The following is a 1,082,681-nucleotide window of genomic DNA, read 5'->3' on the forward strand; positions in this document are numbered from 1 at the left end:
CTTCAGAAAGGTACAGAACGCATAAAATTAATAATTAATCTTTAAAGATCAAGATTTAATTTTCAGCTCAATTCAGTTAATTAGAACTAATAGTTAATGTTGTTGTATTTGGTTGTACTGCAAATATAATGATAATAATAATGATTGATTATCTAGTTTGTATAAAACTATTATCCGTAGTTTAAATCTAGTTTGTATAAAACTATTGCGATAAAGTGAACTTCATAAATTCTCTGAATGAGCAGTTGATAGTTTATAGTAATTTAGCATAGTTATAATTATTGTTTTTGTTCCCATGAACGCAATAGGGTTACTTAACTTCTGGATTATTCGCTTGCCCAACTATTTTGAGGCTTTAATATGTTGCAGCATATCAAGAGCTACGGATAATATATAATGAAACATTTGTTGTACATCACATATTGTGATACGAGACTATTTTACATAGTATATCTTATCTAATATAAATAAAATAAAGAGTTTGTTTGTGAGTTTGTCTGTCTGTTTGTGTGCGACCTGGGGACCAGACGAGTGGACCGAGAGTTCCCAAAATTTGGTCACGGGTACCTTGGTCCAGGCCCCAGATCAAGACGAAGCGTTTATTTTTAAATTTCGAACCAGGGGGGTCTTGGAGGGGACGTTTACTGGGACCGACCTGAGGACCAGACAATTTGACCGAGAGTTACCAAATTTTGGTCACGGATACCTTGGTCCAGGTCCCAGTCTAAGGCAAAGCGTTTTTGTCAAAATTGTAACCAGGGGGGTCTCAGGGGCGCGTTTACCGAGACATGTAGTAAAAGTAATCCAAATTGATCGACATTAGTGTCAAATCCATAGTTTTCACGGTCGCTGAGATCAATGGTGACACTTCCATCAGTGATGACTTGCAAATTCAGCTACCACTGTACGCGGGCCGGGTGTCAGCGGGTGAGGAATACCGAGACATGTATAAATTGCCCATATTGATTGATACTAGTGTCAAATGCATAGTTTTCGCGGTCGCTGAAATGAATGGTGATACTTCCACAGGTGTTGGCTTCCAAATACAGCCCCCATGCTAAGAATGGGTATATTAAGCTAGTATTACAGTAAATGGACTGCTTGGATGCCAAGAACTAGTACAGATAAGTACCTTTCACTTCTGTGAATAGGTATTTTTTTAAAGGATTTTTGTAAACACTAAATTATAAAACAATGAACTACATACAGTATTTATGGTTTTGGTTCCCAACATAAAAGAAATATGAATTGTTCATGAGATATTGAACTTTTCACTCCTGGAAAATTTCAATTTTGGAGTTAGGCCACTTGGCATCGAAGCAGTTCACTGTAAGATAAATCATTCCGCACATTAGTAACATAGGTGTTCAGGAGCCTTCGATTTCCATCCTCTCAAATGAAAGCTGAACGATTGCTTGGTACATGCTGACTATATAGGAGAAATAGTGTATTAAGTTTTCGAGCTTTGGTGCGTATCCGTATTTACACTCTGATATAACTTTAAGTTCACACTCAAATCGAGCTAATTGTTTAATACATTTCGAAAGCTTTTGTTTATATGCAGCTCATTAAGGAAAATCTATTTCATAATCGTAACATTTATGTACTAAGAAACTATGAACGTAAAGTGTACTCGACCTAGCCTCGTGGCTGCTGTGACTCAGTGGCACAGCTTTTACCCTTGGTGTGTGAGGACTCTGATTCTGTGTGTGTGTGTGTGTGTGAACTCCGTGGCTAGTGTACGCGTCTTTGTCGTGGAAGACTCGGGTTCAATTCCCGGCGCGAGCTCATGTAGTTCGGATTCCACGTTAATCAGTAGGTCTACACTTCATATATCCTCGCTGCTGAAAGAGACGGTAAAGTCAAAATCAACTCAACAATATATATGTGTGTGTGCTTATGTGAATTTCCTCGTGGCTGTATGGTTAACACATACACCTTGATCGCGGGAGACTCTGGTTCGATTTACGGTGGAAGCTCATGAAGTTGTTACCGGTATTCCACTTTAAACTGTAGATCCATGCCTCATATAACCATACATATAATATATATGCCTTTGATACACTTATTTTCCGACTTGGAAGCCATCGAAAATTTCCGAACACAGAGTCCCGTAGACCGAAAATGAGAAACATGGCTACAGAGTAAAACTGCCATAAAAATTTAAGCTTTTTAGGCTAACTTAATCCTTATATATAATGCAACTAGCTTGGCCAAGCTATAATGAAGGAAATGCTATCATTTGCAACACTGAGAATAGAAAATGTTCGCAAGGTATTACTATCCTCCCCTCTCCTGCAGAATGAAAACCCTGACTAAAACTCAATATTATATATATATATATATATATATATATATATATATATATATATATATATATATATATATATATATATACAGTGGCGGATCTAAGGGGGGCTATAGGGGCTATAGCCCCCCCCTTGACGCTCGGGTATACACTGGATAAAATGGACTTCAGTCCTGCTTTACACTGGATAAAACGGAAAAATATGGTTTAGCCCCTCCCTTGATCATATCCTGGATCCGCCCCTGTATATATATAACTATTTTGTGTAATGTAACAAACAGTGGCGGATAGTATTCATGTTTTCTTGCAGAGGTCCTTACGAGGGTTCGCTTCCATCTTCCTCTCCCCAAGAACTAATAAATTAAAAAATTGCGATTACTTGTTAATCTTGTAAAATTGCGATTACTTGTCAATCTTGTACAAAGGACGCAATTAAAGTCCCAGTGTAACACCCCTTCACATTTAGATTTTTGCCCTGGAAGAAAACCAGTTATTATTGTTTCTTGATTTCTCAGTCTCACCTACATAAACATACGAATAGAATTAAAGGATAGGACATGTTTAGAGTGCTTGCACGTGACATCTAACTATATTTCTCATCAAATGTGTCACAGATGAAAATGACCGTTTGTACTGCCTCTATTTTCTGGTACACATGTTTCATTTATGTTATGTTGCTAAAATTCGTTAGGAAACAAGTACAGACTGCGCCTGTGTGCCTGACAAAACGTAAATGTACTGGATAATTATTTCTTCACTTTCTTAAAAAAAAAGTAACACATCTCATGTCGGCTAACAAAAGGAGGTAGCGGACCAAAGATAGCCGTTGTTTACCTAAGGTCGTTACACAGTAGGGGTTTCACTCAGTCAAAGAGAGAAAAAAAATAATTTAAAGTTTCTACATTTGTTTTGAACTGCAATATACTTCTTCCTTTTATTTTAAGAACCATTTCCTTGTCATTTGTCTGCATCAGAAAAAAATGCAAAAAAATCACTAGAATGTGCCTATTTACCCAAAGTACGTACTAGATCACTAGTTCAATAGTAAAATCACTAAATCTAGTATTATACGAAATCATAAATGTGGCATCCCTGGGTTGGAGCGAAAGTAATGGTTGAAGTAAAAACTAGTCCGTATTTCTACTGCGTTCTGTTGTTGAATTCACAGAAATGTTCAAAAATAAATTCAAGAAGTAAAACACGATCCTACAAAAGACTGTTTACTTGCTCACTGGTTTTAGTATTGTGAACTGAAACTCAAGTCGCAGTCATGTTGAATACTTCTGTCCCTTTCTAGTAGTTTCTACTTTACAACTTGAGGTAGGATGAGGGTCGAGTCAGAAGCGGTATGTATTGTTTATACTACTTACAATGTTACCCCCCCCCCATAAAATATAAATTCACCCTTTCTCCCTTCCCTTTTTCGAATACAATGAACCGACTCTTTTGCTGAAGAAAGATGCTAAGAGAAAATTGAAACATCTGTGTCTAAACTTTCTTTGAAGCGCATTCTTTTGTATTTGTAGGGTTTTGCGAGTGTTTTCACGTCAATATGAAGAGATAGTTAGCCAAATCTTTTACCATGGACTCCTGCTGCGAACTGACCGTGAGTAAACATAAACACCCGATCTCGCTGTGCTCACTTTCTCTCGCACACGTGAAATGGGTGTTGTTGTTTCCAAAACAAATAGGAAGTTATCTTGTGCTTTTGCATTTCTGCACGCACACAGGTACCATTGCTATATTTTAATGATCAGAAGAAATATCAAAACCATCCAATATATATGATACGAAACAGCTAACAGAGGGAGGCAAAGATTATAGTATACCAAGTTTTCCGCGTGGTACCATTATGGAGAATAAATATTTGATAAAGTCACGTAGATGCGCTTAAACCTATTCCATCTGTCCTTATAATTTTTCTGGTCTCATCAATTTCTCAGGAAAATACGTACAACATATGTCCAAATTCCATATATACTATTTCTAAACTAATGAGTAAACTCATTAAGAACACCAACTGATATCAATAAACAGGAAAGAAAACAATACTTTATACTTCTATCATTTGGTACACATCTCTATGAAGCACAGCTTGTTTCTTTTCGAAATAGCTCCTTCGTGTCACAGCTGTGGTTAGTTTTGTTTTGTGTTAGGATGAAAGAGAGAAATGCAACATTTGCTTCGCGGTGAAGTTATATATATATTATTAAGATGAGCGGTGATAAGCGAGGTTTAACAAAGAGTGCCTTTCGGATGCACAATTTAACGGGTAGTTGCAGTCCGTGTTGAGAATTGAACCAAAGCAATGTAAGACATGTCAATATTGATCTCTTTTGTGGTAAAAGTGAACTTCAGAAACACACAAAAGACTTGAAACATCAAACTAATGTAAAGCAATTGAAAAATAGCCTACCTATCGCTGCATCTTTTCTGTGGCTAGGAACATGCAGTGTGTAGCAACAAGAATCGTGTTAAGGACTTTTTTTTTTCGAACATAACATTCCCTTCCACACCATAAAAGACAATATAATGTTTGTTAAAAGAAAGTGCACATAATATTTTTAAATTTTGTTTGTGATCCTATCATGCATAATTATAAATAATGCCTTTCATACTACGAGAATGAGTTCAACTATACGTCATGGCCCCTCTAAAGCGGGGCCGCGGTGGCTCAGTGGTAGATCGTTCACCTCTGGTGCTTGGGGACCCTGGTTCGATCCCAGCTCGCACCAAGTGAACTTTGTAGTGGACAAACACCGTGTGCATGGGTTTCCTCGGGGTTCTTCCGTTCCTCCCACTTTCTTCATTCCACGATTTCACTAATTTCTCATCATCTCCCCTCTCCTTTAGCCTAACCGGCATGACCGTGGGACGTAAAACTCAAAGATTTCACTTCATTTTTTCCCTCGAAAGCGATATCTTTCAAAATCATTTATTGTTAGATATTGTAAATTTACGGTATCTATTTTAGTGGACGGGAAATTTTGCATCTAATCGGATAATTTCATGGCTTCTAACAGGAATTCGCAGTTACGAAATTTGCATCACTGTCTTTTGAAAGGATGCCTAGAAAAAATACTACTAGAAAATAACTGAAAACACAAAATGGATTTGATAGCCAAATTCACGTCATCTTGGTTCGTCATCATTTTTCTTTAAATATTTGTATTTAGTATTAGATTAGAGTTTAGTGTCCCTTTCAGCATCAAGGCTATATGAGACGTGAACTTACAAATTAACGTGGGTTCAGAACCATAGGAGTTCCCATCGGAAATCGAACCTAGGTCTCCCGCACCAAAGACGCGTACGCTAATCATATGGACAAGGGTGTTCGATATTTAGTAATGTGTACATAAAGTTGTGAAATTGCGCTTGTATAATGGAATGCAATTCCTTCTATTGACATAAACCTTCACAATACTTAGCTGGACAAAGTATCTTTAAAAAGAAAATGTCACTCTTTATGTTTCAGTTCCTGGTTCGACTGAAGGATGGAACAAATTGCAATGAGCGTTTTTGGATCCTACGTTGTGTAGTTGATTCATCATAAACTTGGTATTTGATACGGATATGAACTATTACACTTATTTGTTGTTTATTTCTAAATAAGTCCTAATACAATTTCATAAAGTTGTAATTCTTCTTTAGTTTGTATCACTTTACACAATGACAAATCCAAAAGGTGTGTTGTATCGGTGCAGTACCAGTTTTTCACGTTTTTCAAAATGTTCCAAAACCCAAAGAATAATCTTTAATTTCTGATATTTTAGTCGTCACTAATTACAATTTTATAATGTAGTCAATGTAACGTCCCGTTCAGCAGCGAGGCTATGTGAGACGTGGACCTACTGATTAACGTGGAATCCGAACCACATGAACTCCCACCGGGAATCAAGCCCAGGTTTCCCACGCCAAAGGCAAGTATACTAACCGTTAGCCACGAAGGAGCTCCACCATAATTTTAGTGGGCGATAAGAAATATTTCGCCAGTGCTTTTACAATAAATAAAATTTTATAAGTATTAAAGAATAGTGGTAAGAGATTTTATAATAGCTCTTTTATTTATGAGATATGAGTATTTAAAAAAAAACAACTAAAGAATAGGTTGGCGGAACCACAAAAGACTCGTAAAATAAACTTTCTTATAAATACATACGCACCTTACTCACCTTTTATAATTGCTATGCTTACGTTCTCCATAAAAACAGAAATTCTCTTTTAATGATACTTTACACAAGATCATGAAGTGGGTTCAAATTTAATTAAAGGCAAAATACAATACAATAATCCACAAATATTGCCTCAAGTGAGTTTAAAGATTTCTAAACACTAGTGCGAAACCGGGCTCTGCCGTTGCGATCGATTTACAGGTCTTGAGACGAAAGTAAGAAGGGACTTACGCACACAGTAAGTAAAAACAATTAATATGCCTGTAACTTTCCCCCAAATGGGTGTATCTTAAAACTAACCTCACCATTATTTTTCTAATTAAATTCTAGCCCGAAATTATGTATCATATTACTCTATTCCCATTTTGAAAACTTGACCTTAATTCAAAATGGCGGATTTCAAGATGGCTGCCATCAAGGTCATATCTACCATACGACTTCCCCCAGAACTTATATGTATCCACATGGTTTTTCTTCACTTTTCTTCATTGACGCTCCGTTTACAAAGGGTAGTAAGGGACTTCTGTAGTAATCTCTAATAACAACATCACAACTCTTAAAAGTTATTTAAAAAAATAGAAAACATGCACCATGGCAAAAATTTGTCATCACAAGTAATGATGCATACATGCCTTCTATCAGCAAAAAAAGTTTCATTGAAATTGGATCCGTACATTTGAGTGATGTCCCTTGTGGGATGTGATTGAACGTGACGTCAGAACACATCGCCCCCCTTCCCGGAATTTACGGGAATTAGGTGACCTGAGTGAGCATATGTGGTGCCAGCTCTCTCCAGCGACCTATCAAGGATCATTGCGTGTATGCCAAGACGTGTCGCCGTTTTTATCCATGCCAAAAGTCGACATACTGACAATTAGGTAGGTAGTCATGATGGTCTGGCTGATGTGTGCATATATTTTAACTCGTACATTTTGTCTCGACTCGAATTTCGAGACGTCTCGACTCGAATTCGAGTCGAGTCGAGACAGAGACTGTCGAGTCGAGACACGAGTCGAGACAGAAACATATTTTCGAGTCGAGACACGAGTCGAGACAACATTTTCTCGAGACGAGTCGAGACAGGCTTAAATCTCGACTCGACTCGACTCGAATGCATCCCTAAATTTCACTGCATAAAGGGACAGTTTGATCCGGGTGAGTCTCTTCCTGGCTACGCTACTGTCTTAAATTACGAGGGCTATCCAGAAAGTAGATTACGTTTTCGTCTGTGTCCGCTAGGGGCGGGGATAGCGCGGCCATCTTGGGGTCAGAGCGTTGCGCAGCTCAGTCGGCATCTAGCCGTGCTAGTGAGAGGTTCGTGCTGTGCTCCGTTAAGATACTGTGACGGTTTGAAATGTCTGCGTTAATTGAAAATCCCGCGAGCTGCGAGGTGCGTGCAGTAATAAGGTTTCTGACAGCAAAAAACTGTAAACCGATAGAAATCTATCGGCAGCTGTGTGAAGTGTATGGGGACAACATTATCACTGAAGGTGGAGTGCGACAGTGGGTCATAAGATTTAAAAATGGCCGAACCAATGTTCACGACGAAGATCGAAGTGGGAGACCCAGCAAAGTGACTGCCGAACTTGTCGAAAAAGTCGATGTTAAAGTCCGTGAAAATCGAAAGTTCACAATAACGGAACTTTCTTTGAGTTTTCCACAAATTTCGCGAAGTTTGTTGCACGAAATCATCAGCGAAAAGCTTGGTTACCACAAGTTTTGTGCAAGATGGATTCCAAAAATCTTGACAGAGGACCACAAAAATCAGCGAATGGCTGCAGCGTTGCACTTTTTGGACGCCTACAATAAGGATGGTGACTCTTTACTCGATCGCATCGTTACTGGTGACGAAACATGGGTGAAACACGTGAACTGTGAAACGAAATTGCAATTAATGCAGTGGGGGCACACAGGTTCTCCCCAAAAACCCAATAAATGCATGCAAACAATGTCGGCAAGGAAGATGATGGCGACTGTTTTTTGGGACAGAAAAGGTGTGATTTTGGTGGACTTCCTGGAAAGAGGCACTACAATAAACGCTCAAAGGTATTGCCAAACTCTGCAAAACCTCAGAAGAGCAATTCAAAACAAGCGCAGAGGAATGTTGAGCTCTAAGATCTTGTTGATTCACGACAACGCCCGGCCCCACACGGCAAATGTCACGCGTGAAGTTCTTGAATCTTTTCAGTGGGAGTTGTTTCCTCATCCGCCGTACAGTCCCGACCTGGCACCGAGCGACTTCCACCTATTCCCAGCAATGAAGAAGTGGCTGGCTATGCAGCGTTTTGATGACGACGAACAGCTGCAAGAAGAGGTAACGAAGTGGTTGAAGTCGCAGGCGGCCGAATTTTTCGACGAAGGAATTTCCAAGCTCGTACATCGCTACGATAAATGCCTTAATTTGAATGGTGACTATGTCGAAAAGTAGTATTTGTGTGTGGCTTTCATCTGTATATAATAAAATTTGTTTCCTATACTTTGTTGATTTTTTATTTCAAAACGTAATCTACTTTCTGGATAGCCCTCGTATCAAACTTGTCACATTTAAGGAGAAAATAAAATAACAATCTCTATCGTATTACATTGTTTCTATTCTTATCAATTTCAAAGTGTAACACGTATTCTACTATTTTATGAAAAATAAAAAGGTAAAAAAAAAAAAAAAGGCTTCGATCCGAATGGGAAGAAACTTACTTGGAGTTTGGCGTGTAACACTATCACTCACACCACATCAACTCCGCTGAATTAACTTCTTACCTTTTACCATAGATTACTGTTTTCCGGCCATATCACGTTTTTTCAAACTTTAAGAAAAGAGTTTCTTCTAATTCTATATCTTCAAACTAAATCTTATTTACGAAAACCAATATATACTTAGCAGAAAATGTGTGTAAAATATATGCTTAGCAGTAGGTTCAATGTTTAACTCAAGAAAAGCCAAAACAGTTATTAAGCAATTTACAAGGAGACAGTATTTTCATCAGTAACTTTCCTGACCAGTTTCTCTGTTGTTAGTATGAAATATTCTTCCAACGTGAATGAGTTGTGTATATATACACACATGCATATATTTGTATAGGTCTACACATATGGAATTTAATGACTATTTCCAGCATTATTTTTATATAAGAGTGGACTTTAGACTTTAAAGTGCAATACGAAACAGATTTCGAGTTTTAATTCGCGTTAAACACCTTCTTCACGCGGAAACCTGCATTAGAATATACATGGTAACAATAAGGAGAATAACTTAAATATTTCTTCATTCATTTCTACAAAAATTACGATCTTGCCATTTTAAAATGTATAATAAGACATAAATTAATTATTCTATTTGTTAAGAAAATATTGCGGAATGATTTTGTATTACAAAGTCATAATAGTTGCTCAATTCGAGTTTAGCATCAATTTCAGCAGCGGACCTATTTGAGACGTGAAACCACAACTCCACATCGAATCCGAAACTGATGATCTTGCACCAAGGATTGAATCCTGGTACCTCCCATTCGAGAGGACAATAATAGAATAGTTAGGATACTTAACAACCTGTTTTCAGCTATGCCATTTTAGATTTATAATTCATATAATATTATTTCCTAATCAAATATGAAAGGAAATGAATAGATAAAGAGTTATTCAAAGAAAGCTATGTCTCCGGATAGGTTAGGAAGGAGAAAAAGTTGACGGAGTTCAGGATTTGAACACATACCTAATTAACAAGCTATTCACTCAAACCACTAGATTATTTCATACACTACTAGAATTTTAAGGTGGGTTTTTTGTTCCACACTAGGATTTGTTTACGATCAGGTACGATTGAGTTGGCAGCGAATAATTAGAACTTGTATCTCTTGCAATGGATAAATGTATTGTTCGCACAAGTCTCACTTTCTTTTACCTCACAATACTGGCATAAAAGAGGATGAATCTTTGAAATTATAGAGTCAGAATTATCATTAATTACAATAAAACAATGATAGAATTGCAATAACAATTGCCTAAAGAATAAAATTTGATGAAGAAAATTAACTATCTAAACTAATGATCATATCTTTATAGAGCCTTAGTGGCTTGTCTAAAACTGAAAGGTTTTCAACTAGCTAACAGTTTTTGTGTAACATCAAGTGAGTGTTCGCCTTAAGTAAGTGATTAATGCATTGGATCTCTATGAAGCGGTCCGGGTTAGAACTTTTTAATATGATTCCAACTCAATTTCAATCTATACTCTATGTGATAAGCAAGATCTTCTGTCGAGAAGTAAATAGATGTTCCAATAACAAGTATGACAAGAATTCGAGGAGATCCATGAATAGAGACAAAGATTACAAAATTACATCCTTTAATTGTTCCAGAATTGATTTTTTCAAATACTTGCAACTATTTTATAGTTTATGTTTCAATAGTGTTTTTTCTTTCTTCTTATATGCAGTATGTAGTGAAATAATACATTATACACACAACAAATTATAATATCATTGATATACAGTACTTATTGGACAACACGCTTCAAACGATAGAGATAAACCTTAAATTGGAAAAGTTTATTCGTGCGTCACTCCACAACAAAAATCTGTTTCAGTGCTTTATGGGCATACCAGCTGTCATATCCTGTTTGAAATGTTAGGTGTAAGTTGGGTTGCATCGGTCTAGGCGATTGGAATACTAGCGAAAGTACTAGACCCGACCTAATGGAGATATAGCAATCAGGGAAAGGAGATATACTTTTGCTGTTGACTGTACAAAACTTTCGTACTTTTTATATATTAGCTTAAAGATTAAAAGTGCGTTTTGTGGTAAACGGCCGGCATGAATATAAGTAAAACGGAAAAGTAAAAGGCAGAGAGGAGTATTTGTTTGATTAATCTATAACAGTGTTTCCAACTCTGTTTACCTACCACTCCTTCCTACATCTTCATGCCTGTTCTCCCTTCTTGCCACTTGTTGGTCTGACCCCTTTTGCTATTTCATTTGTAGCAATGAATGCTCAAATTCTCATTATTATTATTATTATTATTATTATTATTATTATTATTATTATTAATAATAATAATAATAATAATAATAATAATAATAATAATAATAATAATAATAATAATAATAATAATTCTCGTCAATTTGTAGACCTATTTATTTTCAGCAAGATTATTGCACTCCATTATAGTACAGTATTATTTTTGCCAGCTTTGTTCTTAATGGATGGGTGGTTGTGTAATTTTTTTGAAGTTAGTGTCTTTCAGCAGGAAGGCTATATGGTACGTAGCCTTAACGTGGGGTCCAAACCACAGGCTCCCACCAGCAATTAGTTGAAAATCTCCCGCAACAAAGGCACGTACACTAATCAGATAGCAACGAGAGAGCTGTGTGTGTTCTTAATGCAACCACAGTTCTTATTTAGTAGTTAGACTATTTTCTGTTTGTACAGCATTTAACTTACTACAATAATCGTAATATTTTTGTAATTGCTAATGTACTTTATTTACGTGAGTAGCTTGCGACCTCTTTCTTGCTGTTCATGCCCTCAGACTGGGAACCACTGATCTATATGTTTCTCTTTTATGTATTCTGTAACTGCTGTCCAAATTTAGTTCACATGCTGTAAAACAGTAGTACAGTTGCCTCCATATGTATTCAAGAAGTCACAAAATTTATTTAGAGTGGCGTTACCAATCAACTAAGCAAATAGGAATTATCTCTGTCCAACATCCAGTTTATGTAAAATGGAATTTGCACGTCCATTTTAACATGGGGTGTACTTCCAATAGGAATTAAAACCAAGAATAACCAATTATCAACAAAACTGCTAATGGACGGTTTCTTAGTCTAAAAAACAGGCAAATCACAGATTATATGGGCCTAGATTAAATTAAGGGAAGAGATATCTGGGATTTTTTTAAAAATGTTAAACAGTTGCTCCTGTTAAACAGGGGACTGGAGTAAAAGCTAAGCTCACAAAAGCTTGTGATTTATAATTTTTATTTTATATCCTTTGAAACAAAGAGGTTAGGCCTATATAGAAACTGAAGACGGTTACTGTGGATACTATGGAAACTGAAGACGATCGCAGTTTATCTATTGTTTTGGGTTAGGTTTGGAGGATATTTTGAGGAGAAATTTAAGTTTTCACTGAGATAGACTCAATTGTTCATTCTCGTGCCCTTTTTAAATGCTTAACTGAGGAAGAAACAGGTCAATCTTTGAATTTATGCCATGAAAAATTGGATGACAATTCAAACTTACTGAAAAACCAAAGTAAAGTCCTACAATTGTGTATGGAAACAATTGATAATCTTAAGAGTGAAAATGTAAAATTACAGAAACAAACTGACAAGCTTCAAACACAGTTAGATGATTTGGACTAATACCTAGGTATAGTAGAGTAATACGCTAGAACTTTATAGACGTTCTATCTACTGTAAAAAAAAATGTAGGCCGTGCACTAGATATAAACATTGTAGACAGTATGATTGATGCATATCATAGATTTTTTATAAAAAAAATACCAAGGTCAAAATTCTGTAGGCATAATTGTAAAGTTTGTAAGAAGAGTAGACAAAGATACATTTTTACAGAAAAGGAAGATAAAATGTAATTTGAATTGTGCAGATATTGAGTTTTCTTCTGGTGGTACCATTTATGTAAATCAGAGTCTTTCGTTACAAAGAAAACTAGTGTTTAGTGAGGCCCGAAATATTAAAAGGGAAAAGAATTTTGAATTTTTATGGGTTGACTGATCAGGTAACATAAAATTAAGGAAAAGAGCAAGTGATACTGTTGTGTATATCCTTAGAACTATACATGATGTTCGAGCTTTTTTTCCCCGAGCCGATGATCGTATTTCAATTTATTACCAGAATGTAAGAGGTATAAATACGAAATTACATGAAATTTTTACTAGCATTCTTACTACAAATTATGATTTGATGTTATTAACTGAAACCTGGCTAAATAACTATGTATATGACAGTGAGTTTAAACATTTTTAGACAAGATAGATCTAAAAGAATAGGTGGCGATTCGTTAATTTCATTGTTCAAGAAATATCAAGTAAAAGAAATTAAGAAAACCGTGGAACATGTGCAAACTGTTTGTGTTAAGGTAACATTAGGCATCAGTTCATATATTAAAGTTACAATGTACTTTCCACCAAAATCTAAAATTGACACGTACTATAATTTTAACAGTTTTGAGGATGTTCTACATTTTCAATCTAACAATATAATAATAACGGGGGATTTTAACGTACCTCCAATATTAGATTCAAGCTACAATCTCATGGAAGAAGATAAGATATGTGCAGGTCTATTTATTTTTTATCTTTGTTTAATATACAATGAGTTAAATAACATAAAAAATAAAACTGGAAGAACACTTGACTTACTATTAACAAATTTATTTAACTATAATATCTATCGAAGTGATTATTCTTTAGTTACAGAAGACATACATCACCATTATTGCTTGAGATATCTATTTTTGTTAAAATACCACATGTTAAGTGTAATGTTATTTCTGTGTATAATTATTGTAAAGCTGATTTCTATAATTTCTACAAAGACTTACAGAATGCGCATTGGGAACAAATATGTGTCTAAGAAAACCCAAATGATGCGCTATGTTACTTTTAACAATATTGAATGAGGCCATCAAAAATAATGTTAATATATATACAGATGGTGATCAGAAAATGGAAACACCTGAACGAAATTGCAACTTACCAGATTAATATGGTGTCGGGCCACCTTTCGCTTTCAGAACAGCCTTGATGCGACGTGGGATGGAGGCATAGAAGTCGTGAATGGTAGCAAGTGGAATTTTACACCATTCCTCGTGCAGGGCATCGGCCAGTTCTGTGAGAAAGGATGGAGGTGGAAATCGTCGCCGGAGTCGTGTTTCCAAGACGGACCACAGATATTCAATTATGTTGAGATCTGGGGATTGGACGGGTCAGGGGAGGTGTTGAACTTCATCCCGATGTTCCTCAAACCACGCTGCAATAACGCCAGCTGTGTGAATGGGTGCATTATCATCCTGGAAGATGGTGTAATTGTCCGGGAACAACATCCGGACCATAGGATGCAAGTGGTCTCCTAAAATTGCGACATAATCGTTGGCAGTGATTCGTCCGCTAAGTGTGACCACAGGACCCAATGAAAACCATGATATGGAAGCCCACAGCTTCACCGAGCCGCCGCCATGTTTCACAGTTGGGCGGAGACACTGCAGATCATAAGCTTCTTTGGGCGTTCTCCACACATAAACACGGCCGGTGGTTGGGAATAGGGTGAAGGATGACTCATCCGACCATATCACACGTTTCCAGTCCTCAACGGTCCAAGTTGCATGGTCGTGGCACCATGTGCGGCGTGCGAAAGCGTTATGGTCCCTGATGAGCGGTTTGGCCCGTGCAACACGATCCCGTAAGTTCATGTCATATAATTCGCGGCGGACTGTGATTATCGAAACAGGGTGGGGGAGGTGCTGATTGAGTTCCTCCGTCACTTGCTCCGCAGTGGCACGATGGTTCTGCGTGACAATGCGCTTTAATACCCGGCGTGACCTGTCACTCATGATTTTCTTCTGCCCACTGTTCCGCTTCCCCGATGTGGTTTTCCCGTGTGTTGTGTAGGCCGTCATCACCTTCGACACTGTCCCACGCGACACTCCTAACGCAATAGCCACTGCCGTCACACTCACTCCACATAACCGCGCACCAAAAATTGGCCCTTTTTGAAACTCTGAGAGGTCTCTCATTTTACACTACGTCCGTCTGCTGCAGCCACTGGACACTGCTGTTCCACTGCGCCTGACGTAGTGTGGAGACCGACCTAAGACACCACCACCAGCGTTCCGGCGCTGCGGGCGCCACGACACAACTGCCAACCCATACATCTGACGTGTTGCCAACTACAGGTGTTTCCATTTTTCTGATCACCATCTGTATATATATATATATATATATATATATATATATATATATATATATATATATATATATATATATATAAAATAAAAGATCCTATCCATATTGGTTTACTCCAGAAATAATAACGCTTTTAAAGGAGAAACAATTTTATAGAAAAAGAAAAGAAATTTCACTTTACAATTACAGAAAATTTTGTTGAGTTACATAGGAAATTGGAAAGTGTGATTGATCAATATTACAAATCATTCGTACATAAAGTCCAGAATAATATCCAAGAAGATAGGGGGCGCGGTGGCTCAGTGGTAGAGCGTTCACCTCTGGTGCTTGGGGTCCCGGGTTCGATCCCAGCCCCCGCCAAGTGAACTTTGTGTAGGACAAACATCGTGCTCGTGGGTTTCCTCGGGGTTCTCCCGTTTCCTCCCACTTTCTTCATTCCACCATTTCACTCATCTCTCATCATCACCGTCTCCTTTAGCCTAACCGGCATAATCGTGGGACGTAATACTTAAAGATTTCATTTTTCCAAGAAGATACCAAATCATTTTGGAATTGCATTAATAACAAAAAAAAAAAAGAAAAGAAAGAAAGAAAGAAACAATAGGACCGTACACAAAATGATACATGTAGGCCAAACTATACACTCTAATAAGACAATTGTCGACAAATTTGCATAACACTTCAAGGATGTATATTGCTAGAATTCATCTTCTTATGAGATATCTGCAGATACATGTAATGAAATATCATATTCTTTAGATATTAGCGAAATAACTGAAAACGAGTATAAAGAATCAATAAGAAAGTTAAAATCAAGTAAATCCACGGGTTTTGATGAGTTTCCTACATATAGCTAGGTATATTTAAAAGTTGTGCTGAATTGCTTTGCATGCCTCTATTTTACTTATACAATCTCATGTTAAAAACTCAAATTTATCCAAACAATTGGAAAATAAGTAAAATAACACCGTTATTTAAATCTGGTGATCTATATATGAGATAAAATTTATCGACCAATATCTCTTATATCAGCACCTTCTAAAATATTTTAACAAATCATATATAAACGAATATTTACTCATGTAAAATCATATATATCTATCTTTCAGCATGGTTTTTACCTAAATAGGAGTACAACTACAAACCTAGTGACTTTAACTCAATATCTACTTGATTGTTTTAATGAAGGTCTTTCGGTGAACACAATTTATATGAACTTTAGTAAAGCGTTTGATAAAATAGATCATGCAAGTTTACTTCAAAAGTTATGAAATTTTGGTTTATCCTTTCGCTCATTAAAGCTAATACCTTCTTACCTGAATGGTCGTAAACTATTTGTCTCACATAAAAATGTAAAATCATTTACTTTTGAAGTAAGATCTGGCATATCTCAGGGCTCTAATTTAGGACCATTATTTTTTCTATTATTCATAAATGATTTACCATGTGTTGTTAAGTTTTCAAAGTGTCTTTTACTTGCCGATGACGTTAAGCTATACAAGATAATAACGAATTACGTTGATTGTTTAGTTACAGGATGATTTAAATAAATGTTATGATTGGTCTCTAAGAAATAAGCTACATTTTAATATTAGCAAATATTTTGTAATCACATACACTGGAAAAGCTTTTTATATTTAAATTTCCAAATATCGATGTAAAATTATTTATCCTTCATTTTGTAAGTTGATTCATTTCCTTAGATTAAATTACAAAATTTCCTGTTCTGTTTACAAATTTACAGTAAATTTATACGAAAATATGATATTTTTAATTGATAAAATGTAATTTTACACTATTTCATATTAGTAATTTTACTTTATAGGTGTAAATTGATTTACATAGAGGTTTGGCAAACAGATTGCCAACGTTTCTTGGTAAATTTACCTATGAAATATTTTACACTGTACTTCAAGCAACATCTCCTGTCAACTTCAAATATACAATTAATAATACAGTAATTACCGGAACAGCTACTTTAAAAGACTTAGGGATATTACTAGATAGTAAACTTAGCTTCAAGGCACATATGGAAACATGCGTTAATGAATCACACAGAGCTCTTTTTTTTTTTTTTTTTTTTTTTTTTTTTTTTTTTTTTTACTGAGCAATTCAAACGATCTAACAAACTACAGAACTTTAATGACTTTATTTAATATATTTATTAGAAGTAAGGTGAAGTATCCTTCTGTTGAATGGAATCCCTTGTACCAAAGTTATGTCAAGAAAATCGAGAGAGTTCAAAATAAGGTCTTACGACATCTGTATTATAAGAAACGCAAAAAAGTCCTCGCACGAAGAAAATATTTCATATAAAAGTCTGATTAATGAGTTTAAATGTGATAACTTAATTGCTATAAGGAAAATTGCAGACCAGATGTTTCTATTCAAAATGGTAAATGGAATATTTGATAACGAAGAATGTTTACAGCAATTGAAATTTAATGTTAAGAGAACTGATTTACGAATTAGACAAATGTTCTATCAAAAAAAAAAAAAAAAAATCAAATTGAATTGTACATCTAAACTCACCACTAGTGAAAATTACAAGAGACTACAATGTTTTAACTAGAGATGGTAAAAATATAGATTTCTCAATGCCACGTAATATATTTATATTTCAATTAAAATATATATGTATATATATTTAGATAACTAATTCTACACATTATGTAACTTATTACTTGTCTATTCTTATATATATCGATTCTATATATTTAATGTATAGGGTTATACTTCAGTTGTATATGTGTGTATGTGAATGTACGATGGACGATATATGTACATGCGTGAATGGATGTTTATTCAAGTATGTGTATATATGTATATATACATGTGTGTGTGTGTGTGTGAACAAGTAAGTTTTTCTGCATTTCTCTTTATTAATTGATTGTATTACAGTTATTTCTCTTACCCTTTTCATTTTTGTAATAAATATTGATATTTATTTCAATTATTGCAATGCCTATTGTAAAAGGAGAAATAACTCAGTTATAGGTGAATGATAAATAAATAAACTTTGGTAGATATGACATGCAACACTTTTGCGTGTAGAAGTACAACGAAGAAAAAAAAAAGAGAGAGAGACAGAAGACAAAATGGTGCCAATTTTTCAAATATATATGATAAAAGAGTACAAACCATAGGTTTACTTCCATAATAGTTACGCGTTTCTCCACTTAGCAGAGCTTGAAGAATGACCTTGACCCAACTTGCGATCTAGTGTCAGAAGAATAACAAGAAAGAAGGGAATAGTTGACGAAACGCAAAACCACTTCGAAAGAACAAATATTTTAAGCGTTGTGCTGCATATAATTGAATTCGACTTAACTTATGTAGATCTTTTTTCAGTGGAGCAGAGGAAATATTTATATTCGAGTTATTTTCACAAATGCAGAGGAAATCTTTAAATTCAAGTGATTTTCACTAGGACAGAGGAAATGTTTAAATTCGGGCTATTTTCAGTAGAGAAATGAAATGTTTAAATTCTTGTTATTTTCATTAGGACAGAGGAAATGTTTAAATTCGAGTTGTTTTCAGTAGGCAGAGGAAATGATTAAATTCATATTATTTTCACTAAGACAGAGAAAATGTTTAAATTCGAGTTATTTTTACTAGGCAGAGGAAATTTTTAAATTTGAGTTACTTTCGTTAGGACAGAGGAAATGTTTAAATTTGAGCTATTTTCACTAGGCAGAGGAAATGGTTAAATTCATATTATTTTCACTAAGACAGTGAAAAAGTTTAAATTCGTATTATTTTCACCACGGCAAAGGAAATGTTTAATATTTCGAGGTTGTTTTTATTTTCCCTATAAAATGTTAAGTACCATTTTGGCAGTCTGAAAATAACTAACCAAATTAAGATAAGTATCATGATATACTTATCACCTCACTCTGTAATCACATTATTTCCTTAGTCATGATTTCTGAATGTTGTCTGCATTTGTTAGAGATAAAAAAAAATACTAACAAATCACAACGAATATATGTTAGAACCCAATATATGAATAGCAAATTATAGAAAAAGGCAAACTAAGGTGGCGTGTACTGTATTCAACTTGCTTGCTACCTCTGTAAATTTGCTTTGGCAAGTGGGTGAAAAAGAGTGAAAAGGACGAGATAGGGTCAGGAGAGGGGTTAAAACGGGAGAACGTTGGTTACTGTTTTCTGAAAAGGTTTGCCGCTCAATACTCATGAAAAATTACCGTCTTGCTTCTCACAGACGCACTGTCCAGTTCGACATGTAGTAATTGAGGATAATTCTCTTTTAGGTACCAGAACAAAAAAAAAAAAAAAAAAAAAAAAAAGACCTAACAGAAACCAGAGCGTCAGTCGTGGACGATTGACACCGACAAGGTTCATTGTCAAGTCCCCCCTGGCTAAACAAGAACTAGCAGACCTGACCCCGGCCTGGTTGGGTGAATTTCTTTTTCCTGTAATACGTTACGTGTACATGTCTCATGTGCGTATGTGTGTTTGTGTGAATACGTAGTAGCCACTGTCCACCACCGACCTGCGGATCGCGAACACAATCATTGAGGATTTAATTCTCTTCCCCCCCTGTTCCTCCCATGAAATCTCCCACTTTCTGTTTTGTTTTAAATCGTTTAGACTGAAAGTGCACTCAAATGTGTGTAATCTACGTTGATGGTTTTATCAAGTCACTCTACCTTTAACCTGAATACCATTTTGGGTTTTCTCTCCTCTTCTTTTGTTGTCCGCCATTACAAAAAGAGAGAAAATGAAGCAGTCTACTTACTCTAGCAAGTAGCCAATCACCAGAATCCCAAGCTTGATTTTTTTTTAGATAGAAGAGAACAAAATTAGTTTACACATGGGTGTGCCAGCCGGGGGGTTGAGGGGGACGCGTTCCCCAGAAATTTTCTAGGAGGGGATTGCCCCCCCCCCAGAAAATTGTTTAGCAAGAATTCTTCCCCAAATATCTCGACAAAAATGATGAAATATTGGAATGGAAACGTCGATTGTCAATTAATAATTCCTGGATTTGAAAGGAATTACAGTTTCATTGAAGAAAATTCTGTAACCATTACCAGGGTATATAGATATACAGAAAGTAGCGACACTGTATTAGCTACGTCGAGAACTACCATAAAGCGTGCACACATTCATTTGCAGCAAAAAGAAAATGTTGAAATATCTATATATTAAAATTATACGTTTATATGTTTGTGGTCAAAAAGTTTATATGTTTGTGGCAAATTATTTGAACAATGATATCTCGGAAACTACAAGCTCTGGAAAGATGCCGTTTTCACTGATCGATTGCAAATTTTGTGATGATTGTTGAGTTATAATTGAATATTTTTTTTAAATGGACGTTATTTCTTTATTACATTTTTTAGAAGTACGCGGAAGTATTGAAAATTTAAAAAGTAAAGCATCATATCTCAACGAGTTATACATCCCAACACATTTGTATACGAGGTTAGTATATGTCTTCGGTATTTGTTTCATGGTCAAATGATAATGAAATACGAAGCATAACTATTTCTCCAGTGTAAGATGAATCTTTATTGTTTGGAGTGTTTGGCCCAATGAACACCATATAGCCTATCCCTGACAATATAATTAATTGTGTGTATGAGCTAGTATCTTTATGAAAATAGTAGATTTTAATTGAAAGTACGCAATTCTTAGTGTGTCTTTTCATTTTCAACAGCTACCGCTTTGTGAAAGATTTACAACTTGGTTCCAAGGCAAAAATATTTCGAATTTGACTTAGTACTTATCAAAAGTTTCATGCCCAGTTTCAAATATTTCTGCCTTGAGATTTTATCTTTAGTCTTCCAAGAAAGCGGTAGCTGCAAGAAAAAAAAAATGACGCTTTCTAAGTATCTAAAAAGATTCTTTTCCCTCTACACTTATAGCATTACAAAGAGAAAATGTGGAATGATTTTTATTATTATTATTATTATTATTATTATTATTATTATTATTATTATTATTATTATTATTATTATTATTATTATTATTATTATTATTATTATTTAATATACCGACTCTTGCTGTATCGGCTTCGTGGAAAAATACCACATTATTATGCCAACCTGGACAATCGATGGAAGACTTACAACACTGTTTAGCTTCGGAAATATAACTCAAAACATGCCTAAAAGGACCTTTTTCTTCGTGCGGGTAACGTAGGTCTCTTTGTGTGTTCTTTCTAATGTATTGTTGAACTTTGTCAACTGGGCTATGCACAAGTGCGCCACTGTTTTTGAAAGGACATGTTTTGCAACATGTTTTCTCCAACAGTAATGTTATTTAGACAGCTGTGTTTATGTGTGTTACTGTGAATATACTGTTGATATGAGGTTTTTCATCTCTTGTTTCTGTTTAGTGTTGTTTTATTGTTTGAAATGGATCAATTTGTCATAATAAAAAGAAAAGAAGACAGCACGTGGGCAAAACAGTGCCATTGTTGAAGAAGAGAGGAGAAAATATAATTCAAATGATAGTTCAGCTGATGGATTACAACCTGAAACTGACAATGGAAATTCAAATCTTGTATCGGTCACCGTCACCATCAGTGTCTATAGAAGAAACTTCTCAATCTCCACGTCTAGCAAGTGGTTCTGATTTTCCCCACCCTTCGAACCTTTCAAAGCCCAATTAGACTTTAGTGTTACCTACAAATTTTCCATAACAGTCTCTGAAGGGTCGAACATTGAAATTTGTGCCAACTTTGTTTCGTCCGTGGCTGCACGTCGATCCAAACAAAATTAACGTCAGTTTGTTAACAATTTTAAAAAAGTTCTTACTAAAACTATGGAAGACGTTTTCTCTACTGTAGGATTTTGCAACTGGAAGAAGGCTAAAGAGAAATTAAGTATACACGAAACTTCAGAATGCCATAAACTGGTTGTACTGCGCAGAGAAAAAATCCAATAGAAAACCAACTAAACAGACAAGTTTTAGTTGAACAACTGAAAGCCAGGAAGTTCCTGGAAAAAATGTAATCTCAAGTATATGTTATCTTGCAAGACAAGGACTCGCATTTAGAGGATATGACTCCCGATGATGAGCCTTTGCTCTGAAGATTTTCCACAATTGAAGAGCAGGATAAAGGGAAACGTGAAGAGATGTAGTTTCATGCATGTTAAAATCCAGAATGAAATCTCGAAACCATGGGCCAAAAAATTGCTTTTCATATATGTAACAAAATCAAATCTCAAAACCCTCCTCTGTTCTCTATCGTGTCTGATGGTTCCCGTGATGTGAATGGCGAAGAAGAATTAAGTATTTGTGCCAGGTGAGTTGATGAAGATCTCTGTTCTCATGAAAGTTTTCGTGTGTTCTACAGTAGACCTATATATATATATATATATATATATATATATATATATATATATATATATATATATATATATATATATATATATATAAACTACTGGTGAGTTTATAGCTTTAGTTATTCTGGATGAGATGGTGAGACTCCATCTTTTCATTGCTCAACTCAGTGGACAAGTTTATGATGGCTCTGGAAATACGAATGATGGCTCTGGAATTAGTGTTCCATCTATTATATGTAAACAGCAACTTCTTGCCTTGTACGTACATTGTGGAGCTCACAGTACTAAGATTAAGGGTGCCTGTAGTGCGTCAGAAGTAGTGAGAAACTCTTTGCAGTGGGTGCACGAACTATGAGTATTGTTTTCACGGTCACTTTCACTGAGGTCACGATTTTCTGCTCTAATCGAGGCTCATGCTTGTGGTCTCGTCTTAAACATTGTAAACATTAAATCCTTGTGTCCCACTAGGTGAATTGTAGACTTAGTCTAATAACGGGAGTAGTTTAACATTATGAAGAAATTCTCTCTACGTTGGAAAAGATGAAGACTGACGGAATTGTTAACACATATTCAGGATCAGCAGCTGGGCTTTTGCGGCTTTTTGAAGAAGGATCTACGTTTCTTGGTCTCATATGGCTATAGATATTATCAGAGGTTGGAGCTTTTTAACAGAACACTTCAAGACCCAATTTCAGTGTCAAAATGGGAAACAATAAAAATCATAAATGAAAACATGAACTTGAATAATATGCTTACTCACTGATCATAAGTTCACTGTACTATCATGAAACCTACAAATTAATATCATCACCCTGGAAATCTCATTAATTATAATAAATATTGTCAACAGTACCATAAATAGGATTGTTTGTGTCGCTGGAATAGAACCTGTTATCACCATTGATATTATTTATCTATCCTAAATTGCGGCACTTTAATTCATGTTATGTGACATTTTGAAAATTAATTTGGGGGGGTGCGGGGTGCAATGACATCAGCCTTTCTTTAACTTTGGCCCACAATGTTGAGTAAAGGGTACTGTCCCCCTCAGAAAATTTTTGATGGGCACGCCTATGGTTTACATATTTAGATGTATAAGGTTTTACTATAATGCAACTAATAATATGGCTCTTAAAATAAGTAGGTATCGTTTCACATTGTTAAATTACAGTAGAATTCCGAAGTACGGAGTCCAATATTGAAACCGGAAATTGTAGATTGTGACGTGCTCTTCCTATCATTCGAACCTCGTTGTAAGGCGCTAGCTATTCAGTCAGCAAGAACAAACATCACCACAATAAGTATATTGTCTTCGCGCCACGAGTAAAACTCTGACGTAGTTGTATCACATGTGTCCACCCTGTCGATTTTACAGGCGCAGGGGAGGCCGTTTCATTCGGGCACAAGACACCGTGTGATGAACACGCTGTACTCAGAACTAGATGCAGGGTTGCCACGTTATAAGCAATTGTTAAGATTTGGATAAAGAAAATATCTGTAGCAAATAACATTGCACTTGACAAAGAACCATTGAATCCATTTTGGCGAGATTTTCAGTGATACTACCCTGGAAATAAACTTGAAAAATGGCTACTTTTCAAGAAAAAAGAAACGAAATCTTTGAGTTTTACGTCCCACGCTTATTCCGGTTAGGCTAAAGGAGGCGGTGATGATGAGAAATGAATGAAATAGTGAAATGAAGAAAGTGGGAGGAAACGGGAAAACCGTGAGGAAACGCACACACACTGTCTTTGTCCACCACAAAGTTCACTTGGCGCGAGCTGGGATCGAACCAGTGACCCCATGTACCAGAGGTAAACGCTCTACCACTGAGCCACCGCGGCCCCGCTACTTTTCGAGTTTCTTTGAAAAACTGCTTTAGTTGATATTTTTATATTTCAGGAAAAACTTGTAAGTGTTACACATGTTGACTTCTGGTCTTTAAAAAAAAATTGCGGGAGAGGGAATACCACCGTCTAGAATATCTCCGCACCAACCCTCCTCCCAAAAACACACTACTTTTTCAGTTCCACCTTCACATGGGGTACAGAAGGGAGGCGCGGTTGCTCAGTGATAGACTGCTTTGCTCTGGTGCATAGGGTCCCTGGTTCGATCCCCGGTCAAGTAAGTTTGTGGTGGACAACATCGTGTCTGTAGCTGTATCCTCGTTTTCTCCCATATTCTCGTACCACTAATTCTTCCATTATCATTCACTTGCTTTATCATCGTCTTCCTTAGCCTTACGGGCATAATCGTGGGACGCTAAACTGAAAAATTTAATTTACATGAAGTGCAAAATCACATAAAAACTCGATTGCTCCTTAACCAAAACAAAACTGTAGTAATCAGTAGCGTAGCCAGGATGTGTGTTTGGGGGGGCCCAAGTGCTGTTGTAGGTACATATAGAAAAATTACAAACAAAAAAAAATATATAAACATAAAAATATATAAAAAATTACAAACATCAAAGTACCAAAGTACATTGTCGGACCTCTTTGGGGGGGCGGCCCCTCTGAGCCCCCCTTCCCTACGCCACTGGTAATAATAAATAAAAGTTTCTGATGCTCTAATTTTTAGAACACCACGGCCTTTCAGCCGGTTTGTGACGATTATGCCTTACAACTGGCATACAGATGTTACAATCTATTTTCCTCCCCCCCTGGAAATGGTGTCTACTTGACTACGCTAGAACAAATTCAAATTAATTTTAAGAAAAATAATTCCATTGTACTTACCCAGTGTTACTCTAATGGAACAGCTAATATCTCTTGGGAGTCATCACTATCATCATCTGAGTCTGAAGAACTCGCCGATGTTTCACTGTCTGTGTTATCTGTACACGAAATCACTATTCTTTCTATTTCTTGTTCCATCAATCCATCTTTTTCCCAATATTCCCGCTCACATTCTTCTACATGCCTGCAGAATCCCTGCCAGTCCTCTTGTGTACAAGACATGATTCCACGTTCTGTCAGTTCATGCAATGTATTAATTGCAAGCGAACCTGTTGTGTTGTTGTCCCTAATGAATCTCTTTACTTTTGCCCAAGCAAGTTCAATTGCATTCAGATCACACATATAGGGTGGAAGCCGTAAGACTGAATGGCCGTGCTCTTCAAAAAGTTTGTCAACGCGATACACTTTCTCCCTTGGTTTGTGCAGCCTTTCGTAAGTTTTCATCAAAAGAAAGGTTCTGTGTTTGTAGCCACTGAATCATAGTTGACTTTAAACTGGTAGATGTTGGGATTCTCAGTGATTGCACGCTGTGGTATGGAGCATTGTCCAAGATTACAACAGATTGAGGGGGAATGTTTGGCAATAACTTCTCCCGTACCCACTTTTCAAAATTCTCACTATTCATTTGCCCGTGATAGTCACCAGTAGAACTGCCTGCTTTATAAATTAACTGTGCATTAGGCACAAATCCCTCCGTACTTCCAGCGTGCACTACAATGAGTCTATTTTTATTGCTGCTGTTAGAATATACTCCTGCTACATCATCATTTTGCCAACATCGCGAATATGTAATATTACTATCTACAGCAGTTTCATCTACATATATTATCGTCCTTTTTTCCTCACGAGCCTTCTTTACAGACCGTAAATACTTACTTCTCCAAGCTACAATATCAGGTCTTTCAATAAGCAATTTTCGTTTGTTGGCGCAAGTTTTCCACCTAAACCCCATTTCTTTAAGAACTTTTCTTAAAGAAGTGGCTTTCCACGGAAAGTGAATCTTCTCTTTCAAAACAGGCAACAGCTTGTTACATGAGGGTACCACCTTTTGAATTAAGTACATATCATTAACAGTTCTTCTAATAACACATCGATCAAAGTCATCGACATGTACATTTCTGTTAGGATTTCTTTTCCTATGTTTCCCAGGAGACAACAGTTTCCCCTGCGGTGACCGCGCATTTCTTTCATGTGATTCTTTCCGGATCTTAATAATTGTAGACACCGAAGTACCTGTCGCAATTGCTGCACGTTTGTTGGCACGAGTGATAGGGACAATACATTGCTTGCTTTTAGCTTCTTGGTCACAAAAGTCTATAACTTTACTAATAATTTCTCTCCCTTCACTGTGTATTGTTTTGCCTTTCTTTCCCATGTTCTTGCAATAATTCGTAACACACAGAAACTCCTCAACAAAATCACCACGAATCAACAAATAACAAACTAATCAACGATTAACAGCAATAACAAAAACGCGAAAAAATAAAACACCAAACAGAATAACAATTCCACACCCGACACACCACAAGCACTAAATGTTGAACTGACAACTTACTGCGACAGCAAACAACTACTAAATTTCTAATCGCGTGTCCCTCCCAAAACCTCTGCAAGCTTGCCATCGTTGGAAATCATTGTCATGAGATTTTGTGTGCCGAATTATTTATTTTTTAACACTTTGTTTCGATTAGTATGTTCACTTACTTCAGTCATGCATAGTTGCTGAATTACATAAATTAAGAACACTCTACATAAAAAAAAACAGTAGCTCACTATTTGAAAATATGATTGCGGTTCCCGATTGGTAATTTCTTCGGGTAAAATTTAAAAGGTCAATGTACTGTAAATCAACTTCGCCGTGCTGGCAACCCTTGATACCACATCTTTTCCACGCGGAAAGGCCAAGCATAAGCCATCTTCCACCCCTAGATTCCGAAAATAGAGTTGACCTTCCTGCCTCTCTTTACTCCGTCTCCCCTCTGTATAGAGTTTACTCGTGGCGCGAGGTCTGTACAATATTTTTGAAGAAAAGGTAATTACCTTAAAAAGTTGAGTTGTTTTTGAGTTTAGCGTTCCTTTCAGCAGCGAGACTATATGAGAGATGAAGGGGGCCGCGGTGGCTTAATGGTAGAGTGTACACCTCTGGTGCATGGGGTTCTTGGTTCGATCCCAAGTGAGCTTTGTGGTGGACAAACAAGTGGGTTTTCTCGAGGTTCTCCCATTTCCTCCCACTTCCTTCATTACACCATTTCATTCATTTTCCATCATCACCGTCTCCTTTAGCCTAGCCGGCGTAAGCATGGGACGTAGTGTTGTAAAAAAAAGTTTTTTTCTGTGAAGTTCTTTTTTTCAATAAAAAACCGTTCTTTTTAATGTTTTATTCAAATGTCTGTTTTTTTTCTGGCAACTATTATTTATTGATTTATGTTGCAGATTATTGAAATAATCAACAGAACTTGATTCGAAGCCCTCGTAACTTACAAATCGTTTGTTTTTTTGTACCTATACGAGCAAAATTGTGAGATTATTCCTTTCGGACCTTTTCCTACATTTTCAGTTAATGACTTATTGCTCAAAAACGATTTATTCGATTGATACGGTTAAGGCCTTGTTTTTAATAAAATTGATGTGGCTATTTTTTGGTGTAAGTTCCATTGCAGTGTTGCCAACGGGTGGGAAATTATTGAGGGAAATGTATGGGTGAAAATTTACGAAAAAATCCCTAACATAATTTCAATTTTTTTTTGTATCTAGCACCACTGCTGCCATATGGGTTCAAGTCACCTAAAAAATTCTTTGGTGTGATGACAGTGAAATCCTGAGGTCGTTGGCTTCCATTTAAAGAGGGAAAGAAAAATTCTCTGTCATCATACACAGGAAGTTTTGACACTTTTTACACCTCAGAAGCAAAAATCAACAGATATGCCAGGGCTACAGCTTCTCTAATTATCTTATTGAAACTTTTTATGGTGCGTTCTGTAGGCCAAAGAGGAAGCTTTCAGGTAGTGGTACATTTGTTTCAATGTGGCCAGCAAGAGGGAAATAATAGAGGGGAAAAGGGATTTTTCAGAATTTTTCACCTAAAATTGGGAATTAATTGTTTTTGCTGGAAACACTACCATCAGACAGACGAAAACTATCTGAAAATAAACCTTGGTACCCCAAGAATATATTCTACAAGTGCCATGGCGATATCTAACAAAGTAAGTATGAAATTAAAAAAAAAAATCACATTCTACCTCAGAAATTCACCATTTTCTTACCATTTACAGAACATGGTAAACCTCAACTGTACTTCTTCTAATTATTCTAGTGAAACTTTTTATGGTGCGCTGTGTACACTAAGGACGAGGCTTTTATAGGCTTCTACGTTTGTTCGGATGTAGCCAACAAGAGGAAAATAATATAAACAAAAAATGGAATTTTTCCTAAATTTCCCCCTAAAATCTGGAATTAAAATTTTCTGTAGCTGGCAACGCTACTATCAGACACACACAAACTATCTTAAAATAAGCTTTGGTAGTCTATCCCTCTAATATATCCTACAAGTATTGTAACGATATCTAATAAAGTAAACATGTCAATAAAATATATCTCATTCTACCTATAAAAAAATCACAGTTATCTTTCCAATTAGAGAACAAGGTCTACTGTAAACCTCAACTGTACTTCCTCTAATTATCCTATTAAAACTTTCTATATTGCGTTGTGTAGGGCAAAGACGAGACTTTCAGATACTGGCACGTTTGTTCCGATGTAGGAAACAAGAGGGAAATAATAGACACAAAACAGATTTTTTTTTCAAAATTTTCCCCTAAAATCTGGAATTAAAATTTTCTGTAGGTGGCAACACTGCTACCAGACAGACGCAAACTATCTTAAATTAAACATTGGTACGCCACTAATATATCCTACAAGTATCATGGTGGAACAAAGCTTCTAATTACCAAAAATATATTAAGGTAAACAGAAAAGTAGGGAAAAACTAGAAAAATCAAGGATTAGAACCTAAATACGAATTTTTCGTGCGCCCCCCAATTACACCACTGTAACGATCTGTACTTGCGTTTGTTCAGTAAAGACAAATGTTCGACTGGCGTAAGTTGACTTGCACTCGGACGTATAAGTACGGATTTATAAACAAAAATTTCGATTTTTTTGCTCAAATTTAGGGAAAATTTTAATTTCCCTATTTGGCAACACTGCGGGCAGGCCCGTCCTATTGATGTCGGCAATTAGGTATCCATCCGAGGTATCTACCTGGCAAGTCTTAAGGAAGTCTCTCTACAACGAAAGAAGCTACAGGAAAAAAAGAAGTAAAGGAAATTCAAAATTCGAAAATTCTCGAATTTTTGACTGGAGTGAAATTTGAGAATGAAATTCGACACCCAGAAGAAAAATAAATTAATATGATAAACTATCGTCCAACCATATTTGGCAAAAATAATATCCCGATATCTTAATTAGTGTCCACACAGGAGCGGATTTAAAAAGTGACACATCTGTGTGTGCCACTTTGGCCACCTGGGTCCGAAAGGGTTACGAGTGTACATTTGATTACATTTTTTTGACTACTAACCCGTGTTGTTATAGTAGTTATAAGGTTCGTTGCAAAATGATACGACCAGTGCATTAAGGTACGGAAAGTGTATGCGAAGTTAGGGAAGTTAACTAGATTAGATAGTTGGTGTAACACTGACAATAAATCACATTAAATCAAGCAAGTAGTGCATTTATTGTATGATACAGTATGTAGAAATTCAATATACAGTGAAAGGCACTGTTGCAAAATGATACGACCACTGCACTTAATACCCTATGTATGAACCATTGTTCACTGCTAGTTGAAACACGGAGTCAAATATGGCATTCACTAGGTTCTATAACGTGGAAATGCCAAGTGCATCCCATGTAGCAATAACAGCATCTTTCAAAGACTCGACACTATCGTATTGTCGACATCCAGCATACACTTGCCGACACAACACACCCCAAACATTTTCCATTGGATTCAAATCCGGGGAGATTGCAGGCTAATACATTACGACCACGTTTTTGTAGTCAAACCATTATTTTGTAGAATTGGACACGTGTATCGGGGCATTATCTTGTCGAAAGACCCACGAAGGTCCACCAATTGCAGTAAAGAAGAGAAACAGATTATCTTAGAGCAAAGTTTGATAATCAGTGTCCTTCATACGGCAAGAAAGCAAAGCGAGATTGGTTTTACTATAAGATCGAAACCCATCCCAGACCATTATAAACTTGCCACCTTGCTGCCGTTTGAGAAATATATTTTCTTCTTTCCTCAAATCATACCAATAACATGTCCACCCATCTAGCACGCCCAAATTAAATTTCTTTTCACCACTAAAGATTACCCGCTTCAATTCTTCTTTCCAGTACACATGCTCTTTCGCCCATCGTAGTCTCTTGCGCTTGTGATCAACAATGAGTCGAGGTTGAACTTTCTTTTTCTTGTATTGCAACACATTGGCACAAGGTTGATTTGTGGACGTTTATGGTAGGATCACCTTACAGGTTGTCTAGACTTGTATTGCCACCACTAAGCTTACGCAATGTTTCCTTCTTGTCTCTGTGTTAGTTTCCGTTGTCTTCCGACCGATTTCTTTACGCCATACTTTGGTCCGAGTTTCAAATAATTATTCACCACACACGCGATGCGCCCAATTTTCCTACCTATACCCTGAAAGATATTCCTTCAGCTTTATAAGCCATAATTTGACCCATTTTCCTAATCTTCGTCATACAGACTACGAGCACCTTCCAAACACGGTACTCTATGTTCTTCAATAATATGAAATCTAGTTTCCTGCTTGGAAACACTTCGAGCGCCAACAACCTTTACCAACCTACAGTAACACCCTCTATCACATAGTGATCGTATCATTTTGCAATAGCTGATATCCACCTTTTGGTTTGTTTCTTTCCTGACTGCTTGTTATCAGGACAAACACCTGAGTTCTCCATGTCTTTTTCTAGTGCATACTAACATATATTATTCTACGTTCTATTTCGTTGTCATTTTCTCTTGGGTCTTGAGTTATGTTGAATAAACTCTGATGGTCGTATCATTTTGCAACGCGCCTTAGTCTCGAATAATAATAATATCGTTGTTGTAAACAATAACTTTATAGGGAAAATTTCCTCTCTTTTTTACATCTTAGTTCCAACACTGTTGGTGAGAAATGCAGGGTGTTTCAAAATGAATATCGGGGTTTTAAGTCTTCGTAGTACTTATTACATTTTACGTACAATTATAAACAATACATCAAGTAAAAGAGCACCTCAAATAGTCTTTACTACAAATGTTCGATGTGAGATTCATTCGTCACACGACACACATGTAGTCGATAGGAGAGAAAGACCCATAAACTTTCCAACATATGGCACCAAACACATTCAATTTAGGAGAATCTCGTTTCGATTGTAATATCTCCTTTTCACTATTCACTAATCACTAATGAAGATCAATCAGTTGAAAAGGGAATGTAGTTAAGCCAATCAAGCTATCACAAAATAAAAATAAGAGCTTAGTACTTATCTGCTGATTTTATTGTCCTGATGATTTCAATACTGGAAGAACACCACATAACACTGACACTTAAAATAAAATAACAACATGCCAATAACTGCACGTAGCGGACAGGCGTTTCTTACGTCCTAACACTCCGAAGTCTCACTCACTAATAATCGTTCACCAGCGCTCGTGTATAGAATAAAACAATTAGCGGTGGTTTACAATACAAAACTGCTACGGAACAAACACATATCTTCTCCAAATTACAAATGAGGTTAAAAGAACTGTCACAACTTGGCGTCCGAACGTGGGACCGGATATGCTCACATTTGTAAAATTGAGTCATATTCGAGAACTCTGGCATGTGTGAAAGTTAAACGAATATGCTAGTAAATCAACTCTGGTACACATTACATTATAAACTACAAAAGAGACAATATATTATGACCGTTACACATACACTGACATATGAAATGAGTCAATAAACTTCTTATTAAAAGTAAAGAAAAATGTAACTATTTCAGTCACTTAGCATTAATTCCTTTATACGTAACATTCTTCTAAGTTAGAATATGATATAATTATCATCCACATAGTTTATGATAAAATGTTTGTATGAATATACGATAATGTAACAATACTTGAATCATGATAACACATCATAACGGCTATACTGAATATCTTATGAAACTAATATTGAACTCGATGATTCTGTATTATTTTAGCCCACACTTCATCATTCACATATCTTCGTACCAACTTCAACCATTGGTGTCTGGTTTGTGTAGTAGGATTCCATCGTTTCAGGTTGTCAACATTACATAACCCAACATATCTTCCTGTCTTCGGATCTACCAGTTCCACTACTTTTTCGTTGATTTTCTTGATACAGAATAATGGTCCTTTATACAAAATACAAAACTTAGCAACCTTATTTTCAATTGCACTGCTCAAATTATGTTGTTTCTTGAAAACGAGATCATGTTCTTCAATCATGTGTCGTTGAACCTGTCTCTCATTATATCTTCTATTTCTTTTATGAGCTATCTGTGCTTGTTTTAGGTGAGCCATGGTTAATTTATCATCCCAATCCGGAGTATTTGTTGCATCTTCAGAATCCATTTTTAGCTCTTTAGCAATGGGGTTAGATGGTTTCAAATTCAGAAACAGTTCTGCCGGAGTCATTCCCAGAGATTCTGAAATAGTGTGATTTAGGAAATCCTGAATCTTGTGAATATATATATTCCAGGTACGATGATCTTGGTGGCAATATAAACGGATTAGTCGTACAATTTCTGAATGCATCCGTTCCACAAGATTACTTTGAGGATGGTACTTCGTTATATAACGCGCTTCGATACCTAGTTCGTTTAGCCTTCTTATGTATATCTTACTCAGAAACTGTGGACCATTATCCGAGATGATCATTTCTGGTTTCCCAAGATGTTGGATATATAGTTCAATGCATTTCAAGACCGCTTGGGATGTTGATGTCTTTAAAGTATATACTTTCAAAAATCTAGTATATGCATCAAGGGTTGTAAAAACATACTTTTCTTTGTTTTTTCCTGGACAATATGGCCCCATCAGGTCGACGAATAACATTTGTCTAGGCTTGTCTGGTTCAATATTTAGAAGTAATTTCTGATGTGGATGCCTGTCTCCTTTCGTTATAGCGCATAACTGACAGTCCCTGAGGAAGTCCTTCAAGTGTTTTTTCATTCCTTTCCAGTGAAACGACTGTAAAATTATACCAAGTGTTTTCGTATAACCGAAAGGACCAAAACCATTGTGGCACCGACGCAATATCAAGTCAATATATGAGGATGGCACACAAACTTTCCACCTATTATCAATATGAAAGTCTTGAATCATCAGCATATCTTTTTCGATCTTGTAATATTTCTTCCATGATCTCCCAGACTCAAAGCAATCTTCCTGAGTTCCTTCCAGATGTTTGATAATAGGAGAGTATTCTGGATCATTACGTTGAGCCCGAATAAATTCTTCACGGTCGATACGCAAGTCTTCTGGAGTTCCTGCGTCTTTCTCTCCGTTGATACTTTTAGTTAGGTTAACTCTAATCGTGTTATCCTCCATCGTGACGTAAGATCTCGATAAAGCATCTGCGGCATTGTTTTCGCGCCCTTTGCAATACTGGATTTCGAAATCATATGCTTGTAGTTCTATTGCCCAACGATGCAAACGTGCGTTCCAGCTTCTGACTTTCTTCAGCCATATCAAATTTTTATGGTCCACAACTACGATGAATCTCACTCCTGTTAAATATTGTTTCCATTTTCGTATAGACATTACTACAGCAAGGCATTCTATCTCTGAGATAGAATAATTTTTCTGATGAGGTGCTAAAGTACGACTGTAGTATTCAATTATTCGGCGCTCACCATTCTCCATTTGATATAAGACACTTCCCAGACCAATTTTGCTTCCGTCGCATTGCACATAAAATGTTTGATCCAGACGAGGATGAGAAAGAATAGCATCTTTAGCCAAATCGTCCTTTAACTGCTGGAAGCTAACTTGGCACTCCAGTGTCCAACACCACTTTTTTCCTTTTCGAAGTAAATCATATAGGGGTTTCGCTTTTATTGCAAAATTCTCCACGTGCTTAGAATGCCAGTTCACCAAGAATCTTGGTACCTCTTTTACGTTATTAGGCGCAGGAAATTTTGATATGGCTTCTACTGCGCTTGGGTCTTTCTTGATCCCATCTGGTGTTATTAAGTTTCCTAAGAACTTAAAATTTTCTCGACAGAATTCACACTTGTCCACATTTAGAGTCATTCCGGCATCTCTTAGTTTCTCAAATATTTGTCGTAAAGTTTGTAAATGTTCGCTAAAAGTTGCTTCTATTACGCACAGGTCATCAACGTAATTAATGATTTTCGCCTTTAGCTCAGGACCTAGTACAACCTGTAGACAAGCGCTTAGTGCGGTTGAGCCATTTTTTATCCCATAGGGGACGACTGTAAATTGGAATAACTGTCCATTGAAAGAAAATGAAGTGAAGGGTTTTGAAGATTCTGTAATGGGAACTTGCCAGTAGGACTGAGTGAGATCGAGACTTGTCACATATTTCTTGCCACTGAATAAGCTTAGTAGATCTGTGATTCGTTCCGACTTTACTTGTTGTAGTTCAATAAACGGATCCAAGGACCTGTAGTCGACACAAATTCGTAACTTTCCGTTGCGCTTTGGCACTGCCAAGATTGGACTATGATGTTCGGAAGTTGAGTATTCAATAACTCCTTGTTTATACATTTCTTGTATCTGCTTATTAATTTCTTCACGGTATGCGAATGGTATTGGATATTGTTTCCTGATTATTGGTTGGTTGGTTTTAACTTGTAGGTCATACTTAAATTTATTACATCTACCAGGCATTTGTGAAAATACATCTCTGTACTCCTTCAGTAGCTTCAAGAGTGACTGCTTCTCATCTGCGGAGAGCTTAGTTGCACCGTTTACCGCTTGTTGTAATTGATCATCCGTGACCACATAATCCTTTGCCGTTGACATGGGCTGAGTTGTACCACCCGTCATGGAATCAAGTCTAAATCTTGGATCTGGCATCAGATTTTTACATGAAGCTGTATTGTATCTAGTTCTTGTATCCACTCTCTGCTTCTCTTGGGAATAAACGCATCCAATTTGATGAATCTTGGTGTCTTCATCACTTTCATCGATAGAATTGAGGGAATGTTTATTTAATAAATCTATCAATACTTTAACATTTTGGTTAGATAACTGTACAGTACCTTCACGTAGATTCAATATGGCACTCATCTGCGTCAAGAAATCCATGCCCAGTAACAAGTCTTCATTGATTACCTCCAACACAATGACTGGTACCCATACTTCGATTTCTCCTATTTTCACTGGTATTTCTGTCCTTCCACGAATCTTCCTTTTCTTCGAACCAGTAAAATCCTTCAGGTTAAGATGACTACACTGTTCCAAGCTTGCGGCATAAATATCCTTCGTTAGTTTCGTCCAAATTTTATAACTGAGCAGCGATGTATCTGCACCTGTATCCAACATAGCTTTAAGGCGTAAATTATGTACATCTACATTGATAAATGAAGTAAGATGAGTCTTCAAAAACTTTATGGTGGTCGGGTCGTTTATTTCACAATTAATCGATGTATCTGATTCATCAGCGATAACTTCATTGATAAGACCACAATAATGTATGTTGAAACAATACTTTGGGTCATTTCTGTCTTCATCTGCGTGTCTCTGACCCCTGAGGACGCAGTCCTCTAGTTTCCCGAACGAGAGTTTGTCTGGTATGTCACTCTGTTTGGACTTGGTGAAGGTCTAATGCGTCTCTCTCTTGTGAGAGGTGGATCATCTCTAGTTTCGCTTGTTGCTTGTGTGAACTCTTGAGAGTCACGATAGGCATGTCGCACTTCTTCATCCTCGTTATTCCGTGCCCATTGACCAGCTTCAGGCTCTCGCTGATTCTCGTTGTGGTATGCGTTGAAGTTCCTCCACTGGTTCTTACGTTTTCTATACCATCGTTCTCTTCTATTTCTCTGACGTCGACCTCTTTGGGACGTAACTCCTCCTCGAAAGTAATCGTTCCTGGAGTCTTGGAAACGCCGTGAACTTTCTCCTGATGTGAGACCTTGATCTGTTTGTTGAGATGTATTTACATTACGAACCCAATAATTTTGTCGTTGTCCATGGCCGGTATTTTCTTGCTGTCGACCTACTTCTTGTGTCATACGTAAGTCTCTGTTCCATCCTGTAGACTTAGGTGGATTAACATTGAAGCTTTCTATGTTGCGAATTGCACAGACAAAGTCATTCATCGTGTGGAAAGGAATTCCGAGCATTGCTTTCTGATATTCATAGGGTAGGAGTCTTCGTAAATCTGCTAACAGAGATGGATCGCTTAAACCGGGTTGAAGTTCTTTCATTTGTTTAAATTTCTCTATACAGAAGTCAACAACCGACTTATCTAGCTTCGGGTTAAATCGTCTGTTGCGGATGGCTTCAAGTTGCTGTGCAGTTGCCGTCTCACTATGGAACTGGCGCAAAAATGCAGAAACAAAATCGTAATAGGAGTAGAAGTTACCTTGTTCCAATTCAAACCAATGAAGTGGACTTCCATCTAGCAACAACGGTATTATCTTCAAAAATTCTTCCGGAATGCCCTGAATACGAGCTTGGGCTTCGAATCTTTGGATAAATCTTTGAGCGGTCATTGAGCCGACGTAGCCATCATAACGGACAAAATGTCTCAAATCTCCCAAATTATACGTTCTAATTGGGCGACGGTTATGCTTTCGCTGCCTGTGATGTGATCTTAAAAATAGTTCTTCGTCACTCACCTTCCGCCGGTCAACATCACTATCATCTTCAGATGTACTGGTAGCGGAATAATTCAGTTTTCTTTTTTCTCGTGACTTAGGCATGGAAGTTATTGGTAAGTCCAACGCTGGTTGTTTCATCTTTCTACAATCAAATCTTGCGAGTTGTTCCGGATGCTCTTCAATATGAGATCTTACTGTTCGAATATCAGTTCTCAGTTTCTGAATTTGCAATTCAGCTTCTGTTCGGATTTCCCGAGCATTTTCTTCGGAAGTTTCTTGCAATAGGCGAAGATCCTTTTCAATAGTGTTTTGTTTACTTTCTAGGTCCTGTAATCCTTTCTGCAATGCGGCCATACGTTGCTCCGTTTGGTCTTGATGATATGAAACTTGCTCCAATGTGGAACTATTCATCTGTTGACACTCTACTTGCAGTTTACGTTTCACATCTCCTACTTCTTCTTTAACCGCTAATATTTCTCCAGCCAACCTCAAATTAGTGTTATAGCATTGCGTTTTAACTGCACCTAATCCTTCGTGTAGCTGACCTTGCTTCTCTTGCACGTCTTCAATTTTATCGCTTAATTGCTTCATCTCATCCCTTATTACTTCAAATCGTTGATCGATTTCTTGTTTCATATCGTCACGTTGTCTATTGGCCTCTCTCTTTAACTCTTCTTGCAACTCATATATTCCATTTTGTACTTCTTCTCGTATTTTCTCTTGTTGTTCCTTCATTTGTTCTCGTATCTTCTCTTGTTCTTCTCTTATTTCTTCTTGTTGCTTTTTTATTTGTTCCTGTATCTTCTTTTGTTCTTCTTTCATTTCTTCTCGTGTCTTCTCTTGTTGCTCTTTCATTTGTTCTCGTATTTTCTCTTGTTCTTCTCTTATTTCTTCTTGTTGCTTTTTTATTTGTTCCTGTATCTTCTTTTGTTCTTTCATTTCTTCTCGTGTCTTCTCTTGTTGCTCTTTCATTTCAACTGACATGTTCTCCATTTGCTGTTTTAGTCCAGTCAATAACTTCTGAATGTTTTCTGCTTCCATTTTCTTTGATCTTGTGAGAACCGGCATACAAGATTTATGGCATATATAAATTTATTCTCTTTACACAATAGATATGTATATATCTGCATAAAATATCATTAATAACACAATAATGAATTAATATACACTGAATGAAATAACATAGACTAGTTGGCTAAGATTATTATAAATGCGTGTTAATAGACCTGACCTCGTATATGAAAAAACAAGATTTGAAATGTAGCGTGAGATTAGGGTTTACCGTTTCTAATTAAAATGTTTTAGTTCTGACAATAAAATACAGTCAATTATTAAGCTCAAAAAGTTCCACTAGTAAGGATTATATAAATATCTCAATGTTATAATCTATTTTGTTAACGTAAGCTTTAAATAATGAAAATATTTTTAACTTGACTTTCCTGCTTCTTAAAATACAGTAGCAAGATCGGCTTTCTTTCTTTTCAACTGCGAGCTCAACAATAGAGGTAATTGTTACAAGTTCTTTTTTTCTTTCTTTCTTTAAATGTGAAATGTCGTGCAGTCGATAGCAATACACAGTATATGACTTTAAAAGTTAATATATGAATGTTTTTGAATGTTCCCTCGATTCTTCCTCCTTAAAGGTATGTTTTTCTAATCCAGAAATAACCTTCCCGGGTTTCGGCACCATTTTTCACTATTCACTAATCACTAATGAAGATCAATCAGTTGAAAAGGGAATGTAGTTAAGCCAATCAAGCTATCACAAAATAAAAATAAGAGCTTAGTACTTATCTGCTGATTTTATTGTCCTGATGATTTCAATACTGGAAGAACACCACATAACACTGACACTTAAAATAAAATAACAACATGCCAATAACTGCACGTAGCGGACAGGCGTTTCTTACGTCCTAACACTCCGAAGTCTCACTCACTAATAATCGTTCACCAGCGCTCGTGTATAGAATAAAACAATTAGCGGTGGTTTACAATACAAAACTGCTACGGAACAAACACATATCTTCTCCAAATTACAAATGAGGTTAAAAGAACTGTCACATCCTGAGGATTTGCCGACGGCCAGATGCAAACATTATGAGTGTTCACATTAGGTGAAATATCGATTTCTCACTGAAGACGACACGATCCAAAAAATCTTTATTGTTATGCAGCAATATTTCACTTGTGAAATTGGCACGTAAACCGTAGTCTGTAGGCTTTAGACCTGTAGCAACTGCAAACGATAAAGACGTAGTTGCAAGCGTCTTCTTAATATTCTTCACACAGACGGTTGCACTGTACAGATTCAGTCTTTATTAAAACACAAAAAACTTTCTGCTCTCTAGTGTCCATCTTTGCTACTTGCTCTTTCTAACGGCAAACAGAAGAAACGATGCATGTGCATGCGTGCGTACAAAACTGTTTGAGTTGCTCTTTCATTTGATATAATATTTATAATTGTAAGTTAATTCTAATAGATACTACAAAGTTTCAACACCCAAATATTAATTTTGAAACACCCTGCATTGCTTCAAATTGTGTCATCCTATATTCATGTCTTGTATATACATATCATCAGGGCCGGCCCTAGGCAATTTGTCGCCCCGTGCAATGGCACAATTTGCCGTCTCCCCCTTTCTCCAGAAAGAACATATCTTAAAAGTCACGATTTTAAGTATGCTACTCCAGCATGAACAATGAAGGGGAGGGTAAGTGCAGTCGCACTCAGAAAAGCTTAAATACTTACTAAAAATACAATTTCGTTGTGTCTGTTTTTTCTTTAAATATTAATCTATTATGTTAGCGAAAGATAAAGCAAACACACCTGCAGAGGAAATATGGTAATCATTTTTATAGAATTCAATATCGAGCTTCAATCTCAATGTACCAGTTTGCAATTCCAGTGCAACTAGCTCTTTTATCTTTATTTCTTGACTTTTCTTCTACATCTTCTAACATTTTTTTTAAACTTATTTCTATCTTCAATGATAAGGAACTTGTTTCTGACAAAAACAAGACTAGTGTCATATCAAAACTGTGATAACTTACTAAATGGAACAGATATTCACTACTATTCGAGAATTGAATTCTTGCATTTGACAACAATCAAGCAATTTGTGCTCTAATTTATTTGACCATTTGCTTTAGCATTGTCCATGTGACCTTAAACTAATGCGACCTAAACATAATTTATGAATGTAGTATTCAAATAGAAGGTCAGCTTAGTAAATGTAGCTACCATAATCATGAAGTCTATTTCCAAAAAGAAATATTTAATTTAAATAATATACTTATGACAGATTTTGTCGGACCCTCCAAAATTGCCGCTCCATGCGAACGCACGTATTGCACATATGGTAGAGTCGGCTCTGCATATTATATATATATATATATATATATATAGTCGACAAATTATTTATATGTAATATATTTAGAAAAATACTAGTAGGCAAATTAGTATTCGTTTTTACCTTTAGACAAGTTATTTGAATTTTATACTGTTGGTGACATTATTTTCGTACTTATTAAAGGCCTGCTTTCACGAAAAAATAAAATTTCATTTCTATTTTTATTTCTTAGTTGATATTGATGAAAACTACGCTGTTCATATAAATTGTAAAATATTTGTAGGATATCAGTATCTAGCGTATAATTTATGTTGCATTTTACGGTGATCACGCGTACATAAAAATATTTCATACTTAAATAGACGTAAGATGCATTATAAATGTATATTTGAAAAAAAAGAGCGAAATTTAGAAAAAAACGAGAGGCAATTTTTTTTCTAAAAAAAGTACATTTCTGAAAAATACGAATTTTTTTTTTCTATTGACAACACTAATGGGAGGTAACTTTCATTTTTTACATGAGACATGGACCTACTTATTAACGTGGAATCCGAATCACATGAGCTCCCCTCGGAAATCGAACCCACGCACCTATGGCGTGGGAGACCCGGGTTCGATTCCCGCCGAAAGCTCATGTGGTTTGGATCCAATGTTAAAACTATATTTCTTCATCTCCTATAGCCTCACTGCTGAAAGCAGTGCTAAACTGAAATCAAATCCAAATCGGCATCACTGTCCTCATCATTTTTTAAAAAATCCTCGTTAACACTAGTCTGAACATTAATATTTCCACACCCTCGTAAAGGTAATTGAATTTAAAGAATGGATGCAGTTTTTTCATTTGCTAGTTCTCAAATCTGTATTGATTTATTTTAGCGGGAATGACTGTTAAAACCAAAGTGTGTGTGGGTTATAATTTTTCAATCTGAAAAAAAAAAAGTGTTCGTCCTAAAATTGTCGTATATTCACCTATTATTACAAAGGCATTATCGTATTATAAGACTTAAATTATTGTATGGTTGGCAAGCCTGCTTTATACAAAGTCTTGTTTTCCTCGGTAACTACGCATATGGATTTATATCATCCACATCATTTTGTTCAACTTCTACCGATTGGTAGCAGTAATGCCAACCTCAAACATTATGAAATCCCATCTTAAGAGTCGATAAATATCACTTTGCCTTTGAATTTCGCACATAATACTGATCATAAAAAAAAAAAAAAAACATATAATAAACAACTGCATATTACTTTTTCAATATCTGAGTAACGATTCTTCCATGTTTACAAAATAGTTTATGAATAAATGTTGTCCTTAAATTAAAAACAAATATAGTGTGTTGTCAGAAATGCAGTACAATATGCGTTGCTTTGATCTTGGCTTTTGAGAATCACACACTCCACAAACTAACTACAATCACTTTCCAGATAACAAATTACTTCCAGCCAAAATTTTGACAAATAACGCTAATTTCACACTTATTAATGATTCATTATACCTGTTTTCCACCTCTAAAGAATTTTGTTGCTGAAGATTATTAAAAATCCCATACGTAAATGACAATTTCGAGGAAAAAAATCCCTTTATTTCTTCCAGAAAAAAATAATGTCAAAAAAATCCCACGAAATGGGATTTTCCCCAAGGGTTGGTATCACTGACTGGTGTATGCTTCATCTTTGGGCATGTATTTTCGTTAAATGATAAGCAATATTGTGAAATTTCTTAGAACTATTATCATCATTTAGATCTAGAAAGGTCCTGATACGCTCGTAGAGATAGGGTGACGCAGCTCGCTGAATACGTGTTAGTCAGTACGATAACGTAGTTCAACTGGTCGCTAACAAATAGCGTTTAAGCGGCTCAGACCCACAAAGGGCTACCACGGCAAGTGGTTTGGTTTTATTGATTCATTCCCGTTCTGCCTAATTCGTATTGAAATACTTGTATGTTTTTGTAGACTTTCAATCAAATCAAAAGGTCAGATAATCGGGAAGGGAAAGGAATTAGTAAGATTTTGTTTCAGTTTGCAACTTTTGAAGGTGATTGCCTACTGGGTTCACCAATAGCAAATCAGCTTTCAGAACATGACGTTTCTATGTTAAGGTTGGAGGTAGGAAAGAAGCCGAAGGAACCGAAGCTTAAATATAGGCGAATTGAACAGAAAATCAAATCATTCAGAAGAAGGCTGGAATCACGTGTAATAGGCTTGGTTGCTTGTAGTAGTGGTTGCATACTGTTTCCATTTAGAACAGCGATGATATCTTTATTTAAATTGTATTGGCTATATTAACGATATGTGGTATTTAGTATTGTTAGTATTTACATTGACAGTATATATGGAATGAAATGAAATCTCTGAGTTTACGTTCCACGATAATGCCGGCTAGGCTAAAGGAGACAGTGATGATGAGAAATGAATGAAATAGTGGAAAGTGGGAGGAAACGGTAGAACACCGAGAAAATCCACGCACACGATGTTTGTCCACCACAAAGCTCACCTGGCTCGAGCTGGGATCGAATCATGGACCCCATGCACCAGAGGTGAACGCTCTATCGCTGAGCCATCGCGGCTTTTTTTTTACAATATAAGTACGACACATTGCGTGTCGTACAGAATCATGTATAGAGCACAAAGCACCTGATCATGTATAGAGGTGATGAAGGAAATAGAGCTGTGATGTAGAAGACAAAGGCTCTTTTATGCATCCTCTTGCATTGTTTGTTTAATATATAGCCAAACATATCTTGAGGGTGTAAACTGTAGCACATTTTAAGTACTGCGAGCCTTAGGATGGTGGAGGTCAACTACTGAAAAACTGAATAAAATTTTGTTGTGAAATGACTTGATATTAGACCGAAATAAGTTTATTTTATGTTCGTTTCAGTTACAATGCTGTCAAACGGCTTTCTTGTAGCTGAGTCAATTAATTTTCCATTTCTCTGTAAGTATTAAAAAATCACATCGTTACTAAAGTAGACGTGAATAACACTGCTAATAACAAAACAGTACCTAGTCATTTTTCTGAGATGAAACAAGTACAATAACATTTAAAATATATGATGAAACTTGAAGAAATAGTTATTCTTCTTACAGAATCTATTAGAATTACTAAAAAAAAAAAAATCCCTACGAAAGATCCCTCACTGCATAGAATTCCCCGTCTCGATAGATTAGGTATTCCCGTTCTGCCTAAAGATAAGATCATTGAAAATATTTTCTACAAAGTGCTTGAGGGCCACCGTTTTATTATCATTTCCCTTTTCATTCAAATCAATTACTTTCATCTATATATTCGATAGTTTCACCCAGTTTCTTGGAAGACAAAATGAAAAATGGCGTTGAGGTTAGAATTTAGAAAATGTCAATGCAAGTTAAATATATATGTGTAGTTGTATCTTTTTTCTGTTAATAAATTTCCGTTATTCAAAGCATGGATAGTATCTGTAGCTTTCTCAGCAAAAGAGTAAAATCTATATTCGCTAAGGTGACATCTGTGTGAAAAATTCCAGAATGAATCAGAAAAGTTCGCTTCCCGTGGGTACCCAGAAATTAGGAACCAAGATTCTGAGCAAAAGCAAGGATCCTCAGCATTTCAGAAATAATTTCTCAATATGTAACAGGATTCGGGGATAATTCTTTCAGTTAAACTGCATTTATTCAAGAATTTAGTTAAAATACAACTTCAGAGATACGTTATATTTACAGCTCCCATATTTTGCTGTGGCCGGCTCGTTTAATTAAAAGGATCACAAAGTAACACCTGAAATTATTGTAAATGATCTGGGAACCAACTAATCCTCACAACAAGTGAAAATTTCACCGTTGTCAGCCAAGGTGGCAAACAGCAGAAATGCACTTCCTCGTAACTGGCTCAGAAACACAGATAAACCACCTGCAAGAAAAGCTAACAACTAACGGCATGCGACAATAAACCAAATGGAAGAATCAAAACACTAAATTAAAAATTACATCAATCAGGCTGAGACCCAACACTCATTTATTCGTACAAAGTATAAAGATCGATAAAATATTCGTCCATTGTTTTTTCACTGAAGCACATGTTTCTTTTTCTTCCGTCACGTTTGGAGCCTATTACTTGCTCCTTCTGTCGTCGAGTTCCAAGTGAACAAATCGCTCCTGCTACTTGTAGGTTATAGCTGCTTTGGAGGCTCGTCGATTGACGTGCCTGAAGTTGCCCCCCCCCCCCCACCTCTCCCAAATTACACCAAACGTTGCACATCGTTAGTGCATCGTTAGTGGACGTTAGTGCATTTAGAACTAACGTTAGTGCTATCAGCGTTTACGAGATATTGAAGATTTTTGGTGGGGGGCCAACTTCATATGAAGTTAGCCCCCCACCCATCTTTTTGGCGACAGATTTTCACAAAACTTAGCGCATCGCTAGTGCATCGTTAGTGCACTTAAACACACTAAGCACTACCGTTAGTGCTACTATATTTTGGGATTTATTCCAGATTTTCGGTGGGGGGGCCAACTTCAGAAATATCAAATTCTATACAAACAGAGGTAGAAACATGAGGTTAACGGCAATCGTTAGTTCATCGTTAGTGCACTTAAAAGCACTAAGCACTAACGTTAGTGCTACCATATTTTGGGATTTATTCAAGATTTTTGGTGGGGGGCCAACTTCAGAAACATCAAATTCTATACAAATAGAGGTAGAAACATGAGGTTAACGGCAAACGTTAGTGCATCGTTAGTGCACTTAAAAGCACTAAGCACTAACGTTAGTGCTACCATATTTTGGGATTTATTCAAGATTTTTGGTGGGGGGCCAACTTCAGAAACATCAAATTCTATACAAATAGAGATAGAAACATAGAGTTAACGGAAATCGTTAGTGCATCGTTAGTGCACCTAAACGCACTAAGCACTAACGTTAGTGCTACCATACTTTGGGATTTATTCAAGATTTTTGGTGGTTGCCAACTTCAGAAATATCAAATTCTATACAAATAGAGGTAGAAACATAGGGTTAACGGCAACCGTTAGTGCATCGTTAGTGCACTTAAACGTACTAAGCACTATCGTTAGTGCTACCATATTTTGGAATTCATTCAAGATTTTCGGTGGGGTGGGCAATTTCAGTAATATCAAATTCTATACAAATAGAAATTGGAACATAGGGTTAACGGCAATCGTTAGTGCATCGTCAGTGCACTTAAAAACACTAAACACTGACGTTAATGCTACCATATTTTGGGATTTATTCAAGATTTTAGATGGGGGGCAACTTCACAAATGTCAAATTCTATACAAATAGAGGTAGAAATATGCAGTTAACGACAACCGTTTGGGCGTGATTAGAGCACATAAATGCACTAGGCACTAACGTTAGTGCTACCATATGTTGGAATTTATTCAAGATTTTCGGTGGGGTGGGGAACTTCAGAAATATCAAATTCCATACAAAGTGTCAGTATTTTCAGGAAGCACTAACGAATGCACTAATTACTTTGTTAGTGCTTGAAGAGGGCACAAATTCACGCTGACCACGAAAGATATTTTACTTGTAGCACCTACACAAATTAAGCACTAACGTTAGGGGTTGGTGCACGAAGAAGCACTAACGATGCACTAAGGATTGTACTAGAAGTGCTCGTTAGTGCTTTTTAATTTGGCAGAAATTTGACACAGTGAAAAACTCCCCTTTAATTTCTTATGTGAGTTTCCTGAGATGTAACTGGCCATAACTACACTAATAGTGAAGCACTAACGAAACTGAAAGTATTTTCTAGAACCACGAAAAATGCACTAACGAACGGCTCTAATTTTTTCGTTATTGGTTGAAGTGGGGCGCCAAGTTCATGAAAGATTCCAAAGGTTTTTTTACTTGTAGGACCTACATTAATGAAGAACTAACGTTAGGTGTTAATGCACTATGAAGCAATAACGATTTCAGTAGAAGACGTCATTAGTGCTTTTGATTTTGGCGGAAATTTGACGCAATGAAAAATTCCCCATGAATCTCTTATGGGATTTTTGTGGCATATAATTGACCATATTTACATCAATAGTTAAGCATTAATGGAACTATGAGTGATTTGCAGAAGCGTTAACGATACATTAACGAATGGACTTATTTTTCGTTACTGCTTGAAGTGGGAAAAAAGTTCACGCTGGCCTGCAAAGGTTTTTTACTTGTAGCACCTACACTAATGAAGCACTAAATTTAGGTGTTGGTGCACTAGGAAGCACTAAGTTACAAGTAAAGAAAACTTTCGAAATTAGCGTGAACTTAGCCCCCACTACAAGCACTAACGGAAAAAATTAGTTTTCTACGTTAGTGCATTGTTAGTACTTCTAGAAGATACAAGTAGGTTCGTTAGTGTTTCACCATTAGTGTAGAAATGGCCAATTATAAATCTCAAAACTCCCATAAGAAACACATGGGGAATTATTTATTGTATCGAATTCCCATCGCATTCAAAAGCACTAATTACCTCTGTTAGTGCAATTGTTAGTGCAGCGTATGTGCTTCTTAGAGCACAAACACCTAACGTTAGTGCTTCATTAGTGTAGGTGTTACAAGTAAAAAAAAAACCTTTGGGGAAGCCAGCGTGAATTTCGCACCCACACTTTAAGCAATAACGGAAAAAATAGTGCAATTCGTTAGTGCTTCTATAAAGCACTAACAATTTCGTTAGTGCTTCACTATTAGTGCAGTTATGGCCAATTACATATCACGAGACTCACAAGAAATTTAGGCAAATTTTTCATTGAATCAAATTTCCGCCAAATTCAAAATCACTAATGATCTCTTCTAGAGCAATCATTAGTGCCTTGTTAGTGCTTCTTAGTGGATCTACACCTAAGGTTAGTGCTTCATTAGTAAAGGTGCTACAATTAAAATACCTTTTGAGGCCAGAGTGAACCTAGCGCCCCACTTCAAGCACTAACTAAAAACTTAGTGTCATTCGTTAGTGCATTGGTACTGCTTCTAGAAAATACTAACAGTGTAGTTAGTACTTCAATATTAGTTTAGTTATGGCCAATTACATGTCACGAAACTCATAATAAATTTATGGGAAAATTTTCATTGCATCAAATTTCCGTCAAATTCAAGAACACTAATGATCTCTTCTAGTGCAATCATTAGTGCATCGTTAGTGCTTCTAGAAAACACTAATAGTTTCGTTAGTACTTCAATATTAGTGTGGTTATGGACAATTACATGTCAAGAAACACCTATAAGAAATTTATTGGGAATTTTTAAATGCATCAAATTTACGCCAAATTCAAAAGCACTAATGATATCTTCTAGTGCAATTGTTAGTGGTTGTTAGTGCACCAACTCCTAACGTTAGTACTTCATTAGTGTAGGTGCTACAAGTACAATATCTTTGCAGGGCACGATGAACTTGCCCCAACTTCAAGCACTAACAAAAAAAATGCCATTCATTAGAGGATCGTTAGTGCTTCTAGAAAGCACTAAATGTTTGTATGAATTTTGTGAAGTTGGCCCCACCGAAAATCTTGAATAAATTCCAAAATATGGTAATGCTAACGTTAATGCTTAGTACATTTAAGTGCACTAACGATGCACTAACGGTTGCCGTTAACCCTATGTTTCTACCTCTATTTGTATAGAATTGATATTACTGAAGTTGCTCACCCCACCGAAAATCTTGAATAAATCCCAAAATATGGTAGCACTAACATTAGTGCTTACTGCGTTTAGGTACACTAACGATGCACTAACGATTGCCGTTAACCTCATGTTTCTACCTCTATTTGTATAGAATTTGATGTTTCTGAAGTTGGCCCCCCACCGAAAATCTTGAATAAATCCCAAAATATGGTAGCACTAACGGTAGTGCTTAGTGTGTTTAAGTGCATTAACGATGCACTAACGATGCGCTAAGTTTTGTGAAAATCTGTCTGCAAAAAGATGGGTGGGGGGCTAACTTCATATGAAGTTGGCCCCCCACCAAAAATCTTCAATATCTCGTAAACGCTGATAGCACTAACGTTAGTTCTAAATGCACTAACGTGCACTAACGATATGCAACGTTTGGTGTAATTTGGGAGAGGTGGGGGGGGGCAACTTCAGGCACGTCGTCGATTGGATAGCAGCATTGCCAGTCTGTGGTGTGATGTCATTCGGGTGGCTATGTGTATGTCCTTAGGAGAGTCCCGTACGGAGAGGGGGAATACCACAATCTCTAGACAAGAAAACCTGAATTCTTACGAAAATTTTACAGTATATTCCTAGTTATACACTCACTTATTGCTGAAATATTAGAATTAATTTAATCAACACTAATCAAAAATGAGACAGAGGGTATTCTTATTAGTTGAGTATCGATGACTGTTAAAATCGATATCTTTTCTAAATATCGCATAAAATATATTAACTTGTGTTTTGGAGGAAAACCAGGTCATTTAGAGTCCAGAACAATTCCTTGTATGATCGAGAATGTAAATCCAGACGCTAAGCCAAGACGCCTGAGAGCCACTAATAATATTACAATTGAAACGTGCGGCCGAAAATGAGATAAGTGCCACTGAACAAAGAATTGCTACTAGTAAATTATGCTACTATTGTGCTGCCAAAATGTCTTGAGCCGTGGCAAAAATGCGAACTAACGCTCACACCCTCACACACCCACGCGTCGAGCCAATAAGGGCTCAGCTGTTGCTAAGCGAGAGAAAGCGAGTGGATTTCCTTCAGCCGATAGCAGCGCTTGCAACGGGAGACTACGGATCAAGTCAATGTGGCATTAGTTAGTAAAAAGTGTCCACTAATTCTGTGGCTTATGGAACCTGGACATTGAATGCTGCATTCACAAAACCTCCCCATTGACTTCTGTCCTTGGCCAATTAGGTGCAATTTCTACTTCGTATTTCTAGGTCTTCCGATTGGATTGGTCTATTAAGTCGTTTTCCGATTGGATTTCCAGTTAAAACTTTGAAAGCTTTCCTACTTTCTTCCATTCTGGCTAAATGACCTGTCCACCTGAGCCTTAATGACCCTAAGCGTTCACTTAATGACCCTAACAATGTATGATCAAAATAGTCTCTACGCTCGGATAAATTATAATTCCACTTTTCATACTATTTTGTGGATGCTGAATCCAGGTTGACCCAATAAACCTCTCACATTTTAAAGGTCAATAAAACAAAAGTCATTGTAAATACAAGTTTGTTTATTTTAAAATTAAAATAAATTGTATTCGAAACCTGATTTGAATTATTCTGCTTTGTTGAGTGTTGCAATGACACAACAATTGACAATACAAGTATTGTCAATAATACCTAATAAAACCTCCCACTTTTTGGTGGCTGTAGCTCTGTCAATGGAGGGATGAGATGAGTGGGGGGTCGTCGTTTTCGCTCACCACTGTCCTATCGTTTTAGTTGTCATTAAGATTTGGTCAGGAGCTCATCGTTCATACGCAATTCAAATGCTTTTCAAAAGCAGCAGTTCTAATATTACCGTGCAAAAAGCTTTCACTTAAAATTTTCTATCGCACGTAAAGAAAATGTTCCTGATCCGAGGATTATCTTACAGTCGGTCGACAATTTCCGAAAAATGGGTTCAGCGTTGAACAAAAATCATCTGGCTGACCCTTGATGAAATTAATTTCGTAAATGACTTCAGAATGGAAGGACACTTTAAATACAGTTTTCAGTACATTAAAATGAATGTAATTTTCTGTACGTTTCGTTCTAACCATATCATCGTTATACGTCCCAATCATACCACCATTACTCCCAAAATAAATTTTACCAAACGGAAAGAATTTTTGTCGTTGACTGTACACTAATATTGGACGTTTTCCATCATTTTTATGTCTCCGTCTTCCCATCAGATGTCCTCAGGGGTCTTACCCAGACAATACTATTTTCCAGACTGCGCAAATAATATGATATGCGTACCAAGTTCAATTAAAATTGCCTCAGGCGTTCCTTAGTTATGGTAGAACATACACACATACACCCATTTTTCTATAGGCAATGTAAAGTTAAAATGCAGCTTGCACCTGTTTCGTCTATTAGCTTGCATGCACTTTTTAAGTGTATACTTTATTTGTGTTCTTTCTAACATAGATAAATAAAGTCTATTTAGTGCGAGTTGGTTGGGAACGAGGGACCCCCAAAATCATTTCCAATTGAGTCCCTCACCTCCTAAGGCCTCTCGCGTCCTCTCTCATAAATAATTTCCTTACATGCTAGTTTTCCTTTGTGAATTAATAGATTTTAACTGTAGATTTTCCAAACAAGTGGCTCACATATTTTTAATCTATACCCATATTATTGTGCCCTCCCGGATAAACACCACCTTTACGAAGACACTTATGTGTCGGGTGGGGAGGATTGTGTGCTACAGTGAAATTTAGAGCTATGTCGGTGGTAGAAGGGTCACCCTACCGAATTGGTCTAAATGGAGTAGCCAGACGAAGAGTGTTCTGGGAGAAGGCAGCAGTTCTCCAGTAGCCAAGTTGGCGGAAATCATAGTGATTAGTACGGCAACTTGGACTTTAGTCTCAAGCGTTCTTAGTGTGACTTTAACGGCTGTGATACTGCGGGGTGGAAGGCAACGGGAAACCACCACTCTATTTCCCCTAGTTTGCTGGCAGCAAAAAGAGAACATATGTACAATGGTCTTTCGCAAGTCAAAATATAGTTCCGGAGGTAAATTATCCCCCCATTCGGATCTCCGAGAGGGGATGGCTTGGGAAGGACTATTGGACGAAAAAATAATAATGGGGGGAAGAAAGACAAAGAAAGAAAGACAGGGAAGAGCAAAAGGATTAGGATAGGGACATGGAACGTACGTACTATGTTACAGGGAGGAAAATTAGAAAATCTTATAGAAGAAATGAAACAAAAGAATTTAGATTTGGTAGGAGTTTGTGAAGTTAGATGGGAAGGTAATGGGATGTTGAACAGCGAAGGGTATAGAATGTTTTACTCAGGTAATGAAAAGGGCGGTCATAATGGCGTAGGAATAATTCTTGGAAAGCTTTTAAAGGAAAAGGTAATAAAAGTACAATTCATTGATGATAGAGTTATGATGTTAAGACTTAAAGGGAAAACGAAGGATCTAGTGGTGATACAGACATATGCACCGACGACTTCGCATGCAACTGAAGAAGTAGACGAAAATTATGAGAAAATAGAAGAAATTATAGATAGGGAGAAGAGGGGTGCATGCGTAATTGTAATGGGAGATTTCAATGCAGTTGTGGGAGAAAAACAGGAAGGTAGTATCGTAGGGAAATATGGTTTAGGCGAAAGAAATGAAAGGGGAGAGGGACTAGTGAATTTCTGTAGACAGAATGCACTAGTAATTGGGAACACTTGGTTCAATCAGCACAAGAGAAGATATACATGGAAATCACCAATAGACGGTGGAAGATATCAAATAGACTATGTTATGATTCAGGACAGGTACCGGAATAGCTTATAGAACGCGAAGACCCTTCCCGGGGCTGATATTTTCTCTGATCATAATCTTGTGCTGGCCGAAGTAGATATTCAACTGAAAAATGTAGGCAGAAGAAAAGTAGGTAACAAAGTGTTGAATACTGAAAAGTTGAAAAACGAGGAAATAAGAAATCTTTTCGTTGAAAAATTCGAAGAAAAATGTTCAAACTAGGAAAGAATAGGCGCAGGTAGTAACGCACGGTGGGAACATATTAAACGTTGCTTACAGCAGGCTGCAGAAGAAGCAGTAGGTTACCGCGAACAAAAAACTGCTAAGAAATCATGGGTTACAGAGCAGATGTTGCAGAAAATGAGAGAGAGGAAGATGTGGAAACAGATTGATACAGAAGAGGGCAGAAAGATGTACAGAAAGTTAAATAATGAATTACGAAGAGAAACAGACAGAGTGAGGGAAGAATTTTACAAAAGAAAATGCGAGGACATAGAAGAATTAGAAAGAGTTGGGAAATATGAGGAAATGTATAAGGAGGTGAAATCTATGGAATTTCGGAGGAAACAAGGGAGTATTATGGTGGCAGTAGAAAATAAAAATGGGAAGGTAGTCAGCGACAGAAATGAGGTCATAGAAAGATGGAAAGAATACGTAGAAGACTTACATGAGAGTAGAGAGAGACCATGTAGCCTAAATGTTTAAGTAGAAAATGAAGTAGGTGAGGATGATAAAGAATTTAGTATTCGGGATGAGTTTGAAAAGGCTATATCCGAGATTAGGAATGGAAAGGCAACCGGGATAGATAATATACCAATCGAATTCATTAAAAATATAGGAGACAAGGGAAAGAAAGAATTATTCCGACTATGCAATGAAATAGATTAGACAGGGGAGTGGCCAAAAGACTTCCTGAAGACAATCGTGATACCATTGGCGATCTAGAAAAGGCCTTTGACCGCGTGAATTGGGAATTGTTCTTGGGAGTTCTAAAGAAGATAGGGTTGGAATGGAAAGATCGAAGGCTCACAAGAAACTTATACATGAACCAACAAGTAAGTGGTAGGGTAGGTTAAGAACTGACGGAAGAGAGTGCAATTGGAAGGGGAGTTCGACAAGGATGCTGCCTCTCGCCGCACTATTTAATGCCTATCTAGAAGAGATAGTGAAAAAGAGTTTACATGATGATGACGGCATTTCGGTAGGAGGTAGAATGATTAGATGCATAAGATTTGCAGACGATATGGTGCTTGCTGCAGAATCTGAAAAAGAAATGAATAAAATGTTAAGAAACCTGAGGATGGGCGTTGAAGAATATGAGATGAAAATAAATGTTAGAAAGACAAAAACCATGGTGATTGGAACGAAGAGATCTGTGTCAAATATAAAAGTGGCAGGGGAGCAAATAGAACAAGTGAATAGTTTTCGATATCAGGGTAGTATTCTTATTAATGACATGAAGTGCGAACGTGAAATAAAAGCAAGGATAGTAATGGCGAAAGAAGCCTTTAGGAGGAAGAAAAAAGTCTGTTTTGTGGGACCTTGAATAAAGAGTTGAGAAAAGGACTCATAAAATGCTTCGTGTGGAGTATTGTACTGTCTAGAGCGGAAACGTGGACATTACGTAAAAGTGATGAAAAACAACTGGAAGCATTCGAAATGTGGGTGTGGAGAAGGATGGAAAGAATTAGTTGGGTCGAGCGGAAAACGAATGAGTGGGTGTTAGAAATGGAGGGGAGAAAAGAACACTTTTAGATATTGTTAAGAAGAGGAAGAGAAACTGGTTGGGACATTGCCTAAGAAGAAATTGTATCATGAGGGACGTCATAGAAAGTATGGTGGCGGGAAAGAGAGGCAGGGGGCGAAGGAGACTACAATTAATGGATGATATAAAAACAGAAAGATCATACGTGAAGACGAAGAGGTTAGCGGAGGATCGTGGAGCATGGAAGCTTCTCAACTGCTGCAAGTGACCTGCCAGTGAGGGCAGAATATTTATGATGATGATATTATTTGCTGACTGAGATACAGTTGCATTGCTCAGTAGTTGATTATTGTGTCCATTCCTTTAAAGATTCTATCTATAGTAGCCCTAGCATTAATAGCCTTTAAAACACCCGGTTGTATTTGTGAGAGCTTGTGGTAATTAAGCATCGTATTCTTGTGTTTACAAAAGCCGTCCTTTGCTCACCTCTGGTGCATGGAATTCATGATTCAATCTCAGCCTTCAACAAGTAACTTTATGGTGGACAAGCACCGTGTGCGTAGGTTTTCTCGGGTTATCTCGTTTCTTCCCGCTTGCTTCATTATTATTCATCTCATGTATTTCCGTTAGCCTCGATGCCTGATCATGGGACGTTAAACTGAACAAAAAATAAGCCATACTTTAATTTAAATATAGTTACGTACATCACGTGCATTTGCACGGGACGATAAGTTTCGAGGGCGGCAAAATCTGTCAACTATATTATTTATGGAAACAAACTTCATGATGGTAGTTAAATTTACTAGGCTGACCTTGTGTTTGAATACTACATTCATAAATCATGTTTAGGTCGCAATAGTTTAAGGTCACAGTGCTAAAGCAAATGGTCAAATAAATCTCAGCATGAATTGCTTGATTGTTGTCAAATACAAGAACCCAATTCTCGGACATTTGCGAACACTGTTCTATTTAGTTAGTTATCATAATTTTTATATGAAAACTAGTCTTGTCTTTGTCACAAACAAGTTCTTTATCATTAAAGATGAAAACAAGTTTTTTTTCTTTTTAAGAGATGTAGAATGAAAATCAAGAAATAAAGATGAAAGAGCTACTTGCATTGGTATTGCAAAGTGATATATTGAGATTGAAGCTCGAAATTGAATTCTATAAAAAGGATTATTATCTTTCCTCTCCTGGTCTGTTTGCTTTATCTTTCACTAACTAACTAACTAACTAACTAACTAACTCTATGGCCTATGGAACCCGGAGGTTCAGTGCCGCGTTCACAAAAGCTCTCCACTGACTTCTATCCTTAGCTAATTCGATCCAGTTTCTACTTTGTATTCCTATCTCTGCGAGATCCATCTTAATATTATCCTCCCATCTGCGCCTAGGTCTTCCTTATGGTCGTTTTCCTATGGGTCTACCAGTCAAGACTTTGAAAGCGTTTCTACTTTCTTCCATTCTAGCTACATGACCTGCCCACCTAAGCCTCCTAGACTTGACGACCCTAACAATGTTGGGTAAATCGTATAGACTATGTAGTTCCTCGTTATGAAGCTTTCGCCATTCCCCATTCTCGTTCCTCTTGGGTCCGAATATTCTTCTCAGGATCCTGTTCTCAAATACTTTCAGTCTATGTTCTTCCCTCAGAGTAAGCGACCATGTTTCGCAACCATACAGAACAACAGGCATGGTTATCGTTTTATATATTTTAAGCTTCAAATTCCTCGACAGAATTCGCGACGACAAGAGATTTTGAACCGAATAGTAACACGAATTCCCTGCTTTTAGTCGACATTTAATTTCTTCGTGAATATGATTTTCGTCTGTTAATATTGATCCTAAATATTTGAAAGTATCCACTTTATCAAAAGTATTATATCTTCCACTAACATAATACATTATTATTTAAATAATAATAAAAAACAGACACGGCGAGATTGTAGCCTATTTATGATGTTTAGGCCTTTCTGAGTGCGAGCGGCCTTTTCTCCCTTTCGTTTTTCATGATAGGGTAGCAGACTTACAACTAGTGCTCTCAAACGGGTCGGGTCAGGTCGGATCAATCGGGTCGGGTCAATCGGATCAATCGGGTCAGCTCGGGTTGGGTCAATCGGGTCAGCTCGGGTCGGGTTGTCGGGTCAGGTCAATCGGATCGGATCACAGGTCGGCTCGGGTCATCGGGTCGGGTCGGTCTTCAACCCGACCCGACCCGACTCGTTGAGAGCACTACTTACAACCGTGGCTTTTAAGATTTGTTCTTTCTGGTAAAAGGGCCGCGGCAAATGATGTCATTGTGCGGGCTGCAAATTGCCTACGGCCGCATATATCGTCAAAAAATTAATGATGCGCTTTCTGCACACGCATAAGAGGGAATATGTATATCCGACATCACAGCAGTACTTACTTGATATTACATATAATTGAATCTAGAGTAATCACTGTTGTTAGGTAACGTTTTGTGCAATTTAGTTAAAGGGAAGTGCTTAGTGCGGTTTTAGGTCCTTTCAAAGAAGGATCTCAAGCACAAGTGGAAAAAAAGTGGAGTAGGTCTAATTATTTCTGGCTCACTCTGTATATTTAAGTGTAAAAATTAATTTGTAATCCTTTCTTTATAACATTCTTCTAGACTCGTAACATCCACAAAAGGAATGGTTGTTCTACAATACAAGGAAATCCCAGTGTTTTAGGGAAAACGCTTTCGCCTAGAAGTCCCAGCAACTTACTCGTAGGTCGGAAGTTTCTCGATAAATCGACAACTTACTTCTTAATCGTTGGCTAAACTTCTCTGAGACGCGTAACATCCATTTTACAATACACATACACAAGGATAACCATTTTTATCTTTTCACAATCTCTTTAAATCTTCCATTCTTTATTCATTGTTTCTAAATTACTTGTACCCTCATCCGCTGTTCTGTTTCTTCCTCCTTCTCCTCTTCTTCTTCTTCTTCTTCGATAATTTATTCTTATTCCTCTGCCATTGTCTTCCATCTGTTTTCTCTTCCCAATTCTACTATCAGTCTCTCTTCGTCCCTGTTTTTAATTGCAAACTGAAGCTTTAGTTTGAGTACCGTATTAAACACAAGCGAAAAGCATCGCCGTTTGTTCCGGGAGGTTTTCCGGGATGTGTATGTATAAATGTCGACTATATATATATTAGTGTGTGTGTGTGTGTGTGTGCACATACTCACACCCTTTATTCTCCTCTCTTTCCCACCCCTCCTATCTTTGAGCTGTGCAGTCCGGGGGATCCTTTTAATACTGTCTCTGTTTAATTACTGGAAGTGGGACAATTTCTGCTAATTACGTCGGATGCCGTTCTTTTTCGCCAATCTGGCGTCGGTCCAAGCTGTTTCACTCGCTCCCACCCTCTTCTACTGTATGCACCACCATCACAGAATAAACCCCCCTTCATCCTCCCTCTGCACCTCCCTTACCGCCCCTTTCACATTGGCTAACGTTTTCACTCGTATCTTTTCCTACATTACTTCCTTTCTCCCCCTGCCCTCGCGTTTTCACTAACAAACTCCCACACAATTTTCTAGGCTTTCTGTTGTTATCCACAACCCCTCTACTCCCCTATAACACATACACTCAGTTATTTCATATAAGTTATGATTGTCCCCACACCGTTTAAAGACAGACATCGAAATCTCAGCATTATTACATAACTAAATGATGTGGTTTCTTCAAAACTTAATCATTTCTGTACAAACCTCCTTTATTTCAAATGTAATAAGGTCATATTTTATTGTCGTCCCTGCAAAAGTTTTCAATTTTCAGAGATAATTAGAAAATCTCGACTTTCTATATGTCCTAAGTCCTTTGATTTGTGTCATCCTTAGGATAGTGTCTTTAACATTAAACTCTCAAATAGAATTCTCATACTGAGAACACTAATTTTAGAAGCAATTTGTATGTTTCTATTGAATTTGAAATAATTTTAACTTTCAACTTGCATGCCATTAGCAGTTTATTAGTCAGCCACAAAACACTCGTAAAGTATCCAGTGAGTTTGATATACAAAGAGTAAACCTATTTAAAGGATGTTTTACATATGTAAGGCTCATACAGTACAGGTCTACTACGTTCCTTTAAGTGTTCAATGAACACGTGTTGATAAGCATATGTAAAGAATTTGTCAGTAGCAACCTTCGTGTGTACATCGTGTTTGCTCGGAGCTGAGGGGGAAGAGGGTCAAGAGGACTCCTTTCACACATTTTCATCCCACTTACACAGCGTGTCTATTAAATTTTAAGACTGGCATTATCAGAAAAGAATTACCTTGATTGGCTGCTAATGTTCAATATATGACTCTCCTTGTTGTAAACAGGCATTTAAAGACTGTTTCTGGATTCCTTTCTGGAAGTCCTCTTCTCCGACACTGTTGAGTTCCTTTGTCACTGCCCTTCGTATGTCCGAAATTGAGTCAAAATATTTTCCTTTTGACATCATTTTGACCTTTGGAAACAATAAATAGTCTGCTGGGGCCAGATCAGATGAATAGTGAGAATGGTTGAAACATGACATTTTTTTTTTTCGAAAAATATCTGTACTTCAATGGCTCTGTGGCACAGTGCATTGTCATGCGACAAGAGCCAGTCATCTGAATGAACCATTTCAGGACAAACCCATTGCATTCTCTGCAGTAAGCGTGCTAAAATGTCTGTAAATCTTAGCATTTACAGTTTGTCCTTCTGAACTGAACTCTTTATGCACAACACCTTGGGAATCGAAAAACACCACTAGCATTGTCTTCACACGTGACTTCTGATGCGGAGTTCTTTTGGTTGTGGGAATCGTGACGAAAACGTCGATGACACACAAAAACGTTCGCTCGGTAAAGAGTATCATTGTTGTAAGTAGTTTGAATCATGTCCACGATCTATGTGGCTGTTTTGCCAAGTTTCACTCAAAACTTGGTGGCTACTTCTGCTCCACTTTACTATCTATGAAAAAACAAAGAAAACACAGTTTACTGAAATCACTGTAAGTCACAAAATTCGGAACATAAATTCGTGAATTCTTCACATAATGCACAACACAAGCTACACACAATAACCGCTTGGTGGTTCCAGCGGTTATCTTACAGTGTTGCCAGTCTTGAAATTTAGTAGTGCATTTTATGCGCTACATTTACACATTACATAAAGTTTCTTACATTTACGCCTTTTACGTCATACGATTTCTCATCTACATTTTCTCCTGTTTTTACAACTTTTTTTTAAAAGCTCTATTCAACTGGGTATTTCGCCCTCTTTCACTGCACACACTTTTTCCAGACTGACATTTACCTGATTGTTCTTGTGTCTTCAACTTTCTTATTCTACAGTGCGTTCAAAAAGTTGCTCCATAATGGATGTAGGTACTTATTATTGTGAAAAAATGATTGAAACATTCCTTTTTCTCCTTGTGTGTGTGTATATATATATGTGTGTGTTTGTGTGAGTGTAGGTGTGTATACAGGAACGAAGCAGGACTCAATAAATCTCTAAGTTTAACGCCCCATGATTGTCCATTAGGATAAGGGAGACGATGTTGAAGGCGAGTGAATGCTAATGGAAGAATTGGTGGAATGAGAATGTGGAAGGGAAAAGAGTACCCGAAAAAATCCACGAACACAATGTTGTCCACTTCAAACTTACTTGATCGGAGATCGAACCAGAGATAACACGCACAAGGAGTAAAAGCTGTAACACTGAGTCACCGTTTCCCCCCCCCCTCAATTCAATAGAGACGTCAAGGCGTTACATTGTAACCAGTTGTGCTCAAAGGTAGGTCGGAATTCTGTTGAGTATTGAGTACTACAGATGTGTGTTACAATGTTAAGAATGGGGCAACAAGTGTTTTCTTTTCTTTTCTTTTCTTTTCTTTTCTTTTCTTTTCTTTTCTTTTTTCTGTGTGTGAACGGGGGTTGAATACGTGTTCCGTGCTTATAACAAATATAGAGAATATAATGAAGCACTATCTATTGAAAAGTGACTCAATAGTATTTGCTTTTTGCTGAACAGTATCAAGATCCACATAAAACTATTGAAATACTGAGGAACGTTATCATCTCTAGGGTACATACAATTTATCGATTACCAATATTTACTTTGAGTGCTCGCAAAAGTGTGTAGGAGGATTGACCTGTGCAGGTCCGTATCCACGGGGGGCATGGAAACCGCTCACCAAAATATTTACTACCCCCCTAAAATTTTCACTATAAGCTTGCAAATCAACTATATGGCGGTAAACTATATATATAATATGGTTGGATCGGACTCTCCTAACTTCTACCTGGCCCCTCTACATTTTTGAGCTGGCTACAGGCCTGGACCTGTGTCTTCAAGCAAACTAATCCATTTTCATTATTTACCGTAATGGGGTGTTTCTATGTATCTCTTTGCTATACTCTACTGCAGAGCGACTTATTGAACACTGTACAGGGGTAAAAGTGGGTCTGAAAATGTAGGGGGATGGATGATGTCATGCTGTTCCCCGTGTCTATCATTGCCCATAGGATTTTTTGGTAAGTGGGGGGAGGCCATAGATATATTTGGAAGTGGAGCAAGGGTATCCTCCCGTGTTCACCCTCACTTTTACCCCTGACACTGTATATTCTTATAGTGCTTATTACTTTATCTTTGTTTTTTTTTTTTTTTTTACCTTTATCAAATTTCTTGCTTGGACCCTTTATCATTGCCGTTTGTAGTTACAGAATTATAGGATTAGGATTTTTTGGTACACATCTTATCCTTTTGGAGCTAAAAATGGTTCTTAGAAAGCCTCTAATGTGCCAAATATTGCCTTTAGATGAGATTAGAGATCATTTCCCAGCACCATTTTCCTCTTGTTTTGACCTTTGTCCCTTTCTCCTCCTGATCTCCTCTAATTTCCCTTTTGGTCTCTTCTTACTGGTAATTTGGGAAATTTTATTCCATTGAATTATAATGAAAAGTCGTATTTCATTTGAGCGTATTTATTTATTTATTTTATCTGTACAACACAATAATAAAAGCATCAAACCTCCAATGCAGGGCATTTATATTTTCAGTTCCAACTTGTTAACGCTAGTATCATAATCCTAGATTCAATGCGAGTTTCTTTCTTTCTTTAATACTTCTTCATTTTTTTGATGGTAATGTAGTCTGTGGTCATCTACTGATAGCTAGCTTGTTAACTTGCAGCTTCGCTTTTTTTTAAACATTTGATCTCAAAATAGAAACAGGCTTACATTTAACAACTTTGAATTGCTTAATTTTGACAAGTAAAATAGCTTATATATATATATATATATATATATATCTTCCTGTGGTGGCAACTAATCTAAATGTGTAGTTTACTCACCCTATTATATAATAACGGGGAGTAATAAGTCTAGCTATATTCTGGCACACAACATATCTGTATTTATTACAGTGCAACGAAAGCACGTTAATATTCAAGGTATACTGTAGCCCTCGTGTTGGACCGTCAGCAGCCATCTTTCCTCGAGTTCCTCCATTTCAAGTCGATATCACGTTTTCTCCTTAGAGGCAAAGAAGTCAGTTACTGCTGTTTCCATCTCATGCTGATTGAAGAAAATCATGATTTCAGGAAGTACGACATGGATAGAAAAAGATAGTAATGAGAAGTGGCAAAGTCAGAACTACAAAGTCAGTTTGATACCATCGAGTTCCTGAAATTTTTGTTCGTTTTTCGAGTAGGGGGTGGTTTTGCCCTATTCTGTTGTAGCAGGGCACGCTGTCGGTTCACCATTGCCGAATGTTTTTTGAAGTAGTACAGTATGCATTCGTTCCAACGGAATAAAGGTTGGCATTGATGGTACGACCAATGGGAATGTACTCGAAGTGAATTGCCTACCTATAATTCCACTAAACACAGAGCATGACTTTATGCTCGAAATGACTCTGCTTGATGATCGGTTCTGAAAATTGGCCCTTGCTTAATCACTGTTTGTGCACATTCGGCTTTCGGAAAAACACCCAATTTTCGTTGCACATAACAATCTGTTTCAGGAAGCGCACATCACACGAATTTTGTAACAGTTGTCGGCACACATCCACTCACCTCTGGGCTGAGCTAGGATCAAATAATATAGCATAATACAGCATTCCCAAGTCCGTGAAAGTGATTTTCTAGAATGAACTAGGGCATTCCGAGTTAGTTTGACAATAGTCGTGTGCTGTAGGTGAATTTTCCTGAAAGATGTGTTGTATGACCTATCTGTTAGCTTGGAGCAGCCGGAATTCAGCTATCTTCGACATTTTTACAACCTCCACGATTTTTATTAAATCAGCGAGTTTCTGTGCTTTGGTTCACTGCACCTTCCTCTCTCGCGTGAGAAACCTTTTTGGTTGCTGCTACACCGTTATGCCCGAGATCGAATTCATGCAGTAATAGTTTATATACTAGATACATTCAAGTTATAACACCTCCATTTTTGCTCAAAACTGGTAACAGATAGAGACGTGATGTCTGTTTTAAAATACGAGAACGCTCGTTGTCAATGAGTGACAGAGATGGCAACACCGTACGGCAAACAGAACTCTAACGGCAGCGGTGAGAGTGGTGACTTATTGATACGATACACATAAAATGACGATATTTCCATTGCAAGAACAGCGTGTAATGATTCGTTATCTCCATTTACTTGGTGTGACACCGCTTGCAATTCATCACCAATTGAGTGAGGCATGTGATGATGGTGTCATGGATGTGTCTAATGTGTGTCTGTGGGTGCGACAGTTCAAAGAGGGCAGAATATCGTATGACAACAAACCAAGCTAATCTTGGCCACCCAGAAGCCGATCTGACGACAGTGTGCACAGATCCCACGGAAATGGCAACTTTGGAAGCAATGTGTTCCACACTCATTCGGCGATCCTTCAAAACAACTTTCTCCACTCATTCGATCATATCGTCTGACCGGCTTGTGGGAGGCCGAGATTGACTTGGTTTGTTGTTACACGACGCTCTGCCTTCCTTGATCTGTCGCACCCACGAAAGTACATTAGACATATCCATGACAGCATCATCACATGTCTCACTCAACTGCCGATGATTTTCAAGTGGTGTCACAGCACACAAATGGAAAAAAAGATGAGTATCGTAAGAATCAAAAACAGTCATCGCTTTCACTGCTGCCGTCAGTGTTCTGTGTGACATACGGTGTTGCCATGTCTGTCACGCATTGACAACGACATTAAACAACAGCATGTTTCTATCTGTTACCAACCCTTCAAAAATGGAGGTATTATAACTTAAATACACCTCGTTGAGCACTCATCGTCACTGCCACTTCAACAGACGGAAAAGTACCAAAGTTATGTTGGTGGCTGCCTCTGTGTTATATAGTCCGCTTGCCACAGTACCTCTTTGGCCAGTTTGATCTTGTAGTTACAATCGATGACGGCATATACACGCGCCTGTTAAAAGTATTTGAACAATTATAACTCAGCCTTGTTTAGAGATGTACGTAGTTTCTATTAAGTTGTTTTGAACTAGGTAAAATAGTAGTTGTGAAAATAGTTGAGGGAAATGTAGACCTTTCTTGACCTTTTTCCCTGTATTTCTAGCACATTTTCCTTTTCTTGCATGAAAACTGCTGCTATATTGCCCATTTTTCATTACTTATGTAATTTGCTGGTAAATCTTGTACTGTATAAAAAGTTTGGCAAAACATTGCGTTGCGTTCGTGGCGCTTGACGAAACAGAAGAGAACGGATAAGCATGTGTAGACGCATGCATGACAAGTACATGGGAGGACAATATTAAGATGGACCTCGCAGAAATATGAATACAAAGTAGAAACCGGATCCAGTTGGCTAAGGACAAAGTCGATGGAGAACTTTTATGAACGCGGCATTGAACCTCTGGGTTCCATAGACCATAGAGTTAGTTAGTGTCCTTACAGAACACCTAAGTTATGACGGGCGGGAGCTGGACTCTGGATGATGACCGGAGTTTGAATTCGGTGAAATTGGCAGGTGCACAGTCCACCATGCAAAATCAACAATATAGGCAGTTTCCCCAACACACTTTATCGCCTCCAAGAAAGCAAAATTTCAGAGCCACGGTGCTGTTTCCAGAAGCTGTGTACTCTTAGAATAAGTTCATGATTCATCTATTTTGTCACAGAATCGTTCAGTCTACACATTCTTCTAACATTCTAACACATTCTAACAGTAGACTTATTCTATAAATAATACAAGTAATAGTAGTTAAAAAAAAACATTCTACCTACATTGCTTTGAAACAACCTATGTATAGGAACCATTAAGTACAATATAAAAAAAGGCTCTACTTAGTTTTTCCTGCCGGAATTTTATGTTTTTCAAACTTTCGTTTTCGTGTGTACGTTACATGGTAAAAGCTACCGTATAACATAATGTTTACAAGTGTGGCAAACGTTAAGAGTATATCCCTAAGGAGAACCCCTCGTGTCATTCAGGTGATATTTCTGTTCCCGCTGTCATGCATTTTTTCTTTACGTTGTACAGAATAGTGAAGCAGCCATCCCAGGAGAACTGTATTCTTCCAACTGCATTGAAGGTTCTCCCCCTCCTCCCCTCCCCTTCTTCTTTCTTTGCGTTTCACACACTCGACGAGGAATAATACTCATTTTACACTGAATGAGATGTTGGTTCCTAACTGTTTTTCTCTCTTTCAGTCAGTGTTTCTAATCAGAAGTATTGTTCACTAAGGCTGGAGCGGAAGAAACTGCTTTGGGAACAATGTTCAAAAAGTCCCGATCAATCTAGATTATAAGTGAACTGAATACAATGGGACATCTCAATAACGGGCTCTGATGAGACGGTTATTTCTTCGTTAATGAGAGGTGCCCATCACAAATAGGTTACACAAAGTTAAATTACTCACAGCTTATTTAGTAACTGTGTGCAATATACAGTAAATAGATTTAGGATTTTAGATTTCTGGGCTTTCGGCATCTATGGCCATGCTAGCCCGTCATGTTTTGAGGGATGACGTCCCACTGGGAGAACACAATCCGGGGAAAGGGAAGGAAGGAGGCGGCCTGGGACCTATGTGTTAGGTAGCTCCCCGGCATTTGCCTGGCGTGAATGGGAAAAACCCAGAAAAACGTCATTAAGAATGGCTGACCTGATAAAGCTTTCTATAATTTTTCGACCGAGTGCCCGCACCGGGAATCGGACCCTAGATCGTTTGCACCGCCAATATACAGTAAGTAGAATACTTATAAGTGTAAAGATAGACTAATATCGAAATACACAACTCGATGTTTGAATTACTAGAAGAAATAAGAAAAAAAAATTATACTATAGAGAGACAAGAGTAATGCTCAATAGTCGTATTTATTTAAGAGCTGTAGCGGCATAATCGGTCTGTTCGACCACCAGTAAGTAGGAGTGGGACTTATTCTCCCGTTCTATCCCATTCAATTACAACTCATTAGCTCATTCAACCTCTATCAAATGGATGCCTGATGATTAAAGATCACCAGAGCGTGATGCTGCTGACCACATCAACTTCTCTAAGATAAGGTATGGTTATACAGGGTGTTTCAAAACAACGCCGACAACGTTTGGGAGGTGTTTCCTGACACCAAGATAAGACGAAAAGTATAGACCAACCTGGGTGCACAAATGCTTTCTTTCGGAGTTATAGGCTGCCGAGAACATAAAAAAAGTGAACTTTAAAGTTCCATAGCTCCAAAACTATGGGACCTACCGTAGTCGGGTCAAGGCTTTACATAGAAACGAATATGTGCGCTATCCAAAAATACATGTTTCACGATCGTAAGATACTCACACAATAATGTTTATAGAGGGAATTCGGCTACGGAGATAGAACTTGAAGTACTCACCAACTACAAATTGTTTCAGAAGTATCACAGGATTGTAAAACTTGCATATTTCGATAGGGCACATACTAGTTCCTACGTGAAGTCTTGACCCAACTACGGTAGGTCCTATAGTTTTGGAGCTATGGACTTTTAAAGTTAATTTTTTCATGTTTTCGGCAGCCTATAACTCCGAAAGGAAGCATTTGTGCACCCAAGTTGGTCTATATTTTTGTCTTGTCTCGGTGTCAGGAATCACCTCCCAAACGTTGTAATTTTGAAACACCCTGTATGTTGGCTTATATTCAGATCGTCCGTACTGCGTAATTTGTTATTCACTGGTTAGAAGGTTACCCAGATACCACAGATGGCTACTCCTTACTCTTTAACAGTGCTAATATCATCAAGCCTTGAATGTCTTTCTCTATGAGGTAAAACTTCTCAAGTAGATTTGGGTACTCCTAACGCTTGCTTGAGACTCGGGTACAACCAGGAAACTCTATGATATATTAAGGAAAAGATTTTATTACAACTTATGTTACACAAAGTGCATATATATATTATATGTAATATCTGTAATGTAACTTGTGTAGCATGGGGTTTATTTAAGTTGTAAAATGCTCTTTTCCGGTAGCATATAGCAGAGTTTCGTGGTCGAAATACCCAAGTTTCAAGTAAATGTTAGTAGATCCAAGTGTTGCTAAGAAGCTTCACATTATAGAGAAATACTTTCAGATCTTGGTTACATCATATCAAAACTCTCAAAGAGTACGGATTACCTATTACTTTATTCCGCCTAACTTTGCCAAGCAACACTATATAAAAGCAGAGAAAATCCACTGACTTATACGCTGATTTAGATATCTCCAGTTGAATAAAAATATTGAGGGTTGAGCCTTCAAATTTTGTAAAATAATTTCCTTATACCCTGGACTGTATATACGACACTATTTTGCGAAGAATGGCCCCCTAAGGGAGGAAAGGTAGTTTGAAAGTTAAAAGTGTACTTTTTTTTTTCGTTCTCCAAATGTTCGAAACTATTAGGTGTAAAACCTTCAAATTTTAAATAAATATTCTGCATATACCCTTTGGATAAGGATTGGATTTTTAAAAAAATAAAATAAAATTTATTTTATTACGGCCATGGTTATGCACTTTAGGCTAAAGGAGACAGGCGAATAATGAAAGTGAATGATTATGAAAAAATGGCGGAATGAAAATGTGGGAGAAGGAAGCGGGAAAACCAAGAGAAAACTCAGGAACACGATGTTGTCCACTACAAATTTGAGCATCCGGAGATCGAACTAGGGTCCCTCGTACCAGAAGTGAGCGATCTACCACTTATATTTTCTTAATTCGTCCTAACCGGAACAGTTGTTTCCATTGTCTGCTAATATTCTGCTTAAGAGTCTTCATCCCGGCGAAATTAAAGTACAGTAATTATGCGATATCTTCAAATAGATAAAAGATAATCGAAATGTGGAGCAAGAGCGCCCTAGACAATATTATTTTGCATAAGATACCGTTATCACGACTCACTTATCTGCTTTCGATTTCGAGACATTTTGAAAATCGGCATTTATTTTCGCGTTTCTAAACAGCTGAAAACGGAAAGCCACTAGGTGACTTGTGATAACGGTACCTCACGCAAAATAATATTGTCTAGGGCGCTCTTGTTCCATATTTCAATTATATTTTATCTATTTGAAGATATCGCATAATTACTATAAAATTAGCGGTATTTTAATTTGGCCGGGATGAAGACTCTTAAGCCAATACGACAGGAACGAGAACACAGAAATTTCGAGGACAGTTAAAAAATGTTCATGAATTTCAGAGAGACTCGAACCCCCGATGAGTTTTGCCTCAAGATCGTCAGCTTTACATCTCAGACCACACAGGCTAACACTTAGCCACTGTGCCCCAAGATGGAGTTTTACGAAATCTGACCCCTAACTGAAGACGGAGGATATGGTTTAAGAAACTCCAGTGCAGTGATGCCAATCTGAAACGATTGTAAAATCCCATATCGAGAAGAGGCAAAAATTCCCATTTTGCTCTTGAACTTCCCATGCTCTACAAAATTCATCAAATATGAAAAGTGAAACTACCGTATGCCACTCTTTTTCTTCAATATATGAGCAAATTAAGACATTCTACATTAATCAATTAGTTTATGAAGAATAACAATTAAAAGAGACAGTTGAAAATCAATGGCTAGGTATGGGCACGAGCGAGTTCGAGCAAGTTTTAATTGACACTTGACTCGACTTGAAACAGGCATCTTTGAGCTCGACTCGAGAACTCGGCTCGAAAATATTCCTCCAACTCGACTCGAAACTCGACTCGAATTTGACTCGAGTTTCAAATCGAGTCGAGTCAAGTCGAGCCAAATGCTATGTGTAGTTTCAAGTACTTTCTTCAAGTATCCAACATAGACAATATAATTATTATAAATGATACTACTAGTACAACAAATTATATTATTATTATTATTAGTAGTAGTAGTAGTAGTAGTAGTAGTAGTAGTAGTATTATAACACCACCGAGAATAAACATGAAAGATAGTTGTTTTGTATCTGAATACTAAAAACTAGTTGACTGCTGACCTCGGTAGTCGTGAAGTCTAGGAGGCAAGGATATCGTTCAGCAAGTTCTTGGTTTGAGTTCCGAAGGAGCAAGTATCCGGACTCGAACCAAAAATCGTTAAAAGTTAGAGGCCGCCGGCCAAACATATTCAAAACTACTTGACCCGGGTTTTGGGTTCTCAACGGCTCCAGCGGCTCTGCTCACAACTCATTCACCATCGAGCCGAGCCGTGTCGAGCTTTTTGCTCAGTTGAACTGACCTGAGCCGGTTAACATCACTATCCGGGCTGGGCTTCTGCTTCGGCTCAAAACTTCGACCGTGCAGGTTTCAGCCTTGGTGGTAAGAACTACAGTATATACTTATGTTGGTGCTCACGACATTTGAGGCTGTCTCGTTATAAAAACCCATTGTCATCTTTTAATCGAGACAAGACGAGATGCGAGCAGTGTTCCATCTTGTGAGCAACACTAAAACTATTCCACATTATTGCTTACATTTCTCATAGCTTTCGCTTTCCAGTCTAATCAGGCAATGATTTCAAAACGAGTTGAAACGAGCTAAACTAGCGAGCCATTTATTAAACTCGACTCGACTCGAAACTCGACCTCAAAACAGTGACTCGGCTCGTAACTCGACTCGAGAAAATAAACTTTGACTCGATTTGAATTCACTTCGAGTTTCGAGTCGAGTTGAGTTTTAGCTCGACTCGTGCCCATCCCTATCAGTGGCAGATTTAGAAGGTAAAAACTGTGGAGCCGCCAGAATCCAGACTATAATAGGTGTAACAAGAGTTTACTACAAATTTTCAAAAATATATAAATAGTGGCTTAAATTATTTTTGTCATTAAAAAATTGGGGGCCTAGACCCCTCCGCCTCCGGGCTAGACCAATTACCGTTCAAAATGTGGACGAAAACAAGTATTTCGTTGTTGGAACTTAGGATTTTGCATCATGCTTTTGTTTTGTAATTTTCGACGGAACGGAACGAAACTGAACAAGACTAATTTTAATTTCCACTAATTTCATGTGGAAGATTTTGAAAGTTGGTTGTTTCTCGCTTTTTATTTTTTAAAAAAATATACCAGAGTTATTAATAAGTTTCTTCGCGCTTGTTTTGAGATTCTCAAGTTACTGTATAAATTTTACAGTAATAAAATGTCGCAATTAGCTTTGATTTTACGTTTATTGAAAACTAATTAGTTTACTTACCACCCATAGACAATTTTGTTAGGGTCGATGAAGTAAATGCATGAAAAATCCCATATATGCGACTAATTCCTAGAAAACGTCCTTTGTTCCTATTCGATAAATTAATGTCAAAAATTCCCACAAATTTGGATTTTTCCCACGGATTGGCATCATTGCTTCAGTGATATCGAACTCGCGTCATGTGTTTTTAAACCAGAAAAAATGTATATGAATAAACTTTACTTTTCCTCAGTATCGTGCCGTGGAAAACCAGCGCCCGAGACAAGAGTATACGACGGCGCCCCGTGCACATGAGCGAAGGTGACAGACAGGTTACCAGCGAAGAGCCACCATGGTTGGCGAGAAGCGTACGAAAATTTACAAAAATAATCCTTCCTTTTTCTTGATTTTGAGCACTTTTATTAACTTTTACCTTAAACTTTATACGTATATGAGTACATGCATTTTCCTAACATGAGTAACATTAGAGCTCTATAGGACCAATTCCTAAAGCAGGAAGAGGATTTAAGTACATAAGAGTAATATTTCAAGTAATGTTTCCTCTCTTTTTTTCTTTTCTCTCTCCGAATTTTGTGCCCCTCTTACTTCGGGGCGTAACTCCACTCGCCCCTCCCCCACGGCACGGCACTGCTCTTCCCGTGCGAAGAATGGGCATTTTGCTAGGTTTCGCTAAACAAACAATTTTTTTTTTTTTTTGTTGCTCACAAACGCACTAATAATAAACAAATTAATTTGCAACTACTGTGTTGAGAAAAACAAATCATTAGCATGCTTCGTCAATTGTTTCCAATCTGTCTTTGCCTATTATACTTGCAAAATATCTCCATTGTCTTTCGGGCGCGAAAAATTATTACATCCACATTTCACAATTTGAGAGCAAAGATCACCAATACGACGTTAAATAAGTATTCTTTTGTCTTTAGTCGCAACTTTTTACAGAGCCATAAGAAAACAAACGCTATACTTTTATAATGGGATTGGTTCATAGTCAATTGTTCTATTTTTACACCGTTTCCTTCGACTTTTGCATCCATCCTTCAGCAAAAATATCAACCAATAACATAACGTCAAACCTTGTGTTTTCTTGTAGCTGAGTATGAACTTCCTATTAGCATACGCAATTAAAGAAGCGTGATGGAACTTTAAGACAAACGGTTATAGACCTGTCAGGAGAGATTGTTTGTGTACATAAAATGAAAATAACACCAACCAACTCGTAACTACCAATAGCTTTATGCGAGGAAGGCTTAAATGTAGCGTAAACTTTATGAGATGTTGAGCTATTGTGTCCATCTTGCAACAGACATTCCTTCCTACTTTCAGCTCCGCACCATTGTACGCCAAAACTCTTGTCGAACGTGCAAGAAATATTGGCTTTAAATCATGAAGTCTAAATGTGGCGATAAAATTGCCTTTGGTATGGTTGAGCTTTGATGGGCGCACCTTAAGAAGGAAAAAAATAACATTATTGTTCTTTTTTTCTCATTATTATTTCTGATGGCTTTTCAATACGATACATCTGTGGACATACCAGGCAGGTACAGAATCCGTACTTCGCGTCACACAAACAGATTAGTATAAAGCCTTATTAACGTTTTTAAGTCTTTGAGTTAAATACATATTATGGGAATGTCTGTAACGAATTATTTTTATAGTTCTAATACTTGTTCTTTATCCTGGCACAATTCTCTCTCTTGGTGGGCCTTGGAGGTAGCTAATTTCAGTCTAGAAATGAGACGTTTGTACGTCTAACTCAAAATTTGACGCTCCTTCTTTTAAAAGTGGGCAGTGACGACGATAACAGCCCCGACTTAAGAGTCTACATCCCGGCGAAATTAAAATACCGCTAATTTTACAGTAATTATGTGATATCTTCAAATAGATAAAAGATAATTGAAATATGGAACAAGAGCGCCCTAGACAATATTATTTTGCGTGAGGTACCGTTATCACAAGTCACCTAGTGGCTTTCCGTTTTCAGCTGTTTAGAAACGCGAAAATAAATGCCGATTTTCAAAATGTCTCGAAATCGAAAGCAGATAACTGAGTCGTGATAACGGTTTCTCATGTAAAATAATATTGTCTAGGGCGCTCTTGTTCCACATTTCGATTATATTTTATCTATTTGAAGATATCACATAATTACTGTAAAATTAGCGGTATTTTAAGTTCGCCGGGATGAAGACTCTTAAGTGTGTTTTTGGGAGGGTTACACAATTGATTGGTTGCAGAATATGCTCATTAGTGAATCTTTGTCCACCTAATTGTTACATACTTTTAATGATTTTTTTTTTTAATGATGAAGGTAGATGTTCAAATCTATGACGTTATTTTTAATAACACGAACAATATTTAATGCAGAAAATACTATGCTGAATGTATTCTGAGTAACAAAGAAAATAAAATAATGAAACATGATCATCGTTGCAACTATTTAAAAATAAATTAACTTAAACTAGAAATAGAACTTAATCATTAAACAAAGAAACGTTTATTTAAAAATAAATAAATAAACAAATAAATGTGTAACAGTTTCGCCAACTAATTGAATATATTGGCTTCATCAAATACTGTAAAAACATCAAACATTGTATCTAAATGTAACAGGATCCCAGAAACTGGTTGTGAATGCTGATTGGCTGGTCATAACGGACTCAGCCAATCATAATAAAAATTGAAGAAAGTGAAACTAAACACTATAAATCCCTTTCTCTCTCTCTGGTCAGGCAGAAAACTAAGCTACAAATTTAAGTCTTTCCAATAACTTGTTCCACTGTTCCTCAATTTTAAGTCCTGCATTAGCTGACGGTTTGACGACGACTTAAAATTGACGAATAGATGAACTTGTCAACCTTAGATCAAGGATTAGGATTAGAAATTAAGATTTCTGAACTTTCGGCATCTATGGGACATGTTAGCCCGTCACATATATGACAGATGACGTCTCTCGGCAATTGCCCAGAGAATCGGAGAGGAAGGAAGAAATGGGAAAGGAAGGAATATTATGTTAAGTACCATCCCGATATTTGTCGGGTATGAATAAGGAAAAACCCAGGAGGAAAAACCTCATTCAAGATGCCTGGTCTTAGAAAGCTGTTACACCTTGTCGACAGAGTGTCCCCAACGGGAATTGAACCCTGGACCGCTCGTACCAAAGACGAGAGCATTGACGCCTAAGGTACACGAGACCACATCGTCAATCGAACATGGAGTCTTATTTCACACACCTAAATCTATCAATTAACAAATATCAGCGCCTCATACTTCCATTTGATTCACTTTCAGCTCTGTGAGAAGATGGATTATGCTTTATAAATTAATGAAGTCTCTTCCTTTACCGGAAATAAAAGTTTAAACAACATACAGCAACGTGAGTGTTTGAAACAATTTAAAATACAATAAGAATCCGTTGGACCCCTATCTAGAAACTTGTAGACTTTATAGTTTGCTACTCTGATCTCATGCTTAACATAGTGGGTACATTTTGTTTTCCTGGACATACGTAATAGTTGTGTTATTCTCTTCTTTTTCTTTCTTATGTATGACATCTCCACATCTATCACTACGTAAGTTTGTGAACATTTCAGACTCACTTCACATGTGTAGATACGCATGCTTTACTTGTGTTCTTTTTTCTTCTTCTTCTTCTTTAACTTTTTATTTCTTGACAGTTGACATCATTTCTTTTCCTTCGGTAGAAATAATAATAAAAAAAATTCTCTTCTAACTTACTCCCTTAGGATTAACGCAAGCAATAGATTTCCCCTCATCGTTGTGGTGGCTGTTAAATAGCTTCTAAAATGGAACAATCTCATAGAAAATTCTTTAGGGTTAACATGTTTTTCTTTTTTTATTATTTTCTTCTATAGAACATTTTCTCTGTTTTATTTCTACACACTCCTTTCTCTCAACTTCAATTTTACTATTTTCGTCCTTTTGCTAGCTACGTATCTCCTCTTCATTTCCTGGAATTCTCCTTTATGACATTGACTTTTCTATTCACAGTGGAAATGTTAAGAAGGGTTAGATACATATTTATTAATCATTAAAAGCCTTAACGATTACAAGTAAAAAAAAAAAAAGTTTTAAAATATTGTTCTTACTTTTATCGGTTGCAAAATAGTATTTCCGAATATTTAGTAGCCTCCACTCCCTTCTCAACTATTCCACTCCGTCGGAAATGTCAACTATTACCGACAAAAATGGTGAAACGAAATATATGTTATTGAAGGGAAAAATCAATGAAAATGATGTCAATGAATTGTAACTACCCGTTAGGAAGAAATTATAGTTGTAAAATGTATTTAAGTGAAAAGTAATTACATGTTATGAAGAGATTTTCAATGTAGAATGTAAAAATAAATTGTTAAGTGCAGAATATGAAAAAAAAAGTTTCAATGCAACTTTATGTTATGCAGTAATTGCCTATAAAAATGTTTAAATAAATTGTTTGCGTATTTACATGTTATAAAGTTACAAAATACATAATTAAAAATATTTAAATAAATTATAATTATGTGTAAGGAATGGTGTTAGAAATGGTAGAGGAGAAAAGAACAATTTTAGGTATTATTAAGAAAAGGAAGAGAAACTGGTTAGAACATTGGATAAGAAGGAACGGTATCATGAGAGACGTGCTAAAGGATATGGTGGCAAGAGGGAGGGGACGAAAGAGACTACAATTAATAGACGATATCGAAACAGAGAAACCGTATGTGAGGACAAAGAGATTAGCGGAGGAGCATGGAAGCTTCTCAGTTGCAACAAGTAACCTGTCAATAATGGCAGAATACCTACGATGATGATGACGTGTAAGAAAGGCGCATAAATAAAATATATTTTAACCATAAATTATGCATTTAACTATGTAAATAATATGTAATTAATTGCAGATTATGAAGAAAATATAAAACAACAAGTATTAAAATAATTGTAACTATACGTTAAAAAAAAGTTACGAGATTACAAATGAAAACTATTTTGATAATTTAATTGCACTTTATGAAGAAATTATTAATGAAAAATATTCAAATAAATTGTAACTGTACGCTATTAAATTCGTAACTGTAAATGTAATTTAAGAAAGTATCAATAGAAAATATACAAATAAATTGAAATTACAGGATATTAATGACATTATCCATCAAAAATGTTCGAATAAATCGTAACTACGTATTATGAAGAAATTATAAATTAAATGTAACTACACAAACTATAACTGCATGTTTATTAACAAATTATCAACCTAAAATATAGAGTATAAATAAATTGCAACTACAAGATATGGTAGTATTATTCATAGATAATATCTAAATCCATTGAATACTGCTTATTCTGGCATTGATACTACACCAAAGCAAACATGTTTGCTTTCGTCAATTTTATTCTTATGTAAATTAAATTAATTGTACGAGTAACTGCACATTATGTGGAAGTTACCGATGGAAAATATTTCAGTAAGTTGTTACTAAGTAATAGGAAGAAATTATAGATAACAATTACTTAAGTTACTTTTTATACATATTAGAAAAATATTGTTGAAATATGAGATGTAGGCCTTATATAAATTTTAGGTTTTAGTTTCGAGGTGTTTTGCGAAAGGTATAATAATGAAATCTTATAAATTAAATTTAAGAGAGTTTTAAGTGAATTTAATTTAGATTTTAAATTTAAGTTTTTGTTATTGTGAATTGTTTTATATACTGGGAGAAACTTGGCACAAACAGATTTTTTTTACACATACCTGCTAGATCCGGATGATTTTGAATATTTTAATTTTGTGCTTTTAGACGTAATTTTAATACAGTTTTGATTACTGGCAGATTATTATTTTATTGACGAAGTAATGATGGTTAGTGATTTTTTTACTAGTCTTGTAACAATTATGCTGAACAGGCTCTGTTTCGGCCGTATTAAACTTGAAATGAATACCATTTTACATATAGAAATTTCAGTCTTTTTGGCTATAATTTAAATGGAAGTTCAGTAAACACACAGTATAGAACTTAAGTTATGTTTATTATGACAACGAACATTGAGTACCAATGGACGACATCTTTAAAATTACTTAAAAATTTTATATCAGGAACTTTCTTGAAGTTAATAATCTAAAAAGTTGTGGATGTGAACGTAAAGCCACGTGCAATAATAAAACTCTTTTTGAGTATGAGTTGCAGAAGTTTTAAAACAAATTTTGGAACTAAGAAAATAAGAAATATGTTTGTGCCAACTTTCTGTAATGAGTTTTAATATATGTAAGTGAAGCTGTTATCAGCACACAAGACAAATTTATAGGCATAATTCTATAACAGATTATTTACATTATGATCTTACTTTTTTTTTACATATAGTTGTTTTTAAGTAAACTTTGTTTTGTATTTTTTGGTATTTAATAAACTTAAATTACGAAAATAGAAACTAGACAAAACTTGAAATAAAATGTAAGATCAAGACTACTACATTATGAAGGAATTATATGTAGTAGAAATTATTTAAGTATATTCTACTTACATATTATGAAGGCATGACGATTAAAGGAAAATACTTAAATAAATTGAAATTACACATCATTGCAATAAATAAAAATATATAAATAACTTATAAGTCGAGGATATGATGGAATTGTCCATTGAAAATGATTAAATTAATTTTAATCTATATCATGCGGGAATTATCAAAAAAAAAAAAAGAAAGAAAAGAAAAGAAAGAAAAAGAAAATGTTCGAATAAATTGTGACTATAGTGGTCGCAAGGAGTCGTGAAGCTTGACCTAGATTTAACCAATTTCAGCACCCAATAGAACGCGAGGATGTGTCCCAGTCAACAAATCCCATCCATGAAATTCTTGCAGTGTCGTCTCTTGCGCTATACGGAGAACACCTGCTGAGAGTATGATGTTGTTTGGACTACCGCTAAGTTTCGTTTTGTTTATTTTTATTGTTATTGTTGTTGTATATTTTGCTATTATTACTGTTACCACTTAATTAGAATAATTGTTAGTGTTCATGTTATAGTTATTTAAGTGTTGTCTTTCGTCGCTCGTTCGCCGTACCTTCTAAGTTTGGCAATATTGTTGATGCACTTGTGTTGTTGCACGTTTTATCAAGTGTTCGTTCGGCAGGCAACTCCACGAATGGTACCGAATTCTCCCGATATATCACACGTGACATCAAGCAGTTCTATGATTGGAGTAGAGCCGAGGCTTTACGAGTCGTCGCGATCCCTATATATACCAAGTAACCTAGAAAGTAGTGAGCCTTTATAACGGTTACTAGTAGTTTGGTTGGCGAGAAAAGGCGGAATGTGTCATGCCATGTAAAAGAACGAAAAAGAAAAAGAAGAATAATTTAAAATTTATACATTATTATTATAGAAGCAGTATTTACATTGATGTATGCTTGACATGTTCGTCAATAATATAAAGTTAAAAAGGTTAATAAAAGATGCTTAAAATAGTTCAATGGTTTTGTTATACAGTTAACAAACTCAGTGAATGAATTTTGTGAGTGAAATATAGTAATTTGAGTGAAATATAGTCCTTTTACCTTTTGACCACGAGATGACGTTATTGTTCTAAACCTTAGGGTATATGACTCGTAACGGGGCAGACCTAATGTCATTCGACAGCTGATAGTTGAAGCTAGTAGATGTATGTAAAAGTTTTGGAATTCCTATAATCAAACGTAAGGTGATGCGCCGTGAAGATAAGTGAACCTTCTGCAAAACTGTGCTACATTTTACAATTTTGTTTCAATAAAGGTTCAAACGCTGCGCATGTCGATGGAGAAATTTGTGCTGTTTATAGGTAAGATACGTTATCAAAAGCAACAGCGAAAGTATGGTTTCAGTCAATTTTGTTCTGAAAATTTCGGAGTACATGTTGCTCATCGCAGCCGACGACCCGACCACAACAAAAGTGGATGATTTGATATTCCGGCATTCGGCATGTAAGCAATCATGACATCGCGAATGATCTGGACATCCATAACCAAACCGTTTTAAGTCATTTGAAGAAAGCTAACTACAAAAAGAAGGTCGACGTTTAGCTGCCACGTGATCAGACTCAAATACATTCACTCGTTCGAATGCCTACCTGTGAATCTCTACTGAAACGCAACCAATTCGTGCTATATCTGAAACAGTTGGTCACGAGTGATGAAAAGTGGATAACCTGCAACAACAATATGCGAAAAAGATCGTGGTCGAAGCGGGAAGAAGTCCACAGTCTGTGGCAAAACCCACACTAACGCCAAGGTTATGCTGTGCCCTTAGTAGTATTGTAAGAACATCGTGCATCACAACGTGCTGCCACTGGGCACAACGATAGACTGGCATCTGTACTGTCGACAATTAGTACGACTTCACCTAGCAATTCGAAAGACACGACCGGATCCGGTGAACAGAAAAATGTCGTATAGCTGGCAATACCAGACGCCATACATGTTGAACGACCCGTCATAAATTGAGAGAACTCAGCTGGGAAGTTGTAATGTATCCACCATATAGCCGAGTCCTGGCACCGTCTATCATTTGTTTCGGTCTCTGCAGAACTTCCTAAATAGTCAGTTAGTTTCGAAAGAGCCCTGTGAAAACCATGTGTCAGTGTTTCTTTCTTTCTTTTTTTTTTTTAACCAGAAACCACAGAAACTCTATAGCTACGGGATTATTGTGTTGAAGGAAAAATAACAGGAGGTCATCGAAGAAAATGGTGTATATATGGTTTTATAATATTATTTTCAAATCATAGTAAATGTATTCTCAATTTTGAACACTCGATGTTCAATACTTTTTAGATAACCTGATATAAAGAAATTATACATGAAAAGTGTCTAAATAAATTATAACTGTACATTCTGTATATTACTAAGAAGTTACTAATGGAAAGTATATTGTAATATTCCATGTGATGTTGTAAACAAACAATTCCACATGTCAGTGTTTACAAACACCACCACGTAGTTCCGCAAGAAGACTTCACACCAGATGGATATACAATCACTTGCAGATGACGGCTTCTAGCCCCTCCCACGGAGCAGAAGGCGACATCGGAGCAGCAGCGCCACCACCACCCAAGAAACGCTATAAATTGGATGGACCACGGCAATTTTGTACCAGTTTTCTGGTGACTCTCCTACTGTCTGCTTCGGGACTTTACGAGTAACCTAACCATAGGCCTCTAGTCTGCTACGGGACTACGCCTATCCTATCTCCTGGCTTAGCCTGATACGGGGCTCTGTCTGGGAATCCTAACCTCAACCGCTTAGCCTGCTACGGCCTTTGCTTGCTACGGAGCATTGGTTCCTTAACTCCACTCTGTTTAGCCTGTACGGGGCTCTGTAGAGATCCTGTCTGCGACCTTACGGTCAACCCTGTATATTAGAGAAATTATTAGTGTAGTTTTTTGTAAAATACTTTTGTAGTGGAGAAGTTTTATAATAAAATTGGTAGTGGGAGATCGATTCAGGACTCTCTTTTTATTAAATGCTCTACCCATACCTATAAGGGACAAAACCTTACAATATATATAAATTGTAACCGTATTTATGCGGAAATTACCAATAGAAAATATTTAAATAAACTGAAACTACGTACATATAAAATCATTATAAATGGAAAATATTTCAAGAAATTGTAGTTGCGCATTATGGAAAATACAAATAGTTATTAGAAATAATGTAAGTAAAAGGCTAATAGTCACCGCAAGAAACAAACCTTATCTCTAGGAAGTACTTTGGAAGAACATCGTCTTCACCGTAAGCCTAAGCACACTTCAAAAAGGATTTAAACCATAAAAAAATTAAAAATGTACGAAGTAAAAATAATCTTGTCACTAGAATTAGACATATATTGTTTAAATCCTTTTTGGAGTGTGCCTAGGCTGACGATGAAGACGATGTTCTCCGAAAGTACTTCCTAGTTATGAGGTTTGTTTCTTGGGGTGACTATTAGCCTTTTACTTACATTATTTCTAATCATTATCACAGCCCTTAATATAATGATTAATAAATAGTTATTATTTAAGTATATTTGCTCTATACGTTACGCATTAACTAAACATGCATAATGAAATATATTGCATGTTATGAACTATTTAAAAGTAAATTGTATCTATACGCTATGAAGAAATTATAAATAAAAAATATTTTAATATCTTAGCAGAATGTCCGTTCTTCCTACAGAGAGAGAATGCGTTTTATTTTGCGGCATTGGAAGTGTCACTGTTCGTCTCAGTGTCTCCAAAAACTATGGATTCGACACTAATATAGGTCATTTTCCATCATATATATATATGATCATTTTCCATCATATATCCCCTCCACCTCCCCAAGTTCCGGGGCTAAATTTGGATTTAAAAGTCATCGGAAGTGTCACTGTTCATCTCAATGTCCTCGAAAACTATGGATTCGACACTAGTGACGGTGGTTTTTGTATGTCTCCCCCTCCTCTTCCAGTAAGCTGCACCGTCAAAATGAAATAATAAAAAAAAAACATTCCATTTCCGAACCTCATTTATGTTGAAAATTTGATCGAGATCGGTCGGGTGGTTCAAGAGTTATTAAGTCAGAAACGGAGTGACTTTCATTTATATATATATATACAGGGTGGGCCATTTTAATTAATCCACGGAAATATCTGAAAAATGATAAAAACATAGAAGAAATGTTTCAAGTACAGTTATATATTGCTAAGGGGGAAACCCAATTCCGCCAAAAGTACCCCTCCCCGCCCCCCCTAAATGGGGGTAACGGGGGGTAACTTTGAAATGTCAAATGGGAACATGGATCGAGTAATACCTCGTTCGAAAGGTCTTGGAAAACTAAGTAACGCTGTACCAAAAGATGTTCCATATTGTGCACCGGTTTCAAAATGGCCGCCATAATATGGTTCGGAAACTCAAGTACCCGTAGTGTGAAAACCATGGAAGGTAAATGAATGGAACAAAATTGAAATACGTAAATATCATAGGGCATATCGAACGGTGTGGTCTCTGTGATCCCAGTGGCCTCCCTAAAGGGGTCTTGGGGGCTAACTTCAAAATTTCAAATAGTAACATGAGTCGAGTGGTACCTCGTTCGATAAATCTTGCAAAATCTAACATATTGCAGGAGAAAACGATTGATGTGAAATGGCAGTGTTCTCAAAAGGCCGCCGAAACATAGTATCCGTGTCAGAGAAAAGGTTTAGTACCCGTAGTATGAAAGCGATTGGAGATAAATCAACAAAAGAAAAACTGGAGTAGCTAACTGACGTAAGGCACATCGAGAGGTGTTGTCGGGGTGACTCCAAGGGCCAATTGAAAGGTATCCGGGGCCAACTTGAAAATTTCAAATAGCAGCTTGAAGCGAGTAACATCACGTTACATAGACAAATTAATATCAAACAGCTTCTGTAAGAAAATTTTCGACATCGAGACACCGTTTTCAAAATGATCGCAAAGACATGGTGACTGTGTCTAAGAAAACGTCTAGTGCCCATAGTATGAATACGGTTAGACATAAATGAAAATAACGAAAATTAAATAGGAAAACCACGGAGGCGTTCCAAGGCTCGAGAATAATGCAACAGAGATAAAAATATTAGAGTAAAATTGCCATAATGTATAGAGAGAAATCCAAGTCCTGCAAAATAATCTCTCCCTGCGCTCTGTATGTGAGTGGGCTGGAAAGTAAAGTGAAAGTTCAAACGAAAACTCTACTTTAATTCGTAAATTAAGGCTAACCTTACAAATAGGTATGGTGTGGTTGAAACATTTGTTTGTAAGGATGACGCTGTAGTGACTAAAAAAAAGAGAAACTTTTATGCAATGCGTGCTGGTTATTCAGAAAGCATTTCGGGGATATACGTACACACCGTTTCGTCCCTCAAGCTCACAATATGACATGAATGCTAATATGAATAAAATGTAACTGTGGCCATCCGCGTTAACTTAGTGCATCAATTCTCTATGCATGAAGTCTGCCTTCCAAACAGCATTGGGTAGGTCAAGCGTACGCCCGAACCGTTGTCCGGACGGACATTGAAATTTTAAGTTAGCCCACAAGACCCCTTCAGGGAGGTCACTGGGATCACAGGGATTACATCATTCGATATGCCCTATGATATTTACGTATTTCAATTTTGTTCCATTCATTTACCTTCCATGGTTTTCATACTACGGGTACTGGAGTTTCCGAACCATATCATGGCGGCCATTTTGAAACAGGTGCACAATATGAAACATCTTTTGGTACAGCGTTACTTAGTTTTCCAAGACCTTTCGAGCGAGGTATTACTCGACCCATGTTCCCATTTGACATTTCAAAGTTACCCCCCGTTACCCCCATTTACGGGGGGCGGGGAGGGGTACTTTTGGCGGAATTGGTTTTCCCCCTTAGCAATATATAACGTGTACTTCAAAAATTTCTTCTATGTTTTTATCATTTTTCAGATATTTCCGTGGATTAATTAAAATGGCCCACCCTGTATATATCACAATAAAGATATAGTGATTGCACTTATAAAGAAATTATTTTAAAAATATTTATAGGAATTAACTGCACGTTATGAGAAAAGTATCAACGAAAGTATTTGATTAAACCGCAATGTTCAATATTTAGAAATTATAAGAAAATATTTTTTTTTAATTGTAATTTTACGTTAAGAAATCAACAGTGATAGTATGAATAAAGTACAACTACACGAAATTTTGGAATTGAATTTGAATACATGAGCTTGCCTAGTATGCTGTAAAAAAAACTGAACAGTTTTGCAGTAATTCTGTCGTTTAATTGGTCTCTTATAAACTTTGATTCTTTACGGACGGTTATTTAAAATCAGTTTTTCTTTAGGGACGAGAAAAAGAAAAAAGGAATAAAGAAATAAAGAAATATACACAATTTTCAAACTGAACTTTTTTATATTGCAAATTGATAGAATGACTTACTACACATAGAATAAATTCAAATGAGGCTTATAAACCACACTTGTCAGAAAAGAACGATCGATTGTGTGTTCATATGCTACGCTCCTGTCTAAAGGTTTTAAGGTACGGCTATCAGTATTTCTGTAGAGAAGGGAAAAAATGGACACCCTAAAAGTCACCCAGCCTATGATTGGGAGTTCAATGACTTATTTGACAAATCAAATGCCAATAAGACTCTAAGTTCATGCGTTGTTTATATACCACACCCGTCCTCTACGTTCAGGTGTTGTTTATATGCCACAGCTGTTTTATGTACAGCATTGTTTATGTTCTACACCTGCCCTCTACGTTCAGGCATTGTGTATATACCACAACCGTTATCTACGTTTAGATGTTGTTTATATACCACAACCATCCTCTACGTTCAGGTGTTGTTTATATACCACACCTATCCTTAACACAACTTAGAGATTCAGCTATCAATTAAAAATATTTAATATATTCCCTTCTATTAATAAATATATGTTGTTAATGATCATGTCCTAGACCTAGACATATAGATGAAACTGTTTCTATTCTTAATGCAGTATAAATGAATATAAACAAAAACACCAGAGGTGCAAAAAGTGCAGCCAAGTTCGTCAGCCTCAAAAAGTGTTGAGATGAGGATGGATGAGCCAAGTTCCTTGGCCACTGCATCTGAAACGAACACTGGAACTTGGCACGAGGTGTCTAACATATTCAAATACATTAAGATCTCTGTTCCTAGTTTCACGGCCGGGACATTTCATCCCTAATGCTAGTGGTAACCCCCAAATCCACCACGCTCACAAACACTATCCCTAAGGCTCATTAACATCATTTACCTGGACACTTCGTAGAGGAATATAAGGTTTCCTTGTCTGGGTTTCGAACCATCAAATCTTACTGCAGTATACTGTATATGTGCCTTAGGGTCTTAGCAAAGTTGATATTCCTAAGGTTGTTGGTGGTCCCAAACCCACCACGCCCACCACCACTAATCCTAAGGATCCTTAACATCATTTTCCTTGACACCTCGCGCCAAGTTCCAGTGTTCGTTTCAGATGCAGTGGCCAAGGAATTTGGCTCATCCATCCTCATCTCAACACTTTTTGAGGCTGACGAACTTGGCTGCACTTTTTGCACCTATGGTGTTTTTGTTCATATTTCACTTCTTTTTGTAGTTTACCATGTCAGTGTCGTATATTGGGACTCTCAATGTGGCATATTGCTGGATTTAAATTTAAAATTGTACATTTTTAAAGGAGCCATAATGTGTCACATGCAACATTAGTTCCCAAGGGCTGTCCCACCGGGAATCGTACCCAAGACCCTGTACAGGAAAGATACACATGCTAGCCACTAGAACAGCGGGGAGGATTTATTATATTTAATATATGTCAGAGAGTTATGTTCAAATGAGATTCTAATTCATTTACCCGAACTACAAAATTACGATCGCTATCTCATTTTTCATTACCTAAATACGAAGAATATCAACAGGGCCGAAAACCCTTGATGCTGAATCATCGCTGCTACATCACTAGAAATGGCTGGTGTTTCAATATACTTAGTTGTTCTTTACCTTTCCACATTGCGAAATTACGGAGTTCATTACATGACGTGCATGTTGCGCAGTTTCATACTGCCTCGGGTTTTCTTTCCAATGATATACACCTTTCAAATAGCTTGTAATCTTAATTATATTTGCCACCAACATATTCTAATTGTATATAAAACTACATGAACTGACATAAATTAAAGGGGTGCTTCCGGTTTGACGTGGAAAGTTGAAATGATGAAGGGGGATGAAGAATTTCCTCCGTGTTATTTAAATGGGTATTTTTTGGACCTATAATCTCATGTTTTAGGAACTTGGAATTGGAATAAAAAAAATTGAAATTCTGTATGCTTGTACGTTGTCGTTAGTATTACCTACGTAAATCAGTAAAAATAAACAATTCCAACTTTAGAGTGGTTTTATGGGGAACTGAAAAATCTTTCCCATGGTATTTATATGGAACACATTTTACACCTCAAAATAATAGGGCATTTCCTGTAGGGCTACAATGATTAAATTTGACATGATTGTAGCTTTTCGAAACTAACCGACGGAAAAATTGTCAAAAGTTAATATTTTTAATTTTTAGGGAGTCTAAAGAGGAGATGATGAAATTCCCCATGCTATTTAAATGAGCCTTTTTTGGACTTATAATCTCTTATTTTAGGTACTTGAAATTGGAATACAAACATGAAATTCGGTATGCTTAAACGTTTTCGTTAGTATTACCTAAGTAAGTCAGTAAAAATAAAAATTTCCAACTGTAGAGTGGTTTTATGGGGAACAGAAAAACCTTTTCCATGTTATTTATATTGGACGTCTTCTACACCCCAAAATGTTTAGGCACTTCCGGCAGGATTAGAATGATGAAATTTGGCACGATTGTAGCCTCCCGGAACTAACCTACAGGAAAATTGCTAAAAGTGAATATTTTTAATTTTTATGGAGTCTAAAGGGAGATGAAGAAATCCCCATGTTATTTAAATAGGCGTTTTCCTGGAATACAAAATCTTATCTTTTAGGTAGTTGAAATAGGAAAAGAAACTTGAAATTCGGGAATTGTGAGCTTAAGAGGTGTGAGGAAGTAGGTCGAGCAAAGGCGGGGGTGTGAGGGCGAACCACCAGGAGGGCAAATTCAGGAAATATGAAGAGCAAAGGCACGAAATTCACTGTTGATGAAAAGGCTGGTACGAAAGAGATTCGCACACTGTTTACAGATAGAGATACGAAGAATCAAGTACATTTTTACATAACGACTGTGGTAACCATAATATAACTCGTGGTACCAATATATTTACGAAATTGGTTACATTTTGTTGCTAGTCTCACATAAATTCGAACAATTGGATTTCTTATTTCTTCGAAAACTTCATTAATTCTAAATATCCTCACCTCTACATTCTCTTACTTATCAAATTAATTTCAATATCTATTTAATACCAATGACTGCAATAAAGGAAAAGTGTTCACCGAGGAAAGGGAAAAAAATGGTTTTCCTTGTCAGGGTTTCCAACCACGAACTTGACGGCAGTATGTAAGTGTCTTAGTCCACGTTTTTAAAAGATAACTGATTCACAGAACGTGCCTCATTAACTTGCTTAATTACTTATTACTAGCTTTCACTTATTTTACTCGCACACTGAGAAAAAAAATGTATGTAGCGTACGTAAAAACGTTGGTTATATGTGTAAATCCTGTAGTTTCTGGACTTAACTTATACTAAACGTATAACTGAAAAAGTATATTTTAAACATACTTTCCGTATAAGTGTTCCGAATAAACGTACTTTCCGCACGAACGAAAAAACTGTATGGAGGCGGTCATGATCTCACATACAGATGGCCTATGTAACTTATAGCTGACGTACGTAATGTACTGAAGACTGTTAGATGTCAGACATCCTGCAACGACATTGTGTAACATCTAAGCGGGAAACAGGGAAGTACGTATGTAGCATATCGATAACGTATGTTAAGAATTGATTTCTGTAGTAAACATAAGGATCCCGTATATTTGTACACTATACCGCTGTCCGGATAACGGATTTTTCTCAGTGACCTTAGCTCGTTTTTCTATTAACCTAGAACGACAGGGACACGAACACAGAAACATCGAAGAGAGTTAAGATTCCAAAGGCTCTTCCATCGGGAATCGAACCCAGGACCCCACACACCAAAGGCACACGTGGTAGCCAATAGACCAGCGAGGAGGGCACCAACTCGACCACTCGGACGATTGACAACACTATCACTATACACATGATGTGTTCTATAACGGAATGGTTCCCGACTTGTGATTGTAAGGACAGTTTTTTTTTCCAATGAAAAATTTTCCATAGCAAATTCCTCAAATTTCAATCTCAAGCCGTTATAGGGTACCTTCATGGAGAGTTTCGCATCTTTATCTCACTAAAACGTACCTAATGGCTATGAACAGTTCTTCGCCCATAAAAATTCCCATAGTACATTCCTTAAATTTGGAACCTTTTACTTACACAAGTCATTACGTAAGGTAGGTACCATTATGCAGAGTTTCAATTCTCTATCTCATTTGGAAGCACCTAATCAATGATGAGTGAGTAAATGAACCAATCTCTGTTTGAGTAAGAACAGGTTTTCGCACATAGAAAATTCCATAGCACATTCCTTAAATTTATCATGAAAAATGATCCATGAAAAATTTCGCATAGCACATTCCTCACACTACCGTCCTTTTTTACATTCAAGTCATTATAAGGTAGATTTATGCACAGCTTCACGTCATTATCTCATTGGGAACTAGCAAATCAATATGATGAGTGACTAATGAAAAGTTTTCTGTATTGCTAAGGACAGTTTTTCGCCCATGAAAAATTCCCCATAGCACATTCCTCACATTTCGGAATTTGTTCACACTTAGGCCATTATAAGATACATTTATGAAGAGTTTCACGTCTCTGTCTCATTGGGAAGTATCTAATTAATTTGATGAGTGAGAGAATGAACCTATATCTGCTTGGCTAAGAAAATTTTTCGCCACTAAATAAATTTCTCCTAACACATGCCACACATTTCGGAATTATTCTATGCTCAAGTCATTATAGGGTACCTTTATGCAAAGTTTCATGTCTCTGTCTCATTGAGAAGTACCTAATCAATTTGATGAGTGAGAAAATGAACCGATTAGTGTTTGACCAAGAAGAGTTTTTCGGCCATAAAAAAACTCCCATAGCACTTCCTCACATTTCGAACTTTTTTCCATATTCAAGTCATTATAGGGTACCTTTATACAAAGTTCCAAATTTCTATCTCATTGGGAAGTACATAACCAATTTGATGAGTGAGTGAGTGAAACGATTTCTTGCTGGCTGAGGACAGTTTTTTACCTATAAAAATTCCCACAGCACATTTATCATATTTCGGACTTTTTCTATACTCCAGTCATTATAGGGTACCTTTATGCAAAGTTTCTATCTCGTTGGGAAGTACCTAATCAATTTGATGAGTGAGTGAGTGAAACGATTTCTTGCTCGGCTAAGGACAGTTTCTTGCTCATAAGAAATTTCCCATAGCACACTCTTCAAATTTCGCATTTTTCCATACTCACGTCATTATAGGGCACCTTTATGCAAAGTTTCACGTTTCTATCTCGTTGAGAAGTACCTAATCAATTTGATGAGTGAGTGAGTGAAACGATTTCTTGCTTGGTTAAGGACCGTTTTTTACCCATAAAAACTTTCCCATAGAACATTACTCAAATTCGGACTTTTTCCATACTCAAGTTATTATAGGGTACCTTTGTGCAAAGTTTCACGTTTCTATCTCATTGGGAAGTACCTAATCAATTTGATGAGTGAGTGAGTTATACTATTTTTTCCCGGCTAAGGACAGTTTTTTGCCCATAAAAAATTTCCCATACCACATTCCTCACATTTCGGACTTTTTCCGTACTCAGGTTGTTGTAGGGTACCTTTATGCAAAGTTTCACGTCTCTATCTCATTGGGAAGTACCTAATTAATTTGATGAGTGAGTCAGTGAGCCTGAAAACTGCATATTTTGGGGGTCCAGTACTCAGATATGGTTGAAGGTAGAAATATGAGATTTGGCATATAAGTATATCTGTGAGATATCTCCTTACATTCTAAATTTCATGTTTCTACCCTTAATAGAATCGATTTTACAAAGCCTCGAAATCGGCGATTTTACCCAAAACTCTTGTTCGTGTATAATATGCTTACGGCAGTGCAGGCCAGTTTTATTCGTGGAACTTGGCTGCCATGCACTGTCGTGCATGTTGATGTGTGTGTGTGTGTGTATATATATATATATATATATATATATATATATATATATATATATATATATATATATATATATGTTGAAAGAACTGAGAAAAAAAATCAAAGTGTGGTCTATCGGAAAACTGAAAACAATACTCCAGATTTCATTTTCCGATCTTTTCCTTTCAAGAAAAATAACATCTCTAAGAGACGTCAAATACGAAAAGTTTGTTAGAATATTGCACTTTAAAAAAATACTGCTGAAAATCTATTTAAGATCATTTATTAGGGAATCAAGAACACCCTTGGGGCAATATCACCCACGTTGAGAACCACAGGCTATAAGGGAGTGTAGGAAAAAATGAAGTTTTGACACAAATTTGAATAACACGATCAAAATGGACCATTATATAATATATGAGAAATATGACTTTCGGCCAAGAAAGAACAAGAAAAAGGCACTGAAGAGGTTAAATGTTTTTGATAGACTTAACTGATTTTCATATCTAGTAGGGACTGGTAGGCTAGTGGTTACAGCGTTAGACTTACTTCCACGTGGCCCCGGATTCGATTCCCGGCTGGTGCTTCCCAATTTTCGCCGTTTACCCAGGTCGTGAGGCAAACTGGGGAGTCGCGTGCTTAATAGACATGATAGCCACTAGGACAAGGAAACTCCTGATATGCTTTTTAGAGACAGGGCGACGGAGCGTGCTAACCACGTGTTATCCCTAGGTTGGAGATAGTTCAGCCGATCACTAACAGATGGCGTTCAAGCGGCCCCAGACCTACAAAGAGCTGTAACGCCAAGTGGTTTGGTTATGGTTTTGAAAATTTAGTAGAAGAGAAATTGATTTATTGATTTCCTTAAAGCAAGTATTCATAATAAGTAGATATAGCATTAATTAACAACATTGCTAATCAGCCGTCCCAACATTTTGCTTTCTTGTTTCTTAAATCAACATTTAATAACATGTTTTCTCCACGCATTGTTTTTATTAATAGCAATTAAAATTTAATAGCATTTTTTTTTTAATTTCGCTAAGTTCAAACCCAAACTTGATGGCCTAGTACTCGGAAACAAAGGCTTGGACACCATAATATTCCATATGCGTACTAAGCTCGTCAGGATCTATCTGATCAAAAATGAAATGAATTTCAGAAGGATGTTACTATCTTTGTGATTGATTTTTTAAAGAGAAAAATCAAACGAAAGATAGAAAAATCAAACGAAATATTATTTAAAGTTTTCTTTCTACATGAGCTAAGATTATAGCTTGAATAAGTTGATCTTAAGTAAGCGTACTTAGACATAACCCTTGGTAAAGTTAAGAATATCTTAGTCTGTCATTAGGTTAAATGTTTCCTCATAATATGCGTCTAAATTTCCACGTGAGAAACAACATTAAGAGAAAGTAAACAATATTGAAACAAGTTGATAGAGATCACAACATGAAACTTTTTTATTAAAAGTTTATTATTCAATTTAAGTAGCCGAGCAGCCACTATTTTCGATTAGAGCATGTGTGTTGTCAGAATGACGCTAACCCTTCGTCGTTGTTGGTGTTTTTAAGTGGAGTTCTGTAACCTCTCTACTTCATATAGATCTCTAATAGTCGTCACAATGTTGAGTGCATGTAGCACCGTCAACGGTATCTTGTTTTTCCGCAATTGTCTTCCCCTTCTATACATACTAACCATATTCTGTGCTGTCTTACGAAAATCAGTGACACCGCGCATCTAGACTGATTTATACACAAACAGGATTAAATATTTGAACGGCAAAAAGTTAAGGTAGTGTAAGTCATAGCATACCTGAATAACACCACTTTGCTGATAAACAAAACAGTAGTTATCTTTGTCACTAGAACTTTCACAATAATCTGGTAGATTTGGTTTTTGTGATTTTTTTTCAAAGTGGCTTACACCAATTTAACCTTCATCCGTCAATTTAAATATTTGTCTTTTAATTTCAAGTAACGATAACTCAAATACCCATCTATATGCTTGTAGGATCCAGGCCTGGATATTCCCTTTCTTTGCAACATTATTTCAAGTAGGTGTTGCAGTTCTTGAGAAGATTCAGATAGAAGCACTCTCCACTATACTTTCAAATTTTGATGCCATTCGGAGATATTTTGATTGACTGTATGGATAAACGATGTTTAAAATTACGATATATATAGTCATTTTATATATGACTTCCCGAAGTATCGATTTAGCCAATGCAGTTCTGGATTTACGTCAAATGCCCCCCTCCCCCAAATGTTCATAACTCAAAATGTCCCGGTTTTCCTTCCGAACATAAGCTAATATTATCTGTGTAATATTTACAAAATCCCACTTTTATTAGCCATCAGTACTCAACTAATAGGAGTAATCTATTCTTTTTCCCTCACTTTTGGTGAGTGTTGACTTATTATTTAAATAACTCCAACATTTCACCAAAAAGTAAGTGCATAATTATGACTATTCTGACTCTCTTATATTTGGCTCGGCTTTTAGTGAAAATTTTCATAGGAATCCCGGCTTTTAGTCTTAAAATCTGGGGGTTTTACGTAGCCTCGTCAATTACCTGCTTCACTGGATTAAAATAAGAAAAATTAGTAATACCTTCCATTAGTCAATCACTTTTTGCTACTACTGAAGCGCTCTCAAATCGATAGAAACAAATAAAATAAAATGAACAATCAGAAAATAATAAGTAAGCTATATAAATAAAAATTAAATATTACTATTGGCTGAATTTGGATACAAACGCCATCGGAAGTGTCCCTGTTCATCTCAGCGACCCCGTAAACTATGCATTTTACACTACTATCGGCCATTTTCGATCATTTTTATACATATCCCATCTCCTCCAAGTTGCGAGGCTGTATTTGCATTTAAACAACATCGGAAGTGTCACTATTCATCTCAGCGACCCCGAAAATTATGGATTCAGCATTAATATGGAACATTTTCGATCATTTATAAATATCTCTCCCTTCCCCTATCCTAAGTTGCAATGTCAAAGTAAAATGATAAAAACCATCTCAGGCCTAAAATGATAAAAACCATTTCAGGCCCAAACCTCATCTATGTTGAAAATTTGATCGAGATCAGTCGGGTAGTTCAAAAGGGACGATGTCACAAACACACCAAGTGACACAGTTACGAAGTCACAAACACACTTCCAGTTTTATTTATAGAGATTTAAAGAACGTTCGTAAAATATTCCACATTTCCCTTTGACAGGAGAACGAATTGTTCCTGACTAAGCTATTCATCATCGCACGTAAATATGCAGTTGTTATTACAATTGCGTGATGTATAGAACCCTATATATTCTCTTTTGTAGTAACTCACAGATAACTATACTTCTACAAGTCATTAGTGGCCGGAATCCCTTATCTGGAAGGAATATTCATATCTGGGTACTAAAGACATAATTATTCACTTCTTCTATATATGTGATATCTTTAATTTTAACCTTAATCTCAATCTATGCCTTCACTAGCTTTCTAATGTCTGCTTCTTCATGTAATATTTGAATTCACAAAGAAAAGAAACTTTGCGTGCAAGTTCTCTTTCTCTGTTGCCTTAGTACGTTAGGTAAATAGGTTAGAACCTGTCTTCGGGCAGAATACTCAAGCCAAGACATGACTGAAAATTGTGTTCTTCCTGCGCTCAAATAACCGTGTGCTTAAAATGGTCCATTCATCCTATAATTGCAACATAGCGTGTATAGCGTAGGTGAGCCTGACCTTTTAGTGACGATTGCACAAAAGAATATTAAGGCATCAAATTTGTATTATTCATGCACCCCGCGTAGTGTAGTCCCTAACGCTCTCGCCTTTGGAGCGAGGGATACCAGGTTCGATTTCTGGTTGGTCGAAAAGGTCCAGCTTTTCAGACCAACCATCCTGAGGAGGAGTTTTCCTAAGTTTTCTTCATTCACACCAGGCAAATACCAGGTTGGTACTTAACATGTATAGGTTCCAGACCGCTTCCTTCCTTCCCCATTCATTTCTTCCATCCCTCTTTCCCAGATAGGGTGTTCGCCAAGAGATATCACTCTTTATACCTGACGGGTTAAGACCATAGATGCTGGTAATGCCCACAACTATGTAAAAGTAAATAATTTTTTCGTGTGATGTAATACCATTTATTTGGCAAGAATACTGTATTCCGAAGCAAGATTGTTTAGGTATGCAACCCAACTTGTCGTTATACATTTCAGGTTGCCTATCTTTCTCTGTTCTAACAACCATTCCATTCGATGAGCAACTATCATGTCAGCCTTTGACAATTGTTATACTTCGTATAGTTTTAGGTTACCCAATACAATGTATTACAGCGACTGGTATTCGTAAGCTCACTCCTTTTTGTTTCTTTCTTTTTTCAGAATCCATGAAACCTCCTAAAATACATGACTTTCACCATGACCATAACATAATGAACACGAGAACATTTCGCAGTTCGTGGTAAAGCCCAATTAATGTATGACTAAGGCTAGGCGATATTGTGATATATCGAACGCTCAATAATATTTTCGACAGACATATCGATCATATTAAACATATTACTCACCGATATTTGGGTATACAGTTTTAAATATCTATTGATATATTGATATCCAGTACTTCATATATCAGTTCTTGATATAAAAATATTTTTCGATATTTCAATATCCGCTATTTTGATATTCTTCGATATTTCCATGTCAGCTTTATTCATATTTAGATATTTTTCGTCATTTCAATATTCCAGTTTTGATATTTTTCGATACATCAATACATCAATTAACTTATGCTATTTTTATATCAATTTTCGATGTCCAAATCCTATACTGCATTTGCGTTGAGTTGATTTTAGTTTAGCGTCCCGTTCAGCAGCGAGGCTATATGAGACGTGGACCTCTGATTAACGTGGAATCCGAACCACATGAGCTTCCGCCGGGAATCGAACTCGGGTTTCCCACGCCAAAGGCGCGTACGCTAACCGCGTAGCCACGAAGGAGCTCACACTACTGCATTTCCGATACGTCATCATAAGGGTTAGGATTAGGATTTTAGATTTCTGGGCTCTCGGCATCTAAGGCCATTTAGCCCGTCACGTTTTGAGGGGTGACGTCCCTCGACGAGCACACTATCTGGGAAAAGGGAAGGAAGAAAGGATTGGGGAAGGAAGGAAGCGGCCTGGGAACTATAAGTTAGGTACCACCCGGGCATTTGCCTGGTGTAAATGAGGAAAACCCAGGAAAACCTCATTCAGGGTGGCTGGCCTGAGAAAGAGTTCTTACATCTTTTCGACCGAGTTCCCCCCACCGGGAATCGAACCCGGGACCGCTCGCACCGTGCGTCATCATAATCATACGTATTCTGACACTATTGGCAGGTCACTTTCCGTAAGTGAGAATCTTCCATGCTCTACGCTCTTCCGCTAACCTTTTCGTCTTCTCGTATGATTTTTCTGTTTTGATAACATCCCTCAATTATAGCCTCCTTCACCCTTTCTTTCTCTCTTCTATTAATACCATTATATCCTCTAGCATATCCCTCATGATAAAGTTCCTTCTTATCCAATGTCTAACTAGTTTCTCTTCCTCTTCTTAATAATATCTCAAAGTGTTCTTTTCTCCCCCAACACTTCTAACACCCTCTCATTCGTTTTCTGCTCGACCCAGCTAATTCTATCCATCCTTCTCCATACCCACTTTTCAAAGGCTTTCAGTCGTCTTTCATCATTTTCGCCTAATGTTCTCTTTACACTATAAGAGTTATTTAGAATATCTGGACATGAATCTTTTAAGCTCTGAAAGGAGCTTCAGATAGAGATCTTAAAGATGAAATACGTAGATCCAAAATAACCAAAAATTGGACTTGATTCCCTTATACACTAAACGCACTATATAATGATTTCAGAGATGAACAGTAAAGAATAATTTCAATGTAATATTAATACTACAGCTAATAGAGAATAATGGACAGTCATATAGCCATGTTTAATGGACGATCACATCGGTTACCAACCATTAGTTCTGGATTCCTAGATTGGAAATTACCAGCTCATAGTTGCTTTCCATATACCTCGGGCAACCCAAAAGCATAAAAAGCATAACAGCAATTTACACATATGGTTGGTACCTTCAACATGGTTGTGGTTCAAGGTGACCAGAACTTTTACTTTCAAAAACGGGACGCATACGAATCGGCGACGGGGGGGGGGGGGAACTTCCACATTGCATTTTGGGACTCAGCAGTGTTTTCAATTTACAAAATACACAAGTAAGAATGATAACACAGCGTTTCTAACTTAAGTACTACCCAAAAATACATTTAACTACTTCAACACTCAGAGTTACTACTCAATTCCCACTTGAACCACAAAACACTTAATTCTCATTTGAATATTCAGAAGTTCTAGGCACGGCTGAACCTTCCCAATGAGTGTTGATACGGAAGAGTGGAGAATTAGCATTAGCCATTTATATTTTGAATAATAATTACGGGACACCTGGGTCATGTTTCCTTAAAAACGGGACATTTAGGCGTCCCGTTTGAGAATCAGAAAAAGACGGGACAACGGTTGAAAATAAGGGACTGTCCCGGCTAAAACGGGACGTCTGGTCACCTTGTTGTGGTTGTCTAAGGGCCCAGAAGAAACTAATTTTAAAAGCATAATAAAGCATAATTTTGGAAAATAAAGCATAAAGCATAATTTAAAACATATAGCACAATTCTTGGAAAATTCTGTTTAACTGCAAGTTTAGCATACTGTATTAATATTATTAAATAATATTTACAGTGCAAAACCTTTGAGAACATAACAATGCAACAATGAAAATCTTATTTTTATTTCTGTAAACTTTTCGGTGTAATCCTTTGAAGTGAAGAAAAGAAAAAAGGAAAACAAGAAGAAAACTTCCCGCCAACAATGAATAAACAATAGTTTTATTCTAAGTGTAACTGCGCAGCGTACAAAAAGTGCGCAAGAACTCCACATATGCACCTCTTGAACTTGAGCACTTTTGGTGGCATCTTTTGCTTTCTCTTTCTGCATATATGCACCTCTAAGGGACACACAAGTGATTAAAAAAACTGACTCGAGTAAAGCATATCTTTTTACAGTGCATTAAGTAGAAAGTTCATTATATTTGAAAGAAACTGGTTGCATAAAATATTAATAAATAGATCAAGATATTTAGAATATTTAATATATAGTAAATATTATACATTGTATATGATTTATGTTAAACAGTGATTGAAATTAACAATAAAGCGTAATAAAACATAATTTGGAAAAATATAAAGCATAATTAAGCAAAAAATAATGCATAATGTGGGTTGTTCTACTCATAATGCTGGTAAACAGCAAAATTTCTCTGCCTTCATAGCGTTCCATTTCCATTACAATATCTCAGTAGTATTACAAATAATACCAGAAATAGTATTTCCATTGAAAGACCCACCCTGTGTTTGACAAATCACAATGTTCATCCATTACATTGTCTTTTAGCAACTACTACATCTGACAAGCGCACATTTATTTCGCTAGTAGCTATATGACGAACTATAAAATTTATTTTTATTTATTAGTGCAAATAAAGTTTTAATTGTACTGAACTGTTAGTCTGCTTAATTGAATATCAGAAGTAGAAAACGTCCAGTTTTCATTTGAAATTAACATCTTAAAACATACTATAAATAATCTTATATTTAAAACATAATGTATGTTTATTTATCTGCTATAAACACCAATACCGCTTGAACCATATAAAACGAATTTCTGAAAAAAGAGTTAGCACATGGGTCTTTCTGGGCTTTCTTAGTCCATTATTCAAAAAATATGCTAAAATTGAGTATCAGGAGCTTCTCAAGTTAGACAGATGAAACTCGGTACATAAAATCCTTATTTAAAGTAAGATGAAACTTGCTTCAGTGTTTCCAAAAAAATTGCCGTTCTAAAGGTCGGAAAGAGGAAATTTCTATAATCTTTTACTGTCCCATTTTATATTCACAAAACGGCGAAAGTAAGGATATAGTTGAGAATCCGTTTGAAATGAATTTCGAAACATAGATTGACACGCGTTTTTATTATTATATTTCAATTCAAATATGATTCTAGAGGGAGAGCGGAAGAAGGTTTAAATATACTGTCAAATATTTTAATAAAATTATTCCTCTTTGTGAAGGACATGTATGTCTTCTGGTATATTCAATAAATGCATTAGTAATGGACGTCTAAAGTAGCGTATAATCGCAGTGTTTCACCGAGCTATGAAACATGAAATATCACCATTATAGGTAATCATGTGCATCTTTGGTCAAGATGTAGTAAATGCTATATTCCAGGATGATAATACGCCAATTCACACATCTGAAGCTACTATGGTGTAATTTCCGAACAATAGGATGCACTTCTGCTGACCACTTCCTCTGACCCACCCAATCACCGGACTTGAGTATAGTTTAACATCTGAAGTCTCTTTTGGAGACAATAATCCTCCTCAGATTTCCGCATGCGCGCCGACTACGTGGGTACTCCGGGACTCCAGCATCCACACAAAATGCATTACTAATGGACGTCTAAAGTAGCGTATAATTGCAGTGCGGCGCACCCTCAAGATTTTTAGTTTGGACTCGGGTTTGAACCCGTTTCCCTTGCGTTTAAGTCATCCATGTTACCGACTGAGCTAGGGCAGCCCCAACTTATCCGTATAGTACCGGTATATTTTACTTTATCACAGCACAGCCCTTTATGATAGTGTTCATACCATATGATAGTGGTAAAAGATTTTAACTAAAAATAAATCAATCAAATATCGAGACTTCCCTGAAAACATATAGGCTAACACGTCCGGCCATTGATATGCACCCACATAAATTTTGGAAAGTCAGCGCCGTTTGGTTTCCGCCTTCATCCTCTCTCACGGAACAGATTATAACGCTGCACAAGGAATAGTGTAATATTCTACTTTCTACTATTCACAGCCTTTGTAAGACCTTTCCACGTTCCATCAAAGCTGTACTGCTATTTTCAAGTATTCTATTACAGTGTATTTTGATAATTATCTGTAGGACTTCCATATAGACAAAATACAAGGGGTACGGTACTTCGCAGTGGCAGCGCAGAAACGTGAAAGATGCACCACTTAGGCAATAGGGCAAGACGTGTTTGCTAGAGAAGTAGTAGTCATGTACGAAATCTAATGGCGCCGAAAATGAATCAATTCTGGAAATGATACATTCTAATACAGTCGGATATATACCTCAGTTATTCGAGCATAGTTAAATACTGCCATGGACATGGATTTGTTCTTAAACGGTCCACTGTGAATACCATAGTGCGATGATATGCAGCAACATCAGCCTCGAGCTAAGCTAGAGAGGCTGACACTAACGGTGTTGCTCTGAGTTAAGATATTAAGCGTTGGAGATTCTACCAACAGGGTGTGCTATAATCTGCCCTGTAGCGTGCGTCCAAACCAACCATCCAGCAATCAATTCACACAAGAAATTACGTCTTAAATTTACCATTTCACCTATGACACTATTACATCCTTTACATCTTAGATACTCACCAGAGTATTGCAAAATCTCATCTACCGATTGCACATGTGTCGTGTAAAAAAAAAAAAAAAATACCCACATTAAGCACGTGTAGTGTGTATAGTAGATGTTGTGAAAATTTATTTACTTACTTTTCTGTCCTATGTTATTTTATTATTTTTTATCCAGGTAGGACAAATTTCAGGAATTTCAAATTTTGATTCGTTTGTGCACACTAAATAAACAAAATGATAGGATTCCATCCGCAGTTGTAGAAAAGCTCTCTCCAGGATGCCTCCACTCCACTCCAACTTATGTCCAATCTCCAGTGCTATCGTCATCGTAATAGTTTGGTTACTAATATGGGCTGACCGAGATCCATAAAAGACCAAGAGCATGTTTTTTTTTTTTTTTTTTTTTTCTAAAAGTGTGCTAAAAATGAAACATGACCATCTTTATATATATCTTTCAGTTTTACGCCCCACAGTTATGACGTGTAGTCTAAAGGAGAAGACGATGAAGAGAATGAATAAAAGTAGTGAAATGAAAAAAGTGGAAAGAAACGGAAGAAACCCAAGAAAACCCACTACATGGCGTTTGTCTAACACAAATCCCACTCACGCAACCCTAAAAATCAAAAATGGTGTACAAAGTAGATGTGTTTGTATTATTTGTGAGGGCATTGAATGATATCTTATTTAGAAACCATCTTGGATCTACAAACAGCCCCCAAACTCACTCATAGAACTCACATCATATACAAGTGACTTTATGGCCTTGTTCCGGCGTTACACTTCCAAAAAGATCAGCCATCCTCCGACTCCGACCTAAATACATCTGGTAATACATTACTAGGCATTTTGAAGACCGAAGTGAACACCAGCAGATGCAATGTTTTGCGAATATTAAAAGATCCTTTGCACGAGCAATAGCGAGTTTACGTACTATCTGGCTCTGACATTGAAGGCTTGCCCTCTGTTTTGCAGTGCCCAATGAAAGTTACGCGTAGTTGTCTAATACTCGAAACGTGAGGGAAATAGTATTTGTACTCAAAAATGTCTTTGTTAATAGAATGTTGGTGCACATTTAGGAAAAAAGAAAATCGTTTTTGAAGAATTAGAGGAGAAAAGCATGATTCTACGTACAGTGGTTTATTATTTTATTGTAAGACTAGTCTTTGGCAATCTGGGGGCTCCGCCCCCAGACCCCCGAGTTTGCTCGGCCTACGGCCTCGCATTTCTTATTTATCAGCCTTTGCATCAATAGTGAATTTCGTGAATTTGCTCTTCATATTTCCTGAATCTGTCCATCCGCGGGCTTCGTCCTCACACACTGTCTTTGCTCGGCCTACGGCCTCGCACCCCTTGAACTCACAATTCTATTGTTTCTTTCCTATTTCAACTATCTAAAGGGTAAGATTTTGTATCCCAAGAAAACACCTATTTAAATAACATGGGAATTTCTTCATCACCCTTTAGACACCTTAAAAATTAAAAATATGCACTTTTGGCAATTTTCCTGTCGATCAGTCCTGGAAGGCTACAATCATGCCAAATCTCATCATTCTAATCCTGCCGGAAGTGCCTAAACATTTTGGGGTGTAGAAGACGTCCCATATAAATAACATGGGAAAGATTTTTCAGTTACCCATAAAAACACTCTACAGTTGGAAATTTTTATTTCCAATGATTTACTTAGGTAAAGCTAACGAAAATGTACAAACATACCGAATTTCAAGTTTTTATTCCAATTCCAAGTACCTAAAAGATGATATTACAGGTCAAAAAAAAAGGCCCATTTAAATAACATAGAGAATTTCTTCATCCCCTCTTTAGACCCCCTAAAAGCTAAAAATATTCACTTTTGGCAATTTTTCTGTAGGTTTGCCTCGAAAAGCTACAGTCATACCAAATTTAATCAGTATAGCCCTACAGGAAGTGCTCAATAATTTATGTCAGCTCATGTAGTTTTATATATTACATGACAAGATAAGATAATATAAGACAAGATAAGATAAGATTGTTTCTTCATATAAAAGTCAATCTAAATCAGTATTTATTCTTTCACCTTATCTGTTTGAAGCGTTTACTTTGTTCTCCCATCTGTGTTTCACGAAAGAAACGTTTTGCCTTATACTTGTACACGAAAGGAAATGAAATCTGACAACGTCGCTCATATGCCCCATTGGCTTTTGCCAAACGTCAAGAGGTTTGAGCCGGACAGTAGGTATCAGAAATAGATGAGTTGTCGTCAAAACTACAAGCTATTGTGAAGGCAATGTTCAAGAATATTGAATGCAAATTACGTTCATTATGTTCGAGCATAAACGATTTCACAAGTGACGTTAGAAGATCAATATGTGTTTTCATTTCTACCCATGATTCTCAAGTGTGTGACATAACCATATGTAGACCTATACGACTATTGATAGTTGCGGAGTAACACGTTTCAATGTATATGATTTGTTTCAACTGAGAAGTCGGGAACGGAGAGTGTACTCGGTGTGCTTTCGAAATAGTCACTATTATTTATATTTATTTTTAAAAAATCTATAGAGTTGCAAGGGATACGGTAAGATGTCCTGTTTGTGTGGAAATTTCGAAGACGATGTTACCTTCTTACTACTGTTATTTTTCTTCTTTTCTCTTCGGGAAGAAACTGCTGGAAATCAGGATTCAGTGACAATTAATACAATATGGCTCCCAGCATTTTATGTTCGTGTGGTTTGAGAACCTTTCGCTTAGGACCAGGGGTAAAAGTGCGGGGGAACGCGGGAGACGCCGACCCTCCACCTTCAAAAGATATGTATACCGTCACCCCAGTTCCTAAAATATTACAATGGGCAGAGATAGGCAGGGGAACGGCGTGACGTCATGCCGCTACCTACCGTCCCTTACCTTTCAAAATCCACTTTTACCCCTGCTTACCATAATAATAACAACAACATAATAATAATAACTTACTACGTCCCTCTATCCATAATTATTTCTTTAATCACTTTGGTGCTTTTCTTTTCTTTAAATTGAGATATCAAGAAGGAAATTTATATTTTAGACTGTCAAATATCTTCACAGGGCTGAATGAATGGAGAAACTACAAAAATGCATTCACCGAAATGGTGATTATGTAGAAAAAGTAGATAATGTACAAGCTATATAATGAAATAATGGATGTCATTTAAAATAAACATTTCTTTGTGTTTCTAAAAAAAATAGGCACCTTACTTTTGGAATTACCCTCGTATATGATTTGTTTTTCTCACTAGGTTTGCGTTTATTAACTCTTGAGTAGACTTATAACCTTCAACACCCATACTGAAAATTATTAGAAAGAATTCAATTCTCTCAAAAGTTATGATTTTAATTTTGTCCATCAAATAACACTATTTGCAAGAAAACTGGGTCGATTTAAACCAAAATTATTCTATCACATAAAGATTTCTCGCAACTTTGAAGAATTAACAACGTAAACTCAACAGAAAATTTATAAACCCCATTATTGCTGATTATTTTCTTTCCTAATTTAGGAACTTAAGAAGTTACTATTTTACTATGCTCCTCACTTGGATCGAGACGCACACCCAGAAAGTTTTGTTGGGAGGGATTGAAGATTTCGGGGGTGGGATCAATACTATAACCTACTACGTCTATGTAGTATTGAACGGCTATTATTTTGCACCCGAAAACACGTGAGTAATTGTAAAATACTTTCACACATACTTCCAGGAAAAAAAAGATAAAACTGGACTATTTTCATAAGACAAGAAATACAGATGAAGCGTAAGATTAAATTTTCATGCTACATTAATCATTTCCCTGTTAAACAAGGTATCATTTCCCTATAGTTAAACCCTATAGTTTTATTGAGAAAGTGGACAAATGTATGTTGTTAGGAAATTTTTTGTGGGGGAGGGTGCGGACCCGGTTGACACCTCCGTGTATGCACCCCTACTTGGATCCCAACCACCCTCGACAAAATAGGCACATTTAGTTGCACAGAACATTATTGGCGTCTTCCTTGGCAACAACATTGAGCAATTTAATTAAGTTAATGTTTCCTTTAAGCTTTAGAAGTACTTCACAATTTATTCCCACTTTAAATTAACACACAGATAAATTAACTTTTTAACGTCCCAATTCGATACGACTTTATATGTAGTTTAAATCACACGGCATCACAATTTCTTTTCCTTCAAACTGCGTGACCTGAACAATCCTTTACATTTTCTAATACTCTTTCAATAACTTCAAGGCGGAGCAAAAAAGAAAAAGAAACATAATTCATTTGGTTCTCTTAACTTTTTTTTTTTTTTTTTTTTTGTACGTGACACCTTTACTCTTCCTCCGTTTTTGATAATGCATTTAAAGCAAACATCGGATGATCAAGAGCTTAGCAACACGTTCTTCTTCTGTTCAAGGTCAAATATTAAAAAAAAAATAAAATGCTAAACATTTTTAATTACTTCAAGTGAAAAGTCCAACCTTAAGGAATTACAAGATATGATAGCTTATTTCAAAAATTGTTATGGTTATTTCCCCTCCTTCCACCTAGAGTTTTAAAAAATATATTATTTAGTTACAAATCCTATGTATTGTTCAAATTTCAAGTATTTTGAACGTTAAAATAGTAAATTTGTACCTAATTAATAGTAAATTTAGTAATGGTAAATGATGGCGTCATCGTTACCATTGTTACTATATGGAAATAGTGGGTTACATGCACAGGACCGACACGGCATAGGATCGACACGGCATAGGATCGACACGGCGTAGGATCGACACGGCATAGGATCGACACGGCGTAGGATCGACACGGCATAGGATCGACACGGCACAGAACCGAAACGGCACAGGATCGACACGGCATAGGATCGACAGCAGAACTTTCATACGATCGAAATAATAAAAAATACATTATTTTATAATTACGCAATATTAAGTAACAATTATTTTCTCAAGGATATATAGGAGAGAACCGTCATACGATCGAAACGGCATAGGAACGAAACGGCGTAGGATCGACACGGCATAGGATCGACACGGCATAGGACCGAAACGGCACAGGATCGACACGGCACAGGATCGACACGGCACAGGATCGACACGGCACAGGATCGACACTCTGTAGGGTGGTCAACACTTTCTGAAAATATCAATATCGCATATCCCTCACCTTGAATTTGTGGATATAAAAAATTGTAAGGATAAATAATTCTAAATGGTCTATTTTTTAAAAAAATATGTATATATATATATATATATATATATATATATATATATATATATATATATATATATATATATATATATATATATATATATATATATATATATACAAATTGTATAAAAATATTGTGCGTAATATATCCATGCCGTAATAAATACACCTTTAATTTTGTGATATTAAAAAAAATACGCTAAATAACTCCAATAGTTGATTCGAGGTTTTCAATACCGAATAAATAATATTATTTGTCTGATATTTTTATAATGCTGTAATTTTTTATGTATACTAAGTTGAAGTATGTACATGTAACTGCAATTTTAAAACTGTAGGCTTAGAATTTGCGTTTAGATTTTTTTTTTTTTAAGCGAAGCAATGCACCTATGTTAAGTTGCCTCCTTTCAAATTTCGAATTGAAATCGGAAGCCAATCGTTTGTTTTTCGTTTGTTATTGACTTTTTTGAAGAAAAATAGTAAAAATCGTATCTTTCTTAAAACATAAAGAGATGTTTACAAAATAAAGTTGGTATATGGCCAAATTTACCCTTGTTCCTCCACTTAAAATTTTGATTGAAAATCAAAATCAATTGTTTGATATGCGTATGCTACTAATTATTTTGAAAAAGAATAGTCTGTTTCGAAAAACATAAAGAGTCTTTTCAAGAGAAATGGGTGATGGAATTTCATATTGGCTCCACTTTAAAGTCTCGAATCAAAACCGAAGCCAAGCGTTTCTTATTGGTTGATTTTAAGAGCAAATCGCTTGTTTCGAAAAAATAGAGAAAGGGATTTACAAAATAAATTTAAAATGTGATCAAATTCAATCTGATTCCTTTACTTACAAATTTCGATTCAAGACCAAAATCAATCGTTTGATATGGATTTGTTGTTGCTTGTTTGGAAGAAAAGTAATTTGATTCGAAAAACATAAGAATATAATTAAGAAATAATGTTGATGAAGGTGATTTGTTTCGGGGCGGTTTGCTTATTTTGAAGAAAAAATCACTTGTTTCAAAACAACCAGTAAAATATATCTATTTCCAGGATACATTTGGTGGTCAACTTCATACTGTTTTTTCTGCTTTTAAATATCGATTCAATACTCAAGCTAATAACATGTTTTCCTTTCTTATTGATTGGTTTGAAGAGGAAATAGTTTGTTTTGAAAATTATTAAGAGTCATTTACAAAATAAGGTTGGGTGGGCCAACTTTTTGGTGGTATTTCAAATTTCGATTTAAAATCAAACTCAATCATTTATTTTTCGTTCGTTATTGATTGTTTTGAAGAAAAACTAAGAACCATTAAAGAAATTTTTATAGTAAAGGTGGTCACCTTCACAGGGTTCCTGCACTTCAAATTTCGTTCAAAGCATAAAACGGTTAAAATAATAAGAGAAACACAATCAGTACTCTACGCAAATGTTTAGGGGGTTCAGGGGCTTTAGGAACACAAGTTTATAAAATATATCAAGTGTTTATATATATAAACGTGCTAATATGATAAACGTGCTTAATTTTGCATAATACCTTGCTCAAGGGGGGTTTCAAAGTCCTTAATCCCTTTACTTCAGTACGCCACTAAACATCAATTATAAGTCATTCGTTATCCAAATTGTACTTCTTGTACTGATTCAATCCTTAATTTTAAAGTTCAAAATTATATGAGCACTTATTATGCTATTGGAAAAGAGCACATATTTTACGACAGTGCAAGGTAGTTTCTTGTTTTAACAATTGAAAGAAAGGAAAACACAAATAAAAGTAATAATAATACCTGACACGAATTCCGATAGTAAATCATATTTTATTATCTTATTTGAAACTTTGAGAAAATTGAAGCTCTACACCGAATACAAATTGGATAATAAGCAATGCTTTATAATTGCTTGATAAATTTCAAATTGAGAACAAAGAGAGTGATACTGTTTAAAAGAAAGATTGGATAAAAACAAGAATTTTAGGAATGATCTAAAAAATGGATCAAAGTATTATGATCTTGGCTAATATTAATTTTTGGATCAGTTACCATAAAATATTCGAACGGTCTCTAAATCGAGTTTTCTCCAGATATGTAGTTTTCCAGGTATAAGGAGTACAAGAAAAATTTCGATTAATTAAATATTTTGGATTTTTTTTATAACGGGCCACAAAATTTTTGGACGGTCCCTAAATCGACTTTTCATATTTTTTACGCAATAAGCATATCTCACTGAGTTAAGTGATATCTTGGGTTGGGTTACACTATATGTAGTTCTCCATATATAAGACATACAATAAAATTATTGATTGAATGAAATATATTGGACTTTTTGGATCAGGGGCTACAAACGTTTGGACGGTCCCTAAATCAAGGTTTCGTATTACTTTCGGAATAAGCACATCATGCTGAGTTAAGTGATAGTTTTGGTTTGGCTGCACTATATGTAGTTCTTCAGATGTAAGACGTACAAGATTTTTTTTTTATTGAATGAAATATATTAGATTTTTTTGGATCAAGGGCAACAGAATTTTTGAATGGCCTCTAAATCGAGCTTTCGTTTTATTCAGGCACTAAGCACATCATACTGAGTTCAGTCATAGTTTAGGTTTGGGTACACTATATGTTGTTCTCCAGATATAAAGCCTACAAGAAATTTATTGTCTGAAATATATTGGATCTTTTGATCCAATAATAGTCCTTCATCCTCCATTTATACATTAAGAAGTAACAGTATAACGTGTACATTACGTGATACACTTTGTATTTTATGGTGTGATGTTTAATAATAAATTATTAACAGAATACCCGTTCTTCGCACGGGGAGAATAGTTTCATTTTGAGCATAAAGGGCAATGGAATCTGAGTATGGATTTAAACTGCATCGGGAGTGTTACTGTTCGTCTGAGTGACTCCAAATACTATTTCATCGACACTAATATCGGTATTATTTTTTATCATTATATATATAGTGTGTAACTTCATTAATGTAATGAACGTCTGGAGGTGATTCCTGGACTCGGAAGAAGAATTTAAATGAAACGAAGTCTTTAGCTTATCATAATTATAACTTCTATGCCAATAGTAACGGATGATCAATCAACGGCTTCCTGTTCAACTTAAGAGTGTGTAAAAATGAGAAAAAAATAACTTTGATCCAGAGTAGGTTTATAACGACTGTGCATAAGACAGTCAGGGGCAAAAGATCATGTACGATGAACTAGAGTATAAGAGATTCTTCACATAACAACAGTGATTCCCACAAATTATGTGAATATAATTTGAGCCAAAGTAAGCTAGATTAAAAGATTTCCTCCCCGTAATGCGTAAATTCGTGGAAGATAATAACTACGAGTACAGAAGGAATGAAACTCGACGATACTCAAGGTTTTGCGCGTGTTGCACAAGGAAAGAAAGAAATACAATTTCAAATTATCGATTTATTCTGTTTCGGAGAAGGTAGGATAACTGAAATACTCAGAGGTACCTTGTACAGTATTTGTGCAATGCAGTATGTGTACACGAGACAGCTATGAAGAATAACAGTTCACAGTCTGATATTGTCGACCGTTGACCGCATTGCAAAGATGACATCGGCGAAGCAAATTTTTCCGCGTGTGATCAAGCACATCTGAAATTTCGTAGATGATTGCCGCAGCTATATTACATCGAGCTACAAGTTCTTCGACTGTCGTGGCCGGAGTTTCATACGTATCCCCGAAATAAAAAATCAAGCAGCGTGAGGTAGAATGAACGAGGTTGTCATAACACAGGTTTTTCTCTCCCAATCTGGGAATGTTTCATTTAGGTAAGTCTGCATATTCCTGTCAAAATGTGCAGGTGTACTATCATACTGAAATCACATCTGCTGTCTTATCTTCAAGGGCACATGTTCTATCAATTTTGGGAGAAAATTACGTAAAAAATAAAAGATACGTACTCCCACACAGGCAGACCGATAATAAATAAGTTCCTACCACAAAATTATCCACCACACCACACCAAATTTCTGCTGCTGATCGTTTACTAGAGTTGCATGTGGGTTTTTACGCCATACACATGATAGTTTCAAGACGGTTTTGATCATTCGACGTACGCTGTCTTCAAGTTCAGCTGTCCATATGGGGCTATTTCCTCCGATTTCACGTACGAGAAACCGAAGGGACCCCTCTCTCGAAGTCGAATATGGAGGCGTGGAAAAATACAAGGAAAGTTACTCTCTTTTGAGGGCGACGGTCACGATATAAACGCCTCACTTCTGGGCTATTGCCCTTTGCTACTCCATAAATGAGTTGCATATCTGCCAGCTCGTGGACAGGGTAATCTTCCATCGCGCAGGCGTGTACAGGTTAACACAATCAATTTTACTTAAACACCAACGTCTACACTTTTACACGACCTTAAATACCTGGACACAACCCTCTACCGTTGAACACAACATTTCCCATCCTGTTATACAGCAATTACACGTGTAACAGTAGAGCATCTGACTATGTATATCACTCACAAGTTGCGTAGATGCTTATTACAACTCAGCCATGCTAACTGAAGCCATTCCACAATAAAACTTCAAGACAGCCTTCTGTAAGCCACTCGCAATTGGCACACAAGGGACGATAGTTCCGTAGGTATTCCTCCGTGTAGGTATTCCATACAGCTCTATGGTATGTACATTAGAATGTCGAAAAAAGACTATCCTTTTTTTTTTTTAAATGTACTTTCAACGAGCTTCCTTTGAGAAAATTTCTCCGGCAATGATAAAATCAAAATGTAAGTGGTCTACACTAGGATAGTATTTTGGTATATTCACAATAGCAATGAAGTTTTTCATAGCTCAGGGAAAAGTTGAGGTTTGCCAACTCGAAGGAAGGGGAAAACGCCATCAAAAGTATTCCTGGGAGAAGATTCATCTAACGGATAAATAAAGTATACTATTCCAGCGCACTTCTTGGTATCGTTATGCAACGTGTACAACATCCCTTGTTTCTCCACTTTTGTTGCTTCTGTGCACAGAAGTACCATATTCCACGGAATTACATATTACGAGGAAGAAACCGTTTAATGCAGCTTACTTTTGCCCCATATCTATTCACACAATATTTGGAATCCCTGGGTCATGTGGAGAATTCCTTGTACACTCGTTCATCACATATGATCTTTGCATTTTTCGATGTTATATTTATTTACATGCCGCCTGACTGTCCTATGCACAGTCGTTTTAAACCTAATCTGGATCAAAGTTATTTTTCCTTTTTCACACACTCTTGGACAGGAAGCCGTTCATTTATCATCCGTTACCATTAGCCTAGAAGATATAAGTGTGATACGTTAAAGACTTCGTTCCATTTAAAATCTTCTTCCGAGACGTCATTATGTACTGAGACAAAATAGATGAATCACACATGTGTATCTCTCTTTCTTTCGAATTCTGAGTGTTCTTCTAACTTGAACGATGCACTATTATTTTTTAATGTTAAATCTTGTACTTGATTGATCATTTCTTCATTCAACGTTTGATAAAATACTCAAAGGAATACTCCAGTTTCTTTGGAAGTCATCCTTGCATCGTCACTGTACACTAATCGAATCTACGACTAAAAACAATGGACATTCTTTTGCCCGACTTCAATCCGACGTTTTGTTCATGAGTTATGGCGGTTTATACATTTTTCCGACAAATTTTCGGGTGTTACACCCAGGTTGTTGTATAGTTTTTGTTTTATTTCGGTGTCACGAATCACCTAACGACGTTTGTTATATTAATTAAGTTACACCCTATATATATACGGGCGCCATTTTATGTATTAAAAAAAACAAATTTGTTTAGTAACGTCAATAGCTAAACTATGTAAACGTATTTACTAGAGAAACACTTTTTAGTTCTTGTAATAATTTTCTCTCAAACAAACTGAAGGTAAATATATACCAATAAATCAATACAGCTATATTTTAGAAAATGAAATGAAATCTTTGAGTTTTACGTCCCACGGTTATGCCGGTTAGGCTGAAGGAGACGGTGATTATGAGAAATGAATGAAATGGTGGAATGAAGAAAAAGGGAGGAAACGGGAGAACCCCGAGAATATCCACGCACACGGCGTTTATCGACCACAAAGTTCACTTGGCGGGAGCAGGGTTTGAACCCGAGACCCCATGCACCAGGGGTGAACGCTCTACCACTGACCCACCGCGGCTCCAGCTATATTTTAGAAATACAATAGGCACTGATTTTTCGAAGACTGCTCTAATACATGGGAACAATCAAATTTGTAAATAGAGAGTTTTCTTTTTAAATAAAACAAACTGAATTGCTTAAACTGCGCCATATCGATTGGTTTCAGCATCTGATTTTTTAAAAATAAATAATTAGCAGCACGAAAAATTCCTATATTATCTTCGAAAATAGACCTACATGTTAATTGCTTTACTGGCTTTATACATTTTTTTTTTTTTTTTTTGAAAAAGTGATTGTAGGAGAAGATGGGGCTAGTTGCAACAATTTTCAGGTCTGTTTTTTTACTCGAAAATTATTATAGATATAAAAACTATATTGAGTGTACTAAAAGGTACATGCCTTAACTACATACCATAAAAAGAGAAGTGCAAAACATCGAACGGCAGTTTTGATAGCATCCACTTTTTGAACTAAGTCCGACTGTTGACACTTGCCCCACCCATGGGGTAAATTGCAACATCATCTGGGGTAAGTTGCAACAATCGGACTTGATTCAGAAATTTAATGCTATCAAATCTACAGCTTGAACATCGCTTCACTCATTTTCACTGTGGCAGTCAATGTCTATAAACTATACAGATGTAGTACGGATTTCTCTCGGAACACGACCAATGAGACCACTTCTCACAACATAAACACTGTACCTAGTCTTCTTCTGTATCCTGTTCTTCGTACGGTTCTTCAGAAACCAAACAGACGACTTGAGAATAAATTCTTCTCAGCTGATGATTTTACGTTTTCGGTTGCTTTTAGATGCTTCTTTTTCATTTCGAAAGTACTTTTTTCTAGAGTGTCTGTGAGAATAGCACATCTCTTCCTTTTCCGAGCTGTCAGTTTTCTAGTTCCAGATTTTGGATAGAACCATACATGTTCAGGAGATCATCTGAAGGATTCTACACTATCTTCTTAGATGCATTTGCAGGTGATCCATGAAGCTCACTTTGACCTGCAGTCTGAAGTTCTGAGAAGATGAAAGGAAACAACTACTACTGGGCACTGCAAGCAATAAGCCATCACTGTTGTCCTATAATAATAATAATAATAATAATAATAATAATAATAATAATAATAATAATAATAATAATAATAATAATAATAATAATAATAATAATATTCGACAGGCCATCTGTCTATAATGACAATTTAAAACTTTATTTTTAAAGAAAGAAATGATTAAAAAGCATTCTATTAAGTATCTAAATCTCATATGTATTAATGTATGCAGGTTAATATCTGAGTAATAAAGCTATCATTATTAATTTCCTGTGTATAGTATCCTAATTTGTAGTTTGTCCAGTTTTTATATACGTGACGAATCACATTAGAAAGAAACTGATCAATTATATAATGACATCTATAACTATATCTTAAAGTTAGAAATAATATACTTACAAGCAGAGCACATAAACAGGCAGAATCTTTATTAAGCCTATTACTAATATTACATATTAATATTAGCAATAATAATAATGATAACTAAATTTATGGCGCAACAGCCTTTAGAAGGCATGGACTTATGGCACTCATTTCTGTGGGGTAATGTGTTTATAGGTCTGCACGGGCTCGGGCTACTATGATAACCGTAATGGGGTTAGCCATACTGAGAGCTTTATACAGTTCTACCTGAGTTAGAGCGGCAACGCCGGAATCTGGTTACAATGAAGGATTTATGGTAGGGACAAGTAAACCCTTAGATCTTTACTTACTATATATATATATATATATATATATATATATATATAGATAGATAGATAGATAGATAGATAGATATAAATATAGATAGATAGATAGATATCGAGTGTTGCAAAATAAGTGTTACAACTCTTGAGAGGTGACTCCTGCCACTGAGACAAGAAAAAAAGTTCTCTTGAACTTTCGGCTATCGGACATAGTTTCAGATCTACAAAGCGTGGAAAAATGAGTTTCGGACGCCAATAGTTCGGAAACTAACCAACATAAAGAGGGCGGGTAAAAAATTCACTGAAGAAGTCATACCTGCTCCATTGAATTTTGCATGTTTCACAATCCTACCATGCACGCGCAAGGGTTCCCCAAAGGAACGTAGGGAGTCCCGGATAATCTTCCAAGTGAAACTTGGTCTAAATGGATATGAATTGATAGGCTTGTACCAGGTAACAATAATTCGTTTGTATTAAGTCGATATCTGGAACAAATATAAATAAAATGGCGGACACCATGCCCGCTGTGTGTGGTTGCATAATCGCCAGGTATGGATGCCGGACAACAGTGATGTTCTGAGTATTAAGTATAGCGAATTTGTACTCAAATGCTCTAGAAAGACATCTGCAGTGTCGGTAGAGCATAACAGTGAAGCAGGGTGATTCAAATGTGTGGAAACACTTTACGAAAAATCCCCAGAATGCAATCATACTCAGTAAACGTGAGTTCAAATCGTCGGAAATGTAAGGATTAGCGTCAAGAACATGAAAGCCATTGCCAATTCATCAATAATATTCCCTCAAACTGATGCAATGTGATGTGCACGGTTGCATACCAATAAGGATGCGATAACTGAAGCCAAGTTACTTTACATATATATGATTGTTATTAGTAAGAAGATAAATAAGAAAATAATCAGGCAGTATATTATAAGGAAAGAACATTAATGATCATAACGAAGGATTAGGTATAGAATGCACGATACGTATGATATAGTAATGGGCGTGAATGATGTGGCGAGATGCATACACAGGACAACACGTGGGTGATATTAGTTAGACAAATGAGCTTATCTTTAGCCTAGAGGCTGCTCTATTCAATGATGAAAATGAATGAGTCCCATGTTAGTAAATAATGGTAATCACTGTGCTGGAAATGATGGGTGAATGAGAGGAAGATGTTCATGAATGACGTAATCGGCGATGATAAGTAAAGAGGGATCTAACAGTGGTAGATTATAGGAGCGAAAGTGGAGAATGATAGTAACGGTGAGGTGTTGGGTGAAGTGCTAAATAACGCATTGTATTCTGAAGTAAAGGATGTCGGTTTTCGAAACGTCTGGTGATATATGTTAGCCAAAGTTTTCCAAGAAAGTATTGTAAGGTCGGAAAGGTAATTTGGCGGAGTGTGCAATTAAAACAGTTATCGTGGAATATGAAAAGAACACGAGAAGCTGACTTCCAATACGAGGCCGAAACGTGTAAGTAGCCAGTAATGAAATTTAATGCATAAATGATATATTTACTCTTAAAACAATTCTAAGCGATATAGCCCAAGGCTTATCCTATGTCTGGCGTGTTATTTCAAATCATTTTGCTAATATGATAATCTTTGTAAGTCAAACAAAATATCTATTATTATTTTAAACTCTGTTAAACTAACCTTTGTGACACACAGAGTTTGACCCTGGTTTAGCAGATACACAGTAGTGACCAACAGATTCCCTTTTGTTGTATGTATACCTTATGTAAATAAACTATCATCAACATTATATATTTTCTCTCTTATTCCATTTTGCAATTGTTAAATAAGATTAACAAAAGGTTGTAAGAACTAATAGCGTTATATTAACAAAGGTTCACCAAGTAGTTTATAAAATAATATCGTCCTTATTTGTAATGGAATTGCAGGGGCTTATCGCCCAGCCTTGTTAGGAAGAAGAAGCATATACAGTTTATTGCATTGCAGATAGCATACCCTACAGGGAAATAAAATCATAGGTCACACTCTATCACTGTACTACCAAACCAAACTAGTAATATTCCAAGACAAGAACCATTGTCTTGTTCTAAAAATAACACTAGACTAGTAAGTGATAACACAATACGTGTACAGAAACCAATACATAGTCATTCAGGGTATAGCCAGCAAGTTTTTCTAGAGGGCCTTCATTTTTACAAACTAAAAACAAATCAAAAGTTTCTTTCAAGATTATGAAAGAATTAATAACACATAGATACATATGTATTTCAGAAGTACATATTATTATTATTATTATTATTATTATTATTATTATTATTATTGTTATTGTTATTAATATTTAGTAGTAGTAGTAGTAGTAGTAGTAGTATAGTAGTAGTAGTAGAAGTAGTATATTTCATATATGCTACATTTCTGAGACTTGAGTCTTGATAGTACGTGAAGTTTAAATCAAAGGTTATGTTACGGACGGCAAATGATGGCTTAACACCAAAAACATATTCTGGCCGGGACCGGAGGTTAGTCTGTTTTATGTTTATTAAACGTGTTTAATAATTACAGCAAATGAAATATGTTTATAATAGAATGTGAAAGAATACAGTTTTAAAAGAATTAAACTACGTCAACATGTTAAAATAATTAAAAGAACCTAATTAATCAGCCACTTTGTACTCTCGTTTGCTTAACTGGATGAACCGAGGCCTAAAGGAAAAAGAGTTTTCTGCCCAAATCTCATAAGCAGTGGGATATTTTAATATTATAGAAACTGACCCTCCTTTCGCTTAGAAGTGTAATTTTCAAGACGCTGAAACATATAGTATTTTATTACTTTTAGTTAAAAGTTCAAATGCCGAGTTTCACGCATCTAGCTTAAACAAATCCTTCCTTAATTTATTTACATATTTTCTGAGTAAGTAATGGGGAAATCGAACATAAAAAAATGTGCTCCCTTTGCTCTTTCCCTTTTATGTGTTCAATTTTTAATTTTCAATTTTCAGTTTTTTTTTTAATAGGAAAGCTTATATGCCAAGTTTTATTTTACTAGCTTTAGAAACTTGCGAGATACACTACCCTTTAAAAAATCTTACCCCACCCTTTTTACGATACTTATTTCCAAAAATTCTTTCTTATGTACTGCTTTTATAAGAAAATTATATTTTATAACTAAAATTTATCGACTCTACTTGTAGTAGTTTGCCCAAAAATCACTCATCTTTACTCTTTTATATAAGAGTACAGAAGATAAATACAGTCAAACAAATGGACTTCCATGAACAGTTTCCGATTTCTTATAACTAACTTATTCGTACATTTCCCACAAGCTGTGGTTTTAAATTTACGCTCTGTCAAGGTCCAGGTTTCAAAAAGGAAGTAACTGGAAATACAATAATATTATGTATTTATGTACATGTGTAATATGTATAAATTTATTGTCTTATTGAAGCTTTCGTAATCTGAAAATAAACTTTTGATTTGCTTTTAATATATAAAAATCAAGCTCCCCTAGAAAAAATTGCAGGCTACACGCCTAAATGACTATGTAGTAATTTCTGCAAAAATGGCACAGGACCTAAAATTTAGGTCTAGTGCCTATATTTTTAGGACTTGTGCCGTTTAGAACTTATGAATGTCACCCAATGTATTGCATAATAAATGTTCTTTGTTCAATTTTAAATCTACTGCGTTCTTTATGTATACCGTTGGTATTTAATGTTCACTCGTGAAATGTCTAGTGAGCTTTTGTCTTAATTAAGTAAACTTTGGTGGATTTTTGTCTTACTCTTAATAAAATTCGCTCCACACAGTATATATTGAAATTCTGAATGTTTTCTTGCTTTCAGAAGTCTGGTAAAATATGCTTTTTAAACATTTTTTCAATTTTTTATTTATTTATTTTTGTTTTAGGAATTTGTCTTGGGATTCTCGTATCTCCATTCGAAAGAAACGAATTTCTTAACTAATTATGTAATTAATTCTTAGAATGAAATAAGTTGCATTATGTAATTCACGTATAAGTGCAGAACAGATAGTGATAATAATAATCTTAGTAGTACAAATATAGCTGTTATTGTTGGAATTAGCTACGTTCGTGACATTATTGCCAACTAGTTGCTGCATCGTCGCAATTTCGTGGGGTGGTGGCGAATTTCAGTACTAAAGCAAGTGAATGAAAAAGGCACAAGACCTAAACGGCACAAGTCCTAAAAGGCAGAAGTCCTAAACGCCAGAAGTCCTAAAAATCATATCGCGGCACAAGTCCTAAACGGCAGAAATCCTAAAAATCATACCGTGCCACAAGTTCTAAACTGCAGAAGTACTAAAATTCAGGTCTAGTGCCTATATTTTTAGGAGTTCTGCCGTTTAGGACTTCTGGATGACACCCGACACATCATGCTGCCTCAGTGATGGTTTGGTGGGGAGTGAGTTACTCAAGCACAACCCAGCTGTATTTTTGCGAACAAGGTGTTAAAATATCTGCCAAGGTATACCAGGACACAGTGCTAACACCTATAGTGTAACCACTATCTGCTACCATGTTCCCTGGAGAAAGGTGGACCTTCCAACAGGATTCCGCTCCAGGCCACACAGCGAAACCAACTTAGGACTGGCTGGCGCGGAACGTCCCTCACTTAATTTCTACCACTGATTGGCCTTCTAGCAGCCCGGATCTTAACCCGTTGGACTACAAACTTTGGGCAGTACTTCAGGCAAAGGTCTGCCATAAACGGCATCCATCTGTCGACAGTCAGAAACAATCTTGGCCCGAGCAGTGAACAATTTTCCCATGGACAGTTTTGGGTAAGTTACATGTAAAAATGTAACGCGTTACAAGTTACTTTACTTTTTCCTAAAATGTAACGCGTTACTTGCCCCCAAAAAGTAACTGTTACTTTACTTCGAAAGTAACGCGTTACTTTTAGGTCTGAAACTTAGAATATGTGAACAAATGTTATCACTTCAATTTTCCGTACTACTATTACTATCGCTTTTATTATTATTATTATTATTATTATTATTATTATTATTATTATTATTATTATTATTATTATTATTATTATTATTATTATTGCCCTTTCTGAATTGCTTTATGTAAATGCAAGGACACATTTTTACTTGACAGCTATAAGTTATGAATATTTTCATATAAGGTAACATTGGCTAAAATGCCATACTGCGTTACTCGTAGGGATGGGCTAGGGTAACCAGACGTACTGATTTTCGCAGTACAGTACTGTTTTTCAAAGAGCTGTCCTGCGTGTTGCGAAGATGTCTAGGAAATCGAGAAATATCCTTCTTCTTTAAAATGTCCTGCGAAATGTCCAGAGTTAATTTATTTGCAATATCTTAATGTTTCATTCTTTATTCACAATATTTTGAATCAAACACACTCTTTTCCTGAATGATGAACCGCTGTGTTTTTTAACACTCCTCAGAAGACTAGGGATGGAGAACAATCAACAAACCATTTTTTACAATACATCGCTTTTACTGAGAAGGCCTTGTTGAGATATCGGTAAAGTAGGAAAGGTTTCTTATTGAACTTATGACAGTGATGCTAACCAAGTTAAATAGAAGTTCCTTTGTGCCGGTCTAAATTTTCTTTCATTTCTTAAAATAATACCACGCTTCGAAATTTATTATTATTATTATTATTATTATTATTATTATTATTATTATTATTATTATTATTATTATTATTATTATTATTATTATTATTATTATTATTATTATTATTATTATTATTTAGCCCAACACGAACTTTGACTGTACGTTCATAAAATAAACCAATTTGTTATTCATCAAAGCATTTGGAGTTGTGTTTAATTCCTTTAATAATTTTGTTCAGTGCTTCTTCTTAACAAAAATGTTCATTAACTTAAGGTTAACATTAATTGAAATAATGATATGCGTATTGCCGACGCAGTAAGATATCATATACAGTACTATTATACTTGTGTCCTACTTTTCGATTGTTAGAATGTGGTCATCCTACGATGGGCACGAGTGAGTACGAGCGAGTATTCTTTCAAACTCGATTCGACTAAAAACAGACACCTTTGAACGCGATTCGAAAAATTTCCTCCAACTCGACTCGAATTCGGGTCGAGTCGAACCAAATCTGGTTTGTAGTTTCGAGTATTCTCTTCAAGTATCTTGCATAGACAATATAGGTTATCAATGATACTAGTACTACTACTAGTACAACTTTTATTATTATTATTAATAATAATAAATAATAATTATAATTATAATTATAACAACACTGTGTTTAAACATGAAAAAAACGCGGTCTGTGTTTGAATACTAAAAAACTAGTTGATTGCTAACCTCGGTAGTCGTGAATTCTAGGAGTCAAGGATATTGTTCACGAGCTTGTGAATTTGGGTTGAGGGTTTAGGTTGAGTATTCGGGCTCGAGCCAAACATTGTTAAAAGTTATAGGGCACTGGCCAAATATCTTCAAAACTGTTCGGCCCGGGTTTACAATTGTAAACAACTTGAGCAGCTGGGCTCACAGCTCACTCACTATGGACCCGAACCGAGAAGTGAGCCGAGCCAACAGCTCACCGAACCGTGTCAGCAAGAGCCTTCGGCCCAGATGAGCCGAACCGAGCAGATGGTTCATCCAACCAAGCCAGCTCGATCCGATGGTTCACCCCGAGCGAGCCGGCTCGAGCCATCGGCTCAGTTATTACTTCCCAACTGAGCTTCTTATTAAAAAAGTCTCTTGTGGTCTCGATATCGAGACGAGAAGACATGCGAGCATGTTTCCTCTAGTGAGCAACATTAAAAGTATTCCATATTACTACTTAGCTTACATTTCTCATGGCTTTCGCTTTCTAGTGGAATCAGGCCATGATTTCAAAACAAGTTAAAACGTAATAATAATAATAATAATAATAATAATAATAATAATAATAATAATAATAATAATAATAATAATAATAATAATAATAATAATAATAATAATAAATATAAGTATTCCATACATATAGAAATGCTTTTGACCAAGCACACAAGAAATTATATTTTGTCCATTTAGCACTATCATTCTTTTGTCACTCACAATTATTAATATTCATATAGTAAATATCTTATAATTCTTATATTTTAAAATCAATTGACAGGTCTCTGATTGCTTTTATGAGAAATAAATATTTGGTTTTATAGATACTACGCAGTGGGGATGATCGTGCGTTGTTTCGGTCCTATGCCGTTTCGGTCCTGCGCCGTGTCGATCCTGTGCCGTGTCGATCCTGTTCCGTTTCGTTCCTATGCCGTGTCGATCCTGTGCCGTTTCGGTCCTATGCCGTGTCGATCCTGTGCCGTGTCGATCCTATGCCGTGTCGGCTCTATGCCGTTTCGATCGTACGTATTCTATGCATATAACTTGCACAGGCATAGAATCGACAGGAGTTTATAATTTGTAAGAGCAAAGATTAAACAGATAATAAAAATATTATTTTTTTAGGCACATGATTAAAAGTTAAATTATTTCAGAGCAGCGGCGTGAGAGCAAAACGGCACAGGATCGACACGGCATAGGATCGACACGGCATAGGACCGAAACGGCACAGGATCGACACGGCACAGGACCGAAACAGGTTTCTGAGCTGAATTGTCGGTCGTATGCCGTGTCGATCCTGTGCCGTGTCGATCCTGTGCCGCATCCCCGAAATAGTTACCGTATTTTACGGGCTATAAGACGCACCTTCATTTTTAAGCATTTTTTAAAAAAAAATACCGTAACATTTTCACCATTTTTATCATTAGATTGCACGTTTGGTGGGGAACGATGTTTCGTCGTAAGTGGGTTGGCGCTGCTATCGGTTTTCGAGCATGACGTCATGGATTGTCGACTAGCAAATCGACTGGTTAGTTGCGTCTCGCATGTTAGAGGCGCTACGATTCGCCTTGTTTTGAGTTTACGATCTGTATGTTCTAGTCTGTGGTTCTGGGTTTGTGATTGTAGGGCCGATGGGAGAGAGTGTTAGCTAGTTCATCGTATCAGTGCACTGTTGCTGCTAGTTGAATCCAATGTTGCCAGATAGAGATAGGTTTCCCACGAGATCGAGACGGTCATTTTAAAGACTGGCGCAAGGATGTTATAAAATAGAGGATCTGCCCATGCGTGTCTTCATCATATGAACTTAATGAAGCCAAAAAGCAACCGAGCATCGTCTGAGCCGGCACGTCTGATTGGCTACTCTCGTTTCCGCCATGATTGTTGGCTCGGAACATTGCGATCTTAGTGGCTTGGAGTGGGCAGAGTAGGTGTGGCGAAGCTGTAACGTATGGCTTCACGATTTTGTTGATGGGCAGATCCTCTATTTTATAACATCCTTGGATTGGCGGGAATTTTAAATCAAACACTGGACATTTTAATATTAATGTCGAGTATAAAACGCACCTGAAACCAAAATCAATCTTTTGTTATTGATTGTTTTGAAGGAAAAAAAACCGATTGTTTCGAAAAACATAAAGAGAGATTTACAAAATGAAGTTGGAGGCCAACTTCACACTGCCCCCTCCCCCACTTTCAAATTTCAACTCGAAACCAGGGTTGTTTTGTTTAAAATATTTAAAACAAATGATTAAAACTTGTTTTAAACAATTGATTTTGTTTAAAACAAATTTTATACACATTTTGAACCTTTTGTTTTAAACATGTGTATTTTTTAAGACTTGTTTTAAACATATTTTTATTTCATTTTATTTTATTTTTGTAAAAATCTGCTAGAGAAAGATATTTGTCAAAAAGTGTTTAATATTCAGAAGATTATTTTCTTCCTATGTGAATGTTTTGATTTCTTGTGACTACAGCATGTCAATGTGGTGATCTACAATTTATTTTGCCTCTTTTTTCCTCTTGTTTTTAACGTTTATAGTATGGTTTAAATGCTTATCAGTTAACTTGTGTGAAAGTGTTGTAGTCGAAGTTTGGTACTGATATTTAAAAATTGATATTTTGTAGAATTGATATATGTAGATATATAGAATTGATATTTAAAAAAAATAAATAAAAGAATTATCATGAAAACAAGTTTTGTGTTATTTTCAAAAAAAGAAACAAAGGGTTCTTTGCTAAATTGTGGCTCTGAAATTAAAATATCGCAGGCAGTCGTTGATACAGTACATGTTGGTTCTCAGTCTCCGTACAACTTGGAATCGTTTAACATGAGTCTTACGGGAAGAGAAAAAGAGCATCATTTGGAGCAAATTTATTAAAGTAACTCAAAAGCTTGTTGTAAAACGTGTAAGAAAGAAATAGTTGGCTTAGTTCAAAGGACAAAGAATCATTATGAAAAATTCAATCCTGTGAAAAAACTGGAAACCCAAACAGATGGTAGGATTGTTGATTTGAAAATTGCTTCTAATGATTTTAACGTCAGTGATGCGGTTGAGATGCAACTGGGAATTTCAGGTAAGAATTAATTTTATATCACCAACTTCTTTTTCATTATAGTATGCAAATTTTATTTCGTCCCTCTTCCCTACCTTCGTTCTATATTTTCTTAAAAAGCTTTACACCTTGGCATAACTTGTAGGAAGGGACCAGGCAAGAAAACGCAAGGTATGGCAGTCACTCTCGTAACTAACCATTAAAGTGTGATACTTATTGTCACATCATTGCTGATCATTGTCGAAATGTAAGAAAAACGACGTGACAAAGTACAATCTAGTGTTTTATATGATTGCCGCTAGATAGGGGCGTCCGTTTAGAAGTCATCCATCCCTACCCTGAATTTCAGATTTTGGGAGCGTAATGAAGATTTAGAAACTTTTTGCTGAGCATAGTCCAACAGAAAAAAATGAAATCCTTACACTGAATAAATACGCATTTTGATAAGTTATAATCCATTTCCATTGGCCATAAAGAGCTACAGGCCTATATTGCTCTCTTGTATATTTTTTGACCCAAGGAGTCCAAAGATGGCTCTACTTTCGAGTTTCTGGCCTACTTAAAATTCTAGAAATTGGGCCTAAGCAAGTTTTCAGTTTTGATCATCTGTATTTCCTCCGTATTTAAACGGTGTAAGGACCTCAAACTTGTTCTGTTGGACTTTGCTTATCAAAAGGTTTCTAAAAACTGCCTTACTGCCCCAAAATCTGACATTCAGGGTGGAGGTGGGGATGGTTGCCTTCCTGCCCTACTGACGCCCTTATCTAGCGGCTGTCATATGAAACTGTCCCACGCCATTTCACGTAGTTTTAGTTACGTACATTTATTTCGGACTCTTGGCTGCGAAGATATTACGTTTTGAAATAGAATTCATTGGCTGGGCAAACCTGAACCTTATTGAAAATGGCCTTGGTTCCATTGTACTATAAACGTCCCAAATATTACTTTTCTTCAATAAATTATTCACTTAAAAACAACCAATCGCATAGGCTTTCAGAAAAACGAATATTCTTAAATTAGCACAACATGAAGGGTGCTTCAAACATTACCTTCTGAAAATTTATTGTTTTAAAATAATTTGATTAGCAGGATTTGATTTGAGTGTCCTGAAATAATAATCAAATTTTGCAACTGAAACCTCACCCTCCTCCACGAAATGTAAGCTTAGCCCAGGGATGCAAATAAGCAACAAAATTTTACTCTCCCAAGAAAAAAGCTACTAGCCTACATCGCACAATAGAAATAATTTACTTATCTTGGGTATAATATTAAATACTCGCCCGCACCGATGAACCTCTCGTCCCGGGCGAGTGGTTATTTGCATTCCTGGCTTAGCCCCTAAGGGCATAATTAGGAAACTTTCACAAGCAGTAACTCCGAAAAGACTTGTTTTGGGGTTAAAATAACCACATAAACGTATTTCTGGTAAAATTCTAGCCTTAAAACATGTAACAGGACTCCCTTTGCATTTGAAATTTCGAATACCAATCAAAGTTGTCCGCCATGATGCTTAATGGTACCATCTGATGTGTCAGACCACTTCCAAGTTTCATTATTCTCCCTCAACCCGTTCTGAACTCACGAAGATGGTGAGGACTTTTGTTTCACCATGTATATTGATATATTGTGGGAAATCTCCATAGTAGGTAGATTTTAAAATCTACCGAAAAAGCTTATTACAACTAAGAAAGAACTTATGAGAGTCATTGGCACGAGGGTATAATAAAAGGGGGTCGTGATATGAAATAAGTTGAGAATTATTAATCTATACTGAAATATTCTGTACCCAACATAGTTTAGTCTTAACGAATATAATTACGTATTAGCACAGTATCTTTCTAATTACTGCATTAGTGGTTTTTAAAATACTTTGTATGATAAATTGTACGGCGAAGAATAATTAATATGGGCTTCTAACTACAAAGATTCTTTTTATATTCGTTTTTATGCAATAGAATTCGTTTTTATCAAGATTTTACTTATCGCTAGGTCATTTTGTGGGGTGTGTCTAATTTACTGACCACAACATTTTCTTGGCCACCGCCAAAACTATGAGAGCCACCAACTTCAAATTTTCACGTAATATACCACTCAACACAGCCAATATATCCCCCAAATTTCATTGAGATATCTCAATATTTACTCTATATCTATTTCGTGAAAATTTGAAGTTGGTGGTCCTCATAGTTTTGGCGGTGGCCAAATTATACCAAAAATTTAACAGATTTTTGATATAGATATATAATAAATATTGTGATTTCTTAATGAAACTTTGCGGATATATTGGTTGTGTTGAGTGACACATTTGGTGAAACTTTGAAGTTGGTGTGGCCTTCATAGTTTTGGCGGTGGCCAAGTTATTCCAAATTTTTAACACATTTTTAATATAGATATATAGTAATTATTGAGATATCTTAATGAAATTTTGTGGATATATTGGTGGTGTTGAGTGATATATTTGATGAAAATTTGAAGTTGGTGGCCCTCATAGTTTTGGCGGTGGCCAAGTTATACCAAAATTTTAACAGATTCTTGATATAGATATATAGTAAATATTAAGATATCTCAATGAAATAGTGATATATTTCGTGAAAATTTGAAGTTGGTGCCCTTCATAGTTTTGGCGGTGGCCAAGAAAATGTTGCGGTCAGTAAATTAGACACACCAATTTCTGCTTCTTCACCAGCTTCCTTTACATTGTCTACTGTAACTCCATCTTCAACTGTATTTTCCCACATTTCTTCCCAATATCAATGAAACTTGTTTTCGTACTATCATCCAGATATTCTAGTATTACTGATAGATAATTTGCCGCAAACTGATACGGGTGCCGTGAATCACGACCTTTCATCTTTTCATCTTGATACACCAATTACACGTTTTAATATAATTCATTATACCCTCTTTAAATTCCTTTCCTTCCAACGTACTTTCTATCACATTCCTGTGGACATCGTTCCTTTTCAGAGCTTCTCAACATTTTTTACGTACCTCTTTCAACTTCATCTAACATTATTATTTCCTTCTCTACTATTCCTAAACACTTCCTCGTTTTTCTCGCTCGCTCGAGCCCATTTTCAAATTATCCTCGATAGGTCTCCAGTCCATATCCACATAAAATTCGATGATTTTTTCCCATCTTGTTATCTAAAGACCCAGAAAAGGCGATGATTAAGTTTAAGAGCATTACCTTTTTTGTAATTTTTTACGGAAATATTGAACACACATACAAAGACTATTTCTAATGAACAAGTTTCTGATTTAAATAATAAGTAATACAGATGTATTTTATGTTTACAAGTGTAGAGTTATTAATCTAAAACCATTACAGAAGGAATACGATGGTTAAAATATGTAAGTGCATATGAGGTGGACTGTATTAGATATTAATTTTTCCGCCGGCGTAATATTTATGCATAGTGAACAAAAACTATATTTTATTTTACACGTGTAGCGTTACTAGTATTAACTATTACAATGGTATAGGAACACGTATCACTGCGAAACTCACATCAAAGTATTTGTAAATGTAAAATGCAAGCACTAATTCAATTTCCCCTATCCTATTCTAGTAACCTAAGCTACTCCCTATCACTCTGTCCTCTATCATAGCAGCCATTAAAACCTATTTTACTCTACTAACCTGATCCTCCCTATCCTACTGTACCCTAGCGCACGTTGATGCGTTTCTTTCATGAAAAATAGTTTTCATGGCACACCAGTTTGACCGTATATTATCAACCTGTTCGCAAGCATTTATTTGGATGCGCACCAGCAAAATAAGAGTGCAGAATGTTTCAGAGAATAATTTAAAGCAAGAAAAGCAGGATTCTTTTCGTAATTTGACGAACTATTATAAACCTGTATGAGAATTCTTTTTTTTTCTACAATTATTTCTGGTGGTTACCTTGAATTTCACCTGCCCGATGTGGGATATTGTGATGTCATCCAGTGCAGGTAATTTATAAAAGGATGTGAAGATAGTACTGAAATAATTTAATTTTACAATAATTAATTTCTAGTAGCGTCCTTCAACTTCAACTGTGCCAAGTGAGGTATTGTTATGATATATCGTCCATTACAAATATTTTGCACAAACATAAAAATATATTTAGTAAAGAATTGTAATTTTCTTACAATTATTGCAAGTGTTGTTCTTAAAGTTAACTTGCACCTAACAAAAGGTACTTTTCTTTTTCTTAAATAATTCTTTTGTCATCCATAACTTTGCTTTCATTTTTTGTTTCAATGTAGGACAGAAATATTTAAGTTCCTGCATCAGCTTCACTCCTGGTTCGTCGTTTGTAGATAATGGCTAATATAATTGTTGTAGAAATGTTGAACATTCTCTATTTTCAACGCTTTAACCTTGTGCTCACTGATTAAACTCTGCTACACATATTCAAGCGTCCTGTTGCTATCAGTTGTTCCTCTCATGAAAATCTTGTTGAATTTCCTGATATCTTTCTGACACATATTTTCGTACTGCCATGCAAATGTTTTCAACTTCCATATTAGATGTTAAATTGTCATTGTTACTATTTGTTTCTCTTCTTCTTGTACTATTCTTCTTACTATTTGTTTCTCTTCTTCTTGTACTGTTCTTCTTACTATTGGTTTCTCTTCTTCTTGTACTGTTCTTCTTACTATTTGCTTCGCTTCTTCTTGTACTGTTCTTCTTACTATTTGCTTCTCTTCTTCTTGTACTGTTCTTCTTACTATTTGTTTCTCTTCTTCTTGTACTGTTCTTCTTACTATTTGTTTCTCTTCTTCTTGTACTGTTCTTCTTACTGTTTGTTTCGATTCTCATCAGATGACGTAATCCTTTAGAGATTCTCTTTCTTCTAGTTGCAGTACTTAAAATTGCCTGTCTTTATAGCTAAATTCATCAATTTCTATGAATTTAGTTTCTAAAATAGTCACATTTTCATCTAGTGTTGTGTAATGCTTCTTCAGTTCTAACGTGCGTTGCTTTTGTAGAATCTTCCTTTCGTCGTGTGTCGTCGACGTCGTAGAAGCTTTCTTCTTCCCACTTTGATATTTAGATACGCTTCATATTTTATTATGCGATAGTAACTTCATGAATAGAATCTGTTTAGGTCATTTTGGTCTTTAATGAAATATCTTCCATTTGAGTCGATATAGTGAATTAAGCCTATTCCTCCACTTTTTGGGACCCATGTTTATTTTCTATTAGGTTTCTTCTTCAAGAAGGAATGTGCATAGCTTCGGGAACTCAGCTAAAGAGTTTTTTCGTTGGTCTGTTCGAAATTTTCTATTGGTTTCCTTCGATTCTTGTGTTGAAGTAGATCATATTTTTACGTAATTGTTTTCTTTGCTATTACATTCTCTATTCCTTTCATAGTTTTATTATTATTATTATTATTATTATTATTATTATTATTATTATTATTATTATTATTATTATTATTATTATTATTATTTTCACTGATTTGTTTCAGAAGCATACACATGAATCACTATAGTGCTGCCAAAATGTCTTGAGCCGTGGCAAAAATGCGAACTAAAACTCACACCCTCGCACGCCCACGCGTTTAGCCAATGAGGGTTGAGCTGTTGCTAAGCAAGAGAGCGGATCACGAAAGGGAGTGGAATTCCTTCAGCCGATAGTAGCCCTTTTAACGGAAGACTAGGTGTCAAGTCAATGTGGTATATCTTTAGTTTCTATTCTTGGAAGACTTTGATAAAGAGCTGGTTGTTGAACTAGAAACACTGTCTATCTTCAATACAAGCATAGCCAACAATGGAGGTGTTGTTGATGAGATGTTCCACTCTGCTAGTCTTCCTACAATCTGGGCTCTCTCTTCAATTTGATTATTTATTAGGTAAGTGCTTAACTTCTACACATTCCTGTTGTCCAGATAAAAGTGCATATAACACAAAATGTACCGGTAGCTTGCCTAGAACTGTGTATAATTTTCATCATTGTCGATGATACGCAGAGCCGGATTTAGGCATGGGTTACATGGGTCCGGGACCAGGACATTTTTAATTAATTTATTTATTAATTAATTAATTTAATTAATTTAATTAATTAATTTTTAATTCAATTTTTAAAAAAATATTTAAAAAACGATAAAACTATTGGAAACACATATTTCACCAACGACTCAATACAATAAGCGAAAGCCATTTTTTTCAATGGCTGTGACTACGATAATATTGTAGCAGATTAGTCATAGCAAATATTGTAATAAATCAGTTGGTTATTACGGCTCGGAAATTGAAGGCCTAAAAATTGCCTAAAAAGGACCTATAAAAAGACCTAAAAATATTTTTAAGAAAGGACCTAAAAACTGGAAAAAAGGACGTAAAAATAAGACCCAGTTTAATTAGAATTACATATTTAATGGATATAATGCTCAAGTTATACAAGCTTCTGATAGGTTAACGGTCTTGTCCTTCTTCCACAAGCTGAAGTACAAACTAAAATAAGAAAACTTCCCCACTTTCCCCCTCCTTCCCGGAGGGCATGGTTACGCCTCCTTATCTGACTTGTAATTGTTGCAGATCTGGTCTTATCAGTCCGGTCGTTGAAGAATTGGATCGTTTGAATTTTCTTTACTAAAGAAAAGATGTTTAAGAGTTGGTGGTGATTCGAGTTAATGGCCAGTAAACTTATTGTCGAAAAATGAAGGGCAAAAAAAGATGTTAAGACCTATTAAAAGCTTAAGAAAGACCAATAAAAAAAAAGCCGAAAGAGGCAGGAAAGGACAAATAAAATCCACCAGTTTCTGGCCTACAATGACCCAAAATGAACATATATTATGTTAGCCTCGTCTTCGGGCACTCGTAAAAAAGGATTTTTCCTCAACTTCCCGGCCTTAGTTATTATGGTGGTTTGATCAGTTGTCGGTGGATCTGCTGAAAAGGGCGGTAGTAGACAGTTCGACACTCGTACTTTCACAAATTGGCGAGTATTTATTTATTATGACGTATGGCGTGGCCATTTTACACTGGATATATAACAACAATGAAAAGAAATAGGGAAAATCCCAGTTAGGATGGTCGCCGGTGATAATCGAACCCACGACCTTTCGAATGCGAACCCAACGTTCTACCAACAGAGCTATTTCGTTCGGTTCGAAGCAGTATGGCCTACATTAGCACCATTTTTGCTTCGGAAAGAAAAGTCAGTTACATTTATTTAAATCTACTCTTAATAAAGAAAGACATTTTTGAACGTGGTGAAACGGGAGAGAAGTTGGGAAGTGCTGAAGAAATGTCACTATCGCAACTTAACCGATTTCTCATATCGAAAAATCTTCAGGATTTATATCAACATAAATATTTGCCTTAAAGTGTTTTTATAAGACTTACCCGATTGGATTAAATTTGGTATATGCCTTCCTTGTACTTGCAGAAATAACCATATTGTTTGGGGTTGCAATCCATTAAGTGTAAGTGGGCACTCTATGCAACAAGTTTACATATGTACACTCTATTCCAAAAACAATGAGCGCATTGATTGTTTTAAGCCAACAATTTTCCAAGTTCAACTTCGGGTATCTTCGGAAACACTAAACCAAAGATGCCAGGTTCGAGCCCCCAAGCCAACTTTCACAATCGTGAAAAATATGTAGATGTGTTATTCTTCTTTTAAATGTATTAGGACAGTTTGCAATGTTATTAAATGTAGAAAAGTAATATTAATTGAAATACATAATATATGTATAGTATTTCGAAACTATGTATACATATGTGCCCATACTGGTTTTGTCATCTACATTTTCATGAACATTTCCAATGAAGGGAAACACAGAGAACATAGTTCTCGCATCCATAGTAGAATGAGAAAACAAAGGAGAAAAGAGCATTTGTAGTAGATTTGAATATCATTGTCTTGAAAATTCTGCTATTTCTTCTAGAGATGGCCAGAACCGGTTCCTGATGAAACCGGTTTTCGGCTCTGAACGGATCCGGTTGTAAAAGATCCGGTTCCGAATCCGGTTTCTCGGATCCATGTCTAGAACCGGTTCCCAAGATTAGGTTCCGGAACAGGATTTTCGGATCCAGGTCTGGAACAGCTTCCGGAACCGGTTCTGAAAACCGGATCTCCAAGAACCGGTTCCTCGTGGAGCTTTGTGGTCATCCCTACGCTAAACCCGAGCTACTCGCAGACTGTGAACAGTGAGCTAGATGAAATGGTGGAAGCGACAGGCAGGCGCCCAGGCGGCGGCCGATTGTCTCATTTGGCTAAACAAACTGGGTAACTGGCAAACTTATTGGCTAAACAGGCAAACTCATTTTGGCTAAACACCCACTGGTGGACCAAAATTTTTTTTTCTGGGAGACACAAGTGGGTCTGGGCGGGGAGGCACAAGCGCGTGGTCTCCTCTTTGCAGTGTTTTGAAGGTGAACTTTGTGCCTCCTTTACGGGTCTTTAGGGCTTTCGGATCTAGATCTGGAACCGGTTCCTAAGATTCGGGTTTTCGGATCCAGGTCTGGAATCGGTTCTGAAAACCGGATCTCCAAGAACCGGAACCGAAACTTTGTGGCCATCCCTAATTTCTTCAGGAGCTCGGCAGGAGTTGTTCAAAGAGGAAGAGAGTTCGTGTTAGCTCAGTGGGTGTAGCCGAGAGGTCTGAGGCGTTAGGCTGACGGTTGTGGGGTGAAGTCCATTTGGGTTTTGAATCCCTCTGTAGTGAGTGGTAAGGGTGGGATTTTAACTGTCCTCGCTGTTTGTGTGTTCGTCTAGTAGTTGTCTGTCGAGTCTAGTAGTCCTGCACAGTGGGAAGAAATTACAGTTTTTTTTTTTTTTTTTTTTAATGGTAAAGCACGAGACTTCTAATCGTAAGCAATGAGTTCCCGTTTGGATCAAACATTTTGGTCTTAATGATGTATTCCTCAACGCATAAAATAATTACAATAATAAGCCAGTTGCATATATATTTATAGAATCGTTTCAGAATATAATTAAGTATCCCTGGTTCCGCAGAGCGGCCAACATAGGAGGATGTTGATGTCTCCCCTTTACGGTCCGCTCCAACACGTTCCAAATTTTCTCTATAACTTTGAGGTCAGGCGAATTTGCGGGCCAAGTGAGATGTGGGATGTCCACCTTATGTTCAGCGAACATTCCAGCATAGTCCTAGCTCGGTGAATAGTGCAAATAATTTAGATGGGAAACACAGATCTGTTGCTTTCAATGAGTACTTTTACAATAGCTTTTCTAAGCTTGAGACTTCACCTTCCTTACCTAAGATCCAATCTGTGTGTTCACACTCGCTCATTGCAATTACTTCCCTGATGAAGTGAAATCAATAATTTCCTCACTATCTTCTCGCCGTTTATCTGGTCCAGACGATATCATACGATTTTTCTCTGCAACACAGGGTACTCACTTGCCCACACTTTATCATTATTATTTAATAGATGTTTCTTGGAAGATACCTTTCCCAATCTGTGGAAGACTTCATCTTCAAATCTGGAGATAGAAAACAAGTTTCATCCTACAGACCTATCTCTCTTCTCTCTTCTGTGTCGATTCTTTGTGAGAAAATAGTTAAAGATACTTCTGTACAGTGTGTAGATTTGCCAAACATTTTTTAAGTAGTTCTTAGCATGGTTTCCTACCTGGACGCTCGTGTCTTCCAAATTCGTCAGTGTCAGTCACTCATGTGGCTCAAACATTCATGGCTAACTCCTAGCTTGATGTAGTTTGACATATCAAAGGCCTTTGACACCATAAACTCCAAGTTGCTTCTTTACAAACTCTCCAATAGATATAACATTCATGGCATGGTTCTTTCTTTACTAGATTGTTATATCTCAGGGGGAGAACAACGCATCTCTCTTCCTGGATCCGTGCCTCTGTTTAGTACTATCTTATCCGGAGTGCCTCAAGGGAGCGTGCTGGGTCCACTTTTGTTTTAATTGTATATGAACGACTCACCTGCTATCTTCTCCACCTGTTCATCAAATATACTGCTTTTTGCTAACGACTGTAAACTCTTCAGAGTTGTTAACACTGTAGACAATACTTCTTCACTGCAAGCTGATATATATATTATGTAACTGGTGCTCTCTCTGGAATGTCTTTAGACCCCAATAAATATACTACAATCTCTACTTCCTTGAAAACAAGGAATATTTTTCGACAGATATATAATATTAACAATGTACTTATCAAACGTTTTTCATCTCAAAGAGATCTAAGTGTTGTCTTTGATGAAAAACTCTCCTTTGCGGTCATATCAGTGGGATCTCATCCAGAGCTATGAAACTACTTAGTCTACTCTTTAGATTTCCGGAAACACAGTCTTCTTGCCCTTATGATGTTTTATAAGGCTTTTACTTCTCCGATCGTTGAATATTGTTCACTTGTATGGAATATGGCAGTACCTACTAATCTATCTCACATTGACTCTGGATTAAACTCCTTTCTTGTCATAGTTAAATTTAGAATTCCCGAGTTATGTAATAACTCGAAACATGAACTAATGTCTTCAATGAACTTATGTTGCCCTGACAAACTTTACCTGTATAAGATCATCAATTAATTTTGAATTTTTACTATCGCAGATTAACTTTCGTGTTCCTCGGCGGAAGAACTCACTCTCTCACCTAGACACCTAGGTTATCAATTGTAAAGCACACCTTGTTTTACAGACTAGCGCACGATTACAATACATTGTCAACAGGATGTAACAGTGTTACCCCTGAGAGAAACTCCATTGATGAGAGCCTTGTATATTGAAAGATGAACCATTTTTCTGTATTTTATCTCTGTTTGTTTGTTTTTGTTTTCTCTTTATGTTGTACCCTTTTCATCTAATTGGCTTAGTGCTGTATGAAACTTTGTGAATCTAATCTAATCTTCTAATATAAATAAAATAAAGAGTTTGTTTGTGTGTTTGTCTGTCTGTCTGTGTGCGGCCTGGGGACCAGACGAGTGGACTAAGAGTTAACAAATTTTGGTCACGGATACCTTAGCCCAGGCCTCAGATCAAGAAGAAGCGCTTTTTTCAAATTTCGAACCAGGGGGGTCTCAGGTGAACTTTTACCGGGATCGGCCTACGGACCAGACAAGTTGACCGAAAGTTACCAAATTTTGGTCACGGATACCTTGGTCCAGGCCCCAGACCAAGGCGAAGCGTTTTTGTCAAAATTCTAACCAGGAGGGTCTCAGGGGGGCGTTTACTGGGACATGTAAAAGTAGTAGAAAATGACCGATATTAGTGTCGAATTCATAGTTTTCGCGGTCGCTGAGATCAATGGTGACATTTCCATTAGGGATGACTTGCAAATTCAATTACCATTGTATGCAAGCCGGGAGTCAGCACCGGGGGGGGGGGGGGAGGCAGGATACGAGACATGTAAAAATAGCCCAAAATGACCGATATTAGTGTCAAATCCACAGTTTTCGCGGTCGCTGAAATGAATGGTGATATTCCCACAGGCGTTGACATTCAAATACAGCCCTGATGCGAAGAATGGGTATATTCAGCTAGTAATAAATAAATAAATAAATAAATAAATAATGAACAACAAATGTTACCAAACTAAAATATCAGTATGTTTACAAGTAATGTTGTTCATCACTAACAGTGACATGCTGCCAGCGCTCCAGAAGAATGCTAACACCCTAAAAGTTACCACGCGTAACCTCATCATCACATCTTATATCATTGAGTACATCAAAGTTAGCACCGCACGTAACCTCGTTCGCGATGTCAGCAGCATGCTTCTGGAGCTCAGGCTACGTGTCATAAACAACGGTGGACATTATTTACAAATATACTGATATTTCTGTTTTGTAGTATTTCCTCTTTGACTCAAAGAGCCAAATAATATTGATTTAAAAAAATAAATAAATAGGCTATCTATAATAAGGTTGAATAAAACACATGTATGAGAAGTGCAACACATTTTTTGTTGTTCCTTTTTTTTTCATGTTGATATTGTTTTCATAAAATACATAACAAGGATGTGGCAATAAAGTACATAACCGCACACATAAATACTGGGTTTTGGTATTGTTTAATATTTATTCTCTCTCTCTCTCTCGCACGCTCTCTCTTCTTTCCCTTCAACCACTAAAAAGTAAAACCAAACATATCCTTACAATCATCAATCTTTTTTTTTTCTTTTTTCAGATGAAGATACATAATAATAGTTGTGAGACAGTCATTTTCAAAACTTGCCTTATTCAAACGGATAAACTCATTAGGATTCAAACGGATATGTATTAGCTCGTTGTTTAGTACCAAATTTTTATCTCATAAAAGAATGTTTGAGAAAATAAACAGTATTCAGATACTAGCAGATGCAGTATTTAGATACTAGCGAATATTATTAAAGAAATGTCCAGTTTTTATATTTACATGTAAACTAGCATTAATTTTTAAAAAGTCAAGAATATAAAATGAAAATTGACATTGAAAAGATGAAACTAACGATGAGACGAAAGGAGGTATGCTACTACAGACGCACGAAAAGTCACAAACAAGTTTATAGTTTTGAAAACACAAAAGAAATGTAAAGAAGAAGTCAATTCAATGATAAGAATCGTAAAAGAAATCTTCAGGACAAGCATGGAGTATTTAACAGAGTTAAAGAGACATTTTAAAATATTTTATGTAGAGCACTGTGCTTTATTAGGAAGAAATAAATATTATACAAAAGATATTTTAGAGAAATAAAATTTCAAAATTTGGTTAAAGAGGTACATAGAGAAAAATAGTCGAGTAAAAAGAAAAAACGTAGAATGAAGGATTAGAAAATGACAGGAAGGAAGGAACAATATTTAAAACAGTTAAGCAGACAAGAAGAAAGTTAAAGACACTGGTTTGCGAAGACATATTGCAAACTGAAATTGGAAACGTGGTAGATATAAAGAAAAGAGGAAGAGTAATGTTATTGGTTAAACTGGTTAATTACACGAAAACGAGGATGTAAACATGGAACATTAGGGTACGAAAATTTATCTGGAAAGTAAAGATAGGTAGTATTACGGTTAGCTGAATGCCAAAATCATACTTTTACTTTAGGCCTGGATACTTTCTATCATCTTAAGTTATTGCTCATAGGAAAAGGATTAAGCTTATTTCAATTAGGATAACGCATGATTAATATAGCGAACTGTGAAAATAAAATTTACATCGCATATCACCATGAAAAATAATAAATAAATAAAACGAGGATTTCTGTATCTTGTAACTTAAGTTCCTTACTGTATGTCGATCAAAAACTTAATTCGGAATTTGGAATAAGCAACGATTATTTTAAAAGAGGCCTAATCATTGCGAAATTAAAATACCGCTAATTTTACAGTAATTATGTAATATCTTCAAATAGATAAGAGATAATCGAAATATGGAACAAGAGAGCACTAGACAATATTATTTTGCATGAGGTACCATTATCACGAGTCACCTAGTAGCTTTCCATTTGCAGCCATTTAGAAACTGCGAAAATAAATGCCGATTTTCTAATTAGCTGGAATCGAAAGCAGATAAGTGACTCGTGATAACGGTATCTCATGTAAAATAATATTGTCTAGCGAGCTCTTGTTCCACTTTTCGATTATCTTTTTATATATTTGAAGATATCACATAATTACTGTAAAATTAGCGGTATTTTAATTTCGGTGTGATGGGGCCTCTTAAGGGGAATCCACCCCTGATTTCTGTAAATGCAAAATGTCCATCTGTACTGGAATTTTTAAATAATAAAGAATGTTAAAGAAAAAAATACCAACTGCCAATCGTTTAATAGAACAGTTAAACAGATATCAGATAATGAGAAAAACAGTTTGATAAGACAAGTTTTGAAAAATAAACACCTTATTTAATTAATACCTTTTTTAATTTACAGAAACAACTTTATCGTTACTTTTGTTTTTGAATCATAACATTGCATTTCTTTTAGTGTAATAACAGAATTTTTCCACTCACAATGCAATAAGAAGAGAGAATAGCGAATATTAATTTCAAGTACACCCTTTTTCTTTATTTTCTTTTAAAAGGGAGAATATTTCTGTGAAATTTTATTATAATGGTCCCTTCCACTTAATCATTTTTTAAATAACATATTGAAAGTATCTTTTTATTATTTATTACTATAAATATTGGAAAACAAGGTAAGAAGAATTTGTTTACTTTTTTATCGTTATTATTATTAAATTAAGTGCAAAATACAACGATGGCTGATTCATAGAAGTAACAATAGATGTCTCCCCATTTAACAACACAATTTTACTGGGAAAGAGTATACGTTGATAAATTGTTGGGAAATAATTTTTACAATAATAATAACATTATTTTTTTCTTTGTCGCTTGCTTTGGAAGTAATAAATTAAAATGTTATTTGTTGCTATACAGAAAAGCTCTTCTTATAATCTTATACACGATAATAATAATTATTTTGTAAACAATAAATTAGCCATTTCTTTCGTCAACATAGATTTTGTTTAAAATTTAATTTCCAAAGATATTTCACTAACAGAAAAAAAAATAGTTACATCTTGTCTATTCTAAGTATTGCTTCAGAATTATGTATATAATATTGTAATAAAGGAAATTTTTTTATTTGAAATGCCCCCAAAAATATAACAACAAAAAACATTAAGAAAATTTGAGCATTAAATACAAATTTGTCATTACACTGAGAGGGGAAAAACACAAAATAACCAGTTTTTTAAAAAACATGCATTTTAATAATGCTATTTTTACTATTTTTTTAAAATTTTAATAATGAAGTTTTTTGTACGGAATGTTACGGGAAATGAGTGTTGGCAAGAATTTTTCAAACATGGAGTAAAAGTGTCTATGACAATTTCTTCGATCATATTTATATATATTTATATATATATATGTACATAATTTAACATTTAAAAGACAATAACATATTTTTATTTAAAAAATAAAATGATCACCGAAATGTTCAAATATATATATATATTTATTGATATATATATAATGTCCTAGTTCTGGGTTTCTTACCGGGATTCGTCTTGCTGGAAGTTAGTCACCACTTGTCAAAATTCTGTTCTAACGCATTTTCTCATATCTTGTACTTTTCTTTTTTCATAGGTACTTTATTATTAACCCTGCATCGTAGTTGCCATCAATATTCTCCTAAAACAAACTAACAAACGAACAAAAATCAACAAACGAGAAAAACAATACACTTTTTTTTGTTCTTTATTTTCTTTCGAATGTTTTCTCGTTGCGTCGCAAGATGGTGCACGATTCTGGGTTTCCTGCGCTTCGGGCATTCCTTAAAACCGATCACGTGACTCATTATCCTGGTAAATAGATAACATGCGCAACTTCGTAGTTCAATTAAAAACAAAGACATCTTTATATTTTGTTTCTTGTTTTTTTAATTATTTATATTAAGGACGGTTTATTCTAAAAGTCCGCACATTCCGTCTTTATCTGTACAGTTACTATATATATATATATATTTTTTAAAAAAACAGACCCTGTTTTTTCTAATTTCAGAAATAAAATATTCAGTCGAAAAACGTTCGATGGCACATAGTTTAATCTATTTTGTTTGTTTGTTTGTTTTGCATTTGCTCGGCAAACGAACTAACTAGAATGCGCACAGTTTGCTAAAAACATGTCATTGAGCATGCCTTATATATATATATATATCTATATATATAAAACACTTCGTCATGTGCGCAACTCAATAATACATGCATTTTTTTTTTTATAAAATTCATCAATAAGTTTTACATAGCATGTGTTTTGTTTGAGTTGAGTATCTGTGAGAGTTCATCATTATTTGAGCATTGTTCACCATCATCACCTTCAGCATTTCTATTTTGACAAACAATACCATCCCTTAAAAACAACCATCAACATTGTTGTGTATTGTTACCTTTCTTAGCTGCATATGAGTTAACCCTCCATGCAATAATAATAATAATTTTAATAGTAAAAACATTTTTTAACAACCTTTCTCATTTCCTATACACATTGTTGTAAATTCAGAACACGTCTTACATACACAACCTTTTTTTAACAATAATAAAACAACATTATTATTTTGTTTGCTTCTTACCTTTTTCGTTATTGTTTCTTTTGTATAATCGTATTATACAGACTCATCCAATTTCGATATTTATACATATCTAGTAGACGTTGTTAGTCATCAACGTTTCAATTTGAGTAACATACAACTTCTGTAAATCGTGTTATGGTGGATGACACGTTTGTTTCTGACATTTAATCATATACACACACATAAATTTGCCTTTGGTTTGGAAAGATTCCTCACTAGTATGTATATGTTGTGTGCACATTCAGTTTTAAGTTATTGAATTACGATGTAACCGACTTCCATTTGATTCTAAAACGGCATCCAAGCTATTGTTATCTCTCTTATGTTTCTCCCACGTAATATTAAGTTCGCACCAGCAGAGAGAACATGATTACAAAGCTTAGTTGTCCCCTTACGGTTTTTCCTCTCCTTCAGCATGATGAGATCAGGTCGCACACAAAAAGACGTTTCCATTTCAATATCGTCCGCCCCTCTTGGACAGGGACAGCGTTATTTTTATACAAAAGTCCATGTTGACACATAAAATGAACATAACATTAGTTCATATATCGTGGTTTAGTTTACTATAAGCCGTCGTCGATGATTCGGCATCTTCACGTGATGCAAGGAATTTCGTCTGAAAGTATACAAAAAGAAATAAATAGAGTATTAGATTTCAAGAAACAAAAATCACAAAATGAATATACATACAACAAAGAAATAGTGAAAATTAGTAAGAAAAAAATGCACCGAATTTTTCACACGTTGTTTATCTTCTTACCTATTTCAAACTCAACTTATTTCGGTAATTAAAAAAAAAAACCTGTCTTAATTTTTGAATTCATGAAGTATCTTTTGATTATATTTTGTTTTGAAATATTGTATATGTGAAGAGGCTCCATCACGGTGAAATTAAAATATAGCTAATTTTATAGTTATTATGTGATATCTTCAAATAGATAAAAGATAATCAAAACTGGAACAAGAGTTCGCTAGACAAGTTATTTTACGTGAGACACCGTTATCATGACTCACTTATCTGCTTTCGATTTCCAGCCATTTAGAAAATAGGCATTTATTTCCGCGTTTCTAAATGGCTGCAAACGAAAACTTACTAGGTAACTCGTGATGATAATACCTCCTGCAAAATAATATTGTCTAGCGCGCTCTTGTTCCGCATTTCGATTTTTGGTTTTAATCTATTTGAAGATATCACATAATTACTGTAAAAACAGCGGTATTTTAATTTCGCAGTGATTAGGCTTTTTTAATGTCCAGAAATGTGTACATTGACACTCCAGTAACATACGATACCTAAATATACTTAAGAGTCTTCATCCCGGCGAAATTAAAATACCGCTAATTTTACAGTAATTATGTGATATCTTCAAATAGATAAAAGATAATCGAAATGTGGAACAAGAGCGCCCTAGACAATATTATTTTACATAAGAAACCGTTATCACGACTCACTTATCTGCTTTCGATTTCGAGCCATTTTAAAAATCGGCATTTATTTTCGCGTTTCTAAACAGCTGAAAACGGAAAGCCACTAGGTGACTTGTGATTACGGTACCTCACGCAAAATAATATTGTCTAGGGCGCTCTTGTTCCATATTTCAATTATCTTTTATCTATTTGAAGATATCACATAATTACTGTAAAAATTAGCGGTATTTTAATTTCGCCGGGATGAAGACTCTTAAATTCATGACATTCACTTTTATGCTTATTAATCAAAACTTAACTTTTATAACCACTCAAGACAAAAAAAAAAAAAAAAAAGTTAGTGCTTTATGTGCAACTGGTTTGTATTCATATAGCACTGGTTTTAGACAAAATATCAGCATTTAAATTAAATGTTTACTATTGTAAAAGCAGATCTAAAAACAAAGTAAAGTGTAAGAACAGTTGACTGCAGATGCAGAGCCAAGCAAAACAGTACGTTTATTCTAAAAATTATTAACGCGTGTAACAGTTTCGCCAATTATCCATTTGACTCCATCTAACAGATACTGGATAGTTGATGAAACTATTACACGTTAATATATCTATCTATCTATCTATATATATTACAGTGGCGGATCCAAGGGGGGCAATAGGGGCTATAGCCCCCCTTGACACTCAGGTTTGCACTGGATAAAATGGACTTCAATCCTGCTTTACACTGGATAAAACGGCAAACTATGGTTTAGCCCCTCCCTTGATCATATCCTGGATCCGCCACTGTATATATATATATATATATATATATATATATATATATATATATATATATATATATATATATATATATATATATATATATATATATATATATATATAATTACCATAAACGTATTGTTTGGCTCAGCGAGTAGGTTAAATCAAATTTAAGTCTATTAAAAGCAAAGTTTGTACAATGTAAAATATGTAATGTAGTTGGACTCAGAGTCTACTTATTACAGTGCAATAAGCTCCTTAGATAATAAGAGAACGAATGTACAGAAACATGTGGGAACTTGTTGTAGCCCAAACACCTTCGTGTATACACTGCCACAACTGTCTAAAAGGGCTAAGAATAGTGAGAAATGTATTTGAAAAACTTCCAACACAAACGACTAATTCTTAAGACATAGAATTTAATAGTGTACGGATTGACAAGGAATATTTTGTACAAAATATTACAGGTGATATATATGTCTATCAAAATAATATATAAATTAATGTATTGTTTCCTAGATATTTTGAAGAGAAATTTTCAATTCCCCATAAAAATTTAATCAAAACATTTGAAGAAAACAAAATTTCAACAAACAAACAAACAAACAAACAAACTTTGAAGAAAATGTGTAACAAAACATTAACGTACATAACTTTTCGATAGAATACTGAAAAGCCTACATGTATGTCGCTATTGTAATCATTAATTGAAAACCTTTCTCTTTACGTTAGCGATAAAATACTGTTGTTCTCTGCATTATATAATAATAATAATAATAATAATAATAATAATAATAATAATAATAATAATAATAATAATAATAATAATAATAATAATAATAATAATAATAATAATAATAATAATTGCAATTCCGTCTACGATACTACTAGTGTTCATAATATCTTTCGAATGAATGGATATATTACAATATATGCGTAATCTGAAAAATACATTTCTTTTACTAAGGCTTGAGAGAGTATATACTCGTGCTAAAATATTCACCCAGCTAGTTTAGTTTTAGTGTTTTTGTATTTGTTGATCTAAACTTCATTGGAATTCTTTTATTATTATTATTTTAAGGAAGGAATGGAAAGAAAAAGAAAATTGAGATAGATTGAACTTGCATCGGCCACGTACTTGAAGAAAAAAAATAAAAAATCATATTATGTTTATTGCTAATTGAACAGTTGGTAACTTACAAATAACGACAGTTTTATACAATCTATTATCATCTTCATTTTCTTTTTCTTTTTTATATGAACTTTTTCTCTTATTTTGATGTAAGGAATCACCTCTTAGAGTTTGTCGGTATAGTTCATTAACATCCTGTATATATATATATATATATATATATATATATATATATATATATATATATATATATATATATATATATATATATATATATATATATATATATAGTAGCGTCCCTTTGAACTTATCTTAGTGAAATGTATAAACTCAAGAATGCGGAGAGTTATCTTGTAGCAACAAGATCAGAAAGAAGCCGTAAATATAGTCTGATCTTGTATAACATTTTGCTACAGTTTAATTCACTGAGCAAATACATACAGGAGTTATAAAAATGTTCTTTACATAGCTTAGAGAAAAACTTTTGAGTGAGAATATTTTGCAATATAAAGATGGTTGCAACTTTTCTTCTTCCTTTAATCACAAATGTTTCTGCTTAATTGACACTAAATCTCTTGAAAAACATTGTGAACTATCAAAGAAGTATTTGAAAAATAAAAATCGTAGGCGATAAAACTGTATTGCAAAAGTGTGAATAGTAGTAATAAACTGCAATGAAAAGTGATGTACCGTGAGACAAGCAAGTAAGACTGAAAAATGCCACACACACATATATATATATATATATATATATATATATATATATGAACAACTAAGGTGTGAGTTCCCAAACGCCTATTATAAAATGGAAGGGTGGATTATACATAATAAGATTACAATAAACATTAGGAGATTGGAGAAATAGGCAGTACATTTGCCATGTAATTTGCAGGTTCTTAGTTCGACTTTCCAGTAGCTGATTAACCCTTTAAGTCCTGACTTTTTATAGATAAATTATAGACTTTCAGTCAAGCAGCTACAGCATTATTACTATGTCTCCTAAAATCATGGTTTGTATCTCATTTTCTTCAGAATAGAACAGCCTTTCAAACGGTACTATTCACATTTCCCTATCATGTTCCTGAGGTAAGAAATTTTGAGAGAAATCGGGATTTTTCTGATCTCTTTTTTTTTAATTTTGAGCTCACCTGGACCCCCTGTTTTAACGCAGAGATCTAAAAAAAAAATCTGAAAATTACTAAGGGTTGCACTGAACGAGTGTATGCAAAATTTATATCTTCTATGTGCAAAAGTAAGCCCGCCAAAATTCATAAAATAGTCATAAACAAAATTATTTAAAAAAAAAAAAAGTTATTACATCACCTCCTACGCCTCGACGCTGAAAGGCGTGAAATCATACGTAACGTGTTCTATAATGCTTGTAAACTTGAAAAAAAAAAACGAAGTAAAAAGCTTTACTGGTACGGTACTTTTTTAAAATGAAGACACTACTTTAGTGCTTATAGGTACTGGAATTTAAAAGGATTAAAATATAGATAAACATCCCTCTGTTTTCTATTTATTTTTCCTGATAATACGATATGAAGGGCAAAAAGATCAATGACTATATATGATTAACATACTGTACAATTCTACAATATTAACGCTTAAAGAGGGAGGGAAGAAGGGATTAGGATTAGGATTTACATTTCTGGGCTGTCAACATCTAAGGCCATTCAGCCCGTCACATTTTGAAGGATGACGTTCCTCGGCGAGCACACAATCCGGGGAGAAGAAAAGAAGAAAAGACGGGGAGGGAAGGAAGCGGCCTGGGACCTATAAGTTAGGTACCACCCCGGCATTTGCCTGGTGTGAATGAGGAAAACCCAGGAAAACCTCATTCAAGGTGGCTGGCCTGAAAAAGCGTTTTACACTTTTTCGACCGAGTGCCCTCACCGGGAATCGAAGAGAGAGGGAAGACGTGTCCAAAAATGAGACGTAGATGAATCGATTGATCTCATTAAAATGAACAAAATGAAATGAATAAGTATAAATCCTTATGCGTAATTTTCGAGAAAAGTTATAGAAACTAGGGCTAAGCATGAGAAGAGACCGAATTTTCGTGACGAGATATCTCGTAACGGTTTTAACCGTTGTTTCGTGATCAACTCTAATAAGACTTTTTTTTTTTTTGGACACCTAACAATTAATGCCAAACGATACCACGACACTAATTAAGATGAAATTGACACTGAAGTATACATTCTTATCAAGAAGGTCATCTTAACCTCATTTGTTAATTGGACGCTTGCAAAAGATGCCAGGAGGAAAGATATAGTTTCATTTAAGGTTGATTTAAAATTAATTAGAATGTGAAATATAATGGGTGGCCCACGAAAATCCGGCCCGGATGCATGTTTGCAATGAAACACAATGTGGTTAATCAGTGATACTAGTTAGACAACAAAACACACTGCAGTTAACCAATGATACTAGCTAGACAACAATACACAGTGTAGTTAATCAATGATACTAGCTAGACAACAATACAGTGTGGTTAATCAATTATACTAGCTAGACGACAGTATATAGTGTGGTTAATCAATGCTACTAGCTAGACAACAATATACAGTGTGTTTAATCAATAATACTAGAAATGAAATGAAATCTTTAAATTTTACGTCCCACGACTATGCCAGTTGGGCTAAAGGAGACGGTGAGGATGAGAGATGAGTGAAATGGTGGAGTGATGAAAGTGGGAGGAAACGGGAGAACCCCGAGAAAACCCACGAGCACGGTGTTTGCCCACCACAAAGTCCACACGGCGCGAGCTGGGATCGAACCAGGGACCCCAAGCACCGGAGGTGAACGCTCTACCATTGAGCCACCGCGCCCCATCAATAATACTGGCTAAACGATAGTATATAAAAAACTTCATTTTTTAAAAATAACTCTTTAGGGATGAGACATGAGGAAGGAGCTGCGTTCCTGACAAGTCCACCTAAGAGTTTTTGGTAAAATAAGAAAAAAAAACTCTACGACCATGGTAAGATTACATTTAAACTACAATGTTTCAGGTCGTAAAATATAAAAACAAGTACTTTTTCCTCGTTGAAACTATGTATTTTGTTCGATAGAAGTGCATACGAAAAATAATAATAAAATGAAATCTCAATTTGGAATTTTTAGTGACAAGTGCTTCCTTTTTGGTTTGGTATCTCCTCACGTATCAATTGATACGTTATACCAAGCTAAACAAAATAACATTATTCAGGATAAATTCTCATCCGTAGTATGTTTATGTCTGAATAATTTGAGGAACACGTCATGTACCTTCGATGTGGGAGAAAGAGATGGGCTTCTCTGCATTAGTGAAGTATATTTCTTTTTTTAAAAAATCCAGAAATACATGGAATTGTAAGCAACTGTGAATATAATGTATTACTTAATAGTTTCATCAGTTAATTGTGTGTATAATTTCACTACGTACATTTTGTAAAGGTTCTGTAAATACCATTATGTGAATAATGTTTGTTCGTGTACACACAAATATGAGCAATAATATTGCCAACTCAAACAACTATATATATTCTCTTAGAAAAATAAATCAATATATTGACTTTCTTAATAAAACATTTACTTAAGTAAATCGACTTTTGATCAACATATTGGTCTGATTTGGTAAATTAATCCCATGTGCAATTTACCGTTATTATTTTTATTTTATAATTATTTTTTTACAAAAGAAAACAATATTAATCTATAGGCACATCACCTCGCATAGATTCATTATTATTGTTGTGTATGCTGCCGAACCACGGAGCTCCTCTGTGGCTAAGCGATTAGCGTTCGCGCCTTTGACGTGGGAGACCCGGGTTCGATTCCCACCAGGAGCTCATGTGGTTCAGATTCCACGTTAATCAGTAGGTCCAGGTCTCATATAGCCTCGCTGCTGAACGGGACGTTAAACTCAAACACAACAACAACAACAAGCTGCCGAACTACGTTTTACATGCAATGAAGTGTTAGAACCGTACTTATCACTTACTCTATATCTGTAAATTGTATTCTCCGTACAATTAAGGGAAGAAATTGCCTTATGTATGAAGCGCATCAATTAAGGAAATGGAAATGGCCTTCGCTGATGACTGTTTAGGAATAAAATTCATCAACTAAGCACTATAGAGTATTTAGTGTTTGGAACGGAAATGGTAAAAGCAGCTCTATTACTAATCTCAACTGAAGTAATACACAATATTCAGAAGAAATGGAAGCTAGTCCCAGGAATGACTCGAAGATTATTGCCGGTTCCTTTCTTAGCGCACGACATATCGTTACAGTCATTTCTGTCTTTTGCTACTTTTTCGTGATTCATATTGTATAATACAACACGTAACACATTTTCCCACGGATAAACTAAATTGAAAGCAATTCCTTACTTAGCCGGTAATTTCCCTCTAATTGCACGAAAAGAAGTGGGAAGGGGCTGGAGCGCTGGTGAGATTATTAACCCCTTCACATATGACTTTTTTCGGAATTTTTTTGCAATGCTGTAAACATCTATGCCTATTCTGGCGCTTACTTAAACTAACAGATATTCACAAAGCACAGGAAACCTGTAAGCTTCTCTCTTCTATTGACAGCAAGCGGGATACAGCCGCTCAAACATCGAAACGCGTGACACGCGTCAAAATACGGCAAGGGGTTAATATCCAAGTAATATATTTTTAAAGCACCTACTTTTTACGTGCCAAGCAATTTAAAGGAATACGCAATATAAAATCTTCTTTGCACAGATGCCACACTAATTGTCTGACATTTTCCATGCTATTTTGATCAGCAAATCAGGTTGTCGGTCTGCAAACATCAAATATTCGAAAACTGCTCCTTGAAACTAACAGAATCTTGAAAATTTAACGAAATATTTCATTTTGAAACTAAAAGAAAGACTTATATTAGGCAATTCCGTCATGCCTAAGAGTTGTTTTGGTTGCATAAGCTCAAGGCGTTTTAAACATATTTTACTTATGAAGTTACATTTCTTGCAAAGCAATATTAAACAAATTTATTGAAAGCTCTTCTATAGACATTAAGACCTGTCGAAATAGGTTACAGAAAAAAAATAACGAGAAAGAAAAATACAAACGAGATTGTATTGAGAGAGGAAGTAGCAGATGCGTAGGAAGGTGAGAGTGGTGTGGATACAGAGGTGTGCGTGGGGGAAGGGGGTAAAGCAAAGAGGGATGGAGGTAGAGATCGACCCAAAGGATGAGGAGGACAACGAAACTGGCCCATTAGACGAATGCAACCTCCACCAGACACGGACTAATCCGCCTAATGGGCACCGACTACACAACACGAGAGGGAGAGAGGAGCTGAGGATCGTTCGTGGCTGTAGGTGTGTGCGTTGAAGGGGGGAAACACTGCCGAATAGGGGAGGAGGACGATGCAACTACGAAGAGTATTAGACAATTTTCATCCCTGCCTCTGCTACTTCAATCTCCCTGTGTAGCACAGGGTCAATCAAATGTACGATACTCATTAGAGTATATATTTATGGAGCGTACGGACAGGATAAGGTGGGTGGCTTAAAAGGGTGGGAGGGTGCACAGAGACACAACGCGAGGGTGCAGCCATAGCCGGAGAAACAGAATGGAATCTGGGTGCAAGTCATTTCCATTTTGCCCGATTGCTAGTTGCTGATGAAGGGATGCTCTGGATTAGATAGAAGAACAGAGGACGTTGCAAGGGATTTTTCAACGGTTTGAGGGCGGAAAAAAGCTCTCGACATCTAAATTCACTTCTTAAGAAATCAAGAAATACGAAAGAAGTGCAAAATAAACAAACACTTTTTAATTACTATTACACATATGTCATAATAAATCTTATTATGTTGAAATGCTGTAACAAAATTATTTCTATTTTGTCAGTCTATTAAACTAAACGTAAATTAAAGTTCTACAAAACGAATAGATGAATTATATGAAAACAGGAGTAAGGCACAATCAGACAACATGGAATGAATTGGCGAAATTAGAAACGATCACAAGTTAGTAGGAATCACACAAAAAGATACTAAAGACAAGATCTTCGGTTCTAAAAAACGTGAATGGCAAATGGACTACAAGGTGAAACCAAAGAAAAAAACCGAAATAACTTAATCTAAAGACAGGAAAGAAGCCAACAGTAAAACTATTTTTAAAATATGGACACAAAGAAAGGAAAATAAATGCATTTAAGTACTTTGTAAAAAACCTTGACGGTTTATGGTAACAATTAAGAAGTAGGGCCGCGGTAGCTGTGGTAGAGCGCTCACCTATACTGCATGGGTTCCAAAGGTTCGATCCTAGCTCGCGCCAAGTGAGCTTTGTGGTGGACAAACACCGTATGTGTGGATTTTTTCGGGTTTCTACCGTTTCCTCCCACTTTCTTCATTCCACCATGCCATTCATTTCTCATCATCACCGTCTCCTTTAGCCTAGCTGACAACCACGAGACGTAAAACTTAACGATTTCAATAATTAAGAAAGAAGAAGAAGAGAAAGAAGAAACTTCATGTTAAATATTTACTATCTTCAGATACATATTTTCCGGAAGCATAAGCATTCAAAATTCCACTAGTGCGGAGGGGAGATTCAAATATCCAAGTTCATACACTAAGAAAATTTTTTGTAGAGTACGTAAAATGTAGATTACATATGTAAATCCTGTAGTTTTTTAACTTAACGTACAGCAAACGTAGAACTCAAAAAATATATTTTATATTTACTTTCCGTATAAGTGTTAGGAACAAACGTGCTTTCCGTACGAAGTGGTCAGGATCTCATACAGATAGACGTATGTAATATATAGCTGACATATGTAACATACATATACGGAAGACAGTTAGATGTCAGACACCCTGCAATGATGTAACATCTAAGGATAGTGTGTGTGTGGCATATGGATAAGGTATGCACCATACTGATTTCTGTAGTAAACATAAGGATTTCGTATATTTGTATTTACAATACAAAACTGTCCGGAACGGATTTTTATCAGTGTATTGCTTCAGGACAAAGGCAATCTTTGCATTTACATTTTAGTATCGTAAAAAAAAAAAAAAGCTACAAAAAGAACAGAAAAGAGAAAAAGATTCCATATTTTGTGAAAAGGGTTAAAATCGAGTATTCACACACCACTGCTCCAAAGCATTGTTGGCTGGATAAATTGTAGACCTTATTAACTTTTATATGTTCAATTATGTATTCTACTTATGTTGGCTGGTTACATAAATGGACAAACGCTAAAGATTATTTACCTGAAATATTCAGTAACACACAAAACAGAAACTCAATAATCTGGCACGCAAATAGAAGACATCGGGCTGTCATAGAGATGCAACGACAATTTTTGTACAACACGCGACATATTCTGCACAATACTTGTGTTTACTTATATTGCTCATGATGAACTTTGCACGCACTACAGAAAATTGTATTTGTACAGAGAGAGTCGATATTAACAGAACCAAAGACAACATTCGAAGTAAAACTATTTAACTGGCTCCAACTCGCATTATTAGTAATAGTATTCACATGAAAAAGACAAAAGTACTCACGTACAAAGTTAATGTATCAATATGTGGGAAGGCATTGTGTACATATGCATCCATTTGTTTACATACGAGGGCTATCGCAGAAGCTACTTTGTTTTAAAAGAAAATGGGAACGAAACAAGAAATTCTGAAATATGCAAATGGAAGGTTTGTAAATTTGTAAATGTTAGAAGTAGGGAGTCGGATGAATATACATATTCCCATCAGGATATCATCATCATCATCATAGGTATTCTGCCATTATTGGCAGGTCACTTCAAGCAACTGAGAAGCTTTCATGCTCCACAATCTTCCGCTAACCTCTTCGTCTTTACGTACGATTTCTTTGTTTTGATATCGTTAATTAATTGTAGCTTTCTTCGTTCTCTCTCTCTTTACAGCCACCATATCCTCTAGCACGTCTGTCATGATATAGTTATTTCTTGGCGAATATCCCATCCAGTTTCTCTTTCTCTTCTCAATAATATCTAAGATTGCTCTCTTCTCCTCCATTATTTCTCTAAGACTCTCTCATTTGTCTTCCGCTCGACCCAGTTAACTCTCTCCATTCTTCCCCACACCCACATTTCGAAAACTTCTAGTCATATATCATGGGAAAACATGAGGAAATAGCATGGGAAAAATGAGTGCAACGAATACGTACTTTCCCTTGAATTACATTACAAACCATTACAATCACAATTATGCGTACAGCTTTAAAATACATACCAGTGACGCTAGAGTCCTTCGAAGTAGTTTCCTAAGAAATCTACCATATACTACCAACGAACGTAATTTGAGGTAAAACACGTATGAAATGAACAATTCGTTGCACTCATTTTTCTCGTGCTATCTCCTAATGGAGATTCGAATGTTTATCCAACTATTTACTTGTACGGGTTTACATATGTACTAACCTTCCATTCGTATGTTTCAGAATTGCTTCGTTTCCATTTTCGTAATAAAAGTCTTGTCATACAGAATGGGCCTGCGATCACGTTTTGCGAACTTCGTTCGTAGCGGGCTCAAGGCCAATCAGTATTTGTTAATATTGCATCATCTCTGTCAAACATACTCTGCTCTGCGATAACAATTTCAACTAGAACGCAACGGGTAGCAGTCAGTTGAGTTTCGAGTCAGTTGCCTACATATTGTGTAGCGTTCCCTGTTGAAATGGACATTGAAAAACTCAAGCGACTGACCTTTTCACCTGCCCGCACGCCCTACCATGTCATAATGTGTGTGACATCTCCAGATCGCAGCCCGCCTTGGATTTGGCGATGTCCTATCCGTGATCGCAGCTTGCATTCTACCTAAGTATGTGCCAAGGCCTTAATTGCCCTGACTTTCATCATAATCCTCGTATTACTATTGAAATAGGTCCACATGTATTATACACTATCTACATTATATACACGCCTGTATTAAGCTACTAGTGCCTTTTTATTTTCTCTTCCTTTCTTTTAAACGTCCTTCATTTGCAATTATCATACTACATAATTGCATATATCATAATTACTATCAATGAGAAATGAAAAAAAATGCATACAGAATAAAGCGAGCGACTTAATCGATCTAACAACAAACTCTTCTACATCAGATTTGTTTAAATTTTTGTTTCAACACTTTAAAAAAGAAAAGGACCAGCTCGTTGTCTCCGCTGATTTTTCTTCTTTCTTTATGTAGTACTAATATCATTCTTATTCACACAAACAAAAAAGTTTATTTGCAATCATAAATATAAGCAATCATAGAATCTCCGTTACTATTGTGTATCAGTTTTAAAGTTTAGAATTAAGCGTTACCCATGAGTCGAGATATTTCGTCTCGAAAACTAGACGAGAAATACTTTTTAAAAAAATCGAGACGAGATGAGGAATTTCTTGAGTCTCGTGAGCAAAACTATTGTTGTTCACTCAAGTCTTAGATCTCAAACATTGTCTTAGTGTTACATGATTTATAATTTTAAAAAATATGGTAGATATGATAATGTGATTGTACGAACATAATGAAGAGTGTTTATCAACGTTTAGAGATACTCAAATAATTACACAGTATACTTCAGCAATAAATATGTTTTAAGTGTTGTTATATCACACCCTTTCTGGACCTCTCGAGACGCGAACGGATTCTGACCATTTCTGAATAAAACATAAGAAAAACCAGGGCACACGTTTTGTACATAAATTTGCAAAACGAAGTGAGACAGAATTCTTCGAGAATCATAAATAGAAGCAAATGGAGCTTTTTTTGCAGGATAAGACGAGATTTCTACAAAATTTACAAGACGCGATGATAAAACCTTACGTATCGTCTCGTCTCGTCTTGTGACAACACTATTTAGGATACTCCTAAAGCATTGAACAAACTCAATGGTGTATGGTTTAAGCGAATAATACGAAAGCTGAGAATACGTCCTGAGACTATTATGTGAGGTACCGTGCCCGTACTTGCCTGGCCTGAAAAAAGCATTTACACTTTTTTTTTGATCAAGTATTTCCACTAGGAAACGAGAATGGTTCACGTCGAGTACCTATTTGTTTAGGCTTACAAAGAAACTTGTATTTTCCTCGATATTTTCGAGAACTACCCATGAGCTTTTACACTGACGTAAATCATTTTATTCAACTCAATAAGAACTATCAAATATGGTTCATCTTCGGACAAAAAAGTTGTCCATTAAACGCTAATAGTATTGAAGAATACTGGAGTTCAAGTATACAGTAATGATAAATATTTTTTGCATTACAAAATGGCGACCCAGCCAGGACAGCCAGAATGTTAAAAAATACACTGTAAAATAGCAAATTGCGTATACTGTTGAAAATGAAGTCTTTGAGTTTTACGCTTATGCCGGCTAGGCTAAAGGAGACGGTGATGATGAGAAATGAATAATATAAAGAAAGTGGGAGGAAACAGAAGAACCCTGAGAAAACCCACGCACACAGTGTTTGTTTACCAAAAAGTTCACTTAGCGCGAGCTGGGATCGAACGCACAAGAGGTGAACGCTCTACCACTGAGCCACTGCAGTTCGTCTTGTTCTAATGGTGGCACACATCCTCCTAAGAGTGACGCATCATACAGTATTACTTATAAACTAGGGTGTCGAAGCATCATCGTTAAAAGTATTGTCGTTGTGTCAGACCTTATACAAAAACCGTAAAATAAATGCTGAAGATTTCCGAATGTGATATAGGGAAGAAAGGAGACAATTAGTTGGGTCGAACCAGAAACGACTGAGATGTGAGAAACGGTAGAAGAGAAAAGAGTAATTTTTAATGGAATTGAAAAGAGGGAGAAAAGTGGTTAAGACACTGGCTAGAAAGGAACTGTATGGACATGATGGAAGGCGGTGACAGGAAAGATAGGCAGAAAGTGTGTAAGAGACTATAGTCACTGGTGCTATTCTAATTTTTTAACAACCGGTTCTGCACTATATACCTAGACGTACTATATATATATATAGTGTTTCAAATCAACACCGACAATGTTTGGGGGGTGATTCCTGACACCAAAATAAGATGAAAAGTATAGATCAAACTGGGTGCACAAATGCTTCCTTTAGAAGTTATAGGCTTCGAAAACATGAATATAAATGAACTTTAAAGGTCTATAGCTCCAAAACTATGAGACCTACCGTAGTCGGTCAAGACTTTCCTTAGGAACTAATATGTGCGCTATCCAAAAATACGTGTTTCAGAATCCTAAGATACTCAAGCATATATTTTCATAGAGCCAATTTGGCTACGGGCATACAATTTGAAGTACTCACCAACTACCTCTATAAAAGTTGTTGTCGAAGTGCCACAGGATTCTGAAACATGGATATTTAGGAACTAGGGCACATACTAGTTTCTAAATAAGGTCTTGACCCGACTACGGTAGGTCCCATAATATTGAAGCTATGGGCCTATGAACCTTTTTTTCATGTTTTCGGCAGCCTATAACTCCGAAAGGAAACATTTGTGCACCCAAGTTGGTCTATACTTTTCGCCGTATCTTGGTGTCAGGAATTACCTCCCAAACGTTGTCGGTGTTGTTTTGAAACACCCTGCATTGATAGATAAAATTCTTTTAGGAAACAAACCATGCAAGGTAGATACAAGAGTTCTTACGTTCTAGGACACAACGCAAATTTTACCACCTTGGGTTCGAACTAAGAACGGTTTCTATTGTATTTTGTAGCGCCACCTTTAAAGAAAACCGACTTTAGGAGGGGAAAACATATGAGAGAATATACAATAGTGTACTTTTGTTAGTAAGATTTAGTCAAAGCCTTACCAAAACCAGCCTTTTGTTGTCTGAAAATTTCAAACGTTTATTCTCAAAAATACAAATATGGAGCATTCAAAAGAATTAACATTTAAGACCTGGAAACCTTTTATTGACATAACCGGGAAAACTCTTTATCGGTTGCATCAGATAAATATTTTGGCGCTCTCCCATTCAAATTTCTATCTTCCAATTGAATTGAAACAATTCACAAGTTGCTTGTTTTCACAATAATGCAAGCAGGAAAAGTACAGCGGTGTTTGTCTTTCATTCTTGGTTAGGTCGTGCGTTATGTATGTATGTGTGTGTTTATGTCTGAGTATAACAACCGGTTCTAGCAAACCGATGCGAACCGGTTGAATAGCACCACTGGCTATAGTTGATCAGCGGTATTAAAACAAAAAAATCGTTTGTGAAGACGAAAAAGTTAGCTAAAAACTTTACTACTTTCTCATTAGTTTTCCGTTCCAACCCAGTTCATCTATTCTTTTCCACATATACATTTCATAAAGACTGTTTAGCCATTTTCGTAGTAGAAATATAAAGTATGTATGTTAAAGGTACGTAATAAGGTTTCAAATGTTGCTTTAAAAAAATACTTTCCTAAACTTTCCGAACACACATTCGTTGTATCTCCACACTCAGACATTAAATTTAAGACAATAGGAATTATTAGTTAGTTTCACACCCCAGAAAATTTTTGGAGTACATAGGACAAAGGAAAAGTATATAACATAAGGTCCATTTCTAAAGAGGAGAACTATACAGATTCACTCCAGTGTTACACATTTCGTAAAGTTTTCCCTTCTAATGATAATGTGTTGGAGAAGGAGGGGAGAGGGTTTATTCTTACTATTGTTATTGCACCTAAAAACTAAGCCTGAAGGGAGGATACAGTATTCTTCGCTTAAAGTATGCATGAACTGTTACCAAACGAAAACTTTCTGGCAGTTCAGTTCCAGTGCAGAACCGGATACAAAGGTCTTCTGCCTTCTAAAATGGTGTAAAAGACTTTTTTTTTTCCTTCCTCTATATAGTGTATAAAGTATCCAGGGTCTTCATCGTTTTCCAGGCCTTGAGTGTGTATACGTTAGAGTTTCAATGTATTCTCTCTGTACATCATAATCCCCTTGTCCTGTCCTTTGGAGTAGGTCTTTTCCTCCAGCTTCCTCTGAGAAACCAAGCATTGCCGCTACCAAAAGGAAACGAACGGTGTACACTCTCTTCTGGGAGGGTCAAACTAATTACCATAACAGTATACAGTGTTTCCTGGAAAAGTGTTTTGTTTCTTACACTTTTCTTTTTTTCCTTTTTGTCGTCCATACACTGTACAGTACATTCACAAGTCTTCTCTCTATATATACACTGGTGGCAAGGCAAGTAAAGCAAACCTTAGAAAAATTTTGAAGTGAAAAGTCTTCAGTGGCTATTCCATCTTTCCAACGTTAACTTTACCCAAACATATATACAGGAAGTCCTTGTGTGCAACACCACTGTTGTTTTGTTCCCGTTTAAACGACTACTCTATATTCTGTTCCCTTCCTTTTACCATTCTCCTTCCATATTACAGTTTCTCTCTCTCTCTCTCTCTCTCTTTGTAACATTCACTGAAAAGTTTTACTTCTACCAGAGTAAATATGGTCACTTCTCACATAGTTTACCCGTTCATTTATTCATTATACCCTATCACAAGGACCCCAATTACTTTACTCGCTTTTACACACAGAGAAAGCGCGTATGCGTATATGTGTAAGAAAGACAGCGGGAAACCTTTTGTGTAGTTTAATATATATATATATATATATATATATATATATATATATATATATATATATATATATATATATATATATATATATATATATATAAACATGAAGAGTCCCCACTACCAAGTTGAAGGGGCTCTCTTTGCCTTCTTCTTCCTGAAACCTTCCTTCTGCAATCTAAGTCATACTTACTTTTCTCTCTTCTAATGAACCCTTTCCCTCCTCCTATCCCCTCCCCCCCAAAAAAAAACTTCTCACCACTCTTTTGAGAGTCTACGCTACATAGTATATCTAATGAATGATGTTTGAAGTGTTTCCAAATGATAGCAGTTTTGTTTTTCTAAGTATTTTTTTTTCTGGTTTCTTCTCATTTTCCTATTTTCAATATTATTATTAGCTTTTCATTTGCTCCATCAACGTAAATGTTACTATAATTTGAAACGCTACCGTCTAAGATGCCTGCAAACATGAAAAGTACATTAATTGCCTCTAGTTCTAACACTTCAAGATTTTGTCGCAAGTATATACTTGTATAGACCTCTCCCCCTACACAGAAGATGCGTAAGGACTATAGCAACAAAGTTCTAGAATCAATAGCACTAGCTCCCCTCCCCCCGTCAAGTCTTCAGTTTGTCTATTAAAGAATATGCAGTTATTTCTCCTAGAAGTTAATGTCATCCTAAATATTTTGCCTAAATGTTTATGTAACCTGTAACGCTGAAGTGTGTTGCAGTTTGCATAACATTGTAGGAATTAGTGTTACGGACAGATGGGAATGTTTTTTGCATTATATATAGCAGGAGTGACAAACGCGTGAACCGCGATCTACTAGACCAATAGTCGTAACAGGTGGTCTGTGTCGTATTTTCTTTGTTGATCATTGTTCTGTTATTGTTTTATGATTCCCGAAAGCGATCGATACTGGTGACCAATCCATAGTTTTCGGGTTCGCTGAGATGAATAGTGTCACTCTCAATGTCATTCAAGTCCACGTTCAGCTCCCAATCGCGTAAAAATAATCACAAGTTAAATGATATTACTCCAATGCATTAGTTTTCGGTGTCGTTGAGATCAATAGTGACCATACCATATATTTTCAATAAATTTATTTATTCTTCCCGTACGAACAATGGGCATTTCAGTGATATATACAGCTGCGGATCCAGGATATGATCAAGGGAGGGGGCTAAACCATAGTTTGCTCTTTATCCAGTGTAAAGAAAATAGGATTGAAGCCCATTTTATCCTGTGTATACCTGATCGTCAAGGGGGCCATAGCCCTTATAGCCCTCCCCTTGTGTGTGTATTTGAGATCGATTGTGTTTGTTTTCAGCTTAGCGTTTAGGTGAGTGTGGGGTACAGCTTCTATAAAATTAGTGTGGAGATCAGCCCCTCAGACTCACCCTGAATATAATTCTCTGGCGGTCAGTACATTGGTTCGAATTGTATATCTGACTCCCTAAACCGGAATTCGACGCTTGTTAATTTAAGTAGCTCCTTCATCTCTATTCGGATTCGGACACACACGAGGACACGGTCAAACTTATTCTACGCTTCGGTCCTTACGTACATATTACAAAGTGGAATTACAATACATCATACAAAAAAAAACACACACACACAAAAGAGTCAAGTTACCTTTCGACACACTGCATAAACACTACGCAAGAAGAACATTAAAAACTCTGACAGAAGTATAATTGTTTGTCACAGAAGGGTTGCTTTATATTATTTTTAAACCTAAAAGTTTCTTTTTTAAAAAAGCAAGTGAGATGGAAGCATCTAACGAAAGCCCCTCACTCTCTGCGAAAGAAGATTTAATAATATTAATAAAAAAAAATCTACTAAAATGAGCTGAAGAAAAGTTCATACGGAGAAGCTTAATTACTAAATTTGTTCCAGCACACCTCCACATGAGAGAATCCTTCAAGCACAAGACGTAATCCAAGAGGTAAGCGACTCACAACAAAAAGCTTTTTCCACCGGGCATTACTTGCAGTACTGCCATCCTCAGTATTATTATCGCTGCGTTTCATTGCCAAATTCCACATGTTTTTTCTTCTTTCTTTCCTGTTTTCCAGTTAATTAGGTTTCAGTTTCTTCTGTTCAGAGGCAGGTTCTTGCCCATTTACATCGCGAAGCTACTAAACTATCACAGTAGGTACAAAAGTAAGATCTGTAGCAAGTAGTACAGCATCTTTCTACTTCAGATCCAAAGATAATATGGAAAATTACATATTACGAAGCTAAAGTGACAGGACATATATCGATATCTAAGAGTAGGAATATCATGTTTACGAGGACTAATTAGTTGTTAATTTATAACACAAGTTTCATTTGTTCATTCCAACACTTCGACTATAAACATATTGCAATGTAAGGTATCTTGGCTTCTTACGGTTCAAGACATCAGGATCTTCACAGAGCTCAATAAAATTTAAATTGAGCACCCTAGCACGAAACTTCGAGTTCGAATCTCGTAGCTGGTTATTCCTTGGTCAGTTTCGCCAGACGAATTCCGGTTGGTATTTTCAAATATAGCCCCAAAGTTGACTCGTCTCAATTTCCTTTCTCATAGTTTTCGTTATTATTGTTTCTAGCGCAAATTAGCCTGGAAGCTTATTAAATAAATAAATAAATAAATAGTAATAGCCTTGGAGTGGGACATAAGCTAGACACGTAGTCAATCTCACTTCAGGTAGCCAGGTAGCCTTTAGTAGTTGAGAACGTAATGGTCACTATATCGATTCCATCGCTGGTATTTCTGACTTCCTTGCCGACTTCAGTATCGTAAAGTTCAAAATTGAAATGAAGAAATATTAGTCACACACCTCACATCGTTATATCTCTAAACTCGCTTCACAAAATTTCTTTATACAGAAATTTCGTATACTTCTTTTTCTTTTCTTTCTTCTTCCAAAGAAATTCCATTACCTCTAAACTTAGGCTTAAGAAGATAACGAGGAAGAGAAGGAACTATATTATCATAAGGGATACGATACAGAGTATGGTAATGGGGAAAAGGCTATGATTGATAAATTGCTATATCAAGACGAAGATGCTAGCTGAAAATTATAGTGCATAGAAGCTTCCCAGTGCTGAGAAGTGACCCGGGAAATGATACCGGTACCAGAATACGAATCACAATGATGATGAGATGAAAGTTTGATTTTCCATGGAGTTATAGGATTTTGTTTTCATGGAGTTACAGGAAATTCCGTGCGGATATACAATTTTCTATGCGGTTGTAAGATTTTCCATGGGGTTATAGAATTTTGCACGGGGTTATAAGATTCTCCATGTGCTATATGATGTTCCACAGTTATAGGATTTTTCATGAGGTTATAGGATTTTAGGATTAGCCCATCAACGTTAAGCGAATTGAGAAAATATCTGAATTAAAAGTAGTGAAATTTTCCTCTAGAAAGCCAAAAATAACGATGGCCACAAATTAAACTAAAATCCATTTGCTCAGCAAGGACATAATTTGGGGCTCCAATTTGACATTTATATAATTTTAATCAATATGATAATAACATACGAATAGAAAAACGTTAAAATAGGCTTACATCGGGGGTCTTGTTTCCAAGCGAAATCTGAAATGATGTTTCTTCTATCCAATATAGTCGTTGGTGGTTCGCAAATCATAGAGCTTAATATGCATATACAGAGAACTTTTTTTTGTTTTCGTCTTTAGTCTCGAGGGAACAAAGTCTGCAGAAGTAAGAAGTTGTAAGAGTGAATATTGCAACCCTGCTTCAATCCTTCAGCACCAACTGACCCCAACGGAGGTGGACACAAGAAAAAGGTGAGACCAGACAACTGCTGACCGGAGTTAATTAACATTCACTGCCTTCCTTCTACGCCGCCAAGGAAAAGGATTTTGCATTTTGTAATGTGTGCGAGCGCGCGCGCGTGTGTGTGTGTATGTGCAAAAGTTTTCCATACAGGCAGAGAAGTTTTTTTTTTTCCTTCTCCCTACTGTAAAGTTGTTAGGTAGTACACGCTGTACTCTCCTTTACGCTTACACGATATAAAACGGATGAGGGATTTTGAATAAAAAAGTTAAATTGAGGATTTTACCTGAAGGCCACTCACTAAAAAGGTTTCAAGAAGCCCTCCTTTTTGGTATATATTAGTATGAGGAAGTACAAGTCTGTTTTTGAAACGGTTTTAATGCGATTTCAACAACTTTCATGAAAGTTATTTAGTGAAATAATCCTCTAGTCGAAATATATAATGTTTTCTTTATATATATATTTTTAAAAAAACTTAATATTTCCCCTCTTTCTCCCCGACTCATTAAAGAAGGTGTTTTAATAATTTACAAGAAAGTTTTTTGCCGAACACAATATTTAGAGCTTTAAAAACATAATACAGGGCGCAAGAACAAGTTAGTCACTTAAATAATTACTTTTATTATTTGTAAACAGACCACTTTATAGAATACTAGTTGAACTGCCCGTTTACCGAACAAGGAAGAAAAGGTTTCTGTGAAAATATCTGAAAGTAAATAAATAAGTGAAATAAACATATAACGAAATGCCACGCCCCCTGTCAATTTGTATGAAAAAATAATAATAACGGAAGATCAACACCTTATGTTTTCCTGTTATGTAAGCCCGCATAACAAACATGTATTGTTGGTTACATAACATGCAGGCAAACCGTTCTTAGAAACATTCATACATTTCGACTTCTCTCTTGAGCCGAAAATCGACTTCGTATGCGATTAAATCTGGTGAAGACCTATCTGGTATAAAAATCTGGCGAAAAGCTGATAACAGATACCACATTATTTTATTTACTATAGATTGTAATACATCATTGTCAATCAAAAATGATACATATTATGAAGATATTCACGAAGGATTACATTTGAAAGTTGGGTAGAATGCATACCTTTATTCTTGACTCCTGGTGATTTTATAGGTGAAGGGGATGGGGGGATTTACTCCTGGAACCATACCTCCGTTTACGCTTAATTCCGGTTTCCAGTATATTCACAATACTATTTTCACCCTCCATGTATTGAACCCTCCTCCGAGGAAAATCATTTGAATTCACCACTACTCATTACCGATTTCAACCTGCAGATGACCATTTCGGCAAGCTTGATTCTCCAGCTCGACCTCAATAATTGAGAATGGCTCTATGTGAATATTGAGCCGGAGCGAAAGTCCAAGCTAGCACGAACCCTACTAAGGCTAACGAGTCTCAGCTCACGTGAGTTTTATGAAGATCAGGAAGCTCGATCCTAATTGAAAATAAGAGTCAGTCAGAGCCCGAGCGAGCGGCTTCCAAATGACTTATCTCTTAACCCCAAACAATAGAGGTAATTCTTAATAAAGTTCGAAGGTAACAAACATATATGTTTCACGAAAAGTGGGAAACCATTTTACAAAAGTTGCCACACAAAGCATTTTCTTATCGTCGACTGATTTAAATCGCAAACAACAGTTCCCATTGAAAATATTTAAAGCAAGAATTTGCCATGTTTCATGAAAATAGGATAATTTTCACTTAAATAACGTTAGAGAAGTGTTCCAAAATAATCTGAACGAATTCAGCTGCTTACATATTTTTTTCTTTTTTTTTTTTTATTAATTCTGCTAATCACTTAAAATTTTACAAATAAAAGAACTACAAGTATCCAAGTTTTACTGGTAAAACTTGCAATATAGGAACTCACAAATGTTCAGTGGGAGGCCCCTTTGTTACCCTGTATACATCAACTCGGTAATTCGATTCCTCCTGAATTCGTTTCAGCATACTTTCATCAACAGTTTTCACCGCAACAGTAATGCACACTTGCAAATGGAGTTCTTTGATGGCGATTTTTCACAAAATGTACGAAATTCACGTTGAATACACACAACAAACCGACTAAAAGGAAATTGTAGAATGCAAACTCTTTACCTCCTCCAAAGGCAGCCATCTTGCAACTAGTCACTCTGCCATCTGGAGGAATAATTTTGAAATATTACAACCGTGCTAAACAAAACTCGAGGATGAGGTCGAAGCATGTCAATACAATTTTAATCGTCGATACAGTTTTATTGCTCATGGAACGATTTCTTATTGTTCAAATAATTTTGAAACATGCTGTATATACACGTATGCTTCATAAAAATCGGATAACTTTGAGACAAGTAATCGTTAAACTTCTAGTATTTAATGGATAAAATCACCGATCAGTACCGAGTGGTTTCATTTGATTTTTATTTTAGAGTCCCTTTCAACAAGGAGGCTATATGAGACGTGAACTTACACCTTATCGTGGTATCCAAACTACATGAGCTCCCGCCGGGAATCGAACCCAGGTCTCTAGTACCGAGTAGTAAAATGGCACTTATAATAGGGCATGAACAATTCATTCAGTTCAAGTGATCAAACGAAGCATCTTCCAAATAGTATAACCTCCATGTATTTTGTGATGTGATTGAGAAATACCATGGAGAAATTAGTTCCATGTTTTGTGGTCATAGGTACAACTAACCGGCTACCATCTTTCGGCTATCCATGTTAACTCTTGATCATCATCATCATAGGTATTCTGCCTTTATTGGCAGGTCACTTGCCGCAGCTGAGAAGCTTCCATGCTCCACGATTCTCCGCTAACCTTTTCGTCTTCGCGTATGATCTTTCTGTTTTAATATCATCCATTAATTGTAGTCTCTTTCGCCCCTCCCTCTCTTTCCCGCCACCATACCCTCTACGACGTCCCTCATGATACAATCTCTTCTTCGGCAATGTCCCAACCAGTTTCTCTTCCTCTTCCTAATAATATCTAAAAGTGTTCTTTTCTCACCCACCATTTCTAACACTCTCTCATTCTATCATATTTAACTCTTGATATAATTATTTATTACCATTGTTTGCCAGCAAAATAAGAAAAGAAACCAACATTGATCCGTCTGAAATTCCCTCCTGGATCTACGAATCTGAGTCCCATGTTATCAACTCAATTCAGTCAATATCAGCATGGCGTGTTAGAGAAAACAGGAATTCGACAGTGGCTCCCCTAGACCTGTGTCAATATTTAGAACTAAACCAATTAACTGCACCTTTTGCATTCCTCATTTGCTTCTGTTCCTAGTTAGTACGACCTCTTTCACTCCGCGCGTTCCCCCCTCTCTCAACTCACTGAGCACAGAGCGAGAGTTTTCGTCATATGGGGTTCTGTGGGAAACCGGGAGAGAAGGGTTCGGGGCAGGGAAGCAGAAGACAATTAAGTGAAAGTACGCGAAGTGACTTGAGTGACATCTGGGCGAAGATATATGATCTTGCGTTTGGACAACTCGTTTCATCTGTCAGGCTGTGAAATAGAACATGCCAATAGCAATCAGCTCCTTTCGCTAATAAGCACCCCGCAAATATCTCCCGCTGACACTCGACCGCGCTCAGATGAAGAACAGGAGGGCGTAGCAATAACCGAAGTACAGGAGACAAGGAACGGAGATAACCACGTAATTATCAATGCTCTTCGAACACACGTCTTGTACACAGTTAATTACCGTGCTAGTTACCTTTAATTAGCACGCACTAGTGGACGGAACTACCGGTTGCCCAGAGCAGAATAGTTGCTCCTAACGCTGATTCACGTATTTTTTGTATTTTTTTTTTTAAATACAAAAATCAATATGCAGACGCACTTAATCCAAATACTCTTTTATTTACAGTAATGAGTCATGCTTTTCACTAAAATTTGAAACAAACTATGTACTATGTTACTGATTTACCAAAAAAAGTCATTTACTGTCTTTTTCTGTAGATTTCACACAAATTTACATTGCTTCTTGCATATTTTAGCAATAACTCAAGTTCTTGCTCCTTGACACTACAGAAAAGGCCGAATGCTTTTGCTGTAGAAGTATTAATTGATGTGTACAAGTAATTACCTATATAATGAAACCATAATTAAATAGTTTCACACGAGGTATTCCTAATACTAATTCTCTACTATCTAATTCCTCTACTCCAGCTTTTAAATTTTCACGCCTTACCATTCTAATCACAGAACCCTCTTCTGTTCTATTGACTTATCGCCCCGCCTACCTACGTAGGGACTAAATTTTATAATTTTATTTTTTTTGCTTGCACTGGGAATGGTGACAATAGTTTTTCTCTTTGAACGAACTTATTTGTCTTCTACTTATTACCTATCTTGTGGTCCCGTATCACCCAGTTTCTGACTTCTTTGCCTCATAACCAGCAGTATCGAACCTGGAGTAGCAGTTGCTTCTCCTCATTATTATATGGGAGAAATAATGCTACGCCACTGTTCTTTCGTAGAAGGCCAAATAGGAGATAGTAAAATGCATATGTGTGTGTTGAAAATCGTTAGAAATTATTGTTTGTAAGGTACTCCCTGTGTATCAAGAAGTATGTTGCCATTATTGCTTTAAATGCCTCTTTGACACATGCTACTGGTACCGTAAGTGCTATTTACAAAATAGTCATGTGTTCTTCGTTTCCTACTGGGGAAAGCATTTTTGTAGCATTACAGACTAAATCTTCCTTATTCTTCAGTAATTTCACAATCTAGGAGAATATGGTTTTCTGGATGTGTATGTCTGTTCCTCCCACGCAGACATTTTGAATATCTCAAAAGATGGAAAACAAAGGATTCTCGGGGTAGTTTTCAAATCACACTCTTGGGGAGAGCTTGTGACTATTCCTGCAAGTGCGAGAGTGAAGATAGATGAACAACCATCACAGAAGAGGTAGATAGTTTCCTTACAATTCAGTGGCATCATTTCAGGTTTTGCTAGGGGGAGGCAAGATTGTCCATCGTAATACAAGTTTCACGTTTCTTATTAGTATATTAATATAAAATTTATTTATATGAAAATATATGTTTCTTAAATTTAGAAGAGTTCAATTGCCCCCTCCTGCTCTTCCCAAATGACTCCCTCCTTACAGTTAAATTCAGCATAATACTTATTACTATTAAGATCCTTTTTATTTAAGCCCAAATCTTATCTCTAACTTTATAAGTAGCTTATATAAACAAAGTCTTCATGGCAACTTACAAACTTATTTCTTTTTATTCCGCAAAATAGTTAATAATTCTAGTTAATCAATTATAAAGTTAATAATTAATAAACTAGGAATGCAATGGATGTACCCGATTGCAATGAAATGAGCTGAGCGAGCTTAAACTACGTAATCATTCCTGGCCATTATGCAATAATAAATGCCATTTTTAATTGTTGACCAAAAAATCGCGTGAAAACTTTTTCCCCATGTTAAGTCTATGCAAGCGTTTTTCGGTGATTATTCCTCGATGGTACATCGGATTTTTGATTTCGACCTATGTTGTCACTCAGCACGACATACTCTATCAGCGTGCTAAGTTTTCTTGAGATCGGCCAAACGGTCTAGGAGGAAGCGTTTTTCGGTGATTATTCCTCGATGGTACATCGGATTTTTGATTTCGACCTATGTTGTCACTCAGCACGTCATACTCTATCAGCGTGCTAAGTTTTCTTGAGATCGGCCAAACGGTCTAGGAGGAAGCGTTTTTCGGTCATTATTCCTCGATGGTACATCGGATTTTTGATTTCGACCTATGTTGTCACTTAGCACGACATACTCTATCAGCGTGCTAAGTTTGGTTGGGATCGGCCAAACGGTCTAGGAGGAGTTCGCGGACAACCAAACGGCTAACCCGAGTATAAGAGCTTCGCTTCGCTCAGCTCAATTAGTTAATTCTAACTACATTACATTTTAAAGGTACGACCTACGCACACTTTATGTAGGGGACTTCATGAGGTTGCACTGAATATTACGACGTCAAGAAACATTTTGAGCACACCGATAGGTGTTGACATTACAACAAGCCAGGAAAAACCAATTAATAACAGAATACAGGACAATGTAGTAATTTTCTGATTAAAAATTCTCACCGACGTTCTTGCTGTTAAAGCCTAAGTAAATTCGCAGAAGATTAAATTGTATTGAAGTGTATTTTCTGTTGTAAGTAAACTTACAGTTGAAAGTATAATAATTGTCCGTCTAATTGAATTTGCTGACGAAAGTAAATTAGTTGTTAAAAGTATATTTGCTCTTATAAATAAATCTGCAGTTGGAACTGTAGTGTCTGTTAACATGTATTTGTAGTTTTACTCTCAATTGAAAGTATAGTTGCCTGTGTAGATAAATTCCCTGTTGAAAATGTATTTGCTTTTTTTAAGTGAACCTGGTGTTGGAGGTATATCTGCTGTATAAAGTAAATTTGCACAACAAAGGAGCCAAGAGAAAAATCTGCGAATTAAGAAGTGGCATAACCGAATAGATAAAACATATATTTGTGGTTCTCGATAGTTCCGGGTTCAATTCCTTGTGAAGGAAAAGAATTTTAGGTGACGATCGACCACAATGATGTCATTGAGAATTTGCTTAAATTGAAAGACAGCGAGAGCTCCTCCGTGGCTAAGCGGTTAGCGTCCGCGCCTTTGGCGTGGGAGACCCGGGTTCGATTCCCGGAGGGAGCTCATGTGGTTCGGATTCCACGTTAATCAGTAGGTCCACGTCTCATATAGCCTCGCTGCTGAAAGGGACGCTAAACTAAAATCAACAACAACAACAAAGACAGCGAATTCAGGTCTAAAAAAAAAGTCAGCAATAACTGCACGGAAGACAATATGCTGACAAGGCAATATCCAATTAAATATGCACCGTCTAGGGTGCAGCGCCCAACAGATTACATTTTTAAAACATTGGTGTTACAGCTCTGCGCGGACCTGAGCCTGCCTCATCTGCTAGTGACCGGCGAAACTCGTCCATGGTCAATGTGTCATGTTGGTCTGGCTCTAACAGGTCGTATCAGATTTCTGGACCTTGTAGCCGTCTGTCTTTACTGATGTCACTCCTCAGTTTGTCTCACGACGCTGGGTGGACGCCGAAAATTGCGGCGCATCGGCCGGGAATCGAACATGGGACTACGTGGACGTAAGCACGCTCTACGTAAATCCAACGCTCTAGCCACTGGACTGCAGAGCCCCTAGCAAATTACATTAGGATCCAGATGTCACGATCGTTATATGTGTTCCCAGGTAGCCAAGTAAATAGTTAGCCAAGATTTTAGGATTTTAGGATTTAGGAATTAAATTTCTGGGCTTTCGACATCTATGACCATTTTAGCCCGTCACGTATGAAGGATGCAGAGGCGGCAGGACCGGGGGACTAGGTCTCCCAGTTTTTGAGTGACCAAAATAATTTAAGCTATTATTTATATGTTTTTGGAATTTTATAGTCAACTCATGACATACCTATGACAGCCTGGGTTCTGACGGCCCCTCCCACAATTTTTACATCCTAGATCCGCCTCTAGAGGGATGATGTCCCTCGGCGATCACACTATCCGAGAAAAGGGAAGGAAGAAAGTGGTCTGGGACCCATATGTTATGTACCAGCCCATTGCCGCTTCTTTATATAAAGCCCTTGGTTCAATTCCAACGGGTGCTTCTCCATGGCTAAGCGGCTAGAGTACACCCCTTTGGCGTCGGAGACCCAGGTTCGATTCCCGGCGAGAGCTCATGAGGTTCTGATTCCACGTTAATCAGTAGGTCCCGTCTCATATAGCCTCACAGCTGAAAGGGAAGTTAAACGTGAATTATTACACAAACAATAAGAAATTGCTTCGTTTGTCGAGCGTCGAACCCTTGACCTGCTGATCATTATCACTATGGTGACATCAAAAGGACAACAAATTTAGTGTTTACAATAACATTACCAATTAACACGAAAAGCTATCAGTTTATGTCAAAATAGATATTCAGTCGTACTTTTCCGCGTTTCGACATTTTTTTTCATTGTAACGAAAAGTACTTCATAGTTAAGTGCCTAGTTATCTATTCATGACATATGAGAAATAATGTAATACAGGAAAAAAATTTGTTACACATTTTCATACAAATAGCTTATGATGTGATAAAGAATAATAAAAATGGGTAGGTGGCATTAAAAACACCAAATGGAACATGAAACAAAAAATAAATAAAAACAAACACACATGTATATATAGAGAGAGATAGATGGATGATACGTTATTTAGATTATAAAAGCTCTCCAACTCAATAAGCACAGCAGAGGAAGTTTACTTGCGGGTTCAGCCATTCACTTAGCTGATAAGAACTATCTTGACATGCCTTTGACAAGTAAATTAGGTTCAGTAATGGGTTCTCCTTGCAGCCATTACTTTAAAAATGACATGGCAGTCTCGCGAGGGACGCTCTTCATTTGTCTGTTTCATACAAAGAACTTCAGTTCAAAATATGTTGTTATTTATGAAACATAAACAAGTTGTGCCTCAATTGCTAACTCACTATGTTTAAAAAAAAAAAAAAAAAAAACTCTTGGTCCTTGAGTGGACATTACCAAACTAAGATATTTCTCTAGTTCCGATTAAAATTCTCTCTCGTCTGGATTGTTATATTTTTCTTTATGAAGTTTACCATCCTTTTTCACCATTGTGACTATATGAGACATGCATCTACAGTTTAAGATGTTCTTAAAGGTTTTGCACTGTAAATATTATTTAAAAATATTAATATAGTATGTTAAACTTGCAGTTAAACAGAATTTTCCAAGAATTGTACTATATGTTTTAAATTATGCTTTATGCTTTTTTTTTTTTCAAAATTATGCTTTATTATGCTTTTAAAATTAGTTTCTTCTGGACCCTTAGACAACCACAACCATGTTGAAGGTACCAACCATATGTGTAAATTGCTGTTATGCTTTTTTTATGCTTTTGGGTTGCCCTAGTTATGACCATTATTGCTTCTTTATTGTTGCAGACTATTTCGTAACTTGAAATTTTAAAATATCACTCAATCCTTTCGGCAAAGCAAACATGCATCAAATTGCCTACATTCGTGTTTTAAAAGTAAAAAAGATGAGTTTGTTCGTTCGTTAATTAGTGATCTTCCTTCTTACTGAAAGGTTAGATACAGTTTTCGAAAAAGAAAGTGTATTTTTAAAAGCTTGAGTTCTATAACACATTGCAACATTGCATTTTCTATTTTTAAATTAAAATGAAAAATAAGCATAATGATTTTCCACGGGGAAAAAACCAGCGTTCGAGCTTTCTTCTCTGTGAGAACAAGGTGACCAGACGTCCCGTTTTAGCCGGGACAGTTCCTTATTTTCAACCGTTGTCCCGTTTTTTCTGATTCTCAAACGGGACGCCTAAATGTCCCGTTTTTAAGCAAACATGACCCAGGTGCCCCGTAATTATTATTCAAAATATAAATGGTCAATGCTAATTCTATATATACTCTTCCGTACCAACACTCATTGGGACAGGGGCGGATCCAGAGGGGGCGATCGTCCCCCCCAGAAGAGGAAACTTTTTTATTTTATATATATAAATAAAACCCCTCCCAAAGTGTGGAACTCTTAAAAGTAGCAGTATGACGACCCACCGCCTCTCCCAGAAGTCGGTCCTGGATCCGCCCTGCATTAGGAAGGTTCAGCCGTGCCTAGAACTTCTGAATATTGAAATGAGAATTGAGTGTTCTGTGGTTCAAGTGGGAATTGAATGGGAATTCTGAGTGTTGAAGTAGTTAAAAGTATTGTTGGGTAGTACTTAAGTTAGAAACGTTGTGTTATTAATCTTACTTGTGTATTTTTTTTTTAAAATTGTAAACACTGCTGAGTCCCAAAATGCAATATTGTAGTCACCCCCCCCCCTCCGTCGCCGATTCGTATGCGTCCCGTTTTTGAAAGTAAAAGTTCTGGTCACCTTGTGTGAGAAGGATGTCAGTAATCACAGAAGAAAAATTACTACGGTATCTTATATTTACAAATAATAATAATAAATAATATTTCCATAAGTGTGCCGCGAGAATTCAAGTTACAGCCGTAGTGTGCTGCAAGTTGAAAAAAAGTTTAGGAAACACTGCTCTAAAGTGTAAAATGAAATAAAATATCGAATTTTACGTTCCACAGTTTAATTAAACGGTTATTCGTTTAAGCTAAGGAAGACATGATTCTGAAAGAATTGATAGAATGAGAATGAGGGAGGAAACTGAAGAACAGCAAGAAAATCGATAGACACGAAATTGTCCACCAAAAACTCACAAGTTTTAGGGTTGAACGCCCCGGAAGTGAGCACTTTACCACTAAGCCACTGTGATCCCCCTTAAAGTACACAAACAGAAAACAAACACGATCTCCAACCATTTAAACAAGGAACTATTCGAACGATTGCTTGATAGGTATTAAAAAATAATTTAAAACACAACTTCAATTTGGAAACTTAAGCGTGTAAATACTGATATATATTATCCTACTAAAATAAACTGTTCCTATATGTAAGGATAGGAAACTGTAAGTTAGAACGGAAATTAAGATGCTGGACATGTCCCGCACCGAAAATTGGAACTTTGAACCAAGTGAAATACAAGACAGCACACACGATCTGAATGCGTGCACCTTAACAACAATATAACAAGTACAAATACAGAGAAAAAAAACTAAAGCAGAATATATAGAATAAAAAGAGAAAAACGATATATGTATGGAAGGATCAGGGAAGCGATGTTTGTGCTCTGGGTTCGAGACTAGAAAGAATAGCGTGAGTAACAGCAGTTTGTCGCCTGGCGTGCTTCACAGACTGTCGCGCTGAATTTGTCCCCGTTGAATTATTCAGCCGTGTAGATAGGGGGGGGAGGAGGAAGAGAGAAATGTCAATTTCATCTCCCTTTCTCCCCCTCCCCTTTCTGAAACAGTTGCTTAGAAAGCACGTGTTTTGGGGGATCCCGAAGGTAAACGCATAGAAAGGGGAGAGAATGTACGGTAAAAATTAAGGGAGAGAACTGTCTACGAGTACAAGTGTTGTCTCGTTATATTGTCAATAGATAGCACCACATGCAATATTGCGAGACATCCTTCCCCTTGAAACCAAAAACAATCGTCGACAATGACAAAGATAATGTATTCCTGGTGCTAAAATGGAAAGAAAAAAATAAAAATGTACAATTTTGAGACAGAAAAAAACTTAAATTATGTAGTAATGGGATATTAGTGTGATTTTTTTTTTTAAAAAAATGGTAGTATAAGTGTATACTGTAGATAACATTATCTTGAAAAATTTAATTTCCTAGGCTATTCAGCGTCCCTACCCAAAAGGGACAGAGGGATATCAAGCAACAGGACATTTAGGCTCATGAGTGGAAATAGCACGTTAAAAATTCCCTTAAATCAATCTTCATAGAGAAGCACAAACATACAAATATATATATATAATATACACCCCACTGAAATGTGAAGGTTTGAGGTTCGAAACTCTGAACTGGAAATTAGATTTAGAATATTCAATTATCTGAAGGAACTTCAAATATTGACAGGAGCATTGAGTTCCAAGCTTCTGATTTAACGTTTGTTTCAGTACAAAGGTTACATGACACGTGTACTAACTCTCATCTGAGATCGAACTCCAGACAACACGTACACAATCATGTACGCTAACGTTCGTCTACTTAAAAGAAGCAATGCCATGAGTGTAAGTAGATCTTGATACCCAAGTCGAGCCAAGTGACTAAAATGGAAAACCTATAATTGAAATGAGGTTGTGTAAAACTGGAAAATAAAGTATGTAGATAAGTACCTACATAGGTATGCGAGAAGCTGAAATCAAATCTTGAGTCAAGTAACTGAAATTGGAGTGGAGAACCAATAGTTAAAGTGAGGTTGTGTAAAACTGAGAATCAAGAAATTATGTGTGTATAAGAGAAATTTGAACGAAGTGTTAAGAACCATCTGATAAGAATAAAGAAGTTGAGAATCAAGTGTTAAACCACGCAACGAAGTGAGAACCAATAATAAAAATGTTATTATGAAAACTGAGAATTAAAGATCTGCGTAGGTATAGAAAACTGGAACCAAATGTAGGGTCAAGTAACTGAATTGAAGTGGAGAAACAATAGTTAAAGTGAGATTATGTAAACCTGAGGATCAAGAATATGCGTAGATAAGTTGGGAAACAAGGATTGAGTCAAGCAGATGAAGTAAAGTGGAGAATCAATAGTTAAGGAGAAGTTATGTAGAACTGAGAATCAAGGAACTGTGGGAGTATGAGAGAAATTGAGAACGTAGTGTTATGAAGCATCTCGTGAGAATAAATAAGTTAAGAATCAAGTATGAAATTATGTAACGAAGTGAAGAACCAATAATAAAAGTGCTGTTATGAAAAACTGAGAATCAAAGCATATGCGTAGATATGAGAAACTGAAACCAAATGATGGGTCAAGTAACTGAACTGAAGTGGAGAACCAATAGTTAAAGTGAGATTATGTAAATCTGAGAATCAAGAATATGCGTAGATAAGTTGGGAAACAAGGATTGAGTCAAGCAGCTGAAGTAAAGTAAGGAATCAATAGTTAAGAAGAAGTTATGTAGAACTGACAATCAAGCAACTGTGTGGGTATGAGGGAAGTTGAGAATGAAGTGTTAAGAAGCATCTGATGAGAACAAGGAAGTTGAGAATCAAGTGTTATGTCACGTAACGAAGTGAAGAACCAGTGATAAAAGCATTGTTATGAAAAACTGAGAATCGAGCATTTGCATCGGTATGAGAAACTGGAACCAAATCTTGAGTCAAGCAACTGAATTGAAGTGGAGAATTAATACTTAAAGTGAGATTATGCAAATCTGAGAATCAAGAATATGCGTAGATAAGTTGGGAATCAAGGATTGAGTCAAGCAGCTGAAGTAAAGTAAGGAATCAATAGTTAAGGAGAAGTTATGTCGAACTGAGAATCAAGGAACTGTGTGGGTATGACAGAAATTGAGAACGAAGCGTTAAGAAGCATCTCGTGAGAATGAAGAAATTGAGAATCAAGTATGACATTATGTAACGAAGTGAAGAACCAATAATAAAAGTGTTTTTATGAAAAACTGAGAATCAAAGAATCTGCGTAGGTATGGGAAACTGGAACCAAATGCTGGGTCAAGTAACTGAACTGAAGTGGAGACCAACAGTGAAAGTGAAATTATGTAAATGAAAGGATCAAGAATATGTGTAAATATAAGGGAAGTTGGGAATCAAGAATTGAGTCAAGCAGATTAAATAAATAGTTAAGATGAGGTTATGTAGAACTGAGGATCAAGCAACTGTGTGAATTGAAAACGAAATTAAATGAAATCTTTGAGTTTTACGTCGCACAGTTATCCCGGGTAGGTTAAAGAAGACGGTGATGATGAGAAATGAATGAAAAGATGGAATGAAGAATGAGGGAGGAAACGGGAGATCCTCGAGTTGAGTTGAGTTGATTTTGAGTTTAACGTCCCTTTTTAGCAGCGAGGCTACATGAGACGTGGACCTACTAATTAACGTGGAATCCGAACCACATGACCTCCCGCCGGGAATCGAACCCGGGACTCCCGCACCGAAGGCGCGTATGCTAAGGAGATCCTCGAGGATATCCACGCATACGGTGTTTGTCCACCACAAAATTTACTTGGCGCTAGCTGGGATCGAATCAGGGACCCCATGCACCAGAAGTGAACGCTCTACCACTCTGAGCCTGTGTGGATTGAGTCTAGCAGATGAAGTAAAGCAGAGAATCAATAGTTACGGTGAGGTTATGTAGAACTGACAAAGAAAGGACATGAACATGTAATCCGGACATCCGAATCAAACCTAGTCCATTCGATAAACATAACAAAGATATGATCATATACAAAAAATTAGGTGCCATGGACAACGAAGTAAGTCTTTGAGGTCCACTAACTCTGTTAATATAAAAAGAAAAAAACTCGTAGACTCGCAGTGAAATAGCTATTGCATCAACACTGTTCATTGGAAAGTCATGGTTTATAGTTCATTCTCTTCAGCATGAAACAAGCTTTCCAGAGATGCTATGTATTGGGATCCATAACATACTTGAACAGGGAAAATTGGGAGAATGTCGGGAAAATTCCCTCCAAAAATCCCTCCCATCAACTTTGGACCCCTCTATAGTGGCCTCGGGTAAAAGCACAAAGTCCAGATGTATTTTAAAAAATACTATGGACATTAAGAAATGAGTGAACCAAGTTTTGTGTTGATAGACGGAATAGATATGAGGGAAAAGCTTGTATAACAATACACATTTTCCTTTCATATATATTCTATCTATCATTACAAAACTTGGTACACACATGTCTTATCAACTATAGCATTTTTCGAGATACATTCGGATTGTGTGCTTTAACCCAGGGTCACTCCAGAGGGGTGCAAAGTTGATGGGAGGGATTTGTGGAGGGAATTTTCCCGACATTCTCCCAATTTTCCCTGTTTAAGTACGTTATGGGTCTCAATACATAACACCTCAGGAAAGCTTGTTTCATGCTGAAGAGAATGAACTAAAAAAAACCATGACTTTCCAATGTACAGTGTTGATATAATAGTTATTTTACTGCGAGTCGACGATTTTCTTTATACTAACAGGGCTAATGTGTTCCAGGGACTTACTCCGTTGTTCATGGCACCTAATTTTTTGTGCATAAACATATCTTTGTTATGTTTATCGAATGGACTAGATTTGATTCGGATGTCCCGATAACAGGTTAATGTCCGTTTCGTGTAAGAATCAAGTATCTGGTGGGTATGAGAGAAGTTGAGAACGAATACAACTGAGAAGGTATGTCGTAGGCTTTTGGGTATGTGTTCAACATAAGAAAAGCATGTTCTGTTAAGAAGGGGTCGCGATGAAAGGGTCGTTTCACGCAGTATCTTACGTCAAAGATTTTTTAAAACTTCAGCTACTGTCAATTCAACTGTTTGTGCACTATCCTGATGTCAACGATTCGTCCTCACCTTACGCCATCCTCACGTCATTGTTTGATTTCTTAACAACACTCATAACATTTTGGATATACTAAATATATAACCTTAATGTGCATAGCAGTATGTTGGTTCAAGCAAAATTCGGATGTAGCAGGACATTGTGGATAGAGTGCGAGACGAGTAAAGAATATTTTATAGTCAGTGTTGTGTATTACTGTTATAAGTAAGTTTTAAAACCAACCCTTGAAATAAGTCTACATGAAGTTTAAAACTTAAGAAGCAGTCTTTCGACGTGAGTATATGTGAAGTGGAGAACCGAGATTACATAAAGTTGAGAAACAATCTTTAACGTGAGTATAGGTGAACTTAAAAACCAATTTTCTGAAGTTAGAACATGTGAAGAATCAATCTTTGGATTGAGGACACGTGAAATTCAGAACCATTCCTTTGACGAGAGAATAGCTAAAGTCGAAAACCAATCATAAATTGCAAGTTGATGAAATTGAAAACTAAACCCTGAGAGGAGCAGGCGAATCTGAGAACCGATCTTTGTATTGTTGAAGTTGAGGAGGAGAAAGCAGATGAAGTGGGAATCAATCTCTGACCTAACTTAAGAACAAATAAGTGACGGGAGTATAGATGAACTTGATAAGCATATGTGAACTTAAAAAGTCAATCTTTAAATTGAGGACACGTGGAATTCAGAACCATTCCTTTGACGAGAGGATAGGTAAAGTCGGAAACCAATCATAAAATTACAAGTTTATGGATTGAAAAGGGAACCGGTCAAAACCCCCACACTCAAGAAATGTCAAAACGCCCACACAAACGGTCATAACCCCCACACAAATGGACAAATCCCCCAAACGCACGAACGGTCAAAACCCCCACACTCAAGAAATGTCAAAACGCCCACACGATCGGTCATAACCCCCACACAAATGGACAAATCCCCCATACGCACGAACGGTCAAAACCCCCAAAGCCAAAACCCCCACACTCAAGAAATGTCAAAACGCCCACACGATCGGTCAAAACTCCCACACAAATGGACAAAACTCCCACACATAGCAACGGTCACAATCTCCACATAAATGGACAAAACCCCCACACAAATGGACAAAACTCCCACACAATCGGTCAAATCTCCCACACTCTGAAATGATCCTGGTTGTATGTCTTGCCCATGTACTTTTTAATAACATTTTTTATTCCACTTAAACCGATGTTGCAACTATTCTTCTTGCACTGTTTTGTAATGACAGAAACACTAAAGTGGGCGTCGTAAAGAGCCACAACAAAGACGTGCAACCACGGTATTTTCAGAGTGTGGGGGATTTGTCCGATTGTGTGGGGGTTTTGTCCATTTGTGTGGGGGTTTTGTCCATTTATGTGGAGATTGTGACCGTTGCTATGTGTGGGAGTTTTGTCCATTTGTGTGGGAGTTTTGACCGATCGTGTGGGCGTTTTGACATTTCTTGAGTGTGGGGGTTTTGGCTTTGGGGGTTTTGACCGTTCGTGCGTATGGGGGATTTGTCCATTTGTGTGGGGGTTATGACCGATCGTGTGGGCGTTTTGACATTTCTTGAGTGTGGGGGTTTTGACCGTTCGTGCGTTTGGGGGATTTGTCCATTTGTGTGGGAGTTATGACCGATCGTGTGGGCGTTTTGACATTTCTTGAGTGTGGGGGTTTTGACCTAGACCCATTGAAAACTAGACCCTGAGACGAATGTAGGCGAATCTGAGAACCGATCTCTTTGTTGACGGCAGGTAAAGTTGAGACTCCATCGCTGACCTAAGTTGGGAACAAATAATTGACGTGAGTTTAGGTGAACTTGATAATCAAACCTTGAATTAAAGCCAAATTAAGTTCGGAACGAATTATTTGAGGTGATCCTGATAGCCAAGCACTGACATGACGATATACGTAAACAAAAATAGCCACGTATGACCACGTATGCAATTAATTCAGAAGCAATTTAAACAGTCAGAGAATCGACATGAAAAAAATAAAACTGTGTATTTAAAACATTCTAATCGAATATTTGATTGTATGCTCAACAAGTTTCTTTTTCTTACAAATAAAACGTTAAAAAAAAGTCGATTCTTTTTTATTTTTGAAACAAAAAAGGTGAAAAAAGGAAACACAAAACTAGGGAAAAATTACGAACTTTTTCAATTATCTTACAACCAACGCATCAAATGTCATTTGTTTTCGTTGCTAAGCAACTCGTAAAACAAATCCCTGCTTTTTACATTTTCCTGCTCTTTCTTATTCTTTGTCTCTGTTTTTCCCTATTTCTCCAACTCAATACTCTATTTAGGAAAACCTCACGCATTATTGATTGTTTCTTCATGAATCACAGTCGTCGAGGCCCATTAATTTACATACATGCCACGAAAAACAAAAAGGAAAAAATGTGCAGAATTAAATCATACTAACAGAGACAGTTTTGTATCATATTAACAAATTAAGAATTGTAGTAACTAATGTTTAAGCTGTGCTACTAGTTTTAACAAAATGCATGATAAAGTGAGGAACTTTCCTGGTAGGTGCAGTACCTTCGGCGTGGAAGACCCGAGTTCAAATTCCGGTAGGAACTGTCCTTTGGATCCCACGTAGTGTACGAAGACCCGATGTTACTCGTATGGACCAACGAGTAGTGTTGCATACAAGACGCAATTTCGGACAGTCTCGTCTGAAAAAAGGTGCCATTAAAGTGCTTTCTCGTCTCGAAAAGTGTACTTTTTCCTATTGGAATACAGTAAAACCTGCCTTCAACGGAAAATTACACGGGTTCCATGAATGTAGAAGCGAAAAACGTGTTAGATTCTCTTCATTAAACGGAAACTATGTTACGCTGACAATAATTTTTAAATGGACAACGACAATCAAAATTAGTATGTTACCCGGACAACGGAAATAAAAATTATTATGTTACGCGGACAATGGAAATTAAAATTATTATATATTATACTAGGTTATTGCGTGAACAAAATAAGACCAACTAACATGTAAGTCAATAACTAAGGTGTTTTCGTATCAGCAGGCAACATACAATTTGTAACAAATTATATTGCCGACTGACTAGTTTCTATTTTACCAAGACAACGGAAATCAAAATTATTATGTTACCCGGACAACATAAATCAAAATTATTATGTTACCCGCACAACGGAAATCAAAATTATTATGTTACCCGCACAACAGAAATCAAAATTATTGTGTTACCCGGACAACGGAAATCAAAATTATTATATATTTTACTACGTTGTTGCGTCAAAATGAGACCAATTGAGTTAATAACTAAACCCTTTTCGTATCAGCAGGCAACACAATTTTTGTAACAAATTATATTGCTGACTAACTATAGTTTCTAATCTAACAAAAAATCTTACTATAGTCCAGAAAGTCTTACTATAGTCCGTAGGCTTCCCGCGCTTGGACCTGCTCGTCACTGGGGGTGTGATAAGAGGGTAGCCAATCACCACCAACCGTCTACTGCGCTCAGTGAGTCACGAGTAACCAAGCTAGCCACTACCCAAAAACGTCACTTTAATTTCTCGCGGGAAGCAAACGACGTTATACCTTCCGTACTATAAAAGCTCTTCTATTACATGTGCGGCAGGTGACAAGCATGTTTAACCAGCAATGTTTCACTCTCTATGTTTTTGTGAGTCGATGGTCCAACCCATGGTAATGGTTCGACCTACGTTGTGACGTTTAGAAGACACAACGTCAGTCGTTGCTCGGTTTGCAAAATCAGTTCGTAGTGATGTTTGGATACGGAACATCGTTGAACTGATTCTTCAACCAACGAATCTGGTGATCGTGGTACGTTCTGTTCGTTCCATTTACGAATACATCGCTGAGATGCAAGAATTATAACATTAGATAAGTTTCCCTTCCTTAATTTGAAAGCATAAAAGTTTCATCTTTATCAACGTGACCTCTCTCAAGAGCCACCACACTGTATCGAAAGCTCTTGCCTGGAGACAAAGTAATAGTGGAAAAGAAACTTTTTATTTCGACTGTACAATATCTTAATCCATCTCTTATAATATAATATAACACTACTCTATTTTACATAAACAAATGTTATATTTTAAAAAAAATGTTTTACGCATAAGAAAATTTACATAATAATTTTCATAACAGCTCTCAGAATATTTCTGGGTGATTACAAGCAAATATGCAAATATTTAACACTTAAAACAAAAGACTAGTGTAATTAACTATGAAGGAAAAAAAGTAGTAAATTTCATTACGGACGAACTGTCCTAATATTTTATAAAATTTTCCCTCATTAGCTGCAGAAGAGTTTTGTAATTATGCGGACCTGCCTCTCGTGACTAGTGAGGGGGAAATTTTTTCCTCGGTGGACATTTTCTGGTCAGTTATGTGAAGGCCTGGTCTTGTCATCCGCGTCATTTTTACAAGAATGGTTTTGCCCTGCATGTTTATTGTGCATGATAGTGTCCCCTCGCGGTCCACCTGTTCACTCCCAGGCACTTACTTGGGTTAGTTATGCTTTATATGAGACAACTTCTATTTTTGCGTGTTTCTGCAATGTAATGAGACAGGATGAATATTGCTCCCCCTTCTCTAACTTCAGCTTTCTCAAAAACGTAATTCTGGTAGCATGAGTTGCTTATTACCGTTATTTTCAGGCTAAATTACTGCTGTGGAGGGCAAAAAGATTCTTAATAAGTTGAAGGAAACAAGAGAAGAGAGAGGTTGGTATGTTTCGTGTCCCAAGTGCTACAAAACGCATTTATTTCTTCCGGTTTTAAGCATGTATATTTAATACATAATTATAGAGCGACAATAATTCTGTGAAATTGTTGAAATTTTGTCCAAAGACAAATTGAATCAATACTGAAAGGGCAAAGTGTGACTCATTATATTCACAATAATCCAGTCAAATTCAAAAGATGGATGTTGAAACTTTGTCCAGAGACAAATTCAATCAATAATCAAAGGTTGAAACGTGACTGATATTATTCACAATAATCCAGTAAAATTTAAAAGATGAATGTTGAAACTTTGTTCAGAGACAAATTCAATCAATACTCAAAGGACGAAGTGTGACTGATTATATTCACAATAATCCAGTCAAATTCAAAAGATGGATGTTGAAACTTTGTCCAGAGACAAATTCAATCAATAATCAAAGGTTGAAACGTGACTGATATTATTCACAATAATCCAGTAAAATTTAAAAGATGAATGTTGAAACTTTGTTCAGAGACAAATTCAATCAATACTCAAAGGACGAAGTGTGACTGATTATATTCACAATAATCCAGTCAAATTCAAAAGATGGATGTTGAAACTTTGTCCAGAGACAAATTCAATCAATAATCAAAGGTTGAAACGTGACTGATATTATTCACAATAATCCAGTAAAATTTAAAAGATGAATGTTGAAACTTTGTTCAGAGACAAATTCAATCAATACTCAAAGGACAAAGTGTGACTGATTATATTCACAATAATCCAGTCAAATTCAAAAGATGGATGTTGAAACTTTGTCCAGAGACAAATTCAATCAATAATCAAAGGTTGAAACGTGACTGATATTATTCACAATAATCCAGTAAAATTTAAAAGATGAATGTTGAAACTTTGTCCAGAGACAAATTCAATCAATAATCAAAGGTTGAAACGTGACTGATATTATTCACAATAATCCAGTAAAATTTAAAAGATGAATGTTGAAACTTTGTTCAGAGACAAATTCAATCAATACTCAAAGGACGAAGTGTGACTGATTATATTCACAATAATCCAGTCAAATTCAAAAGATGGATGTTGAAACTTTGTCCAGAGACAAATTCAATCAATAATCAAAGGTTGAAACGTGACTGATATTATTCACAATAATCCAGTAAAATTTAAAAGATGAATGTTGAAACTTTGTTCAGAGACAAATTCAATCAATACTCAAAGGACGAAGTGTGACTGATTATATTCACAATAATCCAGTCAAATTCAAAAGATGGATGTTGAAACTTTGTCCAGAGACAAATTCAATCAATAATCAAAGGTTGAAACGTGACTGATATTATTCACAATAATCCAGTAAAATTTAAAAGATGAATGTTGAAACTTTGTTCAGAGACAAATTCAATCAATACTCAAAGGACAAAGTGTGACTGATTATATTCACAATAATCCAGTCAAATTCAAAAGATGGATGTTGAAACTTTGTCCAGAGACAAATTCAATCAATAATCAAAGGTTGAAACGTGACTGATATTATTCACAATAATCCAGTAAAATTTAAAAGATGAATGTTGAAACTTTGTTCAGAGACAAATTCAATCAATACTCAAAGGACAAAGTGTGACTGATTATATTCACAATAATCCAGTCAAATTCAAAAGATGGATGTTGAAAATTTGTCCAGAGACAAATTCAATCAATAATTTAAGTTTGAAACGTGACTGATATTATTCACAATAATCCAGTCAAATTCAAAAGATGAATGTTGAAAATTTGTCCAGAGACAAATTCAATCAATAATCAAAGGATGAAATCAGACTGATATGATTCACAATAATCCAGTCAAATTCAAAAGATGGATGTTGAAAATTTGTCCAGAGACAAATTCAATCAATAATCAAAGTTTGAATCGTGACTGATATTATTCACAATAATTCAGTCAAATTCAAAAGATAGACGTTGAAACTTTGTTCAGAGACAAATTGAATCAACAATGAAAGGATAAAACGTAACTAACATTATTCACAATAATCCAGTCAAGTTCAAAAGATGGATGTTGAAACTTTGCCCAGAGACAAATTGAATCAATAAAGGATAAAGTGTGATCGACATTATATTTAATAATTCAGTCAAATTCAAGAGACTATTTTGAAACTTCGCCCAGGGACAAATTAAATTAATAATTAAAGGATAAATCGTGATTGATATTCACCATAACAGAGTCAAATTCAAGAGATGCATGTTAAAACTGTACAGAATCGAAAGGCTATTCGTGCACTTTTGTAGATAATTTTAAATACGTATATTACAAAGAAAAGGATTAGTTTATTGGCCACAAATGACATATTTATAGATACCAGAGAAAATGAAGGGTTTATATTTTGGTTTAGTATTTCACCTAGGATATGTAATGAATTATTATGTAACAAGTGTGAAAACATCTAATAAGACTTCTTTTGATGCCAAAATATATATTTCCCTTTAAAGACAGATCAAATTTTGAGTTCGCTTAAAAAAATAAATCCGAACATGCTCCGCTCCGTACTTTCTCATACTCTGTTTATATTGCTCCCCAATTTAAGGACTTCTTGTTCTATTTATTGGCGTTAATAAAGGGAGGTTATAGAACATATTCTTCCTTAGATAACTTATATTCTTTCCTTGGAGAACTTTGCAATTTAAACTTTTGCTTTGACAAATCAGAAATAGAGAAGTATATAGTAAAATGAAAGCTTTTCTCTTTGTTTCCATTATCCATCTTCTTTAGCCTGAAGGACATTATCGTGAGAACACTAATAGTTAGAATGTAATTAAATCTCCAGTCTCCATTATATAAATCCTATCTACGCTAAGTACTATATTTCCTAGATTCTAATGAATGATGGATGTAAGAAAAAAAAAAGTGGCATGAACTCTCACGCATGAGATATTTCGTGGCTAACGTACATGAAAAAATCGTAAAGAATTACGATGCTTTTGAATATAATTTACGATAGTTCTGTTTCTCTTAAAGTGACATATAAAGTACAACGAATAAAAATATACACCGTAAAACTTGAGATTAGAAGATACATTTCGCAAAGTCCAATGCTGTGATGAAAGTAAGGTTCCATTTGATTGCTTTCTATCTGCGACCTGTTCTGTAAGCTACCGGCTACTGAATGTCTCCTTGCTATCGATAAAGCCATAGAGAGAAGACAATTCTCGCTGTAAGCTGAATTTTCTACTACTCTTGTTATCTGTACTTTTCCCCAGGAGCTACCAGAAACGACAGTGAGCATTCCTTTCGGAATCCGCCTCCTTCTCTCATTCCTTCGTTTCTACCTCGGGATTCACTCTTTTCACTCGTTCCTCGCCAAAAACGTAGAGCGTTGATAATTGGGACGTTAATCAGCTGTATTAATTAACATGTGTTTGAATGAATAAACGCGTTGTGTTGGCAGCGATGCATGGGATACAAAAGCCAGGGGGATGAAGGATCATCTTGAGTTCTGACCGCTCCTATGTTTCAACCCTTCCAAAGAACACCTGTTCCCATTCACATCACAGACAGAAGCATTGGGGAGAAGGGGGAAATTGAAGGGAATAAGGAGAGGGATACATTGAATATAACTTTTCACGTTACTTGCTAAACATACCAAGTTTGGTCAAACAAAAGATTTTTTTTTCTAATGTGTTCTTTATCCAGTATACGTAGATATGTAAGATGTAAGAATGTATGTTTATACAACTACGCTACGTCGGCTATTTTTCATTCCCTGAAGCGTTTTTTATCATAAAAATCTCTTATCCTCATTATTCTTAGGATATGCCACTCATTAGCATGTAACTTTCTGTTTTCTGAACACTACAATAAGAGAAAAACAAGAAAGAACATTAATTACTCCCTCTTCGCAGTCCAGATTTATTGCATATTCATTATGCGTTTTTTGAAAGTTACCTACCAAGATAACAAACCGTATTTTGAAGACAAATATCGAAGAGAGAGAACCTCGTTTTACAATGTTCCTTTGTTTGAGCAACTCATTTGCTGTTTAACATGGATAACAATAGATGTCTCTAGCGTCAACCTGACTGTGTTCTTTAATCTCTTAACAACTAATTAATTGTATCTGTTTACAAATGGATAAGAAATCCCATTAATTTTTGCGTGTTTACATCTTGGTATTTTGCTAATTGTTAAGCAGCGAATTTTGAACTCTACCGTAACACCCAGAGTGACAGTGGCGGTGCAAAGGCTCTGGTATGTTTGTCTTTATTCAAGTTTAGTGTTCCTTTTCAGTACCTAAGCTATACGAGGCATGGACAAGGAATCTGAACCATTGTGTAACGCATTTGAATGCTTTCTCTCACCAGTAATCGAACTCTGGATCATGAGTCTAGTACATGTCAGTAATGTGTCATTCCTTCAACAGTATTTGTGGAACTAAGACATTTTTGGATGGGGAAGGATTGCCTCTCTTCTTCTGAGCAGCCTCTGGACCAACAGCATTGTAAGGGGTGTATAATCACTCCTGCTGCCCATCTAGTTACGCCTATGTCCATCAGATACATATTCAGCCATTAGAGATGTTATAAAATGATCTGTTTGATGGAGGGAACGATACACCTGTCGAAGCTATAATACAAGGTTACTAACAGAAGCGTTTAGTTTTGGACAGAAGTAGGGACGAGTCGAGACAGGATTTTTCTGACAAAATTCCAGTCGAGACACGGCTCTTCCAATAGAGAAATATACATTTTTTGAGTCGAGGTATCAATTTTACAGCACATTTTCGAGACGAGACAGCCACAAATCTTCTCTCGTGCACATCCCTAGTCAGAAGTCGAGTTTTTTTATGTATTTTTGTTTTTAAAAACCGAAGTTAATTCCAAAGCAAGAATTAGTAATATACAGATAAGTTTCTTATGAGGCTTGGAACGTTAAGTTCCACTGAATAATACTGTATCTTTAAATTCTTTCTCATTTACAGAACTTTAAATACGAGGAGTGATCAGAAAGTAAGGTTACAAAACCTTCAGTGAAACGTGTATATATATTATTTCATACAACCAATACAATCAACAGGTAGTACCTACATTAGGTTATTTTTCGGCAGTATTCATATCGGTTGAGGCACTTGTCGCATCGTGGGATGAGTTTGAAGATTCCTTCCTGATAAAAATCCTGTCCTTGCGTGTTCAGCCACGTTGTCACGAAGTGTTTCACCTCCTTATCTGAAGTGAAGCGACGGCTTGCGAGGTACTCCTTCAACTGCGGGAACAGGTGAAAGTCGCTTGTCCAGAATCAGCTCCTGTTGGCTCCTGAATCTGTTGATGCCGGGCTGGGTCGACCACTGCGCTTCTCGTTGGTGACGTTTTCTCTACCAGCCACAAACTTTCGACACTATTCTGTGACATGATGACGGGACATTACAATCTCTCCGTAAAACGTCTGCAACCTGCCGGTGAATTTTAGTCGCGATTGCATGTTTCGCCCACAGAAATTGAATAACTGAGCGAACTTCTCCGCGACACTACTTTTCCAAACGAGTCGCCACTTGTGTTTACATACAATTAGAACCGTAGTTGGTGGGTGCCTATACGTCTGCACAGTTGCCAACCCCATGTATTGAAATTACCGCGCACTCCTTATTCCTTATTCGAAACTCCAGAAATATCGGCTTTGTAACCTTAGTTCCTGATTCCCCCCTCGTAGAAACAAATACAAATTGGTATCCGAAGAGTGGCGGATCTTGAGTGAAGCTACATTGGTACAAAAAAAAAAAAAAAAAAGGCTTACCTAATGTACTAATGCATTTTACATTTTTCTGAAGCTACATGAAGTTTTCGTATCACAGCTTGTAGCAATAAAATTTAAATTTTTACGGATGTAACTTTCCTCAAAATCCACCACTGTACACGAGGATTCTAAAAATGAGTATTGGTGGTATAAAGAAAAAGAAAATAATAAAATAATGACAGGAGCAACTAAAAACCGTTCTTTTTGCCTTAAGTTTAAGCCATTGACTTCACAAAGCTTGCACTAATTAATTATATGATGGCCGGTCTCTGTCTATTATGGCACTAATTAATTAATGGCCGGTCTCAAATTTTATTTTAGTAATTTACTTTAGCAAAAGTCTAATTTAAAGAGACATCAAGCTGTCCTCGAGAATTGAACTTTGGATCCTTTGGTTCCTGGACAGCGATTGTTGATGGGAGAATGAATATACCTCTCGCTCCCCAAATCGTCTGTGCAGCAAGCAAGCTTTGAGGCGTGAAATGAGAGCAAGATGCGACATAACGACAGCAAAATGGCTGTCTATGACCTGTAAAGGTAGTCACCAAACACAATACAGCGGTAGTCGAAAGTTCACAGCCGTAACAACATATACGGGTCGGCGAATTTGATCTGAAGAAGAAGATGAAGAGGATGGAACGAAAAGTGGCTGGTCTCTCTACTGGTGCGACCGACCTGTACCCGCTTCCCGAAGAACCACAAGATGCGGGAGCGCTCCCGGAGGAGCAGGAGGAAGAACATCACGAGGGGGTGGACTACGGTATATATATATATATATATATATATATATATGTGTGTGTGTGTGTGTGTGTGTGTGTGTGTGTGTGTGCTTGGAAGTAGCAACTCAACTCACTCCTTCTCCTGTATTCTCTTTGTCGCTGCTAAATAACTCTGACCAGTGAACGGAATTGTTAATCGGGACCAATTACGCAAACCAGCCTCATTATCGTTGCAGCATTCGCTCTTTGTGGGCCTTTGGCGGTTGCAAGGCCGCCCACCGCTCTGACCCTAGACCTTCATGTATGTATGTATTTATGTACTATGTATTTGTGTGTGTGTGTGTAAGAGAAAAAGAGAGAGAGAGAGAATATGGAGCTGACCGTTTCTCCCCCTCCTCCCACTCATCTTACTCACTGTATCCCTTTCCAGCAATTCTCTACTACAAACGATACGTGGAGAAACCCAGAGAGACCAACATACACACTGTTGCTAACTGTTTCATGAGACATTATGAGAAATAAAAGTATATATGTATGTGCAATAACGACTTTTTAAAAATACCTAGATATTTGCAGTTACTGTTATCACTAATAGTAGTAGTATATAAACTGTAGTTGCTGCAATGAGTTCGATTCCCGACGGGGACACGGTACGCTCATTGGTAGAGCGCTTACCTCTGTGCGTGGGGTCCCGGTTCGATCCCCGACCAAATAAGTTTGTGGTGGACAACAACGTACTCGTAGATTTTCTCGAGGTACTTCCGTTTCCTCCCACATTGCAATTCCACCAATTCTTCCATCATCATTCACTTGCTTTAATCATCGTTTATCTTAGCCTAAAGGGCATAATCATGAAACGTTAAATTGACGAAAATGAAATCTTTTTCGTTTCCCGACTGAGTAAGTTTTCGGTGCTGAAGTAGCACTATGAAGCAACTGCACAAAAGTTTCCAGAATCAAGATATTGAGGAACAGGGCAGCTCAGTAACAAAGTGTTTACCTCTGATGTGAGAGGTCTGTGGTTTAATCCCCGGCCACACAAGTTTGTTCCTCCTCCAATTTTCATTTCAAAAAACTATTTCGTAATCATTCATTTCCATTACTCATTCGTTTCATTTAGCCGAAAGGATAGAATCCTGGGACATACAATCTGTAATTTTCATTCGATGAGGGACGGGGGTGGGTGGGTGAAGAAGTGGTATTGCTTATTTATATCATTACGCTTTAGTTGAAATGCGTAATTCTCAAAAAAAAAAAAAAAAAAAAAAAACCTATTCTCCTTGTGTGAAGAATGGGCATTTCAGTGATCTCTAAGGTATACAGTATATAAAAGAAATGACAGTCATGAATGAATGGTTTGGCTGACTGATCAATCTCAAGCCAAACCACTGGAGCTACAGATTTAGTCCTCTCATTCAAATTAATTACGAGATGATTTAGCCTTTTTTATATATATATCTACAAGGGAAGACAAGGGGATTGGAAGATAAAGATTAGGGATTACATTTATTATAGTAAGATGTCCATATATTGAAATATCCTTTAGTTAGGGATATGAAATTTGCTATTTACACTTTTCATGTAAAATAATTAAATATGTGCTTCGGCTTTTTTAGATTTTTGTCCCAGAAGAGAAGAAAAGGTGTGGAAAGAAATGTTGTGTAGGTTGTAATTACTAAAATAACATGTACATGGACCTTATTCCGTACTAACTTTCGCAAAATTGCATCGCGTAACGTAACGCAAAACTTACAAAAACAATCAATTATAACTGCTATGCTTATTATCTCAAAGTAAAACGGAGATATTGCGTTTCATTGACGCAAACCATTACGGAATGGATCCCCTTATCTCGGAATTAATTAAAGTTAGAGATATGAAATTTGGAATTTAGATTTTTCATTTAGAATAAATTAAACATGTGTTTCAATGTTTTTAAATGTTTGATCTAGAAAATGGGGTGGAGTGATTCACTAAGATGCCTACTGACCTAAAACTGAAGCAAAAGGAGTGAAGTGGTTTACTAAGATGACCATTGACCTAGAACTGAAGTAAAAGGCGTGGGGTGGTTCACTAAGATGACCACTAACCTAGAATTGATGAAAAAGAGTGGAGTGATTCACTAAGATTCCCACTGACCTAGAATTGAAGGAAAGGGGTAGAGTTGTTCACTAAGATGACCAGTGACCTAGACTTGAAGAAAAAAGGGGAGAGATGGTTCAACAAGATGCCCATAAAATAAGAATTTAAGGAAAAGGGGTGGTGTGGTTTACTAAGATGCTCACTGACCTAGAATTGAAGAAAAGCGGTAATTGTGTTTCACAAAGATGCTCATACAAGGTGATCGAATTTCATGCAAGAGATCGAGTTCAGACGAATTCTGTATAAAATGTGCAGAAGGAAGAACGCTTAGTATTATTGACCACAGTAATACTTGGGGACAATTGCTAGTCTAAAAATCGAGACATATAAAAATAGCAGGAGCACACTCACATGGAGAAATACTAATGCTGTTATTTCTGTGACTCGCAATCTCCCTGTTTTTCTAGTGGTTAGCTTGCTCGCCATCAATGCACGAGTCGCGGGTTCGATTCCTTGTGAGATAGCACTGTAATTTGACCTATTATGGTCTGATTTCACTGCGCGGCTACTCGAAGCGTTCACAACGCGTTTTAATTACTCATGAGTAGGGTTGGAATACGCTGACCATGTATTTAAATGTGGATGGCTAATCAGAATGCGCTCCAAACGTGAAAGCAATAAAAACGCGCAAAAAACGTCGGTTCAAGTGTATTTGGTGCGTTTGGGAACAATAGACTGCCTCCTGTTTAAAAGATGTCCAAAGGAAGGCCAAAAAAAAAGAAAATGTGTTGCCAGGCAACGGGATTTTAGTAAGAAACAACTCCTTGGAAGATGCTTTGTGCACAGTATTGGAACTCTGCTATTATAGACCTGGAAAAGAAAGACCTGGGAACCCTAACTGGATTACAGTATGATTTATAACTCTGGCGAAATTAAAATTACCGAGTAGCCACGTAGGTCGCGTTCGCTGCGGGGCGTAACGCATCGGAAACGAATTCTCGAATAGCCATATCCTAATTGTAAGTCGGCGTTTCATATAGCTTCAACGTTAAACAGGGACGTTGAACTTCAACAAACAACAGTTTCTCGCCTATTATCTGAATATTTGGAGAGTACCATTCTATTAGTGGCTTTAACAACAATTGTTACTTATGCCCTAGTGCACTTATTTTGACACACCTCATTTGCATTTGATTCTTTAGAGAATCTGGTTGTTATGCTAAGCGAAAACGTTTATAGTTTGAAGGCGGTGCTCTGAGTTTTCTTTAAACGCTGTTAGCAAATGAGAGGGATGCAGTGTTGCCACGTCTTTTCTATCTTGTTAACGCAAAATACGAGATGTATCTGTCGCCTGTTCACCTGCTGGCTCTTTAGTGTGTCTGCTTATCCATACTTCTTTACCACACGACAACCTTGCGTCACCATCTTAATTTCATTCGCTCAGCTCACACGCTGGATTGTGTCCCACGCTTTAGAACTGAGTGCATATTTGAGTTGAGCGATTTGGATTCTTTAGAGATTGGGGTGCTGTTAGAACTGAGTGTATGTTATGAGCTATAAAATATGGACCTTTGGATTCCCTGAACGATTGGATTCTTTAAAGAATCAAGTGATGTTAGATCTAAGTGCATATTTGACCTGCGGAATTTGTGCCCTTCAATTCGCTGAAGGTTTGGAATCTTAAGAGAATCGGGTGTTGCTAAAACTGAGTGCATATTTTAGCTGCGCTAATTGTGCTTTTAAATTCGCTGAAGGATTTAACTCTTTAGAGAATCGGATGCTTATTAGAACTGAGTACATATTTGAACAGCGAGACTTGTGCCTTTGAATACGCTGAAGAATTAAGTTCTTTAGAGAATCAGGCGCTGTTAGAACTGAGTGTATAGTTGAGCTGCGGGATTTCTGTTTTTGAATTTACTGAAGAATTGAATTCTTTAAAGAATCGGGTGCTGTTAGAGCAAGTTATATTTGACCTGCGAAATTTGTGCCTTTGAATTCGCTGAAGGATTCAATTATTTAGAGAATAGCGCTGTGCATATTTGAGTTACGTGACTTATGTATTTGAATTCGATTATAGATTTGACCCTTTACAGATTCGACTGCTGTAGTCAGATTTTTGCCTTTGAATTCAATGAAGGATTGGATTATTTAAACAATCAGGTAATGTTAGAACTGAGTGCATATTTGAGCTGCGGGATTTGTGCCTTTAAATTCACGGATGATTTGGATTCTTAAGAGAATCGCGCGTTATTACAACTGAAGGCATACGTGTGCGAGATTTGTGCCTTTAAATTTGTTAAAGAATTGGATTTTTTTTATAGAAATGGACGCTGTTAAAACTGAGTACATATTGAGCTGCGAGATTTGTGCCTTTGAATTCATAGAAGGATTTAATTCCCTACAGAATTGGGTGCATATCGAAATGCGCGACTTATGCATCTGAATTCGCTGACGGATAGAATTTTTTTAAAAGATTCGAGTCCTGTTAGAACTGGGTGTATGTTTGAGCTGTAAAATTTGTGCCTTTGAATTCCCTGAAAGATTGAATTCTTTAGAGAATCGGGTGCTATAAGAACTGTGTGCATATTTGAGCTGCAGTAATTATGCCTTTGAATTCGCTGAAGGACTGGATTCTTTAGAGAATTGGGTGCTGTTAGAACTGAGTGCACACTTGAACTGTGGGATTTGTATCTTTAAATTCAGTGAGGATCGGATTCTTCTAGAGGGTTGGAATGTATATTTGTACTAGAATTCTTAAGAGAATGGCGGACTTGAGTGGTTCTGTATATTTGAGAAGCTAATTGCAATTTGAGAAGTAGCACAGGTGGTAGAGCATTGGCTTCGCATTCGGGAGGTCGCGGGTTCAATTCCCGATACCGACCATCCTGACTGGGGTTTTCCAGGGTTTTCCTCAGTACTACCAGACAAACAGCGGGATGGTACCTACTAAATAACCCTGGCCGATACCTTCCCAAATCCTTTCCATTGTTATTGTTGTTGTTAGATATCCAGTATAAAATGGTCTCTGAGCTGTATCTGGTGATTGTTAAATAAATAAATTTCCTACACTAAAAAATCGTTGTGTTATTTCAACGACATGCCTATGTGATAATACAATTGTGTTAAAATATAACAGAAATAGGTGGTAGGAACTACTCACTCTCCATTTGGAGTTGTGTGTCAAATGCCGGTAGTGGAAATGACACACATCCTGTGTGTTAAATTAACACAAGTGTGGAATCTTTGGTGTTGTTTTCTGCGTGATTGCCAAATATGCTAGCCATCTAATTATAAAGGCTTATATACTGAAGCTACAGTTAAACACAGTAGAAAGAAATACTTAAACAAATCCAGGTATTCGCAAAATTTCAACGTGCAAACCGCGTGATGTGTTCTCAATTGTTTTACATAATGTTTCTGAAGAAATATGTCAACAGCGAGAAACAACACCATATCACTGTCACTTCTATACTGCACTAGATCTCACCAGTCAACATCGTGGACTGTGTTTTCAAAAATGGCGGAAAACCAGTAGAAACACGATTAAGAGGCAAACATACTATAAGTATATAGGTAAGAGTTTCCTATCATTCTTGAACAAGTTGTTGGTGAAGGTTGTGCTTCGAACCATCAAGAAATACTTCACAATAAGTGTTGGGAAGGACGACAAAAAAGTTTATGAAGATTTCTAAATGAAGCTTTCTGTAGTTTACTATTCTTATTTTAAAAGTAGAATCTTCGCTAATCGTAAGCATGCACATCACAAGCTTTTCTAACACAGAAAAGTGGTTCCATTAACACCGCATAACATCGTTATTTCAACACCGAAATAGGTGCCGTACTAACACCAAAAACGGTGTTAATCTGGTGGTCTGGCCTTGAATTTTAACACAGGTAGTGTTAAATTAACACCAAAACGGTGTTACTTATACGGCTTTGACCTTGAATTATGGCACAGATTGTGTGTTGAAATAATACGAAAATGATGTTAAAATAACACAGGGACTGTGTTATATTAATACATGACATGGTGTAATATTAACACAAAATAATTAACACACTACACACTGTATTACTTTCTTCGTGTTGGTGGAACACCGTCACAAGTAACACTTAACATTTTTCTCCACACTAAAGACCCTGACATGGTGTCGAATCAACACTGAAAATGATAACACAGATCCGAAGTTAACACCGCTCAACACCGGTTGTGTTAAAAACATAATACACCGCCTGTGTTAAAAGCTAACACCGCGGGGTCTGTGTTGGATTAACACCGCATAATGGTAGTCACGCTGGAACCACTGCCCTGTGTTAAATTTGAATTGAATTAAAACAACCATTTTTTACTGTATAAGTGCTGAAGTTTTGTTCGTAGTTTGTTTCAAAATGTGAGAACAGGAGTACTTATTAGGCATGGTATCGAGACAAGATGAGACGATACTTCATACAGTCTCGGTCTCGTCTCGACTGACAGATAGATGGATGTCTTGATCTCTATCTCGTTACAAGTCAAAAATTGCCATCTCGTTCTGGATCTCGTCTTGATCAACAGATCTTGTTTCGTTCTCGGTATCGTCCCAATAATCTAGAAATAAATTGTGTTAAAATTAGAAACGAGTAAATAGTATCATCTAATCGTCTGTTATTTGCACTTTTTATTATTATTTTTCACTTTGTTCTTGATTAGAGAATTATTGTAGGTTGCGTACCCCTTCATAGCTAAGTGGCTAACGCTCGTGCTTTCTATATAGCATTCACGGGTTCATCCCTTAGATAAAACCGGCTTATCCTTTGCTTTTGAGATAAAAAAAAAGAAGAATTTTGTATTCAAATTTCACGTTTCTAAGTAGAATAGTACGGTCTGGGCGTTGGCGACTCACTGAGTCACATTTACTCTTTTAATAATAGTATAGATAGGGTTTGACAGAAGTACGTAGTTAGCTAGTTGAATATTGACTATGAAAGAAAAAAAATGATAGTTCACTTGTATATTATTAGTATTATGCATAGTAACATTCGTTTTTATTATTATTATTTTGTTCCTTTTCTGTCAGTGTTGGAAAGTTACTGAATGCGAATGTCATTTATTTCATTTTAATTTCAAAGCTCTGTAACGAACCACAAAAATAGTGCGAAATCTCACGCTTCCTTTTCTAAACGCTATATGCTTTGACTGTTGCTTACGTTTGCCGAACCTTCACGAAATGCTAGCCTTAGTCAACTTCGTCTACCTTCGTCGCTTCGCTTCGAATTCATGTATTGCGCTCAACAAAAAATAAAAAATGAAATCTTTACGTTTTACGTCCCACGGTTATGGCGGTTAGGCTAAAGGAGACGGTGATGATGAGAAATGATTGAAATGGTGGAATGAAGAAAGTGGGAGGAAACGGGAGAAGCCCAAGTAAACCCACGAGCACGGTGTTTGTCCACCACAAAGTCCACACGGCGCGAGGTGGGATCAAACCAAGGACCCCAAGCACCGGAGGGGAACTGCGCTCAACAGTTTCTTCTACTGGAAACGAGAGGAAGTGATCGTGTCTCCACCCATTCTCATGCGTTAAACAACTGAAGGAATAATCTTCACAGTGTTCTTAGAACCGTGCAAAGCTATTATTGCTTGTCTCATGTTTATACGGAACATTTTAAAATGAATCGTATATTAATAAATCACAGTGCATTAATGATTAGGAGCATTATTTTGAATTTGACATATAAATATTTGGATAGGCTTAGCCTTATATCCTTAATGGATTCTACGTTTCTGGTTCACCGGGGCTACACGAAATCTTTAGCTCAAAGCAAGGGTAAAAGTGAGTGGGAACGTGGGGGGACGCCGTTACCCCACTTCCAAAAAGTATTTATGGCGTTCCTCCACTTCCTAAAAAAAATACAATGAGCGAAGATAGGCACGGGGGACGGCGTGACGTAATGCATCCCCCTTCTTTTTCAGATTCATTTTTACCCCTGGCTGAAAGTTGATAAAGTTGAAAAAAGTCAGAAAATCAAAATTATTTATTGCTATGATAAATCTGTTGTTTCGCTGTCTTTTTTTTTTTTAACAATGATGCAAATAAGAAAATATTGTTATCTGTTATCAATGTATCTGGAAAAATGTTGTGTCAGTTGGCAACTGTGATGAGTAGTATGGTGTCGGCGAGATGCTGGTTCAGACCAGGTTAATTACTAGATCAAAGCAAGCGGAAAGGGCCGTGCACAGAAAGAGAGAGAGAGAGAGAAGAAAGACGAGGAAGGGAGAAAAATATAGGAACTGTACAAGAGTGCATACTGGATATACGTACGTACGTACATATGTGAAACCTAAAGAGGAGAATGAGGTACAATTGCTGAAGGGTAAAAGAAAAAGGGGTCTGGGTGGGCGCAGGAGATCTTTCTCGAAACAGCACACAGCAGACGGGGCATAAAAGGTATTTCACGAAGAGAAACTTGTCTTATGCAGAGGTCAGCTCCCGGCACTACAAAACAAGGTATAGAGGGCAAGCGGTTCATTTGGTAGTCTTTAAGTATCCGGTTCTCTGATATAATACGCTTTATATGCTGACAGGAATGGACTCTCACAGGAAGAAAAACGCTCGTTCATTGAGTCAGACTTCCTAAAAGAGATTTCCCACAAGAAATCAGTAATTAATATTATGCAAAGATAACTGCAGTTGTCTTTTAATTTAATTCAAGTTCTTTCCCTCTAATCTTTCGATTATATATATATATATATATATATATATATATATATATATATATATATATATATATATATATATATATATATATATATATATATATATATATATATATATGATATTAACATAAAATTGCTCCTTTAATAAAAAGTGTGATACAACTCAAAATTATTTATATATATTTATATGTCTAATAAGAGTGATTTTATTTATATATATAACTTCATAACAAAGAACTGCATAATTTATTCTGTTTACCAAACATTGCTAGGAGTCTCGGAGGCTCAGGTGGGCAGGTCATGTACTCAGAATGGAAGAAAGTAGGAATGCTTTCAAAGTTTTGAGTGGAAATTCAAATAGGAAAGCAACCATTAGGAAGAGCTAGGCGCAGATGGGAGGACAACATTAAGATGGATCTCGCAGAGATAGGAATACGAAGTAGAAACTGGATCCAGTTGGCTAAGAAAAATGAAATGAAATTTTTGAGTTTTACGTCCCACGTTTATGCCGGTTAGGCTAAAGGAGACGGTGATGATGAGAGATGAATTAAATGGTGGAATGAAGAAAGTAGGAGGAAACGGGAGAACCCCGAGAAAACCCACGCACACGGTGTTTGTCCACCACAAAGTTCACTTGGCGGGAGAAGGGTTTGAACCCGAGACCCCAAGCACCAGAGGTGAACGCTCTACCACTGAGCCACCAGTTGGCTAAGAACGGAAGTCAATGGAGAGCTTTTATGAACGCGGCATCTAACCTCCGGGAAATACTATAGTATATTTGTGCAGTAAATAAAGTTATGGATAATAACACATAAAATATAATGTGCACACATGCATCGAATTGTGTGGGTATTCGAGATTGTGCTTGTCTCTCCTGAAGAAAAAAAAAAACTTCTAGTAGATCAGTTAATAAAATTCAGTTGCAATATTATTAAGAATAGTGTTGGCATTGCGACGTCTAACCCAGCGTCGTAAGAACAAATTAGGAGCTCTTGAACGAAAGAAATAGCGCAACCCGGTCTAGAAAGCCAGCATTAACTGCAAGGGAAGCCGATGTGCTGAACAAACATAACCCCAAAGTGCATGAGTACACCAAATCGGTCCCCTTAGGGTTGTTGCACCAGGAGTTTGTTTTTATTTATTTATTTATTTATTTACTAGCAGCGTTCACCCCGCTTCGCTGCGGTCACCCCGGAACGCAATAAACTTTGTTACTTAGATAATTTTTACTTTTTCGCTTTCAAATTGCAGTAAATGTTAACATTATAGCGCCTGTCATTTATGTTAACCCGCCGAGTCACATGGTCATGCGGGTTGCATATAAATACGTTTATTTTTACCTATGATGAACTAATAACAAAGGATTTGTACGTATGGACACTTGAATGGTCAATTATCTCAAGACACTGGTAATTAAAAATTAAAGTGATATGATAAAAACCATCTAGGGTCCAAATCATAATAACCCCCCAAAAATGAAAGAAATTGGTTCAGCCGTATTAGCGTGATGAGTTCACAAAGGATTTGTGCGTTCTCTTTTATATATATAGATTTATTTTAGCAACATTATTAAAATATACAGAAGAATCTTTAAAAAATTTTGACGCCAATTAAGGAATGTGTTGCGTAAAGGGATTATGCGCCATTTCTGCGAAAATACCCTTTTCGCAGTGAACTTGGGATGCTCTGGGAGCAGTGGCGTAGGGAAGGGGGGGCAGAGGCCCCTCCCAAAAGAGGTCCGACAATGTACTATGATTATTTGCTGTTTGTAATTTTTTATATATATTTTATGTTTATATTTTTTTGTTTGTAATTTTTCTATATGTACCTATAACAGCACTTGCCCTCCCCCAAACAACGCTACTGTGTGGGAGCAATTATCATGATTTTAGCTAAGTGAACATGATCTTACGATATGATAGGCATAAACAGTAGATAATACACAGTAAAAAAAAAAATAGATGCAAATTAACCACCCCATACAAGACAACAAACCTTTCAACTGAAAATTGAGAAAACTTGTTCCAGCAGAAGTCTTGGATACGACCACAGGCATTTTAACGAAGATAACCTCTGATTTGACCAATTAGTGCATAATAGGAAGTTTAACATTATCCATACATATGTATAAAAGATCGTGTGGTGTGATTGTGTCTGTCATTACATTTTCGCTTAAAAAGGACTCGCCTAAGACACCAAATTTTGTATACAGATAGACCTTCAAGATATATAGTCACGTACGAAGCTGTTTTCTCGATTTTAGACTTGTGGGGGGAAGGATTGGAGGAGTTTAAACGTTTTGGAGGTTAAAAAATGTATAGAATATCTAAAAGTCCCTCAGGTTAGACAACCCGAATTACTCTACTGTGTTACAGATTACATATTGTTTAGTCTGTGGGAAGATACTCCTGATACATTTAGTAAGCAATAATAATAATAATAATAATAATAATAATAATAATAATAATAATAATAATAATAATAATAATAATAATAATAATAATAATAAGCTCAAGTTTAGGTCTCAAAGCTTGAACGGTTCATATTTATCGGCATATATATGGCACATTTTTCTTTCTCTGAAAATGAGTCTTTGAAAAAATAAGACGCATATTATACGCTAATAAAGATATTTTGGCTATTTCAAGATAAATCTCCCCGATTCAGTGGTGTTTGCTGTTTTCTTTGACTTCTGTACAGTGTGCTCCAGTTTTAGGAAGTTTAGTAACTCGGTAAATACAATTTGGATAATTACAATTCTTGTGTGGGTGTGAAAAGAGAGGCAACTTCGAAAATTGTGAAAATTGAGTAATCTATGGAGAAACCTAGAATTATTCTGCACCGGTGTGTACTATAGAGCAATATCTCATATTGCCACTGGTTGCCAAGAAATTGGAATGTGTATCTCGAACAGGCACTCACCCAGAAATATTTGTTGGGGTGAGAGTCCAATTTTCTGAGAACTACAATACTACAAGACATTACCATTATTTGTTACTGAACTGTTATTATATACCCAGAAACACAAGTACCGTGTGTAACTAGTAGATAACTACTGTCATCTACATTCTCAGAAATGAATTAAAGAATAGGATACAAATTAAGTGTAAGATAAAATCTTTATGCTACACTAATCACCAGCTTAAAAAAAAGTCTGTAGAATTACAGATTTGGAGGTCCGAATCTGATGGACCTTTCTTTTCCCCTGGATGCACCCCCTGAACTCGGTTAACCCGCGATTTCATGGGTTTTTAATGTGCAAAGAGTAAACTGTAAATGCCATTGATTTCAAAATTAAGTTGTCAGAATCAAAGAGTCACCTATCCAACAATTTTTTATTCATCGTTTCAGTGTGTGCGCATTGTTATGGATGCGCATGAGCTATATGCGTTTCTAGATTCCTTAAATGCGAATAATTTCTACGAAAGGGAATAGTGCTAACTTCTAACAGAACGTTCAATTTAGGTTCTTCTATCCTCTTGCTCTCGACATATTTCAACTCCAAACAAAATGCTTGCTGAAAAAAAAAAAATGAACGAAAACATAAATATACCAAGTTTCATTAAAATAGGATAATTTTACGCAAGTTATAGAAGTTGGATCTGCCTGAATACATTCACGTTGATTCGAATAGTGTAAGATTGAGGGCTGAGGCCGCACAGTTACAAATACTGGCAGACTGGCAAGAACCATACCGGTAGCCTCCAAGTTCCGGTTCCTATACCCTCACCTATTTCAATACACTTCCGGCTCCTGAATGTAATCCTTGGGACTAACAATGACAGCGAGTCGAGCATAACAAGATTGCCTATCTCTTATTTCACTTTTTCCTTTTTCTATCTTTTTTAATACTGGCTCATTATTAAATTTGCCAGTGTACAGGACAAAGAAAGACACTTTACATTAGGTGCATAGAAGATTTGTAAGGTGGCTTTTGCCCCGCTTTTTTTTAACCCCTAAATTTTCCTTACTTCAGATTAAAAAGGGGTGGGAAAAGAGGGGAGGGTCACCTTTTACAATCACTTGAGTTAGATCTGGAATGCAGCTGGAGTACTGTAATGTGTGAAAAAAGAGGAAAAAGGTACAGGTTAAACGCAGATTGGGTAGCAGAAGAACGAGACGGGAAGATGAGAAAGAGAATTTAAAAAAAAAAAGTATTTCAAGTAGACGAGGCGTAGGAGGAGGAGGAGGGAAATGCAGGGAAGGGTGAAAAGGGGGTGTTAACGGAAAAGAACTAGAAGGGTAAGGGAAGAAGAAGAGATCGTTGTAAGAGACGGAGAACGGGAGGGGAGACTACAGGGCACTCAGTTTAATGAAACGGGTAATCCGGACCAGTTTTAATATTCATTTAAAACCCTTGCCGCGAAAGTAAAAACACAGCGCGGATTAAAAAGAGAAAAAAAACCGGAATGTGATGGAGAGTGAAAGAGAGAGAAATATCTCTCTCTCACACACACACACACAGACGCAATACATACGGAAAAGTCACCCCAAGCTCTCCCTCTCTCTCTAGTCACCCCAAGCTCTCCCTCTCTCTCTCTTTCTCTTTCTATCTATCTACTTTTTTTCTCCCTCTCTCTCTACCACATCTTTTTTTTTCGAGACCTCTCCCCGATTTTTCTAATTGCATCTCTCTATCAAATAGCGATTGCAAGATGAAACTAATAAACTAATGGGGATTGTAAGAAAGAAAAAGATAAAAAAAAACAGTGTTTTCTAGTAGTCAGAAAAATTAACAAACACCTACCAAACAAACTTTTTTTTAAAAAAAAGCGAGAGAGAGAGAGAGAGAGAGTAGTTTATATGTATAAAAGTCTTCCCAATTTTGTTCGTATCTAACATATATATTGTACTATTCACAAGCAAATAAAACAGCAAAAAATCGTGTCTGTCTTTCAATCTTTGACATTGTTTCTCAGCCTTTTTTTTACTTGGTGTCTGTTTATATAAACTCCACAAATTTTATACTCATAAGCAGGAGAGAAAAGGACGCTCTTATCCAGCATCCTGGACACATCTTGCGACGAAACTGAAGGTAATGTGGGAGGAAAATGAGGAATAGGAAGAAGAAGAACACAACTTGTTCGATGATTTGAAAACCAGAAGAAAACACTGGGAGTTAAAGGAATAAACTGAAAATCGAACAACATGAAAGAAACATTTCCAGACTCTAACCTAAGGTGATGAGGGGAGAATCTCCTATTATTCCCAGGACCTGCCAACAGGCAGAATGTTTAATAATAATGAACTCCCTTGTGATTATATGGTTAACACGCACCGTCGGTGCAGGAGATCCGGTCCCCGTGGGAGCTCATACGGTTCGGACTTCATACTAAGCTGTATGTCTACATCTCATATATACATCGATGTTAAAAAGGGACGTTTACTTTCGATGAGTCACAGTTTGCGTTTCCTATTTCCAATAGTATCGCAGGCAGACAGAACGTTCTAATGTTGGTAAAGTAGTGTTACCAGGCAAACAAGAAAATTGATTGCAGAGTTGATTCTCTTGCAGGTACACACCTCCTGGAAGCCAGAACTATTGCGCTGGTAATCTTGCATCTGACGATTGGACAGAAAATGTTGCATTGGAGATGCTGTTGTCAAACATTCTGCAAGAACTGACAGCAGCTCTGCCGACAAGCTTACAATGTTCAACAAGTCATAACTCTATAATCGTAATAATATGCTTAGAAACAGCGTGAAAGACCAGAACAGTGATTGGAGAAAGATCTTCCCCTTTGTTTCGCTTACAGCATATGCAGCCGTCTTTAACTGCACTTTAGTGCTGCAATACTCTTACAATCTAAATCGCCCCTGATTTATTCCTTGCATTCATTATTGTTCCGGGTTCCTTCTCAGGGAGAAGAGAAAAAGGAGTATTTTAACGTTGGAATGAATTGATATAGCAATACCAAGGCTGGGTTTGATTTCACACGGAGATCCATTACATGATTACTGTATGTATTGGGGAGTTGAGTTGAGTTGATTTTAGTTTAACGTCCCGTTCAGCAGTGAGGCTATATGGGACGTGGACCTACTGATTAACGTAGAATCCGAACCACATGAGCTTCCGCCGGGTGGGTAAAACAGTACTAAAAACTGTTTTGTGATTTCCCAAAAAAAGCGCTAATTCCCGAAATTTTGTTCCAGTAGGACATAATTTAACATTTCTTCTTGTAACCTGTAAAGGATATGTATTGATAAATAAACATTATTTTATTATAAGCAATCAACAATTCTGCTTCATGCAAGCACTTTTAAAACAAAGTTACTCATATGTTATATTTTTGCAAACATACTTGAACATATCTGAGATACTGTTGGAAAGCAACCATGAAAATTTATTTGGCCTAATGGTAAAATCTTATAAAGAGTTTACACATCGGGCTATCATGAGCCTTATTGAGGACAGATAGGCCGAGTTTCTTCTTTCTTCTCACTTTCCTTTTGAAAATAAGACAGAAAAAAATGTTAATAGGCAACCAACGTTTCCTTGCTGTCGTGCAGGTTGCATACATGCTAGGGAATGTTCTAAGCTTTAAACGCGATATGGATAGCTACCGTTAATAACAATATTGCCCGTTAAGATGTAATGGATTGACTTCATTAACGAATTCGGCCGAAGTAATTGTAGTAAGAAAAGTTCCATAGCCTTTATTATAGGCAACCAGCATTTCTTTGCTACGGTTTGGGTTGCATAGAACCTAGGAAATGTCATAAATTATAATGGAATGTTGATAGCCACAGTTTGAGTTATCCGTTCGTTACATGTGAAGAAGTTAACGGATTTGACTTTATTGATGAACTCGGCTGAGGTAACCACTCTAGCTATCAATTGCACAAAAAAAAAGAAAAGAAAAGCAATATCGAAATTCAAGTTTGTTCTAGTTATTGTGTAGAGGGACGGGTGGAAGTATTAACGGCAAAATCATATGTAAGTTTCACTGTGTGATCCTAATAAAATGCTACGCATAATTTTAGAACTCTTTAACATATACGCTACACTGCTCCGAAGAACACGGAGTTCTAGGCACTCATATAGTACGCTAACCAATTCCATCTGACGTCTAACTTCACAGTTAAGATATGGAAAATGTATTGATATACATTGTATTGGAATACCACACATCACAATACTAATGTTATGGTGTGTTTCTTCTTAATACAAAAAAAATATATATGTATTATAGATTGGCAACTCCTATACGAACTTGTTTTTTCTTTCTTCACTTACTGAATTTGATCTACAGATGCGTATGAGATAAAGTGTTGAGACTATGCTGTAAAATATATTGTGTATCGAAAATGTGTGATGAAAGTGAGTCTCGAAAAATGTGTCTTGTTTCTATCGGAACACATGTCTCGTCTCGAAAATGTATTTGGTTTCTACCGGAACACATGTCTCGTCTCGAATGTCATCACAAATTTTCTGTCTTATCCCTTATTTGATATAATATAGGGCTTGGAAAATACATTTAAAAAAATGTAATTGTGTGATAGTAGAAAACTTGTCGTCTTCGTTTTTCTTCCTTTTTGAGTAAGTGTTGCCATCCAATAATCAGATAAAATCATGGAAACAAAAAAATTAGAGGAGCATTTCGCCAGTGTCTCTCCGTTACAATTTTCTTGTATATAGTATTGGTATATGCGTTACACCGTCGGAATGCGCTGTCACTGCCAATTGGAAAGAAATAAAAAAAATGTATCACTGTTGTAATTACGGATAAAGCTAGAAATATTTAATGTTTTTTTTTTATTTTTTTTTTAGCTAAACGTGCACTACGGGTTAAAAAGTTTGAGACATGAGAGAAGAAAAGAACGTTGGGAATGAACTTTAAAAAAAAGGAAAAGAAAGAGAAACTTACGTAAAAACCGTGTAGGAAATTGAATGTGGACTACAGTACATTTAGTTGTATATTTGTCTGCGTGTATCTATGTGAGTGCGTGAGACACAGAGAGAAAAGGGGGAGGGGGAGAAAGGAGTAAGTAAGAACAGTGGAGAGGAGGAGGCATTTGGGCGGGGTCTATGGAGTTAGACTAACTGCCTGAGGAACGGCATTAATTAGGCGTGATGCATGGCTTTCCTGAAACTTTACCAGTTAATTAGAAGCCCCTCGCCTTTAGTTCTCGGGCGAGTGTAAATGGGACTGAATTCGGGGATTTACCGGACAGGAACAAAAAGGAAGGAAACGGCAGAGAGAGAAAAGAGGGGAGAGAAATACAGAACCAAGTAAAGGAAGGAAGGAAAATGGAGAAATGAGATGCGTGGGGGTCTGGTGGGGTCTTTGCGAAAGAAAACTAAATGCTATTTTCAGCTTTGAAGAAGAAGGGAGTGGCACTAGCTCTCTAAAACGCACCAACTTCTCTTCTTTAGGCGACAAATGTTGTTGCTCCGGAAATTGCCTATATGCAACATGTGATTGTTTGGATATATATGTATGTGTAAACTGTCTTCTACATACTGTGTACGTAGCAGTAGCGTCCAAGTCAGTTGTCATACTCGCCAATTTAATAGCAACATAGTTACGTACAGCACGAACACACCCAAGGCACCGATTTTAATTCCGTATCGTCAGTCGGAAAGCTCAACAAATTACTTCAGAGAGAGTGGCGCAATTATTACATTGTATGTATCACAAACACTAAAGACCACAATTCCGAGCCTCCAAAACTGTATTTAACGTGAGTTTGTATTGTATAATTTCTACAAAGAACTCTAAACAGCCTGTTATGACACGTGACAAATTTCAATTCTACCTTGGATTCGAGTGGGTGCGGACAAATCGAAATTCAAGATTCGTGGTAGCGGACTTCCCAACATTCTGACTACTTATTCTTAAGGTTCTCATCCGTAACACCAGCAGACCGTATTTAAGCATATTACGCATCTAGCCCCCAACAAAATTTTGTGTCACTTTTCCTGCACGGATTACGCTAGAAGCCAATAAGCAATACTCAGCTTCTTCTACCACTAGTAGTGTGGTAACGGGAAAACTCGGGCCCGCCGTGGTACGAACATTGTTTTCAGTTTAGATCTCCCTTCAATTTCTCCATCAAAAACAGCCTCCTTTTTCCCCCACTTACCATACTTTAGTCTCGGTCTTCTTAGTAGGCACATACTCAGAAATATCGGGAGGAATTCATATTCAATTTGAGAATAAATTACAGCATATTAACATTTGTAAACTCATCATTAGACAAAATTTACAGTACAGTCTGGATTTCGGGAGGTCCGGTTCCCCAGAACCTACTCCCTTCGTGCGTTCCTGCTTCCTGGGTTCTGGTCCCTGTATCTCGTCCATAAATACAGGCCTGCTCACGACCCGAATGTTACAATGATGCCTCTTAGCTTTGCAGACAAAATTTTTCCCGCTTAGTGTTTTTAAGAGTCTTCATCCCGGCGAAATTAAAATACTGCTAATTTTACAGTAATTATGTGATATCTTCAAATAGATAAAAGATAATCGAAATGTGGAACAAGAGCGCCCTAGACAATATTATTTTACATGAGAAACCGTTATCACGATTCACTTATCTGCTTTCGATTTCGGGCCATTTTGAAAATCGGCATTTATTTTCGCGTCTCTAAACGGCTGAAAACGGAAAGCTACTAGGTGACTTGTGGTAACGGTACATCATGCAAAATAATATTGTCTAGGGCGCTCTTATTCCATATTTCAATTATCTTTTATCTATTTGAAGATATCACATAATTACTGTAAAATTAGCGGTATTTTAATTTTGCCGGGATGAAGACTCTTAACGTAATGTCTCGCCACCCTGGAATAGTATCAAAAGTTGGTTAATAAATAAACATATAACATATTAATTATATTCACCAGCATACCCAGTTCATGCGTATTTAACATTATTATATGTTTGGCCTTGCTCGTTACAGCTCCCGTGCCTAGTTGTAAAATAGACAACAGCGGTATTGCATTTCAGTCACTAGTATTGATCCCTATGCTCGAATAATAATAACTCCTAAAAATAACTTAAGCAACAGTGACCGGCACATGCTTGATTTGATTAAACAAACCAGAGATAGGTAAAATTTTGTTCAGGGATTTGCTGAACAACTCACGTGTAAATTCTTGAATGGCAACTCTGTAAGCTGTTGCTATAGGTCAGCTCAAATTTATTAGACAAGATTCATCCAATTAAAAATTAGTTTTCCTTTCTGACTACGTACTACGAATGGTGTGTCAAAGTTGAAACCTTTTGCTCAAAACTCTGTTGTGTGCGATTTCAAGAACTCATCCAATGAATGTGCCACACATCTTTGTCATCTTGAAACCACTTACCCAATAGAACACTTTCCAAATGTTAAAGCAGAGATGATAATATGCTAGTTGAAGAGAAGTCTGTTGAATATGGACGGTAACATGATTTTTTTATCCAAGCTTTAGCTGCTTCAGGCAAAGTTATTGCTTTGTTTTCGTAGTTCGACACAATGACAGTCCGAATACACACTTTCATCTGTCATGTCTGATCAAGATATGATTGATGATTCCAACGGCATACTCAACATACAAACAGAAGTACCTTCTAGAAACATGTTAATTGCACTCAGGTCACGGAACCTCCCCATAATCTAGCTTCTTCACTTCTCCTGTCAGGCACGGAACCAGAGCGTAGTTGAAATAATGCATTCGCAACCGCTCATCTTGTTATTGCATTGGATTTTTTTTTTCTTGGTAGACATACATACCGTATGTACTATCGAATCCAGGACTGAACGATTAATGCAGACTTAAAACAAGGAGTTTTGCAACAAATCAGAATTAAGTAGTGAAGTAGTGCAATATTTTTATATATAGGTTTATAAAAAAGGTAACCTTTGGGGGGTATCGGCCCCACCGCCCTCTGCTGGATTCGTCAGTGACTGTGTATCATCATGAAGCATTAAATAAAATAAAAATCTACTCTTCAATTAAAATCAACCAAATGGACACCCATGCTTGTAGTATTCTTTTCTCCCCATTATTCCTAGCACGTCTACAGTGGTTTGCCATTGGACATGGCTATGTTGTAAAAGAAATAGTATATAGGTTAGGGTTGCTCACGAGAGGAGCTCATGTGGTTCGGATTCCGTCTCATATAGCCTTGCCGCTCAAAGGAACGTTAAACTCAATATCAATTTAAATCAAACGAGACATGACAACTTAATTTTTGAGACAAGATTTAAGACGACACAGAGCTCTTCAAATAAAAGCAGATAGTATTTTTGAGATGAGACACTACTTTCATGGCATATTTTTGAGGCAAGACTCTTGCCTCAACTTTTGTCTCATGCGCATCTCAAATACAAGTAAAGGTACTTCCTATAAGGCTAGTTGCATATTGACCAGAGGAGGGGTTCTGTATACGGGCAGAAAACTTTGAATAATGGAACAAAAACTCGCACCCCATGCTTACCCGAGCACATGTTAGACAAATGCATCTCCAATGTTGTGATTAGAACACACAGTCACTACACTCAGGCCTCTCTCCCTCCGCATTCTCTCCTGTCTTAGATTGGGTAGCTGTCCTCCGATCAACGTGCGGCTAACTTAAAGCCAACGGGCACTTTGGACGTGAGGTTCAATAGTTTATTTCACTTCTGCATGTACAGTCAGCGACAAAAAAAATCCGTTTGATGAAATGAGTTTCGCAAATAATTTCAGAATAGAAGGATAATTTGAGTACAGTTTTCAGTACATTAAAAATATTGTAATTTTCTTTACAATTCAACCATACCACCGTTGTACGTTACAGCTATACCACCGTTATATCGTACTCAAAATAAATTTTACCAAACGGAAAAAAAACTCTTGTCGTTGACTGTATAGGCGGTGTAATTAGAACAATGCTCCCGCCATATTTAGCCCCTTCCTTCCTGATTTGTCCAGAAACTCGTTTTAAAGAGGCTGAGCAACAATGAAACAAGAATACGTATAACTAACTAACAACTCTATGGTCTATAGAACCCGGAGGTTCAATGCTGCGTTCACAAAAGCTCTCCACTGACTTCTATCCTTAACTAACTGGATCCAGTTTCTATTTCTACGAGATTCATCTTAATATTGTCCTCTCATCTGAGCCTAGGTCTTCCTAATGGTCTTTTTCCAATTGGACTTCAAGTTAAAACTTTGAAAGCGTTCTTACTTTCTTCCATTCTGGCTACATGACCTGCCCACCTGAGCCTCTTAGATTTGATGACCCTAACAGTGTCTGGTAAACGATATAAATTATGTAGTTCTTCGTTATGAAGTTTCCGCCATTCCCCATTTCTGTTCCAAGATACGTATACAGAGAAAAAAAATCTCGTCCCACGCAGGATCGAACTCGAGCCCTTCCGGTTGGTAGACAAACCCCTTAGCAACTATGCCATCGCTTCATCTAATTACTACTATTGTTTGCATTCTTTGTATCCATGATCCAATTAAATTAATATTACTTATATTAGCGTTATATCACTTTATTGAGAGCTTCCACTGTTTTGCTTGTGGCATTACGCGTTGCCGATGGATAAAATCCGTTGCTCTACACAAATGTTCTATGAAGTTTTTTTTTTCTCCTTTCTTTCAGCATCATTTAATCTTGTCTAAGTAGTTCTAGGAAATCTATTGTCAGAGAGTTAATAATTTTATGGATTTATACCAGGGATACCCAACTACTTGTAATTAATGCAATTAGCTGGAGAAACTTACACATACAAAGAGAGAGAGAGAGAGAGAGAGAGAGAGCAGAATAGAGATTTCTTTTGGAGAAGGCCCACATTTCCTATGGAATGTGGATAAAAGCTCCGTGGAAAATACTAACGAGAGAGAGTTGGAAGGGGGGTAAGAGAGGGAGTAAAGAAGGGAATTATCTGGGATGTAGACCTTGCTCAATCAGAGGAAGTGCGCCGGACTCATTCCGGAAGCGGAAGGTTTCCGTCTATTGATCACTTATATAAAGGATTAAGAGAAGCATGCGGGTGGAATGCGGGATGCAGTGGGGGAGAGAGACAGAGACAAGAGAAGGAATGGGACTGTGCAAATTTGAGTGCGTTTTAGAAATTACGATAAACAAGAAACTTGGAGTGAATCTAAGGCCACTTTTTTGTTGCCATAATATTTAGATGATAAAAAAAAAATAAAAAATAACTTCGGGATTGCAAACGGGATGATACTGTCATAAATGCTTCCGTGGCCTCTATATGAGACATACTTGGTTCTAATCCTGGTGAGCTGATTTTTTTATGAATCTCGCCTGTTATCTTCGAATTTTACAAAATTAAAAAAAAAGGTAAATGGTCTCACTAATATCAACTATGGTCGTGTTTCCCAAACTTCAATCAATTTTAACATCACGTCATCTGCTTTTTCCTCAACTTGATTTAATCTTAACCTCACTAGTAACACTGAAGATGACTGAGTTTGAGATTACAGATTTTAACACTAATTACTACTACAGACTACAGATTTCAATGTGTGGGATAAAACTAGAAAAGATAAAATAAACGAATGTCAAAATAGGGAAAATCTTATTAGTTACGCCATCAGAAGATAAAATGCAGACAATACAGCTAAGATGGTAGAGTATTTATACAAAAATGAAAGAAACGAGAATAGTGAAGAAAGGTATATGAACAAGAAGTTTAGGACGAAAACCAAGAAGAAAATAAAACATGAATAGAAGGAAGAAAGTCAAAAGGGAAACCGAAGAAAATATGAAATGAAGGAGGAAAAGCAAGAAAAAAACGAAAAACATGGTTGGAAGGAAGAAAGAGGGAAGAAAACAAGGCTGAAAGGAAGAATACCAAGAGGAAAACTGAAGGAAGCATGGCTGGGAGGAAGAAAACCAAGAGGAAGACTGAAGCACTGAAGGTAGCATAGATGAAAGAAAGAAAGACTGAAGAAAAGACGGATGAAAGGAAAAACAAAAGGAAGACTGAAGAAAGTATGGTTACAAGCAATAAAACCAAGAAGGAGATCGAAGAAAGGATGATTGGAAGTGAGAAAGGTGGGGGATAAAGCACAGCTGGAAGGAAAAGCACAAGAGGAAAACCGAGAAAACGTGAACAAACGGAAGAAAAAGAAACCGAAGAGAGAAGAAAACACAGCTGAAAGAAATACAAGACACGGTAAAGAATAAAGAAGTTCCATGGAAGAGACAACAGTTCAATTAAAGTTCAAATGAAATTAAATCTCAGTTTCAAGTCTCCCCAAAAGACACACGCTTTTGTGATATTGGGCAAGGGCAACTCCGTGCTATAGTGACATTTAGAGTTAGGTTGCTACCAGAAAGATCGCCCACGCTAAAAAAAAAAAAAAAATTATGCTCCTAGTCAACACTATATGGGCTTCGTATAAGTGGCTGGTATACTTCATTGTTAAATGCCAAGGAGCTTTCAGTACTAAACAAATATCATATTGCAGCATAGTTAAATATAATAATAATAATAATAATAATAATAATAATAATAATAATAATAATAATAATAATAATAATAATAATAATAATAATAATAATAATACAGGGTGTCTATCGGTCACGAAAGTCACGAATATCACGAAAAAGTCACGAAATCAGAAATCGGTCATGAAAGTCACGAAAAAGTCACGAAATTTAGCTTTCGGGTCACGATTTTTTTAAACTGTACAAATGTAAGTACAGATTGGAAAATTTTGTTCTATAAAACGTCAAAATTCGCCACCAAAAATGTCTATGGTGGGTTTAGACGCTACCAAATCGCAAGCAAAGTACGTTTCTATCGCATGGATGAAAATTCGGCCTAATTCGCAACCAAATTCGCTCTTCAAAATGTTAGAAAATTTTATGATTTGGTAAAGAAAAGGTCACGAAAAAGTCATGAAATTCCATTTTGGAAGTTTAGTAGACACACTGTAATATAGTTACAGACCACTGCACTGAAGTTTTTTCTTCCAATATCGTAAATTAAATCATATACTGTTTTACTTCTTAGTTATTTACTTATGATAGGGTCTATAAGAAAAAAAAGACCTGAAACGTTGTTTTAGAAAATCTTCCAAGAAAAAAAAAAGAAAGACAGAAAGAAATATGATAAGAGTAAATTACCACGTGTAGAGTTTTCCGTGAGAAATGATTTATGCCACATTGCAGGGTTGTTAAATGAAATATTTATGAAATACAATCACAACCGCCTGGAGGAAATTGTGAAATTGTCTGATTCTGATATGAACTTTACTTCCAAGAGTAACCAACCCTTGCTGGATTTCCCCTCCCTGCAAAAAAAAAAAGTTTAATATCTTATATATAAAAGAGAACGCACAAATCCTTTGTTCCCTCATCACGCTAATACGGCTGAACCAATTTCTTTCATTTTTGGGGGGTTATTAGGATTTGGACCCTAGATGGTTTTTATCATATCACTTTAATTTTTAATTACCAGTGTCTTGAGATAATTGACCATTCAAGTGTCCATAACGTACAAATCCTTTGTTATTAGTTCATCATAGGTAAAAATAAACGTATTTATATGCAACCCGCATGACCGTGTCACTCGGCGGGTTAACATAAATGACAGGCGATATAATGTTAACATTTACTGCAATCTACTATGGTTTTTATCATATCACTTGAAAGCGAAAAAGTAAAAATTATCTAAGTAACAACGTTTATTGCGTTCCGGGGTGACCGCAGCGAAGCGGGGTGAACGCTGCTAGTTATATTATAAGGTTAATAAAATACTGGTTGTCGACGGGGTAGTAGAACGCTAACCTCTGGTATGAGGGGGTCCGTGGTTCGATTCCAAACCATGAGCTTATAGTGAACAGCATTGTGTCTGTGGATTTTCTAGAGGTTCTTCTGTTTCTTCCCACACTCTCACTTCACCATTTTTTTTAAATAACCACTCACATTCATTTGTTATCCTTAGCCTAAAGGACACGTGTGGGATTTTTTTTTTTTTTTTAAGAAATGAAACTGTTTATGAAATAGAAAGAAAATCGTTGTAACTGTTTACGAGAAATTCGTAAATACCTCCCTCCCTCCCTCCCCCTCCTTTTTAGCTGCCTTTATTTTGGAAGGCAAAACGACAATGTGAAAAGAAAACTCTCAAGACTACTGAAACCAGGAGTCCTAACCTTCGATTGCAGTAGAGTAGAGAGATTAGGTCAGAGATAATTATAACCTGTTCTTTGAACGTTGAATTCATATCGAAAACAGTTTATTGCTATCTCTTAGAATTATTGCTAAATACGACTCAATATTAAAACTACAAGTCCTTAATTTCTACTACTTTGAACAGAGGGATAACGATTAAGATAAAAACTTATTCTGGAACACTGAATCCATGTCAAAAAAGGTCATTTTTCTCTATTTTCTGCATGAATCAATATTAAAACTACGTTAATTTCCACTATTTATACTTTGAACAAAGGAATAATGATCACGACGAAGCTTATTCTTGAAACATCTGAATCCATATCAAAAGGTTAGTTTTCGCTGTCTCCTACCTTTTTTTCTTTGGCACGAATCAATATTACAAGTCGTTTCTGCGATATCACTATCAAAAATCTTTCTTCCTAGCTATTACCTTTTTTCACTGTGGCGATCAGCTTTAAATCTGAAAATCGATGATTTTGACCACATCCGGTTTGAATAAAGGGATCAAACTCGAGATGGAACTTATTTTCGCGTAACTAACTGATTCATACTAGCTTTGCTATATTGAATAACTTATACTAAAAATACAAATTGCTGAGCAAGGTAACGTTTATTTATAAAATAATATTATTATTTTATACTATAATTATACTTTATATTATATCATTTTATATTAATAATTATTATATTATTATAAATAAACGTTGCTTTGCTCAGCAATTTTTATTGTCTGGGCTCTCAATCTGTATCAGAAAACAATTTATCACTGTCACCGTTCTTGCTCTATGGTAATCAATATACGAGTAGAAACCGGAACTTCCAGTAGATTTCTACCACTTCCGATTTGAATAAAGAGAGATATATATTAAGGAAGTAAGGATCTATTCTTGGGACGCTGAATGGATTTAAGAAAAATCACTTCTCGCTGTCTACTGCCACGTTAGCTCTACAACAATCAACGTTGAAACCAAGATAGGGTTCATTTATACCACTTCCGGTTTGAATAGAAAGTTAAGGGAGCAGATGGATTCTTATTCGTGAAACGTGTTGAATCGATTCTACGAAATCACTACTCATTAGGCCCGCACCCAGAGGGGGGGTGGGCTTGGCCTCCCTAAACTTTTCGTTGCCCTTCCAGACCTTAATAAAAATGCTATTATTAACACAAAAATCATAACTTAGATATTTGTAAGGGAATTTTTAATGACTTGCCCCCCCTAACACATTCATGTCCCCCCCCCAAACCTCAGTGGCTTGTTTCTGGCTTGCTACTCATTATTTCTTACCGGTTTTGCTCTGATACTTGTCAATTGACAGACGGAAGGACGGACACAAGCAGTTTTACAAGACCTTCCGTACTTACAGTGTTATAATATCATAGTTGGAAAGTTTATAATTCTTGCGCCACGATGAAGAGGGAAATTGGCGGGGAGTCATGGTGAATAGAAACCTCCGTTCTTCCATGGAAAGTGATCTGTACTAGTAGCCAGGATCACGATGAACTAACAAGAGAAACACGCTATTTTTCTACGTTAAATTTATATTACACGTAATGAACAAAATTGAAAAAAACGTACTATTTTATGTTGAAATCGAAAATAGGATGAACACACTGTGAAAAAAAAAAAAAAACTTTCAACGTGCAGCAGGGAAGTATTTTTACGGGTTAACAATTGAAGTTAAGCAACTCGCCACCAGTCACTCAATTAATTAAATGATTTAACCCAATTTAGATAATGAACACTATTGATTTCCGCCAGCGGTTTATCGTTCGTTACTTGCAACGTCACTTCACGCCATGCGTGCGAAAACAGCAGCCAGAAATTGAGTTTTACCAAGTTTACGTTATAGTGGTCATTCTGCTACTGATGCGCATAATAATGTCGTTTCTGTTTTATTTATTTATTTTTCTAATGTGTTTATTTCTCGGTTTATTAAAAGAGAGGGGGTGTTTGTGGCGAATTTATTATTTCCAGGCTTTCGTAATTATTGGTTTTTATATGGAATTCAAACATGTACGGCAATAAATAAATAAATAAATAAATAAATAAAATAAAATAAAAATAAAAATTCATATGAAATTAAGCTTAATCTGATAATATAGGTTACAATAATTCCACTAGCTTCATGTAAATATGAGAATTTACCACACTTTAGTTAATACATCATCATCTAATGTTCTCGAACAGATTTTAAAAAAATAAAGATTCGTTGCACATTATGAAATCACAGTAATCTGTCAAATTATGAGAATCGAATATTGAAACTGGACGTGGTAGACCTGACACTGCCGCATGGATAAGACTTAAGAGTGGACTGGAGCTTTGCGAGGATGCCGTGAAAAATGGGATAAATTTAACATAGGATTTTTTCAATTTTGCATGATATCACGACCTACACTGCTCATTTGGAGAAAATCGTAAAGCAGGTTTACACATTTAACAATATTATTCAAATTCACGAAGTATTCATAAACTATGTGTGTGTAATTTGCTCAAAATTATTAATATCATTTTTTAATTCCCCATAAGGAAATCAAGATTTACCACTAAACCCGATACCGCTTTTTAGAGAAAGTAATGAGAATTAGCAATTGAGATGCATACCTTCATAATCTTTGATTCGTCTTTATTAAACCTAAAATTTTCTTATTTCTTATTAATTATTATCTACATAGAAAATGTTAATTAAATTAAAGAGTGCACATTCTCGTAGTAATTAATGTTTAAAAAGTTCAGCATTTTCCCGTTAGATGACTCTGTTGAAAAATGCAGCCGGAGAAAGCAGGCATGCGTTCGTCTTCCGTGACCGGGTTTCTGTCCCATGCCGACACACCGCGGGTGGTGTAGGATGTCACCAAACCCAGTATGAGCGCTTATTTATTGCTAGTCGAAGGAAAGTGGGTGAGAGTGACAGATCTGTAGTTGCCACATTTTTCTTTTTGTGTTATTTCTAAAGTTCTTTTTTTTTTTAAAAAAAAAAAAAGCACTGTATTAAAACATAATACCTAAGAATTTTGTATACGAGGAAACGATTGCAAAATTCCTAATATATAAAAAAGTGATCAGTAAGGGATAATAATAATTATCATTATTTACGTATTACGTTTGTCCTACAGACTGCCTAAGTAGGTTTTAAATGAACACATTTGATTTTTAAAAAAAATTAACTACTGAATCCGTAATGACTGAAAGAAACAACCAATTGGAATTGTGCAGCCCAAAAAATCATGATTATGACAAAAACACAATAACAAATTCACGCAGATGTTCATTTCTAATTTATACTTGAGCAAATTAAGCGTAATTTATTGTTAGTATATATAGTATTATATTAGTGTTGCCTCCGAGATGGTAAGTATTTTGTAAATTTGAGATGAGATTAGAAAAATGACAATTCTCGTCTCATTTTCGAGACTAGAATCGAGACAAGACGATAAATTTCACGAGTCTGGCGAGCAACTCTAGTTTATCCCAGTCTTAGCTCTCAAACTTTGTTTTATTGATACATGAATCATAGCATAAAAATCATAAATTGATAAATTAATTGTACGAACACAGTGAAGAACATTTATCAGTTTTTTTAAAGAAGAATACGCATGTCGTTATTCCATACGGTTTGAATGTTATATCATTTCCTTCCTGAACCTCTCGTTACGCTGAAGGATTCTGATAACTTGTAGATGAAATTAAGACAAGTGAATTTTAAAACTACGGAAGACTCCCAAACCATCTGAATACAATGCTCAAACTTCGAAGTAGTCGGTTACATCTAAAACTGGTTGTAATAGAGGAATATTATCAATGAAAGAACCTGTTCCTGAGTTCATATTAGATCTATATTTATTTATTTATCTATCTATCTATCTATCTATCTATCTATCTATCTATCTATCTATCTATCTATCTATATATATATATATATATATATATATATATATATATATATATAGCTGTTTCTTACTGGTTTTGTTCAGTGGCGATAAGTGTTAAAACCAAAAGCGTTAATTTGAACTATTTCAGCTTGAATAGAGGGGGTTAAGGGAGGGTATAGAATCTATTCTTGGGACGCTGAATCGATTGCAAAAAAGGTATATCCTTTTCCTAAAAAGGTATGCCCTTCTCAATATTTTTTACAGTTCTTGCTCGGAAAATGAATATTAAAACCAGAAGTACTGTAAATTGAACCACTTCCGGTTTCGATAGTGTGTTGAAGGTAATAATATATACACTTTTGAGACCATGAATCGATTGCAGAAAAATGTTTTGCGCTATCTATTACCATTCCGAAATGATTAATTTTAATTACCTCTCGTTTGAATAGAGGGTTAATAGAGAAGACAAAACCTGTTTGTGGGATGTTGAACCAATTGCAAAATCCGCATCTCGATATCTCCTATTGATTTGGCTGTGATACCCTACAACAGGCAGACAAACTCGTTCTGTAAGACTTACGACACTTATCCATAGCATAGTTTGGAAATCTAAAAAATCGGTTCATAAATTTTGTATGTGAATTTACAAAATGAAACGAAACGAGGACATCTTTTTCGATATTCGAAGTTAGAGAAACAAAATTTTCGAAAGCCAAACAAGATGTGACTTACAAAATTTACGAGGTGAGACAAGGAAACCTTATTTCTCGTCTCTTCTCGTGAACAGCACTCTATCAGACACATTTATTATTATATTGATAATAGTATTCGATCTGTGTTACAGAATAGACTTCAATGTTTATCGAAATTGGAGAGTGCGTCTATTACAGTACATTTCTTTGGTTTTGCTATAGTCAATAGGTACTATTTACATAGCGCTTCGCTTATTATTCTATAGCTGTTTATGCTTGCTGTGTTACATTGCTCTAGTTTCGCAGCAAAATGTTTACTTTATCTGAGTTACGGGAAAATAAAAGTGTGTTGCGAAAATGATTTTTAAAAATTGAAAAAAAAAAAAATGAGGAAAAATAGTCTGACCATTTCTTGACAATTTGGAAAGACATAAGGCAACGTCGTACCAGCATTGATGGGTCGGTTTTGCCAGCGGGAGGGTTGTCCGCTGGCGTTATTTGAGTACTGTTTTTTTTTTGGGGGGGAGGATCTTTCCTTTGAGTTTTCAACCCTTTGTTGTTATATATAGTCTGGAGGAAATTCATCTAAACAAAAAAATTCAGTATGTCAGATCGCTGGCGCAAATCCCGGGGGCATATCCCATCCAATCTTGGAACTGGGGGGGGGGGACTGTCCCCTCAATAATCCGATTTGAAATGTGGTTTTTGGGGAGAAATGTGAAGATTTGTGTCCGATCGTCACAAAGGAAAGTGAGATGAAACAGATGTCCCCCCACAATAAGCCTCAAAATCGCTTAAAAAAACAAACAAACAAGAAAGGTTACGGGAACGGTCTTACCCCCGCCCCCTTTGAATGTTGAACACCGATTTGCACTGCTGTGTCAGATGTTTCTTGAGTGTTTCTACCTAAATTGTGGGTCTTGAATCGGAATTTACCTGGTATACAAATGTACATTTTGAGCATTTTCAGTAATTCAAGATGGCGCCTGTAAAAGTGATAAGAATTTTTCTGGAACATTTTATCAATATGGTGACCGAATTATATTTTTTTTTGGGGGGGGGGTATATTCCAACAAGAATGTAAAAACGTATGTGAAATTGATGAAAAACAAGATGTCCAAAATGGAAAATTCAGATTCAGGACCCTCAAGCTAGGTACACTCATGTCTAAAATGATTGTCGCATATCTATAACTGTCTTCTTGTAAGAATAAAATTTGATAATAATTTTGGAGGCTACTTTTAGTGCTGATACTATGTGTATAAGGGAAATGTATATTTGTGGTAAATTTCATAGGAAAAGAATTACAAATACGATAATTAGAATGAGTAAAACAAAATGTTGCTAAATGGACAAGAAAGTTTTATTTTCGTTTTATTGTTCTTATTTACTTCTTTTTTGACATGAAATTTGCCACATACATGTCTTTGCCGGTTATATACATACTAACATTATAAGAAATACCGGGCGAATTCGTTATCAAATTATATTCCTTCAACAATCAACAACAAATTTATAGATATGCGACAATAATTTTGAACATGAGTGTACATACTTAGATATAGTGTAATTTTGGGTTAGGTCTTCATGGTTTTTCCTGACACAACAGCTTAGTAGAACAGGCTTTTCGTGACGATTTGCAAGTATCAGAATCCCGGCTGTTTGTGCTTATAGGTCTCCTGATCCGAGGCTATACAGAGACGAGACCTACAGTTTGAAGTGGAACCCGAACCATTACTTGGGTATTCATCCGAAGCGTTGGACTTCCAGCAGGGTTTAAACCTGCGACCACACACGTCGAAAGCAGGCGAGAGTTTCCGGACTCAATCCGTGGATATAACGTCGAGGTAATGATCAAACATAGTGCTGAGACGCTGTTTATTTTCTCGTGTGGCTTGTGCTTGGAAGTCCTTGGTTTGATCTTACAGAGTAGCTCGTTGCGAGAATCATAGAGCCTGGTTTTAGTTACATTTCGTTAGTACAAGTGAAGAAAAAATATTAAAATACTAAGTATTTATTTTTCACTGAGTATAGCGAAATAGTCGACTCGATAACTGCCAAACATGAGAACCGATTCGAATTAAACTTTCACACATTGCTTATTATGGTTCAAAGTACAAGTCAAGTTTTTTGGGGAAGAGAATCGTACAAGGGTAGGAGGTGAAAACGTCTCTAGAAGTGCAAAGATGTAGAAAAATGAAGGTAACTCATATTAAAAACGAATTTAATGACTATTTTCTGTTATAAGAGCTTCATAAATGTGCAAACATACTATATATGGTTTCGGAAAATGGATTCCAGAACTATATATGGTTTCGGAAAAGAAACAATCATGTCTTTCAATTGCTGTTCAATCTCAAACGAGAAGCAACATTTGTTGAAAGAAAAATAGTTGCACCAACATGAACGAGGAAAAAAAATATTTTTCTGGCGACGAGAATGTATTCAATCTTAAAATATGTAGAAATAATACGGATCGCCATTCTTTTGAGTTGATTTTGAACTTAACGTCCCGTTTAGCAGCGAGGCTATATGAGATGTGGACCTACTGATTAACGTGGAATCCGAACCACATGAGCTCCCATCGGGAATCGAACCCGAGTCTCACACGCCAAATGCGCGTATGCTAACCTCTTAGCCACGAAGGAGCTCTCGCTACTCTTTTGTACATGAGTGAAAAAAAAAGGAGAAATGCACGTAGTTTATTCTTTGGTTTGGATATGACGTACTGAACATAACAAATATGAATTACTGACGCAGAACTATTTGAAATTGATGATTTATCACTTTTGTTTTCCACGACCTATCAACAAATTGGCCAGTGAGGCATATAATTGACATGCGACATTTCTTTCCAATCAGTGGCGTATGGAAGGGAGGAGGCAGAGGGGCCGTTTCCCCCAAAAGAGGTCTGACAATGTACTTTGGTACTTTGACGTTTGTAATTTTTTATATATTTTTATGTTTATATACTTTTTGTTTATGATGTTTCTATATGTACCTATAACAAAACTTGTCCCCCCCCAAACACACATCCTTTCTATGCTACTGTTCCAAATGTAATGTAATGTGTTTTAACATGCCTGGAGATTACGAGATAAATTGATTGCGAAATCCATTCTACTAACGAGATATTGGATTTCAAAATTATTATTATTTTCATTTTCTAACATGAAATTGGCAAAATGAAACAAATACGTATTCTCTTCTGTATTCAAATCGTAAACAGGAAGAAAAAAAAAACCATGCCATCTTTCCAAAGCGAGCTCAAGTAAGTTTTTTTCCCCGCCTCATCACAGTGTAAGAAGCTTCCTTCTCACCCACGGCCTTCTCTCTCTTTCGAGGGTCAGGGCTCACTCCCGAAACAAAGGTTAGCAGATATCCTAGTAAATACTCCTCCTCCTGCAAGGGCACCCCTGCTGCGTTCAAGAAGGGGCGGGGAGAGGCAGCCAAGCGATATTCCATATACCTGGAGCTTCTGCCTTCCGCCACAGGGCGCTGTTTGACAGCTCCAAAAGAACAAGAAAGCTAGAATGTAGAAACTGAATCATGCTCCAGTCCACTCTTAAGATAAAGGAACATATTCGTATTTTTGGAACGGTGATCCGTGTATATATATCGGAAAAGTAACGTAACGTTTTTTTCTTTACAGATAATCACTAGCGCCATCTATTGAAGCAACGTATCATCGCAAAGCTGGATATCTGCTCAACGAAACGAGACCACAATCATGAGAACCGATTAACGGAAGTGTCAAGTTGTAAGCAAGCAACGTGAGTGTAACTGGTATCATCTGGTCACATAAACACGATGGAACAAAGAGCCAATATTAAATTTTGTTTCAAGCTAGATACCACATTTACACAAACATTGGAAATTATGAAACAAGTGTATGGTGATGAGTGCTTATCTCGTACACATGTTTTCGAGTGTTATACGTGAGTCTGGGACGGTCGTGAGTTCTTGGAAGACAACCCAAAGCCAGGCAGACCGACTGCCGTGTCGTGACAAAACGCTGTAACTTTGGCGGAGCAGTTGTGCGAAAATGAGCCGTAGAGTTTTCATCAGAAAATGTGATCTGTATCGTGTAGAACCAGTGTATCTTGACTTTGGAAGCACGTTTTTACATGTAATGTTACGTAAATGCATGTTGTGTGATTAAATTTGGTGAAAATTGATTGGTTGACCATTATTGCCTAGTTACACTGGTACTACACGATACAGATCACATTTTCTGATGAAAACTTTACGGCTCATTTTCGCAAAACTGCTCCGCCAAAGTTACAGCGTTTTGTCACGACACGGCAGCCGAGAAACAAAAATCGCGATTAGTTGGTAGAACAAATGCGTGAAATGATCGCCCACGATCTGAATTCAACTGCGAGATGGATGGCGGATGGATTAAGTACGACTAAAGATATGACTCACGAAACTTTGACAAAGGATTAAAAAAAAAAAAAAAAAACGGAATGCACCATGTCACAGAACAGTAGCAGTTCGTAACTTTTTGGCTAAAAATAGCATAGGTGTGCTTCCACATCCTCAGTATTCTCCTGATTTATCTCCGTGTGACTATTTCCTGTTCCCAAAATTAAAATTGGCAGAGAAAAGAACATTTTATGACAATGTTACACACTCTAGTCTGCCGTGACGAGGGACATTGAGGAAATTCCCAAAAAGGGCATTGAAAATTCTATGCTATAAATATACCACATTGACTTGATCCCTAGTCTTCCGTTGCAAGCGCTGCTATCGGCTGAAGGAATTCCACTCGCTTTCTCTCGCTTAACAACAGTTGAACCCTTATTGGCTCAACGCGTGGGTGTGTGAGGGTGTAAGCTTTAGTTCGCATTTTTGCCACAGCTCAAAACATTTTGGCAGCACGATAGCATTGGTTAAACGTGCCCAGCGGTGTATCGATGCGATAGGGGTGTATTTTGAGTGAACTACAGTTGGTAAAATACCTAATTCTTTTTTTTGTAATTTAAAAAGTTCCGTTATTTTTCCGACATTATATATATATATATATAACAGTATACATGTATCTGTATCTCTTACCGGTTACTCGTTAGAACTACAGCCGGTTTCAAAACAGAGATAAAGACACATACGAATCTATTCTTGGGACGTTCAATCCATTTACCCAATTGCCGAGATGAAATGGTCTTGGCGCGGTTGCGTATAGGACACTCACATCTCACATATTCATATTTATTACGAGTTGTTAACTGTTCGTATAGTGAGGAGTATGTTGTTTCTCTGAGTATTCAGCACATTCTTATACAATATCCTGAATACTCAGATCTCAAAGAACATATCGGACTCTCTAGGGGATGACGTAGTTAGTGTGGAGAGAGTTCTTTTTGCTCGTACTGCTGAACTTATTCATGTTCCGTGAGCCTTTATGGAGTCGATTCGTTAACATCTTAACGGGTAACAGCGACTTTAACGGTAGTAATTCTTATCCCATTTTTTAATTATTGAAACAAAGATAATAGAAGTTACATTTCTCGCCGTTAGATGGTGGTAAACATCCTCCAGTGCTTGGCATCTACCGGGCGAAATTAGACCTTCTAGCGCGTGATCCTTTTTGACTGTCTACCAGAATTTACTAAATTTATTTATTTATTTATTTATTAAATTTGCAACGGTTTCTGATAAAGAGTGCCGGCACTATTTTACATTGAAACTATACATATAGTAGAGTCCCTAAAACTCGACACTCGATAACCCGGCATTCCGGATAACTCTGCCACACCCTGGCAGAATACTAACAGGAAAACAACACAAAATCAACAGGACATTACATATTTCTTTTAAATAAGTAGTGAGTTTTTGCAAAGTCGGCTATTTAATTTTCATTATAGAAAGCTTTATGCCTTCATAAAGTATTTTCTGAGGTCTGTCTTATCAGGTAAATTACTGTGCAGTGTGTATTCATTAATTTTCATTTTCATGTATAGTAAAGGTTCTATGCCTTCATAAAGTACGTGCTTTTCCTTTGTTTAAGTGTAATTGTGCACTTCATTTTCTGTTGTATTCTTAAGAGGCCTCATCCCGGCGAAATTAAAATACCGCTAATTTTACAATACTTATGTGATATCTTCAAATAGATAAAAGATAATTGAAATATGGAACAAGAGCGCCCTAGACAATATTATTTTGCGTGAGGTACCGTTATCACAAGTCACCTAGGGGTTTTCTGTTTTCAGCCGTTTAGAAACGCGAAAATAAATGCCGATTTTCAAAATGGCTTGAAATCGAAAGCAGATAAGTGAGTCGTCATAACGGTATCTCATGTTAAATGATATTGTCTAGGGCGCTCTTTTCCCATATTTCGATTATCTTTTATCTATTTGAAGATATCACATGATTACTGTAAAATTAGCGGTATTTTAATTTCGCCGGGATGAGGCCTCTTAAGCAACCAATACATACAAATACAGTACTGTATTTTCTGAGGAAACACTCGTACTTATTCTTTATTAACCCCATTCCCGATAACTCGGCATTTTCACAAACTCGGCCACCCTTCGGTTCACATTAGGCCGAGTTCTCGGTGCTCTACTGTATATATTTATAACAAGTTTGACCAAGCTTTTCCTTACCCACCATCAAGAAGCAGACGAATGGTCTAAGGATATTTCTCTTTAGAACTAGGAATTAAATTTCAGGGTTTTCGGCTTCTATGGCCACGTTAGTCCGTCACACATATGAGGGATGATATCCCAGGGCGATCACACTACCTGGAGAATTGGAGAGGAACTAATGAATGAGGAAGGAAGGAAGCGTTCCTGCGACTATTATGTTAGGTACTATCCCGCCATTTGCCTGGTGTGAATAAGGAAAAAAAAACAAACCACTTAGCGTAATAGTCTCTATGTACCCCTGAGCCACCCCAACGCCATCTGTTTACGATCGGCTGAACCACGTCCACTGACGAACACGTGGTCAGCGCGCTGCGTCGTCCTGTCTCTAACAGGCAAATCAGAAGCAGTGTTGTCAGATAGCGGGAAATTCTTAACATTGGCGGGAATGCGGGAAATTTTGGTTGAAAATGGGAAATTCTGTCAACTGTTCTTCCTTTTCATTCATGTCGTCCCTTTTTTTACTCCTTGTCTTCACCTCTTTTTAATGGAATAATATAGGTACATGGATTGGAAGCGTTTTTGAAGGTTAAAAGAATCAGAACAGAAAGAGAAGTTTACAAACCGAACCAAAATAGAACTGATTGTTAATCGCGCCAATATCCATTTTCTGCGAGAAAAAAAGAAGGGAGGGAGGGTTTATGGCCCTTCGCTTACTATATTTGTTATGGGAAGTCATTCAAGGAATGTTAGGGTGAAGTGAGGGGTAGGAAGAAAAGATATGCTCGGAAGTAGCACACACATACACACACAAAATGTATATTTCTCTCCATACAAAATAAGCTACAGATAGAAAATAGAATAGTGGCCTTATTGATAGATTTCTCCTCTCGCAGGAAAAGGTGTAGACCCTACTTCTGATTGATTCCTCATAGTTATTTGCTTTTAACTTGAAGTTATTAATATAATGATTAACTAATTAACCATTAATTATTAATTAAATTAATTAATGATTGATATTCTTTCTTGGCGGGAAATTTTGCAAGTGATCGGGAAATTTCAGGCCTTTGAGTGGGAAGTATGTTATTCTGAATCTGACAACACTGACCAGAAGCTATTTAGACCTAATGGCCGTCATGTCTTTTATTCACGTGACTACCCAGTTTGCCTAGTAGCCATGTCTAGGATTCTACACTTGAATAGCTTTTATTGCCCTCTTAATTGCTTTTATTGCTTTTATGACTGTGTAGATTTGATGTCAATATGGCCGTGTCGGCCTTGGAGAGGCCGGTCCCGTCCTTGGGGGAGGTTTCTGGGGGAAGTGGTTTTATTACTTGTGCAATAGAGGTTGTTTGGAAAAGTGGAATGACCTTCTTTCTTGTTGAAACACGCTCCTATACGATTCTTGAATCGAAATTTTAATTAAATTAGAATTAAAACCATGATTTAGATAATTAGAGCATTGGTATACGGCTTTGAATGCGATCCAACACGATTTTTGATTGAGGATACGGCTTTGAACACTGTTCCTAGCTTTAAACATGATTTAATACGTTTCTTGAATCGAAATTATATTCAAATTAGAATTAAAACTACGATTTAGATAATTAGAACTTCAGTATATGGCTTAAAACGCGATCCAACACGGTTTTTGATTGAGGATACGACTTTGAATGCTGTTCTTAGCTTTAAACATGATTTAATACGTTTATTGAATCGAAATTATAATTAAATTAGAATTAAAACTACGATTTAGATAATTAGAGCAATGGTATACGTTATTGAACGCGATCCCTAGCTCCCACAAGGTTTTTCCCCATTAATTTAATTATGATCTGACTTGTAAAGCTCGTAACTAATTGAACACTCTTATTTGAACTAGAAAATTATGAATAATGAATATGATTACACCCTTTAAGCTCCAATGTTTAGCAAGGATTTTTAATGGTGCATTGTTTTACGGAGTAAAGTATTAAGATGGGAGGGAAAAAGGAAGGATAGGAGGAAATATTTATTTATTTTCATTTATTTTTCTTGTTGCGAACTGCACTTCTTTCGTTTAGCTTGTGTGGTTCTTAAATGACAGACTTAACTTTGCCATTTTTCAGCGTTGCTCAGTACGAAATTCGCAGATACGCAAGGTTCTGTGTTCTCTCCAAGCGCCATTGCAATACTGAGGGTGAAGAATGAAGTTCAGTTTCTCACACCCTATGCAAACAACCTTGCGATATGATTGGCCAGGAAAAAACCAGTTTGCTCCGCCTGCAATGTTTAACCATGGGGGCCAATCATTCCCTTTAGTTTGACTGAACGGGAGAACCCACCCTTCCCCCGCTTCTCTTTCCATCATCAATGTCTTGTGTGAACAAGTTTCTACCCGCTCCCCACCCTTCCCCGCATCTCTTGACCGCATTCTGTGTGATCAGGTTTCTACCCTGCGACAAGTGACACACATTTTTTTTTCCCCACCCCTCACTGCCACTCTTTGGCTGCATCCTGTGTGAACATGCTTATACCTTCTCTCCCCCCAACGGCGATAACTGACACATTTTTCCTCACAAAGGGTGTTTTCTTCAAACCACTTCTGGTGGATGGTTTGCGGACAACAACCTCTTCCCCGCCCATTCAGACAAACAACCAGGATGTCCTTGTGCTCATTGCCAATAACCTGATGAATAAATGGTTGTCCTTCATTTTGATTTTGCAAAACAACACACACACAAAAAAGAACCTGTAGAATGGTTTTGTGTATTCCCACATACAATAATTGTCCTGTTCTTTTCGGCAAGATACAAGTTATTGAAACAGTTGTTGAAATGATATCTATATAGCTTACTGAATAAAGCCGGAATTTTAAAATTTAGGAACATTGTTGCCTGAACCCAACTAACGAATTTTATTGCTTGGTAAACAACTATTTGCTGTGAAAAATACGACAATTTGGCGTCTTTAAGGTATGAATTGAGACATGCTGGCGATGTTTTTCAAACTTTAGGCATTGTGTGAAAATTCCTTGGTATTACCTCTATAGAAAAGAAATATTTCCTTCGATTCGGCAAGAGACCGACAAAGGAATTCTTTTCTGATTCTTTGCAGAGCGAGGCAATTCTGTATTACAAGGCAAATTCATTTACTTTATTTTTTTCTCCCCCTATTCCATTCCCCTTATGTTAATGAATAAATAAAAAATATATTATATAAGTGCAGTATACATTCATGTATTGACAATTTTGCTCGTGAAGTCTTCTGCCTTGCTTCTGCCTTGCTTCTTTAAAGTGTTTTTCTGGATTTTTTTGTGTTTGTTCAAAGAAGAAGATAATATATTCAAGTAAGTTTTATATCATTATAATTGATTAGATATATTTGCATAAGTATCAAATGGTGGGACTCCTCATAGAAAATTAACACATATTGTTTTTTCTTATGAAAATAATTAACACGGTGTAGAAACGAGCTATGAGTTTGCCAATATGTTTCAACTTGTGGGGGAGCATAGCCCCCCAAACCTGAGGGAACCGCGTTTGACTTATAACAGCTTCTGTGTTTGCCAAACAGGGGAAACCATACATGGGGGCATAGCCCCCCAAACCTGAGGGAACCGCGTGTGACTTATAACAGCTTTTGTGTTTACCGAAAACCGAGGGGAAGCATACATGGGTGCATAGCCCCCCAAACCTTAGGGATCCGCGTGTGACTTATAACAGCTTCTGTGTTTACCGAAAACCGAGGGGAAGCATACATGGGTGCATAGCCCCCCAAACCTTAGGGATCCGCGTGTGACTTATAACGCCTTATGTGTTTACCGAAAACCGAGGGGAAGCATACATGGGTGCATAACCCCCCAAACCTTAGGGATCCGCGTGTGACTTATAACGCCTTATGTGTTTATCGAAAACCGAGGGGAAGCATACATGGGTGCATAGCCCCCCAAACCTGAGGGAACCGCGTTTGACTTATATTGCTTTTCGTGTTTACCAAACAGTGGGTTTACCAACACCGGAAAAGCTAGCTTCCTGAACGGTCAGCACGAAGGAACGAAATATTTGTTTTTTTTTTTTAAATTGTTTGAAGACTATGTTTGAGTTTTGATTCCGTTTCGGTTGCGTTTTTGGACAAATTAACCACAGGAAAGAGTGAAGAATGGAATTAGCATTATTATATTATAGTTAAGAATATGTGGGGGACACGAAAAATATCTTGGCAGTGTTAATCTTTTTTAGAGAAAAAAATGCGTGGTGACATCCCTTAAGAAAACGCCAATGAGATACTTTATAGTTTTAGAAATGCGTGGTGACATCCGTTAAGACCCGCCACTGACGGACTTTATAGTTTTAGAAATGCGTGGTGACATCCCTTAAGAGCCGTCAATGAGATACTTTATAGTTTTAGAAATGCATGGTGATGCCCCTTAAGAACCGCCAATGAGATACTTTATAGTTTTAGAAATGCGTGGTGACATCCCTTAAGAACCGCCACTGATGGACTTTACGGCAAAAAATCAAGTGTGCAATTTCTTTGAATCTTTATAACTGAAATTGTGATTAAACAGAATTGCGTACTGTCCAATATTTTTGATGGTAGATTTTATATAAATACATTGTGTCTGAATGATTTGTCGTGAATATGTATTCATATTGGGATGTCTATTCGGAAAATAAGCAATTTACACATAAAGAACACTTTTAGAACAGATACATATTCAATATTTACTACAGATAATGTTCAAAATATATTGTTTAGTGTAAAATAATAAAGTTCAACAGAAAAGATAGACATTTGTCCTGCTTGTATCCCTAATATTTAGAAAATCAGTCAGTATTAAGTGTACAGATGTATTCACAAAGTGTTCAGAAGTGAACAAAAAGTGTTTAGATCCGCGAAAAAGTGTTTTAATGTGTTTTCATACTGAAAAATGTACTTATATAAAGAGTTCTCAATTGTAGTGGATGCAATTTTCCAAGATACATGTGAATATTGCAATTTTTACGTAAATGTGTAGACTTTTCTTTCCCACAGTTAGACTCGAAAGAAAAGAACTACGTTCATTGATTCATTTTTCCCTTTGAATTCGTGTTAGAATAGCTTGGCTATCACGAAACGTAGTGAATACTCAAATGGATCTTTTTCCAAGACATGAGGAATAAACGAATATAATTGAGTGAGAAGTGTTGGGAATATATTTGAAAAATGAACTTGCGTATTTTTAACATGTGTTGCAGTATTCAGAATTTTAATCATATGGTAGTCACATGGTTTTTGTACATACTAACTCTATATTAAGCAAGGTAATGACTGAGAAAAAATAAATATTGGCTTTGTAAAAATGAAATGAAATACGAAATATTTTGTTAGGGATGCAGAAAGAGAATCCAATGCAGTGTGAACGCGCTCTTTTGCGTGGAGGAAAAGGGGGGCTATACCCGGAGTGAATTTCCCCTCATAACTTTTCCAAATAGTGAACGCGCTCTGTTGCGTGGAGAAGAGGGGACACTATGCCCGGACTGAATTCCCCCTCACAACTTTTAATTACTGAATGCACTCTTTTTTGCGTAGAGAAAAGGGACTATACCGGTCTTTAAGAGTAATGCCTCCCATTACTGAACGTTACTTGTTTTATATATGGATTTGGAGTGAGAGATCTCGGTTTTATCCCGTCTTTTTGGCACTAGGATTTTAATGTAAACGTATGCAGCAGTACTAGTAGAGGGGGTTATCCCCCTGAAAGACTGGGGTTCATATCCCAGAAATGATGTGGTACCGCACCACTTAAGTAAATACTTGTTCTGTCACTGAAAGACTTGGGTTTATATTCCTTATTTAACCCAATAGTTTTACTTATACCTGCTTGATCTTCAATACTTTGATAGAATATTAAGACCAACAGAATATACAAGCATATGCTATGGTTTATTACACATTGAAAACATATATACTATACTCACCTGAGAAATATACGGAACTCTGTCACACACGCGTCAGCACTGCGGAACTTTCAACGCACAACTAATTTTTAATTATGACTTTTGCCGATAGGTGTCACTAGTAGTTCTATTAAAATAGTATTAAATCACTATTGCTAATGTACTGGTTCTGATTTTTTTTCTTGGAAAACATATTGGTAGTATTAGTATAAAAAGTATAAGGAATCCGCAGAAATAGTGTTTGTTCAGTTGGTATGACCTAGGATTGAACTACAGACCCCCTAAACATATAAAGTGAACACCTTACCACTTTTAAATAAATAAATAATTTTGTATGAATTCCGTTTTATAACATGTTGTTGGAGTGGAGTCATATAAGTTTTTTTTATCGGGATTGAGATATAGGATTTTACAAGTGCAAGAGTTTTTGCGGGTGAATTAGATTTATCTTTTATACGATGATGAAAGATTGATTTGATTTTATATTTCCGATCTTTAAACATTTTATCCTGTGAGATCAGACAATTTTCAGCAAGCATACTATTCGTGAAAAGAGGGAAATTAGGTATCACGCAAGACATTTGTTTGGTGTAAATGAGAAAATCATTATTATTATTTTTGACTGAATGCCACGTCGGTAATTGGACCAGAACCGTTTGCTTTGAATGCGTTTTCGGGTACGTCCGCGTCGCGACACCTTTATACCGGGAATCGGGCCCGGGGCCGCTCACATTGAACGCAAAAGCGAAAGCAAGTACGCTACGCGGAACCATCCGCATTAAAGCCAAAACGCGTTAGCGACTACGTTGTGAGGGAACACTAGTTCCCCTACCGGGAATTGAACCCGGTGGTGCTTGCACTGAATGCAAGAGCGTTAGCAATTATATTGTGAGGGGAACAATAGTTCCCCTACCGGGAATTGAACCCGGTGGTGCTCGCACTGAATGCAAGAACGTTACCGATTATATTGTGAGGGAACACTAGATTTGATCTTAAGTTATTGGTACGTTCAGCTTTGGGTTTTACACAGCACAGATAGTTTGCTTGTACAGATTTATTGAGAATTCGAAAATGTATAAAGTACTTTGCCAGAATTCTACATAGCTTTTGCAAACTATAGGCTAAAAGAAACTGATTTGTACGTGGATAGAATAACAGAATTTTTATTTCTATTAAGTATAATTTGCACTATTTTGGTAAAATTATGTTGTACTAATAACATTTTTTTTTATTATTTTCCAGAAGAAATGGAGTCCCAACACCAACCATCAACATCATCATCCGCTTCTTCCTCCTCCCTTAACCATATCGAGTGGTTTGAAAAAATACATAATTTATTAGATGTAGCAGAGGGAAAGAAAAGGAGAAGAGATGAGGGGACATCACAAAGGACGAAAAAGACGCGCTACTCACCAGTGGTAGAAGTGGTTCAAAAAAGAAAAGAAACTACACCAGTGGAAGAAGTAACAGTGCCACTAACTCAAGAAAGAAAAGAACTTCGACCAGTGGAAGAAGTAGCAGTGGAAATAGTGGGGGAGCGGGGTAATAGCGGGGCAGCGAATGAAGCTGATATATATTTGAACGATGGGGAAGATTGGGTTATAGTGAAGGCAGGGGAAAAGTGGGATCGATTAGAGAAGGCAAGAAAATTGAAAGAAAAATTTTTGAAATAAATAAGTTGTATATATATTTGTAAATAAATTGTGTGTTTTTGTTGAATGGGTGCTGGGAAATTTGTGTTTTCTTTCCTCTGAATTTTTAAAACCTTTCCAACTTTTTAACAGTGCTGAGGTATTTTGATAATAGTCTCAATAACTAATGTGCAAACATATAAGGTTTCTTCTTCCTTTATATATACTTGAAATTAATGCAGGTTCTATTTTGATGAATGGTTGAATTTTGAGTTTATTTTTCAGCAAGAAGTCTCTATTTTTTTTCTAAATTCTTAGAACATTCCTTGTAAGAATTAATCTGTTGTCACATGACCTATCTTCGGGAATCGAATCCTTGACGAGTGATATTAGAAAATGTTTTCGTACAAATAAAAATATTAAATGTCCAACACTGATGTACTATTCAGTTAGCCAAGACGATCATACTAACCACTTGGTCATGAAACAATTTTAGTTGGTACAGTAGAAAACAAACTGTACACGGAACTATACTGTACAAACCTTGAAGATTTCAAAACAATTGAAAAGAGAGAAAGAAAATTGCTTATTTGATTTTTCACCAGTAATATTTCTCTTTGTCTTGTGGTAAACTAATCAAAGTTTAAACTTGGATAGGCTAAAGGAGACAGTAATTATGAGAAATGAATGAATGATTTAATGTTGTTTCGTCTTGAAAAACTCCAAGAGAGTTCACTACAAGTCTAACTGGTGGTACTACCACTGACCCACTGATGTCTTATATTGAAATTTGAAATCATATTCTTTACTAATTAAATAAATAATTAGTGGTCTCTCTTCGCTATGTATTGAAATGATTTCCCCATGACTGTATTAAAATGAAATGTGATACCTCACAATTATTTTGTTTAGGATAAAGCAATTGGTAAAATGAAGAAACTCTGAGGGGAACGCTTGGAAAAGTTACAGACACAATATGTTCAGCCATAATTTTAGTTGGTCAACCCGGAATCTCAACCATCTAAGGTGAAGTTTGGTTCCACAATTAGTTTGAAAATATGTATTCGTGAGGATAGAACAGTAAGCAAGTGTATGTCAAGTCTCATTTTAACATTTAATTGGTGTAAACCTCCCTTGGTTTTGAATTTGTGAGCGTAATGTGAAAACAATCTTATTTTATTTGACATCACATTTGCGTGGCACGATTAAGGAAAACTTTACGTAAGATAGTCATGATACGTATGAATTTGTTTGGAGTTTGCCATCATCAAAGCTATTTTCTTTGTAGTCCTTAGACAGTAAACTGATAGACTTTGAAGTTCTTTTAAACATTCTACTTGGGAATCGAATCCTCTTATTACTTATTCTTTTGAGTATTTCTTGTATTGGATTATCGGCTTTGCGGTATGTATTTTGACTTACCAATTACATTTTTAACGAATCGCTTGTTCAAGCTCTGCTTTTGTGTTATTTCGTTTTTATTAAAACTCAGCTTTTGAATTCTTTCGTGTTATTTATAATAACACTAAAGTCTATGACTATATTAAGAGCTACTTGTGAAATAAATGGAAAATGATATTAGAAAACTATAAGTACGAATAAAGTTTAGTTGTCAAAGACATGTACGCTATCCGCTTAACCATACAAACTTTTGTTTCATCTCGTCTCATCTCATAGGCAAGATAGAACAAAGAGAAAAACTATTCTTATTACTTTTAGTAGTGAGGTTATATGAGACATGAAATCGATACATTGATCATTTAGTGTAATCTCCTTTCCTTATGCTCTGTAAGCTAAGAGAAATGAATAATGCTGACAATCAAAACAAAACAAAATGTACATTTAGAGGAAGAGAGAGAGAGAGAGGTCCAGAGATGGAGGGAGAGAGATGTACAGAGAGGGAAGGAGGGAGAGAGAGGAAGAGAAGGATAGAGAGAGAGAAGTTCAGAGAGAGGTCCAGAGATGTAGGGAGAGAGATGAAGGGAGAGAGAGATGAATAGAGAAAGGTATATATATGGAGGGAAAGAGAGAGAGAAGTTCAGAGATAGGTCCACAGAGGAAGAGAGGGAGAGAGAGAAGTTCAGAGAGAGAAGTACAGAGGGAGAGAGAGATGAAGAGAAAGATAGAGAGAGGTACAGAGATGGAGATAGAGAGAGAAATAGGATGTACACTACAAGAACTTTGTATTCAATAATCTTCATGGTTTTGCGGAATATGTTCCTATCTTTCTTCCCAACATTACGATCTTCAGAGTCAACTGAATTCCTCATAAGCAATACGAAGCTAGAACTAACCTAATGATGGATTTGTCAACAATTTCATAGTTCTCACTGTAATTTTTCGTATTATTTTAGAGAACATATGCGTAGCAGACTCCTTGTTAAAAATGTTTGAACACTAAATAATGATAAGTAAGCACTTCAAAATTAGACCTGATATATAGCTGAAGCTATTAAATACCAACAAGTTGAATGGGCTCAAGTCAGAAAGTATACTTGAACTGAAATCTTTATTTCTAGTGGGTATGAAGAACACCTCTTAAGACATGTGGGTGAATAAATGAAGGAAAACATGGGTGTTGGGAATCGAATCACAAACTACCACATCAGAGATGTGTACCCTATTACATATAAAGCTATTTGATTGTACAACAGATAAATAAATAGGCGATATACCACACTTTATCCGTAAAATAAATTCCAAATTCATGAAACGTAAGAAGGAAAGGGGGCAGAGGCTGATGTTGGAAACTTTTATAATTTGTTCAGTTTACTATAAATATTATTAGGAATTAGATTTTTTTCTTTCTTTGTTTGAGCTTATCAGTATTTAAGGACATGTTAGCTATGAAGGTCTCAGTATCTATTTATCTATAAAAAGTGTACTGCGCTGTGATCAATATCGTCACTCGGAGATTTATCAACTGAATATGAGAATTTGTATAAGTTTGTAGCAAAATAGCTGATTTGGACAGCGAGTACATCTGCAACATATATTCGCAACCTACACTAAACAATGCTGACAAACATTCTCGTTCTCCTTAAACAATGAAATCTTTGAGTATTACGTACCACATTTATGTCGGTTAGGCTAAAGGAAATGAATAAAACTATGAGGGAAAACGGGGAAAATTCCCAAGAAAAGTTACGAACACAATATTGTCCGGCACAAAGTTCACTTCTCAGATCCTTAAACAATTTATTACTCCCATTTGATCTTTCCTATGACCAATATTATTTTAGATATTGTTTGTTGTACTTATCTGCCCACATACTTTTCTGCATTAGTAGAGCAACTACCCACATCCGGTTGACAACTCTGATGAATTTTACGCTGGAACCAAGTCAAAAGCAATACCGAATGCAAATAGAAATGGGGAGTAAACCGCTAAGGCTTCAATGGGTATTAGGATGGGAGGAGTGTGGACAAAGTAGGAAACTCAGCATGAGAGAGAGACTGGTCAAAAGTAAGAAAATGATAATTAGATACAGCTTAAGAAAATTAGATACAGCTTAAGATAATCAATATTGGAAAATAACAAGAGCAAAGGACTACTTAAGAATCGGAAAATCTAGTAGACATTGTTAAAATCTTCCCTTTAACTTTTAAAGGGATTATTTATGGATCAAATCAAACTGTCACATTGCGTTGGAATCCAATAGTCTAATTAAAACAAACACATGCAAAGGATCTATTGGTGTTCAGGTATCGTGATTTCTAATTATTAATTTAAATGTTAGTATACAGAAATTCAAGCAAGCGCGGGTAAACGGGATGGGTGACTTTGTCAGTTATAAGAAAACTGTTGCAAAGATGTGATATTCAAGCAAGCGCGGGTAAATGGCATGGGTGACTTTGTCAGTTATAAGAAAACTGTTGCAAAGATGAAATATTCAAGTTAATTTGAATATAAGAATCACTTCATAATCATAAAAGAATAGCAACTAAAACTAATGGGGGTGGAAACTATGAGTTTCAGGTCTACTTTAAACTTGTTCAAACCTGTTTTCATTGGTTAATCCAGATAATACAATACATCCTACGGCGAAACGTATAAATACCAGGGTTAACAAAGGTACATATAATAATCTTGTGCCGTTGTAGTCGATGAAAAAGATTTCTTCTCCGTATGGTGGGCAGTGAAAATATTTGTGCCTAGTGTTTTAGAAAAATACATAAAAACAACAATATTTTCAAACTGTTGAAAATTTAAACTGAAAATGTCTAATGCTGAAAACGTATGGCTTTGTTTCTGCGATAACATTCGCATAACCACGCAGTGCTTAATAAATGCGTTTCAAGTGTGGGAATCTAAAAGAAGAGGTATGCTTCTTTGCAGTGGATGTGCACGCGGATTAAAAGACGCAATAAACCATGACTGTATTCTTTTAGATAAAAATATATTGAAAACAAAAGTACTAAGCATTGTTATGGATATTGACATACAAGATGAAATTTGGTATGAGTTTCAAAAGATGCACGGCAATACTTTTAATAAATTAGAACAGTTTTTTCATATATATGATGATGCCATTCATAATGATACATTTCTTAATCAACTGATAGAAATATTCTTGCAGAAAGATTTTAAGAAATTCTTAATTTGGAATAAAAACCATAGTGATAGTGATAGTGTTTGTGATTGAAAAATATGAAGAAATATGAAGAAATAATAGACGTATGGATAAAATGTTACTCCTCTGTAGGCGTATTACACATACAAAGTGTAAAAAAGGATTTGGTATGACTTGATTTCTTCTGTGAGCGTAAAACTGATAACAAATGAATCTAACTGCTGTAATTCTCTAAGAAAGTTGACAATGGTTACTGCATAGTTCGGTATAGTGGAATAATTTTAAAGATATGTTTTGATAATGATGAAAAGAATGTGGTAAATGCTGCAAAGAACTGATTAACACCAATACAAATGAAAACTATGTACAAGTCAATTTAAAATAATGAAAGATACGCTTCTGCTAGAATTATTTGGGAAATAAGTAATAGTAAGATATTCACTATAATACATGTAAGATCCTACAAACAATAACCACAAAAACATTGGGTTACAAACGTTTATGTATGTTAGTTATCAATTGGTTCTCATACAAGGTGTAAATTTTGTTTGCCATCTTTAATTCACGGGTATATTATACTCTTAACTCATTTGTTCTTCTCATAAATAATAATTATCTGGTGTTCAGAGGCTAGTTTGTTTTCGAACTTCTTCGCATCTGCATTAGTACAACCATGTTAATGGTCAATACTAACATTGGGATCAATGCACAAATCCATAGCGTGTTTTAATACTAGCTCAGGATGATTCTTTAGTTTGTACATGTAGTTACAACGTTGATCAGTCTTACCCATTCCAAGGATGACAATATACAATGTTTCTTCATTGGGATGGAACACTTTTCCAAAAGATTTGTATATTCCTCATACTTGGCTGAACCATGGGTTCGACCCTTTCCCTTGCGTGGATCTCCCTTCTTTCCAAATGTTCATTAGTATTTAAAACATTTTCAACTATATGGAACGATATATCGGGATTCAATTCCTTTTTAGGATGTCATGTCATGTACATCGTTTGTTTAATTTTGACGCGAACTTTCAATAGTAATACCGATAAAAATATCATCATCATTGACGTCATTTAGTGTATGTTCTTGTACAAATTCGAATAATGAACGAACATATGTTTGCGGTTCTTCGATACCACTAGTGTGCATACATTCAATGGTAACTTCCTTTCCACGCAGACCAAAATAAGGATATTGCATAGTTTTACTATTAACAATGCGAAAGTATTCCCGACTGCCTGTACCATACAATGTAGAACATATACTATGTTCTGGTGCAAAACTCGTGCTAACCTCCCGAAAAACACCCATTAACTAGTCGGAATCATCAGCAGTTAAGCCAGTAGTCTTCCCTACAGACACAAATTCACTATTTTTTTTTTCACACGTAGGTTTCAACATATTATCTTGACGAAAGAAGCCTACACAGTACAGATCAATAATATCTTTTGCGGACTTGCAACTTTTCAACATAATAGTCGGTACACAGCCAAAATGCAGGAATGCTGCCTGCAGTAAGTTTACATATGTTTACCCTCAGACCCGTAGCATAGCGTTGCGTTAACACCAAGTAAAACAAAATCTTTTGTTTTGCAATAAGTGGGATCGTTATGTCCATTTTCCGTGCAATGAAGTGTAGATTGTTTCATGCCTGGGTTCATCCTAATGTTATCTTCCATTAATTCTATTCCTTCATATACATGATACTCTTTCATGTATTTTTCTTTGTCTCCTTTGATTTGACATGAGGTAAAAATCTTAAAGCTTCCTGATATATTTAAATGACTAAGCTCAGAACCAACAGTTCAAATTCCCATACTTCAATCATTTGCAGAATTTTATATCCAGTCTTTAACGCTTTATGAAGTACTGGGGTACAATATGTATCTGTTAAGACATGTTGAGTGTCACAATGTGTGCATTCAATGATACCTTCTTCCTTACATGTGCAACATAAGCCAAACATAAGTCAACCGTTACACGTATATGTCCACTGTTACATGCATATTTCTTTACTTTGTGTATATGTTCTGTATCATGAAACATTACAAGTGGCTATAGTACTGTAACATTCAAATACTGAATTGTCATCCATTAAATCTGTATGAATAAAATCATACTTTCTCACACTATATTTTCATAAGATCATGTATATAATTAATGTTATTCTTAAGTTAATATTCAATCAAAATAAAAGTGGAGTTAGTCTGACGTATCAAATTAAATATTTTTTGATATTTAAAATACACAGAATCTAATTCAATACGTAAACAAATATTGTAATGGGGAAAAACTTTTAAAATATTCATACTTATTTTCTGCGCATTTGTTTCGCGCATCCCCTACCTTTGCACTATAAATCCTGCGCATGCGTGTACTTGTACTAACACAAATAAAGTGGATGATACGTTGTTAAGATGTATAGTCAAAAGGTAGATGTTTCAGCAGTTGCAAAGCGAGAAATAAATAAAGACCTGCATAATGTTAAACAATTAAGAACATATTCTTCTTTTCATAATAAGAAAAGGAAAGGTGAAATTGAAACCAATCTTTCCTTATCGCAAAGTAAACATGTAAAGTACATTTCACCACGTGAAAAACGTTTTGAACTTGAAAAACAAAAGAAAATTATTGTTGTACATCCAAATGATCCTGACATTCCTGAAGAAGACGCTGAAAAATATAGGATTATTTATCCAACACAAGAAATTAGCATAGACGATAGTGTGTATAGACGAAATTTCAGATACCCAAATGAAATACCGTTTGAAGAGGAAGTAGTAGTGCTAGATCAAAATACAATTTCTAATGACATTCTGATATTCAATGATGTGAAGTGTGGTTGTACTCCTAATGAAGTAAATGAAGTTTGTGTAAAACAGTTACTAGAAAAATATAAACTTTCTGAACCATTACTTTGTGAAAGTTGTGCAATTCATAGTGAGAAAGAAACTGAGCATAAATGTGTAAGTGAAAGTGATGAAGAATTAAATACTACTGTGTGGAATTTCCTAATTAAGAAATCAACACGCGAGGAAATATTAAAACAATATCTAAAAATTCATGTGAAATATATAGACGTAAACATTATTCCGCATCTTATAAACAAATTTAACTATACATATCAGGAGATTACATTCAATGATTATCACATTTCTGATTTAAGAGAAACATATCTTGAACACGATAAAAATGTGTATCAACAATCCATACTGTGAATACCAGTGTCGTTTTCTAAATACATACAATTATTGCGAATATCGGTGTTCTTCTTTTTCTATAGATGAACAGTGTTTGTTATTATGTATTGACCGTTGGAAACCACAGCGAGAACTTTTGTGTTACGGGTGTTTTCAAAATCGCGCAAATTTAAATGAACATGAGTGTATTACTTTAGACTATGATATGTTATGCTATAATGCATGGCGTAGAATGGTAAGCACACAAAGTTTTGATGACTTATATAAAGATTTTGCAACAGTACATTGTGATACTGAAATTGATGATTGGACATTTACATATACATTATATAACATTTTGTTAAACAAAGATAACATTCAGTTAATTACAGAGTTATTCTTACAAAAAGATTTACATTATAATATGCACAAAAAGTAATAATGGAAAATAAAAACTTTTCTGCTAATCAATTACAAAATAATAATAATAACAATGTGTATAAATTAACAAAAAGAAGTGATAAAAGACTTTCAGCAAAAAATTGGCCAATATGTAATTGTACATATACTAATATAAATATAGATTGTATTAAACAATATATCAAGGAATGTTAAAATCACAAATGTATCTGTATGTAAACTATAAATATATATCTTATTGTAATTTGTAAATAAAATTTTATCACTGTATATTACTTGTTTTCATTTATATTATTTCCTTAGATGTATGATTTTAAAACTTTCTTTTGTGTAAATGCGTTTTACATTATCGTACTTAAAATTATTTCATGCAACTAAAAACTTTAACATGTGCATATGAAACTTTAACATATGCATATAACAAAAAATCCGTATGTTATGATCCACGTGCCTAAAATTTCTTTGTACACTTTTATATTGCATGCATGTGAAAAACTTCACATTTTCATTTTGACAAGTTGTATTTTCATTTTGACAACTTGGATTTTTATTTTGACAAGTTGCATTTTTAGTTTTGAAATTACATTTTCATTTTTCACAAGTTGCATTTTAGTTTTGACAACTTGCATTTTCATTTTGACAAGTTGCATTTTAGTTTTGACAACTTGCATTTTCATTTTGACAAGTTGCATTTTTAATTTTGAAATTACATTTTCATTTTTCACAAGTTGCATTTTATTTTGACAACTTGCATTTTCATTTTGACAACTTGCATTTTCATTTTGACAAGTTGCATTTTTATTTTGACAAGTTGCATTTTTAGTTTTGAAATTACATTTTCATTTTTCACAAGTTGCATTTTAGTTTTGACAACTTGCATTTTCATTTTGACAAGTTGCATTTTAGTTTTGACAACTTGCATTTTCATTTTGACAAGTTGCATTTTTAATTTTGAAATTACATTTTCATTTTTCACAAGTTGCATTTTATTTTGACAACTTGCATTTTCATTTTGACAAGTTGCATTTTTAATTTTGAAATTACATTTTCATTTTTTGACAAGTTACATTTTATTTTGACAACTTGCATTTTCATTTTGACAACTTGCATTTTCATTTTGACAAGTTGCATTTTAGTTTTCGTAAGTTACATTTTTTAATTTTAATTTTGTTCAATCACTTCATATTTTTACGGATCGTATGTTATACATACTCTGAACAAATTTATTTGTGAACGTTTTAAAATTGGTGTTAATTATTTGTTTTTGAAAAACACTTTTCGACATTTATACCACATGTATGTGAAAAACTTTTTGCATGTTATGATTTGCGTTTGTAAAACAATTTCTGCATGTTATGATGCTTGTATGAAAAACACTTTCTGCATGTTATGATTCGCGTTTGTAAAAACACTTTCTGCATGTTGTGATTCACTTTGTAAAAACATTTTCTGCATGTTATGATTCGCGTTTGTAAAAACATTTTCTGCATGTTGTGATTCACTTTGTAAAAACATTTTCTGCATGTTATGATTCGCGTTTGTAAAAACATTTTCTGCATGTTGTGATTCGCGTTTTGTAAAACATTTTCTGCATGTTATGATTCGCGTTTGTAAAACATTTTCTGCATGTTATGATTCGCATTTGTAAAACAATTTCTGCATGTCATGATTCGCATTTGTAAAAAACATTTTCTGCATGTTATGATTCGCATTTGTAAAACACTTTCTGCATGTTATGAATCGCGTTTGTAAAATTAGTTTCTGCATTTTTATATTACATGTATGTATGTAAAAAGTTGTTGCATTTTGTAAGGTAAGTATATAAATCATACTATAATATTACTTCATAGTATGCATATTTAAATTCATTATTAGATCAGTTTCTGTTTTTATATGTATTCTTTTTTCCCATTGCAAAGTCGGTGTTAATTTTTTGTTGTTGTTGTATTATTTAATATCTCGTAATTATTTAATCGAACACTTTGTGTGAACGTATTAAGAATGCGATGAACAATCTTCTTATTTCGTTTTACTTACCGTAATACTCTTACATCAACATAGTTATGTAGTGTTAAATAATTACTATGTAAAATACTAAGGGCAGTTAAGTGTGAACTTAGAAAATCCTTTCTCATTGCAAAGTCAGTGTTAATTTTTTTTATTGTAAATATATTAAAAAGTTTCTGTGGAACTCTGAACAATCTATGATTGTGAATATAATAAAAATTCTTGCAGAAACTCTGCTTACTTTTCTTAACACAATACTCATAAAGTGTAATTCATCAAATATTTGTTGCACAAATTCGTTCTTATTTATGTGGATCTTTCGTTACATAAACTCTTCTTATTCAGGGTATGTTTTGTTTGTTACACAAACTTTGAGGATCTATGTTTCAAATCGCAAACTTGTAAAATACTCACCAAACTTTTAAATACTTCAAAGTATTAGTAAAATCAAGAAAAATATAAAACACTCATCAAATACCAATTTTAAACGATAGAGACCATAAATGAGTTTCACCTTGTAAAATGTCAATGATAGCTTTTATTTAGGAAAGTTTCTTTTATTAAATAAAAATCAAGAAATGAAATTCGTATATATTTATTTAGAGATAAAGATATATACAAGCAAACAAGTATAGAAAATAATATACATGTACAAACACACACACACACACACACACACACACAGAAATAATATATACAGATTATATTACATACAAAAAAAAAGAAATCACTTTGTCGCGTTTCTATCTTTTTCTAATAAAATGTTCACTAGTCCTTCAATATAATTTGGGTTCTTTAATAAGTTGTCATAGGTTTCATGAAATAAATGTTCACTTCTTTTGTTAGCAGAATGCGATTTCACATAATTTGAATACACATTGTCTCTCACATTTTTGCTTGCCATAATTTTCCATGCTTCTGCTTCGAGAGTTAATATATTCACAAGAAGGCACCTGTGCCCGAACTGGTTGAAAAAATTTAGGGTACAACCAGAGCATAGTAAAACTGTATCTGGTTCCCACTTTAAAATACTATCTTTAACACATGTTTCACTTACAAAGTTACTATTACACTCGCACTGGTACTGCACACGCAAATCCAATGGAACCTTTTGGGGTGAAGATAAAAAGTCCAACGGTGAAACACTTGGTGATGGCGTGGTGGGTTTGCACTCTTCTATCTCGTTGAATAACTTACAAATTTCTTCCTCCTCTTCCTCATTAAATAAATCAGGAGATGTTGATCTTCCTTCTTCTGCAAGTGTCCACTTTATCGCTGGAACTTGAAACTTTTGCTCCTGTGTTCCTGTTACTGGTACTGGTGAAGTTGTTCTTGATCCAACGGGCGAAGTTGGAATTAATATTGGCTCTTCTCTTAAATCAATGATTTCTTCCTCTATAATGACATCTGGAGAAGCCGGTGAGCAAGTTTCTTCCTCTATAATGACATCTGGAGAAGCCGGTGAGCAAGTTTCTTCCTCTATAATGACATCTGGAGAAGCCGGTGAGCAAGTTTCTTCCTCTATAATGACATCTGGAGAAGCCGGTGAAAAATAGCAAGTTTCTTCATCAATAAACAAGTCCGGAGATTCTCTATGCAATTTAAACTTTTTGTTGGGAGATTCAACATAGTCAAATGTAGAATCCCAATCTACTTCGTTGCAAAGTTGAATTTCTCGCTGTACTATAATGGCAGACGAATCCATGATGATACTATGTCAGTCTTCTCATCATACCCAGTATATAAGGAAAACTTATGTCGACGTCATATCACGTGGTACTTTAAAACACGCCCATTACATCATTTAAAATATTTTCAAATGTACTTCCCCAATTCTCTATACAACTTTCAATAGGTATAAGGGACGGAGAAAACATATACTTACATTGCATTTATGTTCTCATGTATCATTTATTGATCAAACATTCTTTTGAAACAACATTGTCAATATTATTTACATTGTGTTACGATCATTCACATCTTACAACGGTATTCCCTCAATAATGTTATTCATATCCTGTACTAATCACTTAAAATGTTATCTACGTACAAAGAAAAGTGTCAACACAATTCATACTGCAAAACTTCTTTTGTGTTTTCATTCGGTATCATATCAATGTAACAATCTTCTATTGCATTCAGTACCCCTTCATGTTTCAACAGGATCAACACTTCTTTTGTATTTCCGTTCGGTGTCGCGTCATGTACCACAATTCGTGGTGCCAAACTTCTTTTGTATTCTTCGTCAACAATGTTTTATTACTGTGTTATTATCTACCGTAACCTTAATCTTCTTTGTAATCACCATCAACATTGTTTTGTGTTCACCTAACGCATTACCAAACTTCTTTTTATTACTCTGTTGGCACTCTGTGATGTTTACCTGTCACGACCTCAATCCTCTTTGTATTCTTCGCCGACAATGTTTTTTATTGTCATTTCACATACCAATAAACTTGTTTTTATTACTCTGTCGGTATTCTGTGATGTTTATCTACCGCAACCTTATTCTCCTTTGTATTCACCATCGACATTGTTTTGTGTTCAACTACCCTGACGCCAAACTTCTTTTCTATTACTCTGTCGGCACTCTGTGATGTTTACCTGCCACGACCTTAATCTTCTTTGTATTCGCCGTCAACAATATCTTGTGTTCAACTACCATGACGCCAAACTTGTTTTTATTACCAATTAGCATAGGGGCATGATTCAACATGTTTACCTGCCACGACCTCAATCTTCTTTGTATTCGCCGTCAACAATATCTTGTGTTCAGCTACCCTGACGCCAAACTTCTTTTATTACTCTGTCGGCACTCTGTGATGTATACTAAACGTGTCGTCGGTTTTCCTTTGTATTTGTCTTCATGTTTTAACACGCACCTGTTACCCAACAACGCCATCTTTCCCTGTTGCACAACCAGTTTCCAAAAAGCGCGCGAAAAGTTCAGTTCATGTCTTAAGTTCATCAGCGAAAGACGTACAAGCACCACGCTCTGTATATGTATCAGCAATGCCTATCGTACCGAAGTATACATACATATTCTATACACGAAATTTCTAGTATGCTCACACAGTGTTCGAGAAAATAAAGATACGATCCGTCAAATTAAAAAAGTCCCGCATGAATAAAGATTATTCCCTCCAATTTATAACAACGAGTATTATTATAAATAATACGAAAGAACAAAAAAAACAAGTTGCTATGCAAATGGTCAAATTAATTAATATAATCAAATTTAACAACGTGTATGCTTTAGCATACGATTTGGGAAAAATAATAAGGAGCTTGCAGAGCAAGCAATCCGTAAAATAAGATGTTCCGATTAATTTATTAAGAGAATTAATTAATATAATCACAATCAGAGATTGTTCTATGGAGTATGCTTTAGCATACGATTTGGGAAAAACATAATATTTTTATAATGAGCTTCTAATGAAGCGATCCAATAAATAAGCAGAGTATGCTTTAGCAAACGATCCAATAAATAAGGAGCTTGCTTAGCAAGCGAACCAGTACAATTGTTCCGACTAATTTATTAAGAAATACAAATAAAAGAATAATTAATTTGATCATAGCATAGCTGTTAGAAACAATCCTATCAAAATCATGTCCTTCATCCTCTTTTCTAGAAACTACTCCATCCCTCCTAACACTCAACCTTTTCCAGGAACCCGTCTAACCACCTAACAAACAGGGTAATAAAACCACCTCCCCCTAAAACCTTCCCAAGGCCGACACGGCCATATTGACATCAAATCTACACAGTCATAAAAGCAATAAAAGCAATTAAGAGGGCAATAAAAGCTATTCAAGTGTAGAATCCTAGACATGGCTACTTTGCCTTACGACGCTAGGTGGACGTCGAAAATTGGGCACCACCGGCCGGGAATCGAACGCGGGACCATACGGACGCGAGTCCAATGTTCTAACCATTAGAATACACCCTTGTCAATGAGAAAAAAAAAACTCACTCAGGATGGCTTGCCTGATAAAGCTGTTACACCTTCTCGATCGAGTGTTTCCACCTCGGCAATCGAACCCGGGACCTCTCGCACCAAAAGCGAGAGTGTTAGTTACTACGCTCTGTGGGGCCACTTCTCCTATCACGACACATCGAAGCAACTTGTAATCTCTCTTCTTCTTACCTACAGTACATTTTTCAGTCTTTGGCACACGCAAAGATTAGCAGAAAGGAGATTCACTTACAACACACACACACACACACACACAGAGAGAGAGAGAGAGAGAGAGAGAGAAGAAGAAACGGAGAAGATAAAAATCCAACAACGTTTTAGAGGAGAATGATGACAGAAATCAAGGAGGAAGGAGGGGTGGGAAGAAAAAGAACACGGGAAAAGCAGAATGAATGCCACAAGCACTTGTTGATTTTTGTCGAGAAAATCTTTTCGCCTAGCTTCTTTCTTTCTTACCATGACTCCCATCAGAAGCACTTAACGAGCCACTCTGGATGTTAATCGAAACTGACTTGAGGCCTTTTAAGTGTTCTTGTTCGAAAGCCGAAAAACCACAAGAGCACACAGCCCGCACACACTCACAAACAATGTTGTGTGTACTACAAAAAAGAAGAAAAAAAGAAGAGATCAGAAACCTCGGGTTTTGAACATAGCGATTGTCAACTTTTTTTTTGTCTTGTTTTATACCCTTTCTGATTTCTTCTCACACCTGAAAACGTGAATGTTACATTTACCCCTTTGTTTTTTTTTTTTAATTCACCTGACACCCAATCCTCTCTCCTCTCCCTCTTGTTCAGACACACACACACACACGCAATACAAACTAAAAGTAAAAAAGAGAACTAGACCGATGCGCTATCTTGCGTTGGGGTATGTCATGCGGTTAAAAGCTCTCATGTAGTCCATGTTCACGGTAATGGGGACCCATTATTGGGGTCGCGTAGGGCTGAGTGCCTGTGCGCCGAGATAAGGTTTGACCTAAGCTATTAGCTGAACAGTCTCTACTCCGTTTTGCTATTCCCTATTTGAAAAGCTGGATCTTTTACTATTTTATTTTTCCCCCTTGTGTGAGCGGGGGGTTAGGGGGGATTAGATGAGATGACGTGTCACTCTTTTCAGATGTTTAAGTAGCTGGAATGTTGTTTTTTTTTCTGCTTCTTCTTCTTTTCTAATATGTTTTTCTTTCTTCTCTATGCCTCGTGTCGCCAATTCATTTATACAACGATCAGATAGATTGAAACACTTACCTATACCGGTTCCTCTTATTGCTTCTTTTCTTCTTCTTCTTTAAATCTACAACGGTTACCCATTTAAACAGCGTTTAATCAACACTTTTTATCTAGAACAAGGTATAATTTGTGTTTGGGGATGGAGAAAATAACTGATTTTTCAATATGCCAGCCAAGTAATTGATTATACAGTCATGTTCCAAAGATATTGGACACCCACTTCCACAGAAGGTTCCAATACTACTTTCTACATACATACATATGTAGAAAGTCAAGGGGTGTTGGGGGTGTGTATATAAAGTTAAGGGGTGTTGTTATACACAAAAATAAGCCAAAAAGTTTGTGTGACTCCAGAGCCCCCTTCTCCTCTCCATACACAGGTCAAGTCACAATCATCATAAGGATTGTCATCATTTTGGCAGATTACTTCCGAGCATAGAAGTACTATAGATCTCAGCTAACCTCTTTGTCTTGGCATAGAATTACCCTTTCTAAAAAAAAGTAACTCCCCTCCCTTTTCCCCTTCTATCGTGCTTTCTATAGGATTCTAAAGTATTCAGCTCGTCCTGAGACAATGTCTGTTCTTAACCAGTTTCTTTCCTCATTTTCCGGGGACCAGCAAGGAGACCAGTTTCTTTCCCTATATACGAAAGTTTTAAAATTAATATTTCTCGCAATTTAAATGTACGAGAAAGGAGACTTTTGAGTTTCGTGCAAATGCCATTGGTGTGCCGTCGCGAAATTAATGGCGAATTCATAGAAGGATAGTAAGGCTTTATAAACCTACAAACGCATTAGCGTGAAATCAGTGCTAATTGTCAACTTGGGGGGTAGGTGGGCAGGATGTCTCAGTGGTAGAGTGCTTCCTCTGGTGTATCGGGTCCCTGGTTTGATCCTTGGCCAAGTAACTTTGTAGTGGGCAACATCGTGCCCGTAGGGTTTTCTCGGGGTACTCCCGTTTCCTCCCAATTTCCATTCCACAAATTCTTCCATCATCATTCATTTGCCTTTATCGTCATCTCCCTTAGTCTAAAAATGCATAATCGTGGGACGTTAAACTGAAATATTTACTTTGATTTATATTGTCAAATTATGCTACTGAAAAATGCTTGTTATAGTGCTGCCAAAATGTCTCGAGCCGTGGCAAAAATGCGAACTAAAGCTCACACTCTTGACACACCCACGCGTTGATCCAATAAGGTTTCAGCTGTTGCTAAGCACTAGCGAAAGAGCGAGAGAGCCTTAGCGAAAGGGAGTGGAATTCCTTCAGCCGATAGCAGCGCTTGGAACAGAAGATTAGGTATCAAGTCAATGTGGTATATCTATAGCATGGATGTGATTTATCCAGTTAGTAGAGAATCTCAAAGAATAAGCACCATGGAACTTTTAACAAATCTGGTATTTAAAATAAAACACCAAACGAGATTTAAAAAAAAAATCATCTTCCAAAATGCTTCACATGTTATTATTGGAGAATGAAGCTTGTCTTATCTTGTTTCGTTACGTTCAATCGAAGATTACGACACAAATCCGTAATGCAAATATTAATTTCTAACAACAAAAGGTACATGATTTCGTCAACATTCAATTCTCTCTCTCTCTTAATTACTTATTCATAAACTGTTTGATTAACTTAGAAGGCCTGAATTCACGCATATATTAAAGAAAGTGGTGAGTGACATACAATAGCTTTACTTTTCATATTTTATAAATTTTGAAAAATTTTGTAGAGCGTGGGAAATTCAAGAGAATAATGGGAATTTCTGTCTCTCAAGATGGGACTTTAAGACGTTTCCGAATGGTATCACTGATGTTAGGTTGAAACTGTTGGATAAAAGACGGCAAAGTTTTGGCTTAAAAAAAAAAAAAAAAAAAAAAAAAAAACCTACGCTGTTTTTAAAATTTAATTCTAAAATTTATTTTAGAAATTACCTATTCCTATGTCCGACCGCTGGCCTAAGTAGGAGTTAGGAAGCTATGGCAGATTTACAGGGCCTTTCTTACCGTCACTCCATTTTCTTATCAAAGACCATGAATAAATGACATATTACTGAAGTTTGTCTTAGCAAAATGTTGATGTTTTGTGTATCAATCCACCTTAAGCAACTCTTAAAAACGGTGAAAGTGTTTGTATGCAATAAGATATTTTCTCTTGAAGATGCACGAATTAGCATATAAATCAAAACTCAATAACAAACGTTATTTTCTGATCATCCTAAATGAAATGCACTTTTAACGTATTTTAAAAAGAAAATCAATCAATTGCATTATGTGATACTATCAACTGCAGAATGATTGTTAAATAAAAAAAATAGATCTACCTCACTTTTTCGTGTTCACTTCAGAAAGGAAAAAAAAACCACAAAGCCTATACACCCTTTAGGCATTAAAAAAAAAACTCACCTGCCGGGGTCGCGACGTTGCCAGACTTCCTCAGTCTCTGCTCCTTCTTGGTCTTCCCACCTTGCCCTTCCGGACTCCGGTTCCCGTCCCGGAAGCAACTCCGGATCCTTTGAGCATCTTGTGCCAGTCCTGTTCGCAGACGAGGCTTCCGGCCAGTAAGTAGTATCTGTCCCCAGGAACCAACTGCGACTGGCATTTCGAACACACAAAGCACTTAAGGTGGTACACGTGGCCTTGGCCCGCTCGCATCACAAACTCACTGGCTGGGATTGTTTGTCCACACGCCGAACATGCACCAGTATTCCCGAACAGCCTGCAACAAAAAAGAAAACATATTATTATTATTATTATTATTATTATTATTATTATTATTATTATTATTATTATTATTATTATTATTATTATTATTATTATTATTATTGCTACTGTACTAAAACATACCAAAAGATGTTCAGAAAATCCCTATTTTCTTTAACTAAGTATCGTTCCGTTTCAGTTTTCAGTGTAATCCATTTTAGTAATATCATTTTAGCAACAATCAGAACGACTTTCTTTGCACGGGAAGAACACGTTTAATTTTTTAGACATGAAGAGCACCAAAACTGTTACCAATCAACTTAGGAACCCCAAAAACTATGAATTCGACACTAATATCGGTCAGTTAAATTATTTTTACATGTCACCATCCTCCTTGGGAGTACTAATGGGGCAGAAGAGTGATTTAAACGGCATCAAAGGCGTCACTGTTCATTTCAGCGACCACGAAAACTACTGATTCGACGCTAATATCAGTCATTTTCGATCATTTTTATATATCTCCCCCTCTCCTAAGTTGCGGGGCTGATTTTGGACTCAAAACGGTATTGGAAGTGTCACTCCTCATTTAAGCGATCCCGAAAACTATGGATTCGACACTGATATCGGTCATTTTCGATCATTTTTTAAATATATTTTTTTCCTCCCCCTGCCCTAAATCGCACTGTTAAAGTGAAGTGACAAAAACCATCCCAGGTCCAAACCTCATCTATGTGGAAAATTTGATCGAGATCGGTTTGGTGGTTCAAGAGTTATTAAATCACATACATAACGACTTTCAAGAAGACCTCGGAGGAAAATAAATGATATTCCACACTGACATGATTTTGAGATATACGGCTTTAAATGTTTGGGTACGTAGTGAAGAGTATTGAGAAACCTGTAAGGAACTGACCATATCTCTGTTATCTGTTCATCAAACTCGGGAATTCTTCGAGGGATAACAGATACACAGGCTTCAAGCAGCCTAAACTGTTTCACTCATTTTCCGCGATTTTGAGGGTTCCCCCGAGGTCTTTATATATAGGTTTCCAGCAGAGTAACAAACATCCTCTACCGTTTTAATGTATTGCCAATAAATAAATAAATAAAATTTCACACGAACTCAGCAACTTTCTTCGCCTTGTAATCCTATCACTCAATCTCACGTAGCAGCCCCGAGTTCAGTCTCTTTATGGGTTGTTCGGATCCCCCTATATAGGTCCGTGTCTCATTTATATCCTCGTCCCTGAAATATCACGGGCCTTATTCCGTTCCAACCTTTCTCCAAGAATTGTGGAGCAGATCGCAACTCAAAGGGTTACGGAATGAGGCTCCCATTTGGGTACTAGTAGATAACACTGTGTATGAGGTTTTTACCACATTATCATTCCATCAATTTATCCATAACCATTAATTTGCACACTGTCCACTGTCCTACAGGGTGGAAGCGAACGACGTTAGACTACATACTTCACTTTACTTAATTTTAGTTTTCGCACATCGAACTGGAATATGGAAACATATTTTATGTCTCTGTTTAAGCTTACAAAATACACTTATTTCTTAAAATTTGGTGTCATTATTGGTAAAATACCTAAATATGCGGAAATAGGCAAAAATGTCAAAACATGGCATGTTTAAAGCTGAACGAAATTGACGTTGCTACTCTGTGGTATCAGTAAAGAAACCGAAATAAACTTTCTTGCTCCCATTTCTCGAATTTGAATTCATGTCAAGCTGCAACTATTACTTAAATGTCTATTTATGAATATGAACAAAATTACTATAGACTTTTTTTTTTTTTTTTTTTGAAAATTTCATCCAAAGAGAACTCACCCAACAGGTTAAATTACAGATTGTGGACTTTTTCTTCACAGTAGTTCCCAGTAGTCCATTTATATTTTCCCAGTTTTTTTCAACTGGTTTGAATTAGTTTGCCAGATAACAGCGTTTTCCATATAATAATAGGTTTTTCAAAGTAGATTTTAAACTAATTCAGACCAGTAATCTGGAAAACTAATTCAAACCAGTTGAGACAAACTGGAGAAATATAAATGGACCGCAAAGTGTTAAAACTTATTTCAATCTTCGAGAAACCTACAGCATTAATGTCATCTATTACAACTCAGTTAAAAATCATTCGGTTTAAAGATTGTGCACTAAATGGGAAAAAAATCAAGCAACTAAGACTCAACATTGAACGATACCAACCGCAAAAGGCATGTATGCCAATTGATATGGACAAAATTAACCTTTTCAGGACCGACAGTAGATTTCAAGAAAATCGTAGACCTTTACGTTGGAGGCCCTAGTACCCCTTCTAATTGTCACAGGGACATAAACAATACATCATTGTAAACCTTATGGAGCAGAGATTCCAACGAGCTAACTTTTTTTTGTCCCCGTGCCAAACACATAAAATATTTATTTTAAATGAGATTTTCTTTGTTGCCAACCTCTTACAAATTTCCGAAAACACTGTTACTTTCCATACCAAGTAAGAAAAAAATCTGAACATGGTTCCTACGAGAATCAATCTGTACATATTTTTCAAAATATTTTGGTCTACTCTGATGTTGGCAGCCCAATGATGCCCCTAATTGTCATAGAGATATGAGGCATACTCATTGGGAAGCTTATGGGGCACAGATTCCAACCAGGTAACTTTTGTATCTCCCGTGCCCAACCCTTATTGAAAAAAAAAATATATTTTGTGGAACCATGGCAACACTATAATTTGTCGTAGGCAAGAAAACAGTTATTACATATACGCCACACATCATTAATTAGCATATTGATACCACTTTCTATACTTGTAGCTTCTTTGGAGGGAGCGTTTCCCCCTCAAATGCTGAAATGCACCTTTGAAAAGTTTCGTCTTTCCTGAAGAGATAGACGCCTAAATCATCTCTCTAGGTTAATTAGAAATCGAGCTCCGACGGAGCTTTAAACTGCTGGCTCAGCCCTGAGCCGTTCGTCTTGAAAACGTTAAATGTCGAATCCCACACGATAAAGGACGACAATGGACCGCAAAGGGTTAACTTAAATTTCCGCCATTTATTCATAACTGACATTTCTCAAGGACAAACGTATGTTATAAAAAACACCATTTTCCTCTTAACCCCTTTCTACAAGAAAACGAAACTCCAGATAAGATCTTTTCTTTTTAAAAAAAAGAATTAAACAATTATTAAGAAATAAACGTAATCAATGCACTTAAAAGGCTTTCTCTACTTATAAGCATCTAAAACGAAATAATACTATAAGTAATAATACAGATCCTTTCAACACCATATAAATCATATTTTGATCGCGTGCGATTTCTAATTCATCTCTCCACCACTGTTTCACCTTCTATCGTTGAAAGCATTCAAAATGCAATCCATGCAAGCACGAAATAGCCAGCGACTTAACTTACTTTTTAAATTTTTTTTCCTACAAAATAATAATAATAACAATAACAATAATAACTAAAACAACAGAAATGCTCATATAGAGGCTAACATGATAAAAAATTCACAGTGTCATAAAAGTTTTTTTTCGTTGTTTCTTTTCTGCTGGCGGTGTAAAAGTAATGGAATATTGGTGTTTATGATAAGTGTACATGTATGTTATACATAAAGTAAACGTACGCTTTTTTTTTTTTTTTTTAAAGCGAACTCTATAATAAGTTCTATGAACTTAGATGTATGGGAGTATGTTTTATGTAAATGTAATTCTTATTGTGTGAATTTCTACTTATCTCAATCCATTTCTTCTTTGATAAATCATTCGTTTCCCATTTTTCTTATCTTCTCTCCCCTCCCTCACTATTGCTTTTCCTCTTTACTTAAATTCTTGTATTCAAAACTCATATCCGGCATAGTAAATTTAACATTAAAAAAAAAAAACATAGAATATACAATTTGGTCAGTGGCGTAGAACACTTTTGCGCCCCCCCTACCGCAAAGTATAGAGAAGGGGCCGTAGTTGTAAAGCCGACAGAAATAAGGTTGAAGCTCTACTTTTTAAAATCTTTATTCATCGCAAGACTTCGGGGTCCCGTATACCTCGGGGCAACCCCGCATTGCAGGGGTTGCGGGGGCAGCTGCTACGCCACTGAATTTGGTTAAGCTATTTTGTTATGTTTTTGGTTAAAATGGCATTATCGTTTTCTTACTGAAACTAACAAGTAAAATTATCACGTATACACCAAGTGAAGAAGTTTAGTTTGCAGGGCATGGTATTTTCTCAATTAACCCCTTGTGACATCCATGTGGATGCCATGAAAATGTATTCCTTGTTAAAGATTGTATTAATCCTGTAGATACTGAAATTTGTTAGTGGATTAAAGGCAAGACTTAGTTCTACTATATCTCATCAGGTGGCAGCGTCTCACTGACAGAAAAGACAGAAAAAAAGTGTTATCTCAGTAGATGGCAAGCCTAAGAAAGCATTCAATTACAACACACGTGTTTATTTTGACGATAAACAATTAGCAACTTCGAGATCGGAAAAGGAAAAACTTTTTGTCTTTGATCTTCGCTCAGTGTTGCCAACCCGAAGCAGAGTAAAATCCCTTCAGAACATCAAAATTTCCCCTTTTCAGTCCAAAAGTTCAACAATGCAAATAAATGTTTTTATCAGTAATGTGAATGCTCTTCTAACGCGCGCTCTTCTGGCACCTGGACCTCACGTCACTTCCTACTAGCTCAATCTCAACACTACTTACTATTACTTTAAATTCACACCAGTATCCAATAACTGAATCTTTTGCAATCATATGCTACTTAACAGGACGTCAATCGTATACTACCTACCAGGATTTAATATAATCACATTTACTAGTCCCTGAATCTAATTTCACGGTCCCGGGTTCGATTGCCCGTAGGGACACTCATTCGAAAAAGTGAGAAAGCTTTTTCAGGCCAGCTACCCTGAGGGACGTTTTCCTCATTTCCACCAGGAAAACGCCGGGATAGTGCCTAATATCCCAGATTCCACGCAACTTCTTTCCTCTCCCTATCCTTTCTTCCTTCCCTTTCCTCGTATAGTGTGGTTGCCGAGGGACATCATCACTTATACTTGACAGGCTAACATTGCCATAGATGCCGCAAACCCAGAAATATAATTCCTAATCCTAATCCTAAATCTAATTTCACCTATGACCCCCTCGCCTTATCCAGGGCTTTCAGGATTAGGAAGTTTGAGGTATTCGATTATTGGACATATTAACTTAAAAAAAATATCATATTACATTACCCTTTTTCATTGATGTCAACAAAAAGAACAAGTTTTCTGTTCGACTCGTATGTTCATATGCACACAACTTCAATATAGGTACACTGATCTTGATTGTATTTTTCGTTTGAAAAAAAAAATACACTTCCCCGGTGGTCTCTTGTAAATTTCATTATAATCTGATGATAAAATCTTTGAAGTCAGAAACTCCTCAACAGCTGACAGTATTAATACTGTAATCGTGTGTATGTTCACATGTAATTCCACAACGTGTAAACCAGTTCGAAATAGAAATGTTCACTAGTGTTCTATGTTCAGTTTAGTGCCTACTTCACTACTGAGATCGAGAAAATGTAGAAAAATAAAACTAACTTTTAAAAAAACAAGCACTAAAACACAAAACACAATAAAATGCATTAAAACGCAAATAAGAACTCTGAAAAGCATAAAGTAATAACAACACAAAGCTCTAAAAGGTTACTATTATCAATAAAAAAAAGCTCTAAAAAGTTACTATTATCAATAAAAAGCTCTAAACGCAGAAAATAATTCTTAAAAAGCTCTAAAAAGTTACTATTACGAATAAAAATCTCTAAAAGCAGAAAATAATACTTTAAAAGCTCTTTAAAAAAGTTACTTTTATTGATAAAAAGATTTGAAATCTCTGCCTAAGTCAAATAAACTTATGTCTAATAAAATTACAATAAGTGTTTAAGGTACTAAAGAACCATTTCTGAAGTGGTCTTCCAGCATGTCTATGACGATTAAAAGCAAAGCCACGACAAATGCATTACAACGAATAAATACTACGAGGCAAGAAAATCCATCACAAATATGTAAACGACTAAAAGCAGTGGGCGAAGTGAGACGGTATGTGGTGGTATGCCATACCACCTCTGGTTTTTCAGTGATGAAGGCATACCGTCTCTGGTTTTCCAATGATTAAAACATACCGTCACTGGAAAGTAGATGCTAAATACCTTTAATAAATCCATGTTTATACACAGTAATTGACGAATAATTTTGCACGTAAAAGGATTTATTTCTTATGTAGAAATAATTTTTAAGTTGACAACACCGACAGTTTTCTTAAATTTTTCCTACCTTTTGTTTTTAAAATGAGGTGCCTGCAAAGAAATTCACTTAGTTTATATTTTGATGTGGCATATTGAATTGTTTCTTTGTTATGTATGTTTGTATGTGTATGTCTTCTTGCCTTAATGCATACAAATGCCGTGTTTTGATGCATCTGCGGATTTAGGAGTTATCCGCTGTGGGAGCGAACCTTGGGGTGTTTGGAGTACCCCATAGTCGAGTGGGGGGCCGGGAGTTTTCCCGCAGGAAGTTATTAATATCCTCATTCGGTTTTTGAGCATTTTCATGTATAATTCTCTATAATGCAACATAAGGGGATTTTTTTTTTCTTTCAGAAAGTTGGAGGGGATCAAAATCTCTCCATGCTCCTCCCTCTTTCCCGCGTTACTACAGAGAAGTTCTCCAATAGTTTTCAGTCATTATGTAAATAGAAATACAATTTTTTAGGCAACATACCCTCACTGTATTTCAACACTTAGATAGCCGGTATGTCAAGTCAAACTCGTAATAAAACATGTCGCCTCTGTTTCCTCCCCCCCATTTCGGACACTGAGTAAAAGTATGTAAAGAAAACATAATCATTCCTGATTAAACAACCCTTGTAGAATTATGATTTCACTTAACGGCACTTACAATTTGTAAAATACAGAATGTGTAAGGAAGTTAAGAGATTAATTTTATTTTTAAAGTTCTCAATTGACAATGCTGTCTTCGTATGCAATTTTTTTCTATATCGACCTAAAGGGGCTGCAGACATTTACGGGATTATTTTACTGTATCGAAAAGGTAATACCCTCCGACTGGGAGAACATGAAAGCAAGTGAATCAAGTGATTTGAAGCCCTTTATATTCATTCGGTTGCCTATATCTTTATTAACTGCAGATCTAACGGCATAGACGCCAAACCTAGAGGAGGAGGTCGAGGACCCCCGGGCCTCCCAAAGTTTGCTTGGTCCTCCCTTAGTATCTCGATATTTTTGCTTCGATCTTTGCTTGGATATTGGACAACAAAACACACATACCCGAACGCTCTCACTCCAGAAAAAGTTCTTCAAAATTGATGCCGCTGTATAACAAGACTAATTTCCAAACTAATCGGAACTACAAACTCTATCCGTTTCAACAATACATCTCTCATTGCAACTAGTCATTAAGTTCATTCGCATTACATCTCACATTTAATTTTACTTGTTAACCCTTCTTTTAAAAATTTCCCCTACCGATTTGCCGGCTGCACTGAACATACATCATTGTTTAGAACACTTCCATTCGCCGTCCAAAGTAAATTTGCACAACTCTGAGGAACAAATAATGGAGCACAGATCTCGTGAATTTCAAAAAGGGCTATAGTTTCTTAATCCTCCGAAGAGATGGCACTGAACAAAACTAACAAAAATCTATTTAAGCATGCATCAATGCCATCTGTTGTTGAGTTGGGCAAGTATACGAGGAATATTTCTGAGCAAAATAATGTGAATCATGTAATAAAAAGGTGAAGCAAAACCAGAACTTGCAAGATGTAATTTAATCTTTCTTACTGAACGAATGAGAATACTCTTGTTTTAACAGTTGACTATTAACTACCATGACGTTTCGTCCTATCTAATCTCAGTGTTACGCTCCCAACAAGCTTGTCAAGCCGTCAGGGGTAGATACATGTACGAACATTCTTATTTGAACATAGAAACTTGGGCTGAAAGGAAATCATTATTAAACTTCTTAAAAGCAGACAACAGCGGGGGCCAGTCCAACAAGTTTTCTTCGTTTTTATGACTTGAGATGTGAGACTGAAATTGTTGAAGTTATTCTGGTCCATCCACCAACACTGCTCCTCAAGATTGTATTTGATCGCTTCTTCTCTTCAGGAGAACCGCTACCTACCAAATCTGTTTCGGAATTATATGAGGGCGTTGAACCATAGTCCTGCTCTGCTATAAAAGTATGTACGTACCGCGCCCTTGAAAAAGGAAACCAACTTCTAATTCTTGTGTTTTAATTTCGTTTTCACATTCTTCAGAATAGATACGACTAACTCTAGCAACACGGAGAGTTATAACTGAGGTATTGTCGTAATATTCCTTTCTAAATACTAGAATTAACTGAAGAATATTTTGGACTCTCTTGTGGCTAAATGGTTAACGTTACCGCCTTTAGGGCGGAGGACCCGGTTTCGGACCCGACCATTGGGAACTTTTGTGGCTTGTATCTTCAACCGATGGTGGGGTGGGGATTTAGATTTCTGGGCTTTCGGCATCTAAGGCCATTTAGCCCTTCACGTTTTGAGGGATGACGTCCCTCGGCGAGCACACAATCCGGGGAAAGGGAAGGAAGAAAGGATTGGGAAAGGAAGGAAGCGGCCTGGGACCTATAAGTTAGGTACTGGTGGGAATGAGGAAAACCCAGGAAAACCTCATTCAAGGTGGCTGGCCTGAAAAAGCGTTTTACACTTCTTCGACCGAGTGCCCCCACCGGGAATCGAACCCGGAGGCGAGAGCGTTAGCGACTACGCTACGCGGGGCCACTATCTTCAACCGATATACCATAGCTGAAAAGGGATGCTAAACTCAGTCATTTCGAACCGGTCAGTGTGCGGCACAGAGAAGTGCTTTTACAATCAGAGAAATAACAATAAGAAATACTAGAGCAAAGTACGGGACAGGATAATAAAATACGCAAGTGTTGGTAGTGTGTGCTTGCAAAACCATCAACTACGCTATTGATATTCTTGTTCCATGTCACCACTAATTCCTTTTCAACGTCAGAACAATACCTGCTCTTTCTCCTCTCTATATGCTTTATTGAGAGGAGGAGCAGAAACTGTGACGTCAAAGGGCATTTACTTGAAAATGGTTCCTCTACAACAACCAATAAAATGACATCTTAAAATGTACTTGTAATTCGGGGATTTGAGTGTTCATCACAATTGCCAAGGGTTTTAGATAGACCCCAGGAAATGTAAGTTTACGAATAACATCATTGTCAGAATTTCCTAAGGAATTTCTCGTTCCTTGCCAATTCTTCCAATCATTCATAAGCAGTTATTTCCCGCCTCCTATATTCTTAAGGCTGTGAGCATGGGACGTTAAATATGTCTTTCATTTCACATTAAAAAAAAAAAAAAAAAAAAACTAATGTGTAACTATCAAATCCTAGCAGAATATTCTCAGCGATTATACTAATCTAATAAAAGTGACTATATTTATGACTTCATACCACTTAAACTACCCGACCGATCTCGATCAAATTTTCAATATAGATGTGGTTCGGGCCTGGGATGGCTTTTATCATTTCATTTTGACGGTACAACGTAGGATACTGGAATGGGGATATTTAAAAATGATTTTTCTAAAAAATGACCGATATTAGTATCGAAGGCATAGTTTTTGGAGTCACTGAGATGAACATTGACACTTCCGATTCCGTTTAAATCCAAATTCAGCCCCGCAACTTAGGGGAAGGAGAGGGGGTTAAATCCAAATTCACCCCTTTATGTTCAAAATGAAACGTATTGTCCTCGTGTGAAGAAAGAGTATTCTGCTAGTTAATTATATTGCTTAACTCATACGAAGTTTCAACGCTACAGAAACTACTGGTTATTCACTGACTAAAATTGTATTGAAATCCTTCCGACTACATTTTCGAGCTTTGTTTACCATGGGCATACTAATTCGAAATTCTTCCAGCAGGTGGCAGAGACCGAGGGCGCCCAAAACTCATATACCCCTTGCATTGTATTTATGAATATATAATATTTGACATAATTTGAATGCAATTCGTCTTAAAATCTTCATACATGCCTTCTGCATCTGAATGCCCCCCTCCCCAATTTACAGAGAAATCGGTGCTCTTGGCAGAGACAAGTTGCATCATGGCTACTTGATGTGCAGATGAAAAATTTTTCATCCTATGTGAGCTCTCTCTCTCTCTCTCTCTGTATCTTTTCTTTTTCTTCCTTTCTTTGTAAAGATTCAAAAGAAGATTGAAAACAGAAGAATTTGGTAAAAATATCCTACAATCAGTGGCGTATTTAGGGGGCTTCCGGGCTTAAGCCCCCCCGAAATCTTACTTACTATAGTAAAGTATATGAAATATTTTGCAGAATTTTCGTATTTTCAGGCAAAGTCCCCCACGAAAGTTAGCAAAGCCCCCCCGAAACAAAATCGTAAATACGCCACTGCCTACAATAGTATCACTTATACCTACAATGTCACGTTAGTCGGTCTGCTGTGATTGTTCAACGTGAGTTTCGTACAAGAACCACCATCAAAGGACTCAATTCGCAAATGATAACGATTCAAGACAACAGGATGCAGTTTCAAGCAGAGATCATCGGGTAGACCATCCACGTCTGAGACAGATGTCGAGCGAGTTCGCGCTTGCTTTTAACGGAGCCCTCAAAAATCTACAGCGAGAACTAGTCGAAAACTTCAAATATCTTAAACAACTGTTCGGCGCGTAGTGCGCGTAAGCGTTTACAGATATATCTTTATCGAGTGCAGTTGTTACAACATTCAACACCTAATGATCACACGTCCTGCAAAGAATTTTGTGATTCATTCTAAACGTTGTGGTGATCATGATTTTTTTTGGAACAAACTGTGCTTCAGTGATGACGCTACATTCCATGTGATGGGAAAAGTGAATTGCGTGTACCGAGAAACCAAATAAAATCGTTGAAATTGTGATTCATCGTGATTCGAATCGATGAAATCATGATTCATCAAAAACACATGTGTTTTGTGATATTTCATCTTCAAAAGTATACAGTCCGTACTTCGAGAACTCTGACTGGGCTTTCTACGTGATTTGTGTAATAGCTTGAATATGACACTGTAAATTTTATCTGTCAACTATATGGAGCTCCTTGCCAATTTCGTTAAATGTTAAGGAGTTACTGATGAGAGAACTGTCACACTGCCAGATTGGGCCAGCTGCTCACAATAAGCAGCAGTTTTTACGTTGGCCATCAAGATCACCAGACTTAACCCTTACGATTTTTTTTTCTGTGGGGACATTTCAAAGAGATTGTCTATGAACTGCAAGAGCACATTACTGCTGGATGATGAACTGTTGATGAAAACATACTGAAACAGGTTTTACAGGAATCAGATTACTGAAATAATATATGCAGAGTAACAAAAGGGGCTCATATTATGCATTTTAATAGACCTGAAGAAGAAAACAATAAAATTACACAATTAATTGAAATTCATATTATCAAGGAAAAAATGATATTTGATCATATAAATAAATGGGCTTAAAAACAAAGACGGCACAATATACTCACAATTGTTAAGCAAATACCCAAAATCAACTTTTTTTTTTTTTTTTTTTTTTAACTGTTGCTATAGACAAAATTACAGAATCTGGCAGTCTGATTAGAGCTGGCAACCTTGACATGGACAAGGAGCTTTTTTTTTAATACCTTAGTATGATGGCGAGCAATTAAGACCAACAATAAAAGCGTCAAGAAAATTAGCGCCCAGTCCTGAACTCTCAAAATGCTCCGTTCTAGAGACGGCAGAGGAACGTGTCGGGCGTGGATCTCAAGATAATAGGGTCATAACAAAAAACCTTGATAGAGTTATCGGGTGATCCTATCTCAGAAGAAAAAAAAAACACGTTACTAGCCACGAAATGAATGGGTTAAAAAACAAAGTGAATGAAACAGCCGAGGAACTAAAGGAGAAAGAGAGAGAAAAATACATGAAGGACCTTCAATTACGCAAAATGCACCCTAAGAGATATTTTAAGTGCCGGCCATCTGCTGTTAACACCTTGAAGCTTCTCGCACATGAATACTAAAAACAACGAAGCGTTTTCGTGCGCTAGAGGACTCTAACATTCTTTAAGACACATTAGATGTTTTTTATTTTTTTTTTTTTGTGTGTGTGTGTATGATATCTATTTATTTAATTATGAATATAACAGGACTTAACTTAATATTTCTATTCAATTAATACAAAAAAAAAAAAAAAAACAGGATGTCCCATAAGTCTGGAAAAATAGGAAAATGAACATCTATACAATGTACTTCATTCGGTGGCAATCCTGTTGTACTTATAGGCAAAGTGTAACCACCTACTCCTGGGAAACACGTTGAACTGTCTCCGAAGTGATACGTGACTCAAAATTCATAGTTGTCTGCAACCAAGGGATGCAAATAAGGAAGGACGCGAAGGGACGGTGTTCCCTTAATAAAAGTTCCAGAAAGAAGACTTTTCCGTTTTATTCTTTGTTGCGTTCCCCCTTAGAACATAAAAAAGTCGACTCCCCCCCCCCGGGCTTGTGTTCTCGTGACGTGGCCTGATCAAACGTCCACCTAGTTACGGAATTCCATTTCCACTTGTTTACAACAAAACATAATAATAATAATAATAATAATAATAATAATAATAATAATAATAATAATAATAATAATAATAATAATAATAATAATAATAATAATAATAATAATTTCCATTAGTTTCCAGACTTATGGGACACTCTGTAGATCATAACTCCTATTGCTTGATAATTTTACAATATCTCAGGATGTTCAATAAGAGGGCCTGTATAGTATTCTATAGAGGGACTCTAGTGACAATCGCGATCAACTGACAGTGCCAAAATATTGGTTATTGAGATCCCATAATTTATTTAATATAATAATTATTATATAATCGCGGCAACATTAATGGTAAACTACCGACTTATCTTACATTTGTAAACAACGTGATATTCTACAGGATAAATTCTCATGCGCAGTTTTAGAGAAAAAGGAATGTTAATGATGCTTAAAATTATGTTGTTCACTCCAAACTGATGCAACTGATAGCTTTTATTTTGCTCGAATAAATTATTATTATTATTATTTTACTTCTTTATTTATGCACTATATAAGCCCAAATTCCAGAAACTTTATAATTAACGCAAAATTGTACTTTTATTTACAGCAATTTGAAGTTTAATTTTGCAGTTGTTCTTTAAAAGTTCTCCAGAAAGTACGGTCCAACGTCCAATAATTATCATTGTTCAGTATATTTACAAACAAAGTTAGGCCCGAAAAGGCCCGAGAAATATGGTTATATATTTAAAAATGTACGGCCCGAGTCCGGTCCGGGCCCGAAATAATATATGCGTTATACGCCCGAGTTCGGTCCCCGGGCCAGGTCGGGCTCAAGCCCGCGGATTCGGCCCGAGCCCGTGCAGACCTCTAATCCAGGAGATAAAATAGCATTGGATCGGGAATCATTGCGTTTTCTAGTCAAGGAGTGACTGTAATTTTATTGACCACCGATTGACGGCTTCACCAAACAGATTGAGTCATTCGTTTTCAGATTGAGTAAAACAGTTTAACAGATTGAGTAAAACAGTTTAACAGATTGAGTAAAACACACAACAAATATTGTGCTATCGTAATCTTCTTAGCTGCGTATGAATTTATCATATAGAAAATACCTTTTGTGAGTAATTTTTCTCATTCGACTGACTTCGGCTAGTTTTAAGCCCTGATATAAAGTATTAATTCTAAATGGGTACAAACTTATAAGTTGATTAACAATATGGTCGCAATTGTTGCAATTAACTTTGAAAAAAAAGTTATCACAATTGTCCCAGTTTTTCACATAGTCACAATTGTCGGATCTTCGGTTATTCCAAAAAAAAAAAAATGGCAGAAATGTGTCCACAGCTTTGTTATTTTTGGAATATCCAGGATATTATATGGTTGGGGCAACGGTAGTACTAATACCTAGAGACGAAACTTTTTCGCAACAATTTTGATATTTTGTAGCGTTAATTATCACAATTTTCGCATTTATGTTGTATTTCTTTTTTAAATGTAGCACAAGTTTTTTTTTTTTTTTTTTTTTATTATGGAACTTGTAAACAGTATATTTTTGGTAGTAAGATGTATCTAATATAAAAATGAGGATATACCTTGATTAGGTGCACATTCTAGCTAATGTATTCACTGAAATATAGAAATTAATGCAAAAATGTAAACACTTCCTCTAACCTCATCCTTAGTTAAAGGATAACATGCAGCAAGACATTACAAATTCTTCTTTTAATTTTGTTCTCCTATCAGCTATAATCATGTTATAAGAATCTCTCGGTTTCAACACTCGCGGCTGGAACTACAGGATGATTTTATTTATTTATTTATTTATTTTAACTCACGGATTTCATTTAGGTCTAGAATTTCTAACTGAAGTCCGATTTTCGTGCGATTTGCGGCAAATGATCAAGGAAGAATGGGAGATTTACGGAACCATGTTTACTGGTTTTAATTCATCCCAGGTAATATCGGCCACGCCTCACGAAAAAAACAGCAAATATTCGCCAACGTGCCTTACAATTGGAATGAGGTGCGATGCAGTGCGAAGGTTTGGGTTTGCTCCTTTAGACGACAACATCACCAAGCCAACAGGAAACTGGACCGTTGTATTGGGAATTGTAGTGCTGTATAGTTGTGTGATTGTTGTCTAATGAGAATGGTGTACTCTTTGGAGCAACATGTGTTTAAACGTTAAAAGTTTTTGGAGAACGGAGTCTGTTGTTGCTACGCAGAGAGCATTTAAAAACAAATTTGCCTCATGTTCTGCTCCAAGTAGGAACACCATATTGTCGCTAGTGAATAAATTGGAAGAAATAGGATTGCTTCTGAATGAAAACAGGAAAGCATCCGATTGCGCAGATGAGTGTTGTGGAAGATGTCAGTTATCGACCCTTAGATCGTCCAAGGGATCTCTCCGTGACCCAAGGAGTAATTTTAAAGTTTATGGGTGTTACCACAAACACTAAATTTTGTGTTCTCACTAACATTTAATTTGAATTTTACAATTCCGCTTCAAAAATCTAAAATCTCATTCCAATTGTAAGGTACACTGATGAATATTTGCTGTTTTTCTTGAGGTGTGGTCGATATTACCCGAGATGAATTTAAACCAGTAAACATAGCTTTATAAATCTCCTATTCTTCCTTGATCATTTGCCACAAAACATGAAAATCGGACTTCGGTTAAAAATTCCAAACCCAAACGAAATCGATGAGTTTTAAAAAATCACCCTGTATATTGAACGTAACGAGCTGACAGCAAAAGACCTGTGGTTAACTTTTAAACTGTTTAACAATGATACAATGTCAACTTCCTTATCCTCACTGTTGAGAACTTCAATAACCTTACTTTTAAACTCTCGGTACGCAACCAACAGATCATGAACATTTACAACCACAAAACACAGTCAAAGATTTAAACAACAGTTCAGTTTTGTTGATGTCTACACCTTTATGAAGTGAAACAGTTTCTGTATCAAATAACACGCAACGCTTTTACGTAAATGCAACGTTTTAAAGTTAAATAATATTGGAAATGCGCTTTTTAGTTATTATTAGCAATAATTAACAAGAATTTCACTTTTTTTCACATTTATCGCAAGTAATGCCGAATTTTGCAAAAGTTCGCGATAATACAAACGTGATTTCTGGCCCTGAAACGAAAAGTTTAAGGTTTCCTGAAACATATACTTTTTTTTTTTTTTTTGTAATGTTTCGCACATATCGCATTAACGAAAAAGTTTCGTCTCTGCTAATACCGTTTTTCGAATGTGATGAAAAGTAAAGTCAAAATGTAGTTCTTCATGCATCTGATTTAATAATCTCATTCTCTCCCCCCCACCCCCACCAGACGATGCATGGAAGGAAGTAGCTGTCCCAATATTCACATGTATGTGGTATTCTTTGTATGTTTCCCACCTTTTACATAGAATACAGAAGCGCCGAATTTACGAGCGTGGGTAAGAAGAAGAGTACGGCCATGATGGAACCAATTACCCCATCCCTCTTTTCCTTTAACCTTCCACTGCTTTCTCAGCGATTTAATAATAATACGAAGAAATAAAAAGAAAGGAAAAACGAGCGAACACTTTTTAAGTGATTGAAGGCGGTCACTTATACACGGACGTTCCAAATTAAGTTTGCGTTTCATCTTAACAAACCTTCGAATAGCCTTTCTGCTTTCGCATGCGTCTTCTTTGGCACGCAACTTAAATAGGATTTTTACTCTCTCTCTCTCTCTCTCTCTCTCTTTGGCTTGCTCATTCGTTCGGTCCGTCTATCACGAATACGGTCCACACCCATTGCAAAACTATTTGCTAGTCTTTTTTTTTTTCTTGTTCATTTCTTCAGAAGAAAAAATGAGAAAGTGTTAGAAGTAAGAGAAGATGTGCACAAGTTACTTGAGAGCACTTGTTTATTGGTTATTAAAACTTCTCGATTCTATACCACCTTTTAGCACAACTTTACTCTCTTCAGAAACTTTTCTTAACGAATATTTCCTACCAATGAAGCTTTTAGTTAATTTATTTTGTCTTCACAACAACTAAATAATTAACAAGCTTGGGTTTAGTATTATTGCGATCACGGTTCGATTCCCGTTCGACTATGTAGAAATTTCGGCGTGCATGATGATGAGGTTCGGTTCATCATTGGCTGAAGTTCAAAACGCAGGTGACAAATAGATTCAAATAGAGACATATCGAAGAGAAGTACAAGTCAAAAATTCGATTTAACTAAAAGTTCCCGAAACTAAGAGTTTCATTTTTTTTTTTTTTTTAATTTATTTTCACATCGCTCGATACAAGCTTTTATCGACACTCAATTTCAGTAGCACAAAAGCTATCAGAAATGTCGGTGGCTCAGCGATAGAGCGCTCACCTCTGGTGCGTGGAGAACATGGTTCGATCCCAACTTTCTCCAAGTGGTATATAAACACATCCTGTGCGTGGACTTTCTCGGGAGTTTTCCCGTTTCATTCTACTTCCATCTTTTCACCATTACATTCATTATCATAATCGCCGTCACCTTACGTGGGGCGTTAAACTACAAATTTAGTAATTTCATTTACAAAGTCACTGGGAAGATATCGGTGAAAATATGTCTATCATTTTGATCTGCCTTTCTAGTCACCAATTAGAAGTATATACCATTTAAGAAAAGAGGAGAGGATCTTGGGGGAATCCAGCGAGAAGCGAAATCTTTTTTTTTTTTTCATTCCCTGTACAATCAGTGACAATAGTTCTTTCAGTTTGATGAAAGTAGTTTCGTAAATAACTTCAGAATGGAAGAACAATTTGACTATATTTTTCAGTAAATTAAAAAGAATTTTATTTTCTGTACTTTCCAGCCATACCACCGTTATTCGTACAATAAATTTTACCAAACGGAAATAACTTTTGTCGTTGAATGTACAGACCACACAAAAATTACGAAAAAAGCAAAAAAAAAAATGTACCACCGGTAACATCACAGAAGATCAGGAAGCTCATCTTCTGAAGTACATATTTGCAATTTCTCCATTATTTAAGAAGGGGGGGAGTACTGATCCACATGTAATCTAGGGTCATCGCGTACACACCCTAGCAGTACAGTTTATGCTAATAAAGGTGAAATAAAACTTTCCCTACGGCTTTAATTTGCAACATACGTACTCAAAACGTTCGTTAATTTCTTCAATTTTGCAGTGTGCTTCTTCACTTCATGGGCACCTGACTTAAATATAATATTTGCAAGCTTAAAAAATAAAGCTGAGAATATATGAGAATATGGGGTATGAGTACTTTCTATTGCAAAAGAATAACTGGCTTTCTTCTTTTACATCTATTTCTGTATCCAACAGTGTTACTGTCTTGCCGAATTGCGAAATCCAAGAAAAGTGAAAATATATTAATTTCTGGGTACCAAGTAGTTTAATTATACTAGATTTGATGGCTTACACAAATTTTCTTCGCTGGTAAACAAGGTAATAACACTGCAACATTTATTATTTATTTATTTGCTTGTTTGTTTTTGCAACATGCGTATACCAATGTCTTGTTTACAAACGAACAAAATTTGTATCAGCCAACAAGCCTAAGCCTATTTAACTTTTTTGTGCGTAAAAATTAACAATTTTTTCCTTTGGTTTTTAGATTACGTAACTTGAGGCTGGGAAGACAATATGAGGGGATACCCAAAAAATACCGGAATTATTGTGTAAAAGCTATAGTTTCAAACTTTTTACAAAACAACCTTATCCCCTTCAAAATACTTTCCAATACAACTAACACATTTGTCCCACCGGTGCTTCCACTGTTCGAAACATTGTTTGAAGAAAATTATTTTTATCTGTCAAATCTGTGTCCTTTCATGCCTCTTCTCGTGCGTGGAAATAAGAAAAAGTCGCACGGAGCCAGGTCTGGCAAGTAAGGTGTGTAGGGTAGCGGAACCATGTTATTCTTAGCCCAAAACTGGCAAACAGAGATGGCTGTGTGTGCGGCTGCATTGTCATAGTGGAAGAACCAGTCTCCTGTCCGCCACAAATCGAGTCTTTTTGACGAACATTGTTGCGTAATCTTCTTAACACTTCCAAATAAAAGGTTTGATTGACGGTCTGACCTGGTCACTTAAACTTGCCATCAGATAAAACAAAACAAGAACACAACAGTGATCGCAAAAACAATCACTGCAGATGAACACAACAAGCCAGATCGACAACACAGGCGGCACTAAATTGGTAATGAGTTGCGCTTTACACGCCTTGCAGCATAAATGCGTCCGCCCACCACAATGTTATTCCGGTTTCTTTTTGATACACCCTCGAACAACTTTTGAACACAAAAATAAAGTTTTAAAAATCATTTTGTTAACAAAATAGTGACTCAATGATAGAGTACACATCTCTGGTGGCAAAGGTCCTTGCTTCGATCCCTGACCAAGTAAGTTTGCGGTGGACAACATCATACCCATGTCTCCCATATGCAAATTTTACAAAGTCTTTGGTAATCATTCATTTTCACTAATCATTCATATAATATCCTAAAGGAAAAAATGAAATCTTTGAGTTTTACGTCCCACGATTATGCCGGTTAGGCTAAAGGAGACGGTGATGATGAGTAATGAATGAAATGGTGGAATGAAGAAAGTGGGAGGAAACGGGAGAACGCCGAGAAAACCCACGCACATGGTGTTTGTCCACCACAAAGTTCACTTGCCGGGGGCTGGGATCGAACCCGGGACCCCCAAGCACCAGAGGTGAACGCTCTACCACTGAGCCACAGCGGCCCCTTCTTCTAAAGGAGATAGGTGTAAAACGTTAAATGAATATTTTCATTTTATCCAATTTCAAAGTTACTGACTGAACCTATGCTATTTACACAGCACACAATTCTAATATGAGCGTGAATCTCGTTCCCACTTCACACTCTATCTGTTCAAGTCCCTTTACGAATACAAGTAAAGGACAGGAAGATTCTCAAAGGGAGTAAATTGCTATAGACAAACATATAAATGTAGTATTTTAATATATAGAATATTGCGGGGAGTTTGTGGCAAACTTAGATAAGTAATGGATGATACCAAATGCAAATATTTTTTTCTTATAATTCCGAGAATACCTCATTGTGGGTCCACAAGCCTTCGAAGTTGTCAGCTTAGAATTGGTTTTATTATTCAGATTAAAGCAAAGCGCCTGAAATGTCCATCAACCGGCTATACGTAGCTCCCCTTCTGGTTGCCTATCACAAGCCTATGAACCTTAACGTCCTAGTAGCAATATTAAATTAATAGGGTCAAAACTACGCCTAAAATGTCGAATAGAAAAATAAAGACTTTAAAAAAAATGAATGAGAACTGGTAAATCTACACAAAATTCGGAATCGACCAGCAAAAGCAGCACGTTTCTAGCACTTGTGGTTTTCGACATCTCGTTGTCGAATGATTGGCCACAAACATACAAACTTTTCTTGACAACAAACATAAAAACCTAGCATATTAATATATAGACTGAATAATCTGGGGAACACTAAATAGCCCTTCGTCGGTTAAGGAGTTCCGCTCTAGTCTTTCTGCATCTCTACGAACACCATTTAACATGAATAGTCTTTTAACACTTTTCTTACGTAATTATGCACTTTCCGTTTATATTGTTTATAATGTTTATATTGTTTAAAAGAAAGACAAGAAAAAAGAACATTGCATATAACACAAAGAATGCAGGTTGATAATATTGGAACTAATTTCATCTCCTTCACAAAGGACTTAAAGCAAGGGAAAAAAATAAATAAAAACGAAACACCAGTGGAGGAGGAGGAGGAGATGAGAGTAAACGAAAAAAAAAAAAGTTCTGATCCAAGCTAGAGTTGATACTCCTTCTAGTTACTTGAAATCGTGGGCTGGTGTAATTAAAGGCTCTGAAAATAACGATAGTATAAGCGGGAAACAGAAAAGAACGTTTTAAAGAGTGTTCACCATGTTAAAGTGATTAAGAGAAAGACCCTTGCACAATTTTTTAAGAAGAAGGGAAAAAGGACGAAGAAGCTGCTAACACACACACACACACACAAATTTAAAGAAAAAATACGGGAAGTAGTATCTATATATATGTATATATATATAAGATAGTGAATGGGAGGAAGAAAAAGAAAGAAAGCTGAAAAGTGATCAAGCTATATTAATTGGCGGTTCTTACTTGGGTAATAAGGGTCCAATGCTGTCCCATTTTAAACGAGGCATGGTAGCTACAAAATAGCTGACTTAATGGGTGATCCCCTTTCCTTCATTCGTTTGTTAAAAAAAGAGAAAGAGAGAAAAGAAAGAGAAGAAAGAGGAAACGCCGTAATTGCTTATCGTCTTATTAAAAGGCTTCCAGCAAAGAGCCGAAAGAGGATCTGGTTCTCCTTCTTTCTCCTCTTTTTCCTCACAATCTTACGAGAAATGAGTTCAGTTTCGCTTTAAAAAGTGATACAAAGAACAAACACACAAATTAAACAGCTAAAATCTTAATCCATTGTTTCTTTTTTTTTCCCCTTAGTTTATCATTTTACTCCTCTAAAATTGCTCATTTGTAGCAAGAAATCGCTCAGAATAATCGATAACTTAATGTACTAAACATATTCAGCGTCATCGACTGGGCATGTAACATGTCTATACTACGCGTCACCCGAATTGGCGTATGGCATCAGCCAATAAGTTTGCAGTGCGCTGTTGCCAAACCTTCAGGGAGGAATCTAATCATTCATAATTTATTTTGTTCGTATTTGTGAGCAATTATGAATGGTTAGATTAGAATAGTATTGTGTATATATATAGCTCAGGGGGCATTTTAGCCCACTTCACTAGCCCTAAAGACGCCTTTAGTTTACGGCATATTTTGCCATTTTTTAAAAAGAGATAAATGCATGAATATTTTCCAATAACTATTCTATCAGGCCTTATTTCTATATTGTCAAACTAAACACAATATACTGAGCAAGACTATATGATAAAAATACGATCACGTAACAGTTTCAGCACAATAGCTGTGACTTCATCAGAATTGAAAGACAAGGAGTGAATAGAAATCTTTGAGAATTGATTTTGTTCATATTTGTGGTCAATTATGAATGATTATATTCGTCACTGAAGGTTTGGTAACAGCGCACTGCGAGCTTATTGGCTGACGCCATACGCCAATTCGGCTGACGCGGAGTATAGTACGGTAGTGAGACAGGAAAAAGCCCAAATGTACCGGATTCAAAGCTCAACGTAACTACTAATCGGTCGTTTAGAACCTAGGTGTTGTACCGGGTGTCCCATGTAAAACCGACCAACTGGTTCAGCGCGACCGAAGTACAGTCAACTATCTAATGAATAGACGTCAGATCAGCGGACTTCGGATTTAATGGACATAATTTGATTAATGTAGCAAATACGTAGTCGGGAGAAAGGAACTATTGTGGTAAAAACTTCTACCAAATTTTTAAAAGACGATATGGTATTGTGCTACCAAAATGTCTTGAGCCGTGGCAAAAATGCGAACTAAAGCTCACACCCTCACACACCCACGCGTTGAGGCAATAAGAGTTCAGCTGTTGCTAAGCGAAAGAAAGCGAGTAGAATTCCTTCAGCCGATAGCAGCGCTTGCAACGGAAGACTAGGGATCAAGTCAATGTGGTATATTCATAGTTTAAAAACGAAACCACTTGGTGTAACGGCCCGTTAGAGGGTCTGAGCCGCTCCAACGCCATCTGCTAGCGACTGCCTAAACTGCGTCCGGTCCAGCGATGAACACGTGATCAGTGCGTCGCGTCGCCTTGTCCCTAACACGTGTATCGGGAACTTTTTAGACCTTGAGGCTTTCACGTCTTTTATTAAGAGGCCTCATCCCGGCGAAATTAAAATACCGCTAATTTTACAGGAATTATGTGATATCTTCAAATAGATAAAAGATAATCGAAATGTGGAACAAGAGCGCCCTAGACACTATCATTTTACATGAGGTACCGTTATCACGACTCACTTATCTGCTTTCGATTTCCAGCCATTTTGAAAATCGGCATTTATTTTCGCGTTTCTAAACGGCTGAAAACGGAAAGCCACTAGGGGAGTTGTGATAACGGTACCTCACGCATAATAATATTGTCTAGGGCGCTCTTGTTCCACATTTCAATTATCTTTTATCTATTTGAAGATATCACATAACTACTGTAAAATTAGTGGTATTTCAATTTCGCCGGGATGAGGCCTCTTAACGTGACTCGGCAGTTTGCCTCACGATGCTTGGTAGACGCCGAAAATTGGGAAGCAGCGGCCGGGAATCAAACCTGGGACCACGCGGACATGAGTTCAACGCTCTAACTATTAGAATATGGCGTCCCTTACTGTAGAAGTTTAGATTATTGATTATCCGGAAACGGCAAGGCAAGGGAAGCTTGAGGTTACTTTCGGCCTTGTAACACTCAGTTGTAAATACTTTTTTTTTTTTACTAATATAGTATGTACATAAAATATTTTACATTCACATTATACAGAACAATTTCAAGTGTAATATCTTAAATATTGATCATAACTATGATTTCTATCCCCAAAACTTGGAAAATATTGTCAAACTAAACATAACAACAACAAAGTGAGCAAGAATATGTGATAAAAATACATAAAAACACAATCACGTAACAGTTTCAACACAACAGCTGTGTCTTCATCAGGCATCTAATTTTCCTTAATTTATGACCATTTTTGTACTTTGTAATTCTAGTAATCTGAGAGCGAAGAAACAGATTATACATTTAAGAAATGTTGCGTACAATCTTTTGTCGCGCACACTATAGAATTGTCAACTTTCTCATCTGTTTGGCCGTACGAAGCTTACGTTCCACTCAGCACATAAATGCCTAATCCTATGCGACGTCACAGTTCCTGCTTTTCTTTACAGTAAACCACACTGAGAGAGGAAGGAGATGGCAGGTAACATGATGATATAACACAATGGTGACATGTACACAAGAACATCGATGGTTTTTCTCACATAGCCTACGCCTTCTGACATCCATCAATACTAGTACATTACTAAAGCTTTGTTATTGCGATCTCCTTCCTCATCCCCTTTTCCCTGTTTTCATTGTGTTTCTCTCTGCTTTTCTCACATTGTAAAAACAGCACGCCTACGTCACACAACGTCCAGTTGGAAATGGCTGATTTTAGAAGCTGGTTAGTTGAGTGATCGAGAGTTTGTGCGACTATCAAAACTGAAATGCTCCTCTATTCCTCTCCCCCTACCTTCTGAAAAAACTTAGAACATAAGATTCTTTGATTTCTACTCTTATTAGTCGCACTATGTATAAGAACACAAAAATCAAGAGAGGGGGGGGGGAATACGAACGAGAACGACCAACCAAAGCTCGCATTTTCCTTCTTAATAAATGTTTTGTTAATTAGTGATCTACGTTCTGTCTCTTTCTGGTAGCTGTTTCAACCCCATTTCTTTCTTTTCTTTCTTGTGTCTTCTAACTGAACTCCTTCTACAATATATATAATATCAGCATTTACCTTACGTTTTGAAATAACATAATAACAAGACATACCCTTTCTGTTGTTATATAAAGCTTAATTTAGTTCAGTGACTGTCGGAAACAAAATTCACACAAAGTAATTTCTACCCCAATGTACCGTATATGTTTACTACTTTAAGATAAAACAAAGAAAGCTTTTCTTACTAGTACAGTGCCTAGTACGCGCGCCTTTGGTGCAAGAGATCCTGGGTTCGATTCCTGGGGACTGCATTGAAATTTGAGCGCATTACGATGGTGCAATTTCTACCTTACAGTGTAGGTCCACGCCTCATATACTCTTAGAGCTAAAAGTGGTGGTAAACTACAGAAAAATCGAAACGTTCTCGAACCTAAACTTCGTTATGAAGTTTCCGCCATGCGCTATTTCTGTCCCTGTTGGGTCCGAATACCCGCTTTAGGATATTAGTCATCACCTTCAAAGTAAGCGACCATGTTTCGCAACCATACAGTACATCAGGTATAATTATTGTTTTATATACTTTAAGCATCAAATTCTTCGACAGGATTCGCGAAGAGCAAAGATTTTGGATAACACGAATTCTTGTTTTTTTAGTCGACATTTAATTTGTTCATGGGTATGTACTGTTGGTCCTAGATATTTGAAAGTACCCACTTTGTTGAAAGTATTGTTTAATATTTTAACTTATTTATAGTTTTGCAGTATTACGGTCACGACATCACAATTAAATATTGCCGACTGGATAGTCTGATTAGATATGTAAACCTATTTAAAATACAAGATCATTATCTAAACAAAATTTCTGAGGATTTCAGGAAACAAACGCGAAAGAAAATCACTATCTCTCTACATTTCATTGCAATCACTTGTTTGAAGCCAAAATCAGGACACAATGATTCATCATTATAATTTATTTATTTCCCAACTGGAGAAAGAGACCTTCTAGCACCACGTTATTTCAACCATTGAATTTTATAAAAAATTATATATCTATATATATATATATATATATATATATATATATATATATATATATATATATATATATATATATATGTGTGTGTGTGTGTGTGTGTGTGTGTGTGTGTGTAAATTTTTATTGAAGATTTGTCTCCCCCATCATTCTGTACAGTAGTGATCGCCAAACCGTCGATCGCAAGCCACTAGTAGCTCGCGGAAACATTTTCGGTAGATTGCATTAACGCTCTGGTTGGCTAACTTTAATTCCTCCACTGAGCTGACGCTAAGGACAAAGAGCTTGGAATCGTGATTTTTGTCGTTTTTAGAACTTAGTAAATATAACCATAACGCTCAAATTAGTTTTTGACTTTTCTCGTGTTTACAGGTACGGTACGGTTGCTTATAAGTTTCATAAGTTTGGCGACTACTGTTCTAAAGGGATGCTCCTCGAATGGTTGTTACATTTACTCGTCCCTCTTCTTCAAGCTGTTCTTTCCTTGTAAGATAGTCCTACTCGCCAATGTTTTTTTCCACTCTTGTGGTGAACTTCCCCCACTTTTCTTGTTTGACGTGAGCATGAAATGTCCTGATCATCGGCTAAGAAAATAGTCTATGAAGATTTTCGATTAATTAAAGTTTAGTATATGAGTATAACGTTGGTAATGGCAGAAACGCTAACTCCAATTCTACTAATTAAACTAAATAAATAAATATAACGTTTGTACTGAATGCTTTACACACGGTAACGTCTTTAACTGAGGAGTAAATCTACTTAGAACAAGATCAGAATCCACAAACTTCATACAGAACATGCAACTGTGACAAAAGCCTTTCAAAACTATTTAAGGTATGCGTGTGTAGAATATGTAAGTAACGTACGAAGAGGTACATGTCATGTATGAGATTCATTCTTTTGTAGTCGCTTCAGTTCGTGCATTAGAGTTGGAAGGAATGGAGAGAGAGAGAGAGAGAGAGAAGAATATTTTTCATGTATGTTCAAATTTGTTGTGCGTTTTAGTGGAAAGGTGATAAATCTAAGAAATATTTGTTAAGAAGTATTGACCAACACACTTCATGCAGTAAGCTCTAATTGACATAACGATGTACTAACTAGATGAAACAAGGCAAGAGCTGATAATGAGAGAAAAATAAGTAAAAACTCTTTAATTAGTCTTTCACGAGGCACAAGAAGAATATACATTCCAAATGGTATTGTACGACTGGAGTTGTTAACTTCGTGGTCGTTCTATACACAATATACTTTCCTGCACCTGACAAATATGAAACGGTTTAATTTTAACGTCTCTTCCAGAGGACAGTACAGTTAGAAATTTATGGAGTAGGGGTAAGTCAAGTAAGTGTCCATTTGAAAGAATCTTCGGCGTAAGACCTCAAGTTCGGTCTTCGGAGGAAAAACTATGATTTGTACCCTACCTTCAAATGTAGTTCTGTGTTTGTAGGATACCCTGATGCAGAAAAGAGATGTAAGTTAAACTACACAGAGAAAAATCCGTTCTCCGGACAGCGGTATATTGTACAAATATACGGTATCCTCTTGTTTACTATAGAAATCAGTACGGAACATACGTTATCCGTATGCTACATAGGCACTACCTTTAGATGTTACATCATGCCGTTGCAGGATGTCTGACATCTAACAGTTTTTCGTATATCACATACATATACTTATGTTACCTTCTTCGGCTATAAGTTATATACGTTCATTTGTATGTGAGATCCTGACTGCCTACATTGTTTCATACAGAAAGTACGTATAGATGGAACATTTATACAGAAAGTATTATAAAACATGTGTTTTCAGTTATACGTACGTTGTACGTTAAGTCCAAAAACTACAGGAATTACGCATGTAACCTATCTTTTTAAGTACGCCACCTACAATTTTTTTCTCAGTGTACGAAATCCACATATCATACCAACCATTAGTGCTAAAGCGGATCATGAGTCACTCAGATCATCCAGGTTTGGGATGTTGTTTCTCAGACCCGATCTCTCATGGACACCCGGAGCCCCAATTAGTCCATGTGACCCGGTCAACCTGGAGGCCCAGACAGACCCCGTAAGTCGGAAGCAGTCAAAATATCATCTCTGCAGCTTACTTCAGAATTTCATACATATACGGTTTAACTTGCTGTATAATAACCACGTCACCAATTAAGATGAAATTGATACTAAAGTATACAGTTGTCAAGCTTTTTAGATAACAATAGAATGTATACAGTATGGTTAATCATATAGCCCAAAATTATTATTAACCAATTATGTTTAACTATAATATTATTCAAACATTGACATATCACACCTAGATGAACAAACTCACATGCTTGAAGGTAAATTATCATGCGTAATTTTTTAGAAAATCGAAAAAAAAAAAGAATTTTTAGTGCCCTAAAATTAGGGTCTTAGTCGTTCGTAGCCAATCATAGTTGTTAGTTCGATTCCTGGCCGGGATTCTCGAGTCCATCGGGCGTTGTGAGGCAAATTGGGGAGTCACATGAATAAGAAAACGTGACGGCCACTTACGCCAGGAAAACTCTCGATACGCCTGTTAAGGGACAAACCAGTGCAACTGACCATACGTTCGTTCCTAGATTGGACATAATTGGCTAACAGATAGCGTTGGAGCAGGTTTAAGACCGCGAAATTGCATCTATTGTTGCTTGACGCCTCCTAACGATGACACACGTACTTCTAACAACGGCGCACGCCTGCTTCTAATATACCGACCTTTGAAATCCATAAAAATTAGCAATTTAAAGAAAGGAAGAAAACTGATTTGAAATTTGTGAAAAGTGAAATGTTAAAATTGAACGACAGCAGAGTTCATGGTACTGTATATCTTTTTTGAGTGTGCTTCGTACTGCATATGAAAGAAAAGGGAGAATAAAATGTAATGTGTGAACGGAATTCGACGAGGAACACTAAACTCTCATGTACTCATGAAACAAAAAAAGCAAACGAAAAAATTGTTCTCCATTAGGGCTATAATTAACTGAGAATCAGCCATCAGTATAGGTACCGGTTGGTGCTAATAAATTTGTTTCAATTGTCTATTTTCCGCCCATACTTTTGAAACGAAACAAGACTTGCTGCGAGAACGACACATGAGGTAAGAGAAAATGTTTCTGAAAATTTTATTCATGGTCGACAGCTAACAAGTAACGTTTTAAAATATATACAGGCAATGGTATGTACTTTTTCCTCACTTTAAATTAAAAAAAAAATGGTAGCAGACCAGTCATTGATAATGTGGTATCTAACGTGGCAAATATATTACACAAAAGTTCTGTCATGGTTTAAATTAATCCTTTTATTTTTTTAATTGCAACAAAGGTTATGGATTTCCTTCTTCTTTTTTTTTTTTTTTTTTTACAAAAAAAAGTATTCCCTTTGAAATCCACTTGAAAATTAATTACTTGATATTTAAATTTCCTGCTCTCATGTATAGCTGAGTGTCAGGGATGCGTGGGTTCGGATTCGATTCCCGGTAGTAGCACGAGAATACACAGAAATATATTGTATATTTTTTGAAAAGATGGGGGCATGGTGGGGGGGGGGAAGTGGTAGAACGTTCTTCTCTGGTGCTATAGGCTTCGTGGTTCAATATTAAGCAATGTGAGTTTGTGATGAACAACATCGTGAACTCGGGGTTTTCTTGCGATTCTCTCGTTTTCTTCCACATTCTCATCCTATCGATTTATTTCATTCTTACTCCCATTCCAATTTGTCTCACAAGATATAGGAACCAGAAAAATATTACACGGTTAATAGCCTTAGTATAAATCCAATTTTAGAAAGATTGTGGGTTTTAGTTTGTAATTATATAAGTATAGGTAAATACCGTGGCTATTAAGTATAACATACTAAAAATAATACAAAATTTACCATTTGTCTTTTGCTTCTTTCTCATAGGTGAAATGAGATAATGAAATGCAACTTTCCCATCTCGCTCACAGGGCTATAACTAGGCCCATATAGCAAGTACACCTTTTATTTAAGATCCGTGAAGTTCTGTTGTAACCAGGGTCGGATCCAGGATTCTCTGAGAGGGTGCACCAATAACTACCAGTACATTTGAATTAAATTTGAGTTTTTCGTGCCTTTAGGCATCTGTGATGTGAATGAGGAATTCCTTTGGAAATGCTAAGTGTTTGTTCTCCATGAATTCTTTTCCTTCAACCTTCAGAAAATTGACTTAAACTATTGATTTTGCAAAACTCACTGCTAGCTTCTCACTTTAGTTAGTGTATATTTACAACAAGGGGGGTGCACGCACACATTTGCACCCCCCCCCTAAATCCGGCCCTGGTTGTAACATTCAATTTTACAAATTTCTTTATAATTAGAGCCTTTGGGTTTTCCTTTTCATGTTGAGTTGAGTTGATTTTGAGTTTAAAGTCCCTTTCAGCAGCAAGACTATATGAGACGGGACCTACTGATTAACTTGAAATCCAAACCACATGATCTCCCGCTGGGAATCGAACCCGGGCCTGCCACGCCAAAGGATTTTTCCTTTTTCATATAGATCACCATGTTATGTACTTCCTTCGCTACCTATCATCACTGTGTTACTCAATTTTCCTTCTATTTAAACCGAAACGAACTGTTAGTTAACGATCCGTCAATAATTTCAACAAATGTTGATCAAACTAATGATAAGAGAAACGAGCTGACTCATTAAAGACAGCAATCAAAGTTGACATGAAAACAAACAAAAATAGACGTATTATTTTTATATTTACATCACATTACGATGAATCAATATATTTTGAATTAATCAGTCAGAATTGGCATTTTGTCAAACGACAATAAAAAGGATAGGAAAAATACTACGTACTTGATTACGTCGTGTCAACGACATACATTTAGGTCTATTCCGGGATCGGGCCATAGAAACAAGACGACTACTAGAGACATCCAGCGGAGAATGATCGATTTATCCTCATTTGTTTTGTTAATTGGCTGTGCACTCCGCACGTCCACGGCATCAAGACACGCCTATGCATCGCCTTTCTATATACGCCTCATGTGGAGAAAAGAAAGAGAGAGAGAGGGAGAGAGGATGTTTCAAGTTAACGGTGTTGTCCCCACCTACCTAACCTTTACATGGCGGGAAGAAAGGGGGAAGGGCGGAGGTTGACAGATTACAACCACTCATATCTATAGATTTTTACATGCTCTGTTATATATACGACGAGTACGAAAGCGTATTTAGTACTTCAAAGCACGTAGAGCCAAAAGAAATAAAAAAAAAAAAAACGTACTTATTACAAGCACCGCAGAAAAAACCAGTTCTTCCCCCTTCCAAACTCAAACCACAACGCCTCTAATCTGGAAATAGACATCTTCTAAGATATCTCTCTTTTCTTTAACAATTCCTCTTTACGCATACGATCATTTGTCTTTTCCATTGCTACGCTCTCTGATGGCTGGTTCGCTGGTTGCGTATTCAGGTAAAAGACTTGGTGACATATTACTCACTTGAACAAACAAATCGAGTGATTGATACGCGGTTTTGTTTTGGGTAAAGGTAACGGTAAGATGGCTTGATATGTATAACAAGTTTTTCGATAACCCTTGTCGATAGCAATACTGACAATTACGAAACTACTCTCTTGAAGAAAGAAGAAAAAATGCAGTTACTTCTTGAGTGTATTTTTAATAGTTAAGGAAATTTCTGTTTTCTTTTCTATTTAAATTAACTTAATTTAGAAAGGCCTCAAATTTTGTTAGTGGTGGCTTTTAGAATTAGAGGTGGCAGTACATAGGGTAAGGAAATGAAAATATCAGGCAAACAACTCTTGAATTATGAATGAAAACACACAATTCCCCTAAATTCATCAAACTCAAATGTTAGTGCTTCCGTATGGCTGCCAGTGAAATCACGGGTCACTTAGGTCACCAATTTAGTCCGGGTCTGGGATGAGTCTCGATTTTCAGACCTGGTCTGACCAGGTGACGATCACCTCTACAGTATTTTATGAAGGACTAGCAGAATACCCGTTCTTTGCTCGGGGAGAATACATTTCATTTTGGACATAAAGAGCAATGGGAGATGGATTTGGATTTAAACAGCATCGGAAGTGTCGCTGTTCATCTCAGCGGCCCCGAGACTTTGAATTCGACACTAATATCAGTCGTTTTCGATCATTTATACATCTATATCTATATATATTTTCGATCATTTTCATATATATATTCATTCATTCATATATATCCCCCTCCCTCAAGTTGCGGAGCTGAATTTGGATTTAAACGGTATGAAAGTGTCACTGTTCGTCTCAGCGACCCCGAGAACTATAGATTCGGCACTAATATCAATCATTTTCGATCATTTTTAAATATCTCAACCTTCTCTAAGTTCCACAGTCAAAGTAAAATGATAGACACCATCCCAGGCCCAAACCTTATCTCTGTTCAAAATTTGATCGAGATTGGTCGGATGATTCAAGAGTTATTAAGTTACAAACATAATCACTTTCATTTACTTCAGATTAATCATATCCACTAATCAAACTGGAATATTCCTGGTATAATCAAGGTACCATGTCCTGAATATTTCAAATATATAATTTCATGTTCATTTGTCGTTCTGAACATGAAATTCTGTAAAAATAATACAATGGACTTTAAACATAGAGTACAGGCCTACAAGATTTTTGAATAAAACAGTGTTTTGGTTTCGCTATCTATTACGTTCTATACAAAAGTTTTACAAATTCGTTCGATTAAAATTTGAATTTTCGTGATATGAGACGAACATACAAATTTTTCGAAACGAGAAAGTACTTTCACTTCATCTTTCCGAAACGAGACAGCCCGAAATCAAGTCTCGTGCGCAAATCTAGTTTCAAGGCGCTGGCTTAGATGTAGTACGATTACCTCTGTTGCGAAAAGTCACTGATTCGATACCAGGCCATGAATTTTGGGTTGGATATCGTGGGCGTGAGTTTTCTTTCGTTTTTCTCTAACATTTTCATTCTACCAAGTTTTCCACAATCATTCGTTCGTGTTCCTTACACAGAAGGGCATAATCGTAGGGCCTTAAAATAAACTTTTCATTTCAATTTCTTCCGAAAGTGTTTTTAAAACATTGCCCGAGTTCGATTCCCGATGGAGGCACTCGGTCGAAAAAATGTAAAAAGCTTCTTCAGGCCAGCCATCTTGAATGAGGTTTTCCTGTAGGGATGCGCACGAGACGAGTCGAGACAGGATTTTCCTGACAAAATTCGAGTCGAGACACGGGTCTTCCAATAGAAAAATATATATTTTTCGAGTCGAGACATCACTTTTACAGCACATTTTCGAGTCGAGACAGCCATAAATCTTGTCTCGTGCGCATCTCTATTTTCCTGTGTTTACCTCATTCACACAAGCCAAATGCCGGGGTGGTACCTAACTTCTAGGTCCCAGGCTGCTTCCTTCCTTCAATAATAATTTCTTCCTTCCCTTTCTTCGGATAGTGTGCTCGCCGAGGAACGTCATCTCTCATACGTGATGGGCTAAATGGTTACAGATGCCGAAAGCCCAGAAATCTAAATCCTTAAAACATTGGTCCTGCAAGGGTTAAACATACGACCTTGAGAAACAATAGCCAAAAAAGGTGAAGGAAGACATAAGATTAAAGTAATTTAACTAATCAAAAGCAGTATGTTCATCACTCCTGTGCTGGTTCTTGGTAGTTACCTGATTTCTGCATAGAATACCTATCCTTAAGCGACGCACAATTCATCCACGCTCTAAAAGCACGTACGCTGTGTACGAAGAAGATATGTTTGTGTTGCATAATTGCGTATACATATGTTGGGTCTACAGGAAAGAAAAGAAAAAAAAAACAGAGAAAGACCGGGAAGCCGAATAAGTTAATAACAGTAATTGGAAACATTTAACTGCCTCCGCCTGAGGGACAGGCGCGGAACACAGCCTCCCAGCGGACATTTGTTGTCCAATTCACACAGAAAAGCAATAGATCAGCAAACGAACAGAAATTTCCACTTGTACACTGACTGGATGATTGCATCTGATTTCTCTCTCTTCGTCTTCGCAATTTCTGCAATACATCTTATTCTTGTCGCGGGTCACTGAACTACAATGACTTTTCTTGCTGCAACCGAAAGTTGGAGCGTTACATGAAGGAATTAAATATTTTCAAACTAATATTATTAGTGGTTTCATCTGGTGAAATTTGTTAGTCTTTTTTTTTTTTTTTCGTATGGTCCAAACGCTTCGTATATGCTCTTAATCTTACTGATTTTTTTTCTTGATTTTTGATTAGTTAATCTTAAATGGCCAAATCAATCACGTATTGCCTTTACGAATAATTTGAAAGTCACTTTCCGATCATAACTGCATTTTCCAAATAACTCTTAAGAGAAAACTATTACTACTATATAATCTTAACCGTAGATTATTGGGGAACATGTAAATTTTAAAACTTTTCTCTCCCTTAGGAGAGCTGTTTTATACTTTGATAACGTCTCTTCTTCGTAACTGAGGGGGCGCGATGGTTCAGTGGTAGAGCGTTCACCTCCGGTGCTTCGGGTACCTGGTTCGATCACAGCTCGCTCCGTATGGACTTTGTGGTGGACAAGCACCGTGCTCGTGGGTTTTCTCGGGGTTCTCCCTTTTCCTCCCACTTTCTTCATTCCACCATTGAATTCATTTCCCATAATCACCGTCTTCTTTAGCCTAACCGGCATAACCGTGGGACGTAAAACTCAAAGATATTCTTCTTCGTAACTGCATCTAGATATTCTATCCTTGATCTTCCTTTTCCTGGTTTTCCTTCTGCCTTTCCCTCTATCAGCACACAGAGCCAATCAGAGTGTCGAATAAGCTGGCTAAGCATGCTCTTTCTTTCTTTTTTTTTCTACTAGGTTCATGATCTGTCGTCCTTCATTAGCTTCCTTTAGTACGTCTTCATTCCTTTTCCTTTTGGTCCATGATATGCGTAGCATTCTGCGCCAACACCACATTTCAAATGCTTCAAGCTTGGATATTTCAGATTTTCTCAATGTTCACATCTCTGATCCGTAAAACACCACGTTCCATACCAGAGTCTTAATAAATCGTTTTCGAATAACACATTTCTAGATGTTAGTAGTAAACTTTTCCTATTGAATGCTTGTTTAGCCTGCGCTATTCTGGAACTAGGATATTAAACTTCCTAAATAGGGAAACGTCTTAATGTCTTCGATTATCTCTCCATCTAGCCATATGTTTGCACCTTCCTGTCCTGTTCTTCTGAACTTTATCACATTGGTCTTCTTATTTATCTTTATTTTGCATGTTTTTTTTTTTCAGATGTCAAAGAGAAAAGGCAATATTAAAATCTGAAGAATACAAAAAAAAAACGTTTTGAAATAAAGTGTTAAGAGTTTCAGACGTGTTGTTTTTATCTGACAAACGATAACGCTTTCGGGTATGATATTTTCAGTTGATATTAAACACAATTGCCATTATTTCTGGGTCTTGGAGACCAAACTCGATACTTTGTAATGCAAATAGTTACCCAATTGCCTCACGACTCTAAAATGACCATTGAGAGAAATATCTCTGCAGACGGATATTGTAACTGAAAATTTTGTCATTTGCGATTGCCAACAATGACAGAAAACTTAACACTGTTGAGTACATACGCCATCTTTATTTTATAGCTCGTTGAAACACATAGTGAGTTACTTTTCTGTTCTCTTTGAAATGAAATGGAATTTTAATGGTTCGATTTTAAATGAAATGAAATCTTTGAGTTTAACATTCCATGATAATGCTCGTTAGGCTAAGGGAGACGATGATTAAAGCAAATGAATGATAATGGGAAAATTGGTGGAATGGGAAAGTGGGAGAATCAGGAAAATCCCGAGAAAACCCACGAAAACGAACTTGTCCACCACAAACTTACTTGCCCGGAGATCGAACCAGGGAACCAACGCACCAGAGGTAAGTGCTTTACCAATGAGCTACCGCGCTACCCTAAAGTCTACTTATATGCATGCCCGTAGCCAGTGCACTAAGACAGGGGAAGGTGAGATTATTTTGATGGGATAATTTGAGTTCATCTTACGTTCATACGTGCATGCCTCCCCCGAAAAAAAGTTCCAGGGGGACTGAAGTTGGTCGCAGAAGAACTAAGCTCTTCCTCTAGCCATTCCCAATTTACGGGCCTGGTAGAAATGTCGCTTGCTTCGTTAAAATGCATTTACATTATACGTATAGAATATAACAAAACTAAATTTTCACGAAGTAAGGACCGTTTTTCAGTTTTTTATAAACAGGTTTTGGTTTCCTACAAACTGGTTTCCGGTTTATAAAACGGTTTGCTCATTCTTAGCAACGGCCGTTTTTCGTTTTATTTACAAACCGGTTTTGTCATCGCTAGCAACAGGTCCGTTTCTCGGTTTTACGGTTTCCTACAAACCGGTTTCCGGTTTTACAAACCAAATTTTCCCCATCCCTAGCAACAGAATCATTTTTCGGTTTTACATAAACGGATTTTGCGAATTCCTAGTAATAGGACCATTTTTAGGCTTTCTACAAACCGGTTTCCGGTGTTACAAAAGTCGGTTTTGGCCATCCCTTGCAACAGGACCATTTTGCGGTTTTCTACAAACCAATTTAGCCGATTTCTAGCATCAGGACCGTTTTGGTTTTTACAGTTTTCTACAAACGGCTTTTGGCCACTGCTAGCAACAGGACCTGTTTGCAGTTTTACGGTTTTCTACAAACCAGTTTTATCCAATTTTCAGCATCAGGGCCTTTTTTAGGTTTTGCAATTTTCTAAAACGGGTTTTGCCCATCCCTAGCAACATTAGGACCATTTAAATAAATTTGAAGAAAATATTAATGAAATCAAACCACTAAAATTTCATTTCACTTCAAAAGTATACAGAAATATGATGCAAAGAAAACGCAGGTAATCGATACCGTTAATTATGATGACAAGTGATATATAATAACGTTCAATTAAATGGTTAGTTTCTGTAGTTCCGAGTTCAATTCACGGTAATGATACAGATGTTTTGTGTGTTGAATCAGCACTTATTTTTTTGTATATTTGTTGAAACTTAGCGCACCATTTCAGTATCAATACTATATGAGATGTGGAAAATTTAAGCTGGATTCCGAGCCACCGTAATGCATTCAATCTTCTTCCACCAGGAATCGAACCGGAAACCATATGCTCCAAAGCCGTGTGTGCTAGCCACTAGAATAAATGAGAAGTGAAATCTTTCAATTTAACATTCCACGCTTATGCCCTGAAATGAAATGAAATGAAATCTTTAAGTTTAACGTCCCACGATTATGCCGGTTAGGCTAAAGGAGACGGTGATAATGAGAGATGAGTGAGAATGGTGGAATGAAGAAAGTAGGAGGAAACGGGAGAAGCCCGAGAAAACCCACGAGCATGGTGTTTGTCCACCACAAAGTCCACACGGCGCGAGCTGGGATCGAACCAAGGACCCCAAGCACCGGAGGTGAACGCTCCGCTTATGCCCTTTAAGCTAAGGGAGACAATGATTAAGGCAAGTGAACGATAATGGAAGAATTGGTGGAATACGAATGTAGAAGGAAACGGGAGGACCCCGAGAAAACCCATTGACACGATGTTGCCCACCACAAACTTACTTGGCCGGGTTCGAACCAGGGACTCCATGCAGCAGAAGTAAGCGCTCTACCACTAAGCCACCGTGTCCCCTACTAGTCACTAGACTAGCGCTAAGGGCTCCAGTGACAATTGAATATTACTTAAATTACGGAGAGCATGATGCGTCACTGGTAGACTGCTCACTTTTGCTCCCTGGGGACTGTTAGAGATCTCTGGTTCAATCCTAAGCCAAACAACTTTGTTGTGAAAACATCGTGTCCGTGGGTTTTCCTGTTTTCTCCGCACTCTCATTTCACCAAATGTTTCATCAATATTCACACTTATTAACCATTCGTCTCCTTTAGTTTAAAGGACATAATCGTGGAACATAAAATGTAGACTGAAAATAAAATCCATGTTACGTGCCAAAAATAGAAAAGTTCGATTTATTGCCAAGATGTGGCCTATGTGCCTAACACTGTTCAGTGAACAACAGGCTATTTGGTATTCACTGTGGAAGTAGTTCAAATAATCCCCAGAAGAATGCGCGTGTGTATATGTCCCACCAGTTCTGAAGAAACATCTGGAATTTTTACTAGTGGTGGGCACAAAAACCGGTTTTCGGTTTTTAGAAAAACCGGTTCGGTTTTCTTCAAAACCGGTTCGGTTTTTCACCTGATCCGGTTTCGGTTTTCTTCAAAACCAATTCCGGTTTTTTTTTCAAAATTTGTTCTATTTCTGACCAGAATGGTGTTTCGTTGTTCTCCGGAAACTGAATCCATTTCCACAGAAATAGTCTTATGTGTTTTCGAAAAGTTTTCACCGAAACCGGTTTCGGTGAAAAACCGAACCGGTTTTGGAGAAAACCGAAATGTCGGTTTTTCGGGTTTCGGTTTTTATAGAAACCGGTTTTCGGTTTTTATAAAAACCGGTTTTGCCCATCCCTAATTTTTACTCAACATTTTCATTTTGGCACTTAGCATGGATTTTATAGTCAGTCTACAAATTAGAAATTTCTAGGGGCGACGGTGGCTCAGTGGTAAAACACTTACCTGTGGTTCGTGGGACCCGTGATTCCATCCCCAGCCACGTAAGTATGTGGTGGACAAAATCGTGTCCGTGCGTTTTCTCTAGGTACTACCGTTTCCTCCCACTATCTCATTCCACCATTTCTGCCATTATCATTCACTTGCCTAATTCATCGTCTCCCTTAGCCAAAAGAATATAATCGTGGGAAGTCAAACTGAAATATTTAATTTTCATTTTAGATTTTTTTTTTCTTGAATTACGGGACAGTAAGGAATTCCGGTCTAATAAAAATAAGGATTACTATACCCGATGTACTGACCATACAATCCGATTAGGAAAAAAAAAAAGGACACAACTCTACGGCCACCGCAGAAAGTTTGATTTTAATGTAAGGTCAGAGGATTTGGATTTAGTCTAAATTAATAATGTAGTAAAATAGTTCACATATAAACTTAAAACTATACTTTTATTGCAGCTTAACACAATAGATCATTAACTAGCCTTGTGTCATTTTTTTTGTATTTGTAAATCGGAAATACGAAAAAGATTACACGATATTACACTAAACTGCTGTATAATCCTATTAAACGAGGATAATTCCATACTAAATAGTAAATTAACATCAAACATATAGATACCGCAATCTTCTCTTCATAGATCAATATAAACACAATTTAATTATCTCAATAAATCCTTTTAGCCTGTACTGATATATTATTATACTAAGTACTTTTTTAGAAAGAAAAAAAAAAGAAATGAATAATGATATAGACGAGAAAAAGAAGATAATCCAGAGATGCTACATTGAATACAATAGCAACTTGCAAATATGTTGTAAACTTCATAATTAACTCACGATCTAATCCCGTTGATACGTAGAAGTCCAGAGAATAACCTCAACCACACTATTGTCTGTGTACTATCCTTAAGAGTCTTCATCCCGGCGAAATTAAAATACCGTTAATTTTACAGTAATTCTGTGATATCTTCAAATATATTAAAGATAATCGAAATATGGAACAAGAGCGCCGTAGACAATATTATTTTACAAGAGAAACCGTTATCATGATTCACTTATCTGCTTTCGATTTCGAGCCATTTTGAAAATCGGCATTTATTTTCGCGTTTCTTAACGGCTGAAAACGGAAAGCTACTAGGTGACTTGTGGTAACGGTACCTCATGCAAAATAATATTGTCTAGGGCGCTCTTGTTCCATATTTCAATTATCTTTTATCTATTTGAAAATATCACATAATTACTGTAAAATTAGCGGTATTTTTAATTTCGCAGTGATAGGGACTCTTAAGGATTAGACCATAACTAGATCAAAGTGTTGCTACGAGATGATGGAGGTCTAGACATCAATTAGTGATATAACACATAATATATTTTTCTTTTCTTTTTTTTTTAAAAAAAAAAAAAGTCTAGTAGCAGACTTTATGCTTGTAAAAAATCTATCAACTTCATTGAAATTCATAAAAGCTCGATTTCACGCTAGGTCACTTGCGGCAATTGAAAAGCTTCCATGCTCCACAGTCTTCTGCCTTCATAGGCGACCTATGACCTCCCCCCCCCACCTCCACACACACAAATAATTATCTGACTACTGTAATGCACAAAAAAAGATAAAAATCAATATATTTAGCAATAATAACTAAATTACCTATACCTATAATGTCTGAGACACCCATCTCCTATCCTAACATTCCCGTACGTGGTTAAGTGTAGGATTGAAAGTATACATACATTGCATATGTAGAATGTAAGACGTTTGCAAATCCATACATGATTTCGTTATACTATATGCAATCAGTGTAACATTGATACTCAAATTCAGCTCCTCCGACTATAGATTGTAAGTATAAAAGTGAATAGTTTGCATCTTTTTATTTCAGAATTCAGTCCGCATTTTAACAAGAATTTTAGGAATGGTCTCAAAAGAAAAAAAAATGGATCAAAAGATTGCGATCTTGGCCAAGAAGAATTCTAGGAATGATCAAAAAACGCATTTAAAGATTGCGATCTTAAGCCAGTGATTAGTTTTTGAATCAAAAGCCACAAAATGTTAAACGGCCCCTAAATTGAGTTTTCGTCTTTTTTTTTTAACCCAATAAGCACATTATGCTGAGATAAGTGATAATTTGGGTTTGGCTACACTATATGTAGTTAGCCAGAAATAAAGGCATACAAGAAAATTTTTACCTGAAATATCTTGGATCTTTTGATCCAAAATATAGAAAATGACAAAACCAATGGAATTTGATAATATAGTCACACTTTTTCTTGCTAAACATTGCTTGGAAGGGAAAACAAGCATCCTCGGCACGGATCGTTCAGTTAGTGTCTTTGAGGATGATCAAAATGTGATTGAGGAGGAAAATCCCTCTCTTTTCCCAGTAATTCACACTCATGATGATGCCCAGTCGTATCTAGATTGTTATTTATTAACAACACATTTCTTATATTACGATAACGAAATCTGTGGTTATCATAAATATAAAACATGCTATGTTAATGAAACGTTTATATATATATATATATATATATATATATATATATATGGCAACAGGGAACAAAATCAACCAAACTGAAAACGAACGTGGCAACACAGGACCATTGCAAAGGCAAGGGTATATAATCAACGGCGGACGGGAGAGAGAAAAGATTAAACGCCAGGTAATTTGTGCTCGGGACTCGCAGCGTTGCCACATTGCCAGAAAGCCTTGCGCTAATTGGCGGTCACAGAGTAATTACCTTAACATTCCATCTAGGAAGAAAGGGAACGGAGCAAGGGAGTGCGAGTTTAAGGGCGAATATGAGAGGATACCCACATCCCTCTGCTTCTCTTAAACACCTCATCCCCCACTCCTCGAACCTCTAAATTCAACTACAACCGAGACAGCAAAAAGCAGTGTGAGTGACTGAAGCAAAGCAGCGAAGGGGGAAGAGTTTATATAAGGAATTGCTGGTTTTAAGCGACGATTGCCAAGGTGTGTATAACGCAATCTGGCAACAGTGATGGTAGTTGCCTCTTTCCTCCCTCCTCCCCCACTTTTACAAGGACACAGCCTACCAAGTCGAAAGGTCAGCTTGTGGCAGCACAAACAGATTAAAGGTGTTTTCAGACGGAAAGTTAAAAAGATGCTTCTTTTTAGCTTTCTTACTTGATTGAATGGGAATTCATTTTCTTATCTCATAAAGACTAATTTGATAACAACCCACCTGCATTCTTCTGTTTTTTGCTGGTGTCTTCAGCACTTTTTGTTTTCCTTTTAAAGGTAGAGATGTATAAGTAAGGAATCATGCATTGTTTAATCACGTAAGATGCACGCATTTCAAATGGATTCATGAAAACATACTGGAAGACTCTTACATAAATATAATCTTGCGTGTTTCATGTTTTGCAATCTGGTATGGGTAGCCTACACCCAAACGCCATGGTAACTTAATTAAGTGTCCCATGAAATTCAACCCCCCCCCCCCAAAAAAAAAAGGCGAATTGAGAATTTAATTGCTTTGCTTAAAATCCTATTTATGGTTCAGACCACATGAGACGTTAACGGACAGCCACAATGATGTTCATCCACATGTTCGTTTAAAGAATTATTGTGTGGGAAAACGGACATATTAACATTACAATCTTAAAAGCCCCACTAGCGTGGTTCTAGTAATACGTGTGTGTATTTTTTTCTCTTCAAAACATTTTTTTTCACAATATCTGGAACATTTTTAGATTAAATAAATTAATTAGTATTTCATTATGTTTCACGAACTTAGGAAAAGTAAGTATTCCCTACTACAGAACAATATTTTTAAGCTTACTACTAGTCCAGTCAAATTTGGTTTAAAAAGTAGCTTCCCTGTGGAAAAGTTCCCAGAAAGCTGAATTATTACGTGGGCTTTCTTATTGACGTAGATAGTCTATCAAGAGTTTTAATTGATTTGACCCCTGCTAAAAGTTTTATAGCGGATCAAAGGTTACGAAAATGTGTTTATTTGTGAAAATCTCGTAAAATATTGATCCTACAACAAAATAATTATTGGAAAATTTACCCAGAAAATTTGCCCGTGCTCGTGTAATAAGAAATGTCTGCCTCTATACTGTCACTTTGTTGCGTGGCGACATAAACTCAGATAGGGAAGGACACAACTCCCTAATATCACTAATCAACCAGCCTATGATCTCCCAGGCGCATTTTAGTAAAATTATGTGTGGTCATCACATTGACTCCCCTCAACGTTATTTCCGGCTTTCTAGATTAAAATTTCGTCTTAATTATATCCGGTGCTACCTCGAAACAGAAACTTTCTGTATCCCCACCGGGAATCGAACTCGGGACCATACATACAAAATATAAGGGCACTAGGGGCTCGTCTAGACGAATGTCCATACTGGAGCATATCCAGGACTACCCATGAATAATTTACTGCAACAATATCAGACATTCACGATCTCTATATTAGTCCGTGTCTGAGTCCCCTAAGAGATCACAAGAATAAAATAAAATAAAAAAAAAATCAAATTTCAGCGAAAAGTGTGCAGTGCCTCGTCAAGAATTGCTACCACTAACATTTTACGTAATATTTCAATAGCTCTTAGCTATCCAGCACACTTTCATACACATGAATATGAATGCATTCTATAGTCTCTTCTGCAATTCAGAAATCTATTTTAGTTTAACTTCGCAACAAAATCTCACAACCTACATCCTTTATCACTCAAAAAAAAAAAAAGACTAAGCAACACTTTTTATCTTGTCTCTCTCTCTCTTTCTCTTGTTCTGTCTTTCATCCATCTATCCATGGGAGATTCTCTTTTTCGAATTATTGTACATCATCATATTCTGCAACTGTTCCAAGCTTTTGGGGCCAAAGGCACTTTTCCCAATGTGCCACTAGTTCTATTCCCGTTGGGAATTGAGAAGAAGTGCGGGGAAAAAACTATTTTTTTTTGGTGGAACTCTGAGACGAGGAAAAAAGGAGAGAAAAGTTGGGGAATTTGGCTCACACACACACACACACACATACACATACTTTTCCCCAAAATATGCAAACGGTGTTAGGCGTAAAGTGGGCATGTAATTGGTCTCCGGGTCTGGCGTCGCTCCTATTGATTGGTGGAGAAGGAAACGAGGGAATGCAGCGGGTACAGAGGAGGCACAGAAGTATGTAGGAAAGGGAAAATCGAGTTATGGGAGTTCGCTTGGGTCCCATCTGGGGAATCCCTCGACTCAGGGCAGCTGGAGAGTCTCCGCACACTCTCTCTCTCGTCCCGTGCTTCAAAGTTACGAAAATGTGGTAGGATCAGACAAAGAGAGAGAGAGAGAGAGAGAGAGAAAGCAACAAGGAAAAAATAGAGCACCGTGGACGTACGTGTAGAAAGACGACTTCCTATGTTCAACTAATCTGACACTTTTAACATCTTTGCTTTTTAATCGTGAATTCTGCTGTATTTAAGTATGTGCAAATATATTTGTTTCCGTAAAGGAAAGGTCCTTTGGAACAGATATATATTTTCTTTTACCGTTCCTCATCCTCATCTTTAACCCTCATCCTAGTAGCTAAGGGGAAAGAGGGGGTATAATTGATAATCGTTTTCCTTTAAATTATGATAACAAATTTATGAGCTCTCTCCATTGTTCTAGTGGCTAGCGCGTGCTCCTTTAGTGCACGAGGTCTCAGATTCGATTCCTGGTGATAGAGAATTGAACGCATTACGATGGTTCAGATTCCATCTTATACTATACGTCCATGCCTCATAATAGTCTCGGTATTCACTCTCATTTTCATCCTCAGTAATGTTGCACAAGAGAGGATGAAACTCTCGTCTCCTTTTCGAGACAAGACAAGAAATATTGTGAGCATCGTGGACACTAGTTTACCTAAATCTTTGATCTCAAATATTATTTTAGTGTTGCATGATTTACAATATAAAACTTATAAATTGATAAATTTATTGTACGAACACAATGAAGAGCATTTATCAACGTTTAAAGAAACGCATGTCATTACACAACATATTTCAATAATAAAAAAAAAAGGTTTAAATCCTGTTTTATCACACCTCTCGTGACGCAGAAGGATTCTGGGCACTTCTAGATTAAATTAAGAAAGAGAGAGAAAAAATAAAGCATAAGTTTTGAGTATGAACTTACAATGTACGAGAAAATTTTCAAAACGAAACAAGAAATGCTTTTTTTTTTTTTTGTCGAAAATTGAGACGAGATTTCAACATAATTTACGAGACGAGACGAGAAAGCATTATTTGTCTCGTCTTGTGGGTAACACTAAAGCCGATTAAACCATGATTGCAAAATGAGCATCTCTTCTCCATAGAGACACCCCAGATGAGGCCCAAAAGCTGGCTGCAGGTAAGATTTTTTGAACTGCACTTCGGCACTTACTGAACTTCGGCACATACAATTCTTCGAAACTTCCTGACCGTTTTTACCCGTTTCACAGAGGTTACGTAAACCGCTCAACTTCATTGGAATGAGAAAAAAAAATTCAAACTTCGACCGGGGATCAAATTTGGGTCAACTAGTTGATATGTAGATGCACACGACACGAGACAGATAGAATTTTCAGTGTTATTGTTTTGATGGAAATAGAGTACTAGTGTTTTGATGAAAATAGAGTGTATTGTTGTTTTGATGGAAATAGAGTGTACTATTGTTTTGATGGAAATAGAGAGTATTATTGTTTTGATAAAAGTAAAGTGTACTATTGTTTTGATAAAAACATAGAGTACTATTGTTTTGATGGAAATAGAGCGTACTGTTGTTCTGATGATAGTAAAGAGTACTATTATTTTAATGGAAATAAGACTGTTGTTTTGATGAAAACAGCGAGTACTATTGTTTTGATGGAAATAGGGGTACTATTGTTCTTATGAAAATAGAGTACTATTACCTAGGTAATATTGTTTGGATAAAAATAGATAGCACTATTATTTTGGTGGAAATAGAGAGTACTATTGTTTTGATGGAAATAATGTTGTTTTGATGGAAATAGCGAGTACTATTGTTTAATGGAAATAATGTTGCTTTGATGCAAATAGCAATTACTATTGTTTTGATAAAAATAGAGAGTACTATTGTTTTGATGAAAATAGGGGTACTATTGTTCTTATGAAAATAAAGAGTACTATTAATATTGTTTGGATAAAAATAGATAGCACTATTATTTTGATGGAAATACAGATTATTATTGTTCTGATGGAAATAGAGAGTACTATTGTTTTGATGGAAATAGAGTGTACTATTGTTTTAACAGAAATAGAGAGTACTGTTGTTCTGATGATAATAAAGAGTACTATTATTTTAATGGAAATAATACGTTGTTTTGATGGAAATAGAGAGTACTGTTGTTTTGGTGGAAATAGGGAGTACTATTGTTTTGATAAAAATAAAGAGTACTATTATTTTGATGGAACAGGGGTACTATTGTTCTTACGAAAATAGAGAGTACTATTAATATTGTTTGGATAAAAAAGATAGCACTATTATTTTGATGGAAATAGAGAGTACTATTGTTTTGATGGAAATACAGATTACTATTGTTCTGATGGAAATAGAGAGTATTATTGTCTTGATGGAAATAATGTTGTTTTGATGGAAATAGAAAGTACTATTGCTTTTAGAGTGCTATTGAGTATTAGATTCAAGATTCTTAAATTAGTATAAAAACAGCAATCAGAAAGTTATCCAAGTGTGGACACGTTTTATTAGTGGCATGGTCCTTAGTTCCTTATAAATAAACTAAAACTTAAACGTAACTATAAATAACATTTACTGAGGTTGCTAAAATTCGAGGAGGACAACGTTTAAAGTACTTTGAAATAATATGAAACCTTTAAGTTTACGTCCCACGATTATGCTGGTCAGGTTAAGGGAGACAATAATGAAAGAATTGTGGAATGAAACTGTGGGAGGAAACAACAGAATCCCGAGAAAAGCCATGAACACAATGTTGTCCACTACAAACTTACTTGGTCGGGGATGGAACAAGGCACTTCGCGTACCAGAGGTAAGTGCTCTACCATTGAGCCACCGTGTCCACTTTAAATTTACTATCCACAAGTTCTTTATTTCAAAAATCTTGACACGATAACAGCAAAGAAAGAAAGAATTCTGTACATAATATTGTTAAATTAACATTATACTTTTAAAAAAAGTGTATGGTTTTGAGTTTGGAAACTGAACTCTGAAACTCAGGATAAAAATTTCTCAAATAGAGAACAACATGTAAACAAAACTTTATACTAAAACAAAAAAAAAAAAGTTTTGTATCCCTTTCTTTGGTTTACGCTACGTTTCCCTTGCCTGAGAGATTGTATTTAGGCAACCATTAAGTACAGCAAATCCTATATAATTACTAGCTACTTAAAATAATAATAGACAACCAAAGTGACACTTGAGGTATGTGGGTTGCATAACTTTCATTAACAATTAACAAATTGAAAACCAACCAAAACAGCAAGCTCCGGACAGAACATAAAGACTCCCAAGCACTAGATGCTGTAAACGCGCATACTTAATTGCAGAATCCATTACAGGGAAGCAAAAGTGGCACTTAAAGAAGAAAGTCATAAAAAAAAAATTAAAGGAACGAAAATTTTTTGCTTCTCCCCCTCAAAATCTGCCTTTTATGGAGGAAAATATTCATTCCAAAAGAGCTAGATTTATCTGCATCTCTATTATAAATAGAAATGGATAGTTACTAAGTATTTGGTATTATTATTGTTTTTGGTGGATGCTTGATGAAGCCCATGCATATAAGAAACGGAAAAGGGTGACGTCACGATACATTCCCTCAATACTTACTAAGGATGCGCACGAGACAAGATTTAAGGCTGTTTCGTGTCGAAAATGTGCTGTAAGTGATGTCTCGACTCGAAAAATGTATACGTATTTCTCTATTAGAAGAGCTGTCTCGATTCGAATTTTGTCAGAAAAAAATATGTCTCGTCTCGTCTCCTGCGTATCCCTAAATTTTACACAAACCCTATAACGTCCTAGCAGACTTACCCGAGAATTATTTGTGCAGTTTAGCCGTATTTCGTCATTTTAAGTGTTAAAAAAAACTTATAATATTTAGAGTAATTACAGATATTCATGGATAAATCATATAGTAAAACAAATACAAATAAATCTTATTTTCTGTCTCCAGATTAAAAATAATTTTTAAAACTACATCATGTTCCTAGACCTAATTTTGGTTTAATCATCCTCTCTTTATCCACTTATTCTGTTCAAAAAATTAGAAAAAAAAAGAAAGTGGTAGACGTTTTAATACGTGGGCACTGTGCCAACCAGGTGATCAAAGCGGTTTCTCTTGCATATGTAATTGCATCAGTTCCTGGTTAATTAACTCCTGATTCCGAGGGAGTGGATGCGCTAGAGCAAAAAGAAAGAGACAGAGACATCTAGGGAAAACTTGGGTAACCTAAAAAGCAAGAAGCAACGGTCAGCACCAAGCCTTTCTAGCAATACTTCCAGCTCCACTGCAGCACTTAAGACTTCGACTCTCCCTTCCTACATAGGAAAAACGGATCACAACGTAGAAAAAAATGGTTAAATCATTTTCATTTTTCTTCAATATACAGGGAGAGTATAATCTACATACGCTGACTAACTTATAGAATGGAAAAAATATCCAAAAATCGTAAAGAAAACTTAAATAGGAAGAATGAGTGGATACAGTTAGTGAGGATAAAGATCATCGTCTTAACATGAGCCATCAGTTTTCATTATAGAGGGTGGATGAGAATTCACTCCCGAGTAGCAGAGACAACTTGCAAACCGCTTGCTGTAAGCTTGCATTGGAAGTCGGCAAGCTTGCATCCGGCTTGACCGGAAAGCGAGCAAGCATGCCACAAGCTGGATTCCAGTAGCAAAGTTACATGGGAGCAATCTTGCATTTAGTATTCCATTAAAACTTGACGCAAGCGTTTTACGCTGGCGGCAAGTCAATAGCCAATGAACGGCAAGTGATGCTATGACGCTCTGCGAACGATCTAAAGTATCGATTACAAGTACAATAACAGGCAGCACGCGTTGAAAGCGCAAGCGTAGAAAGCCAAAAGCAAAGCACGCGCCAACTGGCAGAAAGCTTTCTTCCTACTTGGGACTGTATTATCTTAAAATGGCAGTTGTTCTATCATTTTAAAAATTGATTCTCAAAATTATTGTTTTGTTAGGATCATGCAGTGGGACTTACAAGGTTATAATATTAGTACGTACGTACGTTCGTTACTCCACACGATTACTCTAGTGAACGAAAGCGATTTTCTGCAATAGATACCTAGAGCGATTATCTCGGCATCTACCCATATTCCATTTTCTACTATTAAACCAAAGGTAGTAGATGTCACACATTGCCCTGTTAGATGCCGGCACTCATCCTCCACACATCTACCGGATGAAAATTAAAACTTCTAGTACGTGATCCTTTTTACTTCTACCAATGTTTGTATTATTCTAGGTTCCACGAGAAACCAGGAGCACAACAGCAGTGACATTTAGCGTGAGAGGCTAACGAAGATAGTTTTTCGTAGTCTTTGTGCAACGATGGACCTCAGGCTATACCTACTTCCTCCTAGCTCCATTACGAACTGCCATACGAAATTAATGACATTCGTAGTCGGTTCTGTTGTAGTAGATGGAAGAACAACTTCACCCCATTTCCCAGGGCGACGATTAGGGAGACAGCCCCATTAGGAAGTCGCGGTCGGAAAGAGGGATTGCCGCCGTCGACGGTTGCGGGCCGCCGCAGCCGACACCCGTCCGCAGCGGCACGACGATCTACTTGTTCAAAGTTGCCGACCTTTTGCCGAGGCGGCAAGCGGTCGAAAATCGTAAAATAAAATGCCCTTTTCCGAATCTTTGCCGCTCTTGCCGACCGTCAGAGTCGGCAAAACAGTCCGAAAGGCCTCTTTCCGACCCTGTGCCGACTCCTTATGTCGGCCTCTTTTCGACGGCGTTGCCGACGCATTTAATGCTCATTTGCGACTGTTTACCGATTGCTCGGCAAGGCAACTATTCGTTGCGGTCAAAAATCGCGCGGAAAGACGCCGGTGTCCGGTGCCGGCAATCCGACCGCGGCATCTGGTCGCCATGGATAAATTGTCCGATTGTACGCGGCAGGATCCTGATGGGAAGGATTACATGAATGGCCTGCCAGAAATCCTGACCTCACGCCATGTGAATGTTATTCTGTGGGATTATACCAAGGACGAAAGTCTACCGAATAAGGCATCGCAATCTGGAAAACTGAAGAATCTTGTGTTAAGAAATGTTCCCCAGAATTTACTTCGAAACGCAATGTCAGTTGTTTTGGCAATCTTTGTTAGTCACTCGCTTAATAACACTCAGTAGATGTAACTGATGTTGTGTTCCTGATTTCTCACGGAACCTAGTATAATATTAAAATAAAATATTCAGAATCCATTAAAAACGACTAACAAAACTACATACATATCTAGCGTATGTAGGTTAAAAAAAAAAAAAGACAATGTTCAAGGTAAACGATAGATAAGTTAATGTAGCTGTAACGATTGATAGGTTGTATTTAATTGTATTGGTAATGGAAAATCGACTAGAAATCGAAACATCAAATTGAAATAAATATAATGGCATGCTTCAAAGTAAATTATCACGTGTAATTTTCGGAAGGGGAGGGGGGTATTTTTATGGCGTTAAAAAGTATGACATTTGCTCCCAATTTGATAAGGTTGATTGTATCTATTGTTGTAGTGAAACACATACAGTGGCGGACCTAGAAGGTTAAAAAAACTGGGGGACAGCCAGAACCCAGAATAGGTATATCATGACTTTACTATAAACTTTCAAAAATAGATAAATAATACCTTAAATTAATTTTGTTACTCAAAAAAGTGTGGGCCTAGGTTCCTCCGGCCCCGGGCTAGATCCACCATTGCACATATAGGGAAGATTGGGGTAAAAGTGGTCAAATTTTTTCCTCGTATATTTTATTTCTGGGTTAGCATTTTTTTCGGCATCTAGTGTGCATATTATCGTATCTGTGATGAGATATTCTAGGGAACACAAGATTTTATGTTAAGTTATAGGTTTTGTATCTAGCTACCAAACGATCATTTTACTCAGGATTCAGAGGTAAAGCAGCCCCTAACAAAAAGCCATTATACCTTTGCAGTTACTTCCATGATGTAGTAAAATTATTAAATACAATGAACATAGTATTAATGAAGAAGCCAAACACAGTGAATCAATATTAATCATCGCCTGTACCAGGTACATGACTATACAAAAATGAAAAATAATTAAACCAGTGTTCAGAATGTTTTATCATTGCAGTTCGAGTTATGAACCATTCGAAAGCTTCTAGTGCATACGCAAAAAAGAAAATACCATTTAATGCGGTAACGCACAGAACTCACATATGAATAGTTCATAATCGTTGTAGTCAACTTCTGCAAATGCGTCATAAGCCCATTCCAAACAAACACAACTCCGAACCTATCCTTCACCGTGACTTGATCGAGAGTAGGTGCCTTTGCAGAAAAGGCATATTGTATACCTTTAGAGTTATATTCATGGTCCTTTCTGTACGTTTCCAGTGGAGTTAAATTACTTGATTCGGTATACTCGTAATTTCTCATGTGTAATTTTTGAGAAAAACGAATTTCTATGTCATTAAAAAGTATGACATTCGTTCTCAATCTGACGGGTCTGATCGTATCTATCGCTGTAGTGACATATACAGGGTGTTTTAAAACAACACCGACAATGTTTGGGAGGTGATTCCTGACACCAAGATAAGACAAAAAGTATAGACCAACGGGGGTGCACAAATGCTTCCTTTCGGAGTTATAGGCTGCCGAAAACATGAAAAAATGAAATTTAAATGACCATAGCTCCAATACTATGGAAACCATTCTAGTCAGGTCAAGACTTCATTTAAGAACTAGTATGTGCCTATCCAAAAATACATGTTTCAGAATCCTGCGATACTTCTGCAACAGAGTTTACAGAGGTAGTTGGTGAGTACTTCAAATGATATGCCCTTAGCCAAATTCCCACTATAAAAATTGTTACGTGAGTTCTGAAACGTGTATTTTTGGATAGGACACACATTAGTTCCTAAGTGAAGTCTTGACCCGACTACGGTAGGTCTCATAGTTTTGGAGCTATGGACCTTTAAAAGTTCATTTTTTTTTTCATGTTCCGGCAGCCTATAACTCCGAAAGGACGCATTTGTGCACCTAGGTTGATCTATACTTTTTGGTCTTATCTTGGTGTCAAAAATCACCTCCCAAACGTTGTCGGTGTTGTTTTGAAACACCCTGTATATATAAGAACTCGTCTCTGTGGCATAGTCTTTGTCTGTTTTTCTCTTCACTTTGCAGCCTTCATATCGCATCGTGATCATTACAAGAGAAGGCAATGTTAAAATCAGAGCTCACTCAGTCTTGCGTGGGATCAGGTTAACAATTTTCAAAGCGGAGCTCATTAATCTCAATGAGACTCACGCTAGCTCAAGCTAATTATCTTCAAAGGTTTTCAGCTCACTATCTCAACGAATCTCACGGTAGTTCAGGCTCATTATTTTCAAAGGAGCTCCAGCTCACTAATCCCAATTAGGCTCACGCTACCTCAGGCTAATAATCTTCAAAGGGGCTTCAACTCACTAATCTCAATGAACTTCACGCTAGATCAGGCTCACTATCTTCAAAGGGGCTCCAGCTCATTAATCTCAATAAGACTCACGCTACCTCAGGCTAATTATCTTCAATGGGGCTTCAGATTACTAATCTCAATTAGGCTCACGCTAACTCGATCTATGTACCCTATTGAGCTCGCGTTCGCTCGAACTCAGGCTCTGGCTCACTATGAACTTACACTGCTCACGCTTAATTATTGACTTCAAAGCAGACCGAGCCCGACAGTCGGACTCGCGAGCTTGGACATCTCTAATCACTTACTCCCAATACTCTAGATCTCCAGCGAGACAAGACCCACGAAGGACGCTTGTGGTAATTAGTAGCCTGCCAGGGAAAAGTGTAAGTTATGCATGGTAAAGTAAATTGACACTACCAAATAACAAAACATCAGGAAAAAAAAAAGAAAAACAGACCATCCACTTGAATCCAGTCCGGTGGTCCGCAGCAATTAAACACACAATGAAGTGTTCTTAAAAGTAAAGAAGACAGAGAGAGCAGTCGAGTGGTCTTGGCAGGAAGGAAGGGATTGGCTTCTATCCCTACAACCAACACAAAAGGCATGACCAAATCTATTCTCATTTGTCTTGTTCCTTGCCAAACATTGATTTTTGGTTCCGTACGCCAACACAAGGAATAAAAAAAGAGAGAGAAAGCAAATGAGAGAAAGAGAAAGAAAGAGGGGAGGTAAAAGAGATTTTCGTAGGAGGAAAATTCACTACCGCCAACTCGAATGCAAACGGACGAAAAGTAAACAAGCAATTCATTAGCTCCTTCCCCCAATCCTTGTCTAACCCGACACCACCGCTGCCACCTCTGGTGAATGATTTTGTTCCTCAAAACGCACGTCACAACTCATTTAGGAGCGGACTCCAGCCGCTCGAATTTTATTAGATTATCATCCACTCCTTATACAGATTATCAAGGACCTCACACTCCAGATTCCCAACATTTGCCTTCTTCTATCCCACCCTTACATTCCTAACTCGTTCAATGCCTCCTCTCCTCTTTCTCCATCATCAGGACTTTTTTTATCAAAGATTTTTTCACCGAAACTAAAGTGGCGCCTATGCAATTTTCTCTCTCTCTGTATGTGTGTGTGTGTGTTTTGCACGTGGTACCGCCACCACATCAAGATAAAAAGAAACTTTTTTTTATTATATTTTGGTACGTCAAACGTTCACAGCCCTAACTAGTTGCATACCGGGCTTTTTCCATCTTCACAGTTCACGCTTCGCCATTGAAATAATCACACCTTCCTCATTACCTGTGTTTGTCTTCAAATCGAGGTCTTATTTCAGTCAGTAACGACCTTCTATCTCGTTTTGTATGGTTCACTATAATTTATTTGTCGATTTGCGCTTGCACTGATTTGCAGACTTTGAGGAAAGAATAGGTACCTCTGTTTGCAGTATAGTTGAGTGATTCGAGTTAGCGTCCCTTTTCAGGTACAAGGCTTTAACAGACGACATCTACTGTTTAAAATAGGAACTGAATAGTACTGCTAAACTTATTCGAAAAATCTTGCTTACGAATAATTCAATGTTCAAATGACGAATACTTGAAGAATCTATTTATTCGAATATTCAAATTTGAATTATTTCTCGACTTTGAATCATAAGCAAGTACTTTCACCGGGAATCGAACCCAGAAAAGTACCGTGCCGTGGAAAATCAGCGCCCGGGGCGAGAGTATACGACGGCATCCCTGTACATATGAATGAGGTCGACTGACTACCTGCGAAGCGACACCATGGCTGCCGCAAAGCGTAAGAAAATTTTCAATAATAAACTCTACTTTTCCTTGATTTTGAGCAATTTTTATTACTTTTTTTGTTCCATTTTATGTATGTGTACATGCATTTTTAATAACATAAGTAACATTATAGGACCACTTCCTAAAGCAGGAAGAGGACTTAAGTACATACTAGTTTGTACTGATCTAAAATGTTCCAAGTAACTTTTCCTCTTTTTTTCTTTTCTTTTTTCCTACGGAATTTTGCACCCCCTTATTCCGACGCCCGGGGCCGTTGCCTTGCTTGCCCCTTCCCCACGGCACGGCACTGCCCGGAACTACACACAGAAAAAACAAGCCCATTATAGTCACTTGGCCACTGAAGAGGAGAAATGGACAACGCAATCCTTGATGCTAATGGCGTTCCCAGGATCTTGACTCGGGTAGAAGATTGACAAGAAATTTCCTTAACATCTACCTGCATGTAGTATATCCTTAATATCTACACAGTATTATCTCTTGTCAATCTATGCAATTCTAACTCAGTATTGCCCTGGGAAGGAGTATACTCCTGGGAACGTCACTGTGGATTGTGGACTAAGTAACTCAGTGGTTTCCAAACTAAGGGGGGGGGGTGAGGAACGAGCACGAGCTGACAGAAATAAACTACATTCGTAATTACAAATACTTGTATTACAAATGTTCTAAGACAGAGACATTACATTAAATACCGTACAAACAAGGTATCTATTGTGTAACGATTGTGGTTTCACTAAGAACAAAACAACAAAACTGCTTTTAAAAAATAATAATACAGCACTGCAAGGAAATGCAGAAGTCTTACTGGAAATAAATATAAATTTGTGAGATTATTATTATTATTATTATTATTATTATTATTATTATTATTATTATTATTATTATTATTATTATTATTATTATTATTATTATTATTATTATGTACGTATGACCAACAAGCAAGAAAGGGAAGGTGCGTGTAATATACAGGGTTTTTGAAAAGAGGCACCGGGTAAACAAGGTTGGAAATCATTGGTATACCCTCGTCCTGGACTAACCCCATCTTTTTTTTTTAATGAAACTCCATGACCGCTATTGGAAGAATAACAATCAATAAAATATGTCTTATTACGTCTATGAGAGACTTACTTGTCTCAAGGCCAGACAAATAGTTAATATTTGAAACCAAAGGCTTGTGAAAGGCGAAATAAAGGGGAAAAAAAGAGAGACATTGAACAATATACATGAGCTTCCTATACATACGTACATATATGGAGTACATACATACAAATGCATGAATTTATTTAACTTGCAGAGAGATACGTACGGGGGGACGCTCTCTCCAGGGAGGTGTTAGAAACACTAAATGGTGAGAGAGAGAGAGAGAGAGAGAGAGAGAGAGAGAGAGAGAGAGAGAGAGAGAAAGAGATGGGGAAACTATAGAGCACGCGCGGGACAAGGGAGGAGAGAGGGGAAGAAATTTAGTCAGGAAAGTGGGAGGAGCTGGCGCAGACTATAAATGTATGAAAATCAATTTGTGTCGTGCTTTTAACTGTATATGCGTGACTTCTATTTATCTGTCATCCAATCACATATAGAAAAGAGAGAAAAGAAAGAATAATAATAAGAGCTGGGAATAGCAATTGACCTCAAAGGTTAAGATGTGGAGCGATAGGTCAACAATGCACTGACATGCGTTTTCACATTACGAGAAATTCTCATTTACACAAATCTACTGTATAAGTTATAGATACTACAACTGTTTCATTTTACTCTCTTGCGCTTCTGTTCTAAGTGTATCGATGTCTGTCTAATAATGACTAGCGTGCATAGTTACACCCACAAAGAAGGCAATACTCGATTGATCGTGCGAAGAGGTCATGAAAGGCGTAATCAATACTTAATTTGATACTGTTATCATTTTAAGCCTATTACGAATGCTGCTGAAACAAATGCTGTTGTTTTCTCGTACTTAACGTCGTGAAAAATTAGATTGATTGCTCTGAATACACATAGTAGAGACCAGTGGCGTACGTAAGGGGGGGATCGAGATGGAACACCTCCTTGAACAAAATATTATGGAAAAATAATTTACTGTATTAAGATAAATATGTACAAAACTCACGCTTCTTGAGATTGTCACAAACAAGTTCCTTATCACTGAAGGTGGAAACGTTTTTTTTTCTTTTTCTTTTTTTAACTTTTAATAGATGTAGAAGGAAAATCAAGAAATAAAGATAAAAGAGCTAGTTGTACTGGAATTGCAATCTGAGATTGAAGCTCGAAATTGTATAAAAAGGATTATCATCTTTCCTCTGCAGCTGTATTTGCTTTATCTTTCACTAACATATTATTATTTAAAGAAAAAAAAAACAGACAAAACGAGATTTTATTTGTAGTGTTTAGGCCTTTCGGAGCGCGATTGTTCTTTCCCTCCCGATCGTTGTTCATGATGGAGTACCATATTTAAAATCGTGGCTTTTAAGATTTGTTCTTTCTTGGGAAAAGGGGGCGCAGCAAATGATGCCATTGCACGGGGCGGCATATTCCCTAGGGCCGGCCCTGCTCCCAGCACTCAAGGTTACTAGAGAACAGGTTGCCTTGAAACACTTCGGTTTTCGTTCGGAGGGAGTCGGTGAAGATCGTAATACGTCACCCGTAGACCCAAAGCTTTGAAGACACTTGAGGACTCTGTGATCATCCTACAGCTTTAAATGCATTAAATAGAATTAGAATGATTATTTTAGGCAATAATCTTGGCGTACTGGAAACCAACAAAAACACAAATACTGTCGAAAATGAATTTATTTATTTCAAGCAAATTTCTTTAAAAATGTGGTGTTATATGTACTGATGAAATGCTGAACACAATGACCGAAGACAAAGATGTTATTAAGTGAAGTATGCGACATTGAGACAAAATCAGCAATGGAAGAAGATAGACTGGCGTATATAGCAGGTTGGCTTGCAGAATAAATAAATAATAAATAAATAGTAACCTTGCCCAGTACCAACAAGCTTCTGGGCACTACTACAAGTGTGTGTATTGTATGTTTCCAACGATGCTTTCAAAGAGTTAAAAATTTTCAAATACGTGATTGAATTTTCTTTTTTAAAAATTTATCACTGGTGAATAGAGTCTTAAACCTTCCAACTGGTTATGGAATACCAAAATTCGGTGGCCTAAAACGGAGAAGTCCATGGGCGTAATGGGATTATGGAAATGAAAGCAGGTGGTGTAATAATGAGATATAAGAGAGGGTAAAAATTGGAATATAAATAAGACCCCCTAAATCCTGAAATAATATCATACCTTTCACATACGAATATAAAGTGCCTGAAATCAATGGGTAAGGCAATAGCCAGATAAAAGTCAAAGAAATGGCAAGTATATCTTAAAAAAGGAAAAAAGAAAAGAAAAGAAAGTAAGAATCTTTATTAAGGGGGTAGACTACTAAATATTTTTGAAAAACTAATAATTTTTCTTTTGCCCGCTTTTCGTAAGTGGAAAGAGGTAATAAAATGTAACTTACCACAATAATAGATAATGTTATTCTACACCCGAAAATACGAATCGGAAGAATTTTAAGTGTTGCCATCGATAGAAATTACAGTGTGACCAGAATCTGAATTACTCAAAGATCTAGGTTAAGGCAGCGACTAGGAAAATGAACTCAACGGTAATTGATGACTTATCATGCTGTCTATGTTCCTTGTTTACTACTTTTTAAATAATATTTCTATTTATTCTGTAATAACTTATTTATTTTGTAATAATTTATGTAAGTTTTATAAAATAAATAGAAATATTATTTAAAAAGTAGTAAACAAGGAACATAGACAGCATGATAAGTCATCAATTACCGTTGAGTTCATTTTCCTAGTCGCTGCCTTAACCTAGATTTTTGAGTAATTCAAATTCTGTAACACTGTAATTTCTATGGTTGGCAACACTGAAAATTCTTCCAATTCGTATTTTCGGGTGTAGAATAACATTATCTATTATTGTGGTAAGTTACATTTTATTACCTCTTTCCACTTACGGAAAACGGACAAAAGAAAAAATATATTAATTTTTCAAAAATATTTAGTAGTCTGCCGCCTTAAAGGGACTTGAAATATGATTTAAAATGTCATTTTACTCCTTTTATCCAGCATAAAATTTTAAAATTTCGGTGGGGTCTGACTCCTCTCCCCCCATCAGTGGAACCTTCTAACAGCAGTTCGTGAGTTACATGAAGTTTTATGTTCCAGTGCAGCACTAAGATTATGTCTACCTGAATCTACAGCTTAACATGGGATCCCAACTATATTAACTCCTATCGAGAATTGAACCCAAGTCTCCGGGGCAAATGACTGAAAGCTAATCATTTAAACTGCGACGGAGTCCTATGCAATAATACAGGATGTGACAAAAGTCATGAAGGGGTTATAACTATGAATAACTTCTTTTATCATTAGTTCGCCTTTATATTTCACAGACTTAAAGACCAAGGATGGGAGAGATTGTTTACACTCATGTGTGGAATATAATTTCAGGCAAATAGTTTTCATAATGATTTGGAAAGAAGTTCAACATGTTATTATATAGAGATTGATGATCTCAGCTGAAAACGTTAGACACGGCCTTAAGAGAATATAGCACTTCACTACTTTACTCGTAAATCCGCCATTGTTTTACGTAATAATTCTCTTTTCCTTCTCCTATGAACAAAGCCACAAAACGTAAGACACACACAAAAAGAAAAACGAAAGAAAGAAAACTGGATCATTTGAGTTATTTGGCAAACTTTTCACGTATTCCCAGGAACTTAGTTGTAAGTCACGGCGCGACCCGCCAGCAAAGAAATCTATTTACCCTTCATCACACTTTGCTGAAGGGAAATTCCCTCTTTTATCCCTCATCCCGCTAATATTATCCTTTCTCTTCATTCTCTTAGGCTTTTTCTCCTTCTTGTCCCTATAAATAGGAAAAGAAGGAGATGAAAAAGAATAAAGTAATAATCCATCTATACACCCTTCTATTTTCCGTCGGGAATACTACCCACACAGTTTCAGGCAACTTCTAACAGTCAAAAGATGGACCTCACATAAGGAAAAGCCATGCAATCACTACAATATTGCATTGGTAAAGAAAATAATAATAATAAAAAAAGTGTTCTGCAAACAGATCAAATTGAATTGTTAAAAAAAACAAAAGCCCTAAAAAAGAATTTAACACTCACACTTATATTAGATTTCCTTTCTTACTTCCCTGTTTACATATTTTATGTGTAGGGAACATATGTGTGTGAATATTTTATTCGTATGCGTAGTGAACATTTTATTCGTATGTGTGAATATTATTTCTGTTCAAATCTTAGCTAAATCTAAACCAGGAGTTGGTCAACAAAGGGGCGCGCCCCTTTAAGAGGTAAAGTAGATCACAAAAGTGCACACAGGCTAGTTAAAGATAATTCCATATACACTAAAGGGAATAATGAGCAAGATAATACAGTGCTTCTCCATCGAAAATTGAACTCGGAACCCATCAACTAAAGTTAGATTGCCTTTTTTTTTTCAGTGAATTTGGGTGATGTTTTTCAACTTCAGTCACGGAATGTACGGATCTTGCTTTGAAATCCTGTAGAATCCTAGAAGGCTCTGGTGAGGAGACCATGTAGCCAGAATGGAAGGAATAGGAGCGCTTTCAAAATTTTAACAGGAAACCCAATCGAAAACAAAGAACATCAGGAAGACATAGGCACAGATCGGAGGATAATATTAAGATAAATCTCGCAGAAATAGAAGTACAAGTAGAAACTGGATTCATTTGGCTAAGGGCAGAAGTCAAGGAGAACTTTTGTGAATATGGCATTGAACCTTCGGGTTCTATAACCCATAGAATTGGTTAGTATCCCAAACAATGTCCCTGGGAAACAGACGCATCTGGTAACCTTAGACCTACATTAAATATACGCTGAAAATTGAAGCCCAACATTTTTGCACAGACTTATATTCCTGGATTTTGAAATATTCTACATTGAATGCAGGGCCGTGCCGTGGAAAATCAGAGTCCGGAGCGAGAGAATACGGTGGCGCCCCCATACATTTATTCCAAGCAATTTTTCCTATCTTTTTTCGTTTTTTCTCCCGAATTTTTCGCCCCTTACTTCGGTGCCCGGGGCCGTCGCCCCGCTCGCCCCCTTCCCCACGGCACGGCCCTGATTGAATGTACCCTAGGATAAAAGTATAGATTTAAATTTAATCCTTCAAGCCGAGAACCTGAGTACACATTTGCCATTTCAATGCCTATCCTGTGAGTGGGATCTAGAACATGCACTTACTGAATGGGATCTTAAATCATTCGGCATTCCCTTGCCATTTATGGAGTTAAATGTCTTACTAGCAGGAATTATTTAAACACCGCCCAGTAGGGTATAAGGATTGAGGTGTTAGTACAGATAGATTATTAAATAATGCATATATCATTATAGATTATGATTTGAATGAATTAGCCCACTTACCTTACGTAATCTGTTTTACATAGTATCATTCCTGCCTTCGTAAAACAGGACGTTCCTATATCCGCAAGCATCGCTCCACAACAAGAACATTTGAGACAACTGTTGTGCCAGTACCTGTCCAACGCATGTAGCAAGAACCTTTCAACTATTTTACCCCCGCACCCTGCACACACTTTCACTGTTGGAGGAGGTGGACTATTCATAACTCCACTGGGATTCATCACTGGGCCTCCACAACCTAATCCATTGTTATGTTGATGAATGGCATTGTTCGGTGGTCCACCGGGATTATTGAAAGGTGGGCCCTGCTGTTGGGGATCCGGAGGTTGCTGTGGGGGACCTCCACCAGTCATGTGACCATTGCTGAGCATTCCACCACCTGGACCATGATGATGATGATGGTGATAATTGTTGTTATCGGCTGGAGAATGTGGAGAACTAAGTTCTGTGTATGGATGGAAGTGCGGGTTCATTGTAAATCTTGTGACGGTGTTGCTCCTGCCTCAGCTACTCCTGGTTGACCTGCAAAGAAGAAATGCAAAACGTACTATTACTATTAATATTAGGACATTTACCAACTGTACTTAAAACTAGTACTTTTAAGTCTCTAAGCTTATTTCCATTTATTTTAGTGAATAACGAAAACACAAAGAACATCAATAATTTAGAAAGTAAGACACAAAGTATCCACAAGGCGCTATTATATGAACAATAAAAGATAAATAGATAAAAGATAATCGAAATGTGGAACAAGAGCGCCCTAGACAATATTATTTTACATGAGAAACCGTTATCACGACTCCACTTATCTGCTTTCGATTTCGAGTCATTTTGAAAATCGGCATTTATTTTCGCGTTTCTAAACAGCTGAAAATGGAAAGCCACTAGGTGACTTGTGATGACGGTACCTCACGCAAAATAATATTGTCTAGGGCGCTCTTGTTCCATATTTCAATTATCTTTTATCTATTTGAAGATATCACATAGTTATACTGTAAAATTAGCGGTATTTTAATTTCGCCGAGATGAAGACTCTTAAAGTTCACTTTTTTCACGTTTCTAGCACTCTACTATCCACTTTTGAGCATAGGTCCATATAAACTTTTTCTTCCTATTTTGATGTGAGGATTCTGTTCCCAAAATATTGTGACAATTTTTTATAATACCCTGTATATAATGAGTGCTTAACAGTTAAGACATCACACATAAACTGCGCACCCAAATTTCTCGTCTATAACAAAAGGTTTCGAAACTATTATTAGTTTATGTCAGAAGTTCCCAACCGCTGTGTCGCGACACACTAATACATGATACAATCCCATGGGGTGTATCGCAAAATTTTAGAATTTAAAAATCATGAAGCATTTCACAATTAGTCAAAATCAATTTTGAGACATATTCTACCAGTCAATGGCAGCTACAATATTCAGTGCTACAAAGAGACACTATTTTATAGAAACTTACTGTCTTACCAGGCGTTCCAGAGATAGGCTGGAAAATACATACAGACACACACACTTACTATATACCATTTTTTTTATGTCTCGTATACTCGTATAATAGTAATAAATCAAATAAGTGTGTTGTGGTGTCATAAGCGTTCAATAAACAGTGTTGTCAATCAAAAAAAAAAAAAAAAAAAGGTTGTGAACAACTGATTTATATAATAGCTGCTTGTAGATAAGTCATTCACTATAATTTAAAAAAAAATCTTAAAGAGGCCTCATCCCGACGAAATTAAAATAGGGAAAATTTTACAGTAATTATGTGATATCTTCAAATAGATAAAAAAGATAACTGAAATATGGAACAAGAGCGCCATAGACAATATTATTTTGCATGAGGTACCGTTATCACAAGTCACCTAGTTGTCTTTCCGTTTGCAGCCTTTTTCAAACGCGAAATTAAATGCCGATTTTTCAAAATGGCTGGAAATCGAAAGCAAATAAATGAGGCGTGATAACGGTATCTCATGTAAAATGATATTGTCTTGGGCGCTCTTGTTCCACATTTCGATTATCTTTTATCTATTTGAAGATATCACATAATTACTGTAAAATTAGTCGTATTTTAATTTCGCCGGGATGAGGTCTCTTAAAGTACCTAGTTAGAGGTGAGCTAAGCAAAGAGCCTCAAAACAACGCAAAAATACGAAGACAGATCTACAGATCTTTCGTTTACAAATGAAATTACAGCGTCCAAAATACGAGAATTAATTAAGACATATTGATAAAATTACGCAGAACACAAAAAGTCATCACATAAAAATTTGAATGATAATGTTAAGTCCATTCGTGCGTTAAGCATTCGTTTCTTCAATAAAATCCAAATTCAAATACATCTTTAGTTGAACGTTCGTCCATTTTCTGTCCAATATATGTTAATAAGTATTTTTAAAATATTCTTAATATTGTAAAACATTATTAAACAAAACAATAAAATTGTGAGAATACACGTAGTTATGTGAAAGCCTTGTCGTATAAATAACAGAGTATATTTTTTTTTTAAAAAAAAAAAAAAAAGCTCTTCTTAATCCTATGAATATTTCAACAGTCACTGATTAACATATAATAGTTGTGAATAAACAAAATTAGGATAAATTAGATTATTTAATTCTTAAATGTCATCTCTAATAAAGATTTATTGTTGCAATTTGTTGCAAAATAGCTGTACTATATTATCATATGTCTGTAGTCAAAAACGTAGAATTCTTCCGGTAGTATAGTTTTACATGACAGGGAAATGATATAAAAGAAATATTGTTGTATTCAGAAAAGGAAGTCAGAAAATACTAGAGAATAAAACTAGTTTCAATTGCTAAAAAGAAACGATAAGAATACAAGATTATATATATATATATATATATATATATATATATATATATATATATATATATATATATATATATATATATATATATATATATATATATATATATATATATAAAGAATAGTTTGATTTGATTCAGTTGTGAAACAAGGTTCTGATGGAACATACATTACGTCATAGTAACCACGCCCGGTAACACTAGGTGGAGGGTATTTCATTAAATGTTCTAATCAGCTAATACGAGAACCTAGTGATAATTAGACCGATCAAAGTTAAACTGGTGTTTAACTAATATTTTCTTGTATGACTAACACCACTTTTCCGATAAACAAAACAGGTGTTTTCCTTTATCACTAAAACTACCAGTCATCTATTGAAATCCGTCACCTTTCAGACTTGACATATTCCTTTATCACTAGAATATTCAATCATCTATTAAAATCGCCACCTTTCAGACTTGACATTTTCCTTTATCACTAGAATTTTCAGTCATTTATTGAAATCCGCCACCTTTCAGACTTGACATATTCCTTTATCACTAGAGCTTTCAGTTATCTATTGGAATCCGTCGTCTTTCAGACTTGACATTTTCCTTTATCACTAGAGCTTTCAGTTATCTATTGGAATCCGTCATCTTTCAGACTTGACATTTTCCTTTATTACTAGAACTTTTAGTCATCTATTGAAATCCGCCACCTTTCAGACTTGACATTTTCCTTTATTACCAGAATTTCCAATCATCTATTGAAATCCGCCACCTTTCAGATTTGAAATTTTCTGTTAACAGATTGACTTTTTCAGATGTTATTTCTTTGACTTTTTTTTTTTTTTTTTTTTTGCGTGACTTACAACACTAACTTTCAGCCGTCCAGTTACAACTGCACATGACAAAGTAGACAATAGCACTAACTTTTACACGTTATTTTCACTATTGTTTCACAACACTACGATTTGTTAAAAAAAAAAAAAAGGAAAAGAAAAAGATAAATTTACAAACTCGTACATTTTAAGAACTGAACCCCCAAATCTGGCACAGTAGAATACATGGAAAGCGTAAAAGGAATATTTTCCGCTATGAAGGAAGTGCGGTGAATAGATCGTTTTACGCGGTGTTTCACGATCAGTAAACACAGAATTGATTACAAGAGTAAACGATCCTCTACTTCCGGTAGACTTCTCTAACCCTCTAAAAAAAATATGATCTTCCAAATCAACCTCAAAAATTCCGACGCATCTTAAGGTTATCGTCTTTCCAAAAATCAAATTCCGCTTTCAATATACAACACGTAAAAACCAGTGTTGTTACAACACTCTTATAATCACTTAACCTTCAATTTCTTAGCGCATCTTCACATCGATCTCAGAGATTTTATGATCGGGGCTAGAGTTGCCTACAGACAAGACTGAGGCTGTGTCATCTCGAAAAGGTGTCGCAAAAGTGGTTTCCACTCAAAAAGTGTGTTTCTATCAAAAGTGTGCTATATCGTCTCGAAAAGGTTTCGTAAAAGTTGTTTTCACTCAGAAACTGTATTTGTTTCCATTGAAAGAGTGCTATATCGTCTCAAAAAGGTGTCGTAAAAGTGGTTTCCACTCAAAAAGAGTATTTGTTTCTATTGAAAGAGTGCTATATCGTCTCGAAAAGGTGTCGTAAAAGTGGTTTCCACTCAGAAAGTGTATTTGTATCTATCAAAAGTGTGCTATATTGTCTCGAAAAGTTGTGGTAAAAGTTGTTTTCACACAGAAACTGTATTTGTTTCCATTGAAAGAGGGCTATATCGTCTCGAAAAGGTGTCGTAAAAGTGGTTTCCACTCAGAAAGAGTATTTGTTTCTATTGAAAGAGTGCTATATCGTCTCGAAAAGGTGTCGTGAAAGTGGTTTTCACTCAGAAAGAGTATTTGTTTCTATTGAAAGAGTGCTATATCGTCTCGAAAAGGTGTCGTAAAAGTGGTTTCCACTCAGAAAGAGTATTTGTTTCTATTGAAAGAGTGCTATATCGTCTCGAAAAGGTGTCGTGAAAGTGGTTTTCACTCAGAAAGAGTATTTGTTTCTATTGAAAGAGTGCTATATCGTCTCGAAAAGGTGTCGTAAAAGTGGTTTCCACTCAGAAAGAGTATTTGTTTCTATTGAAAGAGTGCTATATCGTCTCGAAAAGGTGTCGTGAAAGTGGTTTTCACTCAGAAAGAGTATTTGTTTCTATTGAAAGAGTGCTATATCGTCTCGAAAAGGTGTCGTAAAAGTGGTTTCCACTCAGAAAGAGTATTTGTTTCTATTGAAAGAGTGCTATATCGTCTCGAAAAGGTGTCGTGAAAGTGGTTTCCACTCAGAAAGAGTATTTGTTTCTATTGAAAGAGTGCTATATCGTCTCGAAAAGGTGTCGTAAAAGTGGTTTCCACTCAGAAAGAGTATTTGTTTCTATTGAAAGAGTGCTATATCGTCTCGAAAAGGTGTCGTAAAAGTGGTTTTCACTCAGAAAGAGTATTTGTTTCTATTGAAAGAGTGCTATATCGTCTCGAAAAGGTGTCGTGAAAGTGGTTTTCACTCAGAAAGAGTATTTGTTTCTATTGAAAGAGTGCTATATCGTCTCGAAAAGGTGTCGTAAAAGTGGTTTCCACTCAGAAAGAGTATTTGTTTCTATTGAAAGAGTGCTATATCGTCTCGAAAAGGTGTCGTGAAAGTGGTTTTCACTCAGAAAGAGTATTTGTTTCTATTGAAAGAGTGCTATATCGTCTCGAAAAGGTGTCGTAAAAGTGGTTTCCACTCAGAAAGAGTATTTGTTTCTATTGAAAGAGTGCTATATCGTCTCGAAAAGGTGTCGTGAAAGTGGTTTTCACTCAGAAAGAGTATTTGTTTCTATTGAAAGAGTGCTATATCGTCTCGAAAAGGTGTCGTAAAAGTGGTTTCCACTCAGAAAGAGTATTTGTTTCTATTGAAAGAGTGCTATATCGTCTCGAAAAGGTGTCGTGAAAGTGGTTTTCACTCAGAAAGAGTATTTGTTTCTATTGAAAGAGTGCTATATCGTCTCGAAAAGGTGTCGTAAAAGTGGTTTCCACTCAGAAAGAGTATTTGTTTCTATTGAAAGAGTGCTATATCGTCTCGAAAAGGTGTCGTAAAAGTGGTTTCCACTCAGAAAGAGTATTTGTTTCAATTGAAAGAGTGCTATATCGTCTCGAAAAGGTGTCGTAAAAGTGGTTTCCACTCAGAAAGAGTATTTGTTTCTATTGAAAGAGTGCTATATCGTCTCTTCTTGTCAGCAACCCTATTCGGGTCATTTCTGGCACGGAGTTCTAGCTTCCAGTTTAGCATGGAACAAGTATATCCAACTAAAAGTAACAATCTGAACCTTTACTGCTTAGACTGGTGGCTAGCACAAGTCTTTAGTGCACAAGGTCCCGGGTTCGATTCTCATTATGACAGCCTTAAAATTTGAACATATTATGATGGTTCAAATCCCACATGAAACTGTAGATGCACGTTGCATACAGCCTTGGTATTGAAAAGCGACACTAAATTCACTCCCTCAAAATATATATATATATATATATTTAAAAATTATAGGTGAAGCAGGACTCTGGGGTTTTCTTTTACCTGAGCCTGTGGTTAAACCTTTGTAGTTATTACTCACTGGAAATCGTCCCAGAGTTTAGACAAAAAAATAAAAAAAAGACAAAACAGCTCTATTATTAAGCTTCAGATGCAGGCTAGCTAACTCTCTGTAGCTGTCATGATTCCACCTTCAAAGTAATAAATAAGGTATATCATTACATTTTAATTTCGTATGAAACTATTGCAACAAAACCCCATCAATATTGAACTCCACTAAACACAGCACATTTTACGTGTACGCTTTTGTACAAGAATTTCTTACTTCAGGCTGTCGGAAGAATGAGAGAGAGACAAATTGATATATAATACATAACAATAACGGACGCTAGTACTAAAGTACATTCTAGTCTCACGATGAAGGGGGAAAAAAATACGGATGTTATTATACAAAGCAGCAACTGAGTATACAAGCTCTTGAGTACTCTAACAACAACAATAATAATATTATAACAAAAACCTGTAGGTAGGTAAGTATATGTATATATATGTATAAAGCGTGGGTTCAAAACTACCAAGAACCCCTTCTCCTTATGTAGGTACGGATCAATGAAATAAGAGCGAAACTGGTATTTTGCCTCCGTCGATATTACATGCATAATTTACCTTTAGATCCTTATCCCTACCCCTTCCCTTCTATGCCGTTTTCCAACTTTCCTGGTGCATTCTGGGAATTCCTTAACTATGGTGTATATATATATATATATATATATATATATATATATATATATATATATATATATATATATATATATATATATATATATTTCTCTCTTAAACCCCTACCTCTTTAGCAGTAGGCTACCACCAAAGCCTTTTGAGTTGTGTTGTATTCTGTTCCACAGAAATTTCTCGTCTCTCTATGCTTTAAAAAGGACCCACTTTTAACTCATAGTGAAGTCAGTAACGTATACTGTATTGTTAAGTGGGTGTTGGGTTTGGATAGTTTTCTTCATTGGTTATTTTTCCTTTCCGCTGCATAATTTCTTTTTTAATTCTCCTCCAAAATCGCTAACTTTGTGGTCGTAGAATAATATATATATAACCGTAGCTTCTGTAGTTGAGATAAGTTACTCCAAAAGGATATACCAGTAGGAATATAGATATCTGTAGTTTCCCTCTACGTGGATTCACATTCTGTATACTAAAGGGAGCAAGAAATATAGAAAAATGGTGAGAGGGAGAAGAAGATGCAAACGGAAGCCTTTGGGGGGGGGGGGCTGAGATGTTTGTTTGCTCTGGGAGTATTTTTACTTTTAGTTTCTGTATCTTTCCCCACGGTTTACTTATCTGGCCACCACTAACTTCATTTCGTGTGGTGCGAAATTCTATCTGAAACAATACTTTATCTTTCAAGGGTAATATGGATATACGTTTGAAGATGTAAAGATAAAGGGATTATGTACGATCGTCGAAGAGGTAAGATAATACAGAATGAGGCAAAAGTCAGACTGCTTAACCCAGAGCGATATTTAGCCCTAAATGGCTAGTTGTTACGAATTTCAAAAGTTTAAGTATACTTTACATAATAAGATATCTGTATATATTTTGAATGTGATATCGAATGTCGCGTGTACGATACGATTTTCTATATATGTTTCTGCTTACTGGAGTACGCAAGGGAGAGTTAACCCTTCTTCCCCTTCAACAAAATATAATAGGTTCTTGCTTCCTAACCACGAGGGTCCAGAGTCGAATCCGTGGACAGCATCCTGATTGAGGCTTTTCGAGAGTTTTCCACCAGTTCCACCAGGCAATTGAATGGGACTTTTAAATGTATATCCTGCCCTATTTCTTTCCATTGTTGTTATTATTATTGCTGTACATTATTAATAATTCCAGGTTAAATTGGCCTCAGAGACTGTAGCTGAAAAATTTTTTTAATGCTTCACGAAGCTGCATCTGGAAGCTCTACTTTAACGTCCTAGGAGCTCTATCTATCTGGGAATTCTGTTTTAACATCCCACGAGTCTGGAAATCGTTGTTTTAACATTCCACGAAATTCTACCTGGAAATTCTTTATATTATATTATATATATATATATATATATATATATATATATATATATATATATATATATATATATATATATATATAATATAACGTAATACGAGGTTCTATCTGGAAATCCTTGTTTTAACTTTACGAAGACTATATTTGGAAATTCTTTTTTAACGTCCCACAAGGCTCTGTCTGGACAGTCTTTTTTTTTAACATCCCACAAGGATCTAACTGGAAATCCTTGTTTTAACTTTTCGCAAGACTATATTTGGAAATTATTTTTTAACGTCCCACAAGGCTCTATCTGGAAATTCTTTTTTTTTTTTTTTTTTAGCATCCCACGAGGCTCTATCTGGAAATACGTTTTAACTTCCCGCAATACTCTATCTGGAAATTATTTTTTAACATTCAACGAGGCTCTAACTTGAAATAATTGTTTTAACTTCCCGCAAGACTCTTCTGCAAATTCTTTTTAAACATCCCACGAGGCTCTAACTGGAAATCCTTGTTTTAACTTTAAGCAAGACTACATTTAGAAATTCTTTTTCAACGTCCCACAAGGCTCTATCTGGAAATTCTTTTTTTAAAACATCCCACAAGGATCTAACTGGAAATCCTTGTTTTAACTTCCCGCAATACTCTATCTGGAAATTCGGGGGGCGCGGTGGCTCAGTGGTAGAGCGTTCACCTCTGGTGCTTGGGGTCCCGGGTTCGATCCCAGCCCCCGCCAAGTGAACTTTGTGGTGGACAAACACCGTGCTCGTGTGTTTTCTCGGGGTTCTCCCGTTTCCTCCCACTTTCTTCATTCCACCATTTTCATTCATCTCTCATTATCGCCGTCTCCTTTAGCCTCACCGGCATAACCGTGGGACGTAAAACTTAAAGATTTCATTTCATTTCTATCTGGAAATTATTTTTTTAACATTCAACGAGGCTCTAACTTGAAATAATTGTTTTAACTTCCCGCAAGACTCCATCTGGATTTTTTTTTAACATCACACGAGGCTTTATGTAGAAATCATTTTTAACGTCCCAGATCTTCACTTCGAGGCTAAAAGAGATTGTGGTGATGGTAATGAATGAAATGGGAGGAAACGAGAGAACCTCGAAAAAAACACACACATTGTGTTTGTTCACCACGAAGCCCACTTGCCACGAGCATAGATCGAACCAAGGATCCCATGCACCAGATGCGAGAACTCTACCACTGAGCTAACGTGGCCCCATCTGAAAATTCGTTACATAAAATAAAAACATTAAGTATCTTATTTCTTCCGTGTAACAAGAAAAATAATGTTGAATACAGCAACACAGTAAAAGCTATTTGCATCTTGTATTTTTCTTTAAACTAAAACAAGAATTTTTTTTTAAATATTTACATTTTTATTTAAAACATGAAAGTTTACTTTTTATTTTGATCGCTTCCCAATGAGCGAAACCACTAATTCCATGTGCTCTCTTCCTCAAAAGGACGACCTCTGTCCCTCAAGCAAAATGGGGGTCTGATTTATATGTGAGCGCGGGCAGATCCTGATTAAAACGAGTGCCCAAAATCATTGTTGTTGCTGTCTCGAGAAATGTAGTTTGGGCCACTTTAAAGCCCCGCCAGCCGGTCACGGACAACACACGAGAAGCCTGTAATTTTACTCTTTGGAAGAAGGAACCCTGTCGAATAGAATTAAACGTCGCTTGCAATGGGCAAGAGCACGTACTTCGCGACGGTGGTGCCGCCAGAGGCAAAGGTTTACGTTATCTCACAGTGTTACCATCTCATAACTTTCGAACAAAAATTTCTTTCCTTTCCTGTACGTGTGTACGTGCACTGCATATTTCTCCATAATCTTACTATCATATAAAATCTATTTCAATTTTGTCCTTTTATGCATATATCTATTTATATACGAGAGGGTAGGGAGAGAAGGTAGGGAAGTAGGTTGAATGACCAAAGTTTGAAGAATGGCTATCGCCTTCGGAGAGTTATACCGAGGAAGGATAACTGAAGAGATCAAAACCTCAAACTTACAATCCCAATATTTGTATATTTCTAGGCTTTAAAAAAAGGCCTTCTGAAAATGGTAGATAAAATGACTTCTGATAAAAAGTCAGATGAAATATTTTTTTTATGTACCACGATTATGCTCTGTAGACTAAAGGAAATGGATGACTAATAATTGCGAAAGATTTGATTATGAGTTTGATGTTCTTTTCAGAAGCAAGGCTCAATGAGACGTGGACCTACAGCTTAATGTAGAGTGCGAGCCACATGAGCTCCCGTCCGGATTCGAACTCGGGTCTCCCACGCCAAAGGTGCATACACACTAACCGGTTAGCCACGAGAGAGAGCTCATGACTGTAAACGAATTGATGGAATGAAAATGTGGGGAAAATAGGAGTACCCAAGAAAACTCACGGACACGATGTTTTCCACCACAGAATCACATTGCTTGGGATCAAACTAGAGACCTCTTGCACCAGAGGCAACGACTCTCCACCAGTGATCCACCATACCCTCCATGCTTATAAAAAAAAAAGTGACTAATCTGGAACGAAGACCACGTGATTGTACATATTGAATATTATGTTGAATATTTATTCTAATATCTGCTCGTTACTCGAATAACTGAAAGTGACTACGTTTGTAACTCTTGAACCACCCCACTGATCTCGATCAAATTTTCAACATAGATGAGGTTCGGGTCTGGCATGGTTTGTATTATTTCACTTTGACGGTCCTCAACTTCGGGAGGGGGACGGGGAAGATATTTAAAAAATGGCCGATATTAGTGTCGAATCCGTAGTTTTCGGGGTTGCTGAGATGAATAGTGGCATTTCCGATGCTGTTTAAATCCAAATTCAGCCCACAATAGTAATATTTAATTTTTATTTATGTAGATTGCTTATTATTTTCTGATTTTTCATTATATTTTCTTTGTTTCTATTGATTTGAGAGCGCTTCAGAGATAGTAAAAGGCGACTGACTAACGGAACATATTAGTAATTTTTCTTATTTTAACCCAGTTTGGGGTCCCTGGTTCGATCCCAGCTCGCGCCGTGTGGACTTTGTGGTGGACAAACACCGTGCTCGTGGGTTTTCTCGGGCTTCTCCCGTTTCCTCCCACTTTTTTCTTTCCACCATTTCACTCATTTCTCATTATCACCGTCTCCTTTAGCCTAACCGGCATAATCGTGGGACGTTAAACTTAAAGATTTCATTTCATTTTATTTAACCCAGCGAAGTGGGGAATTAACGCTAGTCGCTCGATTATACGCTCGAATGTTTGAACGTGAATGACAACATACTGTTGTTTGAATAGCGAATAGTAAAAATTGTCTGACTGCTTGAAGAGCGAATAACAATATAAGTTATTGTTCGAATGCACGAAGGGCGAATAGCAATATATTGTTAGAACTTTTGAAGACCAAATAGAAATATACTGTTTGAACATTTGAAGACCGAATAGCAATCAAGGGTCTTATAAAATAGAGGATCTGCCCCATATATACATCTTCATCCTATTAAATAAGAAGCCAAAAAACAACCGAGCATCGGCACGTCTGATTGGCTACTCTCGTTTCCAACATCGTCTGATTGGCTACTTTCGTTTCTGCCATGTTTGTTGGCTCAAAACATTGCGATCCTATTGGGCGGAGTGGACAGAGTAGGGGTGGCGAAACTGTGACGTATGGCTTCAAGATTTTATTGTAAGGGCAGATCCTCTATTTATAAGATCCTTAATAGCAATATATTGTTTGAATACATGACTAGCGAATAGCAATATATTGTTTGAATGCTTCGACAGTGAACAACAATATATTGCTTGAATGTATGAAGAGCGAACAGAATACGTATATTGTTAAAACATTTGACGAGCGATATATCGTGTGAACGTCGAATACGAATATATTGTTTGTGTGTTTGAAGAGCTAATTTTGTTTGAATGCTTGAATAGTCATAACAATATAGTGTTTGAGTGTTTGAAGAGCGAATAGTACATATTTTGTTACAATGTACGAAGAGCGAATAGACTCAATAGCAAATAACAAAATACTGTTCGAATATCTGAATATTGAATAACAAAGAACATATTCAAATATGTGAATAAATCAAAGAATTTCAACGTGATTAGTTTAAATCCATACTGGAAGACTGGAAAAGTCTTCAAAGAAACAAATTACAACGTTAATAATAATAATAATAATAATAATAATAATAATAATAATAATAATAATAATAATAATAATAATAATAATAATAATAATAATAATAATAATAATAATGAAAAAGAAGTATTACTAAACTCGTACATTAGGTCTACATCAAAAGATGCTGAACAGTTCCCTAATGATAAGTGTAACACGATTAACTACATTCAACCGTTTTTTCTCACATCTTGGTCTTTTCAAGTCTAAGATAATAGCTTCTGTTTGTTTAATCAAGTTTAGCATCCTTTTCAGCACCGAAGCTACATGAGATGTGGACCTACTGCTTACAGTGAAATCTAAACCACCGTAATGCTTTCAAATTTTAAATTTCTCCTGCTGGAAATTGAATCCGGGATCACATGTAAGTGATTAACGTTCTCGCCTTCAGTGTGGGAGACTGATCGATTCCCGGGAGGTACAAGTGTGGGTCCCACGTGAAGTTGTAGATCTATGTCTCATTTAGCATCGGTGATGAGAAAAGGGAAGTCTAAACTTCTAAGGAAACTCACAATAAGTAAAAGATTCAGAATATTATCACATAGGCTACAAGTCTATGTATTCCAATCTTCACTAGTGTTCTCTATAAATTACACCTAAGTCTGTCTCGTCTCTAAAAGGTGTCGTGGACATGCTGTCTCGTCTTGTGACCAATGCTAGTCAGTAGTGTCACCACGAAATCCATTTTCATAGGCCTAGACAGTACCTCAAGAACGAAAAGAATTATCGAAATTAGGAATCAGCACCCTCGACTTATTAGACAAATTTGAATGGCATGAGCTTATCTATCATTGACATACTCAATCATCTATATTGAAGCTTGAATAATATTTCGAGAAAGAAGTTCGGGAACAGGTTCTCGATTTATTTCCAGTTGTCAATAAAATATGCTTGTCAATAGCATTCTTTGACTAGAGGAAGCTATCTGACTTTCACTGCACTGGACTAGTTTTATTCTAACAAAAATTATACGGAATTAAGACAAATTAATTAAAAGAAGGCTTTTGATGCTTGACACTTCACATATAGATTGCGTGATCGCAAGTTCGCGCCTGAAACACAGGCAACCATTCATACATTTGGTATGCCAGGTTACATAATATTCAGGAGAGGACGCTTGATCCTTTGGGGGTAGAAGCTTGTATTTTCATTATTTAAAGATACTCAGCAGTCTTAACATGTGACACTTACGACACAAAAATTATTTTGTCACAAAATGTGGGCGTATAAAACACAAGCACATTAGGATCGAATTCAATTCCTTATTCATAACTGGCTTCAACATCAAGCAATAAAAGGTCTCTTGTGGCAATATACTTTATATATGCGCCTTTGGTGAGGGGAAACCCAGGTTCTGTTCCCGGTGGGAGCTCATACAGTTCGAAGCATACATTTTAGAAATAACACTTTTTTTAATTGCAATGCATTTTAATTAGTGGTGCCGTGCATAAGAAAGTAATCAATCAATATATTACGTAATTGCCACACAAAAGTTAATTTCTGCCGCCACTTTTAGTAGAAGTTATTTCACAATAGTGAACCACCATGACGTTAACGGTTTGTCAATTATAAGGGAAAATGTCAAAGATTCCAGAATAACGCTGCAAAAATATACAGTAGTAAGTTTTCTACTACTTTTAAACAAATGGAATCAAGCAAGATTATATGGTTTCGTTTCAATCGATAACAGTAAAATAAACTATGAACTTCTCTGTCCGTGAAGAGCTCTGCCGGTAAGTCACCGTATCGATTCCCAACGCCATTATGTTTTGGCATTTTTAAAAAATTCAAACTCTGTCGCTTTTTATATACTTCAAACATATCCCTATTGTATTGTTGAAGTACTTCCTTAAATTTCACTTGTATTTGAGAAACCCATTTCTTCTTCGTGCGCCGAAAAAGTCTCGAACTCTGAAGTTCTCATTTATGAAGAAATGTAATGATGAGCCTTTTGATTGCAGAAGAAAAATCATTCTTCATCGGGCGTCTTCTTCTTGTTCACCTCAACCATAGGTTGGTGGACAACATGGAAATTTTAAAACTTTTCTCTCTTTTGGGAGAGCTGTTTTATACTTTGATAAGGTCTCTTCTTCGTAACTACATCTAGATATTCTATCCTTGGTCTTTCTCTTTCTGATTTTCCTTCTGCCTTTCCCTCTATCAGCACAGTGATCCAATCGGAGTGTCGAATAAGATGGCCAAGCATGCTGTTTCTTCTTTTTCCTATTATCTTCATGATCTGTCATCCTTCATTAGCTTCCTTTAGCAACGTCTTCATTCCTTTTCCTTTCGATCCATGATATACGCAGCATTCTGCGCCAACACCACATATCAAATGCTTCCAGCTTGGGTATTCCAGCTTTTCTCAATGTCCACGTTCTCTGATCCGTACAGCGCCACGCTCCATACCAGGGTCTTAATAAATCGTTTACGAACGTCCAGTGACACATTTCTTGATGTTAGTGGCTTAACAAAACTCCTTTATATATTTATTCTGCATGTCCGTCCATCCGGGAGACAACAAACTTCAAGAATTATTTGATGGATCACCATTAATTTTGGCCAGAAGGGTCAAAAAGTAGGAACTGAGTTCATTAATTAAGGTCTCCGACTACCACCGGAAATCAAATAGAAAAAAAAATGAAATGAAATCTTTGAGTTTTACGTCCCACGATTACGCCGGTTAGGCTAAAGGAGACGGTGATTATGAGAAATGAATGGAATGGTGGAATGAAGAAAGTGGGAGGAAACGGGAGAACCCCGAGGAAACCCACGCACACGGTGTTTGTCTACCACAAAGTTCACTTGGCAGGGGCTGGGATCGAACCCGGAACCCCAAGCACCAGAGGTGAACGCTCTACTACTGAGCCACCGCGGCCCCCGGAAATCAAACAGAGACCACGATCATTAACCATTCCATTACAAATCAAACGAACAGTGAGACGAGTTCCTGGTTGGATACCAGACCATATGAGTTTCTGATGAACAACATTTTTCTGGGGTTCTCCCATCTCCTTCAACATTTTCATACCATCAATTATTTTATAATCATTCACTTCCATCAATTCACCAATTATTAACGAGCACAATTAAGAGAAAAGAGATGAAAATAACTTACCAAACTGAGTTAGACACAGGCAATAAATAGAAGTATGTTTTACGGATTATAACTTTGTCATTAACAAACCAACTCAAGTATTCTCATTTTATATTAGACACATAGAAAAATATCAAAAGCTTTAGCAAGTTATTTACACACGTTTTCTCCCTATTTTGCGATATTTTGGCGTATAAAGACGTAAAGACATGATGTAATGTTTACTCATTTTACGTGTTTTAAATGTAAAAATAGTAATAATAATAATGGTTCATATATAATTCAGTAATGATTTGGAAGTTTCCAAGGTTACATGTTCAACTAGAAAGAAAAAACAGCTACACCACAAAGCTCTAACGTGTACGCTAAAGAAAACTAGATAAAATTTGTAGATATTTCTTATTTCATATAGTACACCTTAAGTTAACAGCAATGACTGGTATTTTTGGTTAAAATAGTATATTTAGTTGTCCTACTGGTCACTCTAAAAATAAGTCTTACGTAGTAGTTTAGCGTAGTTATTTATTGATGACAAGAGTATGTTAAGAATGTCTGTAGGATTTAATTATTCATAGCAAGTACAGTATTTCGCTATATATTGTTCTTCCTCTCTATGGACTATTTTGAATTTCTCGCCCTATCTCTAATATCAAATGCAGTTTCACGTCAAAGTGACGTACTCAATGAAGTGAGTACATGTGGAGAGAAAGCTCGAGGCTATACGTTAAAATAATCATCTACAGTGCATTAAAATAACATCAGTGCCAGTCCTGTAATATGCTATAACGCTGTCATAGGCGTTACTAGAACGGGACAGCCTCCCCCTCTCCCAGAATATCATAGGACCAAATGTACTGTTCTCTGAATTCTCAGAACTTTATTTGATTTGATTTTTAGTTTGACGTCCCTTTCAACAGCGATGTTATATGAGACGTGAACCTACAGCGATCTGAACCACATGAGATCCTGCCGGTAATCGAACTCAGGTCTGTCACGCCAAAGGCGGGTACGCTAACCGCTTAGCCACGTGAGAGTTCGAATTCTCAACAGTAAGCAGCCATCTCCCACTCTGTTGTCTTTCTCTGTCATAGAAAAATAACCTAGGTACGGTCATAATCGCTATTATGTTGTGATAACCACAAGCAGGTACAGTTAGAAAAAATATTAAATATAGATTGGAGCTATCATTTCTTATACCTCTAACCTATACTTAATATTGTTTTTGACTGTACAAGGAGATTTCACATTTCTCTCTTGTTGATATGATATTCAATAACACATATGAACTATCTTTTAGATTCCGCTAATGTGTCGAATTCGTGTAAAACAAAACTTTATGGCTTGAAAGATCAGTACGTTCATGCTTACTACGTCAATATGACCACGACAGTTTGAAAATGTGTCTCTACAACACACTCTTACTTGTATTAGAAAGTAAATTAGATTCTAACGTATGATGAGTGACTAAAGAAACGTTTGTTCATCAGTGGCGGATCTAGAAGGTAAAAACTAAGGGGGCCAGCCAAGGGCGCCGATCCTGGGGGCCAGAGGGGTCCGTGCCCCCAAAAGCTCATGTGGCCCCCCTATTGTATTTATGAACACACAATATTTGGCATAATTTGAATGCAATTTGTCTTTAAATCCTCATATATATATATACCTTCTGCACCTGAATGCCCCCCCCCCCAAATTTACAGAGAAATCGGCGCCCTTGGGGTCAGCCAGAACCCAGACTGCGATTGGTATATCATGAGTTTATATAAACTTTAAAAAAAAAATATATAAATAACAGCTTACATTATTTTTGTTACTCAAAAAACTGCGGGGCTAGGCTCCCCGGTCCCAGGCTAGATCCGCCACTGTTGTTCATAGGTTCAAATCGTACTGCGGAAATAGAACATTTCGAATAAAAATTTGAGCTCAACGCTTCATGATCCACAGCGCCGTCCATAAACTTTACAGGACCAAGACAAGTTTTCGGCAGAAAATTCCAAACTTAAAAAAAAAAAAAAAATCACAGTTCAGTTGAGAATTTTTTTAAAAAAATCATTGGTTTATTTATTTTATTTATTTATTACTCTTTTCTGTGGACCCTCCACAATTGTCGAGGTAGCTTCTGTGATCTAGCAGTATTTAATACAGTAGGTGTTTTATGTATTTGACACAATGTTATTTATTATACACATGATGAAGGCACAAACCGTGAAAAAAACATGTTTGAAGCACGTATAAGAGAGAGCATCAATTGATATACTTTGCTATGGGCTTTCCAAACCTAACTACAGGTTTTTAATTCCATATGTTGAACATTTATTCTTCAGTGATACTACAGAAACAGGAAGAGATTAATGAAAACTTTTGCAAATCAAATATTACGTACGTACAAACTTTATCGTGTATCATACATCTCAAGCGGATATCATAGTCCAGAAACTTTATGATATGTGTCTTTTCCATTCACAAACGAGAGCTACCCTCGTAAACGAGACGAGAGGACAGTTAAATTCGAGATGAGACTAAGAATTTTACAAGTCTCAAGGCCAAAACTAGCTCACTCAAGTCTTAGATCTCACACACCGTTTTAGTGTTACACGATTTTAGGATTAAGATCAGGATCAGGAATTAGATTTCTGGGCTTTCAGCATCTACGGCCATATTAGCCCGTCACACATATGAGGGATGACGTCCCTCGGCTATCACACTGTTCGTGCAATTGGAGAGGAACAAAGGAATGGAGAAGGAAGGAAGTGGCCTGGGACCATTATGTTAAGTACGATCCCAGCATCTGCCTGGTGTGAATTAGGAAAATCCAGGAAAAACCTCACTCTGGATAGCCAACTTGAAAAAAAAAACTTACATCTTTCTGACTGAGTGTCCCCACCGGGCATCAAACCCGTAGCTACTCGTACTACGATATGCGAGGTCACTTAGTGTTGCACGAACACAATAAAGAGCATGCAAGTCATACTATATATATAATCCAATAATAAATATGGTTAAAGTATTGTTATATCACACCCTTCTTGGACCTCTGGCGACACGGAAGGATTCTTATCACTTCTAGATTTAATTTGAAAACAAAATTAAGTCATACATTTTGGACATAAATTTGTTTCGAAACAAAACGAGAATACTGTGAAATTTACCAGATGTGATGAGAAAGCCATATTTCTCGTCTTAAGTGGAACAATACTATTTCTGTGCATCATGGTACCATAAATTTTACATACCAAAGATGTTATAATGTGCACATATAACTATGTAAGAACAACGTCTAATTACTTCTGTATTATTTATCTCAGTGCAAAATAGCATATATTTTTCAGTCAAAACTGCTTATAAAGCCTTCAGGATGTAGTTTACTGTTTCCGAAAAGAACAATTTGCTGCTCAAACTACCAGTTGAAAACGCGAATTTAGACAACAGTCATTCTAGAACAATTTAGTAATCCATGTATATAAAAATGCGTGTAAGCACAAATATCTTTACGTACTGCTATAAGCGTTTATGTTCCCTTAAAGATCATAAACTTATATTACGTGTATATGTATCCCAGGGGTTTAAGCACGAAATACTAAACCAATGACGTATACTTTTTAAAAGCTTGTCACGAAACGAATGTTGTGCCTCACTTTTAAGGTGTTAAAACGAAAAGAAGAGAGAGAGAGAGAGGAGGGGAGGAGAGAAGTTGGAAAAACTTAGCTAAATGTGAAGTAGCACATATTTTGTGACTTAAGTCATATTGACTCTGTGGCATTGTAATGTTCATCACTGGAACTTATTTTCCTCCAATTTCATTCTTCCCTATCATATGCGTTTGCAGCGTGAATATGTAGGCTAGTCAGCCTTGATTGGGCTAAGCATTTCTCAATACTTATATACATACATACACATATACAGTGGCGGCAAGAGGATAGTAACGGAAGAATAACACACACCAAAAAAAAAAAAAAAGAATTCGTTAAGTCTTCATCCCGGCGAAATTAACATACCGCTAATTTTACAGTAATTATGTGATATCTTCAAGTAGATAAAAAGATAATCGAAATGTGGAACAAGAGCGCCCTAGACAAGATTATTTTACATGAAAAACCTTTATCACGACTCACTTATTTGCTTTCGATTTCGAGCCATTTTGAAAAATCGGCATTTATTTTCGCGTTTCTAAACAGTTGAAAACGGAAAGCCACTAGGTGACTTGTGATAACGGTACCTCACGCAAAATAATATTGTCTAGGGCGCTCTTGTTCCATATTTCAATTATCTTTTATCTATTTGAAGATATCACATAATTACTGTAAAATTAGCGGTATTTTAATTTCAGCGGGATGAAGACTCTTAAGTTTAACGATCCACTATTATGTCCTCCAGACTAAGGGAGACGATGAACAAAGCAAGCGAATGAGATGGAAGAATTGGTGGAATGTGAAAGTGGGATCAAACGAGAGTACCCGCAAGAAAACCCATGAAATATTTTCTAGTCTCGTCTCGTAAGCTTTGTCGGATTCTCGTCTCATTTCGATTCTAGAAGAATTATTTTCTCGTCTCGTGTCGTCTCGAAAAATTTTCTCTTCTCGTTTCCTAAATTTATAGACAAAATTTATGCCCTAATTTGATTTCCTTCTGAACTTCATCTAAAAGTTATCAAAATCCTTCTGCGTCACGAGAGGTCCACAAAGGGTGTGTTGTAAAAACATTTAAACTATATTTATTAGGGACCGACTCCATTTTTTCGAAAAATGAAATTCGAATTTTTTTCGTAAAACAGAAAACGAAAAAATTCAAAAAGGAAATTTTTTCAAGAAACGGATTTTTTTCGAAAACACGAAATTTTCGAAAATCGAAAAACAGATTTTAAAAAAATGCCACCCCTAATATTTTATTTTTAAAGTATATTGAGTAATGATTTCTGCTCTAAAACATTTAATTTTCCATTCTTCTCCACGCTTACATTTCGCACTCTTCTAGTCAGTAAATTGGTTAACGTTCTTTCGTAATATTTCCGCTCCACATAGTACAAAATTATCACAAATACTCCCTTTCTCTCCCTCCCATATGTACGAATGGAAGTGTAGGTTTCCTATACTGTAGCCTATATTGTCTGCTGGTTGATCATATGATTAATTCTTCATACTCTATGTTGCTATGCATTGCAAGCTGTTGCGCAGACTGCTCTTCAGCTACAGTGGGAAATCACCGCCTATGATCTATTGCTAAGATATATATAGGGTCTAGGCCTAGTTCTAGTGTACTGACAATATACAAATACTATATTATGTCCATCGTTCCGAGACATCTATTTACACATGAAAAGAGCATATATATTTTAAAATACTAAATTGGCATACACTGTTTAGTTGGTGCCACTGATGAATACCTACTATGGAAAAATATAAAGCGGCTTGAATCTTTAGAGAATCACCACTGGAACCCCTCCATTAACACGATGCTGCAACGAAATAACCACTAGCACCACAAATTACACACACACACACACACACCAGAACTTCACTGTTTGGTGGAGGAGGAGCAACGGGATATAAGCAGAGGGATGCACAGTCCTGATAATAGGGTGGAAGCATTCTCACCCTCCCTTCAAGGTATCAGTAAAATGTCTCACATATCAGGATTCAGTCCACGAATAATATAAACATTAGGTAAACCATTTCGTCTAAAATAGCTCTAAAAAATATTACTACGCAACACTTAACCACTACATGTAATTATCTTTCAGTATAAAACAATGAACGGTGTTTCTATTTACTATGGGTAAATGAGCAGATTTCATCTTAAGAACAAGTCAGTACGAAAAATTCAATTCCTCATCTGATTTATTAATGAGTTTACGTCAGGGGCGTACGCAAGGAGGCATTCGGGGTTTTAAAACCTCCTTGAGTAAGATATGACGCAAAAATAAAATTTTGCCACATTAAAATATGTATATAAACATCTGAAATTCAGTGGCGGATCCACACCGGGCCTGGGGACACAGGCCTTCCCAGTTTTTCTAGTGCAAAAAAATAATTGACGCTTTTATTTATATATATTTGAAAGTTTGTAGTACCGGGGCTGGGGGCACAGGCCTTCTCAGTTATTCAAGTGCAAAAAAAAAATGAAGTTATTATTTATATATTTTTGAAAGTTTATAGTAAACGAATGATATATAATTATCATAGTCTGCGTTCTGATTACACCCCTCCCCCAACAGTTTTTACCTTCTAGATTGGCCACTGCTGAAATGTATTAACTTGGAAGCTTGAACCCTCCCCTTAATAAACTTCTGCATACGCCACTGATTTACGTCAGGTAGACAAGTTTTAAAGGAAGCCTTCAAGTTGTTGGCTGTTATTTTCCCGTTTGATATTATTATTGAAAATGAGACGAGAAACATGGCTATACTAGTCTCGAGAACGAGACTTGACGAGAAATTCGCTGACTTTTTAATTTAAGAAGCTCCGCCTACTTGTTTCACAAAACACTTTACCAGAAACCGAGAATTCATAACCTTGCCGGAAACCGAATCTGGTACCACATGTATTACTCAAATGTGTCACTAAAAGCGATTTTTTTTTTTCAGATTTGTAAAAAGAATTCTACTTTTAGTGAAAACACACTATTTTCGGTGTGTTTTGAATATTAAAAATACCACCTTTAAATTTAGGACGTGCGGTTTGCTACTAAGAATGAGCACGAGACAAGATTTGAGGCTGTCTCGTCTCGAATATCGTCACGAAAATTCTGTTTCGTCTCGTCTCGTCTTGTCTCATGTGCATCCCGATTTCTTATTTCACGTTTTCCTTTCACGATACTGGGTTAGAGCTATGTTAAACACTGGTACACATAATCCTCTTTAACAGTAGCGTCTTGCAAGGAGTACAGCAAATTCTACAGAACAATAGACCACTCTAAGTAAAGACATATATATGCCACCGTGTCATACACACTACCTCTACATCCGCCACTGCTCATGCGTCGTTCTTGTTACGCGAAAATGAGTTTCTTAATTTTATGTTTCTCTGTTATACCAAAATATCACGCACATGGAAAGAGAATTAGAAAAAAGGGGTTGAGGAGAGCAAAAAGAAAAAAAAATTGATAATATGGTCAAATGAAGGAAAGATTTTGTAGAAAAGCAGCGCTCGTATCAATATTATATATATATACGTCTCAGTGAAAAAAACGTTCTTTTCTTTACAAATTTCCTTTTTCTTCTCTCGCTTCCTTTTTTCTTTAATGAAAATAGCCTGCACGAATAGGCACCTGAGAACATAAACCTTCACGTATACGTACATAGGTGTGTAATAATAATAATAATAATAATAATAATAATAATAATAATAATAATAATAATAATAATAATAATAAAGTAATACGATAATAAATTGTTCAACAGCTCAATTACTTTCTGGACTTGTCCGCAAATCACGTACCTGACTAACCACCTTATTTACTGATTTGCTAACACTCAATTTACGTCCTTCTATCACAACTGTTTGCTGCTGCTTCGTAGAAATATAGATACTTTTCATGTGAATTGTATAGTCTATACTACAGTGTGTGTTCAAAATCAGGAACCCTTTTCCTAAGATTAAGCTACCCTCCATATATCTATATACAGCTCACAGATGACGAGAAGAACCCTAAAACAGGGGTAGCGGGGAAAGGTCAACCACACGGTCAAGTCCATTTTCGGTTTTTGAGGTGTGGTCTATACTTAGATGTCGTCTGCTACTCCGGGTAGTTATCTGTGTGCTATTCCGTGGTGACATTTGAAACCCCTGTGCGAAAAGTGGGCGAATCCATACCTACGTCACACTACTTCTGCTAGGGCTCTTCTCGTCATCTGTGAGCTGTACCTAGGTATACAGAAATAAAAGTCGCTATGTTTGTGACTTCGTACCGTTTGAACCACCCGACCGATCTCGATCAAATTTTCAACATAAATGAGGGTCGGGCCTCGGAATGTTTTTATCATTTTACGTTGAGGATACAACGTAGGGGAGGGGAAGATATATAAAAACAATAAAACACAATATAACTCTCGAACTACGAGACCGATCTGGATCAAATTTGCCACACAAATAAGGTTTCACCTGGGATGGTTTTCATCATTTCATTTTGACGGTGCAACTTAGGGGAGGGAAGGAGGAAGACATTTAAAAATGATCGAAAATGACCGAAATTAGTGTCGAATCAATAGTTTTCGAGATCGCTGAGATTAACAGTGACGCTTCGGATGCCGTTTAAATCCAAATTCAGTCTCGCAATTTGGGGAAAGATGTATATGAAAATGATCGAAAATGACCGATATCAGAGAGTGCTCCAATAATAGTAAAAAGTGACTGATTAAGGGAAAATATTTCTAATGTTTCTTATTTTAATCCAGGTGAGTAATTGACCCTATATATATTTTCCCTTAATATATATATAGCGAGATGAGAACATTAACTTAAATTTAATTCAATAGGATTAAATATTTTCTCTTGACAACAAAAAAAACATTAAAAATATTAACGTGATTTCGGCCCGAGATTTATGAGACATAGTGTATGCTTCTGCCTTTGAGACTTCCCAAAGGGACCTATAGTTGGAATTAACGTCAGTCAGGGGCAAGGGAGTAAATTCACCTCAATATTAAGAAAATAAGTTAAAAGTAACTTTCATGTCCAGATCCGTATATAAAAATAAATAAATAAACATGGTGTGTTTCCTTGTAAGATTAATAAATTATTCTTATTGGTTTCGGGTTGAATTTAAGCGAGAGTAAGGAGGTGAAAACTTCCAACTTAAAAAAAAGTAACTCTATAGTGCATGGTAACGTTGTGTCTATAAGCCCGTCAGAAGAAGTTACTATTACAGTGCCGAAACGATACGTATTTATTGTTTCTATAAGGCCGTGATTATCAACATGATTCTAGCGAACAACGGAATCAAGCCCACTTTTGGATCAATTTGGATACATTTCATCTTTAAAATCTGCCTTTGAGAGCTTAAAAATTCATGTCCAGATATTGTAAATAATTCCCGTAATATATATATATATATATATATATATATATATATATATATATATATATATATATATATATATGCACGTACGGATTTAGGAGGGCTGTAGACTCCGGGCGCCAGGTGGATGGGGGCCTCCACTCTGATCAAAATCTCAACTGGCTGTCTAAAGAGAATCATACAATAAGCAATCATCATCATACAATACAAGAACGCATTTCCGATCTCGCCTTGTTATGAATTGAACATGACGTAACAGATTCTCTTCACTTCCAGGATGTGATACGAGGACTCCGCTACGATGAAAGTTACGAAAAGAAATTTTTGAGGTACTCATTTCTAAAATTTATTTCATTTATATAAGAGAACAACATTGTGTGTTTTGCTTTATGTATTTGGGAAGTTCCATTATGTATAGTATCATCTAATGCATGGCATGATTGATATCATAGAACTATGTGAATTCCCTTAACTTTCCTACAGTACTTTCACAGAAATGTATTAGGCGAAGTCAGCAGGGGCCACATATTTTTTCTAGCCCCGAACCTCCAGGTGGGTTAATCCGGTTCTGCATATATGGGACGTTTCGATAATTCTTTCTGCTATGAGGGGTCCGCGGTGGCTCAGTGGTAGAGCGTTCACCTCTGGTGCTTGGGGTTCCGGGTTCGATCCCAGCCCCCGCCAAGTGAACTTTGTGGTGGACAAACACCGTGTGCGTGGGTTTTCTCGGGGTTCTCCTGTTCCTCCCACTTTCTTCATTCCACTATTTCATTCATCACTCATCATTACCGTCTCCTTTAGCCTAACCGGCATAACCGTGGGACGTAAAACTCAAAGATTTCATTTCTTTCTGCTATGAACGCTCAATATGTCTTACCTTTGGACAATTACCAAACAAACTTTACAACCAGTACAATTTTTATGCCTCTTTTTTTTCTCTGCACAGTATTTTTTTTAAATAAAATTTTTCTTTAGAGAACTTTATTTACAACACAACTTATACAACTAAAAAAACAATAGAAAACCAAAATTACCATTCAGGACACGTTAGTATTATTGTAGCAAGTACAATTAGCGAGTCTGGAAGCACAATATATATAAATGCAAGCCATATGCACAAAGGAAGGAAAAGTTATCAAAGAAAAGCAATTTTGGTGCAGAATTTCGATGTTGGGTACGGTGTTGCAAAAGAAGGAACATTAACTAGTCCCAAACTAGCACTACAGAGATGTACCCGAAATTTTTCAACACATTTTGGCTTAAAATGTGTAGAAAGAAGAATTAAACAAAAGCAAACGACAACAAAAACAATGGGGCACATACAATATAGAGGAAAGAGCGAGTATATGTATAAAAACAATACAAAAAAAAAAAAGAATACAACTAGACAAGAGTAGACAGAACGCGAGAACACTTTGTGCATTTTCTCTGGAAGAACCAGAATTCAGCCAACGTTATTTGGAATTGTAGAACAGGGCAACAGAACGCGAATAGCAGTTAGACACGGACATGCCATGCAATGCTGGAAAGAGAAAGAGCTGTGTAGTTTTGTACAGAAACAACGGACGCTACAGAAAAGAGCACCAGAGCCCGACCATGTGTTTCGGGTAATTACATTATTGAAAAGCCTAACACTGAAGAGTTATGTAAACAATAGGGCCCATGTTTGGCCATGTGCCGCGGGAAAACGGAGGAAATATAATGAATAGTCGGGGAGTTTGCTGCTTGGTGTTACTACTGCTGGTGGTGTGGAAAAGCAGGGCCCTAGCTTAGTACAGTACTTTTCCCAAGCAAAATGCATTTATACACTATCCGCTGTTCAACACAAAACACACATACAATGGCCAATACTGGGGAAACAAACTTGAATACAGAAATAGAATACAACAGGATAAGAGAAAATGCTGTGGGGCTCGGAGGGGGGGGGGAGGAGAGGAGTGGAGAGAAGTGGAAACTAATTAGCCTCAACCGGATAATTGTTTTCTCAACAACTAATTTCTGAAAAGAGGGTGGGAGTGGGAGGTTCTGGAAAAGAGTTGGGTGTATATATGAAAGGCAAATAAGGATCTGGTAAGAACCAAGAATGGTTTAAGTTCTTTTGAACAATTAGCCAATTTCCAATCTTTGCGTGTAATTTCTTCCCCCCAGCTTTCTATTCACACATCTATCCAATAAGCCTTTATACAATACCATTTCAACCACCTGCACTGAAACCCACACTGCCTGTTCATTCCTAGCATCTTTCATCCTTTATTGCCTTCTAAACTGTGTGGTTTTTCCAAGGGCCATAATGAGTAGTTGAAAAGTATCAGAAAAAGCTTATTATTACTTAATACTAACACGTTCAAGTTTTTATCCTAAATTTCTATAGCTTTCCTACATCGTAGATAAGATGAGATGTTAGAAGACAGTATCACACATCTGTAGATTATTATTATTTTTTAGCATTACAACTAGCATATACGAAGCTGTTAAGAATATCTTTCACCTTTAGTAGAAAGTAAACAATAATATACGACGCTGTTAGGAGTATATGTCACCATTAAGAGAATGAAAACAATAATATACGACGCTGTTAGGAATATATGTCACCATTAGAAAAAATACAAAAATAATATACGACGCTGTTAGAAATATATGTCGTCATTAGGAGAAAGTAAACAATAATATACAACATTGTTAAGAATATATGTCACCATTAGAAAAAATACAAAAATAATATACTACGCTGTTAGAAATATGTGTCACCATTAGGAGAAAGTAAACAATAATATACAACGCTGTTAGGAATATATGTCACCATTAGAAAAAATACAAAAATAATATACGACGCTTTTAGGAATATGTGTCACCATTAGGAGAAAGTAAACAATAACATACGACACTGTTAGGAATATACGTCACCATTAGGAGAAAGTAAACAATAAATACAAACTGTTACTTAACAGTGTGCTTTTTTAACACTTGTCTCACCAAAAAAAAAAAAAAAAAATGTCAATTACGATTGGCTACGAACGACATAATTTTTAGAGCCATAAAAACTCACTTTTCTCGAAAACTGCGCATAACAATATACCGTCAAGCATCTCATGTGTGTGCCTATCACCTTACTAGTGTCATAAAGCGAAGGTTGAAGTAAGTAAATTTCTGTTGCAGTTTCATCCTCAAGAGATGATGTCTGAGTAAATAAAAGTGTGGAATTATGACCACCTCTTTTCATAAAAACAGCAATGAGTTGACTGTGAATCCGAACAGTCGACTCTCTATGGATCCAAAAGAACGATTTGTACGATCTTCTTGTGACCATGAACAAATGTTGGGTATATGATCATCAATCAGAAACTAAGGTTGTGGATAAACAATGCAAGCATTCCTTACACTTCCACTATAAGAGGTCCGTGTGTAGCCTTCACTAAGGAAAGAAATGTTTTCATTTTCATCTGAAATAATGCTCTCTGATTACCAAACCTATGACCATAGCGTGAATTGGACATATTAAAGGGATATGCTGCAAAAAAAAAACTTTGTGACGATCTGGAGGTAAAGCGCCGTGACATACTCAGCAAAAAATGTTCGTCAGTTAATCGACAATGTTCCGGCCCACTAAGTCCAGAAAACATTGGATGTTGCGCAAAGTCTTCGTTAACAGTTAATTCCCCATTCACCATATTAACCTGACTCCGCGCCGTCAGACTGCTTGTATCCAAAAATGAAGAAATCGTTGAAAGAAAGGAGTTTTCTTCGGATTCTGAGGTCATTTCCATCATAATGAGACACTTTCTATGAAGAATGGCTGTGGACTTTGAAAGGTCGTTTGGAGAAGTGTATCATAATAATAATAATAATAATAAAAAACACTATGCCGATGACTATGTGAAAGAGTACAAACAACATGTATCAGTCTCAAACTTCTAGTTTCATTCTCTCTCTCTTTCTGTCGGAGGACAAAAACTTATTGATCGCTCCCCATACAAATACTTCAATTTGTCTGAACGGATAGTATAAATCAAGCGTAAGTTCTTCGTCAAATTTTTAAGAGCTTAAGTAAACGCCTTTATTTTATCGCCATTTTCCATGTTCCTTACATTTTGAATGGAATTTTGTACACAGAACCTTGTACTGTGAAGATATAGAGACCATGGCAAAGTTTTAATTAATTATTCGAATAATTATCGAATAACTAATAGTTGTTTAAATAATCGTTCAAATGATAAATACTTGGTCGAATAATTATTCCAGTAATAACTGTTCAAATAGTCATTCTAATAATAAATAATCATTCAAATGATAAATATTTGGTCGAATAACTATTCCAGTAATAAATAACTGTTCAAATAATCATTCAAATAATAAATAATCATTCAAATGATAAATAATTGGTCGAATAGTTATTCGAGGGACAAATAACTGTTGAAATAACCATTCGAAAACAAATAACTGTTCAAATAGTGATTCAAATTACTATCGGCGGTGTTTGATTAGTACTTAAATAGCAAATACTTGTTCAAATAATAATTTGCATAATAATTAATTATTCAAATAATCATTCAAATGGCACATATACGTGTTCGAATTCGAATAGTTATTCAAATAACAAATAACTGTTCAAATAATCATTCTAATAACAAATAATCATTAAAATGATAAATAATTGGTCGTATAATTATTCGAGTAATAAATAATTGTTGAAATAACTACTCGAATAACAAATAATCGTTCAAATAATCATTCAAATGATTAACGATTGTTTGAATATTATTCAAATGACAAATAATTGTTCAAATAATAATTTGAAAAATAATTATTCAAATAATCATTCGAACGACACATAATCGTTAGAATAATTATTCGAATAACAAATAACTGTTCGAATAATTATTTGAAAAAAAGTGTAATTGTTGATAAATATTTAATAACAAATAGTTTCTCGAATAACAAATAACTGGTCGAATATGAGGAGTGAAATTTACTTGAATAATTTTCAAATAACGAATATTAAAGATAATCGATTCGAGATTGATAATTTTGACAGTCGGATGCAAGTAATATTTGAAATTCTTTTCCAAATAGGATTGACCCGTCTCTTATTATATATTGCTGCTTGGTACAGGCCTGGTCTATAGACAAATGCTACTGGAAATTCACCCACCCTGGAAGGTTGTTGACACATGGAAGAATACATAATCAAAGGAACATTACAAGACAGTTGAACAGCAAGTTGAAGCAGTGAAAAACGAAAATATCTTAATGGGCTTGCAGCAGACGATGCCATCAAACTCCCTTTTTCCTTAATGAGGCTTTTCAATTATTTCAAAGACTTGATTTATCATAACAAAACATTAAGTGATTTTAAAAAATAAAAATAAAAAGATCTTTCTCATGATTCTTTTATAATGATTTTGAAAGGCTGTCTGCACATTGGTAATTATATATGTATAAGATATGAGAGGGGGAGGGAACGAAGGGGGATTACTCACTTGTAACATTGTATAAAAACTGCTTTGTCACCACCTAATTTCATTGATTCTAATCTGGCCAGTCGACCAGCTGGCGAAACGCTAAAGAGAACGAAACACATCAAGCGGCTAAAAACTTCCCGATGCATACACACACACACACACATATATATACATGAAACGAAGTGAGTAAGGAGAGGTGAGAGTACTGTGTAAACCGGTCCTCTCTCATTTTGAACACATGCGGTGTTGCCAGCTTTTCTTCGCCTCTTAGATATGCTGTTATAACACTATAGGTTATGGCCGGCCTTACGGTTTTAACAAGTTGTGTGGTCAGTATTTAAAACATCAAATCCCATTTCTGCATTCTACATCAGAGTTCGCTATTTCTTAATTTACGTAGCGCCCGAATTGCCTCACGATGATTGTCAACACACACACACACACACACACACAAATTATCCCAACGGGAATAGAACTCGGAATCACGCGTTAACCACTGGACACCAAGAAATCATTATTTGTAACTAGAACGATGCGATATTTCGATCATTTTTTTTTCAAATATTGATATAAAAATACTGATCGATATTTTTTATATTTGATACTTTCGATAGTACAATATTTTTCATATTTTTTTGATAATACGATATTTCGATATTTTTCGATAAAACGATATCTCGATATTTGTCGGTAATATGATATTTCGATATTTTTCGATGATACGATGTTTCGATATTTTTCGATATATCGATCATGTTTCGATACTTTGTCGAAATCGATTTTCGATATCCAAATCCGTATATCGCACAGTTCTACTTGTAACCATAGATATATCCAAACTCACGAGTCAGACTTTCGCGAAAAAGAAATGAGTGCAAACCTACGTAAACACGGGTTCTAGAAGTAGATAGGTACCCAGAAGCCCGAGTCTGAGCGAACGCGAGCCCCAACAAAACTAGTTGGTAGGTTTGTGTCCCGTTCCAGGACCGGTGCTATATGAGACATGGGCCATACAGTTTAAGGTGGAATCTGAACCATGTAATGCCTTTCAAGCCTCCCCTACCGGGAGTGGAACGCAGGACTTCATGAACCAAGGGTGTGTGCACGCTAGCAACCAGACCAGCGGTGAGAGTACCGATGACGCTAATGAGCACCTCATTGAGACAAGCATGCCCTAACCCTTACTGACCGCGATATCGAGCTACTATAAGCCTCACTGGGATCATAAGCTCGAGTCTCTTTAGCCTGCAGGAGCTCAAGTGAACCTCGACTGCAAAAATAGTCTTTGCTGACTTGCATGAAGTCATCCAGAAAATAAAGACCGTTTCGTTTAGTTATACTAAATGAAAAAAACACAAGATTTATTGGAAAAAACAGTTCTGTTACGCACCTGAAGTTTCCTTCACTTCTTTACCTAATCACCAACTACATTAAACCTTTGTCGTATCTGGTCAGGAGCTTCAGAATTCCCATGTTATACTCTTCCGCCACCAGTTCGTTAACCCAGGTAATCACTGCATTACCCAATTTGTGTTTTGGATGGCTCGCCGTAGTTTTCTTAGTCTCACAATAACGATTTGCATTGATCATAGCGCCTTTGGTCATGAAATCCACCAAAAGAACACCTTAAAGATCCCAAAAGATGGTTACCATGACCTTTTACCATTGAGTGTCTGTTCGATTTTTCTCAGTTTTTTGGGGTGGTGAGGGATGATGCCACGCAAGTGATTGGCGCTTGCTCTTTTGAGGTGATATGAGACACCTAGGTCTCATCACTAGTCACAATCCGATCAACGCACAAGCGGTCTTTTGTTTGAATGCAGTGACCAGTGGGGATTCTGAAGCTCACGAACAGATATCACAAATGTTTAAATGATGGTGGTAATTATGTAGAGAAGTGAAGGAAGCTTCAAGTATGTAACAGAACTTTTTAAAAAATAAATATTTTTTTTTTTCATTTTGTACAACTAAAATCTTTATTTTTTGGATGACCCTCGTACTTGCAAGGACTACATCACCTGACGATACAGCTCCTAACTAATGTTGTCAACAGGTCATAAAAATTTTCCACTAGATGAGGAACTTAACATTTCCAGATAATGATTAAAATCTACCACAACCCCCGTTAAAATTTTTCTTTTCATTTATTACGTCACTTAGTTTATTACTTCAAGATAACTAAATATGTTAATGTATAAATATTATATTTTATAGCAATTAAGATTACAACTGTCATAATTCACCTTCAGGAGGCATGGTTGTTCAGTGGTACAACACTCAGCATTACTGGTGAGATTCCAGACTAGACCTATGTAAGTTTGTGACGGACAACATTGTCTCCCTGTGTTTTCTCACAGTTCTTCCGTTTCCTTCCACAGTCGCGTTGCACTAATTCTTTCGTAATCATCCAGTTCGATTCCCGGCGAAAACTCATGTGATTTGGGTCCTACGTTAAACTGTAGGTTCACATTTCATATAGCCTTTCTGCTCAAAGGAACGCTAAACCCCAACTCAACTAATCTTTCGTGTAAGCATTCATTTACATTAATAATCCGTCTCGTTTCGCCAAATAGGCAAAGGCGCGGGGCGTAAAACTAGAAATTTAATTTCAAACCAATCAAAAATGTCGTTTCATTTCCAACCAATCAAAAATTTCGTTTCATTTTCGACCAATCAGAATTTTCGTTTCATTTCCAACCAATCAAAAATTTCGTTTCATTTCCGACCGAGAAATTTCGTTCATTTGCAACCAATCAAAAATTTCGTTTCATTTCCAACCAATCAGAAATTTCGTTTCATTTCCAACCAATCAAAAATTTCGTTTCATTCCCGACCAATCAGAAATTTCGTTCCATTTCCAACCAATCAGAAATTTCGTTCCATTTCCAACCAATCAGAAATTATACCCTAATCGAGAATCGAATATCAAATCATATTATGTGGGTCCATAGAAGCATGGTAGCAAATAACAAGGTAAGAATACAAAGAACATTATCGTATTATGGTAAAGAAAATTAAACGAAAATTAAAAAAAAAGTTACAGAAAATAGAAATAACAGACTAAATAGGCAAAACAATGAAGATTTTACGTCTAAGCTTATTAATGCCTTAGCTAGTTCGTGGTGAAGCTAACTAAAAACAGTGACAGAAAAACGTGCTGTATTTACCAAAAAAAAAAAGAAAAAAAAGCAAGCACAACACATGAGAGACGGCAAAACAAAAGTTTTATTTAAAAAAAAAATCTCCCTTACGTTAGTCACTCTTACCCAACCCCTTTTAACGTTAACGCTGCAGGCCAACAATGCAAGAGAGAGAAAGCGAGAGAGAGAGAGAGAGCGAAAGTGCACACAACAGAATCTAAACCATATAAGCAAAAGGTGCTGTAATACAGATCATGAATTTTTGATAATCCCTCCAGCTTCAAACCGGTAATCAGCATGCAACTAGCGCCACAGTGTGGAGAAAACAACAAAATCAAAAGAACTTTACTTGACCGCGGCAGAAAATGGTTTGAAATATTAATTTGACACGAAAACCCTCTTGTGTACAGCAAAACTGAAAATTATATTCCTATAATGAAAAATATAATTTGCGTTTGTATATAAAAGCTGCTTTTCACGTAATTTGGAACATAATCTCCCAAAACGTTTATTAAAAACCACGGCACTACACCCTCTCTCCTAAGTTTTTTTTTCCACCTTCTCATAGCTTGGGAAAATAATATTCCTACGTTAGGAGGGTAATGGTATAAAATTTGAGATTAGACTGTATATGCACACCCTTCAACTAAGTAAGCTGTATGTTTTATGTTCTTACATGGAAGGATATATATATATATGGAGAGAGAGACAGAGGAAAGAAGTGTAGTAGGTTGGGGGAGTACTTTAGCCATCACACATTTCGAAAAGGATTATCAGTTTCTCCAATTAATTCAACAAGTTTCATAATGTTTATCTGGATGGATTTTATATACCTATCTTGTTCTTTTATCCTTTTGCTTCCTCTTTTTCTAACTGAAAAATGCCCCATCCTCATTAGCAATGTAATCTCTCTCTCTCTCTCTTTTTTTTTTTAATATTCAACACGGACAGCTTTCAAATATATATATATATGTATATATATATATATATATATATATATATATATATATATATATATATATATATATATATATATATATATAGAGTGAGGCAAAAAGAAGTCAACATTAAATGGGTGTTCTTTCTGTTTCGCAGAATAAACCATGCGTGCCGATATTCCATTTAAGAACGAAAGAAAATAGCTACCTGGATGGAGGTTTTTAAGTCTCCAAGCATCGTACAAGATGCACGGGAAACAGTGGTAGCAAGAGATCTGTCCAAACTGAAGAGAATACCATCCTCGTCCAGGAAGCGATGGTAGCCAGCCCAACCAAGTCCTGGTGAAGACTTACTCTAGAGAGTAACATTTCTCAATGATCAGTGGTTAGAATTTTACACCGTGATTTACGAATGAAGACATACCATTTGCAGATTGTACAGTATCTCACACGTTCGGTGAACGTTGGATTGCTAGAGGTGGTCCTCTACCATGGCAAGCACGTTCTCCCGACCTGACGCCATGTGATTTTTGGTTGTGGGGCATTGTCAAGGATGGTGTGCATGCCAGCAAACCTAGCAACTTGGACGACCTGAAGCACCGCATGACTCAGGTCATCGCTGCTATCCGTGTCCAAATGGCCCAGATGGCCACCATAGCCACCTAGTTACACAGATAGTTGTGCTTCCACCTGTTTTCTTTATCTGTTATTCTTGTGTCTTAGCATATATGAACATAAAATGGCAGAACTGTTGCCTGTGTTACTGTTGTCAGACGATTCACAGGTTTACAATATTATTGTGACCGATTACTGAAAACATAGAACATCATTCATTACTTGGCAGAAGTGCCAAAGATATTTTGTAAATCTTTACTCATATTAAACGATAAATACCAATGCAAATTCTCCCAGGTAGTAACTAGTTATTTTCGATATGCTTGGAAGGCGATGTCTTTGTGCTGAATTGACACACAAGTAACACGCTAAAGTGGTAGTCATTTTGTGTTATTTCAACACCTCATTTTTTACAGTACGGTAGTTTAATTTCGCTGGAGTGAAGACCCTTAAGTTTCGTTTCACAATACGAAACCATTATGGACTCCCGAACTATGACATTACAATCTACCACTTCTAGATGAAGCCTATTCTGGGGGACTCTGAATCCATATAAAAACGAAAACATTCCTCGTTGTCTCTTACTGGTTTTGTTTTATGGGGATTAAAGCTAACTAACTCTATGGCCTATGGAACCCAGAAGTTCAATGCCGCGTTCACAAAAGCTCTCCACTGACTTCTATCCTTAGCCAACTGGATCCAGTTTCTACTTTGTATTCCTATTTCTGCGAGATCCAACTTAATATTGTCCTCCCATCTGCGCCTAGGTCTTCCTAGTCGTCGAATTCCGGTTGGTCTTCCAGCTAAGATTTTGAAAGCGTTCCTACTTTCTTCCATCCTGGCTACATGACATGTCCACCTGTCTCTCCTAGGTTTGATGACTCTAACAATGTTAAGTAAACCGTATAAGTTATGCAGTTCCTCGTTATGAAATTTCCGCCATTCCCCATACCCGTTCCTCTTGGGTCCGAATATTCGTCTCAGGATCTTGTTCTTAAATATTTTCAATCTATGTTCTTCCTTCCGAGTAAGCGATCATGTTTCGCAACCATACAGAACAACAACTAGCATGATTATCGTTTTATACATTTTAAGCTTCAGATTCCTCGACAGAATTCGCGACAACAAGAGATTTTGAACTAAATAATAACACGAATTTCCTGCTTTTAGTCGACATTTAATTTCTTCGTTCTATGGGGATTTAATCTTGAAAATCTAGATGATTAAATCTATCTTTTCCAATTTCAATATTGATAATGAGAAGATGGAACCTATCCTTGGGACTCTCAATCCAAATTAAGAAAATAAAATCACCCTATCTGTTACCACTTTTGCTTTATAGTCTATGGGGACAGGGGCGCCAACTCCGAGGGTGCTCCTCTGCTCGACATCCCTACAATTTTTGTGGGGGTGCTCAGCACTTACACAGACACACACACAAAAAAAGAGAGAGAATAAAAATAAGAAAAGAGGACAAAAGAACAGAAAAGAAGAAAAGAAAGAGTAATCATGCATGTTCACTAGGCAGAAGCGATAAATAAATTGAATCTCGAAAATTAATCAATATTTTCATCGAAAGACCGACTATTCGATGAAATATTTTCTTTATAAGTAAGATGAGAAATAGAAATACCGCGAAGACCTTAATTTTTGACATGGACGCAAGTCTTTCATTTTAATTTCCTTCATTTTATGTATTCTCATTATACAACACAGTGCACTTAAGTTTTGCTCTATTTAACTAACATTATTCAGCCCCCCCTTTTTTTTTAAAAAAAAAAAAAAAAGCAGTAAATCCAAAATTAGCGTTCAAAATGATGCGACGAGAACTAAAATCGGGTGTTTTTATGCCGGCATACTCTAATTCAATACTCTAAGCCGGCATACTCCAATTTCACACTATTTTCTACTGTGAAAAACAAAATCAATCTAAAACACCTAAAATCTAACTTTTAGAAGGGTACATTTCCAAATTTTCCGGCCATCAACTCTCCGCTAAATCAGACTTCAGGCCAGACACGTACGACGCAGGAATTTATTTGGGGTGGGGTCCAGATTCAATATGAGGATTATTGTAAAAATCACCCCTAAAGCTAGTCTAAATTTACAGAAAATTTCGTGTTTCGGAGGATCCGGATTCCCAGGACAAACTCGCCCTCTGTGTACGTTCCAGCTCCAGATTCCCCGGTTCTAGACTATGAATCAGAAACACTCCCACTGATTTTCAAAACCCAGCGCTCTAATATAGGAATCAACACTGAAACCGAAATTGGTATAGATCTCTGCAGATTCCAATTTAACTAAAGGAGTAAAACCAGAGATGGTTTATCTACCCTTGTGATGTTTAATCCAATATATGAACAATCCTCGACATCTCTTAAAACTTCTATTCTGATACGTCAATGGACGGGTGTACCTAGGTAGTTAATAAGAGTTTCCATATCTATGTAAGTTGGTTGAATTGATGTTTAGCGTCCTTTTCAATACCGAGACTATATGAAACGTGGACCCACAAGCTAATGTGCAATCTGAACCATATGAGATCCCACCGGAAACTGAACTCAGGACTTTAGGAGTTTACCCTAACATACTCGTAAAGCCACGAAGGAGCTCTTTTCATATTCGTATGTATGCATATAGCAAAGTTTGGATGTGTAAAAGGATAAGGTCAGGGGGTAAAAGTGAGGAGGAACGCGTGGGACGTCCTTGTCCCACTTTCAAATATATCTATGGCGTCCCTCCACTTCCTAAAAAATTACAATGAGCAAAGATAAGCACGGGGGACGGCCTGATGTTACGGGTACCCCTACCTTTTCAGACCCACTTCTACCTCTGGATAAGATAACATACAGCTTTCTACCAATTTATCAGGTAAACTCTGGACGATTCTCAAATAAGAAGTCGGTAAAAATTAGTACGTAGTAGTAAACACGGAAGCAGTGGTGTACGCAAGGGAGGGTTCCGTAGTTTAACCACCCATGAGCAAGATATTATGTAAAATAAAGATTTACTATATAAGATATGTATACATACAAACACGTCAAAATTTATGTGAACTTAGGAGGCTGACCTCCCCCCTGACAAAGTTGTGTACGCTACTCTATGGAGGCCTCACAGGTTCCGTACTTGAAATTAAAAAAAAAAAGTTATTGAACCGAATTTACTCGTAAATACCTTATTTACTAGCACTTACCTGTCAATAAACGATGTCACACACAGAAATAATGATACTCTTAGAAACAACACTTAAGGAATTTAAACTTGTTAAGGAAACATTGCACACAGCAAGTAAAATATAAAATATATAAGCCTACTGCCACACACAGACACACACACACCTTACTATTGGAACACCCCCAAACAACAGAGCAGATCACCTCTTAAACACGATCATAAATAGTCAGTGTACAAAAGGCCTTGCTAACCTCACTACGTTCCCAGATATTATGCACTCCAATGAGCGAACACTTCCCCACCTCCCCCTATATTTTTCCCCATTCTGTGGATGTCGCGTCCAGTCCACAGTCCTTCTTCAATCTCGCCAGCTTTTGAAAACGAACGGACCTAAAGCAGCAGAAAGTACATTAATACGGCTAATGGTCCATTTCTAAAAACCTGAAGCCTCCCTCCCTCGGCACAGCCCTCAGAGAAAGAGAATAGGGAAAAAAACATATATAGGGTACATAGGGGCAGATAGGGCAAAGGGGGCAAAAAGAGACAAGAGTTGAATGAATTTGGAAGGGGTGGGGTGGGTGAGAAACGAAGAGAAAAAAAAATAGGTAGCCAGAGAGTGTGAGACCAAGCCACTAAAATGGGGAAAAGGGAAGGGGGTAGATATTTACAAACCCTCAATTACCGGTGCTGGTATGGACCGTGTCAGACCAACAATACCGACCAAATGACAAATGAAATACGCAAATGAAGAATTGTCGCCTCATGAATGGGGAGTAATCTGGCGCTGTTTAGTGCGTGGTGCAAAGGAGATTGTGGAAAAAGAGAGAGGAGAGGGGTGGAAAAAGAGAATAGAAAGGGTACAGCACTATTTCCTCCTCTCGCACCTTCCTTTTTGCTCTCTTTCTCTTCTCTCTCAGTAGAGTTGGGCCCGTAATGAGAGATATTGTGCGTTGTTAGCCGGTTCCGAAAAAGGATCCTCCGCACTACGCATGCGCAAACGAATCACCACGGACTTTTTTTTTTCTTTTCCCTTTCCGCCCGCCACCTTCAGGAGGACGTCTTCTTGCCTTGCTTGTTTTCTTCCTTCTGTGAAACAAACGTCTTGTTGTTGTACTCGTTAAAAGATATATATATTTAATATTAAATGAAACGGCCCCTTCTTTGTTATCAATTTCATAAGGTTTAGATGACATCTTCGTTTTAAAACACACAAAAACTTAAACTCTTTTTTTTTCTTTCTTTTGCGTTTCTTAAGCGAAATTTTCTTTCACACTATTTAACTACTTATATAGCTTCATTAAAAGTTTACAGTACTTCATTCAGAACCAACTCGCCTGATTTTTTCTTCTTCTTCTCTCTCTCTATTCCACGCGATAATTGTTTTTGATTACTTTGAGAAGTCAAAAAACTTCCTTGCTACAGAAAGGACACACACATACATATTATGTTATTGCAACAAAGCAAGGCAAGAAACTTCAAATATGTTCCAAACAGGAGCGTCATTTCAGATTTTGCTTGGGGGGGGGGGGGCAAGACCCCTTGATAACAGTAAAATTTCACGTTTTTCACTCATTTACTACTATTCTATTGATAAAATCTATATAAATCTCAAACCTAGGGGGGGCAATTGCCCCTCTCTGCCCCCCTAAATGACGCCCCTGGTTCCAAACCGACCAGGTTCTCCCGTTTCCTCCTAGTTTTTTCACTGCGCCAGTATCATCCATCTCATTGGCACAATCTCCTTTGGCCTCGGTACATAATCTTTAAAGTCAAAAACAAAACAAAACAAGTGTAGTCGCTAACACTCTCGTCTTTGGTCTGCGCGGTCCCGGGTTCGATTCCCAGTGGGGACACGGTTGTAAATGTGTACAAGCTTTTCATGCCAGCCATCCTGAATGAGGTTTCTTTGGGTTTTCCTCATTTACACCAGGTAAATGCCGGGAAGATAGCCTAACATACAGCTACGTGACGGGTCAATGTGGCCATAGATGCCGATAGGCCAGAAATTTAATTCCGAATCCTTTAAAAAAAAAAAAAAAATCCATAAAAGTTACTCTCATTTGATCGAAGAGTTACACAAATACAGTAGCCAATGATTGGTCCTACTCACTTGTTACTAATATTTTGCTTTTACATACAATATTAATAATGTGTAGACAAAATTAAGCAAGTGGTAGCTTTAAGTTGTACCACATTATATGCATCGTAGTACACAAACACACACACACACATACTGGAATATCAAAACCCCGTTCTACATAAAACGTTCTTGATTTCTTTCACGAGACGCTTTTAATTTGCCCGAGGCTGCGTTGTTTTCGTTTATTGCTGGTGAGGAATTCAGTCGATCGGACGGGGATACAGGGTCAAAGAAAGAAGTGTTGCTATCTAAAAATACAGAAAATGTGTATAATACAGTTAAGAATGTAACTGTGGAATTGGGAAAGTGGGGGATGCTTCCCTCTCATTACCAATTTTGTTCAATTACTTTTCCATTCAAAAAAAAAAAAAAAAAAATCGAAGTGAATTTTGACAATGAAATCAATTAATTAAAACGCAAAAAAGGAAATGAAATCTTTGAGTTTTACGTCCCACAGTTATGCCGGTTAGGCTAAAGGAGACGGTGATGATGAGAGATGCACTAAATGGTGGAATGAAGAAGGTGGGAGGAAACGGGAGAACCCCGAGAAAACCCACGCACACGGTGTTTGTCCACCAAAAAGTTTACTTGGCGGGAGCAGGATATGAACCCGGGACCCCAAGCACCAGAGGTGAACGCTCTACCACTGAGTAATTAAAACGAAATCGTAACTATATAGGCTTTATATTTAAGATATGAGAATTGTGGACCTTGGGTGCAATAGCGCTCTAATCAGCTCCTACACTTCTAGGTCTAAAGTAGTTTTGAAAAATGATAATTTTGTTCCTTTCAGGCGCGCACCCAAAAATTTTTGTTGGGAGGGATCCAAGCCTTGGGTGGGTGGGTTCAATACTATAAGCCACTACGTTTATGTAATATTGGGCGAGTATTATTCTATATCTGAAAAGATGATAAGTAACTGTAACATACTTCCACCTATATTTTCAGAAAAAAAATGACAAAACTAGATTATTTTTATAAGAGAAAGAGTATGAATGAAGTGTAAAATCAAATTTTCATATGCTACAACCATCATTTCCCTGTTAATCAACTGTTGTTTTTATTGAGAAAGTGTACAAATGTATGTTGAAGTTTTTGTTTGTGTGTTTTTAGGGAGTTCGGTGGGTGCCCCTGGTTCCTTGTTATTGTGTTATCTACATACTATATTAGTTGGCAAAGCAGTGAGAACGTTTGCAATTGGCTCCACTGGTACCAAATTCGACGGAGCAGAGACATCTAGCGTCGAAAGACATAGCCATTATTTCATTTTCACATTTATTTATCCATTCATTCCTAAGTTTTGTGGGTTCCACATCGCCTGTAACTTTCTTGTAGTCGAATGTGGGTCCCTGGTATAAACGCTCGAGTGTCTCCCATAGGTGGTAACATATTTACTCTACTTTTTCACTTACTTTGTAAGGAGTGACGAACTCCACTCAACTCCGATATATTAAACTTTGTCCAAAGACAAGCTGAATATATCGGGTGTTCTAAAAATGCCGCCCACGGTCCACAAAGCATTATTTTACAAGTCAAAATAAAGCCAAAAATATACATATTTGTATACCTTTCGAGTCCTCGTCTGAAGACGCAAATTGCACTATGAGGCAACGTCGCAAATAAAGTACCATAGATTATATCTACCAATCTATCAAATGGTTATATCAATTCTTTCCAGATGACAGTTAAAGTCGATATTAATTAACATTAGCATCAATTACTAGTGTAGCAATCGATTCAACTGCTTATTATACTCGTAAAATAATGCTAATGGCTCCAAGTTAATCTGCGACGCTGCCACATTGTGACATTTTGAATCTCCATAGCGTCTGAAGGAGGCTCCGGAGGGCATTTCATCTTAGAACATTTTCGCTTTATTTTGACCTGTAGAGTAATGCTCTGTGGTCCGTGGGCGCCATTTTTAGAACACCCGATATATTCAGAGGATAATTCGTGCAGTTTTTAATAATCTTGTTTTATTCCATGTCGAAACCATTTAATTATCAATAAAATTAATGTCCTTGTCCCTTTTTTTTTAAATTTCAGAACTTATGAGAATCTTTCTGCATTACAAAGCGTCTAGAAAAGAGTGTGATATATCAACATTGAAACCATATTTATGCAGTTACAGTACGAACCTTTGGTGTGGGATATTCCGGGTTCAATTTCCGGTGGGAGCTCATGTAGTTCGGATTCCACGCCTCTTCAGAAGCATGCTCCCAAAGAGAAACTTTTCCAATAATGAAAGAAAAAAGATATTTTTAAAAAGGTGCATGGATTACCGTAGTCTCTAATAGTTGATTCAATTTGTTTTGAGGCAAAATTTCGAAATCAATTTGTTGATTTTGACTGAATTATTGCAAGTAATATCATCTCCCACCACAATACACTGGAAAGGAAGGGAAAAAATGAAAATGAAATCTTTAAGTTTCACGTCCGACGGTTATTGCCGGATCGACTAAAGGAGACGGTGATGATGAGAAATGAATGAAATTGTGGAATGAAGAAAGTGAGAGGAAAAGGGAGAACCTCGAGAAAACCCACGATCACGGCGTTTGTCCACCGCAAAGCTTACTTGGCTTGAGCTGGGATCTAACCACGGAAACCATGCGCCAGCAGTGAACGCTCTACCACTAAGGCACCACGGCTCTCATTCCAACTATCCTTATTGATACAGTGAAACTTTCCTCAACAGATTTTTTCTATAACTGTCATCTCCATAATATAAACAATTGTTTTGTCCTAACAAAAATATATGTATTATTACGATATCTTGAACGAAATTAAAAAAGCCAGTAGTATGTCCAAGAAGTATATGCAGAACACATTCTCTTCCCTGATAAATTCGCCTCTCTTATCCTTGTGATTTACACCTTTCCCTGCAACTTCAAATACAGTACAAAAAAGTCATCTGTTTCACGGTAAAATTTCGACTAGAAATATTTTTCGTTTTGATATTAGCGTATAGCTCTACATTTATAATTAATGTTTTACCTTGTATGCTACTCGTACAATTACCGCATACGCTGTGAATAATCTAAATCTGTGTAACGTTTCTGCAATAGACAGCTACCATTTACGTACAAATAATATTGTTCAATGGGTATCGTTATTAAGAGGCTTCACTGTATTAACAATATTACTTCTGGTTTTCCTCAGCCGCACCAAATGCATGCTGTGACAAGCAATCATAGTTCAGTAGTTTTCTCAATGCTAATGAAAAGAAACGAAAAGAAACTTTATTGTCATTAATGTACAATCCTGGCATTTCCCTGAGTGACACAATTCTCATATTTCTCAGTGAAGCAAAATCCTGATATTTCACTGTGTGGCACAATGCTGCTGATATTTCTCTGTGTAACACAATTCTGGCATTTCTCTAGTATATGTGACACAATTCTCATATTTCTCTGTGTAACAAAATCTTGATATTTCACTGTGTGACACAATCCTGACATTTTCCTGTGTGACACAATCCTCATATTTCTCTGAATAACAAAATCCTGATATTTAACTGTGTGGCATAATGTTGACAGTTTTCTGTGTGACACAATCTTCATATTTCTTTGTGTAACAAAATTTTGATATTTTACTGTATGGCACAATGATGACATTTCTCTGTGTGACATAATCCTGACATTTCCCTGCGTGACACAATCCCCGTATTTCTCTGTGTAACAAAATATTGATGTTTCACTGTATGACACAATGCTGACATTTTTCTGTGTGACACAATCCTGACATTTCGCTGTGTGACACAATCCTCATATTTCTCTGAATAACAAAATCCTGATATTTCACTGTGTGGCACATTGCTGACATTTCTCTGTGTGACAAAATCCTGACATTTCCTTTATGACAAGCAAAAATCTTCCGTTAGAACAGCAACCAACATGGATTGAAACCGATTACGATACAATTAATTAGACCTTAAGACAGCTTTATCGAAAACTGCATTTATTGGCATCTCTCTCCATCCCCCATTTGTTCGTGTTGATCTCTGTATGCCAAACCAACCAGATTACCAAACGCACGTGGATAAAGAAAATCAGAGAGGTATTCGAGAGAGTTCATATATACACACAAGTTGCTTCCAAACTCACCTCACAGCTGCCAAGTGCCAAGTGTATCCAACCTCAGGACAGGAAGAAAAGCGATTTATCAAGCGCAAAAGAGCATGTAATGACGCAAACATTAATCAGTTTACTAGTTAACAAGAGTGCTGACATAACCACTGTCCGAAACTACCCACGCTGTTCCTTCATTCTTCTTCAAGGAAGGACCTTTCAGAAGGAGAGTTAGAGACATGATGTTTGGAAATATTTTGGCAACTGCTAAAGGTATGCTTAACTCTTCAATCAGTGTCGGAAGCTAATATAACATCGAGAAATGGCTAGAGTTGTTCGGTTGCAACAATTTTATTTTAGGATGTTGAAAAAAAATGGACCCAGTTTGTCTCAAAAATGACTAAGAAAATTGATTTATCAATTTGAAAATAATAAATATAATGTAGACATTTATATTTAAGATATCAGAAAGAGTGGAGCTAACGGAGTTGTAACCTTAGTACGAAATGCATATAGTTCGTTCGTCAGAACTCCAGTCGTAATAAGCAGTCACCAGTACAACTGGGTATACCACTAAACGAGTAGAGAAAGGGTAAGATGACCAATTTCTCTCTCCTCTCAGTTCAAGAAGATAAAAAAAATTCAAGAAGAGATTGAAAATTAGGTTTTGGGATTCCATATATGAAAGAAAAAAGCAATTATTGCTTCATCATACATTTGTGCATTATTATTATTTCTCCCGTATAAGGACTTCTGACATTCAAGAAGCCAGATTTTTGATATAGTTATATTAGTGGATACTTAGTTACAACGAACTGTTCTGCATAATCATGATTTCTATGTTCTACCACGATTTCTATGTTCTATTCATCTGTGGCCCTAGATTAAGGTACCATAATATACAGCATTTGTGATACCACTACTCGCATAAATTGCTGCATCTATGCAACCCTTTCTTTTAGTTTTTGGATAAAAAATTCCAATATATTTCAATCAAAAATTTTCTTGTAGGCCTTATATCTGGAGAACTAAATACAGTGTAGCCAAACCCAAACTATCACTTAACTCAGTATGATGTGCTTATTCCGTTGAAAATGCGAAAACTCGGTTTAGGAATCGTTCAAAAATGTTGTGGTCCCTAATTCAAAAACTAATTATTGGCCAAGATCTCAATCTTTTGATCCATTTTTTTTATCATTCCTACAATTCTTGTCCTATTATTTATGTATATGTTTCGTAGGTTTCTCCCATACTAAATTGCACTACATCATCACTATATTTTTTCTCCTTAGTGTACTAGGAATGGAAGTTCGAACCAATAAGTTTGATATTTCCAGTTTTAAAGAGCACAAAGTATACTGAGCACTTAATCCGTTTGTTTCTGATATATCAGACGATTCCAAGAATAAAATCTTCACATGATCGAAAATTACCTTGCTTTTCTTTCTACATTCTTGGACATAAGAAATAAATTCTTGATAACTCTTACATTTAATTATACTGCTACTAAAGGTAATTATATTACCAAATTTAGTAAACATTTCCAAACTTCTAGCTAAAAAACTTAATCAATAATTTTTACAATTTTAATTAATTATAAATACAGTTTTAGTCCATACGAAACTAGTTTAATCACTTAGAAATAAGGACATTTAAACACTAAATGTAATTTTAAATAATAATTAGTAAACAATTTTGATCACTAATGAATGAATTTTCAGAAATAAAATTTTTATTTTTTCTACTTATTTTAGTCAATGTCCAATACAAATTTTATTTGACATAAAGATTTATTTAGTTTAACGTCCTTCGTTTATGTCCTTTCGACAAAAGGAGACGGAATATATATACGAATACACTTTTAGTGAATAGTAATACCCTTTTTTAGTCACTAATTAAAAACAAGTTTCGTCATTAATTAATACAATACTTGACTAATTAAATGCAAACAAATAATGAACAATTTGAGTAATTTTAGTTAACAAAAAAAGGGAATTTTTTATTAAATAATGGAAACAAAATTTTTAGTGAACAAAATTTAAACACTTTATAATGAACATGGACGAAATGTAGCTATGTATATATGAGCAAAGCACTTCTTCAGTTGTAGGCACTTGAACCCTCCCGAGTTGTTGAGAACGTCGAGTGGTGGAAATGGAAGCTAACGAGGAGAGAAGAGAATTATTAATTAAGCAGACGACTAATCAACGCTGCAGTACCAACTGTTCTCCGAATTGTTGTTGTTCCGGCTGCAAAATTTTGCCAACGGTGGAAAGGAAAGAATAATGGTTACCCTCTTGCTATAGTAGGAGAAACGGAGAGACGGGAACACTTCCCTCGCAAAAGCATACATATGCACTATATATATATATATATATATATATATATATATATATATATATATATATATATATATATATATATATATATATATGTTTTTGTAATTGTTATATCTCATAAAGGCTTTCGTAAATTGTAACTAAGTTTATGATTTAAAGCATAATGAGATAAATTAAATGCGTTACGTAATGAGATAGATCAAATGCACTACAAAGTGGATAGGTTAACTATCTCCTCTGTGGCTTAATGAACTCGAAGGTCCATCGCCACAGAAACCAAAAATTTTAATTGATTTATATTTATATTAAGCCAACCTACGTGGGTCGTTCGGTAAAATAAAAATGTATTTTTTACGGTACACTTGTAAACTAAACATACATATGTAGGTGGATTCTTGCTCGCCTCCCAACGTATTTCCCATTGAGATTCAGGCATTTCTCTCACCGTTGCATCAATTTGCCAAACTCTTTGAAAAAAAAAATCAGGACTTTATCTATTTTGTATTCTCTCTTATTTCACTTCACTTCTTCATCACCAGTTGGCAGAAGACCAGGTCGCTTATGTCGAACCTGAAGTCCTCTTCAGAGAAAAGCAGTTCCACATAAGCGACCTGGTCTCTTCTTGTTGACGATAACGCCCACATCCACTCAGCACGCAAACAAGACACAAAATTGAAGAATTAGGGTTGGTAAGGGCTGTCCCACTCTCCATACAGTCCCAACTTAACGCCGAGTTACTTCCATTTTTCTCCGGTGTTAAAGACCGCATAGGAGGTGAACGTATCGGAACAGATGAAAAATGAAGCGAAATGTGAGGAGAGTACTAAATAGTCAAAGCTCTGATTTTTTGCAAAGGTTTTGTACAAATTGCGCAAGGTGAGATAAATGCCTGAATCTCAAGGGTATTATGTGGAGAGGTGAAGAAAGACTCACTTACACATGTATAGTTTGCAAATGTATATTAAAAATATATTTTTACAGTTTTGGGAAAGTTATATATTCAACAAGTCACGTACCATAGATTGTTATATCCATCTTCATAAATGGTGTTGCCCACAAAATAAGAATTTCTGTCTCGTCTCGATTCTTTTCATCTCGTCTTTGTAAATTCGAGACGAGACGGTTCGAGAAATTTCACAAGTCTCGTAAGCAATCCTAGTTCACTCAGATCTTAGACGTCAAATATTGATTTGGTGTTACCTTATAAATAGTACGAAAACTATACATTGATAAAGATACAAGCGTAATGGTCATTTACCAATATTTAAAAATTCGAAAGTCATTATAGAGTACACTCCAATGTTCATACCCTCCGTGAACCTCTCGTTACGTGGAAGAATTCTGTTAACTTTTAGAGCGAATTAACAAAATAAAATGCTCTCTCACTAGGCATCGAACACGAGACCCCGGGCAACATAGGCGCTTGCGCTAGCCATCGTGCAAAAAAGTAACATACAGTATTGGGGTTGTTTGATTAAGAATGTATTATCCCTTTCCTATATCTAGGATACATTATTGAAAGTGGAATCTGAATCATTATTCGGGTTTCATCCAAGGCTTGATACACCCAATGAAAATTGAACCCACGGACAAATGTACAAAAAGCACATCAATTATAAACTTAGCTGGGAAGGAATATTCGGCCTACACTCGTTCTGTAGTCAAGAATGAACTAAAAATTATAAATAAGGAAATGTTACGCTGTTATATGATATTACTTACACATTTTTAAGTTCTAACAATTTATTTCGAGACTATCGAGGCGAGATCGAGACTTGGCTCTCGAGACCAAGACGACGATTTTCGATTGGAGACGAGACCCAGGAATGGTTCTGATCTGAAAGAGCAATTCGACGCCATTTTCAATCTGCTAACTTGTACTCGTCGGTATTTCTATTATTTTGAAAACCATCTGTGTATATATATGTATATATACACAGATGGTTATCAAAATAATAGGGAGAAAGAGAGAGAGAGACTTGAAATCGAATGAACGATTTTAACACTAATGGATATATGAGAAATTATTTATTTTTGCGTGTATTGTACCTTCACTTAGGTAATATTCCGCGTTGTAAATTATCAAATGGGCTCTTATTGGATTTTTCTCAAAACAGTAATAGCGAAATGAAAAACAAAAATAAACCTTTAAAGTGGTATTTTACGAGGTATTTAACTGCCGTCATAAGGATAAATTTTATGTACATCAATTAATTAAAACATACAGTGTTTTAACATGTACATTGCAGCAAGCAGACAAGAGTGGAGTAATTATATAAGCTTATTTACACGCTTCTTGAAATGAGGAAAATTTGACTATAAAAAAGGGGGAAACACCACTAATTAATATACAACAAAGTAGGCAATTATAAAGATAATTGTAATAATACTATAATACAAGGCAAAAATAAATAAACAAAAACATATCAAGAGACAGAGAGAAAAAGAGGGGGAGGGAGAAAGAGACCCAAAGTTCCCCCACCCATCTACTCTCATCTCTGTTCCTCTCGGTGCCTAACTGCCGAGATTACTCGCTGAAATTTTACGTGAACCACTGCGCTACGTTTTTTTTCTTTTTTTAAAAAAATAATGCTCTATAATGGTTGTCAATACGCAAACATGATTGCCTAATCATGTCAGTAAAGATTTGAGCTTATTACTGAAAACATTCGCTTTTGGTATCAACAAAATCTCTGCATCACCGTTCAAATGAAATTAACTGGAATATCTTCTTTATTACTTCGCTATATACTGTGTTTATTAAGGTTTCTGTTACTACTAAATCGTTAAAAAGGATTTAAGAAAAAAAAATATATTTTTACAGAAAAATCATAGCTATACAATTATTACCGTTGCGTGTGATTTTATTTTAACCTTCTTTCTTAGTTCTTGGAGTAACAAGATCGGGTTTAAAATATCGTAGACGAAACATTTTCAACTGGATGCTCTGATACGTTACAGTTTGCTCCTCGCTTTCTCAGTAAATCACATAGAGACATCAAGAAGACGGCAGCAAAACCTAACGTTGACAGCAGAGGCGTCATTTCAGACTTTGCTTGGGAAGGGGGGGGGGGCAAGAGCACCACTGAGATAAGAATTTCACGTTTTGTACTAATATATTAGTAGATAATTGATTAAAGTATATGCATTCCTGAAACTCTTGGGGGGGGGCAATTACCCCCTCCTGCCCTCCCTAAATGACGCCCCTGGTTGACAGAAGACAATAGTGACGGGCAAACCAGGTGTATTTGATTGTTTTGGAGATGTCCCTCATGAAGCTAAAATTCCCCCGTGCTCTATGTTGGTTACCAGTATTTTCGCAGCGCTACTTTCACTCTCCGTTTATTGAAAGTCTCCATTTACCACTGCTACCAACCCTTCTCCATTCAATCCCACCTACATCGTTACCTCACTTTTCTTGCTAAATTTGTTCTCTATTCCCTGGCTTTGGTCGTAAAAATCCTCTCCTACATCATACATAGGCGAGTCCTAGACTAGTGGTTCTCAACAGGTATGTCGTGAAACATTGGTGTTATCCCACAGTCCCATAAGGTGTGTCGCAGAATTTAAAAATTTAAAAATCAGTACAAATTAATTAATTAGTTAAAATCAATTTTGAGATAGACTGTGCTAGTCAGCGCCTCCAGCGATAGCAACAATTCTTAGAAATACATAGAATCAGTACTTGATAGAAATTTATAGTTTTACACTACTATAATTTATGTTATTATTAATAAGAAATCAAGTATGTGTGTGGCGGCCTCACGGGAGTTCACTAAATGGTGTCGTCAATCAAAAAAGGTTGAAAACCACTGTCCTAGTCAATCAAATATATTATTTTTTTTAAACAATATTAACTCTCGAAGTGTTATGCAACGCAAAAATGTTTTTTTTTTTTTTTTTAACCCATACCTATTTCTTGTAACAAAATAATCTGTTTTCCATTCCAGAAAACAGACAACACATCATTAAATAAGGAAATTGCGGCAGTATAGTCACGTAGGCCTATCATTTTTGTTTTAAAAAGTATATTACGTAAATAAGCTCATCGTAGCTACTCAGCAAACCAACTGCAAACAAAAATCTAAGTCAGACATTTATAGTGATAGTCAGCCACGGAAGCTCTGCTCTGACACACCACATGGTGGAAAAAGAATGAATTTTCACAAATGAGTTCTTACACACATATTCATGTAAAGTATATGTCTTTTTTAATAATAAAAATAAAATAAAAATAATAAAAATAAAATAATAATATTAATAAATAGATACACCTCAATTGATAGGAAAGGTAAACCCCTGCTATTATTACTTTTAGATGTAATTAGTTGAAATGCCGGTACTTAGCATGGGGAAATTAGGTTTATGCGCCGAAATCTTGCCGCTGAAAATGACCATATATGCCCTCGATCTCTATTTCTTCTAATTATGCATTATGAAGACGTCATAATTGAAGATTGTATATGTAATAATTGTACAAAATAAAATTCCGCCTTAAGCGGATGACGACTGGCGCATTTAGCCTACTTATTTACATATTTACGCTGACTGATTCGTCACATGCTATTTACTTGACTAGTAACGCCACCTAGCCGTAATATTAACAAACTGTAAACTGCAGCTCAGAAAAAACAACATATAATTGTCAAGAAAAAGTATATTTCTTAAAAGAAAAAAATATATATATATCTTGGACTTATTAAGAAAGGAAGTTGTGTTTTTGTACAAACCATTGTTGTTAACATATAATTGCAACTTAAAATATGTAGTTTGACCAAATTTTCAGATGTACAGGAAATCCCAAGATTTGGCTCAACCTGTAATCTTGTGGGCAAAACTAATTCACCCAAATCTTATATCTCCAACACCGTCTTCGTGTTACATGATTCATGGGATACAAAATTATAAGATGATAAAGTGATTGCACAAACATACTGAAGAGCATTCACCATAGATTTAAAGATAGGACAAAGTCGCTACACAAAATATTCCAAGGATAAATATGGTTTAATTAAATGTAGTTTTATCAAAACTCTTTGTAAACCTCGCGTGATACGGGATGGTTCTGATAACTTCTAGATGAAATTAAGGATCAGCGAAATTATGTAATTTTGTACATAAAATGGCACGACGAGGAAATTTGGAAACGGGACAACAAAAGTTTCTCGAGAATCAGGATGAGACGAGACGAGAAAGAATTGTTCGAGAATCTTGAAGAAAGAATTATTCGAGAATCGAGATGATAAGAGATGAGAAAGAATTATTCGGGAATCCACATGAGACGAAATGAGAAAGTATTATTCGGGAATCGAGAAGAGAAGAGACGAGAAAAATTATTCGAAAATCAAGAAAAGACAAGACGAGAAAAAATTATTGTAGAATCGAGAAGAGACGAGACGAGGAAGAACTATTCGAGAATCGAGAAGAGGTGTGACGAGAAAGAATTATTCGGGAATCGAGAAGAGAAGAAACGAGAAAGTATTATTCGAGAATCGAGATGAGACGAGATGAGAAAGAATTATTCGGGAATCAAGAAGAGAAGAGATGAGAAAGATTATTGTAGAATCGAGAAGAGACGAGACGACAAAGAATTATTCAAGAATCGAGATAACACGAGCAAGGGATAACTATGCGAAAATCGAGAACAGATGAGACAAGAACGAATTATTCGAGAATCGAGATGAGGCGAGACGAGAAAGAATTATTCGAGGATCGACACGAGACGGGATGAAAAAGAATTATTTGAAAATCGAGAAGAGACAAGACGAGAAAGAATTATTCGAGAATATAGAAGAGGCGAGACGAGAAAGAATTATTCGAGAATCGAGAAGAGACAAGACGAGAAAGAATTATTCGAGAATAGAGAAGAGACAAGACGAGAAACAATTATTCGAGTATCGAGATGAGATGAGACAAGAAAGAATTATTCAAGAATGGATATAAGACGAGACAAGGAATAACTATTCGAGAATCGAGAAGAGACGAGACAAGGAATAACTATTGGAAAATCGAGATGAGGCAAGACGAGACGAGATGGGAAAGAATTATTCGAAAATCAAGAATTGTTCGAGAATCGAATAGACGAGACGAGAAAGAATTACTTGAAAATCGAGAAGAGACGAGACGAGAATGAATTATTCGAGAGTCGAGGAGACGAGAATCGAAAGAATTATTCGAGAATCGAGAAGAGACCAGACGAGACTTACACACTAATTAAGGTATGTGCATAAAAGAATCCTCAAACAATATGAACTTGAGAACTTGAATTCCCTGCCCTCCTTGATGAAATTCTGCGTACTCCACTGGATAGTAGAATATATACAGGGGTAACTTCTGCACTTTTACTAGGGATAAGTCGTGTCTCGGACGTCAGACAAACTTGAATATACCTAATGTGGGCGGAATATTACAAATACAACAGCGAGGAGAGAATAATCCATGTACAGTAAACATAATAAAGCATAGTTATTACATAATTAACTTTATTTCTCTTTATTCCATTAACTATTATGTTTAATTATTGTAGCAGTTCATGTCAAAGTGACCTTGAATTGAAATCAAGGTCAAAAAAGCCAAATTACCTTCGCAGCCGTTCTTTCTCCCTCTCTCTCTCTCTCTCTCTCTACTGCTATAACAATCCTGTTCATCCTTGAATTTTGTTAATTGAGAGTATAACCACTATACGTAATGAGAAATAGCTTTACAAGCGAACAACCTTATGATTGTTTTCTATTTCCTCAAATTAACTCATATTCTTCAAGAAAACGTCGATATGCATCATTTGATACAGTTTGCTGTGTAAAATTGATGTAATTGTCACTCTAATTGTGCAGTTGACTAAATAGATAAAAATAATTAATGGAAATACTGTAAGTAAAATAAAATAATGATATTTTAATCAAGGCAGTGACCACCTGAAGTACACCGCCTGTGACCGGCGAAGTACAACACTATGACCGTCTTTTGGCCTTGGTTTCCTCAGGTTAGAGTTACCACATTTTCTTAATAAAAACCGGGCCAAAAGTATAACGGACTGAAGTGAGTAGATTATTTTTAAAAAGAAGAAAAAAAAACTTGCTAAAATTATGGAAACATAGATGTGTATTATGGTTACACTGAGGATGATACAGGTGAACAGCCTACTGTTGTGGTATATTAGTTGCCTGTTTGTGTAAAAAAAAAAAAAAAAAAAAAAAAAAAAGTCCTACTCTTATGCCAGCCACGCTAAAAGAGATGGTGATGATGAGAAATGAATGTAATGGTGGAATGAATAAAATGGGAGGAAACGGACAAATCCCGAGAAAACCCATGAACACGATGTATGTCTACCACAAAACCCACTGGGCGCGAGCTGAATTCGAACCAGGGACCTCACGCACCAGGGGTGAACGCTATACCCCACTGAGTGTTTGTAGTACGTAAGCGTGTGTTGAAGCGGGAAGACGGTGTTGATGCAACATAAGAAATCTCTCAAGAGTTTCAAAGAGTCCAAATTGTGGATGTGCAGGTAGAGTTCGTGCAAGTGTATCTAATGTGTTAAGTGTGTCGTGAGGAACAGTGTTGAAAGTAACGACAATATACAAAATTCACGCAAAACACATCAACGCAAAAAAAAATAGTAAACTGAAGATAAACTTCTATGACAGAGATCTTCGAGCATTGAAGATAATATTCTTATCAGTGACTCAGATTGCCGAGCATTGAACAGAATATTGTCACCAGAGATCGCCGAGTATTGAAGAGAATATTGTTACCAGTGACAAAAATAACCGAGCATTGAAGAGATTATTGTTATGAGTGACAAAGATCGCCGAATATTGAAGAGAATATTGTTACTAGTGACAGAGATCACCGAGTATTCAAGAGAATGTTGTCACCAGTGACAGAGATCGCCATGCATTGAAGAAAATATTGTTACCAGTGACAGAGATCGCCAAACATTGAAGAGAATATTGTCACCAGTGACAGAGATCGCCAAGCATTGAAGAGAACATTGTTACCAGTGACAGAGATCGCCGAGCATTGAAGAGAATATTGTTACCAGAGACAGAGATCACCGAGTATTTAAGAGAATATTGTCACCAGTGACAGAGATCGCCAAGCAATTGAAGAAAATATTGTTACCAATGACAGAGATCGCCAAGCATTGAAGAGAATATTGTTACCAGTGACAGAGATCGCCGAGCATTCAAGAGAATATTGTTACCAGTGACAGAGATCATCGAGCATTGAAGAGAAAATCACCAATGACTGTAAATGAAATACGGCAAAAGTAACTGCAAAAGTGAATTACCACTCGGAAAAGGATATTGCAACAACCAGAGTCACATTTGTGGCTTTTATTATTATTATTATTTCATTCTGAGAATCTCTGAATAAGAACAAAAAAAAAAAAAAAAAATCAGAGCAGAGTATTTCTACGAGACAGATACATGGACATTACGCAAATGACAAAAAGCGATAAGAGTCTTCCGAAAAGTACGGAGTGGAGAGAAAAGAACGTAGAAAATTAACTACGTCAAACGGAAACCCAATGAAAAAATGCTGTAACACGAAAGAAAAGAACAATAATTTTGGATTACGAGATGGTGAAAGGAAAACTAGGGAGGGGGAGAAAGAGCATACAGCCTTATAATCACCGAGCCACCGAGAGAAGTAGCTCAAATGGTAGAGTGTTGGCTTCATATTCGGGAGGTCGTGGGTTCGATTCCCACTGCCAACCATCCTGACTGGGGGTTTTCCAGGGTTTCCCTCAGTCCTACCAGGCAAATGCAGCGATGGTACCTACTAAAATAGGCCCTGGCCGATAGCTTCCCAAATCCTTTCTATTGTTATTGTTGTTGTTAAATATCCAGTATAACTGTTAAAATGGCCTCTGAGCTGTATCTGGTGATTGTTAAATAAATAAATAAATAACACATAACAGGTTGAATGAGGACGAGAAGAGGTTCACTGAGGACCATAGAATATGGAATTTTTTCAATTTGCGGCAAGTGCCCTGCCATTGATGGCACAATATATATGATAAGGATGACGATTTATTCCAGTCAGTAAGTAACATATTAGTGCAACAGCTAGCAGTGTCAAGTGTACATCAAGTGACGGAGTTTGGTTTGTATGGCGTAACATTTTCTCAATTAATATTGAAACTGGAAATGGTAATAGATTTCTATTACTTTCGGTTTTAGTAAAGATTAGAGTAGATATGGAATATATTTTTGAAGACGCTTAATTGATAACAAAAAAGCCGGTTCTCAGTATCTAGGTATTACCGTTTTTGCTATACAGCAATCAACACTCATACCGGAAAAGATTGATTTCTGTCACTTCCGGTTTGAATACAGGCTTAAAAGAGACTATGGTGCCTATTCTTAGAGCGCTAAAAATGGATTCCAAGAACTCTCTACGTCTTATCGTCTTTGCTCTAAGTAGATCAATATTTAAACCGGAAGTTGTATGGATTTCTATCACTTCCGGTTTTAGTAGGGAATTAAGGATGGATATGAAATATATTCTTGAGACGCTCAATCGACTGCAGGAAACGCTTCTCGTTACCGATTACCTTTTCGCTTTATAGTCCTCATCATCATAATTAGATATTCTGCCATTATTGTTTGGTCACTTGCTGCAACTGAGAAGTTTCCCTGCTCCACGGTCTTCCGCTAACCTCTTCGTCTTCATGTGCGATTCTTCTGTTCTGATATCGTCCATCAATTGTAGTCTCCTTCGTTCCCTTCCTCTCTTTACTGTCACTGTACCCTCTAGCACGTCCCTCATTATACAGTTTCTTCCTACCTAATGACTTAACCACTTTCTCTTCCTCTTCTTAATAATATCTAAAATTGTTCTTTTCTCTCCTACCATTTCCAACACCCTCTCATTCGTTTTCCGCTCGATCCAGAGAATTCTCTCCATTGTTCTCCACACTCACATTTCGAAAGCTTCCAGTCGTTTGTCATTATTTCTGCGTAATATCCATATTTCTGACCCATACAGTACAATATTTCACACGAAACATTTCATGAGTCTTTTTCTTCAACTCTTTATTCTAGGTCCCACAAAATAGTATTTTCTTCCTCCCAAAGGCATCTTTCGCCATTCATATCCTTCTTTTATATAACACGTTCACACATCATATCATCACTAATAATAATACCCAGGTATAGAAAACTAATCACCTGTTCTATTTTCTCCCCTCCTATCTCTTTATTTAACACCGACCGCCTCGTTAAGAGTCTTCATTCCGGCGAAATTAAAATACCGCTAATTTTACAGTAATTATGTGATATCTTCAAATAGATAAAAGATAATTGAAATGTGGAACAAGAGCGCCCTAGTCAATATTATTTTGCGGGAGGTACCGTTATCACAAGTCATCTAGTGACTTTTCGTTTTCAGATGTTTAGAAACGCGAAAATAAATGCCGATTTTCAAAATGGCTCGAAATCGAAAGCAGATAAGTGGAGTCGTGATAACGGTTTCTCACGTAAAATGATATTGTCTAGGGCGCTCTTGTTCCACATTTCGATTATCTTTTATCTATTTGAAGATATCACATAATTACTGTAAAATTAGCTGTATTTTAATTTCGCCGGGATGAAGACTCTTAATGATTAACGTTAAAACTGGAAATGATAGATTTCTATCACTTTCGATTTGAATATCATCTCCATTGATGAATTCGATTCCTAATTTTTGACCTTCTTCATCTTGGTCAGCACCAAGTAGTCCCTGAGTTTTTTTTGTCTTCCGGATGGACAGACGGACATACAGAGTAAATATGCAAAGGAGTTTTTGGTAAATCAATCTCCTTAAAAATGACAACACCTTCTGAATGTAATAATCGACATTAAATTTTGCAATTATAAATTGTAATATATAGGCCCTACATTTAAAAAGAAAATGACAAGATGTCAGGGAAATAGTATTTGTAGGAAACATTTAGGAACCAATGTGTGTCTGCATGCGTGGCGCAAACAACGGGGACAAGGAAGGTTGGATCCAAAAGGGCAATTCAATAACACAAGTCCAATTCCTCTCGATTCGTATAACGCACATTTCACGTTGTTTCTTCGAGTATCAGAGTCGCTTCTTCAATACCAATACAAACGTGCTCCTATTATCTGTTTCGTTCTGTCCGAAGTGACCGACCAACATTTTCACTTGTTTCACGTAGCACTACTGGCCGGATATACAGTTCAAGAAGGGAGAAAAGAAAGAAAGAAAAAAAAACGCGCTTCAATTTTCAATTTCAGAAATTTTTATGTATATAGTGTAGTAAACTGTCTTTGATTAAGCCTACGACGAGTAACAATCGAGCAAACTTTTTCTTTTTTTTTTTAAAGTTGAATGATGTACGATAAGCACATCGACACCCATTGCAAATGTATCTGGGATGACCACCGAAATTTCTCGCAAGAAAGTTAGTGGCAATTTTAAATACTTTGAGCACAGTTGACACCAAATTTCCCAGAAGAAAATTTCTGCCACTTTTAAGTTCTTTAAATAAAGTTGACCATAGGACTACAAATAGGTCTACAGGGTTAAATGGCAGACACGGTACAAGTGATAATAAAGTTATTTGAATGTTTAGTTCGACAAAACCACAGTTTAATGGATAAAAAATTATCCAAAGATGGGACGTACCAATCGATATAATTTTATATTATTTAACTGTGGTAAACTGTGGATACATGTAAAGGTCCAATCTCAGCGTAGTTTTGGAGAAAGTGGAAAAGAAAGAAAATAAAAGCAGTTTGTAAATCTAGAAATTGATGCTTTATCTGAACCATATCATTAATTGAGATGAAATAGATACTGAAATGTATCCTCCTTACGAGGCCCCATCACGGCGAAATTAAAATACTGCTAATTTTATAGCAATTATGTGTTACATGGTATCTTCAAATAGATCAAAGATAATCGAAAAATGGAACAAGAGCTCGCTAAACAATAGTATTTTACATGATATACCGTTATCAAGGCTCACTTATCTGCTTTCGATTTCGAGCTATTTACAAAATCGGCATTTATTTGCGCGTTTCTAAATGGCTGCAAACAGAAAGCTATTAGGTGACTCGTGATAACAGTACCTCATGCAAAATAATATTGTCTAGGCCGCTCTTGTTTCACATTTCGACTATCTTTTATCTATTTGAAGATATCACATAATTACTGTAAAATTAGCGGTATTTTAATTTCGCACTGATTAGGCCTCTTAAGCTCTTTATAATGACATTAGCAAGAAGACAGTACATGTAGTAAAGTTAATGAGATATGGCTCAAAACTATCATTAACTTTTAAACTTTAAATTCTGTTTACCTGAAATATTGTCCAAAGATAAGACACATAGAAGTTGATAAATCATATCGGCCACAACAAAATTCCGGATATCGAGATACCGCGATCCTCATGGAAAGTGACTAGCCTCTATAATTCGAAGTTTTATTTGTTCAACTTCTAGAACTCGGAAGTTGTGAAAGTTCCTTAAATTAAATAAGAATGACTAGTAAAAATAAAATATTCGACATGAGTAAAACACAATTACAGTTACACATTAGTAACAATGATAATCACGTAAAAGCTAGCTTCGAGTTATCGAAGCCACAACAAGAGAAATTCGACTTATAGAGGTAAATCGAATCGACTTGTAGAGGTTCACAGATACGAAAGATTACCGAGGTATTTAAACATGATTATGAAACCCTTAAAATTTTATTCACGGTTGTAATTTTTAAACATTCGACTTACAGAGGTTCACATTATTATGAAAAGTTCAAGGAGATGTGAAAAAAAAAATCGAGTTATCGATGTCCAACTGTATAATCTGTGGAAGTTTCTTTTATATAGTTTTGGATTTTTGATACTTGTTTATTATTAGAAAGAGTTTTATTCACTTTTCAAAATCTATCTACATCAAACAACAACTTTTCTATAAAATTCTGATAATAAAGCAAACCTGCTCAAAATGTGAGTTAAAATGTGTACTTTTCTTTCTGGCGGTACGCAGCAGCAAAAAAAAAAAAAAAAAAAAAAAAAAAAAACTGATATCTTTTCTTTTTCTTTTTAATTCTGATTTCCATTCTAGCCATTACCATCTTTTTTGAATGATAAGAAATTTTTTTTTAATTGAAAGACTACACTGGAATAAGAGTATATTTTTATGCATTTAAAAGGCATAAATGATAGCAGCATTTGCTAACACTTTCTACTAGTTTCAGCTGGGCGTTTGCCACCGCAGCCAATCAGTATGAATGACACATTCCAGAAAAAAAAGCCCTAGTTAAAAAAAAAAAAAAACAATTAAAAGTAATCAGATAGATAATGAACTATGTACTATTTAACATTCAAGAAGTTCTTGGAAATAACGGTTATTGTTTTAGATTATAGAATTTTGCAAGGACTAAGTAATTACGCTGTAAAAAAAAAAAATGTAATCTTATCTTTCATGTTTCGCAATATTGCGACAAGACATTCTGCAAAAATTGCAATTCTTATTGTTTTCAGAACCAGAAGACTTATTCAACTCTCTTCATAGCAGTTTGTTTAAAATTAATAAAACTTTTATTTTAAAAAAATAACAAAATACGAACCGAAAACATTAAAATTAAACTTACATAGTAAATAAAAAATTATGCACAAAAAAATTGTTCAGAATTGAAACAAAAATGTTTTCATTGAGTCTTGTTTTTCCCGAAAAGGTAATCACTGTGGCTCTAGTTTCTCTAACCTAAAAATTTAGAAAATATGCATGTATTTAAATTCCTGAAGAAAATCTAAAATGGAAATACTGTAGTCTAATAGTTAGACCATTGGACTCACATCCGTGTGGTCCCGAGTTCGATTCCCGGTCCAATTTTTCGGCGTTAATTCAGCGTCGTGAGGGAAACTGGGGAGCCTCACTGGTGAATAAAATACGTGACGGCCACTAGGATTAGAAAGTTCCTCATACACCTGTTAAAGAGACAATGCGACGCAGCGCGCTGAGCACGTGTTCGTCGATAGGTTGGCCGTAGTTCAGCCAGTCGCTAATAGATGGCGTTGGAGAGGCTCAGGCCCACAGAGAGCTATTATACCAAGTGGTTTGATTAGGTTTAACAAACTACACAATTTCATACTGCAAGAGCACTTGATTTTAGGCATTTGAAATTAAACACAATAATAAAATTCTAAAAAAAAAGAAAAGAAAAGAAAAAAGAAAGAAAGAAAGAAAAAAAGAAAAAAGTCATATCACACTCGAAAAATATCCCTATGCTCAGTGGAAAAAGCAGAAGATCTTGTACATACCAGCGATGGTTTCAGGGGTGGCCCAGGGGAACATTTTCCACCAATATACAAGACAGAAGTTGAACTTTAGGTATCACTATAGTCAAGGGCGCCGATTTCTCTGTACATTGGGGGGGGGGGGATTTCAGATGCAGAAGGCACTGAAATTATGCCAAATATTGTATATTCATAAATACAATAGGGGGGCCACATGAACTTTGGGGGGCCCGCCCCCCGGTCCCCCGCCCATGGCTATAGTAGATTTTTTTTTTTTTTTTTTTTTAGTTTAACGTCCCATGATTATGACCTTTTAGGCTCAGGGAGACGGAGATGACTACATTAGAGATGACAGTGACACACAGAGGCTGAGGTGACTATCTCACTCTTTAAAATGGTTTATGCTACGCCAGACCAAGAACCGGTACCCTTTACACTGTAAAGTATCCCTTCAAATTCAGTTTCATAAAGCTAAATATTTCTAAGACAGGAAGTTAGCAATAAACTTCGCTGACAACAGTGCAAATATATAGTTCTGAGCAATAAGTGAAACTCGTCTGAAATATAACCAAAAAATATGCTTTTATATCACTTCAGGACCAAATATAGCCTAAAAGTACAATATGGTTCATTTATGCATTTATATGACTATTAAAAACCGTATAATTGCGTGTTCACAAAAGTCACAAATATGTTTATATTTAATTAGATATGTGTAAAAAGATGCCAGAATAAAAAATAAAAAATGACATGTCACAGAAATCCGAGCCTTAACCACACTTGAATATAAGACATCATTATAATCAACAGAGTTAAGAACACTAGCATTCAAGCTAGAGTACGCGATGACTTCTTACGAGGTAAGTACTGTATAATTAAAAATAATACAGCTGTATTCTGAAACATTTCTATTAACTTCATAGTATGATTCTTCTGTTTATACTAAAACTTGAGTTCTATAATTAAAAAGTATTCTATAATTTTATTTTATTTTTGATTTAGTTACCTATAATTTGAATTTAAGAATAATTTAAATCTGGCTGTACACGATTAAATAACAAAGTACTATTAGGTGAATGCGGAAGAAAAGGTTGAATACCATTGGTTTCACGGGACGAGCAGTAATCCTGGTGGTAAGAGGGAGAATATTCCCCCTCCCTCAAAGTTTGGTTAGGTCTCTTGGATTTAGATATCTTTACTTGGATATCTCATGAAAAATTATGCATAAATGGGCACCCCCCTCAAATGTATACAGAAATCGGTGCCACTGACTGATGAAGAAGTACGATCACGAAAATTCTTGTTTTACAAACGATCCGCAATTTTATCCACCATCCACATAGAAAATTAAAATAAATATCCGCCAAAAGCTATATAGTTTGTGTAAATATCTGCATTCGCGCAGATCTCTCTCTACCCCTCTGTGCATACAAAGAAAGAATCGAGTTACTTAATACTCATATGGACTAGTGATGTCAACTGACTCGGCTCGAGCCTTAAACCATCGGCTCAGCTCGGCTCAACTGAGCCAACAGCTCGAGCCAGCTCGATTGGAATGAGCCATCGGCTCGAGCCGGCTCGCTCGGTTTAAGGTGAGCCATCGGTTCGGCTCAACTGAGTCGAGGGCTCGAGCCGGCTTGGTTGAGTGAGCTGTTGGTTCGGCTCGGTTGTGACTGAGCCTTTAACAACACTAATATGGACCTCTTCCCGTAGGTATGTACTGTACACGTTTACAGTAAGTCGACGTTCAGAAGGAAGTGATAAAAAAAGGGTCGAAGTTGGACTAATGAGGAATAGGTGCACACATACACACACACACACACACACACACACACACAAATAGACACAAATAGAAAAACGAACTAAATACAATAAAAAAGAGAAAGAATACAATAAAAAATAAACTGTGTAGGTTAATGGAAAATAAACATTCGTTATTCGTTTAAAAAGACGACTTACGTCAACATACACAACCCAGAGAGAAATGTAGCAAGCAAAGAAATAAGGAGAGAGAGAGAGAGAATATTCGGGTAATCGCACACAAATTAACTTTCTGGGCCATCTCTCTCTTTCGCTCTCTCACTATATAACTATTGTAAACAACTGTTAACGTTTTGCGGCTAGGCATCGAATTACAAAGAGAAGGCACACATAGCATCAGACACAAGGGGAACACGAGAGGTAGAGAGGGGAAATATTGCAGAACTCTGAAACCAGAGGCAGAAATTTGCCTACAAAGTCTCCCGAGGGGGGGAGGGAGCGGAGGGGGTGGAAGAAATGAAGAAGAGAAAGATATTCCCTAAAATAAACATGTTCCACTCTCACAGAAATTCTCGAGAATAAAGCAGATTGTAGTAGCCATCTTACAAATACTATAAATTGTTATATGATTCGCTTCTGGAATATGCTGTTATGCAGTATATATACGTATAAGGCAATTCTCTTGGGTATAATTATAGCCTGTAAGTAATATGTTTCCTTATGGGGATTAAAAAAAAAAAACTCCCTAGTTATGTACTTTCCATTAAGATTAAATAACTGTTAAGAACTAGAACGTACAGTGTCAAAGAATCGTCATTAACTTTATTTATTTATTTATTCCTCACTGTTGGAGTTAAATGTTGAACGGTTATTGCCTCTAGGCTAATAACAGGCGATAACTAAGCAAATGACAGTTAAATCATTAGTTGAATGATAAATTTGTATTTTGTTCATCTTTAATTAATATCCCTTTTACATCAAACGAGTCTATATACTAGATATACATATAAGACAAGGTGTGATAATTTAAGTTAGAAATCGAACTATTTGTACTCCCACGGGAAATCGAACGGAAGTACAGAGACACGAAGAAGTTACTGATAAATAAAAAAAAAAAAGGGAAAAGTAGCGGAATGTGCCGTAAAAAAAAAAAAAAACACTGCACTTGATAGTAGTTCACCACCACCATGCCATAATCAGATTCGAACAAATGTACTCGGTATGCCTCTCTCAACTTTGATAATGAATTGTCATCTTCAAGAGAAAACAAATGAACTACCAGCAGTGGAATGTGGCCTGTAGAAGCAACATACCTATATCTAAGGCGCGTGCGTGCACGCGAAAGCGCTTCCTGCTTCCGAGCATTACTTCAATATTTTGAAAATACGGATAGGAAAATATGTTTGGCCATTTTAACCAGCTAGCAAAATGTATTAACCTACAGAGTGATCACGTCCCGTTACCCCCGTATGTATTACATAGATGTTAATGAATTATTGTTTCTAACATACATCTAAATCAAGGCTGATGAGTCCACTTACACCATGGAGGAACGGATCGTAATGAACATGTGGGCTCACAAACAACCAGATACAGGAAAATCATTTAGAGATATTCAGCATGATTCCACTGTAAGGCTTCAGAAACTTTCCCTTCCAAAACCAACAATTTTATGGTGAGAGCAACTGGTTGCATAAAAGGTAAGCCCCGCTCAGGACAAACACCAACGCAACTGGAAACGTATATGGAGGTTGCATCGTCTGTCTAACGTTCGCCCCCCAAAAAAGTACATTTGTAATCTGTCACAGGAATTCGGTACGAAAACATATGACGAAAGATTTGCAGTTAAAGGCATTCGTTTGTAAACAAATTGAGTGATATTGACATGCAAAAACGTCAGCAGACCTGTGGGCGAATGCTCGATATCTTTACAACTCTTCCTTCAAGGGGGAGAGTGTGCAATATTTCACAGTGCAAAAGTCAGAAAAGTTTATTTCAGGGATAAAGAAAACCCATATTTCTTTTTAATGAAGAACTTGAATACAACCCACCACATGTCATATCTGGGCTGCAATGTCTGCAACCCACTTGACAGTGACCATATTTCTTTGACGGTGCTGTGAGTCACAATGCGTATTTTACCATGTTACGTGATTGGTTTATTCCATATCTGCAAGATCGGGGACTGCTCGGTCGTGTATGGTTCCAGCAGGATGGAATAACAGTCTACTATACCATTGCCGTTAGAGAATATCTCAATGAGTGCTTCTGTCCATTTGCCTGCACCTTTGGAGTAGCCACCCTGAAATCCTGAGCTGTCATCTTGCGACAATGCATTATGAGGGTTCACAAAACAAAAGATTGCTGTCACACGTTACACGAGACCGTTGACGAACTTAAGGATGCTGTTCGACGTGCATTTACTGTCATTACACCAGTAATGTTGAGGAGAATTTCAGATCGTACCTGGAAAAGAATCATACTCTGTTATGAAAACGATGGTGTACACACTGAAATATCGCACCATTGCTAATAAGCAATCCATGGCATGTATTGCCATCTATGGAAGGAATAATGTATCAGTGCAATTGTCTAGCTATGTCACGTTGGAGGAAATCATTTGAATCCGAAGTTTTTTGTTTTGTTTGTTTGTTTGTTCAGCTCGTGTATATTCTTTTGTATGACAATGCTCCAGTCCACACGGCTGCAATGCTAAGTGTGGGTTGTAGGATGGATACTGAATTTATTCGAAGCCACAGTATTTTCCTGCAACCTTCGCAATAACAACCTGTAGGATGGAGCATTCTCATGTAGTGTACCAGCTCAACGCACAGCTCCTAACTCATGTTGCTGCCTCCAACAAAGTGACGCAGCTAGACTGTTAAAACTGATTTCTCCCATAGATGGCACTATATGCAATGAACAGCAGATTACCAGTGGCACGACATTCCAGTGTTAGGTCAAAACTTTTGGAAATACCTTCGTATTATATATCCAGCAAAGGTGGTTATTTTGCAAACAAGGTTTGTTCAGGCTTATTAACCACAGTGAGATTAACGCACACTAACTTAATTGGCCTCGTTGTTCTGAATGGGGCTGGTGCTCACTCCTGGCCAGTGTTGCCAGATTGAGCTACAACAAGCGGGTTGAACGAGTTTCTAAGTACCTTCGCTACCAAAATTTCAAATTAGGCGACACGCTACTTTTAATTATCTGCAAGCTATAACTCTTAAGATTGTGCTACTTTTTTTTTATTATTTTTATGTATGAAATCACAAATTATTTTTATGTATGAAATTTCTTAAGTATTATATTTACAATGAAAAATAGTTTTATGTTCGATACTAGTTTAATTTCTCCTTTTAGTATGTTTTAATCTCCAGATTTGACAACACTAGACTTTTGTTCAGTTTGCGTTGTTGCAGTATCACTGACCGTGTTCTTGTATCAGTTAATGTCTAGGCCTAATAATTATGGAGAGCTGTGTGTAAACATGAACATCGCAAATTTAATTGTATTACTGTATTGTCCATATTAAGATAATGTGTAAGAAGAGTTACAAATAACTCTTCGAAAATGCATGGCTCCCAGATAAAGAATTTAGCAAATGAATTAAGAGTCTTCATCCCGGCGAAATTAAAATACCACTAATTTTACAGTAGTTATGTGATATCTTCAAATAGATAAAAGATAATCGAAATGTGGAACAAGAGCGCCCTAGACAATATTATTTTACATGAGAAACCGTTATCACGACTCACTTATCTGCTTTCCATTTCGAGCCATTTTGAAAATCGGCATTTATTTTCGCGTTTCTAAACAGCTGAAAACGGAAAGCCACTAGGTGACTTGTGATAACGGTACTTCACGCAAAATAATATTATCTAGGTCGCTCTTATTCCATATTTCAATTATCTTTTATTAATTTGAAGATATCACATAATTACTGTAAAATTAGCGGTATTTTAATTTCGCCGGGATAAAGACTCTTAAAGAAGTGTGGAATAACAGTGAAGAAACATATTGTAAACATTGTAAAATGTATTTCAGAACCTTCAAAACTGCATTAAGCAACCATGTCTCCTTGGTCAGAAAAGGCGCTCATTTTATATTATCACCACCTGCCCGTTCATTGCACACTGTAGTTCTACTGCAGCTGACATAGTATGGGGTTTGCTCTAACACACCACGGCTAACAGCTCGAAATTGTGGCCGCCACCTGACCATTGCCAATCGAAACATATGACATTTTAATGTTTGGACTACAAATTGTTCAAATCTGCTACTTTTGGGACACAACCTCGCCACTTTTTAATCTTCAGGTTTGGCAATCACTAACCTCACTACGGTTTGTGTTCACTCGGTCTCGAACTCTGGTCCGCTCTAATTATTAAACTTGAGAGCTGGACTCGTAACTTTGGAGATCTCTGATATTTAGTGGTGATTACAGATGATTCTTTTCCCGGGAAGGGAATTTTCAATATACGGGGAGTGATTAGAAATATTATGAAAATACTGGTAACTCACAATGAGCTTGAATGGAAATATGGTATTGCGAGAAGATTTCGTCGTTCAGGGAACAATTTCTCACCCGTGCCACCCTCGCAGCGTCATTTCAGATTTTGCTTGGAAGGACGGAGGCAATATTTTCCATCGACGTGTAAGTTTCACGATTTGATTAGTACACAAATGATTAGAAAATATGTATTTCTCAAACTCAGAAGAGTCTGTCACAGACAATTCCTGAAATCATCACTGCATATACCACCTATATAGTTCTTGCATAGTGAAAGAGGTAGAAAAAATTGGCAACATTGAAGCTTTGCAGCACATACTCAACCACATTTTTTTGTAGTATTATTTGTGTTCGTTTTTCTTTTAATTTTATGAAAGTCATGTCGCGAAACTTGTGCACACACGAAGACACGCTAAATACAAAACGAATGGCTTGTGATGATGGTGATTAAGGATTTTTAATTACAACGCGATGCCAAGATTCATCGCGCGTTCCCATCCCACCTTCCCCCTCTCCCATCCATCCTTTAGCTTCTTCCCCTCCTCTTCCATGCCACATAGTTGTCCTTCATCAAGCCCATAAATGCTTCACAGTTCTCTCCGTCTCCTCTGGATGGTCGTTTCGTTTGTTGCCTGTTTACTGGTTCACGTAACTAGTAGATTGATACAATGGAAAAGAGTTAACAGAGAAATATAATAATTCGTTGACCTTGTCTATTATTATTATTATTATTATTATTATTATTATTATTATTATTATTATTATTATTATTATTATTATTGAGTAACATTGCATAAAGCCGAACAGATTAAAGATTTGGGTATAGTGTTTGACAGAAATATGAAATTTACCTATCATATTAATAATTTAATAATATAATTAAAGGAACGAGAAGAATAATCGGATTTATCTTCAGACAATGGCGTAAGTTTAAAAATGCCAGTTCATATGCACGCTTACAGAAGATGTTTGCAAGATCAAGATTAGACTTTGGTGTAGTTATTTAGAATTGTATAGACAGTGGCGGCGATTGGACGTTAAAAGTGGGGGGCAAGACCTGATCTGAATATTTGTATATCAATGTTAATATACAAATTTCCCTGGTTGAAACTATATACATTAATAGGCCATTTCAGTAAGTGGGGGGCAACTGCCCCCCTTTGTCCCCCTAATCGCCGCCCATGGGTATAGATATAATATTGGCAAACAAAATTGAGTCAGTACAAAAATGTTTTATTAGACTACTATGCTATAAAATGAACAGAGATTACTACTCACGTAGTTATGAATACTGGAAACAATTTTCGGGGTTACAGGCATTAAGCGACAGGAAAAGACTTATTGAAAGAGATTTTATTCAGAAAATACTAGATAATAGAAATCATAGTGAATATTGCTTACATAATATAGATATAAGGGTACCAATGTATAATACGAGAACTGGATTAACTGGGAGATAAGATAGTTATATAATCCCATTATTTACAATTGCTTTTTTTTTCTAATTTTGCTCGACAATTTGTTAAAAATTCCGTAAGGATTCTGGAAAAATCTCTAAACTGTTGCAGGAAAATTTGCTAATATCTCACAAGAAGTTGCTATAAAATCTCACAGGAAATTCCTCGAAAATTTCTAAAATTTGCAAATTTCTCTCTTGTTGTGTCAGTCTGTTAGGTTTCAATATTTTGTGTGTGTGTGTGTCAAAGCATTGCACTGAAAGATAACAAAGACAATCTACAAAGTCTACAAGAGTATAAACGCGTGAGAATCAGAGAAAAGCATAAGTTTTCTTATAAGGAATCGTCAAAATGTAGTCAATCAAAACCTGTAAAACTTGTCGTGTAAAATATAAGACATGCCGCGGTGCTCAATGCATTATATTATTATTATTATTATTATTATTATTATTATTATTATTATTATTATTATTATTATTCAGAATGGGAAGACTATAAAAATGAAAATTATATTTGAAATGGTTAAGACATAGTAACGTGAAGAAATGTCACACCAAGAATCAAACATGTAAATCAGGGATGCAAATACGCAACAAAATTTTACTCGCCCAAGAGCTACTAGTACGCATCCCGCAATAGAAATCATTTACTTACCTTCGGTATGATATTAAATACTCGCCCGCACCGATGAACCACTCGCCCCGGGCGAGTAGGAGAGCGGTTATTTGCAACCCTGATGTAAATATTCGATTTCGAGTACTGGAAAGATTAATACACTATAAAATTCTGTGTAATACTGATAATTTTCGCCTTTTTTTTCCGGGTCTATTCGGGTCACCGAGTTTGTCTGCGCCGCCAGGATCAGACCGGGCCTGAAATACGTAACCCAGAACCGGACAAAACTCATGACACATACCATCACTGGTATATATATTTGGAACAGCGATTCTAAGAATTCAACTATTCGATAGATATGTAGTACAGGTAAAATTACTACTGAACAAGAACTATAGAGTAATGTTTCTATGACCTCTGTTTTAACTTTTTAATTTTTGTTTGTTTGTTTGTTTGATTGTATTATTTCGTCAATTCCAATTTCGATTTATGTATTTTGGAAGTCTTATATTGATATTTGTTGTTTTAATTTTATAAGAAGTATGTGTCGGCAATTAGAGTTATCATGACAAGAAGAGACGAATCAATGCCACTGACCTCTAATCAATCAATAAATCAAACAAAAGAAACTGTTTAGTAGCCTGAAAACCATAGTCAATTGAGTCAATAGCTCTTCATATTACTCCACCTTCTAAGAAAGAAACGAAATAACGACTAAGAAGCTATTTCACATGTGGACTAATTGAGCACAATGTACACGAACTAACAACATACAAAGGGATTTCTAATGAACAAATAACTGATAAATCTCGAAAAAAAATGACTATCGCATCTTCTTTTAATAAAACACAAAACCAGTAAAACAAGTCATCGTCGTCGTAAGTTGGTCTTTAGCCAAGGACGGTGGGAGGAATGACAAAGCAGCAAAAGATGGAACCGGAAATGGACATACGCCCTCTGGCTGGGCTCTATGCACTATATATATATATATATACGTTACATGCTCTGAATATTAATACTACAATCTCATGCACGGCTAATTAAAGGTCTATTCATTTTCTCAGCACAATGCATGCTTGTCTGTTACAACCGGTATTCTAGAATACTTTTACACAACAAATACAAGATTATAGTGCATCTACCGGAGTTCACGGACAAGTCCCAGCGAAGAAACATATTTTAAGATGGTTTGCTAAATTCTTCAGTACAGATGTATTTCTTGACAGCATTGACTCTTTATAAGTATTTAAAAAGTTATATTATTAAAATTTTGTCGTATTTTGCAATCTATAGTGGAAAAAATTCGTCTTTCACTGAACTGTAGCAAGTCTTTATTATACGGAAACAGTTGCAATTACTTAACATTCAACAGGTTTGTGTTGTGAAGTCCAATACAAACCGAAAGGACAACTTTGATGGGCAATAACTCGTGAATCAAAGGTCTCTACACCATACTATTTTACTACGGCGTTGGTGTTACTAAATGTTACCAACCTCGTGTTAATGGTGTTACTAAGCTCGTCACAATTTTGTACGTCGGGATGCGTGGCAAACACTTTTCACTCTATCAGCGCCAAAAAAAAAAAAAAAAAAAAAAAAAAAAAAATTAAATCCTGCAAATATCATGGTAAGCAGACTTTTAGTTCCAGAATTACTAGCTATCACATTTGGAGCTAGTACTTAACCAAATAAGTTCAAACTCCAAATTCTATTTTACCCGTAACTTTGACGCAAACGGTCTGCAAATCACAATAGACTTATTCCCAAATGCAAACTAAGCTCGTCAATGTTTACCATTATCCCAAATTTGATCAAGATTAGGTAAACATCGATCCGTGTTTTATTTTTCAAACGAAAGACGAAGAGTAAATAAAGTAAAATTTAACAGTACGCTGTATTACTAAACTACGTTATACTGCAAATGTAGTAGTTTGTTGTAAGCACTCACAACTTTAAATTTAGGATTTTGTAGCATGTTATTAAAAATGTGGCCATTTATATATTTGTGGTCAATATTTTTGACAATGAAATCTCGGAAACGTGCCGCTTTCGCTGCTCAATTCTAAATTCGTGTAATTTGCCAGTTTTTTTTTTAAATAAAAAAGTGTATTTATTTTTCTATCTAACGTTTTAGTTATTATTTTGATATTATTAAGATCCACATTCTCGCTAAGGCGTTGGTAAGGTTGATATCCTTGTGTTAGGCAACCAGTACAAGAGTTACGTATAGCGGGTTGATGGACTAGGTAGGCGCTTTGCTTAAATCTAAATAGCAGAATCTGTTTGTTGTATGTTGGTAATTTTAAAGGTCTGCAGAGAGGCACAATGAGGAGCACTCGGGTTTGGATTTAAAAGAAAGAAAATAAAAATTCATTTGACAACTATCACTTCTCCAAACCTACTACGTTTATATGTTTGTCTATGGTATCTGGCTCCGTTTGTTGGTTCCCCGTCTGTTAAAGGATATGGATGGGTGTAATGTGAAAGTGGGAAGGAAATTTGTGCTCAAATTAGGACACTGTGTTATGTTGACAGCTTTGGTTCAGCTAGTAAATATTAAAAAAAGATACATTATAATATCAATAATAGTTCTTTCCGCTTGGTAAAAAATAATTTTAGAAATAACGATGGTATGGCTAGAATGTACAGAAAATTACTTTCTTTTTAATTTCCTGGAAACTGTACTTACGTACGAAACTAATTTCATCAAATGGAAAGAATTTTTGTCGCTGACTGTACGTAAAGTAGTATATATATATTACTATTAGGAAAAGAAAAAGAATAATACATGTATACTGTTAGTTAAGAGTATAATTTGCTACATATGCAGTGTATAAACAACAGCTTGTTCCAGGTAAATAAAAAGTTGACAATTTGGGGGGGGGGGAAGACAACAAACGACATATCTTTCAGCGCCACAAAAGTTCGTTTTTTGTATTTACTGGAAAACTACGAATGTGAATTGACCCCTCAAGCAAGTTATTATGTTCAGCTGAATGTGATTTATCAATTAATATATATTCCAGCAGCATAGCAGATAAATAATATATTCCAGAAGTGTGTATATATATATATATATATATATATATATATATATATATATATATATATATATATATATATATATATATATATATATATATATATATATATATATGTGTGTGTGTGTGTGTGTGTGTGTGTGTGTGTTTTATCTTTGGACAACGTTTCACTTAAACAGAAATTAAAATTTAGCAGTTAATGATAACGTTAGACTATACCTCATTAACCATAAGTATGTACTGTCGTCTTTGCTACTATCATAATAAAGATCTTAACGAGAGAATATTTCATTTCCAGTTCCACCTAAATAAGTGGTATGCTTCTCGTACAGCAATAATTTTTAAGATCTATAAATTAATTATCTTTTCCTCTTCATTTTCTCGAAAAATATAAATGAGCTTTCACATTCACATGACCATTTTGTTCACCACAATAAGTTCTATCAATCTGTATATACGTCATCTTTGGACGAAACACTTTTTCACTAAACGCTAATAATGTAGAATTTGGGAAAGGGCGAAATGCAAATAAAATGTATGCTGCAATTCAGCTACGAGCAGTCATAGTAGTTTTCCTCAAAGGAATTCTATATGATTAGGTTGAATTGTCTGAATTAAACTATTAACTTTAAGGTAAATTCTAATGTGTAGGTTTCAAGTAAAACATTTTTTATAACATTAAAATATATGTTGTTCATTGTCAATAATAATTCATAGTTCTTATTCTGCTGGAATATATTATTTATTTATTTATCTCCTATACTGCTGGAATCATGGGCGTCTCGGGCGAGGGGGCGTCCCCCCAATATTTTGAAATACGAAATATTCAATATTTTATTTTAATTTAATTTATTTAGATACTCACTAGCAGTTAGATCATTTCCTTTGATGTCCCCCCCAAATTTTACATGCCAGAGACGCCAATGGCTGGAATATATTGTTTATTTATGTATCTGCTGACTGCTGGAATATATTGTTTATTTATCTGCTATACTGCTGGAATATCTTGTTTATCTGTTATACTTCTGGAATTTATTGTTTATCTGCTATACTTCTGGATATATTGTTTATTTATTTATCTATTATACTGCTGGATATATTGATTATTTTTTATTTATCTATTATACTGTTGGAATATATTGTTTATTTATTTATATATTTATTTATCTGCTATACTGCTAGAATATATTATTTATTTGTCTGTTATACTGCTGAAATATATTATTTATTAGCTACACTACTGGAATATATTATTGATTCACGGTACTTATTTATCTGGCATACGTAAGCTTTTTGGGTGACCAGACGTACTGTTTTTAAGACAATTATACTCTTTTGGGAGTTCAAAACTCTATACTATTTTTTCTAGCCAAAATTGTTCTTTTATACTCTTTTTCTCTGTTACATCAAGCTGACGACATAAAAGCATAAAAGTGATTCATAAACACAAACATTGTTATGAATCACTTTTAGTGGTATCACGAAATGAATCAGCTTAATAGAGACGGTGGACTTTAACATCCGGACCACCGGAGTGCGTTCAGAGTTTTCAACCGGCAATCGAGCCCGAAATCCCTTTCACCAAATTCGCGCGCGCGAGCGCAATGCAACTACACCAGTGGCACGCTCTGTGTCGCTTTCATGATGATGCACCTGCAATAACCACTTGTCTAATAATAGATTCCTCTCTCACAAAGTATAATATATGAGTATTGGTTATATACTCAACTCACACTTTCTTTTTAATAACAGAACCACGCATGCTCCTCTTAACAGTAAGTGACGTATGTAGGAACATAGTACCTTAAAAAGAAGAAGTCTACTAGGCTGGTGCATGAAAAACACATGAAATTTTAGGCTTGTGCGTAATTGTTAATATATACAGTATAAGTGAGGTAGGTTAACATTTCCGGGCATCTTAGTCGTTTTGACTCATTCTTGGCGTTCAAATGGTTAATCAAGTCTTATAAAAATCTGTCCGCCATATCAAAATACTTCATAACATTACTTATTGCATGTCCACCGACAGTAGAGACTGTTCTAGGGAAAAGAATTGTACGTATCGTGGGCAAGCGATGATGATTCTTGCTATCTTTACGACTGCACGTAGGCGTCAAGTAGAGCAACTAACCAGTTGCATCACGCTCATTAATGACGTCATGCTGTGTCCCTATCTGCCAAACGATCAACAATCACAGGAAATATGTTGAAAGAAGAGCTACGTTTAAGTGCACAAGCGACACAACAGCTATATTATATTCTAATACACGGCACCACAAGTTCACAAGCGTAACATCAACTAACAAAAGAATAACCAATTTCAGTGTTAAAAACAATTGCAGTTAGCTAGCAGTAAAATTCATAAAAGTAAAAACTTTTTTTTTTTTATCTCTTAACGACGTCTAGATACCACCATATTTATCTTTAAGTACATCAAGTTCTATTGAAAATGATTTTTCTGTTTTCTTTGAAATAAAGTATTTTAATGACGCGATTTTACTAGGGTTCTCAATGATAACAGAACCGAAAATGTTTTGGGTTTCGGTACCAGAACACAAGTGAACGTTTTAATTCAGTGTGATTCGACATAGAACCGAAATACATCTTTGACATCACAATTTGGAAATATCATTATTATCTTAAGATCGTTACCAGCTGCAAAACGATGTTGATCAGCGACGGTGACATGATCATCCAAAGGGAAGCACCTACAAACAAAACCTGTTTCTCATTCCTCACTCTAATTTCGCTTCTGTTTTCCATTTCGGTTTCGGTTCCAGAACCGGAACTGCTATTCCTCATTAAAAATAAATTTCGGTTCTGCGATCGGAACCGAATCGGAAGATTGGTTTCGGTACCAAACTCGAAACCTGTTTTAATCAACAAAATCTCTTTAGACTTCGCGCCCGGAATCGTTTTCTCGGAACCGGAACCGACACCCTGTAGAGCCCATTTACGCCTAACGGTTCCGTTAACATCAACAATCCTAAAAAATTTTTTCACTTCTAATGTGCCTTGTTTTTTTTAACGAATTTGCATTATATATAAATTTAATAGTAATTAAATTGAATATTTTTTATTAAAGTGCAATTTCATTCCTATCTGAAGATGAGGAGCCGCAAAGAGTAACACCTCTCGGGCCATTAGTATTTATTTATTTGTAGTTTGCATTGGGAGGTGGGATACAGGATTCATTCATTGATCGATTTCGGTTGTTTACAACCTAAAAATACAAAACAATACAAATAAAACAAGAAAATGCTTGCTACAACAAGCAATGAAGCACTGGAGTGCTGAAAAGGCTTCTTGATTCTACGATAATACAGTGGTGCCCCCCCCTCATGTCCATGACGCACCCCCCTCAGTAGGTGTTCTTCCATGAATTGTCTATCAGTAGGTGTTCTTCCATGAAAAAAAAAATCTTTTCGATTAATTTTTACACCCCCTCAAGCATATTTATATAGATTTTACCCCCCTCAAATTTTTCAATGACGCAGTTTGCGTCATAGCCCCCCTTTGTGGGTACCCCTGGATAATAGTTCAGAGAAGAAATCCATGAGGATGGTGAAATTTGCTGAGCAGATCTGGGGCGGCTTTCAGCTTAGGCATGTTGGTGCGTAGCGTGTGTACTATGTTGGCCAGGTTTAAATCCTTCAGAAGTTGAAGAAGTTCTTTAATAGTCCGGATAATGTATTCAGAGGATGAGTTACCATCAAGAGACGTCTTCAGTGTTGAAGCTGCGATAGTGCGTGATATTGTAGGCTATGATCTTGAAACGGAGGCAGCAGTGGTGTCTTGAAGAGGTGTTGAATGTGAGATTGTGCTTGCTGATGTTTTCCGTTTAGCTTGGAGAATTTGTCGTATTCGCGGACATCCAGAATAATTAGCAGGATGACAGTTGACACATTTTGCTGGCGTCTCTGCCCTTCGCATTGGTACGTCCAATGAGAACCGGCGCACTTAACGCACCGGAGCATTTAAGAGTCTTCATCCCGGCGAAATTAAAATACCGCTAATTTTACAGTAATTATATGATATCTTCAAATAGATAAAAGATAATCGAAATGTGGAACAAGAGCGCCCTAGACAATATTATTTTGCGTGAGGTACCGTTATCACAAGTCACCTAGTGGTTTTCCGTTTTCAGCTGTTTAGAAACGCGAAAATAAATGCCGATTTTCAAAATGGCTCGAAATCGAAAGCAGATAAGTGAGTCGTGATAACGGTTTCTTATGTAAAATATTGTCTAGGGCGCTCTTGTTCCACATTTCGATTATCTTTTATGTATTTGAAGATATCACATAATTACTGTAAACTTAGCGGTATTTTAATTTCGCAGGGATGAAGACTCTTAATAATTAAATCTGATTATTAAATATTAAAATTAGATGTAATTAAAGTTTAATTTCCGCGAAGTTTAAGGGACATTTAAATAAATTTGAAGAAGAAACAAGTAATTAAAAATTTCAGTTCATTTGAGAGAAAACAGAAAAGTTATTCCCTATATAAATCACGGGCTAGAAATAAAGATGGCGCAGGTACACTACACGTTTTTTCTTTCTTCTTTTTGACAACTTGTTTCTCTCCTGCCATTTTGATTTTTAGAGTGTGGGGTAAAATTTCAGTACTAGTAAACCGGGAATGACTTTATAACTTATTCATATCATAATGCATCTTAACTTTCAATTCCTCAATAAATAAATTATACTAATGTTAAGGAAAGGCGTTCAAAATTTCGTTATTCATGAATTCACTTTATTAGTGTTATTATTATGATTAATGAAATTATAACATCATACGTTAGTAAACATTTATTTGATCTTGGAAGGAAATGTCTGTCAGATTTCACACGCGAAACATGAGGAATTCTAAGAATTTTTGCCTTTACTAACAAATTATGATCTTTGATCACGAAATTATGACCTTCTATCACGAAGTATGACCTTGAATCATTAATGCAGGTATTTTCTCGCGAGTTTCGACGTGAAACCAATTCCTGTTGGTGAATTTGAGTTCTTGACTTCCCGCAACGACTTATTTGAAATGACAAATGTTTTCCATGATTATATTATTATTATTATTATTATTATTATTATTATTAGATTCCATGGATACACTCTTTAGGCTAAAGGAGACTGATGGTTAACGAAAGAGCATTATTATGAAATAATTGTGTAAGAATGTGAGAGGACACAGGAGATCCCCGAGAAAATACACAAACACGATGTCGTCCACCACAAGCACAGAGGATTTGGAATTGAACCGGGACCCTTTTCACCAGACATGTCCGCTCTACCACTGAGTCACCGTGCTTCCTACCATTATTTGATTCAGGTTTCAATCGATAATGCAACATGTAGACTAATATTAGTTTTGCGCCATTATGATTCAGAGAATCTATGTCCAACGCTCTAACCCAACGTCCCATAAAAGTAAAAGATTGGGTGTCATGTTGTTATATTTTACGAGTTTCTTTCCTGGTTGGATTCACACTGGAACTACAGTATTTATCCAAGAATTTACATCACGATTCAAATATCAAGTGATTACATTCCTAGTGCAAGTTTTTGAGATTACTAATGTATGTATATATATATATAACTGGACTGTAGTCTGCATACATATCATACCCAGAACTAACAAACAATTTCAATATACTGGCATTAGAGCAACGTAGATATGTTAATGATTTAGTTTTTCTACATAAAATAATAAATAGTAAACTTGATTGCATAGAACTAAGTTCTAATATATTTCTGCAAGTTCCGACATCTAGTACGACGTTGAGTAATAGCAGTACCATATACTATAAGAAAGAACGTACTGACATCCTATATAAATCCCCTTTATGTAGAATGAGCTCTTACTACAATAATATTTAAGAAAAGTGTGAAATGATAGACGTGTTCAATATGTCTGATAAAGTGTTTAGGAATACAATTTGTAGTATGATGAGCTGAGTTAATTAATGAAACAATAAAAATTTCTGTATGTTTTTCTTCTGTAAAAGTAATAAATGACATTTCACCATATACATAAACAAACACTGAAAATGGGCAGAACGCCTGTTGTGTTGTTATAATAAATAAATAAATAAATAAGAGTCGACTAATGAATGACAAGAGTAGACCTATAGCGTAAAGTCTATGAGTATGGTCTTTGATTCGTATTTACACTGTAAAATATAAAACAGAATTTAAACACTTTTAGTACAGATATTGAGGGGGAGGTATATCAAAGGTGTGTTTATAAAGTGTGCTTCGCGTGTCCAAAAGCGTTCATTCTCCGAAAACGGTATCTAGTATGACATATTTAAAACACTTCTTCGCAAGCAGTTCGAAAACAAAGTTGTGACATACGTTTTGTACATACATCTGGGAAATACTTAGACAACACAGTATCTACAAGGGGTGAATATGTGCCATCTGGAGGTGTTCAAAGAGTGTCGGTAACGTGTCTAAAAGTAGTTTATGTATTTGTTGCAGTGTAACGTCTTTTTCCTGCACCAAGAGCACGATAGATACAGTGCGATTCGCAAATTCACCATTTGGCTTCGTAATTAAATTTATTAAAATAAAGTACATGATTATAGATATGTATTATTTTCCTTGCCTAGCCCTTGTTTATGTCTATATTCAATATATACGTAAATTATAATAGTAAATACACATATAAATTCACACGAGTTTTCAGCTCTCCGTATAATTTTATTTTCAGTTGAATTTGTCGGGACGGAATATAGTGAACATTGAAAAATATTTCATATTATTATTATTTTGGAAATTTCAAATAATATTGTATTATTTGAACATATTTAAATTAATGTATAAACCATGTAAACTTGTACAAAATACAAGTATCTAAAAGCGAATTCCTATACTTTATGAACTTTGTGTGCGAGGTTCCTGGTACGGTTTACAATAATTCGATATTTATGATATTTTATATATCAATTTTATATATATATATATATATATTTCGATTTTTATATTTCAACATAGCGATCAAGTTTTGATATCGATCCTCGATATTCAAATCCAGATACAACTCAGATCTAACTCCTAGGTTCAATTTCCAGTTGGGTTTCCTCTCATACAAGCCCGAGCAGTGGGTCGAATCCGAACTTTTAATAAAACATTAGGTCCTGTCTCATATCATATCAGTACTAAAAAGGGGATGTTAAATTCAAAATCAATCCAATCCAATCCAATCCTAAACTTGATACGAGTTGATTCGTTTTGTAAAGAAAATGGAGGCACGGTGACACAGTGGTAGAGTGCTTACCTCTGATGCGTGAAGTCTCTGGTTGGATCCCCGATTAAGTAAGTTTGTGGTTGATAACATTGTGGTCGTGGGTTTTCTCGAGGTACTCCCATCTCCTCCCACTTTCTCATTCCACCAATTCTTCCAATCATTCACTTGCCTAAATCACCATCTCCCTTAGTCTAAAGGGTATAAACGTTTGACGTTAAACTCATTTCATTTCATTTTTCTAAAGAAAGGGAGAAAAAGTTAGCGACTGAAGTTAAATAAATAAATGAACAGAAGTGGTTACGTGTCGATAAATATAGAACCTGGACAACTTATTTCCCTTTGCTATAGTTATTACTGCTGGTGGTTATTAATAGTTTATCCGGTGGTATCTAATAGTGCGTTAAATATTTATTTATTTATCTCATAAGGACAACATAACAGATTTAATGCCCAGTTATAGTGCAGTGTACATAATTATCTAGCATACACTATTATACATACACAAATATACGTCGTTTAATTATGCAGAAGTTATTGCCTGACAATTGTTTTGAACTTGTTTTCGGACATACTAAATGCATCTACTACATGAAATCTAATCATTTCGTTATATGAAGCACACATTCTCCACAGAGGAGACTTATGTAATATGTTAGTTCATGCTTTTCTGCAATAGAATGTCCCAGTGTTTGCTGTTCTAGTCTTACCTGTTGGGACGCGTAATAACATTTCTGAAACTAATTCTGGGCAATCAATTTTACCGTTTAATAATTTATGTAAGAATAACAAATCAAAATCTCATTTTTTTCTAATGTTTGAAAACTAAAATTCGTTACTAAGTCTTCATAGGGGACATACTTTGGGTAGAAACCAGTTTTCTTGTATGCAAGCATTTAAAAAAAAATTAAACTGTATTTGTATCAGAGTATTTAGTGTCATTTGGTGTCCAAACAGTACAACAGTATTCTAATTTTGACCTCACATACGAAAATATATAACCTTATAAATGTTGAAGAAATCGTGTCCTATTCTATAAATTAAACTTAGATTTCTATATGCACTACTCGTTATAGCGTCAGTGCGTTGAGCAAAGATTAATTTGCTATCAAATATAACTCCTAGATCATAGATATAATATAGTATTTGAAGTAGACAAAGAAGTGCCACTTATTGTGTAGGTAAAATTAATTGGAGTTTCTTTCTTCGTGAAAAACAAAAAAAACATTACAAATAATTCTAAATGTGTAATAAATTATTGAAAATCTGTTGCGATTAGTAAGAAATATTCAAAACGACTAAGTTGCCAATAGTTTTTTTTTTTCTTTCTTATCTTTGTTTCTTTCTTTGAACGCAAATTAGTACGTTTTTCCCAAGGACAAACTTAACAACGCACATTCACATATGTATATGTTCTTATATCAGAACTTAAAAGAGTTTTCTCTAATTGGTGTACGATTACGCATATGTGATACATACAAAAGTCTTCTTCAGAAGAGTATCTATTCTACGTGAAGGAATTATTGACCACTTTTTTTTTCTTAAACGTAGTATCACGTGATTAGGCAGTCAAAAAGGGCACGGGTAGCAGCGGAGAGCGGGATGCAGAAGAGTAGCCACCACCTGTTTTATATATTCTTTTCTTTTTATATCTAGCACCTGCAGCCCAACCTGACTCTTCTTTCCCACAAAAGTTTTCTTTCAGTGGCCGAGGAGTATGTACCACCATTAATGAAGAAGTCAACTCTGTTGAACCAATCTCCCACTGTACACCAACTTTTCAATAATGTATTTGACATGTTAATCTGTGTAAAATCAAGTCAATCATGAGATAGTTTTCTAACGCAGTAGTTCCCAACCATCTGTCCGCAAAATCAATTCTACTTAGTCAGTCTTAGTAGAGGTGTGGTGCTTACTATTTTGCCAATCCGCCTTTTTCCAGTCCACAAGTATCGAAAGGTTGAAAACCACTGTTCTAAAGCGGAAAACAATCGTAGGCTACTGGTTAACATTATTATTAATCGTGAGATCCTAGGTTCACATCCAGTAATGGGTCATCCTAACAGGATAGTTCCTTAAGAGTTTTCATCCCGGCAAAATTAAAATACCGCTAATTTTACAGTGATATCTGTGATATATTAATTATGTGATATCTTCAAATAGATAAAAGATAATTGAAATATGGAACAAGAGCGCCCTAGACAATATTATTTTGCGTGAGGTACCGTTATCACAAGTCACCTAGTGGCTTTCCGTTTTCAGCTGTTTAGAAACGCGAAAATAAATGCCGATTTTCAAAATGGCTCGAAATCGAAATCAGATAAGTGAGTCGTGATAACGGTATCTCATGTAAAATAATATTGTCTAGGGCGCTCTTGTTCCACATTTCGATTATCTTTTATCTATTTGAAGATAACACATAATTACTGTAAAATTAGCGGTATTTTAATTTCGCCGGGATGAAGACTCTTAATACTACCAGGCGAATGATACAATGGTAGTTTTAGATTTCTTTTCCATTATAATTGTTGTGGTTCTAGATTGTTAATGATTCCATGTGAAATTGGCCTTAAAGCCTGTATATATATTTGGAAATCCGTTAAATATATACACAATGGTTAATGTTATATTGGAAACATCATATGTATTCTGCCATTAGATTACTTATTGCAGCTAAGAAGTAGCTACCACTTTATATCAGGTCTCTCAGGATTCAGTTCCTTCTCAATCAGTTTATAGATAAAATGTTGAAAACAGGACTAACAAGTTTCATGAACGACGGGTTCAATCAACAGTTGTTTGGTAAGCGATACTCAACTTCAGAACAAGAAAAAAATCGGTTAGGGGTGGATTGTGGAAAATCATAAGCAGAAGACTAACAATTTTTATTTGTTTATTTATGAAATTTCTGGTGATATTTCGTTAATTTTAAAACTAACGCTAAGAAAAGGTATCATATATACATGTTCAATTGTAATTTTTAAAACGAAGCTGATTTAAAACAAAGTGTCTGATGAAGCCTGTATTCTATGTAGGGATGCGCACGAGACAAGATTTGTGGCTGTCTCGTCTCGAAAATGTGCTGTAAAAGTGTTGTCTCGACTCAAAACAATGTATATTTCTCTATTGGAAGAGCCGTGTCTCGACTCGTCTCGTGCGCAACCCTAATTCTATGTTCAGTTAGCGAAACTGTTATACAGTTATTATTTTAAAATAAGCGTTGATGTGCTCAGTGATTTATATTTATAAATCTCTGAAAGAAAGGATTTTGTTTGATATAAATTCTTATTTAAAGGTGAATAGAGAGCTTTTCAGAGACATGGGTGGCTAATTTTTGTGGAACTGTACAACTAAAAGTTAAACTATACAACGGCAAAATTTTGGCCTACCATATACGCTGTTGCACTGCACCATACTACTATTCATCCGAACACTGTAAACTCACCTGAAAAGAAAAACAGAAACATTCTATTAATACAAATGTTTGTTTAATTTGGTGCATATATATATTTTCGACTGTCATCAAAAATATATACGATTATTATGTATTATTGAGAGAATAAATATGATTATTATAGTCTTAACGGTGACCAAAACCTTGAAGAGAATTTTAACAGAAAAAAGTGAATTTTTAACATCATAGTAACGATACTTTTTTATCGATAAGGATTAAACAAATTATATACTTTGTGGCCTGTAAGTCAGTTGACTCGATCAGTTATTAGACTTTGATTTGACTAAAACAGTAGTTACCTAACAAGAACAATAGTTCCCATAATTCAATTAACAATCAGTGATGAGATTCTTGTGTTACACTGATATAATAATAATAATAATAATAATAATAATAATAATAATAATAATAATAATAATAATAATAATAATAATAATAATAATAATAATAATAATAATAATAATAAAGTATTTAAACACTTTTACAACAGATTTCGTGGAGAAAACGGGTCAAAAAGTGTTATAACAAATTTATTCTGCGGTCATCTAAAAACGTTACTTCTCAAAATAAGAGTTCCACTAGAACATTTTTTGCAAAGTCAGCTAGCTACATTTACTATGACATGACTACTATGCAGAAACGCACCCACGTGGAGTCCACCGGGTTTGGACCCCCCCCCCCGAAATTACCTAACTCAACATACATTTGTACAGTTTATCCATAAAGCTACACTTTCCTAAGAGAGAAATGATTGACATATGACGAAAGTTTGATCTTACACTTCATCTGTATTCTACTTTTTCTCTTACGAAAACAATTTAGTTCTATCATTTTTTTTTCTGAAAATACAGGTGGAAATTTTCTGAAAATTTTACAATTACTTATCGTCTTTTTGGGTACAGAACAATATTTGTTCAATACCATATAGACATAGTGGCTTGTACCTCTCCCCAAAACTGAACCCCTCCCAACAAAGATTTCTGTGTGCACACCTGCTACAATAACAGATATTACTATGATATCTGGGACAAAGTTGGAAAATAGTACAATAACTATATTTTGATCTGTACAGTATATTTAGAAAGTCAGTGACCAAACTCCGGAAATGATTCCTTGTACCAAACGAAAAGGAAAAAAATCTAACAAACATAAGTCGAGAAACGCCTCTTTTTAGAATTATAAAACGCTGAAAATGCGAAATATCAAGATTTAATAAAAACGCCCTGTGAAGTTTGAAAACTATGAGATGTATTGCAAGCGGTTTAAAGAATTAGAAGGTTAAGTTAGTTTAAATTAGTTCAGATTAGTTTAGTTTAAATTAGAACTAAGTTCTGTTTCGTTTACCATAATACAAGAAATAGCGGAGGGGCTAACGGAGTTGAGCCTATAACTTTGGCCTAACGGTGAGATAATATAAAGAGTATACAGATGGTAATGCGCTATACAGATGTTCTAACTCGCGAGCTCAGCTTTCTGGCTTAATTGACCTGGAACTCAATAATTGAGCGCGCGAGCACATTTGAGCACGAAAAGACTATGTACTACCCTGCAACTTCGCTAATTTCAATAAGGCTCAGCGGTAAAGCGTGCAACTACTGTAAGTGGGGTCTCTGGTAAGTCTCACATTTTTTTTTTTTTTTTTTACTGTTTTTAAAATTACTACTTTTATATGTAATTGCATTATGTAAATGTTAATTTTTGAAAACATGATCCTCCCGTCCCAAAGAAAAAAAAACTTCTGTAAGTAACCAGATATCCAACAATATCTAAAAGGAGTAACAGGCACGAACTCAAAGAAATTTTTGTTGGAAGGGTTACAAACTGGAGGAGGGAAGGGTCCAATACAACATGCCAGTACGTCTATGTAGTATTGAACGGGTATTATTCTGCACCCGAAAAGACGATAAATAATTGTAAAATACTTCCACCTACATTTTCAGAAAAAAAGAAGATAAAACTAGACTGTTTTTATAAGAGAGAAGAGTATAGATGAAGTGTAAGATTAAATTTACATGCTACATCAATCATTTCCCTGTTAAGTAGTATAGTTTTATTGAGAAACTGTGAAGTTTTGAGTGGGTCCGGACCAGGTGGAACCCCCGTCGGCGCGCCCCTGAGGAGTGAATAAGTGTCACCTGGGGTTCTCTAAAGAGTGTTGATAATGTACAAACAGTCTTAAGTATGTTTAAAAGTCGTTTCTGAACATATATACTCATTAGACACACCTGAAGATTAGTTATATTTTGACACTCTTTTCATACGTTAACCACTGTTCAAAAGTAGTTTGTAAAAACTGTCAAAAAATGTTAAAATAACTGTATAATTTATTGGAGAGTATGAGGTGTTGTTAAGTGTTAGTTATTTGATATTAGTTGCATTTTAATTTAATGTCTTAAAAATAGTGTTGGCTGCGAAACGAGACGGGATGAGAAATAAGATCTTTCTATCTCGTCTCGATTATCGAATAATTCTTTCTTGTCTCGAACTGAAAACATTTCCTAATCACGTCTCATTTTGTAAATGTATGCACAAAATTTATGTCCTGATTTACTTTTCTTAATTTTAGTTATTAGAATCATTCCGCGTCACAACAGGTATTGTATACAAAGAATGTGATATAACAATATTTCAAACCACATTTATTATATTGGAATATTATTGTGTGCACTTTTAAACGTTGATAATTTTTTCATTGTGTTTGATCAATTTATACCTTTAGCAATTTATACCTTTCATATTATGAAACATGTAACACTAGCACAGCATTTGAAACTTGGATGAACTTGAGCCTTTCTATTTCAAGTCTGCCCTCGAAAAATATGTGAAACCTCATAAATGACCTCGGCAGTGTTGCCAATTTGTCATTCATTCGTTTGGTTTTGACGGGGGAAGATCGTAGGCTACTTAGAATCGCTAACAAGAAAGTGCACAGCGAAGTCCGTGAAAAGATTCATTGTGACAACGCTTCCGTATTTAACAATTGAAAGATCTCGGCCGCGGCAACTTGTCCCTCTTCTTCCGAGGGAGGTACGGGAAAACACACATCAACAGCAGCGCCAGCAAGGGAACACTTGAAATAGAAATGCTCCAGTATTTCCCGCGAGACTTCTGATATTTCTCGTATTGTCTAGATTCTCGTCTCGAAAACTGCAATGTTGCCAACTGACTTACAAGTTACTCTATATTTCTACAAAATATCAAAGTTTTTCAACACCAAAATGTAAATTCTAAGCACAATCGCCAATTTCACGTAATGAAATGTCCCGAACTTCTACTACACTTATTTGAGACAAAAAGTAACTCAGTATTTCTTTTTGAAATATTTTTATTAAATGATTCCTTAAATTGAGAACCTTATAATTATTTTTTTTCTTTCTTAAGAAATGGTACCACAATACTTTCAATAATAAATTAGGTAATTGGCGTGTTAACAGGAAAATTGTAATTAAACTAGTTACCCGTTCCCCCAGCAATATAACAAAATTAGCATTATTTCTCCCATTGCCTATACAATTACATCCTGCTTAACATGAACATGGAACTAGGGGGAACAACTAATTAGTAGCTATGCAATTAACACACACACACACATCCACACCACATTCAGAGAGGAACAATTAATGAAAGTGAAACTAAATAGGCAATTATTCAGTTGAATTAGCTATGGTAAAACCATGTACGGCAACTTAACAACTGAAAGGGATTGACGGTATATATTGATATGGACTTAACTATACAACTTGGACAGTAAATTATTTACAGTGCAACGTCTGTAGTGAAAATTACATATAGAATACAACACAAACTACCATGATGCTTATAAGGGTGAAATGTTTCTATAAAACAACCAAATATATTTTAGAATATCGTTTGGTTAGGATTGTGTTCAAAACGATTCTACTTGTTTGATTCTAACACGTTTGTTAACATTTTTATGCAACTTATATATATATATATATATATATATATATATATATATATATATATATATATATATATATATATATATATATATATATATATATATATATATATATATATATAAACAAAGGACAGCTGTAAATAAGTCCGTAGTCAGAATGGGAGTCTATTGGAAACAGTGGCAGATCCAGAAGGTAAAAAACTGGGGAGCAGGTAGAACCCAGACTATAATAGACACACTGTGAGTTTACTATAAACTTTCAAAAATATATAAATAATAGCTTAAATTATTTTTGTCACTCTAAAAACAGGGAAGGAGACCTAGGCCTTCGGCCCCGGGCTTGATTCGCCGGAATCACTTTGGAAACACTTTTATTATCTTCGAACAGATTCAGAGCAAAGAACATAATTCATTATTCACAGAAGATATTTATCATTTCTTGTACATATTAATTTACATAGAAAAGATAGAGCGAAAGCAACGCCATCTGTTAGCACAGAAACAAACTTTTTGTTGCTTTACACTATCCTTAAATATGTCTTCTTCTTTGAACTATCCCAAACAATGATCCAAAACAAACTGTGTGCCCCTTTAATTTACTTTGCCCATATGTTTATATTGTCCTCTCCCATATTTTGCATCTGTTCTGCACTAAACACACATGCATAGAATCAAAACAGAAAAATATACGAGTACCAAAGTATCATTATACATCTACGTAATATGACTTGTATAAGTAGGAAATCTGCATAACGCAACAAATGAAAGGTTTTTTTGTTGTTTTTTTTTCTAATCGTTAGTTGGTTATTGTCTTTTAGTATTGCCCACGAAACGAGATTTAAGGCTGCCTCGTCTCGAAAAATATATCTTGTTTCTGTTGGAGGAGGTCTGTCTCGTCTTGTCTCACGAGCAACACTACAGAAAAAGCATTTAGTTTTAAACTTTGTGCAACTACTATTACATCCAGTAATATATGTACTGCTTGTTTTATAGAGGTCTACACTGGCCGCAATTTTTAGCCCGGGCCCGGCCCAGTCCTTGAATTTATAATGTGAAGTTTGACCTGAGCCCGAAATATGGTTTAGCCTTTAGGCCCGAGCTTGTGTGATAATCACATGAGCTCGAAATAAGTCCGAATTACAGAAACTTAATAATTAATGGAAAATTGTATTTTCATTTACAATAATTACAAGGTTTAATTCTGCACTTTAAAAGCTTACATGATCCAGAGAGAACAACGAAATAAAGGTTGTCGTTTACGCTTACCAACTATACAAATTCTCTAAAGAAAATATCATTTATATAATTTCCGTTTCCCTTAGCCTCGATTCATTTATATAAATTCTCATGAAATGGAAACATGAATACTCCAAATATTCAAACAATGGGTGATATCAATAAAACGGAGAAGTTACTCATTACGCCCAATTTTGAAGTAGTTACTCGCATTGGTATCAATAAAAAGAGAACTAAGCACTAGTCGTCTCGGCTGATCTCGGAGAAGCCCCGCCCTTTTGAAGTAACCACACCTCTGTTCTCGAGCCGAGTAACTACTACGCGTTTGATATCAATAAAAATCAAAGACTCCTCTGTGATGCTAGTAACTTCTCCAAATTTGTGGAGCAAGCTAAATAGGTGACTCCGTGCGAAATATGGCAGAGTATATGATTGTTTTACTACGTAGAAAAACTTATAAACTGCATAGAAATGTTGGAAATGGAGATTACAAAAAGCATTATAAGTTAATGAAAGAAAATGTAGTGATTAGCACAACATTTTATAAGGAGAATCAACCGAAATTCGGGGTGGTGGACTACGTAATGATGAAAAGATGCGGGTTTTCTTCAAGGGCGCCGATCCTGTGGGGGCCAGGAGACCCGGGCCCCCCAAAGCTCATGTGGGCCCCCTATTGTATTTATGAATATACAATATTTGGCATAATTAGAGTGCAATTTGTCTTAAAATCCTGATATATATATACCTTCTACATCTGAATGCCCCCCCCCCCAATTTACAGAGAAATCGGTGCCCTTGGTTTTCTTGCGTTACGTGAGTGATCCGGGATTCAAGGTCGGAATGTCAGGGGATTCTGGTGTGGCTCAAAGTACTGTCTATGACTACATGAAAATATATTGTTTCCGGAAGTGTGCGTAATATACAAACAGCAAAGGCAGAGTGGCAAGAACAATATACATTTCCGGGTGCTATCGGAGCACTTGACTATACACAAGTGGCATTAAAGAAACCTAGTATTTTGGAGAGTAATACGTTAATAGGAAGAGCTATTTCGTGGCTAAGCGGTTAGCGTACATGCCTTTGGCATAGGAGACCCGCGTTCGATTCCCGGCAGGAGCTCATGTGGTTTGGATTCCATGTTAATCAGTGGGTTCTGTCTCATATAGGCACGCTACTGAAAAGGACGTTAAACTAATAATCAACCCAACTCAACGTTGATAGAAAGGGTGTATACATGAGAATGGGACACGTATGGTGTGGAAAACGCAATCAGATAGACGTGATTTATGACGTGGGTGGCTGGACTTTATTAAAAAGAAAACAAAGGAGCCAAGTGTCTGATTTCGTTCTTAAAGCCAAACAATCTACAAAGACCTTGGACAACACGTGATATGCGCTTGTCGTGTTAATCTTAATATTGCTGGATTCCAATCAACATCCGTCAGCTCAAATAGGTTCATTCGCATGGTTTCAATATTACTTTCTTCTTTCCCGTTTTTTTCTTCTTTTTTATTTTTGTTTTATTCTCGCTCGAATATTAAAGATTCTCTTTTGAATTTGTGTCTCAGTCGTAGATATATTTGATATTTCGTTGCATTTCATTGTAATTACCTTCAAAGTTTCGGCTTTCCTTCGTTTACTTTCTGGTAGCTGTGACTTTGAAAGTACCACTGGAAACTCTTTTAGAATATCCACAAATGCACTTTGATTGAAGCTATCGTTGCTACTTGCCCGTTTCATGGCTTTTAAGATACACGCCATAGGTTAAAAACAACGAAATGACTGCGCGATGATGGGGAGAAATGAGTAATCACTTCTTTTATTGATACGACTCAGTGCTACGTGCAGAGGAAGCGCGAGTAAACGTTCATAAATCTGGAGCAGACTAGACCTGAGTAGTGGCTTGTTTTATTGATACGAAATTGAGGGAGGAGATTACTCCAGGTGTAGTTACTCCGATTCTCGAGCAGGACTTCTCAGGAGTAGTTACTTATTTTTATTGATATCACCCAATGTGTCGATATTCTTATGCAAATGGCTGTGTATTGAGCTCACTCAGATGGTCCTCAAAGCAGTCATTGTCAATTGATTTTAAGAAAAAGAATGGAATCAACACTCTGGCTGCTCAAACTTTCACTCACAGATAGCCTAAGCATATTTATTTCTATTAGTTTTAGTTTTTCTCTCCACTACACAGTTAGCTTTACTCTCAATTGCACAATGATAATCAGATTTTTAGTGTGGGCGTCTCAAGTTACAGATTTAGATATGCTTTAAAAGTTTTCTACAAAGAATGGTCCGATAAATACCGCTGTACGTATATTTAAAATGTTAAGTCCGAAAAGACCCAAGAAATATGGTTGTATATTTAAAAATTTGCAGCCCGAGCCCGTGCAGACCTCTATTATTTTATTACGTTTTACATTAAAATAAAAATGCACCAATTGAGAGTAAATAAATAAATAAAAATATTTGTTATAATCCTTACAAATTGCCATCGTACACTTTCTTTAAATCTACATAAGTTTTTATTTTTAAAAAAGGGGGGGAGACACAATGATTGTTAAACCATATCCGAAACCATCTCTTACAGTGCTTCGCCATGTATACATAGGAGCAACTTTTAAAAATATCTTAAAAGAAATGAAATAAGAAAGAAATGAAAAAGATTTCCAGGAAAGACTAGAAAAAAGAAATTTCATGGTATTTCCAGTACTTCAACAATAATACATTCCGACTATTTTACGAATGGTACAAACCAGTAACGAACACAGCTTTAATTTCTCGTGTCATGTTGTTTCGTCCCAATCTCACCACTTCTCGTATCGTTTCGTCCCAAGGAGCACTTCGTCTCAGTAGCGTTTCGTCCCAATTCCACGAACACCCAAAAAAAAAGTTTAAGTTTCGGCCAGCCACCTGATCGAGTAGCGTTTCGTCCAGTAGCTACATACACACACACACAAACACCTACAAATACACATACATACATACATACACAAACATTGATTATGTTTACAGTGCGATAAGGTTCATTTTAGCACCAGCCAGGACTGTGTGCGCTCCTTTATTGACATCTCTCTGACAGAGGTGGGCCTGCCGTATAAGCTTCGCACCCAGCATATACGAAAGGGAGTAGACAGTAACTCAAGGACGCCAAGGACCCGCGCGGTTAATTCACGGATTATTTTTTAAAATTTTTATAAACTAAAAAAAAAAATCCAAGGAATTGCCGCACTCGGCCTTAAAATTTCCAAAAATAAAATTGCAGTCAGCGAGCGCTTTGTTATTTATTAAATGATATTCAAATATTCCTAACTATCAATAACGTCGACCAATATTTTCATCTATCGGTCCTAACGGCTTTCCCAAAAGTAAAATTACAATCACCACTTTGTCACTTATTAAATAATATTCGAAAATTCTTCACTATCAATAGTATCGTCCAGTATTTTCATATGTCAGTCCTAATGGCTTTCCTTTCTCTTTAATCCATGTGGCTTACTTAAGAGACATTTCTTTAAAACTTTCCGACATCTCCTGACTTTCCCAGTGATGACTCAGTTGCTCTTACAATTCTGTCGTCCAACGAAACATATTTTTTCTTTCTTTCTAAATTCAACTCCATCCTCATATTCTTCGCATCTGAACGCTCTGTTTCTTTTTTCTAGAATACAACCAAATCATTCACTCGGGGGTGTGGTTTACCCACAACTGAGTTTATTGCGATGGTTCCAACTTTCTACAGTGCTTCCATCTAGTGTAAGTTTCACGAACTACTGGTTGATCGACGTGTGTAAGTGGGACGAAACTCTACTCATTAAGCCGTTCACTAATCAATGAAAATAGCTCGAGACGAACTGCCACGGATTTGCATTGGGACGAAACGCTACTGGTGCGAAACGCTACGACAAGGGCGCGATCCTGGGGGCCGGGGGAGGGGGACCCTGGCTCATGTGGGAACCCTATTGTATTTATGAATATACAATATTTGGCATAATTTGAATGGAATTTGTCTTAAAATCCTCATATATATATATATATACCTTCTGCATCTGAATTCCCCTTCCCCCCAAATTTACAGAGAAATCCTCGCCCTTGCACTACGAAACCTAATTTCTTTGGAGGGCAAGTGGAGAGGCAAAGAATTTATTAGGGGGAAGACTATGCCACCGGGAGAGAAGGCGCCTACCCCCCTTGTCCCTCTCTAGTGTCGTGACCGGTACGAACCTCATCAAGTGGTAATCAAACCACGGAAGCCCTACCACACAGTGCACAAAGTAAATTCATGTTTAGATAGTATTTATAACCAAAAGTGTTATGAAATGTTCCATTAGTGAACAAAAACCGTCTACAATGCATCCTAACTGTGTTTAATAGGAACTTCCCTAAGAGTGTTCAAAATGTACCTGAATTTCTTAAGTGTCCATTGAGAATACGGAGAGAAACGACTTGTAAATGTGTAAATGGTAATGCGTAAAATGTCCTAATACTGTTTAAAATCTTCTCTGTGGTCAAATAATCATTACAAATATGCATATGTGTAATTCAGGTACATTTTGAACATTTATAGGGCAGCTCCTATGGATCACTGTTATTAGACATTCTAGACATTTAGTTCAGGACATTTTTGGACATATGAAACAAAAGACCAAAGGTCGTTTCTAGAAGAAAATATTTAAATCATATTCAAATACTGAATTAATTGTTACAGTGCGAAGAAGTCGGTTAAATTCGAACTAGCTTCCGTAGTTAGATCTGAAGAAAATTTGATTTCAGTGAGATCGATATAGTAGTTGGTTTACTAAACTGCGAAAGAAACACCCTTCATTCATCTTAGGCTTAGCAAACCTTTATTATGAGTTTCATTGGCTTGACAGCCCTTATGAGCCTGAGGCGCTCCAACGGCATCTGTTAACGACCGGCTGAACTATGTCCAGTCTAAGGACGAACACGTGATCAGTGCGCTGCGTCGCCTTGTCACTAATAGACATATCAGGAGCTTTCTTGACCTAGTAGCCGTCACATCTTTTATTCACATGACTCCCCAGTTTGCCTCACGTATATCCTACATAGCCTATGATTATACACTGGCGAAAATATCACTAACGGAAGTCAAAACCTTAATATTGAAGGCAAACACAAGTTAATGTCTACCTCAATGCCAAGTTGGGTCAAGACCGAATAACTGCTATAGATTCTGTATGATATTGTCCTGTATGGTGTAATTCCAAACACATAGCATTGACGGCCCATAACTCAAAAGATCCAAAAGTCTTCACAGGAAAATATTTCACATGTGTACTAAACAAATGAGTGTTTACCAATATGCGAGTATGAGCATGATAGCAAAAGTTCTGTATGATATAGCCTATATAGTATATCCTATATACTCTATATATATCGGGTGTTCTAAAAATTGTATCCACGGACAACAAAGCACAATTCTTCAGGTCAGCGAAAATGTTATATAATGGTATACCATTTGGAGCCCCCTTCAGCTGCTATGAGGAATAAAAAGTTTCACTATGTGGCAACCTTACAGATTAACTTGCAACCATTGCTAATACGTGATGCTAGTTTCAACGTCTTTCGATTTTAACTGTCATCTGGAAAGAATCGATATAACTATTTGATGGGGTTGCCATATGTCCGTATTTTGTACGGACTGTTTATATTTTTGGATCCGTGTCCGTGTCCGTACAAAGCATGAAATAGGAAAATGTCCGTATTTGACAGCTTCTGGAGCTGCCCGAAAATTTCCGAGTCGGGAATCGCTAAAATCTCGGATGAAAATTGTGTTACCATTAATAAACCATTAATTAATTTTAGTTACCGTAAATTGGGGTGACTTCGGACATTTTTTAAAGTTTTTTTTTAGTTTATGTTTGTAATAATTATAATACCATAATGGAAAAAATAATATATATTAGTCAAGGCTTTACTTATCATTTGATGGCCAGCAAAGAAAGTAGACATGGTTACAACAATAGTAAAAAAAACATAAACGATGTCCGGAGTCACCTCACATTCTGGGGCTGCTTCGGACACTATTTATTTTTAATGTATTTCCGATTTATGTGCATCAACAGGAGTGTATTCGGACATAATTTGTTAAGTGTATTATACGGGGTGATTAACCATGTCATAATTGACTTTTTAATAATTGTTTTTAGGTTTATTTTTATTTATTTTACATTTATTGTTTTCATTTCAGGATTATGCTTTATTTCAATTTACAATGATGATGAAACCAATACGGGTAGTGTTAAAAAAACAAGGAAATGAGACATAAGAAATTTGAGATTGACAAAAGAAGATACACATTTTTTACTTACATATAACACACTTATATTGCTTTCTGGGAAACTCTGCACACTGTTCGTGTGCCCATCCTTTGCAAACTTGACACCTGACCCACTCTTCTCCAGGCTTACTTCGCGACCACAACTCACTGCAAACAATGCATGGGGTATTTTCTGAGTCACTGGCTTTTGACGTGTCCCTTATGAGTTCTGGGTGTTTACATCCTCTCTTTACAATCACCTTGGATTTGCCAGGGTCATCTGTGAAATTTGTCTCATCGTAATTTATTATATTTGATGGTGGTACGCCATCCAGAACTTCTTCCAAATTGTCGAAATAGTTCTTTTAGCATCTCACAATTAACAGCAGCGCGAAATCGTTTTACATTTTCTCCAAATCTGTGTGAAAGTTCAGGGTGGCGCTGAAGAAATAACTTGCACCATTCGGAACCTGGGCAATTATTCCTAAATCGCTTTTCTACTCTGCCTACTCTGTTCAAGTAGCCCTGAACTATGAGCTGAACGTCTGATATTCGACACGGGAAACCCCATTCAGCGCATTTCATGAGTCCCTGTACAAGCTGTTCTTCTTCTTTGAATGTCAAACACTTCTGACCTCCATGGTGACCTGGATGCTTGTTTCTTACAAGGGAACCTTCCGAAAATGATAGTTGCAGTGAAAGATATGGCCTATGCCAATTGAAAGAGCTGTAACAGAGATGAGCATTCCCAAAAAATTAGCTGCCCATAGCAATAGGTTCAAGAAATATAAGGGGTGGAAGTTCGGGAAACAGCAAGGTTGGACAAAGGGGAAAAGTGCAAATTCCGCAAAAAAAAAAAAAAAAAAAAGGGGGGGCACGGCAAAATACAATGCTGACAAGTGATGTATAGAAAGAGACTTGCCACAATAAGGAACAAATGAAGGCCACCAGTGGGGTTAACAGTGTTGCCAACTGCAATGAAAAGTACATGTTTTGCAAAGAGCACTATATGTAGTGAGTGTCATGTGGAACAATATTCAGTGTCATGTAGAACATAAGATATGACGTGTATAATCAGTGGTACAATCTAACAAAAGAGAATAGAAAAAACAGAAGTACGAAAAATACGGAAAAGACGAAGTTGGCCATAATGCGCCACATTTGATCACGAGCTGTGCATATTAGAATGAACAAAACAAGAAACACCAACTGTGCAGGAAACCGACGTACCTAGAGTCGAAAAGAAAAACGAGTTCCAAAGTTGGCAGCACTGGCCATGAAAATCCAGACAATTCTAATATAGTTAGGCCACTCGCTTCACAAAAAGAAAATTCCGGCAAGAGGCATTAGCCTTCGCATCATTTGTACATGCTCGTCCACATTGTACGTGCAATTGTTCGATGAGATAATGGTCCAAACAGAAGATACATTTGCAGTGAGCACAGCGGAATACTGCCAATCCATCACACATGGTACAATGATCGCCTGTGAATGTCTCGAAACAGTACTCTAGATGTGTCGAAACCTTTAGTGGTCTTTCTATCACATATCCACACCAGTAGAAAGCAAGCATAATCAAAGGTTTGACCTGCTGTGTGTTGCTGTCTGCAGTACTATCACCGCCTATATGATGTATCCAGAGTATCCCACCTAACTCTGCGACTGAAATAGTTTCAAAGCGAGAAAATGTGACACATCCAGTTGTGCAGGAATGTACCCATGTGAGTGGGCGAGAAACTTCTGTGAGACGCAAGTGCCCCCAAGTTCCCCATCATAGGGTCCCAGGGACCAACTTCAAACTTTCAAATAGCACCATCGGTCGAGTTATATTTCTTTCGATAAATCATGGAATATGCAACAACGCATATCAGAAATATTTACTATATGGGAATTCAAAATGGCCGCCAAAAATATCTGCTCGGTGACAAGAACAACGTGCATTTTTGGCGGCCATTTTGAAACCCGTGCTTCATATGGCAAATGTTTCTCATAGGCCGTGTTGTATTTATCCAGAGAAACATCATCCGCCCCCTGTTCCCATTTGAAATGTTGCGGTTGTCCCCTCGAGCCTTATGATGGGGACCCTGGGGACTTGCTTCTTACAAAGTTTTCTTGGCCTTTGACATGAGTACATTCCTGTGCAATTGGATTTGCAAAATCTCTTTTCGCTTCGCAGGAATTTGAGATCACAATGTTCGATGCCATGTTAAAACACAACATATATTTGTGGCGGCCATTTTGAAAAGCATGCTTCATATAGCAAATGTTTCCTATATGTGTTGTTGCACATTCCATGATCTATCGAGAGAGGTACCACTTGGTCCCTATTGCCATTTGAAAGTTTGAAGTTGGCTCCTGGGGTCCTATGATGGGGATTCTAGGAGCAGTTGCTTCTCACAGACTTTTATCATCCCCTGACATTGGTACATTCCTGCACAACTGGATCCGTCACATTTTTGTTCGTTTCTCAAATCTTTCAGGTCACAAAGTTTGGTGGGACACCCTGTATATTCCCACATACGACCCAACCATGACATAATGTTTACTACTGTTATAGGTTGTTGGCTCAACCCAACCATTCCATGTTCCCCGACTTGGCATTGCCTCAATCACTCTAGCATTGGTGCATTCCGAGTGATGCCTGTTGCCGGAATTTTCTTTTTGTGAAGCGAGTGGCCTAACTATATTAGACTTGTCTGGATGTTCATGGCCAGTGCTGGCAACTTTGGAACTCGTTTTTCTTTTCGACTCTAGGTACGTCGGTTTCCTACATAGTCGGTGCTTCTTGTTCTGTTCATTCTAATATGCACAGCTCGTGATCAAATGTGGCGCATTATGGCCAACTTCGTCTTTTCCGTATTTTTCGTACTTCTGTTTTTTTTATTCTCTTTTGTTAGATTGTACCACTGATTATACACGCCATATCTTATGTTCTACATGACACTGAATATTGCACTCAATTCATATAGTGCTCTTTCCAAAACATGTACATTTAATTGCAGTTGGCAACACTGTTAACCCTACTGATGGCCTCCATTTGTTCCCTATTGTGTCAAGTCTCTTCCTATACATCACTTGCCAGCATTGTATTTTGCCGTGCCCCCCCTTTTTTTGTGGAATTTGCACTTTTCCCCTTGCCCAACCTTGCTGTTTCCCGAACTTCCACCCCTTATATTTCTTGAACCTATTGCTATGGGCAGCTAATTTTTTGGGAATGCTCACCTCTGTTACAACTCTTTCAATTGGCATAGGCCATACCTTTCACTGCAACTATCATTTTCGGAAGGTTCCCTTGTTAGTTTGATAGAAAGGGTACTCCTTGGTACTTGATACTGTCTCGCAGCTTGCCTTATTGATACTTTCCTCGAAAGGACCGCACTTATGGCCTTTTGTAAATTTTCACTGCTGTAATGTCGATAGGGCCGACCCCCTACAATTTTCTTATACACTCGTACCATGTCCGAAGTCACCTCACACTTGGCTTACAATTCAAATTAACGTTCTCAGCTGAACCTCTCTAATGATTACATTTGAACTGACTGGCTAAATTCAATACCGAACACCAGGTGCGTGCGAACGGATATTCGACTTAAGTTGACATTCGGCGAAGGCTTCCCAACAAAGAGGTTTTTCAGCCACGCGGTAAAAATAGAAAATATTATCGGCAAGAACAAAGACTATTTTTCAAGGGTTGGTGCCAACAATAGAACTTATAATAACTGAAGTCGGTAAAACCAACAATACAGACTTGATTGTAATGCATTGTGGTTTATTTGAAGCACGACAGCAATGAGAGAGAACATTAAAACTCATAGGCGTCATAATGTCCGAAGTCGCCCCGACTGTCCGAAGTCGCCCCAGTTTACGGTACCATTAATAAAATAGCTTACGTTTTTAAAAAGTGTCATTTTTGCATTCCAGGGTTCTTTTGGTTAGATTTAATATATATAATTTAATGGCATGATTTATTATATTTGTCTTAATGAAAAAAAATATATAAAACATGTTAGTTTCCAATAGTATTTTAAGTATTGCAGTAAACAATTATGTGATAACCTAAAAAGGTGATTTTTAGGTAAGAAATTTCAAAATATTGTTCTGAATTCGGGCACCGCATTTTAAGGCTTGTCCGTCTTTTGAATCAAAAAATTATGGCAACCCTACTATTTGATGGATTGGTAATTCTACCATGATTCTTTATCTGCAACATTGCCACATCGTGCAATTCGCGTTTCCAGAGACGGTGATATATATGTAATCACTTTATTTTTACTTGTAAAATAGTGCTCTGTAGTCCGTGGGCACCACTTTAAGAACACCTGATTATACCATATTGTACTGTCTTTATAACTGATTGTTTTGGCACCGATTTGTTCGGCAATCTGAATGATAAACCTCTAACGGTAACCTCGAATTCACTTTATAAGGGGCGCGGTGGCTCAGTGGTAGAGCGTTCAACTCTGGTGTTTGGGGTCCCGGGTTCGATCCCAGCCCCCGCCAAGTGAACTTTGTGGTGGACTAACACCGTGCTCGTGGGTTTTCTCGGGGTTCTCCCGTTTCCTCCCACTTTCTTCATTCCACCATTTCACTCATCTCTCATCATCACCGTCTCCTTTAGCCTAACCGGCATAACCATGGGACGTAAAACTCAAAGATTTCATTTCATTTTTTTTTTCACTTTATAAGGATTTCCCGTATAATTACAATGCATCATTGGCAAAACGTCTTGCCATTTCATCGCTGTAGAATTATAGCGATGAGTAATACGGGAAATATATAGTTAATATTCAGATAAATGATTGGTATTAAAATAACAAGTAACAATGAGGTTCAATAATTGTTAACTTAATTATTTCTCCTGATACTCCTCTTTCTTGGAACTTAACAATAACGGAATAATACCACATTTGTCGGTGAAACAACGTACGGAGCGACAGAAATGTGAACTTATTACAAAAACGTTGACATATACTATAAGATGAACAGAACATCAATTGTACATCATTGAATAATAATTCAAGTTTACATTTATAATGATTTTATTATAATGCACTACATTGTTTTATTTTGGTGTAATGTAGACTCACAATTTAATTAATTAAAAAAAAGAAAGATTATAATCAGAACTTACAAATCATATCACTATTTTCTAAATTGAATATTCCCACGTTTATGAATCATAAAAGTTTAATTTTTCCCCTCTCTCCACACTCCCTCTTTAAATCTCACGATAACAACCAAAGAATGGCGTTTAGCACTTACATAAGAATCTTGATTACGTAAACAAAACATGGAACTAAAAATCCTTGATGATACCGTATTTTAATGTATATGTTGTAAGAACAAAGTCTACGGATATACAAAAGCTCAATACCCAAAGATACAGCTTATATAAATGGAAATAACAGTAATAGTAATAAATATTGATGTGGCTACAAATTGGAGAACGAAATAAATCGATATGGCAGCTTTTTTAAGCATATATTAATAATTTGTGGATGTTACTGCTAAACTGAAAGTTGAAGTTGATTCAGACCCCTATCACTATTTTTTTTCCGCCGCATACTTGTAGTTTGGGGACACCATAGTGTAGTGGTTAAAGTGTTGGACTCATGTCCGCGTGGTCCCAGGTTCGATTTCCGGCCCGTGCTTCTCAATTTTCGGCGACCATCCAGTGCCGTGAGGCAAACTGGGAGCTACGAGTATTATACTTGGACATTTTGCAAATCTCTTAAATCGATGTAAGTTAAATGAAAAAGCTGGAATTAAAATTTAACTTTGCGGGCTCTTTTGACTGCAATTTTTTTTCGATGTCCTCAAAGGTATACGGACAAAATCTCGCGGCCGAAACATCGCCGCCCAAAATCTCGCCGGCCAAAACCTCGCGGGACAAAATCTCGCCGGGCCAAAACCTCGCGTGGCCAAAACCTCGCCGCCCAAAACCTCGCGGGACAAAATCTCGCCGAGCCAAAACCTCGCGTGGCCAAAACCTCGCGGGACAAAATCTCGCCGGGCCAAAACCTCGCCGCCCAAAACCTCGCGTGGCCAAAACCTCGCCGCCCAAAACCTCGCGTGGCCAAAACCTCGCCTCCCAAAACCTCGCGGGACAAAATCTCGCCGGGCCAAAACCTCGCCGCCCAAAATCTCGCCGTGCCAAAACCTCGCCGCGAATGAAACTTTTCTTTAAAATTTACCCAATGTGTTTCCTAATATGCAATTCCATGTTACAAATAATAATAATAATAATAATAATATACAAAACATCTTGTGCGTGGGCTTTCTCGGGTTATTCCCGTTTCCTCCCACTTTCTTTATTCGATCATTTCCTTCATCCTGGTCATCTACGTCTCCTTTAACCTATAGGACATAATCAAGGGACGTCGTAAAAATTCATATATTGTTTCATATTTTCATAAATATTATTAGATTTTTGTTAAAATTTTAAGTTTTTGGATGTTCCAAAGTTCACGAAACTAACCTCGTTAGTTGTCATTACTTTCCTTATGCAGACTTTCTTTCCCTATAACCAGTTTAAAAACATCCTGTCGCCCTACCTTCACATTGAAATCCTCTAATACAGAAATGGAATTTTCACATGGTATCGCGGGACTTGGTCAAATACCCGTGATACTTCTTCTGAAACAGCGTCTTTTATACCGTCATTCTTATCATCTGTTGGAACATTTACATTTTGGTCAGGCGAGATTTTGGGTATGGCGATATTTTGGGGCGCGAGGTTTTGGCCCGGCGAGATTTTGGCCCGCGAGGTTTTGGGTGGCGAGGTTTTGGCCAGGCGAGGTTTTCGCCCCGCGAGATTTTGGCCCGCGACGTTTTGGGCGGCGAGGTTTTGGCCAGGCGGGGTTTTGGCCCGGCGAGATTTTGTCCCGCGAGGTTTTGGGCGGCGAGGTTTTGGCCAGGCGAGGTTTCGGCCTGGCGAGATTTTGGGCCGCGAGGTTTTGGGAGGCGAGGTTTTGGCCAGGCGAGGTTTTGGTCCGCGAGGTTGTCGCCGCGAGGTTCTGGCCGCGAGGTTTTGTACCCAAACCGTCCTCAAAAGATAGCTTTGAAACTAACTTATGCCCTATGGATATGATCCTAAAGTTGGTTAGTCGTTATTGTGCTATTAAGTTTCTGAAGTAATTTTTTATGATCTTTAGTTTTGCTTAAACTCCTTTCCCTGCCTTATATTGCAAATAAATATATAAATAGTTTTGTGAACCCCAATCCGGCGCCCAGGGCACAAGTCCCGTTTGCTCTCCTTAGTTATGTCACTGGGCAAATATGAAAATATTGAAATAAAATGGAATCTTTAGTTTTACATCCCACGATTCTGCCGGTTAGGCTAAAGGAGACGGTGATGATGATATATGAATGAAATGGTGGAATAAAGAAAATGGGAGGAAACGGGAGAACCCCGAGAAAACCCACGAGCACAGTGTTTGTCCACCACAAAGTCCACGCGGCGCGAGCTGGGATCGAACCAGGGATCCCAAACACCGGAGGTGAACGCTCTACCACTGAGCCACCGCGCCCCCTTATGAAAATATTGAAACGTAAGTTCATCTTAAATGTCTTAATGATGTACCGAATTCAAATATTTATAGTATATACAACTGGCCATCTCTCAAAGGTCGTATTCTCTCAATAATAACGTGGTCCTGAATTTGATTCCCAGTGGAAAATCATTTTTTAAATTAAATGAACTAATAACAACTGGTTCGGATTATATTCACGTCTCGAATGGCCTCTGTACTGAACAGCGACACTCAACTCAACACTAACCTAACCACCACTTATTGCTTGTTTGGCTTTCTGAAACTCTCTTTCATTTTATTTTTACCATGTAAGTTCCTAAGTAACAAATGCTGTATTTACCTTCAAAACAAAACAAACAAAACAAGAAAAAGAAAAAGAAAAGCTGTATATTAAGTTAAACGAAACGGAAACACCTACAAGACACTGTAAAAAATAAAATAGCATTTAAACACTTTTGTACAGGTGTTAAAGGGGGAAATATATCAAGTGTGTGTTTGTAAAGTGTGCTTCGCGTGTCCAAAAGCGTTAATTCTCTAAAAATCGTATCTAGTATGATTCTCGGCAAACAGTTCGAAAACAAAGCGATGACATACACATTTTGTACATTTTGTACATACATGTGGGGCATACTTGGACAACACAGTACCTACAAGTGGTGAATAAGTGTCATCTGGAGATGTTCAAAAAGTGCCGGTAATGTGTACAGTGTTCTACTGTGTCTAAAAGTAGTTTCTGTATTTTTTACAGTAAATATATACATGCATAACGTAGAAAACGAAAGTAAATTGTTTACTTAAAAATCAATATGGCATTTATATGTATAATTATTTGTACATAAAAGATCGCAATGAAAAAAAATAATTACCAACGTGAATTTAGGACCAAACAGTTGACAGATAGGTTAAACAGTATATCTACCATGACTCAGGTCTCCCAGTATTGTAACATTCTAAATTTTCATTTTTTCCCCTAAAAATTAAAAAGCAAAAAAAAAAAAAAAAAGTTTTCCTTTTGACTTCATTTAAAAATCTCTAGGGAAGGGAATGGGAAGTGATTCTATTACTATTATATTATTAGTGATATACTATTTCTGCTTGTTAGTAAAAATAAACTCTCGAGAGCTTATTGAAGAGAAAGAATTTCAGACTAACTCTAAACTGCTGGTTAAGTTATTAGTTAATTGATGTTACTTGCAGTTATGCGAAAAATTGTTATGTGTACACGAATCATCATCATCATATCTCGTTGTTGTTTTTAATTCATTCTCCTCCTTCCTCGTTAGGTAGTTATGGAGGAAAAGGAAAATTCGTTTGAAAACCAAGAGAGACAGAGAGAGAGAAAGAAAGACTAAAAAGATAAGCTGAGGAGAAAAGGGAATAGAGATGGGTTGATGAATTCAAAAAAAGCAGAAGAAAATAGATGAAATGGAGATAGCTAAATAAGAGATTATATGAGTATATATAAATATATGTATTCTCTGTATTACATATGTGTATTTATATACCCTGTCTGTATACACAAAATAACATGAAGAAATAAAGCAAACACGCTTCAAGTAATTTCATACAGACGAGATGTGTAGATACGCCATCAACTTCTGTCGTAATTAAGAGATCAGGTCAGGCGTTAACATATCGACTGTACAAAGCTTTCCTCTTATTTCTTCCATGTATATTACTCTTATTATTATTACTCTTATTATTATTATTATTATTATTATTATTATTATTATTATTATTATTATTATTACATTCCATCTTTTCCCTTGCGAACAAAGAATGTGTATGTTGTGTATCCCGTTTATTAATTCGGGTTGCTCAGTAACTGAGACTAGTTTGCCGACGAGACGAGACACCAGATAAGGCAGAGCTCTTGCAATAGACGCCTATGAGACGTGATTTGGGACTGTCTCGTCTCGAAAAGGAGCTGTGAAAGTATTTTCACATCTCGAAAAGTAGATCGGTGACAGTAGCTCTTAAGGCACTAAGCCGCTTGTATAGAAAAATCCATTCCCTGCATTCAAAGACCAGCAATGGGGGAGCACGATAGTTTAGTGGTTAAGCGCTCAGCCCTATTGCAAGAAGTCCGTGGTTCGATTATATATCAAGTGAGTTTGTGTCCGTGAGTTTTACCCAGTTTTTTCCCCATTTCCTCCCATATTTTCATTCCACCATTTATTCCTAATAAGTTACTGTCGTTAGTCATCCTTTAGCCTACATGGCGTAACGCAGGACGTTACATTATGAAAGATTTCATTTATTATTATTATTATTATTATTATTATTATTATTATTATTATTATTATTATTATTATTATTATTATTATCTGATTGGTTAGTTGGATTGGAGTTAAGTATCCCGCGTCCTTTCAGCACCGAGGCTGTATGAGATAATGAACCTACAGCTTAACGTGGATTCTGAATCATATAAGCTTCCACCGAAAATCGAACTCGGGTCTCAGGAGCCAAACGCGTACGCTAACCATATAGCCGCAAGAGAACTTTATTATTGTATTATGTTATTAGTAGTTTCGCTCTGTAATGATGGATCAAACTTACACTTTTAGAATTGTAACAAGTCATTTGTACATTCTTACTAGTGTTGTAAATAGAAAAAAAACCGTTCGTATTTTTTCAGAAATTTACGTTTTTTTTAGAAAAAAAACATTGCCTCTCGTTTTTTTTCTAAATTTCGTTTTTTTTCAAATAGTCATTTGTAATGCATCTTACGTCTATTTAAGTATGAAATATTTTTATGTAGGTGCAATCACCGTAAAACGAAACATAAATTAAACTCTAGATACTAATACGCTACATATATTTTACAATTTACATGATTACCATACCTATTAACAATTCGGGTTTCAGCAGTTTTCATCAATATCAACTAAGAAATAAAAGTAGAAATGAAATTTTGTTTTTTCGTGAAAGCAGGCCTTTAATAAGTACGAAAATAATGTCACAAACAGTATAAAATTCAAATAACTTGTGTAAAGGTAAAAACTAATACTAATTTGCCTAATAGTATTTTTCTAAATATCATATATAAATAATTTCTCGACTAGATATATATGATATGCAGAGCCGGCTCTACCATACCTGTAACACGTGCATTTGCATGGAGCGGCAAGTTTGGAGGGTCCGGCAAAATCTGTTATAAGTAGAGACCGGATGTTTAGGCATTAAAAACTTAAACTTGAAAAATAGGCAGGCAAATAGGCACTTAAAATTTTTAAAAAATAAGCAGTAAAATAGGCACTTAAATGTAATTCGAAATAATGAAGATAAATACTCAATACAATTTAAAAAATAGATTAATCATAAATAGTGTTCAAAGAATATAGCAACATACCTGTTTGTTAATGTCTTCTTTCATTCTATATGTAAAGAACGAAGCTTGGTATATATATATATATATATATATATATATATATATATATATATATATATATATATATATATATATATATATATATGTGTGTGTGTGTGTGTGTGTGTGTGTGTGTGTGTGTGCGTAGGGAGAGAGAGAGAGAGAGAGATTGTAATATACCATGTGCTTGTGTTATTTACAGTATATATTTCCCAATATATATATTTCCCAATTAAGTCTTATTTCAAAGAAAATGCTTAGAATACGCAACATTAGGCACTAAAGCAATTATTTAGGCAGTGAGTGGCGAAATAGGCAAAATAAAGTTGGCAAAATAAAATCGAAACTATAATCCCTGATATAAACTTTCAAACGTTATTTTTGATAATATCTTTAGCATTAAAGAATAGGCATTTTGCCTAACATCCGGTCTATAGTTATAAGTATATTATTTAAATTAAATATTTCTTGTTGGAAACAGACTTCATGATGATGGTAGTTACATTTACTAAGCTGACCTATTTGAATACTACATTCATAAATTATGTTTAGGTTGCATTAGTTTAAGGTTACATGGATAATGCTAAAGCAAATGGTCGAATCAATCCGAGCACAAATTGCTTGATTGTTTTCGAATGCAAGAATTCAATTCTCAAATAGTAGCGAATATCTGTTCCATTTAGTAAGTTATCGCAGTTTTGATATGACAACTAGTCTTGTTTTTGTCAGAAACAAGTTCCTTATCATTGAAGATAGAAACAACTTTTTAAAATAATGTTAACAGATGTAGAAGAAAAATCAAGAAATAAAGATAAAAGAATTAGTTGCATTGGAATTGCAAACCGATACATTGAGATTGAAGCTCGATATTGAATTTTATAAAAAGGATTACCATCTTTCTTCTGTAGGTGTGTTTGCTTTATCTTTCACTAACATAATAGATTAATATTTAAAGAAAAAAAACAGACACAACGGGATTGCATTTTTAGTATTTAAGCCTTTCTGAGTGCGACTACACTTACCCTCCCCTTCGCTGTTCATACTGGAGTAGCATACTTAAAATCATGACTTTTAAAATTTGTTCTTTCTGGAGAAAGGTGGAGGCGGCAAATTATGCCATTGCACGGACGTGTGTATGATGAAAGTTAGTAGTTGATAATAATGGCACTTCTTGTATATGTATATACCAGACATGAATATAGGATGACTGAATTTGAAGTAATGCAGGGTGTTTCAAAATTAATATTAGGGTTTTGAAACTTTGTAGTATCTATTACAATTAACTTACAACTATAAATATTATATCAAATGAAAGAGCAACTCAAACAGTTTTGTACGCACGCATGTACATGCATTGTTTCTTCTGTCTGCCGTAAGAAAGAGCAAGTAGCAAAGATGGAGACGAGAGAGCAGAAAGCTTTTTGTGTTTTAATAAAGACTGAATCTGTACAGTGCAACCGTCTGTGTGAAGAATATTAAGGAGACACTTGCAACTATGTCCTTATCGTTTGCAGTTGCTACAGGTCTAAAGCCTACAGACTACGGTTTACATGCCAATTTCGCAAGTGAAATGTTGCAGCATAACAATGAAGATTTTCTGGATCGTGTCGTCTCCAGTGATAAATCGACATTTCACCTAAGCTAATGTGAACACTCATAATGTTTGCATCTGGCCGTCAGCAAATCCTCAGGAGATGGTACAGTTGAAACGAGACTCCCCTAAATTGAATGTGTTTTGTGCCATATGGCGGAAGGTTTATGGGCCTTTCTGGCCTATCGACTGGATGTGTACCATGTGACGAATGAATCTCATATCGGACACTTGTAGCAAAGACTGTTTGAGGTGCTCTTTTACTTGATGCATTGCTTATAATTGTAGGTAAAATGTAATAAGTACTACGAAGACTTAAGACCCTGATATTCATTTTGAAACACCCTGCATTTCTCACCAACAGCGTTGGAACTAAGATGTAAAAAGGAGAGAAAATTTTCCTTATAAAGTTATTGTTTACAACAACGATATTATTATTAGTCGAGACTATAACTACAACAACAACACGGGTTAGTAGTAAAAAAAAATGTAATCAAATGTACACTAGGTGGCCAAACTGGCACACACGGGTGTGTCACTTTTTTAATCTGCTCCTGTGTGGACACTAATTAAGATATCGGGATATTATTCTTGCCAAATATGGTTGGACCATAGTTTATCATATTAATTTCTTTTTCTTCTGGTGTCGAATTTCCTTCTCAAATTTCACCCGTCAAAAGTTCGAGAATTTTCGAATTTCGAATTTCCTTTACTCCTTTTTTCCCGGTAGCTTCCTTCGTTGTAGAAAGACCTCCTTGAGATTTACCAGATAGATACCTCGGGTGGATACCGAACTGTTGACATCAATTGGACGGGCCTGCGCGTAGTGTTCCCAATTAGGGAAATTAAAACTTCCCTAAATTTGGGCAAAAAATTCGAGATTTTTGTTTATAAATCCGTACCCATACGTCCGAGTGCAAGTCAACTTACGCCAATCGAAGATTTGCCCTTACTTAACAAGCGCAAGTACAGATCGTTACAGTGGGGTAATTAGTGGGCGCACGAGAAATTGGTATCTAGATTCTAAACCTTGATTTTTCTAGTTTTTACCTTTTATGTTTACCGTAATATATTTTTGGTAATTAGAAGCTTTATTCCTTAAATACCACAATAATACTTGTAGGATATATTAGTGGTGTACCAATGTTTAATTTAAGATAGTTTGTGTCTGTCTGGTAGCAGTGTTGCCAGCTACAGAAATTTTTAATTCCAGATTTTAGGGGGACATTTTGGAAAAAATATCTGTTTTGTCTCTATTATTTCCCTCTTATTGGCTACATCGGAACAAACGTACCAGTATCTGGAAGTCTCGTATTTTCCCTACACAACGCACTATAGAAAGTTTCAATAGGATAATTAGGGGAAGTACAGTTGAGGTTTACAGTAGACCTTGTTCTCTAATTGGAAAGATAACTGTGATTTTTTAAAAGTAGAATGAGATATTTTTTTATTGTCATGCTTTCTTTATTAGATATCGTCACCATACTTGTAGGATATATTAGGGGGATACCAAAGCTTATTTTAAGATAGTTTGTGTGTGTGTGTCTGATAGCAGTGTTGCAAGCTACAGAAAATTTTAATTCCAGATTTTAGGGGCAACTTTGGAAAAAATTCCCTTTTTTGTTTCAATTATTTCCCTCTTGTTAGCTACACACGAACAAACATACCAGTGTCTAAAAGCTTCGTCCTTAGCCTACACAGCGCACCGTAAAAAGTTTCACTAGAATAATTAGAAAAAGTACAGTTCAGGTTTATAATAAACCATGTTCTAGAAATGGTAAGAAAATGGGGAATTTCTGAGGTAGAATGAGATATTTTTTTTTTAAATTTCGTGCTTTATTTGTTAGATATCGCCATAATACTTGTAGGATATATTCTTGGAGTACTAAGGTTTATTTTCAGATAATTTTCGTCTGTCTGATGGCAGTGTTTCCAGCCAAAACAATTAATTTCCAATTTTAGGTGAGAAATTTGGAAAATGTCCCTTTTCGCCTCTATTATTACCCTCTTACTGGCTATATTGAAACAAACGTACCACTACCTGAAAGCTTCTTCTTTGCCCTACAGAACGCACCATAAAAAGTTTCAATAGGATAATTAGAGAAGCTATATGATTAGCCCCGGCATATTTGATTTTTGCTTGTGAGGCGTAAAAAGTGTCAAAATTTCATGTGTATGATGACAGAGAATTTTTTCTTTCTCTCTTTGAATGGAAACCAGTGATTTCAGGATTTCACTGTACCTTGTCAACACACCAAAGAATTTGCTTAGGTGACTTGAACTCATATAACAGCAGTGGTGCTAGATACAAAAAAAAAAAAAAAAAAATGAAATTCGGTTAGGGAATTTTTTGTAAATTTTCACCCCTACATTTACTACAATAATTTCCCACCCGTTGTGAACACTGCAATGCAACTTACACCAAAACATAGCCATATCCATTTTCTAAAAAACAAGGCCTTAAACATATCAATCGAATGAATGGTTTTTGAGCAATACGTCACTAACTGAAAATGTAGGAAAACTCCAAAAATGACCTGGGTCCGAAAGGAATAATCACACAATTTTGCTCGTATAGGTACAAAGAAACAAACGATTTGTAAGTTACGAGGGCTTCGACTCAAGTTCTGTTGATTATTTCAATAATCTGCAACATAAATCAATAAATAATAGTTGCCAGAAAAAAAACAGACATTTGAAAAAAAACATGAAAAAGAACAATGTTTTTTATTGAAAAAAAACTTCACAGAAAAAAAACCGTTTTTTTACAACACTAATTCTTACAGATTCGTAGTTGTATTATATCAGTGGCGTTTTCTGCAAACAAAGAAATGACCGATGAACAATAGAAACAAATGTTTGGATTATTTTAGTTGTATTTTGCCCATATGATAGTCTTTGTAATGCTAAAAGAAAACTAGCAATAAATTTACAAAATATCTTCAAGATGGAAAATTTTCAGTCATTCCATTTCAGAGCAAGCACAAGACCTTACAGACTCCCGTTCTGCTTCTCCTTCTTCTTCTTCTTTTTTTAGTTACACTTTTTGAAAATCTTTTCTGTTCTTCAAACTGTCCTGACAGCATCCGTTTTATGTCCCCAGAATTTGAAAAATAAAGAGTAGTGTAGCATTGATCCATACATCATTTCCCAAAAAATCACTAAATCTCAATAAAACAGATTCTACTCGGTTATTTATCTACATTTTCTCAGGAATCTGTGTATATCTTGCAATTCAGCGTGTATAATATCTTAGGGTCAGATAGAGCATAGAGAGCATAGAACTTTAGTCGAAATTTGTTCATTATATATACTACCGCTCAAAATTTTTCGAATACCTCGGATTTTTGTAGGCATTTACTGTGATCCTATTATTTTGACACGAGAACTTCACCGCCTTGTATCAGATATCTCCTGCCCCAGCGTTTGCACACGTCCCCAGCAATGCCGGGTCCGGTTGCGACAATACCGGCGATGGAATCGGTGGCAATGTAATCAAATAATAGTTTGCACACTCTTTCCGACCCGGCAAAAAAGCCGGTGGAACTCCCGGCACCGGCAAATGCAGTCGGCCTAGCTGCCGACAATGTCGGTGTCGGCTCCGTGGTAGAGCGCTCATCTCCGGTGCTTGGGGTCCCTGGTTCGATCCCAGATCGCGCCATGTGGACTTTGTGGTGGGTTTTCTCGCGGTCCAGCCCTTTCCTCCCACTTCAATCCACCATTTCATCCATTTCTTATCATCACCATCTCCTTTAGCCTAACGTAAAACTTAAAGATTTCATTTCATTTTTGAAAAAAGCACAAACAGAACAAGAAAATTTCCAGTCTTGTGGTTGCATGCTGCTTTACCCTATAGATCATAATAAAAATATGTATCATGTACTCTGTGTCTAGTCTTGCATTTGTTCCATACAACGATTGTGAACTGAGTGAGATATCGTTTGTTTATTGTTGGACTCATGTTCTCTCCTTCGCGTTCAAACTCAAACTACTTCTCGGCACCAGCGTTGCCAACCTGATCAGAACATATTATCGTACGCAACGTTTAAATTATCGTTTTTGTTGTAAAATTATAGTATCTTTTGTTTTCAGTCTCAGTATCAAGCTATATTATTGTTAAGAGGAAATTAACATAAACGTTTACATCTAAAACTATATTTAACTATCTGCATAGGAAACAAGATTGATGTTTAATTCTTCATCAGTCTACCGAAGAAATCTAGTTTTCCTTCAACACTATATATTTCCCTGGGAAAACTTATCTACATTAAGTGGCTAGTAATTATCCCTTCTTGATCGGTTTCTTGTATGTGTGGTCGTGGTCCACGGTTTGATTACAGGGTTTCAGAGCAAATAATAGTAGTGTAGAGCAAGTGCTATGTTCTCACACAGCATTGGTGTTAAAGATGTATGTTAAACTGTAATGATCCAATTAACCAATTACCTAGTAATAATGAACATATGTAAGTAGGTGAAATGCTTCTGTGAGTTTAAAGTACGATAAATGTAAAATGTAGCTAACTGTGTAATATAAAAATATTTAAATTACTACCGGACTAACTTAAATTTGCCTTCTCGAGACGTTGATCGTCTTTGTAATGTTTTGAGTAATTTTGTCACACACTCGTATGTTGCAGAATTCGTGTTCCTTTTCACCAATGAATGAAATTTCTTTCGGATTTCAAACACCTCCAGAATTATCTTTGTTTCTTGCCAGGAGTTGTTAAATTATCGTACACTTTCGTACTATCGTACAACAGCTATCGTACATCGCACAAGGGTCAAAATTATCGTATGATTCGATAATTATCGTACATGTTGGCAACGCTGCTCGGCACCGGCATTACCGAGATCTGTGTGCAAAGCAGCACCGGCACCGGTTTTGCCGCCCGCGTGCGCAAAGCAGGCCCGGTTCCTGTTCCGGCATTGTCGGGGACGTGTACAAGCATAGAATTTGACGACAGTATAATTGAGGTCTGGGAGATACTGCAGACGATATGTCAATTTATAATTCTTAAAATTGACATCAAAAACACAATTATATATATATATATATATATATATATATATATATATATTGCACAGTATAAACAACAGTGTGGAGGGTGAGGCAAGATATTAGTTTTGTTTGGAAAGTGTAGACATAGAGAATCAATGCAGTGACAAAAATTTGAAAGCAAAAGTTCTTTTCCAAATTTTGCAGTCATCTATACCTTATAGATATACTGGCTTTAAAAAAGCTAAAAACGCCATTCTTTGAAAAAATGTTTACGATGGTCAATATGCATTCTTCTCTGCTCAATTGTCGCTCAGTGGAAGCGTATATGTATGTAATGGTCGTCGTCACTATTTCAACGAGCAACAATGGAGCATACGAAACCAACGTAAACACTCTTCGAAGTATATTATTTTTGGTGTTTTAAACGTTAGCATATCAACAAGATATAAAGAATTGCAAAATTTGGAAAGCTATCTTCTCTTTGAAATTTTTGTCACTACATTGATCCTCTATGTCTACATTTCCCAAACAAAACTAATATCTTGCCTCACCTTCCACACTGTTGTTTATACTATGCAATATCTACATGTATATCAAATTGTCTTTTTTGGTTTCAATTTTAAGAATTATGATTTGACATATCATATATAGTACCTCTCAGACTTCGATTCAACGGGCGTCAAATTTGATGCTATAGGCAGGAGCACCTCTCATGCAGGGCGGTAAAGATCTCTTACCAAAATATAGCTTAGCTCACGAATCTCTACCGCGATTGACACCAATGAAGAATTAGAATCGCGGCAGAGATTCGTGAGCTAAGCTATATCAGAATCACAACAAATGCTTACAAAAATCCGGGCAGTTCGAAAAACTTCTGAACGGTACTGTATATATCCTGAAAAAAATGCAACCACGAAATGGAGAAATTCCTTAATTACTACATTGCCTACAATACTATCAACAAATGGACTATCTTTTGGAGAAGATCAAAATTTACTCTGTAAGAGCAGCACTGACATCAAGATCTCCCTCTTCCTCCCCCTAGCACTAGGGAGAACTTGAAAGACGTCAGTAGATATTCATGGAGCTTTTAAATTGACGGAAAATCTATCACGACTAGTAGGTGCTCTTCGTCCACAAAAGAATTAATATATATATATATATATATATATATATATATATATATATATATATATATATATATATATATATATATATATATATATATATATATATATATATATATATATATATATATATCATTCACGAGGCGTGAGAAAATTAGAATGTGTTAAACTCACATGGTTTAAATATTATTATGTTTATACTGTACATCTATATATCGTATAGCTTCACTATTGAAACGGGACGCTAACACTCCAAATCAAATGAACTTATCAGCCACCGGATCGATTCGGGTTTATCAATGAAGACTGAAATTACTCTAACGTAAGTCCAAATCAACGAAGCCTTACTTCGATCTGTAAGTCGAAGTAAGTTCTCTTTGACTTCTGAGTTCTTTATATTTAATCTATGAAGTACAATTACAGGGGGAAATATCTATTATCATTATTGGAAAAAAAAGGACAAATTCGTGACAGAATATAGTATTGAAAAGTCAGGTCAAGGTAAATCATTGGTAGCAGAAAATGGTATTAGTACCTGAAAGAAGTAGAAGAAGAAGAAGAAAAGGAAATTAACATTTTAAAAGAGAAAGAATAATAAAAGAAAAGAAAGGAAAATATAAAGCGAAACTAAACAATGGTAGATAGTTTCGAGTTACTTCCACAAGCAACCTTATTACGCACCGCTGCATTCAAGAATGATGGTAGTGTATAGTGGGTACTTTATTTTTCCCAAAATGCTAATGATCATTGTTTGTCGCGTAACAGCTTATTTGAAGCCCGCATTCGAAATCTTTCTCTCTCTCTCTCTCTCTCTTTCTCTATAGTAATTACGAGGTCACGTCAGGGTATACAAGCATGAAGTGAAGCATAAAAGATAGCAAAAATAAAATGGGTTGGTTGTACCGTCCGGCCGGTCGGAATTCTCCTCTCTTCTCCCTGTTGCTTGAAGAGTCAAGTCGAGATGTTTGGTTACGGACGGGTGATCTCGGATCTCCACAACGTTAATTATATTTCTCCTTCCCGTCTTCTACCTTCTCATCGTCTGCAGATTATTTAGATCTTTCTTCTTCTTTTTTTTGGCCCCTTCTTTACTTTCTTCCTCCACGTTTACTTGTTTCTGTTCGCATTAAGGAAGCTGCTACCGGCTGACCTCTTCGAGAGATTTGTTCTTTTGTACCGCATGCTCCAGTGGAGGGAATAGCTTTTTGGATTTTTTTTTAACTATTTATTTTCATCTTTTATCATCATCAACATCATCACGATCATCATTGTGTTGGGCTTTGATTGTATGATGAAGAATGGTTCTTTTTTTTCATTAGATCCGTTTTCTGCTGAGGAAAACACGATACGCTTCCTGGGTACGCTACGGAAGCAGTATGAAATAGCGATACAGATAAGAAGTGGGTTTTGTAATCAAATGCTGATTGTCTTCTAGCTATACTGCACGCGTGAACATATTGTAATATACTGTGGATCTTCCTATGCTATAAGAATATATAAATAACGACGTTTATTACTGTATGGTACGATTGGAATACTGCTAGATTAGTTCGAGATGTGCATAAAGAAGTATCATTTCACATTTTTTTCTTCAACATATTACTATACAATTGATTAAAATGGATTAATTACAATGAATCAATATATGTCTCAAGCTCAAGAGAGGGGGGGAGTGTCTCAGACTGACACATCTAAATGATGTGCCTGATTTTAAGTTTAATATGTAATAATAAAGACGGGTACAAGGAACTTCTTTCTAGTTGACAGCATTTTCTTCCCTTTCTGGCATAATGGCACTTACTTTTTTTTAACGATTTCTTCACCAAAACTGTTGTTCCTTGTTAATGTCTAAATTTTAGATATCTTATAGCCAGAGCCGGATCCAGGATTTTCTGAGGGGGGGGGGTGCACCATAGCCACCAAAATAACCAGTCTCATTGAAACTCTTCAAAGTGACATATCACAATATTCTTTACACTTGATACTAGGGATGCGCACGAGACAAAATTTGTGGCTGTCTCGTCTCGAAAATGTGCTGTAAAAGTGATGTCTCGACTCGAAAAATGTATATTTTTCTATTGGAAGAGAAGCGTCTCGACTCGAATTTGGTCAGGAAAATCCTGTCTCGACTCGTCTCGTGCGCATCCCTACCTGATACATAGAACGAAGGGGGTATTTTAAACAGGGTCGCAAGTGGTATGCAGGAAAATTTGTTCCCTCTTCCTGGTTTCTGTTTCCTTCCCTAGCTGAAAAATGTTATATTGCTTTGCTTGGTGAATACTCTTCCCTCAACTTTTACAAAATCGACTTAAACTATTGTTTTAGCAAAACCCCTATCATTTTTTTTAAAGCCCTAAAAGGAAACAGAACAGCAGAAAGTTTCGGGAGGTGTTGCTATTTTCAGTGCTAGCTTCTCATTTTAGATAGTGTATATTTACAACGAAGGGAGGGTGCATATGAACCGGTGCACCCCTTCCCCTTAATCCGGCCCTGTTTATAGCGTTATAAGTTCAAGAATAGTGCATGCTAAACTAGCATTCAATAGGAAAAGAGGACTACTAACATAAAAAATGTGTCGTTGAGCGTTCGAAAACGATTTATTAAGACCTTGGTATGGAGCATGGCGCTGTACGGATCAGAGACGTGGACATTGAGAAAAGCTGAAATATCCAGCTGGAAGCATTTGAAATGTAGTGATGGCGCAGAATGCTGAACATGTCATGGACCGAAAGGAAAAGGAATGACGACGTACCAAAGGAAGCTAATGAAGGACGACAGATCATGAAGATAATAGGAAACAGAAGAAATAGCCTGCTTGGCACTCCGATTGGATCACCGTGTTGATAGAGGGAAGGACAGAAGGAAAACCAGGAAGAGGAAGACCAAGGATAGAATATCTAGATGCAGTTACGGAGAAGAGACCTTATCAGTGTATAAAATAGTTCTCCCACAGGAAAGAAAAGTTTTAAAATTTCCATGTTGCCCACCAGCCTATAATTGAGGAGATATGAAGAAGGTTATAGAATACAATATTCTTGATCACTGCCTTACGTGACCAGGATCGTCATTACATATCGGTTTGCGTAAACGAACACAAAATTTGCATTTCTGTTTGTGATCATTAATATTACAGATTGACTTTGTGAATTTGTGATATGACGTCAGTAATGCAAATTTTGTGTCTTAATATCATCTATTCTCCGTAACTTTTTTCTCATTCTCAATTCCAAAAAAAAAAAAAAAAAATGCTTTGCGTTCGATGGTAAATTTTGCGTACACAGAGGAAGTGGAGCAAGAACTGATTGTACCAAAGTTAAACCATCTCCCACTGCAGTACTATTTCTTTTTCAAAATTACGAGTATTATAAGTACGTACAATCAACCTAGATATGACTCTTATAAAAATATTCTACAGTATTGGTCTATATTTTGTAACGGGAAAAAATGTACATAGACAAGTATCAATCGATAGATTTCGTCAAGCTGCTAGACGACATACTTGAAGGTAAATTCTTATGCTTGGTATTTAAGGAAATCGATAAGAAACGAATTAAGAAAAAAATATTGAAAGTATACGAGAACCATGACACATGTGAGGATGAAACTGGTACTATAATAGTCTTTCATTATGAGATTAACGACCTCATAAAGAAATTAACACAAAGAACCGAGCCCTGTTACAGGCGCATTTATCCTGTAATAATTATACTTTAACTATTATACTTCATTATACTGTATTTAACTAATAAAAGCGATTGGGATGATAAATGAGTCTCTTTCTTGTTAGTAGACTTATGGTAGTTCCTAGTCTGTTTCTAGTGAGTTTTGAGATCTGATTTGTTGAAAACACAGCTGCAGAGCTATTCCATTTCAAGTGTGCCCCTGATGGAACTGCTGTCGACGTATGTTTTCTCGTCCCTCCCCTAGAAAGAGGAGGGACTAGTTGCTTTGACCGAGATCCTTCAATAGTTCGATGTGGAGGGTTGCCAAATTGACGGACTTCGCTGTGCACTGTCTTGTTAGCTATTCTAAGTAGTCTGCAACCTTCACTCGCCAAGACCAAATGACTGAATGTAAAATTGGCAACACAGAGACTTCTTTCCCCAAAGCATATTTCACATATTTTCCGAGGGCACACTTGAATTAGAAAGACTCTAGTTCGATACCACCGTGTGAATATGTAATCCACAATAGTACTGCTAACGGTTCTTTTATCCTCGCGGTTCCAGCAGCAGTTGCTCAACCCCGCGTTTTCTAACCACATTGAGTTAAATGAGTCCTTTTATCCATGGTGGAGCGGATCTTCAACCACCGCCGTCTGAAAATTCGATGCTGGTAGTTACAATATGCGATAGCTGGGTAGTTTCTATTTACATTGTATCATATGGGACCTTCTTTCCATAGCAAATCAAGAAAAAGACTCTTTTGAATCAATGTAGTTAGAAAAAAACGCGACGTTACCGCAACCGCGAGGCTAAAAGGACCCTAAAAACTCGAATAATTTTAACAGTACTAGTCGACAACACATTGTCTGAGGGTTTACTTAGAATCGTTCTCACTTCTCAGTCTCTTTATTTGCTTAGTTATCTTCATAAACCACCCTCCTGCTGAAGTTTACTTACAAAGCATAAGCACACGACGTTAAACGAAAAATTTCAATTATTTTTACTTCCAACATTTAATTTCCTTGCACTGAAACTGTACAATTTTAGATTATACTTAATGCCATAAACTTTAATGCAAATCATACTTCACATTCTGCCATCAGCCAATCTTAAATATATTTTCTCCAAAAGTTCCCAACATAGTTTCTTTGAGTTCTGTTCAAGTTTTTAAGATCCAAAAGACCCACTACAATACTTGACCTCTTCCGGAGATGATCCATATTCCAACCCTTTCTACCTCATGCCAGGATGGTCCTCGAAGGAAAAGCCACATCGGTAAAAATTAATATCATAGAAACTTACCTAATGTTAGTTCACTAGATAATTTCTTTTTCCTTAGCCAGTAGTGATAACATATTTAATTTTTATCAATGCCATTTCCCTCAAGAGCCGCGCCACTACCTTATTACCTTTCTGTAAACCGTGCAAATTTTGTTTCTCCTAGGTCTATTACCAATGATAGTTTCCAATGATGGAAATTGTCCTGGATTTGATTTCAAGTAAGAAATAAGTACAGTACTCAATGCAATCTATAATGTCTTCCAACATACATCAATAGATGACCAAATGGCTAGTATGTTTCATCTGGCCCGCAAATAAAAATGAAAAGTGTGATTTTTTTGTTTTCATAACAGGAATAGTATATCCTCTAATAGACATACTATAGCTAGCCGCCATAATATATTTAAATCGACATTTTCTATATTTTTAACCGTAGAAGTATTTTACTTAACCTTTTAGGTACCAAGCCCATTTTACTCATATGAGGTAAGATCGTTGGTGTCAGGAAATTTCATATGGCTACTTTCAAATGTTCGTAGCTCAGGCCCTGATTGCCGTAAATACATTAAATAAGAACCAAGACACCCAGAACAGAACGAGGATTAGGTAAATGTATGACATTCAGTGCACTGTCGACTCAGGGAGTGTAGGGGCATAAATATTAAAAAAAGATCCCCAAGAATAGTTCTTTTTTTCCTAGCCCGCACTGCCTTATACAAGAAAACTGGCCATCACTAATATATTTTATACTTCTTGCTAGACTTTCAGATTGCAACCACTGTATTGACCATTCAAAAATTGTCAAAATAAGTTGAGAGGATTTAGCGTTTAGATTTCTGGGATTTCGACATCTATGTTTCGGCACCGACGGCCATTTAGCCCATCATGCATGAGGGCTGACGTTCCTCGGTGAATACATTATCCGGGAAAGGGAAGGAACGAAGCTGCCTGAGACCTATAAGTTAGATACCACCTCGGTATTTTCCTGGTGTGAATGAGCAGGGGTAAAGGTAGATCTAAAAAGGTAGGGGGACGGTAGGTAGCGGCATGACGTCACGTTGTCCCCTTGCCTACCTTTGCTCATTGTAATTTCTTAGGAACTGGGGGACATCGTACCTATGTTTTGGAGGTGAGGGTACGGCGTTCCCCCACGTTCCTTCGCACTTTTACCCCTGAATGAGAAAAAAAACAGGAAAACCTCATTCAGAATGGTTGCTCTGAAAAAGCTTTTTACACTTTCTCGACCGAGTGCCCCCGCCTCGAATCGAACCCAGAACCGTTTGCACCAAGGCGAGAGCGTTAGCGACTACCCTATACGAGGTCATCAAAATAAGTTGAGAATTGAGGCAGATTGGTCCCTATCTATATAGAACATACAATATATTTTCTTTGTTCTATACAGCTAAGCTATCGATAAAACGCCTTTCTTCTCAGCATTTTACTTCTTGAGCTTGTATTCCGTTCACACTTCAGATCTTTACTAATACGTATCGAACACAACTCTCCTCTACTATTTCCTCCTTTCCATCTTCTATAGTTCATACGACCCTCTCTTTCAATTCCAAATTCCTCATCCTCATCTAAAATACACATTTCGTTACAAACTGTTTTTGTCAGCAAAAGTCATTATCACATTTGATACAAAGTTATATTTCTGTTTATCCAATACACGAATACTTAAAATTTGCATTGCGATTGGTGAAGCTCGTATTAATTTGCACATTGTATTCTAAACAAACATTGTGGGCTTATGTGTGGTAGTAACCTACAGTTATCAACTCATTACCTCTGAAAGAGAACAATACGGGCAGAAAATAAGTACTACATTTATCATAATCACGTGAAAACGTTATTCGGATGACAAACCCTTGCAAAGGGCAGTAATTATTGGTTTATGCTTGTCACGGCTAACGTTTGAGTTTAACAACTTGCCAATCATATATGAAGACTACCGAATACAACGGAAAAAAGATTTATCGCAGAAGTAACGCTGGCGATAATTTTTTTTTTTTTTTTATCGCGTTCAAAGTTGAAATTCTGGTTTTCCAACTTTTTTCTACTTGTATTTATTTTTTTTCTTTCCCTTTTTGTAAAATGGCAAATACGTATACATTAGTACAATCCTGTGGTTCTCAAACTTCCGCAACGTGTACATCTTGTTGTTGGAATGTTTTGTGCGGTCTTTATAATAGATATTTTTACCGCCCCAGACCACTAAAAAATTCCGCCTCCTCAATCTTAATAAATACCAGTGTAGACAATTTGAGGCAGTCAGGTGAGTGAATAATAAGTGGAAGTAGATGAAATAAAATAAATACAATTAAATAATTCGGTTTCAGTAATATAATTATGGTTCATTTGGTATGATGAGAAAAAAAAAACTGGTCCGAGAAAATTTGCCGCCCTGGGCCATGGCCCATACAAACCCATGCATAGATCTAAATAGCCCTGGACGTATGCAGTAAACATTTTTTTAATGTTGACTGGGTTGGTTCGTTGACAGAAATTTAACATTTTTAATCTGGACGTGGCATTAATACGAGGGCATTCAAATCGTCTTTGCGCGGGCGATAGTAAGACCCTGGCTAAAGCTATAGGTCCCTTGCTGTGCTACGGTCGTGCCACCAGCCTCGTCACGGCCGTACCTAAATTTGGCTAGTACCTATCTTAGTAGACCACGTTTCCATTTACAAGAATCTTGTAGCTTTCATAAAAAAGACCTTGCTACCCGATCTTTCTATCTACTGTTTAGACTTTACAACTTCTTGTAAGTAAGAAAGGTATCACCACCCATGCAGCACTGCAGTCTAGTGGACAAACAATTAACGTCCTCATTAAAAACATGTATTTTGGCGCACTCCCCCTCCCTGTCCAAAAAGAATCCCTTGTTTCGGAAGCGGCGAAACTGTTTTTTTCTTTATGTCAGCGGGAGGGCGATAGCAGGTAGCAAGAAGACGTCCCAGAAAGTTGGACACTGTTCAACTCGTTGCAAGATGGAAAAAATGTTTTATGACCCTTTCAAGACTATGTGTACACGGTGAAATATGGTAGGGTTTCAAGATTTTTTTTTTTTTAAATGACAGCTACAAGTTCTTGCAACGTGACAATGTGGCTTAAAAGAAACCAATTTGAGCACAGGAAAGCAGAGAAAATGACGCATTTTCCCCGAGTTTTCAAAGGAAATTGGACTCCTGTTGAGAAGCACATAGTTCAAATGACAATCTAGGAACTGCTCATGGAATAGTTTTTAGAGAAGGGGTAAAAGTAAGTGAGGGGGAACGCGGGAGGACGCCGTCCTCTCACCTCCAAAAAAAAAATATGTAGGCCGTCCCACCAGTTCCTTAAAAAATTACAATGGGCAACGATACGCAGGGTGACGGGGTGACGTCATACTATGTTTTCAGATACACTTTTATCCCTGCCAGAGTAATTCCAATCAGGCCTAGCTGACGAGGGAAGTCAGGCTGCCTACAAGTCACGTATAACATGGGTCTTGTGCGGATAAAACATATACATTTCTTGTTAGAGCATAGTTTTTTTTTTTTTTTTTTTTTTTTGCGCGCGTTATGTTAACAATATTTTGAACTAGTGGTAGAGCAAATTTCATAATCCTACCGTTTATTATGTTTTTAGTTGTAACCAATAACAATTTTTATTATCTAGATAGAGACGGCATGGCAGCTCTGGTGGAGTATATATAGCCTTAATAGTAGGGAGATGTAAAGCGATTTTTTTTTAATGAAGCATCTACATTATCGACCTAAACTTATCACCATTCAATAGTACAAACTTTCGACGCAAGAACAATTGAAACGCCTTGGTACTAGTACTACACCCGAGTTTAAAGTGATAATGTTCCTTTTCAGTATCGAGACTAAATGAGACAGGGCCTTATATTTAAAGCGAGATACGAATTACTACTTGGGTTTGCATCCGAGATACTCCCTATTGAAATCAAACCAAGTAGTGAAATCAAACCAAATCAAACCAACTCCGACGCAAAGGAAACAGGCACCTGGCCACGAAGGGTTACAAATTTTAAATATCAGGTTTTTAGCCCCCAGTACTCATTTGATAAAGGTTGAGTAAAACTTAACCTTTAAACCAATTTCGAAGAAGATGGATCGCCAGAACATACGAAAGCGGGCAAGTTAGTCATTTTAAAGAGAGAAAGGTGTAAACAAAGAATAATGGGACATAAATTTGGAAAGTTTACAATTAAAAATTTATTATTGTACAAAAAGGAAAGTATAAGTAAGATATTTTCTTACTTATACACCTCATCTCTAACTAAAGTAATAAGCTTTACTGTCATGTAATCTTCCAGTGACTTCAAATAGCGCCCACCTCTGCGTTTTGATGCCCTAACCTTCTGTGTTGCTCGTCTATAACCACTACTGGGTTATGCAACAGATTCCCTCGTGAAAACATGCTTAGTAGAAATGGAAAATCGCTAATAGAATAAGAGATTTAGGGTATAAAGTGTCTATTTAATTCAAAAGATAGCAAGTTATATTTGTGTAGTCTGTCAAAATAGTGTTCTTTATCTACCACTACTGGTAATTGCACATAGAAGGTGATATTGGCTAATAGAATACAATCTCTGAGGGTATCAAGAGAACACACATACATTTATTACATGAATGTCCTGCTATTTTGTATCTGGGTGAACAGGATTGTTTTTAGATATGCTTTAAAATGTCCTCTCTTTTTTTATTAACGTATCTAATTTCTCATTATACCTTATGCGCCAGTTTTCATCTTGCCTTACTGCTCTATAGATTCTTCTTAGCACCTTCCTGCCAATATTCTCAGGTTCATTTCGTCTTTCCTTGCCAAAACCCACGTCTCTGCCCTATATGTCACCACAGATATGAAGAAATGTTTTTGTAAATCAGTACTTTGACTGTTCAGGAAATTAATTTACGGTGTATTTCTCACGAGTTTCGTACGATAACTTTGATTCCTAGTTGTATTCTATTCTGTATGCATGCACATATCAAATCTACTGTTTTTATCTATCATGTTTTCCAGGTATCGAAAGCAATTACCCCATTCAAATATATCGTTTTCAATTATCTAGTCTCTTGTGTTTCTCTTCCTTCCGATCTTTGTTGGTTCCATATATTTAGTTTTTGTCTCATTCACTTTCTAGACTATTTTCTTTCTTTGCTTTCGTCAGTTCTTCATATACTTGGGCTAACCTCTCTTTAGATCTAGCAGGGGGCACGGTGGCTCAGTGGTAAAGCGTTCACCTCTGGTATGCGGGGTCCCTGGTTCGATTCCATCTCGCGTCAAGTGGGCTTTGTGGTGGACAAACACCGTGTTCGTGGGTTTTCTCGGGATTCTGCCGTTTCCTCTCACTTTACTCATTCCACTATTGCATTTATTTCTCATCATCACCGTCTTCTTTCGCCTAGCTGGCATAATCGCTGGACGTAAAGCTGAAATATTTCTTTTCATTTCTTTAGATCTAGTAATAGTTGCAATATCGTTCGCATATACACATATTTGGCTGGATTCGGAGAATACGGTACTTCTCTGAGCAATGTCCTTTACTGTACAGTGTAGGGCTAAAATAAATAGAAATGTCGATCGAGAATCTTCTTTGTTGAAGTTAAATGTGTTTGCTAATTCTACTTTGCATTATTCATGGTCATGCATGTAATTAACCTACGGAATTTCCGTGGTATTCAAAGTTCCTATAATTCTTTTGCTAGTAATATTGTCAAAGATTTGCTTAAAACCTATAAATAAAATGTGTAATTCCAAGCCATGCTCCACGTGTTTTCCCACTATCTGCCTTGTGATGAATATTTGATCCATTGTACTTTAATTTGTTTCAAATCCGTATTAGTATTCATTATCACTGATTTTCCTGCTATTTCCTTGAGTCTATTGTTCAGGATATTAGAGAAAATTGTTTATGCTATGCTCAGAAGAATGACACCACTATATTTTTTACAGTTTAAAAGATCTTCGGTACAGAGCTATAGAATTTTGAACCGGTCCATGTCAAGCATTGAAATTTTGTTTCATTTTTCGATTAAATAAAAAAATATGAAGAACAGGGCTCCCTAAAAAGCGAAGACCTTGATGGCAGTTGGACTCCCCGTTATTACTACAAAACAGTTCTGTCCATGGAACTTTCTCCTAAATTTTCTTGACACGTCTTGCTAAAAAAAAAAAAAAAAAAAAAAAAAAAAAAAAAAAAAAAAAGTTTTGATCACATATATCTCCTAAATATAGCCTTGGTTAAAAATGTATTTTATTGTGGGTTACATATCATATACTTTTAATATAAATTCTTGGTTGCTTTCAGTCCCCGCTCCCTAAAATTTAATGACGCATTTTGTATGACTACTCCATATGGGCACTACGAGCGCCGACTCTGGGGAACTAGCGAGTTGGGCTCCCGAAAAACTGTTTGGGTTTGTCAGGATCTGGATATATTTTCTTAGGATCATTGCTTAAATAGCTGACAAGAAAATACATATATATCTGAATGCCCCCCTCCCCCTCAAATTATACAAAAATCAGCACTGTTGATCGGCACCCATGGCTATGTAGTCGCAGTTCAAAATTTGTTACTTGATTTGAAGTTACTACGATTTTTTTAATGGGTACATTATACAGAAATAAGACAGACACGAGTAAGAAACGAAGAACGAAATTTTATTCAGCTGATGAGCATGTTAATGGACGTATAGGTACGACTGCGTCGATTTGCGTGCGTGAAGGTTAAGCAACGACCACTGCGTGCCGTGCGTGGGCCTGTTCAGTTCAACCTGAAAAATCATGAAGAGCAGGGTATAAATTCTGTTTCTCCCCATATTCTCTTATTATTCCACGTACTCTTTTCTTCTTTCTCCACGCACACAACAGCTATTTGAAAAAAGAAGAAAAGAAAAGGGATTTAGAGGAAAAACAGCAGAAACCGACCCGAAAAATTCCCCCTCCCTATTTTTCTCTCTCTCTCACACACAAATACATGCACACATATATTACGTATATATATACTGTATAATGTCGCAGTTGGAGCAAGAGACATGGAGTAGCGCGCAAGTGGGAAGAGGAGGGGGAGGGAATGAGAGAAGTTATGTTCTGGAATGCGGTCCAACAACGCAAACCAGGTCTTTTGTTATATTCACAGTATACGACAAGATTTCTTGCTCCTATGTGAAGATAAAAAGAAAAAAGGAAAAAGAAGAAATATATATATATATATATATATATATATATATATATATATATATATATATATATATATATATATATATATATGTGTGTGTGTGTGTGTGTGTGTGTGTGTGTATGTATTGAATAGCGGCACAAATATTTTATTTTTAACCTTGTTACTCTTACACACACTATTATGTATATCAGTCTTCTGGTATCTTTGTGTATGTGTATCAAGTTTGTACTGTTTTGGAGATCAACATGGCCTGCCATTATTAAAGGAGAACTTAATACGATTATTTTTTTTTTTTTTTTTAAGTTTCTAGCCACTCCAGTCCTTACCATATTAAATAACATACTTTTAAAAATTGTCAGTTCCACTCTGAACACCCTGTACTCCTGGTCACATACTACACGTTCAGATTTTTATACCCGTCCGATTTGGCAACACTGCTGACACCTGTGAAGTTGGAGCAGAAATATGAAACCGGCCTTGTTTTCAGTGTGATGTTTCAGCTTGCAGGTGCCGGAGTACGGAGTATCAGTGTTAGTGAAAAGCCGCTGAGAGTGAATTGCTTTTGGGAAGGGTGCATCTTCACGTACATTTTTCGTACAAACGAATAGTGAAACAATTCTTTTGAAAAGGTTTAACCATTGGAATGAGCGCAGTTTTAGATATTGTACTCAGGCAACTGTAAGTCAACAAGAGAGACCCCGTTGAGGTTACCAGCAAAAATGTCGCTCGAGGTGCTTCATGGAATTCGTCAACTGGCAGGCCCACCATCCCAATGTGTCATGGTCCGGGGATTAAATCTAGCGCAGTTCGCTGCCTTCCTTCCGCGCTACGTTGCTGAACGTAAGATAAACTGCCGTAAGTGAATCAAAAAGTTAGGCAGTTCTCACATTGGATGAGACCAACATTCACCTCACGCATAATGGTAACATTTGTGCAATACGTACCGCGACAGCGATGGTGAGGAACGTAGCAGAAAGTTTTTTACCAACAATGCAGAGAAATTTCCCGTAGGAAACGGTGACTCTCTCTGTATACGGTTTAAAGTATATACAGGGTGTTCTGGAAGGACACCGACAAACTTCGCAGATATGCTCCTCGCATCAAAACAACAGAAAAGTTTAATTTGCACTTTGCTGAGAAATGCCTAGTTTCAGAGATACAGGAAGTTGTAGGTAATTTAGTGATAATGGCGCCAGGTTAGCTACACTGCGACCATCAAAAACAAACTCAGTCAACGTTTTCCTTAGATCGAAACATGAAAACTGTGTATATTTATTTCAGCAAAGTGCAAAATAAACTTTTTTTCCTCTTGTTTCGATGTAAGGAACACATTGACTGAGTTTGTTTGTTAGTCACAGTGTAGCAAATCTGGTGTCATTATCACTAAATTGCTTCTATCTGCATCTTTGAAATTAGGGACATCTCTTTAACGTGCAAAACAAACTTTTCTCCTGTTTCAATGTAAGGAACTCGTTAAGTGAGTTTGTTGATGGTCACAGTGTAGCAAATCTGGTGTCATTACGTATCATTGTAAGTTGCCTTCAACTGGTTTGTATCTCCGAAACTAGACATTTCTCAGCAAAGTGCAATATTTTTTTTTTCTTTTGTTTTCAAGTGAGAAACATGGTACAGAGTTTGTCGGTTTCCTCCCTATATAACAAAACAATTTTCCAGTGTAACCAAACTAAAAATTACTTGATTTTGATACTATATTGTATATAATCTTTGTGCTGTCAGAATTCACTAAGCCCAAAATATTACCTTTGAGATACAACTGTTTCAAAGTCACATAGCTATTGCTAAATTAGGTTTGACAATCTTAATACAAATATAGACTACGTTTTACGTTATTTCTAATATTATATTATGTTCTTATTCTTACGCATAATTCCACTGTTCTTTCGCTGTTCAGTTTTCTGTATTAACATACCAAAAAAAAAAAAAAAAAAAACTCAGTTTTAGGGAGTTAGTGATTTCTGTCAGAACGACGACGATATTTTCTATAGGCCTATAAGATGGACAGAAACGTTGAACTAAATGATACCTTCTTTCAGTAAACAATCATAGCCTAAATTTATCGTTAAAGATTGCCCTCGTTTGTACGGAACCACCTTAGAACAGGTGCGGATCCACATGAACAAAGTGTCCATTTATTCCCTAACGTTTTATCATGTTACGTAACAGGAAACCGGAATCAATGTTCTTCTCTTTCATTATATTTCTGTCAAAAGCCCTGACTTGAGCCTAATGCATTTCTGCTCACTTGAAATATTAAAACGACGTCTACAACACGTCTGACTTATTGCAAACATGTAGGTTGGAATGGAACAGAATTCTAATGTCTCTGCTTCAACGTAGTTCGTTGCAGTGAAAATTGCAATGTCGAGGGATGGTTCATAATCTACTGATCCAGTAGAACATAAGCGATAATAGAAGCAGGGCCGCTTTTCCGCTTAGCCACGCTAAGCACGTGCCTAGGGCACAAAATATTTGGGGGCGCAAAAAAACTTGGGGGGCGAAAAAAGAGAATTAAAATACGCTAGTGCTAAAAACGTCATTTCCGTTCCGGTTGAGCTACCTGATTACGAACAAACTAGATCTCGGCGGCTAATGTAAATGTGATACGTATAATTTTACTTTTGTTAATTGAAAATAGAGTTTTTTATTACTTGATAAATAAGAATGCTTAAGGACAGTTGTCTGAGGATAACTGGGAAGTGAAAACAAAGTACTAACTATTTAATTAGGAAAAACTCTCCAAAGAGCAAAAACAAAGAATGGGAAAACAGTAAGGGAGTTAAGGGAAAATCTCTCCGAACCAAAAATGGCAAAGTAATAACTGAAGGAAGGGGTGCTCTGGAAATAGTGGAGGGCGTAACAATTTGAATTGCCTAGGGCGCCGGGGAGATAAAAAAAAACGGCCCTGAGTGGTGGCACGACTTATCCAAAAAGTTTGTACACAGTGAAACACATTTCATATGAACCTACAATTACCATATGTATGTAAGAATCCTCGTGCAGATAGCAACACCAATAATTCCCGTTTCTGATATCACAATTGCCTGCCCGACTCGTTAACTCAGAGATAAACAATATCTGAAACGCACCAGCAGTTTGGTTTGTACCTCAATACTTTGAAGCTACCGAACTGTTTGAACGAGTATTTGCTTCCTTTTGCTTTCCGTTATTTTCAAACAGAAAAACTAAAGGAAGTGTATTTAATATATTTTCCTTATTCTTCCAACGTCTATTTCTGATTGTTCTGCAAGGAGAATAAGGTTTTAGCTCACTTACTCCGATGTAGGTAGAATAATGGGGCCACTAAGTACAGCATTCATTTCACCTATGGTTCAGAAAAGAGTTCTGATAGACCGGAAATCAAGAGCTGGGGTAGAGAACGTTGTCCCCTACACAACAAAAGATCTTCATCTAGTTTCATTTTCGTGTGCAATGACATAGTTTCTATTATATTAGACCATTTGTTTGCATACAACTACTAATCTACAAATATGAAGAGTCTAAACAGGGCCGGCCTTGCACCGATTACTCCCAAATGGGTCCCGCGATAACGTATAATATACTCCTGGCTTATCCAGTACAAACAACGTAACAGTAAATTGGCTACGAACTTGAGTCCAAAAACAATTATTCCCAATTAGGCCCCTCACCTTCTATGGTCGGGCCTGAATCCAAATATGATATATATATTTTTTAGGTATGTATATACCGCACTTTTCAAACAAATTTTAGACTGCCTTTATAACAATATACATGAATGATATTTAGTGAAAAAGAGTTCCATTCTCCAAATATTAGGTTCTTTTAATTTTCCCTTATATATATATATATATATATATATATATATATATATATATATATATATATATATATATATATATATATATCTTATTTGTATCACACTAAGCCTAAACATCTGGAGCCAAGAAGATTTTTCGCACTTTTCCCCCTTGTTTGCTCGTCGTATTCAGTATGGGCCTGAGGAATACGGCCGCTTACATTGAACCACTAGCAACGAGGTGGACGTACGGAAACCCTCAGAATTTTAAATTTTGTTTCAATTATCTTGCTCGAAAATAGAAACTCTCGAAAACTAACATTTGCTTCACTTCAGGACTACATAGAAATAAATGTATGAAAAAACAATAGTCACTGCAAAGGAATTTACCCCCTCTTTACTCTGCCACTGCTTTTATCATGGGATTATTTCTATTGCTTGTTTCATCCAATTCTCCTTAAAGAGAATCAAGGATGAACTATATAGAGTATATTTACCCATTCTTTCTCACCATTTTTAGCGCCTTATTTCCTTCCAAGAAAATGGTCATATCTAAATTCTTAGAGACGAAATTGACTTGACCTTGAGGTTAGACAAACTTTTTAAGTGCTCAGAGCCATTTTGAGGTAGGCATGGCAATGCTTTTTACTTTATACCCCACTCTTTTCCTTACTTATTCATTCACCCTGTGGGTGTCACATTAATACAGACAGGAAATGACAAAGCATTATTACAACTACAAAGCATGGAAAAAATGTTTTCATTCCAGAGAGAAAAAAAATGCATTTCCACAAGCGATTGTGCAATATAATTTAATTTTAAAATTGTTCCTTGTATTTTGTTCTCACATTATTTAACATTCAGTGGAATTGTAGAATATCGTTTTGATTATGACTTTAGTAGCTGAAGTAGAGAACAAAAAGCATTATCCCTATTTATTCTTGAGGAAAATCGAGCATATTCTTCTGTCCAATATCAGAACGTTCCATATCCCAAAAATACGGCATTCGTTTAACCAAATTTCTACCATATAAAATGTACGCAGTTCAATGCCTGAAAATTAAGATATTGCCGTCACTACGCGCCGCGACGCAAAGAATAATCGAACTAAAAACTTACAAGTTAAAAACTCAACAGCTAAATAATATACACTAAACTTTATTATAAATATGCGAGCAATGATCAATTTTGATATACAGTAGAGTACCGAAAACTTGGCACTCAATAACCCGACAGCCTGGATAACAAGGCCATACCCTGGCGCAGACCCGTTCAAGGTTATTGCTGGGTATTTTTCTGACGTCTGTCTTTATTAGATAAATTACTGTACAGTGTCTTTCATTAATTGTCATTTTTATATATAGTAATAAAGCTATGCCTTCATAAAGTACGTACTTTTCTTTTGTTTAAGGGTATTTCGGCGGTTTATTCTCTGTTGTACTCTCAAGCAACCAATACATAGAAGTACAGTACTGTATTTTCTGAGGAAACACTCGTATTTATTCTTTTTTAACTCCATTCTTGATAACCCGACATTTTCACAAACTCGGCCACCCTTCGGTCTACATTAGGCCGAGATTTCGAGATTCTACTGTACATATATCATTCATCGCTTTCGCTGAGTCTGCTTCCAAGAGCACAATCAGATTTCTTGGTGTATTCCTGAAGAGCGCGATTTCCAGCTAACCAATCCAAGTATTTGAAATCAAAAATTTTAAACAATTTCAAAAGGTGCAAGAAATATTTTTAAAAAAAATCCTTGAACTGATGACACCTCACAAACAGATACCCTACAATACAAACTCTGAGTATTAAAGTGGATAGTCAGTGTTGTTAAAAGACGCCTTCAAAAATAGTTCAATCACGCAATGCAAGTGATCTGTCTAAAATTGCTAAACCCTTCTAAAATTACGGCTAATTACAGAATTTAATGGTAAAGTAGGCAAAACATTTCATAGTTTTACTGTATATCTGCTGAAACTACTGTAGTGTTCTTCCTCATATTCTCAAATAAAATACTTTCACCCTTAACTCACCCTTGAATCTTTGTAGACGAACTTTAAAATGCCTTTTTTTAAATTTTATTTTATTTATTTGGTTTGCAGACAGAGGATTTTTGACGTTTTTCAAATATATATATATATTAGCAAAGAATTCGTTTAAACTGTTCTTATTTCAAAATCATTGACAAAAACAACACATCTTTTCTAGAACCCCGAATGATTTCTAGCGTATCCTCTTGCAAAGTTAGGCTTTGTCACAGTTGTATATACATACACATATGCATTTTTTTCACTGTTTACCTGATCAATACATGTATGCTCTTTTGTATTTTAGCATTTAAAGTAGTAGAGGTGAGAATGGTGTGTGTGTGTGTGTGTGTGTGTGTTCCCGAGTTCGATACCCTCAACTATTGTTTCTACAATTTTCCCCTTCAAATGCAAGACGATAAAAGAAATAAAAAAAAGTTATCTTTTTCTTTAAATCCTTTTATGAACAAGTAGTTGGAGTATCGATTCACAACATTGTGCTAAGTGAATTGTTTTTTAGCGTACGTGAAAAAGAATATATATATATATCCCCCTTCCCCCACAGAACTTTTAGTTAGGTTGAAAAGCACGAATTAAGGAGTTAAGACTCTCCTACTTGCATCACTTATTGAGACATACAAACAATGAGGAAAAATCACACACACATACAAAGAGAGAAACACACACACACACACACACGGAGACATGTGAATGACTACATACATACGTACATGCGCAGTCATGTGATATCCGCACATTTTTAATACAATAAAATATTTTGAATTGATTTTAGCACTTGACTGTTAGACATGCAATCGAATTATTGCCACCCAGGTGTACAGATCTTCACGAAAATCTGTGTTCCCCCTTGCTCTCTTACTTTTTCCTCACCCCGCTGCACCAACACATACTTGTGTACATGTTGATCTCTAAGAATGTGAGTATGTGTCCAGTCGGACAACCGTATTGTTTCCTCCTCCGACCAAAAAACTTTTAACAATTATCACACAAAGTTTGTTGTCAGCTTTAACGTGCTTTGTATAATGGATAGGAAAAAAAAACTTTTTTCTGGCGTACACACATAACCCCACACCTACAATTCTCTCCATTCTCCTCTACCCATTCCATTCTTCTCTAAACTTCTCCATTTTGCTCTTTTATTCCGTTGTAAATGCTTTTAGCAACGTGTAAAACAAGGCGCACAACAACAGGTTTTTTTTTTTTTTTTTTTTTTTTTTTTTTTTTTTTTTTTTAATAAAACGATCACTTGGTAGAAACGTTCGAATGAGACGAAATGTATTTGCTACTTGATGTTAAGTGTTGTCCACATTTTTCTTTCTGTTGTTCATCTTATTTGTTTTTTCCAACATCTATTTGTTGTTGTCATCCTCTTCTTTCATATTTTCATTTATAATAACAATAATAAAACCCAAAACAAAATAAAACATGGCTACCGTAATATATAAAACTCTGAGCGCTATGCCTATATTAGTTAACAGGTAATGAATGAGGAAACGAATTGTTATGCATTTATTGCAGAAGAATGTCAAACAATCCAGCGAAGTATTGTTCAAAGCACTGGCACGCTGCTGTAAGAAGTTTTGGGAATTTTCGCTCTAATATGCGAAGTCTTAATATTTGTGCGTGTGTGTGTGTATGTGTGACCCTCCGTGGAAGCCGTAAACAAAATAAGAAAAAAATACATTATAATATAATAAATAGCTATTGTGGGTTAAAAAAAACTTTAAAAAAAACTAGGATTGTCACCTTCGATTTGTTGTGTTCGAAGGTAATTTTATAATATATTATGACCACAAACTAAACCAACTTTGTCATCAGTAGTAAAACTGTCATTAGCACCACGTATGGAGTCCGATGTTGCCACTATTCAGAGTTAGCCAGTAGTCAGTGTTAAAGATACACACGATCAACTCCTACACCACAGCTCCTGATCTTCAATGGAAAAAGTGGGTTTTGTTTGGAAGCAAACTATACTTATATTCAATTGTAAAATGTTTGATTTTGTCAGTTTTACGCTAGTATTACAAGCCTAGTCTCTTTTGTTTTTTAAAAAAGGTTTTTTAGGTGTTTTACAAGTATTATTTACAAGTTGTAAAACATTTATCAATAGCAGGTATCCGTTATTACCATAGCATGAACAGTATGCAACCTGGAGCACATCAAAGTAGTTGGGGTTGTCTAACTTGACGGGCTTCTGATATGCTTCATACTATACCTTTTAGATTTCCAAAATGTGTGAAATCCGCCATTACCCTCGCCCCTCCCGAGTCAAAAACTGAAAAAAAAAAATGGGTCCATGCGCGATTAGATTTCGTGATGATTTATCTGTGTACACAGTTTGGCAGCTGTAGCTTTAGGTGAAATCTTTCTATGTGAAAATATGATCACAGACACAAAGAGACAAATGCGTTCTTTTTTATACTAAAAAAAAAAAAAAAATACAGAACAGAAATTCATATAGGCCTTCCACATATACATACATACACCGATACATACATACAGTATAATTACCTAGGTTTGTCTGTAATAAACATAAACAACGAAATCGATCACGCGCGAAACAATCATGTATTTTTAATTGAATTAAACCCTTGGTGTCCCAGCTGCGTTTTATTTATCTGAACTGACATTTCAAAAGCAACTTTACTGCCTTTCAGGCAATGGCGAATCTTACCTACGACTGGGGAACCAAGGGCCCAAGTTTTTTGAGTGGCAAAAGCTATTGAAAGTATTATTTATGTATTTTTTTTTTTTTTTGAAAGTTTACAGTAAGCAATGACTTTTATTCTTTCTTGGAAAATTTTTGAAACACTACATATAATTTCAGTTGCAGTTTTTCTGTCATGCAATGTATAAAACAATACTTGAGGTACGCAACTTCAACGTCCAACCTAGCAGTTATATTCATCGGGAGACTGTTGAATTGAAAACTTCTGAAGCAGGGGCGTCATTTAGGGGGGCAGGGAGGGGCATTTGCCTCCCTGAGTTTGAGATGTATATAGATTTTATCAATAGAATAATAGTAAATCAGTGAAAAACGCGAAATTTTACTTATATCAAGGGGTCTTGCCCCCCCCAAGCAAAATCTGAAATGACGCTCCTTTTCTGAAGTACCCATGAAAAATTGTAAACTCATAATATACCTATCATAGTCTGAGTTCTGTCTGCCCCCCCCCCCCCCCGTTTTTATCTTCTATACCTTCCACTGCTTTAAGTACCTTTTATCTTCAGAGTTACACTGAATTAAGTCATTGTTGTGCAGTTGCTGTGTCATATTTTTCAATATTTAAATAATCAGACTATAAAACAATTGATTTGGATGAGAGCGTGGAAGGAAACGGCAAAACCGCGAGAATACCCGCAAAGACGTTGCTGTTCACTCCAAACTCATATGGCCTGGCATACAACCAGGGAGATCTCACACTACCAATTTTAAAACCAAAATTGCCCCAACCGGGACACTTCTCTGTATGGGGTTGTAAATAATTTTATTCAATTTTTTACTTAATTTGGCACGACACGGATACGCATATGAAAACTACTAAAACATTTAAAAATGCCCATGATCTTCAGAAAGACTCGAATTCCCAATGGGATTTCGCCACACAATCTGAGCCTAACGTCCCGGACCGCTACATTAAACTATACTGTCAGTACTAAGTCACATCCTTCTCTGTCCTTAAGAGGCCTCATTCCGGCGAAATTAAAATACCGCTAATTTCACAGTAATTATGTAATATCTTCAAATAGATCAAAGATAATTAAAATGTGGAGCAAGAGCGCCCTAGACAATATTATTTTGCGTGAGGTATCGTTATCACAAGTCACCTAGTGGCTTTCCGTATTCAGCCATCTAGAAACGCGAAAATAAATACAGATTTTCAAAATGGCTCGAAATCGAAAGCAGATAAGTGAGTCGTGATAATGGTATCTCATGTAAAATAATATTGTCTAGGGCGCTCTTGTTCCACATTTCGATTATCTTTTATCTACTTGAAGAAATCACATAATTAGTGTAAAATTAGCGGTATTTTAATTTTGCTGGGATGAGGCCTCTTAAATGGGCTCAGCTCAAAGAACACTCAGAATATGAACTAATGAGAACAAATCTACCTTCCAAATTTATATACTGAAGAAAACTTATGATTATATCTTTTGTACACTATGTTTCCTTAAGTTAATGTATGTTTTAAGTACAAATTAAAAGTTAACACCAATGTACCTAGTGTAAATATAACCTCCATATTTGCTGCGATCTAAATTCGCAATATATAGGGTGTTTCAAAATGAATATCGGGTTTTAAGGTTTTGAAGAATTTATTACAATTAACTTACAGCTATAAATAATACATCAAATGAAAGAGACACTCAGTTTTGTACGCACGCATAAGCATGCACTGTTTCCTCTGTCTGCCGTTGGAAAGTGCTAGTAGCGGAGATGGCGACTAGTGAGCAGAAAACTTTTTGGGCCTTATGCAGAGTAGTTTTGACGTATCATTAGAGTCACACTAAAGGTCTGACTACTGCAGGAAACATATGTTAGTCGAATTCTTTAGTATGGCACTAATCACGTGCGAGAATGACTCTGCTTAAGGCCCTTTGTGTTTTACGTATTAAGTTCAATTGCAATCCACCAAGTGATAATATCATCCGTAGATGGTATCATCATCAGTTTGAAAACACTGGCTGTCTGTGCAAACGGAAGAGTACGGAACAACCAAGAGTGACTGAAGAACATGTTGAACGAGTCTTTCACGCGTAGCCTCAAGAAATCAATTTGGAAGGCTAACTGAGGATTAGCAATTCCAGTTATGTATGTGTGACGAATTTTAAGGAGACGCTTACAGCTACGTCCTTATTGTTTGCAGTTGCTACAAGCTCTATAGACTACAGTTTACGTGACAACTTTGCAAATGAAATGTTGCTGCATGACGATGAAGATTTTCTAGATCATGTCGTCTTCAGTGATGAATCGAGATTTCACTGAAGTGGCGATGAGAACACTCATAATGTTCGCATCAGGGAGTCAGCAAACTCCCACGAGATGGCACAGTTGCAACGAGACTTCCCTAAGTTGAATGCGTTTTGTGCCATATTCCGGCGGAAAGAATATGGGCCTTTCTTTTTCAGTGAAGCAACCGTAACTGGTGTTTCTTATCCTGATACGCTACAACTATAGTTCTTTCCTCAATTGGAAAAAAGATGAAGAAGATAACTTTATTTGGCAGCAAGATGGCGTACCATTTCACTAGCATAATGAAGTAAGCGATTAGTTAAACGACGTTGTACCCGACCGCTGGCTTGGCCACAAGGGGTCAAGTGACAGAGTTTGTATGACCTCCATATTCACCAGATCTAGTGCCATGTGATTTTTATCTTTGGAGATTCATAAAGGATCATGCATATATGCCTCCGCTACCAAGAAAGAGGAATGAAGTAGTTGTTACAACGCGACGCAATTTTACTGTCAATTACTCCAAACACTGATTAAAGTTTGAGAAGAACTCGCCTATCGACTCGGTGTGTGCCATGTGACGAATGGTGCTCACATTAAGGTTAGTGTAAAGGGACAAGTTTTGCCGATAGATGTCACTACAGTCTTCCTATCTCTCCCATGTATTTTTTACCTTTTACGAAAATTTACAATTTCTTTTATAAATTTCAATCTAAAGACTTCAAATTTTTAGGGAAGGAACTTCATAACCTTAAAGGGAACAATCCGTGCCGATTTTTTTATTTAGAATTTTCTTCATTGTTGAAACAGCTTCATTGTTAAAGATTTGGATATCCATTTCAACAATCAAGCCATTTCAACAATGAAGAAAATTCTAAATAAAAAATCGGAACGGATTATTGCCTTCGATAGGTTATGAAGTTCCTTTTCTAAAAATTTGAAGTCTCTAGGTTGAAATTTGTAAGAGAAATCGTGAATTTTCGTGAAAGATAAAAAATACATGGGAGAGATACGATGACTGTAGTGCCATCTATCGGCAAAACTTGTCCCTTTAAACCAATCTTAAATACTTTGTAGCAAAAACTGTTTGAGTTGTCCTTTCATTTGGTGATTATTTATAATTGTACGTTAGATGCTACAAAGACTTAAAACCTCGATATACATTTTGAAACACTCTGTGTAATAAAGAGTTGCTTCTTGGTATCACAAAAAAGAACAGTTTTTTTTTTCGAATGTAAGTACAATGTATTATTCAACCATTTTATAATAATAAATAAACTTATTCTCTTTCCACGGATAAATGTCAAAGGAAGGGATTACATCTCGTCACAGCCAAATGTCAAAAGAATAACCAGCCAATGAACTTAGTTTTAATCATGCTCTTATAAGAAGATTACATAATGTGATATTCATGTTCTACCGCTAAAATGTCATATGTTGCATATGTGTGTGTATATATGTGAGCGCGTTTGTAGTTTCCTCATATTCCTAATATACTAGTTTCTTTCCGAAATACCTCGTGGCTAAGCGATTAGCGTGCAAGCCTTTGGCGTGGGCGATCCGGGTTCGATTCCCGGCGCGAGCTCACCCCACTCTAAGCTGTAGTTTCCCGTCTCATATAGCGTCGCTGCTGAGGCGAACGCTAAATTAAAATAAAATCCAATTTCTTTCCACCAGTATTTTATCATTAGTTCAGGCTGTTCGCTAAAAATTAAAGCATATTTTCACACTTTTTCAAAATATTACCATTGTTAGACTTCCAAACTATACTATGCATCATAAGCGTCGGAAGTCTTACAAGAACAGCTAGGTTCGTTGGTGTGTCTGTTCGTCTGTTGACAGATATCACAGCAAAAACGGTAAGAGATATCACGAAATGGTTTTCTGTAATCGACTGAGTATCCCAAGAATAAGTTACATCCCCTTCATTCACCTGTTACTCAAATTGGAAGTCGATTTTCGCCATAGAATAAAGCTGTAATAGATAGCGACAAGCTTTTTTTTTTTTTGTAATCGGTTCAGCGTCTCAAGGAAACATATTGGCACCAGCCGCAATACTGTGCCAAAATCGGAAGTGGTTTATATTTAATATTACTTCCGGTTTTAATACTGATTTCTATAGAGACAAAACGGTAAAAGATACCGAGAAGTGGCTTCTTGCAATCGATTTAGTGTCCCAAGAATAGATTACATATCCTAGGCTAACCTCCTATTCAATATCGAAATGATAGAAATCAACCATTTTCAGTTTTATATGTTTATTGCCATAGAACGAAAAACGGTCAGTAGTTGTAGGACCGATATGTAACCTTCGTGTGTGGCCCTAGAACAAAGGATTGCAGACAATTACCTATTGTATTCGTAATAGTGAAGCACCAGCGGGGCGCCCGGAGACAATGGGTAGAGAGTATAGTTGTATAGAAATACACTATTGTTGAAATGACATATGATGACAGGTAATGGTTGTTGTACTATTGTATGTATAGTACTGACACAAAAGAGAATAATAAAAGATGTCAAAGTTGAAAAGATAAATGATTTTAAAAAAACCTTGGAAAACTTGTTGAACAATGCTAGCTTGTTATAAAGAAATAATAAAAGAGAAACCTTGTAGTTGTATGTAAAGAAAAACCTTGCAGGTGTATGTAAAGAGAAACCTTGCAGCTGTATTTTTTTAAAATAATAAAAGAGAAACCTTGGGAAAATCGTTGAACAAGGGTATAAAGAAATAATAGAACTATAGAATACTTTGCAGATGTATATAAAGAGAAACCTTGGGAAAATGAATGAACAATGTGAAGCTTGTTATAAAGAATAATAAAAGAGAAAAACATGCAGGTGTATGTAAAGAATAATAAAAGAGAAACCTTGGAAAACTTGTTGAACAATGCTAGATTGTTATAAAGAATAATAAAAGAAAAACCTTGCAGGTGTATGTAAAGAGAAATCTTGCAGCTGTTTGAAAAGAATAATAAAAGAGAAACCTTGGGAAAATCGAAGAACAAGGGTATAAAGAAATAATAGAACTATACAATACTTTGCAAGTGTATGTAAAGAATAATAAAAGAAAAATCTTGGGAAAATTAATTGAACAATGCTAGATTGTTATAAAGAATAATAAAAGAGAAACCTTGCAGGTGTGTGTAAAGAATAATAATGTAGCTGACGAACAATAGTGGATTGTTATAAAAACATTTTTAACCCGGCGGCGGCGGAAACGCGAACGCAACGCGGGAGGCGCGAACGGTTGGGCGCGGATGGTAATAATGTTGAAAATGAAGTAAAAGAGAGGACCTTGAACGTATATATGAAAAGAATTTTGGGATTTTTTTTTTTGTTAGTGGAAAGAAAAGTTTTTATGTTTTTTGTATTGTGTTATTAACATGCTTAAATATTGTTTTGAAAAGGAATAGGTGACTTGTATGAACTTGATGGTATTAGAGGACGCCATCTTGTTTGTTGGAACTGTTTAAATACGAGAGTTTTGGAAAATGTTGTATGTATTTTAGCTATGGCTGCTATACAGAAAGAAGATTTTGTGTACGCGGATGAAGAGACGTTGTTTTCTCCGCCATTTGTGGAGCATAACCCGAATACCGAGAATAGCATTTTATCGGTAAATAGCAGAGCAGAGTCTCCAGACAGTGTAAAAACTATTTATTTATCATCATCTTCGGATGATGATGATGATAATAATATTGATATTGAAGAAGATGAAGAATTTGTGGGAGGATCACCATCCTTACTATCGAGGACATCAAGGTTGTGGAGGTTGAATTGCCGCTGCAGTAATTATAAAGTGGACATGAAGTGTATTGTGAAAGCGATTAAAGAGTGGGAAACAGATAAAATGTTAATTTGTAGCGGATGTTATGAAAGTGTTAACAATCAAATGGGCGATGAATGTTTATTCATGACTGATGAAGAATTGGAGGAACGTGCCATATCAACTTTAATAGATATAGAAGTTGAAGAACTGTTTTATACATATGCCAAATCACATATAATAGGCATATGTACTCAAGAATTGTTTTATGAATTATACTATGATTTGGTTGAAGAAAGGGATAAGACATTTTTAAGTGATGTAATTGAAATTTTTAGAATGAAAGACAGAAAACATGTGTGAACTGAACTACAGATGAAAAGTGAACCTTATGTTGGTGTTTGTGTAAAGACAGAAAAAAGTGAAAGAAAGAATTAATTGTACTCAAGAATTGTTTTATGAACTATACTATGATTTGGTTGAAGAAAGGGATAAGACATTTTTAAGTGATGTAATTGAAATTTTTAGAATGAAAGACAGAAAACATGTGTGAATTGAACTACAGATGAAAAGTGTACTTTGTGTTTGTTTGTGTTTGTGTAAAGACACAAAAAAAAGTGAAAGAAAGAATTATACTTTAAACTTTTAATTATATATGTATACATATTACGTATTTTGAAAATAATTTTTTGTGTATCGTATAGTGAACATCATACAAGTGCATACTTACGTTTTAATAATAATAATATTTCTTGTGAACAATGTTTATTTTATTATGATATTGGAAATTTTGTTGTAGGATATTTATCCAACGATATAACTTTTATTAATTTATTTGAAGAACATGATACTGAAATTTTAAGTATAATTTTTACACGCAAAATGCGTGATCATCGAATTTGATGTTACGTTTTTTTTGTTAGAAAACAAGATGCAACCTTTTATTGTAAAGGTGTAGAAAAAAAAATCACATGGATTAAAAATATTTTTGTAATATTTAAAATTTTTATAACATTAATTGTATTGTATACAAAGAAGAAATAATAATTATTATTATTTTATGTATTGAATGAAAATAACATCAAGTTTTTTTGTTAATGTAATTTTATTGTATTGTATTGTGATGAAAATATATAGAAATAAACTTATGCAATATAATAATTTTTCTTGTTTTTGTTTTTAAAATGAGTAATGAAATAAATAATTAGAAAAATTTGAAAATGATTGCAACTAACATTTGTTTGATATTTATTTTCTTTTGCATTTACTTATATTATTTTACAATTAGTATTGTTTCACACGCTTGCATTTTTTTAATTTTTCATAATATTATTTTACATTTTAAGAAAATATTTAAAGATAAATAGAAATAATAATAAAAGTTTAATACTTAAATAATTTATGTTGAAAACAAATGATTTTTGAAAATACTAAATTACTTGAACACTTTGTATTGCCGTGTTAGAAATCGCAAAGAAAACTTTACATTTATATTTTATTGTTTGTTTTGAATAAACTTTTTTTGTATTATGTAAAAATGTTTGGAGAATTTGTTTTACTAACTAATTTTTTATTTTTAAACTTACGTATTATTATCAAAATTGTTTTACGAAAAGTATTTATTTAACATTGCGTAATAAATTACACGACCATGTTGTGTGAACTAATAAAATTGATTTGAAATAATAAAATGTGCAAAACATATATTAATATTTATTGTTTTGGATATACAACACAATTTTATTTTGTTTGATGAAAAATACATGTAAACATACATACATACCTGCATAATGAAAAGTAAAATTCTTATGTTGCAGTTGGAAGCTCTGTTAACCAATGGAAACTATGTTTACCAATGGAAAGTAAAATACCAACTTATAACACGCATGAGCATTTGTTAAAAGTTTATACGCATGCGCAAATTTATTTGTGAAAAGGAAAACACATGTTGGAGTTGGAAGCTGTGGTATCCAATGGAAAGTAAATATAAGTTTGTAACACGCATGCGCATTCGTTAAAAGTTTATACGCATGCGCAAATTTATTTATGTATACACAGAAACAATACTTAAATAGTATAGTATTTGTGAAGATGTGTAGTAGAAAAGTATCCCATTCCGAATATATTTCACCACGAGAGAAAGAACTTAAACTTGTTAATAGGAAGAAAGTTATTTGTGAGGTGAAATTATTACATTCTAATGAAGAACATTGTAATTCGTTTAGAAGATTTTATCGAAATGATGATGAAATACAATTTGAAAAAGTGTATCCTAATACAGATATTGAAATTCGTGAATTAGATATTATAAACTGTAAGTGCAATCGCTTTAAAGTAAGTAAGTTGTGCATAAAAGAACTTTTTGAAAATTATAAACTGAATGAACCACTACTTTGTTCTGCTTGTTCATTAAGAATACCAGATGAGCGCCTTCATTTATGTTTATTAGCATATAATAATCGATTAAAACGCTCTGTGTGGGAATTTGTAATTAAGAAGACAACTCGTGACATAGTGTTTAAACTGTATTTGAAGAAACATTGTTTACACGATAATTACAAACAAAACAAAACGCTTTTAAATAGATTTAATTTATCATATGAATCACTCACATTTTGTGATAGTTATATTTCTGAGTTAGTGGAAGTGTTTTTAAAAAGTGACAAAAATGCCTACAGGAATCAGACCGTGTCTGTATAATTGCACTTCTTTTTTTGTGAATGAACAGTGCGTGTTGGATTGTATTTCAAGATGGAAACCAGAATATAAACTAGTATGTGAAGGATGTTTCGAAAACTCTCATATTATAGAACACCATGATTGTATTACTTGTGAATATGAAATGATGTGCTTTAATGCATGGTGTGTTATGGTACGAGGTCGTACTTTTGATGAACTGTATGAAATTTTTTCAACATATCATGATATTGAAATAGATGATTGGACCTTTGTTTATATGTTATATAATATTTTATTAAACAAAAATTATGTTGATTTAATTACAGAGCTTTTGTCAAAAAAAGATTTTGCTTACAATTTTTATAATTTTTTTTAATTTGTTTGATGTGTTAGTGAAATAAGTAAACGAAGTAAAAGTTATACATTGTAAATATAGTAAATTTGAAAACAATACTTATTATAATTTTAGTATGATGAAATTGTTTTCATGTACATGAATTTAAAATTAAAATAGAATATAACATTACATATTTATTTATATGTAATCAGTTTAAATTATGTGAAAAATAAAAATATTATTTCTATAAAAGTATTTTTGTTATTTTTTATTTGTTTTAAATACCTAGTTTGTAATTTTTGTACGCACAAATAGTCTGTAATGTTATGTGCAAACGGATTTAGTTGTAATTTTGCACGCATTGGAATTTATTTTACATACATGATTTTATTTTATATTTGTGCATAAAATTGAATTACATAATTATTTTAATATCATTAGGTAAATTATTAAAAAAATGAAATAACATTTGTAAAGAAAAAAAAACTTTTCAAAGGTAAGTAGAAAAGAACTATTGTTTATATTAATACTTTAATATGATAAGAAGAAATTTTTAACATCGAGTTTGTTTTTTAGTATACGTAAATATTATTAGCACAAGTTTTTTACAATAACTTTTTTATTACGCAAGAGAATAACTATTAATGAAAAAAAAAAGACACAACGTTTACAAAAAGTTTACGAGAAATTATTATAAACGTTATTCGTTTATGATATTGATATTTTCGTTAACAGTTTATTTTAATATTTCCCTAAAAGTATAACATTAGTGAAAACAAAAAAAAAGATTTTTAGTAATCATGTATTACAAATACTGCAACTTAAAAAGTTAAAATCGAATATTACATAGTAATAAAAATACTGAAAAAAAAAGTATTAATCATCTGATACCTAAAGATAGTTTTATGGTGGGATGTTTTAATGCCTTGTACGAATGTATCACCGATCAGTCTGTGTCATATTATGATGTTACAAGTCTTTACCCCTGGGTAATGGCACGTAAGCCATTGCCTATAGGAAAACCTATAATATACAAGGGGCCTGACTTTCCACAAGTGCAAAGTATTCATGGATTAGTGAAATGTAGTATCTTGCCTCCCAAAGACTTATATTTTCCAATTTTACCATATACATGTAATGATCGCCTTTTGTTTGGGTTATGTCGTACGTGTATGGAACAAAGTGACAACATTTGCATCCATAATGATGCCGAGCGTGTCCTTACTGGTACATACTGTACTCCTGAACTTCATGTGGCTTTAGATCTCGGATACAAAATTCTACAAATTATTGAAATTTGGGAATTCAAATTATCTGGATCAGAAAATAATCTGTTTAAAGATTATGTCAATTCCTTCTTAAAAATGAAGCAGGAGTCTTCAGGATTTCCTAGCTGGTGCAAAACTAAACAAGATCAAGAAAAATATATTGCAGACTATTATGAACATGAATGTATTCAGTTAACGGAAAATAACATTGAATCAAATCCTGGTCTAAGATATATTTCCAAAATATTTCTCTATTCCTTGTATGGGAAATGGGGACAAAGAACAGATTTATCTCAATCTGTAATTGTAGATACTCCAGAAAAATTTTTAAGTTATCTATGGGCACCACAATATGAGGTACAAACTGTATTGCCTATTGGAGAGCGGCATCTCATTGTATCATATAAAAACATTGAAAACAAAAACAAGCCATGGAAATTTTCCAATGTTGTCCTTGCAGCCTTCATTACCTCTTGGGCACGTCTAAAACTTTATGAGTTACTAACAGTTATAGATCCTGAGCGTGTATTGTACTGCGACACTGATAGTATTATGTTTGTGCAGCAACGTAATGAAAAGCCTCCACTTTCTTTGGGTTCCTATTTAGGTGAGTTAACTAATGAAGTTCCTGATGGGTGGGAAATTGATGCCTTTATAGGCTTAGGGCCAAAAAATTATGCCTATAGGATGAAAGAAGTTCAAACAGGGAAAGTAGATTATGTATTTAAAATTAGAGGAATTACTTTAAATCATCGTACACGACAAGAAATTAACTTTGATCATTTTTATCAACTAGTTCAAGATAAAGCTGACAAAAAAAAAACAGTTACACAATCCAGGAAGAATTGTTCGTAAGCCTGGGTTTGTCATTGTATCCAAGTCTGAAACTAAAACACATCAGAAAGTTCAAAATAAAAGACGACGATTAAATCATAACAGTATTACTGACTATAGAACATTACCATATGGTTATCAAAGTATTAAGTGCATAAAATGAATGGTATTCTGTATATATGTAAATAGTAGACTGTCTAAAGGTACTATAATGTCATAATATCATCAAATATGTCCATAAGTTTTCCTATTTGTTGGTACTTGTACGTATATATATATAATGTAAATATCTTATTTAAATATATCTTATTTAAATATGTATATCAATATTGGAAAATAGAATATTGTAGAGTATATAAATACAATAAAGCGTTACAATTTATAATAATATGTTTTATTTCTCCAAACAAATATTCATATAATACGAAGTATCTGTATTCTATATAAGATAAAGGAACAATACCTATGCTTCATATAAATGATCCTAAGTTGGAAATTATGTTGTCGGCATAATGTCTTCTACAAGGTGAACAAGCATCTTAGAAGTAACTAAAAGTATGAATACTCTAATGAATTAGAATCTATATGTAAATGGGTTATAACACAGTGATATCCTTTGTGCTTCAAATATCCGTACAACATCTTTGGTATGCTCACATTTTGAGGTAACATCTTTGGTATGCTCACATTTTGAGGTAACATCTTTGGTATGCTCACACATTTTAGTATTTTTCGGAACATCTTTAGTATGCTCACACGAAGTGTTCGAGTAATTTATTACGAGAGGTTAAATAAATAAGCAGTTTGCTTACCAATTTAAATACGATCACACTCTATGAGTGTTCTATTAAAAAGATAAGCAACTAAAATTTTAAAGCAAACGATACAATAAAATATATGAGAGGTTAAATAAATAATGAGATTGCTTAGCAATTTAAATACGATCACACTCTATGAGTGTTCTATTAAAAAAGATAAGCAATTAAAATTCCAAACGAAACAATACAATAAAAAAATACAAGAAGATAAATAAATAAAGAGTTTGCACAGCAAACGATCCAATAAAAATTAGGAGTTTGCACGTTAATTTAAATACGATCACACTCTATGAGTGTTCTATTAAAAAAAAGCAACTAAAATTTACAAATTACATCATATTGTGTAATATCACTGTTACTAAATTTAAAATATGTTAAAGTACCTGTGTACGAGATTACAAAACGTAATGCTTTTGGGTACGAGACTACAAAACGTAATGCTTTTGGGTACGAGACTACAAACTGTGTTGTAGCTTATACAAGTAGTAGTGTTATATTTTGTGTTAATATTATAATTATTATTTTGGACGGTAATTAAATTATATTTAATGCAAAGTATACGTATACTAAACGTGTACGGTAATTGATAATACATTTTTATGTTTATGTTTGCAACCGTTTGTGTAATACATGTACACAAATTGTAAATAAACTCTTAGGATTATGTTCGGCAATGTTCGGGAAACTTCGGTTAAGTTCGGAAGTATTCGTGTGGTACATTAACCAATATGTACAAAATTCTACATACATTTTTGTTTGTTCGGCAATGTTCGGAAAAGTTCGGTTAAGTTCGTGTTAACTTGTTTAAATTTTTAATTATTAGTGTTTTTAAAAATAATGTATACTAAATTAATGCACATTAAAATCCATCCGCCATATTTGTTTCTTGAAAGAACGCCACCTGTACCATAACATTCACATTAGTGTGTATAAGACTGTGCGTGTGTGTACATGTGCCATAGCAAGTTACCGAGTGTTGTTTGTCCGGCAATACCCCGCGCAGTTTCCGGGCGGCAATATTTTACGCGTCCCGCGTCGCAAAAACCTTTTTCCCGGCGCAAATACTGCGCGGCGCGTATCGCTCGCGGTAAAAAAACGCGCGGCGCATACCGGTCGCGGTAAAAAACGCGCAAAAAGGTATTTATTTTAGTAATATTATTCATTTTACCTATTCATATAAAAATATACCCTTTAATAAACATATTTCCAAAGTTTCAAAAAATTCGACGCCATATTGTTTATGCAAATTCATTAAATTTTTATTTTCAAGTTACAGTGTTCTAATCTGTATAGTCATGTTCCTTAGGTCCTAACGATTAAGAAAATACCTTTCTTTTCTTTTTACGACCAATAGTTTGGCCAAAAAAGCGAAAAAATAAAAAACTATACTTTTGGAACACACTGTATATAAATTTCAAAAAAATAAAAATTGTTCAAATGTATCATGTATGGTGTCTTTCTATATAGATTTTGACCTGATAAATCGATTTCTGTAATTCATTTTGTTCTACGATGAACCGTTTAGGAGCTACGCACATTTAAAATTATTTTCAAGTTACAATGTTCTAATCTGTATAGTCATGTTCCTTAGGTCCTAACAATTAAGAAAATATCTTTCTTTTCTTTCTACGACCAATAGTTTGGCCCAAAAAGCGAAAAAATAAAAAACTATACTTTTGGAACACACTGTATATAAATTTCAAAAAAATAAAAATTGTTCAAATGTATCATGTAGGGTGTCTTTCTATATAGATTTTGACCTGATAAATCGATTTCTGGTGTCCATTTTCACCTACGATGAACCGTTTAGGATTTATGACCATTTAAAATTATTTTCAAGTTACAATGTTCTAATCTGTATAGTCGTGTTCCTTAGGTCCTAACAATTAAGAAAATATCTTTCTTTTCTTTCTACGACCAATAGTTTGGCCAAAAAAGCGAAAAAATAAAAAACTGTACTTTTGAAACACACTGTATATAAATTTCAAAAAAATAAAAATTGTTTAATTTTATCATGTAGGGTGTCTTTCTATATAGATTTTGACCTGATAAATCGATTTCTGTTGTCCATTTTCACCTACGATGAACCGTTTACGATTTATGACCATTTAAAGTTATTATACGGAAAAAAATCTTAGTCTTTATGCATCAGCGCCACCTATATACCAACACGTGTCAGTAGCATACATGCTTTTGTGCGGTTTACATCAAATCGTATCGGTCTCCTGTTATTTGTACAACCGGCATTTCCTCATTCGTTTACCGACGAAATCATTTTGTCGTTTCCCTCCATATATTAGTGCTTCGTATGTGCTTCAAACATCAAACAAAACAGTTTATCCTAGGTAAGTATCATCATTTTAACATTTCTATACTTTACATGTGTTTTTTAGTACACATCATAACATTATAATCTAACTTTACATATTTAAAAAGAAAAAAAATAGTCACTCAAACCCGTTTACATATTCAGTTAAAATTTCAATAAACGCGTGCATATACGCCACTGATATCAACAGATAAATTATTTATTTTCGTTCATTTGCTATTTCTTTTCTCTTGGCTTACGACAACTTTTGCAGTTTCTGTGTTCAACATCACGCTTTTTCCCCTCCTTTTAAAAGACCGTAAATTCCATTGCATTCAACTAGGAATAAAAAAAAAAAAAAAAGCCTGAAGCAGGTTAACCCCGCGCCTTCCCCCTGTCTTCCGCTCAGCAGCACACGTATGCATGCTTCGCTCTACCTCTCTGTCTCTCCCTATCTTTTTGCTCGTGTCTATATTGCTCTTACTCTTCAAGTCAAACAACAAACATATTCTCCCCCGCCCCTCTCTTCTCCTCTTACGCACCCAACGCATTTATCCAAGCTTGCTCTCTCTCTCTCTCTCTCTCTCTCACGCACACTATTGGTCTTTTCGTCAAAGTACAAGCACCAAAATCCTCCCACCCCTCTCCTCTCCTCTTACGCACCAAACTCAATTATCCAACCTTGCAAACATTCTCTCCCTATCTCCCTCTCTTGCTCTTTTCGCCAAACTACAAACACCCCCTCCCGCCCTCGCTTCATAGCATGCATTCAGCGTATATGCATGCTTCCCATATTATTTCTCTCTCTCTCTCGCTGTCTTATGGTAGGTAACCTATCCGTTCACTATTGGGCTTCTTGGTGTTTTAAATATCCACAAAATGCACAACATTTCTGGTTTCCGTATTTCAATCTTCACAAATAAGTCTCATAACAACGGTTCTATCTGACATTTGTCCAATAAATAAAAGCAAACACAAGTCATTTTAATATTCCCATTGATTTTCGCTTATAGTTAAGGAGCCATACTTTCCATTTAGGGAAGGACAAGAAACGCCATACTTTTAGGAATTATTCATTCATTATCTAGGATGTTAAAAAGTAGGTAATAGACTGAGTTCTTGCCCTTGTACTTAGAGTGTTCAGGTAGTGCAACAGTAAGATGTATCCTCATGCACGAAAGATGACAAGTAGCTGTTCTTAACTATTACCTCTTTTTCGTTCATAATAACGCTTACAAAAACTTTTAATTCAGCTTTATTCTTAACCAATTGGATTTATGCTGTACTTTATGCAATATTCATTTTAATATTCCCATTGATTTTCGTTTATGTTATAAGTTTCACTAGTGAAAAATGTACATAGGATTTCCTTTTTTAAATATCATACATATTCAGTGAAGTCTTGTACACATAATGATTTTTTATGAAATATTTTTCAAATTAATCTATTAAAATGCAGCAATCGATGAAATATGAAAATAATCCCATGGAAATTATGAGTTATATATCAAAATTTTAAGTAAATTTTCCACTTAGAAACAAACTTGGTCTTGATTTTCAGTGTTCCTTCAATCAAGATCAAAATACGTTACCAATACATAAGTTATAAAGCTTCAATAGTGTTTTTTAAGGGAAACAAGCAAAATTATTTTAAAAAACGGGTAGCAGAAAAGAGGTGAATTTTATTTATCTTTCTTGTTCTTAATATTATTATTATTTTCATTGCATATAAAATTAACTAACTAAGTCTATGACCTATGAAACCCAGAGGTTCACACAAGCTCTTCACTAACTTTTATCCGTACCCAATTGTATACAGTTTGTACTTTGTATTCCAATTTCTGCGAAATTCATCTTAATATTTCCTCCCATTTGTGCATAGGTCTTCCTAACGATCGTTTTCCTATAAGTCTACCAGTCAAGACTTTGAAAGCATTCTATTAAACCTATATGACATGCTCACCTAAGCCTCCTAGACTTGATAACCCTAACAATAATGGGTAATTCTATAAACTATGTAATTCCTCAATATGAAGCTTTTGCCAATCACCATTCTTATTCCTCTTAGCTTCCTAGAATTCTGTTCTCAAATACTTCACTCAGAGTAAGAGATTATGTGTGACAACCATTTCATTGCATATAGTTTACGAAAAAATTGTCTTTTTTTCTTTATATGAATATAAAAGGAAAAAGTAGAAGGAAAGTAATGGATAGGAAGAATAAGATAAGCATAATTTTAAAGAAACAGAGTCAAAATTATTTTCCAGGTCTGTCAAATGTATAATAATAATAATAATAATAATAATAATAATAATAATAATAATAATAATAATAATAATAATAATAATAATAATAATAATAATAAATATTTAGATAGCTGAGCTGGATTCCAGCTTGCACTACCTAAAATTTGTCTTTTAATCAAGTTCAAAAAAGCATCTTTAGTCAGTAACTGAAAATTATATTTTCAACAGTCTTCTTCTTCTTCTTATAAGGTTTCTATAGACTTTTTCCCTGTAATTTTAACACCAAAACAATCTTAAATCCCTGTGAAACTAATATTCTTTGCTGGGTCTTCCATAAAAAATTATACAATACCTTACTCCACTCCATTTGTTAGCTGAAGTCTTCCTACAATCCACCAGAAAACTGAAAGAGAAAACCATAAAAATGTGGTCGCTATAAAACCTTCCAACCACCCAAACAACCAAGTAACCTTAAAACCTGATTTTTCTCAGTTCAAATTACCTAAAGTAATCATATTGGAATTAATAAAACACACAAATTATATTGTCTAATCTAATTTTCTTTTTTTTCTTTTTATTTCTTATATTTACATTTTTCTTTTTCTTTTTTTTTTACATTTTTCGTTTTTTTTTTTACAATTTATTCCCTTCATTATATAAATCTTGACAATTATTCAAAAATTGATTAAATGTATGTAAAACTTTAGCATCCGTCGCTACGTTTAAAAATTTTTGTAATTTAATCATTGTTTTTAAAAACTCTTCACTTATTTCAATCACCCTATTGTTTTCTTCTTCTTCTTCCTCTTGTTCCCCCACCTCATCATCATCATGATCATCATTATCCTCTTCATCATAATGATTATCCTCTTCTTCTTCGTGATTTACTATCACCATTTCATCCTCCTCTTCTTCGTGATTTACTATCACCATTTCATCCTCCTCTTCTTCGTGATTTATTATCGCCACCTCATTCTCCTCCTCTTCTTCGTGATCTAATATCAGCACCTCATCCTCCTCTTTTTCGGGATCTAATATCAGCACCTCATCCTCCTCTTCTTCGGGATCTAATATCAGCACCTCATCCTCCTCTTCTTCGGGATGTAATATCAGCACCTCATCCTCCTCTTTTTCGTGATTTACTATGAGCACCTCATCCTCCTCTTCTTCGGGATGTAAATGCCTCACATCAATATCTTCAATACTTAAATCGATAATTTGAATTTCTCTGCGTTGTGCCATCCTGCAACAAACAAAAATAAACACTTATAAATATCAAATAATACTATAAAATTTCACATGTTATATTTAAGCAGACGTTCTATTAAAAATATATCAAAATAGGTATCATCTTATTTTTTATATCTCTCAATAATTCATTCAATCAATTCACTGTTCTATTCTCAAAATAAATAGCTACTGTACATTGAATACTCAGTTATCACTCTTATACTTATTCGTTTAGCGCCTATAATTTGATCTGTCAAAGTTATTTCATTATTTAAATATCAGTTCTTAAAAGTTGGATCTTCAATACAAATAATGACTCTAATTATTTTTTATTTATTTATTTTACATCAGTAAAAAACTCTGGGGATCTAAGTTCCCTAAATTATAATTATAAGGCAATTTACCTATATTTCCAACAAAAGTAATATTTCATTCCTTCAAACATAAACAATCTATTTTTTTCTACAATTTTTTTACCTTACTTTTAAAAGTAACCTACATATAACTGTCTACAATACCTTAAAAATTACCAGTTTGAAACATATTCTAACAAAATTACTTTGTAACCCTCCCAACAAAAAATTTCAATGTCTGTCTGTTTTTTGCCTACATATTCAAAATATCAAATAACATACGTCCTTATTGCCATTGTATGAACATATTCGTATCATTTATATAAAATTCCACACAAATTAAGCAAAAGTTTTTTTTTCTAGGAAACATTTCTATTTACAATACTACCAAGATAATATTCAGTTATCATTACGTTTTTTATTTTACTTTTTCCATACAAATCCTAAATTAATTTCCTCTAGTACATTTGGTTCATAGTTCTATTTTCTGCTTAAATCATAATTATAGATATTTTGCCTTTAATACCATGTCACTTGCCACAGCTAACAAGCTTGTATGCACCACGGTCCTCCGCTAACCTTTTCGTTTTTACGTATAATCTTTCTGTTTTAATATCAGTCATTAATTGTAGTCTTCTTTGCCCCCTCCCTTTCTTTCTTGTTAATATACCCTCTAGAACATTCCTTAACAAGAGATTTGGTTAACTAATCTTATACTAAACAATATTATCATCATAATTTTTTCGGAATGCTTCCGTTTCCTTCCACATCCTTAATGATCATCTTCTTTTACCCTGACTCGCATTACCGTGCAATATAAAGTGCTAAGTGCCATAAAATCAATTCAATATTTTCAATAAATTATTATAAGAAAACAAAATCCATTTTTCCTAAAAACTATTCTCGTTCATAAGCTCCTACATTTCTAAGCGGTTAACGTACGCGCATTTGCCATAGGTAACCAGCGTTTGCTTCCCGTGGCAAACTCATGTGGTGCCCATTGCACGTAAAGTTGTAGGTCCACGTCTCATATTCCATGGCTGCACAAGGAAACGCTAAACTCAAAATCAACTTAACTCAACTGAAATCTTCTTTATACATACATTTTAAATACGGTCATTTGATTTTTCCATACTTATATTAATATAATATAATTCATAAATTTACTTTCAGTCTGAGTAAATATTTTAGCCCCGCAATGCTTTTATGTTTCCTGTATTTTTATTTTTTATTCTTTCGGACATAAGGCCAGTTACATAAAGCTATACAACAGGTATAACGCCATATATATTCCAAAAATAATAATAATATTTAAGTCGCAAGCACACGCCGTGAAATAGTGATATTCCCAATAAAAAGTCCATATGGGTATTAATTTCAATTAAATTTAGGCATTAAAACATTTCTCTGTACGTTATTAGTTAAATCTATACTAATATTACACATGCATGGTTTTGCCCAATTCTTTAACTAACAAATATAATTCAATTATCTCTTTTCCAAAATAATTATGACACACTTGCACCTACATTACCAATTTTCATGTCATAAATGTTGGTGTGTGTTTCCAATATTAAAAAACTGTCATTGCCAAACTGGTACTTAATAACAGTCTGTTTTAAATCCATGGCATTTTTACGTAACCTTCTATCTACACGCAAAAATATATGGCAAACTACACTTTTCCAATTAAGCTAGCGGTGCATTAAACGTAAAACAATTCAGTTCAATTCAACACATTCACTCAACTAATTTCAATTGCACATTATCTTACATAACATTGCTTTTGTTTTTCCAATTCATGAATTAACTAAAAGTTTATATTTCATATCCTCTTTCTAATAATAAATTCCAATATTTATTAAAGCCAGTTTGCGGTACCGCGCGCCTCCGGTGCTTCAAATCTCTCATACAATCCCAATCCGCAACAAGTCAAATTTATGCTGCGCAAACACCGTATGCCTACATTTTGTCGGGGTTCTCCCGCTTCCTCCCATTTTTCTTCATTCCAACATTTCACTCATCATCACCGTCTCCTTTAGCCTAACAGAAATACAGAGCAACGGTGTGCGCCCTAGCTACCACGTCACTGTAAAAAACCATGTAAGTACTCTCATCATGCATTTTCTCGCAATTTTTCCCTTTCATCCCACACTCTCATTCCACCATTTCATCCATCTCTCATTATTACCCTTTACCCTAACCTGCATAAGGGTAAAACGTCAAACTTAAAAATTTTATTTTCTATATCATTAATAAACTTTTATTTTTGCACCATCTTGTGCTTTTTTCTCCATATGTTCCAACGGTACCTCAATGTTATAATGTACACCTCTGGTGCGTGCAATCCCTCCTTCAATTCCCCGCAAATTAACTTTGTGTTAAACATCATTCTCTTATTGGGTTTTCACGTTTTTCTCTCACTATCTTATTCCAACAATTATTGAGTTATTATTTATTTGCCTTAATCACGCGTCAGTCTTAGCATAACTGGTATAACCGTGGGACGTTAAACTTAAAAATTTCATTTTCTATCTTTTCATCGTTTCCTCTATATATGTTTCAACGGTATCTCTCATGCGTAAGGTCTTTTATTTAATCCCTAGACATGTAACTTTTTAGTGGACAACATCGTGTTCGTGAGTTTACTCGGGGTACTTCCTTTTGCTCCTACTTTCTCATTCCACCAATTCTTCCAGCATCATTCACTTGCCTTAATCACACATCAGTTTTAGCCTAAAGGACATAATCGTGGCACGATAAACTCAAATATTGCATTTTCTATGTTATTTATAAGCTTTTATCTTTCCAGCGTTTCCTGCTTTCCTCTCAATAAAACTAGGCTACACATACTATACTCAAAATGTTCGCAACTAAAACTAATCTTTTCCAAAAAGTCAATTAAACATAATAAGCTCCACAGTTTTCCTCTCTTAAGTTTAAAAATAAATAAAATAATTTATTTCTTACCTCAAATCTCCAAATTTCTTTCAAAACGCTGATAAAAAAAAAATCGATCCAGGAAAAAATCTAAAACAAAAATAAGAAAAAATAATTAGTATAAATTCAACACATCCTTCACAAGCACACAATATCATTCTCTCTCTCTCTCTCTCTCTCTATATATATATATATATATATATATATATATATATATATATATATATATATAACTTTAATAAAAATTACTTGGGTGGTTTAGAATTAAGTTCTATGCTATTATATAAATTTAAAAATTAATTCCACCATCAGCTTTTCAATATTTCTCATTTTATTTTTCTTAAAAGTCAATAAATAAAAATAATATTATATTCTCACTTCAATTATCTATAAAAGTTAAGTTCTTTCGTTATTACTTTATAGAATAAATATAAAAAACAAAATTCAACTTACCTTCCAAATATAGATATTTCCGGTCAACTAAAAACTCCTTTCCTCAAATATTAAACACAGACGAACTAGCACAGAGTAAGTTCTAAAATACAACTAAGCGTGTTCTCCAAAACAACATATTTATATTTTTTTCACAAATAAAAGATTCAAACTAACGCCAAACATTTTACGCTTTCTTTTCTTTTCTTTTTTTTTTAAAATCTTAGCGTCCCCTGCAAACACTTTCGTCCAATTACTGTATGTCTTAAAGCAAAATTCTTTTAAAACACTACCCCCTACAACTTCCCTTCAATACAACACAAAATTTACGCAACTATCTCTCTACAAACAATAAATTCACACATAAAAGAAACTCTTTCCCTTAAATACAGCTTGTAGCGTCTACATAATTCACAATAGCCAAAAAAATACAATACACTTTTGTAGGTTCTGCAAAACGAAAACGAAACCAAAGGTTGCCTTTTTCAGTTTTATTATCTTATTCAGCACTGGAAGAGCTCTTTTCCGTCTCTCTCTCTCTGTAAGTATCGCACCATACGTTAACATAATTCTTCAATACTAAGGCGTTCAGTTTTCGTGCTTCAAGTCTCAGCTTCAGTCACACTTTACACCACATACATATTTTAATATATCTATAATTCACGTTATACATTATCCCATCTAACGTAGCAAAGGTTCAATCCCCGACCCAATCAATTCAACTTTATGGTAAACAAACACCGTGTTCGTGGGTTTTTTCGGGATTCTCCCGTTTCCTCCCACTTCCTATATACTTTTAAGAGCTTATTTTAGCTCCCATATTTAGTTCAAACACATTAGATTGTTCAGAGTTTGTAAAAAAACAAACGAACCAAAAAATAATCATCGTCTCCTTCACCTTAGCCGTACACGCATCAAAGGTGCGCGTCCTAGCTACTACGTCAATATAAAAAAAGCATCTAAATACTATCATCTTGCAATTTCTCGCAATTCTCCCATTTCCTCCCACTATCTCATCGTCTCCCTTAGCCTAATCCAAATAACCATGCAACGTAATCTTAAAAATTTCAATTTCAATATTCCAACTACAAAAAATATAAGTTTGTAAGCATCAGTATTATACACAAATTATTCACTAACTTCATGCCTCATGTAGCGTCGCTGTTGAAACCAAAGCAAAACTAACATCAAGTCAAGTCAAAATCCATTCAATTCATATTGTGTTCCTTCGAATTTTCATGTATCTTCCTATCAATTTTAATCCAATTATCACAACACTAATAAAATATTTATCTTTAATGTATCAAACATCTATGTTCCAATCCTCAGCTCACAGCATATATATTTTCCCATATTTTATTCTATTTTTTTTTTCTCAACTATAATATAATATCAAATCAATCATGTCTCTTCTCATCTGCATCTTTTCAACTATATAACATAAAAATTCAACTAAATTAAAACTTCAAACAAATCCATAACCCCGAAATATCTAAATTTCTATTGCAAATATTATCTTATTTTCCACGTAAGTTTCTCACACTCCTTTTCAAAACTACAAAAATCCATTCATGATAGTATCCCTAACTTCAACAATACTTTTTTTTCTTTTTTTCTCACTCTGTTAAACCACTGGTATAATAACAATCTTACTCACAACCTGTCTGTTTTCGCCCTTTCGTTTTTTCACAAAAAACAAGTACAAAGCTATTCTTTAAAGTTAACAAGAATCTTTTCCAGAAAAAGGACTTTTTTTCTTTCTTTCTTTTTTCATTCTAACAGGGCATGCTAAATGGAACATTTTTCTGTCTAAGTCAGAAAAATCTTTTTTTTTTCTTTTCTAAAAAAAGTTACGTTCAACTCAAAATTACAGGGGGTCCCATCCCTCAACAATAAATGTCACATACATTTTCTCAAATAACTTTCTATATCCCAACAACTTAAAAGATCTTTTTTTCTTTCTTTTCTAAAAAGAGTTACACATGCACGTGTGTCGCAACCAACATGACAATTTCTCATCCACACACAAAAAAAAAAAGTTTCGCTTTCTATTGTAATAATTTTAACTATTCCCACGTTAATTTAAACTGGTCCTTTGGTCAAAAGGACACTACACTTTCCCTATGCATTTCTATGCCGCGTCTCTCAATATGGGGTAATGTAACAACTCTCACAAAGTCACACGTAACATTTTCAAGGTATTTCTTACATTCTCTCTCCTTCAGTATAATTAGCGGTACCTCTCCATAGGGTGCATGTTACAGTGCCCCCAATTAACCAATGTCCAGAGCACAGTACACCCCCACCACCTCCAAAAATATAGCACACCTGTGTATATGTTTCTTTCTTTAGTACACATCAAAGAATTCTCTCCCTACCTATGCCATTCTTAGGTTACATGACTTTCTCACGTCCTGCTGTTACACTATTTTCAAACACCCATATCTCACTTTCAACTCGTACTTTCTTACTTCCTTAATTGACAGAATGATGGAATTACGTGACACTTACAAGAAGCTTTTCAATTTTAAATTCTATCCTTTTTCTTTGATGTTTCTCATGTTTCTAAAACTCATTTCACATGTCTGTCTCACCTCCTACGGTTCAAGTATTGTGCAACATCCATATGTCACATTAAATTGACACTTTGTTACTTCCTTAATTGACATAATGATGAAAATACGTGACAGCTTCAAAAGAAGCATCTGGTACGATTACAATGGTGTTTGTCGGCTATCTATTGTCTATAATACCTCACACGAAGGTTACATATCGGTCCTACAACTACTACGGTCATAGATAGGCGACAAGTACATTTTGTATTAGGTTCAGTCTTTCAAGAGAGCATATTAACACCACTTGCGACACTCTATCGAAACCGGAAAGAAATTTACTAGTACTTCGGTTCCAATATTGATTTCCATAAAGAAAAAGAAAAAACGGTTAGAGATATCGAGAAGTGGATTCTTACAATCGATTCAGCCTCCCAAGAATATGTTCCGAATCTTCCATTAACTCTATATTCAAATTGGAAGTGGCAGAAATCAACCGTTTCCGGTTTTTTAACGTTGATCGCCATAGAACAGAAATGGTAACAGACAGCCTCCACAAGTGGATTTCAGCAATCAATTCAGTGTCTCAAAAGAATATACCATCACAATGCGCAACAATCTACCAAAACCGGAAGTGGTTGGAATTTCCTACCATTTCCAATTTCAATACTTATTTCCGTAGACCAAAAGTGGTAAGGGATGTTAAAAAAAAAAAAAAGCGTTCTTGACACAGATTTAGCATCCCAAGAACGAGTTTTGTCTCTCCTTTCATCTATTTGTTGAAATCGAAAGGGTGAAAGTGGTTTAATCAATTACAATACTGATCGCATAATGAATAACACGTAAATAGTAACAAGCTGTTTATATATCAGTTCAGTACCAACAACATGTTTCATCTCTGATTTTATCTTTTTATTGCAATCAGAAGTGATAGACATCAATTACCACTTCTGGCTTTAATGTTAATCCCCTTAAAGCAAAAATAATAAGGAATAGGGACTAATGGCTTTTAGATACGGATTCAACATCGGAGGAACAGAATTTATCTTTGATCTCATTCCTCTATTGTAACTAGTAGCTGTAGATGTTCTACTCCAAGTTTGTGTATTGAATTCATACGTTCTTTATAAATCTATCCTTGTTTAGCAGATAAATGATTGGTAAAGGCAGAAGAAATACACTTCATCTGTTCTTTTTTTTTCCTTTCTTACAAAACAATCTAGTTCTATCATTTTTCTTAGTGATAATACTTAACAATCTGTTCGCATGCAGAATAGCACAAATTCAATACTACATAGATGTAATGGCTTGTAGTATTAGACACCCCCTAACTTTGAACCACTCCCAACAAAAATTTGTAAGTATGCGCCTGCCCCTTTTAGGTTATGATCTGGAAATGTTTCTTCCACGTTGCTCGATTCTAAGCTTCCTCCTTTAAGTCTTCATCCCGGCGAAATTAAAATACCGCTAATTTTACAGTAATTATGTGATATCTTAAAATAGATAAAAGATAATCGAAATGTGGAACAAGAGCGCCCTAGACAATATTATTTTACATGAGAAACCGTTATCACGACTCACTTATCTGCTTTCGATTTCGAGCCATTTTGAAAATCGGCATTTATTTTCGCGTTTCTAAACAGCTGAAAACGGAAAGCCACTAGGTGGCTTGTGATAACGGTACCTCACGCAAAATAATATTGTCTAGGGCGCTCTTGATCCATATTTCAATTATCTTTTATCTATTTGAAGATATCACATAATTACTGTAAAATTAGCGGTAGTTTAATTACGCCGGGATGAAGACTCTTAACTCCCAATATTTTCTTCTATTTTTCAAATCATCGATAAGTTCTATTGTTCTTCCTCCTATTCTTTGCTTTCCTCTTCCATCTTACTCTCTATAGCGGTGAAAACTTAAGAAGCGTAATCACTGCGAAATTAAAATACCACTAATTTTACAGTAATTATGTGATATCTTTAACTAGATAAAATATTATCGAAATGTGAAGCAAGAGCGCCCTAGACAATATTATTTTGCATGAGGTACCGTTATCCTGAGTCATCTAGAATACTTTCCTTTTGCAGCCATTTAAAAACGCGAAAATAAATGCCGATTATCTAAATGGCTGGAAATTAAAAACAGATAAGTGAGTCTAATAACGGTATCTCATGTAAAATAATATTATCTACCGAGCTCTTGTTTCACTTTTCGATTTTTTTTTTTATCTATTTGAAGATATCACATAATCACTGTAAAATTAGCGGTATTTTAATTTCGCGGTAATGGAGACCTCTTAATTAATCCATTTAGTAGCTAGTGCGTGGTCCCGGGTTCAATTCTCGATGAGGATACTTTGCCTCGTGCATAAATTCTAGTAACGGTTCGGTCGGATCCTATTTTAAACAGTAGATCTCTTCTCGTGTAGCCTCGATGCTGAAACAGGACGTTAAACTCCAATGAACGAAATTCCTTTTATCTCTTTCAGCGGTGGTCTTTTTTTATTATCCCTGGATTCAGAAGTTAAATCTGCTTTGTCACGTCCAAACTGCTAAGTCCTTTAGAATTAATAACATAACAAACCAATGACAAATTTGTCATCAAAATATGTTCGTTTTACATTCCTGGTGGACAGAAAGAGGTCATGACATGTTCACAGCAGCCAGCGTATTGCACCGGCAAAGATTCCAAAGAAGAAGGAAGGAAAAAGAAAAATAAAAAGCTGAAAACTGACTCATAACTTTTCCGAACACCGACATCATCTCCTTCATGTCTATAGCTAAACATTCCATAGTCGTAATGCCGTCATTTTTAGAAGGTAGTCCCAATGGTTAAGATTCACACTGTGTGGGATTTTATGACGGATAATTACTATGTACGTTGAATTTTACGAGGCTCCCCTTCCTGCAGGAGTCGAGTCAGTATGGTTGAGTAATCAGAACATTCACCTTTTTTCTTTCTTTCTTCTCCGCACAGGGCAGACGGACGCTGTTTGGATGGAAGACTGCATCATCCCTTCTCATGAGCTCTTTATACGCTCATGACCACTAACCCCCATTTTCTACATTTTGCTTCATAATATCACCGTGATCTTCCGACGGCATCTTTCAAGCTAGATGACCAGTGCTTTCTCTGCTTCCGTATAACTGGCTGGCATAACTGTATACGAGAGGTATAAATACATGATGCCAATGCTCTAGCCGCACTGGAACACCAATTCTCGTGAGATCAGTGAAGTCAAGCAGTGTTTGAATTGTTTTTATTTAAATAAGAAAAGATGGCTGACCGTTCGTACTCACCAAATGGTGTTGGCAATGCGGTACACTATGTACTTAAAAGGCAGAAGTAGCGACCTCCGGTTTAGAAAGCCAGCTTTAACTGCGAGAGGAACGGATGAGATTTCCACACCAAAGATGGAGTGCGTCAATGAAAATTTTACCCATGACTCTCTGACCCACCCCTTACCGTAACCCACTCTGACCTACTACCCACCATGACCCAGTGTGACCCCTCCGACCCACCACGATGCACTATGACCCACCATTCACCACAACCCATCGTCATCAACTCTTGACTCATGATTCACGCCCTCCTCTCCATCGAATAAAGAGTTTTTCACTTGTAATAAAACAAGGTTGTGAAATTATCGGAGTTTGAATTTCTACAGTCAATCCCTGAAGCACCACTCTGTGATAATACTAATGGACCCGTCCTCTACAATATAAACGGTAAAGTGTTATTCATACGAAGAATTTCAATTTAATTATCATATATAATTATTTCCTTGTTGAATTACAGATACTTTTCAGTGGAAAATAGGACGAACCTTGGAAGTCTCAAATCAAGGTGAAGTAAACCAACGTAAAAATAAATAAATAAATAAATAAATACAATTCGACTGCCTCTTGAAAGCCAAGTAGTAAGCTCTATTGCTATTATTACAATTACAAACAGTGGCGGATCCAGAATATGATCAAGGGAGGGGCTAAACCATAATTTGACACTTTATCCAGTGTAAAGCAGGATTGAAGCCCATTTTATCCAGTGTATACCTGAGCGTCAAGGGAGGCTATAGCCCACGTGACAAATTCACCAGTATTCAGAAGATGCTATCTACAATGTACTGGGAAGAGTGGATCGGTGGGTCGTAGCGGGTCAATGGATCAAAGTGGGTCAGAGTGAGTAACGGTGGATTCACACCCCTAAAGACATAAGTGCCACAAACTAGCTGGTACGCTATTTTCTGCAAAGGCTATTGCGTCAAGAGTTTGGTTTACTTTATGGATATTGCACATACTATTGTATTATTACTAGCGACAGGTGAAAAGTCTACAGAAAAAACGACAAGGAAAAACCGAACAAGAAACTTTGATGAAATACTTAGAAAAGAACTGGAAGGAAATGAAAGAATCGGAAAAAATGAAATGAAGTCTTAATTTAAGATTCCATAGTGATGCCCAGTATACCTTTAGCTAAAGGAAATGGGTAATTAATGAAACTGAACGAATACGAAAGAATTGGTGGAATGAAAACAGAAGGAAAGCAATAGGGAAAACCCCGAGAAAACTCAGTCAAGATGCTCTCAACCACAAACTTGCATGGCCAATCAGGGATCCCTCACATTATGAGCGCTCTACCACGTAAAAAGTTTCTAAAGACTCTTTGTTTTCCTTTATGATACATTTCATGATTACTACACTCCACAGAGACACGACCACAGGACAGTTAAACATCTATGCTCTTATGAGATACTCGAACTCTCGTGACGAGAGCAAACGGTCTCGATGATAACGTCATTCAGTCAGTCCTGCCATTTTCATAAATTTTACACTTGATATTTTACCTACTGATCTTAAATATCAACATTTTTTTAATTGTACCACATTTCGAATTCTCTGTTTTTATTCTCGCCTCATATTCTTACAGTATCAGACTACTTGCCAGGGCCGGCCCTAGGCAATTTACCGCCCCGTGCAATGGCATCATTTGCTGTCCCCTCTCCTTTCTTCAGAACGAACAAATTTTAAAAGCCACGATTTTAAATATATTATACCCCACCATGAATAACGAAGGGGAGGTAAAGAGCACTCGCATTCAGAAACTTGCCGCGCCGTGCAAATGCATGTCTTCCACATATGATACAACCGGCCCTGCTCCTTGCATGTCACCATTTCCTGTACTTGTTTGTCCATATTTGCGACCAGAAGCTTTTTACCTTTCTTCACACATCTTCTTCACTTCACCTATTTCTAGATAATTCATTCATTTAGGTACAAGATTTTAGTTTTTTTTTAATATTTTTAAAAAAACAAGTTGAAGAAACGTATTTATTAAACTGTAAGGGATGAATGTGCAAGTTCATTTTTTATGGCAGCTAAGCTGCATTCTAGCTTCCGTTTTAAATAATTTAAGGGCAATATAGTTTTTTTTTTTTTTGTTTATTTTATAAATAGTGTGTGTGTGGGGGGGGTTAAGTTTAAAGAGAACTTTTTCTGTAAATAATAATAATAATAATAATAATAATAATAATAATAATAATAATAATAATAATAATAATAATAATAATAATAATAATAATAATAATAATAATAATAATAACTAGCAAAGGTAATGCTGAACAGACAGACAAGACTTGCGTATTATACTGTGCTCTGTTGCTACGTATAGTATCTCTCGATTCGTCGAAGCCGTGTGGCGGAACAGTCAGTACAGGGAAAAACGGGAGGAGAGGAGAAAGGTAGTGATGCCTTTGGTGGTAGTGGTGGGTAAGAAGGCTCTGTGCACTGTGTATGTATGTATGTGTGTATTTTCGTCTCTTTTTCTCTCGTTTTTCCATTAACAAGAGAATACGCGAGACAGTTTCTCTTTTCTCTCTCTCTCTCTCTCTCTCTCTCTCTCTCTCTCTCTCTCTTGGCACTTTCTCACTTCTGAGGACAATTACAGCCGTTTGCTCTACCGTCCCCCCAGTAATGATGCAAAGATGGGTTTATTTACAGCGCGGAGTTGTATCAATTAGAGACTAATGAGCTAATTAAATGGGTATTCACCGTAATGAATACTAGGGGATTATTATGAACCGGTACAGAATGCAATGCTAATTACAGCCCAGAAAAGAGTTATTTAATTAATATAGGAACCCGGTGTGCCTGTACAAGACGATAAAAGCACAAGCACACACACACACACACACTCATACATGCATACAACGTACAGCAAGCGAGGAAAAATGGAGACCGTACAGAATAGGAAGGTACAAGAGCAAGAGAAACAGAGAAAACGACAGAACAAGATAAAGGATGGATAGCGAGAGAGAGAGAATAGTGCGGGGAAAGGAGGCTAGAAAAGAGATTGTCTTAATTGTGCTTTTCAATTCTGCGCGCTTCCACTAGAAGTAATGTAAGCTTCTATGCGGCCCCCTTTCCCTTTCCAGCTCAGCCTCCACTGTGCACCAACCCAACCCTTTTCATTTCGCCAACCGCCACCAAGCCACCCTGTTATATTCAAATTCCAGGGTAAAAAAAGCAGCAGAGAAAAGAAAAATAAAAGAGTACCTTTAGGTTTTTTTTTCTTTTTTTTAATCTTTCTAATGCAATTCACTACATTGCAGATTGGGTTCAATACTAAAGCATTTTTTTTTTTTTCCTTGTTAACATTATTATGATCTAAAACTACTAAGAAACTGGTTTCGGGTGATATTTCTGTTCCTTCAACTGTAAGATCAAATTGGTCCGGTATGATGTACCGGTAGTAAATTAAGATACTGGAAATCATACCATTATCATTATCATCATCATCATAATAGGTAATCTGCCATTATTGGCAGGTCACATGCTGCAACTAGGAAGCTTCCATGCTCCACGGTCTTCCGCTAACCTCTTCGTCTTCACGTACGATTTCTCTGTTTTGATATCATCCATTAATTGTAGTCTCCTTCGTCCCCCCTCTCTCTCTTTCCTGTTACCATACCCTCTAAAACGTCCCTCATGATACGTCTTAGCCAATGTCCCAACCGTTTTATCATCCTCTTCTTAATAATATCTAAAATTGTTCTTTTTCTCCACCACCATTTTTAACACCCTCTTAATCTGTTTTCCGCTCGATCCAACTAATTCTTTCCATTCTTCTCCACACCCACATTTCGAAATCTTCCAGTCCTTTTCCATAATCTTTGCGTAATGTCCATGTTTCTGACCCATACAGTACAATACTCCACACGAAGCACTTTATGAATCTTTTTCTCAACTCTTTGTTCAAAGTCTCACAAAATATTATTTTCTTTCTCCTAAAGGCTTGATTCGCCATTCCTATCCTTGCTTTTATTTCACATTCACACTTCCTATCATCACTAATAATACTACCTAAGTACCGAAAACTAGTCACCTGTTCTATTTTCCCCTTCTACTTCCATATTTGACACCGAGACTTTCGTTTCCATTAAGCTTCGGGACGTTAAACCGAATTCATCCAGCCGTAAAAAAAAAAAAAAAAAAAAAAAAAAAAAAAAAAATCAAAACAACTTCCACTATATTGAAATAATAACCAATCCTTCCCTGTTGATCTAGTGGATAACGCGTGCGCTTTTGGTGAATGTATTTCCGGTTTCGATTCCTGATAGAAGAGCACTAAAACTCATTAAGGCGATTCGCATTCCACTTTAAGCTGTACCTTCACTTCTCATGTCTCGTTGCTGCGAAAGGATACTAAATTTCAGCAAACTATTATAAAGTGAGGGAAAGCGTGGTGAAGATTGTTATTCTTCTAGTTTTCCATTACATCCTTTAGAACCGCAAAGAAAAGGAACTGGGTACCTGGATTCAGGTTGAACACATATCATTTTCAGACAATTTGTTCTGGATTCCCTAGTACTGTACTGAAATGAAATATTTCACTTTATCGCCCCATGATTATGCCCTTTTAAGCTAAGGGAGGCGATGACTAAGGTAAATGAATTATGGTAGAAGAATGGGTAAAATCAGAAAGTAGCAGGAAACAGAAGTACCCCGAGAACACCTACGGACACGCTGTTGTCCAGCACAAACTTACTTGGGCGGGGATCGAACCAGGGACCCCCTACACCAAACGTAAGCACTCTATCACTGAGCCACCGTGCCCCCTCTAGTATTGTATTAAGATACGCTATTGTCCAGTGACATATACTGCTCAGTCTTTCATTATTTATTATTATTTTATTTAAATCTCTCTCTACTTTGCTGCTGTATTATGAATGACATGTTGCGTAAACATTCTCCTTGTGTAGTAAAGCGGCATCAGACGTTAGAAAAGTTCCCGAGGTCTTTTTTTTTTTTTTTTCGATCTAATTGTTTCCGTTGTCGCTCGGGTGAGCAGCCCTTCCTTCCGGTCCTCAACCTCCCATTTCCTCGTGCGCTGCTAACTATAAATCCTGTCAATTAAGACGACAACCCTTATTTTATTCTCTGCCAGATTTTTTTTTTCACTCTCCTGTGCGGTGTATATGTACGCATGTCAGTTTTGCGCCTCCCGTTTAGAAGGACAAGGGATGTAGAGACGTAGGACAATCTAAATGGTGTTAATGTTTGCTTTTTTAAAGCGTGCATCCACATATGATGCACTCAAATAGTTACCGTTCCAGAGCGCAATTGTAATTTAATTTATTTTATTTAAAAAAAATTAAATGTTTTAGCTTAATGTCATACGATTATGCCCTTTGTAAGACTATGGTTAAGGTAAGAGAATGATGATGGAATAATTGATGGAATGAGAAGGTGGGAGGAAATTGTAGTACCCCGAGAAAACCCAAGAACACGGTGTTGTCCACTAAAACTTACTAGGGCGGCAACTGAACCAGGGACCGCATGCACTAGAGATAAATTTTCTACCACTGAGCCACAGTGCCTCGTTACCTTTTATTTCAAGACCCATAATTCGAATGCTCAAGTTCCCCGGTGGATCTCAGGCTTACTCAGATTCGTGAGCTAGAGCCCTATAGGCCTAAGCGGGTAGCAAGCCAGACTCCATGTCCCATCAAGCGCGAACTTCAATACAGTCAATGAGTGGAGCAGAAGCACAAGAGAGCGCGATTGAATACAGCGAAAAAAAATGTTGCCGCTTTTTATTAGAGACTAACAGAATACCCGTTCTTCGCACGGCAAAAATACGTTTCATTTTGGTCATAAAGAGCTGAAAATGGAATTAAACGGCATCGAAAGTGTCTTTGTTCAGCTCAGTGGTCCCGAAAACTATGGATACGACACTAATACCGGTCATTTTCGATCATTATAAATATATCTCCCCTCCCGTAAGTTGCGCCGTTAAGAGTCTTCATCCCGGCGAAATTAAAATACCGCTAATTTTACAGTAATTATGTGATATCTTCAAATAGATAAAAGATAATTGAAATATGGAACAAGAGCGCCCTAGACAATATTATTTTGCGTGAGGTACCGTTATCACAAGTCACCTAGGGGCTTTCCGTTTTCAGCTGTTTAGAAACGCGAAAATAAATGCCGATTTTCAAAATGCCTCGAAATCGAAAGCAGATAAGTGAGTCGTGATAACGGTTTCTTATGTAAAATAATATTGTCTAGGGCGCTCTTGTTCCACATTTTGATTATCTTTTATCTATTTGAAGATATCACATAACTACTATAAAATTAGCGGAATTTTAATTTCGCCGGGATGAAGACTCTTAACGTGAAATGATAAAAAATCATCCCAGGCTCGAACCTCATCTATTTGATAAATTTGATCGAGATTGGTCAGGTGGTTCAAGAGGTACGAAGTGACAAATATAGTGGCGGCAGGGTGGCGTCATTGGGGAGGGCAGGGAGGGCAATTGTATATACACATGTCCCCTGGGTTTAAAATCCATGCTTTTTAATATATTGTATACTAATGTACTAACAAAAAGCGTAAAACTCTTACGTCGGTGGACGATCACCTGGCCCGCTCCCCCTTTGGTAAAATACGTGTGAAATAATGCTACCGAGTTAAAAACAAACAAAAATGAATTTTCTTTAGACAATTCAGATGTTGATTTAAAAATAACTAACATAGGTTCAATACCGGTTCTGAAAAGCTCTCCATTAACTTCTGTTCTTCCCCAACTGGATCCAGTTTCTACTTTGTATTCCTATTTCTGCGAGATTCATCTTAATACTGTCTTCCCATCTGCGCCTAGGTCTTACCGTTTATTTAGAATTAAAAAAAAAAAAATTCACGTACAGTTCTCAGAATAAAGCCTACCAAAGAAACCTCGGCGGCCAAGATTTTTTTGAAAACGGCTGTACATTTTTCTTCTCATTATTATGAATAGCACCATAAGTACATCCATTTAGGAAGAAAATAGTGGATTAAAGTTAAGCGTCTCTTTCAACAGTGAAACTATATGAGACGTTGACCTATAGCTTAACGTGGAATTCGAACAACATAGCTCCTACGAGGAATAGGATGCGGGTCTTTCAAGAAGAAAATAGAATTAAGTTATTTATTCATTTTGCGCGTACTTGCCGTGCGACCATTGTGCCTGGCTTTAAGCATCATCACCTCCGTTAAGTTAATAAATATGTAGTGTGCGTGATTATTACGCATTACTTTTTTCCCCCTCCTCTTTCTTTTAAGTTTATAAAGTTAACTCGCCATTTACAGCAGTGAAATACGTAACAACGTTAAATGTAAGTACATTTTGCAAGGGAAGTACCATACTTGGCATTTTATGAGGCTACACGGATGTTTAGAGCAGCTATTGGAATACAAGATCTATTCTATTCGTCGTGGATGTAAACATTATAAGTACTCAGTAGTGTTATAGATTGCACCACCACACCATCTGGTAACGGAGTGGAGTGGAGTGGAGTGCTACAAAAGAAGAAAAAAAAAGTTCTCTTCAACAACGTGTTGCAAAGAAGTCAACAGAAATTTAAGACACGTGAAATTTTTAAACGCCAAATTGGTTTGAATGCTACTCACGAAAAGATGTTTTAACACGGATTAAATGGGGTACCGTGATGGATGGATACAGGCGAACTGATATAAACAATTAACTTGAACGTCATATTTTAACAATCAGAAAAAAAAAGTAGTATATGAAAACAGCCATATTGGAAAAAAACAACAACAACACCATATATAAAGCTGTAACCTTGAACACCTTTACATATGCAGTGTCACCTAACAGCATAAACTGGCCTTTCTACAATTCCACGTTCTTTTTATTACCTGTTAAACAATCTGCAACCCATTATCAATGAACACATGGTTGGAAAAATACAACCGAAGCCACCTGGGAAACTGCTCTTCGACATAAGTCAGTATGAACTTTTTTAACGGTACTGAAACGCAGGAACCATTTTAAAATAGCACCAACAATAAATAGGATATTCACAATACCCTGTTAATCCGTGTATCACGTGCACAAAATATTGGTTTCTCATTTTCTTCATCTGTGGGAGATGGTTGTTAGTCTGTGTTCTGGTATATAAAGCATGTTTAATGTTGAAAGCAAAGAAGAGGAACAAGAAGAAGACGAAGAAATTAAACTCTTGTACAGTTTGATATTTGAGTACACACATTTTACAGTGGTTCGTAAGGGGTTGGGGCAGCGTTTCTCCGATCATTTATTGCTAAGTGCTTATTGTGCATAATGGAACAGTGGTATTTGCTCAGGTTAGGTAACACGGTTGACGAAATGGTGGTGCTATACACTCACTCACTTTTCTCGTTTTGTTTTAAAAACGATTATGGTTGGCCCGTGTGACGAAATGTTCATATCTACGTTGCATTATGAGCGGGGCTTAAGATTAATGAATCGTGAAAGATATGGCGATTTACATTTAGCTTAGTCTTCGATATTATACGAAATGTTTTGTCGATTTTTTTTAAAAAAAAAAAGAACTCGCGCTTCGATGTGTTTACCACTTTTTGTTTACATCTGTACACCCACGTTTTTTTCTTCTTTTATTGTACAAAGGTTGAGCTTCAACTACGGTTACAGTTATCCTGTTTAATACTATCATAACAATATCATGCAATAAACGAATTAAAGCTATTAATTTACCTAAGAACAGTGTAATATTAAGACAATCCACTATACACTTTGACACATTACAATATTAATGTAGAGTTAGACATTTTGCTAAGTTATTGATAAGCTTAACAGAGAGCAAATAATATCATAGGTTCTACCAATATCTGATTGTAAAGGCCAATTTCAAATAAATTTCTTTGATAGTTTTGTATGGTAATTAACAAACTGGAAATTTATCAAAGATCGGTCGTTAACTCTGATTTCTGACAATTTGAAAAACCAGAGAAATGTATACAGGCTAAGGAAACAGGAGATCTAATTTGAATAATTCAATTTTACAAATAAACAACTCCCATTTTTTTTTTTTTGAACGGAGGAAGGGGGAATTTAATTTATAATTGCTCCCATTGGCAATTCTATTATTTAGTCTACTTTTTCCTTCAGGTATATTCTATATAATAAAATGCTCCGTTTATATGTTTGTAGCCAATTCCTTTCGACAATGAGATCTCGGAAACCACAAGCTCTGGAAATGTGCCGTTTTTGCTGGTCCATTCCAATTTTTTCTCAGATTTGGTAGTTCTTATTTAAATTCTCAAAAAAAAAAAAAAAAAGTCATTATTACTCTATTTAAGGTTTTAGAGATTATTCTCCGTTTCCTTTAGCCTATCCGGCATAACCGTGGGACATAAAACTGAAAGATTTCATTTCATTTTTTTTAGAGACTAGCATATATTACCCGCTTCGCTGGGTTGAAATGAAAATTTAAATGCACAACTCCATATCTCATGTGTTTAATACCCGTGAAATATGCTTGCAGTAAATGTTAACATTATATCGCCTGTCATTTATGTTAACCCGCCGAGTGACACGGTCATGCGGGTTGCATATAAATACGTTTATTTTTATACCTATGATGAACTAAGAAAGGATTTGTACGTTATGGACACTTGAATGGTCAATTATCTCAAGACACTGGTAATTAAAAATTAAAGTGATGTGATAAAAACCATCTAGGGTCCAAATCCTAATAACCCCCCAAAAATGAAAGAAATTGGTTCAGCCGTATTAGCGTGATGAGCTAACAAAGGATTTGTGCGTTCTCTTTTATATAATAGATTATTCTCACCCTCTAAGATTAACATTGTCGCTAGAGTTTTGATAAGGTTGATATCCTTGTGTAATGCAACCAGTGGAAGAACTACGTTTAGCGGGTTAACCCACATTCCAGGCGTTTTGCTTTCATCTAACAAAACCTATTGCATGCTGGCAACTTTAAAGTCCTGTAGAGCCGCAATAATGGGCCCTAGGATATGGATTTTTAACAAAAACACATTTCTATTTGACATCAATTATCATTTCTTCAAAAAAGTTTGCCACAAACTCACCCCAATATCTATATATTATGACGCCACGTTTATCTATAGCAATTCATTCCCTTTGTAAAGCCTGTACTCGATCGATAACAAATTTGGTTATCACTGTAGCTTCTTCGTCAAAGTACAAGTTCTTGAATAGACGAATCAAATGCTCTGGTATTACCATTCCTTAAAGAGCTACCCACAATATCATGATCTACAGCAGTGATATGTAAACTACGGCCTGCGGGCCAAATATGGGTACTTCAAATGTTCTATCCGGCCTGCGAAAGAAGAATAAGGTTACTTTGAATGAGTTGTATTAGAAACAAACTGATAGATGATCATTTAACTTCAGTTCTGAAATTAGTGCATTCCAGTTTGAATCAGGTTATGAGAAATTTTAAACTTTAATAAGGCTTACTATTAAAAAGAAAATTGTAAAATGTACCTTTGTCGTTTGTAATAAATTAGAGATTGGCCTGCCTACAGTTTTTTTTTATATATTTTCTTTGACCCTTTCCTTAGAAAAGGTTTTTCCATCATTGATCTACACAGTCAAATGCTGTGATTTAACAGCCTGACATACTAAAAATAATACAAAATTTACTATTTTTCTTTTGTTTGTTTTTCATAAGTGAAAAAGAGATAATGAAATTCAACTTACCACGATCATAGATAATGTTATTCTACAGCAGAAAATATCAACCTGAAGAATTTTCAGTGTTGCAATCCATAGAAATTATAATGCTGCCAGAATCACATATTCCCCCAAAATCTAAATTAAGGCACAGACTAGAGGAACGAATTCAACTGCATTTGATTGCGTATCAAGTTGTTTTAGTATCCTGTGAACTACTTTTTAAATAATAGTTGTATTTAGTTTGTAATAAACAAAATAGCTTTAACACATAGTTATTAAAATTAAATAATAGTTATTCTTTTGGAACAGATATATATTGAATTATGTAACGCATACGTAAAAAAAATAATGCACTTTTAATTATCAAATTAAGTGCTACTGTTAATTATCTATCGTTCTTTATATCCTCCTAATGGTAACACACATACTCTTAACAATGACACACATGCTACATGCAACTAAAATAATGGGAGAACATAAAATTTTTAAGAGACTAGTATTACACAATCCTGTGCACAAGAAAGAAAATCGAAGAAGAAATACAGGAATTAATTTTTTTTTCGTAGAAAATGGCTGCACACACGAAGAAAATGACCATGCATGGAATTTTTACTTATTTATTACATGAATCTCGTACGCTGCACATTCTTCTGACTCCTCCTGTTCTGTTATTTCGTCCTTTTTCCCTTCTCGAAGCTCTTGAAATGCCGCGACCATATGATTGACAACACTTCCTCTCCTCGAATGTGTCGTGCACCCTATCTCAAGATGGCTGACACGCAAAGGCTTTTCACGATGTCAGGTAAAAGCAATTGAGCAAAACAGTTTTCGAGTAAAAAAGAATCGATCTCACACGCAGAATGCTACTTCAACAAAGATAGCTCTTCGAAACGACAAAAGACTCAACTTAAATCTACTAGTGATGAAACTTAAGAAAATAACAACCACAGTATAACCTTAGTTCCTTAGCTTTCTTTTTTATTTTATATATATATATATATATATATATATATATATATATATATATATATATATATATATATATATATAGATAGATAGATAGATAGATAGATAGATAGATAGATAGATATATCAGTGCTGTGCCGACTGCCCTGGGTGCCGAAGAGGGGCGCAAAATGGTGTGGAAGTGGTTCTATAATGTTATTCATGTTAGGAAAATGCTAAAAAGTGCACAAAAGCAGGATTTATTTTTAAAAATTTTCTTACACTTTGTGCCAGCCATGGTGGCGCTTCACGGCTGGTCTGTCGAATTCACTCATATGTACGAGGGTGCTGTCGTACACTCTCGCCCCGGGCGCTGATTTTCCAAGGCATGGCACTGATATATATTATACATAAAACAAAGTGTGCGGGAATTACTAATCAGAAATGTAGCTATTGGAGTCCTTGAAGGTGAGTGCACCCCATCCACTTCCCAATTAAACTTCTCGTTCAAATACAGTTGAAAACTAATACTTTCTGGAAGATATTAAAGGGCTTTCTTTCAGTACTTTCAGATCATGTTATTACTGCCACTTAATACGATTTATATCTTGTTCGACTGACAGTAGTCTAGCATTTTAGGTGATGTAACACACAGAAAACACCACTAGTACTATTGAGCGGTTAAACAAAGTTGGCGTCTTACAGATAGAGTCTGTCTACTTCAGGTGTGCCCTCAGAAAATATACGAAACATACTTCTGCCCCACCCCCGCTGCCCTCTGACGGAGGAAACCCTTTCTTTGCTTAAGAAAAATAAGTGAATGAGCTCAGCTGTGTTGCTAATTTGTCATCCAGTCGTTTGGTCCTGACGAGTGAAGATGGTAGGCTACTTAGAATGGGTACCAAGACAGAACACAATGAAGTCTGTGAAACAATTCATTGTGGCAACGCTTCCGCAATTGAAAGATCTCGGCCGCAGCAACTTGTCCCTCTTCTTTCGAGGTAGGTACGGGAAAACACACATTGACAGCAGCGCCAGCAAGGGCACAGTTGAAATAGAAAGGCTCTAGCTACATATGCTGTAAACGAAACGAAGGGGAAGGTAGTTCTTCAATCACTGCAGCATTTTTTTCACGCTGTTTCTAAGTAACCAAGATCACTGACAGCGCTGTTGCCAGTAGCTGAAAGTTAAATTGTCTATCAATTATTCCAAGAAGTCATATGATAGAAATTATTTTATCATATTATGTTCTACTTTATATACCTATATTTCTGCAAGATCCATCTTAATATTGTCCTGCCATCTGCGTCTGTCTTCCTAATGGTCTTTTTTCGATTGGATTTCCGTTAAAATTTGAAAGTGTTTCTACTTCCTTTCATTCTATCTACATGAAATATGAAATGAAATGAAATCTTTTAAGTTTTACGTCCCACGGTTATGCCGGTTAGGCTAAAGGAGACGGTGATGATGAGTAATGAATGAAATGGTGGAATGAAGAAAGTGGGAGGAAACTGGAGTACCCCGAGAAAACCTACGAACACGGTGTTTGTCCACCACAAAGTTCACTTGGCGGGGGCTGGGACCGAACCCGAAACCCCAAGCACCAGAGGTGAACGCTCTACCACTGAACCACCGCTCTATCTACATGACATACCTCCATGAGCCTCCTAGACTTAGTGACCTTAATAATGTTACGAAAACGGTATAAATTATGCAGTTCCTCGTTATGAACCTTCTCTATTTCTGTTCTTCTTGGGTTTGAATATTCGTCTCAGGATTTTATTTTCTAACATTTGTAACCTCCCATCTTCTCCCAAGTAAGTGATTATGTTTCGCAACCATACAGTACCAAATTTTCCGACGCAATTCCCAAAGAAAAAAAAGTTTGAACTAATAATAACACGAATTCCCTATTTTCAATTGATATTTGGTCTATTAATTCTGATCGTAGATGTTAGAAATTCTCCACATGGTTGAAAGTATAACTTGATATATTTAACGTATCCATAATTTGTGGTATCGTGATCACAGTGAATTTTCATGACTTAGTTTTCATTCTATTAATTAAAAAAAAAAAAAAAAAAACATGTTCTTGAAGGAGTTTGATAAAACCCTCTGCATTTTTTCTGTCTTCGTATCATCTCCTATCACACTGATATCATCAATAAGCCATTGCATGAAAATACGACAATAACTTAATGGCGTTATAATAAAATGGTGTTGTGTATTTCCAAACTCAAAATAACATGTCCAAAGATATTCCTCAAAAAAAGACATTTTCATGAATGATTCCAAAAATCTTCCGGATATTGTTTTATTATTATTATTATTATTATTATTAAATACTATCTGGATATCTTCAGTACCCATTATCTGGAAACAATTTTTCATCCGGATCGAATTATCCATACTTCGATATATGTTATTAGAACGTTTGGTCTTCCTCACTATACCCATAAATAATAGTTACTCATTATTCAATTGGGTGTCACTGTAATAGAATTGTATTTACAAATAATAATACTGAATATATGATTTTGAATTTAAGACACCCTTCCCAGAGAATCTTCATTATTTTCCTACCATTGTTACATTCTTGGAACACATCAACGAATCCTCTTATTTAGCAGAAATATTCAAGCTTCTGATACAGGCTCTCGAGCACAAAGAAATGAGGACGAGTCCTATAAATAGAAAGGGAGCCGGAGCCCGAATGCGAGCCCAAATGAGGTTAATGAGTAAGTGAAGTGCGAGTCTCATAGAGGATGGCGATCCAGAGTCCATTGAGGTTCATGTGTGCAAAGATCAAACTAGCGTGCCCAGCGAGTGCACGTCTGAGGTAGCGTGAGCCTCACTTGGAATAGTGAGCCCAGCGAGGACACGTTTGAGCTAGCGTGAGACTCACTTGGAATAGTGAGCCCAGCGAGGACACGTCTGAGGTAGCGTGAGACTCACTTGGAATAGTGAGCCCAGCGAGGACACGTCTGAGCTAGCGTGAGACTCACTTGGAATAGTGAGCCCAGCGAGGGCACGTCTGAGCTAGCGTAAGCCTCACTTGGAATAGTGAGCCCAGCGAGGGCACGTCTGAGCTAGCGTGAGCCTCACTTGGAATAGTGAGCCCAGCGAGGGCACGTCTGAGCTAGCGTAAGCCTCACTTGGAATAGTGAGCCCAGCGAGTGCACGTCTGAGCTAGCGTGAGGCTCACTTTGAATAGTGAGCCCAGCGAGGGCACGTCTGAGATAGCGTGAGCCTCACTTGGAATAGTGAGCCCAGCGAGTGCACGTCTGAGCTAGCGTGATTCTCACTTATAGAATAGTGAGCCCCAGGAAGTGCACGTCTGAATTAACATGAGTCTCACTGAGATTAGTGAGCACGAGCACGTTGAGTATAAGCACGACCACACGCGAACCCGAAGAGCCCTGCAACGAATTACTAGTTGAAACTGCAACTTTAAAGTTGCCCTAAAAAAAATACACACCTACTAAACTATTGTCTTGCTTTGCATCGCTTTAATGTCACCACACTTAACAAATAAACTAAGTAGTATGTATATATATCTACGCTTCATTAGTACTTCCATTCACGATTCGCCACTAAAAACATAACATTAACTTCTTTGTATCAAAACATATTTTGAGTTTCTCATAAGATAAAAAAGAAAGAAAGAAAGAAAGAAACAACAAGTTGTCATCCTAACATGAGATCAATTAAAGTGACACCAAAATACAAAAATTACAACTTCCTGTACATTCTGTTGCTTAGAGTAATTATCAATTTACGAAATAAGCTAGCACCTGTCTCCTTTCTGAAGAACCAGGAAACTAGCTAAACAAACTACTAATATGTTATATATATATATATATATATATATATATATATATATATATATATATATATATATATATATATTGTCTATGTGTGTGAGAATGTCCCTCGATACCTAATTACAAATCCATAGTAATGAGATGATATGAAAACGAAAAAGAAAATTAAAAAAAAACAGGAATATACACATACGCACTAAGGCACCTGCTTGGGCACCTTGTCTGTATATATGTATATAGGTACTATATGTAGAGAACCAGGTCATATCCATTAATAATGCATCAGGCAATACAAGGAAATTAATCGCTATGCAAATGGCTGGCAGACTCCTTTTTTGGGTGAAAGTCGCATGACACGCAATTAAGAATTCGGTTTTTAATTAATTAAGCACTGCGGGGCTAGTTATTAAAGCCTGCAATGGTGGCTGGCTTGCTTTGTAATAACTGATTATAACAGGGTAATATTTCGCATACGACCCACACACATTAATTTCTGTTTCTCAAGCTCTTTCTCTCTCTCTCTCTCTTTTTCTGTCTCTCCCACTCCCTTTAGTTCTTTCCATAACGATTCTCACATTCAGAAAGGCATCACACACTGCGAGGCACGAAATCATATAGAGACATCTACACAAACACACACACAGACATACACCCCCACTCAATATTGAAGCAGCGTAAATTTTATGGTCTTCTAGAGGTGTTGAAAGCTTCAGAGCTTCTATCTATCATAAACTTCTTTAACTTTGGTCAACGTTGATAGAACATAGAGGATGAAGCTGCTCAGAACCTTAAGTGAAGGTGTTATCCCGTTATTTACCTGGACGATGAAAAGTGTGAGATTGGTATAGAAACGGGAAAGCCTTATCTGTGCCATTTCTGTTTTACTTATATTTTTCCGTTTTCAATAAAATAAGCGGGAATTTTAATGACTTTACTAGCTGAACCTGCGGAGTCTACATAGGGCATCATTCTAATATAAGCATGAATATCCTTTTCAATGTCTCATATATGTTCATGTCCTTTTACGAACACCAGTAAAGGACAGGAGGAATTACAATGGGAGTGAATTTGTTATAGACAAACACATAAACGTACCATTCTAATATATAGATGTTGGGTGAGTTTGTGGTAAGCTTGAACAAGTTATAGATTTCAAATGGATTTTTTTCTTATAAATCAACATCCGAGTTCGCCTCATTGTGGCCGTACAGGCCTTTGACACGACAGTATGAAATATGAAATACGTTTTGGAATTTAGTTTCAATTAAAACGCCTGCAATGTCCATCAATCCGCTATACGCAGCTCTTCTACTGGTTGCCTAACCTTAGTCCTAGCGACAAAGTCAACACTAATCGCAAAACCCCACAATCAGGTGTGTTACTCTTGCTCCAGCAGTGTTCATAAGTGTGTGTGAACCACATGGTCTCCAGTCATAGACCAAGTGTGCATAAGGTACTTAAATACACATCCAAGTACTTGGAGGTAAAATATACATCCAAGGTGCTTAAGTGTTAATCTTATGGACTCATTTCAGTTTAACGTCCCATGAGTATACCCTTTAGATTAACGACCCATAAGACGTTGAATAGAAATTAAATGATTTTTTTTTTTTTTTTTTTTGAAATTTTGAATGAGAACTAGCAAATTTACAAAAAAATTGCTATTGATAATCGAAAACGGCACGTTCCTATAGGGCTTGTAGTTTCCGAGATCTTATTGTTGAAAGAAATTGGCCATAAATATATATATCTTAAACATAGCATTTTAATATATAGACTAGTTGAACCTACACACCACATCATTCTAATATGAGCATGACCTCTCTTCCTACTGCCTCATATTGTCTATATTGTATTTCTTTACAGACACAAGCAAAGGACAGGAGGCTTTAAAAAGGGAGTGGATTGCTATTGATAAAACATATAAACATAGCATTTTAATATAAAGATTTTATAAATTTATCCTTCAAATCTACAGGGCAAATCAAAATGATGGTTTCAGAAATTTATTCTGTGAAATTTTTTTTGATACACATATGTTATTTGTGAGACATGGCTAAGAAAGGTAAATTGTCAAGGTTCTCTCCAAACATCACAAGTGTTCTGTATGAGCTTTTCGCGTAACACAACTCATATCTATAACAATACTGGTTCTTAATCACCTTAATTTTGAGCCATTAAAACACATCAATTACCTTTTATACACTTAGTTTAATAAATGTGATGGAGAAGCGTACATTTTTCTTATACACACTTTTTTAAGATGTCTGCTTAACTCACACAACAATTCTATTTATTTTTGTTGTCATGACGACGACATCGAGATTTTAGATTACATAAAACATTTGAATAATCTTTTTATATATTAACATTACAACCATATTGTTTCTTTTTCTTCTTCTATTAGCAGAACCTGCCTAGTATATATTTAAAATATTTAAAACACATTATAGCCCAAAATTACAGGTTAATAATTGTTACAAGTAGAAATATACAACATACCGTGTATATTAAGCAGATAGTCTGTCTCCCACCAAACTTTTTTAAAGCATCTTTAGCCAATATAAGCAACGGCTTGTGTGACGCACGACTGAAATCTCTGGAATATTCATACTACTTACGAATGGCCTCCCCCTAGATGAATCACTCCGATATTTGGTACGGAAATGCCGTTGCACACTAATCACAGATATGTTTACATGATAGTCAACCACACAGAAAGATATTTCTGTTTTCCAGTTAACGCCATTTTCCTTAACTGTAGCCTGCTGACTCGTAGTGGTAGAAAGTGGAAACACTGCGTGAAAACTAAACTTTGAAAGATACCCTTTTGAAGAGTATATCTGACAATGACATGTGTTTATTAGATTTCAGAGAATACATTTCTGAAATCGGATCCATTATTTTGACTTGCCCTATATTTATATGTCCCTTACTTCCTGAAAATTAAACTTTGTTATAGTATATATAATTTTAATTTAATTTCAGTAGGAGTATGTAATGTAAATTTACTACAGAACATTTAACCAGACGCGAAGAAGAAATTAGTTAAATTATATAATTAAGAGTCCCTATCACTGCGAAATTAAAATACCGCTAATTTTACAGTAATTGTGTGATATCTTCCAATAGATTAAAGATAATCGAAAAGTGTAACAAGACCTTTCTAGACAATATTATTGTACGTGAGATACCGTTATCCCGACTCACTTATCTGCTTTCGATTTCCAACCATTTAGAAAATCGGCATTTATTCTCGCGTTTCTAAATAACTGTAAACGGAAAGCTACTAGGTGACTCGTGATAACGGTAACTCATGCAAAATAACATTGTCTAGGGAGGCCTTGTTCCACTTTTCAATTATCTTTTATCTATTTGAAGATATCACGTAATTACTGTAAAATTAGCGGTATTTTAATTTCGCCGTGATAGAGCCTCTTAAAATTCGAGTTTATTTGAAACAACCCCCCCCAAAAAATATATATATATATTTAATTCTCCATATAAATTACTGAGCTAAAAAAGGATGGAGTAAGAATTTACACTCTATAATTTACACTCTACACGTTAAACTGTAGTTTGTATTTAATTCAGAATTTTTCCTAGAGGGAGGGCGTTTATAAATCCGGGGGTAAGGGCGATTCACTAATCAGGAATGCTAACATCAAAATTATATGAAGGCGTAAAAGTAAATGGCTAGGTTTTCAACACAATAAGGTTTGCTGATAACATAGCACTCACTGATAGCGGAGAACGAAAAGGACTTCCAAGAAGGACTTTCAAACCTGAACGACCAACTGGAAAAAAACATGAGAAAAAGGAGAAAACTAAAATGATTACGTGCACAAGAGCAGGACACGAAAGAGCAAACGTATGGCTAGATGGAGAGAAAATTGAAGATGTTAAGACGTTCCCCTATTTAGGAAGTCTAATATTTTTGGGCGGAAAAAGTAAAAAAAGACACAAGTTCCAGAATAGTGCAGGTTAAATAAACACTCAATAGGAAAAGAGGACTGCTAACATCAAGAAATGTGTCGTTGGACGTTCGTAAACGATTTATTATGGAGCGTGGCGCTTTACGGATAAGAGACGTGGACATTGAGAAAAGCTGAAATATCCAAGCTGGAAGCATTTGAAATGTGGTGTTGGCGCACAATGCTGCGCATAGCATAGACCGAAAGGAAAAGAAATGAAGACGTACTAAAAGAAGCTAATGAAGGACGACAGATCATGAAGATAATAGGAAAAAGAAGAAACAACATGCTTGATCATCTTATTCGGCACTCCGATTGGACCACCGTTTTGATAGACGCAAAGGCAGAAGAAAAACCAGGAAGAGGACAACAAAATAGCTTCAGAGGTGAGGCGGATTTACTTTCTAAGGAAAAAGGGGGAATAGTGATTATGTCAACTGTCAACGGCCATTGGAACAAAGGGTCGATCGTTACTTCGATCCATGGGCATGAAAATTGATTATGAACAAAAACCTGAGAAATAAGGTGTCTTCGTCTCGTCTTGTATTTTTTTAAAGTCTCGTCTCGATTATCGAAGAACTATTTCTTGTCTCGTCCCGAAAATTTTCTCCTTTCGTTTGTAGTAAAAAATTTATAACCTGATTTATTTTCTTAAATTTCATAAACAAGTAATTATAACCGTTCAGCTCCACCAGAGGTCCACGAACGAAAACAACATTTAAGCCATATTTGCTACTGGAGCATATTATATAATGACTTGCGTATCTTTAAACATTGCAAAATACTCTTAATCATTAACTTTATCATTTTTTAGTTTTTATACTATGAATTAGTAGCACTAAAATAGTGTTTAAGTGAGCTCGTGTTGCCCCCGACACGACACTTGTGACATTTGAAGTCTCGTTTCGAATTTAAAAAGTACTTCTCATCTCGTCTAGAAATAAAAAAACTTCTCGTCTCGTCTCGAATATAAAAAGTACTTCTCGTTTCGTCTCGAATATAAAAAGTACTACTCGTCTTATCTCGAATTTAAAAAGTACTTCTCGTCTCGTCTCGAATATAAAAAGTACTTCTCGTCTCGTCTCGAATTTAAAAAGTACTTCTCGTCTTGAATATAAAAAGTACTACTCGTCTCGTCTCGAATTTAAAAAGTACTTCTCGTCTCGTCTCGAATATAAAAAGTACTTCTCGTCTCATCTCGAATATAAAAAGTACTTCTCGTCTCATCTCGAATTTAAAAAGTACTTCTCGTCTCGTCTTGAATTTAAAAAGTACTCCTCGTCTCGTCTCGAATTTAAAAAGTACTTCTCGTCTCGTCTCGAATTTAAAAAGTACTTCTCGTCTCGTCTCGAATGTAAAAAGGTACTTCTCGTCTCGTCCTGAATTTGAAAAGTACTACTCGTCTCATCTCGAATTTTAAAAGTACTTCTCGTCTTGTTTCCGATTAAATTTTCAGCTTCAGAAGCGAGCTGGACACGTGGACCTACAGCTTAGCGTCGAATCCGAATCACATGAAATCTCGCCGGGGATCGAACCCGGGTCTCCCACGCCAAAGAGGCGCACGTTAACCACTAGGGAGCTCCTCCTCGTGTTCGAGACGGGACGAAGAGATTCTCGTCCCATGGACAACACTGAGTTCAATGCTAAATTGGGCATCTCTGATCCGGAAGCATCATTATCATTTGTACAAGTTACCTTAAAATTTCAAGTATATTTCGCACTTATATGTTGCACAAAACATTCTCATTGTTGAATATCTGTATACGTTCCAACATTGATAAGCTAGAACCATATAATACACGTATATGGACATTTTATTTAACAAAAGCACTTTACATAACTTATACATACGAAAGAGTTGATAATACAAACACAGATCTACGTAAGACAACCGGCACTAATGATACTCCTTATCTATATCCTCCTGTCTCGCTGTATAGAGCAAAAGGCTTTAAACAGCACAGGGCGAGGCCCTGTTTACTCAGAGAGGTGCCCATGTTGACACTTCCACTATAATATTCCAGGAGCAAATATTTACATGAAGATAATATACCTTAAGCAAAGTGGTGTCTTCGTCTCAAAACGCTCTCTATCCTAAAGCATTCTTTATTTATTTTCCTTTCTCTTCTTTCTTTTTCTGTATTCTTATACTGAAAAGAAGATATGCAAACCAATCGAAAAAGCACTTGAATAACATATACTTTACATTTGTTCAAAGAATTTTCCACTGGTTTTCCCTTCCCCACGCGAAAAAAAAAATCAAATTACTATAACAATCTATCAATGTCCAAACTGCCGATCAATGTTAAGTCAAGACACACTTCTTGAAGTTGTAGCATGTTAAGAGTCATTGACGGCAAATATGTAAGCTAAAGAAATATTATCGGACGATTTCTTTCTTCTTTGAAAATATAAAAAAAAAAAGCATGTATTATACGTATTATGTATAAAGAGATGGTGGTAGATGTAATATAGTGAATATATGAATATGTAATTCATCTTGAGTGTGAAGTGTGTCAGGAAAACGATTAGATATAGACAGTAATAGAGGAAAGGACAGATAAAGAAGAGGGAAAAGGAAAGAGGAATAATATACCTCGTGCCACCTGTCAAATTCCAGGATAGGAAAATATAGAAAGGGATTATCAACATAGTCTTCATATATCATACCCAAAAAGTGGGTTCAAGGTTCAGCTTTGAAAATTTTAGTATTTCTGACTTACATTTGCTATTATTATTATTATTATTATTATTATTATTATTATTATTATTATTATTATTATTATTATTATTATTTTTATTATTATTATTATTATTATTATTTAAATAGTAGTAGTAGTAGTAGTAGTAGTGGTAGTAGTAGTAGTAGTACTAGCAGTAGTAGTAGTAGTGGTAGTAGTAGTAGTAGTTGTTGTAGTAGTAGTAGTGGTACCTAGTAGTAGTAGTAGTAGTAGTGTTAGTAGTAGTAGTAGTAGTAGTAGTCCTAGTGGTAGTAGTGGTAGTAGTAGTAGTAGTATGGTGGTAGTAGTAGTAGTGGTAGTAGTAGTAGTAGTGGTGGTGGTAGTAGTAGTGGTGGTGGTAGTAGTAGTAGTAGTAGTAGTAGTAGTAGTGGTAGTAGTGTATTTGCACGGGGTGGCAAGTTTCAATGGACGGCAAAATGTGTCATAACTATACATATTATTAACTATTAATTTTTAAAATAAATATTTTTTTTTTTTGCTAGAAACAGATTTCATAATGATGATAGTTAAATTTATTGAGCTGACCTTCTATTTGAATACTACATACATTCAAAATCATGTTTAGGTCTCATTAGTTTATGGTCGCATGAACAGTGCTAAAGCAAATGGTCAAACGAATTCCAGCATGAATTTGCTTGACTGTTGTCAAACACAAGAACTCAATTCTCGAACAGTAAACACCTGTTCCATTTAGTTACTTATAACAGTTTTGATATGAAAACTAGTCTTGCTTTTATCACAAACGAGTTCCTTATCATTGAGGGTGGAAACATTTTAATTTTTAATTTTTAATTTGCAACAGAATGTACTGAATATGTAAAAAAAAAAAAAAATAGTCTACAGTGTTAACTAGCCGATTTTATCCACTGTTGTTTGCCTTCTAACAGTGACACACATACTACTTGCAGTGTTGCCATAAGACAAAACAAATTCTCGTCTAGAAAAAGAAACAAAGTAGACTACCTTTTTAAAAAAATTCGAGACGGGACGAGAGACTTCGTGAGTCTCATGGAAAACGCTAGTTCACCCAAGTCTTAGATCTTAAATGCTGCTCACACAATTGATAATTTAAAAAATCATAAATTGATAAAGTGCTTTACGAATATAATGAAGAACATTTAGCGAGGTTTAAAGATATGCGATAATTATTCCACATACACACACAATATTCCAATAATAAATATCAGGGCTGGATTAACCCATCTGAAGGTCCGGGGCTAGAAAAAAATATGTGGCCCTTGCTGACTTCAGCTAATACATTTCTGTGAAAGTTCAGAAGGAAAGTTAAGGGAATATGTTTAATATTTTTGATCATATTTTATTTTATGATGATGATTGTATCCTCATAACTCTTCTTAGATAGCCAATTAAGATTATGATCAGAGTGGAGGCCCGGGGATATAGCCCCCCTAAGCCCCTCCCTTAATCCCGCCCTGATAAATATGGTTTTACAAGTTGTTATATCGTGAACTTCTTGTGGCGTGGGAAGATTCTGATAATTTTTACGTGAAATTCAGAAAAAGAAATCAGGGCATAAATATTATGTATAAATTTTTCAAAATGAGACGAGACGAGAAAAGATTTTTTTTTTGTTTCAAGAATCGAGACGAGATTTCAATCAAATTTACAAGATGAGAAAAAATCTTACGGGAAACACCATTTGTAATATGAAAATGGAAGATACGTTACTTATTCAAATTTAAAGATAAAGCTAGCCCGATATGGAGTAGACCCACAACCCTTTCTAACTTTTGAGTCTCCTCGCTTAACACTCAAAATAACACTGAACTGAACGTTATTACTATTATTAATCCTACCATTTTAAAATACGATCAATTATCAGCCACGTTTTCTCCTCAGAAAGTCGATCAAAGGAAGGTAGTTTGAACTAGACTCTTCATTGAACAAAGTCAGACAGAACAGAAGACTTACCTGAAAATAGAAAAAAGGAAAAAAAATTAATATGCACTCAACATAGTAAAATATCAGTAATATACATATATATATTTTATACTAAAACAAACGCAATCAAATCTTATGAGAGCAACGTAAGATGTTTTTTCTTGTTAATGAGACAAACATGATATGTTCCTTACTGAAATTTTAAATACCGTGTTCTTGCTATATATATACTGCCTCCAACATAATGCCGTCAAAAATAAGGGTGCGCCTTGTTACACGTGCATCAAGTGGCAATTTGTTGCCGAATTATGCATTTGTTGTCACTCCTTAATTTTTGACGATACACTCATTTCTCGGTTCTATAAACCTGCATTTAACGGCTATCAGAAGAAATGGACCGAAGTCTGGAACAGTCAATTCGCTTTGAATGTTCGTCCTGATGCTAAACTAAAAACTTAACTTACTGTATTATTATAGTGTACAGATGGCCAAAATTTTTCGGAATCTGGAATCCAGGTTGCAGAATCGGAAATTTCACTCTCCGGAAAAAATCGGAATTCAGAAATTTCCGAATGCCGGAATTTTTACTTTTATTTTCCGGATTCCGGAAAGTAAAAATCCCGGAATTGGCCACCCTATATACAGTAGTGTATAAATATTTCACATTGTTATATTCGATGGTGTGCTTTATTAAATGTACAGTACTGTATTGTTCCACTTTCTTTTGTAGTGTAATTGTGGGTATTAGCCAATAAAGACTTAGTATTGGAATTTATTGACAAACGGTAACATCGGACCGCTTTTTACCCGCCTTTTATCCGTTAGAACAAGAGATGAGTGTGCTTTTTTTCTTTTTATTTGTTTTATAGGAGACTTATGCAGCAGATAATGCTGTATGACGGTTTTCAAAACTCAAGGACCGATACAATATGGCCATTACACTATTTGCAAGCTAAGAACAGAACATTTAAAAGTACAGTATAATGGGTCGTGATTCTGAGGGTTACACAAATGAGAAAGAAAAAAAATGTACTATACAACCTCCGCAGTCGTATCTTATTCTACCAGAATAAATCCGAAAATAATGATTATTTAGGGAAAGTATGGTTGCCTCAGTACATTTTACTTTTCATACGCTGATCTCTCTCTCTCGCTTGCTCTCTGTAGATATATACAAAGAGAAAGAGAGAGAAATGCGGGTTAACAGGTTCTGTAGGATGAAAGAACGATAAAATATAGGCATATTGTATACATATAAGTAGTTTATGCATTTGAACTTCGAACCTACTTGCGAGTATTGGAGTTTGGATGTATTAGATATATGATGAAATTATGATTCTTTGAAAAAAATAATATAAAAAAGAACATCATATTTAATTCTGCTGCCATAAGAAGAGATGAAAAGAATTCGCTCAAAATAAATAATAAACAAGTATCAAGATAACCAGAAAGTTTTAATATACAATAAGGTTCTCAGATGACAAGACTTTCCAGTAAACTAATCTTCGAATGGAGTAATAAATTTGAGTAACGAACAACAGAACTGATGACGTAATTTAAGAAACTTATTTATATCACAAACAGGGATTTTTTTTAAATTTAAAAATTGCAGGAGTTTCTATATAAATATATATGATTAATAGTATTTAAGAAAAAATACAGTAAATGTTTATTTCATATTGATTTCACAGTATAGTATAAGGAAAAGCACTGAAATGTTTAAAGGGATGATTAATTATAGTTTGTAAACGTCCAGCTAAATCACATTTAAATCCATTTTACATGTAGTGTATGCATATTTAACTTGTGTGTTCATTCAAAAAATATTTTAAATAATTTTACGTACTTGTGAAACTTGGTATCAAAGGTGTCCAAATCCTGACTTTTTATCGCAATTTCGTTCTATCTTTTGCTTATTCTGCTCAATGATGAGTTTTGGTACAGTTCCATTTTCTGAAATCGTATTTCTTAACAAATGCCTATATCATAAATAAGATGGTGAATCATTCAAACACATTATTTCCAGAAAGCTGGAATTTTATCGAAATTTCCATTGGCTGTTTGGCAAACAAAAGATTTCTTGAAAATCTCCACGTATACTTATCAGTATTATGTACGCTAACTGAATTATTTTAAGAATTGTGGGTATTATTTTTTATAGAAGATTCGTGATATATAAATGTATCGTAAATATCGTTTTAAAAATATTATCATATGGCATTTCTAGATAATTTGCAAGAGTGAAGACCATATTTTGGAAAACATACTCTGTTTTTCTACATAAATAAAATCTTACACAAGTTAGTGCAGTGTAGATAATTGAAATTCCTAATACACGATTTTTTATAAGCTCCATTAACCATTCAGTATTCCAATATTGAATTTACCTACATATATACTTTGGAGATCTCGTAGCTTCACACTTTGAAAAGCAACCTACTTATAATAAATATACAGAAATTTGTATTATAGTAATAAAACAAGTAAAAGTTAATATTACATAGTCAACAAAGAACTATAGTTGAATAAATATATTATTAAACTGGTTACATTATCAAGATAGATAAGCACTACAGATGACAAAATATATTATTCCACTGATTATGAGTTACATTATCAAGATAAATAAACACTACAGTTGAATAAATATATTATCAAAATGTGTTACATTATCAAAATAGATAAGCATTAAAATTAAATAAATATATCATTAAACTGCCTTACATTATCAAGATAGATGATAAGCACTACATTTGAATGAATATATTACTATCTTGCGTTACATTATTAGATAGAACGCATTACAGTTCAATAAATATATATTTAAACTTTGTTGCATTATCATGAAAGATAAACACCACAATTAAATAAAAATATTACAAACTGTGTTACATTATCAAGGCAGAACTACAATTGAATGAATATAAAACTGTGCTGCTGTGTCGGCATTATAAGAACGCCTTCGTCAGACACACAAGAGATAATGTAACGTAATTTGATTACAGTGTTGCTATGATAAATATCGAATATATATATCTTCGTGTTTCATTTATCTGAATAAAGTGTATTCTGTAAATAAAATTAAAAAAGAAAGTGAAAGTAAGGGCAAAATTTCCCTTTATGTATCTTTCAATATACGAAGACAGTAATAACAATAATACCTAATAACAATAAAGATTGCTTATTTTGTTATTAACCAAATGTATCATGTACACTTAATTGCAATTTAACAACGATACCTTGACAACACTTTTGACAGTCCTTCTTCGCAAGTTTACTCAATATCTTACATATAGTAGGACGTTTGAAAAATTAATAGGTAGCGCAAGATTGTAGGTAACATCTGTACATGAATAATACACATAATAATAATAATATGTGGAAGTCAGACGTAGTCATAATCTTAAATATGGCACATTGTTCTCCATGAATCTGCTAAACTCGAGAACTTCTTTTTGCAGCGTGGAAGTTTAATAACACGCACGGCTAAACGAAGAAGGGGATGGCGAGAAGGAGGAAAAGAAGAGGTAAAGAAAAGATATGAGTACTTGCAAACGAGCCATTGGTTAATTTGCAGTTAAGTAAACATTCGTGCAATTACCATTGTTCACTTCCTCCTCCTCCTTCACTCCTTTCTTCAGCCTACGCTTCCCAGCAGCAAGTTACATTACATATTCGCTGCCTTCTGTATTCTCATCTGCAGAGCGAGTAAGGATGTAATTGTCCAGGAAAATAGTGTGTATGTGTGTGATAGAGAGAGAGAGAGAAAGGTTCCTCAGTCCTAGAGACGAACAGCTACAGGAAATGCCGTGAAAAAAAAAAAGATACAAAGACCGAGCAACTGGCCTTCCACTGTGAAATGAAATATTGGTATAAAAGCTTCATGTTCATATGTATGTATGTATATGACGTTATAAAAGGCATATTCAGGTTTTCTAAGGAAGTGATAGAAACGTTACAAAGGAGAATATATGGAAAGCCGGAAATTAATTCCCATTAGCAATTAAGAAAGTTCTTACCACTCTCTTGCAAACACTCTTCTCCTTATCTTTCTTATTCTTGTTTCTTGTTTTAGACAAGTTCATGATCGCGGATGGACACTTCCCATATATAGGAATAGCAGAATACCAATTAGCAAGCAAGCTCTCTGCATTAGTATGTAGTTTGCATCCGAAGTGGTCAGCCTGTTGCACGGGAACTCTATGATGTTAGCCATAAATTGACTAGCCAGCAAGTCTTATAGTTTTTTTTTTTTTTTTTTTTTTAAGTAAAATATGTGGCGTCTCATTTTCACGTATCTTGACATGTCTGTCTAGTTAGTGTGGTACTCTTTTAGATACCATACAAAACAACAAAATTTTCTACATGTCTTTTATTACAGACACACAATGATCTTGGTGTTTATGTATATACCGGGTGTATTAAAAGTCCTGGAATGTACGTTAACTCCGTTATGAATCAAGATATGAGAGAAGACAATTGTTGGAAATTGATTGTTTTCAACCGAAAATGGCAGATTTTTTCCAATCGCACCATCCGATCCGTTTGGATTCCACATTTGTAAAGTGCCCTATGTTAAGGTTGGTGTAAAGGAACAAGTTTTGCCAATAGATGTCACTACGGTCTTCGTATATCTTTCGTGTATTGTTTACATTTCACGAAAATTTACAATTTCTCTTACAAATTTCAACCTAGAGACTTCAAATTTTTAGAGGAGAAACTTCATAACACATCGAAGACAACAATCCGTGCCGAATTTTTATTTATAATTTTCTTCATTATTGAAACAGTTCCATTGTTAAAGGTTAGGATATCCATTTCAACAATCAAGCTATTTCAACAACGAAGAAAATTGCAAATAAAAAATCGGCACGGACTGTTGCCTTCGATAGGTTATGAAGTTCCTTCGCTCAAAGTTTGAAGTCTGTAAGTTGAAATTTATAAGAGAAATCGTGAATTTTTGTGAAAGGTAAAAAATACATACGAGAAATACGAAGATTGTAGTGACATCTATCGGCAAAACTTGTCCCTTTACACCAACCTTAAATGAAAAAGCAATGTTGCCAGTTAAGTAGCAGGTGCTATCTATTGTTGTTCTCTAACACTGACACATCTATATTCCTAACAATGACACCCAGGGGTACACATCCGGGAGGAGGTCAACCGAAACGCCTCCCTCTCCCAAACTTCGTAATTTAACTAATACTTGTAGACTTTCTTCACATAACTATATTTGTTTAACAGAGAAATGAGTGATTTATTCTAAAGATTTGACATTACACCTTCCTTTCCTTGTAAAAAATAATCTAGTTCTCTGAGATAATAATAATAAGAAAATAATAAGATTTTCTGAGAACATAGCTGGCAGCATTTATTTTTTTACTTACCGACACAACAGGCATTACTGCCCAATTACAGTGTCTACATACGTTAGACTTGAAAATGAAATGAAATCTTTAAGTTTTACGTCCCACGGTTATGCCGGTTAGGCTAAAGGAGACGGTGATGATGAGAGATAAGTGAAATGGTGGAATGAAGAAAGGGGGAGGAAACGGGAGAACCCCGAGAAAACCAACGCGCACGGTGTTTGTCCACCACAAAGTCCACGCGGCGCGAGCTGGTATCGAACCAGAGACCCCAAGCACCGGAGGTGAACGCTCTACCACTGAGCCGCCGCGTCCCCCACGTTAGACTTGAATACATAATGCTAGAGTGCAATGTAGAACTTCAATACAAAAATTAAATTATAATGCACCTGATGCTTGAATATGGAATATTAAAATAAAATAATACATTTTATTTATTTATTTTTTTTACAAAACACTCAATATTAGTTTTTTGAATGACTTTTCAGAACAATGAAATATATCTACATTTTCATAACTCTTACTAATTTTATTGTATGTAGCACAAATTCTCCCTGTAGGTAGCATATGCACTGCATTTGTACGTGCCTTCCTGCAGTAGAACAGGCCACTATTTCTCTTGCGTGGTTTGAGGGATGCAAACTGGATCATTATTATTGCAATTATGTCCATACAAGGGCGCCCATCAGGGGGAAGGGCAAGGTGGGGCACTCTCACCCCCCCCCCCTTGAGACGAAATTGTGCTTCGGGAGATCGGAAACCCAATACATATTTTAGAATAGTTACCGCAAAATTTGAGACTACATTTGAAATGTCGCTTATATATTTGCCCTCCCCCCCTTGGAAACCACAACATGGGCGCCCTTGTGTCCATACATTCTATTTTGTTGTGCAAGATCATGTGTAAGAAAAAGAAGTCGCTCAACGTCCGTCTTTGTTCAAGTAGTCTGAAGTGTAAAGTTTCCAAGTAAGTTATCATACGGTTCGTACTTTGGGTAAAGTCCTGTCCTCTTGTATGTGTATTTACAATTACTTGTCGTCTTTTTGGGTGCAGAATAACACAAGTTTAACACTCTATAGACGTATTGGATCCCCCTCTTCCTGAGATAACTCTGAACTTCTCCTAACAAAAAATACTGGGTGAACACCTGATGACATCCTTAAAAACAGAGACCCATTACTACTTGTAAATATTATCCAGATTATACCTGATAACTGCTCCAAACAGCCATATACAAAATAATAATAATAATAATAATAATAATAATAATAATAATAATAATAATAATAATAATAATAATAATAATAATAATAATAATAATAATCATAATAATACAGGGGTGCCCACAGGGGGGGCTATGACGCAAACTGCGTCATTGAAATATTTGGGGGGGGTTAAAAATCTATATAAATATGTTTGAGGGGGTGAAAAAATTAATCGAAAAGATTTTTTTCATGGAAGAACATCTACGGATAGACGATTGGGGGGGTGCGTCATGGACATAAGGGGGGGCACCACTGAATAATAATACAAACTCTTTGATATTAATATTTGGGGCAATTCCCTTGTTGTCTGCACGTATTTGACTCGGCTTTAAAATTAACATTTTGCTTCATTATTTATTTTTGACAAAAGAAAAAAAAGGGAAAAATCATCTTAACACTCGAAGTGTTTGAGAAGGAATTAAAAGCATTGAACTTGAAAAAACAGTTAATAGTGATCGTCATTATAATAATAACAGTACTAGTGGTGGTAGCGATAATGTAGTTGGTTTCCCACAGACAACGGTTTTGTGGCTTCGAATCCGCTCTTCCATTTTTTCCCTTCGCCTCCTTCAATCATCTTTAAACAACCGTTTTTACATTATTATATTGTGTCCGTACAGCAGATTAAACGGAGGAAGACAGGGTTCAAAAGTATACAGTACTTTTTCACTATTACTATTATTATTATTATCATTGATTTGCAATACTGAAAGATGATTCATGCGCAACCAAACGACTAACAAGTGTTGTCCCGGTTCGATGCCAGTAGTAGAAAATTATTTGGAGTTGACTGATCTTTGAGAGGGGGAATAAGAACTGGCTACTTGAATTAATACATATAGAAGAAATCCGGTCTAATTAACGACGCTGGGATCCCTGACCACACATTCCCCACGTGAATATGCACTGTCTAGTCGGCCAGGTCCTTCACGGCTACAGTAGAAATTTAACCTCTGAATAACGGACATTGACAAGACATGATTATATTGTTCGTAAATGAGAGATACAAACAACCTACATACAGCTCACGGATGACGAGAAGAGCCCTAAAACAGGGGTAGCGGGGAAATGTCAACGACATGGTCAAGTCCATTTTCGGTTTTTGAGGTGTGGTCTATACTTAGATGTCGTCTGCCAGTCCGAGTAAAGTTATATGTGTGCTATTCCGTGGTGTCATTTGAAACCCCCGTGCGAAAAGTAGGCGAGCCCATACCTACGTCACACTACTTCTGCTAGGGTTCTTCTCGTCATCTGTGAGCTGTACATCCTGATGTTTCACGCTAATTCGTAATAATGAACAGTCACGCTAACAGGTGCTGCAACCTGCGTTATCGTTTGCCTGTATAACGCTAGTTCCTAATAATGAACAGTCACGCTAACAGGTGCTGCAACCTGCGATATCGTTTATCTTTATAACGCTAAATCCTAATAATAAATAGTCATACTAACAAATATTGCTACCTGCGTTTCGCTTTCCTGTATAATGCTAATTCCTACTAATGAATAGTCACGCTAATAGATGTTGCTACCTGCGCTATTACTTGCCTGTATAATGCTAATTCCTAATAATGAATAGTCACGCTAACAGATGTTGCTACCTGCGCTATCGCTTGCCTGCATAACAAAGTCCTTAAACAATTAGCTAAATATCGTGGTATGGAATTTAAGGTGGTTGGTGGGAAACTGATAAAAATAACTGATTTTTTCGTTATCCATGCAGGATCTGGTTCCGTGGTGATCGGTTAATAGGATGTATAGCTTAATAACGAAATACTGTACTCACCGTTCGAATTTGAGTGATTTTCGAAACAAGATGAAACGAGAAATTATTCCTAGGTGAAGTTTTACCGGAAAATTAATGACGTTACTTCCTTTATCTTTGTGAATTTGCAGGGAAAGATTCAGCCTCAAAGAAAATACTGTAGAAATCAATTTGTCAGGAAGTGGATAGGAGGAAGTTGAGCATAGAATTTTTGGTCATACGACTGGCTCTTCAAGATTGTTTTCACTCACTCAATGTTTTCTGGGATTCCCATCAGAAAGAATTTATTATGATCAGAGAAGAAAACAGAATGTCAGTTTCTGTTTTTGCAACTGTTCTGTTTGGTCGTTCACCAGTCAAAGAAACGAAATGAAATGTTTAAGTATTACGTCCTACGGTAATGCCGTGTGGGCTAAAGGAGACGGTGATGATGAGAAATGAAGGAAATGGTGGAATGAAGAAAGTGAGAGGAAACGGTATAACCCCGAGAAAACCCATGCACCATAGATGAACGTTCTCCTACCGAGTCACCGTAGCCCCACTAGTCGAAGACGTCTGTAATATATCGCAGATGTATTTTCAAATTGCGGAGAGTATTTTGTATGTGTTAGGCTTACTAAATCTATGCGGGTGTGGGTTGGGAGTCTGCCTGTGTCCGCAAAAAGAAGGTTTCTATCTCGTAATAATACATTATTTTTTCCGGACAAAAAATGTCCGTATTATGGAGATATCATATAGTGAAAGAAGTCTGTTGAGGGAGGATTCACTGTATCCGATTTGGGGGGTAAATAACACCCATTTTCTATTTTTTAAGAAAAAACGAATATGAAGGCCCCGAATATGAAGTGTCAAATTTCTTATGATCTCCTCTAGTTCATACGCCTGTGATGCTTTCCTGTCATTATTATTATTATTATTATTATTATTATTATTATTATTATTATTATTATTATTATTATTATTATTATTATTATTATTATTATTATTATTATTAAAGCGAAGCTCCTGTTCACTCGACTAAGGTGTTTGTTTGTCTGGATACTCTTCCGAGATGCCTGAATTGTTGTTAACCAAATTTAACATGGTGAATCGAGAGCGCGCGCTGAGTGTCGTAAAGAATGACATGTTCCGATCGGACATACCACTGAGGAATAATCATCGAAAAACTGAATATCATAGAAGCCTGGGTTGTTCTTAACCAAATTTGACATGGTGATTCGAGAGGGTGAGCTGAGTGTCGTAAGAGGTTGCATGTTCTGATCCCGACATACTATTGTGAAACAATCGCTGAAAAACAGGATACCCATAGAGTTAAACATTGGGAAATAATTTGGCGCGCGAATTCTCATTGTAAACAATGGAAAATAGAATTTTCAGCATTAGAAACACGATGAAGCCCTTATCGTTGTGTTCTGTAAACATCTTTTCGTTGATGTGCCAAATTCAACTGGTCGTGTTCGTTTACGAAAACAATTGATACACACACACACACACACACACACATTATATATATATATATATAGTGGCGGATCCAGGATATGATCAAGGGAGGGGCTAAACCATAATTTGGCGCTTTATCCAGTGTAAAGCAGTATTGAAGCCCATTTTATCCAGTGTATACCTGAGCGTCAAGGGGGGGCCTATAGTCCTCCCCTTGGATCCGCCACGATATATATATATATACAAGGGCGGATCTAAGGGGGGGGCTACGGGGCTATAGCCCCCCCTTGACGCTCAGGTTTACACTGGATAAAATGGACTTCAATTCTGCTTTACACTGGATAAAACGGTAAATTATAGTTTAGCCCCTCCCTTGATCATATCCTGGATCCGCCACTGTATATATATATATGAATAACCAACAAAGGTCGATCACTTCGCTTTGAATTTGCAATTTAGCTTACCTTATTATTATTGTCATAAATAGTAAAGAAATAAAAATTAAGCATGACGTTTAACCTTTGAATGTATGGTGGGGGAAAAAATCCTGTCAACGCTTCTGTAGAAAGTCATAAGGGTCAATTTCTCCCCTGTTATGAATTATAAAGTTTATGCCCTGCCCTTAGGCTAAGGAGCACAAAACCAACATTTGTGAACGACAATAAAAACATTTAGTGTGGAATAGACATACTTGAAAAGAAAAAAGGGAACCTCAAGGACAAGGAATTGTCAATCATAGCCACATATAGTATGGAATTGAACCTACAATCCTTTGCACTAAAGTAGATTTTCGACAAACCCGTTCCCCCCAAACAAATAAGCAACTGGTAGACACAATTAATTAGGAGCACGGTGGATCAACGGTTGAGTGCTTACCTTTATTGTGAAGATTCCTATTTGCATCCCGGGCATGTAAATTTGTGGAGGCCAACATCACATCTGTGGGTTTCTCACAATTCTTCCCCTTTTCCTACCACATCCTCATTCCACCATTATTTTCGTAAACATTCACTTTTATTAATCGGGGAACATGGTGGCTCAGTGGTAGAGCGTTCACTTCTGGTGCGTGGGGTCAATGGTTCGATCCCAGCTCGCGCCAAGTGGGCTTTGTGATGGACAAACACCATGTTTGCGGGTTTTCTCGGGTTCTTCCACTTCCTCCCTCTATTTATTCCACCATTTTCATTAATTTCTCATCATCACCGTCTGCTTTAGCAAAGCCTGCATGTTCGTAGGACGTAAAACTGACAGATCTCATTTCATTAATCATCCATCTCGTTTAGTCTAATGCAATGTTAAACTAAAAATTTCATTCCATTTCATTTCACAAATAATCAATTAGTTGTTCATCGTTATTAAACATAATTGAAACTCAAAAAGTAATAATGCATTGAAACTCATTGTTTGGTATTGTTAGTCTATACAGTATATTAGAAAACAAAAGGAATAACCCAGATACGCGCTCACCGCGAGGAAGTGCTTTCAGAGGGGGTATTATTCAAGTTCAAAATGACGTGACAATGTCCCTTCTTTACTTCAAATCGATGCTATCGGAACTTCGCACGCGAGAAGAAATTTGTTTTTCTCCCCATCCTATTCCCTTTACGAAAGGAGAAGGGGGACTCTGCCAACGAAAAGGTGTATCGATTTCTTAATTAACAGCCTCAAGAAATGCAACTGCATCAGCACCAAGCATTATACGTTACACATATCCTCCATATATGTGACAGAGTATTGCTGTTATATAACACATATAACTTTCTCAGCAGTTTGGTCTATACTGCGTTACGTACGTATATTCGCGAACTTTGAAACTAAAACTTGGAATTTCCGTGTGGGTAACGCATTCACAGAAGGAAGAAAAAAAAAAAATGAAATCAACCAAAATCTAACAAAATGAATTATGCCTTTATTTAGGAAAATTCACGCACGCCGGTTCACATTTATTTCACTGCACACACGAGCTTTCCTATTACGATAAGGACATAAAGGCGTTAATATGTGTATGTTTCATTATTGCACGTAAACACGACTTTTCCTACTGAATATGCAATCACAACTCACACCTTTACCATTATCAACAGTAGACTATCATACTACAACTAATTAAAAAAAAAAAAGTTTCAAAATACAGGATGTTCACAAAAAATGGTGCAATTTCAAAAGTTAATGAAAAAATGCTTCTCGTCTTACACGGATTCAACATACATTGTCAGTAGCGGAAACTGTCAAAGTTTTTGCTATGTTCGCGCTAGTAAACTATTCACGCGGGGCCAATTTCCAAAATGGTATCGCAGCAGGAGAAAACATTTTTGTGTGTCCCATACTGAGGTATCGAAGTCTGCAATTAGTATGAGGTAGCAAGAAATAGCTTTTTGATATGGATTCAACGTTCCAAAAGTAAGTTCTGTCTCAAAAACTGTATGAGATAGCAAGAAATCGTTTCTTTTTTTTTAAATATGGATTCAGTGTCCCAAAAGTAAATTCTGACTCGAAAATGGTATGAGGTAACAACAAATAGGCTTTTTGATATGGATTCAGCGCCCCAAGAGTAAGTTCTGTCTCAAAAACTGTATGAGATAGCAAGAAATCGTTTCTTGATATGGATTTAGTGTCCCAAGAGTAAGTTCTGACTCGAAAATGGTATGAGGTAACAACAAATAGGCTTTTTGATATGGATTCAGCGTCCCAAGAGTAAGTTCTGTCTCAAAAACTGTATGAGATAGCAAGAAATCGTTTTTTGATATGGATTCAGTGTCCCAAGAGTAAGTTCTGCCTCGAAAATGGTATGAGGTAGCAACAAATAGACTTTTTGACATGGATTTAGCGCCCCGAGAGTAAGTTCTGTCCCTGACCTTACCTGTATACTATATGAGAACAAAAAATTAATGAATAGACCAGTTTCAGAATTAAGTTCGCATAGTTTGGAAGTCTACCGTACTTTCACAATGTGAAAACCAAATTCACTTGTTAAAGATTCAACTTCGCAGTCCTGTATTTGTATGTAAATAAATCATGAAACACGTCTATATATATTTCTACTAAGAATTACCTTTTCTCTTGCAATCTTGCTATTTTTAATCAAGTGCTGAAATTAAGTGTGTATTTCATGAGGAAGTTTCTCTACAACTTAAAAGTAAACTAATTTGTTATTTGCTTCGGTCGTAATGCCATCTGCTGCTATCTAGCAATGCATACGTTTTAATAGTCTCTTCTAACCATAAACACGTTTCTATTCTACAGTATGTCTTCTAATCGTCTGCTTAAAATCCACGCCATATAATTTAAGTTCACGAAGTGTTAAAAATCAAGGTTACACAATTATAAATTACAATGTTCAAGTTCAGGATAATAAACTAACTAATCCACCAAAGACTTTAATTTAAAAAAAAAAAAATAAACATTACGTACCGGTACAAGTTTTATTTTATTTTATTTTTTTTTTAATGCTAAAGTTAAGACACTTAACGAAACCAGTCAAAATTTCTTCTCGCAGAGTAATAGGAACGTGTCTCGGAAATTCTGTCACACATTATGCCGAAGAAGTGCTTCAGTCCGACGGGGATGGAGAAAGGGTCACATGACGGCGGTTCCTTTTGACAAAGTAGGGTACAAGTAAGAGAGGGATGTCAAATTTAGGTTGCCATCAAGTGTTACAAACTCACACATTATTATTGAAATAATTCATTAGAATTCACTCTCTTTTTATTTATTTATTTTTTTTTAATAATGAGGAGCATCATTGCCTTTGTGCTATAGACATTTCGTTTCGTGTATAACATATTCATCTTTGCTTTTCGACCATACTTCAAAAAATAACAACAAATAAACGTATATAATTAGAATATCACTGGAACTAACTGAAAATTGTGATATATACATATCAAATATTATACTGAATGGGTTACCACAATTAAATTTTAACGATCTTAAATTATGCCATGGATCAAGACCGTGTTTTGGAAAATGAGGATTACTGCCTTTAAAAAAAGAAAAGAAAAAGAAAGAAACTTCATTAGAGATAAAGTAATAATAAATCGACAAATTAGGATTAGAGCTAGCAGCTAGGAATTAGATTTCTGGGATTTCAGCATCTATGGCCATATTAGCTCGAGACGTATAAGGGATGACGCCCCTCAGCGATCACACTATCTGAGGGAAGGGAAGGAAGGAAACGGCTTGGGACTTGTATGTTAGGTACCATCCCAGCATTTGCTTGGTGTCAATGAGGAAAACCTCACTCAAGCCGGCTGGCCTCAAAAGTTCTTACACTTTTTCGACTGAGTGTCCCCACTGGGAATCGAACCCGGCACCGCTCTAATTGAAAAGTCAAAATAATATTCAGGCTATGTACTTGAAATTTCTAGTGGTGGAAGGCAGGGTGAGGATTTTCTAAACAAGGTCCAGATTACCACTTAGTCTGAGTAGGCTGGAGCCTAGGGTGGTATGCAGCTAGGATTACTACCTTTTGGTAGGACTAAGGCGGGCCATACAGAGCATGTGTAGATCATCGGTACCTCATACTCAACAGTATACAAGGAACAATTTATTACGATAAAACAGAAAGAAATACATATACTCATCAATAAAGATTGTAATGAAAATTCAAACCAAAAGAACTAGAAATAGAAAAATTGTGGCGCCAGCTTGTTAACAGTTAGTTGAACAGAAGTTATACATTGAACCGAATCAAACGAAGAATAATATCATTAGCACTAATTTCACAGCTATATATATATATATATCGACATTAGAATGATCACAGGTACACATCGTGGGTCAAAATTTACAAATATCACTCCCATATATCCAGGCCTCTAGCCATTCCCAAAATGTAGCGGGGGCTGAAGTTAGGGGGGCCCAATCTAACCATGTTATAGTTAATCACCATATTATAGTTCACTTGCCAGCCTACCGTGAAAATTTTAGGGGGGCAGCCAAACTTTAGGGGGCCCGGCCCCCCTAGACCCCCCTGGATACGGGCTTGCATATATATATTCTAAAATTCGGGAAGTCCCTCCATATCATGCGTCCCTCTTAGGCAATTCGGAACAAGCTGATTTTTTTCCCTAAGTTCGGGGCGTTCCGCCATATCATGCCTCTCTCTTAGGAGCAATTCCGAACAAGCTGTTACATAAAAATAAATAAATAAATAAATAAATAAAAAACTTTTGGGACGTCATGTCACATCATTCGTCCTTCTGAGACGCAATTTGAAACAAACTGACTTTTTTTCTCTATAATTCGGGTCGTCCAGCCTAATTTGGAATATGTAGCAACCCTACACGCAACCTAGGGGCTGCATATTTAGCTCTTTCTCCCGTGCCTTAAATATTACCATTATTTAAACCTGAAATTTCACATGGTGTTTCTGCGTTACAGAATATAATATGATTCGTCTCTTTTTTTTCAAGATCAAAATACAACAGGTCGATCAAAACGGTGGATCAAAATATAAAATTTTCTTTCATGCATTAAGACACAATTACAGAATGGATACTTCGAAGGGAGGGAAGGGCGGTTCCTAAAATATAGCCTAAGGCGCCAGAGCCTGGTAGTCCGAGCCTCTTATAAACCCATTATCTTCTTCTGAGTGTATTCTTGATATTAACATAGGAACTGTATTCAACATCGAGATTATGTTATTTGACAATAGCAACATACCATACTTGCGATATTATGATCATCGTATATCTAAGAATAAATATTAAGAATACGCACTCAAGTTTGTTAGCTGACGTGTAGAACAGAGAAAGCCTTCAGGACATTTGCAATTAAAATACCGGTAATTTACAAACCAACATTATTATAATAATTATTATTTAAAAGGGCGTGTGTGTGATTATTACTGTTTAATTATGCTACTGCATGACATACAACTATTGTAAGCACAGATGGCTCTACTCAGCAAGTGCCCATAAGTCTCACGTGTGAGCATATAGTATATCGTTTTGTATTTATATAACTTTAATGGGGTTTTAAATAATCATTCTGTGAAGTAGAAATTACATATTTACTCAATTTCTCCAACACATACGTAAGTGCAATTGAAAGATGAAAGCAAACCATGTTTCAAAGCATTAATAAACAACTATTAACACGCATTTTATCTTGTTAAAACAGTGAAACAACTAGTTGTACTATGAAAGAATTTCTTCAAAGGAAAGCTGTAACAAAACATACACGGTGTAATACATATCAATGGCGGAACTAGAAATTCTCGTGTTCTTCCGCAAATTTCAATTATACTCCTAATTTTCCTCTTTACCACGTTTTGTTATGGACGAACCAAGTTTTTTTCATCACTCCCGGTGACAACGACAGTACAAGGCTTCTAAAGTTGAATTTTAGTGTTCCAATCAGGATGGTTACCGGGCATCGGCGGTGATCCTGGAGGGGACGAGAGGCCCTTTTCTCCTGAAGTTTGATTGCGCCTACGTATTTCTATTAAAATCCTCATTGATATCAAGATGATATCTAACAAGCCTGAATGCCCCCCCCCCAAAAAAAATATATAGAAATCGACGCCACTGCTGCAAGGTAAAAAGAGCATGGGTCGGTATATGATTCATATTTATTTTCATGTAGATATGTTCTACCAAATGTTCCTCAAGTAACATTCTACTAGGCTATTCAATGCATTTTTCTAAAGCTATACACCTTTATTCCGTGTTTTCCTTAAAGTGATGTAAATTCAAATTCGACGTCGAATTGAAGGGTGGAAAGAAGCAGTGCAGTCCAGTAACTGCTACATAAAGTGCTGTAAGGTGTTTCTGAAAGGAGTCATGGTACTTGTAAATAGGGAAAAAGATCATACAAGAATGTAGGAAAAAGAAAAAAAAAGTTGGTGCCAAGTGGTGTATGATTGTGGCACCTAAATTTCTTGCCCAGATTTTTCAGAAACTTGTCAATAACATCTATAATTAAGATAATACGACTATTAAAATTAATTGATGATCGGAAATGACACGAATGAAATCATTATTTATGGATTTAGAAAATACCTCTGACATTCTCATCAAATTTGCGGAATCAAATCCTATATTCTTTTTCAATTGTGGATTTGATAACTTGACAACTGGAAGTAGGTACGTTCTCGAGAAGTGACTTGGCAACACTGCTAACATCTCAGAAGATAAATTGATTTTTTTTTTAAGAACTTTATAAAAATGAAATCGCCCATATAACCTGGGTTGAGTCTACCATCTGCAAGTTTATTGTTTAGGGATTGACCTTCTGAAATCTCCCTACTTTTAAAAGGAAGTAGCTAGAAGTCGTGCTAACCCACTTCCGGTTAGATGTTTCTTTACATTATATTACCACCCTTCCTCTTGGAATGTTATATTTCCATTTTTTTCTGCATACACTACATAGACATGTTTGCGTAAGTTGTAAAAGTAAGTATATAACGGTGGAGTTAATTCAAGTATAATCAAAAAAATGTCACTTCTGGACACCAGTGTGTCATTTTGCATAGTGGTTAGGTATATATCAAGGAACAAAAAACTCACAGGGAGACACTTAATCAGAGCTCATGAAACGCTGTGGTGACGTCATCAAAATGACCGCCATGTCGCAAGACAAGTAGGTAAGTTTACTAAATGATCAAATCTTCATTACCAATTATGATATTGGATGTTCCAATACACTATTTGAAAGATCCTGAATTACAAAGCTTTTATTTATTTATTTATTTATTTTGTTAATAAATTCAGCAACCTCTTTTAGTAACACGAACGGTTAAGAAGCTACAGCGACGAAAATTTGTAAATGGTGGTATGGTGAATATTTAAGAAAAACGCCTTATAAACTATTTTAACGGCACTTTATTGTGACATTTGAGCAACGCGTACTTCTAAGAATAACAAGACCCTACTGAACATGGATCTGTGTTTCCAAATCAAGTGTCACTTCCTTATAGCCGAAATCAAAGATTGCGACCAAAATGGCTGCTGCATAAATGTGTTTCTGAACATATGAGTAATAAATATTGCCGTGTGATATCTCATTTCCTAGGTTTTTCAGGGACAAGAAATTTATTTGTATCCTCCGAAAGACAATCTGACCTCCAAAAGTGGGTGAAACCACCATGAAACTTATAGTGTGACGCATCGTTTGCCATATTTTCAGAGGCAAGGCTCTTATTGCTGTTGCTAAGTTCTGATTCTAACACTGAGAGTATTCAAAAACTCAAGATGGCTTAAAAAAAAAAAAAAAAAAAAAATCATATTATGGAAAAATTTGCAATCGAAAGCAATGACAGCACAACTTCCTTCTGAGAATGGGTTGAATACATTATTGGTTAGAGGTCTGCACGGGCTGGAACTTACAAAGCATATCTAACTTCGGGCCCTTGCCGGGCTCGGGCCGTAAATTTTTAAATACACAACCATATTTCTCGGGCCTTTTCGGTCCTCACTCTGTAAATATACTGTACAACGCTACATATTGCGCCGTTCTTTCTGAAGAACTTTTAAAGCACAACTGCAAAATTAAACCTCTAATTGGTGTAAATAAAAATACAATTTTGCGTTAAAAATTATTAAGTTTCTGTAGTTCGGGCTTATTTCGGGCTCATTTGATTATCACATGAGCTCGAGCCGGGCTCGGGCCTAAGTGCTAAATCATATTTCGAACTCGGGTCGGGCCTCACATTGTAAATTAACGGACCGGGCCGGGCTTGGGCTAAAAATTCCGGCCCGTGCAGACCTCTATTGATGGTGCATATCAATCTCGCCTGACGCCTCTTCTCTTACACAAGAGGCGAATTCACGCCAAATTCCCAAAATCTTCTGTTAAGTTACAGGCAAAATATTGTAATGTTTTCATATTACCATTTGAAAGACTTTGAACTATCATATGAAGCACTTCCATTTTTCATTGAATTTGGTCACTATTATGGCTTTCCTGATGGTTTGAGCCACTTTCAGAGGTCAGATTATCATTCGGATGTCACAAATGGATTTCTTGACCCCGAAAACCTAGGGAATGATATCACACACGACAATATTTGTAGCTATTTCCAAAAACAAATTTATGCAGCAGCCATCTTTGATTTCGGCCATAATGAAGTGAAATTCGACTTGGAAACATTCAGAGTCATGTTCAGCAGAGTAACAATATGCCTAAAAATACACATTGCCGTTAAAAAATGTCACAATAAAGTGCAGCTACAATCGTTTTAGAGAACGTTTTCCTAAAATGTTAACCAGTATATCACTCACTTCTAAATTTTCGACATTATAATTTCTTAACCGTTCGTGTTTCAAAAAAGAAAAAGAAAGAAAGAAAGAAAGTTGCTGAATCTTTTTTTTCTAGCCTAATTCAAGATCTTTCAAGTGGTGTATTGGAACATTACAATATTATAATTGGTAACAGATATATGATCATTTAAAGGGACCTATCTCTTTCGACGACACGGAGGCCATCTTGATGACGTCACGACAGGATTTCATGACCTCTGCTCAAGTGCCTCCGGTGTTTTTTTTATTCTCTGATATGTACATAAGTCTTGTGCAAAATATCATACTGGAATCCGAAAGTAACATATTTTTAATCTAACTCTACTGATTATTCTCTCAGATTACGAGCAAAATGTAACCCAGTATGAAATAAAAAAAAAAAAAAAAAAAAAAAAAAAAGAAATTATCATTTCAATACTTAAGTTGTGGAAAATTTTACGTTTCTGTGGAAGTTTTAAAACGACATTGTTAACGTCACTTAAGAGTCTTCATCCCGGCGAAATTAAAATACCGCTAATTTTACAGTAATTATGTGATATCTTCAAATAGATAAAAGATAATCGAAATGTGTAACAAGAGCGCCCTAGACAATATTATTTTACATGAGAAACCGTTATCACGACTCACTTATCTGCTTTCGATTTCGAGCCATTTTGAAAATCGGCATTTATTTTCGCGTTTCTAAACAGCTGAAAACGGAAAGCCGCTAGGTGACTTGTGATAACGGTACCTCACGCAAAATAATATTGTCTAGGGCGCTCTTGTTCCATATTTCAATTATATTTTATCTATTTGAAGATATCACATAATTACTGTAAAATTAGCGGTATTTTAATTTCGCCGGGATGAATACTCTTAACTGTACCTTACAAACTAAGGACACAAGTGTGTCAATTGATCAGTTTATAGGCCTATATAACAAGATGCCTGACCGGCCATAGCTTCTGAAATTTACCTTTATTCCCCCCCCTTCCCCCTTTATTTACTTTGGACATTTTTCATTATTATTTATTTTTTCATGATACACATTCTGATCCAATAAGATTTCAATTAGTGCATGAAAATATGCTTAAGTACTTGATTATCCCATGGCAAACTTCATAGAATGCGCTATTAGAACGAACACGAAACAAAAAGATTACCTACCGAACTTTTTATCTATGCGCAGTCAAATCCACAGAGGCCTATCCAGAGATCGTTGTATTCTCGAGCTCCCCTACCTATTCCACAAGCACCGAAAGCTGATGGTGAGACATCTAAATTCTCTATTATTATCGCCACGGAATGCATGCTGTGAAGGTTTCCAGCTAATTCTCTTCCATAGAAATTATGCACACATTATTCCGTGAACAGGGAAAATTCTATTCCCAGATTTCTATCCCACGCCCTCCAGATGGCATCATCATGACCTTGCCGCTTCTTCTCTTGTGCTCAAAGAAGAAGAAGAGGTACCCGTCTCTGTCAAAAAATGTCGGCACCAACGTCACTCAACGATCTGAAAGCCTGCCTGATTACGAAGGCGGTTTGATAATTAAGAGAATGACGCGAAGACGTATGTCTCGTTTGACTACCCTTCATCCCCCTCCCCCCGCAAAAGGAAATGGCTTAACTCACCCCCTTATCCTGCTTCTTGAAGAAAAAGAGGGAGAAAAGATCTTCCTGTCGGTATTCTCAGGTCAACACCACATCATATTACAAGGGAAGATATTGTTCTCGAGCAATTGCACCATTCCTTCAGTGTTGCCGATTGTGCCGAAAACATCTTCTGAAAGTGCAGGATGTTTAAGATATTTCAAATATCAATGTATGACATTATAATCGACACATTAGCTTCAAGAAACACTTTCAGCATTTGCAATTTATGTAGCGGTAGGTCTGTAAGTCTTCTGTGTGATTTCCTTTAGTACACGGCTATTCTATGCGTTCGCAACGCGTTTTCATGGCTCATGCAGCATACGCTTGGAATACACTGACCATGTATTTAAATGTGGATGGCTAATCAAATCACAATGCGCTGGCAAACGCGAAAGCAATAAAAACAAGCAGAATACGTCGGCTCGAGCGTATTTGGTGTGTTTCGGAACAATAGACCACCAGCTCTTTCGGAATCAGTAAAAGATGTATATAGGAAGGAGGAAAAAAAGGAAAGACGTGTTGCCAGGCAAGGGGATTTTAGCAAAAAACTGCTGCTTGGAAGATGCTTTGGGCAGAGTATTGGAACTCTGCTATTATAAAGTATCTGTGTGTATAGCAAAAGAAAATTCACAAAAATACAAAGAAATTATGAAAAAAATAGTTAATCATAGAAAAACCTATGTAACATAATAAAATAGGGTTATTTCTCGTGATTCGGATGAATGAGAATAAGTGTGTGGCAGTAAAGAATGGAAACCCTGACTGGCTCACAGTATGATTTATAACTCTGGGGAAAGTAAAATCACCACCACCCAAGTCGCGTTCGCTGTGGGGGGTAACGCATCCTCGTATAGCCATAGCATAAGTAACATGAACATCAAATAGATACCTGAATTCCTAGTGTACATGTTCCACCATTGTCACTAACTCCGGGGAGTGACGATAGTTTCGTTTTGTAGTTCATCCAGAATAAACAGTAGAAGTGACACGAGTAGAACACCTTTATTGGCCTGGGGAAGCATTGGATGACGGTAAGTCAGGTGACATATCAGGCTAACCTCGTGAGCACCATTTTATTGTTTCCGAAGAGTCCCTATCACTGCGAAATTAAAATGCCGCTAATTTTACAGTAATTATGTGATATCTTCAAATAGATAAAAGATAATCGAAAAGTGGATCAAGACCTCCCTAGACGATGTTATTTTGCATGAGGTAGCGTTATCACAAGTCACCTAGTAGCTTTGCGTTTGCAGTTATTTAGAAACGCGAAAATAAATGCCGAGTTTCTAAATGGCTGGAAATCGAAAGCAGATAGGTGAGTCTTGATAACGGTATCTCACGCATAATAATATTGTCTAGGGAGGTCTTGTTCCACTTTTCGATTATCTTTTTTTCTATTTGAAGATATCACATAATTACTGTAAAATTAGCGGTATTTTAATTTCGCAGTGATGAGGCCTCTTAATTCATCACCCATGGGAAAATATATTAATTAAAAGTATCCGAACACCCACTTGAAACTGCAATCGAAACTTGTTCATGCCAATATCATATAGTAGAGTCTGAAATGGGGTTCGCCTACCCTTTGCCTTTACAAAGATTACTCTTGCAGGCGTACTTTTGATCAGGTAGTGAAAGACGTTTTCAGAAATGGTAGTCCATTCCTTGTGAAGAGATGATACTAGGGCACGTATGTGGATCTTTGTAGTCTGGCAGGAAGTCGATGTTCCAAAACATCTCATTTGGGTTCAAATAAGGGCTCTAGTGTACAACACAGAATACTGCAGATACGCTCATATTGGACTGGAGCTCACTCGGAATGAGCCTCACTATTTTCAATGGGGCACGCACTTGCTCGTGCTCGAGCTCACCAACCTCATTAGGGCTACAGTTAGTTATTCATTTATAGGGCTAAGAACACAACCATTGAAGTCGAAGCCGATTCAGCCCGACGTGGGTTCTTAAGGTTTTAAAATCACCCAACTGTACAATATTGAGTATCCAAGCGCTAATTAGACGGCGCCGCATCTTACTGGAAAATGTAGTGACTGAAATACTCTGCATGTGGAAACAGGTAGTTCCAGATCATATTGAGATACGAACGCCCAATCACCATGGGCGGCGATTAGGGGGGGCAAAGGGGGGCAGTTGCCCCCGCACTTTTTTGAAATAACCAATTAATGTATATAGTTTCATTTGGAAATGTAACGATTTTGTATGTGTTACTGATTAATAGGAAAAAATGCTGTCATATAATATTTGCTGTTGCGTGAATACGTATTGGTTGTCTTCCCGTGGAGTAAAGAAAGCTACAGTAATTGCGTTTTAATCGCCACAGAAAATAACCCCAAAAAATAACCTATTGGAGCACAATTTCAGCATACTTTCATTTCTTCTTACAAGGGCTCGATATGTTAGTGAGCCGCTTTGAAGCTAGTCGAAAGAACATTATGCAAAAAAGTAGGGCTTATTTCACAAGTTATTCTTTAATTGCACAAAAATTGACAGTTCCTAAAATGTCTTTTCTTCTTTCTAAAGTAAGGAATATCGATTAAAAAGAGCGTGATAAGAAACAACTTCTACCTTTTCCATTGTTTTGTAGTGTAATATACGAGTGAAGTGTTGTGTTTAAGGATGTACGAGTGTATATACAATAAAATTTAGTAAATTGAACATAATTCTAGGTTTTAAGTTTATTTTGTATAACTGAAGTGAGGATTGATTCTAAGTATTGTTGTGTTTTGATGTGTTCCAAGAAAGTGAAAACTGCACCTAATGGCAACGAACATATTTCAAGAAGTTGCAAAAGCAAATATTTCTTTAAATGTCATAGCATATGCTTGTAGTATTTACTGCCTTTCATTTTCTAAGAGTAATAACATACACTTAATAGCATGTGTGGAATTAAATATTAAGTTTTTCATTAATCCTCAGTTTCAATATAACTTTTGCAAAACAAGCATCATTATTCATTACTATGATTAATATTATCCTTTCTATTTATTTGTTTTGCAAATTTATTAAATAATCTGATCACGCAATTTTCCAAACAGAATTTTAAGATGTTCATGAGCAAGGAATCAAATCTCTTCTTACACTTTCGTTGTTTAAGAGTACAAAGGGCTAGTATCTACTTGCGTTGTTCTTCTCAATTTACTTAATAAACTATTATATACGATATACGGTATTTTAACTGAAAATATAGTATCCTATTCGTTATACAACCTTTCGTCAAACAAAATGTTAGAAACAACCAGGAAAACTAACATTTATATACAAATATTCAGATCATGTCTTGCCCCCTCACTTTTAACGTTCAACCGCCGCCACTGCCAATCACTGTATATTTAACGAAGAGGGATGTAAGAAGGCAACGAAACACAGTATTGTTTCTGAAATCTAAATGCACCAGAACTCCAACAGATTAGAATTCGAACGCCCAGCAATTTATTCGTGTGTACATATTAGTGCGGACGTTTCCCCAGCGCTCTGGCCACCTATATTCTTTGTCGTTCAGATCGTTGTCGGAAGCAGTAGTATAAATATCTCATATGATTTTTTTGTTGCTATTTTTTTTATTCATTTACATTATTTACTGTTAAAAATCATTTTAAAATATTTCAAGTTGTCACTGTTGTACAGATTTCTTTTCAGGTCGGTCGCACTCATCATTCATGATTAAGGAATACTGTTTACTTCCTGTTCTTTTCAAGAACTATCGATAAGCCGAATGCCTCCATTGTTCAATCATTCGCAACGGGCATGCTGAAGTGACTAACCAGAAATTCCATTATCATTTTGCTGTTCAACTTTTAGCCTTTCTACTGATGTGAGCCACCGCATAATATTTTTTTTTAACTGAAAGTATATAAAATCAACAACGTAGGCTACCTGTTGACAATAGCAAACAGTCAAGGTTACTATATATCATCACTGGCCTCACAGTTTAACACGCCAGATACAAGTCTAAACTAATTGTCTGTTATGCTGGCAGCGGGAGTTCTGTGTGCATATGAACAATAATAATTGCAATGTCCTGGGTCTTGACAACCATCCAATGCGGGTCCACCCCTTCGTTGTTTTTAGCAGGTGATCTTCATATCGATTACGGCTTAGACTTCCCCTCCCCGAAAGAAACACTTAGGAATGATTTTTATATAATAATACGTCATTGCGCCATCATGAAGATGGACGGTAGTTTGTCCTTCCGGTGAGCGGGTGGATCTAAGAACTAACATTGTACGTGAACTAACATAAAGAGGTCTGCCACTTATTCACGTTGTTTTGATCTTTCTGTTATTATCAATGCAGGATTTTACGTGAATTTACATAAAAACGGTATTTCGGTGTTACAAGGGAGAGCCTAAGAGAGTGATAACGTTATACATGTAGAATATAAGCTGAAATTACTTTACCTGTTATAAGCAAAATACGACACCTAGAAATTAAGCAAACATCGTTTAAAGTTCTCTGATGTCAGACAGGTCACTTATACCGAAAATTTAGAACCATCAACGCACTATGGTTGACCGCTAATCTCTCTGTTTCGGCGTTAAGAATGGTCGTTATCAATATCGTCAATCAAATGCAACATTCCTTCTTTAACTTTAAAAAAAAAAAAAAAAAAAAAAAAAAAAAAAAACTGACGGTACCTTTCCTGAAGGGAAAAGAACCTTTATGAAAATCACTTAAGAGGCCTTATCACTGCGAAATTAAAATACCGCTAATTTTACAGTAATTATGTGATATCTTCAAATAGATAAAAGATAATCGAAAAGTGAAACAAGACCTCCCTACACAATATTATTTTGCGTAAGATACCGTTATCAAGACTCACTTATCTGCTTTCAATTTCCAGCCATTTAGAAAATCGGCATTTATTTTCGCGTTTCTAAATAACTGCATACGGAAAGCTACTAGGTGACTCGTGATAATGGTAACTCATGCAAAATAACATCGTCTAGGGAGGTCTTGATCCACTTTTCGATTATCTTTTATATATTTGAACATATCACAGAATTATTGTAAAATTAGCGGTATTATAATTTCGCAGTGATAGGGACTCTTAACCCATTTTCGTTGGAAGCTATGATCAATTTAGGAATAAATGAGAGTCCCTGTTACTGTTTACACTGACATAATAGTAATTAATTTAACTACAAAGAAACCTACACCTACCGCCATGTTTTAAAAAAATCACATATATTACGTAACACAGACAAAAGCTATATCAGGACAGGCCTATCGTAACTTAACGGAAATTGTAGGGGGTGGAGAGGATATCCTAAACGTCAAAACTTAATTCAAAGATCACTTAAAGCCGAAAATCGATGTACTGCACTGTGAATCCTGTCCATCACTATCTATATTCACCAACATGGCGTTTTCTGAGCTAAATTCCCTATTTTTATATTTTCTGATTGTTTTAAAGTGAAGTTTCAATAATCTGAGACTCTCAACTGTTTCTTGGGTTGTTTATTTAATTATTATGCACATCATTACCTGAATTTTACTATTTCGCCCGTCGAAAATCCAAATTGTTCGAGAGTGGAACCGACGTGGTCTTACTCTAACCGTGTCCAAAGCAGAACAACGTGAAAGCGCGCCATAATACTAAAGCGTCAGATACAGTTCCCAATCAGAGCAACGGAATTTTGGCGGCGGAAAATACAAAGCCAATGAAAAATAGTAAAAACAGGATGAAATCGGATTTTGAGAGGATATGGGTATCTCAGAGGGACGAAGGGGGTCTAAATTATTTTGACAAATACCAGATTAGTGGACAATTTCAGAAAATCCTATCCAATTACGGACCTATGTTTTTATATTGCAATGAGATGTACAATTTCCATAATCATCGATTTGAAATGCCCATATACAGAAATTTATAATCAAATAATATGTCTATAAATAAAGAAATTATTCCCCGAAATATAATTTTTCCTAGTTTATTCCGAAGATCCCACATTAATTTTGGTTTAAATAGAGAGAACAAATGAATTTAATACATAAACCGAAAATTACGTGTTAAAAATTTTCAATACATGGTACGATCGGATAGTATTGGTCCCCCAAAAAATTATAATACCTAAACTGTGATGGCACATTACATCTGTACAAGAAGTAGTGTTGCCTACAAGACGAGAAGTAAGTGTTTCTCAAATTTTTTACAAGTGAGAACCACTTTTATTAGTCAGAATATTCTACGAACCATAACACTATTGTCCCTTTTGAAAAATCTTTGGAGCATATGGTAATACAATTGTACTATATATCTTTGAAGCAGTATTGATTAAAATTTCCTTAACTGTATTTTGGTATTAATGGAATAAAGTACACACACGAATAGACTATTTATTTAGAAGACAGGGTAAACCATTCCAGTAATTGTCATTTCTGCTCCTGGGAGAGAAATTGGAAGTCGCTTGCTTATGCACAGTAATATTGAAACAGTCTTTGACATTGTCAACTATAGTGTGTGTGTGATACGAAACTCACTGATTTTTCTTCTTCTCTCTTCTTCGAGAACCACAAGAACATGTCTCGAGAGCCACTTGTGGTATGTAAAGCACAGTTTGAGAGATATTGCCTTACGATACTCGAAATTCTTGTGTTTCTTTGCGTTAAAATCTAGATTTGCTTCCTGCATGGTAAAATACTGAATATTCTGGGATTGTTCGTTGTTTCAGACTGATACAAGGTTACCTTTCACCATATGTTACTAGTAACAACAGAATGGAAAATCCAGTTCTGTTGTTTATTTTCTAATACAGCATGGAAAGATATGGCCGGGAATTGAACTTGAGACTTTCTGGACAAGACGAGGGTAGATACAAACTATCATTGACAACCTTATTGCTCTTGCAAGCAAGCATATTAATCACGAAGAGTGTGCATAGGGGTCATAATAAATAACTGAAAATTACATTACGCTGGAAGCTCCCAACACTGGCAATCCTGAGACCAAAGACTTTAGAGAAGCGGCTAGGAGCCGGAGGAGGGGGAGGAAGTTCAAGAAGAGGATGAGAGAAGATAATTTAATGAAGTCAATTTCCAAAAGGGGACAATAACGAGTTACTCCATTCGTAGTCATACCCAACTCGCGTTAAGTTTAACGGTAGTTTAATCCTGGTTCTGGTAACGGAGGTCTTTTCCCACTCCCTCACCCTCTTTTTTGCTTCGACTCCTCCATGAACCCTTTCCAGAAACAACGATCGTTAATTGAATTAATTGTGCGAAGAGGGGGTATCCTCTGTAGCGTAGGAGTGGGAGAAAGAAGACGGGTACAGCAGCGTTTTCGTCTGGTGGCAAGCAGGCAGGAACACACTGAACTGGGAAAGGAACACTGAACCGTTTTTACTATGTGGAACTGTGCCAAAGAAACTAAGAACACAAACTTAAAACCTGTATCTCTGTGTCTACATGCATGTATATATACACAGATATCCATACTTTGTGAGTGTTTCTGTGTGTTGCCTATTTTACTCTCAAAGAAACATTTGAAGCTCATTCTAGTGTAAACGATCCAGCACCAGGGGTATTACTTCCACGACTCTAGCCGATTAGCAGCGCGGTGACTGTGTCTTTCGACGATTTTTTTTATTTGAAAACTTAAGCTGTGTTTACACGTGTCAGAACATCTAATAAACGATATATATATATATATACTGTGTTCTTTGCAGACATGATCACTTAAGGCAATAGGCAATATTGGATTTGGATTTGAGGTTCGTCGGATAAACGTAAAGCCAGAAGTTTATAGCAGCGGAATGAGAAATTTCTAAATTTCTATTGGAAACTGATCTAAATACTTATTTTAGCTTTCTATCTTCTCATTTTTGTGATCTCTGGAAAGTGGGTCACCATCGGCAATAAAACGTTATTATTAAAATAATTGGTTATGATCGTACTCTTCTATTCTCAATAATGAGAAAGAAAATTTACGTTCTTAATAAATGTAGGCTTTTAAACAGTTTCGACTTATTCTGACAACACTACATAATGGACATTTCCAAAATGTCGTCTCCTTCAAGCGTCTCCAGTGAGTTGAAGATAATCTGCTCATTTTTATTACCCAACTGCAGCAAAGGTAGAAAAAGTGGTAAGTTCAACCTGACTGAGGAATAGCTAAGAAATCACGTTTTATTACACGATTGCGCCAAAGCCAATAGAAAACTAATGTTCTACCCAACTGCGGCGAAGCTAAAGAGCCATTGTTATTACTCGACTGCTATAAGGCCAATAGAAAACTAATGTTCTATTCAACTACGGCGAAGCTATAAAGAGTCATTGTTATTACTCGACTGCGACAAAGCTAATAGAAAACTAATGTTCTACCCAACTGCGACGAAGCTATAAAGAGCCATTGTTATTACTCGACTGCTACAAAGCCAATAGAAAACTAATGTTCTATCCAACTACGGCGAAGCTATAAAGAGTCATTGTTATTACTCGACTGCGACAAAGCTAATAGAAAACTAATGTTCTACCCAACTGCGACGAAGCTGACGAGCCATTGTTATTAATCGACTGCAAAAAAGCTAATAGAAAACCAATATTCTATCCACTTGCGGCGAAGCTAAAGTAATTTTTATTACTCGACTGCGACAAAACTAAAAGAAAGGTACTGCTCTATCTGACTTAGGTAAGACTGAAATGAGCATTTTTTTTATTGCATAACTATGGCCAAGTTAAAGAAGGGTACTGTTCTACCTGGCTGAGGCGCAGCTAAGAGGAGTGATTGTTATTACCTGATCGCGGCAAAGCTAAAACAAGGATAATTACTTCTCTACCACACTGAAGCGGAGTTAAAAGGAGTCAATTTTATTACCCGACCGCGACACTGACAAAGGCTGAGCTAAAAAAAAAAGAAAAAAAAAGTCATGTGTATTACCGAATTGCGGCAAAGTTAAAAGAGGTAGGTAAATAATATTCTACCAGACTACGGTTGAGTTAAAAGGTATCATTTTATTACCCGACTGAGACAAGGCTAAAAGACGAGGGCTGTTTTACCTGATTGAGGTAGAGTTAAAAAGAAGACATTTAATACCCGATTGCGACAAAACTAACAGAAGGAACCTGCTCTACCTGACTGAGACGGACATTGGCGTCTCTGGCATGTAAAATTTGGGGGGGACATCAAAAGAAATGATCTAACTGCTAGTATCTCAGTGGAATTTTAGACTATGTCACTTCAAAATATTGGGGGGGACGCGTCCCCCCGTCCCCCCCCCGCCAGAGACGCCCATGGAGACGGAGCTAAAATAGAAAAAAAGGAAGTCATGTGTATTACCCAACTACGGCAAAGCTAAATGGGGTAAGTAAGGTTCTACCAGACTGAGGTGGAGTTAAAACATGTTAGACAAAACTAAAAGAAGAGGACTGTTTTACCTGACTGATGCGGAGTTAAAAAGAAGACATTTTATTACCTGACTGCGACAAAACTAAAAAGAGGGTAAGTAATAATATATCAAACTGAGGTGGAGTTAAAAGGTGTTATTTTATTACCCGATTGATACAAAACTGAAAGAAGAGGGCTGCTTTACCTGACTGAGGCTGAGTTGAAAAGGAGATATTTTGTTACCTGACTGCGACAAAACTAAAAGGAGGGTAAGTAATAATATATCAAACTGGTGTGGAGTTAAAAGGTGTTATTTTATTACCCGATTGATACAAAACTGAAAGAAGAGGACTGTTTTACCTGATTGAGACAGAGTTAAAAAGAAGACATTTAGTACCCGATTACGACAAAACTAAAAGGAGAATCCTGTTCTACCTGAAATACGTGGGGCCAAAAGGAGACATTTTATTACCCGACCGTAACAAAACTAACAGAAGGGAACTGCTCTACCTGACTGAGACGGAGCTAAAATAGAAAAAAAGGAAGTCATGTATATTACCCAACTACGGCAAGGCTAAAAGGGCTAAGTAAGGTTCTACCAGACTGAGGTGGAGTTAAAAGATGTTAGACAAAACTAAAAGAAGAGGACTGTTTTACCTGACTGACGTGGAGTTAAAAAGGAGACATTTTATTACCTGGCTGCGACAAAACTAAAAGGAGGGTAAGTAATATATCAAACTGGGGTGGAGTTAAAAGCTGTAATTTTATTTCCCGAGTGATACAAAACTGAAAGAAGAGGACTGTTTTACCTGACTGAGGCTGGGTTAAAAAAGAGACATTTTATTACCCAGTTGAAATAAAAGTAAAAGAACCCTGTTTTTCCTGACCTGCATGGGCCAAAAAGAGTAATTTTTGTTACATGACTAGCATCATTCACAAGTTTATCATTTAAAACATATGTTTATTGCTCATTTTGGTAATTATTATTAACACTAAATAAAAATACATGTGCAGTAGATCTTTGTATCAATAATGTTATTGCATTCTATAAAACTATCTATTTGTTTGATCTCCTCTAGTAGTGACACACACAATCCTATCAGCGATGTCCATACTCCTAACAGTGACACACACACACACACACACAGACATATTTCTAATAGTGATATACATACTGCTTCCATTAGAAAGAATTCTCCTTCTTCCAAATATCTTTTATCGTTTTTGGTACATACCATGTTAATTCTAAAAGTAAAGCATTTCCGTTTTTTTTGAATAAGTATGAATAGGAATGAAATTTAGAAAAAAAAAAAAACTGGTAAGCGTATCTGAAAATGAAGAAACTCCTTTTCATCCATTGAATTTTTCTTGCAGACAGACGTTAACTGTAATATTGTACAGAAACAACATCGTACTAGCACAATCACAAAATACGAATTTACCCCTTCCTTAAAAAAAAAAAAAAAAAAAAAAAAAGTGTGAGTAATCCCCTCATACCTAGTAGGTTATGTTTTCCCTAACACTCTATTTTGTGGTCATCTATTGAAACAAAAAGAACCACACACAAACCACACTCTCGTTCATCCAAAATCTAAGTTGAAAAGGATTCGAATGAATCTCTTTTTCTTGCAGCAGAACCAAACACTATGGAGGGAAAACGAGTAAAAATCCTTTATTTCGATAGAGTCTTCACTTCTATCCTACAACGTGTATTCAAAATCCGTCTTTTGTATCTTTACAATCAGGATTCTGTGACGATTTAAATAAAAATACGTGAGATACTGCACAGAAAATACATATATACATACACCGCTATATAAAAGGATGGTTTCGGTCCTATCTCCAAGTATAAAATGTGTTAGATCTCAGTTCCAGCAGTCAGTATCTAATCATAGTCCACACAATACGTCAGCTTGATTACAAATCTCAAAAAAACTGTTATCCTAACCCCCTTACAATACATAACCAGAAATCCCTATTTTCTTTATATATTCACTTTTTCTGTTCTTTTAGAGGGAGAACATAAACCCTTTTATTTTCTATCCTGTTTCGGGATTTTTGTCAAAGGCTTGTCTATCTACAAGGCACTTCGGTCAGTTTGGTTACTTTTTTCTTTCTTTCTTCAAAACAAAATACGAACAGAAACGTGCACGCATATATAGAGGCGCCACGTACTTGCAGATATTCTCAAAATCATTGACGTGAAAGCAAGCCGAATTTATTTAGTGAAAAAATAAAAAAAGTTTGTTTACCAATCAAAACAAAGGAAGTCCTTTTCTATACGTGGAAATTGTCTCTGATAAAAAAAAAAACTAGTTTGTCCGAGGAAAAAAAAGGACACAAAATGTAAAAGTTAGTTGGGGACAGAATCCCTTGATAGTTTACGTTATATATGTGATCTGTCTTGTTCCGTCCCGGTAACCCTTTCATCAAAATGTTCCTTTTTTTCTTTGTTTTTTTCTTGTTCTACAGATTCCATCATTTTGCGGGTTTTCTCACTCCCTTACCCTAATCTACATTCAACTCATTCGCTCAATCACTTCGTCCCTTGCAATAACTAAAAGCCTCAACCCCTTCAGAAAACAGTATATCAGCTCATTCATTCAAAATAAGTGATTCCACAAATACTGAAAAACGCACATTTCCTCTTTTTTTTTCTTTAAAAAAAAATCTTTACAAATTCTCTTGCACATATCTTAAAAAGGAGAGAGAACCTCTAAACCATTTTTGAAAATAAACTCTCTCAAATCCTTCTGAAAAAAGGATTCTCTTAATAAAAGAAAAAGATACTGTAGTGAAGTATGGATTTGCACCAAGTATGGTTATGATAATGTATGGGTGAATGGGTAGCGAAACTTTTTTTTCTTTCTTTCTTTCTTTATTCACTCTGGAGTGGAAATTCAACAGCAAAGAAAAAGTATCCTAAGCGGTTGAGGAAAACAGACAAATAAAGAATCCTGTATCTACGTATTGAGTCCATCCAGTACTTGATACTATCTTCTTCTTTTTTCTTTTCTCTGAAATCTCTTTTAACATGACGATGGTCCAGCTCATCTCATCAACGCAAATGTAAATGGAATACTATTTTCTTGTCTCAATTCTTCTTGTAGCTTCTAAAGTAGGTTTGTTGAATAACGGGTCTTTGTTACTTCATCATGTGATTGGGAAAAATTGTCCTTTTAGTAGGAAAATATGATCATAACTAAAAACTGTCTTACGTTCTCAACACATATAAACATTCATATGGTACGTACATCATGCTTTTACATAAAAAATGATCTCTGTGTGCGACAAAGCAATGTTTTACAAAGAGGATAACAAAGACCAGAATGTGTAAGTTTTCACTTGATTTGTTTAATTTAACTTTGTTCCTTCCTCTTCCTCCCATATAAGCAACAAGTACACAGGGTATTACAATGTGGTGGACTACTTCATTGCTTCACATACAAATTTTTAAGAGTGTATCCCAAGTGGGCAATGGCCCCCAAACTAAACCTGAAGAAAAATATAAATTTACGCTCCCTCTCCACCGTGTTACCCCTACATACAGAAAATGCACGTTGGTGGAAAGCTTTATCCTTCAGGAGCGCATTGATACCAAAATTATCTTTTTAGCTTAATTAGGGGTTGAACTATTGAGGTTCACATCTTCGACGCAGCACTTGCGCCAATGGGCGTTTAAAGTAATCGTTGACAGGACACACTGTCGTTAATGCGGTATAACATATAATTGCACTTTTAAACATAAAATGTGGCAGACTATGGCCTTTAATAGGCTGCAAAACCAGCCAGTTTAATAATAATAATAATAGTATTGTAATTAGTAGTATGAACCTTGTGCTTGTATATAATCCTGCGTAAATCATCAGAACTAAACCTCCCTAAGCTAAGTTTCTGAAGACACCACTGTCAGCCGTCAGAACGTCACTGTCTCTACAAAAGAAATATTTTCTTCTTTCCCCTTTTTTAAGTTCAAATAGTTTATGAGTGCTTGGTTCTACGTAGTACGGTATATTCAATAGCAACTGTAGGAATCATACCAAACTTTTTTTTTTTTAACTTTAATTCCTGCTAACACATACAGTAGATGCACAGAGAAACAAAACGAACTACTGACTTTCCACATACTGACTAAGCTACCTTCAAAAATATGTGCCGTGGTTCACATGTCCATTCTCCTTTTCTTTTCTTCTCCCCCATCCCCCCCCCTTTCTAACTACTTCACAAAGACTCCTCTTCAAGTTTTTCGAGTTCCACACAAGTCACGCTTTCACAATTAAGCCGTGAAGGCTAATAGCTCGAGCACGCTTTCCCAGCCCGCTGTCGTCTCTAACCCAGCAGAGTTAGCATTCAACAGTAAGTAAGTACATGTATGGATGGATACATGAATATTTCTTGTACATTTCGAGGTTTATATTACGTATATTCCCTCACCACCATCTCACCGCGCTCTCTCTCTCTCTCTCTCTCTGTCTTTCTGCAAACGACGCCATCGCAAAAATGTCAATGCAGATAAATTACCATCGCCTTCCTTGTTTCTAATTAGGTGACCAGGATATGCTTTCCTAAGAACCGGATTTCTATGCAAATTATGGACAACAAACTCTATGTGCGCCGTGCTTAGCTACTTATATCCAATTCTATTCTATTTTCTGTGTATTTCTAAAGCGTGGTTTAACGATATATATTAAAATACTGTATCCGGTACGTATATTAATTAATTTGTATGAATTTTGTGAATAACAACAACAACAACAAAAAAAAAAGTACTAATTTAAGATGCATACTACATTCGCCGTTATAAAAACTAGTAGTTCAGTCTAAGCCGTCCGCTGATGTGCAGTATACGTTTAAGTCGTGCTTCATTAAAAGCTATAGTTGTTTCTCAATAGTAGGCCCGTGGTAGCTCAGTGGTAGAGTGTTCAGCTCTGGTGATTGGAGTCCTTGGTTCGATCCCAGTTTGTGCAAAGTGAACTTTGTGGTAGACGAGCGTGCGTGGGTTTCCTCGGGGTTCTCCCGTTTCCACCACTTTCTTCATTCCACCATTTCGTTTATTTCTCATTATCAAAGTCCCCTTTAGCCTAGCCGGCATAAGCGTGGAACGTAAAACTTAAAGATTCCATTTCATATTTTCTCGATAGTTTGAAATTTGACATTTTTTTTCGATAATTTGATTTTTCGATATCTCGGTATTCAATAATTTTCGATATTTCTATACTATTTGATATTTCGATTGTTTCGATATTTTATCAATTTTCGGCATTAAAATCAGAACATCACACAGCCTTATCTCTAATTGATCATGCGTTAGTAGCCTAACCAGTCCTGACCCTACTGTAGTACCGGAAATTTCCATTTTAAAAATGAAACACCTGTTTGATAAGGAGATCCTGCTCCCCCTCCCATGCTTAATTCATTTTCTTTCTATTAACGCTGTTTAACACTTAGTCTTTGAGATTGATAGCTCTCAATTTAAAAAACGTTACTGAAAGCCATAAAAAATGAAACTTTTATTTCCTTTTCATATATATAATATTATATTTCCTTTTCATTTATATAATATTAATTTTCACCATACATGCAATGAACACTGATAACGTTAAAACAGGATATGGGTAACACATTATAGATTTTTGCATTATATTTTTCCAATTATCTTTATCGCTGAGCAGTATACCTTACAAGCAATTAATGTGCAGTGAGAGAGAATACCATTTAAAATATATATATATATTAACAAAATAATAATAGGGGAAACATGTTTAAATATAACAATGCATATTTCTGGACAACAAAATTTGGCAACGTTGATAAGTTTCCCCTCCTTCTCCATCCAAACAATATTATCGTGAGCTTTTTCAACCAAGCTTGCATACATTGCAGTCACGTCATCACGAACATACATACTGATTCTTCTGCTTTCTTTTTTATTATTATTTTTATTATTATTCCTGTTTTCATTTTTCAGATTGAGGTAGCATTTTAAAGAGCCCCGTGGCACAATTCACTTCTGCTTAAAAGCTTGTGTTTTCTTGCCTTATATATGGTGTCAGATAAGAACCATTGATTAAAAAGAAACGACAACAGCCACATAAAAGTTAATGTTACAAAAATAGCAGGGAGGGTTTTTTAGAAAGACGTTAACTTCAGTCACGCTGTGGATGTTTTTATAAGTGTTAATACTTATAATACGTTAAACGATTTCAGACTTTCATTCTTAACCTATCCAATAATCTTATCCATCTCCAGCAAACCAAGTAGTGGTTTTCGTGTGGGTATGCAACTAGGTTGTGTACCCGGTGCGAGTACATGCTTAGATCCAGTGGCGGAAACACTGGCTTTCCCCTTGCCTCAGAAGTAAACAAACAGCAATGCCATATGTATACTACGTGAAAAAGTTTGGTTAGTATAGCTTGATATTTTCTCAATGTTGAGACCGGAAGTGAGAGATTTTTATCACTTCCGGTTTTAGTAGAGAGACTAGAGTGGAGATGTAATATGTACTTCAAGCGCTTAATTGACTGCAGAATAGTTTGGTAGTCTAATGTAATTTCATACCGTGAAACGAAACTCACTTCTATATTATTACAATGATTTCATTAATTTACCTTTCTGTATGTTGGAGTCAATTCTTGCAACTTGAATTTCACATACTTCCGTAATAACTGACATTTTGCATATATACGTAAATCCGATAACAATACAATATTTTCACACAATTTTCGCTCTGGCTTAGTAATACAATTAATTACCGTATTTTGTAATAATCGTTAAGCGCCTATTGTTTATGCAACTCATTCTCACTGATGTTTGGTGGGTTGCAGACGACTAGGCGTTCTGTTGACTTGATATCAATCTTCAAGCACATTTTTTTTTTCGTAATGAAAGGAAAGAGACTGTTGGCATCTACAATTGAGTTAAACACATTCAATAAAGATGACAAATTCTTGTTTTTAATTAAATGCTTTTATAAAATACACTGAAGATATTTTTATGGTTGGATGATATAGTACTATTGAATTGTTAAAGGAGCAGTTCGACTTAGAAATGCATTGTTTACAATTTATTTCCATTTGTAGAGTTGAAAATTCTAAAAGGAATGGTGTTTGTTTGATCGTGATATGTTCAGTCGTTAGAGAGTAACAGAGGAAGAAAGATTTTGTGATGACGTCATAGGTGGGCAAAGAGCAAGAGCAGGCTTACAATACATACTACACAGTGCCAAGCATTTCGTTTGTGAGAGGTGCGGTGGCACGTTCTAAGTGCAGTTTCCTTTTCCAGAACTGGTTACAAAGACTTACAAATATTATCTGCATGTAGAAAATATCTGATGGTGGGCTGTACAAACATTTTTATAATATTATAAAACGTATCCTATAAAGCATGAGTTCAGCGTTTCAAAAAAAAAAAAAATAAATAAATAAAAAATAAAAAAAATAAAAAATCGAAACCAATATGTAAATAGATGGCGGACGAGATAGCTGCAACACCTAACTACCTTTTCTTTAATCATTCTTCCGATTTCCAAACATAAGTATGTACATTTTCACGTTTTGTTGCAATTCTTAACGCTGACCCTATAATTTTGTGCTTCAAGGTATGTACAGGAGCGCAACATATGAGGCAAAAATGAAATAACATCTGTAAAGTTTGCCAGAATACGAAAAACACTTCACCGGTTAAATTTCTTTTATTCTCATAGCTGTCCGCGGAACAACTCTCATCACCCGTTTCATCATCATTGCAACATGATACAGAGAAATTAAACGATGAATCAATGTCTTAAGGAACAGTCATTGTCACTGATTCCTTCTACAAGCCGGTATATTTCACTCCCTAATTCACATTGTATAGCTTATTTCTAAAGCAGTATCTTCAGAATCATGAGTGACATCATCTCTATTACCCTCTAATGCCTCGTCTTGACTACAACCATCAATTGCGTCTTGTACGATATCTGTAAGTTGGTAACTGAACATAGATCGGTGCTTGTTCAATGGCTCGGATTTTAAACCTTTCAATAATATACTTGGAACAGCATTCTTAAAAAACATCTAAATAATAGCTTAAATCAATTTTGCCACTCAAAAACTGGGGGGCCTAGGCCCCCGGCCCCAGTCTAGATCCGCCACTGGCATTAACTTTTCTTTTAGTAAACTTGACTTCTCGAAGGCAGGCTCTTCAAGACGTTTGGAACACGAGTGATTTTATTTGGTACATTTTTTCCCATTGATTTTCTTGAGCCATAATTTATATCGATCTGGTGATTTCTCACGACTTAGAAACGTAAGAAAAGATACTTTACGTCCTCACCTTCAACTGCAGAAGAATTACAACCGAAAACACAGCAGGTGTTAGGCATTTCTATTTTACTTCACAGACACAGCACGCGCTGTACTAACAAGTGTTTTCTACTTCACACTAGTGTTCTTTTCAGAAAAAAAATCCGGAGGGGGGGGGAGAAAGGGACACCTAGTATTTGGAGAGGCACATTATTTTTACACAGTACTATTATATTTATTACATTATAGACGTAATATTTTGGTCTCCTCCGGGGGAATCTCTCAGAGCTCCGGGAGACAGTGCCACCCAAAAACATGTCTGGAAGAAACACTGTTTCGCACAACAAACGTAATTACTGCTCTCTCTCTACTCTTTTTTTTATACTAATGCTATAGGAAAAACAACTTACAAAAACTTCCCTCAAGAATTCAACACAGAGCAATTAACAAATCCAAAACACAATCTATTAAATCCAATGCACTATTAAAGGTTTATCAGCTGCGTACAAGGGAGTGGTTGCTGACTCTCATTGAGTTTCTCGCGTATCCCACCGATGACGTCAGAATTTACGTTTCATCAAAAACAAATGTCTGTAGAAGCTGAACGAGACGGCCTATCAAGATATAAAAAAATACGGGTCTCTTATTTTTTGTTACTCTTTCCATTGCACCAAACTTGTTTTCAACTCGAACTGCTCCTTTAACAAAGCGCTTGGCGCATACAATAATAATAATAATAATAATAATAATAATAATAATAATAATAATAATAATAATAATAATAATAATAATAATAATAATAATAATAAACTTTAGTCCTCAAGCTTAGGAAGAGGGCCTAACGCCTTTAAGTTATAGTTCCATTTCTATGTATGTAGATAGAAGAGAATAAACGGAGCGAGATGGTAAGTAAGAGTACAGCATTACTTGGTAGTGTGCATATATTATGAAATTAAGTAAAGTTGGCGTCTGACAGGTGCCGTAAACATAACGAAATGGTTTTCGGTACTTATTTATGTTTTCTTTCACTCTGCTTCTGTGAAATCTGGTTAGTTAAGTGTTGAATTGTCCGTCAAATATTCAAAGTACTACTATTTTTGTTGGAACACAAATAACACAGGAACAACAGATAGCATAACTTCTACTCATATAAATGTTGTTAGACAATTCATACGCTCACAAAACTGTTTTCGTAAAGGAATACAAGAAATATCATACGCTGTTCATTACTTGGTATAAATGTCAAATATGCTGCGTAGTTCTGCTCATAGCAAAAGCTAATACCTAATACATATTCTCATTATTAGTTTTTAGGTCATTATATGATATCCTAGGAAGATGATGGCCTTGAAATAACACATTAGTATTGATAGATAAATTCAGATATTTGCACACTTTTTTTTTTTTTTTTTTTTTTTTTTTGCTATGTAAGATTTTGCAATTTTAAACGTTCTAATTTTGTCGCTAGAGCTGCTGACTCTGTTGTTCCAGAGCCTTTAACAACAGCAATACAGCACCTCGAACGAATCACGTGACCTGTCAGATGCCAGTTTTTCTTATCCGCACAATAGGAATTGGCCACTTACAACACTAGAAAAATCTCGCTTAGACAACATTTTCAGTTTTGATGTTCCATTTCAGAGTACCTCTTGCAATTAATATTTATTCGGTACAGGCAGGATGTTGCCAAACCTGTACATCTGACATATCCTAAGACACACACACACACACACACTCATAAAAGCGCGATATTTCGCAAATACAAAGTCGCCTGGCAACACCGTACACAAGACAACGATGCTTTCATTTATAGAAACACGAAGGCCATTCGGCGCCGGTGAGTTGGGTTCGATTTCCGGTGAGAGCTCATGTTCTTCAAATCCAACATTAAGCGGTAGGTCCACGTCTCATATAGCCTTGGTGGTCAACGAGATGCTAAACTTCAAACCAACCAACTAACGCATTGAACTTATCCTTCCAAATTTCCCCCTCCCCCCGTAACAAAATCCTCTTTTCCATACTCTACTGACTACTGAAAATTAGTAAATAGGTCATGCAAAATGAAATAATATTAGTCCCATAGGGATAGGAAAATTCGGAACGTACCTCGAACGCATTAATAAGCGAATGTCACATGTTCCTTTATTATTTACAGCAAATTTCTTAATTTTCCGCGATTTTCAAACGAAATGCGTTTCGTTGCACATTTTTATTAATCAAAGTTCTAGTTTCTCTTTCTAAATGCAGAAATTTTCAGAAAAGCCTAAATACTTATACAGTTATATAGAATTTTATCTTACAATATAAATTAGAAATTCTTAAAGGAAGTGAGAAAAATACTTGAATATTAGTGAAACATTTATTTATTTATTTATTTATTGGAATGCAGTCTCACTACCAAAACTGCTCGTCCATGCGGTTTTGAATTAGGTGTATGTATCAGGCTCGTAACCAGAACATTAATATAGTGGGTTCGAGATTACTTTTCTGGGGGGTGGAGCATTAACTCGAGGATTAAGCAGTTAATTACTTAAGAAGTAAGTAACGTTAATTCCTAATACCAAATACCTATTGCGGTAATAGATGTCGCTTCCTGCGCTATTGCTTGCTACTCAATAATTTCAACCAGTGATGGCCAAATTTTACCGCACCACAGCCAAAATAAAATAATCAAATTTTGAGGTTATTTTTCATTTTTCTCCCGTCTCCTCCCTCTCCTCGCTGGAGCACTTCGTACCAAGCTTCTTGTTTTATGTGTCCAGGTAAATTAGAGCCTAAGTACCCGGCTACTTGAGGCGATTGCAAAGCATATTTATTGCTCATGCGTACGCTTGGAATACGCTGACCATGTATTTAAATGTGGATGGCTAATCTCAAACGCGAAAGCAATAAAAACGCGGAGAAAACGTTAGCTCGAGCGTATTTGGTGCGTTTTGGAACAATAGACCGCCTGCTGTTTAAAAGATTTGAAAAGGAAGGGAAAAAAGGAAAGACGTGTTGCCAGGCAAGGGGATTGTAGCAAGAAACAGCTGCTTGGAAGATGGTTTGTGCAGAGTATTGGAACTCTGCTGTTACACACCTGGACCTGGCAAAAAGACCCGGAAACCCTGACTGGCTCACAGTATGATTTACAACCCTGGTGAAAGTAAAATTACTGAATAGCCACCTTGGCCGCGTTCGCTACAGGGGGTAACGCATCAAAAACGTTTTCTCAAATAGTCTAAGGTACGAACATCTGAAAATAACAATACAAAATTTGCATTTTTATATATATTAAAAAGCCTTACCCTGCAGAATGGGGTTGGTACCTAAAAGGTTTAGAAAATATTTTCATATTTAAAAATCAAGAACCGATTTAGGTACATTATAATGCCTAGCTACACATTGTCTGTTACGCCCGGTATTAAAAAAAAACACATAATAAATAATGAATTATGCATTTGTCATTTGTGGGCCGGATGCAACATTCTCGCGGGCCGCCATTTGACCATCATTGACTTAAATCAACAGAATGCTGTATACACCAAAGTGTTTGAATAATTAATTGCGCAAATATGTTATAGAGTATGTGGTGGTTAGTAAGCAAACTAAAAAAAAATGTAAACAATTAGCACTTTTAATTGGGCACGATTTTAGCCTATAGTGCGGCGGTTTTAAGACTCGTAGTTTATCCAAACAAGCAACTAAAAGTTTCAAGGGGCTAAAGGCAGTGGCGGATCTAGCCCGGGGCCGGGGGGCTTAGGTCCCCCAGTTTTTTGGGTGACAAGAATAATTTAAGCTATTATTTGTGTATTTTTGAAAGTTTAAGTAAACCCATAATGTACCTATCTTAGTCTGGGTTCTGGCTGCACCCCAGTTTTTACCTACTGGCTAAGGGTAGTCGCAGGGGGAGTTGATCCCCCCTGGCTAACGTCTAGCTATGGGTCTGAGATGTATATAACCATAACCCATATGTTAGCTTCTCTTCAATTCAAATTTTCTGATTTTTCGCCTCCTCTTTTTAACCCTCGCACAACCTAGGTATTTTTTGTAAGGCAGATTACCAAGGGAAGGTCATTTTGTACACACCTCTTAAAATTAAATATATCTCGCAAAAGAAACAAATCAGAAACTCTCACAAAACTTTACAGTGACTGCAGTGAACGGTACATGGGATAAGACTAGCAGTTATTTATTATATCTACTGCCGTTTAGGAACAACACTTGTAAATGTCAGTCACATCTCCTACCAACGGGGGAGGGCGTAATTTGTACTCACCCACTTAAAATAGCAAATTTATTACACACACACTGACGTTCAATTTGCGACACCGTAAGGTTAGCTAAACATGTAGAACAATAACTTTTTTTTACAATTTTAAATAAATTATTAGAAGAGTAATTACAAAAAAGAAAATATATTGTGGTGGGCACAAAGTACCTCCCTACGTTTTTAGTGCGAACGTTAAGAGGCCTCATCCCGGCGAAATTAATATACCGCTAATTTTACAGTAATTATGTAATATCTTCAAATAGATAAAAGATAATTCAAAATGTGGAACAAGAGCGCCCTAGACAATATTATATTGCGTAAAGTACCGTTATCACAAGTCACCTAGTGGCTTTCCGTTTAAAGCCGTTTAGAAACGCGAAAAAACAAATGCCGATTTTCAAAATGGGTCAAAATCGAAAGCAGATAAGTGAGTCGTGATAACGGGATCCCATGTAAAATGATATTGTCTAGGGCGCTCTTGTTCCACATTTCGATTATCTTTTATCTATTTCAAGATATTACATAATTACTCTAAAAATTAGCGATATTTTGATTTCGCCGGGGATAAGGCCCCTTAAGCTTGTTATTCAACTAACTCTATCATAATCCACAAATTTATTTATTTATTTTTAATACCTTACCTAGCTCTGAAAACAGGGAGATGGCACAGAATCCTAATGTTTGAGAAGTTAAGTTTAAAAGTTTCTCAAAAACATATAACTTAATTTTATTTCTTTATTTACTTCTAATTTATTTCTTTTAAGTCTTCTTAATGACATCATTGCGTTTGCGACAGACGTCAATTACTAACAAGTAGGTGCTAAAAGGGAAGCTGAAAACGTCTTAAAATAAAAACAATGTTGTTATCTTATTACAAAGAGTCACATCACACAACTTTGCGTATAGGTATACATATTATACGCATTTACACTTTTTATCAGATGAGTCACGATTTTAAGATCAAATCTGTTTTAAACTTTTTTTAAAACAATATTGAAACGAAAAACAGTGCTGCTAATGTGTATTTAATAAGAATCATTCATTCTTCATATTGTACTTTAGATCACGGATAAGTAAGTAATCTTGGACCAAAGGACACACCAGCGGTAACTAGTGTCAGATATTTTTTTTTTTTTTTTTTGGTACAATAATAAGCATCGTTTTCTTGCAGGAGAATGAATATAACGGCTGCCTTGTAATTAGGACTTTGTATAACAGGTCCGCACTCACAAGGGATCCTTTACACTGTAAAACTGGTTTACAAAATATGTGAAGTAGATTTAGTAAATTTCTTGAAGGTGTAACTTTCTGTAAAACTGTAGTTGCTTATAGCAATACACAAGAATGCGAGGCATAATATAACTGACACATAGAAAATCCAGATAAAGATATAAACCTATTAAAAAGAAAACTCAAAATATATTTCAATTATCATGCCACAAGTAATATCTCTAATGTCAGTAAGTAATGAGTTATTGCCAATTCAGCAACAACTTATTTCTTTTCAAATAGCACTATGTCCTAGTTACTACACAGACCTACACAGAATGTCCATGCCCACATAACGGTGAACAAAATACATGTGCCTTACGCATAACAAACTTTGAGAGACGCGTGTGGGGAAAGAGGTTGCTCAAAATCTACTCTCAGACTGCAAAATAATTAGGACACTGGACTTCAATGAAAGAAAATGAAATGAAATCTTTAAGTTTTACGTCCCATAATTATACCAGCTAGGCTAAAGCAGACGGTGATGATGAGAAATGGTAGAATGAAGAAAGTGGGAAGAAGCGGAAGAACTCCGAGAAAACATACGCACACAGTGTTCGCCCACCACAAAGTTCACTTGGCGCGAGCTGGGATCGAACCAAGGACTCCACGCACCAGAGGTGAACGCTCTACCACTGAATATTGCAATACAGTATATTGATAATGTTATCATCTTAAGAACATAGAAACATATAGGCCGACTGGGCACCCGCATCTCAACACCATAAAGTCGCCATTAGCAGAGATGGAGTGGGTCAGTGGGTCGTGGGTCAACAGCATGTGGCCCACTGTGACCCACCATGACCCACTGCGACCCACTACCCACCGTGACTCACTGCAACCTACCACCCACCATGACCCACTGCGACCTACTATCCACCATGACCCACTGCGACCCACCGGCTCAGTCTGACCTACCGACTCACTCTGCTCACTGCATTGTAGACAGTATCTTCTGAAGACTGGTAAATTTGTCTTCGTTTTACTTTCAAGACCTTCATTTCCCTTCCTTTTCCATTTGTTTCTGTCTACTTACCTGAGGTGAGTATATCTAACCAAGTGAAAAAAGAACTTCAGGCACTTTTGGACATTGATATTTCTAATTGCAATAATAGCAATAGGACTTATACTACTACTTGGCTTTCGAGGCCTCTGAGTTTTTAGAGGAGCTAACTACTGGAAAAATACATTTTTGAATCATTGTAATATATACTGTATATTATTATTTAAAATATTGAATATAACTATGTGTGCCTGATCATCACGGCCAAATTGCAAAGTCAAATGAAATGACTTTTGGTATATAGTTAGGCCTTAATCCAAACTGGGATGTTATATTGCTTCCATTATAATACACATCCTAAGGAGGCAGTGAGAATCTGAATTGTTGCGAAAAAAAAATTGAGTATCACGCAAGCCGTTAGAGTTACGGGGCTGAAATTCAGAGTATTAACTCTTTATTGAAAATAAACATAATGTGTGCTAGCATTTTTTAAAATTCTCCTTTATGGGGTGACACTTTCTATATATTGAAAATTGGTAGTGAGTTGGTTTGTAAATGATCAAAAACGATCGATATTAGTTAAGAAAAAAATTCAGAAACAAAAAATACAGTGCTTCGTTTCATATATCCATTGCTTTCTGCTATAATAATTGCTGAAGTTTATATTTATTATAGAAACGCTTACAGCACAGGGTAATCAATTCATACAGTTGTGAGAAAAATAGACATAACACTTGTACTGTAAGCTTAAGTACACAGAAATTTTAGTTTGGATTGTATGCATAATTATATGGAAAATTTTAGACTTTTTTCCTTTATGTTGGTCTACTCACCTTGATTTGGGACTTTCAAATTCAATCCCTTTTCCCGCTGAAAAGTATCGATAATTCAACAAGGAAATAATTATACTATGATAATTTAATTGAAATTCACTGTAATTTGGCCCATGAAAAACAGGAGCGTGGTAACTGAAGGGAAAGAAGGGGAAAATTCCCAGGCACCTCTGAACACTTCCCTGAAACCTCGTTCCCTTTTTCCTTCTAGGGGGAGGGGGAACTTGGTAATGACATCAAACTTTCATGTGTAATTACAAAAATTAAATTTATAAACAATTAAGAAGTCATCAGTTGATCAGGATTTAATTGATAATTTATGCGCAAGATTTCCCATCGAAGGTGTGGTAGATGAAGTTTCTGTTCTCTATGAGTCGACATTGCAAACTGACTTGGTTGAATGGAAAAGATGTTGTATGGTGATAGAGAGGTGATACTTCTTGCTGAGTATTTCAAAACTGACCGAGAAAAATCGTTATCAGACGTACGTTTAACAAGCAGATTGTCGATAAGGAGATGCAGACGTCGGGTAGAAGTATGATCAATTTCCACGACAGAGTGCGAACGGAGATTTCCCCTCATGGATTTACAGATGACTGATATTAGAAATAGACTAAGTGCTCAAACACTGTCTAACTTGTTGTTCATCAATGTTAATGGCCCACCGCTAGACAAGCTCAAAGTAGACGAGCTAGTTATTTCTTGGCTGAAGGATGAACATCATTCCGCTGCGGATGATTTACCACGAAAAAGTTCTGGAGGCCAACAGGAAATAAACCCGATTTCAGGTTTGTTTTAAGGTGGAAAATTACGAGTTATGGAAGATGTATACTTGTATTACTAATGGCTTATTTGTGTTATTCAACTTTGTACCAAATTTTTAATGTCTCTACCTTTTAGTTTATAAAAAGGAAAGAAAACTACTTTGAATAAACATTCATAATAATTTCAATTATGCATATTTGTAATTTAAATTTAAAGTGGTGTTTTAGTAATTACACAAATTACAATTATGAGCATACTTTGTGAAGATGCTCTCACAGAGGGTACCCGAACACCTTTATACGCTATAAAAAAAAAAAATGATTTTTCAAGTCTTTTGAGTCTTTTGGAGAAAAATACTGTGAACTGAGAAATCATAACCTCTTCCATATTGTACAGGGGTATTTTCTAACGAATAGAAGTTTCTTTTGGAATGCGTTGAGAAATTAACACTTGCAATAATACTCTCTTAATACAAGTATATTTAGGCACACACTAATTTCCCCCCACCTCGAAGTGCTTCAATTTCCTTACTGACAAACACTTCATCATTTTATATCGTAAAGGTCAGATCCACCGTTACTGTAACAGAGTGGTTCTTGAGCGATTGACCGTAGAAATTCAAACTCCGATTAGTGACAATTTCACAGTCTTGTTTTATTACATGTGTAAACTTTTAAGTCAGTAGAGAAGAGGCCGTGGATCATGTGTCAGAGTTGATGACGATAGATTTTGGTGAGTCAGAGTAGGTCACAGTGGATGATAGTGGTTCGTGGTGGGTCACCGTGGTGGTGGGTCATGTTGGGTCAGAGTGGGTCACGGTCGGTGGTGGGTCAAAGTGGGTCACGGTGGGTGGTGGGTCAGAATAGGTCACGGTGGGTGGTGGGTCAGTGTGGGCTATGGTGGATGGTGGGTCACGATGGGCGGTTGGTCAGTGAGCGTGGATCAAGTTTTCATTGACCCACGCCAACTCTGGCCATTAGATCTTACCTCAAAAGTAAACTACTCTTTTGGATTCTTTCCTAATAAAACGATTTATACAGTGAAACCTGTCTATGTGGGCCACCATCGGTTCCATCGAAAAGTGGCCAACTTAGACAGGTGGTCAACTTACAGAAAATAAGTGTGATTTGTGTATTTTTAGAATAGAATATCTAGTATTACTTGATTGTAAAATTTTAATAAGGAGTGGCACGACAGCTACTTATAAATAATGTATATAGAGTAATAATAAAAAATATACAGTACTAGAAAATATTACTATAGTATGTTTAATATATGTGCATACCTTTCTCTTCCTGAAAACTAGTCTTGTACATTGGATTATTCAGATTGAAAACACAATAACACAAACAAGCATGAAATAGAAGCGTATGTACGCAGTTTATTGAAATTGATATTATAGCACACTGAGTTATTCAGATTGTAAACAAGAAAAACTTAAGTTATAAATTGAGAAATTCATATGCATTTTATGTTACTTCTTTTCAGTTGTTACTGAATGGTGGTTAATTCTAGACGTATTTGTTTTATTCTTTTTGGCAGATATGCACATTCTAATGTAGTTAACTACCTCTTGTTAATGAGCTAGAAGTGTTTCCCTCGGAGCAAAAGATGTTTTGAGAAAATCTTGAGGGAATTCATATCTCAAAAACTCCGCTATCTTTTGACAAGCCGACAGATGCCAATAGTTGACAATTGAGATGGTTAGTTTTAACCTTGAGAATTTTCCGAAATTACTAAAGCTCCCCATTGATGAGAGGAGTTGATATAGCTAATGGTTTTACCAAAACAGACAGGGTAAACAAATACGTACAACCATTTCCTGAATTTCTGTACGTGCTTTTTCTTATTCACACCTTCCTTCACCATGCAGAGTCCTTCTGACGCGTGATTAGTGCTATACTAAAGAGTTCGACTAACATATGTTTCCTGCAGTAGTCAGGCCTTTAGTATGACGTTAATCGCATGTCAAAACGACTCTGCATAAGGCCCTATATCTTTTATGATTTACCAATAAAAACTATCACATTCTCTTTGTAATAAACTTCAAAACTTTAAATTGCTTACATGATTTACATCCAACGCATATTTAGGTCTATCCACTTCATTAGGTTATAGCTATCTTAGAGTGTCACTTAAGTTAATTATTTTCTATTCCACTTAATGTAACTACATACAGTAATTATGAATCCTGCCATTAAAAAAAAAGAAAAAAAGATATAATAGAATTTATATTGACCCAGCGCAAATTGAAAAGCACATTTTGTAGTTATGTGTTTTGTTTTAACGTATTGCCCCATTGACGATCACAGCAATATTTTTACCTTGGGAAGGCAACACGAAGCTAACCTGGGTTGGGAGACTTGTTGCGTAAAATGAGTATTTGTGTCTAACGCGGTGCACGTGAGAAAAACAAGACACCAGATGTCAGCTGTTCAAGCATAGACAACCCACCGAGGAAGCGACGAAACAACGAAGCGTTCGGTGCAGCCAAACATCAGGTGAGTGTTACTTTGTGTGTGTGTGCTGGAGGAGGCAGGGACGCGAGGGGTATAATGCCCCTCCAGCAAAGACTTTCACCTGCAGTGGTAATCACACGAATCTCGCCTAAGGTTATCACGACTCTAACCTCTATGGCTCAAAGGCTCAACTAAGCCAGGGCAGACAGTCAAATGTTTTCTTCCATCGGTTCGCTCGCTCGTTCAACGGAAAATATATATTCCTTAAACCCATCAATTTTGTTCACCGCTCTGATCACGATGCACGCTATAACCTCTTCAAAGGTCATCACATGATTTTTTTTTAAAAAATCCCTTACGTTAAAAAATTTTTACTTTGTACGTATCTTTCTCGTCTATCATAAGGTGTTGCCAGAATTTTCAATTGTTGTATGTGAATATTACACCATTGTTGCCAGACTAATAAACGGGAAAGCTGTGGAAAATCATAGTGATAATGGAAGCACAACCATTGATCAAATTTAAGCAGAAACTGTTTATCCCAAACAAATCATCTTTAAATATAAGAGGAAGTTACTCAGATCAGATTAAATGCACCCTGTGTGGTAGACAAACAAGGAAATGACCTCTGTTGTAATCTGAGTATATTAAAGAATGTATCCTATGATTTACTAGGAATTCTGATTAGTTAGAGTACAATTTAGGTAAAATATTTAGTGATCTGTGTTAATAGCAAAAGAGAAACAACGATAAATCCCAGACAACATAGGTAATTTATGGATATCTTTGGAATGTTTAAATTTTTCTGGGTATGCTGCAAAAACCTTCGTTACATCAATGCATAACTACTTAAGGTTCTCTCAAATACAGGTTTATGATCAAAATATTGCTAAGTTGGGCATATCGTATCTGTCAAATAAATTTTACTCGCTACAAAATAAAACAAAACAAAAGTCAATGCTGGTATGGCGTGTACGTCTTTGCTCAGAACGCAAAGGTGAAATGGAGATAAGATGCCATTAAGAAGGAGCAATAAAATCAAACCTATAAGTCATCTCAAACCCGACAAAATCACATTAACACTATATTTATTTCAATGTTTTAAAATAAATAGAGGAACTTTTTTTTTCTTGGATTTTTATTTACTCTTATTTCTTACAAGAAGGTAGTTACATTTTAATACAAAAATTATTAGGGAATTTCTCTTTCCACGAACATCCGCAATCTTATACGCTACCCGCAAAGAAAGTACGGATCACCATCAGGGACGTACGCAGGGGGTGGGTCCTGGGGGTTCGGACCCCTCCCCCAAAAATCTCTATTTTTGTGTACATTTAGCCTAATTTTAGAGGTAATTTTAGAAATTTTATTATAAAATACCCTCCTATTGAGTCTGGACCCCCATAAAATAAATTCCTGTGTACGCTACTGATCACCATCAATTTGGTCAGAATGTAGAGAGTCTAAAAGTTATAGGAAGCGAAATCGTTGCTGGAGATGATTTTCAAACCAGAAGTGTTAGAAATCAATTACTTCCGGTTTTAACCTTGATCTGGCCTTTATATTAATTGAGAAAACGGTCACAACATACAAGCCATAAATTCTTCACGTGGTGTACACGTGACGCTGCTACTTCTTTATACAAAGCAATTCAAAACTGTTATTTTCAGTGCTCAGAAATTTTCCGGATACCCTGTTTATTGTATTTAATTAGCCGCTCAAATTTTGGCCTAACAATTTCTAGTTCCCTTCCCACTTCTGTCAGTCTGGTTCTCACAGTTGCGGATCAAAATGGCCACAGGGTTTCACTGACGTGACTTGGAACCAAAATCCTCAATGCAAAATCCAAACACCGCCCCAAAAGTGTTAAGTCATTTTTGCCGTAACTCTACTCGCAATTTGTAGTAGAGTTACCCACATTTAATAACCCATGATTACATGTTATCACTGTATTCAAATAATTACACGTTTAAAATAAGCTTAATATTTCAATTTGTTCATTTAGCATTTTTCTCGTTTTTTTTTTTTTCATTTCTTTACAAATCCTTTCTTTTCTACGATAATACGTTTCTTTTTCAGTGCATTAACTTCGTTGCTTAACTACCAAATGCACAACAGATGTCGCCTCCGTCAGTTTATTATAAAAAGGCATTTTAAATGAATTTACTTCCATTCATATAATATTATCAGTGGCGTATTTAGGGGGGAGCTTCCGGGCTTAAGCCCTCCCAAAATCTTAATTACTATAGTAAAGTACTGTATATGAAATATCTTTCAGAATTTTCACATTTTCAGGCAAAGTCCCCCCCCCCCGAAAGTTAGCAAAGCCCTCCCCGAAACAAAATCGTAAATACGCCACTGATTATCAATGTATACAGTATTCCATCATTTATTGTTCACATTTTGTACATATTAACTGCGAAATTACATAAAAGGATTGACTACCGTAATTAGTGAATACATCTCAAGTATTTCATGGTATATTTACTTACAAATTTTAAACATCACACATTTTAACAGTAAATGGACAAATTGTGTCTAAATCAAAAATGGCCAGCTAGACTTCATACTCATTAATTCTTATTTTCAATTTTCATTAGCGATAGATGATTTTATTGAAGAATTAACTAATATTTTGTAACATGCATGCAGACAAAAAAATCAGTGCACATGCAAATGCGAAGTCACCATCCTGGCATTCAGGTGTCCTAGATGTAAGAGGAAAAATCTTTGAAAATAAAATAAATGAATCAAATCTCATAGTGCTAAATCAGCCGAAACAATCCTCCGACATATAGAAATAGAAAAGAGCAAGAAACAAACATAAATGTTACAATAGCGTCGGCAAATTTCGCAGACGCTGTCTCAAACTGGAAAGTAATCGACAAGGAATCATCCAGTGATCATCAAATAATCAGATTTGATATAGAACATACTATTATTGATGATACAGCGGATTATGACTACAATCTACCATATAATGTAAAATTTATCAACTGGGAAATTTTTAACAAGTCAATTAAATTACCAAATATAGAATGTACAAATGAGACCGAGCTTAATAATATAATAAAAGATATAGAGAAAGGTACAATGGATACGGTGAAAAAATCACTTAAATTAAAAAATAAGAATAAACCAAAAAATGGAATATTCTGGTTTATTAATCTGGAATATTAATCTCCAGTGATTTAAAAAAAAATGAAAGCAAAGACAATATCAAAGGACAAACAATCCCCACCTAAAAGGAGTTAGACTTTTTCAGTATTTATAAATTAAAAATGAATACAAAAGTAAAATCCAAGACGAGAAAAAGAAAGCTTGGTCAAGGTTTGTTACAGAAAAATTGAAGTGCAGACCCTTGGGGAATGCCTTATAAAATAGTTACGGAAAAAATTAAACCAGCATTATTAATATCAACAATGGAGAAGCAGGACGGATCTTATACAAAAGATATTGCAGCAACTATTGACTTTAATGATCGAGACATTACTCCCAGATGATGATTCTACAACAGACAGCGAAGAAAACAAAATAGATAGACAAAGTTACGAAAGCTTTAACAAAGCAGAACCAGACAATCTACAAGAAATACTTACTTCAAATAAAGAAACAGAAACAATAATTAAGGATCTTAAAAATAATAAGGCGCCTGGCCCTGATGGTCTTAAAACTGAACTATTTAAACTAAATCAACAGTTATGGACGCCACATCTGAGAAGACTGAATAATAAATACTTACAGCTTTGTATTTTTCCAAAACATTGGAAAAATGGTAACCTAATTATATTGCAAAATCACAAACTAGGATTGATGAACACACCAAAATCATACAGACCTGTTTGCCTCTTGGATATTCTGGGCAAAATGTTAGAGAAAATACTCGTTAACAGAATAAAAGATAAGAGAGGAGACCTAAGTAATTGCCAGTTGCAATGCGGTTTCAGGAAAAATAAGGGGACTACAGAGGCAATTAATAGATTATTACAAATCACAGAAGGAATAAAAGAAAATGGAGAAAGATACACCGTAATAATATTTGAGTTGAGTTGATTTTAATTTAGCGTCCCGTTCAGCAGCGAGGCTATATGAGACGTGGACCTACTGATTAACGTGGAATCCAAACCACATGAGCTCCCGCCGGAAATCGAACCCGGGTCTCCCACACGTAATAATATTTGTAGATATTGCTGGCGCCTTTGACAATCTTTAGTGGCCAGCAATGTTTAAAGATCTAAAAAGATTGAATATAAACAATAATATTTTGAAAATAATAAAAAAAAATATTGTACAAACTAAGTAGTATTATACACAGCGAAATGATTAGAAATAGAAAAGAAAATTACGAAAGGATGTCCACAGGGCTCTGTGCTAGGCCCTCTATTGTGGGATAATTTACTGTAGCCGGGACTCGAGAGACTAAATAATTTACAAGAAACAGCGGAGTGGTAGCATATGCTGATGACCTCGCCATAGTTGTGAATGCAAGAACAAGAGCGGAAATAGAAAATAAGGCAAATACAGTAATGAATAATTTACTTGATTGGTGCAAGTCAGTTAAATTGAGCATTTCTTTTGAGAAAACAAAATATATCTTGGCATGTGGAAGACTGAAAAGGAATCCGATAATCAAGGTAGATTCAAAATGAATTTCAAGGGTCGAGGTCTTTAAATACCTAGGAGTATGGTTGGACGAGGCTTTCAAGTTTGAAACACACCTCCAATGTCAAAAAGAAAAAAAAGTAATTAGTGTAGCAAACAAGATATTTGACATAATGGCGAAAGAATATAAACTTTCCGCTAGACATTGCCAGTTATACTACAAGATGATCTTTGTGACAATCGCTTCGTACGGATCAAGTGCTTGGGGACACAGGTTAACGGAAAATATTAAGTGCCGTCAAAAAATTGGCAGTACTCAAAGAGCAGTTTTATTACGTATGACAGGACTAATGGCAACTACACCGGTAGAAGCCTTAGGTATCGAACCATTATATTTAGCAGTTTTAAGATCCGTTGGTAAATATTGGTTGAAGAAAGGTGAAACGCTAAAGTGGGAAGACACTTTAATGCTTTACTTTTAACACCTGACGACTTAGAGAGAATTTTTAAAGAAAAATGGCAAGAGAATTGGAGCAATAGTACAAAAGCCAGAAGAGTCTACGAAATATTCCCAAACATAAAACAAAGATTAGAACTAGGAGATCTTGAGCTAAATAGACATACAATACAGTTCCTATCAGGACACGGACCTTATCGTACAACTTTTACAAAAATCGGCTTATTAGACTCCGATGAATGAGATTGTAGAGATATTCAAAATTCAGATCACTTGGTTTTCTACTGCCAGAATGTGATCCTACCAGATGAAGATCAAGATTTAAAGAGTCAATCTACGGAATATTCAGGAACAACACGGAATAATAGAACTGATACGTAAAGATGACTATAGAAAAGGTATAAGCAAAATCTTCACTAAAATATCAGAAATAAATAGAGCACAAATAAGTAATCTAGCGCGAAGAAGACATAATTAAGTAAAAAATTGGAACGTTCCACAATGAACAGAAAGCTATATAATAATAACGGTACTCAAGTTACATATAGTGTTTTGTGTTAGTGGTTAGTTCAGTGTAGTGTGCTAGTGTTTAGTGTATTAACTTAAAAAGAAAAGTTAAAGTTAACATTCGAAATTAGTGGAGGACCACTTAGTTAGTAGCAACAGGATCGGAAGTCCAAATTTAACAGAAAAACTATATTAAACAGAAACGGTACGGAGGACCAACAACAAAGTAATTATTAAATCATTGACTCATAAACTATATAATACAGGTGAAACCAAATAGGTCCCATAAGTAACAAAAACTTTGTCGATTAATCTAAAACACGTGAGAAACCAAATAAGTTTTATAAGTAAAAGCAAGTAAAATAAATAAATAAATATTAATCATCAATGTTTTAACACAGGAGGGAAACCAAATATATTCAAATTAACAAACTAACACACAGGTGAAACCGAAAAAATTGGTTTCAATGTAAACAGACAAACAAACAAAGATATTTCTTTTAATAATCTTTTATTAGTAGTTGACATGTGACTTTGTGAATGTTGTATTTTATGTATGTATGTTATGTATTATGTGTGTGTGATTAGTAAATCATACAATAACAAATTTATTTATTTCAGTTATGGTCAATGAAAAAAAAAAAGAAGAAAATAGACCTGAGGTAGTTACCCAGAACTCAGGTCCAAAAAAAACCCACCACCTACCTAAATAGGGAAGGATAATACAGCAGGAGAGAGAGATCTGGAAAATAGGAGAGAGATTATTCAGATTGGGCAGTTGCGTCTGCCGATAAGACCAAAATATTTGGCAAAGGGGTGGTGGAGGAAAAAAATATTTACATATTTAAACTTTCAGAAAAATAGTTATAATAGAGGGGATTCTTACTGTTTAGTGAGGCTGTTTCATCTTGTAAAGGTTGCTATTAGTGCCAAGTATCGAATATTTATCCTCCTGTTTTACTAGTAGTTACGAAGATGATTATTTGTTATTATACAAGTTACGACCCGTAAAGTATATTCTTGCCTCCGCTAATTACTTGAAAAGTTTTGCATTATTTAAACAACTTAACAATTTTCCATCATTTCATTAATTACTCCAATTCTGTTTTTGATTACTTGAATAATAATATCCGTTATTCCAATAATTACTCTAAAATTCTTCGTTATTGGATTAATTACTTGAACGATTAAGGAGTTCAGCGATTAAGTAGTTACTTAAATATTAATCCGTTATTCCATTAATTATTTGAAAATTCTTCGTTATTCGGTTAATCACTTGAACAAACATTCGTTGTTCGATTACGCAGTCCAACAACTAAGCAGTTATTTAAAGAAGAATCCGTTATTCCATTAACTACTCGAAAATTCTTCGTTATTTGATTAATTACTTGAATAAATATTCGTTATTCGATTAAGTAGCAAACAATTATTCGTTATTCAATTAATTACTCGAAAATTATTTATTTAATGAATTACTTGAAGGTTGTGATAGGATCACATTTTTAGAGCTTACACGATTTTTTAAAATGAAAAACAGAAGCAAATATAGGAGAGCAAAAAGGCGTAATACTGAACATTGAGAATCATGTAATATAAATAAATTTGGCAAAATGTAATGTAACTAGGCAACACTAATGTTTTATTAATATTCGTATCTATGCATAAAGCAAGCAGGCTTCATTATGATTTACAACCCCAAAAATTCAGTATCACGAATGAAGACAGGACAACCTATCATAAAATTCGTGCATGCAAAGTCACGAATTTGAAGAAAGGAAAAGAAAAAAAGAAAAGCAAAAATCTTGCTGATAATAATAACAGGAGAAAATAATAAGATGAAGAATATATATATAACGCCAGAAGTGCTATTTGAACAAATGCCTGGTTGATTTTTTGTACTACGGCGCGTGTTAAAAATATATACTTAAGACACTTTTAACTGTTAAATTTTTTGCATGCTGGGAGGAGCTAAATGATAACACACAAAATGATTTTTTTAAAAGATGAAAAAGGCTTAAATGGAGTCTAAATATGTCTTGTTAAACTGTTTTTTTTTTAAAAAAACAATATTCAGGCATTTCAATCATTTTTCATTCCTTACTTTGTATATAGACAAAGATTCTCCGGATATGTCTTGTTAAACTTTTTTTTTTCAATATACAGGCACTTCATACAGTATTTCTTCCTTATTAGTATATGGACAAAAATTGTAAAAGCTATAGTCTTGTTAAACTTTTTTTTTTTCTTTTTACAATACTAGCTGAACCTACGCTATTTACACAGCGCAAAGTTCTAATAAGAACGTGAATCTCCTTTCCACTTCTCACTAAATCTGTGCAAGTCCCTTTACGGACACAAGGAAAAGACAGGAAGACTATCAAGACTATCAAAGGGAGTGAATTGATATAGACAAGCACATAAATGTAGTATTTTAATATATAGAATGTTTGGGGTGAGTTTGTGGCAAACTTGAATATGTGATAGATGAAACCAAATGCAAATATTTTTTCTTATAATTCCATATCCGAGTACGCTTCATTGTGGATCTACAAGACTTCGAAGTTGAGAGCTTACAATACATTTTGTCATTCAGATTAAAGCAGGGCGCCTGAAATGTCCATCAATCTGCTATACGTAGCTCATCTATTGGTTGTCTTTCACAAGGGTATCAACCTTAACGTCCTAGCGGCAATACTAAACTAATAGGGTCAAAACTCCTAAAATGTTGAACAGAAAAATAAAAACAATCTTTTTTCTTTTTCTTTTTAAATTTGAATGAGAACTGGCAAATCTACACGAAATTTGGAATCGACCAGTGAAAATGGCACGTTTGTAGCACTTGTGCTTTTCTTGACCTTATTGTAAAAAGGATTGAATATAAACATATAAACCTAGCATCCTACTAATCTATCTATATATCTATTAAAATGATACAATAGCAACAAAAGCGCTTTTTTTTTCTTTTCCTATGCCAGCGAAAAGCCAGCAACCGTTAGAAGGTTGCGCCTTCTGTGCGGTAAGATATTATGCAGATAATTCATTGGAGCTCAGTTATCATTTGATGGGCTATGAGATGTTCTATTTTATTTTCATTAAATGGGATTTAATCATCATTTTATTCAGGTTCTATTTTATTTTATCATTGAAAAAAAGAAAAAAAATGAGAGAAGTAAAGCACAAAAGCGCCTGTGCTCCAACTTATAACTTTGGATTTCAAATCTTTGATTTACGGTTATTTGTGATTTCACATTTAACAAAGACAAATGTTTTATATTGTGTGTACTTTATATAAATTATTTAAATAGACCTTTTTCATAAAGTTTATGTTTTTTTTTAATTATTGTTCAAAGCCTTTGTATTTTAATAAGCCTTTTCCAAAATTCATTGCAAATTAATTGTGCTGCCATCTTTGGAGTTCTTTTAAACTATACGTTTGTAGACGTTAACATATTTGTGGCCAATCCTTTCGATAATGAGATTTCGGAAACTACAGGTTCTAGAAAGATGACATTTTCACTGATCGATTGCAAATTTTATATAGATTGTCCAGTTCCAATTGGATGTTTAAAAAACATGATCATTATTTCTTTATTACATTTTTACGAGCACACTGGAAGTGTTCAAATTAGAAAAAAAAAACTAAAACATCATACCCTACGCCTTATACATTCCAACACAACATAATTGTATGTATGGGTTGCATAACCCCCAGGCGTTTGTTTCATGGCCAAATGATGAAAAACGAAGGATTACTATTTCTCCACTCTAAGTTGAATCTTTATTGTTTGAAGTGTTTTGCTCAATGAACATCTTATATCACTGACATTATATTTAATTGTGTGTGTAACGTATTTGGTTATTAGATGCTGCATGCAAGAAGAAAGAAAACACTGATCATACATGAATTAGAAACTCCAACCGGAAGTAGGCTCAAATCTTGCAAACGGCGCGAGATATTGAAAAAGTAATCGAAAAAGTCTCCCCTTTATGGTATCCCTTGCCAATTATTATCAAGACGTCTTTCATTTGTGTCTGTAAAGGAACGTGTATAGATGTGAGGAATAACAAGGAGATTCATGTTCATATGTGAATGATGCGCTGTGTAGAGAGCACAGGTTCAGCTAGTCTATATATTAAAATGCTAGGTTTATGTGTTTGTCTCCAATCGTTTCGACAAGATCTCGAAAACCACAAGTGCTAGAAATGTGCCGTTTTCGCTGGTATATTCCAAATTTTGTATAGATTGTCCAGTTCTCGTTCAAATTTTCAAGAATTGTTATTGTCGTTATTGTTTTATTCAACATTTTAGGGTCCGGTTTGAGCCCATCAGATTAATGTTGCAGACCGAAACCACGGTGTTAGGCAACCAGTAGAAAAGTTACGTATGGCGGGTTGACGGATATTGCAGGAACTTTGCTTAAATCTGAATGACAAAATTTATTGCATGCTGGCAACTTCAAGGCCTCAAGAGACGCAATGTGGTGTACTCGGACGGGTAAGGATTTATTAAGAAAAAAATATATTTCCACTTGATATTGTGTTACTTCTACATATTTGCTAAAAACTCACTCCAACATCTACACATAGCAATTCACTTCCTTTGTGAGTCTCCTATCCTTTACTTATGTGAGTAAGGAGACATACACAGTGGGAAGGAGATTTATGGTCATAACAAACGATGCGCTGAATAAACAGCGCAGGTGCAGGTAGTTATATATAAAACTACATGAACTGACTGACAAAATAAAGGGGTACTTCCGTTTGACCTGTAAAGGCGAAATTTGGCATGATTGTGGCTTTTCGGAACTAACCAAAAGAAAAATTGCCACAAGTGAATATTTTTAATTTTTAATAGTCTAAAAGGACTTTTTATAGAACTTAATCTCATGTTTTAGGTACTTAGAATTGAAATAAAAACTTTAAATTCTGTATGCTTGTACGTTTTCGTTAGCGTTATTTAAGTGCATCACCAAAAATAAAAATTTCCAAGTTTAGTGGGGTTTATGAACAACTGAAAAATCTTCTCCATGTTATTTACAATGGGACATTTTCTACACCCAAAATTATTGGGCATTTCCTGCAGGGCTACCACAATCAAATTTGGCATGATTGTAGATTTTCGGAACTAACCAATAGAAAAATTGCCAAAAGTGAATATTTTTAAATTTTAGGGGTCTAAAGGGGGATGAAAAAATTCTCCATGTTATTTAAATGGACCTTGTTTCGAACCTATAATCTCATATTTTAGGTACTTGGAATTTGAATAAAATCTTGAAATTCGATATATTTGTACGTTTTCGTTAGTTATCCAAGTAAATTACCAAAAATAAAAAAAAAATCCAAATTTACAGTGGATATATGAGCAACTAAAAAATCTTCCCTATGTTATTTATATGGGACACGTTTTACACTTCAAAGCATTGGACACTTCCTGTAGAGCTAAAATGATTTAATTTGGCATGATTAGATTTTTGGGACTAACCTACAGGAAAATTGCCAAAAGTGCATATTTTTAGCTTTTAAGGGTTTATAGGGGAGGAGGATGCAGAAATTACTACGTTTTTAAATGGGCGTTTTCTTGGGATACAAAATCTAATCTTTTAGATAGTTGAAATAGGAAAATAAATGTGAAATTCCGTAGAATTGTGCGATAAGAGATTAGGAGCAATAGGCCGAGCAAACCGGGGGTCTGGGGCAAATTTTAATATATAGATACAGGCAAAGATATACACTCCGGTTCTAAATGAAAAATACAATTTCATAATTCCTCTAGAGTTTATATATACCTAGGAGGCCAAAATATAACTGGGGCCCGGCTAGGGTTTCCAACTATTGCTTTGGGCGAGATTAACCAGGTTTTCTTCATCTTCTCAAGGACTTTTTTTTTTTTTAACCGCGGCGGATGGAATCCCGGAATTTAATCTTACCTCTGTTGAATAATGAATATATGGCAAGTTGGTTACAAAAATAAATAAATAAATAAAATGCAAGTTCGCAACCAAGGGCGAACCCACGGGAAGTCCACCAAACCCGGATTTACCCCCCAAAAAAACAACCTCCTAACTCAACATACAAGTGTGTGTGTGTGTGTGTGTGTGTGTACACTTTCTCAATAAAACTATACTTGCTTAACAGGGAAATGATTAATGTAGCATGAATATTTGATCTTACTTATCTGTACTTTTTCCCTTACAAAAAAATCTCGTTCTATCATTTTTTTCTGAAAATATAGGTGGAAGTATTTTACAATTACTTATCGTCCTTTCGGGTGTGAAATAATACCCATTCAATACTACACAGATGTAGTGGCTTATAATATGGGAATCCCCAGCCCCTAAAACTTTGACCCGCCCAACAAAAATTTCTCGATGAGCGTCTGATATATATATATATATATATATATATATATATATATATATATATATATATATATATATATATATATATACAGGGCCGGATCCAGATATGATCAAGGGAGGGGCTGAACCATAGTTTGCCGTTTTATCCAGTGTAAAGCAGGATTGAAGCCCATTTTATCCAGTGTATATCTGAGCGTCAAGGGGGAGGGGCTATAGCCCCTATAGCCCCCCTTGGATCCGCCACTGTATATATATAGTATTTATGTTCTTTAGTGTCTTCAATAAAATTCAAATATACACGGGAAAAAGTAGTAAAAACACAGGTTTCATATTTACAGTTATGCCAATCATAGAGGACAGATCATTAACAAGATCAGATATGCAGATGATACGGTTACTATAGCTAGAACAAAAATCGAATGTCATGAGAGTATCCTGTGGAAATGCGCCCTTACGGGTCAGAGTAAAACAAAGAGTACTTGATTAGGTAGACCATTTCAAATATCTGGGAAGTATTTTGACGAAAGACGCGTACTGCACCAGAGAGATCAGGTCGAGAATTGCCATAGCCAAAGAAGCATTCAACAAGAAAAGTCACTCTTAAAAGGAGCCTTAATATTGGACTAACTTGTAAGAAAAAAAAATGGTCAAGTGCTATATATGAAGCATTGGACTTTATGTTTCAGAGACTTGGACATTACGGAAGTTAGAGAAGAAATATTTAGAGAGCTTTGAAATGTGATGTTGGAGGAAGATAAAATGGACAGAAAGAGTAACAAGCGAAGACGTTTTAAAACGGATAGGAGAGAAGAGGACGCTTCTAGCCACCATCCTTCGTAAAAAAAAAAAAGCCAATTGGACTGGACACTTCTTGCGAAGAAATTGTCTTCTTCATACCGCCATAGAAGGAAAGATGGAAGGAAAGGGAGGAGTAGGAAGAAGAAGAACAGAAGTGACTGACGATTTGAAAAATAGAAGAAAATATTAGGAGTTAAAAGAAGAAGCTGAAAATCGAGAAACATGGAATAAACATTTCCAGGCCCAAATTGAAAATTAAGAAAAAGAAAACCAAATTAGTCCCGGGACCTGCCAAAAGGAATAATAATAATAATAATAATAATAATAATAATAATAATAATAATAATAATAATAATAATAATAATAATAATAATAATAACTGGAATCGTGAAGAAAAAGTATTGTCTCCGTTTTACATAACAAAAAAGCAACACATTGATGTATTCACTGTGCTGTGTGTTTTCGTGTAACCTCCACACTCAAAAAGAAGAAGTTAAGTCAACACATAAGATCACGTAAGATATAGTGGTCTACACGATACACTTAAAGACATACAAAGAGTGCATATTTAATTAACAACACATTTATATGAAGATCTTGTAATGGTGGTGAGAAAAGTCAGTGGCGTAGTAGCTATCTGACGGAAGAGCTAGTTGAGTGCCTCTTTATAACATACGTCTCAAACGAAGGGCAAATACATGGTGAGATAGAACGGAGGAAAGCGGGTTGAGGGGGGGGGGTAGTGACAAGTAGTCTAGTTAAAATCCATTATAACAATGAAACCAGACACAGTCATAAAACGGTGCGTAATGTATGCAGTTTCCTTTTACTATACAATAATATCTCAACAATCTTTTTCTTTCTGTTTTTAAATTTCTTTCTGTACTTTAGAAAGAAAAGAGAGAGAGAGAGAGAGAGAGAGAGAAATGTTGCACGCATGAGAGATTTTTCCTCCGCTGGTTTGGACTTTCTGGAGTATTATATATATATATACATGTACAATATATCTACGCTGTGGGCATTAGTGCACATAGACAGTGCACTGTGTATGTTTACAGCGTTTGGACGGAACAATAAGTTCTTCCTTGGAGAACAAAGAACTTCTATTTTTTTCCCCTCATTTCTTTACATTTTTTTTAAACGTCAACTGATGGGGAGGATTAAAACAGGAAAAAAGTTTCTCAGTGCTTGAACTTTTGCTTTAATTAAATGGTTGCAAACTCTTACTTCATTTGTTACCTGCACATAATAATTACCTCATCAGATGTCTCTCTGTTCGGTATCTTTGTATTATCATACCTCCATAACATTGCTTTAATTGTTAAAGGTAAAAAAAAAATGGCATATAAAAAGATATGTAGTGAGTCGTCCCTTCCTTTGTGTGAGGCATCGTGCTATAGAAAAACTGTAGGAGATGCAAAAGCAAGAGACGCAGTGTCACACGGTGTGTTTTGTAATCCGCCTCAGGCATTTATTTAAATAACAGACTCAATTATCATCCGCTAACTAAAGTTCGTTTGCACCACACAACGCTTGGTTCGTTTGACACAAGGACAAAGTTTTGTTAAATTATTTCCTTACGATAAAAAAGAAGTAGGTGTGCTCCCGTGTATATGTTTCATTTTAGTGCTTTTGTGTGTGTGTGTGTGTGTGTGTGTGTGAACGTAGTCCCGTTCCGGGTTCGACTTCTTCCAGTATGCGAATATAAGATTTTCGGTGTTCAAGCTTCATGAGGTAATTGGAAAGACGCTTGACTCTGAAACCTGGGTTCAGCTTGCTTCGTTCGCACAGATTATTGCGAAAACAAAATTTTTAAAAAGAAATCCCTGATTCTTCTGTAAAATATAGTATGTTTCCCTAACTTTTGGCACATTTTGAAACATTTCCCTGACTTACTTTAATTTCTCTGCTTCCCAGGCCGTTAAGAATACTATGAAGATTTCTCTGTGTGATTTTCTAGTACACTAGACTCTTGCTAATTCGGCCCTCAGTAGTCCGTCTTCTCAGTAATTCGGTCCCACATCTGGCTGTCTGCCGCATAACGTTACAACAACCTATCAACGTTTCTATTTATTTATACTATAGATGCGGAAAAATACATACAGTACTATTGTGGCTTCCGTTTATTGTTGCTTGAAAAGCGTTTGCATGATAGTGCATGACGAGCATCATCATTGCTTCAACTGAACATTTGGGACATGATTCATAGTGAGTGATTCTCAAGCATTAAGAGTCTTCATCCCGGCGAAATTAAAATACCGCTAATTTTACAGTAATTATGTGATATCTTCAAATAGATAAAATATAACTGAAATATGGAACAAGAGCGCCCTAGACAATATTATTTTGCGTGAGATACCGTTATCACAAGTCACCTAGTGGCTTTCCGTTTTCAGCTATTTAGAAACGCGAAAATAAATGCCGATTTTCAAAATGGCTCGAAATCGAAAACAGATAAGCGAATCGTGATAACGGTTTGTCATGTAAAATAATATTGTCTAGGGCACTCTTGTTCCACATTTCGATTATCTTTTATCTATTTGAAGATATCACATAATTACTGTAAAATTAGCGGTATTTTAATTTCGCCGGGATGAAGACTCTTAAGTTTCTCTATTTTTTTCTCTGATAATGTACAAGTATATAACCTTAAATATAATAAAGTTTAGTATTGTATGAGTTAAAATTCGATTTCAGACACTTTCAATAACCTGGTACTTTCACTAATCCAGCGCCTCTCTTTGCAAGAAATGGTCGGATTAGCGAGAGTGTAGTGTACATCGAAAATATTACTCATTAAACTAAAAAATGTTTTTGATGTGCTATTCGCTCTTGACCAATTCGTCGTCTACCCTTTCAACGTAATAGCGAATTTGAACAGGTATTTCTTGACACTTGGGAAAACATATTGACAACAAACTTTCTAAATATAAATAGTTATGCAAGGAAACATGGTCCTGTTGTTTTGTATGGCTGCGAAACATGGTCACTTACTCTGAGGGAAGAACATAGACTGAAAGTATTTGAGAACAAGATCCTGAGACGAATATTCGGACTCAAGAGAAACGGGAATGGAGAATGGCGGAAACTTCATAACGAGGAACTACATAATTTATACTGTTTACCCAACATTGTTAGAGTCGTCAAGTCTAGGAGGCTTAGGTGGGCGGGTCATGTAGCTAGAATGGAAGAAAGTAGAAACGCTTTCAAAGTCTTTACTGGAAGACCAATCGGAAAACGACCATTAGGAAGACCTAGGCGTAGATGGGAGGACAATATTACGATGGATCTCGCAGAGATTGGAATCCAAAGTAGAAACTGGATGCAGTTAGCTAATGATAGAAGTCAGTGGGGAGCTTTTGTGAACGCGGCATTGAACCTCCGGGTTCCATAGGCCATAGAGTTAATTAGTTAGTTAGTTAGTTATGCAAGGAAATTTTAGAATTACTCTATGGAGATTTGCGCAGAATGTTTAAAATTAAAAAAAAAAAAAAAACAAACGAAAAAACAGGTGAGACTGAACACCCTTGAAAGGTAGCAAACTCCTCCAGTGTAGAAAAATACAAATCAGTGCTGGAAACCTATGTGCTAACCACACATCAGTCAGAACGAAGCTGCCTGCCTGGCTCATAGCCCACCGTCTCACTTGTAACGTCTCAGGAGTTTAGAAACGTAATTAAATGAAATCATTCAATTTCATACCCTGCAGGTGGAAAGAGACAAATGATTAATGGAAATGAATAATTATTAAAGACAATGAAATGATATGAAACTTATAGTTTAACGTCCCACGATTATGTCCCTTTCGCTAAAGGAGATGGGCAATTACTGAAAGTGAATGGTAGAAAAAGAATTGGTGGAATGAGAATCTGAGAGGAAACTGGAGAACCGTGAGAAACCGTAAGGCTATCACACTTACATTGGACTGGAATCAAACCACATGAGTAACAATCTCCGACTGAGCCACTGCGCCCTCAACCAGAAGTTTATATTACATAATTATTGACGATTATCATACTTACATCCATAGGCTAGAGGTTAGAGCGTTGGACTCACGTTCAAGTGGTCCCGGGTTCAATTCCCGGCCAGTGCTTCCCAATTTTCGGCGTCCACCCAGCGTTGTGAGGCAAACTGGGGAGTCACGTGACTGAAAGACGTGTGACGTCACTAAGTCTAGACAACTTCTGATGCGCCGGTTAGTGACAGGGCGACGCAGCGCGTTGACCACGTGATTATCGCTAGACTAGACGTAGTTCAGCCAGTCGCTGACAGATGGCGTTGGAGCGGCTCAGGCCCTCAAGATGGGCTGTTACGCCAAGTGGTTTGGCTTGGCATAATGCTTACATGTTTTATGGTAACAGTGTCATCACAATTTGACATTACATTACGTCACACATTTTTAATAAATTATACCTAAAGTCCGTTTCTTTTTTAAGTCCTCCGAGAACAAAACTATAGATTATAAAATTAATTCTAAATGATTAATCAATCCAAGATTCATAAAAATTTCAGTAATATTTATGTACTTGTACTTACGCCATGATGATGACAGCTAACCACTTCTACGTATCTTCAAATTTACTTCTGTGTACTTACCTACGTAATAAAGAAAATGTAAATCAGTAGAATTCAAATATACGCATACTAATTACTCTGAAATCAACAATCTACACAGTTACCCAAATATTAAATTAATAATAAGAATAATAGGGGTCTAATAATAAACGCACCATCAAAGTATTCGATAAACCAGTGATGCACAAACTTTTTTAGAAGAAGACAAAAGAAAAGAAACTTTAGGTGGGCCAATATAATTTATCAGAAACAAGAACGGTGCCTTTTTCAAAATTCTTGTGATACTAAGCTCTATTGATAACTGAATCTTCTTGAACTGGGATGAGCTGATTCTCAGAAGTGCAAGTTAAAATGCTCGTCTGTCAGTCTGTTTTAAATACAACTCCTTCGAAATGTCTCTATTCTTTTTACTTGCCAGATTATGAATCATGACGCGAGCCGAAGACGACCTTTCAGGAGGCTACATCTGACCCACGAGGGTTAGTTTGCGCTTCACAGAGTTGCGCTACGGTAACCTTTTCCAGCTGGTAAGTCTCGTAGCCTCATAGGGTGTACGATACAAAATTTATTCTTAGATTTTAGAATTTAAAATATATTTTATGCCATTCAGAAGGCCTGTAGATCTAGATTGTATGTTTTATTTTTACTACGAAATCTTTTTGTTGGGTTGGGAGATTGGAAAAATGTGTTATTTGGAACAATACTTACCAGATTATTGCAATATAAAATTGTTAAAATAAGAAAAAGAAGGATATATAATGTTCTTGTTTATATTGTAGTTTTTGAAGATTCTACAGAGTTATAAAATGTATTGGTTCTTATAGCTAAATTATATATATATATATAGATAGATAGATAGATAGATAGCTATATATATAATTTATATCAGTATATATGGGAATACAAAATGCTATTAAAGTAAATGTCTACTGGTATATTTTGATAATGAATTGTTTGCAGTATGGATTATAACTCATTTATATACATATGAGAATGTTTATGTGTAGTTAGACCTACCTAGCAAGCCTAACGATAAATGCAGTTCTTGTTGAATTATCTACTGCAGCCAGTGTTTCTTCCAGACATGTGTTTTGGGGGGCACTGACCCCTCGGAACTCTGAAAGTGTCCCCCGGAGAAGACCAACACAATACGTTTAAATATAGGTCTAATCAGCAGAGCCCTCTGGAACATTATGTCTGAAACACTGACTGCAGCACGTATAAGAAATTTTGTACATATAAAACTTTTAACAATCAATTTTGAGATAGACTTTACCAGTCAATGATATAAATATAAAAATCTATAAAGAAATTTATAGTCTTACACTATTGTTATTTATATTGTTATTATAAAACCAAGACGTCTGAGTATCTCCGTCAGGCTCCCAATAGCTCAAAGTCAAGCTAAAAGTTATCGCACAAGCTGCGCTGCCATCTACCTGACGCCAAGAGATGCAGGCAATTTACAGACGAGCGGAAGGGTTGAGGAGAAACAACTATTTATTATTAAGGGTGCAGACTACCAAATATTTTTCTAAAGCTAACAATTTTTATTTTGCCAGTTTTTCGTAAGTGAAAAGAGATAATGAAATGTAAATTGCCTCAGTAATAGATAATGTTATTCTACACCCGAAAATACGAATCGGAAGAATTTTCAGTGTTGCCATCCATAGAAATTACAGTGTAACCAGAATTTGAATTACCCAAAATCTAGGTTACGGAAGCGACTAGAAAAATGAACTGAACGACAATTGATCACCTATCATGCTATCTGTGTTCCTTGTTAATTACTTTTTAAATACTATTTGTATTTTAGTTCTACTTATAAATAAAAATTATTTATTTTGTACTGTTTATTACAAAATAAATACAAATATTATTTAAAATTAAATGGATAAGCCCATAATGTGATCAAACATTACACACTTAGCTCTTCTATATTATATATGCACTTAACGATTGCCAACTAAGAATATAACTCTCAAATGCAAAGGCTTTAAGTTCTAACCTTCAAGAATATTCTTACAATATTCATAAATACTAGTATTACTTAGTTTTTTTTTTTTAACTCTGGAAACAAAAAAAAGTGAAAAATATAAAATAAAATTACTACCCATAAAATTTAAACCTCCCTATATAAGTCTATATTTCTCGTTCCTCAGACGATATCTATCAAACATTTATCAATGGATGCATAGCGTGCGCTACTGAAATAACGCGTCACGCGAAATTATGAACATTTTTTTATGGAAGGGAGAGGGGGAGGAGGAAGAAGAGGAAAATGAAAATACAGTGTAGAGGAAAGAAATGTTAGACACACACACACTCAACCATAACTGATCGATGGGAATAGGTCATGCAGCCGATGAAAATGCATTTGACCATTCGTTCGCAGCTACTCAAAACGCAGGTACATATTATTAGATTAAAGGAAAAAAAATGGATTATTATTTAGAAATGTCAAATGTACTTATATACTGTATATACACATAATACCAGTGGCGTATCGTGAAAGTTCAAAATTGAAGGGGACATTAAATTATGTTGGAACAAAAGACATTGGAGCTAGGATAGCGTTACGTAAAGTAAGGTTCTTACAGAAAGGATTATTGATATCGAAAAAATGTATCGATAATTATGGATCAGTAGAAAATAGAAGAAAAAATTGGAGGTGCTACAGATACAGTTATGAAGAAGAATGATGAGCGCACCATGGACACCAACACAAACAGAAAGGAGTAGTGTAGATGTTCTAAAACAAGTAAACGTTAAAACATGCATTTGGACTGGTAAAGAAGCTAATGTGATCCGCCATTCAGAGTGGACTAACATACTACCAACAGTGGAAGAACTGGACATGGGAAACTGATAAGAGTAACTGAGTGACATCAGCAAGATGCACTACTTACGGGAAGGAAAAAACACATCATGTTTAACAATTAGCACTAAACAGAGAGAAAATATCCATATTGCCTACCAAAGGTTGTAGCAACTATAAAAGCTAAGGGGGCAGGGAGGTGGAACGGGTGATTGGAAATCTAAATACAATACGAGGATGGTTCAATAAGTGAGGTAACAAGAGCTTACATTTCGTCGGCTTGCTACACATATTTTTCTTAGGGTTGGGCAAAACCGGTTTTTATAAAACTCGGTTTCTAGGAAAACCGAAAACCGACATTTCGGTTGTATCCCAAACCGGTTCGGGTTTTCTTCAAAACCGGTTTCAGTTTTCACCGAATGAAAACTTTTGGAAAACACACAAAACTATTTCTGTAGAAACGGATTCGGTTTCCGGAGAACAACGAAACACTATTCTGGGCAGAAATAGAACAAATTTTAGAAAAAACTGGAACCGGTTTTGAAGAAAACCGATAACCGGCTTTGGTGATAAACGAACCGGTTTTGAAGAAAAACCGAAACCGTTTTGTCTAAAAACCGAAAACCGAAAAACCTGTTTTAGTGCCCACCATTTATTTTTCTACATGGTCTCATTACTCATCTGAACATTTGTTCCCATCACCAAGGAATTTGAAATCAGTGTCAAGGCACTAGAAAGACAGACATGACGACTTGCTTATCTCCCTTGTCGCTTGGGAATTGCCTGATACCAAAGTAATTCTTTAATAAGATGAACATAGTGTTGCACAGACTGTCACTATAGTTGTCGAGTTTATCCAGTCAAATCGCTGCTCATCTTCAACGTCTGCCCTTCAGTTATCAAAGTCATAGCTACTACACACAAACGCCTGGTTCCGTTATACACATTACCACCATAATCCTTGCATTGTAGATCTAAGTTGGCGGCACGAAATTTAGCTAGACATATACCCTTAGACACAGAAATATGAACATGTTGCAGACTACATAATTCAAAATTAAATCACGTTCCTGTAATCGCCGTCATCTTTCAACATATATAGGAGAAATATGACTGCCATGGTCCCACCTAACGGACAGCAGAAGTCAACCTATTCCTACCCAGCGAGAAATAATGATGATTTAGGGAATATTAAAACCCCTTTGAAGTCTCGTTAACTTACTTATTGAACTGCCGGCGGAGTACTTATTGGTGAGTATCTGAAATACAAACAGAAAATGAGATAGGAATGAATGAGTAAGATCTTTTAGGGAGAATAAAGACATATTTTGTTGATCGCTGAATAAAAGGCTGGGGGAAAAATTAAAAACATTTCATGTAAAGTATTTTGAAGTAGAAACGTGGACATTAGGAAGAATCAGAAAAAAAACAAAGACCTTCAAAAGTGGACATGAAAAAGAATTGTGAAATTAGCGGGACGGAACAAAGAAAACAATAAAGAAACCGAGAACATTAAAAGAAAAATACAAATAGAGGAAATAATTACAAAATAATCAATTAGGAAATAATTAAATAATAGACGATGTTGCTGAATAGTATTCCAGCGGGTAACGTGATAATAAATTTGTCTGGCATAGAAAACTAACGTGGTAATAAATTTATCTAGCACTGTTAAGTATTTATTTCGAGGTAGCCCCGAAACTTACTGAACGCACCGTGTATATAGATTTTTTCGTTCTTGCTTAATAATATAGTAGAATTTCTTAAAATTAGCTGAAGTAATGCCTAAAAATAAGAACAGAATTATTCTTGAACACAGAAAATTAACAAAAGAAGAAAATAAAAAGGGAATCAATACCACAATCATAATTTGCTTTACTGTATCGATTAGCAGGTGTGTTCATTCTCACAAATGCTTATTAATAGAAAAGAATATTCGTAAAACCATCAGGTGGCCATTTTGTAATAACACTAAAGAATAAGAGAACGGGGAAAAGAAAACTAATTCTAGAACACTCAGATAATCATATTGGCTAATGCTACGCGTATCATCTCTCTTAATGAATTTTGTATTGAACTGTGAGATCCGATACACCGTTATTTTCTGCTTTATTTTCATTTCTCTATCAAAATATTATGCTCTTACTCGTCGACAAAGGATATACAATCCTCTACATAATATCGCATTGTGATCTACCACAGAATGAGAAGCGTAGGAGCTGCAATTACTTCTATGAAAGGAAAATAATGTGATACAGCCTTACAGCAAGTATTCATGAGATATAAAGTACATGTATTAATTTAAATATTTTGTTCGTGTTAATTTATTTACCGGAAAACTTCACATACAGCAGAACTTTAAAAATATCTTTAGCTTTTTACCGAAATTTATCACATTTTTTTTTTGTCCGTGAGAGGGAACGCTAGAAGACACCGTTCCCCCACTTCCAGAAAATATCTATGGAACTTTGTACTTACACCATATTTATTTTATAGCCCATTGATTTACAGGGGAATTATTTTTTTTGTTTCCTTTGAAATGGACTGGAATTTTAATTGTTCAATTTCTTCTTCTTCTTCAATTCTAATTGAATGTCACTTTCTATATGAAAATTGAATTCTATAATGTACAAATTTAACATTTATAATTCAATTTTAATTTAAGTAACCCTAAATTTATATAAACACTAGGAAATGCCTTCACATGTTACCCGAATATTATATTTCTGACAGTCGTTCTGCGTCTTTTACATTAAATTCATCTGAACTCGAAGACCCCCACGAAATACTATTTCATATGGGCACCTTAGCGAGCCACCCTTTTTTTTTTTTTTTATTCTAGGTCAAGTATCAAACATCGCTGAAACACTTATTTAATAATTTTAAATGGTAAGTCCAAATACCAAGTTGGAGATCTCTTAAAGCTGATCAGAAGTCCTTCTAGATTTATATGTCTTTGTAACTGACTGATCTTCCTCAAATGAGTAAAACACACGTAAGTAAAATATACATTAAAAACAAACATTAGCTCCTATAATGGAGCAAGTTCATTAGCAATCTCTAATGATGATCGTAAAGCTATCATGGACATCATCTTCACAATTGATCTTTCTACAATGAATAGATCTGCCAATGCTTTCTCTGTAGCTCTTGTCATCACTCCTCTGCTTCCGACAACTATTGGCAATATTCTAAACTTTTTTTGTTCTTGGTGAAGGTCTCCCCTAACTTTCTGTACTTCTCGAGCGTTCTCCATACTAGCTCTCTCTAAAGACCTTTGTTCCTCAAATCTTACGGTGACGTCCACTATATATATCGCTTCAGGTCTGTTTCCACTAATACGTCCGGCTTGTATCTCTCCTCGTTAATAATGATCGAATCCTCGTTAACGATTCTAAATCCCTTCTTCTATTTGGCCTCGATGAAGTTGACGATCTCGTTATACCTGTGTATTCGTTAGGGTTTGTGTATGAAGCACACCCGACACCTCCAAAAAGAGTCCCAAGAATTTATTCTTGTCGCGGCATTTCCTACTCAGGACTTCGTGAAGCATCTTCGCTCGTGCTAACGACACTTGAACTCCGAATATATTTGTCCGAAGCTTGCGGGACCGGTTATCGGACATTAATTCATCGTCCCTCAGGAAGATACTGGAAGCCGCGGATCTTCTAAAATAGTGTGATTATTTACCCTGAGATTCTAAATTACTTCAGTGTTTAGAAACCGGTTCTTTTCAAATTTCTTGATCTTTACTAGTTTCTCAAGTGTTATCGTTCCTCGTACCTTAAGTTCTCTTTCTAGTTTGATCAACTTGTCCTTCATTCCACTTCTGACTGCAATATACCTTATGATAGTATCCTTATGATTCAATAGCCTAAGGAAAATCCTAGCTATTCCACGTATAATAGAAAACTTCCCATAGGGCACCGCAAGTTTTCCATCCTGTTTCCTGGCATAGATCAGATTTTGTGGTCACTATTATCGGGAAGTGCAAAATCTTAACATGACTCCTAATTAAGTCACCCAGAGCCTTTACCATGGTGGGTCCAACAGGCAACAGTCCACGTGTAGAAAAACCTTGGAAGATGGTAAGTCGAGATGGTATTTATCTTCTGCCTTGGCGCAAGCATCTCAATCTATCCAGCGAAAGGGGTCGGTACTATCGGTTAGGTGGGTGTACTTACCATCTTTGATCGTAAAGATACAACAACGGTATCTAAATTCTTCATTCACTCCAGTAGTCTTTACCTTCACAGTGGAAGGAAAGGCACTCACCCACAGACGGGCTTATTCAAATCCACTTGAGAACGCTTTCCACAGTCCGTAATGCATCTTGAACCTACAGGGTGGCCCAAAAGTAGGTATACACCCCTGCATTGTTCAAGTAAAACATTCTAGCTTATGGGTTCATTTGCTTCGGTTCTTCCGAGCTTAAGGTATAAGAAAAAAGGCTTTGAGAACAAATAATAAAGAAATTAAGTTTAGCTGATGGATAACAATCAGAAATAATATAACATTAAAATGCAATGTGCTGAACACTACGGGACTGTATACCTACTTTTGGGCCACCCTGTATTTTGGAAACATATACGCTACCAAAGATCGTCTGCGTAAGATAGGATGCCCATCTGTCGGGGATGTCGAGTCCCCCTTCAGCTTCCTCCAGAATTCTCAAGAGTTCGTCCATGACGATATTATAAAGTCCAAATACCATATTTCTAACCTGCCAGAATTGCGAGATACGGACATTAATTTCAACCTATATCCCTCTTCCCCTCCATGCCTAATTTCCAAAACTCCCCACATCTCTCCTCCCTTCCATGCCTAATTTCCAAAACTCCTACTTTAGTAGCCCCTTACGTCATAAATTCTATGTACTGTCCAAATTACAAGTTTCTAGCTAAAGTAGTTGGGCCTACACGTAAATCAGTCAATCGGGACTTACATACATAAAATACAATATATTATAAACATGTCTAAAAGAAAGCGACATTTAATTAGATGTGACGAAGAAATCAATAAAAATCAGACCATTAAAATTCCTCAGGCTGTTCTAAAAATGGCACCCACAAATAACAGAGCGCTATTCTTCAGAACAAAATAAAGTGACAATCCTATATAATGGCACAGCCTCCAGGGCCTCCTTCAGCCGCTATAGGCAATCAAAATTTCACAATGTGGCAACGTCGCAGATTACCTCGGAACCATTAGCATTGCTCTACGAATCCATCAAACAGATACATCGATTGTAATGCTAATAAGTGGTGCTAAAGCTTGTGACAAACATCTTGGCATTTCAGCTAAACGAATACAATAAAACGCAATCTCTGACACGATGTTGCCGAGTACTATGGATAAGCAGACAAACTACAGCGCGATCAGGTAGCAGGGAATAGACGTAGATGTGTACAAAATAAACGTGGCAATACCGTTGGCGTTTCATTTGCTAGCAGCATTTAAAGGGAGCTTGGAGCGCAGCCTTCAAATGCCAAGATGTTTGTCACGCCGTTTAGTATCAATGTATATCGACTTAACTTCCACCTAGAAAGAATCGATGTAACTATTTGATAGATTGGTAGATTACTGTGTTTCTTTATCTGCGATGTTGTCACATAGTGTAATTCGCGTCTCTATTTTGACTTAGAGCATATATACATTCTCTATTTTGACTTAGAGCACCAGATATAAACAAAACTCAATATTAGGCGTTCCTACAGTAAGGACGAACTCAACAAGGGCTTGTTTTGTTAAAATGTACTCTGAACGGTCAAAATAATCACCCACTTATTTTGAAACGGATAGGTGCTGACTGCCACGGGTGCTGACTGCCACAGCCAATTATTGGTGCTGACTGCCACGACTGTCGCTGATTGCAGATATGAAGGTGCTGACTGCCACGATGGCGTGCTGACTGCCACGAGCCTGGGAGGAATTGTATTGAACTGTATTTGGAAAGAGAGGAATTAATCCCTCATACTAAATTTATGATTATTAATTAATTTAGTAGGGATTAATTTAGTAATCATCACAGCAAATCTATGTGGCACCCTATAAGTTACAAAGTTGCTCACTAAGTGGAACGACATACACTTGGATATTTATAAAGGGATTGTCTTTTCTGTTATATGTACAATTTGCACATTTCATTGATTATATTAATTGTTTTATTGTATTATTTAATGGATATGATGGTCTGAAGCCAGCTGACAAGGGAAGTTTGGGAGAAGCACTCGCCTGCAGAGAAATAGGCATGTCATTTGAAGGACCAATTCATGCTGATTACAACAGGTAATAAAACTCCTGTACGTTGAGAACTGTTCGAGATATTCAGCTTAGAAGTTTATATAAGAAAATGAGTGGATGCACGTTTCAATGCGTTAAGTATTCTCTCCCATGGCGAAGCCTGATGGTTTGAAATTGCTATTACTTGATCACTGGGGTCCATTCACAGACAAATTGTCCATTACAAGTTGCATGACGGATGGCAAAGACCTAATGGTTGAGAAGATACCAAAGAATTGCACACGATTTGTGCAACCATTTGATGTGTTTTGATTCCGATCAATCAAAGATTATAGCAGGAGATGTGTACATAATATGAATCTTCATCTGGACGTTATAATGTACCAACGAAACAATCAAATAAAGTTCGTGTCCATACGAATCACTTCCGATCACCGCGATACATAGGATTGTTTCAGTTTGCGTTCTGCAAGGCAGGTTACGAACAAATTATAGGCCTATAAGTTTTGAATCACTTGTCGAATTTGCTTTTTGCTTTAGTTCTGCGAACTGTTCTCTTGCCGGATGCAACACAATTGCACATATAAAATGTCCATGGTGCAAGGGAGTATTTTGCCTGCGTCATTTATTCATAAAACAGAAAAACAACAGTGATCAGTTTTCATCTCTAACCTATGATTATTGTGAACAATGTAATGACCAATTGTATCTAACAAACCCTTTAGTTATTGCGAAACACTTTTTTTCTGTTACTTCCGATAGCTTTCAATTCGTATGTCAATATTCGTTACTAATTATGTTGTACTTAACGCGTATAAATGCGCATATCCTCATTTTCTCATATAAACTTCCAATTTGAATATCTCGAACCGTTCTCAACCGTACAGAAATTTTATTAGCTTGTTATAATCAACATAAATTGGGATTTCAAATGGCATGCTTAGTTTCTCTGCAGGCGAGTGCTTTCTCCTGAACTTCCCTTGTGAGGTACAGCCAGCAGTGCTTTTTTGATAGAACTTTCCAGAGCTGCTCGAAACAATTTGCGCAGCTGTACACAGTTCATTCTGACATAGGGAGTTCAAGTGAGAATACATAAATCGTACCAATTTTGTACGCACCGCTCCCTGACAAAGCTGAAAGTACACTCATGTCCAAAATTATTGTCGCATATCTATAACTATCTTCTTGTAAGAATATAATTTCATAATTTTGCAGAGTACTTTTAAAACTTATATTATGTGTATAATCAGGAAATTTATATTTGTGATAAATTTCATAGGAAAACAATTATAAATACGAAAATCATAATGAGTAAAATAAAATGTAACTAAATGGACAAGAAAATTTTATTTTCGTTTTATTGTTCTTATTTACTGTTCTTTTGACATGAAATTTACCACATACATGTCTTTGCTGATTATACACATACTAACATTATAAGAAATACCGGGCAAATTCGTTATCAAATTATATTACTAGAACAACATATTTATAATCGTGTGACAATAATTTTGGACATGAGTGTACATACAGAGACCTGTTTACATTTGTTAGGTGTTGGTCTGAACAACAGGATCCTAAGGATCTAGTTTCTTTCATGCTTCTTGGCGTCCGGTAATGTTACGCCTAGCAACTTTCTCTCAGGCTCGTGGCAGTCAGCACGCCATCGTGGCAGTCAGCACCTTGATATTGGCAATTAGCGCCAGTCGTGGCAATCAGCACCAATAATTGGTTGTGGCAGTCAGCACCCGTGGCAGTCAGCACCCCACCTTTTGAAACTGCATTTTCTAAAGGAAAAAGAGAAAGAAGTTTCAGTAATTACGCATATAGGCACAAGAACTGGCTGCCACAGAGCAGTTAAGTATTACTAATCGAGCACCTCAAGTGTAATTTCCGAGCATACGGGTTGCACAGTAACTTTTATTCCCTTACTATAAGGAACGCCTCACACACATGAATGGGCTAAACAACACACGAAGCAGAGGTACTCAACTCAACTTGCAGCAGACTGCAAGATTTTTGACGACAGGTAACTAATTCACATGTGGCGTCTCAGAGCACAAACCTATCACAGTACAAAGCCATTATTAAATTATCATGGTATATTGAAAGCTTGTGTGATTACCCAAGTGTAAAAATGTTTTAATTAACAATCAATACTTACATCTGCATGAAAATTAAGTAAAAAAAAAAAAAAAAAAAACTATTACAGAAGCATAGAGAAATTATTACAATATTAACTGGCTTGCATATACGTACATTGGACGTAGAGACGTGATTACGAGACTGAATCGTGACAAGTGCTCATTGTAATTTAAAAGGTTAATGCTCCAAGAAAACACTGAATTTTGTTTTAAACATAATCCTAATTGGCAACTCAAGCTAATTAACGTTTATATTCTTTTCCATATTTAAATGAATTTAGAGACGAGTTGGGATGCTTACGCTGTGGAAAGTGTAAGTGCATATAATTAGGCATAATTATGTAAAAAAGAAAATAATGATTATAAAAAGAATAATCATCTTGTGTAACAACCTGTCAGTCACATGAAAAAAAGACTATTGCATGACAGTAAACATTATGAAATAAAGTCATTGTTATTTCCTTCCTTCTTTATTTTCAAATACTCATATATAACCTTAGTTACTTCTCTTAACTTCTGTTAAATCCTCCTATCGCATACAAATATTTTGTCCTGACTTCTAATATCTATAAAAATGCCTTTGATTTATTACTTACAAAAAATATGTGTTCAGACTTCTGTCACCCGTAATATCCTCTGTTTTATCCAATGATGTAACTAGGGAGGACAAACAAGGCTTGTGCTGGATTTGGGGGGGGGGGGCAAAACTGGGCAAATATTTATTTTCACTATAAGACAAGTAAAGGAGTTTTAGCAAACTACAGATCATAAAAAAAATTACCTCAGAAACAACAGGACAACCACGACTCACCAACCTTAGGATCATATCCGTAGAGCATAAGTTAACTTCAAAGCCATCTTTTGAGGACATTGTAAAAACTTTTGTAGCCAAAAGAGCCCGCAAAGTTATATTTTAGTTCCAATTTTTTGTGTTTTCATTAAACTTATATCGATTTAAGAGATTCGTAAAATGTCCCGAGTATACGGTAATACTCGAGACAACAGCAGAGTTCCTCCGTGGCTAAGCGGTTAGCGTACGCGCCTTTGGCGTGGGAGACCCGGGTTCGATTCCCGGCGGGAGCTCATGTGGTTCGGATTCCACGTTAATCAGTAGGTCCACGTCTCATATAGCCTCGCTGCTGAACGGGACGTTAAACTAAAAATCAACTCAAGTCGAGACAACAGCTTGACTGTTTGTCATAATTAAATATTCTATTGTAAAGCAACAGACTGTTGATTCATTCTACACATATGCATATCCAGTGTGTGATGACAATATCAGGTGTAGTCGGGAAATGGTTTGGTTTGGTTGGTGACGGGGGGGGGGATGCGATAAGGCAAGTTCTTGCCCCGGGCAACAACTAACCTAGTTTCGTCGCTGGTTCTATCACCTACAAAATTCTCAATTACCTATAGAAGTTTTTGTTCTATCATCTATAAAAAAAAGTTATTTCAACCTCAAAATCTCTATTCTGGCTTTTATTACCTGTAAATTCTGTTATCACCTGTTTCGTCCCCAAAATTTCTGTCCTAGCTTCTATTGTTTATAAAAGTCTCTCTCCTATCACCTACATAAATCCTTGTTCTGACTTCTATTACCTGTAAAAAGTCTTTGATCTATCATTACAAAATTCTTGTTCTTATTCCTATAACTGTAGGAAATTTTTAATATCTTTAAAAAATCTGTGTTCTATTACTCACAAATGACTCTGTTCCGGTTTTATTACCTGTAATTGTCTCTGTTATGGCTTTATTATCCTGCAAAAGTTCGTTCTATTACCAATCGCCAACAAACATCCCTGTTCTGATCCCTATTATCTGTAAAAGTCTGTTCTCTCATTTACTTACAAAAGCCACTTCTGACTTCTATTACTCGTAAAAAAAATAAATAAATAAATAAATAAAAATAAAAAATAAAATAAAATAAAAAATAAAAAATAAAAAAATCCTAACATCTATAACTACTATTTCTGTTTGATTTCTACGACCTGCGAAAATCTGTCCTATCAACTATGAGAATCTCTGTTCTAATTTCTATTACATGTAAAAGTCTTGGTTCTATAAATCATAAAAGTCTATGTTCTATCACCTACAAAAATCTCTGTACTACCTTCTATTACCTATAAAAGTTTGTGTTGTATCTTCTAACAAAAATTTCTATTCTAACTACTATTATCTGCAAAAGCCTCTGGTCTCTCACATATTTTAAAGTCTCTTTCTGTCATCCATATTTTTTTCTGTTCTGACTTCTACTACCTGTTCAAGTCTCACATCTCCAAGAACAATAATTAAAAATATACAGATAAGAAATTTTGTAATGCAATATACCGTATTCATCTTGAGTGCTAGAACAATGTCTTTTTAACAATTTTCATCGTAACTATGTATTTTTTCCGAAGTAGAAACAACTCACCAAACTGATTTTTTTTTAAATGATGGAATAATAAATTGAAATAAAACTAAAATAGTGCGAGAAAGTTCACTCATCTGTCCAGTGTGGCGTATTTACGATTTTGTTTAGAGAGGGCTTGGCTAACTTTATACTTGGAAATGTGAAAATTCTGCAAGATATTTCATTTACTTCGAAATAGTAAATAAAATTTCGGACCAGGGGCTTAAGCCCGGAAGCCCCTTCCTTAAATACACCACTGAATCTGTCTTACGCACAAGAGCATTCTACCACTTACTGCTGTGGATTGCTATTCGTACTATCAGAAAAATTATTCATTAAAAAAAAAAAAAAACTTTCTTCGATGCTGAAGTCCCCTGTTTATCGGATGGTAGTACTGCATTCACCGCAACTGTAAATTGCCGTGAAGCGGTTAGTTCGTGCAAGATTCGGAGAATACATTTAATATGCTATCCTGTTCGATCTTTCATCTTGTATAAAACGATTTGTACGTAAATAATACATTACAATTCTTTTAGTTAAAGAACATATTACTAATGATCGATGTTCACCCACTCTATGGTCCATAACGCATCTTCTAAAGTATTTTATTGACATCCCCCCTCTTCTCCCCCAAATAAGTCAGTACCATTTTAAACCTTACTCCATGGTTTTGATCTCCAATACGAAGCTTGTATTATCCTTTAAGTTTTATCTGTAACCTCTAATAACTCACAAAAAACTTTTATTCTGCCTCCTATTACAAGTAAAATCCTCCTCTTATCATCTACAAATATCTCTATTCTGAATTCCATTTCCTGTAAAAAGTCTCCCTTCTATCACCTATAAAATTCTCTGTGTTCTGATTCCTATTACCTGTAAAAGTACATGTTCTAACACTACTTACAGCGTTGATTAAAACGTGTGGAGACGAATTTTTTTTTTTTTTTTTTTTTTTTAAAAAAAAGGGGTTTTCTCATAAATTTTGTACAAGTCTAATCTCGTCTCGATTCTTGGAAAGCTTTTCTACTTTTATCTCGAAATTTTTCTCGTCTCTTTCTGTAAATTTATGTACAAAAATTTCTTGCTCTGATTTTGTTCTTAAGAGGCCTCATCCCGGCGAAATTAAAATTCCCTCTAATTTTACAGTAATTATGTGATATCTTCCAATAGATAAAAGATAATCGAAATATGGAACAAGAGCGCCCTAGACAATATTATTTTGCGTGAGGTACCGTTATCACAAGTCACCTAGTGGCTTTTCGTATGCAGCCGTTTAGAAACGCGAAAATAAATGCCGATTTTCAAAATGGCTCGAAATCGAAAGCAGATAAGTGGAGTCATGATAACGGTATCTCATGTAAAATAATATTGTCTAGAGCGCTCTTGTTCCATATTTCGATTATCTTTTATCTATTGGAAGATATCACATAATTACTGTAAAATTAGCGGTATTTTAATTTCGCCGGGATGAGGCCTCTTAACTTTATCTAGAAGTTATCAGAATCCTTCTGCGTCACGAGAGGTCAATGAAGGATGTGATATAACAACACTCTAACTATGTTTACTATTGTAGTATATTGTGTAAATGACTCACGTATCTTTCTAAACGTTGATAAATTTTCTTCATTATGTTCGTACACTTACATTACTAATTTATAGTTTTTATACTATGAATCATGCAGCGATGAAACAATGTTTGAGATTTTAGGACTTGTGCAACACTATGAATAACTTATTAATTTCCTGAGGTATTTTGAGGAGACAAATAGCTGCACCACTGACCTTCTCGTTAAACATCCCAATCAATTATTCAATCAAATTTGTCCTTGTTAACTGACATATGTATTTTTTTAAAAAGTATTTTTTCATTTCGCCCTTAAAATGTCGATGACGCACACTGTGTCATAATCTTTTTCTTTATAAACATCCATATTATAAATTAACTAAGATACATACAGTCACAAGGAAGGGTGATGCGTTCACAGAAGAGGAAAATAACTATATAGCAGCTACAGAGATCGGACAAATATAACTCAAACATGCTAAAGAAGAAAACAGACAATCGAAACAATAGTCTAAGCTGATAAAAGACTTCTCAGAAGCACTAATTTCCTGACCAACAAAGCTAAACCCGGAAACTTGATTGGCAAAGGAAAAACAAGGCTGACTAATAATTTAAAACGCATGCGCGGGTTAAATATATATGTGTAAGGTAATATGTGTATATATTGCTATGCTATGCAGTAATAACGAATTAGAACAGCAATATTGTGGTTGGTTATTCAACTCAGGCAAGGTGCTACTGCTATGCCTGTTCTAGAACTTCCACAGCAGGTTTTGATCTTCCTGCCAGGCTGGTTCAGTTACGCACCATCAACATTGCAAACTATTTTATCGGGCATATTTATTTGAAATCTTCTTTTTTTATTTTTTTAAAATAATTTCCGGCATGTACGTAGAATAATTCATTTGGAAGATGGGCTGATATATAAATATCTGCCGTAAAAGTGACAGATCATTCAATATTACGAAGACTGGCTAACTCTTTATCGAAGGTTATTTCCTGCGTTAACATATTTAGAGGCAGTTTTCATAGGAAAAATGGAAGGTTGTTAAAAAAATAAGATGAAGAAAAGAGCGAAAGATTCGCTAATACCTTTAATTTATTTTGGCAACTATTCTTTTATCTGAGGGAAAATAACTTAATAGAAATTACGAATATTTCTATACAGGCCCGAAACCAGCCACATATGTTTGCGGGGCCATGCATATGTTAGGGGGGGGGGACAAGTCATCAAAATTTCTCTTACAAATATCTATATTATGTTTTTTTGTATTGAGGTCTGGAAGGGCCACGAAAAGTTTAAGAGGGGGCCAGGCCGGCCCCCTAGCCCCCTCTGTAGTTGCGGACCTGTCTCTATAATATAATACGCATACGAGTAGAAATGTTTTCTCGGGTGCCGTAAATTTTATAAAAGTCCCGTCTCGTCCAGATTCTCAAAGAATTCTTTTTCGTCTCGTTTCTCGAAAAAAAGCTTTTCTCGTTTCTTCCCGAAAATTTTCTCGCCTCGTAAATTTAGTGTAAAACACGTCCTGATATATTTTTTTTATCTGAATTTCAACTAGAAGTCATCAGAAACCTTCAGCGCCAAAAGAAGTCTACGACTATACGAAGGATATAATACGAAAACATTTACACCATATTTATTATTGAAGGAGTTTTATGTAATGACTTCTGTATCTTCAAACACTGATAAATGCCCTTCATTGTGTGTTTGTACGTACAATCAATTTGTAGTTTTTATGCTACGAATCATGTAAAACTAAAACAGTGCTTTGAAATCTACGCTTAAGACTTGGATCAATTAGTATTGCGAGATTTCTATTTCTCGTATCGAAAACGAGACAAGAATGCTCAGTTTTCTCGTCTCGTCTACGGTTTAAAAACACTTCTCGTGTCGTTTTCGAGACGAGGCACTTTTCTTCTGTGTAACACTAAATGTATGGTTGTTCTTCTGAAATTACAAGTATATTAGCAATGCGTCGAGGCTATTTCTGTGACCAAACATGAAACTAAAACATTTTTGTTTAAATCTTTGTTTCAAATTTTTCTTAGCTAAAATCACATGTGGTTATATATACATCATATGAGATATCGATAGCAACGCATGGCACCTTCCTAATATCTGTACCACCGCCCTTTCCATTAAGTTAGTCATTCCTTGGTAACTTACGCTGGAAACTTGCCTTCTGCCATGGGCACCATGCTTAAGGGGCCTTGAAATGGATTATTACATCTGGCACTCTAAAATCATCAAGCAATTTATTCTACGTATAGTTAACGACGAACAATTGGATAAATCAATATAAGAAAGAATACGTCTGTCTTATCTCCCAATGTGTTTCAATATCCCTGTGGAGAAGTGGTGGCTGGCTTTCCTCGGTGCTGTTAATTTCACGAATGTCTTTCTAATTTACGGAGGTTAGCATGACGCGTTAGGCAAGCTCCTAATACAAACGCTAAAAACGACTCTGAATAGAGCCCTAATTGTTCACATTTTACTTTTTCTTTCTTGTTAAGTTTACCCACAAACCAACCGAAACTACATACCGTATTTTTTATTATTCAAGAACTGCGTTAAACACAGTAATCCCACACATAGTAACATCTATTAACGTAAGAAGTGATAGAAGCGCAGGTAGTGACATCTATTAGGACTATTTATTATTGGGAATTAAGAGTGCCGCAATCAAACGTTTGCTGTTTATTGTAAGGAATTCTCATTGTGTCCCTCGTATTTCTGCAACCAACATTACAAATCTCTTAAGCAAAGTTGTATAACATTCCAGGATAGCGTAACACTAATATGTTGCTATTTTATAATGAAAATACAAGCCTATGCCAATACTAATTTGTTTCATAGGCCTATAAATTTAATAGCGTAACATCTTTGAGAGAAATATATTTTTATAATGTTTTAATCACAAACAATTCGTAAATTATTTCGAAGTTATACAGCAATTTCTTCCGTTTTTCTGAAAATTATGTTGAATTTCAATACTTTCTGTTATGTTCTACTTCCTTCATGAAACTATATATTCATCTACCATTTGACTACAGAGCCATCTTGTAAGGAAATTATTCATTGTTCACGCAAATGGCAACGGGCAGGGAATAAAGCGAATGAACATGCAAAAGGTTAAATATAAGTTTAGATTCAATTTAAGAGAATTGTTCTCTTTTTATCTAATTTCCTATTCTTTTCTTTTTTTTTTAATAGATAAACATTAATCATTCTTTGCAGAGAAAACAAAACAAATCGTTTCAATTTTTCTTCTGCTCATTTTCTCTTTTTTTAACTCTCCTGTTTCGCTAATGATTGTTCATTGTGTGAAAACATGATAACGGAATAAATAACATTAGAGCGTTTTCTTTCTTTCTTGATCTTCTCTGTATATGTATATACTGTGACTTTTTTTTCATTTCTTGTCTCTTGCAACTGTTCAACCAACAACACGCAAATCAAGAACAACACAGCACTCCGTAAGCATTATCATCAATCCAACTATTCAAGACACAAAAATTTAAAGGGAAAATACAGTGGAACCAACACAGGAACAATGTTTCAATATCTGGTACGAAGATCATCATACATACAATTGACGGCCTTCCCTGTGCACTGTTTTGTTAGACAATCTAAGTAGCTTACGATTTTCACTCGCCAAGACCAAACGACTGAATGACAAATTGGCAACACAGGCGAGGTCATTCACTTCTTCCCCCAAAGCAAAGGGAAGGCTTCCTCCGTAAGAGGGTGGGACCGAAATATGTTTCACATATTTTCCGAGGGAACATTTGAAATAGCAAGGCTCTAATTATTTCATGTTTATTGTCTGTCCATTGTCTTTGAACGATTGAGATCATCTTTCCGTTAGTTGGTTGCTTTGCGGTTTAACATCCTTTTCGGCAGCAAGGCTATACGAGACATGAATTTAACACGAGATCCGAATCACATAAGCTCCCGCCAGGAATCGAACCCAGGTCTCCAGCGCCAAAGACGCGTATGCTAACCATATAGTCTCGAGGGAGCTCCATGTCTTTCCGTGTGTACTCAGAAAAGTGTTACGGTAACTTTAGAATAGTGAAAATCGTATTTCTCGTTTAATACGTCTTCCGTGAACATGACGAATACACAGTCAGTGAAAAATCAGCGTCCTCTTAGATTACTGGTTTCTAATGACATAGTATAAGAACATTAATGAAGACTATGAAGACAACAAAGGACTGGATACATCTCGTCTCAAGATCAACAAGCGTTATTGGCTCGCATACAACGCAGGATTACCAACCGTAGCAGGAATCATTGCTCAGGGCGCAAAGAATACAATCATTCATTTATAGTTGTGTTCATAAGGGTGTATAATTACTTTCCGAACATACTGTATATTCAAAAATGTATTCTGACAATATATATTAAATAGCATGCACAATATTGGAATAATACGCAACATTTAAACCATATTTATTATTGGAGTATATTACGTAATGACTTGCATATTTTTAGACGTTGATGAACGTTCTTCCTTATGTTCGTACAATTACTTCATCAACAGTGTTTGAGATCTAAGACTTAGGGTCTCGTGTTGCCCATAAGACTAAAGAAATTCATTGTCTCGTCTCGAAAATAAGTCGAGAAATAACATGTTTCTCGTCTCGTCTCGAAAACGTACATCTCGTCTCATATGCAACTCGTATGAATTAGAGTTTTGTAGCAGATGCTATGTATTCCCTAAGGATGTTTGACTCCATCTTAAATACTTCCGTTTAGTAATTTTCATTTAGGTTTCTGGTTTAAAAAAAATCAAGTAAGATGAAATGTATATGTCCATGGAAGAAACTTTACTCATGTTAATGATGTATCGCTCGAGAACGAACCGGATCTTCTAAACGACTCTTTTGGATGAGCGAGTGAATTGTTGCTGATCTCTACTGAGTCACGTTTCTTTGTGAGCCGTGGTTCTTCAGGAGCCGTGATTCTTCGGGTTCTGGAAATGTTTGGATCTTAAAGTACGTCGTTCACTCTCGAACTGCTCCTGTACCTCTCGATCTTGGTTCAGTGAGTTCCTGTTGTGAAGCGGTAGGTGGTTTCGATGGTTCTCATTGAGCGGCTCTGCAGTTTAATTCAGTACGTGCCTTGACGTGCGTATGTACTGTATATTTCCGACACGAAAAAATAACAGAGTTTCTATTAGGGATGGGCAAAACCGGCTTTTATAAAAACCGGAAACCGGTTTCTAGAAAAACCGAAACTCGAAAAACCGACAATTCGGTTTTCTCCAAAAAAGGTTTGGTTTTTCACCGAAACTGGTTTCGGTTTTCTCCAAAACCGTTTTCGGTTTTCTTCAAAAGCGGTTCGGAAAACTTTTGGAAAACACACAAAACTATTTCTGTGGAAACGGAATCGGTTTCTGGAGAACAACGAAACACTATTCTGGTCAGAAATAGAACAAATTTTGAAAAAAAAAAAAAAAAAAACGGAACTGGTTTTGAAGAAAACTGAAATCGGATTCGGTGAAAAACCGAACAGGTTTTGGAGAAAACCGATAATCGGTTTCGGTGAAAACCGAACCGGTTTTTATAAAAACAGAAAACCGAAAAACCTGTTTTTCTGCCCACCACTAATTTCTACTGATGTGGAGAAATCTATTTCCCTGACTTTTCCTAACCTTTCGCAGGAAATTCCCTGACTTTCATGACAGGTATCGGATGACGTTGACATATAAATAAGGAATAAATAACGGTGAAATATTTATATACGAGAACATTTATTCTGTAGAGATAAATAGTAATCAATTGCTCATAAGTACACTCCACTTACCACCCATAAAAATCTGAGCAACGTTCCATACTGTGATCATTCATTTATGGTTGGCGAAGCTGAAATTGATGTACAATTAATGTTAGAAAAAATATATTTTATAAAATTTCCCTGATTTCCATTCTTTTTCACTGAGTTTCCCTAACCTGCACCTGAGTTTGCCCTGACTTCCGCGACCAGTAACAACCCTGACATAATATCAACAAATGAAATGTTTGAGACACTTGATGTGGTAATTGGATCCACAACGATACTTCAAATACAAAACGATAACTAAATTCGTAAACTCTTCAAGAATAATAAGAAACGAATTTGCAGAAAAAGGGGGGAATAGGTCCAGTAGATAAAAGATCGTAAGGCCTGGTTCTTTTCCTTTCTTAACTGGACGTAAACAATTCATTTGGGAAATTAAACAATGAAAGCCTAGATGTGCAACACTGAAAGGAACTGATTAGTCACTCTGCATTTATACGTGCATTCATTGTGTAACTGTTTGTTTCAAATAAAGGTTCGTATTACACAATTCTTAAGAGGAAGGTGATATGTTAAAAGCACATAATTAAAACAAATTCTTAATAATTGCAATTAATTTTTAATTATATTTCATAATAAGAGAGAACCGATCCTGACTACAATTTAGTTCATTATTTTTTATATGGAAGGTAATTCCAATCTTGTAATAATGAATGTCAACTTAAGAGTACTTTAAGATATTTTGTATAATAAATACAAAAACTCTTTCGTCCGTTTATTTCAAGAACGATATAAATAAAAAATAACCCTTATTGACTTATGGGCAGAAAATGAAAGCTAATCTCGATGTCTATCTCTGGTAAAAATTTCACAGATGTGATTCTAAAACTGGGCGCTAGAGAGCACTTCGTGTCGTTCTTGCGCCCATTTGTTTTCATTGCGTTTCGAAACTTCAAACGCTTCTCCTGAAACGTTAGGGAGTTATATCAATTTGAAAACGTAATTTCCGTAAGTTATGCCTACAAACATATCTGAATTTTGTAGGAGCACACAGGGTTGAGATAGTTGGAGCCGATGTCCTTTGTATAATTATCTCTTTTACAACGCGCAATTGCTGACATGCAATTGAAGATACAAAAGGAAAATTTAGAAGTACGATGAACGCTATTACTTGTATTTAACTGTAATTTGATTGTAAGTCCTTCATTTTATAGCCAATCAGTGTCCCGGACGAAAAAAAAAAATCTCCCAAGTTGTAAATTTCCCGTACTTAATGTGGGTTACCAATAGATGTTGAAAATACCGGAAAAAAACTGAAATCAGCAATCAGCTCAACGGTTCTCGAATTGAGGCCCGAAAATTGTCAAGGGGGCGGATGGTATCAAAATAAATTGAACCAAGCAGGCGAAGCTAGCTTAGCATTCTCACTTCTGGAGGTCTCGGGCTCAAAGATACTACTCAGAAACAGTGTTGCCAATAACCCCTAAAGAAAATAGGCTAGGTGGCCTTCAGAAATAAGCTTTTTTTACGCAAAAAAAGGGCTAGATTTTGAACTGCTAACCTATAACCCACATTGTAGATTTTAAACACCTTTTTGTGTGCAGGTTTATAAGTGAGTTATACAGGGTGGCGCAAAAATAGGTATACAGTGTACGATTTCAAATGTTGAATTTTATTCGCCGAAGACTAACAAGCAACGTACATGACTTTAAATTACAATAAAATCCATCAACAACTCATCTGATATGTGAAAGTCAACAGCCATATTATCAGTTGAATTGAAATAAGTAATCACCGATGACATTGCAGCTACCGAGGCGCTGGAATTAGATGCACCATCGTTTGGATTGTGAATTAATTGGTTGTGAAGACTGCCATTGTTCCAATTTTCAGTACTACTTCTTTTGGCAGGTCATAGTGCTTACAATGCTTCTAATTTCTCCGAACACCCATACAAATCGTCATTATTGCACACAAATCGTCGTCTATTTTCAAGCTAATTAGATATTCTATTTGTTTCCTTTAATAAACTAAAATAATCTCTGTGGCTTGAAGAACCGAACTTCAAGTTCCTCTGTGGCTTGAAGTTACTAAATGTGTGTTAGAAAACTCTCATTCTTGCAACAAAATGTGAAAATTAAAATAATTAAAAAGTAGTGAACGGGGCCGTCACGGGAGCGACATTAAAATTCTTTCTGAATCGATAAGTATTGCTAAGTACCTGTAAATCTGTGACTGGGGAGAGAGAAGAAGAAGAAGAAACAATATTTTGTTCAGTAATAAAATATCCTCAGTCAAGAGAAATCAATCAATATGATTATATATAATGACAAAGAGGCTAATTTTAAAAAAATAAACTTGATTTTCAAAGAGAAAAGTAATTTTAGAATTGATTCAACGGCTAATGAAAGAGGTCAAAGATGGCAAAACAGTTTCACAAAATAAGCTATATTTAAGGCTATTAGCATTTCGTACATTTGTATGGTTAAATGCCTCTCCAAATAGGCTAGATTTAGCAAAAAAATAAGCTAAATCTAGCATATTTGGAGAGGCATTTAGCCATACAAGTGTACGAAATGCTAATAGCCTTAAATATAGCTTTTATTTTATGGAACACTTTCGCCATTTTGGCTTTTTTATTGGGCGTTGAATTAATTCTAAAAATACTTTTTCTTTGAAAATAAAGTGTATTTTTTAAATAAAAATAGCCTATTTTGTCATTATATATTATCATTATTGATTTCTCTAGACAGAGGGTATTTTACTACGCAACAAGCACTTGTTTTTCCCCAAACCCACAGATTTACAATTAGTTAACAATACTTATCAACTCAGAAAGAATTATAATATCGCTGCCGTAACGGCGCCATTTGCTACTTTTTAATTAATTTAATTTTCACATTTCTTGGAGGAATGGAAGTTTTCTAATATAAATTTAGTTAACTGTTCGGTTCTTCAAGCCACATTGGTTGTTTATTATTATTATTATTATTATTATTATTATTATTATTATTATTATTATTATTATTATTATTATTATTATTATTAAAGGAAACAAATAGGATATCAAATTAGCTTGAAAACTCTCAATGCAATCACGATGATTCATGTGGATGTACGGAGAAATAAGAAGTGTTTGTAAGGACTATGACCTGTCGAAAGGAGTACTACTGAAAATTGGGACAATGGTAGTCTACACAAACACAACCAATCCACAATCCAACTATGGTGGATCCAGTATGTTGCTTGTTCATGTCATTTAAAGTCATGTATGTCGCTTGTTAGTTTCAACGAATAAAATTCAACATTTCAAATTTTACTATAACTCACTTATAATCCTACACATAAAAAAAGGGGTTTAAAGTCTACTAGGCTATGTGGGTTATACATTAGCAGTTCAAAATCTAGCAATATTTTATGTAAAAAAAAAATATTTCTGAAGGCCATCTAGCCTATTTTCTTCAGGGGTTATTGGCAACACTGTTCCTGACTGCATTTTCCAGGCTTTTCCTTCAGATTTCTCAGGAGAACATGCCAAGATGTTGGCTTTAAACATAGGTCCTTTTCTATTGCTGTCGTTGTTATTGTTATATGATTCTAGTGTGAACTGGCCTTTCAAGCTGCATTTGGAAATCTCTTAATAAATTAAATATTAAGTGTAAATTTATTTTTAAACCATGAAAGCATCTATGGGAATGAAGATGTTTGTCATAATATGGAAACAAAGACTCAGTATTTTTTAAAAAATAAATAGGATCTAAATAAATAAATAAAAATTATAATAGACAGAAGTAACGTTAAGACTGTTAATCAGGCCTGTAGCCAGCCCAAAAATGTAGGGGAGCCACGATGCAACCATATTATAGTTCATTTGCCAGTCTACCGTGAAAATTTTAGGGGAGCAGCCAAAATTTAGGGGGTTCCGGCCCCCCTAGACCCCCCCCTGGATACGGGCCTGATGTTAATTATAGTTTGCATTAGTCTGAAATTGTAAATTTCTCTCTCTCTCTCTCTTTTTTTTTTTTTTTTTTTTTAACGTTAGTCTAGTCTAAGATAGTCTAAAATTAAAATTGTGCTTTTAAAAAATTGTTTTATAAAACGCATTTAATCAGATAATACGACTTTAGTTTTAAAATCACTTAAATGAACTGGCTCTTTTTAGTGAACGAACCGTTGAGTAGCACTCTGAGAGGTGAACCGTTTTGTTTATCACTTACTGGTGTGTTTCTATCGTATCTAAATGATAAAATTCGAGAATTACTTCTGGACTCGCATTATGCAATCACTATTTACGATCTGTACACCCTGAGAAAAGTATTCCTTTTCTCCGCTAGATTTCGATGAATTCTGCTATTTACAAAAATCAAATTACAACTCTCGTATTTTAGTTTTAAAAATATACTGTTTAGCCAGACAAATTAAATAAAATTTAGGAGACTAATAAACGATAGCCAATACCTATAATTTTAAAGTTTCGAATAGTTGTGTAAAAAAGCAATTACAAAATCCACTAATACAAAATAAAAACACCGGCTACTTAAAAGGAAAGCCATAGTATCTTTGTGCAACCATAAAATACAAGTTGATTCATAGATCTGAAATTTGTATACCGTAAACTGGGTATACTTAATCCTTAAACGGTAATTTCGACCCAAGGAAGAGAAAGATCTGATTTCTTTCTGCATTCTTATTATGGTTTCTATCAGTAAGAAAAGTTGTGAACATTGAGAATACAATAATATTGGCGCTAGCGATTTGTTTCTGGAACTTGGGAAGCAAAATGCTAACAATTGTTAGCAAGTAAACATTTATTATATTTCAAGTTCCACAACTGTTGTTCATTGTATTAAAGTGACATATCTTGAATGTACAAGTAAGTAGAATATAAAAGCATGTCCATTAGCGAATATTGATAAGCTAACGCCTTAAATGATTTTGTTCAATTACGCACAAACTATTAAGCGTTTAATGCGTTGGGGGCAACATTGGCCCATATTTTCTAAGTGTTGGAAATGACGCAATATTAAAGATGAAATGGTGTACAAATGGTGCGATGTAATAAGGAAGATAAACTCCACTAGCTTCTAAAAGAGGATATTTTACAGTGCCTGAATTGCAAGAACTTTTTGCCTGAAACTGAGTTCTGGTACCAGTAAAGTATTCTACCGCAATGAAGAATACGGTGCTCTTATTTTTGGATGTTAAGTATTCATTCACTTGAGATTTTCATTGAACAATGTTTATGTTTGCCTCTAAATTGAACAAAGTGATTTCATCCCTATCTTTGTAACGCATGTATTTTAAGTTAAGTATTCAGAAATTTGTAGCGTTCTTTTATAGATGTTTCGTATCCACCCAAGTAGAATACAAATATCTTCATTGAACGATATTTCTCGTTGGATTGAAATTGAATAAAAACATTGATAATTTCACCAATGTGTTCATAATACCCTCTTCTTATCTTTTATTTCTTAAATACAGTGTTACAATAATACTTTCGTCTATTAGTTAGTCATTTTGACAACTGGACTAAAGTTACCCCAACAATGAAAATTCTTATATATCATCAAAAAATTGCAACTATAATCATCAAGATTAAAGATTCTTGGTCACACTGGGTATTTACTGCTTTCAAAAGAAAGCCAAAGGATTGCATTTTAACAAGGAGAAATTTCATTAAATAACCTCCCTAATCTTATGAGATATTAGAATGGGAATTTTGAAAATAATAATAATAAAAAAAAAAAATGGACCAAAGTATACCCAGTTTACGGTATATAAAAATGAAAGTGAATATGTTTGTGATCTACTAACTGTTGAACTACCCGACCGATATCGATCAAATTTTCAACATAGATGAGGTTCGGGCCTGGGATGTTTTCTATCATTTCACTTTGACCGTACAACGTGGGGGGGAAGGATATATATATATAACGCTCTCTTGAACCACGCGACCGATCTTGAATAAATTTACCACATAGATGAGGTTCGGGCCTGGGATGGTATAATTTCAGTTTACGGTGTAATTTAGGGGAGGGAGATATATAAAAATAAATAAAAATGAAAGTGACTATGTTTGTCACTTAGTAACTCTTGAACCGCCCGACAGATCTCAATCAAATTCGGCACATAGATTACATTCAGGCCTGGGATGTTTTTTTTATCATTTCACTTTGACGGTACAACTTAAGGGAGGGTAGAAGATGTTTAAAAATTATCGAAAATGACCAATATCAGTGTCGAATCCATAGTTTCCGGGGTCGCTGAGACGAACAGAGACACTTCCAATGCCGTTTAAATCGAAATTCAGCCCTTTATGTCAAAATGAAACTATTCTCCCCGTGAGAAGAACAGGCATTCTGCTACTATGTAATAATCTGACATAATGACATTTGAAACAATACAATTTTGCTGGCTTGTTAACCTGGCTGTATTGCAATATATCTCAAACAATATCCCCCTGTTGACATTTGCATGGTACGAAATTTCAGCGTTTTGTACCTATTAGTTTAAAAGATACGAGGACCTATCGAGATGAATGGTCCATCCTGATATATATATATATATATATATATATATATATATATATATATATATATATATATATATATATATATATATATATATATATATATATATATATATATATATATATCCATCCCCCACGCTCAGAAAGGGCAAGGAGAAACCCCAAATGACGCCCCTGAGACCTGCAGTTTAAGATGGATTCCGAACCACAGTCGTGCGTTCAAATTGCAATGCACTCACCGGAAATCGAACTCGGATCACGTGAATACGATTATAGATCGATCCCATGAGCCATGAAGTTCTTGACAAACTGCTTTATTAATATAGTTTGTTTCTGATCAACCAGGCGAGATTATCAAGAGACGTTCGCAACCAACTGACCACTAACAAAACCATAAAAAATTAGAAGAACTACAAATATCCATGCCTGGCAACAATGACACGATATTCATTAAAAAAAAAAATTGTTTTAATATGAAAGAAAAACGTTTGAAATCGTCCATCTGTGACTGGGAGTTTTTTGTTTTGATTTCCTTCCATAGTGTGGCATTCGAGATGCCAACTCATCATTATATCATTCATTTTTATGATGACATCAGCAAGTTTCCATCCAGATTCTGTACTCTTTTATTACAGAAAAATAATATATGCTACTTTAAATACTTTCTAATGAGATCCTTCTGACAAAGCACAACAAAATACTCGAAGTACAATCGCTCCCAGAGCTAGTACTAGCGTTACATAGGATATATGTTTAGTAAACGCCTTCGTCAGTGTAAGGCATATAACACTGTTTTGTAGGGTACATAGCACAAGTTCGTGAATTTTTACTAACTTCTGGTTTCTTCATTAGGCTGGTATTAAAAACATACAGGATGCTTCATATAAAACCGTTCTGATTTTATCTAAAATGTAAGTCTTGTTTTATTTTAAAAAAATAGCCACCCATCTCTTTTTAAAAGCCCTGCGGGAAAGCCCTACTTCTACCCACAAGCGGAAGTAAGGAAACCAAATGTGAACTATGTTTAGCTACTAAATATCTTTATATCAACTCAAAGTGCTGAATTATTCTACGTACGCTTGTGAAGCTGCGTTCTATTAAAGAGAGGTGAGCGACCAGAGCTTCATTCGAACATATAGCATCAGGAGTGCACCCGCGGAGGGGGTCTATACGGGTCCGGACCTCCCAAACTTAGTAACTCGACAATCATTTTTTTTTTTTTTTTTTTGTCTTTTTAAATAAAATATGCTTGTTTCTGCAGAGAAATGATTGCTCTAGCCTAAAAAATTTGATCTTACTCTTCACTAAGGGGCGTATGCAGGGGTGGGGCCTGGGGGCCCGGAACCCCCTCCCCCGAAATCCCAACTTTTTTGTAAATGTAGTCTACTTTTAATAGCAATTTTAGAAATGTTCATATAGTTTTGCCTCAAATTGTATTTGGACCCCTCCGAAACTCTTTAGACCCCTCCCGAAATAAATTCCTGCGTACGTCCCTGTCTTCACTTGTATTTTTTCTTATTAAAAAAATGTAGTTTTTGTCTTCTGCGAATATAGCCGACAGTTTTTAAAAATTATTTATATATCGATTTTTTGGGTGTAGGGTAATAACAGTTCAATATTACATAGACATAGACATAGCCTTGTAATATTGTACCCCTCCCAAGAACATCGGACCCCCCCCAAAAAAAACAAGTTTCTAGGTGAGCGCTTGTATAGCATACATTTAACTGGGCGATGCGTAGTTGTTATGTATCAACTTCCAATACTATTATCGTTCTTTATTTTATTTATTTATTTTTTTAATCAGTCACAAGGGCAGTGTAACAAGTCGAAAATCGAGACGAGGAATTTCACGAATCTTCAGAGCAATCTTACCAAAGTCTTATGGCTCAAACATAAAGTGATAGATAAAGTGATTGTGTGATTATAATGAAGAGCATTTATAAACGCTTAAAGATACACAATATAAATTATTCCAGTAATATAATATAAATGTTGTGTCACACCCCTTATCGACCTCCCATGACGCGGAAGAATTCTGGTAACTTATAGATCTAGACGATTTTTTTTTTTTTTTTTTGTTAAATCAAGACATACACTTTGTACATAAATTTACAAAGCAAGACCAGTAGAAAGTTTTAGATAAGAGGAGAGAAGCTTTCTCGAGAGTCGAGATAAGGTAATTCTCCGAGGACCGGGACTTCTACAAAATTTACAGGACGAGAAAACATTATTTCTCTTCTCGTGGGCAATACTAGGACGCCATCTACAGAATTCACTTGATTTCGACTAAATTCAGGATGGAGGTCGAATTTGTCTTGCCTTAATACTCATATGAAGTATTTTCCTATACAGATACCTGTTTCCCGAGTTATTCAGCATCAAGTTAGGTGTTTAGCCTTTGCAATAATAATAATAATAATAATAATAATAATAATAATAATAATAATAATAATAATAATAATAATAATAATAATAATAATAATAATAATAACTATTTGCTATTTAGAACAATAATTAGTGGGAAATTACATGGAACAAATGTGGTAAACGTTAAATAAATGGAACATCTACTTAGAAAATATAATAAAAAAATATACTCAAATCAAGAATAGATGAATTATTTCTGCAAAATCGAAAAACTCATTACTAAATTTTTACCTTACTTGACCCACGATACAGTTCTTGCCTAGAAGTAGCAACAAATACTACTGAGGAAAAAAATCACAAGATAGAGGTCAGGCTTAAACATGGAATCAAACTATTTCCTAACTAATACCAAATGACTAAATAATTCAATATATTTATACGAAAAACCGTAATAAAGATATATAATATACTCGACATGTCTTTTCAGATATAGTGACAAAATTAGACTATACACACATATTCTATACTTAAAATTCTGTAAACGATATTCCAATATAAACAATATAGTACAATAGTGGTTACGTGATTATTTGATGGAATGTGTCTAATTCTCTAATAAATACTTCAGATAAAATTAACACTATAAAGGACTTATAGTACACGATTTCTAAGAACACTTCTCATTTTAGCGTTGGAACTATGTATACCTTAAATAAATATAAAATCTGGTCACAACAAACCGTTATTATTTTTCTAATCTGTCGAAAATATATCAGAAAATGTCTCTGATGAAGAAAATAATATATATATTGTCAAAACTATACCACAGATTAGAAATAATAATTTGTTTGTTTTGATCAGATTTTATATTTATTTAAGATGTTTAAAAATGCACAAAGGAGTTTTGGGAAAAAGGGAGAGAGTAGACATATTTGACTGTATAGTATCATGTGTGCTTATTGTGACTTCTGTTAATAGAAAACGAAATTTTAAAAAAAATAGTTATGAAATTTTCCTATTTATTGTTAAAAAAAGAAAAAATCCAAGGACAATTACAGCAACAATATAGATACCGGTACTTCATTCAAATACTGTATTTTGTCACGCATACATCAAGTTTAAATCTGTCCACGATGCTATTTCCGTTTGGATTAAGGATATAATGTACGACGTCATTTTGCACATCATCAGTCTTCTAATGGATTTATTTATATTTCGTTATCACATAATATTCATATTTCGATATACGTCTGTCAATCTGTTTCGGCCGCTCGTTGGGAAGAACAGGGCACAACAATGTACGAAATTAAATTCGCCTTAATTCTACTAGTTAACGTTCAATGGTGATCCTAATAACATAAGTTTCAACCCATATATTTTTTTAAAAAAGAGAAATATTAATTGGAAAATATATTCAACTAGTGCTAAGAAGAAATAGTTACACATTGGCAATTATGAATATAGAATTGGCCAAAATTATAGCGACACCACATTTTTCTCACTATTCTCCAGCATATGAAAAATAGCTACTATATTAAAATACTAATACTAAAAGAACGGCTAAAAGTGGCAACACTGACTGAGAGCTCCCCTGCTGCTTTATATGATTAGCATTCGTATGTAGAAGACTCGGGTTCGATATCCAGTGGTAGATCACACTCTCTCAAAATACCATTCAGATGAGACCAGTGGCGTGGTCCTGTAATCCAGCTCTCTTTGAGGCTAGAAAGCTGGTGAGGAACGGTCTACACTGTCAAGGTTAATTTTACCAGAGGTCCGTACACCCAACATGTGCACCTGATTTAAGTCCCGTACCCATGGCTCCGTACCCACGTAAACTGTAGTTCCAGTCCTTGATAACCTCGACGTCGCATAAAACGTAAAAGCAAAAAATTGACCAATGAATGTCATTTGAAAGTAAAATTCCTTTTAAAATAAAATTTTGATGGATTTCTCGAAATCGAAATGAAAATTTTATTTACTGCCGATTATCATGCTAATGATATGTGAGAACTCATATCGAACGACTATTGTTATTGTTGTAGTATTACATTTTAATAATAATAATAATATATGAATAAATTATTAATACAGAGGCATATTAAGATTCAAGAATTCAACTACTTCAGTATTATAATTAACTGAGAGAAGTAGACAGAGATTTATTGATAATTGAAAGTTTAATTCTTGTACTCACTATCTGGTTATTCTATTTGATGATAAAAGAATTCTAATTTTCGTACTTCTCTTCTGCTTTACTTACCTACAAAAAAGAAAGAAAATATAAATTAGTCGAATTAAAACACAATACAATCAATCTTAAATCAGAAATTTCAACACAAAACAATTTAGTGGCTCGAGGAAAGCGCTATTTCCGTTGAAATTGAGTTATTAGGTAGAATAAATTGGAATCGAACCACAGAACAGTATGTAGGCACTTTTAATTTCAGAAATATGCCTGCAGATGGCAAGGGAAAACTTGTTTGGTATTGCGTTAAATTACATGGGAATGTTCTCAGTCTGCTCGTAAGTTAGAATATGTGATACCATTGTCTTCCCCAAAGACGATCAATTCATTTAATAATTTAATATGGATGGACTATAACGTAATAAACATCAACAATCACAAGCCAACTAAATTATGTCTAACTCCATAAGCACACTTCACGCACAATTCTTGAAATAATTCAAAATAAGCAAAATATTGCTTTAAACTGTTGTTTTCAGTATTATTGTTATTCTGCCTTTTGGCAGCTCCTAGAATGTTTATAGTAGGCAAGAGTAAATTACTTTACACGAGTAAGATCATCCATAAGGTTTACAAATAAAGTAAATTAAGTTATTAAAATCATTCATAGTGTTCACAAATAAAATAAATTAAGTGATGAAAGTCATCCATAGGGTTCACAAATGAAATAAATTAAGCGATTAAGATCACAAATAGTGTACACAAACAAAATAAATTAAGTGATTAAGATCATCCAATAGTGTTCACAAATAAAATAAATTACCAGGTGTGTTAGTTGAAGTTTGCCGGTTTTACCGCTAGACGTCTCTAGCAATATAGTAGTAGGGACCGACGTTGGCGCGAATGACTCATCCTCACTCTCTTTCATGACCGGAGTGAAAGGTCAATGACCTTGGCCCGGGGTCAATGACCTGGGGGTACATAGAGTAAAAAATCAAGATTCAAGGTGCCTGGCGTACGCCCTTGTTATTGCTATTGGCCTGAAGGCATACAAGAATGTAGATGTGCAACGTTATAAGCAGTATCAACGCCAATCGAAATATGTTGTGGACGATGAAGTCGATGCGTTATGTGCAAATGCAGGAGTCAATTTGGATCATGGTGCCAGTGTAAATGAAATACGACAATTCCAGTCATACCTCAAAGAATATAAAATTACTGTGTATACCAGTTTCACAGGCCATGATATCATGTACGAGGGGCCCAACGATGAAAATCGCACTCCCATAAATTTAATTTGTTTGGCTGGCCACTTTGACATAATCCAATCCTTAACTGCTTGTTTTGCAACCAATTTCTACTGTGAAGCGTGCCATAAAAAGTATAGTAAACGCAATGAACATGTAAAAAATTGTCCTGTAACGTGCTCCAAATGTTTACAGAGACCTCTATTCGACAAGAATCAAACGCTGGTGCTGTGCAACGACTGCAATCGTCAATTTTACGGCAAAGAATGTTTTAATAATCATCGTAATATTGTATATCATCAAGGGGAACCTGTATGCAAAATGGTGAAGCAATGTACTAAATGCTACAGAGTATATTCTTTTGTACGAAGTGGACAACGCATTCATGATTGTAATGAGATCTTTTGCAATGTTTGTAAGAAGATTGTTCCAGGATCCCATCAATGTTTTATGCTTCCCGATAGACAGTGTTTGAAACCTGGTGTTCCTTCACTCATGCACGCAAAGAAAGCCTTGTTGATTTTCTACGATATAGAATCTATGCAGGACACGAATATTGGCGATAATACGTATGTACACGTTCCGAATTTATTGGTTGCACAACAAGTATGTTATGCATGTGTTGAAAACGATAATATCGAGCAGTCTTGCAGTACGTGTGGTCAGCGCCAGCATATTTTCCAAGGAGAGGATCCAGTTTATAATTTTCTCCAGTACTTGCGGGAACGTCGTCCCAATATAAATAGGATTTTCTGTCTCGCTCACAACTCGAAGGGCTACGATGGACATTTCATTCTAAAGATCATGGTAGAACAATGCCAATGGAGACCTGACGTCATATTAAATGGGACCAAGATACTGAGTTTAACGTTGAATAATCTGACGTTCATTGACTCTTTGAACTTCCTACCTATGGCATTAAGCAAATTGTCAAAAGCGTTCAATTTACCCGCAACCAAAGGCTACTTCCCGCATTTCTTCAACACCAAAGAAAATCAATCATATATTGGACCACTTCCAGAAACGAAGTATTATGGTGCAAATGAAATGGCCGTCGAAGAGAGGAACAAGTTCATGCAGTGGTACAACGATCATCGTAATGACACGTTTGATTTCCAGAAGGAAATTCTCAAGTATTGTATTCAAGATGTCAATGTACTGCGACAAGCATGTGTTTCATTTATGACGTCATTTGAAGCAGAAACCAAAGTGAATCCCTTCTTGGAGACGATCACGATTGCCAGTGCTTCCAATTTAGTATTCCGCCGGAATTTCCTCAAGCCCAACACCATTGGAATTCTACCGGCACATGGCTATCGATGGAGAAGTACGCAATCGATCGCTGCAATGCAATGGTTGGCCTACATTGAAAAAACCGAAGGAAAACAAATCTTACATGCGGCCCGACAAAAAGAAGTGTTTATTGCGGGATTCCATGTTGATGGCTACTACCAAGATCCTGAGACGTTAGAGGAGCACGTCTACGAGCATGCCGGCTGTTTTTATCACGGCTGTAAAGTATGTATTACTACAGGCCGTAATCAGCCCATCTACGGCAATCCAGAAGACACTATGGAATTCCGTTATGAACGAACGCAACGAAAAAATGCAAGACTGCGTGAATTGGGGTACATTGTACATGAAATGTGGGAGTGCGAATTTAATCAGTTCTTAAAACAAAATCCAACAATGGCGACGTATCTGAAGAATCACCCGTACATGAACCGTAGACCATTAAATCCAAGAGATAGCTTTTTTGGAGGAAGGACCAATTGCGTGAAATTATACCACCAAGTCGACGAAAAAACAGGAGAAGTAATAAAATATTTCGATATTGTCTCGCTTTATCCTTACATAAATAAGTGTGCTAAATACCCTGTAGGACATCCTAGAATTTATCTACAGGGTGATGAAAATATACCACCAATAAATAAAGTCAATGGTCTGATCAAAATGACGATATTGCCAAGTCGCCATCTTTATCATGGTCTCCTGCCTTACCGATGTAACAAGAAACTACTGTTTCCACTGTGTGCTGCTTGTGCCGAAGAAATGAACCCAGACCCTACAGCAACGTGTAAGCACAACGATCAGGAGCGATGCCTCACTGGAACTTGGGTATCATATGAAATACAGAAAGCAATAGAATTAGGATATCAACCGGTGGAGATCTTTGAAATTTGGGATTATGACGTTGAACAATATGATCCCATCACGAAAACAGGTGGCTTGTTCACGGAATATATCAATACGTTTTTGAAATCGAAAATGGAAGCTTCTGGCTGGCCCAGTTCCTGTGTGACCGAAGAAGACAAATCAAAATTTATACAAACCGTCCTGGAGCGTGAAGGTATTGCATTGGATCCGACCAAAATTGAAAATAATCCTGCACGAAGAAGTTTATCTAAGCTTTGTGTTAACTCTCTATGGGGAAAACTTTCGCAGCGTTCAAACTTTAGCCAGACCACAATTATTGATCGGCTGGAAGAATTTTATGAAAAACTCACTTCCCCCGACATTAAACTCCATCAAATTGTACCCATCAATGATACGATGTTATATGCGTTCTGGGAGTACAATGAACATGTGCCTGTTCAAAACCGAAACACCAACGTCGTGTTAGGCGCATTTACAACATGTCAGGCACGTCTGGAACTGTACAAGTACCTGGAAATGTTGCAGGAACGTGTTTTATATTTCGACACGGATTCTGTGATATTTACAGAAAAGCCTGGGGAGCTAACCATTGAACCTTCAACGTACTTGGGATGCTTATCGGATGAGATGGAGTCTTATGGACAACGAGCGTACATCAAGACATTTGTTAGTGGAGGACCGAAAAATTACAGCTTAGAAATATACAATCCGGACACCAACGTCACCAGCTACATATGTAAAATTAGAGGATTTACATTAAACTACAATGCAGGACAGCAATTAAATTTCAACACGCTAAAAGAAATGATTACAAATCAATGCCGTGGACAAGTCACCATTACCATCCCCCATAAGATATGCAGGACCAAAGACCATACCATCGTCACACGCAAAGAAGAAAAAATGTACAGCATCCAGTACACAAAACGTCGATTTAAAGAACTCAATTCCTATGATACGGTTCCGTACGGGTACGTTAAAAATCGGAAGTTGGAACTGGAATAAGAAGAAGATGAAGAAAAAACTGTAAACACCCAATGAGGCCGCCATTTCTTTTTTTCCTTTTCCTTTTTCCACTCCTTAACCACAAAGCAGTAACACCAAGAAGAAAAAAAAAACGCAGTACCCAGAAGAGTTCATAAACCACCAACACCATCAGTGGAAGAAATGGTGTCATCTCGTACCGAAGGAGGAACCTTGACCATAAAACAGCAACACCAAGAAAAATGCAGTACCCAGAAGAGCTTATAAACCATCAACACCACCATCAGTGGTAGAAATGCTGTCATCTCGTACCCGAGGAGGAAGATGAGCCTAAACAGATCCATCTTTTACGAGTAAGTTTTATTTCTCTCTTATCAATATTGACTAGTTTTTATTGCTTCAGGAAAAAACAAATTCATAAAGTAATCCATTGTTTCTTCTTTTTCTTTACAGGATACGTCTACAAGATTCGAAAATGATGACACGTCCAATATATTCATTAACTAGATCCTGTATTTATTATGTTAATAAAATTGTATGAGAAGAGCACATACCTTTCGTTAAAATACAAGCTGAAAAAAAATATGTTTTATTATTTCTTGAAACCCTGAACACTTGTTTTCAAATAAATGGTAATCTTGAAAATTTAAGGTGGAAAATATATCCAAAATTTGGTTTAAATGATTTTGTTCGAAAAATTAATTAAAGAATCAAATGTGGTTTACAACTTTAGTTCGAAACTTGTTTTTAAAAATTGGTTCGAAAATTTTTTGTTTAATTTTTTTTTCGTTCGAAAAATTTTTAATTTTTTTAGTTTGAAATTTTTTTGTAATTTTTGTTTCGAAATTTTTTTGTTATTTTTGTTTCGAAATTTTTGTTTGAAATTTTTGTTTCAAAATTTTTTGTTTGAAACTTTGGTTTGAAATTTTTAGTAACAAACTTTTTTTTGTTTAAAATTTTTTAGTTACAAATTTTTTTAGTTCGAAAATTTTTTAATTTAAAACTTCTTGCACTCTGCGGAACAGTTTCGAAAAGAATCGGAGCAGTTTAGGTAAGAAAAAATCTGGCAACACTGTTTCCATTAATGAAGCGCTTACTGAGCGTTTAAAAAAATCTCTTAAACTCACAACAATGTGTTATAAGAAATCTACAAGCGACAAGGATGGACCCCTCTTTCACCATTGTTACTTCCAGAGACATAGGCTACTAATTCAAGGACAGGATTTCCATCAAGGTAAGAAAGCTGGTAATCATCTTATCTGTCAAAGAAAATGATAATATTTAATGTAAACTTCAGTACAATATCATGATACCAAAAAAAAAAGGGTTATTTAAGGAGGAGGTTAAACCCTCCATGGGAACTTTAAGGATAACCATAAAAGGGAACAAAATTCTAAAATCCAGGTCTAGGGTGGATCGCCGTCATAGCACTCTGAATTTCTAGCATTGGGGTGGGGTGGGTAAGATTATGCGATTTCTATCAACCAATCAAAATCGTGGTACCAAAACATTCATCTTACCCGTAAAATGGAAACAAATGAGTGAGGGGTTTTCCCACGTTATCTGTTCACCATGTGGTAGGTCTGAAAACATGTGACTTCTATCAACCAATCAGTATCGAGGTACCAAAGTATACATCAAAGATAGGCATGGGCGCGAGACGCGAGAACGCGAGAAGTCTCGTCTCGTCTCGTCTCGCAAACGAGACGAGAACGCGAGACGAGACTTATAATATTTTGCGAGACGAGAACGCGAGACGAGACCTGATATCTTTTGCAAGACGAGAACGCGAGACGAGACTTAAACAAGTCTCGCGCGAGAAGTCTCGCGAGACTTCTCGCGGTCTCGCATAGTTTACATTTGTGATATTGATATGGTATTCTTTTGCAAGTACCATCATACATATTGAAGAGAAGATAGTTAATAATGTCAGGATCAAGTTTTGTAATAAACGTGGGTGTACCGACAGTAGAGCGCCAGCAAAGAGAGTGATGGCAAAAGAGCGACGACCAGGAGAGCGTTAGCCAAGAGATCGACGGGTCAAGAGGCGACGCACAAAGAAAGCGACAGCCAGGAGAGCGACGGTCCAAAAGGGCGACACACAGAGATCGATAAACTATGGATCAAATGCTTGAAACGTGGTCATAATTCAAAATCAGTAAAAATGGACAAAAATTGCTATAATGAGGCTTTTGATCTTGTTAATTATCAATTTGACATCAAATAAAAAAAAATGGAGGACCAAATTTGGAAAAAGTAAAATTGGCGAACTGGACTTGGTACATTGGTGCATTTGACTTTGTTGATTACAAACTTACTAATTTGACATTAAAATTTAAAAATTCAAAATGGCGGATCCATATAGCGGACTGTGTTTGAAAAAGTTTGAGATTCGAGAGGGAAATATACTTTGTCTACTTCAATAGCTAGGACAGAGTCAATCTACCAGTCATTTATTAATTAAAATATAACTTAATGAAGTCATTTTAATTTTTCAGTTAAATAATTGTTCTTCTCCCCCTTATTTTTCGAAACCTTAGTCCTCAACCATATAGAATCATTCCACTTAAAAGCGAAAAATCGAGCAAGACGGTCGATTATGTGAATGATAATAACCAGAAATATATATATAAAGTTCTAAACCGTGTGGAACAAAAAGGCACAGTGGAATACTAACAATATTTTGATTCCAGCAAGAAATATGCTTCCTCCACAAGTGGTGAAAATTTCAATTTGTATTTAGACTTACTTCTGTCCCGGCATGTGTTTACGTGGCTGCACGTTCCTTAGCAGCTGTAAAATTCCACAAAAACATTGTTGTAAACAAAGTCCGGGTGTAAAAAGGAATGCAATCACAAACGAGAGTCGAGTTTTTCTGTTTTCACTCCTTTTAGTAGACTCAGTTCACGATTGTTTGTAATTGCTTGCAAAATTTGATTTTGTTTGTAGCGGTTTCAGACCCTGGAATGCAGACAACACAACAATCTTGATGTGGCGTTGGAGCTTCAAAAGGCTGTAATGGTCACATCTGTTTTGGAGATTGATATGTATTGCTTTCTTTTCTTTCTTTCTCTCTTTCTTTCTTTCTTCTTCTTTTTTGAATTTTGGAGCAACAACAACAATATAAAGTGACAACAAGAAAACAGATACTTTAGTGAGGCTCAGAAACACAAATTTGAGCGTTTTAGTCATTTCCGATCAGAAGTTAGAGGGGGCATAGCTCAACATCCGTTCTCTATGCACTATATACTTTATACCACTAGCACTAATAGGAATTAGAAACACAAAAGATGATTTTCTTTTCTATAGAAAGTACAGATGATACTTATTATTCTCTCAAAATTACGTTCCCTTTGACACAACAAATTTTTCAATATTTCTTCCGAAAATATAATTTTGGTTTAATTCATCGACTTGGACTAAAAAGATCCAAATATTTCGCAACCCAAAATGTGTATTTGCGTCACTATTACGTGATAAAAAAAAAAGGACTGTCCACATATCTATAGTGCAATTTTCAATTTATTTATTTATTTATTTATTTATTTATTTATTCATTCATTTTCGATAGAGCTCCAAGAAAATGAACATAACTTAAGATTCAACTATGGCCGTATCTTCAACATGAATGGCGTGCATTACAAACCATTTCATTTTCCTTCCTATCAGATATTGATAAATGTTGAGACAAACACTCAAATCTCGAATGCGACCGCACGAAGATTTTGGCATAATTTGTCCTTTCCACATGGAATAACTCTGTAGGTATTGTCTGCATGTTCAGCCGAATCTCCATGGAACTTATTCCCTTCATCACCTTCGTTTGAGTCGTCTAAATTTTTGTCAGCTTCCGTGTTGGAAATAATTAAAAGGTTTACAGCTTCAGATGACAAATTCTTCATTTTCTTATGGAATGATTTGCCCAAAGAAGAAATGAAAGGATCTGTTGTTTCCAAAAGCCTTCGGAACTTATCATCCATGTTTTCAATACGAAAACAGTTTTGAGAGAAATTCTGACAAGCTGACAAGAATTCAAACGGTTCAGACGATGAATTCGATAAAGATTCGGCTGAACGTGTAGACACTTATATGGTTGAGGATGAAGCTTTCGCAAAAGAAGGAGAACAACAATTGTTTCGCTGAAAATATCTTCAGTATATTGTCCACTGATTTCGCGTGTTTATTCTTTATATAACTCCTCTTATACCATTACCACGCTAAATAAACACCAAAAATGAATTGAATTCAGGCCTGGTCATACCGAAATTGAAAATGTTTATTATTTGCCTAAACAAACAGCTAAATTTCCGTATTTTGTTTTGTTTAATCTTGTTTTTGAGGCGAGAGATAGAGACTGGGCGAGACAAAATCAAATCTATCTCGCCTCGTGACCAATACTGGTGATATTCAAGAAACAGTTCACATTTGTTTCGAGATAATACATTAACGACATCTCAAGATAGACTAATTTTTCCTCTTGTCGCATCTCGTGAGCATCACTAGTTAATATAAAAACTACTGTCATAATTATGAACTCCCCAAAAATGTTAATGTTCTACAAAATTGATACCTTAGAAGTGCATGGTTCTCATCGAAACATCCCTTCCACACAACATCATCACCTGAAATCGTAGAGACAATCGTAGACGAAGGCAAGTCAGTAACTAATAGTTTATTTCTAAACTTCTGGGCTAGCATTTATTTGAACATTTACTATAAATTATGTTGACTAGTGGAAATAAAAAAAAATACAATTTTCCTTTGTATTATGAAATTTGTATTGATTTTTTATGTTTTACTGTTATTTTGGTAGTTTCAAAGTATCTAGTTAACGGGGTAAGTGTTGTGACTTTCCGGCAACACTGATAGTTGCTTAGTTAGCTGTTCTTGTTTCTTCAAATGGTTTGGTCAGGTTGTCACAATTACTGATTTCATAATAGGTTTAAGTTAACAAGGTTAATCAAAATCTAGTTATTTTAGGAGATTTCCTCATGACAAAAGATTCAAGAAATAAAGATTGTGTTAGTTTTTCTTTCTCACTACTTTCACAAAATGCAATAAAATAGATTCTTCCATTATCTACACTGTTTTCTTTATTTTCTCTTTGGGGTCGTGAGCCAAGATCTTTGGTCATAAAGTTCTTGAGGAGGAGGAGGCAAATAGGAGAAAAAAAACGACACGTTTTGTCTTGTGTATCCACCCTCCTCCTGATGATGAGACAACATCTTGACAAATCATAAAAGCAGGATACCAAACACCAGTACAATACATTTTTTAAAAAATTTCTTTATTGAGGACATATTTGGAAGCTGTCTTTTCGAAAGATTTTGTAGACGGAAACAATGAACTTAGGTAACATTGCATATTCGCGGCTGCGGTTTCCGGTCTTCTGTTATTGCACCCTCGGTAAAAATATCCTAGTTCAAAAATATACGGCTCGCTTTGATTTTTCCTTCAGTGCAGAAATTCGAGGCGTTGGTCAGAGTATACCATATCTTCTCTCTCTCTCTCTGTTTCTGTCTGTCTCTGACACTCTGACTTTCTTATAATATATATATATATATATATATATATATATATATATATATATATATGAGGGAAAAAGACACGTGTTTAGTTCCAATGTGATGTAAAGCCTCTGGGTTTAGAACAGATTTGTTCCCTCTGCCCACCAAATTGTTTTCTTACGGTAACTTGTTTTATGAAGGCAGAAAAAGGGCCTATTGGCTTGTTTAAGAAGGAAAATTTTTTAGTCAAAATAAAGCAGTTGTTTCTTTCCGTAAACATAAATTTAGGATAAATGGATTTATGGCTGCAAGATGGATCCTCTCACCAAAACCAGAACTGATATCTGCTTAGCTTTTATTCGTCAGAAAAGGATGGGGAGAAAAATGCTGTCGGTACTCCACTACTTTTTTTATGGTTTTGTTTTGATTTTGAGGAAAAAACTAGTGTTTCAGATTGCAAACAGTTTGAAATATTATTTCATAATAATAATAATAATAATAATAATAATAATAATAATAATAATAATAATAATAATAATAATAATAATTTTATTTAAGCTCATTGTAGTCTTTCTTGTAGTTATTAAAGATTAATCTCTTAACTCTCAATTGTTAAGAAAACGTTAAGATGAAAGTGCATTTAAGTTGTGAAATATATAACGCTGCATGTTTACTATAAATACGGCTATTTGAGTTACCGTTCTTACCAAGTTATTTGAAAGCTTTTATCTTGCAAGTAAAATTACTCAAATGTAACGTACCGATTTCATTCATACTTCACATAAACAGAGACTACAGAAAACTGGCATTTTTTAATACCGAGAATGTGGGGTGTAAAATCAAGCATTGTGAATCGGAATGAGTGGATAAGCATTGTGCAACAATGCAACTATAAAACAAAACTATGTAAACTTTGAGTATACATTATTTTAAAAGGGTCGAATGAAGACTACATTATTCCAGTATTGATTTGCGAGACCGCGAGACCAACGCGAGAAGTCTCGCGCGAGACCGCGAGACGAGACTTCCAAATTTTTGCGAGACGCGAGACGAGAACTTAGGTCTGCGAGACGAGACGAGACGCGAGACGAGAACAGCTTTTGATTTTGCGAGACGAGACGAGACTTGTTTCAGTTCTCGTCTTGTTTGGTCTCGCGCCCATGCCTAATCAAAGAGAATACCTGAATTTCAAAAATCCCAGGGTCTAAGATCATGTGACCTCGGGTATCAAAGCACACATCTTACCCGTAAAAGGGAACGATTTTTAAAAATCCCAGAGCCTAAGATCACGTGACCTCTATCAACCAATCAGGTATCAAAGGACTCATCTTACCCATAAAAGGGAACGAATTTTAAATATCCCACAACCTAAGATCACGTGACCTCTATCAACCAATCAGCATCGTGGTACCAAAGCATTCATCTTACCTGTAAAAGGGAACAAATTTTCAAATATCCCAGGGTCTAAGATCACGTGACAGCTGTCAACCAATCAGAAACACTCATCTTACCCGTAAAAGGGAACAAATTTCAAAAATCTTGGTGAGGGATTTCCCCGCGGGGTAACTCATGACGTCATACCACGTGACCTGAAAATTTGAATTTCCCGCGTGGGTGGGGCCTAAAGTCACGTGACCTCTCTCAGCCAATCAAAATCGACGTACCAAAGCACTCATCTTAGCCGTAAAAGGGAACGAATATCAAAAATCCCTGTCATAAAAGAGAGTGAGGATGAGTCATTCGGGCAAACGCCGGGGCCTACTACTAATATGTATACATTTCTATGATGCGGCATGTACGTCATTTGTTTCTGTAAACATTAACCTTCAAAAATACACAAGTCACATTCGGCCAACAGAATAGCGTCAGAGTTGTTTACCTCAGTGAATATGGCGAGTTTCGTTCCAAGTAAATCGCATTTGCGGCATGCATTGCTGTTCTTATTTCATCAAAAGAAAAAGGCAGCTGAAGCTCATCGGTTGCTGGTAGAAACCTACGGTGAACATGCTCCAGTGATTAGAACATGCGAGACATGGTTTCGTCAATTTAAAAGTGGAGATTTCGATTTGACAGACAAGGAACATCCCGGTGCAGCGAATAAGTTCAAAGACGAGGAATTGCAGGCGTTATTAGATGAAGACCCAACCCAATCGCAAGCAACATTAGCACAAATACTAAATGTGACTCGAGGAGCAATTTCCCAACGTTTAAAAGCCATGGGAAAGATCCAGAAGTATGGAAAATGGGTGCCACACCAACTGACGGAATGGAAAAGCGAAAAACCGTGTGTGAAATCCAGCTTCAACGGTTAAAAAGGAAATCATTTTTGCATCGAATTGTCACGGGGGACGAAAAATGGATTTATTTTGAGAACCCGAAGCGAAAAAAATCATGGCTTGCACCTGGTGAAGTCGGCCCATCGACGGCAAGGCCAAATCACTTTGGTCGTGAGACAATGCTCTGTGTTTGGTGGGACCAGTGTGGTGTGGTGTACTACGAGTTATTAAGACCTGGTGAAACAGTGAATACGGATCGCTACAGACAACAAATTATTAATTTGAATCATGCGTTGATCGAAAAACGGCCGGAATGGGCCCGAAGACATGGCAAGGTTATCATGCAACATGACAACGCGCCGTCTTATACCGCTAAACTGATGCAGGACACATTAAAAACAGTTAATTGGGAAACATTTCCCCACCCGCCGTACTGTCCAGACCTCGCCCCGTCGGACTATCTCCTTTTCGCCTCGATGGGACACTCACTTGCAGATCAGCGCTTCGCTAATTTTGAAGACGTCGAAAAATGACTCGTCGAATGGTTTGGCTCGAAAGAGAAAGTTTTTTTTGGGGGGATGGTATCCATGATTTGCCTAAAAGATGGGCAAAGTGTGTAGAATCCAATGGTAATTGTTTTGAATAAAGAAATTGTGAGATTCCCTGAATATTAAGTGTTTTCTTTCTCGAAAAAACCGGCAAATTTCAACTAACACACCTGGTAAACGATTAAGATCATCCATATTAAGGTCACCCATTAAACGATTAAGATCACATATAAAATAAATTAAGCTATTGAGATCATTCATAATGTTCACATATAAAATAAGCTATTAAGATCAGTCATAGTGTTCACATATAAAATAAATTAAGCTGTTAAGATCATTCATAATCTACGCATATAAAATAAATTAAGCTATTAAGATCATCCATAGTGTTCACAAATAAAATAAATTAAATTATTAAAATCATCTATTGTGTGCACGAATACGACACAATAAATAAAATAATTAATATATAATCACCCATGTTAAGCAGTACAATAATAATTTAAATTGAATAAAATCGACCATCTGTGCAGCACAAAATAAATTAAGCGAGGGTGTGCATGGTGAAAAAAAAAATCATTATCATCATCCATGTTGACAAAAATAAAGGGCTAGATCATCCATGTCGTATAGAACAAAAATCCATTAAGCGACTAAGATTATCCATGACGTGAAGCACAAAACCAAATTAAGAGGCCTTATCCCAGCGAAATTAAAATACCGCTAATTTTACAGTAATTATGTGATATCTTCAAATAGGTAAAAGATAATCGAAATGTGAAACAATAGCGCCCTAGATAATATCATTTTACATGAGATACTGCTATCACGACTCAGTTATCTGCTTTCGATTTCGAGCCATTTTGAAATTCGGCATTTATTTTCGCGTTTCTAAACGGCTGAAAAGGGAAAGCCACTAGGTGACTTGTGATAACGGTACCTCACGCAAAATAATATTGTCTAGCGCGCTCTTGTTCCACATTTCAATTATCTTTTACGTATTTGAATATATCACATAATTACTGTAAAATTAGCGGTATTTTAATTTCGCCGGGATAAGGCCTCTTAAGCAAGTATAAGGGATGATCACAAAGTAAAAATACAAAGCCTGCAGTGAAACGTGTATATATTATTTCGTACAAACAATACAGCCAACAGATAGTACCTACATGAGGTTATTTTTCGATATATTCTCCATATCGGTTGAGGACTTATCACATCGTGGGATGAGTTTGAAAATTCCCTCCTGGTAAAAAAAAAAAAAAAAAAAAAAAAAAATCCTGTCCTTGTGTGTTCAGTTATGTTGTCACGAAGTGTTTCACCTCCTCGTCTGAAGCGAAGCGACGGCTTCCTAGACTTGCTCCTTCAAGTGTGGGACAAGGGGAAAGTCGCTTGGAGCTAGGTCCAGGCTGTAGGAAAGGTGGTTGATGATGTCCCAGCGAAACTGCTACAACTGCGCATCTTGTCGGTGACGTTCTCTTTACCAACCGTAAAACTTTCGACACCATTCTGCAACATGCTGACGAGACATTACAGTCTCTCCGTAAATCTCTAACAGCTTCCGGTGAATTTCAACCGTGGTCACATGTTTCGCCTACATAAATCGAATAACTGAGCGGGCTTCTTCGCGAGACCAGTTTCCAAACGAGTCGCCATTTGTGTTTATATATAACTAGCGCCGCGGATGGCGAATGGTTGAAACTCTGCACAGTTGCCAACTCTATGGATTAAAATTACCGCAAACTCCTCATTCCTCTATAACAGACGGAACTCCAGAAATATCGACCTTGTAACCTTAATTTTTGATCCTCCCTCGTATTACCATTCATGAAATGAAGTACAAAAATAAATACGATTTAGATTGTATGGTATGCATACCCAGGCCTGTAGCCAGCCCAAAAATGTAGGGAGGGGCCGGCTGAAGTTAGGGGGGGCGATGCAACCATATTATAGCTTATTTGCCAGTCTACCGTGAAAATTTTAAGGGGCGGCCAAAATTTACGGGGGGGGGGGGGCTAGAACCCCCTGGATACGGGCCTGTGCATGCCTAGTATAGTAGGCAAAGATTATAATCCATGCTGTTAAGGGCAAGAATAAATTAAGCAACTAAAAACATATATGGTGTGCAACACAAAAGGAATTAACTAGCATAGTCCATGGTGTGCAGAATGAATAAAAGAATTAATAGGATCGTATAGAACTACGTTGTATTGACAAAGCACGCAAATCAAATTGTTACCGAAAACAATATAAAATAGTTTTGTCAAATCGTTATTCTTTTTTTTTATCATTAACAAAAAACTCTTTTAATCGATTCGGAAACGCTAATAATTACGTTCACAAAAGCAATTACTATTGCAATGTTTGAACTGGAATGTGGCTTTTCAATGAAAGCCACCGATGAATATATATATCCTTCTTTCTTTTCGATCTCTTGATTATGATTTTGGATATCATGTATCCAAAAAAGGCTTGAGGGAACTCACTGTATATTGAAAAGAACATATACATAATCGGAAATAAAAGTTTTGTTTTTCAAAAAAGGCATGAAAAAAAAAGGGGGGGACATATCGTTTCGTTTTTATGAACAAGTTTTCTTGGGGCCCATGTACCCCTTCCCTACTTACTGATTTTGTATCGTTAGTGTGTGAGTATCATTATACACAGCAAACGCATTGCCAAACGAATAGCATGCATGTTACATTCACTCACATAAAACTGCATTCTGTACTCATGCAAAATTTGTTAGATTTCCATTGTAACCGAAGTTACATCTGCTATTCTGTTACTTTTGTTTCGGGAAGCGAAAATCGTATCCACCTCCATATTGTGGCACGTCCGTTTCCTCCCCCTCCCCCCGCCATTCCTCCCTCATACCCCTAAAAGTTTTCCCGGTCCAGTCGCCTCCTGCCAACCAGCCAGCCAGCATCTATCCCATCATTAATACTAACATGTTAAACACACAATGCGGTTAACCCTCAAACACTGGTTTTAAATCGTTTGTGTAACTAAAGAAGTAAAATCGTGGAGGATAATTTAGAATTTATCAACTAGAGGGTAGCACCAGTAGCAATACCAGCAGGCGAGGACAATGCGAGGACAATACCAGCAGACCCGGGCCATGCGACAACAATATGTCGCTAACAAAAATACTCTCTTACCAAATACATAGCTGAAGAATACATACATTATATGCGTATGTATGTACGTATATGGTTATACGCACAAAACAATCGGAATACATTTTCAATTTCAGATAAAAAGAAACAAAAGAAAGCAACTATTAATGATTAATTGTAAAGGAATGAGTATGTGTATTTGTGTGTGTTTGGCCAAACAATCGAACATTATACGCTAGCTAGACAGTATAATGCATATACTATCTGCATACACACAATGATTCCTAAATCATTGTTCAGATGGAAAGGGTTGTTCAGAGGGGTGGGGGTGATGAATAAATGGAAACAAACTTTGTAAAACACATCATGGAAATTTCTGTGTAACTTAACTACATAAATAATGCAATTTTTGATTTTTTTTTTTTTAAATCATATTTTATAACAATACGACGTTTTGGAAATATTTAAATATGGGTTTTTCTTTTTTTAAGTGCAAATCCTGTACAGAGTAATGGTACATCGGCGTGAGCATAAGAGCGTACAATGGGCGAAGGTTATTTCCACCAAAAATCTGGTTCTTTGATACTGAGATAAGTCAGAGTGCCTTACAGGCCCGTAGCCAGCTCAAATATGTAAGGCTGGCGGTAGAAGTTAGGTGGGCGCGATCCAACCATATTATAGTTCATTTGCAAGCCTACCGTGAAAATTTTAGGGGAGCAGTAAAAATTTAGGGGGCTCGGGCCTGGCACCTTATATCGGAGAAGTTGGCGTATGCTAGTAAATAAACACTTGTAAATTAAACCCTTAATTGTTAATAGAGGTGAAAATCTTAATATCAACATATCTATCCTTCAATACACTCCCAAATTTCCAATTTTCCAACTGGAACCACACAAATAAAAAAGGTATTAATCACTGACCTTAGTGGCTCTACCTTGCTGTTTATATATCCTCTGTATACAGCAATGTTACAACTAGAACTGCGATACTGTTTATATAGAAATGGTATAATTAGAAAGTTGATTCTGTTTATATACCAATGTTACAAGAACGTTCACACTGCTTGAAGAGTAATGTTACAATAGAACTTTGATACTGTTTATACAGCAATGTTACAACTAGAACTTGGACCCTGTGATATAATAATGTTACAGGTAAAACTTTGATACTGTTTTGTATTAGAACGTTGATATTGTTTATATAGGAAATTGTAACTAGGACGTTGAAACTGTCTATATAGCAATGTTACACTAGAACTTTGATACTAGTTAAATAGTAATGCTATAACTATTTTATTTTGATTCCTTCTATAGTGATGTCCCTATTAGAACATACTTCACACTTTTCATATTATATTGTTACCACAATATTAAATGCTGTTTGGCATGGTCGAGCAATCTCAAGTGTTACGCTGGGGATCGAAATACCTGTCTCTCGCATGTTCGAATCTCGCTCAGGACTAGGATTACCACCTGTCCCAAATTAGGCGGGACATTCCAAGTTCTTGTCCCGAATTAGGCGGGACATTCAGAGTTCTAAGAAAAATTTCAGCGTTCCGAATTAGCCTAACATAGAACCATTATATGGTGGCACACCAAATTATCCAAAACACAAAATATGCAACAGAAATTCTTAGTTACATTTGTAAATTCCGATATGTAACTATGAGTAACGAGATATCGATATGGTTCAGTTGCTAAATTTTTTTGTGTTCGCAGTGAAATCATTTTTATAATAATATTATCATTTGGTTGTACCGTTCACGGTCCTGGCTTTGAATTCCGGTGAGTAGCACTCGGTCGAAAAGGTTTAATCGCTTTTTCAGGACAGCCATTTGGAGTGAGATTTTCCTGAGTTTTCCCTCATTCACGCCAGGCAAATTCTGGGATAGTACCTAACTTACAGATTCCAGACCGCTTCCTTCCTACCCTACTTTCTCGGATAGTGTACTCCTCCAGGGACGTCATTCCTCATTACGTGACAGACTTAAGGCCATGAATGATGACCTTCTTCTAAATCTTTTTCCCATTTAGCTGGGGTCGGCTTTTCGGATCGCGGTCCTCAGGACCGCAACCAGCCCCATAGGTTTGGGGGGCCATGAACTTGTTAGGGGGGGCAAGTCATCAAAAAGTCTTTACAAATGGCTAAATTGTGTTTTTTGTATTAATAATAATAGTTTGTGTTAAGGTCTGTAGGGGACACGAAAAGTTTAGGGGGTGCCAGGCCCCCTAGCACCCCTCTGGTTGCGGGCCTAGCTGTCCTCCACCTGTTTTTATCTTTTGTCATATCCACTGTGACCCTATCGTTCTTCAAACCATCTCTCCATTTCTTCTTAGGCACAGAAATATGTAAAAATAAATAACCTGTAACATTCAGTGGTACATAACTTTTATTTAGTAGGTTAACACTACGACTTTTCTGTATAGTGATTTTTTTTTGGTTTAAACTGTCATTGCAGTTTTCATGAGTAAATATGTGTATTTCTTTCTATTATTAATAAATTGTTAAATGTATATATTTGAGCATGAGAAACTGACAATTATAAATAGGATATCTTTGATGTTTTCCGCCTTAGGTTTATCAAAAATTGGCAACCCTACTCAGAATGTGTTACTCCCTTTATTCATTTTCATAGTAGATAATTATTATTCATTCTTCTGTAATATTCATTCTCTTTACATTTTATGTCCCACGTTATGCCGGCTAGTTAGAGGAGACGGTAATCATGAGAAATAAATGAAATGGTGGAATGAAGAAAGTGGGAGGAAACGGGAGAAACTCGAGGAAACCCACGCACACGGTGTTTGTCCAACACAAAGTTCACTTGGCGCGAGCTGGAATCGAACCAAGGACCCTATGCACTAGAGATGAACGCTGTACTACCGAGCCACCGCGGCTCTCTATGAAACTAATAATGATAATATAATGAATTATAGTAAATGAATTGAAAACAATGATTGCTAATTAGTGAAACGAATTTATTTCATTTTTATTCAGAAAATAATGCCAATACACAAAATTACCAAATGCTTTTTCAAAATAAAAATAAAAATGCTCTTCTTCCTCAGGTTTTACTAATTTCCTACTCAGTGTTTAAATAAACAAAACAAGGCGAAAGTAGAATGAGCGAGAGAAGGAGTTAAAGAAAAAATATGTTAAGAGAGAATAAATGATAAAGAGAGAGAGAGAAAGGGGGTATCCAAAAATAACCAATACAACAATTAAGATACGCCGATTGACAAAGAAAGAATAAAGTGCAAAACGAACATAAAAAGAGAAAAAAGAGATTAAGAGGAGGAGGAGAAAGAACAAGAAGAGGAGGAAGGGCAGGGAGAAACATGAATAATCAACGGAAATTAATTAATCAGAGAGGAATCAATTAATTATACACTCTCAGTTGTCTCCCATGGAAACCGCTCCATCCATGGGTTTTCTACTCAATCATTATTACGAGTAGACGTTATTGTGATTCATCTATACTACCTACGTATATATATATATATATATAATGTGTGTGTGTACATGAAAACTATACATTCTACATATATATACTTGGCTTCTGCAAACAATATCATAGAATTGTTATATTAATAACTAAAATCCATAAGTTAATGAAATTCATGTATATGTATATACATATATATACAAATGAAAGATTATATTACATACATAATTAAATACTTGATAATTTATCTCCATTATTAATCACTTCATTATCGTATAGAAAAACCCTACTAGCAATAATAATGTAATTGGTGTTATTGTGTATACTAAGAACTTAGTATCTCAAGTAATTTCCCAGTATGCTTTCTTGGGACACTTTGTACTGTGTTCAGTGCTGCAACTTCTGTACCATTTGGTTTCCTATAAATGTATTGACTGCCTATGTATCAATGAGAAGTCTTACAGAACGACTTTCTCCGTCTGTCTGTCTGTCGGCAGATATCAGAGCAAAAGCGGGCAAAGCTAGGGAGGAGAAGTTTTTTTTTAATCGATTTAGCATTCCAATAAATCCCATGTTCTCCCTTAAAAATCTTCATCCCGGTGAAATTAAAATACCGCTAATTTTACAGTAATTACGTGATATCCTCAAATAGATAAAAGATAATTGAAATATGGAACAAGAGCGCCCTAGACAATATTATTTTGCGTGAGGTACCGTTATCACAAGTCACCTAGTGACTTTCCGTTTTCAGCTGTTATAGAAACGCGAAAATAAATGCCGATTTTGAAAATGGCTCGAAATCGAAAGCAGATAAGTGAGTCGTGATAACGGTTTCTCATGTAAAATAATATTGTCTAGGGCGCTCTTGTTCCACATTTCGATTATCTTTTTTCTATTTGAAGATATCACATAATTACTGTAAAATTAGCGCTATTTTAATTTCGCCGGGATGAAGACTCTTAACTGTCTACTTGGACCAGAACTGGTAAAAATCACTCATTCCCCCTTTCAACGTTGATCAGCATAAAGCAAAACTGCTAATCAATAAAGAAAAGCAGTTTTTTTTTTTTAATCGATTCAGCGTCTCAAGAGTATATTTCATCTCCTCCCTTTTACTAAAACCGGAAGTACTAGAAATATACTATTACTTCTGGTTTCAATATGGATCTCCATAGAGTGAAGAATGTAAGGGACAACGAGAAATAACGTGTTGATATGGATTCAGGATCCAAACAATATATTTAATCACAGCTTTTATCCTTATACACTGAAACCGAACGAGAGAAGTAATGTTTCTGTATGGATTCAGGAACCAAACAATAAACAGTTCTTTCATTCTTTTACACTGAAACCGGACGAGAAATAATCTTTTGATATGAATTCAGGATTCAAACAATATATTTAATCACAGCTTTTATCCTTATACACTGAAACCGAACGAGAGAAGTAATGTTTCTGTATGGATTCAGGAACCAAACAATAAACAGTTCTTTCATTCTTTTACACTGAAACCGGACGAGAAATAATGTTTTGATATGGATTCAGGATTCAAACAATATATTTAATCTTAGCTTTTATTCTTATACTGAAACTGAACGAGAAGTAATGTTTCGATATGGATTCAGGATTCAGACGACATGTTTAATCTCAGCTTTTATTCTTATACTGAACCCGAAAGTAGGAAAACCAGTACAACTCCCAGTTTCAATATTGATTCTTGTATAGTAATAGTTGAAAGAGATATGTTTGTATTTTCATTAATTTCGATCGTGTCTGAAGAAGGATATGCTAGATATCCGAAACAGTTACAAATTATAATTTAAAATAAAGTAAAGTTTTAAGCTTTGGTCAGTGTCTCTTTTGAAAGAGATATGTAAAAATTGTTTCTTATATAAATTCAGGAACCAAAGGACAGGCTAAATCCTTTACTTTAACCCTGTATTCTAATCAGTAGTTGTACGAGTAGATCTAGTACTTCTTCCGGTTTCAGCGTTGAATTCACATAGGTTTGGAGTCTGCCCTGCCATAGTTTCAAAAACAGTGTTGCCCATGAAATGAGATATTGCTCGTCGCGCTCGATTGATTCTCGTTTCGTAAACGAGACGAATACATTTCCAAATTTGAGACGACATGATAAACATGACAATTATCGTATAGTTTTGGAGAAATTCCCTCGAGTCTCGTCAGTAACACTAGTTCATCCAAATTTTATATTTTAGACAACGCTTTAGTATTACATGTTTCACATATAAAAGGTATACCGTACATTGATAAAGTGATTACGAACACAATGAAGAAGAATTATCAACGTTTAAGGTTGGTTTAAAGGGACAAGTTTTGTCGATAGATGGCAGTACAATCTTCGTATCTCTTCCATGTATTTTTTTTACCTTTCACGAAAATTTACAAGTTCTTTTACAAATTTCAACGTAAAGGATTCAAATTTTTAGAGAAGGAACTTCATAACCTATCAAAGGGAACAATCCGTGCCAATTTTTCATTTAGAATTTTCTTCATTGTTGAAATGGCTTGATTGTTGAAATTGATATCCAAACCTTTAACAATGGAACTGTTTCAACAATGAAGAAAATTCTAAATAAAAAATCGGCACGGATTGTTCTCTTTAATAGGTTATGAAGTTCCTTCTCTAAAAATTTGAAGTCTCTACGTTGAAATTTGTAAAAGAAATTGTAAATTTTCATGAAAGGTAAAAAAATACATGGGAGAGATACGAAGACTGTAGTGACATCTATCGGCAAAGCTTGCCCCTTTACACTAACCTTAAAGATACACAAGTTACTACACAATATTCTCCAATATACAGAAATATGGTTTAAATCGTGGTGCGGAATTATCCAGATAACTTATCATTAAAATTAAGAACAAGAACTCAGGGGAAAATTTTTTCACATAAATTTACGAAACGATATGTTTTTTTTTTTCCTAGAATCGAGACGAAACGAGAAAATTATTTTTCTTTTGTTTACAATATTTTCAATGAAAACAAACCTCATTTCTTTTATCATCACACAAGGAAAGAGAGAAAAAAATTACGGAGTATCTCTCATTCTTGTTTATATCAGGGGGCCGCGGTGGCTCAGTGGTAGAGCGTTCACCTCTGGTCCTTGAATCGATCCCAGCTCGCGCTAAGTGAGCTTTGTGGTGGACAAATACTGTGTGTGGGTGTTTTCTCGGTGTTCTTCCATTTCCTCTCAATTTCTTCACTCCACCTTTTCATTCATTTTTCATAATCAATGTCTCTTTTAGCCTAGCCGGAATATTCGAGGGACGTAAAACTTAAAAATTTCACTTCATTTTTCCATTCATATCGGAAGGTCTATGGTTTTCTAAACTGTGTAACATACGAACCATCTCAATAACTACATTCCCACCAATGATACTTAAGATTCAAACGTTGATTTCTGACTAGCAGGAATATGTTATTAAAAAAAAAAAAAAAAATGTACGCAACGTTGATGACAACGTGTGCACTACTAAACGACATTCAACATTAATTGTTTAAAAAAAAAAACAGAAAAAATGAATGAATGAATGAATGAATGGACAAAAAACACTCCCCTCCCACACAAAAAAGAGCTTCCATGCAAATAATAATAAGGTTACAAGTCATTAGTAATTATACGTGTGTTGATACAGTTAAAACACGCAGAACTCCTCCCATTTTTAACTAGATCGCATAATGTTATGGTTTTTACGAAACAAACAAAACACGAACCTATATTTTCAATGAAGTCTTTCATTTATTTATTTCTACGACAAGAAGACAAAAAGACTTTCTCACATATTTTATGCAATACAAATTGCATTACAGTATATGTTGTGATTGCATGTTGCAACTTTTTTTCTTTCCTTAAGTACTGGTATATTACATATATTAATTACAGATTTTTACAATGTAAAAGAGGTAATACATATTCAAAAGAAATTAATATTGTTTATTTATTTGTGGTCAACGTAATGAGTGGATTACGTTTCGGAATTACTTTACTTATTAATAAGGAACTGGAGACGATCTAAATGACACAGGAGGAGTAATTCCCTTTCCACATTTGCAAACAAACATTTCATTATATCTGGACGCGTGTTAATGAACATGTACAACTGTCAATCAAAACTAATGTTATCTCCACTTTCTCTTCAATTTCAATAGAAAAATCACCACCTCATGTATTTTGAGTTGGTTAGGAATTTAAGATCCCTTTTTAACACCGGATTTTACGAGTTTAACATAAGGCTGAAACCACAGATAAACCTACTGCGACAAATGAAGAAATTACATCCACATAATGGTCATTGTTTTACGTTCCCTGACACCCCATTTCTCAAAATCTCTTTGTAACAGAATTGCCTTTGTTAAACAATGTTGAGAAAAAGTTCCGGAGGAAATAATATTTACTTTATGAACTGCTTTCAAAGTTGTTACACTTAAATGGAGTGGACACATTGATGAACTAGTCTAATGTTGAAGGCGCTAGCAGGCTCCGCCGTGTCCCAGCGGCTCAAGGTTAGAGCGCTTACTTTTGGTGTGAGTGTGACAGGAGAGTCAAACCTTCCCGGAAATCCAATGGGAGATATTTCAACAGATTAAATCCTTCATAATCACGCTGTATTCAACATCTCTCATCAATACAGTAGGACAGTTTTTTTTTTTTTTTTTTGTTTTTTTTTCGGTGCTTATTTCATCTTGAAGCAAAGATACTTATAAATGAAGTATAAAAGGTTATGAATCTATTTCAAAAGACATTTTCTTTAGCACATAATAATGGAGTAGTGGCCAGTTTTTCACAGCATCAAGAACTGCCTTTCCGTAAATGATTTTGAATATAAATTTATTTTATTGCAGTGAAATTACTGAAGTTAAAGACTCACGAGAAGGTGTGTATATAATAAACGTTTCCTAATGAAATAACACTGAAGATACAATCCATACTCTAATCCATATGATAAGAACAATTTCTCGCTATTTTGTAAAGTTTTCGCTCTGAAACTTGTCTCTTCATAACTTGCACAGCATAATTTGAAAGTGTCAAAATTCAGGGACGACTTCAAAAAACTTATTTCTTCGATATTTAACAGTACAATCTATATAGGTCATATAATAATTGGATTCTATCAAGGATGTTATAAAATAGAGAATCTGCCCATATGTATCTTCATCCTATGAACCCAATGAAGCCAGAAAACAACGAAGTATCGTCTGAGCTGACACGTCTGATTGGCTACTCTTGTTTCCGCCATGATGGTTGGCTCGAAACATTGCGATCTTAGTGGCGTGGAGCGGGCAGAGCGGGTGTGGCGAAACTGTGACGTATGGCTTCACGATTTTGTTGTATGGGCAGATCCTCTATTTTATAACATCTTTGGATTCTATGTTTCAGAAACATAACGTATATATTACGCATAGCGATGAAAAAAAAAAAACGAACGGAGGTATTCGAAATGTAGATGTGGAGAAGAATGGAAAGAAAAGTACAATTTCAAATGTAATTAAAAAAAAGAGGGAGATAAATTATTTGGGATACTGGCTCAGAAAGAACTGTATCATGATGTGCTCGAAGGTACAATGGTATGAAAAAGAGGGAAGGGATGAAAAATACTGCAGTTCATGGACAGTAGATATATATGTAAGAGGTTAGCTGAAGTCCGCGGTGCAAGGAAGTGCCTCTGTAGCAACTGATCTATGAAGATGATGATGTTATTACAATTAGAAACTAGCGTAATTTCGAGTTAAAATTCATTGATTTGATTTTCATAGAAAAATGATTGTAGTATTTTATAAATATTTGCACAATGGGATAGAATCAAACATTTTATTACAGAAATACAAATTCGCAATTTCAGCTTTACTAACAGACTCACGTGTTTTGTTCCCACAGTTTATTGCTGTAAATTAAGGAGTGTCTCTTATTATATGTATAAGAAGAAGTTAGTTTTTCACGCCTAGTGTGAAATGAAAGAAGAATAAAAGAAAAAGAAAACCTGATTTTTAAATTAGGCCTCCTTTTTCTACAGCAACTGTATATTCTTTTTTTTCTTTCCTTCTTAAATACTAAACGATGTGTTGGCCTGTATGTGCAGAAAAATGGACGGCTGTTCGCTAATTAGGTTTCGTGCAAAGGGAAGGCTAAGAGTCGCTATAATTAAGCAGAAATGCCTTAGCATTAAACCACTGGTTTTGCTTAGATTCATACGTACCAAAGCGTGTCATTGTATAATTAACTAAAACCAGAAGACATTCTTTATGCTTCGGAGACGAAATGGGTATGTAGATGTTGAGTATGTATATCCTATATACTGTATGCGTTTGAGCATACATAAATGCGTGTGTAAGTGTACCTTGAATTATTTGCAAGTAACTTTCTTTGTCCGGTATATTTTCTTCTCTGCTATTGTACAGCAATCTGTGTTTGTTACTTTTACGACAATATTTTACATGAATACCCATTTCTATTTACTAGAGTGAAACTTCCTTTAACGGATACTTTTACAATACGGGCATTTTTTCCTTTTGCAAAATTATATGTATTTGGTTACTTTAATGACTTTAGCGCCCCTTTCAGCACCAAAGTTACATGTGGGATCAGTGGTAGAGCCTTCACCTCTGGTGCATGGGGTGCTTCATTCGATCCCAGCTCGCGCTAAGTGATCTTTGTGGTGGACAAACACCGTGTGCGAGGGTTTCCTCGGAGTTCTTCCGTTTCCTCCTACTTCCTTCATTCCACCATTTCATTCATTTCTCATCATCCCCGTCTCTTTTAGCCTAGCCGGCATAAACGTGGGACGTAACACAAAGATTTCATTACCGCATTAGCTGCGAGTAATTTAAATTTGTGAAATCTCTCTGTAACGGCACATCTCATTTACGAACAAATAATCATATCCAATCGATGTACCTTGTTTTAGAGGTTTCACTATGTCTCTATTGTGGATTACTTCTATCAGCGATATATACGTACAGTATATTACTATCATCTTTATAACAAACATCTACTGTCTAACATCGTGTAATGGTCTTCATGACCGTGTGGATAAGGCACAACCAACAATATAAGCCTCTTTGCATGCCCTTAGAGAGGAGTCATCAGGAGATGGTCCCTGATTTTTTTTTTTTTTTTTAAACCAGGTACGGAGGAAAAATGGAGCCCTTCCTTTGGTACCAGTGTTAACAACCACAGTCACTCTGTTTTACACCATTAGGAAAACTGACATTATAGATCACCGAAAAAGTCTTGACACTTGAGTGATGCCAACGCCGTTGCGAGCTGTGAAAGACCTTCTCTTTCTGGCTCCTTACGAACGATTTCTTAAAAGTGTTTCATCCCACATTTATGCTTTGAGGCTAAAGGAGATGGTAATGATGAGATGGAAGATAATGGTGGAATGAAGAAAGAGGAGGAAACGGAAGAACCCCTAAAAAACAGCCACACAGTGTTCATCACAAAGGCCACTCGGCGTGAGCTGGAATCAGACGCTCTAGCACTGAACCACCTCTGCTTCTAGAAAAGATATGGGTGGAGAGTAGGTTGATGAGTACAAATACCAGGAAGATGTAATTATAGAATAGCTCATACAAAGAAGCCATTTGAAGAAAAATAAAAGCTTTTAACCAGAAATACTGATTTAAAAAAAAACTGATGAAAACATAATGTATGGATGTGATTGATGGATTCTAGAAGAGAAACGTACACATCGTCGTTCGAGAAACGTACAGTACGTCGAAATGTGATACTATAGAAGAATATTGAATAGTACATAGATGGATAAAATATCAAATGAAGGTGTGCTGAAAATGGTAGAAGAATAAAGTACGATATTGAAAATTATCCTCCAAAAAAGGAAGTAAGATGATTCACACATTATATGATGGATGAATCAGTTTGAATCACGCTATTGTGGAAGGAATGGTAAAAGGATAAATATCCAGGGAAAGACAGCGATTGAAATTTTCAGATCAAATTATATAGGATGTAGGGAAGAAAAATATATGGAAATATGAATGAAAAGTCTGGCTATATATGGAATATATGTAGTCTATATATAAGTCTGAAATATATTTGGAAAAGTCTGGCTCGTGATAAGGAAGAAAAACATATGGATATGGAAAATTCGGCTCATGATAGAAAGCAAAACTATATTGGCATGAAAATCCTGGATTATGATAGGGAAGAAAAATCATATGAAAATGAAAAATCTGGCTCATGATAGGGAAGAGAAACCATATGAAAACGAAAGTCTGCCAGACGATAAGTAAGAGAAACTATATGGAAAAGTCTGGCTCAGGATAGGGAAGAAAAAGCTATATAAAAATGAAAAGCCTGGCTCAAGATAGGGTCGCAACGCTCCATGGAAATAAAAAAAAAATAACTTAAGGTAGGGCAGAAAAACGATATGGAAATAGGAAGTCTGACTCAAAGAGGGAAGAAAAACTATATGGAAATAGAAAGTCTGGATCAAACAGGGAAGAAAAACTATATGGAAATAGAAAGTCTGGCTCAAAGAGGGAAGAAAAACTATATGGAAATAGAAAGTCTGGATCAAACAGGGAAGAAAAACTATATGGAAATAGAAAGTCTGGATCAAAATAGGGAATGAAAACTATATTGAAATGGAAAGTCTACCTCAGGATAGGGAAGAAAGACGATATAGAAATATGAAGTCTGGCTCGGAATAGGGAAAAGTGTGTCGATCCACGCAAGAGACTGCACAGCCAAGAAGAAGAAGAAGAAGAAGAAGGGATATTTAAATCTTAACCATAATACATTGTCTAAAACACAATATATCGGTAGTTCTTTATCGCGTACTAATGTGTATATAAAATCACTTTCATAATGTGCATATTTACTCACTTAAATCTACTTTTGCTCAGTCTTCAATATGAACAAACTAAACGTTTAATGCAAAACATTTTACTCTGAAGTACGCGACTATGTAAAGTGAAAATTAGAATAATGCAAACGAAGGTAATTAAACATAAATTTAATAATGAAAAGAAGAAAAAGGACAGACACAAGCGACAATATTTTATAGCAATTTGCCACACTTGAAAGCAATCTACTCATAAATGAAATAAATGTTATACATGCCAAGAATAACTGCTGTACTTACGCGTATGCAATTTGTTCATTCGTATACAAAAAGACCGTAAGAAATTAAATAAATCTGCCACAAAATATGACTGTCATCAGATATAAAACATAATTTCCAGTTTCTTTAAAATACCATGAATAGATATAACTTGTATAGTACAAAATCATATCTGTTTTTACGTGTAAAATTAACTTTCTTGTCAATCAGTTTGCAACTTTTATAGTAGAGTGGTCCAATTTTGTTCCGAAATTGGTCAAAACAATGTCTGAAAATACTTCAAAGGTCAACATTACATAATAAAAATGAAATGAATTATTGAAAAATATGAAATGGAATGACCATTTAAATTAAAAGAGACAAGATTTATGAAAGTGGATCATTATAAAATCATTGGTGGAATAATAATGTGGGAACAAAGGGAGCACATCGGGAAGAACTATGAATATTACATATTGTCTAGCACAAACTAACATCACCTGAGATGGAACCCGAGATCAGTCGCTTGAGAAATACGCGCTCTACCATTAAGTCCCATTTGGGTTATTATTGCTGAAATGACGATATATACTAGTAAATATTTGGAAAGCATATTCTTGAAACGTTCTGTGAATATCCCGGTTCCTTGGCACTGTAAAAGTCAGAGAGACAAACATCCTTACAGTGATGACAACAGCTTTAATTTCAATTGGGAAGGAGGAGGATGGAGGATCAGAGAACACTTTGGAGGACAGCTATTATTTTTGTATACCGAAAACGAAAACTTCACATCACATCTCTGTCGAAGAGAGACTGACATAGCCAACAGGACCGAAAGTTCGCCTCTTCCCCTCCCCCTTCTGGCGTCCTCACTGCGTCCCGAGGTTTTCTTTTAACTTGAGACAATTAAAACTACCCATGCTCTGAGCGAGACTAGAACCCACAATGCGTTCACCTTGTAATCGTCTAGCTTAATGTCTCACAGCGCTTGGATGCTTTCACCGGTGCATTTCACTAAGAGGGAACTGTGAAAGAAGTAAAGATATGTATTGAAAGAAGAAAACGGAAATTATAGCAGAGGAAAGTAGATGCAACACAGTGAAAAAGTCGTGTGGTCGTATAGTAAGAGGGTGCAGGTAAGATGACGTACTATAGCGCGCCCACATAGTACGTACATCTCGTGAATGTGTACAAAATGTGTCAACACCGCAGTACCTTTTAATGTCATAAGTAGTGTCCCTAAGCATAGATATCAAAAAGGGAGAACCATATTAACATTCAAACTTGCAGTAAACGGACAGAAAATTTGATCTTTTTATGTTATCCAACTGCTTGGTTTGAGGTAAATATACATATAAATAATATATTATATATAAATAATAAATCAATACATTAATAACGGTGTAAATATTTACAGATAATAATAATAATAATAATAATAATAATAATAATAATAACGTTTAAATATAAAATTAATTTTAATTTTGCTTCAGAAAGAGTACTGGGACAGAATGTACCGTGACTAGGTCGGAATTCCTCAAGAGGCAATAAAACCAGAAGAAGACGCGAAGGATGGAATTTTAACCTGAGTCCAACTTGCCTCTCGCCATTAATTAATCGGTCACTCCTTAGAAATATGCATTGTCATTTAAATGCTGAACTGACTAATTGAGTTTTTATAAGAGAGCAGCGTGAGAAATTTCCTACAAATACAAACGAAACTGTAAAAGTTCAGGACGAAGCCGCCAGTTAGTTAGGTCTATTGATTCTCTTTCCACAACGATTTCTTTGGAAAAATATATATTTTCATAGGATAGTTTGTATCATGTGTATACTTAATTTTAACCGGCAGTACATTCGCATTTTGTTAGAATGATGGAACTTCGAATTCATTTTGCAAATACCGAGCGAAGTAGTTCTATTCATAATGGCCTCAGTATCTGCCTGAAACGTAGTTATTTACTGCTCACAATTACAGGGCCAGATCCAGGATTCTCTGAGGGTGGTGCACCAATTAGGGATGCGCACGAGACGAGTCGAGACAGGATTTTCCTGACAAAATTCGAGTCGAGACACGGCTCTTCCAATAGAGAAATATACATTTTTCGAGTCGAGACATCACTTTTACAGCACATTCTCGAGACGAGACAGCCACAAATCTTGTCTCGGGCGCATCCCTAGCACCAATAACTACCAGTACATTTAAATAAAATATGAGTTTTTAAAAAAAAATGCTTTTAGGCATCTGTAACGTGAATAAGGAATTCCTTTGGAAATGTTAAGTGTTTCTTCAACCTTCAGAAAATTGACTTAAACTACTGATTTTGCAAAACTCACTGCTAGCTTCTCACTTTAGGCAGTGTATATTTACAACGGAGGAGGGGGATGCACGTGCACCTTTGCACCTCCCTAAATCCGGCCCTGCGTACGTCTATGTATATATAATCTGTGAAGACGAATTCAAATGCTTAATTTGGGCTAAAATAAACATCGGAATGTAAGAGAGTGTGAAGGAACTTCGTGACGGGATTCGAGATAAGACAGAGCTCTTACGATAGAAACAGATACGTATCTTGAGAAAGGCATCACTTATTATTATTATTATTATTATTAAAAAAAGTGATCTCGTCTCAAGAAATGCATCTGTTATACATGACATCACTTATACACGACACATTTTCGAGACGAGGTAGCCGCAACCCTTGTCTCATGCGCATCCCAAACCACTCGTAACAGCCCTTTCATGCGCCTGAGCCGCTCTAATGCAATTTGTTACCGACTGACAAAACTACGTCCAGACTGGCGACGAATCACATACATAGTCAGCGCCCTGTCTGTAATAGACATATCAGCAGGCTTCTAGATCTAGTGGCCATCACGTACTTTATTCACGTGACACCCCAATTTGCTTCACGACGTTGGGTGGTTGCCGGAAATTGGGAAGCAGCCGGCCGGGATTTGAACCCGGGACCACGCAGACGTGAGTCCAACGCTCTAACCACCAGTCCACCTCAACGTACAATGCTACAAAAAAATTATCTGGAGGGACAAAATATGCGCACATCTCTTCATCTTCTACGTGTATGAAGTGGAGGACATCGCGCAGCAACAATGCAATGATTGGTACGGTTTTATATGACAAGATACACTATTTTGCAGTTACAGGAAGGGCCACCCATTGAGACCCAGATTCATAATGGTGAGGTAGTATTTTTAATTCGAACGAAGTGCTAACAAGCGCATACAACAAATATGACAGAAAATTAAAATTTCTAACTACTTCCGTTTCTAACCCCAATAACACTGATTAATCATCACAGGACAGTGGGTCCACCAGGTCTGGTTCCTTCCCCCCTCGAAAAAGATTTCCTAACTCAACATACATCTGTACACTTTCTCAATTAAAATTATACTTGTTTAACAGGGAAATGATTAATGTAGCATGAAAATTTGATCTTACACTTCATCTGCACTCTTTCTCTTATAAAAACAATCTAGTTCTATCACTCTTTTCTGAAAATATAGTATATTTTACAATTACTTAATTTTTTCGGGTGCAGAATAGTATCCATTCAATAGTACATAGATGTACTAGCTTGTAGTATTAGATTCCCTGCCCCCCACCCCCCCAACAAACATTTCTGCGTGCACCCCTGTGATAGGATGAACGATAAACGCTTCTAATGCTGGGAATTAAAGTTGGTTATTTTGATAATGATAATAATAATAATAATAATAATAATAATAATAATAATAATAATAATAATAATAATAATAATAATAATAATAATAATAAGGGTGAAACGGATGCAAAAGCCCACGAAGAAGACATTGGGTATTCCCATGAGACGAGGTGAGAATAAAGTTTTCTCGTCTCGTCTCGTCTCGTCTGGGAATAATCATAGTGCAATCTTTTTTGCTAAACTGTAATGTTTCAAATACCGAATGTTCCTTAGTGTAACGTTTATCACAAAATACTGTAAAAGACAACTTCCACCTGCTATTCACTTATCAAAAATCTCGCTTGACTGGTTTCGTAAATCGGTCCGCCGCGCCCGCTGGTTGTGCAGCGTTATTGCAGATGTGAAATTCGCATCCTAGGTTATTAGATTTTACTAGTGAGAAGACAAAACCCGAGAGACGATACAGCTCTTCCAGCAGAACATACTTCTCGAGACGAGACAAACCCAAATCTAGTCTATGTGAAATACTTACCTGTGATTCAGATATCCTACAGGCTAAGTGGTAAGGTGGAGAAAGACTTGTACTGTGAGAATTGATCTTAACATGAAGGTCGTCTATGCAACCACCAAGTACAGAAGATTCAATTCTTGGTCGTGGTCAGGGGCACACCCTCGGGGGGAGGGGGTAGTCCTCCGGGTCCAGATCACCCCAAAAACTTTCTAATTCAAGATACATTTGTACACTTTTTCAATAAAATTATACTTATTTAACAGGGAAATATTTGATGTAACATGAAAATATAATCTTAAACTTCATCTGTACTTTTTCTCCTATAAAAACAATCTAGTTCTATCATTTGTTTCTGAAAATATACTTGGAAGTATTTTAAATTATTTATAATCTTTTCGTGTGCAGAATAAAACCCGTTCAATACTACACAGGCGTAGTGGCTTGTTGTATTGATCCCACTCGTCAAAAAGCTTGGACCCCTCGCAATAAAAAATTCTGGGTGCGCGCCTGGTCGTGGTTTCAAAATCTATGATCATAGTAGGTTCCATCCTTCATGACCTTGCTTCCACAAAGACACCTGACAGATTAGATAGCTTGTTAATTGAGTACTTATATGTTGCCAACACATGGTCTTGTAACTTGATTTTTTTTTTAACCGCAATTTGCAAACGATCAATTCCGAATATTTCTATGGTCTCACTTAGAATCAAACTTAAGATTGCACGTCACATAAGCACGAATAGTACCGTAAGTACTGACAGTGCCGGATTTACGTGTAGCCTAGGGCCTCATCTCTCTCGGGGCCCCAAAAAAATTGAAGAAAGAAAACTGGATGTGCACCTCCAAATATAAGATGAAAAATAATGAAAATAAAATCTACATACAGCAATAGTGTGCTTTTATGTTGTAAGTAATAGGGGCCCCTCCTGTTAGCCTGCTCCCTAAAATGTCAGTTGACAATGGAGAGCTGGCCATATAAGAAGACCGATTACGTTCAATAGCTTAGGGGCTCATCAAATCCAAATCCAGCTCTGAGTACTGGAAAAATAATGAATAAAGCTTTGCAAAAAAAAAAAAAAAAAAAAAAAAAAAAGCCCTACCTGTTTTAAAGCACTATTTAAAAAAATTAATGAATGTCTTATGCACCTTGTCTCTCCAATACACTCAAAAATATCACGCGTGCTACACTGTACATCCAATCTACGAACTTTTTTTTTTTTTTAAGTATCAGGAAACAAGGAGTGAGGAAGAGAAGAAAAGAGAAAGGAATAAGAAAAGAGAAGGGAAGGGGGAAAATAATAATCTTAACAACTTGACTGTTTAAACGAAAAGAAAATATCATTTTCCCTGCAATCATACCGTTACTTCAAGTTCGCAGTAAAAACCGTTCTCCTAATTTAGCGCTAGCCGGCTATTGCACACTCCATTGTGTTGAAGGCAACGAATGGCCGAGTTATGCCTGCACCGAGCCATGCTTTATGGCACAAGTGCAATAATCAAAGAGACTTGTCAGAGCCTACATTGGACTCTATAGCATTCGTTGATGTTGCTATTTTTCACTCCTCGTTATCAGTTAGTCCATTCCATGATAAAGCTGTTTGTTATTGCATTTCGAAGTTAGGTGTACAGTGTAATTAAAAATCGCTATTCAACCGACACAATGTGCTAAACAGTCCGTCGTTTGTTTTCAAAATACGATGCCATCTTGAGGCGATAGAGAAACTGTGCATGTATACATATACACACTGAAGACTTTTGTGATTTTATCAGGAACTAAAAGCAATATATGCGAGTGTTTGCCTGTCTCGACCCCAGCCCCTCCCCGCCCTACATTTTCTTTCCTTTTTAACGCTTTAAAAATTACAGAATAATCTTATCGTTTCATTCCTTTGGTTTTCTTTTAACTTGCCTATGTTTCCTGCTTTTAACTGTTCAAATTATCCAAGGTTCTGAGATGAGAAAAAAAAATGTCATGTCATATTTTAGTTTAACGTCCCACAATTATGCCCTTTCAGGTAAGGCAGACGGATGATTAAAGAAAGAAAATGATGATGGAAGAATTGGTGGAATGATAATGCGGGTGGAAACGGAAGTATCCTGAGAAAACCCACGGACACGATGTTGTCCACCACAACTTCACTTGTCCGGTGATCGAACCAGGGACTAGGGATGGCCATTTCGGAGAAAAAATAGCTTTTCCGGTATCCGGAAATCACACTTTTCGCTTTTCCGGAAAAAATTTCGCTTTTCCGTAATCTTTTCAATTTCCGCTTTTATTGGAAACTTTTCCGTTTTCCGCCTTTCTGGAAAATTTTCCGTCTTCCGTTTTTCCGGAAAATTTCCCGTTTTCAATTTTCCGGAAAAAAAATATTTTCCGTTTTTCCGGAAATATGACCATCCCTAGCAGGAACTCCAAGCACTAGAGGTAAGCGCTCTACCACTGAGAGCCATAGCCTCTTCCCCCCCCCCCCTCTGAGACGCGACGAGACAGAATTCTCGCTAACACATACGAGGAGACCGTTCCCTTCGAATACAAACAAATACACTTTCTAATACACGACAACATCCTTCATGACACCCTTAACACAAGCCTAAACAGTCTCAAAATTCTCACGCTGGTCTACTGACTAGCGCGCTCGCCTTTGGTGCATAGGTTCGATTCTCGGTGGAAAATCATTGAAATTTTGAACACATTACGATGGATCGGATTCCACTTTAAATTATAAGTCCGCGTCTCATATAGCGTGGTTACTGAAAGGAACGTGTATATTTTACTTCATACGGCACACAGAGAGCGTTTTGATCGGTTGGACGCTTGGCGCCCCTTTGCAACGGGCTATATGAGATGCGAACATGCAGTGGAATCCGAACTACCGTAATACGTTCAAATTTTATGGTATTCCCACCGGGAATCGAACACGGGATCTCATGTTTCAAAGACCTGCCCCCCTAGCTACTACACCAGCTGAGTACCTGCTCTGCTGTGCGTTAACTTTTAAACTTCTTTACTCCCTTTAGTACTAGACAGAAGTTTGCCGCTGAATGTTGTATTTCACTACAATATTGAAAATCGCTTCTCTCTAGCTGCCATGTATTCAAAAGAAGCTACACAATAGAGTAATTCTCACCGATTATAGTACGAGGTGCACTTCTTTCTAGTGCTCAGGTTACCCAACAAGATTTCAACAACAAATTCCCTCATTTGGGAGCGTAAAGAACGCATAACAGAGAATGCATACCACTGTTGTTATATTAACAGCGTCATGTAGTACTGAAGGGGGTAACGGGCCTCGAGGACATGCAAACAATACGCCACTATTTATATAATACAACGTCAACAAAATGCATGCATAACTTAACAAAGCCCAATTCTCTATACCCTCTCTTCCCTGCTCCCTCAGTTAAACTGCACAATGGACCAATGAAATTTTTCTTCCTTCATTGCACACAATAGTTTAGAATTGGAATCTCCTAACAACACACGATGAACAGTAACTGTGATTTCTGAATCGATTCTTTTCTTCGTCACTTGGTGAAATTTCACAGTCACGCGGAACGAATTTGCTCTTACGAAAATATATTTCTGAGATTGTAATACAGTATTAGGCTTCAGATTGACTCAAATATTAATCCTGATAACTTGTTCCTCAAAACAAATTCCATATTTCAGTCAATCAATTTCCCAAACCGGCCTGTTCCACACTGAAAAGGTATCAACCCTCTAATCCACAAAGATTATACTCCTGATTGTTTGCACCTCCTATGACAGAATAATCCCAAGAAGATAAAAGCTAAAACGTAGTTTGTTTTTTTTTTTTTTTTTTAATTGATCCGTGCCAGCAGGGTAGCTTATTAGTTCAGCTAGTGAATTTCGAAAACTGTACCCCTTCCAAGTTTCTTGTTAAACCAGTATAATTCAACCAATATTTTCTCTCTGTCTATGAGAGGCTCAGTGGTAGTGTTCACCTCTGGTGCAGGGGGTCCTGGTTCGATCCGAGCTCGCGCCAAGTAAACCTTGTAGTGGACAAATACCGTGTGCGTGGGTTTTCTTGGTGTTCTCCCATTTCCTCCCACTTTCTTCATTCCACCATTTTCTTCGTTTCTCATCGTCTCCTTTAGCCTAGCGGGCATAAGCATGGGACGTAAACCTTAAAAAGATTTCATTTCGCTTTGTCTATGTTATCCTATACTCTATTCCAAATGAATTAGAGGGAGTAATTGCCCTCTTATATCATCTTCTATTCTAATAATTATGTATTTCTTCCATACTAGAAAGAAACGAGGATTACAATTCTATCTGACAAATCAGCTTTCTTTAAGTAGCTCTCTAATTACGTCATGATGGTGGCTCAACATTACACATAATTCTACTCGATCTGAAATCTCTAACTTGGAATCAGAGTCCAATCTGATACTTAGGAAACAACAATGCACAAGAAGCTGCAACCACGCAAGAAGCCTACTGGATCCGGAGCCCCAAAACTTCGTAACTCCTTTTAAGAGTCTTCATCCCGGCGAAATTAAAATACCGCTAATTTTACAGTAATCATGTGATATTTTGAAATAGATAAAAGATAATTGAAATATGGAACAAGAGCGCCCTAGACAATATTATTTTACATGAGAAACCGTTATCACGACTCACTTATCTGCTTTCGATTTCAAGCCATTTTGAAAATCGGCATTTATTTTCGCGTTTCTAAACAGCTGAAAACGGAAAGCCACTAGGTGACTTGTGATAACGGTACCTCACGCAAAATAATATTGTCTAGGGCGCTCTTGTTCCATATTTCAATTATCTTTTATCTATTTGAAGATATCACATAATTACTGTAAAATTAGCGGTATTTTAATTTTGCCGGGATAAAGACTCTTTATATATATTTTGACTGTATCAGAGGCGCACTCACGGGGGCTCTATCCAGTCCGACTGGCGACTCCGTCCAATCGTAGCTAGCTGACATTTGTACTCTTTCTTAATCAAACTATACTCCCCTTAACAGAGAAATTATTGATATGGCCTAAACATCTGATCTTACACTACATCTGTCAGTTTTATCATAAAGTACGAAGTTAATTTCTTTCTAGTGTTCAAGTTGCCCAACAATATTTTCAACAAATTCCCTCATTTGGCAGCGTAAAGAACACATAACAGAGAATATCATACCATTGTCGTTATGTTAACAGCGCCATGTAGTACTGAAGGAGGGTAACGGGCCTCGAGGATATGCAAACAATATGCCATTACTTATATAATATCGTCAACAAAACACATGCATAAAAGTCCAATTCTCTATACTTTCTCTTCCTTACTGCTGCTCTCCCAGTTATTGTATTTTTCGGGTGCACAATAGCATCAATTCAATAGAATTCCGTATCTACACGTATGTGTTGTAGTATCGGACTCCCTGTAACAAAAATTTCTGGATGCGCGCCTGCCACGACACTGCAAATTTAAATTATTATAATGAGTATAATTACACACAGTGAAGAAAGAATATATCCCTCAAGTGTCACAAGCCACTACCTCAATTTTCCAAATTCTGGGGAAAAAACACAAACAGTGGTGTAGCCTGGGCATACGTTTGGCGAGGCTGACAACTAACGAGAACTGTTTGTTTTTCTCTCTCTCTCGTATCTAAATGTTTTAGTAAGTACGGACTGTACAGCATTATCACTTTTAATCTTGGTGAGAAGCAGTTAATTCTCTGAGGCCACTGACCCTGACCATCACAATAAATACCAATATATTGAGCGTCTGGCCATAAAACCGGAGAAAACATTTTGTTGTTATTGCACCCTTACTAACACATTTTTCTTATTTTTAATTTTTTTTTCTTGTTAAAAAATCCTTGCACTGATTCTTCCAGACCCTTAAATAGAATAATCATCGCAATTGAAATAAAACTTTATGAATTACCGATGCTTTGAACTCTTTAAATTTTTCGTCCGATCTGAATTTACACAACTTTAGAATGACCTTCTCTTTTCCTAAATCTATACAACTTCCACTTCAATCCGATCTCCCAAGTTGACTAAAACTATTCGACAAACCTAAAGACATGAAATGAAACAGTGATTAAAAAAGAAGTTGAAGGAACACAAAATATAATACACATACACGGAATACCGGATGAAGATGGAGAAATACGCTCCTTTTTCCATCCAAGATTCTCGTACCTGTTCTTTCGGTAATCTGCCAATACTTATAGATACAATGTTATTGCCCAGTGCTCAAATTGAATAACGGCAAAAGCTGACACGAAACGAAAACCATAGAATTTAGAAAAAAAAAAAAAAAAAAACGGTGTAGAACTCAAAGTGAACGAACCGATCCAATTACGAACGAGTGCTGGGAACGTAATCACGAGAATTGTTAGTGCTACGGAATGAATATGGTTGTTTGCCCTGTTCTTCGCGAGTACCACCGACATAATAAAACCTTTATTAGCGTATGTATGAAATACAGGAGAGACGGGAAGCCCTGGGTTTACTGCCAATAAATTGCCTCTCCCCGGAACCCAACACTACCACCCCTCCAAAGCTCACTTCAGAACTTCCCACCTCACCGTTCCCCTTTTTTCTGCTAAGTTCAACATTTTACAGTCAGTCCTTTTGTCTCCTCCTTCCGCCGCGCCATTCGTCCCTGAAGCCTCCTGCTTCAACCATACCCCTCGACAGACCCAGTTCACAAAGGTACCTCACTCGGCCTTCCCTATTCCCTCGCTGTGTTGGTAGTATGCTTTGGGTGTACTATAACAAGTCACAAGGTAACAAACTACCTGGCTTTCGATATAAGTTTACTATTATTATTATTATTATTATTATTATTATTATTATTATTATTATTATTATTATACGTTGTATAATAAATTTTCTTGGCGTTGTTGTTGAATGACGTGTTATCAGCCTTATTTCTGACTTTTGATTGCACTTCAATACCTTTTAAACTCAAGAAGCTCCTGCTGTATTTGCTGTATTTTGATCAAAATGTTACAAATTTCTCATACTTTAGGTTCTTTTTTATTATGTATCTCGTATAATTTTTGTCTCGTCTCGAAATCGATAAGAGACGAAACAGCACTCCTCGAGACGAGACGATACAGGTTTATATTTTCAAGACGAAATAGCCGTAAATTTCGTCTCATGCGCATCCCTAATATGAAATGTGAGCCTACAGGTTACGGTGGAATCCAAACTTTTAAATTTTTAACTTCATTGATAACAGTTGATAATTCTGTTCTTTGTAATAAACTGTCCTCTCCGCCGGTCTAGCGATTGACGCACGCCTTCTGTGCGCGGGGTTCGATCACGGTATACGTTCAATGTTCTCTCACCAGGAATCAAACCTAGGATCCCATTCATCAAAGGCGTACGCGCTGGCCACGAGATCAGATGAGAGGGCAGTCTGAAGTAAATGTTTTTTGCTTCATTACAATCAACCAAGTTAACCACTGTTATAAAATCATCCTTTTCGGTGCAGAGCCCACTTCTCGCTAAGCATAGAATAACCTAGAATAGCAAATCATAGCTAGCGTACTTAGTATAATCGCCCTCAGCACGAGAGACACAGCTTCGATTCTCGATCGGAGCTCAAGGTTTTGGATATCATACGTTAAGCTATAGGTCAACTTCCTATAATATGGCCTCAGTACTGAAGAAGAATGTTAATTTATATATATATATATAATTGGAAATATTTTCTCGCCAAGAAAATATTGATAGCTATGGCCAGGTAGATGTCGCATGTTTAACCGATCATTGTGCTCATCTATAGATTCCAAATGTTGCGGCTTGGCTTGTGTGTGAGAGCAATGAACTGAACGAGTAGTATGCTTAAGAAATGTATGTAGTATGCTGGGAAATTAAATTCCCGCTAATTTTACAGTAATTATATGATATCTTCAAATAGATAAAAGATAACCGAAATGTGGAACAAGAGCACGTTAATCAATATTATTTGCATGAGGTACTGTTATCACAAGTCACCTCGTAGCTTTCCGTTTCCAGCCATTTAGAAACGCGAAAATAAATGCCGATTTTCTAAATGGCTGGAAATCGAAAGCATATAAATGAGTCGTGATAACGGTATTTCACGCAAAATAATATTGTCTAGGGCGCTCTTGTTCCAAATTTCGATTATCTTTTATCTATTTGAAGATATCACATTAATTACAGGAAATTTAGCGGTATTTTAATTTCGCCATGATGGGATCTCTTAATGTTCGAAGACTAGTTCAAAGGCACTGCCACCTTCTTTCTATTATCAAAAAACTACAGCCATATCACAATTTGCCATCTCTGAACCACAATTGGATTTCAAGACCAAAGAAGTCTGCAACGCGAAGGAGTTCCCAAATGCATTTTGTGTCACTCGGTCATCACATAAGTTGTTCTTTGCCCAAAAGTGATCAAAATGCCGGAATAGGTGCTAGTCTGTGGAAGAGATGTAACGAAAATACGGTGCATGAAGATTTTCATATTGCAACTTATGCATAGTATTCACCGTGCTTTGAGCGAATGTGGGCGTGTGACTGTTGACAATTGCTGTATGCTTGTGGTGCATTTCATGAAATTCAGCATTGTAACGATCTACAATAATTGTTCTCTCCGAAAGGAAAAGACGTGATGGATTACCTCCACCATAGCAGGTCTATATTTCGTCAGAATTGACAATCCGGCACAGGTAACGTTTCGGTTATTCCGTAAACTCAGAGAACTGCATCCTCTAGACGGTGGTTCTTGTTGGTCGATGTCAACTCACACAGAATTTTCGGCTATCAATTGCACGAAACAGCCGAAGAACAATGTTTATCTAACCTGGCTGTAAATGCAAGAGTGCATTTTCGGGGGTACGTTTCTACGGCATTTATAAGAAGCTTTCAGAATATATTGTTGGTTAGTGGACGCAGGGTTCTCGCGCCAAGATGTGCAGAATGTCACGCGTAAAGGAAAATCACTCACAATTGTGTGTTCTCCGAGATGCAATTTAACATGACCCTGCTCAACATTGGGATTAACTCTTGACTGACTGGGTACCCCAGCCTGTTTTCTGAGCATATACGGAATTCGTGATGTTGTACGTGCGACCTCAGTCCATCCACTTGTGCCTTACAGAGAGTGATTAAAATCGGACAATTCAATCACATCAACCCAATACTTAAGAAATGCATTACATAAAAGTATTAGTGGTATAGTGTAGTATAGGGGTTCTCAACCTGTGGTAGGGGTGTCACCAGTATTACCCGAGCTTCTGATGAGTGGCACGTAAGATTTATGGTAATACGTCAGTGGAAAAGGCTGAAAACCCCTGATAAAGCATTTTCTAATACAAGAAAGAATCTTGAATAAGATTAAATAAGTTTTCAGGTTTGAACCTCTTTCTCCGTCCCCCTCTCCCAGTGAATTTGAGACTTAAGGGTAGGAAATATTGCGGCTGTAGTCGAGTGAGATCTGGAGAGAAGGCCCACCTCTGTTTCTCATCTGCACATCCACTGCCACTCCTCTATCGACGAGGACAGGCTTGATTAGGAATTCAAATAATTATTATACCACAACACAGGACGACATTCGAAGCTTTGAATTCGCAATTTAATTTGGCTCAACGCTCTCTTGTTTCTCTCTCTCTTGCTCTCTCTCTCTCATAGACACTAACACTAACAGATGAAAACGCAACAGCCATTGTTGACGAAAGCCTTCCTCTTCTCTTAAGAGAAATTAACGCATCCGTTTACAGGGTACATAATTTTGTTTCCCCCTCATCGGAAACAATCAGTTTTTGGAGCCTAGCCGACAGCAACTTGAAACAAAAGGGTTCTCCTCCCCCTGCCCCTACAACCTCCCTTTCCTCCTCTTTCATTTTGGTTAATGAATTAATTAAATTGCCCCTTGAGCTATTGAAGCAACTTTACTAATTTCCTCGTAACTCATTATCCGAATTACCTGTAAATTATTTTTACTCATCATTTCAACCGCCCCTTCCTATTCAATCTCTTTCTTTATCCTTTTTTTAATTCTAAATTTTAATATATATATATTTCTTCTATCTACATACACACACACACACACATATATAATATATATAATATATATATATATATATATATATATATATATATATATATATATATATATATATATATATATATATATATATATGAGACACAGAGAGAACGTACTCACATATACCTTTAATGAATTACAACAACAACAACAAAAAATTCAATCGTCAGGAATATTGGTCTCCGTATAAACGTTAGTTTTCCACTTTGAAATAACGGAAATTAATAAAAGATGGTTTTTAATAATAAATAAATATTATGGTTACTATTCTTTTCTTTTTAAAAAAAAATCCAATTAAATTAGTTTTAAATTACAGTTTAGCAAATTCTTTATAAGACTGCAATTGCAGTCTATGGCTAGATAGTTGTAGGTTTTATATTATGTACGATACACACACACACACATATATATATATATATATATATATATATATATACAGTTATACGTGCTGGAATGTTAAATAATTAAAAATTGGATAGCCAAAGATACGGATGTGTGCAGAACTTTTAATATTTTCTGCAGAAACATTATTGTATAAAATAGTTTGTACCATTTAACTTTAAATTTGAAACTTTATATTCAAACTACACTGAGAAAAATTCGTTATCTGGACAGCGGTATATTGTACAAATATACGGAATCAGTACGTTTACTACGGTTATATGTACGGAGCAAATGTTATCCATGTGCTACATACTAGGGATGGCCACAAAGTTCCGGTTCCGGCGGAACCGGTTCTCGGAGATCCGTTTTCAGAAACGGTTCTGGAACTGGTTCCGGACCTGGATCCGAAAACCCGGTTCCAGAACCGGATCGTAGGAACCGGTTCCAGACCTGCATACTAAAACTCGGTTCCAGAACCGGATCTTAGGAACCGGTTCCAGATCTGGATCTGAAAACCCGGTTCCAAAACCGGATCTTAGGAACCGGTTCCAAACCTGGATACGAAAGCCCCAAAGACTCGTAAAGGAGGCACAAAGTTCACCTTCAAAACACTGCAAAGAGGACCATGCGCTTGTGCCCTCCTCGCCCAGACCCGCTTATGCCCCCACAAAAAAATTGGTCCACCAGTGGTATTTAGCCAAATGAGTTGGCCAGTTTGCCTGTTTAGCCAATGAGTTTGCCAGTTACCCAGTTTATTTAGCCAAATGAGACAAGCGGCCGCCACCTGGGCGCCTACCTGTCGCTTGCAACATTTCACCTAGCACACTGTTCACAGCCTGCCAGCAGCTCGGGTTTAGCGTAGGGATGGTGACAAAGTTTCGAGGAACCGGTACTTTGCGATCCGGTTTTCAGAACCGGTTCCATACCTAGATCCGAAAAACCGGTTCCGGAACCGGATCCGTTCAGACCCGGAAACCGGTTCCACCAGGAACCGGTTCTGGCCATCCCTACTACATACGAACTGCCTTTTTCCCGCTTAGATGTTACATAATGCTGCTGCAGGATGTCTGACATCTAACAGTCTTCAGTATATTGCATACGTCAGCTATATACTACATATATCTATATCTGTATGTGAGATCCTTACCGTCTATATGCATTTCTTTGATTCATACGGCAAGCACGTATAGATGAAACACTTGTACGGAAACTATTATATATATATATATATATATATATATATATATATATATATATATATATATATATATATATATATATATATATATATATATATATATATATATATATATACGTTTTCAGTTTTACTTTTGCTGCGGGATGTTACCTACGGTTTTACGTACGCCACATACAAGAGTACAATAATATTAATCTCTCTTAATAGCTCAGCAACTTCAAATGTTTTGCAATTTGTTGCAGTTCCGTCACGTCCTCAAAATTTATCCTGTACACTTTGACAATTTCTTCAACTAATTTCAATATGTTGTTTTCCTTTAGCTCTATCAAGTCGACGAAACTTATGACGAGTCATACGAAACTTACTGGAAGTATGAAATAACAGGGAATGTTTTATGCATTATGAATCTGAACGGGCAGAACAGTGGCTGGACCGTGACCAATGTTCAGGATGGTATTCAACCTTCTCCCCCTATACCCGCAGAAGGTGTTGCTGAAATGATGGTCCATGGTGGGAGTGATCCATCACACCCTCCTTCGATAAGGTAAAACAGTCAGCCACTGTGGATCGTTATAGCACTGAACTCATGGGCCACTAGCATCCAGCAATTGTCAACAGACAAGATGTCTCCATGTATAATGCATGCCCACATGTCGGTCAATGCTTAAACTCCATGAGTTGCAGAATGAACTCCCTCCTCACCCACCGTATTCTCATGATGTCTCTCCCACTGAGTACTGCCTCTTCCTGCATGTCAATAATTTCTTGATAGGGAAGGAAAGGAATCTCCTGTTAACTAGGTGGTGCAACATACGGTTATGGATTCTTCGCAAGCTGAACGATGATAAAAGTGTGTGGTTGCAGCCTGAGACTAATTAGAAATTGTACCATTTTTTCTTTTTCTTTTCTTTTTTCTTTTTTTCTTTTTGCTTTCAAAATGACGTGCATTTCAATCGCACCAACATTGCCACATCGATTATACCATTCATCTAATAGCTCTGTCGCGTTGGATATGTTTGCCACGGAAGACTTGGATTCGATTCCTAGTAGAAGCTCACGTGATTTAGATTTCATGTTAAAGTGAAGATCCACATCTTATACGAGAATAATTTGGTTTACAGACATGTTCTTCTCTACCCATCTCGCATTGCCTTTACGTTTCACGCATCTAAGGATCAGTCCGGTAATATTATCTGCAAAAAACTGCAGAGTTGGACGCAACCAGGTTTCTTCTGCATTAAGACTTCCTCATCATCCGCAAATTCTGCAACCGTTTCTTCTCATTTGGGAAGAAAAAGTAATCGAAAGGAGCCAGATCGGGTGAATATGGTGAGTGGGACAAAGGTTCGTAGCCACATTAGTGCAGATAAGAGAGTGCTTCTGCTGCTCGGTGTGCTGGTGCGTTGTCTCTAGCAGCAATACACATTTCGAGTACAAACCCAGTCTTCATTGCTTTGAGAGCATTCCGTAACTTTTGCAGCAGGTTCCTGTAATATTTTTTTTATGATTGTATCCCCCTTTTCCTAAGTGATCAGTCAAAATCACACCTTTATGGTCCCAAAACAGACAATGTTAGATTAATGCTGTACTTTAGCCATTTTGGAAGAGAAAGACGAGGTATGTTTCCACGTTTCACTCATGTCCTTCGTTTCAGGATCAAATAGATACACTCATTGTCGTCGTAATTCTATAATTGTAATGATATCACAGAATGGTTCCAAGTAACAAAAACAAAAACAAAATCAAAATAGTACTTGGAATATTTGGCAGAAGATTCAACATTCAATTTCTGGTAACAGCGCGGTCATTGATCTTGGTTGTCTAGAAACAGCATGAAAGAATACTCCAATGGCTAGAAAAAAACTTCTCTCTTGTTTTGTTTACATCACGTGCAGCTACCTATCAGACGCCACCTTTCCTTAACCCCACAATATGTGGATGAGAGACTTGAAACTACCGTGTGGGTCCATGAGAGCCTTATATAGGAAAACAATATATGTAACATTACGCGGAATTATGTACTTCGATTTAGTGAAGCACCAATGATCAGAACTAACATACAGTGGGAAAAGGAAGCTTTCGGACGGAGATTATAGCCGAAAAATGCATAGAAGATAATGGTTGAGCATTAGATTGTGTCGTGATCTTAAAACGACCCGCCCGGGAGAGTAATACTCCCGGAAGTACGGTTTTCGCGCGCTACTCTAGCCAGCTGTTTTACGCGCTATCCTAGTCAGTTGTTTTAAGTTGGTCACAAAATCTATATCATTTAGTACAAGGGGAACAAAACGAGCCTTATATCATGGAGTACAAGGGCAACAAAACGAGCCCTGCGGGGCTTCTAACCCGTTCCTACTACTACTACTACTTATCTGAACAAAAGTAAATAAATCACATTTTTGAGTATTATTTTCATATTATTTTAATTTAAAAAGTGTTATAAAAATGTAAAAAAAAATGTTAAAAAAACTTTCCTCGTGCCGGGTTTGAACTCACGCCAAAAGAGATTTTCGTTACTAGCATATAGCGCTAGCGCACTCGTTCACGAGGACCGACAACAACAATCGTCCGAATTCTGTTATTTGAATGCAACGTGGCAAGAAATTGATAACGCCAACCAATCAAAACTGTGTTTTTCGTTCCTACTTCCGGGAGCATTACTCTCCTGAGCTAGTCCTATCTTAAAGGAAGCCATACTGACATCTTAGATACATAAAAGACATAGGGTCTACTTCTATTTTTGTTATTACTTAGGAACAACAGGTGTACTGGGACTTTTCAAGCATCCTATATGTATTGAGTAAAGCATTACAAATGGCTCCCGTACCTCTGGCGTTTAAAGTAGAAATAAATCATTTAAATATTTTGATTCGTCTTGCCTTTATTTAAAAAGAAAGAAAAAAAAAGTAAAAGTATGGGTAACGAATGCCGACTCTCTAACCAGGTATTAAATATACATCAAACAAATCGAAAACGGGAAATGCAATTATTAGAAATGATCATCCCTTGTAGTACTTCTTGTACCTCTTGGATTTATCCCTACTGATTTCACCCTCCTCCCGTCTCGCCCCATTTGGCTCAATGTTATTGAAATGGGGCAGATGCTGGCTGGCATCAACCACCGCAGCTTCTCCTCCTACTACTCTGGCCCTCCCATCGCTCTCTTCCCTCCCAAACTTTCCATCAATATCACTTTCATGAAAATGATTCTGAGCTGAGCCAAACAGAAGGGGGAAATGTATAACGAAAAACTAGAAAGTGTGTGTGTGTGTGTGTGTGTGTATGTGATTTTAAATAACGTAGGATGCACAACATTCTCATAACCTGAATTAAAACACAGCGGAACAGTGATGATAGCTGATGTGCTGACCACACATCATTCAACTTAAAGCCTTCAGATCAGCCCTAATTCTCGGTAGAGGGTCGAACAAGAAAGTTGAGCTTAGTATTCTGTATTCCTAGACATTGATCCTACAGGCACGATAACAGAAATCGTATACTTTAGCTGCTACATGTTTCTGGGTAACTTTCGTAAAATATTTCCGATTTTCATTAAACGAGTTCCCTTTTGGTTGGAGCTGTAACTAGTAGAGTTACATTACAAAATTTTCCAACTTTAAAATTGAGTAACTTCAAAATGAATAAACAAACACCTTCACTGTTGAGCACTATGATAGAAAAGAGTGTGAATTTCCGTCACCTTAGGGACTGGAGGCATAGTCGGAACGCAAAAAAGGTCGTATTAGCAGAAAATACTACGGATTTACTGAACACAGAAGAACACTGTAGTAAAACCACCGAACATTATGAGTAAAAACTACACAGTACAGTACAAAAAATAAACACAACGAAAGAAACCATACAAGAGATGACGGAGCACTACTGTAAAGCGGACAAGCGGGGCAGCAAGTAAACAACAATGCTGCGACGCCAGTAAACGACAATGGACCTCGTGAGTCACCGACGAGTCGGGACAAGTTCGGCTCGAGCACGGTCGGATCAACCGGAGTGGTGGACCAGCCGAGGGCGGAAGAAAGGGGTTCTACTGTAATTTAAAAAAAAAAAAATCTTCATTCTTGAGCATCACAAAAATCATATGAGCTGAAAATACATAAATAAATCGAATCAGCAGTATGATAGAAAGGGGTATGAACTGATAAATAAATATATTTGTCAAGCTGTATGATAGTACAGGCTGTGAGCTCAAAGTAAATAAATAAATATCTTTCTTTGTTGAAAGAGTATGGTAGGAAAGTCTGTGAATCCAAAATAAATTAATTAACATTAATTCTTGAGCATTGCGAAAGAAAAGCAAATGAGCTAAAAATAAATAAATAAATAAATAAATAAATATCCTTCTTGAGCAGTATAGAAGTAAATAAATATATCTTTGTTAAACAGTATGATAAAGTCCTCGAGTTCAACACAAATTAATAAAATCTTCATTGCTGAGGTAACTTAAGAATATATGAGCTCAAAATTAAAAAAAAATATATATCAATTTGATTGCTATGATAGAAAAGCATCGGAGCTCAAAGCAATTAAATATTTTCATTGTTGAGCATGAGCTAAAAATAAATTAATGAAATTTTCGTTAATAATGAATATGATAGAAAAACATATGAGATTAAACGTCTTTTAGATCAGTAGGATTAATAGACAAGAATTTTAGGAAACCAAAAAAATGGATCAAAAGATTGCGATCTTGCCCAATAATTAGTTTTTGGATCAGGAGACACAAAATTTTTGAACGGCCCTAAATTGAGTTTTGTATTTTCTACGGAATAAGCACACCATACTTTGTTCACTGATAGTTTGTGTTTGGCTACACTATATGTAGTTCTCCATATAAAGACCTACAAGAAAATTTTTGATTGAAATATATTGGATCTTTTGGATCAGGGGCCAAAAAATTTTTGAACGGCCCCTAAATCGAGTTTTCCTACCTTCTACGGAATAAGCACACCATACTGAGTTCACTGATAGTTTAGGTCTGGCTACACTATATGTAGTTCTCCAGATATAAGGCCTACAAGAAATTTTTTGATTCAAATATATTTGATCTTTTGATCCAAAAAGCGTACGAATTCAAATATCTTCACTGTTGAACTGACAGATAAACGTGTGAGCTGTAAATAAATAAAATAATCTTCATTGTTGAACAGGATGATAAGACAGCATATGAGCTGAAAATAAATAAATGTCTTTATTGTTGAGCATTATGGATAAATGGCGTACAAGCTCACAATTAACTTAACAGACTCATACTAATGAGCATCAAGGAGCTACACGAAAAACCTCTTTCTTTAGATATTTATAGGTAGGAGGTACCACAAGTAAACAAACACGTAAAACATGTAACTTAGCACCTTATCCTAACAGGTATACAGTCAAAGCAAGAAAAAATAAAAATCCACAAAAGCATTTAGCCACTAAGGAAACTAAAATATTCTCACACATCACATATATACAACAAAACGCAAAATAGCCATGTGAATAATAAAGTCAAGTACCATTTACGATAAGAAGAGCAGGAGGGTGAAGAACTTAAAGTAAATGCCTTGTGAGAATGAAGGAAAGGAAAATTGCGTGAAATATTCATGGCAATGTGAGCGCAGGGAATGAACGATGATTCTCAACGCAGCCGAGTGGAAAATCCACAGCCAAACCCACTGCAATGGTCGATGCAATTAGAAATTCTAGCCGTGTAAATTTATACCAGGTGGTCGACATGATGGCTGGCTTGAAATAAACAATTTAGCCAATTAACTAACACAGAACATGCTTTTTGGCCACCACAATTATGACATAATAGAAAAGCCCCAAGCCTAGAGGGAGTAATGAATTACAAGAAGTTGGACACAAGGTAATATTTCTGCAAGAGAGAGAAGAGGGAGAACGAGGAAAGAGACAGAAATTACTGACTTCGTAAAGTTGTTTTCTTCGTTAAGTCATGGAGTTTAACTACTTTGCTGTGCAGTAGCTATATATTGTTTGTTGACAGTCTACTATATCGTCCAGATTTGGTTCCTTTTCCTTTCTCAAGAAAAATACAACTCATATTAATAAATAGTCTGTTTAACTTATGCCGAGTTCGAGAAATAGTGTGTTTCTATATATGCCATGCTCAGTGCATAAGGGAATTACGTCCAAATTTGGGGGTTATTTTCGACATGTTTTATCTTTCAAATCTCATTGTGAACTCCTTTTAGGGCTTAAAACATTCACGTTTAGATATGGTAAATAACTCTTATAATATACTGTATATAATAAACCAGTTGAGAATGCTTCAAGAGCATTGCCAAAACAAACTTAAAAAGAATTAATTTTTCTTATTAACTTCTACAGGCTTTATGCCAATTGTTCTGTGTACTCTAGTGTTATATTCACTAAACAATTCTTGTAATAGATGGGGACGCGGTGGCTCAGTGATAAAGTGTTATCCTCTGGTGCTTGGGGTCCCAGTTCGCGCCAAGTGAACTTTGTGGTGGACAAACACCGTGTGCGTGGGTTTTCTCGGGGTTCTTCCGTTTCCTCACACTTTCTTCATTCCACCATTTCATTCATTAACCATCATCACCGTCTCCTTTAGCCTAGCCGGCATAATCGTGGGACGTAAAACTCAAAGATTTCATTTCTTCTAATATATCTCTATCCATTTATAATTCCCTTAAGTACTAAATTTTTCACATATGTTTTAAGCGTTCTTTTAAAACATTCTATAATATGTTGTTTTATGAAGACAGATGCTCAAAACGGAAGGCTCAGAATTGAAAAAAATCGCAAAATATCGTCTCTATGACTTACTGTTCCCGAGATATGGCTCCTTAAATCTCCCGAAATCCGAAGTTCTTTGGCCAATATCTAGGGAACAGTGGCCACTGGTTACTATCTGGTACCAAAATGTTCACCATCCTCTTAGAAATTGATCAACACCAATATGATCTCTTTCTGACTTATGGTTCTCCTTAAATCTCCCGAAATCGGACTTTTTTTTTTTTTTTTGCCAATATCTCGGGAACAGTAAGAGTGAGGGGAAAAATCCCATTACTTCTTTCAGATAGTTTTTGATGCTTTATCGAATGGAGAGCTCAAAATTGAAAAATTCGCAAACAACAGACACGCACCCCCACGCACACACACACACACACACAGCCATAGAGAATTCAGTGACTAACTTTTTAAGTTCGTTCAACAGTGTTTATTTTTCCCTTTATTTTAATCGAGTGTACAAAATGCATGTCTCTTTTTCTCACAACTTTGATAATAGGACTCCATTTCCTTGTCCTCTGAACGACCCAAATTAGCGTCATTAGTGTTTTAGATTTCGATGCACTAATTAATCCTTTCCTACGGATGAGCTCATTTATTATACTATATTGTTAGCTTTTAAGTGTGTGTGTGTGTGTGTGTATAGGAGGGATGAGACATATACGATTCTATAAATCTCGTTGAGCTAAACAAAATAATATGGCTATGTGTGAATACTCATATTTAGTAAGGGTGCCACAGTGGCTCAGAAGTAGAGCGTTCACCTCTTGTCGGGGGGGGGGGGGGGGGTACCTAGTTTGGTCTCAGCTTGAGCTAAATGAGCTTTGTGATCGACAAACTCCGTGTGCGTGGGTTTTCTCGGGGTTCTCCCACTTTCTTCATCCCATCATTTCACTCATTCTCATAATCACTGTTTCCTTTAGCTTGCAAGACATAAAGGTCGGACGTAAGACAGAGATTTCATCTCATGCTTAGTTTCCGAGAATATTGAGAAAAACTATTTTTTAAACGTAAAAATTAATGTTTTTATACACACTATTAAGATTAAATTGATACTGAAATGTACACTAATCAAGCGTTTTATGTACCAGGGTCGAACAGAAAGTAAAGAACGACTAATCTCCCACCACTGTGATCGCATGTGCGGCAGTAAGTTCCTTCCTTCACCTGACCTCAGTATGAGCCGAGTCTCAATGCTGTACGGTCATGCTATTTGTTTTTGCAGCGATTCAAAATGGCGGTGCCAATCGAAAATCCCGCCAAATGAGAACTACGGAGTATCATTCGTTTTCTGAACACGCAAAAAGTTAATCCTATTTAAATTTATAGGCAAATGAAGAATGTTTATGGTGATGATAGTGCAACGAACGAGTCATCAGGGAGGAAATGGTGCATTATATTCAATCAGAGAAGGACTAGCGCGCATGCTGAAAATCGGAGAGGGAAGCCGTCACTTGTTACGGAAGAACTGAAGGAAAAAGTAGAAGAACCAATTCAGGGAAACGGACATTTCACTTTGAGCTCGTTACATGAATCTTTTCTACAAATTTCACTATCGCTCCTACATGAAATAGTGACAGTACACCTTGGTTACTCAAGCAAGTAGTGACAACCTGGCTCAAACTTTTAGCGGCAGATGAGTATAATATCGGTATTGAGAAACTAGTTCCACGTTACAACAAGTGTCTTGACAACTATGGCGATTACATAGGAAAGCAGAGTAAGGTTCTGTGACTTTGTAAATAAAATGTTGTGTTGATATCTTTTGTTTTCATTTAACCCCTTCAGTGTGGGTGGCGAGTTAACTCGTGTCTTCAAAACGTACCTGCTGTGCGGATGGCGTATATATACGCTTTCATTTTGTTTTGGCTATTTTGTATTGCGTATGGCGAATATACTTGCCCATAGTATGAGTACTATTATCCCGACAATATTTAGCGAGTTTGCGCTCAGTTGATTTCAATTGTTGCTTAATTAAAAGAAGAGGAAAAAAGAAAGAAATTAAAATAGAATTCGTCAAATATAGTTTTCATTCTATGTTTTGTTTGAGAGGAGGCAGCACAGTAATGGCGTCAAAACGATATTTCAACGATGCTGACATTGAGGAAGAGTTATTAATTACTGATGTAAGAGATTTTGAAACAGATTTAGAATCAACAGGTTTGGAGTAGGAGGAAAGTGATGATGGCGCTTTTAGTGATAATGACAAATACGCACTGAAGGGGTTAACCATACCAAAACGTTCTTTTACTTTGTGGACGACCCTCGTAGTATATCCTAATTAAGCGTAGGCTTATATACAGCAGAAGAGGCATTACTTTTGAGATGACAATTGTATTAATATTATTCGTTTATATAGACTTTCCTAAACAAGGTTAATGAGATAGGGGAAAATTATATGATTGAGGCATCTGCGGGAGGAAAGAAAACATTTGAAAAGTTAATGAACACCATCATATAGTCCTTCAAAGAGCTCCTTCCTCCGTTTCAATAGATCCGAACCCTTCTTCTGCAGATGTTTCTTTACTTGTGTACTTATCTCCTTGTATACAACAATCTTAAAAAGTAAACAAACCAAAATCAATAACTAAAACAGAACATTGTACTACAAGAATTAGGGTTTCATTCTTAATATAGCTACATCATTCTTTCATTCTCTTTTGGTTGTGAGTAAATGTGTTGTTCCCCTAAATAGCAACACCGGAATTAAGGCTACAACAGTCCGCGTGCTAGAGTTAGTGTGTGATACAAAAAAGGGGGGGAGAGAAGAGAGGAAAATGTAAGGGAACTGAGAAGGGGGTGAATATAATAGCGGAAAAGGGGAAGAGAGAGAGAGAGAGAGGACCAGCTGCAAATATGAAAACTGGTCGGCAGAGCTGAAATAGTAAAAAAGAAAAGGAATTCTCAGACACTTTTCCTGCCAGGACTTAACATCAACAACACATATTCATACATTATACCAAGATACAAAACACAAGATAGAAAATGCAGACATCACATTATATGAAAATTGAGTGCAATGTTCGCTATATGCCATACGACAGATCCTGAACATTACATACTTGTGCTCTGAGATTACAAAACAAAAGGGTTAAAAAAAAAAAAAAAAAGAGGAAAACTTGAAAAGTACGAGGTAGGTACTAAAAATTGTTTATGTTTAAGGGGGTACGTAGTATGTAGGTGGCTAGTGGTTAAAAAAATGATAAATGAGGGGGGTGTATTAGCACCATTTTCTCTTCCACATCTTTACTATTATTACAACAGGGGACCGAAAAGAAAGCTGCAACGACGCAAAATAACCCCACGGATTGACTCAACTATCCCCCGGTGGCGCCAAAAACAATGCCTCGATTTAATAAACTAATGCAAAGGCCTGCATGAATTGGAGTGCCGTCTAAACCCCTCTCCCCTAACACCTCTCTCTCTCTCTCTTGTTGCTATAATTAATGGAATGTTCACACGAAACCGCCTCATTTCAGCGGAGAGAGGGAGAGAGAGCAGGATGCAAATGGATGAGAGAAAGAGAACGGGGAGATTTTTAGCTTAATCAATCGCAACGCAGCCGCATATACTCAAATATAGAGGGAACAGACGCCTGCATGCCTCCCTTTTCATTTTTACTTAACACAGGCACGGATAGCTTATACTCATCTATTTTTATACCTTCATATCTAATTTTCAATGCAATATACTACTTTTCGCTGCAAGCACAAAAATGAAATCAAGAACAAGTGCGAGAAAAATAGAAGATAACAATGCAGTATATATATTAGCTAGTTAAGTAGTTAGAGAGAAAAATATTAGATGTACAGCCATGCTAAAGAAAACTGACCACCAACATTTACTTAATATTTTTAAGAAGGTTGAACAGAATGTGAAGTTTCTTGAGAACCTGCTGGGCACATAACTTCTAACGGAGAAAAAGTGTTGCCAACTAACGCGTTAGAAAAAGTATAAGAATATAGTTGCATGGTAGGTTTCTCAAATCCACCACTTTACATATATATATATATATATATATATATATATATATATATATATATATATATATATATATATATATATATATATATAAAACTAGTGTATGCCTAGGATTGTTTGATACCTGAACATAACTTCACGAAATAGAAATGGTAAACAACAAGAAATGTGGAACTATGTTTAGGTATCTATAAATAGATGCTGCAGTAAACATAATTTATGTTTCAGTGGAAGAGTAATTTATCATTTCACAGTTGCTCAATATCGTTTGCAGCGTATCTTTGGATAACGATGATGTTTAGGAATGTCAAAATATGTTTGGGTTCTTTTCTGACACCTGAATTCGGATCCGTGAACTGCACACCAGAGCACACCAACCAAATTAAAACGATCACTTAGGTGTCGGGACTGGAATCTAAAGCATCTTTATTTCCGGTACGATTAACAACCATAATTCTAATCGGTGTGAGGAATTGTAATGTATGAACATTTAGTTTCTCTTCTCTTTCTTCTCCTCTTATTTTTCAAGTCCAACCATTATTATTATTATTATTATTATTATTATTATTATTATTATTATTATTACCGTAAAACTCGTATTAGTTTATGTGGACAAACACCGTGCTCGTGGATTCTCTCGGGATTCTCCCGTTTCCTCCCACTTTCTTCACTCCACCATTTCATTCATGTCTAGTGTTGCCACGAGACGAGACATTTCTCGTGTCTCGTCTTGTCTCGTAAACGAGACGAGACACGAGACAGGACAGAACCCTTTTAGACGAGACACGAGACGAGACAGGCTACTTGTCCCGTCTCGAAAACGAGACGAGACACGAGACGAGACGGGACGTCTCGTGAAATGTCTCGTCTCGTCTCGTGTCTCGAAAATGAAAACTCTGGCGGGAATGGCCAAGAAATTGCCAGTGGTCATATAGATTGCAAGAGGAAAATCCCCTTTGTGAGAAAACATGTTGAAAAGCCTTCATAGAAAAGTGTCCTCTGTCTATTGAATGAAACAATCGTGATACATGAGCTTCCAGGAATATCATCCTTAATGTCTTGTCCCCAATTCCCCTTGCAGTAAACTGAGGAATTCTCATTTTTTTCATTTCTGGCTGGAATGGTGACAAACAAAATCAAAGACAGGGAAGATTTTTACAAGGTCAAGAAACCGAACTACCACCACCAGCTATTCAATTGGAAAACTGGGTAAGGTCTACATTCATCACAGGCTGTAGTTGCGGTATTCTTTTTGCTATATGAACCGAAAACGGCAATTGAAGTATGTCATCTTGCAACTAAAATTTTGTCTTCTCTCTCTCTCTCTCTCTCTCTCTCTCTCTCTCTCACACACACACACACATACACATAAAAACACTCTTATACCATTTTACCAATCGCTCGCTTATTATACAGCAGTAATGTTGTAAAATTCACCTCTTTGTTTGGAAGCCGTCGAAGGACAAAGGAAAGCAAAGATACTGTCGACGAACCCTTCAAATTGTTTGCTTTCAGCAAATTTATGATACTAACAATACCACTGGAGGTGAAGAGGTTTTACAGGGGGGCCTTCCTTTTGTTGCGCGGAAATGTTTGATCTGATCAGAGTGCGAAATTGCCCTCTGCTTCCATGTTGAGAGGACTGCAATACTTCCCTTTCCTAGTGAATAATATTCATTAGGACCTGAATTATCTTCAAAAATGGTTTCTTACAGGCGCATAAAACCTTTCGAACTTGATAAATGTAAAGAACATTTGGTATAATATTCATGGAACTCCGTTGAAAGCAGAACATATAAGAATGATCAAAATTCGAACATTGAAGAACATAATTAACAGAAAAGAAATAGGATACCCAAACCATATTTTTAAACCTGCTATAAAATGTATATCCTATCATTTTACTAATTCTTTACTCCCATGAAAGTATCTTGGGGGAGGATATTCTCTCCAATTTTTTCAGACTGAAATCCTTTTATTCCGTACGACTTACCCCCACCCCCCTGACACAATACGAAAAAACAAATGCTGTTAAAATCCATACACATGACCCTTCCGGGACTCAACTCGGGGACTTAAAGCCGATGGTCTATCGCCGCAGACCGCTCGGCTTGGTATGAAGATGTACGTTGTATGATTGCGAATAGATCACGACAATATAAGAAACTTTAATCTGAAATGGCCACCAAAAATCAACTTTTTTTTAGACCACTAGCTAATCTGGGTGTACTGTTATGAGTTTGTTACACAAACGGGGCAACCACCATATAGTATCACACATCCCGCGGTTATGGGAACAGATTTGAACCATGGAGGTGAAGACTGGCCCCAAGCATTCTTTCGTCCGATGTGTCGTTCAGCTCCCATTACTATGGCACTTCAAGTAGAGTTTACTGTGCAGTAACATATAAAATTTCAATCAAATACTTTCCATTGATCAATAAAATTATTTGGTTCCGAGCTTTTTTTTAAAAAAAATAATTGCAACAAATTTAAACATGCTAAAATGGAAAGTAGTGTTTTGATTGGTATGGGTTAACACTGTGAAACCTAAAGGCTGGAATATATGAAATCAAAGTGTACACACATATCTATCTCTCTATTTATCTATATACCGTATTTACGCGTGTATAACGCGTCCCCGTGTAAGCCGCGCACCCCCAATTTCTGGAACGTTAAAATTGAAAATAAATAAATAAATAAATAAATAAAAACTCATGTAAGCAGCGCACATCAATTTTCTGAAAAAAAAAGGTACAATGTATTTTTCATCCTACTTTTAATCATTAAAATTGTTATACACAGAGACAATCCAACAATACTGTGATTATTAACAGAAATCACTCCCGTGCCTAGCTTTCTTCGTCGCCGAGGAGCTGGAGCACCTATCACCAACGAACTAAATAAAGTCTTCGCTCCCATCGCTGGCATTGGAAATGCAGCATTTTTTAAAGCTGCGGACGACAAGATCCTCTGGAATTGAATTCCATGCTTCAATAATCCATTCGCTCAAAAGGCGGAGTGCAGGTTTCTTAATTCTGCCAGTTGGCGTAGTTTCGTGTACTGCAGTTGCCATCAATTCAGTGTACAGTCGCCGCAAGTATTTCTTGAAAGGCCGGTTAATGCAAAGAGGAAAGATGAGCTGCAGCTTGTCATTTTATATTAAAACTTTTCTACTCTTGTAAAATTACTCACAATATTCCAGTATTAGGCTAATAAAAACTCCCAGTGATTTTAAATGCTTGGTGTCTCAGTCAATTCTACATTTCCTCGTGTATGCCGCGCACCCTGTTTTTTGACTTCGTTTTTGTGCAGAAAAGGTGCACGACATACACGGATAAATACGGTATCTTTCCATCTCTCTCTCTCTCTCTCTCTGATATATATATACAGACACTATAAAGGAAGTGGGTTGATAGTATACGGTAGTGTCGGGGATGGTGACACCTTTACATCGAACTGTGCTTGTCGTGTAAACATTATTTGACATTAGTGTCTTCATCTTCGACGTACCTATGAGCATTTTATTGTATATTCGTGTATTGAAACTGGTGAAACAAATTTCAGTTTCAGAATGTAAAAATAATAATAATAATAATAATAAAAAAAGAAGCCAAGGTCGAGAAGCCTCAGACAACTAACAGCAGAGATATATTATCTTGTAAACTATTTGTCCTTGCCTTGTGAGCTTATTTGAATTTATTTTTAAGTCCTTTAGGCAACTTTGGCCGAATGGATGGATGATGATGGGGAAGTTAGTGGAATGAAGAAAGTAGTAGGATACTAGACAACTTCGAGAAAACACACACATTCGGAAAATGAAATGAAATGAAATGAAATCTTTGAGTTTTACGTCCCACGGTTATGCCGGTTAGGCTAAAGGAGACAGTGATGATGAGTAATGAATGAAATGGTGGAATGAAGAAAGTGGGAGGAAACGGGAAAACCCCGAGAAAACCCACGCACACGGTGTTTGTCCACCACAAAGTTCACTTGGCGGGGCTGGGATCGAACCCGAGGCCCCAAGCACCAGAGGTAAACGCTCTACCACTGAGTCACCGCGGTCCCCACACACATTCAATGTTTGTCCACCACAAAGCTCACATGACACTAACCGAGATCGAACCGACTACCACATACACCAGAGGTGAAGGCTTCACGGTGTAGCTACCGTGACATTTCTTGTGTTGTGTGTTCTGGGTAACTCTTGTAACTTAGTTGTATCTTGATTAGCATTGTGCAGTCTGCTACATTTTACTTTCGTTCCCATGGTATGCTGCTATATTTTTACGAGACAAGACGAGACAAAACGAGACAAACGAGACGAGACGAGACGGGACAGAACCTCTCGAGACGAGACACGAGACGGGACGAGCCCATTTTTTCGAGACGAGACACGAGACGAGACATGCTTTGCACGAGACGAGACGAGACACCCTGAAGTCTCGTCTCGTCTCGTGGCAACACTATTCATGTCTCATCATCACCGTCTTCTTTAGCCTAACCGGTCCGGTGCTTGGGGTCCCTGGCTCGATCCCAGCTCGCGCCGTGTGGTGGACAAACACCGTGCTCGTGGGTTTTTTCGGGGTTCTCCCGTTTCCTCCCACTTTCTTCATTCCACCATTTCACTCATTTCTCATTATCACCGTCTCCTTTAGCCTAACCTGCATAACCGTGGGACGTTAGACTTAAAGATTTCATTTCATTTCATTTTTAGCCTAACCGGCATAACCGTGGGGCATAAAACTCAAAGATTCCATTTAATTTTTTCGTATTAGCTTACTTTTCTGTTCGTTAACAGTCAAATGTGGAACGTAAACTCCATGGATTTCCATACTAACTCTGAAATTTTATACAGATACATAAAAAAAAACCACTTTAGCTTATAGTCCTGGATCCACAGTACATGCCCGTAAAAATTTATGGGTGCACAGAGTTTTATTATTGTATCGTCTTCTTCAAACTATCGTTATCTGTTTTTTCTTGGGTAGACATCTCAATTATGGTCGCTTATCTCCACAGACGCCATTTTCCAATATGGCCGCCAAATAAGCATTTAACATACATAACTAAGGAACTAAGTCACCTAGGAAAGTCATTTTGATGTCGAATCATAGGTTTTTGAGGTCAGAGAATTCAAATATTACTATAAAATTGCTTACATTGAAGTATTTTATATATTGCCGACAAAAAATTCATTTTATATGTAAAGGATGGACCATTTTAATTCATCCACGGAAATATGTCGAAAACCACAAATCGAATCAAGGAAAGTTTTCAATTATACTTGTCTACTCTTTAATACCACTAGATGAACAGTGTTGCCAATTCGACACAAAGGTATTTTTCAAGTGTCACTACTTCAGGCGGCCATATTGGAAAATGGCGATGTTACAAATTTCAAATCTGCATTTGAAAAGAAAACAAGCAATACCACATTTATTGTTCAGTATTGTAAACTAACGACGCTACAATATCAAAAACATTTAAAACAACCCAACTTTGAAGGCTTCTAAAACAATACTAACGCAAGTGAGGTGCGAGGGAAGGCATATCAAATGTACCTTGGTGTCAAGTACTACAGTCAGGATGTGACATATTTCGAATAAATATGAACAAAGTTATAAGAAATTAAAATTTTTACTTTTTCAAAAGGCTTCATTTCGAAAAATTGCATAAATAACTATCACATGTAATTACGTAAGTTGTTTTCAAAAAGCATGAAGAGCATAATTCCGTTTATAGCACTTGATATCTGAAACCATTGGAGAGCAGGGGAGTCACTTCAGACTTCGCTTGAGGGGAGCAAGAGCACCATCGACATAAGACTTTCACGTTTTGTACTAGTATATTAGTAGACATTCGATAAAAGTATATGTGTTCCTCAAACTCTTGGGGGAGGCAATTGCCCCTCCTGCTTCCCTAAATGACGCCTCTGTTGGAGAGATATGGCAATTAATGTTAAATTTGGCAAGACTGCTTAAAATCATTAAGTATGAGAACTTGTTGCAAATACAACTGCCAAAAACTGTTAACACTACAACATTGTAAGTAATTTTCAATTTCTTATCATTTTCTTCCAATTATTAGAAATACGTCAGATCATAATGATAGTATTTGACACTAAGGTGCATTCGATATGCCTTATCCGTTCGTCTCACTTGTGTTATCATTATTTTAGAAACCTTCAAAGTTTGGTTATTTTTAATGTTTATGATACTGTAGTCTGTTAGTTTACAGCCCTGAACAATAAGTGTGGTATTGCTTGTTTTCTTTTTAAATGTAGATTTGAAATTTGTAATAACTTGACGTAGTGACATTTGAAAAAATACAACTTTGTGTTGGAATGCAACATTGTCAATCTGGTGGTATAAAGAGTACACGAAAAATGTCTCCCTTTGTGGCAAATTTCATTGTAAAGTTCTTTTTATCCGGTATATAGTTTCCGAAATATTCCCGTGGATGAATCAAAATGGTCCATCCTGTATATTTGGTGTATTGTATTTATTACAGACATTGGAGCCCTGTCTATGTTAACTTAAAAGGATGCGAAAACAAAGTTGATATACAAAATGTTTTATGGTTTACAATATATGTAAAAGCAATATATCAAATATTGTGATATTAGTATCATTATGAATTATTATTTGCTAATGGTTCAAAATATCATTAATCCAATAAATAAATAAATAAATAAATAAATAAATAAACCATTAAAAAAGCTGCTGATGTGACTAAATAACTAAGTATTCTTACAATATTTCCCACTTATAAACAACATTATATACAACATTTGAGCAACCACAATATTTACAGTCTCTAATATTATTTTGTCATTTTGTTGAGGTAACTGCAAAAGTTTTGATTTCTCGCTACATTCGTTCATAAATCTTAAATATCAATCTCTTAGTTCTTGACTTGACACTAACAGTTGAGTGTGAAGTAATTTACACTTTCCTTTTTCTTTATTTTGTAAGGCCAGTCGAAACTGATTTAATTCTTTATGCAAATTGTTATATGCTTCCTTTTCGTTATCACCCCACAAAGCATCCCTAAATCACTTTATCGAATGCTTCAGAGACAATTAACATTCCTTGAAACGCCCGGGAAAATAATGTTTTTCATTTAGTACAGTCTTAACTGAATTCACTCCGAAGCGCACTGTTTCAACCAGAGCATCATCGAAACCGCTACCAAGGAGGTACTTCCCAGCACACCGTAGAGCCACTTTTGTGCAATGAAATACTCCAAGCATTGGCAATATGTCATAACATTCCTCTGGGTTATTTAGAACTATGTCTACAACTGTACAGAACACTCCTTCGTCGCAGAAGATTGGGTTGTAGCAATTTTTGTTTCACAGATTCAAAGTTTTAAGGGCAGTACAAACAGTAGCGTAATCAGTAACTGGGGAAGAAATAACTGACAGAAACCCAACTTATTTAATTGGTACAACCTCGGATGAAATTAAAGAGTGTATAATGCTCCACTTTGGTGATGCATGCTGAGTGTTGCCTGAAAACGCATCACATCGAGTAAGAGAAATAACAAACTCAGTTTTTAGAGCATCATCAGATACATAAATACCAACATCTTCAGCAACTTTAAAGTTGTTGGGAAGACCAGGTTTGGTTGTATTCTTTCTTTGGTTTAGAATTTTTTTTCGACACCGTAGCTCACACTGAAGTTTACAAGTTCTCTTCATCAGTAGAGTTTGTGGAATCTTTTTCTTTCTGTGGATCTCTTCTGATGTCTTATGTTGAAAAAAGAACCATGGCAGTATGATGGCTTCCAAACGCACCTGTGAGGAGCGATGACTTGTCTTCGAAGTCGAAGTTGTCAAGAGCTCCTGTTGTAAAATCTCCTAAGTTGAAAGACTTGGTATTAGTGTGTCAGCAATTTCACAGGCTTTTACAGAGTACATAGAGAGTAAATTTGTGTCTCCTATTAAATCTTAGTAGCTAATGGAAACACCAACCCGATTTTTAGGAAGTTATTAACGTTTTACTTTTGCATCGATCATAAATTGTATGCGCCATCATCATATGAAGTAGTGTTTTCTTCATACCATGCCATATCTGATAATACATTATTTGGAATAGACAGAACAGTGGCAAAGATTTGCGTTATGGTGCATTAGTATCAGAAATGACATCACCTTCCAGTTCATTATCATTATCGATGTTTGCGACATCACTATCTCCTGCTGCTTTCATGAGTAAGTGTGTTTTGCTAATATTGAATAGGGATGAAAGAATGGGAATACATCAGGCATCGTCATTATCTTCCTGGATTATAGAAGGTCTGTGGAATCATAGAATTTGTCGCTTAAGTTAAAATCTACTTCCTTAATAGTATTATGTAGAAGTATCCCTGCATTCTTCACGGCATTGTGGGATCTAATCATTTGGGCTAAAACTTCTGAACTCAGATCAGAAGAAAATACAAGCAAAGGTTCCTTTCGGTATTTTGATGGACAAAATTTGATTTTGTTCTCATATTCCCTAACCAAAGATAACTTCACCTCATTGTTATAAATTAGAATACTGTCATCGAAGTTGTTCATCAGCTTCCTAATTTTAGAAAGCGTGAAGCCATAATCCTTACTGAGCAAAGGGTCAATAACTGTTTTGCTTGCTTCAATATATGGAATTTCTATAACAATTTTGTATTTTTCGGATCTTTAACACTTGACAGGCAGTCATATTTTCTAAGATAAGCTTTTATGCAGTTTCCATGGGCGAGTACATCGGCTGCAAACAACTTGTACTATCTAAATCTTCAATATGATCTAATACTTCATCTTGAGAGAAATTTGCAGCTGCCAGAAATTTGTGGGCTTTATTCTCTTCACACACACGAAACTTCTTTACTCCACGCACTTCAGTTATTGTAGTCGAAATATTTCCGCAGATCCATGGAAGGTTATCTTGGAATTCTTTCTGATTAGGACCTCGGCGGGAAGTGGTTAATGACCGATTTTAATACAATTTGTCCTCATATTGAACTTTGACTCCCCGAAAAGCTTTGGACCACTCCGCGTATGCCCCTGGCTATATTATGCAACAGAATTCAATATATCGCAATTTTAAGATAATACTTGAATTCTCTGATCCCGAAAACCTACGATTTGACACCAAGATGACTTTCCTAGGTGACTTAGTTCCTTAGTTATGTATGTTAAATGCTTATTTGGCGGCCATATTGGAAAATGGCGTCTGTGGAGATAAGCGACCATAATTGAGATGTCTACCCAAGAAAAAATAGAAAGCGATAGGTAAAAGAACACGATACAATAATAAAACTCCGTGCACCCAGAAATTTTTACGGGCATGTACTGTGGATCCCGGACTATTATTGGTTTACTGTTAAATTAATAAAATTAATTGAAAACGTATTTGGGAAGTTATTCAAGCGCCTACTGTTTATGCAACCCAATCCACAGTGATGTTTAGCTGGTTGCAGACAACTAGGCGTTCGTTAAGTTTATATAAATTGGTTTGAACATTTTCTTCTTCCTGTAAGAGGAAAGAGACTAACTGAATTTCACAATGAACTAAAAGTGCTAAATAAAGATTAAAAGGGGAGAAAAGTAATTGTAGGAGTTTTTTTGGGGGTGATAATTCAGTGCAATTGCCTTATTAACAAAAGTTCAGAAGAAATGCCTTAAAAAGAGAAAATACTTATTTTTTTTACTGCGTTTAAATGAAGAAATGTGACTAATAAGACTCAAACACTATGAGCAAGAAAATGAAATCTTTGAGTTTTACGTCCCACGATTATGCTAGTTAGGCTAAAGGAGACGGTGATGATGAGTAATGAATGAAATGGTGGAATGAAGAAAGTGGGAGGAAACGGGAGAACCCCGAGAAAACCCACGCACACGGCGTTTGTCCACCACAAAGATCACTTGGCGGGGGCTGGGATCGAACCCGGGACCCCAAGCACCAGAGGTGAACGCTCTACCACTGAGCCACCGCGGCCCCACTATGAGCAAGAGAAGCACCTATCTAGTGTCCTTAGAGACTTTAGCACTCAACTTAGGAATATCTATTACGTTAGGAATTGTATTAATAATTGATTTCTTCATGTTTTTCATAATCAAGATAATAAATTACAGCGTTAATATGCCTACGAAGCTTTAATTTACGTTGTTTGTTTGAACTATTGTGTCATTTATGCAGGGCTGGATTTACGGGGGGTGTACCGGTGCACGTGCACTCCCCTTCGTTGTAAGTATGCACTATCTAAAATAAGAAACTAGTAGTGAAAATAGCAAAACTTTCCGAAACTTTCTGCCGTCATGTTTCCATTTGAAGCTTAAAAATAAGCAAAGATATGCAAACGCAATAGTTTAAGTCGATTTTCTGAAGGTTGAAGCAAAAGGATTCACCAAGCAAAATAATATTCCTTATTCAGCACAGATGCCTAAAGTCATTTAAGAAAAATCCAATTTAATTCAAATGTAGTAGTAGTTATTTGTGCACCCAGAAAATACTGGGTCCGACCTTGCATTTATGTTGTTTGTTTCAACTATCGAGCCATTAAAAAAATGATTCATAGACACGATATAGAGATTCTTATCAATTTATTGGAGTTAGAAACACGTCAGATGGCTGAGTTGGCAACGGTTAGGCGGCGACCGCAGTGCCGACTTTTCTAGTGATGTCTTACGGCAAACTGCGTAAAGTGAGATGAAGTATAACGGCAGGTAAACTGAGCAGACGATGATAGTGTAAAATGGGCACGCTCTCTGATTTCTAGAGAAGGCATATTGTTGAGCTCGATCATGTGGTGCTAGACTGACGAAAGTAGCAAAAGTTGTGAGTGTTGACAGGGACAGTGTAAAACGTAATGATGGCCTAAAAAACCTACGATAAAACTACATCAGTGAAGAGGACCAGTGGTCGGAAGGAAACTTCAATGACAGGTCCTGTCGAGTATTAAATGGCACTGTCACTCAGAACCGTTGTGCACTTACAATTACAATCCGCGGCGAGTTCTATGACATGGGCATATGAGTCGGGTTACACCTATGAAATCGCTGATAAGGGATCATAACACTTCAGCACGGCATTAATGTTGTCACAAATGTGCAACATAGAGCACTAATGATTGGGAACGTGTGATATACTCGGATAAGTAATCGTTTCACCTTATTTCAAACTACAGGCCGTATTTATGTGTGGCCTACGCCTAAAGAAACGTATGATTCGCTTCCGCCTAACTATAAAACTGCAGCGGTACTTTGATGTTGTGGGTCCTTTGCTGATACTTACTGACCGCATTACTACCCAGGATTATTTTGTCATTTTAGGGAAACAAGTGCATCTTATAATCCAGATGTTTCCGGGGTATGACGCGATATTCGAGGATGATAATTCGCCTATTCACACAACTAGAGCTGTTGTTGTGATGTTAGAGAAACACCGGGGTGAATTTAAACAGCTACCACATCTTTTAATTATGTTCACATAATTAAAAGATGTGGTCCGTTAAACGAGTCCGATGTAAGACAAGAGGAATGGTGTAATACTACCTTGATCAAAAAGATCCCGGAATCACCACCGTGTGGCGCTCTCGGTCACCTGATTTGACTTCTTTTTGTGTGTGGATTGCTACACCTGTCAGCGATATTCCCTCCCTATTTGAACATCCTAGTTTGCCATTTGTGAAAGTGGCGCGGTGTTGACTACATCTGTTTGGGCGTATGTTTCGATTTTCTCAATGGAGTTAATTTTGTAACAACGGGAGTGTATTAAATTTTGCGCTAAAAACGGGTACAATGGTGCAAAGAAATTGGAAACGTTGGAGAAGTGGTTCGGTAATGACGCTCTACACACACACACACACACACAAAAAAAAGCATCCAATGAGCCAAGACCGAAAAATACGTCATTTGCAGTCGAAAAAGAAGGTGATGCTCGCGGTCTTCATGGATTACAACGGTGTTGTACAACATGAATTTCTGCCAGAGAGTCAGATAGTCATCAAGGAGTATTTATTTGGGTGTTATGAAGCGTTTGCTTGAAGCAATTCGCCTAAAAAGGAAAAAAAATCTCTGGACAAACAACTCTTAGATTTTGCACTATGACAACAGAGCGTCACACAATGCTATCAGTATCCGCGAGTTTCTCACCAAAAACGTAACGAATACCATTCCACAGCAGCCAAATTCACCGTATTGGGCTGGCGCTGTGTGATTTTTTTCCTATTTGATCGGCTCAAGGAACCATTACAGGAAACGCGCTTTAGCAGCCAAGAGAATCAAAGACGGCTCTGATGAACATAACGAAAAATACCTCAATGTAGATAAGAAAGAAAACTGTATAGGAATCTTTCTTGATTTGTCTAAAGCTTTCGATACAGTACAACACAGTTTACTTTTGAACAAACTGGAGAACTGTGGAATACGTGGTAAAGCAAGGGACTGGTTTGGTTCGTACTTAAAAAATCGTAGGCAGGTCGTAGAAATAACGCATAAGAATAATAACATTGTAGAAAGCTATTTATCAGATGAATTATATATAAAACACGGGATTCCACAAGGATCTATTCTAGGGCCATTGCTCTTCCTTTTATATATTAATGATTTTGAGAAAAGCATATCTTCGGCAGATGTTACCCTTTTCGCTGACGATACCACTCTGCTAGTGAGTGGAAAAAATGAAAAATTATTGGAACAGAATGCTAGGCAAACATTAAATGAAGTATCTCTTTGGATGAAGAACAATAATCTTTTTGTTAATGTTGAAAAATCCATTGCTATAAATTTTCATAACAAGTGCAGTAAACCAATATACCCTAACCTATATCTGAACCAAAATAAAATTAACTATACAACACACTGTTCGTTTTTAGGTCTTACTATAGATCATAACCTGACATGGGAATTTCATATAGAGTCAGTTATTAATAAATTAAATAGAATATGTTATGCACTAAGGATTATTAGAAAGAAGGTAAATTTAAAATTAGCTAAAACCTTGTACCATTCGTGTTATCTTGCAATATGGTATCATGTTCTGGGGTAATTCAAGTCAGAGATTTAATGTTTTCAAAATTCAGAAGAAAGCCATAAGAATACTTTGTGATAAGAAGCCGAATTTTTCTTGTAGACATTTGTTTAAGGAGGTCAATATACTACCTCTGGATAGTTTATATTTGTATCGTCTCTTTTTGTATTTGAAAGAACACTCATCGGCATTCGTAACAAATAAGGATGTACATAATCATAATACGCGAAATAAGAATGATTTTCATTTGTGTAATCACCGGTCAGCAATGTATCAAAAAAGTGTAAGTTATGGTGGTGTTAAGTTGTACAACATGTTGCCTATTGATATAAAGTATGAAGCAAATGTGAAAAGGTTCAGACAAAAGTTAAAATTATTTCTATTAGAAAATTCTTGTTATACGATTGAGGAGTACGTAAATATCATGACAAGGTAATATTACTTTATTTTACTCATGTAAATTTTTTGTACATATGACGCATGTTACACTTACTTGAGGACATTCCTCGTACTTGTAAGTTCATACAAAAGAAATAAATGGTTTCGAGTACCACAATGTTTTGAGAACTGGATCAAGCGTTGGCATAAATGCATTGTAGTCGACGGGGATTACTTCGAAGAGGACAACATCAATTTTTAGGAATAAACTTCTTTTTAATTTTGCGAGTGAATTCAGGGTACATTTTGATCAAGGTAGAATTCCGTTTGCCACCATTCACAACCTTCATGACTTCATTCCATTTTGCATCAGAGATGTTCTGGGGCCGAAAGATGGTCCAAGGCCATTAATAAGGGACATTTTACTTTTCTCAGATGTTGCCATTAAATTGATAAGGATCTGTATATGTATACAATGATCCATATTAAATCGAAGTTCTTAACCCACACACTAGCTGTATCCACGCCTGTCCCCTGTTAAACAGGTTGTGTATTGAATTTCTACGTATATTAATTAAGATTACGTGCTGATAATCGAACATTTCGTGCTAACATATAAAGAATAATAATAATAAAAAAAATTGATTCTACTTCGTGTGTACTCATATGCTATTTTATAGCATAAAAATAAAAATACTACGTCATTATTATACGTACATCATTAATGATTATATTTCTTGGAATCCGAACTTATAAAGAATATATTGATAAAGAAATTCCGAGTTTTGTTTGGAAATATTTTCTACTTATGCCTTTTTGTTCTTTGTTCTAGCGCGGTCGTTCCCAACTGGACCATGGTTATTGATAATAACAGAACCGAAAATGTTTTGAATTCTGATACTGTTCCTCGTGCTTCGGAAAAGCGAATCGAAATACATTTTACCATCATCATTTGCAAACATTGTTAACTCAAGATCACTGCAAGCTGCGAACGATATTGAGAAATATGAAATGATAACTCAAGCTAATTAACTATGTACTTGCAGCGGTTTTGTTACAATACCTTTTTCTCTTTTTTCCCTGTGATTTCAGTATCGGTTTCGAACTCAAAACCGATTTTCTCAGAAAATTAATTTTTCGGTTTCCGATCTGGAAATAATTTTTTCAGAAAATTAATGGTTCGCAATGAGCCCAATTATTACCTACGGAACTTGCAAAAATAAGCTAGAAAATGTATTGAATAATCAAAATAAACACAAACCACAAGAAGAATACCGTTAAGAGACACAGAAGAAAACAAAGGCGCCAGAATTTGTTTAATCACAACCACTGCTGCAGACGAAAACAAACTGAAATGCTGAATATACATTACAGTGACATCTACCGGAAAGACACGTAAACAACAGCACTATCTTGCGGAAGCATAGACATAAGAAAACGACTATAATCGTCCGTTTGAAACACATACGGGTAAACAGAAATTACCACGAGTATACTCGGGATTTTATGTTTTCGATAAAAACATCCGAGTATTATCTGGCTTTCACGTTAACAGGTTAAACGATGGCTCTAATCAGGTTGTATACACAGAGAAAAATCCGTTCTCCGGACAGCGGTATATTGTACAAATATATGGTATCCTCTTGCTTACTACAGAAATCAGTATGGAGCATACGTTATCCGTATGCTACATAGGCACTACCCTTAGGTGTTACATCATGCCGTTGCAGGATGTCTGACATCTAACAGTTTTCCGTATAACACATGCATATACTTATGTTACATTCCTCAGCTATATGTTATATACGTCCACTTGCATGTGAGATCCTGATTGTCTACATTGTTTCATACAGAAAGTACGTATAGATGGAACACTTATACAGAAAGTATTATAAAACATGCGTTTTCAGTTATACGTCTGCTGTACGTTAAGTCCAAAAACTACAGGAATTACGCATGCAACCTATCTTTTTAAGTACGCCACCTACAATTTTTTTTCTCAGTGTATTTTAAATGTAAGCACTAATATAACGTACATCAAGTTTGAAAACAGTAGCGCTTAGAGCTTATTAAACATTACGATCAGCAAGCAGAATGTTACAGTTGATGCTATGTAGAGGAATTTGGTTTGGTTTTTAATGAGCTAAACTCCTTAACAAACTATCTTTTTTATTATTATTAAGCCTAATGAATATAGAAAATATTTACGACTTTAGATTTACCACCTAGATAGTTATTTAGTTTCATTTCGGCATTGAATTCCACAGACAGATTAGAATTTTGTATCCTGATAATTATACAAACCCGCTAATCTCAACAGCACTACGGGTAGTCTATCAAGTAAAAATATTATCCACAACTGTTCCCTAAGAATACACAGGAAACCATTTTTGATTGTTCATATTTTGACTGGGATCAACTTGAAGGAACACCTACATCAATGAATCCGATTCCTTATTTATGACATTCTACACTGAGAATATAGAACAAACGTATGGCGTACGTAAACACGTAGGTTACATGCGTAAAATCCTGTAGTTTTAAGACGTACGACTGTATAACATTCTGCATCAAACGTGTAACTGAAAACAAATGTTGTATAATATTTTTCGATATGGGTTCCATTTATACATACTTTCGGTATGAAAGAAAGAACTGTATAGGCAGTAAGGATCTCACATACAGATGAACGTATGTAACATATAGCTGACGTATGTAATATACGGAAGACCATTAGATGTCAGACACCCTGCAAACGGCATGAAGTAACATCTAAGCAGAAAAAAAGACAGTAAGTATGTAGCACATGGTAATTTATGCTCCGTAAAGATTTCCGTAGTAAGCATATGGATTCCGTATAATTGTACAATATACCGCTAACCGGATAAGAAACTTTTCTCAGTGTACATCCTGGCCAAAAATTATGTTGATCCAGTAAGTTGTTCTTGAGGTTTTCTGTCTCTCGGACAGACGCATAGACAGAAAAGAGTAAATGTAGAAAATTTTGGTAAACCGACCTCGTTAAAACTTAATACATGGACGAAAAAAAAAAAAAAGCAAGCGAGTATTTCGTCTTCTTGTATCTGTAACGATAGGACATACGAGGACTCGGTCGTAGGTCCGTATCACTTGTCAACGTAAGTTAACTACGATGCTTAACTGCAATGCTCACAATAACATTTTACGTGAATGAATCATTCACGATAACAGACGGGAGCAGATGTTAACAAAAAATGAATCGCAGCAGTACTTTGTAAAAGACCTTTGCGGAAGTCCGTACAATAAACAAAGGGAGGGAGTAAATGCATTTAAAAGATTGAATTAATGGCAGCGGATAAATCATAATGTTAAGTCATATTTCCAGGAAATTATTTATCTAGCACCTTTCCGGGCAAAACAAGTTAATACTTAACACTTCAATGAACAGTGATCTTTAGCAAGGTAATTAATTTCATGTAGCAACTCGCGTTAAAAAAAAAAACTATTAATTATATATACACTTACAAAATATTCATTTAACTACGGAAATTGTGTTTGTAAGAAAAGAAATACTTATTCACTCTGACCAGTTTTAGCAGGACATGAAGCCAAAAACTTTTTTTTTTTTTTTTCAATAACTACATCAAATGATATTTTGTACAACAGCAAATATATTGTTGGCGGAAACTTGCAATTAATTAATGGCATACGCGCTCTGTAATTTTCAGGCCTAAAGAGGAAACAAAACTTTTTTTTAAAAAAATGATAAATTAACTATAAAGTGGAGATGAAATTCATTAAAATTACATTTTTTTTTCCTTAGAACCAAATGTCTTGGTATTACAGCCCATAAAAGACTATGGCCAATTTGACGCCTTTTTCGATTGGCTGATACATAGACCTAAGCAGTACAACCAGTTTCCATCACCAGAATTTCTGGCCTTCAGGTAGAGTTCTCTATGAGACACAAGTTGACGCTGTCTCGTTTCTAAAAAATAGGCCGCCAAAGTGATTGATGCTCGTCTCGAAAAGCATATATTATATCTTTCTTCTGTAAGATCTCCGTATTATCTCATATCTCGTTATGAAAATTCTGACATCTTGAAAAGCTGTGAAAGTGATACCTTGCCTCGAAAATTATATATCTTTCTATTGTAAGAGCTCCGTATTATCTCATATATCGTTATAAAAACGCTTACTCGTCGCAAAAAGGTGTAAAGGTGATATCCCCTCTCGAAAAGTATATCTCTATCTATTGTAAGAGGTCCGCATTATCTCATATCTCGTTATGAAAATTCTGACCCATCTCGAAAAGGAGTAAAATTGATATTTCACCTCGAAAATTGCTCTCTTTGTATTGTAAGAACACGAAAACTGTTTCAACGTATGACTCTCCTAAAATGTATGTGAAATTTCACGTTGGTTCATCCCTTCGAAGGCGGCTAACATCTAATAATGTGTTGTGTAACATTAAGATTGGTACTTCTCGCTTGTAAATCGATTGTTGTAACAAGGGAGCACCCACGCGAGGATACACCGGGTCCGGATCCCTTTCCTCACAAAAAAAAAAAAAAAAAAACTTCATAACTTTACGCTATCTTTATAAAATTATATTTACTTAGGAGTGAAATTGGTGGTGTAACGATCTTCCACTTTATCTGTACTTTCTCTTTTCTTATTAAATCATTTATTTCTATTTTTTTTTCTAAATATATACGTGGCAGGTCTTAAACAATTGCTTATCATATTTTCGCGTGTAGGACAACAATGGTTCACCACCCGTTCGATAGTATACAAACAGTGTCTTGTAGTACTGGATCCCACCACACACATACACACACACACACACACACACTCACACACCAAACTTTGGACCCTTCCCAACAAACCTCGGTGCGCCCCTGTGTTGTAAGTAGATCTGTACCACACAAACTGACTTTCGATCCCTAGTATTTATGATTAAAATCCGGAATTTGCGACAAAATACCATAACTATCATAATATTACGAATACTTTCAAAAGAAAAATCGCTTTTTCAAACATTAACACTAGAAAGTCCGTGGTCGCATCTGCTACGTGAAGGACCAAGAGGGGTCAAATTTGCCGTGCTGGTTTTAAGTAGCTTTCAAAGTATATTTGTTCAATTTGAGTTAACGTGTCTAACTACACTTAAAAAGAAAAACTTCTCAAGGAATTACGCTTTTCATTTGTAAAAAAAAAAAAAAAAAAAAAAGGCTAAATACAGTGCATAAAACTTCTTATACATTATACCAAATCTATATATATAAAAGAGAACGTACAAATCCTTTGTTCCCTCATCACGCTAATACGGCTGAACCAATTTCTTTCATTTTTGGGGGGTTATTAGGATTTGGACCCTAGATGGTTTTTATCATATCACTTTAATTTTTAATTACCAGTGTCTTGAGATAATTGACCATTCAAGTGTCCATAACGTACAAATCCTTTGTTAGTTCATCATAGGTAAAAATAAACGTATTTATATGCAACCCGCATGACCGTGTCACTCGGCGGGTTAACATAAATGACAGGCGCTATAATGTTAACATTTACTGCAATCACTTGAAAGCGAAAAAGTAAAAATTATCTAAGTAACAAAGTTTATTGCGTTCCGGGGTGACCGCAGCGAAGCGGGGCGGGTTAACATAAATGACAGGCGATATAATGTTAACATTTACTGCAATCTTCTATGGTTTTTATCATATCACTTGAAAGCGAAAAAGTAAAAATTATCTAAGTAACAAAGTTTATTGCGTTCCGGGGTGACCGCAGCGAAGCGGGGTGAACGCTGCTAGTTTCTAATAATACTATGCAGAAAACTAGTTTTATAACTAATACTCGACAAGTTCTATGAAAGTCTAAGCGTTTATATAAAGGAGAAAAGTAACATTTTAAAAAAGTAATACAAGTTTTAGATATAAAATAACAAATGAAAGGAATTCTGGAGAAAACAAAGATGGGTAGCACCTATGCCCAAAGGGGGGTTAAATCAACCTGCAAAACATGATTTTTTAAAAAAAAAAACTGCAGTATATTCCAGTTGAAGAAAAGCGAAAAAGAATCTTTCATAACAAGAAACAGAGAATCCTGAATACATATTAATCCGCATAAACTAAATAAAAAAGAACTCGCGGACAAAATTGTCCCCCCCTCCTTTGGTCTTTCTAGGGCTAACTATATTTTTACATTTTTCGCTAGTCACAAAAAGTAAAAACTTCAAGCTATGATATTAACTTTCTACATAAGACACATCTTTTACTTGAGGTATGATTAATGATATCAACGTGTTATTTACGACTATTAATCTCCAGCACCACTGCGCCATTCACAACTGTACCTATGAGATGATCAGTGATACCTGCTCAGTATTTCCAACCACAGTACAGATTGATCAGTGAACGTGGGCGTTATTTACAACTACATTTTTAAAACAATCGCCTGCAATGAAAAAAAATCCGTTATCCGGACAGCGCTATATTCTACAAATATACGGATTTCATAAGTTTACTACGGAAATCTGTACGGAGCTACGTTACCCATATGCTACATACATACTCCCTTTTCCCGCTTAGGTGTTATATCATGCCGCTACAGGATGTCTGACATCTAACAGTCTTCCGTATATTACAGACGTATATATATGTTACATACGTCAGCTATATGTTATATACGTCCATCTGTGAGATCCTTACCGTTTATATACAGTCCTTTCGTTCATACGGAAATTACGTATACATGGAATACTTATACGGAAAGTATTATAAAACACGTTTTCAGTTATACGTGTGCTGTAGGACGTTACGTATAATCGCACGTTAAGAGTCCCTATCACTGCGAAATTAAAATACCGCTAATTTTACAGAAATTATGTGATATCTTCAAATAGATAAAAGATAATCGAAAAGTGAATCAAGACCTCCCTAGACGACGTTATTTTGCATGAGGTAGCGTTATCACGAGTCACCTAGTAGCTTCGCATTTGCAGTTATTTAGAAACGCGAAAATAAATGCCGATTTTCTAAATGGCTGGAAATCGAAAGCAGAAAAGTGAGTCTAGATAACGGTATCTCACGCAAAATAATATTGTCTAGGGAGGTCTTGTTTTCGCGTACGCCACATTTTTTCCTCTGTGTGAGTTCACCGTATGGAAAGAGTGATTTTTGTTACATTTAGAGACGCGCATTGGAATATGGAGTGCCAAATAAATAAATATATTCTATAAGGAAGATTTCTCAACTGAAAATTATAAAGATGTGAATTATTTTTAAACTGATGCAGTATAGATGTCACATGGCTGAATTAAGATTTTAAAGATCTGAAAATTAGATGTTAAAATTTGATTATGGTTGACTTTCTCTTAAACCACAAGCGGGAAAATCTGTGATCTAGGGTGCCTATCCTGGAGGGCTGGGAAGGGAGAGGGCCCCCCAATGCTCATGTGGCCCCCATGTATTTTTATTGTTATATGTATTCTTAATAAATATACAATATTTGGGATCATTTGAATTCAATTTGTCTTAAAATTATCATATATGCCTCCTTAGACCATTGTGTGCAACCACACATCTGACTCCCCCCCCCCAAAAAAAAAAAGTTACAGAGAAATCGGCGCCCTTGTCTGTGAGCATGGTGTTATTCTGTTTTGAAAATAGTTTATTGCTTCAAGTGTTTTGTAGTTTTCAATCTACTAAAAAAGATTAACTTCTGATACAATACATTGTGACAATTACGCTCACACACTAAAATTAATTGTTCTTATATTCAAATTAAAACATCTTTATATGTAAATTCAATTTATTTTAAAAAGTCAAGGAAAATTTTATTTTGTTTCATTTAGCAACCGAGCAACCTCTTTCATTTGTCCCAGGTAAAGAAGTTTCTCTGCTTTTCAGAAAGAAAAAAAAACATAAGACGGTAACCGCACTAATAGACCACCCACCGTTCTACCTCGCCAGTCGATGGTATTGTTACTCCAGCCATACTGTCGCACTACCTAAGTACCTCCATATCGCAAATATCACGTCACAGACACACAGGAACCAAAATTTTTTATCTACAATCTTCGCAAGTGCTTATGAAACTCTTTAACATCACGTACGAGCCCAGAACAGACGCTAGAAACCCAAGCCAAATTATCAACCGATTTTTGGGAAATGGTGTCACGAACTTAAAGCGGCGAATCAGAATCCGAAATTCAAAATTCACAAAGAGAAGAATGAAGCGTCTATTTTTTTAAAAAAATAAAGAAAGCTGGGAGAACGCCTACACGGAAGAGAGGTTACACTAAGTCGACACTTCATCGTGAAAACATCACCAACACGCGATTCATAAGCGTACGTCAACTCATATGTACATATATATATATATATTTAAGTGTTTAAATTTCAGAAAAATGGCTAGCTAGACACCCGTTAGCAGCCAGTTACTTCAACCACGCGTTATCCACAGCAACTTCGTCGTTACAAGATTATTTATACAAATATTTAAAACATCGACAGATAATTCTTATCATCTTACGGTAACGCTACATAAATGGTGATGTTGAAGTGAGTCTGTGATTCTATATACGTTGATTTCCCGCATAAAGTGCAAAGACAGGAAAAGTAGTGCGATGTATGGCGGATATATATATAAACTGTGCGAGTGAAATTTAAGTGCAGATGGATTTGATAAGTGACGCATCGTTGCATTTCAACAACATGGAGATGAAGGACGGAGACACGGGTTCGATCCCCAATACTCGAGACAGATGCCTTGCCACAGGAAGACCCAGACGCTTCAGACAAACGAGGACCTCTTCTCCGGGAGTTGAATCCAGAGGACAGCGGGGTCTGAGAAGGGACATTAGGAAGCATTGTGACGGTCAGTTAAGTACAGTGCAGTTTTCTTCTGAAGTGTGGAAATATAAGCGGAAGGACTTATTAAGGTAGGACAAAGTATTCTGCTATTTTCTTTATTGAAGAAGGACTATGGCCAATATTTCCGTGATTCGTGATCTCCATACTCACTTTTTCCTAGAAACTTCGGGACATTGTTTATTCATACGGAACTGTCCGTAAACATTTAGAGCATTTTTTTTCTTTCTTTTTAAAAGAGATAAACAAATAGCCTAATGCCTTGGTTGCATTTCCAAAATTAATTCACTGATATAGGAACTGTTAATTTCATTCTTGAATAAGTACCATAAAATTTTTGATTATTTTACTAGTGAAATTTGTATACATTGATTTGATCTTCAATCATGCATTTATTTGTAATCGTAATGTGTCAATATTTAGATCCTTGAAGCCGTCATTATAATCATTTATATGCAATCCAGTATTTATTTATATCAAGTATGAATTATTTCTCTTTTAAACATAAATCGCGTTTAAGATGTGTGAATGCAATGTAATTTCTGTTTTGAGTAAACTATGATTTAGCGTCAAAGTCTAGTTTTTCAAATTTTAACATTTGTATAGGTTGTGTTAGGGAAATATGTGTCAGAGCGGTAAACAGGCTTAATATGATTTTATTGTAACTTGTCAATTTTTATTATACTCATTCTTAAAAGAAACAATCAATATAAAGCTTCCAAAGACGTGCTATGTTGAGTAAGTTTCAGACAAATAAGTGTAAATACTCTTATCTCGTAATATCGTTAGAGTCTCTCATAAATAGGGTAAACAAACTTAAGATACTCGAGTAAATCCCTTCGGAGGTACCTATCTGAGCAACGAACGCAGATAGGGTCCATAGCTATGGAGAAACGTTTATTTGCAAAAGAAGGAATCACTGAGAAAATCAGAAAGCGTCGACAATGTAATTATTTTGATCAATTGGCCAAATTATAATAATAGTAGTACTATATATATATATATTTCTGTGTAGTGCATTTGGATATGAAATATTTGTGTAGTTAGTGTTGTGTAACGATTTTTATTGTGAATGGTATTATTTTCCAACTGATATAATATGTATACAAAGCTATGTTTGGTTTATGCAAATCTTTTAATATTGAAAATTCAGTAGAGTTCATTAGAAACAGTGCACTAAATTTTCTCAAAAGCATACTATCGCTTCTAAACTATTTCTCCAGTAAGTCTTGCAAGCAACCTAAATCATTAATTCTTTCATTCCGCAATCCGATTCTTAAACTTATTTCCATTTCTTTTATTAATAAAAAGAGGTAGTAACTGTGGGCGAATTACTTAATAGTCGTTTATGTCTAGGGGGAAAACAATAAATCATTTTGTTAATTAATATTCAGTTTAATAGAAATTTTTGCTTGTATAACTACGTCATGGTAATTATAAAGTTTAGAATATTGTCAGTTTAGTTGAGTAGAAATAAATTCTTGCTAAATTTTACAGTCAAGATTAAATAATTTGAATATTACGTTGTACAGTGAAGAATGTGTTAAGAGAAATCATATTATTTGGTCAAAACAGTCAAAAGTCTGATTCATTTTCAGTAAAGTCAATTAATTCATTTTTTTTGTAAATCCAAATTAACTTTCTTGTTGATTTTTGTAGATATCACCTTATTTCTCGTTAAATTTATTAAAAGTCTATTTGACGTTAGAACCAAAGCATTTATGCCTATTTCTTTAACCGTTATTAGCATACCTAGAAGAACAGAAAAAGTTGAAGCACGGTTACATTGACCATCAGAAATTTTCATCTAAATTAACTCATTTTTTTTAAACTTTAAATTAAACTTTCCTTGTTTGTTGCTTTTTAACTATTTTTGCTATCTCCACACACTTCGGTGACAAGGTGATAGTCAGTGTAGCCAACTGAACAAGCCATTAGCGAAAAATCTTTCTTTCAGCTTTGCAGCTTGTGAGATTTTTGCTCCGCATGTTTAAATCACTTAACTATTAACTACGCACCTGTTTTCCTAGCGCCTTGGAGACACCGTTATGGGGAAAACAGGATCGATTAGACTTAGGTCATCTTTCGTTATATATATCATTTTTTTAAATTCCTAACCATCTTAGCAAAACTGTATCTTTACCTTGGAGAACTGAAGTTCGAGCCCCGTGGAGTCAACTTCAATTCTCCAAACTCTCATTCATTTTTTTTATTTGTGTAATAGGCAGATGAGTTGTCGCTCATCAATACCATTCACTTTTCAAGTACAAGGTCAGGTATTCATTTCTCTGATGCATATTAGGCTTATCCGTGAGTGCCTTAATTATTCATTCTAGTGCAGATTAAATATGCAAATTAGAGATAAGGAATCGAATTCCGAAAACAATACGTTTCATATTCCTCGTCGCCCGAATACGTAAGATCTGCTTATTGGTAATATCACGCAGTAATTCTATTTGGCAGCCCGAGCAGAAATTTTCCTTTAATTATTAGTTATTTTCAATCGTTGCAAAACTTAGCGCCCGAGACAATAACATTATCATTACAAAACTTGGCTTCCAATACCGTAACCCCAGTGTTACAAGAAATGGCGCAACCGAACTAGGACCAAAGTACAGCGTTACAACATGAATATAATACCGGAAAATCATCCTATTTCCTCTATATAGATGGGAAATCAAATGGTAAGGCTTCTTTAAATATATATATTCGGCCAAGAACATCAATTATTCTCAATCTGAGATAACCATAATCGAATATAAACATACGTAACATTTGAATTGCTTACTTAAGACGTCGAAGAAGAAAAAAAAACTGAGACCCCTTATGCGTTGTCTGAAAACGAGAGGGGACAGAATTCCCACGCGAGGAATAAAACTCCAGAAGAAAGCGCTCTGTATCCTAATTGAATTTGCATTAAGACGAGGCTACCTTTTCTTAAGTTTTCCCCAGTGATTGTGAGAAATTTTAAAGAATGTTCTTTCGCTCCTATATTTTTAAAGCTTTTAATCTCATCACCAACATATAATTCAGTATCGAAGCAAGTAGTTTAACACGCTGTAGACCAGAAAACAAGAAAATTCAAACACTAAAGATTTAGAAAACAATACAAAATTGGTTTTCAATCAGTTTTACATTACCACACTTGCTCATTTTGAGAAATAACAATGAAAATATCTACAAACAGTACGCTAGTGGTATTTTTAATAAAACACTTTACAATAGTGGTTGTCAACATGGGTGTTGACACCCCCTAAGAGGTGTTCTCGTTTTCAAATGGAGCAGTGGAAGAAAGAAGGGGCGATTGGGAGGCAATAGACTATTTACGGGGCATTTGAGATTTCATAATCTGTTAAACTTTTTTTTTATTATTATTGGACGAGAGCCATTATGCATTTTACAAATTATTAAAAGTTTCGATTTTTTTTAAAACAAATAATAATGTAGATTCTTCAAGGCTGATTTCAAGGGCGGTATTTTTTTCTAATGTCCATTTATTTCTAATTTTATTAACCATTTCTTTTATTTTTATGTTTCCGAAATGAACTTCTCAATTTAAATCAACTTGAAGAACGGAACAAGAGTATATTATATACAGTTAAAAGATAATATAAGTGACAAAGAATGGAAAATTTTGGAACCAAATTGCACAAGGATCAACAGATGGCAGCACCTGCTAATTTCTTCAACTTGTTTAAATTTTGATGTTTGTATTTGCGGCCAATAAGATCTTGTAGAATAACACTTTTTATGTTGAGTGATGTTGATAGTGTTCGCTGAAGCCGATGTGGGTAGTTGGCGAAACTGTTACACGTTAATATATATTTTTTTTTTAATAAACGTATTGTTTTGCTTAGCGAGTAATTTAAATCAAATTTAATTTAAATCAAATCAAATCTATAAAAAGCTGCTGAGTACCGCGGCGGCACCTTGTTTCCCAGAAAGCAATGTGAGCTGATATGAAAAACCTCTTATCTGAATTCGAACCAGAATGATACAACCTCACCCACACAACACACTACGTCCCTGGGATGTCCCATTTTGATCCCAATCATCCCATTCGGTTCCCGGGATTATCGGGACAATGAGAAGACATCCCATGGACGTCCTGAAGGATTCCCATGTAGGATGTCCACGGGACGTCCCAGATGGGACAGGAGGTCCGAGGGAAAACCAATAGACATCCCTTCGTGGTCCCGTTGAATATCCCGTATCCCGGGATATTAGCGGACATCTGGATCTCCCGCGGAAATCCTGTGGATGTCCCGGGAGCACATTCAGATAATCCCGGGATGTCCCGTCGTTCGTTGCGGGCTCAGTCTCGGACATCCTGTGGACGTACTTGTGCTATGTGGGCAGTTTCAATGTTGATAATAAATTGGCATAATTATAATTTAAGAATATATGTAAATTGTAGTGGATTTAATTACAGGATTTTGATTAGTTACTCACACTTCTTTGCTTCCTGCTGCTATCAAATTTCATTAGCACTTATAGCTCCCAGACTAATCGGCAAGGAAAGGCAGACGGCGCTACATAAACTACTGAAGGGAAACATTCATATTATACAGGTATTAGTTCCTTGTAACCCCCTAATCTTTGTGCATCCATAATACTGATTTGTTCATGTTATATGACACAGAAGGGATATGCTATACGGGTATGAGTGACGCCAACCGTGGGCTTTGGTTGGCCGTAATTCACCCTGAAAAATGTTAAATTTGATGCTATGATTTTAAAATATTCAATTGTACTGTAGTAAAATTAATAAGATTACTCTTTTCGCACTCGTTATAATCTACATGTAAGACTAAAATACTTTTAAAGCCATTCTGTAGCTGAGATGAGTTTTCCGTCCTTTCCCTCCGAAAATAAAGAGTTAATAAATTGACTAATTAAGATGGTTTCGTGATTTTTTTTTCAATTTGAATTAGTTTCTCATGTGCAATGCAACTACAGACATTGCAATATTCATGAAGACTCCAGGGAGAGTCTTTTCCTTTTCTTTTTTTCCGCCCAAAATGAATAAGATAGAAACACTTCCTGCCGCAGAAAGCTGATGCAACTGATTTTTAGAATGAAATCAACACGGCACTATTGTTTTATATTAGTTAAAACTTTCCCAGCTCGCTCCCTTTTGCCACATTTTGGTTCACTCAGAGCTCAATTAATTTAGCGTGTAGCACCTCCAACTGGAGTCCGCGCTGTTGCTCGAAGAAGAAAGGAAAAGCTAATTAAACGTAATACTTTTGTCCAGTATAATATTTCCACGCTCGCTGCGCCACTCCTTTATCTCGATCGTCTAAAGTTGATTCTATAAGTTGAAATGATAAAATTATCACAAAGAGTAAGACACCCCATTAGTACTGGATGCCCAGGAAACGATAAAACGTTTTTCATCTCGTGTCGTCTCCTAAATTTTGAACACGTCTCGTCTCGTCTCAATTCTCAAAAACCTTTTCTAGTTTCGTCTCGAAATACCACATACTTTAAGACTGCGACTCTGTCACCATAAGATACTACACACCATAAGATTGAGAGAATGCGACTTTGTCACCAGATACTGCACACCATAAGATTAAGAGAGTGCGACTTTGTCACCAGATACCGCACACCATAAGATTGAGAGAATGCGACTTTGTCACCAGATACCACACACCATAAGACTGAGAGATTGTGGCTTTGTTACCTTAAGATTGCGAGACTACGACTTTGTAACCATAAGATACTACACACCATAAAATTGCGAGACTACGACTTTGTCACCATAACATACCACACACTATAAAATTGAGAGACTGCGACTTTGTGACCATAAGATACCACACACCATAAGATTGCTCCTTTGCCAGGAAAAGCAGCCATCTAGCAGGAAATTTTTCGAAAATTAAAAATTGTAAGTTTCGACTCTTTTCAAGCTACTTTTTCATATTGTGTAACCATTTATCAAAATTAGTAGTAAAACAAGTGAAAAACATTTATTTAAGAATTAGACCTACGTTTTACGTTAATATTTTGTTAATTTTAAAATTCTATATAAGTATAGTGTACATACTTTTATGTTTCCTACAATTTAAGTAAGACATTATGAAATTTAGCTGAAAATGTATACACTATTTGGACTTCCTTTCTCTGTAATAAATTTTTAAAACGTACAGTGGAGCACAGTACATAACAAACATTTATAAAGTGTCAGAAAATATGAATACCAGGTAAGAAGAAAATCTTTGAGTTTTACGTCCCACGGTTATGCCGATTAGGCTAAAGGAGACGGTGATAATGAAAGATGAGTGAAATGATGGAATGAAGAAAGTGGGAGGAAACGGGAGAACCCCGAGAAAACCCACGAGCACGGTGTTTGTCCACCACAAAGTTCACTTGGCGGGGGCTGGGATCGAACCCGGGACCCCAAGCACCAGAGGTGAACGCTCTACCACTGAGCCACCGCGCCCCCCTCAGGTAAGAAGAGGCTTTTGGTATATATATAAAAAAGATGTTGTTAATGGTATGGATTGAATAAGAGGTGAGTAATTACTGAACTCCGACATATCCGTTTTTTTATCCGGCCTACCCTTCCGCCACATTACGCCGAATAGTCGGGAGTCTTCTGTATTTTACTTGTTATTACATTGATTTATTAGATATTGCCAGTGCGCCTTATAAGATTGTAATGTTAGTAGACCTATATATGTCAGTTATTAGGATTATGCAGTGCAACTTACAGCATTGTAATGTTAGTATATACGTCCGTTATTACGATTACACAGTCTGACTTACAACATTGTAATGTTAGTATATAGTCTGTTATTAGGATGATGCTGTGCGCCTTATAAGATTGTAATGTTAGTATATACGTCCGTTATTAGGATGACGCTGTGCGCCTTATAAGATTGTAATGTTAGTATATATGTCCGTTATTAGGATTACGCTGTGTGACTTGTAAGACAGTAATCTTAGTAAATACGTCCGTTATTAGGATTATGCAGTGCAACTTACAAGATAGTAATGTTAGTATATACGTCCGTTATTAGGATGACGCTGTGCGCCTTATAAGATTGGAATATTAGTATAGGCTATACGTCCGTTATTAAGATAACGCTGTGCGCCTTATAAGATTGTAATGTTAGTATATACGTCCGTTATTAGGATGACGCTGTGCGCCTTATAAGATTGTAATGTTAGTATATATGTCCGTTATTAGGATTACGCTGTGTGACTTGTAAGATAGTAATCTTAGTAAATACGTCCGTTATTAGGATTATGCAGTGCAACTTACAAGATAGTAATGTTAGTATATACGTCCGTTATTAGGATGACGCTGTGCGCCTTATAAGATTGGAATATTAGTATAGGCTATACGTCCGTTATTAAGATAACGCTGTGCGCCTTATAAGATTGTAATGTTAGTATATACGTCCGTTATTAGGATGACGCTGTGCGCCTTATAAGATTGTAATGTTAGTATATATGTCCGTTATTAGGATTATGCTGTGTGACTTGTAAGATAGTAATCTTAGTAAATACGTCCGTTATTAGGATTATGCAGTGCAACTTACAAGATAGTAATGTTAGTATATACGTCCGTTATTAGGATGACGCTGTGCGCCTTATAAGATTGGAATATTAGTATAGGCTATACGTCCGTTATTAAGATAACGCTGTGCGCCTTGTAAGATTGTAATTTTAGTATATACGTCCGTTATTAGAATTACACAGTCTAACTACAAGATTGTAATGTTAGTATATACGTCCATTATTAGGATGACGGTGTGCGCCTTATAAGATTGAAATATTAGTATATACGTCCGTTATTGCACACGATAACTCTTGAACGGAAACGATTTTTTTTTAAATTCTGTTTTTCGCAATAGGATAAGTAGAGCGATTATTTCGGCCTAGATCATTGATGGAGCTATTCCGTTAATATCTTCACGGGTAACGGTCAGGCCCGTAGCCAGTCCAAAAATGTAGGGGGGGCTGGCTGAAGTTAGGGAGGGCCCGATCTAACCATATTATGGTTCATTTGCAAGCCTACCGTGAAAATGTAAGGGAGCAGCAAAAATTTAGGGGAGTCCGGCCCCTAGACTCCCCCTGGATACGGGCCTGGTAACGGTGACTATCCATATCCCATTTTCTACTACTAAAATAAAAGTGTATACTGTACAATGCTTGAAGTTCCACATCGTGCCGTTTAGATGGTGCAAACATCCTCCAGCGCCTGACACCTAATGAAGAAATTGAAACTTGCAGAAACGGAAATAAATGTGCGATTAATGTGATCCTCTTTACTGTGTGTCAGCAGAACTTACTTTAAATTATTATTTAAGTATTTCATGGCCCACTCTCAAGGAATAAAAAGAAGCCTACTGTTGCCTTTACGTATGGAAAGGCAAAAATAAGAAAAAGAAAAAAATGGAAGTCTCTTCATACATAAAAAGTCGTACACAATAAGAGGAATTCCCAGTGCGTTGTCTAGAATCGACCTACTAAGTGCATGATGGGAAGAACTTGATATTTGATATGCATGAATTGATTGGTAAACCTTTTTTTTTTTTTAGTTTTGTCTCTATTCCAGTGATACGTTTAATCTCCATGTGTGTACATGAAATAATTAAAAAAGCATTAATCAATTAACTGAAGATCTTATATTATACTTGTTTAGTACTTTTCCGGGGGATTTCTTTCTTTTTTCGATATAAAAAAAAATCCTTTGGCTCATGGTTTGGGAGCATACCGTGTTCCGAATTCTTGAAATGTTATACATACTGGTATATACATCAGTATTTTTCTTTTCATATGAACTTTCAAATAGCTCCGCGATTCAGGGGCGTACCTACATGGGGGTCCACTGGATCCAGACCTCCAAACTTCGTAACTCGGCGTACATTTATACACTTTCTTAATAATAAAAAAACTATACTTATGTAGCTAATTATTGATGTAGCCTAAAGATTTAATCTTATACTTCGTCTGCATCATTTCTTTTCTTACAAAAAGAATTAACAATAACTTATCGCCTTTTCGGGTGTATAATAACATCAATTCATTACTACACAGACGTAATGTCTTGTATTGTTGGACTCTCTTAACAAAAATTTCTGGGTGCGTGCCTGCCTTGATTCATAACCATGGAACGTAAATCTAGAAATTGCATTTAATTTTTAAATTCCTATCAATATATACACTACCACGTGTCCCATGTATTACTGCAGACATATTTTGTGTTCCTCCTTCTGTTTCCTTCATACAGAATTCCTCTGAAATCAAAGTCTCGGATGATATTTGAACACATCATATGAGCATCTTGGTGAATCACCTCAACCCTTTTTCTTTCCTTTTCGGTTAAAAAAAAAGAAAAAGAAAAAGAAAGAAAACAAGAAATTTAGAAATGATCAAAAACTGTTTCAAAAGATTGTGATCTTGGCCAATAATTAGTTTTTGGATCAGGAGCCACAAAATTTGTGAACGACCCCTAAATTGAGTTTTCATTTTTACTACGGAATAAGCGCATCATACTAAGTTAAGTGATAGTTTGGGTTTGGCTACATTATTTCTCCAGATATAAAGCGTACAAAAAATATTTTGATTGAAATATATTGAATCTTTTGATCCAAAAACGCTGAAACGCGTGTTACTTATTTTAAATGAAAAGTCTAAATACCAAACTTCACGTTTCTAACTTTACGAGATACTGATATGTGGACATCGTACTATAATAACTGCAACCTTATTTCATCTCCTTCCACGTCAAATTTCCAAAAATCCTTCTTTAGTGCTACATTACAAGTCCTATGTACTTTCCAAATCTCAGGTTTTTACCCTACGCGTTGACTAGTAAGTCAATCAGGAATTCTTTTATGTAAAGATATTATTGACATAGATCTCTTTATACTTTTCCGTCTCAGAGTCTTGCGACAAACTTGGAAATTTCGAGAACTTTTAACATGTTACGGACCTTGTTTTGACGACAAAATTATACATAAAGTTTGCATTATTTTATTAGTAAGATCTCATCAATTCTACGGCTGCGAAGTCTCGAAAGAATTGTTATGCATCTCCAAGTTTGAATTTCTAATAATGTTAGTGGTGGTTACGAAAATCTACATAAGAATGTCGCATTCGAAACGTACGTCTTTCGTCTTTCTTTGAATTTGGATGGTTCTCATAGGGATATTATGAACTAGATAGCCGAGCGATTTACTTTTTTAAATGAATCTCATATACATTATATACAGAAGATGGTTTCAGGTTTGTGGTAAGAAATTTGACACCCTTACTAGCTTAAGAAATATCGCGACGACCCAGCAGTTGTGTTCGATGTCCCAAGTCATTTCTATTAGGTATCGCCCGCACCTCAGTTTCCACCGAAGGAGACTACAGTGGAGCGCAAAAGTCTGCTCCATTCCTCCTGACAAACTTTTCAAAGACCGTTGAGTGTGCGCGGCTTTTGACGGTCCAACACTTGTTTCAACAAACGGACTCACATAAAATTGAAAGAAAACATTGTACAACTCTTTTCATCAGCATATCACTACAGATCCACCAATTGATTCGTTAAAATTTTTCTTATACCAGCAATCTGTTTATTCGAGAAATAACTTGAAGCCTATTATTATTATTATTATTATTATTATTATTATTATTATTATTATTATTATTATTATTTTGGTGAAATGAAATTTGTTTACTTAAAGCAAAACAAAACAAACTTGTGTAAAATTAGAAAAAAAATCTGGATCGACTTCTCGATAGGCCCCATAGTGGCCTAAAGCATACTTCGCGAGAGAGTCTTTACATGTATATTCAGCAAATCTTAGGAGAGATGTACAGCTCAAAAGAATCAACTATCACGAAGTTTCTACTAGTTTATACTGTTAGCAATAAAAGATTTTTTTTAGATCTTAAGTTACAGATGCACATAATCAACATGTGTATTAGATTTGCTTCAAGCTTTTTCGACGGTAATCATTTTTTTTTTTCGATCTAGTTGCCAGCTTCTTTAGATCGACGATGATCGAGTGTTTCGCCGATCTTGGCATCAACTTCTTTAGGAGGATCGCATACGACACAATATCTTTGAATCATGCTTTACTTTAATATTCCATCCCATTTCACTTAAAATATGTATTATTGTAATTTAACATAAACGGAAACAATAACCGCATTTGCCACTTCTTCGTTTGTAACTTTACCGTGAAGTCTTAGTAATTTGTTTCGTTACTGAAGGCTATAGAAAAAGGTGATATAAAGAATGAAAAATATGATCTAATTCTTGTTACAAACAGGAGATTATTTGATGTATTCTTTATGTCACTTTTTCTACATCATTCATTAACCAAACAAATTACTAAGATTTAGATACTGCATCAAAATGTATGGGAAAAACAATGCTGAAGGGAAATGGTATTTGGTAGCTATAATAGAAAGTATTGCTAAACTGTAAAATTAAAGAATTAATTACTCTTTTAATTTCACATCTATTTATAAAGAAAAATTAATTGAGGAGGTCGAATTTTTCCACCCATATTTGAATCCTGACGGTGACTTCGTGCTGCTTAAAAATGCTACTTAGATACCTAGAATTCTTACAAATTTATGGCAACTACACTTTTTGCTACGCTCCCAGGAATTATCATGAAATGATTAATCGAAAACAGAATCATAATTTGATCTCATTTTGAGACAGACTCCGTAAAAAGCCTTTTTTTTTTTTTTTTTTTTTACATGCATTTAAAAACGTGGTAGTATCGCACTTAAGGAGAAACATTCATGAAAGTTATAATTAAACACACAGTTGCACACCCAGATATTTTTGTTGGGGGTCCAAGCTTTGGGAGATTTTAATACTACAAGTCTGTGTAGTATTAAACGGGTATTATTCTGCGCCCGAAAAATCGATAAGTAACAAAAAAAAGAAAGAAAGAAAAGAAAAAAATGATAAATTGTTTTTGATCAAAAGATCCAATATCCAATGTTTCAATCAAAAATTTTCTTGTACGCTTTATGTCTGGAGAACAAGATACAGTGTAGCCAAACCCAAACTACCACTTAACTTAGTATGGTGTGCTTATTCTATAGAAAATACGGAAACTCGATTTTGGGGCCGTTCAAAAATTTTGTGGTCTCTGATTGAAGATTCAATATATTTTATTCAATAAAAAAAAGTAGATTTTATATCTGGAGAACTACATGTAAAAAATACGAAAACCTGATTTAGGGACCGCTCAAAAAAGTTGTGGTCCCTCATCAAAGATCCAATATTTCATTCAATCAAAAAATTTTCTTGTACGCCTTACATCTGGAGAGCTACATATAGTGTAGCTAAACCCAAACTATCACTTAACTCAGTACGATGTGCTTATTCTGTAGAAAATAGCAATACTTGATTAAGGGCCCATTCAAAAATTTTGTGTCCCCTGATCCAAAAACTAATTATTGGCCAAAATTGCAATCTTTGATTCATTTTTTGGGGTCATTTCTAAAATCCTTGGCCAAGATCGCAATCTTTTGATCAATTTATTTATTTATTTATTGATCATTCCTAAAATTCCTGTTATAAAGGAAAGAGTACAGGTAAAGTGTAAGATCAAATTTTCATACCACATCAATCATTTCCTTGTTAGAAATTATAGTTTTATTGAGAAAGTATACTTATGTATGTTGAGTTAGGAAGTTTCTAAGACATTGTTTCTCGTCTCGTCTCTTCTCATCTCATGGTTCAACATTACTGAACACTGAAAAGCTTTCTATCATGTCCCATGAACTTTCAGTATGGAAGAAACAAAATAATCCGATTTGCCACAGCAACTTAATTTAATAATTGTCAAATTGTACTGCAAATATAGTTAAAATGCAAAACGTTTCAGTTGTTTTGTCTCTCATCATCAAAGAATTCCAGCCAATCTCATGCGACTTAGTGGATCAAGCCTTTACTATAGCCTACAACTGATAATATTCTTGAAATTTCGACCGACTCGACGTAAGAGTTTTATTTATCTTCATTATTGTGTGAATGTGCAAATTTGCACCAGACCGATATCAGGCCACAGAATTGCAATTCAAAGGTATGTATGATTCCGTATAGCTAAAACAGTTAGCAGGAATATCATTTGATTTTACGGGTGCAGGCTACTTGAGATCCAGTTACATTTTAACTCTAATTTTACATTAGTTTCCTGTATTGACCCAACATCCTGAGATAACCAGAGAGCTAATTAAACTAAAACTAGCCCATTTATGTCTAGGAACATACAAATAATGCATTATGAGTCGGTGCACTGGCCTCTACCAACCACCTGAACTTCCAGCCATAAAAATTCGTTACTTGTTAATGATGATTTAGTTTTCTTTTTATATCATACACACGTCTACGAAGCAGAAGATCCGGATTGGATTCCCGGTGGAAGTTTACATGGTTTGGATCTCAAATTAGGTATAAGCCCATATCTCATAATAGCGTTGGTCCTTAAAGGCATGTTAAACTTCAAACCAACAGCCACAAAATACGTGTATGTATACAAACCAAAGTATATGATTTTGTTTCTAATGGCATATTATTCTCAGTGAAGTCAGCTTATGCACGGAAAATAAGATAGGCTATATGAGTGTCAAAAATATGTCAACAGATGCTCATTTGTTGAATCAAATATATATTTTTTCAATGTGATTCAATTGTTTCATTTGCTTAAATAATAAACACATTACTTACATAGGTGTATGCAGGATCAGTTACCAATATAGAAGCTATCATTTATAGAATTGTATCCGTCAATATAACCGATTTCAGAGGGCGCCTCAGGAGAAAATTAACCCTTCCCGAGCTACTTAATTCCCTCTCGAGGCACTTCTCTGATCTGTGTTACAAGTATTTTCGCAGTACTCTTTTCACCCCCGAGGGAATTTTATTTAGTGTCCTCCCGGGGAAATCTAACATCATCATTGTTTATGCCTTCACACGGATATCTATGTATAGATCGTACATTACGTGTAATACGAAATCAGTATGTTCGAAAATTTAATTGCAATTCATAAAAATGATATACGGCATAAATATTATAATAAAGATATACATGCCGGGTTCGATTCCCGGCGGGAGCTCATGTGGTTCGGATTCCACGTTAATCAGTAGGTCCACGTCTCATATAGCCTCGCTGCTGAACGGGACGTTAAACTCAAAACCAACTCAACTCAACTCAAAGATATACATGCTGTCTATAGTATTACACCTTTAGCAAAGAAACACCGTATTTCGAACTTTATCACATAAAAATAGCACTATCACTACCACCACCACCACATCATCATCATCATCATCATCACACGTATTCTGCCATGATTGGCAGGTCATTTGTTGCAAACTGAAAAGCTTCCATGGACCACAATCTTCAGCTAATTTCTTCGACTTGATGTACGAATTTTATATTTTCATTAGCTGAACCTGCGCTATTTACACAGCGCACAATTCTAATAGGAGCATGAATCTTCTTCTCACTTCTCACTATATCTGTTCAAGCCCGTTTACGAACACAAGTAAAGGACAGGAAGACTCTCAAAGGGAGTAAATTACAATCACAGACAAACATATCAAAGTAGTATTTTAATATGTAGAATGTTGGGTGAATTTGTGGCAATTGGCAAACTTGGATAAGTAATAGATTATACCAAATGCAAATATTTTTTTTCTTATAATTCCATGTCCGAGTATGCCTCATTGTGGGTCCACAAGCCTTCCAAGTTGCCAGCTTGCAATAAATTTTGCCATTCAGATTAAAGCAAAGCGCCTGAAATATCCATCAACCCGCTATACACAGCTCCTCTACTGGTTGCCTTTCACAAGGGTATTAGCCTGGTTGCAATATTAATCTAATAGAGCCAAAACGACGCTTAACCTGTAAGTATTCGCGCCCTTTTTTGTGACAGCAATACTCGCGCGGGGTCCAATAGATCCCCCAAATTGATATTAGTTTCTTACACTAAAAATATATTTTTTTAAATAATTAAGGCAATGTAGCATAACTCTAGACATGTTTTTAAAAGTATTTGCTGCAATTAGATATTTTGAACTCGTTTTGAGACATTTTAAAATACTTTTTCATCAGGACTTGTGGCTAGCAACATAAAAGTTACCTGTGTGGGGTCTGTGAACACCCCCGTGAGTACTTAATGGTTAAATTGTGAAATAGAAAAATAGAGACATTTTTTTTTTTTAGAAAATCTGAATGAGAACTGGCAAATCTAAAGAAAATTTGGAATCGACCAGCGAAAACGGCACATTTCTAGAACTTGTGGTTTTCGAGATCTCGTTGTGGAAAGGATTTGCCACAAATATATAAACTTTTCTAGCATTTTAATATATAGAACCAGTCTTCAGCTAACCTCTTCGTCTTGATGCAGGAATTTTCTATTTTAATACCTGTCTTTAGCCAACCTCTTCATCTTGATGCAGGAATTCTCTATTTTAATAACATGCATCAATCGCAGCAGCCTCTTTCGTCCTTTTCCTTTTCTCTTTCCATCCACTGTACCTTCCGCATGATACAGGTCCTTCTCAGCCAATGTCCTAACCAGTTTCTCTTCCTCTTTCAAACTGAATGTAAAACTGTTCTTCTCTTTCCTACTATTTCTAACACCTTTTCATTTGTTTTTGTTCGAACCCAACTGATTCAATTTCTTTCCATAACCACATTTCGAAGCCAGTCTTTTTATATATCGCTTTTGCGCAATGTCCATGTTTCTGCCCCACAGACAGGACCGGATTTAATGTTTTGCCGCTCTTAGGCTGAAAGTTGTCTGCCGCCCCTTATCCTGACGTACAAAATTTTAACAATAAAAAAAATAAAATAATAAAATTAATTTTATGAAAATCTTTGTTACAAAATTTTTACATAAAGTTTCATTTTGAGTTTGCTCTATAAAGGAAGATTTGAATTGTTACAACTTGATGATTTTTTTTTAAGGTAATGTCACAGAGAATGATTTGTTTTATTTTTATGACGTGCACTAGTGCAGTAATTTTAAAAAAATGGTTTTGAATTTTCATTCGTAGAGTAGTGTGAATATTCTGAACACTGAAAACATCATTTAAAATGAAGAGAATAATTGTTTTGATTGTTGAAATTTGTTTCTAATGTTTTAAAAAAATGACCATTTTGATTACCAGAAATAAAACCACTTTTTTCAATTAACACAGCCCGTGTGGCGGTGCATAACAGCGCTACATACCTGCCTCTACGCAACTGTATGCTGCAAATATGTTAAAATTCCACTCCACTTCAATCACTAATAGACTCGTTAAATGAACTGAGTATTTAGAGGAATACACTGACTAATCACATGTTTATCATCGTTATTATTCAACTTTTGCAATTTCTTCGTCTTTCTTATTCAATTTTAGTCCAACACGCGTCCCTACGGCTGGATCTGGTGGAAAATTCGACACTGCCATAGAGTATATGTACAATACTCCACACTAAACATTTTATGAATCTTTTTCTTAACTCTTTATTCAATGACCCACCGCTTGGTACACAACTGAAGTAGCGGAAAGTTATAAGAAAATAGGAGAAATTATAGACAGGGAAAAGAGGGGATGTATGCGTAATTGTAATGGGAAATTTCAATGCAGTCTTGGAGAAGAACAGGAGGGCGGTATCGTATGCAAATATGGTTAAATTCACTAATAACTTAAAACCCTTGGTTCAACCAGTACAACAGGATTAATACTTACTTGTGAAAATTCATAGCAACAATTAAATACTACATATGGGGTTATTATCGCTCGAAAATTAAAGTTTAGGAATGATTGCAGAGAACAGAGTACTTTTAGTAGACTCTTGATAGAGAACAAACTAATTACAAAGTTTCAGAAATCCACAAAACCCTACTCTTTTTAGTCTGTTTACCTTCCAAATTTTAACTAAAGAGCTAGGTTAAGTACAACTGTTACATAAACCTTTAGTGTTGCAAAATTGGGGGGAAAAGTCGCTAAATCTAGGGGATTTGTCTTCTAAGATTGCGCCCAAAAAATCATGCATACATACATACATACAGGGACGGTAGTATATAATGAAATGGCAACTTACAAATCTTTGTGCTGCAAACAATTTGTCCTTCTATAATGAAACACTCTTTGTTCGAAGTATTTTTATAAATGTTTCTTTCCTTTCTTTTTGCTTGTTTTAACCACGCAATCGATGATCAGTTGAGCAAGTATACAGCTCTACCATGCCACTATGTTTTCTCTAATTCTTTGACGAAGATTATTCCAACTTTCAAAAAGATCTCCTTCAGTTAACAGTTTCTGAAGGTAAATACGAAATGTGAAGTTCCTTCTTCTAATAATGTAATTTTTGGCAAAAGCAGATACCCTAATAGTCTTAATAGTCTCTTTCTCTTCCGTTTATCGAATACCACCGCACTCTGAGGTCACTCGCTCTGTGTCCAAAAGCAGGCAGATATCCAGGAATAGGAGACAGCCTTCTCAACATGTCACCTCAGCTGATCGGTAAATGTTAATTTATGAGTCGTAAAACCTGCGACACGGCTTCAGAGAGATGTTGGTGGTAAACGAGTATTGTAATATCAAAATCACACTTATCATGTAACGCTGTATCGTAATTTATACAACTGTACGACTGTACATTTACCAGGAATTCTAATTTCACCGAAAACTATTACAGTACATTTAGAAACTTAAGATTTGAGCCTATATACGCTAAATTAGAACACGAAATTTCAAGTCTGAATCCGGTAGCCGGATCATAGAGTTTGTACGCCATTTCTTCTTCACAATTCGAAGGCAAAGAAAGTAAGAGCAAATATCTATCACCAAATAATAAAATATTTGATCGCTAATGGCAAACTAGCGACTGGAAATTTCGCGCCCTATGCTATTCAGATGATACGGAGGCAATAAACGGTATTAGTATTGTTTCTATTCTAATGGAAATATTATGGTTGTTGTAAAGTAGTACACTTAGCTACAGATTACATTATTATCTAAATACCAAATTTTGTCTCATTACTGTCTGTTTTATCCGATACACACAAAGTAAATCTTGATGTTTTACGTCCCACGATTATGCCGGTTAGGCTAAAGGAGACGGTGCTTATGAGAAATAAATGAAATGGTGGATTGAAGAAAGTGGGACGAAACGGGAGAACCCCGAGAAAACCCACGAGCACGATGTTTGTCCATCATAAAGGCCACACGGCACGAGCTGGGATCGAACCAGGGACCCCAAGCACGAGAGGTGTACGCTCTACCACCGAAATTTTTATCTTTTTAAAAATCGGCCCTGTATCAAATGATCTTATCTTGCAGAATGAACTTGATAACCAAAAAGTTCAGAAAATATTGTCACACCTAGAAATGGACTCTCGATTCAATGATTTACCATTACGGCTAGCTACATATTTCCGGTTACCCCTGGAACTAAAAAAGGAAGCAAATCATACATTATTCATTTTTATTCGTGGGCCGTCATTTGACCATCACTGAAGTAAATTTTCATAGAATGTCCCGGCTTTTTGTGTGAATTTTCATTGGGTGTCCCGTTTTTTAGTCTGAAAATCTAGGATCCCTATCCATACTGACAAACAAGCAGTGTTGGGTAAGTTACTTGTAAATATGTAACGCGTTACAAGTTATTTTACTTTTTCTTAAAATGTAACGCGTTACTTGCCCCAAAAAAGTAACTGTTACCCTCTTCGAAAGTAACGCGTTACATTTAGGTTCGAAACTGATTATGTAAATATATATATATATATATATATATATATATATATATATATATATATATATATATATATATATATATATATATATATATATATATATATATTCTTGTTACTTTATTTTTCCTTACTACTACTACCACTATTATTATTATTATTATTATTATTATTATTATTATTATTATTATTGCACATTCTGATTTCCCCCAATTATCGTAAATATTTAGAACTGTAGATTGATAATAGCGCTGCTATATGCGACAGTTATTTTATTGGAAATTTGATGTGCTTCGCTGACTTTATAAACGCAATATTGCACATTCTGAATAGCTTTATGTATATGTAAGAACAAATTCTTACTTGACAGATATATGAACATTTTCATATAATGTAATACTGACTAAAATGCCGTACTGCGTTAGAAAAAATGGCTGCTTATTATTATTTGTAAAATTAAAAATACAGAATATAGAGAAGCATTACACTACAACTAATAAAATGAGAACACATGAACTGAGGTGAATCAAAACTTGCCAGTAAGTCTAAATCGATACATGATTTTTAAAGCTAGTTGTTCCAAACTCTATAATCAAGGGACTCTACATTGTGAAAAAAAAATGTAGGTGGTTACTTAAATGATAGGTTACATGCGTAATTCCTGCAGTTTTTGGACAGACGTATAACTAAAAACACATGTTTTATAATACTTTCTGTATAAGTGTTCCATATATACGTACTTTCCGTATGAAACAATGTAGGCGGTCAGGATATCACACACAAATGGACGTATAACATATAGCTGACGAAGGTAACATAAGTATATGCATGTGATATACGGAAAACTGTTAGATGTCAGACATCCTGCAACGGCATGATGTAACATCTAAGGGCAGTGCCTATGTAGCATACGGATAACGTATACTACGTACTGATTTCTATAGTAAGCAAGAGGATACCGTATAATCCGCTGTCCGGAGAATACAATATACCGCTGTCCGGAGAACAGATTTTTCTCTGTGTTGAATACGCAATCTGATCTGAAAGAATTCCAATATTACATACCATCAAGGAACTATTTTCTAATAATAAAGTAGGCTCGCTCATCAGAACACAGTTTATTCATATTAAACCCTTACTGTATATCGTTAATTTTGGTATTCTAGCTGTTGATAAATATTTCCCGCCGGGATACTTCAGACAATACTCTTAAATTCAGTCCACCATCATCCTTAGCTTTTGAGAAAAAGTATTCTTTCAAATGTTCGAACTGTAAATATTTTCGTTCTCCATCTTTATAAAAACCACACCAATCAAAGTAAAATAAACTACCATTGGAATCGTACGTAGTTCACTCAGCGAATGTATTGATTTGGAGCGGTCAAAATCTATGACAAAATCTTCCAGGGGCTTGCAATCAGTACATGTAATTTCCCTGAGGCTGTACTAGAGACCTGCACGGGCCGGGTTCGACCCGAAGCCGGCCCGGCCCGCGGGCCGACTCTGTTATTTCTTTGGGCCGGGCCGGGCTTGGGCGGGCCGACACTGATTTCTCTTCAGGTCGGGCAGGGCTGGGGCCGATTAATTGCAATTCTTTAATAATTATTGACTTTCGTTAAACGATAATTAGAATAAAGGCAAAGGTTGAAGAAGTGTGCCCGTGAAAAGTGTTACAAAATGAAACTTTTAAAATTTATCGGGCCCGGGCCGGGCTTGGGCCAATAATTTAAAAAAACTTATCGGGCCGGGTCGGCCCGAAAATATCCAACACATTTCGAGCCGGGCTGGGCTGGGCCTAGGTACATTCGAGCTGGATTGGGCTCGGGCCGAAAAATTCGGCCCGTGCAGGTCTCTAGGCTGTACTCATTTTCCAAAAACAGCAAAGGCACTAAGATCTTGTCTGTTTCTCTGTGGGTCGGTGATTGACTGTTGGTCACTGACATATGTAGTTCATGCTCCATTGTTCCATTCTGAGAAATTTACTTACAGGAAAGAAACATTTCTGTTTCCGAAAAATATACATATATTGTATAGTTACTCATCCAAAATGTAACGCAAACTAGGTACGTTACTTAAAAATCTGTAACGCGTTACCGTTACAGTTACTTTGGTAAAAATGTAACGCGTCACTAGGAAACGTTACTTAAAAAGTAACGCGTTACCAGAAAACGTTACTTAAAAAGTAACACGTTACTTTCGTTACGTTACTTCCCAAGACTGCAAACAAGGTAGTGAAGTTAATGAAATTTCATATTTAGTGATTTCTCCCTCCCCCCTCCCGTGAAATGTTGATGAAGTCCCCCGAAGTCAAACTCGAAATTCGACGGCCCATAACATGAGGACCAAACGTCTGAGCACAAAAACATTTCGCATGCTTACTAAACAACTCAAGGTTCATTTGCAGTTTGAAGTTAAGTTTGAAGATAAAGCGAGCTCTGCACATCCTAAGGATATATAACTAGTTCTTCTGGTTGCATTTTGTAAAAAGATGGGAGGGCAAATATTTCTCTCCTTAATTGAAGCTAAGCTCCTGTTTACGAGATTCTGGCGTTCGTTTGTCCGGATACACCTTCGAGATGCCTGAAACAATGCTTCACCAAATTTGACGTGGTCGTTTGAGAGCGCGCGCTGAGTGTCGTAATGGGTCCATGTCCCGATCGAAAAACTACTGAGGAATAATCATCCACAAACGGGATGACCATAGACTTAACCTTGCAAAAGCATTTGACGCGCAAATTCTCATTGTAAACAATGGAAAACAGAATTTTCAGTATTAGAAATGGGTCGAAGCACTTCTTGTATTGTTCTGCGAACACAATTTTTTCAAAGCGAAGCTTCTCTTTACTCAACTTATGCATTCGATTGTCCAGATACTCCTCAGAGATGCTTGAACCATTCTTAAGAGTCTTCATCCCGGCGAAATTAAAATACCGCTAATTTTACAGTAATTATGTGATATCTTCAAATAGATAAAGGATAGTCGAAATGTGGAACAAGAGCGCCCTAGACAATATTATTTTACATGAGAAACCGTTATCACGACTCACTTATCTGCTTTCGATTTCGAGCCATTTTGAAAATCGGCATTTAATTTCGCGTTTTTAAACAGCTGAAAACGGAAAGCCACTAGCTGACTTGTGATAACGGTACCTCACGCAAAATAATATTGTCTAGGGCGCTCTTGTTCCATATTTCAATTATCTTTAATCTATTTGAAGATATCACATAATTACTGTAAAATTAGCGGTATTTTAATTTCACCGGGATGAAGACTTAACCAAATTTGACATGGTGATTCGACAGCGCGCGCTGAGTGTCGTAAGGAGTCACATGTCTCGATCGGACATACTATTGAGGAATAATCACCTGAAAACGGAAAGCCCATAGAATTAACATTGAAAAAAAAAACATTTGGCGCGCGAATTCTCATTGTAAATAATGGAAATTTTCAGCACTAGAAATAGGGCGAAGCCCTTTTCGTTTTGTTTTGCGTACACATTTTTTAAAAACTATAATGCTTTTCCTTGATGTGTCAAATTCAATTATTTGCATATGGTGTTTGTTTACAAAAACAGTTGATGAATTAAAATACTCTATGATTAATCAATAAAGGTCAATTACTTCGCTCCAAATTTGCAATTATTGCAAATCTGGTTATCTATGATAATACTCAGAACATATTAATGAAATAATTTTGAGTTCTTGATATGTTGTTTTCTATTGTCAAAATACGTCTTCAAAACAGTTATGACTTCACTGATTTAGGTGACGAACTTTGCGAGGCGATAGCTAGCTCAAAAACATTGTTTGATTTACTTAATAGAACTCAATAAATATACAAATCCCAACAAAATTAAGCAAGAAATATTAATATTATTTTCTGATCTCTGAAATATCTTGAATAAAGTGAAGAAAGGTATAAAGCACTTTTAAGGTAAATTTTTTGTAAGGAATTCAGTAAAATTACAGCGAATCACTAACAAATTTTCAGCCATTCTATCATTGTTAAATCAAAGCAATGGATTAGCAATAAGTTGATTTTCAAATAATAAAGTTTTATCGTAACTATTACTCATCGTAACTATTATTTTAATGTAAATTACACTTATTTTAATATTATAAATAATGTTGCACACTTACTAAAATTAACAATGGCATGATGACAGAAATTCTGACAGTGGTATGCCATAATCTTATTGAGACATATTATAGCATGCTCATTGGAATTAGACCGAATTTTAACACCTCTTACTTTTTTTTTTTAAAAAAAAAGAAGATACTGGGGACAATAAAGATAATATTACACTTTTTAAGAATGTAATTTTTTTTAGCATCTAATTATGAAATTTTATAATCTACAATAGCGAGGGTTTACGTGACTTTGTTCATTGTTCAGGAACATATTTACAAACCGTATGACTAGTAAAGAATCAACAAGTTCTTGGAATCATAGCTTTCCAAATAACAGCTGTTCTGAAAGTGCTATTTTTAGTACTTGGAAATTAGCTATTAACCATTTTAGGTAAATTAGCTAAAATAGCTAATAGCAGTAATAAATAGTAGTAGTTAGAAAATAGCTGTTACATTAAATTTAAATACTCTATTTTTGCACGCGTTAAAAATATTTTAAAAAATCCTATAAAAATTTAACGTTGAACGTTAAAATTTAACAAATCCCTTTAACTTCCATAGAATACTATGCAGCAATAAAATTGCAGAAAATATCGTTGTTTAACAACTTTTTAACTATTACGAGTTTTTGCTCCTGTAAAGCTTAATTCTGTAGTTTCGCAAACCATAATCACTGAATTTAGTTAAGAGCAGGGCTGGATTAACCCATCTGGACGCCCGGAGCTACAACAAATATGTGACCTCTGCTGACTTCACCTAATATATTTCTCTGAAAGCACAATAGGAAAGGCAAGGGAATATGTTTCATATTTTTGGTCGTATTATATTTTATGATGATTGTATCTTCATGATTTCTTTTAGATTGCTAGTTGAGATTTTGACCAGAATGGAGGCCCTTATCCACCTGGGGCCCCGGGGCTATAGCCCCTCTAAGCCCCCCCCTTAATCCGGCCCTTGTTAAGAGTAATAGCAACGTTCATTGTGAATCAAATCCTAGACTGTGTTTAGCGGAAAGTCTCCTAATTTGAATAATTACGAAAATTCTTTTTCATAAACTATTGAACAACGAGATAGCTTAGCCTATTTCCTATAACATCCTGTGATTTTATGGCTTTTGAAAAGTACGATTTTACGTGCGTTTATTTTGTCAGCAACCTTTTTGTATAACCGTTAAATTAACCGACTGAGAAGTCAAAGAGAACTGCGACCGATTTATCCATAATTTATTGATATATTGATTACATTTTTAAAAATAATACCGGTGAATATTGTATAAAACAGAACCTACAATGATTAAAATGGAATCCGAACTTTCTTTATTTGGATTTATATCCTAGGCAAGCACCAGTACCCAGAATCGAAACTGGGACAATGTGTATTATTAAGATAGTCAACTTTTGAAAATGGAAATAAATACCGGACACCCTCCTGGAGTGCGTATACTCTTAATTTAGTTACTTCTGAAGCACTTACTAAACTTATTTCAGTTTTGGCTCAGTCAGTACATGTAATTTTTGTACCATCAATAATACATCGTATTTAAAACACAAAAAAATATAATTATGGCATGCACAAAATATACTTGAAAAATAAGTCTTACCAGCATAGCAGGGGCTGGTAATGTCTTATACTTTTACTGAATCTGGATTCATTATTTAATTGGAAGATGTAGCTGAGGATGAAGCAGGGCTAACTGAGCTCTTGAAAATGTATTTTTGTTGACTTTTAGCAGTTTTGATAAGTTTAGTAAATTTTCGTGCACGAGAGTAAGTCCGTGCACGAGAGTAAGTCCGCGCACGAGAGGTCGATATCAAAGCGAATTATGAGCAATGGTTTAACCATGTTCATCGACAAACGATTCCCTTCGTCACTCCGAAATAATCTGAATACAACAGAGAATAGGACTAGTATGAGGAAAAAATTAGCAGACATTTAACGTCTGGTTTTGAGGTCGTACCGGACAAGGAGGTTAAATACCGAACTGTCCGGTAAAATACCGGACGATTGACAACCCTGCGAATTATCCACCTGACCACAGAATAGATATAATCCACAATGAAGACTGAGCTCATCCAAGGTTTTTGACCAAATTTGACATGGAGGTACGCCTTCATTTGCTAATTGTTCGTTTGCCAAAGAAAAAAAGCTAATTGCTGAATACTATTCTAGCTTTGGAACTACGCATAATTTAAGTGAAAATATGATCTGATCAAAGCACTTAGTTTCGGAAACATAGCATTGCGTTCATCTGATATTCTCTGATGAAAGCGATGATATATTGCCGAAAGAGTAACACACATTATTAATATTAAGACTCTTCGCTAAGTTCGCCCCAAACTTTATTTATTTAATTATTTTTGTAAATAACGTAAACCGTAAAAACTAAGACAGTATCTACAAAAATATACTATGTGAAATTCTAATTATTTTCTTGACCTTTCGTATAATGTAAACATAGGCTATTTGGATGCCCAACAATTATGACATCAACTGCGCACCCAAATTTATGGTTTACAAGAAAAGATTTGAAAACAGTTATTAATTTACTTACAAGTTAGTAGCAATGTCTAGATACTACCTGGCTTACTTCCTACAATTTTTATTTTTTTTATTTAAATTATACTAATTGTTATTTAGAACAATAATTACGAACAAGAACATGGACCAAACCTAACAAATGTTAATCTGAACCATAAGGAAATAAATGATGACTGTTGATTGGCTATGTTCTAAATGCAACGTGTATTTATAACAAAGGTTCGTTTAAATCAATAACGAATAACTTTGATTAGCTATGTTGTTCCTAAATGCAACGTGTATTTATAACAAGGACTTGCTAAAATCAATGAACGATAATTTTGATTAGCTATGTTGTTCTAAAACGCAGCGTGTATTTATAACCAAGATTTGATAAAATCAATGAAAGACGAATTTGTCCGTAATAGTAAAACTTACTACTTATTCTCTTCATCTAGTCCTTGCGTGAAATACCGCACGTCTTTCCGTTTCTTTCTTTTTTTTTTAATTTTTATATTTTAAATTAAAGAAAACCTACTTAAATGATCCATGCTTTATCACAAATTAATAAAATATATTTCTATATGATAACTATTTTCATATTTTAACTCTTTCAAGTTATGATGATGTACGAAAAGCAGAACCGCACGCTGGATTTTCACCATAAAATTATTGTTAAAACAGCTACGATGCTGTATTCAAGTAAAACTATATATATACAGGGCGCAAAATTTCCGGTCGCCATTGGCGACTAAAAATTTAGAGCTAGCGACCTGTGTTCAGTAGAGATGGTTTCTGCCTAAACTCACAGGGCTGCACAGTTTGTTTCGCACAAAAATAATTGTCACTGAGTGAAAAAAAAACATGGAGTGTGAGTCTCCACAACGGACATGGAATCTTCTTCTGTTTTTTTTTTTTTTTTTTTTTTTTTTTTTTTTTTTTTTTTTTTTTTTTGGTCAAACCTCTCATAATTTGTACGTGAGATACTGGCGACCATCATTTTTGGATTGACGAATGCGTCTGACTTGGAAATTTTGCGCCCTGTATATATATATATATATATATATATATATATATATATATATAAGATGCGAAAGAAATTTTGATTTTGGTATTTTATGTTACATCTCATAGTGTGTGTATTGAAGCAATTGTTGTTAGTTCCTTCGATGAGTATTGAGATAGAACGTCTTTGCATTTTTTCATGTAAAAAGCCATACGTTCTGGTATGATGCAGCTAATCAAGAATTTGCGTAAATTTAGAAGGTAATATGGTTTCTATAGAAAGCCAACAATAACGGCGACGGGAATGGACATACTGATTATAGCACATCATACAACTAAAGCCGTCTGACCAGACATAGTAATTAATAGACTGTAATACCACAAGTTTCAGTCATGACAATGTATGTTCTCTCTTTTTACAGCATTATTATTAAAATCGGTTTGCCATATTTGCTTTGAATTTCTTGACAGCGTTTTTCTTAGTTTATCAAAATATACTAATACACTTTCTTTCATTTCTTTTTATTTAGTTACTTGATTTTAATGTGCCAAATTATAAACGTAATCAAAGCTCTAATTAAGACATGATTCAGCCTTGTTATGAACTATTACAAAATCAATTACTTTTTTGTTGCGGTGAACTTATGTAGTTACACTATAATGTTCGTTTTCAAGTAATCAGTTGTTGTAATATAATTTGAATTTAGGTAAATATTTGTTCATTTCAGGTGGGGGTGCCCTATGCTCATCCTCTTGCTCAATGCCCTCTACAATATTACAATTCTTCCCCCAAAAGTCACAAGTTTCTCCCGAAATTCACCTTCCTCCACCCAAATTTACCATTTTCCAGTTCGGCTGTACCATTTTCAATTTTTAAAAAAATGTGGCCCCACCCTCTTCAAGCAATCTCATTGGCGCAACCTGCGTCCTAGATCCCGTCTGATTCTTTACTCATTCTAAGAAATAAGCAAATACTCAAAATACTTAGAAAACAAAATACTTAGATTAGTATTTAGTTCTTATTATATTACTTCTTTTTGTTCCCATTTTTTTAGTTTTCTACACAGAAGGTTCCGTGTTTTCATCGGTACTGAAATTTAATGTTCTGAAATGTGTATTTTGGTTGGTCTATCAGACTTTTATAGTAATTTTACAGGAGGACAGGTTACATAAACAATTAAACAGTTAATAACTTACTAGTAAACGACAGTAATCAAACAAGATAAAATTACTACTGAAAATATTAGTGAAATTCAATGTATGCTATCAATCGAACTCGTGTATATAAGACAATTCTAACCGTACTTATTAGCGATTAACCGGAAAAAGAGATGTAAAAAATGAGACACACCAATCGATAAGATCTCATTGAACTATACAAGTCAATGATTTAGTTGAGCGTAAATCCTCATGTGTAGTTCTTGCAAACAGTGGCGGATCTACCCTGGTGTCAGGGGGGAGTGACAAATATAATTGAAGTTATTATTTATATATTTTTGAAATTTTATAATAAATTCATGATATATCTATCATAATATGGTTTCTAGCTGCCCCCCTTAGTTTTTGACTTCTAGATCCGCCACTGTGTGAGACGGTAAGAGAAAAACAAATTACTTGCAAAACATTAAAATATATATATACGATAGCCACGGCATCTATTAAAATATACCCTCATCAAACATTTCAATGTGTTATTAGCCAAAACGCAGATAAAGAGTACTCTATGGCTAATATAAGGCTATGATGAATTATTAAACCTTATTTTTTTAATTTTTATTTAATGATGATATTGCCCACAGATACATCACATAGAGCTGAAGAAAATGACATGCATGAGGATAAATTATCATGCGTAGTATCCGGGAAAATCGAGAGAAAATTTTTATGGCGCTAAAAGTAAAGTGTTCGTTTCCAATAATAATTAATACTCTGCCAACCCTGAAATATGTACTGGGATGCTGTGACACCCATTTTTTTTTTTTTTTTTTTTTTTGTGTGTGTGTATATCTACATATGGCACACTGCACATTCTGGTATGATGTGCTTTGTTGTATTCTTAGTTGATGTAACAATCTACTAACGTGCTGACATGCTTTTGTTGAATTGATTTTTGTTCTATTTTCAAGATATATCTTGAGGTAACCTGGCAATCCATTTATACGTATATTGCTGTGTCCTTGTTATTACAAATTCTGTAACTTTTATTTACTTCTTTTTAAAAAAAAAAAAAACTACTACATTTATCTTAGGCATAAATGCCAGTGATTTTGGAGATGATATACAAAATATTGTAGCTAAAGTAGGTGACTGGGCAGTGACAGATCCAGAAAGTAAAAACTGGAGAGCCAGTCAAAACCCAGACTATGATAGACACTTACCCGTGAGCTTACTATAAACTTTCTAAAATGTATAAATAATTGAATCAATATTTCTTGTAACTCAAAGAACTTGGGGGCCTAGCCCCCGACCCCAGGCTAGATCCATCACAGTAACTGGGTCAATTTTGAAGACCTTAATGAAGTTGATAAGGACAACCTTCAATCTACCGAAATTCAGTGCAGAATATATGGATATTCCATATTTACACTTCTATTTAAAATAACAGTCTACATAACTAGTGTCAGCAATTGTACTTTGCTAACAATCCAAGAACATTGCCAGGGAGGGGCTAGAGCGGGCAGCTCCCGCCCTAAATTATATTATTATTATTATTATTATTATTATTATTATTATTATTATTATTATTATTATTATTATTCTCTTTCCGAAACAGCATGTTGTAGATAATTATTAAATTGCAACAAAAGTAGATACGATATTGTATCAATGTTACTTACCAAATTAAATTCGGTTTAGCGGATTTCACTCATTTCTGTGTAAAATGGTATGTTTCTTGTTAGATGTTCGAAATATATGATTTTGCCTTTCCTCATTCTAAGAATTTCAAACTCGAGTATATATCCTATTACTGCACTATAAGAAGTATTAAAGGTGTGGTACCAAATGCATTTCTAAAGAATAGTATCAAGGTATTTAATGTTAACTGCGAACAGAAATAAACTCTAGAGATAGACCAAAGCTACGGGGTGATCAGGGCACATTTTTTTGCTATTTGTTTAGATAAATATATGTTCAAAATACAAGCATTAAGAATGTAAGGTAAAAAGGAACTACTGTGATTCTATAAATAATGAATTAAAAAGGAGTTTTGTCCTGTTCCTTGATGTTTGTCATTGCCCCCCAAGTAGTCATTTCTGTCCCCTCCCAAGAAATCTGGCAGATTACTAGGCTAAATCAAACATCATGTTAATATTGAAATAAAGGAATTTCTCCTAAATACAGTCACAAAATATGAAGTAAGTAGTTGGGGTTCTCCAGTATCCCAGTTATTTATTTCAAGGTGCAGAAATTGGGTATATATTCCAGGGTTAAGTATTAGATGGTATCTAATGTTATTTATTTTTTCTGACAGTAACATAACTTATATATCCATAACAATGGTATATTGAGTGAAAGCATGTGACACACATACTAGTTGTAATTAGAGTATAATATAGCACTTTTACCTTTTTTTAAAAATTTATTTTACGTTTTTATTTTTTTTATTTTTGCTATTTTTTTCGACGAACACTTACGCCGTTTTCGAAAAAGATTTTATTCTAACTCGCGCGATATTTATTTAAATCCTTTCGTTCTCAAAATAAGAGTATCTTAGAGGAGTAATGCCTTTTATACAAACACTGGTGGATTCAAGGGAGCGCGGTGGGGACAACCGCCCCCGAAAGGCTACTTTTTAATCGACCTATGAATAAAACAGTGCACTGTTTTATTCTGATTTAATGCAAATCTTTGTTATCTCTAACCTACATTAATTGCTACGGAGGCAATTTACCTTGTTCAAATGACCCTTTTTATGGATTTGCTAGTACAGTAGTCAGTGGCGTATTTAGGATTGTGTTTCGGGAGAGGCTTTGCTAACTTTCGGGGGGGCTTTGCCTGAAAATGTGAAAATTCTGCAAGATATTTCATATACTTGACTATAGTAAGTAAGATTTCGGGGTGGGCTTAAGCCCGGAAGCCCTCCCCCTAAATACGCCACTGACAGTAGTTCTCAACCAATGTGTCGCGACACACTGGTGTGTCACACAGTCCCCTAAGATATGTCGCTAAATTTTAGAATTTAAAAACAATGAAGAATTTAATAATAATTAATTAAAGTCGAGACAGACCGTATCAGTCAACACCTCCAGTGGTAGCAACGATGCTCAGTGTTGTATAGAGTCATTATAAAAACGAATTGCTTTCACTACTATAACACTTATTTTTATTTATAATAAAAACATCAAACAAGTGTCCTGCAAGTCCGATGTCCTGCATGTTCAATAAAGTATGCCGTGAATCAAAAAAGATTGAGAACCACTGCGCTAGTGTATACAGTGATATACATAAATATTAGGAGATATGATAAAAACATTACATGAGCAGAATAGGCCAACGTCTGCAGAGGTGTTAGTCATAGAAATTGTTAGAAGATCCTGAATGAAATGAATTCTTGAGGAAGATACTCTAATGATGTAAGAATAACTAAACAAGATATACAGAAGACTTGGCCTATACAATATTTCTAAACGGACATGGTAAAAAAAAAAAAAAAGTTAACATCGTGCGAAGAAATTAATTAATTGCTTCTATCAACATTGCTATCAAAGAAATCTCGTACGTGTTATCAAAACGGAAAATCAAAGCTACAAAATCGAGCATCATATGTCTTTGGTATTATTCATTCCTTTGCATTTCAGTCTGTAAATATATATAAAACTTCTATATTTTTACGTGCTTCTGATTCTTGATACAACAAAACTGTGTGATATAAACTAAAATATTTCCGTAGCTCAAAAAACCAAGACAAAGAATGCCGGAGACGAAGGCAACGCCACGGGGCCTGCACGTGTACCAGTTTTCCCCCACCTTGGCAACTAGTCGCTTGGCTGCGCTCACGCAGGTTTTCCGAGGGATCGTTTTTTTCATCTCTCTGGCTCTCTCGCTCGCTGTATGCCAAACTCCCCAAAAGCTACTCTACACATCGTCTCCGAAAAAAACTTACTGTCAATCAGATCCCTTTTATCACCGGAAAAGCATTTTACTTTACCGCCGTTCCACTCTTATTGTTGTCTCTACATTATCAATAATCTGCTCTAATCTGTTTAAAAACAAGGTGTAGGCCTATATGATGAAAAAGAATAGAAAATAGTTTCTGAATGAACAATTAAAAAATATTTCCGTTTCTAAGAAAAATATCTTTGTAGATTTAATATAAATATACAAAATGTTTTGTGTTGTTCTTACTTGTAATTCCTTGTCCTTCTGCAGCTAATCTTCATAGGTTACCCCGTGATGACCTTGAAAAGTTCTGTTGGCCTCCACGGTCCAGTACAGGTCAACAATGCCAGACCCCCCGTCGGACTGCCCGGGGGGATAGTTGAAAAAAAAAAAGACCCTTCCTTCCTTCGCTCTGTTTCGCGCTCGCTTGCCTTGGTTCGTGTTCAACTCAAGAAAAACTAGTTCTCTTTTGGGTTTTTCTCACTTTTTTCTTCTTAATTTTTCAATGTCTATTACTGCAGGGAAAATTATACGTGTATATACATATATATATATATATATTTCTTGCACAGGGCAAGTTCGATGTCTTAACACTCGCTGAAGTTCAGTTCACAAATTAGATTTTCTTGGTCTATATAACAAGATTACATCACATTCTAATAGACGGTGGTACTCACTATATATAAACCGTAAACACTGTTTTACTTGTTTTCTTTTCTTTCTTTTTTTCTTCCTTAAGGAAGATGAGGTAATCAAATATGTTCTATTTTTATACACATTCACTAAATAACACTATTGAAGTGTTCCCCCTACTCGCATTTGCGGTTCCGAAAACAAGACGTATGGTTTAGTTCTCTGTGGAGCTACAAGGCTCTCTACTCGACACCAGCTGCTTGTTTGGAACACTGGGAAGATTTCAGCGATGTTTTCTGCTTCTGCTTGCTCGATTTCTAATAGGTTTATGCACTACAAATAGTTCTAAAGGATCACTGAATCACACGTGACATGAACATGTGTCGTTTGGACGCTCGGCGATGTCACAGCGCCGTTTGAAAGACGCGACACATCCCAATAAAGCCTCCTTTCCAGCTCTGAATCTGTCTGCAACTGACTCCGGTTGACCCGTTCCACTCTCAGCAAAAGGCTTCGGCCACCGCGATGCTAGCGACACCATCAGTAGTTAGCGGAGAAACTTGAAAGCTTCAGCTAACAGACAGAAGAAGACCGAAGAGCGGCCTCGCTGAAGAAGGAGAGAAAGAGGAGGAATGATTGGCAACGTAGCAAGAGGTTAAACGTTGCGTTCGTCCGCTCCGCAGAAACGGAGAAAATATCTCTGGCAACGCTGCATCGCTTCTCTTCTGTTGCAAAAGAACGTTCTCGTAGTGTGGGGCAAAGGAGAAAAAACAGCTGAAGGGCGGTCCTCGAACGTAGAAAGCCTGGCCCAAAGCGCGGTTGCGCAAGACGTTAGTCAGCTTTTCATTCGAAGTGGGACAGACGAAGGTTGGGCTTCTAAGGCTTTCTCTAGACAGGTGACAAATCACTCGAATTTCATTGGTCCGAATGATGTTGTGTTAGCTAGATCACGCATACGCCCACTGCATACTCAGCCTCTTTGGGGGCTGGATGGGCCTCCCAGGGCACAAAAATTGCAAATACATTTTTAAAAAGCTTTACCTACCATTCGAATAAAACAGTTCACTTTTTTTTCTTTTTATAGAGCTCCTGTTAAACTGTCACTTGTTCAGTAGACGTCGCTAGATTCTACTCAGATTATCTATTATTCATGTTAAATTTTCCACTGAATGCTAATAAATGTTCTATTTAAAACAGAAAGTCGCAAATGTCATTTTAAAGTTGCCAAGAATTGACAATACACATTGCACTTCGTCCTTAATATTTTTTTAAAATATCAAATCAAATTAGGACACGTAATCTTACGTTAAATATTTAATATTACAAATTATGTACAGTGCCCTAAATAGGCAGGGCAACCTGGGCACCAGCTCAGGGCCTTTCCTGCAAAAGCAATGTTACATAGCATATGTGTCAGTTGATCCTGGCAAGGAAAATCAATCAGGATTAGAATCACTGATTGTAAAGCAGAAATCCTTTCAAAACATTTACAGCCTACGATAGCATTCTTCTCAATTATATTAACATTAATAATTTTTAATTTTGCTTAAGTATTAGGATTAGAAATTAGATTTCTAAGCTTTCAGCATCTATGGCCATATTAGTCCTTTACGTAAGAATGATGACGTCCCTGGACGATAACACTATCCAAAGAGAGTGGAGAAAGGAATAGGCCTTGGATCTGTATGTTAAGTGCTATCCCAGCATTTGCCTTATTTGAATGACGAAAAGCTGGCCTGAGAAAAAAAAAAACTTTTACACTTTTTTCGACCGAGTGTCCTCACCGGGAATCGACTCCGGAACCCCTCACACATTTGCTTAGGTATTGTTTTCATAGTTATTATTCTATGACCAGGAGTTCAAACACGACAATGAAATTGCACAGGGGTTCGCACGTTATTTTCAGTCAGTTTGCACGTTATCAACGTACCCGCCAAATATAATATTGATTCTTTGCTCGCTAATCGGACGAAACGTAATCTATTAGACAATTTCCAACTAGATGAAATAACACTTGAGGAATTTGAAAACACTATAAGGGGTTAGTATCTTGTAGTTCTGATAGCATTCTTCCTTATATTGTAAAAGTTTGGATTGATATATTTAAGTACCAACTCCACACTATATTTAATTAATATTTCCATTTAAAAAAATGAAATTAAATCATTCAGTTTTACGTTCCACGTTTATGCCGGTTAGGCTAAAGGAGACTGTGATTATGAGAAATGAGTGGAATGGTGGAATGAAGAAAGTGGGAGGAAACGGGAGAACCCCAAGAAAACCCACGAACACTATGTTTCTCCACCACAAGCCCATTTAGTGCGAGCTGGAATAGAGCTTGGGACTCCACGCACCAGAGGTGAACGCTCTACCACTAAGCCACCGTGTCCCCTATTTCTATATATATATAAAAAAAAGTACGTTTCCAGACAGACCGAAAGAAGGTTTAGTTTGTCCAATATCTAAGTCTGGAAATAAGACAGAATTAGACATTTTCAGACCAATAGCTATTTTGTCGCCTTTTGCCAAAATTCTCGAAAGTGTACTTTATGTACGAACTTTAAATCATGTAAAGCCTGTTCTATCTACTTATTGACACGGTTTCTTACATAAAAGGTCTACCTGTCTACCTCGACAAATTTATTGAAGCACAATTAGATGAAGGTGGTCCAAGTAGATATCATTTACACGGAATTTTGCAAGTCTTTTGGTGTCTTGATCACGATATTTTGGTTCTTAAGTTAGCATCTATGAATTTTTCGAGGCAAGCAATTGAGCATATTGTGTCGTATTTGCATGACCGGCAGGATTTTAGCATTTATGAAATTTTATTTCTCATATGTGAGGTCAAAATGTTGTTGCACTATTTGGACACCAAGTACCACTAAATATTTTGAAACAATAGAAAACATGGAGTTTAGTTTTTTAAAATGCTTGCATATAAGGAAACTGGTTTCTACCCAAAGTATGTCTCTTATCAAGATTTAGTCATCATCATAGGTATTCTGCCTTTATTGGCAGGTCACTTGCCGCAGCTGAGAAGCTTCCATGCTCTACGGTCCTCCGCTAACTTCTTCGTCTTCGCGTATGATCTTTCTGTTTTAATATCATCCATTAATTGTAGTCTCTTTCGCCCCCTCCCTCTCTTTCCCGCCACCATACCCTCTAGGACGTCCCTCATGATACAATCTCTTCTTAGGCAATGTCCCAACCAGTTTCTCTTCCTCTTCCTAATAATATCTAAAAGTGTTCTTTTCTCACCCACCATTTCTAACACTCTCTCATTCGTTTTGCGCTCGACCCAACTAATTCTTTCCATTCTTCTCCACACCCACATTTCGAAGGCTTCCAGTCGATTTTCATCATCTTTGAGTGAAGTCCACTCCACACGAAGCATTTTATGAGTTTTTTTCTCAACTCTTTATTCAAGGTTTCACAAAACAGACTTTTCTTACTTCTAAAGGCTTCTTTCGCCATTCCTATCCTTGCTTTTATTTCACGTTCGCACTTTATGTTATTACTAAGAATACTACCCAGATATTGAAAACTATTCACTTGTTCTATTTTCTCCCCTCCTATTTTTATATTTGACACAGACCCCTTCGTTCCAATCACCATGCCTTTTATCTTTCTAACATTTATTTTCATTCCATAAAAGCCCTTCTCTTTTTTAAAGCCCTTTCTCATTTTTTCTAACATTTTATTGATTTTCTTTTCAGATTCTGCAACAAGCGCCATATCGTCTGCAAATCTTATGCATCTAATCATTCTACCTCCTACCGAAATGCCATCATTAGTAACTAATCTGAATGTTCAACCATTAAAAAACAGAAGACAAATATTTGATTTGAAGGATTTTTTAAAATATTTTTTTAAAAATAAATTTTAAATAAATAAATAATAAACAGTAAAATTGGTTGTCCAAAATTAATTACAGACTTATTTTTGAATGTACCAACAGCTGAAACTAGAATAGCAAATACGGGAACATTCTACTGTAAGAAAACAAGAAGTAATACGCAAGTCTCATCTATGGAAAGTGTGTATGTACTTCATATAACGAAATAGTTAAATTTTCTTGTAGCCCTAATTGCTATATTCAATATGTCTAAAAATAAATTCAAAACAAATATCAAACTCAAACTCCTTCACACTTAAACGAACTTACATCTTTGATAGTTGAAACGAAAGCTGAAATGAAATCCTTCAGTTAACGTCTCATGATTATGCCTTTTTAGGCTGAGAGAGACGATAATTAAAGCAAGTGAATGATGATGGAAGAATTGGTGGAATGAGAAATTGGGAGGAGACGGGAGTACCCCGAGAAAACCCGCGGACCTTATTTTGCCGGGGATCGAACAAGAGACCCCATAAACCAGAGATAAGTTCTGTACCACTGACCCACCGTGCTCCTCTATGTTTGATATGTACACGACATACTGTAATTGGGCATTAGGGTCTAAGCATGTTGTGTTGTTCTTATGTAATAAATGCATAAATAATTAGATGGTAACATATAATTGCTTCTAAATAATTACTGAATAAAGGTTTTCGTTACTGAATAAAGATTTAACCACCAATCAATAGGAAGTTACAAATCACACAATTCCATTATTATCGTAAATGACTTGAAGGTATCTCCCCGTAATTTTCTTTATATAGTTTAATAATTACTAGTAAATCCTGCGGTACACAAAACATTTAAATATGAGTTCTCATTATATGGTTGGTAAATATGAGTTCCCACTATATCGTATCTTTGACACTGAAAATCCAGATTGGATTCGCGGCAGGAGGTGAAGTGATTCAGACGTCACTTGAAGTTCTAGATCCACGCCTCTATAGCCTCGCAGCTCAAAGGGAAGTAAACTCAGGTCCGACCAACCAACATTTTAATATTAAACGTTATACTATGTCATGTACTGTACTTACGTAGACATAGAGCATGAAAGAACACCATATATTCAATACAATACGGCACAGAATATAGCGTATGGCCTCGAGAGACTTTTTTCTTACTTCTTACTTTCCTTTCTTCTTTCTTTCTTTGTTTCCTATTTTCTTTATTTCATTCTTTCTTTTTTCCTTCCTAGTTTCTCTCCTTTTCTAGTTTGCTTATTTATTTATTTATTTCCTACCTAGTTTCTTTTCGTCCTTTCTAGTTTCTTTCTTTCTTTCTTCAATCTTTATTTCTTTTTCTTTTCTTCCTAGTTTCTTTCTTCTTTTCCCTTCTCAGGGTTCCTCTTCCTTTTCTTCCTTTGTAGTTTCTTTCTTTCTTTCTTTCTTTCTTTCTTTCCCCGCTTTTAGTTTTTTTCCTTCGTTTCTAACTTCTTTCTTACTTTCCTTTGTTTCTAGTTTCTTTTTATTAATATTTCTAGTTTCTATCTTCCTTTCTTACCTCTGTTTCTACTTTTTTAGTTCCTTTCTTTCCTTTTTCATAGTTTCTTTCCTTTTCTTCCTTTCTAGTTTATTTCTTTCTTTCCTAACTTCCTTTCTTCCGAATTCCATTACTTCCATCTTTACTTCCTGTGTTCTTTCGTTTCTTTTTACTTTTCTTACTTCTTTGTTTCTTTCTTTCTCTCCCCCATACATATTTTCTTTCCTGGTTTATTTTTTATTTTCCTTCCTGGTTTCTTTCTTTCCACCCTGTCTTCTTAGTTTCGTTCTTTCTTAGTTTCTTTCTTTGTTTCCTTTCTTCTAAATTTCTTTCTTTTTCCTTCCCTTCTGGTTTCTTCCTTTCCTTTCTACTTCCTTACTGTATTTCCTTTTTAGTTTCTTTCTACTCTTCCTAGCTTTTTCTTTTTCCAAGTTTCTTTCTTTCTTTTCTTCTCAGTTTCTTTCCTTCTTTTCTTCATTCCTAGTTTCACACTTTCCAAACGTCCTAGTTATTTACTTCTTTCCTTCTAGTTTCTTTCCTTCTTTCCTTGATGGTTTCTTTCGTTCTTATCTCTGTTTCTCTTGGTACAAAACTGGACAGCAGGGGATCATGACACAAAGTGCATCATTTAGTTTTTAAATTAAGCAAATAAAATAGATATTTAAAGCAGTTCATACCGGTACGTAGTTAATACTATTTTTTAATTAAAGAACAATTATTATGTTCAAAGTTACACTAAGAAGAAAAAGGAGAGCATTTGTTTGAGATTAGAACCATTGTGAAAGTTTAAAATGATAATGCTTTTTCTGTTGATACAGTACCTTTGAAGAGAATTTACTGGTGTATCATAAATCGTCGTGAGAGATAGATACCCCTTTATAAGCGTTTAGTTTCATTTTATATATGTGCTTTGAGCAGATACCCGTTATACTGATCTGCTCTAAAGTATATAGAGCTAAGCTTTCATCAAATCGTAGTTCGCAGACCACCAGTGACCCTCAAGGTCTGTTCTTGGTGGTCGTCTTACATTAAACATTAGTAAAAAAAATAATAATAATAATAAAATAAAATAAAATAAATAAATAAATAAAAAAAGACAATAAGAATAAACTTCAAGTGAATTTCATATTTCACATCTCGGAAATGAGAATCACCAAATAGTTATAGAGTGTAAAATTTAAAAGGTAAAGATGATATAAATTCTAGTGCATATAATGATGCATATGTTGATCACGAGATGAGAAGTACATTTTAAAATTCGATGCAACACGAAAAACCGTACAAATCTCGTCTCGTCTTAGAGAATAATAATCAAGACAAGACAAAGAATTTCTCGAATCTTCTGTTTAACACTATTTCACCCAACTCTTAGACCTCAAATACTGTTTCAGTGTTTCGTGATTCATAGTATTAAAAACTATCAATTGATAAAGTGATTTACGAACATAATGAAGAGCATTTGTTAACGTTTAAAGATAATCAAGTTATTGCACAATGCAGTCCAATAATAAATATAGTTTAATTGTTGTTATATCTTTTGTGAATCACGTGGCGATGAAGTGCTATGATTAGTTATAGATGAAATTTAAAAAGCCAGGGCAATAACTTTTGTACACAAATTTTCAACATAAAGGGGGAAAATTTTCGAAAAGAGACGAGAAATACTTTTCTAGAATTGAAGCGAGACTAAAAATGTTTTTTTCTATAATTGAGACGAGATTAGAAAGAATTCTATAATCGAGACGAGACGAAAATTGTTTTTCCTAGAAAGAAACATGTTTTTTTCTAGAATTCAGACGAGACTAAAAATGTTTTATCCTATAATTGAGACGAGGTTAGAAAGAATTCTAAAATCGAGACGAGACGTGAATTGTTTTTTTTTCTAGAATTAAGACGAGACTAGAAATGTTTTTTCTATAATTGAGACGAGATTAGAAAGAATCCTATAATCGAGACGAGACGAGAGTTGCTTTTCCTAGAAAGAAACATGTTTTTTTCTAGAATTGAGACGAGACTAGAAATGTTTTTTTAATAATAGAGACGAGATTAGAAAGAATTCTATAATCGGGACGAGACGAGAATTGCTTTTCCTAGAAAAGAAAATGTTTTTTCTAGAATTGAGAAAGACGAAATGTTTTCTTCTATAATTGAGACGAAATTAGAAAAAATCTATAATCGAGACGAGACGAGAATAGCTTTTTCTAGAAATTAAAATGTTTTTTTCAGAATTGAGACGAGACTAGAAAGAATTCTATTATCGAGACGAGACGAGAATTGCTTTTCCTAGAAAGGAAAATGTCTTTTTAGAATTGAGACGAGACTAGAAATGTTATTCTACAATTTAGACGAGATTAGAAAGAATTCTATAATCGAGAGGAGACGAGAATTTCTTTTCCTAGAAAGGAAAATGTTTTTTTTTAATTGAAACGAAACGAGAAATGGTTTTGTTTTTTAGAATTAAAACGATGGAAAGTATTCTATAATCGAGACGAGACGAGCAATGCTTTTTTTTAGAATTGAGACGAGATTAAAAATAATTCTTTTATAATTGAGAAGAGACGAGAGGTCTAAAAAAAGACTACGAGACTAGAAGACCTTTTTTCTCACCTCGTCTCGTCATCTAGACAACTTTTATGGATGCATTATTATATAATATTTTGATAGCTTTCAATTATAACTAATGGGAGACCTGGATTCGATTCCCGGCAGGAGCTCATGTGGTTCGGATTCCACGTAATCTGTAGGTCCACGTCTCACATAGTGTCGCTGCTGAATGGGACGTTAAATTCAAAGAATCCAATCAATTATAACTAAAGATTATGTAGAATAGAATATTCGTTAAAATTAATAATTATTAACGAAAATGGGGCCTACATTTTTGTGTTAATAACGATGTAAAAGTAAGGAAATTTTAATTAATCCTATTTTTATAAAATGTAAGTATAGAACAGGGCGCAAAATTTCCGGTCGCCAGATCGCCATTGGCGACTAGAAATTTAAAGGTGGCAACCAGTGTTCAGTAGGAATGGTTTCTGCCTAAACTTACAGGGTTTGCTCAGTTTTCGTTTAGCACGAAAATAATTGTCACTGAGTGAGAGAAAACACGGAATGTGAAGTTTTCACAACGTTGTAATTCGCCCCTCCTTTCTTCAAGAACTTAAGGACTTTGATCCGAAAACTGCAATCGGCCACTGGAACTTAAATGCAGAGAGAGAGCGTTATACAAACGTGAAGTCTTAAGGGAAGATATTTTTTTAAACATGTATATAAATTGTCCAATTTAAAATTGATTATTCTGAATCTAATTGCCTGGTTTTGAAATTTTATGCCCTGATGTAATCTCTTCCTTTGTCAAACCAAAGGCCGAGGAACGGGGGCACGTCTCATGATTTGTGTGTGAGAAATGCTGGCGACCATCATTTTTGGATTGGCGAGTGCATCTGACTTCGATATTTTGCGCCCTGGTATAGAACCTACTAATATATCTTCAAACATTTAAAAACCATAAGTTTGGGTTTTTGGCCATGAATCTATATAGCATTATGGGAAAATATTTACTATTCTGTCGTGTAAGAAGAGCTCGAATACTTGTTCAAAAATAATTCACAACACTATTTACTTATTGATATTACAAATTATTCTAGTAGTATGTCAGTAGTTAATAGCATATGATATATTATACCAAAATGTTAACGGTTTAAAAACAAAAGTTAATAATTTTTATCTGAGCTCAACTATGTATGATTTTGACTGTGTGGCTATTACTGAGTCATGGTTACAAGCTGAAATATTTAGTACTGAACTGTTTGATAACAAGTATCAAGTTTTTAGGAAGGATAGAGATCTGGAACGTTGCGGAATGCGTGATGGGGGTGGTGTGCTCTTAGCTGTACTTCAGAGAGATTAAATGAATTTGAATTACCGAACTATGAAAATTTGTGGGTCAGAATTGAGTTATCTAATTCAACTTTTATATACGTTTGTGTAATATATTTCCCTCCCTATAGCAAAGAAGAGTATTATTTAGATTTTTTTTTTTAAAGAAATATTGAAAGATTCAAAGAACTATCATTGTCCCATAATGTTCTCATTATCGGTGATCTCAATCTTGGGCTCTTAACAGTTTATATGATGGTAATTATTTCGTAACTTTGTCTAATTTGGAAACTAATGTTTTACACAAATTGATCTTTTTGAATTTTTCGTAATTAAATACTGTTAGAAACGTAAACAATAGAATTTTAGATGTAGTATTAACTAACATACCTAATATTGAAGTTGCCAAATCAGGCGTTTGCTTTGTCCAAGAAGATAGACATCACCCGAGTTTGAGTATTAGTATTCAGTTTCTAAAACACTGTAAAACCTATAACGAACTTTATAGGTGACGCAGTTTATAGTTTTAACAAATGTGATTTTCTGAAGCTGTATCAGCTTCTTAAAGAAAAAAAATTGGGATTCCTTGTACGTAATTAATGATGTAGATGAAGGTGTTAATTATTTTTATTCTGAATTGTACAAGATACTTGATGAATGCGCACCAAAAAAGGTTAAGAGTAAACGTTCCTATCCGCCTTGGTTCACTGTTGAAATAATAAAAAATTTAAAGAAAAAGGATCGCATTAGACGTAAATTTAAAAAATCTAAGCGTTACTCTGATTACATGCACTTTGTATATATTAGGAAACAAATTAAGTGTAGCATTGAATTAGCTTTTCAAAATTATAATTATCAGGTAGAAGCGAATATTGCTAATGAACCTAAGGAATTTTGGAATTACATAAATAATAGAAGATGCTTAAAAGTTAAAATGAATCAATCTGTCCTTGAATATAACGACGAAAAAATTATTGATACTAAGTTAAAATGTGAGGCTTTTGCTACACACTTTCAATCTGTTTATAATTGTGAACCATCTAATATAGATCTACATGAAATATGTTCTATTGAAATTCCTTCAACTGTAGATATAATGGTTTTAGACAAGATCCGCGAAGCTGAAGTTGGAGAAGCAATAGACAAAATGAAAAGTAAAAGATCGTTTGGCCATGATAGTATACCGTCCTATATTTTTAAGGGTTGTAAAGAATATTTTATTAAACCATTGACTTATTTGTTTAACTTGTCTTTCACTCTTTCACTCAATGTAAATTTCCTGCGAAATTTAAAATATCAGCGGTTTGCCCGGTTCCTAAGGTTAATCCAGTAAGATTAATACAAGATCACAGACCAATAAATCTAATATCATCTCCTGCTAAAATATTCGAAGCAATCATTTATAAACATATGTTTAATCACGTATCTACAAATGTATCGGATTCTCAATATGGCTTCAGACGCAATAGATCAACTATTTCAAATTTGCTGACTATAAATCAAGTAATTAATGATTCTTTTAATAAAAGGTCTCAAGTAGATGTAGTATATACAGATTTTAAACGTGCTTTTGATTTGGTTAATCATGAGGTACTTCTTAGTAAACTGAGAACATTTGGTATATCGCAAGAACTGGTCAAATTGTTTCATTCGTATTTGAATGAAAGAATTCAATATGTTATTTTTAATAATATTAAATCTGAGGAATTCACAGTGCATTCTGGAGTACCTCAAGGATCAAATTTGGGTTCTTTACTCTTCCTTATTATGATAAATGATCTACCCAAAATGTTTCAATATAGTTCATGCTTGGTATTTGCAGATGATACCAAATTATACAAAGAAATCCGCACGGAAAGTGATTGTATTAAATTACAAACAGATGTTAATAGGCTTAATGAGTGGTGTAGTAGAAATAAATTTCAGTTGAATATTTCAAAATGTTATGTAATGACTTTTACTCTTAATAAAGCACGCACAATATTTGAATATACTATTGGAAATCAGACGTTAGAAAGAAAGGAAATTATAAGAGATTTAGGTGTTTGGTTTGATATTAATTTGAAATTTAAACATCATATAAATATAATAACTAACCAAGCTTTTAAAATGCTGGGTTTTATTAAGAGGTCAAGTCGTTATTTTAAAAATCAGGGGACTATTTTATCGTTGTATAATGCATTTGTTCGATCGAAACTAGAATATGCATCTATTGTTTGGGATCCATTTTATCAGTATAGGAAACAGCAAATAGAAAAAGTTCAAAATAAGTTATTGAGATATACTGCGTATAAAATATATGGTATTCAAACTCGTTATATTCATTATGATGAACTTTTAAAAAAATTCAAATTATTATCACTTGAAAATAGGAGATTTATACAGCGAGTACTATATCTTAAAAAATTAATCGATAACAAGGAAGATAATGCATTCTTATTAAGCAGATTACCTTTTTATTGTCCTCGGCAAAATCTGAGAGGTAGACAGGTTTTTTATATGCCTGAAAACAGAATAAATGTAAACAGGAATTCACCACTGTGTAAATTATGTGATGCAGGTAACAAAATTGAATCTATGGGATTGGATTTATTTCAGTATGAATTTAAGACCTTTAAGCGAAAGTGTTTTCAGTTACTAAATGATAAATTGTAAAATATTTTTGTACAACATATGAAAAGAGAAAAAAAGATTTATAGTACTATTTCGTGTTACCAATGTTAGTTCCATATTTGGAGTTGGGTTGCATATCCTTCGATAATGATGTATAAACTTTGTACTTTGTAATTGCCTTTGGGTGTAAAGTACAAATAAATATATTATTATTATTATTATTATTATTATTATTATTATTATTATTATTATTATTATTATTATTATTATTATTATTATTATTATTATTATTATTGGTATCGAAGGAGACCGAACTGGAACGATTCTTTGAATATACTGACTAGTAAAAATGATCCCAACTTGAAAAAAGGATTGAGAAATGATGTACCAGATCATCTGACTTTGTTACTTCTTGCCACGAAAGTTAACAATACTTCCCAACAGGGGCGCAAATCTATCTTCAATATTGGAGGGAGGGGGGACAAGTAATACTTTTTTTTATGTTAAGCGATGCTCAAAATATTTGTGAAGTTGAAAAACAATCCTGTGGAGGATCAGGGAGCAGAGTTGTCTGTCAACAACTATATATATAAATTAAACACATTTTAAAATTAATAATTTATTACAATATTTTTTTTATCAGTAAAAGTATGGTCGACCTCAAAAACGAACAACATAGGACAAGTATCATCAGAGTGAAACTTAGCAAATATTTTGCATGAGCCCTGCAAGTCAAATAACATGTAATAGGCACCAGGGCGACGCTGCGCATATTTTGGGAAACCTTGGTTTTTATTGCACGAACATAATCACAGACGTGTTAGGTATTTTCACTCCAAACTTATAGTGCTCTTCTACATATTATAAAATATACCTTACAAAATGTTTGTTAGTTGAGGTATACGATCTGTGATCGGTTCATATCACCATTACTGTATATGTGCCGTTAAAATCGGATATCGGCATGTTTAAATTCAAGTAGCTCCTGAGTAGTGTCAGGGTTCGTAGATTTCCTTGAAAAAATTTCCCCAATTGACTCAAAATTTCCCTTTCCATATCAAATTTTCCCTATTTGTTGAATGTTCAATTCCTATGATAAAAGTTATGTGATAAGATTAATTTAGCTATGTGAAAGAAAGTGCCAACCACATTTTGTTTTGTTCATTTGCTTTCTGCTTCTATTTTCTTTTCACTTTTTCCTTCAATTTCTTAAAAAAATACAAAAAAACAATGAGTGCAAATTACGCTACTTTGAACATACACAAACTATCGCTATTGTGTTGATAAACATTTATATTGGTAATTCACTTCCCTGGATTTTCACATTTTATCGAAAAATTCCCTTTTCCCCTTTTTGCTAAATTTATCTACAAAATTTTTCTAGATTAGGGAATTTCCACCAATTAGGAACACTAGGTGTCGTGGTCCCCAGAAAACGAATCCGAGAGTAGTTGACCACACGGGAATACAATGTTGAATTAGGTTTGTGTTTAACTTAGCTATCGGGCAGTCCCGGGTTCGAATCCAGTGCCCAGACATCCTTACAAAAGTTGTTCCTTTTTTTATCTGCTCCATTATCGAATACCGGTTGATAACATTCAATATAGGCTTTGGGCAATTTTCTGCTACTTCCTTGTTCACATGTGTTGTTGATTGTTAATAATTCCGGTTTAATTGGTCCCTCAGGCAGTGGCGGATATAGGCTGGGGTGCCTAGGCCCCCCAGTATTTTGAGTGACAAAAATAATTGAAGCTATTATTTATATATTTTTGAAAGTTTATAGTAAACTGATGATATACCTATCATAGTCTTGGTTTTGGCAGCCCTCCCTCCAGTCCGCCACTATTGTCAAAATTTATCTGCAAGTTTCAAAAATAAATACTGTCTCAGAACATATATGGAAATTTCATAAATAAATAAATAGTATTCACTAAACTATATTGATAAACGTTGTTCGTAAAATTGACATACGGGTGAAAAGAAGAAATGTAAAACCGTTTAATTTAATTGTTTGATTTAATGGACCGAATCAACTGCACAAAACACTTGACTCAACAATTCCTATGCATTTGATTCCCCATCATATTATACATGTTCTTGTAAAAAGTGTCAAAAAATATTAGCGCTGCAATTTGTGAAGATTCACACGATGTTACAAAATGAATATTCATATGGTTATGAATCCATAAACATAAACGAATGGTTTGTTTGTTTGTTTACTTTGCATATGCATATACATTATACACACAGCTATGAATGCATTTGATCATCAATTAAGGGGAGAGGTGATTCCGTCGTCACCGTAATTGACAGCATTCAATATCAACAATTACCACCATAATTAAAACTATTAAAAGCCACAATCAGCAATAAACATTATTATTATTATTATTATTATTATTATTATTATTATTATTATTATTATTATTATTATTATTATTATTATTATTATTATTATTATTATCTGTAGGAAGACGAAGAATAAATAAAAAATTAGCATATTTTCTACTAAACAATATTAATATTTGTTAAAGTCTAAAGTTAAAGCATTTTTCAGAGTATGAATTTTACGAATACGGACGGTTGGTGAATGATCAATGATATACAGCCTTGTTCTTCCTCAGAACTTTTCGTTGGATATGAGAAAAGTTTGTAATGCTTCAGTATTTTAGTTTTGTTATATATATATATATATATATATATATATATATATATATATATATATATATATATATATATATATATATATATATATATATATTTTTAACCCTCGATTAGTCGCGCCGCGGTCAAAAGCACCGCAGAGAAATTATTTTTTATCGTGTGCCCACTCTGTTTGTCCGACAGACTCCACCGTCTACCTAATCTTACCCCTCACCTTCCCGAACATTACTGCTCAATCACTCCCTTATCTGTTGTTTACTTTAACTACTAGAGACTGTTTAGTGACTCTGCGGTGCTTTCCACCGCGCGCGACTAACCGTGTAATGTTTTTTCTCAGTGTTTTGCTCTGCACATGACCTTTGCTTTGGAGATGTTTTAAGCTTTATAAACATAAATATTATTTTAATGGATGGAAGAGAGATCAACAAAATTAAAAACTGATACCAAGTGGGGAAAAAGAGGAAATTAGAAATGAACAGCTTAAAAGAACGGAAGGAAATGTTAGGAATGGACTATTCGGATAAATCAGCCATGATGATCTCGTGGAAGCTTTGTCTGAGAAAGATCATAACAAAAAAGATAATGTAGAAGTGAGTGAACACGAAAGTGGTAATGAGGAATCTGCGAGCCAGTCTGAAGATCTCAAACCCAGAAATGACCAGAGATTCCCCGAATGTAGTCAGCGCAGCAGAGGCCGAAATAAGCGACGACGAAGTGTAAAACAGTGTAAATTTGAACATAACCTAGAATAATTCAATGTAAATTTGATTTGATTTGATTTCAATTTAGCGCCCCTTTCATCATCAAGGCTATGTAAGACGTAGACCTACTGCTTAACGTGGGATCCGAACCACATGAGCTCACACCGGGAATCGAACCCGGAAGTTCCTCGCCAAAGGGACGTATGCTAACTGCTTAGCTACGAATGAGCTATAATTGAATGTAAAATGCGCTTTGAAGCTTTTTTTTATTGTTATGTGTATATAGTATTTATTTTACTAATTTACTATTGCATTTCTAATTTTAGACGAAGCAAAGAGTTGACAAAAACAAAAGAAGTCATCAGAATTACAATTTTCATTAAAACCAGTGCGCAGTTATCTATCAAAAGAAATATGTAACGAAATTTTTTTTTTCAAATAAGAAATAAAAAAGAAAACAGTACATGTCTAATAGTAGGTTCCACTAATAGTTACTACTGTAAAAGTTATTATAATAATAAATATTTTAATCCCTCTTAATCAGAAAATATACAAAATTACGTTTCTAATACAAGAAAAATGTTTAAAACGATATTTGCAACACATTATGTTCGTGCGGTCCTTTTGACCGCGCGCGACTACTCGCGTTACTTTTGCAGCGCGACTTCTCGAGGGTTAATGAAAAGATCCAATATATTTCAATCAAAAATTTTCTAGTACGCTCTATATTCGGAGAACTACATACTAACTAACTTTATGGCCTATGGAGGTTCAATGCCACGTTCACAAAAGCTCTCCACTGAATTCTATCCTTAGCCAACTGGATCCAGTTTTTACTTTGTATTTCTATTTCTGCGAGATCCATCTTAATATTGTCCTCCCATCTGCACCTAGGTCTTCCTAATGGCCGTTTTCCAATTGGTCTTCCACTCAAAAATTTGAAAGTGTTTCTACTTTCTTCCATCCTAGCTACATGTCCTGCCCACGTAAGTCCCCTAGCCTTGATGACCCTAACAATATTTGCTAAACCGTATAAATTATGTAGTTCCTCGTTATGACGTTTCAGCCACTCCACATCCTCGTTCCTCTTGGGTCCGAATATTCGTCTCAGGATCTTGTTCTCAAATACTTTCAGTCTATGTTCTTCCCTCACAGTAAGCGACCATCTTTCACAACCATACAGAACAACAGGCATGAATATCGTTTTATATATTTTAAGCTTTAAATTCCTCGACAGAATTCACTTCGACAAGAGATTTTGAACTGAATAATAACATTAATACCTTGTTTTTCGTTGACATTTAATTTCTTCGTGAATATGATTTTCATCTGTTAATATTGATCCTAGATATTTGAAAGCATCCACTTTATCAAAAGTATTATTTAATATTTTAACGCGTACATAATTTGCCGTAATAACGGTCCCGACTCACTTTCATGTATTTAGTTTTCTCCACATTTACTTCTAAACCCATGTCCCTGCAAGGGTTTAATAACACCTCTGCATTTCTTTCTATTGCTCTCCTATATCCCCTACTAAATTTAAATCATCAGCATACGCCACAACCTGGTGAACACTGTTCAACTCTACACCCTGGTTGCTGTCTTTAATTTTCCTTATAGCGTATTCCAGGACACAGTTGTATAATCTCCGTGTTTCAGGCCGTTCTCGAGGTGGAAGCTCGTAAACAAAAATTTTCCTATCCGGACTTTACTTTGGGTTTCATTTAAATATACCTTAATTAATCTAATTAGCTTTTTGATATTACAAATACTGTAAGAATGTTGTACAGTACAATGTTTCTCTTCTAACCGAGTCGTAAGCCTTTCTAAAATCAATAAATAGTTGATGTACCGGAGTATTGTATATCCACTTCTTTTCGAGTATTTGGTGAATGGTAAATATTTGGCCGATAGTTGATCGATTTCGTCTAAAACCGCACTGATAATCTCCAATAATTTCATTTGCGTATGGAGACAATTTTGCTAATAGAATGTTTGAAAGGATTTTATAGGATGTTGATAGAAGAGAAATGCCTCGCTAATTATTACAGTCAGTTTTGTCGCCTTTCTTGTGAATTGGAACAATGATTGATTCTTTCCAGTCTTAAGGCAATTCTTCTTTGTTCCAGATAAGGAGAATGAGTCTGTGTATCTTGTTCCACAATTCTTCGCCTCCAGCTAAAATTAACTCAGCCAGAATTTCGTCTACACCCGGAGGTTTGTGTTTCTTTAATTTCTTCATAGTGATTTCTACTTCCATTAGGTTGGGTTCTGGAATATACGGTTCTGCAGTGTGTATCTCCCTTTCTCCACGCACATTAGTTTTTGGCTACGTATTAAGCATATCGTCAAAGTAATCTTTCTATCTATTTAAGATGCTATCTACATCAGTGAAAACTGTTTCGTCTGCTTTCTTTAAAATATAAGCACGAGGTTGATAGCCTTTCTTAAATTCGTTGATCACCTTATACATGTTCCGAATATTTTTATTTTTACTATTACCTTCAAGTTCCTTAACCTATAGTATAGCCAACCCCAAACATCCAGAGAACAACATACAACATAGCAAAACCCAAACTATCTCTTAACTCAGTATGATGTGCTTATTCCGTAGAAAATACGAAAACTTGATTTAGGAGTCGTTGTAGTCTCAGATTCAAAAACTAATTATTGGCTAAGATCGCAATTTTTTAAAATCCTTTTTGGTTTTCCTAATTTCATTGTTTTCTTAAACTATTTATGGCCTTTTGGCATATAAGGCTCAGGTCTGGAAGAGGAAGGAAAAGGACATGCAAAGGAGCCACCCAAGGCTGATTTATGTGCTAGCATCCCCTTGTTCACGGCATAGTTTCCAGCAAAAAGACAAATGATTTTGTAGTTTTCTGATCACGTGGTATTATATAACGCGAATTTTTGCAACAGAGATTGGAAATATATATATATATATATATATATATATATATATATATATATATATATATATATATATATATATATATATATATATATATATATATATATATATATATATATATATATATACGAGGAATGATCAGAAAGTAAGGTTACAAAGCTTGCAGTATATATTATTTCATACAACCAATCAACCCAACAGCACAATATAACATAAGTGAATGAAGTTACTATCTTTTACTCTAATGTATTGATGGCCAGCCCCCATTTCAAACATGCTTCCATTCACTTTATGTTGTGAGTCCAGGTAAATAGCAACGTTGTATTTTCATTTAACATTGGGCGTATAAAGAATGTACAGCCCAAACGGCTTGTCTGATTTAAAAAAAAAATCCCTTCACTTTAGATTGAAAACATCATATTTGGACACGGTTTCTCCTTTTACATTTTGTTGAACAGAGTTACCTTCTGTCAGGGGACTTTTGAGACACCGTGTATAAACAAGGAATTCCAGACCAAATTCTTCACAGAAATTACGAATACATGGACCTATAATGTTGTTACGGTAACGCGCTATGCTGTAGAAGCTCCCTGTTCAATGGAAATCCATTTTGTATCTATTATGACACCAACTAACACCATGTTGGAACCTTTGCCACAGGAAAGCCTCTGAACTATGAAGTTAACATAATATACACTGCTGACTCTCAGCACACGAATATTGTCGTTCTTTATCAGATGACAGGTCGAATCGAGTTACATCTAAGAACAATAGATTGATTTTCTCCCTTCATCAGCAGTGAAACCATGTGTGTCGTTCACATTTGTGAGGAGTCGTCAATGCAACCTGCACCCCATGGGCTTTCTGGCATAGTGTCCTGTTTTGCTTAGCTGTCTGCAAATAGTTTCAAGGGAAACAGATCTATTGCATGGAGAAAGGTCGTTTGTCACTTTAGAGTATGACTACTGCTATGAAGGATAAAAGTTGATGTCGTCGGCCGATGACCTTGTGCGTAACGTCTACTAACACTAGGCCCTGTAAAAAGGGGTACCATAACCTTCAAATTATACTCTTATCTATGAATTTACTCCCTGGTCACTTCCTCAATTTTTCAATTTTCCAATATGACTTGACCTTTGTCAATGTCACTCAAATAATGTCATGTTCAAGTGCCTGTAATCGTTATCACGTACACTACCATCAATACATTGCTTCATGGATCAGATCATATTACACTGTCTGGTATAGCACGTCTGATGTGGTGGAACCATATTTTGGTAACTGTGGACATTAAGGCACTGCTCTAGTGGTGTGTATGGGGTTTGAAGTAACAATGGTGGTTGTTGTATTCGCACTATGCAATATTCGTGCTACTTCAGTCAAATGGCATCAAATAGCAAAACATCAAATCAGTCAAATATTACGCAAAGATGAGACATACATCAGGGTGGCCCAAAAGTAGGTATACAGTCCCGTACTGATCAGCTCACTGTATTTCATATCGTTTCTTATTGTTAGACCGAGTTTCTTTATTATTTGTTCTTAACAACTTTTTACTTATAACTTAAGCCCGGAACAGTCGAAGCAAATAAATCCATAAACTAGAATGTTATACTTGATCAATGCAGGGGTGTATACCTATTTTTGGGCCACTCTTATATGTCAGTAGATAGGTGCATCAAGTTGAGCAACATGACATGCTTGGGGCTCAATTCTGATGTGAAGTTTTCAAGAAAAATCGAGGGAAAACAATGTTTTATGGTGCTGTGGAAAGTATACCCTTCATTAACTAACTAACTAACTCTATGGCCTATGGAACCCGGAGGTTCAATGCCGCGTTCACAAAAGTTCTCCACTGACTTCTATCCTTAGCTAACTGCATCCAGTTTCTACTTTGTATTCCAATCTCTGCGAGATCCATCTTAATATTGTCCTCTCATCTGCGCCTAGGTCTTCCTAATGGTCGTTTTCTTCTTGGTCTTCCAGTCAAGACTTTGAAAGCGTTTCTACTTTCTTCCATTCTAGCTACATGACCTGCCCACCTAAGCCTCCTAGACTTGACGACCCTAACAATGTTTGGTAAACCATATAAATTATATAGTTCCTCATTATGAAGTTTCCGCCATTCCCCATTCCCGTTCCTCTTGGGTCCGAATATTCGTCTCACGATCTTGTTCTCAAATACTTTCAGTCTATGTTCTTCCCTCAGAGTAAGTGACCATGCAGAACAACAGGCATGATTATCGTTTTGTATATTTTAAGCTTCAAATTCCTCGACAGAATTCGCGACGACAAGAGATTTTGAACCGAATAGTAACACGAATTCCCTGCTTTTAGTCGACATTAAATTTCTTCGTGGATATGATTTTCCTCTGTTAATATTGATCCTAGATATTTGAAACTATCCACTTTATCAAAAGTATTATTTAATATTTTAACACATCCATAATTTGCTGTATTCCGGTCCCGACCCACTTCCATGTATTTAGTTTTCTCTGCATTTACTTCTAAACCCATGTCCCTGCAAGCGTTGAATAAGATCTCTGCATTTCTTTCTATTGTTCTCCTATCATCCCCTATTGTTAACTATAATTAATAGTTTTGATTCTGCTACACAAAAAGGTTGAAAAAACAACTGGAAACTTTCGAAATGTTTGTATGGAGAAGAATGAAGAGAACTAGTTGGGTCGAGCAGAAGATGAAGGAAAGGTTATTAGAAATTGTGAGGGAGAAAAGAACAATTTTTAGATACTATTTAGAAGAAGGAGAGAAACTGTTGGAACATTGGCTAAAAAGGAACTGACTGAGGGACGTGCTGGAGGGTATGATGGCAGGAGAAAGAGCTAGATGGAATGGTGGAGGAAACTAGAATTGATGGGCGATATCAAAGAGAAAAAAATCGTACGTGAAGTGAAGCTAGTGGAAGACTGTGGAGCATAGAAGCTTCTCGGTTGTAGCAAGAGACTAGCCAATAATGGCAGAATACCTATGAAGATGATATGTACTGTACTCATATATGTAGAGAAATACACTGTTAAATAGCAGATTTGTGTGAACGTATATTGCTTTTTATTTTCCTAACGGAGACAAACATTTTCTTAACAGTGACACACATATATTTTGTAAGCATTCTGTTAGTATGAAAATAAAACGTTTTTAAAATAATTTTTCTTGCTATGCCCCTTTATTTTATTTTAGTTACTTCTGACTAAATGTTAAGAAAAGAATCTGTGGGAAAAAATTCCCAGAGAGAATAGCTTCAACAATTTTTATGCTTTAACAGTGTAAAACCTATAATTAAGCCATAAGAAATAAACGTTGTGCTTTCCCCATCTCTTGCGTATGTCTATATCTCTTTTCAGGTATTTTCTTTTCCCTCCCCCTTCTCTCTCTCTCTTTCTCTCTGTTTGTATGGTGAATGCATATGTACCCATTGACAGTTAACTATAACAATAATAATGATGTAGTAACACTGAATGATATCTTTCAAGGGCAAAGGGCGAGGATTTTTGAATTAAGACAAACAAAACGTATTGCTGCATTTCCACTCATTTGAAAGTTTTTTTTTTTTTTGGTGCAAGACTTAACGAATGTTGGAACGGCTTGTGATCAGAGCCGTCTTAACTTTACGGACTAATGGGGTTAATAGTTCATGGACCCCAAGTGATAGAGAATGTTGGGGAAGTAGATATTTTGCTACTTGTATTATTGTTTAAAAATCCATCATCATTTAACGGCACAGGCAAGACTTGCGAGGAGCCCATATAAACTGTGGGAACGTGATCACTTTTGGCGAATTTTATTGTAACTCAACTCAGTTAAAAAAAAAAAAATATCTTAAAATTATAGAGGGCAAGTCAAAATGTTGGACCCGATTGCAGAAATGTATTCTGTGAAATCTAATAAACATGTGAGATCAGGCCCGTATTTATATATTGTGCGCCCCTGTGCTCTAAATAATTTGCCCCGCACCCCGCGAAAACGACCAATATTTAGAGTTGAATTTATAGTTTTTGGCGCCGCTGAGGTGAATAGTGACAGTTTTAATTCAATTCAACTTTAAGGTCATACTCTACTCCCCAGAGAGAGGGGCGAGATTTTAAAAGTAATCGAAAACGACAGATACTAGTGTTGAATTCACAGTTTTCGAAGTCGCTGAGTTTAACAGCATCAGTTTTCATAATGTTCAAGTTCATCCTCCCCCCCCCCTTGGGGTGGAGGTGGGAGAGGATGACTTTTAAAAAAAATAATCAAATAAACTATCTAATTTGTAACTACTGTAATTAGAGCTAATTAAACACATTAACATGTATATCCTCGCTCTTAAGCGGGTCTCTACGGGTTGCTAATTTTAAATATCTATTACTTCATTGTGAATCTTTAAAAAAAATAAAATCAAAATTTTGCCGCCCTGTGCTCGAACACAGAATAGCACTTAGGTTAAATTTCAAAGTGTTTCCATTTTCTACAGCTAAAAGTCAGGAGCGAGCATAAAATGAATTGCTGATATGTTTGGCAGGAGATAGACTCTATCGGCTTGATGTGTGCCGTGCTACGCGAAGTGGTCCACTAGAACACTGTTTGAAGAAAGCTTTGACAGTTTACCTTTTTTTTTTTTTTTTTTTTTTTTTTTTTTTTTTTTTTTTTTTTTTTAGCACGTCTTATAATAACGTATGTTTATTTCTGAAATCGGGTTCATCATTTTGACTTGCTCTGCATTGAATCTTAAGCATACAATCCTGTTCAACTTACTGCTCACTTCCAACACAGCTGAATTAATATCTCAATGCTGTTTACTAATAATTGCCATCTCCATTTTGTAGCCCACTGTTTTATGTTGGGATTGGTGTTGTTTCTTTTAAATTAACTAGAGTTTTATTTATGAGATTTTACTGATTTCATGTTCAAGTTCAATTCCGCTGCTTTTTCTAATTGAATTTGATTTGCATAATATTATGTAAAATAATAATAATAATAATAATAATAATAATAATAATAATAATAATAATAATAATAATAATAATAATAATAATAATAATAATAATAATAATCTTTATTTTAGTGCCGCGAACAGCTTTTGGCAAAAATATAGCACTTGGTATCAGGGTATGCGATGGAATAATAATACTACTAAAAATAAATAATAAGAGAGAAAACAATAAAAAGAAGGGTACTAATATAAAACACAATGTAGATAAAAATCAGTTAAGCAGAAATAATTCCTTGTCAACGCAGTAAAACTTATCAAGTTTTCCATCCATCTAAAACAACAAGGAGCTAAGAACAGCAGTCATAAAATTACATTTGGCTTAATGTTTCTAAACGTCATTGATTAAAAACTATCAGTCAGATCACATAAAACTTTCACATTGTTTAATGCAATAAGTCTAAAATGAGCTTAAAGAATATGTCAATCTTTTTAAAATTTCACATTTCCAATTCAGAGGAACTAAATTCATGGTATTTCTTATGCTATGATTTGGCACTTTAAAACCTATGTTTTGTAAACAATATTCACTGATATAAATGTTATCTAGTATTTTTTACATGCATACTCTGTCGAAATTTTTTCGTCTATTCATAAGGCTTTCTAAACCCCACTAGTTAACAAAGGTTTTGTTACATAAAAGGAAATACCTGTCCTTAAAGGAACTTTTTGCGCTGAATTCGAATATGCACTCAGTTTGTCTCCATCACGTACGATTTTCCCGTAACAGAGGGATTTTCGGGAAAATCCTTCAAAAATTTCCCTTTTCGTTTATTTTACACCCCAAGATCTTGTCCCCTTGCATATACTAACATAGAAATTATACCTAAGTATACTTTAATTCATATTTAACAAACCCTCCAAGTTTCGTAATAATCGCTTTATTCTTTCTAGAGAAATAAATATGTTTGTATGTATACTGTGTGTACTGTTTATTGCACCTTATAGTAATGCTTTCAGATCTCTTAAGTTGAGGTAAAACGTTTTGCTTTATTACCACAAACACATATATAAAATATAATACAATATAATTTACAAGTGTGACAATTTACAATAAACAATAATACAAATGTACCAAAAGGTCATGAAAAGACAATCAAAACTATCACAATATATGAAACTTCCATTGGGTTACAAAAACGTACACTACTTCCTTCTTTTGTAAGAAATGTTGCATTCTCTAACAAGACCCCAACAATAGTCCCCCATCATTGAAGGATCCCATCGTCCCTGGTACCTTTTCTCCATTGCCATTATATCTTGGTGGAATCTTTCCCCCTGTTCGTCGCTGAGAACACCTAGGTTAGCAGGAAAGAAGCTGAGGTGGGAGTGCAAAAAGTGGATTTTTAAAGACATGCTACAACCCAACTGTTTGTATTTCTGTATCATGTCCTGTACGATTTCTGTGTAACTCTCAGCTTTGTTATTGCCCAGAAAGTTGCGCACAACACACTTAAATGCTGTCCAGGCAGCTAGCTCAGCACTGTTTAACTTGCTGTCAAAGCTATCATCAAGCATTAATTTCCTAATTTGGGGACCAATAAACACTCCCGCTGAAATCTTAGCATCACTCAGGTTAGGGAACTTATCTCGCAAATACTTGAAACCTTCACCAGATGTGTCCATGGCTTTGACAAAGTTTTTCATAAGTCCTAACTTGATATGAAGTGGCGGTAGTAATATCTTATTAGGATCTACCAAAGGAGCGTATTTGACGTTGCATTCTCCAGGTACGTAATTCACTCTAGGTTCCCATTCCTTCACTTCATAATGTTTGTCATCAGCTCGGCTATCCCATAAACATAAAAAGCATTGGTACTTCGTGTAACCGCACTGCAGTCCTAATAAAATACCAACTACCTTGAGATCACAACATATTTGCCAACAATGGTCCTTGTAATTTATAAGATTTAGCAAAGTTGACATGGTGTCATAGGATTCCTTAATCTTCACTGAGTGCGCAAGTGGTATAGAAGGTTTTTTATTTCCATTATGTAAAAGGACAGCTTTAAGGCTGACCTTTGACGCGTCGATAAATAACCTCCATTCTTCTGGAACGTAAGGAATTCCTAGCTCCGCCATCAACCCATTTATATCCGTACATACGCACACATTATCTTGCATTGAGAAATAGCTTGAAAATTGAACATGCCTTTTCCTGTACACTGATATGTTCGTTTCTGCATCCAATAAGTTCCACTGCTGGAGCCTTGATCCCAGAAGTTCCGCCTCTTGTTTTGTCAGGTGCAAATCACGGACTAGGTCATTAAGTTCACATTGCCGGATGAAATGTGGCTCGCGAACACAGTCAGGGATGAACGTTGGATCCTTGGATGTACATGTTGATGTCGATGGTTCATCAAGGTCATGATCATCATCAGATTCTTTTGGCCATATCTCTTCCCAGTTGGTAGGGGGCTCGGGAAGTGGAAGTTCATCCCCGTGCGGAATAGGTCTAATTGCGGATTTAACGTTGGGATAACTTATTGTGTATTTGCTTTTTTTAGAATGTCCCTTAACTACTGTGAGACAAAAATAACAATCATCCAGATGGTTGGTGGGTTCTCTCCACACCATTGGTACAGCAAATTTCATGAAGCTCCGTTTCCCTTTGGCCCATGCAAGTAAAGTGACGTAGCACGACGCACAAATTATGTTTGATAACATAACATAACATTTGATAACAAATATTGATAACCATTTCATGAACAAAACGAAAAAACTTGGAGAATTGTATATATATATGTATTAAGATATACATATACTGTACGTTTAAAAAAAAATATACGTTGGAAGTACATTCTATTTTCATACACGTTTCTAATTTACAGAGAGCAATACAAGTGTGTAAATATTCATTTTTATGTCTGTGTTTGTAGTAATAAAGCAAATCGTTTTTAACCCAACTCAGGAGATCTGAAAGCATTACTATCAGGTGCAATAAACAGTGCACACAGTATACATACAAATATATTTATTTCTCTAGAAAGAACAAAGCGATTTTTACGAAACTTTTAGGGTTTATTAAATATAAATCAAGGTATACTTAGGTATAATTTCTATGTTACTATATGTAAGGGGACAGGAGCTAGGGGAATAAAATATCTGAAAAAGGGAAATTTTTGAGGGAATTTCCCGAATATCCCTCTGTTACGGGAAAACTGTACGTGATGGAGAGAAACCGAGTGCATATTCGAATTCAGCGCAAAAAGTTCCTTTAAGATCAGGTGATTTTTCTCATGTAACAAACAAAAAGTTTAAATTTGTTAACTAGTGTAATCAATCCAATATTCATAGCTATGTGAATAATAGCTCATTTTCATTTTAAAACATAGCAGTCGAATAAAACATTTTTGCATAGATTCAATCTTGTTTGTCAAAGTTTCAGAAATGCTGTTCCAAATTACCGAATAATAATAATAATAATAATAATAATAATAATAATAATAATAATAATAATAATAATAATAATTTTCATGAAGTAAGCGACTTTTAAACCAATTTAAAGAAGAAATCAGTAAAATCCAACCCATTCCAGTACATTTGAAAGAAGACAGAAAAATAATGCGTAAGTGCATGGGCTACAAAATAAAGATTCAATCTCATCTTGCCTAACGGTTTATCATATATGTATTTGAAACAAAATCATTAATCTCTATTAGAGATCGAACATATGAACATTAATAAACATCTGTAGCTTCTGTCAGCTATACTATCAATATGATATATTGGTTTTAAAACTTAAAAAAATAAATATTAAAGTTATTTGCGAGCATATCGAGAGCTCTCTCGTGGTTAAGCGGTTAGCGTACGCGTCTTTAGCATGAGACACCCGGTTCGGTTCTTGGCAGGAGCTCATGTGGTTCCGATCCCGTTATTACATTTTCTGGAACAGAAAATAGTGATTTTTGCTGTGGAGATTTTTTTAAAACCCTTCCTTGTGTGTGCAGTGTTACGCTTAACGCATGATTCCACTTCTAATATCAACATGCTGAAACATCAACAGCAGTTCTTTATCTAATATCAACAAGTCTTTTCCGCTTAGATGTACGACGCCTTGCGTCAGCTGTACCCGTAACGACGTCTAGAGTCAGAATCTTCAACTTTAACTGGAAATAACGCTGTGCACATTACGGTAACACGTTACAGCAAGGAAGGCTACTTTATCTCCACCACGAACATTTTTTTGTAAAAAAAAAAAAAAAATTGGGTTATTTTCTAGAAATTTAAAGTATTGAATTACAGAAAGCAAAATTTATATTATTTTTGATACAAAACCTGAGTTATGACATGATACTAAACAAATATCCATTAAAATTCTTAGCCTAATAAAAGTGTGGACATTTTTTAACCCACCTTGGTGTACGTAGGGTTAATAGGGATTTCAAGGACGCCAGCTTCGCCCTTTGTTGAAACCATAACTTGTTTCAGTATCACGTGAGGTTTCAACATTGAATCTATATAGTTCAGAACTTTACAGTAGTTTTGCATTCTTTAAACTATTCCGAAAATTTTTGGTCATTATATACTAGACTATTTTCAAGAATAGAGCGTATTCCCATTCCCGTATATGCTCGTTATTTCGTAAATTTGAGGTTTGTATATGCAAAACTATAAGAATATTAGGTGTGTATACGCCTATCCTCTCGTACACGCCCCATTAAGCCCCTGCCTGTTGTGTATCATTGTGTAATGTACTGTACTCGATAGCTATTCATCAAATGGACACTTCCAGTTATTTCATTTTACGGTGCTTGAACCCCCCCCCCCCCTTCCTCTGTACTCTTATCATTGGTCACCAAATTCTGAAGGCAGAAGTTGACAACCTATCTGGTTTCTCTCTTCTTTAGCCTAAATCATATTTTCTTACTATATTACCTTCCTGTCCTTCCTCTTTAAAGAATTCATATGAATTATTAACAATTACGCATCATTTTCTTATCTATTATTCTTCAATTCTCTCGCAGTTTCTTCTACCCCTTCCGTCATAAAGTGGTTGGTGTTAATGTCTGTATCAGTACTATATATTTATGACTTTCTCCATTTAGTCTTACCATTTCTCTATCATTTACAGCTTCTTTTGTACTTTTGTAACATTCTTTTCGTAGTAGCTTACCCAGAATTATGCTAAAGGATAGCGTTTATGGCGTTTTGAAGGTGACGCTCCGAGTTTCCTATAAACACTGTTATCAAATGAGAAGGTTGCATTGTTTCCAAGTCTGATATCATCTGCTCATCTGCTTGCGCTATAGTGTGACTGTTTAGCCCTTTATCAAAATGCAACTTCGCATCACAGCCTTTGTTTTTCATTCTCTTAGCCCATAAGCCATCAATTGTATCCCACACTTTAGTTTGGAATCTTGACTGTATGTCTCATTTCATGATGAAAACATTCTATAGCCTACGCTTCATTATTCCCTACTATCTTCCAATCGCAATTTCACAAATTCCTGTCGTAACTTTTTGTCTGAGTGTCCCTCCTACAGGGAGGTTCTATCCCATTTACCCTAAAATTGTTAGGTAGAGTCAATAAACCAGTAGTGCAGCGTAGGGTGACCAATTCGTTTCCCATGTGTTTCAAAATGTTATATGGTAAAAAGGGATAGGTACAGAACTAGGACTAGGAATACTGCGTGTGCAAGAACTGTGTAATAAAGGTTTTATCATGCACGTTGCTTTTTGCACACATCGATCAATATTCTTCTGATATAAAACATTTTGACTTTGAATCGAGGTATAGTGGCAAGGATCCAGAACTTTCACAGAGTCTACCATATCTAAGCCGAGATTAGGTTTGTTTTATCTCTACTTTTTGAGTTTTTCTACTTTTCCTTCCTGTAAAGTTCTGCATAGTACATTTCATGTTCCTATCCTAACTCTTCCTATTGCCTGTTTGTTTCTCTTCATGCATCATTTTTACATTATTATGCTTTCGTCCAATTGTTACTCCCAAGCACATGCCCCCGAATTCATGAGGTCGGTGCTCACAAGTTTGAAACTGACGTTCATTCGACCACAATCTTATGAAGTGTGCGTAAGGTTGAATAAGCTTCATATCGAAAGGATGTGAGCGTAAACTCGAGTGAGCGTGATGTCCAAAGGGTGTTGTGAGAGTTAGGTTGAGTGAGTGTGAGATCGAAACAATGTGAGCGTGAGGTTAATTGAGTGGGATGTCGGACTAATGAGGTGAGGTCGAATGAGACTGGTGTTGGATTGATGGCGTGAGCATAAGGTTAAATGATGGTTAGGTCAAAGTGGACATCTTCGCTCCCAAGACATCTCTCAACCAAATGGAGGAGTATTTTATCTCCAGTAGCACATAATGAAATTGTTTTATAAAGATTGTTTCATAAAGTCACAGTTTAAAATTCTCTTGTTTCTTAGTTTTGTAAATATACTGTAAAATTCAAAGAGCAGAATTAATTGTATATACATACTTATAATTAGTGGGTGCGTTGGAATAAACTAAATTGAACTTAGAAGTGCAAGATCGTGTGATGTTAGTACCATGATATAGAAAATTATAGTTATGTTTTAATTTTAAATACACGTAACAGTGCTGTATAGAGATTAAGAGTTTGCCATAATTACTCCTCATACTTTTTCCCCATTTGTTTGTTTAAATTGATGATGAGTTGTCTAATTTGTTTCTCTTCTTTCAGTAGCAAAGAAGAGGAAGGAAGCAGGGGGAAAAAACGGTCGGTATAGTAAATAAATATCAAGTGACTCTTCTAAGTGCTTGCTTAGTAAGCAATGTGGAGCAAATAAAAAAAAATCAAGTGTGTCCACTGGGAAGAGGACTCTTTTTTGTCATTTCTACAAATGGAGATGAAAAGAAGCCGATTCGTATCTAGAGAAATCATCATTCGTCCAATTTGTTTCTTGTCTCTAGTTATTTTCACATAAGTACTATATACGTCTTCTTTTTCTCTTTTGTACTGTTCCTAACATTTGAGACCGTGTAAGTTGTCCATTTCATGCAGGAACTAGGTATTTTTTTCGGGTCTCAGAGTTTTCACGAGACATTCGGAGTCGCAGAGATTTATCTCTACCTCATAAGATTTTACCACACGCTAACGTGAAGTCCCGATATCTAAGAAAAAAACATTTAGCATACCATTAGAAATATTAATAGGGTCTAACGTTTAGCTCTATCCTGAGCTAAGAAAAAAAAACATTTAGCACACCATTAAAAACATTATTAATAATGTTTAGTTCTATCCTGAGCTAAGAAAAAACATTTAGCACACAATTAGAAACATTAATAACATTTAGCTTTATTCTGAGCTAAGAAAAAATAATAGTACATCACTAGAAACAGTAACATTGTTACGACCAATAAATTTCTCCTTTTTTTTCCCGGTCGACAGAATATAATAACAGCAATAATGATAATAATTATTATTATTATTCCAAAGTAGAAATAAATAATTAAAAATATTAAATAATTATGACTAAAAATGGAAATTATATTTTAATGTAAAAGAAACTGATTTTACACTATTCATTATTTTGAAAGAAATCTACTGTACTGACATTAAGCAAAATCTCGTTTATTGATCAGAAGTTACCAGGATCTTGTCCTAAGCAACAATTCCATCAGTGAAATTAAATCTTTATGTCTTTCTCATTAAAAATCGTATACTGAAGGTTGGTAATTACATTGAGAAATTTGTAACTGCGCTTAAATTGAAATGAAAAATAACCTGTTCAATATGTTTATTGACTCAGAAATAACAAAGAAACATCCATCATCGCATACACATGACAGTTACCTAGACAGTGAGTTTGGCCTCAACACAGCAGCTCGTATCTTCATCTATCCATTACTTAGACCTAATACATATAAATAGGGCCTGGTAGCGCCTGCTAAGAAACTGGGATATTATACCTCAGGGTTGTCTTGCAGTATAAAAAAAAATGACTAGGTTGAAGGTCATCTTACACTATAATTACTTATTCTGAAGAATATTACAAAGTTTATATCATCCATGCCATCACACGAACATTAAATGACACACATTATTACTACTAATAATAAATTATTTATTGTGAGTTAAGAAGGAGCAGAGCAGTGGATTTATGACATTGGCTACACAATATACCAATATTTCCAGCTCTATTTACTTCTCCGAATAATTATTACTTAGTATGAAAATTCTATAATTATTCAACAATAAAAGAAATTAATGAGGAATGATATATTTACATGAAGAAAACATATATGGAATGTGAGGCATTGACTTAAACGAAAAAAAAAAATAAATAAATAAAATCGTTCATTACTGCATTAGAAACTGATTATAGATAAATCCCGATTTCCAGCATGGCACCACTAACCAGACAATATGATAATAACAATATTATGTGTTTTTCTTAAGTTGGCTCATTTCTAAATATTGCATGAATCGTAAGGTAACAAGATAGAGGTTTTCTGAGGCAGGCAACTGTGAATGATTGGTACCGTCGAAGCTCATTTCGTATGTTAGCATTCATTAATTACAAAATTTAATAATCAACTAAAGAATTTAGAATATTATGAAAAATCGAGAATTTATATTTGTCACGCGATTACAGCTATAAGACATTCCCACTATGAACCTGAAGTGCATGACGCTACCGGTAATTAGCTACGAATCATCATCATCCCCATCACACTGTTCAAATACACACGAAAAAAAAAAATAAAGCTTATAGAAATTTCTTTATCACTGATAAGTTTTAATTCTCAGTGCCGCTAGTGCCACCACTAAGAACTAGACAAAAAAAAAAAAAAACTTTGTATTTAAACATATTGCAAAATTTATCGTATTAATCAGTCATCCTGGGATTCCCACTGCAGATATCCGAACTCCTGTGAAGTAAATAATTGATTAGGGATTACCTTATAAAACAATTATACCATCCAGCACCGTTCGAGTCCCAAATAAACTTCCTCGTTGTGCCTGCAGTATTTTCCCATGACTGATAGAGATTGTCTGACGGTGTCAGAATACCACATTACAGTATTACAAAATGAATCCTCATCTTGGTGTAAAGTCCATAGTCTACACTTAAATTCACGTACGAAGTCCTACTCAGATTACTTCATTGCTTCTACGGTCACTATCAAAGTTCCAATCAATAATTTTGCATAGATAAAATGATCCAAAATGTGAATTTGATAACTTAAATCGATAGCAGGACTCGTCTCGACGCATAAACCTATTATAGTTTTTCAAAAATTATATTCATACGTCACACCTAACAACTAATGCCGAGCTATGAACAAACTAGAATTTATCTCTGTAAGAACATTATTGCCTTGAATCATATTTAACATTCAAAATTTACTCCCGTAATTCCTAAATAAATGTTGATATTAAATTATTTCGTCCAAAAATGTGTAAAATATCTATTTTATACAGCACTATTTCTTTACTTTCTCTTTGAATTTCGATCGTCAGTTGTTTGGTTGCTATTAATTTCAACTGCCCGTACTAATATATGGCAAGCACCGATTAAGAGAAGCAATTACAGCCATCAACGTTCATGCACTGTTCGACATCATTTGCAATTAGTTTAAAATTCGTAATAATTAATTTCTTTGTATGGAAAATAGACTAAGTTTAAAATATAAATAATTACATATAATCAGAATACACTATACTGATAAAGAAATTATAGCTTGCACATTTGTTACTGTAGCTAAATTTTGATGATAAGTTTATAAATGTTGGAACTTAAAAATATATCTAATCATGTGTAGTCCTTAAGCAATATATATAATTCAAATTTACCTTTAATTTATCTTATTTATAAATCAAATTATTTAACTGAGAACTACAACCTAAGGAAATATACGAAAGGGTGAATACCCGGTACAGCTTGAGAATACGGTTGTACACTATAGAAAATTAATAAATTCATATCCAGACAAACGCTATTCATTTTTTTTAATCGTGGATTATTAACAAAAACACACTATCGATAACTGTAACAATCAAGGTCACGGATTCAGAAGGATCCGTTACAACATTTAGCTCTATCCTGAGCCAGAGCAAAAGAAGTTACTGAACGAGAAATACAATATACGATGTATTGCGTAGTATTTCAAACCAAGTACTCTTAATACTGCCTGTAAGTTGGGGATAGTTCTGCATGATGTTCAGTAATGTGTGCAAAAATATCCATGCTCTGCAAAGGTTTAAGTACCTGGAACTCTGTCGAGTATTCCTCGAACCATTGTAGTACCGCTTGTGCATTATGTAAAGTGGCATTATCCTGCTGCAAGAAAATCTTCAACGTTGAAGAATGTAGCTAATATTAAAAAGTATGCAGAATATTAGCAAGGAGATTTCTGTATGACGCACTCGTCATGGTAGACTGCAGTCTCACTAAGATTTCCTCCAACAGAACACGCCCTGCAGCATTGAGATACCATTTCTTAGAAATATCCTTCTGACACAATGCGTCCACGGCATCATGTAGTCGTCGCTTCACTTGCACATCATATATGGTCTAAAGAGCTGAAAACGTGATTCGTTAGACCAGCGGGCAGGGCCCACATAAAAAATGAAATCTTCCAGTTTGTCCCACGAGGTTCTAGATGAGAAAAAGTATTCGATACCTGGATTACCAAATTATAATGAGTTCGTTGTGTTATACAGTGCTTCGATTGGTAGATTTAGCAGCGGGCCAGACAATCTGTCCAGGGTCAAACTGCGGCGAAACCTTCGCGTTATCCATCATTAAACCATTGATACCCAGCCCTAACTGATGTAAATTGTGCCGATGTTGTAATACGTATATAAGGAGTCTTTTTTTTAAAATGGGGATATGTGTATATTTCGGTACATATTAATCATAGATTATAATCTATGAGCTAATCTAATCATACTAAGTATATATCATAGATTTAAGATTTAAATAGCTCAGAAAGATTCTGAATTGTGACTGTCAAAAATAAATTATGATATATTAGAATTGGAACAACAAATTCTTCAAATATCGTTTTAGAAAACAATTTATTTTATTAACAAATAATTATTCGTGTAACGAAATTAATGAATAATTATACCAGTGGTGACCAATTGTTCAAATAGTTATTCAAATAATAACCAATTGTTCGAGTGATTAACCTATTCAAACAATGAACAAATATTCGATATTGAAATAATGTCTAAATGGTCGAGTAGCTATTCAAATAATGACTATTTTTTTTTCAATATCGAATTATCGAATAAAGAACATTGTATGAAATGAAATATTTAATTTAACAATCCGACACTACACACTGTTAGGAAGGGGAAACGGATCATAAATACAAGTGAAGATTATGGAAGAATTGATCTAATGAAAATCTAGGAGGAAACGGTAAATTCCTGGGAAAATTAGGAGGAAACAAGATGGTATTACGACAAACAGTAAAAAACAAGAATGGTAAGATAGTCAGCGAGCGGAAAGAAGTCTTACGAAGATGGAAAAGATATACCGAAGAATTGCATGAGAGCGGGGATAGACCTAGTAGTCTAGATACTAATGAAGAAAACATAGTGGGCGAAGATGATAAAGGATTTGTAATAGTCGGGACGAGTTAGAAAAATTATATCCGAAATTAGGAATACAATGTCAACCGCGATAGCTGTATACTCATCGAATGCATTAAGAATATGGGGAACAAAGTCAAGAAAGAGTTGTTCCTACCCTGTAATAAAATATATGAAACAAGAGTGTGGCCAAAAGATTTCTTGAAGATCACAATGATACTAGCCGTGAAATTGAACCCGCACAGATATGAACACTACAGAACTATTAGTCTCATATCACGTGCAGCAAAAATTATGCTTCAAATACTAAAGAGAGCGCAGTATGAAAGGACAAATTAGGAAGTTGAGGATGAAAGTTTGAGTTCAGGAAGGGGTAAGGGTACAAGAGATGCAATTGGCTTATTAAGAGTTATCGGTGAAACATGTATTGAAAAGGGAGAAAATATGTATGTTGTGCTTTGACCGGTTGAATCGGGAGTTGTTGGTGGGAGTTCTGAAGAAGATTAGGTTGGAATGGAAAGATCTAAGACTCATAAGAAATTTATTTATGAACCAACAAGTAAGTGTTAAAATAGGAGAAGAAATGACGGAAGAGAATCCAGTTGAAAGGGAAGTTCGTCGATAGTATGTTAGTAGGAGGTAGAAGGATTGCGATTAGCAGATGATGTGGTGTTTGTTGCGGATCTAAAGAGGGGAAAACGGGAAAGTTTTTTTTTTTTTTTTTTTAACATTTAAGGCCTCTACATTTCCCTGCCGTTGCCAATTACTTTTGTACTTATTAAAGAGCAGCCGCAACTTTGCCTCTACCTTTATTTTCTCTCTTTCTACTTTTATTTTCGTTTATTTCTCTCTTCTGTTCGGCTATCATTCCTCAGCAGGCTGAGGTGAGGCATACTTTTCTAACATGGCATCTGATACTTTAAACCATGCCCTTTTATGTACTTTTTAAAATTTTATTTTAATTATTATTTTATTACTTTTTTGTACAAAAACGGCCAATCCTGTAAAAGATCAATACAAATATACATAAGTTAAAATTTCTTCTTTTTTTCCATTTGTCATTCATTAAAATTTTCATTGCATATTTTGGGCTGCTTCCTCTACCGCCACCTGAAAGTAAACTTAAAAGAATATACATTAATAACTAGAGCAACCCAAAAGCATAAAAAGCATAATAGCAATCTACACATATGGTTGGTACCTTGAACATGCTTGTGGTTGTGTAAGGGTTCAGAAGAAACTAATTTTAAAAGCATAATAAAGCATAATTTTAGAAAATAAAGCATAATTTAAAATATATAGCATAATTGTTGGAAAATTCTGTTTAACTGCAATATATAACACAATTCTTGGAAAATTCTGTTTACCATATTATACGAGGGCAAGTCAAGAAAGACTTGGACTGATTTTTTTCCCCGGCAGTTCTGTTAACGCTGGAGCTTCATAGTTTGGCATACAAGTAGGGTGGGTCTTGCTGTGCATATATATAAAATGTTGTTAAGGAATCATTGCATGTTTGGTAACCACGACTTTTTATTGCAGGTGATGTTCTGCGCCGCCTCTAGAAGTCGCCTGTAGAAGAAATGGAGTCATTACGAGATGAACAATTTGCAGCTATACGGTTTTGCTATCGCCTGGGGAAAAGTGCAACAGAAACTCTCGGAATGTTGAGAGCAGCCTACAAAGATGACGCTCTGCCACGAAGTACCGTGTTCTGGTGGTTCAAAGAGTTTAAAGAGGGCCGAATGACAATCACGAAAGCTGGTGGACCAGGTGTATCAGCGTCAGCTGTTACTGAGGTGAACATTAACACGGCAGCAGTCATTGTTAGAGAAGATCGCCGCATCAGTATCGACGATCTGGCAGCCGCACTACGCATATCTCATGGCAGTGCCTTCAAAATTTTGCATGACCACCTCCACATGAGCCGAGTGTGTACGCGATGGATTCCGCGACTCCTGACACCAGAGCAGAAGGCCGTTCGAGTGGAGACTTGCAGGGAGCTGTTGCAAAGGTTTGAGGATGGTGGAGACGCCTACCGCACCGTGCGACTTTTTTCTATTCCCTGCCCTAAAATCCAGACTGCGTGGACGCCGCTTCTCCGATAATTCCGAGGTTCTGAAGGCATCGGAGGCGGTTTTGAAGGACCTCTCAAAGAATGGCCTGCGACACGTGTTTGAGGACTGGAAGACTCGAATGAAAAAGTGCATTCAAATGGGCGGGGACTACTTGGAAAAGGATCATGTGCCTGTTGCTGAGTAATAATAAATTGCCTAGAAAAAAAAATCAGTCCAAGTCTTTCTTGACTAGCCCTCGTATTAATATTTTTAAAACCAATATTTACAATGCAAAATCATTGAGAACATAACAATGTAACAATGAAAAGCTTATTTTTATTTCTGTAAATTTTTCGTTGTAATCCTTTGATGTGGAGAAAAGAAAAAAGGAAAAGAAGAAAACTTTCCGCCAAGAATGAATAGTACACAAGAACTCCACACTATATTGTTATATGTACGTCTTGAACTTGAACACTTTCTGTACTTTTTGGTGGCATCTTTTACTTTCCCTTTCTGTATATATGCACCTCTAAGCCGCACACAAATGATTTAAAAAAAAAAAAAAACACTCAAGTAAAGCCTCTCTTTACAATGCAGTAAGAAGAAAATTCATTAAATATAAAAGAAACTGGTTGCATAAAATATTAATAAATAGATCAAGATATTTAGAATATTTAATGTATAGTAAATATTATGCGTTATACTCGATTAATGTAAAACAATGATTGAAATTAACAATAAAGCATAATAAAGCATAATTTGAAAAAAATAAAGCATAATTAAACAAAAAATAAAGCATAATGTGGGTTGCTCTATTAATAACAATACAGCGACAAGAACACGGTGCAAAACAAATTCTTCTGAGTTTTTTTCCTGTCTTTTATTATTTCTTTATTATTGTTGTTTGTTTACTTTTTGAGATGGCACCGAACATTCACATATAAAACACACAAATAACAATTTGACAATATCACTGACTAAACTGACACTATCACTAAACACAACCCCAAACAAAAGTAGCGTCTTTCTATTCCGGTTTTCATTCCAGGAATTTTTTTTTTTATTTATTATTTGTGAATAGAATTCTGTGTGTTAATTTGTTTTTAAAATCTAGTTTTGTTATGTTCTCTCCTTCGGTTTTCTATTCTTCTATTCCATGTTTCCCACTGTATTTTGTAAATTCTCGGAATTTCTGTAGCTTTATTTTATCTTGTCTGATGTTTTCCCATGCAGCATTTTTGAGTTCGTCTCTGATATTTATTATATCTTCCCTAGTTATGAAGTGCACACAAGTCCACATTACATGTTCGGGTGTCTGGGCCATTCTGCAGATACATGTCTGATTTTCTTCTATTGTGATCCTATATAAATGAGACTTAAAAGGACCATGGCGAGAAAGTGTCTCCATGGTCTCCTTATATAGGCTTGGCACATCTTGCCTTATTTGTATCGTCGGTATGTATTCTTTTAGTTTCTGTCCTTTACTTGAGCTTTCCCATTTCTGCTACCATTTCCTTTCAATAATTTTATCTAACTCTGTCTCGTTGTTTCAGATCTGTCCTAGTATTTCTAAAATTTTTGTAATTTCGTTATTTTTCGTCCACATTTTATAAGCCTGTCTTAGTACCTGGAAATGTGTTGGTTCTTCCTAGGGATGCGCACGAGACAAGATTTGAGACTGTCTCGACTCGAAAAATATATATTTTCTATTGGAAGAGCTGTGTCTCGACTCGAATTTGTCAGGAAAATTCTGTCTCGACTCGACTCGAACGCATCCCTAGTTCTTCCTGAGACAGTACCTGCAGAACCTCAGTTGCCATGTTTTTTATTACATCTAGGGTTCTTATAAGTATTCCAATTTATTGTTTGTCTTAGTTATATTCATAAAAAGTCTGTGGCAACAGACATTGACACACTGGCATGATCACTGTTTTGTTGTAAGTTTGCAGTATACTCTTAGGGATTTGGTAGTCCCGTTTTGCTATTGTCAGTAATTGTGTGCTACTTTTTCGCTCTTATTCGTAATCTCCTCTATATGTTTTCCGGAATTTAATTTTTCATCTATCCATACTCCCAGGTACTAAAACTCTTTATCTCTGTTTATTTTTTTGTTGGATATCTTTAGAATATGACCTCTTTGAATTTTCTGTCTAAAAATTGTATACTTCGTTTTTGTTCCAGAAAGAGTTAAATTACTTGTTGAACACCATTTTTGTAGCTTTTCTAATATTATATTTCCATTTTTTTTTGTTTGTTTGTTTCTTGTCTTGAAGATGCCGACAATACTATCCCTATGTCATCAACATAGCCAACCACTCCTGTTTCTTCTAGTCGGTTGAGACATTTCATACATGGTTCTATTACAATATCCCACAATGTAGGGCCAGATATGGGAAAAGTTGCGAAGAATACAGGATAAAATTGACATTTGAATGACAAAGAGCAACGGCCGCTCTCTGGATATTTTTTTCTTTCATCATTCCCTCATACCCGATAGTATGATTCCTCCAGGTCTCATAATGTGTCCTATTTTTTTCTCTTCGAAATAGCCTTCAGTATACTCCTTTTTTGTCCTACTAATTTCATTTGATCCCTTGTCTGTTTACAACGATATGTTGTATATTTTTACTTGTAACAATTATTAACTTGTAATTTTGGGCTATAATGTGTTTTAAATATTTTAATTATATACTAGGCAGATTCTGCTAAAAGAAGAAGAAAAAGAAAAAGAAAAAGAAATAATATGGTTATAATGTTATTACTGTATATAAAAAGATTATTTAAATGTTTCTAGGTAATCTAATCTCGATGTCGTCGTCATGACAACAAGAAATAAATAGAATTATTCATTATGTAGAAAAGCAGACATTTTAGAAACTTGTATAAAAAGTAAACTGTACACTTCTCCATTATATTTATTAAATCAAGTGTATAAAAGGTAATTGGTGTGTTTCAATGGCTCAATATATATAGGATTCAAGAACCACTAACAATATCGTTATATGTTCATCAAGTTTTCAACATTCCTCTACATCGTATTATATTTCGAAATAGATGTATTGTGTCATTCATTTGTTTCATTGAGGATTTGAATTATTATTATTATAGGCTCCGTAATTTTTGCCCAGACGTGCTGATTCCCAGCTAGTGAATTTCGTGCCTTTAGCCCAAAACAAGAATATTGTCATGGCTTTTACCCGAAAAGAACTGGTTTTGGCCAAGTTGAATCACACAAATTGTATCTTTTAAAAAAATCAATCACAGGAGGATGAGATAGTTACATTTTCTAATACATAATATCGGGTAAGTCAAAATGATGTTCCCGCTATCGCTAATTTATTATTCGAACAGTAATGAACTTTTCTTATCAATATATATTTTTTTCTGGAATATAATCTCAAAAAGTTTTTTCTATTATAGAGTCGTAGTTACGCAGACGACCACCAGGGGATAGTTTAGTCGAAGTGAGCAATATGACTTCTACAGACCATAGAGTGTTCCCTGTGTTTGATTTCCATGCGACTAAGTCCATTGTACAAGTTCAACGGCATTTCTGTGGAAAATTTAGAGTATTTCTGCCGCCACTTGGTACAACTGTGGTTGAATTGCTTGAGCGCATCACTGCAGCTATGGTCGATATCGACCCTGATATGCTAGGAAGAGTTTGGGGGGAACTTGATTATAGACTAGATGTGTGTCGTGTAACTCGTGGATCGCATATTAAACATTTATAATATTATATGTCAGAAAATTTTTATGCTGATCAATCAGTGTGTGTGATCTCTACATACATGTTATTAAAAGCAAATATAATAAATAAATAAAAATAAAATAAAATAAAAAATAATTGAAATCGGGAATATCATTTTGATTCACCCTGTATTATTCTGTACTACATTGAATTTGATACAAATCATTCATTTTGATCAATTTGGCATTGTTATGAGCAATTTTATAGAATATATTTGTCAGATCTGGGTCTAAATGTACACAAATTTAACTTGAATTAAAAGTATAAAGAATAACAATAAAAGCACCCGTCATGCATAAACTGTAATACAATAAAAGCACCCATCATGCATAAACTGTAATACAAAAGTTATTGAAACTGAAATGAAACTCGGAAAAGTTATTAAAAATAACAATAAAATAACTTCTGCATACATAGAAGAATGAAACACGAGCAGAAAGACAAAAATGAAATATGTCCATGCTCCACATAAATTATATTTTCTTCAACACGCAGATCTTTCCTTTTATACAAGATATTAGGATACAGATTACAAATTAAAAGTTACTTTAAAAAAATATCTTTGAAAGAAATGGACAAAACAAGTAAGGATGCCATACGATCCAACCAACAGGAAATAAACTACAGAAGCTATAAAACTTGCTATTTCCCTACCATCGCAAATATAATATCTAAAATGTATACCTCTTTATCTGGAAAACTAGAAGTTCACCGTGACTATAATACTGAAAATTATAGATACGTTAAAATATCAAATAATTCTTTCGACAAAATAGATAGTTTCAATTATTCAGATTCAACATTAACAGACCAGAACCATATCCACGAAAAAAATAAATAAAATAAACAAATTTTGACTGAAAGCAGGGAATTCGTGTTATTCAGTTCAAAATCTTCTGTATTCATGAATTCTGTCAAACAATTTGAAGCTTAAAATATATAAAATGATAATTTTGTCTGTTGTACTGTACGGTTGCGAAAGATGGTCGCTTAATCTGAGAGAAGAAAACAGACTGAAAGTATTTGCAATTAAAATTCTATAGGTAATATTCGGACCCAAGAGGAACGCGAATGGAGAATGGCGGAAACTTCATAACGAGGAACTGCATAATTTATACGATTTACCAAACATTGTTGGAATCATTAAGTCGAGGAGGCTCAGATGAGCAGGTCATGTAGCCAAAATTTTCGAAAATAGAAACGCAACGGGAAAACCAATTCGGAAAAGGTCATTAGCAAGACCTAGGCAGAAATGGGAGGGGGACAATATTAAGACCAATCTCGATAGGAAAGAAGTACAAAGTAGAAATTGGATCCAGTTGGCTAAGGACAGTAGTCAAGAGAGCTATTGCGAATGCGGCATTAAACCTTCGGCTTCTATAGGCCACAGAGTTAGTTGCATCTCTTTATCTCCAATATTAACAGAAAAATCCTTTCTTCAGACAGCGGTAGTACAAATATACGGAATCCTCTTGCTTACTACAGAAATCAGTATGGAGCATACGTTATTCATATGCTACATACGCACTGACCTTAGATGTTACATTATGCCGTTGCAGGATGTCTGACATCTAACAGTTTTCCATATATCACTCCTCAGTTATATGTTACATACGTCCATTTGTATGAGATCCTGACTGCCTATATTGTTTCATACGGAAAGTATGTATAGATGGAACAGATACGGAAAGTATTATAAAATATGCGTTTTCAGTTATATACTCTGCTGTACGTTAAGTCCAAAAACTACAGAAATAATGCATTAATGCATGTAACCTACCTACCTTTTTAAGTACGCCTACTTTTTTCGATTATGGAATGAAGTTTTGTTCCATTGAAGAAGTTCTTCAACATTAAGCTTGGAATCGACTCCGGGTCTGTTGATTTTCTAGCACCAATTATGAGTAGAAAATAATTACGAGCAAAAGCCACGCAACGTTATTATAAGTACAGCAAGAGATAATATTTTTGTTATCTTCTTTATCCTTAGAAGGCATCCATTTTCCTTCTTTTCCTTGCGTCCATCCCTCACATCCAACGTAACACTCCTACAAATGTTTTCACGAGCCTTTTCTTCACTTCTATGTCGATATTCCAATTAGAAGGATTACAGGCTTCATTTTCTCAGCAAATGTCTTCTTCACCTGTCCTATTCTGAGTTTTACATCTTGTTTGCACCTATGATTTTAGGGCAAAGTAATGGAATGTAGCCTATAATATACTTTTCAATAATAATTAAATAAATTTCATTTTGGGAGATATTTAACTTCTTGGAGAACTCGGAATCTGAATTCGATTCCAACCGGAAACCTGACAAGCGTAATTACCCTACGGACGTCGCGTCGCGCCGCCGGCTAAGGTAAAGAAAAACAGTTCTCGTTACAAAAGAATGGAAAGAATTTAGATCGCAAACGACACAAGAGAGGCGGACGAACGAACGAATCACTTTTAATAAAACATTTCTTTTTCGTTCTTTCTGTTGTGGAGTTTTTAGCCTTTATGGGCTCCTTGACTTTGCTGTCGGTAGCGCCAAAAGAACACTCCAAGCTCATTAAAGAATACAGTTGGCTGCTGAACGTGAAAGATGGAATTAAGTGCATGTTTTATGTAGTTGACACAGTTCTCCAAAAACCATTGCGTAAATACTTGAAGAGAAGGTTTCTTAAGTAAACTCCCGTGCTCTTTCTTTCTTAATCAGTTCCAAGACAATCGTTTTTGAATTGAGCTGCAGATAAATGCTTCTTTGTCCAATCTTCGTCATATTTACCTCTCTAACTTCCTTCTTTTCAGCAAGCTTATCAAAGCCCATTATAAATTATATTTGCTTTTTTAAACATTCTTAATTTCATTACCCCCCGAATACTTTTCTTCCTTTCTTGTCTTCCACTCACCAGATGTCTCCCTCGTCACTTTTACAACTCTCAGTCGTGCTTGCTAGTTTCTTTTCTCTGATTTTTTTTCTTTTTCTCTTATTTTTCAAAATTAATCTCCCTTAATTTAAATTAAAGTACTCATGCTCTTTTTTCAATACTTGATTTTTCATAATTAATTTTGTTTTTCTAACATTTCCTTATGGTAAATTCATTTTTTTTTGGGGGGGGGGTTGTTTGTTAGTGCCTTGATCTTATGTTAGCAAAATAGTAGGAGTATAATTTGATTAGACACGATTGTAATTATTGATTTTCTAAAGTTCGCGCCAAGTGGGCTTTATGATGGAAAAAGCACCACGTTTCTGGATTTTCTAGGGGTTCTCCCCTTTCCTCCCACTTTATTCACTCCACCATTGCATTCATTTCTCATCATCACCGTCTTCTTTAGCCTAGCCAGTATATGGCTAGTCATGGTGCGTAAAACTGAACTATTTCATTTCATTTCATTTTCTAAATATAGTAACATTTGTCAATTATTGCCATTGGTGTAATTAAGATATCTTGCAAGGGAAAGAGCATAAGTCCTTTCTTCTGAGAACCGAAAGAACCTTTCAATCGTCATAGTTTCAACCTGCTATCCAACAGTAGTCTTATTGCAAGGAAGTCAACAGTGTTCAAAGGTAGAGACTGGCTATCCTTAACCCCTCTCTAGTTACGCCTGTAATTATCGCACATGAGTGTGAGAAATATTGCAGTTATCATACAGAAAACAGGTAACTTGGACACACTAAGAATTCTTTTTTCAGAAGAATATTGACATAACTAGAAGATTTTGCTGAGCAATAGGACGAAGGAAGGAATGGCATATCCTTAATTTCTAAGAATTGAAAGTATCGCGAACTAAAGATGAACTTGTTACGAGGGAAGATTACAAAAGAAAGTTACAAGGCCAATATTTCTAGTTTCGTCTGTTGCAGACCAATAAGGAGTTCTGTTATAGAGTGTACAGTAATTTTAATACATAAAGTTGCAAATGTGCAGTTTCAGCCACCCGCTACGTACGGCACTAGTTGTATGTAAACACCAAGGATTTTATAAAATAGAGGATCTGCCCTTACAACAAAATCTTGAAGCCACACGTCACAGTTTCGCCCCCCTACTCTTCCCACTCCGCCCAATAAGATCGCAATGTTTTGAGCCAACAATCATGGCGGAAACGAAAGTAGCCAATCAGACTACGGCGAAAACGAGAGTAGCCAATCAGACTTGTCGATGCTCGATTGTTTTTTTGGCTTCAATAGTTTAATAGGATGAAGATACATATTGGTAGATCCTCTATTTTATAACATCCTTGGTAAACACAAATGGCAATTCGTTTGGAAAACTGATCTTCCGAAGAAGGCCGTTCAGTTATTCGATTTCTGTGAGCGAAACATGTAACTACGGTTGAGGTGGTAGAAGTTTACGCAAAGACTACAATGTCTCGACAGCATGTCACAGAATGGTGTCGAAAGTTTGCGGCTGGTAGAGAGATCGTCATCGGATACAGTGCAGAAGACCGCTAGTTGTTGAAACATTTTCGCTGGCGCATAATCGACCACCCTGCCTACAGCCCGGACTACGTTCCAAGCAACTTTCATCTATTCCCGCACTGGAATGAGCACCTAGGAGGCCATCGCTTCGCTCATACGAGGAAGTGAAACAGTTCGTGACAACGTGGCTGAACATGCAATGACAGGATTTTTACCAGGAGGAAATCTTCAAACTCATCCCAAGATGCGACAAGTGCCTCAACCGATAGGGAGACTAGGTCGAAAAATACCCTAATGTATGTACTTCCGTTGGCTGTATTTGTTGTATGAAATAATATATACACATTTCACTACAGGCTTTGTAACCTTATTTTCTGTTCACTTCTCGTATAATACTGTTTATTCTCGTTTTTACATTAATTCTGATTATTTTTTTGGCGAAACATGTAATTTGCTATTTAATACATGTAGAGAATTTGTTGCTACGAGACGAGATTTTTATAAGGCTAAATGCTGTTTCATCTCGAAAATGTAATTATTTCTGTTGAAAGAGATTTGACTTGACACGAAAATTGTCCTCTCTTGTCTCATGGCCAACATTTATCCTGAACCCTTTCACCTCCATTACCTTTGTATACTTACGGAATTAATTGACTTACTTCCTAATGAGCACCTTGATGAGATGGCAACATTGTACCAGAAAAGTTTGGTAACGGTGTAGCAAGTCTTGGTGTCCTGATACACCTAAGGTCCCCTTCATTCGCGGCCACTGAGTGGAAACACTGAGTTGCGCCACTGTTTGTGAAAAGACGAGCAACCGACAGCAGGTACCAGGGCTTCTTTTTATTTTCTGCCCCCCCCCCTTTTATTGCCCAAGCTATGAGTGGTGTTGCCAGGACACACAGAAATACATGGAACACGCATAAACACACATACAACCGTTCATGGTTCGAGATTTCAGTGTCCATTCGGCGACTATCCGGTTCATATAGTTCGTAGAAGCATTTCCACTGTCTCAAGTTATTCCACTTTGTGTTATGGCTGTTAATAGTAAGCAAGCACTTCTTATTTTGCTGCTCAAAAAGAAGAAACGTAGAGGGAAAAAGCGAATGTCCGTGCATCCTATGCTATCAACGAGATTGCAAACTGGCCTGTATCATACTTTGTATCGTGATCTCTGTGCAGACAAAGTGAAGTTCTTTAACTACTTCCGTATGTCGAAACCTTCCGTATGTCGAAAATTTTTAGATATTTAGAACTAAATCCTTTTAATTGAGTGAGTTCCCTGGGTTTTGAAGATGCTGACATGAAGGGGAATATTTTAGATTCCCCGGATCAGTTGGCCTGAACTAGCTTGAATGAGATTCCTGAGGATTCACAGGACGGCTCTCTTTCTGCTAAGAGATTTGCCTTAGAGGAGGATTTGCATGAGAGCAATCCTGTCATTAGGACTATATACATATGCATATTATTTCCATACTTTTTTTTTAGGTGTTGCAGCTCCAAAGTCAACATAAACTTTGTAATTAATTTCTCAATTTATATTCTTTTGCCACCGAAACAATTGATGCAATCGTAAAAAAAAAAAAAAAATTAAAAAAACTTACATTATGAAATAAAAAGTGTCTAAAATCGCTTTTACTTAGTAGAAAGATTACACGTAGAAGCGTAGAAGTCAACTAAGAGACAGTTTAAAACTATTTCATCTCCTATTTTGTTCAATAATATTAATCAATTTGTATAGTATAATAACGAATAATTCAAAAGTCGCGTAATCAAAATAATAATAAAAACCGGGCAACATTAACAAGGGACCCAATTGTCTGGCTCCGATTTCAATTAATTTTTTCTAGCTGATAGAGGACATATATGTATTATTTGAGATGACAGAAATTTTTGCCATGGTGCATATTTTCTATTTTTTTATAATTTTTAAGAGTTGTGATGTGGTTATTAGAGATTACTACAGAAGTCCCTTACTAACCTTTGTAAACGAAGCGTTAATGAAAGAACAACCATGTAGATACATATAAGGCCTAGGGGAAATTTGTATGGTAGGTATGACCTTGACGGCAGCCATCTTGAAATCCGCCATTTTGAATTAAAGTGAATTTTGAAAAATGAAAACGATAGCATGTGACACCTCATTTTAATAGCAAATTTTCCCAAAAAGCCAATGGTATGCTTATTTCTGTTCAATAGTTAACTAGTATGAATTTACGACTGCTTCTAATGTGCACCAAACGTCCATTATTCGATCTCTGAAATCGGCAACACTCCTAATTTTCACCGCATGTTTTAATATTCCAACTGGCACTTTGCAATTGTTGCCATGGCTCATGTTATCTAAATTTATTACATTTTTTAAGAGTTGCGATTTGTCAGTTCATGAATTAATTTCTCAATTTATATTCTTTTGTTAGACGCACGTAATACTCTTCCACTTACCTATATTTTTGTTTATATATTTTTATTACTTACTCTGGTGCTTGTGGTCCCTAGTTCGATCCCAGCTCGCGCCGTGTGGACTTTGTGGTGGACAAACACCGTGCTCGTGGGTTTTCTCGGGGTTTCCCGTTTCCTCCCACTTTCTTCATTCCATCATTTCATTCATTTCTCATCATCACCGTCTCCTTTAGCCTAACCGGCATATCCGTGGGACGTAAAACTTAAAGATTTCATTTCATTTTTCATTTTTATTACTTAGAGTTCAACTTCATTTCAACACCTAAGCTACTAGGCTACATGGGACGTAGATCTACAAACCACAGTACCTGCCACCGGAAATCGAACCCGACTCCTGCAAGGGTGCAAGTTCTAAGCATTTAGCCACAAAGAATCCCATAAATATATATTTGGTTTTGTCAACAACATAGTTCCGTCCTTTACTTCTTTCCTTAATGATTTAATAATAATAATAATAATAATAATAATAATAATAATAATAATAATAATAATAATAATAATTCTGTAAAGACAATAAAGTGGAGCGTGCCAATATTTTTTTTTTAATTAGTCTGAAAATTAAAAATGGTACATGTGTACCAGGTTTGGTTTTAGTAAACAGATTAGAGTCGAGATGAAATATTATTCTTGGGACACAATTGATTACAGAAAACTGCTTCTCTTACCTATTACTGTTTTTACCTTATAGTAATCAACGTTTAAACCGGAAGTAGTTGATTTATGCCATTTCTGGTTTAAATAGAGGGTTAAGAGAGGAGATAGTACATATATTTGAAATGCTAAATTGATTACAAAAACACTTTTCGCTATTTATTATCATTTTTGTTCTATGGCGATCAACACTGAAAGCGGAAATGGTTTATTTCTGCCACTACCGATTTGAATAAAGTGTTAAAAGAGAAAATGCGAACTATTCTTAGAACGCTATGATTCCAAGGAAATCGAACTTGTTCTCTTATCGGTTTTCTTTATATAGATTAATATTGAAACCGGAAGTCGTACTGGATTTCTACCACTTCCGGTTTCAATACAGTATTAAGGATGGACATGGAAGATATTCTTGGAACACTTAATCTATTTGAGAAAACCCCTTCTCGCTATCTATTATGGCTTTCGCTCTATAATGGCAACGTTAAAACCGGAAATGGTTGATTTTTACCACGTCCGGTTGATTAATCGTCTCCATTAACGAACTCGGACGAGATACTATAATCGCTCCACATATTTATTGCAAAAACAGAAAATAACAATTTGGCATTTGTCCAAGAGTTATCGTAGGAGTAACGGACGGACGGACTAAGAATACAATATTATAAGCCCCGTTACGTGATAATAATAATAGTTATAAACGTATCCGGAAATTATTCATTTGGCATAAGGGATGGCTTCTAATCAGGTGATGAATGACTAATACCCAAAGAACAAAACATAATAAGCGACTAGGCAGATTTGGATTTACCACTAGGCCCGAGTCTAGGGGAGCAACGTTTTGAGGGGAGCACTTTGAATAAAAATTTAATTAGCAAGATGAAGAAAAGTGCAAAAATATAATAATAATAATAATAATAATAATAATAATAATAATAATAATAATAATAATAATAATAATAACATAAGTCAAACAGTCTCCAAATAATAATTGATTTAGGAAGTGTATTGGCGTTAATCATTGGTCGTCGAAGCTAAATAGAATTTTAACGTTCTACTTGCAGTAGACAGTAGCGAAGAGGCGGGTAATTATGGTGTACTGCACTTCCCTCGCAACCCTCTGTGCATGTGCTCCTCAACACCTTGTCACAATATAAATCTAGATAAAGTTCAACAATCCGACAAGGGCGCCCATGTTGTGGTTTACAAGGGGGAGCAGTATAAGCGACGTTTCAAAAATAGTTTCAAATTTTGCTGTAACTAATGTAAAAATTCTATTGGATTTTCGATATTCTGAAGTACAATTTCCTCTAGGGGGGGCGATCGCCCCACCTTGCCCCTCCTGATGGGTGCCCTTGCAATCCGATTATTTTATTTCCTTTAATGAAATTCTTAGTGTTGGAATATTCAAACTATTACGGGAGAAAATTCAAAGCGAATTTATTTCATTATTGCGCCAACGCATATTGTAAAACTCATCATTCTCTGTAACTATTTCAAACAAGAAAAGATCGTGAATTTATAGTAATTAAAGTCGTTCTTCACAACATATGTAAAATGAAAATTCATTAAAATTTATACTAAAACGAAATAAAGGTATGCATAAAATAAGTTTTTCATTATTATTTTCTATTGTGTTAAAAATTTCCCCCATCGGGGAGGTGTAGTAAACCCGCGACTAGGGCAGGCACGGAAAGATCAAGTGTGCATGTTTCGTCTGATCAGTACTTTTTTTTTTACAACGTATACATACATTGGCATCGAGATACACTGGCAACCTTGTGCGGTGACCGCCACTGCAGTGTCCCCGTACGAAGGCTACAATTTAAAGCAATGCTTTTCCTCGAGTGACGGACACTGAGAGTTGCTCGAGACAGTTGCGCGAGAGCGGTCGGTGGCGGCAACCGTTTTAGTGGAAGCAACTGCAGTGGAAGCAAATGAAGGCAGCAATTTAAAGCAATGCTTCACAAGCAGTTGCTCCACCGAGTTGCGCCACTGCAGTGGCTGAATATGAAGAGGGACTAATGCATGCATCAACGGATATGCAGGTTTTATTTGGGTTTATTCTTGAATATATTAAAGTGATATGATATTTATTGTATTGTTTTTTATAAGCTCATTTACGAAGTGACAAATCCTCGATCTCAAAGGGTGATAAGAAAATTGGGGTAGAAGTTCTGCCAAAAGCACTAACATTGAAATTGGCGCTAGCTTACTTGAGGAAATCCCAATGGTCCAAAAAAGTGCCTCAGTAGTATAGTGGTTTAAGCGATGGTTTTGTCATTCACAGGTCTTTGTTCGAATCCAGGCCGTGCTACGTCTTTCTTTTATTTTATTTTCTACAATTCAACTGTTTATAAAAGTCTGCAGGAGTAGGTGCAAATGAAATGAAACGAAATTTTTGTTTTAGGTCCCACGGTTATGCAATGTAGACTAAAGGAGACGGTGATGATGAGAAAATGAATGAAATAGTGGAAGAAGAAAGTGGGAGGAAACTGGAGAACCCGAACCCGAGAAAATCCAAGCATACGCTGTTTGTCCACTACAAAGCTCACTTGGCGCAAGCTAGGATCGAACCAAGGACCCCTGCACCAGAGATGAACGCTCTACCACTGAGCCACCACCCCTCCGAGTAGGGACAAATGTTCTTGAGTTAAATATAAAGTATTCTGTCTTTCGGCAGGTCCTGGAACTAACCAGTTTATTATTATTATTATTATTATTATTATTATTATTATTATTATTATTATTATTATTATTATTATTATTATTATTATTATTATTATTATTAGTTTGGGTCTGGAAATGTTTCTTTCACGTTTCTCGATTTTCAGCTTCTTTTAATCACAATATTTTCTTCTATTTTTCGAACCATCGATCAGTTGTGTTCTTCTTTCTATTCCTCGCTTTCCTCCCATCTTTCGAGTAATGTAAAATGCAATTGGCCTTTCTACAAAGGACACAGGCTGAAAGCGTCTTCCTCTCTCCTATGCGTTTTAAAACATCTTCGTTTGTTACTCTGTCCATTTTATCTTCTCCATCTTTCTCGAACATCACATTTCAAAGCCCTCTAAATATTTCTTCTATAAGTTCCGTAATATCCAAGTCTCTGAACCATACAGTCCGATACTCCATATATAGCACTTGACCAATTCTTTCCTTAGTCCAAACTTGATCCTGTTAGTTAAGAGTGCCTTTTTCTTGTTGAATGCTTCTTTTTGTTCTATGGCAATTCTTGATCTGATCTCTTTGGTGCAATAAGCGCCTTTCGTCAAAATACTTCCCAAATACTTGAAATTATTGACCTCTTCAAGTTCTCTTTGTTCTACTAAAACCCGTAAGGCCGCGTTCTCATAAACTATTCTCGTGGTTTGATTTTTCTATATTGATTTCTATTCTATATAGTTTTTCAATACCAACTATTTTGTCAATCATCTGCTGTAGTCCTTCTTCGATTCTAGCTATAATAACTGTATCACATACATACTTGATATTATTAATGATCAGTCCTCCAATTCCCATTAATGCTTCCCTTATTAAACAGCACTTTCTCATTGGATACCACCTGACTTTTTTGGGGTGTGGGTGGGGGTGAATCTGTGTTTCCACTGCATCAACTGCTTTATATTTCAAAGTTGAATAGTGGAATCTGTAATTCCTCAAGAGAAATTGCGTCTCTCTGTCCTGAAGTGTGTCAAATTTTGTCCAGTCTACATGCTCTTTTAAGATTTAATTTATATATATATATATATATATATATATATATATATATATATATATATATATATATATATATATATATATATATATATATATATATATATATATATATTACTCATCTAAGATTTCATCAATTATTAAATTATTAACTTCTATTTTACTGAATCTGACCAGTTAATGATGCTGTATTTGTATCATTTATTGATCGAAAATAGTTCGCAAAACTATCAGCCAGTTAATATGATCTTGAAGCTTTGCTGGCGTCTACTATTAATCCAATGTTCTCGAGATTGCTGCCAGAGTGAGTGTTGCTGTGCCGAGCTTTCGTTACCATAAGATGTTGCCGCTGTATGGTAACGAAAGCTCAGCACAGCAACACTCACTCTGGCAGCAATCCCGAGAACATTAGATTATCAGCCAGTTTCTTCTTTGTGTCCACTAGAGCAAAGTTTAGCACTATCATATTAATTCTTAAAATATTACTATTTTTTTATGACTATTACTATTACTTTTCTAAATGAAAGGCAAGAAGGATCTTATATTTTCTTTAATTTCTTCTCACTTTCCTTAATATATAAACACATACACTTGACGAATAATTTTATTTCAATCACATCGACACTATATAAACAATGAAACCCTTCAATCTTTGAAAACAATCTCCTTTACAACAAACGTAAAAAGCAATGAAATACTATATGTAAGGTTTCTACTATCTCGTACGACTTATCTGCAAACTTTGCTGCGATTCATTACAACCTGCGTTGAAATACAATAACACTGAAACAATGTAAGCTCTTTAATAACAAACTGTTTTCAATCTGTTTTGCAACATATTGCTTTCAATATTTCACTACTCATAATAATCAATAATTGAAAATCACAATTTAGCACAATCATTTTCGGAATCCATATACGAAGAATAAAACAGAGGCTAATTTCTTCCAGCTGAAACTGACTTTCTCATAGTCTTCTTTCACAACATTTTGCCAGGGTTCCTACGAATGAAGTTACTGTAAGGTAAGTTAAAATTGTTTTTCAACTGAGGAAGAAAGTTGTATTAAGGATTGACAATTTTGAGTACTGTATAGTGGCATTAGAGGCTTTCTTTAATACATCAAGATCTTTGGGACATGTACTGTGATAATCTAAAGCCAAAGGTGCTTTACCATTAGGCTTATACCGTACTAAATGACCCAGAAACTGAGAAAGTGTTTGTTATGTTTAAACCTATTATGTACACTAAGATGAACCAGACGGTAGTCCTTCTGTCTGATGACTTTCCTTATAACAAAGGAACTACATACTGAAATATACCTACAATCATTGTCGATTTATCCCCTAAATCAATTGATCAACAAAAGCTGGCACGAGTTGTCACTGTAACAAGCAATGTGTGTCAGCCTGACACACATACATACAGTGTGTATACTCTATCATAATACCAATCCTTTGCCTCCTTTCATCAACATATATTACGCTATGCCTTATTTTTGACTTACTGAAACTTATAACATGGACATTTTTTCTTAAATAAAGCTATATGTACCTATTTTAGAGTCTTTTGCTTCCTTTACAACAGGCAAACTTAACTTCTCTGCATATGCAACTTGTCACTGAGAACCGACTAACCTTCCACGTACTGAATGTTTCTCGCGTGTGTGTATGATCACTAGCTTTGCCAGACCTTAAAAGAGTTTGATAGTATAGAAACAAGGCCTGATACAATAGTTAAATGTTATAAGTAGTTATAATCAAGTTCTTACATATTCATAAATTTTAAATGATATTTTTCTTCCTCGAAATTTATTACATTTTTAGAGCAGTTTGCTAACACTATATTAAACTATTTACTAGAACATTTTTATCTTTAAGCCTTAATCTAATAGTTCTATAACAGTAGAACTAGAAAACCCATTGCGCCTACCGATTTGCATTTTTTTCTTTCCTATAGATTGTCCGATTTTCTTTGATCCTTCAATTTTTCCAAAGTTTTCTCTTCAGAATACAGTAATTAAATATTTTTTTTGTATTATAATGGTAAAACAAAGGTGGAACACATGGGTTATGTCTCCATTAAAATTGAAATTGAAATATTTCTAAAAGCCCAAAATTTCCCAGGCAAAAATAAATAAAATATAAAAAAAAATTGATTATTTTCTCCGAGCCCTTGCATTTTTACCCATCGTTGTCCATTATTCAGAGGTATTATCGTATTTAATTGATTATTTTTAATGGAATAAGTTTCAACTACATTGCATACTAGAGTGGTACGACTTTACAACAGTGTTAAAAGTTCACATAAGCACAATCGATAAAGTTCCACATAGGCACCAACATTGTACATCCGTTCTCGCACTTGTCTCGTAACATCCTTGACTAACTTCAGCAGAAACTCAACCTGGTGTCTGCGTCTGTCAGAATATACTAAATGAGTTTATCCAATTAATACGAAGTTTCTTTGATATTTTAGATAACTTTTTTATTGTATAATGGGATGCACTTTCACGAGCGGCATGGTGTGTTGGCTTTTGTGAACCTTGGATGAGCACTTCCCGCGTAACTTGCACATTCCTCTCTGATCTAGATCTGGATATCGAGGAACGACTGCAATAGCTGCCCACAGCAACCCAACGCCTTAAACTGCGTTATATCACTCTGAAATGAAAAAAAGAAATTACCAACACAATTCTATTAGTTTAGGAATTATTATATTTTTCACGAGTAGAATATGCGTCACTTTAAGAGAAGATAAACAACAAATAGTTAAGAGTTTACCTAATATATTTTATAACTTCAAATTCGTAGATAAACAACGCCGTTAACTTGAGATTCGTACATATTCATTGCCACTAACTTTAAATTCATAGATATTCATCACGGTTTACTTTATATTCATATATATTCAACGCCGTTAACTCACTGTTAACTTTAGATTAGTAGATATTCACGCTGTTAAGTTTAAATTCTTAAATATTCAACACCTTTAACTTTAGATTGGTAGGGATTCAACACTGTTAATTTCAGATTCGTAGATATTCAACGCCATTAACTTTAGATTTGTAGATATTGAACTCAGTTAACTTTAGATTCGTATATATTCAACGTCGCTAACCTTAGATTCCTAGATATTTAACTCCGTCACCTTTAGAGTCGTAATATGCAGAACCGTTAACTTTAGCTTCATATAGACTATATTTAACTCCGTTAACTTTAGATACGTAGATTAAAGCCTATGATCATCATTAACTTTAACCGTCTGTTTCTTTGTCAACCCTACTTTTCTCTATCTAAATCTGATCTGTTCTTATTTTTCGATTCTATATTGTTTGTCTCGAACCGCCTCTGTCCCATATACTTTTACACTATTTCCCCCAAAATAAGCCACACTTTTTTTTTTCTTTTAAAATCCATATTGCAACTGCGAAGGGTGAATATGCGGTTAAAATCGCTACATAGATAAAGGAGACATGCATTAATGATAAATGAAATTAAGCTTAACAAAATCATCGTTCTAGTGCGCAGTTTACGAGGAAAAAAAACTATTTTATGACGAAAAGAAATATATTGTTCGTTGCCAATTATAATTAACTAGAATATATTACCCGCTTCACTGGGTTGAAATGAAAATTTAAATGCACAACTACGTTTCTCATATGTTTAGTACCTGTGAAATATACTGTTTTCGTTTTTAATGGTATCGATTTAAACGGCATCGGAAAGACCATTGATCATCTCGGCGACCCCGAAAACCATGAATTCGACACTAATATTGGTCATTTTCGATCATTTTATTATCTCCCCCTCTCCCAAGTTACGGGACTGAATTTGGTTTTAAACGGGATCGGTAGTGACACTCTTCATCTCAGCGACCCTAAAAACTACGGATCAGACACTAATATCGGCCATTTTTGATCATTATTTCCCCCTCCTCCTCTTCCATATTGCAGGGCACGGCATCGGAAGTATCACCGGTCATCTCAGCGACCCCGGAAACTATGGATTCGACACTAATATGGGTTATTTTGATCAGTTTTATGTATTTCCCTTTCCCCCTTCCCAAGATGTGGGGCTGAATTTGGATTTAAACATCAGAAGTGTCACTGTTCATCTCGGCGACCCCAAGAACTATAGATTCAACACCATTTTCGACCATTTACATACATACATATATATCTTTCTCTCCCTCCCCCAAGTGGGGGACTGATTTTGAATTTAAACCGGGTCTGAAATGTCACTGTTCATCTGAATGATCCTGAAAACTATGGATTAAACACTAATATTATTCATTTTCAATTATTATTATATATAGCTCCCCCTCCCCCTCCTCCGTGCTGCGACACACGGCATCAGAATTGTCATTGTTAATCTCAGCTACTCCTAAAACTATGGATTCGACACTAATATTAGTCATTTTCGATCATTTTTAAATGTTTATCCCCTCCCCTACGTTGTACCCTTCCCCTTCCTAACTATCAGGAATGAACTTGGATTGAAACAGCATCAGAAGTGTCACTGTTTCTCTCATCGACGCCGAAAACAATGGATTCAACAATAATATCGGTCATTTTTCATCATTTTTAAATTTCTCTCCCCCTCCCCTACGTTGCAACGTCAAAGTGAATAGCCTAAAGTAATCCCTGCCCCTAAACTCATGTATGTTGAAAATTTGATTGAAATCGGTCGGGTGGTTCAAGAGTGATGAAGTCACAAAAGTAGTAATTTTAATTTTTATATATTTTTATATAATTTAATTTTTATATAATTTTAATATATATATATATATATATATATATATATATATATATATATATATATATATATATATATATATATATATAGATAGATATCCGCCTCCCCCTCCCCTAGGTTGGCTTGTCAAAGTGAAACGATAAAAAACACCCAAACCTTGACCCTCATATATGTTGAAAATTTGATCGAGATTGGTTAGTGGTTCAAAAGTTATCTGGTTTTATTAGTTTTTATTTATACGTCCCCCTCCTCTCCCCCTCCTCTAAGATCTACCTTTAAAGTGAAATTACAAAAATGTTTCCAGATCCGAACCTCATGTATCTTGAAAATTTGATTGAGATCGGTCGGATAGTTCAAGAGTTATTAAGTTTCAAAAATAGTCATTTTCAGTATTATATAAATCGATATATATATATATATATATGACTTAAGGTTCTGCAGCCTTCTCCGAGCACATAACCACGTGCATACATTCTTTTTTTAAAAAAAATCACCAATACATAGAAAATACTAACAATTACAAAAGAAAAGTATTGAACCACATAAAAAAAGAATATACTACTTAAGTAGAAAAATAGTTAAACACTTCAAAAACAAAATTTGAAAATAATATACAATAGAGAAAACAAAATAACATAGAGAAACATAAATTGCATATTGCATATAGCGGTACTAGAAGTATGAATATATAAGCAGTACAAATTAACGTAGGTTACCTATTGGTTGTGTGTTCATATGTGGGTTATTAATAATCTGGTAAAACGAAGATGTCTCATGTACTACCAGTATCTTTATCTTTACTTAAGAGAAGGGAATTTACAGATTTTTTAAATTTGGCAACTGTGGAAACGTTGTGTATTAATTGAGGTAAACTGTTCCAGAGGCGTGTAGTACTTATTGTGAAGGATTTTGAGTATGAATCAGAATTGTGGCTGGGTATGGAGAGCAAGAAATTATCTTGAGATCTTGTGCTTCTAGTATGAAAGTCTGATAAATATAAAAATCTACAGGCTAGGTACGATGGTTCTGACGTAGTAAGTATTTTGTACAATAGGGTAAGATTATGTAAATTTCTTCTTCCAACTAACGTCAGCCATGATAGTTTTTTTAATAAAAAGATGTGAGATGTTCATTGTAAGTTATATTGAAAATAAATCTAATACAGACAGTTTGGACTCTTTGCAAGCCCTTTGATTGATTTTCTGTTAGATCAGAATGAGTTGCAATAGTCAAGATGTGGAAACACCAGTACCTTGACAAGTTTGATCTTCAGAGATATTGGTAAGAAATTTCTTTGTCGATTTAACGTATGCAGGGCACCAAATGCTCTCTTACAAACTCCATTTATTTGATCTGACCAGTAGAGATTTTGATTTAGTATGACACCCAAATTTTTGACGGTTGTAGAGAATGGAATAACAGTATTGGACAATTTTATATTTGGGAGCTCATAGATATTAATAGAAGAGAGAATTCTAGGGGAGCCAATTAAGATGCTCTGCGATTTTGTTGCATTTAATTTTAACCCATGAGTCGTAGACCAGTCGCTGATTTTGTTTAACTCAGTATTTATTTTCTCAATCGCATTATTAATATCCTTGGGGAAAAGAAGCATATAACTGAAAATCATCAGCGCAAATATGGTATTTACAATATGTGAGAATTTGAGGGAGATCATTAATGTAAAGGGCAAAGAGAAGAGGACCTAGTAGGCTACCCTGCGGCACTCCACTGTTGATAAAATGCCATGTCGATATGTGATCCTGATTGATCACTACCCTTTGTTTACGTTCGTGAAGGTAAGAATAAAACCATTTAACCACTGATTCAGAAAAATTAAGCAATAATGATAATTTCTGAAGTAAGATGTCAAAATCAATCGTTTGAAATGCCTTATTATAGTCAAGTAGAGTAAGGAGCGTCAGTTTTCTGTTATCAATAGCCCATCTTATATCCTCCGTTACGTTTACTAGTGCAGTGCATGTGCTATGATTACTTCGAAAACCAGATTGAAATGTATCTAATAAATTATGTGTTGTTAAGTATTCCCGAATTTGATCATTTACAATATATTCAAAAACTTTTAAAAGCACGGGAAGAACACTGATAGGACGATAGTCAGCGATATTGTCAGCGTTGTTCTTATATATATATATATCCCCCTCCTTCTCCTCCCCTACGTTGCTCCGTCAAATTTAAATCATAAGAACGATCCCAGGCCTAAACCTCATCTATTTTAAAAATTTGATCAAGATCGGCCAAGTGGTTCACGAGTTATTAAGTTTTATTTATTTTTATACCCCATCCCTCAGTTCTATCATCAAAGTGAATAGCCTAAAACCAGCCCACTTTGAACCTCATCCATGTTGCAAATTTGATCGAGATCGGTCGGGCGGTTCAGGAGATTTAGAGTCACAAACATAGTGATTTTCAATTTTATATATGTAGATAGTATTTTATTCTGCCGGAACACAGTGTTTATTTATTTATTTATTTATTTATTTATTTATGTACAATATATCTAAAAAGGAGAATACGTTGTTACGTAGCAGATTGCATCTGTTATTAATAGTTTCTCCTAACGGTGACACACAAACTCCTAACTATAACACATAAATTACTTTGTTATCTATACACACATTATTTAGTTCAGATTTTGGAAACGTTTTGAGAATGAAATTTTAAGATATATTCTTGCAAAATTTAAGAATACAATGTAAAAGAATGTATTCATCACTTCATTATTTGTTAGAGAAGGGATGAATATATGTTCCTCATTGTGACGTTGAAAAAGGTCTTTAAAAAACTTAGAATTAAATCATAAAATATATATATCTCTATCTAAGTGTCTTATAATTAATTTACAGCGTATTAGAAATTAGAGAACAATACCACATGTACTAATAATTCTTATCCAAATTCAGAAATTGAGCTTTAAGACTCCTGACCCGCAAAGAAGTTCACTTCAAAAACGTTATTCGTTGAAAGAAGTTGCAGCGCGTTAAATACAACATAAGTATTACGCCCTTCGATGCACTGTTTGGAATAGTGGTGGATCTAATATACGTCCTTGCGGTACACCAGCTATAAACTGTATACATATATGTCAAAGTTGGAGAAGGGAAATGACTCGTTTTGTCCTGGTTTCTGTAGATGGAAAAGAGAAACTCGTTTTTTTCTTCCTGTTAATCATTTAGACATTAGGAAGTGTAGAAAGAAATTTGTTGTTAAGGCTATAATCTTATTTGCTGTTCACTTGGCCCAGAAGAGGTCAAAGGTCGTTGTTCCATTACCGAGAAGCATATCAACCCCATCCACTTAATAGTGTTCCTCTCTGTCTTTTTTTAATATCTCCCTTGGACATCCCAGGAGCTCTGTTTTAAGAGCTGATCCATGTTTTTCAGTCTCGTTACGACTTTTACCGGGTAGTCAAACCACCTCTGTACCCCATCCTCCAACATTCCCTGCCTGACCCTTTATACATATATGTGAGACGAAATACCTACCTACCACCTACATACATGTCCACACATATATGATTCCCCTTCCCTGTATTTTTGTGTCTGTGTGGATGTGTGTGTGTGCTCACGTCTTCTACAATAATTTGTGTCTGTATTTACTGCCTCCTGTATGTCGGTCGGTCGGCAGAGGCTTGGTTAACTGAAAAAAAGAGAGAAACGTATTCTGGATAACCACGTGACGTCACTCGTTTGGACACGTGGGTGGATATGGAATGTGGACGGTCAGAAGAGGTCGAACCAGAGGAATAGGTGGAGAAGAAGAAGAGACAAGACAAGAAAGAGAAAAAGAGGAGAATGAGGGAAGAATTGATGCTGTTCTCGCGATCATAATTTATGAATAGTTTATTTACTTCGTTTATCTCTAGTTTCTTTCTTCACAAAAATCTATGTGGTGTCTTATTTCAAATATAAAGAGAAATCACATCATTTCTTTTTTAAAAAAAATGCTTTTTGGGAGACTAGGGAGGTATGAGACAAAATTCGCATAAGATTTTTTTCCCTTGTAACCATGAACGATACTTACATGAATTTTTGCCTTGTGTTAGTTTGAAGTTTCAGCTATATAAGTAAATTTTATTGAGTTCCGTTTTGCGTTACGAAGAAAATTATTCACATTTTTCTGACACTGTCCGAAATGTCTCAAAACTCCCTAAGCTAGGGAGATCTGAGACATGCGCAAGGGAGGATTGAGACAGTAAGCAAATTTGCATATATTGACAAAAGTATGTGGATTTATTGCCAAGCAGACTTATTTAAAAAAAAAAAAACATATTTTAGATTTAGAATATAATTAAGATAATTCTTTTGTACTAGGACTAGAACGTGCTTTCGAGACCAAATATAATCTAGACCTTTATACATGCAAAATTTACTATGTGACCATCTTCAGTTAGAGAATGTAGGTGTGTGAAAGAGAAAGAGCAAAATTAAAATGTTTGTATGATAATATACTCTATAATATGTATGATTAAAAATTCTAGAAAAAACAATGATAAAAAAGAAATCCTGTAGCCCATATGTGAAACATAAAATGAGGCTCCGATTTCTAGTCAGGTCCTTGCTTTGTTTAAGAAATCATTAAAAACTGGCAAAAGCTATAGGATCAATATGAATTCCACAAGTGAGACCATTTGTGTGCGTTCACGTGATTCACAAAAACAAACGCAAATATTCTCAATTCTACAAAAGAAACCGAACCTTACTTGCTGTACAAGGGCCTACTTATAAACGGGCGTCTTTAATGTTCATTTTATCGCAAATTAACGTTTGCGAAAGAAATTGAGAAAATGGCATATTTCTTCATTCTCTTAGTTCCTCCAGAACACAAGGGAGATGGCAGCTTATACAAAATGTCATACAAGGGAAAATTTGCCAAATCTGGCACATCAGGGTAATTGAATTTGCTCCTCCTCTTATGGTGTAAGAAACTTATTTCACATTCTTGATAATCATGGAAAACCATGTCCAACATAATGAACGCACGTGTTCTTAGTTGTAAAATTTACGACAAGGAAGTCACCAACTTCAATATCATCCATACAGTTCACTTCCATTCCGTAGTTCTGTTCACCACTATCCTCAGATTCTATTTCATCACTTGAGTCACTTCAATTTCCTCACTGACACATCCAATGCCTGAAGTCTGTGACTCGTGTGTGGAGGAATCGTTAGCAATATTATATAATTATCCTTGACTTTCTGGATGAAAGCTATATATATATATGATTCTTGTGGTTATCTAATAGTAGCAGAACTTTTCTTTCCTGAGAACAGCCTGAATGTTTAACGAAATGATCAAAAAATATGTAAATATTTCCTTTGTCATTCAACCAGATACGTGAGCGGCGCCTGAACTTCCAGCTGGAGAACCAGACAACATATGCTGTTTAAAGTGAAAACAAAAAACGGAGGAATGGTGTTTCTTGTTGCGTTCACTGCGCAACACATTGTAACTAGTGAACCTCTTTCAGCATATGTTGATTTACTAACTTCTTTAGCTCATTTGTTTGCAATTATTTTTGGAGGTTTGTGGCATGTTGTAACTGCAGTTTCATTAACATTCCATATTTGATGAGGCTCAATCTTTTCTTTCATCAACACTTGCTGTAGATTCGTAAAGAAGGATGAAACATTAGCTTTATTGAAGCTAGTAGCTCGAGATAAGCTTGTGGCTTAAGGAGTTCTAAGCGATAGATTGGGATATCTATGCATAAGCCCTAAATACTAATCATAACCTGCTCTTCGTCTCACTTCCCATTGAGGCGGCATTTTCTTCTGATTAGCTAAAGCATATTCGTAAGCCAGATCACGCACAGCCAATACCAAAAGTCTGTAATGGGTCTTTGCTGCAGCAAGAAGTGCTTCTTCTTCTATCAGAAAAAAATCTGGGAACGCTTCCTGTTCAGAACATAAGATATAGTTTCATAGGGAGCACTTTCTTTTGCTTTCTTCACATAACGAGAAAAAGTTTGCTTATCTACTGCAAATCTTCTTACGGTTGATCGTAGACCTCTGCCATTAATTACTTCACGCAAAGCAGCTTCCATGATATGTCCTGGGACTGTGATGCGATCAGTTCGTTTCTTCCATCGAAAAGGCATTGTAGTAGGTTTCTAACACCGTTTCCGGTAATGAAAAAATACAAAATTGCGTCAAAATCGTTGACTAAGGCTAGAGGACTATTTTAAACAACTGTTTAGCCTGTATGGAAAACGACTTTTAAAACTATTGTTTTAACCTATCTGGAGAACGATTTATGAGTAAGAGGAATAAAATATCTTCCCAGTTCCCCTGTAAACTTGTGAAAATAAAATAAATCATTTTAATTTCCTGAGGATCCCTCCTGTAACTTTTAGATTGGAACAAGACTAGAGACTTCAGACTTTAACTTTAATATTGCAATAATATGAATGAGTAAGTGCTGGGCTCAGTATGAGACAAAGATCCTTGATTTTCAATTCCAATCACCCAGTTTCACTGCAACAAATCACAAAGTGTTAATTTCTTTCACATGTATGCTAGTTATGCCCTGTTAGTCTACTTACATTAACGCAAAAGTTTGACTGAAACTCAACCTTCGGTAAATAAAGGAAATATCTCGGGTGCTGATTAAAACATCTATAACCAAAAACACTCAAAAGGCAGTCAGCGAAACCCCGACACGGAAAACACTGACAAGGCGAACGTTATATTTCCAAACGAATCTATCTTGAACTAACCTTACCTTCCCTTCGCTACTTTAACCCAACATAACCTAACCGAAATTTTAGACCTGCCGGTGTTTGGTGGTTCGTTGTCTGTCTCTCGGATGACCTATGAAAATGATAAAACGAGAAGTCATTTTCAATTCACAGAAAATTAACTATAGCTCCCTATCTAACGGGAACTTTTCAAATAAATGCTTACTAACCAACGCTCACATTCTTATTTTCTCTCCTTGTTTACTAGAATTGCATCAAATTCAATATTATCTTACTAGCAAAATAAAATAAATAACAGACATATCAATCAACAAACGATGGGAGGATTGAGACAGTCATTGGTAGGGAGGCTTGAGACGTCTCAATCCTCCCTCCTAAAGGTGTCTCAACTCTCCCTTTCCCGCCATTTCACAGTTTTTCCTTTTTTGTGTAAATTACTTCGTTCTAAATTACATTCCGAGTGTTTCGAAAGATCATTGAAATTCGTGTCTTTTAATGTACATATAGTAATAAAACAGAATCCAGTTCAATACTTGTTAAATACATTCAATAAGTAGCAGCCTACATTTACTCGACCTACCTGAAAACAGTTTTTTCACTCTTCGCTCTAAACTGTAGCGTCCACCGCTTTTGATTCCAACTCAGCAAATGACTATGGAGGGCCCTTATCTCCTGCAGGAAGAACAACTTCAGTGTTGCCAAGTGAACAGAATTATAACCATTGTCTCATTCCTCCCTTGTCTCAAACCTCCCTAGTTTACTATTCATATTAAAACATCATATGAATATTAGAGAAATTTGTTTTATTACTCTATTAGGAAAAGGATGGTGGAACGAACAGCATCGCCAGGTCATAAATTTTGGTGGTGATAGTTGTCTCACATTCCAAATTAGACACGTTCTATGGTACTTTCCTACGTTATTTAACGTAACTATAATTATCATTGAATTTGTTATTATTATGTTCCTTCGTGTACAAGTACTTTCGCTGCGTGTTGTCGTGGATTCAGTTTCTGGTAGAGAATACTAACTACCCTTAAAAACCTCCCATCCCGCTGATCTATAGTGGCTAGCGCACAGGTGCCTTGATGCACGAGATCCCAGGTTCGATTCCCGGTGAGAGAACCGTTACGATGGTTCGTATTCTACCTTAAATTGTAGGCCAACATTTCATGCAGTCTCTATGCGACGCTGAACTTTTATCCAACAACAAGAGACAATTAATCTTTGAAAATAACGCAATTACTTATCCGGACTCTATTTTAAATATTCTTGGAACTGAAAAGGTAGATTAAATCTATTATTATTATTATTATTATTATTATTATTATTATTATTATTATTATTATTATTATTATTATTATTATTATTATTATTATTATTATTATTTACTTGATAATAAAATATTTGTGTATTTTGAATATGAACATTACAGTTTTCTATGCAGATCAAGATAGTGTATATTTCTTAGGATATCTCTCCTATCTTGTTTGAACATAAAATATGAAGGAAACAAAATGTGAAAACAATTGAACAAAAAGTAAAAGAAAAGAAAAGAAAAGAGAAAGAAACAAAGAAAACCTCCCATTTGAACTACCAATATGATAATGAACACTTCATGCAAAATGTTAAACTGGGACCACATAGCCTATACTGGACACATCTATCTCGTAGCTATAAGAGTTGAAAAAATCCGAATATTGTCCTTGCATGTTACTTGAGCCATCGGTTGAATTTCAAATACACTTCTTAATATCAAGGTTCAACTTCTGCAGAATTTCCAGCAGTAAATCGCAAAGACACTGGCCTGTGGTAGATATGCATTTTACAATGACAACAATACTTTGTTTAACAGCCATTTACCGTACTTACTTACCGTAAAACAACAGAACACTGGCCTGAAACTACTATATCTTGAGTAGTGTCTAATAGAACAGAAAATATTGAAGCTTGAGAGACTTCTTTCGAAATATCTTCTCTGATAAGTGTGCTGATAGCATTCAAAACATAATTCACCGTGTTTAGTAAAAGTTATGCGACCACTATCCTGCTTACTTCCTCGTATATGACTCTTCTCGGTGACCTTATCTAAATTACTTTTAAGCGGGAGATCAAATTTGCTGAAGAAAGGAATAATATCCAAAAAGTTTCCATAAATCTATAGCTTTGTCTTTCAGTTTATAGGCTGCTACATTTCCTCTATAAATGAGCCCTCTTTTACCTATGAGTTTCTGCACTTTGACAACTCGAAACATTACCTGTCTGTTCTTCTCAACCTTATACTGCCGTTGTTTTACCTGCTCATGAGGAAGTAGTTTCTTAACATGAAGTAGTACGTTTTGTCGCGGATTAAATATCCGAAATGTTTTAATTAGTCCATGACAAGTTGTAATTTATGTAAGTGGTACGTTTTGTCGTGGAATAAATATCAGAAATGCTTTAATTAATCCATGATAGGTTGTCATTTATGACAGGTCGTCAAAAGTGGTACGTTTTGTCACGAAAATTCAAGTGGTACGTTTTGTCGCTGGTACGTTTTGTAGGGACACCCCTGTATCAGGGTTGCTCCCTCTTTATGGGTGGCCGCGAAGGTGCCCGAACTCATAGGGTCTAAGGTCGGTGCTCATGAGTTCTGTATTCAAGCTCATTCGAACTCACCCTCACAAAGTAAGCATGAGGTCGGAATGCTGTGAGCATGAGGTCGAGTGAGCGTGAGTTTGAGTGAGGTTAGTCAAAAGTGGGCGCATTTGGGCGGCCCTGCTTGGTAATTACGTTTTAAGCAGCGATGTAACTGTGGTTCCCTGCTTTTGAGAAGTTGATAATTTTATTGTAGTATTCTGAGTATGTAATGCGTTATTCTTAATGCATTGTTCTGTATAATTAAAGCATTATTCTCAATATTCTTAAATAAGTTTTTGCAGCATCATATTTACTTAGTATAAACGACACTTTTACACCTGTCATGCATACTCCACACCTAGTTTGAATGTTTCTTATATCAATTATATTCTTCAGATTACTATATGTGGTTAACATACTTTGTATAATTGTTACTTACACATGAGTCTGACAAATTCTGAAACCCAGATTCCCTGCCTACTGTGTGAAAATTCATAACAAATCTCTCACTCTTCCGAAATACGTTTGGGGAAAATTTTCCGCTTCGTGCTTTGGAGAAATACTGTAAGTGTGTATTCGACGCTTAAATTAACATAGAAGCTTGGAGAAGACTTAATTCAAAAACTTTTTGGAAAAAGTAAGAAAGGTAGGAAGGAAGGAGAAAATCCGGGTTCTCTACTGAACTGACCAGGACAATCTCGATTTTCCGAAATAAATGGCAAATCCTATTTGTTTCAAATTTTGAAAATTTGTTGAGTAAACTCTCATGGAAAATTAACATATTTAATTTTGCAAAAATTAAGGAATACTGTGAAAGGTAATATGATTCGTTATATCATCATCTGGTGGTTGTTGCGTTAATTAGTTGATCTAATCATGATTTTGATCATGATTGTATGACGACGCGTCCAGAATTATTGGAAATCCGTGCTTGGAGTATTATAGCAAGTCCTAGTGTTGAAGATGATGTGTTTTATTTGTACGCAAACACACATATTATCGGACTATTAACAAGAGAAAAATTTTATGACGCCTATGTGGAATTATTAAGTGATACAGACTATTTACCGGAATTACTAGAGATTTTCATAAGAAAAGACAAACGGAAAGCGAATATTTCAGATTGAAAAAATGTATTCGAATAGTGCTAGTGTTTCATGTGTGTTATGTAATGGTGAAAACATTAATGTGAACTGTGTAATAAAAACTATAAAAGTATACTTACACAACAATAATCCAATGGAATGCGTGGAATGCAAGTTACATCTTCCTCATGAATGTAGACATTTTTATAATACTGGATCATTTGCAGTGAAGTATTTATCTCTTGACAAAACTCTTAGTGAACTCTTTGAAGTGTTTGAACAAGAACATAGTGAAATCTCATTTCGATGCTTTATGCAAAAAACTTGTGATCTTTTACAAAATACAGAATTTGTTGGACAGATAATTCCGTTTTTTATTTTTCATACAAATGAAATTTCACCATGTGTAAATCAGTATATTATCGATATTCAAGGTTTTAAAATGTCTGATAACGAATTTATTATTCGTGAGTTTTGTTTAACTGCATGCGATGATACAGTAAATTTCCATTGCTTGGTAAAATCACCAGTTGAATATAATTTATTATCACTAGGATGTCAAAAACAAATTGACTGGTTAACATTAAATTTGCATGGATTGAAATGGAATAGCAAAACTGGATATACTGTATCATGCATACGAAACCTTGTATATCAATTATGCGCAAAGAATTCAACCTTTTATTGTAAAGGTTTAGAGAAATCTCTTTGGATTAAAAGAATATTTGCATTAGATAAAGTCATTGATTTAGAAACAAAACATTGTCCTTCATTAAATGAATTATGTGGAAATACATTTAATGAATATTGTTCTTTTCACACAAGTATTGTAAAGATATCAGGATGTGCATATCGTAATGCACAACAGTTGAATTATTGGTGGAAATATGAAAGATCAACAGCATTAACTAATGCATTATCAAGATTGTAATGAGGAATTGTAAATAAAATGCATGGGTGTAAGTTTAAAAAAAATTATTGTAAATTAAAAAATGTAAATTAAAAAAAAAATAAATAAAAAAAAATTAAAAAAAAATTATTTGTGTTTTCTTTTTAAAAATTTGTTTACATGTTTATAAACAATAGTATCATTCTTTTTCAAAATTTTCTTGTTAAACAATTTTAAACACTTTTCAAATGATTGAGTGCGAATAATATGATGCAGAAAATATAAGACAAAATAACCACATAACACAGAATTATCATGTTGATATTGTTGAATATTTGTAAAGTACATTTTAGTATTTTTCGACAAAAAGTTTTTTATTTCCTTGGGAATGTCCATAGCAAGACTATCAAAGTAGTACCCATGTTTTTTCTTATTGATGTACACTGCAATCCAGTGGGAACCAGCAGAATCAGATGTATCAAGATTAATTACAAGTGCTGCAGGAGGTTTTACCGTTACAGGAAGTTTGTCAATAGGGTAAATTCCAGTAACACTTGCACCAGTCACTTTATCAGTTAGTAACACTTTTAATAATTCATCACTATACATGATAAAGATTATTTTTAATTGTAGTAGGTATGTAATTATCACTGTTATTCACATGTAACACATAATCATACACTTTCACATATTCACTATACAGTAATGCTTCATGAACAGTACATCTATATTGTCCGAAACGATGCTTATTATGTGCACACCGATGAACGTGAAAACTTAATGCAGTATACTTTGGACAGTTTATTTCATCCAAATTTGTAACTTCTCTTTGAAGAATTTCTTGAAGAAAACACTTTCTATTTATTCCGTATGTGTATATGGTTGTAGTATTTGAACAATATGTTTGAAGAATTTCCTTAAGATGTGAATATTCTACATCCCCTTCGTGCCAGGTAATGCCATACACATTCTCACCTAGATATTTGTTTGTGCTTATGATTGGCTCAGATAAGTTATTTAAAGGAAATGGTGGTTTAAAAATCCAATTTTGAAAAAAGGGAACGTCAGGATTTACAATGGCTAGCTCTTTTATAATAAACTCATCTTCGTTATCATGATACGCCGAGAAGTGAACAACAACCCGCATTGTACTCAACTAAATAAATTAGAAGGTGTTATCAGTATAAATATTTCTGTCTTTGTCTATTTGTGCTAAAGGATCGAATTGTGCGTACACAATGCAGGTAACAGGTTCAGTTAAAGTTTCTGAAAATGATACTTTTAAATTTACAGGGGAATCGCGTACTACATCCCACGTGTTATCATCCAAAGTTCCTGTTGGAGATAGAATAAATGCATACAGAGCATATCAGTTTGGATACTCATCAAGAGTAACAGTATGTGAATAATTTTGATAATATATACCAGTACCTGAAATCAAAGTATAGTAACTTAGAAGGTATAAATTATTATTAAAATCAGGTGTGAGGGGGTTGGGAGGAAATGATTTTGAACCGACTTGTAATTGCAGTTTGTTAACGTTAAAGTTTCGAAATTCAAAGGGATTAAGATGTGATTTCCCATTGAAGGCTGTGTTGGAGATGAAACCAATAATCAGGCCTTTAGGAACATTACCCAGGAAAAGATTATCAAGGCTGTAAGACTTTACTTGTGGAGGTATAGTATAAGATCTTGTTTCCACTCTCGTCAGAGGTAACTTGGCTGTTTCCGAACCCATTCGTGTATTTAATTGCATAGCTAAATCTGCAGCTACATCAATACGACGTACATGAAGAATAATTTCCTCAAGTGCAACTTTATAACTTGTATTTTCAGCAGACATTAAGCAAAAATTATCTTTACTACGATGTAGTTTTACACGCAAACTTACTTTGTTAGGAAGCATACGATCTAAACTTACAATATCCGTATGAAGACGTCCATACATTTCAAAAGATTTACTATTTTTCACCATATTAGCACGTTTTTGAAAACCAGCATTTGTATTATCTAATTTATTAAAATTTTTTGCAGTATCTTTATGCCACATGGCACATGCTAAATGTGTTTGAGAAGCATCATGAGAATAATTTAATAATGTTTCAATGTATGCACGATAAGGGTAAGATCCTGATGAAGAACTAATTAATTTATCATTTAACGAAAAATCAATTTGACTAAATAAAGAATGTAAGAAATTATTTACGGGTGCGACAACATCATCGTCAGCTAAAGTTGTACCATCAGCTTTAGTAATTTTACAACGTACATAAAGATATAGATATGCAGGATGAATAAATTCACCTGTTTCTCCCGGAATAACAAATTCAATAGGTCCTTCTGAGGTTAATGTGGAAATAGGACGATATTCAGCATTTGTAGTTGCTTCAATAGCTGTTTGTGTCATTGGTATAGAAAAGAAATCAAATTCATTGGTACAACATTCAAAACTATTTGAATTTAGGAACGCCATTATGAAAAGATGTCCTGTATATGTTTACGTTTTGTTGGTGGTCCAAACTTTACAATTGCAGGAGCTTTCCTCTTGCGTGACCGTCTCTTGCCGTTACCAGTTAGCAACTGCCCAACTTTATTAATTGCTTTTGTCTTTAAACTATTACCAGCTTCTTTTACACGTGCACGAACCGATTCTTTAAATGGTCGATTTTGTAATACATCACCCGCAACTTGCATACCGGTTTGTAATGCTTGACGTCCTACAGTTTTTGCACCTTGTTTAAGAAATGGTAAAGCAAAACGAAATAATCCTTTAAAGAAACTACCTATACCATGTCCCCTTTGATATACAGGTCCTGAAAAATATGGTATTCCGCGCCCACGATGATAAGTAACACGTCTTGCTCTCATTTTTATTATTATTATTATTATTATTATTATTATTATTTAGAAGATGCCGGAGAGCGTTTAAAATGTAGAGTTACGGTCAGTGTCCCAGAACGAAATGGCAAATTTCGCCCTGCATGATCTTTTAATAGTATTTCAATTGTATTAAAACAAAATTTTGCAAGTGGCATATAATGAATATCTTCAAATGTAATTGTTTGAACTTTTCCATATTTAATATCAGAGATTGTTGCTATACGTAATAATGGTGCTTTTGTATCACCTAAAAATTGATATTGTATAATATCTGTATAAATAAAAATTTGATGTGGATATCTGATATCTATGTATGGTTGTTTGAATCCATGAGATTCTTTTACAAGATCTGATTTTTCAGAAAAACCTAATTGTAAAGCTAATGTAGGCGACAATGTAACTGATTCTACATGTTCATCACATTCAACATGTACAACATTTGAAAAACTAAATCTTATAAAACTCGATATTGCGTTTAATTCTTCTAGTAAATGATGAATGGATGGATAATATCCAACAAGAATTTTACTTTTCATAGGTTCTGCATTTTTAAATTTGTACCATATAACGTTTTCACCCGCGGTAACATTATAACATGTTAATGGAATATGTACCTCACTTAATCCTACATACCAATCGGATTCTGATAAACGAATATTATTTTTTAATTGATTAAAAAAATGTGTTGGACTATTTGTAGGATATACATCAGCACTAGCATTTGAAACTAATGTAATGTAAAAACTATCATCAATACTTTCAGAAATCATTTTCGTTTAAAGTGAAGTGTTAGGTTTGAAGTTCCAAAACGAAATGGTAATTTTAACCCGTGTTCATCTTTTAAGTTTACTTCTATTGTATCAAAATATTTCTTTTCAACTTTAACATAATGTGGTGTGTGAAATACAAAAGATTTTACATGACCGTGTTGTACATTATATACACTAAGTTTTCGAACTAATGGACCTATATTTTGTTGCTGTTTTACAATATCAATGCAAACATTAATTGTATTGGGAATATTATAATCTAAATCACATGGAAATTTTCCACGTGCTAATATTAAATCAACATTTTTAACTTTTGTGTATATAACATTTTTAACATCAAGCGTATTTTCATTAATAAATCCAAAAATCTGTTGTAAACCTGGTGTAACACCAATCATACATTGATCTTCTAATTTTAAAGAATGTTTAATAACAACTTGATTTTTATTTTGTAAATAGTGTAACATACGAACATTTTCAGGAATTAATTGTAGAATTGATTCAATTGATGAATAATATCCAGGTGTTATTGGAACATGGTAGCGTTCAACTTTATCATCGATAACACTAGTAATTATAATTTCTTCATTTTCACCAACATTGTAAAAACTCCACGGAATATTAATTTGTGTTAATGCAACACCCCATTCCCCATCACTTAAATCAATAGGTTGTGCCAATTTAACTCGAAATGATGATGTGGTATTATTCTCAAAAAGATTGCTACTTGCATTTGAAGGAAGAGTAACGTAAAAGTCGTGTGTAAAGTTCGAATTCATTTTGCAGACTGAATAGAATCTGATTTAATCCACGAATTCATACTTGATGGATATCCTAACCATTTTACATACATCCACCCTTTTTTACGTTTTAATACTTTTTCAATGAGATATGTTTTCTTTGAATTTATAATTACTTTTTGTAATTCTTGTGCATAAAATATTCCTTTAATTTCTTCACCGTTCCAATCTTTTAATTTGTAAGTGAGAGGATCTGACTTAATACATTTGTCAACAATAAATATTTCTTGTGACCATTTAGGTAAATATCCTTTTTCTAATACATGTTTATACTTACTAACACGTACATAATCACCCTCATTAAATTTACATGTTATATTCTTTTTATTATTTTTATTTCCGTATAATGTTTCCCACACTTGATTCACATTGGAATCATTTACTTGTGCAGGTGCCATTTTAATACTTGAATGGTATGAATGATTATAATTTTTTACAATTTGATCTAATACATTAATATAACGATAAGTATTCTTTGCAGTAAAATAACGATACAATCTTTCTTTTAATGTACGTATAAAACGTTCTGCTAACGCGCATTTAATTTCAGAATGAACACTATAATGATTAATTTCATATTCTTTAAACAATTGTTTTACATGACGATTATAAAATTCACCGCCTAAATCTGTTTGTACGTTAAACACGGGTAACTTGAAATTTTTAAAAATTTTTGATATTGCTTTTACCATTTCAGGACCTTTCTTTGTTTTTAACGGAACACAATATGCGTAACGTGAAAAAATATCAATACAACATAATATATATTTATAATTATTATTATACTTTGCAATATTTTGCATATCTGCTAAATCCATTTGTAATGTTTCATTTGGTGCACTAACATAATACTTTTTACGTTCAAAAACTTTACGAGCTGGTGCATGTAATGTATAAGCATCTTGAGAAGCTAACCAATTTTTAATTTTCTTTTTAGATAACTTTGTTTTGCGTTGTAATGTTTGTATACTTGATAAAGAATCAGGATTTGAATAATCATAATATATTTTTGATAATTTTGTCATTTTTACATACTATATTCTTTCCACTGTTTAAATAAATTAGCAACTACTGCAGGACTAGTAGATTTTCTTACTTTACGAATACGTTGTCTACTACTACTACTACTACTATTTACTTTTGATGCTGGTGTGCTAATAGGTGTACCAATAAATTCTTTAGGAACATTAAGATCTTCTAATAAATTTTTAAATTCATGAATACCTAAAGGATTTCTTGAATATTTTCTTGTACGAACAACATCATTTACTAAATCTATAATATTTGAACCTGGTATTGTTTTTCCTTGAATACGTACAATGCCAGACTTATCCCACTGAATTTTATCAGAACTTGTCAACTGTTTTAATAATAGATCTGTTTTCCTACGAAGTGTTTTCGGTACTGATTGTAAAATGTCTGATACAAATGGTAAAATAGAAGTATTGCTATCTTGTTTGGAACTTGATGATAATTTTTCTTCTTCTTCTTCTTGAATGATAGGTAAAGTAATAGGCTTATGTGAAGAAGAAGATGTATACTGTAAATAACGATGCAAAGCTTGTTGATATAATTTCCACTTTTGTTGTACACTAAGATTACGGCGTTTTAAGATATTATTCATTTCTTTATCTAAACGTGACTGATGTGAATCTATGGATTTAAGATTTGATTGAATTTCATGTACAGCATTTTCAGGAACTAAAATCATTTTACGTAACTCTGACATATTTAACGACTGAAAATACTACTTCCTACTGCTGCAAGAAGTGGTCCCAAAATTAACGGTAAAAGCGCACCACCTTTTTGTAGTAACAACTTCTTCTTTTTATTTAATGCAGTACGCTGCTGAGATAGAGCACGTAAGATCTTTTTATGTCTACGTAAACGTTGCTTCTGACGAGAATTTAAAGGAATGTTTCCTTTTATTGTGTTTTTAGCTACTTGAGATATTGTTCTTATTAAATCCCCTGAAGCATTTTGTAAAATTTGTTTTCGTTTTGCATTTTTGCATTTGCACAGAGCACGGAGCGTGCTGTAGTGTTGTTTCATCTTCAACATCTTGATGCCGACTAAACAAAAATTTCTGTATGCATGTCTTTTACGTTAGCGTACACATGCATGATTTCATTCGGAAAAATATTTGTACGTATTCGCAATGCATCGTTTGTTTTTTGTGTCAAGTCAAATAATAAATAAATGTGAGGCTCCCGTGTTACTTCTTCGAACACACTCACGACTTCTTTACTATACCGAGGCATAATTTGCCTTGCTAAATATTGTATTTGTAATTTATCACGTGGATTTTTAAATACTATAATATAATGTGCATTTAAACTAATATCACGTGCATGTTTTCCTTTTGGAAATAAATTTTGAATAATAAATATTACAGTTAACTTTTTATGATGTGCATACTTTGTAAATAAATTAGCAACATCGCCATTAGTTTTCGACATTAAATCATCAAGTATTAATAATGAATTTTCTTTAATTTCAAAATTATTCATGTCAGGTATTCCCTCTACAAAACGTATTTTTGCATTTGCATCTAATTTTGGTATTACTGCACCATAACACCAAACAATATCATTAAATTTTATACTAAACATTTGATCACATTCATTAAGTAAACGATTTACAAAACAAGTTTTACCAGCCCTTGAAGGACCAGCAATTAAAATAGTAGAGGGATGTTGAAACTTTAACATCTTGTAATCAAATGAATGCATACAATAGAGACTCTGCTTTATATACACACTCACACTCATACATTCACATATTTTTTAACATGTGAATTTTAATATTTTCACAATCGTTGATTGTTCGGAGTATACATACTAATGAAACGGATAAAAAATCACTGGGATATAAGATTAAAGCCTGAATTTCAAAACGAAAATTTAAATAAAATGAGCTTCTACAAGAAGCGTACCAACTAAAATTGCATAGCAAACGAATTATTTACAAGTTTACAGCGTAGCTGCTCTGGCATACGAACCATTAAAAAAATCACTGGGATATAAGATTAAAGCTTGAAATGAAAAAAAATAAATTATGAATAAATTAAAATAAATTAGGAATAAATTAAATATTTTTAAGAACGAGTATACGAGCCGGTTTAAAAAGACATTCATACAACTCACATTCATTCATTCGTGGGTCTATAACCGTAAGGTACACTTGCACGTTTTTGTACTGGTTCATCGTCAGTTACGTCAGGTTCGTCAATACGTTTTCGTTTTTTGTTGACCTCACGGTGTGTCTTTGTCTCCCTACAGCTAAAGATACGGAACCCCGGTCTACGAACGATACTGTTTGGGTTTTCTATTACTGTGGACTCTAATTGTCCAGACACTAATTTATAGAAACTCTCAAAGTTAATTTTTTGAGAGGTTCTATCGTTTAGTGTTATCCCCCTAATTTTGAATATATCGCGAACATCCCCTTGGGCATTTGTTAGCCGCATTGCGTAGTTTTTACAGCCAAGACCTATAAAGGTTGTAAACTCCCAACCTTCAGGAATTTCATTTGTAAGATCACCCAAATAGTTTCCGAGCGGTAACAAGGGTTCCTCATCTTTTTTCTGTAGATACATGATACTGTCAGTGTCACAGTAAATTGCTCTGTCAGGTCCTACAGTCGTCAGTAGTTCGTAAAGTCTAAGTCTAGCCCACGAAGTAATAAATGCGGCTAGTATCACATTAGAAAACGCTAACGGAACGTTTTCGTTTTCAATGTCTCTGTATGTGACAATGAGATGGTCATCATCAATTGGTACCACACTTTGAATTTCATACCTTGCCGTAGTTAAATATCTAAGAAATGTAACCTCATCACTAACAATTATACTCTGTGACATATCTGTGCGCTGCCCCCACTTTCCATACAATGAATTGAGGTATAGTTTCGCACATTGCCTCATTCCAGGGTTCGTCCTAATATTATCATAATTTAATCGTATGCCTTCATGAGCATAATATTCTTCGATATATTTATGTTTGTCTTCTTCAGTGGTACAGTAAGCAGGAAAACCAGAGGCTTCCTGCTTCATCTGAAGGAAGGAATTCACATAGCTCTCGAACAGTCCACCTGAATTCCCCTCTTCAGGATCTAAGAGTTCAAATTCCCATATCTCATGTATATCGATTATTTTGTAACCTTTTTAAGAGCAAGGTGTAACTCTGGAGTGCAAAATGTTCCTGTGAGAGCACACTCAGCATCACTATGAGTACATTCATTAGTGTTTTCTTCTTCCATACATGTGCGGCAAAGGCCGAAAAGTAATCGACCTCCCGCAACGTATGGTAAGATCGGAAAATAGAGGTCCTTTGCAGGGACAATTGTGCATTTGACTACACCGTGAATACTTTCCACATCTGGAAAGTCCGGTCCCGTGTGAATCTTAGGTGATTTAACCGGCATAGGTTTACGTGCCATTACCCATGGGTAAAGGCTAGTTACATCGGCATAAGATATACGCTCATCACTCGTACAATTGACGTAAGAACGAAAGACCTCCGTGCGACCACCGTTGTAACAGTTCTTAGGAATAAGAAAATCAGGTAGATTAGTACAACGTTCTTTAACAAACTTTTGCACTTCCTTGTCCGTCTTTATCTTATTATCCCAAGAACATTCCCATATTTCATATAGGTTTACACCTATACTTTTCAGGTACTTACGGCGGCGCATGGTTTGCTCATAGCGTTTTTCCATCGTATTGTACGAGTCTTGTGCATCGTGCAAAACCGCGTCACGGTTAAAGGGAAAACAATGGCGGCAGGCATGGAAAAAACATCCGTAATACTCGAAGGCAGCGTTGAGTCCTTCGTGCCATCCATCGACCTTGTACCTACCAATATACTTTTCCCCGCCTCTCCTAGCATGCTGGATTTCTATCCCTAATTGGTCTTCCATATACATAAGCCATTGCATAGCTTTTGTACTATACTTGGTCTTATGATGAAATCCCAACGCGGGAATGATAGGAATAGTATTTTCCGGTAAGTGCAAGGTACGATATGTACGCATTGCAAGACTTGCAATGGTTGATGATGTTATGAAACATTGCAAACCCTCCGTTTTCTCTTCAATAATATCGCTAAATTTGATGACCGCTTCTGTTAGAATTCTAACATCATTTTTACAATAAGCCAACATATCCTTCTGCAGGTTAAACTCCTCGCCACTTTCCGCACGTTCTTGGTGCCAGGCTTCCAATTGTTTTCTTTCTTCTGTGCTTCGTCCCTCAGGGTCATAGTACTTAAGCGGAGGGTAGGGACCGACATAATTTTGATTTTCTTCAGTATTAAACAAATATGGGAAATCTCCCTTCTTTAAATTTTGACTAAGGCCTAACGTTTTCGGTAACTTGGATAATTTGGCACCAATATAGAGGAAAAAGTCGCGAAAAAAGATACGGTTACCTATGTTAATATTAAAAATCTTTTGACCCTGAATAAGAACACTAGGTACAATATGCTGGTCTTCTATTAGAGTTCTAAGACAGAAGAGACCATCGAATCTCGATGCGTTATGAGCGATCGCCAGGATTTTCTGAAAGACAGGACGTTCTACTAACACGTGGTTAATAAAATCCGTCATTGTCTTAAAAGAAAACGAACGATTTCCAATATTGTCACCGCACGTTTTACAAGGCTCATCGATACCTTTTCGTATACAGACGTGACATACATGATGACAACACACCAGTACAACTTCATGTTCCCTTTCACCGCGCTCATTCGGCGCCTTCAACATCGTCTCTACATCATAGGTAATGTACATAAACCTTTTCGTATGAACAGGTTGCTGTCTCTGAACAAAACATGTATGATTTGTATCAACATACGCGCGGCATGTTGAACAAAAATGTTCACCACACATGTGTTCAGATTTTCGCCCCCTCTTATCAAAGATGATACCACAATCGATGCAGAGCTTTACATTATCACATACGGATTTAGCCGCTTTATTACATGTCAAATGGCTGTCAAAACAAATACCCGCAGCAAACTCTCTATTGCATGCATTACATTTAATTCTGTTTGCAGTATCGTCCCGTTCGTGAGTATGTTCGCAAAAAGTACAACGAGTTTTACACTTGTGTGCATGATATCTTTCATCATAAGCTTCCAAACAATAATAACAATACTTCCGTGCCTTGAGAAAACTTGTAATATTACGAATGGGTTCGAAATGACCAATAGTGTTACCTCTTTGATATAGGATAAAAATCTTATTTTCTGCGTGTTCTCCCGGGTAAAGTACTATATATTCCCGATTATTCTTTTCAACCTCCTCATAAACAACGATTTGATATTCCCCTTTCAAATATGTTTGAAAGAGGCCCAGATCAGAGATGTCACAACCTTGCTTACTTTTAACGTTAACTCCTGCCATTTCGCAGAGAACTTCTGCTTTAAAAAGCCACTTATTATAATCTCTTGTTTTTAAATTATACAAAACATTACTACTTGCGGTATGTTTTGTTATTCCATATATTATGGCCATGGGGAGGCAGTACATATTCTTATTTTCAATGCGAATTAATCGCTTTTCCAAGTAATCTTGGTATTTGCAGTATTTTTGGACAGCACTCATTGCATTAGGTCTTCCTTGTCCGTGCAAATTCTCTGCTATATGGAATCGAAACAATACTTCTTCCCCTAAAAGGAACACTTCATTCGAATTTAGTACTCGTTCGATTGAAGTGAGGACTGTTCTAGCAGTGAAATTGTCCTTTCTTCTAAACGGCACATACACTGGTTTGTTATTAGTACTATTACTACTTTCAACGTATAAACCAATGTAGTCCATGGGGCGTGCATTGGAGATCACATGTTCCAATGCAAAATCGATTAAACTCTCGATATAGGCCTCTGGGTTATTAATATTCCTTTCATCACCCACAGGTCTGACGACAATTTCATGGCCCGTAAGATGAAACTTACGAAACCTTTGTCTGCTTTGTCTTACAACTTCGAAATTACTATTTCATTGATTATCCCCGCCATTATTATTATCACTACTACTACCACTTGTACTACCACTATTATGACTACCAGTAGTACTACTTGCACTATTCTTATTTATGTTGTCATGTCCAACCATTGGTGGGACACTAGCAGATGACGGTCCAGGCTGAGGAGTAAAAATCAATTGGTTCCCATAGTCATGATTATCCTGTACACAATATTGAGCTGGGTTGTATACAGGATTTTCTCCCTGGACCTGTTGCGTGGGTATAACCACAGCATTGTCCGCATTTTCAACCAATCTCCTCATTTCTTCTTCAATTGGTAATTCAACGGAATTTAAATTGCCAATCCCATCTGCTTTATCATTTAGGAAAACTAAATCTTCATTTGATAACAAATATAAATTATTAGGACTCAAGTTATGAGTTTCTTGAGGGGTCATGACTATGGCATTATTATTATTTTCAGATGGGATTAAGCATGGTTCCAAAACAAATCGCGAGCCAAAATCAAAAAACTCGGATAACTCTGTATCATTTATCCTATCTATCTGACCTTCCCCACAAGCTAATAAATACATAACTTTATCTAGAGCCAATTCGTATGATTCTTTACTACGGAAAAAACCGTACACAAACAAATCCAGTACGTCAGCACTGCTTACACAGTGCTGGAGAATTAGTGTATCATTACCTTCAAAGACACGAAGGGTCCGCAATAAGGCTTCACATCTCACCGATCCCCTATGGCCAAGTCTGCTTAATTCCATGATGGCTTTCCACGTACTAAAAACCCTAGGGTACTCGTTGAGACCGCGCAAAACCTCTTGCAGGTAGATCTCATCAATCATGTTAAATTCTTCAGTCGGGCAGAAGAAATCCATCTAAAAAATAAAACAAAGAAAAACTATTTTGAGTAATCAACACCACTTTAATAAAAGATCAAATAAATACATCTTTTAAGCAACGCTCACATGATAATATCATATAAAAGAAAAAATTAATCACCTTTAGTTAATTAGTAATATGTAAATAGAAATCAATCAAGTTACTTTATGAAAAATCAGTAAATATATTCACCTATATTGAATTATAAACTATTCTATTAAAAATATCCACACACACACACACACACACACACACAGAGAGAGAGAGAGAGAGAGAGAGAGAGAGAAAGAGAGAGAGAGAGAGAGTCTCTCTTTGTTCATTAATATTGGTTAAATACAAATCAAGTACAATTAAAAACTATATAATTTCTTTCTTTTTTTTTAAATCATAATAATAACCATAAGAAATACATACCTTTCAAGGCTTAGTTCTCCGTTCGCAATCCACAAAAAGAAAAAGAAGAAATCTCAGCTGGGATATTCGGTACTTTTAATTAATTGCTAGCACCACAACGCTTAGCACAGCTTCAATATCTGTAATAAAACAGGTCTCAATAAATATAGTGGTAATCCTGTATACTTTATTTAATACTATTAAAATAGGTTTAATAATCAGGAAAGCTTTCTCTGTGATCTTTAACGCACGCCGACGTAAGAAAAATGATGATCGTACACATCAAATACATGTTATATCATGTTCTATCAAGTGTTCTCCCCTCCCCTCCCACCACTAACAGTGACATCTGTCGGAGAACTTTTAAATTAACTTTAGTTTAAGCCGTGCATCGTGTTGACGTATTTATTATTAGTCCTGAATATATATTTATATTTTAAAGGTAAAGTATGATATATATATTTCTTTTTAGCCATTAAATACTACTGATAGCATTAAATAAGTACCCTTCTCGCAGTTGTGTTCTGTTAATAAAACATAGTTTGTGAGGGCATAGTTGATTCTTCTTCTATCAGTAAACCACCAAACGTTCATTATATTACAAATCCCTAAGGGGGACCCACCAACACATATGGACCTTCAGTTGAACATAATTATCATCATTATGTTATTACCTATTCAGAAAAACCCGCAATTGTAAGAATTAACTAATGGGGAACCGGTAAAAAAAACAGCCCCACATAATTCTCTTTTTGCTATAATATAATACTGTTTAAATCTAAGTAAGCCTGGGGGCCGCGGTGGCTCGGTGGTAAAGCGTTCACCTTTGGTGTTTGGGGTCCCGGGTTCAATACCAGGCTAAGTAAGTTTGTGGTGGACAAATATCGTACATATGAAAATTTCTCGGGGGTTCTCCCGTTTCCTCCCACTTACTATATACTTTTAAGAGCTTATTTTAGCTCCCATATTTAGTTCAAACACCTTATTTTTAACAACGAGTTTGCACAGCAAACGATTTATTTTCCAAGTTTGAAAATACAATTTGCTCCGACTAATTTATTAGGAGAATATCTTTTTATTCTCTCCACATATTGTTCGAACATCTTATTTTTTAACAAATAAAATAATCACCGTCTCCTTTAGCCTAACCGGCATAACCGTGGGACTCAAAAATTTCATTTCATTTTTTTTATTTCTAAGTAAGCCTGTGACTAATGGGAAAGGGACCCGCCAGTTATACTACAAATAGGACTACATAATTTCCTTGTAATACAATACTGTTTAAATCTAGGGTCACCTATAACTAAGGAAAATGCCCCCCCCCCCGCCAGTTATAGCTATGTGTTACAATACTCGTACGTAATTCTCTTTTGCTATAATACTGGTAAATCTAGGTAATCTATCTGACAGGCAAAAGCCCCCGTCAGTTATAGGAGCATGTTAGGAATACCCATACATAATTTCAATTCGCTTCATTGTAATACAATACTGCTAAAATCTAGAGGAACCCGTAACTAATGGGGGAAGGGCTCCCGTTACTTGTAAAAATATACTACAAATAGTCGTACATAATTCTCTTTTTGCTATAAGATAATACTGTTAAAATCTAAGCAATCTATCTGGCAGGCAAGAGCCCCCTCATTGAGGGACATGGTACAAATAGGAATACCCATACATAATTTCAATTCGCTTCATTGTAATACAATACTGTTAAAATCTAAGTAATCTATCTGGCAGGCAAGAGCCACTTAGTTGGAGGGACATGGTACAAATGGGAGTACATCATTTCCTTTTGCTTCCTTGTAATACAATACTGTTAAAATCTAGGCAATCTATCTGGTAGGCAAAAGCCCCCTCATTGAGGGACATGGTGCAAATAGGAGTACATCATTTCCTTTTGCTTCCTTGTAATACAATACTGTTAAAATCTAAGCAATCTATCTGGCAGGCAAAAGCCCCCTCATTAAGGGACATGGTACAAATAGGAGTACATCATTTCCTTTTGCTTCGCGGATATACAACAGGTTTTCAAGTCAAAAGACAGTGTTCAATAACCAATGTATTTAGGGGGTTCCGTAAAATTTTCTTTCTTGACATTAAAGCTATTGTTTGCGCTATGTGGCTAACATTCAGTAATATTTACTATTAAAACACAATAATGTTAGGGAAAAGCGCTCCCCCCAAAGACTAAAACATTTCTTTCTTTCTGCAAATACTAGTCTTAGTTCAAACATTTGCGTTCCTAAAAAGATTATCAGTTGTATTACCAAAGCGTAGTAGTATGCCATCTATTGGCAAATGAGCTTACTTAAACAGTTCAAGTCCCATCTGTACAACGTACATATATATATTAGGTATAACTGATTTAAAGTGATCGGTATAACAGTTAAAAAATCGTAACAAATGAATCAAACATATTGTAATTAAGCATCCTATAATTAAGCAAATAAAACTCTACAAGTAAATGGTCCGTCTTTAGGCCTTTTATTTGTAGGTTCACACTGCAAGTGTTCTGAGTTTGCTTAGCAAACGACCCAATAAAATATTTTAAAAACGAGTGTTATTTTAAATAACACGAACCAATAAAATAAAATAACACGAACCAATAAAATATTTTAATAGTTTACAGCGTAGCTGGTCTTACGACTTTCTATAAGAAAGGAGAATATAAAAATAAGAAGCATGAAAAAATGCAAATAACACCGATTTTAAAACGTTCACAAATAAATTTGTTCAGAGTATAACATACGATCCGTAAAAAATAATAATAATAATAATAATAATAATAATAATAATAATAATAATAATAATGTCCCTCTTGCATGATTACAAAAATGGTCGTAGGTTTATTTCCCGGATAATGTTTCTCAGAAGCAAATCGTGTAGTATTTCAATAATTATTCAAAAAAACTTTCATTATAATTAATTGAATAATACATGGCATTTAAAAAGTTCTCACCTTAAAAAATCAGAGTTCGTTCTGTTAAATCACTCACAAAAAAGTTCAACACACAAAAAATCAACACACACACACTATGGAACTGTGTGAAAACAATAATAACAAACTTTATTTCAATACTATATATATATATATAAGGATTTCATTATGTCCCTCCCCCAAGCATCATGTTTTCACCGGGTTTTCAACCCGATTTCATTAATTATAAATAAATAAAGTCATCATGTCCGCTAACATCGTTTATTCATTCATTGCCACAGCGAGAAATCTAAAAATTTCTTATTTTCAAGTTCGTCAACCGCTGGAGAAATCTCATTCAGACAGGGTATCGATCGATCAACATTCAGGACAGGCTATGTACGGTTTTCATCTAATTAAGGAAAAATGCTTACATGTTCATCAGATATTAGATATTCTGCCAAAAATCAGATATTGCCACAAAAATACATCTTCTAAAGGGGGAAGAAACATAAAATTTCTATCTGTCTTCTTCATCACTGCAGATAAGTATCGCAGTGACAAACATCGTTAATGGAAAAATATTTCAGTATGTCGCCAGACAGTTTCTCATGGTCAAGAGAGAGAAAGTGTCTAAGGTTATTCCAGTACAAGCGGAAATAAAATTAGAAAGTGCATTGACACTTTATACATGCGTGTCACAAGTCATAGTTCTATCGGGAGCAAGGTGAAAGCGTGTAAGGCAACGACCCGGAAATAATGGAATTTACAAAAATAAAACGCTGTTCATTCTAAGACAGCCTTCTCTCAGAGACGGAAGAACAATTCACTCGCTCCGTATTTCAAACTTGGCTGTAAACACGAAGTTAACTATAATAAATAAACAAGTCAATAAAACGATGAATAAATAATCCATTCAATCATACATACACACACTTCGTATTTCTCATATGTTTTTTTTTCTCGCCAATTTACATGTGAGAATTGCAATAATTCTCAGTACAATACAATATACACCTCTGGTGCTTGGGGTTCCCGGGTTCAGTCCGCGTACAATACAGCATTCATCTCTGGTGCTTGGGGGTCCCATATTCAATCCCCGTACAATGCAACGTTCACCTCTGTTGCTAAGGGTCCCATATTCAATCCCCGTACAATACAGCATTCATCTCTGGTGCTAAGGGTACCAGGTTTATTCTCAGTACAATACAGCGTTCACCTCTGGTGCTAAGGGTCCCATATTCAATCCCCGTACAATACAACGTTCATCTCTGGTGTTAAGGGTCCCATATTCAATCCCCGTACAATGCAACGTTCATCTCTTGTGCTAAGGGTACCAGGTTTATTCACAGTGCAATACAGTATACACCGTCGGTGCTAAGGGTCTCGGGCTCGATCCCAGTGCGTATCACACATTATAAGTGTTCTGAGCTTCTTATTTTTAACAAATAAAACAATTTCCTACCACTTTATGAGATTTCATAGAAATCGAACCGTTAAATATATTAGGAGAATATCTTTTTTATTCTATCACATATTGTTCGTGTAATCTTTTATTCTCTCTCTCACATATTGCTCGTGTAATCTTTTATTCTCTCAAAATGACGTATCAACAGATTTAATTCAAATTTCCATTATTATTATTTTTTAAAAATACCCAGTATAAAGTCTCTACAGACACGTATACAAACTCGAAAAATAACACATGAACTTTCCATGTCAGCACAACTAAAAACAGAAATATAACAACTTTCTAATACACGTAACAAGGTCATCAAACCCTAATAACCTAACCCAACCCGATGCCAACACAGACCATTACTTTCTATATTAATTATAGTACCTAACGGTACCTGTGGAATTGTTTGTCTGCTTCTACTTACTACACAAAGAAATACGCAATTGCAATGTTAATTACTTAGAATTGCAATTAAAATACAATTCCTGTAGCTTTCTTAACTCCACGGGAAAACAAATAATTAATAGGTACTCACACAACGGCAAATATTATATGGCACATTTTTTTCTATGAACCAGTAATACATACATAAACTTTACATTTCCAAATGAAACTATATGCATTAGGGGGTCACTTCAAAAAAGTGGGGGCCAACTGCCCCTTCTTGCCCCCCCTAATCGCTGCCCATACAAATAAGTCAAAGGGAAATTATGTTGCACTGTATATGGATGAAACATGGATAGTACGCAAAACCGATTAGAAAAACTGAAAGTTTTCGAAATGTGAGTGTGATGAAGAATGGAGAGAATTAGCTGATTCGTCAAGAAAACAAATGAGAGGGTGTTAAAAATGGTGGAGGAGAAAATAATAATTTTAAATATTGTTGAGAAGAGGACGATGAACTGGTTGGAACAGACTAAGAAAGAACTGTATGATGAGGGACGTGCTAGAGAGTATGGTGGCAGGAAAGAGAGAGAGGGGAAGAAGGAGGCTACAATTAATGGATGGTATCAAAACAGAAAATTCGTACGTGAAGACGAAGAAGTGTCTTGAGGTGTGAGAGTACGTTTGTTTTATCTTGGCACACTTCCCGCCAGTGAACTTTGTTGTCTTTTAAGGATTTTCTGCTAATACGCACGTGAACGTGTTAGCCCAATAGACGTCTTAGGGCTATAGGTTTTGTCGTGTAGATGACAGACCAATAAGAGCAGATTATTGGTCACATATAAAACAAAAAATACATATTCACCACCGGAAGTCAGACATTTGTCATATCGTGGGATCAAGTTTTGTATCCTGATGTTGTAACAGTCAGCCACCTGGATCTGGAACCAGTATATGACAGCCGTCTGCAATTGTTTGTCACTATCAAAATGTTTACCGGACAGGAATGTCTTGAGGTGTAGGAATATATGAAAATCGTTCGAAGAAAATCCCAGGCTATATGGTGGATGGTCAAACACGTCCCAGTGGAACGACTGCAGAAAATCGGGGAAGCAAATCATGAGTTCAATAGGAACACCTGGAAGCGGACCCTCAGAAAAGTGTTCGTACGATTGCAGATATGCCACACCACTCTCGTTCGGCTGTTCCTCGCAATCAGTAAGGTGAAAAAATTGGACTCATGGTTGCCTCGCGAGTTACACTTCCCAACAAGAATTACCGTCTGGAGGTGTTCAATACCCTGAGTGTACAGAATGCTAGAGACATGTTCTCCAGTGGCGTATTTTATGACCAACCGAGGGTAGCCCTGCAATATTAATAAAGAAAGTTGATATAACACGTATAAATTAATTTAAAATAATACGTTTACAGTTTATTATCTTCTTTTCATGGTACTCAATTCCTCCCGCTTTCGTAAACACTGATGATTTGGCAACCTCTGGGATACCTCTGTCTACTACTGCCAGCAGAGAGAAACGTGTAACTACTTGCGCGCCCACATAGGTTCTTCCATAACAGTGTGTAGTGTCTTCCCGTTTAGCCTTTTCCCGTTTGGCCTTACAACAGGGAAGGGAATTTTCAGATTATGATAGGGAAATTTAGTGTCATTATGCAAAACATTTGTAAGGCTAGTAATATTCACGTTTCAATTAATAAAACATCGTATAATCAAGGTAAGTATTTAGATTAATGTATTATTTGCGTCACTGTTTAAAAAATGTTTAATTAAACCTTAATTCAAAGCGAGTGAGAGGTATGGTTATGTTATGACTATGTTGGCTAATAGTTTAGCAAAGACTTTTAATAAAATGTTAGCTGAACAAATACACAGAAATAAACATAAGAATAAATATACTGTATAATACTTCTATTACTGTTTTGACGGATTACCTGCGTCTTCTACAAACATATTATATATTACACACTGAAGCAGTTGCTTTTGCAGCCGTGTATAAAGGTAACCAAGAAATGTCTGTGATCAATTGGCCCTCACACCGTGAATTGAATGCGAATGGAGATAAGGTGAAGGTGAGTTGTTGGTGTTGGAATATCCAACATACTACCTAGTTGTGGCAGTTCAGTTACACCGTGAACTTGCACAAAGACAGAGTGAACATGGGACCTCCGCAGAGCGTCATAAGGGCGTGTATGCTCTACGATTCAAACTGGGCCAAACGCCGCTACGGCGGGTCGGAAGATATGCCAGACCTTTGGTGAGGGTGTCGTAGATACGCGAACAGTCCAGCGGTGGTTTAACAAGTTTAAGGACTGTGACGAAACACTCGAAGATGCATCACGTGCCAGGAGATCAACACATGTACAAAATTAAGATCTTCAGGCAGAAATTGAGGCGAACAGTGGCCAGACATGTGAGAAACTGGAACTAAAATTCAGTGTGAATGGAGAAACCATTCGGTAGCACCTCCATCAACCTGGGAAGCACTACAAGTTGGTCGATGGGTACCACATGATTTGGCTCCGGGTTAGAAGGCTACTCGAGCAGACACCTGTGTTTCTCTGCTGTTTCATCTGAGAGAGGAGCCATTTCTGAACAGGATGTTTACATGTGATGAGAAGTGGGTCCTGTACGAAGCTCCACGTCGCCGTCATCATTGGTTAGCATCCCATGCACCGCTTCCAAAACAGCCGAAACCGGCACTGCACCAGAAGGTCCTCCTGCGTGTTTGATGGACTGCTCGTGGCATCATGCATTGAGAACTGCTACCAGCTGGTCAGAGCGTCAATGCAATTGTGTACTGTCAGCCGTGTTCAAGAAAAACTCAAAACTGCAAGCAGTTGGAGCCAGTACTCCTAAATTGCAAAAGTGTCCTTCTGTTACAGGGACAACGGGAAGTCCCATGTGGCTAGGATGACCTGGGACACCATTTTACGCCGTGGATAGGAAACACTATTGCATCCACCATACTCCCCAGACATTTCACCTTCCGATTATCACCTGTTCCATTCTTTGGTCAATCACTTTAGAGGACACCAGTCCAAATAACTAGTAGAGGTGCAAAATGCACTTGATACCTTCTTCGCTTCACGGCCCACCAAGTTCAACCGCAATGAAATCTATGGCCTTCCATAACATTGGTAGAAGGTCGTCAATATTGATGGGGACTATTTTTGATCTTTCAGGTGCTTGATGACATATTGGTTTTCGAAGGTGGTGGGTGAAAAAGCGATAGAACTTTCTTGGTTACATTTACAATTCACAGTTTATTTCTGTCAGGAGCTTACGTTTCCTTTGCTCACTCTTCACCCCGCTCCTCCCTTCAGGGAACCATTGGAATAAGTGTTCAAAAAAAGGAACTCGAAGGAACAGTTAGACCAAACTCGACCAGTTATGCAATAGTGTGGAAATGAATTTACAACTGTGCAGTGGCGGATTCAGAAGATGACGTGTCAGATGCCCCGCTGAAGGGAAAATATAATTTTTCTCTCTTACTTCAATGAAACGAGATAATAAACATTTTTGTTTGTGAATACAGTAGACCATAATCTGCTCTTAATTTATGGTTAGAACAACCCAACTAATTAATAATCCCAAGCGTTACAGCGAGTAATATAGGGTCATTTAGGGAGATCTCGACAATTTTAAGGTCTGGCAAAGCTAGTGATCATACAGGCACGCGAGAAGAAACACTCAGTACGTGAAAGGTTAGTGTCGGTTCTCAGTGACAAGTTGCATACCCAGAGAAGTTAATTTTGTCTGTTGCAAAGGAAGCAAAAGTCTCTAAAATAGGTACATAAAGATTTATTTAAGAAAAAAATATCCATATTATAAGTTTCAGTAAGTCAAAAATAAGGTATGGCAGTAATATATGTTGATGAAAGGAGGCAAAGGATTGGTATTATTATAGAATGTACCCTCTGTATGCATGTGTGTCGAGCTGACATACATTGCTTCTTACAGGACAACTCATTACAGTGTTTGTTAAATCAATGCATTTAGGGGATAAATCGACATTGATTGTAGGGAGATTTCGACATGTGGTTCCTTTGTTATGAGGAAAGTCATTAGACAAACGGACTACCGTCTGGTTCATTTTAGTGTATACATCATAGGTTTAGGCTACATAAACACGATTTCTCAGCTTCTGAGTCATTTAGTCCAGTATAAGCCTAATGGTAAAGTACCTTTCGTTTTAGATGAGCACAGTGCACGTGAAAAAGATCCTAATGTATTCAAGAAAGCCTCTAATACTCCCACTACACAGTATCAAAATTGTCAATCCTTAGTATATCTTTCTCCCTCATTTTGAAAAACAATTTCAACTTATCTTATGGGAACTTTGTAGAAACCCTGGTCAAATGTTGTGAAAGAAGATTATGAGAAAGTCAGTTTCAGTTGGAAGAAATCAGCCTCTGTTGGATTCTTCGCGTATGGATTCCGAAAATTGTGATTTTGGATTATTGATTACTATGGGTAGCAAATATTGAAAGCAATATGTTGGAAAACAGATGTAAAACAAAGTTCGTTTTTAACGAACTTACTTTGTTTCAGTTTTTCTCTTGTATTTCAACTCAGGTTGTAATGAATCGCAACAAAGTTTGCAAAATAAGCCATGTGTAGATAGTATGAACCTTAGATATAGTATTTCATTGCGTTTTATGTTTCTTGTACTCCAAAGATGTGAAGAATTTCATTGTTTATATAGAGTCGACATCTCTCATAGGAAGTGTCGATTTCTCCCACAAGATTTCCAAAACTTACTAATCCACAGCAGTTCATTTATGTGAAGAAATACATTTCATTGGAAGGTTTTGTGTTTCGTAAGTAGGGCAAGGATTGCTGTCAAGCATTATTGCTTTCACAGAATAAAACTATCATAACTTTCAGACTAGTATCGACTTGTTTCTTAACATATCGAAATGTCCCTAAATGACTTTTTTTTAATCGTCCGAACTTACTATACTTTTGTGCAGGAGAGAAGATATACAAGCCTTCCGAGACCGAGAGTACATTTTCCAGTTACTCCAGGAAACTATCAAAAACAATAAATTCTCTACAAGTGTGTATAGGGAACTAAATCTAGTTTAAACTTGTGCTGAAGTTATGTAACAGTGTATTCTGATTTCTCTTAAGAAATCAGCACAATGCTTAAACTTTCAATTCAATTTTCCCCAAAACATATTTTTTGAATTAACACCTTTTGCACAAATATTCGATATGATACACCCCTTCATCACTGGCATCTAAATAAACCGGGGCTTTAAGCTTCACCTATTCAAGATTCGCCTAATACACCCTCGCTATGCAAACGTCAATTAAAGCAATGACACAGAGATAATTTTCTTATTAGGTGAAAGTTGATCTTTATTTTAAAAAAGGAAACTTGGTTTAGCTCGCATACGTTTGTATTCCTGCACCCCATTAATAGTTAACATTTCCTCTTGAAACTATTTTAGCTGTCTTATTGAATAGTCCAGTGTGTAGGGGAAAATTTTGACAAACCCAGCAAAACTTCCTAGCTTAATGAAATTTTCAGGATAGTTTCCTTTCATCAAGTATAGTAATATCCTGAAAGTTCCAGAACATCCCTCTGTTTTTAGGCTTAATCCGATATGGCTGTCATATCCAATTTGGCCGCCACCGGCTATAGAACAATCATGTTTTCCTTGATTTTTTGCCTTAGGTTCAATTAAACGATCTTGGAAGTTATAACAAAATATTTTGTAAATAAAATTTCCTTTGCATGATATATAATTCATTTCTGTAGGTCAGGTACATATAAAATTACAAATGATAGAATAGGCCTGTATCAATTCTGAAAAGTTAGCTATCAACTGCTCTGCGTTTCAGGTTTTTTTTTTAACGCAAAAGTCCAAGGATGTTACTTTCATTATTCACAAAGCATTTGGAGAAAGGTTTAAGGAATAGAGTTAATTCCACTGTATCGAGAAGATGAAAATGTCAGGAAATGGATGAAAAGAGCTGCTGCACAGTCTCTTGTTCCAGAAGAAAGAATATCCGATATTTTCATTCATGCTATGGAAAATAAACATAAAACTTCCCAGACTGCCGAGAGATACATATTTAAAAAAAATGAAAGAAAATAAAAGCCAGCGACTTCAAATCGAGACTATACAGAGATTTTAAATAAACTATAGAACGGAAGTTATAAAATAGTTACTTGTGAAAAAATATGCTGCAATTTTCTCTATTTACGTCCTTCCAAAATGTCTGGCACCGCTCCTGTTTCAGCAGGAACACGTAGCTAAAAGCACTCCCTCCATGCAGTTGATTAGACATTCTTCCAGAAAATTTTCTTCAGGGGAAGGTGGCAAAACCAAAGTGTGAATGGGGCTGCACTAGAAAACAATTTGCTAAAGGTCGTACCCTGCACAAGAATGGCATATAATAGCAGTTTAATTTGCTTAACTCCAGCCGGAGAGAGTTGGTGAACTCCGGAGGAAATCCAGATTGTATGGCTGGAAGAAATACTGCTACTGAACAATTTGATGTTTGTCTCGTTCCTTTTTTTTCATTCATATAGGAGCAGGCCGGTAGCCAGCCCAGAAATCTAGGGGGGGCGGTAGAAGTTAGGGGGGCCCGACCCAAGCATATCATAGTTCATCACCATATTATAGTTCATTTGTAAGCCTACCATGAAAATTTTAGGGGGCCAGTAAAAATTTAGGGGGGCACCCTAGCCTCCCCGTGGATACGAGCCTGTATAGGAGTATGTAGCAGATGTTATGAGAGAACAAGATCCTATAAAATGCACATAAGCTACACTCTTTTATTCTTGATTTCATATATACAACTTACTTACACTTTATTTTTTAACTTCACTTCTTGAATGTTCAAAAACTACAATCCATGTCTTCAAAATATATATTTTTCCTTTGAAAGCATTATAAAACTAGGCTTGTTGCGCTGTACCTTGGGACGGGATGTAAATCTTGTCACAAGGCTTCTAACAAGTATGTTACTTCTAAATGATTCCATCGCTGTGACGCATCTCGAGCTACGCACGGCGATTTAACATTGTAAGAAGACTGCAGATAAGGGAATGGATTTCAGTAAAGAACGAAGCGAGAAAAGTTGTAAGTAGACTCCAATCTAGATGACATGAACTGTAAACTTGTTTATACATGTTAATTAAGACTATTATTCAATCTTCCTTTATGTCGTTTATTAATTCCATATTATTTATCTTCAGTTTGTCAAAATACATGTTCTGCTGCATATAATTACATAGTATAAAATCCATGGTATTTCATAACCTTTGTATTTATTCATTAATTTCTTGAACCATATTTCATAATATATATACTTAACAAGCAGAACTATATTCATAAGCCTTAAATACACTTCTTATAAGTTACTAAACAGACATATCGGAGATACATATTTTTGATTGGAGTTCACAGAAATACGACGAAAGTTAGTTGCTTGGAGCAGAATCAGATAAAATTTAGCAACTCATATTATAATAATTCATAGATACAATATTAAACATTAAACAAACGTTGCTTCAAACTTACTTAAATATGTCAGAATATCGTGTCAAACTATGACAAATAAATACTATTTTCGATAGAATTAGAATTAATTATTGGTGAATAATAGTTATAAAATTATTTAACTTCTATCTTTTTAAGAATCACGGAGTAAAATCATATCAACAACTGTTTATTTATTTAAAAGAGAACGAAAGTGGCTCAGAATTTTAAGTCATTCTTGGCCAATACTTTGAAACAAGGTGCAGATAAAGTATAAGTCGGTCAAACTGAATTTGTGAAATATCATAATAACTTGATTCAAACATGAATAAACAAAGAGTTAATCAAAACAAAAGACAATATGTAACGTTCCGTTACAGGTTACCCCGGCTTTGAAAAAAAAACATTTGTTTTTTCTTCTTTCAAAAATGTATCAAATTAACGTAAAACTTTTTTACTTCACCTGGTATATCGGGAGGATAGCGACTCAGTATATCGGCGATATAATTTTCTCTTCCCGGGATGTGTTCAAATTGTAAGTTATATCGTTGCAACTTTAAGATTAATTTCGTCGTTCTAGCGTCTAAATTTTTCATTGTGAAAGCATTGGTTACTGCGCTATTGTCGCAGTGGACAATAGTTTTTCTCCCTAATATATAACTTGAAAAATATTCACAGAGATACAAGACCGAAGCCAATTCTAGTTGGAACACAGACATAGATAATTCATGGAGTTTCAAACGTCGACTGACGTACGCTATCACTACCGGATCAGTAGAATTATCTTGAAATTGGGCGAGAAAACCTGCCAAATTTCGAGCACAAGCGTCACTGTATATGTGAAAATCCTTAGTGAAATCAGGTTGAGCTAAGGCTGGAGCCTCGCTGGCCAGAATTCGTAAACGTCATCAAGATAGACTATAACGTAGTGTCGGGTGTTCATTGTGAAGAAACGGTTCATAGTTTCCTGAAAGATAGCAGTTGCCGAACGAAGTCCCATAGGAAGCACAAGCATACAATATTGCACCCGAACACCGTAATATCCTGAAGAACAATCAAAAGACGAAAATATGCTTGCCCCGGATAGACGTGATAACAGTTCCGTAATGGGCTCCACCTGCACCTTAGGAGAAATAACTTTTTGATTTAATCCCCTTAGATCGAGCACTGGGCGTACTCCTCCATTAGATTTGCGCACGCAATGCATGGGATTTCGGTAGGGCGAAGCCATTTCTTTAGCAATACCATGTTCGACCCATTTGTTCAGTTCCTTCTCAAACTCTGATCTCATAGCTTGAGGTATCCCATATAAATTACCAACTACAGGCTCATTATCTGTCAGCTCTATTTTGTAAGGGTCAGTCTTAATACCTCTGGGATATTCAGTAAATAAATGTTTGTATTTGGAGAGAAGTTGAAATAATCTTAGTTTAACTTCTTCATTTAAATCTTCTCTTTCGTAAATCATTTTCCTCAATTCATCCTCAGTAACATTAGGCTCGGGGATAAGATAATTAATTTGAGGTTCTATTTCATCATCTTCGTGATTATTATTATCATGAATAGATAAATGAATATGTGTAGGTTGCGCTGATTTAATAATAATTGCATTTCCATCCTTGTCTGTTAATTGTATCTCTTGTCGGCCACTATCTACTATACCTTGATATCTTCTTAAAAACGGGCTACCCAAAAGTAAATCAAGTTTCATTCCTTGAACTACAAATACGGGAACTTCAAACAAATGATTTTGTATACAGAAATTTAATAACTGCATTCCCTTAATGTGATACTGTTCGTTCCCAGCAAAAGTGCGAACTTTGATATCTGAATATTTTCTCAGTTTAGCAGACGGAAATTTTGATTGAATTTGTTTCCAAATACGATCACTGAGTAAATTTATCTCGGCTCCTGAGTCTATTATTCCAGTTAAATTAATAGAGGCAACACTGCAAGAAAGAGTAGGAGACGGAAAACAATAATCGTTAATTCCCAAAATAGCTTCTTGGTCTACGTCTTCTTCTATGACAAACAATACGGTATAGTCTACTCCCTTAACATCATCTTTGGCAGAATATTTACTAATCAACTCATTTCGGAATTGCTCAGAACAATTGAATTGTTTTAGATTTCTAAAATTTTGTGTACCTACAGATTTTCCCGTTAGGGTACTCAAAACTGCACAGTTTCTTAAAAGCTTAGTAACAATATAAGGTCCGGTATATCTAAACATATATTTATGAACTTTATTTTTAGAGGCCACCGACATCGGATGCGTTTTAAGCATCACTAGATCATTCTCCCGGATTAACAACTGTGAAGATTTAATTTGCTTATTTTTCTTTGCATTTCTTCTCTTGGAAGTATTTATTAACACTTGTCGATCTTTTACGTCTAACAATAATTCAGATGGCCATGGAAAGTGACGTTTGAAGTTGTTAGTGGCAGAGAAAGATATAAATTCTTCAGCAGGGCATTTTCCTGTAGAAACATTAAGGGAATTATTCAACAAATCTTGCACTTCCTTTAACATGTTACTCCATTTTGTGTGGTCCTGATGACATTTTAATCGGAGAATCCTATTCAATTCCCGATACTGGCGTTCGATCAGGCCATTCGCTTGTGGTGAGTAAAGTGACGTGAGGTGATGAGCTATGTGATATTTTTTACAATAATCGCTCCATACCTTCGAGAGGAACTGTGGGCCTTGATCAGTAACGATATGTTCTGGATAAGGGAAGTTATGAAAATATAGACGTTGTAAAACACTGATTATTTCTTTCGTATGCGCCGTTCTAAGTGGATAGAAACTCACAAATCTGGTATATACATCGACCACTGACAGAATATATTTAAAACCTCTACTTTTAGGCAACCTTCCCACCAGATCTAAACAGTTTTTCGTGCGGCTGATGTGCATCAATATGGCAAGTTTCCTTTACTATGGCACGATTTCGATATTTCGTTCTGGCGCAATCTAAACACTGTCTAATATGAAATGTGAAATCCCGTTTTTGTCCTCTCCAGTAAAATAACGATCTAGCGAATCCGACACATTTCTTAACACCAAAATGTCCCTGTTCATGAATTTTTACCACAAAATCCGCAACAAGAGATTTTGGTATTACCAACAACCATCTTTGATTCTTTTTATCTTTTACAAACAAAAGACCTTCCACTATAGTCACATTTTCCGGCCGGTTACCACTATCAATTATATTCCTTAATTTTCTACAATACTTGTCTGTGGCCTGCTCTTCTAAGATTTTATCCGATGAAAAGATGTCATCTTCAGTATATACAAAATGAGATAAAACTTCGGTGACTTGTGGAGGGCTTTTCATCCTTTCGCAACCGTATCCCCCTTCTAGACCCGGTTGCTCACTGTGTTTCCCGAGTTAACGGCTAATAATGCCTGCTCGGACGAGAGGTTTTCTGGACTCCCTTCAGTTGTTTGACAGCCTTGATCAGTACTATAACGTCTCCTGTTATTCCGATAATAAAAATTGTTACGCCCCTGAAAATTGTTATTAAAGTTTCTTCCTCTTCTCGAATATTGCCGTCCATTATCACTTGATCTACTAGCTTGCATATTAGATTCATTATTTTGAGCCTTCCAATCGGTCTGTGCCACTCTTACATAAGGCGTTCTATTTACATTGTTGGAATTGCTTCGATTCGATGGCACTTCCACAGATGTCACCTCAATGAGTCGTTCTACCAGCTCTTCGATCGTTTTAATTGGTATTACCCTTACTAATCGAGATTCTTCGGGTGGGAGACATGTTAAAACGATATTCACTAACTCCTTTTCATTATATTCCTCCACTATTCCCGAATATTTGTCAATTAATACACATACATATTCCAAAACCGTTGAGTATTTAGATTTGTCATATTTCATCGACAATAAATTTCTTATTTGTGCCCTTTCCAGAGTTTCAGATCGGTACTTAGCCTTAAACCGTTCTTCAAATTCCGCAAAGCTCGAAATCTCTTTCTCGATTTTCCGATACCATCCATAAGCCGATTTAGTTAGACATTGAGGCACGAGTGCAAATTTCTGTTCGTCTGTTATTCCAAACAATCGGGATAATCTGTTGAATTCTTCGAGAAAATTTCTGGCGCTACCAGGTGTCATCTGTCCCGAAAAACGCGGAAAATCACGCACATCTCGAGGTTTAAATGAGGAATCCGCTAAAGTAACTTCCTTACATTCATTTAACCTATGTGTTTTAGAGTTTGAATTTGAATAAAAATTTCCAGTATGTAAAGGGTTAGCCATAGAAGTAACGTTGAACGGGTTTCTATGCACATTTTCTAAATTAACACTAGGAGATGACATATTACCAAACATCCAGGTTTCCCTGGGTTGACCATTGCTTACACTATAACGAAAATTACTCTTAGAACTAGCTACAGTCGTTAGCGTATGCGTAACACAGGTTACATTTGATGTAACAGTAGGTATTACAATAACATCCTTATTAAAATCGGATTGGTTAGGACTTACTAAATCACAGCTAGCATTCGTAACTTCAGATAGGTTTCCTTTTTTAGTTTTCAAATCATCTACTTCCTTCTGGAGTCTGCTTAATTTCTGGTTCACTTCTTCTGTATGTTGAACACATTGCATTTCAAACCCTTTTGTTTTGGTAGAGAGCTCTTCAATTTCTGTCTTACAAGTTTGCACTTCCTTTGCCAATTTCTCTCTTTTCCGACATTCGGTTGACACTGTTAAGTTTAACTGTACCATTTCATCCTCATGCTGTTCCATTCTCTTATTTACATGCTCCATCACAGATTCAATCTTTCCCACTTCTTTGATCAATTCTTCCTTCCACTCCTTTTCCATCGTATCCATCCGGTCTTTGATATCTTGGAATTGCTTACTATGAGTCTCCTTAATAATAGTAACATCTTCCCTAAGTAATTTATTTTCCTCCTTCAGAGCATTAACAACAGTAAAAGTGATATTAGACTGTTGCTCCATACACTTCAATTGTTTCATTATCATTTCTAGAGTCAGACCTTGTTCTTGTTTATTACCACTAGAAGCTGTATCATCATCAGAATTCTGTTCAGATTCATCATCTACTTCTTCATCTGTTGTTTCTTCACTTCTTACAGATTTTGCATTTCTTCCCTTCTTACATTTGTTGCAAAACCAGTCAACTTGCATTTTGCTCAATTGGTCATATTTAGCATCTGGGATATTCACACAACAAAAGTGAAACCAACTTTTACATGTCCCACACATCACAGAGTTCACCAAGTCTTTATCTTGCATAGCTGAACTATCACAACACGCATAAGTTTCACTAGCACTTTATCCTTTCTTTTCTCTAAGAACTTTCATCTTGATTCCATGTTGATTCTAACTCCTAACAACAACAACTTCGTCTTCGTTCCTCTTCTGTGTTTTCTCACTCTGTCTTCACTGACTGTCATTCCTACGTTGAACTACGTCGTTGATCTACGTAGTTTACGTTGTCCTGTCACGGTCGCCAAAACTTGCGCTGTACCTTGGGACGGGATGTAAATCTTGTCACAAGGCTTCTAACAAGTATGTTACTTCTAAATGATTCCATCGCTGTGACGCATCTCGAGCTACGCACGGCGATTTAACATTGTAAGAAGACTGCAGATAAGGGAATGGATTTCAGTAAAGAACGAAGCGAGAAAAGTTGTAAGTAGACTCCAATCTAGATGACATGAACTGTAAACTTGTTTATACATGTTAATTAAGACTATTATTCAATCTTCCTTTATGTCGTTTATTAATTCCATATTATTTATCGGCAGTTTGTCAAAATACATGTTCTGCTGCATATAATTACATAGTATAAAATCCATGGTAATTCATAACCTTTGTATTTATTCATTAATTTCTTGAACCATATTTCATAATATATATACTTAACAAGCAGAACTATATTCATAAGCCTTAAATACACTTCTTATAAGTTACTAAACAGACATATCGGAGATACATATTTTTGATTGGAGTTCACAGAAATACGACGAAAGTTAGTTGCTTGGAGCAGAATCAGATAAAATTTAGCAACTCATATTATAATAATTCATAGATACAATATTAAACATTAAACAAACGTTGCTTCAAACTTACTTAAATATGTCAGAATATCGTGTCAAACTATGACAAATAAATACTATTTTCGATAGAATTAGAATTAATTCAGGGGACTCTCGGGATAGCTTTTCTGCTCTCATTTTTCCCAGAATACTTTGCAGTCGGTGACGTCACGTGGAGGTATCGCGGTATTTTTCAAAATAAGTGAAATTCTGCATAAACAATAACACCACTGTTTCAAGATGGGGAAAAGTTATCTTACTTGTGCAGTAGCTCATTCTAATAACATAGGAAGCAATACAAACGAAATGATGTTCCATCGATTCCCTAAAAATGATGAACTTCGAAGAAGATTGATTTCCCGCTTTAAGCGAAAGAACACTTTTAATGTGGATAACGCACGAATATGTTCTGCTCACTTTTCACCAGAGAATTATCAAAGAGTTTGAAAAAACGAGCTTCTAAGTTTCCTGCAAAAGTAATGTTTAAGATCTGACGCTGTTTCTTCATTATTGATACCAAACTGGCATGGGGAAAAATAAACTAAACACTAGTCAAGTTGAAAAACAGGTGTGTAATAACAATATTAATTTTACTTTTATGACATTTGTTTCTGAGGGCCTGAAGCTTAAGGAGTTTATGTACGTAAAGTGAAGTGGAAGGGGGTATCAATGAAAATATAAATGTATACCCTCATATATTCTTTAGTTTAAATGATATTCGTAAGTTTTGTTAAGTATCTGAAACATTATTCTAGCAAAGAGTTCAAAGTGCATTTGAGCAGAATATTCATAGGAAGCTATTACAAACCGAACCTTATCTAACTTTACCTAATCTAATCTTGTTCAACGGAACCGTACCTGTTACGTACAAATCATATTGATTTTATTCCTTCTCGAATGCCACATCGTGTGACAAAATCATTTGTTCTGATCAAAGTGCACTCTTACCATATTCTTATAATTGAAGGGCTGGCCGAGAGTGGGGGCTAAGCCACCAAAACTAAATTCCGATAAATCAAAGGGCAAAGTGTAGGACAAATAACTGCAAATTTTCCCCTCTGAAGGCGGTTCTTTTATGTATGTATACCACTCTTTAGATATCTGTGCAACTTATAACCTGTAATACATACTGTAAAATGTGTTATATTGAGTAATAAACAAATATTAGTAATGTAAAGGAAATATTTTGCTGTCACGATTTCTGACAATTTGGTTAATACACACTAAATACAACGGGTTAGGTTATATTTCTAATCTGACTTAACATAACCTAATCAAATTAGGTTAGGTTAGATTCGGTTATATTAGGTTAGGGTAGATTAGATTTCTAACATAACCTAACCTATCCTAACACAACCTAACCTAATTTGTTATTACATAACCGGAATCTCTGAAATTTTGAATAATGTTTGCTTTATGTATTTTACTACCTGAAATGCTCTTATTGAGAGGATTCGTTTATGGAAAGTATTTGAACTCCTTCCACCCTTAGAATTTACGTTTCAATGAAAGTGCAATGACAAAAATCCATGATGCCACCCCTTCCCCACGCCCAAAGAGGATGAATTTGGTTTTAAACGGCATCGGGATGGTCACTATTCATTTCAGTGACCCTGAAAAGCATGGACTGGACACCAATTTCGGCTAAGTTACTTAGTCCTGGCTGCATTAAAGTATCAAAAATCGTTAAAGTTGGTCGAGGAGAGTTGGCAATCAAACATTGTTACAAAGAATAGAAAATGCCCCCTCTTCCCCTTAAAACGTAAATTTTCAAAAAACAATGGGACATGTTTTTCTTTAAGCTTAATGAGGAGTTTATATACCGAATTTCATCTTTCTAACTTGATAGGTTTGTGAGATACTGTATTTTAGGTACAAATTTTGAACCCCTTCTACCCCTTAGGATTCGCCCTTTAATCAAAGTAATGTGATAAAAATCTTAGGCAGGTCAACTCATGTACGGTACTAAAAATTATAAAAATCGATCGAAAGCTCTAGAATTAGTTAGCGAGTAAACATTATATTCATTTTTATTTGTATAGATAATTAACCATTATTGACGATATTTATATATTTATTACATTATATTGTGTCATCTGTGAGTAGGTATAACTCATTATTTGTATTTGGAAAGACAAGGAATATCATAATTATGTTTTGAATCCAGTTTTAAGAATAAAGCGCGAAGTGTAACAAGCAGGCAAGCGAAAACAATCTTCACAGATACCTCCACATGACGTCACGGACAGGGAGCCAATCAGAACGCTAATCGCGAACTGGGGCTACCTGTTATTTTATATACCTTGGAATTAATTATTGGTGAATAATAGTTATAAAATTATTTAACTTCTATCTTTTTAAGAATCACGGAGTAAAATCATATCAACAACTGTTTATTTATTTAAAAGAGAACGAAAGTGGCTCAGAATTTTAAGTCATTCTTGGCCAATACTTTGAAACAAGGTGCAGATAAAGTATAAGTCGGTCAAACTGAATTTGTGAAATATCATAATAACTTGATTCAAACATGAATAAACAAAGAGTTAATCAAAACAAAAGACAATATGTAACGTTCCGTTACATTGTTTATTAATAAACAATATATTTTTTAAAAAGTTCGAACATAATGGATTTATTATTATGTAGAAATATCAAATATAGGAAATACCAGAACCTAGCAACACACACACACATACTTGCCAAGTTATATGACAATATCACTATACCCAGATCTGCGCCTCTCACTCGAGAATATGTCCCTGCAAGTGTGTGCATCCACTTAGAAAAATGAGAATGCAAAGTGGATAATTAATTTCAATTACTTTAATTTTTAACGTGTTGAGGTGCTTTTATTTATTTTCAAAAATATTTTTAAAAATATGTATTTAAAAAAAAAGTTACCATTTGGAGGAGTGGAAGGACCCCTTTTCCCTTCCCCTCATGGCTACACTCCTGCATCTGCATATACAAATAATAATAATAATAATAATAATAATAATAATAATAATAATAATAAATAAATAAATAAATAAATAAATAAATAAATAAATAAATAAATAAAACTTCGGTGACATTATTCTAAGTATCACATTTTCTGTTCTTTATGGTTAAATCACATCCAGAAAATGTTTTCTTGTTAATTCTTTCAAGGATCGTATATCACAAGCATCATTTGGGGAAGCCACGTGAGTAATAGCCGCTGAGTTAAAAAAAAACATGCTTTTTAATAAATTGTTTTCTAATGTATTGATAAATAACATGACATTTTTATGTCGGCAGATAGTCTTGCTCCCCTGCCCTCTGGCAAAACTTGAACTGAAGGTACTGCATTGAACCAGTGAAGAATAATTTTTATTTACAAATTAATACTAACAGATACTTTTCAAACACATGCACACACAAAGAAAAATCACTCAAAAAGTGGAACTACAAATATTCATTAACTTATTAACATACTTTGTTTTTCAAATTTCTTATCCAAGGTTGATCATAATTCTATGGATCAAGACGTACAAATTAAATATTCGAGCAGTTGTTTCAAGAAGAAATACCATCAACTTCTGAGCCACAGTTGATTTCATAGGCGATCGGAAGATCTTACCATGCGCTTGGTAAGTCTCTTGCTGCGTGACAACCATGATGGGCTCCAGAATGTTACACTGAAGATTCAAACCAACACTGGGAGGCCACATCGATCTATTAGCGGCCAACTGAGTCAAGTGCAGAGTCAAAGCTCTCAAATTGTCACTGTGAAATATTAAGTTGGCAATGACCGTATTTGCCGATTGTAAATTTTGGCCTTCGAGTTGTCGCAGATGCGACAACTGAGCTCGCAGGGCTATCAATGAGAAATGAATGTTTTTTATTGTAGACAACATTTGGGTTTCTTGAATTCTGTATTTCAAATACACAGCATGAAGAAAGACAGTCTTGAGTTTCAAGTTTATTTAGTCTTCATAGAGTTGTCCTTAATTTCCACTCAAAAGATTAACCAGAAACAATTCAAATGTTGATTTCAACAATATAAATACGAAAAAATAGAAGAAAATAAATTCACAAATTTACATTTTAAGAACTTAATTGTATCCACGATTTAGTGACTGGTTTGTTTGTTACTGAGACAAATACAACAATGAATTGAAACTATAAAGTGCTTTATGTTGTAAGTTAACGTAATGCAACAATGAGAAATGCACATGATTGATGGGAGAGTATCTCGAAAATAATATTCAGTATTCATGTTAGTTGTTTTCAAATACCTCTCAGTTAGGGTTGCCGTTCGTCCCGGAAAATCCAGGACCGTCACGGAATTGAAATCTGCGTCCCGAAAATATTTCTCGGGATGCTTAAATGTCCCGGATTTCAGCGAAGAAGAAAGGAAGATAATATTAATAGTTTTTTTCGCATTCTTATGTATATAATTATTCTCTTCAACTTCTGAGTATGGCAATTCAAAAAGTTGAAAAAAAAAAAACTTGAATACATAACACATGGATTTGATTAAGTTCACGATTTAACTACTTTGACATTGAACGAAGCACTCGTTTTTATTGGGCAGGGACAAAAAATTTTACTGTTCAATCTTATTGTTATCTATAATACTCTGTTTCAATCTGCATCTTGCTTCTGAAATTTTAATCAATAGTCCCTGGCTGATATTTTTGGTAATTTTCCTCTGACCATTCAAGAAGAAAAATATATTGTTTGAATTAATAAAACTGAACAAACAATAATGGGAAACATCATCATATCTTGAATGAGCTAAACAGATTCTGAAAGCAATGAAACAACAGATCCTGAGAATTTAAAAAAAAAAAGAAGCTTACTAGGGGGAGGGGGTAAATCATCTGCTTACGTTTGCTTAACTAGAGGAGGAAGTCTACTAAAATGTCTAAAAACGTGATTACGTAATACTTGAACAACTCTATCCAATGGAAGAATGTAAATTAGTGTTGCTAAATTTTAACCCTTTATTTGGCAGTGTTGCTCTCAAGCAACATCGCATTCTATTGCGTCATTCGCAAGAGTTATAACGTCAGTGATCATTTAATTGGCATTATTGCTTTTATACAATATTCATATACATGATTTGCAGGTCGCTTCTTTAGATACTTCTAATCTTCGTCAATAGCGAACAGTCAAATTTAGTATTGTAGAAGCTTTATCTCCTATGTTCCGCGAAAGTTCTTTTAATTGTGGTTGAAAATATTTCAACGAAACTGTTGTTAATTACTGAGAGTATTCTTATGATATTTTACCATAATAGGGCAATGCTGTTCAGTAGCTACATATAAGACCTATTTTATGACAATGTTGCTTTGAGATAAACATCCTGTATTTTGTAACCAAAGTAAAAAAAAAAAAAAAAAAAAACTTTAAAAATTACGAGATTATGATCAGGAACACATGGTTAAACCATAAAAGCAAACTAAATATTTTAATGGTAATGCTATCAATGATTTTCAATTAAAGGGTTAAGCATTTCACAGATTCTCGTAATTTAGTAGCGTCCCGGATTTTCACTTTTGAAATATGGGAACTATACTCTCAGTAGTGATTCGTGGCCTGTAAAAGAAGCGGTTGTAATGTTAAAGGTATGTGAGAGCACGCGGGTGCGCTCTCTGGTCCGGTGTTACTTAGGACTTATGGAAATGAAATAGAAATATATTTTTCCTTTGATCTGAGGCAGTAGCGTCATTTCAAGTTTTGTCAGGAGGGAAGGAGAAACATTTCCATTGACATAAGAGTTTACGTTTATTATTAGTATACAACTTATTAAAAAACATGCGTTTCTCAAGTTCAAGACGGGGGTGGGTGGGAAATCGTCCCTCTGCTACCCTCTCCAAATGAAGCCCCTGATTCAAGCTTACATTGCCTATTATTTCTATAATATTCAGTTACTCTTCACCAGGCCCGTGGTCAGCCCGATTTCTTAGAGAAGACAGAAATTAATACTGAAGAGGCAATGATAGATATCAAGGAACAACACAAAACTGTTTATTTGTAGAATCTGTAACAGAGTTATAGATCCTTTCCATCTTAATACCTAGATCAGGCATAGCAAACTCTCGGCCCTAGGGTAATTTTTCTGCGAACTTCGGTTTACCCCCAAGAAACTAATATAAATAAATAATACAGTTATTTGCAAAATTGATTTTTTTTTTAACTTTTTCACTATCCAGGGGCTCGCAAACTTACGTCACACGTGATTTCCATATTTCGTAGTACCTATCAGCAGTGATGCCAACTTGAAATATTACAAAATCTGATGACTGTGTCTGATGAAGGATATGTTAGATATCCGAAACCGTTACACATAATAGTTTAAAATACAGTGTGGTCAGCGTTTCTTCTGCGCTTTGGTCAGTGTTTCTTCTGTTACAAAATCTCATCTCCAGAGGCAGAAATTCCCATTTTGCTCTTGAATTTTCTACTTTAAACCAAATACAAAATTTAATATTATATACATATCACTCACATCTTCAATACAGGGTCATCGAATTCGAAAAAGAATGCCGGGATTAAAAAAAAAAACATAGAACATTGAAACCTTTTATGTTAACTGAGTGATTCTTTCATTGTGTGGTAATTCGTTAGCCTAAGTTTCGTTTGATATCCACCAGAATGTGTACTCGTGACCTGTGTATGTGTGGTGCGGGTTACTTCATGACGGAGTTATTGGACCTTTCTTTTTTGCTAAAAGGATAATTACAGGCAACATTTACCTGTACATGCTTGTAACTGTTTGTAGATAATCCTTCAAATTGACGAAATCGAACAACAGACTGGCGAGCATTTTAATTCGTCTCGAGAACAAAATCGCGACTTGGTACATCTTCAGCAGCGCATTTCAGCCGCCATCTTGACTGTTACTCCTGACATGCTTCAACTCACGTGGACCGAAATTGATTACAGATTAGACGTACGCAGAGCAACAAACGGAGCACACATTGAAATTTACTAAGGTAGGTAAAAAAAAAAAAACTGATATTTTCTACATATTTTAAGGCTAAAACCAATCTTTAACGGTTTTTTCATAGTAACTACTCAAAATCCCGGCATTCTATTTCGATGACCCTGTATATGAGTGAACTAGCCTATTCGTAAATTGCGATTTCTGTATTTACCAAATAATTTATGAATAAGTATTTCTACATATTTTAAGGCTAAAACCAATCTTTAACGGTTTTTTCATAGTAACTACTCAAAATCCCGGCATTCTATTTCGATGACCCTGTATATCAGTGAACTAGCCTATTCGTAAATTGCGATTTCTGCATTTACCAAATAATTTATGAATAAGTATTTTCCTTAATTAAATGATAAAATTGAAAATATGGACGAAAGAAAGTACATTTTTGCCAGCTTTTAACATTTACATAATGTCTTTGTGAGATCATCTTTAAATGAACGTAACGATATCGGAAGAATTTTATTCTCCAGTCACTTTGTGTGTAACATTTTCCAACTTTGTTGTTTCTTATTTCGCTTTTTTGCTTCTTCAGTAAATTGCTTTTTTAAAATTGTATTTATGAAATAACAGAACACAAATTTACGTGTCGTGCAGCTTGCATTTTGAGAATTACAATTTACTTCTGCAATAGCGTACATGCATTTTCCGGTAACAAAATTTGACAATTAGCACTGGTTTCAAGCTTATTCAGGAGTCATTAGTCTGCCTCCTTTCCGAAGAGAATTTTGTTGAAGGCGATGAAGTATTAAAAAAATCCCAAATATAATGCCAATCAAGGGCGCCCATGTTGTGGTTTCCAAGGGGGGCAAATATAAGCGAGGTTTCAAATATAGTTTCAAATTTTGCTATAACTAATGTAAAAATTCTATTGGGCTTTCGATATTCAGCTTCCTACGATTTCCTCTTAGGGGGACGAGCGCCCCACTTTGCCCCCCCCCGATGGGCTCCCTTGTTGCCAATCGCGAGGAAAGTTCGTTTTATCCCTTTTCGAGAAATTAATGTCAAAAAATTCCACAAAATTATTATTATTATTATTAGGGGCCTATTATTATTATTATTATTATTATTATTATTATTATTATTATTATTATTATTATTATTATTATTATTATTATTATTATTATTATTATTGTTATTATTATTATTAACTCCGCGTTTGTTAAATGGTTTGTGAATAACTATTTTGCTAAATCGAGATTAAGTATATTTTATTGTCAGAAATGCAGACTCCACCACACCTTTGTACCATCATCACCGTATACTGAATGGAATGATACTAGAAAAATTCTGTCCTCTACATGTATGATTTGGAAATTCATTGTTTTTGGTTTAATATTTTACCTCATTTCTTTCATTTGTTCGTTGTTTTGTTTTCTTTTTTCTTCAAATACCAGAACACAAATTTCATTCTTGCTACTTGATTTTAATGAATCACATATAATTAAGTCATCCCTTATTAGCATATGGACTTCACTGACAACAAAGAGAAGACTTCAGACTAAAAGTTGACAACACTGACAAGTTTATTGGTGACTCATTACCTACTTCGCGCTTGTAGAGAATTTTGTTAGCGTGGATTATACATATAGTGAAAAATCCCATGTATATTTCCAATATCGACGAAAATTCCCTTTATCCCATTACGAATAATTAATGTAAAAAAATCCCACAAAATGTGATTTTCCCATAGGTTGGCATCACTGATTCCATTTCCTCTTATGCTATTAAAAAGCTTGAGTTTATTTGGAGAAATTATGCCCAATTCTTGCTTAAGACTTGTCATGCGCCTTACAAAATAAATTTTCGATAGGACAGGACCAATAGGTAGAATCTTACATTTGAAACGTATACCATACGTAGTTTTAAAAAATAATAAAACAGATATCAAATGAAAATACAGCGAATAAGCAACAGACGTGTGACATTAAAAGTCCTTAAAAGTCCTGAGCCGGCTCGGAGAATAAGCAACAACTCTTCGATACGGGTGAATATTAACTATATAATCCCTGGTCATTTGCCGGATGCTGAAGAAATAACGTCTGAAAGAAAAAAAACTGAAGGCGGAGATAAAGAAGGGAATTCTTAAAGAATAAAAAGTGAAATATGTTTGCTGGTATTTTGATTATACAAGAATTAAAATGCAAACATGTTTCTCCAAGCACCATCGTTATTGTTTGATTACATTGTTTAGAAATGCGCTATGTCACTGTACATATCCTTGTTCACTGTAGCACCCACACTTCGGGCGCCTCTGTGGTCGTGACGTACCACTTCTGGTCTTACATACTCCAGTGACAAGGAGTACACTCCACTACACAATACTTGTATCCTCCGAAGTGTTGGACACGTCTTTTGCGTCTTGCCGCCAGAATTTTTTCAAAAAAATTTCAAAACACTGCACTTTGGTTTGAGATATAAACGTACCGCCTGCAGATGTTCTCTTGCAGGTGGATTTGTTTTTGTGTGATTTTACTTTTTTTCTTTTCTCTTCAGAAAAACTAATGAAAACTCTGATTTGCAGGTATGATGGCTATTGTTGTTGAATATGGCTCTGATATGGGTTCGATTCTATTCAGATGTGTTCTCGTGTTCTCATTACTATACACGAAACAAAATTAGACGTATTGACAATTCAACAGTATGTGAAAATTTGTATTGAAAGGGGAAGCTACGCCACAGATCACCAACAGACGATCTAATCATAAACGTTATGGTGGTAGTTACAAGTAGACGTTTTCTTCTAGAAAGGAAAAACATCATTGCAACACGCCCTGTAGCACGTATTCAGAAGGGTTTGTCAACCAAGCTGGAAGGAACACAGTGGAATATGTGGCAACAGTGCAACACAATATCACTTCGTTTCTTACTTTCTTCGGAGTATTTTAATAATCGTTGCTTGTAGCTCTTTCGATTCCCCGCAGAGGCACAGGTATTTGGCGTGGGGATGGTACTGAGATCTAGCTGGACTTTTATAAATCGAGACAAGATTGAAACTCCTCAACATATCGGGACTTACTCGAGATGAGACCGAGACAGTCAGTGATGCCAATCTGAAACGTTATAATATCCCATTTGTAGAGGCAGAATTCTCCATTTTGCTCTTCAATTTTCTTCTATACACTAATTGCAAAATTGAAAGAAAGAGAACTTCAATATAATGAAATTATTGTATGTCACTTTCTTCAATATATGCGTGAACTATCAGTAAACTTCGATCTTCCACGTTTATCAAATAATTTATGGTTAAGTATTTTCCTTGATTGAAAGTCAATTGAAAAATAAGGAAAACAAGTACAGTTTGTTGTTAGGGTTTAGTATTTACACTATGCTTCAATCATTTTGTGTGGTACGTTTTCCAAGTGGGTTGTTTCTCATTTCTTTCGAATAATATCAGAGTATTATCTAAGTTTCTTATGAACCTTGTGTTAAGGTACCTCTGCACTAGCACGCATTTCTGGTCACAAAATTCGCCAACACTGATTTCAACGCTATTGAGAACTCATTACTCTAGTCTACTTCCTTCTCATGACAATTTTTATTGTTGTCAATGAAGTGTGCATCTGAAAAATCCCATATGTGCTGCCAAATGCAACAAAAATTCCCTTTATCCCTTTTCACGAAATCAATGTCAAAAATTTTCACAAAATGGGATTTTCCTCACAGATTGGCATCACTGCGTGTACTTAGGGAAAAACATCTTTAATTTTATGTCCACGGTTATGCCTTGTAGACTAAAGCAGACGGGATAATGAGAATGAACGAAATGGTGGGATTAGGAAAATGGGAGGAAAGTGAGAATTCCAAGAAAAACAACACACGGCGGTGTTTGTCAACAACAAAACCTACTTTGCGACCTTGTAATTGGAGATATAACGAAGTGTTATCTCGAAATTTCTAGTCTCGTCTGGAATGTTAATAATAATAATAATAATAATAATAATAATAATAATAATAATAATAGAAATTATTTTTGGTCAAATTTCATTTCGTTTGTAAAATATTATGTAAGATAATGGCACGATTGTTCCTCATATTCGTTTATACAGGAGAAAGGGATAAATGTCACTCGTGATCCCTCGATATACCGTAAGTCTTTTAACATGGCACACAATTTTACATATGGATTCCTTTTATTTGATTCTCGTTCCAGTCATTTTAAATCTGTAAGGAAAATACTATTCATCTCCCACACTGTAAAAAATAAAACACCATTGAAACACTTTTAGTACAGATGTTGAGAGCGAATATATCAAGTATGTATTTATAAAGTGTGCTTCGTGTGTCCAAAAGCGTTCATTCTCCGAAAACGGTATCTAGTATGACATATTTAAAACACTTCTTCTCGGCAAGCAGTTCGAAAACAAAGTTGTGACATACATTTTATACATATATCTGGGACATACTTAGACAACACAGTATCTACAAGCGGTGAATATGTGTCATCTGGAGGTGTTCAAAGAGTGTCGGTAATGTGTACAGTGTCCTACTGTGTCTAAAATTACTTTCTGTATTTTCTACAGTGCAAACCTCAATCATCTTAACTTCCCACCCACTTCATGAAGCTGCTTATTTTGAGTCCTGACATATTAAAGTTTTGAGAGACATTAAAAAAAATATTGTATATGTATTCTTTCAACGTACTATATTAACTTTCCCGTGAAAAGTGAGAGAAAAAATCTTCGGTGATAATTGAGTGAGAGAAGGAATTTCAGAATAAAATAGGGAATAGTGTATGGGAAGAGACAGAGCATCAAATTAAAAAAAGAAAAATTCAAGGGTTCAAATCTTATCAAGATGCTGGTAATTTACATCAAAAAGTGACACAAGCTGTGTATTAACTCTTAAGAAAAATCTATTTTTGCTAGTGAATAAATTTGGCGAAAATAAATTCACTATTTACGTGGACTCTACTTTGAGACGTTATAGTAACATTTTAGTAAAAAGGGGGTTATGTTAAGGATCTTTATAGTATATTAAATAAAATAATGTAAACTTCGACAATATGACTCTAGATAACCCAAACTAGTGTACAGCAAAACTAGAGGCTCGAGACAAATTTAAAGAGCTATAATTAAATATTGGAGCTTCCTCTATCCCAGCATTTGCATTTCGTGGCGTTTCTAAGTTGGTCGCCCAAATTTCTCTATATTAATAAATTTATTATTCTCATGCTGACAAAATTTGGCGATGATCTACTACGTAACTGTCGAAAAGTCATATATGAATTAAATGGTTATATTGTAATATTAGCTTTTTTTCTGTGCTTGTTTTAAACACAGTTTGCACAATCTACAAGTATTCTGTCCCATTTTTCAATTCGGGCTAGGTCCTTGGCGACGACAAGGGCCCCAAAGACCCTGAAAGTGCAGGATGCATGGCAAATATAATTCTTCACTCCATTGAATAGTCTATGCTATCTAAAAATGTGAAATTGTACAACAGTGAAGAATTTCTCCAAATAAAGTATGGATAATTATGAATAATCATAAGTTACAGGTATACCCGTGACTGTTTACGATACTTAATGATACTTCTACAAACCTTTAACAACGATTTGGTCAAACTTACACAAACTACAATATTATTTGCTTTTAACAAAATAAAATAAATAAAAATAAAAAATAAAAGTCCTATGACCAGACATATACCCATCGATAGATCTAATTAAACTGAACAAAATGATATGTAAAACTTCATGCGTAGTTTTCGAGAAAATGGATTTAAGAACAATCAGGGTGGCTCAAAAATAGGTGTATATCCCTGCATTGATCAAGAGTAACATTCTAGCTTATAGGTTTATTTGCTTCGGCCGTTCCGAGCTTAAGTTATAAGTAAAAATACATTAAGAACAAATAATAAAGAAACTAGGTTTATCTGTTTGATAACAATAAGAAATAATATAAAAAGCAATGAATTGATCAGTACGGGACGGTATACCTACTTTTGGGCCACCCTGTATAAACCTAAAATTGATGCCATAAAGTGTTACGAGAACCATTCCACTTATTGAGGTTACTAATACAGAAATCTACCCTAATTAAGTTTCTCTTAATGACACTAGCGGTATGACAGTCAATACTATGGTTTTATTTCGGTAGGAGGTAGAATGATTAGATGTAGGCTATACGGTTTGCAGATGAAATGGCTCTTGTTGCGGACCTCTGAAAAGAAAATCAATAAAATGTTAGAAAACTTGAGAAAGGGCTGTGAAGAATATGGGATGAAAATAAATATTAGAAAGACAAAAGGCACGGTGATTGAAACGAAGCGGTCGGTGCCTAATATAAAAGAAAGGGGAGAGAAATTAGAACAAGTGACTAGTTTTCGATATTTGGTTAGTATTATTAGTGATAATATGAAGAGCGAACGTGAAATAATATCAAGGAAGGGAATGGCGAAAATCTATTTGTGTGTGCTTGAATAAAGAGTTGAGAAAAAGACACATAACATGCTTCGTGTGGAGCATTGTACTGTATGGAGAAGAAACTTGAACATTACGTAAAAATGATGAAAAACGACTAGGAGCTTTCAAAATGTGGGTCTGGAGAAGAAGGGAGAGGATTAGCTCGGTTGAGCAGAAAACAAATAAGTGTGTGTTAGATATGGTGGGGGAGGAAAGAACAATTTTAGAAAAGATAAACTTTTTTTAGAAACTGTATCATGAGGGACGTGCTAGAGGGCATGGTGGCAGGAAAGAGAGGGAGAGTGAGAATATTACAATTGATGGACAATATTAAAACAGAAAAATCTTATGTGAAGATGAAAAGCTAGCTGAATATCGTGGAGCGTGGAAGCTTCCCAGTTGTAGCAAATGACCTACCAATAATGGCAGAATACCTATGATAATGATGATGATGATGATGAACATTTGAAGCAGTTTGTGAAAAACAGGGGAGGATATTTTGAGTAATGCATACATTTCTGCTTTCGTTTGTTACTGGAGGACAAAGTGACAGTAAAAAAAAATATTTTATTTATTTTAACATTTTGTTTTAATTTAATCCCATTGGAACAAGGAATAAAACTTATAATATGACTGTGTACAATATACTCCAATTGTAAATATAGTTTAAATGTTTATGTATCACACTCTTCGTGGACATTTCGTGACGCGGAAGGATTCGTGATGAGTTCTACATGGAATTAAGAAAAAAATACAAGGAATAAGTTTTGTACAAAAATAATAATAAAAGGAAACTAGAAAATTTTATTTCTCGTCTCTCTCGTGAGCAACACTAAAGACGATCGACCCTGAAAAGGGACTTCAATCTTCAATGAACTAATGAAGCATCCAATAAATCAATTCTGTGTATGTGACAATGAGTCTTCCCTAAGTCATATAGCTACTTATTTGTTTAATTTTGATCTACGAGTACTCGAGAAATTGTCCATTATGACTGCTTTGATTAACAGTAATTGTAAATTTTGTCGAAAAAAATATAGAAACACTCAATTTTTATAATTACGTAGCCTACGTATAAAAGAACTAATTGAAAATAAAACTAAGTAAAGCTTTGGACCTTAACGGTAGCCATTATGTCCTGTACTTTTTAATTCGGTAACAACTGTTGAAGAAACAAAAGAAATTCTTATTATTTCCTTGAAGGACATTGCAATGCTTAAACCATTATCTTTTATAAACTAAATTAAAGCATCACAAAAAAAGAGATAACGACACCTTCCATTCTTCCATTGGCAACATAATTACAAAATAAAACAACTTTGAAAAGATTGTTTTTCCTCCCCGCTGGTACAGCTTCCGTCTCTTATCAGAGTTGCCAAGTCTTTGAAGAAAAACCTATCAAGTGCGAGAATATTGGAATATAGAGGATAAGAATGTTTAACGAAATCAATAAGCTGGTACCCAGATCTCCATTAGCGCCTAGACTAAATAGACTGAAGTTTGGAGCGGCATTCAGCTTACGGATGATATCTTTAGTTTCCTCCTCCTCGTGTTATATATTACGGAATACAATAATTTATTGCATTCGGAACTTGTTATGTGAGTGTTTCTGTATTACAGATATATTTCTCTTCTTCGTTTTTTCTAACGATCTTGCCACGTAAACGTGTATTCAACAACGGAATTTTGTATCCCCATAAGAGAGCCGTAGCTAGAGATTTCGGCTCCCGGGGCGAAGGAGAATTCGGCGCCCCCTACACACCACACCAAGCTTCTTCTTCTTCTTTTTAACATATAAGAGAAGCAGCTTTTGTTGTTATGCTACGCTAAATTTTTACTGTTATGCTACGAGAGAGGAATATCAGATTGAAGCGTAATAAATTATCATTTTTAGAAGGTTTTGAGAGCTCTAATGTTGAGGATACTTGGGCTCAAATTGGGGATAGCATTAAAATTTCAGCAAAAGAAAAATTGGGACACGCGGAAATATGTAGGAACAAATCATGGTTTGACCAGGAATGCACCAAATTAACGGAGATTGGAAAATAGGCGTATCTGCGTTGGCTATAAAATCCGAACGATATAACTACACTAAATTTCGTTGACGTCAGACGGGAAACTTCCAAAATATTTAGAAGAGAGAAACACGGTTTTTTGAAAGCTTAAATTAATGAACTTGAAGATGATAGTAAAAGAAAAAAAATCTAGAAAAAATTCTATATCAGTAAGAAAGGGTATCAACCTCGTGCGTATATATGAAATTGGGGCGACGGAACAATTCTTACTGATATAGATAACTTCTTGAATAGATGGAAAAATTTCTTTGACGTTTTGCTTAAAACGCTGCCATAAACTAACATTCGCCGGGAAAGGGAAATGTACAGCAGATCCATAAATTTCAGAGCCTAGCCAAACAGAAGTAGAAATTGCTATAAAGAAATTAAAGAAACACAAATAGGCTCTCCGGGTGTAGACGAAATTCTGGATGAGTTAGTTTTAGCTAGAGGGGAAAGTTGTGAAACAAGATACACAAACTCATTCTCCTTATCTGGAACAAGGAGGAATTACCTCAAGAGTGGAAAGAATGAATTATTGTTCCAATTCACAAGAAAGGCGGCAAAGCGGAGTGTAATAATTTTCGAGCCATTTCTTTCGTGTCAACATTCTATAAAATTCTCTCAAACATTTTATTAGCAATATTAATCCCATACGCGGATGAAATTATTGGAGATTATCAGTGTGGATTTAGACGAAATCAATCAAGTATGGACCAGATATTTACCATTCGGCAAATAGTCGAAAAGAAATGATATTACAATACCTCGATACATCAACTATTTATTCAACATTCTTGCTGAATTTGGCATACCGAAGAAAGCTAGTTAGATTAATTAAGATGTGTTTAAACGGATTCCAAAGTAAATTCCGAGTAGGAAAGTTCCTGTCCACGAGCTTCCTCGTCGAGAATGGCCTGAAACAAGGAGAAGCGTTGTCGACATTATTATTCAACTTTATTCTGGAGTTCGCTATAAGGAAAATCAAAGATAGCAACCAGGGCCTAGAGCTGAATGATATTCATCAGGTTATGGCGTATGCTGATGAAGTAAATGTGAGAGGAGATGATAGTAGACCAATAGAAAGAAAGACATTGTTAAATGCTTGCAGGCTTAGAAGTAAATGTAGAAAAAACTAAATACATGGAAGTTCAGTGGGATCGTAATACTGCAAATTATGGATGCTTCGAAGTATCAAATAATATTTTCGATAAAGAGGATACTTTCAAATATCCAGGATCAATATTAACAGACCAAAATCATATCCACGAAGAAATTAAATGCCGACTGAAAGCAGAGAATTCGTGTTATTATTCAGTTCAAAATCTTTTGTCGTCGCGAATTCTGTAGAGGGATTTGAAGCTCAAAATATATTAGAACGATAATCATGCCTGTCGTTCTGTATTGTTGCGAAACATAGTCACTTATTTTAAGGGAAGAAAACAAACTGAAAGTATTTAAGAATAAAATCCTGAGATGAATATTTGAACTCAAGGGGAACGGCAATCGGGATGACGGAAACTTCATAACGAGAAATTGCGTAATTTACACCCTTTACCATTGTTAAGGTCATCAAGTATAGGAGGCTCAAGTGGACAGGTCATGTAGCGAGAATGAAAGAAAGCAGGAACACTTTCAAAGTTTTGACTGGAAGTTCAATCGGAAAACGTGCATTAGGAAGACCTAGACTCAGATAGAAGGACAATATTAAGGTGAATTTCGCAGAAATAGGAATACGAAGTAGAAACTGGATTCAGCTGCTTCTTAAGGACAGAAGTCATTGGGAGGTTTTATGAACGCGGCATTGAATCTTCGGGTTCTATAGGCCATAGAGTTTGTATGTTGTTTTACGGTAAAAAATATTTTGTGAAATATAACGGAAATTAAGAAGGTTTATATTTTGTTTGTATGTAGATAGATGAAACAGAGACAACTGATACGTATGCACAGAAAACATATCCTGGCGATACAAGTAGTTGATAGAGAAACGGACCCAATAAATTCCTTCAAATTGGAAGCATTTCATATGTCAATGGAATAATAATAATTATAATAATGATAATAATAATAATAATAATAATAATAATAATAATATAATAATAATAATAATAATAATAATAATAATAATAATAATAATAATAATAATAATAATAATAATAATAAAAAACACTGCTTATAATTAGTTTTTGAAAAAGACGGAATTCGTTGGGTTATGTTCTGACCTTTTAGCCCCTACTCTACGATTTTGAATATGTTATTATTACCCTTTTTAAACTTCATTTTTAATATTCCTGCGTGAACAGCAGCTTGCGTGTCTCTCTTCACTCCTCTCATTTTCATACCTTCATCCTCACCACTATGATTAATCCGATTGGGTAGATAAGCGTGATTAACTAAGCTAACTCATCATGATCATAACGCTGAATACGTATTTCAGACTTTGACCGTTTCCTATTTTAAAGACGCTCCTACATACACTATAAGTCATTACTCGAGAAGTTGTATATCACATCGTCATTAACAAATCATATATAATAACTTTCTTTAAGTAACAAGTAAAAACTTGTTGTGACTCTTATTGAAAATTTTGGGTTGCGAACGGAGCGAGCAAGAAAGTTTTTAACAAATGTATTTCTTTCCAAACTGACAATATTGATTTAGTAGGGCGCAATTATTTCAGGGGGCGCCGCGTCGTTTACTCTTTTCCGACACCTTTTCTTTCTTCTTGCTCGTTCGGCGCCCCCTTGCTATCAGCGCCTGGCGCAACCGCCCCTCTCGCCCTCCCCTAGCTACAGCTCTGCCCGTAACTGAATGCTGGATCCATTATAGAACGACAACACAAGAGTTGCACCTGGGGGGAGGGGAAGAACTAGTTCCGGAAGTATAGCCTAAGGGACCTGGGTATGTTAATTCGGCCTTCTTGCTGTCACTGTTAGTGTGTGGCTAAACAAGGATGTGTTTTCGATGCGTTAGCCCCAGCAGCGAACGCGACCTAGGTGGCTACTCAGTAGTTTTACTTTCGCCAGAGTTTTAAATCATACTGTAAGCCAATCAGGGTTTCCAGGCCTTACTGGAACACTCTTATTCTCATTCATGCGAATCACGAGAAATAACCCTATTTTATTATGTTACATAGATTTTTCTGTGATTAGCTAATTTTTCGGAATTCCCTTGTATCTTTTGAGAATTATCTTTTGTTATACACGCACATACTTTATAATAGCAGAGTTCCAGTACTCTGCACAAAGTATCTTCCAAGCAGCTGTTTTTTCCTAAAATCCCCTGGCAACAGTCTTTCCTTTTTTAATTCCTTTAGATATATTTTACTGATTCCGAAACAGCAGACAGCCTATTGTTCCGAAACGCACCAAATTCGCTCGAGCCGACGTATTTTGGGCGTTTTTATTGCTTTCGCGTTTGTAGCGCATTGTGATTAGCCATCCACATTTAAATACATGGTCAGCGTATTCCAAGCGTATGTATGAGCAATAAAAACGTGTTGCGAACGGATCGAATAGCCGTGCACTTACTATGACCACACAGAGCTAGCATAGATGATCTCAGAAATTTCATTCTCATGTTGCATTTAAACAGTGACGTACGCAATGAAGGCGGTTTTAACACCTCCTTGAGCAAGATAATGTACAAAATTAGCATTTACCGTGTTAAGATATAAATTCAAACACCTGAAATTTTATGAACTTGGGAACTTGAACACTCTCTTGATCAACTTCTGCGTACTCCTTGACTAGTAGTGTAAAGTGCAAAGTACTGAAACATATAGGCCTAACATGAAAAGAAAAGCTCACCATCACCAAGTTTCGTCTCTTTTCGTTTCAGATATTGTAAGAGGTATTAATAAATACATCATTTTGGCCACCAGGTTAATAGGTGTGAGAAGTGGCGGTGATAGTAGAGAAGTGCGCGTATTGCGTCCTTGAGCTTTACACAAGATCAGTAAGTAATCAGTATACAAAGACATTTTGGTACACAATTTCATAAGAAAGCATCAAGTGAAAACACAATTGGGTACACGATTGATATTCCCTATTTACCACTGATGTCTCTATAAGGAGAAATCGACGGAATGCCCATTTGCTTCCGATGAAACCGTTGCGCGCGAAAAGAGATGGTTTATGTGCGAAGCTCCAAAAAACCGACTGTAATTTCAGGCGGACAGCTCGATATATCTCGATCAGAAAGATGACTGCGGCCATGTTGGTTTATGCGGTCGTTCTGAAGTTACTGGCAAAAGAACGTGAATAAGGTAGATAAAAAATTATCCTGGGAACTGTATACGATTGGTATCACTAAAGTTGGAGTGTTCCCTCGTGGCCAAGCGGTTAGCGTACGCATCCCCAAACAGAACAAGATGTGCTAGGCATGTGCCATTTAGGTGTCCCAGCTACTTTTTAGGCACCCGACACTTGGCACATATGGTATTCATCTCTAAGTATGTACTTTAGCTACCTAAAATTTTAGGTACTTGTTACACCTAATTGATATTTGCGACTATGTACCACAAATGTAGCATTTATATACCTAGCTCAGTTACGCACTGTGATAGTCATTTGCTTTTTATGTCGTTACTTGGGACATATCTTTTATGTTCTAGATACGTCCTTTAGGTGCATACTTTTTCAGATACTTATAACACAAAATTGATATCTAAGCGACGCACGAATGACAGTCAGTTGTTTCCATTTGCTCATGCGCAGTAACATGCAATGCTTTCTCGCGCTTTCTGCTCCACTTCCTGGTCCTGTTTCAAATGGCAAACGATAATACGCATCTACGTGTTATTGTGAAGGAAAAATAATAATCCGATCACTATAAAGTGGAGGATGCCTAATTACAATTATTTATGTTTAGATAATCTTGTTTTCAATAGTGATTAATTGTGGATCTGAATGCGGTAGTTATGTACGTACACGATATGCTAACTGTTCTATTTATTTTTGAATATTGTTAGGTTATATAATTTGTTGATGAGATGCGATGGAGAAATCTTTTTGGGGGCTGTTAAAGACACTGTGAATGGACTTTGCGCCGTTGTTTCTGTTTTATTTTTGCAGTGTCAACTTAATCTACCCTTGCACTCAAGTACGCAATTTCTACCCATCTCAAAACCCGAACCCCTTCCCTTATATTGAAATTGATAAAATTTGAGTATGTTCTTATTCTTTATCCCTAACATACGTAAATAATAAACTGATCACGTATGTATGAAATTGTCATCTTAATTTTTACTTATCAGTTACGTTGTCTCTTTCTTCTAAATTCATCTTCCAAATGTGATGCATTTGTTGTTTCTAGTACAACAATCGCTTAGGAAAAAATAAGCACCAAATGCACCAAATTTGGGAGATGAATTTAGAAGAAAGAGATGACATAACTGATGAGTAAAAATTAAGATTAATCTTTCATATATATGTGATCAGTTAATTATTTGCCTATGTTAGGGATAAAGAATGAGATCGTACTCAAAATTATCAATTTCACTAAGGGTAATGTTCATTTAAGGGGGTACGATATACAAGGATACATTTGAGAAGTGCCAGGTATATTCCTTTGAGATACTTGAGCTACATAAGGTACACGCCAGGCACATGCATATCATGTACTAAACAGCCCAAACACATGCTCTGCACATGACTGCAATGTACCTAAAGTGCTGTGGACGATACTCGCTTCTGCCATGAACGTACCAAGAACATACTAGGCACGTTCCCCAGATATATGTCAGGCATGTGTCTAGGGGCAGACATAGACTGCGACTATCACTTGTCATCCATGTGATTTCTCTCTCATAGGTACATCCCACCCAACACAAGTACATACTGATCATGTGTAAAGAATGTTCCTCGAGGTACATTGGAATGTACATGATAGGTACGTGAATAGAGCAATCATGTGAAATACACATGTAAGGAATAAGGTTACTTCCGCCCAAAAGTACGTGCATGACACATACCGAGGAATGTATCTATTATGTGTATATCACGTACCGTGTATGTACTTGACACATTTACTTGGCATTGGCATGTGCCAGGAATGTACTAGGCATGTCAGTAATGTTCCTTAGGGCAGTGCTATGCAACTGGGGGTGCGAGTACTTAAATACTAAAACCTTAACGCTTCATTTTTACGTTCGAATTTAGAAGCTTGTACTTTTTAAAAAAGCCAAGCAACTAACTCTGAAAATCTATGCCCTCCTCCGGCATCTGTGTGGCAATTTAACTATCTATTAAAATACTACAGTGACATTTACGAGCGATTTTTTTTTTTTTTTTTTTTTTTGCTAGCCGCGCACGACTAGCCCCGCCCAAAGGGTCATACCCTTTATTAGGGGATGAGGAATTAAGGAAATCTCGGGTGAGGAGAAAGATAGATGGGTTAAGTGAGGTTTAATTAATTTATTAAATCTTTATTTTATTTCAAAATCATAATAACATTAGGGGGGAAGCATCAATTTTCAGCTCTGGTACTGACTGGAGGAGCTGCAGGACATCATGGCCTTTAACCATGATCATACTATTAGGTGATGATGAGATGAGGATGAAGTGCAGAAGACGTCACAACACAAGGTATTTGGTTAGTTGGACAAATGCTGATTATCTTCTGATCCAGGGCTACTCTGGATCGTGATGAAGACAGTGGGAGGCCTGTTGAGACAGTAGGACTACTGTGCAGTAGATGGGAAAATGTAAGGTGAATCGAGATGAGTGATGAAATCGGAAACAAGAGGAAGATCAATGCTGTCAGGTGGCAGTGAATAATGATATAGTGAGAAAAGCAGAGACAACGGTGTATGACGAAGGAGTTCTCGTTTTGGGAAAGTGGCGTCGGCGTGCATGGTGTCAAAAAGTAAGGGGTGGTGGTTCTGGAAGCGTTGAGAAATATAGCGTAGGCGGAGTGTTTCAAGGTGGTAGAGAATATGTGGAAATGGAGTACGGTCATACAGATCTCGAGTAGGGCTGGGAAGACGGATACGAAAGGCAAGTCGGAGTGCGTGGCGTTCTAGAATTTGAAGGCGTTTATAGAAAGAAGAGGGAGCGTCGATCCAAGCTGTAAAGCCGTAGGTAAGGACTGGTCGGAGGAAGGATTTATAAGTATTAAGAAGAGTGACAGCAGAAAGACCCCAAGTAGTGCCCGTAAGGCGGCGAAGAAGGTTAAGGCGTGAGTAAGCCTTGGTACAGATGTACTTGAGGTATGGAGTCCATTTAAGATGTTGGTCGAAAGTAATGCCTAAATACGTGACTGTTTTGCTGATAGTGACAGGAGTATGGGATATACGGAGATGGAGATTGGTAGGATTGCGATGAACACGGGAGCGCTTTCCAGGTGGTAAGAAAATAATCGCTTGCGTTTTAGCGGCATTGATGGTAAGACGCCATTGCTGACACCAAGAAAGAAATGAATCTATGGCAGGTTGGAGAGAAGAATTAATGCGTTGAATCGTATTCCCTGTGGCTAAAAAGGCAGTGTCATCTGCATATTGAAAGAGGGTAACGTTCGGGGGGAGTGTGGGAAAGTCTGCGACATATAGAAGGTAGAGCAGGGGGGATAGGGCTGACCCTTGGGGGACTCCGGAATGAAGGAAGATAGGATAGGAAAGGTGATTATTAATTGATATATAGCTAAGTCTGCAGGAGAGAAATTGATAGATAAGGCGAATATAACAGTAGGGCAGGTGAAAGGAGAAAAGTTTATAGAGGAGGCCAAGATGCCAGACTTTATCAAAAGCTTTCTCGAGGTCAAATAAGATGAGGCAGGAAGGTTTGGATGTGTTAAACTGATTAGTGATGAAAGTAGAAAGGCGGAGGAGTTGATCGGAAATGCTAAATGAAGGACGAAAACCTGCTTGATGGAGAGGGAGTAAATTATATGCTGAAAGATGGGTGTGAAGGCGAGTGACGAGGATACGTTCGAGAATCTTGCTAAACACAAGGGTGAGTTGGATAGGGCGGTATGAAGAGACAGATTGTGGGAGTTTGCCAGGTTTGAGAAACATTAAGGTAGTAGAAGTTTTCCAAGGTAGAGGATAGAAGCCAGTGCGAAGAATGAAAGTAAAAATGATAGAGAGAAGGTAAAGCAAGACATATGGACCTTCCTTGATGTGGCGGTACGTGATTTTGTCTATGCCAGGAGCAGTGTTCTTCTTTCGGGAGATGGTCTGCTGGATATCAGAAACGGTGATAGGAGCTGTAAGTGGATTGTGAAGAGGTAATGGATGATCGGGGTGAGGTTGAAGATCGGGTGACGAAAGATCTAAAGTGTCAGTGGGATGTCGGCGAAATACTGGATCTGGCGCAGAGGGAGTGAATATATCCTGGAGGTAGGTGGCAAAAGCGTTGGCTTTAGCAGTATCGTCGGGAAGAGGTAGTGCATCATCTAGAAGTGGATAGGAAGTACGTGTGGATTTGCCGGTAAGCTGATGAAAACGCTTCCAGAATTTGGTGGGGTGGGAGTTATCAGAGAGAGAATTGCAAGTTTTGATCCAATTTCGGCGTTTGTAAGCTACTAGGTAATTATGGACAGTACGTTGGTATTGACGATGGAGCCTAAGGGATTCGGGATTGCCGGTACGGGTGAAATCACGATAGAGTTGTCTAGAACGCCTGATTAAAGGAAGGTATTGAGGCGGGAGGGGCGGTTTGTGTGGATGAATGGTAGACTGAGGTATGTATTTCGTAGATGCAAGATGAATGGTGTCGGTGATTGTGTCAAGAGTTGTATAAAGTTCAGTTTCGGTTGTCGGGGGCAGAAGAGGTTCGAGAGCTATAGCAATGTGGGAGCGGTAACTAACCCAATCGGCCTTGTCGAAACGAGGGGTGGTGCGAGCGGAAAGAGATTGATAATTGACAGGAGTGCGTTGCAGGAGCAGAGACAGTTTAATGGGAACATGATCGCTTCCAAGCGGATCTAAGACTGAGATCGTGCAACGGTGAGAGAGATTGGATGATGTGATCACCACGTCAGGTGTGGTATTACTGACAGGGCGAGTAGGTTTCGGAAGAGTATGAATAAACCCAGTAGTATGAGTGGTAATGTAAGTTCGAAAATCCTGCTGTTGTTGGGCTGAGCGGCTATGAAAGTTGATATCGGCCATAATTATGAAAGAGCGGAAATTTCCAGAGATGAAGTGAAAAAAGTCGTGCGGAATGGGATGGCCAGGGCGAACATAGAGAGTAGCGACAGTGACAGATATATTTCTAAAATAGAGAGTGAGAATGAGATGCTCAGGGAGATTGGCAACAGCAGAAGTATGTTGTCGGAAAGGAATGCTGGGAGGAAAGCCAATGGCAACCCCACCATTTGCACGGCGTGCCGGGAGTGCATTATCATGGCGAACTATCTGATAGCCAGAGATGCGGGGATGGAGACGTGGAGTCAGATAAGTTTCGTTGAGGAGAAACGTACTAACATGTTCTTCTCGGAGCAGTTGTTCAAAGAGAGGTTGGTGTTGGCACAAGGAACGAATATTCAAAAATAGAAAGTTCAATTCCATGATGAAGGCAATGAAAGATTTGAGTTTCTGGTGGGGATACCTAAAATGGTTACACTGCCGTCTGGAGCACATCAGAGTGAAAATATACAGTTGGACCGGAATAGGTTGCTTGGAAGTCGACGTTAAGGATGGTTTTAGCTGTTTGTTGAACCTGTTGTAAGATGTGATGTCGAAGGAAAGGGTGGATATTCTGAAGAGTAACAGTAATGAAAGACAGGAATTGATTAATAGAGATTGGTTGGTATACAGATGATGGCGGAGGAACAGTAGTATCTTGAGTCCCGTGAGGACGCAGAGGGACAACGAGTTCTGGCTTGAAAGGTTCGGCTGTGGGTCTGGCTTTGCATTTGTAACTGTATGTGGGATGTTCATGAGAACCACAGGTACTACAGAGTGGAGGTTGCTGAAGATTCGTGCAGGTTTTGGTACTATGAGGTCCGGAGCAGAAACCGCACTTGGGTGTGTTCGGGCACTGAGAAGTATGGTGCGAGTTGTACGTTTGACAGGTTTCACATCTGATAGGGAGGGGTGCCGGAGATTTAGATGGTTCAACCCTGTGTCGTTTGCGATAAATATATGCTCCGTGCGAGAGAAGATTGTCAATAGTTGTTGAGGAATTTGTAAGTACACGGACCATGTAGGTGTTCCCAGAAGCGTTTTTAATGCGGATGCACTTAAGAATAGAGTGCCCCATTTACGAGCGACCGAGCTCTAACCTATAATCTTAGCATTCAAACCTTTGATTTACGGTTATTTGTGATTTCACGTTTATAACAAAGACAAATATTTTTAAAAGAGTGTAGTTTAAATAAATTACTGAAATAAATATTTTTCACAAAGTTTATCCTTTTAAATTATTGTTCAAAGGCCTTTGCCTTTAGTAAGCCTTCTCCGAAATACATGCAAATGAATTGTGCTGCCATCTTTGGAGCTCTTTTAAAATACACATATATGTTTCTCGACAATGAGATCTCAGAAACTACAGGCTCTAGAAAGATGACGTTTTCACTGATCGATTGCAAATTTCATGTAGATTGTCCAGTTCTAATTGAATATTTAAAAAACATGGGCACTATTTCTTTAGTACATTTTTACGGGTACATTGGAAGTGTTGAACTTTCAAAAAAATAAAATAAAACATCACATCCTAATCATTACACATTCCAACACCACACTGTTGTATATAGCGGTTGTATATGTCTCCGGCATTTGTTTCATAGCCAAATAATAATGGAAAAGGAAGGCTAAATCAGTAAAAGATGTTTCACCGGTTTCAAGCTTATTGCCACTGAAAAGCGACATTTCCTGAAGGATGTCTATATTATCAGGCTGACTTTCGTTAAGGAGTTAGTTTATACTTAAACTTACGTCTTCCCGAAAATTTTATTTAACGTCTAGTTTTAACGTACAGGTTTTGAACTAATTCTCTGCTGTGTAACGTCACAATATAACCATCAATGCTAATTTTATGAGGACAATTCTGACAGTGGGGTTTAGAATGTTACAACCTAGAGAACGCATCAAACGTCAGAAAATTGCAAAATGACACACATAATATATTACAATGTGGCTAAACTCAGAAAGTGGCTATAGAAGTGAAAAGCATATGGCTAAAAAGCCACTATTGGCTCTTTGGAAATTATGTGACTAACGACGTTCTCAAAATGGCCAGATCTCGTCACAAAGTGGCTAAATTGGCAACCCTAGTCGCAATACGAAGCAACTTACGCACAACCATGCCATGGTACATGGGGTATGTGCCATTCACATTCCTCACATTCCAGTGAAGCATGTAAAAGTACCTTTCAAGTGTCAGAAATTCCTCGAAAGGCACGTACCTAGCGACACGTGCTATGCATATGAAATTACATTTTTCAAGTACCAGGTACGTAAACGGTACATATGGAACTTAAATGGCACGTTCCTAGAATGTACCTGGTTGGGTGGGATAAGGCATATACTGGGCACATTTCCATATACCTGAGACAATAATATAGGGACATGTCTGCTATGTAATTGTGCTGTTAGGGTCTTTGGCATGGAAGACACAGGTTCGGTTCCCGGTGGAAGCTTATGTAGTTCAGATCCCAAGTTAAGCTGTAGGTCAATGTCTCATTTAACCTCCCTGCAGAAAAGGACGTTAAACCCAAAATCAAATCACTAAAGTTGGATTGAGAATAAAACGGTTGGAAACCCTGCTCCTTGTATTGTCTTTCTCTTTCCTGCTGTTGGACCAATAAGAGCACATAATTGGAGGGAAGAGAGAGAGAAAGAAATCATTACGTTAGTTGTCTTCCGTGAAACCTGTAGAACACGGGAATCATTGGAGTAATTACCTGTTATAATAGGCGATAATATCCTTTTTTGCGGTTGTCGCTTCTATTCTACAGAACTGTATGTATGTATGTGTGTATGTGTTAAAAAGAAAAAAAAAACTCCTTACGTATGTTAGCTTAAAACTAACTCAACTTTTTGTGTCTATAAAACGTTAACGTTGCTTTATTAGCACGCACTTTCGTGAGACGTTTTACTTTCCGAAATACTTACAAAAATTTGTGTTCTCTGCAACTAATTAAAAGAATATGTGGTTAATACTACCTATTATATATATACGTACCCTACACATCGCCTACAATGCCATAACCTATAATTGGATTATGAAATAAATATAAGAAGTTTCCTCTAATGAACTTGGTAAGCATATCTACTAATGAATGACATTAACAAGTAAAGAACTTCGAAGTAAAAAAAAAAAAAAAAAAGAAATAGAGTTTTTTTTCTCTCATTTATGACCGCAAAAGTCACAAAAGTTAAATGAGTCTAAATAATTACAAGACTTATTTTAAATAGAAATTGCACGAATTTCGTGAGAACACTCAGTAAAGCTTTTTACAAAATGGTAGTCAGTTTGGACTCGTTTTCAAAGTGAATAATAAATAGAAGATGGTAGGAAAAACAAATGACCAAGTTGAGAAGGAACAGAGGAAAAATTTGTTTTAGGACTGATAAGAGTATAAACAATGTCATTGGCTTATTAACAGAATAACTCCAAATTAAAAGCATAAAAATCGCAACACTTTAGACCAGTGGTTCTCAATCTAATTCCTATCACGACCCCCATTTTATCACATCATCTTGCCAGCGACCCTCTTATAATTTCCGGTTTGTAATAAGCTTGTGTGGGATTTTTAATAAACCTATTGCGGAGATCTCATGATATCCACCTATTTCTATAACTGTAGAATTCATTTCTTGTATATAGTGGATACAGTAACTTCCCTAAACGTGAAGGATTAGAACCAAATTTGGTCAGTTCATTCATATTGCAAATATCGAATCCGATCCGTTATAGCCTAATGTTTCAACATGGAGGCCGTTTGAAAATTTTAAAACTTCATAACTCCCTTAATTTTGGATCATATGATAAAAAATAAAGTGATTTCTTGTTTTGGTTAAAAAAAAAGGCTTGAAGAGTTGTTAAAAAAGTTATTGAGTATTTTAAATGACTTGTCACGAAGATTGAACCGGACATTGCCGCACTACTGAAATCACACAATGCTCACACTTTTTAGACATATTAGCTATCAACTTTAAAAATTATTGTAAGTCATGGAACTTTTAATACACTGTAATGTTCCTTTTAAGAACGGCAATAAATTTAGTTTAGATAAAATAAACGGCACTAGATAAAATTTAGTTTAGCAAAGCAAGTTATCTTGGATTTGTTAGAACCAACTCTGGTCACCTCCACTACTTTTTAGAAGAAAGAGGAAGAAAATTTGGGAGTAATACACTCAAACACTTGGAAGCGACAAGCACACCGCAGATGAAACAAGTGATACTTAGACTTATCTTAATAGGATAGCTTAAGACATTAACCAATTAAAAAAATGAAAAGCACTTACGAATATATTTGTTGAAGTTCGCCACAAATATTTTAGTCAAATCACCGATTGATCTGAAAATGTAAGATGAACAATCTATATATTAATAGCGGTGTTTGCGAACAAAAAATTTCAGATCCAAATTAAAAGTGACTATGTTTGTAACTCTTAATATCTTGAACCACCCGACCGATCTCGATCAAATTTTTGACGTCGATGCAGATCTGGCCTGGGAGTGTTTTTAGCTATTTAGTTTGTCGGTAAAATAAATAAATAAATTATAAATTATAAAATAAATAAATTATAAAAAAATAAATAAAACTTAATAACTCTTGAACCAAACGACCAATCTCGATCAAATTTTCAACATAAATGACGTTCGAACCTGGAAAGTTTTTTTATTATTTCATTTTGATGGTAGAACTTAAGGGAGGGAAGGGGAGGAGGGTAAATATATGAAAATGAATAAAACTTAATAACTCTTGAACAACCCGACCGATCTCGATTGAACTTTCAACATAGATAAGGTTCGGTCCTGGGATGTTTTCGTCATTTTACTTTGACGGCACAATGTAGGAGAGGAAAAGAGGGACATATATGTTAAAAAAATAAAAATAAAAGTGACTGTCTTTGTGACTTTATCACGCTTAAACCACCGAATCAATCTAATTTAATTATTACCATAGATGAGGTCCGGACCTGGGGTGGTTTTTATCATATCCCTTTGACGGTAGAACTTAGGCTAGGAGGAGGGGAGGACAGAGATATATATAAAAATAAATAAAACTTAATAACTCTTGAACCACCTGACCGATCTCGATGAAATTTTCAACATACATGACATTCGGACCTGTTATAATTTTTATTATGCCGTGCCCCGCAACATGGGGAGGGGAGAGGGATATATAAAACTCACCGAAAGTGAAGGATATCAAAGAGCACTTTAGATGTAGTAAAGACGGAACATACTACACTATTTTTCCTTAATTTAACCCAGCGAAATCGGGTCTTAGATTCGAGAACGTCTTAAATTCGAGTAATTATCGTGAAATTCTTAATTAAAAGACAACGTGATATTAAAACTACTTTGCTAGCCATAAATGTTTTTAACACTTTGGTTCCTGCGCTTGCACAAGACGTACGGGTTTGCTAGTTCAATTTAAAAGAAAAAGGATAGAAGAAAAACATTTTTTAATGCAGTAAATGCTTTATGACACGAACTGGTTTTCTGATTATTTACTACAATCAGTTCTAAATTAGCCTAGACTTAATATCATTCAGTACTAAAAGTGTAATGTTTTGTGATACATATGAGTCTAGCCAGTTGAAAACTTACCCTCGTCTTATAAAATCAGAAGAATTTGTGTATCAAAATGCTAGGTTTATATGTTTGTGGACAAGAAAAATTTATATGTTTTTGGCTAATTCTTTTGACAATGATATGTCGGGAACCATAAGATCTAGAAAGATGTCGTTTTCACTGAACGATTGCAAATTTTGTATAGATTGTTCAGCTCTAATTGAATATTTTAAAAAATGGCCGTTATTTATTTATTACATTTTTCAGGGGTACACTGAAAGTATTGAAGTTTTAAAAGTATAGCATCATATCCTACAAGTTATACACTCCAACACCACACGTTTGTATACGGGGTTAGTATATGTCTCCGGCATTTGTTTCATGGGCAAATGACAATGAAAAACAAGCATAACCATTTCTCTTGTCTAAGATGAATGTTTTATTGTTTTTGAATGTTTTGCCCAATGAACACTATATATCACGGACATTGTAATTAATTGTGTGTGTAATGTATTTGCTTACTACGCACTGCATGCAAGAAGAAAAATCACTGATCATGCATAATGTTCGAAGTGAAAAAAAAAAAATGAAATGAAATTTCACGGTTATGCCGGCTAGGCTAGAGGAGACGGTGATGAGAAATGAATGAAATGGTGGAATGAAGAAAGCGGGAGGAAACGGGAAAAACCGAGGAAACCCATGCATACGGTATTTGTCCACCACAAAGTTCACTTGGCGGGAGTTGAGAACGAACCCGGAATCCCATGCATGAAAAAACAACACGCAGTATGTTTTATTACGATATTGACTCGACATACCGGCTACCTAAATGTTAAAATGCAGTGAGGGTATGTTGCTTAAAGGATTGCATTTATGTATACATAATTTCTGAAAACCATTGGAGAGTTTCTCTGTAGTTACGGGAGAGACTTTGATCTCTCGCCAACTTTCTAAAAATAAATATATTCCCTTATATTATATTTTAGAAAATTATACACGAAAATCCTCAAAAACTGAGTTTATATTAACAATTTCGTGTGGGAAAACTCCCGGACCCTCCACTCGACTGAGGGATATTCCAAACCCCCGGAAGATCCTCCCCCACAGCAGACAACCCCTAAATCCACCCATGTTCAAAATATGACCCACCCAACACAAGTACATACTGATCATGTGTAAAGAATGTTCCTCGAGGTACATTGGAATGTACATGATAGGTACGTGAATAGAGCAATCATGTGAAATACACATGTAAGGAATAAGGTTACTTCCGCCCAAAAGTACGTGCATGACACATACCGAGGAATGTATCTATTATGTGTATATCACGTACCGTGTATGTACTTGACACATTTACTTGGCATTGGCATGTGCCAGGAATGTACTAGGCATGTCAGTAATGTTCCTTAGGGCAGTGCTATGCAACTGGGGGTGCGAGTACTTAAATACTAAAACCTTAACGCATCATTTTTACGTTCGAATTTAGAAGCTTGTACTTTTAAAAAAAGCCAAGCAACTAACTCTGAAAATGTATGCCCTCCGGCATCTGTGTGGCAATTTAACTATCTATTAAAATACTACAGTAACATTTACGAGCGACCGAGCTCTAACCTATAATCTTAGCATTCAAACCTTTGATTTACGGTTATTTGTGATTTCACGTTTATAACAAAGACAAATATTTTTAAAAGAGTGTAGTTTAAATAAATTACTGAAATAAATATTTTTCACAAAGTTTATCCTTTTAAATTATTGTTCAAAGGCCTTTGCCTTTAGTAAGCCTTCTCCGAAATACATGCAAATGAATTGTGCTGCCATCTTTGGAGCTCTTTTAAAATACACATATATGTTTCTCGACAATGAGATCTCAGAAACTACAGGCTCTAGAAAGATGACGTTTTCACTCATTGATTGCAAATTTCATGTAGATTGTCCAGTTCTAATTGAATATTTAAAAAACATGGGCACTATTTCTTTAGTACATTTTTACGGGTACATTGGAAGTGTTGAACTTTCAAAAAAATAAAATAAAACATCACATCCTAATCATTACACATTCCAACACCACACTGTTGTATATAGCGGTTGTATATGTCTCCGGCATTTGTTTCATAGCCAAATAATAATGGAAAAGGAAGGATAACCATTTCTCCAGTCTAAGATGAACTTTTTTGGGGAGTGTTTTTCCCAATAAGCACCATATATAGAACTGACAATATATTAATTTTGTATGTAATGTATTTGCTTATTACATACTGCATGCAAGAAGAAAGAAAACACTGGTCGTACATGAATTAGAAACTCCAGCCGGAAGTAGGCTCAAATCTTGCAAACGGTGCGAGATATTCAGAAAAATAATCGAAAAATCCCCCTTTATGATACCCCTTGGCTATTTTTAAATCAATACGTCTTTAACTTGTGTCTGTAAAGAGACATGTACAGATGTTGTAAGGAATGATAAGGCGATATATGCTCATATGCGAATAATGCGCTGTGTAGAGAGCGCAGGTTCAGCTAGTTTCTTGCAAAAATTCTTCAATCGAAGATTTATAATCGCCACTGATTTTCAATTTTGTCGATATTATCTTCAAATTCCACAGAAGGTGAAAGAAGAAGCTAAATCAGTAAAAGATGTTTCACCGGTTTCAAGCTTATTGCCACTGAAAAGCGACATTTCCTGAAGGATGTCTATATTATCAGGCTGAATTTCTTTAAGGAGTTAGTTTATACTTAAACTTACGTCTTCCCGAAAATTTTATTTAACGTCTAGTTTTAACGTACAGGTTTTGAACTAATTCTCTGCTGTGTAACGTCACAATATAACCATCAATGCTAATTTTATGAGGACAATTCTGACAGTGGGGTTTAGAATGTTACAACCTAGAGAACGCATCAAACGTCAGAAAATTGCAAAATGACACACACAATATATTACAATGTGGCTAAACTCAGAAAGTGGCTATAGAAGTGAAAAGCATATGGCTAAAAAGCCACTATTGGCTCTTTGGAAATTATGTGACTAACGACGTTCTCAAAATGGCCAGATCTCGTCACAAAGTGGCTAAATTGGCAACCCTAGTCGCAATACGAAGCAACTTACGCACAACCATGCCATGGTACATGGGGTATGTGCCATTCACATTCCTCACATTCCAGTGAAGCATGTAAAAGTACCTTTCAAGTATCAGAAATTCCTCGAAAGGCACGTACCTAGCGACACGTGCTATGCATATGAAATGTACATTTTTCAAGTACCAGGTACGTAAACGGTACATATGGAACTTAAATGGCACGTTCCTAGAATGTACCTGGTTGGGTGGGGACTATATATGCATCCGCCCATGCAAGTCAAGAAGACACATACATACATACGAAAGAAACAATTCAATATGGCACATCAAAATATAAATTAGATGAACTTCTTTGAAGACATCTCATTTTAAAAAACAAAAAGGTAGGAAAAATATAACAAAAATGTCGGTTTTGTCAACTTAGAAATTATTTCTACATAAGAAATAAAATCTTTTTACATGCAAAGCTATTCGTAAACTATTGTGCATAAAAATGGATTTATCAAAAGGTATTTTACATCTATTCTCCAGTGACGGTATGTGTTGATCACTGAAAAAGCAGAGGAGGTATGCTTTCATCACTGAAAAACCAGAGGTGGTATGGCATACCACTGCATACCGTCTCACTTCGACCTCTAAACATACATGAATTAGAAACTCCAACTTGAAGTAAGTTCAAATCTTGCAAACGGTGCTATATATAGAAAAAATAATTGAAAAAATCTCCCCTTTATGATACCCTTTGCCGATTTTTATCAATACGTCCTTCATTTGTGTCTGTAAAGGGACATGTACAGATGGTGTGAGGAATGACAAGGAGATTCATGCCCATATCTGAATGATGACTTGTGTAGAGAGCTTAGGTTCAGGTAGTTTGTCCATAAATATTTAGAACAACGCCTATAGGCCTAGACATCATTAGCCAACATCACCATATAATTTCTCCAGCCAACTAATAATGTTTCGAAAGTTTTAATCTTAAGGATAATTATTCTTCTGTCATTAAATTACTTTGCATTTTTCTTCAAACTATAAAGAAATTTTAATCAGTATTGTATATACATACATACATACATATATATATATATATATATATATATATATATATATATATATATATATATATATATATATATATATATATATATGAAACAAAACTTCCATTAAAGGGATAATTTCCTTGGACGAAATTACAGGAAATTTTCTGTATAATTTCTTTCCTTTTCTTGTTTTTAATAAATGAGTTCTTCCCATTAAATCATATAATTCCAGTAAGACAGTTATTTTTCTATTTTCTTGCAATAATGTTTTGTTTCTATTTTCCCAAGACATAAATGTCAATATGGCAAATGGAATAAACATGACATTCTTTTAACTCAAAAAAAAAAAGAAAAAAAAGAAAAAAGAAACAAAAAGATATTAAATTGTAGAAGAAAGAAACAAAACAAGGCGAAGATTGTGATAAAAGAGCGAACTGCAATAGTATTCTGTCAATAAACATACATAGCACTTATTTAAGTGTGAATATTTTCCGTGCATGTTCGGAGAAAATATGTTGTCCTTTTCCTCTCATTACTAAATTTACGAACAAACAACGCATTAAGCTGGTTTTAGTTTGTTATGTACAAATCATCAATAACGGGAAAAATAGTTAAGAGGACCTGGTAACATTGATTCAAGAGCAAATTTATTTGTCTTGTACGCTTTCAAAACTACTTTGTCCAGGTCGTTCTTATCCTACATAAACCACTCCGTCACGGGGACGAGAAGTATGTGTAGAGAGAAGAAAAACCTAAAAGCAGAAAAAAATAATATCCTCTTGTTTTACCAGAATGTGTTTTGTTCCTGCATGGACTTTTAAACGTGTAATTTATTAACAAAGAAAAGAGCTCTATGCGTAAAGGCTGTTTTCTCACCTACGAACAATGAGAAAGGATTACATTTTCCGCTAATAACTCAGCACCTATTGGAGTTTGCTTGGGTTAAGAGTTAAAAAAAAGGAACCTGCAGAAAAGGTATGTGTATTCGTAGATGATATAACCCTTCACTAACCACCCCCTTCTTCCCATGAAACGAGAAAAAAAATGTGGTAAAAATAAAAGAGCAAAGTCCGAAAATGTTTCATATTCTCCTCCCCCTCCTCTTCCTCTCCCTCTTTGCCCTTCCCTTCTGTTGGAAGCAGACATAAAAAGTCATAAATGTACGACGAGGTAACAAACGAAATGAATTATCCCCTTTTTCTTTTTCCGATATTCTTTTTTTTTTCATGACTTTTTTTTTCTAGTTCGCAACACCAACCGTTAGAGGGATGGATATCTAGCAGTCGCTGAAATATCAAGAATGACGGTTTGGTGAAAAATAAGTGGCAAGACTACAGTTGATGATAATTCTGTGGATCTGTAAAGAAGGGGATTGTGTATATATATTCCATGTATACTGTATATATATATATATGAAAAAATTGCCAGCTTCAAAACCATATATCATTTGGTATGTTTTCCTTCACAGGCATAGTCTTCTCTTATACGTTGTTTTCGTGAGGTTTTACGCCCTCCAAAATAACAAAAAAAAAAAAAAAAAAACATTAGTGTACTTGCTCTATGCTCATTTCATTCGTAACAGGTATTATTTAAACTTTTCAACGAGACTTTGTGCACAAGAACTCAAAGTTGTTGTTCACTGTAAAATAAAAAAAAATAAAAAAAATAAAAAAAAAGCAGTAATGCTAGTGATTCTGTCAAATCATGCTGGTGGTACGTGACAATGAACTAGGTTTTAACATGTTTGCAAAATTTAAAAAACGGGGGAATTTTCAGCAAATGATTTTTATGATGTACTTTTCGTTACTCCTAGCTATCTTCAGGAAATTCATCTGTAAGCTACTTTTTCTATAGATTTAAAACAAAAATGAAAACAGAGTCGGTTAGAAAAATGTATGCACTGTTTGGGAAAAAAAAAAAACTATGTATCATATTTCTCAATTAGATTTAATTATTGTTCAAACATGTGTTACAAACCTTCAAGTAAGTATATGTTTACATTAGATGTTCAAAATGTTGCTTGGGACGCTCGAGAACCTTCGCGAGAAGATTACAGAGGCATGTGCATCGGGTCTCCTCCATTCGTCGGTCCAATACCAAAACCGTGAATGTGCAAATTTTGCTATTTTCACCTGAGAGCAGTTTCATGTTATTTGGATCACACAGATTCCAATATCAAAGTCCCATTTGTGAAATATGAGTATATCAGAAGTAATCGTCAATTCCTAAAACATGTAGCTAAGTCTATATACTGATTTTTCGGAGTAAGTTGAATATTAAAATGCTTCTAATTCAAAGTCAAATTTAGCACATTCGCGGTTTTGGCATTGGATCGACGCATTGACACATTGACCGCTGTAACTGCAGGGACCGCTCGTTGTTGCATGCGTCTCAAACTTCTCAACAACAGGCCCGCAACTAGAGGGGGGCCTGCCCCCCTAAACTTTTCGTGGCCTCTCCAGACCTCAACACAAAAAACACAATTTAGATATGTGCAAGAGAATTTTTAATGGCTTTCCCCCCCCCCTAACATATCCATGGCTCCCCAAACCTTTATGACTGGTTGCGGGCCTGCTCAACAATGCGTTTGACTGTTTGGCGGGTTGGTGGTTCAGTACTAAACTCCCCTCTCCACTGACGCTGCACTTCGATGGCATTCCCAAATCTGATAAAAAAAACTCCAAAACGTATTTACGGTGCCAGGGCCGGTGCTAGAAGTTTTGCCGCCCTGGGCTGTACTTTTACATGCCGCCCCTTTATTATTTTCTTTCTTAAAATTTGCCGCCCCTGTATTGTTTTGTTTTTCAAATTTTGACGCCCACCAGACTTGCCGCCCTGGGCGGTGGCACGGCTCGACCCCCCGTCGCGCCGGCCCTGTACGGTGCTCAAACGTCAAGGCTGCTCCTGCCATTTACTTATCTCAATAACCATGCTGACAGTACCGACATCTGTTGAGCGAAAAACCGTACTACAACATAATTTTTTAAACTGAAAACAATGCCGACATCTGTTGGGCGGAAAACCATACTACAGGCACGTAGCCAAGGGGGTCCGCCCCCCCCCCTTAGAGACCAGAAATTAAAAAATTTAAGGAAGGATGAAACAAAATGAAATGAGAAAAAGAAGGATCATCGTTAAAAATAAAGAAAAAAAACTACATGAAGCTTTTGGTTATCTTTCTTATAAGGAGATTTGTATTACTTGCAATACATGGTGGCGAGGTGAGCGAGATATACTGGAAGAGTAAAAGAAACGCAGATATTGTAAAATATATTACAAGACACTATTGAGTATGTACTTTCTATAATAGTGAATATGTACTTTTCATAATAGTTGAGATCATAATGAAAGGAAAATTGTTATATTTGAATGAACAAAGAAAGGAACGTAAATATTGTAAAATCTTTTTTAGTACTTTTTTTTTTCATTTATTACTCGAGATTTCTTCATAGTTTGTTATTAAAATATTTACCAACATATTCTCATTTTATTGTCCTAACAAACCAATATATGTTGATAGTAAAGTAGTTTTGATTGATCAAGCCCCTGAGCCTTCAGAATTTCATATCACGACCTCCCCCCCCCCGTTACGAAATCCTAGCTAAACGAACCAATATATGTTCCAGTAAAATAGTTTAGAATTATCGAGCCCCTGGTGTGATGATCACAGTATTTCATGTCACAGACTCCCCTCCTTCACGAAATCCTGGCTACGTTCCTGCATACTACAACATACTTAAATTTCAGAACAATTGTCATGCCAATATTCTGATACAGTATGAAAAGAGTGTATACATTTTTCTGGCGGACCCTATATATATATATATGTGTGTGTATATAAAAGTGACTATGTTTGTGACTTAATACCTCTTGAACCACTCGACCGATCTCGATCAAATTTTCAAGATAGATGAGGTTCGGGCCAGGAGTGTCATTTCTGACTTCGCTTGACGGGGGCAAGAGCGCCACTGACTTAAAACTTCCACATTTTGTACTAGTATATTACTAGACAATCGAATAAAGTATATGTATTCGTCAAACTCTTGGAAAGGGAAGCAATTGCCCCTCCTGCCCCCCTAAATGAGGCCCCTGGTTCGGGTCTGGGAAGATTTTTAACATTTCACTTCGACGGTCCAACTTAGGGGAGAGAGAGATATACAAAAATGATCAAGAATGACCGATATTAGTGTCAAATGCATAATTTTCGAATCGCTGAGATGAACAGTGACACTTCCGATGCCGTTTAAATCCAAATTCAGCTCCACAACTTGGAGAAGGGGGAGGGGGTGTAGATAGATATATAAAAATTATCGAAAATGACCACACGACAAAAAAAGAAAAAGAAAAGAAAAAAGGAAAGAAAGAAAGAAAACGTCTACCAGAGAGCGCTTCAGTAATATTAAAAAGTAACTGATTAACGAAACATATTACTATTTTTTCTTACTTTAATCCTGCGAAGTGGGTAATTGACGGTAGTACATATATCCGTAATACATCTGACAACTGAAAGTAGTCTACAAACGTAACAGAACAGAATTATTTATCATTAGTGCACCACCTATATTGTCTTGTTATTAGCACCATATTTCTGTAATCTGTTCAACATTTTTTCACATTTTATTTCTTTACAGAAACAAAAGTAGCTGTTCTTTATTATTGATTTTTGGCCACAGAATTCGAAAATCGCACTTAAAATTCTCTCCTGGCTCAGCTTTTTGAGTAATTTAGCGTTTTATATTTTACATATAACGCTATGGGACATTATGAGTACATGATTTGAAATTATTGTTTTAGACGGTACAAAGTGTCGATCTTGACAAGTATTTGCTCCATAGTCGACTTGGCAACGTTGTATGTTATCAACAGCTAGTGCGAGCGTCTCATGAGTCACGTGAGGCAATGATTGCAAGTTGCAACTAGCTCCTGTTAACGTCTCTAATCGTATTCGTGCCGTGCTTCAAGCAGTAGTTGGCAGACTGTGTTACTAGTGAACCAGCAGTTTGAAAGTAGTGAGTGAGGACATTATCGCTGTCGTACATATTGTTTTCATTGCGAAGTGTCAATGATTCAAGGAAAGTGCAGCAATGCCCCGCGTTTGTAAAAATTCGTTGGACAGTGTTGCTACATATGTGCAGACGTGATTTGTGGTTCCAGGAAGCGGCCATTGACTGATGCAGTGCGAAGAGCATATTTACTATACTTTGGGTGTCGTGTTGGAAACCAGGATAAATCATGGGCTCCCCACGTTTGTTGTACGAGTTGTTTATCTACTCTCAATGCCTGGGTGCATGGGAAAAACGTTTCCATGCGCTTTGCTGTACCCGCCATTTGGCGTGAACCAACAAACCATAGTACAGACTGCTACTTTTGCATGCTACCCTGCTTGAAGAAAGGTATAAATACGAAGAAGAAGAGGAAGATAGAATATGCAGTGATACCATCTGTCATTCGTCCAGTAGCCCATGGAGAAGGATTGCCTGTTCCCGATCCCTCGGCTACCATTCCGACGGAAAATGATACAGAGAATGAAAGTGAAGGTGAACACACCAGTGATACTGATCCTTCATTTAAGCCGAAAACCAACTATCCTAAACCACACCGAATCAAACAAACAGAGCTTCATGGCCTGTTTAGAGATTTGAAACTGCCAAAGAATAAAGCTGCGTTCTTAGCATCTAGGTTACAACAGTGGAGCCTTCTAAAGGATACAGTTAGGGTATCAACTCTATGCGATCGTCAAAAAGATCTTGCAAAGTCTTGCTGCACCGATGAGTTAGTATTTTGCAATGATGTTCCAGGTTTGATACAGAAACTGAAGATTCCGTACAAAGTAGAAGATTGGAGACTGTTTTTAGACGCCTCCAAAACAAGCCTTAAGGCTGTGCTCCTGTACAACAGTAAGGAGACATCAGCATCAATCCCTGTTGCTTATGCACCCCTAGGTAAAGAAAGTTATCCCATGTTGGAACGCGTTCTGGATCTTACTAAATATCGTGAACACAAGTGGTTAGTTTGTGGTGATTTTAAGGTGATCGCAATTTTGCTTGGTCTACACGGTGGCTATACAAAGTACAGTTGTTGAATCTATTCTCAGTGCTGACGAGCTCCATGCGTGGCATTGTTTCCGCAATGTTCGTACCAGATTCTTGGGTAACAACCGAGCCGAAAATTACAAAGAATTAGTACAAGAATTCCTATCTGTCTACGAGAAACTTGGGTGCAATATGTCACTCAAAATGCACTTCCTCCATTCCCACCTTGATGTCTTTCCAGTGAATTGTGGATCTTTCAGTGACGAGCAAGGAGAGCGATTTCACCAGGACTTTTCTGTAATGGAACAACATTACAAAGGAAAGTGGTCAGTTTCAATGTTAGCGGATTTCTGCTGGATGATTCCAAGAGATGCTCCAGATGTTCCTCACAATAAACAAGCAAAGAGACGGCGTGTTTTAAACAGATACTTTAGGTAACTTTTACCAATACAGTTCTTGTCCTGTAGCGCTATATGCGAAATGTTAAGAGTGCTATTATACCGATAGTGTGCCAGGAGGACGTTATATTTTTGATATTCATATTTAGTGTCCAAACATTTATAAGAGATAGTTATTTTTACTTCCGTAATTATGTTAATGTTTGTTATTTTTACCTTTACAATTTTATTATGATAACGTTATATGCAAAAGGTAAATTATGCAATTACCACTAAATCTGAGCTAGGAGCATATTATCATTGTCATTTTATTGTTCAGCGTCGAAGAAATTATAAAGAATTGCTATTTTTATTTCCGTAATCATTTCAATGTTTTGTGACTTTTACCTTTACAAGCTCATTATTATAGCGTTATATGTAACATGTAAATTGTGTAATTACAAGTAAATCTTAGCCAGGAGCACATTTTTATTGTCAATTTCATGATCAGCGAACAAAAATCAATAAAGGATGACCATTTACATTTCTCTGAAAGCTTCACTGTTACACAATTAGTATACTTGTTGCTGTTTGTTTCGATGGTGTCACTTTATATCAGCTAAACTAAAGAATTAATTTACTCATTTTGTGATCTATCCTTTTGTAAGTGAGATATTTAGTATCACCCTGCCAAGAAACATTCATTAACAGCCTAAATTTAATCATTGATAAATGACAAATTTACTTAACACTAATATAAAACAAAAACAAAAAAGTTAATATTATAGGAAATGTCACGTATTTAAATGTACTAATTTTTGGGAGAGTTCAAAGGGGAAATTTTTATTCGTTTTCCTATTATCAAATTCCTTCTAATCTTCATATTTTATTGATGATAGATTCACTTTTATTTATCTAGAAGTCAAAATACGGATTTTACACACACACACACACACACACACACACCACACGCACCGAAACCTAAAACCTCACGGGTAGGTTTTGTCTAGGATGTGGCTACTAACACGGGAAGGTCCCACAAGTTGTCGCTAAAATCTGATTGCCACATAGCACATCTGATAGAGCATCATGAGAAATGAAAACGAGCAAAATTTAAGGTGCCATGGACCAGAAGGATAGGAGCTACGGGGGTTCAAAATTTGAATATCCAAAAAATTTAATCATGGAATTATATACGTTTAGAGTAAATATCTTGAAAACCGCTAAAGCAATCAAAACAAAAGTTGCACAATATAATGAGGACAAAATACTCTATCGAAAACCATACACGGTGTTGCCATAGGTGAAGCAGTGTTGTCGACTCAGCATAAAATATTTTGTTTGAAATAGCACCATATATAAGTGTGCACAGATTTAAAATGCACTATTATCACTAAACATAACAGTGAAGTATAGTGGTACAGTGTTGCATCATAATAAATTTTGCTCATTTTTATTTCTTATGATACTCTATCAGATGTGCTATGTGGCAATCAGATTTTAGCGACAACTTGTGAGACCTTCACGTGTGAGGAAGTGGGAATTTGGAGAATCCCAGACCAGGTTGATCGTATGGTTGGATTGAAATTTAGCGAGCCTTTCAGCACCCATGTTGTATAAGACGTGTACAACTTAACATGGGATTCACACCACATAAGCTCCCACCTAGAATCGAACCACGTTCTCCCACGCTGGAGCATAATAATCGTGAAACGTAAAACTAAACTTCATTTAGGAGACATTTTACTCCTTTATGCTTCATCTATTTCAAGCTGGAACTGTGGGAATGGACACGGAGCCTCTAAATTGAAGCAATATGTTATTACATTACTATGTGCAAAGTTGTAATATTGTGTAAATTTTACCTCCTTTTACTTCCTAATTCTGGACAAGTCCTAAACAATAGGTTATATCTTAAAGTTGGGGGGAAGGCATCAAGTTTCATTTAAAATGGAAACATTTTGCGGAAGTTACAAGTTGGTGGAATACACAGTCAGATAAGCAGATAGACACACAAATTCCGGTTAAGTCGAATGGTAGGGACTATTGCATAACATGGACTTCAAGTACTATTGGCATGTTTATCATCAATTATTTTAAAATATTACATCATTTCATAAATTAAGAGGCCTTGTCATGGCGAAATTAAAGTAGCGCTAAATTTACAATAATTACTGTATGTGATATCTTCAAATAGACAGTGCGCTTCTGAAACAAGAACGTGTATTACGTGACCAGCGAACGAGTGCGGTCAGCCGGTTTTGGAACTAAAATGCAAGTAGCAGTGTTTCTAACCGGATTACTTGTAATCAATCTATCACAGTTCTTTTTGTCCTGTTCGTAGGGTAGATCCAGGGGGTGGGGCGATCGGGGGGATTGCCCCCCCAGAATAGGGAATTCTTTATTTTAAAAATAAAACCTAAGAATTTTCACCTTTGTATTATAAATGTAAAATAAAACCTGAAATAGATAGGCGTTACATATTTTTTGTTTTACGTTGCAGAAGTCAAATAAAGCAATAAATTGCAAGAAATTACTTACATTGGCGTTCTTGCTCAATAAATTATCGATCTTCGAAATCGCAGGTGGCCATTTCTGTTCTAGAAATTGCAGACAATAGCTACATGTCCTTTTCTAAAGTTGCTTTACTTTTTTTCCTTTTCTTTGCAATACACTTTTGCCTTGATTTGACTTCGAACGACGCCCCCAAACATTCAGCCTCGATCCGCCCCTGGCTCAAGTTAACACAAACCGTTTCAAAAGTTATTGAAGTTATTTGCAGAACATCTTAAGTAACAAGCAAAAAAAAAAAAAAAAAAAAAAAAAAAAAACACCCTCCGTATTAACTTGCGAACAAACTAGTGAGCAGCGTTTTAGTGCGTTTGCACACGGCAACGATAATATCGGTGGAAGCCCCGATAATATCGGTGTCGGTGTCGGCGTACTTTGCACACGTCGCCGACAATATCGGTGGAAGTCCCGACAATATCGTTGCCGGTGATGAGCGAAGTAAGCGACACACACAAAAAAATCTTCTCCATATATGAAAACAAATAAAAAATAATAATAATTGGGAAAATTATTTTTTAAAACAAGGACTACAAAAACTGTTCTGAAGAGGTGAGGAGGACGGTACAAAACTCAGAAAAAATAGTCCTATGCCTAAACATGTTTAGATTTAACAGTGCTGTTTTAAATATATGCTGTAAACATATTATTTTCGTTTCGATGAGAATTGATGCTGTTGTACATTGCAAACTATATTAGTTTTAATTTTTGTTGGAACACTGTTACATATTGTATGTATACTATTTTGTTTGCCATGCAATTAACATTAATGTCATAGTAGATTAAATGATAAGATTCGAATTAGTAATTCTGTTTTATATTGCTCCATACATACACTGGCGCAAATCCCGGGGGGATGAAGGGGACATGTCCCCTCCAATCTTGGAACTGGGGAGATTGTCCCCCCCAATAATCCGATTTGAAATGTGTTTTTTGGGAGAGAAATTTGATTGTGTCCGATCGCCAGAAAGGAATGTGAGATGAAATTAATGTCCACTCAGAATAAGCCCCAAATCTGTCCGCCTCCCAATGTTGAAGACAACTTTGCTCCCCTGATCCTCCACAGCATTGTTTCTCGACTATAGAAATAGTTTGAACATCGCTATATATATATATAATATGGGAACGATCTTACCCCCCCCCCAATGTTGAAGACAGATTTGCGCTGTTGCATACATACCTGTCGTTTTTTTTTTTTTTTCATGAACTCAAAATCCTGGGCAAGGCTTGCATAAACTTCTCGCTACGCTTTTTGCTTATCAATTCTGTCCTTGAAAGAGTCTGTTATCTTATCCCATATGCAAGGTCTACATTCCACAAGTTCAATAAGGGTTAAAATATCGAATGGAAAAATTCCTGCCATCTCTAAAAATCTAAGCAACACTAGAAAGATACGAATGCAATAATACACAATCTTTTCATTCAGTCACTGTAGCTAAACTGCAGAACTCTATCAGGGGATCGATCCCGGTACAAAGGGGAGAGAGAAAACTTGGATACATAGCTTTGGTCTTTGTTTTCATTTGCTATTCCACAAATTATTTTTAAAAGGGGGGATTTGGGATAGTTTTGGAAATGAGAGAAAAAATCTACTACAAGTGAAGCATGAAGTCACATCCCTATTGTTGAGATCACAATCAAGAAAATGCCAAATGAGTAACTTGTCCTTGGAGCTTTGGAAAGAGTGTTTGATTGTGCTGGTTTCGTTTCAAAATAATAATAATTCTACTTTGACTTGTCAACAAATATTCTATTCAATCATTGCTTATTGAGTGGAACCGGGAAAAGTGATCTGCACACAATTCTCATGAAAATAAAAGAAAGTAATAATAATCAGGATTTTTTCCATATGCTTATGTTCACAGTGTATCAAACTTTGAAAATTACGCTTAAATTAATTTCCAGAATGTATTAAAATTTAAAAGCATAATAGATTAAAAAATATACCATCAAAGAGTGTGTGTGTGTGAGAGAGAGAGAGAGAAAGAACAAAAATATAAAAAGGAGTGGAAAATAATCAAGAAATTGGTTATCTAAATTTGCTATATTATATTTGGTAATAGCTATTTAGAGGGAAACCAGTACTCTTCAGACTTCCCACATTTTATATTTATTTAATAAAGGGAATTAGCTACTCTAAAACAGAGAATGTAAAAAAATAATAAGCTGTTCCGAAGTTGTTTATAGGACAAGATAATAATAATAATATTATACAATTGTAACAGAAAAAATGGAAACAACAAAATTCCAAAGACAAGAAACGAAACAAAAATACACAGCACCTTGTCACTCACTCTCTTCATCTAACCCGCTGGCCGGCCGACTTTATCGGTGGCGTGTGCATCCAGTCATAAGAAAACATTGCCCCCGACAAAATCGGTGTCGGCGATACCGCCGACAGTATCGGGGGCTTGGCCGACAGCATCTGCGTGTCGGAGGATCGGCCGATAATATCGGTGGCGTGTGCAAGCTACGATTTGAATACATTGAAGTCGATTTCACCGCCGACATTATCGGTGGTCCCACCGATATTATCGTTGCCGTGTGCAAACGCACTTACAGGCTGCTCCTGTTTTATAATGACATCGAATAAAACGTAATCAATTTTTATACAATCTGCTTAATACACGGTAGAAGCTCACTGAATTGTCAATTGTGCTATGTTGTTTTTAAATTGGTAATTTCCATTCATATATCACTATTCACAATACATCTGCATTATTGCAGGAATGGTTCACTACAACCACATAACTTAACGACGTGAGATTAGGCTATGCATAACATCCAAACTGCAATTTTTAAAAACCGTTGGATACAGAGTGAAACTCTTCGCACCCCTGTCCCACCGCACTTGCCAAGAAACTGATGTCAACACAACAGCAACGCCATCCTCCCAAAACCGCACTGCTATCCTGGTCAGGTAATATTAAATAGTAAGTTTTAAGGAGAAATAGGAACAAATAATACTGGAATGGACGACATTGTTTCTCATTCGCAGTTCGAATGCTTGTTGTAATACCCGTGGGATATTCGCTTATGACCATACACTTAATTTGCACGTAGTTGTAGGGGGGAAAAAGCTGTGCGTTTGGTTTCAATTTTAGTATGTCGTTAATTTGTGTACAGCTACACATTTGACAAAATGGGGAAATTTGATTGTTAAAAATAATACTTACCAAAATACACTATATTATTTTTTCTCTTAACAAACAGATATATAATATCTTAACAACGTTTGAAATATAAAGAAAATGTTAGTTTGTTGTCAGTTATGAAGATCGGAATAAGGCAAACAAAAGGCAGGTAGTAAGGAAGTTGATTCTGAGCTATAATTAGGCGCAATTTTTTCTTCTTCTGTTATTCAGTGTAGCCAAGCCGGCGCAACAATTTTCAGGAGTTTCTGACCACCCACGATGCCTACACCTTCCGTTTCGTTTTCAAATAGTTATTTCTGTTTTAACATGTTTTCAAGTAGAGAAACTTGGCTAGTTCACAGTTGGCTGGCTGTGTTAAGTTTATAATGTATGTAACTTGATTCTCTATTTTGGTTTTCTGTTGAGAAGCAAAGCTGAAACTTTATTTATTTATGTAAGGAATTTATTTACTCTTTTTTTTTTTTTTCAATAAGTTACGGCTAATGTTCTTTTGTTTCTTACTTGATCGAAGAAGAATGTTGTTTAATTTCAAACAAAAAAGGTATGTATATATTAGTGCAAACAAAACTATTACGAGAAAAAGAAAACAATGGCAAATCTCCAGATTTACACCAGATAAGTAAAATAGGTTAAGTAATAGCATGGAGGGTAATGACCTAGAGAAACACAATTGCATACAAACAGGTCTAATAAGTTGCGATTATTAGTTCATATCCTATTGCCGAAATAGAGCACCGTTAAGCAAATTATTTTCTAACGCTAGAAAAAGTCAGAGCTCATTATATCGGCAAAATATTAATTAACATCTTCTAATGAATATTATGTGCAATACGAGGGCCGTTCGGAAAGTAACCTCCAATTGGTTAAAAAAGAAACACCAAAGTAAGTAAGAAGAATTTATTATATACAGTGGCGTATTTAGGGGGCTTCCGGGCTTAAGCCCCCCCGAAATCTTACTTACTATAGTAAGCTATATGAAATATCTTGCAGAATTTTCACATTTTCAGGCAAAGCCCTTCCCCCCGAAAGTTAGCAAAGCCCTCCCCGAAACAAAATCGTAAATACTCCACTGATCATATACATCTGAAAATTATGTCTTTGCTCTCTATGTTTTAACATAATTGCCATAAACATTTAAGCACTTATCATGTCTCTGTACTCGCTTAGAAATTCCATCAGCATAAAAATCTCCCGCCTGTGTCTAGAGCCAGCCTGTGATCGCATCTTTCAGCTCCACATTATCACCAAAGCGCTGAGATCCTGGAAATTTGTGGAAAGTTATCGGGAAGCTCCGAAATTGTTTAACGGCGATTTTCACGAATTTTTCCATTAATTTCCTGAATGAGTTAATCAGTGACCACTGATGGACTGTCACTCCTCTTTTCGTCATGAATGTTTGTTCGTCTATTTTTTAAATGAATGAACCCAGTCATGAACAACTCCTTCACTCATCACACTTGGTCTATACACGGCACAAAGTTCCCAATGAACAGCTGCTGCCGAATATTATTTTCCCGTCAGTAACAGCTTGCACTTGGCGGAGTTTTCTATTACATCACACATTTAGAGACGCTACCAAAGTGGAACTAGTGATCAGACAACCTTCACTGTACCAAGGCTGGATGCAGACTGATCTACTAGAGGCCTGCACGGGTTCGGGCCGAGCCCGCGAGTATAAGCCCGATCCGGCCCGCGGGCTGGACTTGGGCCTACAAAGCCTATATCACTTCGGGCCCGGGACGAACCCGGACTGTAAATTTTAAATACACAACCATATTTCTCGGGCCTTTTCGGACCTAACTTTGTAAATATACTGCACAACGATATATATTGCACCGTTCTTTCTGGAGAACTTTTAAACCACAACTGCAAAATTAAACCTCTAATTGCTGTAAATAAAAAAGACAATTTTGCGTTAGTGGCGTAGTTGCTAACGCTCTCGCCTTTGGTGCGAGCGGTCCCGGGTTCGATTCCCGGCGGGGACACTCGGTAGAAAAAGTGTAACAGCTTTTTCAGGCCAGCCATCTTGAGTGAGGTTTTCCTGGGTTTCCTTCATTCACACCAGGCAAATGCCAGGGAGGTACCCAACACATAGGTCCCAGGCCGCTTCCTTCCTTCCCTTTCATCGGATAGCGTGCTCTCCGAGGGACGTCATCCTTCATATACGTAATGGGCCCTAAATGGCCTTGGATGCCGACAGCAAAGAAATCTAATTCCTATTCCTAACAATCTTGCGTTAATTAATAAGTTTCTGTAATTCGGGCTTCTTTCAGGCTCACTTGATTATTACACGAGCTCGGGCCGGGCTCAGGCCTGGATGCCAAAACATATTTCGGACTCAGGTCGGGCCTCACATTATAAATTTACAGGACGGGACGTTCCCTGGCTAAAAATACCGGCCCGTACAGACCTCTATGATCTACTACGCGGGCCTGTGCAAAGATAGTTGATCTACCCCCATTACTTCACGCACAGTGACCAGTCGGGAGTTACTTTCCGAACACGCCTCGTATATAACGAATTACACAATCTTGTATACGTTATATTCCTACCCTAACAGTCAACGTATCCGTTCCTTCTAGCTTTCCATAGTGCCTTTTAAAATAGTGAAGGAAAAGAAACTTGCTCCATTGCCGTCTCCTAATTGCTCGGTGACCCGCTTAACTGTTGAAATAACTCGTTAGACCCAATAACTCACCTTCTGCTAGAATACTCAAAAGAACATTAAGTCTAATCGGGACCGTTCATGTGGTCCTCTCTTCGGCTAGCTGTCTTGAAGGCGATATAGTTTGGTGGGGAGTGGCCCACAGAGAGAGTTGATCTGCCACTATGGTCTGTGTACGACCCAATTGTACCAGATTCAAACTTATGTAATGGTTCGGAGCGTACGCTAGATTAGGTCCAAGAAAAGCAAAGACAACATAATGAAATTTAATGTGATATATTAGAAATAGATACAACTGTCATGTTCATTGTAGGGTTACCAGATTATCCATTTTGACCGGATACAACTCGTTTTTCAGACGACCCGCTGGGAAGAGTAATACTCCCGGAAGTAACTATTTTCGCGCGCTACCCTAACCAGCGGTTTTAATTTGGTCGCAAAATTTATATCATAACGGTCAAGGTGGAACAAAACGAGCACTGCAGGGCTTCTAACCAGTTACAACTACTACTACTTCAAGTACTATTACTACTACTACTACAACTCCTCTTCCTCCTCCTCCCACTACAAGCATTACTACTACTACTACTTATCTGCACAAAAGTAAGTAAATCACTTTTTTGAGTATTATTTTCTTTTTATTTTAATGGAAAAAGTGTTATGAAAATTATAAAAATAGGAAAGTACTTTCCTTGCGCCAGGTTTGAACCCACAGTAAAAGCGATTTTCGTTACTAGCCATAGCGCCAGCACGCTCTGCCACGAGGGCTGACAACAACAAGGTTTTAATTTCTGCTATATGTATGCTACGAGGCAAGAAACGGATAACGCCAACCAATCAGAATCGTGTATTTAGTTCCTACTTCCGGGAGTATTACTCTCCCGAGCTAGTCCTTTTTTGAGACCGTTTTCTCACCCACCCTCCACTAACTCCACAGCTAAGACACAAAATTACCTCTGCAGCTAAATGTTTGTTTTCCTTCAGCTCCAAGAAACAGAAGAAAAATTAGGTAATTGTTACACTCTTTGGCCAGCACCTGATTTAATCTGATTGGACTAATTGCTTCGAATCGGGTCTCGTGCCTAAGGCATGTATAAGGCGGCTTCAAATACACACAAGAACATATTGCAATATAGACCTACGATTTTATTTTTTAACAATTCTAGTGACTTTTGCATCTGAAGAAAGGCATTTTATAAGTTGAAACTAATCAAATCTTAGTTGAGATCATCAATTCAGAAAGAAATTTGAACAATTTTGCAATTTTGTCCATTAAGTCTGAAATTACAAGTTCTAACAAAGTTCTAAAAAAAAAAACGCGAAGAAAAAAGCCAGATATACTTTTTTAAAGAAATAGACCCCCTAATAATATGACTCACTTATACTTTAAGAATGTTAAATGATTTTTAGAAATTCGAAAATATAATTTGATTTCAACAGCAAGCTTAAATTTTCACTTTTTTCTGAAGTATTTTTTTCATAATTCATAGTCACTATGGGATTGTGACTATATAATTTTCAGATGTAATATACAAGTATTGTTGGTTACTTACCTATGGGCTTACATATGCAATTTTATGTTAAAATGAAACTTATATTTCCTTGGTATATTAGCTCGCATGCACTTTTTGATTACAAAGATAAGTAATAAATCTTTGTCTTTGATTAACTTTGAGGTCATTTCCTCATGACTCCTGGACAGATATGTCTAAAAAAAACTTTAATTAAATTAATAGCATCAAATTAGTATAAAAAGCTTAATTAGAAATTTTATCTCAGCGTGGGCACTTTTCACTAGTGACACGATCGTTAATTCTTTCCGAGCTGTAATTAAAGCATGGAAATGAGTGAAATTAAAAGTTGTTTGACTAACAACCAAAGATAATAATAATAATAATAATAATAATAATAATAATAATAATAATAATAATAATAATAATAATAATAATAATAATAATAATAATAGGTTTCTGATATTATTGGCAGGCCACTCGCTGAAACTGAGAAGCTACCATGCTCCATCGTCTTCAGCTAACCTCTTCGTCTTCACATACGATTTTTCTCTTTTGATAACCTAATAAAAGCATTGTGGAAAGAAACTGGTTCGGGGATTGTGTTTGAAAGTAAATTGTTTTCTCAGAAATTTGTTAGAATATCATCAAAATCATCATAGGTATTCTGCAATTATTGGCAGGTCACTTGCTGCAACTGAGAAGCTTCCATGTTCCGCGGTCTTGCGCTGACTTCGTCTTCACGTACGATTTCTCTGCTTTTATATAGTTCATTAATTGTGGCCTCCTTGGCCTCCTCCCTCTCTGTCTTGCCACCACACCATCTAGCATGTTCCTCATGATACTGTTCCTTCTTAGCCAATGTCCAATCAGTTTCTCTTCCTCTTCTTAATAATATCTAAGAGTGTTCTTTTCTCCCCACCATTCCTAACATCCTATCATTTGTTTTCAGGTCGACCCAACTAATTCTCTGCATTCTTCTCCACAACCACATTTCGAAAACTTCAAGTCGTTTTTAATTGTTTTTGCGTAATGTCCATGTGCCTGACCCATATAACACAATACTCCACACAAATCACTTTATGAGTCCTTTTTCTCAACTCTTTATTCAAGATTCCATAAAAAAGTTTTTTTTCTTTCTCTTAAAGGCTTCTTTCGCCATTCCTATCATTGCTTTTATGTCACTTTCACATTTCATATTAGCATAATAATATTACCCAGGAATCGAAAACTATTCACCTGTTTTTCTTTTCTCCCCTCCTATTTCTATATTTGACACCGTCCCTCTCGTTTCAATTAGCAAGGCTTTTGGCTTTCTAACATTTATTTTCATCCCATATTCTTCACATCTCATTCTCAAGTTTTCTAACGTCTTATTGAATTTTCTCTTCAGATTCTGCAACAAACGCCATATCATCTGCAAACCGCATACACCTAATCATTCTACCTCCTACTGAAATGCCGTGTTCCAATTTGTAGGCTCTTCTTCACTATCTCTTCTAGATAAATGTTAAATAATATATTTAATATTTATGTAGAACAGATAATAAACGATTATAGTGCCGTTAAAATTCAGATATTCGAAGAATGGATTTTTCGAATGTTCGTTACAAGTAGTAAATATGCGTAAATGATTATGTGTATCATCGTTAAGAAAAGAAAAAAAAGATAAAATATGCTAATTAACAATTTATTTTACTATATGTGTATAAAAGTACGTATGTAAATAAATAACTATTTCTTTCAACAAAATAAAAACTGTGAATTGTTATTGAAAACGAACAGCTTTGTTTTTAGCGCCTCAAAAGTTTGTTTCCTTTTTTTTTCATTTTTCTCTAAAAGTGTGCATGAGATTTTACCGAGAAGCATGTTATTTTCCTCAGTTCGATGTGAGTTATCAACTGAGATACACTGAGGAAAATCCATTATGCGGACAACAGTACATTGTACAAATATACGGAATTCAAAAGTTTAGTGCGGAAGTCAGTACGAAGCATAGTTATCCATATGCTACATACATACTGCATTTTTTCCCGCTTAAATGGTACATCATACCGCTGCAAGATGTCTGACATTTAACAATCTTCCGTATATTACATACGACAGTTATATGTTATATACGTCCATCTGTATGTGAAATCCTTACCGCCTATATTCACTTCTTTTTTCATACGGGAAATACTTATAGATAGGACGGTTATACAGAAAGTATTATAAAACATAGGTTTTCAGTTAAACGTTTGCTGCAGTATGTTACCGTATGTCAAATCCAAAATCTACAGGATTTACCAATGTAACCTACGTTTTAACGTACGCCACACTCGTTCTTTTTTTCTGTGTAATTATGTTATCTTTTTACGGCATTTTTAATTGAACATAAATTAAAATTTAAGAGTTAATATGATAATGTAAGGCTATTGGCGTTGTCTTCCTATATCGCAATGAAGTACTTAATATATGAGTGTACTCCAACATCAGTTTCATTTGAGTAAGTGCCATGTTTCTCGGATAGCATCAATTTTTAGATTTACAAAGAATATTTTTTCCTTCCTTTCTTACAAAAAACTTCGTATACGGTTTCACACTGACGCATAACTTTTTGTGCAGTACAATCAGATCTATAGATAATACTTATCTGCCTTATTTTAGGATTTCTTTTCGTTATAAATGCTAATAATACTGCATGAATCCAATATTCCAATAAAATTCTTTTTAATTTTAAGTTGTTCTAATAAATCAATGTTGGAATGTTGAAAATGAATATTCGAATAACAACAGAAAAAAAAATGTTGGAGTAGTTTTAAAAGAACTAGTTCTGAGTTCAACTTGTATAGTCTGCGGGTAAGAAAACTTTGAATAGACGAAATAGGTGAAAGGAAAAGTATACAGCAGAATCTTCGCAGAATGGCACTAACATCAATCATGATTTAATTGGCTTAATATCAGGATCGTAACTTTGATTTTTTTTTCAGGGGAGGCAAGCATTAATACACGTATTTGTTTTTCTAATTCTTGGGACTCCTCTTTCCGACTTTTTCTTACTCTTTATGAGCCCCCAGAGCCTGTGGGCCCTCCCACATGACAAGATTTGCGAGGCCGTTAGTTATTCCACTGGGCCTTTTACATACATGACAAATTAATTAAGGGAACTAAATTGACAAATCTCAAAGCCATACGAATAAATATTGTTTCTAGGGGCCCCTAATAGTAGACTTTTTTTTAACTCAAATGGGCCCATGACTTATTTTTGTTTTATTTAACTTTTGTATGCTGTTTTGTTTATGTAATGTGGTGAACCTGTTTGATGCTTCATTTATAATTTCATGTTCGTATTGCATATGAAGTAAAAAAAAAAAGTCTTAAAGTGGGCCCCTCTCGAACGCTGGGAGCTTCTCTGGGCGGGCAGCTGCCCCTCCTGCCCCCCTCACGTTACGGTTCTGCTTAATATTACGTAAGATCGAAAGACGAAGTTTGTTTCTGCCTCAATAAACCCTTGAGATTTTAACCTCCAGAATTATTATTATTAATGTTATAATATCACGCACACAACTCTGTTTACTAATAACTAAACGTGCTCATATTTATAAACATGAACCATGTGCGTATACTACGAGTTACTAGTGGCAGAAGGCAGGGACATTAGCAATACCACGGGTCATGTGACGATGAATGACCACCAGTACCACCGCCATACTGGAGCAGGTACAAAACCAGGAGGACCACAGTCTTTGATTGGTCACTTCCACTCTTTTACCTTGCTTGGAGATCTGGAAGCTCCTAACCCAAAGCCTTTAGCTTGCTTGGAGCACTAGGTCTCCTTTCCTGCCCACGTAATTTGATCGGAGCTTTGTTGGTACTCCTAACCTCAACTAATCCGCTTGCGTGGAGCTTTGTGGCTTTCAAACCGACCTCTGCTTGCGTAGAGCATTGGAGATCCTAAATTCACTCCATCTAGCTTGCTCCGAACTCTGTGGATAACATTCTGTAGGCTGCTCGAGTCTTATATCTCTTTACCCAGTATTAGTGAACTATTTATATTATTATTATTATATATTACACCATTTATAATAAAGATATTTTTGTAATAAAATTCGGTAGTGGGAGAAACGTTCCCATGTATAATTTAACTTTACTTATGCTCTACCTATGCCTGCATAAGCAGATTTTTACTATATAGTTGTGTACAGAAACTATTATCAAATGGCATATCAGTAGGTTTAACTCAATTTATTACCCCTTCTGTCTTTGCAGATTAAGTCAGAAGGAAACTTAAGTCTCAAGAAGGAGTTAGATATTCATGGGTAATTTTAAATAATTTATTACAAAGTACGAAAAGTATAAGGTAAAAGACTTATACAAATTGCCCTTAAAAATAAAAAAAAAAAAGAATGATAGAAAGAGAGAAATAGAAGGAGAATGATTTAAAAAGCGTTTTCTCAAAGAATGTTGTCTGCTAGAAAGTGTCAAAAGTGTAATACAGAAAATTAATAACATTCTGTCAGATTTTTTTGTACGATACAAATCATTTCTTATTTTTCCTGGTTAAAAATCTCAATTCTCAAGGCGCTTGTCTTTCTATATCTTCAGTTTTGTGGCGAGAAAAGGACGTTAATAAATGAGGCAGAGAAAAAGGAAAACTAAGATTGAAACAATGAAGTTCTATTCACTCTTTTATCAATTTATTTTCTTGATTTATAATAATTTTAAAGTCATAATTTATCAAATTTGATTAAGAGGTCTTTCAAACAAACTGGACTCAGAAGTATCAACACTAATAATAATAATAATAATAATAATAATAATAATAATAATAATAATAATAATAATAATAATAATAATAGAGTTTCTGAAATCTGGTGCGTGAACCACAAGTGGTCTTCAACGGTTACATTATGGTAAACTTAAATTGAATATTACTAATATATATGTATATACTAGCATCAATTATCTGCTTCGCTGCGTTAAATTAAGATAAAATAGTAATATGTTTCGTTAGTCCGTCAGTTTTTACTATTATTAACGCGCTCCTTGATATTGGTCATTTTCGATCATTTTTATATATCCCCTCTCCTACCCATGTTGTGGGCCACGGCATCCGGTGTCATTGTTCATCTCAGCGATCCCGAAAAGTATCGACACTGATATTGGTCCTTTTGATTACATATATATATAACCCCTCCCACAATTTTTGCGGGGCTGAATTTGGATTTAAATGGCATGAGAAGTGTCACTGTTCATCTCAGCGACCTCAAAAACTATAGATTCGACGCTAATATCGGTCATTTTCGATCATTTCTAAATGTCTTTTTCCTCTTTTAAGTTACATCGTCAAAGTGATATGACAAAAATAATCTCATGTTCGAACTTCATATAGATTTAAAATTTGATCGAGATCGGTCCGATGGTTCAAGAGTTCTTAAGTTTTATTTACTTTTATATATATCCTCCTCCTACCTCCTCCCCTAAATTCTATCTCAAAGTGAATAGATAAATACCATCCCAAGCCCGAACCTCACCTATGTTGAAAATTTGATCGTGATCGGTTGGGTGGTTCAAAAGTTATTAAGTTTTATTTATTTTTATATATCTGTCCCCTCCCCTCCCCCTCCTCTAAGGTCTACCGTCAAAGTGATATGATAAAAACCACCCCAGGTCCGAACTTCATCCATATTGAAAATTTGATTAAGATCGGTCAGGTAGTTTCTTTTTACTTTTTTGACAAATATCTCCCCCTCCCCCTCCCCTTGGTTGCCCTGTAAAAGTGAAATGAAGAAAACATCCCAGGCCCAAACCTTATCTAGGTTGAAAGTTTGATCGAGATCGGTCGGGTGGTTCAAGAGTTACTAACAAGGAACATCACCTTGATGATCCAAGCCGATTTTGATGAAATTTGGCAGGGAGATACTACACAGGAAATAAACGAATATGTTTTTTTATTTTCTGCGGAAAAACGGTTTGAGGGGGCAAAGGCCCCCACCCAAAATTTTGAAAGTGGCCCCCCGAAGGGCAAGAACAAGTGGAACGAAGCAAATGAAATTGTACACACATACACTAGACATAAAATAAGGGAATACGTGTTTCGTGTTTTCCGGGAAAAATCAGTCGAGTGGGGCACAGACCCCTCCAAACGTATAAACACGAAATCTAAAAAGGGATAGTAAGTGTAATGCAAAAGTACCTCAAGCACATGCAGAATTGTAACCAAACTCCGTGTAGGAACAATACACAAAAAATAAGCGAATACGTGTTTTTTATTTGCTGCGGAAAAACGGTTTGAGGGGGGCAAAAGCCCCACCCAAAATTTTGAAAGTGGCCCGAAGGGCAAGAACAAGTGGACCGAAGCTAATGAAATTGTACACACATCCACTGTTCAGAACTGAGCGTCCTTCTCAATAAAAACTAACGCCAGTAAGTAAATGAAGAGGCAGCAACATAAAAACGAATACTCTTTCTCCCCAGCGGGGGTGAGTGTGTGTGTGTAAAAACATGACACCAAGAAAGCAGCGGTAGCTACGTTTGTTGTGTTAAAATCGCATTAATCTACATATAATAATGTTCATCTAGCAAGTTGTTTGTATTTTTTGAATTCATATTATCTTGTGTGTTACGAAATACAAATATATTGAACAGTCTCAAAGCAACGTTGAAGAATTATTAAGAAACCAGCGCCTACATAAGGATTACAACAACCAAATGGTCCTCCGGGCCGGATCAGGATTCAACAGTGCAGTTAACAAGGTAGGTAGTGAGTGCATATTTCAATGTAATATTATCCTTGTATTACTTATACAAAATAAGCCTGTAATAGTAAAGCCTCATTTAAAACGTAAGTGTTAAAAGTGTATTTAATTTGAGTGAAGCATGACGGACAGAATGAAAGAATTAGTTTTCAAGAGAGGTCAAATTAAGGCCAAACTCACTCGTTTTAAACCTTTTGTAGATAGCTTTACAGAAGATCAGAATATTACGCAGTTAGTGTTACGTTACGAGAAAATAAAACAGTGCTATGAAGAATTTGATGCAATACAATCCGAAATAGAAATGTTACAGGGTTCATCAGAAATTGATCAGGAAACGCAAGAAAGAGAGCAATTCGAGAATACTTATTTTGATTTAGCAGCTAAGACGGAAGTTTCATAAATCAACACAGCTCCAGTGCAAAGAAAAATGAAAACAATGAATCAAGCAATTCTAATCCATCAGTTAGGTTGCCGTGATAAACCTTCCGACCTTTTCTGGAAGCTACGATGAGTGGTTGTCGTTCTATGACACGTTTCAGGCATTAATACATATCAATAACACATTGCAGCCAGTCCAAAGGTTTCATTATTTGCGTTCTTCTCTACGTGGGGAGGCTCTTGAAGTAATACAAGCCTTGGAAATTTCTTCTGAAAACTATGACGTAGCATGGACTTTACTCAAAGAACGTTTTGAAAACAAAGTATATTGTTAACAAACACGTCAAAGCTTTATTTGAAATGCCAATGGTGGAACGTGAGTCGGCTGTTTCGCTTAAATCTCTTTTAGACAGCACAGTAAAACATTTGAGGGCTTTAAAATCATTAGGTCAACCGACAGAAAGCTGGGATGCATTATTTATTTATTTGATTGCGACCAAACTAGACAATACAACACATAAGGAGTGGGAGAAAACACAATCAACGAATGAATTACCGAGCATGTCACTTCAAAGAAACACACCGGAGAGACGAGACTGGGAGATTCGTCGTCAGACTTCCCTTTAAGGAAAATGTGGGGAATCTTGGTAAATCCAAGGAGATTGCAACGAGAAGACTTTATTCCATGTAAAAAAGGCTTATGAAGGATACTCAGAAAAAAAGAGCATACATAGCGTTCATGAAAGAGTACGAAGATTTGGGCCATATGGAAGAAATAACTAGAGCAGAGAGCGATACAATGATGCCAGACTACTATCTTCCTCATCATTGCGTAATGAAGGAGAACAGTACTACTACCAAACTCAGGGTTGTATTTGATGCATCGTGCAAAACAACTTCTGGACTTTCATTAAATGACACGATGAGAGTCGGGCCTACAATCCAAGAAGAATTATTTTCCATAACAGCAAGATTCAGGCAACATCAATACGTCATGACAGCTGATATAGAGAAGATGTATCGCAACATTAGGGTACATGATTCAGATGCAAACTACCAGAAAATACTGTGGAGAGAAAACCCTCAAGAAGCAATAAAGATATATCGACTCAAAACTGTAACATATGGTACTGCAGCAGCTCCTTTTCTAGCCACTAGATGTCTTCAGCAACTAGCCATAGAAGAGAAGAAGAATTTCCCTAAGGCAGCAGAAGTTGTAATGAGGGATTTCTATATTGATGATCTTCAAACAGGAACAAACACGAAGAAGAAACTACATGAATTACAAGGTCAACTCACAACTCTTCTGCAAAGAGGTGGTTTTTGTTTGAGAAAATGGTGTAGCAACGACACTTCACTGCTTTCAAAAATACCCAGTGAACTTCAAGAATCAAATTTCACCATTCAACCAAATGATGATTGCATCACAAGAAGTTTAGGATTGTTGTGGAATCCCATTAAAGACACATTTTCTTTCTCTGTCAAACCAAGAAACATTCCTCAACAAATCACGAAAAGGACTATTCTTGCTACAGTAGCGAGCATATTTGATCCCTTTGGATTAATAGGACCAGTTATTCTTAAGGCAAAAATATTTCTGCAACGTTTGTGGGAATTAAAATTGAATTGGGATGAAGAAGTTCCAGCCCTATTGCATTCAGAGTGGGAAACTTTTGAGCAGCAACTTCACGAGTTGCAATCACTACATGTTCAGCGGAAGGTTATTCAAGAAACACAATCGCAGGTAGAAATTCACGGATTTTGCGACGGATCTCAGAATGGATATGGAGCTTGTATATATGTAACATCTAGCACAAAAAATGGAAATTTCACAGCAAACTTACTATGTTCAAACTCTCGAGTAGCATCTTTGAAGAAGACAACTATTCCTCGCCTAGAACTTTGTGCAGCTTTGTTACTTGCACAGCTAACTCAGAAAGTAATACAAGCATTACATTGCAAGATCGATAAGGTTGTTTTATGGTCAGATTCCACCATTGTATTAGCATGGATAAGAGGACCTTGTTCTCAATGGAAGACGTATGTTGCAAATCGTGTAGCGGAAATTCAACAATTGACTTGTAACTATGAATGGAGACACATCAGAACAGAGGAGAATCCAGCAGATCATATATCGAGAGGATTAACACCGTCAGAGATTCTTGATAATGAATTATGGTGGAATGGGCCTTCATGGCTATCTGAGAAATTAGACTCACAGACGAGGGAAGATGTTTGTGACCTAAGCGATGTTCCTGAGCGACGAAAAAATACAACAGTAATGGTTTCTACAACACCGTGTCAACTCTTAGACAGATATTCATCATTAAGAAGATTGCAACGTGTAACTACTTATTGCCTACGATTTGCGCACAACATGAGAAGATCTAATTGTGACAGACAGCGTGGACATCTTACAGTAAGTGAATTACATGAAGCACTCGAATGTCTTATTAAACTATCACAGCAACAAGCATTTCACAAGGAATTAAATGCGTTGAGATCAGGAAAGGAAGTCGACAACCAAGGTCAACTGAGAAATTTGAACCCATACTTGGATGAGAGGCAAATCATCAGAGTCAGAGGAAGATTAAATGCAGCAGATCTTACTGAAGGACAGAAACATCCTATTGTACTTCCAGCTAACTGCAACTTGACAAAGTTAATCGCTCAAGAAGAACATAAGAAGCTATTGCATGCCGGGCCTCAATTATTGTTATCATCCTTGCGACAATCATACTGGCCAATACGTGGACGAAACTTGGTTCGTCAAGTTGTGCATCAGTGTGTCACTGTTTCAGAAACAATCCTAAAGATGGTAAACAGATGATGGGAGATCTACCAGCTGACAGAGTTCAACCAACAAGACCATTTCTTCACAGTGGCGTTGACTACTGTGGGCCCATTTACCTTAAATCGAGTAACCGACGGGGAGCCAAACTCCATAAGGCATATATAGCACTTTTCGTGTGTTTTGCGACTAAGGCGGTTCACATTGAACTTGTTAATGATCTAACTACAGAGGCGTTTATTGGAGCATTAAAGCGATTCATGACTCGTCGAGGGAAATGCGCTAAACTGTATTCTGACAATGCAAGTAACTTCGTTGGTGCAAAAAGAGAACTACAAGAATTGAAGACTTTATTTGAATCAGAACACCATAAAGAAAAATTACATAACTTTCTAGCGGCTGATAACATCAAGTGGGTTTTTATTCCAGTAAGATCACCAAACTTCGGAGGCTTATGGGAATCATCAATTAAATCTCTCAAATATCATTTAAAGAGAGTCGTGGGAAATGCTTCACTCACCTACGAAGAGTTGAACACTGTTTTGACACTGATTGAGGCTTGCTTAAACTCTAGACCCCTAACACCATTATCAAATGATCCAAACGACCTGCATCCTTTAACACCTGGTCATTTCCTAATAGGCGACGCACTCACTACCATGTCAGAACCTAACTTGAAAAAATATTCCTGTCAACAGACTTTCGAGATGGCAATACATACAACAACTTCATCAGCAATTCTGGTCCAGATGGTCAAAGGAGTGTCTATCAAGTCTTCTAGAACGACCTAAGTGGAGAAGAAAATTCCCCAACCTTCTGGAAAGTGATTTGGTGCTCATCAAAGAAGATAACATTCCGCCTCTAAAATGAAAAACTGGACGTATTGTGCAATTGTTTCCTGGGAAGGACGGAATAGTACGAGTGGCGACAGTGAAAACTACCAGAGGTACAACAACAAGATCTATTCGTCAATTGTGCCCGCTACCTAAGGAGAGTTAATGTGTTGGTGTTATTCATAGTGTGTACATTGTGTGATTCATAGTGTTGTGTTGTGTGTGCATTATTCTGTTTATGTTTATATCATTCATTCATAACTTGTGTTATCTATTGTTGTGTATATTAAGTTCATGAACCAAATTAATCATTCATAGATTTGTTGAAGAAATTCCTTCAAGGCGGGCGGTATGTTCAGAACTGAGCGTTCTTCTCAATAAAAACTAACGCCAGTAAGTAAATGAAGAGGCAGCAACATAAAAACTAATACTTTTTCTCCCCAGCGGGTGTGTGTGTGTGTGTGTAAAAACATGACACCAAGAAAGCAGCGGTATCTACGTTTGTTGTGTTAATATCGCATTAATCTACATATAATAATGTTCATCTAGCAAGTTGTTTGTATTTTTTGAATTCATATTATCTTGTGTGTTACGAAATACAAATATATTGAACAGTCTCAAAGCAACGTCGAAGAATTATTAAGAAACCAGCGCCTACATAAGGATTACAACAACCATCCACTAGACATAAAATAAGGGAATACGTGTTTCGTGTTTTCCGGGAAAACCCAGTCGGGTGGGGCACAGACCCTTCCAAACGTATAAACACGACTTCTGAAAATGGATAGTAAGTGTAATGCAAAAATAACTCAAGCACATGTAGAATTGTAACCAAACTCCGTATAGGAACAATACACAAAAAATAAGCGAATACGTGTTTTTTATTTGCTGTGGAAAAACGGTTTGAGGGAGCAAAAGCCCCCCCCCCAAATTTTGAAAGTGGCTCCCAGAAGGGCAAGAACAAGTGGACCAAAGCAAATGAAATGGTACACACATACACTAGATATAAAATAAGGGAATACGTGTTTCGTGTTTTCCGGGAAAAATCAGTCGGGTGAGGCACAGACACCTCCAAACGTATAAACACGAAATCTAAAAAGGGATAGTAAGTGTAATGCAAAAGTACCTCAAGCACATGCAGAATTGCAACCAAACTCTGGTTAGGGCCAATGCACACATAACACAAAAACATAAGCGAATACGAGTGGTTATTTTGTACAGAAAAACTATTTGGTAGCCGAAACGGGCCGCGAAATAATTTGGCAGTCAGCATCAGAAACGAGATGATTGGAGAAAGTAAGCGAATGAAGTACATATAGACATTTGAGCTGCAAAAGGACAAAGAATGCAGGATACACACGTATGTCCAGCATGTTGTAATTATTGAACTCTATGAGAAATGTACTGGCCATAAGATTTTGGCATTCATGAACCTACGTTAACTGCAGCTGTTGTATGGCCCACAATGACAGTCGAGTTCAACTTTTAGCGATTAGTAAGACGACCTGTTTCCCCAGTTTCCCTATATCCATTCATATAATATGTATGTTTTGTGAACATATCTACCGAGATACCATACTCTTTCAAGGCAGGTATTCTCTGTTATACGTAAAGTGTGAATTCTGGCATGTAATCTACTAGTCAGGAGTAGTTGCCATGAGGTGGGCTTTGACGTTGAGAGAAGGTGGATATGTTGAAGGTAAACAAATTATGAAGCATGTAGTGTAGATCCTAATTTATTTCTGAGTGGATCACACAATCTTTCCTCACAGTCTGTACATTTGGTATGTATAGTAACGCGTGTTGCAAGCACCTTGCATGTTGTCCATACATAAAAGTGTACGTCTAGTAGTACTGACAGGTAGTGTGTTCACTCAATAAAGGTTTCACAGTAATGGTAGTCCACAAAAAATGTTGCAAACACAGTGATCGCTTACACCATCCACAACGAATCACACCAACTTGTCCACAAATATCACACGTGGGTACGCTATTCGTGTCGAAAGAGTACTCTGCAGCTGAAACTTTGCTGGTCGTTCTGTTGTGTAACCGATCACATGCCAAGAGTATTTAAGGACGTCTCGATATCGTGGCGAGGAGAATTGATTATGTGTCAATGATTGCAATTTTATTATATTGTCCCTTATATGCAAGTTTATGTCGGACCGTTGCAAGATCACTGCGTTAGAAAAGCGTCGCACAAAGGTCTTCCACAGCCGAAAAAAATATACATCCAGTGGTTGTAGTTTCCAGGTTAGGACCTGTGGTATTGTGCGCAACGTTGTATGCTTTTCACTCGGTTCTATTTCGCGTAATGTGTTTTCACAATGGCCACGCCATGCATCTAATAGGAGAACAGTATTTTGTTGCGTTGTTGTAAAATACACTTCAGTGAACCATGTTCGAACATGCTCTTTTGTAAGTTTACCGGACTTCGAGGCAGCTAGGTAAATGTTACGTGGGTGAAACATAGTGTCCTGCACCCTTGGACCGAACGCACCTTTTGGCTCCTTCAACACAACAAATAATGGTGATAGCAAGATCCCATCCACAGATATTATTGGCTGGATTGTATAGCTATGTGTTATCGCACTCACAGCTTGAACAAGTGTTTCGACTTTTTTCATGCCCTGCCGTTCCAAGGTACGACCGGCATGCATTTCTAGCTGGAATCCGCTTTAGTCCGAATTATAAACTTTATTTGGGCCGTATTCAATAATTAGTTGTTTCACATTGTTCACAAAGTCACTTACAATATTCGCGGAATCCTCGTCGGCTACTGCATATGCAGTAGATATAAATTTTGTCACTTCACTTTGTCACAATGCTGTGTCTTCTTTTAAATTGCCACAGCCAGGTATGCGATGCTGAAAATGAAGGTAGACCTAATCGGTTACTAGCCTGCAACGCCCACCTCCGGAGGTCCACATCGTGTATTGGAAAGTGAGCGTTTAGAGCATCTTTAAACGTACGTAGAACGAACTGTGACACTTCAGCTAGTTTGTCCTTCCGTGTCCCTCCAGCAGCAACTTGTTTTTCCCATCGCACGAGCTGTTCCCTAGAGGTAACCTTTCTGTATTTCGATCGGACAAATCCCACGGAAAGAGGCCTTTTCTTACCACTTTTCCAGTACGTGACGGCATTCCGTTTATACTCAAGGGTGACATCACCAACAGATGCGGTGTCGGGTACAGCACATTCTTCCGCGTCATCCTCCGGTGCATAATCTACGTCGTCCTGTTCTCTTCCTTTATCGTCATTTGCAAGAGCTAATGTCGTAACTATTTTCATCTCCAACGTAGTTCCCGCTTCCATCCAGTCCTCCAACAAATTCTGTAGTACATTTGCTACATGCCTTTCCTCCGCTGTTATTGGTGTCTCCGGTAGATGTATTACATCGAAAGCAAGATGCAACAACGCTATAACATTTGCAGCATTTACTGCAACCATACTGTCGTCTTGGTAGGCTCCTTCTTCTCTCTCTGTGTGTGTATTCGTGTGTGTGTGTGTGTGGTCTCCGTGCCATATATATCATCAGGCGTCGATTATGAGTTCTATGCAATCAGTATACATAATGACCCTTTTCCCGTACATGTTTGTATTATTGAGCGAGTAAATACCCCTTTGTGTACTTATCATGTTCCTTATCGCATCACGTGCCACTCACGAGTGGAAGTGTAAGCAAGATAACATCATAAGATCACCAACAATCCATACAAAGTTGAGTATGTTTGCACAACTTCTTGACTATTCTTTGCCGTATGCTGTTTGCATATACTGATCTTCCGTATTGAATTAGCGTTCGTTGCACTTAATAGCAACTGCACGTAACACATCCATTGTAAATAACACAAGTAGGTATAGTACATACAATTACATAATAGTTTTATTTACAGAATATTACATAAAAGTACTCAAGATAATGGGAAGGAGTGCTGAAAAACTTTAGGAGCGACCTGTCCTCAATTCACGTTCCAAGAAGCTTCACCATACTTCATATTAAACATCACAATTAATTTACTACTGCCACCACCACCATTAATAATAATAATAATAATCATAATGATAATAATCATAATCATAATAATCGCTAGGCTTCTCTGAGGTCGCTATTCTTCGGTTCCCTTGTGCTATCATTTTACGACTACAATATCTGTACACAATTTCATTTGCTTCGGTCCACTTGTTCTTGCCCTTCGTGGGCCCACTTTCACAATTTTGGGTGGAGGATTTTTCCCCCTCAAACCGTTTTTCCGCAGCAAATAAAAAAACACTTATTCGCTTATTTTTTGTGTATTGTTCCTACACGGAGTTTGGTTACAATTCTGCATGTGCTTGAGGTACTTTTGCATTACACTTACTATCCCTTTTTAGATTTCGTGTTTATACGTTTAGAGGGGTCTGTGCCCCACCCGACTGATTTTTTCCAATAAAAACGAAACACGTATTCGCTTATTTTATGTCTAGTGTATGTGTGTACAATTTCATTTGCTTCGTTCCACTTGTTCTTGCCCTTCGGGGGGTCACTTTCAAAATTTGGGGTGGGGGCCTTTGCCCCCTCAGACCGTTTTTCCGCAGAAAATAAAAAACACATATTCGTTTATTTCCTGTGTAGTATCTCCCTGCCAAATTTCATCAAAATCGGCTTGGATCACTAAGATGATGTTCCTTGTAAGTTTTATTCATTTTCATATATTTCCCCTTCTCCCCTCTCCCCTCTCCCTCCCCTAAGATCTACTGTTAAAATGAAATGATAAAAAACTTCCCAGGTTTGAACTTCATATATGTTCAAAATTTGATGAAGATCGGTAGGGTGGTTTAAGAGTTATGAAGTTTTATCTATTTTTTTCCATGTCCCCTCCTCCCCCTCCCTAAGTTGTACCGTCAAAGTAAATAGTTAAAAACATTCTCAGGTCAGAACAGCATCTACGTTGAAAATTTGATCGCGATCGGTCGGGCTGTTCAAGAGATTAAGAGTCGCAAACATAGTCACTTTCAATTATATATATAAAATCAAGTAAATTGTGTATAACACACTATAGTTGAGAAACAAGCAGTGATAGATTATAAGTAATAGGTTTTATAATGTACAAAGGCAAAGTTTCTAGTAGTGTATGTAGAAAAACTATTATAAAATACAAGGAGTGTTCAGAAAGTAAGGTTGTAAAGCCTCAGTGAAACGTGTACCTATATATTATCTCATACAACCAATACAGCCAACAGTTAGTACTCTCTGTCAGAAAAGTAAATGTACATCCTTTTTTTGAGCCTGGTATTCCTGCGCTCTAACAGTGGAGAATATGAGAATAAAGGGACAGTGAAGAGGGACACAAATTGTGAATACAAATAGTGCATGATGTAAATGAAGAACGGGACCGAAAGAAAAATCCAGAAACAACAGGTAAACGAAGAAAAAAAGAGTCAAAATTGTCGAAGTGGGAACATAAAATACAAATGCGAACAAATATGTCAACAACTAAACATTTACCAAGCAGCGATCTTGGTGTAGTGGTTAAGACGCTAGATTATAAATCTAAAGGACGTCTGCTCGAATCCACTACCAGCAGTATTTTTTAAAAAATATTGTTAATAATGCATACAGTACATGAGAGGTGGTAAAAGAGAGTGTATTGCATGTTTAATATGGTAATTTGGTAACGAGGTAAAAATTCGAGTGACATATATTACAAAAGTGAAACAATGAAATAAGGAAGCAGGTATATCTAATCGGGAGTCTGTATCAAAGAGCGGTGATCGGAAAAACGAAATTTTCCGAATTTCGCATATATGAATCTCTACAATAGGCAAATTTTTTGATAGGTGTGCCTATTGCAGAGACCATCATGTCACAAATGCACAAAATTTCTATGCACTTTTGCCGATCATCATCCTCTGAGACGAAGACCACCCTTAGTTTGAAAGTTTCTCTCTCTCCCACTCTCTGTATATATATATATATATATATATATATATATACAGAAAGAGAAAAAAGAAAGGGAGAGATGCTCCCGGAACTGAGAGTGAGATGTGTCCTTTCAAATCGACAAGATGACAAATAGACGCTTACATAATATAAAACTTCAAACTGATTATTGAAAGTATTATACTAAACTATCCGTTCAATTAAAGTTCCAAGATCCGAACCACATACCACTCCTATCCCGAAAATCAAAACATTGTGAGTCACATAACTCCCCCTTTCCCCAATAGTATCCTGTGCTTACAATCACACGTTTTGGGATGATGAACCATATTGAGACCATAATATTACGTTATATAAATATCATCTAACAGATTCCTGTAAAGTTATTTCTACCTACAACTAGTTTCATTCATACAGTATGTAACAGTCTTGTTTATACACGTCTTTTTTACTGAAATAAAACTTTGTTCCAACAACAAAACAATACACGGCGCGCCAAGTGGTAAAGTAACCTAAACAAACCCAGGGCAGTGAAAAATGTATTGAAATTCCTTTCTTAATAAAAATTAAACGAGAAAAACAAAAAATGGTTTTTGTGGTTATCTCCGTAGATTTATCTCTGCCGAACACCAGTCTCGATTTCGTTTATTGTGGATATTTGTTTGTATCCATTATCCTACGAAACAATATTACCTGAGGGGAAATCGAACCTAGATTTTCTATTTGGAAGTATAGCACGATACCACTACTCCAGCGATTGGTCTACCCAAACTTTATTTAACAAATGTTGCAGTGTTTCTTTCTGAGAACGATAACACAAAAAGTGTATACTGCAGATCAATGAAGTGTTTGGAATATTTTGGTAATTTCCTTGCCCTTTCCCAGTCAACATTCGTAAATCGTCTCTATCATGATACATGTTTTTGTTTCCACTTTATATAAAGATTGCTCGTTCAGTATGAGAAGTCACTCTTCGATTCTTCACAATTGTTTTGTAAAACAATTCATTAACTTGAAAAGGATTTGAACCTATGTTGATTAACTGTATTACTCACAAGTCCAGCAAGTTATCCCTACAGTGTCTTATGACGTAAAATTATAAGCCAAATATTGATAAGTTCAGCCTTGATGGTTGGAACGAACCGGTAATGTTCTTCCTGTAATGATACGTACACCAAAATGCATGTCAAAATTCATTTATTTGATGACATGGAGACAATTTAGTCCCCACTAATAAACTACATAACAGACAATGCAAGAAAATTCCAGAAATTACCGTATTCTCGCGTGTATAAGCCGCACTCATGTATAAGCCGCACCCTTAAAATTTACGTTTACATCCGTTTAAAAAATCTCAAGGATAAGCCGCGGGCAGAATGTCTATCAAGCTACAGCTAAAATAAAATCATCTGCACGTACTTTTCACACACAGTAAGACTTTTTTATTCTAAAATAAGATCACACTGTCACTACCACTAGAGAGGTTTCTCAAAATGTACAGTTGTAATGTTATTCACTGTCACTACCAGTAGAGAGGTTGCTTGCACTATCAGTACCTGCATTAGAGGCATCACTGGCATCACAATCACTATCACTGATATCCCATAGCATATCATCCTGGGAGCCGTTCAGAGCATTGGATATTCCAGACTTCAAAAATCCTTTGATGATCGTTTCAGGTTTAACACTTTCCCAGGCTGCCAGAATCCATTCACACACAAGCAGCACAGTCGGACTTTTGATCTTACCTTTGGGTGTACGATCATGGTTTCCTGCAATCATCCAATCATTGTAGTCTCCTGAATGAACTTTTAAAGCAGCGATTAGCAGTAACATCAAGGGGCTGAAACAACAGCTATGCCCCCAGGAACAACAGCTATGCCCCCAGTAAGGCCCCCAGGAACAACAGCTATGTCAGTTTTACACTCATTTAATGTTTGCTTCACACAAGGAGTCACGTGAGCTCGGTAGCTATCTCAAACTGACAAGCTCTTAGGTATCAGCAAACCACCAGGTCTTCTGTTCCACGCAATTTGTAGCCAGTCCAACACCAGATTCTCTTCCATCCATCCTTTTTCCTGAGCACGCACAAAAATACCCGGCGGTATGTCTTTTGGTACAGTCTTTCGCTTCAAGACAACGTAGGGTGGTAGTTTTTTTTCATCTGCCAGAACAGCCAGCATAACGGTACATCGCTGCTTCTCACCACCTGAGGTCTTTGTTCTTACGGTGCGCGAGCCTCTTGGCGCAACTGTAGTAGACATAGCCATGTCCCAATAAATGGGTGTTTGATCAGCATTACCGATTTGGGAGAGCGCATTCCCATTGGCTTGTCGCTTACGGATAACGAATCTCTGAAACTTCAAAATTTCATCGTTAAAGTCTGCTGGAAGACGTTGAGCAATTGTTGTTGTCCTACGACGCAGTGACAAGCCATTCCGACGCATGAAACGTGCACACCATCCAGCACTTGCTCGAAAATCGTGGCTTACTCCCAACCGACGACCCTCTACAAGAGCTTGAATCATATCAACTGTAACAGCATAACCTGAACTTCTTTTCTCATTAACGTAAGATAAAACATTTTCTTCCAATTGTGGATACCTAGGCTGCAGGGAAGCAAACTGGTTCACACTGGTTTTTCATGAATCTAGTAAATTGGACCACGAGAAACATGAATCTGAAGGAATTTTGACGATTCGAATTTCGGAACTCGAGATATTCGAATTTGAAGTCACCAGGGAAGCAAACTGGTTCACACTGGTTTTTCATGAATCTAGTAAATTAGACCACGAGAAACGTGAATCAGAAGGAATTTTGACGATTCGAATTTCGGAACTCGAGATATTCGAATTTGAAGTCACCAGGGAAGCAAACTGGTTCACACTGTTTTCTCATGAATCTAGTAAATTAGACCACGAGAAACATGAATCTGAAGGAATTTTGACGATTCGAATTTCGGAACTCGAGATATTCGAATTTGAAGTCACCAGGGAAGCAAACTGGTTCACACTGTTTTCTCATGAATCTAGTAAATTAGACCACGAGATACATGAATCTGAAGGAATTTTGACGATTCGAATTTCGGAACTCGAGATATTCGAATTTAAAGTCACCAGGGAAGCAAACTGGTTCACACTGGTTTTTCATGAATCTAGTAAATTAGACCACGAGAAACATGAATCTGAAGGAATTTTGACGATTCGAATTTCGGAACTCGAGATATTCGAATTTGAAGTCACCAGGGAAGCAAACTGGTTCACACTGTTTTTTCATGAATCTAGTAAATTAGACCACGAGAAACATGAATCTGAAGGAATTTTGACGATTCGAATTTCGGAACTCGAGATATTCGAATTTGAAGTCACCAGGGAAGCAAACTGGTTCACACTGTTTTTTCATGAATCTAGTAAATTAGACCACGAGAAACATGAATTTGAAGGAATTTTGACGATTCGAATTTCGGAACTCGAGATATTCGAATTTGAAGTCACCAGGGTAGCAAACTGGTTCACACTGTTTTTTTATTTGTTTTTTCTTCTTGATTATCGTAAATTACACTACGATGAATATTGATTCCAATACTCTCTGTCGATAAGACTTTTGAAGTTGAATACTTGCAAATTTGAAATTTAATATGACATAATGGAGATGATTTTCAGCATAATATTTGAAAGAAGTTCTTTTCCTGTTTCTGATTCATAAAAGGTTTCACTGTTCGTATGCAGAGTAACTGGAAATTCGATGTATTAATTAGAGGGTGTATTCTACAACTAATTTGGAACATTTTTGCCTACATGGACCGAGGGTCGCAAGTGAATTAATTTTGAGTTTTTTTTTTAACATTTGGGGATTTTTTTTTCAATTTTCGGAGCTATAACTAGAGGCTGCTAGTTGTGAACAAAGTGCCTCTTTATGTCTTTTTAAATTGACACATTTTGAGTAGTCGTCGACTGAAATTATACTGTGAACAAACAACATACCTGAAAGTACCATAACTCCTCGGGAGGCTCAAAGTTATTATTATTATTATTGCTATTGTTGTTGTTGTATATCACTACCAGAGTACTGTATTATTGCTTTTGATTTAGATTTTTTGAACAACTACAGGCATTCTAGGATTAGCAATTTGTGACTCAATCGTGTATTTATTCTACTTTCGGGCATGTTGTTTGTTTAGGGTATGGGTATTAACTTTCGTTGAGTCAACAGTTTTTAATGCAAGACATTCAGTCACTTTGTAAACTAATGATAATTTTGCGGTTCTTGATAGGTTGCTTCACATGTTCCTACATATAGATTTGAAAATTACGAATGGCACTTGTTTAAATACTCATACATCCTCTCTGTATTCTAAAGTTATGCATTTTAATTAGATGAATGGCATGCAGGTACAACATAGATATAATATACAGAATAACAAATTACACTATATAGGCTAGGTTTAATGTATAGTAAGTACCAGTCTCAAAATGTTTACAACTCAAGAAAATGAGGATTCAAATCTTCTCGAATCTTGATTAGAGGTTCAATATGTGCGTCAAGAGCCCAAATTCTTAAGGGCTCATGTTCATTGTTAACATCAAGTGTATATCGGTTCCCGCACCTCAATAATTATTCTACTTTTTCTTGAATAGTTTGACATTGATCAATTGCTGGTAATCCTGTTCTTCTACTCGGACTATAACAGTGTATTGGTCTGCAAAGTGCTCTTGCCAGAATGACCATATGGATATTTGCTCCCCAGCCTTCTCGAGCTATACCTCCTTCATTCATATTTTCATTAGTAACTACCTCAGAGCTATGATATATATAGTTTAGGAGATCTCCTTCGTTGTCAATAAAGAATTGGACGCGTTGAAGTTCATCTTGAGGATCTGCTCGAGGAGTGAGTATCCAGTTTCGATTTTCCCACATATATTTGACGGTGTAGAGTCGTAAAAAATAGGCGTAAAACTCATGACCAAAGAGAGCAAAGCTAATTGCGTTGAACAAACAGTTACCCAAACCATTTATATGTGGAATTCTGAAATCACTAAGTAAGAAACCCAACTGAGGGTGTCGCTGCATATGATGTGTATCTCTTGAGGGATGATTTGGTGGAATTTGCCAGTCGCAGATCTGTTCTTGATGTTGAACAGTTTGGAAAACTTCACTAACCCAATGAAGAGTTGGGAGAGAAGCATTGAGATCTTCAGCTGCGTGATGAAAGCGTATCCATGTGAGAGCATCACGAGATCGGGTGTTCAGCTCTTCCAGAAACTGACCCAATGGCTGGGAAGATGAATGTTGATCTGGCTTGGCTAGTGTTTCAGAGAATGTCACCTCCTTACGTTGTACTTGCGTTCCTAGTGACTCTAAATGAGCTTCAGAAAGATCCATCTCAAGTAAGGAAGGGTTGTGTCGACGAGGCTCCTCGACCAAATAGACATCAAGTTCTTCTTCTACATCTTTAGGGTGTTCATATCGCACTCCACCAATGCCAGGGTAAACGTTCCGAATGTCGATCAAGAACTGTTGAAACATTCGCCGCCAATCTTTTAATGTATAGCCTTTATGATTGTATTTGAAAGGCCTGAGAATATTCTGGAAGTACACAAATTGATCGCAATACGTGGATGCGAATTCGATGAGCTCTCCTTTATTTCTGTATACGCGGACACATTTGATGTGAGGTCTCATTTTCCCCCACATATTTTCGCAGTGATTTGTTGTTACTTTTACAAGGTCGGACTTACATGAATCCCCTTCCCTCGTGATTTTTACATTAAGTTTTGTAAAGCACTGTGAATGATTTACTCTTTTGTGGTTAACATTGCAATTTTTGGATATATTATTATATCCAGACCAATGATCTGTTGTCACTGTTGATCCTTCTTCAATATTATCACGGATTATTTGCTCCAGAATTTCTGCATTTCTCGTTTCTGTAATTTCCACGAAGCAGTATCCAGTGTCTTTTTCAACAGCACCAACGGCCCACAGAGAATCTCCTCTCAGTTTCCGGCCTTGATGATTTTTACGAGTATACAGATGACATTCATCCATCTCGATTTCTCCGGTGAGTTTTCGCCGCTTACCGACAGCATAATGACATATTTCTCGGAACACTTTTGTCCACTCTGAAATAACACGTGGGGTAACGTTAGTTCTTTCAAAAGCATCCATTCGTCGTGATTCGTCTCCTTGTAGCCAAATGTAAATGAGATGAAGGATCTCCGTAAATTTCAAATGGGTGTTCTCAAAAACTGTGTTGTGAAGAGGGGAGTATCGCTGTCCACATGGTGGTTTGCACTTTCGCTTGAGACGCTTACATTCTGAACAATTTCGTGATCTGCATCCTTGGTTCGAGCAGCGAAAGCCCCAACCCAATTTCAGATCTTTCTGATTTATGACCCGTAAGTGACTGTGGCACACAAAGCAGGTGAACTCCTCCCTGTACTCATCTTCTGGACGATGAACTAACTGGTATTTCTGCAGAAATTTAATTGCGAACTCTTCAGAATTGAATATGCTAAGAAAGTTGTCCTTTGTCAAGTTTACCAGTTCAGGCCATATGCCCTCGTCGTTCTTTTCTGTTGTAATCATTGGCTTTTGCCACTGCTTCATCTGTTCTTTTTTGTTTAACATAGTATGAGTTTGTTGAAAAACCAAACTGCTGCCTGAAATCAATCACCAAAAATTGGCATGCACTCTCAACAACAGGAACAGAGACAAGATTTAAACAACAGAAATTATATACTACCAGGATACTGTAAATATAACAGTTTGTTTTAAAGTAGTTCACATAAACTTCACAATTCATGCAATTTGTATTTAAATATTAATTTCCAGGAAATAACTAATTATTACAAAATAACCTGTAAGTTAGTTACAAATTACATCAAACATTAAGCTGAAACTTTATGTACCGGAAACATTATTTGTTTTCTGCCATCTATACGGCATCATATATAAAATGCTCCTATAGTTAATATTTTCCACTAGTTTCTTGAACTCCACATAACATAAGAGTAAAACAAATTATTTTCATATACAGTGAAATTTGTATTAATCAAAACTTTAATAAGGCGAAAATTTATCTATATCGGAAACCTTTTAAAGTCCCAATGGTTAATTTTATTTCTTCCCAAATTTGTGCAAAACGGAAATCTGACCCAAACGTAAGAAAATGTTGAATCCAATACATTCAGTTTCATACAAGTTTTACTGTAATAATAATAATAATAATAATAATAATAATAAGAAGAAGAAGAAGAAGGAGGAGGAGGAGGAGGAGGAGGAAGAGAACTTTTACTCCAATATATCCAAAGCAGATGAACATGATTACTTCTGATTGACTTTTTAAGTATATTATGCTTAGGTAGTGCCATTTCCTATTTTCTACGTTTCTACTTATGTTGCTTCAGCGTGCCGCTCAGTCAATAAAATATAAAGGAGTACTTTAAATATAGTAGGCTAGTAGAAAAATATATAGTAGGCTACGTGCCAAAAACTAAAAAGTAGAATATTCGATAAACAAGAGTTGTTATATACACTACTATTTATCAATAAATCAAACAAACTATTACGATTCGGAAAGTCCTAATTACTACATACGAAAGGAAAAGGGAAACAAATTTTCATGTATCGGAGTCCACAGAAAGGTTCATATCAAAATTATGCAGGAAACCGACGCAACGGCATCCATATTTCAAATCAAGTATCTTCAGTTTCAAAAGTGTGATCGTCAAATTTATTTCGAATCAATGTTTCTCACAGTTTAATTTACGATAATTGTCAATAACCGGTGTGAATCAGCTTGCTTCGCTTGTGACTTCAAATTCGAATATTTCCAGTTGCGAAATTCGAAACGTCAAAATTCCTTCAAATTCATGTATCTCGTGGTCTAATTTACTAGATTCATGAAAAACCAGTGTGAACCAGTTTGCTTCCCTGGTGACTTCAAATTCGAATATCTCGAGTTCCGAAATTCAAATCGTCACAATTCCTTCAAATTCATGTTTCTCGGGTCTAATTTACTAGATTCATGAGAAAACAATGTGAACCAGTTTGCTTCCCTGGTGACTTCAAATTCGAATATCTCGAGTTCCGAAATTCGAATCGTCAAAATTCCTTCAAATTCATGTTTCTCGTGGTCTAATTTACTAGATTCATGAAAAACCAGTGTGAACCAGTTTGCTTCCCTGGTGACTTTAAATTCGAATATCTCGAGTTCCGAAATTCGAATCGTCACAATTCCTTCAGATTCATGTTTCTCGTGGTCTAATTTACTAGATTCATGAGAAAACAGTGTGAACCAGTTTGCTTCCCTGGTGACTTCAAATTCGAATATCTCGAGTCCCGAAATTCGAATCGTCAAAATTCCTTCAGATTCATGTTTCTCGTGGTCTAATTTACTAGATTCATGAAAAACCAGTGTGAACCAGTTTGCTTCCCTGCAGCCGATACTTAGCTGCTTTTCCACGAAACGCCTTCCTCTTGACCCTTGTTGCTTGAAGTTCATTCTTCTGTTTTTAACAACGTCGCACGTTGGATTAATCCACGTGAAAATGACGTGCAGCAGCTCGGTTCCCGTTTTCCTCAGAGAATCGGATAACTTGCAATTTAAAATGTGCATCGTAGCTAAGTCGTTTGGAAATTTTCCTTAGAAGAAATCCACAAGGCACGCTCTTCGTAACGTATAGGTGCAGCGCAGGAGACAGAATGCCTTCTCGTAGAAAAAACTCTTGAGTGTGCGATTGTTATCGCCGAGGAATCTTTTGTTCGTTTACCGGTAATTGTTGATTCAAATCAACAATAGCGGTATTTGAGTTAACGTGTTTGTTCCTGTGTTTCGTCTGATTGTGGCCTTGTGGATTTGTTTTCTATGCATGTTTCTTGTGATGTACGGTAAATACCGTATAACAAACGCAAAAAATTAATACCGTAATTATCTTTAAGCCATTTTAAATCATTCGCGTGTATAAGCTGCACCCTACATTTTCGTTTGCTTTTTCGTGAAAAAAGTGCGGCTTATACACGCGAGAATACGGTATAACTTATTATATATTAATTTCGGTGTGAAAATTCAAAAGTACGCTAATAATAATAATAATAATAATAATAATAATAATAATAATAATAATAATAATAATAATAATAATAATAATAATAATAAGAAGAAGAAGAAGAAGAAGAAGAAAAGTAACAACAACAATAATAAATATTCACCTTCACTGTATAGTTGTCACTTTAATGAACATCTTGGTCGTCTTGGTGCGACTAGAGTGCGACGCAAACTTTCGATACCATTCTGCTACATGCTGAGTTGATTTTGAGTTGAACGCCCCTTTCAGCAGAGAGGCTATATGAGACGAGACCTACTGATTAACGTGTAATCCCAATCATATGGGCTCCTGCTGGAAATTAAACCCAGGTCTACAGTCTCTCCGTAAACTTCTACCAGCTGTTGGTGAATTTCAGCCGCGATTACGTTTCGCTCATGGAAATCGAATAACTGAGCGGACTTGTTCGCAAGACCAGTTTTCTGAATGAGTCGCTACTTGTGTTTACCTACAACTATCGCTGTAGGTGGTGGGTGGTTGAAACTGTACAGAGTTGCCAACTCCATGTACTAAAATTACCGCACATTCCTCTATAACAGACGAAATTTCAGAAATATTTGTCTTGTAATCTTAGTTTCTAATCTTTCCTTGTATTACCGATAACTTTCAATTTAAAAAAGGGTGTACGGTGTATCAGTGGTAGATCGCTTACCTCTGGTGGGTGGGGTTCCTGGTTCGATCCCGGGCCAATTAAGTTTGTGGTGGACAACATCGTGTCGGTTTGTTTCCTCGGGGTACTTCCACTTCCTCATTCCACCAATTATTCCATCATCATTCACTTGCCTTAATCATCATCTCCTTTTGGCTAAAGGGCATAATTGTAGGGCATTAAACTGAAATATATGATTTCATTTCATTTTTATTTAAAAAGATGAAACTAGGACAGAGTTCCTCTAAAGTAAGTCCCATTTTAAAAGTTTTATTCTTAGAAGATTATTGTAATTTAGTTTGTGTTGTTAGTTGCATATGATGTACAGGTCCCTAAGTTTTTTTTTTCGTTTCGCTATAGTTTCCTAAAATTTACCAAATGAGACGCTATTCATCGAAACAACAATGGAGTTTATTGGTTGTGAAAAGACACATATCGCTATATCTCCGAAACTGTTAGATGCAGAATCTTGAAATTTTGTATAAATGCTCTGCTTGCATTCTAAGTTGCAAATAAGGCGAAATTTTTTGGAAATTGCATATCTTAATAGGGATGGGGGCCAGTTTTTTGTCATTCACCAGATATCTGAAACCCGGTAGAATCTTTGTGTTGTATAAATATTCTCCTCGCATCCTAGACTGCAAATGAGATCAAGTTTTTGCAATTACTTAATTTAAGGGGGTTAAATAGTTTTTACGACGTTCACCAGATCTCTGAAACTGTAAGACAGAAAACCTTGAAATTTTGCATAAATAATCTCCTTGCATCTACACTGCAAATAAGGCGAGGTTTCGGGAATTGTGTATTATAAGAGGGATATATTAAATCGTTTGTTTTAAAATTACGTATTGAGCCATATTTATTACTAGCATTAATATAATAATTTATTTACGCTTTACTAGCACGAAATTTCCCTAAAATATCCATCCTAATCTAATCATTTAATATGAACACAGAACAAAAGAGCCAATGAGACATACAGGATTTTTTTTTTTTTTTTATCATAATAAAGGCGGAAAGACCATGTGATTATTTTACGCGAAAACAGTGCAAGCATGGTACGAGGGGACTGAATAATCCAGGGATTGTGGCATGTTATTTTCCATGTTATCTAAGCTGGAATGTGTACTTTAAATATATTCAAATAAAAAATTATATTAAAAAAAAAAAAAAAGAATAAAGGGGGGAAATGCAAGGGAAACTCACAAGAGGTTTTAATATACAGAGGAAAATATTACCCAGTATTTTAATGGAAGCCACCATGTTTAGGGAAAGAAAAGAAGCTTCACAGATACCAAAGCGCACTTAATCCGAACTGAAACGAAAACAATAGAATGATAATGTTTTTGTAGGAGTTTACTCTGAGAATCATTTTCGCGCGTTTTCTGTTAGAAATTAGTGTTGCCAGATATTCGTTTCTTTCCCCAACAGTTTATTTACTATTTTAGTGTGTAATATTTTGTTTGATTTATTCTAACTTTGTAAGTTTGACATTTACTTTTATATAATTTAAATTTAATTACGTATCCTTAAATGAAGAGTATTTTCTTTTATTATGTTGCCAAAAGTCACCGGACACCCCTTTCCGTCAAATAAACGATTCCAGAATGACATCAGTACACCTCACCGACGGCAATGAAGATATGTGAAGGCAGAAATACTGGATTATAAAACGCGTGTTGTCTGTCCCGATGAATCAACGGAACGAGTTGAATGAATGATTGGAGGTGCCCATAAATTTAAACATACAGTCAAAGAGATTTCTCAGCAGCTAAAAATGCCCCGGTCCACAGTTAGCAATGGCATAGTCGAGTGAAAATGCGTGGAACTAGTGAACCGAAGTCTCGCTCTGGTATTCCCCAAGAAACTAAGTGATTGAGACCGGAGAACCGTGAAGCGTGTTGTGCGAAACAACTGGCAGACATCTTTGTCAGAGGTTGCAGAGGACTTCCGTCTCAGCTCAGGTACACAGGCCAGTGACAGGACTGCAGGCTGAGAGGTGATAGCACTTCATTTGCGTGGTCGTACTGCCACCAAGAAGCCCCTAATGACAAGCAACAATGTGCAGAGACATTTTCAATTGTGCAAAGAGCACCGTAATTAAACTTTGGAGCAATGCAAGAATGTAATGCGGAGTGATAAATCACGATACATGCTCTGGAACTCTGATGGGCGTGTATGGTCCTGGTGAATACCTGGTAAATGGTATTTACTTGAGTGTATTGTGTCAACCGTGAAATTTTGTGGTGGTAGTGTCATGGTTTAAGGTTCTTTTTCCTGGTTTTGGCTGGGCCTGTTAGTTTTAATTGGCGGGTCAATTCTGGTATGCACGAAAACATTTTAGACAATAGCATGCTGCCGAAACTGAAAACAGTTTTGGATAGGCCTTCTTTCTGTATCAACACGATAATACTCCTGTTCATATAGCACGCGCCATTGAACCGTAATTTGACAATAATCAGGTGGAAGTGTGCCTGGCCGGCGCAAAGCCTTGTTCTGAACCCTATAGACAGAAAATCTTTGGGATGAATTGGAGCGTCGGTTGCGTGCGAGACCCATTCGACCAACAACGAAACGTGCACTGTTCGTGCTACAGGAGGAATGGAACACAATTCCGTCATCAGTGTACCAGAACTTAGTGGCTGGCCTACTCCGAAGGGTAAACGCTGCAATTCAAGCAAAAGGAGGCCCGATATCCTATTAAGTTATACGTGTGATCCCTTTCAAACCAACCGTACCGGGCTTCCGGTGACTTTTGACAACACAGTGTATATACTTTTACTCTTACCTTGAGAAAAAGACTGGGTTGAATCAGGAAGGATAAGTATTACAAAGTGAAATTAGTACACGAGTAAGATTACAACTTTAATTAGTATATTGTAGAGAAAACAGTTATGTCTTTAAACAATGAGAAATTTGTGGACATTATTCATTGCTGCTTGTGGGTATGGTAATATAGTGGTCACATATAGCCTATGTGAAAACTAATTTTCAATTTTTAATACCACCAAAAAGTTTTAAAAAGACGCTAATTTCGTTCGTAAATGCAAAAACATGTCTGAAGATATCGCTTGTACTCCATATGCAAAAAGGAATAAACCATAAATAGAGCTACTACGAGCAGTGTTACCAGCAATTTTAAATGTAAAAATTACAATTATCGATGCATGTTCCAAACAATTATCTCACTTGCGAAAATCATCAGTTTTGGCACATTCATCACAAACAAATTGGGGACTATCTTTCCTAGTTTCCAGCTATCTCAGAACAAACATTCTATCCACTTCACATCATTACCGGTACATTTTTTTTAGATGTCGCCTCGCAGAACTGCCACTATTTGTTTCATTCGTAAGATGGTCCAAAGCTCAGTTTTTGTATGTGAATCATGTACGACACTAGCTTACCCTCTACTTTGTCAACAACAACAAACCTTGTCAATCACATATACTCTATCTATAGTGAACCTATATACACTTATAATTTTTAAAAAAAATCAACTTTGATATTTCTTCCCGTCATTATAAATTTCAGCTTTAAAAAGTGGAATTTATTCACTTTCAATACTGAATTCAGAGAGCAATTTTCACCTATTAGGGTATAATTATAACTTACCATGCAAAAAGACGAGATTAAAGAAGAGAAAGTGCTGAAGAAAGTGCTGTTTGTTGCAATGTTTCCCAACACTCCAATCCTAACTCCTAAGATGTACAGTGTACTGTAAAGTGTACTGTACAAGTTTATGCTAACGATTGCAAAGTTACTAATAGTCATGCGCTGCTCAACAAAAATGGCCACCACTTACAAACGGGTTGAGATTATTTTTTTTAAAAAAAGTTTTGTACTGTCAATGTATATGATAATAGTACAGGTTGCGGCACGTAAAACCGGCCCGTCGTAATATTCTGGTATATTGTGTTTTTGGCAGCACTTAAATAATCTACCTTCCTACCAAGAGATGGCGTGTCGAGGTCGGGTCGACTTACGTGATCTGCAGCACATGCCACACATCAGCTGCATTATTGTCCCTTGTGCATGAGATGTTTACACCAGAGAGGACAATCAACAAAGGCTTGTGGCCTCCTCGGTCACCAGACTTGTCCACGTGTGACTTTTACTTATGGGGTGTGTTAAAGGGAAGAGTATACGAAACAAATCCACACACAATTGAAGAACTCAAGACCAGGATCCAGGATGTCACCAATAGCATTACAACACAAGAACTGACAAGGATATATATGAATCTCCTCAATCGTGCTCACATGTGTGTTAAAGTGGGCCGAGGACACTTTCAGCACCTGCTGTGAATTCTGCTGTGAAGGTGAGTAGTCATATTCAATACATTACATTTCATTTATGTGTTGTAGTTAATCATATTCAATACTTACATTTCATTTTATGTGTTCACTTTACGGGCCGGTTTTACGTGCCGCACCCTGTATATATATAAAAAATTATCAAACAACCAAAAATAATAATAACTTGGGATCACTTCATGTAGATTAACCCGCAAAGAAGAAAAATCACTAGAAAGTCAAGTTTCAGTTCTGGTATATTGTGATGTGCAACGACATTCGTAACGAAATGAGAAAACAACTGATTAGGTGCGAATTTAATGTTTCACAAAGAGCGAAAAAGTGCATGACTGGACCGGGACTTGAACTTGGGATCTTCGACATACTGTGCCAATATGTTAATTATTACATTACGCAGTCCCCTCCCAGAATAGCCACACAGTCTCTCACTCTTAAAATGTGGTCTGAGTGAAAGAACGCCGACTTCAAGACTAAGAGCGTGTATGGTTATTCTGGCAGCGTGTTGGATAGCGTAGTGGTTAACTCATCGACACAGTATAACCAAGATAGCGCTTTCGAGACTCCGTCAAATTATGCACTTTTTCGCTCTTGATGTAACATTGAATTCGCACCTATACAAGGCAAAGCCGCATCTTGTGGGGGGCTGGGGGCAACTACTCCCAGGGAAACTCCCCTCCATTCGAGGGACCCACTTTAAGACAAAATGTTCTTACTCCATATACGATAAGGAACATTAAATTATAAATGAAGCATCACACAGGTTCACAACATTACATAAACAAAACAGCACACAAAAGGTTACATAAAACAAAAATGAGTAGTGAACCCATTTCAGTAAAAATGTCTTCTAGTAGGGCCCCTAGAAATAATATTGATTCGTATGGCTTTGAGATTTGTCAATATTGTCCCCTTAATTTGTCATGTATGGAACGAGCCCAGGAGCGTAACTAACGGCCCCGCAGACTTTGTCGTGCGAGAGGGCCCACAGGCTCCGGGGGCCCATAAAGAGTAAGAGAAAGATGGAAAGAAGGAGTCTATTTTTCTTTCTAGGAGGCCCAAATTATTCTACGGGGCCCAAATATTAATGCTTGCCCCTCCAGAAAAAAAATCTAAGTTACGGCGCTGATAAGAAAAATTGGTGTGCTAAAAATTGGTTTTCCCAACTCGTTAAGAAGAATGCTGATTTTCGCCCGTTGTCGTCACGTACTTTTACGTTTTTTGTGTGATATTCTTCTTGTTATACATTGAGTTTTAAATAGGATCAAATCATACATTTTTTCTTTTCCTTTCTTTCTTTTTGATTTTTGAGTTCACGGGCCGTATGTAACATTCTCGCGAGCAGAATCCGGCCCGCGACCCATCATTGATCTAATGAGTCGACCGTACCTTATTTCAAAAGATTTCTCGTTTCAATCACTCTATCCTTCAACAGAGTATCAAAGACTGATAAACGTATTTAACAATTTTATCACCATCAAAATGTTCTAATGCTTGCCAACACTGTTTTCAACTTGTGACAATGGAATCGGTAGCACAATGTGAGAAAGCTCTCTATTTTAACCCACACATACACACATACCCACACAACGTTTATATCTGTTTCACTCAGTTTGTGTACGTAAGCAGCTTTTCCGTGGAATCCGGGATAAAGCAGGGAAACTTCCTATGTAAAAGGGAAGATTATTACCCCCAAAATTAACGCTACTAAGTTCTCTTTGTCTCCACATATGTGTGTATGTGTGCACTATTCATAACAGAAACAAAAGGACATTTGTAGGAGTTTTTAAAAACTGAAGCTTCCTCCTTCCCGAAAGCTTCTGAATTCCCCCTTCTGAATTCTTCACACTATAGAGAATTTCACAATCATATGGATTTACTTCTACTGAATTATCTGTTTATTTATCTATAAATAAGTGTTTTATATAAACTACGTATATTTTATAAACTTTTAGAAAGTTAGTGGTATTCTGTGGGGAGGGGGGGTTGAAACAAACAGATTTGCTCTGAATTATTGAAGTTAACATTAATACGAAATAAGAAAACCCTTCTGGCATCTCTAAAATAGCTTGCAAACTTGAATTAATTAATTTTTTAAAATTATTTTTCGGTATGTCGTCTATATTTTATTAGTAACAGAATGCTCGTTTTTCGCATGGAGAGAATACGTTTCATTTAGGACGTAAAGGACATCAAACCTTTCACCAATCAACTTAGGGACCCGTGACAAACTATGAATTCGACAATATATATATATATATATATATATATATATATATATATATATATATATATATATATATATATATCCACTCTCCCAAGTTGCGGCTCTGAATTTGGATTTAAATAGCATCGGAAGTGTCAGTGATCATCTCAGCGACCCTGAAAAAAATGGATTCTACACTAATATCGGACATTTCGAACATTTTTATATATTTTCGATCCCCCTTACCCCTCTTCACAAGTTGCGGGCCCGAATTTGGATTGAAATGGCATCGGAGTGTCACTGTTCATTTCAGCGACCCCGAAAACTTTGGAATCTACACTAATATCAATCATTTTCCATCATACATACACACATATATATATATATATATATATATATATATATATATATATATATATATATATATATATATATATATATAACTAACTAACTAACTAACTCTATGGCTTATGGAACCCGGAGGTTCAGTGCCGCGTTCACAAAAGCTCTCCACTGACTTCTATCCTTAGCTAATTGCATCCAGTTTCTACTTTGTATTCCTATCTCTGCGAGATCCATCTTAATATTGTCCTCCCATCTGCGCCTAGGTCTTCCTAATGGTCGTTTTCCTATGGGTCTACCAGTCAAGACTTTGAAAGCGTTTCTACTTTCTTCCATTCTAGCTACATGACCTGCCCACCTAAGCCTCCTAGACTTGACGACCCTAACAATGTTGGGTAAACCGTATAAACTATGTAGTTCCTCGTTATGAAGCTTCCGCCATTCCCCATTCTCGTTCCTCTTGGGTCCGAATATTCTTCTCAGGATCCTGTTCTCAAATACTTTCAGTCTATGTTCTTCCCTCAGAGTAAGCGACCATGTTTCACAACCATACAGAACAACAGGCATGATTATCGTTTTATATATTTTAAGCTTCAAATTCCTCGACAGAATTCGCGACGACAAGAGATTTTGAACCGAATAGTAACACGAATTCCCTGCTTTTAGTCGACATTTAATTTCTTCGTGAATATGATTTTCGTCTGTTAATATTGATCCTAAATATTTGAAAGTATCTACTTTATCAAAAGCATTATTTAATATTTTAACGCCTCCACAATTTGCCGTATTACGGTCCCGACGCACTTCCATGTATTTAGTTTTCTCTGCATTTACTTCTAAACCCATGTCCCTGCAAGCGTTTAATAAGATCTCTGCATTTATTTCTACTGTTCTCCTATCATCCCCTATTAAATTTACATCATCAGCATATGCCATAACCTGGTGAATGCCGTTCAACTCTAGGCCCTGGTTGCTATCTTTGATTTTCCTTATGGCGTATTCCAGCACAAAGTTAAATAATAATGGCGACAACGCATCTCCTTGTTTCAGGCCATTTTCGACGTGGAAGCTCGTGGACAAAAATTTTCCTACCCGTACTTTACTTTGGGATTCACTTAAACATATCTTAATTAATCTAATTAGCTTTCTCGGTATTCCAAGTTCTGTAAGAACGTTGTATAATGTTTCTCTCCTAACCGAGTCGTAAGCCTTTCTAAAATCAATAAATAGTTGATGTACCGGGGTATTGTATTCCCACTTCTTTTCGAGTATTTGGCGAATGGTAAATATTTGGTCGATAGTTGATCGATTTCGTCTAAATCCGCACTGATAATCTCCAATAATTTCATCTGCGTATGGGGTCAATCTTGCTAACAGAATATTTGAAAGGATTTTATAGGATGTTGACAGAAGAGAAATGCCTCGATAATTATTACAGTCAGTTTTGTCGCCTTTCTTGTGAATTGGAACAATGATTGATTCTTTCCACTCTTGTGGCAATTCTTCCTTGTTCCAGATAAGGAGAATGAGTTTGTGTATATATATATATATGTGTGTGTGTGTGTGTGTGTGTGTGTGTACAGGGTGTCACTGAACTAAACCGACAAACTGAAACAGGTGATTTCTCACATCAAAATAAGGAAAAAAAGTTCATATGGACCCGTGTTCAAAATTGCATAGTTTCAGAGCTGGGACTGTCCAAAACCGTGGGAAAATGAACTTTGAGGGCTAATATCCCCAAAACTATTAGCTATTTAGCTGAAGCTGCGTGTTATTGTCTTAGACTTGTCCGCTCTATTCAAAAATGCATGATTCTGAATAGTTCAGTGGCGTCGCAAGGGAGTTTCCCATAGGAAGTTGGGGTCCCGGATATTCTGTTAGGACAGATGAGTCCGATTCATGACAAATAGGACAATGTACTATCAAGTAACAAAAAGTCGTTGAAAGACCATCAATATTTTGAACAAAATCAAGATGGCGAAATATTTTTGGTGTGTAGTGGATAAAAGGAAATTAAGTAAAATCATTAGATCTGCAGGTTCATTACCCACAGCTATGGCCTTTGTGTTTAAGGACATAGACATTACTAATACACAATGATTTTGGAAGAATTGATCCAGTGAGAATTTGCGAAATAATGAAAGTATCTCCCCCCCCCAAAAAAAAAAGAAAAGAAAGAAAAGAAAAAAGAAAGAAAGAGCAATATAAAATATGTTCTTCATCACTTGGTCGTAGATCTAAAGTGAAACACCTTGCTATATAGGTGCACACTAATACTGAGTTACCATGTATCCCTTTCCCCCCTCCCACGTAGCGAACTACAGATTGTTTACAACGTATTGGAGCTGATGACAAATTAAAGGAACAATACTGGTTATGTAACAAAAAGAGGGAAAAGTTATGTTAAGAAGTTAAATATCTCCAGAAGAGTTAATAGCTTAATATTTCAATTTTGTTTGAAACAAATCAACATTCCACAGTTTGGCCTTTTAGGTTAACGAAAATTGATGATTAAAGAAATATGAAAAGAGTTGAGGAAATGAAAATATGCTAAACAATGGGAGAACTGGGACCAAACCCATGGACACTTCTAGAAAGACGCCTGCTTATTGCGATGAAGAATATGGAAAGTTTCTTGGCTATGTGAGTCACTTGTAGTTAGTAATGCGAAATATGACATATAGTATTGCCAGACAGTAATAGTGATGAGAGTGTCATTGACGGTTCAGGAGCGTACGGACATATCTGGGAACAATCTACACTGAAAGTAATCCCACTCCCTTCACCCCTCCCTTCCATCTTTGATGTATGAACATATGAGATTATTTCAGTATAGCGTGGAAAATTCAAGAGCAAAATGGAAATTCCTACCTCTAGAGATGAGATTTTTGCAACGTTTCAGGTTGTCATCACTGCAGACGAGCTGAAGTCTTGGGACGAATAAACAATGTCGTAGCGCGGAAAATCAGCGCCCGGGGCGAGAGTATACGACAGCGTCCCCGTAGGTCTACATATGAGTGAGGTTGACAGACCAGTCGCGAAGCGCCACTAGTTTGCGCGAAGCGTAAGAAAATTTTCAAAAATAAACCGTGCTTTTTCTTGATTTTGAGCACTATTTATTACTTTTTTCTTTTTATTTTATATATGTACACATGCATTTTCCTAACATGAGGACCATTTCCTAAAGCAGGAAAAGGATTTAAGTGCATACTAGTACGTACTGATATGTTGACAAAACTAGTTTTTCCTCTCTCTTTTAACTTTTCTTCTTTTCTTTTCTTCCTGAATTTTGCGTCCCTTACTTCGGAGCCCGGGGCCGGTGCCCCCTCGTCCCCCCAGGGCACGGTACGGCACTGGGAACAAATAATTGTAAGGATAAAGAAAAGCAAAAAACTGATTTTTTTTTGAGATTAGTAATAAAATATTTGTTCCCTTAAACCTTTTTTTCTATAGTATTAAGTGAAGTTACCTACGAAGTGAGACGAGACAGAATTGACGTTACGAAGTACAAGACAGAGCTCTTCGAATAGAAACAGATCATTTTCCGAGACGAGACACAACTCTCACATTTTTTCGAGACGAGACTTTTTTAACGCTTGACTCGTAGTCAAACAATTCTCGTATCAACATCAACACAAAAGGAAATTAGTAGAACAAAATGGAAGAAACTGTTTTAACAGGAAATAAGACTCGTAAGGACTTGAACAGAATAAGTAAAAAAACCTTCATGTTTGAACTGTACTAAAAGGTTTCACAAGGTTGGCATAGTTTCTAAATTACTGCGTGAACAAAGAGTGTATTTCTCTTACACCTTCTGTGTATATAAGGAAAACATAAGTCATCATCAATAATGTGCTAACTGCGAAACATAGAAACACAACTAAGGTTTCTCGTCTTTCGGTGATTGTTTGCACTTCCGCCCTTCTTTGAATCAAGTGTTTTTGATCGTTTGCTATGTTCCACATTTCCAACAGAAATTCATGTTAAATGTTGAACTTCAATAGCGAAAAGTTTGTTTGATGTTTTCGATACAATTGAGAAACCTATGTTTGACGTGCTTTTCATATTTTCCACGAAACGGACTTTTTGTTTTTCAATAGCAAAGTATGTGAATAAGACAACGGTAATTTCCTTTGCGATGAAAAGTTTTCAGCAGTAGAAAAAAAATAACAATTTCTGTCATTTTGTCTTTCAAAGCAAAACAAAAAATAATAAATAAATAAATAAATGTAATTAGTCAAGTACTATGTAACTATTGTTTGAAAAAAAAAAACGAAACGAAACTTGCACAGTTGTTACGGAAACAATTGTAAACTTTGTGAACAATTACTATAGCTACTACAAACTGGAACATCAGGGAGGATCACAATGGTGAAAGAGTTAGTCAGTGCTGGAATTTATATTTAAACATAACTTTCTTTGTTACAACTGTTTTTGTATTAAATCAATATGTCATTTAAAACACAAAAAATAATAATTAATAACATTTATTTGGTGTGATACGAGGACTTATTTAATGAAGAATTCATAGAAGAAATTTCCAGAAGATTCTTTTTCACTAATTCAATTTTATTTATAACCAGTTATTTTTTTCTGGTCATCCGTACTATCGGCACCTCTTTCTGGAATTTTCTTTTTAAAATTGATATTTGTTTAGCCCCTTTTTTAAAAAAAAAAATTGTAACAACCCTTTAAGGGGCAAGCATAGATAGCATTACCATTAAAAAATTTAGTTTGCTTTTATGGTTGAACCATGTCATCCTGATCATAATTTCGTATTTTTTAAAGTATTTTTTGTACTTTGGTTACAAAATACAGGATGTTTATTTCAAAGTAACACTGCCATAAAATATATCTTATGTGTAACTACTGAGCAGCATTGCCCTATTATAGTAAAATATCATAAGAATACTCTCAGTAATTAGCAGCAGTTTCGTTGAAATATTTTCCTACAGAGCAAGAAATCACAAATAAAAAAATGAAAAAAGAACTTTCGCTGAACGTAGGAGATAAAGCTTCTACAATACTAAATTTGATTGTCCACTGTTGACGAAGATTAGAAGTATCTAAAGAAGCGATCCGCAAATCATGTATATGAATATTATATGAAAGCAATAATGCCAATTAAATGATTACTGAAGTTATAATTCGTGCGGATAACGCAATAGAATGCGATGTTGCTTGAGAGCAACACTGCCCAATAAAGGATTAATCAAATGATTTTTTTCATGTAGATCAATTTGAAGACTAGAATTAGAGAATAGGCGTATCATGTTCATTTAAATGGTAATACAATCATCACTGCTAGTTTCCTCCACATGTTTGTTTTGGAGCGGCGGTCACTCGGTGGTAGAGCGTAGGTGCATGGGGTCCTTGGTTCGACCGCAGCTCGCACCAAATTAGTTTTGTGATGGACAAACAGCGTGTTCCTGGGTTTTCTCGGGGTTCTCCTGTTTCGTTTCACTTCATTCATTTCCACCATTCCATTCATTTCTCATCATAACGGTCTTCTTTAGCCTAGTCGGCATACTCGTGGGACGTAAAACTTAAAAGATTTCATTTCATTTAATTTCTTCCACATGTTTAGATTTGACGGGCAGGGTTGCCAATTTAACCATTTTATGGCTAAATATTTAAGACTATTTTCACATGATGTTTAGATATTATAAACGTAGTTTAGCTATGAACTAAAATTTAGCCAATTCTGCATTAAAAGTTGACAATTTGTAGTCATTGCTGTTTAGCAATAGTTTCAATCAAAACATCTCTAAAATTATTATTAAAAACATTAAATTATTATTTACAACTAGCAGCGTTCACCCCGCTTCGCTGCGGTCACCCCGGAACGCAATAAACTTTGTTACTTAGATAATTTTTACTTTTTCGCTTTCAAGTGATATGATAAAAACCATAGTAGATTGCAGTAAATGTTAACATTATATCGCCTGTCATTTATGTTAACCCGCCGAGTGACACGGTCATGCGGGTTGCATATAAATACGTTTATTTTTACCTATGATGAACTAACAAAGGATTTGTACGTTATGGACACTTGAATGGTCAATTATCTCAAGACACTGGTAATTAAAAATTAAAGTGATATGATAAAAACCATCTAGGGTCCAAATCCTAATAACCCCCCAAAAATGAAAGAAATTGGTTCAGCCGTATTAGCGTGATGAGGGAACAAAGGATTTGTGCGTTCTCTTTTATATATAAGATTTTGATAATAATTTTCTCATTCTAATACTTTATACTTACACCTCCATATCACAATTTATTTATGTATCTTATTTATCAGTCTCGCTTGCTAGCACGGTTTCAATCGCCAAATCAGGTGGTGGGTAAAATTCCACCTTCCTATAGGTAAGTAATTTCAATGAGAATTTGAGTATATTCGGCATGGGTGGTGTAATTTTACTGTTCTCTTAGAATAGGATCACCAATATGGTGAACATTTTTTCAAACAATGGGGACGAAACAAACAAATCCAAAGGGTGTGTGCAGGGGCATACGCAGAGGGTGGGCCCTGGGAGTCCGGACCCCATTGAAATCCCGACTTTTTTTGTAAATGTAGTCTACTTTTAGGGGCAATTTTAGAAAATTTTCATATAATTTAGTCTCAAATTGTATTTGGACCCCCTGAAAGCCTAGTCCCTGGATGTGTGGCAAGCAAAACATGCAAATAACTACAGCATTTAAGTTTTAATATGTGTTACGGACGACAGCACTTGATTTGAGAATACCAGGAGCAATGTTACAATAGTAGCTGTAGAGTAAAACCATGACATATTCTGCTTGCTTTGTTCTTAAATTTAGCTAGATTCTATGCGCCTTCAGTTATTTTTCTGAAAGTTGGTATTGGCAACACTGTATGCAGCTTGCCGTAAGAGCCAAGTTAAAAAAAAAAAAAAACTGTTTAAAAATGAAATGAAATCTTTCAGTTTGAAGTCCCACAATTATGCCCTTTAGGCTAAGCGACACAATGATTAAAGAAAGTGAATGATAACGGAAGAATTGGAAAATGAGAAAGTGGGAGGAAACAAGAATACCCCGAGAAAACTCACGGACACGATGCTGTCAACCACAAACTTACTTGGCCGGGGATTGAATCACGGACCCCACGCGACAGAGAGGTGATCGCTCTACTAATGAGCCACCGTGCCTTTGCTAGTTGATTTCAAGATAGAATATATATATATATATATATATATATATATATATATATATATATATATATATATATATATATACAAGGCCTGATTTAGGGGGAATGCAAAGGTGCACGTGCACCTCCCCTTCGTTGCAAATATACACTTTCTAAAATGAGAAGATAGCAGTGAAAATAGCTACACTTTCCCAAAATTTCTGCTGTTATGTTTTCGTTTGGGCTTAAAAACAAAGGTAAGTTTTGCAAAATCGATAGTTTAAGTTAATTTCCTAAAAATTGGAAGAAAAAGATTCACCGAGAACAGACACTTAGCATTTCCAGGGCATTTCCTCATTCACACCACAGATGCCTAAAGACATTTAAAGAATTCAAATTCAATTCAATTCAAATGTGCTGGCAGTCATTGGTGCACCTCCGTCAGAAAATTCTGGATCCGACCCTACATATATATATATATATATATATATATATATATATATATATATATATATATATATATATATATATATATATATATATATATATATACCCTTTGTAGTATGCAACCTAACTTTACCTAAACTTCAGGTTCGTTGCATATCATTCAGGTACGTTCAATGTAACCAAACTCCTTCATCTGGTGTAAACGTGACACTGTTACCTGTTTATGTTCGTATACATATATAAACACACGATCACACGCACACGCACATGACTAATATAAGGTTATTTTCATAATTGAAAATTTAACTTTTCAGAAAGTCACTTGTAACCTGGAATACTTTTGTTTTTCTCACCTTAATTAATCTCTCGCGGTAAAAGCTCCAATGAGTACCGTCAATAGTTTGCGCAACGTCAGAAAAGATAAATTAAGAAAGAAAGAAATAATAATTCATTTCAGATATTCCATCTTTTATTTTTGATCTAACTAAAGTTTGTCTGTTCAGGTCCTCCATCACATGTAATTTCAATAAATAAATAATAAGCAAACGTGTAAATAATACAAAAGAGAAAGAAAAGTCACAAGAGAGAAAAGTACTCAGAAATATTAGAAATTCATCGATTCGAGAGAAACAAATTTTCGCAGTTCAGAAACATTCCGGTGTCTACTTTTTACGACATCACGAAATGAAATAACTTTTTAAAGTGTATATGTATATATACTATGTGTGGTTGTGTCGTACGTGTTAAGAGGCAGGGGAGTACAGTGGTATACGGACTGATGGACGTACGTTGAAGGATGTCAAAACTGTTTTGAATTTTTTATTTCAGGAATTGTAAGTTTGTCCTGGGGACCTACTAAGGGATTTTTTTAAAACTATTTATTTATTCATTTATTCCCACTTGCCATGTCAGAAAAATTCCCTTTTTCTCTCCCCTCCCTTGATTTCCGTCTCCCTCTACATTATCTCCAACTTGTACTGTTTATAGGTACTCCGCTCTTCGTCATACATTGCAGTATCTCTCGATGGTATGGTTTTATTGTAACAAAAGTGAACGTTTTTTTTTCTTGTACTAATACAATTTAGTAGTAAAGTTTGTGACATGTCACATAACACTCACATTAGAAAAATATTTTTAAAAAACATAAAAAAGATAAACTGAAGAAGTAAGCGCAAACGCAAGAACGTATTCAACTAGGAGTGCCATAAAGTACGCATTTTCATATTCTTACGTTGTTTTTTAATTCTAAAAAGCGTTTTTCTTTGTTTACAATATCTTCTACGAGGTGCGTATAAAAAGTAAAACTTTTAAAGCAAATCTATCATTTAACAATCATTTATTTGACTTCCACCATTTTAAATTCACCTCGTTTCGTTCAGAGCTTCAACATGAAGTCTCTGAGTAGCTGTCGTTAGGACATTAAGTACAAACTTAAAAAAAAAAAAAAAAAAAAAAAAAAATACAACTAATGCATGGTATTGTATGACAGGTTAAAATTATCTATTGGCAATTTACACACTTATAGTAATTGTATGCTTCTTTCTTTTCGTGTTTTATTTGTGTATTTAACCTATGTACAATTTTTTATTCTAAATATTAATTAATTACATTATGCATTCTTCTTATTTTTATTCAATCTCTTTTATTCTACTATCTGTCACATCTAAATGAAATGTCATAAATCATTTGGGTAATGGTTTTCATACGACAGGCAATACACTATTTATTTTTTTTAATATGTTAATATATATATATATATATATATATATATATATATATATATATATATATGAGGATGTGCACGAGACAGAATTTTCCTGACAAAATTCGAGTCGAGTCGAGACACAGCTCTTCCAACAGAGAATAATACATTTTTCAAGTCGAGACATTACTTTTACAGCACATTTTCGAGACGAGGCAGCCTGAAATCTTGTCTCGTGCGCATCCCTATATACTGTATATATGGTCCTTAATTTTCGATTTCAGAATTTCTTTGCTCCCAACCCCTAAATTGGTTCCATGTCGGACCAAATTAATCTGTGAAAAAAATGGGCTCAATCGAAGAATATTTAACCGACCCCCAAGCGACCTAAAGATCTGAATGCATTTACAATATATATTATATGGTAAAAGTTTGTAATAAACTCTTGTAACTTAAAAATGGCTGAGGGAAAGGAATCATATCTTGGATAGAGATTGTAAAAGTAGAACCATATCTGATACTGACAAGTAAACCTTACGTTTGGGTGAATCGAGTTGCTGACTGAGACACATATGAGAAAGTAGTACTAAATGTGGTCAGTATTTCAGTGAAGTTGTAGGTGCGAAGCTCCAGGGGTTTAGGAGATACAGCTACCAGAACATCACATGGAAGTACAGAATAGTCTTCATACAGTTCGAGGTAAAAGTCCTGTAAGACCTCTTGTAACGACAAAAGGTGAATAACAAATAAATGGGTACATATTAGGACTAGGGGGAAGTCATATAGTAAGGGTATACCTGACGGCGGCCATCTTGAAATCCGCCATTTTGAATTAAGGTTAAGTTTTTAAAATAAGAATAGGGTCATGTGATACATGATTTAAGGCGCAAATTTAATCAGAAGAACAATGGTGACGTTAATTTTGATTTACGCGCAATTGGTATAAAGTTACAGGGAAATTAAATATTGTTGCAGCATATGTATTAGTCCTTTACACTACCTTGTAAATTTTGTGTTAATGATAATAATTAAATAAAAAGCAGGTGGATAAATATTAGGTCTATCGTAAGAGTTGCCTTGATGGCGGCCATGTTCAAATCCGCCATTTTGAATCAGACAAAAGTTTTAAACAAAAGGCATAACATTGACACCTTATTAATAACAAATTTTACCATAAATCCAACGGTATAACCATTTTTGCTTTATCATTAACCAGCATTTGTTATCGCATAAACAATTTGCTAATTTAAGGAAAAATGACCAAAGTGGAATTGAGTCAGAATTGAACTTGGGTCTTTCTCCCAGAAAAGTCCTGAATTAGTACAATCAATATGTAGTTTAGAAAAGAGTGCATGACTTGCACAAATGCTCTGCTCACAGTGAGCACACCTGACAAAGGCAATTGAGTTAAGGCGGATTTTCATGCCCGCGTTAGAACGGAAGCATCACATGTAGCGTATTCATCGTACATTATTTTCGTTTTCATACATCCGTGCGTGTATTGCGCCAAATTACTACTCGCTAGCTAATGCGCATGCGTAAAATAGAAAGTTTGCGACTTTAGTTTGTGATAATGGATTCCCGAAGGAGAGCTATCGTTTTGATGGCATGTTTTTGTCCTTAATACTGAATCCTTGTATTTCGGATACTTAAGGTTGTCCAAATTTTGTTTTCTCTTACTTGTTCTACGAGCAGTTCTTCAAACGCTGTTCTTACCTCCGCCATGTTAGTCAGTGAATACAGTACGCGCGCTACTTCCGTCAGAATTCAACAAATTTCTACTCTGACGCGAGTGTAGCGCGCCATCTCCGATGCGTGATTTCATTGGCTGTTTAGCACAATCGCTCGCAACTCACGGAGGTAAAGGACACATGAAAATCCGCCTTTACACTTGACACATTTGTCGTTAACAATTCCGTCAAAGCAGTAGTCGTAAGGAGTGATCCAGCGTCCAGGTTCTTCATTCAGATATCCAGCCTGATTGAAAGCGAATCGAATCATATTGCGAAAACGAGGAGCACTGAACTGGTAAATTGTAAACGACTGAAGTTGTATGAACCTATCACGATGCCATATGTTCACGTCACTTTCTGTTACTGCTGTATCAGTAATGAAACGAACAAATGCTCTGTACGGGCGAAAGAAGTGAACATCTAGAGGCTGAATCATGCCAGTACAACCACTAGGTATCATTACTAATACATATGTTGCAACAATATTTAATTTTCCTGTAACTTTTTACCAATTGCGCGTAAATCAAAATTAACGTCACCATTGTTCTTCTGATTAAATATGCGCCTTAAATCATTTATCACATGACCCTATTCCTATTTGAAATCTTAACCTTAATTCAAAATGGCGGATTTCAAGATAGCCGCCGTCAGGTATACCCTTACTATATGACTTCCCCCTAGTCCTAATATGTACCCATATATTTGTTATTCACCTTTTGTCGTTACAAGAGGTCTTACAGGGCTTTTACCTCGAACTGTATGAAGACTATTCTGTACTTCCATGTGATATTCTGGTAGCTGTATCTCCTAAACCCCTGGAGCTTCGCACCTACAACTTCACTGAAATACTAACCACATTTAGTACTACTTTCTCATATGTGTCTCAGTCAGCAACTCGATTCACCCAAACGTAAGGTTTACTTGTGAGTAGTGACCGAGATGAGGCATATCTTTACGTCCACCATCTTGGATTCGGGCACAAAATTTTAAATAGAAATGACCTCGTATGATATATCATTTTGACGTAGCTTTTGACGACAAACAGAGGTCTGCCTTTATTTTCCACTCATCTCTGAACATGTAATAATAATCAATTATGGAAAATAAATGCTCCCAAGTAATAAAACTTAATATTCTGAGAGTTTCTATCTCTGTACGGGCAGCAGATTTATAAGATTGTGGAATAGTTTCCCTTATTTGAAATAAACCATAAAGTAAAGAAAGAAATGCACGCAAGAAAAAGTAAATATGGTTATTTCCTAATCAATAATTTAAACAATATGTTCCAATTTATCACTGAAAAAAATATTCAGAATGATTATTTATCTCTTAGATAGGGGACTAGTAAAATGCATATCTGGCAACACTGAAACGATAACAGCAATGCTCAGCTCAGTCAGTTTATTTGAAGGCTTCGAGAAAGTACGATTGTTTTCCTATGTGATTGTTTTTTTTTTTTTTTTTTTTTTTTTAGTTTTTTCGCACACAGTACTGTTAGATTTGTACTTTTTTACGAAGTGTAAACAATTTATGCAATGCAATGGCATTATCCCCGAAGTTAGCTTTGCGCTGTTTACGCAAAGACTACGAATGCGCCATCATTTCCATGTTAAATTTTGGGTCCGAATACAAAATTGCGGACTTCAAAATGGTCGCCATAATGCTATTTCCCAGGGTCAAATGTGGATTACTTCCAATCCCTGTATCCAAGATTTGGTCCCTTTCCCTTCAGCCGCTTTAAACTAAGAAGGGTTTATTCCAAACTTTTCCTATATATTAACATATTGGATATGCATTCAAACTTTAGGTTGCTTGGGGGTCGGTTAAATATTCTTCGATTGAGCCCATTTTTTTCATGGATAAATTGGGTCCGACATGGAACCAATTTAGGGGTTGGGAGCAAAGAAATTCGGAAAAAATATTTGGCCATGTAATTAAGGACCACCCTAATATATATATTTGGTCAAGATCAGTCGGGTGGTTCAAAAGTTAAAGTCATAAACATGGTCACTTTCATTTATACATTCGACACAAATCGTCAAGAGAGGCCCTCCTCGCTGCTCTAGTGGTTAGCGCACTCGACTATGGTGCACTGAATTCTAGAGTCGATTCCTGATGGAAAATCCTTGATATTTGAAAGCATTACCGTAGTTCGGCTTCCATATGAAACTGTAGGTGTAAATCTCATAAAGTTTTGGCATTGAAAGGAACGTTAACTCGAATCAAACCAATCATCAACATGAAGTACGATGGGTCAGTGGTAGAGCGCTAAGTGCGAGAAATCCCTGGTTCAATCCCAGTTCATGTCAGCTTGTAGTGCAGAATATTATATTTATGGATTTTCTTGGACTTGTACCGTTTCCTTACACATTATCATTTCACCAATTCTCAATTTAATCATTGATTTTTATCAATCATTAATCTTCTTTATCCTGCAGGTCATAACTGTGGGGCATAAAACTACAAATTTCCATTTTATTTTTCTCAAATCAATAACTTCTTTTTTTTTATCAACAGCGCACCGAAACCAAAAATAATCACAAGAAAACTTCTCAATAATCGAAATAAATTTATTCGAAATCGAAGTTAGTTCTCCAAATGTAAATATCTTTTTCTTCCTGTGCAATCATCTTCTCCAGAAAGAGTTATCCATCTCCATTGGACAATTGAGGGTGTGATGCTCGCAAGTTTGATTGAGAAACTTTGATTATTCTTTTTCACAAGATCACAATTTTCCTTATAATATGAATACTGTCTGATCATTTGTTTCCCTAATTCTAACATTCCATAGGTGAATGTATTCATCTCTTCCCCTCTCCTTTCTCTCTCTCTCTCTCTATGTGTGTGTGTGTGTGTGTGTGTGTTGTCCACTACAAACTTTGAATAAGCATATACGAAGGTAGTAACTTAAGTTTGAGTTTATACTCCAGATAATACTGTCTTTCTGAGAACAATTCTATTTTATTCGAAACAGCTTTTCAAACGTGGCAAAATCAATTTATATTTAGTTAATGTGTTAATCTGATCAACACATTGTAACGCTCGATTTAAAAATCCCTCTGGCGTGGGAGACCCGGGTTCGATTCCCGGCGGGAGGTCATGTGGTTCGGATTCCACGTTAATCAGTAGGTCCACGTCTCACATAGCCTCGCTGCTGAACGGGACGTTAAACTCCAAATCATCAAAAATCTCTCCCTGCCAATTTCTGTCTGAATGGAAAGAGCATATAGCCTGAAATACTGATGTTATCATTTCCCTTTCGTTACCATGGTGATCGCCATGTTTTTTTTCGAAACAAATGCATAAAGCGATAGGAATACTATGAAATACTACGAAATATACTGTTAGTAAGAACACACTATCAATAAGAATTTTAGAGTATTTTGAAGACAAAGTAAAATTGGTGGGAAAAGAGACAGATTAAGAACATAGGACCACTATTTAGAAAATTTACCAGTAAAATCTAGTAATTAACGAAGTAACATATAAGGAACTATTTCTAAAGGGACCACATCTCTAGGTAAACTTATAAGATTGAAATTGCATAAATAATGCCAGCGTCATTACCACGTAATGCATAATGAACAAAAGCATCTATACACAATGTAAAAACTCTAAGGTACAAACTAATGTACTATACCTCTAAAGAGAGGGATAAAATTATAAATATTAAAGAAATAAAAATTAAAATAAATAGTATTAAATTAATAATTAAAGGAACAGTGATTTTTTAAATTAAATTAAAAGAGTGTTAAATTAAAGAGTGAAATTAAACGAAGGGTTGCAATTTCTTATTGTCACAATTTACAATATTGTATTAATGAAATAACTGACTTACAATGGTAGTATAGTGGATTTTTTTTTGTAACAATATAAATTAGTTAATTGTAAATATTTAAGAGTATTGAGTTTATAACCATACCTAGTATGTTATTTTAACTGCGTAACATATAACTACAATTTATTTAATGCTAAGCCAATTATGGTATAAATAAGCTAAATATTTAAGTATTAAAATTTTGCCTGTTACTTTTAGAGACCTTCTAATATGATGTTACATGCAAAATAGACAGTTAAAGTTTTTTGTAGTCATACTGTACCTTATTGCATTTTTTGCTTGGTTTTGACCAGACAATGGTCTTTCTTGCGGTATTTATAACTTTGTATAGGCCATTTTATTGCGATGCTGGATGCAGGACCCAGAATGCAGAATGCAGAATGCTTTTTTTACTTGCAAACTTGGTTATTTTATATGGACTATTGTCCTTGTTTGCCTTAATTATTTTTTTAATTTTACTTTGCCAAAAGCCAATATAAAAATTTATAAAATTTTAGGAAAGTTTCAATTACATTTTTTGGCAAAATATTGTTGTTATTTAATGATGTAAGAATAAGTATTTTTGAACTTTAATTTACCTTGAGGTTTGCTTTTTTTGTGATTTTATTTAAATGTTAATTACTATTGAAAAACATTGTTATTTGATTACAGGTGATTTTTAACTATTTTGCTTCTGCTTTCAACGGTTTTTTGATTACAAATACTGTCTTTTAAAAATAAAACAAAGTTTTTTTTAATAATATCTTAACTGTTAAATACATGCATAACATTATTTTTAAAAATCACAAGGACAGTATTTATAATCAAAAAATCGTTGAAAGCAGAAGCAAAATAGTTAAAAATCACCTGTAGTCAAATAACAATGTTTTTCAATAGTAATTAACATTTAAATAAAATCACAAAAAAAGCAAACCTCAAGGTAAATTAAAGTTCAAAAATACTTATTTTTACATCATTAAATAACAACAATATTTTGCCAAAAAATGTAATTGAAACTTTCCTAAAATTTTATAAATTTTTATATTGGCTTTTGGTAAAGTAAAATTAAAAAATAATTCAGAGAAACAAGGACAATAGTTCATATAAAATAACCAAGTTTGCAAGTAAAAAAGCATTCTTCATTCTGGGTCCTGCATCCAGCATCGCAATAAAATGGCCTGTACAAAATTATAAATACCACAAGAAAGACCATAGTCTGGTCAAACCAAGCGAAAAATGCAATAAGGTACAGTATAACTACAGAAAACTTCAACTGTCTATTTTGCATGTAACATGATATTAGGAGGTCTCTCAAAGTAACAGGCAAAATTTTAATACTTAAATATTTAGCTTATTTATGTCATAATTGGCTTAGCATTAGATAAATTATAGTTATATGTTATGCAGTTAAAATAACATACTATGTCTGGTTATAAACTCAATACTCTTATATATTTACAGTCAACTAATTTATATTGTTACAAAAAAATCCACTATACTACCATTGTAAGTCAGTTGTTTCATTAATAAAATATTGTCAATTGGGACAATAAAAGATTGCAACCCTTCGTATAATTTCACTCTTTTAATTTAATTTAAAAATTCACTGTTCCTTTAGTTATTGATTTAATACTATTTATTTTGATCTTTATTTTATTTATTTATTTATTTATTTATTTATTTATTTATTTGCCTTATAGTACATAGCTCCCGGCGGGGAATTGAACCCCGGTGTCCCGCGTGACAGGAGGGGATACTTACCACAAATTGCCATTTTTATGAATAAAAATGATGATTTTTTAATTTTTAGTTTTTGGTTTTATTACACTAACGACCTGTCGGCACAATGAAAATAGAACAAATATACGATTTGTCTACAAGGAAAAATCACTGTCCACTTTATCCAAATAGTGTTATTTATATTGGCGCATTTAGATTTCTTACGTGCGTGACCACCCTTTAAAATAGTCCATAATTACAGTGGCTACAAAATAAAAAAAACAGGCAATAAAAAAAATGGCATTACGCTTGTAACCATACGCGTGGGATCGTCAAGCCTACAGTTGAGTGATGGCTTGATCCTGTGCTGGCAAAATGTCTTGAGCCGTGGCAAAAATACGAACTAAAGCTCACACCCTCACACACCCACGCGTTGAGCCAATAAGGGTCCAACTCTTGCTAAGCGAGAGAAAAATAGTGGAGTTCCTTCAGCCGATAGCAGCGCTTGCAACGGAAGACTAGGGATCAAGTCAATGAGGCAATATCTTTAGCTGTGGGTCAATATGTGACCAACCTGGGTTGGAGTCACATAATAATCAGTGCTGCATTGAGCGAGGAATGTGTTACTAACAATGAGGGAAAGAGTTTTCCAATGCTAAAAAAGGAAGAAGAAGAAAGGGAATGTAAAACAAGAATAGTTCTTCGTTATGAGTAATGCTTTTGTACGTTGATTGTATATTCAGCTAGCAGTGCAAGGTGATTACGTTACTGATATTTGTATCAGAGGCAATTATGATTATTCAATGCCAGTACATTAATAAGTGTTTATAGCTACTGTGTTGATTATGCAATAAATTGTTCAAGCAAATTGCGTTTGTTTATAAGTCGTTCCCTTCAGCATTTCATCTCTGTTTTCACTAGTGCTACTCACAAGGGAACATTCAGATTTTGTGAATTCAATTGCTGAAAATAATTGCTAGCACTGGATTCAGCACCAAAAGAAACAGAGGAAAAGAGGGTGTTTAGTGGCAGATCGTATACAGGGTGGGTGATAAGTGAGGGCAAAGTGTGAAGATAGAACGTAGAAAATGTCTAGAAATGCCATGTTAATTTTGAAACGAGTAGAGGGATGGATTGAGGTCAAATGTTGAATATAAGGAATACATGTAAAGTTCCACTTAACAAACGTAATGTGAATGTGGTTGACACAAAAATGGAGACAACAGTGAGCACATTTGAAAAACGATAAAGATGGACAATCGGGCTCGTCAAAGTTGCCTCCGGTTTAAAATTGAAGCTGACAGGTGCCATAAATGCGTCTGGTGCTGTTTGCAAATATCCAGTTTTGTAGAAACATATCTAATCATAGCTTCGAAACTTGGTGCTCTGAACTGGAAGTGGGTGAATGATTGGAAGTTAATGAAGTTGTCCCATTGTCATATTTTGAAGTTGGATGACAGAAAAACGGTCTCAGTTATATACTTTACGAAATTCTTATATGGACGAAAGAACACATCCAACGGTTGTATGAGTGACGTAGTGAGTCGGATAAGTTCAACATTGTCCGGTTTCTGCACCAACTTCTCATCTTTATTGGACCTCAATGAATTAACGAGGAGCAGCAGTTTTATCTTCACTATATAAGGCCAGAAAAATTCAGTTGCGCAGAACTCTTTCAGGTTGTCCTTGATCATGTTTGCACTTTTACCAACATGTGAACGAATATTCAGTGGATTAAGACGTTTGTTAGCTGGAAAGTGGCCTCATTCACGTTTGTGTTGTTCCTCATTCATGTCATCTTTACGACAGTATTGTTACATTGCCATAGCATGAAAACCTTCTGTTACAGAGGTCTCAAACTGTATTGGCCACTATTGATTTCAATAGACGGTGTGCGTCAAGAGCTATATGCCACATGACCCCTTGCTCTTATATTCTTGCGCTAAGTCCAACATGGCAGCTTTTCATATGTCCCCCATGATTCACATTACGTCTATTCAGCGGAGCTTTACATGTATTCCTCATATCCAACATTTGACTTCAATCTTTCTACTCGTTTCGCATTTAACATGGCATTTCTAGACATTTTCTACGTTCCATATTCACACTTTGCCTTCATTTATTTCCCACCCTGTATACGGTCTGCCACTAAACACCCTCTTTCTCTGTTTCTTTTGGTGTTGAATCCAGTGATAACAATCATTTTTAACCGCTGAATTCATCAAATCGGCATGGTCCCTTGTAAGTATATTTTGGTATTTAATGTAACCTCCAAACGTATAAATACAAAAAAAAAAAAAAAAAAGACTGTGATATCAGAAACAACATTTCACTTTCAACGCTTGACACATTTTAACACATTGTTTACCTAATTGCTTGCTTTTTTCTATTTTTTTCACAGTTTCATTCATTAGAAGTCTTTTTTACACATACAAGTGCTTCTTTTACTCTAAGGTTTGCTACCCGGAAATTAACACGTTATTGTTTTTGCTTTGTACTTAGGTTCTTAGGCCATGTTGTTTAGAAAATAAACTTGCTATCACCATGGCAACAAGAAGGATCTGACATCACACTATTTCAGTCCATTACGACATAGCTGCAGTGAGTAGACGAAGATCGCTTTATATAAGGCAGGGAGAACGGGAAGAATTGAAAACCAGGCGTAACTAATCCCTCGACGATGTAAGTTGGGTTGCCTATGCACCTGCAAAACAACGTGTTGCAATTTTAGTGGCAAACTTTTGTATCAATTTCTGTGGAACGATCTGTACCTTGTTTCCAAGATAAGTAGGTCTACGAGGGGCTTTTAAAATGTTCTAAGCCTAATATATAAGGGATAGATAAATATTTGAAAGTATTTATTTAGATTTCTATATCATTTCTTCTGATCTCAAAGCACTAAGCACATTCTCAGTAAGATGTCGAATACAGTACAACCTCTTAAATCCGAACTAATTGGGGCTGAAGCCTGTTCGGATTTCGGGGGGTTCGGATTACCCGGGAAATAATATTACGTACTTATTTCGTCACTGAATTGACTGTAAAACGACGACTGAGGTTAGACAGGGTGGTCCAGTGGTCGAAAGGGCAGTGACCTTGACTGGCGGGTGTACACTCCTGTCCAAAATGATTGTCGCATACCTATAACTGTCTTCTTGTAAGAATATAATTAGATAATGATTTAGAATAAGCATTAAGTCTAAAAATGTTAAAAAACTAAATTTGTGTAATTATTTTTTCATTTTCCAGCTGTAGTTATTTTTTTTTTCTCCTGAGAACGTGTTCGGATTTGCCGGGTTTTCGGATTTCCGGGGTTCGGATTTGAGGGATTGTACTGTACCAGCAGAGAAAAAGTCTTTGTTACAACCGTCAAACTAATCTTGAACTATCTATTGAAGCTTTCCTGGCGACGTATTGTGAACAGGTCTTCACGGGCTAGCAGCTAGGAAAATACTGTTATATCTTGCGACGTTTCAAGCACCAATCAGAAGCCGCCATTTCAACCACCAATCAGAAGAGCCCAATCATACATACATGAGTATATATATATATATATATATATATATATATATATATATATATATATATATATATATATATATATATATATATATATATATATATATATACTCCATACACTCTATTGCACCATCATATTCGCCTGAAGATGAGGACGATGTCAGGCCTCGAAACGTAGCTGTTTATAATCTTGAACTGTATGAAGGATCAATGTTCACTCATCATCGTTGCCATTGCGTGAACCACGCAACTGTTTCTTTAGTTTCTGAAACAAGAAAAAGTAAGTTGTTCATAAATCTGGAGAATAGTGTGAACATCGTGGCTAGCTTGTAGACATCGCTGGGTATCAACGTTCTACATCTTACTAAAACGGAAATACAAATGGCAGCACCTAGTTTTATTTTTAAGCTAACGAAGGGTGGTGCATTCGTTTCTCCGAGTTTCTTATTTCCATGTTTGTTGTGTCATCTTTAGGCTTAGAATATAATGAATGACCTCCGTATATCGTGGCACTGAAATTCTAATATTGCACTGAAATATTAAACATTATGCTATGTTTTACTTGTAATACACCAAATGCTTAAATGTTGCAACTCCGCATAAATTTGTGTAGATCATTTCTAAAAATTCTTTTGGAATAAAGAATTAAAAAGGGTCACACTCATGTCATAAAGTTTAGAAGTTGCTTTTTTAAAGTCGTAGTATTAAAGTTTTAGCTGTATTTTGGTTATATCTTGTTTTGTGGTTTTTATAGAAGCATTTATATACAACACTAGTTTCCGCTAAAGTGTCTGAATTTTTGACAGACGAACACGAACTGTCCTTGAGGAATTTACAGCCTCGCCAATTTTATCTTGACGATTTCCTCTGTGTGGATCACAGTATGATTAAATAAACCACGATGCTCACTGGTGGAAGCGTCAAGCTACGAAGAGAAGGCTGCAAAATACAGTATAAGGGAAAGCTACCTTCACCAACACTCAACAACACAAAAAAGTTTCCGAAGTAAAATAGAAGAGCTATGTTTGCATGTAAGTAATTAATAATGAAAGAACCTGGCAACTTTGAAGACGGTGGGAAATGACGTGAAAATGTTAGAAAATGGACGTCTCCAGCAATTCATCTGGGGGATGCGTCCTGCTTCTCAGGCGTTTTTACGTTCTTCTAATAGAATGGGGAAAGAAAAGTTCAGAATACATTATCGTCTTGCTTCCGTTTTTCTCCTGCATCAAACTTCCCTATTCGGAAACCCATTTCTTTTCAAGTTATTCCAAGGAGGATTATGATAACTCTGGAAATTCAACAGAATAACTATAATTACATACTATGGATGAATGTTTCTCTCATAGTAATCAAATTCGATGTCTATAATACCATCTGGACTGATTTGCACTTCCTTAGATTCTACCTCCAGCACGTGCACTTTTTGCGCTAATAAGCCTAGGTTTTGACGTTGGAGGACGAACTTCTAAACTGAAATAAAGTCTCCTGATAATCCTGGTAGTCTCACATAATTATTCTTTATTACCAATATAATACCTTATGAATCCGTAGATCGTAACCTCATACATTAACTAGTCTGGTAGGCAATAATCTGTACGCTATACATAAATATCACACTAGCATATACTTCCTTTCTTACACAACACCAACTAACTCCTTCAATTCTGTTATAAACTTTATATGTCTCGTACTTTCACAACTAATCAGCGACTAAAAAGACACTTCGCTATACACAGCAACACCCATGAACTAACAAAATTACAAATAATAATTCTTTAAATGTTTTTATACAATTGAACTAAGTGTCTTTAATAACTTCGCCTTGTTTGCCAACTCTACTGCCATCTGGTACTGTACCAACAACTTGCCCTCTCACGTCTACCCTACAACAGTTCCCAGCTTGTACCCTTTCGGCTAGAAGAAGACGTGTAACTGAGAAAAGTCAGGACGAATTTTCGGAATATTTTTGTCTATTAATATTTAGTGTGCCTTTTCAGTAGCAATGTTATACAAAACATAGACTTATATAGTTTTAGGTGAAATCTTAACCACCGAAATGCACTCAAAATTCAATGCTTTCTCACCAGGAATAGCATCCGGGACCCTGTGCACCAGGACGCGCGCACTAGCCTCTAGACTAGTGAGAAGGGCTATTTTTAAATAAAATTAGTCGAAGAACATGGTGTAACCTCGTAAAATTCCATGAAAATGACGTTACTTAACTACAAACTCACAACCTAGGGTTGGATCAGAAGCTTTTTTTTTTTTCATTATAGATGAGCGATCTACTCCTGAGTTAAGGTGTTCTGGAAGAAACATTTATGGTATAAGTTCTACTCAAAATCAACCCAAAATTCATATGTTTCATATATTTCTGGTACCAGTGGCTTACACAGAATTTCATCAACGGGAATTCAATCCCCCGTGCTCAGATAATTTCACGACACGTGCGATTTTTGTATACACATCTTACTATGGTAAATCTGTATTTTTTGCATTATATCTTGTTGATAGAGGAAGGTTAAAACCCGGAGCCCCCTTTTAAGTACGCCAGTGCTCGGTACGAAAATTAGACATTAAATTCCAAATAGTGTGGTAGTTTAGTAGTTAGGCATGAGTTTCTGGCATGAAAACTTCCTGGTTCGATCCCATGCGAACGGTATTATACCATATCGTTCCACTTACGTACTTTGGTTCCACTAGCTTTATTCCCCCCCCCCCAAAAAAAAAGAATCAATCATTTACTTTCTTGTTGCGGGGCAAATAGTTTTACAGTTGACGTCCTCCATTGAACTCCCAACCAACCATTCACTTTCGTAGTTATCTTCTTTAACCAAACAGGCACAAGCTTAAGATTTAATTTTACAGATTCGTCTACTAACGACAGAATCTACGATTACAACAACGGCCAATGCGTCGAACAGAAAGCCGTGAGATGTAGCCCTCACTATCTGTGTCACTGCGTCGGCATCGATTATTGTCTTCGTCTTATGTTTCTCCCCACTGGGCTAGCGAACAGATAACAAGACCACAAGTCATTTCTGAAATGACAACCAGCTCTCAATCCTAAAAAGGTTATAGTCCACCATTGGACTATAATTGTACGTGTTTGAGGTAAGATATCTACGAAAGTACGTGCCAGTCAACGTGCAAATTGTAGAAATAGATCACTAATAAACTTCGACTCAATCTATATCACATTTTGGAGCTTTCTCCGAATTCTAGCGTTGTCCACTCGAGGTTTCTCATCATCGTATCCGCAGTTGTTTTAAAAATTGCCTACACCGCAAAGATTTAACCAGTGGCGTACGCTGAATTTCTTTAAGGGGGTTTAAACTACCAAGTTCATATCGTTTCATGTTTTCCTATACACATCTTAATGTAATTTTTGTTTTTTCATACTACCTTGTTAAAGAGATGATGTGTTAAAAATTCGCAACCCTTTGTCCCATGAATTTCTACATACAACAGAATTTTAGATATAAAAAGGTTTTTTATACAAATGCTCTCCACAAATTTACAAGAAGTTTCAACACTTGAATATTCCGCACACGCCACTGGAAATAACCAAGTGGAACCTTCTTACTATATGAAAAGTATGAATTGTTAATGTTTCCTAGCACTTCGTAATCGATTTTTTTTTTAAATCCAAATCTCACAGCAGTCGTGTAGCGAGATAAACTTCATAACAATTAATATTGTGTAGCTCATAAAATTCAGTTTTTCAATACACTTTCACGTTACAATTGAGATAAGTTGTTTTTACCAAAACCAATAACTTTTTTTAAGCTGGCAAAACAAAGACAAATCCACTAGCTTAGAATAACGTTGTTTTGCTTCTGTTACTAATTAGGGCATACTCTATTAATAGCTTCGATTTTTTCATCCATGGTTACTAGACAATATAAGTGGCTCTTATAGCAAGGAGAATGATGGATGTTTATATGGATTGCAAAGTCCGGGTTGATATCTAGATTTAAGCTGCTTATGGTGAAGACCTATATGAAATATCACATAAACTTCATACTACATTAATTGATGAATAGTGGCTACGAGAACTTCCAACCAGGTTTTTGTTCTGTTTTTTAATTCTATTTTTCAGCTGGACGACCGTAGGATTGGGAGAGGAACGTACTGTTTGGAGGAATATTATGATCACAATTCGTTAAGGTTAAGAGGATTATATGCATGCTTACCTCACCGCACCTCCTCCTCCTCTTCGTAACTACCCACGTTTAAGTGAGGACGGGATGGTTTTCATATTATATGCTAAGAGAACTTTTTTTCTTTCTTTCAGGACTACGGTTAAACATAACTCTGTCCTTAATAAATTTCAGCACAATTAAGCATAGTTAATTACTTCGCCAATAATAGAACATGTTTATCAATATATATATATATATATATATATATATATATATATATATATATATATATATATATATATATATATATATATATATATATATATATATATATATGAGTGTGTGTTCCTGCTGAGTGAAATGACGAAAGCAGTTTTATTTTGTAGTACTCCAGGTTTGATATAACATTAGGAGAAATAACGTACAGATTATAGAGAAAAGTAAAGAACAGAAGCATTTTTAAAAAAGAAATTATCTTTTCAAAATGTCCTATATTAAATGACGACACAATAAGGAATTCGAAGAAGGAATATACAGTTCACCTATTTCAGGGTTATCCGGACAGCAGTATATTATACAAATATACGGAATCCTTATCTTCACTACGGAAATCTGTACGGAGAATATGTTATCCGTATGCTACATTCGTACTGCCACTTTCCTGCTTAGATGTTACATCATGCCGCTACAGAATGTCTGACATCTAACAGTCTTCCATATATTACATACGTATATATATATATATATATATATATATATATATATATATATATATATATATATATATATATATATGTTACATATGTCAGGTATATGTTATATACGTCCATCTGTATGTGAGGTCCTGACCGCCTATATACATTCTTTCTTTCGTACGAAAAGTACTTTATTCGGAACACTTCTATGGAAAGTACTATAAAACATACTTTTTGTTATATGTTTGCTGCCGGATGTTATTTAGGGTTATACGTTTAAGTCCAAAAACAACAGGATTTACGCATGTAAAATACGCTTTCATGTTCGCCACGTACGTTTTTTTTCTCAGTGTATGCCTTTCAGTTACTTCTCTTAGAGCAGCCGCAAAATCCTTACTTTTCTTGTGTGGTTTCAGAGATTTCATTCTCAATGGAGTACTCATCTCGGATAAGAATTTCATAGTAGTTCGACTCTATTTTACGAATAAGCAGAGGCCCTGTCTTATATAGCCCCAGTGGTATAAAATCGCAAGCTTACAGTAGTGAACATGACCCGAGAACACCGTCATACACATAGAAATCATGTATCAGGCTGCTAATGTAATTCTTTCAAACATGATTCCACGGAGTGCACCAACGGGGGATCCAGCGAGTTCGAACCCTCCCCCTCAACTTCCTAACTTAACATACATTTGTAAACTTTTTCATTAAAATTATGCTTTGATCTTTAACAGGGAAATGATTGATGTAGAATGAAAATTTGATCTTACACTTCACTTGCATTCTTTCTCTTATAAATAAAATCTATTTATCTATCTACCTATCTATCTATATATATATATATCTATATATCTACCTATCTATCTATCTATCTATCTATCTATCTATCTATCTATCTATCTATCTATATATATATATATATATATATATATATATATATATATATATATATATATATATATATATATATATATATATATATATATTAGCTGAAGCTGTAAGCTGCGCTCTGTACACAGCGTATCGTTTACATATGACCATGAATCTCCTTGTCACATGTCCCTTTACAGACACAGGTGAAAGACGTCTTGATAAAAATCGGCAAGGGATACCATAAAGGGGAGATTTTTTTCGATTATCTTTTTAATATCTCGCACCGTTTGCAAGATTTATGCCTACTTCCGGTTGGAGTTTCTAATTCATGTATGATCAATGTTTTCTTCCTTCTTGCATCCAGTATGTAATAAGCAAATACAATACATACACAATTAATTATAATGTCGATGAAATATGGTATTCATTGAGCAAAACACTGCAAACAGTAAAGATTCATCTTAGATTGGAGAAATAGTTATCCTTTGTTTCTCATAACACATTAAACAAACGCCCGAGAGATATGCAACCCACATATACGACTATGTGATGTTGGGATGTATAACTCGTGGGATATGATGCTTTTAAAAAAAAACATTTCCGGTGTACCCCTAAAAGTGTAATAAAGAAATAATGGTCACTTTTTTTTTTTTTTTTTTTAATATTTACCCGTTCAACACTACAAAGGCGTAGTGGCTCGTAGTATTGGACACTTCCCAACAAAAATTTGTGGGTGCGCACCTGTACGATTCTCTCATCTCTCTCTCGATCTCTCTCTCCTTACGTTAGTAAATCTATAATTTTCTTCCTCTCTTGTTGTGTGTGCGTCAAAGCATTGCACTTAAAAAATAACTGAAACGTCTATAAGAGTATAAATGCATGAGAATAATAAAAAAAAAAAAAACGTGGTTTTCTTGTGAGGGATCATGCAAATGTAGTCAAGCAAGCCTGTAAAAGTTGTCTTGTAGAATATGAGAGATGCTTCTGAAACCAGTGTTTTCATTAAATCTGTTTGTAGATTCTGTGTTCAAAACTACTGCATTATTTTTTTCAGTATGAGAAGTAGACAAATAATCATTAAATTATACTCTAATTCGAAATAGTTGGTACCTTGATTAAGAATCGCGACACCGGGAGTCAAACACACAATATTGTTACTCGAGAAGTGGAAATGATTAATCCATTATAAGATTTTGTGGTAATGCTGTAGAACCAGTGGTGCTATTTTAAGTTTTTAACAACCGGTTTTCTCTTTCTTTCTTTCTTTCTCTCTCTCTCTCTCTCTCTCTCTCTCTCTATATATATATATATATATATATATATATATATATATATATATATATAGAGAGAGAGAGAGAGAGATAGTACATAGGTAGATATAATTATCTTAGGAAACAAACCATACAAGGTAGACAGAAGTATTTTTACTGGGTATCAGAAGTGACAAGTAGGAACCTATACAGCATCCTAATACAAGGTGATGTGACAAAATTATGTAACACTGCCCTATGCCTATGAAACGAATTGTCCAAGATAGATGGATGTCAAACAGTATTGGAAAGATCTTCATCCAGCAATGGATCGACAATTGTTTATAATTTGTATGTATGTGTTTCCGATATAAATATACCTTAATACTTTACTCATAATCTCAGTTTTTATTCTTGTTATCTGAGCATTTGAGATTAAGGAATAAACGCTTGTACCTTGTTCTCAGAGATCATCTGTTTAACCCTATAGCTGTAAGAATTTCTAAAAAAAATATACTTAAGATAAAGTTTACCGTTCCCTCACCCCGCCCTCCATTACTGTTCTGGTATGTACAGAGCAAAGCAAGATTCTTTGAATAGGTCGATTGTTTTTGCCTGTGAAAATTTTGTAGGCCTATTCAACTGCATTGCATTTGCTACTTAATAGCTAACGAATCAACTAAAAAATTCTCAATGGTGAACTTTTCGCGCATTCATACATAATGATTCTCGAAAATGAGAATTACTGGCTCATACAAAAGTTCTTACGTTGTAGAACGCAACGCTAATTTTTACCAGCTTGGGTGCGAACTAAGAACTGTTTCTATCATATTTTGTAGCAGTACGTTTAAAGAAAATGACTTGAAGGAGGGGAAAACATATGACAGAATAGATAATAGTGTATTTTTGTTAATGAGATTTAGTGCATGTAGCTTCAAAGCTTTACCAAAACCAGTCTTTTGTTCGAAAATTTCAGGTGCTTATTCTGACCAATACAAATATGGAGCACTCAAAAGTGAAGCGCTTACTGCAGAACGCAAACATGTCCAACATTTACACATTTTCTTTCTTGTGACGATAATGGTTTGTAATAGGTAAATGGATCGTTTAGCACCAAAATGATTCTTGTCAACTCAATAACAATGGGCAACGCGAAGCCTTCAATTTTCCGTTTACTGCAGAGAGGAAACTGGTCCCGGACGAGTTCCCTATCGGCAGTAAATGAAACTTTGTAGTTTTCCTATTAGAGGTCACTCCTTCATGCCCAATGGTAGGGTTTCGGGATAATACGGAAGAAGCTGAAAAACGAAGAAAGATACTACACAGTGGATGGCATCGTTAAGCTCATAAAAACTTCCTCGACTATCTCCATCAATTTTTCCATTGTTCAAATGAAAGCGACTTATTGTATTGACTACAGTTCCTGGTGGCCTGAATTTTACAAGAAAGCGTGTCTGAGCGATGACTCTTATTGCAAAAATGTCCCTAAACACCTAAAAAAAACGAATTTTAGCCTTTCAAAATACCATGAGATGTACTTCTCATCTCTAACTCCACATAATGTTCAGTATAACATGAATATTGGTGGCTTGATGGTGGATACTTTTAGGCTGAGGAACTCTTCTAAACACCTTGGTCTGCCTTCCAGATAAGCCTACAACTCTGTCCTGCCCATAAACAACAAGAAAATGGATGATATCAAAAAACATTGCTTTACATGCCTCAAGAAAATATGCTATTTTGGAGTTCAATAGAATCCTGGCCCATCACACGGAAACACGTTCTGATGACAAAGATAATTGATTAATTTGTAGTTCCACAACTTTTATATTCAGAAATGCTTAACAGCTAAGTTTTCTTCCAATAAAGGATATTTATTAATTTCATTGTCGTTTTCTTTAGTCAATTCAAACTACAATTCGTTTGAACAATCCATTTACTGCAGAAAGGAAACATATCCAAAACACAAAACAGTGTCCCCTCTATCCCCTTACGTCATACACAAATTTTGTATCGTGTATTTTAATCACGTATACTTCTATAATTAAAGGAAAAATGCATGTTATGGTGGAAATATCGTAGTTTTCTTCAGTTTTTTGTTTCTCCTGCAAAATTTCCAAATGTGGCTATGTTTACTTTCTGCAGTAAGCAGTTTAAGTATTAACAATTAAGACTTGGAAATATTTTATTGACATGACTGCGAAACTTTATCGCCCGCATCAGATGTATTTCACTGCGTCCTCTCATTCAAATTTCTGTCTGCCCATTGAATTGAAGTAGTTCATAGTTACTTATTTTCACAACAATGTAAGCGAGTGGAAAAAGTACAGAGGTGTTTTCACGAATTTGTTTGGCTTTTTGCTTTCACTCTTGGCTAGGTCATGTGTGTGTGTGTGTGTGTGTGTGTGTTTATGTCTGGGTCTAACAAACGGTTCTGCGAACTCGAAATATTTTAACAACCGGTTCTCGCGAACCGGCTGAATAGCACCACTGTGGAGAGCTGATTTTTCGGCTTCTTCTCTCTTTCACCGGGTCAGAGAATCGAGACAGAAACCCGGATGAAAGGTGTGACCCAAGTGACCTAGGTAAACCAGGGACAATGTGTACATAGACGTAAGGGCTCCTAGCTACTGACATGTCGTCTTCCTCAATAAAACAATACGTTTACATCGCTGCCAGATGCACTTACATTGGTTTATCCACAGCATTCTACATCATTAGAATACATTTGTTCTGGTGTCACAATCATTTTAACATCCTCTAATTGATCGCTTTCCTTTCACACAATCATCAATTTATATGCAAGTGTATTAAGTTTAATCCAATGTTCTCGGGATTGCTGCCAGAGTGAGCTTACGTTGCCATACAGCGGCAACATCTTCAGAGCTATGTGTTGAAGTGTGACGACGACGACGACGACAGGAATAACTTTACTCTGCCCAGGCAGAGACGGGTCTCTAGCAATAGTTGCTATTTTACCCTATGCGTTGAATTGTGGTTTTGGCAAGGATGACGAAACAAGACTTTGGCACGTCTGGTCCTGATTAATGTATTCTGGTGTGACTCCGATGTGGTGTGTTGCCGACGATGGTAGCTCTTCATGGGAAGTGGTCCTGTACCTGTGGCCCTGTACGTGGCTGGGTGGTGAGGTTTCTTCGGTGATGTCTTGCATCCATGAAGAATTGCATATTGAAGATCGAAGTTCTGGTCTTCAGCTCAAAAACTCTCGGTGGGCGATGGGTTCTTCAGTTATTTTGGTTTCTCAGGCTGAAGTTTCTTTTTGCGTGTTGTAGTCTTCGCTGAAGGTTGCTGGTGGTGGATGTAGATGTCCCCTGCAGTTGTGGTCATGGCACTGAGATGGGATTGAAAAATAGTTCTTGAGGCTTTTTCTATTACGGCTGATAGAGTTTTCTGTTGTTTAGATTCCAAAGTAATGGTCAGGATGGAGGCAACCCAGGTCATGATCTTCCGTGCTGCTGCTTCAATTGCTGTGGTAATTTTTTCTTCTATGGTGTTGTTGCTGGTGGACTCCTGTTTCTCAATTTGTTCCTCTTCTGTCGGGGTTGTGGTATCTCGGTTGGTGGGGGTTTCGGACTGGCTCTTGAAAGGGCCGGTGAGTTCGGAGTTGACCAGTTTTCTTCCTAGTATGATGTTGGGTATCTTCCTGGGCTGTTCTCTCGGACGTTGAGGACAGAAACTGCTGCCAGTACGATGTCCTTGCAACTTGCATGTGGCACAGAATGTTCGGTCGATGGGTTGGTTACAATTCTCGGTGTGACTTTCACCGCATCGATAGCACACTCGTGGGGCGTTGCACTGATGTTTAGCATGTCCATATGAGTAGCAATTCCAGCATGGTTGCGGTCGTGGGCTGCTGCGGGAAGCTTCAACAGGATATCTTCTTCCTCCCAGGTGAACACCACTTTGGATAAGTTTGCTGATTGTGTCAGGATCTTTGAAAAAAAGCCGGATGAGGGGGAGCGGACCTTGGTCTGACTGGATGCGGATGATGTTGGTAAAGGAGACTTTTTGTGATTGCAGGTCAGCGCGAATTTCTTTGAGTCTTGATTGGGTATTGACACCTTTGATGACACAGGTGTACGTCGGCTGGTTGCGAATATTGGTGGTGCCAGTCCTAGCAGATGGTGGTTTTGGCGTCTTCTTCTGAACTTCCTTATCTTCTTTCTTGTCTGGTTGTGTTGGCTTTTCTTTTGGTGATTGTGCTTTTCCATTGGTAGGGCTGGGTTCCATCTGGGTGTGGTTTTCATTCTTCTGTTCAGTGTTAACTGGGTTTTCTGAGTAGAAGGCGTCCGGACCGAATTCTTTACAATCCCATGCAGAGAAAAGTTCACCACTTTCTTCGAATGAGCGGAAAGTTATCTTCACACTATTTGGGTACTGCATCTTGGTGAGCATAAAAGGCACAATGTGCTTCATCTTTGTGTTAAGAAGATCAGCGAACTTCTGGAGAACAACTGTCTCTTCCATGTTATGTATGTATATAACATTGTACCCATTATCATCTGAAGGAAAATCTTCTGGGTGTGTCGATGACATAACTGATTCTTCGGCTGGTCGTACAATTTATATTGTGGTCTTTAAGAATCGCTGTGTTTCTATTGGTTGTTTTTGTTGGCCAATGGCGTGCTCTGATTTTGCTGGTGGAAACTGCTCTCTGATTGGCTGATGGTTCTTTTCGTACTGAGAAGCTGGATCCATAGTAGTAGACGCCAGCAAAGCTTCAAGATCATATTGTATTAAGTTTGTTTTCCTGCCTTGGTCTCCTTTCTTCCTTATGGTATGAATAATTAATCCGACGGATACCAATTGTGAACCTTATTAATCCATCAAATACAAAACTCGCCATATCCACACACACTCAAAGTAAAAAACGATACTGCGACCAACAGTAACATATGAAATCGAAGTATGGATCTTAACAAAATGAAACAAAACTTTATTACTGAGACAGCTGAGAAAGACTCTGAGAAAGATCTACGGATCTCACGGATAAGAACAAATGAAGAACACACAAAGGCTACAAAGGCATAGATATTGTAACATACGAACATCAAACAACGAAGAATAAAACGGTTAGGATATGTCCGACGCATGGACGAAGATAGACTACCAAAATTGATGCTAAACGGAAGGCCAGGCGAAGAAGATTGATCGGCAGACCTAGACTGAGGTGGTTAGACGATGTAGAACAGGATATGAGAGAAATTGAAAGTAACGGTGGAGAACCAAGACAGAGAAGAATGGAAACGTGAAATTTATAAGTCCTGGGTCCTGTATGGACTGTAGCGCCGAGAAGTAACTTTTACTAAATAAATAAATAAATAAAAAGCAATCTTCTTAGGTCCCGAGAAACTAATTTAGTGAGATTTAGAGAATCTGAAGTAATATTTCGCCTCAACTAATGGTTGTGTTTGGTTCTGATACTTTCGCTCTTAATTTCTCTGTGACTCCGCTTTCATTCACACCTTCTGCGAGCAAACAAAGTTCAATCTTCCGGATACTGGCTCCGAAATTCGTCAACATTGATTTGTCCCGGAAAATTTTTATAGTCATTTGTTTGTTGAAGTTTAGAGTCCTCGTTCAACTCCGAGAGTATATAAGACTTGGATCTGCTGCTTAAGGTGGAATCCGAAACATCCTGATGCACTCAGTGCTCTATCGGGAATCGAACCTAAGATCACGTGTGCGCTAATCACTAGACCACCAGACGGGATGGAGGAAATTTCAAATTGATAAGCTAAAATCGAAAATTGCTCAATTGAGTGAAAAGATATAGTGTTGGTCCTGCGAAAGTATACACTTTTATTTGTTTCATAATAAAACTTTGTGCAGTGACAAATTTTCTCAACCAAGATAATGGACAAGATTACACAAAGATTACAATGGAACTAAACGCTACAAAAATACTCTTAAAATACTGTGAATTCTGTAAGAAAATTTGATAAGGCAGAATTTAACTAGGAAATAACACAAATTCACTTTGCTTGTATGTTTTTTATGGAAAACAAATACATAACAATATTTGCAGTATTTTTGCTTGATTGTAGATAATAATTTTCATTATTTCTCTCTCTTTCTTTCTTTCTTTCTCGCACATTCTAAAACTATGTTTTCCATTCTTCCTTTTCATCTTGTCATCAAATTGTCTGTCTGTTTACTGAGCTTCGGTATGGCCTAAGAGAGAGAGATGAAGAAAAAAAAAATTTTTTTTTTTTTTTGCAGTAACTGTCCACAAGCAATAAACACTTTTAATTGCTGAACAAGAATGGACCAAAAAAATATAATAACGAAGAAAAAAAGAAATTCACACAATCCCTTCGGTCCTCAACTCATTTTCTGGATGTATTTACTTAGTGCTTTTCCTATTCGTCCAGCCGTAATTCATATGTAAACTAATAATCAAGTATATATGTATATATACTATTTGTGTGTGTACGTATATTTAAAGGGAAAGAAAAGTACATAAACGTATGACTAAAAAAAAAAGAGAAAAAAGGATAGTTAGTTTTTCGTGACTTCGCTTCTAAATGGATTGATCAAATATCTTTCTGTTGTTGACTGTAGAACCTATTTTTCCTCCAATCGAAAACATGGAACTTGTTGCGGGAGGAAGGGGAGGGGGAAAGAAGCGCATGAAGTGATGTCCCACCCCGACTATATTTATATACAAGCTCTCTCTAGTAAGTTAACTCTAAAACCCGAGACCAATGAAGCTATTGTCATTTTTACAGTATTCTTCACAATTTGGTAATGGCCGAAGTCAATTGTCACGAAAAAGGTATTAGATGCACGAAGTTAAGACACAAATTAGTTTCCCAATTACGCAAAAAGGTCGTGAGTCCTTCATTGATTTTTAAAGCCAAATCTTTATTAAAATTGTTTCGCGAAATTTTTACTATAAGCTTAAACCCCAAATTTAACAGTCTATAATATCCGCGATCCAAAAGCTTGTACACCATAATACACTATATCACACATTTGTATAGCAGATCAATGTCTACCACTGCGCCAAGTTTCATCCCGATCGAATCTGTTCGGTTTAAGGATACGCACGAGACGAGATATGTCTTGAGAATCCTCATAGTTTCAAAAACGAAATGAGATTTGAGTTGAAACACGCTTTGTAGAATTCGAAACAAAATGGTTCTTGAAATATCTCGTCTCGTCTAAAAAAGTTTTAATTTCTATATATATATAGGGTGTATCAAAAAGATTCACCCACTTTGACAAGTCTGTATTTCTGAAACTAATAAACATATAGGCCTACAAATAGTTTTTGTTTTGCATGACAGTGAAACTTAAAAAGTTTTTATTGCACCTGTTCATAGGTGTTCAATGTGCCCCCCGTGAGATGCACGGCATATGTCCATGCGGTATTCAAATACGTCCCAAACTGTAGCTAGCATGTCTTCAGTTACAGCTTCCACAGCTGCCATTATGCGATGTCGCAGTTTATTCAATGTGCTTGGTAACGGAGGCACATAAACGGAGTCTTTTATAAGCCCCCACAAGAAATAATCACACAGTAAGGTCAAGTGACCTTGGAGGCCAGTAATGTAACGCTGCATCATTTGGTCTAGTGCGACCGATCCATTGTTGTGGAATCGTTCGATTTAAAAATCCCCGCACTTTCCCATGCCAGTGTGGCGGTGCCCCATTCTGTTGGTAGATGAAATCATTCGAATCAGTCTCCAACTGTGGGAAAAGATAGTACTCAAGCATATCAAGGTAGGTTACCCCCGTCACAGTATTTTCGGCAAAGAAAAATGGATCATACACCTTTTTTCGGGAAACTGCACAAAACACATTAACTTTTGGCGAGTCCCTCTCATGTTGTACAACTTCATGTGGGTGTTCCGTTTCCCATATTCGCACATTATGGCGGTTCACATTCAAATGGCATGTTGATTCGTCACTAAACACTAAGCATTGAACAAAACTGTCGTCCTCTGCAATCTTACCAAGAATGAAATTACAAAACTCCATACGTCGTTCTTTCTCACCTTCACAAAGAGCTTGCAGTAGCTGAATTCTGTATGATTTCATGTGTAAACTACGACGCAACACACGCCAGACGGACATCGAGGGCATGTTGAGCTGTAGAGCTGCACGACGAACGGATTTCTGCGGACTGCGTGTAAAACATTGACGGACGCGCTCCACGTCTGCATCGGGCACTCAAAGATGTTCCGGTGATTTTTCCTTACACAAACAACCTGTTGTTCGGAATCGTTCATGCCATCGTCTAATGCTCTGTGCAGTAAAAGGATCCACACCATACTTAGTACGAAAGTCACGCTGAACAGTTATCACTGACTTGCACTCCGCAAAACGCAGTACACAAAACGCTTTCTGTTGTCCAGATGCCATTTTAACCAGAACCGTATTGGGCGTTCACTCAAGCACACTGCTGCTATCTAGCGGAAACCATGTATCCTCGTCGCCAAAAGTGCCTTTACATCGCCGTGACGGGTATGTGACAGCGCAGTACTCTAACGAAGGGATGGTTGCATAAGAAATTTTGATTAATTTTGAAGAGTTTTTATTTTGACTAGGGAAATAACGTAGGTATAGGGAGTAAGGGCATAGATTTAAAGCATCAGTGCACTGTCATCTCTGAAAAGATTTGTATTCTCAGTTTTTCAAATTATTGTCTTATATGTAAAGTTAAAAACTGCTAACAACTGCTACTAGCGCTGTTACTCTTCAGGAATTTACTACGACATGTTCGGGCTTGAATTATTTCATTCGCCTCACTGTAATTATTTGAGAATGGAAACTGATTAAGCTGAATGTGAATATGTTTCCCGTAAAGCAAGGGCCGTAATAAATGTAGATAAGGTTCTCATTATTATATAAAACACATAAGTATTTATTCCGTGTATAGAATAATATAATACAGTAACTAGGCAACATCATAATCACTAACGCCCGCAGGATTTTTTCCAACGGGAGGGGGGAAGTCCGATATACAGTTTTTCGTTTTATTCCCTATATATATTAAGTTAACAGTCATAACATATATCATTGATAGCGTATATCGTCTTTCGCCACTGTAGCCTATTATTCAGAACATTCATCTCCAGACATGATGTCGAGAGAATAGAAGGAAATAGATATGAACAGTGGTGTAACTAATTTTACTGCGCCTTGGATCGATCTATCTTCGATTTACTCATGCTCCCCAGGCCCCCTGCCCCAGGTATTTCAGCTGCTGCGTTATATATATGGTTCCATGTCAGAGGGGCCAGACAAAAGGGCAAAGACAGAAAGACCCAAGTTAAAAAAGGCCCTGCGTCAAACGGGCCCGAGTCAAAAGATCTCCGCAACAAAAGGGCCCGAGTCAAAAGGCCCTGCGTCAAACGGGCTCGGGTCAAAAGGGTCCGAATCAAAACGCCCCTCATAAAAAGGACCCGGGTCGAAAGGTCTCCGCAACAAAAGGGCCCGAGTCAAAGGACCCCGAATCAAAACGACCCTCATAAAAAGGGCCCGAGTCAAAAGGGACTCCGCTACAAAAGGGCCAGAGTCAAACGGCCGCACGTCAAAAGGTCGCGGGTTAAAAAGGCCCTAGTCAACAGGGGCCAAATCAAAACGCACCTTATAAAAAGAGCCCGGGTCAAAAGGGTTCCACGACAAAGTTACCTGAGTTAAAAGGCCCTGCGTCAAACGGACCCGGGTCAAATAAAGCCGGAGTCAAACGGCCTCGCGTCAAAAGGGCCCGAGTCGAAAGGTCTCCTCAACAAAAGGGCCCGAGCCAGAAGGCCCGAATCAAAACGCCACTCATCAAAAGGGCCATAATCAAAAGAGTCCCACGGCAAATGGACCCGAGTCAAAAGGTCCTGAATTAAACGGGCCTGGGTTGAAATGGGCCCTGCTATAAAAGGGCCCGAGTGAAGTCGGCCTCACATCAAAAGGGATCGGTTCAAAAGGTCTCCACAACAAAAGGTTTCGAATCACAACGCCCCTCATAAAAAGGAGCCGAGTCCAAAGGAGTCTCCCTACAAAAGTGCCCGAGTGAAACGGCCGTGCGTCAAAAGGTCGCGGGTTTAAAGGGCTGGAGTCAAAAGGGGCCGAATCAAACCGCCCCTCATAAAAAGAACCCGTGTCAAAAGGGTTTCACGACAAAGGGACCCGAGTCAAAAGGCCGTGCGTCAAACGGACCCTGGTCAAATAAAGCCGGAGTCAAACGGGCCCGCGTCAAAAGGGCCCGGGTCGAATAGTTTCCTCAACAAAAGGCCCGAGCCAGAAGGCCCGAATCAAAACGCCCCTCATCAAAAGGGCCCGGATCGAAAGGTCTCCGCAACAAAAGGGCCCGAGAATCGTTTGTTAACACAACGCAAAAATTTGAGATTTAGATAGGGATAATAAACATAATAATTATAATGATGTCTGCAGAATTTTTGTGTAGACTGGTACGGAATGACAGTAACGTCAGTAACAGAGGCGACTCTTGAGGAAAGTGACATTTGTAAAAATTAACATTTTACGAACGCAATCCACAAGAAGTTAACTGCGCAAATGTATGGTGGAATTTCATTTACGGTGGAAAACATTGAGCGTGTTTGCACACGATACCGACAAAATCGGAGGAAGCCCCGATAATATCGATGTCGGTGTCGGCGTACTTTGCACACATCGCCGACAATATCGGTGGAAGCCCCGACAATATCGTTGCCGGTGATGAGCGAAGTAAGCGACACACAAAAAATCTTCTCCATATATGAAAGCAAATAAAAAAATAATAATTGGGAAAATTATTTTTTAAAACAAGGACTACAAAAACTGTTCTGAAGAGGTGTGGAGGACGGTAAAAAACTTAGAAAAAATAGTCCTATGCCTAAACATGTTTAGATTTAACAATGCCGTTTTAAATAGATGCTGTAAACATATTATTTTCGTTTCGATGAGAATTGATGCTGCTGTACATTGCAAACTATATTAGTTTTAATTTTTATTGGAACACTGTTACATATTGTATGTATATTATTTTGTTTTCCATGCAATTAACATTAATGTCATAGTAGATTAAATGATAAGATTCGAATTAGTAATTCTGTTTTACATTGCTCCATACATACACTGGCGCAAATCCCGGGGGGATGAAGGGGACATGTCCCCTCCAATCTTGGAACTGGGGAGATTGCTTCCCCCCCAATAATCCGATTTGAAATGTGTTTTTTGGGAGAAAAATTTGATTGTGTCCGATCGCCAGAAAGGAAAATGAGATGAAATTAATGTCCACTCAGAATAAGCCTCAAATCTGCCTGCCTCCCAATGTTGAAGACAACTCTGCTCCCCTGATCCTCCACAGCATTGTTTCTCGACTACAGAAATAGTTTGAACATTGCTATATATATAATATGGGAACGATCTAACACCCCCCCCCAATGTTGAAGACAGATTTGCGCTGTTGCATACATACCTGTCGTTTCTCATTTCTTTTTGTCCATAAACACAAAATCCTGGGCAAGTCTTGCATAAACTTTTCGCCATGCTTTTTGCTTTTCAATTCTGTTCTTGAAAGAGTCTGTTATATTATCACATATGCAAGGTCTACATTCCACAAGTTCAATAAGGGTTAAAATATCAAATGGAAAAATTCCTGCCATCTCTAAAAATCTAAGCAAAACTAGAAAGATACGAATGCAATAATACACAACCTTTTCATTCAGTCACTGTAGCTAAACTGCAGAACTCTATCAGGGGGGTCGATCCCGGTACAAAGGGGAGAGGAAAAACATGGATACATAGCTTTGGTCTTTGTTTTCAATTGCCATTCCACAAATAATTTTTAAAAGGGGGAGGTTTGGGATAGTTTTGGAAATGAGAGGAAAAATCTGCAACAAGTGAAGCATGAAGTCACATTCCTATTGTTGAGATCACAATCAAGAAAATGCCAAATGAGTAACTTGTCCTTGGAACTTAGAAAAGAGTGTTTGATTGTGCTGGTTTCGTTTCAAAATAATAATAATAATTCTACTTTGACTTGTCAACAAATATTCTATTCAATCATTGCTTATTGAGTGGAACCGGGAAAAGTGATCTGCACACAATTCCGATGAAAATAAAAGAAAGTAATAATAATCAGGATTTTTTCCATATGCTTATGTTCACAGCGTATCAAACTTTGAAAATTATGCTTAAGTTAATTTCCAGAATGTATTAAAATTTAAAAGCATTAATAGATTAAAAAAATATACCATCAGTGTGTATGTGTGAGAGAGAGAAAGAACAAAAATAAAAAAAGGAGTGGAAAATAATCAAGAAATTGGTTATCTAAATTTCCTATATTCTATTTGGTAATAGCTATTTAGAGGGAAACCAGTACTCTTCAGACTTCCCACATTTTATATTTATTTAATAAAGGGAATTAGCTACTCCAAAACAGAGACTGTAAAAAAATAGTAAGCTGTTCCGAAGTTGTTTATAGGAGAAGATAATAATAATATAGGGCCTACAATTGTAATAGAAAAAAATGGAAACAAGAAAATTCCAAAGACAAGAAACGAAACAAAAATACACAGTGCCTTGTCACTCACTCTCTTCATCTAACCCGCTGGCCGGCCGACATTATCGGTGGCGTGTGCATCCAATCATAAGAAAACATTGCCCCCGACAAAATCGGTGTCGGCGATACGGCCGACAGTATCGGGTACTTGGCCGACAGCATCTGCGTGTCGGAGGATCGGCCGATAATATCGGTGGCGTATGCAAGCTACGATTTGAATACATTGAAGTCGATTTCTTAGCCGACATTATCGGTGGTTCCACCGATATTATCGTTGCCGTGTGCAAACGCACTAACGGTCTCAAAACAAAAGATCAAACAAAACACATCAACCACTTTTCTTCCTTGTTATGCAAATTGTGATTATTATTATTATTATATTACTTTTATTATTATTATTACCATTTTTATTAATAATAATAATATGCAAGGTCAGTGGTAGCCCATGCCTTCAAACCAGTATACGCCACTGTTTGAAACTATGAACTCTACATTAACATCGGTCGTCTTTCGATCATTTTATGTTCGAAGGTGTGCAAGGGTGTCTTACCCCTTCCCTCAAAGCATGAAAAGCATACAATATTTTCGCGAACACAGCCAGGGGCAGAGAGGGAGTGACACATAACACACACAGCTCGCTGTGTAGCTGCAAAAGACCTATGGGTAATTATAGTTGCCCTCTTGTTACAAGGTGTTCAGTCAAGTAGTAGGTATCAAGGTCAGTTCCTGCAGTTGAACACGAAGTTGACTGTTAGGAAACAGAAGCATAAAACTAGTCTATTTTGTTTACCTTTTACGAATATTTTTTACCTTCATGCGTACAGCTCACATCTGGCGTAGATTTAAAAGGCATGTTATGTCAAGTATATATTCCCCAAAAGATATGAGTACTCAAAAGGCAAAAAATCTGTAGCTATTTTTGTTTTCCTTTTTCTATTAGCCAGTGGAAGCGTTGTTTCAACATCCTTCTTGTAGCTTGCTTAGCATTCACTTCCTCTTTGTAGTTGAGCTTTCGACTATGAATACTAGGGATAGCCGTATTTTTTCGAAAAATTAATTTTTCGAAAACGAAAAATGGAAAACGAAAAATTTTTCGAAAATACGAAAAAATTTTCGAGAAACGAAAAACGAATTTTTTTTCAAAAAAAACGAAAAACGAATTTTTTTCAAAAAAAACGAAAAAAGTTTTTTTTCGAAAAACGGAAAACGAAAACTACAGAGAAACGGAAAACGGATATTTTTTGTAAAACAAACTGAATTTATTTCATTTGATAGTACTTCCAAACTATAGTATACTATGCATACGTATAGGAAGTCTTATAGAACGGCCATGTTCATCTGTCTGCCTATCCATCCGTTCGTCTGTCAGCTGGTATCAGAGCAAGAGCGGTAAGAAATAGTGAGAAGCATAGGTTTGCAACATTCATCTAATGCATTTGACTTTTATTTAATCCAGAAGTGGTAGAGATCTATCGCTTTCTGTACATTGTTGATCACCACAGAAGATAAACGGTAATATATAGAAAGACGCGGTTTTTCAGTGTTCCAAGAACCAATTCAGTGTCCCAAAAATATATTCAATGTTCGCCCTTATTACACTTGCAGCTTAAGCTATGCATAAATGTCGGAAGTCTTTAGAATGGCTTTGTCCGTCTGTCTGTCGACAGGTGTCAGAGCAAAAACAGTAACAGGCATTGAGAATTCGTTTCATGTGGTCGATTTAGAGCACCAAAAATAGAGCTCCATTAACCTCCATTCAAGCCGTAAGTGGTTCAAATACCCTCTTTTGGTTTCAACTTTTATCTCTATAGAACGAAAAAGGTAATAGATAGCGAGAAGCGATTTATTGCAAACAATTTAGCGTCTTAAGACAACATAACTACCTAGAAATAGCTCTATCTTTTCCATTAATCCTCTATTCTGATCGGAAGCTGTTTAAAATAATCATTTTCGGTTTAACATTGATCGATATAGAACAAAAATAGTAATAGATAGCCACAAGTGTGTGTGTGTTTCTTTTAAATGAATCGATACAGCGTCTCAAGAGTATATATCATCTCAACGCACAATACTATCGAAATTGAAAGTGGCTGAATTTACTAGTATATTCAATAGGGATTCAATATGGATTTTTATAAAGCAAAAGCTTGAAGAAATAGTGATGCGGTTTTTCGTGATCGACTAAGCGTTCTAAGAATAGGCTCTACCTTCTCCCTTGATCTCTATTCACACCAGAAGTGGTTCAAATTAACGATTACAAGTTTCAATATTAATCGCCACAGAACAAAATTGGTAATAGATAGCGACAAGTGGTTCACCTACAATCGATTCAGGTTCTCAAGAGGAAATACAATTACAATCCACAACACTCCACAAGGGCAGAAATGGTTGAAGTTTATTACTATTTTTGATTTTGTAGGTAATACTAATTCTCATTGAGCAAAATCGGTCAGAGATATCGAGATGCATTTTTTTTAAAATTAATCCAGCATCTCAAGAATAGATTCCACCTTCTTAGTTAACACTTTATTTGAACCGAAAGTGTTCAAATTAACCATTTCCGGTGTTAACACTTGTCGCGATAAAACAAAAATTGTAATAGATAGCAACAAGCAATTTTCTGGAATCAATTCAGGGTTTTAAGAGAACATATCGTCATAACCTGCTTCACTCTGTTGTAAACGGAAATGCTTGAAATTTACTACTACTTTCGGTTCGAATACTTATATTCATAGAACAAAAACTATAAAAGATATCGAGAAGTTTTCTAAAATCGATCTAGCATCCTAAAAATAGATTCCGTCTCCTCCCTTAACCCTCTATTCAAGCCGGAAGTGGTTCAAATTAGCCATTCCTGCTTTCAATCTTTATCGCCATAGAACAAAAACGATAAGTGATAGCTAATAATGGCTTTCTGATACGGATTCAGCATCCGAGGAACAGATTCTATCTTTGATCTTATTAATCTATTCCAACTAAGAGTTTTAGTTGTGCTACTTGTTGTACTGAAGTTTGAATATTCAATTCGCATGGATTGCAAGTCTTAGTTTTTTTTTTTTTTTTTTTTTTTTTAGTTTTACACTGTGAAACGAAACTCATTTGTTTCTCTGCAAAAACAGGAAGTAGGAAAAATGTATCACAATCAGAAGGGATACAGGGGTCGATCGCCCCCCAGAAGAGAGATGAGATAAACAAAAAAAAAAGGAGAGAGATTATCACAGAGTTCGGGGCAGATGCGTCTGCTGGTAAGTCCCAGAAGAGAACACTCTTATTTTATATATAAATAAAACCCATCCCAGAGTTGGAGCTCGTAAAAATAGCTCTAAGTAGCAGTATTATAACCCCCGCCAGAAGTCCGTCCTGGATCCGCCCCTGATCACAACTCCCGGTTTCAGTATTGATCACCATAGAGCAAGCATGGTAATAGCGAGAAGCATGAATTCAGTACCTTCGCAATAGACTATCTCCAAGTTTTATCCTGTGGTAGAAATTTATTACCACTTCTAATTTCAATAGTGATCACCATAGAGCAAAAATAATAAGAGATAATGAGATATGTTTATATATATGAATCCAGGATTCGAAGATTGTCATATCGATCGCTATCCCTCTATGTAAACCGGAAATAGTGAGAAACTACCATTTCCGATTTCATAGTAAAGAAAAGACGATAGCCGGAAGCAGTTTTTGATATGGATTCTGTGCCACAATGGTAGTTTCCATCTCTAAGTTTAATGCAACCGAAAGTGATAAATACTTACTATATATCTAGTTACAATCTTTTTTCTCATAGAACGAGAGAAGTACTAGGAAGCGACAAACGTTTCTTTTAAATATACAATTTCATTATTCCAAGAAAAGATTTCAAGCCCTGCCATTGGTCTAGTGGCTAGCGCGTATTCTTTTGATGTACAGGATCCCGAGTAGGAAAACATTGAACGTGTTACGGTGGTTCGGATTCCACTTTAAAATGTATTTCTACGTCTTGTATAGTCTTGCTCGATACTGAAAAGGGACGCTGAACTTCAACAAACAACCAAATAAAAAATTTTCATCTTAGCAGTATTCTTCTACTGAAGTTAGTAGCAGTAAAAACTAATACGAAAACGAAGACCCACCTATTTAAAATTTGAATTCTCGTTTGATGAGATTATTATAGTCAGATACGTAGTTCTTTGTCCTACCGTATATAAAACATCTTTAGAACAAATAAACCATTCAATAGTATTTTCTTAGTATTAAATTGCCTATTTTTGAAAGAATCAAATTGTTTTTGATACTGACTTAATTAGTTATAGAAAATAAGAGAAATGAATGGGGGATCTTAGTGAGAAGTCTTTAGTATCAGTACATACAGATGGTGATCAGAAAAATGGAAACACCTGAACGAAATTGCAATTTACCAGATTAATATGGTGTCGGGACACCTTTCGCCTTCAGAACAGCCTTGATACGACGTGGCATGGAGGCATAGAGGTCGTGAATGGTAGCAAGTGGAATTTTACACCATTCCTCGTGCAGGGCATCGGCCAGTTCTGTGAGAGAGGATGGAGGTGGAAATCGTCGCCGGAGTCGTGTTTCCAAGACGGACCACAGATGTTCAATTATGTTGAGATATTGGGATTGGGCGGGCCAGAGGAGGTGATGAACTTCATCCCGATGTTCCTCAAACCACGCTGCAACAATGCACTGTGTGAATGGGTGCATTATCATTCTAGAAGATGGCGTCATTGTTCGGGAACAACATCCGGACCATAGGATGCAAGTGGTCTCCTAAAATTGCGAATTAACCGTTGGCAGTGATTCGTCCGCTAAGTGTGACCACAGGACCCAATGAAAACCATGATATGACGGCCCACAGCATCACCGAGCCGCCGCCATTTTTCACAGTTGGGCGGAGACACTGCAGATCATAAGCTTCTTTGGGCGTTCTCCACACATAAACAAGGCCCGTGGTTAGGAATAGGGTGAAGGATGACTCATCCGACCATATCACACGTTTCCAGTCCTCAACGGTCCAAGTTGCATGGTCGCGGCACGATTTGCGGCGTGCGAAAGCGTTATGGTCCCTGATGAGCGGTTTGGCCCGTGCAACACGACCCCGTAAGTTCATGTCATGTAATTCGCGGCGGAATGTGATTGTCGGAACAGGGTGGGGGAGGTGCTGATTGAGTTCCTCCGTCACTTGCTCCGCAGTGGCACGACGGTTCTGCGTGACAATGCGCTTTAATACCCGGCGTGACCTGTCACTCATGATTTTCTTCCGCCCACTGTTCCGCTTCCCCGATGTGGTTTTCCCGTGTGTTGTGTGGGCCGTCATCACCTTCGACACTGTCCCACGCGACACACCTAACACAGTAGCCACTGCCGTCACACTCACTCCACATAACCGCGCACCAACAATTTGCCTTCTTTGAAAATCTGAGAGGTCTCCCATTTTACACTACCTTCGTCTGCTGCAGCCACTGGACACTGCTGTTCCACTGCGCCTGACGTAGTATGGAGACCGACCTAACACACCACCACCAGCGGACCGGCGCTGCGCGCCCCACGACACCACTGCCAACCTATACATCTGACGTGTTGCCAACTACAGGTGTTTCCATTTTTCTGATCACCATCTGTATAATCACATCATGTTTCATATTTTGTTAAAATCAATTGTTAAAAATGAATTTATTACAGAGTTGCCTGACACTATCACGATCAGTTTATACAGGATCCTTCTATTCGGTAAATTGTTAGTCTTTTTTTTACATTATAAAATATACTGTCGGGCTAATTGCTGTATCGCCGGACAAATTTTAGGAAATTTACCGGGTCAATTGGAGAATTTATTTAAGTTTATGAGGAAGAGTGATTGAAAGTCAGGTAAGGGGAATAGCAAAAGCTCAGATAGTGATTGTATTTGCTGGTTGTTTTTGATGTTGTAAGCGGCACTGTATGTGGAGGCGGATGGACTATTTCGCGCAGAGGTACACTTGTTTTACTATACGGATCCATAGATTGTAAAATGTATAGATAAATTTGAGCAAATCTTTAATTTGCCTATTTCATGTCGAGAACAGAAACCAACAAACCCCTGTGGGGCTTCTAACCCGTTCCTACTACTATCACTACCCCTACTCCCACTACTACTACTACTACTACTACTGCTACTCCTACTTATACTTATACTATGGATCCGTATAGTAAAACTGCGCATCTAATAACATAATCTAACGTAACTTAATGTAATGCAACCAAATATAACCGAATGCAATATATTTTGCTCCATTTTTTCGATTTTCAAATTGGTCCGGCGATTCAGCAGTAATGCCATATTGGCGATAACACATTAATAATCACTATTAGTAAATAATTATTTATTAATATTCTCTAAAATATAAATTTTACACTGTTTACCTTTGTGAATTATTATTTCTAATTTATATTCCTCAAGAACCGAGAACCAAGGGTCTGTGGATCACAATATTTCACGCTGACCTCGCACGCGTACCAGACTCGTTAAAGTCTATGACCATATCAACTTTGGCCAATATCGGATGAGATTAACGCGCTTTAATGAAATTTATTGATTTAACTAAGTTCAAGTCCAATTTTTCTGGACAGTATTTTGAGAAAAAAAAATACAATTACAGGCTAGTCTGAGCATCAATGCAACTGTGTACTGTCAGGAGTTGAGCCGTGTTCAAGAAAAAACTCAAGACTCTGGAGCCAGCACTTCTGAATCGCAAAGGGGTCCTCCTGTTACAGGACAACACTAAGCCCCACGTGGCTAGGATGACCCGGGACACCATTCTACACTTTGGATGGGAAACACTATTGCATCCGCCATAATCTCCGGACATTGCACCGTCCGATTACCACCTGTTCCATTCCTTGGACAATCAGCTTAGAGGACGCCAGTCCAAATCCCTAGTAGAGGTGCATAATGCACTTGATACCTTCTTCGATTCACGGCCCACCAAGTTCTACCGCGATGGAATACATGGCCTTCCAAAACGTTGGCAGAAGGAGACTATTTTTGATCTTCCAGGTATGTCTTAGGTTAAAAATCGATGTTTGAAGGTCTTGGGTGAAAAAGCGACAGATCTTTCTTGGCTACCTTTATAGTTACTAAGCTCGTCAAGATCTACCACCTTACCAAGTTTGGTAAAAATTGGATGAGTTCCATCTTTCGCGCTTTAATGAAATTTCTTGATTTCACTGATTCCAAACTTAACATTGATAGCTAATAACTCAGGAACAAAAAGTCTGTACATCATAATATTTTACATGAGCTTCCATGCATACCAAGCTTGTCAATATTTACAATCCTACCAACTTTCGTCAAGATCATTTGAGTTTAATCAAATGCGACTTAGTGAAATTTCTTGATATCACTAACTTAAAACACAAATTTGATTAGCAATAACTCTGGAACCAAAGTCCCAAACACCATAATATTTAACGTGTGTACGAAATACTTTGCAGTCCATAACCATACTAATTTTGGTCGTGATTGGATGAGTTTCATCAATAGTAGGCACTACACACTATCCTTTCATTAGATCCAAATCCAAGGAGCACGGTAGCTCAGTGTTAGAACGCTTTCTTGTGCATTTGATCCCAGGCCAAGTAAGTTCGTGGCAGACAACATCGTGTCCGTGTATTTTCCCGGGATATTCCCATTTCCTCCCACATTATCATTCCACAAATTCCGAAAACTTTTCGAGAAACGAAAAATCATCGAAAAAGGGAAAACGATTTTTTTTCGAAAAACGATTTTTTCTAAAAAACGAAAAACGATTTTTTTCGAAAAACGAAAAATCTTTCGAAAAAACGAAAAACAATTTTTTTTCGAAAAATGAAAGACGGAAAAATTTCCGAAATAAGAAAAACATTTTTTTTCGAAAAACGAACGAAAAAACGAGAAATGAAATTTCCGAAAATCGAAAAACAGATTTTTTGAAAAAGGCCATCCCTAATGAATACCACCGCGACAAGTCGTGGTTCTTATGATAGTGTCGTATTTTCGTCCGGAGAAATTATGGAAATAATAAATAATGTAGACTCCGATGCTTTTGAAACGGACGATGGATGTAGTTTGTACGAAGATTCTAGCATCAATATATGTGACACACATACCTCTTTTCATATAACATCACTGCTGAACGGGACGTTAAACTCTAAATCAAAACTCGACACATACCTCTTTCTATTTAAAAATATTGTACAATATTGTACAATAAAATATTGTAAAATATTGTACAAATTGGTATACAATATTCGGAATTCAAGATGGCTGCCATGATGTGCACTAAATCATTTAACGCAGTTTATACACCAATGCCAAATTGTAAAATTTGCTTTTCCTCCGTCTATACGTCTCTTTGTTACAGCCCTGTCATAATACTTTCCCTATTTGATACATATGTAAAACATAGCACACCCTGTCTCAAACAGATGAAATGTCAAAAATGAATTCACATTCTCATTTGTGGGAATATTTAAGTCTAAGTTGAAGTGTAAAATCATAACCTTTTACATTTAAAACAATATTGTGTGATATGTAATATGGCGGAATTTAAGATGCCTTCCATGGTGACTACACTCAAAATCAATGCAATTGACATGTCGTTATTATTGTTCTGTCCCAATACTTTTCAGTAACCCTGTATGCAGATCCACATATGTCTTCTCCCAGCAAAATTAAACTAATGTTTTCCACAGAATATTTTTCATACTAATATGTATTTTTATACTTTGATCCAGGAGTAGAAATGGAATTTTAGAAGTAAGGAGAAAGTCAGCAATAGATAAAGTTTGATTGGGCTATGTCACGAGAATACAAACTCAGAAAGACGGTAGTTAGGGGCGGACTGGCCAGGGCCCTTAGGTCGCAATCGCGGCCTAGGCCCTCTAAGAAAACAATGATGAAAGAATTATGAAAGAAAGAGAAAGAAAAGCTAAAACAAAAGTGAGCTAAATAATTCGGTAGCTCAGTGTTATTATGCTACCAACACACACTCCTCTTCCATCTTTCCATCAATCAGTAAGTTATCTTTTTCAATAGGGTCCTTTTGTTACTAGATTTGTGGCTAGGTCCCTATTTCACTATGGTCTTTTATTATCAGAAACTGTGATTTAGTTTGTACCTGGGGCCTTGGGCCCTTCTTTCAATATATTGGACAGTTGGGGCCTTCTTTCATTACATTGAGAAGTTGGGGCCCTGGGCCCTTTATTCATTATATTGGGCAGTTGGGGCCCTTATTTCATTTCATTGAGCAGTTGCGGTCCTAGGCATGTTTCTCATCATGTTGAGCTGTTGGGACCTGGGACCTCTTTTTCATAATGTTGGGTAGTTGCGGCCCTTTCAAGGTTGAAGACTGGTGCCTGGTTTGTAGCTGGGTTCATATTTAACCACAGGCTGATTGGTTCTTTATGGATGTTAATACATCTTGTAGGTCTATATTTGATAAGTCAAAAATGGAAAAACAGCGCATTTTTAAAAATTTATTTTCTATCAAAAAGTTTACAAAATAACAGGAGAAAACAATGGAAGACGCCAAGAAAGCGGGCATTTTCAACATAAAGGTTGATTCTATCCAAGATGCTTCAGGGCTTAATCAGCTGGATATAGTAATTCTCTACGTTATAAACGGTCAAGTATTTGAGCGGCTGTTAGCAGTTGTCGTTAACAGCTTGGGCGTCTCTGGCGGGGGGACGAGGGGGACGCGTCCCCCCAATATTTTGAAGTACAAAATATTCAATATTTTGTTCTAATTTAATTTATTTACTAACGACAGAATAACATATAAATAATAATAATTATATTTATTTGTCATATAATATTCAGGCTGTTAACAGAGTTCTTGATATGCCTCACGGGGTCCGTGAAGGTAAGCAGAAATGTAACAAATGGAATTAAAGATAATAAACAGGTTGGGCTAGATAGTACCATTTAAATAACTTTCTTTGATGTCCTCCCCAAATTGTATATGCCAGAGACGCCAGTGGTAAACAGTGACACTACAAGACAAGTAACTTATAATGAAATCAAAAGAGTACTTTGTGACAAAAATGTTTTGATGTCTGATATTGTAAGTTGCTCTTTTGATGGAGCTGCTAACTTCAGTGGCTGCTATTAGGGAGTTAAAGCATTACTGGAGAAGGATAATTCTGAAATCATTTACACCAAATGCATGGCTTATGCTCTTAATTTGGTTATGACAAATTCGACTGAGTAGATCCCTGAAGCTGCAAATTTATTTGAAACCAGTGCCACGTTCTGTCTGAATACTACAAAAGAAAGGATGTTTGTAAGAAAATTATTGATGCAAGCCACGAGGGACATGACAGACTACGAAAAGTTCAACAAGTTGGTACGACACGATGATGGAGCAGAAACAAGGCACTGAATGCAGTAGTGAACACTAACGAATTTCGCTACGAAACATGAAGCCAAGACGAGGACTCCTCAATGATGATGTACAGGACAGGGGTTTTAATGCGAAATCAAAATTTTAAGCTAAACTTTGCTGAATAAGTGGACAGAATTTAACACTGTAATGAGGACTTCTGTGTTTCAGGACTTATTTACGGAAACGGAGCCTGTCTCAAAATACCTGAAGTCTCACGGATTGGACTATCTTACAACCTGGAGACATCTAGACAATTTGCAGCAGCAGCTTCAGAAGAAAATAGAGGCAAAAGATGTCTGTTTAATGCTTTACGAAAATACAAAAATATTTTGTGTGAAAATAAATCAAAAGCTTGCGCAATCTGGTGTAGAGATAGCAATGGAAAAAGACTTTATGCATAGAATAATCTTAAAGAAGAAGAAAATGCTAGGAGAGCAGATGAACTGGAAAAGAACTTAAATATAAGTGAAAATGATTTATTCAGAATAAAAAACTTCAACGAAAATTCTGAATACAGCTGTTACGTGTCAGTGATAGATTTCAGCAGCCAAAAGAACTCCAAATACTGGAACCCAAGCACTTTTCAGAAATCAAGAAGAATGATGTATCTGCAAGAGCTTTTCAGAGTTCTTGCGAAAAAAAAAAACTAAATATAAAACAGAATAAAATATACAAAGAGCTCCAGCAGTTCTCTGTCGTGTATTTCACTGTCACAAAACGTTCTGGTTTTTGATGATCCTGAAGAGAATGATCCCCCTGAATCCGTAAAAGATGATGATGATTATGCATCTGAGCATGCTATGGGAGATGGAACATCTTTGGACGGGATTCACGGTAAGAGTGATAATGATGCTGCAAACACCTTGTATAAAAATTTGTAGGGAAAATTTTGTACCAATTTCTGTCAGTCTAGTTGCTTTAATAATTTATACATTGTATACAAACATGCGTTGTCTCTACCATGCACGCAAGTGACATGTGGAAGGTGCTTCTCAAAGTTAAAGTTAGAGTAAACAAATCTCAGAGCTAGTTTGTGTGAAGATATTTTGGACACATTTTTGCTAATGAATATGGAAAGACACATGTTAAATTTAGTGTCTGTGAACGAAGTTATTCAGGAACTCCGCAATTCATAAGCTAAACTGCAAAGAATCTTAACTTTTTTAAAATTATTAGTTGTTTAGTGGTTTAGCAGTGTTTATCATTTTCAGTAAAACTATCGTGCTCATTCCACAGTCAAAAGTTATTATTAATTGTTTAATGTTACAATTTTTAGTAAGCTGTCCTGTTCATTCCATAATAAAACTTATTCGCTGTTATTTTTTAGTGTTTCAGCTACTATACAGAGTGTCTCAAAAGTCCCATGACATACGGTAACTCTCTTATTATCCGAGTTATAACAAAATATAGGCGGGAAAACGGTCTCCAAATATGATGTTTTCAATCTAAAGTGCAAGAATTTTTCAAATCGGACAAGCCGTTTGGGCTGTACACTCTATATGCGCCCAATGTTACATGAAAATGCAACGTTACCATTTACCCAAACCTACAACATAAATGAATGAAGTTACTGTCTATTAAAAACATTATATTTGTAGGCGGTTTCTCCTCTTACATTTTGTTGTAACTCTGATAATAACAGAGTTATCCATGTCAGGGGGCTTTTTAGACACCCCGTGTGGTAATACAATAATAATTATAAAATATTCTCTTTATAGTTTATGTTTCTGGAAATCCTGTGCTTGCTGTGACATCAAATTTCCAATGACCAATGATAAATTATAGCTTGCAACAACTATCAAGTAACAACGAATTTACAACTGCATAACGCGATGGCTCATCGCAGATGTTCATTGTACGCAGTGACGCAACCAGGATTTTATTTCGGGAGGGGCTAAGAATATCCAGTACAGTAGTCTGCAAACGACGTGCTGCACCACTTGATGTGGACAAAATTGAAATTTTGAATTCTCCTCATTACAAGCAATTTAGTTATCCTTATTATTAACATGCTAAAAAACCTTAAAATGAAAATTCCAATTCACAAACTCCCTATTATTAACGGTTACAAGTTTTAAAATTTGCGCTATAATAATTATTTTGAACATCTTTATTTTTGCATAAAATGACGCACTCTTTACTAACATTTATTACTCTAAGAAATTAATGTAGGGGTTTTCACTGGGTATTTCTCCTTTCGTACAGTGCTTTGACTTAATTCTATATTCATTTATGCATTGATCCATTTTGAAATTTCACCAAAATTTGTCTGCAGCGCTGCTGTATAAGATAGACCAGGTTTGTTTCGGAGAGGGCATGGGCCCCCGAGTTCATAGCGGTTGCGCCACTGATTGTACGTTATTTCAGAAATTAGTGTTATAGTCTGAGGGCCCTCCATGGTAACCGCGGCCTAGGCCCTAATACACCCAGTCCGCCTATGACGGGAGTGCAAGCAAACTTTCATGGAGAACGACTTAAGCGATAGCAAGTGTTCCAAAACAATCAACAAGCAAACAAAATTAATATTACCATTCAAATTTCCTATTTGTTACTAATAACTACAGATATATTTCCTTCATTTGCACAAACACTTCAACTTACTAAGGGGACAAAATCCTCTTGTGTATGCCTGATATCCACTCTTGCTTTGATCTCAAGCTTTTTACCCATGGAACCGTATTTACCGGGCCCTTTTGACGCGGGGTCTTTCTGACTTGTGCCTTTTTGACGCGGGCCTCTTTGACTCGGGCCCAGTTGACGCCTGGCCGTTTTGACTCGTGCCCTATTGTAGTGGTGCCCCTTTCGATCAGGGCCCGTTTGACGCAGTTTCTTGTTGACTCTGGCCCTTTTGTCACAGAATCCTTTAGACCCGGGCCTTTTCGACGCGGGGCTGTTTTGACTCGGCAATTTGTAGCGGGTCCCCTTTTGACTCGGGTCCGTTTGATGCAGGGCCCTTTTGACTCGGACCCTTTTGTCGTAGGACTCTTTTGACCAAGGCCCTTTTCATGAGGAGCGCTTTGATTCGTCCCCATTTGACTCGGGCCCTTTTGTTGCGTAGACCTTTTGACCCAGGCCCTTTTGACAGGGGGCCATTTGACTCGGGTCCTTTTGTAGCGGAGTCCCTTTTCACTCTGGCCCGTTTGACGCAGAGCCTTTGCGACTCGAGCCCCTTTGTAGTGGGAACCTTTCGATGAGGGGTATTTGATTCGGGCCTGTTTGACGCGGGGCATTCTGACTCGGGTAATTTTTCGTGGGACCCTATAGACACGGGTCCTTTAAATAAGGGGCGTTTTGATTCGGGTCTTCTGACTCAAACCCTTTTGTTGCGGAGGTTTTGACCCGGGCAATTTTGACGAAGGCCACTTTGACTCGGGCCCTCTTGTAGCGGGGCATCTTTTGACCCGGGTTCGTTTCAGACAGGTATCTTTTAACTCGGACTCCTTTGTCGTGGGACACTTTTGACGCAGTCCTTTTGATTCGGGCCCTTTTGACTCCTGCTCTTTTCTTTCGAAGAAGTTTGACCCAAGCCCTTTTTTCGCGGGTCCGTTTTGACTCATGCCCTTTTTAGAGGGGACACTTTTGACTTCTGCCCTTTTGTTGCGGAGACCTTTTGACCCGGGCCCATTTGACGTGGGAAAGTTTTGACTCGGGCTCTTTTGTACCGGGACATGGGGGGATTTCGTTTCAGCCCATTTTGACTCGGGCCCTTTTGTTGCGGAGATCTTTTGACGCGGGGCCATTTCACTCAGGTCCTTTCGTAGCGGGACCCATTTTGACCCTGGCCAGTTTGACGCAGATCTCTTGGGACTCGAGCCTTTCTGTCGTGGGACCCTTTTGACTCGGGTCCTTTAGATGCAAGGCGTTTAGACTCGTGCCCATTTTTGCGGAGACCTTCCGAACCGGGCTCTTTTGACGACGGGCCGTTTAACTCGGGCCATTTTGCAGCGATGCCTCTTTTTGATCCGGGGCCTTTTAACTCGGGTTATTTTGTCGTGGGTTCCTTTTGACCCGGGCTCTTTTTATGTGCGTCGTTTGATTCGGCCCCTTTTGGATCGGGCTCTTTTGTTGCGGAGGCCTTTTAGCCCGGGCCGTTTGTCTCTGGCTGTTTTGTAGCAGGGCTCTTTTCCAGCCGGGGTTGTTTGAGGCAAGTCCCTTTTTACTCGGGCCATTTTGCCATGGGACCCTTTTGACCTGGCCCTTTTGTTGAAGGTCGTTTTGATTCGGGCCCTTTTGACTCTGCCCTTTTGTTGTGGAAACCTTTTGACTCGAGCACTTAAGTTGCGCGGCCATTGTGGTCTGGCTCTTTTGTAGCGTAGTCCCTTTTGACTCGGGCTCTTTTGACTTGGGCCCTTTTGTTGCGAAGACGTTTCGACCCGGGCCCTTTTCACATGGGCCATTTTACTCGGGCCCCTTTGTAGCGGGGCCCCTTTCAACCCGGGTCCGTTTGAAGCAGGTCCGTTTTAACTCGGATCCTTTTATCGCGGGCCATTTTGACTCTGACCTTTCGGTCTTTGCCCTTTTGTCGGGCCCTTCTGACATGGAACCATATATATAACGCAGCAGCTGAAATACCTGGGGCAGGGGGCCTGGGGGAGTATGAGTAAATCGAAGATAGATCGATTCAGGGTGCAGTAAAATTAATCACATCACTGTCATATCAATTTATTTTCTCTTTCGACATCATATCTGAAGATGAATGTTTTGACTAATAGGCTACAGCGGCGAAAGACGATATACGCTATCAATGATAAATGTTATGACTGTTAATATATATAGGGAATAAAACGAAAAACTCTATATCGGTCCCCCCCCCGTTGGAAAAAATCCTGCAGGCGATAGTGATTATGATGTTGCCTAGTTACTGTATTATATTATTATATACACGGAATAAATACTTATGTGTTTTATATAATAATAAGAACCTTATCTACATTTATTACGGCCCTTGCTTTACGGGAAACATATTCACATTCAGCTTAATCAGTTTCCATTCTCAAATAATTACAGTGAGGCGAATGAAATAATTCAAGCCCGAACATGTCGTAGTAAATTCCTGAAGAGTAACAGCGCTAGTAGCAGTTGTTAGCATTTTTTAACTTAACATATAAGACAATAATTTGAAAAACTGAGAATACAAATCTTTTCAGAGATGACAGTGCACTGATGCTTTAAATATATGCCCTTACTCCCTATACCTACGTTATTTCCCTAGTCAAAATAAAAACTCTTCAAAATTAATCAAAATTTCTTATGCAACCATCCCTTCGTTAGAGTACTGCGCTGTCACATACCCGTCACGGCGATGTAAAAGCACTTTTGGCGACAAGGATACAACTAGAGATGGTCCTCTTTCCAACAGTACGTTGTTCACTCACATTTCTGAAAAGACAGAATAGATATTATTGTTTAAAACCGGATGATTCTTTTTGATACACACTATATATATATATATATATATATATATATATATATATATATATATATATATATATATATATATATATATATATATATATATATATATATATATATTTCCAATCTGTTCTGGAATATATCTGTCTTGGAACCAATACCATTTATTAATTTAAAAGGGTAATGCATGTCTAAACTTCATAGTTAACCTTTCGATTATTTATTATGGTGTAGAAACAGTGATATGCGGAAACATTTTATATAACATATAGTATAGATATACACCCATCCAGCATCCAGCTAATTTTCTTCATTCTTCTGCAACGCCACAACTCGAAAACTTTCATCGTTTCTCATCACTTCTGCATAAAGTTTATGTTCCTACTCCACAGTATACAATACTCTACGCTACGAAACCTTGTGCGCCTTTTATTCTACTCTTTATTGAAGGATCCATAAAATAGATGAATCCTGTCTTGTCCCATTAAAAACGTTTCTACAGGGTGGCCCAAAAGTATGTATGCAGTACCGTACTGATCAGCTCATTGCCTTTTATATAATTTTTTATTGTTATCCATCAGGTAGACTTAGTTTCTTTATTATTTGTTCTTAATGTGTTTTTACTTAGGTCTACATGTTAAGTTCGGAAGAGCCGAAGCAAATAAACCCATAAACTAGAATGTTATAATTGTTCATTGCAGAGCAGTATACCTACTTTGGCCACCCCGTACTTCCCATCTACGACCATGCCCTGAGCGTAAAGCAGGTACAAAAAACAAATTTAAAGATGTTGATCTACCTGAAAAGTATTATCAAGAAGTGGCTTAACCTGCCTTAAAGTTTATTAGTATTACAGTATTCAGATACTATCGTTATGAACATAAGTGTTTAAATCTACCCATAATAAAATTCTGTATACTCCACTGGTATGGTATGTATGTAGACTTGAAATTTCGTTTACAGAGGATATTGAAGTATCGAGGTCGATTTATTGTTAGGTTTTGAATTATACATCCCTCTCAGCACCTGCACTATATGTGGCGTGGTCCTAGAGCTTAATGCGGACTCCAAGCTACATGTGCTAACATTGGGAATCGAACCCGGGTCGCATGATATCCATATAACTACAAGACAGCTAAACGTTGACATAGAGTGAATATATGTCACTGTATCAATTGTATTGTATACGATAGTGCAACAGCTGGTAATATCTGCTTCCGTAATCACACTTACGAGTACATAAAACATACATTATTGTCTTTGTAACAACTTTTGGCTTGTGTATTTGTGCATATCAGTCACATCTACTTAAAAAAAAAAAAAAATACAGGATTAGAATGAGGAATTAGATATTTGGACTTTCGGCATCTATGGCCATGTTAGCCGGTTACATATACGTATGAGGGATGACGTTTCTCGGCAATCACACTGGAAGAGAGAAATTGGAAAGAAAGGAATTGGAAAGGAAGGAAGTGGGCTGAGACCATTGTTAGGTGCCATCTCGGTATTTGCCTGGTGTGAATGAGGAGAATCCAGGAAAAACCTCACTGAAGATGATTGGCCTGAAAAACCTATTACACCTTTCCGACCGAGTGTACCCCACCGGGAATCGAATCCGGCACTGCTCGGACCAAGGGCGTGAGCGTTAGCGACTACGCTACGCAGAGTCACTTCAAAACACAGACAGCAGCAAGAGAATCTGACTATTTTCCTCTTTAAATAATAAAACAACACCTTGTTGCAATGAATGAATTTAGTATCATATATGTGTGTTTAATGTTCTACTACAGTTCAAAGCATTTTAAAAATAGCGAGTGCAGGTCTTTACACCCACGTCTTACCGAGGAGTGCACCGAAAAATACGTGCAAATTTATTGAGAAGTGAAATAAATAGAAATACCTGACAAAAGCAAATGGAAGAAAGGAATAAAATAGTTAGAAAGAAAATGAAGTTTGAGATAGTTGGAAGGAATACGGTATACAGTATATCAAGAAATTATATGAAGTCAGGAATCGGCAACGCTTTCTATGTAAATGTTGGAAAAGAGAAAAGTAATTGAAAATGGAAGTACGTTTAAGATGGCAAGTGCAAAATTTCTTTAATGATATGAGGAATGGAAATCAGATTAGGATAGCTAACTTACCAATTGAATTAACTAACAAGGAACGGACATGAACCCGAATCGAAGCTAGTTCATTCGATAAACATAGCAAAGATATGTTCATGCACAAAAAATTAGGTGCCATGGACAACGGAGTAAGTCCCTGGAGCCCATTAATCCTGTTAGTATAAAGAAAATCGTAGACTCGCAGTGAAAGAGCTATTGCATCAATAATGTTCTTGGAAAATCATTGTTTATAGCTAATTCTTTTCATCATGAAACGCGCTTTTCAGAGGTGCTATGTATTGGAGCCCATAACGTACATAAACAGGGAAAATTGGAAGAATATCGGGGAAATTACCTCCAGAAATCCCTCCCATCAACTTTAGACTCTTCTTGCCCCGGGTGAAAGCACACAATTGGGATGTATCTCGAAAAATATTATGGAGGATAAGAAATGTGTGTACCAAGTTTTATATTGATAGACATAATAGGTATGAGGAGAAAGCGTGTATTGGTATTGTCATACGTTGGAACACACCAAGAAGAAGTGTTTTATCTACTTCAATTTCGCATCCCCTTGAAAATAACGAACACTCTCATGACCGATAAATCCGATTTCGTCTGTAATGTAATTTAAAAAGGGCCAAATACGTACGTAAATAAGTTGCAGTGAAATGTTAATTCAGTGAAATTAAAATCATATCTCCATTCCAATAGTATATTTCAGTGTTCGTGCATTATTTGTTCTAATAAAATCCTAGTGCTATAACATTTTTTATTGTTGTTTTACTTCAATACATCTATAATGTGAGTGTTGTATATACAGGTAACATTTTAAGCATGTTCTTGCATGCTTATTTCCAGCACATGTTTACTATGCTTTAACAATGTATTTATTTTGTAGAATGTAGCGCAGTGAATTGGTCTTTTCAAACAAAATTTTAGGTGTACTGTGTAATAGTTAATGTGACCTGTCATTCCTAACCTCACGGGGCTATACAAGACATTACTTAAATTTATGAGACAGTCACTACATGGGAATTATAGGTCTCATTATTATTTTGTTAACCATGAAAACCTAGAAACTGGAGTTAACTTCCATACTTGGTGTCCTTGGTATTGTTCACTTTAGTGGGTTTATTATAATGAAAACTGATCTATATCGCAAACACAACTAAGTGAAGATGTCTTTACCTATATATGGTTCCAAGGTTCGAATCCCTATATGTTTCGCAATTTTCCAAAACAGAGATGTCCAAGAAACGAACTCCAGACACGTTATATAATTGGCTGCCACTTCGAACGCAATATCCTTCGAAACCAGGACTCCTTATAAGGGGGAAGTGGAGGGGAGTCGAAGGGCAGGCGATATTATTGAGGGACGCCAGCCCTCTAGCGTCATCTTTTCTTCAATGTTATGTCATGTTAAAATACGAGGAAATATCAAAAAGTTCGTTCTTCACCGTTCTTCATCATCTTCACTGATCATTCTGCACCTAGCACTTTAACTAGTCAACACAAACCAACTGAATATTCTATGGAGAGATATCATTGGCTTTATAAATAGTACATAAATCAAGGATAAGGCCACTATGGAGTTACCATTGTCAATATGCCCATGCCAGTAAGATCTCATTTACATTAGAGGAAGAGAATTTGAAGACATCCAGCTGAGCTAGGATATTTGAACGATCTCAGGCATTTGACTGGTAACAGCAAGACCTGTCGGCATGGGTCCGAATCCCGCTCAGGTTATGGGTATTATATATTGTCGTTCTACCATCTATTTCTCATCATCATCATCCATATGTCATCCTTAATGGTAGAGACGTAGAACAGAAAACTCAAAAATACTAACAATAGAATTTAAAAAAAAAAAAAAACACTTGATTGTAGAACGACTTTGAAATATGAGAGAACATATTTTTCTTCTTTTCTTTAGTTAATTTACCCATGCAGTTAAATACGCGTATTGATTCTACTTATTTATTTTTCATAACCTACATTCCTGATATAAGAAAGTTATTAACGCTGGTTATTAAAATAGAATAAATGCATTCTGTGTACTTGTGAAAGCACTTTTACGATGCAGCAATGTGCATAATGCTGCCATTTGTGCATCAGTTGCATTACGTAGATGAAAAGTGTAATTACAAGGAAAAATCCTACAGCGAACCCAGTTAAAAGAAGTTCTAAAAGAAATCCTGATTAGGATATTTCTTGCATTGGCTTTCTAATTACCTTCCTTTTTTGCATCCTTACATTTGAGGTAATAAAAAGGATGGGGGAGGAAGGGGGAATAAACAAGAACAACGATCATTGTTGCCGCATCATTCAGCTGTCGTTCTACAAGAGAGTAAAACACAAAGGAAGAAGTGGATTTTTTTTTTTTTTAATCCTACATCATTAAGACTCTCCGCTGAAAGATAATTCGGCTAGAGATGGCTCACTGGAGACACCTAGTGGGCAGAAAATGTATTCTCTGAAAAACCGGAAGGACTCAGTTGCTATGTTTTAAGACTCTAGCTCGTTTGCAGCACCTGACAAGGCTTGTAGTAATTAGCTTAATGAGTTGGCAGAAACTAGCCCGAGGTTCTCACGTCATTTGTTAAACTCTACTTCTACTCATTTCGGCTTATTTTGTTCTCTGTACCAACTTCTATCCCTCTCTTTTTTCTTACTAGACTATGTACAGAGAAGAGGAGAAAGAGAGAGAGAGAGAAAAAAAAGTGAAAATGAGGAAAAATCATCATTCTAACCTTGTATTTCGTTTCCTAATTGAGCTATTCCTTTCACTGTGTTCACTTCTTTCTATACCCCCACAAAAATTACACTTAATAATAATAATAATAATAATAATAATAATAATAATAATAATAATAATAATAATAATAATAATAATAATAATAATAATAATAATAATAATAGAGTGAAATGCAATACCGATATATTTCCTTAAGAATGCGTTTTAATTATTGTAATGACTAAAATGCATGTTATATATTAGTTTCATGAAAAAATACCAGGTTATATTTTTTAACGTGTTTAATTAATTTTAACTTATTGTTGGATTTGAAAAAAAAAGAAAACTTATAAACACGTGCACACGTACAATACATATTACACACACACACACACATACACTCACATACACACCCTAGTAGCAGAGAGAAACTGCAAACCGCTTACTGTAAGCTTGAATTGCAAGTTGGCCAAGCTTATATCCAGCTTGATTGGAAAACTTGCAGGCATGCCGCAAGGTGGATTCCAGTAACGAAGTTACATGGGGGTAACCTTGCATTCAGTGTTTCATTCAAGTTTGATGCAAGCGTTTTACAAGCCAAGTCTAGTCAATAGCCAGTGATGCTATGACGCTCTGCGAAGAGTCTAAAGCATAAAGCATTGCTTGCAAGTACAACAAAAGTCAGATTGTATTATCACGGTAACGTGATAATAAAATTATGGTATTGTGATGATAAATGTGTTAAATTATTAGTTAATATAATAGCTAATAGCTCATTTATCACATTTGTTGATTACCTCGGTAGTACAGTAGTAAATGGTTATGATTTTATTAATTATTACTTAACCTATTGCAGGAGAACAGGGGTTATAAGAGTTACCTTGATTAAATACAATAATTAAACGGTAGAATAATTAACATAGGCTATCTTATTTTATTGTAATAATAATAATAATACAAAGTGGATGAGCACCTTACAGGGCTATTTTAAACCAAATACTATTATTAATAAGTATATGGGTTATCCACAGCGAGAATAAGATACTCGTGTGTCAAAGAACTTAAATATATTACGTAAGATGCATGAATAATAATTGTTATATTGAGATATAATGCCTTGGCAAATTATATAGTAAACTTATAAGCGATATGCTTGTAAACAAACATCAAAATGCTTAACGAGAATAGTTTCTCTTCCAAGCAACTTACAAAATTAACTGTAATGATTGTAACAATTGTCATAACTGTAGTAATTGTAATAATAATTATAATTGTTCCGGTTTTATCATAACCTTCGGTTATGAGGATTTGATTGACATGTACTGCCCTGCCATAATTATGTATAAGAGTATTAGAAAAAAACATGCAATACACAACTTACATTTTCTGGTCCATCGATGGCAGTCAGCAACGACGACAATATTTTCGCGTTACTACGGTGTTCAATTACGATTGTACCATCTGTCAGATAGTCTCCAACTTGACAATACGAGGTGAATTGAGACGAGACCTCAACCGATTGAACGCGATTGAAAAACCGCATTAATATGACTGAATGGCTGAAAGACTGAATATCCTGGTTTAGAAACCAGAAGTTTTTATGTGCGCCTTATTTGTTATTATTTTTTTTAATGTTCTTCAGAACCAGTGCATTCTAGACTATGAACTAATAGCTTTAGTGACGTATGCGGGAAAACACTTGCTTTTACATTTTTTTTACAATATAAATGTTTTTGTTATATAATTGTTTTTTTTTTTTTTTTGTTTTTGTTTCTGGTGTCCTTCTCCTAGTATGTTACTATTTTAATAATAACTAATTTATGTCACTTGTTTTCTTTAAGGTGATAACATTTTTATACACTAAAATAATATTGGAGTTTAATTTTTAAAATTATAAAAATTTTAATTAAGATTTTTACGTTTCTGAAATAGCATGAAAGCATGCGTTTCAAGTGCAAGCGTAGAAAGTCAAAAGCCAAGCACGGGCCAATTGGCAGAAAGCTTTCTTGCTACTAGGGTAGAGCACAGGTCTACATATAAATCATAATGTATTCTCCCTGTACTTTTATAGTAGAGTTTATGTACCAGATAAGAGACTGCAATGCCATCGAATACCATGCGTGAGGGAATGATCCCCCCTCGCGTAGCACTCCAGGCCGTTAAACTTTGAAAATATTAAAGAAAAATGCATGAAAACAAGACTAAATTAGCTATCATAGGAAAGTCACCTATAGCCATCAAATTTGAAACACCAATACATCTTTATCGGATTAATTCACGTATGAAGTTACTTTTTTCGATTGGAGATCACACGCTCTGTAAATTCAAACAGTATCAGTGTTGCTAAAGCGTTGATACAAAATGTAGCTAAACGATAGAAGGACTCCAATTCTGAGTTAAAATTCGCTAAAAATTATTCGGGAAATTCATTGCATATATGCACTGTTTTAAATTTTCAGATATAATCTGTATGGCTTATCATATTTTTCAACAAGGTCAAAGTCTACCACCACTAGTACTACACACAATAAGCTATAATCAGTCTTTATCTACAGGACACAACCAATCCTTGAATTCGGGGTTCATTTTTCATTGTTTTCTGTATGGCTGTTCGCATTTTGAAATAGTGTCATCAAAGTAGAATTTGCTTGGAAGGGGAGGGGAGAGTGGAGCGAGACTTCACCAATATAAATAGAGTTTCACATTTTCATTAGTATATATTATACTAATATTTACTTCCTTTAATTCGAATTTATAACAGCTTGTTAATTGCCAAAACGGTCGCCAATCGGAAAAATAATTTTGGGTCACTATTTTGGAAGTCGAATGCCCTAGATTTAGCGAATTTTCCTCCAAATTGGCAACACTGAACGGTATAAGTATTTCAGAAATATTTCAAGATAGACAACCTACACTACTTTATTATGTTGCAGGTTGCATAAGATTCGGTTCGTGATGGGAACAGGCACTTCTGCTAGTCTATACTACAGGGCGTACATAAATGAATATAGCAGTTTTAAAGGTGTCTAATTACACCTTGACTTTAACTAACAATACCAAAACTCATGTTAAATGAAAGGGTAATTTCTGCAGTTTCTACCTTAATAAGCATTCAATGTGAGAACCATTTGTCACATGACACTCATCTAACCTGTAGGCTAGTTCCTCCCATACTTCAATCAATGTGTCTGGAATGGTGGCAACAACAGCTCCTCGAATCCTATATCTGAACTCAGGCAGGTTAGAAGGCAGTGGAGACACGTATACTCGGTCTTTTACAAAACCTCAAAGAAAACAATCGCATGGGGTGAGACCCGGTGATCTTGGGGGCCCGGAGATAAATTCTGCCATGAGGTCCATGGCGACCATAGTCAGTGAGAACATCATTCAACCAATTTCCTAATTGAAGATCCCAATGTGCAGGTGCGTCATCTTGTTGCTAAAGGAAGTTACGCACGTATTTGGGTCATCTTGCAGTTGGGAAAAGAGCCATACTCGGAGCATATCCAAATAAGTCGTTCCAATTACGGTACCTTCAGCGAAAAATAACGATCCATAAACTTTTTGTAGGGAAACAGCACAGAACACATTAACTTTTGGGTAGTCTCGTTCGCATTGTAAAAGGAAGGCACGATGGTTCCGTGGTAGAGCGTTTACCTCTGGTGCGTTGGGTCCCTGGTTCGATTCTCGGACAACATCGTTTATGGTGGTCAATATTGTATCCATGGATTTTCTACTCGGGCTACTCCCGTTTTCATCCACATTATCATTCCACTGATTCTCCCATCATCATTCTTGCTTAATCACCCATCTTCCTTAGCCTAAAAAGCATAATTGTGGGGCGTTAAATTGAAAGATTTATTTTTTTTTCGCATTGTAAGAGTTCATGTGGATTTTCAGATTCTGACATTGTGTGTTGACCTTACCGCTAAGATGAAATGTTCATTTATCAAATTGAATCACGAATCATACCATAGTGTATTGTTTCTACTTGAAAAATTTATTTAAGAAGTTTGAATAAAATTGTTACAGATATATATATATATATATATATATATATATATATATATATATATATATATATATATGTGTGTGTGTGTGTGTGTGTGTGTGTGTGTGTGTATGTATGTATGTATAATCGTCCAAAGAAAACTCAACGCATCAATAAACGATCTTTTCTGGCTTTCTCCGAAAGAAATTGATTATTTATTATTATAAGTTTAGTAATGGAATGTTTCTTTATGAAATGTGAAACAAGCCATTGCAGACGTTTTACAAAATATCTTCGGAAAGAACTAACTCCTCACACCATAAATTAACTTTCCAAAAATAATTTGGACATGACTTCCGCCGTGTTGTAAGACTGTTTATGAAACATTTCTTTATGAAATATGAAGAAAATCAAGGGATATTTTTTTAAAAGAAAATAATGGATTTTCTCCTAACAAGGCAGGGCACCCAGATGTAACACGCCGATTGTGATAAGATTGCACAGATGTAAATGAAATGAAATGAAATCTTTAAGTTTTATGTCCCACGGTTATGCCGGTTAGGCTAAAGGAAACGGTGATGATGAGAGATGAGTGAAATGGTGGAATGAAGAAAGTGGGAGGAAACGGGATAACCCAGAGAAAACCCACGAGCGCGGTGTTTGTCCACCACGAGCTGGGGTCGAACCAGGGACTCCAGGCACCGGAGGTGAATGCTCTACCACTGAGCCACCGCGCCCCCTTGCACATATAAAGAACATCGGAAAAGAAGCGACACTTTTTTTTATATATTGACCAACAAACGCATTGAAAGGGTCAAATAGGGGCATAAAAATGGGGTCAAAATGAGATTATGTGGAATATAGCGAGAACGAGAAGAGATATAGGAAAAGGCTAAGTGTACGAAATACTGCCCATAGTCGACACAATTCAATGAGGTAGAACGCACCCATGAGAAGAGAGCAGATCATCCGGAAATGGACCAATCACGTGTACATCATTGTTACAATGTGTTACGGAAATGAGCGAAAAGGGTGATAAGGAGCAGGAAGAAAGAAGAAACGAAAACAGAAAATACGTGTTTTTAGTTTGGGTGCATATGTTGCCCGTATGCGAAAGAGACGCAGATTTATCTTAATGCCCGAAGATAGTATAACACGCAGGAAGAATGCAAACGCCGTTCATACAGACAGCCAGCGAGACAGCACTGCGCGGTGGGTTGCATATATCGCGTAATGAGAACAACGATGAGATAGATGTTGGAAACGAAAATGTGTGTAGGCAGTAGTAACACAAAAACAAAATTGTTACTATTACTTTTATGTTGTACGCGTATTTTCGTAGTGATATAATGTTGATACTCATGTGTGGTATTGATATTACTGTTGCTGTTTATCTTACGTATGTGGACCACCTGCTATTACATTCTACTGTGCTATGAATTTTGGTTCCAATTACCCAATATATGCAACTCACTGCGCAGTACTGTCTCGCTGGCTGCCTATACGAACGGCGTTTGCATCCTTCCTGCGTGTTATCCCATCTTCGTGCATTGAGATGAATTTGCGTCTCTTTCGCATACGGCCAACATATCCATACAAAGCAAAAACACCTACTTTCTGCTTTCGTTTCTTCTTTCTTCCTGCTCCTTATCACCATTTTCGCTCATTTCCGTAACACATTACGACATGGTCCATTTCCGGATGTTGTGCTTTCTTCGCATGGGTGTGTTCTACTTCATTGTCTTGCATCGACTATAGGTAGTGTATTTCGTACATTTAACCTTTTCCGATATCTCTTCTCGTTTTCGCTTTATTTCACATAATCTCATTTTGACCCTATTTTTATGCCCCTATTTGACCCTTTCAATACGCTTGTTGGCCGATATAAAAAAAAACGTGTCGCTTCTTTTAAAATCTTCTTTATATCTGTGTAATCTTATCACAATCGGTGTGTTACACCTGGGTACCCTGCCTCGTAAGTATCGGTAGCTCTTAATGCTACAGACTTCTGATAATATGAAGCGCAACAATTCTCCCTCTCCACCCCACTCTACCTCTTAGTAATACTATTTCCCGTATCAGTCATCTGTTCCCCGATGTGTTTTGCCGCTTTTCCCGATAGCTTCAGTTCACGTTATAAATAGCACTAGGAATATTACCCTAATCTTTACTTACGTATTAGTCTGTGCATGTATTTGCAATAGTGAAAACAAGTATACGGAGACAAGAGAGATAGAAAAAAATGAAGTGTTCAGAAATTACCATTGCAACTAAGAGATCATTGCAAAGGCTTCTTAATATCTTCTTTTACAGCAAATTTTTGCCATAGTTCCCTAACATAGTTTGTGGTTTTTGATGTGAAGCATTGCGGGTGAAAATTCTGTGAAATCCTATTAAACTACGGTTCTTTTAACTCCGAACATTCTTTGCGGATCAAATCAACCAAATACAAGGAGATTTTCAGAAACATCACATCACATTGAAAGAATATACGTGGCGCGCAGGTCATTTTGTAGGGTATTAACAAAGGTTGTAAACATATATTCAATTCAGTTCTACCTGTTTATTTTATTTTTTCCTTTCTCATAATTATTTTTTTAAAATGTAATATCAGAGAAAATTGAACTGAAAATTATTTTAATTTGTTAGTATTGCATAAAGAACATTCGTTTGGAAGAAGAAACTAGAAATGAAATGCTGATACATTTTTTTCACCCTCTTTTCAGACGGAATCATGATGACCACACCGTGTCTCGTTAGTCTGTGTAAACTTCTTTCTCGTTTCTGATATTTTCATAGATGTCAATAGCATTTTATTTCTTTTCAAACTTTTCAGAGAAAGATTCCCAGAAATTTATAATGCTTTTTCTTTCAACATTAACTTAAGCACGTATGATATTTGATATTTAATAACTATTTATAACGTGCTCAAAGAAAGGTTTTCAATCTCCCCCATGCTAACATTTGATAACCATGTTAATGGAAAATTACACGTGCGTAGAATTAAGGACATAATTCAAGAACTGTAGTTTTCACTAACATATAGTTTAATACAGAGAATGTTATTAAAACTACGGATACTGTTAAGCGAGTAACGTTATTTTCATATTATAAAGTTCTATAGGAATAGATACACAAATATTGGGGGAAGTGCTGTATAGTCGGATATTTCAATGTGTTCACATTTGTTTTTGCATCTAAAAGCTTACGTTTCCAGAATGTTTAAAGCTTATGTTTCCAAATGGTTTGCTTTCAACGCTAAAACCATTTTTATCCTGTATATTGAAAAATGTTTTAAATGAAAAGTTGATTATATTTGTAGAGGCCCTATTTGATGTTCCAATGCTAGTTTTATCGCATCAAACCTTTGACAAGGATTGGGTTTCTTGATACAACTAAGTTATAAAAAATGAAGAGTGCTAATAGCGAAGGAATATGACGCTTGACTTGGTCGCACGAACATGCTACGTCTTTGTATTATTGTGTACCACAATGTAAAGAAACATAATATTTAATTAAAGCACAGGGAATATTGTGTACCACAATGTAAAGAAACATAATATTTAATTGGATTTTAAAATTTGTATAAAACAGGCAATGTACGAAGTGAAGGCAGTTTGAATATTCTTTAGGATTCATAATCCAATGGAAAATTTAGAGTGCCTTGACTTCTACAATGCAAATGACCGGCGATGACTTCTAGAACTAGGAAGACTCAGAAAGAATGTGCAAGAATGTTGACATGACGGAAAAATCATATAAATACTACCGGATTCTCTTCCGGGTAGGAGAAGTTCTATTTTGACGTCGAAACTCTGCGAGTCAAATCATTCATAATTAGTTTTTGTATATTTATAATAGTATATTTATAATTAAGTTGCAATTAATGAGTTGCTGTATACATGATACCTTATAATCCTAATTTTTAATCTATTACAATTCTGTATAGCCAAATTATTAACTCGTGCATCATTGATGCATTCCCGTGGTCTCGTGTTCGATTTCTGGTAGATAACAATATTTTTGGTTTTGACTAAGTTATTATGTATTTAAGAAGCTACTTGAATTAAGAAGCAGCAAACTTTGGCCTATAAAGCCAGAAATAAAAATGCCGAGAGTCTGATGTGCTGACCGTACATCACCCACTCCGTTAGGCAACGCACAGTCCTTATTTTCATATTTTCATAGAGTTTTGTTATTTTCAAATCTGATAGTCGTATGTAGAATTCGTAATAACTGTATTATAGGTATGCATATAAACAATTTTGTTGAGGAAGGATCCTGGAGAGGTGGACTTGTTGCGAGTTCGCTCCTTGTGCAAATAAAACACAAGTATATTATTTAAAAATAATTTCGAAGTTTGAAGAGATCCAGTGGATAATCTCCCCCCTTCGTGTTCACGCCTCTACCATACTATTTGTATAATTAATAGAAGTGAAAGATAGTGTGAGTACAAAGATGTTTTCATTTGCTTTTTAAAAGTACTTTTTGAACATACTTTTGAAGAAGCATACATAACGTTTGTGCCACTGAAATTACAATAAAAAAAGTACGAAAACATTAGATAAATGTGAAGAGGATTGGTCAATTTACCATCTTGTTTTCGCAGTGTATCTTCACAAAACCGCAGAAAGGAAGAAGTCAACCCATAGTTAAGATATGAACAAAAAAGAAAGGGGAAAAAATTACTTATATACAAGAAAGTCTGAAAATTGGTAGGCGTTTCATCAAAGTTGTATACAAAGGGTTCTTTCAAAAGTAAATGCTGTGATCAATAGAGCTAAAATGGATTGCCTTTCATAATTCTTACGCGAATGAAGATGTCTAAGAAGAAGTTAGATAAGAAGAATATGATTAAATGAGTAACCAAGTGAATGTAGTTGCTTGAAAGAAGGGGGAAAAGTTACTGGTATACCACATGCTGTGAAAAAGGCAATAATTTTTCTGCAAGTGTCTGGCTCTTGTGTAAAGAACTTCAATCTTCGACCGCTAGAGGACTGTACTAGCTTTGGTGTATTTTTTAAAAGTAATAATGCATAAATAAAATATTATAGTCAAGACGCTTTTGGACTACGTTACTGAAATACAGTTGTCAAATGTAATAATTCACGCCTTCTGTAGAAGAGATAGAGATCAACCAGACGGGAGAGTTCTCAGAGGTGTAGGTCTAACTAAATTCCTTTTTCAGAAGGGTCAGGGTAAGGACAAATATTTACAGGAATAAGTTGTAGGATTTCAGTAATTTTATTCTACTACGTCCTTATTGTTGTGCACACTGGCGCAAATCCCGAGAGAGATGAGGGGGACATGTCCCCTCCAATCTTGGAACTGGGGGGACTGCCCCCCAATAATCTGATTTGAAATTGTTTTTTTGGGGGGGGGAAATGTGATGATTTGTGTCCGATTGCCACAAAGGAAAGTAAGCCTCAAATCTGCCCGCCTCCCAATGTTGAAGACAACTCTGCTCCCTGATCCTCCACAGGATTGTTTTTCAACTTCACAAATATTTTGAGCATCGCTTAAAAAAATGTAAACGGTCTTACTTATCACCCCCCCCCCCAACGTTGACAGATTTGCACCGGTGGTAGTGCACCACTAATAGTTAAAGGTATTCATAGGATAAGTAAGCAAACTTAGGAATTAGTCTACTGCGTTGTTTGTTCCAAAAGAGGTTTTCAATTCATTAATTGTTCCATGCATCATCATCATCATAGGTATTCTACCATTATTGACAGACCACTTGCTGCAACTGAGAAGCTTTCATGCTCCACGGTCTTCCGTTAACCCCTTCGTCTTCACGTACGATTTCACGGTTTTGATCTCGTCCATTAATTTTAGTCTCCTTCGTCTTCTCCCTATCTTTCCTGCCACCATACCCTCTAGCACGATTCTCATGATACATTTCCTTCTTACCCGATATCCCAACTAATTTCTCTTCCTATTCTTAACAATGCGGTATCAAAATCTCAGCGTACAACCAATACTTATTCTTTCATGTTTTCAACATAGTTTCCTGGCATCCACTTTAAATCAGATTTTGCAGAAAAAGCCAAAATATAATTTAAACAAAGTAATAAATATAGTACAGAGTTTATAACTGGTACGAAGGGTCCTTGATTCGATCTTATGTCAATTATTCTTATGGAGAACAATATTGCTTCTAGAGAGTTGTCGGAGTTCTCCCGTCTCATCTTCATTTACTTATATTCATATACCACCCTTGCTTTTTGGCAGTTCGATCCCCGTGGGAACACAACCTCGCTGCTGGAATCAAATAAACTCGCGTTTGTCATCTATCTATTTAGGTTACATGCGGTAACCGCTAAACGCTAAAGTTTTCAATCCATTTCAGTTTAAAACCTGTTTTCGGAATCAAGTTTATCATTCTACAACGTATGTTCACAAGGACACTAACCAAACAAACCAATAATTTGTTGCAAATCTTTTTCCTACATTTTTACTGAATATGATTTTCCACATATTTGTTAAGTTACTGCGTTCATAATCTGTGTGTGATTGTATTCTTACAGCTGTTTCTATTTCCCTTCCCCCCGGCTTCACTCCTCAATCCAAGCCATCATCTGTACAGCAACTGTTTCGCCTCTCCACTTTGCATCTCCCCTTCTCATATTGTCACCATTGCCGACTCATCAATCACAGGAAAAGCGGAAATTGGCTTCTGTCACGTCCAAGTTATTAGACTGTCAATATATGACACGAATATACAATATCGTGTCTCCCACAACAATAAAAATACACTTAATATCAAACAAACAGCTGGCGTCCGTAGATGCGTTTCTATTCCACACCTCTGTTCTGTGTTCGCTTAAATTGCTTTGTTAAATTCTCGGCTGCTATTTTCCTATACCTACTTCGATTTTGGTTTTCTCCCATTTCCCTTGGAAGCAATTTAATATCTAGTTCCTAAAGTAGACAATGATATAGCGTATGTTTGGAAGTGTATATAATAATCATATCATAGTCAAAAGAATTGAAACTGTTTTGCTTCTCATCTAGTGCTCCTCTATTAGGGCTGCTTATGAGACGAGGAGTACATTTTCAAACACTAGACGAGTCAAGAAATATCTCGAGTCTTATGAACAATATTAGTTCACTCAAATCTGAGATCTCAAACACTGTTTTAATGTTAGAGTCTCTATTTCTAGTGTGCCCTCGGAAAATATGTGAAACATACTTTGATCCCATCTATTTCTAGTGTGCCCTCGGAAAATATGTGAAACATACTTTGATCCCATCTATTTCTAGTGTGCCCTCGGAAAATATGTGAAACATACTTTGATCCCATCCTCACAACCCTGTACGGAGGAAAGATCCCCTTTGTTTGGTTTAGGGAAAGATCCCAGTCTGCATGCAACTATTGAAGGTTCTCGGCCACAGCAACATATCATTCCTCTCCCGAGAGAGGAATGGCAAAACACATCGACAGCAGGGGCATACTTGAAATAGACAGGCTATCCACGATTCATAGTTCAAACACTGTAAATTAATAACGTGATTGTTTATAAACACAATGAAGAATATTAAATTTTATCAGTGTTTTAAGGTAAGTATTACACAATATATCATACTTAGATAATAAATATGGTTTCAATGTTATTATATCATATCCTTCGTGGACGTCTCATGACACATGAGGATTCTGATAATATCTAGATAAAATTAAGAAGAAAATCAGGGCATAAATTTATAAAACAAGACGGGACGAGGAAATCTTTCCTATAATCGAGACGGGACGAGAAGGAATTCTTCGAGAATCAGAGACGAGACGATAATTCTACCAAAAAAAAAAAAAAAAAAAAAACGAGGAGCAACACTACTCGCTATTTACTTCGCAATAAATAAGTTTTCACTAATGACGATAAGAATAAGTCACATCTTTGATAATGTCCTTGTTTATCTCTACAGTACAATCTTTACGGATTTGCTGTGAATTTGTAATTATCTTCACGTTTGTTTCGTTTTGCAGGTAGTATGTGCTTCACTGGTTGGATTATGTATATCATTGTTAGAAGCATGCGTGCACTGAGAAAAAAAAATGTAGGTGGCGTACTTAAAAAGATAGGTTACATGCGTAATTCCTGTAGTTTTTGGACTTAACGTAAGCAGACGTATAACTGAAAACGCATGTTTTATAATACTTTCTGTCAGTGGCGGCGGTTGGACGTTAAAAGTGGGGGGCAAGACATGATCTGAACAATTGTATATCAATGTTAGATTTCCTGATTGTTTCTAACATTGTTTGACGAAAGGTTGTATAACTAATAGGATACTATCTTTTTTCACTTAAAATACCGCATATCGTATTTCTATTTTATTAAGTAAATTCATAAGAGCAATACAGGAACGTATTAATCCTTTATACTCTTAATTAAACAACGAAAGTGTAAGAAGAGATTTAAGTTCTTGCTCACGAACATCTTAAAATTCTGTCTGGAAAATTGTGTGCTTAGATTATTTAATAAATTTGCAAAACAAATAAATAGAAGGGATAATATTAATCATAGTAATGAATAATGACGCTTGTTTTGCAGAAGTTATATTGAAACTGGGAATTAATGAACAACTTATACTTTTAATTTCACACATGCCACTAAAGGAATGTTTCTACGCTTAGAAAATGAAATACAGTAAGTACTGCAAGCATATGCTATGACATTTAAAGAAATATGCAATTGCAATATTAATTGCTTTGAATTGCAATTAAAACGCAATTCCTGTAGTTTTCTTAACTCCACGCGAAGGCAAATAACCAATACGTACTCACGCAACAGCAAATATATGGCACAATTTTTTTTATGAAACAGTAATACTTACAAAACCTTTACCAGGGTCCACATTCTGGAAAATAAGTGAAAGTCAGTCAGGGAAATGTCAGGAAGTAAAAATGTATCAGATGAAGTCAGGGAAATGGCAGATTGGTCAGGGAAAAATCGATTTAGGTACATTGTTCAATTACTGAATTTATGAAATAGGGTTGATTTCTTCACTGTTAATGGATGCAAAATCTGTGTTCTCAATGATGATATTGAGGAGTCAGTGTTCTGTGATATAGTTGTTGAAACTAATTTTCTGCGAGAAACACATCTAACTGCATCCTTGCATATTTGCTCAAAAGGGCAGACGCTGTTCTAGAAGAATTGCATGGTGCCAAGAGGATATCTGGACAAGTGGCTGAGAGCGCGAAGAAATAGTATCTCCAGCTCACAGTAAAAGCTCAGACTGAAGAATTTAAGGAACACTCAAATGAATTCATAACCAATGATAGAGATGGTATTGGACTTGATGAGTTTCTTACTTAGTCTTAGGAAATGGGAAGAACTTCGTTGACTTATGGTCAGTTATGAAATTGTGTTTTATCGTCTTTCACGGAAACGCATTTTTTGAAAGTGGTCTCACAATAAATAAAATTCTCATTGTTGACAACTTACAAGAAGAATCTCTGGTGGCTCAACGGATCATACATGATTCTGTGATGAGAATAGGTGGATCATCACTATTAATAATTACAAGAGGTATAATAAATTCAGTGAGAAGTTCAATGAGACAATATCAGGTGTATTTGGAAAAGAAAAGAGAAATGAATGCTGGAGACGAGAAGAGGGGGAGAAACGAAAGATTCAGCAACAACTAAAGGTGTTGGAGGAAGAAGAAAATTAAACTGCGGAGACAACAAGAAGATATTCAGATCAATGAAAAGAAAACTATGCGAGAAAGGATGAAAACAAATTTCTAAATGGGTTGCATTTAACAACTGGACCAGCGAAAGTATGTGTTACATAATGTATGTATATCTGTGTTTTTCTTTTAATAATTAGTAAAATCATGTATGAACTGTTTATTACTATAGGCAATATTATAATATTATAATTGGTATTATAATGTGTATTTTTTCCATATCTTAAGTACTCCGTATACTGCACACTTTCGTTTGTAACTTTACAATTTCTGTAATATGTAGGCCTAATCAATATCGGCCTAATGCACATGTTTGTAAATTTGCATTCCTTTGGAAAGAAAATTGAAAAAGGAAACAAACAGAAGCGGAAGAGAACAAGGCCAACTATGGGGAGTCTGGGGTTTCTTTCTTTTCTCTATATTTTTAAGTTATTCAGGGGTCAGGGAAATCTGAAACTTTCGTCATGGAAAGTCAGGGAAAAGTCAGAGTTTTTTTCCTCCAAATTGTGTGAACACCCTGTTTACATTTCCAAATAAAACTATATAAATGAGGGCGTCACTTCAAAAAAGTGGGGGGCAACTGCCCCCTCTTATCCCCCGTAATCGCCGCCCATGCTTTCTGTATAAGTGTTCCATCTATACGTACTTTCCGTATGAAATAATGTAGGCGGTCAGGATCTCACATACAAATGGACGTATATAACATATAGCTGACAAAGGTAACATAAGTATATGCATATGATATACGGAAAACTGTTAGATGTCAGACATCCTGCAACAACATGATGTAACATCTAAGGGCAGTGCCTATGTAGCATACGGATAACGTATGCTCCGTACTAATTTCTATAGTAAGCAAGAGGATACCGTATATTTGTACAATATACCGCTGTCCGGAGAACGGATTTTTCTCTGTGTGGCATTGTTAGGAGTGTGTGCCTCACTGACATACAGTATGTCTGTCTGTATTAGAACTATATGTGTCCATTTTAGAACGGTGTCATTGTTAGAAGTATGTGTGGTACTGTTAGAATTATCTGTGTCACTGTTAGGACCAGTCGTTCTTTCAGAAAAAAATGTCCTGGGGGGGCACATGTAGTATTCCGGGGGGACACTGCTGGTACTATTTTATTTATTGTTATATTATAGACGTATTATTTTGGTCTCGTCCGGGGGGGCACTCTCAGAGTTCCGGGGAGGCAGTGCCCCCACAAAAAAACACGTCTGGAAGAAACACTGGTTAGGACTATGTTCCTCAGTGTTAGAAGTGTGTTCGTCTCTATTAGAACTATGTGACACTTTTAGAAGTATCTGTATCGTTGTTAGAAGTATGTTTGTCACTGTTATAAATGTAGATATCACTTTTAAGACTACGTACCTCACTTTTAGAAGTACAGGGTGGTTACAATTAAAGTGCCGCTATTCACGGCGGTCAGCGCGGGCTGTAATTAACGTTTACATTGAAATTTGGTAAATATGCTAAGGAGACCATGCGGAAGAGAGTTACGATGAAAAAATATTAGTTCCACTTTCCGCTACCAGGGGAAATACGGCGCTGTATGTGTATTACCCACGTGGAAATGATCCTGAATATATGGATAACTATTATCTAGGTCCAAGAGGCCAAACATGTGAGATAGCTAAATGGAATGCAAACAAGGTGATTGTAACAAATGGTGCAAAGGGAACATCTTTAGGAACAACGTGAAGTTAACAAAACGTGAAACTTTATTTCCATTTAATGGTAACAAATGGTGCATTGAGAATAACTGTATTAACACTTGCGGTTACAGTGACCAATTTACACAACATGCTCCGTATGGCTACCAGACACATCAACAACATATTGCATCCGCAAAATGGCGTGCTCAATAGTTGCTCGTAGCAGTTCCGGTGGAATTGATGCGACATGTCGTCTTATGCTGTCCTTGAGATCCGCCAGCGACTGGACAATTTCCTGGTAGATCCGAGTTTTCAGACATTCTACAGCCAAAAGTCACACCGATTTAGATAAGGGGATCTTGCTGACCACGCATCTGGAAAACCTTGGGAGGCGATGCGATCAGCAGTGAGGTTTCACGAAGCAGATCTTTCACGTGGCGATCAATATGCAGTGTGGCCCCGTCTTGCATGAAAACAATCGTCTCCAAACAGTTCCATGCCTGTAACTCAGGAACGACATGTCGCACTAAAAGATTCCTATAACGTGCCAAGTGACAACTTCTTGAGGTGTCATCTCCGCAAATAATGAACGTTCTTGTGAATCCACACCACACAATCACGTACGCAAAGTGTAATGGCTGTTCCCGCACAACATGAGGATTATTCTAGCCCTGTGCCCGACAGTTTTGCCTGTTTGCTGCCCCTTCTAGTGTAAAATACGCCTTATTAGTCCACAGAATACCCCACCGATACATATCATCCACCTCCATTCGTGTCAAAACCGAAGGGCAAGCTCGAGGCATTGTGGCGGATCTTGGGGTTTCAGTTGCTCTACTGTGTGAATGCTGTAAGGATACCAGTAAAATGGCCCTAAGAACTTTCTTTACTATTTATAATTAACCATTCATAATTGATTTACAAAATGGCAAAGCTTACGAAATAACATGAAAATTAATTCTCTCACAGAAAGAGTTTTAGAGTACAGGTGAAAGACTTTTTGTACATTTATATGGGAAATATAAAACCCCAATACCACAATGATATGAAGATACAGAGCAAGAAATTACAGATATGAAAAAATATAAGCTATTTATGCATTATGATCTTATGAATCCGTTAAATAATGGATATTCTATACATGAAACATTTTTCAAGAATGAGCCGCTAAAATGAATTATTTTTGAAAATTTATAAGGGAAAATTTATGTTTAATTAAGATAAAAGATTTCTTCTAACTTGTGTGAAGGGAAGGAGCTTAAGATACTAATCGCATTGCCTCTTTGTATAGCTAGGCTAATGCGTTGTACTAAAAATTGTTGGCTTCTGGCGTCGCCTGATTTAGTAATCAAATTGGAACCCAGTTCTTTCAAAAATTTGTGAGCTTCTTTGCTGAAAACCCCCATAGTTTCAGTTGCAAAAGCAACGAAAAGATGCTCTTCTTTCAGTTTAGAATATTTGGAGTGTTTTCTCTTGCAGGCCACTTCAGCTGCACTACCTGCTTCGTTTTGTGTTGATGGCAAATAAGATGGTGCAAAGGTATCCACGCATGTGACATCCCATATCAACCGTTGACCCATTTTCCATGGAGTTAGGGTAATTCCATCTGGCCGCTTTCCATCTTCTCGAAACATTCCTGGCGGTTCCAAAATGCTTGGAAAATCAATGCTCGCCAGTGTTCGTTTTATTATGTTGTTCAATTCACCATGGCGTACTAATCTTCCTCCACTTTTAATACAACTTAGTGCGTGTAACCCTTTTTCATCCATTCTGCTTTGGCATGTACAAGTAAATGTATGGCAGATATTTACTCCCAGACGCAAAGCTACACATATTTGAAAAACTTTGTTATCTAAAAAGGTTCCAATTGTTTTAGATGGCGTGGCTTGCAACCAAGCACCGGTCTCTTTCTTCTTTACTATTGACATGGAATGGCCAATCCCTTGACATCGGCCGAGCACTGGTAGCGGAATGTGGAACATGTGTTGCGTTGTCCACAACAACTTCGTCAACAGCTTTCGTTGGAATGGTCATCCTCCTCTTCCTGGAGCCACAAGCAACTCACCCGTTGTTTCTAATTTCAGTACCATCTTCTTTAAGCCATTTCTTGACAGTGGTCCTCTTCTCATTCCTTTCAGACGCCAATATTACTTCAATGCTGCACTGTAGTTGCGACTGTTCTGATAAACCAATTCTGCTGACAGTGCACAGTCTCTCTTATCAATAGCCATCGTGTGTATGAAGTGTGAGCTCGCGTGCGTTAGGGTCTGTACAGTGCCACATTTTCCCTATCGGTGGAAAGTAGAACTAATAATTTTTTCAGAATAACTCGATTCATTAGCATATTTAACAAATTTCAATGTAATATTAAAATATGTTGATTACAGCCCGCGCTGGGCCACCGTAAGTAGCGACACTTTAATTGTAACCACCTTGTATATTTGTCTCTATTAGAACCATATGTGTCACTTTTGAAGCATGTGTGTCACTGTTAGAAGTATGAGCGGCACTTAGAAGTATCTGTGGCACTGTTAGAAATATGTGTGTCATTGTTAGAGGTATGTTTGTCTCTATTAGAACTATATGTGTCACTTTTTAAAAGTATGTGTGTCACTGTTCGAAGTAGAGTGTGTCACTCTTAGAAGTTAATGTGTCATATGTGTTAGAGTATATGTGTCACTGTTACGACTGTGTGTCTCACTGTTAGAAGTATGAATGTCACTGTTAGCGCTATGTCATTGTTAGAAGTATGAATGTCACTGTTAGAAGTATGTGTATCACTCTTAGAAGTATGTTTCACTGTTAGGAGTGTGTGTGTCACTGTTAGGACTATGCGTGTGACTCTTAAAAGTATTTGTGAGTCACTGCTAGGACTATATCTGTCATTATCAGAAGTATGTATGTCACTGGTAGAAGGAAGTGACACTTAGAAGTATCTATGTCACTGTAAGAAGTAGAGTGGGTCAATCTTAGAAGTAATGAGTCACTGTTAGAAGTAGTGATGAGCAAATGCAAGACCCGGGTGGTCTTGGTTTTGGTCTTGGTCTTGCACTGGAACCCCAGGTCTTGGTCTTGGTCTTACATGTTTGTCTTGCTTGCAAGAGTCTTTCAAGTTTTGCTTTTAAGAAATCTTATGCTTTTCATAGATAAAGTTTACTCTGGATATAAGGGATAATGAATTCTGCAATGCGCCAATGGTAACGGAATACAACGTATGTTTCTAAATGTAATATAGTTTACCTTTGTGTAAGTATGATGATTGCGTACAACATAGACGATGACCTTTATTTTATATATATATATTTGAATGGGTGTCCACGCCTCACTACTTACAGGGTAAATCACAACGTTTCGTATTATTATTATTATTATTTTTAACAGATCCAATATTCCACTGGTTTCCAAACTGGGGAGGCTAACCCTAAGAAGCATGAAAGAATCTCAAGACAGCACAGATTACTGAAATACCATGAATTGCAAAATTATTTTTACACTCTAAAGGCATCACATTCTTTTTCCTTTTCAACCACGATTAGCTAATCTTGGTATTAAACAAACTTCCAATTAAATATTGAGATTTTGTTATACTGATTCTAACATGTACTCTATGGGGCAGAAACATGGACATTACGCAAAAGCGATTTTAAAAATTGGAATCTTTCGAAACGTGAGCATGGAGAAAAAAAGAAGATAATTAGCTAGATTGAACGGAAAACGAATGATAAGGTGTTAGAAATAGTAACAGTAGGGAAGAAAAGAAGAATTTTAGATGTACTTAAGAGGAGGAAGAGGAACAGGTTGGGACATTGGCTGAGAAGGAACTGTATTATGAAGGAAGTGCTAGAGGGTATGATGGAAGAAAAGAGAGGGAGGGGGTGAAGGAGACTAGTTGAGGGAAGGTATTAAAACAGATAATTGCTACGTCAAGACGAAGAGACTAGCTGAGGACCACCGTACATCAAAGCTTCTCAGTTCCAGCAAGTGATCTGCCAATAATGGCAGAGATGATGATTATGATGATGATATGTTTAGCAATATTGGCCAAAAAAGTAAGAAAAAAATAAAATAATGATTATTATATTCAAACCTCTTAATATTTTAGAATAATTTGAGTGACAACTTAAAACGAATCAATTGTCTATGTCTTTTGTGTAAACTCAATTTATACAAATACTTTTGGCCTATATTAGAAATACAAAATAATGACATCAATCTCCAAGTTTTTTGAAATAACTACACAAAATCACTCTCAGTTGTGAATATGGTTTATTTATTGTTGTATAATGTTATATCGTTCAATCCTCGATGTGCCGTATACCTAAGGAGTCGAAAAGTTATATTGATAAACAATTAATCAACGTATAAGCATCCGCCGATGAAATCAAACTTGCGGTTACATGCGCTAAGTTTTTATCAATGTCATAAAAATGTTATTTCAATATTAATTTTATGAGTACACATTAAAAATTTCCAACACATGCTTGAGCCTTGGGTTGTCGGCACCTATGGTGTACGGAATTACTGATTTTCAATACTACATTTCTCTTTAGTTTTGGAAGAAGAACACCACTAATATGTTTTGAAATTAAATGAAATATCTAGTTTAACGTCCCACGGTGATGCACCGAGGCTAAGGGAGGCGATAATGATGAGAAATGAATGAAATGGTGGAATGAAGAAAGTAGGAGTAAACGGAAAAACCCCGAGAAAACCCACGCACACGGTGTTTGTCTCCCAAAAAAGCTCACATAGAGCAAGCTGGAATCGAATCAGGACACCATGCACCAGAGTTGAACGCTCTACCACTGAGCCATCATAGCCACAACATGTTTTAATTTACTTTTCGCTTATCTGCTTCTTATGGACACAATTATTCTTCGTATGATTTCCCCAAATCCAATCATGGGCCGTCGTAAATGAATCAAATGTCGACCAAAGTAAATAAGACAATGAAGTTCTTATAAATTGTAACAATTCATAGAATTATGCTCTGGGTCGTCTCGCGAACAACCGATTCACAAAACGATATACTGTAGCTATATACTACAGGGACAGATCGATTCACACGGATTGCATAAATGGAAACACAGTCACTCCAGCGGCGTTTTTACTGATGCCAAGAAATTCAAGTGAAAGATGGGATGTTTCCCCTTCCTTTTTACATTCTATATAAAAAAAAAAATCAAGTAGTACCGGTACTTGTGCAAGACTCTTGCGCAAGTCTTGGTCTTGCAGGTATGGTCTTGGTCTTGGTCTTGCAGGCATGGTCTTGGTCTTGGTCTTGGTCTTGCATCAGGATTCCTTGTCTTGGTCTTGGTCTTGGTCTTGGTCTTGCATGCAAGACTCTTGCACAAACTGCAAGACCAAGACTCTTGCGCTCATCATTGGAAATATATTTGTCACTGTTAAGACTGTGTCTCACTGTTAGAAGTATGAATGTCACTGTTAGGACTATAACTGTCATTGTTAGAAGTATGAGTGTCACTCTTACAAGTATATGTGTCACTGTTGGAAGTGTGTTTGTCACTTAGAAAAACTCGAATATTAGATAGTCTGCTATTTAACACTGTAGATTTTCCATATAGATTATATAACAAATAAATAATCCAATCGAATAAAATAAAAAAAAAAACTTTTAACTCAATCTGATTGGTAACAAGTGACACACTCTTTAGCGCCATAAAAAATCGTTTTCCTCGACTTTCTCCAAAACTACGCATGAGGATTTACCCTTAAGTATGTCATTTTGATCAGCTCGATGTCGTCAAACGATTGATATACATCTTACCTTTAGACAATACTGTTGTTAAAGGAAAATTAAAGATTAACGGATTAATCATAATTTTGGGCTACATCTCATTAATCATACTATATATTTGTCATTAATCATAATTTTGGGCTACATCTCATTAATTATATTGTATATTTGTCACTAATCATAATTTTGGGCTACATCTCATTAACCATATTGTATATTTGTCATTAATCATAATTTTGGGCTATATCTCATTAATCATACTATATATTTGTCATTAGTCATAATTTTGGGCTATATCCCATTAACCATATTATATATTTGCCATTAATCATAATTTTGGGCTACATCTCGTTAATCATACTATATATATTTGTCATTAATCATAATTTTGGGCTACATCTCGTTAACCATATTGTATATTTGTCATTAATCATAATTTTGGGCTACATCTCATTAATCATACTATATATTTGTTATTAATCATAATTTTGGTCTATATACCATTAACCATACTACATGCTCCTGTCTTGATTTTGCCACAGTGAAAAGCTTGTGGATGGTATACTTCACTACTAGTTTCGTCTTATAGCTGTGTGGTTGTTTGTATATACATTATATATATATATATATATATATATATATATATATATATATATATATATATATATATATATATATATATATATATATATATATATATATATATAATTTAAGAAAAGTCGTTATTCTCGTAAACTACGCACGACGTTTTACATTCATTCATATCATTATATTTAGCTCATTGAAATCTATCGACTGCTATGTGTTGTATCTTAGGACATTTTTTTTTCATTCAACTTTAAAAATATTGTACAATTACTTAAATCGTAAAACTATAAACTTTTAAAAAGTACTGAAATATACTCTACCTGCACCATTGATCGTTTTGAATGGAAACAAATCAAAAGACGTTACAGAAAAGAAGAGAAACTGCAGTGTTGATTAAGTGATTTTAACGCGACAAAAGCACAGTAAATTCCCTCCCCCTCGGCCTCCTCCCAAAAAATTCACTAAGAAAACTTTCACAAAGTTAGGTGCTAGCTCTTTTTAAGTTGATGATCCATATTCACAAGCAAATGAGGATCTTACGCTACGCATACAAAAGAAGATGAAGCCCATTTCCCAACTTTATATTATCTTTCTGTGCCCAAAAGAATATCAAAAGGAAAAAAGAAGAAGAAGAAAGTTGTCTTTTCAACTGTCATTTGTTTCTTCTTGTCACGGCCGCTGCTATAAGGTAAGTAGGATTTTGTGTGAATTATGGAAGAAGATGAAGAAGAAAAAACTTGTCTTGGCAGTTTTGTACGACGTGTTCCACCCTCGTTATTTTTATATATATATAATTTCTTTTTATTCAATTTTCTATCTATTCTTTCTTCGTTGGTTCCTCCCTTTGTCCCTATGAGATTGACATCTGTACTACAGACTTACATATAAAGAGGTCTCCACAAAATCAGTTGCCATTAGTGGAAAGGTTTCGCAGAAAAATGAAATGAGAAAAAAAAAGAACGTCGAAGTTCAAAAAATTTTTGCTATGCTGCAGCAGAAGCAATACTCTTCAACAGCATATTAGGCGCCATTTTGCGGTCATTGTGAGCTGGACTAAAGAGCTGGATTGCATATTGTGGTGGTAGTTTGGGATTTATTCATGCATACGGGACTGTTCCCAAGACTGCTTGATTAACGTTAGTTCACGAATAGAATGGCCGAGAATTGAGCAGGAAAAGTGAGGGAGAATGAAGGTTCCAAAATGGGAGATTGGGTGCGGGGGAAGGAATAAAGGAGCCATAGAAGGGAGCATGAAAAGAGGTGGAGAGCAAAAGCCACGATTGTGTGTCTGTGGAAGAGAGGGCAAGCCCTTGATAATGGCAAAAGAAATTTCTACGTTAGCTTATCTCTAGTAGCAATTTGAACAGTGATGGAAACCCTGATGATCTTGTTATTCTTCCGAAAGGAGAAGGAAGGATGATCGAAGTCGTTCAATTGGACAAAAGAATTCTCTTTTATAATTTCAGACTTGTCAGATAAATAAAATAAATCAAAACAATGTTATTAAATTTTTGTTGTGGTTTCTAAATACATGTCTTAGCCGGTTGGGTTCGAATTAATCAGTGATTAGGGAATTCCTCGTCGATCATCAACATTTATCCAGTGGCAGAAGGTGGAGTTATGTTGCGGATATTGAAAAAATGTAATCTTTAAGTTTTACGTTCCACATTTATGCCGGCTAGGGTAATAAGAGACGGTGATGATAAGAAATAAATGGAATGGTGGGATGAATAAAGTGGGAGAACCCCGAGTACACTTGGCGCGAGTTGGAATCGTACCAGATACCCCATGCCCTAGAAGTGATCAATCTACCACTAAGCCACTGCGGCCAACCATGTGAATATTGTATTATATTATTAATCGGGATGAGGAAGGGCTTGATTTTGTACTCCTAGGCGGGGCACGACGGATCAGTGGTAGAGCGCTCACCTCTAGTGCGTGAGGTCCTTGGTTCAATCCTCGGTTAAGTAAGCGTGTGGTGGACAACTTCGTGCCCGTGGGTTTTCTAGGGGTACTCTCATTTCCTCCCGCTCTCTCATTCCACCAATTCTTCTATCATCATTCAGTTGCTTTAATATCGTCACCCTTAGCCTAAAGGGCATAATCGTGGGACGTTAAACTGAAATATTTGTTGATTTGTTCCCTTCAAAGCTAATGAAAGGCGTATAAATAAAGGTTTGCAACTTAATTTTCTAACATGAACAATGATTACAGTGGTGGCACACGAGAGAACTCAAATCGGCAAAACTTAAATTTTATCGCAACAAACTTACGTAAGAGACTTTACGCGACAAGTACTTAATTGTTAATTCATGTAGTTAATTCACATAATACATTTAAGACATTTGTTAGGTTTCTTTCCCTTAGCTTGTAGAGATAAATTTGTAATTGTTTACCGATATTATTTCCTCATGAACTACTACTGAACAGATTCTTATAGAAATATAATTCAAAAGATGATTTGTCAATATCAAAGGCAAAGTTACTACCAAAATTAAATCTTTTGAACTTTTTGTCTGGAACAAGTTGAAGTTTTGAAATCACATCAAAACTATAAATAACTTTGTAAGGGCTTTCTTTATTCATATCTGACATACAACTAGTGCTGTAAGTTTCTCGGGAATTTTGAAGTATGGGAAAATTCCCGGGAAAAACGGAAAGAAACTTGTTTTTTTTTGGGGGGGGGAAGAAAGTATATTCATAATATAGTGGCGGAGTCGCTAACGCTCTCGCCTTTGGTGTGAGCGGTCCCGGGTACGATTCCCGGTAAGGCCACTCGCTCGAAAAAGTGTAACAGCTTTTTCAGGCCAGCCATCTTGAGTAAGGTTTTCCTGGGTTTCCCTCATTCATACCAGGCGAATGCCGGGATGGTACCTCACATACTGGCCCCAGGCCGCTTCCTTCCTTCCCTTTCATCGGATAGTGTGCTCGATGAAGGACGTCGTCCTTCATATGCATGGCGTGCTAAATGGCCTTAGATGCCGAAAGCCCAGAAATCTCATTCCTAATGCTAATCCTCATAATATAAAGGACAGGTTTTGCAATATAGTTTGATTTTATAATACAGGTTGCTTTTAAATACATATTTTTGTTGAATACACCATCGGCATAATCGATTCGATTCCGAATATAGTAAAAACTAACAAGGAAAGGACATGAACCTGTCAACGGGCCTTCCTGATAAAACCTAGTCCATTCGATACTATAGGGAATAAGGATTGAGTGTACCAAGTTTTGACAGACGGAATAGTTATGAGGGAAAATCTTGTATACCAATACACGATTTTCCTCATACCTATTCTGTCTAGAAATACAAAACTTATTGATAACACTTACACATTTCTTATTCGCTAAGTATTTTTCGAGATACATTTGGATTGTGTGCTTCTACCCGGGGCCAAGCCCAGCGGGGTCCAAAGTTAATGGGAGGGATTTCTGAAGGGAATTTTCCCGACATTCTCCCAGTTTCCCATGTTCAAATACGTTAGGGGCCTCAATACATAACACCTCTGGAAAGCTTGTTTCATGCTGAAGAGAATGTACTATAAAACATGACTTTCCAATAAACAATGTTGATGCAATAGCTATTTCACTGCGAGTCTACGATTTTCTTTATACTAACAGGGTCAATGGGCCCCAGAGACTTACTCAGTTGTCCATGACACCTAATTTTTTGTGTATGAATATGTCTTTGTTATGTGTATCGAATGAACTAGGTTTGATTAGGAAGTCCCGTTGACAGGTTCATGCCCTTTTCTTGTAAGTACCTAAACACCAAACTAAAGGTTGGAAAATAAAGGATTACTTTTCCATACACAAAAATTTTGTTTTTCTGCTGAGATGTAAAAGATGTTACTGTAAACCTAAAACTTACAGCACAATTTGAAATAGGAATTGATTTTACATATTTATTTACGAAAGAGTAAGAAACAATAGTACTTCTATCTCCGCTTTTGAAATCATATACATAATATAATTTCGAAAAGATGAATAACTTACAGCAATGTAAAATTCCAACAATACACATATTTTGAAATGTGTTAAGGAGTTTTCTCCGTATATCTTTAAGCATTGTGAAAGTAGCTAATGAGAGCTGCCGAGTTACAATATGCAGTAAATATCATGTGCAGATTATCGAACAAAAAAATAAGTGACAATTATCCACAAACAATATTAGAGTTAAACTGTGAATAAATACCACATTGCACATAATTTTCCGAAACGTGGAGAGAAAAAAAAAAAGTACACACAAAAATCCAGTCAAGCATACATTGTCGTCACTCCATACTCTTTGCACTCCCAAAAATCTTGAGTCTAAGTTTCTGATCGGAGGCCAAGCTGCAAACTGTTGAAAGGTATTTCGCAGTCGAAGGTCTTTTTCCAGCAGAAGATACACCGGCTGCCGAAAAAATATAGCATCACTACTTCCGAGGTCGTAACTAAGAGAGGGCGTAACCTCGTGTTACATATCGTTTTAAGTCGTTTTGGCGTGCTGATTACAATAATGTTTAAAATTTACACATCAGATTATATTTACCATAGTTATGAGAGTTTTTATATGATCATTAAGGGAGGACGTAATCTTGTGTTCCATATCGTTTGAAGTCGTTTTGACTTGCTGATTACAATGCTGTTTACATTTTTCAATCGAATTATATTAACGGTAGTTATGAGGGCTTTTAATACAATCATTAAAGAAGGGCTAACCTCAACCGATTCCGATCAGAAATTCTGCACCTGGGTACAATAATAGTTTAAGCTATGAATTTTCGATATAGAGGTTTCTGTTTCCTGAAATGTCACAGACATGTTTTAATTAATGGACCACCGTTTTAAAGATTATAAACATTCTTAAGTAAGATGTAGGGACTCAAACTTTGATTGTAACATAAAAGGCATCGTCGTAGGGTGAGTCTCCCCCTAAAAGAAATCGTCATTCGAAAAATATGGGATCGTCTTACGTTTGCAGATTAATTGTCTTGTACTTAAGGTCATCTTATAGTCGGATAAATATTATCTCGTTGGATGGCAACAATAGCTGATAGCTTTTAACAGCAGCGTCACTTCAGATTTTGCTTGCTGGGGGAAGGAGGGAGAGGACAAGGTTCTCCACTGAAGTTTGTTGTTATAATGTTAATTAGTATACAATTGATTAACATACATGTACTACCCAAGCTCAGAGGAGCAGTTGCTCCCCCTTACCCTCTGCAAATAACATTCCTGGTTTCTATTCTGCTGGGACATAGACGATAAGCCCAAAGCACATAAACAAGAGGCTGTGTGCGCTCGTAGTATAAAAAATATACTTCAAGCGCACAAAAATTCATTGCGCTGATGCCACATTGTGTCAGTCAAACAGCGGTTCTATGCCCTCCTATTTTAGGTGGTGGATCAATGTATTCTTTGTTAAAATTCAGAAATGGTGGTCCTACATACCCTAGACCTCTAAACCAGGAACCATGGTTCCTGAGTCAAGGACCCACGAGCACAAAAATTTCCTCAACTGTTGCAAATATTATTCCCACCATATCGCATTGTAAATTTCCGCACTTCTTTTGGTAAATAGAACCTGTGATCAGATTTCAATATAATTACTAGATAAGACTAATGACTAGATCGCAATAAAGTATAAACAAACTTAACTTAGACGACTCTTTAATGTGGGCATATTTTCCATAGAACTTCGGCAAAAAGAAAAAAAAAAGTTGGCTCAGGTTGCTGAAAAGCAACCGAATTCGCTGGATGTCAAACACTGAGATAATAGGACTGCTGAGTATGTACGTAATTTCGAGAGTACCATCGGCTACATCGATTTAAATGTACCCCGTGTTCTAATATGTCCCGCTCTTCCTTATATATAAAAGTCCTGATTGGCACGTCAACGCGTAAGCGAAACTGCTTAAGCTAGAAACCGAAATTTGGATAAATCTGTGGATTCCGGCTACAAACCGCTTTCCTGCCACGGCAGGAGCGTTACAATTTGTGTTGCGGTGCAGATTTGCTGTACTGTGTTCGAAAATGAATAGAATTTTCTTAGTTTAACGTCTCGGTTATGCCTTTTAAGCTATAAGAGGCGGATGATTAATGAAAGTTCATTATGTGAAATTAATGTTTTGTCTTTTTTCATTGGGAAGTGAACCCGTGACCACGAGCACCAAAGGCACATGTACTAGCCACTAGACCAGTGAAGAGGTCGTACTGCGTTGCAGCCAGGTCAGCCTAGATCTTGCATACTCCTTGCCTTTGTACGTGTGTTTCGTAAAACTTTTTTAAGTACTGTTACGTACTCAATTCTCTTTCCCGTATGTTTATTTCCAGTCAGAAAGAAAATCTAGATCGTACAAAAGAATGACACTGTAATGTGGTACATGAACAGACAATGTTTATCAAAGTATATAACGTGTGTTCTATATATGCCGACGGTGGACTCAAGTGACTGACGGATCTATTTACAACTGTATAGGTTGGTTCTGACTAGGCAACAAATCTATACGTAGCCTCGAGCAGAAAATCTTGTGTAGCAGAATCCTGCAAAATTTAGTGTACCCGAATTTCCCAGACTAAAACTCGGCTTTTTTTTCCCCCTCGGTGTAGAATTTATGACGTAAGATACCATTAAAGGAAGAATTTTAGTAGGGATGTTATCAAGACGAGTCGAGATGTAATACAGTCTCCGTCTTGTCTCAAGGTGACAATCATCGTATAAATCTCATTCTCGTCTTGATAATCTCAAAATAAATTGCGAGAAATGAAAAATGTATAAGCAATATCATATTACAGCACAACATTTGCTCTATTTTTTAGTTAATTCTTGACTATAGAAATATTGTAGGCTAAACACTTCTCCGTAGCGAAGTTGCAAATGGTCGTGTGTGTTTGCGCATGTGTTTGCAAGTGCAATCCCATTGGGTGTATCAGATCTGGATGAAATCCGAATAATAAATCGAATCCCACTATAAGCACTCGATTTTGAATAATTTATCCTCGGCATCGAATGGGGACATTAACCTCTAATCAGTTAACCGCAGTACTTTACATTGCTTTATGGTCTATTGGCTAAAGCACGTGAATATAAAGCACCGGTCCCGGTTTGGATTCCGGGTGAAAGAGCATTGAAACATTTGAGCGCAATATGGTGCTTCCGGAGTTCATCTTAAATTGCAGATCCACGTCTCTTATAGCCTCGGTGCTGAAAGGGACATTAAATTGCAATGCAACCAATCAATTTACCTTATTTTACACCTTTATAGTTCTAACCAACTTTCTTGCTTAATATGATATTTTCGCCTCTTTCCATGATTTTGTCCTCTTGTCCTCTCTTCCAATCTTAACATTGTATCCTCAGATTCAGAACAAATTTGGTATATACCATTGCTCACACCAGCAGTTGCAGTAAAACAACAAGGAATTTTTGAACATGTCCTTTCCTAAGAAGAATTCCTAAGCTGTCTGGAAAAATAATGTTACAAAGTTGATGCTCTTGAGTTATTTAAATTACTTGAAGGTTAATAAAATGTATTGAATCCAAACTCAAAATCATGTGTTCTTTAAAACTTTTTCGATATTCCTAGGTACATGGTAGAAAATAAAACAGCATTTAGGCCTAAACACTTTTAGTACAGATGTTGAGGGGGAAATATATCAAGTATGTGTTTATGAAGTGTGCTTCACGTGTCCAAAAGCGTTCATTCTCCGAGAAGAGTATCTAGTTTGATATATTTAAAACATTTATTCTTGGCAAACAGTTCTAAAACAAAAGGTGACATACTTTTTGCACATACTTCTGGAACATACTTGGACAACACAGTATCTACAAGGAGTGAATATATGCCATCTGGAGGTGTTCAAAGAGTATCGGTAATGTATACAGTATCCTACTGTGTCTAAAAGTAGTTTCTGTATTTTTTTTGCAGTGTACCAAATGATCAGAGGTGCGTTCGACCCCTTTTGTTCACCTGACATTACCTGCCCACGTCAATACCTGTGGCCATCCAAACGCAATCGCTTCACTAACATAGCACGCATCAAATTTTCAACTAAAAACTGTAATTTCAGTAATTTCTGTTAATATTTAAAACGAGACAGAGACTGAGCTTCTTATCGTCTTGGTATCGTCTCGATATACAAATATCTGTCTCAGCTCCGTCTGTGCTGTGTCGACATGTTGAATCTCGGTCTCGTCTCGATTTCGGTCTCCTTTCGAAATTTCTACCCGAGACGAGACTATACTCAAACTAGTTTCGTTCTCGCTACCATCGTTTTTTTTTTTTTTTTTTTTTTTTTAGAAATTCGACTTGGAAGGGGGAGGATAGTGACGGCGAATATTTCTGAATATTATTATAATATCTCTGAATTTCTTAAGGTTATAATATGCAAAATGTTTTGTTTAGACTTTTCATTTCATTTAAAATAACTATTTGATTTTCTCATGCTTACACTGAGAAAAATCCATTATCCGGACAGCGGTATATTGTACAAATACAAGGATTCGTTATGTTTACTAAGGAAATCTGTACGGAGCGTACTTTATCCATATACTACACAGGTACTGCCTTTTACCCGCTTAGATATTACATCATTTCGCTGCAGGATGTCTGACATCTAACAATCTTCTGTATTTTACATACATATACGTATGTTAAGTACTTCAGTTATACGTTATATACGTCCATCTGTACGTGAGATCCAGACCGCCTATAGACACTCTTTCTTTCGCCATGGCTGACGTCATTGAACTAGCGTCTTTTGCTTGCGAAACGAGGTTGTTACAATCGGAAAAGAAGAGAGGAAGGAAACAAAACCTGGGTAAGTGCACTAGTTAACTATTACTTTAGTTAAATATTCCATTAATTATATATTCTTTTAGTGTAACTTGCTTTAGTATAGTACTAAGTAAGTAATATAGTTTATGACTACAACTCGTTAATGATTGAGGAGAATGGAATGGGTGAATCTGAATTTTGAGAAATCTTTGAATATTAATGTTTTGAAACATTTTACGTTACAAGGGAGCAAAATGAATGTTATGTGTTTATTCATTCCGTTTTATATGTGACGATTTATTACGTGGTGCAGAGTTACTACAGGACTGCTTAACATAATTGCTAAGAAACCGTTTTCAGCGCGAAAATTCCCTTGTGTAGTGAAGATTTAGGCTTTAGGTCTCTGGGCTTTCGGCATCAATGGCCTTGTTAGCCCGTCACATATGAGGGATGACGTCCCTCGATGAGCACACTATCCGGGTAAAGGAAGGGAAGAAAGGATTGGGGAAGGAAGAAAACGGCCTGGGACCTATATGTTAGGTACCACTCCGGCATTTTCCTGCTGTGAATGAGGAAAACCCAAGGAAATCTCATTCAGGATGGCTGGACTTAAAATCTTTTGATACTTTTTCGACTGAGGAAATCGATCCCCAACGGGATCGAACCCGGGACCGTTCGCACCGAAGGCGAGAGCGTTAGCAACTACGCTACGCGGGGCCACTTGTGTAGTCTAGAAAACTCATTTTTATTAGGATATTTGCATTTTTTTTTTTTTTTTACTTTTAGTTTAACGCCCCATGATTGTACATAAACGTAAGTGAGAAGGTGACGATGAGATACATGATAATGGTGGAATCAAGAAAATGTAAGGAAACTGGAAAGTCTTAAGAATAACCACACCTACAGTGTTCACCAAAAGGCTATTTGTCGGGAGCAGGAATCGAACCAGGGACCTAACAGGTCAGAGGTAAGCGCTCTACTACAGAGCTTTCTTTTGTTTAAAGAACTTGTTTACATTGAAATATATATATTTGACGAAGATATTGATATATTTTACAGCCTCACTGAAATTTAAAAAAAAAAAATTGGCAGGGAGAGCTTACTTGTCAGGTTTTTATTTTTTAAATTTAATTTGATTTGATTTCTATTTATTTATTTTTGCTTGTTATGTTCCCTAGTTAATTAATGTTTGGGTTACTGAGAATTAAAACCTTTTTAGTATTATTGTTATGGCATCACTTTGGAACCAAAAAGTTTGAATTTTTTTTTTCTTGTGTTTTCATATAGGAAGTTGGTAAGTTTGTGCCTTAGCATTGGTTTGGTTTCTACTGTAGAACGTAATTGAAGGTCATGTTGAGTTGAGTCTTGGCGGGTTTGAGTTCGTGAAGTGTCAGGCACTGATTGTGCCCCTGTCTTCTGTCTGTGATGTTTCCTGGTTTTGGGCAGTGACGTATTTATGTTGAGGAGTACCAACGCAGGCCGCGTAACCACAACACAGCTTCAACAACTACGAGTGCCAGGCGTTTGAATTTCACCCTTCGTTCCGGCGTGACTAATGCAGTATAGTACTAGGTTCAAATTCTATGGCTGGTAAAAACGGTATGGTAAGAAACACAACGTAATAGTTATTAGTTTAATTAGTGTTTCTTCATAGTATTGTTTCACTATTTCTAGAAGGAATTAACTATTAACGAAGTAATGAATAAGCAAAAACACACTTTGATTGACGTTTACGATTTCTTATACTCCATTGAGGATGTTTTGATCCTCAGTTGCGCAAACATCCAGTGTGCGTTTTTTTTTTTTTTTTTTTTTTTAATTTTTTGTTGCTTACACTGCCTTACAGATGAGGGTTATAGTTAAGGAGCCGTACTTCCCATTTAGGGAAGGACGAGAAACGCCATACTTTCAGGAATTATTCATTGACTATCTAGGACAGCGTTTCCCAACCGGTGCGCCGCGGCACACTGGTGTGCCGTGAATGGGCCGCTAGTGTGCCGCGAGGAAGTCGAAGCAAATTATTAATTCTATAGCAATCAAATTGCAAGACGAAGGAAAAATGTATATTTTTATTTCACATTACTATGAACCTCTACTATGAATCTACAACTTTAAGTTTCATACCGTGTTACTTTTCTGTACATTTTTAATGTTGAAAATATATATTGGTTATCATTGTTGTGACTATTATTGCTTCTTTATTGTTGCAGACTATTTTGTAACTTGAAAATTTAAAATAACATTCAATCCTTTCGACAAATTAAATACATTTGTATTTTAAAAGTAAAAAAGATTTGTTTGTTCGTTCGTTATTTAGTGATCTTACTTCTTAGTGAAAGGTTGGATACAGTTTTCGAACAAGAAAGCTTAGTTTTAAAAACCTGAGTCCAATATTTCATTGCAATTGTTTTATATTTTTAAATTAGAATGAAAAATAAGCATAATAATTTACCACGGGGAAAAAAACAGTGATTGAGCTTTCTTCTCTGTGAGAAGGAGATCAATAATCGCAGAAAAAATACTAGTTTTATATTTACAAATAATAATATCTATGAGTGCGCCGCGAGAATTCAAGTTACATCCGTAGTGTGCCGCAAGTTGAAAAAGGTTAGGAAACGCTGATCTAGGATGTTAAAAAGCAGGTAATAGACTGAGTTCTTGCCCTTGTACTTAGGGTGTTTAGTTAGTGCAACAATAAGATGTATCCTCGTGCACGGGAGATGAGAAGTAGCTGTTCTTAACTATTACCCAGATGGGTTCCCTCGTGGCTAAGTGGTTAGTGTACACGCCTTTGGCGTGGGACACCCGGGTTCGATTCCCGGCCGGAGCTTATGTGGTTCGGATTTCACGTTAATCTGTAAGTCCATGTCTCATACAGCCTTGCTGCTGAAAGGAACGTTAAAATGAACTCAGCACTGCTTTACAGATGCAATTGTTCGATTCCGAGTTCGAATGAAGCTTTTTACGGGCAGGGGGTGACTTTTATATATACAATCCAAGCATTTTAGTTATCAGTCAGTGATGTAATATATATATACAGTAATATATACTGTAATATATATATACAGTATATATATATATTACAAAATTGAAAGTGACTAAGTTTATGACTCTCAATCTCTTAGGTCCGCGGTGGCTCAATGGTAGAGCGTTCACCTCTGGTGCTTGGGGTCCCGGGTTCGATCCCAGCTCCCGCCAAATGAACTTTGTGGTGAACAAACACCGCGTGCGTGGGTTTCCTCGGGATTTTCCCGTTTCCTCCCACTTTCTTCATTCCACCATTTCATTCATTGCTCATCATCACCGTCTCCTTTAGCCTAACCGGCATAACCGTGAGACATAAAACTCAAAGATTTCATTTCATTTTCATTTCCATTGTAGCTCTCCCCGCAACCAGTGTTGCCAAAATGTTGACAATAAGTTTGCGAAACGAGAGGTGGCGACTCGAATTTTGGGTGAAAAGTCGCTATAAAAAATAATCGAGAAATTCATTGTCTATAAGCATTGTTTTAAAGTTGTAGATGTAAACTAAACAATATGTTCTACTCACTGCCGCAAATCCCGGGGGGGGGGATGACGGATACATGTCCCCTCCAATCTTGGAACTGAGGGGGAGTTTTCCCCAATAATCCGATTTGAAATGTGTTTTTTGGGAGAAATTTGATGATTTTTGTCCAATTGCTACAAAGGAACGTGAGATAAAATAGACGTCTCCCAGAATAAGCCTCAAATCTGCAGCTTTCCAATGCTGAAGACAACTCTGATACTCCACAACATTGTTTTTCAACTTCATAACTATTTTGGACATCGCAAAATAAAAAGTATGGTAACGGTCTTACCCTTCCCCCCCCAATGTTGAAGACAGATTTGCGCCGCTGGTTCTACTCACATCTTTGTAAACAGGGCGCAACCAATCCTTGAATTCAGGGATCATTTCAGATTGTTTCGGGTACTTTTGTTCATATTGTGGAGTCAAAATAGTTCCGAAATAATTAACACTACAGTACTTACGTTAAGCAATTTTTTGTAAAAGAAAAACTGCAGAATAATTAAAAGACCCCAAAGAACAAATATAACAAACATCCACATCGCCTTTATTCACGCATCTATAGCTAATCTTTTTGCTATCGGTAAAGATGTATTACGTGTGTCTCTCAACGGAAACTGGGAACTAAAGGACATCAAGTTTGTAGTTCTTCTTCGTTAGAGGACAAGGGCAACATAACAATGCAGGATTGTGGGCCAGTGGGTACGCTGTATTTCCAAACTCTTCATCACTTGCGCTGATTAAAACAAACAGAAAAAAGAACAAACAGAAGCATTATTAGTTCAAAAACTGTTTTGAACTAATAATGCTTCTCTACAGATGAAAATTTTGTTTGCAGCAAAAAGTCGCTAAATGTATAAGTAGCTGAATCGTCATTTAAAAATCACCCATAAAAGTCTCCAATCGGAAAAATTATTCGTAGGGCGACCATACGTCCCGTTTTGACCGGGACAGTCCCGTTTTAGGGGCGTTTCCCGGCCTTCCCGTCAGTAGATGGAAAAAAGTAGTATTCGTCCCATTTTATGTAAATGAAAGAAGTAAATAACAAACCCAGTACCTTTACTCCTTTTAAAAGTATTAATAACAACAAAGAGGCAAAAATTGAACTGAAATTCCCTATATTAAACATACTCTATAGTTCGTAGTACTGCTCGAAAGACAGCAGAGATTTAGCAGTTGGTTGTGTGTTGAACAAACTTCAACGTGTCTTTCCTTTTTCATAAGTACCCGCTCAGTAACTAAGAGAGAGAGAGGGGGAACTCTGATATCAAGGCACTGATAAATGAAATGAAATGAAATTTTTGAGTTTTACGTCCCACGGTTATGCCGATTAGGCTAAAGGAGACGGTGATGATGAGAGATGAATGAAATGGTGGAATGAAGAAAGTGGGAGGAAACGGGAGAACCCCGAGAAAACCCACGCACACGGTGTTTGTACACCACAAAGTTCACTTGGCGGGAGCAGGGTTTGAACCCGGAACCCCAAGCACCAGAGGTGAACGCTCTACCACTGAGCCACCGCGGCCCCAAGGCACTGGTAAGAACAAAGGTAGATCTAAAAGCCAGAACCTATCCCGTTTTTAACTGAAAATTTTATGGTCACCCTACGCTATCGTTGAGGTCGAATTCCCCTGATTTAGTGACTTTTCCCAAAATTGGCAACATTGACCCCCACCGAACAACACCAAGTCATCTGTAGCCTAGCAAGCATAATAGTGGGACGTAAAACTTAAAGATTTTATTTCATTTCGAACAACACCCCCAGAAACCTACTGTTATACCATTCCCAAAACACCCTTTTGTACAATTCTCCCTATTCGAAAAAAATTGTAAATAGCAGGGTTCATACATAAATATGGAACTCAATTTCCCTGAATTTTCCAGGTTTTCCAGGTATTAATTTTGCAATTTCCAGGTCTAGTGGAAGAAACTAATAATACGAGAAGACATAAATTTTAAGAATACTATATTTATATATTTGAGAATGGCCACCCTTCTCCCCAATGAACGATTGCAATTAAATACTGAGTCACAAGAAAATAAATAATCAAAACAAATAAAATTTAAGTTGAAAAATATTAAGTTGAGAAGCCTACTAAGGGAATTAATTAAACACTTTTGTTCCATACTTGAATACATTCAAAATATATAAAAATATTGGGTTGGGAAAGAAAAAAGGGCCCGCGAGATTTTAACAGATTCTTGTAGTACTCGACGACAGAAATCGATTACTGAAAGAATTTTCAAAATCGGCGCAGGCAAATATGGAGAAAATCATATTTTCATGTACCTGTTCAAAATGGGGAAGGAAAAAGGGCCCGCGAGATTTTAACTGACTCTTGTAGTACTCGTCGAGAGAAATCGATTAGTGAAGGAATTTTCAAAATCGGCGCAGGCAAACATAGAGAAAATGGCATTTTCATGTACCGGTTCAAAATGGGGAAGGAAAAAGGGCCCGCGAGTTTGAACCGTTACGATGTATGTTCACGAATGTGCTCGTCTTCTCATATTTAGTTAATTACTGTAGCACTGAAACATGTGACACAGAGTCACGTTGTGGATGACTCTGCAATCGGCAACCACTGCACATATACTCCTCCAGTCCCACAGTTTTATTATTTCGATCCATTCCTCACGTGCTAACGGCATGGTTTAACATCTGCAAGAAAGAGGTAAATGTAACGTTCAATTGGCAATAGCTTTTCACCAAATTAAGCTGCATGAAATCTGATTGCATTTTTGACATACTGAGAAAATTCTAGCCCGTGGCCATATGTATCACATATCCCACCAGTTCATAATAAAAATTTTGAACACAAAATTACGGTCGTCCGTGTGATGTACTCCCAAAAGGCCTAATGTGTATCACCCACCTCACATTCAATGAAACCACATCCGTGTAGAATTTAGAAAGGAACTTCTTATGATGTATACAGTATGTCTCAAAAGTTCCCTGACATAGGGTAACTCTGTTATTATCAGAGTTACAGCAAAATGTAAGAGGAAAAATCATATCGAAATATGACGTTTTCAATCTAAAGTGAACACTTTTTTTTTTTTTTTTTCAAAAAAAATCGGACGAGATATTTGTGCTGTATACTCTTTATGCACCCAAATTTAAATGAAAATGCAACGTTGTCATTTACCTGGACCCACAACATAAGTGAATGAAGTTCCTGTTTGAAACGGGGGCTGGCCATCGAAATGTTAGCGCAGAAGAAAGTAACTTCATTCACTTATGTTGTAGGTCCAGGTAAATGGCAACGTTGCATTTTCATTTCACATTAGGCGCATAAAGAGTGTACAGCGCAAACGAGTCATCCGATTTTAAAAATTCCTTCACTTTAGATTGAAAACATCATATTTGGAGATGCTTTCCTCTCCTACATTTTGTTGTAACTCTGATAATAACAGAGTTACCCTATGTCAGGGGACTTTTGAGACACCCTGTATACCTTATTTAATGTATGTTTTATGTCACTATAACTGTAGTATAATTTAGTTTGTTTAAATTTACAATTTAATATAAGTAGATTCGGATTTACATGCGTAGGATTTTGTATGCATCTAACTAATGAATTCTTTTATATTCATGCTTCACTTAGTGACTTGGCTTTGGACTGCAACTGATTATTGTAACCCATTATTGCTTGAGAAGAAACAAGATATCCGAATCTTCATTTGAAGAAATCAAAGGTCTATTGGAAAGCTGGGGATTACAATCATTAATTTCTACATTTCAAGGTGCGTAAATTATATATTCTGTGTTTCTTGTTAAATTACTATTACTATTATTGGGTTTAGAATCAATCAAGCACTTCATGATATTTTATGGGGATCAAGATGGGTGCCGGATAGATAAGTATTTAAGCGTCAGGTTCTTAATTCTTTTCAATTTAATATTTAATCAATGATTATTTTCTCCCTCGTTATTCGGCCAAATCGTATTCCAAGATCATCAATTTTCATTACTCCATTCTGACCGTCAACCTACATAGCATATTCGTAGGACGTAAAACAAAGATTTCCTGTTATTTTTTTTTTGTTTCTATCTCTTTCCTCCATAGCTGTGAAAAATAACGCCTTCAGCATCATAAATTTGTATGCTACTTGCGCCTTCAGTCGTCTACTCTTCGGTGGCTCAGTGGTAGAGCGTTCACCTCCGGTGCAGGGGGTTCCTGGTTCGATCCCAGCTGCGCCGTGTGGACTTTGTGGTGAACAAACACCGTGCTCGTGGGTTTTCTCGGGGTTCTCCCATTTCCTGCCACTTTCTTTATTCCACCATTTCAGTCATTTCTCATTATCACCGTCTCCTTTAGCCTAACCAGCATAACCGTGGGACGTTAAAGATTTCATTTTTTATTAATCTCAGTATTTTATAGTGTATTCTTAAGCTTAAGGTGATGTATAATTAAATTTTGAATTCAGTTAACTTATTTTATTTCTCAGATTGTTTTTAAAATGAATGTACAAACGTTTATTTTCATTCTTGAGTGTTTAAAGTGATGTATAGTTATTAAACATAGTATTTAATATTGTACTCTTAACGTGAAAGTGATATACAGTTAACTTTTGAATTCAGTTAACATTTTTCTTTCTGAAATTGCTTTAAAAAGTATGTAAAAACGTTTCTATTTTCTTTCTTGAGTGCTAAAAGTGATGCAAAGTTATTAAGCTTACTACTTTATATTGTATTCTTAACCCTAAACTGATACACAGTGCGTTTTTGAATAAATTATATCAAGTTATTTGAGTGACGAATACTGGTAGAAAATCCTGACTACTACTGGAACATTTTGATTTTAAGGTGACGACTACTGGTGCAAGGATTTTAAAATATTGTTTTTCCTTCAACGGCTACTCCTTTTTGAATTCTGACTATATGGTCATTATAGGAAGGATCAGTGAGTCCTTCCAACTATGGTACAGCTCCGACAGATTCACGATGCTCAGAGAAGAGACAAAATAGTATGTTTTCAACCTTAAAGTGAGAACCATTGGCGTTTTTACCCTGCTATGCAAAAGTAAGTGAGTACTCCAATGGGGTTCCAATGCGGTACCTAATTTCTGCATTTTAGATATTTGGAAATACATGTCTCTAAAATGTAAACAACTGATTTTTTTTTTTTTAACTGAAAACTGCAACTCGGTAAGCCTTATGGATACCGAGATATGGGAAAATAAAGAGCGATACTATAGGTATGTGGGACTTGCATACTTGACGCTAGAATTCGGAAATTGAATTAAAATATGACTAACGGCTATCAAGATGTTGTCAAATAAAGGGAGGACCAACACAGTTAAGGGGTTTTAGTGTTAGATGCTAAAATTTCCGAAATCGGTCATAGAAAGTTAATAAACACCAGTAGCAATTTCATCTTAAAGTAATTAGATATCTTCAGGGGGTGTTAGAACATCATGGAGTCTACCAAAATTAAATTTTAAAAGCTTTTGAAAATATAATCTGACATTTGTAAACAATATTTGAAATATGTGTTTACCCAAAACTTCCAGCTAGTACATCTAACATCTGGAGAAACACTGAAATAAAAGCGTATGAGATCTTGAAATTTCGGAAACAATTATTGGTCGCAACAAAATTAAATCAGATGGGTACTTCTATGGGTTAAATGAGTACCTTAGTACAATTTCGATCGAAAATTTAGTTCAGTCCTAGGTTTTCTTCAGGCAATTCCAAGGGTTCATCGAGCTGTGCAAAAGAATGAAAAGTCGCTGTCAATATCTAAGATAGTCGAGAAGATATAAGGAATTATATATTTTATGACGTAAAAATAGTTCTTTATGGATTTGTACTTTTGGGTCTTTCCCATAAGAAAAAAATTCAGGAAACTACTGTATATACCTTAATAGACAATTCAATGGACGGGGATACAGTAGCTTAGTGGTAGGGTTTTTAACTAGTCTTCTTTTGCAGAAACTATTGGAGTTTTCACTTATCCCATAGAGATACGATCATACTTAACTCCCTATTTCATTTTAAAATTAAATAAAAGGAAATATTTCAGAGTAGCGACCCACGATTATGCATTTTAGTCTCAGGGAGATTACGATTAAAGCAAGTGAATGTTGTTGACAGAATTGATGGAATGCAAAGGTGGGAGGAGAAGTAGTACCCCTAGAAAACCCACGAATACGATGTCCACTACAAACTGACGGCCGCGGATCGAACCACGAACCCAATACACCAGAGGTAAGCACTCTACCACTAAGCCACCGTGCTCCCGCCCATTTAATTTTCTATTAAGGTATATACCGTTGTTTTCTGAAATTTCTTCTTACAGCAAAGACTCAAAAGTACAAATCCATGTGGGTCTCTATTTTTACGACGTCATAAAATAATTTCTTATATCTCGCTTGCTATATTAGATATTGACAAAAAATGTTCACTTATTTCAGAGCCCGATGAACGCTTGGAATTGTCCAAAGAAAATTTAGAGCTGAATTAATCTTTCGATCGAAATTGTACTGACAAGTCTGAGGTAGTCACTTAACCCATAGAAGTACCATCTTATTTAACGTTTGTTAGGATCAATAATTGTTTTCTGAAATTTCAAGATCTAATACGCTTTTATTGTATGGTGTCTCTCTAGCTGCTAGATGTACTAGCTGGAAATTTTAGGTAAATACATATTTCTAATACTCTTTACAAATGTCAAAATATATTTTCCAAAGCTTTTAAAATTTAACCTTGGTAGACCCCATGATGTTCTTAAACTCCATGGAAGTACCTAATTACTTTAAGATGAAATTGCTACTGATGCTTATTAACTTTCCATGACCGGTTTCGGAAACTTTACCACCTAACACGAAAATCCCATAACTGTATGGATCCTCCCTTTATTTGACAATATCTTGATAGTCATATTTTAATTAATTTTCTAAATTGTACTGTCTAATATGCAAGCTCCACGTACCTATGGTGTCGCTTTTTATTTCACCATATTTCGGTAACTGTTAGGCGTACCGACTTGCAGTTTCGGCAAACACACACCTCTAACGTTCTTTAAAACGTTATTAAGACATATTTTAGAATATTTAGAAATGAGAGTTCTGCGAATATCATGGTACCCGAAAAGCCCCATCAGGGCGTGTGTGTAGTGTATTTAATTGAAATTACTTTTGAGGTTGTTGTAAGCCCTCGTAATTACATTTCCGAAACTGCACCATCTAGTACTCAAACCCCACACTTCTATGGTGTCGCTCTTTATTTTCCCATATCTCAATATCCATAAGGCTTACCGAGTTGAGGTTTTCGGTAAACAGATGTCAGTTCCTTACATTTTAGAGACATACATTTCCATATATCTAAAAAAATACAGACATTAGATACCCCATGGTACCCCGAACACCATTGGGGTACCCACTTACTTTTGAATAGTAATACATTTTGAGTTGTTATTCAGCATCAATAAACACTTCGTAATTTTTCTATGTGCAACCTAAAAGTCCATACCTGACCGAACAGATTTTGTCCATTTAATCTCAAAAATGTTAAGATACTTTGTATTGTTAAGTACAACCAAGTTGAGCACACCGAATGTAACATTTTAAATGTTTTCTGATTTTTGTTTCAGGTATTTCGTGCATCAAACCAGGATTCTGCTTGAAAGACAGTGAAAAGAAGCAGTGTAGGTTGTGGCTAAAAGTACGTCCTTTCTGAAGACAGACCCGATTGTACTTACATTCTTTTGTACGAACATATAACCCTAATAAAGATACTGTACTACAAATTATTTCTTTCTTCCATAAATTAGAATAAAATATTGTCTCTGTTTAAAGAAAATGTTTGTTACTGTTAAGTCATTTCAACTCTTTTTCTCTGTAATAAGAACATTATCTTTCGCAATATTTTTTTATCTTCGTGCTATTACGTTTGAATGAAGTAAAATTCTATACGAAGCACTATTATTTCAGACATGCATTAATAACTAATGTATTGTTCTGTATGTAAGACAATGAGTATACTGAACATGTCTAGCAAAGGTGTTGTTTTAATACAGAATCTGTAACTCAGCTTTTCAGTAGTCAACTTTATTGGGAATCCGAAGAAAGAAGTAAAAAAAAAAAAAGTTCGACTTACCAACGTATATGTGTTCGAATTCTGGACTAATCCAAATTATCCAGAGAAATCATATATTTTTTGTTGCAATTTCAGATGTATCCTTTATCCAAGTCGTATGAAACGGAGACTTCATACATCGCTATAGTTTGTATGAACTATGTTCCGTATTTACTTAATCACTTTGTAACTTTCTCTAGTGTTGACAAGGCCGCAGGTGTCAATCGAATAGTTTAGTGTTTCACTCATGTCACCTTGTGACTAAGGTACGTCCTGTCGGTATATATATATGGTACTGGGTTCAAGTAGCGATAAAATACATTTTTAGCATTAAACAAATGCAAAAGTCTACACGAAATGAGATACCATGATCTCTGACTTACGGATAACAACATGAACTAATGGTACTGAGTGTGATTGAGTTTACTAGTTACTATCTGGCTAAAATCAGTGTTCCTTTAGCTATAGTTCTTTTCGTGCTCTGAATTGCAAAGTTTGAAATAACAGTTTTAAATTATTGTATATATATATATAATATCTTCCGAGTAATTCTGAGAATCATTGCTCTTTCTTTAAGCAATGTATGAGACTGTTAATCCGCTCGTTGCTTAAAATGTTGCACTAAGAAGGATGCACCCACGAAAATCCAAATTTGCAGAATGTCTAGAGCAGGGAAGGATAAATATGTTTAGTCGATGGCTGCACAACGCCTCCGCTGTCACCACGTTGTCGCACAGCGAATACGGCGGACGTTTAAGAGTATTCTGCACTTACTATTAGGTATCGGCCTGGGAACTTTGGCGCAGCTACCCAGCCTCCTTCTTGGTGTTGCATTTTTATGGCGAGTACTGAGTAGAAATCATCTTGTGAGCGAACACGTTTTCAGCTGACACCATACTTTTAATTGTTGCGACATTAAAAAAAAAAAAAAAAAAAAAACATACCTGTTAATTAAAATGTACAGAGAAGTTGTTTGAGTTTGAATATAGGATTGTATATGGCTGTGCATTTTGCATTATTATTAAAGTGCTGGAACTAACTAACAACAAAACATATGATAAATTCTTACCGTAATATATCACATATTGATTTACTCTGTATGAAAACGAAAATAGTTTAACATATGGTTAACCTCCTTTGTGCCCATAATTTTAAAATTAACGCTTGTGTCACTTTTCAACACTTGGCTTTGCAGTAGCTTCCCAACGAATTAGCAGGAAATCCAAACTTATAGGACACCCTGCAGGTAAATACATTTCTTTGGACACTTTCACTGCTCCAAACTAAGATTGTTAATTTTATTATTATTGGCACAAAGGAGATCAAACATATTTTAAGCTATTTAGTTTTCATACAGAGTAAAACAATATTTGACAACATTACAGTAAGAATGTATCATGCATTTTGCAGTATGTTGCAGCACTTTAATAATGGTGCACTATACGTACAATCTAGATCCTAAATATGTCCAATCCATATATTACAAGAAGGCAATACGTATGCGATACAGGTAAAATCCGTATATTTCATATGGACAACCTATTAGCTATATACATCCAATCCATACATTACATATGGCCAACCTGTACGCGACATACGTATAATCTATATGCTGCATGCATACAGTCTGTAAGCTACATATGTGCACTCTGTATGGTGCATATGGATATTCTGTATGCTGTATCTGGACAAGCTGTGTGCGACATAAGGAAAATCTGTATAATACATACGTACAATACGTATACTGTATCTAGTCGTACGTACGGGGCACAAGTACAATATAGATGCTGTCTTGGGGTTGAACGAAAGAAACATACGTAAAGAACGTATATTGCATACTTCTTGAAATTATGCTCCGTCCTGATAGTCAGTGTGTGTCGTCATTATTAACCCACATGCTACATACGATCCTGACGTCACAAAGCTAGATATCACCTCCGTATATATTTGTTACTGCAGATGACGTCACACGAATGACGTCATTGCACTTATGCAGACAGTGCGTATAATACATACTTTTTCAGCTATACGTTTGCTGCAGGATGTTATATACGGTTGTACGTTAAGTCCAGAAACTACAGGAATTACGAATGTAACCTACGTTTTTAAGTATGCCACCTACATTTTTTTTTCTCAGTGTACGGCTCGTCTCTCGTCTCCAAATTGGCTACCTGACATCTCTTGGTGTCACGTAGAAGGCAGTATAGCTTACAACAACTATTAGCTTAACCATGTACCATATTTCAAGAAAGTAAATCTCCACGTTTGCAAATCGAGTCTCCTAACTATGAAAACATTTAGGATCACTCCAACCCCAATCATTTCACGAATTCAATCTGTTTCACACAAGTTATTAGGGCGTAAAATCGAATGTAATTTATTCGAAAACTACTTTTATTCATTGCAAGAGCTGTTACTTTCAAATATTCACTAAAAAGTCATAGTTGTATCGGAATAAAGAGTAGCGAGTGTGGAGCAGAACTACTTTATACAAAAGTCAAAAGAAGCTGGGTGAAGGCATATAAAATGGTCGAGCGGTTTGGATCAATAGTCTACCAATCAGATGTTTATGTGTTAAAATCTTGTAGGAAGTCACTTTTTTAAGTATGTTCTTATTTTCATCTGGAGACTGAGAACATTTCTTTGAATAACTCTTTGATAAATTCATTTTTTCTTTCAAATTCGATTAGAACGAAACATTATATGAATGGCAAATCTAAAATCCATAGCTGAAAACAAAATATTAAGTATGTTCACTGTTTTATTATTATCTTCTGATTTGTAATGAATAACTATTTATAAGAAGTGATTTCAGAAGATTCTCCCCGTGTGATTGTCAATATGCGGGAGGAGGGAGTACTGTTAAAACACTGGTAGTTTACATTGAACACGATCGAAGATAGGTCTATGGGCTCCGTAGGGGAAATTTTCTTTGTTTGAAAGGGGTCTCAAACTCTCCCTCATGTCACTCCCTCAGATCATCACTGTTTGAAATGTTTTCTTAACAAATAGAATATTACATATGTTTCTCGTTCTACGTTTTGAAATGGCAAAATCAAAACTTATAGATAATTATAATAAAAGCAAATCACGTAAATATTACCTATAAGTTACCGATTCCTAGTCGGATTAAAACTCGAATTTTTTTTTCGGATTGCACTTTAAAGTAAATCCTCTGTCTATAACCTGACTTAAAGGCATGCTTAACTGCAATTAATTAATCAATATTTTTACTAATGTATTTTTATTGTAATATATTTACCATTCGGTGTTGTATACATTTCATTATTTTCTCAAATCAAAATTTCGCAAATGTACACTGAGAAAAAAAAAATGTAGGTGGCATACTTAAAAACGTAGGTTACATTCGTAATTCCTGTAGTTTCTGGACTTAACGTACAACCGTATATAGCATCCTGCAGCAAACGTATAGCTGAAAAAGTATGTATTATACGTACTGTCTACATAAGTGCAATGACGTCATTCGTGTGACGTCATCTACAGTAACAAGTATATACGGAGGTAATATCTAGCTTTGTGACGTCAGGATCGTATGTAGCATGTGGGTTAATAATGACGACACTCACTGACTATCAGGACGGAGCGTAATTTCAAGAAGTATGCAATATACGTTCTGTACGTGTGTTTCTTGCGTTCAACCCCGAGACAGCATCTATATTGTACTTGTGCCCCGTACGTACTAGATACAGTGTACGTATTGTACCTATGTATTATACAGATTTTCCTTATGTCGCACACAGCTTGTCCAGATACAGCATACAGAATATCCGTATGCACCATACAGAGTGCACATATGCAGCTTACAGACTGTCTGCATGCGGCATATAGATTACACGTATGTCGCGTACAGGCTGGCCATATGTAATGTATGTATGGATTGGATGTATGTAGCTTGTAGATTGTCCATATGAAATATACGGATTTTACCTGTATCGCATACGTATTGCCTTGTTGTAATATATGAATTGGACATATTCAGGATCTAGATTGTACGTATAGTGCACCATTATTGAAGTGCTGCAACATACTGAGAAATGCATGATACATTCTTACTGTAATGTTGCCACATATTGTTTTTCTCTGTATGGAAACAAAAATAGCTTAAAATATGGTTGATCTCCTTTGTGCCAATAATAATAAAATTAAAAATACTACACTTTTCAAATCTTAGTTTGGAGCAGTGAAACTGTCCAGAGAAATGTATTTATCTGCAGGGTGTAAGTTTGGACTTCCTGCTAATTCTTTGGAAAGCTACTGCAAAGCCAAGTGTTGAAAAGTGGCACAAGAGTTAATTTTAAAATTATTGGCACAAAGGAGGGTAACCATATGTTAAACTATTTTAGTTTTCATACAGATTAAATCAATATGTGACAATATTACTGTAAGAATTTATCACACCTTTTGCAATAACTTAGTTGCAGCACTTCAATAATAATGCAAAATGCACAGCCATGTACAATCCTATGTTCAAACTCAAAAAAGACTTACGTACAGTCATTTATTAAGCCATTATCATCCATTGCTTGTACAGTCACGAAAGAAAATATTCTTCAGTTGACAAAATTTGTTTTCCTAAAAACTCAACAATAAATTAACCTATCAGAGTACCGACTTTGGCAGGTTGTCAAGTTATAACTATTCGAAGAATAACAACAAAAAGATCCAAATTAATTAATTTGTTGCCGAGCTATTGGCAAAAGAAAATTTGTCAGCTTTCAAATACTTTCTTTTCCGTGTGTACTATATAAAGACGACTTTACCTCATTCTTTTCCTTAATAACATCCTCTTCCAAAATGCAGAAGTTGTTACCATAAGAGGCGTGAATAGGATTTTCCAGAAATAACTTCTCTGCACATTTTAATTAACAGATAAGTTATTTTTTAAATGACGCTATAATTAAAAACATGGTGTCAGCTGAAAACGTTTTCCCTCACAAGATGATTCCTAAACAGTACTCCCCGTTAAAAATGCAACTTCAAGGAGACAGGGTAGCTACGCCAAAGTTCCCAAGCCGATATCTAATAGTAAGTGTCGAATATGCTTAACCCTTAACATACCAAGCGGGGTACTCTAGGGACCCCAGAGAGTGATATTTGGTGATACTGCCGCAATTATAAGAATCAATTTATTCTCGATTTTTATATGTATCCTGCAACCCTTTGAGATATCAATTACATGATTAGATCAAAGATGCGTTTCTTTAAAAAATACAAAAAATAAAAACACACTTCAAAATGTAAAAACTCCATTGTTAAACCTGTGTTTCAGATTTACGAACACAAAAGTATGAAATTGTATGAAGAACTGAATAGTGTTCAAATATACATAATATTTGACGTCAACAATGTTCATTTAACTTAAGTATGCTTCTAGACATCCAAAAAATAATAGTTGGAGTAACCCTCTGCAATACTATGTTAAGAAATTAAAATAATACTTGGGGTCCCCAGAAGACTCCAGCTTGGTAAACAACTTTGACGACTTAGGCTTGCTACGTTAAGGGTTAAACTTACCGCTGTATTCGCTGTGTGACAACGTGGTGATAGCAGAGCAGAACTGACCCAACATTGACAACCAGAACGACTGTAACACAGCGAGACATCGAGAGGATGTTCTCTTCTGGTATGGTCTTACGATCCAATGCCACAGCTCATCAACTGTAGCTGGCGGAGTTCACAGGTATGAGAAGCTGTGCAGCCATCGACCAAACATATTTATCCTTCCCTGCTCTATACATTCTGCAAATTTGGACTTTCCTGGATGTATCCTTCTTAGTTCAACATTTTAAGTAACGAGCAGTGTAATAGTCTCATACATTATTTAAAGAAAGAGCGATGATTCTCAGAATTACTCGGAAGTTTCTAGTTTACAATTATATACATATATAGATAGATAGATAGATAGATAGATATAGATATAGCTATATAGATAGATAGATGTACAATAATTTAAAACGGTTATATCAAAGTTTGCATTCAGAGCACAAAAAGAAGTATAGCTCTCGGAACATTGATTTTAGCCAGATAATACCACTAGTAAACTCAACCACATTCAGTACCGTTAGTTGCTTGGTATTGTCTATGAGGCAAAGATCATCGTATCTCATTGCGTGTAGATTTTTGTATTTGTTTAACACTAAAAATTGTTTGTCGCTAATCGAACCCAGTAACATATATATACCGACAGGACGTACATTAGTCACAAGGTTACATGAGTGAAACACTAAATTATTCGATTGACACTTGCGGCCTTCTCAACACTAGAGAAAGGTACAAAGTGATTAAATAAATACGAAACATAGTACATACAAAATATAGCGATGTATGAAGTCTCCTTTTCATACGATTTGGAGAAAGGATACATCTGTAGAGAGCAACATAAATGATTTCTCTGGATAATTTGGATTAGTCAGGAATTCGAACAAAAATAATTTTGAAATTCATTAAGTCCAACATTTTTTCTTTCTTTCTTCGGATTCTCAATAAAGTTGACTACTGAAAAGCTGAGTTACAGATTTTATGTTAAAACATATTCACTATACCATTGCCTTATTCACAGAACAATACATTAGTTATTAATGTATGACTGAAATAATAGTGCTTCGTGCAGATTTACTTTATAAAATCGGAATTGCAAAATGATAAAAAAAAAAGTTGCAAGGTATAATGTTCTTATTTACAGAGAAAAAGAGTTGAAAGGACTTAACGCTAACAAACATTTTCTTTAAACAGACATACATTTATTCTAATTTATGGAAGAAAGAAATAATTTGCGGAGCAGTATATTTATTAAGGTTACATATTTGTACAAAAGAATGTAAATACAATCGGGTCTGTCTTCAGAAAGGACGTGCTTTTAGCCACAAATTACACTGCTTCTTTTCGCTGTCTTTCATGCAGAATCCTGGTTTTGTTTTGATGCATGAAATACCTGAAACAAAAATCCAAAAATATTTAAAATGTTACATTTTAAAATATTTAACATTTTTTAGATTAAATGGACAAAATCTGTTCGGTCAGGTATGGACTTTTGGGTTTCTGGTAGAAAAATGATGAATTTAAAAAAAAGTGTTTGTTGATGCTGAACAACTCGAAATGTATTACTATGCAAAAGTAAGTGGGTACCCACTGGCGTTCGAGGTACCATGGGGTACCTAATATGTCTGCATTTTTAGATATGTGGAAATATATGTCTCTAAAATGTAAAGAACTGATATCTGTTTAGTACAGAAAACCGCAACTCGGTAAGCCTTATGGATACCGAGGTATGGGAAAATAAAGGACAACACCATAGAAGTGTGAGTTTTGCGTACTAGATTGTGCAGTTTCGAAAACGTAATTACTGAGGGCTAACAACAACCTCAAAAGTAGTTTCAATTCAATACACTACACACACGTCCTTATGGGGGTTTTCGGGTACTATGGCATTCGCAGACCTCCCATTTCTAAACATTCTAAAATATATCTTAATAAACTTATAAAGAACGTTACAGGTGTGTGTTTACCGAAACCGCAAGTCGGTAAGTTTAACAGTTACCGAAATATGGTGAAATAAATAGGAACACCATAGGTATGTGGGGCTTCCATACTTGACAGTAGTTTAGAAAATTAATGAAAATATGACTAATGGCTATCAAGATATTGTCAAATAAAGGGAGGACCCATACAGTTATGGGGTTTTCGTGTTAGGTGGTAAAATTTCCGAAACCGATCATGAAATCTGAATAAGCACCAGTAGCAATTTCATCCTAAAGTAACTGGGTATTTCCATGGGGTTTTAGAACATCATGGGTCTAAAAAGATTAAGTTTTAAAAGCTTTGGAAAATATAATTTGACATTTGTAAAGAGTATTAGAAAAGAGAATAGAGTTACCCAAAACTTCCAGCCAGTACATCTTACAGCTAGAGAGACACCGTGAAATAAAAGAGTATTAGATCTTGAAATTTCATAAAACAACTTTTGATCTTAATAAAAGTTAAATAAGATGGTACTTGTATGGGTTAAGTGAGTACCTCACACTCGTCAGGGCAATTCCGATCGAAAGATTAATTCAGCTCGAAGTTTTCTTCGGGTAAATCCAAGCGTGATAATTCCTAGCGTCCAAAAAGAATGAAAATTCTTTGTCAATATCAAATATAGCAACCAAGATATAAGTAATTATGTATTTTACGACGTCGTAAAAATGGAGACCCACATGGATTTGTACTGTTGAGTCTTTGCTGTAAGAAGAAGAAATTTCAGAAAACTACCGTATATACCTTAATAGACAACTAAATGGGTGGAGGCACGGTGGCTTAGTGGTAGAGTGCGTACCTTTGGTGTATTGGGTCCCTGGTTTGATCCGTGTCCAAGTCAGTTTGTAGTCGACATTGTATTCGTGGGTATTCTCGGGGTACTCCCGTTTCCTCCCACCTTTACACTCCATCAATTCTATCATCAACATTCACTTGCCTTAATTTCATTTTAAAATTAAATGGGCAGTTAAGTGTGATCGTATCTCTGTGGATTAAGAGAATACTCCAGTGTAGTTTCTGCAAAACATACTAGGTACACACCCCACCACTAAGTTACTGTGTCCTCACTGATTTAATTGCATATTAAGGTATATACAGTAGGTTTTTGAATTTCTTTCTTATAGCAAAGACCCAGAAGTACAAATCCTTAAAGATCTCTATTTTTACGTCATAAAATAAATGACTCGTTATATTTTGGTTACTATATTAGATATTCACAGGGAATTTTCACTCTTTTACACAGCTCGATGAACCTTTGGAACTGCCTGAAGAAAACCTAGAACTAATCTTTCCATCGAAATTGTACTGAGGTACTCACTTAACCCATAGAAATACCATCTTATTTAATTTTGTTGGGACCAATAATTTTTCCGAAGTTTCAACATCTCATACTCTTTTATTTCACGGTGTTTCTCTATATGTCAGATGTACTAACTGCAAGTTTTAGGTAAATACATATTTCTAATACTCTTTACAAATGTCAAGTTATATTTTCAAAAGCTTTTAAAATTTAATCTTGGTAGACTGTAAGATGTTCTAACACCCCATGGAAATATCTAATTACTTGAAGATGGAATTGCTACTGGTGTTTATTAACTTTCCATGACCGGTTTCGGAAATTTTATCATCTAATACGAAAATCCCATACCTGTATTGGTCCTCTCTTTATTTGACAATATCTTGATAGCCGTTAGTCATATTTGAATTCATTTTCCAAATTGTACCTTCAAGTATGCAAGCCCCACATACATATCGTGTCGCTCTTTATTTTCCCATGTCTCGGTATCCGTAAGGCTTACCGAGTTGCAGTTTTCGGTAAACAAATATCAGTTCTTTACATTTTAGACACATGTATTTCCATATATCTAAAATGCAGAAATTAGGTACCGCATAGTACCCCTCTACCCCATTGGGGTACCCACTTACTTTTGCATACCAGGGCAAAAACACCAGTGGTCGTTACTTTAAGGTTGAAAACATACTCTTTTGTCTCTTCTGTGAGCACCGTGAATCGGTCGGAGCTGTACCATAGTTGGAAAGAGACACTGATCCTTCCTATATATGACCATGTAGTCAGAATTCAAAATCAAATAGCCGTTGAAGGAAAAACAATATTTTAAAATCCCTTGTATTGCACCGGTAGTAGTCATCTCAAAATCGAAATGTTCCAGTGGTAGTTAGGGTTTTGTACCAGTGTTCGTCACTCAAATAACTTGACATAATTTATTCAGAAACGCACTGTTTATCAGTTTAAAATTAAGAATAGAGTATAAAGTACTAATCTTAATAACTGTGCATCACTTTTGGCACTCAAGAAAGAAAATAAAAAAGTTTTTACATACTTTTTAAAGCAATTTCAGTAAGAAAAATGTTAACTGAATTCAAAAGTTAACTATATATTATTTTAACGTTAAGAGTACAATATTAATTACTATGTTTAATAACTATAGTGACTTTAAGCACTCAAGAATGAAAATAAACATGTTTGTATAATCCGCGGCAAAAAACCTGCAACATGAGCATATAAGTTTATTGTGAAATGACGAAGTCTTTTGTTACAAAGTAAGTGTGCACGGGAGGAGGCCGAGGTTTATCGTAGCGTGATTTGTTCCACTTAGATGTTATGTTCGTTCCCTGTGCTGTTAGGCGTAGTTTCACAATAAACTTACATCCTCATGTTGCAGGTTTTTTTTTTTTTTTTTTTGCCGCGAATTGTACATACATTTTTAATACAATTTGAGAAACAAAATAAGTTAACCGAATTCAAAACTTAATTATATATCACCTTAAGATTAAGAATGGACTATAAAATACTGAGGTTAATAATAATGCATTACTGAAGAATGAAAACAAAAATGTTTTTAACTACCTATATTGTATTTACATGTTGTTATTTCTCATTAACATGCTTTTTGATAACGCACGATATGGGTAGGGGTACGCACGAGAAATGATTTGAGACTGTCACCTCTCGCAAAGGTGTCGCGAAAGTTGTCTCGTCTCGAAAACTGTATCTGTTTCTATTGGAAGAGCTATGTCTCGTCTCGAATTTCGTAACAAAAATTCGTTACACATGCAGTTTTGTGTAAAAAGTTAAATGTATAAATACAGGAGAGAAAAATTGCAAACAAACATTATGTTAGTATGTTGAACATACTTTTTTGTATGTGGTGCATAATATCTTCATCTATGGGGTTACTTTGCACCAAAGTTTATATGAAATGAAATCTTTGAGTTTTACGTTCCACGCTTTTGCCGGGTATGCTAAAGGAGACTATAATCATGAGAATGAATGAAATAGTAGAATGAAAACTGTGAGAGAAAACGGGAAAACCCCGAGAAAACCACACACAGTGTTTGTCCAACACAAAGCCCATTTGGCACGTGCTGGGATCGATCCAGGAACTCCACGCAGGAGAGGTGAACGCTCCATCACTGAGCTACCACGTCCCAAAAACACAACCTCAGAATATACTTCATATAAAGTAGAAATGAAATGAAATCTTTGAGTTTTACGTCCCACGATTATGCCGGTTAGGCTAAAGGAGACGGTGATGATGAGTAATGAATGAAATGGTGGAATGAAGAAAGTGGGAGGAAACGGGACAACCCCGAGAAAACCCACGCACACGGTGTTTGTCCACCACAAAGTTCACTTGGCGGGGACTGGGATCGAACCCAGAACCTCAAGCACCAGAGGTGAACGCTCCACCACTGAGCCACCGCGACCCCTCATATAGAGTAGAAGTAACAAGATGTAAAAAAAAAAATGGCCCGTCTGGAGGACATGTAAGCTAAACACCAATACAATTGTTACAGATTTATTTACTTGCACTGTTTAGGATGAACATCGCAACACCAATATCATTATGTCACATCCTTTCAAAACTATGCTAACTGCAACGTAGACCTGCTTTGCTTCGTAATGTCCAAATAGTTGATTACTGTGCTCGAAAGCAGGCAAGTAGCATACAAATTTATGATGTTGAAGGCGTTATTTTTCACAGCTATGGAGAAAAGACATGAAAACGAAAAATAAAAAGAAATCTTTGTTTTACTTCCTACGGTTATGCTATGTATGCTGACAGTCACAAATGAGTATTGAAAATTGATGATCTTGGAATACGATTTGGTGGAATAATGAGGGGGGGGGGGGAATAGACATTGATTAAATATAAAATTGAAAAGAAATAAGGGCCTGACGCTCAAATATTTATCTATCTGGCAGCCATCTTGATCCCTCTAAAATATCATGAAGTACTTGATTGATTCTAAACCCAATAATAGTAATAGTAATTATAACAATAAACACAGAATACACCTAGATATAATTTACGCACCTTGAAGTGTAGAAATTAATGATTGCAATCCTCAGCATTCCAATAGTTCTTTGGTTTCTCCAAATGAAGATTCGGACATCGGTTTTCTTCTCAAGCAATAATGGGGTACAATAATCAGTTGCAGTCCAAAGCCAAGTCACTAAGCATGAATATAAAAGATTTTGTGTTAAATATTTGAATGTAAATTTCATGAAATAGAATTCATTAGTTAGTTACATACAAACTCTTACGCATGTAAGTCAGAATCTACTTGTAATAACTTGCAAATTTAAACAAACTAAATTATACTACAGTTATAGGGACATCAAACATATATTCCATAAGATATATAGGGTGTCTCAAAAGTCCCCTGACATAAAGTAACTCGATTATTATCAGAGTTACAACAAAATGTAATTGGGAAACCGTCTCCAAATATGATGTTTCCAATGTAAGTTGAAGGAATTTTCAAAATCGGATGAGCCGTTTGGCTGGACACTCTTTATGCGTCCAATGTTAAATGAAAATGCAACGTTGCCATTTACCTGGACCCACAACATAAGTGAATGAAGTTACTGATTTTTACGCTAACATGTCGATGGCTAGCCCCCATTTCAAACAGTAACTTCATTCACATATGTTGTGGGTCCAGGTAAATGGTAACATTGCATTTTCATTCCACATTGGGCGCATAAAGAGTACAGCCCAAACGGCTCCTCCGATTTAAAAAGTGTTCACTTTAGATTGAAAACAACATATTTAGAAATGGTTTTTCCTCTTACGTTTTGTTGTAACTCTAACTGTCAGAGGACTTTCGAAACACCCTGTATACATCATACGAAGTTCCTTTCTAAATTCTACACGGGTGTAGTTTAATTGAATGTGAGATGGGTGATACACATTAGGCCGTTTGGGAATACTCTCACAGACGGCCGCCATTTTGGATTAAATTTGTTTGTTATAAACTGGTGGGTAATGTGATATATATTTTGGTCTAGGAATTAATTCGTGCGGTTGGTACGCACACATTGAAGCTGTAGTACAAACACAAAATACATAAATACCTTAAGAAAAATATTGTCCATCGCTAGCCACCGCTTTCGCCCATCTGTCAGGCAATGTACGGATTCCGTGGCGAAAGAAGTCCTCATCCTCGGAAGCGATCCAGTCAGAGATCCATGTTTCGATATCTTCTGAAGAAGTAAACCGCTGTCCAATCAAATCGTTGTTCATGCAATCGAACAAGTAGTAGTCCGAAGGAGCAACGTCTGGTGAATACGGCGGGTGGGGTAAAACTTCCCATCCGACATTTTCTAAATAGGTTTTGACCGGTTTTGCGACATGTGGGCGAGCGTTATCATGTTGAACAATAAGTTTATCATGTCTGTTCTCCCATTCTGGTCGTGTTCTGGCCAGAGCTTGCTTCAAACGCATTAATTGTCGTCGATAACGTTCTCCATTCATAGTTTCACCCGGTTGCAGCAGCTCATAGTACACCACACCTTTCATATCCCACCATATGCACAGCATAACCTTTGCACAGTGAATATCTCGTTTTGGTTGTGATGGACCTGGTTCACCTGGTTTCACCCAGGCCTTTTTTCGTTTAGGGTTCTCGTAATGGATCCACTTCTCATCACCCGTAATAATTCGATGCAGAAACCCCTTTCTGCTCTGTCGTTGAAGCAGCAATTCGCAAATGGTTTTTCGTCTTTCAACGTCTCTGTCTTTCAATTCATGTGGAACCCAATGTGACATCTTTTGAATCATTCCCATGGCTTTCAAGCGTTTGGAGACTGTTGTTTGATCAACGCCTAATGCTGCTGCAAGTTGTTCCTGCGTTTGACACGAATCCTGCTCGAGCAATGCTGTCAATTCTTCGTCTTGAATTTTTTTTGGCTGTCCAGCTCGCTCTTGGTCTGCCAAGCCGAAATCACCACTTCTAAACCGTGCAAACCACTTCTGACACGTTCGCTCAGCTAGAGCATGGTCACCATACACTTCCACCAAAATACGATGACTTTCAGTCACACTTTTCTGCATGTTAAAGTAATGCAGCAGGACACCCCGCAAAAACACTTTATCAAGCACAAATTGCGCCATGTTCACTTAACTACAAACTGGTGTTGTTGACGCTTTAATCCACTGCCCTATACTACGAACGATACGCGATGACAGGGGTTTGCAACACATGTGTGGATACACGGAACTGTGGGACGCTCCGTTCGTTGCGCCATCTCTTGTCCACCCCCACGAATTAATTCCTAGACCAAATATATGGCCACGGGCTAGAATTTTCTCAGTATGTCAAATATGCAATCAGATTCCATGGAGCTTAATTTGGTGAAAAGTTATTGCCAATTGAACGTTGTATTTACCTCTTTCTTCTAGATGTAGAACCATACCGTTAGCACGTGAGGAATGCATCGAAATATTCAAACTGTGGAGCGGGAGGAGTGCCTGTACAGTGGTTACCGATTGCAAACAGAATCATCCACAATATGACTGTGTTACATGTTGCAGTGTCACAGTAATTAACTAAATTTGAGGAGACGGGCACATTCGTGGACATACGTCGTAGCGGACGATCGTAGAGAGCTACAGATAAAGCAACGCCTACGGCAGTGCTGACTTCTTTCTCGATGTGGCCCCAGAGGAGCACACGTCATTTATTAATGCAATGTGGGTTGAGTCATAGGGTCTGCGCGTGTATAAGTGCATCCGTACAAGGTGCAAATGAAGCAACATCTCCACGAGAACGATGTTGATCGCCAAGTGCAGTGAGTAATTATGGTTAACATTTTTATGCAAATATTCTTTTCAGATGAAGCTGACCTCTACGTAAATGGGAAGGTTAATAGGCAGAACATGCACAATTGGTCACCTGACAACCCCGCGTGCAAGACCCCTCCAACATGAATAGCGCAAAGAAAATTAATTATGGTGTTGGCAGACAAATGAGGAATACGTCTAATCAGTCACTTTTTCATTCCATAAAATTAACTGCGGAATAATACCTCACGCTCGTACAGGGATAGATATTGCGAGCTGCGATGCCCGAGGATGGTACATTCTCGCAGTTTTTTCAACACCATGGCGCTTTCTTCATTATGGATTCGTATTGCGTCACTACTTGAACAATTCTCTAGAACATGGGTTGATCGACGAGAGGCAGTTGAATGGCTGCTCGATCACCGGACCTAACGCTGTTCAATTTCTAGCTAAGTGGAAAAGTTAAGGCTATGGTTTGTGCAGTAAATATTCATAATTTTTATCATCTAGAACAAAGTATCGCCATCGTCTGTGCACAAATTTGACCCTATATCCTACTTTGTGTCCACAGCAATTGGAAGAAGCTTCTGCAAATGTTTATTGCTCAGTAGGAACATGTGGAACATATACTATAACCAGGGGTAAAAGTGGACCTGAAAAGGTGGGGGGACGGTAGGTAGCGGCATCACTCCACGCCGTTCCTCCTGCCTATCTCTGCCCATTGTACCATTTTAGGATCTGGGGGACGCCCTACATATTTTTCGAGGTGGGGAACTGCGTCCCCCGCGTTCCCCCTCGCTTTTACCCCTGACTATAACAGCAAAATATGTTCGAAGTGGGAAAAATCAGAGGCGGTGTGTTTTATTACGATTTTGACTCGACATATCGGCTATCTAAATGTTCAAATGCAGTGAGGTGTGAAGCCTACAAGATTGCATTTCTATTTACATAATGTCTGAAAACCACTGGAAAGCTTCTTTTAGTTACGGAGAAAAAACGGACAGACTGATCCATCCATCGTGAACAACTTTCTGGAAAAAAATAAATAAAAATAGCCCTTACCTTGTATCAGAGAATTATACACCAAAGTGCTCAAAAGCCGACTTTTAATATTAACAATTTCCAGCGGGAAAACTCCTGGACCACACACTCGAATGAGGGGTATTTCAAACTCCCGTAAGATCTGCCCCCACAGCAATCCCCTAAATCCGCCCATGCTCAAAACACGACGCTTATAAGAATTCAGACAAGACGACACATACATACATACGAAAGAAACAATTCAATACGGCACATCAAAATATAAACTAGATGAACTTCTTTGAAAACACCTCATTTTACAAACAAAAGGTAGAAAAAGGTAAAAATGTCAGTATTGTCAACTTAGAATCTATATAAGAAATAAAATCTTTTTATGTGCAAAGCTATTCGTCAATACGTATAAAAAATGGATTTATTAATGGTATTTAGCATTTATTCTTCCGTGAAGGTATATCTTGATCACTAAAAAACCAGAAACGGTATGTCTCTATCACTGGAAAAAAAAAAAACAGAAGGGTATGACATACCACTACATATAGTCTCACTTGGTTCACTGCCAATAACATTTCACCAGAATAAGTTACATGATATCTGATTGCATATTTGACACCCTCAGAACATTTTAGTGCATGGCCATGTATCACACTACCCACTTATCGTCCGTATTACAATTTCGGATCTAAGATGGCGACCGTCCGCGTGATGTAATCCGAAAGTATCCCTCTGGGCCTAATGTGTATCTCTTATCTCGCAATCAATGAAACTACATCCCTGTAGTTTTCAGAAAGGATGACAAGGGACTTCTGATGCATCCTGTATATAATAGTTGTATCAATAATGACGGGTATACCAGCTAGGCTAAAGGAGACGCTGATGATGATATAATGAATGAAATGGTGGAATGAAGAAAGTGGGAGGAAACGGGAGAACCCCGAGAAAACCCACTCACGCGGTGTTTGTCCACCACAAAATTTACTTGGCGCGAGCTGGGATCAAACCAAAGACCCCAAACACCAGAGGTGAACGCTCTACCACTGAGCCATCGAGTCCCGACAGGAATATTTGTTGAAGTCTACTGTCTTCTTCAGTACCAAGATTACACAAAAATGAGCCTATGGTTTTGATGGAATTCGAACCAACATTATATGTATACTCTCTCAGCGAGAATCAAAGCTGGCACCAAGTTTACATATGCGCGCGCATTGTATTTTACTTATATAGCTCACAGAGCTATGGGCGAGCAAGCAAGGCACGTGCCCCGGGCGTGTGGTTGGAGGGGCTACTAAAAGAGAGGTTATATATTAGTACTTTTCCATTTTGGTGTTTAATACTTTTCATCAGAGTGCGAAATCATGAAATCAAAGTGGGGGAGACTGAAGGAGTGAAGAGAGCGAGAGAGAGGGGGAAAAAAAAGCTGCGCAGTCTTACACTTCAAAGAATTGTAGTGAAATGAGAAGGTCAGAATTCAAGATGACATTCGGATGCTTGGCACGAAGAAAGACATTACAAGCAATTTTGAAAAAAAAAAGAAAGAAAAAGAAAGAAAAAAACTTAAATAATGTGATATATTTTGTAGGCTTTGGATATGTATGTTTTAGTTGGCATCAACAATTATTGGTGTGTTTTGTCACAATTGACAGTTTAGCGAGAGACTAGGCTAACTGACAATTTTAACTTTCTGAAAGAAAAGGAAACAAATGAAAACAGCACGTTACGAAGGATACGACTGATATTCATAGTTTGGCTTAGTATACAACAGGGGTGGATCCAGGATGGACTACTGGGGGGCGGTGGGTTGTAATGCCACTACTTACAAGATAGAGCTACTTTTAAGAGATTCAACTCTGGGTGGGTTTTATTTTATATTAAAATACACAAAGTTTCCTCTTCTTGGGGGAGATAGACCCTCCCTGGATCCGCCCCTGTCTCAGGACAAGCCACACAGACAAGTGGTTGAGGAAAAGGTCAATTAATGACATTAGTATGCTGTTCCGTCAAAATCTCAATCTTGACCTGGATGTAAGATAGCCTGGTCTCTCACTGAACCCCTCAATTGAATGTTTAATATGTAAATTAGGCACTTCTACATCACAAACAGTAAATATAACCTACCTAATTCTACGTTTTTAAATGCATTTCTACAACTGATTGTAACTTTAAAGGTTCTCGTGAAGATTAGCTGGCGGAGGTTACCTAACATAGCCATGAGTTATCAAATTAACAGTTGTGCTTCGTGGGTGATGATAATGATCCTGAGGTTAGATGTTAAATTGGACTCGAGAGCGGAACAAGGGCTGATCTTATTCGTGTCTCAGACGGGGCATGGAATGGAACGAATATGAAAATAAGGTTGCTGTAATAGTTTTTCATAGGGTTTGTAAGATTTTCGAAACACTTGGCAATTTTTTTTATCAAGACTTGACATTTTTTTAAGATAAAAATCAAGACTTGTCAATTTCAAGTTTCATCCCCCTCCCAATCTTGTAATGCTCGCTACGCCGCTGTAAGCAATACATATTTTCGACAATATTCGTTGTTCATCTGTTTCCGCTGGGTTCCAACGTGGTGAGCTGCATATGGGACTTTTAATAGTGTTATTATAATGAGAAAGAATTGCAAATTATGTTGATGTTCCTAAAAGAGGGAAATTGAAAGAGAAATTAAATTAAAAATAAATAAGAGAGAGAAAAGTAATTACTTGAAAATAAAAATAAAGTCTTTGAGTTTAATGTCCCACGATTATGCTGTTAGGCTAAGGGAGTCGGTGATTAAAGCAAGTTAATGATTATGGAATATTTGGTGAAATGAGAAAGTGGGAGGAAACCAAGTCCCCGAGAAAACCTACGAGCACGTATATGAAAATGAAGTAAAACATACACTGGCCTATGCTTTCTTTGTTTAGCAGAGTCATAGTTTGGAATCGAAAATGTGTTTTGAATCCTTGTATTTAGAGATGGAGAGTGTAAGTAACGAAATCACTTAATACATCCATTAAGATTTCGGAAAGCGAAATCTAAATTTAGGTAAGCTAACTCCATGTATTAACTGCTTGCATCCGCTTCGTACATTGTTCGAAGGGTCACGAAACAAATCACCTCATTTAGTCTACACATACCTAGTACTAGCGTTAATTACCTGCTTCGTTGGGTGAAAATAAGAAAACCAGTAATACATGTATGTTACGTTAGTCAGTCACTTTTTTTACTATTACGAAACGCTCTCCCATATCGGTTATTTTCGATCATTTGTAAGATCCGTCTCCCCTCTTTCCCTCCCCAAGTTTCTTGGCTGAATTTTGATATAAATAGTATCGGAAGTGTCACTGTCCATTTCTGCGCCCCCGAAAACAATGGATTTAGATTAGGATTAGTTCACTTAACTTAGTAAGCCTACACAGCTTTGGCGCGGCTCGACTTGTTGGAAAGCAATCCAAAATCTAAACAAATAAATCGATCTCATTGGGGTTTAGTAAAGTGTATCGTAAGTCAAGAAGATTGAGAATCACTGCCTCGATTATTCACTTCAATTAATCATCAAACTCCTTTAACCTGAAGTAAATAATCGTGGAATGTTTAATTAAAATTATAATTTTATGGCATCTAGAAAATGCACATATCGTACATTACGTTACATTACCATTCAATCGCAATAGGTTATTACAGACATGTGGTTGGCTTGAAGCTTAGCGTCCTATTCAGCGCCAAGACTGTGTACTACCTACACCTACAGCATAATATGGAATCCTACTCGCATGATCTTCGATCAAGATTTGAATCAACGGGAGGATGAAGATTTTCCCTCTCGTCAAGTAATTTCCCTAACTCGCCAAAGAATTTCTCCCTTGCCGGGAAAATATTTTCCCTCATTTCATATTTTACATATTATATACTATATATTATATCTTGCATCACTGAGAAATAAAATGCTTGGATTGTATATCTGAAAAGTCGCCCCCTCCCCGCAGGCACGTAGCCACGATTTCGCAATACGGGAGGTCCGTGACGAAATACTGTGGTTATCACACCAGGGGTTCGATCAATCTAAACTATTTTACTGACAACATATCCATATTGATTTGTTAGGACAATAAAATGAGGATATGTTAGTAAGTATTTTAATTAAAGAATTATGAAGAAATCTTGCGTAAAAGAATAGAAAAAAGTATTGACAAAGACATAGTCTTCCGAGGTCATTCGAACTCGGTTCTTCTCGTCTTCTTTCTATTTCTCTTATCTTAGTTCAATGCCGTCAAGGATAGCAACGAGATCTCTTTCGGGAGTAAAGACATCCTATAAAATGGATTAGTGTTGCCGCGAAATTCAAAATGGTTCATATTATTAGTAATTCTGGGCATTGCTTAAGTTCTGACAGGCTATCTGAAAGAACCGGTTTATCGATCGTCATTTGTAGTCCATAGGCTTACTGGCGCAAATCCCGGGGGGATGAGGACATGTCCCCTCCAATCTTAGAACTGGGGGGGACTTTCCCCTCAATAATCCGATTTGAAATGCGTTTTTTGGAGAGAAATGTGATGATTTGTGTCCGATTGCCACAAAGGAAAGTAAGATGAAATTGATGTCCCCACCCCAGAATAAGCCTTAAATCTGCCCGCCTCACAATTTTGAAGACAACTCTGCTCCCCTGATCCTCCGCAGCATTGTTTTTCAACTTCATAAATATTTTGAACATCCTTAAAAAATTATGAGAACTGTCTTACCCGTCCCTCCCAATCTTGAAGACAGATTTGCGCCGCTGCATACGGTTAACATGGAGCTAGATGGAATTCGGAATGTTCCGTTACAATAATATCCAATTTCAACTTGATCCGCCCCCCCCCCTCCCGTTTCCTCCACACAAAGCTCCTCGTAAGAAAGAGTAACCAAAACGCTTATTGTAGCTTTATATTTTTGAGGCTGATTCATCTGTTTCTTTCTGTTTCATCTTTCCTTAATATTTTTCATTTCTGGATCCGAAGGGGGGGGGGTCTGGACCCACCCTTTGGCTACGTGCCTGCTTCCCGTAAAAAGCTTCATTCGAACCCTGAATCAAACAACTCCATCTGTAAAGCAGTGCTGAGTTGATTTTAATATCCTTTTCTGCAACGAGGCTGTATGAGACGTGTACTTACTGATTAACATGGCCTCCGAACCACTCCCGCCGGGAATCGAACGCGGGTCTCCCACACCAAAGGCGCGTACGCTAACCGCTTAGCCATGAAGGAGCTCATATCTAAAGCAGTGTAAGCAACAACAACAACAAAAAGAAACACACACACATACTAGAAGTTTGCGCAATTGGGGATCAAAACATTCTCAATGAAGTATGAGAAATAGTAAACGTCAATCAAAGTGGGCTTCTGCTTATTCTTTACTTCGTTAATACTTAATTCCTTCTAGAAATAGTGAAACAATACTATGAAGACACAGTACTTAAACATAATCGAAAGAATAAGACAAGGAAACAGAGTAATTTCCGACTAATTAAACTAGTCATAGGCTATATATATATATATATATATATATATATATATATATATATATATATATATATATATATATATATATATATATATTTGTTTGTTCTGTGGCGTGGACACACACACAGTAGCTTTAAGGTAATTGAACTATCTATCACACTGTTAAAAGCTCTTCCAGCAGTATTACGATGTATGTTAATAAGATCCCCTACTAAGATTTGATAAGTACCAGTGCGAAGGACTCGCAATCTACAAAGAAGTTGCAGCCTAGGAGACAAAGCACGGTTCCTGTCAGAATTATGCTGCAGTAACGGCTTCAACATATCAAGCAGCCGCTCAAAAGATTCCTTAAGCAACCCAAAACGCTCTTTGAAATCAATGTCACTATACATTGCAAATAGGTCTCTTTTCTCCACTAAAACTCTCATTCTTGGGATGTCTACTTCTTCCTCCATCTCCATATATACTTCGTAGTCCAGGTAATCCATAGAATTCGATATTTAACACGTAGAAACCAAAGAATTTATCTTACTCTCTAACTTTACTCCTACTACTGCTTAGGAGTAAATTTTGGCCTTATTTACTCCTCAAGTTACTAATGTAGTAGCGTACTCTTTGATGGTGCTCTCCACCAGTTTTGGAGTAAATAAATTTACTACAGTAGTAAACAAAAAATTTACTCCTGTAGTAATTTACTCCTTTAGTTCAGTACTCTCGACTGGAAGTCGCCGATTTCCTTCTCTCTTAGTAACTTACTACTTTAGTTTCACTTACTCTCGGTTGGTGCTCGCCACCCTTAGGATTTAGATTTCTGGGCTTTCGGCATCAATGCCCTTGTTAGCCCGTCACATGTGAGTTATGACGTCCCTTGGTGAGCACACTATCCGGGGAAAGGGAAGGAAGCAAACGGCCTGGGACCTATATGTTGGGTACCACCCGGCATTTGCCTGGTGTGAAATGAGGAAAACCCAAGAAAGCCTCATTCAGGATGTCTGGACTTAAAAGCTTTTGATACTTTTTTGACCGAGTGCCCCTACCGGAATCGAACCTGGGTCCGCTCGTACCGAAGGCGAGAGCGTTAGCAACTACGCTACGCGGAGCCACTTGTGTCTAGGAAACCTATTTTTACTAGGATATTTGCAACAAAATTTATTTCCTTTCTTTCTTTATTTTTCTTTTTCTTTTTGTTTTTTTAACAATAAAACAAAACATATTTTACAGCCTCACTGAAATTTAAAAACAGCAGTCAGGGAGAGCTCACGTTTAAGGTTCTTTTTGTTTTGTTTTGTTTTGTTTTGCTTGTTATGTTCTCTAGTTAACTAATGTTTGAGTTCCTGAGAATTACATTATTATTATTATTGTTTCATAATTTTCGAACCAAAAATTATATGTTTTTCTTTTTTTTCCTTGTGTTGATGTCATTGTGGCAAGTTGGGGTGTTTGTATTGTACCTTGGCATTAATTTGGTTACTAGCACATAGTTTCAAGGTCATAAGTTGTAGGCCGCTTGAAACAGCTATTACACAGTTTGAAGAGTTAGGAGTGTCAGGCGTTTGACTTGCAGCTTTCGTTGCAGCGTCTAAATTGCAGTATTGGATTGCGTCCAGCTTCTATGGCTGGTAAAAAAGTTATATCGCTTTCGTAATATGGTAAGAAATACAATGTAACAGTTAGGTCCTATATATATATATATATATATATATATATATATATATATATATATATATATATATATATATATATATATATATATATATATATAGTGGCGGATCCAAGGTGGGAGCTATAATGGCTATAGCCCCCCTTGACGCTCAGGTTTACACTGGATAAAATGGGCTTCAATCCTGCTTTACACTGGATAAAACGGCAAACTATGGTTTAGCCCCTCCCTTGATAATATCCTGGATCCGCCACTACACACACACACACATATATATAAAGGAAAAAAGTGAATTCTATCGAATTGGTTGATTCCCGAATGGATTGTGTACCTATACCCATACTTTGTCCTTTTGGAGCACAAGCAGAACTATACAGAAATTGCAAGAATTTCTTTTCTATCAATACACAAATCATTTATGACGCCAATATGAAGATTTTGAGCGTGGTAAGCCATTGGCTGAGTTCCACGCATGATGCACGCATTTGAGACAATAGTAGAATTCCTCCAGAATTGGAAAACGAACAATATAATGGGTTGCTTGTTGGGGATAGTGGATATGCTCTCTCCAAACATTTTATGACTCCTATGTTTCGACCTCAGACAGGAGCCGTAGGGCGCTACAATAAAGCCCATGTTGTTACAAGATGTGTAATAGAACGTACATTCTGTGTTTGGAAGAACCGTTTCCAAATTCTCACTAAAACAATGAGATATAAACAAAACATGTGTGGAAATGTTATTGAGGATACTGCAGTTCTGCACAACTTTGGAACAGAAGTAGGTGTGTTTCACCCTGATGCTGCGCAGTGTTTCTTTCAGAAAAAATGTCCCGGAGGGAACACTTAATATTCGAAGGGGATCATATCATTTTTACATTGTACTATTCTATTTATTATTATATTATAGAAGTATTATTTTCGTCTCCTGCCGGAGAAAACTCTCAGAGCATCCGAGGGGCATTCCCCCCCTCCCCCCCAAAAAAACATATCTAGAAGAAACACTGGTGTTGTGGATGTGAATGGCGTGAACCAATATGCATTTCAGCCACAAGCAGATGCTGCAGGACAAGCTGTCAGAAAAATTATACCTAATTTGCTAGTAAAATAATAAATTAGTATAGGCTAAATACTTTTCCTTCTTAAATGAATAAATAAGGCACTGGATCGTCACTACTGCAGTGAAATGTCACCCATTTTATTTATGTATAATTTTAGTTATGTTTCTCTCTTTTTCTTTCTTTTCTTTCTTTCTTCTTTATTTTGCAATTAGGGGATGTGGTAATTAGAAAAATTAAATGTACTGATGCTTAAACACAAATATTATGTCATGTGAAAAACAAGAACATATTAACCATTGGAAAATATATCAAGCAAAAAGAATATGTTTCATACATATAAAATATATTCACATTCATTTATAAAAGCATAAATTTCTGGAGCACATTGCCTGAAGTCTGTTCCATTTCGTTCTTGAATTCGTTCTTATTCATAACTTCCATTTTAAGGTTATGGTCTTCCACGATTTCTCTTTATCTTTCAATTAACAACATTTTTGTATTATATTCCCCTCGTATTAAACGCAATTTTAACGAACGAAGCTCGTCTGCTTTTTCCAACAACCTGCTGTTCTTCACTACAATCGCATGTAACGCCTTTTTTCATGGGCACTTCTTCTGATAAGCTTCAGCTCCCAATAGGAAACGAAATGCACGTGCCAGCAGTGGGCAGAAATTGCTTACTTCTTTAGTAAAATGGCGTTACTACTTTAGTTACAACTAAAGAAGTAAATAGAAATTGAGCTCTCCAACAGTTACTAAAAGAGTATATTACTACGGAAGTAATTTACTAAAGTAGTCCAGACTAAAGAAGTAAGAGTTACTACAAGAGTAATTTACACTAGTTTGGTGCTCGCCACCCTAAATCTTCACTACACAAGAAAATGTTCGCGCTGAAAACGGTTTCTTAGCAATTATGTTAAGCAGTCCTGTAGTAAATCTCCATCAAGTAATAAACCGTCACATATAAAAAGGAAAGAATAAACACATAACATTCATTTTGCGTACCTTGAAATGTAAAAAGTTACAAAACATTAATATTCAAAGATTTCTCAAAATTCAGATTAACCCATTTCTTTCTCCTCAACCATTAACGAGTTACAATAGTAAGAATTGTAGTCATAAATCACATTACTTGTTTAGTACTATATTAAAGCAAGTTATACTAAAGGAATATTTAACTAAAGTGATAGTTTACTATTGCACTTACCCAGGCTTTTCTTTCCTTCCGCTCTTCTTTTCCGTTTGTAAACAACCTCGTTTATAAACCAGCTCGCAAGCATACGACAGTTGTTTCATGACGTCATCTATGGTGCAAGAAAGAGGTGTCTATAGGCGGTCAGGACCTCACACACAGATGGACGTATATAACATATAGCTGAAGTATTTAACATACGTATACGTATATAAAATACGGAAGATTGTTAGATGTCAGACATCCTGCAGCGACATGATATAACATCCAAGCGCGTTAAAGGCAGTAGCTGTGTAGCATATGGATAAAGTACGCTCCGTACAGATTTCCTTAGTAAACATAACGAATCCTTGTATTTGTACAATATACCGCTGTCCGGATAATGGATTTTTCTCAGTGTATATTAGATGAATGCATATTCGGAGATAAAATATCATTTAGGTAAATAAATGCTGGATGGCTTCGTTTTGAACTTAGTACGTACGTTAACTAATAATAATAATAATAATAATAATAATAATAATAATAACAAAATTTCGAGAGTAGTCAATAAAGAAGTTAAATGAAATCAAATGCTACTTATGCTTTCCATATATATATGCATGGGATTGCAATGGTAAATTCTGAAAGAGCCTGAAAAAACGTAAATCGAAGTGATAACAAAGAAAAAGCTGTATGGTATGATTCTATGTCGCAAGCCGACCAAATATGCGTCAATCAAGTGTCATGGTCAGAGGTCACTGTCAGATCAAAGTCACAGGTCAACTTGAGAACCCATTTGACATGATGAGGTACGGACATTGCGTTGTTTTCAGTGAATTCAAATGGGTTCTCAAGATGACCTGTGACCTTGACCTGACCATGACCTCTGACCTTGACACTTGATTGACGCATATTTGGTCGGCTTGCGACATAGAATCATACCATACAGCTTTTTCTTTGTTATCACTTCGATTTACGTTTTTACAGGCTCTTTCAGAATTTACCATTGCAGTCCCATAAGGAAAAAATCGAAATTTGACCTTTGACCCTATATCTCTTCGATCTTTAGTACAAATGACATGCTTCTATGACGAAAACTTATGTCCTTCGTCTAAAGTTACACCAAATTGCACGGCTTTACCTCATACCACTTTTGCACAGTGAACAAATGAAATTGACACACGAATTAATCAACCCTCTGTATATATATATACAGAGGATAGACAAAAGAATCTAAACACACTTCATACAGGACACGTAAGTTTGGCCCCCTCAACTGTACAACGCGTGTTGCGGTTGCCGATCGTTTTTTGTTTTCAATGTGTCATGTGGACCTTCCTCTTCCGTCAGCAGTAACCCGTTCACCTGTGAGTGTCGTGGTGTGAAAGTGGTGCGGTAAAATAAGCGACCTGACAGACTTCCAAACAGGCATGATCGTTGGTGCCCGTCTGGTTGGAACTTCAGTGGCAACAGTGGCGAACATTGTGGGGGTATCGAAAGGCACTGTGTCCAATGTCACGAGGGCATACACAATTCATGGGCAAACGACGTCAACAAAGCACAACAGTGGTCGAAAGTCAATCCTGTCAGATAGGGACCGGAGGGCATGGACACGGATTGTAGCAGCTAAAAAGAAGACCACTGCAATGAAAATTACGTCTGAACTCAATTCCGGCCTACAGAAACCGGTTTCATCGAAAACAGTGCGACGGGAACTTCATAAAATGAAAATTCATGGGAGGGCCGCTATCGCCAAACCCCTGGTCACAGCAGTAAATGCGAAGAGGCGTATCCACTGGTGCAAGGACCACATGGCGTGGACTCATGAGCAGTGGAAACACGTAATGTCCGATGAATCGACCTTCACCTTGTTTCCAACAACCGGTAGTGTTTACGTATGGAGAACACCGTCGCAGGAGTGTGATACAGACTGTCTGCTCCCAACTATAAAGCATGGGGGTGGTTCTGTTACAGTATGGGTAGTGATATCGTAGTTTTCCGCAGGACCCATCATAGCCCTGCATGAAATGATGAACGCTAAGGCGTATGAGGCCACTTTGGGGGACCAAGTTCTACCCATGGCCCAAATATTGTTCCCTGATGGTGATGGCATCTACCAAGATGATTTGGCACCCTGTCATGCTGCAAAAACGGTGAAATCATGGTTTGAGGAGCATGACCAGGAGCTATCACACCTCCCCTGGGTTCCACAATCACCAGATCTGAACATCATTGAGCCATTGTGGTCTGAGTTAGAAAGGCGTGTTCGGTCTCATTACCCTCCACCAGCATCCCTTAAGGAACTGGAGCATGTTTTGGGGGAACAATGGTACAAAATTCCACACACCACGATTCAGGAGCTGTATACGTCCATTCCACGTCGGATCCAAGCTGTTTTGGACGCAAAAGGAGGCCCTACACCATGCTAGGCATGATTTTCACACTTTTGCAAACGTTTTAGATTTTTTTTTTTTTTTTGTCCAACCCTATGGAAAAGTATGACGATACTCTTAAAACTGGTCTGGAATCCATCCTCAATTGTTCTCTTAATAACAACTCTTGGATACAAGCTTCTTTACCAGTCAAAAATGGAGGCCTTGGAATCCGTCGCGCCACAGATATGGCTATTCCGTCTTTTTTAGCGTCTTTCTACGGTGCAAGTCAAATAGTTAGTTCTCTTCTTCAATGGGATAACGACGAAATCTCCAATCCCGATGTGATGGACTGCATAGCTAAATGGACAAATTTAGTTGGGTTAGACCCTCCGGCTCTCGAAAATCGTAACAATCAGTCGGCTTGGGACGAGCCCATCGTTAATTGCCAGGCAGCTTCTTTATTGCAGACTACAAATAACATTGAAGATAAAGCCAGACTTTTAGCGGTCATGTCCCCAAAAAACGGAGCATGGCTTCAAGCTCTACCATCACCATCTCTGGGCCTACACCTATCCAATGAGAGCTTCCGAGTATCAGTTGCACTACGGCTGGGAGCAGATATATGTGAACCACACCACTGCCCCATTTGTAACACCTTTGTAGATAAAATATATATATATTACACGGTTTGTCGTGCAAAAGCAGCGCAGGCAGACACCCACGTCATTCAAGTGTAAATGATATAATATTAAGAGCATTAATATGAGCAGGAGTCCCAGCAGTGAGGGAACCGACTGGATGTAGCCGATCTGACGGAAAAAGACCCGATGGTATGACATTAGTACCTTGGAAGAAAGGAAAGGCATTGATTTGGGACTTCACATGTTCAGACACCTATGCCCCCTCCTACCTACAATATGCCTCAGTACAAGCTGGACTCGTAGCTGCTCGAAGAGCGAAAGAAAAAAGGAATAAATATAGCAATCTACTCGATAACTATTGCTTTGTCGCAATAGCAATTGAGTCTAGCGGTTCTTGGGAAGAAGGAGGCTACAAATTTATAAAAGAAATTGGCCACCGTCTATCAATTAAATCAGGAGATAATCGAGCAAAAAGTTTCCTGATTCAACGCATAAGCATAGCCATTCAACGTGGGAACGTGTCGGCTATAATGGGAACGTTACCCACTAGTAAAGAGCTAGAAGAAGTCTTTCTTCTGAATTGCGGAGAAGGGAGGTTAGGAGCAAAAACAGACATCATTGGTGCATCAATTTATGCAGCAACCGAGCAAGAGTATGGAGAGACAGCTCACAGTCCATAAGTTTATATGAAAAATTACGGCATGAATGCTGTACCATACGTCAAGACAGTGACATAACAAGACAGGTTGGAGCCTTTGAAAGCAGAAGATTTAGTACTACCTGCCGAACATTATGGGAACAAAGTACCGAAGAATAGATATTTACTGTTTCATTTTAAATTTTCATTATATATTTGATTGTTAAATTTTAAATGTAAAATAACTAGGCAAAAAAAACGCTTTGTATGTGATTGTGTGTAGTATATTTGAAACACTAAATAATTTTTAAAAATAATTTGAGTAAAATTATATATATATATATATATATATATATATATATATATATATATATATATATATATATATATATATATATATATATATATATATATATATATATATATATATATATATACCATTTTGAGCTGTATTCAATGATAGGAACACAAACAGCAACGTCAAGAACAGATATACATGTAAAAAGAACAGATTGTAACCTCACACATCACTCGGCTACAGTGACAGCTTGCAAGTGCATTGAATATGTTTCAAATAGCACCTATTGTTACAGAATTAAATTATTTTTTATTGTCTGAAATTTAAGCCTATTGTTCTCTGATGTAATATGTCTATTGATTTTTTTTACGGTATTCATTACTTTCACGAATTATATATGTTATTGATATCAATTTTATTATATATTCGTTCTTAAATATTATAGAAATTATCAGGGTTATTTATGATTTTCATGGAAATTCACTGGTGCATGCGCAGTAGAAACAGAAAGACCCACTTTGTTGACATTTTTGATACGAGTCAAAATGCAAATTTCAAACAGGTTGTCTGAATACCTCGTCGAAAACAGTGGTTCCCAACCGGATGGAGCGCAGCTTCATCCTGAGTAGGCGTGAAGAGAGAGTAAGGGAAGCTACCAGCAGAAATAAACTGTAAAATGCATAAAGTACCTCTTGTAATGATGCTTTACAATTTTGCTTGACAATTTTGTATTAATGACCATTTACAAAAAATAATACTGCGCTAGGAGGGTATGCGGAAGTTTTGTTGGAAATAAATATAAATTGGTATTATTATTATTATTATTATTATTATTATTATTATTATTATTATTATTATTATTATTATTATTATTATTATTATTATTATTATTATTATTGAAAATTTTGAAAATTCATTGCTGTTCTTAAAATCACAAAAAAAGGTAAGAAAGAAAAGCAAGTATGCCCAACGAACAGGAAGGATGAGGCGTGAAGTTGCAGGGTTTACGAAGTCCTTTCGTTTCTTTGCCCTTCCTGGATAATTATATATTTACTATACTCAATCACATCTCTATACATTTGAAAGTGATAAATCGAAATATAAATTACTGTTCTCTACACACAGAAATTGTTGCGTTTCCCAGATTTAAAGAAAATGAAATATTTTATGTCGGTATAAAAGACTCAATGAAAGGGGTTACAACCCCCATCAACCCCTCACTCTTCGATACGCCACTGCCTAAGTTGTAACTTTCAAATTCGAGTCGAGAAATAGAGATATGCTTCCTACTAAATGTAGTTTTAGTTCATTGTACTTTTTTTAGAAATAAAATATCCACATACAATGAACAGTAAATGTTAAGTAGTTTATTGTAAATCTTTGCAGTTTCATCTTACCTCTTTCTTCTGAACTAAGCCTGAAAAGTGTAATAATAGGAGGTTAAGAATCGATATATTACATATATTTTAGAAATGTATTGCCTCACTTTATTTTATGTTTTGTACGGAACGAAAGGTCTTCTTAGGAAACTCCTCGTTACTTTAATTTTTTAACCAATACAAACCATTGGCTTATTATTGTAGACGATAAAGAACAGCTAAAATGTATATTACACTTGTCATTGTGCAAAGAATGGCCAGGTTAATGCACGTCTAAGTTCTCATTAATCAATTGGATTCATGAGAAGTAATGCTTAATTAATCTTATGTTATTACTACACTATATGAAGAATGAATAAATTAAATTATAATTACACATTTTTCTCGAATTTGAACCCAGCTAAAGAAGTGGCAATATGTCTAAATAAAATTAGCTTTATACGTTCGAATCGAGGCAACACTTGAAACGAGAAATTAAACAACCAAAACGAAAAACATCGTTAAATAAGACAGGAATATGTGTGTTAGACGAATTCACAGAGAGTCTATTGTTTTACTACTTACTGAATTAAGTTAATGGCTCATTATGTATTGTTATTTGCTCTTCTGTCTTCTAATATTAGGTTCACAACTTACCACTCAAATGAGTGTTTCTATTCTGTAAATACTGGGATTTAAGCGTGATGATATTTCAGATACTTGCAATGTTGGCATTTTATCTATTGTGAAAGAAGCAATAACCAATTGTAACTGGTTTCTAATATTGAACATTCAGTTTTTGGTCATTTTAGAATAAGGTCATTGGTAGTCGATGTATTTATTTTTCTTTGTTGTTGAAAATGAATGAATTCTTTCAAATATTAGAAAATGGTGGCGATATTCGCATTGTTTATCCTATATTGCATGTCTCACTTCCCCATGGTAGTAATGAGACAAAAAACCTTGAAGAACTCTTTTAGGTTTTACACATGTAAAGATATTATAATGGCTCCATATGTAAGCGTAAAGGAAAGTATACATCAATGTGTTTACAGATAGACATGTTACTTGAGTTATAAACTAATTTTTTTGTCTCACCGTATCCCATCTTTCCCTATATTCTTATATGTTTAAGTAGTATAAAATTCCAGGGTACAAGGAAGTCAACAAAATGCGTACTACTACTTAATGTAGAACTAAATGAGAATACAATGCAACCAGCACCCTGTTCAATAGATATATAACACGAATGAAGAAACAAAATTTCATTAGAAGCCCTCTTCCATTGTTACCTTACACACCGTCTTATTGTTGGCAGAAATAATCTGATTATTAGGCTTTCAATATGTGAAAGATGTTAGAACGGAGGAACAGACTTTTGTTCCTTTGTTAAACATACATCTCGTAAGCTTAGGTGTGGAGAATTTTAGTCTTTTGTGCATTCATGAACCACTTTCGCGTTAGAATTTCAAAATATTATGTTTAACACAGGAAAATTTAGATTAATGAAAATGTAACGGAATAGTGAAGAAGAAGAAGAAGAAAATGTTAGAGTACAGAAGACTGGTAGCAATACAGAACGGATAAAACAATTCACTTCCCACGTTAAGATGGCAGCACTGTGCTTCACAAGAGCAGCCATTAATGAACAAAAGCATCTTGTCTGGAGCTTCATTCAGTGTATGAAAAGCCGCTCTTAATGTCGAAGATTCTGCAACAAAAGGGAAGTATGGGTAGTATAAAAGATTTGCCTTCCCACTCCTTTCAGTCATTTGCTTAAAGGCAAAGCGTTTTGCATTCGGTTACCATCACTTGCAGTTTTTATTTCTTTTTGTTGTAATTTTGTACGAATCATCCTCCTTTCTGAAACATTAACTTGTGTAAAACTTTGTATAGAAGGAATTGCATAAATTCATTAATATGAACATACAGACTAAGTCAACTTACATAGAAGGTGCAAAGAATATGAACATACAAGTTTGGTAAGTAAAATCTAAAAATCTTATTTGAACTCTCTGACGCCTTTTAATACTACCATACTTGCAGCAAAATGATAGGCAGTTTTCTTCTGACACTAATTCTTCTCCTCTGTTCTGACTTAAAGACGTCACATTTTCCAAAATCCAAAGTTAATGAATACTAAGAAGAGAAAAGATAAAAACTAACCGGCAGCGACAGCAGCACCACCTACAATTTGTAATAATAAAAAGAGGAGGAGGGTTACTTTTCTTTTTTTTTTTTTTAATTTAATGCATGGGTCTAGGGTACGTGTTTACGTTACGTTTCAACCCATCTTTTGTTTTGTGAATTCGTCCAATTAGACAGTAGTGAAAGCCTCGTTACTGCAATATTCAAGTTGATGAAGAACTCTCTTCGTCTTGGTGCTTCGTGACTTCAATAGTAATAAGATGACAGTGCCGAAGCAAGATTTCGTATGGCGCTAATCAAACATTTCTTGTTGTCACATGAATCCTTCGTAAATGAAGTTCGTTTCTCGATTTTCTCACTTGTATCTGTCTAAGAAAAACCCTTTCGTTTCATGAAATCATCTTCGTTAAGTTTCAATGGCGAATAAGATATGTACAAGATTTTTAATATTATTATTATTATTTTATTGAAGTTTCCTTTACATACTGATTTATGAATATCTTTGATTTCTTTGTAGCTTTTTTCTTTCCTTTTTTTTAATCGACAAGAAATATACTGTTTTGATCCAAAACGAAATTAACTCATATTCAAATAATTAAAACTAATAATTTCAAACACAGAAAGATGAGCTTAAACTAACTTTGGTATTTTACATATTTAGTTAGTATTTAGGTATATGAGCACAGTATTACACTTTTCACAACATAACCGGGCCCGTAGTTAAAACAGGAGACTGAGATAATTTTTACATAGCTAACTTGAGTTCACCATCTTACATTCATAGTTTCCTTGTACATAGGGTGTAAATGTTATTAAGAAATGCGGTTTTCCTTAATGAGCTACGTATAATAAAAGCATTTTAAATACACTGATCAATTAGCAGGGTTAAATATCATTTTAAAATCTCAAACTTGAAAATTGATTACAAAACAAACATGTAATTCCATCTGTCTGCGGAAGACAAAAACTGTTCGCTTCTCTTGGAAAAACGATACACTGAAAATATTAAACTGTTTAAAATGGGTTCTCTATTCCGCTTCAGAAAGGCGTACGAAAAATGTGGGTACAGGGAGTCTGGAAACCCCTAAATCCCGACTTTTCTGTAAATTTAATGTAATTTTAGGGATGAATTTTACAAATTTTAGTATAATTTATCCTTATATTAAATTTTTACTCCTCTTGAAAATATTTGAATTCCCCCGAAAAAATTCCTGCGTGAATGCCTACATTACTACATCCAAACAAGGTCGTCCCCAGGCAATTTACCACCCTGTGCAATGCCATCATTTGCCCCCTCCTTTCTTCAGAAAAAAAAATCTTAAAAACCAGACTTTAAGTATGCTGCCCTATCTTGAACAACGAAGGGGAGAGAAAGTGTACTTATACTCAGAAAGGAATCAATACAAATAAAATTTTGTTATGTCGGGTTTTTTCTAATAATAATCTTTTATATTAGTGAAAGATAAGGGAAACACACCTGCAGAGGAAAGATGGTTTCATAGAATTCAATATCGAGCTTCAATCTCAATATATCAGTTTGCAATTCCAGTGCAACTAGCTTTTTAATCTTTATTTCTTGATTTTCCTTCTTCATCTAAGAATTTATTTAAAAATATTTCCACCTTCAATGATAAGAAACTTGTTTATGACAAAGACAAGATTAGTTTTCATATCAAAACTGTGATAACTAAATGGAACAGGTGTTCACTACCGTACTGTTCAAGAAGTGAGCTCTTGTATTTGACAACAATCAAGCAATTCATGCTGGGCTTTGTTTGGGGGATGCGGCACAGGATCGACACGGCACAGGATCGACACGGCATACGACCGACAATTCAGCTCAGAAACCTGTTTCGGTCCTGTGCCGTGTCGATCCTGTGCCGTTTCGGTCCTATGCCGTGTCGATCCTATGCCGTGTCGATCCTGTGCCGTTTTGCTCTCACGCCGCTGCTCTGAAATAATTTAACTTTTAATCATGTGCCTAAAAAAATAATATTTTTATTATCTGTTTAATCTTTGCTCTTACAAATTATAAACTGCTGTCGATTCTATGCCTGTGCAAGTTATATGCATAGAATACGTACGATCGAAACGGCATAGAGCCGACACGGCATAGGAACGAAACGGCACAGGATCGACACGGCACAGGATCGACACGGCACAGGATCGACACGGCATAGGAACGAAACGGCACAGGATCGACACGGCACAGGATCGACACGGCATAGGACCGAAACGACGCACGATCATCCCCACTGCGTAGTATCTATAAAACCAAATATTTATTTCTCATAAAAGCATCAGAGACCTGTCAATTGATTTTAAAATATAAGAATTATAAGATATTTACTATATGAATATTAATAATTGTGAGTGACAAAAGAATGATAGTGCTAAATGGACAAAATATAATTTCTTGTGTGCTTGGTCAAAAGCATTTCTATATGTATGGAATACTTATATTTATTATTATTATTATTATTATTATTATTATTATTATTATTATTATTATTATTATTATTATTATTATTATTACGTTTTAACTCGTTTTGAAATCATGGCCTGATTCCACTAGAAAGCGAAAGCCATGAGAAATGTAAGCTAAGTAGTAATATGGAATACTTTTAATGTTGCTCACTAGAGGAAACATGCTCGCATGTCTTCTCGTCTCGATATCGAGACCACAAGAGACTTTTTTAATAAGAAGCTCAGTTGGGAAGTAATAACTGAGCCGATGGCTCGAGCCGGTTCGCTTGGGGTGAACCATCGGCTCGAGCTGGCTTGGTTGGATGAACCATCTGCTCGGTTCGGCTCATCTGGGCCGAAGGCTCTTGCTGACACGGTTCGGTGAGCTGTTGGCTCGGCTCACTTCTCGGTTCGGGTCCATAGTGAGTGAGCTGTGAGCCCAGCTGCTCAAGTTGTTTACAATTGTAAACCCGGGCCGAACAGTTTTGAAGATATTTGGCCAGTGCCCTATAACTTTTAACAATGTTTGGCTCGAGCCCGAATACTCAACCTAAACCCTCAACCCAAATTCACAAGCTCGTGAACAATATCCTTGACTCCTAGAATTCACGACTACCGAGGTTAGCAATCAACTAGTTTTTTAGTATTCAAACACAGACCGCGTTTCTTTCATGTTTAAACACAGTGTTGTTATAATTATTATTTATTATTATTAATAATAATAATAAAAGTTGTACTAGTAGTAGTACTAGTATCATTGATAACCTATATTGTCTATGCAAGATACTTGAAGAGAATACTCGAAACTACAAACCAGATTTGGTTCGACTCGACCCGAATTCGAGTCGAGTTGGAGGAAATTTTTCGAATCGCGTTCAAAGATGTCTGTTTTTAGTCGAATCGAGTTTCAAAGAATACTCGCTCGTACTCACTCGTGCCCATCGTAGGATGACCACATTCTAACAATCGAAAAGTAGGACACAAGTATAATAGTACTGTATATGATATCTTACTGCGTCGGCAATACGCATATCATTATTTCAATTAATGTTAACCTTAAATTAATGAACATTTTTGTTAAGAAGAAGCACTGAACAAAATTATTAAAGGAATTAAACACAACTCCAAATGCTTTGATGAATAACAAATTGGTTTATTTTATGAACGTACAGTCAAAGTTCGTGTTGGGCTAAATAATAATAATAACAATAATAATAATAAATTTCGAAGCGTGGTATTATTTTAAGAAATGAAAGAAAATTTAGACCGGCACAAAGGAACTTCTATTTAACTTGGTTAGCATCACTGTCATAAGTTCAATAAGAAACCTTTCCTACTTTACCGATATCTCAACAAGGCCTTCTCAGTAAAAGCGATGTATTGTAAAAAATGGTTTGTTGATTGTTCTCCATCCCTAGTCTTCTGAGGAGTGTTAAAAAACACAGCGGTTCATCATTCAGGAAAAGAGTGTGTTTGATTCAAAATATTGTGAATAAAGAATGAAACATTAAGATATTGCAAATAAATTAACTCTGGACATTTCGCAGGACATTTTAAAGAAGAAGGATATTTCTCGATTTCCTAGACATCTTCGCAACACGCAGGACAGCTCTTTGAAAAACAGTACTGTACTGCGAAAATCAGTACGTCTGGTTACCCTAGCCCATCCGTACGAGTAACGCAGTATGGCATTTTAGCCAATGTTACCTTATATGAAAATATTCATAACTTATAGCTGTCAAGTAAAACTGTGTCCTTGCATTTACATAAAGCAATTCAGAAAGGGCAATAATAATAATAATAATAATAATAATAATAATAATAATAATAATAATAATAATAATAATAATAATAATAAAAGCGATAGTAATAGTAGTACGGAAAATTGAAGTGATAACATTTGTTCACATATTCTAAGTTTCAGACCTAAAAGTAACGCGTTACTTTCGAAGTAAAGTAACAGTTACTTTTTGGGGGCAAGTAACGCTTTACATTTTAGGAAAAAGTAAAGTAACTTGTAACGCGTTACATTTTTACATGTAACTTACCCAAAACTGTCCATGGGAAAATTGTTCACTGCTCGGGCCAAGATTGTTTCTGACTGTCGACAGATGGATGCAGTTTATGGCAGACCTTTGCCTGAAGTACTGCCCAAAGTTTGTAGTCCAACGGGTTAAGATCCGGGCTGCTAGAAGGCCAATCAATGGTAGAAATGAAGTGAGGGACGTTCCGCGCCAGCCAGTCCTAAGTTGGTTTCGCTGTGTGGCCTGGAGCGGAATCCTGTTGGAAGGTCCACCTTTCTCCAGGGAACATGGTAGCAGATAGTGGTTACACTATAGGTGTTAGCACTGTGTTCTGGTATACCTTGGCAGATGTTTTAACACCTTGTTCGCAAAAATACAGCTGGGTTGTGCTTGAGTAGCTCACTCCCCACCAAACCATCACTGAGGCAGCATGATGTGTTGGGTGTCATCCAGAAGTCCTAAACGGCAGAACTCCTAAAAATATAGGCACTAGACCTGAATTTTAGTACTTCTGCAGTTTAGGACTTGTGGCACGGTATGATTTTTAGGATTTCTGCCGTTTAGGACTTGTGCCGCGATATGATTTTTAGGACTTCTGGCGTTTAGGACTTCTGCCTTTTAGGACTTGTGCCGTTTAGGTCTTGTGCCTTTTTCATTCACTTGCTTTAGTTCTGAAATTCGCCACCACCCCACGAAATTGCGACGATGCAGCAACTAGTTGGCAATAATGTCACGAACGTAGCTAATTCCAACAATAACAACTATATTTGTACTACTAAGATTATTATTATCACTATCTGTTCTGCACTTATACGTGAATTACATAATACAACTTATTTCATTCTAAGAATTAATTACATAATTAGTTAAGAAATTCGTTTCTTTCGAATGGAGATACGAGAATCCCAAGACAAATTCCTAAAACAAAAATAAATAAATAAAAAATTGAAAAAATGTTTAAAAAGCATATTTTACCAGACTTCTGAAAGCAAGAAAACATTCAGAATTTCAATATATACTGTGTGGAGCGAATTTTATTAAGAGTAAGACAAAAATCCACCAAAGTTTACTTAATTAAGACAAAAGCTCACTAGACATTTCACGAGTGAACATTAAATACCAACGGTATACATAAAGAACGCAGTAAATTTAAAATTGAACAAAGAACATTTACTATGCAATACATTGGGTGACATTCATAAGTTCTAAACGGCACAAGTCCTAAAAATATAGGCACTATACCTAAATTTTAGGTCGTGTGCCATTTTTGCAGAAATTACTACATAGTCATTTAGGGGTGTAGCCTGCAATTTTTTCTAGGGGAGCTTGATTTTTATATATTAAAAGCAAATCAAAAGTTTATTTTCAGATTACAAAAGCTTCAATAAGACAATAAATTTATACATATTACACATGTACATAAATACATAATATTATTGTATTTCCAGTTACTTCCTTTTTGAAACCTGGACCTTGACAGAGCGTAAATTTAAAACCACAGCTTCTGGGAAATGTACGAATAAGTTAGTTATAAGAAATCGGAAACTGTTCATGGAAGTCCATTTGTTTGACTGTATTTATCTTCTGTACTCTTATATAAAAGAGTAAAGATGAGTGATTTTTGGGCATACTACTACAAGTAGAGTCGATAAATTTTAGTTATAAAATATAATTTTCTTATGAAAGCAGTACATAAGAAAGAATTTTTGGAAATAAGTATCGTAAAAAGGGTGGGGTAAGATTTTTTTTAAAGGGTAGTGTATCTCGCAAGTTTCTAAAGCTAGTAAAATAAAACTTGGCATATAAGCTTTCCTATTTAAAAAAAAAAAAACTGAAAATTGAAAATTGAACACATAAAAGGGAAAGAGCAAAGGGAGCACATTTTTTTATGTTCGATTTCCCCATTACTTACTCAGAAAATATGTAAATAAATTAAGGAAGGATTTGTTTAAGCTAGATGCGTGAAACTCGGCATTTGAACTTTTAACTAAAAGTAATAAAATACTATATGTTTCAGCGTCTTGAAAATTACACTTCTAAGCGAAAGGAGGGTCAGTTTCTATAATATTAAAATATCCCACTGCTTATGAGATTTGGGCAGAAAACTCTTTTTCCTTTAGGCCTCGGTTCATCCAGTTAAGCAAACGAGAGTACAAAGTGGCTGATGAATTAGGTTCTTTTAATTATTTTAACATGTTGACGTAGTTTAATTCTTTTAAAACTGTATTCTTTCACATTCTATTATAAACATATTTCATTTGCTGTAATTATTAAACACGTTTAATAAACATAAAACAGAGTAACCTCCGGTCCCGGCCAGAATATGTTTTTGGTGTTAAGCCATCATTTGCCGTCCGTAACATAACCTTTGATTTAAACTTCACGTACTATCAAGACTCAAGTCTCAGAAATGTAGCATATATGAAATATACTACTTCTACTACTACTACTATACTACTACTACTACTACTACTACTACTACTACTAAATATTAATAATATTAATAATAATAATAATAATAATAATAATAATAATAATAATAATAATAATAATAATAATAATAATAATATGTACTTCTGAAATACCTATGTATCTATGTGTTATTAATTCTTTCATAATCTTGAAAGAAACTTTTGATTTGTTTTTAGTTTGTAAAAATGAAGGCCCTCTAGAAAAACTTGCTGGCTATACCCTGAATGACTATGTATTGGTTTCTGTACACGTATTGTGTTATCACTTACTAGTCTAGTGTTATTTTTAGAACAAGACAATGGTTCTTGTCTTGGAATATTACTAGTTTGGTTTGGTAGTACAGTGATAGAGTGTGACCTATGATTTTATTTCCCTGTAGGGTATGCTATCTGCAATGCAATAAACTGTATATGCTTCTTCTTCCTAACAAGGCTGGGCGATAAGCCCCTGCAATTCCATTACAAATAAGGACGATATTATTTTATAAACTACTTGGTGAACCTTTGTTAATATAACGCTATTAGTTCTTACAACCTTTTGTTAATCTTATTTAACAATTGCAAAATGGAATAATTGAGAAAATATATAATGATGATGATAGTTTATTTACATAAGGTATACATACAACAAAAGGGAATCTTTTGGTCACTACTGTGTATCTGCTAAACCAGGGTCAAACTCTGTGTGTCACAAAGGTTAGTTTAACAGAGTTTAAAATAATAATAGATATTTTGTTTGACTTACAAAGATTATCATATTAGCAAAATGATTTGAAATAACACGCCAGACATAGGATAAGTCTTGGGCTATATCGCTTAGAATTGTTTTAAGAGTAAATATATCATTTATGTATTAAATTTCATTACTGGCTACTTACACGTTTCGGCCTCGTGTTGGAAGTCAGCTTCTCGTGTTCTTTTCATATTCCACGATAACTGTTTTAATTGCACACTCCGCCAAATTACCTTTCCGACCTTACAATACTTTCTTGGAAAACTTCGGCTAACATATATCACCAGACGTTTGGAAAACCGACATCCTTTACTTCAGGATACAATGCGTTATTTAGCATTTCACCCAACACCTCACCGTTACTATCATTCTCCACTTTCGCTCCTATAATCTACCACCGTTAGATCCCTCTTTACTTATCATCGCCGATTACGTCATTCATGAACATCTTCCTCTCATTCACCCATCATTTCCAGCACAGTGATTACCATTATTTACTAACATGGGACTCATTCATTTTCATCATTGAATAGAGCAGCCTCTAGGCTAAAGATAAGCTCATTTGTCTAACTACTATCACCCACGTGTTGTCCTGTGTATGCATCTCGCCACATCATTCACGCCCATTACTATATCATACGTATCGTGCATTCTATACCTAATCCTTCGTTATGATCATTAATGTTCTTTCCTTATAATATACTGCCTGATTATTTTCTTATTTATCTTCTTACTAATAACAATCATATATATGTAAAGTAACTTGGCTTCAGTTATCGCATCCTTATTGGTATGCAACCGTGCACATCACATGGCATCAGTTTGAGGGAATATTATTGATGAATTGGCAATGGCTTTCATGTTCTTGACGCTAATCCTTACATTTCCGACGATTTGAACTCACGTTTACTGAGTATGAGTGCATTCTGGGGATTTTTCGTAAAGTGTTTCCACACATTTGAATCACCCTGTTTCACTGTTATGCTCTACCGACATTGCAGATGTCTTTCTAGAGCATTTGAGTACAAATTCGCTATACTTAATACTCAGAACATCACTGTTGTCCGGCATCCATACCTGGCGATTATGCAACCACACACAACGGGCATGGTGTCCGCCATTTTATATTTGTTCCAGATATCGACTTAATACAAACGAATTATTGTTACCTGGTACAAGCTTATCAATTCATATCCATTTAGACCAAGTTTCACTTGGAAGATTATCCGGGACTCCCTACGTTCCTTTGGGGAACCCTTGCGCGTGCATGGTAGGATTGTGAAACATGCAAAATTCAATGTAGCAGGTATGACTTCTTCAGTGAATTTTTTACCCGCCCTCTTTATGTTGGTTAGTTTCCGAACTATTGGCGTCCGAAACTCATTTTTCCACGCTTTGTAGATCCGAAACTATGTCCGATAGCCGAAAGTTCAAGAGAACTTTTTTTCTTGTCTCAGTGGCAGGAGTCACCTCTCAAGAGTTGTAACACTTATTTTGCAACACTCGATATCTATCTATCTATCTATCTATCTATATATATATATATATATATATATATATATATATATATATATATATATATATATATATATATATATATATATATATATATAGTAAGTAAAGATCTAAGGGTTTACTTGTCCCTACCATAAATCCTTCATTATAACCAGATTCCGGCGTTGCCGCTCTAACTCAGGTAGAACTGTATAAAGCTCTCAGTATGGCTAGCCCCATTACGGTTATCATAGTAGCCCAAGCCCGTGCAGACCTATAAACACATTACCCCACAGAAATGAGTGCCATAAGTCCATGCCTTCTAAAGGCTGTTGCGCCATGAATTTAGTTATCATTATTATTATTGCTAATATTAATATGTAATATTAGTAATAGGCTTAATAAAGATTCTCTGTATCTCTCTCACCCTATCAATTGAGTCAAGCGCTGCTAAGCGGAGGAATTCGTAACTATTACAGAAGCTGACCAGTTGCGGGAGAAAATGCAATCGCAAGAGAGCAATACGGGAAGATAGGAGCGATGCAAGAATAAATCCACTTCTCCATGTTAAGAAATAGGAGCTCGCTGCCATATGCTCAATGTTACTGCTTCCAGTGACAACGTTGGCTGCCACTGGAAATGTAAATCATCTCTTTCTTTCCGTTTTTTAATTGACTTTTTTCAGAAATGCATCAATACTGTTTTGCGCTCAAGATCAAAGGTTTATTTTTCACTGATACACTACTTTAATACTTAAAAATATTTTAAGTATTAAAAAAATGTCCGGTTGCACAACCATGCAACATTAGTACCAGCCGCCGCTGCTATTTGGTATTCTATCTTACATGTTATATGCTTAATACTTATATAGAATGGGTCTGCGTCATTTACCTAGGTATATGTATATTGAGAGATCGGATTTTGTCTGCACGTGCACGAAAAGAAAAGCAAATTTCTACATTTTGTGACTGATTTTTTTTAAATTTCTCCGGGGGGGATGAATTTTCTTCGGGGGGAGATTCCCCCGGGCCACCCCCTAAATTCACCCCTGCCTGGCTATATGTCCTGCCCACCTAAGCCTCCTAGAGTTAATGATCCTAACAATGTTTGGTAAGCCGTATAATTTATGTAGTTCCTCGTTATGAAGTTTCCGCCATTCCTCTTGGGTCCGAATATTCGTCTGAGCATCTTGTTCTCAAATACTTTCAGTCTATGTTCTTCCCTCAGAGTAAGCGACCATGTTTCGAAACCATACAGAACAACAGGTATGATTACTGTTTTATATATTTTAAGCCTCAAACTTCTCGACTGAATTCGCGACGACAAGAGATTTTGAACTGAATAATAACACTAATTCCCTGTTTTAGTTGACATTTAATTTCTTCGTGAAAATGATTTTCGTTATCCTAGATATTTGAAAGTATCCACTTTATCAGAAGTATTATTTAATATTTTAGCATTCATAATTGGCCGTATTACGTTCCCAACTCACTTCCATGTATTTAGTTTTCTCTGCATTTACTTCTAAACCCTTGTCCTGCAAGCGTTTAATAAGACCTTTGCATTTCTTTCTATTGTTCTCCCATCATCCCCTATTAAATTTACATCATCAGCGTACGCATAACCTGGTACCATTTCTTTCTTTACTATACCTAGTGCTCTTAACGGGTCGGGTCAGGTTCAAGACCGACCCGACCCGACCCGTGACTAGAATTGACTGACCCGACCCGACCCGAGTGACCCGACCAGTGATCCGATCCGATTGACCTGACCCGACAACCCGACCCGAGCTGACCCGATTGACCCGACTCTACAACTCGACCCGACAACCCGACCCGAGCTGACCCTATTGACCAGACCCGATAACCCGACCCGATTGGCCTGACCCGACAACCCGACCCGAGCTGACACGATTGACCCGACCCGACAAACCGACCCGAGCTGACCCGATTGACCCCGATCCGACAACCCGACCCGAGCTGACCCGACACGACAACCCGACTTGAGCTGACCCGACTGACCCGACACGACAACCCGACGCGAGTTGACCCGACCCGACCTGACCCATTTGAGAGCACTAACTACTCCTTACATATATGTAATAACAATAAGTAAGATGTAGTACCCAAATAGTATAACAGTTGAAGTACAATGACATTATATTTCTGTTCCCATGTTACCTGCTATTTAGTGGGGAGGAAAGCTTTTATATATAAATATTTCGATGGGGTAACTTGCAACATCTGTTGCAACATGCCGCATGCCATTGAAATAGAAATTTTTGCGGTTAAGCATTGTTATATGAACAATTGTTGTTGGTAATAAAACTAAGAGTATTATTATTATTCCATTATTATTATTATTATTATTATTATTATTATTATTATTATTATTATTATTATTATTATAGGACAACAGTGATGGCTTATTGCTTGCAGTGCCTAGTAGTAGTTGTTTCCTTTCATCTTCTCAGTTAGAACTTCAGACTGCAAGTCAAAGTGAGCTTCATGGATCACCTGCAAATGCATCTAAGAAGATAGTGTAGAATCCTTCAGATGATCTCCTGAACATGTATGGTTCTATCCAAAATCTGGAACTAGAAAACTGACAGCTCGGAAAAGGAAGAGATGTGCTATTCTTACAAACACTCTAGAAAAAAGTACTTTCGAAATGAAAAAGAAGCATCTAAAAGCAACCGAAAACGTAAAATCATCAGCTGAGAAGAATTTATTCTCAAGTCGTCTGTTTGGTTTCTGAAGAACCGTACGAAGAACAGGATACAGAAGAAGACTGGGTACAGTGTTTATGTTGTGAGAAGTGGTCTCATTGGTCGTGTTCCGAGAGAAATCCGTACTACATCTGTATAGATTATAGACATTGACTGCCACAGTGAAAATGAGTGAAGCGATGTTCAAGCTGTAGATTTGATAGCATTAAATTTCTGAATCAAGTCCGATTGTTGCAACTTACCCCAGATGATGTTGCAATTTACCCCATGGGTGGGGCAAGTGTCAACAGTCGGACTTAGTTCAAAAAGTGGATGCTATCAAAACTGCCGTTCGATGTTTTGCACTTCTCTTTTTTTGGTATGTAGTTAAGGCATGTACCTTTTAGTACACTCAATATAGTTTTTATATCTATAATAATTTTCGAGTAAAAAAACAGACCTGAAAATTGTTGCAACTAGCCCCATCTTCCCCTACAATCACTTTTTTAAAAAAAAATGTATAAAGCCAGTAAAGCAATTAACATGTAGGTCTATTTTCGAAGATAATATAGGAATTTTTCGTGCTGCTAATTATTTATTTTTTAAAAATCAGATGCTGAAACCAATCGATATAGCGCAGTTTAAGCAATTCAGTTTGTTTTATTTAAAAAGAAAACTCTCTATTTACAAATTTGATTGTTCCTATGTATTAGAGCAGTCTTCGAAAAATCAGTGCCTATTGTATTTCTAAAATATAGCTGGAGCCGCGGTGGGTCAGTGGTAGAGCGTTCACCCCTGGTGCATGGGGTCTCGGGTTCAAACCCTGCTCCCGCCAAGTGAACTTTGTGGTCGATAAACGCCGTGTGCGTGGATATTCTCGGGGTTCTCCCGTTTCCTCCCACTTTCTTCATTCCACCATTTCATTCATTTCTCATAATCACCGTCTCCTTCAGCCTAACCGGCATAATCGTGGGACGTAAAACTCAAAGATTTCATTTCATTTTCTAAAATATAGCTGTATTGATTTATTGGTATATATTTACCTTCAGTTTGTTTGAGAGAAAATTATTACAAGAACTAAAAAGTGTTTCTCTAGTAAATACGTTTTCATAGTTTAGCTATTTACGTTACTAAACAAATTTGTTTTTTTTAATACATAAAATGGCGCCCGTATATATATAGGGTGTAACTTAATTAATATAACAAACGTCGTTAGGTGATTCCTGACACCGAAATAAAACAAAAACTATACAACAACCTGGGTGTAACACCCGAAAATTTGTCGGAAAAATGTATAAACCGCCATAACTCATGAACAAAACGTCGGATTGAAGTCGGGCAGAAGAATGTCCATTGTTTTTAGTCGTAGATTCGATTAGTGTACAGTGACGATGCAAGGATGACTTCCAAAGAAACTGGAGTATTCCTTTGAGTATTTTATCAAACGTTGAATGAAGAAATGATCAATCAAGTACAAGATTTAACATTAAAAAATAATAGTGCATCGTTCAAGTTAGAAGAACACTCAGAATTCGAAAGAAAGAGAGATACACATGCGTGATTCATCTATTTTGTCTCAATACATAATGACGTCTCGGAAGAAGATTTTAAATGGAACGAAGTCTTTAACGTATCACACTTATATCTTCTAGGCTAATGGTAACGGATGATAAATGAACGGCTTCCTGTCCAAGAGTGTGTGAAAAAGGAAAAATAACTTTGATCCAGATTAGGTTTAAAACGACTGTGCATAGGACAGTCAGGCGGCATGTAAATAAATATAACATCGAAAAATGCAAAGATCATATGTGATGAACGAGTGTACAAGGAATTCTCCACATGACCCAGGGATTCCAAATATTGTGTGAATAGATATGGGGCAAAAGTAAGCTGCATTAAACGGTTTCTTCCTCGTAATATGTAATTCCGTGGAATATGATACTTCTGTGCACAGAAGCAACAAAAGTGGGGAAACAAGGGATGTTGTACACGTTGCATAACGATACCAAGAAGTGCGCTGGAATAGTATACTTGATTTATCCGTTAGATGAATCTTCTCCCAGGAATACTTTTGATGGCGTTTTCCCCTTCCTTCGAGTTGGCAAACCTCAACTTTTCCCTGAGCTATGAAAAACTTCATTGCTATTGTGAATATACCAAAATACTATCCTAGTGTAGACCACTTACATTTTGATTTTATCATTGCCGGAGAAATTTTCTCAAAGGAAGCTCGTTGAAAGTACATTTTAAAAAAAGGATAGTCTTTTTTCGACATTCTAATGTACATACCTTAGAGCTGTATGGAATACCTACACGGAGGAATACCTACGGAACTATCGTCCCTTGTGTGCCAATTGCGACTGGCTTACAGAAGGCTGTCTTGAAGTTTTATTGTGGAATGGCTTCAGTTAGCATAGCTGAGTTGTAATAAGCATCTACGCAACTTGTGAGTGATATACATAGTCAGATGCTCTACTGTTACACGTGTAATTGTTGTATAACAGGATGGGAAATGTTGTGTTCAACGGTAGAGGGTTGTGTCCAGGTATTTAAGGTCGTGTAAAAGTGTAGACGTTGGTGTTTAAGTAAAATTGATTGTGTTAATCTGTACACGCCTGCGCGATGGAAGATTACCCTGTCCACGAGCTGGCAGATATGCAACTCATTTATGGAGTAGCAAAGGGCAATAGCCCAGAAGTGAGGCGTTTACATCGTGACCGTCGCCCTCAAAAGAGAGTAACTTTCCTTGTATTTTTCCACGCCTCCATATTCGACTTCGAGAGAGGGGTCCCTTCGGTTTCTCGTACGTGAAATCGGAGGAAATAGCCCCATATGGACAGCTGAACTTGAAGACAGCGTACGTCGAATGATCAAAACAGTCTCGAAACTATCATGTGTATGGCGTAAAAACCCACATGCAACTCTAGTAAACGATCAGCAGCAGAAATTTGGTGTGGTGTGGTGGATAATTTTGTGGTAGGATCTTATTTATTATCGGTCTGCCTGTGTGGGAGTACGTATCTTTTATTTTTACGTAATTGTCTCCCAAAATTGATAGAACATGTGCCCTTGAACATAAGACAGCAGATGTGATTTCAGTATGATAGTACACCTGCACATTTTGACAGGAATATGCAGACTTACCTAAATGAAACATTCCCAGATTGGGAGAGAAAAACCTGTGTTATGACAACCTCGTTCATTCTACCTCACGCTGCTTGATTTTTTATTTCGGGGATACGTATGAAACTCCGGCCACGACAGTCGAAGAACTTGTAGCTCGATGTAATATAGCTGCGGCAATCATCTACGAAATTTCAGATGTGCTTGATCACAGGCGGAAAAATTTGCTTCGCCGATGTCATCTTTGCAATGCGGTCAACGGTCGACAATATCAGACTGTGAACTGTTATTCTTCATAGCTGTCTCGTGTACACATACTGCATTGCGCAAATACTGTACAAGGTACCTCTGAGTATTTCACAGTTATCCTACCTTGTACGAAACAGAATAAATCGATAATTTGAAATTGTATTTCTTTCTTTCCTTGTGCAACACGCGCAACACCTTGAGTATTGTCGAATTTCATTCCTTCTGTACTCGTAGTTATTATCTTCCACGGATTTACGCATTACGGGGAGGAAATCTTTTAATCTAGCTTACTTTGGCTCAAATTATATTCACATAATTTGTGGGAATCACTGTTGTTATGTGAAGAATCCCTTATACTCTAGTTCATCGTACATGATCTTTTGCCCCTGACTGTCTTATGCACAGTCGTTATAAACCTACTCTGGATCAAAGTTATTTTTTTCTCATTTTTACACACTCTTAAGTTGAACAGGAAGCCGTTGATTGATCATCCGTTACCATTGGCATAGAAGTTATAATTATGATAAGCTAAAGACTTCGTTTCATTTAAATTCTTCTTCCGAGTCCAGGAATCACCTCCAGACGTTCATTACATTAATGAAGTTACACACTATATATATAATGATAAAAAATAATACCGATATTAGTGTCGATGAAATAGTATTTGGAGTCACTCAGACGAACAGTAACACTCCCGATGCAGTTTAAATCCATACTCAGATTCCATTGCCCTTTATGCTCAAAATGAAACTATTCTCCCCGTGCGAAGAACGGGTATTCTGTTAATAATTTATTATTAAACATCACACCATAAAATACAAAGTGTATCACGTAATGTACACGTTATACTGTTACTTGCTTAATGTATAAATGGAGGATGAAGGACTATTATTGGATCAAAAGATCCAATATATTTCAGACAATAAATTTCTTGTAGGCTTTATATCTGGAGAACAACATATAGTGTACCCAAACCTAAACTATGACTGAACTCAGTATGATGTGCTTAGTGCCTGAATAAAACGAAAGCTCGATTTAGGGGCCATTCAAAAATTCTGTTGCCCTTGATCCAAAAAATCTAATATATTTCATTCAATAAAAAAAAAAATCTTGTACGTCTTATATCTGAAGAACTACATATAGTGCAGCCAAACCAAAACTATCACTTAACTCAGCATGATGTGCTTATTCCGAAAGTAATACGAAACCTTGATTTAGGGACCGTCCAAACGTTTGTAGCCCCTGATCCAAAAAGTCCAATATATTTCATTCAATCAATAATTTTATTGTATGTCTTATATATGGAGAACTACATATAGTGTAACCCAACCCAAGATATCACTTAACTCAGTGTGATATGCTTATTGCGTAAAAAATATGAAAAGTCGATTTAGGGACCGTCCAAAAATTTTGTGGCCCGTTATAAAAAAAATCCAAAATATTTAATTAATCGAAATTTTTCTTTTACTCCTTATACCTGGAGAACTACATATCTGGAGAAAACTCGATTTAGAGACCGTTCGAATATTTTATGGTAACTGATCCAAAAATTAATATTAGCCAAGATCATAATACTTTGATCCATTTTTTAGATCATTCCTAAAATTCTTGTTTTTATCCAATCTTTCTTTTAAACAGTATCACTCTCTTTGTTCTCAATTTGAAATTTATCAAGCAATTATAAAGCATTGCTTATTATCCAATTTGTATTCGGTGTAGAGCTTCAATTTTCTCAAAGTTTCAAATAAGATAATAAAATATGATTTACTATCGGAATTCGTGTCAGGTATTATTATTACTTTTATTGGTGTTTTCCTTTCTTTCAATTGTTAAAACAAGAAACTACCTTGCACTGTCATAAAATATGTGCTCTTTTCCAATAGCATAATAAGTGCTCATATAATTTTGAACTTTAAAATTAAGGATTGAATCAGTACAAGAAGTACAATTTGGATAACGAATGACTTATAATTGATGTTTAGTGGCGTACTGAAGTAAAGGGATTAAGGACTTTGAAACCCCCCTTGAGCAAGGTATTATGCAAAATTAAGCACGTTTATCATATTAGCACGTTTATATATATAAACACTTGATATTATATAAACTTGTGTTCCTAAAGCCCCTGAACCCCCTAAACATTTGCGTAGAGTACTGATTGTGTTTCTCTTATTATTTGAACCGTTTTATGCTTTGAACGAAATTTGAAGTGCAGGAACCCTGTGAAGGTGACCACCTTTACTATAAAAATTTCTTTAATGGTTCTTAGTTTTTCTTCAAAACAATCAATAACGAACGAAAAATAAATGATTGAGTTTGATTTTAAATCGAAATTTGAAATACCACCAAAAAGTTGGCCCACCCAACCTTATTTTGTAAATGACTCTTAATAATTTTCAAAACAAACTATTTCCTCTTCAAACCAATCAATAAGAAAGGAAAACATGTTATTAGCTTGAGTATTGAATCGATATTTAAAAGCAGAAAAAACAGTATCAAGTTGACCACCAAATGTATCCTGGAAATAGATATATTTTACTGGTTGTTTTGAAACAAGTGATTTTTTCTTCAAAATAAGCAAACCGCCCCGAAACAAATCACCTTCATCAACATTATTTCTTAATTATATTCTTATGTTTTTCGAATCAAATTACTTTTCTTCCAAACAAGCAACATCAAATCCATATCAAACGATTGATTTTGGTCTTGAATCGAAATTTGTAAGTAAAGGAATCAGATTGAATTTGATCACATTCTAAATTTATTTTGTAAATCTCTTTCTCTATTTTTTCGAAACAAGCGATTTGCTCTTAAAAACAACCAATAAGAAACGCTTGGCTTCGGTTTTGATTCGAGACTTTAAAGTGGAGCCAATATGAAATTCCATCACCCATTTCTCTTGAAAAGACTCTTTATGTTTTTCGAAACAGACTATTCTTTTTCAAAATAATTAGTAGTATACGCATATCAAACAATTGATTTTGATTTTCAATCAAAATTTTAAGTGGAGGAACAAGGGTAAATTTGGCCATATACCAACTTTATTTTGTAAACATCTCTTTATGTTTTAAGAAAGATACGATTTTTACTATTTTTCTTCAAAAAAGTCAATAACAAACGAAAAACAAACGATTGGCTTCCGATTTCAATTCGAAATTTGAAAGGAGGCAACTTAACATAGGTGCATTGCTTCGCTTAAAAAAAAAATCCAAACGCAAATTCTAAGCCTACAGTTTTAAAATTGCAGTTACATGTACATACTTCAACTTAGTATACATAAAAAATTACAGCATTATAAAAATATCAGACAAATAATATTATTTATTCGGTATTGAAAACCTCGAATCAACTATTGGAGTTATTTAGCGTATTTTTTTTAATATCACAAAATTAAAGGTGTATTTATTACGGCATGGATATATTACGCACAATATTTTTATACAATTTGTATATATATATATATATATATATATATATATATATATATATATATATATATATATATATATATATATATATATATATATATATATATTTTAAAAATAGACCATTTAGAATTATTTATTCTTACAATTTTTTATATCCACAAATTCAAGGTGAGGGATATGCGATATTGATATTTTCAGAAAGTGTTGACCACCCTACAGAATGTCGATCCTGTGCCGTGTCGATCCTGTGCCGTGTCGATCCTATGCCGTTTCGGTCCTGTGCCGTGTCGATCCTGTGCCGTGTCGATCCTGTGCCGTGTCGGCCCTGTGCCGTTTCGGTCCTATGCCGTGTCGATCCTACGCCGTTTCGTTCCTATGCCGTTTCGATCGTATGACGGTTCTCTCCTATATATCCTTGAGAAAATAATTGTTACTTAATATTGCGTAATTATAAAATAATGTATTTTTTATTATTTCGATCGTATGAAAGTTCTGCTGTCGATCCTATGCCGTGTCGATCCTGTGCCGTTTCGGTTCTGTGCCGTGTCGATCCTATGCCGTGTCGATCCTACGCCGTGTCGATCCTATGCCGTGTCGATCCTACGCCGTGTCGATCCTATGCCGTGTCGATCCTACGCCGTGTCGGTCCTGTGCATGTAACCCTTTGTTTGACCATTTGCTTTAGCATAGTCCATGTGGCTTAAAATAATGTGACCTAAACAAGATTTATGAATGTAGTACTCAAGTAGAAGGCCAGCTTAGTAAATGCAACTACCATCACCATTAAGTATGTTTTCAACAAGAAATATTTATTTTAAATAATATAGTTATGACAGATTTTGCCGCCCCTCGAAAGTTGCCGCCCGGTAAAATACACGTGTTGTACAGTACATATGGTAGAGCCGACCCTGCATGCAAATTAGATTGTTTTGTTTGTTTATTTGTTTGCAATAAAATAAACTCTAAGAATTACTTGACTGCTAATTTTATTACCATCTTCCCACAATTTCATTCAATGAATTCACTCATTAGCATTCACTTTCGTGAATCAACCGTGTCCTTTAGTCTTGAGGGCATAATCGTGGGAAGTAAGCTAGAAATTTCATTTTATTTTATTGCTGATCGGAGTATTTCAGAGTTCAGGATGTCTACTAAAATTCCAAAATGAAATTTCGTGACTTTTTCGTGACCTTTTCTTTATCAAACCATAAAATTTCGGAACATTCTCAAGAGCGAAGTTGGATGCGAATTAGGCCGAATTTTCATGCACGCGATTTGGTAGCGATTTTGTAGCGTCTAAAGCCGACCATAGACATCTTTGGTGGTGAATTTTGATATTTTGTAGATCAAATTTTTCCAGTCTGTACGTATATTTGTACAGATAAAAAAAATCGTGACCCAAAAGCTAAATTTCGTGACTTTTTCTTGACTTTCATGACCATTTTCTCATTTCGTGACTTTCTTGTGACATTCGTGACTTTCGTGACCGATAGACCCCCTGGATTTGAAATCATCAATTTAAGGAAAGGAGGTGAAACACTCGGTCGAAAAGGTGTAAGTGCTTTCTCAGGCCATCCACCCTGAATGAGGTTTTTCTGGGTTTTCCTCATTCACACCAGGCAAATGTCGGGATAGTACCTAATATAATGGTCCCAGGCAGCTTTCTTCCTTCCCTTTCCCCGAATAGTGTGATTGCTGAGTAACTTAATCCGTCACACATGACAGTTTGTTCTTTGCACCCCTGGGCCAGGGACCCAGGGTCGCAAAAGTGAGACCAAATCAGCTCCATACTACTACATTCTGACCAGTAAAAGGTGGCCCCTGCTTGAAACAAATTTTTAAAAAACGTTGCTTTAGAAGATACATTCTAAGGAACTGGATTGTACAATGTTGTATACATAGTTTCTCCCTCAGTTTGCGAAAGTACCGTGCTGAGTACATTACCCTATCATTGTATATTTTTAATACTTGAATGCCTCATCGTCGCTTTGCGTCCTTCTCCGCCATCCACACTTACTGTGTCGTGATTCACAAGGCTTTTCATTTGACAAGCGATTATTTGAGTTGCCAAATACCATTGAATCAAGATATGTCACCTCCTCTATGCAGCATGAACACACTCCACTTGAACACGCTCATCCATCAGCCATGCAGACAGAAAATATTTTTATAATTCTGAACCGAACAAAGTATTTCATGGTCAAACTTAATTACCGTGATATCAGGACTTGAGGAAAAAGAAAAAAAGAATAAAATAAAACAATATTTAGCATGATTCAGTTCATTCTCGTTGATTGTTTGGTTCTCGTACTAACATCTCTGAAATCAATGACCGATTTATTGATTAAGTGCACCGAGAAATGCAAATGTAATAAGCAGACATGTGGTTTCCTTTTCTTTGTATATTTTATTCTTGTGGTATAAATTTAGTTCTTTTAGTTCTTGTTTGATTTTAGGGCCTTTGAAGTTGTATGTTTAAGTTACTATTAGTACCTAGAGTACATATTTTGGTACTAAGTGTGTACGCATGCCATTGAAGCATTTATACGTAAATGCCTTATTACCTTATTGATATTTTTCATCTGTTTGGTGTGTGAGGGATCCTCGTTCGATCCCAGCTATGAGTTCGTGTTGAACATATCGTGTCTAGGGTCCAACCACATTTACATATCACTATTGTCTCCATTCTAATTAACTTGCACTCTCATCCGTTCCTTTTTAGTCTTGGGGGGGGGGCACAGTGGCTTAATGGTAGAGCGCTTATCTCTGGTGTGTGGGGTTCTTGGTTCGATTTCCGGCCAAGTAAGTTTGTGATGGACAACATCATGTCCATGAGTTTTTCAGGGTACTCCCACTTTCTCATTCCACCAAATCTTGTATCATCATTCACTTGCCTTAATCATCGTCTCCCTTAGCCTAAAAAGCATAGGGGGCGCGGTGGCTCAGTTGCCAACCCTCCCCGCTGGTCTATTGGCTAGCACGTATGCCTTTGCTGTACGGGGTCCCGGGTTCGGTTCCCGGCGCAAGAGCCCTTGTGAATTTTAACTGTCCTCGATGTTTCTCTGTTCGCGTCCCTGTCTTTCTAGGTAATTGGAAAAGTAAGTTAAACGAGTAAAGCAAGTAAAATTAGTAATAAATAGTTCAAGGTAAGTTACTGAGACACGTGCGGTGAGTCAGGTAAAATTTAAAAAAAAAAAGTGATAGAGCGTTCACCTCCGGTGCTTGGGGTTCTTGATATCATCCCAGCTCGCGCCATGTGGACTTTGTGGTGGTGGACAAACACTGTGCTCGTGGGTTTTGTCGGGATTCTCCCGTTTCCTCCCACTTTCTTCATTCCACCATTTCATTCATTTCCCATCACCACAGTCTCATTTAGACTAACCGGCTTAACCGTAGGGCGTAAAACTTAAAGATTTCATTTCATTTTCATTTCCTGAAAAGCATAATCATGGGATATTAAACTGAAATTTTCGTTTTTAGTCTACACGGTGGCTAAAGTAGAGAGCTCACTTCTAACACCAGACTCCCAGACCATGTGAGTTTGTGGTTCGTATTCGTGGTTCTCTCGAGGTTTTCCCATTTTCTCTTATATTCTTATTCTATACATTTTTCCATAACCATTAACTTTCATTGATCATTCATCTCCTCAAGCCTATAGGGCATAATCGTGGGACGTCAAATCAAACATTCCATTTCATTTTTTTTTTTTTTTTTTTTTTTTTTTTTAGTTTCTGTAGGGACTAAATCTTTCACTTTAGAAAATCTTACTTAAACATGTTTGAAGATGGTTGAAATTATTCGCGGATTTACTCACTGAGAAAACTTCGTTATCCGAACAGAGGGACATAGTACAAAAATATACGGAATCCGTATGTTTACTACGGAAATCTGTAAAGAGGATATGTTATCAATATGCTACATACGTACAGCCTTTCCCCCGCTTAGATGTTATATCATGCCACTATAATATGTCTGGCATGTAACAGTCTTTCATGTATTACATACGTATACGTATGTTACATACGTCAGCTATATATTATAAACATCCATTACCGCCTATATACAGGGTATCCCAAAAGTAATGGTGAAAAATGAAACCACAGATCCCTGGCACCCAAACAAGAGAAAAGTTTATACGACATATAGTCCGAAAGTGGACAGGGGCGGAGCTAGGCAGCTCCGAATGTGGGGAGAAAGAAACTTCACACCTGCCAGCGGAATAATGATAGAAGCTAGGGAGGGGGGTTCATAAATACTTAAAAATCACATTTTCTTGACATGCTGTATGCATGTTACATAACCGCGCCAGAGATTCTCTTTTCATCATTTAGGGATTAAAAGAATGTCTGTACGATAGGGCTTATGAAACGGTGCAGTAAAGATGGAAACCAGACAGAAACAAGTTGTTATCAATGGCAGGATTGCACGTTCATGTATGGACGACTCCAAAACTGCATTACCACCTGCACTAGTAGGCAATCCAAAAGGCTCGGAGGTTGGGTTGGTTGAAAATTAGAAAGGCGTTGGACCAAACCTCAATTTTGATACAAATATATTAGTGTGGCAAACTGCAAATAAGAGAATAAAATAAATTGTTAAGAATGACGGTTTTATTATTGTGATTGAAATGGATGACATAAAAAGTTACAAAATAATCTTATTTAAGCAGTTCATACAACATGAATGTTAAGAAATAGATTGGGCTAGCAGAGAAAAGCAGTTTCTTTCCTTCTTAAAAAAAAACTCGTAAAAATACAAAACAAGTTATATAATGAAAAGGTTCAAGATAAAAGCCTTACTGCACAACACTAAAAATCCACAAGAAACGGAGTGATAAACACAAACTAAGGGACACCATTGGCGTAGGAGACTTGCGGGCCTTCCATGCAAGATAAAGACATGGGACCCTACTTGTAAACCCAATTGTTATATTATTATTATTATTATTATTATTATTATTATTATTATTATTATTATTATTATTATTATTATTATTATTATTATTATTATTGAAAACTCGTTTCCTTTTTAAAATTTCTGCTCTGCCTAAGAGCATGTCTGCATATAGCGGTCATGTGTGCACTTTTTTAAATGAGCGGTCCCAAAGGCCAAAAGGGATGGAAATCTCCGAGAAATAAAACCAAAGGCCTCTCTTATGATAAAATTCTAGGTCAAAGTTCGAAGCACTTGCTTTGACAGGGTGCTTTCTTGTTTCTTTTTTTTTTGGGGGGGGGAGTGAAAACTTTTGGCGCCTCAGTAATTACAGTATATAATATTACAAATTTGCAAGTGGATTTATTTACATTGCAATTTGTAGTAATAAAGAAATTGTCATTAGAAGACATTATTGTAAACATTACTTTTTTTACTTCATGTATCGCAAGTCTTAGGGCCCCTAATACCTCGCTGACCCACCCAAGGAAGATCGATATTGAAAATTTAGGATATGGAATATATTTGAATCAATAATCAACATCTGAATGTGTTCTTCCATACATAAGGTTGAGGGGGAAGGGGTGAACCCAAACAAACATTCTAAACCAAAAAAATTAAAATAAAAGTAGTTATACTTCCCCCTTAATAGAAAAGTATTACTATAATTTATCTTTTACCTCTATTTCTGATTGTCATCAGAAATCAGCAACAGTACACACACTTTACATAGTATAGCAATATACTCTATAATTTTTCACAACTAAGCAAATCGGAAGATGAAATTCTTGTGAAAATAAAGTGCAATGTTTTACAAAACAAATTATAATTCGTTGTCCTTATTAGTGGCAGTAATTTTGATACAGACTCAGAACTACAAGATTAATAGAACTGGAAACGAGAGATTTTAATTTCTTTTTTTCACACTACAAGACGTCTGCATTTTGCTAAGATTGCCATTTTTTTAAAATATATAAGTCCCCTATCCCTTGCTAATTCGCTACCGGGGTTTCGAGGTAATCGGCATTGGCAAGTATAGTTTGTCGACTCTCAAATCTCGACAGTTTGTTAAAAGAGATTTAACTATTCATGTTGTTATTACTTCGTTACAAAAACACTTCTGATTGACTATATTAGTGATGAATTACTGAACTTATACACTCTGCTTAAGAAAAAGCGACAGCTAACACCTTGCAGCTAGACCTTCCAATATATACTTTCTTATCCCACAATCGTGTCTGGTAGAGAGACCTCCCTCTCTCTCCTCCTTTATACTCTTTCATATTAAAATCAGGAACAACATGAGCACAATTCTAATTTCAAAATATACATGTATTAGAGTCAATAAAGTGAAAGAATAAAAATGAGACTCGAGAAACGAGATTCATAAATTGATGTAGAGAGGAACTTAAACATATCTTAATGAAAAATTGAAACCAATAGATATCTGTTAGAGGTTCGGAAGTGAGACAGAGAGAGAGAAAAGCAGATAGAAAGAGAAAAGATAATGGAGCACAGATAAAATATTGGATTTAAACGTAGTAAGAGAAGAACCTAACATCATAAGGTTCCGTTTCCAGAAATCCAATAGTAATATAGAAATAACGTTTTTTGTAATTTTTGTCAGAACTAAGTTATTCGAATAAATACGTAGAGGATGCTTGAAAAATTCACTAAATCACTTTCAAAATGAATACCAAACTTGGTGATGAAATTAAGTACTAAATTTCCAGTGAAACTGAAAAGTTCCGAGACTCATCTAGGATCACGCCAAAAGAATAACACACATCCTTTCTTTCCGCGTGGTTCGGTTGCAAATTCGGTAGTGTTCATTAAACGAACTGATCTGAAATACACTATACTAAACCCAGTACGTAGCGTAGGTCATACCTTCTATTCTACTAACGCAAACAACAAAATAAAAGAAAAAGAAAATATAGAAAAAAAGACAAAAAGAAAAATTGAATGAGTCTTATTTTACTGCTAAATTTCTATAAGAAAGAGCCTACATTAAAAGTCCGAATTGTATCATAATGAAAAGTTACGAATGTTTAAAAGGAAAATTGAATGTTCGTTCCTCATAGACGTAACAAATCTTGCATATTTCACATTTCATGCGTGGATAAAACAAATTGAAGAATTATAGGATGGAAACGAATTTTGTGTCAAATTAATATAAATAAAATCTCTCTTGAAATGCCCCAAAAGGGGCCATTTTTGAACATTCGTCTGTTTCGAACATCGACTCTCGATTTCACCTACAGCGAATATAACGTTGTAATTTGCAATGATAGAGTGACCACGCTAAGGCTGAAGCGGGTCATCGCAGTGACACGGTGATTCGATTGAGACTCGGTAACCCATAGGAAAAAAAGATACATTACTTACTTCCTTGACATAGAGTGTGTATTTGTGTGTGTGAGAGAAAAGGAAGATGCAAAATATGATAAGCAAACGTTAAAAAGAAAGAGAGACGAATATAAATATGAAAACTACTTATCAATACTCTGTATTATGAAAACTGCACACACCGTTTATTCGGATTCTCGGCTTGTTACTTCTACAACCAACATTGGTTTCGAATCTTTTATGAAAAAAGTAGTACTTGATGTTGTAGTTTTGAACCGAAATTTTCCATTTGCAAGTCTAGGACGGTACCAATACACCAACGGTTACTCTATTTGAAACATATTTAACAAAAGGTATAGCATTCTTTCTAAGAACAATAATATGAAAAGTGGATACTACAGGCCAATTAAGTGTTATCCTAATAGCTCCCATAATTATTATTTTCCCTTTCTCAACCGACATGTGTAAATCGTCTCATTTACAATCATGATACAGGTATTTGCTTCCACACTCTCCCGGATTGCTCGTTTAGTATCAGAAGTCACTCTTCGATTCTTCACGATCACTTTGTGAAAAAAAGACCTTTGTCTTGACCAGGATATGAACCATCGATTTGAACCTACACTACTCGCTAGTCCAGGACGTTACCCCTATCCTACCCTGTTACCTGAAACTGTAACTCAAATCTTACTAAGTTCAGTTCTGTTCTCTGGAACGAATCGGCTGCTTGGTATAAGGTAAGGTTATTTATCCCAAAGTGCAGGCCAAAATTCATTTATTCGAACATCTGGAGACAAATTAGTGCGCACTAATAAACGAAATAACATACAATCCAGGAAAAATTACAGAAATAATAACACAATATGAAGTAATTATGCCGTGCAAGTTCAAAAGAGCACTTATATTACTACTACTACTACTAATAATAATAATAATAATAATAATAATAATAATAATAATAATAATAGTAAATGTTCAGCTTCACTGTGTAGCTGTCATTTCAACGAATAATAATATCAATATGCGGAGTCAATCTAACGAACATTCCTTGAAGATTAGGCAGTTATCCATTTACTCTTCCGTTTGCAGAAAATCCACGCACGTGGTGTTTATCCATCATAAAGTCCGTATAGCATTAGATGGGATTGATCTTATGTATACATAAAAGACGGTTTTCCTTTTTCCTATTTCCTACGCATGTTTTTGTCGAATAACTCAAGCTTGTGTGCAGCGTTACAAAAATATTTACTTACGTCTTGTGCACGTGGAAATGGGTTCAAGTTAATTGGGAATTATAGAACACAGTGGACCTTAACATACCTTAACCGAAAATTGTAAATTTCATCGTTAGAAGCTCAGCTGTTCAGAAATAACTACAAAATGGCCCCCTTTGGTCATTTCAAGAGAGATTTTATTTACATTAATTTGACACAAAATTCGTTTCCATCCTATAATTCTTCAATTTGTTTTATCCACGCATGAAATGCAAAATATGCAAGATTTGTTACGTCTATAAGGAAAGACATCAATTTTTCCTTTTAAATATTCGTAACTTTTCATTATGATACAATTCGGACTTTTAATGTAGGCTCTTTCTTATAGAAATTTAGCAGTAAAATAAGACTCATTCAATTTTTCTTTTTGTCTTTTTTTCTATATTTTCTTTTTCTTTTATTTTGTTGTTTGCGTTAACAGAATAGAAGGTATGACCTACGCTACGTACTATAATAAACCTAGTACGTAGCGAAGGTCATACCTTCTAGGTTTATTATAGTATTTCAGATCAGTTCGTTTAATGAACACTACCGAATTTGCAACCGAACCACGCGGAAAGAAAGGATGTGTGTTAAACTTTTGGCATGATCCTAGATGTGTCTCGGAACTTTTCAGTTTCACTGGAAATTTAGTACTTAATTTCATCACCAAGTTTGGTATTCATTTTGAAAGTGATTTAGTGAATTTTTCAAGCATCCTCTACGTATTTATTCGAATAACTTAGTTCTGACAAAAATTACAAAAAACGTTATTTCTATATTACTATTGGATTTCTGGAAACGGAACCTTATGATGTTAGGTTCTTCTCTTACTACGTTTAAATCCAATATTTTATCTGTGCTCCATTGTCTTTTCTCTTTCTATCTGCTTTTCTCTCTCTCTGTCTCACTTCCGAACCTCTAACAGATATCTATTGGTTTCAATTTTTCATTAAGATATGTTTAAGTTCCTCTCTGCATCAATTTATGAATCTCGTTTCTCGAGTCTCATTTTTATTCTTTCACTTTATTGACTCTAATACATGTATATTTTGAAATTAGAATTGTGCTCATGTTGTTCCTGATTTTAATATGAAAGAGTATAAAGGAGGAGAGAGAGGGAGGTCTCTCTACCAGACACGATTGTGGGATAAGAAAGTATATATTGGAAGGTCTAGCTGCAAGGTGTTAGCTGTCGCTTTTTCTTAAGCAGAGTGTATAAGTTCAGTAATTCATCACTAATATAGTCAATCAGAAGTGTTTTTGTAACGAAGTAATAACAACATGAATAGTTAAATCTCTTTTAACAAACTGTCGAGATTTGAGAGTCGACAAACTATACTTGCCAATGCCGATTACCTCGAAACCCCGGTAGCGAATTAGCAAGGGATAGGGGACTTATATATTTTAAAAAAATGGCAATCTTAGCAAAATGCAGACGTCTTGTAGTGTGAAAAAAAGAAATTAAAATCTCTCGTTTCCAGTTCTATTAATCTTGTAGTTCTGAGTCTGTATCAAAATTACTGCCACTAATAAGGACAACGAATTATAATTTGTTTTGTAAAACATTGCACTTTATTTTCACAAGAATTTCATCTTCCGATTTGCTTAGTTGTGAAAAATTATAGAGTATATTGCTATACTATGTAAAGTGTGTGTACTGTTGCTGATTTCTGATGACAATCAGAAATAGAGGTAAAAGATAAATTATAGTAATACTTTTCTATTAAGGGGGAAGTATAACTACTTTTATTTTAATTTTTTGGTTTAGAATGTTTGTTTGGGTTCACCCCTTCCCCCTCAACCTTATGTATGGAAGAACACATTCAGATGTTGATTATTGATTCAAATATATTCCATATCCTAAATTTTCAATATCGATCTTCCTTGGGTGGGTCAGCGAAGTATTAGGGGCCCTAAGACTTGCGATACATGAAGTAAAAAAAGTAATGTTTACAATAATGTCTTCTAATGACAATTTCTTTATTACTACAAATTGCAATGTAAATAAATCCACTTGCAAATTTGTAATATTATATTCTGTAATTACTGAGGCGCCAAAAGTTTTCACTCCCCCCCCAAAAAAAAAAGAAACAAGAAAGCACCTTGTCAAAGCAAGTGCTTCGAACTTTGACCTAGAATTTTATCATAAGAGAGCCCTTTGTTTCTCTTTCTCGGAGATTTCCATCCCTTTTGGCCTTTGGGACCACTCATTAAAAAAAGTGCACACATGACTTCTATATGCAGACATGCTCTTAGGCAAAGTCAGAAATTTTCAAAAGGAAAACGAGTTTTCATTATTATTATTATTATTATTATTATTATAACAATTGAGTTTTCAAATAGGGTCCCATGTCTTTATCTTGCATGGGAGGCCGGCAAGTATACTACGCTATTGTCCCTTCGTCTGTGTGTCTCTCTTTCGTTTCCTGTGGATGTTTGTTGTTGTGCTGTAAAACGTTTACAACCTTTACATTATGTAACCTATTTTCTTTTTTACGATTTTTGTTTGAAAAAGGAGATAAACCGCTTTCCTGTTATATATTTTTCTTACCATTCATCTTGTTTCAACTGTTTAAGTATGATCATTTTGTATTTTTTTGTGTCATCCATTTCCCTCACAATAATAAAACCATAATTCTTAAAAATTTATTTTATTCTCTTATTTGCAGTTTGCCACACTGGTATATTTGTAACGAAATTGAGGTTTGGTCCAACTCCTTTCGAATTCTCAACCAACCCAACCTCCGAGCCTTTTGGGTTGCCTACTATTGCAGGAAAAGAAGAATTGTAGGTGGTAAAGCCCTTTTGGAGTCGTTTTTACAATGAGAGTCAAAGTAAAGACAGCTGAGCATTATTGCGTAATCTCAGGGTGCAATGGAAAGTAGTATACCAGATAGTAATTTGCAGAGACAGAGTAGAAATAAAAGAAAATATAACTAATAGTGTAATGTAATGAAATAACAGGCAGAATACACAACAACGTACTGTACTTGTAACGTAGTATCTAACACAGAGTAGCACTACAAACTACCAGGTCGTACGTGCTAACAATAAACGTATCTACAGAAGATGTTCAAAGTACTGTTCTCCCACATCTATGCAACATTCAAATTGTGAGTGTCGAATGCATTCCATCACTTACGGCGTGTTGTGTAACTGTTCACATTCATAATCAATGCGGTTTTGTAAGTCGGCAAATTCCTTTCCCTAAGTGTGAAATTCCTTTCGCTCCATATTCGAAACTGTCTAGCTCCACCCCTGTCCACTTCCAGACTATATGTCATTTAAACTTTTTTCTTCTTTTGGTGCCAGGAATCTGTGGTTCCATTTTTTACCATTAATTTTGTAACACCCTGTATCGTTCTTTCTTTCGTTCGGAAATTACGTTTATTCGGGACACTTATACGAACAGTACGTATGAGCATATGTTTTCAGTTATACATAGGGTTGTAGGGTATTGTTGCACAATGTTACATAGGGTTGTACGTTAAGTTAAAAAAAAAAAAGACTACATGATTTACAAATAACCTACGTTTCTACGTACCTCATATGCGTTCTTTTCTTTCTCAGTGCATGACTTCTTGTAAATTTTAGGAAGTAAGCAGGTTGCAATCATGAGAGAGTTGCAAGATACGGTTCCCTCCTTAAATTTTCTCTGTACTAAATCCTTATCGTACAGATACAATATCCTTTTCCAAAGACCTGACGATAATGCTATTATAAAAAGTACTCGCGCTGGAATAAATTTCAATTACAATTTTTATACTAATTTGAAGATGTTGAGGAATCCATTAAAATTGTTTTTAAACATATTTCTCCACGAATTCACGAGAAAATGACCTCCAAATTGGGATATTAATATTTATTTATATCCCAATTTAGAGATCATCTTTCTAGGTATTCCATGGACGCTCATGTTTCAAAATAGTTCCATTGGATACAACATCCTCAAATAGGTATAAGAAGCGTGATTAAAATTTTATCAAAGCGTAGACACTTTTTCGCTAGTGGCATGATCTTTCAGTTAATTCTTTGTCCCCGGCCAAGTAATTTTGTGGTGGACAACATCCGTGTCCGTGGGTTTTCTAGGAGACTCCAGTTTCCTCTCTCTTCCCCTTTCCACCAATTCTTCCATTATCTTTCATTTGTCTTAACCTTTCTGCGCCCGCCAGGGATTTGAACAAAAAATCGTAGACTGTCATGTTGACGGACCTGGTGACCCCCTAACTATTACAGTCATTATATACATTGCTGGAAAGCTTCTGGAACACAGATTTCAACGAGGCAACAATTCCCACCCTATTTGTACACGAAGAAGAAGAAACAAAAATATTTAAAAATATGCAAAAAGAAACAGAATTTGAGAGCCTTGGCAACCCTTTTCAGTCACCATACACTGACAAAATGATCTGATGTATAGGCAACACTTGTGATAATAATATGAAAAAACGGTAGCCATTGCTGTGATATAAAGCAAGATAAAAAAAAATCAAAACTTAGTTCCTATACAAACGCTCTGTACATCATTTTTCAAGGGGTGTTGCAGACCTTCGCGTTGGTGGCCCTGGTCACCCCTCATAAAGTATCACGTTATATGCACATAATTTTTCCTGCGGATATCATGTACAGCAACAGGAATTAAGCTTCTAGACCAATTCAGTAAGAATATGTCTTATATGCAACCGTCCTGAAAATAAATGTAATTTCTTTATTATACTACAGACGTCGAACCTTAATGACTAGTAGCATTTAGTGAAGAAGACAGTGGAAGATTTGTCATAATTCAAGACATGGCAATGGGATTATGGCATCATGTAAACTTCAATATGTCGTGTGACATGTTCCTTGGTAGAGAAGGAACGACATTTCCAGCATGCATCTGTTGTAAAATAATATAAAGATCAGTATTGCCAATCAAAATGAAATGAAATTTCTGTATGACTAAAGAAAAAGGATGACAATTAAAATAACTGATTATAAAAGAACTAATGGAATGAGAATGTGGGTGAACTAGACACTACTTAAAGTGGGTATTTTCGAAAATGATTATAACGATTGTTCTTTTCCTTTTCTTTTACAGTACTATTTCAGTAGCTCCTGGAACTTGTAATCACAATAAATTCTCGCAATTTTAAGCAGTGTTGCAAACTTTTCCAATGTTTGTCATATCTGCTGAACGGTTTGAGATATCAAATTGCTGTAAACGATGAAATAATGTACTTGTCTTTTGAAAATCACGTAAGTACATAGTTATGATATATATTTAAGCGTTCTTTTTAAATAAAACCTTTCGCAAAATAGTCAAATTCAACTCCATGTAAGTTCATTCCTTTCGAAATACGTCATATCATGCTCATGGTATCAATTACTAAGGTACTTTGGATGTACACCTTGTCTCAAAAAGGTTGAGCGCATTCTTTATTGGTGTTTTGAGGCAAAAATTTTCTAAGTCCAGCTTCGGGTATCTTCGGGAAAAAGTAAGCCAGGTTCGAACCTCCAAGCCAGCCTTTGCAATCGGGAAAAAGTTTGCAGATGTGTTTTTCTTCTTTTAAATATAATAAGACTTGTTACCAAGTGTTTAAAAAAGCAACATTGATTGAAATACTTAATGATACAATATTTCGAAACCTTTTATTAATGTCACCATATGCTTGTTTGTCATTTAGCTCTCCATACGTAATGGAACATTTAAATACGTTAAAGAATCTTTCCATATGTAAAATAATGCTCAAAGTTAAGAAATAGAACATAATTATCGCCTGAGTACTAAAATAAAAGTCAAAATAGAACAGAAACAGCGTTTGTAATGGATATGAATGTCATAATTATCTTGAGATCCGTTATACATCGCTAGAAGCATGGCTCCAGAAGTCCTTGTGTTAGCTCATTGGTAAGCTGTCGGATTTCAAATCATAAGGTTGAGAGTTTGATTCTCGTCTAGATTAATGCTTTTTTTTTAAATTATATTTTCCGCAATGCATGAAAAATTATATAAAATAATTACATTAAAATACATAAGTTGTGTATATATAACATAATCATTGCAGAACATATACATTAAAATACATTATATTATGTTTAAAATATAACATCTGAGATAATTTTCACAGTAGGTTGGTATTATATATGAGAATGTTAAATGCAAGTTAGGAAAATCGCTTAATAGCAATAAATAAACTATGTAGCTAAATATTAACTAAATATAAACTAAATATTAACAGACGAAAATCATATTCACGAAGAAATTAAATGTCGACTAAAAGCAGGGAATTCGTGTTACTATTCGGTTCAAAATCTCTTGTCGTCGCGAATTCTGTCGAGGAATTTGAAGCTTAAAATATATAAAACGATAATCATGCCTGTTGTTCTGTATGGTTGCGAAACATGGTCGCTTACTCTGAGGGAAGAACATAGACTGAAAGTATTTGAGAACAGGATCCTGAGAAGAATATTCGGACCCAAGAGGAACGAGAATGGGGAATGGCGGAAGCTTCATAACGAGGAACTACATAGTTTATACGGTTTACCCAACATTGTTAGGGTCGTCAAGTCTAGGAGGCTTAGGTGGGCAGGTCATGTAGCCAGAATGGAAGAAAGTAGAAACGCTTTCAAAGTCTTGACTGGTAGACCCATAGGAAAACGACCATTAGGAAGACCTAGGCGCAGATGGGAGGATAATATTAAGATGGATCTCGCAGAGATAGGAATACAAAGTAGAAACTGGATCCAATTAGCTAAGGATAGAAGTCAGTGGAGAGCTTTTGTGAACGCGGTACTGAACCTCCGGGTTCCATAGGCCATAGAGTTAGTTAGTTAGTGTATTTATTTGCAGCTATTTGTCATACAGATGTAACTTCTCAATATTCTCATTACAGCATGTCATTTACATTCGTGAAATACAGTATATTCCTACGGATATAGAAAGTGTATAAACAGAGTATCCAAAGTCGTATCCTGCTTCAAGACACATAACTGTTCCCGATCCCCTTTACGTCACGGGAAGAAACACAAATTCTCTTTAGAACGGAATGTCGTTGCTTAGAGTCTCATTCGAATACGTTGAATATGCTTTTGTATATTCATCTCTCTCTCTCTCTCTCTCTCTCTCTCTTTCGCTTTGTTTATGTGTGTGTGTGTTGCGGAATATCCCAAGTTGAATACAACATTTGCAAAGTATATGAGCATCATTGTCATCGAATACCAGAAATTGAAAGTCGTGTTTCTTCAGATTAGGTTTGCGTGTTCATGATAGCTCACTGGTAGAGTACGGACTTGCCAATGAAGAGGTCTTGAGTTCAAAGCCTACAGCTAATTATCATTCTTTTGGTAGTAGGATTGCACAGAAATCGGATAAAAGGAGTGGTTTACTTTTAGAAATATTTTCAGAAGCGTTTAGGTAGACCTGAAAAGGGCTGTTTTCGGGAGTTAAGGCGGGGACATTAATATTGTGTCCAAGACCCTTCTGAATTTATTACACGCTCCATTCTTCTGGGCATGGAATCTATTATATGGGTGACAAATCTATCTCCTTCACCTACCTCCAGCCATGCTTCGGAAACAAGATGCCACAGGTCATCCTGAGTTCTTGGTGGATCTGCCTCAGGCCAACTTTCCCTTAGAGTACGCTTCACTTCTGCCCACATATTTTCCATGAGATTGAGGTCTGCTCCACGAGGCGGCCAGTCGATTAAATCAATCTCAGGGTGCCCTGCGAACCATTCCTGAACCACACGGGAAGTATGTATTGGCGACTGGTATTGCTGAAACTGAATTGCACCATCAGGCTGAAATACTCGTACAGATGGCACCATGATATTACTGATAATGTCTAAGTACTGAGCATTGTCCAGATGTCCTTCAATTCTATGGAGCTGTCCTGCTCCGCGACTGGAAATCCAACCCCAACATAAAATAGATACATGGCCACTGCGATTGCAAGCAGCCATATATCCATGGTCATATCGGGTGCCTCTCGGACGACACACAAAACGTCGTCCCTCCTTTGATGTTGTGAATATGGATTCATCTGAGAAAACTACGTTTCCCAATTGAGACCCACATTCGCCTGTGCAAACGCGAGACGGTAAATTTTGTGGTCGTCTGAGAGTTTTCCTTCACAGCAGCAACATGGCCACGTAACCCAGCATGACGAAGCCTTCGCAGAGCTGTATGCTTACTACCAGGAAAGAGAGAAGCTTCCCTTAGCTGTCTAGACGTCCTTAGTGGGTCTAACCGGGCTTCGTTTACTAATCTCGCATCTTCGGCTTCGGTTGACACATGCGGACGACCAGGAGATCGTAAATTACCAGTCTGACCTGTAGCACCATATTTCCGAATCCATCGCCTTCCTGTAGAGGCCGGGACACCTACTCGCTTGCTAGCTGCAGTTGCAGAATAACCTTCCAACTCCCATAAAGCAATTACGGCTGTACGTCTATCCATAGTTACCAATGTTCTGAGCTGTGAGAAGGAAGCAATAGGTAAAAGCTAGTACCTGACGTGTGATTGGTTACTTGCACGACACGCCTATTGTGGGGAACAGCGTTGCCAGATCTAGCATAATGATGCTAGATCTAGCATAATTTGCATGTCTCTAGCATCTAGCATCGTGCTTTTAGCATCTTGCCCAAATCTAGCACAATTTCAGCAAGTTTATCAAAAAGCCGTAAAACCTGGAGATGAGAAAGAAGTTAGTCGTGGGAAGAAAAAGAACGCCAGAAATGTGTCCTCTTCCATTGATTCATACAGTCGGTAAACCATACAGGCAGTCTTATTTTCCGAAGTAAGTTCGAAACGGCTTTGGGCTTTTTTTTTTTTGTGGCTCCACCCAGGGTTTTCTAATCCTTTAACTCCGAGGCATGGGCGGAGGTATGGGGGCCATTCTCCCCCCAACTTTTTGACAACTTCACCATCTTTATTTCTGACTTCATGATCATATTTATTCCTTAAATGACAGCTCCGAGACCGACCAAAAGTCCGCCCCCCCCCAGCAGACGATTCCCAACTCCGCTTATGCTGCGAAGTAATTTTCTTTCAAAATATGTAAACAAAAACTTTGCAATCATTTATACGATATATACGCCACTGAGTCTGGCTACGACTCCAGTAATTTAGTTGAGTTAAAATTTTGGTGCGTGAAGTATTGAGTTCTATCCATGCATTCTTGCTCTCTGTGTATTTTAAGTTACGTTATCGTATCTCAACTTCGTTTTTTTAAACTCCTGAATTAGTAATTATGAGAATCTAGCATAATTTGACCGAATCTAGCATAAGTTCGATCAGGTTTTGGAATAATTCCGAGCATTCAACGACTCGCGAAAGAAATCTGAAATGGTGCGCCGTAATAATAATATTAAAAACAGTTTTTATAAAGGAATATTAATACATACGAAAAGCTGTTTAAAGAATGAATTGTTATACTGACTTTACACGTATAAAAACATATACCATATACCAAACAGATTGAGCGATATGATGATAGCTGTTTTGAGACGAACACTTTCGAAGTCCAACTTCGGGTATCTTCGGAAAACAGTAAACTAAAGCTGCTGGTTCGAACCTCCAAAGCCAACCTTAGTAATCGGGAAAAGATGTACAGATATGTTTTTCCTTCTGTTAAATATAATAAGACATGTTGAAATGGTATTAAGTGTAGAAAAAAGTAACATTGATTGAAATACTTAATGATACAATATTTCGAGACTATGTATTCACACTCTCGTTTCGTCATTGTGATTTCCATACATATGAGCTCAGTTATATTTCAGAAGCAGCTTCCGAAAAGCGGTCATGTTAGCTCAGTGGTACACCACCGAGCGTTTAAATCGTGAGTTCGACACCCGTTCAGGTGAGATTCTTTTATGATATTCTACTTTCCTCAATGCATGAAAATTATGTAAAATAGTTACATTACAATTCATCAGTTGTATATATATTTTCATATCATCAGTTGTATATATGAGTTGAATATATATATTCGTATCATCAGTTGTATATATCAGTTGAATATATATATTCATATCATTTCACGACATAAGTAATTCTTATCTTTAAAATATAACATCTGAGGTATTGACAGAATGTCGGTGTGTTATGTGTGAATATTGAATACAAATTTAAAAAATCGTGTAATAGCAATAAATAAGTTATGTAATGTATTTATTTGATGCTACTTTCATCGCAGATAACTTCTCAATATTCGAATTACAGCATTTAGGTAGAGCATATCGAAAATCGGATCGTGGTTCAAGACAAAAAACTAGCTAACCCCAAACTGTCACGTAAGAAATTCACGAATCGCAAAGGTAAAGTGAAGAGATTGAGAGCGGTAACTCCTTAATCGCTCTCTCTCAACTCTCTCTTATCTGCATTTATACATATAAAAGTGTAGGTATGTATGTTCCAACATAACTCATGTATGCCTAGAGCAGGGTTGTTTCTCAACCTGGGAGTCGCGGCCCCTAGGGAATCGCGAACATAGGCAGAAGAGATAAATATAGTTAGAATCTAATACCAGAAATTATTTTTAAATATTATTTTTAATTTTGTTCTGATAGGCATACTTTTATTTTTTATACACACTGTAAAGAACAATAAAAAAATAAGTCTGAACATTTCCAAAGAGTGTAGAATTCGTGTTACTATTCGGTTCAAAGTCTCTTGTCGCGAATTCTGTCGAGAAATTTGAAGCTTAAAATATATAAAACGATAATCATGCCTGTTGTTCTGTATGGTTGCGAAACATGGTCGATGGTCGCTTACTCTGAGGGAAGAACATAGACTGAAAGTATTTGAGAACAAGATCCTTAGACGAATATTCGGACCCAAGAGGAACGGGAATGGGGAATGGCGGAAACTTCATAACGAGGAACTACATAATTTATACGGTTTACCCAACATTGTTAGGGTCGTCAAGTCTAGGAGGCTTAGGTGGGCAAGTCATGTGGCTAGAATGGAAGAAAGTAGAAACGCTTTCAAAGTCTTGACTGGAAGACCAATCGGAAAACGACCATTAGGAAGACCTAGGCGCAGATCTTAGGGCAATATTAAGATGGATCTCGCTGAGATAAGAATACAAAGTAGAAACTGAATCCAATTGGCTAAGGATAGAAGTCAGTGGAGAGCTTTTGTGAATGCGGCATTGAACCTCCGGGTTCCATAGGCCATAGAGTTAGTTAGTTAGTAGAGTTGTTTAAAAATGAATTTAAATCAAAGAGGTATGATATAAAACTAATGAGAACTGTATATAGAAATACTAGAAAAATACACATGCAACAAAACCTGCACATTGAAATACAATTAAAATTAAAACCTAATGAGATACCTAAGCATGGTGTAATTTCACTAGTGCAGCAATGCCCGGTTCAATCTTCATGACAAACATTATCAAGCCATTTTCAAATGATAAGCGATTTCTTATCTTTGTTTTAATGTTTACCATAAAAAAAACACACTTTCGCACAAATACGATATAGCAAATGGAATTATTACTTTTAAAGCAGCAATCACCAGACCAGGATACTCTTCTCTCCTCATCAGGCAGAACTTGTCCAAGTCTTTGTTACAGAAAACCAGTTGCAAAGACTTGTCGCATGATCATTCTATTATTTGGTCAAGAAGTTGTGGGCTTAGATCTGATACATTAATGGCCTCTTTAATGAAGGAGTTTAACATCCATCTTGAACCAGCACCTTCGTCGTTGGGAATATATATATTACAGTTACTATATCCACTGTCAGTGCCGGGCGCCGAAAAAAGGGGCCACACATTTCGGAGGAAGTGTGTTACTCATGTTAGGAAAGTGCATGTGCACATGTGTAAAATAGAAGGAAAAACGTAGTAAAATGTGCTCAAAATTAAGGAAAGGTAGGGTTTACTTTGAAAATGTTATTGAGCTTCGTGCCAACCATGGCGGCGCTTCGTAGCTAGTCTGTCGACGTCACTCATATATACGGTGACATCGTACTATACTATCGCCCCGGGCGCTGATTTTCCATGGCAGTGTTCACTATAAACAAAAAATGGATTCTACTATTATAGAAATAGGTATGTTAAAAATCCCACACAAGCTTATTATAAAACAAATTATAAAAGGGTCGCTGGCAAGAGCGTGTGATAAAAGGGGATCGTGATAGGAATTAGATTGAGAACTACTGGCCTAGAGTAATTTTAACCACATTTCTTATAATTTCAAAAAGAGTGCTGTCGGGTTACCTATGGTGAATGGGAGGGGGATACATATAAAAGATTGCTAGAAAATGATCGATATTAGATTCATAGTTTTCGGGGTCGCTTAGATAAATAATGAGACTTTCAATTTCGCTTAACTCCGATTAAGCTCTCATTAGTAGGGATGGGCACGAACGACTTTTCTTTGAAACTCGACTCGACTCGGAACAGACATCTTTGAAGTCTACTCTTGGACTCGGCGCGAAAAATATCTTCCAACTCGACTCGGATTAAAGTCAAATCGAACCAAAACGAGCAAAATCCTGTGTGTAGTCCTACCTAGACAATACATAGACAATAATTATTCTATCATCAATTATACTACTATTACTACAAATAATAATAATAATAATAATAATAATAATAATAATAATTATTATTATTATTATTATTATTATTATTATTATTATTATTATTATTATTATTATTATTACAACACCGTGTACAAACATGAACGATAGATGGTTAGTAAAGGAATAAAAGCTAGTTGACTGCCGACGTCGGTAGTCATGAAGTCTACAAGGCAAAGACATCGTTCATTATCCTAAGTTGTAAGCGTCGGTGGACTACAGATGGTCAACTATTGACCTCTCGCCAGAAATTGGTGGCCCCGCAGCGACGATCCGTGGTGGCCCCAGCTCGATTTTGAAAACTTTACTACCAGCGACAGAGACGCGATGAAACGCCAACGAACCACAAAATTACTCTCCCAAAATATGTTCAAATGCCTATATGTGTAATTTATTTATATTTAGGTGAATCAAAAAAACACAAAACAAATACCCCGGGATGGACGTGAACTATCAATATTACGATTACTAGGCACGTGTTCTTCTGACTTCCCCACGAAAACGATCATAAAAAGCTTGGTTGTTGAAGGATAAATCATTGACGTCTTAATTTAGCCAATCAGACAAACCCCTACATCTCGAGTTCTAGGAGGTGATACCGTGAACCGTTTCAGATTTATTGCTTTCTGGTGGAGTACTATCCGTGCGCAAAATTTGAGCATAATAGCCGACATGCATCTTCGGTGTCTCTTATCTTTAGTACAATTTTAACCAGAGACGGTGTGGGTAAATGTAAATTTGATCCACGACCCACTATCACCCACCACCCAAATGCCCCATTGGCCAACTCTGACCCATCAACCATCGTGATCCACTCTGACCCACCACCAACTATGAACCACTCTGAACCATTGCGACCAACTCCGACCTACCAAAACTCATCGACATCAATTCTGACCGATGACCCACATCCTCCTCTCCATTGACTAAAGAGGTTACACTTCTAATAAAACAAGACTGTGAAATTATCACTTATCGGAGTTTGAATTTCTACCGTCAATGGCTCAAGCACCTCTCTGTTACAATACTGGTGGATCTGAACTTTACGATATATAATGGCAAAGTGTTTCTCATCTTCCGAATTAAAATGAATTTAAATTTATCATATATAATTATTTCTTTGTTGCCTTACAGACACATTTCAGTAGAAAATAGGGTGAAATTTGAAAGTTTCGAATCAAGGAAAAGTAGACCAACGTAAAAAAAAAAAAGAGAGAGAGAGAGAGAGAGAGAGAAACTAACTTTCTATATAATTAAGCATGCCGTACTAATTGAAAATGCCCATGTAATTAAGTTTAGAATACAAATTTTATGGCCATTTTTCTCTAACTTTATGGCTTGATTGCCTTATGCTCGGAACGCTCCATATATTAAACACCAGCTTCAGGAATTATAAATAGAAAGCAGTGGGTATAAAACTCAAAAAGAACTTTAGTTTGCATTACTCAATTTGTTTCTCAACTAATATCAATCGTTTTCGATTATTTTTACAAATCAACCCACTGCCAATTTCCAATATATAGAAAATGCACCCCCGTCCCCCCGCTCATAAAAGACAATTTTAAAAATGCCAGGACATATTCTCTTTATTTTTAATAAAGTGTTATATGCTGAATTTCAGCTCTCAGTTGAGCGGCTTGTGAGATACTAAATTTTTCGCAAAAATTCGGACTTCTACTCCCCCTAAGGATATGTATTATAATGAAAGTGACATGCGTATGATAACTTCCCAGTTGGGATTGGAGCCTGGTATATACCAAACGTCAATTCATTTGACTTTGCAATTTGACCGTGATGATTACGCAGACATAGTTACTTTCAATTTTTTATGATACATATCCTCATTTCATATGTTACAGATGATTCAAAAATATTTTTTCAAGCAGTTAGCTCATCTAGAATCTCACAGGCTGCATCCCAAAATCCAACTCCTACTATCCTATGACAATCCAAAAGTGACTGAACTTTTTTTATTAGGAACAAATGACAAAAGAAAAATGGAGATTTTGAAAGTAAAATGTAGAAAAGCTCGGTGCCCCCAATAACTACATATTTCTCCGCCCCTTCATCCCGAACTTAAAAATAAAACTTAATTCAAATATGGTTAATTAGTGAATTTATTACAGTTAAATTCCACTCACTACATGCTACAGCTACAACTATGTAACAAAAAATAACAACTGTGCAGGGGTGCCCACAAGGGGGGCTATGACGCAAAGTGCGTCATTGAAATATTTGGGGGGGGTTAAAATATCTGTATAAATATGTTTGAGGGAGTGTAAAAATTGATCGAAAAGAAGATTTTTTCATGGAAGAACACCTACGGGTAGACAATTGGGGGGGTGCGTCATGGACATAAGGGGTGGGTGGGCACCACTGCAACTGTGAAACATGTTCTGAATTACTATTAGATTTCTTACGCTATTATTAAACATATTAGAATAGTAAAATTGGATTGTTCGTGAAATAGTATATTTGCTCTTGATTTTTAACTTTTTCATACGAAAAAAAAATAAAATTTTATTCAAGTTTTAAACTTTGCACTCTGCAAATATGTTGCCCTCTAGGCTATGGGACTAATGTGAAATGTGGACTAATGTGGACTAATGGGAAATGCTGCACTGTTAGCGGCGCTCAAAACTTACGATTCGATTCTAATATCGGTTGATTTCGATATCTTTATGTCGCTACGTAACCACCCTGGGTGCTAATGGGAGCTTAATTGGACTTGAATTGAAAGTAGAACTATTCACCTAAGCGACCATGAAACTATGGATTCGATACTAAAATCGACCCGTTTCTAGCATTTTTTATATGTATCCCGACAGTACTCTTTTTCCAGACAGTAAGAAATATAGTTAAAATTGCTCTAGATATATCAGAATTATGTTGAAACACACACATAAATTAACTTTTACATTCTGTATAAATAGAGAGTGAACGAGCGAGCAAGCGAGAGAGGGCGACTCAAAGCATCACCACTTCCACATTGCAAAAGCATATATCAGGAATTGAATTGAAAATCTATGTAAAGACTTTCTGCTGTGGCATGCTTCATAAGGACAATTCCAGTCTGCTCACGTGACCTTTGGGGTTCATGATTTTTTTTTTTTTTTTTGCGAGCGTTCCGACTTTGGATTCTCTGTTTATACCCTCTGTTTATGCATCGAGTCACTTTTCAAGAACATAAATGACATTCTGTATTATGAATGTTGAGAATTACCCTCTATATGACAAATAGCTGCAAATAAATACATACATGATTTATTTATTGCTATGGAACGAGTTTCTTAACTTGTATTTACATCCTCATATATAATACCGACCTACTGTGAAAATTAACTCAGATGTTATATTTTAAACATAATAATTACTATGTTCTGCAATGATTATGTTATATATACACAACCAATGTATTTTAATGTAATTATTTTATATAATTTTTCATGCATTGCGGAAAATATAATTTTAAAAAAAAGCATTAACCTAGACGAGACTCGAACTCTCAACCTTATGATTTGAAATCCGATCGCTTACCAATGAGCTAACACAAGAACTTCTGGAGTCATGCTTCTAGCGATGTATAACTGATCTCAAGATAATTATGACATTCATATCCATTACAAACGCTGTTTCTGTTCTATTTTGACTTTTATTTTAGTACTCAGGCGATAATTATGTTCTATTTCTTAACTTTGAGCATTATTTTACATATGGAAAGATTCTTTAACGTATTTAAATGTTCCATTACGTATGGAGAGCTAAATGACAAACAAGCATATGGTGACATTAATAAAAGGTTTCGAAATATTGTATCATTAAGTATTTCAATCAATGTTGCTTTTTTAAACATTTGGTAACAAGTCTTATCATATTTAAAAAAAGAAAAACACATCTGCAAACTTTTTCCCGATTGCAAAGGCTGGCTTGGAGGTTCGAACCTGGCTTACTTTTTCCCGAAGATACCCGAAGTTGGACTTTGCCTCAAAACACCAATAAAGAATGCGCTCAACCTTTTTGAGACAAGGTGTACATTGTCATATTTGTCTCAGTTGTGCCGTTATTGTTGTAAAGGCTTCCAAAATTTGGATATTTTTCATACTGTAGCGTCCTTGGTTTGCAAACCTGAGTAATAAGTGTGTAAGTGTTATTTTAACAAGCAGATTTGACATGTGTAATAATCTGACGTAGGGTCACTTGAAAAAATATAACTTTGTGTTAAATCGGCAACACTGTTCATTCGTTGTTACTGTGGGGCACGTGAAACGATCTCTCCTATTAGTGTTTGTTTCATACAAAATTTCAGATTATTTTTAATCTATTTGTTTAAAAGTAACACAGTTCTAACAAGTTTTAAAAAACTCACGTTATATACAGTATATCTCTTGTAATATGCAACCCAACTCTATCTTAACATTGGGGCCGCAGTGACTCACTGGTAGAGCGCTCACCTCTGGTGTATGGGGTCCTTGGTTTCATCCTAGCTCGCGCCAAGTGACCTTTGTAGTGGACATTCTGTGCGCTGGTTTTCTCGGGGTACTCCCGTTTAATCACACTTTCTTGATTCCACCGTGGGACATAAAATTTAGTTTTCATTTTTTCTATCTTACGTCAGGTTGGTTGCATACCATTTTAACCAAACTCCTTGGCGTGGTGTACATATCCTACTTGTTTTTTACTTGTGCACTTATGGAAGTGATGTAGTTTTGTTGATTTTGAGTTTAACACGCCTTTCAGAAGCGAGGCTATATAAGACGGGACCTACTGATTAACGTGGAATCCAAACCACATGAGCTTCCGCCGGGAATCGAATCCGGATCTCCCGTGCCAAAGGCGTGTACGCTAACCACTTAGCAACGAAGGAGCTCTGAAGGTGGTGTAATCAAGTTACGCTCTGGCCCCTTTATGTCAATAGGTTGCACCAGATACATGTTTTAAAGAAGCTAGGTGTACCAGAGAGCCGCATTGAAACGGGTGTAAAGCAAGAAAAATGTACCACCTCCACCGGGAATCGGACCTAGGTCGGTCAGTTGGCAGGCAGATGTCTTACCAACTACGCTAGCGCAGCTCTAAGCTGTTGAAAAGAAAGGAAGAAAGTTAAAATTGATTCCTTTCTCATTTATGTAACTAAGTTTGAATACAGACTCTTCATCTCGCAAATCAATTGTAGAACAAATACACTTGTAATCTTTACCTATCAATTAAATTCCTTGTTTTTTGTACTCTTTGCTACAGTACATAGGAAGAATTAAAAATATACAACTTCCCGAGTCTGTCTTTTACATTAAAACCCCCTCCTCTTTCTTTGCCTTGTTATGCGTTGGAGGTAATTTCCGAAGGAGTTATCTTGTGGTTAGATTCCGGCTGTAATTTCCGACAGAAGAACAACATTTAATCAACTCATCTCTTCTATAAACCTCAATCAATGTCGGAGCCAGAGCCGAAGACACAAAGGCAGGTCTATCGTCTATCACATAATTATTCGCCTGTGTCTATTTGCATTGGTTTATTGCGTTTTAATAATGAATTATCGAACAAGCACAGATAATGTTAAAACAGAAGTTTATATTAACCGACAGAGAGCCCGGAGGAGAGGAGCAGAAAAGCTAAAAGATTGAACGAAATGGGCCAGAGCTTTATACCCAAAAGGACCTTTAATTGTGTCGTACCATTTTGTAAATTCACCAAATACACATTACATAAACACAAGTTAATTTTACTATTGCTCTCTGTGTTAATCATGCTCTTTCATGTGTTTATTTTATATTCCATTTCTACTTTTCACTTTGTTTTTATTCTAACATTAATGAATTACAAATAATGATCAATTGCAGAATTAAACGAAATACTTTTTTCTTCTTCTTTTCGTAGCTTCTATGGTAATGTTATGATGGTAGAATATACATTTGCACTTAAAACATAGATTGTTATCTATATTTGTACAAAAGAAATCCTGACTATTGTAGACCATGAGACGAGAGTCGAAACGAGAAATACATGTTCAAATTCGAGACGATACGACGAAGTTCTACAGGATCGTGGGCAATACTAGTTCAATCAAGTCTTATATAAGTCGAACACTGTTTTCGGTGTTACGTGATTCATAAAATAAAAACTATAAATTGTTAAAGTCAGTGATGGAATGAGTCATTGGTCACAAGGTCATTTAAGTCACTTGTGTCACAATTTTGGTCTGGGTCGTCCGGGTCTAGGTCTCGCTTCTTAGACCCAGTCTGACCCGGTAACGCGGGTAGGTTGGAAACCCAGGCAGAACCAGTGACCCGAACGGACCCGGCGACCCAGAAGCAAGCAAAATATCAACTCTGTAACTTACTGGTGAATATTACAGTTAATTAATGAATTTCACGGCTTGAGCTCGTGCATTCATTTGTCTGTCTCAGTGTGACACATTTTAGTCAAGATATCATGTTTTGAATATTTCAAATATAATTTCACGTTTATTCGTCTTCTCGCACGTGGTTTTTGAACATCGCCCATACAAAAGAATTAACAAAACACTGTTTGAACTCAGCGGTATCTTTTACATTGTAAACGACAGGTTTTATACTTTGATTAAAGTGTGCCAACCACTCATAAGAGAAACATATAGCTTATCTTTTCTGTGATTCTGACGCGTTAGTACTCTGATAATCCTTGTAGTTATATTTAAGTGCAATGCTTGACATACACAGATTCAAACAAGCGAGGAAGAAAATTATATTTAGTGCAAAGGCAATTAGAGAGGAGAGAGAATCATGTTTGTTAGAATTGCATTAGTAACCCCACACATGCTCCCCACGTGTATGACGTTTCGTCTCTGGACTCTACCATGCTAGTCCGGGTCTCACCGGTCACTTCCGGGTCATGGGTTTGTCCGGGTCAAAACGAGTCGTGGGTTTGTCCGGGCCACCGAGTCAAGCCAGGTCACTCCGTGCAATGGGTCTGACTCACCGGGTTTGGTGAGTCATTGGTCTGACTGTTTCTGACTCTTTCGGGTCACAGGTCACGAAGTCTGACCCATTCCACTCACTGGAAAATGGAGATTCTGCTTGCACATGAAGAGCATTTATCAACGTTTAAAGGTAAGCAAATCCTTACATAATATATTCCAACAATAAATATGGTTTAAATGTTCATATACTATAACTCATGATGCGGAAGGATTCTGATAGCTTTTAGATAAAATTAAGAAAAAATAGAGTATACAATTTGCACATAAATTTACAAAACGAGATGAAATGAGGAAAAGTTTTTTTCAGAATTGGGACAAGACGAGGAAGAATACTTTGAGTATTGAGACGAAACCATAGTTTTATCCCCCCCCCCACAAAAAAAAAAAGACGAGACGAGAAACGCGTTATTTCTCGTTTCGTGTGCCACACTAGCTCCGACTGACTCACTGACTTATTAACGCCTGGACCAAGCTGCCTAAACTATGAAATCTGGACAGTACTTACAATTTGTGACCTAAGGTACCAAAAGAAAGGAGTTTTTTTTTTAATTCGGCGTTTAAGGGGAAGGAGATGGGGGGTTGCAATTATTGTAATCTGAGTTCATGTATGGGAATTCCTTAAGGTTATAGATATGAAACGTGCTCGTTTGGACTTTTCATTTAAAATAATTAAATCGATGATTGCAGAAAGGACGTGAATCCAGTTTTTTTTTAACCCTTTCGCTGCCAGCTTGATTTCAGTACCGCAATCTAATGTGCCACCTAAACTTTTGCAACATTTAGCCTTTTGCTAAAACTATCTACATATAGCGGAAAACAAGCATACTACAGAAAATGACCAGGCCAAAACTGGGTGCCGCCAGAGTATAAAAGCTCTATACCTGCGTGCTACTCTACTATCACAGGCTTTACCCATATCTATCACTTACTTGTGCTTACCTCAGTCATATAGTGCTTATTTACTACGTGAATACTAATAATCACTCAACCTGACGTAGGAGAATGGGGTTATAGTTATTTATGAGAAACACAGTGATTACACAATAATCTACCTTTGCTATCTCATTTTATTAGGTAATCTTATCTACACAAGATGTGAGTGTGACTCTTACAGGGCTATTCTAGAACCGATAAAGATAACGGATTAATATGTGAGTCACCCACTTGTAAATAGATTATTTGCATTATCTCAATGTTCTAAATTTGATAATAACAATCATGTTTATACCTCAACAATACAGGAATTGATAAACAGTACTAAAACATTATACAAGCTAATTGAGAGTTGCGATGTACAATTAAGAATGTATAGCACTACTTGAAAATGCTACCATTATTATTATTATTACTGTTATTATTACTACTATTCGGGTTTATCATAACCTACGGTTACGAGGACTGTGTGGATTGCATTGCCTGACCATCCTGATGTGCAAAATTAAGGAAAACCATAAAATACACAACTTACATGTTCTGGTCCATCAATACTGTTGACTTAACCAAGAAGCGTTAAGACAAGACGAGACACTCGCGTATACTCGAGACGAGACTAAAATCGCGATTGCAGATGCGAGCCAAGATCGACCGAGACTTGATCTAAGACTGAACGAGACTGCATCTAAGACTGAACACTAGGGATGCATTCGAGTCGAGTCGAGTCGAGATTTAAGCCTGTCTCGACTCGTCTCGAGAAAATGTTGTCTCGACTCGTGTCTCGACTCGAAAATATGTTTCTGTCTCGACTCGTGTCTCGACTCGACAGTCTCTATCTCGACTCGACTCGAATTCGAGTCGAGACGTCTCGAAATTCGAGTCGAGACAAAATGTACGAGTTAAAATATACGCACACATCAGCCAGATTATCATGACTACCTACCTAATTGTCAGTATGTCGACTTTTGGCATGGATAAAAACGGCGACACGTCTTGGCATACACGCAATGATCCTTGATAGGTCGCTGGAGAGAGCTGGCACCACATGTGCTCACTCAGGTCACCTAATTCCCGTAAATTCCGGGAAGGGGGGCGATGTGTTCTGACGTCACGTTCAATCATATCCCACAAGGGACATCACTCAAATGTCCGGCTCCAATTTCAATGAAACTTTTTTTGCTGATAGAAGGCATGTATGCATCATTACTTGTGATGACAAATTTTTGCCATGGTGCATGTTTTCTATTTTTTTAAAAATAACTTTTAAGAGTTGTGATGTGGTTATTAGAGATTACTACAGAAGTCCCTTACTACCCTTTGTAAACGAAGCGTTAATGGAGAAAAGTGAAGAAAAACCATGTGGATACATATAAGTCCTGGGGGGAAGTCGTATGGTAGATATGACCTTGATGGCAGCCATCTTGAAATCCGCCATTTTGAATTAAGGTCAAGTTTTCAAAATGGGAATAGGGTAATATGATACATAATTTCGGGCTAGAATTTAATTACAAAAATAATGGTGAGGTTAGTTTTAAGATACACCCATTTGGGGGAAAGTTACAGGCATATTAATTGTTTTTACTTACTGTGTGCGTAAGTCCCTTCTTACTTTCGTCTCGAGACCTGTAAATCGATCGCAACGGCAGAGCCCGGTTTCGCACTAGTGTTTAGAAATCTTTAAACTCACTTGAGGCAATATTTGTGGATTATTGTATTGTATTTTGCCTTTAATTAAATTTGAACCCACTTCATGATCTTGTGTAAAGTATCACTAAAAGAGAATTTCTGTTTTTATGGAGAACGTAAGCATAGCAATTATAAAAGGTGAGTAAGGTGCGTATGTATTTATAAGAAAGTTTATTTTACGAGTCTTTTGTGGTTCCGCCAACCTATTCTTTAGTTGTTTTTTTTTTCAAAATACTCATATCTCATAAATAAAAGAGCTATTATAAAATCTCTTACCACTATTCTTTAATACTTATAAAATTTTATTTATTGTAAAAGCACTGGCGAGATATTTCTTATCGCCCACTAAAATTATGGTGGAGCTCCTTCGTGGCTAACGGTTAGCATACTTGCCTTTGGCGTGGGAAACCTGGGCTTGATTCCCGGTGGGAGTTCATGTGGTTCGGATTCCACGTTAATCAGTAGGTCCACGTCTCACATAGCCTCGCTGCTGAACGGGACGTTAAACTCAGAATCAATTCAACTCAAAATTATGGTTTTGACTTTATTATGATGTCATTAGTTTAAACGCCCATCTGCCCAGTAATTATAAACGTTGACTACATTATAAAATTGTAATTTGTGACGACTAAAATATCAGGAATTAAAGATTATTCTTTGGGTTTTGGAACATTTTGAAAAACGTGAAAAACTGGTACTGCACCGATACAACACACCTTTTGGATTTGTCATTGTGTAAAGTGATACAAACTAAAGAAGAATTACAACTTTATGAAATTGTATTAGGACTTATTATTTAGAAATAAACACCAAATAAGTGTAATAGTTCATATCCGTATCAAATACCAAGTTTATGATGAATCAACTACACAAAGTAGGATCCAAAAACGCTCATTGCAATTTGTTCCATCCTTCAGTCGAACCAGGAACTGAAACATAAAGAGTGACATTTTCTTTTTAAAGGTACTTTGTCCAGCTAAGTATTGTGAAGGTTTATGTCAGTAGAAGGAATTGCATTCCATTATACAAGCGCAATTTCACAACTTTATGTACACATTACTAAATATCGAACACCCTTGTCCATATGATTAGCGTACGCGTCTTTGGTGCGGGAGACCTAGGTTCGATTTCCGATGGGAACTCCTGTGGTTCTGATCCCACTTTAATTTGTAAGTTCACGTCTCATATAGCCTTGATGCTGAAAGGGACACTAAACTCTAATCTAATACTAAATACAAATATTTAAAGAAAAATGATGACGCACCAAGATGACGTGAATTTGGCTATCAAATCCATTTTGTATTTTCAATTATTTTCTAGTAGTATTTTTTCTAGGCATCCTTTCAAAAGACAGTGATGCAAATTTCGTAACTGCGAATTCCTGTTAGAAGCCATGAAATTATCCGATTAGATGCAAAATTTCCCGTCCACTAAAATAGATACCGTAAATTTACAATATCTAACAATAAATAATTTTGAAAGATATCGCTTTCGAGGGAAAAAATAAAGTGAAATCTTTGAGTTTTACGTCCCATGATTATGCCGGTTAGGCTAAAGGAGAGGGGTGATGATGAGAAATTAGTGAAATCGTGGAATGAAGAAAGTGGGAGGAACGGAAGAACCCCGAGGAAACCCACGCACACGGTGTTTGTCCACCACAAAGTTCACTTGGTGCGAGCTGGGATCGAACCAGGGTCCCCAAGCACCAGAGGTGAACGATCTACCACTGAGCCACCGCGGCCCCGCTTTAGAGGGGCCATGACGTATAGTTGAACTCATTCTCGTAGTATGAAAGGCATTATTTATAATTATGCATGATAGGATCACAAACAAAATTTAAAAATATTATGTGCACTTTCTTTTAACAAACATTATATTGTCTTTTATGGTGTGGAAGGGAATGTTATGTTCGAAAAAAAAAGTCCTTAACACGATTCTTGTTGCTACACACTGCATGTTCCTAGCCACAGAAAAGATGCAGCGATAGGTAGGCTATTTTTCAATTGCTTTACATTAGCTTGATGTTTCAAGTCTTTTGTGTGTTTCTGAAGTTCACTTTTACCACAAAAGAGCTCAATATTAACATGTCTTACATAGCTTTGGTTCGCTTCTCAACACGGACTGCAACTACCCGTTAAATTGTGCATCCGAAAGGCACTCTTTGTTAAACCTCGCTTATCATCGCTCATCTTAATAATATATATAACTTCACCGCGAAGCAAATGTTGCATTTCTCTCTTTCATCCTAACACAAAACAAAACTAACCACAGCTGTGACACGAAGGAGCTATTTCGAAAAGAAACAAGCTGTGCTTCATAGAGATGTGTACCAAATGATAGAAGTATAAAGTATTGTTTTCTTTCCTGTTTATTGATATCAGTTGGTGTTCTTAATGAGTTTACTCATTAGTTTAGAAATAGTATATATGGAATTTGGACATATGTATACGTATTCTCCTGAGAAATTGATGAGACCAGAAAAATTATAAGGACAGATGGAATAGGTTTAAGAGCATCTACGTGACTTTATCAAATATTTATTCTCCATAATGGTACCACGCGGAAAACTTGGTATAGGCCTACTTTTATCTTTGCCTCCCTCTGTTAGCTGTTTCGTATCATATATATCGGATGGTTTTGATATTGCTTTTGATCATTAAAACAACAATGGTACCTGTGTGCATGCAGAAATGCAAAAGCACAAAGTAACTTCCTATTTTTTTTTTAAACAACAAACCCATTTCAAGTGTGCGAGAGAAATTGATCACAGCGAGATCGGGTGTTTACTCACGGTCAGTTTGCAGCAGGAGTCCATAATAAAAGATTTGGCTATCTCGAAAACACTCGCAAAACCTTATAAATACAAAAGACTGCGCTTCAAAGAAAGTTTAGACACAGATGTTTCAATTTTCTTTTAGCATCTTTCTTCAGCAAAAGAGTCGGTTCATTGTATTCGAAAAAGGGAAGGGAGAAAGGGTGAATTTATATTTTATGTGGGGGGTAACGTTATAAGTAGTATAAACAATACATACCGCTTCCGACCCTGTACTGAATCACTTCCTTTAGCGGTATATCACTAGATCTATCGTGACCCTCATCCCATCTCAAGTTGTAAAGTAGAAAGGGACAGAAGTATTCAACATGACTGCGCACTTGAGTTTCAGTTCACAATACTAAAACCAGTGAGCAAGTAAACAGTCTTTTGTAGGATCGTGTTTTACTTCTTGAATTTATTTTTGAACATTTCTGTGAATTCAACAACAGAACGCAGTAAAAATACGGACTAGTTTTTACTCCGTATTCTTCACTACTTTCGCTCCATTACTTTCGCTCCAACCCAGGGATGCCACATTTATGATTTCGTACTAGATTTAGTGATTTTACTATTGAACTAGTGATCTAGTACGTACTTTGGGTAAATAGGCACATTCTAGTGATTTGTTTGCATTTTTTTCTGATGCAGACAAATGAGAAGGAAATGGTTCTTAAAATAAAAGGAAGAAGTATATTGCAGTTCAAAACAAATGTAGAAACCTTAAATTATTTTTTCTTTTCCCTCTGACTGAATGAAACCCCTGCTGTGTAACGACCTTAGGTAAACAACGGCTATCTTTGGTCCGCTACCTCCTTTTGTTAGCCGACATGAGATGGGTTACTTTTTTTTCTGGAAGAAAGTGAAGAAATAATTATCCAGTACATTTACGTTTTGTCAGGCACACAGGCGCAGTCTGTACTTGTTTCCTAACGAATTTTAGCAACATAACATAAATGAAACATATGTACCAGAAAATATAGGCAGTACAAACGGAAATTTTCATCTGTGACACATTTGATGAGAGATATAGTTAGATGCCACGTGCAAGCACTCTAAACAGGTCCTATCCTGTAATTCTATTCGTATGTTTATGTAGGTGAGACTGAGAAATCAAGAAACAATAATAACTGGTTTTCTTCCAGGGGAAAAATCTAAATGTGAAGGGGTGTTACACTGGGACTTTAATTATTGCGTCCTTTGTACAGCGGTGGACACTTCTAAATGGTACACCTTAGCCGTAAATCTCCATATGGCTGTACCATTTAGAAGTGTCCACCGCTGTACAAGATTAACAAGTAATAGCAATTTTTTAATTTATTTTAGTTCTTGGTGAGAGGAAGATGGAAGCGAACCCTCGTAAGGACCTCTGCAAGGAAACATGAATACTATCCGCCACTGTTTGTTACATTACACAAAATAGTTTTATATATATATATATATATATATATATATATATATATATATATATATATATATATATATATATATATATATATATTGAGTTTTAGTCAGAGTTTTCATTCTGCAGGAGAGGGGGGATAGTAATACCTGACGAACATTTTCTATTCTCAGAGTGTTGCAATGATAGCATTTCCTCCATTATAACTTGGCCAAGCTAGTTGCATTATATGTAAGGATTAAGTTAGCCTAAAAAGCTTAAATTTCTATGGCTGTTTTACTCTGTACCCATGTTTCTCATTTTCGGTCTACGGGACTCTGTGTCCGGGAATTTTCGATGGCTTCCAAGTCGGAAAATAAGTGTATCATATATATTATATCTATGGTTATATGAGGCATGGATCTACAGTTTAAAGTGGGATACCGGTAACAACTTCATGAGCTTCCACCGTAAATCGAACAAGAGTCTCCCGCGATCAAGGCGTATGTGTTAACCATACAGCCACGAGGAAATTCACATAAGCACACACACATATATATTGTAGAGTTGATTTTGACTTTACCGTCTCTTTCAGCAGCGAGGATATATGAAATGTAGACCTACTGATTAACGTGGAATCCGAACTACATAAGTTCGCGCCGGGAATTGAACCCGAGTCTTCCACGGAAAAGACGCATACACTAGCCGCGGAGTTCACACACACACACAGAATCAGAGTCCTCACACACCAAGGGTGAGAGCTGTGCCACTGAGTCACAGCGGCCACGGGGCTAGGTCGAGTCCACTTTACATTCATAGTTTCTTAGTACATAAATGTTACGATTATGAAATAGATTTTCCGTAATGAGCTGCATAAAAACAAAAGCTTTCGAAATGCATTAAACAATTAGCTCGATTTGAGTGTGAACTTAAAGTTATATCAGAGTGTAAATACGGATACGCACCAAAGCTCGAAAACTTAATACACTATTTCTCCTATATAGTCAGCATGTATCAAGCAATCGTTCAGCTTTCATTTGAGAGGATGGAAATCGAAGGCCCCTGAACAACTATGTTACTAATGTGCGGAATGTATTTATCTTACAGTGAACTGCTTTGATGCCAAGTGGCCTAACTCCAAAATTGAAATTATCCAGGAGTGAAAGTTGAAGTTCAATCTCTCATGAACAATCCATATTTCTTTTATGTTGGGAACCAAAACCATAACTACTGTATGTAGTTCATTGTTTTATAACTTAGTGTTTACAAAAATCATTTAAAAAAATACCTATTCATAGAAGTGAATAGTACTTATCTGTACTAGTTCTTGGCATCCAAGCAGTCCATTTATTGTAATACTAGCTTAATATACCCATTCTTCGCATGGGGGCTGTATTTGGAAGTCAACACCTGTGGAAGTATCACCATTCATTTCAGTGACCGCGAAAACTATGGATTTGACACTAGTATCAATCAATATGGGCTATTTATAAATGTCTCGGTATTCCTCATCCGCTGACACCCGGCCCGCATACAGTAGTAGCTGAATTTGCAAGTCATCGCTGATGGAAGTGTCACCATTGATCTCAGCGACCGTGAAAACTATGGATTTGACACTAATGTCGATCAATTTGGATTACTTTTACTACATGTCTCGCTAAACGCCCCCCTGAGACCCCCTGGTTCCAATTTTGACAAAAACGCTTCGCCTTAGACTGGGACCTGGACCAAGGTATCCGTGACCAAAATTTGGTAACTCTCGGTCAACCTGTCTGGTCCCCAGGTCGGTCACAGTAAACGTCCCCCCCGAGACCCCCCTGGTTCGAAATTTAAAAAAAAACGCTTTGTCTTGATCTGGGGCCTGGACTAAGGTACCCGTGACCAAATTTTGGGAACTCTCGGTCCACTCGTCTGGTCCCCAGGTCGCACAGACAGACAGACAAACACACAAACAAACTCTTTATTTTATTTATATTAGATAAGATAGAATTGTTGGGAGTTCTAACAAAGATAGGGTTGGAATGGAAAGATAGAAGACTCATAAGAAACTTATACATGAACCAACAAGTAAGTGTTAGGATAGGGGAAGAACTGACGGAAGAGAGTGCAATTGGAAGGGGAGTTCGACAAAGATGCTGCCTCTCGCCAACACTATTTAATGTCTATCTAGAAGAGATAGTGAAAAAGAGCCTACATGATGATGATGGCATTTCGGTAGGAGGTAGAATGATTAGATGCATAAGATTTGCAGACGATATGGCCCTTGTTGCAGAATCTGAAAAGAAAATCAATAAAATGTTAGAAAAAATGAGAAGGGGCTTTGAAAAATATGGGATGAAAATAAATGTTAGAAAGACAAAAGCCATGGTGATTGGAACAAAGGGGTCTGTGTCAAATATAAAAGTAGGAGGGGAGAAAATAGAACAAGTGAATAGTTTTCGATACCTGGGTAGTGTTCTTAGTAATGACATGAAATGTGAACGTGAAATAAAAGAAAGGATAGGAATGGCGAAAGAAGCCTTTAAAAGAAAGAAAAGTCTGTTTTGTGGGACCTTGAACAAAGAGTTGAGAAAAAGACTCATAAAATGCTTCGTGTGGAGTGTTGTGCTGTATGGGGCGGAAACGTGGACATTGCGTAAGGGTGACGAAAATCGACTGGAAGCCTTCGAAATGTGTGTGTGGAGAAGAATGGAAAGAGTTAGTTGGGTCGAGCGGAAAACGAATGAGAGAGTGTTAGAAATGGTGGGTGAGAAAAGAACACTTTTAGATATTATTAGGAAGAGGAAGAGAAACTGGTTGGGACATTGCCTTAGAAGAGATTGTATCATGAGGGACGTCCTAGAGGGTATGGTGGCGGGAAAGAGAGGGAGGGGGCGAAGGAGACTACAATTAATGGATGATATTAAAACAGAAAGATCATACGCGAAGACGAAAAGGTTAGCGGAGGACCGTGGAGCATGGAAGCTTCTCAGCTGCGGCAAGTGACCTGCCAATAAAGGCAGAATACCTATGATGATGATGATGAGATAAGATATACTATGTAAAATAGTCTCGTATCATACTATGTGATGTACAACAAATGTTACATTATATATTATCCGTAGCTCGTGATATGCTGCAACATATTAAAGCCTCAGAATAGTTGGACAAGCGAATAATCTGGAAGTTACGTAACCCTATTGCGTTCATGGGAACGAAAACACAATAATTATAACTATGCTAAATTACTATAGACTACCAACTGCTCATTCAGAGAATTTATGAAGTTCACTTTATCGTAATAGTTTTATACAAACTAGATTTAGACTACGGATAATAGTTTTATACAAACTAGATAATCAATTATTATTATTATTATCATTATATTTGCAGTACAACCAAATACAACGACATTAACTATTAGTTCTAATTAACTGAATTGAGCTGAAAATTAAATCTTGATCTTTAAAGATTAACTATTAATTTTATGCGTTCTGTACCTTTCTGAAGGAATAAAAGCTGGAATTGGTTTCAAGGCTGTTTCTGAGTGAATACTTTCTTCAAAATAATATTTAAAATTATAGAAAGATTTTCGAGACATTCGAGTCGAGTCGAGATTTTTAAGAGCCGTCTCGACTCGACTCGTGTCTCGACTCGAAGATTCGAGTCGAGAAATACGTTTGTCTCGACTCGTCTCGAATTTTACAAAGTGTGTCTCGACTCGAATCTCGACTCGAATTCGAGTCGAGTCGAGTCGAGATTCGAGACATGTCTCGACTAGAGCGCATCCCTACTGAACACCCTGGTTTAGAAACCAGGAGTTTTTATATTTGCCTCATTTGTTATTTTCTTTCTCATGTCCTTCCGGGCCAGTACATTCTAGACTATGAAATAATAGTTTTATGACGTATGCATGGAAAACACAGCTTTCACACTTTCACTGAAGAAATTGTTTTGTTGTATGAGTGTTATTAAGTTTCCTGGTGTCCTTCTTCCTGTTTTTAACCAAACCAATAATACTTATTTTTCACACTTTGGTATTTTTCCGGGTGACATTCACTTTTAATAATAAAATGTATAATCTTCGAAATTATAAAAATTTCGATCAATCTCGATGTTCTCGTGATACTACGGAGAATGTCTACAATGAGAACTAACTCTTGACGCTAAATGGCGTCAATGGCACACAACAATAGGTATGAATGACGCCATATGGCGTCAAGTGGCAGCGAACGAGTTAAGAATTTGGTTTAATGACATTTTCCAATTATCTAGGAATATGTGCAATTATCTGTAAGTTAAGAAAAACTGAAGTCGAAGAGTTTAAATAACATTATAAAAGTAGTGTTGAATTACAAGTTGAGTGCAGAAAGATGGTCATTGAAGAGATTTAAATAGTTTTTTTCTTTAATATCTCGAAACTATACAAAATGGACAGAGCTCTTTCTTTTGCAATAATCGATTCAATTAAACAGAAGTCTTAGTGCTTTTCATTATTTGAACAAGAAGGTGAAAAAAAAAAGAGGGATTCACTAAGATATACGTATATAAAAATTCATTACGTTTAGAAAAATGACTTTTCGTTTATCTGACGGTGTAAACTTACTTAGAGAATGGAAAGACGGTGCAAGAAAACACCAATCTCTCATGGATGGCGAGTAAGGAAATGGGTCATCAAGTTAATTACATATAGGTAAGATTAAGTTCATGAGGATCAGCTGATACCCCACTCACACGACATAATCAATATTAACAGTAACGAAGAAGAGGTGAATATATTTAAATACTTAGCCGTGGTTGTAACAAATAAGAACAAAGTCAACATAGAAATACAAAGTACGTTAATGGATGGAAGCGTATGTTAAAACTTCAAAGTATATATACTGGTGGAAACGCATGTAAGAATACGCTGTATATATCGTCCAATTCGAAAGAAGTTCTTTGGGGCCGCGGTGGCCCACTAGTAGAGCGTTCACCTCTCGTGAGTCGGGTTCTTGGTTCGATGCCAGCTCGCATCAAGTGAGCTTTGTGCTGGATATACACAATGTACATGGATTTTTTCGGTGTTCTCCGTTTCCTCCCACCTTTCATTCCACGATTTCATTCATTTCTCATCATCATCGTCTCCCTTAGCCTCAGTGCATAATCGTGAAACGTTAAACTAAATGTTTCATTTCACTTTCCCCCCATTTTCGAATGAAATTTGCATTACAGAATGTATGTGTATAAAGAATACGTGGATTTTACTTTGAGAGTTTCAGTATATCGGCCACCATGCATGGTAGACTGATCTTAGCATCTGTAAAGGGCATGCTGAAGAAATTTGCAAGTCGTCAGACACAGTGCTGCCTGAAAAGACGAGAAATAAGGTTTTGTCGTAAATTTTATAGAAGTCTCGTCTCGTCTTGATTCTAGAAGAATTATTTCTCATCATGTCTTAATTCTAGAAAAAACCTTTTCTCGCCTCGTTTTGTAAATTTAGACGTATGTACGAAACTTATGCTCTGATTCTTTTTTCTTAATTTCATCTAGAACTTATCAGAATTCTTCCTCGTCACGCGAAGTCTACGAATGATGTGATATAACCAACGTTTAAACCATTTTTATAATTGCACTCAGTGGCGTATTTAGGGGGGTGGCTTCCGGGCTTAAGCAGGCCCCCCCGAAATCACTTAGTATATAAAGTAAATGAAATATCTTGCAGAATTTTCACATTTCCAGGCAAAGCCCCCCCCCGAAAGTTAGCAAAGCCCCTCCCGAAACAAAATCGTAAATACGCCACTGTTGCACTATTTCACTACATTGGTTTTCGCATCTTTAAACGTTGTTAAATATGTTTCAATCTATTCGTACAATCACAGTATCAACTTATAGTTTTTATACAATAAATCATGTTACATTAAAATAGTGTTTGAGAACTTATGGTGCGTTGTCACGTGAATCTTGTAGCTGTCATAAAAGAACCTTGCAACCCTACTATATTTCTCAATGTAAACATAATCTTGAAAGGGACATACAACATTTTTTTTCCATCTTGCAAGGAGTTGAACCATGTGCAACTTTCTGAGTCGCCTTGCTTGCTACCTGCTATCGCTCTCCCGCTGCCATAAAGGAAACACCAGCTTCCGAAACAACGGATTCTTTTGGACAGAGAGGGAAAGTGCGCCAAAATACACGTTTTTAATGAGGAGGTTCATTATCTGTCCACTAGAGTGCAGTGCTGCATGGGTGGAGATACCTTTCTTGCTTTCAGGAAGTTGTAACATGTAAACAGTAAATAGAAAGATCGGGTTGCAAGTTTTTTTTTTTTTTTTAATGACAGCTTCAAGATTCATGTAACGAGACAAGGTGGCTTAATATTTGGGTAACTACTGTTGTTGCCCATGAGACTTCTGAAGTTTCTTTTATCGTCTCGAATTAAAAAAAAAAAAAAGATATATTTCTCGTAGGCAACAGTAGTCCGACAACACGAGAATAGTCGTTTATGAAATCACAATCTGTGTTTACAATTCCACGACAATGTCACCATCGCTTATTATACGATTAAGTGACTTCAAGTATGGTTCTATAGTGGAGATACGAGATATCGGGTCATCGTTCTGCAAAATTGCTGGTCGCATGGGTCGTGACGTGTCAGTGGTCCATCCGTGGTGTGCACGATAGGAAATAGACGTTAGGAGATTTTTCTCCACAACACATCGAGTAAAGACTAGACAAAAGAAGCTTTCGAATCCGCTCTGACATGGCGGCAACCACCAGTAGACTACCATCAGAGCAACTACATTCTCCATATGAGCGCACGAACATTAAGCAGGTCTGATTATTGAAGCAGGTCTGTGTTCTGGATCCCCTCTTGAAGAACTATTCCTGACTAGTGCTTATCATTGAAAACATCTTCAGTTGTGTTAGGGGGACTGCATTGATGAGTCGAAGGATGGTGGTGTTCAGCGTTGCTTGCTGTTGGATCTGAATATTGGTCGCTTATGAAAGAATGAAGTTCGAAGGGGAACATTTGGTGCATGACTGGCGAATGGAGAAGTTAAATGACATAGAATGTCAAAATAGCTCAATGGTGTAATACGAACAATAAACCTGGAGCGTCTGTATTGGTGAGATGGAATTCAGTTTGGTAAACGTAAGATGTAAAATCCTCATGAACAAGGTGGAAATGAAATGAAATGAAATCTTTAAGTCTTTACGTCCAATGGTTATGCCGGCTGGGCTAAAGGAGACGGAAATGATGAGAAATGAATAAAATGATGGAATGAAGAAAGTGGGACGAAATGGGAGAAACCCCCACATACGGTGTTTGTCCACCAGAAAGCTCACTTGAAGAGAGCTGGGACCCAACCAAGGATCCCATGCACCAGAGGTCAACGCTCTACCACTGAGCTACCGCGTCTCTTTAACAAAATAGAATACCATCTTTGGGATATCCAGAATTCTCGAGGAGTAGTGATAAGCAAATGCAAGACCAAGATTAAGACCCGGGTGGTTTTGGTCTTGGTCTTGGTCTTGCATATCCAGTCTTGGTCTTGGTCTTTCACATTCAGTCTCGGTCTTGGTCTTGCACTGGAACCAAGGGTCTTGGTCTTGCGCACCCAGTCTTGGTCTTCCTTGCAAAAGTCTTGCAAGTCTTGATTATGAGAAATCTTATCCTTTTCGTAGGTAAATTTTACTCTGAATATAAGGAATAATAAGTTCTATAATATGCCAATAGTAACGTAAATATAATGTATGTTTCTAAATGTAATATACAGTTTACCTTCGTGTAAGTATGATGATAGTGTACAACGTAGAAAATGATCTTGCTTTTTTTTTTTCAATGGGTGACCACGCTTCACTACTTATAAGATAAATCACAACGTTTCGTAATTGTTTTTTACTTTTTAACAGATCCAAACCGGAAAGACTAGCCGTGAGACACATGAAAGAAAATCAAGACATCACAGATTATTGAAATACCATGAATTGCAAAGTTATTTTTACACTCTAAAGACGTCAGATTTGATTTCTTTTCAACCATGATTTGCTAATCTTTGTATTGAACAAACTTTCAATGAAATATTGAGATTTTGTTTTACTGATTCCAATATGTACTCTATGGGACATGGGCATTACACAAAAGCGAGCAAAAAATCGGAGGCTTTCGAAACGTGGGCATGGAGAAAAATTGAGATAATTAGCTGGGTTGAACGGAAAACGAATGAGGTGGTAGAAATAGCAGCAGTAGGGAAGAAAAGAATTTTAGATGTAATTAAGAGGAGGAAGAAGAACTAGTTGAACCATTGGCTGACGAGGGACTATATTATGAGGGAAGTGCTAGAGGGTATGGTGGAAGGAAAGGTACACGAACGTATATACACAAAATTTATCTAGTGAGGGTACGGATAAAAAGCTTAAAATTAAGGAAGTGGATGTTTAAGATTTTCTTTGTTCTTTTTCTGTTAGGCCCTATTATTTTCGATTTCGGTGAGAGCTGCAGTGTGAACTGCTTAGCCGAATTGTTATAAGGCGCGACTTTGGTGTGAATCCCGATATTGAGTGATGATGTATGAGTGATAATATACATACAGTAGTGGAAAAATTAATAGCAACTTCATATAATTTCATGTGTTTACAAGGTTTAATAAGTAGTTTCTACATCAGTAACCAAAAACATACAATGAAATGCATACATCAAGTTAAAGGAAATTTTATATAGAATGCAAATTAATGAAATTAAATTAAATCTTTTTAGTACCCCGGGGGTTCAAGGTCAAGAATCCTCTTTATACAAGGGGATGAGTTTAACCATTGCTCCACCGAGGAAATTACCATTAGATATTTAAGACGAAAATTCTTGTGTGCACGCAAATACCCAGATAAAAGGGACATATTTAGGAGGGTCCGACCCTCTGCGGCATCTAATCTATTATACCATCACTGTTCATATTTTGCTAATGTGTTTGATTGAGTATCTGAAGACAAAAGTAGGAATAATCAAGAATATTTATTGCTCTAGTGATAAATCAGCTGCCCAGTACAAGAATTTCATTAACTTATCTCTGCATTAAGAGGACTCTGGACGAAGGAGACTATACTTGAAGGAAGGTATTAAAACAAAATTGCTGTGTCAAGACGAAGAGACTAGCTGAGGACCACCGCACATCGAAGCTTTTCAGCAGCAGCAAGTGACATGCCAATAATGCCAGAATAGCTATGATGATGACGATGGCGATGATGATATGTCTAGCAATATTAGACAAAAAAAGAGAGAGAAATAAAATAATAATGATTATAATCAAAAGTCTTAATATTTTAAAATTATTTTAGTGAAAACTGAAAACAACTCAACTGTCTATGTCTTTTATGTAAACTCAATTTATATAAATACTTCTGACCTGTATTAGAAATACAAAATAACAGTATCAAACTCCAACTTACTTAAATAACTGTACAAAATCACTCTCACTTGTGAATGTGGATTATTTATTGTTAGGCCTATATAATGTTATATCGCTCAATTCTCGATGTGCCGTATACCTAAGAAGGCTAAAAGTTATATTGATAAACAATTATTCAACGTATAAGCATCCGGCCATGAAATCAATCTTGCGGTTACATGTACTGAGTTTTTGTCAATGTCATGAAAATGTTTCGATATGAAATTTTATGAGCACACATTTAAAATTTCCAACGGATGCTTGAGCCTCGGAGCCAAGGCTATACCCATGTGGTCGGCACTTATGGTTAGCGATGTTCAATATTACATTTCTCTTTAGTTTTGGAAGAAGAATACCACTATGTTTTGAAATGAAATGAAATATCTAGTTTAACGTCCCACGATTATGCACCGAGGCTAAAGGAGACGATGATGATAAGATATGAATGAAATGGTAGAATGAAGAAAGTAGGAGGAAACAGGAAAACCCCGAGAAAACCCATGCGCACGGTGATTTCCCCCCAAAAAAAACTCACATGGCGCAAGCTGCGATCGAATCGCGGACCCCGTGCACCATAGTTAAACGCTCTACTACTGAGACCGTACTTGTGCAAGACTCTTGGTCTCGGTCTTGGTCTTGGTCTTGCACCTCTTGGTTTTGGTCTTGGTCTTGCATCGGGATTCCTGGTCTTGGTGTTGGTCTTGGTCTTGATCTTGGTCTCTTGCATGCAAGATTCTTGCACAAACTGCAAGACCAAGACTCTTGTGTTCATCACTATCGAAAAGTGATTAACTACAAAAACATGGCTGGGTTGGTTGGTGGAACACAGGATGAAGCCAAATTGTGAACTTTTGCTATAGAATGGTGACATGAATCTCCAGTCATCGTCTTTAATAATAATAATAATAATAATAATAATAATAATAATAATAATAATAATAATAATAATAATAATAATAATAATAATGTGTCTCTGTCTGTCATCAGCTTTTCGTATAGAAAAGAGTCACATAGAACCACCAAATTTCGTACATGATGCAAGCGGTCCTGTGTCGAAAAAGTGCAGAAGTTTTTTCAGGCCAGCCATCCTGAGGTTTTCCTGGATTTTCCTCATTCACACCAGGTAAATACCGGGATGGTACCTAACATATAGGTTCCAGGTCGCTTTCTTCCTTCCCCAATCTTTTCTTGCTTCTCTTTTTTCGAATTTCATGATCCCCGAGGGACGCGATCTCTCATTCGTGACGAGCTAACATGACCGAAGATGCCGGAAGCCCAGAAATCTAATGCCTAATTCCTAATACAAGTTTTATACACAGATAGATATTCACTAGATCTAATCGCGTACAAAGCGTTTTTTTTTTTTTTTTACAATTTTCGGCTCGGGGAGAATTCGTGGGGATGGTCAAAATTTATGCATGATTTTTTCCGCGTCGTTTAGAAGAAAGCATTGTCAGTATTCACCACACATTACATAATTGTTATCCGATATAATATAACAGAAGAGAATAAAGGTGTTACTGCTCGTTATTTACTTATTTCACTCATATTGGCACTGCTCATTGTTATTTATTAAATTCATATTGACGGAATAACGTTAAAGGCGTTGCTGTTTCCTTCACCCAATTTATTTATTTCACCCAATTTTTTGCTTTCAGATATTTTGCATGAACTTTATCCTCGTCGTGGAAAGAACGGGCATTTCAATTGGTTATTATTATTATTATTAGTAGTAGTAGTAGTAGTAGTAGTAGTAGAAGTAGAAGTAGTAGTAGTAGTAGTAGTAGTAGTAGTAGTAGTAGTAGTAGTATTCTCTTCCCAGCCTTAGAAAAAAGTAGATGTAAACAAACTCAGCTGAGTATCAGTTGGTCGACGACCAATTATTGGTTGTAGGTCTCACTGCACTAGTATCCTACCGCGATATAATCCCTCTAAAAATAATAGTTTCAAATAAAGATATCTGAATTTATCCTGCATTTTGTGATAATAAATGCAATATATATAATATTTAACAACAGCTTTATTTCAACCTCATCCGTATATGGACATATAGTATTTACTGCACATGCAAATGTGTTCGCGCAGTAAAATGCAGAGTTTCATGGCGACAATGGGTGACAATAATCCATCTTTGTCTCGCGTTATAAAAGACAAAAGAGGAGTTTACGTAACGATTTAAGAAAATACATATTTCCAACATAGCAGTAGTCAGTGTCAGTGCGTTAATTACTGTATTTCCAACCAACCGTAGACTTACACTTTGGAAATTATGCGACAACAGTAAGTAAGTAGACGATCTTGATGTTCACATCTTTTGCTACCGAAGCACGTGTGAGTCGCGGAATAATACATTTTGCTTTGTTCTAAGGCTGGAAAGACTTTAGTAGTAATTACTGTTTGCTGGTTTGTTGAAGTTTTAACGTCATTTTTCAGCACTAAGGCTAACGTAGACCTATAGTTTAATGCAGCGCCGTAACTTAGATTCTTTTCTGGGGAGGGAACATTAATACGCGTATTTGGGCCCGCTAGAAAAGTTGTTTCCCTAATTTTTGGGCCCACTCTTTCCATCTTTATCTTACTCTTTATGTGCCCCCCGGAGCCTGTGGGCCCTTCCGCATGGCAAGGTCTGCGGGGCCTTTAGTTATACCCCAGGGCCCGTTCCGTACATAACAAATTGATTAAGGGGACGATATAGACAAATCTCAAAGCCATACGAGTAAATATTATTTCCAGGACCTCTAATAGTAGACATACTGTATTTTACTGAAATGGGCCCATGACTGATTTTTGTTTTATTTACCTTTTGTGTGCTGTTTTGCTTATGTAATTTAGTGAATTTCTTTCATGCTTCATTTATAATTTTATGTTCGTATCGTATATGGAGTAAGAAAATTTTGTCTTAAAGTGGGCCCCACTAGAACGGCGGGGAGCTTCCCTGGGGGGGCAGTTGCCTCTCTCGCCCCCACAAGTTACGGCCCTGGTTTAATGTGCAATCCGAACCAACGTAACACATTCATTTTTCTTAATATTTCCCCACCGGAAATTAGACCCGGAAGCTAGTAGCAAATACGCATCAGCACCATCGAAAACGGCAGGGAGGTTAGTAGTAGTATAGTGTGTTTACTCGACAGAAGTGTAGGTCGGAAATTTAAGTTCCCATGCTTACTTTTACAACAGCATCCCTTCCTCCCTCTATCTCTGTTTTGACCGCATTTGCCAGATTGCAACGTTTTAACACCCACTGTATCTATTCTTTCTTCCCAATACTATGGCTAATACGAACTAAATGTCACATGTCAGGCAATGTAAGAACGTGAAAGCTGGTCTTGGGAACAAGGAATCGAATATAACTTAAAGACAGTGTTTGGAACTGTGACAACTCAGATTCCACGCGAAGTTCACAAGCGACATTTAATTGTTTGAAGTGAGAGTCTTAGTTGGCCATTTAGTTATCGGGGGGGTTTTCCGCAAGATCCATCGGACGATGACTTATTTATGGCACGAGCCACCACACATATATAGAAGGCAGCATTCTTTATATTAACTGCACTTCGGTTGAAGAAACGAACTGTACTAGTAGTAATAGTACAATAGTATTAAGTAAGATTTTGAATTAATTCATTTGGTTGTTTTGTATGTTAAAGGAGAGAAGATAATAAACGGAGCTTTGCTGTAATCTACTATAACATACCCCTTGCCTGTTATGTGTGATTTCCTGAAATTCTCTTATTTCTTCTTTCTTTCTCATTCCGTCACTTGTTCTGTCGTCATCTATTTGCATTTTTATACTAAATATTTCATCTAAAAATTTAAAGTGCTAGCGTAATAATAATATTATATATATTAAGAAAAATCTCTTTCGTTTTCTTTTTCAATAACGCTTGTTAGTGAATTAATTCGACGCGATGTAAGAAGGAAGGAAGGAATGCAACAAAATTGTCCTTGAAAATACGTTAGTATGTAGTTCTGTTGGACTACCTGTAGATGGCAGCAGGTGCTGGTTGAATACAAATGCTAAATGAATATTTTAGAGAACACGTAATGCGCCTTGCCTCATAAACATTTTACTTTGTTACATCACAATAGATCAAAGGGGTACCCAAGGATATGTTGTAAACTGTGAACTTCATCATTTGTACTGGATAAGATGGTCTTTTAAATCATTTTCAAGTCTCTTTAACAAATTGGGTATTACTGTTGTTTTAAAAACGACTAATACCCTCATCCGATTTTTCTCTGAATACAGAGCTCCTTTGCGGCTAAGCGGTTAGCGTGCGTGCGTTTGGCGTAGGAGACTCTGGTTCGATTCCCGGCAGGAGCTCATGTGGTCCAGATTCGCCGTTAATCAGTAGGTCTCGTCTCATATAGCCTTGCTGGTGAAAGGGACGTCATACTCAAAATTTATATTGTATACTAAACAGGGTACCTCATGCAGACGTATAAGAGAATACTGAATAAACTGTTCACTAGCGTTCCAGCAGTATATCAGTGGTAGGGCGCTTACCATTGGTGCGATGAGATTCTAATTCGATTCAAGTCTACGATTTGTAGTGCAATGTCGCCCACAACATCATATCTGCTAGTTCTCTCAGGATTCTCTAGAAACTAAAACGAATTTTCTAGTGTAACATCCCATGTTGTGATCTTTAGGCTAATGAAGATTTATGATGGCGTGTAACATCAATCTTCTTAGTTCTGACCCATGAAAACGGGCGTGACACCGACCAGGGACGTACGCAGGGGTGGGTCCTGGCGGTCCGGACACCTTCCCCCCGAAATTTCGACTTTTGTGTAAATTTTGCCTAATTTTAGGGGCAATTTTAGGAATTTTAATATAAAATAACATCATATTGAGTTTCCCCCCCCGAAATAAATTCCTGCGTACGCTACTGATATTTACAGTAATGAGCTGCTGGATAAATTGCTGGAAGAGTTCTGGCTTTTGTCACCAATTGTATCCCATAAGAGCTTCTCAGAAAAGATGCCGTTCTACGTTACCTCAAATTCATTTATTGCCACTTTCCTGAATATTTTTT

General features: G+C 36.0%; 4 protein-coding genes across 6 annotated transcripts; 2 read left to right on the forward strand and 2 right to left on the reverse strand.

The window, feature by feature from the left end:
- Positions 1–132,053: 132,053 nt before the first annotated feature.
- LOC145672189 (LIM domain transcription factor LMO4) lies at positions 132,054–697,830 on the reverse strand. 3 transcript variants are annotated; one of them, XM_081741532.1, is made up of 4 exons: positions 696,780–697,830; positions 304,470–304,991; positions 244,494–244,806; positions 132,054–136,832 (listed from the first exon to the last, which is right to left on the reverse strand). In XM_081741532.1, exons 2-3 carry the CDS (start codon positions 304,940–304,942, stop codon positions 244,524–244,526), a joined length of 756 nt encoding a protein of 251 aa, XP_081597658.1. In that variant the 5' UTR covers positions 304,943–304,991; positions 696,780–697,830; the 3' UTR covers positions 132,054–136,832; positions 244,494–244,523. The 3 variants fall into 3 exon arrangements, with proteins under 3 accessions (XP_081597658.1, XP_081597661.1, XP_081597659.1); XM_081741535.1 differs by lacking the exon at positions 696,780–697,830 and adding an exon at positions 342,698–342,815; XM_081741533.1 differs by lacking the exon at positions 696,780–697,830 and adding an exon at positions 342,553–342,689.
- LOC145672173 (uncharacterized) lies at positions 453,123–459,302 on the reverse strand. Its single transcript, XM_081741531.1, has 2 exons — positions 459,249–459,302; positions 453,123–455,938 (listed from the first exon to the last, which is right to left on the reverse strand). The coding sequence occupies exon 2, from the start codon at positions 455,935–455,937 to the stop codon at positions 455,329–455,331; it is 609 nt and encodes a 202-aa protein (XP_081597657.1). The 5' UTR covers position 455,938; positions 459,249–459,302; the 3' UTR covers positions 453,123–455,328.
- Positions 697,831–854,424: 156,594 nt separating the features above from the next.
- Positions 854,425–856,515, forward strand: LOC145679010 (uncharacterized). Its single transcript, XM_081749610.1, has one exon. It carries the CDS (start codon positions 854,425–854,427, stop codon positions 856,513–856,515), a length of 2,091 nt encoding a protein of 696 aa, XP_081605736.1.
- LOC145679011 (uncharacterized) lies at positions 856,515–857,267 on the forward strand. The gene has a single exon (XM_081749611.1). The coding sequence runs from the start codon at positions 856,515–856,517 to the stop codon at positions 857,265–857,267; it is 753 nt and encodes a 250-aa protein (XP_081605737.1).
- The last annotated feature ends 225,414 nt before the right edge of the window (positions 857,268–1,082,681 follow it).

Source organism: Thermobia domestica, chromosome 2 (genome assembly GCF_964235325.1).
Source record: "Thermobia domestica chromosome 2, izTheDome1.hap1.1, whole genome shotgun sequence".
Classification (NCBI taxonomy): domain Eukaryota; kingdom Metazoa; phylum Arthropoda; class Insecta; order Zygentoma; family Lepismatidae; genus Thermobia; species Thermobia domestica.

Coding starts and splice junctions, on each gene's coding strand:
- LOC145672189 (XM_081741532.1), bottom strand. CDS start 304,942: ATGAACCCGCACTTCCATCCATACACAGAACTTAGTTCTCCACATTCT. Junction 244,807..304,469: donor TGTAAAACAGATTACGTAAG/GTAAGTGGGCTA, acceptor TTTTTGTTGCAG/GCTGTTCGGGAATACTGGTG.
- LOC145672173 (XM_081741531.1), bottom strand. CDS start 455,937: ATGGCACAACGCAGAGAAATTCAAATTATCGATTTAAGTATTGAAGAT.
- LOC145679010 (XM_081749610.1), top strand. CDS start 854,425: ATGAAAGAGTACGAAGATTTGGGCCATATGGAAGAAATAACTAGAGCA.
- LOC145679011 (XM_081749611.1), top strand. CDS start 856,515: ATGGGAGATCTACCAGCTGACAGAGTTCAACCAACAAGACCATTTCTT.